Raw genomic sequence first — 1,005,663 nt, 5'->3', positions numbered from 1 at the left:
CTCCTCTCCTTTCCAGAAGTATGGGAGTAGGGAAAACCTTTCATATGGGAAATGCTGACTGCCCTAAGGGAGAAGCTGCTCCTGCTCTAGTTAACTCACAATTTTTGTATCTTCTCCCTTGGCCTATGACTTCTTCTGGAAACTGATGCACTAGCTCCTCCTGGTATATGAAACCTGATGAGATTTACCAGGATAACTGCTTTACCAGGTTTTGTGTGTGTGTGTGTGCTTTGTCACACAGCTTTCAATTTTTCTCAGTTGTGTATATTCATTTCAAATAAGGAGGCTTAATTTGTAAATTGTTAATTAACCAAGATAAGAAAAGAATAATTAATTCTACAAAGCCTAAAGGCTTGAATCTAAGGTATTCTTAAGAACTGTATCATATGTTTCTCCAAAGCACTTATCATCTAAGCTTATTACTTCACAAAGATCTTTTAAGCTTTGCAAATATCATTCACAAACTGAAAGATTAGATTCAGGGAAGTAGAGAATAGCCAAAGTCCAAGAAAATATCCTTGATCTGGATAACTCTACAATGTTTTGGAAGCAGTACAAAGAAAAATGCATAATACTAGTGTTGGCCTACAATGCCCAGATTATGAGTCTGATTACTGCCTTAATCACCTCACTTTCTATTCATACTATTAGGGGATATTTGACAAAAATGAATTTGAATTAATACAAGGTGTAACAAATTCAAAAGAGGCAAACTTCTCTTTAACTTAACAGGTATTTAGCATCTAATATACACCAAGTAGTGCAGGAGAAATAAAATTAATATAAAAGAGTAAAGCTTTAAGGAGTTCAAAATGTTTTCTGGGAAGTGGAAATTCCAATTTTGGTAGCATCCGTATGAAGTCTTGGTTCAAAAAGTTCCACCAAAGCCAGACATTCCAACATACTTAACTCATGGCTTTTGAGACCGCTTTAAAAACACCTATGCCAGGAACATGAACACACCTACGAAAGAAACAAGGGAAGTAACCATCAAAGAAACCTTGTGGACCCCTGCTTGGGTTCTGCAAATATTGAAAAAACAACCACCTTGAGTTCAAGGAGGACAGAAATGAGTACTCTCTGAACCAGTCTGTCTCAACACGTAGGCGTTCCAACCCCAACCTGCTCTTGCAGCTCTCCTTCCTTCCATCATGATCCTGGATCCTAGATTACTCAGCCAACACTGCTTCCCTGGAAATCAGTCCTCTTTGGCATAATAGGCTGACAGGACTTGATTTTACTATTACAGGTTTCCTTTCCCTTTTGATTCCACAGATTCCCATCACAGCATCTGATTCTACTTGAATGGGCATGCATTGTTGGAAATTTGACACTGGAGGCAAATAAATAGAGATGGCCTGGTGCCTGGTCAACAAAACTACACTGTTGTCCCTGAATAGATAGAACAAGAGAAACTAAAGATTTGGCTTTTATCCTTGAGGAGCCTACATATAGAGGAGAAAAAAATATGTGTACATGTATTATTTTACATTATATATAAATATGAAAGAACTCAAGTATAATTAGAGGAACAAGAAATAACACTGTCAAATAAAAATTGCCATGGAAAAGGGGGTAAAAGAATGACCAAAATGATGTGAAATAAACATGAGGAGGCTTCCTGAACGAAGAGAAGTACATTCAAGATACAGAAAATGGGTTAGGCAAAAAGGCATGAAAACATAGTTCATTAAGTTTTAGGCAATCATAATTTTTATATTCTTAAAAAGCATATAGGGCTTCCCTGGTGGCGCAAGTGGTTGAGAGTCCGCCTGCCGATGCAGGGGACACGGGTTCGTGCCCCGGTCCGGGAAGATCCCACATGCTGCGGAGCGGCTGGGCCCGTGAGCCACGGCCGCTGAGCCTGCGCGTCCGGAGCCTGTGCTCTGCAAAGGGAGAGGCCACAACAGTGAGACGCCCGCGTACCGCAAAAAAAAGAAAAAAAAAAAAAAAAAAAAGCATATAGCAGTTCTAGAATAAAACAAATTCTGGAGAAGGATGTTTATTTATTTATTTATTTATATTTCTCTTTGATTTGATGGAGAAGGAAAACAGGAATAATACAGATATAGAAGAGAATTTTAATTCTGAGTAGTAGTTTTGATTATGAATCCTAGATTTTAAATGAAATCAATATTGGCATTATCTAAGTCTAAACTCACGAATGTCACTAAACCTGTAGCACTGACACAACCTTATTTGGGAAGAATGCTTAGAGTATTTTACTCCTCTCCCTTCTTTTTAAATAGTATCTTAAAAATCTAATAAATATTTATGTTGTACATTTTATAAAAATAGATGGTTATGTGAAGAGCATAAATTTCATCTCATTACATGGACGAACACTGTAAGGCTTAGAACAGTCCAAAGTGAGGACTGCCACAGGATTGAATAAATTTCACAGCCACAGGATTGAATAATTTCAATCTACAGGATTGAATACACTTCCATTAGTGGAAATGTTCAAAAATGACTATTAAAGTCCTTATTGAGTCTGTTACAATATTGCTTCTTTTTTTTTTTTTTTTATGTTTTGGTGTTTTGGCTGCAAGGCATGTGGTATCTTAACTCCCCGAACAGGGATCAAATCCGCACCCCCTGCACTGGAAGGCAAAGTCTTAACCACTGGACCGCCAGGGAAGTCCCATTAAGGGCACTTCTAACTTTGATCCTGTGATTTCATGGCTCTAGCTGAGAGATTTCCATATGAGCAATCATCTTTATTCATGCAGAGTCTTCAACAGAGGTAAATATTCCACTTTATTCTAGCAATGAGCTACATAACCGTCTATGTCCTTCCCAAGAACACCACCAGGGATTCTCGGCATTGCCTAGCATTTCACAAAGTTTGGCTCTGGAAGCATCTGTGTCACAGTTGCGGGAATGATTACTAAACTTTTAGATTCCTAGGCCCCACCTCAGACCTACAAAAGAAGAATCTTTATGGGTGAATCCCAGACACCTACATGTTTAACAAGCTTTCCAAGTGACTGATGTAACACTGTAATTTGCGAACCATTGCTCTAATCTTTGACATTCCTGCTGTAAAGGGAGACCAGTGAGGACTATTTGCAGTTATGATGGCAGTTGTAGAGTCATCCGTTCCTTAAGGAGTGAGTTAAGCTTGAAAATATCTCAAACATCATTTAAGCATTCAACCACCTTTGGAGAGTAAACTTACAGCATATAAAATGTTCCGTGGTCTTTTCCTTACAAAAGACAATTTTCTACTTTCATGGACATTACAATTACTAACAGTAATCTTTCTTATAATTCTTTTTCTCACCAAAGAGTGAGAAAGGTGAATAAGGCCTCAGTTATCAGCAGTGTCTGGTCAAGATTTGAATCTATAAATATTTTAGCCTTTTCATTTCTATTTGATATCAGAAAAGAACACAGTATTCAGATCATATTTGCAACCTAAACCACAGAACATGAGTTAAGAAATCCAAGGAAATCACCTCACTTATCTCCATTTTACTGTAAAAATAATTAGCTATTTGGTTGTATTACCAAACCATAACTGCTTTATCATCTGTCCTATAGTTTATAATGGCATTAACAAAATTGAAGATCCTAGACTCTCACCTACTATTTTTTCCATTACAGTTTTTTTAACTATATGGCAAAGATTTAGCTATTAGTAGTAAAAATATGGCTAAACTGGGCTAATTGAGAGAAAGCTAGTCCAAATTAATTTAAAAATTGATCATTAAGGCTTTTATAAAATATTATTTTCAATAATATATAAGATATCAAATTTAAAATATGAAATGCTAATAGTGAGCATAAATAATCTTTTTAGGCACATGAAAGTAAAGAAAAATAATTAATATTACTTAAGTTTTTGCAGATTTATTCTATAAATAGACCAGGTCCAAATCCTGTCTAAATTCTCACAAATTCCAAATAAAAAGTTTTGAATTTGCACTATGTATCTGCCTTTTGGATATTAATCATCAAATTATTGTGTAGATTAGATACCTTTCATGCCTACCTCAACTTATCATCTAAGGATATTTTTTATTAGACTAAGAGTTAAAAAATACTCTTTAGACAGAAAATGTATTTTTATTCTTTAAGTAATTACTATAATACCCCTTAGGTACAAATTAAACATAAAGAAAATGTTAACATTTAAAGGTTACAAAATTTTCCCACAGGAAATATTTGAAAAGATCACTTCAATTTATAAGAATACATTTTGCCAAAGTTAGAAACATAATTTACAAATTCTAAATTTTAATTGGCTGCTGAAACCTAAGTTTCACTTATTCTAGAAAAGGAGTAGTTTTGGTTTGGGAGGCTAAACAAGATCATAAAAGAAAATAATTATTCATAGGAAATACTCTATTAGAACCCCATTTTAGGGGACCAGCAAAGTAAAATATTCTGAAAAGAATATATGTTTTGTTAGAAGTGTGTTAAAATATGTCCTAAATAAATAAGTAGTGTTTCTTTGGTTATATAACTTGATTTAACCACTCAGATAATGACAGAACTAAAATGGGGCAGAGAGTAAGGTAGTGTAGTATGATATTGGTAGACAAAATCATACAAATCTTGGAGGCAGAAAGCCCTTGTTTGGGCATGGACATATATACACTACCAAATGTAAAATAGATAGCTAGTGGGAAGCAGCCGCATAGAACAGGGAGATCAGCTGGGTGCTTTGTGACCACCTAGAGGGGTGGGATAGGGAGGGTGGGAGGGAGACACAAGAGGGAGGAGATATGGGGACATATGTATATGTATAACTGATTCACTTTGTTATAAAGCTGAAACTAACACACCACTGTATAGCAATTATACTCCAATAAAGATGTTAAAAAAAAAAAAAGAAAGCCCTTGTTTGTAATCCTACTCTGTCACATGACAGCTGTATCACTTTGGACAATTTACATCATCTCTCTAAGCCTAGGTTTCCCCCTTTGTAAATAGGGATAAACAGTATCTACTTTCTAGAGTTTTTATGGAGACTAAATGAAATAACAACCTCAATGCACTTAGGACCAGAATTACTGTATATGAAGCCTTCAATATATATTAACCATTATACACACACACACACACACACACACACACACACACACACACACACAAATATATATGCCTGTGCATGAAAACTCCAGAAAAAAATATAAAGGTATACACAATAAATTGTTACTAAGTTCTGAGAAATAAAAAATGGATTCTAAATAAATCCATGTAATAGAATATTATAGACATTACATGGTCATTAAAAATCATATTTTTAAAAAATAATAAGTAACATAGGGAAATGGTAATGTTATAATGTTAAGTTAAAAAGCAATACATAAAGCCATAGATTCTGTGAAAAAAATGTATGCATAAGAAAAAATATTGGAAGGAAATGCCTCAAAATGTCCAGTGGTACTCTCTGTTTGGGGCATTACAGACAGTATTACACATGGTTGGATTTCCATCATCGTGGTCACTGTCCTTCTGACATACTCCTGTTCATTCAAGTCCTTTACAAAGTATTGATTTTTGATGCCCCTAATTGACCATAATATTCCACATGTGTTTTAATACAGTAGCCACCAACACATAGATTGAAGCCATGAGAATGCATGACGTTGGTAAAAGTGAGTATGAATAAAGAAGAAAGACTATGATCCACAAACAGAAAAAAGGACAAGAACCTCAAAAATATGCATTAGGGATGTAAAAAGCAAGAGGCGCACACAAATAAAAGCTGAAAAGAAATGATTAAAAATGTAAAATAAAAACCAAACTAGAGCTGATGAAGAAGCCGTGTATGGAGTTTTTAAAGAAGGAAGGGGGTTGACGGTGCTAGATGTCTAGTAAGGTAAGACATGAAACGAATTCAAGGCAAGGATACAAGGACACAGCACACACTGCTGATAGGAATCTGATATAATTCTCCATTTTTTCCTATCAACCTGGAATAACTGATCTCCCCTTTCTTTACGGCCCCATTTTATAAAACCTATAACATTTAATTGCATTTTGTACTCTTCATGTATAACTCTCCGTTTGGTGTACAAGGTTTCTGAGGATAGGGACCCAGTCTGACTAATCTCTATTCTCATTAGTCTCTAGCTTCCATCACAGGACCTGACTCATGGTAGGTAGTTAAGAGATGTTTGTTAAATGAATGCATAAGGACCAGACTTCCTGTTCCAATACATGTTATTCTAGGTAAAATTGACAAAATTCACCCCAAATTTGAATGTCATAATGCAAAGAAATTAAGCCAGAAGAAATTATTTCCTTTATGAAATTCTGATAATGTCTGTGTAATCAGATATAAAAGTGGGTACATATGCTATGCATATCCACAAATATTTATGCTGTCCAGACGTTCCTTCTATTTTGTTATTTTAATTCTCTCAGGGTATTTTCCTTTTTTCAAGTCTCTATTTATCACTTCATCATTCTTTGAATATAAATTTTAAAAAGCTATCCAAAGCTGCCTAGTCAGTTTAAGACAGTCACACCCTCAGCAGTTCAGCTGGACATATGACTAAAACCATGTCTAACAAGTTGATTGAAATTGATGAAAGTGGAAAAGTATAAATTCAGTTGGTATTTGAAGAAGTGGGAAAGTAAAACATGAGTAGGCTTTAAAGTATATTTTTAATGTCTTCATATTTCCTAAACTGTAATTTTAATGAATCATCAGAAATTATTGTGTCTGTATGTACTATTCAGGGAATCTCAGGAAAAGTACAGTCATCACTGGGCGGTCGGGAAAACAGGTATAAGATTTTATGATACCTTTTCCGTGAGAGCCAACGTACCCCCAGTGTCAGCATTATGTGGTGTGATTCTTCCGGGACTGAACACCACCTGAAGAGTGAACCAAGCCAGCTCCTTCAAAAAACTTGACAAGTTTCTTCAAATATGCCAAAATTGCACCATTATTCCTTTGTTTGCTCCTGAAAATACTGAAATGAAGACAATTTCTCTTATTATGCATTACTACCCTTTATGTGCTATATCAGTGGTACTCAACCAGGGCAATTTTGCCCCCCAGAGGACATTGGCAATATCTGGCGACATTTTTGATTATCACAACTCAGGGTGGTGAGGAGGGCTGCCACAAGCATCTAGATGATAAGGGCCAGGGATGTTGCTAAACATCCTGTAACGCACAGGATGCCCCCACCCCAACAAAGAATTATCCAGCCCCAAATGTCAATAGTGCTAAGGTTAAAACACCCTGTGCTAAAAGATAGAATGTGTACAACATTCTGAGAACCCTATCCATCTTTTGAGGCTCAACTAAGCTACCAGCCCTGTCATGAGGCTTTCTCAGATCAATTCACAATGACACCTTCACAGCTTAGACTTTCCATAGTTTAGGTTTCATTTGATGATGACCCATCTCAAAGAGTTTTCTGAGGAATCAAATGTTCAGTATTCACCGCTGTTACATCTTACTTGCCTTTTCGTAATTTGCCTGTGTTCTATGACAATAGTACTAGATAGTTTTATAAATCAAGAGACTCACTATTATGTTACTTTCTCTTTCCAAATTGTCTGTTTTGTTTGCTTGTTTTACTTTTCCAGGATCTTTACAGTAATACTGGTTTCAGAAATAATAAGTTTTGAAGTGGGAAAGAGTAACTAATTATCCCATTGTTTTTCCAGCTAAAATGTTTGGGTGATATTTCTAGTAACCCATATTGTTAATGTCTATTGTTTGGTGATTCAAATAAGAATAAAAACAAACAAAAAGGCTATGCTTTTTGGCCTCTGATCAATCATGTAATTCTCCTCCAATTTAAAGTTTGAAGATTTGGTTTGTTATTTCAAATACCAGGAATTCACACCCCCATGGGCCAGTAGTGGAAGGAATGGGAGACATGAAAAAAAAAGTTCTGAATTAAAGTCAACAGTTAAATAGAATTCATTAGCACTACTCTTATGAAACATGTGATTTCCTTGAAAAAGAAAGGTATTTTAATAAGTCACTGCCATCTTTTTTTCCCCATGATTCTTGAAAGTCCTTTAATGTGTTGGTCATGTACAACCATAGAACCTCTATGTGCACATGGAAGTTTGTCAAGGATATAAATCGTTATGCAAGGTGATAGTAAGACTTACAATAATTATTCTCAATTGACTTACCCTTTTTTTTTTTTAAGCTAGCTAGATAGCCAGGTTACTTGGTTGTACATTTCTAAGAAAGGAAAGGCCAGGATGAAAAGATCTCAATTTTGCCTAAGACTGAAGGGGATGGTGGTAGAGTCACTAGCAGAGGCCAGCTAGAAGATTTCAGTTTTCATACTGAACTGAAACCTGCTTTCCTGTTACTGCCGTGCTGCTCTCCTTCTGAAGCAACCCAAACCAAGTCCAATCAGTCTTCCACAGAAAATTCCTTCAGATACTTAAAGACAGCTGCCCTATTCTTCCCTTCTTCTCTTCGAACTCATTTTGATACATGAAATGTCTATTCTAACAAAAGACAGAACAAATTCAGAGAGCCAGTGCTCTGTGGTGCTGACACCTGAGTGTTATCCAAGAGTGAGCAGTCTGTCTTTCAAGATTTAAGTGCAATTTGACTTGAACTACAATCCCCATATGTTGGAGGGTGCCATCTACAGCTGTCCTCGGGGATTCTTAGATGGGGAGGGGAATTGAAGATTCACTTTTCTCCTGGTTACCCCTGGCTCTGAGCTTATGTTTTCAGTGAGTATTCAGTCTTACTTGATTATCACCTTCTGTGAATGTTCTCTTTCCCTTCTGTCTTTAGCACTAATTCTAAAATTAAATAGTAGACATCCTTGTTCTTAAAAGTCCTTTCACCCTCCTGTTTAATCCTCTGCCCTTTTAAATGCTCTCCCATAGATTTCACCCATTCTTTTAGCTCCAGCATCAACACATGACATTCGTAGCCTTGAACTCCAGCCTGTCTCATTACCTCCTACGAGACAGGGTCCGGTTTCAGCACATTTGCATTATCAACGGTACCACTACCACATTCGTCAACTTGGCTCAAAACCACTTTAGTGCATTCAGGTGTTCCTTTCTTTGCCATCAAGTACTGCCCATTCTTACTTTAAATTATAACTTACATATAACCCGACTCCTTCATTTGCAAATGCTGGTTGTCTTTCACCACATATGTGGCTTCTGCTTTCAGTCTCTGTCTGATGGAAGCCCTCACACCACTGCCGGATTCAGCTTTCAAAGACAGGGCATCCATAGTCCACCTCTGTTTCAAACCTCTGACCAGATCCTGCTGGTTTAAGTCCCACCTCTTTCAGGACAGTATCATATCAGCTTGCTTCTCCAACAAGCCAACTCAACATTTCCCAATACCAAACCACTATTTTCTTATTAGTCCTCCTCCAAGGAAACACATATTTCTGCTTCCACACTTGGTTCATAATTTCCCCCAGTGTTAGCTTGCTAGCACTACCACAACAAAGGACCACGAAATGGGTGAGTTAAACAACAGAAATGTATTTTCTGGAGGCTAGAATTTCCTCTTCTTATAAGGATAGCAGTCATATTGAAGTAGGCCCCACCCTAATGACCTCATTTTAACATTATCTCATTAAAATCCCTATCTCCAAATGTAGTCACATTCTGAGGTTTTGGGGGTTAGGAGTTTAACATATGAATTTGAGGGGGATACAATTCAGTCCATAACACCCACCTAAGTTTTCTTCTTCCTCCTTCTCCTTTCCAAATCCCAAACAATATTTAAGGCCACATTAAAATCCCACTTCCAGTTCTTTACCACTTAATCATTCTAGCTCAACTTTCTTTTTCCTCTAAGTTCCAACCTCATTCACTCTGGTACTTGTATAGCTTCACCTTCATGGGTGCAGGTCTTCTATCTCCAGAAAGTTTAAGCTCGTTTAAGTTCTCTTAAGTTCTTGGTAAGTGCTGACTGAATTTGGATTCGGAACTCAAAAAGACTGTTTCCTCAATTTGAATTGTCTTTTTGTTAAGGTTTTTTCAGGTCTTATTTACTGCAATATTGCTTTCATTAGTAACAGGTGAGTTCCTAAGTAGGAAGGAGCCACTACTCTGTTACTGACTAAAAGGTACTGGTTCAAGACTTTGTGAAGAAGGGAAATTTCTCTTCCACATAAGCACACGTGAGACCTCTCCCCTAATTTACACTTAAACTTAAACTTCTTTTCGTTAATATTTTTGCTCTCCTCTTAAATAGCTTCTTCAAACGTATTTTTTCCAGGATCATTATGACCAACGACCATAAAATACAGTGTAAGCATCTCACTCAAATGCTTTCTTGTGTGCTGATACTCAGTTGAGGTCTTTTAACTTGAAAAGGTCAGCATTTACCTCATGAATATAATCCAAATTAACATTTACAGTGCACTTATATGTACTGTATATGTGTACTAAAATTGGTCATTTCATCCTTAACAAACCTATGAATGCATACTATAATTCCCCCTATGTTGTATTTGAGGAAATTAAGGCATAAACATGTTAAATAACTTGCCCAAAATATCATGGTAGATTAAGACAAAGAAGTCTGACATTAGTGCCAAATGGCTTAACTACTGTGTATGGTTCCATGCACAGATAGGAAAGACATCATTCACTCTTCCACCCTGCCCCCCACCCCTTAAACCCTAATTTAAAATTCATAATTACAAATAATTTTCTAATGCAAATCACATATTCTTTGGATAAGGATTTTCAATTATAGAAAAATAACTGTTCTTTCCAATACGCTCACCTTGTGTTTCAATCAGTTGAGCAGTGTGTATGAAAAAAAACTTGACCTGATTTTCATGTTCGTGGGCTCTGTGGTTTGCTCTGCAATCTGTTCTTCCTTGTTAAACCAGACATCAGGCCTGTACGTGTGTGATTATGCTGCCCCCAAGTGACAGATATTGTGAACTGCAAGTAGGGTGGACTGCTAGCTGAGACTATGAAGCTCAACGCAGAGGAGCTGAGAGTAGCTACCCCACAACTGTTCACTGACCACTTTCAAACCCACTTTTACCTGTGACCTCAAAAAGCCAATGCAGTTTTCACATGTAGTTAACTTGTTTCACAGGAGAAACAAAGTGGGAGACTATTCAATCAGTGCAGGTATTTACAGTACTGTGCATTTACAGGTTTCATACGCATTTTCAATTCAGTAGTAGGAAACATCAGAAATGCTCTCTCACGATCCTGCAGCCTGTGGAACAAAAACCACATTCACAGAAAGATAGACAAGATGAAAAGGCAGAGGGCTATGTACCAGATGAAGAAACAAGATAAAACCCCAGAAAAACAACTAAATGAAGTGGAGGTAGGCAACCTTCCAGAAAAAAGAATTCAGAATAATGATAGTGAAGATGATCCAGGACCTCGGAAAAAGAATGGAGGCAAAGATCGAGAAGATGCAAGAAATGTTTAACAAAGACCAGAAGAATTAAAGAACAAACAGAGATGAACAATACAATAACTGGAATGAAAACTACACTAGAAGGAATCAACAGCAGAAAAACTGAGGCAGAAGAATGGATAAGTGACCTGCAAGACAGAATGGTAGAATGCACTGCTGAGGAACAGAATTTTAAAAAAAGAACGAGGGTCTCTGTACGCCGTGCGCTGGCAAGACGGCACCTTCTTCTGGTGCTCGGCGTGAGCTATGGCTGAGGCGATGGATTTGGGCAAAGACCCCAATGGGTCAACCCATTCCTCGACTCTGCTCGTGAGGGAGGATGGCAGCTCCATGTCCTTCTACGTGCGTCCCAGCCCGGCGAAGCGCCGGCTCTCGACGCTCATCCTGCACGGCGGCAGCACCTTGTGTCGCATGCAGGAGCCCGGGGCCGTGCTGCTGGCTCAGCCCGGGGAGGCGGCGGCCAAGGCCTCGGGTGACTTCATTTCCACGCAGTACATCCTGGACTGCATGGAGCGCAACGAGAGGCTCGCACTGGAGGCCTACCAGTTGGGCCGACCAGGCCCCAGAGACGAAGCCCGGGGCTCAGGCTGGGGGCGCCGCCGCCACAGAGCCCGAGCTGCAGCCGCACGCAGGAACGTGGCCATCTTGACCTATGTGAAGGAACATGCCTGCTCGCCCAGCTCCGTCACCGGCAACGCCTTGTGGAAAGCGATGGAGAAGAGCTCGCTCACCCAGCACTCGTGGCAGTCCATGAAGGACCGCTATCTCAAGCGCCTGCGGGTCCTGGAGCATAAGTACCTGTTGGGGGAGGCCCCAGTGAGCCCCTCCTCCCAGAAACTTAAGCGGAAAACTGAGCAAGACGCCGAGGATGCTGATAGCGGGGAACCACAGAATAAGAGAACTCCAGACTTGCCTGAAGAAGAATTTGAAAAGGAAGAGATCAAGGAGAATGAAGAAGCAGTCAAAAAGATGCTTGTAGAAGCCACCCGGGAGTTTGAGGAGATTGTGGTAGATGAGAGCCCTGATTTTGAAATACATATAACAATGTGTTATGATGATCCACCCACACCTGAGGAAGACTCAGAAACACAGCCTGATGAGGAAGAAGAAGAAAAAGTTTCCGCACCAGAGGTGGGAGCTGCCATTAAGATCATCCGGCAGTTAATGGAAAAGTTTAACTTGGATCTGTCGACAGTTACACAGGCCTTCCTAAAAAATAGTGGTGAGCTGGAGGCTACTTCCTCCTTTTTAGAGTCCGGTCAGAGGGCTGATGGGTATCCCATTTGGTCCCAACAGGATGACTTAGATTTGCAAAAAGATGATGAGGGTACCCGAGATGCACTGGTCAAAAAATTTGGTGCTCAGAATGCAGCTCGGAGGATTGAATTCCGAAAGAAATAATTGGCAAGATAATGGGAAAAAAAGCTTTGGCAGATAAGGCATTAAAAAAATTTTTGTGACTATTGAACTTCAGAGATTTTTACATTGGAACTGACACTCATCTTTTGACCAAATGCTATTGTTGCTCTGTGAGTCCTAGATTTTGTAGCCAAGCAAAGTTGGAGGATGAAAATAAAAGAAATTGGATATATTTAGAGCTGTTCCTGGCAATATCAATGTGTTTGTAAAAGGAAAATCAAAAACAGAGAGGTTGGTTTATATAGTACTAACCGCTTTCTGGAATGGAATCCCTGCTGTATTGGTAAGAGGAGCTAGTGACAAAGTCAAAGGCGGAAAATTAGATGGGTCTTTTCAGAAAGCATAAATAAAGAGCCTCCTATCCTTTGGCAGAAGCTTCTCTAGATTATGATAGATTCCAAATCAAGAATCTAGGAATGTGGAAAGATTTAATTACAAGGCCTTTGAACATGGACTGTCCCAAACCCTTGCATACCCCAGTGAACTCTGATTTCTGGGCTGCTTTGAAAACCCCATATTTCTTTTGCCAACTTATATTTGGGGAGCCTGTTTGTTGGCTGTTCTTTTCTTCAAATCTGTGTCAGTTAAGTCTCTAGCATGTATTTCTTTATCTACCATCCAGTTTTGTTTAAAACACAAAAATTTAGAGAGTCATGGGAAAAGTCTCACTCAGTTACTAGTAATGTGTTTTTATTTATTGAGGATAGTTTTGTGCTAAGAATAGTGTTAGATTTAAAAATTAGAGGATTAATTCCTCTTTGTTGTGTTGATTTCATTATTGAAAATAAATAGAACTTTGTAAAAAAAATAAAAAAAGAATGAAAAGAAATTAAGACGACTTAAGGGACCTCTGGGACAAAATTAAACACAACAACATTTGCATTATAGGGGTACCAGAAGGAGAAGAGAGAGAGAAAGGACCAGAGAAAATATTTGAAGAGATTATAGTTGAAAACTTCCCTAACATGGGAAAAGAAATAGCCACCCAAGTCCAGAAAGCAGAGAGAGTCCCATACAGGATAAACCCAAGGAGATACATGATGAGACACAGAGTAATCAAATTGGCAAAAATTAAAGAAAAGTTATTGAAAGCAGCAAAGGAAAAATGACAAATAACATAGAAGGGAACTCCCATAAGGTTAACAGCAGATTTCTCAGAAGAAATTCTACAAACCAGAAGGGAGTGGCATGATATACTTAAAGTGATGAAAGGGAAGAAACTACAACTAAGATTACTCTACCCAGCAAGGATCTCATTCAGATTCGATGGGGAAATCAAACACTTTACAGACAAACAAAAGCTAAGACAATTCAGGACCACCAAACCAGCTCTACAGCAAATGCTAAAGGAATTTCTCAAAGTGGGAAACACAAGAGAAGAAGAGGACCTACAAAAACAAACCCAAAACAATTAAGAAAATGGTCATAGGAACATACATATCGATAATTACCTTAAACGTGAATGGATTAAATGCTTCAACCACAAGACACAGGCTTGCTGAATGGATACAAAAACAAGACCCATATATATGCTGTCTACAAGAGGCCCACTTCAGACCTAGGGAAACATACAGACTGAAAGTGAGGGGATGGAAAAAGATATTCTATGTAAATGGAAATCAGAAGAAAGCAGGAGTAGCAATACTCATATCAGATAAAACAGACTTTAAAATAAAGAATGTTACAAGAGACAAGGAAAGACATTACATAATGGTCAAGTGATCAATCCAAGAAGAAGGTATGACAATTACAAATATATATGCACCCAACATAGGAGCACCTCAATACATAAGGCAACTGCTAACAGCTATAAAATAGGAAATCGACAGAAACAGAATAATAGTGGGGGAATTTAACACCTCACTTACCCAATGGACAGATCATCCAAAATGAAAATAAATAAAGAAACAGAAGCTTTAAATGACACAATAGACCAGATAGATTTAATTGATATTTATAGGACATTCCATCCAAAAACAGCAGATTACACTTTCTTCTCAAGTGTGCACGGATCATTCTCCAGGATAGATCACATCTTGGGTCACAAAACAAGCCTCAGTAAATTTAAGAAAACTGAAATCATACCCAGCATCTTTTCTGACCACAACACCATGAGACTAGAAATCAATTACAGGGGAAAAAATGTAAAAAACACAAACACATGGAGGTTAAAAAATACGTTACTAAATAACCAAGAGATCACTGAAGAAATCAAAGAGGAAATCAAAAAATACCTACAGACAAATGACAATGAAAACACGACGATCCAAAACCTATGGGATGCAGCAAAAGCAGTTCTAAGAGGGAAGTTTATAGCTATAGAAGCCTACCTCAAGAAACAAGAAACATCTCAAATAAATAATCTAACCTTACACCTAAAGGAACTAGAGAAAGAAGAACAAACAAAACCCAAAGTTAGCAGAAGGAAAGAAATCATAAAGATCAGAACAGAAATAAAGGAAATAGAAACAAAAAAACAATAGTAAAGATTAATAAAACTAAAAGCTGGTTCTTTGAGAAGATAAACAAAATTGAAAAACCATTAGCCAGACTCATCAAGTAAAAGAGGGAGAGGACTCAAATCAATAAAATTAGAAATGAAAAAGGAGAAGTTACAACAGATACCGCAGAAATACAAAGCATCCTAAGAGACTACTACAAGCAACACTATGCCAATAAAAGGGACAACCTGGAAGAAAAGGACAACTTCTTAGAAAAGTATAACCTTCCAAGACTGAACCAGTAACAAATAGAAAATATGAACAGACCAATCATAAGTAATGAAATTGAAACTGTGATTAAAAATCTTCCAAGAAACAGAAGTCCAGGACCAGATGGCTTCACAGGTGAATTCTATCAAACATTTAGAGAAGAGCTAACACCCATCCTTCTCAAACTCTTCCAAAAAATTGCAGAGGAAGGAACACTCCCAAACTCATTCTATGAGACCACCATCACCCTGATACCAAAACCAGACAAAGCTACTACAAAAAAAGAAAATTACAAACAAATATCACTGATGAATATAGATGCAAAAATCCTCAACAAAATACTAGCAAACAGAATCCAACAACATATTAAAAGGTTCATACACCATGATCAAGTGGGACTTATCCTAGGGATGCAAGGATTCTTCAATATATGCAAATCAATCAATGTGATACACCATATTAACAAAATGAAGAAGAAAAACCATATGATCATCTCAATAGATGCAGAAAAAAGTTTTGATAAAATTCAACACCAATTTATGATAAAAACTCTCCAGAAAGTGGGCATAGAGGGAACCTACTTCAACATAATAAAGGCCATATATGACAAACCCACAGCAAAAATCATTCTCAATGGTGAAAAACTGAACGCATTGCATCTAAGATCAGGAACTAGACAAGGATATCCACTCTTACCACTATTATTCAACATAGTTTTGGAAGTCCTAGCCATGGCAATCAGAGAAGAAAAAGAAATAAAAGGAATACAAATTGGAAAAGAAGAGGTAAAATTGTCACTGTTTGCAGATGACATGATACTATACATAGAGAATCCTAAAGATGCCACCAGGAAACTACTAGAGCTAATCAATGAATTTGGTAAAGTTGCAGGATACAAAATTAATGCACAGAAATCTCTGGCATTCCTATACATTAATGATGAAAAATCTGAAAGAGAAATTAAGGAAACACTCCCATTTACCATTGCAACAAAAAGAATAAAATACCTAGGAATAAACCTACCTAGAGAGAGAAAAACCTGTATGCAGAAAACTATAAGACACTGATGAAAGAAATTAAAGATGATACCAACAGATGGAGAGATATACCATGTTCTTGGATTGGAAGAATCAATATTGTGAAAATGTCTATACTACCCAAAGCAATCTACAGATTCAATGCAGTCCCTCTCAAATTACCAATGGCATTTTTTACGGACCTAGAACAAAAAATCTTAAAATTTGTGTGGAGACACAGAAGACCCCGAATAGCCAAAGCAGTCTTGGGGGGAAAAAACGGAGCTGGAGGAATCAGACTCCCTGATTTCAGACATACTACAAAGTTACAGTAATCAAGACAATATGGTACTGGCACAAAAACAGAAACATAGATCAATGGAACAAGATAGAAAGCCCAGAGATAAACCCACGCATCTATGGTCAACTAATCTATGACAAAGGAGGCAAGGATATACAATGGAGAAAAGACAGTCTCTTCAATAAGTGGTGCTGGGAAAACTGGACAGCTACATGTAAAAGAATGAAATTAGAACACTCCCAACACCATACACAAAAATAAACTCAAAATGGATTAGAGGCCTCAATGTAAGACTGGACACTATAAAACTCTTAGAGGAAAATATAGGAAGAACACTCTTTGACATAAATCACAGCAAGATCTTTTGTGATCCACCTCCTAGAGTAATGGAAATAAAAACAAAAATAAACAAATGGGACCTAATGAAACTTCAAAGCTTTTGCACAGCAAAGGAATCCATACAGAAGACAAAAAGACAACCCTCAGAATGGGAGAAAATATTTGCAAATGAATCAACAGACAAAGGATTAATCTCCAAAATATATAAACAGCTCATGCAGCTCAATATTAAAAAAAAAACAACCCAATCCAAAAGTGGGCAGAAGACCTATATAGACACTTCTGCAAAGAAGACACACAGATGGCCAAGAAGCACATGAAAAGCTGCTCAACATCACTAATTATTAGAGAAATGCAAATCAAAACTACAATGAGGTATCACCTCACACCAGTTAGAATGGGCATCATCAGAAAATCTACAAACAACAAATGCTGGAGACGGTGTGGAGAAAAGGGTACCCTCCTGCACTGTTGGTGTTAATGTAAATTGATACAGCCACTATGGAGAACAGTATGGAGGTTCCTTAAAAATCTAAAAATAGAATTACCATATGATCCAGCAATCCCACTACTGGGCGTATACCCAGAGAAAACCATAATTCAAAAAGACACATGCACCCCAATGTTCATTGCAGCACTATTTACAATAGCCAGGTCATGGAAGCAACATAAATGCCTATCGACAGACGAATGGATAAAGAAGATGTGGTACATATATACAATGGAGTATTACTCAGTCATAAAAAGGAACGAAATTGGGTCATTAGTTGAGACGTGGATGGGTCTAGAGTCTGTCATACAGAGTGAAGTAAGCCAGAAAGAGAAAAACAAATATCGTATATTAACGCATATATGTGGAACCTAGAAAAATGGTACAGATGAATCGGTTTGCAGGTCAGAAATTGAGACACAGATGTAGAGAACAAGCGTCTGGACACCAAGGGGGGAAAGCCACAGCCGGGTTGGAGTGGTGGTGTGATGAATTGGGCGATTGGGATTGACACGTACACACTAATGTGCATAAAATTGATGACTAATAAGAACCTGCTGTATAAAAAAATTAATTAAATTAAATTTAAAAATTAAAAAAAAAGCTCTCCCTGTGAATGCAATATGTTAATAGAGAAGTGGGTATATGAAATTGAAAATTATATTTTAAAAAACTGGTTAATTTTTGAAATTTCTCCAGGGGTGTATATAATTTACCTATTTGATTATACATCCTGAAAAGGCTTGCCATTTTTCAATCTTTTTAATATTAATCTTAGAAACATGGAATTTAAAACATTAAACTTAAATCCTCTATTCATAATTATGAGTATGGAAACAGCCTATGTTGATTAAATAAAACAGCAGAAAAAAAGAAAATAAAACAGCAGAGACTCTGCCCTACAAAAAAAACCCAAGACAGATCTGAAATAATGTCCTCTTTACCCTTTGATAAACTGTCTATTGGCTTGCAAAGGCAGTGGCTAAATTCCCCCTTGGTAATAATTTCACATGATAGTCTCACTGAGTGTGGCGTTAAAAACCAGAAACAGAGCATCAAAATTCCACCTCAGATGATGTAGGGAGCCGCCTAGAAAATGTGAATCTGAGGCTAGCAAAAGGCCTCCAAATTGCCTCTCAAACTGGCCTGCACCCAAGCCTAGGATTCCTGCCACTAATACATTTTTTCCTACTTACATGATGTTTCTTGGAGTTTCTCTGGCAGTTGCATTTTGAAATATCACAACACAACATTATCTGGAGAAATAAGACACTATAAATCACAAATTCTTTAGAATAGATTAATCTATCAGAATACTTATTGTCAAAAGGGAAGCAGTAAATAATGAGGGAAGAGGTGAAGCTACAGGGAGTGTTGAATGGCCAGGAGGCTGGAGGAATGGTCCATACAGCATACAGCACTGCTAGAATAACAGCCAGTGTGTGCTGTAGGAGTGGGAACAAGGCAAGATCAGCTAAGCAAATAAGCCAAACATCAAAAGGGAAAGGGAGCAGAGGCTAAACACAAAACTCGTACAACTTGCTAATTCTCTGTGGGACTGGCCTTGTTGACCAAAACTAAAATATGGAAATTATGCAATAAGGAGGGAAATTTCATCAGTTTACAAATTAAATTAAGCAAAAAGGGTAGAATGACCGAATTTGTTTTAAAGAATTTTAAAATTGACCACTTTACTACAAATAAATTCTCACAGAGATACTGAAATGCACACAGAGATACTGAAATGCTAACTCCTCTGCTCAGTATTGAACAGGTTGTTCCACCTCTTCTCAGCCAGGATTAGGAAAGGCCTTTATTGTGTTGCTAAAGATTCTATTCACTTTATATCTTGAAATGTTTCAAAAAAACTAAATAAATGTAAGAAAAAGGGGGTGGGGGAGGAAACATAACTAAAATAACGTACTGCCAAATAAGGAAAAGAGGTTGCTGACTCTTTTAAAATCTAAATAGAATCCTCCCAAACTGTAAAAAATGAGCACTAGAAAGTTAGCCACGTTAAGTGATAATGTAATTAAGTTTATTTTGTTTTGTTTCTATACATCTGACAAAGCAATCGTTAGTTGGTCCTTTTCTGGTGATGTCCTCTTCCAGGTTACACACTGATTTGCCTCATAATAGTTCTTTCCAAGGAAATACTGATACAGTGATACTCATCACCCAGTGAAACTTATGTTTCTCTTAGTGATTATGATAGCTCTTTAACATACAAAGACAATATTCTGAGATCCCTTCTGCCTAACTCCTTCTCTTCCATGACTCGGAAAGACCTCAAGAAACAGTAGGAATACAAACTTAAACAAGGGGAAAATAGCATCAGATTCCTTGAATGACTCTAGCATCTGAACCAGAGCAAAGACAGCTGGCAGCACTGCTCCTTCCAATAAAGGGCAGTGCAGTGTCCTAAGCTGGGTGCTATTTTATCTCTGCCCTTTTCCCCAGTTAAAAGACAATACACTTTAGTTAAAGGATCAATTTTTTATTTAAAGTCCCTAAAGATGATATTCAAAATATTTTCTTTAAAAAAGGAAAGGCAGAACAGATTCTGGATACAAACAGGTATTTGGCTATCTTATTGTTTCCTATACATTTTGCTCAACCTCATTTCCATATTTCATTCTTGTTTTCAATTTTTATAAAACATAAATACCATGATTTAAATGACACCTAATTTGAAAATAAAGCCAAAATATGTGTTGCTGAATATTACAGCCAAAATCTACTAATAACTTAGTTAAGCTTAACATAGTCATGCAGCTACAGAAAGAAAGAAAGAAAGAAAGAAAGCAAGAAAGAAAGAAAGAAAGAAAGAAAGAAAGAAAGAAAGAAAGAAAGAAAGAAAGAAAGAAAGAGAAAGAAAGAAGGAAGGAAGGAAGAGAAAGAAGGAAAGAGAAAGAAAAAGAAAGAGAAAAGGAAAGAGAAAATCAAACAAGAATCAACAACCTTGACACTATCAATGTGATGAGTTAACACACAGACTTTTTCCTAAGGTGTTGATCATATTTTAATAGCACATTTACCATATCAAAAGATATGTCAAGAATTTTGAAGGTGGAAAACAAGAATATATATAGTCTATTCATTTGAGATCATACAAGGAAGAATATTAAATATCAGATGTAGAAATATTACTAGAAAAAGTAGAGACATGTAATAGGAATAAAAAAGCCCATCTGGAGCCAAGTTAATGTCAAAGCCCTGGTTCCAACTCTTATTGGCTCTGGGATCTTGAGCAAATTACTCAACCTCTCTCAGTCTGTTTCTTCACCTATTAAATGTAACAACTCTGCCTCCACTTGAGTTATTGTGAAGATCAAGGTGAAACCATGTCAGTGAAAGTGTTTTGTAAATTATTAAAATTTATTCAATGTAATAATAAGGTAATATCTTTGTATGGTGACACATGGTAACTACACTTATCACGGTGATCATTTTGAAATGTATAGAAATATCAACTCTGTTGGTAACAGGAACCAACTAGTGTCATAGGTTAATTATACTTCAAAAACAAGTAAACAAACTCATAAAAAAAAGAGATCAGATTTGTGGTTACAGGGGGGGTGTGTGAGGTAGATTGGATGAAGGTGATCAAAAGATATAGACTTCCAGTTATAAGATAAGTACTAGGAATGTAATGTGCAACATGATTAATATAACTAACATTACTGAATGTTCTATATGAAAGTTGTTAAAAGAGTAAATCCTAAGTGTTCTCATCACAAGGAAAAAATTTTTCCTTCTTTTTCCTTCATTTTTATTTATCTGAGATGATGGATGTTCACCAAACTTACTGTGATGATCACTTCATGATATATGTAGGTCAAATCATTATGCTGCACACCTTAAACTTATACAGTGCTGTCATGTCAACGATATCTCAAAACTGGAAGAACAAAAGTGATTCAATGTTACCCAATTAAGCATTAGAATAATAACAATACTAATAATAAGCTAAATCCTAAAACAGGTTCATATTTCCTCCAAGAAAAGTTGTTTTCTTCACAAACTATGCCCTAAGATATTAGAAATGTGACAAGAATGTAAAAGCTTGACAAATACGTTAGGAACTGACTCTGAATTTAAAAAGGTGGTAGGCTAGACAATCTCTCATTGCCATAACTACACCTTTGTATCTCACACTTGAAAATGAATGTTATTTATAGATAAAGCCGTTCAGTTAATTCTCACAAGAGGATTACCAGATTGCCAATCAAGCAAAGGCCCCAGGAGGTGGGGTTTATGTGAGCTAATAAAACAGGTTCTGTCAAAGCACTTGTGGAGTGTATTCCAGAATCATTGATCCTCCCACACCCTATTCTTAATCCAAAAAAATTATATCTTCTGGCCAAGAACAAAAATTAAGGGCCGGGTATTAAATAGATGTATTCCACCTAAAATACACTGTAGGTTATACGAGATTATGTGTGTTCCATACACCTAGATTTTAGAAACTGTACTAAGAATTCAAAAGGCCACCTGGTGTTTTCAAGGGTATCAAAAAATAAATTATATTTCTGTCAACTATAGGAATCATATTCTACATCCAAACTTAGACTCTTTACTTAAGCTCCAGGCTCAAATTTCCATGTGTATTTAGGACAAATCTACTTGGACTACCAAATAGTCTATACTCACACTAGACTGGACTATTTCATACTCATTATGTCCAGAAATATATGTACCCAAACCTCCTTCATGAGGGTTTCGTCTCAGTGAATAGTATCACTATTGTTTTGCCACCTGGTGAAAACGTTACATCATATTTGACCCCTTCCTCAGCCCTACTCCCACCACAGCCATTCGTAAATGAATGTCTCTGGCTGATATCTCCAAAATGTCTTTTGTATTTATCCAGCCCTATGTTCTATTCCTATTGTCATTACCCTTGTCTAAGTATTCATCGATTTCCACTAAATCATCTGGACAATGTCTTAACTGTTCTCACTGACTGCCTCACCTTTCCAAATATATTTTCCATATTCCTAATGGAGGAGTCTTCTAAACAGTAAGATTAAAAGTTCTTAGCGAGGCGTTTAACAATCTAGGCTATATCTGTCTTTCAGACTTATTTCTAAATTGAAGTCTCCACAAACTCCATTCTCCAATCATACCACACACCATAATAGTTACTATTCCATGGGTACTGTACTCTATAGTTCAGGGCAGTTACTCATGCTATTACCTGCATCAAGAAAGCTCTTTTCTCCCTTCTCCAAAAAATAACATATTATTTATATTTCCAAACCCAGTTCAGGTACTATTTTCTCCACCTCCTCTCACTTGAGCTATACCCCAACACTCAGAATATATCTCTATCTCCTACAACCTTATAAAGCCCTGTTTGTATTTCTTAAAAAGTATTTCTTTCATACATGCATGTTCCTTTCTCATTAAATTATAAATCCAACTACTGTAAGCATATTATTATTTTTTTTTAGTTTGTCTAGGCTTTTTTTTTTTTTTACATCTTTATTGGAGTATAATTCCTTTACAATGGTGTGTTAGTTTCTGCTTTATAACACAGTGAATCAGTTATACATATACATATGTTCCCATATCTTTTCCCTATTGCGTCTTCCTCCCTCCCACCCTTCCTATCCCACCGCTCTAGGCGGTCACAAAGCACCGAGCTGATCTCCCTGTGCTATGCGGCTGCTTCCCACTAGCTATCTACCTGACGTTTGGTAGTGTATATACGTCCATGCCTCTCTCTCGCTTTGTCACAGCTTACCCGTCCCCCTCCCCATATCCTCAAGTCCGTTCTCTTGTAGGTCTGTGTCTTTATTCCTGTCTTACCCCTAGGTTCTTCATGACATTTTTTTTTTAATTCCATATATATGTGTTGGCATACGGTATTTGTCTTTCTCTTTCAGACTTACTTCACTCTGTATGACAGACTCTAGGTCCATCCACCTCATTAAAAATAGCTCAATTTCGTTTCTTTTTATGGCGGGGTAATATTCCATTGTATATATGTGACACATATTCTTAATCCATTCATCCGATGATGGACACTGAGGTTGCTTCCATCTCCGGGCTATTGTAAATAGAGCTGCAACGAACATTTTGGTACATGACTCTTTTTGAATTATGGTTTTCTCAGGGTATATGCCCAGTAGTGGGATTGCTGGGTCATATGGTAGTTCTATTTGTAGTTTTTTAAGGAACCTCCATACTGTTCTCCATAGTGGCTGTACCAATTCACATTCCCACCAGCAGTGCAAAAGTGTTCCCTTTTCTCCACACCCTCTCCAGCATTTATTGTTTCTAGATTTTTTGATCATGGCCATTCTGACTGGTGTGAGATGATAACTCATTGTAGTTTTGATTTGCATTTCTCTAATGATTAATGAAGTTGAGCATTGTTTCATGTGTTTGATGGCAGTCTGTATATCTTCTTTGGAGAAATGTTTATTTAGGTCTTCGGACCATTTTTGGATTGGGTTCTTTGGTTTTTTGTTATTGAGCTGCATGAGCTGCTTATAAATTTTGGAGATTAATCCTTTGTCAGTTGCTTCATTTGCAAATATTTTCTCCCATTCTGAGGGTTGTCTTTTGATCTTTTTTTTTTTTTTTTTTTTTTTTTTAATTAACATCTTTATTGGGGTATAATTACTTTACAATGGTGTGTTAGTTTCTGCTTTATAACAAAGTGAATCAGTTATACATATACATATGTTCCCATATCTCTTCTCTCTTGCGTCTCCCTCCCTCCCACCCTCCCTATCCCACCCCTCCAGGCTGTCACAGAGCACCGAGCCAATATCCCCGTGCCATGCGGCTGCTTCCCTCCAGCTATCTACCTTACTATGTTTGTTAGTGTGTATATGTCCATGACTCTCTCTCGCCCCGTCACAGCTCACCCTTCCCCCTCCCCATAACCTCAAGTCCGTTCTCTAGGAGGTCTGCGTCTTTATTCCTGCCTTACCCCTAGGTTCTTCATGACATTTTTTTTTTTTCTTAAATTCCATATATATGTGTTAGCATACTGTATTTGTCTTTTTCGTTCTGACTTACTTCACTGTGTATGACAGACTCTAGGTCTATCCACCTCATTACAAATAGCTCAATTTCGTTTCTTTTTATGGCTGAGTAATATTCCATTGTATATATGTGCCACATCTTCTTTATCCATTCATCCGATGATGGGCACTTAGGTTGTTTCCATCTCCGGGCTATTGTAAATAGAGCTGCGATGAACATTTTGGTACATGACTCTTTTTGAATTTCGGTTTTCTCAGGGTATATGCCCAGTAGTGGGATTGCTGGGTCATATGGTAGTTCTATTTGTAGTTTTTTAAGGAACCTCCATACTGTTCTCCATAGTGGCTGAACCAATTCACATTCCCACCAGCAGTGCAAGAGGGTTCCCTTTTCTCCACACCCTCTCCAGCATTTATTGTTTCTAGATTTATTGATGATGGCCATTCTGACTGGTGTGAGATGATATCTCATTGTAGTTTTGATTTGCATTTCTCTAATGATTAATGATGTTGAGCATTCTTTCATGTGTTTGATGGCAGTCTGTATATCTTCTTTGGAGAAATGTTTATTTAGGTCTTCGGACCATTTTTGGATTGGTTTCTTTGGTTTTTTGTTATTGAGCTGCATGAGCTGCTTATAAATTTTGGAGATTAATCCTTTGTCAGTTGCTTCATTTGCAAATATTTTCTCCCATTCTGAGGGTTGTCTTTTGATCTTGTTTATGGTTTCCTTTGCTGTGCAAAAGCTTTGACGTTTCATTAGGTCCCATTTTTTTATTTTAGTTTTTATTTCCATTTCTCTAGGAGGTGGGTCAAAAAGGATCTTGCTGTGATTTATGTCATAGAATGTTCTGCCTATGTTTTCCTCGAAGAGTTTTATAGTTTCTGGCCATACATTTAGGTCTTTAATCCGTTTTGAGCTTATTTTTGTGTATGGTGTCAGGGAGTGATCTAATCTCATACTTTTACATGTACCTGTCCAGTTTCCCCAGCACCAGTTATTGAAGAGGCTGTCCTTTCTCAACTGTACATTCCTGCCTCCTTTATCAAAGATAAGGTGACCATATGTGTGTGGGTTTATCTCTGGGCTTTCTATCTTGTTCCATTGATCTATATTTCTGTTTTTGTGCCGTACCATACTGTCTTGATTACTGTAGCTTTGTAGTAGAGTCTGAAGTCAGGAAACCCGATTCCTCCAGCTCTGTTTTTCGGTCTCAAGATTGCTTTGGTTATTAGTGGTCTTTTGTGTTTCCAAACAAATTCTGAAATGTTTTATTCTAGTTCTGTGAAAAATGCCAGTGGTAGTTTGATAGGGATTGCATTGAATCTGTAGATTGCTTTGGGTAGTACAGTCATTTTCACAATGTTGATTTTTCCAATCCAAGAACATGGTATATCTCTCCATCTATTTGTATCATCTTTAATTTCTTTCATCAGTGTCTTATAATTTTCTGCATACAGGTCTTTTCTCTCCTTACGTAGGTTTATTCCTAGAAATTTTATTCTTTTTGTTGCAATGGTAAATGGGAGTGTTTTCTTGATTTTACTTTCAGATTTTTCATCATTAGTGTATAGGAATGCCAGACATTTCTGTGCATTAATTTTGTATCCTGCTACTTTACCAAATTCATTGATTAGCTCTAGTAGTTTTCTGGTAGCATGTTTAGGATTCTCTATGTATAGTATCACGTTGTCTGCAAACAGTGACAGCTTTACTTCTTCTTTTCCAATTTGGATTCCTTTTATTTCCTTTTCTTCTCTGATTGCTGTGACTAAAACTTCCAAAACTATGTTGAATAAGAGTGGTGAGAGTGGGCAACCTTGTCTTGTTCGTGATCTTAGTGGAAATGGTTTCAGTTTTTCACCATTGAGGACAATGTTGGCTGTGGGTTTGTCATATATGGCCTTTATTATGATGAGGAAATTTCCCTCTATGCCTATTTTCTGCAGGGTTTTTATCATAAATGGCTGTTGAATTTTGTCAAAAGCTTTCTCTGCATCTATTGAGATGATCATATGGTTTTTCTCCTTCAATTTGTTAATATGGTGTATCAGGTTGATTGATTTGTGTATATTGAAGAATCCTTGCATTCCTGGAATAAACCCCACTTGATCATGGTGCATGATCTGTTTAATGTGCTGTTGGATTCTGTTTGCTAGTATTTTGTTGAGGATTTTTTGCATCTATGTTCATCAGTGATATTGGCCTGTATTTTTCTTTCTTTGTGACATCCTTGTCTGGTTTTGGTATTAGGGTGATGGTGGCCTCGTAGAATGAGTTTGGGAGTGATCCTCCCTCTGCTCTATTTTGGAAGAGTTTGAGAAGGATAGGTGTTAGCTCTTCTCTAAAAGTTTGATAGAATTCGCCTGTGAAGCCATCTGGTCCTGGGCTTTTGTTTGTTAGAAGATTTTTAATCACAGTTTCAATTTCAGTGCTTGTGATTGGTCTGTTCATATTTTCTATTTCTTCCTGATTCAGTCTTGGCAGGTTGTGCATTTCTAAGAATTTGTCCATTTCTTCCAGGTTGTCCATTTTATTGGCATAGAGTTGCTTGTAGTAATCTCTCATGATCTTTTGTATTTCTGCAGTGTCAGTTGTTACTTCTCCTTTTTCATTTCTAATCCTATTGATTTGAGTCTTCTCCCTTTTTTTCTTGATGAGTCTGGCTAATGGTTTATCAATTTTGTTTATCTTCTCAAAGAACCAGCTTTTAGTTTTATTGATCTTTGCTATCATTTCCTTCATTTCTTTTTCATTTATTTCTGATCTGATTTTTATGATTTCTTTCCTGCTCCTAACTTTGGGGCTTTTTTGTTCTTCTTTCTCTAATTGCTTTAGGTGCAAGGTTAGGCTGTTTATTCGAGATGTTTCCTGTTTCTTAAGGTGGGATTGTATTGCTATAAACTTCTCTCTTAGAATTGCTTTTGCTGCATCCCATAGATTTTGGGTCGTCATGTCTCCATTGTCATTTATTTCTAGGTATTTTTTTATTTCCTCTATGATTTCTTCAGTGATCACTTCGTTATTAAGTAGTGTATTGTTTAGCCTCCATGTGTTTGTATTTTTTACAGATCTTTTCCTGGAATTGATATCTAGTCTCATAACGTTGTGGTCGCAAAAGATACTTGATACAATATCAATTTTCTTAAATTTACCAAGGCTTGATTTGTGACCCAAGATATGATCTATCCTGGAGAATGTTCCATGAGCACTTGAGAAAAATGTGTATTCTGTTGTTTTTGGATGGAATGTCCTATAAATATCAATTAAGTCCATCTTGTTTAATGTATCATATAAAGCTTGTGTTTCCTTATTTATTTTCATTTTGGATGATCTGTGCATTGGTGAAAGTGGGGTGTTAAAGTCCCCTACTATGAATGTGTTACTGTCGATTTGCCCTTTTATGGCTGTTAGCATTTGCCTTATGTATTGAGGTGCTCCTATGTTGGGTGCATAATTACAATTGTTATATCTTCTTCTTGGATCGATCCCTTGATCATTATGTAGTGTCCTTGTTTGTCTCTTCTAATAGTCTTTATTTTAAAGTCTATTTTCTCTGATATGAGAATTGCTACTCCAGCTTTCTTTTAATTTCCATTTGCATGAAATATCTTTTTCCATCCCCTTACTTTCAGTCTGTATGTGTCTCTAGGTCTGAAGTGGGTCTCTTGTAGACAGCAAATATATGGGTCTTGTTTTTGTACCCATTCAGCCAATCTGTGTCTTTTGGTGCGAGCATTTAGTCCATTTACATTTAAGGTAATTATCGATATGTATGTTCCTATTCCCATTTTCTTAACTGTTTTGGGTTCGTTATTGTAGGTCTTTTCCTTCTCTTGTGTCTCTTGCCTAGAGAAGTTCCTTTAGCAGTTGTTGTAAAGCTGGTTTGGTGGTGCTGAACTCTCTCAGCTTTTGCTTGTCTGTAAAGGTTTTAATTTCTCCATCAAATCTGAATGAGATCCTTGCTGGGTAGAGTAATCTTGGTTGAAGGTTTTTCTCCTTCAACACTTTCAATATGTCCTGCCACTCCCTTCTGGCTTGCAGTGTTTCTGCTGAAAGTTCAGCTGTTAACCTTATGGGGATTCCCTTGTGTGTTATTTGTTGTTTTTCCCTTGCTGCTTTCAATATGTTTTCTTTGTATTTAATTTTTGACAGTTTGATTAATATGTGTCTTGGCATATTTCTCCTTGGATTTATCCTGTATGGGACTCTCTGTGCTTCCTGGACTTGATTAACTATTTCCTTTCCCATATTAGGGAAGTTTTCAACTATAATCTCTTCAAGTATTTTCTGAGTCCCTTTCTTTTTCTCTTCTTCTTCTGGAACCCCTATAATTCGAATGTTGGTGCATTTAATGTTGTTCCAGAGGTCTCTGAGACTGTCCTCAGTTCCTTTCAATCTTTTTTCTTTATTCTGCTCTGCAGTACTTATTTCCACTATTTTATCTTCCAGGTCACTTATCCATTCTTCTGCCTCAGTTATTCTACTATTGATCCCATCTAGAGTATTTTTAATTTCATTTATTGTGTTGTTCATCGTTGTTTGTTTCATCTTTAGTTCTTCTAGGTCCTTGTTAAATGTTTCTTGCATTTTGTCTATTCTATTTCCAAGATTTTGGACCATCTTTACTATCATTATTCTGAATTCTTTTTCAGGTAGACTGCCTATTTCCTCTTCATTTGTTAGGTCTGGTGGGTTTTTATCTTGCTCCTTCATCTGCTGTGTGTTTTTCTGTCTTCTCATTTTGCTTATCTCACTGTGTTTGGGGTCTCCTTTTTGCAGGCTGCAGGTTCGTAGTTCCTGTTGTTTTTGGTGTCTGTCCCTAGTGGCTAAGGTTGGTTCAGTGGGTTGTGTAGGCTTCCTGGTGGAGGTGACTAGTGCCTGTGTTCTGGTGGATGAGGCTGGATCTTGTCTTTCTGGTGGGCAGGTCCACGTCTGGTGGTGTGTTTTGGGGTATCTGTGGCCTTACTATAATTTTAGGCAGCCTCTCTGCTAATGGGTGGGGTTGTGTTCCTGTCTTGCTAGTTGTTTTGCATAGGATGTCCAGCACTATAACTTGCTGGTCGTTGAGTGAAGCTGGGTGCTGGTGTTGAGATGGAGACCTCTGAGAGATTTTCGCCGTTTGATATTATGTGGAGCTGGGAGGTCCCTTGTGGACCAGTGTCCTGAAGTTGGCTCTCCCACCTCAGAGGCATAGCACTGACTCCTGGCTGCAGCACCAAGAGCCTTTCATCCATACGGCTCAGAATAAAGGGAAGAAAAAGTAGAAAGAAAGAATTAATAGAAGTAGAAACAAACAAAGAAGGGAGGGAGGGAGGAAGGAAGGAAGGAGGGAAGAAAGGAAAAGAAGAAAGAAGATAAAGTAAGATAAAATGTAATAAAGTTATTAAAATAAAAAAATAACAATTAAGAGAAGAAAAAAATTTAAAAAACAGAAAAATGAAAAAACAACAACAACAAAAAAATGGAAGGATAGAATCCTAGGACAAATGGTGGAAGCAAAGCTATACAGACAAAATCTCACACAGAAGCATACACACTCACTAAAAGAGGAAAAGGGGAAAAAAATTATAAATCTTGCTCTCAAAGTCCACCTCCTCAATTTGGGATGATTCGTTGTCTAGTCATGTATTCCACAGATGCAGGGTACATCAAGTTGATTGTGGAGCTTTAATCCGCTGCTTCTGAGGTTGCTGGGAGAGATTTCCCTTTCTCTTCTTTGTTCTCATAGCTCCCAGGGGCTCAGCTTTGGGTTTGGCCCCGCCTCTGCGTGTAGGTCGCCGGAGGGCGTCTGTTTTTCGCTCAGACAGGACAGGGTTAAAGGAGCCGCTGATTCGGGGACTCTGGCTCACTCAGGCCGGGGGGGAGGGAGCCGCTCGGAGTGAGGGGCGGGCCTGTGGCGGCAGAGGCCGGCGTGCATTCTCCCTGGGAAGTTGTCCCTGGATCCCGGGACCCTGGCAGTGGCGGGCTGCACAGTCTCCCCAGAAGGGGGGTGTGGATAGTGACCTGTGCTCGCACACAGGCTTCTTAGTGGCGGTAGCAGCAGCCTTAGCATCTCATGCCCGTCTCTGGGGTCCGCGCTTTTAGCCGCAGCTTGCGCCCGTCTCTGGAGCTCCTTTAAGCAGCACTCTTAATCCCCTCTCCTCACGCACCAGGAAACAAAGAGGGAAGAAAAAGTCTCTTGCCTCTTCGGCAGGTCCAGACTTTTCCCCGGACTCCCTCCCGGCTAGCCGTGGCGCACTAACACCCTGCAGGCTGTGTTCACGCCGCCAACCCCAGTCCTCTCCCGGCACTCTGACCGAAGCCCAAGCCTCAACTCCAGGCCCTGCCCGACCCGGCGGGTGAGCAGACAAGCCTCTTGAGCTGGTGAGTGCCGGTCGGCCCTGATCCTCTGTGCGGGAATCTCTCTGCTTTGTCCGCCGCACCCCTGTTGCTGTGCTCTCCTCCGCGGCTCCGAAGCTTTCCCCCTCCACCACCCGCCGTCTCCGCCCACGAAAGGGTTACCTAGTGTGTGGAAACCTTTCCTCCTTCACAGCTCCCTCCCACTGGTGCAGGTCCCGTCCCTATTCTTTTGTCTCTGTTTATTCTTTTTTCTTTTGCTCTACTCAGTTACGTGGGGGGCTTCTTGCCTTTTGGGAGGTCTGAGGTCTTCTGCCAGCATTCAGTACGTGTTCTGTAGGAGTTGTTCCACGTGTAGATGTATTTCTGGTGTATCTGTGGGGAGGAAGGTGATTGCCGCGTCTTACTCTTCCGCCATCTTCCCAGAAGCCTCAGCATATTATTTTTCGCTTAGCATTTCCTATGGTCTCTAGCTGTGTGAGTGTGTGTGTGTGTGTGTGTGTGTGTGTTTTATCCATCAGTAACTCATTGCATGTTGATCAAAAATAATGACCACCATTAAATGAGTGCTTATTATGTGCCAGACTCTATCATTTTACACTATATTAATTGAGTCACTTAATCCTTAAAATAAATCTATGAAGTAGTTAACATTAGCCCCATTCAATATGTAAAGTAATAACTGCCCCCAAAAGTTAAGCAGTTTACCCAAGGTCAACACTAGAGTCAGAATTGGAACCAAGATCTTTCATAATTCACAGCTTGTGCCCTCAACCAATTCACTACACAGCCTTCAATGTATAGCTCTGAACACTTAACCATGAAAAAACTATAGTAGATAAAAAGGCTACTATATGAATACTGACTAAAAACATTGAGAACATTGGTGCCTAAAAGGTAATATGATTAGAATCCATAAATTTAAACTCTCTCTTTAAAGAATAATATTTCCTACCTCATAAGACTATTTTGAAGATTAAATAAAATGAAGTATGTAACATGCTTAAAACAGTACTTGGAACACAGTAAGAGTTCAAACAAGGTTGTATTTTTTTTCAGTTGTGAATAGTATGGAAACTACACTCAAACTTATTTCCTAAATCATAAAATCCTAGGGCAAGGAGACATGCTTTAAATTCATAGTGGCCTGAATGTCAGATAAAAGGGAATGTTTTAAATTTAAACCTAAATTAATAAAACATTTCCCAGTATATCTGCTATATATAGAAAATATAAATATATTAACAATTGTTTGGAAAAAGTTATGAAAGATGTTCTCACAGATGAGATCACAAAGAGATTTACTAAACTTTCAAGGCTCACGGCATCTTCCACATTTCTACATTCCTCTCCTCCTTTGCTGGGAATAGGGCACTGGAGTCTGTGAAATTTGGACCATGAAGTTCACCCAGCAACAATAATCATACCAATGACTATTTATTGAGCAATTATGCAGTTCATATGTATCGACACTTTTACTTTTTGCAAAACACCGATGAAGCTGGTGCTGCTATTATTATTGCTGTTGTCGCTAGTATTATTATTATTATTCAAATGAGGAAACCAGGGTTTGAAGAATCTAGGTAATTTGCCCAAAATTACACTACTGTAAGTGACATAGCCAGAATTTAAGTATGTGTCTGTCTGACTCTGAAGCCCAACCTCTTAATCACTCTATTTTCACTCAATCTCAAATCTACAATTGCTTTGGATTTTTTCTTTTATAAAGAGAAGTTTTTAGTGTGATTCATGACATTATAAATACTAGCTTTTTTAAAAAAAAAAAACTCATTCAAGCAAAACACTCAGTGTCTAGGCAATCCAACTTCTTTTAGTTTAACACAAAGAGTAGGCATAAACAAATTATAATCTATGTAGTCTGAATTCCAATACCATAAAACCAGAAGGCATGATGTACACTTATCTGTCCACAGAGTCTTTTCCTAGAATGGTCTGAAACCAGCAATGACATCACTAGGGGGCAGACTTACTTCATTACCATATGACTGTATGGTGATGCGTTCTGAGTATGTTTTTATCTTGCTTTTTTAAAATATCATATGGGTAATATATCAAATAAGGTATTTTTAAAACTTCAGCTTTTCCCAGCTGTTGTCCAGTCTTTATATCTATATATTTGCATTGCCATTTTCATGGTGATTCTCTTTTTCTAATTTGATACCTACCACTGCTTTCTTTATGGTCTGGGCCCTCACTTTAAAAAATGCCCCTGTATATAATGGTTCACTTGAAAATTCCATCCCCTATATGAGAATTTAAGTTTTGAATATTTATATTGGACCTGCTCACTAAAATAAAAAAGGGAAGCACTCAGACTTTACCATAACTATTCCTGAACTCTCCTTTCTCCACCACATAAAGAAGCAGAAAGATAAACACAGAATTCAGAGGATTTAATTTAACATGATGTTGGTTGGGGGACCCAGCATCTGATGACAGTAATTATAGACTTCTCTTGCGAAATTCAGTATTTTGAAGTTGAGACAAGTTTTCATTTAAACCTAACTTTCAACTATTCAAAAAGTTTAAGTTATTTTCATTGTTTTGTCAGACATCTCAAATGCTGTTTCTCAGTGATTATCCTGAAGCTCCACAGATACCCACTAAAAGGTTCTTTTTTCCTTAAATAATTTGAAGTGTTATGCTTTTGTGCCACTACCCTTTCATCATTTCCAGCTTCGTGATTCTGATTCTTTGATCAGACCTACAGTCATTAAGATCTAAAGCTATTCCAGAGGGAGTTAAGATTCTGGGAAAATTACATTGCATGCTCTTTTCATGCATTCTGTCCTAAAATACTTTATTTGGATGAAATATTTAAACTAAAGTTTAAATTGGAAAATTGCGAAATGGCAAGACAGTCCAGAAGGGCATACATGGAAGGGAAGAGAGGCAATACTCTTGCTGAAAATAGGACATGTGGAAAGAAAATACTGCCTGCCATATCAGTAAAGGATGTTGCAGCCATCAGCGATTATAGCCAACCCCCATGGTGAGCCTTGAGAGAACTGAGGATGGAAGCAAGGAATGCCTGCCATCTAGCAGTCATCAGACTGCACTCACCCCTGATGGTGCAGTCTGAGGAAACTCAGGATGAGGAAACACAGGATAACTGGTCCCAGACAGCTAAGGTGAATATCCAAGGAATGATTTCAGCGAGCCCAGAATCTTGCATCTTCCCAAACATAGAAGAGCACTAAATTCCTTAATTTGAGATATGTAGTTTTCTTTTGTTAACAGTAATCTTTTGTTTCAGCTACCTGGTGCTGTTGCAAAAACTCCTATATATTCTGGTTTCCCCCTCCTCCTCTTTGGAACAGTTTTCTCAGCGTTATCTGAGAGGCTGTCTCCTGGGCTTGAAGTCCTAAGAATGTCCGCCAAATAAAACATAACTCTCAAATCTTAGGTTGTGCATTTTACCACAGGACTTAAAGTTCTTTGGTTTTCTTCCATTTATTTTTTTGTTTTTGCTTTACTGTTAGTAAATAGGCTTTGTTAATTCTCTTACCTCAATCCTATTACTTGCTCAGAGCTATTTCTGTAAAGGTCATCAATATCCAGGGATCTTAAATCTGAGCTTAAACCTGTTCCACTTCGAGAGTTCAGCAGACAGTAAATCTTATCCACTGAACACAATCGAGGACACCAGGCACTAAACTGTGAGTCTACAGGTAGTCTTCTTGATAATATAATTTTTAAAATTTTACCTTAGGGGAAAAATAATGATTTCACTGTTGATATATTATTGTGTGTTCTTTTAAAATATTGCAAAGTAACATTAAATAATATTTATCTACTATGAAGATAACTAAATACTGTGTATCTTTCCGTTTTAAAGTTAATTTGCACCAGTCACCTTCACTAATGTAAGTTCAGAGTAAACACACAATTTTGAGTCTGATACTCTAGAAAGTTAAAACCATGAATAGAGTATTAATTTTGAAATTTATAATTCTTCAGTCCTTCCTTTAAGTGAAGGGAGAACTGAAAGAAAGAAGTGATGATTCCTTGAACTTTATATTTGAAGAGTTGACTCCCGAGCTGGGAGAGGGAGCATTAACGTTCAGCACTAAAGCACTCTCAGACCTCTGAACCAAATACTTAACAAGTTGTGTGTTCTTGGGCTTTCTTCTTGATATTATATTTTTTGTTTTGTGTTTTGTTTTTTAATCTTTAAAGTGGGAAAATGTTGTCTGTTTCAAGAAGTTTACTTCAAAAATTTAATGAGACAGAAATGATGTTTTTAAAAGAAAACACATGGAGTTTGTTGATATTTGTTAAATTAGGTAAAATTTTTCTTTCAGTTTTTTTTTTTTTGGCATTTTGCTCCTGTGGAGGTGATTATTATTACTAATAAACCTTACAGTTTGCATCATGAAAATGAATGAAGTTAGGTTTTCCCATTCTTTTGCCATGGAATATTTTTATTAACTGCAAAAATAGCTCTTAATTATAGCATCCATTTTAAATATATATATATATATATATATTTTTGACGATTATGCATGCTACTTAGAATTACCTAATGTTAAAGCTAGAAAAAATTTTAGAGATCACTTAATTCTCCACAGCAGCTTTTTGCCTAAATATTATGTTTATAAACTGGATTTAATGTTACATAAGTTATTGTCAAATATATATATATATATATATATATATATATATATATATATATATATATATATATATATAAACCATCTGTGATGTCTATAATGGAATTCAAATAGTATGTCCTGGTATAGTGTTTTTACAAGATACAGAGATTATTCAAAACAAGATATATATGCTCTGAATTTCCCACCAGGTTCTGACATTTCTATTTTCTTCAGAACAAGTAAAATAATACCTGTATGTAGTAAGAGCAAACCTGGATAAGTTAATGTCTTCTTCATTTGTTAGGAGCAATAATTCAGTTATAATTTGAAAGCTCCTATTTTCCCAGAATATTTTTTACTGATGATACTGGTTGACAAATATGATTGTTATTTGTTATACATTCCTGACATACAAATTGTTCAAAAGCCTCCCTACATCTCTCACTTGCCTGTCTCATTTGTTGAAAAATCAAAACTATCTGAGAAAGGTAGAAGCTAAGAAAACATTCTATCTGCTCTGCAGTGTCTTACATTAAAGTTTCTATCACAGTTCTTCTGTCAACGTTATTATAAACTTTAGACACTAGGGAGGAAAAAAGTAAAAAATAAAGTAAGGGATGTTTTCAATAGCATCAATATGTGAGTTTTATATGTAAGGAAAAGAAAAGGAACATTTGCTTAGAGCCAACCATTTGCTCAGCATTATTTGTTACAGCCATTTTGAGGATGGTGTGTCCTATGCTCCATTCATGCTTCTGGGGATTTATTTCTAAAGAAAACTCTCCTTATGATATAAAAATGTAAAAGTTGACCTATCCCCAAATTAACAACTAGAGTGACTAAAGGTGGCAGCAGAAATCCTGAGTGTTGTTACTGTCTCTTTAAAGTCCTACTCTACTAGACAACTGAAATTCAGAAAATATATATGAATCACTATGACATAAATGCTGAAAGGAAATTCAAACAGAAAATCACTTATAAGCTGAAAAATCAGAGTTAGAGAGGTAATTCATTGGAAAACAAGTATGTCACATTCGAATAAATACTCATCTCCCATTTTCCACATATGTACACATTTACAGAAAACCTTTCTACTATTGTTTTCAAAGCAATTTCATGTACATTTTATTAGCCTGTATTTCATGACTTCAAATTAATCTCCTTTTCAGGTTTCACATTCTTAAATGCCTTGTGGCAAACAGACCTAACTAGAAGTAAATCAAAGTATGATGGTAAAGGACCTTAGTCAGTAATGTGATAGGAGAATGTAAAACAGCTTTGAGATAAATGTACAACATGAATGTGGATATCTACATACACACACACAACACACACACATACACACATATATTTGAGTGAGGGAGATAATTAGACATAAGCAGTGCGTATACATATTGATTCCAAAATGAAATTTATATTAGTTTGACAATGTCTGTTATTAATTTTAAATATTTGGTTCTAGTATCTAAAATTTTAAATTACTTATTAATTATCATTCTACTCAATACCTATTAAGTTCCTACTATTAAATACTACATATTTTACATAATACATTTTATATCATTTAATCCTTACACAGTCATTTGAGGTAGACACTGTTATCACCCCAATTTTACAGATAAGAAAACTAAAGCACAGAGAATTTTAGTGATTTGCTCAAGGTCACACAGCCAATAACTGGCAGAGCTATATTTGAACCCAAGTGTTTATGTGTTGTTAATCATTATGCTATACTGTCACTTGGAAGCATTGCAATGCATGGTTCCTGCCCACAAGAAGCTAATTCCTCACTGGGTAGAAGACATATATAAATAAACCAATTAGAGAGTAATTCAAGAAATTAACTGATATATTATGAGGCATAAAATCCCCTCTATATTAATATTAAACCTAAGACCACATCACTCTTACTAAAAATCTCTAGTTCTCAAAGTCAGTAAATAAAATAGTGGGGTGGGGTAGAGAAAGAGGAAATTATGGCTTGGGTGAAATCATCAGTTAATTTTGTGATTTGAGAGATAATGCAGTTTTCACAAGCCCAGTAATAGCTCCCATGATCTGAGGTGGTGCTGTCAGACCTATCTGAAGTGAAATTCCCACCACTGATGATTTTTTTTTAATAAGAAAGAAAAAGCAGAACTGTTTTCTACAGGAGCCCAATATGACATTGGGGAAGACAGTCGTAGCAGGGCTTAAAGCATCTGACGTTAATATATTAGCATTGGTGAGAACATTAACCTGGCTTAGTTGATCAGATTAGCTCACAGTCACCTTGGAAAACAAAGGAAGGCACAGATCTATGAAGATTTATGGTTAGAGGTGGAAAAGGGTAGAACATGAAGCCCTGCAAGGGTGAGCAGCACAGTGTATTACCCTTATGGAGCATAGACCAAGACACAGAATCTAGGTTTCTATCAAAATTGAAGGTGAAGCAGAATTTCTATAGATTTTTCTCACCTAGCAGTTTTGCTTGGTTTCAGCCACCTAATAACACAGTATGTTCCAAGTATGCCTTAAAGATAGATAATTTGCTACATTCCACTTCAGTTAAGTTAAAGAATTATTTTAATCCAGCATTTCAGTACTTTACTCCCAGTTGGTTATTTATATTCCATGACTAATCATGTTCAGACAAAATAATGTCATTTTTAGTATAGCACCTTCTCTAAAACAGCTTCTTATTCCATGTTTCCAGAAGGGAACATATGCATTCATGTATAAGAGAGAGGGAAGGTTATTTGTTTTAAATTGCACAACAACAAAAAAATATTTTGAAATTTTCACATTAAAGATACTTTAATGTTCTTTTTTACATTTTTTATGTCCATGGAAAGATGTCATGTATGTCATGGGAAGTTCATTTTAATCTTTGGTTAACCTCTTTACTTTGTACTTAAGGAAACCAGTATCAGAATACAGAATCTAAAACCTTAAACTACAATTAAAATAAGAAAAAGAATGAAAACACATTTACCTGAACCTCAGCCCTACTAAATAAAATGGAATACTTCTATTGGGCCTTTTCTTTCCCCTGGCATTTATAGCTTTTATTTCTCAACAGAAAATAATAGTTATTGTAATGCCTAAAACAGCTTTTTTCCTTCTGTATGGAAAATACTGATACACAGTGTATTCTTAGATCTACAACTAGTTATTTGATCTGACCTAGATCAAGGTGAACCCATACATTCTAACCAAAGTCTATGTATCACTCTTCTGATTTACCTTTACACAACACTCTAGATTGTATTGCAATTAGTATAGAATGCCAATGTTTTCCTAAGGACATCAGAACAACCCAGAGACTGGCCAAGAAAATAACTGGCATTTGTATTATTTGATATGTAGGGGTTTCCTGGCCTATATTTTTATAGAACCTTCTGTGGCAACCCAGGAATGCAGGTCCAGAAGCAAGGAAAGAACTAATAAACAATCCAAAAATTGGACAACATAATCCTAGGTATGCCTCATTTCCCTACCTGCAATTCTTAAAGGATAGATGGGGAACCCTGAAACATAGAGGCCCCAAAGCTTTAGAAATTAGGGAAAAGATGGGCTATTCAGGCCCAAAGCACAGAAATAGTGGCCATCATCTATTACATAATTTAGATAATTCTTTACAAAAGTAAGAGCCAGGTGCTATGAACTGAACTGTGTTCCCCCAAATTCATATGTTGATGACCTAACCCCAGATGTGATGGTATCTTGAGATAGTAATTAATATGGAAATAATGAGGTTAATGGTTAAATGAGGTTATGAGGGTAAGACCCTGATCCATAGGATTAGTGTCCTAACAAGAAGGGATACCAGAGCTCCCCCTCTCTCTGTCATATAAGACACAAGAAGGTGGCTGTCTGTAAGACAGGAAGAGAGGCTTCACGAGAACCCAACCCTGCCAGACCTTGATCTGAGACTTCTAGCCTACAGAACTGTAAGAAAATTAATTTCTGTTGTTTAAGCCTCAAAGTCTGTAATATTTTGTTATAGCAGCCCAAGAAGACTCAGTTACCAGGAAACTATGTTTACATGTGATTTTTGACAAATAGAAAAGTGGCATAAAGTTTGAAAGATTAAGTGTTAGTTTCCAAAGATATGCCACACATTGAGAAGATTTTTATATAAAAGTTGAGCTACATAAAAACAGGACTAAGAAACAGGCTTAATTTTAGAAATTGATCTTAAAGATTGCTGAAGCCATAGAATTGTTACTTCAATTACATTTAAAAATTCAAATGTTGTTCTTTGGAGTACAGAATTAATTCTTTCAAAAAGGTTGAGATGAGTCCTTGAGTGAAGTATCTCACTTAGTTGCACAAATCTCCACACAAAGCTCAGTGTAACAGTTCCTTAATTTTGCTACACAAGCAAGGGTAGTTCTATAAAGAGCGTTTTGTAGTTTTATTTTGATACATAATTGATGTATATTGCCTATTACACTTGCTTTTATGAGTGATCCAGAGACATACGATTGATGATAAATTCTCAATCAGTATGTATGATGGTCAAGACCCAACAGCAAGCAAAGCCATTTTGTCTTTTGTATTAACTTTACAGTCATTATCAGTCATTTAGAATTAACTCAGATAACTTGGAATAAATAGACTCTTCTATTACATTTAGTATAAATGAATGAGGTTTAATCCAAACAGAGACATATATAATTCATATAAGTACTATCTCAAGAAAAATATAATTTAAATAAATACTATCTCAAGAAATATATCATTAGAATAAACGCTATCTCAAAGAACAAGGACATGGTGACTTATTGATCTGTTATTTTTCATATTCTTATCTTGGTTTTAATGCTTATGCAAAAATTAGGTTGATTTGTTTCATTCATTCATTCATTAAGCATGCTATTGAATAGGTGATGGCAAAGTGGAAAAAAAGTATTTTAGAGATTTGAAAGTCAGAGAAACCTGGATTTGAAATTTAGCTCTATCTACTCCATACTACCTCTGTGAGTGTTGGCAAGTCACTGAAACTCCCAGAGCCTGAGAATTCACATCTGAAAAATGAGGAAAATTGTTCTGTGAAAATTTAAAACAGTGTGTATAAAGTACCAGCACTTATATTCTTTCAAAATTGCTGCTGTCATTTATGGATTTTTTATAACATGTGAAACAGTTATAAGAAGTAAGGCAGGCTTCCCTGGTGGCGCAGTGGTTGAGGGTCCGCCTGCTGATGCAGGGGGCACGGGTTCATGCCCCAGTCCGGGAGGATCCCACGTGCCATGGAGCGGCTGGGCCCGTGAGCCGTGGCCGCTGGGCCTGCGCGTCCGGAGTGGGAGAGGCCGCAGCGGTGAGAGGCCCACGTACCGCAAAAAAAAAAAAAAGAAGTAAGGCAATGACAAGTGAAGACTAATCTCTGTCCTGGAAGAACTTACAGTAGTGAAGCATGTAAAAATAAGTTCTACAAATTGCTGTGGATGCTAGGAGAAAAATCAGTTTAAGGTATGAGATGAGCCCATACCTTAAACAGTGATGAGATGAGCCCACTATTTGAAAACCTACCAGTAAATTACAACAGTTAGTATTGAAAGCAAAGCTCTTCTGGAACACTGAGAATCTACAGTAAATTCTAAACTAGATGTTCTGATTAGATTAGATCAACATATATGAAATGATAAACAAATGTCATCATCACAGTGTCATGTGAACAAGAATAATGATGATAATGAAATATTTTAGGGGTGGATTTGGGGATTTTAGAGAGTTTTTTAAAACAAATACTTAAGAATTTTACTTCCTTTATATTCTAGATTATCACTATTATGTGCAAAACAGGAACTAAAAGAAAAATTGTTTTAAATTGTGTCATTTTATTTCTTAATAATTACTAAACCATGGATGGGAGGTGTTAGAGTTTTGAGGACAAAGTTCGAAAACTCTTATCCCACATAAGCTATTATTTTAAACTACTATTAAAATCCTAAACTAAGAGGAAAATAAACACTAACTTGGTAAATTATACTTTTAAACTATATTTCTCACCAATATTTACTTTTACTTTTAAAGAGTTTGGTATGTAAAATTTATGGCTAGTGGGAAGCTGCTGCATAGCACAGGGAGATCAGCTCAATGTTTTGTGATGACCTAGAGGGGTGGGATAGGGAGGGTGGGAGGGAGATGCAAGAGGGAGGGGTATGGGGATATATGTATACATATAGCTGATTCACTTTGTTGTACAGAAGAAACTAATACAACATTGTAAAGCAATTATATATACTGCAATAAAGATATATATAAAAAAAAAGGGCTTCCCTGGTGGCGCAGTGGTTGGGAGTCTGCCTGTCGATGCAGGGGACGCGGGTTCGTGCCCCGGTCTGGGAAGATCCCACATGCTGCGGAGCGGCTGGGCCCGTGAGCCATGGGCGCTGATCCTGCGCGTCCGGAGCCTGTGCTCCGCAATGGGAGAGGCCACAACAGTGAGAGGCCCGCGTACCGCAAAAAAAAAAAAAAAAAAAAAAGAGATTCAAAAAAAAAAAGAGTTTGGTAGTACCCATTTGAGTGAGTGACATTCTGTCAAAGTTCATGCAAACACAATTTTTACTTAACACAGATTTTATTAATTGAAACAGTATTATAACTGTCTAAAATCAAAAAGGAACAACATCACAGATTTTTATAATATATCATATGGAAAATACAGTAACTCTTGAACCACAGTAAATCTTGGGGAAGGTGGCAGATTTTTTTGTCTTCTTGCCCTACTTTATCACTAATTTCCAATCACACAGCATGTGTTTACAATAACCCAAAGTCTTGTAATAATCCTATTGTTACTTTAAATCCTTTAACCTAAAGCAGACATGGAATTTATTAGCCACTAATAATACCAAATATTGATCATATTTTTAAAATGACTGTTACATTATATATAGAAACATAAAAGATAGAAATGTAAAAGATATATTTTATTTTATAGACTTATATACACTTACTATGTGTAAGCATCTGAGCACCTTCCAAATACTAACTGGATTAATTTTAGGATATTAAAGCAAATTTTGAAGAAGATAAATTATTTGAGATAATCAGAAAGCCTCATAGTAAGTTAATGACGGGGGATATTAACAGGTGGGCAGGTCAAATATATCAATAGCTAATTACACTAGACTTGTGTCTTCCTCTACAGTGTCTTCAAGCAGTGAAAGCAAATATGCCTCATATTTCAATATTTTTCTTCAAATTTCTGTCTCCGTTGACTGGTTCCCTTAGTAGTAAATTTCACCAATCTTTGTACTCTAACTCAAATGGAGGCATTAGGTAAGGAACAGACTCTGTCTTTTACTACATAGGTAACCCAGCTGACTTCAGTCTTAGTATTTGTGAATGCCATACTAGAAGAGTTTTGTTCTTCATGTAAGTCAGAGCCCAGGGGAATGCCTGGCCCATAGTCTATTCCTAACATATGCTAATCCAATCAATGAAACAGGTTTTCCCCCATGTAACTGGATTATCTCTTCAGTAAAGGAATTCCTTGAAATTGGTGAAAGTCTTTTTGAAAAGTGAAATTTCTTTTTTTCTCCACTAGATTGCCAACTAGGTTGGCAAGAAACAGGTCAAGAAATAATCTATGCTTCTGTCTCTTCACGATTTGAAATAAAATTATTTTTAGGATTTCTTAAACTTATATATATTTATTGTGAATAGTAGCTACCCCAAATTATCAATCTACTTTTGCAAAATAAAAGAGACTGTCTTGAGTCTCTACTTTTCCGGGGACTAAATAGCTATTGAAGTTATGAAATAGTTTCCATTACTTTGTTCTGCAGTGGTCTTTTTTTTTTTTTTTTTTTTTTTTTGCGGTACGCGGGCCTCTCACCGTTGTGGCCCCTCCCGTTGCGGAGCACAGGCTCCGTACGCGCAGGCTCAGCGGCTATGGCTCACGGGTCCAGCCGCTCCGCGGCATGTGGGATCCTCCCGGACCGGGGCACGGACCCGTGTCCCCTGCATCGGCAGGCGGACTCTCAATCACTGCGCCACCAGGGAAGCCCTGCAGTGGTCTTTTGAAGCAAACTTATAATACTCATTTTTCTTAGATGCAAAAATTATTTTTAAATAATTGCATTAAGTAATTAAGTAGCCTCTTTTGTCCAACAACATTTATTTATTTCCATTTTCTCTTATTTTCATTATCTTTTATTCTTTTTCACTACTAAATCCATTCAGACTTAAAATTCTCTATTACATTTATAGCTACATAAATACTGTGGAACGGACTGGCATTCCCTTGACAGCCTTCTCTTAAAGGTCTTTTCTTGTTCAAATTGGCAAATCAAATTGGCAAAGACCTTTGACCTCCTCTGATTCTGGGTAGGAACTGTAATGAGGGAAACAATAAAATTAAGATACCAGTCCAAATGTTGGGCAGAAGTCCGAGCCAAAAAGGAATCAAGACAAAGAGTTCTGTTTTACCATTCTGTGCCTCGGGAAATCACTAAACAGACCAAGCTCAGTGTTTATCAACAAAAAACTAAGATGGGATCAAAGCATAAGCTGGGTGATATCATTGCTTAAAACTGACTTTGAGGACTTCCCTGGTGGTGCAGTGGTTAAGAATCTACCTGCCAGTGCAGGGGACAGGGGTTCGAGCCCTGGTCCAGGAAGATCCCACATGCCATGGAGCAACTAAGCCTGTGTGACACAACTACTGAGCCTGTGTGCCACAACTACTGACACCTGCGCACCTAGAGCCCATGCTCCGCAACAAGAGAAGCCACTGCAATGAGAAGCCCGAGCAACGCAGCGAAGAGTAGCCCCCACTTGCCAGAACTAGGGAGAGCCCATGAGCAGCAATGAAGACCCAATGCAGCCAAAAATAAATAAATTAATTAATTAATCTAAAAATAACTGACTTTGAAAGAAAGAGGCAAAGGGGAAAGGGTAGAAGAAGGAGAAAGAGTAAAAAGATAGCATATCCCCTGTCAGTATACCCTCCTTGACTTGAAAATTTCAAGAAAGTCACAACTATATGGACCTTCTTGGGGAATGTGTCAGTATGTATAATAGAGTTTTCCAGATAATGGAAAAATAAATAGGCAAATAAGTTGGATTTGAATGTGAACTAGGAATAAATAGGTTCTACATGAAGGCATCACGGAGTTTCCTAAGAATAAAACTCCATGTGCTTTTGGTAGATTTTGTGACAAATTTTAGCTTCTCAAAATTCTATAGGCATAGTTACTGGCTGTTTTCATTTGCTTGGTGGGTAACGTCACCAAAACGTGCTTTATGGTATGGAGAGAAGTTACAGTGTTAGGCTTCGAATCACACTATTCCTTAGATCATAGTTCTTTAATGCCAGTTCAGAAGCTGGATTTGTCAAATCACACTGAGAAAAAATGACACAGTATTTTAACTTCCATTAATAGTGTAATGCTTTAAGACAGCTCTAAAATCAAATGTAGATTCAAATCCTTGCTCCACCACTTACTATGTGATCTTAGGCAAGTAGAACTTAAACTCCCTGTCCTTCAGCTTCCTCACTTGTAAAATGGCATTAACAATTGTCCCTGCTATATATGGTTGTGTGAGAATTAAGTGACTTTTGATACAATAAAATGATTGGTACAATGCCTGGCACATACAAGTGTTCATAGTAAGTATATAATTATTATTAATTAAAATATTATTATTATATAAAATGATTAGAATATAATTTTATGAAATTTGGTAACAGTAATAAAAAAGAAAATCAGTAATAAGTAATGTTTACTAAGTACATGGACCCAAGCTGAAGGCTTTTTAAGTAAAAAAAGACAAACTATAAATTATGTAAAATTCTTAGGTCCAAATATCTTTAAGGACACAAATATTAAATTAATGTGCTTTTACAAGGTAGATAGAAAACTAAACACTTCATCACTTAGTGATAACCCTTAACTTACATGGAACCTGGCAGCAGAATATATACATATATTTCTCCTAGAATTCATCTGCCATCATTATTTCTTTGTTTATCCTATAGATTATATCAAATCTGAATCTCTAAAATGGAAGGAGCCAAAAGGCAAAGTTTGGAGGAAGACTCTGAAGGACAGGCCACACACACAGGTAAGCAAAGTTAAAAGGAAAAAATAATTATAAAATTAAAATTAGATCTGGAGATCTCTAATGTTCTTATTGCCAATATTCAGTGTGAAATTTAAGTAATACCTTTGAATGGGTTGTGGAATCATCTAAAAAATATTTGACTGGATAAATTAATGTGAAATCAAATACTTTTAGAACAGTTTTAATTAGATGTCAATTTGAGTTTGAATGAATTCATATGAGTACTAAACAAAAATGCATGGAAACTAATTTCATAGTGGCAGTATTTAGAATACCTTCTAAGTATGACACAAAACCAAGAAACCATAAAGGAAGATTGATAAATTCAGCTATAGAAATGAGGAAAGGAAGGAAGGAAGGAAGGAAGGAAAGAAGGGAGGGAGGGAGGGAGGGAGAGAGGGAGGGAGGGAGGGAGGGAGGAAGGAAAGGGGGGAAGCAAATGTCTGCTGTCTGGTAAAAGTCATCAGGAGCAAAATCCAAAAAAAATTTAACAAATTGAGGAAAAACATTTGCAACTAACTGACAAAGGGTGAATTTCCTAATATATACTAAAATTTCTACAAATCAGTAAGAATAAAACCAACAACCAAATGGAGAAATGGGCAAAATATAGAATAGACTATTTAGAAAAAAAAATTTATAGGCACTTACAAAGTTAGAACTATATAGTGAAATATGTTTTTTTCACATGGTTTGTAAAAGTAAAAAAGTTTAATATCATACTTTGGAAAGAGGCATACTCATACATTACTGGTAGCAGTGTAAATTGGTACAACCTCTTTAAAGGTAGTTTAGCAATATTAAAATTAGAAATATATATGCTTTTTGACCAAGCAATTTTACTACCATTACCTATATGTGGACCTGAACAGAGAGGAAAAAAAATGTATGTGTAGGGTTCTTCACTCAGAATAATATGTCAGAGAAAAAATGTGGAGCAACCATTTACATCAATAAGAAACTAAGTAAATTAATATCTACATAGTAGAATACCATGCCTCCATTTTTAAAAAAGGATGTTTATGTATATATGTGAAAAAAACTCTAAGATATATTATGAAGTAAAAAAAGAAAAGTGAACAGAAGTGTGCATAATATACTACCATTTGTAAAAAAAGAGGAAAAAAAGGGATTCTCTTTTCTTCACACATAAACGCATGCTATACACATGCATATTTTGTATATGCAGAAGACACATCTGGAAAATGAAGACTATGCAAGTAAGTAAAAAAAATCGATTGTCTGAACATAATATAAATAAATTTATATTAAAATTGTATATTATTATTATATAAATAAAAATTATTAGGAAATATGTGGGAGAGAGAATACATCTACATACGTAATACAATATTAAAGTATGGATATGGTTAAGTTTTAGTGAAGGATATTTAAAACTCCATATTTTCAAGAATTTAGACCTTCTTCCAAACACTGTTATTATTTATCAGGGCAACTGAACATCAGAACTTCAGTTAGATCATCCTTGATTTAATTAATATTCTTAAATCTGCAAATTCCATCTTTTCTATATTTGTAAAAAGATTCTTAGGATCTTAGAAAGAATTGAATGGTTATATAATAAGTTTCTTAAAGCCATTTTAGTTTTAATTGAAGTCAGGCCTCCCTCTTACTGGTTGTCGTTTAAGTGCTATTGTCATTATTGTTCTCTGGATCTTGATAACATTTCAATCTGTTTCCCCCCAAATCCTAGTTTCCTTTGTTAATAGTGTGCTTCCAGGTCTTCCCTGGTGGCGCAGTGGTTGAGAGTCCGCCTGCCGATGCAGGGGACGCGGGTTTGTGCCCCGGTCCAGGAAGATCCCACATGCCACGGAGCGGCTAGGCCCGTGAGCCATGGCCGCTGAGCCTGTGTGTCCGGAGCCTGTGCTCCGCAACGGGAGAGGCCACAACAGTGAGAGGCCCGTGTACCGAAAATAAAAAAAAATAGTGTGCTTCCAATTTTAGTTTATTGCTGAAGTTTCTTTCTTATTTAATTACAGTACTATTTTTCTAAAATTCTAGTTTCCTCTCTATACTCTAATTTTTAAATATCTTTACCCACAATTTTTTCCAATAGCTCAAAGTGCATAATTTGTATTTTCATTAACACAGATGTTATAGAAAGATTCGTAGTCAAAACCCACTTAACAAGATTAATGTGGGAGAACATTTCTATGAGCAAGGCAGTCAGAAATTTCTAGCCCAAATAAGATAATTTTTCTGATACAGAAGATAGCAAGTCTATTCCCATGGCAATATCAATTGTGTAAATAGTCCTTGGAAAGTAAAAAGGAAAACAATTTGTTTTAAATTTTATTCCAGGACCCAAAGGAGTAATAAATGATTGGAGAAAGTTTAAATTGGAGAGTGAAGATAATAATTCATTCCCACCTAGTAAGAAGGAGATTCTCAGACAAATGTCTTCTCCTCAGAGTGGAGATGACAAAGACTCAAAAGAAAGATTCAGCAGAAAGGTAAGATAAGAAGAAATCAAAAATAAATAATCTACAGGGTGTTTTTATTATAGTATTGTTTGTATTAGCAAAAAAAAAAAAGGAAATGCAGTAAACGCCTATGCCTATAAAGTCATCCCATACTAAGAAATACATGGCAACTGTTAAAAGAATGAGTTACAAATACATGAGTTGACTTAGAGGTAGTTCCACAACATGAGAAAGTAAGATACAGAGAATTTTAAGTTATGTGATCCCATTCTCTAGAGCAATGGAAAACAAACACTGTATATTGTGTTTATGCTTATGATTATGTTTATGATTATATGAGCATGTATGTAGAAAAGTATGGAAAGACACTCACCAAATTGACAATATTGGTTAATTGGAAGGGTGGGATTGGTTGACAGTTCTCAACCTCCTTTCCAAGGAGGAGGAAGAAGGTAAGCAGAATAAGCCACACTATGAAAAAAATATATCCATAATTTTTTTAAGAGCAGCATTTTTTAAAATTCTCACTTATTTCTTATTATATAATGTGTATGTCATACATACATAAAAAAGTGAAATATGAAAAGATGATCTATAAAATCTTGATGGAGATTATCTTAGAGTATCAGAGTGGTAAAATTTCAGTATTTATTACCTCCTTCCTTTAGCTTTTAGTTCAGTTTTGAATCTTTATAATTAGCACATATTATTTATATAAAAACGACAGCAATACTAAAGAAATACTAAAAGAAACCATAAGGTGATTTTCATTGTGGGGAAAAATCAGTTTAGTGGTTTATTTATCTCCAAACCAGTATATATGAGTTGTATATTGATTGTTGTATATTGATTCTCAACAGACAGTCTCTGCATCAGAAGTATTCTTGGTTCTAGGCTTCTGGCCCTTGTAAAAAATCTTCAAATCTAAGATCTCATTTTCAGGGACTTCCCTAGTGGTCCAGTGGGTAAGACTGTGCTCCCAATGCAGGGGGCCTGGGTTCAGGGTACTAGATCCCGCATGCATGCTGCAACTAAGAAGTCCTCATGCTGCAACTAAAACCTGGCGCAGCCAAAAAAAAAAATTAATGCAATATAATGTTTGTGAGGGAAGTGGAAAAAAAAAAAAAGATCTCGTTTTCAGATTTTGGTTCCTTCACTGAGTCACTATGTGATGTGGATGAGACAATTAAATTTTCCTATCTGAGGAACTATAACAATACCTCCTTCACTTGTTTTAAAGAGAAAATAAATGAGAACGTATTTTGAAACATGTAAAATGCTATACAAATGTGAGACATTATAATGATTAAAAATATTGTATTAAGGTTAAGCTTTAGAAATGTATCTGAATGCCTAAATATCTATTTGCCTGAAGATGTGAATGGAACAAGTTCTCATAAGAATGCTCAAATGCATATGTAAATCAGTATTTTGTGGTTCAGCCTGTTAAATTAGCAGAACTATGGTAGCAACTTAAAAATTATATAAAACATTTAACAATGTTTAGGATTAAAACAAATTAAGTTGGAACGATAATTTTAAAGCAGAAAACAATAATAAGAATGAAGACATTAGAAAAACAAATATAGGAGGAAGAAACAAGAAAAGGAAATAATGAAAGCACCAAATACTTCTACTTAATCTCAGTATCTTCTGTAAAAAAAACTACCTGATATGTTTATTGTGAAGATTAAGAAAAATAATCTATTTAATTGTCTAAGACATAGTAGATTTTCCATAAATTTGGGAGTCGTCCAACTTCCCTGGTTCTGGGGCTGCTCCACATCTCTTAGTCACACTATGTCCCATCATCACTCCTTTATATCTTGTGTGTGTGTGTGTGTGTATGTGAAGGGAAAGGGTGTTTAACATTCTATTGACTAAGTTAATAATGACATAGCTATTAAGAAAGGCTCTGCAGGTAATTTTATATTCCAGCTTCAGTGAAAAGTAGCTGTCTTGGAAGATAGAAGTTAGGTCTTTTCTCATTTTAGCCTAAACCAGTGCATATGAATCACCTAGAGGGCTTGTTTAAACATGTCTCACTCAGGCTCACACAGAGTCTGATTCAGTAGATCTGGGGTGGCATCCCCAAATTTGCATTTCCCAGGACTTCTCAGGTAATGGTGATGCTGCTGGTCTTTTGGCTAATCTGGTGAACTCCAAATAGTAGTAAAAGCTGTCTTTCTTAAATTCCATCCTACATATTCCAAAAAAATTAGTAAGTGATAAGAAAAAATCTTTTTCACAACTTTTGTGGAGGAGACAATAATGTCCAAAGGCATTTGTTGGAAACACATTTAAGTGCGTGTACAGGCACTTGTGCATGTATGAGCATGTGTATACACTTTTATGAAAGTCACTCTAGAGTAGACCTTGCTGGATTTTTTTCACCCAAAGTGGCACATTTCATGACCATCTCATAGCTCAACTATATTTAGCAAAACTTATGCATGTATTTAGTCATGAAATAATTACTGAACCCCTATTATGTGCCAGACACTAAATTCTGCCCCCATACAGCATAAAAGTTAGAAAAACTAATATTAAACAATGAAACATATACTATAATATCAAGTAATGTTTATTGCTACGAAGAAAAATAAACCAGCATAAAGAACATGGGGCAGGGACACTTTTAGGTAGAATAATCAAAGAAGGTGATATTTGAACAAATGAGGTGAAGGAGAAGGCCATCTCAGGAGGTAGGGGGGACAGCCAATGCAAACTCTTTAAGTTGAGAATGGGTTCGGTATTATAAGGAATATAAATTTCTGACTGAATGATCTCTATCATTTCTTTCATCTATTTCCAGATGAGCGTTCAAGAATATGAGCTAATCCACAGAGAAAAAGAAGATGAAAATTGCCTTCGTAAATACCGTAGGCAGTGTATGCAGGATATGCACCAGAAGCTGAGTTTCGGGCCTAGATATGGGTTTGTCTATGAGCTGGAATCTGGGGAGCAATTCCTGGAAACCATTGAAAAGGAGCAGAAAACAATCACAATCATTGTTCACATTTATGAAGATGGTATTAAGGGCTGTGATGCTCTAAACAGTAGCTTAATATGCCTTGCAGCCGAATACCCTACGGTCAAGTTTTGTAAAATAAAAGCTTCTAATACAGGTGCTGGGGACCGCTTTTCCTCAGATGTACTCCCCACACTGCTCGTCTACAAAGGTGGGGAACTCATAAGCAATTTCATTAGTGTTGCTGAACAGTTTGCCGAAGAATTTTTTACTGGGGATGTGGAATCTTTCCTGAATGAATATGGGTTATTACCTGAAACAGAAATGCATGTCCTAGACCAGAGCAACATGGAAGAAGATATGGAATAAAGATTCACTATGTCAGTGTCTCATATTTCTCCTTTAAGCATTGAACATTGATTTTGGTAGCATTTATATTCCTTTAGAGAACACCAAGTGTAGTAATGGCTGTTCTAATTTGGGAAAAAAAAAACCCAGACTGACACTAAAATTATATGATTAGCATTTCTTAGTATTAGTTACTCAAATTTATATAATGCTTTAACTTCAATACATTGTAGTCTTCAGTAATATTTTGGTAGATAAAGAGGATATGGATAATATTGTGACAGTTTTCAAAAATCCCTTTCAAGTTATATGTTGGCTTTTTTACTCCACGTTTTATCCTCATTGTTACTACTGTGTTTTTCAAATTATATTTTTAATATAATTTTTTTCTTGTGTAATAAGAATAAAGTCTCATAAGAAAATACATTTCCTATTTAAAGTCTATTCTTTCCCAAATATTACATTATCAAGGCCTTAAAACATTATATAACTCAAAATACAAAAATTTATCATTCAGTAAGATATCTTATATTCCAACCAAACTAATACATAAGAAACTTAGAAACACTGTGGCACATTAAAATTGTTTAAAAAGTATTTGTTTAAAAATACAGTTTCAGAATTTCAGAAGCTAACTTTATCTAGGAAAAAAAGCAGGGTAGAAGCAAGGTCTTTTTATTCTTTAGACAAAATAATATTTAGTGGTAATAATAATTACAACTATTATTTATTGATTGTCTTTTATGGGCCAATATTTTATACATATCATTTCTAATAGTTAACTACAATTCTGCAAGTAGATATTACTCCCATTTCATAAATGATGAAACAAATTCAGAGAAGTAGAAGTTCTACTTCCATATCCCTTGAAAACATTTGGAAAACTCTCCTCTTACACAAAACACATAGAAATGCAAAATAAAATATAATTTGAAAAAATGTTTTTAAACGCATGAATGAGCTGAAAAGCAAGACAGAAGAAAATTCTAGGTGTCTGAATCAGAGTGGAAAATGACAGTGAGTGAGAGCCAAAGTGATATAGCCTATCTTTGAAGACATGGTGCTTGATAAGTAACCAAGTGTGGGCTCTCAGAGACAAGTGTGCTTAAAACAGGTTTGCACATTTTCCTCTGGTGAACCAATGTTGAAACCAGATATATGTCGCAAATTCTAGTCTCCACTCTCCTAAACGACTATTTTATGGCTTCTCTTTTTTCCTTAAAACATTTTGACCCCATGCCAAACACTTCACCTTGCCCATATTTCATTGAGAAAACAGAAATTATCAGATGAGCCCTACCTCACCTTTCCATTACCAATCTAAAATATGCACCTTCATGTAAACACTGTTTCCATTGATGTTAAAATGGAAGAAGCTCACGCAGCTCAGCCCGACTGATCAAACTGTGCTATGGATCCTATGCTCACCCACACAGTAATTTTATTCCTGAAATTATTTCCCCTCTACCCGCATCATCTATTTCTCACTTTCTCTATGCTGTATTATTCATACTGGCTTATAAATGAGTTTTTAAATTGTCCACTATTTAAAATATGCCCCTTATAATTTAAAATTTCCAGCTATTCTTCACCTCTCTGCTTCCCTTTAAAATCACATCTCTTGGGGGATCTCCTGGTGGTCCAGTGGTAAAGAATCCGCCTTCCAATGCAGGGGACGAGGGTTCGATCCCTGGTTGGGGAACTAAGATCCCACATGCCACGGGGCAACTAAGCCCACGTGCCACAACTACTGAGCTCTACCGCCTCAACGAGAGAGCCCACGTGCCGCAAACTACAGAGCCCATGCACTCTAGAGCCCGCGCCACAAGAGAAGGGAAAACCCGCATGCCACAACTAGACAGAAGCCTGCGCACCAGAACGAAGAGCCCATGTGCTGCGTGAAGATCCTGTGTGTCACGACTAAGACCCAACAGAGCCAAAAATAATAAATAAGTAAATAAAATAAATACTAAAAATTTTTTTTTAAATAAAATCACATCTCTTGAAAGAAGTGTCCAAAGTCATTATCTTTATTCCTCATTTCTAATTTTTTTCATCCCACTCCCATCAGGCCTTTGTCCCAAGCACTCTAATTACAGTTGTAATCACCTTGTCAAACTTAAGTTTATTCCTTATAAGTCTTATTGTAACAGGGAAAGACAAATCTGACTCCATATTGGATCTATTTCTTTTACTTTAACCTTTGTATTATACTGTTTTTGTTGCAAGTTAATCACTAAAATAATGTTGCTTATAGCCTGAAATACACAGGATAGCCCATTCTCAAGGTGTTGACCTTTAAAGGTATAACACTTTTCCATTCATCTAGAGATATAAAGTTGCAGAATTGAGTATAACATTTGTCTTGTTGGAGGTTTATAGGAACACTGTGACGGGACTTACATGGACAGATGCAAGAGCAAAGGATTCTGGCACCAAGAAGTTTGCAACAATCTACCACACCCCCTTCCCTTTTAGTATAAAACAAACCTGAATTCTAACTCAGGTGAGATGGTTCTTTGGGACATTAGTCCACCATCTTGGTCTGCTGGCTTTCTGAATAAAGTTGCTATTCCTTGCCCCAACAACTCATCTCTCGATTTATTGACCTGTTGTACAGTGAACAGTATGAGTTTAGACTCAGCATTATTCCTTATTTTATTCTATCTCCTATAAGCATGTGTCAGAGCTGACCACCTCCCCTATTTTTAAGTCACTTCCTTTGGCTTCTTTGAACACATCCTGTTTCTATCCTACTGACTATTCCTCTAAGTCTCCTTCTCTAACTTCTCTAAACATTCACCCTAGGTAACTCCCTCCTGTCTATAGTCTTAAATACCATTTATATTCAGACTGCTTTCAAACTCACATTTCCAGCTCTACCTCTCTCCTAGACCCCAAAATCCTATGTCTCAACTGGAGGAAGGGAAGAAAAAGGGAAAAGAAGAATGGGAAAGAAAAAGAAGGTCTGCAGTTATACTAGATATTGGTGATTCAAATATGGGTGAGATAGAATTCCTAACTGTGACCAGCTTACATTGACCAGTCCTTAACATGTAGTTACTGCAATAGGTAGTTTCTGCTTATGAATCCAAAATTCCATCTTCTATTCCTCTTTACCAATTGGGAAAGGCATCTTAAATACCCTATGGCCTATTTCTAAATTGATGAATGCTAGGAGGGAGACTGAAGGGTAATTATATATAAAATGAGGAGCTTTTTAAAAAGAGTTCCACATGTTTTCTCCTACTGAGTAACTGCTAATGAATTTATTAATCCATTACAGAGTTCTCTGTTAGGGAATTACTGGACTTAAAAACCATAGCAAAAAACAGGATCCTTATATGTGATATTTATCATTTAAAAACTCCTTAGTGGAACAGGTCTTTTAGGGTGATATTAATTCGATGGACTGGAAGTAAATACTTAAAAAGATGATCACAAGGCAGTGGGGAAGGATAGTCAAACATGTATCTCAAAAGAGAACAATATTTTAAGATTAAGGTATAAGTTCTTTTCAATCACCAGTCATTATTAACTGCAGTGTAGTGTAGCTTTGTAGGGCAGAGGGAGAAAAGCATCACTTAATGGTGAAAGAAGACTCTCAGCTATGGAAAAGAATAAAAATGAGTGCTTTGAAAGATTCCTGTTTAATGAAAGCTTTACTCTTGTAAGAAATGACCCACTGTGCATTAATTTAAAATAGAGAGCTAGCAAGCTTAAGCAGGACTAACCCCTGGAATGTATTTAACCCATAATTGCCAAAACAAAAGTAACTAGGTGGCACCTGTAAAGGGAGTAGTGATGATAGCAACCATTCTCAAAATAAGCACTCAGTGACTAATAGATGCCAGAGTGAAACTTTGACGATAACACTCATCAGGAAGAGTCAGAAAAAAGGCAGGATTTGACTGGAATATTTGAAGCCCGCTGCTGCAGAAATCCTGGACTACAAACTCCCCTCATGTAAACACTTAATCTGCTGTGATATTTGGCAGGAGGAGAGGAAGAGATAATTTTTGTCTCAGCAAAAGAATGAAGTTTTAGATGTAGAGATTTAAAATGTCATAATATGTCTCATAACAAACCACCCAAATAATAACTGGAATAGACTTGAAAAGAAAAGCCAAGAGTGTTAGTTGAAAAGTATTATAAATATAATAGAAAAATCTGTAGGAAACAACAAAATTATCTTGGAAAGTGAGAAGATTTTTCATTAGTTTACAATATTTATTGATAAGCTGCAATGTGCCATGCAATGTCCTTGACCTTAGGGAGCTCAAGGTAAAGAAAACAGACATTTAAGCAAGCAGATGATAAATGCATCTACATTTGTATCTAAATCTATGTCTATATTAGTAGTGGTAGTTAATATCCTGAGCACCGGTGCCAGACTTCCTAGGTTTGAATCTATTCACTAATTTTGTGATCTTAGGCAAGTTAGTTAACCTCTCTATACTTGTTTCTTCATCTGTAAAATAAGAATAATAATAGCACATTTTGGAAAATATGAGTAAATCATCTAAACTACTTAGAACAGCACCTGTCACATAATAAACAATACCCAATGTTATTATTATTGTTATAATTACTAACAGTTATATATGAAGTAAAATGGTAACATAGTACATAAATATAAGATCTTAAAGATATGCTTACATAAATAGAAGCTCATTTATGAAGAAGTTTGAATGCGATTATCTATCCCAAACACACCACTCACATTCCTCTATATAAGGAACTTATTTTAAAAATCTATATATTTGAATTGAAAGAGAAAGAGCCTAAAAACAACCTGCCATATCAAATTGACTGTAGATACCACAATAAATATAAATTAAATTAGTTCTGAAAACAGAAGTGCCAAACAAACATTAACATCAAATAAGAAAGAAATTTACAGAATTTTGAGGAGTTTTATACTGAATTTATTGCAGAATATAATTACAATCATATACCTAGCTGCTCAAATATATCTAGTAAGCTATTATCTTATAATGAAAATTTGATGTGTTTTTCTTTGTTCTTTTTTTCAAATACTCTACAAATATTTGAGTATCTAATACATGCATGGAATTATGTTAGATAATAGAGGGTGGTAATTAAAATGGGTAAGATATAGTCATTTCAGGACTTGCAATTAGGAGCACACATTTCTGAAATTTAAAAAGATGGGGATTTATTTTTATTTTGTTTATTACTGTCTAAGGTCTTATATTCTGGAACCCAGCTGATATAGAATTTCAGTGAAGAAATTGTCATCCACTCATGCCTCTCTGATTAGCTAACACACTGTCATATCTATTCAGTTCCTCCTTTACTTTCACTACTCTGAAAAATCTTCAATTTCATTATACCATTCTCTGATGATAGGCATCTACCCCTCAAGCTCTCTCAGTCCTTTACTCCCAACGTACATTCTTTAAGACTTCCAATTTCTCAATCTTGTCTTTTTAACACTATCTCCATTTTCATGATTTCTGTCCTTCCCATGTAGCTTAGACACTTGGAAGATGACGTCAACCACCTTCCTGTTAGCACACTCCATATTTCATCCTGTTATTCTTCCAAAGCACTTCTCTTTTAAATCCCCAAATTTCTGGACATTTCAACTAGAGTACATAGCTTATCCAGCAAATAATTCCCTCTTCCATTTCCCACAGTCATCATTTCATCCTTTATCATTCCCTGTCAGTCTTCCTCTCACAAATCCTTCCCCCTCTGAAAAAATGACATTGCCTTCAACATCACAGAAGAAATCGAGCCTCCTCAGCAAGAACTTCCCTAATGATTTACCCCACATATATTAATCCTCTATTCACCATTTCATTGTTCTCAAAGATGTCTCTCTGTACAAGGCTAATCCTGCCATCTGTGATTTTAATCAGATTATATCACATTCAAATTTCACAACTTTTTTGCTTATATTATACCATTTTTCTTCTCCTTCTATATTAACTTCTTATTCACAACCTAAAATTAAGTCTACATCTCTCATTAAATTTATTTTTTCTAGTTCTTCAGAATTTTCACTAGCTATGATGCTCTCTAGCATTCTCCTTCCCTTCACTGCCACACTCTTGAAAAAAGAATCCATGTCCTTAACCTTTTTCTTTCTTTCTTTCCATTTACTTCTCCACCTCTCTTCCTCAACCACTCCACTAAAAGTGATTCTAACAAAGATCAACAATGACCTCTGTGTCAGGCAGGTTTCTGGCAAGAAACAGCACAAACAGAAAAGGTATGATTGAAAGGAGTATAAGGAAGAGACTGTGTGTATACAAGAATGTAGGCAGGAAACTAACAGGGGATGGTAAAGCACCACAGGGCTAGCAACAGGTGTAAGTGACTACTACCCCCAGGCCTTGAGGAAACCAGAGAGACATAGTTATAGGAAAGTGCTGTCCAACAGGAGCTTTAGTTGTTGGGAGAGAACACTGCCCCTGCCAATCTGTGACCTAGGAGGGAGAGAGATATCAAAATAAATAACAGGAGTTACCTCTCTTTCTGTTCTCTTATCTCTCCTCAGTGCCTCCCATTGTCCAAACACAACCAGAAGCCAGAGGGAAAAAGAACATTGTTGATGTGTGTTAGGTCAACTTTCCCTGGGCACAAAGCAGGTTGGAGAAGGATAGAAAGTCATTCTTAAGGGGTAAATGTGGGATATAAAACACAGCCACCTAACACCAAACACACTAGACTCTATAATCCTCATCTTGGCTTTTGGCTTCATTGAATGCTGGTGACCACTCTCAAATTCAAATCCTTTACTCCCAGGTTAACACGCCTCTTACAACAATGGACGAATCATCCAGCCAGAAAGTCAATCAGAGAACACTGGCCTAAAATGACACATTAGACTAATGGACTTAATAGATATATATAGAATATGCCATTCAAAGCAGCAGAATACACATTCTCTTCAAGTACACATCGGATATTCTCCAGGATATATCACATGCTAGGCCACAAACCAAGCCTTGGTAAATTTAAGAAAAGTGAAATCATATCAAGTATCTTTTCTGACCATATAGCTATGAGACTAGAAATCAACTACAAGAAAAAAACTTCAAAAACCACAAACACATGGGGGCTAAATAATATGCTACTAAACAATCAATGGATTGTTGAAGAAATCAAAGAAGAATTTAAAAAATACCTGGAGACAAATGAAAACATAAATACAACAATCAAAAATCTATGGGACAAAGCAAAAGCAGTTCTAAGAGGGAAGTTTATGGTGACACATGCTTACCTCAGGAAACAAGAAAAATCTCAAATAAACAACCTAACCTTACATCTAAAGGAACTAGCAAAAGAAAAACAAACAAAATCCAAAGTTGGTAGAAGGCAAGAAATAATAAAGAATCAGAGCAGGAATAAATAAAATAGAGACTGAAAAAACAATAGAAAAGATGAATGACACTAAGAGCTGGCTCTTATAATAAACAAAATTGATAAACCCCTAGCCAGACTCATCAAGAAAAAAACAGAAAGGACCAAAATCAGTAAAATCAGAAATGAAAAAGAAGTTAGAACAGAAACCACAGAAATACAAAGGATCATAGGAGACTACTATGAGCAACTATATGCCAATAAAATGGACACCCTAGAAGAAATGGACAAATTCCTAGAAATGTACAATCTCCCAAGACTGAACCAGGAAGAAATAGAAGATATGAACAGAACAATTACCAGTAATGAAATTGAATCAGTAATTTAAAAACTCCCAACAAATGAAAGTCTAGGACCATATGGCTTCACAGATGAATTCTACCAAACTGTTCCAAAAAATTGCAGGGGAAGGAACACTTCTGAACTCAGCCTATGAAGCTATCACCCTAATACCAAAACCAGACAAAGATATCACAAAGAAAATTACAGGCCAGTATCACTGATGAACATAGATGCAAAAATCCTCAACAAAATATTAGCAAACTGAATCCAATAAGACATTAAAAGGATCATAAAACTTGACCAAGTGGCATTTACTCCAATGATGAAAGGATGCTTCGGGGCTTCCCTGGTGCCACAGTGGCTAAGAATCTGCCTGCCAATGCAAGGTGCACGGGTTCAAGCCCTGGTCTGGGAAGATCCCACATGCCATGGAGCAACTAAGCCCATGTGCCACAACTACTGAGCCTGCACTCTAGAGCCTGTGAGCCACAACTACTGAGCCCGTGTGCCACAACTACTGAAGTCTGTGCACCTAGAGCCCATGCTCTGCAACAAGAGAAGCTACTGCAATGAAAAGTCTGCGCACCTCAATGAAGAGTAGCCCCCACTCGTCAAAACTAGAGAAAGCCTGCACGCAGCAATGAAGATCCAACACAGCCAAAAATAAATAAATTAAATTAATTAAAAAAAATTTTTTTCAAAAGAAAGGATGCTTCAATATCCACAATTAATCAATGTGATATACCACAATAACAAATTGAAGAATAAAAACCACATAATCATTTGAATAAATGCAGAAAAAGCTTTTGGTAAAATTCAAGATCCATTTCCAGAAAGTGGGCATAGAGGGGACATACCTCAACATAATAAAAGCCATATATGATAAACTCACAACTAACCTCATACTTAATGGTGAAAAGCTGACAGCATTTCCTCTAAGATCAGGAACAAGACAAGTGTGCCCATTCTGGTCAATTTTATTCAACATAGTATTGGAAGACCTAGCCACAACAATCAGACCAGAAAAAGAAATAAAATGAATCCAAATTGGAAAGGAAGAATTAAAACTGTCACTGTTTGCAGATGACATGATACTGTACTTAGGAAATCCTAAAGACACCACCAAAAAACTACTAAAGCTCATCAATCGGTAAAGTTGCAGGACACAAAATTAATATACAGAAATCTGTTGCATTTCTATACACTAACAATAAACTGTCAAAAAGAGAAATTAAGGAAACAATCCCATTTGCAATCACATCAAAAAGAACAAAATACCTAGGAATAAACCTACCTAAGGATGTAAAAGACCAATACTAAAAAATTAAGATACTGATGAAAGAGATTGAAGATGACACAAACAGATGGAAAGATACACTATGTTCATGGATTTGAGGAATTAATATTGTTATAATGACCATACTACTAAAGGCCATCTACAGATTCAATGCAATCCCTATCAAAAACCAATGGCATTCTTCATTATTTTAAAATTTGTACTGAAACACAAAAGACTTTGAATAGTAAAACAATCTTGAGAAAGAACAACAGAGCTGGAGGTATCATGCATTTTGACTACAGACTATTACAAAACTACAGTAATCAAAACAGTGTGGCACAGGCACAAAAACAAATGTAGATCAATGGAACAGGATAGAAAGCCCAGAGATAAACCCATGCACATATGGTCACTTTATCTTTGATAAAGGAGGCAAGAATATACAGTGGAGAAGAGACAATAAGTGGTGCTGGGAAAACTGGACAGCTACATGTAAACAGAGATACAGAGAACAAGTTAGTGGTTACCAGTGGGGAAAGGGAAGAGGGGAGGAGCAAGATAGGGATATGGGATTAAGAGATATAAACCATTATGTAAAAACAGATAAGGAACAAGAATATATTGTACAGCACTGGGAATTTTAGCCATTATTTTCTAATAACTTTTAATGGAGTATATTCTATAAAAAGCGTGAAACACTATGTTGTATACCTGAAACTAATGTAATATTGTAAATCAACTATACCTCAATTAAAATTTTTTTTAATTAAAAAAATACTTAACAGCAATGATTTAGTCAACTTTCAAGAGTTTGATCCCTAACTGAATGTTGGAATCCTAAAAAGATTATAAAGACTACTATGGTATTGACACAAATTTAGATAAAGACCTGCAGGTTTTATGACAAAAGTTATTATTTTTACAGCAATTAGACTTGAAAAAAATTTGGTATATATATGCTATTTCAATAACCCTTGTGCCTTTAGCAAGAAAATTTTAGAAGTTATTTAAGAACAACTACATTTGTCATGGGCAGCTGTTTGTATATCCTGTTATGAAAGTAAAGCACCTCACAAACAAATTAAATATTAAATTACTGAAACAAATATAAAGGCAAAAACACCATGTAAGTTGTGATTACTAAAGAATTCATGTGAAGGCAATACTATCCATACTATGCAGTAGTAGCTTTGGAGATTCCAAATAACATAGCTAACCTTTTTATAATGTGTTATAAGATCTATAAGAATTTCACATACATTACCTCATTTGATTCTCACAATTCCTCTATGAGATAGGCAGAGCAATATTTTTAATACATCCTGCTCAAGGACAGAGACAATTTTTTTCAGCTTATTTGGGGTATAATTGACAAAATTGTAAGACATCTAAAGTATACAACATGATGGTTTGATATACATATACACTGTGAGAGGATCTCCCCAACCACCAATCAAGTTAACTAACACAGAGGATGGAGGAATTGAAGTGTTTGTGGTTAGTTCACTTGTCCAGGTTTATGCAGCTACTAAGATGTAGAGTTTGAATTTAATGCCTAGTGCCTACACTATTCACATTACATCACACTCCTCACAAAGCAGTCACCAGTATAAAGAATACAGGAACAACCAAATTTGGGATTCTGTAAGATTAGAAAATATGTTTTAATATATTCAAGTCCATATGGCAATTCTACAGAAAACAAAACAAAACAAAATTTACCTGGAATCCAGACAAAGCTTCAGTAAGTCTCACAACTCCAACAACTAATGCAGTGGCCATGGCCCTGGGCAGAGAAAACAAGGTTAAGTATACACTAATCTCAGTTTTCAATTGTAGGTTTTCCTTATTTGGGCAATAGCATTTAGAGAAAACATTGTATCTTATCTTTACTTGAGGTTCTCAGCTATAATGAGTGTCAAAGTCCTTGTATCTTTCAGGGCTCTTTTATTTTGCCACAGTATGTAAGACAATGCTTCAAAAATTAGTTTTCACAAAACCAGGTGTTTCACCCTAGGCTATTTTATTTCTCAGAGTGTCCATCCCCACTCCCAATCCCTGAACACATACTAGTTTGATTTAATCATGGTATCTCAAAAATAATAATTCATTTTTAAACGTTGACATTTGTTCATTGCTGACAACATATAATTAACTCCCCTACACTGTTCCTGTTCCAACAAATTAATGCACTTTCAACAGGCAATGATAATCACACATGAAATTCAACTGGCTACGCAACTTAAATTACAGAGGCTTACATAATAAGCTACATAAGTCCCAAGAAGTTCAGAAGAATAAGACCATGGCTTTACACTATATTTAACTTTTATTAAAAATACAGATGCCATTTTTGCCCATCATGTTCCTACTTTGAGTGTTTAAGGAGAACAGGGATTTATAAATAATTTTGTTGTAGCTTTTGTTTTGGTGGAGGAATGGAAAGGAATTTTAAACCTGATTTGACTTTTCCTGAGGTGAATAGCAGTGAATTGCTATCCATTTGAAATGAGCATTATCTTCTAAGTGGCAAAGTGAAAATTTAAAGTAGAAACAGTTCCGAACATAACAATAGTAACAAAAACATAAATGATTTAAACTCACTAGTTAAAAGGCACATATTCTCAAATTAGACTTTAAAAATCAAGGTACTTGATATTCAAAAGAAATACATTTAAAACATAATGACACAGAAGCAAGAAGAACTACAATCCTGCAGCCTGTGGAAAGAAAACCACATTCACAAAAAGATAGACACAATAAAAAGCAGAGGACTCTCTACCAGGTGAAGGAACAAGATAAAACACTAGAAAAACATTAAATGAAGTGGAGATAGGCAACCTTCCAGAAAAAGAATTCAGAATAATTATGGTGAAGATGACCCAGGACCTCAGAAAAAGAATGGAGGCAAAGATAGAGAAGAGGCAAGAAATGTTTAACAAAGACCTAGAAGAATTGAAGAACAAACACCTAGAAGAATTAAAGAACAAACAAACAGAGATGAACAATACAACAACTGAAATGAAAAATACACTAGAGGAATCAATAACAGAATAACTGAGGCAGAAGAATGGATAAGCAACCTGGAAGACAGAATGGTGGGATTCACTGCTGTGGAACAGAATTAAGAAAAAAGAATGAAAAGAAATGAAGACAGCCTAAGAGACCTCTGGGACAACATTAAATGCAACAACATTCACATTATAGGGGTCCCAGAAGGAGAAGAGAGAGAGAAAGGACCTGAGAAAATATTTGAAAGATTATAGTCAAAAACTTTTCTAACAAGGGAAAGGAATAGGCACCCAAGTCCAGGAAGCACAGAGAGTCACAGGCAGGATAAAACCAAGGAGAAACAGGCAGAGACACATAGTAATCAAATTGGCAAAAATTAAAGACAAAGAAAAATTATTAAAGTCAACAAGGGGAAAACAACAAATAACATAGAAGAGAACTCCCATAAGGTTAACAGCTGATGTCTCAGCAGAAACTCTGCAAGCCAGAAGGGAGTGACATGATATATTTAATCTTGCTGGGAAAGATTACTCTACCCAGCAAGGATCTCACTCAGATTCGATGGAGAAATCAAAAGCGTTAGAGACAAGCAAAAGTGAAGAGAATTCAGCACCACCAAACAAGCTCTACAACAAATGCTGAAGGAATTTCTCAAAGTGGGAAACACAAGAGAAGAAAAGGACCTACAAAAACAAACCCAAAACAATTAAATAAATGGTGATAGGAACATACATATTGATAATCACCATAAATGTGAATGGATTAAATGCTCCAACCAAAAGACACAGGCTCGCTGAATGGATACAAAAGTGAGACCTATATTTATGCTGTCTATAAAAAAGTAAGGGGATGGAAAAAGATATTCCATGCAAATGGAAATCTAAAGAAAGCTGGAGTAGCAATACTCATATCAGATAAAATAGACATTAAAATAAAGAATGTTACAAGAGACAAGGAAGGACACTACATAGTGATAAGGGATCAATCCAAGAAGAACATATAAAAATTATAAATATATATGCACCCAACATAGGAGCACCTCAATACATAAGGCAACTGCTAACAGCTATAAGAAAGGAAATCAACAGTAATACAATAATAGTGGGGGACATTAGCACCTCACTTACACCAATGGACAAATCATCCAAAATGAAAATAAATAAGGAAACAGAAGCTTTAAATGACACAATAGACCAGATAGATTTAATTGATATTTATAGGACATTCCATCCAAAAACAGCAGATTACGCTTTCTTCTCAAGTGTGCACAGAACATTCTGTAGGATAGATCACATCTTGGGTCACAAATCAAGCCACAGTAAATTTAAGAAAATTGAAATCATATCAAGCACCTTTTCTGACCACAGCTCTATGAGATTAGAAATCAATTACAGGGGAAAAAACGTAAAAAACACAAACACATGGAGGTTAAAAAATACGTTACTAAATTACCAAGAGATCACTGAGGAAATCAAAGAGGAAATCAAAAACTACCTAGAGACAAATGAAAATGAAAACACGACGATCCAAAACCTATGGGATGCAGCAAAAGCAGTTCTAAGAGGGAAGTTTATAGCTATACAAGCCTACATCAAGAAACAAGAAACATCTTAAATAAGCAATCTAACCTTACACCTAACGGAACTAGAGAAAGAAGAACAAACAAAACCCAAAGTTAGCAGAAGGAAAGAAATCATAAAGATCAGAGCAGAAATAAATGAAATAGAAACAAAGAAAACAATAGCAAAGATCAATAAAACTAAAAGCTGCTTCTTTGAAAAGATAAACAAAATTGATAAACCTTTAGCCAGACTCATCAAGAAAAAGAGGGAGAGAACTCAAATCAATAAAATTAGAAATGAAAAAGGAGAAGTTCCAATGGACACCACAGAAATACAAAGCATCCTAAGAGACTACTACAAGCAACTCTATGCCAATAAAATGGACAACCTGGAAGAAATGGACAAATTCTTTGAAAGGTATAACCTTCCAAGACTGAACCAGGAAGAAACAGAAAATATGAACAGACCAAACATAAGTAATGAAATTGAAACTGTGATTAAAAATCTTCTAACAAACAAAAGCCCAGGACCAGATGGCTTCACAGGTGAATTCTATCAAACATTTAGAGAAGAGCTAACACCCATCCTTCTCAAACTCTTCCAAAAAACTGCAGAGGAAGAAACACTCCCAAACTCATTCTACAAGACCACCATCTACAAGACCACCCCGATACCAAAACGAGACAAAGATATTACAAAACAAGAAAATTACAGACCAATATCATTGATGAATACAGATGCAAAAATCCTCAACAAAATACTACCAAACAGATTCAAACAACACATTAAAAGGATCATACACCATGATCAAGTGTGATTTATCCCAGGGATGCAAGGATTCTTCAATATACACAAATCAATTAATGTGATACACCATATTAAAACACTGAAGAATAAAAACCATAAGATCGTCTCAATAGATGCAGAAAAAGCTTTTCACAAAATTCAACACTGATTTATGATAAAATCTCTCCATAAAGTGGGCATAGGGGGAACTTACCTCAACATAATAAAGGCCATATTTGACAAAACCCACAGCAAACATCACTCTCAATAGTGAAAAACTGAAAGCATTTCCTCTAAGATCAGGAACAAAAGAAGGATGTTCACTCCCACCACTCTTATTTCAACATAGTTTTGGAAGTCCCAGCCACGGCAGTCAGAGAAGCAAAATAAATAAAAGAAATACAAATTGGAAAAGAAGAAGTGAAAGTGTCACTGTTTACAGATGACACAGTACTATACATAGAGAATCCTAAAGATGCCACCGGAAAACTACTAGAGCAAATGAATGAATTTGGTAAAGTGGCACAATACAAAATTAATGAACAGAAATCTCTTGCATTCCTATACATTAACAACTAAAGACAGAAAGAGAAATTAAGGAAACAATGCCATTCACCACTGCCACAAAAAGAATAAAGTACCTGGGAAAAACCTACCGAAGGAGACAAAAGATCTGTACTCAGAAAACTATACGACACTGATGAAAGAAATCAAAGATGACACAAACAGATGGAGAGATGTACCATGTTCTTGGATTGGAAGAATCAATATTGTGAAAATGACTATACTACCCAAAGCAATCTACAGATTCAATGCAATCTTTATCAAATTAGCAATGGCATTTTTTACAGAACTAAAACAAAAAATCTTTAAATTTGTATGGAAACACAAAAGGTCCCGAATAGCCAAAGCAATCTCTGGGGAAAAAATGGAGCTGAAGGAATCAGACTCCCTGATTTCAGACTTACTACAAATCTAGAGTAATCAAGACAGTATGGTACTGGCATAAAAATAGAAATATAGATCAATGGAAATCCCATTGCATTAGGATAGAAATCCTAGAGATAAACCCACGCACCTATGGTCAACTATTCTATGACAAAGGAGGCAAGGATATACAATGGAGAAAAGACAACCTCTTCAGTAAGTGGTGCTGGGAAAACTAGACAGCTACATGTAAAAGAATGAAATTAGAACACTCCCTAATACCATACACAAAAATAAACTCAAAATGGATTAGAGACCTAAATGTAAGACCGGACACTATAAAACTCTTAGAGGAAAATATAGGAAGAACACTCTTTGACATAAATCACAGCAAGATCCTTTTTGACCGACCTCCTAGAGAAATGGAAGTAAAAACAAAATTAAACAAATGGGACCTAATGAGACTTAAAAGCTTTTGCACAGCAAAGGAAACTATAAGCAAGAGGAAAAGACCACCCTCAGAATGGGAGAAAATATTTGCAAATGAATCAACAAAGGATTAATCTCCAAAATATATAAACAGCTCATGCAGCTCAACATTAAAAAAACAAACAACCCAATCAAAAAATGGGCAGAAGACCTAAACAGACATTTCTCCAAAGAAGACATACAGATGGCCAAGAGGCACATGAAAAGCTGCTCAACATCACTAATTATTAGAGAAATGCAAATCAAAAGTACTATGAGGGATCACCTCACACCAGTTAGAATGGGCATCATCAGAAAATTTACAAACAACAAATGCTGGAGACAGTGTGGAGAAAAGGGAACCCTCTTGCACTATTGGTGGGAATGTAAATTGATACAGCCACTATGGAGAACAGTATGGAGGTTCCTTAAAAAACTAAAAATGGAATTACCATATGACCCAGCAACCCCACTACTGGGCATATACCCAGAGAAAACCAAAATTTAATAAAACCCATGCACCCAATGTTCATTGCAGCGCTATTTACAATAGCCACGTCATGGTAGCAACCTAAATGCCCATCAACAGAAGAATGGATAAAGAAGATGTGGTACATATATACAATGGAATATTACTCAGCCATAAAAAGGAACAAAACTGGGTCTTTTGTAGAGACGTGGATGGACCTAGAGACTGTCATACAGAATGAAGTAAGTCAGAAAGAGGAAAAGAAATATCAAATATTAACGCATATATGTGGAATCTAGAAAAATGGTACCGATGAACCAGTTTGCAAGGCAGAAATTGAGACACAGATGTAGAGAACAAACGTATGGACACCAAGGGGGAAAGTGGGGCAGGGTGGGGTGGTGGTGTGATGAACTGGGAGATTAGGATTGATATATATACACTAATATGTATAAAATGGATAACTAGTAAGAACCTGCTGTATAAAAAAAAATATTCAAAAAAAGGAAAAAAATATTAGGACACAAAAGTTGGAAGTAAAATAATGGAAAAGTTATAACAAGAAAATAATTTTTTATTTATTTATTTTATTTATTTATTTATTTTATTTTTTTTTGCGGTACGCGGGCCTCTCACTGTTGTGGCCTCTCCCGTTGCGGAGCACAGGCTCCAGACGCGCAGGCTCAGCGGCCATGGCTCACGGGCCCAGCCGCTCCGCGGCATGTGGGATCTTCCCAGACCGGGGCACGAACCCGCGTCCCCTGCATCGGCAGGCGGACTCTCAACCACTGCGCCACCAGAGAAGCCCAAAAATAATTTTTTAAAGCACAAATCACTAAATTAATATCAAACAAAATAAGCTTAAAGAGAAAAAGCATTATTATAGAAATGGTCATCACATAATGATAATATGGTACATTTCACCAGGAAAATCTATCAATTTTAAACTTACACGTACCTAATAAAGTGTCATAAAATATACACAGTACAAATTAATAAAATACAGGGAGAGGAACTTCCTGATGGTCCAGTGGCTAAGACTCCATGCTTCCAGTGCAGCAGGTGTGGGTTCAATCCCTGGCTGGGGAACTAAGATCCCATATGGTTCAGCCAAAAAAAATTTTTTTAATTAAAATTTTTTAATAAAATAAAATGCAGGGATAAAGTGACTAATCCACCATCAGAGATTTCAGTTCAGTTCTTTCAATCTTTAATAGATCAAATAACAAAAAATTATTATCTATGTAGATATTTACCACATAAACATAGATATTTACCACATAAACAAGGGACATATAAAACAGTGCAACCAAGAATTAGTGAATTAACCATTTTTTCCCGGCTAGCACATAAAGATTTTCAAAAGTTGATAAATTATGTCACTATTAGACAGATTACATTTTAGTACACTGAGATTAAATCTGCCATGATTCTCAAGCTTGCATTCAACACAGTCAACAACCAAAGTGAAAGCTCCCCAACCTCTTCCCATTCATTACTGCTTGCCCACTCCCAACTTGCTGTTTGCCATAATACTCTACTGTACCATTATCCCCATTCACTTACATTTCCCCTCTAAAAGCAGCACACTTCCCTTTATTTTCAACCTTTTCTCTAAGCATTCCTTCTACATCTTTGCCATAAGTAAAACCTAGTTCTTCAAAGAAGGTACCCTTTCCCTTTATTGCTTTCAAGTGGTGATTGTTTATTCTTTCAAAATCCAAACAGCATTTACACTGTAGATCATTGTTCCCACTTGCTTCTGTAAAAAACCTTATGTCCTTTTTAAAAGGGTCATGGTGTTTGTCTGTATCATTTTTTTCTCCATCCTTGGAACTGTCAAGTAATGATATTCTAATCACTCTCCCTCATTTATCAAAATTTTGATACTCAATTCACACAGCCTTCTCTTATGTTTCAAGTTCTATTATCATGTTGGGTATTATCATTATTCTAGCAGACCACCCTTCCATAATATGGACTCTGCTCCTTGACCTCCTCATCTCTTGACCTCCAATAACCTACTTTACATCAGCCATTCACTTCGTTTGCTATCATCTATGTGTTTCTTCCCAAATTACTATTCCAAGCATTCTTGCTTATGATCACAATCATGTCTCCATATTTACCTGTCAACTACATGCGGGATCTTAGTTCCCCAACCAGGGATTGAACCAGTCTGTGCCCCTTGCAGTGGAAGTGTGGAGTCTTAACCACTGGACTGCCAGGGGTGTCCCTCGACTATCAAAATTTTAAGTCTTTTATTTTTTCTCGATCTCCATGGCATTGATGCACTTACAATTCACCACAATATTCTCTTTCTTTCTCTCTCACGGTGTTCTCTCCCATTTCTCTCTCTTCAATTTTTTATTCAGTTTAGATTTCATAGTTCATCCTTTAAATAATATCCTTTAAATAACAGTATTGACAATATCTTACATTTCTTAGCCTTTCTTTGCTTTCAGCTTATCTGTTGGACGAGACCCTCAAATGCTGATATTTACTTTTTCTATTCTTAAAACTGAGAAGTCAAAGACTACTGGGGGAAAAATAATATAAGTTCATTCATTTATTATTACTAACCTCAAATGGGGCTTTACCACTGTCTGGTAATCCTGCTATGTTTGTTTGTTCGGATTGACCTCCCATTATTTGCAATAAGTCTTTGAAATCTTCTCTATGCTCTTCTTTCTTCACTCACAGCAGATGACCTTGCCAACTTCACAGAGATCTGAAGCCATCAGATAAAATTATCTTTAACTTTCCACTACTGAACCTATAAGTCTATATACACATGCACTAATTTTCTTCTCTCTCTGAGCTATTACATTAGAATAGATGTTCCTTCTCTCAAGGCCAATGCTTTAGAGACTATCCCCTTCCACCTTTTCAGGAATCTTACTTTCATGTTTTCTTCTGTATGGTCATCCCTCTTGCTTCTGCATATTCAATCCCTCCCTTTCATCAGTATCTTTCCCCTGAAAATGTATATGCCCCACTACTATGTTTAGCAAATTACTTTCCTGAACCTCAATTTCTGAATTGTTAAAGTATGATAAAAATGAAAATACTTTGTAAACTGTAAAGCACTACATAATAAGAGTTAGTTTAATGTTAGAATTTGTTTCAACCTAAAGATCAAAGCAATTAAGTGATTTCCCAAGGTTTTGTTTCCTAATTGAAAGACCTAGGGATACAACTCAACTCTCCATTATCAACAGCTATTATTTCATTTATAATTAAAATCTAGAAAATTATTTTTAGTAATAGTAACTTGAAAGCACAGAAATATTTTTTAAATGACATAATTTTTGTTTAGATATAGATATTGCAGTCAGCATCTTAGTTTATTGACATTCAGAATTTTTTTTTTTTTTTTTTGCGGTACGCAGGCCTCTCACTGTTGTGGCCTCTCCCGTTGCGGAGCCGCTCTGCGGCATGTGGGATCTTCCCAGACCGGGGCACGAACCTGTGTCCCCTGCATCGGCAGGCGGACTCTCAACCACTGCGCCACCAGGGAAGCCTAACCTTCAGAATTTTAATCATGGTGACAGGTATCAGGCGTATCTACAACTAAATTGGATTTGACTAAAATAGAATCTGAGCTGATTAAAGTACCTTCATCTGTATCATCAAGTTTCCCTTCACAATTCTGTAAACATAAGATCTCCTTAACAAACTGAACAAATGGATTGAAAAATCTTTTCCTAAAAAGAATATATATATATACGGGTAGGAATAAGTTAGGAGTATGGGATTTACAGATATGCACCACTATATATGAAATAGATAAACAAAAAGGATTTACTGTATATAGCACAGGAAACTATATTCAATATCTTGTAATAACCTGGAAAATCTTCTGAAAAAAAACTATATATGTGTGTGTGTGTGTGTGTGCATGCACGTATAACTGAATCACTTTGCTGTATAGCTGAAACTAAAACACTGTAAATCAACTATATTTCAATAAGAATTTTTAAAAAACACAAATTCACATACACACACATATGCACACACAAAAGAAAAATATTTTCCTAAAAGGTAAGCCTTTCTAATTAAGAATTTTTGTACGGGGCTATTTTGGGATCAGAATTTAAGTAGTTCCACAGTACAGTATAAACTCTACCTTTATTTGATGGGGCTAATTACGTAAAATATTTACAAAATATTTTTACAAAGATGAAAAAATAAGGAATAATCTGATTATTGAGATAGGTAATACTTACCCAAATGTCTACTCTTCCTAACTATATGTCCTTGGATACAACATATAATAATCAATGTGTGGCGACCTTCAAGATGGCGGAGGAGTAAGACATGGAGATCACCTTCCTCCCCACAAATACATCAAACATACATCTACATGTGGAACAACTCCTATAGAACACCTACTGAATGCTGGCAGAAGACCTCAGACTTCTCAAAAGGCAAGAAAATCCCCACGTACCTGGGTAGGGCAAAAAAAAAAAAAAGAAAAAACAGACAAAAGAATAGGGATGGGACCTGCACCTCTGGGAGGGAGCTGTGAAGGAGGAAAAGTTTCCACACACTAGGAAGCCCCTTCACTGGCGGAGATGGTGTGTGGGCGGGGGTGATGCTTCAGAGCCACGGAGGAGAGCGCAGCAACAGGGCTGCAGAGGGCAAAGCAGAGAGATTCCTGCACAGAGAATCAGTGCTGATCCTCTGCTGATCAGTGCTGATCCAGCTGATCAGTGCTGATCCAGCACTCACTGGCCTGAGAGGCTTGTCTGCTCACCCTCCGGGGCGGGTGGGGGCTGGGAGCTGAGGCTCAGGCTTCAGAGGTCGGATCCCAGGGAGAGGACTGGGGTTGGCTGTGTGAACACAGCCTGAAGGGGGCTAGTGCGCCACAGCTAGCCGAGGGGGAGTACGGGAAAAAGTTTGGACCTGCCTCAGAGGCAAGAGACCATTGTTTCAGGGTGTGCGAGGAGAGGGGATTACTTTCCCGTCTGACCACAGAAGGCACAGCACCACCTAAATGAGCTCCAGAGACACGGCTTTCAGCTCGGACACCAGAGACGGGAATGAAACGCTAACGCTGCTGCCGCAGCCACCAAGAAGCCTCTGTGCAAGCACAGGTCGCTATCCACATGCCCCACCCCTCCCCCCACCACGGGAGCCTGTGCAGCCCACCACTGCCAGGGTCCCGTGGTCCAGGGACAACTTCCCCAGGAGAACACACAGCATGACTCAGGTTGTTGTAACGTCATGCTGGTCTCTGCTGCTGCAGGCTCGCCGTGCATTCCAGTTATAACTACCATACCCCTCCCCCCCCTTGGCATGAGTGAGCCAGAGCCCCCTAATCAGCTGCTGCTTTACCCCATCCTGTCTGGGCAGGAACAGAAGCCTTAGGACAACCTACATGAGGAGGTGGGGCCAAAACCAAAGCTGAACGCCAGGAGCTGTGAGAACAAAGAAGAAAAAGGGAAATTTCTCCATGCAGCCTCAGGATCAGCAGATTAAATTGCCACAATCAACCTGAGGTACCCTGCATCTGTGGAATACCTGAATAGACAACAAATCATCACAAAATTGAGGCGGTAGACTTTGGGAGCAACTGTAGACTTGGGATTTGCTGTCTGTGACTGACTTGTTTCTGATTTTTATGTTTATCTTAGTATAGTTTTGTTTTGTTTTTGTTTTTTGGTACACGGGCCTCTCACTGTTGTGGCCTCTCCCGTTGCGGAGCACAGGCTCCGGACGCGCAGGCTCAGTGGCCATGGCTCATGGGCCTAGCCGCTCTGCAGCATGTGGGATCCTCCCGGACCGGGGCATGAACCCGCGTACCCTGCATTATCAGGCGGACTCTCAACCACTGCGCCACCAGGGAAGCCCTATCTTAGTATAGTTTTTAGCACTTGTTATTATAGGTGGATTTGTTTATTGGTTTGGTTGCTCTCTATTTTTAAATTACTTTTTTATTTTAATAAATTTTTTATTTTATTTTATTCAAAAAATTTTTTTCCTTTCTTTTTTTCTCACTTTTCTTCTGAGCCAGGTGGTTGACAGGGTCTTGGTGCTCCAGCCTGATGTCAGGCCTGAGCCTCTGAGGTGGGAGAGCTGAGTTCAGGACATTGGACCACCAAACACCCTCTAGCCCCACGTAATATCAATCAGTGAGAGCTCTCCCAGAGATCTCTGTCTCAATGCTAAGACCCAGCTCCTCTCAACAACCAGCAAGCTCCAGGGCTGGATGCCCCATGCCAAACAACTAGCAGGACAGGAACACAAACCCATCCATTAGCAGAGAGGCTGCCTAAAATAATACTAAGCTCACAGACACTCCAAAACACACCACCAGACACAGCCCTACCCACCAGGAAGACAAGATCCAGCCCCATCCACCAGAACACAGGCACAAGTCCCCTACACCAGGAAGCATGCACAACCCAATGACCTAACCTTACCCACTGGGGGAAGACACCAAAAACAATGAAAACTACGAACTTTCAGCCTGTAAAAGGAGATCCAAAACAAAGTAAGTTAAGCAAAGTGAGAAGACAGAGAAATATGCAGTAGATGAAGGAGCAGGTAAAAACCCACGAAACCAAACAATTGAAGAGGAAATAAGCAGTCTACCTGAAAAATAATTCAGAGTAATGAGAGTAAAGATGATCCAAAATCTTGGAAATAGAATGGAGAAAACACAAGAAAGGTTTAACAAGGACCTAGAAGAACTAGAGAGCAAATGAACAATGATGAACAACACAGTAAATGAAATTTAAAATTCTCTAGAAGGAATCAATAGTAGAATAACTGAGGCAGAAGAACGGATAAAGTGACCTGGAAGATAAAATAGTGGAAATAACTACAACATAGCAGAATAAAGAAAAAAGAATGAAAAGAATTGAGGACAGTCTCAGAGACACTGGGGACAAGATTAAACACACCAGTATTCAAATTTTAAGGGTCCCAGAAGAAGAAGAGAAAAAAAAAGGGTCTGAGAAAATATTTGAAGGGATTATAGTTGAAAACTGCCCTATTATGAGAAAGGAAATATTCAATCAAGTACAGGAAGTGCAGAGTCCCATACAGGATCAATCCAAGGAGAAACATGTCAACACATATTAATCAAACTATCAAAAATTAAATACAAAGAAAAAATATTGAAAGCAGCAAGGGAAAAGCAACAAATAACATACAAGGGAATCCCCATAAGGTTAACAGCTGAGCATTCAGAAGAAATTCTGCAAGCCAGAAGGGAGTGGCAGGACATATTCAGAGTGATGAAAGGGAAAAACCTTCAACCAAGATTACTCTACCCAGCAAGGATCTCATTCAGTTTCGATGGAGAAATTAAAACCGTTACAGAGAAGCAAAATTTAAGAGAATTTAGCACCACCAAACCAGCTTTACAACAAATGCTAAACGAACTTCTCTAGGCAGGAAACAAGAGAAGGAAAAGACCTACAAAAATAAACTCAAAACAATTAAGAAAATGGTAATAGGACATATCAGTAATTACCTTAAATGTAAATGGATTAAATGCTCCAACCAAAAGACATAGACTGGCTGAATGGATTTTAAAAAAAAAGACCCATACATATGCTGTCTAGAAGATACCCACTGCAGACCTAGAGACACATAAAGACTGAAAGTGAGGGGATGGAAAAAAATATTCTATGCAAATGGAAATCAAAAGAAAGCTGGAGTAGCAATTCTCATATCAGACAAAATAGACTTTAAAATAAAGACTATTACAAGAGACAAAGAGGGACACTACATAATGATCAAGGATCAAACCAAGAAGAAGATATAACAATTGTAAATATTTATGCACCCAACATAGGAGCACCTCCATACATAAGGCAAATGCTAACAGCCATAAAAGGGGAAATTGACAGTAAGACACTCATAGTAGGGGATTTAACACCCCACTTTCACCAATGGACAGATCATCCAAAATGAAAATAAATAAGGAAACACAAGCTTTAAATGACACATTAAACAAGATGGACTTAATTGATATTTATAGGACATTCCATCCAAAAACAACAGAATACACTTTCTTCACAAATGCTCATGGAATATTCTCCAGGAAAGATCATATCTTGGGTCACAAAATCAAGCCTTGGTAAATTTAAGAAAACTGAAATCATATCAAGTATCTTTTTTGACCACAATGCTATGAGACTAGATACCAATTACAGGAAAAAAAACTGTAAAAAATACAGACACATGGAGGCTAAACAATAAACTACTAAATAACCAAGAGATCACTGAAGAAATCAAATAGGAAATCAAAATATACCTAGAAACAAATGACAATGAAAACACGACGACCCAAAACCTATGGGATGCAGCAAAAGAAGTTCTAAGAGGGAAGTTTATAGCAATACAATCCTACCCCAAGAAACAGGAAAAAACTCAAATAAACAACCTAATCTTACACCTAAAGCAATAAGAGAAAGGAGAACAAAAACACCCTAAAGTTAGCAGAAGGAAAGAAATCATAAAGATCAGATCAGAAATAAATGAAAAAGAAATGAAGGAAAAAATAGCAAAGATCAATAAAACTATATGTTGGTTCTTTGAGAAAATAAACAAAATTGATAAACCACTAGCCAGACTCAACAAGAAAAAAAGGGAGACTCATATCAACATAATTAGAAATTAAAAAGAAGTAAAAACTGACCCTGCAGAAATACAAAGAATCATGAGAGATTACTACAAGCAACTATGTCAATTAAATGGACAACCTAGAAGAAATGGACAAATTCTTAGAAAAGCACAACCTTCCGAAGCTGAACCAGGAAGAAATAGAAAATATGAACAGACTAATCACAAGCACTGAAATTGAGACTGTGATTAAAAATCTTCCAACAAACAAAAGCTCAGGACCAGATGGCTTCACAGGCAAATTCTATCAAACATTTAGAGACGAGCTAACATCTATCCTTCTCAAACTCTTCCAAAATATAGCAGAGGGAGGAACACTCCCAAACTTATTCTACAAGGCCACCATCACCCTGATACCAAAATCAAAGATGTCACAAAAAAAGAAAACTACAAACCAAAAACCATATCATAATCTCAATAGACGCAGGAAAACATTTCGACAAAATTCAACACCCATCTATGATAAAAACTCTCCAGAAAGTAGGCATAGTGGGAACTTACCTCAACATAATAAAGGCCATACATGACAAACTCACAGCCAAAATTGTTCTCAATGGTGAAAAACTGAAACCATTTCCTCTAAAATCAGCAACAAGACAAGGATGCCCACTCTCACCACTATTATTCAACATAGTTTTGAAACTTTTAGCCACAGCAATCAGAGAAGAAAAAGAAGTCAAAGGAATCCAAAATGGAAGAGAAGAAGTAAAGCTGTCACTCTTTTCAGATTACATGATACTATACATAGAGAATCCTAAAGATGCCACCAGAAAACTACTAGAGCTAGTCAATGAATTTGGTAAAGTAGCAGGATACAAAATTAATGCACAGAAATCTCTTGCATTCCTATAAACTAATGATGAAAAATCTGAAAGAGAAATCAAGGAAACACTCCTATTTACCACTGCAACAAAAAGAATAAAATACCTAGGGATAAACCTACCTAAAGAGACAAAAGACCTGTATGCAGAAAACTATAAGACACTGATGAAAGTAATTAAAGATGATACAAACAGATGGAGAGATATACCATGTTCTTCGATTGGAAGAATCAATATAGTGAAAATGACTATACTACCCAAAGCAATCTACCGATTCAATGCAATCCCTATCAAATTACCACTGGCATTTTTCACAGAAGTAGAACAAAAAATTTCACGATTTGTACAAAACATAAGACCCCAAATTGCTTTGCTTTCTCAAAGCAATCTTGAGAAAGAAAAACAGAGTTGGAAGAAACAGTCTCTGTGACTTCAGACCATACTACAAAGCTACAGTAATTAAGAGAGTATGGTACTGGCACAAAAACAGAAATATAGATCAATGGAATAGGATAGAAAGCCCAGCGCTAAACCCACGCACGTATGGTCATCTTATCTTTGATAATGGATGCAAGAATATACAATGGAGAAAAGACAGCCTCTTCAGTAAGTGGTGCTGGGAAAACTAGACAGCTACATGTAAAAGAATGAAATTAGAACACTCTCTAACACCATACACAAAAATAAACTCAAAATGGACTAAAGACCTAAATGTAAGGCCAGACACTATAAAACTCTTGGAGGAAAACATAGGAAGAACACTCTTTGACATAAATCATGGCAAGATACTTTTTGACCCACCTCCTAGAGAAATGGAAATAAAAACAAAAATAAACAAATGGGACCTAAAGAACCTTAAAAGCTTTTGCACAGCAAAGGAAACCATAAACAAGACGAAAAGACAACTCTCAGAATGGGAGAAAATATTTGCAAATGAAGAAATGAACAAAGGATTAATCTCCAAAATATACAAGCAGCTCATGCAGCTGAATAATAAAAAAAGAAACAACTCAATCCAAAAATGGGCAGAAGATCTAAATAGATCTTTCTCCAAAGAAGATATACAGATTGCCAACAGACACATGAAAGGATGTTCAACATCACTAATCATTAGAGAGATGCAAATCAAAAGTACAATGAGGTATCACCTCACACCAGTCAGAATGGCGATCATCAAAAAAATCTACAAACAATAAAAGCTGGAGAGGGTTTGGAGAAAAAGGAACCCTCTTGCACTGCTGGTGGGATGTAAATTGATACAGCCACTATAGAAAACAGTATGGAAGTTCCTTAAAAAACTAAAAATAGAACTACCATATGACCCAGCAACCCCACTACTGGGCATATACGCTGAGAAAACCATAATTCAAAAATAGTCATGTACCACAATGTTCATTTCAGCACTATTTACAATAGCCAGGACATGGAAGCAATCTAGGTGTCCATCAACAAATGAATGGATAAAGAAGATGTGGCACATATATACAATGGAATATTACTCAGCCATAAACAGAAACGAAATTGAGTTATTTGTAGTGAGGTGGATGGACCTAGAGTCTGTCATACAGAGTGAAGTAAGTCAAAGACAAAAACAAATACAGTATGCTAACACATATGTATGGAATCTGAAAAAAAAAAAAAGGTTCTGATGAACCTAGGGTCAGGACAGGAATAAAAATGCAGACATAGAGAATGGACTTGAGGACACGGGGAGGCTGTAAGGGTAAGCTGGGACTAAGTGAGCGAGTGGCATGGACATATATACAGTATCAAATGTAAAAGAGATAGCTAGTGGGAAGCAGCCGCATAGCACAGGGAAATCAGCTCGGTGCTTTGTGACCACCTAGAGGGGAATAGGGAGGGTGCGAGAGAGATGAAAGAGGGAGGGGATATGGGGATATACGTACACATATAGCTTATTTACTTTGTTATACAGCAGCAACTAACACAACATTGTAAAGCAATTATACTCCAATAAAGGTGTTTTAAAAAAAAATCAATGTGTACTTCAATTGTATCCATCAAATTTGGATCCATTCAACAAATTCTTGCTCTGCTTACAACAGAAGAGTGTTGTAAAAATCCAAGGAGATAATGTATGTGAAAACACTTTAGAAGTGGCAAAAGCCAAGAAAAATAACTGTCATTTCTAACTCCACTTTTTTCTCCTGTCTTTAATCAATTAATCAAAACCCATTAAAATATTAATTTCCTTTTAAGAGGTTATGAATTATATGAGAACTCATTGACTACCTTTAGTTAATATTTAATACCATATTTGATATTCCCAATATAATCACTTATTAGGTTAATATTAGAAATCAAGAAAAATTTACTATTTTGGCTAATTTATATTTAGAAAAATCCTTTAAATAATAGTCAACAAACATAACAAGCATTTTAATAGAACTTGATGATCCCCAACAATTATGGTAATATGGTTTTGAACCAGTTGGCATTTGAGCATTATAGGGATAAGTAAAAGGGGAAGATATTTTATATTTTCACAGAAATGTCACAACAGAAAGAAGACAGACAGACGCATTTTAAAAAGGCAGACTATGGTAAATATAATATTTGGATTATGCTTTTAGGTAATAGTAATTATTTCTCTGGGAACTTCTTTAATAGTCTCCCGTTTCTCCTGCATTTTTGATCATTTTTATTATTTTACTTATTATTTCTTTTTACATATTTAGTTTTGGCTGAGTTGGGTCTTCGTTGCTGCGCGTGGGCTTTCTCTAGTTGCGGTGAGCGGGGGCTACTCTTTGTTGCGGTGCACGGGCTTCTCATTGAGGTGGCTTCTCTTGTTGTGGAGCATGGGCTCTAGGCACGCGGGCTTCAGTAGTTGCGGCACGCAGGCTCTGTAGTTGTGGTGCATGGGTTTAGCTGCTCCACGGCATGTGGGATATTCCCAGATTAGGGATCAAACCTGTGTCCCCTGCATTGGCAGGCGGATTCTCAACCACTGCACCACCAGCAAAGCCCCTTGACCATTTTTAAAGTTTGACATATACTGAAGTATATATATATGTGTAGTTAGTCTTTAGTGATGAATGCCATCAACTCTTTCCCTCTCTGTATGCATGTGCTCCTCCCCTGAGAAATGTGCTTTTTCCCCTCCCATGGAAACTAGGCTGGTCCTGTTTGCTCTGACCAATAGAATATGGAGGAATGACATTCCAGGACTTTTGAACACTGACCTTAAGAAGTTAACAATTTCTACCTACTTCCTCTTTGAACATTGATTTTTGGGGCTCTTTTTTTTTGGAATTCAACCACCATGCTCTGAGAAGCCTAAGACCTATGCAGAGGTCATGTGGAGGAGAAACAGATAAACTGCCAACCATGTGGATCAGGTATTTTGGATGTCACAGTTCTTAGGTAATTGAAGCCCTGGCCAACATCATGGGGAGAAGAAGAACCTTTCAGCTTAGCCAGTCTACTCACAAAAACATGGTAGTTTAATGCCAACAAGTTTTGAGGTTGTTATGAAGCCAGAGATAACCAATAGATGTTGATTCGTACCTAGAAATAGGATTCTGTTGGGCCAAACCCAAAACACGTAGCTTTAACTTTGGAACTGAGAAGGAGATGGCTGTACAACCTTCAGCAAACAGTGGTGGTAGAATAACAATGAGGAAATTGTCATTAAAAGGCAACTGTTGTTGTGAAAGGCAACAGTTTCACCTACAGTAATGCGAAAGGTAGAATAAACTTGTGGAAATTGCTAAGGGGAAGAAGTAACCTAATAAACTTGTGGATCTGGTTGAGGAGATTTCCAGGCAGAATATTGAAAATGCCAACTGACTTCTTCTAGCTGGCTAAGATCAAATATGAGAAGAGAGAGATGAACGAAATCAGAAACAGTTGGGTTTTGGAGAAAAATTTATAAAAAATTTTATAAAGGAGCCAGAAATACCTTTTCCAGACAGCAAAAGGTTCTCAAGAAGGAAATGCCTTATGGGCAAAGATCAAATCTAGGGAATTGCTAGTGAAACAGAGCATCAGGGTAAGTTAGGATCAAGGGTGCAGCTGTAATAATCTTTAAGACTTCAGAAATATTTAAGCCAGTGCCTCATAGATCTCTTAGCTATACAAAAAGACTTACAAGAATCTTAGGAGCAAAGACTGTACTCCTCTTAGCTAGACAATGGGTATCTAAGATTTTTAAGGGTATCGTCCTTCAGCACCTTGACTCTCTGCTCAAAGTAGAAAGAGAGGTCCGTCTTGAACATTTGTCGGCGTGCCTTTTGTCTAATGGAATGGATAATTTGATTCATAGTAAATACATGATTTTAAAAGGAATTACATCAGTTTAGTCTAAAAGGGAGAGACAGCTCAAAATAAAAAGATGCTTCTGGGCCTTGAACCTTTCTCAACCTGCTTCAATAGGAGGCAGGTTGAGAAAGCTACTCAGCTTCAAATATAAGCCATTTCTCATGGAAAATGACTCAGAGTAGAGCCAAAATCTTGTATGGAAGAGCCAAGAGATGAGGACCACTCTCAAGAAGAATTAGGTTCTAACTGACATACATTCTCTGCTCGTAGAATCATGACGAATTAGACATGTGTCCCACTGGAGTTCAGAATTGTTATGGAGCATTCACTGCATTGTACCTCCAATTTTCCCTCTTTTTGAACAACAGTGGCTCTTACCTGTCTTGCCATTGTATGCTGGATGAGTATGGAGGAGAAAACTTGGTTCTTTAGTTCATGCATCTTTAGATTGAGAGCAACTGCAGTAAAGGTTGCCCATGTGTACCTGAAACCAATTTAGATGACAAAATTATGAGCCTTGAGCCTGAATCTGATGACACAAGATGAGACTTTCAGGTGTCTGGGGAGGTGGTGAATGCATTTTCCACATGTCAGGAACATAAACTGCTATAACCCGGGGTATATTATGGTAACTAATTTCCAAAGATGGCTTCCATCAAGCCCTTTTCTTCTTGCATATACATAACCATTGAGAGGTAAAGGTTCTTCTTCCCTGTCCCCTTTGATCTAGGCTGGTCCTGTAGATTAGTTTGACCAATAAAATATAGTGAAAATGATGTTCTGAGACTTCCAAGCCAGGGCTTCAAGAGAACCCACAGCCTCTACTTTTCTCTTCTTGGAACTCTCACACTTGGGATGCTACTTCTTGGCTCCCAGCCATCATGACAGGAAGAAGTCCAGCCACCATGATAGAAGAACCACAAGACACATGGAGAGAACTGAGGTGTGATAGCTGAGTTTCCAGCAAACAGCCAGCATCAACTGCCAACCATGTGAAAGAGTTGTCTTGGATGTTTCAAGCCCAATCAGGTTCCTAGAAAATTGCAGCTCTAGACAACACCATGTAGAGCAGAATCAGCCAACTGATTCCTGTCAACTCAGAATTATTAGAAAAATGAAATGGTTGTTGTTTCAATTAAGTTTGGGGGTATTTTTTTAGTAACAGACAACCAAACTAACACATACATAAATGTCATGAAGTAAATAAAATGATCAAGAAACTCATTTCAAAAAAGAAACAAATGGAACCTAATCAAACTTACAAGCTTTTGCACAGCAAAGGAAACCATTAAAAAAATGAAAAGACAACCTACAGAATGGGAGAAAATATTTGCAAATGATGCAACCGACAAGGGCTTAATCTCCAAAATATATAAACAGCTCATACAACTCAACAAAAAAACAAAAACCCAATCAAAAAATGGGCAGACCTTAATAGTCATTTCTCCGAAGAAGACATACAGATGGCCAGTAGGCACATGAAAAGATGCTCAATATCCCTAACTATTAGAGAAATGCACATCAAAACTACAATGAGGTACTACCTCACACTGACTAGAATGGCCATCATTAAAAATTCTACAAATGACAAATGCTGGAGAGACTGTGGGGAAAAGGGAACCCTCCTACAACGTTGGTGGGAATGTAAGTTGGTGCAGCCACTATGGAAAACAGTACGAAGTTCCTCAGAAAGCTAAAAATAGAGTTACCATATGATCCAGCAATCCCACTCCTGGGCATATACCTAGACAAAACAATAATTCAAAAAGACAGATGCACCCCTATGTTCAAAGCAGCACTAGTCACAATAGCTAAGACATGGAAGCAACCTAAATGTCCATCGACAGATGAATGGATGAAGAAGATGTGGTACATATATACAAAGGAATAATACTCAGCCATAAAAAGGAATGAAATAATATCACTTGCAGCAACATGCATGCAACTAGAGATTATCATACTAAGTGAAGTCAGTCAGAAAGAGAAAGACAAATACCACATGATATCACTTATATATGGAGTCTAAAATATGGCACAAATGAACCTATCTACAAAACAGAAGCAGACTCACAGATATAGAGAACAGATGTGGTTGCCAAGGGGCGGGGGAGAGAGAGGGATGGACTGGGAGTTTGGGGTTAGCAGATGCAAACTATTATATTTAGAATGGATAAACAAGGTTCTACTGTATAGCACAGGGAACTATATCCAATCTCCTGGGATAAACCATAATGGAAAAGAATATAAAAAAAAGAATGTATATATGTGTATAACTGAGTCACTCTGCTTTACAGCAGAAATTAGCACAGCACTGCAAATCAACTATACATTAAAAAAAAAAAAACTCATTTCAACTCAAGAACTAAAACATCACCGATACTATTTCATTTGTTCATTTGTTCCTTCTTGCCTTCCTATCCTGCCATCACTCTCACTCTGAAATCGTAAACATGAATTTTTACATGATCCTTTACTTAAAAAACAACAGAAGAGTTTACACAAATATATGTATTCCAACATAATATAGTTTAGATTTGCTTGTTTTTAATCTTTATAAAACTGCATGTAGGCTTCTAAGACTTGCTTTATTTAATCATCACTTTATTCTCAGGTCATTCTCACTGCCAAATAAAATTACAAAACCCACAATTTATTTTTTATATTCTCTTGTCAGCGAACATTTGGGTGGTTTCAAACAGGGCTGCCTTGAACATTCCCACACACGTACTCTTGTGCACAAATGCAAGAATTTCTCTAAGGTATGTATGTAGAAGTAGAATGGTTAGGTTTTAGAGTACACAGATGCTTAACCTTACAAGATAATGCCAAACAACCCCACCTTTAGATATCTTCTTGATGTACATCTTCTTCATTGGTATTGCATATTTCTTAATTTTTCAATCTGTCAGAAGAAATATTATTCATTGTGGTCTTAATTAGTTGATCACTTGAAATTAAACATCTTTTCATGTGTTTCATGTGTTTAAGGGTACCTGGTTTCTGTCTTTTGCTCATTTTTTTACAGGACATTGATGAATAGAAGTAGTGATAATAGGTATCCTTGTCATGTTCCTGATTTTTAATGTATGCAACTCACCATGATGCATTATCCTTTTTTACATAATGTTGAATTCAGTTCATCAATACTGGTTTTGACTTTCAGATCTGCCTTAATAAGTGCTATTAGTCTGTAATTTTCTTTTCTCCTACCAAATGTGTCTGGTTCTAGTATCAATAAAAGTTATATAGGCCTCACAAAATGAGCTGAAGAGTATTCCCTCATTATATATTCTTTGGAAGAGTTTGTATAATATGTTGAAATAGTATGGTCGTTGAAAGAGTAAAACATCTGTAAACATGAGCTAGATGTTCTTTATCAAAAATTTTAAAAGTATTTTCTATTCAATACTATTAAGTCCATGTAGCTTGTGTATTTCTTCTTCAGCCAATTTAAGGAAATGGCACTTTTCTAGACCTTGGTCTATTTTGTCTGTTTTCATACATTAAGATGCTCCTGGTAGTCTCTTATCATTTTCATCTCTGCTGTGGGTTAGGACCCATTTTTCAATCTTTATATTGTTTACTTTAGCCCTGTTTTCTTCTTGTTCAAACATGCCAATTTGTTTTGTCATGAAAACAACTTTGACATTGTGATTCTATGTTTTCTAATTCATTGATTTCTTTCCTTTCCTCTGACTCCTTGCTTCTATACTGTGTTTATTCTGTTGTCCTTTTCCTAAGTTATACACTTAGCCTTTAATTTAAGCATTTAAAACCATTCCCCTCTAAGCGCTCTTTCTGCTGCATCACCCAATTTTTCCAAATGTAGTATTTATAATTAGGTACTAATTATGTTTTTTTTTTCATCTATGAAGTTTTTTTAAACTTGTAAAACCATGATTAAAAAAAATTAACCTAAGTTATTTCTTATTATTTAATACTAATTTTTTGAAATTTATTGTAACTTACTTCATGCCTAATACATGGTCAATTTTTGCTAATACACAATGCTTAAGAATATTCTGTTGATTATTCTAAATATGTTCATCGAATCAGCATTGTTAATTGCATTATTCAAAACTGTGTTTTCATTCATTTTTTGTCTAGTTGATTTATTAGTAATTGAGAGCTGTTAAAATCACCCACTGCTTTCAATTTGTTGGTTCAGCCCTAGAGTTTATACATTTTGAGGCCATTTTATAAAGCATATACAAATCTAAAATTGTATATATTCCTAATAAACTGATCCTTTTACCATTATTTAGTGGTCTTCACCATCTTTTATAATACTATAATAAAGTCTAATTTTGAGTTGATAGCACCAAAGCTACATAAGTTTTCTTTTGCTATTTGCCTAGTGCATTTTTTTATCCTTTAAAAAATCCCATGTCAGCCTATAGCTGATTTTTAAAAAAACTGAATCAATGTTTTTAACTGGGTTTAGCCTATTCATAGTTATTTTAATTATTTGACTTGTTACTATTTATCTTACTAATTTTGTACTTCCCCCACCCCTAATTTCTTTCCCTTTTTTTTGTATTGAGGTATTGTCTTCTTATTCCATATTTTTAACTTTTTTCTTTGGAATGATTCATCCCATATCTATTATTTAGCAGTTACACTTGAAATTTTACTACACATATTTAACATAATTTCAAAGTTAAACAGTACCTTAACCCATTTTCTGAATAATAAAACACTTCAGAACACTTTAATTCTAATCACCCCCCCATCTTATAAGCTACTGTCCAGTTTTTCAATTATATCCTATTTTAAAAGTCCACATTAATGTTGCATAAAATGTTTATTTAGTTTTATTTAGTTACAATCTTGCTTCTTATAAACACTTCTTTCATTACGATTGTTTTATACAAACAACACTTTTGATTTACATGTTTTTCATTTATTTGCTTACTAGTTCTTCAATTTCAGATCATCCTTTTGGAATTATTTTCCTTCTTGAAGATAATCCTTTTGCAATTTCTTTAAAGAAGTTCCACTGACGGTAAGATCTGTTTTTCACTTGAATATGTATTTATTTCAGTTTTGCTTCATACAGATTCCAAGTTGACAATTGTTTTTCTCAGAATTTTGAAGGCACTATTCTACCACCTTTGGAGTACATTGTTGCTGTTGAGAAGCTTTCTGAAGTATGTCTTGCCTTCACTGATAATCTTTTTCCCCCTTTGATTGCTTTAAGAATCCTCTGTTTGGTATCTCACAGTTATACTACACTGGGTTTAGGCTTGGATTTTATCTATATATGCTTGGGATACACTGTGCTTCCTGAACTTATGAATTCGTGTTTTTCCAACAAATGTGGAAAATTCTGTTATCTCTTCAAATATTGCCACTCCTCCATCCTCTCTATTCTCTTCTGCTGGTACTTCTAGTATTCATAATTCTTCCTTCTATATCTCTTATCTTTTCCTTAATATTTATATTTTCTAACACCTTGTTTCTCCTGGCTGCACATTGGATAATTTCCTTATATCTAGCTTCCAGTTTATGTATTGTCTCTTCAGCTGAGTCTAATATGATATTCAACATGTCTAAGGGTTTTTCTTTTTTTAAATTGCAAGTAACATTTCTCATCAAGCAGTTCCACTTGTTTCTTTTTCAGATCAGTCTGTGGTTCCATCCTTCATGTATGTTGATGATAAGACCTTGGAAAATTGAGTCCAAAGTTTATATCTACAGGTTCTTTCTCAAGCTAGCTAGTTTCAACTTGCACCTGGTGATCTCCAGCCATGAATAATACTGCTTATCTTAATCTACAGGAACCTGGGGCCTATATCTTGTTTCTGCCAGAAACTATAGGGTATTACAAACTGAGGCCCACTTCAACTGTCCTGGATGGGACATCTCAGATTCAGATTTATCTCCTTGTTTCTGGTCTAAGGAAAACTGCATATGGCAGTGCTGCAATTGGTATTTGTCACCCAGGCAACCACTGTCAACCTTATGCTTAATATAGTTTTCACAATTTCCATATCAAAATGTGTTCCATTGTCAGGGAGAAAAAATAGAGGTGTAGTTCTTGGAGATTTCCCCTACTTTCTTTGAGCCTATTAATGTATTCAAAAGGAGATTGTATTCAGGATCTAGCTGTTTTGCAGTACCTAATATATTACCGGAAGCAAAAGTCTTATTTAATATATTAGGTTATGATATACTAACCAGAGAAAGCTCATGATTTATGACAATCCTTGCTGATTCAAGAGGTCTGGAGAGGTTTCCTACCCCTCAAACAGAACTCAATCAGTATTTTGGAATCAGTATAGAAAGGTCCTAAACTATGAACTTATCCAATAAGTTTTTGCCCCACTTTGCAGAAATTTCTATTGTTCTATTACTAATATATTCAGTCAACCCTGACTATTCAAATTTCCAATGTCCTGACCTGTGGTTCAGGTCAACAGGACTAAAATCTATGAAAATAAACCATGATTTTGAACATTTTAAAAAACAGATAATAACGATTTGTTACATGCAACTTCCATCTAGATTCATAACTTTATTCTTGGAAGCCTGAGCCACCTATAATATAAGCAGGGCTAAACAAGGCAGCTGGTGATTTCATTTTAGTCAGAAACACACCTAATAGGCATTATGGCAGCAGATCTGACTGCTGTTGTCTTAGACGCAGATGGATTGTTTGCATCATTATTATTCATAATTGTTGGTCAGTGTTCTCTGGATGATCAGGAAGCTCTTTGTGCCTCACCCTAATCACTGAAGTAATGAAAGGAGATACCCGCAGCAAGGGCTGCAACTGCAAATGCTGCAATCACACCTAAAAGTAAAACAAACAAAAAACAAATGGAAATGGAATGAGCAAAAGAAAGGCTTAAGTGATCCTAGGCTTTGAAATGTCGGTAACTGATGGGCCTAAACAACAAGAACAACATACACACACAAATACATATACTTAAACACACACATATACAGGCATGAAAAGCCAGCAAAGTCTTAGAGGAAAATATAGCAATACGTTGAAAATTATATTTTACAAAGTTGGACTGGTAATCATATACTTCACCACCTTCGTTAACACCTTAAAATAAAAAATTATCTTTCTTATACATGAGTGCACTCACACACATCTAAGAGACAAACTAATACATACTTAAAAAGGCTTCTATAAATATTTATATTGACATTTTAGCTGTCTCATGCTACTTAGCTTAAACCAAAAAGACATCTCCAATGGGGAGGAGTCCTCAGTAATTACCATGCGAAGTCATTTATATAGCTATTGAAAACTACAGAAACTAAAATCTAAGAATTATTAAGCTTGGGTTGGTAACTTTTAATTTTTTTTCCTATTTTAAGTTAAAAAACAACAACAAAAAGAAAACTGACCAGAGTAGTCCAGACACACACACACACACACACACACACACACTTAGGTACAAAGAATTTAGGTAATTAACTTAACTTATGAGTAACTGACATGAAAAATAACCAAAGTTTCTGGCTTCTCTCAGTCAGTCAAAAATCTTAATGCTTATAAAGCATTTCTCAAATTGGCATTCAACTAAACAACAGTCTACATGTTCTTTGATCAATAAGTCTGAAAAATGTTAAAGTAACTGCCACACTTCTTGGAGCCTTTAAAATACTAAAATACATCAGAATTTCCAGACTTGAATTTGACTTTTTTCATAGAGCACCTATCAAAATCTTCCACAATAGCAATCCTGGAACACCAGCTTGGAAAACACTGGCCCTACTATACTAATTGATTCCCAAAACTCAACATGTGTTTCTTCTAAAAACACCAAAACATTTAATAGGAAGTGTCATCTTTTAGGGCACTTGAGACAATGCTTTACTTAAAAATCTTTCTATCTCTCAGGGCATACCACTTTCTATAATATTCAATAAATACTAGCTTAATCTAGCTCTTTTAAGAAATGAAATGAAAATAATTTTAAAGTAACAAGAAAACTCAAATCCAAAATACCATCTTTTCAATGTTATAGAAGAAATATAATACCTATGTTTTGCTGAATTTTCAACACTATTGTAGTTTTAATTGGCTGTTTTGGTGGTTCATCATCTGTGTTGTCCAATGAAGCTTCAGTATTCATAGAGGAACTTACACAGGCTGCAAGAGGATAATAAAAATAAATCCTAAATAAAATAAGAATAATTACTGCTTAAAAATGAGTTTTAAAGAACATTATAAAAAACATACAGTGAACTCCATTTTCCTTCAACTTGACTTTTTTTTTTTTTTCAACTTGACTTTTTAAACTTGCTCTTTATCAAATGCAGGCGAATTAAATTTCATGGACTATATATCAAACTGATGTACTTTAAAAAATTCTTTATGGGGACTTCCCTGGTAGCGCAGTGGTTAAGAATCCACCTGACAATGCAGAGGACATGGGTTCGAGCCCCGGGCCAGGAAGATCCCACATGCCGCACAGCAACTAGCCCTGTGTGCCACAACTACTGAGCCTGCACTCTAGAGCCCGCGAGCCACAACTACTGAGCCCACGTGCCACAACTACTGAGGCACGCGCAGCTAGAGCCTGTGCTCTGCAACAAGAGAAGCCACCGTAATGAGAAGCCTGCGCACCACAACGAAGAATAGCCCCCACTCTCCACAACTAGAGAAAGCCTGAGCCCAGCAACGAAGACCAAATGTAGCCAAAAATAAATAAAATTTTAAAAAAAGAAAAGAGCGATTCAATTCAATGACCTCAGCTTCTATCTTAAAAAAAAATACTTTATGTACTTTTATGACTGATCAAAACCAAGGAGCCACAGAGCCAGTTCTGAATGACTCCCACAAATTATAATCTGATTACTATATGGTAGTGGAGATAAATGATACCAAAAATCAAACTAGATAGGAAAGGGTAAATTTTGCTCTTAATTGGGATTAATTTATAATATTCTTATTGATGGTTTTGGCAATTAATAATTTTAAGTAATCAGTAATAATAAAAGTAGGGATCAGCAAACTGTAGCCATGGGCCAAAGTGCAGCCCATGGGCCAGACCTTACATGCTCTGCAAAGCCTAAAATATTTACTATTTAGCCCTATACAGAAAAAGTTTGCTGACTCTTGATCTAACCTGAATTACATAAGCAAATTGGGACCATAAGTTTGACCTTAAAACAATTCAATGTTAAGCAAAGTAAGTACATAATCTCATTTATAGTTGGAAAATAAAACCTGGGACATTAAGTGCGTATTTGAGGGTCATAGGCAACAGAATGAGGATTCAAATACAAGTTCTCTTTCTACTTCATTATGGTAACAATAATTTGCTTAGGTTAGCCAAGCTGAATTTATTTAACACTGACTAAAAGTGTCTAAACTGAAAACATCCTTAGGGATCACACAGACCAATGGTTTTCTTTTTTTAAACTAGTGCTAGAAAATCTGACAGAAAATCCCAGTATGTAAAGCAGAATTACTCTGGTTGAAGCAGGGATGAAGGACTCCTGGAGTCATACTCCCTCCTTCCCTAAGAGGTGACAGCAGAGTGCTGTTCTATAGAACTCAAGGGAACTATGTTTGAAAACAACTGCAGTTGATACTTAAACAACATGGGTTTGAACTGCATGGATCCACTTACTCATACGCAAATTTTTTTCCACTAAATACATACTATATGATCCATGGTTGGTTGAATCCATGGATGGGGAACTGCCCATACGGACAGCCAACTGAAGCTGTATGTGGATTTTCAACTGCGTGAGGGTCAGTGCCCCTAACCCCCATGTTGTTCAAGGGTTAACTGAACTTCATGTTGATCCTTTTATTTACAAAGAAGAGAAGAGAACCCCAGAGTGACACAGTAACTACTACTGTTTAAATTCAAAGTAAAATAGCTTATTGCTTGGATTTAAAATATCTTTTATAGACATCTTTGTATACCAACATACTGGCACATGCAGATGTGTTCACAAGGATGACACATAACTTACTGAAATAATTAACTGTGGTACCGAAATGCATGAAAAAAAATTTGCCTGCTTCTCATCAATTTCCCATGAAGTTTGCCATTTTGAGAAATAATCCTTAGTAGTCACCTCATTAGAATCAAGGCAAAACTGTTCTTTTTTTCCCTCTTTGAGCATATGACTAAAGTACTTTAAAAACAAACACAAAACGTTCTTCTCTTTTGTTCTACTCCCATATCAAACTAGTCACAAAGGCCAACAAATTCTCATGAACTGTCTCCAGAATTATTCAGTCTTCCATATTTCTACAGCATCCAGTTTTCTCGGGGGCTGTAACACTTTACTTCTAGAATACATTAGCCCACCAGCTTAAAATTTCCCCTAACTTCATCCATATGTCTAAAAGTTGAATGGAGAGTACAATTTTATTCATTTTAAAAACATACACTCACACACACACAGAACTTCGGCTTTTTCTTTTAGCAAATATCACTGCTAAAAAGCTTTTTCTTTGGGCCACTAAAATCCTTATCTCAGATAAAAACAAAAATAATGGATGAAGCATGAATTATACCTATTTGCTACAGGAAATTTTTTACTTTTTTACTTGAGTACCTATAGATAAAGAGCACAAAAATGGTTTTATTTGTCATGTCATATTACTCACACATTTAATACTAATTTGTTATTTGTGAAGAACTGCATGCTCTAAGAGGTCAAGTCCTCTGTATAAACAATTTACTTCTATTAAAAAAAGACATTCCATTGCTCTGCTATTTCCATTTTAAAATCTGTCATTCAGGGGGCTTCCCTGGTGGCGCAGTGGTTGAGAGTCTGCCTGCCAATGCAGGGGACACGGGTTCGAGCCCTAGTCTGGGAGGATCCCACATGCCGCGGAGCAACTGGGCCCGTGAGCCACAACTGCTGAGCCTGCGCGTCTGGAGCCTGTGCTCCGCAACGAGAGAGGCCGCGACAGTGAGAGGTCTGCACATTGCGATGAAGAGAGGCCCCTGCTCGCCGCAACTAGAGAAAGCCCTCGCACAGAAACGAAGACCCAACACAGCCAAAAATAAATAAATAAATAAATATATAAAATCTGTCATTCAAAATCATATTGATTTGATACAAAGCTGAGACAATTTTACTGAAGCAGAGCATTTTTCAAGGATGAATAAATCCTTACCATAACAATTTGTTTGTCTGTTTTTGGTGGGGCCATGAAGAACTTAATTCAAACCTCAGATACTGTCATTTTTACCAATACCTTAACGTCATCTGAACTTTAAATGCAAAGGACATGTGATTCAATAGGAAATTAGATCTTAACCATTCCTTAAAACCAGGTAATTTTAACTGCAGACAAATCTCAAATTATTCATGTAAGAAAGCAACCTTTCTTAAACAACTGTCAACAAAGGAGAAGACAAGGGCCAAGATGAATGCATGTTAAATTGTATATATATTCAATTTCATTCCAAGCTGCTGATAGGTAGGACTATTTAGAAGCTTAAAATGAAATGCTAGCACTTGAACTCCTTAGTTAGGTGTCATCTTCCAGATCCCTAAATCCTAAGTTAACGAGGTTTCACTAGTCAGTGATTCAGCCATTAAAACACATTTTCAGCATTACTTTTTTTCCTTTATAATTAAATTATCAATGTTTAACCAAGCAATGAAAATTAAGTTCACCTCTGATATCAAGACAGAATTGGCAAAGATGGGTTTCACCAGATTTTAAATGGGTGTCTCCAAATTTGCTGAAACTGTACATAAAGTACATCTGAATTATTAAGTTAATATCTACCAGGAGATGACTAATACATTTAAGAAATTTTAAAGCCACAGTTATCCCTCACCTTAAGTGAGTCATTTTGACAAACAAATTGTTCTTCATTCCTTAAATCATTTTAAAGTATGTTATTTTAAAATACTTACTTGGCAAAACACGTATTTTAAACATAGCAACTACATTACAGAACAGAAATAATTAAATAATCAAGCAAATAGTAACATCAAATACTTGGAAAATAAAGCTTGATACTTATAACAAGTTTAACAATCCTAAATGTACAGTAATTGATTTCAAGTTTGAATTTGAACATTTGAACTCCACTTTTCATTGTTTATTTTACCTGGAAACCCTAATTTCAAATAATTAGGAAAATCTATACACACTATATAGCATTATTCTTATACGTTAATGTTTTTCATTATAATTCAGAAGGTCCATTATTTAAAAGTTTTATAATAATTCTAGTAAATATCACCTTACATTTATGTATCTCTTTCTGTTTAGAAAGTTATTTTCTCTAACATTTTTACTAAATTCTAGTACCAACACCAAAAGAATTTGGGGTTCAGAAAGGACTTGTTCAAGGTTACACAGCTGTAAGTGGAAGACCTGGACTCAGCTAAAACATCTTGGTAAAATTATGCATCTAATGTTTTTGAATAAATTAATAAATGAAAGAATAAATGAAAAGGTGAACATAATTCTAAACCAACTGAATGTATATGTAAAAGCACTTAATTTTTCTATTAAAATGTTTATGCTTTTACCCTATCCCATAATTTGGAATGTGTTATTTTGCTACTAAATAACTATATCATTCCTTCTAATTCAATAAATACTTGATGAAGCAAAAATAATATAATTCTAGACAAGTCCTATTCTTGGCCACAATAAATCTGATGCCAATGTTCAATTCCTAAACAGCTTAGGGTTACTTTTACTGTATTCATCCTTGAAAATGAACTCAAATGTTACCTGGGGCTTCCCTGGTGGCGCAGTGGTTGGGAGTCCGCCTGTCAATGCAGGGGACACGGGTTCGAGCCCTGGTGTGGGAGGATCCCACATGCCGCGGAGCAACTAAGCCCGTGTGCCACGGCTACTGAGCCTGCGCTCTGGAGCCTGCGTGCCACAACTACTGAAGCCTGTGCGCCTAGAGCCCGTGCTCCGCAACAAGAGAAGCCACCGCCATGAGAAGCCTGCGCACCACGACGAAGAGTAGCCCCACTCGCTGCAACCAGAGAAAGCCAGTGCGCAGCAACGAAGACCCAATGCAGCCAAAAATAAATAAATAAATTTATAAAAAAAAAAAAATGTTACCTGCTCTGAATCACTTACAGGGATAATGCCTGTGCTAAATATTCTGATAATTCTCTGTTCATTCCTGTATTATTGAACTAACCTCTAGTTAAAGTGAAATGTAACAGTAATAATAAAGAAAGAAAAAATGGAAAGAATTTACTAAAATTTGAAAATACTAATGTCAAACCTTTCTTACTATAGATTACAGGTTATTGCTAACCTACCATCAAAATATTTTTTCTGAATGAATTATTAGCCAAATCACTAGAGACCCTAAAATTATGATCATTAATCTTGATGTTCTTGAGTTCTTAGTTACTCTTTGGACCTTACTACATGCCCTGCAATAATTAATAATGCATACAATTCTATCTTCCAAGTCAGATTATAGGCTTCTTGAGGAAAGGAATCTGGCCATTGATTTGTCATCTAAAACCCTACCTTGAACAGAGCAAATGCTTAATAAACATCTAACAAATAGACATACTAAATGCTGTAAACTAGAATTAATATTTACGGGGCAACAATTAGTGTTACATGTTGTCATATATTTTTAATGTTCTATATCCCTTAAAACGTTCTGAACTATTGAGCCATAGAGCTATGACCATTATATCCTTTCAAAATCTTCATCATGTTCAGTGTAGTGCACTACACAAACCTTAAAAACCTTATATCTTGCTTGGCATAAGCTTACAATTTTCCAAGCATAAAATAAGTATTAAAAAAAGCTGTGCTATAGTTTCCTAAAAATGACCAATTCAGTATATGTCAGTCAGTTAGGAACAAATATTTATGAATACCTATCATGTTTTAGGCATGGAACTCAGATAGAGAAATAAATACTCTTGAGAAATTTGCAGTCTAATATGAAAAATTAATATTAAACATGCAACTGATGAGTTCAATAATTACAAGAATGGAAACTAATGCAAAAAAGCAGCAAAAAACTATGATTAAGTATAATGGAGGCACCCACCTAGTCTGAGCACATAAAATTATCTACCCAGGTTAAAAAAAAATTCCATTTAGCTCCTTGAAGACAGAATCAGTATCTTATTGAATTTTGGTTCCCAAACCCTAGGACTGACAAAATCAATAATTTGTTCAGTCAACAGATATTTACTGAGTACCTACAATGTGTTAAGGCTAGGTTCTTAGGAAAGTGCTAGAAATGACAGCAGTGAGCAAGAAAGGAAAAGTTCCTTTCCTTGTGAACCTTATGGAAAAATCAATAAATGTTTGCTGAAATGCAATATAAAATTGTTTCATATGGGTTTTAATTTATTAGGTTTTAGTTTTATTTGTGGGAGGTTGTCAAGCAAGGCTGCCATAGTTGCCTCCTTAAGAATGTATTACAGTGGTGAAAGCTACTTGGATTTTTATTTTAATCTGTTTTAGCAATTTAAACAATGGATATTAATCTGTTATTGAGATTAATAACTGTAACTATTTTTAAAGTATTACTTATAAAGTATTGAATAAAATACAAACTAGTCTATAAATGCTTATGTTTAAAATATGACACAAAATTAAACAAGATAAAAATATTTCAGACAGATGGTAGTCTTAAAAAAATCTAAATGAAATCTCTCTCTTCCTATTCTTTTATATCTGATTTTTAAAGTAAGTTGTGAATGGGGCAAGTTTTGCATACAGTGCTTCCCTTAGTCATACTTAATTCAGCAATGTAATATGCACTAAAAGTGTGACAAATAATTCAAAAGAATATGAAAACTACATACGATAACAGATCCAAGCTTCTAGCCAACAAGTGAGAAATTACACTGACATAAGATGAAATTAAATGAGGATGATGTAACATCATTTATTTAAGTTAAAAAAATTGTTTTAAATGATGGAATTAAGAGGGCTAGACTAAAATAAGTACCTAGATCATGGAAAGTAATAACCCTATAGTCTGTCCTGGTTAAGTGTCACAGAAAGGCAGTAAAACAAAACTGTCGGAAAAAAAGCAGACTCTAAAACCAAACTGCCTATGTTTAAATTCCAGCTCCACCATTTATTAGCTATGTAACCCTGAAAAAATTACTTGACCTTTCTGAGCCTCAATTCTCTTATTGGGAAAACTGAGCTAACAATAGTATAATAATCATTATAGGGTTCTTATAAGGACTAAATGATTTAGCAACTGTAAGGCTCTTAAAACGGTGCCTGGCACATAGCAGGTTCTATAAAAACAATAGCTAATATTATTGGAGTATTAGGTTCAATTCAGGGTAACATATCTCAAGAAAGGCAAGCCAGACTATACTGATATTTTAAAAAGCAGTTTTTAATCCTTCTTAGGTCACCAACCCTTTGAAAGCTATAGATCTTTCCCCCAGGAAAACATTATACAATTATGTTCAAGCGGTTTAGGGATCTCCTGATAGCCAACTATGACCCCAAAATTTTGGACACCACAGGTTAAAAATGTCTAATCTAAAGAAAGGTAAATAAGGTGGTAAGGAAAAATGAGGTCTAGAAACTGTAATAATGAGAACAGTTAAAGGTATATGGGAGTATTTGGCTTTGAAATATTTAGAACATGACAACTGCCCTCAATTTAAACTTAAAGCAAGGCCTCAATAAAGAAGCAGTACAGTCGACACTTGAACAACATGGGTTTGAAATGCACAGGTCTACTTATACTTGGATTTTTTTCAATAAATACATACTACAGTACTACACAATCCACAGTTGGCTGAATCTGTGGATGCAGAACTGCAGATATGGAGGGCCAACTGCAAAATCATACATGAATTTTCGACCACATGGAAGTCAGTACCCCTAGCTCCTGTACTGTTCAAGTGTCAACCGTACTCATGTTTAATTGCTACAGATTACTGAAAAAGTAGAGGTTTCAGGAAGGCAGACTGGAATTCAGAATAAGGAAGAAAAAAGTCTAAATACCCATAGATTTCAGTATTATATGAAAGAGGATGAACCAGGTCAACTCTAATGATCCCATGTAAAACTAATTCAAGTTATCAACAATAGAGTTGGTCAAGAACTACTGTTAGGCACTAGTGACAGAAGTAAGCAAAAGCAAACAAAAATCTCTGCCCTCATGACTCTAAGATTAGTTGGAAGAAACAGCGTAGTCGCTAATCTGGAAAAACATATTTCACAAAGTAGCAAACATTTCTACCAGTCTACTCCAAAATCTATCCCTTAGAGAATATTCTATAGCTATACTTTTAAAAATATTAGTTTTCAGAGGACTGAAACATAGCTGCAGCTTTAACATCTTTTACTGAGCAATTTAGAGGGTTTTTTTTTTTCCCCTTTAAAACAAACTTACTATTCCACATGATTGATATGAACTTGGAGTTGTTGAAAAAACAAGCCTGGTGATCTCCAACTAACCTGAGGCTTTACTGATAGATTTGAATTCACCAACCAAATACTTACTTGATTCACCATAGAAACAACAGGACTCAATCACTCTACTCTTGTGGGGAATGGGAATTAGTTAAGCAATAGAAGAATAACTAAGAAATCAGAATTAGAAAAAGCACTTAAAAATCGTTATATTCAAATTTCATAAACATTTATATTCAGAAGTAACCTAAAGACTTTCTACTATGATATCAGAAATTTCAAGACTGATAAATGTCTAGATACTCAAGTATTTATGGATACTTGCAAATAACTACTTTTACCACATATTTTTAAAATGTTTCAGGAAGACTGTCAAACACATTTATTTATAGACACGTTTTCATATCCTACTCTCACTAGAAACAAAAACAAAGCAAAGCAAAGCAAAACAAAAAAAACCTTTTAAAATGTAAGATGAAATATGAAAGTAATGGTTAGGGGAAGAATATGTGTACTCAATTACATAGTATGGCAAATCTATGCTCTGTAAAAATAATCTTGATCTAATTTTTGGAACTGCCCATTTTAGCTTAGTATCCCAATTATATGAAGGGGACAGGAAAATAACAGCAAATCATATGGAGATGTTTAATAAAGTGTTTAAAAAAACTTCTGTAACCTGATGCTTAACCAAATAATTAAAATAACAGATTTTGAGAAAACTTCTCTTATAATAAAAGAAATCCCTTAAAGCTATATATTTCTACCTGTTTAAGACTGAACTTGTTTTATGAAGATCTACTTGCTAGACTTGGAAAAATCTAAAGTATCTTAAATTTTGGTACAATTTTCCAGGAAAACACTGCATGTTTATATACTGTGTAGAAAAACAGACACATTTTTAAATGTCTCAAAAGTATCAAAGAGAACTAGCTTTAAGGAAATCTAAAGACATGATACTTAAACTAGATGTCCCATAGGTAACCTCAGCTATAGTCTACTCTGGTTCTTAAATAACCTCATATAATTACCTGTGTTTATTTCCTCTGCAATTTCCAAATCTTCTATTTGAATCATATGATCTAACATCTCTATAAAATGGTCTCTAATTTCTTCAGCTGACTCATCACCAAATTTATAATCACATAACATTACAGTGGATCCCGGAATGGGGACAAAAACTCGGTGAGGGAGGATGTGGAACTCTTTTTCAGAATCTAAAAGGAGAAGAAACAATATCAGTATTTAGACAGGTCTGTCACTGGTATCAGTGATAAATATTGTGTAAGTACATGAAAGCATATGCCAAAAGAAATAAAACCTTAAAAGGTCTTTTCATTTTCTAATTGATCTCGCACAAAATTGCTTACTGAATTCTTTAACTCAATACCTAAGGCCTCTGCAAGGGACATAAATGATACTCCCATGAAATATAAACTCACCACTGCCTTCAATGTGAAGACATTGTTGATAATACATTCTTATATTATCCACTGTCCTATGAAGGAATACCTAGGAGATAATTTTGTCTCAGAAGTTGTTTTTCTTTGTTTTAATCTTACAAGTACTGAATTTTCTAAACAATTTTTCCCTTTTTCATGCAAGCTTATAGAGCCAAATTAGCGGCCCACCTACATCAAGTGTATAGGTTGTGATAGCATTCATTTCTGTACTAATCTCACCACTGACTTCATCTTACATGATGTAGCCCCCTAATCAAGCATGTGTAGGACATTAAGATACACATTTTCTGTACTAATCTCACCATCAACTCCATCTTGCTTTCTTTTTCATTTTCCCTTTGCCTCGTTCTCATTATTAATACCTACTTTACCTTCTTCACTTGTAATGCCTTTTTGTAAATAGCCTTAAATCATTTTTAGAAAAAATAATCTGGACCTAAGTAAACAATGAATATTTCATTCTTCTTTCAACACACACATTTCGCTCAATTTCTAACATAAACACATAATTATTGTTTGGCTCAAAACCATAACTCTGATGAAGTATCAACAAAGATAGAGATTTTGTGTAAAGAATGACTTTTTTCAGCAATGGATATGATTTAAAAAGCTGCCAATGTACAGACCAAGTAGAAAACCAGGGCTCACTTTAACAGTAACCTACCTTTCCTCATCAAGAAGCAAGTGGTAGCTTTATATAACTGCAAACACATGACAATGAAGAATGCCTTAAGTGTCATAGGAAATGCCATGACTTAAATATGTGTTCCTGCCAGATTCTGCTTAATATATTGTTTTCAAATGAGAACTGGGAGAATTTTACTCTTTGACCAGACTGCCTCCTAGCTGTAAAATTATATTACTGCAATTTGTCTTATAGCATGTAAACTGTCCACACATTGATATTAGGAATATAGTATTTTATTTTGGGCCATAGTTTCTTAAAACAGGTTAAGTTCAAAACTTTCAAAGGTGGCCTAAGTGTAATTGGCATGCAAAATTTTAAAACAATTTCAAACTGCATTAATTCTAGGTTTGCCTGAAAAAGAGACAAATATGCTTGCTTATAAAATCAAATGTTAAAGAATTGGTTGCAATGAACTTGTACTACTCATTAAAAAAAAGCGCTTACAATTTTCAAGTTAAAGTTAAATTAAACATTTATTATCTAAATAAGACCAAGTTTTCTAGCTGGTCTGAGGTTTAAAATGGGAGAGGAAAGCTTTAAAAAAAAACATACATCTTAAAAAGTACTCAAAAAAAGAATCCTTTAGGCGAATTCCCATAGCAGAGTATTTTGTTCAAAATTATTTAAATAAGTTCAAAACAGAGAAAAAAATTTAAAGTTAAGCCAATATGATAAGAATTGAGATTTTGCTGGTTAAGTATAGAATCCTAACTCATACTGGAATATTACAGAAAATTTTGTAGAATAGGCAATATCTGAGCTGACTCTTAAAAGATAAACAGACATTTGCATGAAGGGATGAGAAGCGCGATCCAGAGAGTGGAACCATGACTACAGGCAAAGAGGAATATAAATGTTCTGAGAGGATAGGCAGTATGGATGGATGTGGATGTAGGGATGGAAGAAGGTAAGAGATTTCATAATTGATGACCTCAGTTTTCACAATGAGTATGTGATCTACTGAGAGTAAGTTGGGCAGGACTGAATGCAGGCTGATAGAGAATAATGAAGAAAGTCTGGAATACTTCTTAAGGGAAAGAAAAGGGGAAGACCAGAATAAGTAAAAGGACTGACTGGAGTTCATATTTTATTTATTATTATTATTTTTTTACTGTCACCTGAAGTATTAAGTTCTTTCATCTGGATAGCCAGAATTTAAAAACTATGTTTACTTTAAAGATTAAGAATGTAATGTTAGTATGCCCTTTGCAGACTTCCTTATGCATGCAAAAAATATTCTAGTTCAGGTTAATTTCATGGCATGCATTCTAGATTTTACCATATTACAAACCTACAAGATTTTACCAGTATATAAGAAGCATAAGCAAAACAAATATCGTATGTTAACACATACATGTGGAACCTAGAAAAATGGTACAGATGAACCAGTTTGCAGGGCAGAAATTGAGACACAGATGTAGAGAACGAACGTATGGACACCAAGGGGGGAAAATGGTGGGGGAGGGGTGGTGGTGGTGGCATGAATTGGGAGATTGGGATTGACATATACACATTAATATGTACAAAATCGATAACTAATAAGGACCTGTTGTATAAAAAAAAAATAAATAAAATTCAAAAAAAATAATATTGTGCTAGCTATTCTAGGTCTTGTGCCCGTTCATACAAACTTTAGAATCAGTTAGTTGATATCCATAAAATAACTTGCTGAGATTTCAATAGGAATTTCATTGAATCTATAGATCAAGTAGGAAAGAACTGACATCTTAACTATATTGGGTCTTTCAATCCATGAACAAGAAATATCTATCCATTCATTTAGATCTTTGATTTCTTACATCAGAGTTTTATAGTTTTCCATACACAGTTTCCATGTATATTTATTATATTTATACATAAGTTTCATTTTCGGGGTCCTATTGTATTGTATATGTTATTTTTTCATTGCAAATTCCAATTGTTCATTTACATATATAGGAAAACACTGACCTTTGTATATTACCTTGTACGCTGTGATCTTGCTAGGTCACTTATTAAAGAGTTTTTTGTATATTTCTTGTGACTTTTCTAGATAGACAATCACGTTATCTGAAAAGTTTTATTTTTTCCTTCCCTATCTGTATATATTTTGTTTCCTTATTGCACTACCCAGGACTTCCAATAAAATGATGAACAGGGAATTAAAAAAAAAATGTCCTGCTGGGATTTTGATCTGCATTATGTTGAATCTATAGATCAATTTGGAAAAAGTTGACATCTTAATAACATTGAGTCTTCCAATCCATGAGCATGGCATCTTTCTCTAATTATTAGGTCTTTTCTAATTTGTCTTGACAGTGTTTTATAGTTTTCAGTACATAGATCTTATATATATTTTGTTAGCTTTATCTCTAAGTATTTTATGGTTATTTGAATGCTATTATAAATGGTATTTAATTTTTAAAAATTTTCCAGTTTTTTCTTACTATAGAGAAATATAATTGAGTTATGTATATTGACCTTGTATTCTGGGACCTTGGTAAATTCACTTATTAGTTCTAGTAGTTTTATTTTTAAAGATTCTTTTGGATTTTGTGTGTACACAATCATGTCACCTGAGAATAAAGACAGTCATTTCTTCCTTTAAAAAAAAAAAAAGAAAAGAAAAAAGAAAGATAAGCTAAGTAAAATGAGGACTAAATTTAAGATCTAACAATTGGGTGTATATATACTCAACTTCAAAATTTACATGTTCATATTATTATACTTGCAATATATTTTTTAATCTTGCTATCTTAAGATCTACTAACATGTTGCTGGAATAATTATCCTCTTACTACAGTTCAAAAAATGTATACTTACACTTGGTTCATTTTTGAAATATAAGGCTACATTCCACAAAACCTGAAGTTAAGAAAGTTTAAATACAACCATTGTTAAGTAATTCTCTTCCTTCAGTACCTCCAACTTAATAGTAACTACTACTTGAGGAGGGCTTGGCCTACCAACCTGTATTAGGGACTTTAAAAACATCATCTTCTTTCATCTCACAGGCTCGAAAAATAGCTACTATAATCCCTGTTTTTCACATAAGACAGTGGATGCTTAGACAGGCTAAATTATTCACCTGAAGTCACTCCAGTAGTGTTAGAGTAGACACAGAACCCAAGAACTTCAGTCTTTGCTCTTTCCACCAAAGTACACTGCCTATTCTCTCTTCCCACAAGCTCAAAGGCCACTCAATTATCAGTGAAAATATTTTTTCATTTTGTAAAAATGTAACATTAGATGATAACATTAACTTCTAATATATCAAATTTAACATATAAACAACTGTTATTAGAAGTAATTAATTTTACTGATTGGACGTCAGTAAAAATTTCAAAATACTAATTCACTAAATAGAATACTAGAGCAGTCATTTGATACCCTTTTTATGAAGCATTTGTAATGAAAAGGAATATTTAACTAATGTGTGTGATAAGGTAGATCTTTGGCATTATTGGTGGATATATCCCCATGTCCCAGAAAATCCTAAAATTCACAGTTCAGTTGTAACACATACTGTTACTCAGAAAGTGAAGTAGTGTTTAATACCATGAGAGTTATCACACACAAAGTCAAGCAGCAAAAACAAAGCCACAGAGATGACACTGCTAGACTAACTGGGTGGCTAAGTGACCAGGTTTTACATACTTCACAAAACAAAACTCTCAATCCAATTGCTACAATTTGATTGCAATCTGAATCAAATTCATGTCTCAGCAAAACTATACATTATTAGTGGATGGGTTATTCCACTAATAATAACTTCAGGGTTATTTGTGAAGTACATGAAGGACAGATGTTAAACCTGGAAATTCCAGGTATCTATCATACTAGGAATAGACAAAAGATTATAATCAGTCCACCAAACCTGATATATGGGCTATTATAACTAAAAGAAGTTAGTTAGCACAGGAGCTATGCTTTTCTCCTATAAAAATAAACATATTCCCTTAACAAGCTAATAACGTATGTTTCAATTATGTACATACTCAACTGTGAATTGCAAATCCACCTGAATAGTAGAAAGGCAGATAAATGTGTAGCTTCAAAAAGCATACTCAATATTATATTTTCTTTTTGAGTAAAACTAAATTTTTCTAATACAAATTACTGAAAAGGTATAAACTGTTCATGTTTCTCAAAAGATGGAATAGTTATAAAAGGTTAAGACACCATGACCCAGCCTTTTTAAAATCTAGTAAAGTCTGTTAGAGAATAGATGAGAAGTATATAAACTAGTACACACACAAAAAAAATAAATTGGAAAGAAAAAGAAAGATCAATTGCATATACACCTATTAAAGACTCTATTATACATAATGGTCAACACTAATAAATTAATGGCTTTAAAATGGTAACACACACAGTCTCTTCCATAAGTGGTGGTGGGAAAACTGGACAGCTACATGTAAAAGAATGAAATTAGAACACTCCCTAACACCATACACAAAAATAAACTCAAAATGGATTCAAGACCTAAATGTAAGACTGGACACTATAAAACTCTTAGAGGAAAACATAGGAAGAACACTCTTTGACATAAACCACAGCAAGATCTTTTTTGATCCACCTCCTAGAGTAATGGAAATAAAAACAAAAATAAACAAATGAGACCTAATGAACCTTAAAAGCTTTTGCACAGCAAAGGAAACCAATAAACAAGATGAAAAGACAACCCTCAGAATGGGATAAAATATTCACAAATGAATCAACGGACAAAGGATTAATCTCCAAAATATATAAACAGTTCATGCAGCTCAATATTAAAGAAACAAACAACCCAATCCAAAAATGGGCAGAAGACCTAAATAGACATTTCTCCAAAGAAGACACACAGATGGCCAAGAAGCACATGAAAAGCTGCTCAACATCACTAATTATTAGAGAAATGCAAATCAAAACTACAATGAGGTATCACCTCACACTGCTCAGAATGGGCTTCATCAGAAAATCTACAAACAACAAATGCTGGAGAGGGTGTGGAGAAAAGGGAACCCTCTTGCACTGCTGGTGGGAATGTAAATTGATACAGCCACTATGGAGAACAGTATGGAGGTTCCTTAAAAAACTAAAAATAGAATTACCATATGATCCAGCAATCCCACTACTGGGCATATACCCAGAGAAAACCATAATTCAAAAAGACACATGCACCCCAATATTCACTGCAGCACTATTTACAATAGCCAGGTCACGGAAGCAACCTAAATGCCCATCGACAGACGAATGGATAAAGAAGTTGTGGTACATATATACAATGGAATATTACGCAGCCATAAAAAGGAACGAAATTGAGTCATTTGTTGAGATGTGGATGGATCTAGTGTCTGTCATACAGAGTGAAGTAAGTAAGAAAGAGAAAAACAAATATCGTATATTAACGCATGTATGTGGAACCTAGAAAAATGGTAGAGATGAACCGGTTTGCAGGGCAGAAGTTGAGACACAGACATAGAGAACAAACGTATGGACACCAAGGGGGGAAAACCGCGGTGGGGGTGGGGATGGTGGTGTGCTGAATTGGGTGATTGGGATTGACATGTATACACTGATGTGTATAAAATTGATGACTAATAAGAACCTGTAGTATAAAAAAACAAACAAACAAACAAAAAAACAACTACTACTAAACTTTCTTTGGGTTATTTGTATGGAAATATGTTAATATAAATGTTTCAGACATTACATGCAATTTCTAAAAATCCTATATGTTCTGGTATAATGTTATAAGTCATAATTCTAGTTATTTCTTTAAAATGTATATCTCAGAAATAACTAAAAAAAAAATGGTAACACAGCTTATCTATTCTGGCAAAAATTCACACAGAATTTTTCTTTTTAAATCTTCCCTGAAATTATTAAATGTTGACAGATTTACTATTACAAGGTGTTCAACAACTTTTTTTTAGGTGGCAACTGAAAATTTTCATTCAATAAGAAAAGTAAATGATTACATATTGTTTTAAAAAAGATATATGCAGTTAAAAAGATAATATTATCTATTATATCTTAACATCTTAATATATCAATTGAACACATGCAAAAAAAGTACTTAATATTATACTCATAACTTTTTTTTCTGGAATTTCATTCAAAAGCAGATCCTCAAATAGTATTTCACAACGATCAGCAACTGTATTCAATATATCTCTTTTCATGGCCTATGGAAAACCAAAACAAACCACAATAAGAAATAAAATCCATTTCTTTAAATCTGCATTATTTTATTACCAAAACCTGCCACATAAATGACTTCCCTGTATAATCATGTCCACTAAAATAACTAGTACGTCATTCCATTTGTCCATTTATGTAACAGGCTTATCTATACATTAATAGTTTAACAGCAAATTTACCCAGACTTCATCTAAACAGTAAATTTAAACCAAATAAATGAACAAACTTTTGCATCTGAACAAATAATGCTAGTGGTCCAAATTAGAAAATGCATAACTATGACAAAAGTGCCAGTCATCATTTTTTAAATTTCTAAATTATATTGATTACAGAACAATACCTAATAATTCTTTGTAGGTGTACTTTTCCTGTTATTTAAAAAGTTCAATTTCCCTCAGAAGAAATGATTTCAAATATACTAATATGTTACAACTGTGGAACACTTAATACACTTGTATAATCATCACTTCAAAAAGGTATAAAAATAGACATTCTACATATGAAAATCTTGGGACCAATTACCTGGTACATTTGGACTGCCCAACAGACTGGACTTTTATCAGTTAAAATCAAATGAATAATTATGAAATCAGTTAAAATCAAATGAATAATTTGAGATTGAAAAAAGGTAAAATTTTAAGATTTTTGAATAATTATGTTAACATGCTTCTGTTTTTCATATACCAGTTATTCCTTTTTTTTTTTTTTTTTTACCTGTACAGCATCTTTAACCTTGGGTTTATTGCTATGAATATAAGCTCTGCATTTCACAGCACCCTTAAGGTTTACAGAGCCACTGCAGATCTGGACTGTGGCTGTGGATCTGTGGTCTGAATTCAGAAGCTGAAAGACAAAATCTGTTTAGATTCTAATAGCCAATGACTATTAATTATGTGAAACATTTAAACATTATATATGTGAGTCATTTCATGAAGCAAGAAGGAATTTTTAACTGAACCACGTGTCTGAAAATATTCCCCATAAATTTTTAAAAGGCCTTCATATTTCTCCTTATAAGTTACATGTTATTTTCTGAGTATTTTGAACATACTCTGAAATTAAATACACTACATCTAATTTTTTTCTTACTAATATAACCATCTAAAGTACCAATATTCATTAAACACACATTATTTGCAGATTACTCAGATAAGTACTATTAAGATGAAAAGATGTAAAAAGAAGATATGATCTAGTAAGAACTATTAAGATGAAAAGATGTAAAAAGAAGATATGATCTAGTAAGAGAAGGTACACTATGCAAGACTTGCACAAAAATAACTGGAATACAAAGCAGGATGTGATAAATATGATAAAATTACAAGCAACATATAGACACTCATTTATTTATACATTTTTAACTCATAACTTTTATAGACTGAAAGTAATGCTATAGGCTTCACAGCAAAAAAAAAAGCAAGTCAACTATGCCCGTCACCAGAAAATGATACCAGTGACTGTCATTTTCACCTCACAGACCCATTCTTATTTAATCTAAGTAGGGTTAGTTTATGCTTGGTTTTGAGCTTTTGCACAGACATTTTTAACCTTATCATTTCAATAACTGCCAAAACAAGGAGAGGATCGAAACTTTGAAAGTACTACTAGAGGCCCATAAAATCACACTGGTACCGAAAATTATGATTAAAAAAAAAAATGGACATGGTAAAAATATATGTTCTAAGTGTACCTGAAATAAATATCAACAATAGGGTCAATTCTGAAGAACAGAAACAAATCATACAACTTGTGACCAGTGCTAACTAACCATGTGCCTAGGCACTAAGAAACAGTCAGGAAGTGATGAGGACAAATGGTGAATCAAAAGACTTGAATATGCAGCCACTGAAAGAGCATGAATAGTCAACGTCTAATGTAATTCAGGCAAAGGCTAAATTTTTTTTAAGAATTTAAACTTAAACACAGTCAAGGTCTTGGTAAAAAATTTGTCACAGACCAAATAAATAGTCCAGAAGATTCCAGGTCCATGCAAAAATGTCAATCATCAAACCAAGCAAAAGGGTGATGATGCTGATACTCTATTTGGAATAAGCCTCTTATGATACTTGTAGAGATCACTGATATATCAATAAGTGGAGTGGAGGAGGAGTAATGGGCTTCCCTCATCCACTAAACAGAACTTTACTATAGAAAAATAATGCTCTTTTTTACATACTTAATATCTAACTTACAATACATATTATATAACACATTTATAGCATATATATTATATATGCATAAATTAGAACATTATTTTCCAAATGGACTAGACTATATATATAAAAGACTACACACACACACACACACACACACACACACATACACACACACACACCAAGGAGAAGACTTTTTAAAGAATAAAAGGACTGCTTCACTCCTTTTCGGTGGAAATGTATCTGGGCTCTATACAGGTCAACTCGCCTTGGTTTCTTTGGACTTAGGAACAAACTAGCTACTTTGGGAATCTAACCTATTCATAAGTGGAGGAACTTCTGTGATGCTGACATGATATTCTGGAAAAGGAAAGATCCCTCTGGTTATGGAGACCAAATGAAACCTTACCAAAATGGTAACATTTGGGCTAGATCTTCATGTACAGAATAGGAGTTTGACAGTCTGGATGAGAAGGGAAAAAAATGGCACTGGTAAGACAGACAGCTTGGGAAACACACAGAACTTTGAAGGCATAGAAAGCATACCTCTAGAACAGTAAGTTAGAAAATAACAAAAAGGCATGTTGAGGCCCTGAAAAGCCTTAAATTAGACTTTTCTAACTAGTCAATATAGAGCAATTAAGGAATTTTAATCAAGCAAAGTAACACAATCGGTGTCTAACCCTTACACACAATAAATACTAACTGAAAAAAAAAACTAATAAGTAAATGAACAGTGAATGAATGCAAACTGTGATTCAGAAAGGATAATCTGAGGTAATATGCAGGATAGATCAGAAATACGGAAAATATTCCAAGAGATATACAAACAAAGGTATCAAGATTTCGGAGAATGAATCACTTTGGATAAGAATGAATAGATGGAGAGAGACTAGTTAAGAGTTACTTGTGATAAAGTAGGTAAAATAATTATGTTGTAAGGCTAATGGCACTGGGACTACAAGGAAAATAAAAGAGGTGCTATGCTGCAAAGAAAAAATCAACAAGACTTGATGAAGGGTGACTGGGAGGAAAGTGGTATCAAATACTTATTGACTACTTATTATATATTGGTCATTTTAAAGTTTCCAGCTGGCTGACCAGTGGAATTATTGACAAAAATATATGATACCATATACTATTAATTATAATAAATTATCTCATGATATTATCTTCTACTCTTCTCTCTATATTCCCATCCTCTACACATCTTCTAACTGCAATTTTATAACTAAAATAATTTTAACTGAATTGTTTAATAAACTGAGAGGTCACATAAGCATAACTAGTAAAAAGCATATAGGTAGAGGAATAGCCTTAAAATAAAGAACACTTCTAAAATCAAAAAGGAGGAGGAAAACTGAAGACTAAAAGTACTTTTAAGATACTGAGAAGAGAAATTGAGAAATGTTTAGTGGCATAAGTCCAACAACAATTTAGTAATGTTGTATTGCTGAACACAGAAAAGGAAAAGAAGAAATTAAAACATCCTCATATGACAAATTGCTTTTGAGTCTATTTTATTCAGTTAAAAATATATATAAGTCCTGGTAGTATTTCCCTGTTTCAACATTTTCAGTGTAATTTTTTTTTTTTTTTTTTTTGCAGTACGCGGGCCTCTCACTGTTGTGGCCTCTCCCTTTGCGGAGCACAGGCTCCGGACGTGCAGGCTCAGCGGCCATGGCTCACGGGCCCAGCTGCTCTGCGGCATGTGGGACCTTCCCGGACTGGGGCACAAACCCGTGTCCCCTGCATCGGCAGGCGGACTCTCAACCACTGCGCCACCAGGGAAGCCCCTTCAGTATAATATTGAAATGAAAAGTTTTCTAAAAACATGGATGTACTTTATACCCTATCTGGCCTCTAGGATAATGTCCAGCAAGATTAAAATCAAAAGTATGCATACTTTTAGGAATAATTATGTAACTTTAAATTCCAGAAAAGAGATGTGTAATTTAAAACAACCATATAAAAACATAAACCTTGCCAATACTGTGTGGCTTCTGTCAAATCAGAGGTATAAATCTGCTTCAAATTAGGTATATAACAACTCTTGGCACATCTGTGCACACGTTTTATTTTTAAGTTAAGAACTGCAACTTTGCTCATAAAACTTACAACACCAAATATCATACACATGTATATATGTATATGTGTGTACATATATATGGGTATGTATACATATATACATTTTTTCCTAATTGCTATCTACTTGATGTTAAAATTTTAATAGGATTGAGGCAATAGACCCAAATAGGTTTTATTAAAATGTTTCTTGGGAATAACTTTCTTAGAACTGAACATTCTTTATCGTCCTTTACGTCTCTAAAATTCTTTGACTCTCTAACAATCACCATAAAAACAGAAACAATTTCATTAAGCTTATTCTAAGAAATACTGTATTTTAATTTTAGATAAGGAGTATGTTAAAATATTTACCAACTGTGTTAGCACTCTGACATCAAAAGAATGATTAATTGCTTGAGTATTTCCTCTAGAAGATTTTTTCTGAAATAACACAAAAATTTAAAAAATTAGATTGTTGAGGTTGGAGTGGAACATAAAAGACAATTTAGGGACTATCCAACATACACTAAGTAACTCAGAGGGAAAAAAGGTCTTATTATTTGTTTTATTTTAGCTTTTTCTATAGATGTGTAACTTTGTGTCGTCTACATCAATCAACGTGCACTCTTAAAAACCATTAATCTCCTACTTTTATTCCTCTAAAGCAAGGATTGGCAAACTATGGCCTATGGGTCAAATCCAGACTGCCACCAGTCTTCGTAAATAAGGTTTTACTGGAACACAACCAGGATCAGTCATTTACATATTGTCTATGGCTGCTTTCATGCTACAACAGCAGAGCTGAACAGTTGTAAGAGAGAACACATGGCCTGCAAAGCCTATATTTACTATTTGGTTTTTTACATTAAGTTCACTGATCCCTGCTCTAAAGGGAGAGATCACCAAAGTTCCTCTTCAAATCAAAGATATTTTAGAAGCCCATACAGACCCCTCCTATAAAATGGTCAAACTTAGTTTTTAAACTGTTATCAGGGCAGAACATGACTTTAGTTTTAAGCAAGCAGTTTACATTGTAGAAATTAGATGTTATTTAGATGACACTCTCTCCTTTAGGTTTCAAAATTCCTATGATTTCAGAAATAATCTCCTATCATTTTCTGAGAAAAACATTTGCACTTTAGTTTAAAAGACCTTAGAAATAAAAAGCAGATGAATTGTTTTCATGAAGGCAAGGCCTAAAGAACTAAAGATAAGTCATCTTTTATTTTTCCTTAAGCACAAATAATTTCATAAGTAAGATGATTTTCTCTTAACTCACCTGTCCTTCTAATAGGTCACAATCTTCATCTTTAACTTGTCCATTAATCAAATAAATACTATTTTCTATTTGCTTGGCCCAGTGTATAAGTCCATTCTTAAAAGAAACACAACATGGATATCATTCAAATATAATGCCGTCTCAATTAAACTCCCTCGAGTGGACTTTTTTCTACCTAGTATACTGAAATATTAAAAATCCCTAAGTATCAGCAATATGGCATTTAAATTCAATATCATAAACAACAAAAAAGTATATCCCCAATTTTTGGCACTTCACCCATATTTAATAATAGTTTTTCTAATCTTTTTCCCAAACTAACATTTATGTCACAGACCTAGGAGACTTAATAACCACAGTCAAATAAAATTCAATAATTCCTGTTATCTTAAAAAAAGTGAGAAAAGAGAAAGAGCCTCAAACAAATATATAAAGCAGTATTAGAGAGGAAAAAATAAGCAAGTTCCATTTACCTCTTTCAATAGGAAAAAATAAGAGAAATAAGTTATGAACAAAAGAATGGTACAGAAATACAAAAAAGAACTGGAAGATGGAAAACAAAACTAAAGATGAAGATAGTTCCCTGTGCTATACAGTAGGACCTTGTTGTTTATCCATTCTATATATAACAGTATGCATCTGCTAATCCCAAACTGTCAATCTATATTCAATAACTTGTGATAACCCATAATCAAAAAGAATATGAAAAAGAATATATGAATCACTTTGCTGTACAGGAGAAATTAACACAACATTGTAAATCAACTATATTTCAATGAAATAAATTTTTAAAAAAACTAAAGATGAAGAGAAAGCAAAAAGACCAAACAGTACATCTTCCTACATAATTATATTTTACAATGTACATAATTACATGTTAATTAACAAGTATTTATGGAGCACTTATTATGCTAAATACATTAGTATGATAACAATGTCCCACCTCTAATTTTTTAATCTGGGTAGAGTAACAAATTAGTTACCTATAACAATATTATTATAATTAGAATGCAGTTTTTGAGGATTATAAAATGAATGGCATAGACAACCAGAATAAAGGCAGATCATCTATTCAGCAATCACTAAAGAAAATTCATTTTACCCTGATACCTTTGTATTTTTCTCCAGAGTATAGCTGACAGAAGTAGTAGACAGTGGGACATGAATATTAATATATACTGTACACTCTAAAGAAAGCCATGAAGCTGATAGTCCATTTTGATACTTCCAATCTGCTGGTTTTGCAGAACTCTTTAGCAAAGGGGGAAAAACATAAAATATGTGATTTACGTAAAACACACGGAGCAATAAAACATCATAAAATGTACAACCCAGTAACTTATACAAGCTGTTATCTAATATATTTGGCCAAATTCCTTCATCAAAGGGTAATAGGTTAGAACTAAATAAAAATAAAGCATGCATTAAAAGTTCAGTATTCTTCAGCACATCCCAGGCAATCTTGGCAACTCCCTCGCCCAGTGAAAGGCTTGCTTAAAATCCTGACAAGTCCTCTGGTCCTGTAGGTCCCATATGTAGCTTCAACAGTGTCAATTCTGAAGCTTCTGATGGAGAGTAAATAATCACTGAGCAAATACTAGGTGCCAGACATTTTCCTTTCTGTTCTATCCTTGCTAACAGAATACTGCATTACTTTTTCACACTGCTTCTTTTTTTTTTTTTTGGCCACACTGCATGGCCTGTGGGATCTTAGTTCCCTGACCAGGGATCAAACCCGTGCCCCCCTGCAGTAGAAGCATAGAGTCTTAACCACTGGACCACCAGGGAAGTCCCTCACATTGCTTTTTAGACACCTTGGCAAAATGTTAGTCTGGATCCTGCTGAGTACAGACAGCCTGTTTACTGGGCACTGTGGCTCCCACAAGCCTAGACACTTTTACTGCTAGCCTCTCAAATATAATACCAGACACATAAACAAGGTAGGGAGAGCTTAACAAAAATATTTTAACAATAAAAAAAAACACAAATTGTCCTTGTCTGTAGTGAAATTAATAATATTTCAAAAAAAAAACTACAGGTGGTTGTGGACATTAATAGGAAGAGATAGCACTGAAAATTATTAAAACTAAAAATTGAATTTTATTTAAAAATAGTTTGCAACACAGAAAAATCTTTAAAGAGCAGTTTTTCTTACCTTTGGATTATGGATATCATAAGTTCGACAAAATGTTCTTTATTAATTAAGGATAGAAATAACCAAAAAAATAAGAAAGCAATTCTTGATGATCAAAAGAAAATAAACCATCAAAAAATAAAAATAAAGTATATGCATCCAAGAGTTTTTACAAAATCATACCACTTCATGGCATGACACTTAAAGATATGTATACACATATATATGTACGTATATGTTTGTGTAAATACATATACGTACATATATACAAATTCCTCTGACTATAATACTTGTGGTACTTTAAACTATTTCCTACTGCTTATAAATCCTGCTAATCACAATGAATAGAATGATAGCTCTTACAAAACTGTCCTCAAATACAGACCCTTTTTAACAAATAGGAGTGCTGTTCTGAATGAAGTCAAGCCTGGGAATGTTTATTGGGTCAAAGGGTCTGTACATGAAACTTTCTAGTTAAATACCAAAGGAGTTAACAGCCCGCCTTCTACAGGGATGATCACTTTTTGAATTTTGTCTTTTTGCAGGTCCTAATTTATTGGGCCCTTGCATTGCTTCACTCCCTTGGTGAGGCTGCCTCATGCTTGGGAGGTACTTGCCCTGGTAATATGTAGAGGAAAGAAGCTAAGAAGGCCCTATAATTGGCTTTTAGTGTCACTTGATCTTGGCCAAAGATATAAAAATTGCCAGCTCAGTGCACCTGTGCTTTGCATTGAACATTTTATCTATAGGAACTGGAGGTAAACAAAATAAAAGCATTACTTTGCCTAAGCTGTACCTTTCTGTAGGGGCCCTAGTGTATTTTAATGTACAGGGGTGGAGAGCTGGTAAAGAGTTCAGAATACCCAGTCCTTGCCACCTCTCTCAAACTCTTTACAACCCTGATACATGATTAACAACCATTATTACCATTATTATTGGCAGTCCGAATTATGTGTTATTTACAGAAAAACGTACAAACTAAGCCTATTTTTTAAATGATGACTTAAATAAGTGTTTGGGGAAAAAACCTGCAGGAACATTATTTTGGTATCATATACTTTAGAACATAAACACCTAAATAAAAGATACTTTTTTGTAGAAGAGCAAAAGTGAAGTGTCACTCGTTCTGAGACTTCCTCGTCTGTGAAATTCCACAGTCTCTTTTTATTCATAGATTTTTCCACAGCAAATACTAGCTGAAAGAGAGGAAAACACATCAACTGAACGCAAAATAAAATAAGAAAGAGAGTGCAGAAAAAGACAATTATAATATCCTTAAGCACTCATCTAGCTTTAAAATTCCATGATGCTATCATTAAATTTCCTTTTTCTCAAAAGAAAGAGTGAAACTGATTATTAACCATTTAGATTCCATTTTTAGGGATATATAAAAATTAGGTGTTAAATAAAAAAATATAATTCACTGTCATTAATGATCAACTGAACATGATTTTGGGCAACTAACATTTAAGTGAAGTACAGAATAAAGACTTTAATTAGAATGAGAAGTGACAAGTGATTTTTAACCTATAAAAATGGAGCGTGTCACCCATTTGGCATTTCTTATTTAAATGTCACAAAAGATGTAAGGTAATAATACATAAGGGCACATAAAATATAGTAATAACATAAATTCTAAGTGAAAAAAATCAGAAATAGTGACAAAAATCTATGCCACATGTAAGAATTATAAAAATGCATACTTGATATGGGGAGAGGGTTCATAAATTTGGCTCTAAGCTTTCTAAAAATAATGTGCACAGAGAAACCCAATCAGTTCCCTAATTCGCACAGTCCATAAGCTAAACAATTGATCAGAAGAGGCATAACTTTCTTTTTTTTTTTTTACATCTTTATTGGAGTATAATTGCTTTACAATGGTGTGTTAGTTTCTGCTTTATAACAAAGTGAATCAGTTATACATACACATATGTCCCCATATCTCTTCCCTCTTGCATCTCCCTCCCTCCCACCCTCCCTATCCCACCCCTCTAGGTGGTCACAAAGCACCGAGCTGATCTCCCTGTGCTATGCAGCTGCTTCCCACTAGCTATCGGTTTTACGTTTGGTAGTGTATATATGTCCATGCCACTCTCTCGCTTTGTCCCAGCTTACCCTTCCCCCTCCTCATATCCTCAAGTCCATTCTCTAGTAGGTCTGTGTCTTTATTCCTGTCTTACCCATAGGTTCTTCATGACAGCTTTTTTTCTTAAATTCCAATATATATGTGTTAGCATATGGTATTTGTCTTTCTCTTTCTGACTAACTTCACTCTGTATGACAGACTCTAGGTCCATCCACCTCATTACAAATAGCTCAATTTGGTTTCTTTCTATGGCTGAGTAATATTCCATTGTATATATGTGCCACATCTTCTTTATCCATTCATCCTATGATGGACACTTAGACCCAGCAATCCCACTACTGGGCATATACCCTGAGAAAACCATAATTCAAAAAGAGTCATGTACCAAAATGTTCATTGCAGCTCTATTTACAATAGCCCGGAGATGGAGGTGTAACTTTCTTAATAATGATATCAAAAGAAATTTCTTCAAAGACAATATTATGTAATATAACAAAGTTCTTAGCAATGACCTTATGGGAGACAGTGACGAGTTTTATAAGGTTACTTCATATATTGTCCCTCAATGCAGGTCCATGGAAACAAAGTTAGATAATTAAAATGCTACAATTTCTGAAATAGGGCATTTCTAAAATCTTACATGCTTCTTAGAAACAAAAGAGATACAAAAAGCAAGAGGAAGGAGGATCTACTGTATCTCTCTAGCACTGAGCCCACATTCAACCCAACCACAAGAGGATGTACAGCCAATGCTATTAAATACACATGGATATAGATTACATTTCAAAATGCCAAATAGGATGAATGATTGTAAAAGAGGTACATTTATTTAAAACGGTAAAAATGGCAGAAGGTTGAATAACTTGCCAGGGGAGGGATTATCACCATTTTCTTCCTTTACCCCCATAAGTACAAATATCAAAGGTTTGAAGGTGGGATATTTGATGGGAGAGAATGTTACAAAACTGGAAGAATCTGTAGCACCTGGATTCTTAGCTGTACACTTTTTACTAGAAAAAGGTTTGGAAGGATTCTGTGGGGTTTTGCACTTCTCAAGATAATGAGGTCTCCTTCTCTCTTGGGGTGGAAAATAACTTTTGAAGGCTTATTTGGATCTTGAGTACTAAAAGAGATGAAAACTGGCTGCACAGAGTTTGCTTTAGGTCTGGGCTTAAGGGGAAACAGCTTGTGGACCCTCACATTTACTTGTAAACCATGTTACCCAAATGATTGACACAGGAATTAAACAAAAAGCAGGGGATTCATAATAGATACTCGGTCCAGAAATAAAGAATAAGTATCTGACTGTTGTTACTTTATGTCTTACTTTCAGGATCCTGAGAGAATTGAAGAGATGAAGAATTGCAAAACCTATTAATTTCACATTACAGAAATCACCTGGAACTAAATGGAAGGTCTAGCAGAATACTGCTACGGCACAAGAAAAATTGTTAAACCATTATAACTTGTTTCACAATAGTAAAAAGTTATCTTTAAAATAACGACTATTTTAAAAATATGTAGCATTTGTTGAAAATATAAATACTGACATGTATTACACTCAAGATACCAAGCAATTGGGTGGAAAAAGCTGTTTCAACATAATCCCAGCATAGAGAATTAATCTAAATATGACTAGGATCACTGTATACAAGTATAATCAATTAAGATATAACTTTAAGAATTTTTGATATTTCAGACTTACTCTATGTAGGGTATTTTGAAATTCATTTCCCATTTCTAAAGTTGTAATAATAAATACTCCAAGGACTAAAAGTCCCCCTGGTAGCATTCTGGATACCTGTAAACAGAAATATAGTATTAGCTAACAAAAGCATTTGACATTATATGCAATCTTTTGTGTTTGAGAAGTTAAATATTAAATCATTAAATGCCTACCTAGTACCAACTATATGCAAAGCACTGAGGTAGGGGCTTTGAAAAAAATAGTTAAAATATTGAGAAATGGGGACTTCCCCGGTGGCACAGTGGTTAAGAATCTGCCTGCCAATTCAGGGGACATGGGTTCGAGCCCTGGTCTGGGAAGATCCCACATGCCATGGGGCTACTAAGCCTGTGCACCACTACTACTGAGCCTGCGCTCTAGAGCCTACAAGCCACAACTACTGAGCCCACGTGCCACAACTACTGAAGCCCACGCGCCTAGAGCCTGTGCTCCACAACAAGAGAAGCCACCGCAATGAGAAGCCTGCGCACCACAACGAAGTGTAGCCCCCGCTCACCGCAACTAGAGAAAGCCCGCACGCAGCAACAAAGACCCAACGCAGCCAAAATGGATGAAAACCAAGATGAATGGGGTGTTATTATGCACACAATCTTCCTAGAGTGTCCTTAACTTTTTACCTTAAAACTACTTTATAAATAAAACCATTTAATAATGACACTCTTTAGTTACATCAATAAATAAACTCCTTTCTCCTAAGATTGAAAACTAAAATATCTCCTAAATTTTTCAAGGGCTTCCACTATCAGCTAAATAAAATACAAATTTTTATCTTAGACTGGTATTGCAGACTCTCTAAAATCTGGCTGATCTGATATTCAGAGCCTCATTTGATACTACTTCCCATGAAATATTCAAGCATCAATCACAAACTTCTCACTGTTCTCCACATATATAGTTACGCTTTCTAACTCTATACTTTTACTCAGGCTGCTCACTCAGCCTGAAAAGACTTTCTCTTACACGTCTACATGTCTGAACTCTACTGAATACCTCGAAGTCAGCTTGAGGAAGCTGCCTTCCCTGATCCTTTGATCTCCAAATTCCTGCAGGACCTCAGTGTAGTTTTCCCATGGAGCTTATCACATGAACCTGTACTATGGTTATGTCTGAACCTTACTAGTTGATCTGGGAGCTCCTTAATGGAAGAAGTTAATTCTCAACTACCTTTGTATCCCTATAATATTCAGCAGAGTCTGTGATTTGAGCAGAGGGGGTCCAACTTGAAACTCCATTGTTTCCTGTTGTTTAGCTTTACCTCAATTTTTAAAACCTTCTTATTGATATTGGGCATTTATATTATTTCCAATTTTTCTGTACCTTAAAATAATATTGGTTAAAAATCCTAGCAAGTTTCTGTGTTCACAGGATTATTTGCTTATAATAAATCTCCTGAGGTGGATAACTAGGTTAAAGGGTCATACATATGTTTAAGGATTTTGACACATCCTACCAGTTTGTCCTGCATAATATCTGTGATTTTCCTTCCACATCATTGTGGCTAGTTCTTAGTGCCACATGTATTCCTTTCTACCATCTATACTCTTAGTGCTCTGGTTACCTTTTATGTATTTAATGTATGAGCAAACTGATCACAAAGTTAAGTCTTCAGAAAATTAGATACCATAGTCTAACCCCTAATATATTTGCATTATGTCTGCTGGTGGTTCCCTCTGATTTCATAAATTCTGTTTACTACAGTGACACAAGCTTGACATACATAAATAAGGAATAAAGTTTTCATACTTAGCATGGGGAACTTGCACATCTTTTGAAAATCATCAACAAATAAAATTAACCATTTCTTGCTAGAGGTAAAAAGTTTATTTGTTTTACTACATAAATTTTATGTTTGTGTGTATAGATGTATATAGACTAGACATAGATATAGATACAGGTATGTAATTTTACAGAAGGCCAAAAGCAAAATTAGAGTAGAAAGTTATTTACAAACCATTGGAAATATAAGTTTAAAATATTTAATATTTCATTAGAAGATGGTATTAAATATTTATTGCATTTTTCAAAAATATAACTACATACTACCCCCCCATCACAAATGCAGATAAACATGTGTGTGTGTTTGAAGATTTAAAGATAATTGGAGAAGGAAATAATTTTATTTTTACCTTACTTTAACATACTTTATTGGATGATATAATCCATTCAATAACTACTTTTAAGTGAATTTACTCATCATTCTCTCTGACTCACCCCAAATCTGTTTCCTCTTCATGTAATGGCAACGCCATCTTCCTAGACCCAGGCTAAAAAAAAATCTCAATAATCTTTAGCAACTCTCTCACAATCTCTTTTTACTGCCAATCTACTTGGTCACTGAATCATCTTAATACTAGCTCTTTCTCTGAAATGTTTTGGCAATGAAGTTTTAGCCCACTGCTTTAGTTTGCTTATTTATCCATTCACTTATCCAACATTTTGGAGTTCTCACATAAACCATGGGAACACTATGCCTGGCACTAAGGATACGGCCATGAACAAAAAAGACGTGACCCCATCCTCAGGAAGCTTGCAGTCTAGTCACTAGCTCATGTCACCTTTTTTTGAACTATTACTGTAACTATATTTTCTGCTCTCTCTCTCTCCAATCCCTCTACTCTCCATTTACACTGTACCAGGGCACTGCAATTACTTTCTCAATTATTGGCAGGATTATTTCTCAATCCTTCTCAATATAGGGAGCTCTGAAAGTCTACCATAGAGCTACTGGCTCCAAAAGAACTCCTTCCTTCCTAGAATGACACTTCAAAACCATCCATAAACTGGCCCCATACAGCCTTATGTCTAAAAGCATTCTTTTATATACACCATGCTTCAATTACACCCAATTTCGTGCTATTCTAACATACCTTTAAATTTCATGCCGTTGGGTCATTTATCCACTGTCCTTTTTGCATTCAATGTGCTCCCTGACTTCTACTAGCAAAGTCCTATTCATCTTTCAAGTTCAGAGCCTTCTGTGAAGCTGTTTGAATCCAACCTTTGACAGATATTTAATCATTCCCCACTCTATATTCCTATAGTACTGTCCTATTTTTATTCACTTCTCTTACAATTTGTTTTGGTAATAATGTCTTTCACTTTGCTTAAAATATAAATTCTAAGGACATTAAAGAAAAATTTAACCATCATTTTATTTCCTCAGTACCTGGTTTAAGTCTTTAAAATAATTCTGACCAGCAACAATGTTACCAATAACTAGTATCATTTTAAAATAAGGAAAAACTGGAAATAAGGTAAATGACCAATAACAGGATATAGGTTAAAAAACACAACAGATAAAAGTTAATAATAGAAAAGCATAGTGTACAAGATCAAAGGCTTTCAAGTCACACCACCTGGGTTCAAATCCCAGTTTCACTACCTATTACACTAATCTTGGGTGGATTACTTAACTTCAAGTAAGAAAATACTTTTTTAAAAACTAGATGCAAGTAATCAATAAATAAAAAATATAATCATGGAGGAAACAGAGCAGAAAATACTTCTATTTTTGACATACTACCCAAGTTTTGAAAACTTAAGAATGAGTACTCTGAAATCCTAGTCTAGTAACCTGAGGATAAGGTACTTTTATTTTGTTAGTCAATAAACACAAACTTAACTATATAAAGAAACAAACGTGATGACCTGGTTGGCATGTTCTGTGGCCCATTCTTCATCCAAGTTATCCAACTTAGCTTTGGAATGTTTGGAGCTCTCATCTTGTTCCTCTTTGGGTGGCGTTCTAGTGGCAAGAATCACGTAATCCTTTTGTGAAGAACACTTAAAAACAAATTAGAAAAGCTTATTAGGGTGATAACTGACTGAGGAATCCAAAGCCCTTATGACGTGCAAAAACTGAGCAATATTTATAGCAGCTTAAATTGTTAACACCTGTATTATACCAGAATCTACAGAGAAAACGATTTTCATGGATAGCTTTACAACATTTTCCTCACATGTTATTTATCTTTTAATATATTTAATACCAGCTCCTTATTTGTTTGGGCAACCTGAATGTGAATCATGCAGTGGTCCTTAAAAATGGCTTACTGGAACAGATTAGACAGTTCAACAAATATAAAAACCCAATAAAATAAAGCAACAAATGACCTTGTGCATCTTACTTTCATAAAAACAATGATAGTGGGGAACTTGTTCATGTGTGTCCACAGAAAAACAAAGGTGAAGTGATATTAGATTTATGTTCCTCAGTTTTAATAACAATTAAATGCTAACCAGAAGTGGGAAACCTAAGGATAATTTAGGGAAAATTTAATAGCTCAGTCTCATTACAGTGAAAATTTCCTATAAAGAAAGAGTAAAAATACAAGTTAGCATGATGTTATCCTCACACATGACCTGAAATTCTAATCACTAGTGTCATCCTGGAACGGAAAATAAAGGAAGAGAAATTATTTCAATAAAAGTTATTTCCAGAAAGTTACATTGAAGTGCACAAAAGGAAAAGGTAGGTGCTGATTAAGAAAGCTCTTTCTTTTCATAAAATCTATGATTTTGAAAAGAAAAAGAAACTGACCCTAGGAGTAGGAGAGAGGCAAGCCTGAAAGCTTGAGGGGAAGGCAAGAAAAGTGATGAATCCTGGAATAAAGAGAAAGAAGAAGCATGTAGAATACTGAAAGGAATGAAAAGGCAGCATGAAGAGAGATTGGAATTCTCCCTAAATTGTGGGAGACTTATACGTAAGATGGTAGTTTTGCTGAGCTCTAGAAACAGCCTATGTGCTGTAAGGCAAGTTTGGAAGAGGGTATTTCTCCCTGACCTTTCACCTTTACTGATCACTTCTGTTCCTAGCAAAAAGAACCCCATACTAGATGTTAAGTAACCTGAATCTAAAAGAAGTTCAGATCGTTGCCAGGAGAGGTCGTCTGGCTGTCTAATGAGAAGCCTCAGAGGGTGGTATTACCTGGGTGAACAGTGCAGGGTCTGCCCTCTGTCTTACAAGTTAAGAAATCGGATTTGTGAAAACTCTGAGAATGTACCTGTCTCTTAGGGCTACACTAACATTACCTAAGATCATTCAGAATGATGCTAAAACTAGAATACCATGAAGGGATGTGAACATGTAAGTCCTCTGCATGGTGCATTCTTTATAAGTAGGCAACACAGGGCATCAAATTATAAGAGAAAGTAGCTTGGGAATGTGGATAGAATCAGAACAAGTTAATTATCCAATTTGAAGGTTCTAAGGCATCATGTTAAAATATCCAGAAAGAAATCTGCCTCCAATAGGGTTTTATTTGCTATTAGGCCTCAAAATTAATCTTTGGACCAGAGTACACTCTCCCCTAGTGTTTAGATGTATGTAGCCAGTTTGTTTGTGTGACTCTCCTTTTTTCATTTCTGTGTACTGCTGACAAGTCCTCCCTGCTGATTAACACATTCTTCCTTCAATTATAATAAATCAGTGGGTGCTTATGCTTTTTAAAGTAACTGTCCAAATATCTGTTCCATTTAGTTTGATTTTTGAGCCTTAACTCTAAGAGGGAAATAAAATTTGTGTAATGTCCAAATTTCTCTCAGTCCCTTTCCCTCAATCTCCACTGAATCAATATTAAAAAAAAATTCAATAAATGGGTATGGTAATATACAATAAAATATACGACCTATATTTGCTACAAGTCTGAAATAAGACAAACTAGAAATAAAATTGTAAAAAGCTACCTTTGTAAAGAATGGGACAACCTGGAATTAAAGGGGTGCAAAAATCACTTTGGAAAGACAATAAAACGTGAATAATCTGGTCAGTAAAATTCTAATTTTGCAGTGTCTACCTTATAAGTTACTTTTACATTGTCAAAAGGGAATGTGTGCTGACTTGGGCAAACCTGGGCTACATTATTCTTCTTCATTCCATCCCTCCATCCCCTAACTTGAATTTATTGTTAAATAGCATATTTTAACTTTAAATAAACAAATTTGCTTTATCAGTAAATACATAGGAAAAGATACATACCTGTCCTATTAAAAGACCAGAGACAAAAGCTTTTCCTTGGAGACTGACGTTTGAAAGATACTGGCCGACAGTCTCTTCTACAATGTAGGTTCTTCCCATTATTAAGAACTAATTCAACCTCCTAAATTACAAGAAAAAATATAGAGCATTTTTAGGCAAAAAATATAATTTGCAATGTTTTCCTCATGGGGGTAGTATAAAGAGAGAAGTTGTACTACCCTGATACTACTCCATACCTTACAGTGATTGCTTATTCAATAGGATATTCTTTCTTGCAAAGTTTGAATGTAGCTTCAGAATTCTCAACAGAGTGTTGCAGGAAATGACTACCAATCAACCAGAGTTGACATGAGCGATAAAACCTACTCCCATACCTCAGATAATGAAGAGAACACTAAACTACTAGTAGCCAACACACCTGATTTCTTATTTAGATCTATTACTCCTTAGTTGTATCATCTTTGGTAATTTACTGCTGAGCCTCACTGTGTTCATTTCTAAAACAGAAAAGATGATAATTTCTGAGTTGCTCAATGGGAGGTAAACGGAATCAAATTCATGTATTCAGTAAGCACACTATAAAGAACTACTATGTGCAAGAAATTGTGCCAAGTGGGATGGCACGAAGATGAATAATACTTGGCCTCTGCCCTTGAGTAACTCAGAGTACAACTGGAATGATGGAAGTAGACAAACAGCAATACAATAATAACAAACATTTGTAGAGCTTCCATTTTGTGTAAGGCATTGTTCTAAGTACTTAACATATGGTAACATTTAATATTCAGAAAAACCCCCATGAGGTAGGGGACATATATACATGCTTGTTTTATAGATTTAGAAACTGAAACGAAAAAAGGTAACATAACTTGCCCAAGCGATAAAGCTGGTAAGTGGCAAAGGTAGGATTTCACTTCAGGCAGTCTGGCTCTAAAACCCATTTCTTAAATAGTATTCTTAAATACTGTGCTCATACTTAGGAGTCATACCCAGTCTCTCAATTAAACTTTCACTAAGGGGGACTCCTGTTCTACCCTCTCGCGAGTTTGGGGATGAAAATCAGCATATTCCTCTGACTGGCTCATACTCCTTTGATTTGAGTTTCTGTAGCTTAAAATCAAAGATGCTGAATAAAAGAGGTAGGAAATAATAAATGATGATCTCAAGGAGTTCACATTCAGTGTGGGAGAAACAAATGTAAAGACATGATTCCAAAAAGCTATAAAATAGCCACAGAGAGACTGAAGAAACACAGTTGCAGCATTCTGAATAGCGGTAATAGTCACTTAGGTCCTGCAAAAAACCCCAATCTTATTCAGGACAACAAAATCCAGGCAACTATAGATGTGCTGGGGTGGCTTATCTGACATCAGTAAAATAAACTGCCAGTCACAATGACTTGCATTACTCTAAAACTAAAGCCCAGAGAATCGCTTCCAGTTTGAAATGGCCTATTAGATGGTCTTTTTTCAAAATTCCTGTTCGGTTTTGTCTCAAAATGCATTAAATGTCTTCTTAGCTCTCAGGTTTGCCCTTTTTTTTTTTTGGCGAAGTCTAGGACTGCCTGTCTAAATCATTAATGCCTCTATAAAGTTAAGGGCTTTCCACTTTTACCACCTTAAGGTATGCATTTCTGTGTATTAAACTTTCTTCTACTTCATCATGCTATTCTACTCTTTTTCCTTCTGCCCTAAAAAATTCTTAATTCTTACAAGAAATAGCAGTTAACAGTGACTCCAAGGTTATGATATGTAACTTTCTAATCTTACTTTTTCCAAGGTGTCATCTACTAGTCACGTTAACGTGTAAGAAACTGAATGCAACAGAAAGATGAAAATCTTTGGGTTATGAAATCTGGTTGACTGTCGGATATTTTTTTTCTTTAGTGCTCCTTCAAAACTTTGAAATGTAGCTAACCATACTTTATAAAGGACGCTAATAAAAACGTAGATCTTCTCTTATACAGTTCAATTTTTCCTGAAATGCTGTGTATCAGCAGAAGCTTTGCAAGTTGTCCAAACGCTGACTTGAGACCACTCAACTTCCCTGGACTCTATTTTCCTAGTCTACAAAATAAAGAATTTGGATCATAGCAGGTCGGAAAATCTAATTTTAGGATTCTCTAAGTCCAAGTACAGAACATCTGCATTTTCCAAATGGTAGATCAATAATGATAATATTGTGGGCCTAGGACATAATACAGTACTGCACATACCAGCAACCTTAATTAAAGTGCTTATATAAAATATTTTGGGGGAAAGAAACAACCTTAAGCTCCTTACTGCTATTCTCAAAGGTTTGCTACTGTGGGAACTGTAGGGAGGATGACATTAGTAATGCTTTATTTTCAATAAAGAATTTAACAAATTCTTTTAGAAGAGTAATCAAACATGAAATAATCTACGGATTCTGCTTAGAAGTCACAGAACTACAATTTGGAAACAAGTAGTTCTGTTACGGTGGCAGGGTAAGAAGTGGTTTTTAAGAACGAACGTGTTCAACAACTTCTGTTCCAAAAGTTTTTCAATTTTAACAATATAAACACAAGGCAACATTTTCTGTAACGTTACCTTAAAACATACAAATAAAAGCTACACTCAAACTCCTCTTGGCTTTTTAAAATCCTCTTCCTGGAAAATAAACCGAGCTCTTTAAATTCCTATTAAATCACTGTTACCAACTCTGCCACCAAAAAACCGAAAAATCTAAGTAAGATAAGTCTCATAACTGGACTTGAGTGTGTCGCACAGGAGTGACCGTCCATATAGTTCCTATACTCTACCCCTTTCTGTCCTCCTTGAAAAGGCAGTTCTCTGTGCCCGAGTGCACACACATCTCACACACACACACACACACGGATTCCACCCTCAGGCTGACTCACCTGTACTCAGACTGTGCACGCGTGGCAGACAAATCTGTCGAACTGTCAGACCACCTGAGAAAGGTGTTTAGAGTGCAAGTACCAGCCTCCAGGGACCAGATTCCACACCGGTCCCAATTCCACAGTCAATGAATTCATCAGAAAGCGACGAACTTCCCGCACCTCACTTCCTACTCCACACCCGGGGTCTCTGGAGTCAGGTGGCTCAGATTGATGACGCACGCTGGCCCCCTCCTTTCACAGCAGCGCCTCAGCCAAACCGACTGCGGTCGCCACCCCGCCCCCTTCCGGGCGCCATTAAGAGCGTGGCGGTAGCCCGGCGTCTGCCGTCCGGCCTTGCCGGGACCGATGCCCTCTAGCGGCCCAGTGTCTAAAAGCCGCCAAAGAGGACGACCCATGGCATCCCGGAGCTGTGACAGTAAGGTCGCCCTCCTCTTCAGGGAGGAACGTAGGTTAACGGGTACTGTGTGGCGCCACCTCGCGGATAAGTGGTCGCGCGGCAGGCAAGGAGAGCCGGGGGGCGGGGAGAAAGGAGGAAGCGGACTTGGTGGTGCGGAATTGGGCTCACGGAAGGGATTGGGGAAAACTACGTTTCCCTGAAGCCTACGCGGCTAGAAGCGGGTTGAAAAGGGGGCCGGAAAGCGGAGTGCACGACAGGGGTCAGAGACTGCCTCTGAGCTCGGATTCCCAGGGTGCACAGCTTCCGGTGATTGCGCGCGCACTGCGGACGCGGGCGCTGCGGCGCGTCTGGTGCGGTAGTTAACGCGGGACTCGATTTCCCAGGGTCCCGCCGCTTGAGTCTCCGTCGGGCGGGCGCGCGCGAGACACCGAGCGAGGTGGCGGAGGCGGCAGCCCAGGCTTCTGGGTCCTCTTCGTCTTCGTCTTTCTTCTCCGTTTCTGCTCCGTCGGCCGCTGCCGCCACGGTCCCCGGCCCGATCGACATGGCGGCGGTGTTGCAGCAAGTCCTGGAGCGCACGGAACTGAACAAGCTGCCCAAGTCGGTCCAGAACAAACTTGAGAAGTTCCTTGCTGACCAGCAGTCCGAGATCGATGGTCTCAAGGGGCGGCACGAGAAATTTAAGGTGGAGAGCGGTAAGTGCGACGCTCTTCGCGCCCTTGTTTCTGGGCGCGACCCCAGCGATGGCTGGTCTCCTCCCCTTGCAAGCTCGCACCATCCACGGCTTCACTGCTAGCTAGCATCGCTTCTCTGGCTCCGTGGGCACCATAGGCCTTCTCGTAACTGCTTCCCTCACAGTTTGATACGAAGGAGCCTGTTTGTTTGTTTTTAAAATGTGAATCCACATTGAGTTCCTGTTTTCTTTGTAATTAGGGTGGTCTCATTTAGGGACGCCTAACGTCTGACAAACAGAAATTGTGAAGATTTGGGTCTGTTTACACCGGACTAGGGGTCTGCGACTCCTAATTCTTCTAAGCCTAGAGTACCCTGTCTGTATGTTGCACGTTAAATGATAGTAATTTCTGTTCTGTTTTCTAGTCATCTGCCTTCAAAGGCCTATGTCTTTAATGATAACTTCCTGCACTTGTTCTGAGTCTGTCTCGCTCTGGTCCGTTTTGTGTTCACAAGAACGAGTGGATGCATAAGGCAGCGCTGGAAACACAGTGCACGTGCAGTAAATGTTTAATATATACGACTTCTTTCTAAAAGTTGGACTTTGATAGAAAATCTATTAAGACCTTATAAATACCTGTAGTAGACTCTCAAATAAGAAAGTTCCTCACAATGGTGACTTGAATATCATTGAAGAAATATTAAGAGCATAGTAATTACCATTAGTAAAATACAAACCATCTGTTGTGTGTCCTGGTTTACCAGGTTGTGTGTCTTGGTTTTTTTTGGGGGGGTGGGCGGGCGGTGCGGGATTGGTAACTGGTTTTTGCTAAGTGGATTGAAAGTTCTGAAGAAGTTTTCATTTTAAAAAAATAAATAAAATTACCAAGGAGAATTGATGTTGAAAATTAATTCTCTGAATCCCAACACTGAATATAGTGCACTGCATTCTATGTGTTAATTTACAGAATAAATATTGAGCGTATTCTATGTGCTTCTAATGTGTTGAACAGTACACTATCAGTCGCTTCCCTTGGAAAGTTAACATGTTTATTTTTACATAAATTTAGTAATTTTATATGTTCAGGCATTATTTTGGCTATTTTAAGACAAACCTTTTTAAAGCAAAGCAGTTTTTAACCTAAATAATTTTTTCTCCATTTAATAAATATATTTTTTTGGTCTGCTTTATGCCAAGAAGTCTACTGATGTGTGGGGAAAATACTATGATAAGTGAGACATGTTGCCTGCCTTGAAGAATTTCATAATCTTGTGGAATAGGCAGAAAAATAATTTGTTAAGACCCTCTCAGGCCTTATTTTCTTTTGTCATTTTACATATGTCAGTTGGAAATGTTGGATTAAAGTCCTTTTCTGTACTCGATCTATTTATCTTTACTCAAATTCTCTCTTATTTGGAGTGTGGGTCCCAATACTATGTCTTAAATTTTAAAATCAAGGTTATCAAAAATAAGTAGCAGTGTCGACAGTGTGTACATGTATGTTTGATTTTTTTTTTTTTTTTTTCCTCTGATCATCTGTAGAACAACAGTACTTTGAGATAGAGAAGAGGCTGTCCCACAGTCAGGAGAGACTTGTGAATGAAACCCGAGAGTGCCAAAGCTTGCGGCTTGAGCTGGAGAAGCTCAGTAAGTATTTAATTATATCTTTCTAATATTAGAGTATTGAGGTCTTCAGATCCTCCTTTGTATGCTTTGGAAACATTTATTTACTGTATATGAAAATACTGATTGTCCTTGTTTTCATTTCTGGTAATATCATGTTTTTTTCTTTCAGTGTGATTTTTTTTCATTCAGTGGTAAAGACTTTGAAAGAGTCCAGGGCTTAATGGTCAGGAGGCATGGGTTCTAATTCTGACTGCTATTAAAAACTCTTATGTCATATGTAAATCATAACAGTGTTTGATTATTGTTTATAAAATGGCTAGAGCCACTTGTCTATCTACTTAAACAGCTGTACAGGTCAAATGAGGTATATATGAAAGCATTTTGAAAAGGCTGAAGCATTATCCAACTGAAAAAGTAAAGAGAGTGACTTAATTATTTTTATGTTGTTGAAAAATTAAAGCCTATTAGTTCCATTATTATATTCATGTTTTAACTCTTGTTATGATATTTATAACTACTTATGAACCTCAGGATGTAATTTCCTCTTTAAGGCCTAATTCCATTGAAAGATGAACAGCTGTTTTTCTTCTTAATTAATTTTCTTACATCATTAAGTCCTAGAAAGTACACAAGATCTTAAAGGTCCTGACATTTCTTGGGAGGATGATGTGTTTTTTGTGCCTTGTTTACAGAGAAAAAAGCGAATGTCAGGAAGATCTTTATAGAGTAGGGGCATAATATTTGTTATTAGGTATAGCTGGATTTTAATTTCATTGGGAATGCAAGAAGCTAATAATTAAGAGAATGGCTGAAACATTAGTCTTCTTTCTTAACCAAGTCCATGCCCATCAGCTGTATGTTTGAGTCAAAACCCTTTTCAACTAATTCTGGCACATCTCATTTTTAAAACATGTGATGTATACATATGATGGTATGTATATATGTGTAATGAGGGTATGAATACTTGAGTAGCTACATCTGATTTATCACCTGTACACAGTTTTGTCTTGGCATAAAAAAAAAGGTTTGTAGAGCAAAAGTGCTAAAAAATTTCAAGAAAATGACTGTGATCCCAGCTTCTTTTATGAGATCCGGAAAAGGGAGAGGGAGGAGAAGATGGGGATAAACCTAGATAGACATGCCTTCCTGGGGTGTACAGTTTATATTTTTATATTTTTTTAGTTTGGAAGCAGTAAATAACATTAAAATGACAGAAAATGTGGACAAATTTAGCAGGTTTTTTGTTTTTCTTTTAATAAACGAATTGTTTAACTTGGAAGTAATAATAATGTATTTGTTCATTAAATTACCAGCACATAACATAGACGTGTTTCAGTGGAAGAAAGTTTCAGAAAGTATACTCTTCCTAATTATTGGAATATGTTTAGAAGAGAAACTTTAGGGGAGATAGCTCATTATGAGTAGAGATTGTGGGACTGAAAATTCAGTATCAAGCATAGCTCTTTTTAGCGTGGTAAACCAGCTGAATTAGTTATCCATTATTGTGATTTACTCTGTATACATTTCATGTAGTTTAAATGTTATTTATTCTCTTGATTTTGCCTTTTTTCACTTAGTTGTTGAATTTGCAAATACAATTAATTCACTTTTTATGATTGATTTAGAAGATGTCATTGAAAAATAAGGAAATTGGTAATTGCAAATACTTTTTCCTAAAAATGTTGGCTAAAATGATCACAAATATGATTTTGAAGACAGGATAGCATATTTAAAACTTTGTACTAGAAATACAGTAAATTTGGGTTGTACTTACGAATTTGGAATGCAGTGTTGTGCAGCTCTACCTTTCTGAAACTTAGTTTCTTAATTTCAAAACGTGTATGGGTGGCCATTGAATACAAACTGTCATCGCAAATTTTAAGCTTATGTACGTGTGTTCATAAAATTCCTTTTATCCAGACAGTCAACTGAAGGTGCTAACTGAGAAAAACAAAGAACTTGAAGTGGCTCAGGATCGCAGTATTGCCATTCAGGTAAAAGTTATTCCTGTGAATAAAGCTAATTGTAAACCTGATACTTGAGGAAGTTTTCTATTCTGATTGTGCTTATTGGTTATTTAGTCAGTGGGAAGATGAAATATGTTCAGTTAGGAGAAGCTACTAACAAAAATGTATATACATAAATTCCTTAATAGGATTTTATGTTTTAATGATTGATTGTATATTCCTTTTACTTGTTAGAGTATGTAAGTTCTTGATATAAAAAAACACTTGCTTTTAGCTGTGTAGCTCTTAAGTCATGATTTAAAAAAAATTTTTTTGCATTATAAGTGCCATAAATCTGTAAGTAGGGTAGATATTCATAGATCCATCTGGCTGTCTATCCACCCACTTACCTACCTATCTTCCTTCCATTCTTTTAGAAATTATGTATTTAATGCTTACTATTGCCTAGGCATTATTTCAAGTATTGTGATACAGTTGGGGATATGTGTGAATCCACATTGGTAATCATTTCCTTAGAGTAGTGATTAAGAATAACAGATTGAATATGATTACAAGGATTGTGGGCCAGTTTGTTTAATAAAGTGGTCATACCCAATGATTCTTTGATCAGATAGACCTTTAGACTCTTGCCATTGCTTTTTAAAAATTTGCGTTTGATTTGAGGTTAAAAGATATTTGATATATGGAAGACACTTATAGTGGGAAAGAGTGATAGACTTGATCCAATAGAAATTTTAAATTTTCTACATAAAAAGAATCAAATAAAGACGCAGACCTCCTAGAGAACGGACTTGAGGTTATGGGGAGGGGGAAGGGTGAGCTGTGACAGGGCGAGAGAGAGTCATGGACATATACACACTAACAAACGTAGTAAGGTAGATAGCTAGTGGGAAGCAGCCGCATGGCACAGGGATATTGGCTCGGTGCTTTGTGACAGCCTGGAGGGGTGGGATAGGGAGGGTGGGAGGGAGGGAGACGCGGGAGGGAAAAGATATGGGAACATATGTATATGTATAACTGATTCACTTTGTTGTAGAGCAGAAACTAACACACCATTGTAAAGCAATTATACCCCAATAAAGATGTTAAAAAAAAAAAAGAATTAAAAAGCAAATAAATCATAGAAAGTATTTTCTCAATAAAAATATGACTATATATATCCTTAATACATGACCACTTTCAAATTATAAGAAAAATTATTCAAAGGGGGAAATGGGCAAAGGTTTTTAAAACCAGACAGGAAGCTGTACAAATAGCCAATAGCAATATGAAATATTATTCTACTTCACTTGTAATCAGAAAAATGCAGATAATGCAACAATGTAATTATTTTTCACCTCCCCATGTTAACACTGATTTTTTTGTTTCTCCTTTTTTTTTTTTTTTTAAAAGCATAATCTTCACTTCTGGCATAAGTGGCTTCAGATTGGCAATTATGACTTCAAGAAAAGCCTATAAATTGCCGTTGTCTTGCTGCAAAGCAATTTGACAAAATATATTAAAAGAGTTTTAAATAATTCTGTTTCTGGGGATCTTTCTTGAGAAATAATTTGAGCCAAGGTGCAGTGATATTCATTAAAGTTTTATTTTATAACAGCAAAAATTAGAAGTAAATTAAGTTTCTTATAAAGGCTTGTTGAAGTAATTATATAATTATATGACACTTTCAAGTGATTAAAAAGTGACATGGGAAATTTTTTTGTGAGTCTAGGAAGAATAATTTTTAAAAACCCAAAATATAAACAGAAGTGTTGAGATTATGGGTAGTTTTTAAACATTTTTATGTATAAGCCATAAGTAAGAAAACCAACCATTTTTAAACCACTGCTAATGTTAACTAAGGTGCCAATTCCATGTTCATTTCTATATATCTGATCAACTTGATTTTCTTATTTAAATGTTTTATGCTAACTCCTTTATATGACAGAGCCAGTTTACAAGGACAAAGGAAGAATTAGAAGCTGAGAAAAGAGACTTAATTAGAACCAATGAGAGACTATCTCAAGAACTTGAATATTTAACAGGTATGAAAAAGGACCTTAGTCTCTAACTTCACTCTTTTCTTTCTCTTCTAACAGTGCTAAGATTTAATCCCCAGTCCATTTCTATTAGCTGGTGTTTGTCATAGCTCAGAATAGAGTTCAGAGTAATATCCTGTTGTTTCTCCTACTCATTTATCTCTAGATCATTCTGAGCCCTTAAAGAGGTGTCTATAGACAAGTACACAAATGAAAAACATCTGAAGGAATTTGGACCAAGGTTTATGAACTACAGTATTATTTATAGTATCAAATTGGAAACTGTTCAGATGTTCAGTTGTAGAGGCTGAACTTGATACAGACGCACTTGCTGGTATAAGCTGTCCACAAGCATTCAATATAAGAACCTAAAAGGAGAGCCCGTATTTAAAAGCACAGGCTGAAAGAATTAGGAAGCAAGAATATAAGATATTTAGATATAGAATATAATATGTAATACAGTTGATGTATTCAAGTGAATGTGACTCTTAAGCAGTTTAGTGGTATCCAGTTCCCTTTGGTTCCTTTTTATAAGATTTTTCAGAATTTTTATTTCTACTGAAGGAAGAATTTTCAAATACTTATGTTACTGTACAATAATAGTCAATTAGTAACTATTCTCAGAAAAATTAATTCAAAGTATTTGTTGATGATTTTGATCAGCTAGTGGGTAAGTAAAATTAAATTTTTTCATAAAAACCTTCATGTAAGGAATACAAAAATAATTAAGTATGTATATTCCTGCTGTTTTGAATGTAAGGTTTTAATATGTATCATTGCTTTTTAACTTAAGAAATGGCTAATTTGTGAAATTTTAATAGACTTTTGGTTAATATGAGGGAATTAATGTTAATATTGTATATTTAGCTTTAGATACTGCATTTAAAATAAGATAACCAGTATAATTTACATGCTTGGTTGGATGCATGAATTTGACTTCATCATCTATTTGTTAAAATTAAATTTGTGATTAAGTATGGCAGAAACAAGTTAAAATAGAAGAGTTGAGAACTACTTATATAAATGTTTGTATTCCTAGAGATGCATTTTTGATGTTTGGTTCCTCTGACCATTCATTAGTCATTTTCACATTCTCTTCTGACCTTTCTAGAGGATGTTAAACGTCTAAGTGAAAAACTTAAAGAAAGCAATGCAACAAAGGGTGAGCTTCAGTTAAAATTCGATGAACTGCAAGCTTCTGATGTTTCTGTTAAGGTGAGAAACAAACAATTTCTAATGCATAGAATACAACTTTTGATTAAAACTCACCTAAATTAAATTTTAAATATAAGCAAGTTATCTATAAATGAATTAAAAGCTTTTTTTTTTTAATATCAAGGAATTAAGTTTTAAGACAATTTTAATTGAACTGTTTTGCTTATATGATGTTTGTTTCATATTGTTCTTACCTGATTCTCTTTTCTGTTAAGAGTCCATGCAAATACTTATTTCTGTTGTAAAAGTTCTGCTTGTGTACCTTAGCTATACACAAAATCTTTTGAATAACCATATACTATATTTAACTGTAAACCTTTTTTTCTTGGATTTCCTTAGTATCGAGAAAAACGCTTGGAGCAAGAAAAGGAGTTGTTACATAATCAGAATACTTGGCTGAATACAGAGTTGAAGACCAAAACTGATGAACTTCTGGCTCTCGGAAGAGATAAAGGAAATGAAATTCTTGAGCTTAAATGTAATCTTGAAAACAAAAAAGAGGAGGTAATTTAGTAAAATTGTATCTTTATGTTAGTTACAGTTTACATTTGTGTGCCAGCTTATACAAATTTATTCAGTGGAGTACCAAATTAAATATATTGTAAGATTAGGGGTCAATGTGAAGGACATAACTCATAAACATTTGGCCTAGGAAATTAACCAGTTACATTTTTTTTTATCAGATTATAATTGATTTACAATGCTGTGTTAGTTTCTACTGTACGATGAAGTGAATCAGCTATATGTATACATATTTCCTCTTGGACCTCCCTCCCATCCCCCATCCCACCCATCTAGATTATCACAGAGCACTGAGCTGAGTTCCCTGAGCTATACAGCAGGTTGCCACTAGCTCTCTTTTTTACACATGGTAGTGTATTTATGTCAAACCTAATCTCCCAGTTCATCCACCCTCCGCTTCCCCCACTGTGTCCACATATCCATTCTCTACATTCCTGCCCTGGATATAGGTTCATCGGTACTATTTTTCTAGATTCTACATGTATGCGTTAATATACAATATTTGTTTTCTCTTTCTGACTTGCATTTAAATAAAGAACTTACATATCCTTGGATGAATTTTCATACTATCTACTGTCTTATGGTGTGTCCTTCCTAAGACACATGTTTAAGAAGTGGTGGTGAGTTTCTCTGAGCTAAAACTAAACATGTTGTTCTGTGAGCTATTTTTCATTTTCTTAAACATTCATATTTTATGTAAAATGCTTTTTTGGGTGTGGGGGATTATTTTGCTTTTACTTGGCAGCTAAACTTTATTTATTTATTTTTAACATCTTTATTGGAGTATAATTGCTTTATAATTGTGTGTTAGTTTCTGCTGTATAACAGAGTGTATCAGCTATACGTATACACATATCCCCATATCTCCTCCCTCTTGCGTCTCCCTCCCACCCTCCCTATCCCACCCGTCTAGGTGGTCACAAAACACCAAGCTGATCTCCCTGTGTTACGCGCCTGCTTCCCACTAGCTATCTATTTTACATTTGGTAGTGTATATATATCCATGCCACTCTCTCACTTTCTCCCAGCTTACCCTCCCCCTCCCCGTGTCCTCAAGTCCATTTTCTACATCTGCGTCTTTATTCCTGTCCTGCGCTTAGGTTCTTCAGAACCATATTTTCTTTTTTTTTTTTTAGATTCCATATATATGTTTTAGCATACGGTATTTGTTTTTTTCTTTCTCACTTGCTTCACTCTGTATGACTGACTCTAGGTCCATCCACCTTACTAGAAATAACTCAGTTTCATTTCTTTATATGGCTGAGTAATATTCCATTGTATATATGTGCCACATCTTCTTTATCCATTCATCTGTCGATGGACACTTAGGTTGCTTCCATGTCCTGGCTACTGTAAATAGAGCTGCAATGAACATTGTAGTACATGATTCTTTTTGAATTACGGTTTTCTCAGGGTATATGCCCAGTAGTGGGATTTCAGGGTCATATGTTAGTTCTATTTTTAGTTTTTTCAGAAACCTCCATACTGTTCTCCATAGTGGCTGTATCAGTTTACATTCCCACCAACAGTGCAACAGGATTCCCTTTTCTCCACACCCTCTCCAGCATTTATTGTTTGTAGATTTTTTGATGGTGGCCATTCTGACTGGTGTGAGATGATATCTCATTGTAGTTTTGATATGCATTTCTCTAACGATTAGTGATGTTGAGCATCCTTTCATGTGTGTGTTGGCAATCTGTATATCTTCTTTGGAGAAATGTCTATTTAGGTCTTCTGCCCATTTTTGGATTGGGTTGTTTGTTTTATTAATATTGAGCTGCATGAGCTGCTTGTGTATTTTGGAGATTAATCATTTGTCCATTTCTTCGTTTGCAGATATTTTCTCCCATTTTGAGGGTTATCTTTTCATATTTTTTATGGTTTCCTTTGCTGTGCAAAAGCTTTGAAGTTTCATTAGGTCCCATTTGTTTATTTTTGTTTTTATTTCCATTTCTCTAAGAGGTGGGTCAAAAGGGATCTTACTGTGATTTATGTCATAGAGCGTTCTGCCTATGGTTTCCTCTAAGAGTTTGATAGTGTCTGGCCTTACATTTAGGTCTCCAATCCATTTTGAGTTTATTTTTGTGTATGGTGTTAGGGAGTGTTCTAATTTCATTCCTTTACATGTAGCTGTCTAGTTTTCCCAGCACCACTTATTGAAGGGGCTGTCTTTTCTCCATTATATTCTTGCCTCCTTTATCAAAGATAAGGTGACCATAACGTGCGTGGGTTTATCTCTGGGCTTTCTATCCTGTTCCATTGATCTGTATTTCTCTTTTTGTGCCACTACCATACTGTCTTGATTACTGTAGCTTTGTATTATAGTCTGAAGTCACAGAGCCTGATTCCTCTAGCTCCGTTGTTCTTTCACACGATTGCTTTGGCTATCAGGGTCTTTTGTGTTTCCATACAAATTGTGAATTTTTTTGTTCTAGTTCTGTGAAAAATGCCACTGGTAGTTTGATAGGGATTGCATTGAATCTGTAGATAGCTTTGGGTGGTATTGTTATTTTCACAGTGTTGATTCTTCCAGTCCAAGAACATGATATATCTCTCCATCTGTTTGTATCATCTTTAATTTCTTTCTTCGGTGTCTTATAGTTTGCTGCATACAGGTCTTTTGTCTCCTTAGGTATGTTTATTCCTAGGTATTTTATTGTTTTTGTCGCAATGGTAAATGGGAATGTTTCCTTAATTTCTCTTGCAGAGTTTTCATCATTAGCATAGGAATGCAAGAGATTTCTTTGCATTAATTTTGTATTCTGCTAATTTACCAAATTCATTGGTTAACTCTAGTAGTTTTCTGCTAGCACCTTTAGGATTCTCTATGTATAGTATCATGTCATCTGCAAACAGTGACACCTTTACTTCTTCTCTTCCGATTTGGATTCCTTTTATTTCTTTTTCTTCTGATTGCTGTGGCTAAAACTTCCAAAACTATGTTGAATAATAGTGGTGAGAGTGGGCAACCTTGCTTGTTCCTGATCTTAGTGGAAATGGTTTCAGTTTTTCACCATTGAGGATGATGTTGGCTGTGGGTTTCTCATATATGGCCTTTGTTTTATTGAGGTAAGTTCCCTCTCTGCCTGCTTTTTGGAGGTTTTTTTAATCATAAATGGGTGTTAATTTTGTTTTTGTTTTTGTTTTTGTTTTTGTAATTTTGTTAATTTTGTTTGTTTTCTGCATCTAGTTAGATGATCATATGGCTTTTCTCCTTCAGTTTGTTAATGTGGTGTATCATATTGATTGATTTACGTATATTGAAGAATCCTTGCATTCCTGCAATAAACCGAGCTTGATCACGGTGTATGATCCTTTTAATGTGCTGTTGCATTCTGTTTGCTAGTGTTTTGTTGAGGATTTTTACGTCTGTGTTCATCAGTGATGTTGGCCTGTAGTTTTCTCTTTTTGTGACATCTTTGTCTGGTTTTGACATCAGGGTGATGATGGCCTCATAGAATAAGTTTGGTAGTGTTCCTCCCACTGCTGTATTTTGGAAGAGTTTGAGAAGGATAGGTGTTAGCTCTTCTCTAAATGTTTGATAGAATTCACCTGTGAAGTTATCTGGTTTTTTGTTTTTTGTTTTTTTTGTTTTTGTTTGCTTTTGTTTGCTGGAAGATTTTTAATCACAGTTTCAATTTCAGTGCTTGTGATTGGTCCGTTCATATTTTCTGTTTCTTCCTAGTTCAGGCTTTTGTTTGCTGGAAGATTTTTAATCACAGTTTCAATTTCAGTGCTTGTGATTGGTCCGTTCATATTTTCTGTTTCTTCCTAGTTCAGGCTCAGAAGGTTATGCTTTTCTGAGAATTTTTCCATTTCTTCCAGATTGTGCATTTTATTGGCATATAGTTGCTTATAATAATCTCTCATGATCCATTGTATTTCTGCAGTTTCAGTTGTTACTTCTCCTTTTTCATTTCTGATTCTATTGATTTGAGTTTTCTCCCTTTTCATCTTGATGAGTCTGGCTAATGGTTATCAATTTTTTTTATCTTCTCAAAGAACCAGAGTTTAGTTTTATTGATCTTTGCTATCATTTCCTTCATTTATTTCTGATCTGATCTTTATGATTTCTTTCCTTCTGCTCACTTTGGCATTGTTTTGTTCTTCTTTCTCTAATTGCTTTTGGTGCAAGGTTAGGTTGTTTATTTGAGATGTTTCTTGTTTCTTGAGGGAGGATTGTATTGCTATAAACTTCCCTCTAACAACTGCTTTTGCTGCATGCCATAGGTTTTGGGTCGTCATGTTTTCATTGTCATTTGTTTCTAGGTATTTTTTGATTTCCTCAGTGATATCTTAGTTATTTAGCAGTGTATTGTTTAGCCTCCATGTGTTTGTATTTTTAACAGATTTTTTTTCTATAATTGATACGTAGTCTCATAGCATGTGGTCGGAAACGATACTTGATATGATTTCAGTTTTCTTAAATTTACCAAGGCTTGCTTTGTGACCGAATATATGATCTATCCTGGAGAATGTTCCATGAGCACTTGAGAAGAAAGTGTATTCTGTTGTTTTTGGATGGAATGTCCTATAAATATCAATTAAGTCCATCTTATTTAATGTATCATTTAAAGCTTGTGTTTCCTTATTTATTTTCATCTTAGATGATCTGTCCGTTGGTGAAAGTGGGGTGTTAATGTCCCCTACCATGATTCTGTTACTGTCAATTTCCCCTTCTATGGCTGTTAGCATTTGCCTTATGTATGTACGTGTTCCTATGTTGGGTGCATAAATATTTACAATTGTTATATCTTCTTCTTGGGTTGATCCCTTCATCATTATGTAGTGCCCTTCTATGTCTCCTATAATAGGCTTTATTTTAAAGTCTATTTTGTGTGATATTGGAATTGCTACTCCCGCTTTCTTTTGATTTCCATTTGCATGGAATATCTTTTTCCATCCCCTCACTTTCAGTCTGTATGTGTCCCTAGGTCTGAAGTGGGTCTCTTGTAGACAGCATATATACTGGTTTTGTTTCTGTATCCATTCAGCCAGTCTGTGTCTTATGGTTGGAGCATTTAATCCATTTACATTTAAGGTAATTATCGATATGTATGTTTCTGTTACCATTTTCTTAATTGTTTTGGGTTTGTTTTGTAGGTCTTTTCCTTTTTTTGTGTTTCCTGCCTATAGAAGTTCCTTTAGCATTTGTTTTAAAGCTGGTTTGGTGGTGCTGAATTCGCTTAGCTTTTGCTTGTCTGTAAAGGTTTTAATTTCTCTGTTGAATCTGAATGAGATCCTTGCTGGGTAGGGTAATCTTGATTGTAGTTTTTTCCGATTTGTCACTTTAAATAGATTCTGCCACACCTTTTGGTTTGCAGAGTTTCTGCTGAGAAATCAGCTGTTAACCTTATGGAGATTCCCTTGTATGTTATTTGTTGCTTTTCCCTTGCTGCTTTTAATATTTTTTCTTTGTATTTAGTTTTTGATAGTTTGATTAGTATGTGTCTTGGCGTGATTCTCTTTGGATTTATCCTTTATGGAACTCTCTGGCTTCCTGGAGTTTATTCAGTATTTCCTTTCCCATGTTAGGGCAGTTTTCAACTATCATCTCTTTAAATATTTTCTCAGTCCCTTTCTTTATCTCTTCTTCTTCTGGGACTCCTATAATTTGAATGTTGATGAATTTCATGTTGTCCCATAGGTCTCTGAGACTGTCCTCAATTCTTTTCATTGTTTTCTTTATTCTGCTCTGCAGTAGTTATTTCCTCTATTTTATCTTCCAGGTCACTTATCTGTTCTTCTGCCGCAGTTATTCTGCTATTGATTCCTTATAGAGAATTTTAAATTTCATTTATTGTGTTGTTCATCATTGTTTGCTCTTTAGTTCTTCTTGGTCCTTGTGAAACGTTTCTTGTATTTTCTTCATTCTATTTCCAAGATTTTGGATCATCTTTACTAACATTACTGTGAATTCTTTTTCAGGTAGACTGCCTATTTCCTCTTCATTTGTTTGGTCTGGTGGGTTTTGCTTGCTCCGTCATCTACCCTGTGTTTCTCTGTCTTCTCATTTTGCTTAACTTACTGTGTTTGTGGTGTCCTTTTCGCAAGCTGCAGGTTTGTAATTCCTGTTGTTTTTCGTGTCTGCCCCTAGTGTGTAACGTTGGTTCTTTAGGTTGTGTGGGCTTCCTGGTGGAGTGGACTGGTGTCTGTGTTCTGGTGGATGAGGCTGGATCTTGTCTTTCTGGTGGGCAGGACTGCATCTGGTGGTATGTTTTGGGGTGTCTGTGAGCTTATTATGATTTTAGTCAGCCTCTCTGCTAATGGGTGGCGTTGTGTTCCTTTCTTACTAGTTGTTTGGCATGGGGTGTCCAGCACTGGAGCTTGCTATTTGTTGAGTGGAGCTGGGTCTTAGCACTGAGATGGAGATCTCTGGGAGAGCTTTCACCATTTGATATTACGTGGGGCCGAGAGGTCTCTGGTGGACCAATGTTCTGAACTCGGTTCTCCCACCTCAGAGGCTCACGCTTGACACCGGCCGGAGCACCAAGACCCTGTCATCCACACAGCTCAGAAGAAAAGGGAGGAAAAAAAAAAGAAAGGAAGAAAGAAAGAAAAATAAATTAATTAAATTAAATTAAGTTATTAAGATAAATAACAAAAAAAAATACTGAAAGTAAAAAATAAAAAAGGAAAGAAAGAAGAGAGCAATGAAACCAATAAACAAATCCACCAATGATAACAAGTGCTAAAAACTATACCAAAAAAAAAAAAGAAAGAAAATAGACAGAACCCTAGGATAAATGGCAAAAGCAAAGCTATACAGACAAAATCACAAAAGAAGCATACACACACACTCACAAGAAGAGAAAAAGGAAAAATATATATATACAAAAAAAAAAGGGAGAGGGCAACCAAATCAGTAAACAAATCTACCAATGATAATAAGTTCTAAATATTAAACTAAGATAAACATAAAACCAGAAACAAATTAGATGCAGAAAGCAAACCCCAAGTCTACAATTACTCTCAATGTCCACTGCCTCAATTTTGGGATGATTCGTTGTCCATTCAGGTATTCCACAGATGCAGGGTACATCAAGTTGATTGTGGAGCTTTAATCCGCTGCTCCTGAGGCTGCTGGGAGAAATTTCCCTTTCTCTTCTTTGTTCGTACAGCTCCTGGGGTTCAGCTTTGGATTTGGACCCACCTCTGCGTGTAGGTAGCCTGCGGGCGTCTGTTCCCCACCCAGACGGGACAGGGTTAAAGTAGCAGCTGATTAGGGGGCTCTGGCTCACTCAGTCCTGGTACTTGGCAGCTTTATACCAAATTAATTTCAGTTAATACAACATCCTTCCCCGCAACCAACTCTACTTCTTTGTTTCTAGGTTTCTAGAATGGAAGAACAGATGAATGGCTTGAAAACATCAAATGAGAATCTTCAAAAGCATGTAGAGGATCTGTTGACCAAACTGAAAGAGGTGTAGTTGACCAGTTTAAAATGTCTCTTTTACAAAAATATTGTAACACTTAGGAAGCTATTAATTTATAAAATGATTTCATATTTTGAACCATTCCTGGCACCACAAAATGGCCAGGGCACTTTCATAGGATGTAACTAGGCTAAAATTGCTAGAATCAGTTACATACTGTATCCAAAGTACTGTCTAAAAACGAGTATGGTTAATTTTAATGACATTTAAATATCCTACTTTAAGATAAAAATATCATTAACATGTTATCCTTAAGATAATTTATCTCTATAATGACAACTGATTTTAATTTTAGTGTTTTAGTCTTCATCTCTTTACTTTCAAAACTGAATTTTTTATCTTGGCATTTGATAAGCATTCTAAATTCAGTTCAAATCAGACTGTTCTAATTTGGTTTTTGGTGTTGGCTTTTTTTTTCCCCCTCAGGCCAAGGAACAGCAGGCCAGTATGGAAGAGAAATTCCACAATGAATTAAATGCTCACATAAAACTCTCTAATCTTTACAAGGTAGGTACCGTACCATATGCTTTAGTGTCCTAATGTTGCATTATTGGATGTTGGGTAACTTTTTTAAGATTAAATTTTAGAGTGCTGCTGATGATTCAGAGGCAAAGAGCAATGAACTGACCCGAGCAGTGGATGAATTACACAAACTTTTGAAGGAAGCTGGAGAAGGTAAGACTTTCCAATTATGGGAAGATTATTTTGTTTTTAGATAGAAGGTACTGTTTTCTTTACCCTTCTGTAGATTTTTGGATTTGGAGGTCAGATACCTTATTAGGGACAAAATTTGATATAGAAGAAAGATCCTTAGTTCAAGAAATTTTAAATTCTATTTTCAGCAAATATTTGAAAATATAAGTAGCTAACATTTTTCTGTTTCTTTCATTTGATAACCTTATATATATATTCTGATTGTAATAGGAAATTTTTCTTCCATTTTTGAAACGTTTCCTTTGATAAATACATATAGGTTTATAGTTTGGGTACTCTCTTAATCCATAAATAAGCCTTACTTTTTAAGTTATAATGTATTTTAAAGTCTTTGATTTCATATATTCCTGCTTTTTTTTAATGTAAGTTATTTATGTATGATCTTTTCCAGGCATTTCCTATGTTCTAGACATCTAAGATCAGATTAAAACCAAAGAGACACTTAGAGCCACTTTTTTTATAATTTGAGTTCCCCTATTTTCCCCTCTTATAAAAGGGACATCAAAAGGAGAAATAGATTGACTAGGCCAGGACACCTCAGGAATTATAAGTACATCAAGAGCTTCCAGTGGGTAATAACTGTCAACCACAGCCTCTGTAGAATTTAATATTGTGTGCTGACTATTCTGTTACATTCTGTAACTTAAAGATTTTAATTATGTGCTTGATTATTCTGTCTCTAAAAATGTTTTTAGCCAATAAAGCAATACAAGATCATCTTCTAGAAGTAGAGGAATCTAAAGATCAAATGGAAAAAGAAATGCTTGAGAAAATAAGGAAATTAGAGAAGGAATTAGAGAATGCAAATGACCTGCTTTCTGCCACAAAACGTAAAGGTATGGATTAATAGATGCTTATTAAAGGTTTGAAATACTAGAACTTCCCTACATAGTCCTCACTTAACTTCACTAATAGTGTTTGTCATGTTGTGATGTAGGAAACTCATTAAGTTATAGCATTACAATTTATTTATTTTTAGTTCCGCATTACTTTATCTGTATCTTTATTGTATTGTTAGGTATAAGTACCATTTGATCACACATAATTGTGTGTCAATTTCCAGAATAGTTTTAACTATAATTACTGCATGGTTTTTAGAATTGTGTTACTTGTCATATTTTATATAGTCTTCATAGGAATTTATATGTAATGTACAGTAGGTATCACTTTTACTTGTAAGAAATATTAGTGGCTTTACTTTGAAATTTTACAAAAATATACTCGATTTCTGTGTGTTGGCTCAGGGGCCATCTTGTCTGAAGAAGAGCTTGCAGCCATGTCTCCTACTGCAGCAGCCGTAGCTAAGATAGTGAAACCTGGCATGAAGCTAACTGAGGTAAAAATGGTATTAAATCTGTTATTTTCCTTCAGCAAAAGTGTTCACATCTCTCTGACACTTATGCCCCAGAAAAATTATTCTTAAAATTGCCTAGTGATTAACGGATCGTTTTAGGGAAAGCTTTCTTACTTTTTTTGTTTGTTTGTTTTTAGTTGTGCCTCATGGGCTCCTTAGTTGTGGCATGCAAACTCTTGGTCCCCGGACCTGGGATCGAATCTGCGCCCCCTGTTTTGGGAGCGTGGAGTCTTAACCACTGTGCCACCAGGGAAGTCCCCAGGAAAGGCTTTCTTGGTTCCTGGTTCTGTGTAACATACAGTAAACATTTCCATCTTGTGTAATTGCTAATGAATGTTTATGAAGAAGCTAGACAAACTGTGTATATCTGTTATGCTTAGGTTTGAAATGACCCCTCTTCTTCTTTCAGCTGTATAATGCTTATGTGGAAACTCAGGATCAGCTGCTTTTGGAGAAACTAGAGAACAAAAGAATTAATAAGTATCTAGATGAAATAGTGAAAGAAGTTGAAGCCAAAGCACCAATTTTGAAACGCCAACGTGAGGAGTATGAACGTGCCCAGAAAGCTGTGGCAAGTTTATCTGTTAAGCTTGAACAAGCTATGAAGGTTGGTTCCATTCCTAAATTTTAACTGTAGAAAAAATACATATGAGAAACCATTTACTAGATAGGGTAGTTCTTTCTTAGAATTAAAGAATTTAAGTTAAAAGGCTAACCACTTTTTCAGTGATAGGGTAATTATATATTTTAGAACTTGTCATTACATTATTAAACATCTGTAATTGCAAAATGTTTTATCTTTATTCAGCTAACATTGAAAACCTTTAGCATTTTTTAAGACATTTGGGATGATTTCTGTAGGGTTCTCTAGTGGATGATAAATAGCCAAATCTCCCTGGGCTACTCTTCAGATTAAAATAACAATCTCTGTTAATAGAACCTTTCTAAATTTAGCAATAGTCATTTTTTGTCAGGCAATTCTGATATTCTGTCTAGAAATGATAATATTGTTTGACTTACCATTGAAAAGAATTCCTTTTTTTAAATATCGTTTCACAATTTGGCAAATCTTTATATACATTATTTTGTTACTGTTCCTTTGCATATTAGAAGTACTAAAGAAGTTTGTAAATATTCTTTACCTCTTAAGATTCCTTTTTAATAGGTAATGGTTTAAAAAGTATTTATATGCTGATAATGTTGTTTTTAGGCTACAACTGTTATTACTGAGAAATCTTCAAGATTTATTAAGCAAGTTTTATTGGGGAAAATCAGTTAAATCAACTTGTATCTAAACTGATAATTTTTTTTTGAGAGTATAAATATATTGTATAAATAAATTGTATCCTTAATTCACCTTAAATTTTGTTGCTGTTGTTATTACAATTTAGATGTCAGTTTAAATCAGGGTGTATTGTGTCTAATGTTCTCTTTCTCCTAAATCAAATGATGTCTAGCAGTCTTGCCTTGACAGAATATTAGGTTTTAGACACACCTCTGCCCCTTTGATGTGGTTTAAAAAGAGGTCCTTTGGATCTACTTGACTTTCTCACTGTTGAGAGTGAGCATTTTGCTTGGAGCTTATTGTCTGAAGGAGGTAGTAAAGTAGAGGGGCTTAAAAATTAGATAATAGCAGCTGTTCATTGTGGGGGAAACCTATTTGTTAATTCATCACTAACATACAGGCACAGTAATAAACACAGACATTTTTCATAACTGCCGAAGACTTTAAAGATAATTTCTGTATGTTTTTCATAGCTGAGTCTTCTGTCCATAACATACATCATGTCCAGTCTAGATTCTGTGGTGCTTATTTGTTAGATTCTTAGAGTTTTATAACCAAATTACTTCCTTCCTTGGCATCTTAATTTATCCCAGTTTGAACTCAGTAGATTTGTGTCGTTACCATCTTTCATGAATATTTGCCTGCTTCATTTTGTCAACTGAAATTGGTTTATCCATGTTCCCTGAGGGCACTGTGCTCAGAGGTACTTTAAACACCAGGAAAAATATGAGCCATCTTTCACTCGAATAGTGTGTAAAACATTATTATGTGAAAACAGTACATTAAGAAGCAAATTTTGTATAAATTTGAGATAAAACATAAGATTTCAAAGATATTTTTTGCTTACATCAAGCTCCTTAAAACTGTGCCCCTAAATCCCTAATGATATTGTGATGCTAAACTTTACAGAGCACTGCAATATGCTGTAATTTCTTTCCTTTTTTTAACAGCCTTGTTACATTGGCTGCTGCTTCTTTAGAATTAATTCCTGATGCATTTTTAATAAAATCAAGTCTTTTATGCATCTTACCCAACATTTTTTACTTTTAACATTTATTACCAGATAGTATAATAATGATCATCATTGTAATGCAGTCCTTTGTTTTTGTCTTAGTAACGAAGCTTTTGAGAGTATTTCTCTGATTTCATTTGATAATACACTATGAATTTGGTGTGGCTGTAACATTGTAGTTCACAGTTAACTTAGGGGGAATTCCTCATCATTATCGTACAGTGATGAACATTATAATGAGCAATATTTGAGATATTAAGAAATACATGTATTCCTATTTTTAAGAAATTTCTCTTTAGAGGCTAGTATATTATATAGAATTTTTTTATTTATAAGTTGATTACTGTGGTATTTGAGCACTGAATATTTTTGTTGTTTGTGTAACTGCTATTTATATAGATCTTAGAAGGAAAAACAATTTTCATTTGACTTTTCATTTTAAAGGAGATTCAGCGATTGCAGGAGGACACAGATAAAGCCAATAAACATTCATCTGTGCTTGAAAGAGACAATCAAAGAATGGAAGTACAAATAAAAGATCTTTCACAACAGGTTAGAATTTTTTGTTTCTTTTCCTGTATTTTTTCCCTGAACTGACTGCCTAGTAGTGTTTGAATCTGTTTGCAGGTATGTAAGGTAGAACTAGCACATACGAAATTCTCATCAACTAAGAAAACCACTCTAGCAGAATTGCAGCCTAGTCATTGTTTTCCCGTAGCTGCTCCCCCTTCTCTTTTCCTTATGTGTTTGATAAATTTTCAAATTGAAGGTACTGGTTGTAATAAATGAAGTAATTCAAAGGTAAATAAAAGTTTTCTTCCCCTGCCCAAGTCCCAGAGTTAACAGAATGGTGTTATTCTTTCACCAATGGTGTATTCTTTCACGTCTTCTTATATGTACAGATACACAAGAGCATATGTAAACATATGTAAACATTCTTTGTTTTTACTAAAATAAAATCATGCATTTTGTATATGCATCTATAAATGCATTACCCTACCACTTTTTTATTTAACTGAACAGGTTTGGAAATGTAGGTCTGTTTTGTTCATATATTTTACCCTAATTTTTGTGTGTGGGTATACACACGTACACACAAACATAGATAAAAATTTCACATGAATGAAATTAACATCTATTTTCCATGCTCCCCTTCTGCCCCACCACATAATACATATATAAGCATGCGAGTGCAAGCATACACGCACACACACACACAAAATGGGTATATATTTCTGTGTGTTTTATTTGGTCTTTGTTTTAGAAAAATGGAACCATGCTTCTGGAATCTGTTTTTTAAAAAAATAGTAGTTTTCATTACGTACGTCCATAGAAATGAAAAATAAATTTTTCCATTAAGGTTTTCTTTATTTAGGCCTTAATATCTAAAATGATAAGCTTGATGTTTTGTTTTTCAAGATAATTTAATACTAAGTTGACAGTGTTCATAAAGTAACATTGTCATTTGAAAATTTTTACTTTTCTTCTAAACATTTCCAGAATCAAAGCCAATACTATTTGATAACGTATTAAAACCCTTTTTTAGATTAGAGTGCTTCTAATGGAACTTGAAGAAGCGAGGGGTAACCATGTAATCCGTGATGAGGAAGTAAGCTCTGCTGATATAAGTAGTTCATCTGAAGTAATATCACAGCACCTAGTATCTTACAGAAACATTGAAGAGCTTCAACAGCAAAATCAACGTCTCTTAGTGGCCCTTCGGGAACTTGGGGAAACCAGAGAAAGAGAAGAACAAGAAACAACTTCATCCAAGTAAGCAATAGACTACTTTGGTTTATTCAGCAAACATTTATTGAAACCTTTTGTGTGCCCCTAACAGTGCTGGATATTGGGAATATAGTGATTTAGGAGAAAAAAAACAGCTGAGCAACAATACCCAAAAAAACAAAAATTCTACTCTCAGGGACCTCAGTTTGTGGATGAGACTGATAATAGATAAAATAGATAATAAGATCAATAAATAGATAATTTTAGTTCAGTGTGATTAGTGCTGTAATAGATGAGCCTATCCATGGGAGCGTAGGGTATGAGACCCAGCCTAGATTTTAGGGAACAGGCCAGGCTTCATGGAGAAGATATTTAAGGAATTACAGTAAAGAATTTTTTGGGAAAAAATGGTTTTGGTACTAGAGGAGGAAGAATGGCTATGAAAGTAAGAAGACTGGAGTTTGGACTCAGTGGAATTGGTTTAATTTTTGCAAACAAATTTTTCAGATGACGTTGGTGAGTGTCTGTGTCCTATATGGTGGGGGTTTTAAAAGTGATTCTTAAAATAGCAGCAGAAGAAGGAAAGGATAAGAGAGATGAAAATACTGTGCTTAATGATAGGCGATAAAATGCTTAGTCAATTTGCAATAGAAATTATGACTGCCTCTCAATCTCAGTCCTGTGAAATAGACTGATTTCTTTTCCTGCAGAATAACTGAGCTTCAGCTCAAACTTGAGAGCGCCCTCGCTGAACTGGAACAACTCCGTGAATCACGACGACATCAAATGCAGCTTGTTGATTCCATAGTTCGTCAGCGTGATATGTACCGTATTTTGTTGTCACAGACGACAGGAGTTACCATTCCTTTACAAGGTACGTTTTTATACGTATCTTAAAAGTTTCCAAGTATTTTGGGGAAATATTTCTGAAATGTATATTAGGGAATGGATTTTGCAATATAACTAGTATCTACTTTAACAGTGCTAACTTCAAATTTGACTACCATATATGAGTGATCATAGCACGTCATCAATTCTAAAATATATTAGGTAAGAAAAATGCTGATCATTGTTGAAAAATATGCATCTGAGAGGCAATGAATTACAGTGTTTATTCTGGTTATGTTTTGACATTTAATCTGCAAAAATTACCTTTATTTAACTAGAAGTCATAAATAACTTTAATAAATTGTTTAGTAGGTTCTTTGTCTCATAATTTCTATAATCTTATGATTTCATTTAAATGAGTCAGCTTGTTTTTTGGTAATGACGTATTTTGTGAAGAAATGTTACATCATTCTTTTTACGTTTCTGAAGCTTCAAGCTTAGATGATAGTTCTCTTGTGTCAACTCAAAAACGTTCAAGTACATCACAGACTGTTTCCACTCCTACTCCAGTACCTGTAATTGAGTCAGCAGAGGCTATAGAAGCCAAGGCTGCCCTTAAACAGGTAAAGACCCCACCTTTACAGCTTTATCTTGGGTCAGGTTTTTTGAGAACATGGACTATCATCTTCTAATAATTTCTCCAATATTTAGTTGCAGGAAATTTTTGAGAACTACAAAAAAGAAAAGGCAGATAATGAAAAAATGCAGAATGAGCAGCTTGAGAAACTTCAGGAGCAAGTCACAGATTTGCGATCACAAAATACCAAAATTTCTACCCAGCTAGATTTTGCTTCTAAACGGTAAATTTTCTTTTCAAAAATTAAGTCTAAACGGTATACTTAGTTTTCAGTTGAATCAAATTCAAGTGTTAATTTGCAATAGTGTTACTTTTTTTGGTGGATTCTGATCCAGGATGAGATGTACAGGGGTTCATTTTTTACTTTTGGTTAATGATTTTCCTGGATATTGCTAAGGAGTCCAGGTAGTTATTTAGTTAAGTTGAAGTTCATGTAAGGAATGTTGCTATTTTTCCTTCCTGAGATTAAAGAAGATACTGTTTCCATAGGAGTTAATTATTTTAAGTAAGGAAGATAAGAGAACTGTGAGCAAATTCAGCCTTTTCTAGTCTAGGTAGAAGAGAAGCAGGCTCTAGCGAGTTAATTTTGGGAAAATTCACTTTCTTGGTTACTTAACAAAGGAATAATGGTAAATTTCATTCCATAGTTATTACCAGAGCCATTGAATACTTGTTAGTTTATCAAGTTAGGAGAAAACTTATTTCTTTGTATACTACATGGTCAAACTGTTTTTGTAAGTATATGACAAGAAGTTGTCTCTGTACATTCCAACAGTTTGATATCCCAATGAAAGCACCTTTTTTTCTCCTATGTTGATAGCTCTAGCCAGCCATTTTCTAAGCTTTCAAGCACATAAGAAAATAACATGAAGAATTTTAGAGAGAAAAAAAGGACTGGCAAAAATCCATCACTAACCATGAGTGAATATCTTAAATTGCATACTGTATAGTGATGGGTGTCTCGTGTATCAACATTATATGGCATTATTTTGAATATGATTAGAATACTTGTAAATGAGTAAGATTAAAAAGTTAATTCAGCATGAAATACTGTGTTTAATTAGAATTTGAATTTGACTGCTAAATGTGGAATTTAGAAAAAAGAATGGAGATTTTTACATTATTACACAAGCCACTGTTTTCATATTATTAATCATGTAAAATTAAGTTCTTGTGAAAATCAAGGAACTAAGCTAGGATATAGTACTTCAGTTGCTTATGGAATTTTTTTTTTTCATATAAGTTATGAAATGCTACAAGATAATGTTGAAGGATATCGTCGAGAAATAACATCCCTACACGAGAGAAATCAGAAACTCACTGCAGCAACTCAAAAGCAGGAACAGATCATCAACACAATGACACAAGATTTGAGAGGAGCTAATGAAAAGCTAGCTGTTGCAGAAGTGAGACCAATTTCCAGCATCTCACTTGCGTTATAAGTTGCATTTGACACTTGTTTTTTAATTATTACTTTGCTTTTACTGGTTGGTGTAATGTAGATATTTGAGGTTTGTGAATTACATGTCCTTATCAAATAGTTTCCAGGCATCCACTTGTCCATCAGATCAGTTGGGTGATTGTTTCTAATAAAACTGGAGAGGGAAAGAAGTTTGTTTGTCTAGACTAAGATTGTCTTACAGATTTTCCATTTCAAAATAAATTTGTAAGTCACTGTTGCTCTAGTTACAACAAAGGCAGTGGGTGAATATTTTATCCATTCTTATTTCTAATAAAGGACAGTATAAAAATTTCATTAGCATTGAATTATATTTCTGAATTTCAATGAATAAAATATAATTGATGAAATGAATGATGAATATAAATGTCAATCAGAAATTGACAGTACTTTCAACTAAATTCTAAATTCTTTGAAGATAAATTTTCATACAATGCTTTACTTTTTATAAAATTGTCTCTTACAACTTTTTAATCATTACTTATGAACTAGGTACAGTTGTCCCCCATTTGGCCTATCGAGAAACAGACGCAGAAGCTAAGTAATTTGCCTGTTTTGGGGCCATGATGAGAGATGGGTTGGTTGGGACTTAAAACCTAGCTTTTCTAATTCTGTTGGCTATATTCTTTCATTTTTGTCTTGTACCCACTCCTTTGTGGAGACTAGACAGCAGCACTTTTTCAAACTGGTGGAGTAAGTTTTATGATTGATAGTTTTTGACTCATCCTGAAAATATGAATATTTGAGGATATTGATTTTCAGCGAACCCTCCTATATCCCATGAAACTCAGAGTCTTTATGGGGGAAAAAAGTTTAAATAGATCAGTCAGCACTTTCAAACAGATCCTTAGAAGCCAAGCTTAGATTCTAAACTTGCATAATTTAATAGTATGCAGGTATGACTATAGCACAATTTTTCAGTTTTGCCTCTTACACTCTGGCATTTTAGATTTTTTTATTGTTTGTTTTAAAGTCTGATTTGTTAGAGCAAAGATAGTGTAAGTATTTGTGGTAATTGCAAGATTTTTTCCTTTGATCTATTAGTATTTCCAATATTTGCTTCATATTTCAATACATGAAACTAAGAGTTGTATTTCCTTATATAGTGAAGAGATGTAGTCTCTACTGTTAGTTTCTAACATTAAGAAATATGTAGTAATGAAGAATCATTTTAATTTTATAACTGTGTTATTACATTTGACACATTGCTTTTCAATATTTTTTCTTTAACTTGTATTTGCCTCAAGATAAGAGCAGAAAATTTGAAAAAGGAAAAGGAAATGCTTAAATTGTCAGAAGTTCGTCTTTCTCAGCAAAGAGAATCTTTGTTGGCTGAACAAAGAGGGCAAAACTTGCTGCTAACTAATCTGCAAACAATTCAGGTAACCAAATAAAAAAGGACATGTAGAAAAATTAAGTTATATTTGAACAATTTTGACATTGTATTTTCTCAGGTTTCTTAATGAGAAAATTCATGTCATTTTTGTCATGCATTATGATCATTGAATTTGAAGTTTATTAAGACGTCAATATTCTAAATAAAACATTTAAAGAAAACTGACTGAAGCTATGCAATTGGCAGTTTTAATCCTCAGGTCTATATTTAGAGTCCTGTACAGTTTAATTGCGTACAAGATTTAATCTTTGGTTTATAGTCTTTAAAACTTCAAGAAATCTGAATGGCCGTTGGTAATATGGTTTTTATTTTCCCTATTAAATAGATGTTTTAGTATGGATAATGTCAAATACCTTCTTGGTAAAATTTTAGATATTAACCTCTTCATGTAGAAATGAGTTGTATTCCCATAATTTTCTATTGCCTTTGGGTTTTCTTTTTGGTGGGGGGGGGGGGTTTACTTTTTTCTTAAGTATAACAAAAAATCTTTTTTTACCTTAGGGAATATTGGAACGATCTGAAACAGAAACCAAACAAAGGCTTAGTAGCCAGATAGAAAAACTGGAACATGAGATATCCCATCTAAAGAAGAAGTTGGAAAATGAGGTGGAACAAAGGCATACACTTACTAGAAATCTAGATGTGAGTCTGTGTTCTGAATTTCTGTAGAATGTTTATGTTTAAAAATTAAGCTGGTGTGTAGATAAACTGTCATCTCATGTTGAAGCATAGTTTTGAAGAGATCTCTTACAGACTCGTAAGTTTGTCTTGCCTTTTTGTATGCTTAGTAATTTTTGATTGGGTTTTATCCTATTGGGTGCTGGATATTTCTGTATTTCTATAAATCTTGAACTTTGTTCTGGAATGCAGTAAAGTTCATTGAAAATAGTTTGATTCTATTGAATATATTTTTTACGATTTATTAGGCAGGCCCAAAGCAGTGCTCAGTTTAGAACTAATTATTCACTGCTACCAAGCCAGTATCTTCCTGACTACTAGTCCCAGTGCCCAGTGAATTAAGAGCTTTTGTAGTCAGGCTGCTGGAAACAGGCATTATTTATTCCTAATAACTCTCTCTGAGCACCAGAGAGTCTTCATTCAGTCTCTTTGGGTGATTCTTTACCCTGTCTAGGGTAATTTCATAGGCATGCACTGATCACAATTTTGCTGAATATTCAAGAGGGATCCTGTGCAAATCACAGTACTCAGTGCAGCTCTCTTCTCTCTGATTGTCTTATGAATTCAAACTAGCCTTCTTCTACTCTCAGTTCTATGTTCTCAATTCAGGAATCCTGTGGGCCTCATTTCCCTTTCCCTTTGCCTTAGCCTGCACACTCTTAAATCAATAAGTTGGGAAATTGTAGGGTTCACCTCTTTTGTTTCCTAACTCAGGTATCACAGTTGTTCTAATGTGTTTTGTCTGGGGTTTTTTGGTTGGTGTTTGTTTTTTTGATTTTGGTTGTTTCAGATGGGGAGGTAAATCTCATCTCTGTTACCCTGTTTTAGCCAGAGTGTTAAAGTTCTGTAAAAAGATAACTTGAACCTCTAGTTACTTAAGAACTTAAAGGTAAATGTTTGTAGGGTTAATGTATTTTTTCTTATAGGTTCAACTTTTAGATACAAAGAGACAGCTGGATACTGAGACTAATCTTCATCTTAACACAAAAGAACTGTTAAAAAATGCTCAAAAGGAAATTGCTACATTGAAACAGCACCTTAGTAATGTGGAAGTCCAGCTTGCTTCTCAGTCCTCACAGAGAACTGGTAAAGGTAAATAATTAAGTAGGCTGATAAAAAGTACCTCTTTAGGTTTATAACATATCCTGTAGATAAATAGCCTATTCTTTGTGGATACTAGCAAAAGATTTAAAAAACAAAAAACCTTTATTGTTCCTATAGTAAAGCTCAGTTTTCCACTTAAATTAATAAATTTGCAGACTTGGAAGATTCGGAATAGTTGTACATATGGCAGCTGACCAAGATATGCTCTTAGTTTTCCAATTATTGAAACCATTTTACTGATACTTTAAGAATGTTTCTCTTGTGGAGGGTTAATATTTGAATTTTTAACTCTCCCTTTCGAGATGAGGTTACTTGTTGAATTTGTAATGATATGGCTCACTTACAGAAATAATTGATTGGCTTGGTCTCTTTTAGAGCAACATTTCTAATTTTTGCTCATTGATAGCCACAGGTAAAAGATTTGTCTCATTAGGTTTTGCTTCTCTTTGTCAATACATTATTTCAAATGCAAAGCCATTGTGTCCAGATTTTCTACATGGTTTTATTTCTTAATAGAAGAGAAATTTAAAACATAAGTATATATGTGTATATGTGATATATATAGTATATATATATAATTATCCAATACTTCTTTCTTGTTATCATATGGTATGAAAACATTCTTTCTAATCTGCAATTTCTTCCTTTTCCATGAATTTTAGAATGAAAATTGCACTAAATGATTAAGGTGTAGTGTTTTGGAATAAACAACGTTTAAATAAATTAAGAATGGTAATTTCTTCAAGTAACTGTCTCAGTTTAGTGGAAATATTTTGTATTCTCTTTTTAAGTATCTTTTTTTAAAAAAAATATTTGTAACAGCAAAGTTCTTTTGAAGAAATAACATACTAACAGTAACCTGGTTTTATTTTGGTATTCAGTATGGGTTGAAATATACTTTTTAGGTAGTTAACTACTTATTTCAGCCTTAATCCTAACTTCACAGTCAGGATTGATAACAGTCATCTCTAATATCTTTTAACGTGTTCATTTTAAGAAAGCTGTTAAATCTTTTAGGTCAGCCTAGCAACAAAGAAGATGTGGATGACCTTCTGAGTCAGCTAAGGCAGGCAGAAGAGCAGGTGAATGACTTGAAGGAAAGACTCAAAACAAGCACTAGTAATGTGGAACAGTATCGTGCAATGGTTATTAGTTTGGAAGAGTCCCTCAACAAGGAAAAACAGGTATATACAATTTTGAAATCGGTTTGCGTGAACTTACTAACTTTTTTTTTTTAAGTTAGGTTGTTGCTATGTGTAAGACACTGTGTAAAAGTATGGATTTGACTGACATTGCACTTACCTCTTAAGAGTGCTTGAGTCTAATAAGCCAAATAAAACAAACAAAAAGATCACACAAAATTTGTGCAACATGGAAAGTGTATTGCTGTAGAAAAGGTATAGATGAAATGTTGATGTGAGTGGGAGGTAGGTGAGATTATTTGTCTTTTGAGTATGCATAACTCCACAGGAGAGAAGGCATTTGTGTCCAGCCTTGAAAGAAAGCATCATTTGGATAGTTAAAGGTAGGAAGTTATTCCACGTAGAAGGCACCATCAGCCAAGATAAAAAGGCTAGTTAGTGTGTTGCATTTATGAAGTGAAATAGTGAGGAATATAATTATAAACGTAGTCAGGAGCCAAATGTGAAAGGTTTTCAAGTCATACTAAATTATACGTTGTAAGATTATTGAGGCATTGATTTTTTTCCAACATGTCATAACCAGAATTTGCTTTAACTAGAAAGATTAATGTAATAGATTGGAGGGTACAAAGTTTGTTTTGGAGGCTATAGCAATAGACTAGGGCCACAGTTTTAAAAGATCCTTTCGTGGCTGGCATCATGAAAATCAAAATATGTGGGGAGAAAAACCCCTTTCAGTGGTAGAATGGACAGATTTGGCAAGTGGATATGAAGAATGAGGGGAAAATGAAAATTGGAAATTTCACTTCAAAAAAGAAAAATGACCAGTAAACAGGTAGAGAGGTAAATTATGCATAGTTTTAAGTGATGTTTTTGAACTCTTGAATCAGCATTTGATGGATTTTTTTTAAAAAAATACGAGGCAAACATTAATTTTAGTATTTTTTAAATTTAGTTTAGATTTGGGGAAAGTAACTGTATAATTTTAAATATGTATATTCTTTGTATCTTATTGTTTGGTTGATGGCAAAGGTGACAGAAGAAGTACATAAGAATATTGAAGTTCGCTTAAAAGAGTCAGCTGAGTTTCAGACACAGCTGGAAAAGAAGTTAATGGAAGTAGAGAAGGAAAAACAGGAACTTCAGGATGACAAGAGAAGAGCCATAGAGAGCATGGAACAACAGGTAAATTAAGTTTTTACCATATCAATCACTTTTTCTATGGTAAGAATTTAAATTCTTTTAATTAGCTCATCAGCTACTATTCAGTTCATCTCAACAGATATTGAATGAACACATACCCAACAATTTTAGTTTTATGTTTTACTCTGTACATCTGCACATGTTTCCTTTTGGATATTTAAGACTACTTTATGGTACTAGGTATCAGTGCTGCTTTTTAGAAGCCTCTGCCTAAAAATTGACTTTTGCAGATAGTAATATGGGGTCAACATAGACCTGCAAAATTTGTCCAGTAGATTATATCAGGTTATGACTATTTTAAATTTAATAAGAAGTCTTTGGGCTACTTGTATTTTGAAAAATCTATCTTCAGTATTTTTAAAGTAAGTTTGCAATTAACTCTGGTTTTAATCTTGTTCTTCTGATTTAGTTATCTGAGTTAAAGAAAACACTCAATAGTGTTCAGAATGAAGTACAAGAAGCTCTTCAGAGAGCAGGCACAGCTTTGAGTAATGAGCAGCAAGCCAGACGGGACTGTCAGGAACAAGTAAGTGTCACTCTTAGAGCCAGTTATCGAGAAGTGAGCTTTGATCTTAGGGAACAGTTCTTGGAGTATATTAATGCATTTTGGGGATTGGTGAATCTTACAAAAATGCAGGTTTATTTCCACTCTTGTGGAACTTGGAATAACATCAGTTGAAAAGTATATATGAAGGCTAAAAGTAAACACAGGTTTCCCCTGCTGTCCAAAAGTAGAAAGTTCCTATGAAGCCGTGTGTAAACTGCAATGTCATGAAATGAAGAAACAATTAGCTTAGGACACATCTTGCTAATGGAAGCACAAAATAAATTGAGATAAAGCATAGATGCTCACAGACACAATTCAAAGCCCTGACAGCTTGATATTGAGATTCTGAGTGTAGTTCTCAGGGAGGGAGCTTGGCGGTGCCTCTCTTGCTACTTGGGGTGCGCACAGCCTCTATAATGGCTCCTGCAAAACAAACGCTGAACACTTTTCACTTTTCTCCTTTTTTTGTAAAAGCAAAAATGCTCTTTGGATTTCTTTTGGTTAGCAAAAACAGACGCTAATGTAGGTTTTTCATAAAAGCAAAGTGGCATAAAGCAAACTTTCAAAAAGTAGGAGATACCTGTAGAGCAATATCCATTAACAAAACAAAGTTGATAAATGGGAAAAATATAGAAAAATAGGAGTAGGAGATTACATGTGTACTTGCTTTCACTTGCAAACATTCTTTTTTTTTTTTTTTTTTTTTTTTTTTTTTTGCGGTACGTGGGCCTCTCACTGTTGTGGCCTCTCCCGTTACGGAGCACAGGCTCCAGACACGCAGGCTCAGCGGCCATGGCTCACGGGCCCAGCCACTCCGCGTCACGTGGGATCTTCCCAGACCGGGGCACGAACCCGTGTCCCCTGCATCGGCAGGCGGACTCTCAACCACTGCGCCACCAGGGAAGGCCTGCAAACATTCTTTCATTATTGTAGTTCTTCAGTAATTCTGGTTGTAAAGCTGTACTACAGACACGATAGAGATACTTTTCTCAACAAAATAATTTTAATACCTTTTTAATGTATTACTGAGCTTACACAGATTTCTGTACACCACTGTTTATAAGCTTTAAAAGTACAAAACCACATTATTTAAGTATACATACAGCATGCACACACACATATATGTGATACTGCTTTTTATGAACAAGAAATGGTAAAACAATTCAGGAAAATGGGAATTATTGAAATGGTAGAATGGGAAGGAAAGACATGTAAGGATATTGGAAACATTCTCATTTTTATGTTTGGTGGTATATTAATAGCCATTTGTTGGGTTACTATTCTTTATTGCTTACATATTGCTTATATACATAACATGTATATGTATCAGGATTACTTTAAAAATGGAATACAGGGGAAAGTGCTTCAAATTGAAGGTAAATTAGACAAAAATGAATTGTCTTTGGCTTATTGCCAAACAGCATAATATTGGAAATTAGAATCAAATAATGTATCCATTTTTCAGTACTCAAATAGATTATTTTCATTTACCTTCATTCACTTTGTGTATATATATGTATTTTATGTAACTCAGTTATATTTAGTCTTTTTTTCATAAAGGCTGTTCCGAGTTACTATATCATCTTCTTAAGTTTCATTTTGAATAGATGTTTAATATTTCATTAAATAGTGTGATTTTTTTTTAATTTTTTAACATCTTTATTGGAATATAATTGCTTTACAATGGTGTGTTAGTTTCTGCTTTATAACAAAGTGAATCAGTTATACATATACATATGTCCCCATATCTCTTCCCTCTTGCGTCTCCCTCCCTCCCACCCTCCCTATCCCACCCCTCTAGGTGGTCACAAAGCACCGAGCTTATCTCCCTGTGCTGTGTGGCTGCTTCCCACTACAGTGTGATTTTTAATCATTCTCCTATTTTGGTACATTTAGAGATTGTCTTCACTTTTATTACTTTAAATAATACAATGTGCATCTTTTCAAAGATTAGCTTTATGGGTTTTTAATCATCTATGTCGATGGGGAAATAATTCCTTTCAGGCTAAAATAGCTGTGGAAGCTCAGAATAAGTATGAGAGAGAATTGATGCTACACGCTGCTGATGTTGAAGCTCTACAAGCTGCCAAAGAACAGGTTTCCAAAATGGTGTCAGTGCGTCAGCACTTGGAAGAAACAACCCAGAAAGCAGAATCACAGTTGTTGGAATGTAAAGCATCTTGGGAGGAAAGAGAGAGAATGTTGAAGGTATTATTGTACATCATAATCATATTGTACATCAGAATGTTTAGAGAATTGAAAGTTTTTTTTTAATGTACATTGGAAAATCTGGTATTATGATAGACTCTTGGATTATAGGATGAAGTTTCCAAGAGTGTGTCTCGCTGTGAAGATCTAGAAAAACAAAACAGATTACTTCATGATCAGATTGAAAAATTAAGTGACAAAATCGTCGCCTCTATGAAGGAAGGTGTACAAGGTCCATTGAATGTATCTCTCAGTGAAGAAGGAAAATCTCAAGAACAAATTTTGGAAATTCTCAGGTAAATCCAATATATTCTTAATGCTTTTTACTTCTGTGGTTAACAACAATTATGAAGTTTACACTATAAATGTATAAATCAGACAAGTGGGAGTTACAGGATATTTAGGCATAAAGCTCATTTTGTCTCTTATTAGTCAACAAAGCCACTATCACCCAATTAGTGATCACTTTTGACATTTAGACATATGCCAATTTAAATAAATTAGTTCAAGTTGAATCTAATAGTAAGAACTTGAGTGGGTTCTTTAGAAAATTAATTGCCTTTCAGATTATTTTAAAGATAGAAGCCACTGTCTGTAATAAAATATATCCCCCATTATTTTTTAATGAAAGCATTTTGTAAAAATAGTTTTTAAAGTGAATGATTTTTGTCATCTTAAAAATTATCCAAGTTTTGAAATGTTATGTTGTTGGCATTTTTCTATTCAAATAAAATACATATTCTTGTAGATTTATACGACGAGAAAAAGAAATTGCTGAAACTAGGTTTGAAGTGGCTCAGGTTGAGAGCCTGCGCTATCGACAAAGGGTTGAACTTTTAGAAAGAGAGCTGCAGGAACTGCAGGATAGTCTAAATGCTGAAAGGGAGAAAGTTCAGGTACGTATCCTAAGCTTTAAGAAAGCACTTGTTAAATCAAGAGATGAGCTCATTTCAGTTTCTAATAACATAAAATTTAGTTTGAAATAAGCATTCTTTTTAAACGTGTAAATTCATTAAACATTAGTAAACACTGGCACAATACAGTGGTGAGAGACTAATGGTAACCAGACTGACTGGTTTCAAATTCTAGCTTCACACCGTGAGATGTGTGCCTTGGATATATTGTTTAACTTCCTTGCTCTTAAACTTCCTTGTCTGTAATGTTGGGGTGATAATAATAGTGAGGATTGAGTTAGTGCACATGAAGCGTTTAGAATCATGTCTGGTACACAGTGAGTGCTTAATAAATTTCAGTTATCTTAATTTATTACTGTAGTTTTCATTATAGATTGATAGTCATTTTAGAAAAAAAGGTAGGTTGAAACTGCTACAGAATATTCCTTTCTTATCAGAGGTGCAAAATGTAGTCAAAACAATTGACCAAAGGAGAATAAAAGATGCTTAGTGAATATGTGATCACAACATAAGCTTATTAACTCCTAGTCCACACTACCACCCAAAAGGCTTACTATTGCATAACAGCTCTACATCTGGAAGGAAGGAAATTAAGACCTTGAATCATTTATCTTCTTTTAACTGATAGTTGGAATGCCTGCTAGAGATAAACCATTGAAACAGGGGAAAGTGAATAATTGAACAATTAGATTTATTGGATTTACATTTTCAGAGAGAAATTTAAAATTCCAGAGTTATATCCTATTGAGAAAACAACCCAAATTCAAACATTTCTCATTACGGAAATAATAAACAGACCCTGTAATTCAATGGAGTTAACACTTGGAGGAAAAGAGCAGAATTGGGGTTTCTAACAAAGATTGTATATTCTCTCAGTCTCTTCTGCTTTCTTTGCTGTTCCTTTGGGCTGCAGAAAGGCAAATAATACTAGTAGAAAATGCCCAGCTCAACAAACTCTTACATATAGTCAGAGGAGAGTCAAGAAGTAACATACATTATATCAAAACTAATAGAATGTCTACCAAAGATGAACAGTGTAGCACGGCAGTCATGAACCATAGATTTTAAAATGGTGAAGGAATAAAGTAACATGTGCAAAAGATGGATAATTATACTCAATGAGAACAGAAGAAAAGGTCTTCACAAATTAACAAATATTCAGTAAAATTTCTCAGAACCAAAGTGATGAAACAACTGAGTGAAATATAAAAGAGTTTCTGAAAAAGGGGGAAAAAACTGAGGATCAAAATAACATTGTTTTATAACTATTTTAATTCAGTGTAGCAAGAAAAAGAATAGATACAGAAAGATCTGGATTGATGTTCTTACCTAATGTAAAAACTATTTGTCAGCAGGATTTGTAGTATCTTTTTACTTTCATCTTTTAATTTCTAGTATTTGTTTAAACTCTGTAATTAGCATAATTACAGAAAAACATGTAAGACTTCTAAGAATTTGTTTAAAAGTTGACATTTAAATCCTTTTTACTTTTGTAGGAAAGACTAGAACTGGTAGGAAAAGGTAGGTCTTAATCTATTGTTATATGTTGCTGTATACATGTTTGAAATCTTTAGGTAACTGCAAAAACAATGGCCCAGCATGAGGAACTGATGAAGAAAACCGAAACAATGAATGTAGTTATGGAGACCAATAAGATGCTGAGGGAAGAAAAGGAAAGGCTAGAACAGGATCTACAACAGATGCAAGCCAAGGTTTGTAACTTACTAATGAAGAGAAGAGGCACATTATTTTTAATAGTATTTTAAATAAACTCTCACATCAGGTATTAAAAAAAATACTGGAACTATTTTCAGGTGAGGAAACTGGAGTTAGATATTTTACCCTTACAAGAAGCAAATGCTGAGCTGAGTGAGAAAAGCGGTATGTTGCAAGCAGAGAAGAAGTTATTAGAAGAAGATGTCAAACGTTGGAAAGCACGTAACCAGGTAAGTGCAGTTAAACCCATTCCAAAATATGGAAACATGTTGATTTAAAATAATAGGGTAAAATTTAAGGGGATAAAAATGTTTGATGAGCTAGTGGAAAGTATTATGCGTTGATCAGTAAAAGTCTAACATGTAACCTCTACATATGTGATAGGCATTAAACTTATAACTCAGTTTTTAAAGTTTTGGTTACGTTTTGTATATTTTTAAAAACAGCTAATTTATTTACTTGTATTCCAAATTTAGGCTTTTGCTTTATCTCTAAAATGCTTTGGTATGTGATAAATGGATTTATGTAGCTTACTGAATCACTTTAAGAAGACTTGTTCACTGACTGGTACCTTTTTAGGAGGGACAAAACCATATAGCATAGTATGGTTAGAAACGCCAGCTCTAATAAATGAATTTAGTAAAGTAGCAGGATACAAAATTAATGCACAGAAATATCTTGCATTCCTATACCCTAATGATGAAAACTCTGAAACAGAAATTAAGGAAACACTCCCATATAACACTGCAACAAAAAGACTAAAATACCTAGGAATAAACCTACCTAAGGAGACAAAAGATCTGTATGCAGAAAACTATAAGACACCGATGAAAGAAATTAAAAATGATACAGATGGAGAGATATATCATGTTCTTGGACTGGAAGAATCAACACTGTGAAAATAACAATACCACCCAAAGCTATCTACAGATTCAATGCAATCCCTATCAAACTACCAATGGCATTTTTCACAGAACTAGAACAAAAAATTTCACAATTTGTTTGGAAACACAAAAGACCCCGAATAGCCAAAGAAATCTTGAGAAAGAAAAACGGAGCTGGAGCAATCAGGCTCTGTGACTTCAGACTATACTACAAAGCTACAGTAATCAAGACAGTGTAGTACTGGCACAAAAACAGAAGTATAGATCAATGGAACAGGATAGAAATCCCAGAGATAAACCCATGCACATATGGTCACCTTATTTTTGATAAAGGAGGCAAGAATATACAATGGAGTAAAGACAGTCTCTTCAATAAGTAGTGCTGGGAAAACTGGACAGCTACATGTAAAAGAATGAAATTAGAACACTCCCTAACACCATACACAAAAATAAACTCAAAATGGATTAAAGACCTAAATATAAGGCCAGACACTATGAAACTCTTAGAGAAAAATATAGGAAGAACACTCTATGACATAAATCACAGCAAGATCCTTTTTGACCCACCTCCTAGAGAAATGGAAATAAAAACAAAAATAAACAAATGGGACCTAATGAAACTTCAAAGCTTTTGCACAGCAAAGGAAACCATAAACAAGACAAAAAGACAACCCTCAGAATGGAAGAAAATATTTGCAAACGAAGCAACTGACAAACGATTAATCTCCAAAATATACAAGCAGCTCATGCAGCTCAATTATCAAAAAATAACAACCTAATCCAAAACTGGGCAGAATACCTAAATAGACATTTCTCCAAAGAAGATATACTGATTGCCAACCAACACATGAAAGGATGCTCAACATCTCTAATCATTAGAGAAATGCAAATCAAAACTACAATGAGGTATCACCTCACACCAGTCAGAATGGCCATCATCAAAAAACCTACAAACAATAAGTGCTGGAGAGGGTGTGGAGAAAAGGGAACCCTCTTGCACTGTTGGTGGGAATGTATATTGATACAGCCACTATGGAAAACAGCATGGAGATTCCTTAAAAAACTAAAAATAGAACTACCATACGACCCAGCAATCCCACTACTGGGCATATACCCTGAGAAAACCATAATTCAAAAAGAGTCATGTACCACAATGTTCATTGCAGCTCTGTTTACAATAGCCAGGACATGGAAGAAACCTAAGTGTCCATCGACAGATGAATAGATAAAGATGTGGCACATGTATACAATGGAATATTACTCAGCCATATAAAGAAACGAAATTGAGTTATTTGTAGTGAGGCAGATGGACCTAGAGTCTGTCACACAGAGTGAAGTAAGTCAGAAAGAGAAAAACAAATGCCGTATGCTAGCTAACACATATAAATGGTTCTGAAGAACCTAAGGGCAGGACAGAAATAAAGACGCAGACATAGAGAATGGACTTGAGGAAACAAGAAGGGGGAAGGGTAAGCTGGGACGAAGTGAGAGAGTGGCTTTGACATATATACACTACTAAATGCAAAATCAGTAGCTAGTGGGAAGCAGCTGCATAGCACAGGGAGATCAGCTTGGTGCTTTGTGATCACGTAGAGGGGTGGGATAGGGAGGGTGGGAGGGAGATGCAAGAGGGAGGAGATATGGGGATGTATGTGTATGTATAGCTGATTCACTTTGTTTTAAAGCAGAAACTAACACACCATTGTAAAGCAATTATACTTCAATAAAGATGTTAAAAAAAAAAGAAATGCTAGCTCTATATTCAAACAAAAGATTGGGAATTGGCCTTACCACATACTAGTTACGTGATTTGTGAAAATGAGGACATTAATCTTTCTGAGCCAATTTTCCTTATTTGTGAAAATGAGGACATTATACCCCTCTTCATGTTACAAAAATTAAACAATAAATGAAGCAGTTCACACAGCACCTAGCACCTGGAAAATGCTCTAGGGAACCACTCATATCTGAAGAGGACTATAGAATATTAGAGCGCATTTATTCTTTTTTTTAAATCAAACAAGCAGTCTGAAAAATCAAGAAAGGAGGATAATCTGCCCAAATCTAGATACATTCCTGTTAAATTATGATGCCTTCTTTCCTAGTTAATGGAATCAATTATTTACGATTATTTTCATATTTTTGTTTAGATTGTAATACATTATGATATTTTTTCCCTTGTATGTGTCACTTTAATGAAATTAGGTATTTAATATTAAAAGCTTGTAGATTCTTTGGATCCCTTTTTTGGCTCCATTGTAACGATTCTGAAATGTTCCTTTGCAGCTATGAAAAATAATAGTGAATGACATTTATTTTATTTTCCCCTTCCATTTTGGCTAAACATCTTAGCTAAACAAAGGAACTAAAGCTTTGATCTTATTTTCTTGTAGTTTGGTGCTTGATCACTATATATGCAAGTAGCAAATGTAAACACAAATACTCTGATACTTTGTTATAGCACATTAGTTTCATAAAACCTATAAAACCATATTATGCATTTTTGCTGTTGTAGCATCTAGTGAGTCAACAGAAAGATCCAGATACAGAAGAGTATCGGAAGCTCCTTTCTGAAAAGGAAGTTCATGCTAAGCGTATTCAACAATTGACTGAAGAAACTGGAAGACTTAAAGCTGAAATTGCAAGGTATATGGAAGAAACCTTAAGTTGTATACAATTCTTGAAATCTTAAAGAAGTTTGTTTCTATTCTTTATGTGACCCCCTAAGTGCTTCCTGATTTTTTAAAGAATGGAAAGTGCTGGAGCCCTTACATGTGGCTTTCCTTTTATTACTTTATAGAGCAAAGCAAGCAGTAATTTAGTTTTATGCCTTCATATATGCATTATTTCTCAATATTTTGTTACTTTTTAAAAAACTACATAGTTGGTATGAATCTAAAGCAAACTTTTTAAAATAGTCAATGATTTTTGCAAGTAGATTTATCTTTTATTTTTTTGGGTTAACATATATTCATGAATCTATTTTGAAAGTTTTTAATAAAGAAAGTTTTTAAATGAACTTATAGTGAAATATTGGCTTTTAAAGATAAATGTAATATTAAAATTAATGTTTCTGGTTTACCTCTTTTAAGCTTCAATGTCCTTTGTCCCTGTCATAGCCCCTATTTATGTGATACTTGATAAGCTTACAAATTTTTGTCATATTTATTCTCTTATTTTTTTCATAACAGTAGTCTGGCATTTTAAATAGAGATATTACTTAATTTTAAAGATGAGGAAGCTAAGATTCAGAAAGGTACCCAAGCTTATAAGGTTAGTAGCGGTTAAACCCATGTTCTTAATTCAGGTCATCTGATTTCAAGTTCTGTTCATGATAACAGTACAGGGGTTGGCAGACTATAATCCACAGGTCTTTTTTTGTACAGCTGGAAGCTAAGAATGATTTTTACATTTTTTAAGTGTTGTAAAAAAGGAGGAAGAGGAACATGTAACAAACATTGTATGTGGCCTATAAAGCCTAATATACTTACTCAGCACACAGTAGAGTGGAAAGAGTATAGATTTTGCTATCAGACAGATGTGGATTAAACTCTGTATACCAACGCAGAGTAAAAGTGTGCATGTTACTTGACCATTTGTAGCTCAGTTTTTCTCATCTCTAAAATGGGCATGTATGACATATAATAAGTAAATCAGATCTTTCTAAAGGACCACAGGTTCATAAGTTAAGAAATTATCTTTTGAAGTGTGTATGGTTTTCTTAGAATTTTCTAAATAAAAAACAGACTAAAGCAACACAATAAAAATATAACTTAAAGGATTTTAAAATTTGGAAAGTTCCAAATATTTAGTGTTTACCCCATTTTTTTTGCTTAGATCAAATGCATCTTTGACTAACAACCAGAACTTAATCCAGAGTCTAAAGGAAGATTTAAATAAAGTAAGAACTGAAAAGGAAAGCATCCAGAAGGACTTAGATGCCAAAATAATTGATATTCAAGAAAAAGTTAAAACTATTACTCAAGTCAAGAAAATTGGGCGTAGGTACAAGACTCAATATGAAGAACTTAAAGCACAACAAGATAAGGTATTTTGAACTGTTTTTTTTTAATATATTCTTCATATATATATTATCATTTTTTGATAACACAGTTTTGATATACACAGTTTACACAGTTTTATGTATATATTTGGATATATGGGTGGATATATATTTGGATACATATATAAATATTTGGATAACTTACAAAAACCTTATTCATAATTTTTAATTATTGGTTTTTAGATTCTAAGCAAGGGTAAGCTTATATGTGATATCTTTATTTGGTTTAAGATTTGCTCTTGGGGCTTCCCTGGTGGCATAGTGGTTGGGAGTCCGCCTGCCAATGCAGGGGACACGGGTTCGAGCCCTGGTCTGGGAAGATCCCACATGCTGCAGAGCAGCTGGGCCCGTGCGCCACAACTACTGAGCCTGTGCTCAAGGACCCGTGCTCTGCAACAAGAGAGGCCACCGCGATGAGAGGCCCGCGCACCGCAACAAAGAGTAGCCCCCGCTCACTGCAAGGAAGCCTGTGCACAGCAACGAAGAACCAACACAGCCAAAAATAAATTAATTAATTAATTAAATTTAAAAAAAAAAAAGATTTGCTCTTTAGTATGTCCCAAAATGAACTATAAATTCATATAGAGATAGTAGTAAATGCTAGATATTTTAATTCAGTTTCCCAATTTCAAATATTGCTCCTTTTCAAAACTATGTTCTTATAACTCATTGCTGACTGAAATTGTGTATATCAAAAAATACTTGTTCTTGGGCTTCCCTGGTGGTGCAGTGGTTGAGAGTCCACCTGCCAACGCAGGGGACTCGGGTTCGTGCCCCAGTCCGGGAGGATGCCGCGGAGCGGCTGGGCCCGTGAGCCGTGGCTGCTGAGCCTGTGCATCCGGAGCCTGTGCTCCACAATGGGAGAGGCCACAACAGTGAGAGGCCCGAGTATCGCAAAACAAACAAAAAAAAATACTAGTTCTTTTTAATTGATCAGGTTGTGTTACAGTTTTAAATAAGTAGTCTGTGTTAACCACCTACCAAAAAGAATTTTTAAATCCTTGTTTTACTTTGGATCTGAATTTTGTTTTTAATTCCCAGTGGTAAAGAACTTGTATATTGACTTTATTGTGTATTTAGCACGTTAGACGAAAAAACATATAAAGAAAAAATTTCAAAATTCTTACCTCTCAGTTAACCATTGTTAGCACTTTAGTATGCTTTCATTTACATATGAGTGATTTGTTTTTCCAAATAATTCTGTGTTAAATAATGCATCAGCATTTTGATTAGCTGGTTAATACCTAGTTGTATGGAAAGCCCTAACCTGTTTAATAGCTTACTTTTGGACATTAAAGTTGTTCCATAGAAGATTTATCTATGAATACCCTTAAAAATAAATTTCTTTACATACTTATGATTATTTTCTTAGATGAATTTGCAGAATTGTTGACTAATGTGCAAGTATATACTCTTTGTCATCTTAGGTCATGGAGACCTCAGCTCAGTCTTCTGGAGAACATCAGGAACAGCATGTCTCAGTCCAGGAAATGCAGGAGCTCAAAGAAACCCTTAACCAAGCTGAAACAAAGTCAAAATCACTCGAGAGTCAGGTGGAGAATCTGCAGAAGGTATGAGCAGAAGAATAGTGGAAGGTGTTGAAGGAATTGTTTTCTTGTTGAAAAGCTAAAGAAATACAATTGAATGTTACTCAGTCATAAAAAGGAATTTTGGGGAAAAAAATGTGTTAAACACTGATACTTTCTCTTATATGGAAAGGTATATATTTTATCCGTTTACTTTGAATGACTTATGTATGTAAATAATACCTAATCATCTTTAAGTGTTCACTTACTTGGTTTGACCACCATTTTATATTTATACTTCCATTTAATCTAAATAAGCAAATTAATAAGTTTTACATTTGAAGTCTGTAGGGCATACAGTTATATAGATTTCGTTGAATTACATGGTGCATACTTCATCTTCCTTTAAAAGACATTATCTGAAAAAGAGATGGAAGCAAGAAGTCTCCAGGAACAGACTGTGCAGCTTCAATCTGAACTTTCACGACTTCGTCAGGACCTTCAAGATAGAACCACACAGGAGGAACAGCTCCGACAGCAGATAACTGAAAAGGAAGAAAAAACAAGAAAGGCTATTGTAGCAGCAAAATCAAAAATTGCACATTTAGCTGGTAAGTTTCTGTATACTTTAAGATTTGAACTTGATAGTGAAAGTTGGTTACTTGATTCAGGCTAAAAATTAAGTAGAAAAAAAAAGTAAATACTATAAAGTGACTTCTGTGTATGTGCATGTGTGCTTCAGATATTTAGGTTTATTTAATTAGACACAAATTACAGCAATTTTAATTTTCAAGTGATGAGGATGTCAGTAATTTTTTTATGAAATCTTTCTTAATTGTTAACTGGTAGTAGATAGTAGATAGAGAGTACAGCCATCCTTCTGCTTTACTGTGTAACTATTACTACCTTTTAATGGTGATCCTTTGGGTCCACAGTATACTGTCCAGAAGCCTTCTGTAAATTCTTAGACAGCATCAGATCTTACCAGCCAAATAAGTTTTCTGTGCCTCACTTCACTGAGGGCCCCTTTAGCCCTTCAGGGAGAATATCATGTCAAATTTATGAGGAGCCCAGTGCTACAATGCTCAGGGCCTTACTGCACCTTGCTTACCAGTCTGCTAGTAGGTAAATAAGATGCCAAATCAGTTGAGTTTTATTATATGCAGCTTTTTAAATGATCTCTATAGTGCCCCTGGCAACTTATTTCATAAAAGAAGTTTCTTAATTATTCTTGAGTATATGCTGTAGGTTATATGAAATGAAAATTTTATAATTCCTAATATATTAAAATATTAAAGATCATATGAAAGGGCTCCTGCTGACTAGTTTATGGTAGATCCTTTGTCTTTTTGAGATCTTAGGAAAAGTAAAATGTTTTATTTTGGAATATATTTTATATTGGAGTAATAAAGCAAATACAGATAGGTTTAGAACTTTACTTACTGAGATGTGTATCAGAATTATTGTGGATGTTAAAGTTCAGGAATAGAATCTGATACAACTTTTGAGTACTCATTACGCACATAAATGCATTTTATTTCCAGTGTTTGATTTTGATATTAATAGAATCATGTGGTTACTTCTTTAGGTGTAAAAGATCAGCTAACTAAAGAAAATGAGGAGCTTAAACAAAGGAATGGAGCCTTAGATCAGCAGAAAGATGAACTGGATGTTCGTATGACTGCTCTTAAGTCCCAGTATGAAGGTCGAATTAGTCGCTTGGAAAGAGAACTCAGGGAGCATCAAGAGAGACACCTTGAGCAGAGAGATGAGCCTCAAGAACCTACTAATAAGGTAATTAGCTAATTTGGTTTAAGTGACAAATCATCTTTGCCCTGTGCATTTTACATGAAGATGTCTGGTGATTTAGGAGCCTTTGTCAGACTGAATTTTGACTAAACCAGGTATATAGAAAGAATTAACAAGTAAAATAATTTGATGGCACCGTTTAGTGGACTCTTGTGGGATAGGCACAGTAATCCATAGTTTTCTTTTTATAGGTCCCAGAACAGCAGAGACAGATCACGTTGAAAACAGCTCCAACTTCTGGTGAAAGAGGAATGTGAGTTTTGTTCTTTGACAGTCTGTTTGCAGTCTGTTCCCTGTTTTTCTTTTAAAATACGGGAAGGATCTAGTGATCTTTGGGGAGAAAAAATAAAAATATGTAACTAAAGAGCCATTTATCCTGTGCAAAACTGCATCACATAGTTGTTGAGATTTTTTTTTCCAGAAGTCTTGTTTTCAGTATACTTTCAGTCCTATCAGATAGGTAGAGCTTTGTGACAGAGAAAGTGTCTTTCATCTTTTAGTTTGTGATTGACTTCTAAGATAGGCTACTAATGTTCCCTGTGATGTTATATGATACAAGGATAAAAGACTGAGCACAGTTGAATACTTTTTACATTGTCAGGATGCACCACTGCAGAACATTTCCTGCACAGTTTTTAATGCTTAAGTTCAAAACCTCTTCAATAAGAGTTTTGTAATATTTAGTGAACAAAAAATGTAGAACTATACTGAACTGTCTCTTTAATTTTTTTTCTAATCTGCCAAAGGTCTACCCAAAGCAGTGTTAGGAAAACAGAGTTAATAAGGTCTGAATGCATATTAAGGTCATAATTATTAGACACTCACTTCAAGAAGCATATGTGCTTTGCTTTTGATAGAGTATATGTATTTTATAAGGAATATTTTTAGTAATTTTTTATGATTTATTATTCTTGCATTTTCCCCTCTGTAAGTGCCAGCACATCAGACCCTCCAACAGCCAATATCAAGCCAACTCCTGTTGTGTCTACTCCAAGTAAAGTGACAGCTGCAGCTATGGCTGGGAATAAGTCAACACCTAGGGCTAGTATCCGCCCAATGGTTACACCTGCAACTGTTACAAATCCTACTACTACCCCAACAGCTACAGTGATGCCCACTACACAAGTGGAATCACAAGAAGGTAAGTAAAATAATAACAGGTCTGATTGAACTGTTTACTTAGATTTATTACAAGAAGATGACAGTAACTTCAAGGATAAATGAGGCTTCCACTAAAGCTAAAGTCAGACCTCATGTAAAAGTGGGCATTTAATATTTTCAGGTGTATGCCTCCTGGGATACTTGTTAATGTAGCATATTTCCTCCCTCCGTTCCTTTTTGCTTTTTGTGTTTTGAAGCTAAAGAAGGAGAGAAATACACCCCTATAAGTATATGGCATGCTTTTCCAGGACCAAATTTTTTACCTCTATTAGCTAAGAAGGATGATATGAAATCCACTTCAGAAAACCATATTAAATCACTGGTTCAACCCAAACATCAACTTCTTCCCTGATAAACTGTCTGACCTTGTAATTGCTTTCTGCACTTTCTTCCCATGTCACTTTCTTACTCATTACAACAATTACAGCCACATTTTATTCAGTTGAATACATGTTTTTTTATTCCGCTAGATTGAGCTCCTCAAGGGTAGGAATTTGTTTCTCTCATTGTTTAATCCCTTTACCCAACCCCAAGATAGGTGTCAGTAAAAGTTACTAAATACAATTTTCTTAGATCCTTGTCTTAACAAATGTTAGAATTCAGTAAACTAAGTGTTTAGAAATATATAACATGTATATATGCTGTGAAAGGACAGAATATTTTATTTGAACTACATTCAGTAAAATAATTATGAGATATATTACCAGTTAAACTTAACAGTCATTTTATATTAGTTGAAAACAAAATGATACTTAATAAAAACTTATAATTTGACTTTGAGTTTCTTAATGTCATTTTATTTGGTCATTTACATAGAATAATAGATGCAAAAACAGTTTATTTATTTAATTCAGCCAACAGTTTACTGCACACTCTATGTCTGTCACATAGGCAATACAAAAATGCATAATACATTACTTTTACCCTCAGTGTTTTTTGTCTAGTGAGTGGAAGAGGTATGTACATAAATAACTATGCAAAATGTCACCTATAAGAGAATAGGGAAGGACAATTCCAGCTTTGGTAAAAGTAGAAAACTTAATATATTAAATGTTTTAATTATTTTTCAGCCATGCAATCAGAAGGGCCTGTGGAACATGTTCCAGTTTTCGGAAGCACAAGTGGATCTGTTCGTTCTACTAGTCCTAACGTCCAGCCTTCTATCCCTCAACCCATTTTAACTGTTCAGCAACAAACACAGGCTACGGCTTTTGTGCAGCCCACTCAACAGAGTCATCCTCAGATCGAGCCTACAAATCAAGAGCTATCCCCAAACATAGTGGAGGTGGTTCAGAGTTCACCAGTTGAGCGTCCTTCTACTTCCACAGCAGTGTTTGGCACTGGTAAGACTAATTTTAAAATGAGGTTAGAGTAGACCTGTGCATTTATAGTTTCTTGAGTATAATACATAGTTTGAATGTTCTTTGTACCTACTTGTTTTCTACCAGGTATTAAAATGGATGACGATATTCCTAACATCTTATTTTATGTTTACTGCTGACTTCTATTTTAGGTCACTTGTTTTTGTCATTAAGATCTTTCTTCCTTTCCAGTTATTTTTTGACTAATTTTAAAGGTGATACAACCTGAAACTTATTTTATATACAGTTGACCCTTGAACAACACAGGTTTGAACTTTGTGGTCCACTTAAATGTGGATTTTTTTCAATAGTAAACACTACAGTACTATACATCCTCAGTTGGTTGAATCTGCAGACACGAAGGAATGGCTGATATGGAGGGCCAGCACCCCTAACCCCTGAGTTGTTCAAGGGTCAGCTATAACTTAATACAAGTCCTGAGAACTAAAAGATATCTAGAAGAAGATTAAGTAAGAATTTTCAAGTCTAAACGTACAAGGAAAATTTTTTTATCCAAGGAGTCCTGGGTTTTATAAATTATAAGATGGCCCTATATAAGCTTTGTGAGTAGCAATTCTGTATCAGTACAGTCACAGTGAGTCAGATGTATTGTTGTAGAAGTTGATTGGCTTTATTAACCAAAGGTTAAGACCATTGATTCAGAGCGTAAATTGCTCTTTGTTTACACATAGATTAGCAGGAACAAATTATGTTGTTCTGTCCAAATTTTTACCATGTTTTTTTTTTAGTTAAATGACCAAGATATTTTTTAAATTAACTTTGTCTAAATTGAGTGATTATCACGCTCTAATTCAAGGTTTAAATTATGTAATTTCAAAGTGTCGGCTACCCCAAGTTCTTCTTTGCCGAAGCGCACACGTGAAGAGGAAGAAGATAGCACCATAGAAGCATCAGACCAGATCTCTGACGATACAGTGGAAATGCCTCTTCCAAAGAAGTTGAAAAGTGTTACGCCTGTAGGAACTGAGGTGTGTAAAGATCTTTCTGTTTACTTTTACTTCTACTGATAGACCCAAGGTATTCTTTCAGTTACAACATTATTAAGAGAATGGACCTTTTGGGATCAAAATCCAGAAAACTCTCTTGTTGAACTTACTGTAAAATTTCCACTGAAAACCCAGGTATTGTTGCTGTTGCCAACACTGTTTTATATTCTTTGAGTATGTTTAATTGAATTAGTTCCCATTTCAATTTTTAAAACACAGTTACAAAAACGTAGGATGAATTCCATTTCAATTTTTTTTTTAATTTAAAGAATAAGGAAGTTATAGTCTCATGGGAATTTTAAACTGGTACCTGCCATCTTTTTCTCTGATTGACCAAAATGATATTCCTTTATTTTCTTTTGTTGAAGATAAGTTGTAATGAATTGTTTTATTATCAAGCATTGAGACTACTAAATTAATTTCACTTGCATATATTTAATTAATGTTCATAAACCTTATTTTGTATATACCAAAGAGGAATGTGATTGTTTATATTTTATAAGTAAATATAAGTGAACATTTCTGATGTACAGCTTCATAAAATTACAGATTTGAGTTTTGTTTTATTGGGAGAACTCACTGACCAGGTGATGCTTCATCTAGTGAACTGATATGGTTACCACACTTGTATGTCATGATTCAGGAAGAAGTTATGGCAGAAGAAAGTACTGATGGAGAGGTAGAGACTCAAGTATACAACCAAGATTCTCAAGATTCCATTGGAGAAGTAAGTAAAACATACTTAAAGTAAACAAATTATTGCTTTTAGTGAATGAAATGAGCTTTGACAAATTGAAATATTATTTGGACTTCTGTTTTCAATTTGCTGCTTTTATGTTTAATGAAATATTGTTAGAATTACCAATGCTGTTTCTGCTTTACTTCTAATTAGTATCCTGCCTTCTAAACTTTATTAAAGCAATGTTTTTGTTTATAGTTAGCATAGATTTTCCAAGCTAAGGTTGTCATGAGTAAAGATTACCCACTCTGTTTTATTTGGAAGGATGAGCTGGTTGAGTCTTGAGTTAATCAATAAGTGCCCCATTTGGTATCCTTTGTTGCTCCCCTCTATTGCTTCCCTTACTGAATTAAAATAATCTGTGAAAGGAAACGCATTTGTGTACCTCTTCATCTTTTGAACTCACATTGAGGCTTCTCCAGAGGCAGCCTAACTAATGGGAATGCATAGACTCTGAAATTACAAAGCTCTGGCTTCTGTTCCTAACTCTACCACTTAGAAGCTGTGTGACTGTAAGCAAGACATTAATTCTCCTAAGCCTCAATTTTGTCATAAGATAACATAATTTTTAGTTTTGTAGAGTACCTAAAATAGTACCTGCCACATATTAGGCACTCAAATTATTGCTTTTCTTCCATTCCTCCGCCCTACAAATTGAGAGTTCATAATTTATAGTAATTCATATTTATAGTAATATTATAATATTAGTTAACACAACTCATTATTATATGCCAAGTGTGGTTCTGAAATATTTGCATTTATTAACTGATTTAATCCTCATAAGAAATCTTGCAACAGGGTTCCCTGTTTTACAGGTGAAGAAACCAATGCCCAGCTAAGTCATGCACCCAGGTTTTCATAGCATTGGAGCTAGGATTTGAACTCAGGCTGTCTGGTTTCCATTTGTCTTGTTAAGCTTGAAACAGTACTTTCTGTCTGGATAAATTTTTAGGATCATTTTATTCTAAAATTATTTTATCTGTATAAAATGAATTGTTTCAGGCTAATCATAAGTAACCATAGATTGCAAGTAAATGTTAGTTTCTTAGATGCATTAATTTTGTAAGTTAATTTTTTCCGTTTTCCTTGGTTAAGAACAGAAAACTAAACCTCCAAGATGAATATGTAATACTCTAAATGACATCGATTTTGTGTATATTTCAGAGCGGGTCATACCTGAAGAGCATAATAACAATTTTGAAATAAGATGTGAATTTCTATGTTATTGCCAGGCTTGGTTAAATTATACTGAAATCTTTTGTGCAAAGCTTTTTCTTGAGATTGGCAAAATTGTCTGTGACTCAAAAGTGCCTTTGGGCTTTCCATTTTGTCTTCTTGCACTGTCTACTTAGTGTGTGAAAGTGTAGCAGTTCATTTTTCTAATTTTCTGACAATGAAGCAGATGTTCTAAGTGTTGCTTTTCTTGAAATAAGCATGTTAGTTTGTTACGTTTTTAGTTATACCATGACTTACTCATATTTTCCATTACAGTAAACATCTTTATGAATGATTTAGTTCATAAGACATTGTTTCTGGCTTGTATAAAAGAGATTTTGGAATTCCCTGGCAGTCCAGTGGCTAGGGCTCCTCGCTCCCGCTGCAGGGGCATAGATTTGATCCCTGATCACGGAACTAAGATCCCACATGCCGTGTGGCATGGCCAAAAAAAAACAGATTTTGCTGAGTGCTGAACTAAAATAAAAAGTAAACGTTTAAATTTTTATAGTAAATACCAAAAAATAAAGTTAAATTGCAGTTTATTTCAGTAGCTAAAAAATGGAATTGTGAGGAAATAGATTAAGGGAAGAATTATTTTTACGTCTGGTATATCTTTAATGCAGTTTAAAGGCTTAAGATAGAGTTTTGAGAGGGGGAGAAGTATTTTTGTAAAAAGACAATTATAATAGTTTGTTTTATTTAGTGTGTTTTACAGAGTATTTCTGATTTGGGGAAAATTTTTTGTCTTTTTTAAAATTATATGTTGCAGTTCCATGGATAGTCTTTTTTCTGCCTTTGGTCCGCACTATTAACTAACCATGTTGGGTGTTGAGCGCTTGAAATATGGCTAGTCCAAACTGGCATGTTCTTAAGTGTGAAATATACATTGGATTTTGAAGACTTATTACAAATTTTAAAATGTAGGATTAATAATTTTTATATAGGTTACATGTTGAAATTTTGGGCTATATTAAATTATTGTTAAAATTGATCTCACCTGCTTTTTTTTTTTATGTGACTGCTAAAAAATTTTAAATTCCATATGGGAAATGTATTGTGGCTCACATTATACTTCTGATGGACAACACTCATCTACAGTACCACACTGGTAGATTTGACACATATATACATGTGTGTCTACATAAAGTGTTTTCTCTCTTTTTTATTGGAGTATTACCCAGTGGGATTTATTATAATTCTTCTATAGGAAGACTGTAAAGAAACTCAAAGCATTTATTTTAAATTAATTCTGCTTTCAAAACTGTATTTTTAAAAATAAAATTCTGGTAGTCCATAAGTATTCTTTAGCCTTTACTTATATCTACAGTATGTCACTGATAGTTTTAAGTATACTTGACTTTATTTATTTGTTTGTTTATTCATTTATCTTTTGCTTTTAAAGGGAGTCACCCAGGGAGATTATACACCAATGGAAGACAGTGAAGAAACCTCTCAGTCTCTACAAATAGACCTTGGACCTCTTCAATCAGATCAGCAAACAACATCATCACAAGATGGTCAAGGCAAAGGAGATGATGTCATTGTAATTGACAGTGATGATGAAGAGGAGGATGATGATGAAAATGATGGGGAACATGAGGTAAATTTGGATTTGAAATCTTGTATTGTTTTAAACTGCTGGATGAAATGCTGAAATCCTTGGGAATACTAATGCATCAACCAGTAAATTCTGATTCCCCATCACTTTAAATAGATTATTATGCTTTTCTTTTATCCTGATTAGTTATGCACTTAACATTTTGAATAGAACAAGTGATGGAAAATCTCATTTTTTTTAAATGATTACTGAGTCCTTTAGAATTTGTTAGATTAATTAAACTTAATCTTAAATCTCACTAATAAGTGACTATAGACTTAATTGTAAGCACTGTGGTTTCTGGAAATAAAAAGGGTTTTTTTTTCTTGTGGAGCCCTTATAGTTCTTTTCAAAAGAATGTCATGATAATTAAAACATATTCTAAGTGAAACTTGGCATTTTATTTTGGGAGTTAATCCTATATTGACAGCTTCTCGTTTTTAGATTCCTTTATTAATCAATGTTTTTTAAAAGCTTATAGCATAGTATAATTTCACCATTTTCTTATTCAATGCCACATTTTAAATTTAGAATTAAAGTGGACCACTTGACATTCTGTGGACATCTGGGAGCTTTAATCTTTGAATTGATCTCATATGAATAGTTAGAATTCAGAGTTGATTATTACTGTACTAATTCCAGTAAGCTTCACAGTTTTGATACTTGCTGCCACTGAAGTAATCCCATATAACTTTCAGGACAACTCCTGTATCCTGGTCAATAATGAGTCACTTAAATTTCTAACCATGGTATCAAGATATGCAGAACACGTGTACCATGTCCTAGATTTATTTATACTTGGGGATTTTTTACTAGGATTATGAAGAAGATGAAGAAGAAGACGATGATGATGAAGATGACACAGGGATGGGAGACGAGGGTGAAGATAGTAATGAAGGCACTGGTAGTGCAGATGGCAACGATGGGTATGAAGCTGATGATGCTGAGGTAACTGGCTAGAATTTTGACAATCAGTTTTCTTTAAGAACTTGCTTAGTATTGTTTTTCAAGAATATAAAAAGGCTTGTATTCTCAGAACACTACAGCTTTTCTTATCTTTGGGTTTTTGTTTGTTTCTACTGTGGTTTGGTTTGGTTAATTATTTTTTAAGGTAACTACTTGATTTATTTGCATTTAGCATTCATATTTTGTTTTTAGGGTGGTGATGGGACTGATCCAGGTACAGAAACAGAAGAAAGTATGGGTGGAGGTGAAAGTAATCAGAGAGCAGCTGATTCTCAAAACAGTGGTGAGATTTGGTTTTGTTTTTCTTTCTTTATGTTTTGTTTTGTTTTTTTAGTCTCTTTTTAATTGAACACTTTTAATATTTTAACCTGACGTTTTCTAAACTAGGACTGCACTTAATTATCACATAGGTAATAAAACTTGGTTAATAAACTGGCAAGCAAAAGACTGGCTCTTGTTCTTGCTTTGTCATTACCATTCTCATAAAGTCTACTATGTTTATATCTAAAATGTAGTCATTATACTATTTTTTCTACCTCATTGGTCTGCTGTAAGATTCAAAAATTTTAAATCTACAAAGCATTATAAATGCCATGTGTTGCTGCTGCTCTTAAGTAGAAATTTAAGTCAGGGACTTCTAATAGTAATGGCAGTTCACAACCAGAAGAGGTCAGTCTAATCAGGCTACATGTTTCAAGATTTGTGGGTGTAGGAGTTTTGCAGTGTTGTCCAGTTTTCCAATGAATAAAAGATTTTTTCATCAATATAGCACACCTTTTGTTAATTCTTGAAAGGATGAGTCCTGGAGGTCAGCTGGACTGTTATAGGCAGTAAAGAATTATGGAATTCATAGATAATAATTTTATTTTAGAATGGTTTTAAAATGTTTTTTTAAAGAATTGGTGATCGTCTAGTATGCCATTCTGGTTTTAACAAATACTGAGCCAGAATCATTAATAGTAATATAATAAAAACTTTATATATGTAGACTAGTGGGAAAACAGTATATCTGAGTTTCTGTGTAGGCCTGTATATTTAAAAGTGCAAATTGTATGCTCATTTGAATTAAAGAAAGCAAAGGCAGGCAATCTTTTCAACTTTTAATTGTTTAAGAGAAAAATAAACTAATGAAGACTGAACCATATAATGAAAATAGTGTTGCTTTTTAAGGGAGATGAGCTAAGGAGAGAGATTAATTATAATAATTTACGTTTTCTAAAACATTTTATGGATTTAAGAAACACCTTTTTTGTGTCACATAATTGCGTTATAAAGGGAAATTTTTTTGCCTCTTTAGGTAATATCACTAGAAGCTAAGTCTTGTGAGGGTGGGTGTTCATAGCCATTTTTCCTAGATACAAAACATATAACAGATGCTCATTGAGTACTTGTTGGAGACTTCCTTTTATTTTTTACAATCAAGCAAAAATATGCCTAGTAGTCTAGATAATTTTAAGTTAGTGGATGGATTTGGTACATTGCTAGTAATTACAAAATAAGTGCTTTTTCTGAGCAACTATACTTGTACTGAACTATTTAATTCTTACAGTAAGCCTATCAGATTCAGGTACCAGTGAAGAATCTGAGAAGCAGAAGCAAAGTGATATAACCAAGATCACATAGCTATTAAGTGTTAAAGCTGGCTATTTACAATAGCCAGGACATGGACGCAACCTAAGTGTCCATCGACAGATGAATGGATAAAGAAGATGTGGCACGTATATGCAATGGAACATTACTCAGCCATAAAAAGAAACGAAATTGAGTTATTTGTAGTGAGGTGGATGGACCTAGAGTCTGTCATACAGAGTGAAGTAAGTCAGAAAGAGAAAAACAAATACCGTATGCTAACACATATATATGGAATTTTTTAAAAAAGGTCATGAAGAACCTAGGGGCAAGATGGGAATAAAGACTGAGACCTACTAGGGAATGGACTTGAGGATACAGGGAGGGGGAAGGGTAAGCTGGGACAAAGTGAGAGAGTGGCATGGAGTTATATATACTACCAAATGTAAAATAGATAGCTAGTGGGAAGCAGTCGCATAGCACAAGGAAATCAGCTCGGTGCTTTGTGACCACCTAGAGGGGTGGGATAGGGAGGGTGGGAGGGAGGGAGATGCAAGAGGGAAGAGATGTGGGGATATATGTATATGTATAACTGATGCACTTTGTGATAAAGCAGAAACTAACACACGATTGTAAAGCAATTATACTCCAATAAAAACGTTTAAAAAACAAAAAGTGTTAGGGCTGGAATCTGATTCTAGACCTCAGACTTTTAAACTACAAAATTGATATCGTATTCAACTTTTCACTTCTGTTGTTTTACTTTGTATGTAGAAGACCTAGACATCTGAAGGGCCGTTGAAATTCAAAATTTAGGAAAACGAGAATATGAAAGTTATTGTAAGGCTTTTTACCAATCTCCTTCACCCTGTTTGAGTGTAATACTAATAACTGTAGTGGTCTGATCTTTAGGTAATTTGCCTATTTTAATAATATGAGCCAAAATTTATTAAATGTTTATTTTATCATGTGTTAAGCTAGGTGCTTTATGTCCATTATTTGATATCTTCAGAAAAATGTTTCTTGTACATTACATTTTTGTTCCATTAACCAACCAAATAAATAGAAGGGAGTTGCTAAGGCCATACCACTGTTAACTGCACACCCAGTATCTCTGGGTCTACCACACCTCACTACTTTTTTTCTGAAAATATTAGGTGAACATTCCGAGTGGTAAGATTTATACTTCTAGGGATTGTCCAAGTTACTTTGTGGTAAACATAATTGTTCAAAGTAAGCTTCTCTCTTCCTATAGGTGAAGGAAATACCGGTACTGCAGAGTCCTCTTTTTCCCAGGAGATTTCTAGAGAACAACAGCCATCATCAGCATCTGAAAGACAGACCCCTCGAGCACCTCAGTCACCAAGACGCCCACCACACCCACTTCCCCCAAGACTGACCATTCATGCTCCACCTCAAGAGTTAGGACCACCAGTTCAGGTACTAAAAATACTAGTCATTCTGAAAATTTTACTTGAAAACATGTTGGGTTTTTTCTCCCTTTCTTTCCATTAGTAATTACTTTGTTTTTCCCCAGAAATTAAGTGAACGTTCTAATGTTTGGTGTATTTTTGTAAAATTTTTGAGCTGAAACTAATCTCTGAATTATTTTCCCTGAAATATGGCAGTAATTTACTTCATAGAGGAAGTGAACTTTGGAAAGGCAAGGCTTATTAAAGTTGTATATAAAGTGAGATGATTATATTCATAGAAAATAAAAGTCTCCTCGCTGTTTTTACAGGTTAAAGAAAATTTTCTTGGATTTTAATTAAAATAAAATGTATTTCAGCATCTGTCCACCATTTGTTTTGAAGGTTTCTTTCTCTAAGGTGCACTTTTTTTTAAAAAAAAAAAAAAAAAGGAAATTTCTGTTCTGCTTAACAGAACTTCTTTTCCTCTTATTTTTTTGCAATCACATATATTAATATCCACTATTAAAGTTCATGAAAGTGTGCATAACCCTTTCCATTTAACACTCTTTGTAGTAGGATTGGACATCTCTTATCAGAAGCTCTTGAAGAAATAGCAGGAAAAGTACAAAGGCTCTATTAATCATGTAGCTTGAGTCTTACTCTGTAGTGTACTAAACACTGTCAAGTGTAGATTCTACTAAAATACCACTGATGAAGATAACCTCATCTTCTGAAAATATAAAGCCTTACAGGATTGTTTATGGATCCTGCAAAATATGCCAATTCTATCAATTTAGAATTGTCTAAATTGGGAAACAGTTTACAAGTAGTCAATACGGCTGTTTGAACTCCAAAGGATAATGAAACTTTAAGATCAAAGGATACTTACTAACACTTAAATTAAGGAGATAGGAACTAAGTTAGATCGGAACCTACAAATAGGATCAGAGTTTGGTTTTACATATTGGTTAATATTATCTACTGGCTAATAAAATATTTGTCTCTTGGTTAATATTATAGTCTATAATTAAAAACATGTCGTTGTTTACAAAATGGATTTCTTTAGTACTGGTACAAGATTAGTAGCAGTTTTTCCTAAGAAAAATCCCAGTGATTACATTATCTGCTAACATTTCAGTTATTTTATTACCAGCATATAATAAGCCATATCTGTTAATATTTGGTGTTTCTTTCATTGCCTAATTCCTTAAAACAAATGAAATTCCTTTCTTGACATAGAGAATCCAGATGACCCGGAGGCAGTCTGTAGGACGTGGGCTTCAGTTGACTCCAGGAATAGGTGGCATGGTAAGTACCTACCTGTCGTGTAAAAGTGATTCATTTGTTCAGCAGTTATTTGTGTAGTCCATACGTATGCTCCTGTCATGCCTGTTTAGTACTTGTTTTCTGTCTTTTTAGCAGCAGCATTTTTTTGATGATGAAGATAGAACAGTTCCAAGTACCCCAACTCTTGTTGTGCCACATCGTACTGATGGATTTGCTGAAGCAATTCAGTAAGTCAGTGAGAGGGAAACATACTTTGTGACTAATCAAATTCTTCCTGTTTCCCTGTTAACTTGATTACATTTGATTGATTCATTATTTGTTAAGTCCTATGCTATGTACTAAGCAGTTGAGGGTAGGAGGGTTGAGGGTGTAGTGTTGGGGAAAATCACATAGAGGTGAATGAAGTACAGTTGCTTCCATCAGGAATTTGAAATTTAAAGGCAGTATAACAATGGTTAAGAGCATGGACTTTAGAGTTAGAATGCCTGGGTTGGAACCTAGCTGTACTGCTTACTAGCTATGTCAAGTTGCTGGGTTCTCTGTTCCTGAGTATCTTCATTTTATTAATAAGAATAATAATACAATAGTTCTTACCTCATAAGTTGTGAGAATTAAATGAATTTATGTTAACATGTTTATAATATCACCAGGCACATAATAAATGCTTTATAGATGTTGGTGAAGGTATTAGTAATTACAGTGATCATGATGGAAAATATTGTTGTGAAAGCTAAGCATATGCACAACTAATAATAACCTAAACAATCTAGGAGAATAGAGGCATAAGCAATAGGCTTTGTTTATATAAACGAGGGAGTGATTTATTCTAACACTTAGGGGAAGAGAATCTGAGAGGACTTAATGGGGACAACATTAAATTGAGTCTTGGAAAAAAACACCTAAAACTTACTGAGTATTCCCTTGAATCAGTTTATTTAATCTTCATAACTATGAAGATAGATACTATTATTTCATTTACAGATAAGGAAGCACAGAGATGCTAACAAATTTTCCAGAGGTCAGACAGCTAGGAAGTGACTGTTTGTTTATTTCAGACCAGTCTGGCTCTAGAACCTATTTTAACGCTTGTGCTATACCACTCCTTTTAAAGAATAAAAAGACTTTCCACGTGGAAATGCACATGTTTAATTGTGGCTGAAGTATCAGTTGCATGACAGGATGTACCTGAAGAATAGAATAAAAATGTTTCTACAAACTTGGGGAATGATTGATTTTTCTGTAGTATGTGGCAACATATGGCCATCAAAACCAGTTTTAAATTTGCTCAGTTAACCACAACTCACCTCAGCTAACACAATTTTACAAGCCAACTGATCATTGTCAGCCCCATCCTTCCAAAAGTCAGCCAGTCAGAAACAGACTCACTCCTAAAGAACTGCTGAGTGCCAGCCAATCAACAACATTCTCACATAGCTCAGAAGAATTTAATGTCCTTCTAGTAGAAGAATAACTTATGGAGACAGGTTTAAAAATTCACCTGAGACTGTCCTTAACTAAAGCAATAGTGTGAAACAGAAAAGAAAATAGATTCAAGAGTTACTACTGAGGTAGAATCCATAAACATCAGTAGCTGACTAGCCAAGAAAGGTTAGGGTAAGGAGTGGGCAAAGAGTGAGATAATGCTATTTTATATCCTGGATTATGGGCAGAAAGATGGATGGTAGTGTTATTAGGTCAGCGAGAAAACAAATTTCTAGCCATCTAATATTAAAGTTTTTTTCTAGACCTTGGGAGCCACCTAGTGAATTCTTTCAGATAAGAAATGGGCTCGAGAGGTGACCTGATTTATCTATGACTAAACGTTGAAAACTGAGACAAAACTTTTTTCATGACTTTATTCTTTTTTTGTTACATTTCGTGTTCAGTTTATGTTGCTTTCAATATATCTACGTAGGGATTTCTAGCAGATTCAAGAAATGTGAGGTGTAGTTCAGGACAGCTGAAAGCTATTTATGTATAAATCATGTATATATAGATCACATAATATGAATCACACGATTTATATTGTTGCTAAATTCTTGACAACTGATATTTTGAAAATATTTTCATAAATGAGAATTCCTTTATCAACTTTATTTTCAAACTGTTTTCTTCCTACTTTGTTTATGCTTATTCTTCCTTCTTCCTATAGTCTTTCCATCATTGCAGTTTAAACAAGGTAACTTTAAGTGTCATCTTAAATTAATTTTTGTCTGTTTAGTTCCCCACAGGTTGCTGGTGTTCCTAGATTCCGTTTTGGGCCACCTGAAGATATGCCACAAACGAGTTCTAGTCACTCTGATCTTGGCCAACTTGCTTCTCAAGGAGGTAAATCGCTAAATAAAAGCTTAGCTCTCCTGGATTTGCATGTATTTTGATAATAAGCTGTTCTGACATGATTTTTTTTTTAAGTGAGCAAATATTAATGTAAAAAAGTCTATATCTAAATAAACCTTATCCTAATTTATGGAAGAAGCTATAATATATTTACTGCTTATTAAGCACTGCCTTACATATTAGTCTTTCCAACAAAATTTTCAGTTCTTTGGGCATAATGACTAGCTTTTACATTTGTATCTCTTTTGGCTTTTAATATAGTATCAGGAGTATCTGTTGTGCTAATAAATATACCTAGGTACTAACCAGCCATTTGAAAGTTGTTGGAAGGAATACAGCATATTTTTTGTTTAGTTTGACATTTGACATTCCTAGTTAAGTGTATAAAACTAGTTAGATATTTTCCATTAACATTAAAAATAAGAAAAATAAAATGTTAAAAAAACGTGGAATAAAATGACCCCTAACATAACCAATAGCAGTTGGTTATTTGGACATGAATTGTGCTATTTCTGGAATTAATTACCTTTTAATCATTGGTTGGCATTCATAGAACCCGCTATATTTCTGGGAAGCAATTATGGCATTTTGTAAGTGAATAGGGAATGCATACTGTTTTAATAACAAGCCCAAAACAAAGATTAATCTGCAGCCCTCGTGTAAGTCATGCAATACATCTTAGTCCCTGGTGGTTTAGGATGTGAGGTCTAACACTGCTTCCCTCTACCAATATGAAATTGTGAGTTGACTTCAGAGGAATTCACAATTTTATGTGGCTTTATTATAGGACACTTCCAAGACTTGGAAGTCAGATCTAGGCTTAAATTGGAATGCTACCAGTTTACTAGTAACTTTGGGAAAGTTAATTAATCTCCTTGAAATTCAGTTTCTTTAGCGAAAAGGAGACTAATAATACCTTGCTGTTTTGGTGTAGAGTAGATTCAAACACAGTACCTAGTTCATAGTTGGGCACTCAGTAAAGTTAGCTTGTACAAAACTTATAAGAGCATTTTAGCTGTTTTTTATTTAGGGTTACTTAAATTAGTGTTAGGGAGCTTAAAGGAAACATTTAAATTGTATTTACATTTTTGAGGGGTTGATTTTTGCTTGATGGGCTAATTGTGGGCTCCAACAAATTTGTGTGTCTCCACTGATTAGTTTTTTTCTTTTAGATGTCTGGGATATTGACAATATTTTGTTCTTTCAATCATTAATATTCAGAATTGTCTTTAGGTTTGGGAATGTATGAAACACCCCTCTTCCTAGCTCACGAAGAGGAGTCAGGTGGCCGAAGTGTTCCCACTACTCCTCTGCAAGTAGCAGCCCCGGGTAGGTATCAAAGGCAGATCAATAGATTATGTGTTATAATGGTAAAATGGAAACCTGTGATATATCTTCTAGCTAAAAATTAGAGAAACCACAAAGTTGTTAAAGTTTTCATTGCTTTTCTGGTCTTTCATTTTTTCAAGTGACTGTATTTACTGAGAGTACCACCTCTGATGCTTCAGAGCATGCTTCTCAGTCTGTTCCAATGGTGACAACATCCACTGGCACTTTATCCACAACAAATGAAACAGCAACAGGTGATGATGGAGATGAAGTATTTGTGGAGGCAGAATCTGAAGGGTAAATGTTTACCGTGTAATTTTTGCTTGCTTAAACTTGTCAGACTTTTACATTTTTTTTTTTAAGCCAGGAAGCAACAGTCTCTTGAGCTGTGTTTTCAATAGCATCCTGTTACTAAGGTAAACCAAGCCATATATTTTGGAAAACTAATATTTGCACAAAATATCATATTTTAAGACTTAAGACATTGTTATTACAGAAGACAAATAATTTTTTAAAAGGTTCTCTCCTTGAAAATTGCATGATGCATTCTAGAACAAAGTATTCTTTAGAATCACCCTTCCATTAATATCGCTGCTTGAACTTTTCCCCAAGAAAGAAGGCTTTCTGTGAAAATTAGGAAATATTAGGAAATGACTCAATTTTCCATTTAGTAGTGGGCTCTCAAGCAAACCTCACCTATTTTTTATTTACGTGCATTTAGAACTTGGTCTGAAACACTAACTTGTTAAAAATCAGAAATCTTCAAGACCTGACTGTTTTTAGCACATCAGTTATAAACAAAGTTTAACAAAAGAAGTATTTCATAACAAATCATCTGGGCTTTTTTAAACCAAAGGAGGTGGAGTAATTTAATGGAAAGAACCATTGGACAGTGGTTTTGGAGAAGTTTAACTTTCAAGGTGGAACCTGATTCTTCATAAAATAAAAAAAGTTGGACTGCTTCATAGTCAGAAGCATAGCTATAAGTAGAACCCAGATTTCCTAGGTAGAGCTCAGAGGTTTTGTTTTATTTAGCAACATTTTCTTAGTGTAATTACAGGCCAACTCTAGTATATAAGAAAAAAGGCAGGTCTATTATTATGCCTCTAACACAGTGCTGCTTAATTTGGGGAAAGTTACAGATCCTGCTGAAAATACTAGCTGCCTTTAATTCCATACCATGTATGCAGGTCCCTTTATATATGTCATTTCTAAACCACACAGTGTCTCTGCAAAGTATTATCTCCGTTTTACAAATGAGAAAGCTCAGACTCTGAACATTAAAATAACTTGCGTAGGCTGCACTTCACCAGTTCTTCTCAACTTTAGCAGAGTCATGAGAGTTATCTTTCAGGTACATTGTTATTAATAAGTGTACTAAAGTTTGCAGACGATAAAAACTGGAACAGATTCAAGTTATTCTTGTACTCTTATCTCCCTCACTTGCTTTTTGATGTACTTTCTTGAATGGGAGAGAGAGAGAGAAAAATGGAGTTATAGCTTTGAGCCAGGAATTCACCTACCCTAGCCTGTCTCATCTAGGCTAGAGCCCATGGTGAAATAGTGGTATATTACTAATAGTTGTAACCGTTGTGAATTATTTTAGTACTCTGCTTTCCTAGAAAGTTGTTTTGTGATGTATCAAAATCTGGATAATATATCTGTTGTGAATATCAAGAATGTGAACATCTTTTGTCAAAAAGAAAAAACAACAACAGCAAAAGAGAGGAAAAAGCAAAAATTAAAATTGAAACATGTCCTAGTGAGAAAAGGAGTGAGGAAAACGGAGCTTGAGCTCTCTTTTCCCCTGCCTTTTAAAAAAAATGTATGGTTACCAATATCAGAGACTGCAGTTTTGAGTTGGAGGGGAGCTCTGGGTTATTTAAATGGTAGACTATCGAAAAATAAAGTTTGGGAAAAATTTAGGATACATTCTAGGATCAGTTTTGTATTTTCTAATCAATTTTTGTTTTCCTTTCTTAGTATTAGTTCAGAAGCAGGCCTCGAAATTGATAGCCAGCAGGAGGAAGAGCCTGTTCAGGCATCTGATGAGTCAGATCTTCCTTCCACCAGCCAGGACCCTCCTTCCAGTTCTTCTGTAGGTAAGTTCCTGCTCTTGACTACAGTACAGCTTTTATACATCAAACTTGTTTGCAAAAGATCCTGCTCTGTTAGTTACAATTGATAATTCTTTTTTCCTTGACTTTTAAAATGCTTCATTTAAAAGAGAAATTTTATTTTATTAAAAGGAACTTGGCTTATATTAATGGGAATTGGTTACATTAGAGGTGCTATTGGGGTTGTGAGGGGTGGGTTATTAGGAGAGAAGCTAAGGAGTAGTACTCCAGGCCTCCTGCCTGTGTTTAAACCAGAGCAGCTCCTTTTTTATTTCTTCTGCATATTAGGTTCTACATGAGATTTGGTATGGAGGGTTGAGGGTTGGGAGGCCTGTTGCTTCAAAAAAAAAAAAAATTGAAATTTACTGATATAAATAGTTTTAAAGTTTGGTTTTTCATGTTTTTGAAGTTAACTTTGAAAAGGGCTATTTTATGTATCTTTCTTGCAATAAAAATTAATTCTGCAGGACCTTTTAAAAATTAATTAACATTCATTGAGCACTTACTGTATGTCAGACAGTATTCTAAGCCCTTTACCTATATTTACTCGCTTAATTCTCACACCAACCCAACATGGTAAGCACGCATACCCATTTCATAGTAATGGAAACTGAGTCACAAAAGGTTGAAAAATTCCTTCCAAGTCACATAGTGAGTAAATAATGGGCAAGCCAGGATGCAAACTCAAGAAGTTCGACTCCAGAGACTCCACTCTTAAACAGTATACTACACTAGCTTATCTATCTCAAAGTTTTTAGGTAGGGAATTACTTTTATTATTGAAGAAATACATACTCAGTCATCCTCTCTGATTGTTTTCATTTTAAATGGTTTATAGCAGTAATCCTCAAACTCTGTCGTAGAACCTTCAGGTTTTATGGAAGACCTGCTCAGTTACTACTTTTTTCAATCATGGAACTTTCCTATCTCAAGATATATTCTCCCTTTTAGACGCTTTTCTGTGACACATCAACCTATAGCCAACATCCCCAGATGTTCAGATCCTGTATCTGCCTTTTAACAGCTAGTAACTTTAAATCTCTGCTCATTTCATTGTGAAATATGGGCATTCATAGCTCATCTTGCAGTCAAGATTTAAAATAATGTATGTAAATTATATCTCAATGCTTTACACACAGTAAGAAAGCCCCAAAAAATTGTAGCTGTCATAGTTACTAGTAAAACAGTAATATTATTAATAATACAATACAATAACTGAAGTTCTGTGCCTCCAGTTATATCCTGATGTCCCATGAGAATTGTCTTTCCTCAGCAGGAGAATTGGTACTAGCTATATCTTATCAGAGCTTGCATAAGAAAATATGGTTCTTGTTCCCTTTTACAGTATAATATGAAATTAGGGTGTTCTTAAATTTATTTGACAACATAAAATACTAAACCTCCCCATCTAAGCAATTATCCATTTGGTCCCCAAATACTTAAGTGCCCACCGAGTGCCAGGCAATTTCACAAAAACATTACTAAGAAAATGGTATTTAAGGAAAGACCTGAAAGAGGTAAGGGAGCAAAGCTGTGCAGCTATTCAGGGGAAGGTGTTCCAGGATGAGAGAAATAGTAGATGCAAAGTCCATAAGGCAGCGGTGTGATGTGTTCAGGGTCAGCAAGGAGGCCTTTGTGGCTGGAGCACAGTAAGGACAGAGAGAGACTAGCAGGAGGTAACAGGGTGGGGGAGGAAAGATCTAGGAGACCATTGGAATTTCTTTGGCTTTCATGGATGTAGCAGGTTTTTGGAGGGCTTCAAACAGAGTGGTAACATGATCTGCTTTAAAGACTTAACAGTATCAGTTTTGCTGCTGTGTAGAGAAGAGACTGAAAGTGAGTAATGGACAAACAAAGAGAAAGTTTGGAGGATATTGCAATAATTCAAGGTAAAAATGATGTTTTAGACAGGATGGTAGAGTCAAGGTCGTGAGAAGTAGTCAGATTTGGGATATATATTTAAATTAGAGCTTGCGGGCTTCCCTGGTGGCGCAGTGGTTGAGAATCTGCTTGCCGATGCAGGGGACATGGGTTCGTGCCCTGGTCCAGGAAGATCCCATATGCCGCGGAGTGGCTAGGCCCGTGAGCCATGGCCGCTGAGCCTGCGCATCCGGAGCCTGTGCTGCGCAACGGGAGAGGCCACAACAGTGAGAGGCCCGCGTACCGCAAAATAAATAAATAAATAAATAAAAATAAATTAGAGCTTGCAAGATTTTCTAATGATTGGATTGGGGACATCTGGAAAAGAGAAGAGTCAGATATGACTCATGTTATATTGTAATGGACTGTTGTTTCCTGAGGGATGTGGTATTTTGTTTCCCATTGTATTCCCCAACCCCTAGCACAGTGTCTGATAAATGGATAGGCACCAAGTACATATTTATTATTAAATTAGTAGAGTGAATGAATGAAAAAAGTCAAAAAGAACTTTTTTCTTAACTTTTTACCTTTTCTGTTTGTTAAATGTCCCTTGTTAAAAAAACAACATTTAAATATTGAAAGCAATGGGCACCTCTGCATTTTATCCATGCATTCATTTAGTAATTAGTTTTTGTCACTATAACTGCTTTCTTGTTTATTAACTTGCTTTCTTGTATATTAATGCTTTTCTTAGATACCAGCAGTAGTCAGCCAAAGCCTTTCAGACGAGTAAGACTTCAGACAACATTGAGACAAGGTGTCCGTGGTCGTCAGTTTAACAGACAGAGAGGTAAATTTCTAACATATTGATCACGTGATAGGATGTAGGATAGTAATAAATGGAATGAGTTTTCTAATCCTTAAGCCTCCCATGTGTATCTAGTTTTTTTAAAACGTTCCAAGGGTTGATTAAATAAGTATACATTGAGCATATGATGTTTACTAATCTGTAAACATCTTGCAGACAAGTTTGTATACCATAGGTATATCATGAATATGTGCTTACATTTTATTTTTATTCATTTCTTCCTTAAATTCATGGTATAATCTGGAAAAGCTAAACTGTTATAGTGCTATGTAGATGTAACTACTTGTTACATCTCTGCCTATTGTTGTTATACTTTTTATACAGCAGAATAAAGCTTTGTGACTTGTTTAGCTAGTAAAAGAAATGTAAAATTTCAATATCTCTGTTTTCCAATGTAACTGTTAGAGATTGCATTCATGTAATAAAACATTAATCTGATTGTTGTAAGTTCCATTGAAGATGTGACATATCTAACAGCTTTTTGTCTACATGCCTGCACACTTGATCTTGAAAATTTTTATAATGAACTAGGGTAAGTGAATACTCTAGTTTTGAGCTAACTTTTTAAAAGATGCATTCAGTTTAATTCTTTTTCTCTCTTATAGGTATGAGCCATGCAATGGGAGGGAGAGGAGGAATAAATAGAGGAAATATTAATTAAGTGTTCTATAAACTATAATAACTGTGAATAAGCTAGTCAAATCTGTTTTAGTGTAATGATTGTCGAGTTGAAAAACATTTTTGTATTTAAATTGGTATGCTTATATCAACATTCTTTATTAATAAAATGTGTTTCAGTGTCAAAATTTATCATTCTTTTCTTCATTTTAGTTAGTCGATTCTTCCTTTGCCCATCAGTCTAAGGACAGTTGTACCAGACATTAGATAAGGTCTGTCCAGAACGAGTAGTAATGCCTCTTGCTGTTCTAGTTGGCACATCGATGTTATAGTATTGATCTAAACAGAAGAGAAGTCACTTTTTCAATTAAAAAGAAACAAAACACTTGAACTTAAAAATAGTTTATATTTATTATTATACTCAAAGACAGTATTTATCATTTTAATATCAGAAATGTATTAATTAATTTGAACTTTCTGACAAAGAGAAAAACAATTGCCTTGACTGACCTTTCACCATCTTTCAATAAAATTAGGTTTAACTCTGCTTTTTCAAAGTAAGAATTTGAGAAAACCGAGTTAGTTTAAAAAATAATTCATTTGGGTTTTATTCTTTTTTGGGGGGGTTTATTCTTTAAAAAAATACATTCTGATGACATTTATATAGGCAGAAGAACTTATATTTTTATGGATTTTTCAAGGAAAAATATCCCAGGTAATATAATTTTGTTAATAAAATTAGTTTCTCAGCAACTTCTTTCTGATCTTACAGACTGTGTAATGATGTAAATCAGTACAGCTTCGTGGCAAACAAGACCTCTGTTAAATGCCACAGATAATAGAAGTAAAATATTGTTTTCAGTAGCGGTTTTACTCAATTAATTGGATGTTTCTTCGTAATAGGCTTTAATCTCATGAATGATAGGGCAGAAATGAATTGCAATCCATTCAATTTAATTGAAAGTAAAGCAAAAATCTGAACTTTCTCTTCAGAATAATTAGAATAAGTGATGTAATTTAATTTCTCACCTTCAGTCACCATTGAACACTTGTTTTTGCTTTGAATTTATTCATGTTTCAGAGATTAGAGACCATCTTCAGAAAGCTATTAAGATTTTACTTAATAACTTACCTTCAGAAAAGGCATAGTAATCGTAGCCATCAGGTTTTCTGATGTTGGGCAGTGATATAGCTGAAGTAACCACATTTGGAAGTCCTCTCCACAGTGTACTCACTTTAACTTCATTATGGAGCAAACCTGCAGATGACACTTTAAAGGTATCAGATTGAAAGGCAATGTACTGTATTGGAAAAAGCAGCTGTTCGAGTCAAACAGACCTGGGTTTTAATCCCAGTTTGGTCACTCAGTAGCTCTGTTACCTTGGGTGAGTTAACTTCAATGCCTCAGCTTTTGCTATCTCTGATATGGTACAAATATCTACCTTTTAGGACTGTTTTAAGGATTACAGATTTGGATTTAATGTTCTTGGTTAATGGTATTATAATTAACAAGCCTGAATAAATTGCCTTTCTTAGCCACAAAGAAAAAAGTATTGATCTTTGGTCATTCATTGAAGCAAATTGATGTTTTGCATCAATTTATTATTATTAGAATAATACTAAGTATTAGGGTTATATGGTCAGTATTTATATTTAATAAGCCATACTCTGTAAGAAACTATTACATCTACTTCATGTGTAAGAATTTTTAACACAGTAAAAAATATTACCTTTGTCTTGATAAGTGACTCTGATAGGTGAATAGTGAATTCTGATGGTGTGTGTTTGAGAAGGCTCTATAGCACGTTCAAATCGACGTGTCCTGATCTGTGTCGTTTCTCCATACACTGGATAACTTATAGCAGGCTTTCTTCTAGTACACGTTTGGGTGGGTTCCTGTTTATAAGTATACTGCTGAATTCTGCCACCTATGATGAATTAGAAAATCACGTACAATATGAAAATTAATTTTAATTCCCCAAAGAGATGGAAAAGAGCTTTTACAAGGTAGAGGAAACAATGTTTTTCATAAAGTATGTCCAGACATTAATAATGGTTATTAGTCAAGGTATTATAAAAATAACTAAATCTCGAAGTACTTGTGAATAAAGCCAACAAATTGCATAGTTATATATTTAACTTTGAAAATAAATGACATTCTTTATATCAATGTCCTGAAAACTCATGAAGTTGTGATTTGCATGTTGAGAGAGCTAAATACTTCTTACTGCCCTTTTTATTTTTTATTGAAAATACTTGATTCTAGCCATTAAAGATATCTTTTGACAGTAAACCCTATAATAAATGGAAATATTGAATAAAATTTTCCTGGCAGATCACTCCTTAAAAGTTTTTTTAATTTTGTCAATTATGTAACACATACCTCTCTTGAAAAAATACACAGATTCAGGTCTGTTCTTGTATTTAGCTATTGTGAGAGCTGCCACTATTTTTCCATTTAGTCCTCCAAATCCTTTGGAAATTAGTTTGGGATACCCTGCATCTTTTATATCATTGGTGAAACGCCAGTACTGAGAATCCTGGTAATTAAAAAGAGGAAATGATGTGAACAGCTTTTTTAAAAGGTTAAAAAGGAAAAAAAAGGTTAGGAACTCATTCTTAGATTTAAGTATAGGGAGAAAGTTTTAACTTAGTTAAGTATTTGAATAAGTTGACAATGTTACCAAATTGTTAACTATTTATTAAATTTTAATGATAGTTTATTAAAATATGGAGACCCTTCTGAAGTGGAGGTTAAATTGTCATAATAAAGAATAACTATTTGCTGATTTCTCTCACAAAGATATTTTTCTTACCTTAAAGAAGAAAGTTTTTCCTTCACAGTTGCATCTAGTAAAAACAGTATCAATGGGGGAGGGAATGCCCCAAACTTCAGTAATTTTACGAGGTGGAGATGGTGGACTGAATGCATTTAGCATCCAGAAATAATGACCTAAAATTGAAAGTGATGATCAGCCTACAAACTGAATCCCAGAAGAAATCAAAATGAAATCTTTTAAAAACAGTTTATCATAAAGAAGCAGATTGAATGTGTTAACAAGCATTCTATGATGTTTAGTCAGAATTTTTAGTACTAATACAGAAGGTAGTATTTGAACATTTCTGAGAGTAGATATTTCTCAAGTCTGAAATTTAGCATAACTTAAAATATTTTAGTTTCCCAGCTTCTCTAGGAAGAGCCTTCTGGCTTTGTGATTTACAGAAAATGACTTATCTCTCATTTTCTTTACCTGTTAGCATTAAGGAGTTATAATTAAATAACTTTATTTTGTTTGTTACTTTACTATGTCCAGTTTTGTTAATCCAATATTTTGGTATTTACCCTCAGGTCCTTATAATACTGTGTGAGGTAAGTTCATCAATCAGGTTTCCCTCCAGGAAGCTCAGCCCAAACTTGTACTCTCCCATGACTCTTGCTCTCATAAGCACCAAGAAAAAAACAAGGGGCAGAAAAAGAAATGTGTGCAAAACTCACCTCGAAATGCAACTAATGTCCCATTGCGCAAAGTAGTCAGTCCATCTACCGGCTTACCGTTGCATAAATTAGTCTCATCTAAAACAAATTAACACAAATTAAGCCAATATAAAAATGAGAAAAGTGTTCCGTTCTTTTCAAAATAGAACCCACTGGGTTCTATTTCCTCTGTTCACCCTTTCCTAAGCTCTTGAAGAGTATAATTTGAGGTACATGTATTTCAGAGGTGAAAAAGTGATATATTTCATAGTTGTTTTACTTAAAGGTGATATTATTCAAAAGTGTTATATAAAAATAAATTATGAACTGGAATGGGTAAGGGTACCTGATCTTCTAAATTAGACAAGTATTGGATATTCGATCTCAACGTGAAATTCTGTTTCTCAATTCTGATTGCCCTGTGGAATTGGTTTGGAAAACAATATTGCAGATTTTTGCAATCCTAGGTTATTACTTGATTTTCCAAATAACAAAATAAACTTACTGTGATTACCCCTCTGCTTACCTGTAGAGAAGATGTAAAACTTCACAAGTTCAGGGTTCTAAATAATATATATCAATAGAATAATACTAAATCAGGGCATCCTGGTTCAGAAAGATTTAAGTTAACATTGTCAATTTTAAACATGAAAGTAACTGATTCATATTACCTGAAAACACGGGGTTGATGCCAATGCCTTGACTGGGTCCTCTCCCTATGAAATCAGTGCCTGGAATAACTATAGGAGTTAACACAGGGGGCCTAGGAATCATCATCTGAGGTTTTTCTCCTTCAGTAGCATCTGCATCTTCATTCTTTGGATTTACTTCGATTATTTCTGAGTTGGGAGTTTGGTTAGGGCTGGTGGTGGTTTGGAGCGTGGCTTCTGCTAAAGAGGTAGGGTTTGATTTAGGCATTGCTGATGTCATCTTTGGGGGAGTTGGTGTAGTCTTCGGTTTTCTCACTTTAGGTGTTTTTGTCTTTTTGGTACAAGTGAGCTTTTTGGGTGCTTTGGTTGGTTTTTGGGGTTTAGGAGTTGTCACTTGAGCGTTAGTAGCTGTACCTTTTGGTATAGCTGTTGTTGGTTCAGGTTTGCTTGTAGTCTCTTCAGTTGTCTTTTTTGTTGCTGTCATTACTTTGGGTGCAAGAGTTGTTGCTTTAAGAGTAATTTTGGATGATGCCATGGTATCAGTTGTGTCTTGTTCTGTGGCCTTGTCTTTAGCTGTTGTAGTCATTTCAGGTTTGGTCACTTTAGGAGCCTTGGTTGTAGGTACAGCAGGCTCCTTGGGACTGTTTTCAAGAGTCTTTGGTGTGGGTTCTACAGGAAACTCAGGAGTTGATTCAACAGGGCCCTTAGGAGTAGTGGGAGGCTCCATGGTGATAGTTGAAGGAGAGGCCTCTGAGGTGGTTGGAGCAGGTGTATTAGGAGAACTTGGAGTAGATTCCTTGGGGGTGGCAGAAGCTGGCTCCTTGGGGGTGGTGGGAGCAGGCACCTTGGTGGTGGTGGGAGCTGGCTCTTTGGTGGTGATGGGTGTAGGTTCCTTGGTGGTGGGGGCTAGCTCTTTGGGGGTGGTGGGAGCTTGCTCCTTGGTGGTGGTGGGAGCTGGCTCTTTCGTGGTGATGGGTGTAGATTCCTTGGTGGTGGGAGCTGGCTCCCTGGGGGTGGTGGGAGCTGGCTCTTTGGTGGTGGTGGGTGTAGATTCCTTGGTGGTGGGAGCTGGTTCCTTGGTGGTGGTGGGTGTAGATGCCTTGGTGGTGGGAGCGGGCTTCTTGGTGGTGGTGGGTGTAGATGCCTTGGTGGTGGGAGCTGGCTCCTTGGTGGTGGTGGGTGTAGATTCCTTGGTGGTGGGAGCTGGCTCCTTGGTGGTGGTAGGTGTAGATTCCTTGGTGGTGGGATCTGGCTCTTTGGGAGAGGTGAGAGCAGGGGATTTGCTTATAGTTTCAGCTTTGAGTGTAGATGTAGCAGGAACTTCAGATGTGGGTGCAAAGTCTTTAGTAGATGTTTTCTCTGCATTTTGTGTCTCTTTAGCTGAAGTAGTCTTCTCTTTTGCAGTAGTTGAAGTCTGTTTATTTGTTGTAGAAGTCTCTTTAGTTTCATCTGTTGTCTCCTTATTGGCTGTCAAAGGCGTCTCTTTAGTTGTGTCAGAATTAGGTGGAATACTGGGTTTAGAAAGTATTGGTTTTACTATTGTAATCTTGGGAGTTGTGGTAAATTTATTACGTTGAGTGGTGGGAATGTTAGGAGTTGGGGTGAGCTTGAAATCACCATTGTCCGGTCCACTTCCAGCTTCATCTATTACTGGTGGTTCTGGGGTAGGTTTCGTTTTAGGGGTTCTTTTCTTCTTGTTTTCTTTTGCTAGTGAAAAAAATATACGTCTTTTATTTTTGTATAGTTTTTTTTCTTTAATACTGACATAAAGATGCCATCCTTATCACTGACTAGCTGTGTTGTCTCTAGGCAAATTGCTAATTTCTAACATGTCTGTTAATTTACTGTAAAATGATAAATGCTCAACCTATCTTATTGGGCTATTTTAGGGAATGAATGGGATAAGGGGTGAAAAACACAAGTAAAACTCAATAGAATATATGGAAGCAAGTGGCAACTTTGAAATGATCAATATGATCAATAACACTAATTCTACTCTTTATGTCAGTGTTCTTTGCCTGTCACTTTCTCAACTCTTCTTATTCCTTATTGCTTGTTGCCACTTCCTTCCTACTGGAAACCTAGTTCCAACATCTTTTAGACTCACTGCACCAATTCCCTCAGAGGCCTCTATAACTACATCCAAGGAATCTGTTCCAGTCACCCCCATGGTTCCTGCTTAGGCCTGTTTCTGTGCACATGGCTTTTAACTGCTTTCTTTCCTCTACCTGGATAAACTCAGCAGTCTCGGGATACAGAGAGGAGATTAGGATGCCATGGCAGCAAAAGGACCCTGTTTAACAGGATTTCCCCTAGCAGCTACCCCATAGGTGACATACAGAGCCCAAGAGGCACATCACTGAGATGAGCTCCGTTTAGCAAACACTTCTATTGTGTGCAAGACTCTCTGGATAACTCAAAGATTAAATATCTGGCTATTCAGCTGGAAAGAAGGCTTCAGGGAAATAACCACCCAGGAAATGAGTTCTTCAAAACTCCAGTATCCAAAATCCAGTATTTCCTGGAGAAGGAGAATGTACTTTAGAAATCCAGGAAATAATAAAAAAGCAGAACAAAGGGAATCTCTTTTTAGGAGGTAATAGCAAATTCTGTAGTTTCTCTACTACAGAAAAATTAGCCAGATATGACAGATAATTTATTAGGAAAATAATAAAGAGGATCTGTAAAATGTGGATAATAATATTGCCTTTCTCAGAAAGGTATGAGAATTTAATGGATTAGCATTTTAAAACACTTAAGGAAGTATATAAAAGTTAAATAAAATAAATCTGGGGAAGGAGAAATGAAAAGACAAGATAGAGGAAAGAGAAGAAAGCGATGATATCAGGTAGACAGGACTTGAAATAGAAAACTTAATAGTCATCTCTGGTGCCATCCTGTGGTTCTACAGTTGCTTCTATAGTATCTTCTTCCTTTGCTTTATAGAGTGGTTTCCTAGCTGCTTGGCACTAATTTCCTATAGGAAATTTTCACTGGTATCTTCTAAAGTAATTTTTATGAAGTTACATACCCCCCCAAATATTGAAATGTCCTCAAATCATTCTACCCACACGCCTTACTTTTAGGTCATTATTGTTAACATGGCATTGATATAGTCACTGATCTTTATCAATGCTCAAACCTTTGGGTTTCTTCTTTAACTCTTAGCAGCTGAATTTTTGGAAAACTTGATTTTCCGAAAAGTTGAGGAAGAGGAGGAGGAAGACTTGATTTTCAGAAACAGAATGTTCTATAAATAAAAAGTTGATCACACCAACTGTGATTTAAAGCAAAAAAGAACTGCCAGTTCAAATACAACAAAAAATGCTATTTATTGATCTACAAATGTCTGGGTTCTGCTTTTGTTTTATCAGTACTATGAGCAACAGCTCTTGTAAATGTCAGTTAAAAGCAAGGCACCTGAGCTTGTCACAGATAACTAGCGGTATAACTATATAACTTTCTCTCAACTTCCCCATATCTTACAGAATCAAATTGTTCTGCAAACAAAATCATGGCTTTTTTTTTGTTTCTTTTTAAACAGTAAGACTTGTTTCTTCTGATTATTTTAACCTAGTCCCATACTGAGTTTGGTAAATAAGGAAAATAAATAACTGAGCATTTATACTTTGGCTTAAACTCTGCCCTAAAACAGGCAGTGTGATGAGCCTTTAATGACTCAGAAGATCACCCTGTACTATGAGGAGTCTTATAAAAGTCCACCTACAGGTTATTTCATCTCAGAAACCTCCTTTTTTTACATCTGTCATCTTCCTACCTTCTATTATTTCCTCTGATTCTATAACTTTCTTAGTCTTCTTGCTTGATGATTTGGGTGAACGTTTGGTTGTTGATTTGATGGTCTGAGTTGTTCCTGGAGGTGGAGGTGCAGACTTTGAAGGTGGTGGTGATGCAGGACTGTGCACTGAGACCAAGCAAGATGGGTCAGTTAACTTCTTGTTCATATTCATCAGCAACTCTAACTGAAAGGCACTGATGCATCTGGCTTCAAGAGTAAATGCTGGTGAAAACCTGTATAGGCAGGCTCTTGGCCCAACACCAACTACTCCAAGCTATCTGAAGATGCATTGCTACAAAAAAAAATTGGTTCTCAAATTGTAAATTATGATGGGGAGCAAAGGCTCAGGAGTCAGAAGACTTCTAGTTCTAGACCTACAAGGGTCTATCGTGACCTTGGGCAAATGGGCAAACCCTCCTGAACCCCTCTTGCCTGCAAACAGAGGTGTTTCTTCTAGATGATTTCTGAAGGTATTTGCCTGCCTAAAAAATATGAGCTCTATACTTTGTGCCAGCCTCCTGTGATATCAAAATAATCACTGCATGTGGTTGACAGATGTTTGTGTTCTCGAGAAGATAAATATAAAAATTACATTTTCCTGTTTTCATATTCATTTAAATCAAATGATACCAATTTACGTTTCTTTTTTTCTTTTTGTTAATTACAAAAGTTCTACATAAATATTAACTCATGGAAGAATTTCACACATTCACATTATGCTTTCCTCAAAATGTATTGCCCTTCTCCAAGATAAACAGCTTAGTGGTTTGATGTGTATCTTTTTAACCTACATGGAACATGTTTTGACCATTAGGAACCAGAAGAAAAGAAGGACTTCTGAAAGATAAGAAAGCAGAGAACGGGGTAGGGGGAAGCACTCTGGGTAGAGGACAGTGGTGATAAATCCTCCCGCTCTTACCAAATTTCTCCTCAGAACTCTGTTTTTGCAATCTGCATGAACTGACCACCATACCTTTCCCTCTTTCTCCTCCCACCCCACAAAAACACCAGGTACCTCAACTCAAGAAACAGTTTTATCACATTCTAACTAGTGATCTTGAGCAAACTATTTAACTTCTTGGATTGTTTTCTCACCCATATTCAGAGGCACTTGACTGCTTCAATTCTTGAAGTGTTATGACTTTGAGATATATAGATGCCTACAACTGGTATCTATAGCAATCTTAAGTACGTGTTCCCTTGTGGCACAGTAGTAAAGAATCCGCCTGCCAATGCAGGGGACATGGGATGGAGCCCTGGTCCGGGAAGAACCCACATGCTGTGGAGCAACTAAGCCCATGCGACACGACTACTGAGCCCACGTTCCACAACTGCTGAAGCCCACACACCTAGAGCCTGTGCTCTGCAACAAGAGAAGCCACTGCAATGAGAAGCCCACTCACTGACACAAAGAGCAGCCCCTGCTCACCACAACTGGAGAAAGCCCGCATGCAGCAAAGAACACCCAACACAGCCAAAAATAAATTAATTAATTTAAAAAAAAAAAAAAGACGGGTGAGATGCAAGATAGTTTGATTGCTACTTTTTTTTAATGAAATACCAAGAAGAACTACAATCCTGCAGCCTGTGGAACAAAAACCACATTCACAGAAAGACAGACAAGATGAAAAGTCAGAGGGCTATGTACCAGATGAAGGAAAAAGATAAAACCCCAGAAAAACTAAAGGAAGTGGACATAGGCAAACTTCCAGAAAAAGAATTCAGAATAATGATAGTGAAGATGATCCAGGACCTCGGGAAAAGAATGGAGGCAAAGATCGAGAAGATGCAAGAAATGTTGAACAAAGACCTAGAAGAATTAAAGAGCAAACAAACAGAGATAAACAATACAATAACTGAAATGAAAACTACACCAGAAGAAATCAATAGCAGAATAACTGACGCAGAAGAATGGAAAAGTGACCTGGAAGCCAGAATGGTGGAATTCACTGCTGCGGAACAGAATAAAGAAAAAAGAATGAAAAGAAATGAAGACAGCCTAAGAGACCTCTGGGACAACATTAAATGCAACAGCATTCGCATTATAGGGGTCCCAGAAGGAGAAGAGAGAGAGAAAGGACTGGAGAAAATATGTGAAGAGATTATAGTCAAAAACTTCCCTAACATGGGAAAGGAAATAGCCACCCAAGTCCAGGAAGCACAGAGTCCCATAGAGGAGAAACACATAATAATCAAACTGGCAAAAATTAAAGACAAAGAAAAAGTATTGAAAGCAGCGAGGGAAAAACAACAAATAACATACAAGGGAACTCCCATAAGGTTAACAGCTGATTTCTCAGCAGAAACTGTACAAGCCAGAAGGGAGTGGCATGATATACTTCAAGTGATGAAAGGGAAAAACCTACAAGCAAGATTACTCTAGCCGGCAAGGATCACATTCAGATTTGATGGAGAAATCAAAAGCTTTACAGACACACAAAAGCTAAGAGAATTCACCGCCACCAAACCAGCTCTACAACAAATGCTAAAGGAACTTTTCTAAGTGGGAAACACAACAGAAGAAGGGACCTACAAAAACAAACCCAAAACAATTAAGAAAACGGTCATAAGAGCACACACATCGATAATTACCGTAAACGTGAATGGATTAAATGCTCCAACCAAAAGACACAGGCTTGCTGAATGGATACAAAAACAAGACCCGTATATATGCTGTCTACAAGAGACCCATTTCAGACCTAGGGACACATACAGACTGAGTGTGAGGGGATAGAAAAAGATATTCCATGCAAATGGAAATCAAAAGAAAGCTGGAGTAGCTATACTCATATCAGATAAAATAGACTTTAAAATAAAAAAATGCTACAAGAGACAAGGAAGGACACTACATAATGATCAAGGGATCAATCCAAGAAGAAGATAAAACAATTATAAATATATATGCACCCAATATAAGAGCACCTCAATACATAAGGCAACTGCTAACAGCTATGAAAGAGGAAATCAACAGTAACACAATAACAGTGGGGGATGTTAACACCTCACTTACACCAATGGACAGATCATCCAAAATGAAAATGAATAAGGAAAGAGATGCTTTAAATGACACAATAGACCAGATAGATATAATTGATGTTTATAGGACATTCCATCCAAAAACAGCAGATTACACGTTCTTCTCAAGTGTGCATGGAACATTCTCCAGGATAGATCACATCTTGGGTCACAAATCAAGCCTCAGTAAATTTAAGAAAATTGACATCATATCAAGCATCTTTTCTGACCACAACGCTGAGATTAGAAATCAATTACAGGGGAAAAAACGTAAAAAACACGAACACATGGAGGCTACACAATGTGTTACTAAACAACCAAGAGATCACTGAAGAAATCAAAAAGGATATCAAAAAATACCTAGAGACAAATGACAATGAAAACACGATGATCCAAAACCTATGGGATGCAGCAAAAGCAGTTCTAAGAGGGAAGTTTATAGCTATACAAGCCTACCTTGAGAAACAAGAAAAATCGCAAATAAACAATCTAACCTTACACCTAAAGGAACTAGAGAAAGAAGAACAAACAAAAGCCAAAGTTAATAGAAGGAAAGAAATCATAAAGATCAGAGCAGAAATAAATGAAATAGAAACAAAGAAAAAAATAACAAAGATAAAAAAACTAAAAGCTGGTTCTTTGAAAAGATAAACAAAATTGATCAACCATTAACCAGACTCATCAAGAAAAAGAGGGAGAGGACCCAAATCAATAAAATAAGCAAGGAAAAAGGAGAAGTTACAACAGACACCGCAGAAATACAAAGCATCCTAAGAGACTACTACAAGCAACTCTATGCCAATAAAATGGACAACCTGGAAGAAATGGACAAATTCTTAGAAAGCCATAAACTTCCAAGACTGAACCAGGAAGAAATAGAAAATATGAACAGCCCAATCACAAACAGTGATTAAAATTCTTGAAACAGTGATTAAAATTCTTCCAACAAACAAAAGTCCAGGACCAGATGGCTTCACAGGGGAATTCTATCAAACATTTAGAGAAGAGCTAACACCCAACCTTCTCAAACTCTTCCAAAAAATTGCAGAGGAAGGAACACTCCCAAACTCATTCTATGAGGCCACCATCACCCTGATTCCAAAACCAGAAAAAGATACTACAAAAGAAGAAAATTACAGATCAATATCACTCATGAATATAGATGCAAAAATCCTCAACAAAATTCTAGCAAAGAGAATCCAGCAACACATTAAAAGGATCATACACCATGATCAAGTGGGATTTATCCCAGGGATGCAAGGATTCCTCAATATACGCAAATCAATCAATGCGATACACCATATTAACAAATTGAAGAATAAAAACCATATGATTATCTCAATAGATGCAGAAAAAGCTTTTGACAAAATTCAACACCGATTTATGATAAAAACTCTCCAGAAAGTGGGCATAGAGCGAACCTACCTCAACATAATAAAGGCCATGTATGACAAACCTACAGCAAACATCATTCTCAATGGTGATAAACTAAAAGAATTTCCTCTGAGATCAGGAACGTGACAAGGATATCCACTCTCACCACTATTATTCAACATAGGTTTGGAAGTCCTAGCCACGTCAATCAGAGAAGAAAAAGAAATAAAAGGAATACAAATTGGAAAAGAAGAAGTAAAACTGTCACTTTTTGCAGATGACATGATACTATACATAGAGAACTCTAAAAATGCCACCAGAAAACTACTACTAGAGCTAATCAATGAATTTGGTAAAGTTGCAGGATACAAAATTAATGCACAGAAATCTCTTGCTTTCCTATACATTAACAATGAAAAATGTGAAAGAGAAATTAAGGAAACACTCCCATTTACCACTGCAACAAAAAGAATAAAATACCTAGGAATAAACCTACCTAGGGAGACAAAAGTCCTGTATGCAGAAAACTATAAGACACATGTAAGAAATTAAAGATGATACCAGCAGATGGAGAGGTATACCATATTCTTGGATTGGAAGAATCAATATTGTGAAAATGTCTATACTACCCAAAGCAATCTACTGATTCAATGCAAACCCTATCAAATTACCAATGGCATTTTTTACGGAACTAGAACAAAAAATCTTAAAATTTGTATGGAGACACAAAAGTCCCCGAATAGCCAAAGCAGTCTTGAGGGAAAAAAATGGAGCTGGAGGAATCAGACTCCCTGACTTCAGACTATACTACAGAGCTACAGTAATCAAGACAGTATGGTACTGGCACAAAAACAGAAACATAGATCAATGGAACAAGATAGAAAGCCCAGAGGTAAACCCATGCACCTATGGTCAACTAATCTATGACAAAGCAGGCAAGGATATACAATGGAAAAAAGACAGTCTCTTCAATATGTGGTGCTGGGAAAACTGGACAGCTACATGTAAAGGAATGAAATTAGAACACTCCCTAACACCATACACAAAAATAAACTCAGAATGGATTCGAGACCTAAATGTAAGACCGGACGGTATAAAACTCTTACAGGAAAACATAGGAAGGGCACTCTTTGACATGAATCACAGCAAGATCTTTTTTGATCCACCTCCTAGAGTAATGGAAATAAAAACAAAAATAAACACATGGGACCTAATGAAACTTCAAAGCTTTTGCACAGCAAAGGAAACCATAAACAAGACAAAAAGACAACCCTCAGAATGGGAGAAAATATTTGCAAACGAATCAATGGACAAAGGATTAATCTCCAAAATATATAAACAGCTCCTGCAGCTCAATATTAAAAAAACAAACAACCCAATCCAAAAATGGGCCAAAGACCTAAATAGATATTTCTCCAAAGAAGACATACAGATGGCCAAGAAGCACATGAAAAGCTGCTCAACATCATTAATTATTAGAGAAATGCACATCAAAACTACATTGAGGTATCACCTCACACCAGTTAGAATGGGCATCATCAGAAAATCTACAAACAACAAATGCTGGAGAGGGTGTGGAGAAAACGGAACCCTCTTGCACTGTTGGTGGGAATGTAATTTGATACAGCCACTATGAAGAACAGTATGGAGGTTCCATAAAAAACTAAAAATAGAATTACCATATGATCCAGCAATCCCACTACTGGGCATACACCCAGAGAAAACCATAATTCAAAAAGACACATGCACCCCAATGTTCTTTGCAGCACCTTTTACAATAGCCAGGTCATGAAAGCAACCTAAATGCCCATTGACAGACGAATGGATAAAGAATTTGTGATACATATATACAATGGAATATTTCTCAGCCATAAAAAGGATCAAAATTGGGTCATTTGTAGAGACGTGGATGGATCTAGCGACTGTCATACAGAGTGAAGTAAGTCAGAAAGAGAAAAACAAATATCGTATATTAACACATATGTGGAATCTAGAAAAATGGGACAAATAAACTGGTTTTCAGGGCAGAAATTGAGACACAGATGTAGAGAACAAACGTATGGACACGAAGGGGGAAAGCTGCGGGGGGGGGGGGTGGTGGTGTGATGAATTGAGAGTTTGGGATTGACATATATACACTAATATGTATAAAATTGATGACTAATAAGAACCTGCTGTATAAAAAAATATGTAAAATAAAATTTAAAAGAAAATAAATAAAAATGAAGTACTGAAGATCTAGTTGATGCCTTCATTTTCAGTTGGACCCTGACTATCTCTGTGAATTCTGTAAATGATGCACTACCTTCATCAATTTTTTATCCTTGAGTTTTACAAAAACCTCAAGTAATCTGACCCACCACTTGGTAGCATAAACTATTGTCTTTATTAACATGTTCTCTCAATGCTTTGTCATTCTCTAACCATCTTCCCTCCCTATCCATTCTCTGCCCAAAATAAATTCTTAGTTTTTTTGTCTCACAGCCAAAACAACTATCAGAGTGATGAGTAAATATGGAACACTCATCTCATGTGTCCTTCTGAAAGCTGTAGGAACTCTGAACTCTGCGATTTTGATTACAGGGGGTTGTCTCCATTATTTTTGGAATGCTCTCCAATGAAAACATTGAAGAGTTAAGAAATATTCCTTAACTATGCTGATTAATAGTTTTCCACCCTATTTCTCCACTGTTTGAAAGAAGCAGAAGGTGCAGCCTTGTTTAAATAAAATAAGATTATGCAAGCAATGCTTATTTTCACTTTTACCCCCATAAATATTCTTGTTTTAACAGAGTAGGATTTAAGAACAAACATTTGGTAAAAGAAAGGAATTCATTATTTAAGTACATTGTTTAAAGTCCTTTTTTTTTTTGGTAAATCTGGAGGGTTTTATTATGGCCTCAAGAGTACTCCTTCAGGACCAAAACCAGAGAAGAGGATTTTAAAATGGAACTACCTATTTTTATTGACTCCTTCACACACAGGCATTTAGATAGAGACTACTGAGAGGACTGTAGAGATCAGAAGGGGAATACAATGGACAGTTAGCTTCTTGGTTTGCCTATCAACTTAGTGCTTTAAACTGACTCAAATTTACTAGTTCAAAGAAGCTGGACGTGTTGATTCTGTCCCCAAATATACACTCAAAAACATTGAGAGCAAAAGCACAGATAGCTCAAAGGACAGTTGACTTTGTGGGGTCATCACCATAGGATTAGACAAGAAATCATCAAATGAGCTGCTTACTGTTGATTTAACCTGAAATTGAACCACACCTGGAGGAGAAAATCATGTATACCCAGCCCCTATCCTCTCCATTACTCAACCTGCAATCACTTGCACTCCTGGAGCCTGGCTGAGCCAGGGAGTGCTTTAGAAGAAGCATTCCTTCTTTAATTCATCTTGGTGAAACAAAATTAATATGAAATAGCGTATATGTTAGTAAAATCACGACCTGAGTTGTACCGCATGTTAAGACATTATCAGTGAAGCTAAGACAGGTGCACAGATCTGGCTGTACTGAGAGGCAATGATTGGTACTGAGATGCTTACCTTTTTCACAAAAACTGTCATAATCGGAACAACACTTGCCGTACTTCTTACATTCTGAGTCACAGTCACACGCCCTCCCTCTTGAAAAGGACTCGAAGCAGCGGCCTTTACAGGAAAACTCTACCCAGAGCAAAACAAAACATTATGGATTATTGGTTACACAATCAGTCATGCCCATGTACTGATAGCCATTTCCCACCCTATAGCTGACTAGAGTTCCAAAAGTGCATAGCTAAGTCTTTTATTTGGAATTTGGAAGATAGGTGGTTTCCCAAGTGGAGACAGCCCTGGTCAAGAAAGAAATATGGTGACTAAGGAAAATTTTCTTGCCCTTCAAGGCTCCAAGAGACAGCCCAATGCTGTCTGAGTCATTTCATGTATGGACAGTGGAAAATTGGGAAATGCCTAAAGAGGTAAGTACACTTCATATGAATTCCCACCATTCTCTCCTTTTGATACTGCTACTTTTTAAGTAGATTTTTGTCAATTGAGCATGCATATTCTACAACAATATATTCTAAAGAGCTGGCTTAATATAAATAGTCACTCTTTAGGCTCAAAAATCATTTATAATACAGAAATCTTTGTGATGACAAACTGGGTATGGTGTAGAGTTGAAAGATTTCAGCCTAATCCCATGATATGGACTATATAAGAAGCCTGCTCACTTCCAAAAAAGCCTTGGTTAAAGCCATGATGATTTACCCAGGCCTATTTGAAATAATTTCCTTACTCAACAAACAAATTGTACAACAATATATTTATCAACTTCACATGCAAATTCTGAAGCAAATATAACTTTGAGCCACTTTTAATTATAACTTTCATAAATTAAATATGAAATATTTGCACATTAACAAGAAAGTGGTTCAAAGTATGTTTAAATGAAGTATCATAATTTAAAATTCATACCCTTTGGGATGTAACTGAAATTCATCATTATACACTCATTATTAAAAACTTTTAAAGTGTCTTTTTCAGGTAATTTAGAAACATATTAATAACAAAAAGTTAAACAGCAAGATTATTTTATGTCCATGAATTTTTTGATGAAGCTATTCAAGGGCTCCATCCCTAAGCAATTACCTCTCTGGTTAATAGCAAAGAATTACTCATTACTATTTACTTAATGATTCTTGAGTGATAGTATTGTCTCTATTTAAAACAAGACATGATACTTGGCACTAGTCAGTAACCTTGTGCAAGTGACAGACTTCCAGGCTCCCCTTAACCTCCCCCAGTGATCACAAGCTTTGACACCACCCTCAGGCACAGCACACTGCAGCATTTACACAAGGGAAGGGAAAGGCACTTCAGCACAGAGACGTGAAATAGTGTGACAACAGCATTGCAGGGGGTGCAAGGAGACTCTCACAGGACATGTGCTTGACAGACGAGACACCAGCTCTCAGGACTTACCTACAGCGCAGACTTTCTTGAAGTCAGGGCAGCACTCCATGTAGTGTTGACAGTTATAATCACAGTTGCAGATGGCATCTCTAGAATACCCTTCCCCACATCTCCCTGCACAACTTGATAAATCTAAAATTATACAATACTAGTGTAAACAGGGCCAAGCCACTTTGTAAAAAGGAAGAAATCTAGGGAGGAGGACAAAGCTGCTTGATGAGGCAGAATTTTATCAATTGGAAAGGTTGGGAATGATGGTTAGCAATGGGTCCAGGTGACTTTTGCCTGGTCTCCTAGGTGACCTTGATCATGCCATTTTATTCATTACTAGACTGAGAAGATAAATGCACTTTTGAAAATCAGGCTGAATAATGGCTTTGCACAAAAGAGGATGGTATTCCTGGAGGAGGGCTGGCAGCTACAGCTCTACTGATACTGCTACTAGGATGATGACTAGTTGCCATTTACTGAGCATCTCTGTGCTGGGCACTGAGTCATACATTATCTCTAATGCTTATGAAACGTTGCCAGGAGAGTATTAGTAGTCTCTTCTTTAGAGGTAAGAAAGCTGAAACACGGAAATTTTAATAACTTGCTCAAGGGCACCCAGCTACTTAATAACTCCAGTATATATGTATTACAGGTCAATTAACACCTATTAATCATTCATAGTGGACTTCCCTGGTGGCGCAGTGGTTAAGAATCCTCCTGCCAATGCAGGGGACATGGGTTTGAGCCCTGGTCTGGGAAGATCCCACATGCCTCGGAGCAACTAAGCCCGTGCGCCACAACTACTGAGCCTGCGCTCTATAGCCTGCGAGCCACAACTACTGAAGCCTGCGCACCTAGAGCCCGTGCTCTGCAACAAGAGAAGCCACCGCAATGAGAAGCCCGCGCACCGCAACCAAGAGTAGCCCCCACTCGACACAACTAGAGAAAGCCTGGGCACAGCAACAAAGACCCAACGCAGCCAAAAATAAAATAAATAAATCTTAAAAAATCATTCATAGTGACCTCTTTCACTCTTAGAAGTGTCTTAATTTGCATAGTAAATTACATCGTCATCCTATGTAAACAGCCCACCTAGAATTTGAACTCTGATATATCTGATTCTGATACCCAAACTTGTCCTGATCACATTGCCTCTCATTTCTGATCATACGTTTACAGCAAGCTAGTCATGCCAGCACAAACTTTCCTAGGCCCCTGCTCCTCTCATGGGTGGGGATAACTGGGTGCTATAAGTGTTGGGGAAGTCAGATGCTTACGACCACCACTAAACAGAGTACCAAATAGGTGACTCTTGAAAAGCATCTGGACTTGAATAAAGGTCATGAACAGAGTTATTTTGGGTAAAACAAAACAAAAACAAAATTTTTTAAGTCATTTAGAAAACACCTTGAAAACCTCCCTGAAAGATAACCTCAGAAATGTAACAACTGAATCCATCTCTGGAATAGAAACTGGCAGGTGCAATGTCCTAAATCCATAGAGGGACGCAGAAGCACACTGAGAAATTACTCAAAATAATGAGTCCAGGAAAGTTAAAGTCTTAATATGCAAATAAAACAGTAAACATTAGGACAATTTTCAGAACTTTTTACATACACATGTGCACAATACATACAAAAATGCATATCATATATAGTATATGTATATAAATACATATATATAAAGAAAAAAGAATGGGAAGAGGCTGAGAACGCAAGAAAAGCAGACAAGACAACATCAAAAGGTTATTCTTTTATAACTAGCAGATTTCTGAAATAGGAAGTCAATCATCTTTACAGGAAAATTTATTTCCATAGATTTAATGGCTGTCCTACTTTTATTGATGTTGATTTTAACAACTAATTTTAATTTCATTTATTTAAAGGAGAGTAAAACTGTTCTAGTGAACAGCCAATTGTATCACAGAGGAGAGGTAGCTTAGGAAATGCACCCAGTGTTATGAACCTTGTAATATTATTCTGAGAGAGCAGAGGGTTTGGATACACCCTGGTATTCGTCATTCCTGATTAAATATTTATGTTTTCTTTCATGCGTTTTTCCACCTTATCTAAGTGATTCTGAAACTATGTCCATGGCAGGCAGCTATCTCACATGCTCAGGCTTATTTAATTATTTTACTGGAAATGTAAACAATGCCATAACAGTCATGCACCTTGATTTTTCTTCTCTCAGATTTTGCTTATCAGAGAAAAAGAAAAAAAGAAAAGGACATTGTAAAGCAACCATACTCCAATAAAAATTAATTTAAAAAAAAAACAATAACTTGAACCAAAAAAAAAATGAAAAGGAAACAAAAATCCAAAGCTTGGTGTTATTGTTAAGTAATTTATCTTGTGATGCTAGAGACTTCTGTTAAGGTGATTACACTGAATGTACCTTAAAATTCTCTAAAAATGAATAACAAGAACTGTTCATCCAGGACTAACTCTGTTTTGGGATGGCTGTGAATGGTTCAATATTATAATATAAAATGACATTCATACCTGTGTAAATTTATATCTGGATGAACAGTCCTTATAAGAAAGAAGGCGCATTTTCAAGATTAATAAAATGTCATTTGAAACATTGTAAATGTTCATTGTAATATATCGACATGATGCCATAATTTATTTGATGTAAAAGATTAAATTTCTTTGTAAACATGTAGGAAAAAATTATATGCTATATACATATTGTTCATTTCAGTTAATCTGATGATATTTTATCATTTCAGCATAGTTTTATTGTGTAAGTGTCTATATTTTTTTAAACCTTTGGGAGAACTATAGGAATAATTAGTACAAAAATTATTCCATTGAAAAGCTCAAAACTTCTTGAAAAACTTCATAATACAAAATGCTTATAAATATGCTATATATTCTATACATAATTTTAAGGTTTTATTATGTATTAAACTCAAACAAATATACGTTTTTAGAAATCTATTTCTTTTGTTGTCATAAAAGTCAGAACTGAATGATTAGCAATAGTTGTTAAATGAAAGTATTTTTGATGGTTAAGTTACCTTGAGAAGAAACTTGCTGAATCAAGAAAACAGAAAGCAGCAACAAAAAGTAAATGGGAAGTATTTTCCTCTCCATAGTTGTTTTCGGGTACTGAACCCTTGCTGAAAAGAAAAAAGTATCAGAAAACTGCTCTTGAATCTCACCACTAATTTATGCCTGTGTTACATACAGTGTTTCAGTAATTTTTAAAATGCAATTTAATGATAAAAACCATCTGATTCTTGAAACAAGACTTTTAAAGTAACCAGCCTTAATTCGTTGTAAATATTTGACCATTAGATTTAATCTTATGCAGAAAAAAAAAAATCAGATCACCATCACAGTCATGTTACTGACGATTTTAATACTTTAGAATCTCCCCAAATAGAAAACAGACTTATCTTCAAACTCTATTCAAATTACAGCATGTACTTACAGTGCAGGGTTTAAATCCTATCTTGGGGAAAAAAAAATAATAATAACCAGCTTCAGTAAAATTTAATTTAACAAACAAGAGTTATTGTTCCAACTTTCCCTTAACTCTCAAAATAAATTTATCAGCTTCCAGCAGGTGTATTGCATAAATGTGATCCTTTTCAAAACTTTCCAACCACTATCCTTATAAATCTTTTCAAACACCTTTAATAAGGTATATCCCTATTGAACTGAAAATACATTTAATTCCATGAAGCAAGTTAACTTTGACACTTACCCGTAAAAGGAGAGATGAATTTCTCCAATGTCCTGGAAGTCTTATATATCAGGGCAAATACATTGGGATGAACCAATTAGTCCAAAGGTTAGACAAAATCAACAGTGACAACCTATGAAATCAAACTTTCCTCATTTATTGGAAGAGGTCCCAGACGACTAGACTTAGGCAACATCTGAAAAACACTTCCATTAAGAAAAATGACTACTACAAATAAATTTAGATTTATTGGCCCAAACACACTTCTAATTTCTAAGTGAAGTGAACAAATTGTTCTTGAGATGGTAAATTGCTCTGGCAGGCTTTGACTAGTGCAGCAACTTTAAAATAGTCAAATGCTGGTGTCATTTCTTTCTTTCTTTTTTTTTTCCCCCAGTGAATCCAGCAAAGAGTGATTTTGAAATTTACCTAGTGTCAGTTTGTGGCATAAATTTTCTGAACTTATACTATTAATTCTAATGTACGTTTCTTGAGTATTTTCATTTTCACTGAGCGCAAAAAATATGCTTTCGATTCTACCTATTGGTAGATGATGTACACTGTGGATTTTATAACCTCCTTTACTATGTAAAAACCTGCTTAAAAATCGCATTGATATCTCCCTTAGCCCCTTTATTTAAGCCCAGCATTGTTTGGAAAAGGTCTTTTTACTTACTAATTAACTTCCTTGCCACAGAGAAAATGTGAACCGTCAACCTTGCCGGGCTGGGTCAACTAGCTCAAAGTTTTACCCAGTTTGATATGCAGCGTTCCTGTTCAAGTCCTATCTACCTCCATAAGACCCAGTTTATGTCCTAGCACCCCCAAAAAACTTGTCAGATCAATCCAAAGCACATCCAGAATCATTGAATTAACTGTTCATCTGTTTCCTCTCCACCCACCCCCCCCCATCCCTCCTCCAACAGTCTGTGAATTTCCCAAGGACAACAAACACCTATGTTTAATTCTTTTGCCAGGATCTAGTCCAGTGCCTCACCAAGGATGTGTTTAATACAAGCGTGTTGAACCAAACTGGTTTAACCTGGATTCTGCTGTTTACTATGTGTTTGGTAGGTGCTGCACTTAATTATCACCAAAAAAATGCCTTTGAGTTAAATGTAATCATCCATATTTTACAGATAAGATGAAGAGCCACAAATCAAGAATCTGTGACCCATCTAAGGATACATAAAGGAGGTTTCATCACGTTTCCACTATATTCAGCTCCCTTTCGATCAAAGCCATCACTTCAGCACTTAAACACGGTACTAAATTTTACTCCTTCATGATTACATGTGGGTTTATGAGATTGTAACCTTTGTAAAGACAGGGATTATAATATAAACATCTCTCTTTTCCCAAAATTCTTATTCCAGGCTAAGTATATAATGTATAAGGACAATTTAGAGACTATCTGATCACCTCTAAATAATCTCCTTTCTCTGGGAACTACGTCCCTAACTTTAGGGTTATTTCCCTTTTAGCTGCTTTCGTATATGTGATCTTGCCACATCAGCCTCAGCTGGCAGGGTTGGCAGTAGAAACCTGAAATAAACTAGGCTAATATGTTTCCCTGTCCTGGAAATTTGAAATTGCAATCCAGAGATTACCAGTTTGTCTATGGTCGAAAGAAGTAGAGAAAATCCTTCAGAATAAAGACATGCAAATAAACGAAGCAGTCACGCAGAGAGAGGCAGGGTGTTCTGAGAGCTTTCTAGGTCTTGGTTACTCCTTGTTCCTGAGACCCAGATGACTTCTTGCTCTGTATCTTTATGGCAGACTCTCCGTTTGGGGGTGAAGCCGGCTAAAGAGTATGAGTTATCTTACTTAAAATCACTAATCAATACTTAGTAGATGTACAGAAGATCCTGTAGGATGGAACTGAATTCTCTTAATTCTTAGCTTTCCTGAGGTCCAGAAGGGGACGCTAGAAGCTTAGTAATTTGTTCAAGTCAGACAGTGTTTTCTTATGATTTGTTTGAAATGCTGGGAATACCAAGAATATCAGATACAGATATACACACAGACACATATTCTTAAAACATAAATTGATTTCTGATTATTATTTTTAGAGCTATCTGTAATATCATTTTCCTTCTCTGGACAAATTCATTAGAATGACGGCAAGTGACATTTTTAAAGTGATGGAAAAATCTGCTCTAGTAACTCTTGTTAAGTTCACCTTCTAGGCTTGGAAAACTGACAAGTAAAACAATACCCACACACACAATTATGACCAATAATAATTTTAAACATATCCATTGAGACATTCTCATTGTCATCAAATGTGTTTTCTCTGCATACTAAAGTATGAAAAAAATGAGAAACTTTATTAAATATCAAGTTCATGAGGTTTAACCTGATTTGCATAATTCTATTGGGTAATGAGGCTATCTGGGTGAGTGAAGTTTGCCTTTAAAGCATGGCAGCATTTAAATTTTATCTACTAAATATATCTTTATGAATTGTACTAAATGCTTGATTCTGTGAATATTGGGCCATTTAACCTTCCTTGTTGGCCACACAGAAATTGTTCCATTAGATTACAGGTTCCACCTTTGAGATTTCTTTTCTCATTAAATGTATTTTCTTAATGTTCGCTTAAATCTCATTTAATTGGGATAAAAATTATCTCAGGATTGGTTTTTGGTGCAGGAGAGATAGGGAGGAGGATAAAGAGAGGTGGAGAAAATGTAAATAATATTGGATCCTATACCCATCTTCTAGGGATGTTCTTCACCCAGCTCACCCTCATGAACATCAGTTTCTGTGCTTGGCAGCAACACAGCGATGCTTTCAGAGAACATTCAAGTGTGTTTAGGGATACTTTCACTGTATTAAATTATCCCAGACCCACGTACCCTTCTGCTTGGCGTGCCCTGTCTCCATCCCTGCTGTTAGCTGTCACTCTGCCCTGTAGCCAGCGTGTCTGTACCAATTGGCTTCTCTCGGCCTTTCCACACTTTTGATATGTTTCATTTTCTTCCAACAGCAGCCTAGGAAAAACTGAAGGCTACCAGGGGAAAACCACAGATGCAAACTTCCTCTCTATTGCCCTAATTTCGCTCACAATGTCAAATTAGCGTACTCTAGAAGTGCAACATCTCTCCTCTCCTATGGAATAGAGATGAGGATTTGGTTCTCGTCTGCTCTGTCTGCTCTGTTCATGGCATTTTCACAGAGCTGCGGCTTTTTTTCTGGATGTGGATCAAAAGTCTGACCATTAGATAAGAATTATTGCATTTGTTTTTGGAGATCGTGGCCATCTGATAATTGCTCCGGATCTTTTCTATCTTTTTCTAGCTGTCCAACTAGAGATTCCATTGCCCAGCTCCCCCTTCAGTTGTGTGTGACCAGGTGACTACATTTTCTCCAGTGAAATGTCAGTAGATGGATATGTACAACTTCCACTCTGCTTTCCTAACAGGAAATTGCTTGACCTAAAAGTCCTCTTTTCCCCCTTCTCACAGGAGGCTACGGGGCACATATGCATGGCTTAATTGAGCTTCCCAGTGATCTGATGAGATAATTATTATAATTAAACCCATTTTATCTTTGAGATAGTTGAGACACAGAAGATTAAGTAATTTGCTTAAGATGGAAAAACTAGAAAGCCAGTAAATGGTAAAGTTAATATTTTAACCCAGGCCTGTCTGGCTACAAAGACCAAGATGTTAACGAGTTCCATGGCCCATATGCTGTCATATCCAGGGTTAATAACTGCTTATTTTGCACTCCTATATAGCTTTATTTGTAACCTATAAGGCATTTCATACTTGTCAATATCCATTTTCCCACTAAGTCAGAAGCTTCTGAAGGTTCCAGAGTGATTACATCTTGCTCATTTTGTAGCCTTTTCCACAGCTAGTGTAGATTCTTTTTGTACCTGATTGATACTCTATATCTGCTTGTTAAATTTAACTCAAGTTTATTGTTTTTCTTCTAATGGCTCCTTTGCCATCATATCTCTGTTTTCTAACTGTTACCACTATAGCATTGTTATCACTCCACTCCACCACACTTGGATTCCAGATGTCAAGGAAGCATATTATATGACAGCTCAGAAAAAATCATTACAAATTTATTTTCCAGGAGCCAACGACATGAGTAATTTCCACATAACTATTTAAGTGAGTGAAAGTGAATCAGGGTGCTTTAATAACTCAGTGTGACAAATACTTGAGACTGGGAAATTCAGAGAGTGGGAGCAAAGTTTGGGTGTGGATGAAGGACCACAAATACGTGGGACAGGAGGTAAGTCTCCCAAGAGACACCGTGGAGGACATTACACTGAGTCATTCCAAAGGAGGAACGCCAGGCTCTTCAAAGATACTGAGCATAATGCAGTTTTGGCTGTTTGTACAACATTGCATAATAATCCTTGTAAAATCCCTTTGTCTGCCATGGTAGCTAGTTTCTGTCAAAAGAATTAAGAAGCAGGACATTTGCGATGAATTGCCCCCAATTAAGCTTTTATTAAGCTTGATATGGAAAACACAAACAGAAGCTTAAAATAAAGCTCAACATTTTTTCTCTCTTGACCCTTTTTGCTGATCCCTTATGAAACCCAGCACCAGAGGATCTTTACGTCTCTGGTGGCTCCATAGATGGTTGAATGAATTTATGAATAAATGTTACAACTAATAGTAGCACCTGTCCTACCTCTCCCTTGGACTGGGAAGGAGAGTCTTGGCTTCTTTGTATGTGTCAACTAGTCTGCAAGAATGAAGGGATGGAGAGGGAGAGGAGAAGAATGGTTATTTATTTATCCTTCTATTTGTACTCTGCTCTTTCCGCAAAGGAAACATTTATGGCAGGGGTGTTGGTGAAGGCCAGATCTTTTTGTTCCCTCAAGCCCTCCCTGAAGTAGTATCATGAGGAGCTGTGCCCTTTATGGAGGTGAACTCGAGGTCAATGTCCTCCAGAGTGCGGTCAGGCTTTGGCCAACACTCCCACCAACTCCCATCCACGTTTACTGAGTACCAAATAGATACCAGGCACTTATTCTTCTTAAAGCAAAACAAACATAAACAAAAACAAAACAAGACAAATAAAAAAGTAGGTTTTATTATTCTCTTTACAAGTAAGGAAATCAAGTACTAGCATTTCAGTAGCTTTTCCTGTGATTGGAAGGATCAGGATTCCAGTCTACATTTGTCTAAAAATTATAGAAGTAGACTTCTTTTCATACTACATTCCAAATTCTAACACTGAACCACTGTAAGGACCCAAAGAAGCTTTGGGTCTTTAAAAAATTATTCCAGTTTAAAAGATAGATGTGGGGGCTTCCCGGGGGCTTCCCTGGTGGCGCAGTGGTTGAGAGTCTGCGGGCCGTTGCAGGGGAAACGGGTTCATGCCCCGGTCCGGGAATATCCCACATGCCGCGGAGCGGCTGGGCCCCTGAACCATGGCCGCTGAGCCTGCGCGTCCGGAGCCTGTGCTCCGCAACGGGAGAGGCCACAACAGTGAGAGGCCCGCGTACCGCAAAAAAAAAAAAACAAAAAAAAAACAAAGATAGATGTGGCTTCCTCCTTCATAGATGGGCTGCCATCATAGATGACATCATAGGTGATGAATTCAGTAGAAAATGACAACTAAGTCTCAGCTTTTGATTTACTGTTTTATTTAATTATAAAAATATTTTAATTAATAAAAGAAAAAACATTCATGTACAATTTTACCACCCATAATACGACTATTTACATGCTTACATATGCTCTTCAAGAATTTGTCCCTTTGCAATTAAAATTTTTTAAATGTATTCAAAATCAATAATAATTTTGTTGTTGTTGTTGTTTTTGCGGTACGCGGGCCTCTCACTGTTGTGGCCTCTCTCGTTGCGGAGCACAGGTTCCGGACCCGCAGGCTCAGCGGCCATGGCTCACGAGCCCAGCCGCTCCGCGGCATGTGGGATCTTCCCAGACCAGGGCACGAACCCGTGTACCCTGCATCGGCAGGCGGACTCTCAACCACTGAGCCACCAGGGAAGCCCAAAATCAAAAATAATTTTTATTCTTATGTTTTAACTTATTGAATTAGCAAACACATTTATATTTTCTTCGTAATTGTCATGTTAATTCTTCTATAATACTCCAGGTACTTTTTTAGGCTATTTTGTAATAAAAATGTATATTTAGCTTTTTTTCTTCTATTAAAGACAACTTGGGGGCTCTATATAGAAAATATAGATAACTTGAGTGTTTTTGTATTTTTGGAGGTTTGAAGCAGTCATAGAAACAACCTAAGCTTCAGCTGCGTAAACTTAAACTTTGGATCCCAAAGAAAAATTTTATATCATGCAGCCTATAGTTAACTGTTCCCCCAAAACTTTTTTGTAATATATTATGGAGTCTCCCCTCTCAGTGGCCAGTGTACAATTCTAGTCTGTTTAAAAGAGATAGCCTCTCCTTGTCCTAATTTCTATAAACTCCCTGACCCTATATAATGATACCATACTTCTTAGGGTGTATTTATGCTTAAATCTGTCTGATTAACTATAAAAATGAAATTGAGCATGCCTCCATAATGAAATTGAACTTAGTTAATATCAGTGGTATATCCTTATGGTTAATCTTCCTATTTTGTCTTCACAATTATTATTTTAAATGACAATATTTTATTTTAATCTTTACTTAACTATACTTTGTTACTGACCTCTATACACGTTGTTTCCAGTTCCTTTGGTTATGATTCATGCAGCAATAAACTCCTTTTTTCATGTAGTTTATATTGAATCTTACCTTTAAAATAAATTGTTGGGAGTAGTAACATCTTTATGACTCTTGATAACTATTGTCAAATTATCTTGCCATCTATTGTAAATTCATCAAAGAAAGGAAATTGTCTCATACACATTTGTATCCCCAGCACCAGCAAAGGAGTTGCACATAAGATGTGTTTCATGAAATATCAAGTTGAGTTTCGTGAAACTGTAGAAGTATCATCAGTATAACAGGCATTTTAAAAATTCTTTTTTCCCATCCCAACAAGGCAAATGAGTTGGTACTTACATACACTCCTGTTTATTCTTCCGTATGACAGCACGTGTTTGAAGAAATGAGACAAATGATGGATGTGACCCAGTAAGGTAAGGAACAGTGCTGGGAAGCAAGTGACTTCTGAAGGAAACTTCCATTGAATGCCCCCAGAACTCAGAAAACTTAACAATCAGCCCTCCACAGCATTGAAAACAGAAACTGCTCTCTCCTTTGGTTCTGTTCCTTTCTTTCCTTTTTTTTTTTCTCATCTTAAAGTATATGGCTAGACATGAAAGTTAGCTGATGAATGCTGAAGGTCAAAGTTGAGGCGAGCAGCCAAAAACTACTATCTTTCCCGTCACCTTTTATCTCTTCCATGCTTCCTGTAGAAAAGGAATGTGGGAGACTTAAGGAGAAAAGAAGTAAAAAGCCAAAAAAGATAAACTTAGACGTAAATGGTTGACACAGTCTTGCACAGAACCATCTATCCTGATATAGTAGAAGGCAGGTAGGAATACCAGCGGGGGGAAAAGCAGAGCAATTTATCTGAATGCCAGTAAAACTAAAATTGGGATTGTTTAAAACTTTTGAGAAACCAATTGAACTATTTTGTGGCTCTGTTTTTGGATCTAAAAAATTAGTTTGACACGGGAAAGTCAAGAAACTACAGATTGTGTAATGCAATGATCTGGAAAATTACATTTTAAAACAACAACTTAAATTGCACTCCGACGTTGCTTTCCTGAGAGAGACTGTTTGGTTGAAATAAGAAAATATTTATTTATTTAGGCTGCGCCAGGTCTTAGTTGCGGCACATGGGATCTTCATTGCGGCATGCAAGGTCTTTAGTTGTGGCATGTGGGATCTAGTTCCCTGACCAGGGATTGAACCCAGGCCCCCTGCATTGGGAGAACATAGTCTTAGCCACTAGAGTACGAAGGAAGTCCTGAAATAAGATTTTAATAAACCTTTAGCAAAGTAAAAGCTGGCCAGCACCCAGGCACTCTGCATAGTAAAGAAAGGTAGAAGGAAGCAGAGGGAGTGAGTGCTGGGTTGGAGGGAAAAGGGAGAGAGAGGAAAGTATCTCCAATGGGAAATTTAAAAAAACAGCAACCGACTAATGAAGATTTATTGTCATGTGCTGTGTGGTGTGCGATGTCACTCCTCCTTTCCCTGTTCCTTACACAATCTTTAACAAATCCCACAATGTTCACAGAAACTTTTGATATCAGTGGATTTGTTGACCATAGTCATGGTTGGCACTGGGTAAAACCAGAAGCTACATGTGGACTACTCTCATACTTGACCTCTAAAAAAACTGAAAACTGAGATGATGTCTAATACGTAAAATATTAAGAAAAGGCACCTCCTCATCAGAGCTGCTTTCAGAGGCTGAGAGTCATGAGGAGGAATATGGGTTGACAGCATGAATAGCTCCAATGAATTAAGGAATAGTTAGAGCTAATCAAAGTGTATGGGAGAACATATCTGACCTGAAGACAGATATGGAGCACAGTGGGGCAGATCCCTGCCATCTTCCCTGGGGCCTCTGTCAGACACAGAGTCCTGGTGGGGCTAATTCTTGGTCTGTTTCATGTGGCAATTCCAGAGTCCTGGGCTGAGGTGTCTAGGACAGGAAAGATAACAGTGTGGTTTTTTGTTTATATTTTATCATTGAACAATAGTGCATCATGATATAAAGAAAACATTTCAAAAACAAGTGAAAGTTTTCAAATATAGAACGGAAAAGGTAAGAGTAGCTCTTTGCTCTTTGCTCATAGATTATGGCCAGTTCCTTCTTCTTTGATGGTAATTCTTATAAGTGATGCACTGTTATAAACCGGAATGAAGTCTGACAGCCAGAGTGACTCACTGACAGGATAATGGGAAATTAGTTAACAAACTACGGCAACTTTTGGGTAATGGGTCACATTATATCTTCTGGTTTGAGCAGCTATTTCTCTCCCTTTGCTCTTGGAATTTCACCTGATCATCCTTTTCTCTTTCATTGCATCAAGGAAACTTGGGTTCAACAGTAATTACAGGAAGCAAACCTATGAATCAAAGACTCAATGGGAGTGACCTAATCGCTAGTCTAAGCTTCCTGCCACTGGCAAGGCTCCCAACCATTCACTCCTTCAGAAGATTTCTCTTTGGAAGCTGCTAGTGCTAATTATTTTCAACTGTTGCTGAATGACAACCAATGTGTTCACCCTAGGAGTCAGACAGACTGACCGGCATATGTGGGGTTATTGACTGAATCTCATGAAAACTAAAGGAAGGGGGAGTATAAAAGTTATATAGGAAAAAATCTTTAGAAAAATCTCAGTAGAAAAGTATATTTTCCCTAAAAGCAGTCAATTTCAGAGCTGCTGGTGTTAGTGAAGAAGTATCAGCAGAGAATTGCAGAACATAATAAAAAGGAATGATCAGTGAGGGGGGTTAAAGAAGGAAAGAACGAGTCATTACTTGAGACTTGGATCTGGGAAGACAATTGCTCTCCAGGGTGCAGGTTGGAGGTGAGTTGACAACCCAGCCCCTCTGAACATCCAGGAACAACAGCAGTCAGGGGATATTTTAGATGTGGTAGCGGATAAGCATGGGACAGCTGACCAAGGAAAGGAGGTGAGGACACACTGAGGCCTGATGAGGTGGAGTGCCGTCGGGTGGACACCCGACCAGACGCCCAGGAATACTTATCACTTACAGCCTTCCTCAACAGACAAAAGTGCTGTGTTTGGAGAACTGGGAAGTCAGGAGTGGTACCTTTTTTGTCTCCTTGATACTTTGTGAGGCTGGTGCCTCAAAATATGATGTTTTAATTAATAAATTTTCCATTATTCATAATGGCAACGGCAATAGCGACAGAATTATTGCAGGTGCGGTGAATGTGCAGCACCAGAAAAATCCAGATGTGCTGGAGTTGAGTGTTTGAACAAAGGCACTTTGGTTTAACATTCAGGCAGAGGGGCAGGGTTCCTGAGGCAGTACAAGAGGTGTGGTACCACTAAAAGTCCTCTAATGAAAAATATATAAAGAAAGAAATTTTTATAACATTGATGAGTTATATTTTTTAAAATCTATGTATTTTCAAAAATGTAAATTTTATAGTTCACATCAAGATAGCTGAGGCAAGTCTATTCCATTTAGAGAGCAGATGTTAGAGTTAAATCATTCTTCCTAGGCAGTCCTTGTACGGTCCATAGGGAATTAGCAAATATCCTGAAATAACTGATGCACAGAGGAATTTACATTTTTTTTTCCCCAAAAGTTAAGTTGCATTAAGTAAGTAGCCTTCAGGATTCCCTAGTGGCGCAGTGGTTGAGACTCCGCCTGCCGATGCAGGGGACACGGGTTCGTGCCCCGGTCCGGGAAGATCCCACATGCCGCTGGGTGGCTGGGCCCGTGAGCCATGGCCGCTGAGCCTGTGCATCCGGAACCTGTGCTCCGCAATGGGAGAGGCCACAACAGTGAGAGGCCTGCGTACTGCAAAAATAAATAAATAAATAAGTAGCCTTCTATAAAATGCAGAGACAATATACTATCTCATCCTTGGCTTTTAGAGGTTAGAGTCAGAGAGCTGGAGGGCAACTGTTTTATCCCACACATCAGTTTGCGTCCTGGGTCTCTCTTGGCTTTCTAATTATGTTACTGAGTGCAACCTCACTCTGCTCACCCCAGGACAGGCCAATGAATCGGAGACGAGGTGCTGAGGCAAGGAATATGACTTTATTGGGAAAGCCAGCAGACTGAGAAGATGGCAGACTAGTGTCTCCGAAAAACCATCTTATCGGGGTTTGGATGCCAGTTTCTTTTATAACACAGAGATGGGGAGGAGGTGAGGAAGTAAAGTAAAAAGCCCATAAATTTTGCAAATATCCCCTGGAATAACCAGCCTCGGGGAGGGGATGTGTAAATTTCTTCTTTCTTGCAGCCGTCCACAGATGGACAGGGTCCGGATGTTTCCCTGAACAAAGGCACTTTGTTTTAACATTCAGGCAGAGGGGCAGGGTTCCCCGATGCAGGCCATTACGTATAGACAGTATCCTTTTAGTGAACAAAAGCAACGGGAAGCAAAAGTTAAAGAAACAGATGCAACATGGAGTCAGATTTGGCTGTTCCCTGTTATAATTATGCTAACTTTTGAATCTAATATCTTCTCCCATTAAGAGTTGCTCCCCCCTCCTCCCCTCAGGCATCAATGTCCTGAGGCTATGGCTTCCTATCAAAGCCATCCTATCAAAAGCAAGCCTTTGGAAAGGAAATGAATAAATTCAACAATGAAGCTGATGAAGGTTTAAGTGTTACCTCTCTCAGTTGAATTTGAATTTTTTAAAAAATCACAAAATCCCTTGAAAAATATCTGTAAAGAAATTTCTCTAATGAAATCGTTATAAGGAGTCACAATTTTATTGCAAGCCTGCTACAAGGGAAAAGTTCTCTGAGAAAACCAAGTGAATGATTTGTCGCCTGGTAGAGACATTTAATAGTAAAGTAGAGAGTTTAAACTCTATACTTAGATAAGAAAATGAAGGACTATAGTCTAAGATCATTTGACTCTTTGAGAGTTTCTCCCAGGGCTGAGAGACAAAGGGTGGGGTTCACAGAAGTGGCTTTTAAACTCATTAAAATCTACCAAGTAGAATTCTAATTTCTTCTCAGAAGGAGCAGCTAATTACATCAGATATATCTGAATCTCATCTAGACTCTCCCTATTCTTGAACCCCATCCAAACCCCCAACCCCCATCAACTGCCTGGGTCAAATATGAAGCTCTACTCCTTCAGTGTTTTATTCACAAAAAATACAATCTATGTGTAGAGCATTTTTATAAATTTGTGAACTTCCATGACAAATTCACAGGAAGTCAAAAAGGGATTTGTGTTCAGTATCTCCTACCAACTCACTGGTTCTCTTCTCCATTCTGCCTACGTTCCAAAATATTTTATGAAATGATTATGATGATAAATTATTAGGATCCATGTAAGATCAAATAACCCTTTACTATTCATACTGATAACTAGAAAGTTTAAGGCTAAATTTATGGCTTATTATAATAAGAGTCTCTTGAGTCACATAATTGTTTCTGTAAAGTAGCATATAATTCCACTGCTTCCGTGAATTCTCTGCTACAAAATTTTTTAAAAGACATAGGAGATACGTTAAAATAGGTTTTGTAAATACCACTCATTTTCTTGTCTCCATATTAAATTAATATGAACAATAAACAATTTATGAGAAAGCAAATATATTCAGTTGTTTATGATATGTATCTAAAAGTCATGACGATATCCAGTTAATGTCCAAAGGACCGCCTACAACCAGAGCTGGGAAGGGAAAACTATGGCAACGACTGTCACAAAAAACATACTGGAAAAAATCAGAAATATAGAGCCAGTTAATTTTAGTCTTCACATGGAAATTAAGGAAGAGAACCTGGGCACAGAGCTGGATTGCGTTTATCTGCATCATTTACAGTTAGGTGGAGCCATGTGGCTGTAATGGATCATGGGCAGAAGTGAAATATATCTTTCACTTGGCCCAACGCTGAAGACTCCAAGGCTCTCGATGATGGCAAGCTACCATGTGGAAGAAGCCTGGATCCTTGAATGACGACTATGGATTGGAGGTCCCCCTCTCCTATTCCCTACATTAGATTGTGCCATGAAGAAGAAATAAACTTAATTGTGTTACAGAGACTTGGGAGGTTGGGTTTTGGTTTTGTTTGCTGTATAGCACTTAGCATAGACTGACTAATACAGAAATCTTAAAAAACTAGTAAAACGTAAACTGATTTTTCTTCCAGTGAAGTAGAACACACCCGTCAGATGAAACTGAAAGACCTTCCCATATCTGGTGAGTAATTTTATGAAGTGCCCCTGGCAACTGATAAAAAGAGACCGGATGGAAAATCCCTTGTATCAAATTGTGAGGCATGTCAGGCCTTTCCAGCTTGGCCCCTCACATCAATCTTCAACTTCTCCAGTTTGGAAACCTCAAAATATTGTGGTGAGCCATTTAAATTACACCATTCCTTTTTTTTTTTTTTTTTAGATTCCATATATATGTGTTAGCATATGGTATTTGTTTTTCTCTTTCTGACTTACCTCACTCTGTATGACAGACTCTAGGTCCATCCACCTCATTACAAATAACTCAATTTCGTTTCCTTTTATGGCTAGGTAATATTCCATTGTATATATGTGCCACATCTTCTTTATCCATTCCTCTGTTGATAGACACTTAGGCTGATTCACTTTGTTATAAAGCAGAAACTAACACACCATTGTAAAGCAATTATACTCCAATAAAGATGTTGGAAAAAAATAAAATAAAAAATAAATTCCCCAGTGCATTATGTTTTTTTCCTCTTGACACTTTAAAACACTCTGCTATGTTGTTTGGATGGTTTCTGAGGAGGAGTCAGCTATAATTCTTATCTTTTTTCATCTATAGTAAGGTTTTCCCACCTGCCCTGCTTCTTTCAGGATTAAAAAAAAAACCACAATATGCCTAGGAGTAGTTAGCGGGGGTACTTATCCTGCTTGGCATTCTATGAGCTTTCTGAATCTTCAGTTTGGTGTCTGAAATTAAGTTGGGAAAATTCTTGAAACTGAGCAGAACCCTGTGGGGTCCTTCTAGACACAAAAGCCTTTCCGCATACCCTGCTGTTTGTAGGAAAACAGCTTCATCCTCCTAGACCTTTTCTGGGTTTCAAAGAGCAGATTCAAACAAGTACTAATTAGGGAAGTGACAGGATATAGAAACAAAGGGAAGGTAGGCAAGAAACAGCAGGGCAGAGATGGGGCAGCACCCCGATTCCTCCTCAGGGGTGTGCATAGTCATCTGATATATATCTCAGAGTTCTTCTACAGGTGCTGGGGCCCCCACCCACGTGGAGGATGGTAACTTCAGGCTGAGCATAAGCACATGGACTCCAGACTGGTTGGAACCAAAAGGCTGCTGATTGAGATTCCTGGGACACCACCCTTTTACCTCACCACCAATCAATCAGAAGAAAGTCACACACCTGCAGCCCAACCCCAAATTTGCCTTTAAAAATTCTTCCCTCAAACCCATCAGAGAGTTTGGGCTTTTTTTGAGCATGAGCTGCTTGTGCTTCTTGCTTGGCCCTCGTGATAAACCTTTTTCTGCTCCAAACTCTGACATTTCGGTTTGTTTGGCCTCACTGTGCATCGGGCACACAAAGTTGGGTTCAACAACATTCTCAGTCACTATTGTTTCAAATTTTTCTTCTGTTCCTTTCTCTCTTTCTTCTCCTCCTGGTATTCCCACTATATATATGTTACATCTTTTGTAGTTATTTTATAGTCCTATTCTGTTTTTCTCAGTCTTTATTCTTTTTCCTTTTCGGTTTTTGAGGATTCCATTGATACATCCTTGAGCTCAGAGATTCTTTCTTTAGCCATATCCAGGCTACTAATAAGCCCATCAAAGGCATTCTTCATGTTTGTTACAGTATTTTTAAATCTCTAACCCTTCTTTTTAGTTCTTTCTTAGGATTTCCTTTTCTCTGCTTAGATTGCACATCTATTTTTCCCTGCTGCCTGCTTTATGAACTTAGTATATTAATCATAGCTGTCTTAAATCCCTGGTCTGATATTCCAACCATACCTGGTCCTGCTTGCTCTGTATCTTCAAACTGTGTTTTCTGCTTTTTTACTATATCTTGCAATTTTTGCTTATACCCAGACATGATGTACTTGGTAAAAGAAACTGCTGTAAATAAGCCTTTACTAATGTGATGGTGACGTATGGGGGCAGGGGAAGCATTCTGTAGTCCTATGATTAGGTCTCAGTGTTTCAGTGAGCCTACACCTCTTGACTGTGAACTTCACAAGTGTTACTCTGATTCATCTCCTCTCCTACACCCTCCATCACCTCCCCTCCCCTACATTTATGTGAAACCGGAAGGCTAGAGTGGGCTGGAGTTGGGTATTTCCCTTCCCCTGGCTCAATTAGCCTCTGATAAAACCCCAGCAGGTTAAATGTGGTTAATTAGTTTCTCCTAAGGGTAGACCTTGTTAAGAAGAACTAGAGTGCTCTAGTGTTTTTCAAAATGGTTCCTTTTCCTTTCCCACTGCTGGAAGCAAGAGGATATTTTTCTCCAGTACTCACTGTGAGGACCTGGTCAAGCTCCTGGAGGTGAGAGTCCCCAGAATGTGGTGGTGGCCCCCTATAATTGGATCCCCCTGGAGTTTTTCACTCTCAGGCTTGTCAAATCTGACAAATTGCCTCCAGCAATTTATCAATTACTGCTCTGGTTTTCCTAGCAGGGTATTTCTTCCCACGGAGGTTTCAGTTTGCAGCTTTCTGCTCTGGTAAATTGTGATTCTCTGTGTTCCCCAAATTTAGGGGTAGCCTTTGCCCTGTGGCCTGACTTCCCTTATGGATCTAAGAAGAGTTGTTGATTTTTCAGTCTCTTTAGCTTTTTACTTGTTAGGGTGACTCCAAGCTCCTTACACACAGACCTCGAAACCAGAAGTCCCATTACATTTTTTTAAAAAGTATTAATCACCATTATTTTCGTGAGGATATGGAGGATATTTACTTGCCATAAATCCCTGGATTCAGAGGCAAAGCCAGTTTCTAACAGGAAGGGAAAGAAGCCTGGGGACAGAGTTGGATACTAGTGTTCTAAGCAGGAAAAATCTTCCCAAAGACAATCTCCTTTGGTCTCCATCTTTGAATATATCATGTAATCAACAGAGCTTTCCATAGGACCCAGCAAGTTGGGATGATCTCTGTTCTCTTTGGGACAGTATAGTCAGAAGGACCCTCTGACAGAGGTTCCAAAAACAGAACCATGCCTCTTTGTCCTCAGGATAATGTACAAAAGCTCAGTATAGAATATGAGTCCTTCACGTGCTGGCTTTTGTTTACCTTCCAGCCTGACCTCTGTCCACTCCCCGCATCATTCTACATGGACCACACTGAACATTTTATGGTTTCTTCATTTACCCGTGTTCTTTCTCAATTCCATTTTTCTTTGTACATGTTGTTTTCCTTCTCAGAGCTGGTGAAAAAAAAGATCTTTCTAACTTTCCCCATGACTTCTGAGTTGGACAGAGATTCAAGGAGGCAACTGGTTGTAATGAAAGAAATGACAATCTGAGGGGATTCAAAGAAATATGGTTAGAAATTCTAACCTTTTTAGTCTCCACTTAGATGTTCTTTCTACGTGGAAGATGTTAGGGAGGAAGAACTTCTAGGTTTCTCTGACTGGTCTAAGAATTAAATTGACATGAGATAAATTAACAGGAGAAAGTAAAACAAAAGTTTAATAACATGTGTACATGTGAGGGACCCAGGAGAACTGAGTAACTCGTCAAAAAATACCATCCCCAGCTAAAGATAAAACAGGATGTTGGCATCTTTTTAAATTCCATATATATGCATTAGCATATATTTGTTTTTCTCTTTCTGACTTACTTCACTCTGTATGACAGATTCTAGGTCCATCCACCTCACTACAAATAACTCAATTTAGTTTCTTTTTATGGCTGAGTAATATTCCATTGTGTATATGTGCCACATCTTCTTTATCCATTCATCTGTTGATGGACACTTAGGTTGCTTCCATGTCCTGTATATTATAAATAGTGCTGCAACGAATATTGTGGTACATGACTCTGTTTGAATTATGTTTTTTTTTCTGGGTATATGCCCAGTAGTGTTGTTGCTGGGTTGTATGGTAGTTCTATTTTTAGTTTCTTAAGGAACCTTCATACTGTTCTCCATAGTGGCTGTATCAATTTACATTCCCACCAACAGTGCAAGAGGGTTCCCTTTTCTCCACACCCTCTCCAGCACTTATTGTTTGTAGGTTTTTTGATGATGGCCATTATGACTGGTGTGAGGTGATACCTCATTGTAGCTTTGATTTGCATTTCTCTAATAATTAGTGATGTTGAGCATCTTTTCATGTGCCTCTTGGCCATCTGTGTGCCTTCTTTGATGAAATGTCTATTTAGGTCTTCCGCCCATTTTCTAAGATGCAGACATAGAGAATGGACTTGAGGACACAGGGAGGGGGAAGGGTAAGCTGGGGCAAAGTGAGAGAGTGGCATGGACATATATACGCTACCAAATGTCAAATAGCTAGCTAGTGGGAAGCAGCCGCAGAGCACAGGGAGATCAGCTGGCTGTTTTGCAATGGCCTAGAGGGGTGGAATAGGGAGGGTGGGAGGGAGGTTCAAGAGGGAGGGGATATGGGGTTATATGTATGCATATGGCTGATTCACTTTGTTGTACAACAGAAACTAACATAGCATTGTGAAGCAATTATACTCCAATAAAGATGTATAAAAAAACAAGAAGTAGAGATTTAGGTATCCTGAAGGGTTCATCATATTCCATCAATTGCCTTTTGAAAACTTCAACCCGAATAAAGTTGCAAATTCTTGCCCTGATTTTGAAGGTCTTCTAATTTCTGACCACAAAGTAGTATCTAGAAGTTACCATATCAAAACAGAGCCCACACTCAAAATAAAATAAAATAAAATAAAATAAAAATAAGGATGTTGGAGTTAGTGGTTTAGGACTTTAAAGCAGAGGAAAGCAATTCACATAGAGATGGAAAAGGAAGTGTTTGGTAAGCAAATGTTTGCTGGGCAAGGCAGAGACATAGCACAGGGAGATCAGCTAGGTTCTTTGTGACCAACTAGAGGGGTGGGATAAGGAGAATGGGAGGGAGGCGATATGGGGATATATGTATACATATAGCTGATTCACTTTGTTATACAGCAGGAACTAACACAACATTGTAAAGCAATTATACTCCAATAAAGATGTTTAAAAAAAATAAAAGCAAGTAAAATAAAATGATTGTTAATAGGAAAAAAACCAAAGTATTTCTCAATCTTTCATCTTATTTCCAATTTATATCATAAGTAGAGAAGAAAAAAATGTAGACAGCTTTCTAAATTTGTCTATGCAATCTGGTTGCAAGTCATTTTGATAATGTTGTTCATGACATTCCTTTCTTCACTTCACCACTGTCTGGGACTGTTATTTAAATTGTTACACAATTGCATGGTGTTTCTGCCTAATTGTTTTACTAGTACTTTGGGGATAAAAGGGATATAATTTTATATACCTATGGTTCCTGCCACAGGGCAGACACAGTGAATGCTCAAAAAATATTTGCTAAGGTGTAAAGAATGCTAAAGGAAAAAACAGAACTTGGTTATTCTTTACACATAAGAATGAAAGAGAGAATACAAATTCACCTTTATTTATAGATTACTTCTAGAAAATGTAAAGCAGCTTGGTAAAAACACATGATAAAAAATATAATGTAAAGTAGAAGTAAGAGAGAAGGTTGATGCAAAGAAAAAACTAAGGTAGAGAAGAATAAGGTTAATGCACAAAATATATATCTTGGTGATCTATACTTTTGCCGAGAACAGAAAGTAGAATTTTTTGTTTAATAGAGCACAATTGTAATGCCAATAATGAAAGCAGAATTGCTTATTTCTTCCAGATCATTTTGAGACTGAGGTTTCAAGCCTAGAGGTGAAAGAGTATGTGTTTTTTTAAAAAGGCAGTATGGCTATCATATTCTTCAATAATAAATTGCTTTCTTAATTTTAAACGGATGTTTAAAGGGCAAAGGGTGAATTTGACGTACAAAAATAAATAAATAAAAGAATTTCATACAAAGAATGAGAGAGAATGTTCCACTCTTGACTTCCTTTGACCTTTTTAGAGTATTGCTAAGAAACCCCATCTGTGCCAGCTTCTGAGTCTTTGCAACTTGACTCGCATCCCTGCTTTTCTTTTATGGAAAAAAACAGTCTAAAACCAAACCCTCCTACAGGGGGAGGTTGACAAGCCATGTGGGGTCCCTCTGGGAACCAGAGCAATTTACCATAGCCCATTACAGACAGGCAGATGTGCTTACATAAAGACCAATAGCAGCCGAGCAAGGCAAAAAAAAAATAGTGCAAATAAAAATAAAAATAATTAAAAATAGTTTTTATGGCAGTGCTTAAAGGAAAAACATATTTGGTCTCTGCACACTGAAGTTATACCTCCAGGAAAGCAACAAACTGCCCCCAAAGGCACTGTAATGCCCTGCATTAGTCCCCTGGGTTCCTGTGCTTTCATGTTTCCCTTACTATAGGCTACTCCAAGCCTTTAATATGCAGTTAATGTGCAGCATGACTTTCTAAAAGGGGAATGTTATATAAAGCACTTTCCAAAATATCTTGGAATATGTGGGGATGTTCCATATTCCACATGGACATTTTGTAGTTCTAAAATTTCAGCATGTATCAGAATCACCTGGAAGGCTTGTGAATCCAGAATACTGCCCACCCTGACTGGAGTTCCTGATTCAGTCAGTCTGTGGTGGGGCCCAAGAATCTGTATATCTAACAAGTGTGCAGGTGATACTGATGCTGCAGTGCTCGTCCAGGGACCACTTCGGGGACCACTGGCCTAGGTATATGGTACTCGAGCCACTCTGGTTTAAATATATTTTCAGGGGTCCTTTGTATCTTTCAACTCCCAGCAAGAGGCAAACTAAAAATTAGCTCTTACTTTGTTGGAATTTCTGTTGTTGTCATTAAACACAGTCAAGTATGTTCAAAAGTGTAGACCGAGAACTACTAATAATCCACCGAGGTTCTCCAGGGACACACAGGTTGTTTAATTACAGCATTGACGTGTATAGTACTCACTGTCTGCGCTTCTAACAGGAAAGAAACATTGACTTATGGTATTCCATTGATTCATGTTTCATCCCACGGGTGATTCACTAAGAGAAACCTTAGTCTTCTTACAGACGATGGTGGAGATCTTTGTATCAGAAAGTGTACATTGTACAGGCATGTGTTTATTTGGCTTTGTTGTTTATTTATGTTTTTCTTTTAAGCTTTTGGTCCCATTAAAAAAGTGTTTAGGAAAAAAAAAACATTTCTAAGCACTTCCTGGAGGTGCTAAAGTTTCTTTGTGGCTGTGATAGAAAATGGGAGATGGTAGATATATCAACAAAAACCTCTGAGAGCTGTGAATTCTGTGAATTAAGAACCAAACATAGTTTACAAACCAACTTTAGGTCAGAGGTATCTGCATAGATCATAGATAGTCCCTTTTTGTTCTAAGTGTCTAGGAATGCTTTCAGGCCAAGTAACCCCATAGTAGCCTTTTAATTAAACATGTATCTGTTCACTCTAGTCTTGGGCTACAAGAGGGAAACCAAAATTGAAGTTCAGTATTTGTCATTATACAAGTGGTAATGAATAATAATCTAGGTTCATGGCTGTTATTCGAAAATCCCTGGAACCTGTCCTTAAGTATTCAGAATTGCTATCACTTTAGAAAGGTAAAGAGCAAACACATTTCCTAATATGTAACACCTGTAGTAGGGCCCAGGACAGCAGTTGATAAAGAAATGCAGTCATATTTCTGCAGGCAAATGTATGAATAGTTACACTAAGTGGCATAAAGAAAGACAATGAACAATTTTATAGTAGTTAGATTTTGCTATCAGATGAGTTTGTCATATTTTTACTTTTAAAAACGACTTTACTGAGATATAATTCACATACCATAAATTCCATCATTTTAAAGTGTACAGTTAAGAGGTTTCTAATATATTCATAGAGCTGTGCAACCATCACCACTCTCTAATTTTAGAATATATACATCACTTCCCATTTCTCCCTTGCCTTTCCCCTGGCAACCACTAACCTACATTCAGTCCCTATGGATTTGCCTATTCTGGACACTTCAAATAATCAGAATTACACAATATGTGGCCTTTTGTGTCTGCCTTCATTAACTTAGCATAATGTTTTTGTTTGTTTGTTTTAACATATTTATTGGAGTATAATTGCTTTACAATGGTGTGTTAGTTTCTGCTTTATAACAAAGTGAATCAGTTATACATATACATATGTTCTCATATCTCTTCCCTCTTGCATCTCCCTCCCTCCCACCCACCCTATCCCACATCTCTAGGTGGTCACAAAGCACCGAGCTGATCTCCCTGTGCTATGCGGCTGCTTCCCACTAGCTATCTACCTTACGTTTGGTAGTGTATATATGTCCTGCCACTCTCTCACTTTGTCACAGCTTACCCTACCCCCTCCCCATATCCTCAAGTCCATTCTCTAGTAATGTCTTTATTCCCATCTTACCCCTAGGTTCTTCATGACCTTTATTTTTTTCTTAAATTCCATATATATGTGTTAGCATATGGTATTTGTTTTTCTCTTTCTGACTTACTTCACTCTGTATGACAGACTCTAGGTCCATCCACCTCATTACAAATAACTCAATTTCATTTCTTTTTATGGCTGAGTAATATTCCATTGTATATATGTGCCAAATCTTCTTTATCCATTCATCCGATGATGGACACTTAGGTTGTTTCCATCTCTGGGCTATTGTAAATAGAGCTGCAATGAACATTTTGGTACATGACTCTTTTTGAATTATGGTTTTCTCAGGGTATATCTCCAGTAGTGTGATTGCTGGGTCATGTGGTAGTTCTATTTTTAGTTTTTTAAGGAACCTCCATACTGTTCTCCATAGTGGCTGTATCAATTTATATTCCCACCAACAGTGCAAGAGGGTTCCCTTTTCTCCACACCCTTTCCAGCATTTATTGTTTCTAGATATTTTGATGATGGCTATTCTGACCGGTATGAGATGATATCTCATTGTAGTTTTGATTTGCATTTCTCTAATGATTAATGATGTTGAGCATTCTTTCATGTGTTTGTTGGCAGCCTGTATATCTTCTTTGGAGAAATGTCTATTTAGGTCTTCTGCCCATTTTCGGACTCGGTTGTTTGTATTTTTGTTATTGAGCTGCATGAGCTGCTTGTAAATTTTGGAGATGAATCCTTTGTCAGTTGCTTCATTTGCAAATATTTTATCCCATTCTGAGGGTTGTCTTTTGGTCTTGTTTATGGTTTCCTTTGCTGTGCAAAAGCTTTGAAGTTTCATTAGGTCCCATTTGTTTATTTTTGTTTTTATTTCCATTTCTCTAGGAGGTGGGTCAGAAAGGATCTTGCTGTGATTTATGTCATAGAGTGTTCTGCCTAGGTTTCTCTCTAAGAGTTTGATAGTTTCTGGCTTTACATTTAGGTCTTTAATCCATTTTGAGCTTATTTTTGTGTATGGTGTTAGGGAGTGTTCTAATCTCATACTTTTACATGTAGCTGTCCAGTTTTCCCAGCACCACTTATTGAAGAGGCTGTCTTTACTCCACTGTACATTCCTGCCTCCTTTATCAAAGATAAGGTGACCATATGTGTGTGGGTTTATCTCTGGGCTTTCTATCCTGTTCCATTGATCTATATGTCTGTTTTTGTGCCAGTACCATACTGTCTTGATTACTGTAGCTTTGTAGTATAGCCTGAAGTCAGGGAGCCTGATTCCTCCAGCTCCATTTTTCGTTCTCAAGATTGCCTTGGCTATTCGGGGTCTTTTGTGTTTCCATACAAATTGTGAAATGTTTTGTTCTAGTTCTGAGAAAAATGCCAGTGGTAGTTTGATAGGGATTGCATTGAATGTGTAGATTGCTTTGGGTAGTAGAGTCATTTTCACAATGTTGATTCTTCCAATTGAAGAACATGGTATATCTCTCCATCTATTTGTATCATCTTTAATTTCTTTCATCAGTGTCTTATAGTTTTCTGCATACAGGTCTTTTGTCTCCTTAGGTAAGTTTGTTCCTAGATATTTTATTCTTTTTTTTGCAATGGTAAATGTGAGTGTTTTCTTAATTTCATTTTCAGATTTTTCATTATTCATGTATAGGAATGCCAGAGATTTCTGTGTATTAATTTTGTATCCTGCAACTTTACCAAATTCATTGATTAGCTCTAGTAGTTTTCTGGTAGCATCTTTGGGATTCTCTATGTATAGTATCATGTCATCTGCAAACAGTGACAGCTTTACTTCTTCTTTTCTGATTTGGATTCCTTTTATTTCTTTTTCTTCTCTGATGGCTGTGGCAAAAACTTCCAAAACTATGTTGAATAAGAGTGGTGAGAGTGGGCAACTTTGTCTTGTTCCTGATCTTAGTGGAAATGGTTTCAGTTTTTCACCACTGAGGACGATGTTTGCTGTGGGTTTGTCGTATATGGCCCTTATTACGTTGAGGAAAGTTCCCTCTATGCCTACTTTCTGCAGGGTTTTTATCGTAAATCGGTGTTGAATATTGTCGAAAGATTTCTCTGCATCGATTGAGATGATCATATGGTTTTTCTCCTTCAATTTCTTAATATGGTGTATCACATTGACTGATTTGCGTATATTGAAGAATCCTTGCATTCCTGGAATAAACTCCACTTGATCATGGTGTATGATCCTTTTAATGTGCTGTTGGATTCTGTTTGCTAGTGTTTTGTTGAGGATTTTTGCATCTATGTTCATCAGTGATATTGGCCTGTACTTTTCTTTCTTTGTGACATCCTTGTCTGGTTTTGGTATCAGGGTGATGGTGGCCTCATAGGATGAGTTTGGGAGTGTTCCTCCCTCTGCTATATTTTGGAAGAGTTTCAGAAGGATAGGTGTTAGCTCTTCTCTAAATGTTCGATAGAATTCGCCTGTGAAGCCATCTGGTCCTGGGCTTTTGTTTGTTAGAAGATTTTTAATCACTGTTTCAATTTCAGTGCTTGTGATTGGTCTGTTCATATTTTCTATTTCTTCCTGATTCAGTCTTGGCAGGTTGTGCATTTCTAAGAATTTGTCCATTTTTTCCAGGTTGTCCATTTTATTGGCATAGAGTTGCTTGTAGTAATCGCTCATGATCTTTTGTATTTCTGCAGTGTCAGTTGTTACTTCTCCTTTTTCATTTCTAGTTCTATTGATTTGAGTCTTCTTCCTTTTTTTCTTGATGAGTCTGGCTAATGGTTTATCAATTTTGTTTATCTGCTCAATGAAGCAGCTTTTAGTTTTATTGATCTTTGCTAGTGTTTCCTTCATTTCTTTTTCATTTATTTCTTTTCTGATCTTTATGATTTGTTTCCTTCTGCTAACTTTGGGGTTTTTTTGTTCTTCTTTCTCTAATTGCTTTAGGTACAAGGTTAGGTTGTTTATTTCAGATGTTTCCTTTTTTTAAGGTAGGATTGTACTGCTATAAACTTCCCTCTTAGAACTGCTTTTGCTGCATCCTATAGGTTTTGGGTCATCGTGTCTCCATTGTCATTGGTTTCTAGGTATTTTTTTATTTCCTCTTTGATTTCTTCAGTGATCACTTTGTTATTATTGTATTGTTTAGCCTCCATGTGTTTGTATTTTTTACAGATCTTTTCCTATAATTGATATCTAGTCTCATAACATTGTGGTTGGAAAAGATACTTCATATAATTTCAATTTTCTTAAATTTACCAAGGCTTGATTTGTGACCCAAGATATTATCTATCCTGGAGACTGTTCCATGAGCACTTGAGAAAAATGTATATTCTGTTGTTTTTGGATGGAATGTCCTATAAATGTCAATTAAATCTATTTTGTTTAATGTATCACTTAAAGCTTGTATTTCCTTATTTATTTTCATTTTGGATGATCTGTCTATTGGTGAAAGTGGGGTGATAAAGTCCCCTACTATGAATGTGTTACTGTCAATTTCCCCTTTTATGGCTGTGAGTATTTGCCTTATGTATTGAGGTGCTCCTATGTTGGGTGCATAAATATTTACAATTTTTATATCTTCTTCTTGGATTGATCCCTTGATCATTATGTAGTGTCCTTCTTTGTCTCTTGTAACAGTCTTTACTTTAAAGTCTATTTTGTCTGATATTAGAATTGCTACTCCAGCTTTCTTTTGATTGCCATTTGCATGGAATATTTTTTTCCATCCCCTCACGTTCAGTTTGTATGTGTCTCTAGGTATGAAGTGGGTCTCTTGTAGACAGCACATATATGGGTCTTGTTTTTGTATCCATTCAGCCAGTCTGTGTCTTTTGGTGGGAGCATTTAATCTATTTACATTTAAGGTAATTATCAATATGTATGTTCCTATTCCCATTTTCTTAATTGTTTTTGGTTTGTTATTGTAGGTCTTTTCCTTCTCTTGTGTTTCTTGCCTAGCGAAGCTCCTTTAGCATTTGTTGTAAAGCTGGTTTCATGGTGCTGAACTCTCTCAGCTTTTGCTTGTCTGTAAAGGTTTTAATTTCTCCATCAAATCTGAATGAGATCCTTGCTGGGTAGAGTAATCTTGGTTGTAGGTTTTTCTCCTTCATCACTTTAAATATGTCCTGCCACACCCTTTTGGTTTGCAGAGTTTCTGCTGAAAGATCAGCGGTTAACCTTATGGGGATTCCCTTATGTGTTATTTGTTGTTTTTCCCTTACTGCTTTTAATATGTTTTCTTTGTATTTAATTTTTGACAGTTTGATTAATATGTGTCTTGGCGTGTTTCTGCTTCGATTTATCCTGTATGGGACTCACTGTGCTCCCTGGACTTGATTAACTATTTCCTTTCTCATGTTAGGGAAGTTTTCAACTATAATCTCTTCAAATATTTTCTCAGTCACTTTCTTTTTCTCTTATTCTTCTGGGACCCCTATAATTCGAATGTTGGTGCATTTAACGTTGTCCCAGAGGTCTCTGAGACTGTCCTCAGTTCTTTTCTTTCTTTTTTCTTTATTCTGCTTTGCAGTAGTTATTTCCACTATTTTATCTTCCAGATCACTTATCCGTTCTTCTGCCTCAGTTATTCTACTATTGATCCCTTCTAAAGTATTTTTAATTTCATTTATTGTGTTGTTTCATCTTTAGTTCTTCTAGGTCCTTGTTAAATGTTTCTTGCAGTTTCTCTATTCTATTTCCAAGATTTTGGATCATGTTTACTATCATTATTCTGAATTCTTTTTCAGGTACACTGCCTATTTCCTCTTCATTTGTTAGGTCTGGTGGGTTTTTATCTTGCTCCTTTATCTGCTGTGTGTTTTTCTGTCTTCTCATTTTGCTTATGTTACTGTGTTTGGGGTCTCCTTTTTGCAGGCTGCAGGTTTGTAGTTTCTGTTGTTTTTGGTGTCTGTCCCCAGTGGCTAAGGTTGGTTCAGTGGGTTGTGTAGGCTTCCTGGTGGAGGGGACGAGTGCCTGTGTTTTGGTGGATGAGGCTGGATCTTGTCTTTCTGGTGGGCAGGTCCACGTCTGGTGGTGTGTTTTGGGGTGTCTGTGGCCTTATTATGATTTTATGCAGCCTCTCTGCTAATGGGTGGGGTTGTGTTCCTGTCTTGCTAGTTGTTTGGCATAGGGTATCCAGCACTGTAGCTTGCTGGTCGTTGAGTGAAGCTGGGTGCTGATGTAGAGATTGAGATCTCTTGGAGATTTTCACCGTTTGATATTACGTGGAGCTGGGAGGTCTCTTGTGGACCAGTGTCCTGAAGTTGGCTCTTCCACCTCAGAGGCACAGCACTGACTCCTGGCTGCAGCACCAAGAGCTTTTCATCCACACAGCTAAGAATAAAAGGGAGAAAAAGTAGAAAGAAAGAAAGAAAGAAAGAAAGAAAGAAAGAAAGAAAGAAAGAAAGAAAGAAAGGTAAGATAAAATAAACTTATTAAAATAAAAATTAATTATTAAGAAAAAAATTTTTAAAGTAAAAAAAACAAAAACCCAACAAACAAAAAAAAACAGACGGACAGAACTCTAGGACAAATGGTGAAAGCAAAGCTATACAGACAAAATCTCACACAGAAGCATACACATACATACACACAAAAAGAGGAAAAGGGGAAAAAATCATAACTCTTGCTCTCAAAGTCCACCTCTTCAATTTGGGATGATTCATTGTCTATTCATGTATTCCACAGATGCAGGGTACATCAAGTTGATTGTGGAGCTTTAATCCGCTGCTCCTGAGGCTGCTGGGAGAGATTTCCCTTTCTCTTCTTTGTTCGCACAGCTGCCGGGGATTCAGCTTTGAATTGGGCCCCGCCTCTGCGTGTAGGTTGCCTGAGGGCGTTTGTTCTTCGCTCAGACAGGACAGGGTTACAGGAGCAGCTGATTCGGAGGCTCTGGCTCACTCAGGCCAAGGGGAGGGAGGGGCACGATGAGGGGTGAGCCTGCAGCGGTAGAGGCAGGCGTGACGTTGCAGCAGCGTGAGGCGCGCCGTGCGTTCTCCCGGGGAAGTTGTCCCTGGATCACAGGACCCTGGCAGTGGCGGGCTGCACGGGCTCCCGCGAGGGGAGGTGGGGATAGTGACCTGTGCTCGCACACAGGCTTCTTGGTGGCGGCAGCAGCGGCCTTAGTGTTTCATGCCTGTCTCTGGAGTCCGCGCTGACAGCCGCGGCTCGCGCCTGTCTCTGGAGCTCCTTTAATCCTTTAATAAAAAGAGCTCCTTTAATGGAGCGCTCTTAATCCCCTCTCCTCACACACTGGGAAACAAAGAGGGGAGAAAAAGTCTCTTGCCTCTTCGGCAGCTCCAGACTTTTTCCCGGACTCCCTCCCGGCTAGCCGTGGTGCACTAACCCCTTCAGGCTGTGTTCACGCTGCCAACTCCAGTCCTCTCCCTGCCTCCGGCCAAAGCCCGAACCTCAACTCCAGGCCCCGCCCGCCCTGGTGAGTGAGCAGACAAGCCTCTCGAGCTGGTGAGTGCCGCTCGGCCCTGATCCTCTGTGCGGGAATCTCTCCGCTTTGCTCTCCGCACCCCTGTTGCTGCGCTCTCTTCCGCGGCTCCGAAGCTTTCCCCCTCTGCCACCCGCAGTCTCCGCCCACGAAGGGGCTTCCTAGTGTGTGGAACCTTTCCTCCTTCACAGCTGCCTCCCACTGGTGCAGGTCCCGTCCCTATCCTTTTGTCCCTGTTTATTCTTTTTTCTTTTGCCCTATCCAGGTACGTGGGGAATTTCTTGCCTTTTGGGAGATCTGAGGTCTTCTGCCAGCGTTCAGTTGGTGTTCTGTAGGAGTTGTTCCACGTGTAGATGTATTTCTGATGTATCTGTGGGGAAGAAGGTGCTCTCCGCATCTTACTCTTCCGCCATCTTCCCCCTCTCCTAGCATAATGTTTTTAAGGTTTATCCATGTTATAGCAGATATCAGTACTTCACTCCTTTTCATTGCTGCATAGTATTCCATTGTATGGATATATCACATTTTGTTTATCCATCAGTTGCTGGATATTTGGCTTTTTGGTTATAATGAATAATACTCTTATGAACAATCAGGCACAAGCTTTTTTGTGTGAAAATATGGTATATACCTATGAGTGGAACTGCTGGGTCATATGATAACTCTGTTTAAATTTTTGAGGAACTGAATTACTTTTTTCCAAAATGGCTGCACCATTTTACATTCTCATCAGCAATGTATAATGATTCCAATTTCTCCTCAACCTTGCCTTGTCCGTGTTTTTGATTGCTATCCCAGTGACTGTGAAGTGGTTTTCATTGCAGTATTGATTTTTATTTCCCTGATGGCTAATGACGTCAAACACTTTTTCATGTACTTATTGGTAATTTATACAGTGTTCTTTGGAGAGATATTTATTCAAATCTTTTGCCCATTTAAAATTGGGTTATTTGTCTTTTAAATATTGAGTTGTAACAGTTCTTCATAAATGCTCCTTGTATTATTGTGAGTTTTGGCTATTCCTCAGAATTCTGAAAAAGTTGATTTGACACTTTTTGCCAATATTCTCATTGCCTTTATGGAGGAGCTGATTTTCAGAATTTCTTATTCTGCTATACCAAATATGCTGCTCAGGTCATATTTTACAGACTATATAAAACTTTAAATTTTTCAGAACATTTTTGAATTGTAGAATTGTGAACAGGTTTTGTTTGAATATGAATCATGTTCTCTTTTTTTTTAGCTAGTTCACCTTTTCAGTGAACATATGACCTGAATAAAGGACATAAAAAAGTCATATGATTGAAATTACGACTTTCTCAACATACAGTAAAAAACTACTGATGAGGAGGTAGTAGTTAAGCATGAGTACTAATTTTTTTTTTTTTTTTCTTTCTTTCTTAGCGGTACGCGAGCCTCTCACTGCTGTGGCCCCTCCCGCTGCGGAGCACAGGCTCCGGACGCGCAGGCCCAGCGGCCATGGCCCACAGGCCCAGCCGCTCCGCGGCACATGGGATCCTCCCGGACCGGGGCACGAACCCGCGTCCCCTGCATCGGCAGGCGGACCCTCAACCACTGCGCCACCAGGGAAGCCCGAGTACTAATTTTTTATGTTGGTATTATGGAGTATCATTTTATGCTACCTCTGTGAGAAGAAAAAATAATATTACTGCTGATTTATACTTATTTTATGTTAAGAAACACTTGTTAGTTTTTCATAAGAACAAGCCAAAGCCACATGTTTTAATTTTTACTGGCAGAAAGTAAAACCAATATAAAATTTAATTAAAGTTGTAATTTTTAATAAATTTACATGTATTGGCTGACAACTAATTACTCTGTTTTATGATATTTTCTGCCCTTTAAAAAATATGGTTTTTAGAAAATATGGCTTTATTTAAAAAAATTCATTGGAAAGCCATCAGATTTTAAATACTGAACTGTTAAGAGCTTCAAACAGCCATGTTTTGCTTGTAGATTTTTAGATGTCAGAAGAGGATACCAGGAACAGGCTAGCAAAGTAGAAGACTCAGGAGCCCTAGAAACCAGTATTTATTGTGTGTGCTCTATAAGCCCGGCTATATATCTCTCTTAATTTTTCATTTATCTCACAAACATGTGTTTGAACTGATCTAGGTAGACAGGAGTATTGAATAAAATGGACTTAAGTTCCTACCTTGGGAAAAAATATGCCACAATGGCAGATAGGTACTAGGAAGAATAAAAGAAATCAGATGGCATGGCTAAAGAAATACGATGTAGGGGGCAGGGGGCAGTTTGCTAAATATGGTAGGGTGGCTCAGGGAAGACATCTCTGAGTAAGTGACATTTTAGAGACTTGTGTAAAGGGAGGGAGTGGGCCTCCCTTTCAGACATCTGAAAAAGGATTATTCCAGGAAAAGGTAACAACAAGAACAAAGGTTCTGAGGTTGAAATGTATTTGTCACCTCACATGACCCCTCTTGCACTCCAAGACCAGGCAAAACAGGTTCACCTTCAAGAAAAATATGGGTGTGGGTTTGCTTGGCCTGAAAGCCCTCCTAGACGCTTAGAGAACTGGGGAGACCCATGCAGATACCTTTTGATCAGCAGTTGGTTTGTAGCTTAGCTCACAGATTTGGTACCTAACTCACAGGATTTACATATCTCAGGGTTCTTTAGTGATATTTCCACCATCTCTGCTCTTCAATCATGGCCACAAAATAACTTTAGTGCTTCCAAGGAAGTACCTAGAAGTTTGTTTGTTTTTAATAAAAGCTTTTTTTAGTTGAACCAAAACTTTAAAAACAAAAACCATCTCTAAGGTTTAAGACATAAAGAGAGATGTAAGATCAACAGAAAGTAATGTTTTGTCTGATTGTAAATTCCATCTTTTATATGCTTACAAGTCCATGTTTTTAAAAACAATAGAAGCTTAAATAAATTTCAAACCCTTAGGGAATATTCTGATGGTTTGGTTGTGCAATCTATGGTGTCATCTAGTGGTAATTCCTTTAAATTTCAACCAAATGTCCCAGAGCGTCATGCTAAATCATTAGAAAATACGACTAAAGCAAAGTTCCTCTAAATTAAATGGCTGTCTAATTATAGTCACCAGTTTTTAAAAATAATTATAGATCAGAGGAAGTTATAAAGACTATACAGGGAAGACCGTGTACCCTATATCCAGTTTCCCCTATGGGTTATAATTTATGTAATTATAGTACAATAGTACTATTATAATAGTATTATATTATAAATACAACAATACCCAAGCCAGGAAATTGATATTGGTACAATGAACATTCATGTCATTTTATCACATGTGTAGATTTGTGTAACCACCAACACGATCAAGATACAGAATAATTCTGTCACCCCAAATGTCTCTTTTGTGCTTCCCTTTCATTGTCACGTCCCTCATTCCCCACCATCTCTAACCTCTGACAAATACTAATCTGTTTTCCATCTCTATAATTTTATATAATACATATAATATTTCAAGAATATTATATAAATGAAGTCATGTGGCATATGACTCTTTAAGATTGACTTATTTTTCCCACTCAGCATAATTCCCTGGAGATTCATAGAAGTTGTGTATATCAATAGTCATTTCTTTTTCTTGCTGAAAAAAGGAATATGGAATATTCCATGGTATGATGTACTGTAGTTTGATTATCCACCTTTTGCAGTACATCTGGGTTGTTTCAGTTTGGGGCTATTACAAATAAAGATGCAATGAACAATAGTGTGAAAGATTTTTGTGATCATTTTTCCATTTTTTTAGAGCAAATGTCCAGAAACATGATTGATGGGTCATATGGTGGGTGTATGTTTCGTTGTTTTTTTAAAAAATTTTATTTATTTATTTATTTATGGCTGTGTTGGCTCTTCGTTTCTGTGCCAGGGCTTTCTCTTGTTGCGGGGCCACTCCTCATTGCGGTGCGCGCGCCTCTCACTATCGCGGCCTCTCTTGTTGCGGAGCACAGGCTCCAGATGCGCAGGCTCAGTAATTGTGGCTCATGGGGCTAGTTGCTCCATGGCATGTGGGATCTTCCCAGACCAAGTCTCGAACCTGTGTCCCCCGCATTGGCAGGCAGATTCTCAACCACTGCGCCACCAGGGAAGCCCTATGTTTAGTTTTTTTAAGAAACCGCCAAACTATTTTCCAAAGTAGTTGTACCATTTAAATTCCCACCGGCAACGTATGAGTGATCCAGTTTTTCTTCATTTTCATCAGCATTTGGTATTGTCACTATTTAAAATCTTTTGCTATTATAATAAAATTATGTGTATATAATAATATCTCTCTGTGGTTATAATTTGTATTTCTCTAATATCTAATGATTTTGAGCATCTTTTCATGTGCTTACTTGTCATATGTATATCCTCTTCAATGAAATATCTGCTCATGTCTTTGGCCCATTTTCTAATGGATTGTTTATTTTTTGCTGTTGGATTGTAAGAGTTCTTTATATATTCTAAATATGTCATTTGTAGTATAAATGGTTTGCAAATATTTTCTCCCAGTCTTTAGCTTGTCTTTTTTTTTTTTTTTTTTTTTTTTTGTGGTATATGGGCCTCTCACCGCTGTGGCCTCTCCCATTGCGGAGCACAGGCTCCCGATGCACAGGCTCAGCGGCCATGGCTCACGGGCCCAGCCGCTCCGCAGCATTTGGGATCCTCCCGGACCGGGGCACAAACCCGTGTCCCCTGCATCGGCAGGCGTCGGACTCTCAACCACTGTGCCACCAGGGAAGCCCTAGCTTGTCTTTTTATCCCCTTAACAGAAGTTTTTCACAGAGCAAATATTTAAAATTTTGGTAAAATCCAATTTGTCAATAATGTCTTTTATGGATCATGTTTTCGGTGTCATGTCTAATAACTCTTTACCAAGCCCTATGTCCTGAAGATATTATACTATGTTGGTTTTTTGGGGGCTGGGGATTTATCTTGTTTGAGGTTCATTTAGTTTCTTGAAGCTGTATGTTTACGCCTTTTGTGGAACTTAAGAAATTTTCAGTTATTATTTTTTCAAATATCTTTTCAATCCTTTTCTTTCTCCTCTCCTTCTGGACTCTTATTACACAAATGTTAGATCTTTTGTTATAGTTTATTGTCCCACAGGTCCCTAAGGCTGTGTTCACTTTTTGTCAGTCTGTTTACTCTGTTGGGTAATTTCTATTGTTCTATCTTCAGGTTTTCTGATTCTTTCCTCTACCCCCTCCATTCTGTTGTTGAGCTCATTCATTTGGTTTTTTATTAAGGTTATTATATTTTTCAGTTCTAAAGTTTCCATTTGGTTCTTCATTTGACTGTTAAAATCTTTGTCAGCTGATCCTAGCATCTATCTACATCATCTTGGTTTTGGTGTCTGTTGATTCAAGTTGAGATTTTCCTAGTTCTTAGTATGACGAGGGATTTTTGTTTGAACCTGGAATTTTTATATTCTGTCATGAGACTCTGAATCATACTTAAATGTTTTGCTTTAGTAGGATTCTTTTTTTTTTTTTTTTTTTTTTTGCGGTACACGGGCCTCTCGCTGCTGTGGCCTCTCCCGTTGCAGAGCACAGGCTCCGGACGCGCAGGCTCAGCGGCCATGGCTCACGGCCATGGCTCACGGGCGCAGCTGCTCCGCGGCATGTGAGATCTTCCCACACCGGGGCACGAACCTGTGTCCCCTGCATTGGCAGGCGGACTCTCAACCACTGTGCCACCAGGGGAGCCCAGTAGACTTCTTTTTATTGAGTTCTACTTGATGTATGATATTATATAAGTTGCAAGTGTACAATATAGTGATTCACAATCTTTAAAGATCATACTCCATTTATAGTTATTATAAAGTATTGGCTATATTTCCTGTGTTGTACAATATATTCTTGTAGCTTATTTTATACATAATAGTTTGTACCTCTTAATCCCCTCTCTCCACTGGTAACCATTAGTTTGTTTAGCAGGTTTCTTTGACATCATTCTGGTGGGGGAAGAGGGATGCTGCTTTATTAGTACTAAATGGAGGTGGAAGTCCACTTTCCATTGACATGCAGGGTGGGGGAAGTGCTCCTCTTTACAGCTGGGTGAGAATGAGCATTCCTGTCACACTAAGCTTCCATTGATATCACCTTGGCTGCGAAGGGCAGGGGTGTCTCATTCCTGTTTCCCACATGGCCTCCATTGTCACTGCTTGGGGTGGCCTTGTTACTACCACATAGTAGTGAAAGCCCTGACTCTCCATTAGACCTTCTCTGACACCACTTCAACAGGGAGGGGAGGGACCTCTCTCTACCTCTGGTTGGGTGGGAGTCTAGGCTCCCCACTCAGCCTTTGTTGATGGGGGTCAGTGTGGAAGCTGCATGTTTTTCTGTGCTGTATCACTAGTTTAGGGCAATTGTTGAAAAGCTTTTGTCTTGCCAGACTGTTTCTTTCTTGGTCCTTTGGATGGAGAGAGAAGTCTTTTCTTTGGGTTTTTTCTTTTTTTTTTCTCTTGGTCTGTACTACTGGGGTTTCCAAATTTCTGGCTTCTCCATTACCCAGTTTAAGATATATCAAGCAAAACGAAAACCCAAGGAATATATCACCATGTTGCTTCTCAGATCCCAAGGTCCCTAGACAGTCTGATTTTTTCTCTCTACCTTTCAGTCTCATCATGTTTTTTTTTTTATTGGAGTATAATTGCTTTACAATGTCGTGTTAGTTTCTGCTGTACAATAAAGTGAGTCAGCTATATGTATACATATATCCCCTCCCTCTTGGACCTCCCTCCCAACCCCCACCCATCCCACCCATCTAGGTCATCACAGAGCACGGAGCTGAGCTTCCTGTGTTTTATAGCATGTTCCCATTAGCTATCTGTTTTATGCATGGTAGTGTATGTATGTCATTCCTAATTTGTTTTATATATAACATCCAGGGGAGGAATTTAGTTAGTAGGAGGAATGGGGAAAGTGTGTCTACTCCATCTAGTCCGGAAATGGAAGTGGAAGTCCGTCACCACGTAAAAAAATTATTTATTGAGGTGAAGTTAACATAACATACAATTAACCATTTCAAAGTGAACAATTCAGCAACAATTCACTTCATTCAAAATGTACAACCATCACTTCTATCTGGTTCCAAAGAATCTCCATTAGTCTAAAGTAAAACCCTTTACCTACTAAGCAGTTCCTCCTTTCTCCACACTGTCCCCAGCCCCTGGCAACTACCAATCTTCATTCTGTCTCTACGGATTTATCTGTTCTGTGTATCTCATATAAATGAAATCACACAATATGTGATCTTTTACACAATATGTGTACCTGGCTTCTTTCACATAGCATAATGTTTTTGAAGTTCATCCATGTTGTAGCATGTATCAGTACTTCATTCCTGAATAATATTCCATTGTATGTGTATATCTCAACTTGTTTTTCTGTTGATGGACCTTTGGGTTGTTTCTACTTTTTGGCTATTGCACATAGTGCTGCTATGAACATGTGTGTGCATGTACTTTTTTGAGTACCTGTTTTGAATGCTTTTAGATATACAGCTAGGAATAGATTTTCGGGGTCAGGTAGAAATTATATGTTTAATTTTTTGAAGAATCAACTGTTTTCCAGAGGCTCCACAATTTTACATTCCTGGCAGCAATGTATGAGGGTTCCAATCTCTCCATATTCTTACCAACCAATCTAGCTTCTGGTGTTTGCTGGCAATCCTTGGTGCCCCTTGGTTTGTAGATACATCACTCCAATCTCTGTCTCTGTCTTCACACACCATCTTCCCTGTGTATCTGTGTCCAAATTTCCGTCTTATATGGACACTCTAATCCAGTATGAACACATCTTAAATTGATTACATTTACAAAGACTCTACAAATTAGATCACATTTACAGGTACTAAGGATTAAGGCTTCAACATATCTTTTTGAGGGACACAATTCACACCGTAACAGTCCATTCCAGTTTCAAAGCACTCTAACTGTTAAAAATTTCTTACTTACGGACACTAGGTCAGCCTTCCTATAGCTATAAATAACATGACTAGCTTAAATCAGAAGCTCAGCATTGTATCTTCAACTCAGCAACTAACTGCCCTGTGACTTTAAGTCAGGGTTTTCATCTCCCTGAGCTAACTTTTCTGGTCTGCAGAATGAAGAACTTGGACAAGGAGAATAACTCTTCTAGTTCTCAAATTCCAGGTTCCAATAACATATTCACAGGACCTTGTGATATGTCAAGGCAACTATTATCTTCCCTGTAGGTTTTCTTTTTGTGCACTACAGTTATAAGCTTATTCATGCACTGTGGTTTCCAGATCCTTCACAATCCTTATTGTCCTTCACTAGATATTCCTCAACTTATCCATGTGCTAAGATGTGGTAATCAGAAATGAACAAATAAATGTTCCAAGTGTAGCCTGGCTCCTTAAGAAAAATAACCTTAAAAGGTTGAAAAAAGAGAGAGAGAGAGAGAGAGAGTAATGAGGGAGTGAGAATACCAGGCAAATAACAGTCACAAGATGACAGGTTAAGGATTATAAACAAAACATTATTTAATGCAAAAAAAAAAAGGAACAAGGAGAGAGAATCTTAATGGGAAATAGAATAATCTACCAAGAAGGCCATGAATTGTTATATAGCAATATCAAAATATCACCTCAAAATATGTTAAGTAGTAACTAATAGAAATATAACAATGCATCATCAAGTCACAGAGGGAGCATTCATACACTTTTCACAGGAATCTACAAATCAGGTAGACAAAGCATATGAAACATACTGTGATAGAAAATAGAAGCTATTTGCTAAATGGCTTTAAAGTTGAAAAAAATCCAAAGTGTAAATTAAAAACACCTCAGGACTGAAAAACTCTTGTTCACTATAATCCATTATCCATACTTTATTTATTATGATGTATGTAGGTATGTATTTATTTATTTTGCTCTTTTAAAAAATTTTATTTTTAATTAATATATTTTATTGAAGTATAGTTGATTTATAATGTATTAATTTCAGGTGTACAGCAAAATGATTCAGTTTATATATATATATATTCTTTTTCAGAATATTTTCCCTTGTAGGTTATTACAAAATATTGAGTATAGTTCCCTGTACTATAAGTAGGTTCTTGTTACCTATTTTACATACAGTAGTGTGTATATGTTAATCCCAAACTCCTAATTTATCCCTCCTCCTCACATTTCCCCTTTGGTAACCATATGTTTTTCTTTGTCTGTGAGTATGTTTCTGTTTTGTAAACAAGTTCATTTGTGTTATTTTTTAGATTCCACATATAAGTGATATCATATGATACTTGTCTTTTGCTGTCTGACTTACTTCACTTAATATGATAATTTCTAGGTCCACCCATGTTGCTGCAAATGGCATTATTTCATTCTTTTTTATGGCTGAATAGTATTCCATTATCTATATATACCACATCTTCTTTATCCATTTATCTGTCAATCGACATTTAGGTTGCTTCACGTCTTGGCTATTGTAAATAGTGCTGCAATGAACAATGGGGTGCATGTATTTTTTCGAATTATGGTTTTCTCTGGATATATGCCCAGGAGTGGGATTGCAGGATCATATGGTAGCTCTATTTTTAGTGGGTTTTTTTTTCAGTTTTAATATATTTTTAATTGAAGTGTAGTTGATTTACAATGCTGTGTTAATTTCTGCTGTAAAGCAAAGCAATTCAGTTATACATATACATACATTCTTTTTTTTAATATTCTTTCCATTATGGTTTATCGTAGGATACTGAGTATAGTTCTCTGTTCTATACAGTAGGACCTTGTTGTCTATCTATTCTGTGTATAAAAGCTTACATCTGCTAACACCAACCTTCCACTTAATCCCTCCCCCAACCCCCTCCCCCTTGGCAACCACCAGTCTGTATTCTATGTCTATGATTTTGTTTCTGTTTCATAGGTAAGTTCATTTGTGTCATAGTTTAGATTCCACATATAAGTGATATCATATGGTATTTATCTTTCTCTTTCTGACTTATTTCACTTAGTATGGTAATCTCTAGTTGTATCCATATTGCTGCAAATGGCATTATTTCATTCTTTTTTATGACTGAGTAGTATTCCATTGTATATATGTACCACATCTTCTTTATCTGTTCATCTGTTGATGGACATTTAGGCTGTTTCCATGTCTTGGCTATTGTAAATAGTGCTGCTATGAACATAGGGATGCATGTATGTTTTTGATTTATAGTTTTGTCCAGATATATGCCCTGGAGTGGGATTGCTGAATCATATGGCAACTCTATTTTTCATTTTCTGAGGAACCTCCATACTGTTTTCCATAGTGGCTGCACCAATTTACATTTCCAGCAACAGTGTAGGAGGGTTCCCTTTTCTCCACACCCTCTCCAGCATTTGTTGTTTATAGATTTTCAGATGATGTCTATTCTAACAGGTGTGAGGTGATACTCATTGTAGTTTTGATTTGCATTTCTCAAATAATTAGTGATATGGAGCATCTTTTCATGTGCATTTTGCCCATCTGTATGTCTTCTTTGGAGAAATGTCTATTTAGATCTTCTGCCCAGTTTTTGATTGGGTTGTTTGTTCAGTGTTGAGCTGTATGAGATATTTGTATATTTTGGAGATTAATCCCTTGTCAGTCATATTATTTGGAAATATTTTCTCCCTTTCTGTGGGTTGTCTTTTCATTTTGTTTATGGTTTCCTTCGATGTGCAAAAGCTTTTAAATTTAATTATGTCCCATTTGTTTATTTTTGCTTTTATTTCCTTTACTTTAGGAGATGGATCCAAATAGATACTGCTGCAGTTTATGTCAAAGAGTGTCCTGCCTGTGTTTTCCTCTAGGAGTTTTATAGTATCCAGTCTTACATTTAGGTCTTTAATCCATTTTGAGTTTATTTTTGTGTATGGTGTTAGAGATTGTTCTAATTTCACGCTTTTACATGTAGCTGTTCAGTTTTCCCAGTACCACTTACTGAAGAGACTGTCTTTTCTACCAGGAAGATACTTTTAAAACTTGAGCCAGATCATGTCACTTCCTTGCTCAAAACTTTCCATTGGTTTCATATCACAATTATAATAAAACCTAGAAATATTAACCATGGCCTTGCAGGTCCCATCTGGTTTCCTGTCCTACAACTTTCCTCTTTACTCTCTGTGCTGTTTCCACACCCACTTCCTTCCTCTGCAGCAAGTTACTTGCTGTTGTGCTTACTGTTTTTACTTACTGTTTATGCCTATTCTGATTTCCTTTTGGATACTTGTTTGGATTTTTTCTCATTCTTGTTCAACTTTACCTGTGAGAGGGGCATTTTCTGTTCAGTCCATCTAAAATAAGAGTTGAATGTAAGTTTCATGAGGGGAAGAACTATCTATTTCATTCACTGTTGTATTTTTAGCAATTAGAACAGTTTTTGGAACTCTGTAAGTGCTCAGTAAGTATTCACTAAGTCAATAAGTGAAAGAATGCACTATATAATAAGACCTGTAGAATGTGGCTAAAGTAGTATTTATAGGAGATATTTAGTGTAATGGAACCAAACTAACTGTTATTTGACAGCAGTGAAGCTCAAAATTAAATTAAGTAATCCTTCAATTCAAGAAACCAGATAAAGTAAAACAAAATAATCCAAAGAGAGAATAAACAAAGAAATGAAAAAGAAGAAACTGATGAAATAGGAAACAGACTAAAGAAATAAGAAACGTTCTTCCATAAAACCAAGCCTAATATTAAGACTAAAAAGGTAGAAAAGAGTGTCAAAATAACCAAGTAAGAAGGAGAATCCACAAATAAGCAACATCAAGGAAGACAAATGAGATACTGAAGAGATGCTTTAAAATTATGAGAATACTACCTACAACATTATGCCAACAGTTTATAAAATATAATTTAATTTATATTTTATTTAATGTTTAATTCCTAACATCAACTCATCAAATAGTAAAAAAGGAAAAAAACCTGAATAGACCAAGATTCATATAAGAAACTTATATAGTAGTAAGATATATCTCTAAAAGGCCCTAGATTCCTACAGAATTTGGGCAAACTTTGCTTATCTTCAAGAAACAATTTTCATTTATACAAATGTCCCAGAATCTTGGTAAAGATAGGAAGCTATTCAGTTCATTTTATGAAGCTAGGAGAAACACTGTACCAAAATTGGACAGAAACTGCAAAAGAAAACTTGAAGCCAATTTTATTTATGAATACAAACGTAAGTGAAACATTAATAAATTGAATACTGCAATGAGTTAAAAGGAAAATACTTTATGGCTCAGATTTTTATGTTATATTTTTCTTAGAAATGTAAGGATGGTTCTACATTAGAAAATTATTATTATAATTTACTAAGTTAGATTAAATGGGGAAGACCATTTGATACCTTAATAGATGTTGAAAGTGGTTTGATAAAATCCAACGCCTATTCACAAGTAAAGATACATACTCACACTTAACAGACAAGGAATAAAGGAAATTTTCCTTGGCTGGGAAAAGCATATGCAAGAAAGACTAAAACAAATATATGTATTGGTGAAACTTTAGAAGCATCCCCATTAAAGTCAGGGAGAAGAAAAATGGCACTCTCTTCTCGACTATTCAACATTGTATTGGAAGTTGTAAGAAATTCAATGAGTTATACAGATTGGAAAAAAAGGAAAATAAACTGTTAATTTTAGATGATAATGCTCATCAATCCAGCTCATCAATCCAGCAAAACAAAATCGAGTGGCAGACTGTTAGCACTCAATGACATTTTTGACCCTACAGTGTAATGTGGCTCCTGCCTCATTTTTCCCTGACTCTCTGTGGTCCAAACACACTAAAAGTCATTCAGTTTCTTGAATGTTCTTCTCTTGATACTCAAATTGTGATCTGAGGACCAAAAGTGTCCCCTGGGAACTTGTTAGCAATGAAAATGCCAGGTTCAACTTTGGATCTATTGCTTTTTAATAAGACTCCCCCCAAAAATTCTTTTTCAATTCAACTTTGAGAAGCATTGCCCTACATCACTTCTCTTCTTAGGGACATTGCACATGCTTTTTCTTTTTTTCTGGGATATACTTGCTCTTCTTTTTAATTTCCCAACTCAAACATTTCAACTCAAACTCAAACTTCCCTAATATTTCGGACTGAGATGGGAGCCTCCCATGTGTTCTCTCAGAGCACTCTGTACTGTTTCTTCATAGCATAGCATTTGTCACAGATCATTCTTAAATACTTATTTATATGACTGTTTAGTTAATGTCTGGCTCTTTCTCTAGACCATAGGTCCTTGAGGGACCATTTCTCTTTGGTTCACTCTTGCTTCCAGTGCCCAAGGCTTGGATTATAGTAGTCATTCAATAAACCTTTGTAGAATGAAAAAATATAGTGGAAAGTCTGATCTACATGGCACCTTCCTCTTGGTTATGAAAAGAACTTTTTATTATCATTGCAACTTAAACCTTGCAATTAATAATTAACTAATTATTTAGTTAATTTACACAACAGGATAATTTAACCTGAAAAAATGTCATTCATTATCCTAAACAAGGCATTCTTTTTGTATTTGTTTTAAGATATAGAGGTGTAAACTTGTGATTCTCAATCCTGGATGAACTTCAGATCACCTGGAGGTTAAAAATGTTCCAATACCTGGGTTCCATCCCAGAGACTTTGATTTCATTTGCCCAGACACTGATGAAAATGTTGTCTCTGATACTCAAGTAGATAAGCGTTCAAAAGTAAAGTCAAAGAAAATCAAATAATATTACCTTTCAGTATTCATATAAGTATATTATGAACTGGTTACCAAGGCAAAGCTTATTGTAAACAAAAGTTGCTGAATTACAACTTTTAAAAAGTGAAGTAGAAAAAATTATATAAAACTTGAAGGATTATATCATCTGGTGTTAGGTGCTCTAAACCATGATGTCTATGTCATTTTTTTTGGTTCCTTCTAGGAACTGATTGGTATTACAGCTTTAACAATCTTTGAATTATATTGTTATTAACTTCTTCAGATATGTGATTAGTAGGCAGTAAATGTCTAAGGCTTTTCTCCATCATTTATTTATTTTTTTATTTTTTATTAATTTGTATTGGAGTATAGTTGCTTTACAATGTTGTGTTAGTTTCTGCTGTACAGCAAATGGAATCAGCTACACATATACATATATCCCCTAGTTTTTGGATTTTCTTCCCATTTAGGTCACCACAGAGCATTGAGTAGAGTTCCCTGTGCTATACAGTATGTTCTCTTTAGTTATCTATTTTATACATAGTATCAATAGTGTATATATGTCAATCCCAATCTCCCAATTCATCCCACCACCTCCCTTCCCGCTTGGTATCCATACATTTGTTCTGTTTGTTCTCTATGTCTGGGTCTCTATTTCTGCTTTGCAAATAAAATCATCTATACCATTTTTCTAGATTCTACATATATGCGTTAATATACGGTATTTGTTTTTCCCTTTCTGACTTACTTCACTCTATATGACAGTCCCTCGGTCCATCCACATTTCTGTAAATGACCCAATTTCGTTCTTTTTTATGGCTGAGTAATATTGCATTATATATATGTACCACATCTTCTTTATCCATCCCTCTGTTGATGGACATTCAGGTTGCTTCCATGTCCTGGCTATTGTAAATGGTGCTGCAACGAACATTGAGGTGCATGTGTCTTTTTGAATCATGGTTTTCTCTGGGTTCCTCCATCATTTAGATGGCTCACACTACTCAAGACATTCATATTTCACACTCTTACTCTTAGGTTATTATGTCTGCAATTGCTAGAAAGTCATATCAGAGCTTTCCTATCCCTCATGGAGGGAAATGGTACTAAATCTTTGGCTGAATTGTGTCAAAGCCACCAGGCAAAGACTACAGGAAATATACTTGTAGTTAAAATTAGGGTTTTTATTCCTTTGGCTACAGCAAAGAGAATGCACTTGGAAGGAACCATGGGGTGTGTCAGAAAGGGGGAGTGGGGAAGAGCTTCCCATAAGGTTTGGGCTTGTGTTGAGTGGTTCTAAGGAGAGATTAGGGTAGAGGGAACACAGTCTGGATTGGCTAGTCTGGAAACAGAAATGCTTCAGCAACTTGATATTTCAGAATCCTTTCCCTTTCTCACCTGAATAAGCCAACGAGCAAACTCTTTTTCTTTTTCAACAATTAGGAGTCCATGTCTGTTAACTTCACTCTCTGAAGCTTCCGCAGGTCTGGTTTTTCTTCTTCCAGTTTTTGTTCATGTTATGTGTTTCCTTTATGTGCCTGGTTATTTTTGATTATGCCAGATTGAAACTGGAATCCTAGGAAGATGTAAACTTCCTCCAGGGTGGATTTAAATGTGCTTCTATTCGGGTCCTTCATATTATTCCAACTCTGGGCATTGAGATAATCGAAGCTGAGACACATTTTCTTCATTTTCTGGGTCGTCAACTTCTAGTTCACCCCTGCTCCTAGAGTGCAATTCTCTTTTCTTGAAATTAAAGAAAGAAGGCTCATCAGACACACTTTTGGTAGGTTCCGGACCTCATTCTCTGTTTCCTTGTGAGGTTGTTAAAGCACCATTCAACCTCAGCCTCTGCCTCTGGGGTTGGTAAAGGAGTCCTCCAGGATTGGCAAACATCCCCAGGGGAAAAGTGACCCCAAACTCCAGACTTCCTTCCCAGGCCTATGTCCTCCACTGGCTTCTGGCTCAGTAATCCTTCCCCATTTTATTAGCTGTAACATTCCATCAAGTCATTAAAAAAGCTTTTTTTGCCTAGATTTTCTAGCTGTCTTCAGTGGAAGCCTTGGTCTGCCATTCCCAGAAGAACAAATCCATACCATATAATTTTTGAAAATTAATTATATTTTATTATACTTAAAGTCCTTGCATAAAATTGTCAAGCTAGGTATGGCATAGTTATAATTCTTTCTTAGTAATAATAAGTTGTTATCCAGTGCCTCACTCTCCCAAACCATGATAGATAACCAAATTAATTTGACTCTCTAGAAGATCAGTTTGCATTTCTTCAAAGGAAGAGTCGTATGAAATTTAATTTCTAGAGACTTGTTGTTACCCAAGGCTCCACGATTAAGTCAGCTAACTCTGCATTTCTCCTACTGGGTCCTCTTTAATTAATTTAGAATGCAACTCTCAATTTATGAAACATTAAGGCCCTCATGAGTAGAAATACCTGTTATAATCCTCCACAAATTGAAGTAACAAATTCATTTAGCTGTTGCTTTTGCAAGACTTGCCACCGAAGAAGGTAGAATGTCAATGGTAATTTTAGAGACATTACTTCATTATAAATGGATCTCAGGCAATAATCGGTTTCTTTTTCCTAAACCATGTGTATCATGCACATGTGTTAAAAGAAGGGTTGTTTGCATCAATGCAGTTTTGCCATTACAAAGGGACACAGCAACAGAGTCCCTTCCAAACTTACAGTTGAAACATAATATTTTTCTTTACCTACTTTCCTGATGAAGTTAATTTAAACTTAAACTAAGCTGAAGGAAGTTTATGGTTTGAAGGAAAATGCCCAGTTGGAGCAACAGGGTTGATGGAGCAGAGATGGAACCTTTCCAAACTGAAACTGTTTCATAGTATGATTTAATGGTGACAAAACAGGAGTTCCCAGAAAAATATACTTTCCATTTCCCTTGCTGCAAGTGTTCATCCAGTTTGAATTGTTAATATCCCTGAACCTAGATGAACATCAGAAAGAGTCCTAAAAATAAGTCACTTTCCAGTTATTTTCCCCAGATATGGTAGGCAAAAATGCAGCAGAATAGAAATGGGCACAATTATTTGTATTATATGTATCTTGAAGAAATTGATTGAGGCCAGAAGTATTGAAAGATTATAAAGTATACATTTAAGAGTATTAGAGATATGTGAGATAAATGGGAATATTAACGGCCATCTTCACAACTGGGCAAACTTGGACTAGATGCTTATTCTGAATAATATTAACTAAGAAAGACATTAACAATGGAAACTTAACAAATCACTAAGTTAGAAAACATGAAAGGATCTGATGGTGGCATTGGTTATGTTTTTACCTCTCAGGATTGCAAACAAATGAACAACAACAAAAACACCTTGAAATACAAATATCTTTAATCATTCTAAACTCAAGAGAGGGAAAATAAATGACCAAATAAAAATCACATCTGACCTCCAGCATAGAAACTACATGTAGTTGCTGATCGTTGCCTGCCTGGTCTTTCTGTGTGGTTTCTGGAAAAATAGTCCCTCATTCTTTCCCTCCTGTAAGGAAGCTTACCAAGAAAACAGAAGCAACCTTTTAAACGTTTTGTAAGAAGCTGGTATTGGGTCTAGAGTATATCATTTTATTATATTTCCCCTATGAGCAGAGCTAATTAAGAGTGCATTATCATATAAGTCAGAAAGTTCCCTTAGAAATTGTGAAATAAATCAGTTTCAGTAAAGATGAATCAGCCTTGTTAGAAGTGTTGAGGAAATGGTCATGCTTTAACCCTTAAATATTTGGCAAGAAGTTCTACTCAGTCTTTTGTAAAGGCTCTGGTATTCAGCATTTATTGCACCTTCCCAAAGAAAGATACTTGATTTTTTTTTTTTGGCCACACAGTGCAGCTTTTGGGATCTTAGTTCCCTGACCAAGGACTGAACCCGTGTCCTTGGCAGTGAAAGCACTGAGTCTTAACCACTGGACCGCCAGGGAATTCCCAAAGATATTTGATTTTGAATCATGGACCTATTTGACGATATATTCCTTAAAACTGTGTTGATTGTCAGGTTTCTATAAGTTCTTGATCTTCCATGGTCAACAAAGTCCATACAGATGATTGATTTAATACTATCTCATGTGGTCAGATGATATTAACACACTTTTGTTGGGCTGATCATGTAACATGGATGGTATATGAGTTTCCTATTGCTGTTTTAACAAATTACCACAAACTTAGTGGATTAAAATAACACAAATTTATTATCTTACAGTTTTGAAGGTTAGAGGTTTTATAGTTTCAAAGGGGGCTAAAATCAAGGTGTCAGCAGGATTGCATTCCTTCTGAAGGAAGAATCCTTTCCTTGCCTTTTCCAGTTTTTAGAGGCTGCCCACATTCCTTGACTCTTGGCCTCATCAGTACCCCTGCTTCTGTTGTCACATCTCCTTCTCTCTGTCTGACGGTCCGGCCTCCTTCTTATAAGGACCCTTGTGATTTTATATTGGTTCACTCTCAAAGATAAATGCAGTCAGGCATCAGTTAAAGTGATAAAAACAGACTTTATTCAGTGACTACTGAGAATAGGGGAAAACGCTGAGCTCAATTCTAATTTGTGCAGAGGTGATTGGGTATTTTAAAGGGAGAATGAGGGAGTAGGGAGTGGCAATGGCTTGAGCAGAGTCAGAAAAATGAAAAACTATAAAGAGCAGGAAGTGAGGATTGGTTCATGTAAAACCCACCTGGGTGTGCTAACTGGTGTTCATCATAGTTAGGCTCCTACTTTCCCACAGAGATTGGGAGACAGGGGCCCTACCTTCAGAGGTCGGCTGGAACAAACAGTAAATTCTTTTGGCAGCCTTGAGTTTTCTCTGGCAGGAACTTTAAGGAGGGGCTAGTATCTTCCCTAGATGCACACTTGAGCTGTTAGAAACTATGTTAATGTTTGTTCAAGTCTTCACAGGCCATGGTTGAGGCCTAGTCGAGAAGAGGGCTTAGAGGAGCCTGACCAGAGTTTGATCAAGGAGAGTCTTTTTCACCACCTGGATCATTTCTCCATCTCAAGATTCTTAACCCAATCACATCTGCAAAGTTCCTTTTGCCATATAAGGTAACATAGTCACAGGTTCTGAGGATTAGGACTTCTACATCTTTTGCAGGGCACATTAGTCTGCCTACCGTAGATAGCAATGACAGAACTCCACCCCCCAAAAAGTATATTTTTCTTATCATTTTTAAGTTTTGATAAATTTCCAATCTATGATCACTCAACTGAACCTCATAACAGTCTTTTGAGACAAAAGGACAAATATCTTTGACCCATTTGCAAATGTGGGAGCTTAAACTAAGAGATACTAAGAACTTCCCCCAAAGGTGTGATGATGATGATTGCATTAAAACCTAAGTTTCTGATTTCTTAATTACAAGGTTTTTACACAATATGTCACGGAGTTTTTTTTTTTAATTTAATTTTATTTAATTTTGGTTGCATTGGGTCTTCATTGCTGCGCACGGACTTTCTCTGGTTGTGTCGTGCAGGGGCTACTTTTTCGTTTTGGTATGCGGGCTTCTCATTGCAGTGGCTTCTCTTGTTGTGGAGCATGAGCTCTAGGCATGTGGGCTTCAGTATTTGTGGCACACGGGCTCTGTAGTTGTGGCTTTCAGACTCAGAGCGCAGGCTCAGTAGCTGTGGCACACGGGCTTAGTTGCTCCATGTGGGAGCATGTGGGATCTTCCTGGACTAAGGCTCGAACCCATGTCCCCTGCATTGGCAGGCTGATTCTTAACCACTGTGCCACCAGGGAAGTCCCAATATGTCACTGATTTTAAAAGCATTGCACACATACAAAAATGTGAAAACAAAACAAAACAAAACAAATTTATGGCCTGAAAAAAAGGACCGTTTCAGTGCTTTAAAAGCATTTGCAACTTTTATCAAAAGCTCATATCTTTATATTCTGACTGCTTTTCATTTCTCTTAATTAAAAGTGCTGTTTTGGGCTTCCCTGGTGGCGCAGTGGTTGAGAGTCCTCCTGCCGGTGCAGGGGGCGCGGGTTCGTGCCCCGGTCCGGTAAGATCCCGCGTGCCGCGGGGCGGCTGGGCCCGTGGGCTGTGGCCGCTGAGCCTGCGCGTCCGGAGCCTGTGCTCCACGACGGGAGAGGCTGCAGCGGTGGGAGGCCCACGTACCACAAAAAAAAAAGTGCTGTTTTAATTCCTTCAAGATTTTAGGTCAACAGACCCAAGGAAATGTTCTCAACTTTTGAAATCTACTTTATGCTCTGTTGACCTAATCACAGAGGATATTATAACCACCAAAGTTTTTTTTTTATGGCCAACTCTGATAATACTGAGTCTGTCTAGCTTCCAAATTAATTTATTTATTCGTATGATTAAAAAATAGTGAGCATGAACTATAAAATTTCTGTTTCTTCAAGGGGTTTTCAGATAGGTTTTATTTTCTTTACCTCCGTATCCCTAGTCCTTAGCACAGTGTCTTGGACTTTGATAATCAATAATTGATGAAAATAACAAATTCCATGCAGCTATGAGAGAGGTGAGCACAAGGAGATCTCCTATGGATAGGGCAGCACTTAACACAGTCGAGGGGGGAACAGGGGGTCAGTTAGGCCCATTAGATAAAGGGATCTCCTAAAGTGTACTGTGAAAGGGGAGTAACAATAGAAAGAATAATAACAATAGTTCAGATGGGGATGGGGCAGGGCATTCTAGGAAAAGAAGGGAGAAGATTGTAGGGATGAAATTGTAGAGACCCTCCTATGACTTTGGTTGTCATATAATATGGTATTGAAATTTTTCTCTATTTTAATTTAAGAAGTGCAGGTTATTTTCTCAGGTGTGTGAGTGTGTAAAATAATTCGACTATTTGATGCTTGATAAGCCACAATTACCTAAGTTGCCATATAATAATATCATATGAATCTACTTGTAACTGTTAAAGTATGAGGTGTGTGTGACATTAAGACATTTGGAGATGACATCATCGTTCTTAAACTTTTTTTTATAAATTTATTTGTTTTATTATTTTATTTTATTTTTTTGGCTGCGTTGGGTCTTCATTGCTGCATACGGGCTTTTCTCTGGTTGCGTCAAGCGAAGGCTACTCTTTGTTGCAGTGCTCGGGCTTCTCATTGCAGTGGCTTCTCTTGTTGCAGAGCATGGGTTCTAGGCACCGGGCTTCAGTAGTTGTGGCACGTGGGCTTAGTAGTTGTGGCTCGCAGACTCTAGAGTGCAGGCTCAGTAGTTGTGGCACACGGGCTTAGTTGCTCCGCGGCATGTGGGATCTTCCTGGACCAGGGCTCGAATCCGTGTCCCCTGCCTTGGCAGGCAGATTCTTAACCACTGTGCCGCCAGGGAAGCCCCCATAGTTCTTAAATTGAAGTGATCTTGTGAAAATCACTAGAAGTGAAAATCATAGAAGCAAAAAAGAGATTCATTAGTCTTCACCATTGAAGTACAGATAATGGTTATAATTAGAGAATGCTTGGACCCTCGTAAAACTTTAGGCAAATAGTGAAAAAATGAATCTGGTGAAGGGATCTTATAAAATGCCTCTCAAAAGCTTCCACACCGAATTCTCTTAGCATCTCAGGCAAATTAAGAAATTCAAACCTGAAGCTGCAAAGAGCTATAGAATCTGGAAATCCTTTAATTTTCTATTTTTTTCCCTCTGATAAAAAGTGCTTAACTCATTACACTGAAATTTTCATAATAAAAACGAAGTTTTATTTTTTTTATGACTTGGAGAGAAATGGGGAGTTAGCTTTCCAGTGTATTCAACCAAGTGTCCATCCCGCTGACACTTGTCCTTTACATGTGTATTTCACATGTATTTCTTGATCAGTAACCTCTCAATGCACTTGACAAACTTGGAACACTTTCTCCCTCTCTCAGTAAATGACACCATATTCTCAGCTGCTCAGACCATCTTGAGTCCGCTCTTCCTGTCTCACCCCACATCCAAACAAGCAGGGCTTTTTTTTTCCTGTTTATTTTCTGTCTCCTCTCCTTGAATGTAAGGTCTGAGGGAGAAGGGATGGTGTCAGTCCTGTTCACAAACAAATCCTCACTGTCTAGACGAGCAGATATTAAATGCATATTTATTGAATGAATTAATAAGAAACATTAATGACGTCTTTTTGTATAAAATTTGCATTCTCGTGAGATTTTTGAAAGGCACAGAAAAGTGTAGAGCATAAAAAAATGTGTAAGAAAACTCCCAGGAGCCCCTATAATTTTTGTTTCCAGAGATAATCACTATTAATATTCTAAAATATTCCCTCCAAAGATCTAAGTTAATATTTTCAGACACTTTGTAATAGATGCCTAAAAGATGAATTAAAGCATCAAAGAAAATTAACTTTAGGCTTTTAAGACATACCTGGATATTGTATAAGCTGTTCAGAATCTTGATTTTTCCTCTCATAACTTCATATAAGCATTTTCTCACATTATTATAATTCGAAGATATATTTTTAATGTTTGCATATTTCACTTCATGAGTATACTATAATTTATTTGTTTATATTTAATTAAGACATTAAGTTGTTTACATGTTTTGAATTTATGAGAGACATCATGATGAACATCAATACATAGTCTTTATGTGTATTTCTTTGAAAAGTAGAAGATGAATTACACCAAATGATAAAAACATTTTTAAGGCTCTTGATGTATGCTGCCAAATTATTTCCTAGAAATATAATGGTTAGTACCTAATAAACTGAACATGGGTACCTGATTTATTATCCCTTTGTTTTGTATGTAAAAATATGTATATTTAATTTTTTATTTGTGAATTCAGTAGACAAACTTTTTTTCATTGCTTTAATTTTCAGTGATTTGATCACTAGTGTAGCTGAATATTCGTTCAAAGGTTTTTCTTTATTGATTTACATGTGCATCTAACTAAAATATTATTAAACATATTGCACCCAAAAATATATATGTAATTTAAATGTGCACTCTTAAGAAAATCATAAATAGTAATAATAAACTAGACCCCTGTGTAGCCATAATTCAGTTTATGGAATAGAGCTCCTAAGATTTTTAAGATTCCTGTATATCCCACCCCAACCTATCTACTTTCCTCCCTACAGAGATAACCACTATCTCGAACTTCTTTATTTTCTTTGTAGTGTTACCAAAATAAATTTTTCCCTAAAAATATTTTGCTTAATTTATCTTTTTAAGACTATTTAATAAAATTATGTTTTATGTATGCTCCTGTCACTTATTTTCATAATTTAACAATCTCTTTGGAGAGTCATCTGTGTTGCTATATGTAGCTACTATTTACTTATTTTTTTCAATTCTACATAACATTCCATCATAGCAATATCTCACAATTAATTTATTCATCATAATTTAGATGGAAAATTGAATTATTTCCATTATTTAGTTATTTTAATTGATGAAGTTTTATTTGTATTCTTATAATTATAATGTGTATATGTATTCTTTTATAGGAGCGAGAGTGAGTACGTGTTTAGGATGAAAGAGCTGGATGTAGGATTTATGCGTCTTTAGCTTTATAGAGGAATCCCCAATTGTTTTCCAAAGTGACTGTACAATGTACATGTGGACCAGCATGAAAATTCTCATTGCTTCCCAACTTTGCCAGTACTTGGCATTGTCAAACTTTTTATTTTTTGTCAATCTGGTGGGTAGGAAATGACAAATTATGGTAATTTTACTTTTCATTTCCCTGAGTACAAATGAAGTTGATTATCTTTTCATACTTTTCCTCTACTGCAAACATTTTTTTGTCCATTTGGCTATTGGTCTGTTTCTATTTTTCTTGTTGATATAAATGTATTCTGAATACTAATCCTATGTTTGTTCTGTCCACTGTGTATATCTTTTCTCTGTTTATGGATTAACTTTTCAGTCTATTTATGGTATCTCTGAATGAATAGAAGTTTCTAACTTTAGTGAATTAGAATATATAAATGTTTTCTTATTTTGGGTTGTGCTTTTGTGTGCATTTTAGAAATCCTTCTCTTTCTTAAGGTCTTAAAGGTATTAAATTTTCTTCCAAATAAGTTTAAGTTTTGACTTTTCACATTGAAATCCTTAACGCATTTGGCATGTATTTTTGTGTGTGGTGTGAAGCATGGATTGAACTTTATTTTTTCCTGTATGAATAACAAATTATCTCAGCACCAGTTATTGATCAATCTGTCTTTTTCTGTCTGACCTATAGAGCTAACTCTATCATACCTCGTTTCCATAATTTATGACTCTTTCCTATCTCTGTGGTAACACCATACCATCTTAATTACTATGAAGCTTTAACATAAAGTTTTGCTGTTTGTCCTACCGCCTTCTTTTTCTTCATAAGTGTTTTGAACATTATTCATAAATACTTTGTTCTTTTACTTACATTTTGATATCAGCTTGAAGAGTTTCATGAAAAACTACATTAATAACATATTTTAAAGTTTTACTTTAATAATATTCTAACTAGACTTTTAAATTTAGAATAATTTTAGGCTTATAGAAAAGTTCATATAAAAGGGAGTATGGAAAAGTTCCCACATATCCTACACCTAGTTTCCTTTATTATTAACATTTTGAATTACTACATCATACCTAATGAATCAATATTGATACATTGTTATTATTATTAAGTAAACTTCATATTTTATTCATATTTTATTAGTTTTTTTTTCTAATGTCCTTTTTTTGGTCTAGAATTCCTTCTAGGATACCACATTACATTTAGTAATCATGTCTTACCTAATCTCCTCTGTGAGTTTAAATGTGACAGTTTCTCAGATCTTACTTGTTTTAATGACCTTGATAGTTTTGGAGAGCACTATTCAGGTATTTTTGTAGAATGTCCTCAAATTAGTTTGGTTTGATGTTTTTCTCATGATTTAACTGAGAGGTTATTAGTTTTGAGAGGAAGATCATAGAGGTGAAGTACCATTTTTCACACATCATATCAAGAGTATGTGGTATCAACATGACATGTCCTTAGAGTTAACCTTGACCACCTGGCTAAGGTAGTGTTGCCAGGTTTCTCCACTGTAAAGTTACTTTCCCCCCATTTTTCACACTCTTTGGAAATAAGTCCCTAAGTAGAACCTGCCCTAAGGGAGTGAGAAGTTATACTCCACTTTCTTGAGGAGGGAGTATCTACATAAGTTATTTTGAAATATTCTGCATGGAAAATTTGTCTCTGTTCCCCCATTTATCTACAGTTGGCCTTTGAACATCACAGGGCTTAGAAGCACCAAACCCCACACAGTCAAAAATCAATGAATAACTTTTGACTCCCCCCAAACTTAACTACTAATAGCCTACTGTTGACTAGAAGTCTTACCAATACCATAAACAGTCAATTAACACGTATTTTGTATGCTATATGTATTATATACTGTTTTCTTACAATAAAGCAAGCTAGAGAAAAGAAAATCATAAAGAAAATATATTTATAGCACTGTATTGTTTTTATCGATACCGTAAGTTTCCATGATCTATTTACAAGATGAATTATCTGTCCCTCAGTACCTACATCAATATTGTCTTATGTGATACAAATACTATAGACGTTTTATGTGTTACTAATACTAGATATCAGAATTGAAAAGATAGTGTGAAAAAGAAATTCATGTTTATTTACAGGTATAACCAATATATGCATTGATAACAAAGAAGCAGCAATACAATTGCTTTATTGTAGCCTAGTATAATTAATATGATTGCTTCCTGGTAGCCTAGCCTATATACTAGTGAAACAATCATTGTAAAATTTTTATAAAACTGTAAAAAACTGTCCCTTACTGACAAGGTACCTCCTGCCTTCAAGTACAAAGCATCAATGCAACCAATCCAGAAAAAGCGTTCTCATTGTCCAAATCTTCTTGTACAATCAAAAGACTGGCAGCTGGTGTTTATCTTTTCCCTTCAAGCCTCAGGATTAACAGCTTTATAGATAAGGGAAGTCCTAATCATAAACCTTGACTGCATTTGCACAATACAGTAGACTTAGCCTATCCCTTCCTGCCTTTAAATCCTGATGCTTGCTTCTCTTCTTTAGTGATAAAATATCCTCTGTGGCTTCCCCCCACCTCCCCAGAATAGGGCAATTTCCTCTGATTAAAAACCTGTTCAGGCAGATAATCTTTCTCCTCCATGATTTTTTTAGTGACATCTGGGAACTGGTCTGCTGTCTCTTGGTTGGCAGAATCTGCTTCTCCTGATATCATGACATTTTAAAGCCAAATCTCTCTCTAAAATTATCAAACCTTCCTTTGCTGGCATTAAATTCTCCAGCTTTAGACCTTTCACTTTCCTTTTGCTGTAAGTTATCATATAATGACTTCGCTTTTTCTGAAATCACAGTAGAGTCTATAGGTACGTCTTTCTTATAGCAATCCTGCACCTATATAAAAGCTGCATTTTCTTTGATGATCTGATAAAGAAATGCAAAGTGCTCTCAGATGAGCTGAAAACATTCCCAGGAAGGTAAGCGTGGCTAGCACTTTCCCAATATGATTGGCAGACTAGAAAAAAAGTCCCTTTCCTTGGAGACTGATGTCCTGTGTGCAATAGAGAAGGGATGGGGAGAGTGGGGAGAGAGGAATGAGGCCATGCACTCAGCTGGCAATAATCACAGGAAAGTCGTGGCAGGAAGAAGAGCCAGCGCTGAAAAGCCTGTCCCCTATGGTTTCTACGGCCTTCTGATTGTACTATGCTAGGTACAGGTAACCGCTGTTCACTTTTCTTCTTCCTGCAGGAAGATTTGGCTATTCCTTGCAATATATTAGAAAAATACTCTTTTCCTGCTAATTAGAAGCCTCCTACATGGAAAGGCGACAGGTGGACCCAGCCTGCTGACCTAACCATCCGTGCACCCAAAGTAGCAAGTATGGGTTTGGAGTTGCAGGAGAAAGACACTTAGGCATCAGAAGCATTCTATCTATTTATTTATGGCTGCATGGGCCTTAGTTGCGGCGCTCAGGATCTTTCATTGTGGCGCGTGAGCTTCTTTCTAGTTGTGGTGTGCAGGCTCGGTAGTTGTGGCTCACGGGCTTAGTTGCTCTGCGGCATGTGGGGTCTTTGTTCCCTGACCGGGTATTGAACCCGCGTCCCCTGCATTGTAAGGTGGATTCTTAACCACTGGACCACTAGGGAAGTCCCTGTATCTTGTTTAAGCTACTTCTCCTTGTGCTCATATTTGATCCATTTATTTAAGAAAGAGAAGAAATATGATTATATGTAAATATAGGTGCTAACATTAAGTATATGATAGGGTAAACCATTAAATTTTAAAAATATATTTACCAATAGGGAGTTTGAGTGAATAGGGTAGATGGAACAGGAATACAATCTAGACTTATGTGACTATAAGGGTAGATTTTACCTTGGATCATGTAAATATATCACATACTTATAAGCATAAATTAAAATATCAATCACTTAATATAAAAAATAAGTGAAAACAATTGAGTGTCGTGTATTGAGTTAGTGACATAACCAAACAGGGAAAGTCTATTTCAAATGACTTTGTAACACAGTAATTTGTCCATGGATCCCTAGTATGATATACTTTAAGAACAAAAAAATTGCAGAAATATCTTAAAACAATAATCATACTATTGTTGGTAGTGTTGATATTGCTATACATACAGTTGTGAGATAAATTTAATGGGCTATTTATGTTGGTGTTGTTTAGAATAAGGATACTTTTATGGGAGAAAGAAGATATAAATTAAGATTAACGATGTTAAATAAATATCCCATAGTCTAATTTCAACTGGAATTGAAAGTATGTATTCATGACGAATTTCATCTTAAAAATATGTGTTATCTAGTTCTGTTCACTGAAAAGTCCTGAAACAAAGGCCAACCCAGTAATACTGAACACTGTTAGTGCTAAAAGGCTTCTAAATACCCCTTCCCTTTAAAAGTTACCAGGACTTCTTGAAAAAAAAATGGCCGATTCTAGCTCTGGGGCAAAAAATGTACAAAATGAGACTGGAACCTTTTTTTTTTTTTTAACAAGTGTTTTTTACTATTGTTTTTGATAAACACTCTTAATTAAGGCCTAAGATTTAAGTATATTTTCAGTCTTCTAATTTAATTTTTTTATTTTTATTTTTTATTGGAATATAGTTGACTTACAATGTTGTGTTAATTTCTGCTGGACAGCAAAGTGATTAATATATATTATGTTACATATACATTATATATATATATATATATATATATATATATATATATATATATATATATATACACACACATTCTTTTTATATTCTTTTCCATTATGGTTTATCACAGGATATTGAATATAGTTCTCTGTGCTATATGGTAGGACCTTGTTATTTATCTATTCTATATACAATAGTTTGCATCTGCTAACCCCAAATTCCCAATCCACCCCTCCACTCCTCCCAGCATTGGCAACCACAGATCTGTTCTCTATGTCTGTGGATCTGTTTCTGTTTCATAGATAAGTTCATTTGTGTCATATTTTAGATTCCACATATAAGTGATATCGTACGGTATTTGTCTTTCTCTTTCTGACTTACTTCAGTTAGTATGATAAACTCTAGGTTCATTCATGTTGCTGCAGGTAGCATTATTTCATTCTTTTTTTTTGCGGTACGCGGGCCTCTCACTGTTGTGGCCTCTCCCGTTGTGGAGCACAGGCTCTGGACGCACAGGCTCAGCGGCCATGGCTCATGGGCCCAGCCACTCCGCGGCATGTGGGATCTTCCCAGACGAGGGCATGAACCCGTGTCCCCTGCATCGGCAGGCGGACTCTCAACCACTGCACCGCCAGGGAAGCCCTATTTCATTCTTTTTTAATGGCTGAGTAGTATTGCATTGTATATATATACCACATCTTCTTTATCCATTCATCTGTTGATGGACATGTAGGTTGATTCCATGTCTTGGCTATAGTGCTGCTATGAACATTGGGGTGCATGTATCTGTTTGAATTATAGTTTTGTCTGGATATATGCCCAGGAGTGGAATTGCTGGATCATATGGCAACTCTATTTTTTGTTTTCTGAAGAACCTCCATACAGTTTTCCATAGTGGCTGCACCAATTTACATTACCACCAACAGTGTAAGAGAGTTCCCTTTTCTGCACACCCTCTCCAGCATTTATTATTTGTAGACTTTTTAATGATGGCTATTCTGACCGGTGTGAAGTGGTACCTCATTGTAGTTTTGATTTGCATTTCTCTAATAATTAGTGATGTGGAGCAACTTTTCATGTGCCTTTGGCCATCTGTATGTATTCTTTGGAGAAATGTCTGTTTATGTCTTCTGCCCACTTTTCAGTTGGATTTTGATGTTGTTGAGCTGTGTGAACTGTTTGTATATTTTGGAAATTAAGCCCTTGTCAGTCATATTGTTTGCAAATATTTTCTCCCAGTCTGTAGGTTGTCTTTTCATTTTGTTTATGGTTTCCTTTGCACAAAAACTTATAAGTTTGATTAGGTTCCATTTGTTTCTTTTTGCTTTTATTTCTATTGCCTGGGGAGACTGACCTAAGAAAACGTTGGTACAATTTATGTTAGAGAATGTTTTGCCTACATTCTCTTCTAGGATTTTTATGGTGTCGTGTCTTATATTTAAGTCGTTAATCCATTTTGAATTTATTTTTGTGTGTGGTGTGAGGGTGTGTTCTAACTTCATTGATTTACATGTGGCTGTTAGACTGGAACATCTTATCGTTCTGGAAAGCAAGATAGTACTACTATCAAATACCACTATGTTCATATCAAAAAGAAGCATGAACTAACCTAAAGATGGTATAATAAGGATATTAGTTGCAATTAATGCACATCAAATATGTTTACATCACAAGTTAATAATGATGCCAAAAGATGAAATAAAACAAAAACTCGTAATTGTCACCTTGAAGTTGTTAGTAAAACAACTCTTTATTTTGAAAGAAGTAAATAAAGGGAAAGAAGCACTTTCTTGCTTCTCCTATATGAAATATTCCTCAACATAACTACACAGTTGATAAGAAAAAAAATCTCTTTATAAGAGTATTCCAGCTAATGATCATGGAAGGAATGGTAAAATTAGCATTTTCCATTTCATAACCTGAGTGAATTAGTGGATCTAGGCAATGATTGTTAGTAGCCAGCATCACAAAAAGAGACATCCGAACACTATATATGCACCACTACTTATGAAGTATTCTTGCAAAGAATTGAAGCAGAAGCCAAATAAATTTATCTAATTTCTGATAAATTAGAAACACAGGGGGCAGAGAAACACAGTAAAGAACATTACAGGGATATAATCAGCAAAATACAGACTATGGGAAACTTTACAGAAAACAAACTTTTTTCTTCAAAGAAAGATTTAAAAGAAAAGGACAGAGGATGATGGAGGGAGCACCCGTAAATTAGGAGTGACTAAGAAACTATATCCTCTGAATGCAAGGTATATAGATCTTTGGATTCTGTTTAAAACATTAGTGAAGTAATAATCATTAGATAACACTGTCTGGATATCTGTCAATATGAAGGGATTAGGATTAATATTTTAAGGTGCAATAATGATATTGTGGTTTAGTTTTTAAAGAGTCCTTACTTTTTAGAGATACATATCAAAATATTTATAGATAAAGTAACATGCTGTATGGAATTTTCTTTACAGTCACCTGGAGGTGGGGGAAAAAGCCATGATGAAGCAATATTGATAATTGATGAGTTGATAGTTGATGAAACAGAGTGATTCTTGGCTATTAAACTATATTTGTAGATGCTTGAAAATTTTTTTAATGTAAAAAAATATATTGATGCCTTGATTCTGCCCCAGATTCCAATTTAAATAGATGATCGGGGTGGCAGTAAGTCCTTGAGACAATGAATTCTTATTTAGTCTGAGTTAAACAAGAAACCAGGAGCTGAAACTGCAGTTTCAGAGCAGATTGAAGAGTAGCTGTGTGATATAATAGAAAGAGCACTGGAGGGAGGTCGGGGGAATTTGATTGACTTGGTTTTACCAAGTCAAGTGGAACTAGACAAGTCAGTTTACCTCTTTGGGCCTAAGTTTCTTCACCTGTAAAAGGCAAGTTTAGGTTATTTAATTTCTAACTTTCTTTCCAGCTTTTGCTGTGCATGAGAGGAGTGAATGATCTTGAGTGTATTGAGGTGCCCAGTCTTACACCATTATTTTCTTAACTATTTTTTTTTTCCAACCAAATGATCCCTTTGGTCTTTGGGATAAATGTGTTTGCTTCTCCTTGGAACCTAACTGCACTCTCTTATACTCTTAGGACTGTTCACGTTTAGCTGCTCACCTCACTGTGGGGCTCAGCTAGCAGCAGCTGCCTGGTCCCCACGTGCAGTCCTTTTCTTTCACTGTACATACATTTAACGAGTCCTATAGAGTTAAGGAAGGGTGTTAGAGACTGAGGCAAAAAAAAATTTTAAACCAAACAGACAATAATAAACCAGCATTTTTGTCCTTGTAGAATTTATGATTCTTGTGTGGAGAGTTATATAAACGTTAACACACAATGAGTTGAATGTGTAAAAAGTATAATACATGGACAGCTGGATCAGTGGGGAAGTATCAGAAGTTTGTCAACAGGGGAATGACAAGTGCATTTTTGTATATTTGATATATCTTTGTGGCAATGGCGTAAAGTGATCTCCGTTCAGCAAGGCAGCTCAGCTTGGTAGTTAAGAAAATGGATCTCTCAATGCGAGACTTTGTGCTTGAAAACCGGATCTGCTGCTTATTAGCTGGTGACGGGGACAGGTTATTAACTTCTCTTTGCTTCAAATCCCTCATCTGTACAGTGGAGATCATTATCCGTATGGTTTCCACTAAATGCATATCACTTTCATACTATCATAAAGTTGAAAAATTGTAAGTCAAACCATCATAAGTCAGAGACCACTGTAGTACCATTTTTCACGGGGCTGTTTTAAGTATTAAATGAGTTAATAAATGTTAAGCACTTAGAATAATACCTATCTCAGAGTAAATACTATATAACAATGTGCAATATGAATAAACATTATATTTTATATAATATAAAATAATACTTTGCTATTATTATTCATTTACTTTATGGCATAAAAAATACTTCTACTAGTACCAATTCTGAAGAGAGTCGTCCCTGGAGAAGATATTTGGTTGTCATAATTCTGCTACATATAACACAAAAGGGGGCATAAAATATACCTCCATCACTTATGAAGAAGTATAAAGTAAAATAGTATCAAATAGAATGTGCAAAGCAAAGAAAATAATTCTGAGAAGAAATGAAACAAATGTAGACAATTATAAAAATGTGTCTGGAGGGAATTCTCATTAGGTTGAAAATTATGGTGAGCAATTTATTTGACATATTTTAATCAAATGTCCTGAATTAGGAGTCACAGCTAAATATACCCATGATGAAATCTTGTCAGCTGGAAACACACAGACATACAATAAACACACATTTTTCTTTATTTTCAGAAACAGATGTTCTGAGGTTTTGAAATGTGTATTTGTGCCCACATATCACTAGGGAATATTAAAATTACTCCCTCCTTACAAGACTGGAAGTCTGTTTCACTAAAAGAATCATGGCTTCGTTGGCTTATGTTTGGGAGGGCATTCTCAAGTTGGTCAGTTCTTGAAAACATGAGCCACATCTTCTTTTAGGAGGTTAAATCTTACCCTAATTAAATAGTAGTCACCACATACTTAGCCAATCATAACAAAAACATGTGGTGAAATATTTGAGCTGGAGAGAAAATGTATTCCTTGGGGGCCCAGTGGATCTCTTGAGGTGACAGAAGAGGCCATGTAGAGGAAAGCAAATATTCTTTGGCTTTTATGGGATAATTGAAGCCTTAACTGTATTAGATAAATCAGTGGCTGGGTTGGTGATAGTGGTAAAAACTGTTAGTGTCTTTGGCTTTACACTTAGAGGATGCTTTTCAGGGCAACATCTCAGAGACATATACAAGTAACTTCTTAAAGGATGATGATAAAACATGTAGCCACCTATTCATGGAGACGAAGTGAATGTAAAGGAAAGGCCATTCCCTGGGTCCATATAAAGCCAAGATTGGAAAAAGGATTTCGATCAAGAAGGCTTCCTTTATTCATATACGGCTTCTTCGTTTAAAGACTTGAATTTCAGAGGCTCATTTTGTGAAAATTCAAGCTCCTTCCCTCCCTTCCCTCCCTAATCTCTACAATCATCTAGCAGATTTCAGCACACTGAGGAACATTTTTTACTTTATAACGGATGAGGAAGATGATTTTAAAATTACAATGAGCTTGTACCCTGTGATGATTTTTGCCAAACAGCAAGACTTCTACAGGAGCCCACAGAATGTGGTGTGACTGAGGGGTCCTGGGGAAAGCACCCGGGTCATGAAGGAGGTTTATTCCTTTAACTATTTAAATACATACATTGCACAAGGAATGGTTAGAGTTATTGACTAGCCCTGTATTTGGGATCAGTGTACAACAAAGTAGTTCTTGTGAAAATAGGACCCTGGGAAGGGCTCTGGAGAGGACAGGTATTAGAAATCAAGGTATGAGGGCTTCAAAAATATAAGTGGAATGTCACAATGTAATCAAGAGCCTGACTGATTTTCTACGTGTATTTTTTCTACTTCTTGCCTGCCTCCTTTTCATCCTCTCCATGTGCACGGCAACTCACTCATTTTGTTCAGATCTGTTACACACATTTACTCACCCTTGCCTTTCAATGGGAATGAGTATTGTGCTGTAGCTGCTAACTAAGTGTCCACATCTTCATTAGGCTGTGATTGTACCGTCCCATGCTAAGGATGCCTGAGTATATGAGCTACCTTCCAGGTATTAATTTGTTCGTATTGTTTCCTCTTAAGCCATGTGGACTCCCTGACCTAGAAACCTGGGAAATAGATATCATTGCACATAGATGTCTAATCATGATGATGGTGATAATGATAGCTGATTAGAAACTATTATTATTCCCTTTTTACAGATGAGGGAATTGAGACCCTTGGAGCTCAAGCATCCTATCCAGCTCCACACCAGAGGTAACCCAGGCTGTGTGTTTCTGGAGCTCATGCTTTTAATTCATTACCTGTACTCGACTTTTACTTACAGATACTCAGCTCAAATAACTAAAGAATATTTATATCAAAATTTACAGATTGTTTTGTGCAACTTAGTTGAAAATAGCCTGTTTCCGCCTTTTCTTCTGTCTGTCGTTGGGGAAACCTCAAGATCACTTGCAGGTCACCAGGGCCCATTGCTTTCTGTTGGCAACAGCCACTCATATGTTCTGCTGCTCCTGCGTGTACCTGTGACCTGAGGGGTCATTTCACTGAGGCTCTCCTGGGAGTTGCTTGCATATCTCCTCATTGGGAATGGCCCCGTCAACCCTAGGGTGAGAAGATGTCAGGGATCAGACGTGTGATGCCTCTCCAGCGAGTCACACACCCCTCTCCTCCTGAGATCCTCTTGTCCTGCTTCTGCCTGGATATCACCAGCTCTGCTTCTCCACTTGAAGTTGCTCATCCCGGCTGTTCTTCCAGTTCTGCTCAAAAGTGGGTGGCTGTCTGACCCAATGGAACAGTTTAACTGTCTTGAATTTTCTTTTCTTTAAAATGCTGAGGTACTTCAGGCAAACCAGGTACCTATGTAAACAACAAACAGTGCCCTTCCATAATCGCCATGGATAATCCATATACTTACCATACACTTTCAGCCCATACAGATCTGTGTACATGCTTTTATTTCTCCAAGTGTAGTGGCAGGTGGTAGGCACCAGAGAGGTCTTCACCACTAAACTAAGGCAAGCCAGAAGTCACCTTGGAACAGCTAAGGATAGCCCTCTTAGTTCTAGGAAGAGAGTGAAATTAAATCTATTGTATTTTGAGAGTTTTTAAAAATTGGGATTCAACTCTGAGAGGTAGAAACATTAGATCTAAGGCTGACTAATTCTCTTGGGATGACTTGTTCAGGTTCAGGGAAGTGTCTGTGTAGGTGAACTAAGTGAACTTATTGATAGAGGATACATCAAGTGTTACCATTCAAATGCAGTATGGACAGAGGGTCCATGGTGCTAGAGATTTTCTTTCCCCAAGGCATTGTTGGGAAAGAGCCCTATCCTGGCACCCATAGGAGCAGCTCTAGCAGAGGATTCTATATTTACCCCTGGCTTTAGATCCAACATGTGTGAAAGGCCTTGTTGGTACAAAGAATGTTTTTCTTCCCAGCATCTTCCATCCTAAGACTCATTCTGGATTGCCTTGTGTCTTCTGCCAAAGTGACTCCACTATTGTTATGTAGCTTGGTTCTATCACAGGCCAAATTTCTACAACTTCACACCTGCAGGAAAACTGGAAACTAAAAGAACTTCCATCAGTAGGACCCTGGGCATCTTGTCTGGGAGCTTTTCACTGAGCATAACACTGAGGTATGAATAGACTGCCATAAAGCAATTGGCTTCTGTGAGGAACTATGCTGCCCCACTGGCTGTGGCTTTTATTTAAGATTGGGGCTTTGCATTACTTTATGAACTTCAAGGCATGATTCACCAAGGCCAATTTCTCATCAGAATCAGTGACTGTCTACCATAATTGCATACATCAAGAGAGGTCTGAGATGGATTGGTCTCTCTCTCCAGACTCTTAAACATGAGGGTAGAGGTAGGAATCTGGAGGATGATAGTTTTGATTTCTAGATAATCTGCTATTGCCACAAGTGTAGGCTCAAGCATTTGCATTTTGGAAATAGGGAGAAGCCAGTATGAACAGATACCCCAGATATCATATGTTTACAGCCGTATGTATGTATGCGGCTGTATATATATTTATGCATGTGAGGGGTAATGGGAAGGAAAAGTTTACTTTGAATAGTAACATATCATCACTGGGAAAACAGAGTAGATACCAGACTGAGGTTCAAAAGTATGGAGTCGATTCATTTTCTATAAATATAGAATGTCTATTCGTTCTTCCAGTAAATTCAAACTTCTAGTTACACCTATAAATCATGACTCACCCAGTATAGATACAACATCAGAACCACGATTTAATAAAAATCAAGTTAAAAAGTTGAGCAAAATTTCAGACATGCTAAGCAGTTATAAGGATTTTACATGTCTCTGTCCTTACTTTCTTCCAAATTACTAAATATGAAACACCACCATGCATGTTGACATGTTGGTCTCAGTAACACTAGCTGCTGTAACAAATAAATCCCCACATTTCAGTGGCTTATCACAATAAAACCTTGTCTCTAGCTTAGGTAACCTGCCAGTGAAGAGGCTCCTGGTTGGTAAAGTGACCAACTGTCCTGGTTTACCTATGATGGAGGGGGATCCAGAGATGAGAGATTGTCAGTGTTAAAACTGGGTATGTTCTGGGCAAACTAGAACAAGTTGGTTACCCTACTGATCAAACAACTCTTCTCACAGGGGTGATCAGGGTACACGGGTTTCCTCCACTTTATGGATTCAACATCTTTACCATTTTACCTCCAAGGCTGTCCTGAGGGCTATATTCATTCCCATCCAGCCATAAAAGGAGAAGAATATGGAAGCTCTCATGGGAGTTACACGTAAAAAATGCAACATCTGTGAGGTGCAATAAAGCAAAGTGCAATAAAATGAGGTCAGCCCATATATCACTTCCACTTGGCTGGAATTTGGTTACATGGCTACATGTAATTTTAACAGAGTCTGGAGGAAAATAACCTATTTGTGCTCCCAGGAGGGAAAGGAGAATATCGTCAATCTCTACCATACCTAAGGAGGTTGGACCCCAGGAGTCAGGGTTTCAACCTTGATAAAGATCCTAGCCCATAAATAAGGTATTGGACCAGTGAAGTCACCCACATTTGAGGGACCATGCTTTCATAGACAGTTGTTTACCAGCAGTGACTTATGTGGACTAATAATCAGAGTCTCCAATGCTCTGTACCTTATGTAAGACCCCTGAGATCTTTGTGAAGGTGACATCAGTAATGACTCAGTTTGACATTTTCTCCATTCAGGGAAAAGGAAGACGTTAAGCTGATTCAGAGGATGTTTTAGCTATAGCTTCACAACAAACCACCACAAAATGTCAGTGGCTTAACACACGAGCTTTTCTCTATTATGTGTTGGCGGATGGGTTGACTTTATCTGACCTAGGCTAGGCTTGGCTCTATTCTGTGGGTTGGATACCGGTCTGTTGCATGTGTCCCTCATCCTTCTTTGGGCCAGCAACATGTTCTCCTCATGGAGAAAGGCAGAAATGCAAAAGGAGTGAACAGAAACATATGATTTTTCTTAAGGCCTAGATTCAAACCTGGTCCAGTTTCACTTCCCTCATATTTCATTGGTCAAAGCAAGTCATATGACCAATCCCAACATCTATGGAGTAAGGAAATGTACTCCTCTCATGGAGATGGGGAGAAGAGAGAGCGAACATATGCTTGTTAATAATTTAATGTACAACAGAAAAATGAAGTAAAGATTATATATTACCTGAAGTTAGAATTATGTTTACTTCTTAAAGATAGAAGACCAAATAAGGAAGACTGGAAACTATCTCAGAAACAGCACAAACTTTTGGTGTCTCTCTCTGTGACAGGATGGAATATACAGCAGGACTCCTAAAGAACTGGAATGATGGTCCATCACCATTGAAGATAAAATGGCATGTCTACTGATCCAGCCATCTTCTGTTCCCCTGATGAGTGGAAGTCTATCATTCCCACTGCTTTTTCTGAATGCACTGAAGAAAGGGTCTTATTGAGTCATCAATACTTGTTCCCACCCAGTATTGGGCTATGTTTCCTTCTCTGTTACCTCATGGCTTATTGAACTTCCTTGGGTGTTAGCACCAATCATTAACCCTACCAGTTAGCAGGGGACAAGACCATCTGTATAAAAAATTGCCTCTCAATGATTTCCTCAAAGGGAAGTACTGGGTATAGCAGAGATTGAAATGTTATAGATTTCCTGAACATTGTCATTCATTCATTCATTTTTTCATTTTCAATATTCATCAAAAACCTGAGGATATGAGGATAAAGACACAAAACATGTAAATAGGAAAACATAGTTTAATGGGAAAGAAAGAAATACAAATAAAACGGTGTTCCTTGAGTCTATAACATGTATCTCTTTTTACATTTTAATGTTTCTAAAATATAAAAGTATCTTATAATTGATATCAGTGAAACTTTCTAGGCATTAGGCAGTGAATAAGGTGTGATATAGTTCTGAGTGTACAAACAGCTTCTTATCAAATCTATCAGTTTACTGCATTGTAATCTTGCATAAATTGTTTATACTGGTAGCACAATCTCTGGTTTGAATTTCAATTTAAATCCTGATTTTAACTTGAACTTAAAACAAAAACTAACTTATGATGCAATATTAAAATGAGAAAGTATTGTATATCCAGAAGGTTGCCCACTGAAGCCAAAATATTTAATTACTGAAAGTGTGAACTGCTAAATATCCTAGAATAGATTATAGATTATGCAAAATTGGGAAGATTTGGTGTGATCGATTAATGTATAGTGAAGAAGTATTACTCAGGTAATAATCATATTTGTCAAAACCTTCTGACTTTCAATAGGAGCTTTTAAATTCCATGATATTTAATTCATTAAAGAAGAGAAAATTATGAATTTAGTCCATAGGAAATGCAGAAGAAATTATGTTCTTTGATAAACCTCAAATTTATAATGTGATCCCTAAATACACTGTTGAAGTAGAGGTCATGAACACAAACTCTGGAAGCAGTGTTGCTGTGATGAGATGACTGACTACCGATTACCAAAGTTGATTTAAAAGATCTTAGATTTTTTTTTGAATTTATTTGATCCTTTATTTTATTTCATATGGAAAAGCTAATTTCTTCTTAAATTTATATTGCTTATGTTCTCACTAGCTACGTTCTACAATCAAAATGCTGCCTTTTAGTGTAATATCATCTAAACAAATGCAGACAAATGGAACGTTCTCTATCAAATTACAATTACACCTTGAAATATAAAAGAGCCTGATAAAGTTTTCTATTCAAAATGTGTTTCTTTCAACATTGTTTTGCTCAAAAAACATAAGTGAAGTTCCAATCAACCACTTTTTTCCCCTTGAACTTCAAGATAATTCTGTGTTAACTTTTCTAGATGTAGCTCCAGTTTATAATTCACTGTTATAAAATCAATTATTTCAATTTTCTGAGAAAATAGTCCTTTCATTAACAACAACAACAAAACTATTCAAGTTTACAATAAGCTAAATTCAATCCATAAATTCTTTTTTAGAACTAAAGTTTAATATATCTTCATATAAAACTAATTATTCTCAAAAAACTTCCATTAAATATTATATATCACTTTGACCAATTATCTATTCCCAAGTCTTATTTATTTATTTATTTCCCCCAATAGTGTTTATTTATTTACTTATTTTTAACATCTTTATTGGAGTATAATTGCTTTACAATGGTGTATTAGTTTCTGCTGTATCACAAAGTGAATCAGCTCTATGTATCCATACATCCCCATATACCCTCCCTCTTGCATCTCCCTCCCACCCTCCCTATCCCACCCCTCTAGGTGGGCACAAAGCACCAAACTGATCTCCCTGTGCTATGCGGCTGCTTCCCACTAGCTATCTACTTTACATTTGGTAGTGTATATATGTGTATATATGTCCATGCCACTCTCTTACTTCATCCAGCTTACGCTTCCCCCTCCCTGTGTCCTCAAGTCCATTCTCTACGTCTGCGTCTTTATTCCTGTCCTGCCCCTAGGTTCTTCAGAACCATTTTTTTCTTTTCCCTTTCTTTAGATTCCACATATATATGTGTTAGCATAAAGTATTTGTTTTTCTCTTTCTGACTTGCTTCACTCTGTATGACTGACTCTAAGTCCATCCACCTCAATACAAATAACTCAATTTTGTTTTTTTGTTTCTTTTTATGGCTGAGTAATATTCCATTGTATATATGTATATATATGTATATATACATATACATATATATGTATATATTCCATCTTTATCCATTTATCTGTAGATGGACACTTAGGTTGCTTCCATGTCCTAGCTATTGTAAATAGTGCTTCAATGAACATTCTGGTACATGACTCTTTATGAATTATGGTATTCTCAGGGCATATGCCCACTAGTGGGATTGCTTGGTCATATGGTAGCTCTAGTTTTAGCTTTTAGGGAACCTCCATACTGTTCTCCATAGTGGCTGTATCAATTTACATTCCCACCAACAGTGCAAGAGGGTTCCCTTTTCTCCACACCCTCTCCAGCATTTACTGTTTGTAGAGTTTTTGATGATGGCCATTTTGACTGGTGTGAGGTGATACCTCACTGTAGTTTTGATTTGCATTTCTCTAATGATTAGTGATGTTGACCATCCTTTCATGTGTTTGTTGACAATCTGTATATCTTCTTTGGAGAAATGTCTATTTAGATCTTCTGCCCAGTTTTGGATTGAGTTGTTTGTTTTTTTGATATTGAGCTGCATGAGCTGCTTGTATATTTTGGAAATTAATCCTTTGTCAGTTTCTTCATTTGCAAATATTTTCTCCCATTCTGAGGGTTGTCTTTTCATCTTGTTTATGGTTTCCTTTGCTGTGCAAAAGCTTTTAAGTTTCATTAAGACCCATGTGTTTATTTTTATTTCCATTACTCTAGGAGGTGTGTCATAAAGGATCTTCCTGGGTTTCCCTGGTGGTGCAGTGGTTGAGAGTCTGCCTGCCAACACAGGGGACATGGGTTTATGCCCTGGTCCGGGAAGATCCCACATGCTGCGGAGTGGCTGGGCCCGTGAGCCATGGCTGCTGAGCCTGCACGTCTGGAGCCTATTCTCCACAGCAGGAGAGGCCACAACAGTGAGAGGCCCATGTACAGCCAAAAAAAAAAAAAAAAGGATCTTGTCGTGATTTATGTCATAGAGTGTTCTGCCTTTGTTTTCCTCTAAAAGTTTTATAGTGTCTGGCTTTACATTTAGGTCTTTAATCTGTTTTGAGTTTATTTTTGTGTATGGTGTTAGGAAGTGTTCTAATTTCATTCTTTCACATGTAGCTGTCTGATTTTCCCAGCACCACTTATTGAAGAGGCTATCTTTACTACATTGTATATTCTTGCCTCCTTTATGAAAGACAAGATTACCATATGTGCGTGGGTTTATCTCTGGGCTTTCTATCTATATTTGATAGAAATATTTTCTATTTAATATTTCTATCTATATATTGATCTATATTTCTGTTTTTGTGCCAGTACCATACTGTCTTGATTACTGTAGCTTTGTAGTGTAGTCTGAAGTCACGGAGCCTGATTCCTCCAGCTCCATTTTCTTTCTCAAGATTGCTTTGGCTATTCGGGGTCTTTTATGTTTCTATACAAATTGTGAAATTTTTTGGTTCTAGTTCTGTGAAAAATGCCAATGGTAGTTTGATAGGGATTGCATTAAATCTGTAGATTGCTTTGGATAGCATAGTAATTTTCACAATGTTGATTCTTCCAATCCAAGAACATGGTATATCTCTCCATCTGTTGGTATCATCTTTAATTTCTTTCATCAGTGTCTCATAGTTTTCTGCATATGGATCTTTTGTTTCCTTAAGTACGTTTATTCCTAGGTATTTTATTCTTTTTGTTGCAGTGGTAAATGGGAGTGTTTCCTTAATATCTTTTTCAGATTTTTCATCATTAGTGTATAGGAGTTTAAGAGATTTCTGTGCATTAATTTTGTATCCTGCTACTTTACCAAATTCATTGATTAGCTGTAGTAGTTTTCTGGCAGTGTCTCTAGGATTCTTTATGTATAGTGTCATGTCATCTGCAAACAGTGACAATTTTACTTCTTCTTTTCCTATTTGGATTCCTTTTATTTATTTTTCTTCTCTGATTCCTGTGGCTAAAACTTCCAAAACTATGTTGAATAATAGTGGTGAGAGTGGGCAACCTTGTCTTGTTCCTGATCTTGGTGGAAATGGTTTCAATTTTTCACCATTGAGAACGATGTTGGCTGTGGGTTTGTCATATATGGCCTTTCTTATGTTGAGGTAAGTTCCCTCTTTGCCTACTTTCTGGAGGGTTTTTATAATAAATGGGTGTTCAATTTTGTTGAAAGCTTTCTCTGCATCTATTGAGATGATCATATGGTTTTTCTCCTTCAATTTGTTAATATGGTGTATCACGTTGATTGATTTGCGTATATTGAAGAATGTTGCATTCCTGGGATAAACCCCACTTGATCATAGTGTATGATCCTTTTAATGTGCTGTTGGATTCTGTTTGCTAGTATTTTGTTGAGGATTTTTGCATCTATGTTCATCAGTGATATTGGTCTGTAGTTTTCTTTGTGACGTCTTTGTCTGGTTTTGGTATCAGGGTGATGGTGACCTCATAGAATGATTTTGGGAGTGTTCCTCCCTCTGTTATATTTTGGAAGAGTTTGAGAAGGATAGGTGTTAGCTCTTCTCTAAATGTTTGGTAGAATTCACCTGTGAAGCCATCTGGTCCTGGGCTTTTGTTTGTTAGAAGATTTTTAACCGCAGTTTCAATTTCAGTTCTTGTTATTGGTTTGTTTATATTTTCTATTTCTTCCTGGTTCAGTCTCAAAAGGTTGTGCTTTTCTAAGAATTTGTTCATTTCTTCCAGGTTGTCCATTTCATTGGCATAGAGTTGCTTGTAGTAATCTCTCATGTTCCTTTGTATTTCTGCAGTGTCAGTTGTTACTTCCCCTTTTTCATTTCTAATTCTGTTGATTTGAGTGTTTCCCTTTTTTTCTTGATGAGTCTCGCTAATGATTTATCGATTTTGTTTACCTTCTCAAAGAACCAGCTTTTAGTCTTATTGATCTTTGCTATTGTTTCCTTCATTTCTTTTTCATTTATTTCTGATATGATTTTTATGATTTCTTTCCTTCTGCTAACTTTGAGTTTTTTGTTCTTCTTTCTCTAATTGCTTTAGGTGTAAGGTTAGGTTGTTTATTTGAGATTTTTCTTGTTTCTTGAGGTAGGATTGTATTGCTATAAACTTCCCTCTTAAAACTGCTTTTGCTGAAACCTGTAAGTTTTGGGTCATCGTGTTTTTGTTGTCCTTTGTTTCTACATATTTTTTTATTTCCTCTGATTTCTTCAGTGATATCTTGGTTATTTAGCAGTGTATTGTTTAGCCTCCATGTATTTGTTATTTTTTACAGTTCTTTTTTCCTGTAATTGATATCTAGTCTTATAGCATTATGGTCAGAAAAGATACTTTATATGATTTCAATTTTCTTAAATTTACCAAGGCTTGATTTGTGACCCAAGATATGATCCACCCTGGAGAATCTTTCATGAGCACTTGAGAAGAAAGTGTATTCTGTTGTTTTTGGATGGAATGTCCTATAAATATCAATTAAGTCAATCTTGTTTAATGTGTCATTTAAAACTTGTGTTTCCTTATTTATTTTCATTTTTGATGATCTATCCATTGGAGAAAGTGGGATGAAAAGCGCAGTATTATGATTGTGTTACTGTGGATTTCCCCTTTTATGGCTATTAGCATTTGCCTTATATATTGAGGTGCTCCTATATTGGGTACATAAATATTTACAATTGTTATATCTTCTTCTTGGATTGATCCCTTGACCATTATGTAGTGTCATTCTTTGTCTCTTGTAATAGTCTTTATTTTAAAATCTATTTTCTGGTATGAGAATTGCTACTCCAGCTTTCTTTTGATTTCCATTTGCATAGAATAGCTTTTTCCATCCCCTCACTTTCAGTCTGTATGTGTCCCTTGGTCTGACATGGGTCTCTTGTAGGCAGCATATATATGGGTCTTGTTTTTGTATCCATTCTGCCAGTCTATGTCTTTTGGTTGGAGCAGTTAATCCATTTACATTTAAGGTAGTTATCAATATGTATGTTTCTATGACCATTTTCTTAACTGTTTTGGGTTTGTTATTGTAGGCCTTTTCCTTCTCTTGTGTTTCCTGCCTAGAGAAGTTCCTTTAGCATTTGTTGTAAAGCTGGTTTGGTGGTGCTGAATTCTCTTAGCTTTTGCTTGTCTGTAAAGCTTTTAATTTCTCTGTCAAATCTGAATGAGATCCTTGCTGGGTAGAGTAATCTTGGTTGTAGGTTTTCCCCTTTCATCACTTTACATATGTCCTGCCACACCCTTTTGGCTTGCAGAGTTTCTGCTGAAAGATCAGCTGTAAACCATATGGGGATTCCCTTGTATGTGATTTCTTGCTTTTCCCTTGCTGCTTTTAATATTTTTTCTTTGCATTTAATTTTTGATAGTTTGATTAATATGTGTCTTGGTGTGTTTCTCCTTGGATTTATCCTGTATGGGACTTTCTGCACTTCCTAGACTTGATTGACTATTTCCTTTCCCACACTAGGGAAGTTTTCAACTATCATCTCTTCAAATATTTTCTCAGTCCCTTTCTTTTTCTCTTCTTCTTCTGGGACCACTATAATTCTAATGTTGTTGTGTTTAATGTTGTCGCAGATGTCTCTGAGACTGTCCTCAATTCTTTTCATTCTTTTTTCTTTATTCTGCTCTGTGGTAGTTATTTCCACTATTTTATCTTCCAGGTCACTTATCCGTTCTTCTGCCTCAGTTATTCTGCTATTGATTCCTTCTAGAGAATTTTTAATTTCATTTATTATGTTGTTCATCATTGTTTGTTTGCTCTTTAGTTATTCTAGCTCCTTTTAAAACATTTCTTGTATTTTTTCCATTCTATTTCCAAGATTTTGGATCATCTTTACTATCATTACTCTGAATTCTTTTTCAGGTAGACTGCCTATTTCCTCTTCATTTGTTTGGTCTGGTGGGTTTTTACCTTTCTTCTTCATCTGCTGTGTATTCCTCTGTCTTCTCATTTTGCTTAATTTACTGTGTTTGGGGTCTCCTTTTCTCAGGCTGCAAGTTCGTAGTCCCCATTTATTATGTTGTCTGCCCCCAGTGGGTAAGTTTGGTTCAGTGGGTTGTGTAGGCTTCCTCTTGGAGGGGACTGATGCCTGTCTTTTGATGGGTGAGGCTGGATCTTGTCTTTCTGGTGGGCAGCACCACGTCCTGTGGTGTGTTTTGGGGTGTCTGTGAACTTATTATGATTTTAGTCAGCCTCTCTGCTAATGGGTGGGGTTGTACTCCTGCCTTGCTAGTTGTTTGGCATAGGGTGTCACACTGGAGCTTGCTGGTTGTTGAGTGGAGCTGGGTCTTAGTGTTAAGATGGAGATATCTGGGAGAGCTCTCGCTGATTGATAATATGAGGGGCAAGGAGGTCTCTGGTGGACCAATGTTCTGAAATCGGCTCTCCCACCTCAGAGGCTCAGGCCTGACACCTGGCCGGATCATGAAGACCCTGTCAGCCACACAGCTTAGAAGAAAAGGGAGAAAAGAAAAAAAAACAAAGAAAGAAAAAAATAAAATAATTAAAATTAAAAATTAAAAAATTATTAAAATAAAATATTGAAAAGTAATTAAAGAAAATAAAGAAGGGAGCAACCAAACCAATAAACAAATCCACCAATGATAACAAGTGCTCAAAAGTATACTAAAAAAAAAACAGACAGATGGCACCCTAGGACAAATGGTAAAAGCAAACCTATACAGACAAAATCACACAAAGACACAGACACATACACACTGCAAAAAAGAGAGAAGGAAAAAAAAGTGTATATATATATATATATATATATATATATATATATATATATACACACATATAGAAAGGAAGAGAGCAACCAATTCAATAAACAAATCTACCAATGATAATAAACTCTAAATACTAAACTAAGATAAAGATATAAATCAGAAACTAGTCAGTCGTATACAACAAACCCCAAGTCTACAGTTGCTCCCAACGTCCACCTCCTTAATTTGGGGTGATTCATTGTCTATTCATGTATTCCACAGATGCAGGGTACATCAAGTCGATTGTGGAGCTTTAATCCGTGGCTCCTGAGGCTACTGGGAGAAATTTCCCTTTCTCTTCTTTGTTCGCACAGCTCCGGGGGTTCATCTTTGGATTTGGCCCTGCCTCTGCGTGTAGGTCGCCTGATGGCGTCTGTTCTTCACTCAGACGGGACGGGGTTACAGGAGCAGCTGCTTCGGGGACTCTGGCTCACTCAGGCCAGGGGCGGGAGGGGTACGGAGTGCAGGGCGAGCCTTCGGTGGCAGAGGTCGGCGTGACGTTGCAGCAGCCTGAGGCGCACTGTGCGATCTCCCGGGGAAGTTGTCCCTGGATCACGGGACCCTGGCAATGGCGGGCTGCACAGGCTCCCGGGAGGGGAGGTGGGGATAGTGACCTGTGCTTGCACACACGCTTCTTGGTGGCAGCAGCAGCAGCCTTAGCGTCTCATGCCCGTGTCTGGGGTCTGCACTTATAGCCTTGGCTCGCGCCTGTCTCTGGAGCTCGTTTAGGCAGTGCTCTGAATCCCCTCTCCTTGCGCACCAGGAAACAAGGAGGAAAGAAAAAGTATCTTGCCTCTTCGGCAGCTCCAGACTTTTTCCCGGACTCCCTCCTGGCTAGCCGTGGTGCACTAGTTCCCTTCAGGCTGTGTTCACGCCGCCAACCCCAGTGCTCTCCCTGCAATCCAACCGAAGCCCAAGCCTCAGCTCCCAGCCCCGCCCGCCCCGGCGGGTGAGCAGACAAGCCTCTTGGGCTGGTGAGTGCAGGTCGGCACCGATCCTCTCGGTGCGGGAATCCCTCCGCTTTGCCCTCCGCACCCCTGTTGCTGCGTTCTCCTCCGTAGCTCTGAAGCTTCCCCATCCACCACCCGCAGTCTCCGCCCACGAAGGGGCTTCCTAGTGTGTGGAAACCTTTCCTCCTTCACAGCTGACTCCCACTGGTGCAGGTCCCGTCCCTATCTTTTTGTCTCTGTTTATTCTTTTTTCTTTTGCCCTACCCAGGTACATGGGGAGTTTCTTGCCTTTTGGGAGGTCTGAGGTCTTCTGCCAGCGTTCAGTGGGTGTTCTGTAGGAGTTGTTCCACGTGTAGATGTATTTCTGATGTATTTGTAGGGAGGAAGATGATATTCACGTCTTACTCCTCCACCATGTTGAAGGTCCTCTTGATCTTAGATATTTGAGTGAAGATTTAAACTCAAATTTCAGAGGGGAATCAGGGAAGGCTACCGGGAAAGAGAAAAAAACCTGAATTAAATTTTGAGTATGAATGGCAGTTAGCTAAATAAATAAGTGAAGCAAGGACATTCTCTGCAGTGGTAATAGAATATGCAAAGGAATGGAGATGTGATGAAGGCAGCGGGTTCAGTGAAGTACTTCTACCTAATCAAAACCTGTGATACAAATGCAATGGTGGAGAGAGATAAACAGGGAGAAACAGGACAAGAGTCGGGACAAGAAACATCTTTTGTCCCATAGTTAGGGTTTGGAATGTATAATGAAGGCACTGGGGAGGCACTTCGCATCAGGCAAGTGAAATGATCAGATCTGTTTCAGAAAGATCACTCAGGAAAGAGTATGGATGTGGATAATGGGCCAGCCTAGATGTCTCACCCCAGAGGAGGACTAGAGGCAAAAAGCCCAGGTAGGAAATGATAAACACAAGCCTAACCCAGGGCAATGGTGGTGGGTATGGAATGGAAGGTATGTATTTGAGAAATATTAAGAATACAGTGTTACAAAATGTGCTGGTGAGATAGTAAGACAGGTAAGGCTCCAGAATAACTTGGGTGAATGGGTGGATGGTGATGCCATTCCCTCAAAATAGGGAAAAAAGGAGGTAGATCTGGGAGAGGTGGGAAGCAGAGACAGTAAGCTTAATTGTGGACTTGTTTGAGGTGTCTATGAGACATCTAAGGAGAGACATCGCATGTACTAAAAACATAAGAGTGCATTATTCTTGTCTGTCATGAAACCACAGTTCACACTTAGCATATTTCAATCCTAGTTACCCTCTTCCATAGGCACCTCACACTAAAATAAAACAATGTGTGTTTCTGATGAGGTCTAGATTCCAGGTGTTAGGCACCAAGCATTTTCCATGTGAATATAATTGGAATTTCTTTATAAAAATACGGAAAAAACATAGAGCCCTAACCTGTAATATTTTAATGAAACTAGATGAGGTAAATTTTAACTTAATCAAATCTAGGTGAACTGAGACCTCAAAACATGGAAGTAGGCTAAGATGAAAACAGTAAAGTATTCTTACCCTAGAGGATAGTTAACTTATAGACCTAGGGTTACAAAGGTAAAATACAGGATGCTCAACTAAACAAATTTCAGATAAAAAAAAAAAGAATGTTTGTAGTATGTCCCAAATATTGAATGGGACATATTTGTACTAAAGTATTACATGTTGTTTATCTGAAATTTAAATTTTACAGTGTAGGGGCTTCCCCAGTGCCACAGTGGTTAAGAATCTGCCTGCCAATGCAGGGGACACGGGTTCGAGCCCTGGTCTGGGAAGATCCCACATGCCATGGAGCAACTAAGCCTGTGTGCCACAACTACTGAGCCTGCGCTCTAGAACCTGTGAGCCACACCTACTGAAGCTCACGCACCTAGAGCCCATGATCTGCAACAAGAGAAGCCACCGCAATGAGAGGCCTGCGCACTGCAACAAAGAGTAGCCCCCTCTCGCTGCAACTAAAAAGAAAGCCCATGCGCAGCAACGAAGACCAAACGCAGCCATAAATAAATAAATACATTAATTAATTAAAAAAAAATTTAACGGTGTACTCTGTATTTTTATGTGGTAAATTTGACACCCCTAAGAGGAGGCATTCATTTTATGCTGAAAATATGAAATCTAGTAGCTGTATTAGTTTCCTATTGGTTCTATAACAAATTATTGTAAATTGAGTGGCTTAAAATAACACAAATTTATTACCTGACAGTTTTGGAGGTCAGAAATCTGAAATGGGTTTCACTGGGCTAAAATTCAGGCATTTTCAGGCCTGCATTCATTCTGGAGGCTCTAGGGGAAAAATCGTTCCCTTGCCATTTCCAGCTTCTAGAAGCTTCCTACTTTCCTTGGCTCTTGGCCTCTTCTTCCATCTTCAAAATCATCAGCATTGTATGTTTCAATCTCCAACTGTTTCTGCCTCCCTCTTTTAAAGATTCTGTGTTTACAGTGAGCCGACCTGGATAATCCAGGATAATCTCCCTATCTCATGATTCTTAATCACATCTGTAAAGTTTCTTACATAAGGTATATTCACAGGTAAGGATAAATATTCACAAATTCCAGGGGATTAGGACATGGGCATTTTGGGGGTCATCTTTCCACCTCCCACAGCAGCTTTTCAAAAACATTAGACTCATGGATGTCAAGTCTATAATGGACTAACTTTTTTATCCTGTGTGATATGTCACCTCCAGTTTTCTGCGATTTTTCATCACTTTTGTCTGCTAGTCTTAGGACCGAATCCTGTAAAGTTGCTGGTTTACTAGCATGGCAGTAACATCTTTCAAATCCTCCTGAGCTGAGTGTGAGGAAATCCAACTATACTAGGGTACAAGACTATCCTGAGTTATAACAGGGCAATGGAGGGGGTGGGCTGGGGGATGAGGCTGAGGGAGAGTACATTATTTTAAAGATGCCCTGAAGCTCCTCCTGGATGCTGCCAAAGCTGTGGATATTAGAAGGCAGAGGGATGTGACTGGAAGGAATTCTAAAGCGTATTTCTCTTATTTTTACCTAAACTTTTTTTAAACTAAAAAAGAAAAAAGCATCAAGGAAGATGCAGACAAAGTAACAGGCCGGTGTCTTATTCCATTTGGGCTGCTATAACAAAATGCCACAGACTAGATAGTTGATAGACAACAGAAATTGATTTCTCACAGTTCTGGAGTCTGGAAGTCTGAGATCAGGGTACCAGCAAGATTGGATGTGGATCGTCTGTCCAGTCTCAGACTTCTCGTTGTATCCTCACATTTTTAATTGTTCTTTGTTCCTCCCGAGGAGAAAGCCCTGTTGGTCACGTATAAATATCCTTCAGCTGCATGAGAACAGCCATGTAGCATTTACTTCACAAGGATAACCATGTCCCTTTATAGAAGAGTACAGAACCTTGCTTTCCATTCTCTTTGTAGCCCATCCCTTCCTTCCCCCACGTAGCTCAATATTTGCTTCATGAGATGATTAGACTGAGGTAATACATTCTGAATGTTGAGGCATATTTTGGTCTTCTCTGGACGAGACATGGATTTCTGGCTCTCCTTCATGTTCCTGTTTTGTTCTTTGTACAGTGAAGCTCCAGGGAGCTTTCTCTTTTTTTCCACCAGGATTTCACTGTCCTGAGACATTCAGGGATTGGAAACCCAACACACTAGTGAGCCAGCGAAAGGCGTTGGCCCACAGTCAGACCCAACCCAATGACATAAACTGAGACAATCTCAGTCTGCTGCAAATGTGTTTTTCTGAACACACCCAAATCCCAAAGATTTTCATCTTCTCTTGGCTCTCCAACATCTGCTTTGTCAAATTACAGGCTATTAGCGAGAAGCAAAACCAGTCTAGATTCCCAGAGTCAATGGGTTTCAGAATTGTCTTTGAACATTTTATTGGTCGAAGATTTTCAAAATCATTTGTTTTGATTGAAGAATCCAGAGAAAGGGAACCAGGTACAATGCTGTCTGAGTTTGGCAAATGCGAGGATCCTTTAGCAGCAAATGACTTAACAGAAATACATGGAATGTTTTGAAATGAACTTGGTGATTTCTTTTCCATTCTTGGCTTTCAGTTTTCTTTTATAAGTAGCTGCATAATTAGCTGGCAGGGAGGAGCAAGGTGGTACTTAAGCATCTATCAACATGGAAAGCAGCACAGCATGGGCAAGTGAGGCAAACCTGGGCTTCAGTCCCAGCTCTGTCACTTACTGACAATATCACCCTAGATAAATGTTTGAACTTTTCACATCTTTAGCTTTCTCAGTTGTGACTTAATAATGCTCTTCTTGGGATGCTAACGTGAGGATCTATGTAAGTTGCTTGGTATACAAGATGTAACTCAATAAGCAGTAGCTAATATTCTTCCTTTTTTAAAAATAAATTTATTTATTTTTGGCTGAGTTGGGTCTTCACTGCTGCGCACGGGCTTTATCTAGTTGCAGCAAGTGGGGCTACTCTTCGCTGAGGTGTGTGGGCTTCTCATTGCGGTGGCTCCTCTTGTTGCGGAGTATGGGCTCTAGGCGCACGGGCTTCAGTAGTTGTGGCACATAGGCTCAGTAGTTGTGGCTCACGGGCTTAGTTGCTCTGCGGCATGTGGGATCTTCCCGGACCAGGGCTCAAACCCATGTCCCCTTCATTGGCAGGCAAATTCTTAACCATTGAGCCACCAGGGAAGCCCTATTCTTCCTTTTTTTGTCCTCAGCACCTGGAACATAGTTGGACTTTAATCAGTTTTGGAGGAAAGGAAGGAAAGAGGACGATGCCTAAAGTCACAAAAGCTTCCCTTCTTCCAAATGCCATTTCCCTTTCCCAAGCAATCATTGAGCTTCTCCCTTGTTCCTCCTTGCTTTGCTCATGCTGATCCTGTTTGCTATTGCCCTCCAGCAACACTTCTTTACCTCTTGATTATAATGAATCAACATTCCTTGAACTTCTATGAAATAATTACTCCGGCATCGCTGAGAAAATAATAATAAATAAGACAAAAATCCTTCCTTCAAAGCACTTACTGGTTACTGTTCAACAAAAGGTATAAGACATAAAACTGTAATATGAAGGAGGGGAAAAGCATGTAATATAAGTCTACTAACGTGCTTTGGGATAAAGACGGGGAAGGGCTTCCTATAGGCAGCAGCATTTGTGCTGGACTTAAGCAGGATTTGGACTTGCAGAAAAGGAGCCAAATGACATCCCAGAAAGGAACCATCAAAAGCCAATGGAAAAAAAAAAAAAAAAAAAAAAGCCAATGGATGCTGCATAAAAGGTAACACAACTCATCATAATAACTACAAGGAACCAAGTACCTACCATGCATCAGGTGCTATTCTAAATGCTTTACATGTATGATTTTGTTTAACTATGAAAACAAACTATGAGGATAAATTATGATAGGCCCAAGATATCTGTTTCTGTCTTGATTAAAATTAACATGTACCCAGAGGGCACAGGCTCCAACAGAAGGAACTTAAAGGGAGTTAGAACAGTTGAGCTATTAACACAGTGCTTTCAGAATATAGAGCACTAAGTAACCTTAACTTCCTTTTTATACTAAATATAAGAAAGAAGATGAGACTATTCACCATTCTGGTAGTTTGAATATAGAAACACAGGGCCTGAAGGGGTGAAGAAACTTTCTTATCCTATCTATACTTATCCCGTACCTTGTCATTATAAAATCGTGTGGTTTGTTTATAAGAAGATCCCTGTGGGAATCATCTACTCTAACTACAATAATCCTTAACTTCGAGTCTATGATACTTTTTTTAATTAAGAAATTATATTCATTGTTTGAGAAGATTGCATTTACTTATGAATCCTATCATAATAATTGATTTTCTTATACTTAACCTTATAAAAGGCCATCATATTCTCTTGGAGTTAGAAAAAGTTTGTTTCTTTCCTTGCAAAATTATGTAAGGAAAAATTAAATAGTGATGTTAAAAATTAAATTAAAAATTAAATAGTAGAGTTATCTTTAACAGACAATGCAGATACCTCGGCATTTCACTGCCATGTGATTTTGCTACTACCCCATTTGAAAGACAAGGAAGCTGATTCAGAGAAGTTCAGTGTAGAAGCCATAAGAATGCGCCTTGTAGAACTCCAACTAACTCCAGCTTTGTTGTAAAAAAACTGCTTTTGCATTTGCTTCCACCAGAGCCCTGCTTCTCAGTGGCCAGTGGCCAGTTCATCAGGGATACTGGCAGATCCATTCCTGAGAGACACAGGACTCCTCTGACAGCTGACTTTGACTTGAGGATGTCTGATGGCCTTGCTGAGCTCTCCTTGGACTGCCAGTCACTTCCTTCCCTCCTTCTGTCACTAAGGGTCAGGTTTGCACCATGGTCTGACAACTCTTCCAGCCTTCCCCATTCCCCCTGTTTTCTCTCACAGATGTTTCCCTGACACAATCCTTGCTCATTTAATCCTGTGTGGACATCTGTTTCTGGGGATCCTGGACTAACATAACCAGTGACTGACCCAAGGTCACATGGTGATAAAGTGTCAAAGCTAGGTCTTATGCCCAGCTTTTGCACCAGAACAGGGGGCTGAGTGGTAGGAAATATGGCTGGAAGAGTGGTTGCTAAAAATAATAATAAAATTCTGTCTAAATCTCCTTGGTGAAGAGGTTGGTCAAATTACAGTCAATAATTCCCCAAGACCTTATTTTAGAGATAAGGTAGTCAAACACAATTTGGGTTTCTGTCTCAGTGAGTTCCCTTTTAGAAGGTAAATGCCTGCTAGGTTGGTATTTCTTAAGTCTTCTTATACAATTTAGCTAACACTTTAGTTGACACATAGGTGTGGGTAAACCTCTACTATAATTGACAAGAAGACTGACATGCTGGGTTTGGAAGTTGAGTACCCAGAGGGAAAGGATGAGGCTTGCTAGAGGTGGGAAGAACTTCTCAACAAAAGGGGAGATATTCTTTATTTTACAACTGTGCCTCAAGCCAACCTGAGGAGCCTTTGTAATAGCCAAAGCGAATCTTGCAGAAGCCCTAAAGGATTATGAGTGAGAAGTTCTACTATAAACTATTAAGCCCTACTCCTGAAAATTGGCCTAGAGTCTAAAAAATGAGTTCAAGAGCCCAAGTTATAGTTAAATCACAATGCATGTTGATGACCCTGAGACTGACAGGACAGGGACCTTTAGGCAAGCTGTAGGCAGGAATGTGAAGTTTGCCAAGTGGACTCTACTTGCCTTTTTGTGTTCCTTCTAATTGGCAATGATAGACTGACCAATCAGATTGCAGTTCTGCCCTTATTTGCTGTATGACCCTAGGAAATACACTAAACCTTTCAGAATCTCAGATTTTTCCACTACCTGTAGAGTGAGTAATTGTGAGGATTAGAAGAAAAAAGAAAGGCTCTTGATCTACTTCCACCTACCACTCTTTCCCCATTTCCCTATCTTGCTCTGCTCCCCACACTTGTGTTCCTGCTGTTCATCAAATTGCTCAGCCCCTTGGTGTCTCAAGGCCCTTACACATGTCTATGACTTTTAATAGGGAAGACTCTTTGTACTCTATTACAAGTTAATCACTAAGGGGGTGTTGCCTAGGAGCCTAAATTATACATAATGGCCCATCTCTGGGAACCCTGCCACCCAGGTAATGAGCATTAAGTTAAAATACCTTTGTTTAGCTCACAGGGAACATCCTGACCAGATCCACCTGTGCATGACTGCAGGCAGACTGAAATTAACACATCCCCTCCGGAGGCTGACGGGAACCAGGAAATGTTTGGCTTTACTCCCTCCCCTTTTAGTATAAAAGAAGCCTGAACTCTAACTCAGGCAAGATGGTTCTTTCGGACGCTAGTCTACCGTCTTCTTGGTCTGCTGGCTTTCTGAAAAAGCCAATATTCTTTGCCCCAATAACTCTTCTCTTGATTTATTGGCCTGTATGGCAGCGAGCAGTACAAGCTTGGACTTGGTAACAAATATTTTTGTTTGTTTGTGGTACGCGGGCCTCTCACTGTTGTGGCCCCTCCCGTTGCGGAGCACAGGCTCCAGATGCGCAGGCTCAGCGGCCATGGCTCACGGGCCCAGCCGCTCCGCGGCATGTTGGATCTTACCGGACCGGGGCACGAACCTGTGTCCCCTGCATCGGCAGGCTGACTCTCAACCACTGCGCCAGCAGGGAAGCCCTGGTAACAAATTTTGAGGAGCCATCCAGGAGTCTTACTGCTCATGGCCAGCCAGCTCCACTTGGGAATTTTTGGGCTAGGCCCTAGCAGCTGCTGGGACCACTTATTCTGAGGACCTGCCCTTCAAAATACCCTGAAGCAACACCTGCTGCTCCGGTGCTTGGCAGTTGGATCAAGGAATCGACATTTGGGAGACAATGGGCTCCATATGGTAGGGTAAGTCACTCTGGTGTGTACAGCCAGAACTTTATTTCCTCTCCATTTGGGGCTTTATCTGTGGAATAAGTCAGTTTGTTTTGTATTTGAGTGGGTTACCCTGTAGGAGAGAGGAAAGAGTTGTTAGACTTTAGCCGATTTGTGAACTGGTTAGTTTGTTTCTTTGGGTGCTAGCATTTGTGTGTTCCATTTGTGGTTTGTCTTGCATTTGTCTTTAAAAATGGGGAATATTTCAACTATCCCTAAAGAAAGTCCTCTGAGTTGCATTTTGGGTAAGTGATCTGATTAAAGCCGTGAACGCATGAGTGAGAAGATGCTATTTTATTGTAAAAATGTGTGGTCCAGTACCTATCAGGATCTCCACAAGGGGTTTATGCAGGGTTATTCTGGGACCCTGTGCACCAGGTACTGCTGCCCTTGCTGTGTTAATTACGTTGTTTGCGGTCTCCTGTGTTGTTGGCATATGTAAAACCCTGAGACCAAACTTGGGGGTTTATTTAGGATTTCGGTTGTCCCTTGGGTTTTTTGTTTCATTTTGTTGGGTACTGTTTCTCCATTTACAGCCAAATAAATTTTGTGATCTTTGAAACTTTTACTGATGTCAAATGAAGGAAAGGAATAGAGGAAAAAAAAAAAAAAAAAAGACCTGTCTGTGGGATATTTACAGGGAGAAGAGAAAGGTTCCACTCGATTCCTAAAATCACCAAAAACCTCAGCCCATAATTCAGCCCAGCTGGTAGATGTTAAGGCAGAAAGGCATCCTTTTAATGGTTGGACGTGATCATTTGCTATCTATGGTTTTATGGTGGCTAGTCTGTGAAGAAGAGGGGAAGAATGATGGAATTCTTTATGTATAAGTATTTGTGCTGTTACATCAGGGAAAATAAGAAAAGGGGACGAGAGTGAGGATATGTTGCTTCAAACTTTAACTCCTCCACCTGAACTAGCTGTTCCAGTCACTCCGATAAATCCACCCCTTCCTCCACCTTTCATTCTTACCCGTCCCCAGTCCCGACACTGAGGCTCAGGACTGCCCTTCCTTATAGGGACCACTTAGAAAACCTGTGTTAGTTCCTTGGGCACAGGGTCTTGGTCTGATATCACCGTCTAAGACCTGACAGGCACTCAGTTTGGGCCAGGAGTCGCTCCCAGGGCAGGGAAATTTCCCTTATGCCCTTATCTCATAGGGGGCTTAAATGCAAGTGACCAGCCAGCTGGGTTTCTCAGACTTGTTTAATTGGAAAGATTGCAACCCTCCTTTACAGGGAGGATCCTCTACACTTGAAGCCTACTTAGCAGAACCCACAGCTGAACCCAATTGGGACCCCAGTGAGGGAGGAACACCCTTATTAGGGCACTGGTTTTTGGTGCATCTTGGCAGGGCTTTGAAAGGAGAACCAAAGCAATAGAGTTTGAACAAAATTCAAGAAGTTCAGCAAAAAAAGCAAATGAAGACACCTCCAAAGTTTTGGAAGAGATTTATCAGGCCTACGGACATTATACTAATGCAGATTCCAGGGCCCCTGAAAACATTAGAATGGTAAATTTGATCTTTTTTGAGCAAAGTGCCTCAGGTATCAGGAGAAGGTTGCAATGATTAGATGATGCACTTGGAATGAACCCTCTCAACGGGCAGATTTGGTTTTAAAGCGTTGAGCAGGGAGCAATAACAGAAGAAGGAAGATGCAAAATGAAATGAAATGCCACTTTTTTGGCAGTGACATTGGATTCCCAGTGACCTGAAGAGAGGGAAGCCACCATTGAAGAAGAGCAATGCACTTACTGTAAGGAAGAACATTGGAAAACAGATTGCTCTAGTCTAAAACATAAGAAGAAAAACAGTAAAAGATGAGAGCCTCTCATATGGTAGATGGATAGAAACACTCTGAATGAAGAGGCCCAGGGGCTCCCTTGGACTTGAGGTGCCTATTCCCTACAGGAGCCCTCGGTGAAACTAAGTGAGGAATGAGCTGATGAACCATCTGATAGACCTCACCCTGAAGTTTTTCACTAGAACAGCTTGACATCAGAGTCTCACCAGAACACACTTGAAGCCTACAGGTGATGCTCATGAAAACCCCAGGAAAAGAGACAGAGCTCTTTCCCCCAGAGGTCTAGGAAAGGTAAGACCAGAGTATGTGCTAACTGCACCCCAGGGAAGGCCAAAAACACACGGCCAATAGGAATCCCATTAAAAAAGAATGCTGGGGCACCTAATCTAAAACCATATGCTCTGAGGCAAGAGGATCACTTCTCCCACAGATTGATTTGTCTAAATACCAGCCAGTGTATTCAGAAAGGACAGAGAAGGCCAAGAGCTGATTTCACTTAGATCACACCTTGCCAGGCTGGGAATGTAGTGCACAGTTGGTTTGATCCCTGAGGTGATCTGGGACACTGTGCTGCAGCACATTCGTAATAGTACCCACTATGGGAGAGATGCCACCTTACAAGGGACTCAAACATATCATGGGGCCTAACCTACAAAAGACTCTCCAGTGAGTCACTCAGAATTGCATGATTTGTGCTAAAAATAACGCAAAGGCTGCTGTTGAACCTCCCCAGATGGGGATCCAATACAGAGAAACTTGCACCACTGAGGATTGGATGCAAATGTCTTGAGCTGTAGGAAATTTCAGATACCTGTTAATGATTGTGGACGCTTTTTTCAGGATGTGTGGAAGCATATCCACCTGGGCAGAAAGTCTCTGAATAGTATGCCTGGGTCTCGGACAAACTGAAAGCTGAACATGAGTATGGTTCTACCATTGACATCTCCCTGTGGAAATTGGAGACCAGCAAGTCCTATGTGACCATCATCGATAACCCAGGACACAGAGACTTGATCAAAAACATGATTATAGGCACATCTCAGGCTGACTGTGCTGTCCTGATTGTTGCTACTGGTGTTGATGAGTTTGAAGTAGGTATCTCCAAGAATGGGCAAATCCATGAGCGTGCCCTTCTGGCTAACACTCTGGGTGTGAAACAACTAATTGATGAGGTTAACAACAAAATGGGTTCCACTGAGCCACTCTGCAGCCAGAAGAGATATCAGGGAATTGTTAAGGAAGTCAGCACCTACATTAAGAAAATTGGTTACACCCCTGACACAGCATTTGTGCCAATTTCTGGCTGGAATGGTGACGACATGCTGGAGCCAAGTGCTAACATGCCATGGTTCAAGGGATGGAAAGCCTTCCATAAAGATGACAATGCCCGTGGAATTATGCTGCTCGAAGTTCTGGATTGCATCTTGCCACCAACTCGTCCAACTGACCAGCCCTTGCATCTGCCCCTCCAGGGTGTCTACATAATTGGTGGTATTGGTACTATCCCTGTGGGTCTAGTGGAGTCTGGTGTTCTCAAAACCTTGCATGATGGTAACCTTTGTACCAGTCAACTTTATAACTGAAGTAAAGTCTGTTGAAATGCACCATGAAGCTTTGAGTAAAGCCCTTCCTGGGGACAATGTGGGCTTCAGTGTCAAGAAGGTGCCTGTCAAAGATGTTCATCACAGCAACATGGCTGGTGACAGCAAAAATGACCCATTATTGGAAGCAGCTGGCTTCACAGCTCAGGTGACTATCTTGAACCATCCAGGTCACGTCGGTGCTGGATATGTCCCTGTGCTGGATTGTCACACAACTCACATTGCTTGCAGGTTTGCTGAGCTGAAGGAGAAGATTGATCGTCATCTTGGGATAAAGCTGAAAGATGACCCCAAATTCTAGAAATCTGGTGATGCTGCCATCGTTAATATGGTTCCTGGCAAACCCACGTGTGTTGAGAGCTTCTCAGACTGTCCTCCTCTGGGCCGCTTTGCTGTTCATGACATGAGACAGACGGTTGCTGTGGGTGTCTTCAAAGCAGTGGACAAGAAGGCAGCTGGAGCTGGCAGGGTCACCAAGTCTGCCCAGAAAGCTCAGAAGGCTAAATGAATATTATCCCCAATACCTGCCACTCCAGTCTTAATCAGTTGTGGAGTAACGGTCTCAGAACTGTTTGTCTCAATTGGTCATTTAAGTTTAATAGTAAGACTGGTTAATGATAACAATGCATCGTAAAGCCTTCAGAAGGAAAGGAGAATGTTTTGTGGACCCTTTGTGTTGTGTGTGCCAGTTTTAAGTTTTTAACACCAGTACCTTTTAATTGGTTAAAGCCCGTCTTAAGGAAATTATCCCCTGATTTGGATTAAGGCATTGGAATTACATTCATCCTGGAGACCACAATCAACAGAAAAACTGAGAAAATGAATACCAATTTAACTTGGGATAAGGCCTTGTCAGTTGTCCTGTTACAGATCCATGGCTCCCAGAGCAGGCTTAAATTAAGCCTGAGCCCCTTTGAAATATTGTATGATAGGCCACTCCAGGTGTCTGCCCAGGCAAGAGAATCTATAAATTCTCTAAAATACCTAGCAGTTGACAATTATGTTAAAACTTTGGGCACTATACTAACATATATACATACATATATATATTATAACATATATAACATATATATACATGAGTTTGCCTCCAACAGGTCTGCCTATCCAACTGAAGTACATGGTGACTTCATTATAGCTGGAGAAGGGTGAGATCAACCTATTTGCTTAATTTTGTCCAAATACTAAATTCCTGTGCCACTTACATGTATTGGGAACTGGAACTAAAACTCCAAGTTCAGTTACAAATTAGACAACAAAGTGCTAAGGGTTTTTATCAGGTTCATATAGCTGTAGATAGAAAAGGAAAGAGATTTTACTACTGACTAAAGTCTCTAAGGCAGCGGTCCCCAACCTTTTCGGCACCAGGGACTGGTTTCGTGGAAGACAATTTTTCCACGGACTGAGGAGGAGGATGGCTTCGGAATGATTCTAACGCATTACATTTCTTGTGCATTTTATTTCTATTATGATTACATTGTAATATATAATGAAGTAATTATACAACTCACCATAATGCAGAATCAGTGGGAGCCCCGAGCTTGTTTTCCTGCAACTAGATGTTCCCATCTGGGAGTGATGGGAGACTGACACCTGAAGTGTGTTGTTTGTCTAGCCTACTCCATAATCTACTTTTGGTTGCTGTCACTGCAGAAAACGCTGCTTCACAAAGGTAGGATGTTGGAAATGGAAGCAGGCTTTTCAGGGCTTTTGCGGCAATCTCGGGATATCCTGCCTTGACGTTAATCCAGAATGTATGGAGATTTGAAGTTGTCTCAAATATACTTTTAAGGCCACCGTCATTTGCGATCTCAAGCAGTTGATCCTTTTCTAGCACAGACAAAGTCGATTCACCTGGCTTATTCGCAAATGGGTCGTGGATCCATTCCTTCCCAGTTTGGGGGTCTTACTTCTTGGGAAGTAACGCTCAAACTCTTTTGAAAGCTGAAATAGGTGATCATGCATCAGCTGGGAGAAAGAAGGCCCTGGCTTAGTCTCTTTCAAAATCTCTGCTAATGTTTGAAACATGTCAAAAATCCCAATGTTCACCTGTCGTCCCCATAATTCTAGTTAGGCTTTGAATGTAGCCACTTGATCTGCCGACTTGAACACAGTTGTCGTTCTCCCCTGAAGTGACAGATTGAGTTCATTGAGCAGGTTGAATATGTCACACAAGTAAGCAAGTTTTGCGACCCATTCTGTGTCACTGAAATGTGCTGCCAGTGGTGACTCTTTCTAAAAGAAATCTCTAGAGCAGCTCTCATAACTCAGAAACTCTGGCCAGTGATCTACGTTTAGAAAGCCATCTCACTTCTGTGTGTAAGAGAAGACGTGTGTGCTCTGCGTCCGTCTCCTCACAGAGCTGCGCAAACAGACGTGCGCTAAGGGCATGTATTTTAGTACATGATAATATTAATTGATAATAATATTGATAATTGTTCATTATCAACTTAATCACATCCTGCAAAACGCTGTTAAGTTCAGTTGACTTTTTCGGCTAGCCAGCATTTCTCTGTGGATGACACAGTCTGTAGACTCACATTCAGAGGCGACCTCTTTGACCCGAGTAGTGAAACCAGAAAGCCGTCCGGTCATGGCAGCTGCTCCGTCCATGCATATACTGACACAAAATGACCAATTCAGTGTTCCTGATATGTAATCATTCAAGGACTTGAATATTTCTACAGCTGTGGTGTTGGTTGGCAACAAAAGTGCGCATAACATATCCTCATGCATGTGGTCCTGAAAAATAAATTGCACAAAAACAAGCATTGTTGCCTTGTCGTCAACATCGGTAGACTTGTCAACCTGGATTGTGTACCACAGTGACTCACTAATCCTCTTTAACAGTTGTGCCTCAGTATCCTCTGCTATTTCATCAGTTCCTCTAGTTATGGTGCTAGCTGAAGGAGGAACGCGTACCACCTTTTGAACTGCAGCCTCTCCTAAAAGTTCACGACTAATGTTTTAGCAGCAGGCAGGATCAACTCTTCACCAATAGCAAAGGGCTTCTTAGCTTTAGCAATGCAGTCAGCCACTAAGAATCATGCTTTCAGTGCAGTCACATTTGATGAAGTGGTAGCCTTTAACAATTGCTTCTGTTCTTCGTGTTAACATTTTTTTCTTTTGAAAAATTCCAGAGGCTTGTCTTTTAATGCAGGGTACTTGGTCTCCATGTGGCGAAGCACTTTTGAAGGTTTCATGGCTTCGTTGGATAGCTGGTCGCCACATATTATTCAAAGCAGGCTTGGAGAATGTGAATCACCTGTTGCAATGAACCCGTAATTGAGATAGGACACTTGGTATTTTCTTTTCTTTTCTTTTTTAAAAAATATTATTTTCCTTATTTTTTCTGGCTGTGTCAGGTCTTAGTTGCGGCACACAGGATCTTTGTTGAGGCATGTGGGACCTCTTTTATTCATCACAGCGTGCAGTCTGCTTGGTTTTCTCTCTAGTTGCGGTGCTTGGGCTTGTCTCTAGTTGCGGCACGCAGACTTCTCCCTAGTTGTGGCGTGCAGGTTTTCTCTCTCTAGTTGTGTCGCGCAGGCTCCAGAGCACGTGGGCTCTGTAGTTTGTGGCACACAGGCTCTCTAGTTGGTGTGTGTGAGCTCAGTAATTGTGGTGCGTGGAGTTTGTTGTCCCATAGCATGTGGGATCTTAGTTCCCCAACCAGGATTGAACCCACATCCCTTGCATTGGAAGGTAGATTCTTTATCACTGGACCAACAGGGAAGTCCCTTGGTATTTTCTTTCTTTTTGGGGGGGAGGGGGTGGGTTTAAACTTTTTAAAAAAATTTTTTATTTTTTTGGTATTTTCTTTTAAATGTAGCTTTCTTTCTGTTGTCAGTCTTAGAGTCTTCTGCTGTCTCATCATTGGGTCTTTCCCCATTTTCAAAGAAGCTCTCCAGCGCCTTTTGTTTTTTACTCATTTTGGCTAGGATTAGCTTGTGGGCTTACCAAAACTGAAACTGAGACAGTACACAGTGCAGGAAAGAGGCGCAGACAGAAATGGTAAATAAAATAATGGGTAGGCCATGTGTGGACTAAAATAAGTGTCAGATTCTGACTTAAAGCCTGCCACCAGATGCAGCTGTACAGTTGAAGTACATCAACTCACTTGCCACTATAAAGCCTGCCACCAGATGCAGCTTAATTGTCACTTGCCACCCATTGATAGGGCTTTGATATGAGCCTGCAAGCAGTTGATTTATTATGGTCTCTGTGCAGTCAAACCTCTCTGCTGATGATAATCTGTATTTGCAGCCACTGCCCAGCGCTAGCATCACTGCCTCAGCTCCACCTCAGATCATCAGGCATTACATTCTCATAAGGAGGACGCAACCTAGATCCCTTGCATGTGCAGTTCACAGTAGGGTTCACACTCCTATGAGAATCTAATGCCGCCGCTGATCTGACAGGAGGCGGAACTCAGGCAGTGATGTGAGTGATAGGGAGCGGCTGTAAATACAGATGAAGCTTTGCTCTCTTGCCTGCCACTCACCTCCTGCTGTGCGGCCCGGTTCCTAACAGGCCACGGACTGGTACTGGTCTGTGACCCAGGGGTTGGGGACCCCTGCTCTAAGGAATATTCATCACCCCTGTTCAGTAGGAAGTAGCTAGAGCAGTCTTCATCCCTTTCCCCACAAGATTATGGAATGGACATTGACCGTGGGGATTTGTAATAGGGAAGAATCTTTGTACTCTATGACAAGTTAATCACTAAAGGGATGTTGCCTATAAGCTTAAACTATACACAATGGCCCATCTCTGGGAACCCTGCCTCCCAGGTAATGAGCATTAAGCTAAAATACCACTTTTAGCACACAGGAAACATCCTGACTAGGCCCACATGTGAATGACTGCAGGAAGCATGAAATTAAGACATCCCCCTGGAGGGTGACCGGAACCAGGAAATGTTTGGCTTTACTCCCTCCCCTTTTAGTATAAAAGAAGCTTGAATTCTAACTGAGGCAAGATGGTTCTTTGAGACGTGAGTCTACCATCTTCTTGGTCTGTTGGCTTTCTGAATAAAGTCGCTATTCCTTGCCCCAACAGCTTGTTTCTCAATTTATTGCCCTCTCGTGTGGCAAGCAGTATGAGCTTGGTCTTGGCAACACTGTACTTGGATATTCTTCTGCATATCTTTGCATGACTTCCTCTTCCCTACCGTTTAGATCTGTTTAAAATTTCTCTTCTGAGTGGCCTCCTTAGACTTTTTAAAAAATTAATTTATTTTATTTTATTTATTTTTGGCTGCATTGGGTCTCTGTTGCTGCACATGGGCTTTATCTAGTTGCAGCGAGTGAGGGCTATTCTTCGCTGTGGTGTGCGGGCTTCTCCTGTTGTAGAGCACAGGCTCTAGGCTTGTGGCCTTCAGTGGTTGTGGCTTATGGGCTCTAGAGTGCAGGCTCAGTAGTTGTGGCGCACGGGCTTAGTTGCTCCGTGGCATGTGGGATCTTCCTGGACTAGGGCTCGAACCCATGTCCCCTGCATTGGCAGGCAGATTCTTAACCACTGTGCCACCAGGGAAGCCCCTTCTTGGACTTTTCTATACAAAATAGGAATCATTCACCCATCATTGTCTATTTCTTTAGCGTTATTTTATTGTCTTCATAACACTCATCGTGAAAAGAGATTATATAATTTATGTATTCATACTTACTTGACTACCTCTCCCACTAGCTGAAGGCAGGGTGAAGGGGGCAGGGTGTTTTTTTCATTGTTGCATTGTTTTTCATGGCTGAATCCCTGCGGTGTAGGAAAGCACCTGGTATGTGGTAGAGGGTCATTAAATATTGTTGCATGAATGAACAAATAAATGAATAAAATGAATGTGCTCAGCTCCAAGTAGATCTTGTGAAAATCTTTGCTTCTTTCCCTTCTGGCATCCCATTAAAGAGTTTTAAGTTCAATAGTTTTCCAAGAATATGTGCATTTAAAAGGGAGTGTCTAAGAGGCAATGTCAAACCATAACCTAGTCGAATGACTGTCTAATACGAGCATTCAGAGCCTGTGCCTAATTGATATTTTTTTAATATAAAAGAATTTATTTAATGTGGATCAAATTTGTCTATCTACTTCTATTTTTATGGTTTTCATATATACAGACAGCAACTAGATAGAAACTATTTTAAAACATTAAAGTTTCTTTAATAATAGCAAAAGACATAAAATATATACAGAAAACTTAACTAGCAATGTAGACAAACTATACCAAGAGAACTCTAAAACTCACTTGATAAACACACAATGTAAACTTTTCTAATTGATATTTTTGAGCAGAGGTATTAACCCTTGTCTTCACACACCAGCTAACTGCTAAGCTATGTCAACACTAAAAGTCATAAAAGATGACAATGTTAAATTTTAACTGATCCTGGAAAACGGTGAAGGTTAAGAAATCCCCTCTACCTTTGTGTTCTGGAAAATGGCTTACTGCAAAATATCACCTTTCTTCTTATGACTTACATAAGACTCATGGATTCCCCGTTTGTTTACCTATGACAAGGCCAGACACAGTCCCTTCAAATTCCCATTCTTTGTCTCATAACTATTTAGCTGAACTGCTTGTCCCTATTGATCAATGAGAACAAAATACTTGTTAGCAAGTGATTTTGCACTTCTCTCCTTCCCCTAAGTGCCTGAACCTTACTTGCCCCTCACTCAAGTCAGCACACAGCCTCTTCTGAGAATGCACCAGGCTGAGGGTGAAACATTCTCTAATCTCCTATCTGATCATGCCACCCTTTCATCCTGCCTCCCCACACTTGGTTCTTCCCAACCCTGTTTATGACTATCACTTTGCCTAACTCTTGAGACTTTTGCAGATCTCAGGGTCACAGTGCTCTTACTGCAACAGTCCCTCCCCCTCCCACCTTGCAATAATCTCTTTCATAATAAAGTCTTTCCTTAACAGGTCTGAATTTGTTGTTATCTAACAAAGACTAAGAATATTGCTTTTTGATGATGGGTCATGGAGGGAAGTACTTTGGTCAAACACTCATAGCTGAGACAATATAGTGCTTTATTACAGCACCACTCTTACACATTCTCTAGATTCTTTAGTTACTTTAATAGTGTCTCTATATCAGGGTTGCTGTGAGGACTAAAGATCTAAACACACATACATAGAAAGAGTGTTGTTGTTGACACCTTCCTTCTCTGACGCCCACCAGTCCATAATGATGTCTTTGGGTTTTACCTTTCAAATATATTTGCTATTTCTCCATCTCCACTGCCATTGCTCCTTGTAACCGCTTGCCATCTATCTACTCTTGTCAAGATTACTGCAGTGATCTGCTCACCGATCTCTTCATATTCCTTTTTATCCCACCCTAGCCTCTGCACCACAGCTAAAGCAATGGTACCAAAAAGCAAATCTGAGCAGGTCATTGCACTGTGTTCAGCACTTTTGTAGGCGGCAGTATAAATTTTTGGAAGTATAATTTAGATTTATTTTTCCTCTTAGTTTTCTCCCTTTCCTTTTTTTTTTTCCCCCATTTGAAAAGGGAGCTGATTCTGGGCTTTTTTCTTCAGAGGAGGTTTGTGGCATGGCTCCCTGTATTTTTGGTTTTGTTTCCCCCAAAATCCCATCGAAGAGACTCTGAGAGGAATTCTGGCAGCTTTGAGAATAGAGGGAGTGTCTATGAGAGAAACTTGGTGAAGAATTCCTACTCCCCCCACACTCGCCCTCCTGCCCTGGACAAAATAAAATACAATAAAAGACCTGGGGAGGGGAGAGTTAGAGATCTAGGGATTCCAGAATCTCTAGGGCAGTTGAGCTGGGCTCTGTAGCAGAGAGCTGGTATCAAAGGGCTGAGGCCAAGGAAGTACCTGGGCAAAGCCAGTGCTGGTGGGCACCATGCAGCTGCTGTCAGAAGCAAAATGGTGTCCTACATGTGGACCTGGAGTCGGAACAACTTGGATTCCCATCCAGCTCTTGCACTAACCAACTCTAAAACAGTTATTTCACCTCTTTTGTTTTATAACCTTGAATTAATTTAATTTTTTTATTTTAAAATTATTTTAATGTTTAAATTTTTATATGATTTTTAAAGGTTACTTTCCATTCACAGTTATTACAGAATATTGGCTTTATTCTCCATGGTTTTTTGGTTTTTTAAAAATAAATTTATTTATTTATTTATTTTTGGCTGCATTGGATCTCTGTTGCTGTGCACGGGCTTTCTCTAGTTGTGGCAAGCAGGGGCTACTGTTTCGTTGCAGTGCACAGGCTTCTCATTGCGGTGGCTTCTCTTGCTGTGGAACATGGGCTCTAGGCGCACGGACTTCAGTAGCTGTGGCATGTGGGCTCAGTAGTTGTGGCTCATGGACTCTAGACCGCAGGCTCAGTAGTTGTGGTGCATGGGCTTAGTTGCTCTGCGGCATGTGGAATCTTCTCAGACCAGGGCTCGAACCCACGTCCCCTGCAATGGCAGGTGGCTTCTTAACCACTGTGCCACCAGGGAAGACCTCCATGGTTTTTTAATTTAATTTTTATTTTATATTGGAATACAGTTGAGTTACAGTATTGTATTAGTTTCAGGTGTACAGCAAAGTGATTCAGTTACACATATACATATATCTATTTTTTTCAGGTTCTTTTCCCATATAGGTTATTACAGAATATTGAGTAGAGTTCCTTGTGCTATACAGTAGGTCCTTGTTGATTATCTGTTTTATATATAGTAGGGTATATATCTTAATCCCAAACTCCTAATTTATCCCTCCTCCTCCAACCTTTCTTCTTTGGTAACCATAAATTTGTTTTCGAACTCTTTGAGTCTGTTTCTGTTTTGTAAATAAGTTCATTTGTATCATTTTTTTAGATGCCACAGATAAGTGATATCATACAATATTTGCCTTTCTCTTTCTTCATTTAGTATGATAATCTCTAGATCCATCCATGTTGCTGCAAATGGTATTATTTCATTCTTTTTTATGGCTGAGTAATATTTAATTGTATATATGTACCACATCTTCTTTATCCATTCCTCTGTCAATAGACATTTAGGTTGTTTCCATGGCTTGGCTATTGTGAATAGGGCTGCAATGAACATTGGGGTGCATGTTCATTTCTTGAAAGAAATCTTTTTGAATTATGGTTTTCTCCGGATATATGCCCAGGAACGGGATTGCTGGATCATATGATAGCTCTATTTTTAGTTTTTTAAGGAACCTCCATACTCTTCTGCATAGTGGCTGTACCAATTTACATTCCCACCAACAGTGTAGGAGGGTTCCCTTTTCTCCACACCCTGTCCAGCATTTATTGCTTGTAGATTTTTGATGATGGCCATTCTGACTGGTGTGGAGTCATACCTCATTGTAGTTTTGATTTGCATTTCTCTAGTAATTAGTGATGTTGAGCAGCTTTTCATGTGCTTTTTGGCCACCTGCATGTCTTCTTTGGAGAAATGTCTATTTAGATCTTCTGCACATTTTTTGATTGGGTTGTTTTTGTGATAATGAGCTGCATGAGCTCTTTGCAAATTTTGGAGATTAATCCCTTGTCAGTCGCATGGTTTGCAAATATTTTCTCCCATTCTGTGGGTTGTCTTTTTGTTTATGGTTTCCTTTCCTTTGCAAAAGCTTTTAAGTTTAATTAGGTCCCATTTGTTTCTTTATGGTTTTATTTCCACTACTCCAGGAGGTGGATACAAAAAGATATTGCTGTGATTTATGTCAAAGTGTGTTCTGCCTATGTTTTCCTCTAAGAGTTTTATGGTATCTGGTCTTACATTAAGGTCTTTAATTCATTTTGAGTTTTTGTATAAGGTGTTCTAATTTCATTTTTTAATGTGGTTTTCCAGTTTCCCCAGCACCACTTATTGAAGACTGCCTTTTCTCTCTTATATATTCTCGCTTCCTTTGTTGTAGATTAATTGACCATAGGTGCATGGGTTTATTTCTGGGCTTTCTATCCTATTCCATTAATCTATATTTCTGTTTTTGTGCTAGTACCATACTGTCTTGATTATTGTAGCTTTGTAGTATAGTCTGAAGTCAGGGAGCCTGATTCCTCTGGCTCCATTTTTCTTTCTCAGGATTGTTTTGGCTATTTGGATCTTTTGTGCTTCTATACAAATTTAAAGATTTCTTTGTTCTATTTCTGTGAAAAGTGCCATTGGTAGTTTCATAGGGATTGCATTGAATCTGTAGATTGTCTTAGGTAGTATGGTCATTTTGACAATATTGATTCTTCCAATCCAAGAACATGGTATATCTTTCTGTTTGCGTCTTCAGTTTCTTTCATCAGCATCTTATACTTTTCAGAGTGCAGGTCTTTTGCCTCCTTAGGTAGGATTATTCCTAGGTATTTTCCTCTTTTTGATGTGATGGTACATGGGCTTGTTTCCTTAATTTCTCTTTCTGATCTTTCACTGCTAGTGCATAGGCATGCAAGAGATTTCTTTGTATTAATTTTGTGTCCTTCAACTTTACCGAATTCATTGATGAGCTCTAGTAGTTTTCTGGTAGCATCTTTACTTTCCATTTACAGTTATTACAAAATATTGACTACATTCCACACGTTATACAATACATCCTTGAGCTTATCTTACACCCAATAGATTGCACCTGTCACTCTCACCCTTCTATTCCCCACTTCCACTCCCCACTTGTAACCATGTGTTTGTTCTTTATGTCTATGAATCTGCTTCTTTTTTGTTTTATTCACTAGTCTGTTGTATTTTTTAGATTCCATATATAAGTGATATCATACAATATTTGTCTTTCTGACTAATTTCACTTAGCATAATGCCTTCCAAGTCCATCCATGTTGTTGCAAATGGCAAAATTTAGTTCCTTTTTATGGTTGAGTAGTATTCCATTGTGTGTGTGTGTGTGTGTGTATGTGTGTGTATGTGTTTGTGTGTGTGTGTATATATATACATATATCACAATTTCTTTACCCATTCATCTGTTTTTTTTTTTCTGGAGTAATTTAAAGTTTTTATTTTCACAATCCACAAGTGCCATTTAGAAGTTACATGAGTATCTTGAATACACATCACACAATTAATATTTTAAGAAAGATCATTAATTTTTTTCCAGTAGCATTATTTAATCAAAATAGTAAAATAAATATACAATCAAATCTACATGAGTAATTAGGCAAATATCACCCCACCTACACCAGTGAATTCTTTTTTTCTCCACAACTCACACACATACACTGTATTTTATTTTTACAAGAGATAAATAAACTGACTCCAAGAATTGTAAATGGATGACCACAACAAAGGCAACAACGATTGCAATTACCAAACATGAAACACACTCATACCCTGTCATAATATTGACATTCAGTCCAGTAATCCTCCACTGTAACAGCTCCTTTACTTTACAGTGAAAATTGATTTGTATATTTTTTGCCACTGAGTCCTTGTGGGATTTTTTTTTTTTATTCAAACAGAAAGTCACAAAAATTATAATCATCCTCATCAGTTCACTCAGTCCCATGTAATTAATTTTTTTTCATCTTGATCTTTTGTTAGTACTTTTATGAATTCATCAGTTTTCCATTAGAGTTCTGAAAATGCTTATTCATTCAGTTCAGCACTATAGTCCGTTACCAGAAACCTGTACTTGTCAGAGTCTTTTCCATGAATTCCTTGAAGATGAAACATTTTTATAGGAAAATTTTTGCAAAAGCATCAGAGTACACCCAGAATTGTCTGTAAATGACAAAAGACTTAAGAATGACCATGGTTAAAGATTTGATGAAAGTTCATAATAATGCAATTGACAAGGAAATTTAGTTATTTCTGAGATATACATTTTAAAGTAATAACTAGAATTATGACTTATAACATTATACCAGAACATATAATATCTTTAGAAATTACATGTAATGTCTGAAACACTTATATTAACATATTTCTATACAAATAACCCAAAGAAAGTTTAGTATTAGTTGTTTTTTGTTTGTTTGTTTTTTTATATTGCAGGTTCTTATTAGTCATCAGTTCTATACACATCAGTGTATACATGTCAATCCCAGTCATCCAATTCAGCATACAACTATCCCCACCCCACCACAGTATTCCCCCCTTGGTATCCATACATTTGTTCTCTACATCTGTGTCTCAACTTCTGCCCTGGAAACCAGTTCATCTGTACTATTTTTCTAGGTTCCACATACATGCATTAATATAAAATATTTGTTTTTCTTTTTCTGACTTACTTCACTCTGTATGACGGTCTCTAGATCCATCCATGTCTCAACAAATGACTCAGTTTCATTCCTTTTTATTGCTGAGTAATATTCCATTGTATATATATACCACAGCTTCTTAATCCACTCGTCTGTCGATGGGCATTTAGGTTGTTTCCATGAACTGGCTATTGTAAATAGTGCTGCGGTGAACATTGGGGTGCATGTGTATTTTTCTTTTCCTGCAGTATGCGGACCTCTCACTGCTGTGGCCTCTCCTGCTGCGGAGCACAGGCTCCAGACACGCAGGCCCCGCGGCCATGGCTCACGGGCCCAGCAGCTCCGCGACATGTGGGATCCTCCTGGACTGGGGCACAAACCCGTGTCCCCTGCATCGGCAGGCAGACTCCCAACCACTGCGCCACCAGGGAAGCCCACATGTGTATTTTTGAATTATGGTTTTCTCTGGGTATATGCCCGGTAGTGGGATTGCTGGATCATATGGTAATTCTATTTTTACTTTCTTAAGGAACCTCCATACTGTTCTCCATAGTGGCTGTATCAATTTACATTCCCGCCAACAGTGCAAGAGGGTTCCCTTTTCTCCACACCCTCTCCATCATTTGTTCTTTGTAGATTTTCTGATGTTTCCTATTCTGATTGGTGTGAGGTGATACCTCATTGTGGTTTTGATTCGCATTTCTCTAATAATTAGTGATGTTGAGCAGCTTTTCATGTGCTTCTTGGCCATCTGTATGTCTTCTTTGGAGAAATGTCTATTTAGGGCTTCTGCCCATTTTTGGATTGGGTTGCTTGTTTTTTTAATATGGAGCTGCATGAGCTGTTTATATATTTTGGAAATTAATCCTTTGTCCATTGATTCATTTGCAAATATTTTCTCCCATTCTGAGGGTTGTCTTTTTGTCTTGTTTATGGTTTCCTTTGCTGTGCAAAAGCTTTGAAGTTTCATTAGGTCCCATTTGTTTATTTTTGTTTTTATTTCCATTACTCTAGGAGGTGGATCAAAAAAGATCTTGCTGTGATTTATGTCAAAGAGTGCTCTTCCTATGTTTTCCTCAAAGAGTTTTATAGTGTCCAGTGTTACATTTAGGTCTCGAATCCATTTTGAGTTTATTTTTGTGTATGGTGTTAGGGAGTGTTCTAATTTCATTCTTTTACATGTAGCTGTCCAGTTTTCCCAGCACCACTTATTGAAGAGACTATCTTTTCTCCATTGGATATCCTTGCCTCCTTTGTCATAGATTAGTTGACCATAGGTGCGTGGGTTTATCACTGGGCTGTCTATCTTGTTCCATTGATCTATGTTTCTGGTTTTGTGCCAGTACCATATTGTCTTGATTACTGTAGCTTTGTAGTATAGTCTGAAGTCAGGTAGTCTGATTCCTCCACCTCCATTTTTTTTCCCTCAAGACAGCTTTGGCTATTCAGGGTCTTTTGTGTCTCCATACAAATTTTAAGATGATTTGTTCTAGTTCCGTAAAAAATGCCATTGGTAATTCGATAGGGATTGCATTGAATCTGTAGATTGCTTTGGGTAGTATAGTCATTTTCACAATACTGATTCTTCCAATCCAAGAACGTGGGATATCACTCCACCTGTTGGTATCATCTTTAATTTCTTTCATCAATGTCTTATAGATTGCTGCATACAGGTCTTTTATTTCCCTAGGTAGGTTTATTCCTAGGTATTTTATTCTTTTGGTTGCAATAGTAAATGGGAGTGTTTCCATGATTTCTCTTTCAGATTTTTCATCATTAGTGTATAGGAATACAAGAGATTTCTGAGCATTAATTTTGTACCTGCAACTTTACCAAATTCATTGATTAGCTCTAGTAGTTTTCTGGTGGCATTTTTAGGATTCTCTATGTATAGTATTATGTCATCGGCTGACTGTGACAGTTTTACTTCTTCTTTCCAATTTGTATTCCTTTTATTTCTTTTGCTTCTCTGATTGCCATGGCTTGGACTTCTAAAGCTATGTTGAATAATAGTGGTGAGAGTGGACATCCTTGTATTGTTCCTGATCTTAGAGGAAATGCTTTCAGTTTTTCACCATTGAGAATGATGTTTGCTGTGGGTTTGTCATATATGGCCTTTATTTTGTTGCGGTAGCTTCCCTCTGTGCCCACTTTCTGGAGAGGTTTTATGATAAATGGATGTTGAATTTTGTCAAAAGCTTTTTCTGCATCGATTGAGATGATTACATGGTTTTTATTCTTCAGTTTGTTAATATGGTGTATCACATTGATTGATTTTCATATATTGAAGAATCCTTGCATCCCTGAGATTAATCCCACTTGATCATGTTGTACGATCCTTTTAATGTGTTGTTGGATTCTGTTTGCTAGTATTTTGTTGAGGATTTTTGCATCTATATTCATCAGTGATATTGGTCTGTAATTTTCTTTTTTTGTAGTATCTTTGTCTGGTTTTGGTATCGGGGTGATGGTGGTCTCATAGAATGAGTTTGGGAGTGTTCCTTCCTCCGCAGTTTTTGGAAGAGTTTGAGAAGGATGGGTGTTAGCTCTTCTCTAAATGTTTGGTAGAATTCACCTGTGAAGCCATCTGGTCCTGGACTTTTGTTTGTTGGAACATTTTTAATCACAGTTTCAAATTCATTACTTGTGGTTGGGCTGTCATATTTTCTGTTTCTTCCTGGTTCAGTCTTGGAAGGTTATACCTTTCTACGAATTTGTCCATTTCTTCCAGGTTGTACATTTTATTGGCATAGAGTCGCTTGTAGTAGTCTCTTAAGATGCTTTATATATCTGTGCTGTCTGTTGTAACTTGTCCTTTTTCATTTCTAATTTTACTGATTTGGGTCCTCTCCCTCTTTTTCTTGATGAGTCTGGCTAATGATTTATCAATTTTCTTTATCTTCTCAAAGAACCAGCTTTTAGTTTTATTGATCTTTGCTATTGTTTTCTTTGTTTCTATTTCATTTATTTCTGCTCTGATCTTTATGATTTCTTTCCTTCTTCTAACTTTAGGTTTTGTTTGTTCTTCTTTCTCTAGTTCCTTTAGGTGTAAGGTTAGATTGTTTACTTGAGATTTTTCCTGTTTCTTGAGGTAGGATTGTATAGCTATAAACTTCCCTCTTATAACTGCTTTTGCTGCATCTCATAGGTTTTGGATCATTGTTGTTTTCATTGTCATTTGTCTCTAGGTATTTTTTGATTTCTTCAGTGATCTCTTGGTTATTTAGCAGTGTATTGTTTAGCCTCCATGTGTTTGTGTTTTTTACCTTTTTTTCCCCTGTAATTGATTTCTAATCTCATAGCATTGTGGTCAAGAAAGATGCTTGATATGATTTCAATATTCTTAAATTTACTGAGGCTTGATTTGTAACCCAAGATGTCATCTATCCTGGAGAATGTTCTGTGCACACTTGAGCAGAAATTGTAATCTGCTGTTTTGGATGGAATGTCCTATAAATATCAATTAAATCTATCTGGTCTATTGTGTCATTTAAAGCTTCTGTTTCCTTATTTATTTTCATTTTGTATGATCTGTCCTTTGGTGTAACTGAGGTGTTAAAGTCCCCCACTATTGCTGTGTTACTGTCGATTTCCTCTTTTATAGCTGTTAGTAGTTGCCTTATGTATTGAGGTGCTCCTATGTTGGGTGCGTATATATTTATAATTGTTATATCTTCTTCTTGGATTGATCTTTGATCATTACAGTGTCCTTCCTTGTCTCTTAACATCCTTTATTTTAAAGTCTGTTTTATCTGTGATGAGTATAGCTATTCCAGCTTTCCCTTGAATCCCTTTGCATGGAATATCTTTTTCCATCCCTACTCTTTCAGTCTGTATGTGTCCCTAGGTCTGAAGTGGGTCTCTTGTAGACAGCATATATATGGATCTTGTTTTTGTATCCATTCAGCTAGCCTGTGTCTTTTGGTTGGAACATTTAATCCATTCAGGTTTAAGGTAATTATCAATATGTATGTTCCTATGACCATTTTCTTAATTGTTTTGGGTTTGTTTTTGTAGATCCTTTTCCTTTCTTGTGTTTCCCACTTAGGGAAGTTCCCTTAACATTTGTTCTAGAGCTTGTTTGGTGGTGCTGAATTCTCTTAGCTTTTGCTTTTCTGTAAACCTTTGGATTTCTCCATCGAATCTGGATGAGATCCTTGCTGGGTACAGTAATCTTGGTTGTAGATTCTTCCCTTTCATCACTTTAAGTATATCATGCCACTGCCCTCTGGCTTGTAGAGTTTCTGCTGATAAATCAGCTGTTAACCTTATGGGAGTTCCCTTGTATGTTATTTGTCATTTTTCCCTTGCTGCTTTCTATAATTTTTCTTTGTCTTTAATTTTTGCCAATTTGATTACTATGTCTCTCAGCATGTTTCTCCTTGGGTTTATCCTGTATGGGACTTGCTGCACTTCCTGGACTTGGGTGGCTATTTCCTTTCCCATGTTAGAGAAGTTTTCGACTATAATCTCTTCAAATATTTTCTCTGGTCCTCTCTCTCTCTCTTTTCCTTCTGGGACCCCTATAATGCGAGTGTTGTTGCATTTAATGTTGCCCCAGAGGTCTCTTAGGCTGTCTTCAATTCTTTTCCTTCTTTCTTCTTTGTTCTGTTCTGCAGCAGTGAATTCCACCATTCTGTCTTCCAGATCACTTATCCGTTCTTCTGCCTCAGTTATTCTGCTATTGATTCCTTCTAGTGTAGTTTTCATTCCAGTTATTGTGTTGTTCATCTCTGTTTGTTTGTTATTTAATTCTTCTAGGTCTTTGTTCAACATTTCTTGCATCTTCTCGATCTTTGCCTCCATTCTTTTTCCGAGGTCCTGGATCATCTGCACTATCATTATTCTGAATTCTTTTTCTGGAAGGTTGCCTATCTCCACTTCATTAAGTTGTTTTTGTGGTGTTTTATCTTGTTCCTTCATCTGGTACATAACCCTCTGCTTTTCATCTTGTCTATCTTTCTGTGAATGTGGTTTTTGTTCCACAGGCATCAGGATTGTAGTTCTTCTTGCTTCTGCTCTCTGCCCTCTCCATTCATCTGTTGATGGACGCTTAGGTTGCTGTTATTCCCCCTCTTTGAGCTTCAACTTCCTCACAAGTAAATAGAGATAATGATTTAAAAATATATAACTTTCTTATAAGAAAGCTGTGAGACAAATACATAACTTGGTGCTGACATAGACTAAGCACTAGTAAATATGAGTTCCATTTCCTGTATCCAAACCACAAAGTGTGGTTTAAATAAACATGAACACAGGGGCTTCCTTGGTGGTGCAGTGGTTAAGAATCTGCCTGCCAGTGCAGGGAACACGGGTTCAAGCCCTGGTCCGGGATGATCCCACATGCCGCGGAGCAACTAAGCCCGTGTGCCACAACTACTGAGCCTGAGATCTAGAGCCCACGAGCCACAAGTACTGAAGCCTGCGCGCCTAGGTCCTGTGCCCCACAACAAGAGAAGCCACCGCAATGAGAATCCTGCACACCACAATGAAGAGTAGCCCCTGCTTGCTGCAACTAGAGAAAGCCTGCTCGCAGCAGCAAAGACCCAACTCAGCCAAAAATAAATAAATAAATAAATTTATAAAATAACAAACATGAACACGGCTATGTCCCATTGAGCCGGTCAGAGGAAAGTCTTGTTCATATAGATCTTTCTCAGCAGAGATAAGCAGCAAGGCTCTACTTAGATCTGTGCTATTTGTGAACAACTTTGTATTCACCTCCGAAGGGGAGTCTAAGCCACCCACCATTAAATGAATCTGCAAGGACACCTACAGCATACATGCATTGACTCTTCTTGATTTGGAATCTCCCATAATATCATTTTTCTGGGCTCCTCTCTTGGATTCTCCAATGTTTTTGATTGGGTGCTCATTTATTTTAGGGCTTTCTTATTCTGAGTCCCCACATTTTTAATGCCTTTTAGGCATGAAGACATGAGTTTTGATCAATTCTGTAGCATTATTCATGCAATATGCGTTCTTTTTACTATAATTTCACTGGAAGACTGCTCTTTTTGTTTGTCCCACAAGCACAGACTTGCTGCGAAGAAATTTCTGTTGACCAAATACAGCAATACCTTGTATTTTCATGTTCAGCATTCTGGTATTTAATAATCCCTTCATACCAAACTGCTTATGCTAAATAATTGTTTTATTTTTAAGAATATTTTCCCTGGTATTAGTTTTCAATATGGAATGCAAAATACTGATTTATTTAGTCTCATATATTGTGCATATACTCTATATTTGAATTCTAAAAATAACTCAATACTCTGATCAGATTCCAAAGCAATTATAATTAGCTCATAAAGGTCAGATATCCAGAGTGTCTCAACTTGGAGTATTCAAAAGGCAATTATTGCCAGCAGCCTAATTAAGTCATGATAATTCACAACCTATGGCAGCTTTCAATGTATCTTAATTAGATTTAACAGAGTTTTTCCTTTGGTACTTTTAGGTCTCCTACTCACTTAAGCATAGAGTACTTAAAAGTATGATATCTGGGGACTTCCCTGGTGGCCCAGGGGTTAAGAATCCGCCTGCCAGTGCAGGGGACATGGGTTTGAGCCCTAGTCTGGGAAGATCCCACATGCCACGCAGCAACTAAGCCCGTGTGCCACAACTACTGAGCCTATGGTCTAGAGCCTGCAAGCCACAACTACTGAGCCTGCGTGCCACAACTACTGAAGCCCACGTGCTTAGAGCCCGCTCACCACAACAAGAGAAGCCACTGCAGTGAGAAGCCCGTGCACCACAATGAAGACCCAACACAGCCAAAAAAAAAAAAAAAAAAAAAAGAAAGTGTGATATCTGGATCACTTATATGTGGAATCTAAAATATGACACAAATGAACCTATCTACAAAACAGAAACGTACTCATAGGCATAGAGAACAGACTTGTGGTTACCAAGGGGCAGTGGGGGAGGGAAGGATTGGGAGTTTGGGGTTGGTAGATGCAAACTATTACAGTTAGAACGGATAAACAACAAGGTCCTAATGTATAGCACAGGGAACTATATTCAATATCCTGTGATAAGCCATAATGGAAAAGTATACAAAAAAAGAACATATGTATGTGTATAACTCAGTCACTTTGCTGTACAGCAGAGATTGGCACAGCATTGAAAATCAGCTATACATCAATAAAAAAATATATCTGGTTACCTTAGTCACCTATTTGCAAGCGGAGACTATTTTTTGATCTGTCATGTGCTTTATTCTGAAAGCTGACATTATAAATCAAATATAATAAGAATTCAGTAAACTCACAATTTTAATTGTCTATTAGTAGAGAAGACTGTAGCTATCATTTAATTCCATGCTCAACTGCATTAATCCATTTTGCGTGGATTAATGTTATCTTTATCAAAATTAAGCTGCTTTTGGATAATCAATGAAGCATTGCTGTTCAGTCCATCAAGTCTGGAGAGATTTTTGGAAATGGTTGAATGTGAGACTGCATTGTAAGGACCGGAGACACATTCCACTGCTGTTAGAGCCTGTCCTAAATGCAACCCTGTTGAGCAGCAACCCCTTGAAGAACTTCTGAAGCCTCCAGGATCATAAGCTTTGGTTGTTATTTCAGTAATGCCAAAGTGGGGCGGGTGGGAAGCTCTGTGGGCAGCCGCCGTGTATACAGAATCACACTATGTGTAATTGGAGGGTGTAGTCTCAGATTCCAGCTGCATAAAGTCATGAGCAGACTGAATCTCATGTTGTCAATGGTTGTATTAAAAAGCCTAGGTCTCTGACATGGGACTCCTGCCGCTTTCACCAAAGTGATACTTGCTTCCTGGGGATGATGACATAGAAGGAATTCAAGTGGATATTGAGATTGTTTAAGAATGTTGGTTTTTCTCAGAATGCATATGGCTTTTTAAAATTTTATTGACGTATACCTGATTTTCAATGTTGTGTTAATTTCTGCTATATAGCAAAGTGATTCAGTTATACATACATATACATTATTTTTCATATTCTTTTCCATTATGGTTTATCACAGGATAACTGTGCTATACAGTAGGACCTTGTTGTTTATAGCTTTTATGTCCATTTTCTTGATTCCTACAAGCTACTTTCATTAGGTCAAACACAGTATTTATGCTGTTACTCCTCATGACTGGGAGCCTATTTTCTTAGTTATTATCTGGCCCTCAGATTGGAATTGACATATAATTTAGTTAAGTAAGCCAAAGAGCAGCTTTAGTAATGCTTTAGAGACAGAAATAACTCATATTTACATAAGACATTGTACAAAATAATTGTGTATTGTGCTTTGCATTGTCTTGTGTCAACTTAACCTAAGTTGGAACTAGGTTTCCCAGTATTTTCCATAGTTTTAGGCTAGCGTGGGTCATAAGAAACACCTTGCATGGGATTTGGAAGGTGTAAATAAGCAGCAGCCATATTATTTTTACACTCAGACAGTTGGTGCACCTTGCACACACAGTTCTGGATCTGTTGGCTCGTCTTGTCGACATGGGACAACAGCTGAACACCTCCAGCTCCCACCACTTGTGCTTCCGCTCCTACTCCTGGGAAAATGCATGTCTAGCTCCATTATGAAGAGTGCCAGCTCCTCCTGTAGGTTACTCGCATCATTGAAGTTGGAGACTTGGAGCCTGTAAGAGACCAACATGGTTTCCAGCTTGTCCTATGGGTTCCAATTTGTCATTGCTCTCCATCATTTCACAACCACCTTTCTTCCTTCCTGATTTCTTGCCCTGCTGCCCTCAGGCCCAGCAAGAGATATAGAAACAACAGCAGAAAGTAAACTATTTAACCAGCTCCCATAATTTTGTGAGATCAAATCTCTACAATATAATCTCCTATTACATGCATAACTTTCTAGTGATTTTGCTTCTCTGATCAAACCATGACTGATACAACTGGGATTTGTTTTGGTGCCCAAGAGCATATAAGCCAGAATTTCTTTCCCTAGAAAAATGTGGCTCACAAGGAGTTACAAACTAAGGACCCATATTGATGCAACTAGACTGCTAATAGGTGAGCTGGAAGGAAATTGAACAAGAATCTGAACATAAAGAAGAAAATGGCTTACCAATTTTGATGACTTTCAAGATTTCTTTTCCTATATATTTATAATCTTACTATGTCTGATAATAGTTTTATGGAGGGATAATTTTATAGGAATAGAAATTCTCTACTGAATCTATGATAGATACATCCTTTTATAACATAAAATAAGATACAGGCTAGAAAGCCTGGAATAAACAGTATGCTTTGTCTTTGATTTATGAGCTAAGCTGATGGATTGCATTGGGTGGTAGTCAAAGCTTGGGTTTTGGAATCAAGCCAAACTGGATTCAGACTTTTATTGTTGTGTAACTGTGGGCAGGTCACTTAACCTCTCTGAGCCTTGGGTTTCCCGTACATAAAATTCTGCTTATTCTAGAATTGTTGTGAGGGCTAAATTAAAATAATATATTAAGACAGAACAAGGTCACAGATGAATGCATGACTTGCCATGTATTTCCATGTCCAGTGCATCTTTTTTTTTTCCCCAACTGGAAGATGCCCTTGAGGATATGGCTGTGTCTTTTTCATCATTGTTCCTAGCACTGTGTGACATTCAGTTACAGGCATGTAGTTCATGCTCAGTATTATATGTGAGACGAATGAATGTCCAGAAGTACATCTTTATTGTTGATGCAGCACATCTAGACCTGGTGGTTATTCTGTCTTCTCTTCTGAAATTCAAAGTCAGTAAAACTGGTTGCTATGTTTGGAAACTTAGGAGAATTCCATGGATGGATGTCTGAGAAGCACCATGCCTGATACAATGTTTAAGTTAAGGATTTCCTGTTTGCAGATCTTCGAAGCCCTGGCATATGCAGTTATGATTACACACCAGTGGATGTCACTCTCAGAACACACATATGTGCTCAGACCCTCTTTGGGAAGACAAGGCAGACAGTCCACAGATGTTTGCTTCTTTTCCCAGGGTCATGTGAGAAGTAATGTTGGTCTCCAGATGTCACTCATCATAACAGAGCTCTCCACACTGTGTCTTCATCCAAGGGTAAAAACAAAAATTGTGGAATGCCTTGCAAAGCATGCTTTTATCTATAGGAATGGTGTCCATTGATGGATGGAATTTGGGGAATGCCTCTTAGTTAATTAATAGCACTTAAAAATGTTGTTTGGCTGTAATCATAGTTGCCTCTGGGAAAGGAAGTAGGAGATTCAGGCATAGACATGGGAAGAAAACTTACTTTTCACTGTATCTGTTGTTTGTGGTTTTGTTTGTACTTTGTTGATAATGCGAACAAATCACTCATTCAAAAGTAAAGATTAAAGAAGAATAATATTTGGCAAAATTTTCATAGTGTACTCTTTCTTCTTTTGAATTGTTTGTCCTGTTACTTACTAAGGACATTTCTGTTGTGAAAAAAAAACACTGATAATGTTCTCTGCAGTGTTTCTTATTTCTTTTCCTCAAACTGGTCTCTCATTTATTTAAATTCATTTATTCATTTATTTAAATTTATTCATTTATTTAAATTCATTTAGTTAAATTTTTATTATGCACGTAACTATGTGTTACCCGTTAGACAGATGCTGAGGTACACTGGCAAATAGAAAAAACCACAAGATCTTAAAAGAGAACTCTAATAAGAATTAGAGTTGAAGAAACACATCGGCTGTAAAATTATCCTTGTCTGGTTTATAGTTTATAGGTAGATTTACAAATAGGTAAGTTTACCATAAAATGTACAGCTTATAATTTTATAAGAGTAAAAATGTATTTCAAAGTTGACAAAATCAAATGTTTTCCACCTGGGAGTGTAAATTGGTATACTTTGTTCTCAGAACAATTTGGAGATTTTCTCTGAAACCTCAGGCATTATCATGATTTTTGACACAGCAATTCCACTTATAGAAATCATTCTTAGGTGACAGAGATATACTTTAAAAGTATGTAAAAGAAACAACTATTTATGATGAAGAAAAATCAGAAGGAAGGTATAGTAATCACACCTTAGCAGAAAAAAGCAGCAGGATGTAGTGGTTGACAAAGCATAAATGCAAAGTTGCCTCAAAAAATCCAACCATCCCTTCCCCACCGGGTTGCTTTGTGTCGCTTGTGCCTTATGTAAAGTCCCAGATAGGAGAATGGCAAGAGGTGAGTCCTTTTTACTTTGTCTTTTGGGGCAAGGACTGAATAAGGTACTGTGTGTACCAGCAGTACTACACACAATGCAAGATACCCCACCAGATAGGCAGAGGTGTATTTTCGGCAAAAAACAGACACAAGTCCACTTGGTTAGCTTGGGGAAATGGAACTTCTCCAGATCTAATTGGTTTTGGCTCTGTCTATTGATAAGATTAAACTTCAGGTTGAAGAAGATAGAACATTGTCAGGATGACACTACAGTGTGAGCATGGGTTGAGATTCACCTGGCTGCCTTCAATGAGTTCCAGTCTCTGGAACTGGAAGATTAAATCCTAGGCTCCTGACACAACTGACAAATGAAATCATCAAGTTGGCTTCACAGATCTCTGTCCCACTGTGAAGAAGTAGAGAGATGCTGAAAAGCTGAACATAAGCAAAGATTGTTTTGATTTTCCAAAGGGTAAAGATACTGACCATGTTAGGCCTTTGAGCTGAGGGGTGAAACTCCTTAATTCTACTTCACATCAGGGTACAGTTGGATGACGTCAGGTGCAGGCTTCTCCTCGTGTGCCCCGTATTAGTCTCCCAGGGCTGCTAAAAGAAAGGACCACAAACTGGGTGACAAAACAACAGGAGTTCATTCTTTCACAGTTCTGGAGGCTTGCAGTCCCAAATCCAGGTGTCGAAAGGGCTCTAAAACCTGTAGGGGAGGACATTTCCTTGCCTCTTCCTGGCTGCTGTTGGTGGCTGCCAGTCCTTTTTGTTCATTGACTTGCAGCTGTATCACTCCAATCCCTGCCTCTGTCATCCTTTGACCTTCTCCCTGTGTGTCTGTCTCTTCACATGGCGCTTTCCTCTTCTTATAAAAACACCAGTCGCCAGATTAGAGCCCACCCTAATGACCTCATTTTAACTTGATTGCATCTGCAAAACCCCTACTTTCAAATAAGGTCACTTTCACAGGTACAAAGAGTTAGGACTTCAACATTATATTTTTTGAGGGACAAAATTCAGTCTGCAACAAGCACCCTATTTCTTCTTTTTCTTTATCTCTTTCTTACTTTATTCTCCATATTTTATAGTCTATTTCTTATTCTATATTATATGTCCACACCCACAACTCCTACTACCTCCAAACTCTTTCCCGTATTTATTTTTATTAGGATTATCTCCATTTTTCCATACTCAGGTGACTAAGGCAAATTTTGATTTATAAGTGTAACCAAAAATGAAAAGATTGGGAAATGCCCTATTGAGTGGCATCCAGCTTAAGGTAGGACCTAAACAACTTGACCTTACCCATAGCAGTCATCCCTTCTGCCCTCAGCTTTCTCACGTTGTAAAATGACCTCTAAACTTGCCAGCTTGAAAAGTAATAGTATGTGTGAACAAACTGTGGTAGCCAACATTTCTGAAACAGAGGTCTTTGATTAGGGACAGAGATTAGGACAGCCTGAAACAAGCCCTACTCTTTGGCATACTGGGATCTGCAGATAAACTGCCTCCTTATTTGGTACATCCTCATTTCTCTATTGGAGCAGACGTATCAACAATCGTTCTCTTATTGTTTTTGGCTCACACCTCGAGGTTTCCTCAAAACCAACATCTGAAGCAACCTGCAACAGAATGGAGGAACTGCAGAAGCAGCAGTTTGAAAGAACCTACCAGGCAAACAGTCAAGTTCAGTCTGTAGGTCTGGTCATTGTTTCTGTTGCATATCAAAGATGCCTATTTTTCTTCTCCATGCCATGTTGCCAAAGAGGTAATAATAACGAAGTGTGATGCTGTGAAGCAACAGCCCTTATATCAAACGCATGTCGTTCTTTGATCGAACAGAGCCAGATGATAGTGATTTTGCTGTCAAGAGAACAATGACAAAAGGCCAGCCAGTGCTGCAACATTTTAGCTGAGTGTGTGTCAATTGAGGACAGATGCGTGTGCCTGTTCTAACTGGAGGCTAAGGAAGCTCAGCTTCATTTGCTCAGAAACCAGATGTAGCCATTGGTACTCAAAAGTCAGTGTATAGAAACGAAGCTCCTGAGGTGTGAGAAAGATTAAAGTGTCTCCAGTTTTTTACCTTTTGTCTGTGCAATAATACCCTGAAGGCAGGAAGCTGAGTGGATCGATAGAAGCATTACTTCTTGTTCATTCTCATCTGTTTTGAATGAAAGATAGTTTTTGTGCTACGAGGCAATAAAGCATTCTCTCTGTCTCTCAATATATTCTCTCCCTCCCTCCCTCCCTCCCTCCCTCTGTCTCTCTCTCTCTCTCTCTCTCCTTCCCACCGCTCCATGTATACTTCTACTTTTTTGGAGAACCATTTTCCTGGAGTGCAATCAGATATTTTGAGTTGTGGTTTACTTCACAGTTAAAAACTGCAAACAGGATGGAACACTACTTAGCTTGATAATGTCAATTTAATAAATTTTATCCTTGCTTTTAATCTTACTTGATAACAAGTACTTAGGAATTTTGCCTGCCTATTGTAATGGCTTTCCAAATGCTGCCGAAGTGCTCTATTTCCTTCTATAATTTTCCACAATTGTTGGTACCTTTGACCTCATACCAGGGATAAGAATTATCATGAAGACAAACACCCCATGTATCAGCTGCAGCAAGGACACTGTTTACCTTTTAATGACCAGATTCAGGCTTTTCCAGGGAAGCAGTGGTTGGGCAACCTCAAAATTTTGAGGGAACCCCATTTCTTTTTTTTTTTTTTTCCAGTACGTGGGCCTCTCACTGTTGCGGCCTCTCCCGTTGCGGAGCACAGGCTCCGGACGCGCAGGCCCAGTGGCCATGGCCCACGGGCCCAGCCGCTCCGCGGCATGCGGGATCCTCCTGGACCGGGGCACGAACCCGTGTCCCCTGCATCGGCAGGTGGACTCCCAACCACTGTGCCACCAGGGAAGCCCGAGGGAACCCCATTTCTAAGACAGAGAGTACTGGTCTTCTGGTGCCAGTAATTCCACCTTTGGCTTCTCGGCCCCCTTGCTAAGTTTCTGGTACATCTCATTTAAGAAAGATGAGACTAAAACTCATTCGACTTCACCACCTAAAATAAGGGCATTCACTCTTGCTTTATGGAAAATAAATGAACTTTAGCAAAGGATGAAACAATCCATTCCTAAATTTCCTCTTGTTAACATGCCTCAGTTTGGGACAAGGACCAACTTCCCAGGGTGGGTCTCATTGAGTCTAGCCTTTCTGGGTCTCTCAAAACATTCTCTTTAACATTACTCTGGAAATAAAGTCAAAAATCCTTAAAAGGCTTTATGGGACCAATATTTTAGCATCTGCTTAATTCTCCAGCCTTTTAGCCACACTGAACTACTCACTCACCTCTGAGCCTCTACAAAACCGATGATCTCTTTAGAAAATGGCCTTTATCCACTGACTCACTATAATCTAGGAATAAATTACAGTCCCTACCTCAAGGGATTATTAAAGTATTCATTAACCAATTTAGGTAATATATGTAACTCATGTAGAATTGTGTCTGGCTTAATAAGGGTTAGCTAATGCTACTGTGATTCAGATTTTCGCCTAGCTGTTACAGTCTTCGGGGACCACTTTGTCCTGGTTTAGTGACCCTGCATGCGCCCTAATTGTTTTCTGTGATTATCGCTTTCATATCACTTATCATGCAGTATTTTAATGCGGGAAAGACGTCTATGCTGAGATGAGGTAGCACAGTCCTATGTGTGGTATTTAATACTGTCACCACAGAGTAATTATACGTCATCTCTTTTTGCTCTCTCCTGTATTCAATAGTCAAGTCACTTAAAGGAATGCTCCTTAAATTCCCAAACCACTAACCTTCAAAGATACCACATAAAAAGTTTTGCTTTCAAAGGAGGGCAAGATGAAAGGCATATCTGTGAAACATCCTGTTCCTTTCCTACTGGGTCCTCAGAACTTCTTTCACATGCTCATTCTCAACAGTGAGTCCAGGAAGCTGTTTTATTTCCTTGGAACGTGACATACTCTTTTTTACCAAGTTTCTCTATCCCAAAAGGATAGGCTGCTTTGCGGAGTTCAACCTCTGTCGTGGATCTATTTCCAGTCCTACATCACACTTGATGATACATATTCAGGTGTATGTAGTACACAGGCAGGCACATATGTCTCATCACACATCTTTTACTACTGCTTCTAAGGCTATCGTTCATATCCTGGAAATGCCATAGGATATACACAAAACCTTGCCCTGTTGGCAGCTGTGATCATTTGGCATTGGGAAATCACTGTTTTTCCAGCCCTGTGCTTACTGGGGGTCTGAGGCTTGACTGCCTCATCCCACAAGAGAAACCCAGGAGAACGATGAAGCATTCATCCACCCTTCTGAATGCTTTCGGATATTGGGGAGTGAGGTTTTGTGTAGACCAAACATCTGGGAAAATGACTGATTTTTCATTTGCCATCCAGATGGTTCTATGTTCTGGCCAATTTCTTTCATCTCATTTGGTCTCCTTGACATCAAGACAGCTGATCCATTTAGTAACCACTCTTCTCCAACCTCTCACTAAATACTTCATTTGGTCTTACTCTGGACTCCCCAGCTCCTGCCTGTTGCACTTAATTGTTAACTCTTTAAACAGTTCTGATACTGTAATTTACATGGAAGTGAGTGTGAAGCATGAAGTGAATATAATATGACATGGCAGAAAATAGGCAGCTTTCATCCCATTAGCCATAACTTCAGGGATCTTTGATTTTGGAGACAAAGATGCCATCCTAAAGAGTTTCTGAACAACTTTCAAGGCTCTTTAAGTTAATGCTTAATACAGGTTTTTTCCTTCCACCTAAAACCAGGCAAATCAATAAACTTTCCTTACTGGGCTTCCCTGGTGGCACAGTGGTTAAGAATCTGCCTGCCAATGCAGGGGACACGGGTTTGAGCCCTGGTCCAGGAAGATCCAACATGCCACAGAGCAACGAAGCACATGTGCCACAACTACTGAGCCCACATGCCACAACTACTGAAGCCCGTGAACCTAGAGCCCGTGCTCCACAACAAGAGAAGCCACCACAGTGAGAAGCCCGTGCACTGCAACAAAGAGTAGCCCCTGCTCGCTGCATCTAGAGAAAACCTGTACACCGCAACAAAGACCCAACACAGCCAAAAATAAATAAATAAAAATTAAAAAAACAAAACAAAACAAAAACTTTCCTTACTGACCACAATGGGGTTAGGCATATGTACATTCACCCATACATTTATCAAAAGTTCATCAATCCTACTATATGCTGTGCTGAGTGCAGGAGATATATTTATTAAAAAAGGCATTAGTATGCACTTACAAGAGTTGTGTAAACAGATAATTACCATATAGTATCATTAGGGACTGAATTATGTTCCCTCATATTCATTTATCAAAGTTCTAACCCCCAATACCTCAGAGTGTGACTGTACTTGGAGAGAGGGCCTTTATTTTTTTATTTGATGTTTTAAATAAATTAATTTATTTATTTTTGGCTGCGTTGGATGTTCACTGCTGCATGCTGGCTTTCTTAGTTGTGGTGAGCGGGGGCTACTCTTTGTTGTGTTGTACAGGCTTCTAACAACGGTGGCTTCTCTTGTTGTGAAGCACTGGCTCAAGGCACATGGGCTTCAGTAGTTGTGGCACGTGGGCTCAGTAATTGTGGCTTTCAGGCTCTAGAGTGCAGGCTCAGTAGTTGTGGCTCATGGGCTTAGTTGCTCCGCAGCATGTGGGATCTTCCCAGACCAGGGCTCGAACCCGTGTCCCCTGCATTGTCAGGCAGATTCTTAACCACTGTGCCACCAGGGAAGGCCTGAGAGGGCCTTTAAAAAGGTGATTGAGTTAAAATGAGGCCAATAGAGCAGACCTTAATCCAGTCTGACTGGTGTCCTTATAAGACGCATTTTGAACACACAGAAACACCAGGGCATGTGTGCACAGAACAATAACCATGTGAAGAAGCCAGGATGTCAATGACTTTTTTCACATTTATAAATGTATACTATAAGAAATATAAAGTATATAAACAATTAGGTAAACTCGTGGAGAAGCTGACCAAGATACATGAATTAAGAGATACAAGTGGCCATCCAAATTTTCTGTATTTCTTTTTTTTTCTTTTACAGAATATTTGTTAAACTTGCTTCATGTACAATTTCTCATTTATCACTTTGGAAGTACTTTATTGTAAAGACAATTCTTTTGTCTGATGACAAAAAACAGCCACCTTGTCAGTGATTATGCTGGACCTCCATGGTGGAGTTAAGGAGTGACACATTTAATGAAAGGAGCAGAAGGGTTAAAAGCTTGGGCTTCTATTTGGTGTGTTCTCTTTCTTTCTTTCAACTTTCTCCCTTGGGATTCACAATCTCTCTTGAATTCTATAGTCTATCTCCCATGCATCTATGGGAGCTGCCCCTTTCCTAGAAATGCCCAGGAAAAAGAAGCCCAAAATATCCCTCAGTCTGATTTTGGTGAGGTCCTTGGACCTACTCATAGTGTAAACAAGTGTTCCAGTGCAAGAAGGGCCTATAGTGTGATCTTAACTTTGTATATCTCTCCATGTAAACTGACTGTAATTGGGTGGCAAATGGTTGAGAATCCTGCTTGTTGGCTTAATACCAACTCTACATCACGAGCAAGTATTACTGCAGGTTCCAAGGTGGGAGACAAATCCTAGTAGAGGTGATTCTGCTACCGAGTGCAGACTGATGTGAAAGGAGGGAGAACCTACAAAGATGGAAGTAAGCTGATGCAACTAAGAGGTCTCATGGCCAGCATGAGGCTTGAGGTGGTAGAAATGAGGAGGGAGGAGCTCGTCCAGAAACTTCTGTGAAGAACTTCCAAATTCCCAGGCTGTTCCTCTGAGAATAGAGAATTTGAAACAGAATCTTGGCAGAAGACTGTGATTGGGAAACTGCATTTGTTCTGACCAGTTACATGTTCTACTGCTGCTCCAGCTTGGCAGTGAGCTTTCTGACTCAGTGGAGAGGTGAATACACACTGAAAACTTGGCTTCAGCTTCTCCCCTCCAAGGACCCCTGGGACGCTGCGGTTAATCAGCAGACTGGTCATCAAGGGTCACTTGACATTTTGCAAATGTGTTTTAGATACCTGGGCAAGCCTGTTGATACATTCTTTCAGTGTCCCTACAGAGTTGGAACAACCTGCAGCCAACGGGGCATGTCAGGCATTGTCTCCACACATGGAACCGCTTTACTGGGTAGCCTGGGCCAGAGCACAATGAGCTCCATCCTGCTGTCTGTCTCGGAGGTGGAGGAAACTGGGAACATCAGCACAGTGTGGATTACAAGCTTGAAATCAGGCCGTCTGGGAGCTGAAAATGAATAGGATAGGACAAAGTGGCTCAGGGTGCAAGGGTAGCCTCCTAGCGCCAGAAAATCATGTAGACTTGGTCCCATTGGATCAAAGTCCATTATTATCATTGGGAACATTCTTAGAGTGGCAAAAACACAGGGCTTCTCCTTGGGCTTGAGCCAAATAACACCCCTCCTCTAACACAGACACATCCACCTATTGGCACATTATTACTCTATGAAATCGAGTAAGAATGGTCATTAGTCTTGATAAGAAAAACAAGTCTCAACAGGAGAGGGAGATAAAACAAAATGCCTTCTTGGCCATTTTTCCCATGAGAATAGTGAGTAGGTAGTTTGGGTGTTGGTTGAATGAATGTAAAATCATGGGAAGTCTTACGTTTTAAAGGCAGCTGGTGGAGTCAATACTTCTTCCTTTTCACAGTCTTCCTACTAGGCTTCATCCTCCCTGTTCCCCATCAACACCCATGCTACCTTATTATCTACCCACTCAAAGCAACAAAAGCAGAGGATCCCAGGCAATCTCATTCTCTTGCAGAAAGACGTCTTCAACCTGGAACTCTTTTTATCTTTAGTTGCCTACATAGTTCCGGGCATAGAATAATAAGTGCCAATATGACAATCATAGCTAAAAAGAAACACTGTGCTATGGGCTTAATAGGAAATGTATCTTTGGATCCGAAAAAGTAGAAGCAGGTATTATTATTATTAGTTTAATTTTTGAATTTTATTTTTTATACAGCAGGTTCTTATTAGTCATCAGTTTTATACACATCAGTGTATATATGTGAATCCCAATCGTCCAATTAAGCACACCACCATCTCCACACCCCCGTGATTTTCCCCCCTTGGTGTCCATACTTTTGTTATCTATATCTGTGTCTCAACTTCTGCCCTGGAAACCAGTTCATCTGTACCATTTTTCTAGGTTCCACATACATGCGTTAATATATGATATTTGTTTTTCTCTTTCTGACTTATTTCACTCTGTATGACAGTCTCTAGATCCATCCACATCTCAACAAATGACTCAGTTTCGTTCCTTTTCATGGCTGAGTAATATTCCATTGTATATATGTACCACTTCTTTATCCATTCATCTGTCAATGGGCATTTAAGTTGCTTCCATGACTGGCTATTGTAAACACTGCTGCAGGAATATTGGGGTGCATGTGTATTTTTGAATTATGGTTTTCTCTGGGTATATGCCCAGTAGTGGGATTGCTGGATCATATGGTAATTCTATTTTCAGTTTTTTAAGGAACCTTCATACTGTTCTCCATAGTGGCTGTATCAATTTACATTCCCACCAACAGTGCAAGAGGGTTCCCTTTTCTCCACACCCTCTCCAACATTTGTTGTTTGTAGATTTTCTGATGATGCCCATTCTAACTGGTGTGAGGTGATCCCTCATTGTAGTTTTGATTTGCATTTCTCTAATAACTAGTGATGTTGAGCAGCTTTTCATCTGCTTCTAGGCCATCTGTATGTCTTCTTTGGAGAAATGTCTGTTTAGATTTTCTGCCCATTTTTGGATTGGGTTGTTTGTTTCTTTAATATTGAGCTGCATGAGAAGTTTATATATTTTGGAGATTAATCCTTTGTCCATTGATTCATTTGCAAATATTTTCTCCCATTCTGAGGGTTGTCTTTTCATCTTGTTTATGGTTTCCTTTGCTGTGCAAAAGCTTTGAAGTTTCATTAGGTCCCATTTGTTTATTTTTATTTCCATTACTCTAGGAGGTGGATCAAAAAAGATCTTGCTGTGATTTATGTCAAAGAGTGCTCTTCCTATGTTTTCCTCTAAGAGTTTTATAGTGTCCAGTCTTACATTTAGATTTCGAATCCATTTTGAGTTTATTTTTGTGTATGGTGTTAGGGAGTGTTCTAATTTCATTCTTCTACATGTAGCTGTCCAGTTTTCCCAGCACCACTTATTGAAGACACTGTCTTTTCTCCATTGTATATCCTTGCCTCCTTTGTCATAGATTAGTTGACCATAGGTGCGTGGGTTTATCTCTGGGCTTTCTGTCTTGTTCCATTGACCTATGTTTCTGTTTTTGTGCCAGTACCATATTGTCTTGATTACTGTAGCTTTGTAGTATAGTCTGAAGTCAGGTAGTCTGATTCCTCCACCTCCATTTTTTTCCCTCAAGACTGCTTTGGCTATTTGGAGTCTTTTGTGTCTCCATACAAATTTTAAGATTTTTTTGTTCTAGTTCCTTAAAAAATGCCATTGGAAATTTGATAGGGATTTCATTGAATCTGTAGATTGCTTTGGGAAGTATAACCATTTTCAAAAAGTTGATTCTTCCAATCCAAGAATATGGTATATCTCTCCATCTGTTGGTATCATCTTTAATTTCTTACATCAGTCTCTTATAGTTTTCTGCATACAGGTCTTTTGTCTCCCTAGGTAGGTTTATTCCTAGGTATTTTATTCTTTTTGTTGCAATGGTAAATGGGAGTGTTTCCTTAATTTCTCTTTCAGATTTTTCATCGTTAGTGTATAGGAGTGCAAGAGATTTCTGTGCATTAATTTTGTATCCTGCAACTTGACCAAATTCATTAATTAGCTCTAGTAGTTTTCCGGTGACATTTTTAGGATTCACTCTATATAGTATCATGTCATCTGCAAATGGTGACAGTTTTACATCTTCTTTTCCATTTTGTATTCCTTTTATTTCTTTTTCTTCTCTGATTGAGTGGCTAGGACTTCCAAAACTATGTTGAATAATAGTGATGAGAGTGGACATCGTTGTTTTGTTCCTGATCTTCGAGGAAATGCTTTCAGTTTTTCACCATTGAGGACGATGTTGGCTGTGGGTTTGTCATATATGGCCTTTATTATGTTGAGGAAAGTTCCCTCCATGTCTACTTTCTGCAGGGTTTTTATCATAAATGGGTGTTAAATTTTGTCAAAAGCTTTTTCTGCATCTATTGGGATGATCATATGGTTTTTATTCTTCAATTTGTTAATACGGTGTATCACATTGATTGATTTGCATATATTGAAAAATCCTTGCATCACTGTGCTAAATCCCACTTGATCAGGGTTATGATCCTTTTAATGTGTTATTGGATTCTGGTTGCTAGTATTTTATTGAGGATTTTTGCATTTATATTCATGAGTGATATCAGTCTGTAGTTTTCTTTTTTTGTAGTATCTTTGTCTGGTTTTGGTATCAGGGTGATGTGGCCTCATAGAATAAGTTTGGGAGTGTTCCTTCCTCTGCATTTTTTTGGAAGAGTTTGAGAAGGATGGGTGTTAGCTCTTCTCTAAGTGTTTGATAGAAATCACCTGTGAAGCTATCTGGTCCTGAACATTTGTTTGTTGGAACAATTTTAATCACAGTTTCAATTTCATTACTTGTGATTGGACTGTTCGTATTTTCTGTTTCTTCCTGGTGCAGTCTTGGAAGGTTATATCTATCTAAGAATTTGTCCATTTCTTCCAGGCTGTCCATTTTATTGGCATAGTGTTGCTTGTAGTAGTCTCTTAGGATGCTTTGTGTTTCTACGGTGTCTGTTGTAACTTCTCCTTTTTCCTTTCTAATTTTATTGATTTGAGTCCTCTTTTTCTTGATGAGTCTGGCTAATGGTTTATCAATTTTGTTTATCTTTTCAAAGAACCAGTTTTTAGTTTTATTGATCTCTGCTATTGTTTTTTTTTGTTTCTATTTCATTTATTTCTGCTCTGATCCTTATGATTTCTTTCCTTCTGCTAACTTTGTGTTTTCTTCGTTCCTTTTCTCTAGTTCCTTTAGGTGTAAGGTTAGATTGTTTACCTGAGATTTTTCTTGTTTCTTGAGGTAGGCTTGTATAGCTGTAAACTGCCCTCTTAGAACTGTTGCTTTTTCTGCATCCCATATGTTTTGGATCATCGTGTTTTCATTGTCATTTGTCTGTAGGTATTTTTTGATTTCCTCTTTGATTTCTTCAGTGATCTCTTGGTTATTTAGTGATGTATTGTTTAGCCTCCATGTGTTTGTGTTTTTTACGTTTTTTTCCCTGTAATTCATTTCTAATCTCATAGAGTTGTTGTCAGAAAAGATGCTTGATACGATTTCAATATTCTTAAATTTACTGAGGCTTGATTTGTGACCCAAGATGTGATCTATCCTGGAGAATGTTCCGTGCACACTTGAGAAGAAAGTGTAATCTGCTGTTTTTGGATGGAATGTCTTATAAATGTGAATTAAATCTATGTGGTCTGTTGTGTCATTTAAAGCTTCTGTTTCCTTATTTATTTTCATTTTGGATGATGTGTCCATTGGTGTAAGTGAGGTGTTAAAATCCCCGACTATTACTGTGTTACTGTCAATTTCCTCTTTTATAGCTGTTAGCAGTTGCCTTATGTACTGAGGTGCTCCTATGTTGGGTGCATATATATTTATAACTCTTATATCTTCCTCTTGGATTGATCCCTTGATCATTATGTAGTGTCCTTCCTTGTTTCTTGTAACATTGTTTATTTTAAAGTCTATTTTATCTGATATGAGTATAGCTACTCCAGCTTTCTTTTGATTTGCATTTGCATGGAATATCTTTTTCCATCCCCTCACTTTCATTCTGTATGTGTCCCTAGGTCTGAAGTGGGTCTCTTGTAGACAGCATATATATGGGTCTTGTTTTTGTATCCATTCAGCAAGCCTGTGTCTTTTGGTTGGAGTATTTAATCCATTCACATTTAAGGTAATTATCGATATGTATGTTCCTATTACCATTTTCTTAATGTTTTGGGTTTGTTTTTGTAGGTCCTTTTCTTCTCTTGTGTTTCCCACTTAGAGAAGTTCCTTTTGCATTTGTTCTAGAGCTGGTTTGGTGGTGCTGAATTCTCTTAGCTTTTGCTTGTCTGTAAATCTTTGGATTTCTCCTTTGAATCTGAATGAAATCCTTGCCGGGTAGAGTAATCTTGTTGTAGGTTCTTCCCTTTTATCACTTTAAGTATATCATGCCAGTCCCTTCTGGCTTGTAGAGTTTCTGCTGAGAAATCAGCTGTTAACCTTATGAGAGTTCCCTTTTATATTATTTGTCATTTTTCCCTTGCTGCTTTCAATCATTTTTCTTTGTCTTTAATTTTTGCCAATTTGATTACTATGTGTCTTAGCATGTTTCTCCTTGGGTTTATCCTGTATGGGACTTGCTGCACTTCCTGGACTTGGGTGGCTATTTCCTTTCCCATATTAGGGAAGTTTTCAACTATAATCTCTTCAAATATTTTCTCTGGTCCTTTCTCTCTTTTCCTTCTGGGACCCCCGTAATGCGAATGTTGTTGCATTTAATGTTGTCCCAGAGGTCTCTTAGGCTGTCTTCATTTCTTTTCATTCTTTTTTCTTTATTCTGTTTAGTGGCAGTGAATTCCACCATCCTGTCTTACAGGTCATTTATCCGTTTTTCTGCCTCAGTTATTCTGCTATTGATTCCTTCTAGTATAGTTTTCATTTCAGTTGTTGTGTTGTTCTTCTCTGTTTGTTTGTTCTTTAATTCTTCTAGGTCTTTGTTAAACATTTCTTGCATCTTCTCAATCTTTGCCTTCATTGTTTTTCCGAGGTCCTGGATCATCTTCACTATCAGTATTCTAAATTCTTTTTCTGGAAGATTGCCTATCTCCACTTCATTTAGTTGTTTTTCTGGGGTTTTATCTTGTTCCTTCATCTGGTACATAGCCCTCTGCATTTTCATCTTGTGTATCTTTCTGTGAATGTGGTTTTTGTTCCACAGGTTGCAGGATTGTAGTTCTTCTTGCTTCTGATCTCTGCCCTCTGGTGTATGAGGCTATTTTGAAGCAGGTATTATTAATACCCCCATTTTAAAGATGAGGAAATTGAAGTTTAGAGACATAAACTTGTCCAAGATTATACTGTGGGAAATAGAACTAGAGGTGAATTCAGGTCATCTGACTCCAGTATCTATTTGCAACCATTTTTCTATGATTCAGGAATAGTTTTAATCTCCCAAATTTATCTATAGCTTTAATATAATCTACCAAAATCTCACAGGTTCTTTTGCAGAAATTGACAAGCTAATCCTAAAATTTATGTGCAAATGCAAGGGACCCAATATAGCTAAAATATTCTTGAAAAGGAACAAAATATTAGAGGACTTGCACTTCATGTTTACAAAACTTACTATAAAGTGACAGTAATCAATTTTTGGTCAATTGATTTTTGACAATAATACCAGGGCAATTCAATGGGAAAGAGTAGCTTATTAGAAAATGGTGCTGGGACAACTGGATATCCTTAGACAACAAGATGAATTTAGATCTTTACCTCATAGCATACACAAAATTAAATCACTGTATCCTAAACATACATGTAAAATCTAAAAATCTGAAGTTTCAGAAGAAAACATAGGAGAAAATTTTTGAGACCTTAGTTTAGAAAAAGATTTCTCAGCTACAGCAGTAAATTCATGATCCATTATGAAAACAATTAATAATATGGACTTCACAAAAAATAACATTTTTGAACTTCAAAAGACACTATTTAAAAAATGAAAAGGTAAGCGACAGACTGGGAAAAATATTTCCAAATCAGATATCTAACATATATAAAGAACTCCTACAATACAGTAATTAGACAACCCAATTTAAAATGGGCAAAATATTTGAATAGATATCTTGCCAAAGAAGATATCCAAGTAACCAATAAGCACATGACAAAAAATGCTCGTAATTCGTAGGGAAAGGCAAATTAAAATGAGATACTACAAAAGGATTTCTGGACCCATTTCCAAGATATGTTCATGGAGGCATCCCTACACCAGCAAGCAATACTTGGACTCCAGCAGGGTGTCTGAGAATTCAATTCTATATACCTGGGGTATTGGTTCAAGATGGTGGAGTAGAAGGACCTGTGCTCACTCCCTCTTGTGACAGCAACAGAATCACAACTAACTGCTGAACAATTATTGACAGGAAGACACTGGAACTCACCAAAAAAGAAATCCAACATCCAAAGACAAAGGAGAAGCCACACTGAAACAGTAGGAGGGGTGCAATCACAATAAAATCAAATCCCATAACTGCTGAGTGGGTGACTAACAAATTGGAGAACAGTTATACCACAGAATTCCACCCACTGGAGTGAAGGTTCTGAGCCCCAAATCAGGCTTCCCAACCTGGGGGTCTGGCAACGGGAGGAAGAATTCCCAGAGAATCAGACTTTGAAGGCTAGGAGGATTTGATTTCAGGACTTCAACAGGACTGGGGGAAACAGAGACTCCGCTCCTGGAGGGCACTCACAAATTACTGTGTGCACCAGGACCCAGGGGAAGGATCAGTGACCCCAGGGGAGACTGAAGCAGACCTACGTGCTAGTGCTGGAAGGTCTCCTGCAGAGGCGGGGGGTGGCTGTGGCTCACCATGGGGACAAGGACACTGGCAGCAGAAGTTCTGGGAAGTACTCCTTGGCGTGAGCGCTCCTGGAGTCCACCATTAGCCCCACCAAAGAGTCTCTAGGCTCCAGTGCTGAGTCGCCTCAGACCAAACAACCAACAGGGTGGGAACTCAGTCCCACCCATCAGCAGACAAGCTATTAAAGTTTTACTGGGGTCTTCCCACCAGAGCAACACCCAGCTCTAGCCACCACCAGTCCCTCCCATCAGGAAGCTTGCACACGCCTCTTAGATAACCTCATCCACCAGAGGACAGACAGCAGAAGCAAAAAGAACTACAATCCTGCAGCCTGTGGAATGAAAATCACATTTACAGAAAGATAGACAAAATGAAAAGGCACAGGACTATGTACCATGAAGGAACAAGATAAAACCCGAGAAAAACAACTAAATGAAGTGGAGATAGGCAACCTTCCAGAAAAAGAATTCAGAATAATGATAGTGAAGATGATCCAGGACTCAGAAAAAGAATGGGGACAAAACTGAGAAGATGCAAGAAACGTTTATAAAAGACCCAGAAGAATTAAAGAACAAACACCTAGAAGAATTAAAGAACAAACAAACAAATATGAACAATACAATAACTGAAATTAAAAATACACTAGAAGAAATCAATAGCAGGATAACTGAGGCAGAAGAACGGTAAGTGACCTGGACGACAGAATGGTGGAAATCACTGGCATGGAACAGAATAAAGAAAAAAGAATGAAAAGAAGTGAAAACAGCCTAAGAGACCTCTGGAACAATATTAAATGCACCAACATTCGCATTATAGTGGTCCCAGAAGGAGTATAGAGAGAGAAATTACCCAAGAAAATATTTGAAGAGATTTTAGTCAAAAACTTCCCTAACATGGGAAAGGAAATAGTCACCCAAGTTCAGGAAGTGTAGAGACCCATACAGGATAAACCCAAGGAGAAACACTCTGAGACACGTAGTAATCAAATTGACAAGAATTAAAGACAGAAAAATTACTAAAAGCAACAAGGGAAAAAGCAACAAACAACATACAAGGGAACTCCCATAAGGTTAACAGCTTATTTCTCAGCAGAACTCTACAAGCCAGAAGCAAGTTGCACATTATATTTAAAGTGATGAAAGGGAAGAAACTACAGCCAAGATTGCTCTACCCAGCAATGATATTCACATTCGACGGAGAAATCAAAAACTTTACAGAAAAGAGGAAACTAAGAGAATACAGCACCACCTAACCAGCTCTAGAACAAATGCTGAAGGAACTTCTCTAAGTGGGAAACACAAGAGAAGAAAAGGACCTAAAAAACAAGCCTAAAACAATTAAGAAAAAGGTCATAGGAACATAAATATCAATAATCGCCTTAAATGTGAATGGATTAAATGCTCCAGCCAAAAGACACAGGCTTGCTGAATGGATGCAAAAACAAGACCCATATATATGCTGTCTACAAGAAACCCACTTCAGATCTAGGGACACATACAGACGGAAAGCGAGGGGATGGAAAAAGATATTCCATGCAAATGCAAATCAAAAGAAAGCTGGGGTAACAATACTCATATCAGATAAAATAGATTTTAAAATAAAGAATGTTACAAGAGACAAGGAAGGACACTACGTAATGATCAAGGGATCAATCCAAGAAGAAGATATAACAATTATAAATATATATGCACCCAACATAGGAGCACCTCAATACATGAGGCAAATGCAAACAGCTCTAAAAAAGAATATCAACAGTAACACAATAACAGTGGGGGACTTTAACACCTCATTTACACCAATGGATAGATTATCTGAACAGATAATTAATAAGGAAACAGAAGCTTTAAATGGCACAATAGACCAGATAGATTTAATTGATATTTATAGGACATTCCATCTGAAAACAGCAGATTACACTTCCTTCTCACGTGCACATGGAGCATTCTCCAGGATAGATCACATCTTGGGTCAGAAATAAAGCCTCAGTAAATTTAAGAAAATTGAAATCATATCAAGCATCTTTTCTGACCACAGCGCTATGAGATTAGAAATGAATTACAGGGAAAAAAACATAAAAAACACAAACACGTGGAGGCTAAACAATACGTTACTAAATAACCAAGAGGTCACTGAAGAAATCAAAGAGGAAATCAAAAATTACCTAGAGACAAATGACAATGAAAACACGATGATCCAAAACCTATGGGATGCAGAAAAAGCAGTTCTAAGAGGGAAGTTTATAGCAATACAATCTTACCTCAAGAAACAAGAAAAATCTCAAGTAAACAATCTAACCTTACACCTGAAGGAACTAGAGAAAGAAGAACAAAGAAAACACAAAGTTAGCAGAAGGAAAGAAATCATAAAGATCAGAGCGTAAATGAAAGACATAGAAACAAAGAGAACAATAGCAAAGGTCAGTAAAACTAAAAGCTGGTTCTTTGAGAAGATAAACAAAATTGATAAACCTTTAGCCAGACTCATCAAGAAAGAGAGTGAGAGGACTCAAATAAATAAAACCCTGGTGGCACAGTGGTTAAGAGTTTGCCTGCCAATGCTGGGGACACAGGTTCAATCCCTGGTCCGGGAAGATCCCACATGCCACAGAGCAACTAAGCCCTTGCGCCATAACTAATGAGCCTGTGCTCTGTAGCCTGTGAGCCACAACCATTAAGCCTGTGTGCCACAACTACCGAAGCCCACAGGCCTAGAGCCTGTGCTCTGAAACAAGAGAAGCCACCTCAATGAGTAGCCCACGCACCACAACAAAGATTAGCCCCCACGTGCTGCAACTAGAGAAAGCCCTCACACAGCAATGAAGACCACTGCAGCCAAAAAAAAATTTTTTAATTAAAAAAAAAGAAATATAAAGGAGAAGTTAAAACGGACACCAAAAAAATACAAAGCATCATAAGAGACTACTACAAGCAACTCTTTGCCAATAAAATGGACAACCTGGAAGAAATGGACAAATTCTTAGATAGGTATAACCTTCCAAGGCTGAACCAGGAAGAAATAGAAAATATGAACAGACCAATCACAAGTAATGAAATTGAAACTGTGATTAAAAATGTTCTAACAAATAGAAGTCCAGGACCAGATGGCTTCACAGGTGAATTCTATCAAACATTTAGAGAAGAGCTAACACCCATCCTTCTCAAACTCTTCCAAAAAATTGCAGAGGAAGGAACACTCCCAAACTCATGCTACAAGGCCGCCATCACCGTGATACCAAAACCAGACAAAGGTACTACAAAAAAAGAAAATTATAGACCAATATCTCTGATGACGATAGATGCAAAAATCCTCAACAAAATACTAGCAAACAGAATCCAGCAGCACATTAAAAGGATCATACACCCTGATCAAGTGGGATTTATCCCAGGAATACAAGGATTCTTCAGTATATGCAGATCAATCAATGTGATACACCGTATTAACAAATTGAAGAATAAAAACCATATGATCATCTCAATAGATGCAGAAAAAGCTTTTGACAAAATTCAACACCATTTATGATAAAAACTCTCCAGAAAGTGGGCATAGAGGGAACCTACCTCAACCTAATAAAGGCCATATATGACAAACCCACAGCAAACATCATTCTCAATGGTGAAAAACTGAAAGCATTTCTTCTGAGATCAGGAACAAGGCAAGGATGTCCACTCTCACCACTATTATTCAGCATAGTTTTGGAAGTCCTAGCCACGGCAATCAGAGAAGAAAAAGAAATAAAAGGAATACAAATTGGAAAAGAAGTAAAACTGTCACTGTCTGCAGATGACATGATACTTTACACAAATAATCCTAAAGATGCCACCAGAAAACTACTAGAGCTAATCAATGAATTTGGTAAAGTTGCAGGATACAAAATTAATACTCAGAAATCTCTTGCATTCCTATGCACTAATAATGAAAGATCAGAAAGAGAAATTAAGGAAACAATCCCATTCACGATTGCAACAAAAAGAATAAAATACCTAGGAATAAGCCTACCTAAGGAGGTAAAAGTCCTATACTCAGAAAACTATAAGACACTGATGAAAGAAATCAAAGATGACACAAACAGATGGAGAGATACACCATGCTCTTGGATTGGAAGAATCAATATTGTGAAAATGACTCTACTACCCAAAGCAATCTACAGATTCAATGCAATCCCTATCAAATAACCAATGACATTTTTTTACAGAACTGGAACAAAAAAATCTTAAAATTTGTATGGAGACATAAAAGACCCCAAATAGCCAAAGCAATCTTGAGGGGAAAAAAACGGAGCTGGAGGAATCAGACTCCGTGACTTCAGACTATACTACAAAGCTACAGTAATCAAGACAATATGGTACTGGCACAAAAACAGAAATATAGGTCAGTGGAACAGGGTAGAAAGCCCAGAGATAAACCCATGCACCTGTGGTTAACTAATCTATGACAAAGGAGGCAAGGATATACAATGGAGAAAAGACCGTCTCTTTAATAAATGGTGCTGGGAAAACTGGACAGCTATTTGTAAAAGAATGAACTTAGAACACTCCCAGGCATCATACACAAAAATAAACTCAAAATGGATTAGAGACCTAAATGTAAGACCGAGCACTACAAAACTCTTAGAGGAAAACATAGGAAGAACACCCTTTGACATAAATCACTCTTTGACATAAATGACATAAAGATCTTTTTCGACCCACTTCCTAGTGTAATGGAAATAAAAACAAGAATAAGCAAATGGGACCTAATGAAACTTAGAAGCTTTTGCACAGCAAAGGAAACTATAAACAAGATGTAAAGACAACCCTCAGAATGGGAGGAAATATTTGCCAACAAATCAACAAAGGATTAATCTCCAAAATATATAAACAGCTCATGCAGCTCCATATTAAAAAAACAAACAACCCAATCCAAAAATGGCCAGAAGATCTAAACAGACATTTCTCCAAAGAAGACATACAGATGGCCTAGAAGCAGATGAAAAGCTGCTCAACATCACTAAAATGCAAATGAAAACTACAAAGAGGTATCACCTCACACCAGTTAGAATGGGAATCATCAGAAAATCTACAAACCACAAATGGTGGAGAGGGTGTGGAGAAAAGGGAACCCTCTTGCCCTGTTTGGTGGGAATGTAAATTGATACAGCCACTATGGAGAACAGTATGGATGGTCCTTAAAAATCTAAAAGTAGAATTACCATATGATCCAGCAATCCCACTACTGGGCACATACCCAGAGAAAACCATAATTCAAAAAGACACACGTACCCCAGTGTTCATTGCAGCACTATTTACAATAGCCAGGTCATGGAAGCAAGTTCAGTGCTCATTGGCAGATGAATGGATAAAGAAGTTGTGGTACATATACACAATGGAATATTACTCAGCCATAAAAATTAATGAAATTGTATCATTTGTAGAGACTTGGATGGATCTAGAGACTGTCATACATAGTGAAGTAAGTCAGAAAGAGAAAAACAAATATTGTGTATTAATGCATATATGTGGAATCTAGAAAAATTTTACAGATGAACCGGCGTGCAAGGCAGAAATAGAGACACAGATGTAGAGAACAAACATATGGACACCAAGTGGAGAAAGTGGGGGTGTGTGGTGGTGGGATGAATTGGGAGATTGGGATTGACATATATACACTAATATGTATAAAATAGACAACTAAAAAAAAAGTTCTATATACCTGCAGATAGAATCAGATTCCACAGTTAAAGGGCTCAGTCCCACAAGACCACTCTCCACTTTAGATGCCAGTTGCAAGCCCAGGTTGTTACCCGTGCTTCTGACAATTTGGATATCAGACGTTCCCACAACCCCATCCTTGGGTTCGATTAATTTGTTATCGTGGCTCACAGAACTCAGAAAAACTCATTTACTCACTAGATTATCAATTTATTATAAAAGAATAATAAAGAATGCAAAACAACAGTCAGATGAAGAGATACACAGAGCAAGGTTCTGAACAAAGGAGCTCTGTTCCTCATAGAATGCGGTGGCATGCGGAGGCTTTCTGGTTCCCCAACGTGAAAACTCTCTAAAAGAGGCCAAGAAGCTGTCTTTTGGGGGTTTTTATGGAGGCCTCATTTAGTCTTAGTTGAGCAAATCATTGACCAATGGTGATTAATTCAACCTCAAGCTTCTCTCCCCTCCCTGGAAATGAGGGAGTGGGACTGAAAGTTCCAACCTTCTAATCACAAGGTTAATGCTTCTGGCAAACAGCCTCCATCCTTAGGTGCTTCCAAAAGTCACCTCATTCACATAACAAAAGACACTTTTATGACTCTCAGCACTTAGGAAATTCCAAGGGTGTGGGAAGCTTTGAGCCAGGAACTGTGGACAAAGACCAAATATATATGAGAATGACCGGAATGATCAAATATATATTTCTTATAAATCACACTATTGGAGATACCACTCCATACCCACTAGAATAGATAATAACTAGTGTTGATGTGGATGTGGCGAAACTAGAATCTTCATATATTACTGATCAGAATATAAGTGTTGCAACCACTTTGAAAAACAGGTTGACAATTTCTTAGAAACGTAAACATAAATTTACGTGTTAAGTCTTTGTGTAGACATCTCTTGCATAGATACCCAGGAGTAAAATTGTTAGGTTCTTGGGTATCCAAGGTATCTATGCAAGAGAAATGAAAATATATGTCTGCACAAAGACTTACGTGTGAATTTTCATGGCAGTGTTATTCATAATAGCCAACATCAGGAAACTGAGTCACAGATAAATAAAAGTGGCATATTCACGCAATGGAACACTATTCAACAATAAAAAGGAATGAGATACTGACAGTGTGGGACTCGAGGGACATTGTTCCAGCTAATGATTAAGAACTCTCCAGACAATAGGGGCTTCTTAGACAATGGGTGAATTTCCAGGATGTCCGGCCCCCTTCCGAGAAGGAGGGAGATAAACAAAATGTAAAAAAAGGTATCTGTCAAAGAACCAATCAGGAAGCCTGGGACAGGTTCCCTCTCTGGTCCGAACAGAGGCTAAGAACCTATCATTAAAAATCACAATTGAATCCACACTTTGCATAACAGGAAATTGAGACCTATAAAAATACATGTTCACGCCCTGGGGGGGTTCCTTCTCCGGCCTCCTGCGTGAGGACCAAGGAGCCCCGGTGCACCGGCCTTCAATAAACCTCTTGCGTTTTGCATCGGCTTCCGACTCTTGTTGTTTCCTGGGCGAGTCGAAACTCCTAGGAGACCGCGAAGGTCTAACATTTGGGGGCTCGTCCGGGATTCCACTCGCCCCGGACCACGAGAACATCGGGAGTTGGAGGTACCAGGTAAGGTCGAGCTTGATTGTCTGTTTGTCCCTTGTTCTTTGTGGGCCATTATCGGAGGAAGGCCGTAAGAATCGGCTTATTGTGGAATCTGTATGGACCTCTGGCTAGGCAGACGTGCTAATAGCCGGCGTCCATGAGCCCTAGGGGACGCCCTGGTGGCTCATCTGGAAGGAGAGGCAAACTCTGTCTCCCCTTCACTCGGTTTCGGCAGTTCCCTTTGTGACAACTGCCATCTGAAGAGGTTTCGGTTTTGAAGCGAGCTCGCGGTGGCCCATACGTATATGTGTTTCGTGGAGTTTTAACTGTTTCTGTATTGTGGTCTATTCTTCTTCTCTGACGGACGACAATGGGACAAACTATGACGACTCCTCTTTCCCTTACCCTAAGCCATTGGACCGAAGTTCGGGCCAGAGCCCATAATTTTTCAGTAGAGGTGAAGAAAGGAAAGTGGCAGACTTTGTGTGCCTCTGAATGGCCAACATTTCAGATAGGATGGCCCCCTGAAGGATCCTTTTTATTAGACAAGATTAGGTTGCTGAAGTCTAAGATATTTAATATAAGACCCCACGGACATCCAGACCAAGTACCATATGTCTTGGTCTGGGAAGATTTAATTCTCTCCCCACCTCCGTGGGTCCGACCCTTTGTTTCCTCAACAGGTACGTCCGCGCACACATCAGCAGCGTCGGAGATATTAGCCCTAAAGAAAAACCCCAATACGGAAAAGCTACCCGGCGCCCCAGATCCACCGAAAGCAATTTATCCTGACCCGCAGTCCGATTTGCTTCTTTTGGATTCCCCACCCCCTTATCCTCCGGCCCCAAATCCCCTACCACCTAGAGGACCCCCAGCTCCACTGCCCTCGGCACCAAGGGGACCATCCATGATGGAAGAAGAAAGGGTCCCTCAGCGGGCACTAGGAGCCAGAGGGCTATCTCCCCGGACTCCACTGCCCTACCTCTTAGAGAATATGGCCCCCCCGATGGCCAAGGGAATAGACCTCTCCAATATTGGCCCTTTTCCTCTGCAGATCTTTATAATTGGAAAATGCATAACCCAACTTTTTCCGAAAATCCACAGGCCCTTACCGCTTTAATAGAATCTCTTGTTTTCTCCCACCAGCCCACATGGGATGATTGTCAGCAGCTGCTTCAGACTCTCCTAACGACTGAGGAGAGGCAACGGGTTCTTTTAGAAGCCAAAAAAAATGTATTAGGCGCCAATGGGCAACCTACCCAGCTGCCTAACGAGATTGATGCTGGTTTCCCACTCGTCAGGCCAAACTGGGATTTCAATGCCCCGGAAGGTAGGGAGCGCCTGAAAATGTATCGCCAGGCTCTGGTGGCGGGTCTCCATGGAGCAGCCAGACGGCCCACTAATTTGGCTAAGGTAAGGGAAGTCACTCAGGGGCCCCAGGAATCTCCAACTGTGTTCCTGGAACGTTTAATGGAAGCCTTCAGACGCTTTACCCCTTATGATCCAACTTCGGAGGAACATAGGGCTACTATAGCAATGGCTTTCATAGATCAAGCGGCCCCTGATATTAAGAAGAAATTACAGAGGCTAGATGGCTTGCAGGGATTTTCGCTTCAGGAGTTAGTAAAAGAGGCAGATAAAGTATATAACAAAAGAGAAACAGAGGAAGAGAAGGAAGAAAGAAAGCAGAAAGAGCAGGAAGCCCGTGAAATAAGATGGGATAAGAGACAGGAGAGGAATTTAAGTAAGATACTGGCCACTGTGGTTGGAGGAAGAAATATAGGGGATAGAAATAGGCAGGACAGAAGGCGGCCATTAGACAAGGACCAATGTGCCTACTGTAAAGAAAAAGGACATTGGGCGAGAGAATGCCCTAAGAAAAAGAATGGAGGAAGGCCAACCAGAAACAAAATCTTAACATTGGAAGAAGAAGACTAGGAAAGTCAGGGCTCGAACCCTCTCCCTGAGCCCCGGGTAACTCTTAAAGTGGAGGGGGAACCTGTTCAATTTTTGGTAGATACCGGAGCCCAGCACTCCGTCCTTCTCCACTCAAAAGGTCCTATCTTAGCTAAAAGGTCATGGGTACAAGGAGCCACTGGGAATAAACAATATTCATGGACCACACGAAGGACAGTAGATCTTGGGATTGGACGAGTAACCCATTCATTTTTGATTATTCCGGAATGCCCCTATCCTTTGCTGGGAAGAGACTTGCTCTCCAAAGTGGGGGCTCAAATTCACTTCCAACCGGAAGGTCCCACCATAACTGACAGTAAGGGAAGATTACTCCAAATATTGACTATGAGATTGGAAGATGAATATAAATTATATGAAAAACCTTCATCTCCACGAGTTAATGTCACAGACTGGGTAACTCGGTTCCCGCAAGCCTGGACAGAAACCGCCGGTATGGGGATGGCTAAAAATCGGCCCCCAGTACTAGTGGAACTCAAGGCAACTGCCACCCCAATAACAGTTCGTCAATACCCCATGAGTAAGGAAGCCAAAGACGGCATCCGTCCTCACATACAGAGGTTGCTGGAATTGGGTATTCTGGTAAGATGTCAATCCGCGTGGAATACCCCTCTCCTGCCAGTTAAGAAACCGGGAACTAATGATTATCGACCAGTACAAGACCTGCGTGAGGTAAATAAACGAGTGGCGGACCTCCACCCCACAGTACCAAATCCTTATAATCTCTTAAGCACTCTTCCGCCCCAACATACATGGTATACTGTTTTGGACCTTAAGGATGCTTTTTTCTGCCTAAGACTTTCTCCCCTCAGCCAGCCCTACTTTGCCTTCGAATGGAAGGACCCAGCATCAGGGATATCTGGCCAACTGACATGGACTCGTTTACCTCAGGGATTTAAGAACTCCCCTACCATCTTCGATGAAGCTTTTCATCAGGATTTAGCATCATATAGAGAATCAAATCCACAGGTAACGCTACTTCAATATGTTGATGACATCTTATTAGCTGCTGAAACCCAGGAAGATTGTATCAAGGGAACTGAAAAACTGTTAACAGAGCTCGGAACCCTGGGATATAGAGCCTCAGCCAAGAAAGCACAAATATGCCAACAACAGGTCAGTTACCTGGGGTACCTGTTAAAAGGGGGACAAAGATGGCTCGCGGAGAGCAGAAAGGATACGGTGGCCCAAATTCCGGCTCCCAAAAACGCCAGGCAGGTTAGAGAATTTTTGGGGACGGCCGGATTCTGTAGACTATGGATTCCAGGGTTTGCTGAGCTGGCGGCCCCATTGTACCCCCTAACCAAAAATAGCACTCCTTTCGTTTGGGGCGAAAAGGAACAACGGGCTTTTGACCAAATCAAACGAGCTTTACTTTCAGCTCCAGCCCTAGGACTGCCAGATGTAACCAAACCTTTTCATTTATATGTGGCCGAAAATAAGGGCATTGCAAAAGGAGTATTGACTCAGAAATTGGGTCCCTGGAATCGCCCAGTTGCTTATTTGTCAAAAAAATTGGACCCGTGGCATCAGGATGGCCCACCTGTTTAAAGATAATCGCTGCAGTAGCCGCCCTGGTCAAAGATGCTGACAAACTAACTTGAGGACAAAATCTAACGATAACAGCTCCTCATGCCCTAGAGAATGTAATCCGTCAACCACTGGGTAGGTGGCTAACTAATACCAGGATGACCCATTACCAAACCCTGTTGCTAAACTCAGATCGCATCAAGTTTGCTCCAGCCACAGGACTCAATCCAGCTACCTTGCTACCTGATCCCGATTTAGAAGGCTCCACCATCATCCATGATTGTCAGGAAGTGTTGGCTGCAGCACACGGTAGTAGACCTGATCTGACGGACCTACCCCTTCCTGATGCTGATTTTACTTGGTTTACTGATGGGAGCAGTTTCCTGGAAGGAGGTAAGCGTCGAGCTGGAGCAGCCGTGGTAGACGGAAAACAAGTCATCTGGGCAGCTGCGCTACCACAAGGGACCTCAGCCCAACGAGCTGAATTAATTGCCATGACAAGGGCATTGGAGATGGCAGAGAATAAAAAGGTAAACATCTACACGGACAGTAGATATGCATTTGCTACCACTCATATCCACGGTGCCATCTACCAACAGAGAGGGTTGCTAACCTCAAGTGGCAGAGAAATTAAAAACAAAGACGAAATTGTGGCTCTATTGGCTGCACTCATGCTTCCCACTAAAGTTAGCATCATTCACTGCCCTGGACACCAGAAAGACAATACCCCAATAACTAGGGGTAATAATATGGCTGACCAAGTGGCCCGAGAAATAGCATCGGGAGAAGTCATTTTAGGACTGTCAGATAAAGTTCCTGAAAAACCAGGCCGCGACGAGGAAATCATCCCGGCCACAACAAAAGGAACTTTGTCCCCTCAGCAAGCAGAATCCATGTTACAACAGATTCATAGATGGACACATCTGGGGACTAAAAAAATGATATCCCTGTTACATAAAACCGGGTACGGAACCCCTGGATTGACGAAATTAGCTGAACAAATTGTACAGGAATGTGTTCCATGTCAAGAGGTAAATGCTCACAAGGGAAAACTTGAAATTAGAAAAAGGCTCAGGGGAGACCGCCCAGGAACTTACTGGGAGGTGGACTTTACCGAAGTACGTCCTGGAAGGTACGGTAATAAATACCTCCTGGTTTTTATAGATACTTTTTCAGGATGGATAGAAGCCTTCCCAACGAAGAAAGAAACAGCTGCTGTGGTAGCCAAAAAGATCCTAGAAGAAATTTTTCCTCGATTTGGGGCGCCAAAGGTAATAGGGTCCGACAATGGTCCGGCCTTCGTCGCCCAGGTAAGTCAGGATGTGGCCAGATATTTGGGGACTGATTGGAAATTACATTGTGCATATAGACCCCAGAGTTCAGGTCAGGTAGAAAGAATGAATAGAACTCTAAAAGAGACCCTAACTAAATTGTCCTTGGAGACTGGCGGTACAGATTGGACGGTGCTCCTTCCTTTAGCCCTGTTTTGGGTTAGGAATACACCTTCCCGATACCATCTTACTCCTTTTGAGGTACTATACGGGGCCCCACCTCCTCTTCTCACCTTAGGAGAAGAAATAAAACCAGACTGTCAAAATAACACTGACTTGTATGCTAGGCTATTGGGACTCCAACTGGTCCAAAAGGAGATATGGTCCCAACTCGCCGAGGCCTACCAACCGGGAACACCGGGAGAAACTCATCTTTTCCAAGTCGGAGACTCCGTATACGTCCATCGGCATCGAACCCAGACGTTGGAACCTCGATGGAAAGGACCATACACCGTCCTCCTAACCACCCCAACGGCCATAAAAGTGGACGGCATCGCTGCCTGGATCCATGCTTCACATGTGAAGGCTGCACCAGCGACGGCATCATCAGGATGGCGGGCCCAAAGAACCGACAACCCGCTCAAACTCAAGCTTCTACGAACCTAAGACTTATAATTTTGATTTTACTGCCTTTACTGACTGTAAGTGATTTTAGCCCTCACCTGCCCCAACGTCTAACTTGGCAGGTAATTTCTAAAACTGGAGATGTAACCTGGTCCATTAGCCATACTGCACCTCCCTGGACCTGGTGGCCAGACCTTTTTCCTGATGTCTGTAAACTGGCCATAGGAGCTCCCTATTGGGATCTAGAGGGTTATTATGATCAGCATAATGCTCCGTCCGAACTTCTAACTAGAGCTGATTACTCTGGAGAGGGTTGTAAAAATCAGGTCCGAAGAAGTTGGCTCAGAACCCTCTCCTTCTATGTATGCCCCGGGTTCCATCGCCCCCGATCCCTGAATTATAAATGTGGGGGAACCGAAAATTTTTATTGCCAAAACTGGGGATGTGAAACCACAGGAGATACTTATTGGAGACCCACCTCAACTTGGGATTTTATTACAGTAACAGCCAACTATACTCATACTTCTTATAGGGGTCCCCAATCTGTCGCCCCCGAATGTTCAGGATGGTGCCACCCCCTCAAAATTTCCTTTAGTAATCCTGGAAAAAGAGATAAAGAATGGATAAATGGCCATTCATGGGGCATTAGATTTTACAAGAATGGATATGATTTGGGAATATTGATGACCCTTAAGCTAAAAATTGAGACTCCCGCTCCTGTGTCGATAGGCCCAAACCCTGTACTTGGCCCCGCCCTGTTACCCCCAAACCCTGTACTTGGCCCCCCCACTGTTACCCCCAGCCCCTAAAAATAACGGGACCTCTGGGCTGAAAGGGACAACGATTAAGCGCGGAACCCCCCAGGATAGAATGCTTTCTTTGGTGCAGGCAGCTTTTACGGTCCTTAATGCTACAAACCCGGAGGCTACAAAATCATGTTGGCTTTGTTATGCTGCCCCTCCCCCTTACTATGATGCTATAGGATATAGTTCTAATTATACTAATGTCAGCTCCCCGGACCATTGTCGATGGAAACAGGAAGGGAACAGTAAATTAACTCTGTCTTCGGTTTTTGGAAATGGTACTTGTGTAGGAGCACCTCCCCAGTCCCATCGACACCTTTGTCATGATTTTAGCCTCCCTTCAGGCTCGGGATATCTTGTACCTCCCCAAGATGGATGGTGGGCATGTAACACAGGGCTAACCCCTTGTGTTTCTCTGGAAGTTCTCAACACTTCAGCTGATTTTTGTGTACTAGTGCAATTAGTTCCTAGACTTATCTATCATTCGGATTCATCCTTTCTAGATGAATACGAGGGAAGAAAAAGATGGAAAAGAGAACCTATAACCCTCACGTTGGCCATGCTCCTAGGACTAGGAATAACTGCTGGGATAGGAACAGGAACCACAGCCCTCATACAACAACCCCAGTATTATGCAAGTTTAAGACAGGCTGTAGACATCGACCTTCGAGCATTAGAAAGTTCCATAACTCAACTAAAGGAATCACTCACCTCACTTTCAGAAGTGGTGTTGCAGAATAGAAGAGGCCTAGATTTGCTGTTTCTTAAGGAAGGGGGATTATGCGCCGCTCTAAAAGAAGAATGTTGCTTTTATATTGATCATTCAGGAACCATTACCAAAACCATGGATAAACTAAGGGAACGCTTAGATAAAAGGCAAAGGGAGAGAGAAAACGAAAAAGGATGGTTTCAATCATGGTTTGATAAATCCCCCTGGTTTACCACCTTAATCTCTACTCTGTTGGGACCTCTTATTGTTTTATTGTTGATTTTAACTTTTGGACCATGTATTCTAAATCGCTTGATAACATTTATTAGAGAACGTATCAGTACTGTACAAGTTCTAATGCTAAGACAACAGTACCAAAGTTTACGAACAGAAGATTGAGATTCCATGATTGGAATCAATAGTCACAAGAAAAAGGGGGAAATGTGGGACTCGAGGGACATTGTTCCAGCTAATGATTAAGAACTCTCCAGACAATAGGGGCTTCTTAGACAATGGGTGAATTTCCAGGATGTCCGGCCCCCTTCCGAGAAGGAGGGAGATAAACAAAATGTAAAAAAAGGTATCTGTCAAAGAACCAATCAGGAAGCCTGGGACAGGTTCCCTCTCTGGTCCGAACAGAGGCTAAGAACCTATCATTAAAAATCACAATTGAATCCACACTTTGCATAACAGGAAATTGAGACCTATAAAAATACATGTTCACGCCCTGGGGGGGGTTCCTTCTCCGGCCTCCTGCGTGAGGACCAAGGAGCCCCGGTGCACCGGCCTTCAATAAACCTCTTGCGTTTTGCATCGGCTTCCGACTCTTGTTGTTTCCTGGGCGAGTCGAAACTCCTAGGAGACCGCGAAGGTCTAACAACAGTATGGATGAACTCAGTAATGTTGTGCAAAGTAGAATGAGCCAGATGCAAAAGAAAACATACTGTATAATTCCATTCATATGAAATGTCTAGAAAAGGCAAATTTATAGAGACAGAAAATGAATTACTGGGTTGTATAGTGTTAGAGGTAAAATTAGGGAATATCTGCAAATGGATATGAGGGATCTTTTTGGAGTGATGGAAACATTCTAAAATTAGATTGTCATGATAGTTGCACAACTGTAAATTTATTAAACATGATTAACTTTTACACTTACAGTGGGTAAAATTTATGGTTTATAAATTATACTTCCAATAAAGCTGTTGAAAAGAGAAATAGTTTTCAAATGAGCAAATTAATAAATCTTCATGCCTTTAACTTTTCCTTGCTCTTTTGATCTATTATTTATTTCTTGGTTCCACATTTTTTTTCTCTCTGGCCTGCAATCCATCATCCGTTTCTTTAGACATCGCTCTCAGTAGCACCATCAACTCCATTGCCCCAACTTTCCTGCACTTTACCTGGTCAGAAAAGCTCAGATTGTGGACAAGTTGAATCATCTACATTCTTCCCTCCATTTCAGCTGCTGACACAGCATTATCTGTACTGTTGTCCATAAATATTCAAGTTTTCTGATGATCTCTGTTATGCTCTTAACAACATTTGCCAGTTTTAGTGCAGGCCCCTGTGATTCTGATTCTTCTTGGCTGCTATTCCACAACTTGACTCTTCTTCTCAAACCCCCAGTTCCTCTATTTTAACATCTATTTCCCAGAAAAAGCAGAGGCTGTCTAGTATGAACTCTTAACTTCTTGTCTTCATAATGACAATGATGTATCCATTTGTAATGCCAATTATCACTCCACACATCAAACATTTGTTGAGTCTGACAATGTTTCTCCTCTCTTCAAAGCCTGTAAACCCTTAACTCTGCATCAAAATATCTGAGGAGGCTCAGAGTCTCTTGAAAGGGCTTTAGGAGAGGCCATTACGGGCTATTTAGACAAAGAAGAGTAATTTCCTCAGAGGAAGCACTGTCTCTATTGGTGGAAAAGACACATCAGATTTGGGGTTCGAGTTTTCTAGCTTCATCAAAATCTGCTCGTACGCTTCTATCCCAAGTTTTAGGATCACACTTCTTTTTCAATCAGCTCTCTAACTTTAACATAAGAGATTGGGAGTTAAGTTTGTACTGTAATCTAAGCCCTCTCAGAGCTAGACCTTTGTTTTGGTTTTTGGAGAAATTGGCTCTGCAGTTACAGGACATTAAGGTTTCTTTTTGGTCATCATTCAATTTTTTTTTTTAATAAAGTTTTTTTAAAATTTTTATTTTATTTTTGGCTGTGTTGGGTCTTTGTTGCTGCGCGCGGGCTTTCTCTAGTTGCGGCGAGTGAGAGCTACTCTTCGTTGTGGTGCGTGGGCTTCTCATTGTGGTGGCTATTCTTGTTGTGGAGCACAGGCTCTAGGCACGTGGGTTTCAGTAGTTGTGGCACACGGGCTCAGTAGTTGTGGCTCATGGGCTTAGAGCGCAGGCTCAGTAATTGTGGTGCACAGGCTTAGTTGCTCCGTGGCATGTGGGATCTTCCCGGACCAGGGCTCGAAACTGTGTCCCCTGCATTGGCAGGCAGATTCTTAACCACTGCACCAGCAGGGAAGCCCTCATCATTCAATTTTATATCATTTTGCAGAACTTTAGGTGGGTATTTAAAGCCCTGAACTCACTATTTTCTTTCTCCTCATTCTCCAGTGCACTAAGAAGCAAGCAAGCAGCATACTTTCCATTTTCACCAAAATGATCCGTGGGAGTAAATACTTGACTGTTCAAAGCCTTGCCTTCCATAAACACTTGATAGAAATGTCTATTGGAGACAATTTGAGCACCATTTTGGCACTGCCTCCCATGAACTATCAGTGTCTTCTGTACCACTTGAGGCAGCTTATTAATGCTATTAAATCTGACTACATCACACAACCAATTCAAGTTAACTCAGAACCAATTCAGAGAATCCATTTAAAGTCTGTATCATCTTTATCCATTCATCTGTCCGTGGACACTTAGGTTGCTTCCATGTCCTGGCTATTATAAATAGTGCTGCAATGAATATTGTGGTACATGTCTGTTTTTGAATTATGGTTTTCTCAAGGTATATGCCCAGTAGTGGGATTGCTGGGTCATATGGTAGTTCTATTTTTCATTTTTAAAGGAAACTCCATACTGTTCTCCACCGTGGCTTTATCAATTTACATTCCCACCAACAGGGCAGGAAGTTTCGACAGATGAGTGGATAAAGAAGATGTGGCACATATATACAATGGAATATTACTCAGCCATAAAAAGGAATGAAATCAAGTTATTTATGAGGTGGCTGGACCTCAAGTCTGTCATACAGAGTTAAGTAAGTCAGAAAGAGAAAAACAAATTCTGTATGCTAATGCATACATATGGAATCTAAAAAAACAGTACTGATGAACCTAGTGGCGGGGCAGGAATAAAGATACAGATGTAGAGAACAGACTTGAGGACATGGGGTGGGGAAGGGGAAGCTGGGACAAAGTGAGAATAGCACTGACATATGTACACTACCAAATGTAAAATGGATGGCTAGTGGGAAGCAGCTGCATAGCACAGGAAGATCAGCTCCATGCTTTGTGATGACCTAGAGGTGTGGGATATGGAGGGTGGGAGGGAGGCTCAAGAGGGAGGGGATATGGGGATATATGTATACATATAGCTGATTCACCCTGTTCTACAGCAGAAACTAACACAGCATTGTAAAGTAATTATACTCCAATAAAGATATTAAGAAAAAAGTTTGTATCAGGTTCTGTCACAGAGACTTAATCACTAGGAGATTGTGTGTGTGTGTGTGTGTGTGTGTGTGTGTGTGTGTTTGAGCTTTTGCAATTGGAGTATGAATTAATGTCACTATAGAGGCCCTATAAAACATTGCCTCTGGGGTGGGAGTTTGATATCAGTCAGCAGAGCAGGGACTTGGGAAGATGGATGTGCAAGGGAGAGCAAGGCAAAACTGAAATCCACGAATATGAGTTGGAACCCATGAGGACAGACTGGAAACGGTGTTAGTCTCTCATTTCCAATCTTCTGGCTTTGATGGTGTGGGTCTCTTGCAGGAAGAGATGGGGCTCTTTGACACAGAGATAAATACTTATGTGACCCAGAGGTTTTAGAAGGAGATCCATTGAGAGGTAGAATAGCTGACCTGCACCAATGACTGTCTCACACCAGCAAGGGGAGCCAGACTATAGTGACAATGTACATGAGTTGCCACAGTACCTGGGACCCCTGCACTGACTGTATCTTCACTTCTGCCTCCCAAGTCTTGTGAGAAATGTCTCTTGTGGACACACTCTGAACTGTGCAGAGAAAGGATATGTTGTTCCAGCTTATCTAAGCTGACACATTAGGGAGGAACCAGATCATATATGAGTTTTAGCCATGAAAGAAAAGAATGGAAAGTCATTGATGGAATGACATGGTCTGATGTTTTTAAAAGATCAGTCTGGTAGAAAATGGAATATAGCAGAGAAGTGGAGAATGAACCGGTAAGGAGTGTATTGTGTGAGATGATGGTGGTCTTGCTTAGTGTCTTAGTCAGTTCTGGCTGCTTTAACAGAATATCATAGCCTGGGTGGCTTATAAACAGAACTTTATTTCTCACAGTTCTAGAGTCTGGGAAGTCCGAGGTCAAGGCATTGGCAGATTAGGTGTCTGCTGAGGGCCTGCTTTCTGGTTTAGAGATGGCTGTGATTTTGCTGTGTCCTCACATGGTAGAAGGGGCTAGGGATCTCCCTGGGGTCTCTTTTATAAGGGCACAAATTCTATTCATGAGGTGGAGTCCTCAGAACGTAATCATCTCCCAAAGTCCCCTCCTGCAAATACCATCACATTGGGGTTAGGTTTCAACATATGAATTTGGGGGAGATACAAACATTCAGTCTGTAGCACCTAGGGTAATAGTAGTAGAGGTGGAGAGGTATCATTTCATGAATTGAATTTGGGGAGTTTGGGTGAGTGAGACATTATGAGTGAATCCCAGGGTTTCAGCTGGAGTAACTGGTTGAATTGTAGTACCATTAACTTAGTTGGGAAAGACTAGGGAAGGATAAGATTTGGAGGGTCATGCCGTAGGCATGAATTTGTAGACAATGCAACCAACAAGGGATTGAATAAGCAAGGGGTTTATCGCCCTCATATAACCAGAAGTTATTCCAGTGCTTATAGGGTGGTTCAACAGTGTCACAATGTCTCAGCTCTTTCCTTCTTTCTCCACCCTTAGTGTGTAGATCTTCATCCTCAGAGTTGTTGCCTCATTGTTGCAAACTGGCTGCTACATTTCTCTCCACGTTCTGAGCATGGAAAGATGGAAAATGGCAAAGCCAAACTAGCATGCCACCAAAACTTTCCTTTTATTTGTTTTGTTTTGGAGGGGTAGAGGTGTCTTTTTTTAGGTGTGCCTGGCTTCTTTTGCTTCTTTTTTTCTTTTTAATTAATTATTTAAATGGAAGTATGATTGATTTACAATGTTGTGTTAGTTTCAGGTACAGCAAAGTGATTCAGTTATATATATTTTTTCAGATTCTTTTCCCTTATAGATTATTACAAAATATTGAGTATAGTTCCCTGTGCTATACAGTAGGTCCTTGTTGGTTATCAATTTTATATATAGTAGTGTGTTTAACTCCTAATTTATCCTAAATTAGGAGTTTGTTATTAACAAGACCCTCCCTTTTAAAGCAATTTCCCCAAAATCCCACCAAGTGACTTCTGCTTACATTTTATTGGACAGAATGGAGTCACATGACCACTGTCGTAACTCGAATGTTGCTAGGGAACAGGGAATATGTGGACAGGGTTTGGGTTAACCATATGTTGGATTATAAATTTGAGTTGATCAGGAGACAATAGCAAGTAGTCAGTTTGACAAAGGGTCTTGGAAGGGAGTGTCGTATCTCCTCCCTACCTTGTTCACCCAGACGGACTGAAATGTAAAATAAGTTCTGGCGAGTGTGCTGTTATCTAGCCCTGCAAAGCATGTTCCTCTGGGCATGGCTGTGTTTATGAAGGGAGGGTGAGGCTTGAACGTGATTGCTAACTTAACAACTAAGTCTATGGACTGGGATAATGTAAAGATTCAGAATGGGTTAGAGAGATGCGGTAGGATTGCACATGCAGACTCCTGTTACAAAACTTGATCAGAGCCATTGCCTATACTTTGAGCTTGGATTAGGCTGAATGATAAAAAGAATTATACTCATTGTGTAGAGAATAGGTTCAACTATGTCCCACAGACCAAACCCAGCCTGATATTGTAAATAAAGTGATAGTGGAACACGTGTATACATGCTATCTGTGGCTGCTTTTGTGACAAAACAGGAGAGTTGACTAGTAGCAAGAGAAACCATATGGCCAATAGAGCCTAAAATATTAACTATCATTCCCTTTACAGAAGAAGTTTGCTGACCACTGGTGTAGATCATACTTCTTTGTATGTTAACATCAGATTACTTAATTATATCGTAGGTAGACTTCCTAGGACATATAAGGAATTGTAAATATGTGAGTCTACTGTTACCTATTAGATTTCTCACTTGTCCCTGGGTTTCCTGCCCTTGGAGACCTTCCCTTTTATGCTATTATGACTGTAACAGCAACATACAAGATGTGGACTTGCTGTTTACATCTTTGCTAGATGCCAATGGAGGGCTTCAACACCCTGTCCTGTCATCCTAAGGAAATATTCAAGCTTGATAATTGATAATCACTGTCAAACTCTGCTCAACCACTAAGGTTGTAATAGGGAAGACACTTTGTACTCTATCGCAAGTTAATCACTAAGGGGATGTTGCCTATAAGCTTAAATTATACATAATGGCCTATGTCTGAGAACCCTGCCTCCCAGGTAATGAGCATTAAGCGAAAATGCCTTTGTTTAGCTCACAGGACCAGGCCCACCTGTGCATGACTGCAGGAAGGCTGAAATTAACACATCCCCTCCGGAGGCTGATGGGAACCAGGAAATGTTTGGCTTTACTCCCTCCCCTTTTAGTATAAAAGAAGCCTGAATTCTAACTCAGGCAAGATGGTTCTATGGGACACTAGTCTACCACCTTCTTGGTCTGCTGGCTTTCTGAATAAAGTCGCTATTCCTTGCCCCAGAAACTCACTTTTCAACTTTTTGGCCTGTTGTGCGTCAAGCAGTATGAGCTTGGACTCGGTAACAAATTGTGTGGAGCCAGCCAGGAACCGTGCTGCTCGTGGCCAGCCAGCCTGTTGGGGAATTCTCAGGTCAGGCCCCAGCAGCTGCCAGGACCACTTGTCCTGAGGACCTGCCCTTCAAAATTCCCCGAAGGAGCACCCGCTGCCCCAGTGCTTGGAAGTTGGATCAAGGAATCAATATTTGGGACCCAACGGCCTCCATACGTTAGGGTAAGTTGCTCTGGTGTGTACAGCCAGAAACTTTATTTCTTCTCTGTCTGGGGCTTTTTTCCCCCTGGAATAAGCCAATTTGTTTTGTATTTGAGTGGGGCACCCCGCTGGAGAGAGAAAAGAGTTGTTGGACTTTTACCTGATTTGTGACCTGGGTCATGTTTTTGTGGATGCTACATTTGTGTGTGCCATTTGTGTTTTGTTTGTCTTGAATTTCTGTCTATAAAAATGGGGAATGTCTCAACTATTGCTAAAGAAAGTTCTCTGAGGTGACTTTTGGATAAGTGATTTGATTCCAGCCATGAAGTCATGAGTGAGAAGATGCTCTTTTATTGTAACAACGTGTGGTCACAGTACCTGTTAGGATCTCCACAAGGGGTTTAGGCAGGGTTATCTTGGGACCCTGTGCACCATGTACTGCTGCCCTTGCTGTGTTAATTATGTCCTTTGTGGTCTCCTGTGTCATTGGTATATGTAAAACCCAAGACCAAACTTGAGGGTTTATTTAGGATTTTCTGTTTGACCTTTGGGTTGTTCATTTCATCTTGTTGGGTACTCTTTCTCCATTTACAGCCAAATCAGTTTTCTGATGTTTAAAACTTTTACAGGTGTCAGATAGAGGAAAAGAATTTTAAAAAAGACCTGTCTGTGGGATATTTACAGGGAGAAGAGAAAGGTTTCACTTGGTTCCTAAAATCACCAAAAGCCCCAGCCCAGAATTCAGCTCAGTTGGTTGATGTCAAGGCAAAGAGGCATCCTTCGAATGGCTGGACGTGATCAATTGCTATCTATGGTTTTATGGTGGTCCTTCTTGAAGAAGCGGAGAAGGATGATGGAATTCGCTAATATGCAAGCATTTGTGCTATTACATCAGGGAAAATAAGGAAGAGAGTGAGAATAGATTGCGTCAAACCTTAACTCCTCCACCTGGGCTAGCTGTCTCAGCCGCTCCAATATATCCACCCCTCCCCCACCATCTGCTTCTATTCAACCCCAGTTCCCGACAGTGGGGCTCAGGACTGCCCCTCCTTTTAGGGACCACTTAGAAATCCTGTGTTAGTTTCTGGGGCACAGAGACTTGGTCTGGTATCGCCATTCTAAGACCTGACAGGGCACCCATTTTGGGCCAGGAGTCACTCCCAGGGCAGGGAAATTTCCCTTATGCCCTTATCTCATAGGGGGGCTAAATGCAAATGACCAACCAGCTGGGTTTCTCAGACTTGTTTAACTGGAAAGATTGCAACCCTCCTTTATAAGGAGGATCCTCTACACATGAAGCCCACTAGGCAGTACCCACAGCTGAACCAAATTGGGACCCCAATGAGGGAGGAACACCCTTATTAGGGCGCTGCTTATTGGTGTATCTTGGCAGGGCTTTCCCTGAAAAAGTTCCCCTGAAAAGGGGAGCTAAAGCAAAGAGTTTTCAAGGAAATCAGCACAAAACCCAATGAAGACCCTTGCAAAAATTCGGAGAAAATTTTTGGAAAAGATTTATCAGGCCTACAGACATTATACTAACGCAGATCCCGAGGCCCCTGAAAATATTAGAATGGTAAGCTTGAACTTTTTGGGGGCAAAGTGCCTCAGATATCAGGAGAAAGTTGCAAAGAGTAGATGATGCATTTGGAATGAACCCTTCTCAGTGGGTAGTTGTTGCTTTTAAAGTGTTGAACAGGGAACAGCAACAGAAGAAGGAAGATGCAAAACGAAATGAAATGCCACTTTTTTGGCCTTGGCATTGTCCCAAGAGAGGAAAGCCACTACTGGGGAAGGTACAATGTGCTACCATAGGAGGAAGAACTTTGGAAAACATTGCCCTACAGTAAAACATGAGGGAAAAAAACGAGATGAGAGCCTCTCATATGGTAGAAAGAGAGGGTCACTCTGATGAATGAAGTGGCCCAGGGGCTCCCTTTAACTTGAGGCACCTAATGCCCCACAGGAGCCCCAGGTGAAACTAACAGTGAGGAATGAGCTGATGAACAGTCTGATAGAGCTCACCCTTGTAAGGAACGGCACCAAAGACGGAGGAGAGCTTAAACAAGCTTTATTTGGGAACGCTCCCGGGCGAGGTTCACTGGTCCGAGAGAAAGGGGCCAGAGGAGTCGCGCCCGGGCGAGGGTTTGGGCAGAATTTATAGGGGAAGAAGGGAAAGGGGTGTGGTGAATCCGGGAGGGTGCAGGGTATTCCTTATTTGGTGGTCTTTTCGGGTATCGTGAGGGACCGTTAGTCCCGCCCCTCAAAAGGCGGAAAGGCTGGGCAGGGTGCAAAATCCCCAGGTCAGTTCCTGGAACTGGGTGGTCCGGAAAGTGTCCAGGTCAGTTCCTGGAACTGGGTGGTCCGGAAAGTTTCTGTCTGCTGCAACCTGTGAGTCTGATTGCGTTCCCCTGCCTCGGGCCAGTTGGCCTTACACCACGACATCTTTGGTGTAATGGGGCGGCGTTCTGATCTCTGGCTACTTCTTGCTGGATGGGGGCGTCGAAAGGGGAGTCGGGCGACCAGAGGTCCGAGGCTTAAGGGAGACCAGTGGGGGGTCCTGTAGGAAGCAAAGTGTAAGGGCCGAGGAGCATTTGGTTTGTGGCCACCCGAGAGACTTCCTCCATGCGCCTGCAAAGGAACCTAAGAAAACAGGGAGCAAGCATGCTACGAAGAGGGTGCGGTCCGGGTTTGAAAGAGGGGTGTCAAAGAGTCCTTCTCTCGGCGGGCTGAGGGCCTCTACGACTTGGGGGCAGGAGTGGGAAGGGGAGGTCCCGGTATCGGAGATAGGCAACAGGGAGGCCGGGTTTAGGTGGGGGGGGGGGGGTAGGTCGAGGGAGATAGCAGGGATTTCAATGAACAGTAGGTGGAACTCCTGGATGCGGGAGGGGCCCAGGAGGGAGAGAGACTTGTGGCCTACGAGGTCGACCAGCTGGTGGGAGGAAAACACGGTTAGTGGGTGGGCCAGAGTCAGTTTGAGTGTTTGGTCATTTTGGCTGCCCTAGCGCTGCTAGGGCCCAAAGGCATGGTTGCCATCCCCGAATGGTTGGGTCTAGCTGTTTGGAGAGGTAAGCCACGGGGCGGTAGGAGGGCCCTACAGGCTGGGCAAGGAGTCCAGTGGCTATTCCGGCCCGTTCATGCTCAAAAAGGTGAAAAGGTCGGTTTGGGTTGGGCGGAGAAAGGGGAGGAGAAGATATCAGAGCGTTACGGAGGGTGAGAAAGGCCTGTCGAACGGCGGAAGGAGAGGTGAGGGGTCTTTGAGGGGTTTCTTTAGCGGCTAGATATAAGGGTTTAGCGAGGAGAGCAAAGTTAGGGATCCAGTGTCGGAAAAATCCTGTAAGGCCCAAAAAGGAGAGAATTTGTTCCACTGTTTCCGGAGGCTGGAGTTCACAGATAATCCGGGTGCGGTCGGCTGTTAGACCTTTTGTGGTAGGGGTAAAGTGGAGCCCCAGGTAGGTTACAGAAGATACAGATAACTGAGCCTTGGCTGGGGAGACCCGATAACCGCGAGAGCCAAGGTAATTGAGGAGATCTGCAGTGTGTTGTCTTGAGAGGCTGAGAGACGGGCTACAAAGGAGGAGGTCATCTGCATATTGAAGGAGTGTGCTGGGGGTAAGGGAGCAGGAAGTGAGGTCCCGTGCCAGCGCCTGACCGAAGAGGTGAGGACTGTCGCGGAAGCCCTGGGGAAGAACTGTCCAGGTGAGCTGACTGGAAGTATGAGTATCCGGCTCCGTCCAGGTAAAGGCGAAGAGGAGATAGGAGTCGGGATGTAGGGGGATAGTGAAAAAGGCATCTTTGAGATCCAGAACCGTAAAGTGGGTTGTGGATGGGGGGATATGGGAGAGCAAGGTGTATGGGTTTGGTACTGCTGGGTGGAGAGAAATTATGGCCTCATTGATTAGTCGGAGGTCCTGGACCAGGAGGTAATCCCCAGAGGCCTTGTGGACAGGCAGGATGGGCGTGTTGCAGGGAGAGTCAGTGGGGATAAGGAGTCTATTACGGGCTTAGAAGTATCCCAAACTTGGGGATTGATTGGGTTCGGTGTGATTGGAAGAGGGGAATAGGAGGGGGAGGGTTCTAGAGACAGGCCGAGAAGAGGAAGCAGGAGTTGGGAGGAGGGGACCTTAGGGTCACGTCTAACCAGTTGGAGGGAGGTCCCTAAGTGGAAAAGGACATCTCGGCCTAGCAAGGGAACTGGGCAGGATGGTATGACTAAGAAAGAATGAGTAAAAGGGAGTCCTTCGGTAAGACATGGGAGTGGACCGGTCTGGAGTGGGAAGGATGGTTTGCCATCAATACCCATGACCGAGATCTGGGAAGGAGAAACTGGCCCGGAATAGGTAGGCAGGACCGAATAGGTAGCCCCCGTGTCTACCAGAAATGAGATGGACTTACCCGCTACCTGTAGCGTTACCCTGGGCTCGGCGAGGGTGATGGGGGCCTTCGAGTCCGGGCGCCGTCAGTCGTCAGCCAATCCCAGCAGTTCGAGTGGTAATGCCGTTGGGTCGGCTTGCCCCCCGCATGGAGACGCTGAGGGAGGGCCAGTCGTAGGGCAGTCACTCTTCCAGTGGCCCGTTAGCCCGCAGCTGGGACAGGGCTTAGAAGGAGGTCGGGGATTGGGACATTGGCGAGCCCAGTGGCCGCCTTTTCCGCATTTGAAGCAGGCCCCCGGCGGGGTTGCCTCTTGCGGACCCCGTGGATGCTGTGATCCATGGGAGATGGCCGGCCTTAGGGCGGCTACAAGAGCCTGGGTTTGGAGGGCCACCTTCTGGTGCCTCCGAGCCTGTCGGCTGGATTCTGCCAAATCCTCACGGCCATTATAGACTTTAAAGGCCATCTTTACCTTTACCTTTACTTTATCTTTAGATGCCATGGAGGGCTTCAACACCCTGTCCTGTCATCCTAAGGAAATATTCAAGCTTGATAATTGATATCACTGTCAAACTCTGCTCAACCACTAAGGTTGTAATAGGGAAGACACTTTGTACTCTATTACAAGTTAATCACTAAGGGGATGTTGCCTATAAGCTTAAATTATACATAATGGCCTATGTCTGAGAACCCTGCCTCCCAGGTAATGAGCATTAAGCGAAAATGCCTTTGTTTAGCTCACAGGACCAGGCCCACCTGTGCATGACTGCAGGAAGGCTGAAATTAACACATCCCCTCCGGAGGCTGACGGGAACCAGGAAATGTTTGGCTTTACTCCCTCCCCTTTTAGTATAAAAGAAGCCTGTATTCTAACGCAGGCAAGATGGTTCTATGGGACACTAGTCTACCACCTTCTTGGTCTGCTGGCTTTCTGAATAAAGTCGCTATTCCTTGCCCCAGAAACTCATCTTTCAACTTTTTGGCCTGTTGTGCGTCAAGCAGTATGAGCTTGGACTCGGTAACAAATTGTGTGGAGCCAGCCAGGAACCGTGCTGCTCGTGGCCAGCCAGCCTGTTGGGGAATTCTCAGGTCAGGCCCCAGCAGCTGCCAGGACCACTTGTCCTGAGGACCTGCCCTTCGAAATTCCCCAAAGGAGCACCCGCTGCCCCAGTGCTTGGAAGTTGGATCAAGGAATCAATATTTGGGACCCAACGGCCTCCATACGTTAGGGTAAGTTGCTCTGGTGTGTACAGCCAGAAACTTTATTTCTTCTCTGTCTGGGGCTTTTTTCCCCCTGGAATAAGCCAATTTGTTTTGTATTTGAGTGGGGCACCCCGCTGGAGAGAGAAAAGAGTTGTTGGACTTTTACCTGATTTGTGACCTGGGTCATGTTTTTGTGGATGCTACATTTGTGTGTGCCATTTGTGTTTTGTTTGTCTTGAATTTCTGTCTATAAAAATGGGGAATGTCTCAACTATTGCTAAAGAAAGTTCTCTGAGGTGACTTTTGGATAAGTGATTTGATTCCAGCCATGAAGTCATGAGTGAGAAGATGCTCTTTTATTGTAACAACGTGTGGTCACAGTACCTGTTAGGATCTCCACAAGGGGTTTAGGCAGGGTTATCTTGGGACCCTGTGCACCATGTACTGCTGCCCTTGCTGTGTTAATTATGTCCTTTGTGGTCTCCTGTGTCATTGGTATATGTAAAACCCAAGACCAAACTTGAGGGTTTATTTAGGATTTTCTGTTTGACCTTTGGGTTGTTCATTTCATCTTGTTGGGTACTCTTTCTCCATTTACAGCCAAATCAGTTTTCTGATGTTTAAAACTTTTACAGGTGTCAGATAGAGGAAAAGAATTTTAAAAAAGACCTGTCTGTGGGATATTTACAGGGAGAAGAGAAAGGTTTCACTTGGTTCCTAAAATCACCAAAAGCCCCAGCCCAGAATTCAGCTCAGTTGGTTGATGTCAAGGCAAAGAGGCATCCTTCGAATGGCTGGACGTGATCAATTGCTATCTATGGTTTTATGGTGGTCCTTCTTGAAGAAGCGGAGAAGGATGATGGAATTCTCTAATATGCAAGCATTTGTGCTATTACATCAGGGAAAATAAGGAAGAGAGTGAGAATAGATTGCGTCAAACCTTAACTCCTCCACCTGGGCTAGCTGTCTCAGCCGCTCCAATATATCCACCCCTCCCCCACCATCTGCTTCTATTCAACCCCAGTTCCCGACAGTGGGGCTCAGGACTGCCCCTCCTTTTAGGGACCACTTAGAAATCCTGTGTTAGTTTCTGGGGCACAGAGACTTGGTCTGGTATCGCCATTCTAAGACCTGACAGGGCACCCATTTTGGGCCAGGAGTCACTCCCAGGGCAGGGAAATTTCCCTTATGCCCTTATCTCATAGGGGGGCTAAATGCAAATGACCAACCAGCTGGGTTTCTCAGACTTGTTTAACTGGAAAGATTGCAACCCTCCTTTATAAGGAGGATCCTCTACACATGAAGCCCACTAGGCAGTACCCACAGCTGAACCAAATTGGGACCCCAATGAGGGAGGAACACCCTTATTAGGGCGCTGCTTATTGGTGTATCTTGGCAGGGCTTTCCCTGAAAAAGTTCCCCTGAAAAGGGGAGCTAAAGCAAAGAGTTTTCAAGGAAATCAGCACAAAACCCAATGAAGACCCTTGCAAAAATTCGGAGAAAATTTTTGGAAAAGATTTATCAGGCCTACAGACATTATACTAACGCAGATCCCGAGGCCCCTGAAAATATTAGAATGGTAAGCTTGAACTTTTTGGGGGCAAAGTGCCTCAGATATCAGGAGAAAGTTGCAAAGAGTAGATGATGCATTTGGAATGAACCCTTCTCAGTGGGTAGTTGTTGCTTTTAAAGTGTTGAACAGGGAACAGCAACAGAAGAAGGAAGATGCAAAACGAAATGAAATGCCACTTTTTTGGCCTTGGCATTGTCCCAAGAGAGGAAAGCCACTACTGGGGAAGGTACAATGTGCTACCATAGGAGGAAGAACTTTGGAAAACATTGCCCTACAGTAAAACATGAGGGAAAAAAACGAGATGAGAGCCTCTCATATGGTAGAAAGAGAGGGTCACTCTGATGAATGAAGTGGCCCAGGGGCTCCCTTTAACTTGAGGCACCTAATGCCCCACAGGAGCCCCAGGTGAAACTAACAGTGAGGAATGAGCTGATGAACAGTCTGATAGAGCTCACCCTTGTAAGGAACGGCACCAAAGACGGAGGAGAGCTTAAACAAGCTTTATTTGGGAACGCTCCCGGGCGAGGTTCACTGGTCCGAGAGAAAGGGGCCAGAGGAGTCGCGCCCGGGCGAGGGTTTGGGCAGAATTTATAGGGGAAGAAGGGAAAGGGGTGTGGTGAATCCGGGAGGGTGCAGGGTATTCCTTATTTGGTGGTCTTTTCGGGTATCGTGAGGGACCGTTAGTCCCGCCCCTCAAAAGGCGGAAAGGCTGGGCAGGGTGCAAAATCCCCAGGTCAGTTCCTGGAACTGGGTGGTCCGGAAAGTCTCCAGGTCAGTTCCTGGAACTGGGTGGTCCGGAAAGTTTCTGTCTGCTGCAACCTGTGAGTCTGATTGCGTTCCCCTGCCTCGGGCCAGTTGGCCTTACACCACGACATCTTTGGTGTAATGGGGCGGCGTTCTGATCTCTGGCTACTTCTTGCTGGATGGGGGCGTCGAAAGGGGAGTCGGGCGACCAGAGGTCCGAGGCTTAAGGGAGACCAGTGGGGGGTCCTGTAGGAAGCAAAGTGTAAGGGCCGAGGAGCATTTGGTTTGTGGCCACCCGAGAGACTTCCTCCATGCGCCTGCAAAGGAACCTAAGAAAACAGGGAGCAAGCATGCTACGAAGAGGGTGCGGTCCGGGTTTGAAAGAGGGGTGTCAAAGAGTCCTTCTCTCGGCGGGCTGAGGGCCTCTACGACTTGGGGGCAGGAGTGGGAAGGGGAGGTCCCGGTATCGGAGATAGGCAACAGGGAGGCCGGGTTTAGGTGGGGGGGGGGGGGTAGGTCGAGGGAGATAGCAGGGATTTCAATGAACAGTAGGTGGAACTCCTGGATGCGGGAGGGGCCCAGGAGGGAGAGAGACTTGTGGCCTACGAGGTCGACCAGCTGGTGGGAGGAAAACACGGTTAGTGGGTGGGCCAGAGTCAGTTTGAGTGTTTGGTCATTTTGGCTGCCCTAGCGCTGCTAGGGCCCAAAGGCATGGTTGCCATCCCCGAATGGTTGGGTCTAGCTGTTTGGAGAGGTAAGCCACGGGGCGGTAGGAGGGCCCTACAGGCTGGGCAAGGAGTCCAGTGGCTATTCCGGCCCGTTCATGCTCAAAAAGGTGAAAAGGTCGGTTTGGGTTGGGCGGAGAAAGGGGAGGAGAAGATATCAGAGCGTTACGGAGGGTGAGAAAGGCCTGTCGAACGGCGGAAGGAGAGGTGAGGGGTCTTTGAGGGGTTTCTTTAGCGGCTAGAAATAAGGGTTTAGCGAGGAGAGCAAAGTTAGGGATCCAGTGTCGGAAAAATCCTGTAAGGCCCAAAAAGGAGAGAATTTGTTCCGCTGTTTCCGGAGGCTGGAGTTCACAGATAATCCGGGTGCGGTCGGCTGTTAGACCTTTTGTGGTAGGGGTAAAGTGGAGCCCCAGGTAGGTTACAGAAGATACAGATAACTGAGCCTTGGCTGGGGAGACCCGATAACCGCGAGAGCCAAGGTAATTGAGGAGATCTGCAGTGTGTTGTCTTGAGAGGCTGAGAGACGGGCTACAAAGGAGGAGGTCATCTGCATATTGAAGGAGTGTGCTGGGGGTAAGGGAGCAGGAAGTGAGGTCCCGTGCCAGCGCCTGACCGAAGAGGTGAGGACTGTCGCGGAAGCCCTGGGGAAGAACTGTCCAGGTGAGCTGACTGGAAGTATGAGTATCCGGCTCCGTCCAGGTAAAGGCGAAGAGGAGATAGGAGTCGGGATGTAGGGGGATAGTGAAAAAGGCATCTTTGAGATCCAGAACCGTAAAGTGGGTTGTGGATGGGGGGATATGGGAGAGCAAGGTGTATGGGTTTGGTACTACTGGGTGGAGAGAAATTATGGCCTCATTGATTAGTCGGAGGTCCTGGACCAGGAGGTAATCCCCAGAGGCCTTGTGGACAGGCAGGATGGGCGTGTTGCAGGGAGAGTCAGTGGGGATAAGGAGTCTATTACGGGCTTAGAAGTATCCCAAACTTGGGGATTGATTGGGTTCGGTGTGATTGGAAGAGGGGAATAGGAGGGGGAGGGTTCTAGAGACAGGCCGAGAAGAGGAAGCAGGAGTTGGGAGGAGGGGACCTTAGGGTCACGTCTAACCAGCTGGAGGGAGGTCCCTAAGTGGAAAAGGACATCTCGGCCTAGCAAGGGAACTGGGCAGGATGGTATGACTAAGAAAGAATGAGTAAAAGGGAGTCCTTCGGTAAGACATGGGAGTGGACCGGTCTGGAGTGGGAAGGATGGTTTGCCATCAATACCCATGACCGAGATCTGGGAAGGAGAAACTGGCCCGGAATAGGTAGGCAGGACCGAATAGGTAGCCCCCGTGTCTACCAGAAATGAGATGGACTTACCCGCTACCTGTAGCGTTACCCTGGGCTCGGCGAGGGTGATGGGGGCCTTCGAGTCCGGGCGCCGTCAGTCGTCAGCCAATCCCAGCAGTTCGAGTGGTAATGCCGTTGGGTCGGCTTGCCCCCCGCATGGAGACGCTGAGGGAGGGCCAGTCGTAGGGCAGTCACTCTTCCAGTGGCCCGTTAGCCCGCAGCTGGGACAGGGCTTAGAAGGAGGTCGGGGATTGGGACATTGGCGAGCCCAGTGGCCGCCTTTTCCGCATTTGAAGCAGGCCCCCGGCGGGGTTGCCTCTTGCGGACCCCGTGGATGCTGTGATCCATGGGAGATGGCCGGCCTTAGGGCGGCTACAAGAGCCTGGGTTTGGAGGGCCACCTTCTGGTGCCTCCGAGCCTGTCGGCTGGATTCTGCCAAATCCTCACGGCCATTATAGACTTTAAAGGCCATCTTTACCTTTACCTTTACTTTATCTTTAGATGCCATGGAGGGCTTCAACACCCTGTCCTGTCATCCTAAGGAAATATTCAAGCTTGATAATTGATATCACTGTCAAACTCTGCTCAACCACTAAGGTTGTAATAGGGAAGACACTTTGTACTCTATTACAAGTTAATCACTAAGGGGATGTTGCCTATAAGCTTAAATTATACATAATGGCCTATGTCTGAGAACCCTGCCTCCCAGGTAATGAGCATTAAGCGAAAATGCCTTTGTTTAGCTCACAGGACCAGGCCCACCTGTGCATGACTGCAGGAAGGCTGAAATTAACACATCCCCTCCGGAGGCTGACGGGAACCAGGAAATGTTTGGCTTTACTCCCTCCCCTTTTAGTATAAAAGAAGCCTGTATTCTAACGCAGGCAAGATGGTTCTATGGGACACTAGTCTACCACCTTCTTGGTCTGCTGGCTTTCTGAATAAAGTCGCTATTCCTTGCCCCAGAAACTCATCTTTCAACTTTTTGGCCTGTTGTGTGTCAAGCAGTATGAGCTTGGACTCGGTAACAAATTGTGTGGAGCCAGCCAGGAACCGTGCTGCTCGTGGCCAGCCAGCCTGTTGGGGAATTCTCAGGTCAGGCCCCAGCAGCTGCCAGGACCACTTGTCCTGAGGACCTGCCCTTCGAAATTCCCCAAAGGAGCACCCGCTGCCCCAGTGCTTGGAAGTTGGATCAAGGAATCAATATTTGGGACCCAACGGCCTCCATACGTTAGGGTAAGTTGCTCTGGTGTGTACAGCCAGAAACTTTATTTCTTCTCTGTCTGGGGCTTTTTTCCCCCTGGAATAAGCCAATTTGTTTTGTATTTGAGTGGGGCACCCCGCTGGAGAGAGAAAAGAGTTGTTGGACTTTTACCTGATTTGTGACCTGGGTCATGTTTTTGTGGATGCTACATTTGTGTGTGCCATTTGTGTTTTGTTTGTCTTGAATTTCTGTCTATAAAAATGGGGAATGTCTCAACTATTGCTAAAGAAAGTTCTCTGAGGTGACTTTTGGATAAGTGATTTGATTCCAGCCATGAAGTCATGAGTGAGAAGATGCTCTTTTATTGTAACAACGTGTGGTCACAGTACCTGTTAGGATCTCCACAAGGGGTTTAGGCAGGGTTATCTTGGGACCCTGTGCACCATGTACTGCTGCCCTTGCTGTGTTAATTATGTCCTTTGTGGTCTCCTGTGTCATTGGTATATGTAAAACCCAAGACCAAACTTGAGGGTTTATTTAGGATTTTCTGTTTGACCTTTGGGTTGTTCATTTCATCTTGTTGGGTACTCTTTCTCCATTTACAGCCAAATCAGTTTTCTGATGTTTAAAACTTTTACAGGTGTCAGATAGAGGAAAAGAATTTTAAAAAAGACCTGTCTGTGGGATATTTACAGGGAGAAGAGAAAGGTTTCACTTGGTTCCTAAAATCACCAAAAGCCCCAGCCCAGAATTCAGCTCAGTTGGTTGATGTCAAGGCAAAGAGGCATCCTTCGAATGGCTGGACGTGATCAATTGCTATCTATGGTTTTATGGTGGTCCTTCTTGAAGAAGCGGAGAAGGATGATGGAATTCGCTAATATGCAAGCATTTGTGCTATTACATCAGGGAAAATAAGGAAGAGAGTGAGAATAGATTGCGTCAAACCTTAACTCCTCCACCTGGGCTAGCTGTCTCAGCCGCTCCAATATATCCACCCCTCCCCCACCATCTGCTTCTATTCAACCCCAGTTCCCGACAGTGGGGCTCAGGACTGCCCCTCCTTTTAGGGACCACTTAGAAATCCTGTGTTAGTTTCTGGGGCACAGAGACTTGGTCTGGTATCGCCATTCTAAGACCTGACAGGGCACCCATTTTGGGCCAGGAGTCACTCCCAGGGCAGGGAAATTTCCCTTATGCCCTTATCTCATAGGGGGGCTAAATGCAAATGACCAACCAGCTGGGTTTCTCAGACTTGTTTAACTGGAAAGATTGCAACCCTCCTTTATAAGGAGGATCCTCTACACATGAAGCCCACTAGGCAGTACCCACAGCTGAACCAAATTGGGACCCCAATGAGGGAGGAACACCCTTATTAGGGCGCTGCTTATTGGTGTATCTTGGCAGGGCTTTCCCTGAAAAAGTTCCCCTGAAAAGGGGAGCTAAAGCAAAGAGTTTTCAAGGAAATCAGCACAAAACCCAATGAAGACCCTTGCAAAAATTCGGAGAAAATTTTTGGAAAAGATTTATCAGGCCTACAGACATTATACTAACGCAGATCCCGAGGCCCCTGAAAATATTAGAATGGTAAGCTTGAACTTTTTGGGGGCAAAGTGCCTCAGATATCAGGAGAAAGTTGCAAAGAGTAGATGATGCATTTGGAATGAACCCTTCTCAGTGGGTAGTTGTTGCTTTTAAAGTGTTGAACAGGGAACAGCAACAGAAGAAGGAAGATGCAAAACGAAATGAAATGCCACTTTTTTGGCCTTGGCATTGTCCCAAGAGAGGAAAGCCACTACTGGGGAAGGTACAATGTGCTACCATAGGAGGAAGAACTTTGGAAAACATTGCCCTACAGTAAAACATGAGGGAAAAAAACGAGATGAGAGCCTCTCATATGGTAGAAAGAGAGGGTCACTCTGATGAATGAAGTGGCCCAGGGGCTCCCTTTAACTTGAGGCACCTAATGCCCCACAGGAGCCCCAGGTGAAACTAACAGTGAGGAATGAGCTGATGAACAGTCTGATAGAGCTCACCCTTGTAAGGAACGGCACCAAAGACGGAGGAGAGCTTAAACAAGCTTTATTTGGGAACGCTCCCGGGCGAGGTTCACTGGTCCGAGAGAAAGGGGCCAGAGGAGTCGCGCCCGGGCGAGGGTTTGGGCAGAATTTATAGGGGAAGAAGGGAAAGGGGTGTGGTGAATCCGGGAGGGTGCAGGGTATTCCTTATTTGGTGGTCTTTTCGGGTATCGTGAGGGACCGTTAGTCCCGCCCCTCAAAAGGCGGAAAGGCTGGGCAGGGTGCAAAATCCCCAGGTCAGTTCCTGGAACTGGGTGGTCCGGAAAGTGTCCAGGTCAGTTCCTGGAACTGGGTGGTCCGGAAAGTTTCTGTCTGCTGCAACCTGTGAGTCTGATTGCGTTCCCCTGCCTCGGGCCAGTTGGCCTTACACCACGACATCTTTGGTGTAATGGGGCGGCGTTCTGATCTCTGGCTACTTCTTGCTGGATGGGGGCGTCGAAAGGGGAGTCGGGCGACCAGAGGTCCGAGGCTTAAGGGAGACCAGTGGGGGGTCCTGTAGGAAGCAAAGTGTAAGGGCCGAGGAGCATTTGGTTTGTGGCCACCCGAGAGACTTCCTCCATGCGCCTGCAAAGGAACCTAAGAAAACAGGGAGCAAGCATGCTACGAAGAGGGTGCGGTCCGGGTTTGAAAGAGGGGTGTCAAAGAGTCCTTCTCTCGGCGGGCTGAGGGCCTCTACGACTTGGGGGCAGGAGTGGGAAGGGGAGGTCCCGGTATCGGAGATAGGCAACAGGGAGGCCGGGTTTAGGTGGGGGGGGGGGGGTAGGTCGAGGGAGATAGCAGGGATTTCAATGAACAGTAGGTGGAACTCCTGGATGCGGGAGGGGCCCAGGAGGGAGAGAGACTTGTGGCCTACGAGGTCGACCAGCTGGTGGGAGGAAAACACGGTTAGTGGGTGGGCCAGAGTCAGTTTGAGTGTTTGGTCATTTTGGCTGCCCTAGCGCTGCTAGGGCCCAAAGGCATGGTTGCCATCCCCGAATGGTTGGGTCTAGCTGTTTGGAGAGGTAAGCCACGGGGCGGTAGGAGGGCCCTACAGGCTGGGCAAGGAGTCCAGTGGCTATTCCGGCCCGTTCATGCTCAAAAAGGTGAAAAGGTCGGTTTGGGTTGGGCGGAGAAAGGGGAGGAGAAGATATCAGAGCGTTACGGAGGGTGAGAAAGGCCTGTCGAACGGCGGAAGGAGAGGTGAGGGGTCTTTGAGGGGTTTCTTTAGCGGCTAGATATAAGGGTTTAGCGAGGAGAGCAAAGTTAGGGATCCAGTGTCGGAAAAATCCTGTAAGGCCCAAAAAGGAGAGAATTTGTTCCGCTGTTTCCGGAGGCTGGAGTTCACAGATAATCCGGGTGCGGTCGGCTGTTAGACCTTTTGTGGTAGGGGTAAAGTGGAGCCCCAGGTAGGTTACAGAAGATACAGATAACTGAGCCTTGGCTGGGGAGACCCGATAACCGCGAGAGCCAAGGTAATTGAGGAGATCTGCAGTGTGTTGTCTTGAGAGGCTGAGAGACGGGCTACAAAGGAGGAGGTCATCTGCATATTGAAGGAGTGTGCTGGGGGTAAGGGAGCAGGAAGTGAGGTCCCGTGCCAGCGCCTGACCGAAGAGGTGAGGACTGTCGCGGAAGCCCTGGGGAAGAACTGTCCAGGTGAGCTGACTGGAAGTATGAGTATCCGGCTCCGTCCAGGTAAAGGCGAAGAGGAGATAGGAGTCGGGATGTAGGGGGATAGTGAAAAAGGCATCTTTGAGATCCAGAACCGTAAAGTGGGTTGTGGATGGGGGGATATGGGAGAGCAAGGTGTATGGGTTTGGTACTGCTGGGTGGAGAGAAATTATGGCCTCATTGATTAGTCGGAGGTCCTGGACCAGGAGGTAATCCCCAGAGGCCTTGTGGACAGGCAGGATGGGGGTGTTGCAGGGAGAGTCAGTGGGGATAAGGAGTCTATTACGGGCTTAGAAGTATCCCAAACTTGGGGATTGATTGGGTTCGGTGTGATTGGAAGAGGGGAATAGGAGGGGGAGGGTTCTAGAGACAGGCCGAGAAGAGGAAGCAGGAGTTGGGAGGAGGGGACCTTAGGGTCACGTCTAACCAGCTGGAGGGAGGTCCCTAAGTGGAAAAGGACATCTCGGCCTAGCAAGGGAACTGGGCAGGATGGTATGACTAAGAAAGAATGAGTAAAAGGGAGTCCTTCGGTAAGACATGGGAGTGGACCGGTCTGGAGTGGGAAGGATGGTTTGCCATCAATACCCATGACCGAGATCTGGGAAGGAGAAACTGGCCCGGAATAGGTAGGCAGGACCGAATAGGTAGCCCCCGTGTCTACCAGAAATGAGATGGACTTACCCGCTACCTGTAGCGTTACCCTGGGCTCGGCGAGGGTGATGGGGGCCTTCGAGTCCGGGCGCCGTCAGTCGTCAGCCAATCCCAGCAGTTCGAGTGGTAATGCCGTTGGGTCGGCTTGCCCCCCGCATGGAGACGCTGAGGGAGGGCCAGTCGTAGGGCAGTCACTCTTCCAGTGGCCCGTTAGCCCGCAGCTGGGACAGGGCTTAGAAGGAGGTCGGGGATTGGGACATTGGCGAGCCCAGTGGCCGCCTTTTCCGCATTTGAAGCAGGCCCCCGGCGGGGTTGCCTCTTGCGGACCCCGTGGATGCTGTGATCCATGGGAGATGGCCGGCCTTAGGGCGGCTACAAGAGCCTGGGTTTGGAGGGCCACCTTCTGGTGCCTCCGAGCCTGTCGGCTGGATTCTGCCAAATCCTCACGGCCATTATAGACTTTAAAGGCCATCTTTACCTTTACCTTTACTTTATCTTTAGATGCCATGGAGGGCTTCAACACCCTGTCCTGTCATCCTAAGGAAATATTCAAGCTTGATAATTGATATCACTGTCAAACTCTGCTCAACCACTAAGGTTGTAATAGGGAAGACACTTTGTACTCTATTACAAGTTAATCACTAAGGGGATGTTGCCTATAAGCTTAAATTATACATAATGGCCTATGTCTGAGAACCCTGCCTCCCAGGTAATGAGCATTAAGCGAAAATGCCTTTGTTTAGCTCACAGGACCAGGCCCACCTGTGCATGACTGCAGGAAGGCTGAAATTAACACATCCCCTCCGGAGGGTGACGGGAACCAGGAAATGTTTGGCTTTACTCCCTCCCCTTTTAGTATAAAAGAAGCCTGTATTCTAACGCAGGCAAGATGGTTCTATGGGACACTAGTCTACCACCTTCTTGGTCTGCTGGCTTTCTGAATAAAGTCGCTATTCCTTGCCCCAGAAACTCATCTTTCAACTTTTTGGCCTGTTGTGCGTCAAGCAGTATGAGCTTGGACTCGGTAACAAATTGTGTGGAGCCAGCCAGGAACCGTGCTGCTCGTGGCCAGCCAGCCTGTTGGGGAATTCTCAGGTCAGGCCCCAGCAGCTGCCAGGACCACTTGTCCTGAGGACCTGCCCTTCGAAATTCCCCAAAGGAGCACCCGCTGCCCCAGTGCTTGGAAGTTGGATCAAGGAATCAATATTTGGGACCCAACGGCCTCCATACGTTAGGGTAAGTTGCTCTGGTGTGTACAGCCAGAAACTTTATTTCTTCTCTGTCTGGGGCTTTTTCCCCCTGGAATAAGCCAATTTGTTTTGTATTTGAGTGGGGTACCCCGCTGGAGAGAGAAAAGAGTTGTTGGACTTTTACCTGATTTGTGACCTGGGTCATGTTTCTATGGATGCTACATTTGTGTGTGCCATTTGTGTTTTGTTTGTCTTGAATTTCTGTCTGTAAAAATGGGGAATGTCTCAACTATTGCTAAAGAAAGTTCTCTGAGGTGAATTTCGGGTAAGTGATTTGATTCCAGCCATGAACTCATGAGTGAGAAGATGCTCTTCTATTGTAACAACGTGTGGTCACAGTACCTGTTAGGATCTCCACAAGGGGTTTAGGCAGGGTTATCTTGGGACCCTGTGCACCATGTACTGCTGCCCTTGCTGTGTTAATTATGTCCTTTGTGGTCTCCTGTGTCATTGGTATATGTAAAACCCAAGACCAAACTTGAGGGTTTATTTAGGATTTTCTGTTTGACCTTTGGGTTGTTCATTTCATCTTGTTGGGTACTCTTTCTCCATTTACAGCCAAATCAGTTTTCTGATGTTTAAAACTTTTACAGGTGTCAGATAGAGGAAAAGAATTTTAAAAAAGACCTGTCTGTGGGATATTTACAGGGAGAAGAGAAGGGTTTCACTCGGTTCCTAAAATCACCAAAAGCCCCAGCCCAGAATTCAGCTCAGTTGGTCGATGTCAAGGCAAACAGGCATCCTTCGAATGGCTGGACGTGATCAATTGCTATCTATGGTTTTATGGTGGCCCTTCTTGAAGAAGCGGAGGAGAATGATGGAATTCTCTAATATGCAAGCATTTGTGCTATTACATCAGGGAAAATAAGGAAGAGAATGAGAGTGAGAATAGATTGCGTCAAACCTTAACTCCTCCACCTGGCTAGCTGTCTCAGCCGCTCCAATATATCCACCCCTCCCCCACCATCTGCTTCTATTCAACCCCAGTTCCCGACAGTGGGGCTCAGGACTGCCCCTCCTTTTAGGGACCACTTAGAAATCCTGTGTTAGTTTCTGGGGCACAGAGACTTGGTCTGGTATCGCCATTCTAAGACCTGACAGGGCACCCATTTTGGGCCAGGAGTCACTCCCAGGGCAGGGAAATTTCCCTTATGCCCTTATCTCATAGGGGGGCTAAATGCAAATGACCAACCAGCTGGGTTTCTCAGACTTGTTTAACTGGAAAGATTGCAACCCTCCTTTATAGGGAGGATCCTCTACACATGAAGCCCACTAGGCAGTACCCACAGCTGAACCAAATTGGGACCCCAATGAGGGAGGAACACCCTTATTAGGGCGCTGCTTATTGGTGTATCTTGGCAGGGCTTTCCCTGAAAAAGTTCCCCTGAAAAGGGGAGCTAAAGCAAAGAGTTTTCAAGGAAATCAGCACAAAACCCAATGAAGACCCTTGCAAAAATTCGGAGAAAATTTTTGGAAAAGATTTATCAGGCCTACAGACATTATACTAACGCAGATCCCGAGGCCCCTGAAAATATTAGAATGGTAAGCTTGAACTTTTTGGGGGCAAAGTGCCTCAGATATCAGGAGAAAGTTGCAAAGAGTAGATGATGCATTTGGAATGAACCCTTCTCAGTGGGTAGTTGTTGCTTTTAAAGTGTTGAACAGGGAACAACAACAGAAGAAGGAAGATGCAAAACGAAATGAAATGCCACTTTTTTGGCCTTGGCATTGTCCCAAGAGAGGAAAGCCACTACTGGGGAAGGTACAATGTGCTACCATAGGAGGAAGAACTTTGGAAAACATTGCCCTACAGTAAAACATGAGGGAAAAAAACGAGATGAGAGCCTCTCATATGGTAGAAAGAGAGGGTCACTGTGATGAATGAAGTGGCCCAGGGGCTCCCTTTAACTTGAGGCACCTAATGCCCCACAGGAGCCCCAGGTGAAACTAACAGTGAGGAATGAGCTGATGAACAGTCTGATAGAGCTCACCCTTGTAAGGAACGGCACCAAAGACGGAGGAGAGCTTAAACAAGCTTTATTTGGGAACGCTCCCGGGCGAGGTTCACTGGTCCGAGAGAAAGGGGCCAGAGGAGTCGCGCCCGGGCGAGGGTTTGGGCAGAATTTATAGGGGAAGAAGGGAAAGGGGTGTGGTGAATCCGGGAGGGTGCAGGGTATTCCTTATTTGGTGGTCTTTTCGGGTATCGTGAGGGACCGTTAGTCCCGCCCCTCAAAAGGCGGAAAGGCTGGGCAGGGTGCAAAATCCCCAGGTCAGTTCCTGGAACTGGGTGGTCCGGAAAGTCTCCAGGTCAGTTCCTGGAACTGGGTGGTCCGGAAAGTTTCTGTCTGCTGCAACCTGTGAGTCTGATTGCGTTCCCCTGCCTCGGGCCAGTTGGCCTTACACCACGACATCTTTGGTGTAATGGGGCGGCGTTCTGATCTCTGGCTACTTCTTGCTGGATGGGGGCGTCGAAAGGGGAGTCGGGCGACCAGAGGTCCGAGGCTTAAGGGAGACCAGTGGGGGGTCCTGTAGGAAGCAAAGTGTAAGGGCCGAGGAGCATTTGGTTTGTGGCCACCCGAGAGACTTCCTCCATGCGCCTGCAAAGGAACCTAAGAAAACAGGGAGCAAGCATGCTACGAAGAGGGTGCGGTCCGGGTTTGAAAGAGGGGTGTCAAAGAGTCCTTCTCTCGGCGGGCTGAGGGCCTCTACGACTTGGGGGCAGGAGTGGGAAGGGGAGGTCCCGGTATCGGAGATAGGCAACAGGGAGGCCGGGTTTAGGTGGGGGGGGGGGGGGTAGGTCGAGGGAGATAGCAGGGATTTCAATGAACAGTAGGTGGAACTCCTGGATGCGGGAGGGGCCCAGGAGGGAGAGAGACTTGTGGCCTACGAGGTCGACCAGCTGGTGGGAGGAAAACACGGTTAGTGGGTGGGCCAGAGTCAGTTTGAGTGTTTGGTCATTTTGGCTGCCCTAGCGCTGCTAGGGCCCAAAGGCATGGTTGCCATCCCCGAATGGTTGGGTCTAGCTGTTTGGAGAGGTAAGCCACGGGGCGGTAGGAGGGCCCTACAGGCTGGGCAAGGAGTCCAGTGGCTATTCCGGCCCGTTCATGCTCAAAAAGGTGAAAAGGTCGGTTTGGGTTGGGCGGAGAAAGGGGAGGAGAAGATATCAGAGCGTTACGGAGGGTGAGAAAGGCCTGTCGAACGGCGGAAGGAGAGGTGAGGGGTCTTTGAGGGGTTTCTTTAGCGGCTAGATATAAGGGTTTAGCGAGGAGAGCAAAGTTAGGGATCCAGTGTCGGAAAAATCCTGTAAGGCCCAAAAAGGAGAGAATTTGTTCCGCTGTTTCCGGAGGCTGGAGTTCACAGATAATCCGGGTGCGGTCGGCTGTTAGACCTTTTGTGGTAGGGGTAAAGTGGAGCCCCAGGTAGGTTACAGAAGATACAGATAACTGAGCCTTGGCTGGGGAGACCCGATAACCGCGAGAGCCAAGGTAATTGAGGAGATCTGCAGTGTGTTGTCTTGAGAGGCTGAGAGACGGGCTACAAAGGAGGAGGTCATCTGCATATTGAAGGAGTGTGCTGGGGGTAAGGGAGCAGGAAGTGAGGTCCCGTGCCAGCGCCTGACCGAAGAGGTGAGGACTGTCGCGGAAGCCCTGGGGAAGAACTGTCCAGGTGAGCTGACTGGAAGTATGAGTATCCGGCTCCGTCCAGGTAAAGGCGAAGAGGAGATAGGAGTCGGGATGTAGGGGGATAGTGAAAAAGGCATCTTTGAGATCCAGAACCGTAAAGTGGGTTGTGGATGGGGGGATATGGGAGAGCAAGGTGTATGGGTTTGGTACTGCTGGGTGGAGAGAAATTATGGCCTCATTGATTAGTCGGAGGTCCTGGACCAGGAGGTAATCCCCAGAGGCCTTGTGGACAGGCAGGATGGGGGTGTTGCAGGGAGAGTCAGTGGGGATAAGGAGTCTATTACGGGCTTAGAAGTATCCCAAACTTGGGGATTGATTGGGTTCGGTGTGATTGGAAGAGGGGAATAGGAGGGGGAGGGTTCTAGAGACAGGCCGAGAAGAGGAAGCAGGAGTTGGGAGGAGGGGACCTTAGGGTCACGTCTAACCAGCTGGAGGGAGGTCCCTAAGTGGAAAAGGACATCTCGGCCTAGCAAGGGAACTGGGCAGGATGGTATGACTAAGAAAGAATGAGTTAAAGGGAGTCCTTCGGTAAGACATGGGAGTGGACCGGTCTGGAGTGGGAAGGATGGTTTGCCATCAATACCCATGACCGAGATCTGGGAAGGAGAAACTGGCCCGGAATAGGTAGGCAGGACCGAATAGGTAGCCCCCGTGTCTACCAGAAATGAGATGGACTTACCCGCTACCTGTAGCGTTACCCTGGGCTCGGCGAGGGTGATGGGGGTCTTCGAGTCCGGGCGCCGTCAGTCGTCAGCCAATCCCAGCAGTTCGAGTGGTAATGCCGTTGGGTCGGCCTGCCCCCCGCATGGAGACTCTGAGGGAGGGCCAGTCGTAGGGCAGTCACTCTTCCAGTGGCCCGTTAGCCCGCAGCTGGGACAGGGCTTAGGAGGTCGGGGATTGGGACATTGGCGAGCACAGTGGCCGCCTTTTCCGCATTTGAAGCAGGCCCCCGGCGGGGTTGCCTTTTGCGGACCCCGTGGATGCTGTGATCCATGGGAGATGGCCGGCCTTAGGGCGGCTACAAGAGCTTGGGTTTGGAGGGCCACCTTTTGGTGCATCCGAGCCTGTCGGCTGGATTCTGCCAAATCCTCACGGCCATTATAGACTTTAAAGGCCATCTTTACCAGATCTCGAATAGGGGTCTGAGGGCTGTCTTCTGCCCGTTTTAATTTCTTTCAGATGTCCAGGCCTGATTGGGTAATAAAATGGGTGGCTAGTATCGTTGCCCCTGCCGGGGTGTCGGGATCCAGCTGGGTGTAGAGAGTTAAGTCCTCTGTAAGGCGAGTGAGAAAGATAGCTGGATTTTTGTTAGGTTCTTGGGTTATCTCTTTTAGTTTTTTCAAAATTGACTACCTTATGAGCGGCAGCCTGCGTGCCAGCCAGGAGGCATTGGATCATGAGGTCGCGTTTACGATGGCCATCTTGGTCATCCTGATAAGTCCAGCCTGGATCGGTGCCAGGTACGGCAGTCGCTCCGACAGGCATGGAGTTGTCAGTAAGCTGAACCTGATCTGCATGGTTTCGGGCAGCAGTTTGAATTCTTTCCCTCTCGTCAGGGGTCAGAGTAGAAGATAGGATCACAAAGATATCGTGCCAGGTTAGATTATAAGCTTGAGAGAGGTAGTGAAATTCTTTGATGTAGCGGGAAGAGTCGGCAGAAAAGGAGAGATCTTGGAGGGAAAAGGGAACATGAACTCTAATCCTTCCGCTCCTGCTACCTCCCTCGGAGGGCAGTGGAGATTTGGATCTTGGGAGTCCTGAGAGCGTGTACGTGCACTAATTGGCGAAGCAAGGGGCGTGGGAGGAGAAACCGTTGAGGGAGGCGGGGGAGCGGGTTCGGGAGGAGGAGGGACCGCTTCAGGGTAGGGTGGAGGTTGGAGAGGAGCTCTGGAGGGAGGAGAGGCGAGAGATTCGGGTGGGTCGGCTAGTGGAGAGGGGTCATCGTCAAAGGAAGTTAGGGGCTTGCATGTAGATGTGGCAAGAAGGATCTGGGAAGTGGAACAATCACGCAGAGGGAGGGGCGGGAGCGTAAACACCAGAAGGCCTGGACGTAGGGGACCTCGGACCATTTGCTGGTCCTGCGGCAGTAATTATCTAGATCACGGAGGACGTTAAAATCGAAAGTCCCTTCAGGAGGCCATTTGGATTTATTGTCTAGAGGATATTGTGGCCAGGCCACAGTGGAATAGAAAATGAGCCGTCGGCGACGGAGATCTTGAGAGAAACCGAGGGCTGTAAAATTGGCTAGGACGCCCCAGGGGCGTCTTAGGATCTGGTTTCGATTGTGAGGTTCCCATGACCCCCGGTCTGTCCCTGCGTGAATGGAGAGGGAGAGAGGCGTCCCTGGGTCTCAGTCTCCAATTCACGGCAGGTCGGAGGGCGGTCAGGCGATTGGGACGTCTCCACAATCACCTGAGGCCTGGGGGGTCGGAGAGCAGTCAGGCAATTGGGACGTCTCCACAGTTGCCCGAGGCCCGGAGAGAGGACGGAGGAGTCCCTGACGCGCCGCGGGGACAGGGAGTCCGGTGGGTAGGGACTCTGGGGGTCGGAGGGAACAAGGGAGGGGGACTTACCCCGTTTTCTGCCGGATCGGGTGGATGAGTAGAAGTTCCCTGGTTGTTTCCTGGGGGAGGGGAGGAGCGGCCCGCGCGGTAACCCGCGGGGCTTGGTACCCCTCCCGGGTTTCGGCACCAAATGTAAGGTCGGATCTTAACAAACGGCACCGCGAAACAGAGGAAAGCTTCAAGTGAGCTTTATTAGGGAGCGCTCCCGGGAGAGGTTCACTGGTCCGAGAGAAAGGGGCCAGAGAAGTTGCCCCGGGCGAGGGTTTGGGCAGAATTTATAGGGGAAGAAGGGAAAGAGGTGTGGTGAATCCGGGAGGGCGCAGGGTATTCCTTATTTGGTGGTCTTTTCGGGTATCGTGAGGGACCGTTAGTCCCGCCCCTTGAAAGGCGGGAAGGCTGGGCCGGGTGGAAAGTCCCCAGGTCAGTTCCTGGAACTGGGTGGTCCGGAAAGTTTCGGTCTGCTGCAACCTGTGAGTCTGATTGCGTTCCCCTGCCTCGGGCCAGTTGGCCTTACAACCCTGAAGTTTTTCACCAGAACAGCTTGATATGAGAGTCCCACCAGAACACACTTTAAGCCTACAGATGGCGATAGTGAAAACCCCAGGAAAGGAGACACAGCTCTTTCCCCCAAAGGACTAGGAAAAGGTAAGACCAGAGTGTGTGCTAACTGCACCCCAGGGAAGGCCAGAAACACATGGCCAATAGGAATCCCATTAAAAAGGAATGCTGGGGCACCTAATCTAAAACTGTATCCTCTGAGTCAAGACGAACACTTCTCCGACAGATTGACTTGTCAGAATACCAGCCAGTGTATTCAGCAAAGGCCAGAGAGAGGGCCAGAGTGGGGTCTGACTTGGATCACACCTCGCTGGCCTGGAAATATAGTGCACTATTGTTTTGATTCCTAAGGCGTTCTCAGACACCATGCTGCAGCACATTCATAGTAGTCCCCATTACGGGAGAGATGCTGTTGCAGGAGAGGGAAATGTCACATCCTGGGACCTGCAGGAGTCCTTAGGACGGACCACCAAGTGAGGGTTCTTGGATCTGAGCAGGAAGGAATTCAAGAGCAAGCAAGAGTAAAGGGAAAGCAAGTTTATTTAGAGAGATACACATTCCATAGGCAGAATGCAGGCCGTCCCAAAGTGAAAGCAGCCCCAGGGTATGGGGTCATAGGTTTTTATGGGCTAAGTAATTTCATAGTGGGAGGAATATTCTTGCTATTTTGGGGAAGGGTGGGTATTTCCCAGGAATTGGGCCACTGCCCACTTTTTGGCCTTTTTTGGTCTTCCCCAGAGCTGTCATTGTGTAAGGGGTAGTGATTTTTAGTATTACAATGAAGGTTTATAATGAGCTAAATGTCAATGCCTGGACTATTCTCTGCTAGCGTTCAGTGGGTGTTATATAGGAGCAGTTCCACGTGTAGATGTATTTGTGATGTATCTGTGGGATGGAAGGTGATCTCCGCGTCTTACCCTTCCACCATCTTCCTCAACTCCTCTCCCTGCCTGGACTATTCTCAAAGCCCCCTTGGTTTCAGCTGGTTCCAGCCAGGCTTTACTGCTTCCTAATGGCTGCACCCCTTCTTCAATATCTGGTGTTTGTGTCCTGCCCCTTTCCCTCCTGACGCATTCCTCCCTTGAAGATTTTACTCCTATTCTTATGGGAAGCAGAGAGGCAGTGGTGCATCTTCAGTAGTTGCTTCAGGGCTGGGCAGTGGTGTTGACCCTGCCTGTCAGGGAGTGAAAATCTCTGGATGCCTGGTCTGGGATCCCAGGGGCAGGACAGTTTCTTGTTTTAAGTCAGGGTTTTAGGGGTTGGAATCCTCACATCGTTTTGATGTGGAACTGTTGTAAACTGGAAGACATGAACTTAACCAAGAGGTTAAAGATGAAGGGTCCAAAGGGGAGGAGGAAGAGTATGACCCTTATTGGGTCCAGGAGGGGCAGGAACCAAGTAAGCCTAGGGAGGGTGCTCTTAATCATGGACCACATGGCGTTAGGGCCTGACCCCTGGTTGTAGTGGTGTAACCATGATGCTTGTTCATAAATCTTTTCGATGTCATCTCAATCTGGACCAAATTATTAACATGGGTACAGCAGGTTTTGTTGATGACCGCACAAACACCACCCTGCTCAGTCAGCAAGTAATCCAAGGCCAATCTATTCTCCTAACTACATTGGCCAGTGAGCTTAAAGAAGCTGAGTCTATTTAGGGCATTTTCAGTGGTCAGGGCTAGGCTCTCCCAAGTGTTGGTTAGATTTTCTAGGGTTACCTCATGGTAGGCAAAGCCTCCCTGTGGAGCTGCCAGTTCCCCTGCCAGTCCTATTCCTGCCGATATTAATCTGATGGCCCCCCTAGGATGGTGTTGACTATTACGTATTGTGACTGTGAATGGGACCAAATGTCCTAATGTACAAGCTTCCTTGTGCCACACATTATTGATATAAGGATAAGCAGTTACATAGGGGCCAAATATTCACTGGCGTGCCCTTGTCTTTGGGCCCTCATTCTAGGGAGTGCTACATAACCAGATATATCCTGAAGGTTCAGTAAGAGATAAGGGAATAGAAGAATTTAACAAGGAAGCAGCCATCCGGATCCATGGAAGGGACAAGTTATGAACACAATGTGGAGACGAGGGCCCATTAGTATATTAAAAATCATGAAGTCTGGGTGTACTCCATGCCCTCGGCTTAGATGAGATGGTGAAGCAAGAGGATTTCACCCATTGTTGCCATGGAACCTGACAATTTCTAGCCCAACTCTTAGTCCATTCCATCCCTATCCGGTAGGCACCTTGGTTCTGGTCTTCATTATAAGCACACAGAGTAGAGGTATTTGTGGGAATGCAGTTTTGGTCTCGGTTCCAAAACACTGGTGATATTAGCATCTGGTGGCCAGGGGTTGTTCCAGAGAGGCTCACCATACCCAAGAGAACCATTAGAGGTGTAGTGGCATTGGAAGCATGACTGGTTTTCTGAATAACAAAAGTAGCCATGATTAATGCAAAAGGTATGAAACCCTTTTAAAAGGAGTCAAACATAGGCAAGGTATTGGGCCTGACGGGGGTATTGCCCACTGTGCTCGAATTGGTGGAGAGGGGGATTTTCCCTGTGTTTGAATTGATAAAACTCGTTGTATGAACATATTTGTACCTGTAAAGATTGTTGTAAGCCGGGATTTTTATGGCAGACCTGACAATTAACTAGTTTTTCTCCCTGGGGCACTATTTTAGGTGTTTACTGAAGCATGATTTTCCATTCTCTCTGAACTGCGACCATCATCAGAAGTCCTACTAGGAGTATCATGGCTTTTGACATCATATTATGTATTTTTTTCCAGACCCAGCAGGGGCAAATGTTTATCAGGGGGAAGGGGTTCTGAAAAGCAACAGAATAAGTGCATGATAGTGAGGAACACAAGGAATACTAGGCCTGCCCACCACCACGCCACATGGAGTCACTTAACTGTTTTGTTTTTTGGGGCCCTCTGCACTATTCATTTGTTAATTGAAGTATAGTTGATTTACAATGCGTTAGTTTCAGGTGTATGACAAAGTGGTTCAGTTGCACATATACCTATATCCATTCTTTTTCAGATTCTTTTCCCCTATAGGTTATTACAGAGTATTGAGTAGAGTCCCCTGTGCTCTACAGTAGGTCCTTGTCAATTATGTATTTTATATATAGAGGTGTGTATATGTTAACCCCAACCTCCTAATTTATTCCTCCTCCCTTTCCCCTTTGGAAGCCATAAGCTTTTCTATGTCTGTGGGTCTATTTGTATATAAGTTCATTTGTATCATTTTTTTAGATGTCACATCTCATATGATATTTGTTTTTCTCTCTCTGGCTTACTTTGTATGATAATCTCTAGGTTCATTCATGTTGCTGCAAATGGCATTATTTTATTCTTTTTCAAGACTGATTAATATTCCATATATATATATATATATATACACACACACACACACACACACACACATATATGTACACACACACACCCCCCACATCCTTTTTATCCATTCATCTGTCGATGGACCTTTAGGTTGCTTCCATTTCTTGACTATTGGAAACAGTGCTGCAATGAACATTGGGGTGCATGAGTCTTTTAGAATTATGGTTTTCTCTGGATATATGTCCAGGAGTGGGATTGGTGAATCATATGGTAGCTCTATTTTTAGTTTTTTAAGGAACCTCCACACTGTTTTCCATAGTGGCTGCACCAATTTACATTCCCACCAACAGTGTAGGAGGGTTCCTTTTTCTCCACACCCTCTCCAGCTTCTATTACTTGTAGATTTGTTGAAGATGGCCATTGGGACTGGTGTGAGGTGATACGTCATTGGAGTTTTGGTTTGCGTTACTCTAATAATTAGTGATATTTAGCATCTTTTCATGTGCTTTTTGGCCATCTGTATGTCTTCTTTAGAGAAATGTATATTTAGATCTTCTGCCCATTTTTTGATTGGGTTGTTCCCATACTGAGCTGTACAAGCTGTCTGTATATTTTGGAGACTAATCCCTTGTTGGTCGCAGCATTTGCAAATATTTTCTCCCATTCTGTAAGTTGTCTTTTCATTTTGTTTGCTTTCTTTGCTGTGGAATAGCTTTCAAGTTTAGCTGGTCCCATTTGTTTACTTTTGTTTTTATTTCCATTACTCTAGGAGATGGATCCAAAAAGATATTGCTGCGATTTATATCAAAGTGTGTTCTGCCTATGTTTTCCTCTAGGAGTTTTATATTATCCAGTTTCACATTTAGGTCTTTATTCCATTTTGAGTTTATTTTTGAGTATGTGTTGGAGAATATTCTAATTTTATTTTACATGTGGCTGTCCCGTATTCCCAGCACCAATTATTGAAGAGACTGTCTTTTCTCCACTGAATATTCTTTCTTGCCTCCTTTGTCATAGATTAACTATAGGTGCATGGGTTTATTTCTGGGCTTTCCATCCTGTTCCATTAATTTATATTTCTGTTTTTGTGCCAGTACCATACTGTTTGATGACTGTAGCTTTGTAGTATAGTCTAAAGTAAGGGAACTTGATTCCTCCAGCTGTTTTTCTGTCTCAAGATTGTTTTGGCTATTTGGGGCCTTTTGTGTTTCCATACAAATTTTATAAATTTGTTCTAGTTCTGTGATAAATGCCATTGGTAATTTGATAGGGATTGCATTGAATCTGTAGATTATTTTGGGTAGTATAGTCATCTTGACAGTAATGATCCAATCTGAGAACACAGTATATCTTTTGATTTGTTTGTATCATCTTTGATTTCTTTCATCAGCATCTTATAGTTTTTGGAGTATAGGTTTTTTTGCCTCCTTAGGTAAGTTTATTCCTAGGTATTTTATTCTTTTTGATGTGATGGTAAATGGGACTGTTTCCTTAATTTCTCTTTCTGATCTTTCATTGTTAGTGTATAGAAATGCAACAGATTTCTGTGTATTAATTTTGTCTCCTGAAACTTTACCAAATTCATTGAAGAGCTCTAGCAGTTTTTTGGTAGTATCTTTGGAATTTTCTATGTATAGTATCATGTCATCTGCAAACAATGGCAGTTTTACTTCTTCTTTTCCAATTTGTAGTCCTTTTATTTCTTTTTCTTCTCTGATTGCTGTGGCTAGGATTTCCAAAACTATGTTGAATAAAAGTGGTGAGAGTGGACATCCTTGTCTTGTTCCTGACCTTAGAGGAAACGTTTTCAGCTTTTCAACATTGCATACGATGTTAGCTGTGGGTTTGTCATATATGGTCTCTATGTTGAGGTATGTTTCCTCTATGCTCACTTTCTGGAGGTTTTTTTTTTTTTATCATAAGTGGATGCTGAATTTTATCAAAAGCTTTTTCTGCATCATATGGCTTTTATTCTTCAATTTATTATTGCGGTATATCACACTGATTTGCAGATATTAAAAAATCCTTGCATCCCTGGGATAAATCCCACTTGATCATGGTGTATGATTCTTTTAATGTATTGTTGGATTTGGTTTGCTAGTATCATGTTGAGGATTTTTGCATCTGTGTTCATCAGTTTTGTTGGCCTGTAATTTTCTTTTTTGTGGTATCTTTTTCTGGTTATCAGGGTGATGATGGCCTCATAGAATGAATTTGGAGATGTTCTTTCCTCTGCAATTTTTTGTAATAGTTTGAGAAGGTTGGGTGTCAACTCTCACCTAATTGTTGACAGAATTCACTTGTGAAGCCGTCTGGTCCTGGACTTTTGTTTGTTGGAAGTTTTTATTTTATTTTTAAAAATTATTTTTGTTTATTTATTTGGCTGCATTGGGTCTTTGTTGCTGTGCACGGGCTTTCTCTAGTTGTGGCGAGTGGGGGCTACTCTTCCTTGTGGTGTGCGGGCTTCTCATTGTGGTGGCTTCTCTTGTTGAGGAGCATGGGCTCTAGGTGCGCAGGCTCAATAGTTGTGGTGCATGGGCTTAGTTGCTCCGCGGCATGTGGGATCTTCCTGGACCAGGGCTTGAACCCATGTCTCCTTCATTGGTAGGCAGATTCTTAGGTAGGTACGCTTCCACTAAGGAAGCCCCAGTTGTTGGAAGTTTTTAAATCACAGTTTCAACTTCAGTACTTGTGATTGGTCTGTTCATATTTCCTATTTTTTCCTAATTCAGTCTTGGAGATTGTACCTTCCTAAGAATTTGTGCATTTCTTCTAGCTTGTCCATTTTATTGGCATCTAGTTGCTTGTAGTAGTCTCTTATGGTCCTTTGTATTTCTGTGGTGTTGGTTCTAACTTCTCCTTTTTCAATTCTGATTTTACTGATTTAGGCCATCTCCTTTTTTCTTGATGAGTCTGGCTAAAGTTTTATCAATTTTATTTATCTTTACAAAGAACCAGCTTTTAGTTTCATTGCTCTTTTCTATTGTTTTTTAGTCTCTCTTTCACTTATTTCTGCTCTGATCTTTATGATTTCTTTCCTTCTACTAACTTTGGGTTTAGTTTGTTCTTCTTTCTCTAGTTGATTTAGGTGTAAGGTCAGGTTGTTTGAGATTTTTCTTGTTTCCTGGAGTAAGCTTGTATCACTATAAACCTCCCTCTTAGAACCACTTTTGCTGTGTCCCACAGGATTTTGGATCATTGTCTTTTCATTTTCATTTGTCTCTAGGTATTTTTTCACTTCTTATTGATTTATTCAGTGATCAATTGGTTGTTCAGTAGCACATTGTTTAGCCTCCATGTGTGTGTGTTTTTTGCAATTTTTTCTCTTGTACAGTAAGTCCCCTATATATGAACCTTCAAGTTGTGAACTTTCTTTTTTTTTTTACATCTTTATTGGAGTATAATTGCTTTACAATGGTGTTACTTTCTGCTTTATAACAAAGTGAATCAGTTATACATAGATTCCCATATCTCTTCCCTCTTGCATCTCCCTCCCTCCCACCCTCCCTATCCCACCCCTCCAGGTGGTCACAAAGCACCGAGCTGATATCCCTGTGCTATGCGGCTGCTCCCCACTAGCTATCTACCTTACGTTTGGTAGTGTATATATGTCCATGCCTCTCTCTTGCTTTGTCACAGCTTACCCTTCCCGCTCCCCATATCCTCAAGTCCATTCTCTAGTAGCTCTGTGTCTTTATTCCTGTCTTACCCCTATGTTCTTCATGACATTTTTTCCCCTTAAATTCCATATATAAATGTTAGCATACGGTATTTGTCTTTCTCTTTCTGACATACTTCACTCTGTATGACAGACTCTAGGTCTATCCACCTTATTACAAATAGCTCAATTTCATTTCTTTTTATGGCTGAGTAATATTCCATTGTATATATGTGCCAAATCTTCTTTATCCATTCATCCGATGATGGGCACTTAGGTTGTTTCCATCTCCGGGCTATTTTAAATAGAGCTGCAATGAACATTTTGGTACATGACTCTTTTTGAATTCTGATTTTCTCAGGGTATATGCCCAGTAGTGGGATTGCTGGATCATATGGTAGTTCTATTTTTAGTTTTTTAAGGAAACTCCATAGTATTCTCCATAGTGGCTGTACCAATTCACATTCCCACCAGCAGTGCAAGAGTGTTCCCTTTTCTTCACACCCTCTCCAGCATTTATTGTTTCTAGATTTTTTGATGATGGCCATTCTGACTGGTGTCAGATGATATCTCATTGTAGTTTTGATTTGCATTTCTCTAATGATTAATGATGTTGAGCATTATTTCATGTGTTTGTTGGCAGTCTGTATATCTTCTTTGGAGAAATGTCTATTTAGGTCTTCTGCCCATTTTTGGATTGGGTTGTTTTTTTGTTATTGAGCTGCATGAGCTGCTTGTAAATTTTGCAAATTAATCCTTTGTCAGTTGTATCATTTGCAAATATTTTCTCCCATTCTGAGGGTTGTCTTTTGGTCTTGTTTATGGTTTCCTTTGCTGTGCAAAAGCTTTGAAGTTTCATTAGGTCCCATTTGTTTATTTTTGTTTTTATTTCCATTTCTCTAGGAGGTGGGTCAGAAAGGATCTTACTGTGATTTATGTCACAGAGTGTTCTGCCTATGTTTTCCTCTAAGAGTTTGATAGTTTCTGGCCTTACATTTAGGTCTTTCATCCATTTTGAGCTTATTTTTGTGTATGGTGTTAGGGAGTGATCTAATCTCATACTTTTACATGTATCTGTCCAGTTTTCCCAGCACCACTTATTGAAGAGGCTGTCCTTTCTCCACTGTACAGTCCTGCCTCCTTTATCAAAGAAGAGGTGACCATATGTGTGTGGGTTTATCTCTGGGCTTTCTATCCTGTTCCATTGATCTGTATTTCTGTTTTTGTGCCAGTACCATACTGTCTTGATTACTGTAGCTTTGTAGTATAGTCTGAAGTCAGGGAGCCTGATTCCTCCAGCTCCATTTTTCGTTCTCAAGATTGCTTTGGCTATTCAGGGTCTTTTGTGTTTCCATACAAATAGCGAAATTTTTTGTTCTAGTTCTGTGAAAAATGCCAGTGGTAGTTTGATAGGGATTGCATTGAATCTATAGATTGCTTTGGGTAGTAGAGTCATTTTCACAATGTTGATTCTTCCAATTGAGGAACATGGTATATCTCTCCATCTATTTGTATCATCTTTAATTTCTTTCATCAGTGTCTTATAATTTTCTGCATACAGGTCTTTTGTCTCCTTAGGTAGGTTTATTCCTAGATATTTTATTCTTTTTGTTGCAGTGGTAAGTGGGAGTGTTTTCTTGATTTCACTTTCAGATTTTTCATCATTAGTGTATAGGAATGCCAGAGATTTCTGTGCATTAATTTTGTATCCTGCTACTTTACCAAATTCATTGATTAGCTCTAGTAGTTTTCTGGTAGCATGTTTAGGATTCTCTATGTAGAGTATCATGTCATCTGCAAACAGTGACAGCTTTACTTCCTCTTTTCCAATTTGGATTCCTTTTATTTCCTTTTCTTCTCTGCTTGCTGTGGCTAAAACTTCCAAAACTATGTTGAATAAGAGTGGTGAGAGTGAGCAACCTTGTCTATTCCTGATCTTAGTGGAAATGCTTTCAGTTTTTCACCATTGAGGACAATGTTGGCTGTGGGTTTGTCATATATGGCCTTTATTATGTTGAGGAAAGTTCCCTCTATGCCTACTTTCTGCAGGGTTTTTATCATAAATGGCTGTTGAATTTTGTCAAAAGCTTTCTCTGCATCTATTGAGATATTCATATGGTTTTTCTCCTTCAATTTGTTAATATGGTGTATCACATTGATTGATTTGTGTATATTGAAGAATCCTTGCATTCCTGGAATAAACCCCACTTGATCATGGTGTATGATCTGTTTAATGTGCTGTTGGATTCTGTTTGCTAGTATTTTGTTGAGGATTTTTGCATCTAGGTTCATCAGTGATATTGGCCTGTAGTTTTCTTTCTTTGTGACATCATTGTCTGGTTTTGGTATCAAGGTGATAGTGGCTTCGTAGAATGAGTTTGGGTGTGTTCCTCCCTCTGCTATATTTTGGAAGAGTTTGAGAAGGATAGGTGTTAGCTCTTCCCTAAATGTTTGTTAGAATTCACCTGTGAAGCCATCTGGTCCTGGGCTTTTGTTTGTTGGAAGATTTTAAATCACAGTTTCAGTTTCAGTGCTTGTGATTGGTCTGTTCATATTTTCTGTTTCTTCCTGTTTCAGTCTTGGCAGGTTGTGCATTTCTAAGAACTTGTCCATTTTTTCCAGGTTGTCCATTTTATTGGCATAGAGTTGCTTGTAGTAATCCCTCATGATCTTTTGTATTTCTGCAGTGTCGGTTGTTACTTCTCCTTTTTCATTTCTAATTATTTTGATTTGAGTCTTCTTCCTTTTTTTCTTGATGAGTCTGGCTAATGGTTTATCAATTTTGTTTATCTTCTCAAAGAACCAGCTTTAGTTGTATTGATCTTTGCTATTGTTTCCTTCATTTCTTTTTCATTTATTTCTGATCTGATTTTTATGATTTCTTTCCTTCTGCTAACTTTGGGGATTTTTTGTTCTTATTTCTCTAATTGCTTTAGGTGCAAGGTTAGGTTGTTTATTCGAGATGTTTCCTGTTTCTTAAGGTAGGATTATATTGCTATAAAGTTCCCTCTTAGAACTGCTTTTGCTGCATCCCATAGATTTTGGGTTGTCGTGTCTCCATTGTCATTTGTTTCTAGGTATTTTTTAATTTCCTCTTTGATTTCTTCAGTGATCACTTCGTTATTAAGTAGTACATTGTTTAGCTCCATGTGTTTGTATTTTTTACAGATCTTTTCCTGTAATTGATATCTAGTCTCATAGCATTGTGGTTGGAAAAGATACTTGATACAATTTCAATTTTCTTAAATTTACCAAGGCTTGATTTGTGACCCAAGATATGCTGTATCCTGGAGACTGTTCCATGAGCACTTGAGAAAAATGTGTATTCTGTTGTTTTTGCATGGAATGTCCTATAAATATCAATTAAGTCCATCTTCTTTAATGTATCATTTAAAGCTTTTGTTTCCTTATTTATTTTCATTTTGGATGATCTGTGCATTGGTGAAAGTGGGGTGTTAAAGTCCCCTACTCTGAATGTGTTACTGTCAATTTCCCCTCTTATGGATGTTAGTATTTGCCTTATGTATTGAGGTGCTCCTATGTTGGGTGCATAAATATTTACAATTGTTATATGTTCTTCTTGAATCGATCCCTTGATCATTATATAGTGTCCTTCTTTGTCTGTTCTAATAGTCTTTATTTTAAAGTCTATTTTGTCTGCTATGAGAATTACTACTCCAGCTTTGTTTTGGTTTCCATTTGCATGAAATATCTTTTTCTATCCCCTTACTTTCAGTCTGTATGTGTCTCTAGGTCTGAGGTGGGTCTCTTGTAGACAGTGTATATATGGGTCTCATTTTTGTATCCATTCAGCCAATCTGTGTCTTTTGGTGGGAGCATTTACATTTAAGGTAATTATCAATATGTATGTTCCTATTCCCATTTTCTTAATTGTTTTGGGTTCATTATTGTAGGTCTTTTCCTTCTCTTGTGTTTCTTGCCTAGAGAAGTTCCTTTAGCATTTGTTGTAAAGCTGGTTTGGTGGTGCTGAACTCTCTCAGCTTTTGCTTGTCTGTAAAGGTTTTAATTTCTCCATCAAATCTGAATGAGATCCTTGCTGGGTAGAGTAATCTTGGTTGCAGGTTTTTCTCCTTCATCACTTTAAATATGTTCTTCCAGTCCCTTCTGGCTTGCAGAGTTTCTGCTTAAAGATCAGTGGTTAACCTTATGGAGATTCCCTTGTGTGTTATTTGTTGTATTTCCCTTGCTGCTTTTAATATGTTTTCTTTGTATTTAATTTTTGACAGTTTGATTAATATGTGTCTTGGTGTATTTCTCCTTGGATTTATCCTGTATGGGACTCTCTGTGCTTCCTGGACTTGATTAGCTCTTTCCTTTCCCATATTAGGGAAGTTTTCAACTATCATCTCTTCAAATAGTTTCTCAGTCCCTTTCTTTTTCTCTTCTTCTTCTGGAACCCCTATAATTCGAATGTTGGTGCATTTAATGTTGTCTCAGAGGTTCTGAGACTATCCTCAGTTCTTTTCATTCTTTTTTCTTTATTCTGCTCTGCAGTAGTTATTTCCACTATTTTATCTTCCAGGTCACTTATCCGTTCTTCTGCCTCAATTATTCTGCTATTGATCCCATCTAGAGTATTTTTAATTTCATTTATTGTGTTGTTCATCGTTGCTTGTTTCATCTTTAGTTCTTCTAGGTCCTTGTTAAATGTTTCTTGCATTTTGTCTATTCTATTTCCAAGATTTTGGATCACCTTTACTATCATTATTCTGAATTCTTTTTCAGGTAGACTGCCTATTTCCTCTTCATTTGTTAGATCTGGTGGGTTTTTATCTTTCTCCTCAACTGCTGTGTGTTTTTCTGTCTTCTCGCTTTGCTTATCTTACTGTTTGGTGTCTCCTTTTTGCAGGCTATAGGTTCTCAGTTCCCGTTGTTTTTGGTATCTGTCCCCAGTGGCTAAGGTTGGTTCAGTGGGTTGTGTAGGCTTCCTGGTGGAGGGGACTAGTGCCTGCGTTCTGGTGGATGAGGCTGTATCTTGTCTTTCTGGTGGGCAAGTCCACGTCTGGTGGTGTGTTTTGGGGTTTCTGTGGAGTTATTATGATTTTATGCAGCCTCTCTGCTAATGAGTGGGGTTGTGTTCCTGTGTTGCTAGTTGTTTGGCATAGGGTGTCCAGCACTGCAGCTTGCTGGTCGTTGAGTGAAGCTGGCTGCTAGTGTTGAGATGGAGATCTCTGGGAGATTTTCGCTGTTTGATATTATGTGGAGCTGGGAGGTCTCTTGTGGACCAGTGTCCTGAAGTTGTCTCCTCCTTCTCGGAGGCACAGCACTGACTCCTGGCTGCAGCACCAAGAGCTTTTCATCCACACGGCTCAGAATAAAAGGGAGAAAAATTAGAAAGAAAGAATTAGTAGAAGTAGAAAGAAAGAAAAGAAAAAGAAAGGAGGGAGGAAGGAAGGAAGGAGGGAAGGAAGGAGGGAAAGAAGGAAATAAGAAAGATAAAGTAAAATAAAATAAAGTATGGTAAAATAAAATAAAGTTATTAAAATAAAAAATAATTATTAAGAAAGAAAAATTAAAAAAAAAGAAACGGATGGAGAGAACCCTAGCACAAATGGTGGAAGCAAAGCTATACAGAGAAAATTTCACACAGACGCATACACATACACACAAAAAGAGGAAAAGGGGAAAAAATAATAAATATTGCTGTCAAAGTCCACCTCCTCAGTTTCGATGATTTGTTGTCTATTCATGTATTCCATAGATGCAGGTACATCAAGTTGATTGTGAAGCTTTAATCTGCTCCTTCTGAGGCTGCTGGGAGAGATTTCCTTTTCTCTTTCTTCTCACAGCTCCCAGGGGCTTAGCTTTGGATTTGGCCCCGCCTCTGCATGTGTGTTGCCGGAGGGCGTCTGTTCTTTGCTCAGACAGGATGGGGTTAAAGGAGCAGGTGCTTCGGGGACTCTGGCTCACTCAGGCCGCAGGGAGGGAGGGGTACGGAGTTCGGGACGAGCCTACAGCGGCAGAGACTGGCAGGACGTTGCACCAGCCTGAGGCGTGCCATGCATTCTTCTGGGGAAGTTGTCCCTGGATCCCAGGACTCTGGCAGTGACGGGCTTCACAGGCTCCCCGGAAGGGAGGTGTGGATAGTGACCTGTGCTCGCACACAGGCTTCTTGGTGGCGGCAGCAGCAGCCTTAGCGTCTCATGCCTGTCTCTGGGGTCCGCGCTTTTAGCCGCAGCTCGCGCCCATCTCTGGAGCTCCTTCAAGCAGCGTTCTTAATCCCCTTTCCTCGCGCACCAGGAAACAAAGAGGGAAGAAAAAGTCTTTTGCCTCTTCGGCAGGTCCAGACTTTTCCCCGGACTCCCTCCCGATTAGCTGTGGTGCACTAGCTCCCTCCAGGCTGTGTTCACCCCGCCAACCCCAGTCCTCTCCCTGCTCTCCGACCGAAGCCCCAGCCTCAGCTCCCAGCCCCGCCCGCCCCGGCGGGTGAGCAGATAAGCCTCTCGGACTGGCGAGTGCCAGTTGGCCCTGATCTTGTGTGCGGGAATCTCTCTGCTTTGCCCTCCGCACCCCTGTTGCTTGCTGTCCTCCGCAGCTCCGAAGCTTTCCCCCTCTGCCACCCGCAGTCTCTGCCTGGGAAGTGGCTTCCTAGTGTGTGGAAACCTTTCCTCCTTCACAGCTCCCTCCCACTGGTGCAGGTCCCGTCCCTGTCCTTTTGTCTCTGTTTATTCTTTTTTCTTTTGCCCTACCCATGTACGTGGGGAGTTTCTTACGTTTTGGGAGGTCTGAGTTCTTCTGCCAGCGTTCAGTAGGTGTTCTGTAGGAGTTGTTCCACGTGTACATGTATTTCTGGTGTATCTGTGGGGAGGAAGGTGATCTCTGCGTCTTACTCTTCTGCCATCTTCCGGAAGCCTAAGTTGTGAACTTTCAAAGATGTGAACGTGCATTTGTATGTCCAGTCATGTAAGTTAGTTCACATGTCTGGTGTACATTGTCACGTGCATGGTTCCTCTACAAGCGGTTGTGTTTTTGTGTACTTTACTGTACAGTGCTGTATAGAGTACAGTAGCACAGTATCTTTATTTCAAGCCTGGGATGTCCAGAAGCAAGCGTAAAAGCAGTGGTGATGTAGCTGGTCCTGCTAAGAAGTGCCAGGAATTGGAAGCCCAGAGAAAGGATGAAGAGAGACAAGAGAAAGAAGTAACTGAAGAGATTCACGACGCAGAAAATGGCAAGGGAATTTTCTTTATTTGTGGAGGCACTGTTAGTTTTTGAGGCACAGGACCCGGATGTAGAACAATACATGAAGGTTGCAGCAGCCATCCAGAATGCAAACCAGGGCTACCATGTCATCTGTGATGAGAAAAAAAGAGCTACTACCCAGACATCACTGGATGGTTTTTTTCAAGAGGGTAAATTGAATCCAGCAAGGAACCAAAACATGTACCATCGATGTCAGGCTTGAGTGAAATTGCAGCTTGCCCTTGCTCTCCATCTATTGCTGATGATCCTTCAGCTCTACCGTTTCCCACCTCCTGTCCTGCCTCCAGTCAGTAACTCTTCTTGCCTGTTCACTCGATGCTGGCCCCTGTATGCCATCTGTTGTATTACTGTAGTTTTAAAGGTACTGTAAGATTAAAAGTGTTCTGTTTTTTGTGTTTTTTTATGTATTATTTGTAAGAAAAGTATTATAAACCTGTTACAGTACATTACTATATAGCTGATTGTGTTAGTTGGGTACCTAGGCTATCTTTGTTGGACTTATGAACAAATTGGACTTGTGGACACGCTTTTGGAACGGAACTCATTTGCATGTAGGGGACTTACTGTAGTTGATGTCTAATAGCGTTGTGGTCGGAAAAGATGCTTGATATCAATTTTCTTAACTTTACGGAGGTTTGCTTTCTGGCCTAGCATGTGATCTATCCTGGGGAATGTTCCATGTGCACTTGAAAAAAATGCGTATTCTGCTTTTCCATGGAATGCTCTATAAATATCAAGTCCATCTGGTCTAATGTATCATTTAAGGCCTGTGTTTCCTTATTTTCTGTTTGGATGATCTCTCCATTGATGTAAGTGGGGTGTTAAAGTCAGTGTGGTTCAATTAAGAAGAAGCTCAATGGTCAAAGTCATGTGCTGGAATTGTTTACCAAAATAGGCTGTAAAGTATCCTTTCTAGGGACTAAGGAGTTGAGCAGATATCTTGATTATATTAAACCAACATTCTCCAAATGTTCAGTGATATATTAAAATATACTGGGGACAAATGTTTGTGATTAAATATTTTGGTAATTGTGGACGTGAACAATTTAAATTTGTTTACTACTGAATTTCTAAGATTATTTAAGTATCAGTACTCACAGTAAATATTTAATAGGAGGACATGATATATAGTGTTTCACAAACTTCTTGATATTGGAACTCAGTTGACTCAAAGTACCTTACCTGGGCTATTGTTCTGTAGAATATTCTTTGGCAAACATTGATTTAGATAATCACCCTCCTGACTGCCTGGCTGTGGACTAGATGACTTTTCCAGGTTTCTTTGAATAATGTGAGCTAGGTAAACATTCTTCAATCATAGGCCATGATCAGACCTTTGCTAGCTTATTACCTATCACAGGTAGATGAAGTCACATCGTGTGATACAAAACTGTTACCTAGGTGAGAAAACTGTCATGAAGTGGAGATACTCTTTAACGTGGAGTCATGGGAGGTAGAAGGTATGACATTTTTGTGACTAATTAGGTGTGTTGTCTTAAGGAAGTTACATAAGTTATCTGAATCCTAGGATCCTGACATATAAAATGTGAATAATACTATCTCAAGAGCTGTGATGATTAAATTATGATATGTATGACATACACATATATGTATGTGCGTCTATAAACTTTAATACTTTAGCTATAAGGAAACAAATTTTAGGTTTTCAAAAACGTTAAGAAAAAGGATGTGAAAATTTTATTTAGGCAGGTTTTACTGTAACAATGTTATTTTTTTATAAAATAACTTTATAAAAGAGTCCATCAAGATATTATATAGAAAATACACACGAAGGAAATATATGTACACTTCATAAAAATAGAATACATCCTGGCAATTGCTTCCAGAGTCTGTTACCACCATTTACAGTGTATTGACGTTTAACGTTTATGCTAATTTGAACATACAAGATTTTCAAGAAAAACAAAACTGTCCCACCTGTATTTAAAAAAAATTGTTTCCAATTCACAGGAAAATTTAAAAAGTCTAGAACATAAAAGTTATGGAGATGGGACTTCCCTGGCAGTCCAGTGGTTAGGACTTTGCCTTCCAATGCAGGGGGTGTGGGTTCAATCCCTGGTTGGGGAGCTAAGATCTCACATGTCTCATGGCCAAAAACCAAGACATAAAACAGAAGCAGTATTGTAACAAATTCAATAAAGACTTAAAAAAAAAAAAAAAGTTATGGCACTAACTGAATGGAAGTCCATGTCAAAAATGTTAGAGCAAAGATCCATGCCATAAATAATCACTGAGGACAAAAATATTTTTTTCCTATTATCCTAACTGGTTCAGCTGGTTCCACAAAGTCACTGAAAATAATCTTATTTTGGATGTTCAGTCAAGGTGAGCATCATTTGGTATCAAAACTTTCTAGAAGCTGTACTATATTTCTACAATGAGTGGTATTTCTTTCTTTCCTAAGTGAACATAAGTATGTAAGTCGTATTATAAAGTATTAATACATAAAAAAAGCATCTTCATAAGTTACTCGGTAAGCTTTGATCAAAACACATAGCAACCAGTTTTATTATTCTAAAAATGGTTAAATGCTCAAATCCACTTGGCTTTTTTTTTTTTTTCTTTTTTTACAGGAAATTATCTTAGCTACTATGTTACTATAACACATCACTGATGGGTCCTGTTAGATGTTCAGGATAACCTTTGCGAAGTAACTGCTCCAGTGTAATAAATAAAGAAAATACTAAGGGACTTTCTAGACCTTACCAAAAGATATGACCGTGGTGGGATCATGAAAATACCTCAGCAGTACCAAGGAAGGCACACAAAAAAGCATAGCACCATTTTCAAGTTGCCAAGATTGCAACTGCTCAGGAGACAGTAATCTGGAAGAGAACTTGATTCCCATGATATATGCAGTTTAATTATGTGGATTAGGCTTTGGAGAGCTGCTTAGTATGGATAGGCAGACACAGCTATATAAACTATGAATGTGGTCTGATAGTCAATGGTCCCGTTGGCACTGTAGGATAAGGCTTGAACCCTCATGCGGTAGGTCTCTGGTTCTCGTAGAGGTCGTGTTGTGTACACCACTCCTTTAAGGTTTTCATCCCTTAAGGCAAAAGGAACAGTCTGTTCCTCATCTATCATGAGGAAAGTTGTCCTGGGATGCATCACTCCATCCTGTGTGTATGCAACTAGCCGGATCAAATCCTGATTGGCGTCTATTCCAAATGGGAGGGAGACAAGTTTGTATTCCAAGGCATACGGGCTCAAGGCACATTCCAAATCATTGGGTGGACAGTTCTTGAGGCAGAACCTAAGGACAACAAACACATGAAATGTATACAGTTATCTTGGCTTGGAAGTAGGAGAAAGCATGATGCAGGTGATCGTGATCCATGACAACTTTCGGGCATTAAAGGCAGGAGACAGTCTGGCTGCAAAGCACTAAGGCTCACCCCACGTTTTGTGTCATTAACGGAAACCAGATGCCAGATGGTGATGAGAGTGTGCTGGTCTAGAGTCATATATCTCTCTCTCAGCTCTATTAAAATCAGAAGCTTTTGAACCATTGAAAAAAGTATGAGTACCACAAGATTGCCTTTAAAATGAAAAGTCAGTTTTGGAAAGAGAGGCATCTGCACATATACTGGAAACAAGGACTTCTTAAAGAGAGGAATGTAAATGATTTAAAAATTTTAACATCTACCCTAAGACTATTTGAAAGCAGAAATAGAATATATTGATATTTGGTTTACTTTTCTAAAAATAATGAAAGGTCAATTAGGACTCCTGAAAAAAAACTTCCTTCTGTATTTGCCTTCCACATGATTTTAGATTAAACATACTATATTTTCTTTTTCCAGGGCCCACAGTGGTTGTTTTTGAGTCATCATGACTTTTAAATTGTCTGCCAGAAATCACTGGTAATAAAGAGTAAAACTAAAAAAAAAAAAGTACAAAGGACCATGTTCTGAAGATAGGGATTCTTCAGTCATAGTATTTTTAAAAGTATCCTAAGTCTGCACTTTTAATTTTTTCCCTTTCCTTCCTATTACCCTCAGACAGATTACAAATAGGTTTTTGATGGATCCTGGCTAGTCCACACTTGACCATGTTACAGTAACATGGTAGTCACCGCTGAGAGGAAAACAAAGTGTGAGATCCAACCAGCATTTGGTTTCAGAACCACCTTATTAGTGGGTCCTATTCATTATGGCTATTATCTCATTTTCCAAGCACCCCACTAACTTGGTACCTAAACAGAATACATTTCTGTAAGGGGAGGGAGAAAATAGAAGAGTGGTTTATTCAGAACCCAGAAAAGACAGCGTTTCAGACAGCAGGATACGTAAGCAAGATGAGATGTGAATGGACAGACCACTGACTCATCTTTGCTCTCCTCCACGCTCTCATGGAGTCATGTTGACTCATCACCATAACAGCCATGATACTTCTTGGAGCGCTCTAATGGCTGAGCGCCCTGAAAACCCTGAGGCAACACCAACGGAAATGAGACAATTTCAAAGAAAAGCAGGCTCTATCACCCTATAAAATGCTTCCTGCTGAGACAGAATTCTAGATGTTGTCTGGTGGATTACATGCTGGGGAGACTTGCTCCAAGAAACCCTGCAGCTCAAAGTGATGGTTTCAGCTGCAGTGGCTGCTGCAGGATGAGCTCATTTTTTGCCAGTTCACTGAAGAAGGAACACATCCTAACTCTCTATCCCTGGGGGGCTATTGACTTCCTGTGAGTGAAACATGACTGCAGACAGGGGTTGTTGGTCAAGGAGAGAGAGGAAGAAGGATTTTCAAAAGCATGTCTGGGAAGAGAAGGCAAGACATACCCTGACACAGGATCCCGTTGGTAGTCGGGTGGACAGGGCGTCTGGATGCACTGGTAACTTCCTCTCATATTGAAGCACATGCGATTCGGCCCACAGTGCACATTCTGCTCCAGACACTCATCAACATCTACAATAGCACAAGGAACATGCACCATCAGCAACTCGGGTCAGAACACACCATCAGGGCAGGCATTGTGGATACTGGACTGGAAGGTTGAGTGCTAGCTTTCTCCTCGCCATGAATGAACTTGGTAGCTGCACTTAAGCTTCTTCACCCACCAAGTGGGGATCCTGATTCCTGGTGTGCTATTTCCCAGACTCCTCTTAGTTTTTTGTTTTCTTTTAACATCTTTATTGGAGTATAATTGCTTTACAATGGTGTGTTAGTTTCTGCTTTAAGACAAAATGAATCAGTTATATATATATATATGTTCTCATATCTCTTCCCTCTTGCGTCTCCCTCCCTCCGACCCTCCCTAACCCACCCCTCCAGGCGGTCACAAAGAACCGAGCTGATCTCCCTGTGCTATGCGGCTGCTTCTCACTAGCTATCTACCTCACGTTTGGTAGTGTATATATGTCCATGCCTCTCTCTTGCTTTGTCACAGCTTACCCTTCCCACTCCCCATATCCTCAAGTCCATTCTCTAGTAGGTCTGTGTCTTTATTCCTGTCTTACCCCTAGGTTCTTCATGACATTTTTTTCTTAAATTCCATATATATGTGTTAGCATATGGTATTTGTCTCTCTCTTTCTGACTTACTTCACTCTGTATGACAGACTCTAGGTCTATCCACCTCATTACAAATAGCTCAATTTCATTTCTTTTTATGGCTGAGTAATATTCCATTGTATATATGTGCCACCTCTTCTTTATCCATTCATCCGATGATGGACACTTAGGTTGTTTCCATCTCCGGGCTATTGTAAATAGAGCTGCAATGAATATTTTGTTACATGACTCTTTGAATTATGGTTTTCTCAGGGTATATGCCCAGTAGTGGGATTGCTGGGTCATATGGTAGTTCTATTTGTAGTTTTTTAAGGAACCTCCATAGTGTTCTCCACAGTGGCTGTATCAATTTACATTCCCACCAGCAGTGCAAGAGGGCTCCCTTTTCTCTACACCCTCTCCAGCATTTATTGTTTCTAGATTTTTTGATGATGACCATTCTGACTGGTGTGAGATGATATCTCATTGTAGTTTTGATTTGCATTTCTCTAATGATTAACGATGTTGAGCATTATTTCATGTGTTTGTTGACAGTCTGTATATCTTCTTTGGAGAAATGTCTATTTAGGTCTTCTGCCCATTTTTGGATTGGGTTGTTTGTTTTTTTGTTAATTGAGCTGCATGAGCTGCTTGTAAATTTTGCAAATTAATCCTTTGTCAGTTGCTTCATTTGCAAATATTTTCTCCCATTCTGAGGGTTGTCTTTTGGTCTTGTTTATGGTTTCCTTTACTGTGCAAAAGCTTTGAAGTTTCATTAGGTCCCATTTGTTTATTTTTGTTTTTATTTCCATTTCTCTAGGAGGTGGGTCAAAAAGGATCTTGCTGTGATTTATGTCATAGAGTGTTCTGCCTATGTTTTCCTTTAAGAGTTTGATAGTTTCTGGCCTTACATTTAGGTCTTTCATCCATTTTGAGCTTCTTTTTGTGTATGGTGTTAGGGAGTGATCTAATCTCATACTTTTACATGTACTGTCCAGTTTGCCCAGCACCACTTATTGAAGAGGCTCTCCTTTCTCCACTGTACATTCCTGCCTCCTTTATCAAAGATAAGGTAGCCATATGTGTGTGGATTTATTTCTGGGCTTTCTATCCTGTTCCATTGATCTGTATTTCTGTTTTTGTGCCAGTACCATACTGCCTTGATTACTGTAGCTTTGTACTATAGCCTGAAGTCAGGGAGCCTGATTCCTCCAGCTCCGTTTTTCATTCTCAAGATTGCTTTAGCTATTCGGGGTCTTTTGTGTTTCCATACAAATTGTGAAATTTTTTGTTCTAGTTCTGTGAAAAATGCCAGTGGTAGTTTGATAGGGATTGCACTGAATCTGTAGATTGCTTTGGGTGGTACAGTCATTTTCACAGTGTTGATTCTTCCAATCCAAGAACATGGAACATCCATCTATTTGTATCAGCTTTAATTTCTTTCATCAGTGTCTTATAATTTTCTGCATACAGGTCTTTTGTCTCCTTAGGTAGGTTTATTCCTAGATATTTTATTCTTTTTGTTGCAATGGTAAATGGGAGTGTTTTGATTTCACTTTCAGATTTTTCATCATTAGTGTATAGGAATGCCAGAGATTTCTGTGCATTAATTTTGTATCCTGCTACTTTACCAAATTCATTGATTAGCTCTAGTAGTTTTCTGGTAGCATCTTTAGAATTCTCTATGTAGAGTATCATGTCACCTGCAAACAGTGACAGCTTTACTTCTTCTTTTCCAATTTGGATTCCTTTTATTTCCTTTTCTTCTCTGATTGCTGTGGCTAAAACTTCCAAAACTATGTTGAATAAGAGTGGTGAGAGTGGGCAACCTTGTCTTGTTCCTGATCTTAGTGGAAATGGTTTCAGTTTTCACCATTGAGGATGATGTTGGCTGTGGGATTGTCATATATGGCCTTTATTATGTTGAGGAAAGTTCCCTCTATGCCTACTTTCTGCAGGGTTTTTATCATAAATGGTGTTGAATTTTGTCAGAAGATTTTTCTGCATCTATTGAGATGATCATATGGTTTTTCTTCTTCAGTTTAATATGGTGTATCACTTTGTTTGATTTGCGTATATTGAAGAATGCTTGCATTCCTGGAATAAACCCCACTTGATCATGGTGTATGATCTGTTTAATGTGCTGTTGGATTCTGTTTGCTAGTATTTTGTTGAGGATTTTTGCATCTATGTTCATCAGTGATATTGGCCTGTAGTTTTCTTTCTTTGTGACATCATTGTCTGGTTTTGGTATCAGGATGATGGTGGCCTTGTAGACTGAGTTTGGGAGTGTTCCTTCCTCTGCTATATTTTGGAAGAGTTTCAGAAGGATAGGTGTTAGCTCTTCCCTAAATGTTTGATAGAATTCGCCTGTGAAGCCATCTGGTCCTGGGCTTTTGTTTGTTGGAAGATTTTTAATCACTGTTTCAATTTCAGTGCTTGTGATTGGTCGTTCATATTTTCTATTTCTACCTGGTTCACTGTTGGCAGGTTGTGCCTGTCTAAGAATTTGTCCATTTCTTCCAGGTTGTCCATTTTATTGGCATAGAGTTGCTTGTAGTAATCCCTCATGATCTTTTGTATTTCAGCAGTGTCAGTTGTTACTTCTCCTTTTTCATTTCTAATTCTATTGATTTGAGTCTTCTCCTTTTTTTTCTTGATGAGTCTGGATAATGGTTTATCAATTTTGTTTATCTTCTCAAAGAACCAGCTTTTAGTTTTATTGATCTTTGCTATTGTTTCTTTTATTTCTTTTTCATTTATTTCTGATCGGATTTTTATGATTTCTTTCCTTTTGCTAAGGTTGGGGTTTTTTTGTTCTTCTTTCTCTAATTGCTTTAGGTGCAAGGTTAGGTTGTTTATTCGAGATGTTTCCTGTTTCTTATGGTAGGATTGTATTGCTATAAAGTTCCCTCTTAGAACTGCTTTTGCTGCATCCCATAGATTTTGGGTCGTCGTGTCTCCACTGTCATTTGTTTCTAGGTATTTTTTAATTTCCTCTTTGATTTCTTCAGTGATCACTTCGTTATTAAGTAGTGTATTGTTTAGCCTCCATTTGTTTGTATTTTTTTACAGATCTTTTCCTGTAATTGATATCTAGTCTCATAGTGTTGTGGTCGGAAAAGATACTTGATACAATTTCAATTTTCTTAAATTTACCAAGGCTTGATTTGTGACCCAAGATATGCTGTATCCTGGAGACTGTTCCATGAGCACTTGAGAAAAATGTGTATTCTGTTGTTTTTGCATGGAATGTCCTATAAATGTCAATTAAGTCCATCTTGTTTAATGTATCATTTAAAGCTTTTGTTTCCTTATTTATTTTCATTTTGGATGATCTGTCCATTGGTGAAAGTGGAGTGTTAAAGTCCCCTACTCTGAATGTGTTACTGTCAATTTCCCCTTTTATGGCTGTGAGTATTTGCCTTATGTATTGAGGTGCTCCTATGTTGGGTGCATAAATATTTACAATTGTTATATGTTCTTCTTGAATCGATCCCTTGATCATTATGTAGTGTCCTTCTTTGTCTCCTCTAATAGTCTTTATTTTAAAGTCTATTCTGTCTGCTATGAGAATTGCTACTCCAGCTTTCTTTTGGTTTCCATTTTCATGAAATATCTTTTTCCATCCCCTTACTTTTAGTCTGTATGTGTCTCTAGGTCTGAAGTGGGTCTCTTGTAGACAGAAAAATATGGAACGCTTCACGAATTTGTGTATCATCTTTGCGCAGTGGCCATGCTAATCTTCTCTGTATTGTTCCACTTTTAGTATATGTGCTGCCGAAGTGAGTACTCTATTTATTTTTAAACATATGTGAAAAGACATTGAAAAATAAGAGCTATAAAAGTAGAAGGGAAGCTACTAAGAAACCTGTTCTTTATATTTAGAAACAGAATGCATTTGAGTTTTGTAAAGCTAATAATACTTTAAGTTCACTAAAAGCAAGCTAAAAATTTAAAGGGCACTTGTGAATCTTTCTGTAAAGTGAAGAATTTCTTTAAAACATGAGTGATCGGGCTTCCCTGGTGGTGCAGTGGTTGAGAGTCCACCTGCCGATGCAGGGGACACGGGTTCGTGCCCCGGTCCGGGAGGATCCGACATGCAGTGGAGTGGCTGGGCCCGTGAGCCATGGCCGCTGGGCCTGCATGTCCGGAGCCTGTGCTCCGCAATGGGAGAGGCCACAACAGTGAGAGGCTCGCGTACCGCAACAAAACAAAACAAAACATGAGTGATCCTTGATCCTTCCCTAGTACTTTCTTTTGTAAGTTCAAATTGTTGAGTGGGAAGCAGTGTAGTGGAAATTAAAGAAGTTATAAATTTAGGGGAGACTGTACAGTTCATTCAGATCTTGTGGAGAGAAATGAATAAAGAAAAAAAAAAACAGGATCAAGAACCATAATCAAGTTTGATCAAATCTGAACTGTGTAGGAGCCAGCCTCAGTTGTTTCAGGTGGGATGCTCTCCCTAAAGTATCTCTCCTAGGATATTGGGGGGACATGCAAATGAAATGCTCTTTATTTTGTTTTCTATACAAAGTTGCTAAATAAAAACACTCTTAAATCACCAAAATTCAGCAGCATCAAGATGAAGCTAAAAGAAGCTTATTTTTGAGCTTTCTGAAAATGAGTGTTTTTAAGCCATGATTCTTAACTTGAGGTCCATACTTGAGCATCAGGAGATCTGTGAATGAAAACGTTTCTGTGCGCGAGTGTGTAGGTACACATGCATGAGTAAGCCAGAGAGATAAAGCAAGGCTAAGATTGGACCCTCCTTCCAGAAAATTTATCAGTCATAGAGTTCAACACAATTTAAAGGATTAAGACCCCAAACTTAAGAATCGTATTTTAGAGCAATAGTTTCAAACTGTGCTATCTGTATTCCCCTGGTAGTGCATGAAAATTCCCAGCAGTATGAGAACAGGCAAATATTTTGGGAATCAATTTCCATTCAGATTTAAAAAAAAATTTTTAGTAAAGTACAATTGATTTACAATGTTGTGTTAGTTTCAGATATGCAGCAAAGTGATTCAGTTATACATACATATATATGTATGTATATTCTTTTTCAGATTCTTCTCCCTTATAGGTTATTACAAAATACTGAGTATAATTCCCTGTGCTATACAGTAGTTCCTTGTTGGTTATCTATTTTATATATAGTAGTGTGTATATGTTAATCCCAAACTCCTAATTTAGCCCTCCCCCCTTTTCCCCTTTGGTAACCATAAGTTTTTTTTCTGTGTCTATTAGTCTATTTCTGTTTTGTATACTTCAATTTTTTTTTAAGATTCCACATGTAAATGATATCATATGATATTTGTCATTCTCTGACTTCATTTAGTATGAAAATCTCTAGGTCCATCTATGTTGCTGCAAATGACATCAGTTCATTCTTTTTATGGCTAACATTCCATTGTATATATATACCACATTGTCCTTATCCATTCCTCTGTCGATGGACATTTAGATTGCTTCCACGTCTTGGCTATTGTAAATAGTGCTGCAGTGAACATTGGGGTGCATGTATATTTTCGAATTATGGTTTCCTCTGGATATATGCCCAGGAGTAAAGTAGCAGGATCATATGGTAGCTCTACTTTTAGCTTCTTAAGTTACCTCTGTGCTGTTCTCCATAGTGGCTGTATCAATTTACATTCCAACCAACAGTGTAGAAGGGTTCTGTTTTATCCATACCCTCTCCAGCATTTATTATTGAGACTTTTTGATGAGGTCCATTCTGATCAGTGTGAGATGATACCTCATTGTAGTTTTGATTTGCATTTCTCTAACCATTAGGCATGAGCATCTTTTCATGTACCTTTTGGCCATCTGTATGTCTTCTTTGGAAAAGTGTCTATTTAGAGCTTCTGCCCATTTATTGATTGGGTTGTTTTCTTTTGGTCATGAGCTATTGTAAATAGCTATTGTATGTTATTGTATGTATGTTATTGTATGTATGTTATTGTATGTATGTTATTGTAAATAGCTATTGTATGTTTTGGAGATTAATCCCTGTCAGTAGCAGCATTCACAAATATTTTCTCCCATTTTGTAGGTTGTCTTTTCATTTTGTTTATGGTTTCCTTTGCTCTGCAAAAGCTTTTAAGTTTCATGAGGTCCCATTTGTTCCTATTTTATTTTTATTTCCATTACTCAGGAGACAGATTCAAAAAGATATTGCTATGATGTATGTCAAAGAGTATCCTGCCTATGTTTTCCTTTAGGAGTTTTATAGTATCTGGCTTTACATTTAGGTCTTTAACCCATTCTGAGTTTATTTTTGTACATGGTGTTAGAGAATGTTCTAATTTCATTCTCTTACACGTAGCTGTCCTTTCCCAGCATTACTTATTGAACAGGCTGTCTTTTCTCTATTGTATAGTCTTGCCTCCTTTGTTGTAGATTACTTTACCATAGGTGTGTGGGTTTATTTCCTGGCTTTCTATCCTGTTCCATTGATCTATGTTTGTTTTTGTGCCAGTACCATACTGTTTTGATTACTGTAGCTTCATAGTATAGTCTGAAGTAGGGGAGGCTGATTCCTCTAGCTGTTTTTCTGTCTCAAGATTGCTTTGGCTATTTGGGGTCTTTTGTGTTTCCATACAAATTTTAGAATTATTTGTTCTGGTTCTGTGAAAAATGCCATTGGTAATTTGATAGGGACTGCATTAAATCTGCAGTTTGCCTCGGGTAGTATAGTCATGTTGACAGTATTGATTGTTCCAATCCAAGAACATGGTATATCTTTCCATCTGTTTGTTATCTTTGATTTCTTTCACCAGCATCTTATAATTTTCAGAGTATAGGTCTTTTTTCTCCTTAGGTAAGTTTCGTTTTTTTTTTTTTCCTTAGGTAGGTTTATTCCTAGGTATTTTATTCTTTTTGATGCAATGGTAAATGGGATTGTTTCCTTAATTTCTCTTTCTGATCTTTCACTGTTAGTGTATAGAAATGCAAAAGATTTCAGTGTATTTTGTATCCAGCAACTTTACTGAATTTATTAAGGTCTAGTAGTTTTTCATTGCATCTTTAGGATTTTCTATGTATAGTATCATGTCATCTGCAAATAGTGACAGTTTTACTTCTTCTTTGCCAATCTGGCTTCCTTTTATTTCTTTTTCTTCTCTGAATGCCATGGCTAGGACTTCCAAAATAATGTTGAATAAAAGTGGAGTGTGGATATCCTTGTCTTGTTCCTGATCTTAGAGGAAATGCTTTCAGCTTTTCGCCATTGAGTATAATTTTAGCTGTGGGTTTGTTATATATGGCCTTTATGATGTTGAGGCAGGTTCCCTCTATGCCCACTGTCTGGAGAGGTTTTTTTTTTTTTTTATCATAAATGGATGTTGAATTTTATCAAGCTTTTTCTGCATCTATTGAGATGATCATATGGTTTTTATTCTTCAATTTGTTACTGTGGTATATCACACTGATTGATTTGTGGATATTGAAAAATCCTGCATCCCTGGGGTAAATCCCACTTGATCATGGTGTATGATACTTTTAATGTATTGTTGGATTTAGTTTGCTAGTATTTTGAGGAGTTTTGCACCTATGTTCATCAGTGATATTGGCCTGTCTTTTTTCTTTTTTTGTGGTATCTTTGCCTGGCTTTGGTATCAGAGTGATGGTGGCCTCATTGAATGAGTTTGGAAGTGTTCCTTCCTCTGCAAGTTTTTGGAACAGCTTCAGAAGGATAGGTGTTAACTCTTTTCTAAATGTTTGATAGAACTTGCCTGTGAAGCCATCTGGTCCTGGGCTTTTGTTTGTTTGAAATATTTTAATCAGTTTCACTTTCAGTACTTACGATTATTCTGTTCATATTTCCTATTTCTTCCTGATTCAGTCTTGGGAGATTGTACCTTCCTAGGAATTTGTCCATTTTTTTCTAGGCTGTCCATGTTATTGGCATATAGTTGCTTTTAGTATGGTCCTTTGTATTTCTGTAGTTTCAGTTGTAACACCTCCTTGTTCGTTTCTCATTTTATTGATTTGGGCCCTCTCACTTTTTTTCTTGATGAGTCTGAAGGTTTATCAATTTTGTTTATCTTTTCAAAGAACTGGCTTTTATTTTCACTTTAATACTTTGACTTATTTTTATTTTATTTAAAAAAATTTTATTGGAGTATAATTGATTTACAATGTTATGTTAGTTTCAGGTGTATAGCACAGTAATTCAGTTTATATATATACATAGGTTCATTCTTTTTTAAAGAACCAGATTTTAGTTTTACTGATATTTTCTACTGTTTTCTCTTCATCTCTATTTCATTTATTTCTACTCTGATCTTTATGATTTCTTTACTTCTACTAACTTTGGGTTTTGTTTATTCTTCTTTCTGTAATTGCTTTAGGTGTAAGGTTAGGTTGTTTGAGACTTTTCTTATTTCCTGAGGTAAGCTTGTACAGCTATAAACTTCTCTGTTAGAACTGCTTTTTCTGTGTCCCATAGGTTTTGGATCGTCGTGTTTTTGTTTTCATTTGTCTCTAGGTATTTTTTGATTTCCTCTGCTTTCTTCAGTGATCTGTTTGTTTAGCAGCATACTGTTTAGCCTCCATGTGTTTGTGTTTTTTGCAGTTTTTTTCTTGTAGTTGATTCCTAATCTCATAGCATTGTGGTCAGAAAAGATGCTTGATTATGATTTCAATTTTCTTAAATTTACTGAAGCTTGCTTTGTGGCCCAGAATGTGATCAGTCCTGGAGTATGTTCCATTTGAACTTGAATGTGTATTCTGCTGTTTTTGGATGGAATGCTCTATAAACATCAATTAAGTCCATCTGGTCTAATGTGTCACTTAAGTGCTGTGTTTCCTTACTGATTTTCTGTCTGGATGATCTGTCCATTGATATAAATGGGGTGTTAAAGTCCCCCGCTATTACTATGCTACTGTCAATTTCTCCTTTTATGTCTGCTAATAATTGCCTCACATATTATGGTGCTCCTATGTTGGGTGCATATATTGGGTTGGCCAATAAGTTCGTTTGGGTTTTTCTGTAACATCTTAAGGAAAAACCTGAAAGAACTTTTGGCCAACCCAGTATAGTTACAATTGTTATCTCATCTTTTTAGATTGATTCCTTGATCATTATGTGGTGTTCTTCTTTGTCTCTTTTAGCAGTCTTTATTTTAAAGTCTATTTTGTCTGATATGAGTATTGCTACTGCAGCTTTCTTTTGATTTCCATTTGCATGGAATACCTTTTTCCATTCCCTCACTTTCAGTCTGTATGTGTCCCTATATCTGAAGTGGTCTCTTGTAGACTATATATATACCAGTCTTGTTTTTCTATCAATTTATCCATTTGTAAACCTGTCTTTCGGTTAGAGCATTTAATCCATTTACATTTAAGGTAATTATTTATATGTATGTTCTTACTGCCATTTTGTTAATCCTTTTGGATTTGTTTTTGTAGGTGTTTTTTCTTCCCTTCCTCTTTTGTTCTCTTCTCTTATGATTTGATGACTATCTTTAGAATTGTGTTTGGATTCCATTTGTGTCTGTGTGTGTATATATCTATTATAGATTTTTGGTTTGCATTTGTCATTAGGTTTTCATATAGCTGTCTATATATATACATGATTGTTTTAAGTTGCTGATCTCTTAATTTCAAGTGCACTTCAAGTATCCTGCATTTTTACTGTCTTCTCACGATTACTGGGTTAGATATCATATTTGAATATGGATGATTTCCTACCTTTACTGTAGGTTTGCCTTTACCAGTGAGCTTTCCCATTTTGTAATCTTCTTGTTTCTAGTTGTGGCCTTTTCTTTATCACCTAGAGACATTCCCTAAGCATTTGTTGTAAAGCTGGTTTGGTGGTACTGAATTCTTTTGGCTTTTGCTTGTCTGTAAAGCTTTTGATTTCTCCATCAAAATCTGAATGAGAGCCTTGCTGGGTAGAGAATCCTAGGTTGTGGGGTTTTCCCTTTCATCACCTTATTTATATTGTACCACTCTCTTCTGGCCAGATTTTCTGCTGAAAAATCAGCTGATAACATACAAGGGAAGCCCCATGAGGTTATTTGTTGCTTTTCCCTTGTTGCTTTTAATATTTTCTCTTTGTCAGTTTGATTACTATGTGCCTTGGCATGTTCCTCCTTTGGTTGATCCTATATGGTACTCTCTCCACTTCCTGGACATGGGTTACTGCTTCCTTTTCCATGTTAGGGAATTTTTGGTTATTACCTCTTTATATCTCCTCAGGCCCTTTCCCCCTCTCTCCTCCTTCTGGGACCTCTATTATGTGAATGTTGGTACGTTTGATGTTGTCCCAGAGGTCTCTTAAACTATCCTCATTTCTTTTCATTTTCTTCTTTATTCTGTTATGTGGCAGTGATTTCCACCACTCTGTCTTCCAGCTCACTTATCCATTCTCTGCCTCACTTACTCTGCTACTGATTCCTTCTAGTGTGTTTTGCACTTCAGTTATTGTATTCAACTGTTTGGTTGTTCTTTATATTTTCTACCTCTTAGTTAAAAACTTCTTGTAACTTCTTGCTCTGTGCATCCATTGTTTTCCTGAGTTCTTAGATCATCTTTATGATCATTACTCTGAACTCTTTCTCAGGTACATTGTCTCTCTCCATGTCACTTAGTTGTTCTTCTGGGGTTTTATCTTGTTCCTTGGTCTGGAACATACTCCCCTCTCCCTCATTTTGTCTAGATTTCTATTTGTATTTTTATGTATGTGGAAGGTTAGTTATGTTTCTTGACCTTGGAGAAGTGGCTCCCTGTAGGGGATGTCCTATGTGTCCCAGAAGTACACTCCCTTCTTGTCACCAAGGACCAGGGACCAGCTAATCCTGGGGTAGGTTCTTATTTGTGTCTGTGGACTCAGTTCTGCAGGCTGCCAGACTGTAGTTTTCTTGCTTCTGGTGGGTGAAGCTGGGTCTTGACCCTCTGGTGGGTAGGGCCATGTCAAAGGGCATGTCTAGAGGTGGCTGTGGGCTCAGGAAGTCCTTATGCATCCTGTCTGCTGATGTGTGGGGCTGTGTTCCTGCCCTGTTGCTTGTTTGGCCTGAGGTGTCCAGCATTGGGGCCTACAGGCTGTTGGGTGGGGCCAGATCATGGTACCAAGATGGCAGCCTCTAGGGGAGCTCATGCTAATAAATAATCCCCCGTACCTCTGTCAGTGCTGTCCTTGTCCCCACAGTGAGCCACAGCTGCCCCCCACCTCCTCAGGAAATCCTCCAGGACCAGCAGGTAGGCCTGGCCCAGGCTCCTAATGAAGTCCCTGCTTTTGCCCTGGGTCATGGTGTACACAAGACCTTCTATGCACCCTCCAAGAGTGGGTCTCTGTTTCCCCTACTCCTGTGGAGCTCCTGGACTCAAGGCCTGCTGGCCTTCAACATCAAGTGCTCTGGGGGCTCCTTCTCCCAATGCCAGAACCCCAGGCTGGGAGCCTGACATGGGGTTCAGAACTCACTCCTGTGGGAGAACTTCTGTGATATAACTGTTCTCCAGTTTGTGGGTTGCCCACCTGGGGGTCATAGGGTTTGATTATATTGCGAGTGAGCCCCTTGCACCATCTCATTGGGTTTCTTCTTCTATTTTTTTTTTTAACATCTTTATTGGAGGATAATTGCTTTACAATGGTGTGTTAGTTTCTGCCTTATAACAAAGTGAATCAGTTATACATATACACATGTTCCCATTTCTCTTCCCTCCTGCATCTCCCTCCCTCCCACCCTCCCTATCCCACCCCTCTAGGCAGTCACAAACCACCTAACTGATCTCCCTGTGCTACGCAGCTGCTTCCTACTAGCTATCCACTTTATGCTTGGTAGTGTATATTTGTCCATGCCTCTCTCTCACCTCATCACAACCTACTCATCTCCCTCCCCATATCCTCAAGTCCGTGCTCTGGTAGGTCTGTGTCTTTATTCCCGTCTTACCCCTAGGTTCTTCATGACCTTTTTTTTTTTCTTAGATTCCATATATATGTGTTAGTATATGGTATTTGTTTTTCTCTTTCTGACTTACTTCACTCTGTATGACAGACTCTAGGTCCATCCACCTCACCAGAAATAACTCAATTTTGTTTCTTTTAATGGCTGAGTAATATTCCATCGTATGTATGTGCCACATCTTCTTTATCCATTCATCTGTTGATGGACACTTAGGTTGCTTCCATGTCCTGGCTATTGTAAATAGAGTTGCAATGAACATTTTGGTACATGACTCTTTTTGAATTATGGTTTTCTCAGGGTATATGCCCAGTAGTGGGATTGCTGGGTCGTATGGTAGTTCTATTTGTAATGTCTTTGGATGCAGACTATCTTTTTTGGTAGGTTCCAGTCTTTTTTTAAATCAGTGGTTGTTGAGCAGTTAGTTGTGATTTTGTTGTGCTTTTGAGAGGATGTGAGCTCAAGATCCAGCTACTCCACCATCTTGTCCTGCTCTCCATTCAGATTTTGATTTTCCCTCCTAAGTTCTCCTTCCTAAAATCACTCTGCTTGAGAATTTCCTATGGCCTGGAGTTCTCCTTTCCCAAACTCTTCCCTCTTACATCCTTCTTCTGCTTTACAAAAAAATGTTTCCACTAATTGCAAATTTCTTTATGATACAGGGTATAAAATGCTTCCAGGCACATAGGAAGGGTAAGAAAATTGGTGGCATATATTGATAGTGGCAGGCCTTATTTCATCGTGGCTACAAACCAATGGTCTTAGTTCTCCATTTTAAATTAGATTTCAGAAGTGAGCTAGCTGTCATAGGAACACCTACTAACACTTTTACTTGAACAGAAAAATGACTTTAGACATTTTTCTGACAGTCTGGTTGGTTTTACAATGAGTACACACTTTTAAATTATATGGTGGTCATCCTCCAGTAACTGAGTTAAGTGTGCAGTTCCAAAGTTTTGATGAAAATACATTGAAAGCATGTAAACACCAAACAACAATGCCAGAACTCACATTCTCTGTAACTATTTAACCATGGTAAGAAACTTTGGAGGTTGATTTTTAGAAGTATGAGTGAAGGTTTTCAAATTTCTTTTTGGAGTAGGTAAACAAAAAATATGAAGACTAATTTTAGAGAAAGTTTAAGTCAATGGGCTGCACAGAGCCACTTGTAACATTTTCTTCTTTAGTATTTGAATAAACATAGATTCTGATGTATAATTGGACCCAAATCAGTTTTTTGGAGAGGTAGGTTCTAAAGGTCAAACGTACTTCAGTCATGGAATTGGTGCCACAACCAATGGGTATGTGTAACTATTATGTCATTTCATAGTAGTGACTTGGTATCTGCATGATGGTATTTATATTGATCTTGGGTTAAATTTGTGAAGTTTTTCGTGAACTCGTAAATAACTTGGAATATTACTATAAAAAAGCGAGAAGATATTCCAAGAGACAGTATATAAATCGTGAAGAATAAATGTTGTGCTTTTGAGAGGATGTGAGCTCAAGATCCATCTACTCCACCATCTTGTCCAGAAATGCCATTTGCATTTCTGTGTCAAAAATGATCATTTTTAGATTTGGTTCCAAATATATTCCATTTCTTAAGGAAATGACATACAATGTAATTTTCTTTAAATTTAACAGTAGTCTGTACAAAGTCAAAAGATATTAAGCTAGAATTATATGGAGTAAATCACTTACTTGACTTTTTAGTTACTTAGATGCACTGATAATGACATAATGTGCTTTCTATTACTCGTTTTATATTAGGACTAGTTTTCCTCCAGGACTGGAACAGAGTGAAACATGTTTTATTTCAGTTAAATCTTTGCCTTTTGTCTCTGTAAACCAATTTCTAATTATGATTTTATCTGCCAGCAGTGCTCCATCTCCTTGACAAAATGAGATTGTCTCAGAAAGAAGTGAAAAGCCCTTTAGGAAAATGTGAAAGAAATTCAATTAATCTTATCTTCTTTTCTCTCCATAAAAAAATTTCCCTGCCCATCCATACTACAAATTTCATTTTAGCTTTAATTTTTAGAGTGAACTCATGCAGAAACATGGAGGCCAGTGGACTGCTAGGGTCCATGAAAATGGTGATTGGAGGCCAGAATCTGGACACACGTCCAGGCATAATAAGAACAGCTACCTTATCACAGATTTTCATTGGCTGCAAATAAATCTATCAGAGATATGAGAATCTAATATACACAGTGTTTGTCTCTAGCTCCATAATAATGTACACTTCCTATAGAAGAGCTTTCATAAAGTATTTGAGCTTTGGGGAAGGTAGCCCTCCTTTGTCTTCTGTCTCCTGCTATTTCCTCAGAAGTAAGTATCCTGTAGGCATTCACTCTAGTCACTCTGTTCATTCACTTTACTCATCGGTCTTAAAAAAAGAAGCTAGAAAAGATGGAGAAATCAGACTGTCTTCTGTCAACTGACAGTGTGGTGATGTCTGGTTTTTATAAAATATTATTAGAAAATTATTATGGTAAAAATTAAAGTATAGGGATTTCATAACATAAATATTATTGCTACAAGAAAAGAATACCAAGATGAGCTGAAAAACTTTCACAATAATAGCTTTAGAACATATGAATGCATTTAACCAAGTGCTCTGGATACATTAAAAAAGTAGTTTAGGATAAGCATACTTGAGACATTTGTCTTATAGAGGGTGTAGAGTAATTCAGATTCTTGACAAACATTATGAATTGCTTCTTAAAACTTGGATAGATTAGAACACTCATTTCGAATGCAATGCCAACATGTAGTGTTCTTACAGTTTTAGAATTAGATTAATGGTGCTTAAAATTAGCATACGGATTTTTTAGTTTCTCCTCTCTGCTTCTGGGGCAAATTATAATTGGTCATGTTTTTGTTTTTCATTTTTTAGTCTGGTGACTTCCACTTTAGACTAGTCTTTGTCCTCATTCAGTGTCAAATTCACTTTAATATCCCTTTTATTACTGATGTTTCTATCACTAATGTATAAAGATTCAAAAATTTATCTGTGAATGAAAAGTAGCATTTTGTTCCTCATAAATGCCTCAAACACTTTCTAAAGCTATAAAGACTCCAAGTTATTCTTTAGAGTAAAGACTTCTTTAAAGGTCATAATTGTTGTCTCTCATGTCTTTTCTTAGACAACTTTTAAAATAATTAATTAATTAATTAATTAATTATTGGCTGCATTGGGTCTTCGTTGCTGCGCACGGCTTTCTCTAGTTGTGGCGAGTGGGGGCTACTCTTCATTGTGGTGCACGGGCTTCTCGTTGCAGTGGCTTCTCTTGTCACAGAGCACGGGCTCTAGGTGCGCGGGCTTCAGTAGGTGTGGCACGTGGCCTCAGCAGCTGTGGCTCTCGGGCTGTAGAGCGCAGGCTCAGTAGTTGTGGCACACGGGCTTAGTTGCTCCACAGCATGTGGGATCCTCCTGGACCAGGGATTGAACCCATATCCCCTGCATTGGCAGGTGGATTCTTAACCACTGTGCCACCAGGGAAGTCCCTCATGTCTTTTTTTAAAACCACAAAAATATATAACTCATTTAAATTGCAAACATTTTAAATGACACCTGTTTCTGATTTGTGCACATTATTTTCCACTCTCTGGAGTACAAGTGAAAGCTGAAAAATGTTTTGAACTGAAGGAGTGACAAGGGCAACTAAAAAAAACAAACTGGAATAATTTACAGAAGAAAAAAATCCTCTAATGAGAATACGACATAATATAACCCTTAAAAATCTGGCTAAAGGGGCTTCCCTGGTGGCGCAGTGGTTAGGAATCCACCTGCCAATGCAGGGGACATGGGTTCGAGCCCCAGTCCGGGAAGATCCCACATGCCGCGGAGCAAATAAGCCTGTGTGCCACAACTACTGAGCCCGTGTGCCACAACTACTGAAGCCCACATGCCAAGAGCCCGTGCTCCGTAAGAAGAGAAGCTACTGTAATGAGAAGCCCATACACCACAATGAAGAGTAGCCCCCACTTGCTGCAACTAGAGAAAGCCGGCGCACGGCAACGAAGACCCAGTGCAGCCAAAAATAAATAAAATAAATAAATTTATATGTATATATATATAAATCTGGCTAAGGAGTTTTCAGTCTGGCTGGTTATTCCAAATGCTTAGTATCTACCCCCTTCCTTCCTTGGTGCCTGGTGTACCTGTTGGGAGTGTAATGTTAGTGTTGTGCACTGCCACCTTTTCAGAAGGATTCTTGGGTTGAAGAGCTGGAGAAGTTATAAAATATGGACAACGTAAGTGCTCTAACCTCTGTCTGCTCCCACAATACAATGACCCTGGTGTTCACAGCATCACAGGAGAGATAAAGGACCATTCCTGACAGTGTGAGATCTGTGATCAAGTCCTACCCTTGCTCTCGATGGTTCTAGGACATTGAGACTCACATAACCACTCTGAGAATTAGTTTTATCATCTGTAGAATGGGTACAAATTATTGTTCTTGACAAAACTATACTGCTGATTAAAATGAGATAACAGTTGTTTTGGAAAAACATAAAACTATAATGTATGTATGTTCTTCCAGTATTTCAAAACTTAGTAAGATGTTCCTCACAGGGTAAGTTCTTCATAAATGTTTGAGTGATGGCTGGGAGTAAAGGTTATTATTGAGTTCATTTTCCTCCTCCAGCCCACAGGATTAGTGGGGGCTCTCAGGGAGTGTGATGGGTGAATGGGATGAGTAAGCGTGTGGAAGCTCATGGTAACTTGGGTGAAGCCATTGTGCATCCTGGTCTTGGCTTCTGGAACACATTTCCATGAGCTGCATCCTAGCAAGTCTTTTGTGAAGGGAAGTCTTTTATACATGACAGAAACTAATAAAATTCAGAGGCTTATTAAGACCTATATAATATTTTTAGATTTTGTCCATGGAATTGAGGTGTTTTCTTAGAAGATTTTAACGATTTATACAAGTTCATATTCTTTTGATCAAGGACATATTACAACATACTGAACCTCATCAGTATACAATGCTCCTTTCACATTTTTGTTTAACAATTTTGCTATTGAGATTGATTTTCTTTCTACCATCACTACACATTATCTAAAAGTTATAACACCTACAACCTTGTATGTTGATTATGCACTTATTTGCATGTCTGTCTCCACTAGACTCTAAGATCATAAAGGGAAGAGAGTGTACATTATTCATCTGTTTTAACCTCCTGCATCCTGCAACACTGTCGCATGATTGTTACTCATCATTTGACTCAAAGAATGAGTGGATTAATCAGTTACCCACTGATCACTAAGACAAAGTATAAAATAATGCCTAATACTGAGGTACATTTACTGAGCACTCTTCTCCTTTCTTCTTAGCTGAACTGTGAAAACATGTTTGAAGAGGTCTATTTCCATTTAGTTTTAAACATATATATATATATATATATATATATATATATATATATATATGATATGAAGTGGCTTAGGCATTCTTGCTCCTTCTAGTAAGACCATACCAAAAGTGTTTCTCAACTCTTCCTTTGCTTAATTGCTTTCTCCTGCTTGCAAAAGCAAGGATTATAGATAAGTCTGACCCATGGGAATGTGAGAGGAGAGGAAGCAACTAGAAGAAAAATTATTCAAAAAAAAGACATTTCTCACACTATATTCATTTTACGTTAAGTTGTAGCAATAAATGTCCCAACGTTTTCTCACCTTGACATGTTTTTCCATTGAGCATGAGTTGATAGCCAGGCGGGCAGATACACTGATAGCTCCCAAAGGTATTTTTACACTCATGCTGGCAGGTGTCTCTATTTTCACATTCATCAATATCTGTGCAGAAAAAAAGCAGTGTGTATAACCATGCGAAACAAAGGCAGAAACTGTGGCAGAATCAACTATAAAAAAGTTGTTGACATACGACAGAAAACTTGATTTTATACTTGTGCTTAAAAACGTTCAGTGCTGTTTCATATCAGTATATTTTTAATGGAGTACAATATAAACTGTCCTGTATTATAAAATATGAACATCTCTTCTGTGTATAAGCACATATGAGATGAAGCCCCAAACTGGCCAATTGCAATATTAGTTAAGTAATTAATATTGGAATGACAGATGAAACAGACCTGTACAGGATCCTAAACCACCAAGGTACTAAACTCTTGACAGAACACAGTAGAATTTACCTAAAAGATAAAGTTTCTATTGAGATTAATTGGGAAAATACTCGTTTCTATTTTGTTTAAAGTTTAGCAGCCTCTCTCTCTCCAACAGCCATGTCTGTAGCTTTCCCATATGCAGATATCATTAAGTGGAGGCGGTTTTATCTTTGTGATAGGAATATTCATCCAACTTCATGCAACTGTAAAGTACTAATGGCCACTAGATATACATATAGTTGCTATGTTACTTTGGGCCAGCCACTTAACTTCTCAGGATCTCAGTTGATTCTTCTGCCAACAGGAGTCACTGATACAATCTCCCTACTTCACAGGCTTGTTGGAAGGTTCAAACATGTAATATATGAAAAACATTTTATAAATTATAAAGAGCTAAGCTACCTGCTATTACTAAACAAAGTCAAGAAAGCAGCAATAAAAAGAGTGGGAATAGATAGTAAAAAAATTAATTGATATTTGCTTTTAGAATCAGGGATGGGATTTGAGAGGCCTCAGATTTCTTGTCTCAGTTGTGTTTTGCCTAATATTAAAATGTGCCAACCAGTGTTAGAAGGAAGAGAATGTGGTATGAAATGGAAGCAGGAGTGCTGAGGGCTGGAAGTAAAGGGAAGACAAAGTGAAACCCTGGAGATGGCTCAGCAAAAGGACCTGTTCATTGTGCATATGCTCAGATGATAATTGCAATGACTCAAAATCTGTTAATGACAAACGCTCATCGAATATTTGTCATTGTTTTTGCCCCAGTTTGGTTAACCAAAGCACTCACTGCAGAATTTCTGATATATTTTTACTTTTTCCCTTTATAATCGGCTTTAACCTAAGATAACAACAGAAATGTAAATGACATTGAACTCCAAGTAGTAGACATCACACTTTCCAGAGTATGAATTTTAAAGTGGCCCCAAGTGTGATTTTGGTGTTCAGAAGCAATGCAACGTTTGTTTTCCCTATTAAGCTTTGGAATCAGTTCCCTAAAAAGCTAAATCTTAGCCCAAGTCTAACAAAATTCCATGGTGTTAATCTGAATCCTTTGTAAACTGTCTATCCTAGATGGTTAATTAAAGGCATTTGGTGTTTACTGCAGGTTGCTTGTTACATAATTCCAAAGCTGTCTGCAATCTTAGTGTAAATTTCTTTATTAGTACCAACGCCAGAAAATACTCACCATATTTTAAGAAATATTTCTAAATGTCTTAGTCTATTTATTGCCCCCAAATAAAATTTAAATATCCAGCCATAGACTAGTTATAGAAATTTACTTTAGAGTCTCCAAGATTGGTCCTCACTCTGAAATAGTAGGTGCCTCACATAGTAGATGGTTTTGGGAAGGTAATTCATATAAACATATTAGTGTAATATAAACACAAAGGCACATAAAACATTCATAACACTCTACTGCGATGAAACTACAGGGCACAGATTGTGATAAAGAAATGGAGAACTGGTTATTAATCAGGGACTCTTTCTTCAAATGGCTTGGACCTTCAGATGATCTAGAAGTCAACTAGATGGCATATGGTGTGGGAAATACCGTTTCATTCATTTATCAGAACATAAACAAGGATTTTTGGAGCAGGAGAGTAAAGGTAGAAGAGAAGAGTTGTCTAAGACAAAGGCAGAGAATGGAATGTTAATAGGATATGAAAACCCTTCAGTGGGAATGATTATTTAGAAGAAACATTGAAAGACAAAATGTCAGATGTTAATTCTGTCAATAAAATAGTGAAAAGTTTCACTAACAGAGGTAAAAATTGGCATGAAAAATTACCAAAATTACCAATGGAAAAAAACCAGTAAGAATGGTTTGGAGCAGGCTGAGAGCAATGTTTGACATACTCCCAAGGACAGTGGAGTCCACAGGTTTAGTAATTAAGTAGTGTTTGACCATATGGGGCAAAATGTTGAGAGTTGTTAATGAACCCATGAATGTTTCAAGTTCAAGGAGTAAAAGAAACTAGCACTGTCCACAGTTCTAGAAAGCTGATCACAGGGAGGAGATTCCATGTGCATCATATTACGCTTTAGGTACTTCAAGACAGCCAGACAGAAAAGTTCTGGGAACATCTGGGCCTAGAGACTAAAGGTTAAAGAGTAAGGATCCAGAGGGTTTGAAGGTCCAGCTGAGTGGAGATAATGTGAGAAGCTGAGTCTGCTAAAGAGTGACTAAGGAATCATGTCTAAGAAGATAACGATGCAGGAACAGGGCTTGGAGAAGGGTAGAAAAAGATATGACAAAAACTGAAGTCAGAAGGTATTTCTTTTAAATATCTAAAAAATGTTTAACAGAGAGCATATCTGGGAGAGAATAAGCAACGTGTGGAATGCTTAAGAAAAATTCAAGAACGTGAGGTTAGCATAGGTCTTCAAATTTAAACGGAATTTCCTTCTTCCCTCCCCTCTTGCCTCCCTCCTCCCTTTCTTTGCTTTCTCATTTCTTCTAACAAACTGTGGGGCTAATTTGTGTTTGCTAATTCCCCTTGGTGCATAGCTCAGTGACATGCAAACTGTGGCTACTCACAGAAAATTGAATTAAATGAATGACAGATGGAATTGTTTGCAACTTAACTGAAGACAAGGTCTCAATTCTTGAGTCGGAAATTACACTTCACTTTTGCAAACGAATTAAATTACAGACTTGAGTTTAGGTAAAGATACTGAAAGCACATATGTTAGAACAATGGAAACAAGTTAGTTTTGTCCTGGCTTACACTGTCTTTTCAGTGACTTACATATATACAAAATAATTGAACTGAGAGGTTCCATGGGGAGTGTGTAACAACAGTCAGGGCAGTGCTGGTTGCAGACAGAACAAGCAGTCGACACAGTAGCTGAGAGTTTCACTTTTAACCCACTGCTTTGGCATCCATCAGATAAAGCCATAATCTGATAGTATTATATTATGGTGGCAATATGCATATTCTTTTTTTAAGAACCATATTCTGGATGCCACTGAATTTTATTTCTATATAGCATTAAATTTAGTAACACTTTCAGGGGTGATCAAAAAAGAGAAACTGCCAACAAAACAATAAATTATCAGAATGTACACATGTAAATACATCATTTGATAAAACTGGTAATAGTTTTAGGTGCCAGAGTAAATGTCTTGAAACTTGGGTCATCCCAGATTTGAGATCAGATGTAGTTCACTACACCCAAACTCTCACAGGTGCTGTATATATGCTTAGACTCTGGTCCGTTAAGTGAGCCCACAGAAAGGAAATGGAATATGGCTGACATTTACCTATACATGTGTCATGGCTCGCCTCAGAGCCTTCAGGGCAAGTTTTTCTAATAGTCCTTCTAGTCCTGGAGAGAGACGTTCTGCTGTTCCTATACTCTGAGTAGGAGCTGTAGAGATGTGAGTACTGTCTGTAATGCTGTTGAGGTTGATAGTTGTTTCTCACGGGGGAGAACCGTGCAAGGTTATAGCTATTGTACTGAGTGCCATAATTTGGCAGCCTCTCCAATCCAGCGCAAGATTTCCCGTCCCCTAATAAATGTTGTCCTGGTGGACAGATACACTTGAAGCTGCCGGGGGTGTTGGAGCACTGATATGCACAAGGCTTAGGCACTTGTTCACATTCATTAATGTCTGCTCGTGTGCCATGATACATAAAAAAGAGAAAAAAAAAACATACACACATATACACACAGAAAACACAGGAATAAAGAATCAGTCTGTGAAACAAACTGAAGACATCATGTTACCCTCCAAAGCAGGGAATACAGTAATTTCTCAGCTGTTGTGAACTTTTGAAAAAGCTTTCATCATTCAGCTATGAATATACAGAAAGATTCTATGACTGTCCCTGAAGATTGTTTTACATGGACAGTAGAATCATATAGGGTCATAATGGAAAATGTGGTCTTGAATCCAGAAAAACTAGAGTTCAAAGCTAACATACAGATCTTAATTTTGTTGGTGGAGTGAAGAATGCAGTCAGATCTCTAGTTCGCATTTAATTACAATATTGATCACTAGTGCTTCTAATCTTTCATATAATTACAAGTTTCAGATGCAAGAATGTACAATGTACACCTACAGTTTTATTTTCCTTTGTTTCTTTTGCATCAATAATTATTAATGAATAATCATATCAAGCACATTTTCTTAAAAAAATTAAAAAGAAGGAAATGAAGATACAGAATCATTCTTCCTAAGATAAACTCAAAGTTCAAAAATTAAAGTTATTTTTCTTTCTATTCCTAGGTCAACACAGAGTATGTATTCCTAACTCTTCTTGTAAATTGAAAAAGTGAATAAAGACCAGAGATCAAAACCAAATTCCTTAATTCATTACCACAGTGGCATGAAAGAAAACAATATGAATAAGTAGAATAAAAGTAGTAAATTGTGCTTTAAAAATTATTTTAGTAGGCAAAAGTTAAAATTAACATTTTAAATCTCTTTAAGGCAATGGCCCTACCTTCTTCACTGATTTATCCCCCAGCCCAATTTCTGACATTCAGCTTCAAGTCAAACTAGTGAACAAATAAACACATTTCATTCTGCTAGGTCACTGTAATGACTGATCAAAATGTTAAATTATATACAAATTACAATATCTAAATAGAAGACTAGCATGATATATATTCCTGCTATTAAAAAGTACTTATTTTAAAACCATTCATAATAATGATACTACATTAAACATTTTCTATGTGCAAAGTACTATGCTAGGGACTACATAAAGACAGAACTAAGTCTTTATGGAAGAATTTGCTATAAAGAATTAAATAGACAACCAAGGCATCCAATTTTAAAAATACTGATATAATAGCATGCAAACCAAAAGCTAGTATTTAAAAGCTCACACAAGTTTTTTTCTGCATATAAATGTAAATATTCTGAGGTGAAATATAATTTTAGAGGTCAGTTTCTTGATTGTAAATGTATTAAAAAAAAGCATATGGTTACCTTCTTATAGACATCTTCTACTATCGTTACCTGCCTTACTTTACATTCAACTATAACTAAGATGGAAACAAATAGGTAATTGGGAGAATTAAATGAGATTCTTAGCACAGGGAATGGCATATAGTATGCACTAAACATGGTAGATAAAGTAATAATTATCAATTCACTTAAAATGTGTGTTCACATTTTAATCCTTCATAACTAAACCTTCGTAGTACATACAGATACACTTCATATTCAAATAAAATGTATCTATGCAAACATTTACATCACATGCATAGAGAGATAATCAATGAGCTAATCTTCATAATTAAGTTGTCGTGGTAATTATACCACAGCCTCACTTTGATATGTATAGTGCATAGTAAGCACTCCGTAAGTAGTTATTATTATCACTTGAAAGTCAGTGTAAATTGAGCTCAATAGGAAGTCTCTAAGAAGTAATTCAACTTATGTAATGGACTACTTAAACCAACTTGCAAATCTAATTGTAGCAAGAAAGTATTTGAGGATAGAGTGGTTCTAACCAAGCTGGTAAAATAGTTACCCAGCCTTTATTACTCAATAAGAGTTCCTGTTAACTTACCCATACAGGGTCTTCCAATTCCTTGAGACCGGTAACCTCTTGGACATACACAACGATAGCTGCCTCTCGTATTCTCACATATCTGGTTATATCTGCACTGATGGGTCCCATCTCTACACTCATCAATATCTAGAGACATGGAGGGCAATAAAAAGCAATAACATTTCCTATTTCAAAACCTAAAGTCATTATATTTATTTATTTATTAACATCTTTATTGGAGTATAATTGCTTTACAATGTTGTGTTAGTTTCTGCTGTATAACAAAGTGAATCAGCTATATGTATAGATATATCCCCCATTCCCTCCCTCTTGCATCTCCCTCCCAACCCTCCCTCTCCCACCCCTCCAAGTGGTCACAAAGCACTGAGCTGATCTCCTTGTGCTATGCGGCAAGTCATTATATTTAAAATGAACATTTTAATTGCTTAGAACGTTGCATTTGTCACCACGTGGTTGAGACCTGGAGTCAGAAAACCTGGGTTCAAGTCCCAGCTCTGCCACTTGTTAACGGGCCCCTTTTCCTCTTCTTGCGCCCTACTACGGGAAGAGTTTTCTTCTCAGCTTTCCCCCCTTCGCTATATCCCTCCTTTTTTGGCCATCCTATTTATACTAGTGACTCTAGTGAGCTTGCTGATGTGGACTTACAGCAACATTTCCACATTGCTACTTATCCACAGTCCCATATTTCTAGCTGCTGGCTGCTCATCTCCATCGCCATGTTTTACTAGTACTTCAAACTCAGCATGTCTCTAGTATCTTATCACTACTCCCTTATTTATAATAACAGTATTCTTTTATCCCCAGTCAACCTGGCTGCGAACCTCAGAGTTATCTTTAAACCTATTCTCTGTTTCCAAGATTGGGTAATTCTACTTTCTTCAAACAAACCCATATATCCCCACTTTCCATTTCCTCATTTAGCTATATTTTTGCTGTAGCTTCTTAAACATCTTCTGATATTTCAGCTTCTCTCATTTCTAATTAATCTTATACATAATTACAGAATCAATATTCTTAAAAATACTTAGTTACACATAACTGCATATGATGCTTTGAGTTGGCTACTATTCTTAGAAATTAAGAAAAATATTTACCTATATCCATATTGCTGAGGAGTCTTTGAAATCTGATAGTCCACACCCCCCCCATGTTTTTTTTAAGTATACTAAACTTCCATTTACCTCAACTAGTATCAACAAGTGGTCAATACTCCCTCATTTATATCTACACCCTCCCCCACTCTTACATTATTTTGAAACAAATCCAAGACAGATTTTAACTTCATTAATAAATACTTCAGTATGAAATTCTTAAAATGTCCCATTTTTTTAAAATGAGAAACTTACACTCAAATTTCTGTGTCATCTTAAGACTTGTTCAAGGTCAGATAGCTGTCAAGAAGGGAGGAAGAATTTTAACATGTTTTCTCTAAGTCCAGCTCTTTCCCCTTCATACAGGGCTATTTTTCTTTCCTTTTTCTACCACCTCCATCTATTAACATTCCATTCAAGACTATATTTAAATGTGATCACTTCTATGGCACTGCTGATAGTCACTCCTATTAGATATGATCATTCTTTTGAGTACTCTGGTACAATTTTATTTGTACCTCTTTTATATTTCATCCCAACTTGCATAATAGTTTTTTTTTTTTTTGGTGAGGCGAGTGGAGTTGCCCGATCTATCCCAGTTGATTGTTTAAGTACATGAGAGCAGGAATGCTATCAGTTTCAGTTTTGTATATTGTGCAGCTCATAGTTCTGCTAACTATGGCTGACTGGTACAGAATAGGCACACAAAGAACAAACTTAGGGAGAAATATAATTTACTTTATTGCCTGGTTATTGATTTGACATTTAAAAAATATTTGGTTTTAAAATAATTATATTTTGAACTTTTTTTTTTAACATCTTTATTGGGGTATAATTGCTCTACAATGGTGTGTTAGTTTCTCCTTTATAACACAGTGAATCAGTTATACATATACATATGTTCCCATATCTCTACCCTCTTGCGTCTCCCTCCCTCCCACCCTCCCTATCCCACCCCTCCAGGCTGTCACAAAGCACCGAGCTGACCTCCCTGTGCTATGCGGCTGCTTCCCACTAGCTATCTACCATACGCTTGGTAGTGTATATATGTCCATGCCTCTCTCTCGCTTTGTCACAGATCACCCTTCCTCCTCCCCATATCCTCAAGTCCGTTCTCCAGTAGGTCTGTGTCTTTATTCCTGTCTTACCCCTAGGTTCATCATGACATTTTTTTTCTTAAATTCCATATATATGTGTTAGCATACGGTATTGGTCTTTCGCTTTCTGACTTACTTCACTCTGTATGACAGACTCTAGGTCTATCCACCTCATTACAAATAGCTCAATTTTGTTTCTTTTTATGGTTGAGTAATATTCCATTGTATATATGTGCCACCTCTTCTTTATCCATTCATCCGATGATGGGCACTTAGGTTGTTTCCATCTCCGGGCTATTTTAAATAGAGCTGCAATGAACATTTTGGTACATGACTCTTTTTGAATTATGGTTTTCTCAGGGTATATGCCCAGTAGAGGGATTGCTGGGTCATATGGTAGTTCTATTTGTAGTTTTTTAAGGAAACTCCATATTGTTCTCCATAGTGGCTGTACCAATTCACATTCCCACCAGCAGTGCAGGAGTGTTCCCTTTTCTCCACACCCTCTCCAGCATTTATTGTTTCTAGATTTTTTGATGATGGCCATTCTGACTGGTGTGAGATGATATCTCATTGTAGTTTTGATTTGCATTTCTCTAATGATTAACGATGTTGAGCATTCTTTCATGTGTTTGTTGGCAGTCTGTATATCTTCTTTGGAGAAATGTCTATTTAGGTCTTCTGCCCATTTTTGGATTGGGTTGTTTGTTTTTTTGTTATTGAGCTGCATGAGCTGCTTGTAAATTTTGCAAATTAATCCTTTGTCAGTTGCTTCATTTGCAAATATTTTCTCCCATTCTGAGGGTTGTCTTTTGGTCTTGTTTATGGTTTCCTTTGCTGTGCAAAAGCTTTGAAGTTTCATTAGGTTCCATTTGTTTATTTTTGTTTTTATTTCCATTTCTCTAGGAGGTAGGTCAAAAAGGATCTTGCTGTGATTTATGTCATAGAGTGTTCTGCCTATGTTTACCTCTAAGAGTTTGATAGTTTCTGGCCTTACATTTAGGTCTTTAATCCATTTTTAGCTTATTTTTGTGTATGGTGTTAGGGAGTGATCTAATCTCATACTTTTATATGTACCTGTCCAGTTTTCCCAGCACCACTTATTGAAGAGGCTCTCCTTTCTCCACTGTACATTCCTGCCTCCTTTATCAAAGAAGAGGTGACCATATGTGCGTGGGTTTATCTCTGGGCTTTCTATCCTGTTCCATTGATCTATCTTTCTGTTTTTGTGCCAGTACCATACTGCCTTGATTACTGTAGCTTTGTAGTATAGTCTGAAGTTAGGGAGCCTGATTCCTCCAGCTCCGTTTTTCATTCTCAAGATTGCTTTAGCTATTCGGGATCTTTTGTGTTTTCATACAAATTGTGAAATTTTTTGTTCTAGTTCTGTGAAAAATGCCAGTGGTAGTTTGATAGGGATTGCATTGAATGTGTAGATTGCTTTGGGTAGTATAGTCATTTTCACAATGTTGATTCTTCCAATCCAAGAACATGGTATATCTCTCCATCTATTTGTATCATCTTTAATTTCTTTCATCAGTGTCTTATAATTTTCTGCATACAGGTCTTTTGTCTCCTTAGGTAGGTTTATTCCTAGATATTTTATTCTTTTTGTTGCAGTGGTAAGTGGGAGTGTTTTCTTGATTTCACTTTCAGATTTTTCATCATTAGTGTATAGGAATGCAAGAGATTTCTGTGCATTAATTTTGTATCTGCAACTTTACCAAATTCATTGATTAGCTCTAGTAGTTTTCTGGTAGCATCTTTGGGATTCTCTATGTAAAGTAGCATGTCATCTGCAAACAGTGACAGCTTTACTACTTCTTTTCCGATTTGGATTCCTTTTATTTCCTTTTCTTCTCTGATTGCTGTGGCTAAAACTTCCAAAACTATGTTGAATAAGAGTGGTGACTGTGGGCAGCCTTGCCTTGTTCCTGATCTTGATGGAAATGCTTTCAGTTTTTCACCATTGAGGATGCTGTTGGCTGTGGGTTTGTCATATATGGCCTTTATTATGTTGAGGAAAGTTCCCTCTTTGCCTACTTTCTGCAGGGTATTATCAAAAATGGGTGTTGAATTATGTTGAAAGCTTTTTCTGCATCTATTGAGATGATCATATGGTTTTTCTCCTTCTATTTGTTAATATGGTTTATCACGTTGATTGTTTTGCATATATTGAAGAATCCTTGCATTCCTGGGATAAACCCCACTTGATCATGGTGTATGATCCTTTTAATGTGCTGTTGGATTCTCTTTGCTAGTATTTTGTTGAGGATGTTTGCATCTATGTTCATCAGTGATATTGGCCTGTAGTTTTCTTTCTTTGTGACATCCTCGTCTGGTTTTGGTATCAAGGTGATGGTGGCCTTGTAGAATGAATTTGGGAGTGTTCCTCCCTCTGCTATATTTTGGAAGAGTTTGAGAAGGATAGGTGTTAGCTCTTCTCTAAATGTTTGATAGAATTCGTCTGTGAAGCCATCTGGTCCTGGGCTTTTGTTTGTTGGAAGATTTTTAATCACAGTTTCAATTTCACTGCTTGTGATTGGTCTGTTCATATTTTCTATTATGTCTGTTATGAGAATTGCTACTCCAGCTTTCTTTTGGTTTCCATTTGAATGGAATATGTTTTTCCATCCCCTTACTTTCAGTCTATATGTGTCTCTAGGTCTGAGGTGGGTCTCTTGTAGACAGCATATATATGGGTCTTGTTTTTGTATCCATTCAGCCCATCTGGGTCTTTTGGTGGGAGCATTTAGTCCATTTACATTTAAGGTAATTATCGATATGTATGTTCCTATTCCCATTTTCTAAATTGTTTTGGGTTCGTTATTGTAGGTCTTTTCCTTCTCTTGTGTTTATTGTCTAGAGAAGTTCCTTTAGCATTTGTTGTAAAGCTGGTTTGGTGGTGCTGAACTCTCTCAGCTTTTGCTTGTCTGTAAAGGTTTTTATCTCTCCATCAAATCTGAATGAGATCCTTGCTGGGTAGAGTAATCTTGGTTGCTGGTGTTTCTCCTTCATCACTTTAAATATGTCCTGCCAGTCCCTTCTGGCTTGCAGAGTTTCTGCTGAAAGATCAGCTGTTAACCTTATGGGAATTCCCTTGTGTGTTATTTGTTGTTTTTCCCTTGCTGCTTTTAATATGCTTTCTTTGTATTTAATTTTTGACAGTTTGATTAATATGGGTCCTGGTGTATTTCTCTTTGGATTTATCCTGTATGGGACTCTCTGTGCTTCCTGGACTTGATTAACTATTTCCTTTCTCATATTAGTGAAGTTTTCAACTATAATCTCTTCAAATATTTTCTCAGTCCCTTTCTTTTTCTCTTCTTCTTCTGGAACCCCTATAATTCAAATGTTGCTGCATTTAATGTTGTGCCAGAGGTCTCTGAGATTGTCCTCAGTTCTTTTCATTCTTTTCTCTTTATTCTGCTCTGCAGTAGTTATTTCCACTATTTTGTCTTCCAGGTCACTTATGTGTTCTTCTGCCTCAGTTATTCTGCTATTGATCCCTTCTAGAGTATTTTTCGTTTCATTTATTGTGTTGTTCGTCATTGTTTATTTCATCTTTAGTTCTTCTAGGTCCTTGTTAAATGTTTCTTGCATTTTGTTTATTCTATTTCTAAGATTTTGGATCATCTTTACTATCATTATTCTGAATTCTTTTTCAGGTAGACTGCCTATTTCCTCTTCATTTGTTAGGTCTGGTGGGTTTTTATCTTGCTCCTTCATCTGCGGTGTGTTTTTCTGTCTTCTCATTTTGCTTATCTTACTGTGTTTGGGGTCTCCTTTTTGCAGGCTGCAGGTTCGTAGTTCCCATTGTTTTTGGTGTCTGTCCCCAGTGGCTAAGGTTGGTTCAGTGGGTTGTGTAGGCTTCCTGGTGGAGGGGACTAGTGCCTGTGTTCTGGTGGATGAGGTTGGATCTTGTCTTTCTGGTGGGCAGGTCCACGTCTGGTGGTGTGTTTTGTGGTGTCTGTGGACTTATTATTGTTTTAGGCAGCCTCTCTGCTAATGGGTGGGGTTGTGTTCCTGTTTTGCTAGTTGTTTGGCATAGGGTTTCCAGCACTGTAGCTTGCTGGTCATTGAGTGAAGCTGGGTGCTGGTGTTGAGATGGAGATCTCTGGGTGAGTTTTGCCGTTTGATATTATGTGGAGCTGGGAGGTCTCTTGTGGACCAGTGTCCTGAAGTTGGCTCTCCCACCTCAGAGGCACAGCACTGACTCCTGGCTGCAGCACCAAGAGCCTTTAATCCACACGGCTCAGACTGGTATATAGTTCATTGAAGTTACAGCAACGCTGTGAGATGTTGGACCAGAAAGTCTCTGAGTGATTCACTGAAGGTTTCCAGTGCTTTCAGACACAGATGTCCCTGACCCGGGCTGTCTTCAAAGAACTTATTGTTCTGGCTTTTGGAGGAGGTCATGAGGAGAATGTGATCGCTGTTTTTTCTATTTTGAACACTTAATAAATCTCTACAAACAATTTTTTTCTTAACCCTTCCAACAAAATTCTTAATATATATGCTAAATTTAGTATTAGAAATTATATGACATAATATTAATGTATGTGGATATGAAACTATATAAACCAATTGTGTAACTGATGGGAGTTCAAAATGGGCTAAATCTCCCTGGTGAGCTTTCATTTCCTGGTAGGGCCATGACCCTGGGACCCCAGAGCTCAACAATACTAGAAGTTGGGAGTAAAAAACCTATAGAAAAAGATATTTCCTTTTTAGATTATATTTATTCTAATCATTTAGTTTAAGAATGAATGCCTTATGTGGCTTGTTGATGGTAAATGAATCACAGTAGCTGAGACAGCCAGACACTCACCAATGCAGGTTCCGTTTTCTGCCTTGGTCATTCCGTTTGGGCAAAGATCAATGCATTTATAGCCACCGCGGGTGTTCTTGCAGTGCTGATCTGGTCTGCATACATTCTGTCTACACTCATTTACATCTTGATGAAAGAACATAGGTAATGCAGATTGAGAAAGTGATTTCTTCCGCCTTTGCATAAAAATTATACCTTCAGATTTTAAGGATATCATAAACTAATACAGATGATTATATAATCATGATGTAAGGTTAAAGTGTTTAAATCAAGTTATGTAACACACTTTATTTTAAAACGTTATGATAAAAAAATAAAATATTACTAAACATAGCTGGTAGCCATACCAACCACTTCCTCCTCCTAGAAAAAGAAAAATTATATATTTATACATTATATATAAATATATACATATAAATTATGATTTTGTGAAAATAATTGGTAACAAAATACAGGAAATGTTAAAAAAAATGGTTATGTAATTAGAAGATGAAATCTGTAGAGCAGAGCATTTGCTTTGTTTTTGCATGGATCACATACATGATGCATGGTATTACAATCCAGCCCAGGACATGGCACATGGATTAGATAAGGCACCATTAAGAAGTTACAAAGGGAGAGTGGAACCAAGATGGCGGAGTAGAAGGACGTGCTCTCACTGCCTCTTGTGAGAACACCAGATTCACAACTTGCTGCTGGATAATCATCGACAGGAAGACACTGGAACTCACCAAAAAAGATACCCCACATCCAAAGACAAAGGAGAAGCCACAGTGAGACATGAAATGGTAGGAGGGGCACAATCACAGTAAAACCAAATCCCATAACTGCGGGGTGGGTAAGTCACACACTGGAGAACACTTATACCACAGAAGTCCACCCACTGGAGTGAAGGTTCTGAGCCCCACGTCAGGCTTCCCAACCTGGGGGTCTGGCAAGGGGAGGAGGAATTCCTAGAAAATCAGACTTTGATGGCTACTGGGATTTGATTGCAGGACTTCGACAGAACTGGGGGAAACAGAGACTGCACTCTTGGAGGGCACACACAGAGTAGTGTGCACATCGGGACCCAGGGGAAGGAGCAGTGACCCCAGGGGAGAATGAATCAGACCTACCTGCTAGTTTTGGGAGGTATCCTGCAAAGGCGGGGGGTGGCTGTGGCTCACCGTTGGGACAAGGACCCTGGCAGCAGAAGTTCTGGGAAGTATTCCTTGGCGTGAGCCCTCCCAGAGGCTGCCATTAGCCCCACCAAAGAGCCCAGGTAGGCTCCAGTGTTGGGTTGCCTCAGGCCAAACAACCAACAGGGAGGGAACTCAGCCCCACCCATCAGCAGTCAAGTGGATTAAACTTTCACTGAGCTCTGCCCACCAGAGCAACAGCCAGCTCTACCCACCACCAGTCCCTCCCATCAGGAAACTTGCAAAAGCCTCTTAGTAGCCTCATCCACCAGAGGACAGACAGCAGAAGCAGGAAGAACTACAATCCTGCACCCTGTGGAACAAAAACCACATTCACAGAAAGACAGACAAGATGAAAAGGCAGAGGGTTATGTACCAGATGAAGGAACAAGATAAAACCCAGAAAAACAACTAAATGAAGTGGAGATAGGCAACCTTCCAGAAAAAGAATTCAGAATAATGATAGTGAAGATGATCCAGGACCTGGAAAAAGAATGGAGGCAAAGATTGAGAAGATGCAAGAAATGTTTAACAAAGATCTAGAAGAATTAAAGAACAAACAAACACAGATGAACAATACAATAACTGAAATGAAAGCTATACTAGAAGGAATCAATAGCAGAATAACTGAGGCAGAAGAACGGATAAGTGACCTGGAAGACAGAATGGTGGAATTCACTGCTGTGGAACACAATAAAGAAAAAAGAATGAAAAGAAATCAAGACAGCCTAAGAGACCTCTGGAACAACATTAAACGCAACAACATTAGCATTATAGGGGTACCAGAAGGAGAAGAGAGAGAGAAAGGACCCGAGAAAATATTTGAAGAGATTATAGTCGAAAACTTCCCTAACAGGGGAAAGGAAATAGCCACCCAAGTCCAGGAAGCACAGAGAGTCCCATACAGGATAAATGCAAGGAGAAACACTCCGAGACATATAATAATCAAATTGGCAAAAGTTAAAGACAAAGAAAAATTATTGAAAGCAGCAAGGGAAAAATGACAAATAACATACAAGGGAACTCCCATAAGGTTAACAGCTGATTTCTCAGCAGAAATTCTACAGGCCAGAAGGGAGTGGCATGATATACTTAAAGTGATGAAAGGGAAGAACCTACAACCAAGATAACTCTACCAGGCAAGCATCTCATTCAGATTCGATGGTGAAATCAAAAGCTTTACAGACAAACAAAAGCTGAATTATTCAGCACCACCAAACCAGCTCTACAACAAATGCTAAAGGAACTTCTCTCAGTGGGAAACACAAGAGAAGAAAAGGGCCTACAAAAACAAACCCAAAACAATTCAGAAAAGGGTCATAGGAACATACATATTGATAATTAAGTTCAACATGAATGGATTAAATGCTCCAACCAAAAGACACAGGCTTGCTGAATGGATACAAAAACAAGATGCTTATATATGCTGTCTACAAAAGACCCACTTCAGACCTAGGGACACATTCAGACTGAAAGTGAGGGGATGGAAAAAGATACTCCATGCAAATGGAAATCAAAAGATGCTGGAATAGCAATACTCATATCAGATAAAATAGACTTCAAAATAAAGAATGTTACAAGAGACAAGGAAGGACACTACATAATGATCAAGGGATGAATCCAAGAAGAAGATATAACAATTATATATGCACCCAATATAGGAGCACTTCAATACATAACGCAACTGCTATCAGCTATAAAAGAGGAAATTGACAGTAACAAAGTAATAGTGGGGGAGTTTAACACCTCACTTACACCAATGGACAGATCATTAAAATGAAAATAAATAAGGAAACAGAAGCTTTAAATGACACAATAGACCAGATAGATTTAATTGATATTTATAGGACATTCCATCCAAAACAGCAGATTACACTTTCTTCTAAAGTGCACATGGAACATTCTCCAGGATAGATCACATCTTGGTTGACAAATCAAGCTTCAGTAAACTTAAGAAAATTGAAATCATATCAAACATCTTTTCTGACCACAATGCCATGAGATTAGAAATCAATTACAGGCAAAAAAATGTAGAAAACACAAACAAATGGACGCTAAACAATATGTTACTAAATAACCAAGAGATAACTGAAGAAATCAAAGAGGAAATGAAAAAATACCTAGAGACAAATGACAATGAAAACACGATAATCCAAAACCAATGGGATACAGCAAAAGCAGTTCTAAGAGGGAAGTTTATAGCTATACAATCCTACTTCAAGAAACAAGAAAAATCTCAAATAAACAATCTAAACTTACACCTAAAGGAACTAGAGAAAGAAGAACAAACAAAACCTAAAGTTAGAAGAAGGGAAGAAATCAATAAATGAAATAGAAACAAAGAAAACAATAGCAAAGATCAATAAAACTAAAAGCTGGTTCTTTGAGAAGATAAAGAAAATTGATAAACCATTAGCCAGACTCATCAAGAAAAAGAGGGAGAGGACAGATCAATAAAATTAGAAATGAAAAAGAAGTTAGAACAGACACTGTAGAAATACAAAGCATCCTAAGGGACTACTATAAGCAACTCTATGCCAATAAAATGGACAATCTGGAAGAAATGGACAAATTCTTAGAAAGGTATAACCTTCCAAGACTGAACCAGGAAGAAACAGAAAATATGAACAGACCAATCACAAGTAATGAAATTCAAACTGTGATTAAAAATCTTCCAACAAACAAAAGTCCAGGATCAGATGGCGTCACAGGTCAATCCTATGAAACATTTAGAGAACAGCTAACACCCATCCTTCTCAAACTCTTCCAAAAATTGTGGAGGAAGGAAGACTCCCAAACTCATTCTATGAGGCCACCATCACCTTGATACCAAAACCAGACAAAGATACTCCAAAAAAAAAAAAAGTTACAGACCAATATCACTGATGAATATAGATGCAAAAATCCTCAGCAAAATACTAGCAAACAGAATGCAACAACACATTAAAAGGATCATACACCATGATCAAGAGGGATTTATCCCAGGGATGCTAGGATTCTTCAATATACGCAAATCAATCAATGTGATACACCATATTAACAAACTGAAGAATAAAAACCATATGATCATCTCAATAGATGCAGAAGAAGCTTTTGACAAAATTCAACACCCATTTATGATAAAAACTCTCCAGAGAGTGGGCATAGAGGGAACCTACCTCAACATAATAAAGGTCATATACGACAAACCCACAGCAAACATCATTCTCAATGGTGAAAAAGTGAAAGCATTTCCTCTGAGATCAGGAACAAGGCAAGGATGTCCACTCTCACCACTATTATTCAGCATAGTTTTGGAAGTCCTAGCCATGGCAGAGAAGAAAAAGAAATAAAAGGAATATAAATTGGAAAAGAAGAAGTAAAACTGTCACAGTCTGCAGATGACATGATACTATACATAGAGAATCCTAAAGATGCCACCAGAAAACTACTAGAGCTAATCAATGAATTTGGTGAAGTTGCAGGATACAAAATTAATACACAGAACATCTCTTGCATTCCTATATACTAATGATGAAAAATCTGAAAGAGAAATTAAGGAAACACTCCCATTTACCACTGCAACAGAAAGAATAAAATACCTAGGAATAAACCTACCTAGGGAGACAAAAGACCTGTATGCAGAAAAGTATAAGACACTCATGAAAGAAATTAAAGACGATACCAACAGATGGAGAGATATACTATGTTCTTGGATTGGAAGAATCAATATTGTGAAAATGACTGTACTACCCCCAATAATCTAGAGATTCAGTGCAATCCTTATCAAATTACCAATTGCATTTTTTCCAAAACTAGAACAAAAACTCTTAAAATTTGTATGGAGACACAAAGGACTCTGAATAGCCAAAGCAGTCTTGAGGGAAAAAAACAGAGCTTGAGGAATCAGACTCCATGACTTCAGACTGTAGTATAAAGCTACAGTAATGAAGACAATATGATACTGGCACAAAACCAGAAACATAGATCAATGACACAAGATAGAAAGCCCAGAGATAAATCCACACACCTATGGTCAACTAATCTATGATAAAGGATGCAAGGATATACAATGGAGAAAAGACAGTGTCTTCAATAAGTGGTGCTGGGATAACTGGACAGCTACATGTAAAAGAATGAAATTAGAACACTCCCTAACACCATACACAAAAATAAACTCAAAATGGATTAGAGACCTAAATGTAAGACTGGACACTATCAAAGTCTTAGAGGAAAACATAGGAAGAACACTCTTTGACATAAATCACAGCAAGATCTTTTTTGATCCACCTCTTAGAGTAATGGAAATAAAAACAAAAATAAACAAATGGGACCTAATGAAACTTAAAAGCTTTTGCACAGCAAAGGAAACCATAAATAAGATGAAAAGAGAACCTTCAGAATGGGAGAAAATATTTGCAAACGAATCAACCGACAAAGGATTAATCTCCAAAATACATAAAGAGCTCATGCAGCTCAATATTGAAAAAAGAAACAACCCAATCCAAAAATGGGCACAAGACCTATATAGACATTTCTTCAAAGAAGACATACAGATGGCCAAGAAGCACATGAAAAGTTGCTGAACATCACTAATTATTAAAGAAATGCAAATCAAAACTACAATGAGGGATCACCTCCCACCTGTTAGAATAGACATCATCTGAATATCTACAAACAAATACTGGAGAGGGTGTGGAGAAAAGGGAACCATTTTGCACTGTTGGTGGGAATGTAAATTGATATAGCCACTATGGAGGACAGTATGGAGGTTCCTTAAAAAAGTAAAAATAGAATTACCATATGATCCAACAATCCCACTACTGGGCATATACCCAGAGAAAACCATAATTCAAAAAGACACATGCAGCCCAATGTTCACTGCAGCACTATTTACAATAGCCAGTTCATGGAAGCAACCTAAATGCCCATCGACAGTTGCATGGATAAAGAAGATGTGGTACATATATACAGTGGAATATTAGTCAGCCATAAAAAGGAACGAAACTGAGTCATTTGTTGAGACGTGGATGGATCTAGAGACTATCATACAGAGTGAAGTAAGTCAGAAAGAGAAAAACAAATATCGTATATTAATGCATGTATGTGGAACCTAGAAAAATGGTACAGATGAACTGGTTTCCAGGGCAGAAGTTGAGACACAGATGTAGAGAACAAACGTATGGACACCAAGGGGGGAAAGCGGTGGGGGGGTGGGGATGGTGGTTTGCTGAATTGGGTGATTGGGATTGACACGTATACACTGATGTGTATAAAACTGATGATTAATGAGAACCTGCTGTATAAAAAAATAAATAAAATTAAAAAAAAAAAGAAGTTACAAAGATGTTACTGCTTTGAATTCATAGCCCTCTTCTTACCCACACATTTTCTGCCTTTGAGTTGATACCCAGGTTCACATCCACAGTGAAAACTTCCTATGGCATTGAAACAGTGGTGGTGACAGGGGCTGGATTCTTGACATTCATTAATATCTGTTAAAGAAAACAAAACTTGCTTCACATGCTGTTAGAAAACTTGGCTTAATTTATCCCAAATGTTAAATATTTTAGTGATCATGATGTTTAAGATCTTCCCTAAAAAGAATCCAATTGAAGTGCTCTCAAGGATCTGCTGGATAATTGATAGAATTAACTGCTGGAGAAGGTTATTCTCTTCAACACTACTCCAAGGTAGAAGGTTGCTAGTGATTCAGAACTATGTTGATGCAAAACTTCTCTATTTTAACTATTTTATTTACCATATGGCTCCCATTCCAGTTTCTAGGAACTTTTAGCCCTGGAATGTTGCGGACAGACTGGAGTACTGAAGGTAGAAAAAAATAATAATAATAAAGTTAAGTCTTCTGCAACAACTTTTGCAATTTGACCCTTCTTCCCAATTTTTGCTGCTGTTAGTCTGCTGCAGGTGTTTATCACCTTGCACTCAAATGACTGCAGCAACTTTAGCTTTTCTCCTCATTTGTAGTCACTGCCAAATTAATCTTCCTGAACACCATCTAGGTCATAGTGCAATGGAAAAAAAACCCTGCAGGCATGAATTCCCCTGCAGGCATGAATTCCCCAAACTTGTGTGCACCTGCCTGTATTTTGTAACTTTTCCCCTTTCCTTCCTTTCATTCCAGAAAAAGGGAGACCACTCCTTCCATTTAAGAAGAGTTCCTCTATTTGAGTTTTTGATCTCTGCAGCCCATCTCCTCCTTCCTCATCACGATGACTGTGGTCCACTGATCATGCCCTCCTCTTCTGTATTTTTAATGCCCTTCTCCTTACTGTCATCTTTCCCACAACCCTGCAGACATAATCAACTCTTTCCTATCCCAACAAAATTCCTCTCTCAGGTCTCTACTCACCTCAAGCTCCTGCCACTTTATTGTTCTATTACAAATCCTCAAAAGAACAATCTCACCATATTTTAGGCTCTTCATGTTCTAATCTTACATTCCCAAGTTCGAGATTTCCAATGTCTTATTTTGTTCTTGTTTTCTATTTCAGATTTTCTAATTTAATCTTTCAAAATCTGTACATGTCACATAAATGCACAAATATGATAACATGTTTTTTAAGTTTAATTTTTATTTTATATTGGGCTACAGTTGATTTACAATGTTGTGTTAGTTTCAGTTGTACAGCCAAGTGGTTCAGTTGCACATATACATATATCCATTCTTTTTCAGATTCTTTTCCCATATAGGTTATTACAGATTATTGAGTAGAGTTCCATGTGCTTTACAGTAGGTCTTTTTCAATTACCTATTTTATATATATTAGTGTATATATGTTAATCCCAAACTCCTAATATATCCCTCCCCTGACCACCTCTCCCCTTTGGTAACCATAAGTTTGTTTGCGAAGTCTGTGAGTCTGTTTGTTCTGCAAATAAGTTCATTTGTATCATCTTTTTAGATTCCACGTATAAATGATACCATATACTATTTATCTTTCTCTTTCTGACTTACTTCACTTAGTATGATAATCTCTAGGTCCATCCATGTTGCTGCAAATGGCATTATTGCATTCTTTTTTATGGCTGAGTAATATTCCATTGTATATACGTGCCACATCTTCTTTACCCATTCCTCTGTCAATGGACATTTAGCCATTCCATATCTTGGCTATTGTAAATAGTGCTGCAATGAACATTGGGGTGCATGCATCTTTTCGAAGTATGGTTTTCTCTGGATATATGTATGGTTTCTCCATACAGTTTTCCATAGTGGTTGTACCAGTTTACATTCCTACCAACAGTATAGGAGGGTTCCCTTTTCTTCACATCCTCTCTAGCATTTATTTGTAGACTTTTTAATGATGGCCATTCTGACTGGTGTGAGGTGATACCTCATTGGAGTTTTGGTTTGCATTACTCTAATAATTAGTGATATATAGCATCTTTTCATGTGCTTTTTGGCCATCTTTATGTCTTCATTAGAGAAATGTATATGTAGATCTTCTGCCCATTTTTTGATTAGGTTGTTAGTTTTTTCATATTGAGCTGCATGAGCTGTTTGTATATTTTGAGGTTTATCCCTTGTTGGTTACTTTGTTTGTAAATATTTTCTCCCATTCTGTGGGTTGTGTTTTCATTTTGTTTATGATTTCCTTTGCTGTGCAAAACTTTTAAGTTTAATTAGGTCCTATTTGTTTATTTTTGCTTTTATTTTCATTACTCTAGGAGGTGGATCCAAAAAGATGTTGCTGTGATTTATGTCAAAGAGTGTTCTTCCTATGTTTTCCTCTTAAAAGTTTTATAGTATCTGGTCCTACGTTTAGGTCTTGAATTCATTTTGAGTTCATTTTTGTGTATGGTGTTAGAGAATGTTTTAATTTCACTCTTTTACATGTAGCTGTCCAGTTTTCCCAGCTCCACTTATTGAAGAGACTGTCTTTTTTCCATTGCATAGTCTTGCCTCCTTTGTCATAGATTAATTGACCATAGGTTGTGTAGGTTTATTTCTGGGCTTTCTATCCTGTTCCATTGACCCATATTTCTGTTTTTGTGCCAGTACTATACTGTTTTGATTACAGTAGCTTTGTAATATAGTTTGAAGTTAGGGAGCCTGATTCCTCCAGCTCTGTTTTTCTTTCTCAGGATTGCTTTGGCTATTCAGGGACTTTTGTGCTTCCATACAAATTAAAAAATTTTTTTGCTCTACTTCTGGGAAAAATGCCAGTGGTAGTTTGATAGGGATTGCACTGAGTCTGTAGATAGTTCTGAGTAATATAGTCATTTTGACAGTATTGATTCTTCCAATCCAAGACCACAGTATATCTTTCCATCTGTTTGTGCCATCTTCAATTTCTTTTATCAGCATTTTAGTTTTCAGAGTACAGGTCTTTTGTCTCCTTAGGTATGCTTATTCATAGGTATTTAATTCTTTTTGATGCGATGGTAAATGAGACTGTTTCCTCTTTCTGATCTTTCATTGTTAGTGTATAGAAATGCAACAGACTTCTGTGTATTAATTTTGTATCCTGCAACTTTACCAAATTCATTGAGCTCTAGTAGTTTTCTGGTAGCAAAATCTTTAGGATTTTCTATGTATAGTATCACTTTAACTGCAAACAGTAACAGTTTTACTTTTTGGAATTTTTTACTCTTTGGATTTCCAATTTGGATTCCTTTTACTTCTTTTTATTCTCTGATTGCCATGGCTAGGACTTCTAAAAGTATATTGGATAAAAGTGGTGAGAGTGGATGGACATCCTTGTCTTGTTCCTGACCTTAGAGGAATGCTTTCAGTTTCACCACTGAGTACAATGTTAGCTGTGGGTTTGTCATATATGGCCTTTCTATGTTGAGGTAGGTTCTCTCTATGCCCCCTTTCTGGATGGAGCATTTTTATCATAAAGGGGTGTTGAATTTTGTCAAAAGTTTTTCTGCATCTATGGAGATAATCATATGGCTTTTATTCTTCAATTCGTTACTGTGGTGTATCATACTGATTGATTTGTGCATACTGAAAAATCCTTGTATCCCTAGGATAAATCCCAATTGATCATGGTGTATGATCCTTTTAATGTATTGTTGAATTCAGTCTGCTAGTGTTTTATTGAGGATTTTTGCGTCTATGTACATCAGTGATATTGGCCTGTAATTTTCTTTTTTTGTAGTATCTTTATCTGGTTTTCGTATCAGGGTGATGCTGGACTTGTAGAATGAGTTTGGGAGTGTTCCTTCTTCTACAATTTTTTGAAACAGTTTCCAAAGGATATGTGTTAACTCTTCTCTAAATGTTTGATAGAATTTGCTTCTGAAGCCATCTGGTTCTGGACTTCTGTTTGTTGGAAGTTTTTAAATCACAGTTTCAACTTCAGTACTTGTGATTGGTCTGTTCATATTTCCTATTTCTTCCTGATTCAGTCTTGGGAGATGGTACCTTCCTACGAATTCATCTGTTTCTTTTAGGTTGTCCATTTTATTGGCATCTAGTTGCTTGTAGTAGTCTCAGGATCCTTTGTATTTCTGTGGTGCCCATTGTAACTTCTTCTTTTTCATTTCTAATTTTATTGATTTGGGCCCTTTCCCTTTTTTTTCTTGATGAGTCTGTCTAAAGTTTTATCAATTTTGTTCATCTTTTCAAAGAACCAGCTTTTAGTTTCTTTGATCTTTTCTGTTGTTTTCTTCATCTCTATTTCATGTATTTCTGCTCTGATCTTTATGATTTCTTTTCTTTTACTAACTTTTGCTTTTGTTTGTTCTTCTTTTTCTAGGTGCTTTAGGTGTAAAGTTACATTGTTTTTTTGAGATTTTTGTCTCTTGAGGTAACATTGTATTGCTATAAACTTCCCTCGTAAACTGCTTTTGCTGCATCCCAAAGTTGCTGGATTGTTGTGTTTCTGTTTTCATTTGTCTCTAGGTATTTTTTGATTTCCTCTTTGATTTCTTCAGTGATCCATTGGTTGTTTAGTAACATATTATCTAGCCTCCAGGTGTTTCTGTTTTTTGCAGTTTTTTTTCTTGTAGTTGATGTCTAATCTCATAGCATTGTGGTTGTTAAAGATGCTTAATTTCAGTTTTCTTAAATTTACTGAGGTTTGGTTTCTGGCACAGCATGTGATCTATTGTGGAGTATGTTCCATGTGAACTTGAAAAGAATGTGTATTCTGCTGCTTTTGGATGGAGTGCTTAAATATTAAGTCCATCTTGTCTAATGTGTCATTTAAGGGCTGTGTTTCCTTATTGATTTTCTATCTGAGTGATCTGTCCGTTGAGGTAAGGGGGGTGTTAGAGTCCCCCACTACTATTGCGCTACTGTCGATTTCTCCTTTTATAGCTGTTAGCATCTGTCTTACATATCAAGGTGCTCCTATGTTGGGTGCATATATATTTACAATTGTTATATCTTCTTCTTGTATTGATCCCTTCATCATTATGTAGTGTCCTTCTTTGTCTCTTATAACAGTCTTTATTTTATTTTTTTTTCCTGCTGTACGCAGGGCCTCTCACCGCTGTGGCCCCTCCCATCGCGGAGCACAGGCTCTGGACGTGCAGGCTCACTGGCCCAGCCGCTCCACGGCATGTGGGATCCTCCCGGACCGGGGCACGAACCCGCGTCCCCTGCATCGGCAGGCGGACTCCCAACTACTGCGCCACCAGGGAAGCCCAACAGCCTTTATTTTAAAGTCTATTTTGTCTGATATGAGTTTTGCTGCTCTAGTTTTCTTTTGATTTCTGTTTGCCTGGAATACCTTTTCCCAACGTCTCACTTTCAGTCTGTACATGTCCCTTAGTCTGAAGTGGGTTTCTTGTAGACAGCATATGTATGGGTCTTGCTTTTGTATCCATTAAGCCAATCTATGTGTTTTGGTTGGAGCATTTAATACATTTACATTTAAGGTAATTATCGATATTAATGTTCTTATTGCCATTTTGTTAATTGTCTTGGATTTGTTTTTGTACGTCATTTCCCTTCATTTCTCTTTTGTTCTTTTCTGTTGTGATTTGATGACTATCTTAGAGTTGTGTTTGGATTGCTTTTTCTTTTTTGTATGTGTATCTATTGTAGATTTTTGGTTTGTGGTTACCATGATGTTTTGATATAGCAATCTATCTATCTATCTATCTATCTAAGATTATTTTAAGTTGCTGGTCTCTGAATTTCAAATGCATTTCTAATGTACTGCATTTGTACTCTCCTCACGATTGCTGGTTTTGATGTCATATTTGTGTGTAGATGATTTGCTACCTTTACAGAATGTTTGCCTTTACTGGTGAGCTTTCCCATTCATAATTCTTTTGTTTCTAGTTGTGGCCTTTTCTTTTCTGCCTAAAGAAGTTCCTTTAGCATTTGTTGTAAAGCTGGTTTGGTGGTGCTAAATTCTCTTAACTTTTGCTTGTCTGTAAAGCTTCTGATTTCTCTATTGAATCTGAACAAGAGCCTTGCTGGGTAGAGTATTCTTGGCTGTAGGTTTTTCCCTTTCATCACTTTAAATATATTGTGCCACTCCCTTCTGGCTTGCAGAGTTTCTGCTAAAACATCAGCTGATAACTGTATGGGGATTCCCTTGTATGTTATTTGTTGCTTTTAATATTTTCTCTTTGTGTTTAATTTTTGTCAAGTTGATTAATATGTGTCTTGGTGTGTTCCTCCTTGGGTTTATCTTGTATGGGACTCTGTGCTTCCTGGACTTGAGTGAGTGTTTCCTTTCCCCTGTTAGTGAAGTTTTTGGCTATTATTTCTTCAAATATTTTCCCAGGCCCTTTCTCTCTCTTCTCCTTCTGGGACCCCCTTTAATGCGAATGTTGGTGTGTTTAGTGTTGTCCCAGAGGTCTCTTAAACTGTCCTCATTTCTTTTCATTCTTTTTTCTTTATTATGTTCTGCAGCAGTGATTTCCACTCATCTCTCTTCCAGCTCACTTATTCGTTCTTCTGCCTCATTTATTCTGCTATTGATTCCTTCCAGTGTATTTTTCATTTCAGTTATTGTATTGTTCAACTCTGTTTGACTTTAAATCTTCTAGCTCTTTGCTAAACATTTCTTGTATCTCAGTCTGTGCCTCCATCGTTTTTCTGAGATCTTGGATAATCTTTACTCTCATTACTCTGAAGTCTTTTCAGGCAGATTGCCTATCTCCACTTCACTTAGTTGTTCTTCTGGGGTTTTATCTTGCTCCTGTGTCTGGAATATATTTCTGTTCCACCTCATTTTGTCTAACTTTCTGAGTTTGTGGTCTCCTTTTCTCAGGCTTCAGTACTGTAGTTCTTCTTGCTTCTGGTGTCTGCTCCTTGGTGGGTTAGGTTGGTCCAGAGGCTTGTGCAGGCTTCCTAATGGGAGGAACTGGTGCCTGCCCACTGCTGGTGGAGCTGGGTCTTGTCCCTCTGGGCAGGGCCATGTCAAGGGGTGTGTTTAAAGGTGGCTGTGGATTCAGGATGACTTTAGGCAGCCTGTCTGTCTGCTGATGGGTAGGGCTGTGTTCCTGTCTTGCTGGTTGTTTGGCCTGAGGTGTCCCAGCACTGGAGCCTACAGGCTGTTAGGTGGGGCCAGTTCTTGCTGCCAAGTCCTCTGGGAGAACTCACATTGATGAATATTCCCTGGGGTCTTTGCCTCCAGTGTCCTTGCCCCCACAGTGAGCCACAGCTGACCCCCACCTCCCTGGGAGATCCTCCAAGACCTGCAGGTAGGTCTGGCTCAGGGTCCTATGTAGTCACTGCTTTGCCCTGGGTCCCAGTGCATGTGAAACCTTATGTGCACCCTTCAAGAGTGGAATCTCTGTTTCCCTCAGTCCTGTGGAGCTCCTGCACTCAAGCCCCAAAGGTGTTCAAAGCCAAATGTTCTGGGGGCTACTCCTCCCAATGCCAGACCCCCAGGCTGGGGAGCCTGATGGGGAGCTCAGAACTATCACTCCTGTGGGAGAACCTCTGTGATATAATTATTTTCCAGTTTGTGAGTCACCCACTCAGTGGGTATGGGGTTTGATTATATCATGGAAGCACCCCTTCTATCATCCAGTTGTGGCTTCTTCTTTGTCTTTGGATGTAGAATATCTTTTTTGGTAGGTTCTTTTGGTAGGTCATTTTTGTCGATGTTTCTTCAGCAGGTAGTCATGATTTTGGTGTTCTCATGAGAGGAGGTGAGCTCAAGTCCTTCCACTCTGCCATCTTGTCTCCTCCCTGATCTGTGATCATATACTTTTAAAAGATTTTCTTAGTGCCGTTTTTTCTTCTTCTTTCACTTGGCTTCCCTTGTCCTCCCCTTGTCCACCAAAGCCAACTTACATTAACAATCTAATATAAATAATAACATATCTCTTTTATGTAAACCTATATCTCTTCCTAAATATATAAATCCATTTCCTTTTTCTTTGGTTATTGTTTGTTTTCCAGTCACATAATCTTTTCTACACAAGTTGCATACACGCTTTCATATCTTTGTGTTCTCACTCAACAACGCCTCATGGAAATTCTAAGCCAAACAGTTGAGCTTCATTCCATTCTTTTTAATGGCAGCATAGTGGTTCATGGTATAGATGTACCATAATTCATTCATTCTTTCTACTATTAAGAATTTCATTTTGCATCCAGTGTTTCTTCCTCTGGAAAATCCTGATAGCAGCTTTATTCATAATTGCTAAAATTTGTAAGTGCCAAGATGTCCTTCAGTAGAATGGATATATAAACCGTGGTACATTCATACAATGGATTATTTTTCAGCACTAAAAAGAAATAAGCTATCAAGCCATGAAAAGACATAGAAGAATCTTAAATGTATATTACTAAGTGAAAGACGCCAATCTGAAAAGGCTACATACTGCATCATTCCAACTACATGACATTCTAGAAAAGGTAAAGCTAGAGAGACAATAAAAAGATGACGGGCTTCCCTCGTGGTGCAGTTGTTAAGAATCCACCTGCCAGTGCAGGGGACATGGGTGTGAGCCCTGGTCCGGGAAGATCCCACATGCTGTGAAGCAACTAAGCCTGTGTGCCACAACTACTGAGCCTGCACGCTACAACTACTGAAGCCTGCGTGCCTGGAGCCCAAGCTCTGAAACAAACAGAAGCCACTGCACTTTATACATATATATAAAGATGAGTGGTTTCTGGAGGTTGGGGGAGGAAAGGATGACTGACTAGGTGGAACACAGAAGATTTTTAGGGCAAGGAAACTATTGTGTATGATACTATAATGGAGGATATATGACATTATTCATTTGTCTAAACCCACAGAATATACAACACCAGGAGTGAATCCTAATGTAAACAATGGACTTTGGGTGGTAATTATGTGTTAATGTAGGTTTATCCTTGGTTAAAAAAAAAAAAAAAAAAAAAGTACCAGTCTGGTGCAGGATGTTGGTAGCAGGGGAGGCTGTGCATGAGTTGGGGCAGGGAGAATATGGAAAATCTCTTTACATTCTACTCAAATTTGCTGTGAATCTAAAACTGCTCTAAAATAATAAGTTCTATTAAAGAAGTCCTGCAGTAAATAGTCTTATGAAATGAGTTTTATTAAATAGATTCTATTAAGATCATGCTGTATGATCTCTTCTCTCAAATATTACAGGCAAGTTTTATTCAAAACCACTTTGTTACAAATACTTAAAATAGCCATGGCATATTACATTTAAACATTTTACTAAGAAGCTCAATCCATTAAAGAGAGTTTACTCTAAGTGATTCAACAGGCAGGGGTTTTAATCTGTGATACAGTGAAGATAAAGCAAGGGACTCCATTTGTATACCTTGACAACTCAGCCCATCACTGGTTCTTCGAAAGCCAATTCCACAGCGGACCACACAGTGATAGGATCCAATGGTATTGTCACAATCCTGACCGGCATGGCAAGTGTGTCCACTCAAAGCGCACTCATCAATATCTGCAACAAAGTGAGTCATTCAACTAGGGGGAACTGAAGAAAACCAACCAAAGAACCTGTTGTGAAACAGGGATAAGAAAAGCAATGAATGACACTTGAAATATACAAGAGCAAAAATGGCGAATTTTGGGGGTGTGTCATTTCAGGTGGGTTGAGTAGCTGACAAGCTCATAGCAGGACAGTGTGATGTCTTCACAGACCAAGCCATCCAACAGACCACTTATAAATTAGGTGGCTGAAAAAAGGTACTTCTCCTTTCTGACATCTCAGTTTTTTCATCTGTAAAATGAGGATAATAATATCCACCTCTCAGCATTGCTTTGAAAATTAAATAATGTTTATGGTGCCCAGTCCATACTGGACATTCCATAAAAGTTACTCCTATGCCCCTGCTCTCTCTCTCTTTAGCATTTAGAAGGGGGTCTCCTTGGGCATAGAGGGAGAAATCCTTTCTTCTTTTCATCATTTTTAGTTTATTATACAACTAGGCTCTTATACAAGTTCTAACTTTGAAGCATACCTGGAATCTGATAGAAAAGTGTGTTCTTCTTTAACATACCATGATTGTGCAATTTACTAAATTTCTTTATAACCTCTTCCTTCCTACTTTTATCCCTGTAAAAGAAGTATGGTAATAGTCCTGCCTGCCTCTTCTCATTGTGTTGTGGGGATTGAGTGAGTCACTACAGGCATTCCTGCCCACAGAGCACCCCATATGAAGGCAGTGTGTGAGCAGTATTCCCTCTTCCTTACTTTTTCAACTTAATGAAGGTGGGGGCAGAAAGAGTAGGAAAGAAGAGCACTGGTCTACCACGCTTTTCCTAGGTCAGAGACTGCCATGTCCACTGCTTAAATGTGTTGATTAGACTTAGCTTTGTGACTACCTTGACAAGTTCTTCCATCCACAGCTATAGTGAGGCCTTTTGGGCAGGAGCAATAATAAGTTCCCATGGCATTGTGACAGATATGGGAGCAGGGATTCCCTGCTGCACATTCATCTTCATCTGAAAGAAGAAACAAAAAGACCCAATCAGTATGAAGAAGCCCTACTTTCAAGGAGTTATTAAAGTTGGTGAAAAGAGTTGCTTATAGAGGCCAATGAATGAATCAAATGTAACAGGAAATGCTCTAAGTGCCACAGGATGGAAACACAAAATAAAAATTAATTTGGGGTCCTCAAATTATCTGAGAGTGAATAAATGGTTAGATTAATTCTAAAACAACAATGATGACAGCTAAGATATAATAACAATTTATTGTGATCTAAATGCTTTTTACCTACATTAACTCATTCCTCAACATTCCTAGGAGCTAAGTATTTTTATTCCTATCTTCATTTGCATGATAAAACTGAGGAACAAAGAGGTTAAGTAAATTGCTCAAGGTCACATAGGTTATTATTCGAAGAGCTGGGATTTGAACCTGGTCAGAAGAGGTTAAGTAAATTGCTCAAGGTCACATAGGTCATTATTTGCAGAGCTGGGATCTGAACCTGGGCAGTGTAGTTTCTAAAGACCACCTTTTTACCACTATACTACATTACATTGCCTACCAGCAAAAAGAAAGGCACTGTGGGGCTTCCCTGGTGGCTCAGTGGTTAAGAATCTGCCTGCCAGTGCAGGGGACAGGGGTTTGAGCCCTGATCCAGAAAGATCCCACATGCTGCAGAGCAACTAAGCCCGTGTGCCACAACTACTGAAGCCCACATGCCTAGAGCCCGTGCTCCACAAGAGAAGCCACCACAATGAGAAGCCCACGCACCGCAACGAAGAGTAGCCTCCACTTGCTGCAACTAGTGAAAGCCCATGTGCGGCAACAAAGACCCAACGCAGCCAAAAATAAAAAAAATAAATACATAAATTTATTAAAAAAAAAAAAGCAAGGCACTACGTATGCTAACTTGAGCTCCTCAAGTCATTTACTTAGCTATTTACTTATCCGTGACCCTCTTGCACAGGTACTTGGATGGCACAAGGCTGCTTTAGTCATTAGTCCTCCACCCACAATCCAGCCCTATCCTACGATTAAGCAATTCTCAGGTTAGGTGACTTAGAGATGAATTACTGCTGTTCCACATTCATGGCAATCAGGTGGCCAGACGAAGTCCAGTGTTTTGTCCCTGTGTTCCCTCTACCCCTTTACTTGACCAAGATCCTTGACACACTTGATTGTGGACTAATCGGAAGAGCAAGGGCTTTGTATCTATCTTAAATTCAAATCTAGCTCTGCCACTAGATAGCTGAGTGATCTTAGGCAGTTAACTTCTTCACATCTCAATTTCTTCACCTGTAAAATGGGACATTTATAGGACTGTTGTGATTCTTAAATATCTAGCAAAATGACAGTAAATGTCTATTAAATGGTAGCATTAACAGCTTAATAAAAAATAAAAATGAATAATTTATTTCCATACTTACCAGCACAAAAGGGTCCAACTGAATCTAAGGCAAACCCAGAGGGGCACTGATTACTGCGATCTCCTACCATAGAGAGAAAAGCAAAATTAACTGGCTTGTTAGAACATTAGCATCTTGTTTCTCCCCAGGACCATCTTCTCTGGGAACATATGCCAAGGATGGAACACATGACATAGCAAATGCAATAGGTGAAAACAAGCAGAATGGAAAAGTTTTACTGTTTCTCAACCAAGAACTAAATGAATCATAATACAGAGATTGTTGGCAAGCAGCCAGCCACTGGAAGCAGATTTTCTGTTTAAGTTGTTTACATTAATCAAAAGAAAATTAATTACTCTTTGATAATGAAAAAGGATCCAAATCAATATGAATGCCAGGCATAACCACAGGCAAAGTCCTATTCTTCCAGCCATTTACTTATTCTGTTTGTTCTAGAAGTAGGATTGCTATTTTGAAGCCACTTAAAATAACTTATGCCAGTGAAAAACAAACTCTAGTGAAGAAACCCTCTCCTTTTGTAGATCTCCTCCATTTGTACTGTGAAGAATCTGGGTCTAAGTCCTCCTAGGTATAACCAAGTGTTTTCCTTCCTGGTAGTCAAAGCAAGAAGAAACAGGCATATCATTATAGCAATAGAATAGATTTAAGTTAGATGTCAGAAAAAAAACTATTAACAAGAATAAATAGGTTAGGGAATCTCCTTGGAAAGTAACTCTGTTTTGACCGGTGTTAAGCCGTTTAGCAAATATTTTTCAAATGTTATTGAGATGCAAAAACTTAAATGAAACATTTTTCAAGTTAACAAAGTAATCTCACACACACACACATACACATACCTTAAAAGACAATCATTGATATAACAGGTATAGCAGATTTCTCTCAAGGGAAATTTTATGTTCAGTTCATATTCAATCTCTTAGAAATTATCTTAGATTTTCCTTCAATTCTAAATGCATGAAACTGTTTATTTTTACTATTGTTTTAGGTGCTCTTCATAGAGGGAGTCTGGGCATTCATTAATTTTTCAGATTCATTCTACTTTGGAGAGTCTCAATTACAATATTATTTAAGCCCTGCTGAGAACATGAAACTGTTCAAAACTCTTCTGTACATTCATATATTTGGAGGGTGGAAGAAACATGCTCCAATGAAAATATTTCCTTGACTAGAAAGCTAGAGCCCTACTTGCTATTTCTAGGCAATCAAATTGCTATAAACCATGAAGCGAAAGCAGAGAGGTTCATGATCCATTTCCACCCTGAGTGTAAACATGACCCTGAGAGCATCCAAGCCTTCCTGCACCTTCAAGGGAATGGGGACAGGATGGATGGGATAGAAACGTCCGGAGCGTGTTGCTAAATGATTGTTGAGTGTTATACAGTACTGTGAGCTTCATGTGCTGTATTTCGAATGAAACCTCAGAACTGCCCTACTCCCATCATAACCAATTTTCAGATGAAGAATCTGAGACTGAGGACATGTAAACTGCTTAAAGTCAAAGTGCTAATATAATCTGGAGCAAGGATTTAGATGCAAGTCTGTGGGACTTTCAACCACTGAACTCAAGAATACAATTCAGGTGGTGATTATAATTCATGCTTCATTTTTATTTACTATTCAAACATTTCTTAATGCAGCCAGTATGTTGTGTACAGCACTGTGTTGGGGACGTAGTTGTGGAAAAATGTGTAACGTAAACATAAATTATTATCTGATAGAAGCTTTAGATTTCTGGTTCTAAATGGGGAGATATCTTCCATGGAGTGGCATCTGGGAAGGTTTTTGGGAGAGACTTTGGTTGTCATTATAATGACATGATTTAATAGGGAAGCCTATTTAAATTTAGGGAGTGGAGAAGACCCTGGGGAAGGTTTTAAGTATTGCAATGTGTGGGATAACGATGCAAGATGAAGATGTGTCCCTTGCCCTGAAAAATTGTCGTGGAAGCGAGAAAGCTGTTTGTAATTATCTAAGGCTAGAACCATCTTCCATATATTAAACGGTTTCTTTGTGTGATTAAAATATACAATGAACTTTCCAGAAATGCAGCTGTCATATAAATGGGTGGTTGATTGTACATTGTTTTATTCAGAACATTACCAAGAATTACTCAATGTTTTTTAAAAAAAAAAATCACACTGGGCCTCTAAATATTGGTTCAGCCATGTAAATACTTCTCTCTTAACTTCCAGTGTAGTAATGTCTAAAGATTTTCATATTGAAATAATATTTTGTTATCAACTATTTTCCTTTTATTTATTCTTTCTGTTGTAATTAAATCATGTTATTTTGAATTATATTATGATTTACTTTTTGACATAGTAGGGAGACAATACAAAATATTTGTTTGTGTTACAGTAATGTATAATTGTAGAGACTTTAAAAAGTATAAAATTCCCTGTAACCTTGTCACTTGGAACAAACTACTGCCAAGATTTTGGTGCTTTTCCCTGCAGTCACTTCCATCAGTATATACTTCAAAAAATTAAGTTAGGATCCTTTACAGACTAACAGTTGCCAAACTTTACTGATCGTAAAATCTCTTGGAGAGCTTATTAAAAATATAGATCCCTCTGGTCCTACCGCAGTCAGAATTGCCAAGGAAGAAGCCTGGGAATCTGTGTTTTTAACCAGTATAAAGGTTTCCTTACAATCACTGTGATGTGGGCAACCCAGGTTTGGATCATATTGTGTACTATTTTTCAATGATTGTTATGTCATGTACATTCTCCTTTGTCACTTGTTTATAGCTATATTTTCAATACCTAGAGCAGTATCTGGTATACAGTAGGTACTCAATTATTTTTAAATGAATAAATAAGCAATCATTAGAATACTTTTGAAGGAATATTTAGTTTAAGAGTTTATCATACATCTGTGCCATCATTTACATATTTACCTCTTTCAGGACATTTATTCTTGGCCATTTCTGTGATTTTCTTAGGGCAGACTCCTAGAATGAGATAACTAAAAAGATGTGAACATTTGAGAGGCTACTGATACATACTGTTTTCCAGAAATGTCAAATCTACAATCTCTGCTGGCAGTGTAGGAGGGTATTTGTTTCCTATACCTCTCCACTACTGAGTGGTCATCCTATATTTTAATCTCTGACAATGACAACTGGAAAACGGAACCTCATTGTTTTAATTTATATTTCTTTGCTTATTAATGAGGTACAGTTTTTCACATTTATTTTGTCATTATTATTTCTTCCTTTGTGAATTTCCTGTTCACAGATTATGTATTTTTCTATTGGGGTATTTGCCTTTTTCTTATTGATTTTTAAGGTTCTTATATATATTAAGGGTAATCATAGTTGTCCATAATATGTAATGCAAGTAAGTTTAAATATACGCAAAGAAAAACTATATATTTTGTTTTTCTCCCATGAGGAAGCTTTAAAAATTTTATTTGTAGTTAAATTTCTTTTATCTCCTTCTGATTAATTTGTAAAACTATAAATATTTTTTATAACTATATTTTGAAAATAATTTAATTTTAAAGATATGAATTCATATAATTTTAAAAAATTTCTATATTTGTGAATTGTCTTGACTAGTAGTTTCCAAATGCCAGAGTAAAGACCGCTTACAATAGAATCATTTAATTTTAAAGATATAATTTTTAAAAATTTCTATATTTGTGAATTGTCTTGACTAGTAGTTTCCAATGCCAGAGTAAAGACCGCTTACAATAGAATCATTTAGGGGCTGTGTTAAAAATACAGACTCCAAGGCCCTACCTTAGACTAGCTAAACTAAAATCTTTGTACCTAGAAATCTGAACTTTCTTCAAGCTCTCTGCAATTCCAATTGCATTGTAACCATAGGTTTAGTCTAGACCCAACAAAGAGAAAGAATGTGCTGGTCAAGCAACTAAGAATGCAAGCTTGCTCCCTGGTGGTCAAAGAAATTGCAGGTACACAATTCTTGCAACTCACAGGAACAATATCAACAACAAATGGGCACCTACATCAGATGTAATTCATAGAATTATAGCATCCAAGGATAGTAAGGGGTTTTAAATGTCCTGTAATGTTTCCTTCTATTGTGGGACCCAAGTCCCAAGGAAGGTCTTAAACCATAAAGACTTTCAAGCACGACTGGGTAGAAAGTATACATGACTTTTCAAAAATCACTTTAATGTCTCTGGTCCCAGATGATACAAATTCATTTTTAACTAAAGTCTTGTGCTAAGTTATCTTTTAAAAAATTATATGGAGTACTGGAAAAAGTAGAAACAGAGGTTAACTTTGAAAAGTAAGTATTACTGGGGAAAAGAAAACAAAATTCTTCATTCCAGTGGCTCTTTTCTTTAGTCCAAGTTACCTTAACATGCATGACAATAGTAAAATGAGGTGGTGGTGACATGTGGTTGGAGTAGGTGTAGGGCTACGGGTTCTACTGGCTATGAGGCTTTGTGAATCTGTGATTAGCTCAAAAAAAATGTGAATATACTCCTACATTACTATGACCTTAAATTTGATGAAGCAGTTCAGATAGATGCTGAAGAAGAAAACAGGCACATGCACAACTGATGAAAGCAAGAGTAAACAGTGAAAATGAATTTTAAGTGTATGTGCTGAGCATGATAAGCAAAATGACGGTTAAAATCTACTTGCATCTATTTTAGGAAAGCCAGCACAAAGCGAAACACATACATTCACCAGGCCACTCTGAATCATTTGAAGTGTCTCATGGGAGCCTAAAGTTCAAAGCTAAAGTCATTCAAACAGTTAGTGCCTATACCATAACCACATGCAAGTATCTCCTAGCATCAAAACCCCGCAGGATATGGAATGCTAATTGTCGTGTTGCCTCTTACAACTGAAAAGGAAATCTCAGAGTATAGACACATCAAAAAATCTCAGAGTATAGACACATCAAAGCACCACACAGCATAGGGAGACTGCTGAGATCAAGGGAAAGCAGTTCAAAAGTTATAATTTCCAAGAACAATAAATGACAGCTGAAATGATTGCCTCCCGGGTTTTAAAAGCTGCTTTTAAAATATGGAAACTTTTTTTGGCTAGTTTAGGTTAAGATACACCTTTACATCATGCTTCAGGAATTAAAAAAATTCTGTCAAATATAAGATTCAGAACAAGAACAAATGGACTTTATTGCCCAAAGAAAAATCGTTGACAGAGGATATATTTTTAAACCTCTCTGTGTATATAGGCTAGAACAGTAACAACTCCACTATGCCATCTGAAGATGCCTATTAGTAAATTAAATGTACTAGAATGCCAATGGGATTGGCCTTACCACAGGACTTCACCTACGAAACATGGGCAACACACATGAAAAACATGTTATCGTGTTCAGTCTATACCTTAATATCCTTATTTTGAATGGCATCAATGCGATTCTTTTACCCATTTAGAAAGGACTGCATAGCTTAAAGAGCTGTACTTTCCTTTAACCAAATTACCTTTGGAAATTGAAGCATGGATTTTAAAACCCAATGTCTCTTCTAACTGGTTGTAGTCAGATTCCACAGAGGATGCATGAAGTGTTTCTACCAAGAAAGGCATTCTTCCCTGTGCCTCATCATAGAAAACAGTGTGGTTCCATGTGTATGGGACGCTGATGCCATCAACGGTGAACAGCCGGGTTGAGTAGGCATACAGCTGCCCAGGACCTGTTTGAATGTAGTCCTCTGTGTAATCCTAAGAAAGACAGTACAGATTTGAGGATTAGCATGGCTCATCCTATTTTTTTTTCTTGAGGGTACTATGAGATGTAGAATGAGATTAAAAAAAAAAAAGGCTTAGGGGATAAAAATATATAATTCTAAATAAAACTGTAATTGTACAGTAGTGTTCAGGAACTAAAATTTGAACCTTTTAATTGTAAATACCTTAGTTTCATAATTTTAGTGTCATAAGTTATACTTTAATAAGGGATTCAGTTGTAGGTCAAAAAAAAATGTGAAAGGATGATTGTTACCATTCTTTAATTTCTGGAATACTTCTAAGGATGGTCTACAAAAACTTTAATGCAAGAATTAGTATTCTCTTTGTCTACAGAAAGTTAAACAAATGGCTTAAATCAACAAAGCTGTGATCTTGGTCCTGATAAGCAAGGTAATAAAACTACTAAGAGCTTATAAAGACTTGTCCGTAAAGATTTTTAAACAAAGACCAGATAGCCATTCCTAACTTCAGTGGTTTAGACATTTACTCCCCAAAATGAACAAGGGGAACTACACAAGTTTTCTGCACTCTTTTACTCCTACTCTTATTGTTACTCCAATAAACAGCGAAGGCAAGTTATCCTAGCATTTTACCTTCACAGTGACTTCAGCAGGTGACTGCAGCTGCAGGACATAGCCACTCACAACGATATCTACCAGCAGAGCTCCATCGGAATCCAAGCCCCGCGCAATGTGAGTCATCCGCAAGATTTCTCCTAGGAATTAGAATTTGTTCATTTCAATAGTAATATATATATATATGGTTTGTGTAAGCACAGAGCGGATTTACTTTATATACCAGTTCAGCTTTGTTATTGTACTTCAAACTTGATTAAACACAGATCATAAGAGAATTAAATTAGCACTTCGTCCCTAAATTAAAGACTTAGGTTGATTGAATTAAGTTGATTCTAAAATCTCTTTTTTTGTGGCAAAAATGTAGCCTATGATTAGGTGAAGGATTCCACACTTTTAACTCACAAGCAAGAGAAAGGCAGTTCTACAAAAATGGATCGCTTGTCTGTGAGAAGGGATAGAAAGCTTGACCAGGCAGACTGGCAATAGCCACAAGTCTGGCCCCAGGGCTTTGTTCTTTCGGATGCTTTAAGAAGTTGCAAAGGGGATCTTCATTGCCGCGTGCGGGATGTCCCATGTGCCACAACTAAGACCTGGCACAGCCAAATAAATAAATATTTTAAAAATACTTAAAGAAAAATAAGAAGTAGCAAAGGGGCATCTGAAAAATAAGAAGTAGCAAAGGGGCATCTTTGTAAGTGGATTGCCATACAGAGACCCACATGTCTTCTGGGCTTATTAAAGCTATGCCCTCCCTCAGCCCTTCTTTCTCAAAGATCACTGCTGCTGAGCTGACCACCTTCAAAGATGTTAGAAATGGAGGTCTATAAAAAGCTGTAGACCCTTGGAAAGGGCCATGAATTGCTAATAAGTATTAAGACTAAGGATAAAGTGAAAAGTGTTTAGATTTGCTTGTTTTCATTTCCATTTTTTTGATTAAAGAATCTCTATAAGATATCCTAATTGACTCTCAGTTTCATAGACAAAAGGCTTTAATTAATATTAGCAATGGCTCATCTTCCTGCTGTTTGGCCTTCAAAACCCTCTCTAAGGATTTAAAGAGAACAGATACAGGAAAGATGATGAAAAAAAAGCTTTCAGACTATAAAAATCACTATACTATTTGAAAACACATGGCCTCTTATAGACCCACGTCAGTAAAAGTTTATAGGAAAATATAAACTTGCTTTTATATCATTTATGCTAAGATGGCAACAAAACTTTGAAATTATTCTCTGTGGGAACATATAATGTATTTTTCTTAACCATCAACATTTAAAGCAATCATATTTTTAAATAGTAATAGAATAATAAGTTCAGCTGGTACTAACCAGTTGCAAATTCCACTTGGGTTTCTCTCTTGAAGACCGCATTGGTGAGGGTAAAGCCATTGACTGCTTCTCCTATTTCCTTTGCCGTTGTCCAATAAATGGGATTTAGAATGGAAATTATCTTTCTCATTGCTGGACCTAGAGAAAAAGGGATAAATAAGATATCAGAGCAAAATATTTACAGTCCATTATTATTATTCATAGCATGTTATTCAAAAGGATGAATCCTAAATAAACTTGAATAACAACAAAATAAATATCAGTATCTCATGTGTCTTTAAGTGTTTACCACTGGGATAAAACTAAGGACTATTATACTGATCATGTAGTAGTAGCATCCTCTAGAAATTTTAATAATAGGTGAAAAAGAAAAATATATGTTTTTAAAAAGAGGCTTATTAACAACTTCTGTAAGCAAAGAGACTTACCAAGACTGCGAGGTACATTGGTAATTCTGGCATGTATTATTTTGGTATCAGAGTTTGGGCTATCTGTTACTGTGGCGTTAAGGAAAGCAATTCCAAATTCGACATCATTAATACTTCCAATAACACTTCCTCTGGCTCGCTGGGGCCCACCTATTGCGGGAAGAAAAAACATTCTTGGATAAGGGAACAATTTCATCAACATTACATGGGAGAAAAGAAAGCCAGTATTCAAAGATGCTCCAAGTCTTCTCTCAAACATTTAAAAGATCATATGACATCTGAATTTAAGAGTGAAATACATAAGATTTCAAAACATTCTACTCTCATGTAACACTCATCAACCCATATAAATCTAGGATCCTTCCAATCTACGTACATCATAGTATTAATTCACAGTCCAAAGAATTCAATCGGCACCCAGTCCCAAAGCCTAAATAAAGTATGTATTTGGTGATGGTGATGAAATAATGATAATAACGAGAGTTTATTGAGCATGTCATGCGTGCTACAGTAAGCACTTAATATGCATTAACTCTTTAAATTCTAGCAAACATCCTATAAGGTAGTTTTAAACAGCCACAGTTTGCAGACTAGGAAAATAAAGTTCAGAGAAATCAAGTGACTTTTCCCATGATTACCCAGCTAAGAGGCAGTAGAGTGAGGATATAAACACAGATCTGCTTGTCATCAAAACACATATTCTTTCATCTATTGCCTCCTTCAAGAGAACATGGAGGGGAAAGGAGGGATCGCCAACAAAACAGCTCCAAAGTCTTGTGACAGGTCACTGTCAACATAAATGTGAAGTATCTAAGGGTTATTGTTTGTCTTGAGTTTCAGATCAAGGGCTTACCAAGCTCTTCATATTACAAATATATTGGAAAATGTTTAACTTGAGAAAAATTTGAGAAGAATATTGTACTTTTAACATTGTTGCAAAATTCATACCAAGACAATTATGTTGAAAAACAATCATACAATCTTTTAAAAGTAACTCTACAGTAATTTTATGCCTTCTTTCCATTGTTCAACAAAATTATTGGTTACTAACACAGAACTGGTGGTTAAGGAGTACATGCTTTGACAAGAGAGGGAAACGTACTGGGAAGAGGCTAACAGTTAAATTTTAAAATATTCATTATTTAATGCCTTTTAATTGAATATATTTTAAAACAATCGCTAGGTGGTTCAGATATTGTTATCATGTATTATATACTGGGGAGAAATACAATTGTATTCAGTCTGAGAAAAGTCAATAAGTAAAGTGTTTCACCATTTTAATTTGCATTATTTTACTAGTGAGAGAAAACATTTTTTTCACATTGATTCACCCTTCATGTTCTGGATTATATTCATTTGTTCATCAAGTACTGAGGATAGAATGGTAAGAAAGAAAATAAAAAAGACATGAAGCCTGCCTTCATAGCACTTATGTCTGAATAGGGGAGATAAACATTAATTAGAATTCCACAAATAAATGTAAAAATGAAATGTATATCTTAATGAATAGGATATCTACTACTCAGGGAAGTCTGAGAAGGGGGTAAAAATAGTTCGAAGATCTGAAGAAAGTTAAGGTCTTAGCAAAGTCAAGGAAGGCAGGAAAAGGGCTTTCCTTGTAGAGGAAACAGCATGTGTCACCCTTTTGGGAGGTGGTGGCTTGTCACATCTGAGAAGCCAAGAGTAGCGAGCTTAGTGGGTGATGGGAAACATGCAGCAAGATGATGCAGGAAAGTACACAGGAGGGCCAGTCAGGACCTGGTCGGCTCCATTTGTTCTTATCCTTAGTCCTAAGCAGGGTGAGAGAAGGGTAGAAGGATTACTAATTTACTTAGTTCTCTGGATCATTACTAAGGAGCATGGCCTCTCTAGTCTCACAGAGGAACCTCCATTAGCAGAGAGGCTTCCTAAAATCATAATAAGGCCACAGACACCCCAAAACACACCACCAGACGTGGACCTGCCCACCAGAAAGACAAGATCCAGCCTCATCCACCAGAACACAGGCACTAGTCCCCTCCACCAGGAAGCCTACACAACCCACTGAACCAACCTTAGCCACTGGCGACAGACACCAAAATCAACAGGAACTACGAACCTGCAGCCTGCAAAAAGGAGACCCCAAACACAGTAAGATAAGCAAAATGAGAAGACAGAAAAACACACCGCAGATGAAGGAGCAAGATAAAAACCCACCAGACCTAACAAATGAAGAGGAAATAGGCAGTCTACCTGAAAAAGAATTCAGAATAATGATAGTAAAGATGATCCAAAATCTTAGAAATAGAATAGACAAAATGCAAGAAACATTTAACAAGGACCTAGAAGAACTAAAGATGAAACAAACAATGATGAACAACACAATAAATGAAATGAAAAATACTCTAGAAGGGATCAATAGCAGAATAACTGAGGCAGAAGAACGGATAAGTGACCTGGAAGATAAAATAGTGGAAATAACTACTGCAGAGCAGAATAAAGAAAAAAGAATGAAAAGAACTGAGGACAGTCTCAGAGACCTCTGGGACAACATTAAACGCACCAATATTCGAATTATAGGGGTCCCTGAAGAAGAAGAGAAAAAGAAAGGGACCGAGAAAATAATTGAAGAGATTACAGTTGAAAACTTCCCTAATATGGGAAAGGAAATAGTTAATCAAGTCCAGGAAGCACAGAGAGTCCCATACAGGATAAATCCAAGGAGAAATACACCAAGACACATATTAATCAAACTGTCAAAAATTAAATAAAAAGAAAACATATTAAAATCAGCAAGGGAAAAACAACAAATAACACACAAGGGAATCCCCATAAGGTTAACCGCTGATCTTTCAGCAGAAACTCTGCAAGCCAGAAGGGACTGGCAGGACATATTTAAAGTGATGAAGGAGGAAAAACCTACAACTAAGATTACTGTACCCAGCAAGGACCTCATTCAGACTTGATGGAGAAATTAAAACCTTTACAGACAAGCAAAAGCTGAGAGAGTTCAGCACCACCAAAGTAGATTTACAACAAATGATAAAGGAACTTCTCTAGGCAAGAAACACAAGAGAAGGAAAAGACCTACAATAACAAACCCAAAACAATTTAGAAAATGGGAATAGGAACATACATATCGATAATTACCTTCAATGTAAATGGATTAAATGCTCCCACCAAAAGACACAGACTGGCTGAATGGATACAAAAACAAGACCCGTATATATGCTGTCTACAAGAGACCCACTTCAGACCTAGGGACACATACAGACTGAAAGTGAGGGAATGGAAAAAGACATTCCATTCAAATGGAAATCAAAAGAAAGCTGGAGTAGCAATTCTCATATCAGACAAAATAGACTTTACAATAAAGACTGTTACAAGAGACAAGGACACTACATAATGATCAAGGGATGGAACCAAGAAGACATAACAATTGTAAATATTTATGCACCCAACATAGGAGCACCTCAATACATAAGACAAATACTAACAGCCATAAAAGGGGAGATCGACAGTAACACATTCATAGTACGGGACATTAACACCCCACTTTCACCAATGGACAGATTATCCAAAATGAAAATAAATAAGGAAACACAAGCTTTAAGTGATTCATTAAACAAGATGGACTTAATTGATATTTATAGGACATTCCATCCAAAACAACAGAATACACATTTTTTTCAAGTGCTCATGGAACTATCTCCAGGACAGATCATATCTTGGGTCACAAATCAAGCCTTGGTAAATTTAAGAAAATTGAAATTGTATCAACTATCTTTTCTGACCACAACACTATAAGATTAGATATCAATTACAGGAAAAGATCTGTAAAAAATACAAACACATGGAGGCTGAACAATACACTACTTAATAACGAAGTGATCACTGAAGAAATCATAGAGGAAATAAAAAATACCTAGAAACAAATGACAATGGAGACATGATGACCCAAAACCTATGGGATGCAGCAAAAGCAGTTCTAAGAGGGAAATTTATAGCAATACAATCCTACCATAAGAAACAGGAAACATCTCAAATAAACAACCTAACCTTGCAGCTAAACCAATTAGAGAAAGAAAAGAAAAACCCCAAAGTTAGCAGAAGGAAAGAAATCATAAAAATCAGATCAGAAATAAATGAAAAAGAAATGAAAACAACGATAGCAAAGATCAATAAAACTAAAAGCTGGTTTTTTGAGAAGCTAAACAAAATTGATAAACCATTAACCAGACTCGTCAAGAAAAAAAGGGAGAAGACTCAGATCAATAGAATTAAAAATGAAAAAGAAGTAACAACTGACACTGCAGAAATACAAAGGATCATGAGAGATTACTACAAGCAACTCTATGCCAATAAAATGGACAACCTGGAAGAAATGGACAAATTCTTAGAAATGTACAATCTACCAAGAGTGAACCAGGAAGAAACAGAAAATATGAACAGACCAATCACAAGCACTGAAACTGAAACTGTGATTAAAAATCTTCCAACAAACAAAAGCCCAGGACAGATGGCTTCACAGGTGAATTCTATCAAACATTTAGAGAAGAGCTAACACCTATCCTTCTCAAACTCTTCCAAAATATAGCAGAGGGAGGAACACTCCCAAATTCATTCTACGAAGCCACCATCACCCTGATACCAAAACCAGACAAAGATATCACAAGGAAAGAAAACTACAGGCCAATATCACTGATGAACATAGATGCAAAAATCCTCAACAAAATACTAGCAAACATAATCCAACAGCACATTAAAAGGATCATACACCATGATCAAGTAGGGTTTATTCCAGGAATGCAAGCATTCTTCAATATACACTAATCAACGTGATACACCATATTAACAAATTGAAGGAGAAAAACCATATGATCATCTCAATAGATGCAGAGAAAGCTTTCGACAAAATTCAACACCCACTTATGATAAAAACACTGCAGAAAGTAGGCATAGGGGAAACTTTCCTCAACATAATAAAGGCCATATATGACAAACCCACAGACAACATCGTCCTCAATGGTGAAAAACTGAAAGCATTTCCATTAAGATCAGGAACAAGGCAAGGTTGCCCACTCTCACCACTCTTATTCAACATAGTTTTGGAACTTTTAGCCACAGCAAGCAGAGAAGAAAAAGAAATAAAAGGAATCCAACTCGGAAAAGAAGAAATAAAGCTGTCACTGTTTGCAGATGACATGATACTCTCCATACAAAATCCTAAAGATGCTACCAGAAAACTACTAGAGCTAATCAATGAATTTGGTAAAGTTGCGGGACACAAAATTAATGCACAGAAATCTCTTGCATTCCTATACACTAATGATGAAAAATCTGAAAGTGAAATCAAGAAAACACTCCCATTTACCACTGCAACATAAAAATAAAATATCTAGGAATAAACCTACCGAAGGAGACAAAAGACCTGTATGCAGAAAATTATAAGACACTGATGAAAGAAATTAAAGATGATACAAATAGATGGAGAGATATACCATGTTCTTGGATTGGAAGAATCAACATTGTGAAAATGACTCTACTACCCAAAAGAATCTACAGATTCAATGCAATCCCTATCAAACTACCAGTGGCATTTTTCACAGAGCTAGAACACAAAATTTCACAATTTGTATGGAAACAAAAAAGACCCCAAAAAGCCAAAGCAATCTTGAGAATGAAAAACGGAGCTGGAGGAATCAGGCTCCCAGACTTCAAACTATACTACAAAGCTACAGTAATCAAGACAGTATGGTACTGGCACAAAAACAGAACTATAGATCAATGGAACAGGATAGAAATCCCAGAGATAAACCCACGCACATATGGTCACCTTATCTTTGATAAAGGAGGCAAGAATATATAGTGCAGACAAGACAGCCTCTTCAATAAGTGGTGCTGGGAAAAATGTACAGGTACATGTAAAAGTATGAAATTAGAACACTCCCTAACACCATACACAAAAATAAACTGAAAATGGATTAAAGACCTACATGTAAGGCCAGAAACTTTCAAACTCTTAGAGGAAAACATAGGCAGAACGCTCTATGACATAAATCACAGCAAGATCCTTTTTGACCCACCTCCTAGAGAAATGGAAATAAAGACAAAAACAAATGGGACCTAATGAAACTTCAAAGATAAGGCTCAGCAAAGGAAACCATAAAGAAGACCAAAAGATAACCCTCAGAATGGGAGAAAATATTTGCAAATGAAGCAACTGACAAAGGATTATTCTCCAAAGTTTACAAGCAGCTCATACAGCTCAATAACAAAAAAACAAACAACCCAATCCAAAAATGGGCAGAAGACCTAAATAGACATTTCTCCAAAGAAGATATACAGACTGCCAAAAAACACATGAAAGAATGCTCAACATCATTAATCATTAGAGAAATGGAAATCAAAACTACAATGAGATATCATCTCACACCAGTCAGAGTGGCCATCATCAAAAAATCTACAAACAATAAATGCTGGAGATGGTGTGGAGAAAAGGGAACACTCTTGCACTGTTGGTGGGAATGTAAATTGATAGAGCTACTGTGGAGAACAGTATGGAGGTTCCTTAAAAAAGTAAAAGTAGAACTACCATATGACTCAGCAATCCCACTACTGGGCATATACCCTGAGAAAACCATAATTCAAAAAGTCATGTACGAAAATGTTCATTGCAGGTCTATTTACAATAACCAGGACATGGAAGCAACCTAAGTGTCCATCAACAGATGAATGGATAAAGAAGATGTGGCGTATATATACAATGGAATATTACTCAGCCATAAAATGAAACGAAATTGAGTTATTTGTAGTGCGGTAGCTGGACCTAGAGTCTGTCATACGGAGTGAAGTCAGAAAGAGAAAAACAAATACCGTATGCACACATATATGTATGGAATCTTAAAAAAAAAAAAAGGTCATGAAGTACCTAGGGTTTAGATGGGAGTAAAGACACAGACCTACTAGAGCATGGACTTGAGGATATGGGGAGGGGGAAGGGTAAGCTGTGACAAAGTGAGAGAGTGGCATGGACATATATAGACTACCAAACGTAAAATAGATAGCTAGTGGGAAGCAGCCACAGAGCACAGGGAGATCAGCTTGGTGCTTTGTGACCACCTACAGGGGTGGGATAGGGAGGGTGGGAGGGAGGGAGACGCAAGAGGGACGAGATATGGGAACATATGTATATGTATAACTGATTCACTTTGTTATAAAGCAGAAAGTAACACACCATTGTAAAGCAGTTGTACTCCAATAAAGATGTTAAAAAAAAAAAAAAGACACTTCCCAACTCCTTTTATAAAGCCAGCATTACTCTGATACTAAAACCAAGAAAATCACAAGATAACAACAGACCAATATCTCGTACAAATATTGGTGTAAAAACCCTCAATAAAATTGTAGCAACTGCTATCCATCAACATATAAAAAAAAATATCACCATGACTAAGTGGGATTTATTCCATGAATGCAAGGTTGGTTCAACATCCAAAAATTAATTAATGGAATACATCATATCAGAATTTAATAAGTGAAAAGCATATGCTCACCTCATGAGACACAGAAAAAGCATTTGGCAAGATCAACACTTTTCATCATAAAATCATTCATCAAACTATGAATTGAAAGGAACTTCCTCCATATGTGAAAGAACATCTATGAAAAAACCCACATCTAACATCATACTTAATGGTAAAAGAAAGGATGCTGTCTTCCTTAATCAGGAAAAAATAAGGATATTTGTTCTCATTACCTCTATTCATCATTATAAGAGACCTTCCAGCCAGGGCAATTAGGCAAGAAAAACAAATAAAAGGCATATCCATTGCGAAGAAAAAGAAGTAAAATTATCTCTATTTGAAGATGACATGATCTTATATATATAAACAATTCCATGGAATCCACTAAAAAGTAAACTGACAAATGCAGCAAGATTTCAGGATACAATATCAGTTAAAAACTTCACTGTATTTTTATACAAAAAAAAAAAAGATACGGTTACATCTGACTGATAGATATTTGCCCTTTCAGCATGCCTACATCCTATAAACCTTTTCATGTAATTCCTTTCTCTCACTCTGCCAAATGGGCCTTCTTGATTTTCAGGGATATTTTATTTCTAAGGCAACCTTAAACCTTTGGAAAGTCCAATGGTATCTCAGTATTTCAACAATGCGAGAATATTCGTTTTGGTCTTCTTATAGCACTTAGGAAGCCTATCCTTTGAGATAAGTACCCTTAGTATTATCCACCATTTCTTGGGACTCCAATAAACTCTTTTATTTTTGCAGTACGCGGGCCTCTCAGTGTTGTGACCTCTCCCGTTGAGGAGCACAGGCTCCGGATGCGCAGGCCCAGCGGCCATGGCTCACGGGCCCAGCTGCTCTGCAGCATGTGGGTCTTCCCGGACCGGGACACGAAGCCGTGTCCCCTACATCGGCAGGCGGACTCTCAACCACTGCGCCACCAGGGAAGCCCTCCAAGAAACTCTTTTTAAGGTCCATGAGTTCTAGAATTCTGACTTTGTTCCTTCTGAATTTTTGCATCACTTACAATATCTAGCCATATTTCACGACTGACTTGAATTATGGTAGTTGAACTTCCCCTAATCTTTTTTCTTGAGCTGAATTTGCCCTATTTTACTGTCTACACTCATGTTCTCCATATTTCCATCTGTGAAAGAACAGCCTCCAATTGTGTATTTCTATTAGATATTCAGTTTCTACCCCACCGTCATTTTTCCGCTTGGAATCTCAGCCTGGCTTTCCCACTCTTCCATGCCCCTTTACCCCTCAAGCCCAGGACTACTATACGGCTGTGCAGACTATTTCCTTTTACAAGGGAGCCTGGAAGATGGCAATCAGAGACTAAAATCCAGCATGAACTTTGGTGTAGAGCTGCACCAACGAGGGGGAAAAAAGCGCACTTTTCCCATTAATTCCTCTCAGAGTTGGTGCTATTTTGTAATTTGAGGGCTCAGAGTGACACCTTTCTTCAATTTGTGGAAAGTCTCTAAATGTGGTCCTGCCAAAGTCTAACTTAGTTGCTTACCTGGGCATGCTTGTATATTGCATCTGGATACCTGAGTAGCATCTCCTAGGCAGGGGCGACCACTTTTGGATGGTACTGGATTGTTACACTGTCGTTTTCGAGTCTTTTCACCTCCTCCACAAGAGGTAGAACACCAGCTCCAACTATGCCAGTTTCCCCAACTTCCATCCACTATGAACAAGAATAGAATGGTCGATATTAACAAATAGGTTTTAAAACCTACACCTAGGGTAACTCTGCCTATACAACTTCCATTTTAAGATCTGAAATGATGGGCTACTACAATGAGCACTAAAGAAATGCTTTACTTGTTCTACTGCCAGGAGTCGGGAAGCTCACCAGGACATATGTCAGTGTTGCATCTCTGGATCTGGGAGTCTGGGCCCCCACAAGCTCTTCCTCCATTGGAGGGACGAGGGTTATCACATGTGCGGTATCGCCGCATCTGCCCCCCATTACACGTCCGGCTGCACATTCCCCAGCCACTCCAAGGACTCCAGTTACCATGAGCTACAACACAGAACCATTGGAGAAGTGCTAAAGAATGACATTCATCCAAAAAATATGGAAAGACTCTCTCCAGGAACTGAAAAGAAACACACAAATCTATAAATAAGCAAATTCCAAAGGCAGGGGGTTTGGTTGTTGGTTTGAGTAGAAACAGAATACATTCCAGTGACTGTGCAATTCCATTTAACCTACATTTACTGAGCGTTAGACTTTTCTAGGAGCTGGAGGATAGGAATGAGAAAAGATCTCTGAGGAGTCCAGCTATAACATTCAGGATACAGTGAGTTCAAATACTGCTATGGTCTAAAATTCTAGCTTGGTGACTAAATTAAGGCAGAGAGCCACCTGTCTGCCTCCATAAAAGAATCAACATCATTACCAGTTAGCGTGGAAGGGTGCCCTAGTCCCTGCCCTCTGCAGCTGGTCCTGTAGAGCACGTGAAACAGGACATAGCCCCTGCCCATATAAATCAGTGGCATCTATGGTATTAGACAAAACAGCAACCATGCAACATTTTGATATCCTAAACCAGAGGAAGACAAATCAAGTAACAGACTATATTATAACTTTACGGACTTGAGTCCATAATGAAACTTAAGAAAGTATAATGCTGACTCACTATTTCCAACACTCACTTGGACAAGAGTCACTATTGCAAAAATCACTCTGCACATCACTCCCTTCACACTTGTTGCCTCCATACTGGGGAACAGGATCAGAGCAGTCCCTTGTTCGTTGTCTGGCACCTCCTCCACAGGACACAGTGCAGGTACTCCAACTGGTCCAAGTGGCCCACTTGCCATCAACTGGGTTAAAGAAAAACGTATGTGCTCTGTTAGTACTTAAAAATGACCAAGTTAAACTCTGGGCATTGATAGGTTGAGTGATATTCTTATTGACAATGATTCTTATTGAAATATTCCCTAGATCAGAGATAGATGTTATTTTATTAAGGGTACAAACATTGTATTTATCTTACCTGGACAGTGTCTTTCATGGCAAACTTGCATCTGTGTTTCTGCTCCATTACAGTAGGATCCATCAAACGATGGTGGTGGGTTATTGCACAGTCTTGTTCTTGTTTGGGTACCCTTCCCACAACTTATGCTGCATGTTCCCCAAGTCTGCCAAGTACTCCATGCTCCATGAACTGCAAACATCCCAAGAGACAGAGTTTCAAGTCACAGAACCATGTTTGTTAAAAAAAACAAAATTATACAAATAAATAACACAGTAATGAGTTAAATTAGCCCAGAATCTAAAATAATTGAAATTGAACCAAAGGAAAAGTAACAAATGATGTTCTTCCTTTCCCATCTGGTTAGATTTTCATAAGAATTTGTGTCTATCAGGAAATTCAGAAGGATACCTAGAGCCAAAATAAATGCTTTAAATTATTCAAAGGGGCTATTTTATTTTTTTATTTTTATTTTTTTTTGCGGTACGTGGGCCTCTCACTGTTGTGGCCTCTCCCGTTGCGGAGCACAGGCTCCGGACGCTCAGGCTCAGTGGCCATGGCTCACGGGCCCAGCCGCTCCGCGGCATGTGGGATCTTCCCGCACTGGGGCACGAACCCGTGTCCCCTGCATTGGCAGGCGGACTCTCAAAACACTGCACCACCAGGGAAGCCCAAAGGGGCTATTTTATTAAAATTAAGGCGAGACAAGGGGAAGATGGTGGAAGAGTAAGACGCAGAGATTACCTTCCTCCCCACAGATACACCAGAAATACATCTACACGTGGAACAACTCCTACAGACACCAACTGAATGCTGGCAGAAGACCTCAGACCTCCCAAAAGGCAAGAAACTCCCCACGTACCTGGGTAGGGCAAAAGAAAAAACAGAGACAAAAGGATAGGAACGGGATCTGCACCAGTGGGAGGGAGCCGTGAAGGAGGAAAGGTTTACACACACGAGGAGCCCCTTCGTGGGCAGAGACTACGGGTGGCGGAGGGGGAAGCTTCGGAGCCGCGGAGGTGAACACAGCAACAGGGGTGCGGAGGGCAAAGCAGAGAGAGTCCCACACAGAGGATAGGTGCCGACCGGCACTCACCAGCCCGAGAGGCTTGTCTGCTCACCCGCCGGGGTGGGCGGGGCTGGGAGTTGAAGCTCGGGCTTCGGTTGGAGCGCCGGGAGAGGACTGGAGTTGGCGGCGTGAGCACAGCCTGAAGGGGTTAGTGCACAACAGCTAGCCGGGAGAGAGTCCAGGGAAAAGTCTGGACCTGCTGAAGAGGCAAGAGACTTTTTCTTCCCTCTTGGTTTCCTGGTGCGCGAGGAGAGGGGATTAAGAGCGCTGCTTAAAGGAGCTCCAGAGACGGGCGCGAGGCGCGGCTAAAAGCGCAGACCCCAGAGACAGGCATGAAACACTAAGGCTGCTGCTGCCGCCACCAAGAAGCCTGTGTGCGAGCACAGGTCACTATCCACACCCCCTTCCGGGGAGCCTGTGCAGCTGCCACTGCCAGAGTCCTGGGATCCAGGGACAACTTCCCCGGGAGAACGCACGGCGCGCCTCAGGCTGGTGCAACGTCATGGTGGCCTCTGCCGCCGTAGGCCCGGCCCGCACTGCGTGCCCCTCCCTCCCCGCCGGCCTGAGTGAACCAGAGCCCCCAATCAGCTGCTGCTTTAACCCCGTCCTATCTGAGCGAAGAACAAACGCCCTCCAGAGACCTACACGCAGAGGCGGGGCCAAAACAAAGCTGAACCCCAGGAGTTGTGCGAACAAAGAAGAGAAAGGGAAATCTCTCCCAGCAGCCTCAGAAGGAGCAGATTAAATCTCCACAGTCAACCTGATGTACCTGCACCTGTGGAATACATGAATAGACACGAATCATCCCAAATTGAGGAGGTGGACTTTGAGAGCAACATTTATGATTTTTTCCCCCTTTTCCTCTTTTTGTGAGTGTGTATGTGTATGCTTCTGTGTGAGATTTTGTCTGTATAGCTTTGCTTCCACCATTTGTCCTAGGGTTCTATCCGTCCATTTTTTTAAATTTGTTTTCTTAATAATTATTTTTTATTTTAATAACATTTTATCTTACTTTATCTTCTTTCTTTCTTTCTTTTTACCTTCCTTCCCTCCTTCCTGCTTCCTTCCTTCCCTCCTTCCTTCCTTCCTTTCTTCTAGTAATTCTTTCTTTCTTTTTCTCCCTTTTATTCTGAGCCATGTGGATGAAAGGCTCTTGGTGCTGCAGCCAGGAGTCAGTGTTGTGCCTCTGAGCTGGGAGAGCCAACTTCAGGACACTGGTCCACAAGAGACCTCCCAGCTCCACATAAGATCAAACGGCAAAAATCTCCCAGAGATCTCCATCTCAACACCACCACCCAGCTCCACTCAACGACCAGCAAGCTACAGTGCTGGACACCCTATGCCAAACAACTAGCAAGACAGGAACACAACCCCACCCATTAGCAGAGAGCCTGCCTAAAATCATAATAAGTCCACAGACACCCCAAAACACACCACCAGACGTGGACCTGCCCACCAGAAAGACAAGATCCAGCCTCATCCACCAGAACACAGGCACTAGTCCCCTCCACCAGGAAGCCTACACAACCCACTGAACCAACCTTAGCCACTGGGGACAGACACCAAAATCAACGGGAACTATGAACCTGCAGCCTGCAAAACGGAGACCCCAAACACAGTAAGATAAGCAAAATGAGAAGACAGAAAAACACACAGCAGATGAAGGAGCAAGATAAAAACCCACCAGACCTAACAAATTAAGAGGAAATAGGCAGTCTACCTGAAAAAGAATTCAGAATAATGATAGTAAAGATGATCCAAAATCTTGCCAATAAAATAGACAAAATGCAAGAAACATTTAACAGGGACCTAGAGGAACTAAAGATGACACAAGCAACGATGAACAACACAGTAAATGAAATTAAAAATACTCTAGAAGGGATCAATAGCAGAATAACTGAGGTAGAAAAATGGATAAGTGACCTGGAGGATAAAATAGTGGAAATAACTACTGCAGAGCAGAATAAAGAAAAAAGAATGAAAAGAACTGAGGACAGTCTCAGGGACCTCTGGGACAACATTAAACGCACCAACATTCGAATTATAGGGGTCCCTGAAGAAGAAGAGAAAAAGAAAGGGACTGAGAAAATATTTGAAGAGATTATAGTTGAAAACTTCCCTAATATGGGAAAGGAAATAGTTAATCAAGTCCAGGAAGCACATAGAGTCCCATACAGGATAAATCCAAAGAGAAATACACCAAGACACATATTAATCAAACTGTCAAAAATTAAATACAAAGAAAGCATATTAAAATCAGCAAGGGAAAAACAACAAATAACACACAAGGGAATCCCCATAAGGTTAACCGCTGATCTTTCAGCAGAAACTCTGCAAGCCAGAAGGGAGTGGCAGGACATATTTAAAGTGATGAAGGAGAAACACCAGCAACCAAGATTACTGTACCCAGCAAGGATCTCATTCAGATTTAATGGAGAAATTAAAACCTTTACAGACAAGCAAAAGCTGAGAGAGTTCAGCACCACCAAACCAGCTTTACAACAAAGGCTAAAGGAACTTCTCTAGGCAAGAAACACAAGAGAAGGAAAAGACCTACAATAACAAACCCAAAACCATTAAGAAAATGGGAATAGGAACATACATATCGATAATAACCTTAAATGTAAAATGACTAAATACTCCCACCAAAAGACACAGATTGGCTGAATGGATACAAAACAAGACCCATATATTTGCTGTCTACAAGAGACCTACTTCAGACCTAGAGACACATAGAGACTGAAAGTAAGGGGATGGAAAAAGATATTTCATGCAAATGGAAACCAAAAGAAAGATGGAGTAGCAATTCTCATATCAGACAAAATAGACTTTACAATAAAGACTGTTAGAAGAGACAAAGAAGGACACTACATAATGATCAAGGGATCGATCCAAGAAGAAGATATAACAATTGTAAATATTTATGCACCCAGCATAGGAGTACCTCAATACATAAGGCAAATACTAAAGCCATAAAAGATGAAATCGACAGTAACACATTCATAGTAGGGGACTTTAACACCCCACTTTCACCAATGGACAGATCATCCAAAATGAAAATAAATAAGGAAACACAAGCTTTAAATGATACATTAAACGAGATGGACTTAATTGATATTTATAGGACATTTCATCCAAAAACAACAGAATACACATTTTTCTCAAGTGCTCATGGAACATTCTCCAGGACAGATCATATCTTGGGTCATAAATCAAGCCTTGGTAAATTTAAGAAAATTGAAATTGTATCAACTATCTTTTCCAACCACAACGCTATGAGACTATATATCAATTACAGGAAAAGATCTGTAAAAAATACAAACACATGGAGGCTAAACAATACACTACTTAATAATGAAGTGATCACTGAAGAAATCAAAGAGGAAATTAAAAAATACCTAGAAACAAATGACAATGGAGACATGACGACCCAAAACCTATGGGATGCAGCAAAAGCAGTTCTAAGAGGGAACTTTATAGCAATACAATCCTACCTTAAGAAACAGGAAACATCTTGAATAAACAACATAACCTTGCACCTAAAGCAATTAGAGAAAGAAAAACAAAAAAAACCCAAAGCTAGCAGAAGGAAAGAACTCATAAAAATCAGATCAGAAATAAATGAAAAAGAAATGAAGGAAACGATAGCAAGGATCAATAAAAGTAAAAGCTGGTTCTTTGACAAGATAAACAAAATTGATAAACCATTAGCCAGACTCATCAAGAAAAAGAGGGAGAAGACTCAAATCAATAGAATTAGAAATGAAAAAGGAGAAGTAACAACTGACACTGTAGAAATACAAAAGATCATGAGAGATTACTACAAGCAACTGTATGCCAATAAAATGGACAACCTGGAAGAAATGGACAAATTCTTAGAAATGCACAACCTGCCAAGACTGAATCAGGAAGAAATAGAAAATAAGAAGAGACCAATCACAAGCAGTGAAATTGAAACGGTGATTAAAAATCTTCCAACAAACAAAGGCCCAGGACCAGATGGCTTCACAGGGAAAGTCTATCCAACATTTAGAGAAGAGCTAACACCTATCCTTCTGAAACTCTTCCAAAATATAGCAGAGGGAGGAACACTCCCAAACTCAGTCTACGAGGCAACCATCACCTTGATACCAAAACCAGACAAGGATGTCACAATGAAAGAAAACTACAGGCCAATATCACTGATGAACATAGATGCAAAAATCCTCAACAAAATACTAGCAAACAGAATCCAACAGAACATTAAAAGGATCATACACCATGATCAGTGGGGTTTATTCCAGGAATGCAAGCATTCTTCAATATATGCAAATCAATCAACATGATACACCATATTAACAAATTGAAGGAGAAAAACCATATGATCATCTCAATAGATGCAGAGAAAGCTTTCGACAAAATTCAACACCCATTTATGATAGAAACCCTCCAGTAGCCGTAAAGGGAACTTTCCTCAACATAATAAAGTCCATATATGACAAACCCACAGCCAACATCGTCCTCAATGGTGAAAAACTGAAAGCATTTCCACTAAGATCAGGAACAAGACAAGGTTGCCCACTCTCACCACTCTTATTCAACATAGTTTTGGAAGTTTTAGCCACATCAATCAGAGAAGAAAAGGAAATAAAAGGAATCCAACTCGGAAAAGAAGAAATAAAGCTGTCACTGTTTGCAGATGACATGATACTCTACATAGAGAATCCTAAAGATGCTACCGGAAAACTACTAGAGCTAATCAATGAATTTGGTAAAATAGCAGGATACAAAATTAATGCACAGAAAGCTCTTGCATTCCTATACACTAATGATGAGAAACCTGAAAGTAAAATCAAGAAAACACTCCCATTTACTATTGCAACAAAAAGAATAAAATATCTAGGAATAAACCTACCTAAGGAGACAAAAGACCTGTATGCAGAAAATTATAAGACACTGAAGAAAGAAATTAAAGATGATACAAATAGATGGAGAGATATACCATGTTCTTGGATTGGAAGAATCAACATTGTGTAAATGACTCTACTACCCAAAACAAGCTACAGATTCAATGCAATCCCTATCAAACTACCAGTGGCATTTTTCAAAGAGCTAGAACAAAAAATTTCACAATTTGTATGGAAACAAAAAAGACCCCAAAAAGCCAAAGCAATATTGAGAACGAAAAATGGAGCTGGAGGAATCAGGCTCCCTGACTGCAGACTATATTACAAAGCTACAGTAATCAAGACAGTATGGTACTGGCACAAAAACAGAAAGATAGATCAATGGAACAGGATAGAAATCCCAGAGATAAACCCACGCACATATGGTTACCTTATTTTTGATAAAGGAGGCAGGAATGTACAGTGAAGAAAGGACAGCCTCTTCAATAAGTCTTACTGGGAAAACTGGACAGGTACATGTAAAAGTATGAGATTAGATCACTTCCTAACATCATACACAAAAATAAGCTCAAAATGGATTAAAGACCTAAATGTAAGGCCAGAAACTATCAAACTCTTAGAGGAAAACATAGGCAGGACACTCTATGACATAAATCAGAGCAAGATCCTTTTTGACCCACCTCCCAGAGAAATGGAAATAAAAACAAAAATAAACAAATGGGACCCTATGAAACTTCAAATCTTTTGCACAGGAAAGGAATCCATAAACAAGACCAAAAGACAACCCTCAGAATGGGAGAAAATATTTGCAAATGAAGCAACTGACAAAGGATTAATCTCCAAAATTTATAAGCAGTTCATGCAGCTCAATAACAAAAAAACAAACAACCCAATCCAAAAATGGGCAGAAGACCTAAATAGACATTTCTTCAAAGAAGATATACAGACTGCCAACAAACACATGAAAGATTGCTTAACATCATTAATCATTAGAGAAATGCAAATCAGAACTACAGTGAGGTATCTCCTCACACTGGTCAGAATGGCCATCATCCAAAAATCTATAAACAATAAATGCTGGAGAGGGTGTGGAGAAAAGGGGACCCTCTTGAACTGTTGGTGGGAATGTAAATTGATACAGCCACTATGGAAAACAGTATGGAAGTTCCTTAAAACACTAAAGGTAGAACTACCATATGACCCAGCAATCCCACGACTGGGCATATACCCTGAGAAAACCATAATTCAAAAAGAGTCATGTACCAAAATGTTCATTGCAGCTCTATTTACAATAGCCCGGAGATGGAAACAACCTAAGTGTCCACCATCGGATGAATGGATAAAGAAGATGTGGCACATATATACAATGGAATATTACTCAGCCATAAAAAGAAATGAAATTGAGCTATTTGTAATGAGGTGGATAGACCTAGAGTCTGTCATACAGAGTGCAGTAAGTCAGAAAGAGAAAGACAAATACCGTATACTAACACATATATATGGAATTTAAGAAAAAAAGTGTCATGAAGAACCTAGGGGTAAGACAGGAATAAAGACACAGACCTACTCGAGAATGGACTTGAGGATATGAGGAGGGGGAAGTGTAAGCTGTGACAAAGCGAGAGACAGGCATGGACATATATACACTACCAAACGTAAGGTAGATAACTAGTGGGAAGCAACTGCATAGCACAGGGAGATCAGCTCGGTTCTTTGTGACCGCCTGGAGGGGTGGGATAGGGAGGGTGGGAGGGAGGGAGACGCACGAGGGAAGAGATATGGGAACATACGTATATGTATAACTGATTCACTTTGTTATAAAGCAGAAACTAACACACCATTTTAAAGCAATTATACTCCAATAAAGATGTAAAAAAAAGAGCACCCCCCAAAAAAAATTTAATTTAATTTAATTTAATCAAACTACTATATGTAAATAAAATCTGAGCTTTTACCCCTAGCTAAGTATTTGTACTCTAAGCTCTGGAGAAAGTGGAAGGGACCAGAAGCTAAGAAGCAAAGCTGTATAACAAATCTAGATACGGTTATGGACAATACAAATGTCTCCATAATGATAAGCTGGACACCAGACTGCAAGGCCACATCTTTAAGCCTGATTCACCTTCACATTTAAAATGTACTTGGACTTTTCAACAACATGATGATTTGCACAGTTGTAACTCTTTGAAAAATTTTCCCCATTACATAATATTCATGAATTAAGAGTTCTAAATAACACACTCACCTGCTTCCTAAACAACAGTAAAAATTGACCGGGAGTTTCCAAGGAATGATATTAAGGCCTTCCTTGTGGTAACTAACATATTACACCATCTGACCACAAGACTGAAACAACATTATGTTTCCTACCAGGTGCAGGGGCTGAGAATCAACATTACGGTTTCTCTTATGTATAAGTCAGTATCAGGTCATAGTTTTGTTGAGGGGTATTTTCTAGATGTAGGGCTCAAAAAGTTTGTTGTTGTGGTCACCCAGTTTAACCAAGATATGAACCATAGGGCTGTAAGGTCTTGTCTAAATATTCTCTTAACCCAGTCTACAAGAATAAGTTGAAAAACAAGGAATGGAGTTATCATTTGTTTGCTTTGTTTAGAAAATATTTTAAAACACATCTTGAATTTTCTTTTAATTAACTGTTTTCTAGTTGAATTGACTACATATTCGTATACTTTTTAGACAGAGTCACACAAATTTATTTCACCTGACAAGAATCTGCACTAAAAGTTATTTGACTAAACATAAAAGGAAAGAAGAAGGCCTTTAATTAAATGGCAAATATTACTCAAGACTACTTCTTTATTAATTCAGATTACTGATGCTCATGGTTCTTATATATGGACTATGGGATTTCAAAATTCTGCCATTCCAATCATTTTAATATGTTCTATTTCCAAGGCTGTTGGTTAACAAAAGTCTTTATCTCTTACAATATAAAGACTTATGATACATGCATTTTTTGGAGGACCACAATTAGGTGACATTTGTTCATTTATTATCTGTGTAGTTTCTATTATATATGAATAGAGGTTTCCAGCTTAAGATCCTTTAAATTTTTAAAATCAATACAGAAAACCCTAACCAAAATTAAATTTCATGGCATAAAATGCGGTAGGGTTGAAATGTTTCTTTGATGTGAGTGGAACGATAGCAAGAAAAAAGAGGAAAGACAATATAAACCAGAGAAGGCATAAAACATCATGGTATCTAAATAATATAATACAAAAGAAAACAGCTATGGAGGAATTAGTACATTGAAAAAAAAAGTAAAATATAATAGATGAGTTGGTTGTTATACTATGTTGCAGTTGTGATTCTGGAAAGGTAGGAGAGCATGGTGCTTATAAGCAGGGATTCTGGAGCAGATGCCCTGGGCCTGAATAACCACTCTGCCCTTACTAGCTGTACGATCCTTGACAAGTTACTTGGCTTCTGTGCGCCTAGTTTCACCATCTGCCATATATGGATAAGCAAAGAACCTACCTTATTAGGATGGGCATGAGGAATAATGAGTTGATAGATGAAAAGTCCTTGAGCAGTGTAAGACACACAGTATTACATGAGTGTGAGCTCTGAGCTAGTACTGCTATTCTTCACTCAAAGTTCTCAACGATTTTCAGAATAACACTTAAAAAAAGCTCATTCTTTATCTGTAACAATATATTTTTTATGATTGTCTCAAATGGCAGCAGGATGGCCTACCCCAGAAGATACCCATCTTTTTTAGAGGGAGGATTGTCAGTTTAGAAATATCTTCTAACTGGGGGAGGACAAGATAGGCCTAAAATATCAATTCGTACCAGAAAGTCGAAGCGTTCATGAAATGATGGGGACATATCAAGAGGACACTGAAGCTAGGATCCCTCAAGGGATCTCCACTAACCAAATCTAGGACAATTTGTGCATCACAATAAATGAAGACAGTAGTGCATTATAAACCACTGAATGAAATGATATTTGAGTTCTTACTGATATAAGTGAAAAAAAAGGAGAAAGAGAAAGAAAATTCTTTCTTACAATAGAAAGCCAGTAGGGGACTTCCCTGGCGTTCGAGTAGTTAAGATTCTGTGCTTCCAATGCAGAGGGTGTGGGTTCAATCCCTGACTGGGAACTATGATCCCACATGGTGCACGGCATGGCCAAAGAGCAAAAAAAAAACAAAGAAAAAATGCAATTAAAAAAAAAAAGAAAGCCAATAATAGATGTAGAAGATATGATGGAGTTATAAATGTTTTGTAAGATCATAGCAATAGCTGATTTAAAACAAAAATAAATCATAAGTAGATGCTAAAACTAGTGGATAAAAGATTGATAAGAAACAAGATGTTTATGAAGTCTTTAAGTTTCCCTACAAAATACTTATTAGTTACAAAGGTAAAAATAGTAACGACACAGTGGAAGACACCACTTTAAACAAGTGAACAAAGTTAACATCACCAGCTTGGGACAAATTCTGACATCATACACTATCTCATATGATGCACTGAGAAGGACACAAAACCATTTCTGTGATGTTTCTGCCAAAATGCAAAACCTGAATCTAATCATGAAGAAATATCAGACACATCTAAATGGAAACTCTTTTACAAAATGATTAGCCTGTATACTTAAAAAACAGCAAGGCCATAAAAGGTAAAAAGTGACTAAGGAATTGTTCCAGTTGAAAGGGACTAAAGAGACTTGACACATAAACACAAGTGTGATCCTGGACTAGATCTTGCAGTGGGAAAAAGAGTTATGAAGCATATATGACTGGGACAACTAATAAAATTTTAATGTGAACTGTGGATTAGGTAATAAGACTTAATTAGTATTGTATGAATGTTAAATTTCTTGATTTTGATAACTGTTTATAAAAGAGAATGTTCTTGTTTTAGGAAATATACAGAATAGGTGAATCTGGGTAGGGGTATACAGAAGTTCCTTGTACAATTCTTGCAACTTTTCTGTAAGTTTGATTAAGCACAAGTTTTTACTAAAAGAAAATCTCATTAAACCATGTGAGGCAAAAACTAACAGAACTGCAAAGAGAAATGGATGAATCCACCATAATAGACAGAGACTCCAATACTCCTCTATCAGAAATGGACAGATCCAGCAGGCAGAAAATCAGTAAGGAAAGGATTGAACTCAAGAACAACATCAATCAACTGGATGTAGTTGACATCTATATACTATTTCATCCAACAACAGCAGAATAAACATTCTTCTCAGGCTCACATGGAACATTCACCAAGGTAGAACACATTCTGAGCCATAAAATACACTTTAACAAATTTAAAAGAATAGAAATCATATAATGTCTGCTCTCAGATCACAATGGAATCAAGCTAGAAATCAATAACAGAAAGATAGCTGCAAAATCCCCAAATATGTGGAGACTAAACAACACACTACTAAATAATACCTAGGTCAAAGAAGAAATCTAAAGAGATATTAAAAATATTTTGAATTAAATGAAAACATAAGTTATCAAAATTTGTGGGATGCAGCAAAAGTAATGCTTAGAGGGAAGTTCATAGCATTGAATGCATGTATTAGAAAAGATCAAAATAAATTATCTACATTTCTACGTTAGGAAACTAAAACAGAAGAGCAAATTAAATCCAAAGTAAGATGAAAAGAAATAGTAACAATTAGAGCAGAAATCAGTGAAAATGAAAGTAGGAAATCAATAGATAAAAATCAATGAAACCCAAAGCTGGTTCTTTGAAAAGATCATAAAATCAATAAGCCTCTAGCCAGGCTAGCCAAGAAAAAAAGAGAGAGAGAGAATACAAATTATTAATATCAGAAATAAAAGAGGGGGGGTCTATTAAAGAAATTGAACCAATAATTAATAACCTTCCAAAACAGAAAACACCAGTACCAGATGGGTTCCCTGCTGAATTTTACCAAATGTTTGTGGAAAAAATTATACCAATTCTCTCTTTCTTTCAGAGGACAGAAGCAGAGAGACTACTTCCTAACTATGGTCTCATTCTATGAGACCAGCGTTACCCTAATACCAAAACCAGACAAAGACATTATAAGAAAACGAAACTACAGGCCAATATCTCTCATGAACGTAGATGTAAAAATTCTCAACAAAATATTAGCAAGTTGAATCCAACCATGTATAAAAAGAAAATCTCTTCAGTCCCTAAGGTGCTGACATACCCCCTGGATGAAAAAGACTATCTTTGGCTATTTGCCCATTTTGCAGTGGTATACTGATAAATGTTTAACAACCAGCTCTCTGGGAGTAGGGAGGGAAACTCTGAGTTATAGCATCTGCAATTTTTGTGGTGCCAAACACTTCCACTGTGGTCAATATCTACCTACTAATATGATGTCACTAAACTCTCAGTGGGAAGAGATACATGCTCTCAGTGGCAAGATCCAGAACACCACTGACAATATGCCAAAATAACAGCTAAATTTAATCAATATAGAGGCTGGGAGATAACCAAAGAAAGACAGAAGAACAGTAAACCAACAGAAAAGTGAGCAAAACAGCAGTAAGCCAATAGTTACTCAACATGAAGAGAAAAAAAATCCTGACTTTTGTTTTATGACATTTACTAATATCATTTAGCTTTTCATTATATAGACATTAGATATCATAGCTGACAAACTGTACAAAGGTTGCTCTAATCCAGTATTTCTGGTTCTTTTTACTTTGATATATTATTCTATTATAATTAGATTTCTCATTTTTCAAGATTAAAAAAACTTGGCTTTTGGTTTATTTTAAGATTTCATAACAGTTAATTAATTTTTGTAACGTAATAGAAGTTCTGAACTGCAAATCAAGATACCCAGGATCTAAGCAAATTGGCTTGGGAATCAGACAGACCTGGGTTCAAATCCTTAATTCACTTTTAGTAGGTGTGTAACCTCAATGAATTAATTATCATATATTTTCTGAATCTTAGTTTCCTTTTCTGTACAATAGAATGCAATATCCAATGCAGAGGTAACTACGACTCATTTTTGTTTGTCAATATCCCTTTTTTAGACCATCTCAGCTAAGGTGGCTCTCCCAGTTATGCTCTATCACTTCAACTCTTTGAGTTTGTCCTGTATGCTTATCAATATCTGAATGATATTCTAATTACAGCAGTTAGAATGGTGCTCAATAAGTATCTGTTGGATGAATGAATGATTAAAAGAATGAATTAACAGCCACTCTTCTATTCCATATGATTTCTTTCAGGCTGTCAAACAAGAAACCTTGCCCCTCTTGATACAAGGTGGGCAACTAGCCCAAGCTGGCTCTCAGAGCAGTATCCTTCTCCTGGACTACCTGAGTTCAGAGGTGAGCCTGGGACCCAAACAAAATCAAAGAGCGTTCTTTCGCAGAGGCTGATACCAATTATGAGAGAGAGAGAGGAACTTTTTTCCTCTGAGGCCTTTGATTATAAGGCCTCTGTGAGCCAGCTGCCGGAAGTCATATTTCCCACCACATGGAAAGAGTTTAATGGAGAAATAAAGGCAGAGAAAGGAAAGCAGAGATGAGAGATGGAAAACATGCTAGTGAAAACATGCTAGTAAAAACATTAGCCAAATCCTTGGATTCAATCATACCTGAAAGTAGAATTTTCTATGTAAGCTACGTATTTAAGTTTGATTTCTGTCACTTTAACCTGAAAGAGCCCTAATATACCACACCCAGTAATATTCACTGTAAGAATATTTGCCCCAAACAGTTTTGCCACCAACTAATTGGCTGTAAGGTAATTTTGCTGTGAAAGATAAAACAATGATCAACAGGTTCGACAGTTTGGTTTCAACTAGTTGACAGTGGTTTCATTTCTCCATTGACTCAGTGCTCCCATTTTTATGTTATACACATCTTAGGCCTCATAATGGTCACTACAGTGACGAGCAGATGTGAGGGTCTTAAAATAGTGGATGCTAACAACTATGTATAATGACTTGATAGAAAATACGGTGATAAGAAAACTTACAGGAAATGTGAAATGAGAGCGTGTAAAGCCAGATCGCATACTATACTAAAATGATAATATATCAGTTTGCAAATCCTTTGGTGAGCACAGTCATCCCTCTCACCTGTCAAAAGCAAAAGTTTACCAAGCTATGGCAAATATAAAAGGGGCAGCTAGTAATTCATAATGGTCTTCAAGAGCATTAATTATCGATTCTTTAGCTAATTCAGATACTACAGATTGCTCTCCAAGCTGTCTTTATAAAATCTATCACACAATATTAGAAGTTGGAGGCAAAAGAATCAAGCTCCTCTTATCGCAGCAAAAGGAAACGGTTACATGCTTCCCGGTAAGTTTCTTGAAAATGGTGAAATTTTTTGCTATTTGATAGTGGAGAACACTATGTAGCCAGAATTTTGGTATTTGGGACAGAATCTGGCTTAGATGATTTGGTGAAATATAAGGACTGAAATTGTGATGGAACATTTAAATGTAGTCCAGATATGTAGGACCAGTTATGTATGTTACATATATTGATAAGAAATAGCATCCCTCGTCTGTTCATTTTACATTCAGGGATATCTGAAAAGACTTACAGCAGATTTTTTGTATATCAAAAAGAATTTATGTCCAACAAAAGATCCTGAATCCTTAATGATCAACTCTGAGAAAGGAAGTATCATCGTTTTCTAAGACATACCCCAATACAACTATAACATGAATTTACACACATTTTAAATGTATTCAAATATTTTCTGTATTTTCATTTTTCATGACAAAATGTTTTAAAAATTTTGTTTTTAATTTTTCATCTTAATTATATCCTTTTAAATGTTCCTCTTTTATTTTATCTTTATTATTTTATCTTCTACAACAAAATTGTCTTACGGTCTGTTTAGTTGTGCAGCAAAACTGCCTGCAGCAAAGGTTCTTACAGTGAAGATACCTAGAACCCTAAAATACCTATGTTGTAGTGTTGTTTCACAAAGTCAAAAACAACATGTAGATAAAGTACTGATGAGCATGGTTCCTAGCACATGACACATATTTAGTGAATGGTAGCTAATATTATTTTACTCCTCACCAGCTGTGTGTTTCTGGGCAGGTCTTTAACCTCTCTAGGCTTCATTTATTTCATGTGAAAACGAATGACTGGATTAGCTGTTATCTAAGGTCCTCATTATCTCTAAAATTCCATTAATTTGATTAAATCTACATGATTAAAAATACACCACAGTTTAGAGCCTTTTATCATGTTCAGTTATATCAGGTATTTGATGTAACACTGATTAATGTCATACCTTCACAAGTTCATCCATGAGACAGGACTAAGAACACAGAAAATGAATATGTTCAAGGGTTGAGGCCATAACATCTCTTCACAATAAAGAAGAAAAGGTAATTATAACTCCTTTGTAGGAGTTAGAAAGATGCAAGTTTTGCTTATTGGTGGATTCTCACCTGGGCAAGGTCTAATGTTGCACATGATTATTTCCACAGCATTCCCTTCACATGGCTGCCCACCATGCTGAGCTGATGGATTATTGCAAGTTCTGGTCCTGGTTCGGTTGCCATGTCCGCAGCTCCTTGTGCATTCTTCCCAAGGGCTCCACTCTGACCAGTTACCATCCACTATCCAAAGGTGACACATTACACCATTAGATATATTTCAGTTGAAAGAACTAATAGTGAGACAAGCCATAGTTAGGGAACAGAAATGAGTATCTACTGAATACGTGCCTGTCCGGTGAATAAAGAGGTTTACCTGGACACAGCTTATGTTGACAGTTCCGCATTTCTGAATCCGATCCCTGGCAAGGCTTCCCACCATTGGCTGGAGAGGGGTTGTTGCACACACGACTCCTCTTTTGGATGCCTTTCCCACAGGTGACACTGCAGGATCTCCAGGTTGACCACTGGGAAAAGCCACCATGAACTGCAAGTAAAACATTGTACTTGGTCTCTGTTTTTGTAAGTAAAAAAATTGTTAAGTCAGATTTCATTTAAGATATGCACTGGGTCTAGCGCTGAATCTATGAAGGCTGAGAGATTGCTTATGGAAGCTCTTCTTTACTGTAAAATTAAAACCTAAGCAAGATATGTATAACTGATTCACTTTGTTATAAAGCAGAAACTAACACACCATTGTAAAGCAATTATACCCCAATAAAGATGTTAAAAAAAAAAAAAAAAAACCTAAGCAAGAGAGAAGAACTTCAAACTGCTAACTAGGGTTTCTTCCCAGCTCCAGTCCTGACTCATCTGGACATGGCTGTTGAAAGAGTCAGTGACCAAGAAATTTATATGCTATTTACTGTTTGGAAATAAGTCATTCTTTAAAGCAAAAATATGCATTGATTTTTGAGAATAAATTTAACCTAGTTTTGAATACAAAATTCAGTTCGGGATTTTGAATTATTAACGTGGTATTCTGCAGCTCTCATTGGTATTGTTTCAGTCCTTTCAGTTTGTGATGTGATTTTTGTCCTAGCCCTATAATCTAGAAGTATCTTAAAGGTAGAGGAGACTTGGACTAAGATGCTTAACGATTTTTATGATTTCGATCACTCCAGCTGCTGTTTAACATGAATATCCCAGGGTGAACGAATCACACTCACCCTGCACTATTACTGGCACTCTGACAAGGACAGAACCCATCAAGTTTCGAGCAACACATTCATATTCGGATGTATCTTCTTTCTGAGCGGCGGTGATATATAATGAGTTGTTGGACAACACATTAATTCGCTCATCCCAGGGGATAGAGTGCCCCTGACGGGACCATGTAATGGTTGGATGAGGCTCTCCAGTTGCCTGACAATTCAAGATGACTTTGCCACCAGCATTAATAATAGTTTCTATTGGCTCAAGAGTGATAACAGGAGGACCTATGGAAAAAAGCACATAGTATTTCTTAGTTTTTGTGGAATCATATTAACATTTTAAGCCATATTATATAGTAACATTATTTTGAAAAAAGTTAGGCTGATTTTTTAATACACTGTAGCTTCTCAACTATTAAGGTTGTAATGGCTATTGATAGAATGTTTTATTTAGTAAATGGCAAAAATTTAAAATCCCCAAGCAGTCTAGCCTAGAGCATGGGCTCTGCAGTCATGCTTTTCTGGATTCAAATTTTGTCTCTGCTCTTTACTACCTTTTTGAATCATTGTGTCCTTAAAAATGGTCCCTAGTTCACAGGATCTTGTTTGACTCGACTAAGATGATGTAAGCACAGCTCTTCAACAAGGTAAGCACACAATATTATTAGGACTATTGTTATTGTTAACAAGGTAAGCACACAATATTATTAGTACTGTTGCTGTTACTATCATTGCTTTTGTCTGTGTTTTACATGGTGAACATTCAGTTCTTTCCCTTACATTATTTTTGAGGTAGGGATTCATTATCAACTTATTCTTTCACCAGTGGTCATCATTCTTTAATAAACATATATGAAGAACCTACTTTTTGCCAGGCATTGTGCTAGATGCTGGGGGCACAGATATAATTTCTAGCCTCAAGGAGCTAACAGTCCACTTATAAGACAGACAAATAACTCATTATTGAGCTGTGCTATAATTTACCTGTAGAATTTGGTAATAGAATAAGTAGAATAGAGTTTAGTATACAATAGGTAAAATTGTGGTAATCTGGGAGCATAAACAATAGTGACTCAACAGATCATACAGAAGCATGTCACTGGAAATGAAGAGGAAAAGGAAAATATTCAAGAATTGTTAAGAAGGTGGGAGTGATAGAACTTAGCCATTGAATGGTATGGAATAAAGGGAGGAATTGATGACTACAGGGTTTTGATTTGGGCAATATAGTATATCTTTGGGCAATCCAGCAGAACATAGGAGATAGAACAGATTTGTTGGGAGGGAGAATGGAATGATAATTTGCATCCATTTAGAACTGCTGAGCTTGAGATATCTGTAGGACATTCGAATGGAGATGTCTACACCACAGTTGGATATTCATATCCAGAGCTCAGAATAGAGATATGGGCTAGAAATATAGATTTGTGAGTCTTTCGTGAGTGGATAAGATTGCTTCAGAAGTGAGTCTAAAATCAGAGGAAGAGATCCAAAGACATAAACTATTACAACGTCATTATTTAAGAAATGGACAGAAAATGAGCCTGTAATTGAGTTTCTTCCTTGAAGAAACTCAGGAGAAAAGGGTATCCTGGCAACCAAAGGGAGTTTCAAGAAGGAGGAAGAGGTTAACAGTATCTATACTGGATGATAGCTATTCAAATAAAGTTGTTGGAAAGAATGTAAAAGGAATTGCAAAAAACTGCTGACAGAATGTTTGTCTTTATACTGGTCTACAGTGTCAGGATAGAATATGAAAGACTTCATGGAGAAGAAGCTTGGACTGGATTTTTAAAAATGAGTAAGATTACATATAGCAGAAAGGAGGCTCCCTGGAGAGAAGGAAATAGCATAGAGATGGGTTTAGTTTTGAAAGGATGATTCATCCAGGAGAGCAGTAGCATGCAGGTTTTAAACATTTGGTTAAAATCTTATAAGAAAATCAGAAGGGTTTATGTTTGAATAGGTAAGCAAAGGGGATTGTGCTTATTCTTGATAGAGTATGTCGGGATGACAGTGGTGTTTTAGTGAGACTGAACTGAATGGTGGAATGATTTGCTCAGTGAGAGTTAATGCAATCATATAATTCAAGGCAGTGGCTGCACATTATAGACCAGGAAATGTATCTGGAATGATGGAACATAAAACAAAAATAGAAGTAAAATGTGTTTTATTGTGACATTACTATGCTAGTATTTTATGTAAAGGTACCACTGACATGTCTTTTACAAAAGTAATTATTTCATATGAGGTTTGAATCCCTCAGTGAGTGTTATTAGTGTATTATTCATATATATGCCCACATCATCCTATACAATTGCCTTCTTACTTGATGTTTACATTAACATCACTCTAGGAACTTTCAGGGCTGGTCCTTTTCCTTCTCTCCCAGTGATGAGATTACATAATGTATTCAATAAACTGTTGCTGAATAAAGTAAATGCCTCAGACTAATCACGTAACGCTAAATAACAACAAAATGAATAGATGAGCTTGTCTGTTCATATTATTATGGCCAAAGAAAGTGTTAAATAAAACTTAGAATCTTAATTTAGATTGCACATTTGAACATTTCCAACTGCACATAAGGCTATAAATTAATTCAACAATAAAATTCCATATGTACATCTTTCAAAGTTGAATTAATTCTATCAGTCACATAATGATCAGTTAAATACGAGCATTTTATCTAAATGAAGACATTCCTTCTGGTGCTTTAATCTTAATTTTAAACAAATTATATTTTTGGCTTTTTTATATCCCTCATTTATTACAATGAATTTATTGTCAGTATGTAGATGAGCTAATCTAATCTAATGCAGCTTTTCTTAAACTGTCAGTGGAACACTCTTCCAGGAGAGATTAATCATGAGATGACCTACCTACACTCACCCAACAAAGGGGTGAGGAAGGTTTCACGGAAATAACATTTTTTGGGGGAAATGTAGAATATTATATTTTCCTCTTGTTGAGTTATAACTAACTCACATCTGCATATTAACATTTCTGGAAATATCTGCAGTAAAGAAATTGGTGCACCTAAGCAGGGCTTGGCATATACTAGGTGCTCTTTATATATTTAATAAATGAATAAACCTTGTTTAATCTATTTTTTTCTCAGACTTATTCAATCATGGCACTCTTTTTTCCTAATGACACCCCACAAAGTTATCATTTGGTAGATATGTATTTTAATAAAACATTGTCTTAGCAAGACATACAAACAACCTGAGTGTGTCTTTCAATGGATGAATGGATAAAGAAAATATGGTATGTACATAGTAGTCTGGCAAACAGCTGTTAGTTTGGCAAACAGCTGTTAGTAAATGCTAGTCTACAGCATCTCTCAATAGTGAATAAAGAAAATGTAAATAAATTCACCCTGTTAATTACTGAGCCTAGTCTCAAAATAAGCTGATTTCCTTAAATTGTCAACCGAATAACATTGTTCTCGGGTCAGCCCCTGAAGTGGTTCTGGGGACTGTCCAGGGAGCCATTGGAGTCTTTCATGTTTTTCTAATTATGAAAACCTGTCTTCCAATGGTTTATACTGAGGGCCTTCATCATGAACATCATAATCCTGCTCGGAGCACATAGTTATTTCACGGCAGATTGACAGCAATCGAACTGGAGCACTCTTTTTTTTTGCGGTACGTGGGCCTCTCACTGTTGTGGCCTCTCCCGTTGCGGAGCACAGGCTCCGGACGTGCAGGCTCAGCGGCCATGGCTCACGGGCCCAGCCGCTCCGCAGCATGTGGGATCTTCCCAGACCAGGGCACGAACCCGTGTCCCCTGCATCGGCAGGTGGACTCCCAACCACTGCGCCACCAGGGAAGCCCCAAGCTGGAGCACTCTTGAGTTCACTTACATTAGTCTTTATTTTCAACACTTATTTTTCAAGTGCCAGAAAATGATATTTTTGTAAGTTCATTACAACAACCGTGAGGAGCTATACGAAGGGTACTCGATTGAATATATTGCAAACAACACAAAAAAGCTCTGCTACCAAGCAATTGCAAGTGTGAGCTGCATGTGTTAGATAAAATATATTGCAAAATTATATCAGTCTTATGCTTGGTAACAGCTGCTCCATCAGCAGCAGAAAAGTAAATTAGACAGACTCTGAAAGCTACCATTAATGTACCTGCTAGAAAGTTAAATGAACAATTAAATGGACATTTCTTAAAACAAGTGTTTAATTAGAGTTTGATTAAGCAGCTTACTCTGCAGAGTCAGGCTCATGCTGCGCTCCACCACCCCAGCTTCATTGGTAGCTACACATGTATAGTCACCGGCATCTTCATTCTACGGAAATAAGCAGTGTTTTATAAAAATATGTGCCTATAGAACAGCGCAAATCACTTTTTATTACCCTGATGCTTGTTTCTATGCAATTTTGTTTTTGAGACGGTATTTCAATGGAAATAGAAAAACTTACATATATTTAACCACATAAATAGATTTCTTTTTAAAGAAAAGAAGAGAAAGAAATTCCTAGCTTAATTTTTTTCTGAACAACCTATCATTGCTCTCAGGGGACACTAACTGGCAGGAAACCTAAGCAGAAAATCACATTTTTTACAATCATTTATCCAAAATTATCCTATTAAAGAAAAATGCCAACACTATTCTTATAGATAGCTTAAAAAGCATTAAATAATCAGAACAAATCAACGAATATCTAGTTCTTTCTCATGGGGGTTGTTAAAAAAAAACATTAAGCTTAGCCTCCATTTAGAAAGCTTGAAATGTAGGAAAGAAAGTGAGGAACTAATTATTAATGATGACAAATCACAGAATGTAGTCACAAATTTATACAAATATATTATAGAAAATAAGGACCACATGAGTTTAGATTTGATGACTAGAGACACAGATTTTGCTAAGGTCTTGTGAACAGAAGAATTCTGGTCTTGTTAATAGAAAGAGTAAGTCAGTTAAGAGGAACTGAATTGAAGGAAGTGGAGGAGGGTGGGAGGAGAGAGACAGATGATTTAGGTGTTTAATCAGGGTATCAATGCATTATCCAAATAGAGATTTCTAGTAGGAAACTGTGAATGGAACCTGAAAGAGTTTCAGGGTTGAAGGTACAGGGTTAGGAATCTGAAATTGTATGGTGGAAAAAAATTAGTATTAGTATTAATATTGATATTAGAAGAAGTACCAAGGACTTCAGAAGTAGTAATGTTTGTGTAGAGGAAAAGGGGGGTAAAGCAGTAATGAAGAAGCCTGAGACTCATTCGTGTAGCTAGAGGTAGAAATCATCTCAAAATTGAAGGGACGATCAATAACATCTAAGGTTGAAATAAAGCCAAGGAGAAGAAAAGACTGAGAGTGGCCCATTGGAGCAGGTGATTAGATAGTATATACTAATTAACTAATTCAACAGTAGGTTAACAAATTACCCTCATTTAGTCTAGTTAAGAATTTTTCAGATAAAATATCTCATTCACTTGACCCCCAAATTAGAATAACTGAAAGTACTAATCACTGTCTGAATTACTGAAACTTCTGGACAGCCTCATATAGTTATTGACTTGGTGATGAAATCTAACATTTATTTGTAATTTACAATGTTGTAATTCTTCAATTTCCGCATTCTAAAACAGATTTGAGGAAGTTATCTACTGATGTTGAACAATAGGTCAATGATGGAGAACAAAGCAGCAAAATTATTTTGTTGCTTGTACTTCTTTGAAGGGCTAAAAATCATCAATTTGAACCATTGTTTCAGTTTTTTAAAAGAACCCATTGACTCAGATTTTATGATTAAAATAGGAATGCATGAGAAACTTTTCCCATCCATGGCACCTATAGAGAGGCATTGATTGTGACAGCTAAAGTGCATACTGACAATTCCAGTGTGACTTACTATAGTGCCATAAATGGCCAGGGAGCCGTTTCCAAGTTGCCGAATTCTGTGGCTAATTTCAATATCCATCCCCCTTCTGTTCCACTGGATAGTTGGAGCGGGATCACCTTTCACCTCACAATTCAGGATTGCATTACCACCAAGTGGTTCAATCCAGTTAGAAGGGTAATCACCTTTGAAGACTGGAGGTTCTGGGGAAATAACAAAAGATGAGTATAAGAAAAAGGAAGCTCCAGTAATTTCTTTGTGATTCTGATCTATTTAAAAGATAATTTAGTGAAGAGGGGAAAAGCCACTTTTGAGCCCCATGGATCTTCCAGAATTAATTGCTCATGCTAATCAATGAGATAATTTTGTCCATTTCAATAACCTAAGTGGATGATACCATTTTGTGCCAAATGATCTCTTTACATACTGCTTACCTACTTTTGAGTTGAATGTTCATAATTTTTTTTATGTCATGAATTTGCATATCTGTGAAATAAGACTAAATGGATTAATAAATTGAAGTTATATTGTATTACTATACAATAAGGAGGCAAAACACAAACCATTCATCATAAATAAATTTAAAATAGAAGACTTTTTATCTACCTTTCACATAAACAAATCCAATTGCCTTCACAAAACCAACGCTATTCTCTGCAGTGCACACATAAGTACCCGAATCTTCTTTTGACATCCTTTCAATAACAAGTTCACTGTGTCCATTTACACTGTCAAAGTGGGCTGAAGGAAACAAGGTAGAAAGCAACATAAATGCCTCTCAGTAACCTAGGAAAATAATCAGTACAGCTCAATATTTTGCAGGTTAGATTTATGAATTGGTTAGCAACTGAACCAAAGAGATCTCATTATGACACTGGAGGAGAGAGCCTTTTCCAGGGATTTCTTCCTGAGCTATTTGCTGTGTCTCTAGACACTTGTTTGAAGAATGAAAAAAAAAGAAGGAACAGGAGAAGAGAATGAAAACAAACATCTTTCAAAATTAATTTTCGATTTGAAGTACACCTTTCATCTCAAAAGGGTTGCCTAAAGCTGGCTCACAGTCTCTCTGGGTTTCAAAAAATCTTTCATTCAGAAATATGACACTTTCCATTTCATTTCTCACACCACTTTTCCTCCCAAACAATTTACATCAAAATATAATTCAACTGACCTGGCAGCTCAGAGGGGAAATCATGAAAATGTATGCTAGTTAGGTAATAAATAATAACAACAAGATTAATTTTGTAATAATTTGAACTTCTCCATAGGTGATGATGATATAAATATTTAAAAAGGTATTTACAATACTTGGAATAGAGTATAAGATAAACATGCTAATCCTAAAATAATCAATACTAAATAAGATTTTGATTAGACCAGCCAATATCTGATTATGTTAAGTATGTTTACCTTGCATGTTCTCTCCCATTCAAATTATATTTTAAAGTTTCATACTGCTGAATATTATGTGGAAAATTAAGCTTTAAAAATTGAAATAGCTAAGTTAGTACTACACCTTCAGAAAAGAGTACTGATTAAGTTTTTTAGAGTTTATTTTTCTTTAGTAAGATATACTATTATTGTTAAGGTGATACAGTTGGTGAATTCTAGTGATTAACATAAATCTTTATAGCAGAGAAAACTCAAGCTTATTACTAATTTTCCAGCAAGGCATTTGTAAATGCAGTACTTCAGAACTCAATTTTGGGATGCAACAATTTCTCTTTACAGACAATATCTTTATGCTGGTCATAAAGTCTAACAAATAGAGACACTTGTCCTCCCAGGGATGAGGGCTCCTGGGCTTTAAAAAAAAATGGAGATTGGTTTTGAGTTCTCTATGGGTGTACTATTCACTTCTTAAGAATTAAATTACCAACCTGGGATAATATTGTTATTGAAGGTCCATGTTAACTTGGGCAATGGAATACCAGTTGCTTTACAGTTTAATCGTAGCTGTTCTCCTTTATTTAATGACACATCTCCAGGAAGTTCAGTAAAAGTGGGGAGAACATGCACAGTCAGGCTGACGGTGTGTGTGTCTTCACCTGCAGCATTGTTAGCAACGCAGGTATAGGTGCCAGAATCCTCTGGCTTAAAGAAAGAAAAATCATACGGCTTAAAATTACATAATCTTCCATTATACTACATATAATACATAAAGTTACATAGCTTGGTCCCCAAAGGAGCACTCTTCTTTAAAGACAGTTTAAATTTCCATCTTGTAGTCTGAACCATCTGGCTAGCTTTTAAATGACATAATTTAAAATGTATAAGAATTTAAACAAAAGTCCATACCTTATAGAACTATAGAATTTATAATAATAAGATCTCAGAAAACTTTAAAGTTTATTAAACATCAACTGCTGTACTGCAATGTACAAATAAAGAGCAAATAGTCCCAAAGGCTGTTAGAATCTTGACAGCATAGTTGGCTCTCTGGGTAATGTGGCACCACAGTCCACCAAAATTATCAAAGGAAATGGCAAGAGTAAGGGCAATAACACCTGCAATTCCAAAACTTCACCTGCTAAATCCAGCTCTTGGCCCTCACTTTATTAGATGTATTGGCAGCATTTGACACAATTCTGGCTTCCTTCTTTTTAAAACCATGTCTTCACTTGGCTTCCAGGATACCCCATTCCCCTAGTTTCCTTCCTACTTCACTGGTTGCTCCTTTTCCATCTCCTTTTGCTGGCTTCCCCTCCACATTAATGTCTTTATGTTGGTACGTGAGAGGGCTCAGACTTAGTTCTCTTTTCTTCTGTATCTGCACTCACCTCTTTGGTGATCTCATCCAGTCTTATGGCTTTAAATATCATCTATCTACTGATGAGTAACACGATGTCCAGCCCAGATCTTTCTTCCAAATTCCAACTACATTGAACTTTTCATTCCAACTCTCTGCTTAGATGTCTAAAAGACATCTCAAACTCATGTCCAAAACTGAACTCCCCATTTCCCCTTCCTGTTCTATCTGCAGCCTTCACACCATCTCAGCTGATGGCTACTTTGTTCTTCCAGTTGTTCATGCCTTTGTTCTTAGACATTTGAGTTATCCTTTATTCTTTTCTTTTTCAGACTCTACTTGCAATCTAGCTAGGAAATCCTAGCTTCAAAGTATGTGCAAAATCCAATCACCTCTCACCCCTTCTCTGCTAATGTTCAGCTTTTTTTTTTAAATTAATTTTTATTGGAGTACGGTTGCTTTACAATTCTGTGTTAGCCTCAACTGCACAACAAAATGAATCAGCCATATGCATACAGATATCCCCTCCCTTTTGGACCTCCCTCCCATTTAGGTTACCACAGTGCACTAGGTGTGTTCCCTGTGCTGTACAGCATGTTCCCATCAGTTGTCCATTTTACACACAGTATCTGGATAAAGAAGATGTGGTACATATATACAATGGAATATTACTCAGCCATAAAAAGGAATGAAATTGGGTCAGAGACGTGGATTGACCTAATGTTCAGCTTTGAGTCCTATAATCTCTCCTCTGCCTCCAGACCATCTTCCCAACTGGTCTCTTCTGTTTCTATCCTTGCCTTCCTACCATATATTCTCATGGAATAGGAGGAGGAGGAAGAGGGGTGGGGGGAGGGAAGGGGGAGGAGGAGCCAATGCAATGTTGCAAAAACATAAGGCAGACCACATTGTTCCCCTGCTCAAAACCTGTAATGGATTCTGATTTTACTCAGAGTAAAATGCAAAATTGTTATGACCTGCAAGACACTACCTGTATCTGGCTTTCATTTTTCTCTGACTTCTTTCTCTCTCTTTTCATTCTTTTTCTTCTTTGCTTTCACTGGCCTTCTGTTTCTCAAATACATCAGACATGTTCCTACCTTACATTCTCACGTTCTTTGCACCCACCTTAATTTCTTTGCCGCTAAAATGTGGGGGAAGAGCATCCCAGTTTTCTCTGCCTGGGATGCTCCTCTTCCAGATATTTGCTTAGCTAACTCACTTCCTTCAAATTTTGCTCAAAATGTCTCCTTCCCAAAGGACATTTACTCTGACTATGCTATTTAAAAATGTAACCTGGGGCTTCCCTGGCGGCGCAGTGGTTGAGAGTCTGCCTGCCGATGCAGGGGACACGGGTTCGTGCCCGGGTCAGGGCAGATCCCACATGCCGCGGAGCGGCTCAGCCCGTGAGCCATGGCCGCTGAGCCTGCGCGGCTCCGCAACGGGAGAGGCCACAACAGTGAGAGGCCCGCGTACCGCAAAAAAAAAAAAAAAAAAATGCAACCTGTACTCCTCCAACTTCTGATCCCCTTTACCCTGCTCTTCTTTTATTTTTCATACCAGTTGTTTTCTTTTGGCAACTGGTATGAAACAATACATTGTTTATTTTTATTTGTTATTGTCTATCTCCCTCCTCTAGAAATAAACTCCACGAGGGCAAGGATCTTTGATTCTTTTGTTCCCTGATGTATTTATTCCCAGTGCCTAAATCAGTGTTGATCACACTGATAAATAAATATTTGTTGAATTAATGACTGAATGCTTCTGACTGCGTTAAGGTCCATATTACAGACTTTTTCTTCTTTTCAAAAAGTTTAAGAATATATATTTTTGCACTGAAGCATCAAAAAACTGATTGGAAATGCAGCATAAAAACTGTAATTACTCATTATAGATATAATCTAAATTTGGTTGGTTGTATACTCATTTTTTTAAAGGCAAACAGGAATAAATCATATTCCACGTAAAGGTCTCCCTACTCTGACACCACTTAGCTATTCTTAAAATTCCCAGGTTATAACAACTTAAGTTGAAAATCAAGGATTTTATGGAAGTAAAGCTTTTGAAAATCTGGTTTGCACATATTATTCACAAATAGACTTCTTATCATTTGTGTCCTTCATCCAGTTTTTATAAGCTACCTTATTGTTGACATATTTCTTAATGTATCTGAGTCACTGTCTCACTAAAAGTCTAAACTTTTCTTACTTAATTTCTTCAGGTCTAAGAGTGATTAAGGGGCCTAATTCAACATTCTTGAACCTGGGAGTAATCCCTACTGGAGATATTTACCAGCTTAAGCAAACAAACAAGTACACAAATTTATCTTTATTTTATCAATTCTAAAATTCATACTTTTAACTTTTAATATCTCTGAATTTGGGATACAACTTAAAAATTGATGATCTTCTCTAGTTTACTTGACTATATATTTTTGTCTTAGTGGCACATAAAATATTGGTGCATCTTAGAATTGATGGAAACTTAGATTTGAAAAAATACACTTTCTACTAGCACATGAGACAGAGCTAACCTATCACTAGAGCTATTTATCTGGTAATTCCAGGAGTCTGGCTAAAGGCTGAAATTATACTGTGAAGTGAATGTGATCAATTTATCATTTTAATTTGTTCAAATTTAATTCTATGAAGACTTTGTAATGAAATTTAGGCACTTTGAAGGGTAATGAAAAGGAATAAGATAGGAATAAAGCTCTGAAAGTGATTCACATTTTAATCATGTTTAATATTTAGTACCAAGTGTTGATACTCTCAAACCACATGATAATTTTTTAAAAAGTCATGTGGTATGCATAGATACAGATTCCTCTTCAAGTGGGCTCACACTGAAAAACTGAGATGCTTCCCATAGCTACAATTTTGCAGACTGGCGACGTACCACCTAAGAATATTCAAAAACCCCAGCTTGCACTGATCCCTAAGACTAAGAGTTATTTAAAAACCTGAAAAGAGCAAAAAGCCTCCTTTTTGTATTTGCTTAATAATACATCAGACATTCTTACATCTCTACTCTTCTAACCATCCTCATGCATCGTTACAAACATGGAATATAACAGAGGCTTAGAATTTTTCCTGATAAACACAGATTTCCACAAAAATAAAATAATTTTAGAAGGAGGCCACTTATGAGTTCTCACGAGCTGCTAAATACTATTCTCGGGGACATAAAATGAAATATGTGTAAAATTAATTCTTTGACCTGAACTTATAAGAGTACTTTCTTTCCTTCCATTATTAAAAAATACATTTCCGAGCTGAGTCACTAAATGTAAAAAGGTGAATTAATAATCTGGCTTAATGTATCTATTCGTGTCTATTAAACTTACCACAACATTTTCCAGAATGAGCTCCCCATAGGGTTCGACAGTGTGTTTTCCTAACAAGTTAGCCAAAAGAACATTGTCTTTTTTCCAGTTAATCGCTGGTGTGGGGATTCCATCAGCCACGCATGGAAGAACGGCTTGTGAATTCTCATTGACGGTGTAATGTACTTCTGTACTTTGAATTCTAGGTGGTACTATGAAGAGTTTAAAAATGATAGGTATTCAGGATGTTGAATTCAATAATATCTTTATTCACACTGAAAATTAACACACAATAGACTTTCTTGAGGGTAACTTGCTAGAAATACTAACAAAATTTATCAAGCCGTTTACTTGTTTCTTACTATGAAAGCAATCCATATTTTTGATGCTAGCAAGAATTCTAATGCATCTGTACTTGTTGAATATCAATTTCTGAAAAAATGACAGAACTGGTGAGAAATATTTAGATTTTATTTGACTTCCTGACTTTTCCTTACTTGAGTTTCTTTTGCTTATTGCAGTGAGGTAAAATAAACAAGAGCAACTAAAACCAAAAATGCTTCTATAGTTGTATAATTGCTAGATTTGTATCACAGAGATATTGTGAGGATAGACTAATAAAAGTCCCTAGTTAAAAACACTGCAAAATACTCACCCCATATTAAATATCACATAGTGCTAAAGAAAAAACTACTTATTGCAATATTTCACATGTGTTACAACAAATGCAAGTAAAACCAGAAAAGACATTTAATTCAGTTTTTATACTGTCACAGAAATTTTTACAGTGATTTCGTAATTCTGTGCAAATACTGCCTTTGCCTCAAATTTTTTTGAAATAGAATTTAGGCAATATAGAAAGGACAATTGACTATTTCAGGGTACTAACAAATACTTTAGTGAACTTGGAACGAAGATATTCACTTCTAAAAGAAAGGCATAAAAAATATTAAGAATACTTGGCTCAAAAAGTAAAAATAGAGATTGGTTCAAGACGGCAAAGTAGAAGGCCGTGTGCTCACTCCCTCTTGCAAGAGCACTGGAATCACAACTAATTGCTGAACAATCACTGACAGGAAGACATGGGAACTCACCAAAAAAGATACCCCACATGCAAAGACAAAGGAGAAGCTGAAATGAGGCGGCAGGCAGGGCGCTATCACAATAAAATCAAATTCCATAACCGCTGGGTGGGTGACTCACAAACTGGAGAACAACTATACCACAGAAGTCCACCTACTGGAGTGAAGGTTCTGAGTCCCATGTCAGGCTTACCAACCTGGGGGTCCGGGAACGGGAGGAGGAATTCCTAGAGAATCAGACTGTGAAGGCTAGTGAGATTTGATTGCAGGACTTTGACAGGACTGGGGGAAACAGAGACTCCACTCTTGGAGGGCACACACAAAGTAGTGTGCGCACCGGGACCCAGGGGAAGGAGCAGTGGCCCCATAGGAGACTGAACCAGACCTACCTGCTAGTGGTGGAGGGTCTCCTGTAGAGGTGGGGGGCAGCTGTGGCTCACCAAGGGACAAGGACACTGGCAGCAGAAGTTGTGGGAAGTATTCCTTGGCGTGAGCCCTCCCAGAGTCTGCCATAATCCCCACCGAAGAGCCCGGATAGGCTCCAGTGTTGGGTCGTCTCAGGCCAAACAACCAACAGGGAGGGAACCCAGCCCCACCCATCAGCAGACAAGCAGATTAAAGATTTATTGAGCTCTATCAACCACCAGTCCCTCCCATCAGGAAACTTCCACAAGCCTCTTAGATAGCCTCATCCACAAGAGGGCAGACAGCAGAAGCAAGAAGAATTACAATCCTGCAGCCTGTGGATCAAAAACCACATTCACAGAAAGACAGATGAAAAGGCAGAGGGCTATGTACCAGATGAAGGAACAAGATAAAACCGCAGAAAAACAACTAACTGAAATGGAGACAGGCAATCTTCCAGAAAAAGAATTCAGAATAATGATAGTGAAGATGATCCAGGACCTTGGAAAAAGAATGGAGGCAAAGATCAAGAAGATGAAAGAAATGTTTAACAAAGACCTAGAAGAATTAAAGAACAAACAAACACAGATGAACAATACAATAACTGAAATGAAAACTATACTAGAAGGAATCAATAGCAGAATAACTGAGGCAGAAGAACGGATAAGTGACCTGGAAGACAGAATGGTGGAATTCACTGCTGCTGAACACAGTAAAGAAAAAAGAATGAAAACAACTGAAGACAGCCTAAGAGACCTCTGGGATAACATTAAATGCAACAACATTCGCATTATAGGGGTCCCAAAAGGAGAAGAGAAAGAGAAAGGACCCGAGAAAATATTTCAAGAGATTATAGTTGAAAATTTCCCCAACATGGGAAAGGAAATAGCCACCCAAGTCCAGGAAGCGCAGAGAGTGCCACACAGGATAAACCCAAGGAGAAATACGCTGAGACACATAGTAATCAAATTGGCAAAAATTAAAGACAAAGAAAAATTATTGAAAGCAGCAAGGGAAAAATGACAAATAACATACAAGGGAACTCCCATAAAGTTAACAGCTGATTTCTCAGCAGAAACTCTACAAGCCAGAAGGGGCTGGCATGATATACTTAAAGTGATGAAAGGGAAGAACCAAAACCAAGATTACTCCACCCGGCAAGGATCTCATTTAGATTCGATGGAGAAATCAAAAGCTTTACAGACAAGCAAGAACTAAGAGAATTCAGCACCACCAAACCAGCTCTACAACAAATGCTAAAGGAACCTCTCTAAGTGGGAAACACAAGAGAAGAAAAGGATCTACAAACACAAACCCAAAACAATTAAAAAAATGGCAATAGGAACATACATATCAATAATTTCCTTAAAAGTGAATGGATTAAGTGCTCCAACCAAAAGACACAGGCTTGCTGAATGGATACAAAAACAAGACCCATATATATGCTGTCTACAAGAGACGCACTTCAGACCTAGGGACACATACAGACTGAAAGTGAGGGGAAGGGAAAACGTATTCCATGCAAATGGAAATCAAAAGAAAGCTGGAGTAGCAATTCTCGTATCAGATAAAACAGACTTTAAAATAAAGAATGTTACAAGAGACAAGGAAGGACACTACGTAATGATCAAGGGATCAATCCAAGAAGAAGATATAACAATTATAAATATATATGCACCCAACATAGGAGCACCTCAATACATAAGGCAAATGCAAACAGCTCTAAAAAAAGGATATCAACAGTAACACAATAACAGTGGGGGACTTTTTACATTTTTTACACTTTTTTACACTTTTTACATTTACACCAATGGACAGATCATCTGAACAGATAATTAATAAGGAAACAGAAGCTTTAAATGACACAATAGACCAGATAGATTTAACTGATATTCATAGGACTTTCCATCCAAAAACAGTAGACTACACTTTCTTCTCAAGTGCACATAGAATATTCTCCAGGATAGATCACATCTTGGGTCACAAATAAAGCCTCAGTAAATTTAAGTAAATTGAAATCATATCAAGCATCTCTTCTGACCACAACACTATGAGATTTGAAATCAGTTACAGGGAAAAAAAATGTAAAAAACAGAAACACATGGAGGCTAAACAATACATTACTAAATAACCAAGAGATCACTGAAGAAATCAAAGAGGAAATCAAAAAATGCCTACAGACAAATGACAGTGAAAACATGACGATCCAAAACCTATGAGATGCGGCAAAAGCAGTTCTAAGAGGGAAGTTTATAGCTATACAAGCCTACCTCAAGAAACAAGAAACATCTCAAATAAACAATGTAACGTTACACCTAAAGGACCTAGAGAAAGAAGAACAAACAAAACCCAAAGTTAGCAGAAGGAAAGAAATCATAAAGATCAGATCAGAAATAAATGAAATAGAAGCAAAGAAAACAATAGCAAAGATCAATAAAACTAAAAGCTGGTTCTTCGAGAAGATAAACAAAATTGATAAACCATTACCCAGACTCATCAAGAAAAAGAGGGAGAGGACTCAAATCAATAAAATTAGAAATGAAAAAGGAGAAGTTACAACAGACACCACAGAAATACAAAGCATACTAAGAGACTACTACAAGCAACTCTATGCCAATAAAATGGACAACCTGGAAGAAATGGACTAAATCTTAGAAAGGTATAACGTCCAAGACTGAATCAGGAAGAAATAGAAAATATGAACAGACCAACCCAAGTAATGAAATTGAAACTGTGATTAAAATTCTTCCAAGAAACAAAAGTCCAGGATCAGATGGCTTCACAGGTGAATTCTAGAAGAATTTAGAGAAGAGCTAACACCCATCCTTTTAGAGAAGAGCTAACACCCATCCTTCTCAAACTCTTCCAAAAAATTGCAGAGGAAGGAACACTCCCAAACTCATTCTGTGAGGCCACCATCACCCTGATACCAAAACCAAACAAAGACACTACAAAATAGAAAATTACAGACCAATATCACTGATGAATATAAATGCAAAAATCCTCAACAAAATACTAGCAAACAGAATCCAACAACACATTAAAAGGATCATACACCATGATTAAGTGAGATTATCCGAGAGATGCAGTGATTCTTCAATATATGCAAATCAATGTGATACACCACATTAACAAATTGAAGAATAAAAACCATATGATCATCTCAATAGATGCAGAAAAAGCTTTTGACAAAATTCAACAGCGATTTATGATAAAAACTCTCCAGAAAGTGGGCATAGAGGGAACCTACTTCAACATAATAAAGGCCATATACAACAAACCCAGAGCAAACATCATTCTCAATGGTGAAAAACTGAAAGCATAGCATCTAAGATCAGGAATAAGACAAGGATGTCCAGTCCCACCACTATTATTCAATATAGTTTTGGATAGCTATGGCAATCAGAGAAGAAAAAGAAATAAAAGGAATACAAGCTGTAAAAGAAGAAGCAAAATTGTCACTGTTTGCAGATGACATGATACTATACATAGAGAATCCTAAAGATGCCACCAGAAAACTACTAGAGCTAATCAATGAATTTGGTAAAGTTGCACGATACAAAATTAATGCACAGAAATCTCTTGCATTCTTATACACTAATGATGAAAAATCTGAAAGAGATATTAAGGTAACACTCCTATTTACCATTGGAACCAAAAGAATAAAATACCTAGGAAGAAACCTACCTAGGCAGACAAAAGACCTGTTTGCAGAAAACTATAAGACACTGATGAAAGAAATTAAAGATGATACCAACAGATGGAGAGATATACCATGTTCTTGGATTGGAAGAATCAATATTGTGAAAATGAATGTATTACCAAAAGCAAACTACAGAATCAATGCAATCCCTATCAAATTACCAATGGCATTTTTTACAGAAGTAGAACAAAAAAATCTTTAAATTTGTATGGAGACACAAAAGACTGCAAATAGCCAAAGCAGATTTGAGGGAAAAAAACGGAGCTGGAGGAATCAGGCTCCCTGACTTCAGACTATAGTACAAAGCTACAGTAATCAAGGCAGTATGGTACTGGCACAAAAACAGAAATATAGATCAATGGAACAGGATAGAAAGCCCAGAAATAAACCCACGCACCTATGGTCAACTAACCTATCACAAAAGAGGCAAGGATACACAATGGAGAAGAGACGGTCCCTTCAATAAGTGGTGCTGGGAAAACTGGACAGCTAATATAAAAGAATGAAATTAGAACACTCCCTAACACCATACACAAAAATAAACTCAAAATGGATTAGAGACCTAAATGTAACACCGGACACTATAAAACTCTTTGAGGAAAACATAGGAAGAACACTCTGACATAAATCACAGCAAGATATTTTTTGATCCAACTCCTAGAGTAATGGAAATAAAAACAAAAATAAACAAATGGGACCCAATGAAACTTCAAAGCTTTTGCATTGCAAAGGAAACCATAAACAAGATGAAACGACAACCCTCAGTAGGGGACAAAAATATTTGTAAATGAATCATCGGACAAAGGATTAATCTCCAAAATATATAAATAGCTCATGCAGCTCAATATTAAAAATACAAACAACCCAAAACAAAAATGGGCAGAAGACCTAAATAGACATTTCTCCAAAGAAGACATACAGATGGTCAAGAAGCACATGAAAAGCTGCTCAACATCACTAATTATTAGAGAAATGCAAATCAAAACTACAGTGAGGCACCCCCTCGCACAAGTTAGAATGGGCATCATCAAAAATCTACAAACAACGAATGTTGGAGAGGGTGTGGAGAAAAGGGAACCCTCTGGCACTGTTGGTGGGAATGTAAATTGGTACAGCCACTATGGAGAACAGTATGGAGGTTCCTTAAAGAACTAAAAGTAGAATTACCGCATGACCCAGCAATCCCACTACTGGGCATATACCCAGAGAAAACCATAATTCAGAAAGACACATGCACCGCAATGTTCACTGCAGCACTATTTAAAATAGCCAGGTCATAGAAGCAACCTAAATGCCCATCGACAGACGAATGGATAAACAAGATGTGGTATATATATACAATGGGATATTACTCAGCCATAAAAAGGAACAAAATTGGGTCATTTGTAGAGACGTGGATGCATCTAGAGACTGTCATACAGAGTGAAGTAAGTCAGAAAGAGAAAAACAAATATCGTATATTAACACATATATGTGGAACCTAGAAAATGGAACAGATGAACCAGTTTGCAGAGCAGAAATTGAGACACAGAAGTAGAGAAAAAAATCGTATGGACATCAAGGGAGGAAACCTGCGGGGTGGTGGTGGTGGTGGTGTGATGAATTGGGCGATTGGGATTGACATGTATACACTGATGTGTATGAAATGGATGACTAATAAGAAAAAAACAAAAAAGTAAAAATACACTTCCCACAAAACAATAAATTTTGGAATTATTCAAATACATTGCTGAGAAATGGATCAATCTTAATGACATTTTTTAGAACAATTGGTTTCAGCAAAAATTATTTTTTTATCATGAGTAAATATACAAAGATTATGTGAATGATTATATGCATAAACAATAGATAATACGGAAAATCAAAAATCTATTTTGCTGAATGGTATGTCACAAATATTCATTTTTCATTAATGTATGCTATATTTTTATTATCTCCTTTATCCTGGTTTCCTTGGAGTTTATACTTCAACTCTTCTAATGGTTACACAGTTGCGGCATTAGTACATTTACTTAAATTCATTCTTTTTCAAAATGAAAATTTTAAGGCTGTGACTTTATATTTGATTATAGTTTGGCCACACACCATACATTTTGATATGTGGTGTCCTTATTTTTATTATTTCCTAAATAATCTGAAAACCATATTCTTTGACCTACTTGTTGACTAGAATGGTATTTTTTAATGTGGCTGGGGTTGGGGTTTTGGCATTAAAAGTTCATTACTAGCTTTATTGCATTGTGGGCAGGAATTGTGGCCTATACTTTTAAATTATTATTAACAATTTCTTTGTTGTTTAGTATATGGTCAATTTTGGTAAATTTTCTATGAACACTTGAAAGAAGGAATATTATTTACTTGAAACTAAAGGACTAATGTGTATTAATTAGTTCAATTATATTAACTGAGAGCAGGTATAAAACTGTAGAAAATTCAAATACACCTGAAAGATAAAAAACAGCTTTCACACATTTTTTAAAAAGGGAAAAAGTAGAAACTCATCATTAAACAAGAGTTACCTCTGAAAATAGTAGTTGGAAATAGTTTAATTTACTTATTGTTTCTTACCACTGATACTAATAGGTATTCTACCTTTAGTCTTAAAAGTATACAATTAAAAAAATAACAAAATAACAACTAAAATATTTCAATGCTGATCTTTAGGTATTTTGTTAGTTGTCTGAATGCAAAGGAAAAAATGGTATTTTTTCTATTATTCAAATATACCTGTAAATATTTTGCTACATACTTTAAAATAATGAATCAAATAGATCTCCAATTCTCATTAGACTCACATTACATTTATAATGTAGGTCACATGGTGATTAGTTTTGAGCCAAGATGACTTGCAACTTGAAAAGTAAAGCATAAGAATAACAAAACAAACGGACTCCTCATAAGCGAAATTAAAGATCCCAATAATCACATTATGAGGGGACTGGCAACACATTAATTATCCTGGCTTTATTAATAAAATCTCTCTTTGTCACACACATATGTGCACACACGAATAAACATAGCCTACCAAAAACATATTTGAAGGGCAAGTGTACCTACATACCACATGAACACACACACTCCGCTCTTCATTACTGTTTTACATTGTTTTGATTTTCATCGTATTTTTTTTTCTGGTGTTTTTTTTCTTTGCCATGGTCATGTAGCACACTAAAAATGATTTATGCTAAACAACCTACCATGGACAGTGAGCTTGGTGCTCGTGCTGCTTGATCCTGCCACATTAGCTGCTGTGCACGTGTACTGGCCAGCATCACCAGGCTGAGCAAATGCTATTTGCAGAGCTCCAGAGCTGAGGATGTGCTGGCGGATTGATTCCATAATTACATGCCCATCTTTATGCCACGTAATGTCAGGTGGTGGGAGGCCATCTGCCTCACAGGGTAGCATGATGGGCTTATCCACAGCAATGATATATTCCTTAGGATGGGGGCTAATGACTGGAGGAACTAAAAGATACAAGGTTTGAATGTTACCTTAAAAGCAGGAATGTACCATTTACACACTACAGTATTACTCTAGCAAAGTGAAGTCACATTGACAAGAAACAAAGCCCTGACTTTACCACATCATCACCAAAGGATGGCTATAGCTTGTTTGCGTTGGAAAAGAAAATTCATTGACCCCATTGTAGAAAATTATTCTCTATCTAGTTAACAAATATAAATGATAATCAATTTTAAATAAGGATATAAACATGTACTCATGAGGGATTTCATGTCCAGAAAACTTAGACTGTGTTGACAGAGGTATTTTCTTTAACATACATGTATTGTGATTCATCAGCTACTTAAAACTTTCAAAATAGACGCCTTCAAGGTTTGGAAATTGTTCACCTGCTCAAAGATCCTTTTATTCATGCGTTTCCTGCAGTGCTTATGATCTCATATACAGTGGCCATATTTAACAAGGTATTTTGTTAATGAATAAAGGAATAAAGAAGTAGAATATGGAAAAGAATTACAATTAACCCTTGAACAACGCAGGGGTTAGGGATGACGACCCTGTGTGCTACCGAAAATCTGAATATAACTTATAGTTGGCCCTCTGTATCCTTGTCTCCTCTGTATCTGTGGTTTTTGCATCTGCAGATTCAACCAACCTTGGATGGTACAGTAATGTAGTATTTACTACTGAAAAAAAATCCATGTATAAGTGGACCTGCACGGTTCAAACTGTGTTGGTCAAGGGTTGATGGTATAGAGATAGAACTCTTCGCACTTCTTCAGAAAATGGTGGAAGGGCTTATGATTAGAATTTCTCTTCCTAGTGTCTACAACAGATTCCTAGTGTTTACAATAGATTACACTAAGGATATTCTACTGAGCTTTTCTAACCCTTTCCTGCCTTGGGGCTATTGCACATGCTGCCCTCTCTTCCTTGGACACTCTGCTACTTTTACATGGCTCATCCTAGCTCATCATTCAGGTCTCAGCTCCAGTGGTACCCACCTCAGCTCCAATAGTATCCCCCCCCACACCAAGCAGTTAAAGCTTACTTTAACCACTAGTGTAAAGTGGTCCCCACATTTTCCCATTTTGGAATATTGAAATGCTGTTAATTGTTCAAAGTGTTTCTTTTTCTTTTTTGAAAAAAAGTGCTTCTTTTTTTCATATCAATAGTTTTAATCAATTAGTGAAGGGAAAAACCCTCACTAATTCTTTTTTATGACCCTCAGTGTTGCCAAAACCAATGAATATTTCTTGGTCATCATCCTAACTGACCTTTTGCTTGCATTAAAAAAGCTGTCTACTCCCTTCTTGAAACACTGTCCTCTCCTAGCCTCCATCTAGTTTTCCTCTGTCATCTCTTCCCTCTCCTTTGTATTCTTTTCCAGTGTTCTCTCTTTTCTCAGACCTCTTAACAATGCAGAGTCCTGGGGCTTTGTCCTTAAGATATTTTTGGTCCAAATTCTCATCCAGTCTTATAGACTGAAATACCCTGATTACTTCCAAATTTATATCTTAGACTATACTTCTCCCTTGAGTTCTGAATTCATAAATATTCAACACTTTTTGACATCTCTGCTAGGATTTCTAATAATTTCCCACATCTAACATGATTAAACAGAAGTCACGCTTTCCCTCCTCCCAAACCAGTTCCTCCCCTTGCATCCCTCACAGCTCTATCTCCCATCTCTAGCTCAGGCCCAAAGCCCAGGAAACATCGTTAACTCTTCTCTTTTCCTAACCTCCCAATCTGATTAATCAGCAATCCTGGCAATTACATCTCCAAAGAGTTCTTGAATCCACCACTTCTTGTTCATTTTACCCTGCAACTCACACACCCACTCGCACTCCCAGCCAGACCGTATCACATGATGCCTAGAGCACTTTACTAGCTCTTCCAGCTCTAGTCTTGTGCTTTCTCGAAATCATTATCTATATACCAGCAAAAGAGGTCTTCCTAAAACCAAACAAGAGTCTTGGTTAAATCATTAAAAGGCTTCAACATTGCACACAGAAGGAAATCTTACCCCTCCTCTGGTCCTTTGGGCACTCTGTGCACTGGTCCCACTTTCTCTTCTGACCTCCTTCACATTTTGCCAGCCTTCCCAGGTTCATTACTGTCAGCCACACTGGCACGCTCCTTTTCTTACCCTTTCCTGCCTTGGGGCCATTGCACGTGCTGCCCGCTCTTCCTTGGACACTCTGCTACCTTTACATGGCTCATCCTAGCTCATCATTCAGGTCTCAGCTCCAATGGTAACCCCCCTCAGCTCCAATGGTACCCCCATCAGTAGGTTAAAGCCTACTTTAACCACTAGTGTAAAGTGGTCCCCACATTTTCCCACTAGTCTCCATCTCAGCCTTTTGTTTTCCCTCTGCATAGCATATGTCAGAATTTATCATAATTTCATTTATTTGGTAGTTTCATTTTTTTCCTTCTCCACACTATAAGGAAAGGATCATATCTATAATGGTCAATGTATTTCTACTTATTATCCCAATAAACACTTGTTAAAGAAGTGTTGAAAAATACAAATAAATTAGATTTACAATCTGCAGGTAAGTGAGCTTTACTACAGTTATTAATTCACCACAAGAAAATCACACTACAAGGAAATTCAAATCAGCCATGCAAACTGAGCAGCTCGGAACCCATCTCTAGGTCACGTCTTGATCCACAAAAACAATGCATGTAAGATATGAATATTACATCAAGAAAATATAAGTTAAATGTGAAAAAAACCCCACTGTCTTCAGAATATTTTTTTCCATCAAGCTGGTTTAATTGCAATTATGATTTATTTTTTTGTTTCATGACTCTTATTGGTGATTCTTTAAAATTTTAAAAATTTATGATGTTTTTTAAGTGGATATTACAATCCAGTATTTTGTAATGTATACAAAGTAGTATTATAGAGAGAATAGTTTTAAAAATCACCTTAAATATGTGCTACAATGAAAGTACCAAATAGAGGTTCACAGAAATTCAAAATATCATGAGATGCCTCAGTTTTCTTATACAAATAATGCCCCAAAACACCCAAGCACTAAATTTTTTCCTTCATGAGGTTAATAGAAAAACATATAGGATAATATAAACTAAGAATGTTAATTAAGAACTATGGTGGCATCATTACTTTAGATATATGAATTCTGATATACACTATTATAAGCATCTTTGCAATGAAGACATAGAGATTTATTATTTAGGTACCTTGGACATTTAACTTGATTTTGCCCAAGGCTGTACCAGCTGGATTCTGAGCCACACACATGTAAGTACCAGCATCCTCTCTGACAGCTCTGGAGATCTGCAAGCCACCACGAGGAAGAACTGCATGGCTTCTACCTACATCATAGTTACAAAAGCAGAGTGAGAAGAATTTTTATTTTCATTAAAAAATCATACCCACTTCTGAATTATAAAACTGAATTGCCATTATTTTCTTGATTGAAACGGTACCTGAAGTGATGACATTGATACCTTCCTTTTGCCAAGTGATGAAAGGACTGGGAGTCCCTGTTGCTTCACATGGTAATAAAATGGGATTGTTTAGAATGACGGCTAGTTCACTTGGCTGAGGCCGAATGACTGGAGGCTCTGTAAGAACCAATCAGCAGAAATAAGCAAAGGCTCTAGTTAGTAGCATAAATGTCTATAGTAGCCATGAGGTTACACATGACTGAATTCAAAATTCCCAAATATTAGTGATTTCATTGTCCCAGGGAAAAGCAAATAGAGGTCATATCACATTTTTTGAGTCTTGTTACTATAGCCAGTTTCCATTAGAAGAACTCCATAGAAAAGACTAAAATCAGAAACAGATCATAAAAATTCAAGAAGACAAATAATTTAGGGGTTGTTTTGTGTGGTTTGTCATCTGTATGTTTTCTTTAGTCTATTGAAGAACATCTATCAGGCTTCATATTCCCCAAATATTACTGTGGTTTATGACTCTAGATGGTACCACCTGTCAAGAATAAACATGACTTAGAAAAGTACAACAGCAAAATTTTAATGCATAAATAACCTTTCATACCTTGGACATAAAGGCTCACATGTCGATGTGCAGAGCCAGCTGCATTCCTGGCAACACAAGTATATCTTCCAGCATGGCTTAATTGAGTGGCAAATATTTCAATTGCTCCTAAAAAGGAAAAATTTTTCAAGCACAGTGCATCCCTGTTTTTCTGGTTTGATAAACCATGTCTCTTTGATTTTGTGTGAGTCTGCCCCCTAGCATAGTGCATGGCTTGTACTCATACTTGTACCCCCTGTGCTTACCTACAACAGTATTTTTTAAAAAATCACTATTAACAGCTTTATTTAGGCAAAACTTACAGACCATAAAATTCACTGACTTAAATGTACAATACAATGATTTTTAGTATATTTACAGAGTTGTGCAATTATAATTTAATTTTAGAAAATTTCCATTATGCCCAAAGAAATCTCACTCCACTTATAGTCCTGCCTCACTCTCAACCCCAAGTGTAAGCAATCAGTAATCTAATTTCTATATATATTGGCCTTTTCTGGAAATTTCATATAGATGGGATCATACAGAAGGCTTTTGTGTCTGACTTCTACTGTGAGCACAGTTTTTGAGTTTCATCTGCTGCAGCAGGTGTCAATATTTTTGTTCCATTTTATTGCTAAATAGAATTCCATCCTGTGAATTATCCACATTTTGTTTATCCATTCACCAGTTGATGGACATTTACATTGTTTCTATGTTTTTGGCTATTGTGAATGATGCTGTATGAACATTTGCATATAAGTCTTTGGGTGGACGTATGCTTTCATTTCTCTAGGTAGGGACCTATGAATGGAGTTGCTGGGTCATATGGTAACTGTTTAACATTTTGAGAAAAGTTCTAAACTGTTTTCTTAGCACAGTACTTTGTGCTGAAGAGTAGTTAATTTTTTTTTTTTTTTGCGGTACGCGGGCCTCTTACTGTTGTGGCCTCTCCCGTTGCGGATCACAGGCTCCGGACGCGCAGGCTCAGCGGCCATGGCTCACGGGCCCAGCCGCTCCATGGCATGTGGGACCTTCCCGGACCGGGGCATGAACCCGTGTCCCCTGCATCGGCAGGCGGACTCTCAACCACTGCGCCACCAGGGAAGCCCAAGAGTAGTTAATTTATATTTTTTTTTTTTTTTTTTTTTTACAACCCAATTTTTTTTTTTTAACATCTTTATTGGGGTATAATTGCTTTACAATGGTGTGTTAGTTTCTGCTTTATAACAAAGTGAATCAGTCATACATAAACATATGTTCCCATATGTCTTCCCTGTTGCGTCTCCCTCCCTCCCACCCTCCCCATCCCACCCCTCCAGGCTGTCACAAAGCACCGAGCCAATATCCCTGTGCCATGCGGCTGCTTCCCACTAGCTATCTACCTTACTGCATTTGTTACTATGTATATGCCCATGACTCTCTCTCGCCCTGTCACAGCTCACCCTTCCCCCTCCCCATAACCTCAAGTCCGTTCTCTAAGAGGTCTGCGTCTTTATTCCTGCTTTACCCCTAGGTTCTTCATGACATTTTTTTCTTAAATTCCATATATATGTGTTAGCATACGGTATTTGTCTTTTTCTTTCTGACTTACTTCACTCTGTATGACAGACTCTAGGTCTATCCACCTCATTACAAATAGCTCAATTTCATTTCTTTTTATGGCTGAGTAATATTCCATTGTATATATGTGCCACATCTTCTTTATCCATTCATCCGATGACGGGCACTTAGGTTGTTTCCATCTCCGGGCTATTGTAAATAGAGCTGCAATGAACATTTTGGTACATGACTCTTTTTGAATTTTGGTTTTCTCAGGGTATATGCCCAGTAGAAGGATTGCTGGGTCATATGGTAGTTCTATTTGTAGTTTTTTAAGGAACCTCCATACTGTTCTCCATAGTGGCTGAACCAATTCACATTCCCACCAGCAGTGCAAGAGTGTTCCCTTTTCTCCACACCCTCTCCAGCATTTATTGTTTCTAGATTTTTTGATGATGGCCATTCTGACTGGTGTGAGATGATATCTCATTGTAGTTTTGATTTGCATTTCTCTAATGATTAATGATGTTGAGCATTCTTTCATGTGTTTGTTGGCAGTCTGTATATCTTCTTTGGAGAAATGTCTATTTAGGTCTTCTGCCCATTTTTGGATTGGGTTGTTTGTTTTCTTGTTATTGAGCTGCATGAGCTGCTTGTAAATTTTGGAGATTAATCCTTTGTCGGTTGCTTCATTTGCAAATATTTTCTCCCATTCTGAGGGTTGTCTTTTGGTCTTGTTTATGGTTTCCTTTGCTGTGCAAAAGCTTTGAAGTTTCATTAGGTCCCATTTGTTTATTTTTGTTTTTATTTCCATTACTCTAGGAGGTGGGTCAGAAAGGATCTTGCTTTGATTTATGTCATAGAGTGTTCTGCCTATGTTTTCCTCTAAGAGTTTGATAGTTTCTGGCCTTACATTTAGGTCTTTAATCCATTTTGAGCTTATTTTTGTGTATGGTGTTAGGGAGTGATCTAATCTCATACTTTTACATGTACCTGTCCAGTTATATTTTATGATTTTACTTGCTACCCGTTTATGCAGATTTCTGAGATAGCCAAAATACTATGCTTTGAAAGCCAAGTTCTATCCTGAGAACAAATCTTTCATTATTTCCCTTCTACTGAAGAAATAAACAAATTCTCTTTGAATAATATGCCCATACTCATAAGCCCTCAGGATGTTAGTTGCTACTTTAACCTCCAGTGTACCTCCCCAATGCAGGATGAATTTCCAGAAACACAAATGTGAATCACTTATACTTCCATTTAGGTGAATTTTTTTCTCTTTAATATTATAAAATTTTCAAAACTTAAATTCTATAAATGATGGTTACTACCACCCTCAAAAATTATCCATATCATAGCACTTAACACCCAGCCCTACTTGCTAAATTATTGAAACCTTAAAAGCAAGAACCTTGTCTTAGTTTTATATCCTCAGAAACTCAGTGGAGTATTTAGCCTATTTTAGGTACTAAATGTTTGTTGAATGAATGGACATTCTATTTGGCCAATAAAAGACGTGTGGTTCACTCAAAGGCAACCAGTAAATTTGTTAAGCCTTAGGTTTAGTAAATATGCACATAAAATCCCAGTGGTCATGCTCAATATATTCATATCAGTCCTAGATATTATTTGTTATTTTGTTTTTAGACTTTTTTCCTATCCCTTTCCCAAGTTCCCCCTCCCCACTCTTAAGTGCATTTTTTCCCAGATGCCTAAGCCCAGGAATGCAGATGTACTTTATTCTTTTATTTTGGTGCAACAGAAGTCCAAGTAAGGCCATCCAGTAAAAACGAATCCAATCAATAGCTGTGTAATCACTGAGCTGGGTCTTACCTGAGGACAGAATTCTATAGCCCTCTCCTCTGGGAAGCAGTCTTATACCATTTTTCGCCCAGTGAATTGAGGGAAATGGAACTCCTGAAGCTGTGCAGGTGATCACGGTGGGGGCGTGTGTGGTTACTAGGAAGTCAGTAGGCTCATCAGCTATGGAAGGTGGAACTAAAAGAAAAACAACAAAAAGAAAGAAAACTACATGTTCCCAACCCTTACAGATTTCCAAAGCCTTCTCATATATCCTTCTCTTTCTACACTGAAAGTGAATGCTTGGTCAGTGGAAAAGGAAGCTCTCTTGTGAAGTAGAGGAATGATGGAATGATATCATTATAATAACTTTCAGTCCACATACTAAGCCAGTTCTACCTTGGACAGTGAGATCCACAGTTCTCTTATCCTCTCCAGCATCACTTGTCACAGTGCACTCATAGGTTGCAGTGTCATCCACAGAAGGGGAAATAATTACTAGTGAACCTGAAGAAAGGAGCCTAGAAGAGAGATTTCAAAGTAATGAGGTGCTATATATCAATTTTCATAAATGTTTCTAGTTGTTTCAACGTGGTACTATCTTGTGAATTGAGGGAAATGGAACTCTTTCCTCATGTTAAAATGAGCATCATTTTATGCATCAGACTTTAAGTTTATATGGCAGTGGGTTAAGAGGACCTCAACCTTGACATCTGCAGGAAGCAGTGGTGTGGAATGATTGTGTTAAGAGGGAATCTTGAATTTTCTGAATGCTTATGGCATAATCCACCATGTTCTCCCAGGTGAAATACAGTGAAATGAGCACACTGATGATAGCCATTGTTTATTGGCCATTGAACACATTCCCGGCACCATCTCAAATGCTTCACATTAATCATCTCTAAATTTCACAGTAACTTTGCAGATTGGTATTTGATTATTTCTACTGACAGATGGGTAACTACAAGTCTGTCTGTCTTGCACCTTTCCCTACTTCACACGTCTCCTTACATGTGGTGGATACTTTGGAGATGCATAGTACATAAATCAAAGAGTCTTTTCCTTAACTTTGAATCAACTCAAAACTAAAGTGATCTGAATCACTTCAAATGTTCAGAAGGTTGAGTAAATACACATACATTATTTAAAGTAACCTAATGAATCACTTTGCTGTAGAGCTGAAACTAACATAACATTGTTAATCAACTATGCTCCAATATAAAATAAAAATCAAAGAAAATATGTATCAAAATGAAACATCAATAAATCTTTAAAATTTCTAGTGGTTGAACACACTAAAAACATTAAAATAATCTAAATAAGAATATCTGTATTCTTACTTCAAACTGTGCAATGATGAATGGAAATGACTTGATTCAATGGAAACATACTTGACCTGCTTTTTTATTCAAGGGCATTGTACATTTTCCCCATAGTATATGCTTTCAAGTCACTAATGCCAAAAGATTAAGAGGGTGAGAAAGAGGGAGAAGCAACAGAGTTTCAAGTGAAACACTCCTAGTTTCATATTTCCTGATATATCAGAACTGATTTTTGTTAAGGTAGGTCTATGAGAACATTTGCTTTCAGTACTATGGCAAACCTTCTGCAAGATATCTATTAACTTGAGATACAAGAAATGATGCTTATCTAAAGTATCAGAAATTCCTAGTTACTTTTTTAAAGGTTAGTCTTTAAAAAGTATGATATCATATTAAGAGCAATGGTAGTCAAGCTGGAAGAATACAAAAAACTGGGAGAAAATGCTGTTCTTCCTCCCTCCACATGCTGCCAAATACCTATGCTGTATTTCAAGGTATAAAATTTGATTTTTATTCTGCAACTAAAACTTGTATTATTTCTACAGAATAGTTTTTCTTTTATACCAAATGATCTTTTTATCTTTTGTCTTTATAAAATTCCAAAAGATACTAAAAAAAAAAAAGCAGAATGGAAATCTAATTTTTTAGAGCTCAGACAGTTATCTACAGGACTTATGAATATAGAAGTTGCACCTATAATTCAGAAATAAGATTTTAGGTTGAAAAACTAATTCTACATTAAGGAAAAATAATACGCTCTCTACATACTAGCTAATTCTTCATACTTTATATATTTGCTGTCCCCATTGATAGAGTTTAAATGTTAATTCTTTTAAAAATTATGTTTCTAAATAATAGGTGGGATTTTCCAGTTAAATTATTCCTTACCGGTATGAATTCTGATTTTGATCCACATTAAGAAGATGCCCATTTTTTCTCCAGTTGATTGATGGTTTTGGTATCCCAGTAGCCTCACAAGCCAGAGTGGTTTGAACATTTACTGTTACAGTTATGTTGGTAGGACCCAGAGCAATAGATGGAGGAACTAAAACGAAGTCACCAAGTAAGAAACAGGTTCAGTAAATAGTATGCCATTCGAAGTATCTCTGCCAAACTGAAATTAATCATTGCTAACTTGCTTTATAGTTATGAATACAATAAGGTTCTGTGAATTTACACAGTGTTGTGATGACGCTCTTTATAATGGGTCTTCACTGCTTATAATATAGTGTAATACATTTAAATAGCACTAGATATGAAGGTCTTTATGTTATGACCCCACTGGTTTAGGCTACCAAAGAATATCTGACCCAAAGATTGGATGTTGTTCATAAAAGCACATTTACCATGGACTTGTAAATCTATTCGCCTGCGATCTGTTCCAGCAGCATTGGTAGCCATACACAAATATCTCCCACTATCAGTAACATGTGCTGACTGGATGTGAAGGAATCCATTTTCCAAGACGGAGTATCTATAAGAAAGATCACAAGTGAGTTCCTCCAGATCAGCCTTTCTGATTATGCACATTTTAACTGAGAACATTATAAAATACCCAGTTAAATCCATTTTTAGTCCTTTTCCTACTTCAGAAATTTATAATACCCTTGGTGGAAAAAAAAGGATATTCTGCAAAGGTGCATAGCAGATGGGCTTGTGATCTTGGATAGATTATAATCATTACCTTTTGAACATAAGCTTTAAGAATTATGCTTTTAAAATACTATATTCTGATCCTGATTTAAGATGAAGAGACTCACTTTAGAATGAAAAGACCCAAATAATGCATTGGATCAAAGATTTTACAACTTATATTTCAGTTCTTACAGTATTTTTTATCCTTTTCCAGAATTGTTACCTTGCATGATTCTCAGATAGAACAGCTCCATCCTTTCTCCATGTTATCCTTGGGGTTGGCACACCTTCCGCAAAGCATTCCAATACAGTTGACTTATTTAAGTGAATGACAAGACTCTGGGGGCCACTCTTTATGCTTGGAGGAACTGCACAAGAGATGCATGTGGAAAACTTCCTTTATATCAATAACATAGCCTGAACTAAGACTCTTAAGAGGTAATACAAAGTGAGATTTGAGTTAAAAGTATGGCTTTGCCTACAGCTAATTCAGGTTAGTATAAATAGAATTGGGGTTTAATTCCTAAAGTCTTATTCAAGGTAAGATTTTATTTAAAAATTTACTTAAAAATGAAGAGTAAATGGGTGGGGAAGCTTTAAATCCCTGATATGGTGTATGAAATCTGGCTTTCTAATGAAAGAGGCTTGAATAGAATAAAAGTCATCTCTGGTATGATACAAATTAAAGATGATATTTCTTATTTCTCTTTGGCCAAATAATGGTCAGAGAATGTTAATACTGGAACAACTTCACTTTAAATAAAGGATAGAAAGTGGGGTGTTATAACAAAGCACATCTGTGATTAATTATGCAAGTCTCAGAGTGTGTATTTTATTAATCATTGAGTTCATATGGGAATAGAAAACTTGAATTTTAATTTTAGTGTTAGAGATATTAGCTGCCTGGGTCACTCAACTTGTAAAGTTTCGTATATTAAAAATCCAAAGGGACGCTTTTGAAAAAGTCTGTATCATATTCTTGAAATTTGGCAGATTTTAGTGTTTAGATTTTTTATTTGAGAAAATTACAGTCCCGTGGCAGTCCCTGTCTAGCACATATATAATCAAACACCAACATCAACAAAGGTGACTAAATAATTGGCTAGTTGTCATCCAGAGATTTAGTGTATTAACTTCTCCAATGGCTCTGATCTGAATGACGCAAAACATCAGGATATGCTGATAACAATTGGACATATATTGTCCTCTAAGAGAAATGTATCTTTTTCTTTTGAAATTGAGTTAGTTTGAATATAGTGATAGTACAAATATCATGTGTTCTCTTTATGAAAAGAAATAAGATAAGCACAAGAATTTGTTTAGTATGCTCATAAAAAATAAAAATGTTATCATCTCTTTAAATGCCCTTATCTAAATTTTTAAATTGTGAAACAGTGATTAATTTTTCTTACCATTTACAGTGAGAATAAATTCTCTTGTAGTCTTTCCTGCAATGTTGCTGGCAACACAGGTATAATTGGCTGTATCACCTAGATCTGCATTATTAATTTGCAAGTATCTCCCTCCAGATAGGATTCTTACTCGAGGTGTTGCCTGGATTCAGTAAGTAAAATTTACCATTAAAATGTTGGACAAATAAAATAAAATAAAATATTAATCATCAAAAGTAACTATAGTGAACTGTAGTGCACCTGTCTCCCAGTATCTTTGTCTGCTCCCCCCACCGCTATCCTGGTATCAAAAACTCTTGGGAAATATTTCTATGAGTGTAGTTAAAGCAAGAGCACAATCAGTGTCTCCAGTTCTTCACAGTGACGGCCACAATGAACATCTCAAGGATGAAAAGGTGTCTCAAGTTGGGCCCATTCGAGCTCCCCAGAAAGACACTGCTGGAAGTGTTGGAATAAGGCATATTTTTACTGGAATCACTGGTAGTGAGGATGACATAGCTTGGTGGCAGTCTTACCACCATGTGGGGACAGCTTGCTCTGAATCTAAGACATAAGCAGAGGTGGGATTCAGAGAAAGGACAGAGATGCTTGACTACATGGTTAGAGCCTCTGGATCCAGTAATGCCTAAAGCTTAAGTTCACCAATTACTATAGCTAATAAATATCTTTTTTTCCCATTTAAATTATTTTGAGTTTGAATTGTCACTTAAAGCTGAAAGTTTCCTGACTAATAAATTAACTTTGGTTAACTTATAGGAAATAATTATCCTTCAACATATTTAACATAAGTAAATAAATGATTTTAGTCTACAAATATTTATTAAGCACTTATTTTGCATCCAGGCATGGGACCAAGAATTATGAAAATGCAGAGACCTATTTTGAAATGAAATACTGAAATATAATGAAATCTAATCTCTGCTATAATGTCCAATTGGGGATTGTTCATAGACTTTAAAAAATGCCAGGTAACATCAAAGACTGGTATTTTCTGATTGTGCCTAAGTGGAACTACTTCAGGAAGAGCCCAAATAAGATTTTTCTACCATATGGGTTCTGTCCCAGATAAACATATATTTCTAATGAAAAAAGTTGTTCACACTAACATAGACAGTTCAGGTTAATTTATCTTGAAAGTCCACACATTTTCTCTAGGCCTTTCCTTGCTACAGGGGCTATTAATGGTAAACTTTTATTACTTCTGATGAGAATAAGTGATTTCTTAAACATACATGGTAAGTTCTACGCAACATTTTAATTTTGATATGGGTATAGCAGGATTTGAGGCTAATAAAAAAATTCTGAGTTGATTCTCATGTCTTTCTTCCATGAACATCAGTAAGTTCTGCCAACTTATTCAGTCTCACTACAATTTTCTCTGGTTCTCTTCTCATTTACTGCCAGTGATTCTTCCAAATTTGATTTCTGTCCTCAGATAGAACATCATTCTCAGCTGATGACCTTAATGCCTATTTCATTGAGAAAATCAAAGCCAGGTGCCTGCAATTTCTCCCTCTCATCTCTTGCATATGAATGCAACCTTCCTTCCTATTTTTCCATCTCTGTGGAAAAAGGTCAACGCTTCTGTCCAAGGCTAATGTCTTCACCTGTCACCAGTGTCCCAACCCTTCCCCACTCAACACACTTAGTCCTGTATCTTCCATCTCTTTCAGTAAATAAGCATATACAAGTCTCTTTTGTATTTAAGTAACAGTCCACAATCATTTCCACTTCCTCTTCTTTAACTCCCCCAGACAGCTGTAACCTGTCTTCTACTTTGATCACTGTATTGAAGAACCGTTGTTCAGATCTTTAATCAAGTCTATGTATTGCCAAAGCCAGTGAATACAACTTAATTTGTATCTTAACATGGACTCTGTTAACCACTCCCACTCTCTTCCTTGGCTTTCAGTACACCAATGTCTCCTATATTTAATCTTATTTCTCTGAGTCCTCATTCTCAGTCCCATTCTTCTCTTCTTCCTTTGCTCACCTTTTAATTGTCAATGTTGCCTTAGGCTTTATTCTCATTTACAGGTCTTCTCACACTGTGTGCTTTCTGGCTGACCTCATACAAACTGATGGCTTCAGCAACAGGTTACACCATTGAGGACCACCAAATCAAAGATGTTTTTGATGAAATATGGACCCATATGTCTTAGTGCTTCTTAGAAGCTCCACTTAGATAATATATAGGTAATTCAAACTCAAAATATCTAAAACTGGACTCATTTTTTCCCCCATAATTGTTGAAATCAGTCTGTCCCAGTACTGACATCACTCGGTCATATATGAGATTAGCCTGAATTTCTGTATCATCAACATTCACTCAGTCCCTGTCTGAACACCTAATGGTCTAGAGTGAAATGCACACATGGGAGATAAGACTATGGAGGAAAAGTCAGAGCATGAAGGGCTTTGTGAGCTAAGCTGGGCAGTTTAACCCGAATCCTAAAATCTATGGAGAATCATCAAAGGATTTTAATCAAGGTCTACTTCAACCATACCAAGCTACCTGCAGTTCCTGGGACAGCAGCATTCCTTCTCCTGTAATGTCTTTGTACATGCTATCACTTATGTTTGGAATCCCCTTCTTCTTTCTCACCCAACATCTACCCAACATTTAAACTGAACTCACCCTTCCCAAGAGGCTCCCCTGGGCTATTCCTTACCCTTCAGTCTGGATTACTTGCTTCTCCCCTGTGTTTCCATAAAATGCTGTATATCCCTCTAAGATATTGTTTATTGAATATCAGCAGTATCAATTTTCTACAATCTTTGATATACTTCTGTATATTTTCAGATAGTCTGTGAGCTCCTTGAGGATCAAGATTATTCTCAGGGGCAATCATAGTGCCTAGCATTATAATAGGCACACAATAAATAGAGAAACTGAGGCACAGGACTGTTAAGTGATATGCATGATGATTTAACAAGGAAGCAACTCTCAGCACCCAGTCTCTCTGTGTTTGGCATTTGTGTGATTTGATGATGGTGAAAGTCTTTCTGCCTTATGTATTAGGGACACAATTTCCTTTTATTTAGGCACAGTGTACCACAATAGGTTATACTAACAGGATGAGGAAGAACAAAGGAGAAACAAAAGGATAAGTGAGTACTAGGATAAGGACAATCAGAGCATTCAAAGTCACGGCTTTGAGCCAACCCTAAAAGCCTACTTAGGATCCTGGGCTGTGACACTATAGGGCAGCAGACAGATATCACCTGAGCATTGGAACCTTTAAAGAGCCAATAACTGTGTTTTCAAAGATTCCAGTCCATATTTCTGGTGTTGCACAGATCCCTGGGGTCACTCCTGAGGACCAAGTTTAGACTAGGGAAATTCAGTAATAGGTTTGCCCTAGGGAGTTGGCAGGACAGGTCAGGTCTTTTGAGACTCTGATGGTTTCTTCCCTCTCAAGTAAAGACAAATGGTACAGATGAACCTATTTGCAGAGCAGGAATAGAAAGGCAGATGTAGAGAACGGACATGTGGACACAGTGGGGGAAGGGGAGGGTGGGATAAATTGGGAGATTAGGTTTGACATAAATACACTACCATGTGTAAAACAGATAGCTAGTGGGAACCTGCTGTACAGCACAGGGAGCTCAGCTCAGTGCTCTGTGATGACCTAGATGGGTGGGATGTTGGGGGGAGGGAGGTCCAAGAAGGAGGGGATATATGTATATATATGGCTGATTCACTTCACTGTACAGCAGAAACTAACACAACATTGTAAAGCAACTATACTCCAATTAAAAAAAAAGACATAGCTGAGTGTTTTAATTCAACTTTAATCCACGGGCTCCAGGAGATATATACTTGGGACAATTTACAGAGTATATGAATCAAAATACCTGTCTTTTGCCTCATAACTAGCTACTAACTACTCCAAGAAGGCTGAGAAAAAGGCTGATTAAAGGACCCTGTGCCCACCCCTGTAATGCTGAATAACTAGTAGTCTGACACTGTTTGGTTTTATCTCCCTAGCAAGGACTCTATTGCTGATTTTTTTGTCTCACAACGAATCTGTGGAATTTAGCAAGATTTACCTGTAACCGTTCTCCATTTTTAAGCCAGGTGATTACAGGTGGGGGTACTGCATCCGATTTGCATTCCAATGTCACTTGTCTGTTCCGTAACACAGTGAAATCCTGGGGCTCATCAGTTCCAGCAATGTTAGGGGGGACTGGGCATGAGAACAAATACACCAAAGGCTTTTAATAAACAGGATATAAAATGATCTGGATTATCTGAGGTGTTCAACGAATGTTGCTTCTGCTGTATGAAATAAAAAGCATAAACTTAAAACATTACTCGTTCAATTTATAGTACAATGATTACAAATAGTGAAAAATTTTTTACCTTTCTCAGTACTTTCACATACATCAAGTAATGGAATTCTTCCAATGGCCACGTAAATGACAGGATAAGTAATATAATCACAGTCTAAGTACAAAGAAGGGATTCCTTGTCTAGCTCTACACTTGGTAATAATTTTCTCTGAACATCACATTTTAAAACTTCTAAATTAGGGTCTGCCCATTATAATATACAGAAATATGTACATTTTTCTTAATATGCAGAAAGGGGGAGGGGCAAAATAGGGTTAAGGAATTAAGAGGTACAAACTACTATGTATAAAATAAATAAGCTACAAGGATATATTGTAAAGGGAATACAGTCAATATTTTATAATAACTTTAAATGGAGTATAATTTATACAAATTTTCAACCACCTCTCCATGAAGAGTAATTCCCATTTCTATGTCAAAATAGTATCGGCCACAGTCTAATTTGTCCAACTTTTCTGGAAGGTAATTTGGCCTTAAATGGTGTGTGTGTGTGTGTGTGTGTGTGTGTGTGTGTGTACATGCATGTGTGTGTGCTTGCATATAATCAAGTAAATATACCTACAGAGATTTATCAAAACAAAATAATTAAAGGAAGAGGCCAACACACATGTACAAAGATGTCTATAATAGTGTGGCTTATATTGGTAAAAATACAAAACAGCTTAAATATCCAAAAATAAGGAATGTATTAAATAAATAATGGCATATTCATAAAATGGGACATCATGGAATCACTAGAAAGTAATGTTATAAAAATACATTTTTTGACATGAAAACATGTTCACCATACCACTAAATAAGATAAAAAAGTTAAATACTATATGCTGTATGATCACATTTCTGTGACAATATTTATATGTAAAAAGGTCTTATCTTTGTGTGATGAGATTATGATTGATTTATATAATTTATACTCTATGATTTAAAACCAATGAATATGAATTATTTGTGCAGGAACAAAACAAATAACTCAAAAAATCCATTAAACTATTCCCAACAATAGTTTAATGGACTACTGTGATCAAATATAAAAATCAGATTTGCAAAATACATTTTTCCTAATATATAAACATAGTTTTATGATATGTTAGACAGTTGCTCTATGTTCCATAAATTATGCCTTTTAATTAGGTATTAATGTATGATGGACTGCAGGACATTTTGCCAACTTTACCATGCACTCTCACTAAATATTCTTTATCATCATCTCCTGCAGGACTGGATGCCAGACACGTATATCTTCCTGTATCTTCCACCTATAAAATTCGAATAAGTGAATGACACAATGTTAACATGCTGGTTTTGGTGATGAGAATAAATATCTATTAGGATGAATATAGAAGTCTCACACAAAGCAAGATATCATTAAGAGTACAGTAATAAAATTTAATAAATGGTTTTAACATTTGTGATTAAATGTAACTTATACATTTAATCAGTTAAGTGTATCAGTTACATTTGATACTGAGCATGGCTTGACATCTGTTACATGTAAATCTATGTATTTGACATAGATTTAACAGGGTTTTGGTATTTGATCTCAGAATGTTTGCATATTAGGTATATTTAATGATCTCAGAAAGGGCAGATACATATAAGGTCTACCACCATACATGACAGACTAGATACTACAGTATTTATTGAAGAAATAAGTATTTATAAATTTAAATTGCAGACTGAAAATTCTACTGGAGTCTTCCTGAAGAAAATAAAATACATTAACCAACCAAAAAAGTAAATAAAATATCAGGTTATTTTAATAAAGCACATTAATACCACATTTTTAGTCTACCTTTGATATACATGGTGAAACAAAATAGCTATATTATGTAATTTGGCTGTAAATAGGTCAGGCTGACAGCAAAATCTACTATTTTCTGACAAAAACCAGAAACATTTCTTTAAAAATCTCCATACATAGTTTCCACTGGAAGTGTTAGTCTTCATTCATATTTGACATTGTGTAGAGGATGTCTTATGTATGTGTAAGGGATACACTGAAAAACAGATGATCTTACTACTGTGAAAAATATATTTTTGAAAAGTAGAAAATCCTGTTTTCATTTATTTTATTACTTGAATACTCCTAGAACACTGGGAATTTTAAACTTCTTACATTCAAAACTGACTTTATAGTTTATGGAAAAACGTTTTGGTAGGCTGCAAAAGGTCCACTGAAAAAATTTAAGGCTAGTATGTTTGGAAAATTAAATATGACTTTAGAAGAATGACTGTCTCATCGTCCTTCAATTAAGAATTGGAAGTGATGCACTACTGTCTAGAGAATAATTTCTAAATTTCTCATCATATCTTTCTAACCTCTAAAAGTCAACTCTTACTCCACCAATTCAGTTTATTCCCAAATCATATTGCCCTCTCCACTTGTCGTGACTTAGCCAAACTTGCACTATCATTCATGACTGTTTTGAGATCTTGCCTTCTCCAAGAAACATTTCCTGACAACTTATACCCTTCTGAATCTTGACAGTTACTATTAGTAGCTACATTTCCTAAAGAGTGTTCTGTTAATAGGGTGTTTAAAAAATTATAGTTAGGTTTCTTTGGAGTAAGAGTTTGCAGAGTTGTTGACATGCATTATGGCTCACAAAGGAGAGGAAGGTACAGTATATAGAGTTTTTCAGATCTACTTAATCACAGAATTTTTCTCCCTTTGGAATAAATTACAGAATGAGGGTTTGATGGAAAATGTGTTAGCAAACTCTTGTCTTTACCACATAGTTTGGAATTTGCAAAGCATCCTTTAGGTAGTAGGCATAACTACATGCTATAGATACATACACAAAAAGACATAGGTAACTAAGATATAATTTAGTAATAACTGCTTTAACAGAGAGATGTACCAAATGTGAAAACACAGAGGACCAGAGGAACCAAGAGCAGTCTTGAGACTTGATAATATTTAATTTTTCAATTCTATAATGTTTTTCTTATTGTTTTCCTAATTTGGTCCTATGTAGTTTTATTTTTCTTAGAAAATTGGAAATTCCTTGAAGGCTGAGAAACGTCTTATGTATTAGATTTGTATTCTCCACAAAAGCTAGAATGTGTGGGTCACCATTTAACACTCTATGGAACCTTTGTCTTGTTTTGTTATAACATAACTTTTCATTCTTACATTTAAGACCTAGTGTAATGTGGCCTTAATTTCCCTCTAAAGCTTTATTTACCATGATTCCTTTATACTTATGGTTCTAGTGCACACACTTCCCTGTCTCCATGCTATTCCCTATGTTACAAAATTCTTTTGCTTCCTTTTTGGTCTGTTGAAATTATAACATTCAAGGGTTTTGATTCAGTATGTGGTTTGACAGTTGGACCTCAGTTTTCTCTGGGTTATTGAAGTGCTTGACAGAGGGAAGAGGGGAATGGAAGGTGTGTTCTCCTTGATGTTAGAAACAAGAACTGGGCTGAGTTCCACTGGCTATGCTTTTTTTTTTTTTTCATTCTCCAAATATTTATTGAGCACCTAATATAAACCAGACAAGGTGCTTGAAATATACTGTTAACAAGATGAAGAAGCTCCTTAACCCAAGGAACTCAGTCTAGCCTAAAGGCAAATATTTCAAAAAATCCCACAAATAAATCATCATAGATCATGACAAATGCTGTTTATTGTAAAAAGTCATGACAAGTTGTGACAGGATATCACCCGAGGGCTTGATGTTCTCAGACAGTAGTAGGTGAGGTTTCTCCATGGAAGAGACATTTACGTTCTGAAGCATGAACAGGAGTTGCCTAGGACAGGGGTAGGGGTAGGGGTAGGGGAAGGACGGCGTGGAACCCTTCCAAGCAGAGGAACAGCGTGTGCGAAGACCCCAGGGCGGGAGAGGGCACAGAGCACCTGAGGGCCTGAACTAGACCAGAGTGGCTGACAGCAGAGAGCAAACAGGAGAGTGGCCCGAGGTGAGGAGGGAGCAGGGTAAGGACCTTGGCCTTTATCCCAAGAGAAAGGGGGGCTATTGAGGTTTTTAAGCAGGGAACTGACATGATAAGATGTGTACTTCATGATCACTCAGCCACTCTGTGGAGAATGAACTGGAGAGGGCCAGAGGGGAAGTGCAGAGGCCAACATGGGAGATAAATAGAAGGAAAAGAGAAAATGAGAGGGTGTGAGCAACCCCATGTCAGTCGGGAGGCAAACCGGTAGAGATTAAGAACATGGGCTCGGAATCAAGCTGCCCAGTTTGTGTCCTGACTTTGTTACTTACTCTACGATCTGGAGCAAATTACCTAAGCTCATCTCTAAAACAGGGATAGTATCTGCCTATGTCCTAGATGGTGTGAGGATTAAATGACAAATACACCTCAAGAACTCAGAACGGTATCGGGCACACAGGAACGTGCTGTGGCCCAAGGCCACACAGCTACTACTAGAAACAGAGAAATACTGGACTGCTCTGATTAAAGCTGGGGGTGGGTGGGCCGGGCCCCGAGCCTCGTCCACTTGTCCACCCCTAACCACCACCTTGTCCTAGTCCCACCCACGCAGCCCTAAATGCCTGGGACTTCACAGACTCCCTCTCTGCCAAAGAAGGTTGGCCTCAGAGTGGCCTGTTGGGAGCCTGTCTCCTGGGCACTGTGTGAAAAAATGGGGTGACAGCAGCTGACCCGTTTAAGAGTTCTGGCACGCAGGGCCACGCTCAACTTTATAATATAACTAGACTAGAACCTCAGAAGGCTTTTGCTTCCCTTACTTCATCTACCAAAAGGAAAAAAGAGTCTAAACACTCTTCTGCTTGCTGATGTATCTATAAACTGTTTTATTTTTTAAATAACGATGAAGGGGAAAAAGGCCACAAAACAGAGAAAAATAGCCTTGAAGGAACTCGAAGGAAATGTAGATCTCAGAAGGGTACGGTTGACAGAAATGCCTTTGAAGGAACTCCTGAGAAGTTTATGGTGGCCCTCACTACCTGCCTGCTTTATTCATTCTGTCTCCCCTCTCTGCCCCTCCTAAGCCATGGTTCTGATTCGGTTTCGAGCAGAGACTTAGTCAACTCTGGGTTCTAACCTCCTAGAGATTTGCTTGGGGACAAGGAAGTCCATGTATCAAACATAGGTCCCACTGCAGGAATGGCCCCCTGAGACCTCACGGCCTGTGGCTGGTCAGGGTCACTGGGGGGTGAAGTCAGGGCCTGTGAACCCACAACCCAGCCAGCTGTTCCAGAATTAGGTCACAATGAGAGATACTTGGAGTCCCTGTGTGCCAAACACCTGTCCTGAGCCATTCCCAACATTCCTGACCAGACGCAGCCTCCTGATGATTCTGGTTTACACAGATGGGACTATGGGATCATAACGGCAAAACGGCCTCACGTATCTGAAGACCAGGATAGCTGATAAAGCCGGAACTACCCCAGGACAAATGAGAGCTCTCACCAGCCCAAAGGTCAAAAAAGCTGGGAAGACTTGGGCAGGGGAGGCCCTCTCCAGACAAGGTGGGCTGCTGGACAGCACAGATACACACAGACAAAACGAGAAACTGACAGGAGCGCTAAAGATTGTACAGACAATACTTGTTCATTGGCGGTGTGTGTGGGGGGAATAAGGGGAGGAAAACTGGCAATCGGCCAGTTGTCCCCAGCTGCCCCGGGGAAAGCACGGAAGGAACTTCTGTTCCAGAGAGACCAGAGCTGGTGGAGCTGTTCTTCAGGGCAGCACAGCCTTCTCCGTCTCACCTCAGTCAGCCGGGGCCAAGTCTGTGGCCTGCAGTCGCTCCGTCTCCTGGGACGCTTTGCCCCACTGTGTCACACTCGGCTGGGAACGCCTGAATCCTTTTCACCAAACCCTTCCTTTTCATTCTACTGTCTTTGCAATTTTCTGGCAGCATTAGTGTGTCAATCTCTTCCAAGATCTTCATAAACTGCTCGATTGTGGCTTTTACTCTCCTATCGAGTTTGCAGAGAGCTTCAGCTTGCAAATCCTTGGCTAGAAAACCCTGCTGGATTCCGGAAAGCTCTTTATTCCACTCTTCCAGTTGGTCAGCTATCTTCTCCACAGACTTCTCCAAATCTTTCAACTTCTTTAGTTCAACTTCTTCCTCTGGACTGTTCTTTTCCCCAAGTAACATGACCCGGCAACCATTTCGTATTCCAGGTGCTGACACCGGCGTCTCCATTTCCTTCAGAGATTTTCCCTTAAATATGGGTTTCTGAAAAGGCAGCAGGACCCCTGTGGCCTCTGCAAAAACCTGGGCCAGGTCTTGGACCATTGGTTCACTACCGCCCTCTTGCGGGATAACTTGAAGATCGTGCTTCTCATTAATGCGGGTGAGGGTCCCGCTGGGCTCGGTAGCTGCCATTTCCTCGCTCGGGGCCGAGCGAGGCCATGCTTTCTTCCACACCTGCGGCCTGCGAGCGCAGGCGGCGGCGGCCCTGGTGGATCTGGCATGCCCTCTGGTCGCACTCCGGATGGCTGATCGCTGGGAGGGAGGCAGACCGCCCTCGGCTTGGGGCACCGACTGGGGCGGCTCCCGGCCCTGGCCAAGGGGTGCGCTTCCGGGGGCCCCGCCGCTCCCGGGTGGCGGTGGGGGGCGGGGCGCCTCGCAGTCTCCACGCTCTGCCGCGCTCCGCCGGACCCGTGCTTTGGCTACGCTTTTGAACCACACCCAGGATTGAGACCAGCTCCATCACCGAGCAGTGGTTAAGTATTTGGCAGGTGAATACTTAATCTTTCTGTGTCTGTTTCTGGATTTGTGGAAAGGGGATAAAGACACTGCCTCACAGAGTTGTCATGATGGTCACGGGTGTGATAGCGCCCATAGCTGAACATAAGACTGACACGATTCACAACCCTTAGCTCTCTTTTCCAGCTCCCTTTCTTTTGTTTCCTCAGTGAAAATGTACATGAAATATGATTAAATAATGTATTATTCTACTTTTAAAGAAATGATGATTATAATAACAATAAAATCAGCAACAACAGCAATCATTCTAACTCCGTTTTAGCATCACTTCATGCTCGTGGCACCAGTCTAAGCACATCAAGTTAGACTGTCTCTAAAACCCCAAGTATATATGTTCAGTATTATTACTGTTTTTATCCCCAGTTTACAGATGAGGGCGTTAAGGAACACATGGATATTTGTAATATAAGGTTTGCCTTTGTTTGTAGAACAGTATATTGTTACAGTAAGACATCCCAGACATACTTATCTTTAATATATTTACATTTCAGATTAATTTCCTTAAACACAAACTAAAAGAACAATTTTATTGAATTGATCATTTTTTGAAAAATTGTGTCTCTTCAGATTTTCATGTCTGAGATTTCTTTCTAGAGATCAAAAGTGCTCTCTGAAGCCTCACATATACGTATGTTGGATTGCTTTTTGCCATTTCTGTAAAGGGCTACATGGCACAAATTGAGGGCTTCGGGAAATCTGTTATCACTTATAGAACTGTGAAAACTTGCAAAAATTAATGTGAAGGTAACTTGCTTTCTTCTGTGTTTAATATGATAATTTCACTTCTTCCTTCTAGGCATGTTACTTTGTGTCTACCCAATCATGCATGTCATAGAACCAACCTCCCCTTGCTAACGTCACAGAGATCTGTGATATACTGACTCCAAGACAACTTCTCCAACATTTCTCACAGATTAGCAAGTAAGAAGTTTAACCTGGAAAATAATTGTATGAACTCTGAACTTACCTGAGCATTAGATATTCGAAGAACCTCTCCTCCTCCAAGAGTTTGCATCTGATCCACCTGTGGAAGGGGCCGTCCGTCTTTCATCCAGGTAATTTTAGGAGCTGGGATTCCAGAAGCAATGCAGGTAAGTTCAAGTGGATTATTAACAATTACTGACATCTCTACAGGTTCTTCAGATCCACTGATATGAGGTGGTTCTATTTAAAAGGAATGAAAAACAACAACAAAATAAACTTGCTGTTTGATAAAATACTGCAGATCAGAAAAACTTTAAAATTCAACACAAATATGTTCGTACAATGCAAATTGATTTGAACAAGGATACCAAAATAATTCCTAGATGTTGTTATCATTTGTCACTGGAACTATTTTATTTTTTTGCAATTTATTGAGGGACAATTTATTAAATGCCAGCACTATGTAAGTCTTTGTGCATTATCTTTTCACTGGCACTATTTTTTTTTAATAGATTTATTTACTTATTTATTTTTGGCTGTGTTGGGTCATCGTTGCTGCACGCTGGTTTTCTCTAGTTGTGGTGAGCGGAGGCTACTCTTCGTTGCGGTGCGCGGTCTTATCATTGCAGTGGCTTCTCTTGTTGCGGAGCACGGGCTCTAGGTGCAAGGGCTTCAGTAGTTGTGGCCCGTGGGCTCTGTAGTTGTGGCTTGTGGGCTCAGTAGTTGTGGTACATGGGCTTAGTTGCTCCATGGCATGTGGGATCTTCCCAGACCAGGGCTCGAACCCGGGTTCCCTGCACTGGCAGGCAGATTCTTAACCACTGTGCCACCAGGGAAGTCCCTACTGGCACTATTTTAAAAGAGATGGATCATGCCTGTAATAGATCATGAAGTAAATGGCAAGCTATTTAAGGTAATTATAGCTCAGCAATTGGGATTCAGATAATTAGAGCAGTCTTACTTAACTGTAAAGATTTGAAAACTATAAAAACTAAACTAATCTTGTACTATTTTTAAAAGAGAGTTACTTAAATATAGTAGTGTATTTTTGCACCTTTTAAATATCTATTGGTTCTACAAAAGCAATGGGCAAATGCTATGGAATTTTGCAATCATTTTTTCCGTGCAGAACTTTAAGAGGAAACAATGACTAAGCAGAAGAAAAAAGAGTTACATTTGGAGACCATTTCTGCATAAATCACATTTGTTATGTCTGGGCAGAAATAACTTCCTTTTTTGTTATTTATACTTCTAAATTACCTTTCTCAAGAGGATGTTACGGAATCTAAACACTTGGAGCAAACAGTAAAGTTTCTTAGTCCAACTATTCCTAAGTTTAGGAATCACTTTAAAACAGATTTCCCTTACATAGATCATTCAAATTTTCTGTTAACGTTTCCAGCTTACTATTTCACAAGGCAGCAAAAATACCTGTTGGACAGCTCCAAGGATTAGCTGTGTGTGTGTGTGTGTGTGTGTGTGTTGTGTGTGTGTGTGTGTGTGTGTGTGTGTGCGCGCGCGCGCGCATGTGTGTGTTTAAAAGTCAGGCACATAGTTTAGGGCAGAGGTTCACAGCAGAGGATCTGGAATCAAATAGCCTGAATTTGGATCTTAGCTCCAACAATTATTAGGTTAGTGGATTTGGGCAAATCCCTAAAATAAGTATAGTACTATTATTTAACTAGTAGAATTGTGAGGATTCAATGAAATAATCTATAAACTACATTTCTTTTGTGTTTCTGAATCTGTTTTATTTTATAATTAAAGGTTTTAAGAAAGTTATAACTACTACTAAGTCTACTACATCTGTTGGTGTTATTATTAAAAACTGCCTCCTAAAAATTTGTATCTTTGGTCCTCGTTTTCCTTACTGGAAAAAGATAATATATTTAATACATTATAATTAAGAAGTCAGAGTTTCTTAACTATGGTCCCACATGACTACTCTTTTTCACTTTCATGCATCTTATTACGTTTTGCTGTCAAAATACATTTTCTTAAGTGCATTTTAGATCAATCCAAGATTTCTTGGTTAAAAGATGTCAGTGTCTCCATGTTGCTCATTGAATTAAATACAAACTCCTCATCATGGCTTCCAAGCCTTCCACAACATAGCCTCAATCTCTCTTTATAACACTATTTACTTTTAAAACACTTTATGTAACCTAGACTTCAAACTAGACTACTTTTCTCCCTCAACAAGTTCAGTCCCTTCTTGCTCTGTGACTTTACTAATGCTATTCCTTCTACTGGAATATCTCCAATAGTCCCACCATCCCCTAACTGAGCATGTTCAAGTACTCTCAAGGTCACTTTAGTATCATTATGTTCATTTGTAAAAACCATAAGTCCTTTCTTGATTCTCTCAACAAACTATAAAATTTCTATCCCTTTTAATTTCCATAGCACACTGGATGGAAAAGCACTTATCTGATTCTCCATTTGACTACAGTCAATTCTTTATTCCTCTCGCTTATTGGTTATTTACTATGTGTCTGTCACTGTGGATACAAAGATTATTTAAGCACGCCCTTAATCTCAAAAGCTTATAGTACTAGATTTAAAGTAACAACATGTACCCAACTGGTTCAAATACCAGTCATCAGATCTTACATGTGTTAAGTGATTGTGAACCATTTTACTCTGTATCTTGTCCATATGTCTTGTACTTTGAGCAGAATAGGAGTTGTCCATACTTTGATGACTCCAAAACTTATATTTCTAGCCTAGATATCTCTCCTGGGCTCTAGATCCATATATATAATTATCACATAAGCATCTTCAGTGGGTTGTTTGAAAACAACTTCAAACTCATCATGTATTCAGACTGAACCTGTTACCTTTTCCCTCAAAACCTGGTCTTTTTCCAGCATTCCCTGCATTTACGTGATGAAACCCACCAACTGTTCAGTCACATAACCCAGAAGCTGGGAGTCATCTTCGATATCTTCTTCCTTGTCATCACTCTCATATGGCCAAATCCACCATCAAGTCTTAATACTTCTACCTGCAACTAGTTCTAGAATACATCTTTTCCTCTCACTTGCATCACTAATCTGAGCTATAATACCGTTTACTTGGACTAATATCTCCTCCTTCCTGGCTGTAGCTGCCTACCCAATATCATTTACTTGTTTCTTTCTTATTAACAGACCTCAATTTTGTTAGGGCTGTCAATGTGCTAAAAACTACATTTCCTAGCCTCTTTAGTAGATGGTAGATGGAGTGGCACGTGAAGATTCTGACCAATGAGATATAAGTAGAGGTAGTTTTGTGGAGATTCTAAGAAAATACTGAAAGGGGCAGTTCTTTGCCTTTCCCATTTTTTCTGCTCTATTGTTGCCTATAGTGATGCTGGGGGTGAGCAGCCAGTGCATGATCACGGTCTGACTATGATATAAAGGCCAAAGGCCAGGAGAACTGTTAAGATCTGAACTGCAGAACCAATGCAACTACTGCCCACCTCCAGACACCTCATTCAGTGAGAAAAACAAAAGTTCTTTAAGTCACCATGTTTAGACTCTCTGTTAATCACAGCCAGACACAATTCCTAATAACACACTGTCTCTCAGAACCCACTCCAAGCTGCTCTCCACTTTGCAATCACAGAGTGGTCATTCCAAACTGCAACTCTACTCATGGCATTCCACTTGTTAGAACTTTTAATGGTTTCCCATTGTTCTAGGACAAAACACAAAATCCTTAATGTGGTCAACAGTCCCTTCATAGCCTGAACCCTGTCAACTCCCGTACCCACTAGCTTTGTTTTGCATGATCTTCTCCCTGGTTTTTAGTATTTTACCCATAGTGGACTTTCAGAACCACTAATACACCATGACACCTCCCAGCAGGTGGATAGAATTAAGTTGAGATTAGTGCTTCACCAAATTAGGACACTTAAATTCACATTTCTATTGTAATATAGATCAGAGTGAAGTTTTTCAGGTTTTAATGGAATTAGGTTTCAACAGATGCTGAAATGCTAAAACTGCTCATCCTTCTGTTAAACCAGTTTTCAAATCTGTTTTAAGAGAATATCCTTGTAAACCCTGCAGGTGGGAAGGTTGTTCTTTGTATATGACTCTAACAACATTGGTGTTATTTTTCTCTTTTTGTGTTCTACATCCAGAAATGTACTGGGCCGTGATTCTGCTCCTGGGTTCTAGAATTCCTGCAGAAGTCTTCCTTCTTTTTTTCTCCACTGCCACATGCTACACCAGGCCCCTGTATTTTTAGGCCTGTGTGAGTATAACAGACTCTTCGATTCATTCTTCACTCTGTCATTAGAGGGAATTTTTTGGAAGTGAAATCTGACTGTAACATATTCCTGCTTAAGCTTCTTCTACTGCCTTCGTGATGAGGCCCAAATTCTCTAACTGAGGCTCTTCACAGTATGGCTTCTGTCCAGTTATATTTCCAGTCTTGTCTTCTACTCTTGCTGTTACACTCAGCTTCAGTAAGCACAGATAGACAACTCAAGGTTTATCATTTCTAGGTAAAAGATGTAGGCATCTCCTCCCTCATCTCTATAGTCTTACTTTTTAAGGCTTAGATGTATCCTTGAAGAGACCTTCTTTGAACCTTCCCACAGAATTTAATTTTCGCCATATCATCCTTATCACACTCATAAGTAATTACTTTTTCAATATCTATGTTCCCCGCCAATGCAGGAACTTGAGGGCTGAGGCCACATCCTTCCTATTCAGTGATGCAGTCAAGTACTTGTCATACCATATGTCACATAGTAGGTGTCCAGTAATTATTTGTTACATGTTGACTAGAAACATGCCTGGCACATAATGTATAGTCAATAATTAACAATAGGTGAATAATTAATGTACAAGATGTCATCTCTTGATATTCCTCATATTCTGTGAATTGGTATATGGGAATTTGTTATTCCATCCTTCCTTACAAACACATGCTTTCTCCTGCCTTTTGTCTCTAAATATTCTGGTGTACTGCCTTCACTACTACCTTTCATTCTATGGAATACTCATCTACACCACAGTATTTCTGTTTGTTTATTTAGATATTGTTCTGTCTCCTGCTACAGTTAAAACTCACTTCAATCCACCTGATAAGTACCTAGTTCCATTCAGTTCAAGCCAACAGATAAATATTATGTGTCAAAGGCCATGCTAAGCCCTGGGAATACAGCAATAAGTAAAAAGGGTACTGATCATCACAGAGTTTAACTAAGGATGAAACAGACTTTTAAGGTTACACAAATAATTAAAATTGTAATAGGTGCTACAGGAAAGATTATAGGATGTCCTGAAAACACTTGGCTAGACTCTTGCCAAAATTCTTATTTTTCCTTGTGGGGTGCATTTTGTTAGAAAAAAATGTAAAGAGCCTGAGGTTTTACCTCAATCATCGTGGAAAAAAAAACTCCAAAAAATTATTGATTATTGAAATAATTCATTTCATTCATTTTCATTTCTCTTCCGAAGTCAAACTGTTTTACTTCAAGGAAAAGATATGTTTTCCCTTTATACTATTTATTTGCCTGTAGAACACTGGAATACCTATTTAAAATACTTATTTTAATGCACAGAAGAGTAAATAGAACTAGACTATTTGAAATGACCATTACAACTATAATCTACAGACTGGATCGTTTAAAGATTGTTTGGAATAACATAATAGTATAAATATCATGCTTTTCCATTAAATTACTAGCATCAGAAGTGATTTCAGTTCTTCGAAAAAGTTAAAAAGCTACTTATCAATTGGTTGTATGGCATTGTCAATGAATAATGTTTTACAAGTGGGAGTGTTCATCCTTTTACACAGATAAGAAACACAATAACTTAACATGCTTCAGATACTAAAAGTAAACCTAGGTGAATTACAGAACAGAAATATGAAGCATAATGAAGTTTTTACAAATTTTGTCCTATAGCCAATGATTCTAAGAATTATACTTACTTATTGTCTTTATTATCACTTATTTCCCAATTATTTTACTTACCTAGGACCTTCAGGATAAAGTGTTTACTGATTTCTCCTGCTTCATTTGAGGCAATGCAGGTGTACCTTCCTGAATCTTCAGTTTCTGCTTTGATGAGCTGAAGGACCATTTCTTGAGAGGTTGTTGACAGATGGGCATCAAGCCCCAGAGGCTGGCCATCTCTAAGCCAGGACATCCTGGGAGTTGGGGTTCCATCGGTGAAACATGGCATGGAGGTGGAACTACCCTTGACAATTGTGATTTCCTCTGTTCCCATCCCATTGTCCAGTTTTGGTGGTACTGTATAGAAAACAAAACAAAATTATGTATCTATTATAATTTGAGAGCAATTTAGATTAAAAAATTTTAATGGTTCAATTAGTTCTATAGTGTTTCTATGATCTGTAAAAATATAGAATTTAAAATACCATCTAATTAGTCTATGACTTTACTATAAAAGCATGTGTTATGTAGGCTAGTTTTTAACCTTCCAAAATATTAGCAGTAAGACCTCAATACTGTTTCCTTGTAGAACATACAAACTAAATGTGTTTTAAAATTTGGCCATTTTTCAACATCTTAGGTTTTTCATTTTAAATTGTTATAATTTATATTATTACAGAAGTATACTTCCAGCTACTTTATGTGGAATAAATAAAATAAGTTCCAGAGTAAATTGTATATAATCCAACATAAATCATTCGTAGGCTATAGTAAATAGTTACTCAACTGTTCTGAGAAATTCTTGGGGATCGTGAACTCTGGTCTAGCAAATCTTAACAATTCAGAAATTGAATGTTTTGAGTTCTGTCTCTACCTAACATGCACACAGAGATATTTAGTATATATGCACACATCCATTCATACTTTAAATACTCTCAGTGAGACACTAACATTATTAGAAAACAGTCTTAACTTTCTCTTTGTATGAAAAGACTGGTCTTGTGTCTGGATTGAAATACTATTTTAAAAAATTTAGATTTCACTGAATGTAAAATTCCAGGTTAGAAAAGTATTTTGACAGACAGTATGCTCCAATATATATGGACCCCTGGGGAGAGCAGGCATTCTAGAAGCCCTAGTTAAGATCCTCTTTTACCACTCCTTCCTGATACGTCAATAGTTAAATTAAGGCTGTTGTTTAACATTGGACACATAGTATAGTACTAGGATTGTTTCTGGTGACATACCAAAGACTTGAAGACTGTAATGTTTATTATCCACCCCAGCTCTGTTGGAGGCCACACAAGTATACACAGCATCATCAGACACCTGAGCTCTCACAATCCTGAAAAACAGTTTGACCCAACGCTTCGTAATTTGATCCCATTCAACATATACAAATAAAACATTTGTGATAATACAAAGATTAAGGAAGGGAATTTATTTTGGGAAATTTTAGTTATAAAGCTTATAACCATCCATCACAAAATATAGATGCCTCCAATGCCATTTATTCGACAGAGCCACTGAAAATATAACACAATATGAGAGGTGAATAGTTTTCAAATACATATTAATAGAGCATGATGAAAATCATGAAAATCACGATTGTAGTAAGCATCTTCCTACCATTTTGCCATATAGTTTTAGCTATAATAGTTCTTCAAAAAATATATGATACATGTATGTCTATGAAAGACCTATTTTATACAAACTTACTAAAACATGAGCATTTAAATAAGAATAATAAACCATGCCAAACATATTTGCTATCCCCCCTCTTCTAAAAAATTACTGAAAGGGAAACAAAAGTAAAAGCTTAGGGAAAGACATTTTAAAAACATTATTTAGATGAAGTTAAAGTTACAATCACAGTAACTTTGTCTAGCAAATCATGCACAATAAAAGCTGACCTGACAACTTGTCCTCCAGACAGCAACCGGACATGGGAGGAGAGAGGTAGAGGAAGTCCATTCTTTAGCCAGTTTATCTGTGGTGGAGGCATCCCTGTGGCTCTGCATTCAATATTTATTGAAGTATCCACCAAAGCCATTAGTTTCTCTGCTGCTTCTTTATTACCCCTAATTGCAGGTGGAACTACATCATATAGAAAATGAGAGAGAAGGGGGTGGGGTGGAATGGGGTGTGTATTACCAGTTCCAATCATTTCAACTACATTTACCTATATTTCTGCCTTGTATCCCAAAAGGAAACAACAAGGACATCACATTTTAGAAATAAATGCTTCAGACACCTACTGCTGGACCTTCATTTCTTCTGATCGATTCCTAAGGCAGCATAGTCAAAAGAGGGTGAAATTTCGTATTTACCATAGACGTTCAAGTTAAAAATTCGGTCTTCTTCTCCAGCAGGATTAGTAGCAACACACGTGTATTTTCCCATGTCAGATGGGAGGGCTTCGTAAATGTTTAATGTGCTGCCATCTGCAGTCACCCTATAGAAAAGATTATATCAGAGGCACTGAGATGATATATATGGAGCTATTCTGGAAAACTCATTCCAGATTATTATATTCTTTAAAAAAAATCACCCTAAAATGCATCTTCATCTTGGATATAATGGTTTAAATCTTTTCCACTAAGTACATGGAAGCCTGTTAAAGTCAGAGCTAGTGAAACTGGTAGAGATTTCAAGCAACCAGCTAAACTGCTACAGTAATGGATCTCATATATCCACTGCCTCCTTATGAGAAAAAAGGAAGTGAACAAAATCAGGTTAGGAACTTTTCTATCCGAATCATGGGCAAAGACATGTTTTTCTCAGAGAGAGAATGTTTTGTCCTTAGTTATCAATATAAGGCTGGAATTAAATGAAAATTATAAAAACTGTGGTATAAAAATTGAAGAATGTTACAGTGATAAATTAAAGTGAAAAATCTGGCTATAAACAACTTACTAATACTCTTAATGAGAAGGAGCAGGATAGAATAATTTATTTAAACACTGACAACAACTTAGTATTTATGTATGGGTATAGTTTGCAAAAATTTTTCTAATTGCTAAAGCTTTTCCTTTTATTTACATAATACTGTATACTAACTATACAACTAGGTTATCAATGATATCTAAATTAAGATTATTGCATTATTGATTCTCTTCACACACCATTAATTATCAAATAAAACTTCCTGTGTTTTACAAAGAGATTAAATTGCTATCTACAGTCATTCTTACAATAGTGATTTTATTAGAGTCTCCCAGTGTCCAAAGTAAATACTCCATTTCTACTATATCATGTTATTAAATATAATTATTGAGAATTACAATCTTATTATCTGGGTCTATTTTATTTTTTCTTTTTCAAGCTATGAATTTTAAAATTCCATGAGTTTAACCATATGAATAAACAAAAAGCAAGTTGCCATGACCAAAGGAAAGTAGTAAGCTGACTTTGGAAAAATACTGTATTTGACTGACAAATTGGCCCATTTACAAACCTACACATATTGTGTAGCTGGGAACAAATAATAAAGTGGATATAAGAATAAGTATATGTGGGATCTTAATGTGAGAGGAGAAGTAATAGATCCCAAATTCCTCGGTACAAATATTATCTTATAGATCTTGAGGTCCCACCAACTATCTAGTACTTGGTTTAGAATAGGGTTGATATCAGCTGATTTAATAAATAACTAAATATTTAACTATTCAGAAATGTCCACACCAGAGAATTGAAACTCAAAATGTACCTCTAAGCTAAAACATTGTTTGGCAATTTACCTAATCTTGTAGAGGGGACAAATGTCTAAGTTTTAACATAAAACGATTTCAAAGAAAATAACATTTATTTTTCTTTAAATTATGTATATTCAATTCATTGATTAGAAAATATACTGCAAACCCTTAAATTTAAAATACTGGTTCAAAATGATAAAGTTTGCAATACATTTAATTAATGCCTTCTGAGGTATATATAATTCTTTGAGTAATTATAATTATTCTGGTATGTGTATATTATAGGGCTTTGTGATGAAATAATATAGTAGAGTGTAGAATTCTGCAGTGTCCTTCAAAAGGCATTTGTTGTTGAAAGTAGCAGGAATGCCTTACCACATTATCATTCCATCTCTATGTGGTTTGTGGCGTGAAGTGTCAGCTGAAAACGGGATTTGCACAAATCACTATAGGAGATGAACCAGGTTATGATGATAGTATCTTTTCTCAAAATGAGCCAAGCACTATGGCATGTCTGGTGGTTTGGTGATTTCAGGACACAAAATTATATCTAAGAGATGACTGATGAATCTTTTGTAGGATGAAATTGGTTTGATGTTAGCAAGAAAGAATTATTTTATGATGTGGACTTTGGTATAAGTGTTCTGAAATTAGAGGAATAAAATCTACAACAGTTAACTAACACTTGCAGGAATGAACATGTGAGGAGATTTTATAACACAGAGTTGATAAATAAGGAACACATACACACACAGACAAATACTTTTGAGTGATTCTCCAAGGAGAATATCTGTGTCCAGCCCTCTAAAACTGTAGAACACATTACAATTAATGATGCAGAAATTCTTTTCACACATACCGAATTCTTTCTGTTTCACTGTTAGTTATGGGCTTTCCATCTCTAAGCCACTGAATAAGAGGGGTAGGAATGCCATTTGCATTGCAGACCAGCTCAACATTTTCCCCAAGAAGGACACTGACTTCACTTGGAATCTCAGCACCAGCAACATTTGGAGGAACTTTGGAGAAAAAATTGACTTTCATTAACAAGGCACAAGAATATAAATTCTAATGAATGCAACAGAATCATAGAACAATATGCCATTTTTATTTCACATTCTTTCTAGACTGTGGTTCAAGATCAAACTCTTGTTATTGCCATAAATTATTTTTAAATGAGGAATAGGTAGAGGAATCACTTCAATATTCCTGTTATATTGTAAGTTGGTATAATTATTTGCTCATGGTGGTTGGTGACATATCTACCTCATGGGCACCCCTCCTGGCCAAACAGAATCGCTCTTAGATTAAATCCTCAATAGATAGCTCAGAATTAATACAGTTCAGGGGAATCTGTTTTATAAAATTTTGGCATAAACATCTGAGAAAAGTATCTAAGTTGGTTAATTCTTTCTCTATTTAAATATTATTTATTCTGAACGATAGGTTTATTATTGGTTTCAAGATTTAATCATTTCTATTCCCTTTTTCTAGCCATCTTTGTTTTTCACCTTAATGATTCATTTAAGAAATAGTGTGTACTTAAAAGCTTTTGACAGAAAAGGAAACCATAAACAAGATGAAAAGACAACCCTCAGAAGAAGTGAAAATATTTGCGAACAAAGCAACTGACAAAGGATTAATCTCCAAAATACACAAACAGCTCAGGGAGCTCAGTATCAAAAAAAAAAAAAAATCCAATCAAATAATGGGCGGAAGACCTAAATAGACATCTCTCCAAAGAAGACTTACAGATGGCTAACAAACACATGAAAAGATGCTCAACATCACTAATTATTAGAGAAATGCAAATCAAAACTACAGTGACATATCACCTCACACCAGTCAGAATGGCCATCATTAAAAAATCTACAACTTTGTTATACAGCAGAAAGTAGCACACCATTGTTAAGCAATTATACTCCAATAAAGTTTTTTTTTAAAAATCTACAAACAACAAATGCTGAAAAGGGCATGGAGAAAAGGGAACCCTCTTGCACTGTTGGTGGAAATGTAAATTGGTGCAGCCACTATGGAGAACAGTATGGAGGTTCCTTAAAAAACTAAAAATAGAACTACCATATGACCCAGCAATCCCACTACTGGGCATATACCCAGAGAAAACCATAATTCAAAAAGACACATGCACCCCAATGTTCATTGCAGCACTATTTACAATAGCCAGGTCATGGAAGCAACTAAATGTCCATCAACAGAGGAATGGATAAAGAAGATGTGGCACATATATACAATGGAATATTACTCAGCCATGAAAAGGAATGAAATTGGGTCATTTATAGAGATGTGGATGGACCTAGAGACTATTATACAGAGTGAAGTAAGTCAGAAAGAGAAAAACAAATATTGTATATAACGCATATATGTGGAATCCAGAAAAATGGTATAGATTATCTTACTTGCAAAGCAGAAATAGAGACACAGACATAGAGAATGTATGGACACCAAGGGGGGCAAGAGGGGGCTGGGATGAATTGGGAGATTGGGATTGACATATGTACGCTACTGATACTATGTATAAAATAGATAACTAATGAGAACCTACTGTATAGCTCAGGGAACTCTACTCAGTGCTCTGTGGTGACCTAAATGGGAAGGAAATCCAAAAAAGAGGGGATATATGTATACATATAGCTGATTTACTTTGCCGTACAGTAAAAAAATAACAACAGTATTGTAAAGCAACTATACTCCAATAAAAAATTAATTAAAAAAAAAGAAATAACGTGTACATACAACTCAACAACAAAAAAACAAACAACCCAATTGAAAAATGGGCAGAAGACCTAAACAGACATTTCTCCAAAGAAGACATACAGATGGCCAACAGGCATATGAACAGATATTCAACATCACTAATTATTAGAGAAATGCAAATCAAAACTACGATGAGGTATCACCTCACACCAGTCAGAATGGCCATCATCAAAAAGTCTACAAATAACAAATGCTAGAGAGGGTGTGTAGAAAAGAGAACCCTCCTACACTGTTGATGGAAATGTAAATTGGTGAAGCCACTATGGAGAACAGTAAGGAGGTTCCTCAGAAAACTAAAAATACAATTACCATATGATCCAGAAATCCCACTACTGGTCATATACCTAGACAAAGCTATAATTCAGAAAAGTACATGCAGGACTTCCCTGGTGGCGCAGTGGTTAAGAATCTGCCTGCCAATGCAGGGGACATGGGTTCGATTCCTGGTCCGGGAAGATCCCACATGCCACAGAGCAACTAAGCCCATGTACCACAACTACTGAGCCTGCGCTCTGGAGCCCGCAAGCCATGACTGTTGAGCCTGTGTGCCACAACGACTGAGCCTGCGTGCTACAACTACTGAAGCCCATGTGCCTAGAGCCCATGCTCTGCAACAAGAGAAGCCACTGCAATGAGAAGCCTGAGCACCACAACGAAGAGTAGCCCATGCTCGTCACAAGTTGAGAAAGCCCGCGTGCAGCCACGAAGACCAAATGCAACCAAAAATTAAAAAAATATATATATATATTAAAAAAAAAAGATACATGCACCCCTATGTTCACAGCAGCACAATTCACAATAGCCAAGACATGGAAACAACCTAAAGAAGATGTGGTACATATATACAATGGAATACTACTCAGCCATAAAAAAGAATGAAATATGCCATTTGCAGCAACATGGATGCAACCAGAGATTATCACACTAAGTGAAGTAAGTCAGAAAGACAAATACCATATGATATCACTTATATGTGGAAGCTAAAATATGACACAAATGAACCTATCTATGAAACAGAATCACAGACACAGAGAACAGACTGGTGGTCGCCAAGGAGGAGGGAGGGTTGGGGGAGGGATGGAGTGGCATGCTGGGGTTAGCAGATGTAAGCTTTTATATATATTATAGAATGGATAAACAATAAGGTCCTACTGTATAGCACAGAGAACTATATTCAATATCCTATGATAAAGCATAATGGAAAAGAATATTAAAAAAAAATGAATGTATATAGATGTATACCTGAATCACTTTGCTGTAGAGCAGAAATTAACACAACATTGTAAATCAACTATACTTCACAAAAAGAAATATTGATTAAAAAAAAGAAATAATGTGTAATAAAAATATTGACAGTAGTATAAGACAGAAATACATTTTAATTCTTTCTAAATAATTATAGTGGTGTGCTGGAGGCAGCTCATACCAGCTTGCAAGAGCCAGGTTTGCACATCTTTCCTGCTCCATGTTTGGTGCCATCATATCCGTACCTTGAAATGGGCCACTGTGGGAATACTTACACCACAGAAACCGACAAACAATTGGTTACAAATCAAGACCTTTTTGTCTGCAGAGTCAACTGTTAAACGTTTACCAACACATTGCTATATAATATCTCCAAATCTCATTTTAGTCGTCCAGAAGATGATAATATATCAAATTTGTACAATTTAGAAGTTGAATCAATAAGAATGTAAATGAGACATCCTATAACAAGTATATAATATAGAAAAAGTGCAGACTAGGCCCTATGTCTATATACAATTTCTAGTCCTAAGACATATATAAAAAGTCTGGCAAAATGTTTGGTCATACCACATACCCCATGATTGGCATCTATTATTATTAGGGCATTAAACATAATTAAACATGCAATTTCTGACACTGAATCTCTGAATAGCAGTTTTTCCCTTTTTACTTCTGAAATCTTAAAGCATCACTAATAGGAGAAACGACTATTACTCATAAACATCTTAATTTTTCTTTAATTTCAGTTTTTAGGTGATGGGTTTTCACTAATCTTATTGTGATCACTTTGCAATATATACATATATCAAATCATTATGTTGCACACCTTAAACTTATACAGTGTTATATGTCAATTATATCTCAATAAAACTGGAAAAAAATTTCAATTTTCTGGAGTTAGCTTTAACAGAGCATGCAACAGGTAGATAATACATATTCACAACTGCGTTTATAACTTATGAGAAATTCTTTTCAGTAACTATAATAAAATTGGAAAAAGCAAGCATTTCAACTTAGTTTCAAGTTAGAGTTCCATTTCAATTTAAACATTAGACCAAAAGTAATACCCCAAAGGTTTGCTGAAAATCAAAAGGATGCAAGTTCTCCCTGCAGTGCTCAATTCTATGCTGGAACATAGTAAGTGTTAATTAAATATTTCTTGGATGAATCAATGCTCCTTATTCTCAAACCAAAATAGTATAAGATTCATGATTATTTAAGCTCACCTAATCCTTGGCCAGTAATTAGAACATATTTAATATCTTCATGAGATAAAACTTATCTATATCAATAGGAAGAGACCTATAGGCTTAGCATCAAAATAAGTTATTCCAGTTTTAAATAAACAAGTAATTCAATAGAATATATACTATAGGAAGGTAAACATTTCAGGAAACATGAAAAAAAAGAGATTTTGAAATTTCTATTCTTTTCTCCACATTTGTGTCCATTTTCATGAAAATACTATCTACTGGCAAATGTAGGACAGAAAATTGACAGTATTTTTTGTTTATCTAATGATATTTTGTAAGTCAAATCATTATGCTGTGCACCCTAAAATTATACAGTTCTTTATATCACTTATATCTCAATAAATTGGAAAAGAAATAAAATATCCAAAACATGCAAAAAAGAGATATTTTGAATCAATTATAAATGATCTATTTAGATGTACACTTATTTTGTACTACAGAGAGAATGTAATAAAGAAACTGAAGACAGATCAGAGTGTACCACACATACCTTGAATTGAAAGAATGTAATTTTTCTGTGCTTTGCCCTCCATATTTGATGCAATGCATGTATAGTTTCCACTGTCTGAATGCTGAGACCGGGCAATTTGGAGTTTGCTACCTCCCGACAAAATATGAACTTCAAGTGAGTCAGAATTTTCTAGAGGTAGAAACAAAGCCAAACAAAACATAAAAAAGCTTTTATTTTAACATCTCTACAAGCCACTGTAAAAATGTCTTTATGTGACAAATGTATTTTTTTAAGTTTTCCCCTTGTCCTTTGATCCTTTCATTACTATTTATTCTACTTCCTTATAAAAGAAGAAATTAATAAAATTTTCTCTCCAGTAAAATGGAAAGGAGAAAAATCTCCGTAAGGTGAAGAATCCTTTGTAGGGCTTCCCTGGTGGCGCAGTGGTTAAGAATCCGCCTGCCAATGCAGGGGACACGGGTTTAAGCCCTGGTCCGGGAAGATCCCACAGGCCGCGGAGCAACTAAACCCGTGAGCCACAACTACTGAGCCTGCTCTCTAGAGCCCGTGAGCTACACCTACTGAAGCCCACGCACCTAGAGCCTGTGCTCCGCAACAAGAGAATCCAGCACACTGAGAAACCCGCACACCGCAAGAAAGAGTAGCCCCTGCTAGCCGCAACTAGAGAAAGCCCGCACGCAGCAACAAAGACCCAACGCAGCCAAAAATAAAAATAAATTAAAAAAAAAAAGAATCCTTTCGTAAGTTTATATTACAGTACATTAGGCTTTATGAACTAAACACAGCTATGTGCGTAATACTGAAAATGTGCTAGTTTATTAACCTAGTGAATCAAGAGCAAAAGAAAACAATCATAAAAAACTGCACAGCTACATTACCTATGGGTTTGTGGTTCTTTAACCATGCTATCATGGGAGGTGGGATTCCAGTGGCATCACATGTTAAAGTCACAGGATTGCTGATTGTCTCCACAATGACTTCTTTTTCAGGCCCTTCAATACTGGGTGGCACTGTAAAAAGACAGAAGAAAATCATGTGTCCTCATTAAGTTAATTCAGGATACTTTCTGGCATTTGCATATCTGGGGGAAAAAGACTTATATTAGAGGCAGATGCTCACCATATACATTGAGGTGGAAATTTTTATCATCCCGTCCTGCTACATTTATAGCTCTACATACATACTGGCCTGTGTCAGATACCTAAAAGAAAAAGATACTATTGTATGTGCTCCATTAAGTTATAGATGACCAATCACACCGTTCGAGTGTAGATTAAATCATCAGTCATCTTTATGCTTAAATGCCCCAGTCCTAATTGCCTTCTACAATCCTGCTTTTTTTTTAAATGAAAAATGAGGATAATGGCATTGATGATGTTATTTTTTACATGAAAATAATTTTTCACTGTAGTAAGGGGAATATGCAACTTCCAATTCTCCCTTCCATAATCCCGCCAAGGAGTCATGACACACAAACAAGAATAAAAGATGCACCTCAGCTTTCGTGATGTGCAGCATTTGTCCATCGGCCAAAATCTCCCGCTGAGTAGACTCTGTTAGCATCCGCCCATTCTTATACCAGGTGATGACTGGAGGTGGGACAGCATTCGATTCACACTCCAATGACACTGAGGTGCCCTCTCTTACATTAACTACAGAAAGAGATTCGCTGCCATGATCTTTAATGCTTGGGGGCACTGAAGGAAGAAAATAAGAACAGAGGATTTTTTTTTTCATAGAATGCTCAGATAGAAAATATCTAATACCAGTTTAAAAATGAAAAAATCTTATGAAAAAAGTAGAAGCAAACCGTAAACAGTCAGGGCAACTTTTTTCTTGCTTTCACCAGCTTGATTGATGGCTATACAAGTGTATTCACCACCATCAGATACCTTGGCCCGGATAATTTGTAAAGTTCGACCACCTGTGGGCAAATAGTTTGGTACAGAGGTTGTTGTAATAACAACCTTATCAATAAGATAAATAGCAAAATATATTCTTTCCCTTAGAGGAAAATCTAAGCATAGATAGAAGCATATAGAAGCATTTCATATATAAAATGAAAGAATTTAATCAGTTTCCTTTGATCCTTTCAGTACTATTTATTCTACTTCCTTATAAAAGAAGAAATTAATAAAATTTTCTCTCCAGTAACCAAACATGGATAATAGAACTGTTTCCTATAGATTCTAGTGAGCAAACCATAATTGTACTAGAGTCAGTATATGTCAACAAGTATTTCTGGGTTTAAATCTCCCACAGTGCAGAAGTGGCTGTCCGTCTGTTAGTCTATCTACTGATATTAATCTATCTTCAAGGAGCTTTAGGATCGACTGAAAACAACCAGTGATTTTATCCAATGAAAGCACTATTTGCTAGTCTATCACCCCCAAGTAGTTGCTAAGCAGTTCTGTTCCTAAATTTCGTAATTTCTTGAAGTAGACCTTGTTACTGTACATTCCCACTGAAATCATAAAGTCTTTACAGTCTTATCCTAATGGCCCCAAGTGGCTGAAGAGAGGCATTTAATGTGAACAAATAAATGCAGCAAGACAAAAGTTTGGAAAGAGACTAAGTTGAAATGCCATTTGTATTAAATAAAGAAAAATGAGAAAGTGTTGCCCACTTCATAAAGAGTTCTAAGTTCCTTACCGGGCACAATGAGAGCATTTGTGTTTAGCTTGATAGGCTGTTCATTCTTGAGCCAGCTGAGATCAGGAGGTGGAAAACCGGAGACCTCACAGGTCAAAGAGATGAAATTGTTCACCACAACAGTGAGATTTTCAGGGTTAGGACCAATGACACTTGGAGGAACTATAATAGTAAATATATTAAAAGTGAAATATATTGGTATTAATAGTAAACATATTAAATGTGAAAAGTGATATTATCAGTAATACATATTCCAATTTATTAATATAATCCCAACTACTGTACTCTGCTAAAGCACTGAGTTAATGATACTGTTAATTATTTACCTTTCTTCTTAGAATTCCCTAATGCCTTCATCAAACTCATGTCCATCAGTTTTGTTTTTCCCAATTGAAACAGAATACTAGAATTTTCAGACAGAATTATTCTGCATTTTATTTGTAAAATGTAGTTGCCAGTTCCTGAGATGGTTTTGTCAATGTACACAGACCTAATACTGCTTTTTATTAAATACATGTGAATATTCTTGTTTTTAATATTATATCCTTAAAGTTTTTATTTCCTTGCTTATAGAAATAATAGACTAGACCTGTTATTTTAGGGTATCTATCAATAAATTATACAGGTTATTTCAACAATGTAAATCACTGACTTTCAAGATAAACAGAAGATTTAAGAAATAAGCAATACAATGGCTTATTGTTCAAAACCAAAAAAGAATTCCAAAAGCAGAAGCAGTACAGAGAAAAAGTAGAGTAAAAAAGCATAAGATTAATAATGCAATGCCAATTATGCATGTTAAAACACACGCAGATGGAATAATAGATTTTTTACAAGAACACATGCACGTGGAAGGAATAACATCATACATATTTGAATGGTTTCTATGTGGGGGGTGGGAATAGGAGCGAGAAATGAGCATAAAAATGAGTGAATACATTAATGAATGAACACATTAATAAATAAAGGCAGAGGTGGGTTTTGCTCAGGCCAATGAAGATAGTAAGACATGAAATAAAGAACACAACTAACGTAACACTCTATTATTATATTATACTCTCTCTATATTATACTCTGTATGTTATATTATACTCTTTTATATTAAGACTGAGGTCTTAAAATAGCATCAAAAACAAAAGCAAAAGATCAAAAGGCAAAATTGCTTTTTAAATTTTACTATACATGTTTTTTTATCCACCAATTTTCATATTCATTCATCTACTCATTTATCAAATATTTATTAAATACCTACTGTATTTCAGATGTGCTAAGTGCTGATACAGTATGAAAAATATAATAGATAATATCTATAAAGAATTAATAATTTGGTGATAGTGACAGACATTGAACAAAAAGTAACAGCTAACATTTTTTTGAGTGGTTATGCTGTGCCAGGCACTGAACTAAACACTTCATGTATACCATTGGAGGCTCAGAAACCTTATGCGTTAGATACAGTTCTTATCCTCTTATTTATTATAGATGAGCAAGCTGAGACAGAGAGAGGTTAGCATCTTGCCTAAGGTTTCACAGTTAGATACTGGAAGAAACTGGAAGACTGCTGTCTGGCCCTAGAGCCCTGTTCTTAGCCGCTGTCCGATACTGCCTAATAATTACAAGTGTGATGAGTGTGAGTGTCAATCAGAAGAGTAGGGTGACAACAGGGAAATAACCTAGTTTGGGGATCAGGAGGAAGAAGTGACATTTAAAAAGATGCTGAAGTATGACCAGGAATAAGCTAGCGGAAGACAGATAATGGACGGGTCTTTCAGAAAGAAGGCATGGCACATACAAAGGCACAAATGGGGAAAAGAACATGGCACCAGAAGGCTGACATGACCAGAGTCTGAAGAGCAAGGCTGCTGGGGAGTAAGGTGGAGAAGGCAAAGATTAAACGACTAAATAGTATAAAATTCTAGAGGGTCTTCTGGGCATCATTAGAATGCTGAAATAACGGCCTAAGGTGAGGAAAGCAGAGGAGTGGTCTACTCAAAAATTAGCTTAAAAGTTATCAATCTGGCCACAGTGGAGGGAACTGGTGAGAAGGCTAGAAGGGACTCAGAAAGACCAGTTAGGAGACTATTGCTGTAATGAGTGCAGAAGATGATAGTGCTATGCCTAGGATGGTGTCAGAAAGGATAGAAAAGTGAGTGGATCCAGAATATTATGTAGGTAGAATATTTAGGATTCAATGCTTTGGGGGTGAGGTTTAAGGAGGAGGAGGAATCCAGGATGACATTCATTTAACTGGCTCAAACAATGCGAAGATGGTGATTCCGTTTACTGAGACAGAGATCCCTGGAGGAGGAACACATTTCTGGGAAAAGGTAATGAGATCAGTTATATACACATGGTCTTAGAGTGACTATTAGGCATTTGTGTCAATAAGAAGTACATATTTGAACAGAAGCGTCTAGAGTTCCTGAGGCAGCCCTGACTGAAAATAAAAATTTGCAAACTATTCTGCACATAGATGGTATCTGAAATTTGGGAATTCATGAGATCACGTAAGAAAAGAGTGGGAAGAATAAAGTCTAGCGCTTGGAAAACGAAAGTGTAATAGTCAAGTAGAGAAGGAGGAACTAGCAAAGACGACTGGGAATGCGAGACTGGGAAGGCAAGATTATCAATAAGGGGTGTGGGCATCACAAAAGCCAAAGGAAGAGAATTGTTGAAAAAGATAGTCAAATGTTCAAGGATGTTGAATGCTCAGAAGTAAGAAAGATAAAGCCTGAAAATGCCTGTTGGACTTCTGATGTCATTTCATGAATTCAGTGAGCAGTTTCATTGGAGTTGGGGTGAAATCCGATGAGCAATGGTGGGAGGAGTGAGGAAAAGGAGACAGTAAATATATACAGCTATTAGAGAAGGTTGCCTTGAAATGGGGAAAAAGAGAAGGACGCCTCTGAAGAGAAATACTAGGTCTAAGGGAGAGTTGTTTTGGGTTTTTTTTGTTTGTGTTTTTGGTTTTTGGTTTTTTTTTTAAGAGGCAAGAGATGAGTAAATTTAAATGCTCTTGGGAAGGAGCCAGTGAAAGTGTGAATTTCAATACTGGAGAGGAAGAGAGGAGATTGTGAGATTTTTGACCAGGCGGTCACCAGGGATATAGAGTCAAGTCAGTCTTTAGAAGGTAGAGGAATGCTCCCATCTTGCGTTGTAACAGAAGGAAGAAATGGCAGCATCACATGCAGCTAATATTCTCATTTTGATGGTAGGAATTTGAAGTGGTTTCAGCCATATGCCTTCTCTTTTCCCTGTAAAACAGGAGGTAAGGGCACTGACTGAGTGAAGGTGAGAGGCGACTGTGATTGAATGTTTGTGTCCCCCCAAAATTCATACACTAAAGCCCTCTCAGTGTGGTTGTATTTGAAGATGGGGCCTTTAAGGAAGGAACGAAAGATAAATGTGGTCATAAAGATGGGGCACTCATCCTATAGGATTATTGTCTTTATAAAAAGAGACACCTGAGAGCTTCCTTGCTTTCTCTGTCCATGCGTGCTCAGTGGAGAGGCCTTGTGAGGACAAAGTGGCCATCTGCAAGGGAGAAAGAGCCTTCACCAGAAATTGAACCCTGCTGGAACCTTATCTTGGACTTTCCAGCCTCCAGAATGGTGAGAAAATAAACTCCTGTTGTTTAAGCCATGCAGTCTCTGGTATTTTGTTAATGGCTGCCTGAGCTAAGACAGGGGCCATCTGACATTCAAGAAGGTATGAGTCACTGTGGAGTAGAGCCATGAAGAGGCAGTATAAAGGGCTCATTTCAAGCAGTATCTATGAATTTATAATACCACCAATAGTCCTGACACCAAGAGTTTCTCTAGCCATAGTTAGCTACCTAGGTGCAGGTATGGAATTCAGTGAGAGGTAATACAGAAAAGCAGGTGAGTTTAAAGCCTCTGGAATCAGACTACCTAAGCTAAAATCCTATTTGCCAGGTGTGTAACTTTGGGCGTGTTACTTAGTCTCACTGAGCCTCAGCTTTTTAATCTGTAAAAGAGGTATAAAATAGTACCAACCACCTGGGGTTATTGAGATAATTAAGTAAAATAACATATACAAAACACCTGGCACAGCACCTGGTAGGTATCAAGCAGTCAGTGTGTTGTGTTGTTACATGCAGAGTTGAGCCTTTATTGAGCAGGAGTGCTGAGAAGGCCTGGGCTAAGAGAAGTGATTGATATGCTGGTCCATGAAAGTTAGACTGGATGTGAAGAAGGTAAAGACACAGAGGGTTGAAAAATAACTGAGAGGTCAACAGACTGAAGGTTAGAGTCCAAAAGAAGCAAGCGATATTGTACAGGGAGATAACAAATGGTATGGTTTTAAGTGAAAACAATTTAAACTGTTTCTCTCCTACATGAATTTTCCAATATTTAAGTATGGGTTCCTGACTGCAGGCAGGAGCTCAAGACACTGTTAACCAGTAAAAGAGGAAACCCCCCCTCCTGAACTCCAATTCTCAATAGTAAACACAAGTGGCTTCTGCCTCTCAAGTCAGGCAAGTCTCCTACTTCAGGTGTTTTTCCTATGCATTACAAAGAGGAAATGGATATGAAGGAAATATAATAAAGGAACAACAAATATTTATTTAGCAACTACCATGACTTTAGACAAGGTTTAGGAAGACCAAGGTCCGTAAGAGATGACCATTTGCCTACAGCATTTATAATAAAGTTATGGGATAGACGTGAAGATACAGATGTATAAAGATAAAAAGGTAGAATATGTAACTGCTAAAACTGGGGTATTTACAAGACGCTTTTGACCACATAAAGGAGGAAAAATTAATTCTGCCTTGGGGAATCAGGAAAAATGATCAACATTTTTATTTTTCAACATTTATCCTACTGTACTTTACAGATTAGAATACAAATTAGATTACAGATTACTTTAGATTACTTAGATTAGTACAGTATACTTTCACAATGATTATATTTGCTTAATTTATTCTTCCGGGGAATTTATAACACATTTCTTCTATTTTGGTCAGATTTACTCAAAAAAAACTTGCTAAGCACTGGGAATAAAAAAAGGTAAGAGTGCTTCAAATATCTGTTACAGAAACACCAAACATTGCTAGACATCAATACTCCCTATATATCGCACCAAAAAAAGAATATCCATTATGCTAAATAAAAGTCGTTTGAAGGAAGAAATTTTTCAGTAATGTCAAATTTCAGCTATTTCCAAAATGAGCTAGAACTTTGCATATGAATCACATGTTTAAAGAAAATCTTTTATAATAATTGTTCAGCATTTCCAATTTAATATTCTGGAAGCAGCTGTGCATGATGAAAATAAAACTAATTATTTATGGCTGACACCTAACTGCTTTTTTAGCAAAAAGTTAGTATTTATGGAGTGTCTAGCATTTATTGAGAACTTAGAATCTAATAAATAAATTAGGTGTACTGATGGTTTTCAGGAATTATTTAACTTTATAAAGTTACTTTTTCTTCTTCAGGAAGTATATTACATACTGGAGGGTGTAACTCAACATGAATTCTACAACTGAGGACAGAAACTGGTTCCAACAAGGCCCAGTGGGTACATTTTTATGGGTAGAAGAGCTATATTTGGTTCTAACTTCATATAAACTTGTAATCTTTGGGATTTCAAATTGTGATTTTTTTTCTTTTTTTACTTTCAAATATGTAGGAGTAACTATTTTTTCTTAAGGGACTGAAATAATATAAAAACAGACTCCCTAAAAGATTTGTACTTTATAAATCGCACAAGCTGTGGTAGAAAGAAAGAAGGGGAAAGGTTGAATGAATGCAGGCTCCACACACTGTTCAAGTTAAAAAATGCAAAATAAGCGTACATGATCTAAAGTACAGTTTTCCTGCTTTTTCAAGCGTACTCTAACAGATGTTTTTGGAACTGAGCTCTTACCATGAACATTGAGGTTAAAATATTTTTTGGCACTTCCAGCTGTGTTCTCAGCAATACACACATACCTGCCGATATCTGTTATTTGAGTGTTTAGAATCTAAGGAAAAAAATGAAGAAATTCCAACTGAAACTTTTTTATAAAGCAACTTGTCAATTTTTGAGAATAAACAATACATACTCTTTCTAGCTAATACCAGATAAGCATAGGAAAAAAATTTTGTACATAATAGTGCTGACACTGGTTTTTATTAGTCAGGTCTATCAAATAAATATTTATAAAGATTCCTAATCAGAAAAGGCAAATTTATACATACTTGTATATTGGCTATGAAAAGTCCCAAATCATTCTCCCACTTTCCTATCTACATCCCTGGTGGTGTGACTGTGAAGCTTCTCCCATCAGGGAGTGGAGTAAAGATGGAGAATTTGTGTTGGCCTTGTGACCGGCTTTGATCAATAAAGCGTGATGGATGTGACAGTCTTCCATTTCAAACCTAGACCATGTGCACCCTGCCACCACTATGTGAGGAAACCAGGACTAACCTGCTGGAGGGCGAGAGATCATGTGGGAAGAGTCAGCCTCGTTATTGCAGCTGAGGTCCCAGGTATGTACAAGAGCCCAGCCAAGATCAGCAGAGCCACGGATTCAATCCACAGCATGCAGACACTCGAGTTAGCCTTGCCAAGACCAGAAGAATCACCCAGCCAACCAGAAAGCTTGTGAGCTAAATAAATGCTTATTGTTTTAAGTTGTTTGGAGTGGTTTGTTTTATGTAGCAAGAGTTAGTTAATATAGCAGTTATATTTTCTTTTTTTTATTATACAGAAATTTCTGTCCATCTATATATCTTTTGGCTCTAGCCAACAGAAATATTTAAGTATTTAGCTAGAGGTTGTATGAGCATCAAAAAGAAATAGTCATGGTGTTCAGAAGATACTTTGAGAATTAAAGGTTATTTACAAGCAGTGAAACTCATACTTTTTTTTTTTTTAATAAAGAACTCCATGGGATAGGTCCTGTGTTGGATACACTGATGCTTAGATTCTTGGGCCTATACAACATCATTAATATGTTTGGGAAATAATTTCTTAAGTTGCATCCTAACAAAAGAGTTGGTGTTATTTTTACAAGTTCCTATCTTCCTTTTAAGACCCTTGAAAAGAAAAATATAGACATGCCCATTAGTGAACAACAACTCAGGATATTTATGTGGTTTCCATTATTCTTTATCATCAATTCTTTGCCAATAGAGGACAAATTTTAATCTATAGGGAATCTTAAACCACCTAGAATTTAATCATCAGAAATCTGCAATGGAAAGAATTATAATAATTTGGTTTTTATCACAGAGGCCATATTGTAGTAAATTTAGGGGTGTGTGTGTGTGTTTGTGTGTGTGTGTGTGTGTGTGTGTGTGTGTGTGTGTGGTGTGCTGAATGTACAGATAACCTCTGGAAGAATTCACACAAAACCGTTAATGGTGGTTACCTCTGATAGTGAGAAAAGAATGAGTAAGAAGAATTTTATTTTATATATCCTTTTTATGATTAGTTATTTTTGCCAATATTTATAAACCAAGACAAATTATTTTTAAAAGCAAAAAGACAATTATTATAAAATACAAAGTCAAATAGCTATTTTTAATTAGATTTTTTACTTTTACCTGCAGAATTCTTCCATTAGATAGAAATTTATGATGCTCATCTTCTAGCAAGAACTGCCCATCTTTTTGCCAGGAATTTCTTGGGGTGGGGCTGCCACTGGATAAACACTCCACCAGCATGCTCTTGTTCACCAGCACGGTGACTTCTTCAGGCAGATCACTGTCTGCTCCCTGGATAACTGGCGGCACTAATAAGTGATTGCAACAGAGAGATAATGACAGGAAACAAGGTCTTTTCTAAATTATTCTAGTTTTCTGACAATTTTAAAAAGTTTGGGATAATAGAGGGACAAAAGTTGAAGAGGAATCCATGATTCTGAAGTAACACTTTACACTAATAAATTCGGGGGGGTGATAAATCTGCGTGAATTTGGGTTTATTCTCTTCCCTTTCTTTACCTATCCTGGGCTAACCCCTCCCATAGTTTCCTTTGCATTTAGGTTAATCCCAATTCTTCCCCAATACATCTTGTCTAGTTTCTCTCTCAGCCCCTTCCACGGGCCCTCTGGGTTTGCAAGCACACATGCAAGTGGCATCTGCACAAATTAACAGTTAGGTCTACTTGGTCATCTAGACAAGCCAGGTAAATCTTTAAAGTGTATTTGAAATGTACAGGTTTGGTCTCATTTGCAAGGGAATTGTCTGGGCTACTCAAACTGTGTTTCCCCAGCCTCGGCATCAGTGGTATCACGATAAGCATCACCTGGGAGCTTGGCTAGAAATGCGGATTTGGGGGTCTGACTGAGCCTTCTTTAGTTGGCATCCCTAGGAGAGCCAAAGAAGTTTGTGTTTTAACAAGGTCTCCACGTGATCCTTATGCATGCTAGAGTTTGGGAAGCCATGCTCTAGATCTTTCTACATATATTCATTCTCATTTAAAACAATAATATAGAATCAATCCAGGTTCATGCCCACCTGATGTTAGACTAGTCAGTTATGAAAAAGCACATACTATCTGTAGAATTTTTTAAAAAATGGAAATGTTAAACCAGGAATGCATGTGTTGGCTGCTTTTGTAAATGTAGAAATTCATTTTCAAAACGAATAATCACTTTGTTTTGTTTTGAAAGCTTAGGTATTTTGTTTTACTCTCTTAAAATGTGCCATATCTTTATCAATCAGTAAAGAATATATGTTTAATGCAGATGCCTTCTTGTAGTATTTGGGTCTCTCCAAAACTAAATTGAAAGTCTATAAGGCAAATAATCAAGGTTACAAGGCCCCATAATAAAATTTCAGTGTTATTTTGAATGCAAACTTTCACAGTCAAAATTATATGATTTTTTGCTGTACTTTAGATAACACAGAATATATAGGTTGAACTGCAGATTAGTAAATAATAAACTTGAATTTCAGATTAAATGAGGCTATCAGTACCTCCACACCATGAAAACTGATCAAATGAAATGTTGGTACATAAAGATTCAATGTTTTCTTGAAAGATTTCAATGTTTCTGGAGCTGAATCATTAGGAGCTACCAGGAGACACACTACAGGCCCAAGGTCTGACCTGTAGAGGCCTCCACCGAAGCTCTTTGCTCTGACCTGCCCTCCAGCTGGATTACACCTCTCAGAATTGTTCTTAGTGGCACTTAGGAGGTAAGCATCAAACACTGTGAAGTATTCCTAATTTAGACAGACTTTGTGGGCTCTTTTTTTTTGCTTTGTTCATACTTCTCTAAACTCATCTCCAACATGCTTTCCAACTTCCTCCTAATTAAAAATAACAGACTGAAGACATGAACATCTCCCTTTGACAATCAATCCCTAAATTCCATTTCAATTTAACCAAATTCCAGTTCTTCCCAACCTATAATATCTTGCTACTTTATCAGATCCTTCCACTCAGTCCCAAACTAAATTCCTTCCAAACTTAGGTCAAATTAAGCCAGGTGGTCTAAGATATTCCTTCACTGCTCTTGATGATGTTAGCACTGATTTTAATTGTCTTCGTATCACTACCTTGTAGACTTTAAAATCTATGTTGATGACCCATCCCACCCTAGTTTCACCTCTACCCCACTTCAGCCAGCCACAGACTGTCATACCTTGGACCATTCAACATAAACACTTCTGCCCTTTGCAAGTTCATAAGCTCCTTGAAGAAGGTCTGATGTCTACGGTATTCACTGCTGTATCCTCAGTGCCTAGCATAGTACCTGGCACACAGTAAGCGATCAATAGATATTTGTCAAATAAATGAATTTTGAGTTCGTGGGTTTTCTCTATTTCACGTCTTTTCAGGCTTCCTTCATAAGCTGGCTTTTTGTTTGCGCTGAAAACTCTAGCCCTTCCACTCCTCCCCCTTACAATCAATCTATCAGCCTTCCTGCAAGCTCATTTTTCCTCTTCTTCTGCCTAGGTCTCAGAGTGGGTCATTTCAGCGATGCTCTGTCTCACTGCACATGCTATGTCCCTTACCCTCCAGTGCTTCCACAAAGTGTACCTTTGTTACCTTGTGGCACTGCCTCCATGGCTCCCCTCTCCCCACCCTTAGGTCATATCATCTGTTTTTTCTACCTCTGATCCCGGGGTTAATGAGGGTGGGTGCAGAAAGCCATGACTAAGCCAAATAGCTCCAACTTCAGTGTTTGACGATCACACCCCCCATAGTGGCAATCTCTAAGGTTCTCTGTTTTCCACAGGCCCGAATACCAGCCCTGCCACTGTCTTTCTTGTTCTCATACTTAAGGAAAGGACTAAATACATTTGATATACATTCCCACATATCCCTTCTTACCATTCCAAGGTATGGCAATTCACTACCATGAAAGGCTAGTTGACCCCTCTCGGTTTCTTGATTGCATTTTTCTCCTGTTCTAGAACTTGCTCCATCAATCCTTGCCCCCTCCTCCCATCAACACACATACTTGAAACTTTAACTTGTCTCTTTCTGTTGGATCATTTTCCTTGGTCTATAAGCAAATTCAAATCTCTCTTAAATATGTTTTTTCAAAGAAGCTCTCTTCCTAAAACTCTATTTCACCTCTTCCTGCCTCTTCAAAATGTCTTAAGAGTACTCTATATTTGTTTCCTTTTCTTTCTGATTATTTCCTCGATATTTATCCTTTTGTTCTGTGGCTTTGTATCGCACCATACTATACATAAATTGATCTTCGGAATTTCACTAATGATTTCTTAGTTTAAAATGGCCTTTCCCCCCAGTTTTTATTCTCTTAAACTTACTTTAGCATTCCATACTAAACCCACTTCTTGATAACCTTTTCTATGCCTTGAATAGGTGATATGGTAGTTTACTACTTTTCATTAACTCCCCAGATTGTTTCTCCTCTATTTTCTTTTTCCTGTCTCCTACTTGTAAATGATCCCACAATGATCTTTTATTTTTTTTATCTTCTCCTAAGCTATCTACAACCCTTTCTGTTGGAAATCTCATGCCTTTGAATATCACCTGTTTGTGGATAACTCTCAACTCTTTATTCTTAGTTCAATTCTCTCTCCTGTGTTGTAGTTCCTTATTTTCAATGTCTCATTCAACATTTTCCTAAGTATCTTGGTATCATGCCAAATTCAATACGTCCAAAACAAAATTGACTTCCTTCTTCCCAAGTTATGTTGTTTTCCCAAATCTTCTATTTTTATTGCCCTTGCTATAATTTTCTTAATCACCCAGGATAAAAATCTCAGTGTCATTTGATACTCTCAGATAAGTGCCTAATGCTTCATATTACTTAATCACTTCCTCTGTAAAACCTTTCATACCGACTGCTTCCTATACATTCCTACTGCTACTTCTCTAGCTCAACTCCTTCTCATGGAAGCATCTATTTGTTCCTGCTTCTAGTAGCATCACCTTTCTTTGCCCTTAAAGGTGCAACACTTCTTCTACTCTCAGTCCCTGCATTCATAATATGACTGTGATCCAAGGGTGGACATAGTTATTACGCCTTATCAATTAGGCCTCTTGGCCTCTGTAATTGGTTCAGAAATGGATATGTGAGTCATGCTTGGCCAGTTAAAGCCATGGAAATCCAATTCTGGGACTTCAGTTGTAAATACTGGATAAGAAGAGCTTTCACTTTGGATGTGAAACTAAGAAGATGTAAGATTATAGAGTTTCCGGGGGCCCACTTGCTATCCAAAGGGATTCCCCACCTGAGAGTGATGCTAACAGAGAAAAAAAAAAGCCAAGAGAAAGAGAAAGGTAAAGTTTGGTGGACCTCTTTTGAGCCATAGAAGTCAGATATGACTATAGCCAGCTGTACTCTGGGACTCTTCAGTTTCATGAATCAGTGATTCTCTCTCTTTTTTTTTTTTTTTAAGCTAGTTTGTTATTTGATACTTCAGGAGTCCTAACTAATGTGCTTTCAATTTGTATAAGACAGCTCCCTGGGAAAGCTATCAGTTTCTGATTATCTTTATGTCTCTAAAATGCTAGTGCAACATCATGCAAACATTAGTTCCTCAAAAAACTTTTGCGCGAAAGAATGCATAATAAACAAAAAAACGAACGAAAAACTCACAGAGTACACGGACATCATACTGAAGGGAATCTTCTCCAGCCTCATTCACAGCCACACACATATATCTCCCAGCATCTTCCACTTTAGCCCGGGGAATCTGTAACACTCGCCCTCCTGAAAATATATCCCAATACATATTTTTACTTCTCTAAATCTTAGAGTGAAAGTGATCATAAACAGAGATATAATTTTTCAGGTCTAATGACTTCTTTACATTTCCTTTTAAGGCTCTTACTTCATCCAGTGTTTCAGTGTTAATCCCACATACCACATTTAGGACAAACACTGCATTATTGAAAAGTGACCCAGCATATGAATGAGACCTCCTGAGAACTAAATAGCTTGTATAGAGCAAGGGAGGAATGTTGCTCCATGTCCCTCTCACATTCCATGTGGAATGTTGTTATGTGGTGACTTCTTGCTTTTACAGTTTTGAACACATGTAAAAGAAGTTTACACTGTTGGAGGCAAGTACTGATTTGAGAAAATAATAGCCAAGGATATAAAAGGTATAAAGTATACCTTTATACATATGATCTTGAAAGAATAACTGTATTTTTTAACTTTTCATGTTGATGTAATATCAAACTTAGAGAAAAGTCTCAATAATTATATTAAAAATTTTACCTGTGTTTATCAATAATTTGTATTTCAATCCAATTGTTTGATCTCTGTCATAAAAATGTACATATTAACTTTATTTATATATATAAATGAGTAATACTCTCAAATGATTCAGAAAAAGATTGAGAGTATATGGGAGACATGATGTCCCTTCACCCCTAAATATTCATAAATATGTATTTCATTAAAAGAAGGTATAATGATCAAAATCAGAAAATGTAAAATCTGTGAAAAAAGTACGACTGAACCATAGTCCATATTCAAATTTCACTATTATTACAATATTGTCTTTAATAGCTATTTTTCCTTAAGCCCAGATCCAATTTAGGATCACATGTAGTTGTCATTTCTATCTAGTCTCTTTTCTTTTTTTGCCAAGATATTTTTTTTATTTAATTGAGATGAAATTTACATACATTGGAAGGCACTGGGCTTTAAGTGTACAATCTGATAAATTCTGACAAGCCTATTTGAATGTTTGCTAAAAGTAAATAGAAGCCTTGAAAATATTATTTTTCCACAATTTAAAGATCTCCTTTTCCATCGATAAACATGTAATAACTAAAATATTTGAAACTAAAATCTTTACTATTGATTTATGAGAAATGCATTTAATAAACTGAGTAATAACTATTTGCAAATATATTCTAGAATTTATCATTAATAATGTACAGAAACAAAACTGATTATTTCCTCACACTATTTAGAAAAATGGAGGCACAAGGGAGCCAAAGGACTTTCTTAAGTTGATAGAATGATCCCATAGTAGATATGAAAATTAACTAGGTATTCTAGCCTATGTCAAATTCTCAGCCTAGACTCTCCTAGCTTGAAGCTACATAGATACCAGTGGCATTCAGTATCCTGTGTCAGTTAAATCACAAGGCCAAAAAGTCAATCAATTTGACTGGTCTAATAAATGAGAAGAAACACATCTGACAGAGATTCAGATTTTCACCCTGTTCCTAGCAATCTTTACCTGGTAAAATCAATACTCTATCACTTGAGGTCAGAGGGTGACCATCTTTATACCATGTCAGTGTAGGAGGAGGAGCAGCGTTTGTCTCACAGTAAAGAGAGATGGGATTGTTGATGATCACATCCTTGGCTTCACCACTCCTGCCAGTATCCAGCATGTTTCCTATTTCCCAGAGCTTGTGAAAACTTGGAGGAACTATGGAGAAAAGACATGAAATTTTGGACTCATGTAAATGACAGTGTCAATCCGTTAAAGAAAGATCTTGGCTGTATTTTCACAAGAGTGATTTGTACATGTAATAAATTAGACAATGTGAAAATATTGTCAAGTACTTACACACCTACCAACTTAGCCCTTAGCTAAAAAAAGTAATAGACAGAAGTCAGAGTTGGTTCTCCAGTGGAAAAGCAAGAAGTATGGAGCTCAGAATGTTGTGCTCATGCTTTGCTCTCCATTTCTGTTCAAAGGCTCTAGCATTTAGAAGATAAAATGTCCTGCTCTCAGGAAGGACCTACTATGATAAACATGGCTAAAGAATATGATCATAGCAGGGAAAACTAATTTTGAGAAATCATTAAAAAATACTGGCTCAATAGAGCATTTCTCAATGATTTGTCTTATTCAGAAAACTAAAGAAGTTATGCAGCCAAGATTAATAAGTCTATTAAAAAATATAATGGGACATACTCAAAGTTTTCTGGGTGACAAGTATGAACTTTCTAGAAGGCAATTTGCCTGTACATCAAAAGCACTGCAAAAGTGTATAACATTTGACCTAAAATTTCCATCATTAACAACTTATGAAAAATAAAAACTGTGTAAGAGTTTTAGGTATAAAGATGTTCAATGAAGCATTATATATGAGTAGTAAAAGCTTGGACACACCCACACATTCAACAATAGGAGTCTGGTTAAATAAAGACTTGGATACTCAACTGATAAAACAGGTATCGTTATTAAAAATCATGTTGACAGTAGTAATATCAACAATAATAGCAAATATCATTCCTTAAGCATTTTGCTAAGAGTTTTATATACTTTATCTAATTTAGTACTCACCACAATTCTACAAGGCATTAATTCTAAAAGTGAGAAAATGGGTTTTAAAATATTTAGGTAACTTGCCCAAGTCAGAAAGCTTGAAGGAGCCTAAATCATCATTCAGTTCCAAGTGTGACTACTTTAAATTCTGATATAATGTTACATTAGCTTTCTGATAAACTTCATGGTATAATGTTAGGGGAAAGCTAACGTAACAGAGAAGTACATATTGTGTGGTCCCAATTTATAAATGAAGTATACATTTACAAAAATATATCAGAAGGAAACACATAAAAATAACTGAGGTAATCCTGAATGATGGGATTATTTTCTTCTTTGTTAATTTCTTGAGACCAAGTTTTCAATAATGAATTTATATTATTGTCAACAGAAAAAAAACATTAAAATAAACCAAGTCAAATCTCTTTTTCATTGCTTTGCCGGATCATATAAATTAAATTACATACAATAAACATATTAGTATTACCTTGTATATTCACATCAAAATCCAGCTCATCTTCACCTGCGATATTAGACGCTATACACGTGTATCGTCCAGTGTCTGATATTTGAGCCTCCCTGATTTGAAGTGTGTGTCCACTGGCAGCAATAGTAACATGATCATCTGCTTTAAGGGGCTGTGATTCAATTATAATAATGTTATCATTAAGTACTCCAGTAATAAGCCTCTAAAGAGAGTGAGAAAAGAACTACATATGTATATAAGAAAAAAAAAACCAACAGCTTATGGTGTGGATTTTTAAATTTTAAAATTTTCAGTCTGATAGGAGATACAATGTTCATTCTGGAATACTCATTATTTTAAAAACTGGAACCAAAAGGGAAAGAGGAGGGAAGGATAAATTAGAAGGTTGGGATTAACATATACACACTACTATATAAAACAGATAACCAACAAGGACCTACTATATAGCACAGGGACCTATACTCAATATTTTGTAACAACCTATAAGGGAAAAGAATCTGAAAAAATTAGATATAGATAGATAGATAGATAGATGATAGATAGATAGATGATAGATAAACTGAATCACTGTGCTGTACACCTGAAATTAACATGATATTGTAAATCAACTATACTTCAATTTAAAAAAAAATCTGGATTCAAAGCTCATTTTGCAGCAGAATGAAGTATCTAAATCAATTAGCTGCTATCTTTGCTTTCAATGGTAACAGATATTTGCCACATATATCATGTGGAGTATAATACCAAATAGGACCCCAATATTAGGAAGAATAAGCAGGTTGGGGGTCCTCTATATTATTTATACTTGATCTCCTGAGATTAAACCAGCTTTAAAAAAAAAAGTATAATCCTCTAGGAGTTAAATGTATAACTGAGTCCTATAAACTTACCCTATTTCTGTAGTTTGTGATAAAGTGAAATTGAGCCAGAGAACAGTTTTATGTAAGGAAATAAATAATAATGTGCAAAAAAAAAAAAAAAAAAGTACTCCAGTAAATCCTCTAGGGCACCATGCAGTTGAGAGTTTTTATGATTCTTTAATAAGTAAAAATAAAAATTTAAGTGAAATACTCAAGACAATAACAATTTACTTTGAATAAGCTGTTTTTGAGTAATCATGTCTTTATTTATTGACAATTGTAATTCCTATAGTTTACATCTATGCCCGGTGCTTCTGAGTGGTGCATTTATAAATTATTTATGATGAAAAATGTTCTTAGGTGCCATATCCATTTATCCATGTTGGAGAAAAATAACTTCGGCTGATCCCACATTGTAGTAAAAAAGTGTATCTTTTCTTACTATTTTGTAGCAAATGCTAGAGTTTTATAATGAAAGATTGAAGGCATTAGCATAGCCTGATTTAAAAATCACCACTGCTCATTCAGAAACATCATTACTTCATAAATGAGAAAATTTAACCTAGATATATTTATATTATGATGTTTTACTGAAAACATTACCAACATTTAATAGGACGTTTCTCATCTTCTAAACATTTCCGAATATACTAAATTCCCTCTTATTCCTTGAAAATTTTAGTTCCTGGCTCACTGTTACTCCTTCCAATGACACTCTTCTCATAATTCTTGGTGATTTCAACACCCACACAGACAGTCACCAATGCTTTGTGCTCTCAGCTCCTTGACCTCCTTTTTATTTTTTTTTGCCCCAACACTCTCTCAGCCACTCAATAGGAAGAGTCATACCTAGAACTTATAATTACCAATAATCACATCTCTTCAGAATCTCAGTTTCAAGTTCTCACCTTCTGACCATCACCTCTTAACTTACTCTTTTCCTCTAGAATCCCAACTCCCATTATTTTTTGATCCCATGGGAGGACCCAAAATTCACTGAACTTGCAATCTTTTCCCTATCACTCACTCTCCTCCTGACCCAGAGAAGGTCTATTATGGCAATCACTCCTTGTACAAACTTCTATTAAAAAAATCAACTCTTTTGCCCCCTCTCCCTTTATTTTATTCCCCTGGAAAAACTGGTTAATACCAGTTTCTGTCCATTCTGAACATCCCCTGATCTACTCAAGAACATTCCTCCAGCAACTGTGTCCTCTCTCATGTGAGTCATCACCAATCGCTTTGTTTCCACTGGATGATTTCAGTGTGTATACAACAGTATAATTTCCGCATTAAAAAAAAAATCTCATTACACTGCAGCCTAACTCCACATTCTTCTATTCTGCTTTATAGGCAGTGACTTTAAAAAGTTTTCTACCTTTGCTGTCTCCATTTCCTTCCATCTTTTCTTGAATCCTCCAATAAGGCTTTCACCATCTCTACTTGACCAAAATGATGTTGTCAAGGTCACGTGACAAGTGACATCCATGTTGCTAAATTTGCTGATCAATTCTCAGTCTTTATTTTACCTGATCAGTGGGATTTAACACGGTTTAACTGGTCTTTATTTTGAAAACTTATCTTTCCTTCTTTTAGGACACATCACTCTCTGCCCCACAACCTCTAAATGTAGGAGTACCCCAGGGCTTGATCCTTGGACCTCTTCTCTTTCTACCTAAACTCACTCTTCTAGTGATCTCATGCAAAACCTTGGACTCATCTTTGACTCATCTCTTTCCCTCACATCCTGCTACCACCTTCATCCAAGCAATCACCATCTATCTCCTGGACCATGGCAATAAATTCATTTCTTCTGCAACTAGTAAAGAAGCCAATATAATCTTTTTAAAGCCTTAAGTCAGATCACATCACTCCTGTGTTCAAAATTTTCCAGAAGCTTTCCATCAGAATAAGGCCAACTGATCTACAAGCAGTATGATTTAACCCTAGCTCTCACCTTTCTCTGTGTTCCCACTGATCACTGCACTCCAGCCAAATGCCTCAGGGCCTTTGCCCCTTGCTAGTCTCTCTAGAATATTTTCCTCTCAGATATCTTATGTCTGCTTCCTTCAGTTTCTGTGAGTTTCTGCTCAACTATCACCTTATCAGTGAGGCATTCCCTATTGTAAGAGATCACACCCTTCACACTCTCTATTCTTCCTGACTGAATTTTCTTCATAACATTTACCTTATCTGGCATACTGTATGCTTTACTTGTTTGTTTAGTTTTCCCCTCCCCCCAAAACTCCATATGAGCAGAGATTTTTGTCTGTTTCCTTCATAGCTGTATCACCTGCACCTAAAATACTATGTGCTCAATAAATAATGAGCAAATACTATGTGCTCAATAAATAATTTGGGACGCAATGTATCATTATTAACGTTATATCACATATAAAGATAGTATAATTTAAACTTTCCATGTCAAAGAAAAACTTCAGAGCATGAATAAGCAAAACACATAGATTCTATCAAAACTTATTGTGGTTAATGCTGCCAATATTTTTGGTGGCTTCTCTCAAAAACACTGTTTCACTCAAGTAGTGTTGCTTATCTGAGAAATGAGCTAGCAGAAGAAAGGATATGGAAAATAAACAAAACCCAGTATTTTTTGTACACATTTTAGGGGACCAATCCCAAATCTTGAAAAATTCAGCAATTTAACTAAAGCATCATAATTGGATCAATTTCAGTCTGGATGTGAAACTAATTTAACTACTCATTATGAAATTTTAAAAAAACAGCCCTAATTCCTAGTACAAATCTAGACTTTACCCAACTTTTATGTGTGTATGTGCTTGTGTATATGTGTGCATGGGTATAAAATGCAAGGAATGAAAAGGTTTTAGGTAAAATTAAAAATAAAATGTTAAAATTTGAAAGGTGAAAGGAATTGTTTCCATGCAAACTCATATAGAGTTGATATTGTACCATGAAGTATGCTTGTAGTCAGAAAAGAAACTGTAAACAGAACATGGTGGGAGTTCCATATTTTTCCTTTTGCAATGGTTTCCAGATGAAATTTGCTTATTTTATGAGATATTTTTTTTTCCTGGCTGCCAGGATTGCAAAATCCATCTGTGATCTGAAATAATAAAGTTATATCTTTCTGCATCTTAAATCATGACTCTGACCTGAACGTCTACAACTGGAATTTGACTGACCATTTGGTTGATTATGTGTAAAACAGGATAAACATCAGCTTAGCTATGTGACATCTGTATTAAGCAGAGTGTTAACAGCAGCTAAAAAAAATCTATTTTGGTCCTAAAACACCAGCACATATGTTTTTAAAACATGCATGTTAGAAAATAAGTTGAATGAGAAATAAGGGCGTGTGGTCTGAAAGCCAGATTCTGTAACTGAAGGATGTGTCTTTTATTGAAAGTTCTTCATTGCCCCCAATTAATTGTATTGAGCACTTAATCATCACATTGAGCTTATTTTTTCCATCTTGGAACATTAAAAATGTTACCCTTTGTAAAAGAGTTAAAGGTGTTTAGAGAAAGTTCTGAATAAACTGAGCACCTGTGTTATACCTATCATTCTAATCTGGCTACTGTCTTTGTGTTTCTTCTCCACAAAGTTTACTTACTCTGAAAAACCACAGAGCACAAAAACCATTCCCCAGTGGGAAGGTGGCTGGATTTTCCAAGACAATTGCTAACGTGTATTAAAACAGTCCTTCAAACTTTAGAGTGATGAAATAATACTAAAATTGTTGAACACGGTTCAATTTTTTTGCAGTTTTATACTCTAGGAGCATGGGATTGTGCTAATTTTAAGGTCACATTGATTCTCTGAGTTATCTGTGTCTGGGTGTTTTGTTTTTTAATTTAACTGGCCATTTTAGTCTATAAAAAAACATCAGCAAATGAAAAAACTTGACTGGCCTGTCCATCCTTGTACCAGCTGAGAGAGGCAGAAGGAATTGCATAGGCTTCACATTCCAAGGTCAGGGTGTTGTTTACTTTGATCTTCACTTCTTTGGGGGAAACACCTGGCCCCAGGAGGTCTCTTTTACTGATTATGGGTGGAACTGCATAAACACGAATATTAAAGCATTAAACATTAGTTCTTTTAAATGGAATGACATGGAACACAGTGAGGATCACTTAATAAGAAAACAAGGAAATAACTTAGGCATCTTCTATGCTCTCCTTTCATCAAGGACCCAAGTTAGCATCTTATGAAATGGCAGTGTTCATATACAGAATGTGAAGAAAACTACCTTTCTCTCCTCATCATTGTAATGCTGCCATTTGTAATACTGCCAATGTCCTTCACAGAACAGTTAGTTTAGGTTGTTCCGGGTCCCCAGACACAGTCTGAGTATGACCCATAGAATGCATTTTATTAGTCACTAAGGGGAATGATTCAAAGAACAAAAGATAATAAAAAAGATGCTCTTCCTTTTTAAAAATAAAATTCTGAAAATTTACTGCCTATCAGTGGTAGCATAATTTTTTTTTAATAGGTCAATGTACAGTGGATTAGCCCAAAGTCAATGACAAACTCATCGTAGGCTGTTGAATACAGCATATATATTTAAGGAAGAGTTTTGTGCATGCAGGTACTTATATGCAGCAGAATTCAGAAGAGGGTAATTCATGAGAAGAAAATAGAGAAACTTAAGGAAATGCCACTGACAAGTTCTCCAAAAAGCTGAAGAGAGCAGTTTCAGTGGGCTTTCACATCTGTAAGCAACTGAAGTCATGGGCACATTGCTTAATTCAATTTCCATCTTAATGAAGCAACAATAAACGGATAAACGATAAACTTTAATGATGAATATAAATAATTATGAACCCATAATGAAAAATAGAATTAAAAAAGTTAGAAAACCTGGAGAAAACTAGGAACATAGTGTTCTTTCGGGACTTACTGTAGACCTTCACTTCATAGTACTTTATCATCTCTCCGGCCTCATTAGTGGCTACACAAGAGTATCTCCCAGCACTGTCCTCCTGTGCATTTAGGATCTGCAGAGTCCTACCTCCTGAAAAGCAGTGGAACACCAAAGAATCTCTGAAGTCACAGTGGCAGCAGGGTTTGCACAAACCACCAGGTTTTAGTTCTTACTATTAACACATTTCTTCTTCTCTATGACAATTCTGTAAGAGACATTTGACACAGGCAAACTACAATACAGATGGGCACTACTTGCTGGATGGAGACATTCACTAAGTCCACGATGGTCCTCCGTGGTAATGACTCTCGTGCTCACTCTGACCCTCCCCTACCTCTCTGCACATACTGTAATTAAGGTTCTTATTTTACTCTCTTCACAAATAGGTCTTCTGCCTTTGTCATCTTCTTCCTCTCATCTACCTGGCGTATCAGTAGAGATTGATCTTGCTAAAACACCATTTTTATTATGGTATCTTTCTTCCTAAAAATCTTCAGTGGTTCTCAACTGACTAAAGTATAAAGTCAAAACTCTCAAATCCAGGTATTTAAAACATGACTCCAATATTCCTTCCTGATCTTATCTCCTACCTGCCCCCTTCCCTGCCATACCCACATGTATACACAATGTGTCCACTCAAGAAGGAGGTGAGGAGTCTGTTTATTATTACTTGCACATAGATATGCCATTCTCCTTCGTACTTTCCCACACTAGGCATCCTGAAGGATCTGAGATCTCTCCTAACTTATTTCCAACTAACAAAATTCTATAACTTTCTTTAAGGTTTGGTTCAAGTTCTGTCTATGACAAAGCATTTCCTGACTGCTTCAGCCCACGGTGGCCATTCCTTCTTTTGAATTCTTATAAAACTTGTCACTATCCCATTTATCATAACCTATGACTATTCAGAACCCATGATTATTCATGGATTCCTGTTGTTAATTAACTTTCACATGTATTATCTCTATACATTTCTTACAGCCAGTGATCATACTTTTAAATTCTTTCTGTTTTCATACATATTGTCAGGTATTAAAGAGGAATAAATAAACTCTGTCAATCTAAATACTAACCTTCAAGGGTCAATTCAACAAAAAGTGAATTTCTACTCTTTTTGGCATTCTACATTATATTTGAGCAATTAATTACACTGTAGTATTTATTTACTTGCCTTTTATTTACTTTACTGGTCTTTCAAAAAGTAATTTTAGATAACTTAGATTACAACATACATACAAAATACTAAAAAATAAGATAGCAATAGTACAATACCAGCAACAACATTAAGTATTTTTATAAAAATAGTCAATGATTCTGTTCTTCTGTAAAAGTAAATGGCACAAATGCAACTTGGGCATCTGAAGTGAGCTAATTACCTGGAAGAATACGGATATTTCGGTTGGATTCTAAAGGAGTTCCATTCTTAAACCAGGTGATGGTGGCTGGGGGATATGAATAAGCTTCACAGACCAAAGATGTGGGGCTGTTAAGGATAACAGTGACATCTTCAGGGATGCCATCGCTATCAACACCAGCAATTGTAGGAGATACTGAAAAAGATTTAAAACTTGATCAAAGAAATATATTCAGAAATTTCTTTATTTGTACATTTCTAAGTTTCCATAGTACTTATTTGTGTAATTCCATTCCCTAACAATTACAGAAACAATTGATTAGTGTCCTCATTCTACACAAAAGCAGTGAGAACCTCAAAAAGCTCACAGAGTAATGGAGGAGATGACACATAAAAAGGAATCATAACACAATGTAGTATGGGCAATACTGGGAATTTTGGTGCAGGATATATGGGGGCATGGCATCCAATCCAATCTGAGGTGTGGGGTGGTGTGTGGACTCTCATCAGGGAAGATCTCCTAATGGAGCAGATTTCAAACTGAGCCTCAAAGGACTGGTGGTGGTCAGAAGGTGAAAGAAGGGAGACTACTAGGAGGAGGGAGCATATTGGGAGCAGAGTAGTGTAAACAATGAGGGGCAAGCAGGAAATATATAGAGGATGGATTCAAGGGGGTCAATGCTGGAAGCAGGGGAAAGACAGACAAGTACATCTGTTCCATAAAAGATAGGGCCTGAACTAGAGCAGTGAAGAAAGGATTTGATGATAGAATTTAAGGGGTAAAGAAACCAACGTCAAATATAACTTCCAATTTTATTGCTTGGGAACGAACCTAGGTAAACTTCAACGAAGCAAAATAATTAGAAAATATGGAAAGATTTGCTCACTTAGGAGGGGAAGATGATTTGTTCAGTCTGAATATCTTGAATTTTAAGTGCCTGTGAGAATTCCAGGTAGAAATGTCCAACAAGCAACTGTATATAGAAATCTGAACCTTGGGAGAAGGAACAGGGTTGCAGGTATGGATTTTAAAAAGTCTCCAGTTGCTAAGAGATGATCATTAAACCTCTGGGAATTAAGTTTTTGTTACTTGATGAGAATATCTAGAGTAAAATGAACACTGAAGTAAGGACAAAACATGAGGGGACCTAATGTTTAAGAGACAGATTAAGTATGAGTCCATAAAGGAGGGAGAAAGGGAGCAACCAAAGGGGTGCAAGGATAACTGGGGAAGAGCAGTGTCCAGGAGAAAGTGATACATAATATCCAAACGTTAAGATAAGGACTGAACAATGTTCGTTGCATCTAACAACAGGGTAGTCTTCACCACAGCAGTGTCAAGAATGGTGTGGGCAGAAGCCCATATGTAGTGGGACAAGAAGTATACACAGGGAGTAGTAACTATATGAAGTGATGGAGACAGCAGAAGGTAAAGCTGAAGGTAAGGCAGATGGTGGGCATGACTGGCAGACCAAAGAAGGGGGGAAGATATAGGATCAAGGGCATAAGCAGAAGCAGTAACTGTGAACAAAAAGGATAACACCCTCTGGGAAAAGAAAGGGTAAAGACACTGAATTATGGCTGGTAGACTGGAAATTGCCAGTGCACACACCTGAACAGCCTCAACTTTATATGAAGTTGGTGAAAAGAAGACTTGAATTCAGATCCCTCATCTTCAATGAATGAGGGAAAATGATAAGAAATAAGTAACTAGGAAGCGGGTAGGAGGCAGAGGAAGGAATATAGTCAGAGAGCATGACTTGAGATGCCTGGGGTAAAGAATAAGTGATCTCCACTGGAGAGAGTCCCCAGGGAGCTAATGTCTCTTGGGAAGTCAGATTTCAGTTACTGAAAGGAGCCAGAAAGAGTTTTAAATCAGGTTTCCAGAGGACAGGGATAGGATGTGGACATGAGCCAGTACTGGGAGGTGAGTCAGTGGTAGGAGGAAGGAGGCATGAGGAACATAGAGCTCTAAGAGAAGCAATGGGCTACAGGAGAGGAGAAGAAATCCAGGGCAGGGCATTTGCCTTTCATTCGCTGATGGGCATGCAGGGAAGACGGGTGTGTTAGGAGACAACTGGCTCATGAACTCTCATTCTTACTTATCCACGCATCTGTTATTCACTGCTATGTTAGGTGCTGGGGCTATATCCTTTTCAAGATAAAAAGGGTTCTGTCCTAGGGAGTTTATAGTTTTATGTAATTATTACTTATATATATGATTTATTTGACACCTATTAATACATTATCCAGTATTCTGACTTAACATTTCTGGCCTATATATCTCTTCTACTCAATTAGACTGTAAGCTGCCTGAGGACTGTGTCCTCTATGGGAGTTTCTACGTATGGGACTACATATTCCCCCAGTCTAGCCAATAACTATCAAAACATACAAACAAATAAAAAATTGCAAAAATTTGCATCGCATTATAGGTCAGTTTATTTAAGTAGAATGAAATGTGTTTTGATATTAGTAATCAAATACAATACATTTAGGTGGTGCATTTTAAATTTCTAACGTGAGCAGAAATTAGGAATCTATTTTAATATCATTTCCAAGACATAAGTATAACTTTAATGCTGCAGAAACTGAATGTGTAGTTATTTCATCATTCCTACTCCATATTTTTTCATGGTGTAGTTTTTATTGCTCTCAAAGGGCTTGATATTCAAATGTACAAGCTAATCTGTATTAAATCAGAAGGAAACCACGTGAGATTTAAAACCTACACTTGTAGTTGCAGTCTACATTTTAATCTAGGAATCTTCACAGCTTATCACTGACAATATAGAATTTACACATTATATATTAATTTCAAGGGGAGGGGATTTATCTGGGAAAAATAACTATTAATTAAATGGCAAAATACCTAAATTTGCAACGTCCAGGTAATTTACTGCACAGCAATACCTGTCAACTTTCTTCCTTTAAGATTTTTTAGGGATCAGTGAGTTAGCAAATGACACAGATAAACACACATAAAGACAGATGAGCAGCATATTATGTTAAGAAAAAGAAAATCTACGGTAGTTGCTCACCCCAGCAGGAGCAGATGTTCTGCTCACAATACTGCTACATAAGTTGGCAACGGGAAGGAGGGGAAATGTGTTTTAAGACAGAGGAAAGCACACTTCTAAAATAAAATCATTTTAATGATGTTTTGTTTTGTTTGAACCCTTCAACCTCCCAAGGGACTGTGTTAATTCACTATCGCTCATGAGCAAGCATACAGTTTTGGTGTGCTTGTCTGCATCTCCTCTCCTTCATCATAGTTACCAACAGAGATTTCAGTATGGGCAATTACCAATAATGGCAGAGTCCCACAAAGAAATGATAAAACATCTCACGGTGATCCTCTTTCACTGTTGACCTGCTTCTTTTTGACCAGTATTTATTTTTCCTTTACTACTGCTTATTTAATATCTATCTTGTTCATAGTTGTACTTCACACAAAACACGGTACCTGGAATATAGTAGGTATGCCAAATGCAACGAACGAATGAATGTACGAATTAATAAAAGAAAACCAGCAAATGTACACAAGCACTGGTCCTTCTGAAATAATGAAATTCTACGGTAGAAATATTAAGTAAACAGAAAAAGAAGAGAATTTGGCCTATTGCCATGGCTGATTCTTCAAGATTTGCAGCAATGCTTATACCTACCCAACACATTAAGACTAAAACTTCTGCTCTTGTCACCAGCTGTATTAGAAGCCAAACATGTATATCTTCCAGTGTGTGACACTTGGGCATTGGTAATCTGAAGAAAACGGCCACCAGACATAAGATGATGGGTGTCATCTTCTTTCAGGAACTGCCCATCTTTCTGCCATGTAATTTCTGGCACTGGATTCCCTATAACAAAAAGTCATTTCTGAGAGTTGGCTAATAATCACATGTCTACAGTTGGTAACTAAAAGGATGCATTTTTATTCATTTCCCTTTTAAAATATTCCACTTCTGAAACAATGCAGTAGCCATGCATTTTAAAATAAATTTGCAAACATAACTGAATTTATAATAATAATCATGCTATGATTTTAAAAATCTATAAGTGAAAGAGTTATGTTAGTCTCTGTGTTTAAATTTATAGCATACCTTAGGCTATTACAATTAAATATTTTCATAGTAAAATACACTTAAAAAATAATGGAGTATACATGTTTACTAAAATTATTACTCATGAATACCTTTGCATTCATATTAAATTTTTAAAGAAGATTTTTATTTTTGAGGGAAAGCTGTATAAAAAGGAAAAAAAAACTTTAATTAAACAATTCAACAAGCAGATATGTATGCCAGGATTCTAGCATAGATATATAGATAGGTAGAAAGATAGAAATATCTATTAATTATTCCTTTAATATTTATAGCCTAGAGAAAAAAGATCTTTCATATTTTTCATGGGACTTTTGTTAAATATTAAGTTTTAAATTGCTCAAACATTTTGTTTTTGAAAATTTAAAACTATAAAAACACGTTCTGTTAGGAAAGAAGATTAGGATGATATCATATTAAGGCACAACTGTATTGGCCATGGAGCTTGTTCTATGGCCCTGCCTGGGCAGGAAAGCAAATTCACAGGCCTACCCAACTGCTGAGTATAGCACACAGTCCTATCCAACTAGGAAGTATGACCAGAGAATCCAGGTAACTCAGGCCTATTCTACAGTTGCACTTGGGCAGGAAACCAAATCATTAGTCCTAACCAACTGTTCCCAGCCAATGGCACCCCCCGTCCCGACCTCACATCTAAGGCAGAGGCAGTGGCCTCACCCAAATAGAGACCCTGAGAGAAAACCCCACCTGCCCAAGGATGCTACCAGCTGACCCATCCAGAATCCCAAGTTGAGTTGAACGGTGAAGGACAATCTCTGCTGAAGCAAACCTGTAAAGTCTGGAATCAGAGACCCTTTACTCAAGTGTGCAGATACCAATACAAGGAATCAGGTAAACATGACACCTCACAGGAAACTAATAAAGCTCCAGTAACTCAATAACTGACCCTAAAAAATGGAGATCTATGAACTGTGAAATCAGAATAATACTCTTAATCAAGTTTAGTAAACAAAATGAAGAAAACAATGCATGAACAAAATGAGAAGTTCAACAAAGAAATAGAAATCATAAAAAAACCACAATCAAACAAGTGAATGCTAGAGCTAAAGAATAGAATGACTGAACTAAAGAATTCAAAAGAGAGCTTCAACTTCAGAGCAAAAGAAAGAATCAGTAAACTAGAATATAGTTCATTTGAAATTATCCAGTCAGAGGATCAAAATGAAAAAAGAATGAAAAGTGAAGAAAGCCTACAGCAGTTATGAGATACCATTACAAAAACAATATACACATTATGGAAATCCCAGGAGAGGAGAATGAGAAAGGAACAGAAAGTATATTTAAAGTGATAATGTCTGAAAACTCCCCAAACGGACATCCAGACTCATGAGGCACAAAAGATCTCAAATAGATTGAACTAAAAAAGGGCTACACTGAAACACATTATAACTAAATTTTGAATGTAGTAAGAAGAAAGCAACACATCACATACAAGGGAACCCCCCATAAAAGTATAGGCAGATTTCTCATAAGAAACTTAGAAGGCTAGGAGAGAATGGCATAAAACGTTCTAAATATTGAAAAAAAGCCTGTCCACCAAGAATACTATAGCTGCCAAAATATGAAATGACAGATAAAGATTTTCCCAGACAAGTAATAGCTGAGGGGAACAAACAAAAACGAAAAAACACACCAGACCTGTCTTACAAGAAATTCAAAATGGCATTCTCAAGTAGAAATAAAAGGATGCTAATTATCATCGTAAAACCACATAAACGTATGTGCAAAACTCACTGGTAATGGTAAATATGTAGTCAAAGTCATATTCTCTAATACTGTAATGGTGATACGTAACTCACTTTTAAAATTTAAAAATCAAACATTTAAAAAATAGCTGTATCTATAATTTGTTATGAGATACACAAAATAAAAAACATGTAAATTGTAACATTAATAACCTAAGATGTGAGAGGAAGAGAAGTAAAAGTAAAATTTATGTATGCTATCAAAGTTAAGTTATTATTAGTTTAAAATAGGATGTTCTACATATATCTTATGTAAGCCTCCGTTAACCACAAAGGAAAAGAATCTTTAATAGCTACACAAAAAGTTATGATAAAGCACTCAAAGCGTATTGCTAAGAAAGTCATCAAATGACAAAAGAGAAGGATAAGAAGCAAGGATCTACAAAACAATTAAAAAACCCCAATAAAATGGAGATAGTAAGTCCTTACCTATCAATAATTACTGTAGATGTAATGGATTAAATTCTCCAATCAAAAGACATAGAATAGCTAAATGAAGAAAAAAAAATCAAGATCCAACAGTATGTTGCCTACAAGAGACTCACTTTAGCTTTAGAGGTACATGTGAACTGAGAGTAGAAGGATATAAAAAGATATGTCAAGAACATGGTAACCAAAAGAAAGCTGGGGCAGCTATACTTATATCAGCCTAGACTTTAAGCTAAAATTGGTCAAAAGAGGCAAGAGACAATGAAAAAGGGGTCAATCCATCAGAAAGACATAATAACTGTAAATATTTATGCACCCAATATTGGAGCACCTAAATATATAAAGCAAATACTAACAGAGATAAAAGGAGAAATAAGCAGCAATAAAATAATAGTTGCGGGGGGGGGGGGGGCTTCCCTAATGGCGCAGTGGTTGAGAGTCCACCTGCCGATGCAGGGAACACGGGTTCGTGCCCTGGCCCAGGAAGATCCCACATGCCATGGAGCGGCTGGGCCCATGAGCCATGGCCGCTAAGCCTGCGTGTCCGGAGCCTGTGCTCCGCAACGGGAGAGGCCACAACAGTGAGAGGCCCGCGTACCAAAAAAAAAAAAAAAAAAAAAAAAAATAGTTGGGGACTTTAATACCCCACTCTCAACAATGGATAGATCATCCAGTCAGAGAATCAATAACAAATCAGAGATTTGAAAATTACCATAGACCCAATATACCTAACAGACACATACAGAGCATTCTGTACAACAAAAGTAGAATACACATTCTTTTCAAGCACACATAGAACATTTTCTAGCATAGCTCACATGTTAGACCACAAAACAAATCTCAGTAAATCTAAAGTGATTGAAATCATACCAAATGTCTTTTATGACCACAATGATATGAAATGAGAAATCAATAACAGGAAGAAAGCTGGAAAATACACAAATGAATGGAAATTAAACAACATACTGTTGAACAACCAATGTATCAAAGAAGATATCAAAAGGGAAAAAAAAATTTCTTGAGACAAATGAAAATGGAAACACAACACACCAAAACTTCAGGGATAGAGCATAGGCAGTTTTAAGAGGAACATTTATACTGATAAATGCATACATCACAGAAGAAATAAGATCTCTAAAAAAAAATCTAAGAGTACACCTCAAGGAACTAGGAAAAAAACAGACTAAGTCCAAAATTAGCAGAAGGAAGAGAATAATAAAAATTAGAGCAGAAATAAATGAAATAGAGTACAAGGAAACAATAGAAAAGATTAATAAAACTAAGAATTGGTTCTTTGAAAAGATAAAATTGACAAAACATTAGACTAAGGGAAAAAAAAAGAGAGGACCCAAATAAATAAGATTATAAATGAAAGAGGAGACATTACAATTGATACCACAGAAATACAAAGAATCATAAGAGACTACGCTCAACAACTACAGCCTAGGAGAAATGGGTAAATTCCTAGAAATATACAACCTGTCAAGACTACATCATGAAGAAAAAGAATATCTGAACAGACCAATTACTAGTAAGTAGATTAAACCAGAAGTCAAAACCTCCCAACAAGGAAAATCTAGGACCAGATGGTTTCAGTGATAAATTTTACCAAATGTTTAAAAAAGAATTAATATCAAGTCTTCTCAAACTCTTTCAAAAAACTGATGAGGGAACATTCCCAAACTCATTTTACAAGGCCAGCATTACCCTGACACCCAAGTTAGGTAAGGACACCACAAGAAAAGAAAACTACAGGCCAACATCCCTGATGAATATAAATATAAAATTCTCAGAAAATACTAGAAAACTGAATTCAGCATCAAATTAAAAGGATCATACACCATGATCAAGTGGGATTTATCTCTGGGATGCAAGGATGGATCAAGATACACAAATCAATATAATACATTATATCAATAGAATGAAAGATAAAAATCATATGCTCATCTCAATAGATGCAGAGAAGCACCTGACCAAATTCAACATCTATTTATGATAAAAAATCTTAACAAATTGTATATAGAAGGAACATTCCTCAACATAATAAAGGCCATATGACAAATCTGCAGCTAACATCATACTGAGTACTGAAAGACTGAAAGTTTTTTAAGATCAAGAACAAGATGAGGGTGCCCACTCTCATCATTCCTATTCAACACTTTATTGGAAGTCCTAGCCAATCAGGCAAGAAAAAGAAATAAAAGGCATCAGAATTGGAAAGAAAGAAGTAAAGTTCTATTTGTAGATGACATGATTATTTATATAAAGTCCTAAAGACTCCACCCAAAAACTGTTTGCTTTAATCAACAAATTCAATAAAGTTTCAGATACAAAATCAACATTAAAAAAATCACTACATTTTTATACACTAACAACAAATGATCTGAAAAAGAAATTAAAGAAACATCTCGTTTACGATAACATCAAAAACAAAAACAAAAACTTAGGAATAAATCTAACCAAGGAGGTGAAAGATCTCTACATTGAAAACTATAAAACATTGATGAAATAAATAAAAGAAGACACAAATAAACAGAAAGACATCTTGTGTTCATGGATTGAAAGAATTAATATTGTTAAAATGTCCATATTACCCAAAGCTATTTATAGGTTCAGTGCAATCTCTATGAAGATTCCAATGGCATTTTTTACAGAAATGGAAAAAAAAAATCTTAAAATTTGTGTGGAAGCACAAAAGACACTGAATAGCCAAGGCAATCCTGAGAAAGAAGAGCTGGGGGCATCATACGTCCTGACTTCAAACTACATTACAAAGCTACAGTAATCAAAACAGTAAGGTACTGCCATAAAATAGACACATATACCAATGGAACAGAATCATAAGTACAGAAATAAAGCCATGCATATACGATCAACTAATATTAGTAAAGAGGGTCAAGAATACTCATTGGAAAAAGAGTCTCTTCAGTAAATGGCAGTGGGAAAACTGGATATTCACATGCAAAAGAAGGAAACTAGACCCGCGTCTTACACCACTCATAAAAATTAACTTGAAATGTATCAAAGGCTTAAATGTAAGACCTGAAACCATAAAACTACTGAAAGAAAACAGAGGGACAGGGACTTCCCTGGTGATGCAGTGGTTAAGAATCTGCCTGCCAATGCAGGGGACATGGGTTTGATCCCTGGTCCGGGAAGATCCTACATGCTGCAGAGCTGCTAAGCTCGTGAGCCACAACTACTGAGCCAGCGTTCTAGAGCCCATGAGCCACAACTACTGAGCCTGCATGCCACAACTACTGAAGCCTGAGCACCTAGAGCCTGTGCTCTGCAACAAGAGAAGCTCCCACTCGACACAACTAGAGAAAGCCTGCACACAGAAATGAAGACCCAATGCAACCAAAAATAAAATTAAAAAATAAAAACAAATTAAAAATAAATAAACATTAAAAAATAAATAAAATAATAAAAATTTTTTTAAAAGCAGCTGAAATTAAAAAAGAAAACATAGGTACACAGCTTCTTGACATTGGTCTTGGCAATGATTTCTGTGATATGATACCAAAAGCATATGCAACAAAAGCAAAAACAAATGGGCCTACATCAACTAAAAAGCTCTATACAGCAAAAGAAGACATCAACAAAATTAAATGGCAACCTACAAAGTGGGAAAAAATATTTTCAAAGCACTATCTGATAAGGGGGTTAATATCCAAAATATGTAAGGAATGCATATAACTCAATAGCGCACACACACACACACACACACACAAACACACAGGATTCAATTAAAAAAATGGCAAAGGACCTGAATAGACATTTTTCCAAAGAAGATATTCAAATGGCTGACAGGTACAAGACAAGCTGTTCAGCACCACTAATCATCCAGGAAATGCAAATCAAAACCACAATGAGATATCACCTTACACCTGTTAGAACAGCTATTATCAAAAATACAGGAAATGACAAGTGTTGATGAGGATGTGGAAAAAAGGGAACCCTTGTGCACCTTTGGAGGGAATGTAAATTGGTATAGCCCCTATGGAAAACAGTATCAAGGTTGCTCAAAAAACTAAAAATAGAACTATCATATGTGTAGCAATTCTACTTCTAGGCATATATCCGAAGAAAACGAAATCACTATCTCAAAGAGACATCTGCACTCCCACGTTCATTGCAGCATTATTCACAATAGCCAAGACATGGAAACAGCCTATGTGTCCATAGATAGATAACTGGATAAAGAAAATGTGACATATATAAAATTATACATATAATTTAATATTATTGTTAAATACTAAATATTACTATACAATATATAATACTAATATTATTTACTATATATATATATATAATTTAATATTATCCAGCCATGAAAAAAGAAGGAAATCCTATCATTTTTGACAACACAGATAAACCTCGAGGACATTATACTAAGGGAAATAAGTCAGACAGAGAAAAACATACGTATGTTCTCACTTATATGGGAAATCTAATAAACCCAAACTCATAGAAACTGAGAACCCATTAGTGGTTATAGAGGTAGGAGGTTAGAGGTGGGGCAATGAGTGACGGTGGTCGGAAGGCACAAAGTTCTAGTTATAAGATGATAATTGTGATTACAGTTAACAATACCATATTGTATAACTGAAAGCTGCTAAGAGAGTAGATCTTAAAAGTTCTAATTACAAGAAAAAAAGTTGTGTAGCTATGTGCAGTGATGGATGTTAGCTAAACATTGTGGTAATCATTTTGTGTGTGAGTGTGTGTGTATGTGTGTGTGTGTATAATCACCTTAAACTTATGCAATATTATATGTCAATTATATCTCAATGAAACTGAAAGAAAGAATAAAACAGAAATATCTTAAAAAACCAAATGTCAACGTTAAAAAAAACAAACTGGAAGGCTCACGATGGGACACTACAAAATTTAGGCAGCTGTTCTCTATGCAATAGTTGTTACCACATCATTGCAAGAAAAAAAGAAAACAGGTTAAGTAATAGTATATGTGACACTTTTTATATCTGTCTTTCTTAAGATGAAAATATTTCCTTGCTTACTTAAATGTATTGCTCATGCAAGGCATGTAAACAACGAAATAAGAAATTAATTGAATCTTCCTTAAAACACTTGCTTTCTATAAAAAGTATGGGCTGCTCTAGTCGTTCCATTAAAACTGCAAGGCTGTGCCTTTACTAAAAAGAGTCTTGAACACATTCTCTTACAGATCTGTTTATTTTTATTACATGCAACACAATGATTCACTGGTAAAGCCGGTGAAATTGGGTTTAGAATTTTCATTTTTATTTTTACTCTTCTCCATTTCCTTGGTAATATGCAAACATGCTTACAAAAGGTGACAGTGTTGATCTTGGGTAATTCCCACTATCAGTGATGCTATACTTTCACCAAAATTCCTATTTCTTTGAAATAAAATTTAATAAAACAATAAAAAGGAAAGGAAGGTACAAACATAGGGAAGGAAAGAAAAAATAAGAGGAGGTGGGACAGGAAATCTTACCCACAAGTAGGAACAGGATTAAAAAAAAGAAAGAATCATTTATTGAGTTGAAAGAAAAGACTAATGTGTCTTTTTCTGTCTCTCTCTCTTCCTTGCTTTCCTTCCTCCCCTACTCCCTCTCTCCTTCCTTCCTTCCTTTTTTCAGTGTAGGAATTTCCTTTTTATCTCCACAGAATCTGAAAGGTTTCCTCCTATACTTCTACCATCTATATTGGGCTAGAATTCAAGGTCAAATGCTTGATTTTTCTCAACTAAGAGTTAAGTGGAGGCAATGAATAACCAGTGAGTTGAGCACAAATGCAAGAGCTGAGCCCCTTACCTGTCACTTCACAAGTCAATGCAACACTCTGTTTCTCTTTTACCTTCACATCTTCAAATGTATTTTCACCCACAATGCGAGGTGGTACTAAAAAACAAAAGACAGAAAAAGTAACAGTTCTAACAGCAGAATGGTTATTTATAGGCATCTATTTTCATATTTTTTATTAGGCTGTACCCTTTAAAACAATCCCTCGAATTTCTCATTATTATTTGTTTACTACAATGTTATATTGTCTGATCAATTCTAAGATATACTATAAAGTTATATGTCATAAATTCAATTATAATGAATTTTATTGTATGTAAATCATAAATATGTCAACAAGTCAAAGAGTAACAAAATCTATTAGACACATTTCTCCCTCTATAACTCTGATAAGCACTCACATTAAACAAGTTATCAGAGTCTTAGAACATTGTTGAACAATGGTGAACTGATAAGACATGGCATTTCAGCCATTTTAATCCAACTGATTACGTACAAACCATTCTAACATTGAATTCTTGCCAAGAGTGACAGTCCAGGGGCCAAAGAATACACGAATGTAAGTTCAAGCTGCAGATAAATGTTAACTCTGCTTCCAGAATGTATTTCAGACCATTTTATTTTGTCTAGATATTATAAGTTATATAAATACCTAATACTGAAAGCCCAAAGGTTTTTCTTTCTTCACCAGCTGCATTCCTTACAACACAAGTATACTGGCCAGCATCTTCCAGTCTGGTCTGCATCAACCGCAGAGTCCTTCCTCCTGGAGAAGCAAACCACCAGATGACGCAAAAAGAAATCTGTAACTTTACAAGTTAGCCGTGTAGTGCTGAATTTTGGGAAAATGTCATCAATTCACTTCAAAGGCCTTTAAAATGCATTTATGTCAAGCTTTTAAAAAATATCACATGTTTTAAGGCTATATGAAGCAGAATAGATAATTCAGAAGAAATTTCTGATTTAATGGATAAAAAAAGTTAATACAAACCTAGGTGACAGCAAGTAAGAAATGGAGTTTCACAGAGGTACTGTTTGAACATAATCTTGAAAGGTAAGTATTCTTTAACACAGAGAGGAGTTAAGAGACACCGCTGTAGGCAGAGTATGAATGAGGATCTAGAGGTAGAAAGTAGATGAGAGGTGTGGCACCTAAAACAGAACAGGCGGAGAAAACAGTGAGAGATGAGACTAGTTGGAGTATGACCAGATTCTGTGGGCCTTCGAATGCTATGCTAAGGAATTTAGACTTTATTGTGTTCACTACAGGCTATGGAAGTACATAAACAGAAAAGTCATGCTCTGATTCGTGCTTTAGAAAAACAACCGTGACAGGATGTTTACGAAAAGATTCCCAGTTTGCGGTGGAACACATGAAATGGGAACGTTAGAAAGAGGACCACACCAACTACCCAGACTGGGATGACATCAATATACAAGGGATGAATGAAACCATGAAGACTGACTACCAGTTTTCAATTGAGTTTCACAGAATTCTAGAACTATTTATATCAAAGTTTATGAGGGTCACTTTGTTCATTAGCACGACTCTGATTTTGTTCCTCTTTATATTTTGAACTTCTATGTAATGAAGAAAGATTCTGGTAGACTGGGAATGAAACTGATATGCTGAAGGGTGTAATTTGGAGGAAAACTCCTATTAAGGACCAAGGAAGAGGAGCCAGCAGATGAGACTGAAACAAAGCTGGCAGAGAGCAAAGAGACACACTGAGAGAGTAGAGTCCTTGAGGACACGGGGAGGGGGAAGGGTAAGGTGGGACGAAGTGAGAGAGTGGCATGGACATATATACACTTTGTGTGCTTTGTGTCCACCTAGAGGGTGGGAAAGGGAGGGTGGGAGACACAAGAGGGAGGGGATATGGGGAGATATATATATATATATATATATATATATATATATATATATATAGCTGATTCACTTTGTTATACAGCAGAAACTAACACACCATTGTAAAGCAATTATACTCAAAGATGTTTAAAAAAAAGTGTAAATCATTTCTTAGGTTTTGTAATAATTTTCCACTTGGTGTATTTTTGCTTAGTACCTTGAATTTGAACTAAAAACATTGAAATGGTTAAACATAAAATTTTCATGTAAATATTCACCTGGATCTGAATTTATCAGGAGTTTCCATCTGCTTTATGTTTTTATAAACACAAGCCCTCATTGAGCTTTTCCTATAAGCAACCTACTCATCCTCAAACCAATGAAAGGTGAACTTAGTAATATCTTATTTAGACAGACAAAACTGATTATCTAAACTCAGTCTTTTTCCCCAGTTGAATTTAAGTAAGCAAAGTTGAATACAAAAATTCCCTAAACATGTCAAAAAACTTATGTTAATTAGGAAAGGATTCAAAAGCACTCACTGCTACTTCAGATTAGTGAGACCATAATATGATTCCAGTTGAGAGATATTAAAAAAATACAACGTTTATGAGTCATTGCTGGCTCTGCAAACCTCACCCTCATAAATCTCATGATCTTTCCTTTCTCTTTGTTTCCTGGTCCTCTCCCTTATTGCAGTGAAAGACAAAAAAGGGTTGGACAGTAAATTATACTTAGATGGAGACATTTCTCGTACCCATTAAATTTTTATAGCAGCTATCTGTTCTTGGCAGATAACTTCATAACAATGATAGGACCTGCAACAAAGTAGTTCTTTCAGAAAAGCCTGACTTAATGTCTCAGGAGGACTAATCTTAATGAAACAGAAATGTGCAGCCGATCAAGGAACAAGCGAGTCATACGCCATTCATCTGATTCTCAGTCATCGATTGCACAACACACATGTTCAGACTGTAAAACTGAATGACTCTTCTGGCAGCGCCACAAGGTGAAGTACGTTTAATGTGTTTGCTCAGGGATCTCCAGCTGCTAGTCAAACAAAACAAAGCTATACAATAAAACCAAAACACTACCCCTGTGGATCTATAATAAGCCAGAGTACCTAATTTTATCTTGCCTTTTTCATTTCCAGGAACGCTGATGTAGTTATTATATTTAAAAAGAGTTCCTACTTTTTCAGCAATTGAGAATTAAAAAAAAACCAATAATATAAGGATGACTATAAGAGAAGAAGATAATGTGTTCAGGTTTTTGGTAACCAAACTGCAATGAAATCTTTGCCATCAGTATGCATTCCTTAAGATCAACAGAGGCAGGCAGTCCTTCAAAAATGACAGCATTATAGGACATAGGAAAGTCTCCTAGGATAGGGAAACCCAAATCTTTTACCAGGTTGTCTATGGCAAATAATAACAAACATGTATTGGATGCTTAGGATATAAGCAGGCACTGTGTTAGCTGCTTTACACATATTAACTCATCTTTACAAAACCCCCTAAGAGGCAAATGCCACTAGTATCCTCACTTTACAAGTGAAGAACTGAAGTTAGCAAAGTTAAGAAACTTGCCTGAGGTTATAAATCTAGTATTATAGGCAATAGATATAATAATTATAGCAATGTATATTCCTCATTAAGCCCCTATCATTTATAGACCAAGATCTTGAAGAAACAGAAGGACCTTAGGTTATTTAGACCTAATTCAAATACTAGGAAAGTATCTTTTCTGAAAAAGCCTTCAAAAGTGAGAATTTAAACGTTGAACAAATTTAGGGGCAAGGAGCTTGTTACCTCCTAAAATAGCTCATCTTGACTTTCAACAATACAAATATTTTTTAAAGTTGTTTGTATTCAGACTGCAATCTGTCCCTAGAATTTTCCATACACTGGTATTACTTGGCACTAGACGGAACCAACATCATCTTTTCTAAGCCATGGCTCTTCAAGTATTTAAATGTAATTTTCACTACGTTGTCATGAGTTACACAAGGTTTATTTTTTCAGGTTAAATAGAATTGGACGTACAGTTTACTTTGCAATCATTTGCCATCATGGTTATCCTCCTTCGAAAATACTGTCAATAAATCCTTCTTCTAGTCTTCCTAATGAGTAAGTTAAATCCACAATACAACTGGTGTTTTACTTGTTTTATTGGTGAAAATCTATTTTATTCATGTGGCAAAACATTGCATCTGTTTTCATGATAAACACATTATATTGTTAATGCATACTCAATACCCAAAGCAATTCAGAGATCTTTTCATATGAAGAATTCTGAAGCTATATCTCACCCTAATTTTCACCATTGGTTTCTGAATGTGAGTGCAGGAGTTTACTTAACTTTCATTTTGTTAGGTTTAATTCAAAAGTTCCAGAGTGAGGTGTGTTTGAATTCGGATGCCTTCATTCAACACAGTAGGTATTCTTCTAAATATCCAAGCTTTTTATTACCCATAAACTTGGCAAGATTATTTTCTTAGTCTGTACCCAAATTATTACTGAAAGGGGCCAAGTGCAGATTCCTGTGGCATGCCCCAAGACACCTCTCTCGACACTTACACTGATCCATAAAGAATAAGCTAATAGATTTTCCTACATAATTAGATAAGGAATAAGAGGAATATCTTTTTTACAATAATGATAAAATCTTAGCTCACTTAAAACTATTCCATATTGGAAATATAAATCTCACTCAGATTAGAGTTGTGAAAAAATTTAAACTCGTGGTTATAGAAATTGTTATATAACATTATTCAGTCTAGGCTCTGGCTTCAAGTATTTCTTTTCATTTTTCACTTTTCAGATTGGCTGGTACTCATTCCAGCATGAATGCTCTGACATCCCCATGATTTAAGTAATAAGCGAGTGCAAAGATTTCTTTGTCAGAAGGATATAGAGATATTTAGAGATTTTCCCCATATAGCTTCTGATGTCCTAAAATTTTTTCTTAATATGATCAGTGGGGATTATAGTAAGCAGCTAGATCATAAAGAAAAAAAGAAGACATGGAGTTATGAGAAATTAAGGAGAAACTGTGGCCACAGGAAGCGAATCAGGTTACCAGGCTACAAGAATTTCTAATACCTGAGAGAATTCTCAGAGAACTGCTAAAGTTGACAGGACACCCATCTTTAAGCCAGGTAATTGAAGGCAGGGGAATTCCCGAAGCTTCACAAGTTAGGGACACTGAGTTTTTTTCCACCACACTGATATTTTCAGGTGTCCTGTGGTTTCCTATGATGCTTGGAGGGGCTGTAAGACAAAACAAAACAAACAAGAAATGGAAAGGAGGGTGGTTAGTATGTAACAAACACCAAATTCTAAACAGCTTATTCTTAAAAATAAGGCTTCCATTTGCTAGTCAACAGTAAGCAAAATAAGCAATCACAAGATGATGATGACGATGACGACGACGAGGACAACACTCCTGGAAGTAAAAATGTCACTTCTTCCTCACTAATAGCAACATATGACTTAAAAAAAAAAATTTTTGTTTATTTTATTTATTTATTCTTGGCTGCGTTGGGTCTTAGTTGCAGCACTCGGGCTCTTCGTTGCAGCATGCGAGCTTCTCTCGAGTTGTGGCGTGTGCGATTTCTCTCTCTAGTTGTGCTGCAAGGGCTCCAGGTTATGTGGGCTCTGTAGTTGTGGTGCGCAGTTTCCAGAGCGCATGGGCTCTGTAGTTTGCGGCATGTGGGCTTCCCTAATTGAGGTGCCCGGGCTCAGTAGTTGTGGTGCGTGGGCTTAGTTGCCCCATGGCATGTGGGATCTTAGTTCCCTGACCAGGGATCAAACCTGCATCTGCTGCATTGGAAGGTGGATTCTTTACCACTGAACCACCAGGGAAGTCCCCAAATGACTTTCATATTGTTATTCTGATAGTGGTGAATGATTTTCTGTGAGTCACTCATCTTTTCTGGTAATATGGATTCATGACTTTCTTATAGGCAGAATTTTCTAACAAATAATTCTAGTATTAAAAATTAAAAACAGGGCTTCCCTGGTGGCACAGTGGTTGAGAGGTCCGCCTGCCGATGCAGGGGACACAGGTTCGTGCCCTGGTCTGGGAGGATCCCGCATGCCGCAGCACGGCTGGGCCCGTGAGCCATGGCCGCTGGGCCTGCGCATCCGGAGCCTGTGCTCCGCAACGGGAGAGGGCACAGCGGTGAGAGGCCCGCGTACCGCAAAAATAAATAAATAAAAAATAAAAACAATCGAACAAATTAGAAGCTCGAAACCTCGTGAAACACACCAGCTTTCATGTTATCTATACTAACCACATTTTTGTTCCTTGGGCTAGTTGTTTCCTTGCTGGTTTTTTCCTTATTTTCATCCCAATCCAGCTCATGGAGACAAATGTGGTTTCAACTAGAATAGGAGCAGTAGAGTTGATGGGACTTAGTGACACCAGATATGAGAAAAAGAGGAGTCAAGGATGATTCCTAGGTGTTTCTCTTGCTCAATCACATTAGGGGGTGGGATTGGCACAATCACCCATGAGAGAGTGTGGATAGAGAAGCAGGTATTGCCCATTTCAGAGCCTTGGGGCATTCTAACACTACAGTCTGGAAGAGTAGGGGGAAACAATAAGAGAGGTTGAGAGGAAGGAGTTGCCTGAGAGTTAGAGACCAACCAAGAGGGGCAGGGGTGGGGCAGTTCCAGAAGCCTAGAAAAGACATGAGTGACCAGCTCCTCGAGGTCAAATATGCCTTGTGAATGCAAAAATGTGAGACACACAAAGTGGGTTGAGAAGACGGGTTTGTGCAATGAGCAGAGTAGAATCAGGATAGTCTGAGGATAGAGTGACAAGTCACATTGACCCAACAGGCCTGGACAAGTGCAAGGGCTGGGTCAGAGGAGAACCAGTGTTAAAACCCAATTAAGCCAGCACTGGAACATAGATAAAACAAGGCTACACAGAGGCCTTGAGTTCCTCTATGTCCCTCATTAGCCCCATGGAAAGTTACCCCTCCATCATGTTTTCCTTCTGCACAGAGAAGGGCCAATGACACCCTCCACTTTCAATGGTCTTGCAGAATTGAAGTACATGGAAGATTGAGCCAACTGGAATTTAGCATAATCTGAGACCTTGATTTCTCAACATCAGTCTTGCCTAGGAAATTTTATGACAGAAATTCTTGTTAATACAACTGACCTAAATGTCCCTCCCTAGAGAACTGATCAAATAAAGTATGAAACATTCAAATAATGAAATAGTAAGCACCTGTTAAAAAGAATGAAAAAACCACAATCTAACAAAACAATACATAGGACTGATTCCTTTTCAGTCTCTAGCTTTGGTTTACCCATTGGCTGCAAACTACGAGATATTAATACTGGACTTTGTGCATGTTCTAACTGGATTTAAGTTACAAGACCATGTCTATTAGATTTACCATTTCTATAGATTTTAAAAATGCAATTCAAATTGTATGCATACAAATAGGTGTCCCTGAGTACATGTATGTTTGGTCCATTCCTATGGACATTTACTGCTCATTACTTAGAATTTTAAAGCTGACTTCAGTACAACTTATGCCCATCTGATGCTCAGTCAGTAAGCTCTAAGGAACCTAGACTTACACTAGCCAAGTTAGCTAATGTGGAAAACAGAACTATGGAATGTTACTTGGGATAGCACTGGATCAAAAGTACTTGAAGAAGATAATTATCTACTTTACTATGTGCTTTCCTAAAAGAATATCCAATATATGCTTATTTCAGCAAGGTAAGATATGGAAGGTCAGGCATAGTAGGAGGAGTGATGAGACTGATCTAAAGAAGTGGTGCAAATGTAGAAAATAATCGACTATAAATAAAAGACTCAACACTTGAGGTCTATATCTCCCATCCAGGAGGCTATAGATTATATCAGCCAGTGAATGGACCTATTGAGCCTGTTTATACTTACTGTGTACACTTAAGTCATATTTTCTGTCAGTCATTCCTGCTATATTCACAGCAACACACACATAACGGCCTGTGTCAGACACATGGACATTCTTCAGTTGAAGGATATGACCTTCATCCGTTACTTCCATTCCCCTTCCCTTAGTCAAAGGGCGGCCATCTTTCATCCAGGTCACTGTCGGTTGAGGAATACCCTCCACCTCACACTCTAAGGAAATGCTCTTCCCTCGAGTTACGATGATTTCAGTAGGGTGGCTGCCACTGTTGGCTATAGTTGGTCGAACTGGGGAAAAAAAAAGAAAAGAATAGGAAATGCTTGCCTTAAGTCTTATATAAGAATTTTCATCACGCAAAGTTAAATTCTTTTTTTTTTTTGAAAGAAAATGCTTTATTGTTTCTTGTGGTCATACAAGCAGTACAAATTTACAGCAAAACAAAAATCACAAAATTCAGAAAAGTATAAAGCTCACTCACCATGCTATAATCGAATATACCCACTGAAAACATTTAGGTCTTCATGAAACCAACCATTACAAAATGAAATTTAAGAAAACCTACTAAGCACAATAACATAAAAACAAATATCTAGGAATAATATGACAAAACATACTAAATTCATTTTTGATGTCAAAAAATTAGCTACTAAAGAAAAGACCCAGGACTAATAGACATGGCATTGCTGTACTGAGAGGTAGAATTCTCCAATGTACCTAAATGGGTTCATAACTAAAATAAAGCTATCAATATAGTAAGGAAAGAATACTGCATTAGCTACTTTCCCTGCTTTTGAGAAGTTATACAACTATTTGAATTATCATTTGTAGCTCTAACCCAGGGAAGTCTTCTAGTACTAATTTTAAAGTAGATATGATAGCCTAGCTCACGACCTAATGTCTGTTACCAATTCCTTTCTTCCCTTCACTAGAGGAGTTGGAAAAGCTGAGACTTTCTCAGCCTTCTTTGGAAATTGAGGTGACCCCAGGAATCACTGTAGACCTAAAAAGTCTAAATGGAAGTCTGCTGGCAGGGGTGAGGTGAGGGGGTGGGTTTGGGAAATTTTTTGCTCTCCTGCCAAAAGAGAAAGATACCATTCCTTTCCCTTCCCACACTGCCTTCAATGTGGACTTGATACTACCAATGCAGCAACCATCTTCAGATAACAAAGGAAGGACCAGGAGGATCCTAGATCTCCTGTTCTGGTAAGAGTAAGGTGCTGACCAACTCCAGTGACTGCCAGCCTCAGGCTTCTCATTATGTGAGAAAATAAACCTCTATTTGTTTAAGCCACTGATGGCCAGTGATTCTGTAACTTTATAGCTAAATTCACCTAGTGGATACTGATTCCAAGAAAGAAGATTAAACCAACTCAAATACACATGTGTGTGGGAAAGAAAATGGACCAGTGTTAATAATCCTGTGTTCCAGGGCCAATCCTGTCACATACAAGCCATGTGACCTCAGTTGGTCACAGAAACTTCTCTGGGCTTAAGTTTCCACATACTTTTTTTTTTTTTTTGCGGTACACGGGCCTCTCACTGTTGTGGCCTCTCCCGTTGTGGAGCACAGGCTCCGGACGCGCAGGCTCAGCGGCCATGGCTCATGGGCCCAGCCGCTCCGCGGCATGTGGGATCCTCCCGGACCGGGACATGAACCCGTGTCCCCTGCATCGGCAGGCGGACTCTCAACCACTGCACCACCAGGGAAGCCCTCCACATACATTTTGGAGGCAATATTTTTGTCTCATACCACAGCTATGCAAAGATTAAATGAGGTAATGTAAATATTTCAAATACTTTAAAATCTTATATAAATTAAATACTCTTTACAATGAGATATTTTTACATACTGTAAATGTACCCTATGGTACAATGCCATCTTCTCCATTCTGCACATACACTATCCTGCCCCCCAAAAGTTACAGCCACGTTGATACACCTGCCAGCAGCAAGCTGATGCAGATATTCAGCTGTACTGCTGAATAAATAACAGCTAGAAAGAAGTCATTACTCTTTATTATGTCAGCACAATTAAAATTTGTGGGTCTTATGAAAGGTATAGTTGTCCCTGGGTATCCATAGGGGACTGGTTCCAGGACACCCTAAAATACCCAAATGCTCAAGTCCATTCTATATAAAATGGCATAGTATTTGCATATAAGCTATGTACATCCTCCCTTATACTTTAAATCATCACTAGATTAGTTATAATACTTAATACAATGTAAATACTGTGTAAACAGTTGTAAATACAATGTAAATGCTATGTAAACAGTTGCCTGGTGCGTGGAAATTCAATTTTTGCTTTTTGTAACTTTTTGGATTTTTTAAAAATATTTTTCAATCTGCAGTTGGTTGAATCCATGGATGCAGAATCCGTGGATATGTACGGCCAATTCCATACTATAACCATACTACTTTGAATGACTCTCAAAGATATGAAGAAAAAGTAAAAGGGAAGGATGGAGAGGTTTTTAAAAAAAAATTGTGCCAAAGCCTGGCTAACTAATAACTTACTGTAAACTTGCAGATTGTAGTCTTTCTTTGCTGCTCCAGCAACATTTGATGCCACACATGTATAGAGCCCTGCATCAGATTCTTCTGCAACTGAAATCTGCAACTGCCTGCCTCCAGATAAAGTTCTGACCCGCCCTGCAGAATCAGCCAGCACTGGGGAACCTGCAAAGAAAACCAAGTGGCAGAATGTGAAGCATAAATGTAAGGTGTTTTGTGTATATACTCTAATGAGTATATATACGTATATATTTACTTCCTAGTTCACATACTTAAAAGGCAGAGGACACTGTATAATAATCTAGGCAAAAAGGAGGAGGAGGAAGATGAAGAGAAGACTATCTTCTGCAAATTTTTCTTTCAATCAATATTGCATTTAAAAGAAAACATACTTAGTAAAACAAACAAAATAAAATCTTTAAGTAAAACAAGAATTATTTTTTAGATCAGCTAAAAATTTAGATGATCTGATACTTAATGGAAACAGATATTTGTTGATGAATAACTAAAAATCGGTTCAACTGCAGAATTCAATCTTAACGTACATTACAAAACTGTCACAAATACAGCAAAAATGTTTGCTTTAAAAAACAAGAAAAATTTTAAACCTATTTTAAAGAAGAAAGAAATAGTTCGTTGAATGGTGGATTCTTGATCATTATAGCTGCCCTACCATGCATTTGATTAAAAAAGAATTAATGGAGAAAATTGATTTCTTCTTGGGAGCAGTGAGTCTCAAAACCGACAATTTTCAGGTTGATATTGTAGAAATACTGCATATGGCGCATTTAACACAAAGCAATTCTGCTGTCTGGTATTTTTGCGTGCAAACCTTAAGAAAGTTTGTTGGCATGTTTCTCAAACAAAATATAAATTGACTTAATATTTATATTTAATTTTATAAATGTCAAAGGATGAAAACTGACCTTTCTTCTTCCAAATGAGATTTGGGGGTGGAATACCACTTGATTCACACAATAGACTAATAAGATGCCCTTCAATGACTGTAAGTTGAGCAAGTTCATCAGAACCATAAATATTCGGTGGTACTGAAAGATTAAAAAAAGGAAAAATACTATTTTACACTCAAAACTAAAATTTCCCTAACACTTTGCATGTAAAAATAAAAAAGGTTCCCACTCCAATGGTACATGTAAATAATTTAGCACTTGAGGTTGACCTATCAACACCACATTAAAAGTCAACTGTAAGACCTAGAATAAATACCTAATAGCAGACTTCCCATTTTCACAGATAGAAACTTAATTATCAAAATACTCAGAGTGATATAAAAAGGAGATACAGTCTAGATATTTAGACATCTTGCACCAAAAGAAATGAAGACACTTAGCAAATTTAAATTTAACCCAGCCATTGTGCCTCTCCAGCTTTGATATCTCAGATGTTGAACAGAATAGAAAGACATCAGGCATATAACATATAGTAAAGAACAGAGGTAAGGAATTTGATCTGAGGAACAGACATGCTACCTATCCTAGATTGCACACTCTGCATCCCCCCACTGATCTCCAGCTTCTGCTTGGAACTCTCAAAGTGAATTCTGACTACCCACACTTTACTCAAAGAGGCTGAGTCTGCATTTGCTGGTTGAACTCTCCCTTGGGACACTTTTCTGGCTGCAGTATTATCACGTGATAGATGCTTATCCTCCCAAGCTCCTGGGAGGTGAGGAGTGGGAGAATCCTCCTCACCGCCAATGCTGCTTCCAGCCATTGTTCAAGCACCCCCATGAAAGTCACTATTCTTTTGAGGCTCATGTCACCCATTTACTTCTTTTTTTCTTATCACCATCTGTGAACCCGTCATTCTCTTTCCATTCACTGAACAATTTGGTACTTGTTTTTATCCTTTCTCTTTATATGAAGACCTGCCACATTCTGTATGAACTCAATATCCACACGTCTAAACACCTGGCTACTCAGTTCCTTGATCTGCTCATCCTGTTCTCCAACAGAGGCCATACTCTTTTCACCATCTAGAACACTTCTCCTATTAATTTATAAATTTAGGCCATTTTCTGACAACTGCTCTATCCTTATAGCTCTTTCACTCAACTATTCCCAATTCTCAGTTCAATGACCTAATTGAATCTCAAGTCCTTAAACCTCTCAGAAGCCTCCCAACCTAGCTGCTTACTCTTTTATTTACCAACTTCACTATCCAACTTAGATTTCATGATCAGTAATTTCAGCTAGTCCTCTGCCAATATTTTCAACTGCCCGGCACCATTGCTCTTCCTATTTGGCAATACCCTTAACTTGGGATGAATCCTATGGTTCACTCTGTCATCACCTATCCCACAGATGAAAATTCTACAGAAGAAAATGACAACTACACAAATTGCCACCACTATAAATTCATGATCTCCAGCCCAAACTCCACCTCCTCTACTCCAATGGCTTCCATTAATACAAATACTTGCAAATCTGTACCTGTAATGCAGATACTCTCTGAGATCTGGACTTTTATATCTGACTACTTAACATCTCATCTTGGATGCCTTTGAGGCACTGTCAAACTCAACTTGCCCCAAACTGAACTCAGTAACCAGTGTCATTGTCTTTCTTCTTAAGCTCTCTATGCCTACATGTGGCATAGTACCTAGAACACAGAGTCACTCTATAAATGATTTTTGAGGTCTCGACTTTCACTCCCCTATCATTCATTCTCACATTGACTGCGACCTGCTTTCCTCTTTAAGAGGCATTGGTCTACTCACAGTTGTAAAGTACACTTTGTATTTTATGTCTCATTTGGCTTCTCTGCAATGTGCCATTATTCATTCGTTCATTCACTCATCTATCTAACCACGTCCAACTTATTTGTTGTCCGTGTTCTTCTTCTGGGAACACCATTGTCCCTTAGTTTCCATGACACAAGCTTTACCCAGTTTTCCTCCTCCCTCTTTGACTGCTCCTTCTCAGTTTCCCATTTGGGGGTCTCTTTTTCTGTCTCCCTTCTTATGTGATAGGTGAGGGTCATTCTATACAGTACTCTTTTGTACACATTCTTCTTATTCTCGCTAAGGGATCTCAACTACTACGTATACACTCATGTCCCTAACCTCACATTTTTAGCTGTTATCTCTTTCTCCTGAGCTATAGGCTCATAATTCTGATGGCATAGAGGACAGCTTCACATGAATAGTCTTCAGGTATCTCTAATACAGCATTTTAAAAATGAATTCTTCATCTCACTTTCTAATTGATCACTCCAAATTTTTCTTTCTCTTTTCTTTTTTTTTTCCAACCTTTACTTGATAAGACTTAGCTCACTGTTGTCCATATTGGGAGTTATACCAATATTTTCCCCATTTGAAAGAAATGAGAAGAGAAAGGAAAGAAAGGAAATATGAAGGGAGAAAAAGGATAGAAGGAGGTAGGAACAGAAGTGAATGATACATAACAAATATATAGTGAATATAAAGGTACTGCATAGTAAACTCTGTCATTTAAAAGTAAATCCTTTTACAGGTGAATGATAATACTTCTTACAATTTTCCTCAAGATTTTTAAAAATGATAATAATGATTTATAATCAACAAGTCATTTTATACATAAAATATTTATTCTCTATTGGAATTAGATTACTTCCTCTACCTATTTTTATTTTAAAATGTGTTTTTGAATTAACTTTTATAATCAAAGGTAAATTTCAGGTTATTATCTCAAAAATTAAAAAGTTTAAACAAATACAATCAAAATTAAGAGAGCTTAATACGTTATAAATGAATTTAAAGAAGTACTTAAAATAAAGGTGAATATGTAGGAAATGGGAACACTTTTGAACATAGTGTAACAACTACAGTGATATAAAAGTTGTGACTATTCCTAAGAATTATCTTGATTAGTAAGAGTAAAACTTCAAACAAGAATAGCTTTGCACATTCGTCAGCGGAGTAATCCCATCTCCCACCCACAAGTGCATGTGTCCTCTTTCTCTCACACAAATATAATTCACATACACAATTTAGCCTTTTGACTTATTTTCAATTGACCAACACACTCTCTGTTCATGGAGAACACTCAATCATTAGAGGATCTCAGTTGTAGAAGCTAAAAGGCATATTAATCAGGCAGGAGAGCAGAACTGTTCTACATCAAAGTTACAGTGACCAACATGTTTAGGTTCAAGAAATCTGTCTAGTTGCTCTTGAATTAATTATATAAGCTGATATTCAGGACAGTTTAGCATCATTTAAACATATTAATTAGTGTCCATGTCTGTATTATGATCAATTTTAGTTACGTGGTTGTTTATTTTAAGAACTGACACAAAGAATCAAAGATCAAACCACAAGCTGTATCATTTGCTTTACAATCAGGGGCTGATCCCACTTACCCCAAATGTTGACATTATAGTTTTTCTCAGTTTTTCCAGCAACATTTGTTGCCTCACAAGTGTAACGACCACTATCTTGAACCTGAGCATCTTCAATCTGAAAACAAAATCATGCTTTGAAACCACAGTTTCTATTTTGTAAGTAATTGGGGCTTTTCTATTAATGTTATTTGTGATCTCTGATTTTTCATTTGTGTTCTGAAGGTTTTCAAACATATAAAAAATAGAGGGAACAGTAAAATGGATGGCTATATGCCCATCACCCATATTCAACACTTATCAAGATTCAGCAATTCTTTTATGTCATACCTTATTTGAATCTCATTAATTCTACTGGTTGAAGGTCTAGAAAGGCCTTTTAAATATGATTCAGATAAAATAACAAAAAAGTCACAATTAATTTCTGAATATGTTATTCAGGGCTTTAAATATACAATCTTTGCATGCCCAGGTCCTTGTTCAGTAAAATAATACCCATACTATTAATTTATTATGTCTTCTCCTATATTGGGTTTGTAAGCTTCTTCAAGCCACGTATTATACTCAATTAGTCTCAATCTCCTAATACCCAGTTTGGTGCTTGGTAGATAACTGAATACCAGTAAATACTTTCCATATATTTATCTGCAACATACATTAATACTCATTTATCATTTATTCATAGACCTTTCAGCAGTTATTGAGAATCCTGTACCAGGTACTATAGGTAAAAGATACAAAGAAGTATGGTGTGATATATGATTTCTGACTTGAGTTTTCAATCCAGTTGAGAATATAATGTATGTGAACATAAAAAAAGAGTTTAATAATAAACAAGGTATAAATAAGAATATAAGATAATCTAAGAGGTACAACAAACAGTATATAATTGCTGAAAGCTTTGAAATCAATTGCTAAAACATTCAAAAGAGAATCATTAGAGTTGGAGTTATCATTAAAAGTATTTAGTACAGCAGGGGTACACTAGAAGTTTTCATTTCCATGAGGTCTTCGCCCTATGTTCCTTCCTATGGACCCACACATTCCAGGGTGCCTGGCTAGCCTCAGTGGTGGAGACTCAGTGGATCCTAGGATTTCTTCACCATCACCTCTCTCCTGGCTTCCCAACTCTATTGGGATCCGTGCTCTGAAGAAATGAACTTCTCTACTCACTAAAATTTGCTAGGAGAGTTCTAATCACGTATAGCTCTCCCCTAGCAGTGCTGGGACCTGTGGTTTGTACAATCGTCTCCCTCTATCATTCAGTCAGAGCTGAGGTTTGACAATTCTACCAGCTGCCTTCTTGAACTCTGGGGTCTGCCTCTGAGAAGGGGCAGTGCTTTTTGCTTTTTTTTTTTGCTTTTTTTCCCCCTATATAGCTCAATTGACTTATCCTACTTTCCTCCATCAGTGACTCCGGCCTTTCCTTCCTCACCGGCTCCATCGTTACAGGATCATAATTACGAACGACTCCATCCTCTTGCCTCCAATATACACTTTCACCTCCCTCTCACTCTCTCCTATACTTCTATCCTCCTTGTGTAAGCGTCTTAGTTTCCTTTGTGTTGAAAATCATTATCCATTTCCCAAGACTCTCCTTGTTTGACAGTAATAATAGTCCTTTAACTAGAAACTATGTGGTTAGCAGCATGGATTCTGAAGCTATACTCCTGTATTCAAATCCCATTTCTGCCTCTTAGTAACCGTAGGCAGATTACTTAGCCATTCTTTCAATTCTAAATACGGTTATTGAGGATTTTATAAATACTCCAATGGCCTGTTGGCTTCCTGAGTCCTAATTCCTTAAGTTGGCTTTCAATGTTAGCTCTTATTTCGCTTAAATCAACGTAGTCCACCTTATTTCCAAAATTCATTTTGTTAAATTGTTTCAGTCACACTAGCTTACTTGCTTCCCGTAATCAGGCCTTTTGTTCTATCTACCCATAAAAAGCCAAGTAGCTTTCCAAGACTTTTCTGGACAACCACAGCCTCACGTTTTGCTATCTTTCCCAAATGTACTGTCTATATCATCCACTTGGTAATTAACTTAGAGACTTGGAGCACTCACTGCATTTTTCATGAGCTGTTAAATTTTCATATACTTATGCAAAATTGGAAGACATTTTGCATAAATGTGTCATACTTTTTTGCATCCCTATGCAGAGCACCTAGAATGGGTATTCGCTGATTGGCTGAACGACTGAAGATGATGCACTCCTTAGAATATTTCTATAATATTTTCCTAGAAGTATTTTTGAATGGCTTCTGGCTACAAACATGAATTGACAGTTAAGTATAATATTTAAACCTTACTAAGCATAAAACTGAAAAATATTACAAACCTCATTAATAAAAGGGTTCCTAGAATTTTATAAGATGAAATTAGTAGAATACTTGTAAAGTTTAATAGCGGTACTATTTTAATGGTGATACCAAAGCCATGAGCTTAGGAATAATATAAGAAGCAATAAATGAATCTATAGGCTTACCTTTAACACACTTCCATTTTCAGTGACACTGAGGCCTGGTTTCTTCAGCAAGGGGTGGCCGTCTTTTAACCAGGTCAGAGTCGGTGGGGGAATTGCATCACTTTGACATAGTAACTCCACAGCTTGGCTAATGAGGATAGAGACGTTCTGTTCTTCTCCCATAATATTTGGTGCAACTAAGTGAAAGATGGGTTTTCCCTCAGGATAAAAGAGGCCAGCATACTGCTTATCTTTACTAATCATCAGGACATATACTGAATCATTTTATTAGTTCTTTTTAGATGTAGGAGCACAGTAATTCTAACATACCCTCTGCACATCATTTCGTTCAGAATCAAGTGTTCATAAATCACTGATTAACGTGTTCCTGTTGAACAGAAATAGTTTTTTCACTAACTTTTCATGTAAAAAAGTTTTAGAACTGGAAGTTCTCACCAAGTGCCCACTTAAGAAACTTCTTGAACTAGATGTCACCACTTAAGATTTTCAAAGCATTAAACCACTCATGAAATATTTTGGAAATAACAATGAATTAAAGGCAAACACATTTTTGATGTTTATTTTTGCAAAAGAAAATAAATTTCATAAATACAGAGGCAAAATAAAAAAATAGAGTTGAAAGAGATCATCCTGTCCCACCTCAGAGTTTGCAAAACATAAGATGGTTGACAGATAAGAGCTTATTTGAAATAATATGACTAATTGGTGGCAAAACTAGGAGTCTTCTGACTTGCAGTTTAGAGCTCATTTTGGTTTTTCACGGTGCCTTGTCAGTTTTCTATGGAATAAAGACCATGTGGGATAAATGATACATTAAAGACCAAACTAAAACAGTGACCAGCTGTACAGCATACAACTACATAAAAAGAAGAAATGAGTTGAAATTTTGATGAGATTAAAATTAGAATTCCCTGGCTATAAGGCTTGTCAGATCGTGAAATATGTTCTTGGAGAAGTTTAAGGAACCGCATTCCCTTGGGTGTATTAAAAAATAGAGTAAACAATCATTTGTCTCAGATGGTCGAGGTACAGCCCTGCCAAGAATTAGACGGTGGGCTCCATAAGCTCTCAAGGACTCTTTCAGGCTTATATTTATAATAATTCAAAATCATGAACTAATGATAAAATCAGGCCTGTTATAAAAGGGCCACTCCAAAAAAGCACAGAGGGGAATTTCCTCAGCCATTTCTCGCTAAATCCCATAACTATTTAGGATTGTAGGAAACATACCATATTTGTAGTTTTTTTGGTTTTGTTTTTTTTTTTTACAAGAAAGGTTAAGTTTCATTGAAATGAATCCTAAAGGATTTTCCAAATGCTTTGGTAGAAATAAGATTTTTGTGGTAAGGAACATTATGATAGTCCATTGGCCATTGTTTCCAGCCTGGTACTGTTGCATGTGGCAAAATGACAATGAACGCAGGGTACTCAAGCTAGTCCCTATAGCTTAAGGGGCTATAACCAGGAGGTTATATAATCGTGTTCTATAACCAGGAGGTTTCTCTGCTACCATGTCTTTTACACAGGGAAAGGCATTTGAACTAGAGGGTATTTCTTATGCTGTTTCTGGATGCAGGACTTGTGTTAAACCCAAAGGAAATGAGGCTAACAAAAGAAACTCCATGCACAATGGTTGGAACAGATCAGTGGAACTTTTGGGCAGAGATCTGTGATGCCCGTCCTGCTAAATTTAACAGCACACAGACATGTGGCTTTCCAAAAGCCTAAAGTAATCTACGGGTGACAGAAAAGAGTGGGATTGTTTTTAACATGTGAGACAACAGATAAAAGATATACAACTAGTCTGTTTGAGATGAAAACTTCTATTATCTCAGCAAAATCAGCACAATGAGTGCCATCTTCTAAGATATTATGAAGAAAAGATATATTCACCAGTCTTAGCATAGAGAGTCCTAAATACAACTTCACAGTTGGAAATAATTTCAGGTTAAGTCTGTCCTCTGTGGATAAAAATGTACCACAACTATATAAAATATGTTTATCTCAGATTATTTGTAGAATTTACAAAAGAGCATGGATTCTTTATGACTGCTTGTAGACGTAAAAGTCAGAAACAATTCAAGAAAGCAGAATGCTAATTTATTTCCAAATATTTTTCCTTCAATTACTTTTCTTTAAGCTAAATGAGTTGAATCAAGCTCAATTTTTTTCAATTGAGAGGAAAAATACAAAAACAGTAGAGTAGGGCTTCCCTGGTGGCACAGTGGTTGAGAGTCCGCCTGCCGATGCAGGGGACGCGGGTTCGTGCCCCGGTCCGGGAAGATCCCATATGCCGCGGAGCGGCTGGGCCCGTGAGCCATGGCCGCTGAGCCTGCGCGTCCGGAGCCTGTGCTCCGCAACGGGAGAGGCCACAGCAGTGAGAGGCCCGCGTACGGCAAAAAAAAAAAGAAAGAAAAAAAAAAAGAGTATTTGTTTCTTAAAGAACATAAATTAAAGCAAATCTAATTACAGTCAAGGATATATATTACCTCAGCACAACTATTTTTTTCTGCCCTGTCTTTCATTTCCAACTTTTTGTTTAGTCTGAGAAGAGAACAAGCTTCTGCCGTTTAGATCCTCAGCTTCCTTAGATGTCATCCCTATTCTGCTTTGCAGTCATGTTGCTTAGGAAGGGGTGTGTTGTGTCTGTTTCTCATCCTACGTATTATACTTGTGAAATGTAATTACACAAGTCAGAATTGCCACAGGGTTATGCCTGTTAAAACACTGGGCAGTGTGTGATCTCTAAGAAAGTTCTCAGGGCTTCAGTTTAAAGATAAGGTACTACAGGAATCCAAAGCATTTAAAAACTCTATCCTCATGTTTCAGCACCTAAGAGTATGGTGATGCATACTCCAAATTGATACCAGGGAGAAACAGTTTTAATGAACTACTCTTGTAATTGTAGGGAGAGCTATGTTACACAGTGTCTGCTCCTCCTACACCACCACACTCTACCATGTAAATCTGACGGGGACTTACCTCTGAGGCTGCAGAATCATCATGCACCAAATAGATCCAAGATTGCCAAGGTTACTATCACAAATTTAGGAATATAATATAGGGACATAATACGAATAGTAGAGCATAGACCGGAAGCTAATTTCACATTAAAAACCTGTTTTAATCCGGCACTTCTTTGACATTCAAAATATATACACACAGCAAGTTACTAAACACATACGCACATTCTAAAACATACGCATGGGCTGGCTACTAAACACATACGCACCTTCTAAAACATACGCATGGGCTGGCTAGCCACTTGACTTTTATAACAGAGGGAAGATTCTGGTTTTCAGACTAAAAAGGTAGTATGGGGGTACTTAATAAATGATAAAAAGTAGTGACGCACATCTTCATAACTCCTGAAAAATATCAACTCTCTATCACCTCCCAGGTCCACTTTTGACACTAACCAGTGCAGAAATGGAAGCAGCCAATCCCAGATTTTCAGGGCTGACTAAAACCCAGTGAATACCGATGTTTGCTTGCTCATCTGCTTGCTTGTTCATGATTGAAGGAGCTGTTGTGTCACATACTTAGATTGATGCATCATTCTCTAAGGATAGTTTAGATTGGAAACATTCCAGTTCTTCATAAAGCATAAAAGTGACCCATTAAGGGAAGGAGTTAGATTCCTTGCAGTTAGGTACTTTAGACCCTCTGTTATCTCAGACACAGAGCACCAGCTGAAGGCTAGATACAGACCCATGCCAACTGCAGAAGCAACAAAAAAGAGGGATGCATAACGAGCCTTGGGTAATTTACTGATGCCAACTGGGATTTTTTAGCTTAATTAGAGATGCATGGCATCCATGTTGAAACAAGGGGCCTTTTTATTAAAAAATTTGGACTTATCATGTAAGTTATTTGTGATGATTACATTTGTTTTGGCAAACTCAAAAAGGGAAGTCAATCCACATGGCCTGGAGGTAAAAAAAAAAAAAAAAAAAAAAAGTAATATATTTTGAACAGGAGTAAATTATTTGGAAGTGAGGTAGGACTTAGAAGAGAAGGCTTGCATTAAACAGGTACTCTTTGAGGACTACAGAACACATCCATTATTCCAGGAACCAAGAATATAATGCAAGTAAAACCCTGAAAAAGTTCTAAATGCAAAGGTATACTAAAATGTGGAATGACAAGTGTAATCTATGAATGGAGGCCATTGAGGCCCCAACTTTGTTCCAGGGGCCTCTTGGTGTGATGGAATCAGACCTTTCCTTTTGTACCTTACAGCTGCATCATAGGTAGGAAGAAAAAATACTTGAATTTTGCTTAAGTTTATGTTTAGTTTAACTTTTGCTTCTCAAATATCCTTTAATTCATAGACATAGTACTGACTATAAAATATGCTGATTATACATATAATTGAAAAGTAAGAAAATCCAGGCTTCGAGTAGAACAGATCAAGAGAGCTACTTGAACAGAGCCTTGCTTTAGGGAGAAGAATGTCTTCCAAACTGCGAAGATCTCTCCATAGTCATGTTCTTCAGAGTGCTCCATAAAAACAACACCCTACATGCTGGATGTATGCATCTTTATTTCTCAGAACTTCAATAAAGGAAAATCAAAGTCAAATATGAGGCAGAAAGGGTGACTCTGATTTAATTAACCTTGTAATATTTTGATAATTTCTATTGTTCACAGCTCTTTATTGTCAAAAACTTTCTTAACTTCCTCAATGACATTAGGACTTAAACACAGCTATATCAGAGCAGAAGTAATTATTAAAATGTCTCACCATATACTCTGAGGTCAATGTCCCTTTGTTTCTCCCCAGCAGCATTTACTGCCACACAGGTGTATCTCCCCGTATCACTGATTTGCGCGCTGGTCAAGGCTAGGATGCGGCCCCCAGACAGAACCTGTTGATGAATAGAAAGCTAAATAACCAACATATCTCCTGAGAATTGTAGGTGTAAACATACTTTTTCAATTATTTTCTGAGATTGATCAACTGAACATTTGCCTCTAGAAGGATTTCTACTTGGATGTTTTAAAGAGGGCAAGCATCATTTAATCCCCTTCTCATCTTATCTGTGGAGGACGACAGAGGCTAGAACCAAACTTGGTAATAACCACTGAACACAACTCTCTACATACAGGATCAAGTGAAGATCCAACTTTATCAATACTTACTACAGAAAGAGAAAAAGCCACCAGGGGAGAAAGACAAGAAGAAGTGGGAGTAAGAGGAGCTAATCCTCCTCTTAATTTTTCTTTGAGAGAAAAAGTAAGAAGGTAAAATTAACAGCATGGTAGCAGTCAAATAAATTAATTAGTCACATTCATTGTCCTTTTATCCCACTGATGTAGTTGTACCTTTAATATTGACATGGACTCTGGATAGTCTATGATCCCAAATTCTGCAAGCAATGGATTTTCAAGAAAAGCTCAAGAAGTAGAATGGTGGAGTAACTATGCTCTCTGCTAAGCAAAGCAAAATTGAAGTACACTTTCAATGAGATATATGTGTTCCCGTATTTTAAATTTTGAGTCAGTGCAATGTACTTAAATTTTTTTGTCAGACTCAAATTTCACTTCTCATAACGTTGCCTTTATAATTTTTCTTTATATGATGTTTTAGTAGAAGTAAATACACTCTGTGTAAATATTTACTCTGAAGTAAATATTCTGATTATTTCCAGACATTTAAATATAACGTCTACCAAAAAATTCCTGTTTTTATTGTTGATGAACATTTTTTTGCATAGGGTATCTTTTATGGTGGTTGCAGAGAGTTGGGGGGGAAGTAGGAAGTATATAAAACAATGGTCAAAATATAGCACTACATATGAGATAAGGGAACTCTTAGATATACTGAGCTTTTAATGAATTGTTTAGAAATCACAACTGTGTGCCCATGGTATTTATGGATGTATATGTGTACAAGTTTGGATAACATTTGTGAATCCTTGCTCTCCAAATCCCTTTAATAGTTTTACTTGTTTATACTTCCTGTATTGAATAATTAGATGGTAGATTTCACTTAAGGAATGACAGAGAGTACCTGTATCCCATTAGTGAAACTAGCGACAGGGCTCCCATCTTTCAACCAGGTCAGACTTGGGGCAGGGATACCTCTGGCTTCACATTCTAACCTCACCAGGTTATTAACTACCACTGCCACCATGTTATTGCTGCCAGAAATTGATGGGGGCACTGAAAAGGAATAAAAAAATAAATAAAATTAAGATATGTTAACATCATGGAATATTACATCTCAAAATAATAAAACTGTATGTTGTGTCCACAGTAATGTTTTACATTTTTATTTCTTGATTTCCAGGCTTTGTGTGTATCTGTGTGTGTTTCCTTACACTGTATCTACTCTAGTATGTTAACTATGAACTCCTCTTAAAAGCATTATTAGAGAAAATAACTTGGAAACATTTCTTGAACTAAAACCTATGATTCTGACAGACAATATTTACAAACAGGGCCAACGTCATTAGCTGATAAGACTGTTGATGACTATTTGCAGCAATTCATCTAAAGAAAACTTAAGTTCAATAGCATGTGAAAATAGAGCATTTAATGGGAATCAGAAAATATAAACGCTTATCAGTTTTAGAATACTGCATTCTTAAGTAAAGATGACAATAACACATTCTGTTAAATATTTACACTAGAATTTTATAGATGCACTTAATCATTTTGAATGCTTCTTCACTCCAGGATGAATCTAGGAGAAGTAGCACTAACCATGGACCTGTAGACTATAAAATAACTCTGTAGCTCCAGCTGAGTTGATGGCCACACATTTATATATGCCAGCATCTGTGATCTGGGCGCTTTCGATATTGATGATCTGTCCTCTGTTCAAGAAAGTCATGCTACTGGAACCTAACAGTGGACGATTATCTTTGTACCATGTAATAGCTGCAAGGGGAAGAGGACAGAAACCCATCTTTTTAAAACTTTTCATTTAAAAGCTCAATACACACACTAAATCGAAGCTTAACTACAACAGTAACAATTGCTTTATTCTTATGCTTATCATCTTAGTTTAATCTGTTTAATTATCTCTCTAGGGTTGATTTTTAGGAGGAGGTAAACTTTAGAAAAACATGAATAGCCAAGCCAATATAAGAGTCCTGAAGTGAACTTATAAAAATAATATTCTTTACATTATCTCTAATGTATTAGGTTGGCCAAAAAGTTCATTTGGGTTTTTCCATACAATCTTACAGAAAAACCTGAACGAATTTTTTGGCCAATCCAATATCAGTATTTGTTTGATAGCAAACTTTTAACCGATTCTATTTCTTTTGGTGTAGTATATATTCCTCTCATCTATAAAATTTTGTTTATGCATCTAATCAAAACCAAACACTATATATACTATTAGCCTCAAAATTTTTATATTATTATTGATTAGTATGAATAACTTACTGGTGATGAAAATCAACAAAATAATAGTCTCATCAAATGAATGATTTATAAAGATAATCAACTGAGACTAGATAAAAATATATTTTTCAACAAAAATTTATATACAATACCATTGTGGGTTCTGTGGTCATAGTAAGGACAGTAAGATAATTATTCACATATTTCTACATTGTTTAAATGAGTAAATTATTTCATGTAGTTAAAAGCAATGAAAATTCAAAAATATCATCCACCTAATGATATCCTTAACAATATTTTACCCTTGAAATATATTCTATAATATTTCCCTTATTAGTAATTACTATATTATGCTTATAAACAGATTTAGCAATTCGCAGAAATCTTAAAATGTTAATAAGCTACAGAGTCCACAAACACACCTACCAGGTGAGGGATTTCCAGTTGCCTTACACTCCAGCTGTATGGGGTTGTTCACTACCACGGTCTCATTCAGCATCTTCCCTGCATCCTCCAGACTGGGTGGTTCTGTAAGAAGCCCAAACAGATAATTAGCAAACACAAATAGAATATTTAAACTGAAATTGTTTGCTCACTGGGAATTGTCATTTCTTTCCTTCTTTCTTTCACTTATATACAATGATATATTTGGAATAAAACTAAAGTAGACTATTAAGTAGTACTGAAGAACAGGATGGAAAAAGATGTTAATAGGTTTTCTGGATCATCCATTTCTCTATGCCTAGACAGGAAAAGCCTTAGAACTGTAGATTAGTAGAGAAGTAAAAGAAAGCTAAAGGAGTATTTTTTTTAATTCCAATAAATCTGACTGGTCTGATGATGAATTGCCTTTACCAAGAAGTAATCTAACACATTTGAACTCTTTCAGGGAAGGACATGGGTATTCCTCAAAATATCTGACTTTACCTTAGTACAGTACTATCGTAAACCATTTCAGAGGGATTAAAATCATTTTTTGTTTGTTTATTAGAGTTTTTTCTTTTGATATGAAAGTTACAATTAAATTGTTAGTAAAATAAAACAGAAAACTACATTTTCAACTTTAAATAATCACAGATAATGCTGCTCTATTTTTAATGTATTTATAAAGTAGGAATTCAGAAAGTCTAAGAGGCATAGTGTAAAAGTAATGACAACTTGGAACAGCAATGCTCTACATCTTCTGTCTCAAGGAGTGTAGGAGGGATGCCAGGAGAAAAACAAAATTACAAGTAAACTAGAGATCTTACCTTACTTGGAAAAGATGCTACAGATATGTTAGCTTTAAGGTTTATATAAAAATACATTTTAAAGATTTGCTAAATTTAACTTATCCAATGCATGAGAGCCCCTGACCTCTGCCTCATATACAATTAAACAATTGACCCATTAATCTAGCAAAAACAGAGAAAGGGGAAAGGAGAAAAGGGAACAAGAAAAATTACAAGAACTAAACAAGATGGCAGAAATAAAATCAAATATATAAATCAAGAGCATAAATGTGAATTAGTTCATTTTCTTGGTCAATAGAGAAATATTTAACACTATTTGAGGGTTAACAGTATTTTTTAAAATTAAAAAGCACAAGTAAAACAATTGCAAAAATACTGACAATAAAGAGCTGGACAAAGGTATACCAGAACAACAAGTGTGATATCAATTTCTGACATACTGTTATACAAGACAAAAATAATGCTTTCTATTGACTGAACTGTTACAATTCAGAAAGAATCCACTATAATGATAATGCTTTATGCACTGAATAAAAAAGCAAAAATCGTGAAATAGCAGAGAAAATTTGAAAAACTGAAAAGTACTATATTTTAGTACACCTTTCTTAGAAATTGACTATGCAGTGAAACAAAACATAAAGTTACAAATAATTTGAGAACTAAAATTACCCATCCATACTGTATGTGTGTATATATAATACATATAATATACACATACACATATGTATTTGTGTATTTACGGTTAACAAAGAATACATATTATTTTCAAATGCCAACAGAATATTTTCAAAACAGACTATATATTAGGCCATAAAAAAGTCAATAAAGCATTTATAACCATAATTTAATAAAACCATAATAAAAAAAACAGAACTCAGTAATAAAATATAAAGTTCTCTACATGGAGAAAAAATTTATTAAAAAGGAAATCAAGACAGAAGTATAGAAGTAGAAAAAATAAATTAGAATGAGATTGATTAAAAACTAAAACCTATGGAATGTCACTAAACAGTAAGTACTCAAAAAAAATCTTAAAGCCCTAATTAATATATTAAAAACTAAGAAATAATGAAAATAAATGTTCCAATCATTCAACTCAGATTCCAGAAAAAGACCAATAAAATAAGGCAAAGAAGTCAGGAATAAAGAAATAATAAAAATAAAAGCAGAAGACTACACCAAAGAAAACAAACAAGCAAAAGAAATAACAAAAGAAGACAATAAAACTCAAAGCTGCTTTCTGACAAGTTTAAAATAAAGTCTGTCCTCAAAAGTAGATGTTCTTGTGAGTCATATTTATTTTCTTGGAAGTTGTTCCTAAAGACAAAGCCTAGACTCCACTCCTCCTTCATACCTGTAGTTCCTTTGTATCCATCTAATGCAATGTATTAACCCCTCCTGCTTGAAATGCCTAGAATGTTTCTGTTTTCTGCACTAAATTCTGATTTATGATACGGTATTTAAGGACAAAAGACCTTTAAATATGGCTATCTGACTTTTCCAACTGGAAAGGAAAAATAATTAGTCCATGGCGCCTTCTTTCAAAACAGTTATTTAAATACTAACTTGAAGCCTTCTGGACGAAAGTGATCACTGAAGGCTTTGACAGACTATGTAGCAGCTGCAATAAAACAACATGGTAAGAATAAGAAATAAAAGAGCTGTGGAGTGGGCTGGCTATTTTTCATTCCACTAAAGGACTGAAAGAAAAAAAGATTAGATGTCAGCAAGAATGGCAGAGTAAAGACTGAAAATACATGCCTCCATTAAAAAACAAAAAAGAACACTGGAAAAATTATCAAAACCAACTTTTTCACAACTCTGGAAATTAAACAAAGGCTTGCAATAATTAAAAAAGTGATTATTCAAGAAAAACAGCAAAATCTAATTAAGAACAGCGAGGTTTATGACATTTTACCTCACTCTATTCCCATCACTCTCTCCCTACCTCAGCAGTAAGGCTGAAAGCAAAGAGCTCTGCAACCACAGTGAAAAAAGCAGCCAAGTAGAAAGTGGATAGTAGAATGCGTTTGGGTTCCTGGAAGGAGCTTCAAGAGGGCCGAGGAGTAGGACGTGGAGATCAACTTCCTCCCCACAAATACATCAAAAATACACCTACATGTGGACTAACTCCTACAGAACACTTCCTGAACGCTAGCAGAAGCCCTCAGACTTCCCAAAAGGCAAGAAACTCACCACGTACATGGCTGTGTGGCTGACAGTCTTGGTGCTCCAGCTGGGTGTCAGGCCTGAGCCTCTAAGGTGGGAGAGCTGAGTTCAGGACATTGGACCACCAGAGACCTCCCAGCCCCACATAATATCAATCAGTGAGAGGTCTTCCAGAGATCTCCATCTCAATGCTAAGACCCAGCACCACTCAATGACCAGCAAGCTCCAGTGCTGGACACCCTATGCCAAACAACTAGCAAGACAGGAACACAACCCCAGCCATTAGCAGACAGGCTGCCTAAAATCGTAATAAGCACACAGACACCCCAAAACACACCACTGGATGTGGTCCTACTCACGAGACAGATAAGATCCAGCCTCATCCAACAGAACACAAGAACCAATCCCCTCCACCAAGGAAGCCTACAAAACGTGCCAAACCAACGATATCCACGGGGGACAGACACCAAAAACAAAGGGGAACTAGGACCCTGCAGCCTGTGAAAAGGAGACCACAAACACAGTAAGTTAAGCAAAATGAGAAGACAGAGAAATAAGCAGCAGATAAAGGAACAAGGTAAAAACCCACTAGTCCAAACAAACGAAGAGGAAATAGGCAGTCTACCTGAAAAAGAATTCAGAGTAATGATAGTAAAGATGATCCAAAATCTTGGAAATAGAATGGAGATAACACAAGAAACGTTTAACAAGGACCTAGAAGAATAAAGAGCAAACAAACAATGATGAACAACACAATAAATGAAATTTAAAATTCTCTAGAAGGAATCAATAGCAGAACAAATGAGGCAGAAGAACAGACAAGTAACCTGGAAGATAAAATAGAGCAAATACCTACTGCAGGGCAGAATAAAGAAAAAACAATGAAAAGAACTGAGGACAGGCTCAGAGACCTCTGGGACAACATTAAACACACCAATGTTCGAATTATAGGGGTCTGAGAAGAAGAAGAGAAAAAGAAAAGGACTGAGAAAATAGTTGAAGAGATTATAGTTGAAAAATTCCCTAACATGGGAAAGGAAATAGTTAATCAAGTCCAGGAAGCACAGAGAGTCCCATACAGGATAAATCTAAGGAGAAACACGCCAAGACACATATTAATCAAACTAATAAAAATTAAATACAAAGAAAAAATATTAAAAGCAGCAAGGGAAAAGCAACAAATAATATACAAGGGAATCCCCATAAGGTTAACAGCTGATCTTTCAGCAGAAACACTGAAAGCCAGAAGGGAGTGGCAGGACATATTTAAAGTGATGAAGGAGGAAAAACCTACAACCAAGATTACTCTACCCAGCAAGGATCTCATTCAGATTTGATGGAGAACTTAAAACCTCTACAGACAAGCAAAAGCTAAGAGAATTCAGCACCACCAAACCAGCTATACAACACATGCTAAATGAACTTCTCTAGGCAGGAAACATAAGAGAAGGAAAAGACCTATAAAAACAAACCCAAAACAATTAAGAAAATGGTAATAGGAACATACATATCAATAATTACCATAAATGTAAATGGATTAAATGCTCCAACCAAAAGACAAAGACTGGCTGAATGGATACAAAAACAAAACATGTATATATGTTGTCTACAAGAGACCCACTTCAGACCTAGGGACACATACAGACTGAAAGGGAGGGGATGGAAAAAGATATTCCATGCAAAAGGAAATCAAAAGAAAGCTGGAGTAGCAATTCTCATACCAGACAATACACTTTAAAAATAAAGACTATTACAAGAGACAAAGAAGGACACTACATAATGATCAAGGGATCATTCCAAGAAGAAGATATAACAATTGTAAATATTTATGCACCTGACATAGGAGCACCTCAGTACATAAGGCAAATGCTAACAGCCATAAAAGGGGAAATCGACAGTAGGGGACTTTAACACCACACTTTCACCAATGGACAGATCATCCAAAATGAAAATAAATAAGGAAATACAAGCTTTAAATGACACATTAAACAAGATGGACTTAATTGATATTTATAGGACATTCCATCCAAAAACAACTGAATACACTTTCTTCTCAAGTGCTCATGGAACATTTTCCAGGATAGATCATATCTTGGGTCACAAATCAAGCCTTGGTAAATTTAAGAAAATTGAAATCATATTAATTATCTTTACTGACCAAAATGCTATGAGAGTAAATACCAATTACAGGAAAAAACTGTATAAAATACAAACATAAGGAGGCTAAAGAATGTGCTCCTAAATAACAAAGAGATCACTGAAGAAATCAAAGAAGAAATAAAAAAATACATAGAAACAAATGACATGAAAACACGATGACCCAAAACCTATGGGATGCAGCAAAAGAAGTTCTAAGAGGGAACTTTATAGCAATACAATCCTACCACAAGAAACAAGAAAAATCTCAAATAAACAACCTAACTTTACACCTAAAGCAATTAAAGAAAGAAGAACAGAAAAACCCCAAAGTTAGCAGAAGGAAAGAAATCATAAAGATCAGATCAGAAATAAATGAAAAAGAAAAGGAAATGATAGCAAAGATCAATAAAACTAAAAGCTGGTTCTTTGAGAAGATAAACAAAACTGAAAAACCATTAGCTAGACTCACCAAAAGGAAAAGGGAGAAAACTCAAATCAACAGAATTAGAAATGAAAAAGAAGTAACAACTGACACTGCAGAAACACAAAGGATCATGAGAGGTTTCTACAGCAACTATATGCCGATAAAATGGACAACCTGGAAGAAAGGGACACATTCTTAGAAAAGCGCAACCTTCCAAGATTGAACTAGGAAGAAATAGAAAATATAAACAGACCAATCACAGCACAGAAATTGAGAGTGTGATTAACAATCTTCCAACAAACAGAAGTCCAGAACCAGATGGCTTCACAGGCAAATTCTATCAAACATTTAGAGAAGAGCTAACACCCATCCTTCTCAAACTCTTCCAAAATATAGCAGAGGGAGGAACACTCCCAACCTCATTCTACAAGGCCACCATCACCCTGATACCAAAACTAAAGATGTCACAAAAAAAGAAAACTACAGGCCAATATCACTGATGAAGATAGATGAAAAAATCCTCAACAAAATACTAGCAAACAGAATCCAACAGCATATTAAAAGGATCATACACCATGATCAAGTGGGGTTTATTCCAGGAATGCAAGGATTCTTCAATATACGCACATCAATGTGATACACCATATTAACAAACTGAAGGAAAAAAACCATATGATCATCTCAATAGGTGCAGAAAAAGCTTTTGACAAAATTCAACACCCATTTATGATAAAAACCCTGCAAAAAGTAGGCATAGAGGGAACTTTCCTCAACATAATAAAGGCCATGTATGACAAACCCACAGCCAACATCGTCCTCAGTGGTGAAAAACTGAAACCATTTCCTCTTAAATCAGGAGCAAGACAATAATGCCCACTCTCACCACTATTATTCAACATAGTTTTGGAAGTTTTAGCCACCGCAATCAGAGTAGAAAAAGAAATAAATGAATCCAAATCAGAAAAGAAGAAGTAAAGCTGTCACTGTTTGCAGATGACATGATATTCTCCATACAAAATCCTAAAGATGCTACCAGAAAACTACAGAAAAACACACTTTGACATCAACCACAGCAAGATCTTTTTTGACCCACCTCCTAGAGTAACTGGAATAAAAGCAAAAATAAACAAATGGGACCTAATGAAAGTTAAAAGCTTTTGCACAGCAAAGGAAACTAGAAACAAGATGAAAAGACAACCCTCAGAATGGGAGAAAATATTTGCAAATGAGTCAACAGACAAAGGATTAATCTCCAAAATATATAAACAGCTCATGGAGCTCAATATTAAAAAAACAAATAACCCAATCCAAAAATGGGCAGAAGACCTAAATAGACATTTCTCCAAAGGAAACATACAGACGGCCAAGAGGCACATGAAAAGCTGCTCAACATCACTAATTATTAGAGAAATGCAAATCAAAAGTACAGTGAGGGATCACCTCACACTGGTTAGAATGGGCATCATCAGAAAATCTACAAACAAAAAATGCTGGACAGGTTGTGGAGAAAAGGAAACCCTCTTACACTGTTAGAGGGAATGTAAATTGATACAGCTACTATGGAGAAGAGTATGGACTTTCCTTAAAAAACTAAAAATGGAATTACCATGTGACCCAGCAATCCCACTACTGGGCATATACCCAAAGAAAGCTATAATTCAAAAAGACACATGCACCCCAATGTTCATTGCAGCACTATTTACAATAGCCAGATCATGGCAGCAACCTAAATGCCCATCGACAGACAAATGGATAAAGAAGATGTGGTACATATATACAATGGGATATTACTCAGCCATAAAGAGGAACGAAATTGGGTCATTTGTAGAGATGTGGATGGACCCAGAGAGTGTCATACAGAGTGAAGTAAGTCAGATAAAGAAAAACAAATATCATATATTAATGCATATACATGGAATCTAAAAAGAAGTTACAGATGAACCAGATTATAAAGCAGAAATAGAGACACAGATGTAGGGAACAAACTTATGGACACCAAGGAGTGAAAGCAGGGATGGGTGGTGGGATAAGTTGGGCAATTGCATTTGACATATATACACTAATATGTATAAAATAGATAACTAATAAGAACCTGCCATATAAAAAATAAAGAAATAAAATAAAACTCAAAAAAAAAAAAAGAGCATGGATAGGGACTTCCCTGGTAGCATAGTGGTTAAGAATCCGCCTGTCAATTCAGGGGACACAGGTTTGAGCCCTGGTCCAGGAAGATCCCGCATGCCGCAGAGCAACTAAGCCTGTGAGCCACAACTACTAAGCCTGCACTCTGGAACCCACGAGCCACAACTACTGAGCCTGAGTGCCACAACTACTGAAGCCTGTGCACCTATAACCCGTGCTCTGCAACAACAGAAGCCACTGCAACGAGAAGCCCATGCACCGCAATGAAGAGTAGCCCCCGTTCATCACACCTAGATAAAGCTCGCACGCAGCGACTAAGACCCAACACAGCCAAAATAAATAAATAAATTAATTAATTAATTACTTTAAAAAAAGAGCACTGGTAGAGGTAACTAATACTAAAGACAGTAAAACTATATATTTTGCATATAACATTTTTTTCTCCCCTCTGAATTGAAATACAATAGCATAAAGCAATTATAAATATGTATTGATAGGCACATGATGAGTAAAGGTGTAACTTTTAAAGGAGGGGAAAGGGAAGGGACCTATATAGTAGCAAAGTTTTTTATGCTATTGAAATTAAATTAGTATTAATCCAAATTATAACATTATTAATTAAGACGCTAATTGTAATACTCAGGGCAACCACTAAAAATGAACTCAAAAATTACGTTAAATGTAAATGTAAATGAGCTATTAAGCAAATCACAGAAATGATATAGAAACCTTTTTTTAAGTGGGTGTTAGCAGATGTTAGCCAAGCAAATACTTTAAAATAATAAAATTAAATTAAGGGTGCTCTACTAATGTTTTAACCAGACAGCTAATACAGACTCAAGATGGTTCCTGGCCAACAGTAAAGACAGCAGGACTTTAGACATATTTGTTAAGATGTTGGTACAGTGAGAAGTGCCAGAAGCCAAATATGTGTTTGGCTGAAACAGTCATTAAGCTACTACTTACAGATGATGACTAGAAACCAGACACCAGGCTAAATTTTTCATGTCTAGTCTTGCATGTAGTCCTCAGAACAACTTCCCTGATTATGGTATTATCTTCATCCTTCCCATTTTACAGATGAGAAAATGGGGCTTTTAAAAAGTTAACATCTAAGCCCACTGTCCTCCAGATATTACTTCAGGGTATAGGAGCCTAAATCCAGACCTTTTAACCACAACATTCTACTTCTGGGCACTTCACTTGGTTGCTTTTAGCTAGGAAATAATTAAGTGCAGATGAAATGAATGCTTGAGCCATTAGACCCCAAATAATCATTTGTTTGTGGAAACATCTGTCTCACTTGGCAAATATCTGAGGTTTAAATATAATTTCATAGTTTGGTCTAGAGAATTAGAACTTCCAGAATTATGAAACTTTGATCATCAAAAGGACCACCTACTGAGAGCCTCAGCCTTTTATAATTGACAGAACTCCGCCTGGAAGACACAGGGGATCATGAGACTATTCCCCTTCTCATGATCATGACTTCATCTTCTAGTCCAGGAGACCATGCACCCTTACTCCACCTTCTGGAAACACTTTTTTCCATGTTTGAGAAGAATGGAAGCCTCTACAATCTTTTTTATAGGAAAGCAAAATACTAAACAATCTGAAAGCTGAGTTTCTTTGATTAAATAAATTGATAAATGAACTAAATTAAATAAGAGTTGCTTCCCTAGATTTTTCAATGTCCCTCAATATATAGCACCAGAATTAGATACAACACTTTGGAAGCATTCAGAGAGCAAGAATATAAGAGGGCTACTGTAAGCTTCTATTACTGACTTCTAAGGTTGATTAGCTTTATTATGAAATTGAATGATCAAAGCTACAGTAATTGGAGAGAGCCATTAATACCTCAAGTATTTCAATGTGTGGTATCTTTAAGCCATTCTATCTCTATTCTTATGCAATTTTTCAAGTCAGGTTAACTTGTCATTTTAACCTCTGAGGTCTTTTTGAAATCTATCAACCCTTAGAAATTCCTACACCTTGTTTAACAACTCCAGTTCTCACCGAAATTATTAATACAAGTATTGAAGAGGACAGAATCAAGTTTGGAGCCATTTTCATCCAACGTGACACTGCCATCATGAGTGCCAAGATGATACACCAACTTTCTGTTCAGATTCCTATCACATGCTCTTAGCCAACTACTTCCTCCAAGTTGACCATTATCTGTATTAGATTAGGAATTCACTTCATCATTTATTCTCCCTTCAGGTTGATGAAATGGTATCCAGACAAGTCAAGATTGTATTAGATGAAACATTTTCAGCTACTAATATGTCTTTCCTCTATCCTATTGGTGATTTGTATGAAGAAGATTGTTTTATATTCTCCATCTAATTTGGTAGTTTTTTGCGGGGGTGGCATAGTTGCTTTACAATGTTGTGTTAGTTTCTGCTGTACAGCAAAGCAAGTCAGTTATATGCATACACATATCCCCTCTTTTTTGGACCCATAAACAAGGTGAAAAGACAACCCTCAGAATGGGAGAAAATATTTGCAAATGAAGCAACTGACAAGGGATTAATCTCCAAAATGTACAAACAGCTCATGCAACTCAATATCCAAAAAACAAACAACCCAATCAAAAAATGGGTGGAAGACCTAAATAGACATTTCTCCAAGGAAGACATACAGATGGCCAACAGGCACACGAAAAGATGCTCAACATCACTAATTATCAAAACTACATCACTAAAATCAAAACTACTATTAGTTTGATTAAAACACAATAATCAAAACACTATTATCAAAACAACATCACTAAAATCAAAACTACAATGAGGTATCACCTCACACCGGTCAGAATGGCCATCATCAAAAAATCTACAAACAGTAAATGCTGGAGAGGGTGTGGAGAAAAGGGAACCTTCCTACACTGTTGGTGGGAATGTAAATTGATACAGCCACTATGGAGAACAGTATGGAGGTTCCTTAAAATACTAAAAGTAGAACTACCATATGACCCAGCAATCCCACTGCTGGGCATATACCCTGAGAAAACCATAATTTGGTAGTTTTTAATAAATCCTTACAATGACTAACCTATTTCTCTTTCTTTTCACATCAACTCAGACATCTTCTAGCCTGCATCCCCTGTCTCTGATGATTTTCCATGTCAGTAGGTACACTAATTGCATCTCCTGCTAACATACATTGTGTTACCATATTCAGACAGCATATTTATAGACTTGTGTTTTCTTAGGTAGTGAATCTGTTTATTCTTTTCTGTTGTTGCTAGGTAGGTGATGGGATACTTGATTTCTTTTATGGATTCTAGTTTTCAGTCATTCTTGACTACACTGGCAAGTCTCTAGGCCAGTCTTTATAGTCTGAGCCAACGTACCTCCACGTAATGGCACAGACTACTTGCATCAGAGATGCTGTTTCAGGAGATGTGGGAATGGGCCCAGGAAGCTGTACTTTTAACAAGCAATACCTATGATTTTTATGAACACAAGTTGGAGAGCCTCAAACACTGAAGTTTGGTTCTTCCCAGTTCTGGAGACATATATTCTGTTCTTCATTACAGAGTCTTCATTTAAGTAATTTAAACCAGTCTAGAGAACAAAACCAAATCTTTCTTTTTGATAACTCCTGAAAGAGTAAAAGTGGGAAATATTTTACGTCTAATACCTCTAGACCTCAAAAGCACTCTGCAAGTCAGATACTCAGAGAGGTTAAATCGTTCGCTCAAGTTACGCAGATCATGTTTAGCAGAGAATTTAAACTAAAGTCGGCATGACTCCAGTGCCTGAGACGACTACAACACATCATGCTATCCCACTCAACTATTTCCTTTAGCCAACAATGGAGATCAGATAAGGATTGAAACTGTTGGAAGGGAGGGAACAAATAGCCTGTATAAGGAGGAGAGAAGGAGACTCAGAGCAGAAAAATGGGGAAGGAGAACAAGCCCACCCCCAGCACACTCTTAGATGGAAGTGGAGGTCTGAGTATATGCTGGAGACAGCTGCCAAAGAACACTAGAAAGATATACAAGGCCCTATGAGGAACAAGGTAAATTCAAGGCAACTTACGGGAGAGCAGGGTCAGCCTGTCCCCCAACCCTCAATTATAGTGAGACCGTTCCAAGATGGTTACACTCAGATATTGGTCTTTAGGTTAATTATTCAATGAAAAAATAAAGGTCCTCTTAAGGAACACGGTTTGTGTGTATGACATCCATAAGTTAGGTGTTCATACTGGAAGAACCGGGGAAAGAATAAGCTGGTTTATTGGAAACGTTTAGAGAACTGATGATATAAATCTTTTAACTGGGTGATTTAAATAAAAGAAAATATGTAAAGAAACAGATTAGAATTCCACGTTCAAACTAAATTTTTTCATTCACTTACTATTTACTGTTTCATTTGTGAAATATTTATTGACTGCCTGCTATATACCTGGAATTAAACTAAGTGCTGGAGTGTTCTTCTAGGTTAAGATTGCTCAGAAAATGTAGAGTAAATATATGAATGAATGGATGGACAGAATGAATGAATGAATAAAAGTTTAACAAGCAATCACGTGAATTAGAGAAAATGAACAACACGTACAATGAGAGCTTGGCTAGCTCTCTGCAAATATCCTTGGCTGAGTTAGGAAAGCTCAAGCCTACAATTCTTGGCCCTTTCTGATGAGCCTCTAGAGATGTGAAGTCTTACACTCAAGGTCAGGTAATCTTTCAAGTTTACCTGTGAAGCTACAGTATTCATGAAGTGTTCCACAGCCAACCCGACTTTTTATTAAAGCACATGAGAGAAGATCCTGAGTCAAGAATAGCTTCTACTCACAAAATCCATCTTATAGGCAAGCAGGATAATCACAGACAACGCTAAGGAAAAACCCTGCAACTTCTGGGTTTTTTTTTCAACAGACGTTATCTGTACAAAGTTATCAGTTGACAGAATTCAAATAATTAAAACACAGGGTAGTGCATTTATTTACTTATGAGCTCCAGCACTTCCTGTTTGACAACCTGAAAACTGAAGATCTTAATATGAGCAATTATAATGAAAATAATGTAAAAAAAACTATATACTTTTTTTATACAGATTAAAATAAACACTTGCTTCTTTTATACTACAATTCAGTAAAAATGGGCCCACTATGTTTTAAAAAAGCCACAGAAACACTCTTGTTAAGACGTGAAGATGCCATTACCATGCACATGCAGTTGAATGTGCTGTTGTGTTTCTCCAGCTGCATTGGTAGCCACACATGTGTATCTGCCAGCATCTTCCATGAGGGCTTTGGCCATTTGTAGAACTCGACCAGAAGACTGTATCTAATTGGGATCAGAAAGTATGGCAGCATTTTGTACTTTACACTTGGACTTGAAAACATCTGCTGAATAGACAAACTCATTTAAATTTATAATATCTAGTTGTATTTTTATGCCAGTATCTTAATTATCTTTTGATAGATTAGAGCCAGATCACTTCATCATGCACAAGAAAATAGACTATTTTGATTGAAAAGCTTTTCTTAGTCATTGGAAAACACAAAACAGTGTTACCTAAGGCAAGCCTGCTGGTACAGTCATAAAACTCCACTGAATAAAAGACTTTAGCGCTGCAACTATGAGGTATGTGATGAAAATTTAAGCTATTTGAAAAAAACATGGTTACATTTATGTAACACTTCATAAATAGTTTTAAAACAATCTTTTTTGATTAAATGGTCATGGGGGCCAGAAAAACAATAAAAATTATAAAATATGAGTAATGGAAATGCAGATAAATTTCCTTGACTGTTTTTCCTTATTTCCCTCCTAAACGCATTACAGCTAGCCTCTACCATTTTGGAACTGGTGATTCAGTGGTTATTTTTTGAAAATGATTATTCAGAGGTTACCAGTTAACTTCTAATCACAGCATGCAGCGGCCTAGGCAGTGAGCTCATACTCTCCTTCACCATCTACAGCATTTGGCGTTGTTGACTTCCTGCTCCTTCAGTCACTCTGCCCTCTGGGAGCTGAAGGTACAGCATTCCCTCAGTTCTCATTCGCTGACTTTCTTAGTAGATTACTTTATGGAATCTGCTTCCTCTCCCTGTTCCATAAACAGGAAACTTAGCTTTCTGATAGTTTTCATCCAAACCCATGGCTGTGATGAAGAATCCCATGCAGACTCCTAAATTTACAGCATTGGCCTCAACTTTTCTCCTGAGCTTCCAGCTATCTGCTGGACAGGTTAGCACATGAAATTGAACAATCCAAAATAAAGCTGTTTTCCTGTATTTCTAAACCAAATTCTCATTGCGTGTTTCCAATCTTGTTTAATGACACCAGTCATCTGGGTTTCAGAGCCCACTTTGACTCTCTTAGTAATTATACCACTCTGTGTTTCTCAGACCCCCTGTCTCCATTCTCACAGCCACTGTGGGATTATAATGGCTCCTTAATTTATATTCCAGTGTCTCCAACCTCCCTAACTGTTAATCTGCCTTGCATACTGTTGCCAGAATAATTTATCTAAAATGCAAATTTGATCCTTTTACCAGTCCCCCTTCAAAGCTCATTCATGGCTCCCCACTTCGCCCAGAATGAAATCCGAACTCAGCAAAGCCTTCCAGGCTTACCGCATTCTGACCCCATAAGATCTTCTCTCCATACACTCCCACATAAACTCCCACGTAACTTATTCTTCATCCATACTGTACTAAACACGTTAAGCAGCACATTCATATACTTATATTCACTTCTAGACTTTTGCATACGGCCTTTAAGTGCAGTAATTTCTTAAGATTCTGAACTAGATCATTTTTTTTTTATTTCTTCTTACTCTTTATTCTGCCCTCGGATTAACTCATCTACGTCCATGCGTTTCAAATATGATCTGTGTGCCAATATCCCCAGCCAGAACTATCTTTTGAGCTCCAAGACCATATATTCAATGGTCTACCTGGCAACTCCACTAGTTTATTTCAAGGTCAACTCAACACCCAGAAGTCTAAAACTCAAATCACAGTTATTCCCCCTCAAACTTATCTTCCTCCAAAGTCTCCTTTCTCACTGGATGGCATCACTATTTATGTACTTGTGTAGATTAGCTTCCTACTAATTTTTCTTGATATTCTCCACTCCCTTACCTTTCATCAACAATCTATAATCAAGCCCTAATGATTTAACCAATAAATAACTCTCAAATATATCCATGTATCCTCATCTCTATGGCCAGCATGTGAGTCCAAATTTCTATCTTTTCTCTCTTAGACAAATGCAAATAAGTAACTGATTTCCACATATCTACTCTTGACTCCTACAATTCATTCTCCAAACGGGCCTAGGTAACTATTGAAAATATAAGCCTGATCATGTCACTCTTCTCTTAAAACTGTTCAAAAATTTCACACTGTGAAATTCGCAAAGTGAAAATAAAATCATTAACATTACTTAAATGCCTCCTACCTGTCCTCTGGTCTCCTCTAATACCATTTCTCCCTTGCTCTTGGTTCCCTAATCCAATGGCTTGCTTTCACGTTCTCAAGAGGCATCATGCTCCCCTTTACTTTAGGTTGTTTGCCCATGCACATCTCCTCTGAAAGATTCTACTCACCTCTCTTCTATTAATTTGCCCACTTAACTCCATATGTTCTTCAGATCTCTGCTTAAAAACTTTTTCCATAAATTACCCTCCCTCACCCTGTTGGAGGAGGTCACTGAGAGGATGTGACCGCAGGGATGACCCGTGAGCTGGACTCAGGCATTTGGAGGCTCCTCATCCTCTCCCCACTTTTGGAATGTGCATTCCATCTTCTTTCCCAGTGCTAGAAACTGCCCAAGGACGCAGCCTTGAGATAGTAGTGTGATGTTGAGACCATCTGGACAGGATATATGACTGAACCCAGTTAAGACCTCTATATAAACTTTTAAGATTTGGTGGGCACGTGAGGAGATCTACTCATCTTGCAGTCATCCAAGACAAGCCTGGTAAGTAAGTTCCCTTGCTTATTAAACCTGCCCCCTACCAATCTGGAGTGCTGTGCCTCTTTCTTAGATCTCTCTCTGCTCTCTCTGAATAGGGGGCCGATTTCAGATGACACCCGGGAAGCTCCAGGGGTTGCAAACCAACACACGCTCAAAGGCTTTCCTCATTATCTGTTCTTATACCTCTCTATACTGTCTCCTAAAATTACTCATCACAGTTTGCAATTATACTTTTGTACGATTGTATGATAAATATTTGTCTCCCAGGTAAACAGTTGTTTACCTGCTCTGTGTTAGAAGGCTACATATTAAATCTTTTGTTGGCGCAAATATGTGAGATTAGTTCCATTCAATTTGCAATAGGAATGATAAATGAACAGATATCCATCACTTCTGCCGGGAGAAGAACTTGGCACATCCCTTGTTACTGAAACCTACCTCAAGCAAAGCTCAAACCCACATTAGTCAATTAACTTGATCTTAGTAGCAAAATCTATTAATTATTTTAATTGTATCATGTAGATTACTCAGGTTTGCAATCTACCTATCTATTAATTCAACAAATATGTACTGAGATACAGTTATATGCCCGGGACTATACTCAATATGAAAGATACACAAGTGAACTTATTCATAGAGACTGAGTCTCTGCCATCATGATGTTTATAAACTAAACTATGTTTTTCAAGAAACCATTTCACTTAGGTTTATGTATCAATAGATATAATTCTACCTTAATCCTGGTCAATGGTGAATATACTGAGGATACTCTGACTTACTTAGTACTGATGAACTATTCCTCCATAAGATACTAGTTTTTAAATAATTAAAACAGGCATAAATTGAAATAATAAAAATACCAACCACTAGGTTAAAGTTAACATCATTGTTATTAGTCTTTAATTAATTCCATTTTTCAAATCAAAATATTAAGTTAAATTCTGAAAAATCCTAAGGAAAACACATATTGTTTTAGTACATTTCCTGCAAAATCTATCCAACAGGAAAATCTATAATTAAGAAAGGAGAATATGATAGCTCCATATATAGCTTTCTCATCTTGGACAAAATAATATTCATACTTACTTTGAGGTTTCCTTGGGCAGTGTTGACAGGTTGGCCATCTTTTAACCATGTAATGGATGGCTTTGGAATGCCATTGGCTATGCACTGCAAGGTGATGGGCTTATACCTTACTACAGCTCTCTCAGAAAGCCCTGAGGATTTGATTGTTGGAGGAACTAGATTTAACAAAAAGAGAGGAGAAGAAAGGAAAGAAGGAAGAAAAAAGGAAGTGAGGGAGGGAGCGAAAACTATAATCAGTGGGATCAAACACTTAAATGTCTGTATCCAAGAACCTGAAACTTCAAAATTTAGAAAAGGGCAGAGGCCTATTTTAACAAACAGAATAATTTCACTCCATGCATTTCACTTCTAACTTTTAGCAATTTTAGAGATTACTTATTTCTTAACTATGGGTCTCTAATTCTCCAGAGAATAAGTGAAGTGTATTTACAGCCAACTGCAATCCACATGTATGTTTGGTTTACAACCTCTTGGTGTGTTTTCCCAATCTACTATGACCTGCCCTTTCTCTAGAACTGCCTCATTAAATTGGGGTGGGTTTCCAGTACCCATATTTATACCACATGACTCTGTCCCCAGTAAGGCTGATTAAATCCAGGATAGTAACTTGATTTAAGCTGGGCCTGCCAGATTCCCTCCCTCAAGAATTGGAATTGAGACTGAGAAACAGCATTAGCTGTATTCCATCAAAATGCAGGAAAAAAACCAGTCCGCCTGGGAATAATGAAGTTGATGTTCATAGAAACCTCTACTTGTGGCTTCCAAACACTCTCCAGTTTCTCATTCCAGTCCCTCCCTTCCCGAGGTCTGCTGGCAAGTGAGATACCTAATACCCTGGCAGAGGGTTGCTTCTGTCATTAGACTAATGGTTCTAACCCTATTGTGCCAGTTCCTTGAGTGCACTTATGTGCCCTGGATCCTGCACAACACCCTCAGCCTCCATTTCTGGAAATGACTTTATTCACACTCCCTCCTGTTTTGGCTGAATCTTTGAACACTCGTATCCCCCCTTTATTTGAAATTTGCTGCCTGCCTCTTCTATCTTCTTTGATCTCATTCCTCAGACCCTCACATTCTATGCAGAATATACCTCTTACCATTTAAATTCGGTCTCAGTTCATTGACATGATACCTCTTGGTTAAATCTTCTGTGTTAGCAAAGTGCCTTAAAATTTTCCAATATCTAATTCAAATTTGATCCAAATTCTCACTCAAATTAGCACTACTTTCCACAACTCAAGATTTATCCAGATTACTGAGCTAAGTTCTGAATTAGATACTGAAACAATGCACAAATGAATTTTCGGTGAAATGCTCCTTCTTCAGCATACCATGAACAGTCACTTCAAATTCCTTCTTGTGGTCCCCAGCAGTGTTTGTTGCTACACACCGATAAAGGCCTGTGTCTGACACTTGAGCCTGGGCAATAACCAGTTTGTGTCCATTTAGTAAGATCTTGAATCCATCCCTTTCATCAATTAGCTGGCCATCCTTCAGCCACCTACAGAAATAAGGCAAAAAGAAGTCTGGAGACATATTTTCAATAACTATGTTCCTAACTATATCTTAAATAACTATGTTTCTAAAGCAATCTATCTATCTCGGAGGAACTACATTTATTCATATATTCGACTTATATACTTATATATATGTATGTATATGTGTATATGTGTATATATATATATATGATACATTTATATATATGTATTCTCAATTATGTACTTGCCTGATTTCCCATCTGCTCACTCTAATAGAATAAACTGTAAATAGGGAAAAGAAAAAGGAAACCTAGTTTAACAAAGAAGCTGGCATATTATTGGAACCCAAGAACTATGTGTACAGTTCTTCATTCTTCTATTAATGCTGGGCTACAGAAAGAGGCAAATGTCCCTACATATCACTCACTTCAAATGCTTAAATAATATTAACCAACAAAACACACATAATCTTAAAACATCTGTAAAATAAAATCCTAAAATCATATAGCATTATAATTTTTAATTTATTATGAATTATCACTTTCCATTTAGTTGTATAATCATGGGTGAACATACTTTAGCCCAAAAGTTAGCTGAGTATCTGTTCCTTTGCATATCCCATAGCACTTTGGAAATGAAAGGTAAGTATTGAAGAAATACTTCGTGAATGAAGGAATGAGAAAAAAGTATTGGTAATCATATATTCATGTTAACTTCCACTATTCCTTAATATGTCTGGCATACTGTTTTAAATTCCGTTGTTCATTTAACATTTCAGTGCTTCAGGAAGATCTGACAGATACTGCTTAATAGTCTGTCTCTATGAACTGAAAATGTAATTTTTAAGAGCATATAACGAAGTCTTCTAATTGAGATTTATGGGCCCTGTGAGTATCGGATAAAAGTTGCCTTGAATATAGAGTACGTCTTTTAAAAGAGGGATATAATTAGTATAATTTTATAAATCACTTTTGAATGACACAGAACCTCTTTCAAGATAGCTCTAAAACACTCAAATAAAGAAGTGGGAGATATTTAGAAGACATACCAAAACCCTTACATGATAGTTGGTGGAGGAGAGCCTGTCACTTGACAATCTAGCTCCAGTAAGTTATTAACCATCACAATGAAGTAAGACATTTCGTCTCCTCCTTCTATAGCTGGTGGCACTAGAAAACAGCAAGGATGTAACATACAAAGAAATGTTTACAAGAAAAAATATAGCATCACTTTAAGCAATACTAAGTTGCACTTAGAAGGCTGATAAGTATCATAGTCATTTGGTACATGAAGGAGACTTCAGAAATGTATTGTAAAATACCTTTTACAATACACATTTGCCACGATCAATAAATATACTTTCGACACACTGTGAATTTTTCTCAGTTAATCTAGCACTATGGGGCTGATGATGCCATCAAAACATAAAGTTGATTCATATTTTATGTTGCTTATTTTCATAAGAATAAGATAAGGGAACCTCAAAAATTGGGCCTGCATTGAAAGCCTTCAATTTATAAAGAAATAGAGATGTAAGGTTACAAGATGACTTTCCAAGTGCCACAGACTAAGTTTCCTATTGTTTAACACAGTGCTCATGACAAGAGACCATGCTGTCACTCACTACAATCAAATATTGTCACAAATGTAAAAAGGCATCTACCTACTTACAAAGTGTACCTATCAGGGCAAGTGGAAGATTTATGTGGGTTTTTAGATCTTGGGACTCTGGTGATCAATTCACCACTCAGTAATGTGTAGTCCAGAGTTGAACAGATCACTAAACCTTCTCTAAGATTGTTTTATTATTCCATGAACACAAAAGCATTTAATAAACTAGTCAGGTTTTGCTATGAATATGAGAAGACAGGTGGCAGCATCCTCATTTACCTAGGACGTCAACTTCGTATTTGATTTCCTTTTCTCCTGCCACACTGGTAGCCACACATATATACTGTCCCCTATCGACTTCTAGGGCACCCATGATTTCTAGTTTCTTCCCACCAGCTTCTATGCGGATGTTGTTACTCGCTTTCACAGGTACACCGTCTTTCAACCAGGTGAGAACTGGAGGAGGGTTGCCAGCAGCTTTACATTCCAGTGTCAACGAATGAGCAATAACCACTTGCTTATTGAGAGGCACAGCCAAGTCACCTTCAATCATTGGAGGAACTACGTAGGAAAGAGTAATATTTCAGGCATTTCTTTAAAATCCTCATGAAATAAAGGGGATTCTTTTCATTTTTAACTCACGTAGTTTGACTACAGAAACTACCTATATGTCCATCTCCCCCTAAGCTACTGAGGAAAGAATTTCTTGGTTCAGCTTATCTGCAATTAGTCTAAATACTGTCGGATACGCTATACTGTGTCTGGCTTAAAAAGGACAAATTGGAGAGAATGAGCTTAGTGCTAAGAACTACTTTACCTTCTCCGTAAAAATCAAATGGTCTAGATTCCCTAGTGCCATAGGCAGATGGTTGACTGAATGAATGGGCCACTTCTTGCTAACCTTAGCTTTTTAAAATATTTTTCCAAATCATGAGACAAATTCTTCTAATTCCAATGTATGCATATCGAAGACAACCCAACCCAACAGGGATTTATTAGTGAACAAATTGCATGTTGCCATATTAGAAAGCATAGGCAGAAAAGTACATAATTAAAACATATATTTTTTTCCTTACCATAGACATCCACATGGAAAGATTTTTCAGCAGTCCCAGCAACATTGGTTACTTGACACTTATATGTTGCTGAATCAGAGACCTGTGCTCGAGGGATATGAAGAAATTGTCCTTTATCAATATAAAGTGCTTGTGAGCTGGATATGATTGGTTGGCCGTCTTTATACCAAGTAATAGCAGGCATTGGAAGTCCCCGTGTTTCACATTCCAGTTTAATTATGCTGTTGATCAGTGCTGATATTTCTGTGGTGACATTCCCTCCTTTAATACTAGGTGGAACTACAAAGGATTTCAGAACAGAAACAAGTCTTCTAAGTTTTAGCATCTGCATCAAAGTCTCAAACGCTATAGATATTTAAATAATGCATTAAAGTAAATATGAATTAAAGACAATTAGGAAGTCTGTGATTTACCTATTGATAATTAGTTGCCTGTTTTGTCAAAACAATCTTCATCACTGTCCTTTTGGGTTTCAGATTTCAGTAAAAGCAGAAAGTCAGTTTTCATTTCAGGGGTTCATTTAAGCCCAATAGATCATATTACAGTAACTAAGAAAGTCGTGTTTAACAAACAAAGCAAAACAAAATAAATCCCACTTAAAGTAAATACAATAAGTTTGAAATGAGGCCAAGGGAGCAAAAATGTCAGATGAGGTACAACTGCATGCCCTTTCCCCAGGAAATACAAAAGGCCTAAGTGCTTTCAGATCCAGCTACTGGTAATAGCTGTGGAGTCTTTAACTTTTGCTTCTTCTTACTTTTTTTTTTTTTTTTTTGGAACCGCCACAGAGAGTTCATTCACTCAATTATACTCATCTAATTGGCTACATGTGTATCTTTCATAATTCAGTAACCACATGTCTGGCCTCTCACACCACATGAGGACTCTGCTGCTGGAAAAACAACACCACTGACTCAAGCTCTGCTACATACTCTGAACACGATCATTCCAGGATTGTGCTGTCACTGCAATAACTTAAAATAAATTAAATGGCATGTGCCTGAATTTGAGTGCTTTAATTTTTTAAAATAAACTTTTATTTTAGAAGAGAATGTTTTTCTGATGTTTGGACTAGGGTTATGGGTTTTGGAAGCACGATCACGGAGTACCATTCTCATCAGTCATATCAAGGGTACACACTATCAACACAGCTTATCACTGATGATGTTGACCTTGACCACCTGGTTGAGGTAGATTTTGCTAGGTTCCTCCACTGTAAAGTTACTCTCTTTTGCCCTTTTGAAAAGAATCACTCTTCCCAGCCCATATATATGAGGGGGAGAGCTATTCTACTTCCTTGAGAGGGGAATACCTACATAATTTATCATCTGGAATTCTTCTGTATGAGAGATTAGTCTCTCTTCCCCAATTTATTTCTTTATATCAATATGCACTCATGGAGATTCATTTTATACTTTGGGTATAATCCAATACTACATTATTTATTTTATTGTTCAAATTGTTCCAGTTATGGCCTTTGGGAGCTATTCCAACCGGCCCTATGTCCCTTTGACATACTCACATCATATTATTTTAGTATTTTCTTATTTTCTGGCCCTACTACATGCTCCAGGCTCATCTTTATACTCTCTGCCCCAGCCTTAGAATTAACTATTTCTCCTAGAAGCTCTGGTTCTTTTTAGTGGAAAAGAATATTAGAAAACAGTATCTAGATCTGAGTGGAATTCCTTAATGTTTTCTGATAATTGTTCTTAGAATTAGTTCACAGTGACAAACATTGATATACATATTTTTTTTCCTCACACATAAATGAAGGCAAGATCTACTATACAGGCATACTTCCTTTTACTGTGCTTTGCCGACACTGTATTTTTCACAAACTGAAGGTCTGTGGCAGGTCTGCACTGAGCAAGTCTATTGGCACTATTTTCCAACAGCATTGGCTCACCTCCTGTCTTTGTCACATTTTGGTATTTCTATCAATATTTCAAACTTTTTCATTATTATTATATTTGTTGTGGAGATCTATGATCAGAGATTTTATTTTATTTTTTTTAGTGATCATGATGGATTCTTTAATAAAAATATATCTTTTTTTAACATCTTTATTGGAGTATAATTGCTGTACAATAGTGTGTTAGTTTCTGCTTTATAATAAAGGAAACCAGCTATACATATACATATATCCCCATATCTCTTCCCTCTTATGTCTCCTTCCCTCCCACCCTCCCTATCCCACCCCTCTAGGTGGTCACAAAGCACCGAGCTGATCTCGCTGTGCTATGCAGCTGCTTCCCACTAGCTATCTATTTTACATTTGATAGTGTATATATGTCCATGCCACTCTCTCACTTTGTCTCAGCTTACCCTTTCCCCTGCCCGTGTCCTCAAGTCCATTCTCTGGGAGGTTTGTGTCTTTATTCTCATCTTGCCCCTAGGTTCTTCATCACCTTTTTTTTTTTTCCAGATTCCATATATATGTGTTAGCATACAGTATTTGTTTTTCTCTTTCTGACTTACTTCACTCTGTATGACAGACTCTAGGTCCATCCACCTCACTGCAAATAACTCAATTTTGTTTCTTTTTATGGCTGAGTAATATTCCATTGTATATATGTGCCACATCCTATGTATCCATTCATCTGTTGATGGGCACTTAGGTTGCTTCCATGTCCTGGCTATTGTAAATAGAGCTGCAATGAACATTGTGGTACATGACTCTTTTTGAATTATGGTTTTCTCAGGGTATATGCCCAGTAGTGAGATTGCTGGGTCGTATGGTAGTTCTATTTTTAGTATTTTAAGGAACCTCCATACTGTTCCCCATAGTGGCTGTATCAATTTACATTCCCACCAACAGTGCAAGAGGGTTCTCTTTTCTCCACACCCTCTCCAGCATTTACTGTTTGTAGATTTTTTTGATGATGGCCATTCTGACTGGTGTGAGATGATATCTCATTGTAGTTTTGATCTGCATTTCTCTAATGATTAATGATGTTGAGCATTCTTTCATGTGTTTGTTGGCAATCTGTATATCTGATCAGAGATTTTAATGTTACTACTATGACTTGCTAAAGGCTCAGATGATGGTTAGTATCTTTTAGCGATAAAGTATTTTTAAATTAAGGTGTGTACTTTTTTTAGACATAATGCTTTTGTACATTTAATAGACTATAGTATAGTGTAAACATAACTTTTATTTGCACTGGGAAACCAAAAAAAATTTGTGTGACTCGCTTTATTGCAATATTTGCTTTATTGTGGTGGTCTGGAACAGAACCTGCAATATCTCAGAGGTATGCCTGTGTTGTGAGGTAAATTTGATGGTGGAATAATTTTTCTATAAGGTGGTTTACTATATAAATCAGGGCAGCCAATTATGGCCCACAGGCCAGGCATCAAGATGCTGAACTAAGCACAGTTTTTGCATTTTTAAATGACTGGAAAAAATCAAAATAATGATAATATTTTGTGACATGTAAAAATTATATGAAATTCAAACTTCAGCACCTATTAAGTTTTATTGGAATATGGTCATCCTCATTTGTTTATGTACTGTCTATGGCTACTTTCACTTCTACAATGGCAGAGTTAAATTGTTGCAATAAATACCAAATGTGGTGTTCTCATTGCTTCTCACTGTTGCTCAGCCCACCATAAATTTCAGTGACACAATTATAAGCCAACAGCATTTCAAGTGCCATAAATATCACCATATCGTGATATTTTACTTTACTTTTATTACCAGTGCACACTCCCCATGTCAAAACACACAAAAGAAAGAAAAGTAAGCTTTAAAACGTGCCATTTTTAAAGCACAGAACAGTGCGGATTATTTTGTTATTAGGTTCAATGGCAAAGCACTGAGTTTATTTTTTAATAACACTATAGCTGTTTTGAAAAAATACAGTGTACACTAACTATTAGCCTAAGCACTCATCCCAATATATCCCATTCAAAGAAAAACAACCGATAAATTAATATAAAATGGAATGTCTCATTAGGCAGAATTTCTTCACAAAAAGTCAAAATGAGGCTACCATCTAAGTTTCTGAGTGGCTCATTTGTTAGCCAAGGAAGGAGAGCCATTTACCAACAGTGATTTAATTAAATCAAGAATGATTGCATTAGCAAACAATTATGCCTAAACTAATCAATTTGTTTAAGATGATCAGCCTTTCCATAAGAAAAACTGCTTGAAGAGTTGAGAAAACTGACAATATCAATAGTCTTTTTTTTTTTTTAAAGGCAACTTTTCTGAACAGTATTCTTGGCTCTTGACAAATTGACATGTTACTGATACTGCTTAGCTGTCTTTTATTTGAGGAGTCAATGCCACGGTGAAGAAACTGAAGAATTAGTCTCTAAGAATAGTCTGCATGGAACAACTACAGACAAAAATATTTTCAAAGAAGTTGAAAAAGCACTAATTTATTACAACCTGAAGTGGAATCTGCTAAGATGTGCTACAGCTGATGGTGATAAAAATACGTGTGGGGCAGAAAAAGGTTTAGAGAAATTTACAAATTTTACATTTTAAATTTATTAAAATGTAAAATTCTAAAAGTCTATCGTTATTCCTTGTACTATTCATCAGCACTTGTGTAAAATATTCATGTGGTATTGAAAGAGAACTGTCCATGGGGTATTTTACTTGCTCTTATGGACTTAAATATCATCAGTTCCATGAATTTTTGTCAGAAGTAGAAGGTGAATATAATGACTTGTTCTACCTTATAGCAGCTTAATGTCTTAATGGTGGTAAAGTTACATTTTAATTTTTGGAGCTTAGGACTGAGACTGAATTTTTTCTGAATGAGAATTGTCCTCAAACACTATTATTGAGTACTGAATGATTTTGGAATTTAGTTTTGCCATAAACTTGACAATGTTTCTTAATAAGTTCGACCTAAACTTACCAGATAAAACCAGCACTTGAATGCAAAATCTATACTGTTAGTACTCATTCTGTTGTTTGAATCACAAGTAATGTCAAGCTCCTCTACACATTTTCCATGCTGTCAAACAAAACTCAGATCTCGATTCCCCTACAAATTTGCAGTGAATATATTTTGAGCTCAACTTTCAGTTTCAACAATGTTTGTCAAACTTTGATGCAAATGCAAATGAAATTTCCACATTTTAAGTTCTTTTACCTCTGAAAACGAGGGCCTTCCAACTAACCTTCAATTGGAATTGATTAATTGGGAGTAGAATGGCAGGCCAAAAGTCAAATATCAAGAGAATATAACAGAATTCTGCAAATGCCTTTCAAGTAATGAATATGATCAATTAAAATCTTATGTTTGTGAAATGATATTAGTATTTGACAGTATCTACAGTATCTGAATGAAAAGACATTTTCAAAAATGAAATACATAAAATCTCATTACATACCAGTATTAACAGATGAACATCTGCATTTAATTTTGGTGACAGGAATCATTAACTTTGAACTCTAATTAAGTAAAATGTTATCACTCCAAAAGAAATCCATTCTCATTAGTAGACTTGTATTACAACAAATTTTACAATTTTTAAAATTACCAGAAAAATAGAATATCATGAATAAACAATTGATAGACATTTCTTTCTATTTTGTTATGTAAGTACCTACATAATGTCCTTGATTTTGCCTCATAGTCTGCAAAGTCTAAAATATTTACCAACTTGCCCTTTATAAAAAAGGTTTGTCAAGTCCTGCTATAGATAATTAATTAATTTCAATTCAAGCCACCATTTTGAAATCTTAAGAAAGAACATTTTACTCAGACTTTAATTTTTTTTTTTTTTTTTTTTTGCAGTACGTGGGCCTCTCACTGTTGTGGCCTCTCCCGTTGCAGAGCACAGGCTCCAGATGTGCAGGCTCAGCGGCCATAGCTCACGGGCCTAGCTGCTCTGCGGCATGTGGGATCTTCCCGGACCAGGGCATGAACCCGTGTCCCCTGCATCGGCAGGCGGACTCTCAACCACTGCGCCACCAGGGAAGCCCTCAGACTTTAAATTTTAATTTTGATTTGAGCCTACTGATGGAATCTGGAAACATACATCAAATTTTGAGCTGAAATTGTCTAAATAAACTGGCTAGCCTAATTAGTTGGATGATACATTAATGAAGTCAAAAACAGATGGGAACTCTACTTAATGCACTGTGGTAACCTAAATGGGAGGCAAGTCCAGAAGAGAGGGGATATCTGTATATGTATGGCTGATTCATTTTGTTGTGCAGTGGAGGCTAACACAACATTGTAAAGCAACCATACTACAATAAAAACTAATAAAAATAAACAAATTAAATTAAATTAAATAAATGAAGTCAAGAACATAGGTTCAAACAACCCCTTACCCTCCATGAATGCTTTACAAAGGAATATCACTTGTATTGAAAAGAGTTCATTTTAAAAGTTTGTATTTATGAAATTGAGGAAAAAATTACTCAAAGAACATTTCCAGCTGAAAGCAGAACAATAAACCATCTACTGTTTAAATCTTCCAGATAAATATTTCTTCCTGTTTCAATTTAATTCACGTATACTTTTATGAGACCTGTACTTCTGTTTGAGGAAGGGTGTTACAGGTAAATGTTATGAACCCACTGCACATTAAAATGTACCATGTACATACACTCAAAGACTTTTACACCATTTGGGGAAACTCTCAGACCTCTGAAACTTATGCACGGACTGCAGGTTAAAAATCTTTGCTTCAGAACTACTGGCTATGAATCTGCAGTCTCCCCATAGGTTATTAAAAGCTCTTTATTTCCTTTTTTTTCCACATTCATTCCCCACCCCCCAATTCCCCTCCATCTCTTTTATTTTTCATCATATTTTGTCTCCATTTCTTCCCTAATTCAGGCACAATGTGCATTTCTGCCTTTCAGATGCATCGGACCCACCTGCTTTTTCCTCATGTTAGTATGTAAATAAAGAAAATGAATGAATAAACTGCATTATGAACCACATTCTCAACCTGAAATCTATATAAATATTTCTCACAGTTAGCCCAAGTATGGCAGCTGTTTCATTTATTCTTAGGAATAAAAGCATTTTCACAAGCGAAACAAAATAAGCTTAAGATTACCCACTCAGAGGTGCAGACAAGCTTGCTAGAGAGGAAGTGGCATTATTTCCTGAATTACTGAATACTTAAAACTTCACAGTGTTACAGTGCCTTTCATCTCAGACAATCTAAGAAGGTTTAGTCATTACAAAGCCCTCTCTTCTCAGTGCCTTAGGGCATCATACCAAATGAACAAGAAAATCTGAAATGAAAGAACTCAACTCCTATGGAAATAGGAGTCTTATTGAATCACCAAAACGTATTCATCACATTCTTTGGCAACAATACAACAATGTAGAGAAAACTATTCAACAGCTTAGGGGAAATATTGCACCTATTGTTCAAAAGGTTGGTTCTGGTAGGAGGCCAATGGTAGCAATACCACTTTTGTTTAACTTGGATGCCTGTACAGCTAATCTTTCAGTAACATTACTGTTTTTTGGAATACATGTCTGTTCACGACTGATTTCTTCCACAGGCTTCTATTTGTAGAAAGAAATGATTTAAAAGCCTGCATTAAATAAAATTTCTTTGATTCAAGAAAGCTATTTGAACTTTATATAAAGACAACTAACATTAAAAAAGGGAAATTTGCAATTCAGTGAAGTTATATAGAAATCAAGCCAGATTCCACATATATTTCAAGTTGCAAGACAATACAATCACTAAGTAGATAATAATAAATGAATAATATTCATTGAACTTTTACTGTAAGCTGGGAAATATAAAGTATCTAGCAATTGATCCTCACAATAATATTATTAAGTAGGTACTATTATTATCCCCATTTTATAGATGAGACCGAAGCTCAGAGGGGTCAGGCAATTTGTCCAAAGTTGCAAAGTTAGTAAGTGGCAGAAGCTGGGTCTGAACCCAAGTCCACTTACCTCAGAAGCCCAAGTTCCTTTTGTTTTTTTAAATTTTTTTTGGGGTATAGTTGATTTACAATGTTGTGTTAGTTTCAGGTGTACAGCAAAGTGAATCTGTTATACATATACATATATCCACTCTTTCTGTTTTTTTTTTTTTAGATTCTTTTCCCATATAGGCCATTACAGAGTGCTGAGTAGAGTTCCCTGTGCTATACAGCGGGGTCTCATTAGTTATCTATTTTATACATAGTAGCGTGTATGTGTCAGTCCCGGTCTCCCAATTTATCCTCCCCACCTAACCTCTGGTAACCATAAGTTTGTTTTCTACATCCATGACTCAAACCATCACCGTCCAACAGAATTATAATTAAGGCCACATATATAATTTAAAATTTTCTAGTAGCCACATTAAAAAGTAGGAAAATAATACATTTTACTTAGTCCAATATATCTAAAATATCCTCATTTCAGATGTAATCAATGTAAAATTATTACTTAGGTATCTTACATTATATTTCCATATTAAGTCTTTGATATCTGGTGTGTATTTTATACTTACAGCTTGTCTCAATTTGGACTAGCCACATTTCCAGTGCTCAACAGTCATGTGTGGCTGGTGCCTACCATACTGAACAGTGTATCACTAGACAATTCATTCACTGAGCAAGTATTTCTTGAGAGCTACTGTGTATCAGACATTAAAGTGGAGAACATGCAAAACAAGGCCCTGCTTTTATGAAGTTTAGCTTCCTTTGAGAGAAATAGCAGATAAGTAAATAAACCCATCAGTAAGCAACTGAACTATCAGACAGTGATCCGTGCTATAAAGAAAACTAGGACAACGTAATAGAGAGTGATGACGTGATTGGTTTGGTTTGGGAAGATCCTACAAGGAAGTGACATTCCTGAGGTATCTAAACTTTCCTTGACTGTCAAACGCTACACAAAGCAGAAGATAGTGCAGGAAGTAGAGCCACAATAAGCATGACTGGCCTAATGAGTCCTATTCCTTTCTATCATGCAATTCTTTGTGCCTGCAACATAATGTTCAAGTGCCTTCCTACGGCTCCTGGCATAAAAAATAAATGACTTTGGCAGTCACCTTCCTCAGGGGATATTGAGAATTTTAGTGAAATGAGGGCTACATACCTCTGATGGGGACTTAACCGAGAGAAAATAGCAGCACAGCCTAAAACATTTAAAATATTACCATGTGGTCTGAATAAAGGCCAAGATGCAATGAAAATAGAATAATTGAGTTGTTCTCATACCATCATCTTCATTCTATTTCATGCATCTCTACTCTTTTTAGAGCTTTTTAAAAACCCCTTTAGGGATACAGACATTTGATTTATCTTATACTAACAAATCAGGGCATACTTGACCTCTTAAGTGAGGTCATATGAAAATCACTAGACCCCTTGAAGAAATCCATACTTAATGATAAAATACATTAAAATTGGATGCAATGTTCTAGCCTAAAACACAAGAAAATGGGCTTTTTCTTTTAAAGTAAGTAGCATTCCAAATTACTTGTATTGAATCAAAGAGCAGTTAACAGTAGAGCGAACCCTGATTTTCATGTATAATGAGAACTGGTAATAACAGTAAAAAGCATAAGAACGTCACACTTACTATAGATAGTCAGTTTTATATCCTTGGCTTGTTTGCCAGCTGCATTAGACACAGTACACTGGTAGCGTCCCTTGTCACTTCTTCGTGCATTCTTTAAATGTAAAATTTGTCCTTTGTCTAGAATTTCAATATTAGAGTCTCCCAAAAATAAAGGCCTAGAAAAAGTAAAATTTTATTCCATGAACCCATTTTTGTTATCCTAAATGTTTTCTATTTTATTAATCACAACAACAATCATTCAATCATATGAATTTAAAAATATGAATCAAAGTTGAGTTTTTTAGTATGAATCTAAAAAAAATACAATGATATGATTAAGTACTTCTGTTCAGAAGAACAGAATTATTAAACCACTTTACTAATGAAAGTAGTAATTATCACTCTGAGACAAAACTTCACTTAAACTTAAATTAACTGAATAATATTAAATTATTAAATTGAACTTCATTTCAAACTTAAATTGTTGAATAATATGAATACAAAACTTAATAATTATCACTCTGAGACAAAACTTCACTTAAACTTAAATTAACTGAATAATATTAAATTATTAAATTGAACTTCATTTCAAACTTAAATTGTTGAATAATATTAATACAAAACTTAATTTCTTTCATTCATCCCCCCACTTTTTTTTTTTGGTTTACAAAGCCGAAATTTCTACCATCATTCAGAAAAGAAAAACTAAGTGTACAGGAGCTTCAAGCTAAGCAATATTATTTGTAAACTAATAACACCTGGAAAAATATTTACAATAGAATGAATGGTTATTACTTACTAAAGACAATGATCATGCCAATTTTCCTAAAAAGTAGATATTGTAATAAATATAAATGCTTTTATAATCATAAATACTGAAAGATATTTACCCCAAAGGCAGCTCATATATATATATTTGTCAAGGAAGACTTCTTCTACTATACGGAGTCATTTACTAACTACTATAAAATGCTTACTTTATGTTTGGCAGCAGCTTTATTTAATACTTAAAACATCATGGTAATTAAAGTCTATGATATCCTAAGAGTCATGCCTTTAAAATCCATTGATCTTCTTTCAGGAAGACCCATAGCCAGCTTTTAAAAAGCTGCAGTGAACTAGCCCCATGATAAATAGATGCACTGCTATATTAATAAGCCACCAATCAGACTACAAGGTTAAATGGAAACACATTTAATTTTCTGTGGTAGCATCCCATACTATTCCTTGGTATGACTTTTAAGTTCTCTAAAGCTAAGAGAATAAAGTACCTTATTTTAATGCATTTTAACTGTTTAAAGAAGTGGAATACTTGATAATGCTACTCAAATTTAAGTAACTTTAAAACTTTCACTGATTGTTAATTATGCAAGTAACACAAAAAATTGAAACAAACAAAAAACCATTATAATAAGAAAAGGTCTCCTTGTATTACCCCAATGTGAATCTTTTCTCTAGACTTCTTAACGATTGTCAGTTTAGTTTGTGTTCTTCCACATATTTTTCTAAACATTTTTCACCCATAAATGTATTGCTAGAGGAATCTAAAGTTGTTATACATAAATGGTATTGTATTATTGTTCTACTTTTCACTTGACAATAGCTATGGAGATAGTTTTGGTACATATAGCCTGATCTTACTCTTTTGAATTGCTGTCCAGTGTTTCATAATAAGACAATGCCATACGTCATCTATCCTCTCTCCCAATGTCAAGCTTTAAGCAGTTTTCACTTTTCTGCTTTCACAGTGTTTCAGGGAGTATTCAGGGAGTCAAGCCTTCCTGCAGAACAGATGACCGGCTTCCCTGTCCTAGACACCAGAAGTGTCATTGCTATATTATAGCATATGAGCATTTAAATTTTAACAGATATCAACAAATTGCCCTTCAGAGTACTAATTTACATTGTCCCATCAGAGTCCTATATCCTGATTTCCCATACTCTAAGCCAACACTTGATATTTTTCGAACCTCTACTTTTTCTTGCCAAACTAACCTATGAAAAACAAAATCATATTATTTTGCTTACCTTCTCCAAATTATTGAAGATAAGCATCTTTTTGTGTGTGTGTGTGTGTGTGTGTGTGTGGTACGCGGGCCTCTCACTGTTGTGGCCTCTCCCGTTGCGGAGCACAGGCTCCAGATGCGCAGGCTCAGCGGCCATGGCTCACGGGCCCAGCCGCTCTGCGGCATGTGGGATCTTCCCGGACCGGGGCACGAACCCACGTCCCCTGCATCGGCAGGCGGACTCTCAACCGCTGCACCACCAGGGAAGCCCGAAGGTAAGCATCTTTTAATATATTTATTGATTAACTATATAACTTCTTAATTGGCTGTTTATACCCTCCACACATTTTTCTATGTTGTTTGTCTTTCTTATTGACATATAAAAAGTTTTTACACAATCCTTTATTTTATACACTGAAAACCTTTACTCTTTGCTATTTAGGTCTTAGACAGCTGCTTTCAGAAATTATAATAATACACAAGGGCCAAGAGAAACATCTAATTGCTCTTTTGTGGTTGTTCCTTTTTGACCATATATTAAACTAGCTTAAGCATGCATCTTGCTGTCATAAGCAAGTTTTCCTTTTTAATAATTCAAACAATTCCATGTAAAGACAAGATTATCTCTGTACTTGGATCTTGCATTTTTCATTCTTAGCCCTTAGTGTATATTTAGTGTATAATAAATGTGAGTTCCTCTGTGTCTCTAAAATAAATTCCCAGCATTTATGAAGTCCTACAATTCATAAATTCATAAATTTGAGGCCATTTTTGAACAATATTGTTTTTCCTTCATGTTCATTTAATAATATTCTATGTGGTAAGATAATTAAGAGGGGGAAAATCCACATCTATTTCCAAACAATTAGATCCTTGTAACAAATACAGAAGAGGTACTCACTTGCCATCTTTGAACCAGTGAATAATGGGAAAGGGAGTGCCTTTGACTTGGCATTCAAGGGTGGTATCCTGGTTGAGGACAACTGAGACTTCACTTGGGGAGCTGGTGCCTATTATGGTGGGTGGGACTTGAACAAAGACATTTTATCATGAAAATCTATGACTTAGCAAAAAGAGTGGGGAGTGAGAGAAGATAATGATTTCTATAATATTTCAACAAGATCTTAATGTTAAAAGTAAAATAGCATAAAATAATCCCTTTCATATCACATCTGCAGACCCAAATGTCAAATTTAAACATAGGAACACGTTCATGAAAGATTTGATAGCAAGACAATTACTTGGAAGAATTATAGTAGTAAAGAACTCATTTTGAGGAGTATTAAATCAATGTACAAAAGGAGTTTAGAATATAAATGAGCAGTCAAGCTCATATAATGAAATTTACTACTGCTATACGTTTTAGATAATGAATGACATAGTCAATGACAAACTTATAATGTTTAAATTCTATCATAGTGCTGTTGGACATATATTACCCTTGTCTCTTTTAAAGGGCTCCTATGCTAAAATTGTAAATGAGATATAATGTGAAAAGATTGTACTAGTTTTTATTCTCAGAATTATAAAGCATATTAAAGAGCTCCCATAAACTTCCCTGGTCTTTGACTCCTCCCCCTTTATATCACACTACCATGCTTGATCTTAATCTTCAGAGCAATGATCAGCCATTAAAGGGTTTCAATAAGGGAGGGCTGTGATCAAATTTGTTTTAAGACCACACGGGCTTCTGAATGAAGATCAGATTCCAGTGGCAAATACTGGATGAAGGGGAGTAGTTAGGAGGCTATTACATTAATTCAGCTTATAAATTATAATTAACATGGAATTAAGAAGCAGATTTAACAGGATGTAGACAGATTTACAGAGTCAGGGAGAGGGAGGTAGGAAGAATGAGCACCAGGTTGTGTCAGAAGCAAGTGGATGGATGGAGGTGCTGGTCACTATGATGGGGGTCAGTTTTCTATGCCACTGAGATATTCAAGCCAAGATATTGTAGAGGAGAGCAGATATATCACCTGAGAGCTCAGGGAAGAAGTCTGAGTTGGAGATAAAAATGTGGGAGTCATCAGTGCACAGACAGCAGTGCACAGACAGCAGTCAAAGTCATGAGAGTAAATGAGTGCCGAGAGAAATAATGCCGATGAGACTAATGATAGAAAAGATCACTTTGTTTTTATAACCTATACTTAAATACAATAATGGTAATTTTAGCAGAGGAAATTCAAAGTACTTCAGGCTTTGAGAAGACTTATGAGAGAGAGAACTTTTATGTTTTAGCAGTTTACGAACGGTAATTCTAATGCAGCATCATTCCCAGACCTCACTTCCACTCCAGACTTACAAATCATATGCCCTTTCGAGGAGCAAAACATTGAAAAGGAAGGAAGTCATTTTATCACAAAGTAAATTTTAATAAGCAAATATAATCTCACAAACTAAACTTATAGAAATTTTATGATTAAAACATTTTAAATGTTTTAAATCCCAATTTATTACAGCTGCTACCCATTCTCAGCATTCTCCCCACTTAATTAGAATCAGGGCTGAGATTGTTTAGTTATAGGAATTAATTAGAATGCAGGGGAGGGCGAATTTACTACCTTCCTCAGTTCAAGTACAACCTAGCAGCTTTAGGAGATGTTGGCAACATGAATGAATTTTACTGTGCATCATCCTGTATAGTTACTTCCCAACGAATTTCCTGACCACATCATTAGAGAAACTAACAAGAGCAGTAATTTAGTATTTTCTGTACAAGACAGTACCAAGTACCCATAGACATCGCTATATGATAATAACAAATACCTATACACTTTCTATATCACATGGTTCTGATTAACCAATATTAAAGACAAAAATAATAATAGAATAAAATGAATGATATTTCTCCTATCAATTTATTTTTCATCTCTTTACTCTTTAATACAGTTAATGCTGTCCTATATAAGAAATGCATCTGAACTGCAGTTTTTTAAAAGAATGTTTTCCTTACCTAGCACATCGATGTTAAAATACTTTTGAGAAGTGCCTGCAGTATTAATTGCTTTGCAGGAATATCTTCCTGCATCCTCTGGAGTGGCTTTGAAGAGCTTTAATATCTTCCCATTGCTCACAATCTGAATAGTGCTGCTTTCAGTCACCTTTTAAGGCCAAAAGGGTCAGTGTTATTTCCAATCCTAATAAAAATGCATAATTAAAATTTGAAGTAAAATTTTTATACTATTATTAATAAGAAAGTCACATTTGAATGATTTACTTCAGAGGGAGAGGCAAGGACCTATGCATATTTGGATGTCTCCATTTACCTGGACATCATCTTTATACCACATAATGATGGGAGATGGAGTACCTTCAACTTCACAAATGAGACTGGTCAGCTGGTTGACCAACACGGACACATTTGTTACTTGTTCTTTATCTTTAATTACTGGAGGAACTGCAAAAAGTGAGAAGTTGTAGTCAGCTAGTTTTAAATAAATATTATATACAAAGTTTCTTTCCAAAGGACTTTAGAAAGCAAATTCTGAGATACTTGATAGCTAGGAAGGCTGGTCATACTTAAGACAGCTTTTATTATGAAATGAAGAGTCTTGACCACTATATTTATAAGTAATTCATTGAATTTTTACTTTAATTATTATTTTAGAGTTTTGAATTAAGGATAAATTTAAGGGAGATCCTATTTATTTCACATACCACTCAGAATGCAAACTGCTAGAGTCTCAAGTTATGTGAGACTACTTTGCTGATGAGAATGAATATTGCCCAGTGTTTCTGGAAGCCAATATCCATCAAATTTCAAAATGCACTATCCTTTGACGTGCAAAGTGCCGTATATACATGATTTCATTGAAGCATTACTTAGAATAGTAAACAAATGGTACCAAACCAAATGCTCATCATTACTAGAAGAAAGTTAAGTAAATCTTGGTATGGTGGGATGCTAGGTAGGCATAAATAAGAGTTAGGAATATTGAATAATCCCCAGGATAGAGTGTTTAATGAAATAGGCAAGGTGTGGAGTAATGTATATAATGGTCTACTATAAATGCTTTTTGTATGTAAAAAAAAGAGGATGAAATATATATTCATATTTCTTCATTTTTGCATAAAAATATCTCTGGGAAGATACATCCACACACATATATACCTAACAACTTTCCCTGCCCATAGGGAGGATAAGCAGATGGCTTAGCTCAGGTCCAGGGGACTTTTGACTTTGTATCTTTTTCTACCATTTGAACGTTCAGTGATAAAAAATAAATCAATAAAGGCAGTTAGACCACTACTTTTCTGGTCGATAACACGTCTATTCACATAAATATTAAATAACACTAGACTGAAAGAATAACATATATAAAAGAATCTGAAAATGTCACATTTTCAGTTACACGATTTTAGCATTTCTATCTGTATTTACCATGGACTTTGAGGTTATATTTTCTTTCTGTGGTTCCCGCTTCATTGACTGCCACACAAATGTACTCCCCATTGTCATATGGCGTAACAGAAGCAATAACCAACAATGTACCATCTTCTAATATAGAAATACCAGGATCTCTGGCTGTCAGCTCTCTACCATTCCACAACCATTTGATGGTTGGTTTGGGGGTACCTAAATAAGAAATTAAAGCTTTGTGATATTTTACAACAAAATTAGAAGTCACTATTAAATAGCAAATATCCTGAGGAGAAATAAAATTTGTTATGATTATAACATGTACCCTTAGGTACTATGCTTCTTTGAAGATACTGCTCCTGGCATGGGATTTTGACGAGATTATGGTATTTAATGACTCTAATTCCTGATCAGTGTTAAAAGATGTATGGTTTGTAGTGTAGCATTTGATTAAAGTTGTTTTTATCAAGACATTCAGATGACAGTAAGCAAAGCAAAACATTTTCTGGAGTGAGTTTATGCTGCTAGTGGGGGAAAAAAGCTATATTAATTAAATGGACTAGAAATGGGGAGAGTTTTTGGATGAAAATAAAGGAAGAGCAAAAACAAGATGCTATCAGAGGAATATACATGAAGATTGCTCAGAGTACATAAATGATGTACAGAAATGATGCTTCATAAGTCACATTTTAAACAGGCCTGATAGAGCAGAGATGAGGAACGTCTACTATCCACACATCTTCTGGGGATCCCATTCTGTTAAACAGAGGGCAATAGATTATTTCTTGACTTTTTATACTGAAAAGAAAGCTGAGAAAGCAGTGAGCAGAACTGCTTTCCTCAATTTATTTATGACCAAGAGAGTGAATGGAAGTTACATAACTCATGAATGAAAGTGATAAAAACCATCTTAAAATGCATAATGGAGCCAAAAGGACGTACCTGAAATAGACAAACAGTAAACTCTATAATAAGAATGTATTTATTTAGTAAACAATGTGCCAGGTACTATTCTAAGTACTTTCACATTTTACTTAATCTCTATAAAAATCAAAAAAGCACATTCAATAAAATTAATATAATTGTATAAGAAATGGCTAATAATCTTATATTAAAGCATAATAAAAATATTAAAGAATGGTCATATATCTAAGTACAAGAGAATGGCAGGAATACATAGAATGTGTCATTTAGGTTAAACTCAAATTGAGTTAAGGAATTATAAAAATGACTGTGATTGACTATGAACTAATAAAATGACTATACTTATGGGAAAAAACAAAACAAAAATATTCGCCTATTTCATCATCCTCATAGTAAGATGCTGACTGATGAGGAAGAGAAGAGAAAACTGATGGACTGCAGTTGTTCATGTTGTCAAGGAAAAAAGGGGGTTATAATCATTTCCTTACATCTTACTCATTCTTTTATGTGGTTCTCAAACGTCTCAATTAATATTTGTTAAGTTAATAAATGAAAAAGTAAATGAACAAGCAAAAGAAAGAAACTGTGTTCTATTTTATTTCTAAATGGTAGAACAACCATGGTCAAGATGAAATTCATGGCAAATAAAATGAAAAGGCATCTAGCTATTTTAAATGAACTCAAGAATTCTATCCCCGGTGAGAATAGAGTACTAGGAAGAGGTGGTATTTCAAAATGGAAAAGGGAAGTCCAAGCCAGCTTGGGAGTCAGGGATTCAGCGGAGAGTACTGAGCAATAGTGCCACTGGCAGGGCTCCATCAGTAGTAAGCACCCACAGAACTCAGCTGAACGTAAACCTTTCTCAAGGATCCTTCTCCAGGCCTTGCCTCCCTCCCCACTGGCTCCAGGAATAGTTACTGACAATTCTTTAGATATCTGAAAATCTTGTTAAAGTTATCTTTCTTTTAATGCTGTTAAGAGAGGCAAAATCTTGCTACAGTAACAGAGACAGCCTTAAGGACCTTCAACTGCCACTGTCTCCAGGGACAGGAGAGTTAAGAGTTACATGTGGGAGCACTAATGCTACCAGTGGCATGGAGCCCTCCAGGAGGTCACAAAAAGAATACTGCTTGGTCTTTGCCAGAACTGCTACAGACTCATTTGAGTCATTGCAGATGAACGCATATGCGAAAGAAAGGATGTTCTTAACCATCTATTGGGCATCCAGAGTAAGGTGATAGTGACAGTGCCTTTTTCACATCCTCTAGAGGAGAGAGAATAACAATCTCCTGCCAGGAAACATGGTGGGATAGAAAACCCAGAAATTCAGGGAGAGAAGGAGTCTGGACAAGCATCAGAGAGCCAAGTTACAACCCGGCTCCAGAATTACCAGTAGAGGATAAATCTAGAAAGAGGTTTTTAGAAAAGAAGTATCTAGAACAAACAAGGGGATTGCCCTAATTTATACCCCTGACTGAGATAAATATGCAAAGTTTGAATAGCCCTATCTGTCACATTTTAAAGAGAATTCTTGTCAAAAATACAATGAACTACAAGAAGTAACAGGAAAAGCATGAACGACCTGGAAAACATGCTAGATAAGGCAAGTTTGAAAAAACAGAAGGTATTTCCAGTGAAGGAAATAAAACACCTGGGAGGGAAAAATACCTATTCAACCTAGTTGTTATTTGAAAGAGGGATTAGTTTCCATTATGCCCAAATGTTATAACGAGGACTGACAAGTAGAATTTTATGATGTTTGGGGTTCAATATGGAATTCTGGAAGAATACAACATTATGCCAATGCCCATGTGTCCGAGTATTCCACACCTTTTGCAGGACATGGAAATGCAATGCGTTGACTGGCCACTCTTTCTTGGAATGGAGTGTTATACGGAGGCTCTAGATCTTCCAGCGTAGGTGGTTCTGTTAGAAAAAGAAATGCATTATCACAGGCTTTCCTTGGGCAATATCGAACTCTTCTGAGGCTAAGTATGACACCTGCTTCTCTATTCCTACCTTGGCAATGGTATCCTCTCTGAGAGGAGTGCTTTTCCTCCTGATTGGACATGGCTGGTTCCCGCCAGTCAACAAGATTTCACTATAAACATTATCTCCTCAGAGAAGTCCTACACGACAATTCAATCTGAAGTAGCCAACTGCTGGGAGCATCACCCTATTTTAATTTTCTACACAGCACGTCTCACGATCTGTACTTGCTTGCTTTCTGCCTACTTACAGAACCGCTCACGAGAGCAGGTGTTTTACCTTTGTCACTATTTCCTCCTCACTGCCCAGATCATGACAGACGCCTGTCAGGAACTTGATAAACACCTGTTGCTTGAAGGAGTAAAGATTCATCTTTTTTTTTTTTTTTCTGGCCGTGACACGTGGCCTGTAGGTTCTTAGTTCCTTGACCAGAGATCGAACCCATGCCCCCTTGCAGTGGAAGCTTGGAGCCCTAACCACTGGACCGCCAGGGAAGTCCCCAAGGATTAATATTTAAACCCTCAAAATAAGGCCTACATCATTACAGGGAACAGTGGACCTCGATTTCTAGGGATTAATATGGAGTGCAAATTACCACTGTGAGGTAAATCCTACTCCAACCCACTCTGCCCACAATTTCTTCCAAACCAAAAATAGCGGGTGGGGCACTTATCTAGGATTATTTCCACTGTCTACATCATCCAGGGCAACTCCATTTTCAAAGGTAAACAGTTTTGTAATGTATAGTTTCGTTTCTTTCTGGAATCATTCTCCTTTCAAAGTTAACTAGAGAGTCATAAAAGTTATATAGAAATCTTCTGAAAGTGATCCAAGACCATCCAAGACTATATATTCTGTATAGACTCCAGGGTTTTTCGCTCACTGTACAAATATTTTCCTAGGCCAAAAATCACCTTGGACATGTAGCGTTATCTCCGTCTCATCACTGCCTGCTATGTTAGTAGCGACACATGTATATATGCCAGCATCGGAGAGCACAGCTTGGTCGATGCTGAATGTTCCATCTGGATGACTAATATGCTGCAGTCCATCAACCAAAATGGCGCTTCCACCTGTAAACCAGGTGATTACAGGAAGAGGTGTCCCTTGAGCACTGCATGGAATGTCCACTCTTTGACCAACTTGGACCTTCATAACTGTAGGGCCACGCTGTATCTTTGGAGGCACTGGAAACAGCAACTGAGTATTAATAATCCAAGTTTTAAAAAATTCCTCCTTTTCTCACTTTAAATGAGAGCTCCTTACCAAGAGGCAGCATAAGAAAGTGGAATAATCTCAGCATTTGGATCCAGGCTCAGGCCACTTAACTAGCTGTGTGATCTAGGGCAATTCAGTGAATTTCCTGAGGCCTGTTTCCTTGATAATCTAGGCAAAATAACCTCTTCAATACCAATACACTGCAAGGGTTATGGGAAATAATGAATATAAAACTCCTCATTCCAAACTCGAGGAAAAGTAAGCATTTAATGATGTCAGATTTCTTATAATATGTAAATAACTTAAGGTTTAAAGCCCTCTTAAATGGCAATCCAGTTAATTTCTAGCATCTAAGTGAGCAAAACAAAAAGCATTTCTCTCCATGTATTCTTAGTTTTTGTTCTCTTTGTGGAAGGTTTAGCCAGACAGTATGAAATATTTCTAATAAAAGCTTTTGTTAATTTCAGAGAAGAAAATCAAGATAAAGCCTCTATTATTTCCCTTTATCTACATTCCTTCAGAAATTTAAATGAGATAATTTATCAAAACACTGGTAAGTAGTACTGCGTTCCACATACAAGCATTATGAACTATAGAATCAAGTTGACTCATAAGAATATGATTAGAATTTATGTACTTTACTTCCCTAACAAACCCCATTCCTCTGTCCTTTTGTTAAAACTTAATGTTTAACCAGTATATTCTAAAGGTTTTCCCTTACAACAAACTTTTAAGTTTGATAGTACAGGCATACTTTATTTTATTTTATTGTGCTTTGGTTCATTGCATTTCACAGATATTGCAATTTTTACAAATTGAAGTTTTACGGCAACCCTGCATTGTCAAATGACGGTTAGCATTTTTTAGCTATAAAGTATTTTTAAATTAAGGTATGTACATTATTTTAAAAGACAGAATGCTATTGCACACTTAATGGACTACAGTACAGTGTAAGCATAACTTTTATAGGCACTGGGAAACCAAAAAATTTGTGTGACTGACTTTATTGCCATATTTGCCTTCCTGAGATGGTCTGGAACTAAAACAGTAATATCTCCAAGATATGCCTGTATTATTATCATCATTTTATGAAAGAGAAAATTAAATATAGAAGAGGGAAGGTAATATGCCTAATGCTAGTAAATGACAGAACTCTCATTGGATTTCATATCCCACAGTCAAGAGGACGCTACTGCAGTGACTGATCTGAGAGTGAAATCAGGTCAAAACTATTTGAGAAAATTTCTTCTGACATTTGAATGTGTGGCTTACAGTACGCGCTCACTAAGCATGTGTTGAATGAATGAGTAATTATCAATAGATAGACTACGGCAAATTGAGAGAAGAAAGCAGACTACCTAGAGAGTTTTAAAGTAGTTAAAGAATCCCAGGAGCAGAATGTTTTCAGTGGCTGAGCTCTATAAACATTGAAAATGACCATTTATATGCTATTAAGTTCTTCCTTGGGCATTCACATTCACTTCAACAAAAAGCCACCGGTCTAAACACATTTTCTCTTTTTATGGTGTATCAACAATAGTCATAAGTGACTGTAGACATCTAGTAAAACAGATATCCAAAATTTTAATACTGTGCATCTGAGGAAAAAGGGGAGAGTTGTTTACAGAGGGAAGATAAAGATTTCAGAGTAATTGAAAGAAAATCACAAGTCTCAGATTTTAGAAAATTTTTCTATAATTACTCTCTATACAATTTGAGGTTAATTATCAAAGAAACTGGGACAATAGGTCTCCCTGTGGCCAGTATATGCCATAGCATATGCCTTCATTTCAAAACTCACCATGGACATTTAATTTAACAGACTGAGTCACGTTCCCAGCAATATTTGTGGCAACGCAAAGATACATCCCACTATCTGAAACGCGGGTCTCAGTGATCTTCATTGAACCAGAAGGAAGGAACGTGTGTCTAAAAGAAAGAAACCAGAGAGTAGACCATAAAGTATGAGGATTTAAATATCCCCTATGCAGCTACAATTCAATGTGAAATTACTACTCTGCAAGCTCTTTTTCAAACCATTCTCCCATCTATAATGTCATTTCTATACACCTTAAAAGTCAGGAATTTTCATAATTATCAAAATTGTCTTGTGTATTCTGTATGATGTTCTTACAAATACCAAATCAGTTTTCTTTTACATTTAAATCTAATGTAAGGGCCTGACATCGTCAAATAATTGTACATCTCTCTGCTTTGCTAAGTTGCAACTTTACAAAGCAAATGTATCGTTTAATAAACTTTAAATATACTCTGAACACATTATTGCTTTTTTCTACAATGCTTCATTTAAAAGTTTAGTATCCTAAAATAAAGGCAAAAAAAGGTATATATGCCATTCTCAGATATATACTGAATATATTCCTCTTATATAGTTAGGTAAACCAGATCTACATATAAAAATGTTATTATGTTAATTGTACTAAAATAGCTTTAACAGGGAGGAGGTCAAATAGACCTACTTACTATCAAGATTTCTCGTAAGCTAAGACAAATAAAGTGTGCTATGGGCCCAGAGACAGACAAATAGATAAACAGTTAAAGATGGAACCCCCCCCTTCAAAAAAAAGACTTAAGCATGTGTGAGAACTCAACATGCAATATCAGAGATGGTGTTACAAAAAGTCAGGAAAGGATTGACTATTCCAAAATGGTGCTGGGCAAGTGGCTCTCCACATGGGAAAAATAAACAAATAAAATTAGAGCACTACCTAATACCACACACAAAATAAAAATTCAGATGTATTAAAATCCAAAATGTGAAAACAAACTTAAAAATTGCAATAAAACATTGGAGTTCTGTTTATGATCTTCCTAAAGCAGAAATCTAAAAAAATAATAGATTAACACCTTGAGCTACATAGAAATTTTTAAATTCTGTACAACCAGACACCATACATAAACCTGAAAGGCTAGGAGTAGACTGAGAGAAGATATTTTCAACACGTACAACAAACAAAGGATTGTTATTGAGAACAAAAAACAAATTTCTACATTCAATAAGAAAAAGAGAAACAAGTCACCAGTACATTGCAGCAGGTTTAAAGAGGCAATTCACAGATAACACAAATGGCCAACAAACAAGGAAAACATTCCAGGCTCACTAGAGTTCAGTCACGTGAAAAGTAAGACAGTTGCAAGACACCATTTCACATCCAGACGAATGGCAAAAAATTTTAAGTCAGTCAACACCATGCAGTGATTATAATGTGGCAAAAGGTACACTTATATTCTGTTGATGGAAGGTAAATCAGGATTGCCCCTTCAGAAGGCAGTTAAGCACAGTCTATAAAGGTGAAAATAGTAATTCATTCTAACTAGAAATTGGGGTTCTAGGTACAAGTCGCAAAGAAACATGCATATGCATACAAAGAGAGATAAAAAGATATTCCCTGATGGGTTTCCCTGGTGGCACAGTGGTTGAGAGTCCGCCTGCCGATGCAGGAGACACGGGTTCGTGCCCTGGTCCGGGAGGATCCCACATGCCGCTGAGCGGCTGGGCCTGTGAGCCATGGCCGCTGAGCCTGCGCGTCCGGAGCCTGTGCTCCGCAACGGGAGAGGCCACAGCGGGGAGGGGCCCGCGTACCGCAAAAAAAAAAAAAAGATATTCTCTGAAAAGCCATTTCTAAAACCAAGAAAAAGAAAAGAAGAAAATGTAGAAAGACAAAACAAACAAGAACATGAATGTCCATACACAGGGAAATGTATAAATAAAATGTAGAATATGTATATGGTAGTTAAAATGAATAAACTGAATATATGTATAAAATGGCTAAATGTTGACTCAATAAAGCAAGCAGTAGAATAATAATATAGAACATGTTACAATGGTAAATTGAAAACAAGTACACAAAACAAAATTAAAAACAGAGAAAACAATATTCTATACTATTTAAGGATGTATGCATAGGATATACACCAAGTCTGTGTCAGTGTTTGTGCCCCTGGGAAGGGAGAAAAGAGATTATGACTGAGGAGGGGAACAATGAAACTTCAACTTTATCTGAAATGTGGTATTTCTTCTATTCAAAACTATTCGAGGCAAATATTTTTTCAAACAAATAGTAAAGTAGTTCTTAATTGTTTACTTTTTTTCTCACCAGTGGTAGGGAAACTACTGTGGCATGAATTTATAGCTTCATAACCATACATCAACAAGTCTAACAGACAATAGCTAGAGACTGTAATTCTTATTCCGCCAGTAACTTCTGGCATGATGTTGAGTTAAAACAGTAACTGCTACCATTCTTTGAGAACCAGAGACGGGATATGGAATGTACATTATCTTATATCATCCTTTCAGGTATTATACCCATTTTATAAACAAGAAATCTGAGGTTCAAAGAGGTCCACTGAAAAAAACTGCCTAAGTTTCAGGTAAGCTTTAAGTGGTGGAGGTAAATTAAAACTCACATCAGCATGGCAACAAAGGTTGCGCTCTTAAGGGCTCTGGCATTCTGCTTTCCATGTCACTTAGCCTATCAAATATATTGTTTCAGTGGGCCTTTATTTGTATAAGGGTTTAAGTTCAATCAAGAAGATTTTTACACAGTCATCTAATGAAAGTCAAATCCTAGATACTAGAGAATGTATTGTGTTTTATTGCTCATCTGGGATTACTGGAATTTTATACTATGCCCTTTGTGCTAACCAGGATCTACATACAAATCCACTCCATTTTCATAACTACCTTGTAGAATGCACCAGTGGGAAATTATGTCAAAGCTGGGTGTTAGCATTTCTGCTATTAAAGAATGACTTAGAAGGTATATATATTTTCTGTAGGCTCGAATGTACGTGTAAATTATCTCAAATTTAAAAGTTTTTTTTTTTTTTGAGACATTTGAAAACCTGAACAAGTACAGTCACCTGTCCCAAGAGATTATGTTTCACATGTTTCGATTCATCCCAGGTCCCCTACCTTGGAGAGAATGGCGAGATGAGCTGGGTTTCTTTGGCCCAGGTAATTATGGGTGGGGGTAAGCTCTTCACTTCACATGGAAGTGTCACCTCTACCCCTGCAAGGACTGAGATCTCAACAGGCTTATCCTGGGACAGTCCTCGTTGATCTCCGAACACTCTGGGCCTTACTAAAATAAACACAAGTTTTGAAAGGGAAACAGTACATTGAAAACAAAGCACACTTTAATTCACACTAAAATGGGGACTACTAATATTCTTCAGTAATTTGCAAAAAGATGCTGTTTGTTCCAAAGTCTCAGGACATGTCTAAAGCTTTCCATTAACACACATCGTGAGAGCTTAAAGGAAAAGGACTAGAAAGTTTTCCTTTTTAGCTCCTTCTTTCAGAACACAATGCAGAGGTCGGCTGAAATGCCCTTCTGGAATCTAGCATCTGTAAAAGCAACCCCTCAAGGCAGAGCACTAACCAAGATATAGCTGAGGTTTGGCTTTGTTTTAACTAAGTTTTAACTAAGTGGTGTTTCTAAAGAGGGTTGGGTGACATAAGCGTACTCCTTGGGAAAACACCATAAAATTTTTCCGAAAGGCTATACAATTCCTCTCCCTTTAAATCAGAATCTAAGTAGAGGAGATGTTGGTTGGCAGGAAAAATGCATTTTTTGTACAAAACTATAAACTTGGAAAAGCAGTTCACTTTAGGGGTACAGCCCTCTAGTAACATTATTTGGGAGAGAAATGTGAGTTTTGGCAGACAGACAGCGTCAAAGAAAAACATTCCTCCCCGAGGGCTCTCACCATAGACAGTCAGCTGCACTTTCCTTTTGGCGTATCCGGCTGCATTGGTGGCGGTGCAGACGTACTCCCCGCTCTCCTCACCTCCAGGGGACACCACATATAGACTTCCGTCAGCCCCTGCGGAAAACTTAGCACTGCTGGTGGAAATCCGCTCGCCCTTCTGCAAAACAACACAGAGCAAAAAGTGTTTTTTAAGATAATAAAGGAGTGACTTAATGTCTGGAAGAAAAGAGAGGAAGAAAAAAATCTCTAAAGGGGAAAATACTAGATTGAAAGAATGCTAATTTGAAGAAAGCTCTTTGTAAGAAAAATTAAACAAACAATGCAAAGGTGACATTTCTTCATACCAAACTAGATCCCCTTCATTCCAAAGCTACTTAAAAGTGGAGGGGATGGGGTTTCTCTGGTGGCGCAGTGGTTGAGAGTCCGCCTGCCGATGCAGGGGACACGGGTTCGTGCCCCGCTCCGGGAAGATGCCACATGCCGCGGAGCGGCTGGGCCCGTGAGCCATGGCCGCTGAGCCTGCGCGTCCGGAGCCTGTGCTCCGCAACGGGAGAGGCCACAACAGTGAGAGGCCCGTGTACCGCCATAAAAAAAAAAAAAAAAAAAAAAAGTGGAGAGCATGAGGTAGCAGCAGATGGGATGAGTGTTTATGCTAAGCCAGGTACCGTTTTGAGCACTTCACATGAATTAATTATGTTAATGCTCACAACAATCTTATGAGTAGGAACTACTACAACCCCTGTTTTACAGATGACAGCATTAAATCTGGGGGCTTGGCAGAGTAACTTGCCCAGGGCCAAACAGTCAGTCAGTGGTAGAACTGGAACTCGAACCCAGGCAGGCAGGCTTGGGGGCCTAAACTCTTAACTTCTGTGCATGATCCCAGCTCAAAGGCCATCCTGTAAAGAAGATTTCATTTTTACATTTCCCTAAAACGCATTAAGCTTCTACTCAGTACCAGAGACTGTGCAGTTTGGGGGATCAGCTTCACCACCATATTTTTGTGCCCAGGATGCAGAAATCTTAATCTTTCAATTTAATTTACGGATGTCAAAACCAACTTCTCTATATTTCAGAGATTTTTAGAAGTATAAAATTAGATGTTATGACAAAATACTTTGGTTGTGACCCTAAATATACAAACGCCATATTTCATTATTATGCCACCATTTTATATTACTTTCTCTCTACCAGATTTAATCTACAGAAAATATGCCACCTTCATGGCTGTTGAAAGATGGAAAGGACTTCCTCAGGAAATGGAAGAAGGAAGTCCTTCTTTCCTCACTGCAAGAACATGAGGAAAAGCCAGAGAACTTCACGACAGGGATATTGAGGGGGATAAATGAGTTCATCTATGTGTCTTATTTTGGCTTCCAGAAGAGCAGAGTCCAAGATAAAGATTTGGAGTCAGGAAGTTTACTTGGAAAGTGATTCCCAGGGGCTTGAAGAGGACAGTTGGAAAGTGAGGCAAGAAGGAAGGAAAGCTAATAAAGGGTTTCACTGCCCTGGTTTCCTCCGTGGCTGGGCTTATAAGCTCAGTGTGCTCGGGGCCCTCTGAGAAACTATGTAGATGCACCCCAGAAGGATTTTTCTGATAGATGAGAAGGGGGACATTTATATGGGACACCTCCCTCTCCCAGGATTTAATGTTCTTGTACTCCCTGACCACTCAGCAGGCTAAGTGGCATTGTGGGGTTTTGGAGAAAGCCCTGAGTCCCCACACTAGAGAGGTACATGCATGAAGAGTGACCCTGGCAGAGAGCATGGAGCAGTCCACCAGAGCTGAGCTTAAGTCAAAAGCGTTTAGGGGATGTGGCAAGGAGTAAAAAAGGATCTGCTACAACATGTGAAGTGCTTAGAAAAGTCCCCGGCGCAAAGAATGTGCTGCATTAGTGTTCACTGTGGTGTTAATACTATTTAAGCATCAAGTAGTTGAATGAACTAAGGACATTTTAAGGTCCCTTCTAAGACGTATGACTATGGGTTTTCCTTTCTGTAAGGTTCTATGGTACAGTGACAAGTTCCATGTATGAAAATATTCAAATACTGTTGTAGCAACACATATTAACAAACATCACTAGATACGTCATTTACCTTGGACCAGATGATAGATGGTTTGGGAATTCCACTTGCCTTGCATGGTAAAGTTACTGGAATGCCTTCAATGGTACTGAGTACCTGCTGTCCATGCTGAATGGTTGGCAGAACTGGAAAAGGAAGCAATATGCAGAATCTGAGCACCCGTCCTTCCATTTAGCCTCACGAGTCTAAAGTTGAACATTTTCAGGATATACGAATATTTCTAAAAACTAGCAAAGACAACCTTTTCTGTTAGAAACGTATGGCAATTTGTAAGGGAGTGTGATAAAGTAAATAAAATAGTTGCAATCTGAAGAATTTAATAAACACTTAAAATCAAGTAGTAAATTAAGTTGATTTTCCTAACAAAAATAAGAGAGAACTGAAGGAAATCGTATTTTCAGGAAATTCAAGCTAGAACTACAGAGTTACACACTTAACATATCTTACACCATTCTCCATTACCCCATTAAGCTGCAGTGAGCTGACTTAACCTCACCTCCAGAGAAATGGACTGTTTAACCACTACAGATTAAATACCTGTCTATACACAAGAATCACTTAGCAAGCTACTAAATTTAACCTCGAAAATAGAATCTATTTTCGTAAAAGGAATTCAAAAGTAAAGCTTGAAAGGCCTCAGGAGTTTACATTTAAAAGTCTAAAATACAAGATTTTAAGTCTATATATATATATATATATATATATATATATATATATATATATATTTTGCGGTACGTGGGCCTCTCACTGTTGTGGCCTCTCCCGTTGCGGAACACAGGCTTCAGACGCGCAGGCTCAGCGGCCGTGGCTCACGGGCCCAGCCGCTCTGCGGCATGTGGGATCTTCCCGGACCGGGGCACGAACACGCGTCCCCTGAATCGGCAGGCGGACTCTCAACCACTGTGCCACCAAGGAAGCCCAGTCAATATTTTTCACTAAGAATGCATATCTTTTGACTTTAGAAAGCAACTAAAGAATTGACATTATATGATTGGAAGCAAAAGGAAAGGGAAGACTTCATCATTCTATTCTGTATATATCTGTTCATCATAACCAACGTGCATACAAAAAATTATCAATACTCAATGTTCTCAAAATAAAGAATTCGATTAAAGAAGCTCCCAGGGACTTCCCTGGTGGTCCAATGTTAAAGAATCTGCCTTCCAATGCAGGGGACACGGGTTCCATCCCTGATCAGGGAACTAAGATCCCACATGCCACAGGGCAACTAAGCCCACGTGCCACAACTACTGAGCCCGGGTGCCTCAACTAGAGAGAAGCCTGTGTGCCACGAACTACAGAGCCCATGCATTCTGGAACCCACGCACCACAACTAGAGAAGAGAAAACCTGCACATCACAGCTGGAGAGAAGCCCGCGCTACACAACGAAGAGCCTGTGCGCTGCAACAAAAGATCCCGCATGCCTCAACGAGGATCCCGCATGCCGCAACTAAGACCCGACGCAGCCAAAAAAAATAAATTAAATAAATAAATAAATAAATAATAAATCTTTTTAAAAAAAAAAGCTCCCATACGTGAAAGTACCTAACATAGCGCAAGGAACGTAATGAAAGCCCAATATATACCAGGAATTTCCTTTCCTTCCCCCAGAAAGATGAGACTGGAGCTGTTCCCTAGAGCTCAAGCACTCACTGTGGCTCTTGTTTTTAAGTCAAATTTCTCTAGAATTATCCCAGCTACCCCGGAGTAGAAGTTTGCCAGAACAAGAGAAACCAGAGACCTCAGTGCAAAAGCTTCCTTTTGAAAGGCTTAGATGAGCTTTGCTACATCCTTGTATTTTCCTAAGGCTGGGATTATTCTTTAGATCATATCTTCTTAAAGAATTGGCAGTAAATTCCCAGCCATAGACAAGAATGTCAGGCTACTCTCTAAAGTGAGAAATTTAATTTCCAGAATCATCATGGAATAGTCAACTTTCAACTTTGCTGTCATTTTATGGCAACATGGAATAAGCCATTTTCTTAAATACATATTCAGTTCGACAGCTATAAAGGCAAGTGGCAAATTTAGGCAACGGTTTTCAAATCTGATGACATTTGAGTATGGAAGAGTTTTTCTTTCCAGATTGTCAATCTATGTAAATCAACATGACAATTAAATAGTTTGTCATTTTAATTTGCACATATTTATATGGGCATTCGTTAATTCAATTCTTCTAAGAATTCTTTGAGAGCCTTTGATTTACAATGTGGTGTTAATTTCTACTGTACAGCAAAGTGACTCAGTTATACATATACATATATATATATATATATATACATTCTTTTTTAAATATTCTTTTCCATTATGGTTTATCTCAGGATATAATAAATACTCTTAAAAGTGGAGAGGCAGAGTGATGAAATTAACATAAATACAGAGGTATACAGAATTTGTGATACTGGATCACATCCAACTCAAAGGCAAATCTGTCCTCTAAATAGCTGTTTGGTTTAGTTCATGTCAAATGCTGGGTTAATTTTTCTTAATCTTATTAACTAAATCAGTTACTCATTTTGGCCTAAGATGGATGAAACGATGTTGTGAAATGACCTTTTAAACTTTTAACTGGTAAAATTTTTTGCATCTTGATAAACCACATCATTGGTTCGTCTGCCTTCTCCATACTCCTTGGATCTGGCAGACATCACAACTAATCATGTCACTCTTTCACCCAAGTGAAAATTGATATCAGAATTCTTCTCAACACAATATTCTAGGCAGTTGCTAGATGCCAAAGGGAGATGACATGAATGCATTTCTACCGTAGACTCTCAAACTGGTCCATAAGCACCCTCCGCAAAATGTATGGACTGATCTTCTTTAAAAAATGGTTAAACACAGCTATACCCAATTTGACATTATGTATTTACTCAACTCATTTAATGTTACTTTGGTATTTCTTCAAGAACATCTCACATAATGTTGGTGGAGATTGGTACAAGATTGGTATAGGACTGAAAGAGGTAGAAGACGCTATTTACAATGAGAAGCACACATTAAAAAGATGTCCTGTATCCACTGAAAATTTCAACAGAACAAGCAAAACTTGGAAATTACTGGATTCTCCAATCCAGGCCCTAAAAAAGACTGAATCAACTACTAAAAATAAATGTTCTATTCTACTTTTATCCCTGTACACAGAGCTAGTTTTTAATACGACACTTTAAAAAGCAAAGTCTTTAAAGGAGATACACAAAAGAAGTTACGACAATTTCTTAAGCTATGAAGCTGTTATTTATTGAGATGTAAAAAGTTGGTAACGGTTACTCACGAATGGAAAAAAGATGGTTTCTGGATTTTTTTATTTGTGACCTTTAAGTTATTTAACACGCAAAAAGATTGTTTGGAGCACATGAAGTGGCCTTTAGAAAAGTTTAGGTCATTTCTAGCAAACACACAAAGGGGTCATTAGTAAGAAAATGCTTGTGGCACAATCCGAGAAGAAGAGGCAATTTGGATGGCACAGTAAGTTCAGCTTTCCTGAAATTAAAATGTACTTTTAAACATAACTCTTTGAGAGCTGAGTTCACTTTTATCAATTAAGAAACCACTTACAAAAGCCCCTGGAGAGACTCAGCAAGTGACTCCCAATAATGTCCTTTTGTATATACAGAAAAGGGAAATCTGGAAACAGGCTTAACAATGTAAATATTGTTCAAGAAATAAGGCTTTTTGTTAAGAATAACAATTAGGAAAGATATCTGCTTCTTAAAACTAGAAGAACAGAGTTATTTGATTTAAAGATATGAACCCAGCTTTGAACATGGTTTGGAAAGAATTATGATGGGTGCGCCTCTTACCATGCACGTCCACAGTGGTAGTTTTGCTAATGGTTCCAGCAACATTACTGGCCACACAAGTATACTCGCCCCCGTCCTGCAGCCGAGCTCTTTCAACATGGAGACTCCCGTCACTGCGTACAGTGATGTAAGGATTTTGGACCAACTTGAAGGAAAAAAAAAAAGTCATTTTTAATTAAACAGGCAATATTGTGTAAGCCCAAACCAGATCTGCTTTCTTCTCCAACTGGGTTATTAAATGTGTTATAAAATAACAAAATATTTTAACACCCTTAAGTGAAAAATGATGAGAATAAAATGTTACCAAGAGTAGCATCAATTGTATGTCACTGTGATATACCACCAAAAATCCTACCCACTAACATCTGTCAGAATTATGCACATATTGGAAAGGGAAAGAAATAGAAACAACACTAATTCCCTGTTTCTGTAATTTTTGTTATCACGAAGGACCCAAATTTCACTTTTACTTTTGGCTTAATTTGTTCTTTTTCAAGAAGGCTTTACTACCACTTCCAAGCCATCTGACATTTTCATTCTGGCAAACAGGCATCATTCAAGCTGAGAGAATGTGACTTAATCTCAACATGCACCCTTTTCAGTGACAGATACAAATAATATTAGAGGGCAATGTATGATATAGGAACTGCATGAGAGAAGGCTGACAACGGTTTCCGTTAAGAATCATCACCTCTAACTCTGGAACATTTATGCATTTTGTTCAATCATAGGGTACTTTAGTGCTGAAACAGTATCATCCTATGTTATAAGGGCATTTATTATTGAGTGAGGTGCACTCATTTTTCTCAGGTTTTTATGCAAATACAAACAATTTTACATCTTATCCTATGGAATCAATTCACTTTATTTGGTACTTCAATAAGGGAGTAAGTCTAAATACTCTGGAAAATGGAAGGAAAAATGCTCTGGACGAGGTGAAAATTTATTGCTATAGATAGCATGTTTACAGAATAATTCCTTACAACTGTGAAAATTTTTCGCATTCCTTCATAATCAAAAGTTATGCATTGAAAAACGACACAAAGTAGATCCACATTTTAAAATAGTTCACAATAAAAGAATGTTTGACGATAACAATAAAGATTAATATATAAAATGAAAGAATGTTATGAGAATATTAACATTTTATTATGTCCTGCAAAGAAGGATATAAAATATTTAAATCCTATGGAAAAAAACTTCATACTTGCTTCAGTTATTACATATTCTGAAGAGAGTTTACTAGTTACAAAATTATAAAAATTACACCATTGACTATTTCTCCATCATATTAATTTCAAAATAATATGAACTGCATAAACATGTTAATACTGAAGAAAAGTTTTGGTACACTTAAAAAATATATGTTTGTATATTTATTACATTAAAATTTCAATGTTTGGAATACATTGCCTCTTACACAAGAGGCAATATATGAATATGAATTCATATTACGCAAGAGGAATATGACTGCATGGATTTAAAATGTTCTTACCATGGCTGAGTTCTTAATCCACCGACGTTCTGGAATGGGATTTCCAGCCAATAGAACACAAGGCAAAGTCAGCTGCTGTCCTTCAATTACACTGGTCACTGAAGGGCTGATTCCGATGAGTGGAGCAACTAAATCAGAGAGAGAACACAGGCACTGTCAATGTTATTTCATCCAAAGGAAGGCAAGCTCTTTTATAGGCAAAGATGACTACTAATTATGCTATTAGAAATGGAGTTTTCAAGAATAAGATTTTTAAATGTACACGGGTATGAATTGGAAGATAGAGATAAAGGACCCTTCTAAGCAGAGGGAATGGCAAGAGGACAGGTAATAGCAAAGAAGTAGAGAAAGTAAAAAAGAGTAAGTCTATGGCATGAAAGGGCAGAAAAGTCAAGCCAAGAAATTTGCAATGTATTCAAATGGAGAGTGACTGAAAGCATGGATAAATAGAAGAGTGGAATCATCAGAACCATTTTCAGGAAATATCAATCTGAGAACTTACCGGACAAGGGAAAAGTCGAAGGGATAAGATTAGTGAGGAGGCTGTCATAACAGCTCAGGCAAATAAAATGAGGTGGACTCTTAGATGGAAATCAGGGAAGTAATTCTACATAAATCAAAGCAAAATCTCTAAGAGAGTCTTCTTGGGAAATTTAAATATACGTAGATGAATTAAGGGAGATACATAAAGAAAATTTTATAGAAGTGTATTAATGAGATTTAAAAATCACAATAAATGGTGTAATAATTTAAACAATGTAGGACTAGTGCATAAATAGAATTCCAAGGAATAGACATAAGATTATAAATTTAGCACGTGACCAAATGGGTATTTTACTCAGTGGGAAGAGAACATGCAATAAAAATATTAAAACAAGTGTCTTACTACTTGGAAATAACGGATATTATATTCTTAACTTCATATCATACACAGAAATAATTCCATGTGGACTAAAATAATAAGTGTAAAGAAAAGAACTAGAAAAGCACACCACCACAACATGTGTGTGTGTTGTGTGTGTGTGTGTGTACTCATACTTAAGACTTAAATGAATTTATTCAATTGACCTTCATTTCTTCAAATGAAAGATAAGGAGCTTGAAGAGGATGATCTCTATTTCCAGTTCTAACATCATGAAATATGAAATAGGGTGGGGAGAAGGAAGGCTAATGTAGTAATCAGATGTTTACCTGGGTTTTTTTTGGTTTGTTTTTAATGGTACAGGCAAGAGATGACGTACTAAGAGGAGTCTGATGTTTTCAAAAAGTGTGGTGTCTAAGTACTTAATTGATCTTACCAAGTCCTGTCACTGTTACTGTTGCCTGGGACTGGATCTTTCCAAATTGGTTTTCAGCTTCACAAATATATGTTCCTTTATCACTTGCCCATAAGTCTAAAAAGAAGAGATTATTTACTCATTCAACATCATCTGTGGAGCATTAACTATGTGCCAGGCACCGTGCTTGTGATCTGGTAGTTCCCATTCTAGGGGAGGAGACATACCTTGAAAGCAACAATCGTACCACAGTGTGATGACTGCTCTAATTTGAGCTTCAGACAAGGAGCTATGGGGGCACAGAGACAGAAGTGACTGATGGCACAAGGAGGAGTTCGGGAAGGATTCACATAGGAGGTAATACCTAAGCTGTACCTGAAACAGTAGGTAGAACAGAGGAAGGGCAGTCCAAACCTAATGGGCTGCAAAGGCAAGAGCATGACTTGAAAAATCGTGGTCTGTTCAGAGAATGGAAAGCTGCAGTACCACCCTGGGGGCGTTTGGAGGTTTGCAGGGGAGACTGCTTTCATTGGTCCAATGATCAGGGGAGTCTACTGGCAAAAACTAGGGAGACAATGCATGGGGGGGATTCACGAAAGGAACAATATCCCAGGTTCACCAAGACTTTTGAAGGCCCCACTGGAAATTCATGGATGTGATGACTTTGTTTATAATTATTTGAACCTACAACCTAATTCTGTATAAGTGGAAGAAAGAAAGAACTCTTGCAAGAATTGCCCGCCATTTCAGAAAATCACTTCACCAGCCTGGAGTTTTTGAGTCATCAATCCCATATTTCTGTATCAGTCTACATTGTAGCTCTCAAATTCATGGTGATATACATAACATGTATACATATTGTATGAGCATTGCCAGAGTATTATCTATTTAAATACATATTATTTTAATAAAAATTACTTTCCTTTGTTTTCCTTTGTACTATATTTTGCATGTTAAAATAATTTTTATTATGTACGTTGATCAAATACATAGAATTTTCAGAATAATAAAAAGGATATTTATAAAATATTTAAAATTAAAGAGTGTGTTAGGGGACTAGGATGAGGATCGCTGGGTTACAGGCCGTGTGGGCACAGTCAGGAGCCTGAAGATGAAGAGGTAGTCTGGTGCCTTATAAAACAGCAAAGTTTTACCTTATGAGCAACTGGGGAGTCAAGAGAAGATTTTTAAATAGGGGATTGATCGTCACCTTTGCAACTATCTTAACTAAAATAGGCACAGTTTAATCTATTGATAAGACATTGGCAGAGAAAAACACAGCTTTCCATTATGAACAGTTCCATACTATCCCAAATAAAGAGCAGTGACCAAGTTTCTACTCTGTTAACCACATGCATATAACTGCAGAACTGCATCTGGTAAGCACAGTGTTCACTCTCAAAATTAGCAAACATGCATTTGCCAAGGAAAGCTCAGCAAATCACCTAGTTAATAAGTTATACATTGTTTCTAACCAAGATAGTCTCCATATTATCAACTCGGGCTAATTTCTGTAGAAATACAAAATACCAGTGAGAGCTAAGTTTCTCATCACTAGTTTCCTTTTAGATGATTTAGTTTGAACAACTGGGCAACCATCGGTGAATACACTGCCCTCCTTTATTCTTACTTTTCTTTCATTTCTGCTAACTGATTTGTTTTCAGGTCTCATTTGTTTCCCTCTGGGTTGTTTCTCATCACCACCATCACCCTACCTACATGATCCTCCCCATTCTTCCCTCCCGCTCCTGTCTCCTCATATCCTGCAGGGGAGCTGTTCTGAAACAGTACTTTCACATGCCTTTTCGTGCCTATGAAGCTTGGGGGTCTATTTTCTACCTCACCAACTACATTTCTTCACCTGCACATTTCAGTTCCTGCACAATCTGACCCAATCTAATGAGTAATTCTGGTAGGTACTTTTGTGACCATCCACTCAGACAGTAGATTGTAAAATGCCTGAGTGAGGAACCCCATATTTGACTTCTGTCTTCACCTAGCACAGAGCTGTAAGCACTTGTAATTAGACAGTTTAATTTGTACTGAAAGTTTAAGTGGCTAATGCACATTTAATATTGTTAATAAACATGAAAATCACTTATTGGGGGCTTTCTACAAAATACCCTAAAAATGCAATTTTATTAAAAAAAAATCAATTAATCATCTAAATGTTTTTACTCCTCTGGTGCCAGTATCCAACTATTCTTAACAATATTTGAAAAAGTACTAAGGGTTTACAAATATCTGAATGCTTAATAGCTTACAGGTAAAAGTTTGGGATGTGGCATATTTGACTTTTTAAAAAATGTTTTGCTCCAGATAGATATAGCTTTTAATCAAAAATTTTTGATAGTGTATAGTGTCCCTATGTGGTTATGTATTCTTGGCCCAAAATTAACATTAACTAACTACTAGTAATATTTTACCTTTCTATACAACAGGTGGTACAAGAGTCAATAAAATGTGATTACTTATCCACCTACAGGCCCAGGAGACTCTATTTGCAGTAAGAAACAATGAGATATGAAGAAAGTCATATTGCTTCATAAATCTATATGATATAGTAATGACATAAAATTGAATAAATGTTATTCATTTATGACAATTCCTAGATATGAGTTCAGTATTATTTTAAAATGAAATGCAACAAACAAAATATGTTGGCACGATTAATTCACTATTTTAAACATAGCAACACCTATGTATAAAAATGTATAATTTATATGTATATATTTGTATAAAATATATTTCCTTTAACCTACTTGAAATAAAGAGAGCTCCTGTTCTTAGTTGGCTGATGGAACTCACTGAAAAAGGTCTTGAGTAGATGGGCATGTTGTCTAATCTTCGCCATTTAATCTTTGGTTCTGGATAACCCTGGACATAGCAAGGTAATGTCACATTTGAGCCAATTTCCATAGACACATCAGCAGGTTCTTGTATAAAAACTGGAGGTGCTAGAAGATATTTAAAATGAAAAAGAGTGGTCATTGGTATAGTATACATGTGCCTTAAATATAAATTATTAAACTATCAACAGATTGAATTCAAATCAAATCATGGTTCATATAATATTATAAATATATGCTTTAAGTATTCCTGTCTGCTACTGAAATAGATTTTTTAAATAAATGAATAGAGCAACAAAGAAGTTCAACTATTTCCTTAAAGTGATAAGATGGAAAGGGTGGGAATTTAAATCAAGATTTCCTTAACTAAAGGGAATCTTTCATTTTTGGAATTTGTTTTCAATTTTAGTTTATGCCATACTCCTCAAAACTTAAAATTTTCTTACAAATAAGTCTGCCTTGCAATGAAATATTTTTGACACTTTCCAAAACTTACTTCTTTAGGCTGAATTTTTAAATAAACTAATTATATCAGAGTTCATTCTTCAATAGATCACCATATAACAAGGTAACAGTATTTAATCTTAAATTATATTCTTGGTGTATATCCCATTCTTGCTTCTCAATATCTTTCACTTTTTTTTTTTTGCATTTTTGAGTTAAAGAAATTGAAGCTTGAGAATCAATAATTCAAATTAAAGTAACAGAATAGCATTTGATAAATGGAGAATACGGAGTGCTTAATGTTAGAGCTAAGAAATGATTCAGAAATTATAAAATTATAAGTAAGACGTCTACACTTATCTACATAATTTAGGTAACCACAGAAGTCAGGGGGAAAAAATCAGAGGTAACAGGCATACCCTGGAAAACAGAGGAATGCAATATAGGGAGGATGCTGTCAGAAGGCCCAAATAGATGAGGCTCTCAGTATGTCCCACGGAACTTATGAGTAATAATGTTTGAGGTATCAGGCAAGGAGAAATACATAAGCTACTATTAGAGGTAATAGATGAAACCTGCTCTTGTAGGACTCTAAGAGGAAGTACCCTAGGGATGTCTCCTTGATAATGTCAAGATTAAACAATGGTTAGGAACTACAACAACTATCACTTATAGAGCCAGAGACTCTGTGAAGTCCTCTTCCTTAATTACCTCATTTGATCTTCAAAATATCCCTATGAGGTAGGTACTGTTATTACCCCAATTTTATAAAACTGAGACAGAGATAGTTTATTTGCTAAGTGTCACATGGAGTTGAACAGTGGAACTAGGATTGAAAACCAGGTTGATCCGACTCCAAAGTCACAATTCTTTATCATTTTATCAGCCTCCCCTTTTCCATGGGTTCTTATAACTGCCCATACTCAAGCTGGTTTTCAGGCTAGTAAGAATGGGTGTAGAGATCACTTCTCTCCTTCTCAACAGGAATTCTGGGACTTGGATGTACAGCTGTCTCCCAAGTAGCATTAGTGCTTTATTAGCCTGGGCCAAACGACCTCCTTTAACTTTACAGCCACATTTTCGATTATTTCTCCATACAAATCTTATTCTCTGGACAATCAGAACGTACTCGTCTCCAGTCAAGGATGGACCTTTCCGAAATCAGCAACTGTGTTACCACCACCCCTTTCAAATGGGATGTCTGCTGTTGATCTCTGGCTACTGAGATACTGACAATTCTTGAAGGCAGTTCAAAAGGCCCTTCCTCAATGCCATCTCTTACCATCCTAAATGGATATGATTTCTTCCCTCTCTGAGCTTTCACAGAACTCACTCTACACCACTCTCACGGCAATGGCTAGATTCAGCCTCTTACTAGACTATATGTTTGACTTCCCCCAGAGAATTTATATTTGTAACCACATTTTTACCTTTTACAGCAACTAACATGGTACTTTGTGTATTATACATGGCTGCTAGATATTTGTGAATGATTGAATCAATATTAAAACACTTCAACAATAACCTTGCGCGTGTGTGTGTGCATTAAGTGTATATGATGATAACATTGATCCAGTACATTTGAACTTGCAGTTTTGAAGAAACATGGCAATTTCAGAAGTGTAATTGTTTGTTTTTTGAAACTACATAAAATTAAGTTAAATACTACAGTTGAGCAATATGTTTTTAAAAAGAAGTTATGTACCTGTGTTTAGATTTCTCTTACATATATATGGGAATTTGACTAATAAAAATAATAGGTAAAATAAACATATTTAAAAAATAGTTTAGAAAGCAGCTGACTCTGTGCTTATCTTACGTGTGTAAGGCCTAGTTACTTTTCTCTGGAGTGATACTAGTCATTTATTCCAGAGCCAGCTGCTTGTCTGAAACAGAGAGGTATAAAAATCCCAGGATATGTTAGGCTCAGAGTGTGAACAGCTGAATATGGAGATTAGACAGAAAATAAATTCCAGAAGAGCAAAAAGATATGCAGAAGTCTGGGATTGTTCAAGTATTGGGGAGGAAACCAAGCTTACTGACATAAAGAACGTGGCCATCAGTGAAAATGGAGACAAAATGAGAATGTTCAGATGTAAGAAAGCCAAGAACAACTAGATTTAAAAAGGATAGGGGGCAGAGTCAAGATGGTGTGTGGAAAGACATCGAGTTAGCATCTCCCCACAACTAGGGTGCCTGCCGGTGGCTGGTGAAGGACCCTGACACCTAAGGAGATGGGAGGAACCCCCAAGTGAACCAATAGGACGTGGGGGGACTGAGGGGGGAGAAGAAGTAGAGGCCAGACAGGATTGGCACCCCTGAGGCTGGGGAGATCAGGAGAGGCAGGTGGGAGGGGCCCTCCGGGAGGAGCAGAAGAGAGGAGGGCATTTGCCCTTCCCACTTGAGTCCAGGAAGCCTGCTGGGCTCCCAGGTGAGGTTCCCCACCCTCTGAGACCAGGGATGGGGGGCAGGCCTGGGCCACTTCTGTTCCTTGAGCCTAAGCCCCAGCCCCCGACAGCCCCCAGGGCCTATTCCAGCCCTGTGGGTCCTAAGCATAGGCGCTGCCCACTGCCCAAACCTCACCCTTGCTTAGGTCCCGCCCTCCACAGCCAAGGCCTTTACCCCCCTTTTTTTTTCTTTCTTTTTTTTTTTTCCCTTTCCCTCCTCTTTTTCACTATTGTGGTACTGATGTACCTTCCACTTGTTGATTCATCTAGATTTTTATATTCTTTCTAACATATCTGTTATTTCCTAGCCTAATTTTATTTTTCACTTTGTTATTGTTCTCTCTTTTTTTATTTCTTTCTTTCTTTCTTTTTTTTTTTTTGCCACCCCATGCAGCTTGTGAGATGTTGGTTCACGAGCCAGGGGTTGGGCTGAAGCTCCTGCAGTGTCAACTCCGAGTCTGAACCACTAGACTAACAGAGAATAGGGGTATTCCCTCAGACTCTAGGGAATATTCATTGGAGTGAGGTCTCACAGAGGTTCTCATCTCAGCACCAAGAACCAGCTCTACCCAACAGCCTACAAACTCCAGTGCTGGAAGCCTCAGGACAAACAACCAGTAAGACAGTAACACAATCCCACCCATTTAAAAAAAAAAACAAAAAAACATGAGATGGCAAAAAATATGTCACAGCTGAAGGAGCAAGGTAAAAACCTACAAGACCAAATAAATGAAGAGGAAATAGGCAATCTAACTGAAAAAGAATTCAGAGTAATGATAGTAAAGATGTACCAGAATCTCAGAAATAGAATGAAGGCACAGACTGAGAAAATACAAGAAATGTTTAACAAAGATCTAGAAGAACTAATGAACAAACAAACAGAGATGAACAACACAATAACTGAAATGAAAAAAACACTGGAAGGAATCGATAACAGAATAACTGAGGCAGAAGAACGAATAAGTGAGCTGAAGACAAGATGGCTGAAATAACTGCCAAGGAGTAGAATAAAGAAAAAAGAATGAAAAGAACTGAAGACAACCTTGGAGACCTCTGGGACGACACTAAATGCGCCAACATTCGAATTATAGGGGTCCCAGAAGAAGAAGAGAAAAAGAAAGGGTGTGAGAAAATATTTGAAGAGATTACAGTTGAAAACTTCCCTAACACGGGAAAGGAAATAGTCACCCCAGTCCAGGAAGCACAGAGAGTCCCATACAAGATAAACCCTAGGAAAAACACACCAAGACACATATTAATCAAACTAATAAAAATTAAATCAAAGAAAAAATATTAAAAACAGCAAGGGAAAAAACAAAAAATAACATACAAAGGAATCCCCATAAGGTTATCAGCTGATTTTTCAGCAGAAACTCTGCAGAAGGCAGTGGAAGGATATACGTAAAGTGATGAAAGAGAAAAACCTACAACCAAGATTACTCTCCCCAGCAAGGATCTCATTCCGATTCAATGGAGAAATCAAAAGCTTTTCAGACAAGCAAAAGCTAAGAGAATTCAGCACCACCAAACCAGGTTTACGACAAATGCTAAAGAAACTTCTCTAGGCGGGAAACACAAGAGAAGAAAAAGACCCACAAAAACAAACCCCAAACAATTAAGAAAATGGTAATAGGAATATACATATTGATAATAACCTTGAATGTAAATGGATTAAATGTCCCAACCAAAAGACACACACTGGCAGAATGCATACAAAAAAAGACCCATATATATGCTGTCTGCTAGAGACCCACTTCAGACCTAGGGACACATACAGACTGAAAGTGAGGGGATGGAAAAAGATATTCCATGCAAATGGAAATCAAAAGAAAGCTGGAGTAGTAATACTCATATCAGATAAAATAGACTTTAAAATAAAGACTGTTTTAAGAGATAAGGAGGGACACTACATAATGATCAAGAATCAATCCAAGAAGATATAACAACTATAAATGTTTATGCACCCAACATAGGAGCACCTCAATACATAAGGCAAATGCTAATAACCATGAAAGGAGAAATCGACAGTAACACAATAATAGTATGGGACTTTAATACCCCACTTACACCAATGGACAGATCATCCAAACAGAAAATAAATAAGGAAACACAAGCTTTAATTGACACAATAGACCAGACAGGTTTAATTGATATTTATAGAATGTTCCACGCAAAAGTGGCAGAATACACTTTCTTCTCAAGTGCAGCCAGAACACATCTTCTCCAGGATCACATCTTGGGTCAAAAATCAAGCATTGGTAAATTTAAGAAAATTGAAATCATATCAAGCATCTTTTCTGACCACAATGCTATGAGATGGAAACCAATTACAGGAAAAAAACTGTAAAAACCATAAATACATGGAGGCTAAACAGTACATTACTAAATAACCAAGAGATCACTGAAGAAATCAAAGAAGACATTAAAAAAATACATAGAAACAAATGACAATAAAAATATGATGACCCAAAAACTACGGGACACAGCAAAAGCAGTTCTAAGAGAGAAGCTGATAGCAATTCAGTCTCACCTCAAGAAACAAGAAAAACCTCAAATAAACAATATAACACTATACTTGAAACTACAGAAAGAAGAACAAAGAAAACCCAAAGTCAGTAGAAGGAAAGAACTCATAAAAATCAGGCAGAAATAAATGAAATAGAAACTAAGAAAACAATAGCAAAGATCAATAAAACTAAAAGGGGTCTGATTGAGAAGATAAACAAAATTGGTAAACTCTTAACCAGACTCATCAAGAAAAAAACAGAGGATGCAAATCAATAAAATTAGAAATGAAAAATGAGAAATCACAACTCACACCACAGAAATACAAAAGATTATAAGAGACTACTACGAACAACTATATGCCAATAAAATGGACAACCACGAAGAAATGGACAAATTCTTGGAAAGGTACAATTTTTCCAAGACTGAACCATGAAGAATTAGAAAATATAAACATACCTGTCACAACTAATGAAATTGAAACCATAATTAAAAATCTTCCAACAAACAAGGGTCCAGGACCAGATGGCTTCACAGGTGAATTGTATCAAGCACTCAGAGAAGAGCTAACACTGATCCTTCTCAAACTCTTCCAAAAAATTGCAGAGGGAGAAACACTCCCAAATTCATTCTGCGAAGCCACCATCACCCTGGTAGCAAAACCAAAAAAAGATATCACAAAAAAAGAAAATTGTCGACCAATATCACTGATGAAAATGGATACAAAAATCCTGAACAAAATACTACCAAACAGAATCCAACAACACATTAAAAGGATCACACACCATGATCAAGTGGGATTTATCCCAGGGATGCAAGGATTCTTCAATATATACAAATCAATCAATGTGATATACCACATTAACAAATTAAGGAATAAAAACCATATGATCATCTCAATAGATGCAGAAAAAGCTTTTGACAAAATTCAGCACTCATTTATGATAAAAACTCTCCAGAAAATGGGCATACAGGGAACCCACTGCAACATAATAAAGGCCATATATGACAAACCCACAGTAAGCATCATACTCAATGGTGAAAAACTGAAAGCATTTCCACTAAGATCAGGAACAAGACATGGATGTCCACTCTTGCCACTTTTATTCAACATAGTTGTGGAAGCCACAGCCACAGCAATCAGAGAAGAAAAAGAAATTAAAGGAATACAAATTGGAAAAGAAGAAGTAAAACTGTCACTGTTTGCAGATGAGATGCTACTCTACATAGAGAATCCTAAAGATGCCACCAGAAAACTGCTAGAGCTAATCAATGAATTTGGTAAAGTTGCAGGATACAAAATTAATGCACAGAAATCTCTTGCATTACTGTACATTAATGATGAAAAATCTGAAAGAGAAATTAAGGAAACACTCCCAGTTACCACTGCAACAAAAGAAAAAAATACCTAGGAATAAACCTACCTAAGGAGACAAAAGACCTATATGCAGAAAACTATAAGACACTGATGAAAGAAATTAAAGATGATACCAACAGATGGAGAGATATACCACGTTCTTGGATTGGAAGAATCAATATTGTAAAAATGACTATACTACCCAAAGCAATCTACAGATTCCGTGCAATCCCTATCAAACTACCAATGGCATTCTTCACAGAATTAGAACAAAAATTTTTACAATTCGTATGGAAACACAAAAGACCCCAAATAGCCACAGCAATCTTGACAAAGAAAAATGGAGTTGGAGGAATCAGGCTTCCTGACTTCAAACTATACCACAAAGCTACAGTAATCAAGACAGTATGGTACTGGCACAAAAACAGAACTATAGATCAATATCTTGCACCTGATAGATCTATCAGGTACAAGATAGAATGCCCAGAGATAAACCCACACACATATGGGCACTTAATTTACAACAAAGGAGACAAAAACATACAACGGAGAAAAGACAGCCTCTTCAGTGAGGGGTGCTGGGAAAGCTGGACAGCTACATGTAAAAGAATGAAATTAGAACACTTCTTAACACCATACGCAAAAATAAACTCCAAATGGATCAGAGTTAAATGTAAGACCAGACACTATAAAACTCTTAGAGGAAAACAGAGGAAAAATACTCTTTGACATAAACCACAGTAAGATCTTTTTTGACCCACCTCCTAGAGTAACGGAAATAAAAACAAAAATAAACAAGTGGGATTTAATTAAACTTAAAAGCTTTTGCACCGCAGAGGAAACCGTAAACAAGACAAAAAGACGACCCTTAGAATGGGAAAAAATATTTACAAATGCAACAACAGACAAATGATTAATCTCCAAAATTTACAAACAGCTCATGGAGCTCAATATCAAAAAAACAAACCATCCAGTTAAAAAATGGGCGGAAGACCTAAGTAGACATTTCAAGGAAATGTCAAGGAAGACATACAGATGGCCAAGAGGCACATGAAAAGATGCTCCACATCACTAATTACTAGAGAAACGCAAATGAAAACTACAATGAGGTATCACCTCATGCTGGTCACCTCAGAATGGCCATTATGAAAACATTGAGAAACAATAAATGCTGGAAAGGGTGTGGTGAAAAGGGAACCCTCCTGCGCTGTTGGTGGGAATGTAAATTGATACAACCACTATGGAAAACAGTATGGAAGTTCCTTAAAAAACTAAAAATAGGATTACCATATGACCCAGCAATACCACTATTGGGCATATACCCTGAGAAAACCATAATTCAAAAAGAGACATGTACCACAATGTTCATTGCAGCTCTATTTACAATAGCCAGGACATGGAACCAACCTAAATGTCCATCAACAGATAAATGGATAAAGAAGATGTGGCACATATATACAACAGAATAGTACTCAGCCATAAAAAGAAACAAAATTGAGTTATTTGTAGTGAGGTTGTTAGACCTAGAGTCTGTCATACAGAGTGAAGTCAGAAAGAGAAATACAAATACCGTATGCTAATATATAGATATATATATGGAATCTTTAAAAAAAAACTGGTACTGATCAATCTAGTTGCAGGGCAGGAATAAAGATGCAGACATAGAGAATGGACTTGTGGACATGGGGTGGGAGGGGGAAGCTGGGGCAAAGTGAGAGTAGCATCGAGATATATACACTACCGAATGTAAAATAGTTAGCTAGTGGGAAGCAGCAGCATAGCACAGGGAGGGCGATCAGCTGGGTGCTTTGCAATGACCTAGAGGGGTGGGATAGGGAGGATGGGAGGGAGGCTAAAGAGGGAGGGAAAACGGGGACATATGTATGCATATGGCTGATTCACTTTGTTGTACAACAGAAACTAACACAGTATTGTGAAGCAATTATACTCCAGTAAAGATCTATTTAAAAAATAAAAAGGTTAGGGCTTCCCTGGTGGTGCAGTGGTTGACAGTCCGCCCGCTGATGCGGGGCACACGGGTTCGTGTCCCGGTCTGGGAAGATCCCATATGCCGCGGAGCGGCTGGGCCCGTGAGCCATGGCCGCTGAGCCTGCGCGTCTGGAGCCTGTGCTCCGCAACGGGAGAGGCCACAACAGTGAGAGGCCCGCGTACCGCAAAAAAAAAAAAAGGGTAAGTGAAGCTCAAGTTGTGCCCATAAAACTCACTTAAGATGAGAGAAGTCACCAGTGGTGAAGAAGCTTTGGGAAGAGTATCAGGCACGAGACAAGCACAAGGTCAGGGAATAAATGTACTGGTACCAGAAAACAAGGCAAATGAGAGTACCAGGCACTAGGTAAGCAGCCAGGACAGCATCAATGACAAGCAAACATGAAAATGAAGCAGCTCCTCTTCAAGCCAAGAAGCCTTTGAAGTACTTCCGACTCCTGAGTGTGGCCAATTCAGACTCCAAGTGAATTAACATTGGGTGGATGGTAAACAGATAAACAAAACCAGTGGGAAAGGAAGCAGAAGTGATTATAGTACAAAATATGGAAGTTGTACAGAGGAGCTGCTTAGAGAAGTACAGCCCACCAGGTGGTTTCAAATTGCAGCTCCACTATTTCTTAGTCTATAACCTTGGAAAATTATTTTACCTACCCCAGTTTAAATTTCCCCATGAACAGAAGGGCGATAACATATCCTATCTCACGCTGTTAAAAGAGAGAATCATTATTAATCATTTAACGTGTAGTAATCACCCAACTATAAACTATCAATGATCATAAATATTGTATAGTTAATTTATTAAATCATAGTTCTGGAGTTTAATGTATCTAACGTTAGTTTCAATTTTGGCTTCTGCATACAGTCTGTTGGATTTATTATGCTGGATCTTCTGTGATCCCCTAAATATTTGTGTGCAAGCACTTTGAGGACTGCACAGGGTTAAAGCACGGTACAGCTCTGTTGTCACTTACAGGTGGATATGGCTGTGTGCACACATTATTTTGAAAATATAAAAGTTACAAACAGATTGACCATCTTGCTCTGACACCTATTCTATAAAATTATTCTAGTTCCTTTAGTGATAATTAAATCTATCCCCACCATGGCGACTCTTGCATTAGATTAGTCAAACTGAGACTTTCTTTCCTAAAATGGCTGAACATACTGTTTTGGTTCTACCAAACCACAAAACATGAAACCACAGTCTAAGTCTAAAACATCACCCTCTGTGGTGTGGAATGCTGCAAATAAAGTCACTGCCAGGCCAACTTTTTGTTTGATGTAGCCAATCTTCTTCTCTTCCAGTTGACACCCTTTTAAAAAAGGATGAAAAGCATTGGTAACACTCCCTGAACATTGACCTGAAATGTCCATAATGGAGACTCACTACAAGAAGCCAGAACTCATGAATAACATCAAATGATCTTTTTATGATTATTTTTTGATCTAGTATTGTTTATGTGAAATAATAGGCCCACAAAAACAAACTGAAAGTCTAACTATTTACATGATATGGATAAAAGCAAGTTTTTCTTCTTAAGTCATAATCTACTGAAATTTATGCCCAGTAGTTTTGGAACTCAAATGAATAATTTGATGCACCACTAACAGTAGGACTTAAATTGTCTCAAGCCCTTTTTTAAAAAAAAAATCAAGTTGAAACAGTGACTATCGTATTAAAAGCACAATGCTTAATCTTAAACGCTATACCATTATTATATATGCATTTCTATATTATTTTTCAAGACTCAAAGAATCAAAGTGACCATTCAGTTTGTAAAGTTACTATTCACCTATTTGATACACGGCCATGAAGCAGCTTTGGAGGAAAAGCAGTAACCGCTGACATGCTGAATGCACATAGACGATAATACCTCGTTTCATCTTTACAACCGACCTATCAGGTAGGTACTGTTAAAAGTCAGGTAGAAAACCCAGTCCCTTTCTAGAGCTCATTCTCTTAAACACTATATAAATTCTAGGGAAAACTTGTTCTTTTGTTTGTTTGCTTTTAAACCTGATAGCAATAATCACAACTATCACTGTGACTGTGATTTGCACGGTGCTTGGCAGTGACATCCTCTATCTGCTAGGATATGTAACAATAGTTTTATGTGGACAGAAAAGGTCTAGTCAAACTTTGTAAGCTACAATGATCAGAATTCTAATGGTGAATAAGGAAATAGTTAAGGCACAGCAGAAACATGAATGGTACTGACGTTAATATCAAGTTATTTGGCAACTTTTAACAATGATCAAGGTTACAGTAAGCAAACAATAGAGTTTATGTTAGTAGTTCCATCAGGACAATTACTGGAATAAAAGTTAAGGAAGCCATTGTTTTAGAAAGGGTTGTTGAGAGTGAAGATCCTGAATATGAGTGGAGATAAAACAAAATTCAGTTCAAGGAATAAGGGATAAATATAAAACTTTTGTTAGGATGTGTCCTATCTACTCCAAGTCACTCCAGCACAGACAGACCTAACCCTTATATGGTTTGTCACTAATCCGAAGAGAGAACCTGGAAAGTTCAGAAGCTAAAAAGATTTTCAAGAAGACAGTAAGTAAGCAAAGAAACATGTAAGATGTTTAGATTTTCTACAATCTTGGAGGGGTTGAGGGTGTCATTCCCTTTTTGCTGGCTATTTCACTCTTCCTTCTAGAGCTAGACAACGCTACAAGAACACTGGGTGAACAGAAAATATCTGTGCCGGAAAGAGAGAGAAGCAAAACTAGAAAATGTTGAGAAGTGAAACTTTGTATATTTCTTGAAAACAAGAATTCGGTATCTAATCACCCTCTTCATTTGGGCCTTATATTTCTAAAAGCATTTCTTGTATTTCATACTCCGCTGGTAAACTCAGAGACCCTCCACCCATAGATTCCAATCTTAATTCCAAGGCACTTCTCTTAATAACCACAGAGTTTAGTCATGGTTCAAACACATCTTGCTGTGCCCTAGACAGATTCTACAGTGGTCTTTGTGGCCATTTTCAGCTTTGCTGATTCTACCCCAAGGGCATAATCACCAAGAATGCAGAGTGTTCACCAGACAGCCTAAGGGCATGGGGATCATAAAAGATCCCAGCTGGAAAAAAATTTTCGTTTATATGAAATAAAATACGGAGCTTAGAGGGTCATGATTTTCATTTAAAGAGCAAAGATAGTAGAACTAAAATGTTTTGTGTTAACTTTATTCTAAATAAAAAATGCATTTTCTTTATAGTTCTTAACTTTTGTTTAAAAAAACCAGCTTTGGCATGAAAATCATCATGCATAAATGAAAATACAATTTAATGAAATGTCATATTTTATAAATTTAAGTGATGCAAACATTTGACTTATCTGTTAAAATTAAGCTGCCAGGTTCTTTTCCACATGAAACAAGCTCTGTTTTATTTCATGTGTTACCAAACTGTGTAATTTTATTTTTCAAGAAACATGAGATGGAGAGATGAAGGAGGGAGGGCCAAACTTCTTGAGTAATCCGACTAAAGTTGTCATGCACATGCTGTATCATTCACATTGTGATTGACATTTATTTGTAGTTTGTATTTTGTTTTATACATAGAGGAGTCATTGCTAGTGAATTTTTTTAAAAAAGTAAGATAACAATCTGCTACCTTGCTGTCATCAACATCTCCAAATTATGGCCTAGGGCCAAAGTCTAAGTTTTGGCCTCCAGATGTTAATACTTAGGAATTTGGTGTCCAAATGGATGACTCCTGATAGGAAAATGTTTGGCAACAGATGATAGACCAGTGAAGCCTACAGTTTCTGAAATCAAACAACCTAGATTCAAATATCTAGGCTCTGTCCCTCCATAGCTCTTGACCCTGGTCAAGTAGCTTAGCCTTTTTAAGCTTCCGTTTCCTTACCTATATAACAGAGAAAATTATAGTATCTTCCTCTTAAGGTTGTTATGAGGGTTTAATGATATAATGCATATACAAGTTCTTAGCACAGTGCATGGTAAATAGAAAAAAACTTGGTACATGCTAACTACCATTATTATATTAATAATCTGAAATGCTAACTCTAATTTTGCCATTCTAACAAATATTTCCACCAACTGCTTCAAAGTTATTAGTGTCAAAAAATACCAGGTCAATTTCAATACAAACTTCTCTATCAGAGACGGGATGCTTACAGCCAACATCCAGAGTTATCTTGCCAGTTGCTCTTCCGGCATCATTGACAGCAACACACGTATAATCACCAGCATCCAGATCTTGAGTTTCTTGAATCTTCAAAAGTCCCAAGAGAGGGTCAATGATGAGAAATGGTGAGGGCCTCAACTCAAGATCCCCTAAGTCAAAACAAAGCGGAGAATGTTAAACAGTTAGATGTTTACATAGTTTGCTATTGGTTTGATTGCACAACTTCTGAAGAAAACGACTGTAAAGTTTTTAAATACAAGTGTCTTGCACAGTGCAGACACTTAAACAATGTTTATGCAATGAAAGAATGAACTGTTTCTTGGTAATGAGCCGACTTATTAGTCTGTATAATTCCACAGGCTAATCTAGAGTCAAAAATCAGGTCCTAAATGAATTATGTACAAATATTTCCTACCATATATGTACCTAAATGAGAACAAACTCTTTGAAGCTATGTTGGGGGACTGGGAAAGAGTGGCAGCTGTCACTGTGGCTGTGTTAGGTAAGAAGGGAATGGGAAGATGAAGGTTGAAATGAGGTTTCTACCATCTTTGTGGCAGGATGAATTTCAATTACCCAGGAAATGCTCCGGAGACTATGGGTGTTCTTAGTTTGGCTAATGACCAGGTTTCTGGTTTGCTGAATGTTCTCAGTCAGATTTTGTCTTGTGAAAGGTATGAGCTGCCTGAGAGGATTCTAAGAATGGCTCGGGAAGTAGGAACCACAGCTGGCTAGAGAGGGTAGGGAAGAGCTTGCTGAGAGAAGAGAAAGAATGGATGAGGAACTCTTGACAATGGCCAGAGAGGAGTACTGTTATATAAATCTCCCAGGATACCTCTACTAAACCTGTATTAGGCATCAAAGTTCTTTAAGTTGGAGTTAGAGGTTTTTTTGGAAGAAGCAGGCAGGGGATAAATGAGTGGAGGATGGAACCTGATATCGAATTTGACCTCGGTATGAGGGTAGAATGACCCAAGAAAGATGAGTTATTTCTGGGTTACCTGTCCCTGCAGTGCCTCAGATCTCCTGAGAACCATTTCTATTTGAAGGCAGGCAATGCCTCAACAAATCTCTAAGTTGGGTTAGCCTTTCCTTAGGCTTCCCTTCCTCCAAGGTTTCCCCTCATGGAAGAATGAATTTCACCAGGATGACAAATATCATAAAAAATTACCTAGTACTGATGTTTAAGTGGCAGCTTAGTGTCCATATCTTTTTTGTTTGTTTTTGTAAAGGGTGATGTCAAACTCTTGGTGGGGATCCTAAAAAATTCCAGGAGGTTTAAGGGCCATTGCCTTCGGGTCTCAGAGCACGCCCAGATGTCAAGTCTGAAGAGGTACTCTCCAAAATGCCATATACTAGCTTAGCCATGTGCCCTGGGACTAAGGACTGTGGAAGTAACTTCCTTAGCTTTTAACAGGCTAAAACGCCAGAGCTAGTAATTCTCTAGGACACTACATAAAGCAACAGACTCAGAGCAACAAACAATTCTCCTTTTGTTTTTATAATTTGGGGAGGAGAAGAGGTCAAAGGAGCCATAAATTTAAAAACAAAAAAATTACATTAGCAACTGTCAGTGCCAAAAATAAAGTATTTTTCAGCATTCCAACATTTAAAACCCCAATCATCCTTTTAAGCTTGCTACTGGATACCACGCGAGAATGAGAGAAGCAACTAAAGGCTTGTCTATGTGCCTCTGGGAAACTTTCATAACTAAAAGCAGATGATGTTGACATAAACTTTCCTCCCTCTAGGGGAGGATGCAATGTGACCAAGCTGTTCATCAAGCATTAAAATGTTTGGACTAAAATGCATTTAGATTTTTGGATTTTACTTCTCCTTTACTTCTTCTGTATATGTCAGAGCACATACAGGATGAAATAAAGACTAAAAAGCTACTTTTTGCTAGTAGCTTTTTTTTTTTTAAATAAAAGTGTTTAAGGAATAGCAGTAATGAAACAAAATATAAATTGGAAAACACTGGCTAGATCAAGTTTGCATTTTGATCACATTTTGGTCATCTCTCTTGATTTCTACTGAACAATTAGTAATCAAATTATTGAGAAGCCATAGAGAAATACAGAACTTTGAGATGAAAATGACTGAGGAAGTATATACTTTTAATAGTAGATAAGATTAGAAGAATGTTTACACACATAGTAAAATATATGAACTTTGCTGACAATCTATTCTAGGATTGAACAATCATTACCATTAAGGAGGATTCTTTCTGCTTTAGTTTAAATTCAATTCTGGCCTCTGTGGATGCAAAGGCTAACGGAGAGATCATTATCCCTGACATAAGACCCTTTAAATTGTTGAAGGTTCTTTAGTGGTTCTCAAAAATGTTTGTCTCAAGACCTTTTTATACTCTTAAAAATTACTGGGGACTTTAAGAAATTTTTATGTGGATTATATTTATTTGTACTTCGCATTTTAGAAAGGAAACGGAAAAATTTTAAAACGTAAGTATTTATTTTCTAATAACTCATGACATTTTAACATGAATGTATTTTATATAAAAAAAATTTCCCTGAACAAGAGAAACTTAGTGAGAAAAGTGGGACTGTTGCACATTTTTGCAGATCTCTAGAATGTCTAGCTTAATAGAAGAGAGCTGAGTGTTCATTTTTGCTTCTGTTTCACTTTTTTGGATATCACATATCATGCAGCTGAGATGAGTGTGAAAAAGCCAAATAACATCTTAGTATCATCAGGAAAATAATTTTGATCTCATGGATTCCCTGAAAAGAATTGTGGGGAACCTCCAGGGATTCCCAACTACACTTTAGCAACAACAGATCTAAAGAAACAAATTCAATTTACTATTTGACCAGAAATATTCTTTATACGACATTTTAATAGTGTCCCTGATTCTTCTCTGAACCCACTTTATGTTGCTCCTTTCTAAAATCTAAAATTTGGGGGGGCATTTGTATGTACGAAATTCCTTTTCTCAAATGGTCTGAATGAAATACAATTTATTAATGAATGATGGTTGCTAAAGGCTGCAGGACAGGGGAAATGGGGAGCTGCTGTTCAACAGGCATAAAGTTTCAATCATACAAGATGAGTAAGTTCTAGAGATTTGCTGTACAACAGTACCTAGAGGTAACAATAGTGTACTGTATGCTTAAAAATTTGTTAAGAGGATAGAGCTCATGTGTTCTTACCATAAATAAAAAATAAACAAATGACCACATACTTTATTCAATAAGAACTGCCTGAAAAAAAAGCTATGAACAAAAAGCTATTCTTATGGTTAGGGAAAGAACTATTCTTTCCCCCTGTGGTTTCCATAAGGTAGGATCTTCCCAACCTTGCTGCTGTCTCATCCCCAGCAGAGGTGGCAAAGAAAGGTCCAGCTGCCTCCTCGTCCCTTTCTTTTTGGAGCCAGTTTGCAGGTAGAAGAGTTTGTCCCCTGGCTTTTCTCTTTATGATCCAGATTCTGCTTATGGAATAAATTGCCTGCCTGGGACTGGGAGAAGAAGTGATACTGGGGTTCAGGGCAGCTCTGCATATTGGAGATGAACATCAATTGAAGCAGGTCCTCCAACATGATCTGTCAGTGCTTAATGCCCACATGCTAGCTCTGTTGGTGCATAACTCGAACAGAGAAATGGGATATGATTTACTAGGCGCACTGAACTCAAATGTCTCTGGTTGAGAAAAGAAACTACTAGGCAGTCAATTCTAGAATCTTCCACGTGGTGGCTGCAGAGCTCCCTAACTCCTCATTCACCTCCCAAAAGCCATTTGTGGGACCAAAGCTGACATACAGACTACTCAGGAGAGTAGCACCTACTTGGGAGAATAAAAGACTTTCTCTCTGTGACTCAGCTATTTACAGGCAGAGAAATCAGCAGGTTCCATTACTTTAAAGATTTTTTTTATTATTAACATAAACTACTGATTGATATTTTTCTGGATTTATTTAATTAAGATGTAAGTTTGAAACTTTTATCTACTTCATTTGTAAGTTAAAGATTTAAGTTTTTCAAATAAGGAAAATTAGTTGTTGTTGACTGAAACCTAATTAAGAAGCAAATCGAGAAATGTCTTCTTTTCAGAGAAAACATGAAGACTAAATCATTTAACATGGAAAACTATGAAAATGATGTTATCTCCTAGTTTCCCTCCCTTTTTTTGATTTGTATTATTGAAAAGTATTTGTTTTCTACATAAAGCCTTTCCTTTTCACCTCGTGTTCCCTAAGAGTTTGAACCCGAGGTGAATTCACAATTTTGTAATTATGACATCAACCTGTTGCTATGGGAATGTCTGTGATTTAACAAACAGAATCATAACAATAGTGCTTTGTACTATTTAGCATTTTTCATCTGAAGATTAAAGAGTATTTTGCAAACAGCATCTCAATAATCCTAGCAACCTCCCTCTTAGGCTGTTTGTGGGGATTTTTATTTCTCATAGATTGGAAAAACGAAGAGAAAAACAGAAGCAGGACATTTTAGACAGATATCTACTGTCAGCATTTGAGCGGAGACCAGGACCCAAGGGCATTCTCACCAAGGACAAGCAGCACATTACTCTTATTTTATTACAGAATCACAGAGGTAGAAGCTTTATATCACAAATAGAGGCAGATAATTTCTATACTTGATATAAACAGCTACCATGCATGATGAAGCTGACCATAAAATACGTTTGTCTTTCAGTCAAATGTCATCCAGCTGTAATTTTCGAGGTATGTCTTTATTTGAGCTCTTTATAGAAAGCGTCCTGGAGAATCTAGAAAACTTCCTAATTGTGAGAGCCTAAGCAAAGTGAACTGAAATAAGTGAAGCTATTTTAAACATTAACTGAGTATTCTTGGACAATTTTCTACAGGAAACAATCCTAAACTAATAAAGAGAACGTTCAGCTGGATTAGCACAGGCGAAGTTTTCCTGCTTTGATTTTCACAGTCCTATAATCCACACCAGATGTCAAATGCTGAAATGCAGAGTGCAGAATTTTGAACTATCGTGTCTAGTGAGACCATAAGCACATTTTATGGAGCTGCTAAGTCACACACCAAAACAAATTTTTAACAAATTATCTTTATCTAAAAGAGAAAACAATACTAAATGAACCAGACATGAACATACTTAAGAAATGTACCTTTGAACCATTTAACCTGAGGTGGAGGAACACCAGACGTTTTACATTCCATAACTGTTGTATCCCCAAGGGCAACCAAGAGCTCACTCTGAATTACCATCAACTTCGGGGCTTCTGAAAACAATAAACATGCAAATAATCAACGTCTTGCACACTGCCACTTACATCTTGTTTCTGCTTACTAAATGAACCAATAATAAAAAAAAAACTATTATTATTTACGTGCTTGTGGCTATCTCAGTTTTTACAAACAGAAATAAACTCTTATGATGTATATGCACACAGATGTGTGTGATGAAAAGATCATCTCTAAGGCCAAAAGAATATTAGGAAAAAATAATTCTGATGAAACAGTGTCCAAAAATTTAGGAAATTAATTGATGCACATTTTCTAGGTGATGCACATTTCAATTAATCGATGCACATTTTCTACGTGACTTTAAGGATATTCATGTCTATCTACAGAGAGACAATTGTAGTCTAAGGCTAAAATTTGCATCTATAAAAAGTAGAGTCTCCCACTTTTAACTCTATTTTTCCCTTTGATGTTAAATACAGACATTCTCTAAGTTTCTTTCCTTAGCTCTGATCCACGCCTTTGCCTAATGCTTTAGTTCATGCACATATTTTTCTCTTAACTGAACATTTTAGGACTTCCTAACTTCAACTGAGGTAGTTTTAAACAAAGCCAAGAGTTAATTTCTCAAAGATCATGTTACTCCTTGGCTAGAAAACTTTGGTGATTGCATTTCATAATTCCCTAGTTCGGCTTTCAAAAATCATAAACTGGTGCATGGCTTTCTTTTGAAGGTCACGCTCCATTACACCTCCTTACTTATCACAAGGTACGGAGCTACACTGGTAGTCCAAAACATGCCCTATTCCCTCCCATCTTCCTGCTTTTGCTAAAGTTTTTTCCTCTGCCTGAAATGCCCTTTGCCACAACTTTTCAAATCCCACTCATTCTTCCAGGCTGAGCTTAAATCCTATCTCCTTTAAGAAGTGTTTGCAAATTCCCCAGTCAGAATCAATCTTCCCCTCCACCAACCTTCTACTTTTGCACTTATGTGTCTGCCTTATATTTATTTACATATATCCACTCCCATTATTCACACTCTTGAAAAGTAAGGACCTCATGACATACATTTTTCATTCTACATTCCACAGTCTCTAGCACAGCATTTTACATAATTTGGGTGATTACTAAGTTAAATAAATGGGTGGAATATTTTGGTTTCTTTGTGAATGAACCCAAATTCATTTCTGCAATGGAGAATCTGTTTCAATCCCCATTCCCAACTGTTGTTCCCTCTCAACATGGCTGTTCTATGAACGTTTTTAATTGTCATCTCTAAATCTGAGCCCATCTTCCCTTCTAAACTTATTCACCACGTGCCTTCCTCATTTCTATAAATGAGACTTCTTCCCAGGCTTTTAGGTCCAGTATTTGTGACATTTTTCTTACCTCCTTCATCTATACACACCATCTACAATTCTCAATCTTTTTTTTAACATCTTTATTGGAGTATAATTGCTTTACAATGGTGTGTTAGTTTCTGCTTTATAACAAAGTGAATCAGTTATACATATACATATGTTCCCTTATCTCTTCCCTCTTGCATCAATTCTCAATCTTTATTGTGGCTCTTCTACACTCCTTCCTCGCCACTGCCAATTTTACTACCTTACTATGAATGATGAAGAAAAATGAGAGAAAGGGTGGATTGCTAGTCATTAATTATTCACAGTTTACAAAATGACACTGAGCATATAACCCTTGTCCTTTATTTGTCTAAGAAAGACCAAAGTAAAAGAAATACTGGGGCTTCCCTGGTGGCGCAGTGGTTGGGAGTCCGCCTGCAGATGCAGGGGACACGGATTCGTGCCCCGGTCCGGGAAGATCCCACAGGCCACGGAGCGGCTGGGCCCGTGAGCCATGGCCGCTGAGCCTGCGTGTCCGGAGCCTGTGCTCCGCAACGGAGAGGCCACAACAGTGAGAGGCCCGCAAACGAGAAAAAAAAAGAAGGAAATATTGTATTCTATATTACATATTATTAGAATATATGATTATGTATTATAATAGATTTGATTATACTATATATATGTTAGGATGTATTGTATTCTATATTATGGAATATTATAGTATACAATAAGTTGTCATAAAGTATATCTTCAATAAATGCTTCAGTTTGGAGGGGAAAAACTGAAGATGAAAAGCAAAACGTAATACCTAGATAAGTGACAGAAATGTAAATATTTAATTATAACAGAAATATTATAACGTTTCATATGAATAAATATATTTATACATATTATATATAAATTCATATATATATATGAACATAAGTGGAAAATGTAAAATGAAAGTTGAGGTGAAGTGGAGAGGAGGAAGATGGCGGAAGAGTAAGACGCGCAGATCACCCTCCTCCCCACCGACACATCAGAAATACATCTACATGTGGAACTGCTCCTATAGAACACCTACTGAACGCTGGCACAAGACATCAGACCTCCCAAAAGGCAAGAAACTCCCCACGTACCTGAGGAGGGCAAAAGAAAAAAGGAAAAACAGAGACAAAAGAATAGGGATGGGACCTGCACCAGTGGGAGGGAGCTGTGAAGGAGGAAAGGTTTCCACACACTAGGAAGCCTCTTCGCGGGTGCAGACTGCGGGTGGCGGAGGGGGTAAGCTTCGGAGCCGCGGAGGAGAGCACAGCAACAGGGGTGCGGAGGGCAAAGCGGAGAGAGTGCCGCACAGAGGATCGGTGCCGACCGGCACTCACCAGCCCAAGAGTCTTGTCTGCTCACCCACCGGGGCGGGCGGGGCTGGGAGCTGAGGCTCGGGCTTCGGTCGGATCGTAGGGAGAGGACTGGGGTTGGCGGCGTGAACACAGCCTGAAGGGGTTCGTGCACCACAGCTAGCCGGGAGGGAGTCCGGGGAAAAGTCTCCAGCTGCTGAAGAGGCAAAAGACTTTTTCTTCCCTCTTTGTTTCCTGGTGCTCGAGGAGAGAGGATTAAGAGCGCCGCTTAAAGGAGCTCCAGAGACGAGCGCAAGCCATGGCTAACAGTGCGGACCCCAGAGACCGGCATGAGACGCTAAGGCCACTGGTGCTGCCACCAAGAAGCCTGTGTGTGAGCACAGGTCACTATCCCCACCTCCGCTCCCGGGATCCTGTGCAGCCCGCCACTGCCAGGGTCCCGTGATCCAGTGACAACTTCCCTGGGAGAACGCACGGCGCACCTCAGGCTGGTGCAAACGTCACGCTGGCCTCTGCCGCCGCAGGCCCACCCCGCACTCCGTGCCCCTCCCTCCCACCCGGCCTGAGTGAGTCAGAGGCCCCGAATCAGTGGCTCCTTTAACCCCCTCCTGTCTGAGAAAAGAACAGACGCCCTCCGGCGACCTACACGTAGACGCGGGGCCAAATCCAAAGCTGAAGCCCGGGAGCTGTAAGAACAAAGAAGAGAAAGGGAAATCTCTCCCAGCAGCCTCAGGAGCAGCATATTAAATCTCCACAATCAACGTGATGTACCCTGCATCTGTGGAATACATGAATAGACAACGAATCATCCCAAATTGAGGAGGTGGACTCTGAGAACAAGATATATTATTTTTTCCCCTTTTCCTCTTTTTGTTAGTGTGTATGTGTATGCTTCTGTGTGAGATTTTGTCTGCAGAGCTTTGCTTTCACCATTTGTCCTGGGGTTCTGTCCATCCGATTTTTGGTGTTTTTTTTTTACTTTAAAAGAAATTTTTTTTCTTAATAATTATTTTTTATTTTAATAAGTTTATTTTTTTATCTTACTTTATTTTATTTTATCCTCTTTCTTTCGTTCTTTCTTTCTACTTTTTCTCCCTTTTATTCTGAGCCGTGTGGATGAAACGCTCTTGGTGCTCCAGCAAGGAGTCAGTGCTGTGCCTCTGAGGTGAGAGAGCCAACTTCAGGACACTGGTCCACAAGTGAACTCCCAGCTCCACGTAATATCCAATAGCAAAACTCTCCCAGAGATCTCCATCTCAATGGCAAGGCCCAGCTTCACTCAACGACCAGCAAGCTACAGTGCTGGACACCCTATGCCAAACAACTGGTAAGACAGGAACACAGCCCCACCCATTAGCACAGAGGCTGCCTAAAATCATAGTAAGGCCACAGACACCCCAAAACACACCACCAGACGTGGACCTGCCCATCAGAAAAAAAAACATCCAGCCTCATCCACCAGAACACAGGCACTAGTCCCCTCCACCAGGAAGCCTACACAACCCACTGAACCAACCTTAGCCACTGGGGACAGATACCAAAAACGGGAACTACGAACCTGCAGCCTGCAAAAAAGGAGACCCCAAACACAGTAAGATAAGCAAAATGAGAAGACAGAAAAACACACAGCAGATGAAGGAGCAAGGTAAAAACCCACCAGACCAAAAAATAAAGAGGAAATAGGCAGTCTACCTGAAAAAGAATTCAGAATAATGATACTAAAGGTGATCCAAAATCTTGGAAATAGAATAGAGATTATGCAAGAAACATTTAACAAGGACCTAGAAGAACTAAGGAGAAAGCAAGCAATGATGAACAGCACAACAAATGAAATTAAAAATACTCTAGAAGGGATCACCAGAAGACTGAGGCAGAAGAACAGATAAGTGACCTGGAAGATAAAATAGTGGAAATAACTGCTGCAGAGCAGAATAAAGAAAAAAGAATGAAAAGAACTGAGGACAGTCTCAGAGATCTCTGGAACAACATTAAACGCACCAACATTTGAATTATAGGGGGTCCCAGAAGAAGAAGAGAAAAAGAAAGGGACTGAGAAAATATTTGAAGAGATTATAGTTGAAAACTTCCCTAATATGGGAAAGGAACTAGTTAATCAAGTCCAGGAAGCACAGAGAGTCCCATACAGGATAAATCCAAGGAGAAATACGCCAATACACATATTAATCAAACTGTCAAAAATTAAATACGAAAAAAGCATATTAAAAGCAGGAAGGGAAAAACAACAAAAAACACACAAGGGAATCCCCATAAGGTTAACAGCTGATCTTTCAGCAGAAACTCTGCAAGTGAGAAGGAAGTGGCATGACATATTTAAAGTGATGAAGATGAAAAACCTGCAACCAAGATTACTCTACCTAGCAAGGATCTCATTCAGATTTGATGGAGAAATTAAAACCTTTACAGACAAGCAAAAGCTGAGAGAGTTCAGCACCACCAAACCAGCTTTACAACAAATGCTAAAGGAATTTCTCTAGGCAGGAAACACAAGAGAAGGAAAAGACCCACAATAACGAACCCAAAACAATTAAGAAAATGGGAATAGGAACATACATATCGATAATTACCTTAAATGTAAATGGATTAAATGCTCCCACCATAAGACACAGACTGGCTGAATGGATACAGAAACAAGACCCATATATATGCTGTCTAGAAGAGACCCACTTGAGACCTAGGGACACATATAGACTGAAAGTGAGGGGATGTAAAAAAATATTCCGTGCAAATGGAAATCAAAAGAAAGCTGGAGTAGCAATTCTAATATCAGACAAAATAGACTTTAAAATAAGGACTATTACAAGAGACAAAGAAGGACACTACATAATGATCCAGGGATCGATCCAAGAAGAAGATATAACAATTGTAAATATTTATGCACCCAACACAGGAGCACCTCAATACATAAGGGAAATACTAACAGCCATAAAAGGGGATATCGACAGTAACACATTCATAGTAGGGGACTTTAACACCCCATTTTCACCAATGGACAGATTATCCAAAATGAAAATAAATAAGGAAACACAAGCTTTAAATGATACATTAAACAAGATGGACTAAATTGATATTTATAGGACATTCCAACCAAAAACAACAGAATACACATTTTTCTCAAGTTCTCATGGAACATTCTCCAGGATAGATCATATCTTGGGTCACAAATCAAGCCATGGTAAATTTAAGAAAATTGAAATTCTATCAAGTATCTTTTCCGACCACAATGTTATGAGACTAGATATCAATTACAGGAAAAGATCTGTAAAAAATATAAACACATGGAGGCTAAACAATACACTACTTAAAAACGAAGTGAGCACTGAAGAAATCAAAGAGGAAATCAAAAAATACATAGAAACAAATGACAATGGAGACACGATGACCCAAAACCTATGGGATGCAGCATAAGCACTTCTAAGAGGGAAGTATATAGCAATACAATCCTACCTTAAGAAACAGGAAACATCTCGAATAAACAACATAACTTGCACCTAAAGCAATTAGATAAAGAAGAACAAAGAAACCCGAAATTTAGCAGAAGGAAAGAAATCATAAAAGTCAGATCAGAAATAAATGAAAAAGAAATGAAGGAAACGATAGCAAAGATCAATAAAACTAAAAGCTGGTTCTTTAAGAAGATAAACAAAATTGATAAACCATTAGCCAGACTCATCAAGAAAAAAGGGAGAAGACTCAAATCAACAGAATTAGAAATGAAAAAGGAGAAGTAACAACTGACACTGCAGCAATACAAATGATCATGAGAGATTACTACAAGCAACTCTATGCCAACAAAATGGACAACCTGGAAGAAATGGACACATTCTTAGAAATGCACAACCTACCAAGACTGGATCAGGAAGAAATAGAAAATATGAACAGACCAATCACAAGCAGTGAACTTGAAACTGTGATTAAAAATCTTCCAACAAGGGCTTCCCTGGTGGCGCAGTGGTTGAGAGTTCGTCTGCCGAGGCAGGGGACACGGGTTCGTGCCCCGATCCAGGAAGATCCCACATGCCAAGGACTGGCTGGGCCCGTGAGCCATGGCCACTGAGTCTGCGCGTCCGGAGCCTGTGCTCCGCAACGGGAGAAGCCACAACATTGAGAGGCCCGCGTACCACAAAAAAAAAAAAAAAAATCTTCCAACAAACAAAAGCCCAGGACCAGATGACTTCACAGGCGAATTCTATCAAACATTTAGAGAAGAGCTAACACCTGTCCTTCTCAAACTCTTCCAAAATATAGCAGAGGGAGGAACACTCCCAAACTTATTCTACTAGGCCACCATCACCTTGATACCAAAACCAGACAAAGATGTCACAAAGAAAGAAAACTACAGGCCAGTATCGTTGATGAACATAGATGCAAAAACTCTCAACAAAATACTAGCAAACAGAATCCAACAGCACATTAAAAGGATCAAACAACATGATCAAGTGGGGTTTATTCCAGGAATGCAAGGATTCTTCAATATACGCAAGTAAATCAATGTGATACATCATATTAACAATTGAAGGAGAAAAATCATATGATCATCTCAATAGATGCAGAGAAAGCTTTTGACAAAATTCAACACCTATTTATGATAAAAACCCTGCAGAAAGCAGGCATAGAGGGAACTTTCCTCAACATAATAAAGGCCATATATGACAAACCCATATCCAACATCATCTTCAATGGTGAAAAACTGAAACCATTTCCACTAAGATCAGGAACAAGACAAGGTTGCCCACTCTCACCACTATTATTCAACAGAGTTTTGGAAGTTTTAGCCACAGCAATCAGAGAAGAAAAGGAAATAAAAGGAATCCAAATCGGAAAAGAAGAAGTAAAGCTGTCACTGTGTGCAGATGACAGGATACTTTACATAGAGAGTCCTAAAGATGCTACCAGAAAACTACTAGAGCTAATCAATGAATTTGGTAAAGTAGCAGGATACAAAATTAATGCACAGAAATCTCTGGCATTCCTATACATTAATGATGAAAAATCTGAAAGAGAAATGAAGAAAACACTCCCATTTACCACTGCAACAAAAAGAATATAATATCTAGGAATAAATCTACCTAAGGAGACAAAAGACCTGCATGCAGAAAATTATAAGACACTGATGAAAGAAATTAAACGTGATACAAATAGATGGACAGATATACCATGTTCTTGGATTGGAAGCATCAACATTGTGAAAATGACTCTACTACCCAAAGCAATCTACAGATTCAATGCAATCCCTATCAAACTACCACTGGCATTTTTCACAGAACTAGAACAAAACATTTCACAATTTGTATGGAAACACAAAAGACCGCGAATAGCCAAAGCAATCTTGAGAACGAAAAACGAAGCTGGAGGAATCAGGCTCCCTGACTTCAGACTATACTACAAAGCTACAGTAATCAAGACAGTATGGTACTGGCACAAAAACAGAAATATAGACCAATGGAACAGGATAGAAAGCCCAGAGATAAACCCACAGACATATGGTCACCTTATCTTTGATAAAGCAGGAAAGAATACACAGTGGCGAAAAGACAGCCTCTTCAATAAGTGGTGCTGGGAGAACTGGACAGGTACATGTAAAAGTATGAGATTAGATCACTCCCTAACACCATACACAAAAATAAGCTCAAAATGGATTAAAGACCTAAAGGTAAGGCCAGAAACTATCAAACTCTTAGAGGAAAACATAGGCAGAACACTCTATGACATAAATCACAGCAAGATCCTTTTTGACCCACCTCCTAGAGAAATGGAAATAAAAACAAAAATAAACAAATGGGACCTAATGAAACTTAAAAGCTTTTGCACAGCAAAGGAAACCATAAACAAGATCAAAAGACAACCCTCAGAATGGGAGAAAATATTTGCAAATGAAGCAACCGACAAAGGATTAATCTCGAAAATTTACAAGCAGCTCATGCAGCTCAATAACAAAAAAACAAACAACCCAATCCAAAAATGGGCAGAAGACCTAAATAGATATTTCTCCAAAGAAGATATACAGATTTCCAACAAACACATGAAAGAATGCTCAACATCATTAATCATTAAAGAAATGCAGATCAAAACTACAATGAGATATCATCTCACACCTGTCAGAATGGCCATCATCAAAAAATCTAGAAACAATAAATGCTGGAGAGTGTGTGGAGAAAAGAGAACCCTCTTGCACTGTTGGTGGGAATGTAAATTGATACAGCCACTATGGAGAACAGTATGGAGGTTCCTTAAAATACTAAAAATAGAGCTACCATATGACCCAGCAATCCCAATACTGGCATATAGCTTGAGAAAACTATAATTCAAAAAGTGTCACGTACCAAAATGTTCATTGCAGCTCTATTTACAAGAGCCAGGAGATGGAACCAACCTAAGTGTCCATCATTGGATGAATGGATAAAGAAGATGTGGCACATATATACAATGAATATTACTCAGTCATAAAAAGAAACGAAATTGAGATATTTGTAGTGAGGTGGATGGACCTAGAGTCTGTCATACAGAGTGAAGTAAGTCAGAAAGAGAAAGATAAATACTGTATGCTAACACATATATATGGAATCTAAGAATAAAAAAATGTCATGAAGAACCTAGGGGAAGACGGGAATAAATACACAGACCTACTAGAGAATGGACTTGAGGATATGGGGAGGGGGAAGGGTAAGCTGGGACAAAGTGAGAGAGTGGCATGGACATATATACACTACCAAACGTAAAACACATAGCTAGTGGGAAGCAGCCGCATGGCACAGGGAGATCAGCTCGGTGGTTTGTGACCACCTAGAGGGGTGGGATAGGGAGGGTGGAAGGGAGGGAGACACAAGAGGGAAGAGATATGGGAACATATGTATATGTATAACTGATTCACTTTGTTATAAAGCAGAAACTAACACATCATTTTAAAGCAATTATACTCCAGTAAAGATGTTAAAAAAAAAAAAGAAAGTTGAGGTAAACTCGGAAGGATACAGAAGTTATTAGTTTGTAAGTAAAATATTGCAAAGAACAGATGAATCATGGAAGGATAGAACTCTGTGGACATTCTGGAACTCTTCCATAATCTGGAAGCTTCCTTGATTTCTGTTGGTTACTGAAGCTATTCACTCCCTGAACTTTTAACTTAAATTAGTTACACTATTTGCTTTAATCAATGTGTGAAACGAACAATAAATTATACAACTGGGTATAACTCATTCCTAATATTAATTTTCAAAAAAGTACTTTTACATTGTTTGATATGATATTCATACTATTTGTACTTCCTTTTAAACTGATTATACTTGCCAGTGTATCTGAGGGTAGAAGTCTGTTTATCCATCCCAGCTGAATTACTTGCCAGGCAACCATAGATCCCTGCATCTTTGGGAACTGCATTTTTAATAAATAAGATACCTTCTGAGGTCATCCTATACCTACAGACAAAAAGAAAATAAAATTGAAAATACTCTAATAATAGTATCAAGGAACTATAGCACCTTCCTTTCAAATATTTTAGAGTTATGTTTGTGGTGCTGATTGCAGAAATGATTAACATCATCATTTTATAAGCAGAAATGTTATAATGATAATAACAATAGGTCCCACATATCTAGTACTTGCCATGTATCAGGGCTGCTCTAGTACCTTTACATTTATCAATGTTTTAAATCTTCCTAACAACCCAATGAGTTAGATACTATTATCTCTGTTATACAGATGAGCAAAGAGGTTATACACCTTGCCCAGAGTCAGGGTTAGTAAAGGGAAGAAGTGGAATTTGCACCCAGGCAATCTTGCTCTGTGTGAACTTCTAAGCCCAACAGTTCCTCAAAATGAAAACCTGAGAGATGCAATGCCTCACATCTCAAGTGAGTCTGTGAAGAGACCAGGAATAGAATTTGGCTCATAGCTAAGCCCTTCTCCCCCTGCCAAACCCAGAGTAATGGAAGCCCGATGGCTGGAAACTTCATTGCTTATGCCCCTCGTGTTCAGTACTCTCTTTGAGCATAAGAGGATTCATTTTCTTTTAAAAGCATCCAGCAGAATAAAATATCTCTCAGTGTACGATAGTATGGCAGCAGCAAGCAGGAGTTACGAAGAATGTCTGCATACACTTTAATTAGAGCTACTGTTCTGTCCTTTGTCTCTCCCTCTCTCTTCTGTTAAATCTCAGGACCAAATCTCTAGTAGATGGGTTAAAACTACACATTACTTTACCCACAGAAAGTTTATTATCCCCATTTCAATTATTCAAGGTAAACCAACTGTTACAGTGTTATGTTTGCAAAGCAAAGTATTAGGAAGCACTTAGTCCCAGCTATTGAATTCAAGACTTAAGAACCTCAGACTCTATACATTCATCATTTATTATTTTACTGACATTTCCTGGCCTATTGAGAAAATCTAAAGCTGCGGATTTGGGTCAAATCTCCCTTAATCTTAGGGATTTGGTCAGATTAATACTGTCCAGAACTTTCACTAACTTCTCTCACTCAGTAAAAACAAAGAACATGATACAAACCCAGTACCTGTGTGAACCCACAATAAACATATCATTCATAGTCCAGGTGATCTTTGGTTTGGGATAACCTGTTGCAGAACACATGATGGAGACCTCAGATCCACCTGTAAACGACTGATTCTTGGGCATAACAGTGACTTTGGGCGGTTCTGCAAAGGAAACACACAGAGTGAAATGTCAATGATGTTAGCAGATTTGCAGGCTTCTCACTGCCACATCATTACTTTTAAAAAATTATTTGTTTATTTATTTTGCACTTTCAAGACTGTACAAAACTGGGGTCTGCTCCTTCCAGCCCCCCAGAACTCCTCCACTCCCTGAAAGACCGATGCAGACTGTGGCTGGGCCCCCAAAGCGTGACTCTGCACCCCACAGGCCCAGGCAGGACCACAGAGGGTCTCATCTCTGGCCATTCAACCCAAGGCCTTGCAGCCCAGCCCAGCCCTGTCAGCCCATCTGGAGCCCCAGGCCTGCTCCTACTCTTGGATCTTGGAGGCATGACACTGGGCAAGGCTTTGCCTTCAGAGCTTGGTGAGGGTCTGGCACACTCTCCTTTGAGGGGACATCAGGGGCCTGGGTCTGAGGCCAATGACAGAAAGAGGCTTCCACTTTCTGGGGCCTGAATGCAAGGTGGAGAGAAGCAGGACTATGAGACAGTATTATTCGGCAGCCAGGGCTGGGGTCTCTCTGTCCATTCTCTAGCCAGGTCCTTCCCTCAGCTCCTGACCCACCCATGGCCTTAGCTACTGGGCTGGCTGGGCACCAGGACCTGCAGTGGCCCCATTTTTCTGGGGTATCTTGGACATGCGGGAGAAGGTGGTCCTTGGGACTTGGATGTTCCCAAGCTCATGGCAGCTGGTGTCCATGAGCTTGGGAACATCCAGCCACAGGGTGGCTGCTGGTGGGGATGGCATCCAGCACCTTCATCTTGACCATTCCTGAGGTGAAGAGCTTCCTCTTGGGGTTGTAGAAGGAGAAGGTAGAGTATAACACAGAGGTGAGGGGCAACCAGACTCAGATCACCAGGTAGAAGGCTCCTCTCTTGAAAAGCAGCAGGTCCTGTTGTCGTTCCACATGCCCTCAGGGTAGAGTCACACTTCAAGGTTCTCTCTGACCATGCCCAAGCCCACGTGTGCCATCATGGTCCTGGTACTTTGTTAGTTGATGACAGAAGAAATTTCCACAAATTAAAGTATGAGGAATTCATCCTAGTTTATACATGATTTGGCTTGAACTTTATGCTAGTTAGAACAGCCTGTCTATGTACTGTCAAGCATGCATTGTACATGGGCTTTAACCATTAAAGAATGTATTTAAAAAATAAAAATGGAGTAACTCTGGTTCAAACACTCAAAATGGAGCCAGGTGGCCATTGTGGGTGTGGTTTCAGACACGCTCCTGCATCACTGAGAACTTGAATTTTCTGAACGGTATCAAACTCAAGGACACCACCAACTATTCTCAAAACAACATCTGCTAGCAGTTGCCTGCTGCAACCTTATGGTCTCAAGGTCTCCCCTTGTAACTATGCAACCATTCAGTCCCCAAACAATCCTTGCTTAACAAGCACCCTTTCTTCTTGCTGGTTCTAATCCTAATTCTTGACAAACAACTTACGCAACTTTGTGGGTTTTGCCTATATAAGCCTCCCTCATTTTGTGGTCAGGCAGAACACAATTCAAGTGCTTCTTGAATCTGTGTCTCCAGGGCTACAGTCCTCAGTTTGGCTTAAATAAAACTCTTTTCTATTCCTATTATAGACTGTTTACTGATTATTTACATTGGCAATGAAGATGCCCCAAGGTACACAAGATCAGGCCCATGCATCCCATGAAGAACGGCTCCTGCTTGGCAATCTGCATTCAGGAAGGGCCTCCATGAGACCACTATGCCCAGGATGCTCTGGTGGTTAGAGATGATGACACAGGGGTGGTCCACCTCCAGCTTCTGGCGGCCCTTAATCTCAAAGTCAATGCAGTATATGCACTTGAAGGACTGGATGCGCCAACTGATGATGCTCACATTCTCCACTATCTGGCCACGGTGACACAGCAGGCAGGTGACCACGGCCACGGTGACGACGATAAAGCAGTGCATGCAGTACAGGGTGATCTTGGCTTAGAACTTGGCCGTGCAGCTCAGCTGCACAAGCAGCAACAGGAGCAGCAGCTGCAGCAGTGTGCAGTCAGCCACGGCCAGAGTTCCATGGCCAAGGCCGTGCTGGGATCGTGCATGTATGGTGGCCCCCTTGGAGCCTCGATGGCACTGGTCTCAAGCTCCCTCCTTGGGCTCTGGCTGGAGAGGAGGAGCTCTTTGGATAACCCATATCAGAGATCTGGTCCAATCAGTGCAAGAGAGAAACCAAAAGTAATGAAAGCACGGGAGGTAAATCGCTTTTGAGAGTAAAATGAATCTGATCCCAGTGCTGTGTTTCTGCATCTCCACTGGTTACTATGGGGCCCCTTGCTACTTTGCTCCCACTAGCTGACTACTGGTTTCCGTCTGCTCATCTGGAACTTCAATATAAACCTGTTTTCAGGTAAAGTCTCTATACTGGGCCTTTTGCTACTTTCTATCTAGTGAACATAGGTTTGGAGCCAATCTTGTCCTGACTGCTGCCTGTTTTGAGTTGCTCTTTCCCTTTTTATTTGTTTGATTGTAAGTTTGCTGAGGTCGAGACCATGTCTTTCTTATTATTCCATTTCCAATATATTCCACAGTACATAACATCTCTTTCATGTTATGCAGTGACTTGTAAATGAAAGACACTTAAAGCCATTGATGGAATACAGGTCATTCCTAAAATGTAACTTGGCTCTGAGAATTTTTATGCCTGCCGGCCTCTGGAGATCCTGCTATACTGATCATTTGCCTCATGCCCATGGATTCATAAGACCTCAACTTAGAAAATATCAAAGTGCCTATTGCATTCCACTTCTATGGCAGAAAAAAGACTTTTGAAAATGATATATTAAATCAGAAATTCATTGTCAAAAAGAATACAAGAATTCTCTGGGGTAGCTGGGATGCTGATATATCTGGTCTAATCAATTATATGTTTTACATCTATACTACTACAGAGTAAGAATTAATCATCAAAGAAGGTACCATCAAAGAAATATTTAATCATTTTCTTTCTCTTTAAAGCCTGTTTATTTTTTTATTTTATTGAAGTATAATTTACTCATAATATTATAATAACTTCAGGTGTATAACATAGTGATTAGTTATTTATATAGATTAGGCACCATACAAAATTGTTATAATATTGACTATATTCCCTGTGCTGTACATTATATACCTGTGACTTATTTATTTTATAACTGGTAGTTTAAATAATTTACTTAGTGTAAATATCCCCCACTCAATCAGCTAGAAATAAATTCATTTCCACAATTTTTGAAACGATGTCATGAGTATTAACAAAAATAAATTAATTCAATAATGTGCTTTTTGCACAATTATTATGTTCCAGGCTCTGTGCTAACTTACAGGGATACACTGATGAGCCAAACAGACATGGTGTCAGCTTTCCATTCAATTGGGTTTTTACTATAAAGGAAATTGAGAATTCAGTTAGTCAGTTAGATCTGGATATATTTATGATGTACCTTTATTATAAGTCAGTCTGCAAACTGTGGTTTGGTTTCACTAAGAGGAATCCCCAAACATTTGAAAGAGATACAAATGATGCTGCTGAACTGGGCAGCTAAAGAATGGAACAAACCAAATTAGTGCCTAATTGCTAGCAGCTTATAATCGCCCTTCTTTTTTCTCCTGTTTACACTGTGTTTTTCAAATAATGTTTGCCTTTGAAGTTAATGTTTAAAGGATTTTTCCAGCCAGTGGACTTGGTTGACAGACTCATTATTCCATGGTTTCTTCTTGGTGAACATAGGGCTAAAGAAACATGTGAGGCCAAGGGCAGACTGGCCATGGCCAGTAAGTTCAAATTGTGATTTCATCTGGAGTCCATCAATTCTGAAATGCTGGAGTACTACACATGTGGGGATGCTGCAGACAATCTTTAGGGGAAGAGGTGGAAAAAAATGAACAGTTGTTTTTCTTTGGAATTTTTTGAATACCCACATTTATTCCCACCTTCCTAAAATAAAAGGTTTTTCATGTCTACCTCATTTTGACATAGGATTGCTGCAAAGACTCGGCAGCTCTTGGGAATTCTGTCTAAACATGATGCCTTCCAATGCCGTCTGCCAGAATTGGTTTGGCATATCTCCCAGCGAGAATCCCACTGGTAGGCTCTGTAGTTCACATATTAAAGTGAAAATAAATGTCAGTTACCCAAGCCAGGATGTAGAGAGCTAAGAGGTCATTTCTCAAATAATGCCTGGGTATAGGGTGCTGCTCAGGGTCATGAAATAAGTCTGTGTGCAACATACAGATGGGATGACATCATCCCACAGAAGGTGAGAAATTTACCACTGCTCTGGAAAGAATATTTCTCCTGATAATAAAATTAGAAAGGACATGAACAAACACAGGGAAGCATAATGGGATTTCAACCAAATAACAGTTGAATAAAGATGATCAGAATGATTCAGGCTTTACCTGATTACGTTAAAGAAGGATATAACAGACCTCACTTATTTCAATTGTTAGATTTCTTTTAATCCCTAGAAAAAAGCTCAACTTGTTTTTAAAAAGTAGTTGTAATGGAGCAAGGACAAGGTATTGAAGAACCATAGTTCAACTCCATCAAAGTCCAGAGTCCAATTTTAGGCTTTAAGGAGAAGTAATCCATTCTCAGTTGGTTTTCAGTCTCATTTCAGCATCACAATCATCACCATTATCATCACCAACACTAACCATCTGCACCACCATCATAAATAACAACTTGCTGTTCATTAGCCAAAGCAATGGGAACATGGCACTCTATTAGGTATTAAGGCATTAATTGATTCTTTATATTTGAACCATAACGAAAGAAAAATATGTGAGTTTTTATAATTCATCACCAATGATTTTAAAATGTTAAACATAAATTAGGATACTAAGAATAAAAAATACTACTTTAAGACTTAGGTGTCTTTACATAGCATTAATGCTCAGGTTGCAAAATGCATTATAAGAGAGCATGAAAACAGCCATTGCTCTGACTACAAAGACCAAGGAAGATAAAAGAGAAATGCAAATCAAAACTACAATGAGATATCATCTCACACCTGTCAGAATGGCCATCATCAAAAAATTTAGAAACAATAAATGCTGGAGAGGGTGTGGAGAAAAGGGAACACTCTTGCACTGTTGGTGGGAATGTAAATTGATACAGCCACTATGGAGAACAGTATGGAGGTTCTTTAAAAAACTACAAATAGAACTACCATGCGACCCAGCAATCCCACTACTGGGCATATACCCTGAGAAAACCAGAATTCAAAAAGAGTCATGTACCAATATGTTCACTGCAGCTCTATTTACAATAGCCAGGAGATGGAAGCAACCTAAGTGTCCATCAACAGATGAATGGATAAAGAAGATGTGGCGCATATATACAATGGAATATTACTCAGCCATAAAAAGAAATGAAATTGAGTTATTTGTCGTGAGGTGGATGGACCTAGAGTCTGTCATACAGAGTGAAGTAAGTCAGAAACAGAAAAATAAATACCATATGCTAACACATATATATGGAATCTAAGAGAAAAAAAAAAAGGTCATGAAGAACCTAGGGGTAAGACAGGAATAAAGACACAGACCTACTAGAGAATGGACTTGAGGATACGGGGAGGGGGAAGGGTAAGCTGTGACAAAGTGAGAGAGTGGCATGGACATATATACAGTAACAAATGTAAAATAGATAGCTAGTGGGAAGCAGCCGCATAGCACAAGGAGATCAGCTTGGTGGTTTGTGACCACCTAGAGGGGTGGGATAGGGAGGGTGGGAGGGAGGGAGACGCAAGAGGGAAGAGATATGGGAACATATATATATGTATAACTGATTCACTTTGTTATAAAGCAGAAACTAACACACCATTGTAAAGCAATTATACTCCAATAAAGATGTTAAAAAAAAAAAAAAAAATCTCACCTAACTTGAAAATCTCCAACATCACCTTCATACGCAAGACGCATATTTCCTGTTAGTCAGGTCAATTGGGTCTGATTTGTTGCTGCTATGCCTCTGGTAGGAAACTCTCAAAGACAAGACCTAAGGCCTTTTTCTTCAAGGTGATTTAATTCCCATCAACAAATTAATCAGACAATGGTAATGATTTGAATTACTTAAGCAATAATTTAAAATATTTTTCAACACTGGTATATTTACAATACTTGGGCAAACTTCTTTGGGCTTTCGTTCTTTCACAAAACAAACATTCATTGAGTACCTACTGTATTTCTGACACTTTATGACCTCAAAGATCTCACAGAATATTGTATACAAAGACATATTATGTACAATTAGGAACTAAATCTCTTTCTAGTAGTCAGTTCATTGAAATAGAAAGGTGGGCAGAAGTTAATGAGTATCTATGTGCCAAGAATCTAACTCTAGACCCATCACTTATTTTTCTCAATAACCCTATGAAATATTACTGCCATTTTACAGATAAAAAAACTAAGGCTCAAAATGGTTAAATAATCCATGGTATCTGGTTTATACTTCAATGGAGATAATAATGGTATCTATACACTAATATGTATAAAATAGATAACTATTAAGAACCTGCTGTATAAAATAAAATAAAATAAAATTCAAAAAAATCAAGATGAGTGTTTTTACCTTTGTGTAAAAAAATAATAATAATGGTATCTAACTCATAGGGTCATTGTGGATTAGCTAAACTAATACATAGAACACTTAAAAAATTCCTGACACATAGTAGGCACTATGTAATTTTTGCTATTATATTCCATTATATGGTAAAGTATGACAAAGAATGATAAAGTAAGTATACAGTATTTACAATATATGTGCACAAATGTATTATCTAGACATTTACACATGAAACTTGATCACAATTCTCACACTTGAGTACAGTATTTAGGTTACACATCCTAGTAATAAATAATACTTATTATATATTTTTCTATTCTTCTGAAATTTGAGATGTTTCTAGACACTCAAAATGTATTAGAAATTTCAATAAAAATAGATAAATTTAGTTTTACTGATGGAAAAAAAAACTCACCAATACCTATGTCACCTGGCACATGTTAAAAAAGAGTTATGATGATGTAATGAACATATGGTTATGATAATATCAATTTCATTCTTAGTGAAGTAATTCTGGTCATTAGGGACTTACTTCATCAATCAGTTTGAAAACTATTTCCTTTTTTGTTGCTAAATTCTCTCTAGTGACCTAGACTAATTAGTGACAGACATCTACCCTTTCCTGACACCACAGAAGACAAATTAATACTTCTCATGTTCATACAGACATAGAAGGAGGAAAGGAGGCTTTGTCTGGCCCTTTGCGTTCCATGTGGCAGCATGTGATTATGGAAGAAATGTCAGCTCTACACTGAATACACTCAAATTTAACCAGGACACCTGTGCTCATCTTCAGCTTCAAAAATCATCCTCATAAAGGAGCAGTCAATGGAATCAACAGAAGATAGTCTGTTTTAAACAAAAGTTTAAGGTCACGTCATATACATAAATACCACTACACTTATTCTGATTTTTATTCCTAAGCCTGACCAATACAAGCATTTGGAAATTTAGCGGCCACTGTGCCACCTTAAAAGTGATAAACTGTTCTGGCCGATTTCACAAAGTTTTGCAAAAGTCACCTGACAGAATTCTTAAATTAGGGTGAACTAGTTTAAACACTACTTCAAAAATAATATCTGTATAAATATTTTCACCAGGTAATTATCAGATTTTGTTGTAAAATATGGTTATAAATGTAAGCAGTCATATGCTGTCCTGTGCTATAACAGGAAAATAAAGTACTTACATAATGAAATCTAAAATTGTTGATGTGATTCAAATAAGCCACTGAAGTTAACATGGAAACATGAAAGATAAGGTCCGTGACCCCAGTTTTCCTTATAGTCTGCTATTGTTACTTTGAGGTCCATTCAGCAATTAAGGAGCACACATCCATTGGGTACAATTGTGTTTTTCTCTCTGTGCAAGGCATTATGATTTTTTTTTAAAAAAAGGGCAATAAGTATCACACAGTGCGTGTAATATGATTGGGGAAAAACAACTAGACATATGAAATTGATCATGACTAAGTGCAGACTTGTGTGGTAAAAAATTAAATAAAAGTTCTACAGGATACCAGAAAAAAGCAGCCAACAATTTTCAGAAAGGAGGTGTTTTATGAGAGGGGCTTAGCATTATAAGGAGGATATAGGTAGGGGACATTAAAGTCAAACAACTCTATGAGCTAAGTCACAGAACTAGAATGAGAATGAAGTAGTTTGGAGGCAGTCAGAACGCCCCTGTGACTCAAGTATGAGAAGTGGAGTTGGGGTAAATTATGGAGGGATGGAAAATAACAGGGCAGGGGCTAGAGTTGAAGCACTAGGAAACAGAAATTCACTGAAGGTACAATGAACATATGGAGCTTGACAGAAAACATTCAGTGGCCATCAAAAACTCAATTCTGGAGACAGAAGACAGGATAAGTGTAGTACCTATCCATCTTTTTGAGAAATTTAATACAAAGAAAATTCAAACCTCATATATGACACCAAAAATTATTTACCTGATACTACTCTGACATATAAAATGGAGCATCAGTAATATTTTATGGACAAAAGAATTATCTACCAGTTTCTCTACTTTTAATCAATAATTAGAAGTGAAGCCTTAACAGCAAGTTCAAGTATTCAGTTATCCATATTAAGGAAACATGAATGATGGATAAATATATGAATATCTAATTATTTTAAGGTAAACAGTTTTCATGTATTGAAAGGAAACATTTTTATTCCTTTTTGCTTGTCCATACATGGTTTTATGTGGATAAAGGGTGAAGATCAAATGTTGAAAGTATTATGAAAGGGTCAGCTTGTGGAGGACTGAGGGGTGTAAATTTTATTCTGGGGTAATTAGGAAACCACAAAAAGGGTTTGACTAGACGGATACAAAGCGATATTTAGGGAAATTTCACCTGATGGTACTACGGAGTAGAGTGGGGCAACAAAATCAGAAGAAAGGAAGCCCCTAAAAAGAGGATTTTTATGGATTTAGTTTAGGCATGTGAATCAGGAGGGGGAGGAGGGTGGTGCCAATGGAGATAACAAGAAAGGGAGTGAGGTGAGAGGCAGTGAAGAAGTGAACTAACCCATGCATAGGGAAAGTGAGAGGCGCCTCAGCCGAAAATATCATTACAACTGGGATAATTCCATCTGAACTCTAAATTTCCCATTAGATCATTCACTCTGATCCCTATTAGCATAGCCAATCATCCGCTGATTCCAGCATCAGTGTCACATAGAAAATGTGTCCCATATAGGTGTCCATAAATAAAAAGGATGTGGGAAATTCGATTTTAAAAACTGATGCACTGTGTTTGTGTGGCCTGGGGTAAAGAACAGAGAGACAGAGAGAGACAGAGAGAAAGAGAGAGAGAGAAATAAGGCATGATTCCTGAAAATAGATCTCAAGTACCCTACTTCCTGGTCTAGAGCTTTTGTTACCCCAAAAAGCAAATTAGATTAACAGAATCAACCATGAAAGGATTTTTATCTCAAAACCTTTTTGTGTTCAAAAGAAATAGGGTTACAAAGTTTTAGAACCTTTTATTTCCCAACTCCAAAAGGATTTGAGCCCAAAAGGAACCTAGTGGAACAACTGATTGTCAATTGCTGTTGTTTAAATAGGCATTAAATTACATTCTGGACAAAAAGTATTTCAAGGCTATCAATAGATCTCTGTGATATAAGATTCCCAGGCTTCTAAATGTTCCTAATGATAAACTTTATGTCATGAGGAATTAAGACTCTGATGAGAAGAAAGATACTCCATTAACTAGTTTTTAGTATTAAGTTTCTTTTCTTACTTGAGTTCTCTCCATAAAAGCTAAGTAAAGATCCTCATTTTGGAGACTTGAAACCTACTTTCAGCCCAACCACCTAATTGACTTATATTTCTGAAAACATATTAGAACTGTTTTACAACTGTTCCCCAAAATATTTTTCATTGCGGATAATATATTCCCTTAAAATGTTGCATGGTCTAACATCAAGCCATGCTACATGAGAAATTGGAAAGTAATTAGTATTTAATTACTGAACCTAGGTTCCATTGAATCCTACAGCCTGAAAATGTATTTTACAGAATCTCTGACCCTTCTAAATATCTGTATTTACTATAGAAAAAGCTAACTTCAAAAGGTTACATAATGACTATTACTGAGCCTGCTGAGAATTGTAATTAGTAGTTGCTGTGTCCTGTTTTAACAGATGTGTACCTACTGATTTACCTCAATAAGCTTATTTAAAACATATTGGCATTGTTCTAAAATGCATTACTTCAGTTTCTGATTAGGAAGGTAACTCTAGCTAGTTCTGATGGTAACTAACTTTTAAGTGTGAAGCTTGCATAATGAGAGTAACAAAATTTCACTAAGAATGATTTACAATGGATAGATGTGCTTGCTCAATTAATTTTTCCTGAATCTTCCATCAGTAGAAATGCCAACAAACACATGAAAGAATGCTCAACATCACTAATCATTAGAGAAATGCAAATCAAAACTACAATGAGATATCATCTCACACCAGTCAGAATGGCCATCATCAAAAAATCTACAAACAATAAATGCTGGAGAGGGCATGGAGAAAAGGGAACCCTCCTGCACTGTTGGTGGGAATGTAAATTGATACAGCCACTATGGAGAACAGTATGGAGGTTCCTTAAAAAACTAAAAATAGAATTACCATATGACCCAGCAATTCCACTACTGGGCATATACCCTGAGAAAACCAGAATTCAAAAAGAGTCATGTACCAATATGTTCACTGCAGCTCTATTTACAATAGCCCGGAGATGGAAACAACCTAAGTGTCCGTCATCGGATGAATGGATAAAGAAGATGTGGCACATATATACAATGGAATATTACTCAGCCATAAAACGAAATGAAACTGACCTATTTGTAATGAGGTGGATAGACCTAGAGTCTGTCATACAGAGTGAAGTAAGTCAGAAAGAGAAAGACAAATACCGTATGCTAACACATATATATGGAATTTAAGAAAAAAAAAAACTGTCATGAAGAACCTAGGGGTAAGACAGGAATAAAGACTGTGTCCTACTAGACCTACTAGAGAATGGACTTGAGGATATGGGGAGGGAGAAGAGTAAGGTGTGACAAAGCGAGAGAGAGGCATGGACATATATACACTACCAAATGTAAAACCGATAGCTAGTGGGAAGCAGCCACATAGCACATGGAGATCAGCTCGGTGCTTTGTGACCGCCTGGAGGGGTGGGATAGGGAGGGTGGGAGGGAGGGAGACACAAGAGGGAAGAGATATGGGAACATATGTATATGTATAACTGATTCACTTTGTTATAAAGCAGAAACTAACACACCATTTTAAAGCAATTATACTGTAATAAAGATGTTAAAAAAAAAAAGAAATGGCAATGGAATATATTTTAATATTTTTAAGTTTTTCCAGGACTACTAGACAGTTTGCATAAGTGGCCAGGGAGTCTTTCCAAACAGCAAAGGAGGAAAACTTAAAACTAACCAATCAGCCAAATGATCAAAACCAATGAAAACAGGTATCAATGGCCTGGGAAAGAGGCAAGAGCCACTGAAATTCCAAAGACATGGAATCAAATGCAACATTTCCAAATGAAATCTCATCAATGAAAATATGAGGACCTGGCTACAACTTTCCCCAAACGGTAGAATTATTCCTGAATGGCAATAATTCAAATGAATTACGATAATGGTTAGTCTACAGGGCAGTAGAAATAAGTTTCCTAAGACTTCGGTTCTTGCTTTTTCTGCCTTTCTTTTTCTCCAGAAAAACTGGAGCTGTCTCCACTAGCTACGTGCCTATTTAAATTCAAATTTAAAATTTCCAAAAATAAGTCAAATTTCAAAACAAGCTCCTTAGGTGCATTAGCCATATTTCAGGTGCTAAGTTGACACACACAGCTAGTAGCTGTTATGTGGGACAGCACAGATACACAACATTTCCATCATTATATAAAGTTTTACTGGACTGTGCTGGACTAGAGAGCAAGAGAGAAGGTCGCTAATTCTTTGACTTACCAGTAAGTGGGTACAGTGGCAATAGAACACACAGGCAAAGACTAAATATTGACAGTTACATGCTCGATTTGCAAAAAATTCCACACCCGAATTCCAGTGCGGTTATGAAATTCAGTTAATAAGAGAAAGGCAATAATTTCAGAGACAAACAACGATAAATTTAGGCTACATTCTATTTTAATGACAAAATCTTAATGGCAAATATGCATCAAGATTTCTTTTCTTCAAAATTTACTTTTATTTTTCCAATAGAAGATATAAGAATATGTAAATGTATCAAATGTTTGCTGCCTTTATGCCCATTTTAAGTAATTCCTAATGTAAAATTATTTATACATTAACCTTTTTTCTATTTAACGCTATATGCTTTCTTTCCTTAACAACAAGAAGTCATGAATTCAGGAGCTTCTTTGGATGATTAGCTAAAACAGATTAAGACAATAAATATGGTTGATCAGAGGAAAGAATTTTTAAAGTTTAGTTTTTTCTTACTTAGAAAATCTTGTAAATCAAGTAACTCCAATAAAAGTTTTTTAAAAAGAAAATCTTCAGGTAAATGATGACTAACATTGCCTATTACACTGCCTTTTTTTAGTGGGTCCTCTTTATAACAATTTTCCAAAATCAGAGAATTTCCAAACTAAAGAGGAAGGCCAAAGCTTAGACTTAACATTCTCATTTGACTTGGAGAAAAGTCTCAAATTACCATTATTACTTCTTGGCATATTAGCAGGATACTATTAAAGCTTTACATATATCTACTTGCATCTCCTGATTCAGAATCAATTATAGCAAGAATATCTTTTGACTATAAAAAGCTGATTATGTTCATTCAGACAACAGAATATTATTCAGTGCTAAAAAGAAATGAGCTATCAAGCCATGAAAAGACATGGAGGAATTTTAGTGAAAGGAGCCAATCTGAAATGGCTAGTTATTGAATGATTCCAAGGATATGACATTTTGGGAAAGGCAAAACTATGGAGATAGTAATAAGATAAGAGGGTTCCAGCGGTTGGGAAGGTGGGAAAAACAGATGAACAGGCAGAGAAGAGAGGATTTTTAAGGCAGTGAAAATACTCTGTATGGTTACTATGATACATGTTATTATACATTTGTCCAAACCCATAGACTGTACAACACCAAAAATGAATTCTAATGTAAACTATGGACTTTGGGTGATTATGATGTGTCAATGCAGGTTCATCACTTGTAACAAATGTACCACTCTGAGTGAACGAATAAATGTATAAACAAATGGACAAACATTTGGACAAACAAATGGACAAACTCTGACCTTTTGTAAAAATGTGTTTTAAGTCAAGGCACTTCATACATTTCAGGATTGGTTTCATTATTATGGAAAAAATATATACCTGACATAGTATGATTTAGATAGTGCTGCGGGAAATAGCATCAATGAAGATCTCATCAACATAACAGCTATCTATCAGCTTTGCAGTCTCAATAATCAAATGTTCCTCACATATCCTACCCTTCTGCAGATGCAGCCATAAGTACTCCTATTTTGGGTATTAGCTCTAATTCAATTTTTATTCATAATAGTCAAATATCAAAGCTCCTTCCTCATGTATAAAAATAGTAAGCCATTACGTTTTTCCCGTATTACAAATATCTAATCTTCAGAAACAGAATTTGCTTTTTAGCTGCGTCATTAATTTATAAAACAGTAACTCAAAGAAACATTAATTAACATTTCAAGGGAATCTGAATCAAGTCAATTTTTACTACATGTTCTGACATAGGACTTTTCAGACTTGGCAATAGTTCCTTTGCCTAGCTAAGCACTCTGCTTTTCATTCAGTCTTCCCACAGACATTCATGCACACAAAACTAAGTGCCAGATATTATGTCAGGCACTAAAGACCCCAAACTGAAGAAAACTGGGTCCTGCCCTAATGTAGCTTAGTCTAGTCATCTTACATGGTCTCTCTGTGCATAGTCCCAGTTCTCTCTTTCCTTTAGGCTGTTCCTTACCAGCTGCTCTATCAGAACTTAGGTCAAAGGATTCACCAAACTTTTTATTTATTTATTTAGATTTAGATTTCCAGCTATTCTTTACCCATGTGCCAGGAACTTGCAGACACTTTGTATCTTTTCTATTTAAAAAAAAATTTATTTCAGTACTCTCACTTTCCTATTCATACTCAAGGACCCTTTTTTTTTTTTAATCTATTTATTTTATTTGCGGTACGCGGGCCTCTCACTGTTGTGGCCTCTCCCGTTGCGGAGCACAGGCTCCGGACGCGCAGGCTCAGCAGCCATGGCTCACGGGCCCAGCCGCTCCGCGGCATGTGGGATCCTCCCGGACCGGGGCACGAACCCGTGTCCCCTGCATCGGCAGGCGGACTCTCAACCACTGCGCCACCAGGGAAGCCCAAGGACCCTTTATTTATTTTCTCTTTTTATACTTTCTTCTACCCACCTGTACCTTAGACCTGTTCATAGCATGTGTAGGCATTTCTGTACACTATTTAGAATGATGGAAAGACCTAGTCCAGATCTGGGCTTTGCCACTTGCTGGCTTTGTAACCTAGGGCAAGCCACTAACCCCGCAGATACAAATACACACAATTTGTGAGGGTTAGACGGCATAATGTATGTCACGAATTCTCAAAAGTTTTTAAATGGATAACAGTGGATTGAAGTGCTTCATTTGGATTTGGATAACTTAGTGGATTGAAGTGCTTCATCTGGATAACTCAGTGGATTGAAGTGCTTGCTGATTCCTCGTCTGTTCTATCTCTTCCCAGCAGTCCCTGAACTGTGAAAGTTATCACAGTCCATCATTTAACCTCTCCAACATCTGGACATCTTTCTAGCTCACTTAAATCCAGCAGGCTTGGCTTAATACACATTTTTCTAATGGTCCATTTTTGCTGGAAATTAAAATGTCCTTGCTGGAAAGCTTCTTTATAACAATTTCTCATATACTTGAAGTATTTATTAGGCCATCTCATCCCTTTTTTCTTTTTACAATGTAAATAACTCTAATTCTTTACCCTTCCTTATAACTTCTATTTAAAGACATTTTAATAATGTTTCTGTCTTCCAAGCTTTAGAGAAATATGATTCTTTCTATCTACAAATAAAGTGGTCTAAGATCTATATACCACATAGATGCCTTGCATGAAAGACAAAAGAATGAAATGCATAATATTTATTTATACATTTTACTGCATGGAATTGAATCATATTATAACAGAAGCTTGCCCCTAACCATGGAGTCAGCAGAGTAGGTTCGTCAGATAAAGTAAGTGAATATTAAACTTTTCTCTTCATAAAGCTTACAGTCAGCCTGGAAAGAAGTAGGAAAGCAAACATTTCTGTAGGAAAACTACACATTTCGTGGATATCACTGCAGGATATACTTGATGTAAAATTTCACTAGAATATTTTCCTTCAAAGCTAAAAGCCTCCAACTCACTCCTTATTAGATCCCTAGGATTCCATAGACAACAAAACCCAGTATTTTAACAGAGCATCTTATTCATTTGTGCTGATTCACACTGAGACAGCAAAGAACCAAAGCAGTGAATAAAATTAACTTTTGACAACAAGTAACAATTTAGGAGTTTTAAGTATATGATTTCATCTCATCTAAATGAAATCCACAAAGATGGCACTAGTATCTGAAACAGACATATACATGTCTCAGGTCGACCTCCAAAAATAAAAAGCTTAACTACCAAGACTTCAATGTATTAAAATGTCTAGGAAAATAGATGAGCTAATTAAATTCAATTTTTATTATTCAAACATAGATACAGACTTCTATAAGTCAAAATTTATTCCTGTGAAAATCTTGCAAAGGGGAAAGTTAAGGGGATTTTCATGATTCTCTTACTGGACTATTAGTTATAAGAAAATCTAATGTAATTATCAATTAATACTCTGCATTTCTCCTTTTTCTCTTACCTTACTTGGGCTCAGAAATGATTTAAAACAGATTACTCTGTGATATAATCCTATAAAATTCCAGACCTTTAAGCTTTCAAATATGATTTTTTGTAGCGTCAAAATTTCTCACTTGACACTTTTTGAGAGGCATTATTTCCGAATTTTTCTTAATTATTCCTTATTTTTTAATTATCTCCTATTTACTTTAATTATATCTTAATTATTTTAAATATAAAAGCGATAAAGCAAATTTATAGAATATTTAGCAAAGAAAGAAAACATATACCCACACATAATTTGATCTCCCCAATAAAATTAATGTCAGCATTTTCAAAACTTTTAAAGTCCTATTTACACAAAAGTTTAAGATAATTCATTTCTATTGAATACTTTTTTCAAGTACAGAAAAGCATAAGTAAAAATTCACTTATAGGTCCATTGCCACCAACAATCACATTTTTGTATATACCAATCTAGTTTTTTTTTCCTCCTAGCAGAACTGTGTGTGGTTTTTATTTGATTGTTATTTTGTTTGCATAGCTGTACTTCTGAGTCTTGTGGTAAACCCTGCTTGAGGTAAGCAGAGTTTTCTGAAAAGTTTCCTGTGTCTAGTTATACCTTGATCTCCACAATAAGGAATTCTCATAATGAAATAAGCGTATCAACCCATTCACATTCTCCCATGCTCATTAGTGAGACTGACTGAACAGCCACAGTTTCTGCGATCAGCATTTCTTTTCAAGGCTCTTCTGATAAATTGATAATGAGCCTATTAGTCACTGAGGGAAATTAGAGTGATGGAAAAAGGCCACTGGGACGTTTGCTTCTGCTGCTGCTGGACTCAAAATTCCATGATGTTGCCAAAATTGAAGTCTTTTAAATGTCCATGGACTTAGTAAGAACTAAAATCCCACAGGAACATCTGAGTGGCTGACTCTAGGTAATGTAACCTGCAAGAGTTTAGGGAAAGGTAATTATCTGATCTCGTATGCTTTCCACCTTCTTTTTTTTTTTTATTGAAGTATAGTTGATTTACAATGTTGTGTTACTTTCTGCTGTACAGCAAAGTGAATCAGTTACACAGATACATATAGCCACTCTTTTTTAGATTCTTTTCCCATATAGGTCATTACAGAGTATTGAGTAGAGTTCCCTGTGCTGTACAGTAGGTCTTTATTAGTTATCTATTTTATATTTAGTAGTGTGTATATGTCAAACCCAATCTCCCAATTTATCGCCCCCCCTTCCCGCCGGTAACCGTAAGTTTGTTTTCCAAGATAGTAAATAATTCCTCTTCAAATTACAGAACATGTTCAGACCCTAAGAGCCAAAATATGACAGATATCCACTTTAATTACTTTCCAGGCTTGAGCATATCTGAGAAGTTTGACACCAGTCTGATTTTATCACTCTGTTTACAATGTACTGGTTTAGTCTGTATACTGTGGAGTTTTGCCCCTCATAATAGTAATTTGAAATTTCAGCCAGGATGTGTCTAGATCAAGTTCTCCCTTCACTGACCTTGCTTGATTTGCTCACTCAGGACAATTTTTTTTTCCTCCCTAGTGCACTTTTCTTCAATTATATCTTTGACTATTTCTTTAGTTTCAGTTGTCTTTGCTGTGTACCTATATATGTTATATACCTATAAACCTTACAGTTCCATTCTTTGTTTTTATTTCCACTTAAAAAATCATATTATTCGAGTCTTAGTCCTTTGCCTCAATATTCTGAAAGAACTTCTCAAGTTTATGCAGCACATCCCTATTTTATTATATGTAGTACAAATTCTGTTCTTCAGTATTTCTGATTCAGACTGAATTATAATATTGCATTTTTAACATCAAATCCCTTTTTATTTCTTCCATCGCACTTGCTATTGTCCTTTCATCTTAGCCAGTTCTTCCTTTATAAATATATACTCCCACTTAAAGGAGGATAGGTCTTTCTGAAAGACTGGTGACACTAAACATTTTTTTTTTCCAGTCTTTAGAATAAACTACTACTTTCAAAGCATCAATTTCTTCTAAGTCTTTCCCCGCCTTGTTTTATTCCCCAGTATTTTTTTCTTAGGTCTTATGCTTTATTTTTTCCTGTTCTGCAGCATCTGTTTTGACAGTCTTCTGTTTATTAATCCTCAAATGATGTGGCATCTCCCCAGACTCAGTGTCAGTCAACAAAGTGTTTGAATGGACCTAACTTCATTCTCCATCTACTTTTGTTCTAGTTGAGCCCTCTTTGCAGCTCTGTGGCTAAGAATCTGATGTGCATAGCTCCTTACCTGATTCTCACCCATGATGCCCTTCTGGCTGAGATGGGATGCTCCCCTCTGCTACCATTTGTCTCTAAAATCCCTTCTGACATACCCATCAATGTTTCTCTTGCTTCCAAATATTTTCACTTGGTGAGAAACATATCTCAGGTTCCAATTTTTTACATGGTGCCAGGTTGCCTGTCCACTTCTTGTCCTACTGTTTTCCTAACTAGATGGTTATAGCTATTGATAGGTTTAAGGAGATAGCATGCTGGCTCCCTAAAGAGTAACATTTTCTTTCTGAAGCAAACTATGAAATGAAGGAACAGAGATACATCCTCCCTGCTTTCATGTGAACATAAGAAAAGATGGACCACTGATTGAAATTTTCATTCCATTGAACTTAAAATATAAGTGAAAATTATATACTTATTTATACAAATAAGAATCTTTATATATAACCTATAAAATTCCTCCCCAAATTTTTGCCACTGTATATTGCAACTGGTTTTTAGTATTGTTCAGTTTTGTCTTTTTGAGATCTTTACAGATATTCTACTGTTATTGAGAAGAGGTTGCAGTAGCTAGACATACTATTTTTAACCAGAAAATCCTTGCTAACTACTACCAAAATTTGTAAAATCTGGATGCTTAATTTTTAAAAGTATTCCAGGACTTCCCTGGTGGCACAGTGGTTAAGAATCTGCCTGCCAATGCAGGGGACACGGGTTCGAGCCCTGGTCCAGGAAGATCCCACATGCCCTGGAACAACTAAGCCCATGTGCCAGGACTACTGAGCCTCCGCTCTAGAGCCTGTGAGCCACAACTACTGAGCCTGTGTGCCACAGCTACTGAAGCCCTCACGCCTAGAGCCCATGCTCCACAACAAGAGAAGCCACCGCAGGGAGAAGCCCATGTACTGCAACAACAAGTAGCCCCCGCTCGCCGCAACTAGAGAAAGCCCGCGTACAGCAACGAAGCCTCAGTGCAGCCAAAAATAAATAAATAATTTTTTTTAGAGAAGTATTCCAGATAGAAACAGTTTCCAAACAGATCTGTGGAGGCAGAATAACATAAATGAGGTTATAAATTAAGCTACTGATTCCCCTGTAAGCAAGAAAAATATTCTTAAAGTGCATATTCAATCCAAGTAACTATTGTCTCTTTTAAGCTTTCTTGAACTATTTTTTATTTTTTAAAACATTTAACTGCATAAAAATGAAATTCATATACAATTTATGATTCAATGTCAATAGTTAGCAAACATATTCGCAGGAATTATAATCCTAGGTACAGCAGTTTATTTCATCAAATACCCACTGCTTTTCAATAATGTATATCCATAAGATAATCAGATGGCTACAGTTAACTAGAATCTCTTATTTTTTATTAAACAGTGCCATCAATTCTAGAACATATTTTTGTTAGATTTTTAAAACAAATTTTTCATCAAAATTGTTCCCTCAAACTCAAGACCAACTAGACAGGCCATAAAACAATGCCTCTAAACAGATTTACACCACTAGAGATTATACAGGCTAGCCAGTAATCATGTAATGACATGTGTTTTTTGTATTTGCATTTTGTACATTATGTAACATCTTACCTCAGAACTTAAATCATTAGATAATAATGAGTCTATTTTACCAGAAAGAAGAGGGTTTCCTTTAAAAGTATGCATTTCTACATCATAGGATTCATATTTTGGAATAGATTCAAATGCTGTTTTGGAAAATGTTGTCCCTGAAACCACCTGAGAGGTCTGTTATAAATGCAGATCCCCAGGCCCTATACCAGGCCTGTGAAATCAGAATCTCTGGGTGTGGGGTTAGAATTTCTGCTTTTTCAAAAGTTCCTTGGATAATTCTTTATTCATGAAAGTCTGAGAATCACTACTCAAATTGACTAAACAATACTAAAGGATTAAAAGTTAATCTGGGGAAACAAGGAAGGCTCTGATTTTATTTTACAATCCCATTCTAAGGGACTCCAGGGAAAGAACCAAGGTCACATTTCAGAAATCCATGAGCATTTATCCTATCTGAAACAATCAGTTTGGTAAAAATACTTCCAAAACTCTAGTAACTCAAGTTACTACTTGTATTGACTCAAATGATCTAGGTAGTTTACCACGTAGAAATGCAGTGAATCATTTACAAAAGTAATGTTCCCCCAGAGGTTTCAGCAGATCAGCTAACAAAAGACACACAGCCATACAGTCGGATTGCGGAATATATCTCCACTACCAGCGAGAAAACCAGAATCAGATGTCAACCATTTTATTAAGTCTCATGGCAGTTTCACTTTTTTGCCATTAATAACATTCCAAGAGCTAGCCTCCAAAACTCAGTGGTCACTCTCTTAGATCACCATGTTAAAAAACCATCTGACAGTGTTACTTGAGGCATGTTATAAAGTTGTTGCGAGTAGCACAACCAAGGAGCCAGACCCGATTCCAAAGCAATCAGTTTCCCACATCAAGGATTTGAAATGAAATATTCTGCTAAGGCAGCAACCGAATCTTTCAGCTAAACTGTGTAGAACTGCCAAGAGTAAGTTGCTCATTACATTAAGACTCTAGAGACATTCAGAAGCCAATTATGATTCCGCTGAAAGAGATACTTAGGAATAGTTTCTGATCTTCATTTGATGGTAGCGAGTAGACCACATTGTTAATGCACTTGTTTTCAGCTATCTGAAACTATCATTTAGTCTATATAGACAATTCAAGTTTGGCTTACCATTAGCTTACCTTCAGTAAGTACCGTGTGTGTGTGTGTGTGTGTGTCTGTGTGTGTGTGTGTGTGTCTGTGTGTGTGTGTGTGTGTCTAACATAAATAAGGTAAAAACAGCTCTGCTTGTTTCCATAAAATTTCACCTAGATGAGAAACATCTTAAAACTGAATTAAACCATAAAAGTAAATTAAATATGCAAATAATGCACTCACATTGGGAAAAAAAGTTTTTTATCAATTATTAACAATTAGGTTTTTTTTAAAGTTCACAGGATAAATGAGAGAATTTAAAACCATTAAATCATCCAGAGACAATTTCTATTTCTATTTGCTTAAAATAAAGGTCTTCAACTACTAGGATTAGCTGTGTTTGTTTTAAAGTCACCTATTTGTTAGTGATGTTTTAGTTTCCAGTTTAGTCAGCTTCAGACCCTCAAGGTCCACAAGCATTCTATCTTTCAAAACTGTAACTGTTTGCGTAGATACCCTCAGACAGACAACTTAAGGGAATAGAGATCAAAGAAGGAAGACAGAAAGACGCCACAATTCAGAAGTTACCATAAGCACACAGTACCTTGCACTGTGAGGAAAACCGATGCAGCCGATAATCCTCCTTCACTGGAAACCACACAGTGATATTCTCCGGCATCGCTGAATTTCACACTCCTCAGCTCCAGGGAAAGGTTGGCCAAGATCCTCATTCCTGCTGGATCTGCCAGCCTGACATCTCTGTCATTCCTCCACCAGGTTAGATTGTAATCCACTGCACTGATGACAAGACAGGTCAAAAGTGTTCTTTCTCCAGGAGCGACTGTAACATTATTAGGCACTTGGATGACTGGCGGGGGCTCTGTGTGAAATGAAAAGATTCAAATTGAAAGACCCAGAAGTCATTTTGCTCACTCATAGAGATGGTTTAAAAATTTAATGAGCATGTGTTGAATATCTAGTAGGAAAGATGCAGTACAGCGGAACGTATTCATTAATACGTATGTCTGTCACCCCAAGAAAATTATCATCTAGTTGAAAAATGCTTTCAGTAGGAGTGCATGTTTACATACCAAAGTACACTCAAGTCCAAATCTGTAAATTATAGATACGAGGATCAAAGAGGCATGGCAAAATATGACTAGACTGATTCAGGACTGCAGAATGAGTCAAATTTTGATTTGAATTTTGAAGAAAGTAGCATTTATGGATTTTTAAAATTTAAAACCATTTACTTCGTGTTTTAAAGAAAACAGCGCATGAAGTATGGTAGATATGGAAAAGATACAATGGTATCAGCTTTAAGGGGATTATAAACTCATTAAGACACAGTACATTAGAGTAAGATGAATTTCTCCCAGTGAAGATGAGGAATGTTGGATTTAAGAAAGGCAAGTTAACAGTAAGGCATAGACTTTTAAAAAAATTATACACATAGGACCATGTACACAAAAGGCATTGAGTAATGCACGCGCATTTCAGATGTGGTCAAAAGGCACTTACTAATTAAATATTTAACTACATTTCTAGAGAAAATCACATATTGCTCTAGTTAGGTTTGAGAATACTGTAAATCCAAATGCCCCTGTAAAGCTCACTCTGCCCAAATGCTTTAAAATAACCTGCCACAGCACGCCGTTATTGAGCAATAATATAGCAATAAGAACTAGCTGGAAACCCATGTGTCTGTTTCAGTTTAAATGTGAAAGAGTATCAGATAGTCAAGATCCAACTGTATACTTCTTTATTCAAAACTATATATATGTGCAGATGAATAACATAAGCCTATAATAAAACCTAGAAGTAATACGCCAAAACCACAGTGGTCATCGCTGAGAGAGAGAAGTGTGTATATGTTTCATATTTTCCTTTATATTTATCTTTGTTTTCCAAACATTTTTAGAGGAGTATATGTTATTCTAAATCATTTTAAAAATCCTTAATTTTTACAATTCTGCTATGTTTTTAAAATCTCTTATGAAAAGAGCTAATGAATCGATTGGAAAGAGTACAGGAGAAAGTTAGGAAGGTCTGACGGAAGTCTGGTTAGGCTTGACAGATAAAATACGGGATGGTTTGCTAAATCTGAATTTTAGATAAATATCAAATAACATTTTAGTATAAGTATGACTCATGAAATATTAGAGACACATTTAACTGGGCATCTTATGTTTTTATTTGCTGAGTCTGGCAAACATAGGCTGCCTAGCTTTATCCCTAACTAGCTGTATGACCTTAGATAAGCCAATTTATTCACAATGTTTGTTTCCCTATTTGAAAAATGAGATGATTAAATTAGGTAATCTGAAAGACCCCTCCTAGCACTAAGGCTCTGTGATGCTAACGTACAAGATGGTATGGACCATCAAAGACCCGGAGGCGAGTATTTGTGAATACGTGTTGACACTGTATCAAAATCTTTTTGAAGACCACAAAACATTTTGTGTGGGTTTCTTTTTTTGTTCTTTTTAAACAAACTTCTTCAACTAGACTAGGGAATTTTAGAAAATGTAAAATCCCATATTATGGGCATACAGGGGAGGCTGGATCCTTCTCAAGGACCTAGGCACTCATTTCCCTAGCTGCTCTGCTTTTTGGCTACTGAGCTCATGGCCAAGGGAGCTAACATGCTTGGGTTAGACCCCCTTTCCAGTGCAGCCGACTTCCAGGGACCACTTAATGAAGGAAAAAGATGCAGCTCTCTTGCCTCAATTCAGGGTCACCCCAGCTCCAGAACTCCCTGTAGGATCAGCTGAGGCCCCTGTTGTGATTATATCATGGATTAACTTCTTCCACTCCCTTACAGGTGTTCTTTCCTAGGAAACTCGGCAATAACCCTCTTGCGTGCAAAATCTGCCTCAGAGTCTATTTCCTCTTCAAATATAAATTCAAATACGTAAAATGCCAACTTTCTGCTAACATCCAGGAGGAGAGGAGATTTTAAATATGACATACAATACCATCACTGCATAAATATCTACAGATAATAGTATATGCACTGAAATATTTATGCATACATCAATAAATCTGGTGGTGATGGAGGAGACGATGGAGAATTACAGCAGTTTGCAAAAGAGGCCAAGATAACAAATTACCGGAAACAGCCTGGTCCCGGGAGGATGAGGGGCAGTCATTCTTAAGTGAAAGAATGGCTGAGGCTAGGATTAGGGGACCAGAGATGAAACCTCAAAACTGAGAAAGAATGATAAGCATAGGCCTTGCGACATTAGGTAACGATCACTGGACTGAGAGTCAGGAAGCTAAGAATCTACTTCTCACTACCTATCCATCTGATCAGAAATGGGGCACCTGCCTGCTCTGGGCTTCAGTTTCTTTAGCTATAAAATGATGAGGTGGTATAATATTATTTCCAAGTCTTACCCTGTTCTAAAAGAATATCCTGAAATTAAAATTTAAGATTGCCTGTCACTGACATGCCCTTGACAAGTTTTCTCTTTTCAATTTTACTTAAAGCCAAAATGTTGGTATTGTATGTATGTGTGCGTTGCAGGTGGGGGACATTATGCTAAAAAAATAAATTCAGTAGAGAAAATTAATATAAACTAAAGTACAAACTATCATTTGTAAAGAATTTTTTCCTGCTTCTGCAGTTCTGTTCATTGTTTTCTATATGTTTATATGCAATAAAAGAGGTATAATTCTTTTTACACCCATTTTGCATTTAAAACCAATATATCAATAACCAATATCTCCAATGAACCAAAAATCCTTAAAAATGTTGTCTAGAAGGAAATGCTGGAAAAAAAAAATGAAGTAACATATTGCTAGAACTTTAACTTTTCTTGAAACAGTTCTTGGGTGCTATTTGACTTTATAAATGTTCATCCACAGTGATACAAAAACATCACCATTCCATCATGCCGTGCTTTCCCAACACTCCTGTCCAAAGTATGAGATCTAATTATCCTGTGAATTCAAATCTGATTCTGGTGTGCTGGTTAGTAGTGACAGTAGGGTGGCTGAGCCAGGACCTGGGTGGAGGTTTGAGGCTGGAAGATTAAACAAAAGTTAGCCCAGAAGGAAATGTCCACGCTTTCAAGTCCAAAGGGGCACTTGCTTGCTACTTCTGCTGTTACAGTCATTGCCATGCAATCCACGCTTCTGCCCTTCTTTCATAATTAACCAGTGGGACACAATTCCTGAAAAGTGGCTTTGGTACAGTAAAACTTCCTAGCAATACCATGGCTCGGCTGGCACAGATTAATACTAGAAGGGCACGTGTAGAGTGTATATTTGGAAGCTACTGACACCACAGGGCCAAATTCTTAGCAGTCAGTTCAGGAGTTCTTTCTGGTACTTTCCAGTTATTTATGCAAGATGAATCAACTCACTCAAACCTCCTTCCCTATTGTCCTTCCCTTAATTAATACTGCTGGGAAAAAAACCCTCAAGTGCTCAAGTGTTTGTTTCCTCAGAAGCTGAGGAATGTTGACAACGATTCCAATGCTTTTCATAATTACTGGAGATGAAAAAAATGAATAGTTTATGATGCATGTCAACTTGCTAAATTGTTTCAGAAGACGAACTTTATTTTTCTAAGAATAAGAGAAAATGAATAATCTACTGCAAGAAGAACAGGCTTGCACGCCTCTGTTTTAAAGTTCAGCTTGGACTTAATGATAACAAACATAAATCCTAGGCTTCTAAACAGCCCTACAGTTATAAGGCTACTTTTGTCTTAAATTTTCCAAAGAAAATGCACATCAATACTAAATTGACAATTCAGACATTGTTATAAACTCAACAGGCACATTTAAGTCAGAACAGGCTTACTATTAAACACACAGCAACCCTAGGCTAGGAGGCAGGTAGAAAATAACTGAGTCAAAACAAAGTTTCCAATAAATTCTAGATATATGCTGAGTAAGTGGCTTAAGTCCTGATCAGTGATAATATATGGTAGTCTGTTTGGTTTCTAATTGATAATGGTAGTCTTTTGGGTTTCTAATCTGGGAGATTAGAGGAAAAAATGAATTTTTTTCACTAAAATATATTCTACATTGTAAAGTAATCTGAGCCTTGCCCATTTATTCATAGGAAACACACTATTTAAGTGTAACTTAATTAGCATGACTTTTGCCCTTCTTAGTACCAATATTGTAGCCACTGAGGTCCTATGTTTTTTGAATGTGATACTTTCCTTATTGTCTTCAACTTAGATGTCAGAATCCATTCACAACAGCACTCTGCTCATTATAAATATGGGAGAGGGAAAGGGAAAGTTGAACGTTGCTATAATCAGAATGGATCTCTCCCTTTTCTGGTATTTTATTTTTTCAATGGAAAATACTATATGGAGATCAAAAAATATTTATTGAGCCCCCATAATAATAATAATGATAATAACAACAACAATAATAAAAACAGCTAATGTCTATTAGGTGTTTCTATGTGCCAGACTCTCTTCTAAGTGCCTGACATACACTGTCTCATTTAATCCTCAGTTTCTCCATGAGATAGAGACTGTTACTCTTATTGTCATCATTTTATAGTTAGGGGATCCAAGGCACTGAGTTCTTAAGTAATTGGCCCAAGGCAGGTCACACAGTTAATATGCAGTGAAGCCTGGATTAACAAACATCTCATTTCCATAGCTACATTAATACTTAGGCAATTGCAAAGCAATTAGGGATAATTACCTGACACGTCAAAGAACGTCTCTGCCCGTCCAGTCCCTGCACTGCTGACGGCAATGCACTCATAGGAGCCTTCATCAGACAAAGTGACCTGTTCAATATCCCAGGTCACGCTGGCCGATTCTCTGGGGTAAGAAAATAGAAGCATGTTTAGTTACTACAAAAACAAGACCAAATTGAAAACAGTGATTCCACTATTTGTTTTATGCATTCAAAAGAACAGCTTAGGGCTTCCCTGGTGGCGCAGTGGTTGGGAGTCCGCCTGCCGATGCAGGGGACGTGGGTTTGTGCCCCGGTCCGGGAAGATCCCACATGCCGTGGAGCGGCTGGGCCCGTGAGCCACTGGCCGCTGGGCCTGCGCGTCCGGAGCCTGTGCTCCACAGCGGGAGAGGCCACAGCGGGGAGAGGCCTGCGTACCACAAAAACAAAACAAAACAAAAAAACAGCTTAAAAAAAGTTATTTTAGGGCTTCCCTGGTGGCGCAGTGGTTGAGAGTCCGCCTGCCGATGCAGGGGACACGGGTTCATGCCCCGGTCTGGGAAGATCCCACATGCCGCAGAGCAGCTGGGCCCGTGAGCCATGGCCGCTGGGCCTGCACGTCCGGAGCCTGTGCTCCGCAACGGGAGAGGTCACAACAGTGAGAGGCCCACGTACCGCAAAAAAAAAAAAAAAAAAAAAAAAAAAGTTATTTTAGCTTAAAATCATAGAGTTCTTTTATTATCATAATTATCATAATTTTATTGATAAAATTATGCAGAGTTCTTCACAGCTTAAAATTATACACCTTTTGTATTTTAATTAGAAAGTTAAGCTTTGTACTCTGAGCAAAAAACATAAAGACAGTAAGTTTTGTTTTGTTTTCTATTGATCTTCATAGGTTCTAACAAAAGAATTGACTTCCAAATGTGAGAAAAACTTTAAAGAGGCAGAGGATAGAAGAGTGGGACTTTTTTACTGAGAAAATATCAGGGAGACATCTTTAATCTTCCCTCAAAACTCATTTAATTCAAACTAATGATCATTTTACCACTTTTTTTCTCCCACATTTTCACATTCATATGTCTTTCTTTTTTGAACAGGCCTGTAACTTTGCTGTTGAGAACTATATATAGCCTGTGCCTGTGTCCAGTTAGGGTCACTGGAAATTTCTTTAGGAGACCTTCTCTGGCTACGTCAAAACATAAGATACAAAGTTGGCACAGAAACACTCTTTAAATCCTCTCTCCTTCCCCTCTCATTTCCAGGTTTTGGTCATGTTCAGTGAGGTTCTAGCCAAAGCAACTCAACTAGTAATTTACAAGTGTGAAGGCAGAAAACAAACGTTTTGGTTCCCAAAAGATAAATCCTCTTTAGCTTTCTTATATATAAGCTCTACATAAGGCTATATACCATAACTGGTTCAATCTATGTATATAATGAGTAAAGAAAAAGATCATCAGTTTTACAGTCCAAGTTGTCATTTAGGTAAAATAAATCCCTTTGCTATATTACATATTTATTCATTTAATAAATATCTATACTTTGTCCTCTAACACTCTTCAAATTGTTTCTCATTTTTTGGAAATGTCTTAATCCTTATTTAAGGATATTTAATAGCTATTTAATCCTTATTTAAAATAGCTATTTAATCCTTATTTAAAACATTAATCTATAAAACAAGCACTATATTGTTTTAAAATATGATTGCAATGTCATAAATATTTTCATAATTTTTTCTTATAATCAACCATAGCTATTTATAAACTTTTTAAACATTCAAGATACAGATGAGATGAAAAGCCCACTGCAGTCAAGACACCTTCCACTGAAGCTCAAAGTGGTACAAGATGTGATACCTCACAGTAATAACTCCAGATCTCTCCCCATCCGAATGAACCACACCCATCACCAAACCACTATGAAGAATTCACTGAACTCTTAATGTACATTTACCACTAACCTAGAGTTTGTAAGAGAAAGTCAAGACACAGGTTCCTGTCATTAGGAAAGCGAGAAAATAAGCAAGGTGATCCTTCCATATATTTTAGTAACTGAGAATATTCACTTAATACTGTTTCCTTTCACTTGCATCTGCATTAGGTGTCAGTGGTCCTTACTGTCACGTTCAGAAGAAAACGGAGTATGCTTATTCTATGCTGCATTGATCACCTAAGATGTATCATGAATGCTTAAGAGCAGTAGGCTAAGCCCAAATTTACAAATGCCATTGTCTAGGAGGTACTGGTTAAGTTCCAGGAAGGTAGGAGTCTGAAATACACACGTCTTTCATGTCTTCTGCAGTGCCTACTTCAGAGCCAAGCATATTTTAGGATTCATCAAAAACTGAGACATGCAGAAATTTTAGAACAGAAAATGACAATTCTTCTAGTCTTAAGGCCCTTTATTTAAAAACTAGAAAGTTGAGGAAGAAGGACAAGTAATTTATTCAAAGGCACAAAACTACTATATGGAGTGCTTACAGAATATTCTTTACAGTTATACTTGTTCCTCTCTTATTTATGAAATATTACATGAAAACAATTCTCTTTTTCATGTACCCTTATCAGTTAGCATTAAGATTATATGGCCACGATAAAAAGTTTTGAAGGGATGACTCTTGGAACAGGGGAAGGAACATGTCAGATAGAAATGTGTTTTGTTACTGATGGAAACTAATTCTCTCCTACATCCCCTAGAGACCATAGTGACTCACATAACAAAGATCCAGTCATGCAGCTGGAGTTATTAGGAAATCTAGGGCAGAGATGTGCAAGTGAATTGGGATTAGAGAATCAATCCATCATCACCCATGCCCAATTATGTCTTTAGCCTCTTACATCCAAAGAACTTAACAAATGTCAGCAAGGCATGTCACATCTCTGGGCCACAGGGCTGGAAAAATGAAAGAAAGAATCCTTGTGGTTTACCTCAGAGGAATTGTGTGGAATTAATAAATTAATGCTTATAAAGAATCTCAAGTGTCTTTGAAAATTGTTACTATTTAAACACGAAGCAGAATTGTTTGATTTCATCATTCAGTTTTGTAACTTCATCATTTGATATCTTGGTCAGTTATGTTGCTGGTTATTAAATATGCAGCTAAGGAAATCATCAAGATGTATGTTAAGCAAATAGCAGGAAATAATAGAGTCCAATGTTTAAACAATGGAAAATTTTCTCAAGTTATAATGAACATTCTTGCCATAGTTTCTGCTTAAAATGACCCCATAAGGAGATTGTATAAGCTAAGACTGTCAAATATTTAACACGTTACACAAATTATTTACGTGAATATTGAATTACCAGTGTAAAAGCTTTGTAAAATGATTCTTAGAGTCTTTCCCCCAAATGTAGTTTCATAGTAAGTTTAAAAAAAAAGTTTGCCAGAAATCATCCTCTAGTTTTCAAGGCCTACTTAATTTTTATCATTAGATTCCTTAAACTTGTCTAGAAAATTCACCCATCTTCACAACGGAAGTTGGTGCCCTCTAGCCCACTTCCCTTCACTGTTGGCTGCGGTAGTGACCACACACGCTTCTGCTCCATCTGGCCCACACCCCCAGCACACACCTCATTTCTACTCTTCTCCTCCTGGCTCCCTGGGCTACAGCTACACTGGCTTCCTTCCCGTCTTTCTTTCCCACGTGCCTGGTGGACTCTGGCCTTAGTGCATTTGCATTGCCTGTTCCTGGTGTGTGAATGCTCTTCCCTGGATATCTGTGTGACCTGGATATCTCACCATGTTCAAGTCCTTGCTCAAATGCCCCTACTCTGAATTTTAAAATTGCAACTTGGCCAAAACCACATGTACTCCACCAACCAGTAGTACTTGCCGCAATTAACCTGCTCTACTTTTTGCCATAACACTTTAAATCAGATTCAGAGACATGTTTATACTCAAGCCACTAAAGCTTAAGTTTCATTTGCAAGGACTCTTGCAAAATTCAGGACCTAACTTTGTATTCATAATTTTGTATTCTTTGTCTTATCCAGGGACCCTTAAACTGTGTAAAATTCAGATTCTATAAAACCTGAATCAACTCTTAAATGTATTCTAGCATTTATTATATTATCATATTATATTTATCATCTGTTTGTCTTCCTCCTTTACAATATAAGCTCCACAAAGGTTCAGAATTGTGTCTGTTTTGCTCACTGCTACATTCCAAGACTATGAAGCAAATAAATAAGAATGTCTAATGAAAAAAGTATATTAAAATAAGTATCTATTTGTATTTAGATATTTAGTGCTATAAATTATTACTAATGGAAACATTTACACACTTTAAGTACTGGTCTACTCCAAGTGTAACTCCATTTCTGGCAAAGCTCAAGGTAAAGGGCAAAAGACTCTCAACAGAGCAGTGAATTTGGCCCGGCTGCAGGTAGTATCCCGGGGTTTTCTCAGGCATTGTAACTTTGGGAGCATCTGGGAAAAAAAGAACATGGGCAAGAAGGTCACAATAATATTTGGTACTTCCTGTTAATCCATTCAAAAGCTTCATGCTTAAATTATTCCAGTAAATTCTCTGCATTCCAGTTCATCTAAATCATGAAAAATCACTTTATCTTTCTTTGTTCAAAGGTTATTAATTTCTGGATTATCTCCATGGACCCTTTACTAAGGTACTCATTGAATCTAAGACTCCACTGACCTTAAGACATAACACTTTTTGTACCACCAAGATAGAAAACAAAGCTACCAGATAAGTTACAATACATCATCAATTGTAGAACATAGTTCAATTTCAAAAACGTAAAATTATGAAAACAACACACATATCCTAGAATTGAATTCATAGGGTAACTGCTTCCAAAAAGGAACGAAAAAATTGATTTTTAAGACTCCAATAGCTTTTTTAAGCATTCAATTCAGGGGCTAACACAACTAACTTTGAATACTGCATGTGAGGAAATACTGAGGTTGGTTCTATTATTTCCTTTCTACAGCTATTAACCAATAGCTACAGAGTGGTTCCTGAATTTCCCAAATCATAACCTTATGTATAAACGATAAATTGTTATCCCTCCACCCAAAAGTACAATATTAGAAACAATCCTTCTGTATCCTTGTCAGTCCATGGTTCAAGTTACATACAGCTCTAAAGTTTTGGTCAGAATCCAGTCATCAGCCTTGAGAAATAATAGCAAATATATAAGTAACTAGCTTACTTATTAACTAACTAACCAAAAAAGGCAAAATCATCACCAGTTATTTGCAGGGAACTACTGTTCAAAGTAGAAAGGTTTCTGACAATTGTATATAAACATTTAGCCAAATCAGATAGCTAATCAAATATTAAACACATATGCCGGGGGAGTAAGAGCACGAGAACTTCCCAGTTCAAATTCTCACACTGATTGAAGTAATCAAAATTCTCAGATCTACAATCAGTGAGACTTAACATGAAACTCTGAATGTGCTATTTTATGGTTAGGAAAACTTGTGTTACTAAGTGTAAATGCTCTTCTACATGGTGACCCAGTAATAATGTGAGGATATTATTTTTGACTTTAGAGTCCATTCTTCTTATTTTTCTTTTTTTTGGCCACACTGCGCAGCTTGAGGGATCTTAGTTCCTTGACCAGGGATCGAACCAGGGGCCCCTGGCAGTGAAAGCGCAGAATCCTAACCACTGGACTGCCAGGGAATTCTCTAGAGTCCATTCTTTACTCATAGGACCATATCAGCCCCTTAAACTATCAATACTCCAGTGTTGAATAAAGTGATACCTTACCTGGGACAATACTAGAGAAGGAAACACTTGATACTCTCTGGAAGAGATAATCATCCTTATCATAACCTGTTACTTTGAGAAAGAAAGCTTCATTTGGTGGTGTAAAGTCAGAAATATTCCATATGCCGTAAGGTTTTCTATCTGGATAATATTTAATAGGAATTGTCTTAAGAGAGCTGCCTGAGATACTCAGAAGTTCAAGACGATCTACTCTAGCTGGGATGGAAATTCCAGAAGTATTCAGCAGCACATAGGTAGGTATTCCTACAAGAGAAAGGAACTGTCATCATTTGCAAGTAACATGCACCTGAGGTTATCTAGCAAATAAGTTTTGTATTTATAATAACAGGTAATAAGGACATACATATGAGTACTACAGACTGTGCCATAAATTGTGGCCCAGTTGTAGAATCTTCTCTACATAAAAGACAGTTTATTCATGACCAGAGAAACTTAGGAAACCCTAAGTAATTATTTTCATGGTATTTAATCATGTTTATATGTAGAAAGAATAGAATTATGAATATTGTGTTATATGATATTTGTTATATGAATACTTTTAAAGATTCACTATTCTGTATCCTTCCAGTAACTGCAGCAATAAAAATAAAAGAACTATCAGAAAAAAGAAATTTAAAGTCACAGTAGAATTGAGCCTTCTTTTTAACTATAAATCTTGTTGCATGAATAAAACAAGAGGAAGAAGCACCTTTCAAATCAACAATAATTTCACCTTGGAACATAAGCACCTTTCAAATCAACAATAATTTCACCTTGGAACATATAATGCTATATGGTATCTTTAATGTTTTAACTATACACACACACACACACACACACACACTCATACACACACACGCAGCATTTTCACCTTGACAACAGGCAAGTAAGATGCTAGTAAGGAAAAAGTCTCAAGATCTAGGTCATCAGTTTTCAAAGTTTGGTAAGTGTAGGAATCAATGAGGTGCTTGTTAAAGTGCATATTCCTGGGCCCTACCTTCTGTGATTCTCATTCAGGAGATCTGGGGTGGGCCCCAGGAATCTTAATTTTTGATAAGCTCCCTGAGTGATTTCAATATCACTGGCCTCGGGACCACACTTTGAGAAACAGTTACTAGGTCAAGAGTGCAATCATATTTAAAATAAAGATGCTATGTTTCCCAATTTTATTGAATACCACAAAATTATAAAATCACCAACAGTCTGAGAACTCTTTTGCACTTCAATATCTACTATGCCAACTGAAGTAATGAGAACATACAAACCTTGCACCGGTCTGCTGACTGTGTTTTTGAAGTCCAGGGTGGGCTTTCGGGAAAAACCAGCTCGAAAATCAATAGTACTGAGGCCGGTGATGCGAACAGAGTGCCTTCCACTGCTAGACGTCTGAAAAATGTTTAATGACAAACTCTATCAGCAGTTGATCCAGGATGCAGGTCACACTAGACACTAACCAGTATGGGAAGCTGCAGAGTGTTTAACTAGGATTGATGTCCGATCACTGAGGTTTTTGATCTGGGTGTTTTGAACTAAACTGTGATTCTGTAACTTCAATGCAAGTTTTGTAATACATATCCCAGGGGACTAAAGTACAGCTGAGTTTTATATTGCATGACCAGTGGTAAAAGATAGAGGGGTGTAGTCATAGTGAATGGACTTGGTTCACATGGTGAATGTTCAGGAAATATTTGTGAAATGAACGAATGACTAAATCTTCTCCCCTAAACACCATCCAGGTTCTATTATGAAAATATTTCCCTTCTCTTTGCCTCTGGGAAGAGACAGCCAGGGCAAGCACAAGAGCCGACCATTCTCCAACTTTTAGCCAAACAGCATCCTCAGCTCAGCAGTGTCCAGCCAAGGCACTCAGTGCTCAAGATACAAATATGAGTGAAAAGAAGGTCCTGACCCTGTAAGGGTCTATGGCCAGTGAGACAGTCAGATGGAGAAAGCGAAATCTTCAAGAGGATGCAGTAAATGCAGTGACAGAATTACAGAAAAGGCACATATATAAAAGCACAGACTAGCCTGTAGTTCAGTTAACACCTCCTAAGGGAGATGAACAAGATATTGAATAGCTAAGCACTGACGTTACCCATATGTGCATAAATAATAAATATTGATAATTTGGATTAGGGTCACAGGATAAAACACTAACATTTATTGGGCACTTCCTCTGTGCCCAGACTCTTTGAATACGTTGGCTTATTTAATCCTTATTACAACCCTATAAGGTAGGTATCGTCATTATCCCCACTGCACAGATAAGGAGGTTGAGGCACCAAAGCTATTCAACAGCTTGTCCAAGTTCACAAGGTTTCCTAACTTGCAGAGGTGGGGTTTTAATCCAAAAGTCAGGCTCTGGGCTCTTCCCCGCCATGCTGCATTGTCTCCCAAGGGCAAGGTAAGTCAGAGTTAGCCTCCACATCAATATCTCTCTAAATATGATTTAAGGACCACCTATATCTACACCTACACAAAATCACTTTGGTTGTTTGTAAAAATATGGACTCTGAGCTCCAGCCAAGATTTACTGAATCAGAATCTCTAGTCAGTGGAGTTTAGGAACATGTATTTCCAAAACCATCTAAAGGCTTATGAACAAGAGTTCACCATTATTTTATGACATTGATCACTGAGATTCTGTCTCAAAATAAAATGATTATATGATAGCAGCATTTAGGTAGAAGCAGAATATAGGAGTAAGAGAAAGCATTCACATGATAACACCAGCATGCCAACATGGCTCTCCATCTCAACACTGAGAAACACATATTTAGTTATCACAGCATGACAGAAGGTGCTAAAAAGATAGAGATATATATATGATTTTAATATAGTGAACAGCTAGATTAAGCCACAGCATTGTTAAAGATAAGCCAGCTCCAAGGCTCAGCAAACCACACAGTTTTCCCTACATCACTGTGACTCATTATTTGGCAACGAGGACAGAAAGGGTGAGGAGATATGTCCCTGTTGCTACCAATCATGTTCCTCATTGAGCAGAACTTGCAGGAACTCAGAGGAAAGGAAAATGAAGGTGAGGAAAAAGAAAAAAAACACATCTTCATGAAAACATTGTTGTATTCTTAGTATAAACGATGCTGCTTATTACTATCGCTCATTTTCATAGGGGTAACAAAGGATTCTAAGTGTAAGTGTAGGAGTCTCAGTACCACCACTTATTGCATTATTTCTAAAGGAAAATGTGTTCTGAATTTCACATAACAGACAAGAAAAAAAAAAACGACAATCATAAACCAATTTTAAGTCGAGGATTTCCTACAAGGCTATACAAAACCTTGCTAAGTCTACTTTCAACTGCTTTAGATAATGTAGAGCTATAGTGAAGACACCATTGTCTACCGGTTTCTTGTAAAAGAGAAATGAAATGGTCAATATTATGAGTTGATTTAGATTTTTTCACTGACATCATCTATTGCTGTTAGTTGTCTTGTTGCTCAGAAAGTCCCTTATGATAAAACAGCTCTTGAGGCTACCAAGGGTAAATATAACACGCAATCCGCCTAATGACTGTTGTTAAGTGCTAATCATCTACCAAGTGTCTGTGCACAAATCAACTGATAACAAGTCCATTTAAAAAATGTTGCTTAGGGGCCTCCCTGGTGGTGCAGTGGTTGGGAGTCCGCCTGCCGACGCAGAGGGCACGGGTTCGTGCCCCGGTCCGGGAAGATCCCGCATGCCGTGGAGCGGCTGGGCCCGTGAGCCATGGCCGCTGAGCCTGCGCGTCCGGAGCCTGTGCTCCACAACGGGAGAGGCCACAACAGTGAGAGGCCCGCGTACCGCAAAAAAAAAAAAAAAAAAATGTTGCTTAATAGCTAAGTGAGAAACTTAAAAATTACCTAAGTGTTGGAAAATATGCTATCCTGTTGCTAAATAATACATTAAAAATAAAGCTGAGTTGATGAAGAGGGAGTCCTTTACAATCTCTATAAAATTATTGGAAAATAAATTAATTTTGATCCAAATAGCATAGCAAAAAAGTAGGTGGAGATAAGGACATAGTTTTACTATTCTCTGAGAAATGCTAAGAATAGGAAGCGTAATTAGTTAAGAAAATCTTAATTTATTTATATATTATACTGTAAACGGTAGGAATGTCTGCATAGAATTTAAAAGGGTTTGTAAGTAAAAGATATTTCCAAGTGAATCAGTTTTTATGCACAATGACATCCAACTCTGGGTTAATCAGAGTAATGGAAGCAAGGGACATCACAAATAAACCAAAATTATAGTTTAAAAATAAAATGCAAAGAAAAATTTTAAGCTAACTTATTTTAAAATTACCTCTAATACTCATGCCTGCATTTATCATTCTCGAATCATTCTCTTAAAAGAATTACAACAATACTTGGACATTATTTTAGGAACACAATATATCACGAGAAAGTGCCAATAATTTATTATTTTAATCTGTTTTCTTAAAGTAAGCTATTATTTTAGTCTGTTTCTTAGCTGAGTTCCCTTTTTTCAAGTATTATTGTCATAGGAACAAAAAGATTTTATGTATAATGACGGTTAAACAAACAAGTAAATGGATGAAGGAGAAAAGTACCAACATATACAAAATGCATTCTGTACAGCAGGCAAATCTTTTATGTAAATTATCACGTTTAATCCTCACAAAAGTCTCTGTGAGATGATACTATAATTATCTTCATTTCACAGATCAGAAGGGTAAAGTGACTTGCTCAAAGTCACAGATAAACAGTGGGTAGAAGACCTGGGATGTAAACTCAGTGAGGCTCCAGAAACTGACCTCTACTGCTACCCCATGCATTTCTCATGATCATCTCAGTGAAGTGGATTATGCTGGTTTCAAGCTAAAAGCTGAAATATACCCAACTGCTCTACATAATAGAAGAGTAATATGGAATTTCTGAGTCTATCCACAGGAGAGAAGCAGAAACAAAATGGGGAGAAAGAAGGATGGGGGGCAAGGAGAGAGCAAAAGGACACAACTCACTTTAAGATATGTCCCCAAATCTATAGGCAAATCTACTAAACTCACAAAAGATTCTTGTTAGTGGATTTCCTATGAAATTTTTGAAGGGCTGAGCTTTACCCTCCATCGAAGTACAAAAGATTAGAATCAACACACAAATAATCAGGAGGCAAGGAGACCAAAAGAAAGTAAGTCTTCAGGAAACTCCAGAAGCATTAGAAGGCTTTGGATTCTCACATGTTATGGACAGAGTGGTGTTGGAGGAGAAATAAATGATAAGAAGGTCTTGGAGGGGTGAAGAAAATTCAGCTAATTCCGTAACGAAGTTAAACAGAGGGGAAGTCCAGCTGTGTATTTCTTATTCCTCTCTTCCCTGCTGAATTATTTAGCCATCTTAGCACCATTTTCTATATATATAATTAAATTAGTAAGACAAAAATTACTGATTTAATGTTTTTCTATTTGCTCTTTATATCATGCAGATTTAAACTGTGGGTTATAATAAAATTAGAATTTGGCTCCAAAAAGCATCTCTCCACCACAGAATATCTAGAAGCATCACTCTGGCACAGAGCCATCCTCACCTCATGCTTTCCATAGTTAAGAAGAGGGAAATCTTATGCTTGGAACATAATGGTTCCAAACATAACAGGAAATTTCCTAGGCACTAGACACTGAACTGGGTTTGTATTGGCTTGAAATTCTGAGAGTTGTATTTTAAAGAGTATATTTATTCATACAATTTATAAAGGTTCATAATGAGTTACACTACTATCCTGAGTTAGAATGTCATGTTGATCAAGTTGCAGAAGAATCTGAATCAGGAATACAGAGGCTGCTGTAGTATGAGCAGACCTGAGGCAAAGATGAGGTTAGACTAGATACCCACTGGCATTCTATAATTGTAAATAGGTAGCCATGATCCACAAAGCAGTAAGAGGAAAGAAGGAGCAGAGTGGACCAGAGTGTAGGCTTCTGAATTGCAGTGAGTCTATGAGGAATGAAAAAGCAGGACAGGCTGAAGTACCATGAAGCAAGGACCATGGAGAGCTCCAGGGAAAATCAGTTGCTCCTCTGATAGCTTCCTGGTCAGTTCTATTGCAGATGGATCTACTTTTAGTTTAAGGATAAAGGCTTATCAAATATTGAAAGCCCTCTCTACATTGAAAGCCCCTGAAGTCAATAATTATGTCATATATATCACCTATAAAATCTTACTCAATAGGCACTTAATATATGTAGGTTTAATAAATGATACTACGTCATCCAAATGCTTAATGTTGGCACTTTTCCTTAGATTCCCCTAGGACCAACTAATGCCAGAGTCATCAAGAATTCATTGAATTTTTCTAGACACATTATGCTAAGTGTGCTCACACATTATCTCACAAAATCCTGTTACATCCAAAAATGATTTTATAGCACCATAAAGAAACTGGGGCTCAAAGAAATGATTACTTGCTTAGGTTTAGACAGGAAGTTAAATGGCAATTACTCCAAGCTCAATACTCTTTCTAGGTCTATGCACAGCATTTTAGGATAACATAATCTCTGAGTTGATTTGGACGCTATGGCATAGAAAACAATAATACCCCGCAACTATTCATTTGCCATTCTAAATTTCTAAATACACTCTCATTTAGGAGGGGTCAGGTTAGTGGAGTGTTGGTAAAATTCTCTCTGAAAAGAGAAAGCCCTAATTTGGGGTATTTGCCAATTTCTGTGATGTAAATACTACCACAGTGGCTGACTTCAAGCTCTCAACAGGATGTCACTGAACACAGAGCTGGGAAGAGAAAGTGCATAACCGACTCTACACGAGCCATTTGTGAGCCAGCTCCAGCAGACCATTAGGCCATGACAATAGTTCTGGCCAATGGGTTATAAAGGAAGTAAAGCGTGTCTGTCACTCAGAAAAAATTCTCATCAGAGAAGTGACACAATCCCTTCCTTTTTTCTATTCAATGCACATGGTCTAGTCTTTTCCCCACTAAGAGAAGCCACGTGTTCAAAATATGATGGTACCTCCATCAGCTTGGGTTCCTGAGGGACCATGTGAAGTAGAACACCTGTCAGCCCTCACAGGACATGTGACATCAGTGAGGAATGAACTTTCCTGTATTAAGCCGGGAGAATTCCTCCTGGTACTAAATGTGAGTCGTGCCCCGTTATAAACTGAATTAAAGTGTGACTGATAGAGTTGGCTTTAACTTCTCTCTCCTAAGGAGTTTCAATGTTTTATAAAATAATAAATAAACCAAGTAAAAAATAAAACCTTTATGTGTATCTGAATTGATAGAAAATATAGGTACAATTTATACACATTCAGGAGAATAACAGATTTAACTAATTTTACCATTCATGTGTCAGAAACCATTTAAACATTTTACCAACATCTAAATTAATCATGACAATATTAAGTAGGTATTATTTTCCCCCATTTTTCTCAGACTCGGAGAGGTTTAGGTAATTTCTTCAAGGTCAAAAAGATACTAAGTAGTGTATCTTGAATTAAAATAGACATCCATCTCTTTTTAAAGTTTTTACTCTTATATGACATACTGTTCTTTACAAATTAAAGAATATTATGGTTTTAATCAAATATTTATTGAGAATCTACTGTGGGCTAGGCATTGTGCCAGCCATAAAGATATAATAAAGCCAGCTAGATTTAAATACTATTTTATTAGGTATTATATGTTTAAAGAAATGTGATACAAGGAGAGAAATGTACCCAAAACAAAGAGTAAATTCTGTATATGTTCACACACACACACCCCTCTACACATTTATACAAAAACACAAGAGTACAGGTATGTTTTTAAAGGAAACATTCCATTTGGTTGACAATCTGCTATTGGCAGACCAAAATAACTGGGAAATGTTCCAGGAAAAAATCTACTATACAGCATTCCTAAACATTGAATTAATGCCATATCTAATCCATTTAAATAACCCACCTGGTGTAGTCTGAAGGCTTATTCAAAAGAGGCACCAGGTGAGAATAATTGGAGGCCAGCATAATATTCTACTTGTGCAGTCCTTTGTAGACTTGAGGCTTATTTAATTATGATTCCTTAGCAAGTTTGTGTCACTTGAGTATGATTTCTAAAACATCCTTATCCTATAGAAAATGCATTAGTAGGCTCTGGCAACCAAAATAACTATCTACAAACAGAATATTTCTACTAGTCTCAGAATCTCAATATAATCATGTGGTTGGGTACATTCCCTTCTCTCCTTAGGAGATTATATAAGGACAGTTTAGCCAAATTTACTTAATGGAAACACCCCAGGGCATGTGCTAAATTACATGATCACATTGATAATCCTAGACTAATAGAAAGTCTGTACCACCTAAACCTAATGGGTGCTGACAGTTATTTAATGTCTTTGCAGGAAGTTTCCCTTAAAGAGCAGAGCACACAGTCTGGCCTCAGAGTTTCCGTGGTTATGTTCAAATACTCTATATACAGATACAGCTGCCCGAATGGAAAATTTATATTTTTTCTCAGAAATTAGATTCAGGATTTGTAACTTCCCTACAAATGAAAATTTAGGGGCATAAAACAACCTTCTCTTTGTTTTTAATAACACTTGCAGTTCATTTCAGTGACTTCTTTTTGGCATGTTTTCCCCTGCATCACAGGCAACCTAAAACATCCAAGTCATTTATATGAACTGTACTGATGAGTTGACTCATTGTTTATGTTTAGTAAAAATGTCTTACTAAATCACAGAAAAGAAATTACCAGGGTTTCAGAGGAGAATCACAAAAGAAAAGAAATCGCCACTCTCATAGCATTTCAAATCATGGACATAATAAAGTGTTCTGTGTCAGTATATCAACTGTGGGTGAACTAAACCAATGCTTCTGCCTGCTTCCCTGGGTATCATCAGAATAAGTGTATTAATTTTTATTCATGAATATTTATACAGTTCTTTCCCAGGCACTATGGCGTATATTGGTGACACAGTCTGGTCTATAGCAAAATTGGAGGACAAAATCTGTACAGAAATAAATATGACATAAAGGGGAAAAATAATGCAAAAGGGAGGTGCAGAAAAATTGCAATAGAAAGCCAGAGGGAAAAGAGAATGTTCTGGATGAAAAAAGTCAGAAAAATCTTGATGAAAGTGTTGCCATTTGAGCTGAGCATTAGTGGGTAGTTATCAATCAGATATAAAGTAAGAAGAGCATTCTAGAAAGAAGCAACAGCTTGAGACAGAGCATGGACCATGAGAATGTGGTAAGAGAGAGGGTGAGAGACACTGCAAAAGCATATTAGAGTGGAAAGGCACGTGATAGAAGATAACCAGAAAGACTGGTTGAGGCTCAATTAGGTGGTCCTTGAATACCAGGCTAAGGTCAATTAAGGGATAGCCTGTGCTCCATACTTGAGATTAAAACTGTTATGTGAAACATTCAAAAAGCCATTATTAATTCCATTGATAGAGCAGACACTTGCCAGATAGCAGAGTGCACAGGAGACGGCACCAGGGATGTGCTATCTTATCTCAGACATTTCTCCGCTTGAGAAAGCACACGTGTAAAACGTTATCATTCATTAGCATTCAAAAGGGAGATCCAAAGTCAACAGCCATATTTATGTCAGTAGATTCAGCTCAAATTCCTTTGCACCAACCCAATACATTATTTTGGCATTTCGTTTAGGAGCAAAATAAGTTTATTATCTTTACTTGCATTGTAATGCTTATCCTTTGTTTAGTTACCACGAATTGTACTCTAGAAATTGTGTAACATCAGGACCAGAAGCTTTTTGGTGATGACTAGATATAAATTTAAGGTAATATGATAATAGGTACTGTGTCTTTTTATTGTTTTCTTAATTACAGGAGACCGAGCTTAGAAACTTGTCTACAGTGTTCCCACCATCTTATCCTCTCTCTCCTCACTCACAGACTAATCCTCAGTGCTTCTCTGTTCTAATTATCAATTAAGATGTACTCAGTGCCCATTAAGTATCACGGAACATGGCCAAAAGCAGATGCTCAGTAAATGTTTACTGAATGGAGACTGAATGAATAGGTGTGTTAGGCACAAAGAAAAACATCAGACATATAAAATATCCCTCTTCTAGGCAAGAGTTTTACTAGAGGAAATACCACTGCTAGCAATCCAAATCACCTGCAAAATGGATTCAAATACTTTACAATAAGTTGCTAATAATACGGAAGAGTGTCATCACTTGTACATATTTCAAAATCAATGATAAACAACTTAATGTCACTATTCAGAGAGCAAGAATGAATTACCTTAGTGAACTTGCTATCTCAGGACACTGCTGGCTTAGGTCATGCTTAAATTAAAGTGTTTGACGGATAAAGAAACTCAGAACTTCTTATACTCCTTCTTACTGTGGTCACAGAAAGTCAGACTCAATCTAGTCATATTTTGGGCAAGTTGGTCAAAATAACTATAACATCAAATTTGGCCACATTTATTTAAAATATAACAGCAAAACACTTCATTGTTGACAATCTAATGCACTCAATAAATATCGAGCAACTACTATGTGCAAGGAGCTGGGTGAATAAAACAGGCAGGTGGGACCATTTCTGATCTATTCAATAAAAAATTACTAATTTTATCTCACATTGCCTTTTTACTTACACCCTTATCCCATATTATCCATGTTTAAAAATCCATATTACACTTTCTATTTTCCTTATAAGGCTGAGAGTTCTGAGAATAAAAAATTGATATTCTAGGATTTAAATGGAGTTACAATAAAAACTTTCATTCTTTAAATTGGTAAAGTTAACATAAGTATTCCTTAAAAAAAACTGGCATGCAAAAATAGCACCTCGAATCTCTACAGTGTAACACCTCCGCATACTTTCACAGAAGCTAAATAATTTGAACTATGAGCCCATTGATCCCATTTTTTTATGGAGGGAAGCTGAGACAATGAAAGAGTAAATGATGTAAGGGGCATCTTCATTTGAATTGTCCCGGAAGGATTCTAGAGTAAGTTGTTCATTTGGGAGGTATGACGGATGCTAATAAGCAAAGAGCAGGTAACACAGGAAAAAGAATGCAGCCCATAAAGGGTGTGCTTTTAAGCCTGCTCTCACTGGAGCTTATTCCTTGCAGGGGCTGAAAGCTGCTTTTGAGGGGCTTCATCCTCCGGAAGAACAGCCTTCTCCTGTTCAGGTTTAACAAAAAAAAAAGCCTCTCAGACACAGAAACACGGGTACCTGAGATGGAAATAGGCCAGAGCACACTGAAAATTTTGAGAAATATGGGCAAGCCACTCAGACCACGTACTAGAGCGGGTCCCACATATAATGTGCAACAGAACTAGATCTCAGATTTATGGCATCCTGAATTTTGAGGGTATGTTCTTTCCTCCACACTGCCAAAATACAGTGCTTTCTTAGAGTGAATATATACGACTCAATTTAATTCTAGGATACAAATACCATTCTGTGTTAAAGTACACAATGAATGTGCATCCACCAAATACCAATAACCAGCAGTGCTTGAGAGCTTATTTTGTAGCAGGAACTACGCGAAGTACTTCATTTGTACCATCTTAATTTAATTCTCAGCACAATTCTATGAAGGAAAGGACTATTATTGCCATCCTACACTACAGAGGTGGAAAGCAAGGCACAGAGAAGTTATAGTTCTGACGTAATGCAGCTTTTAAGTGGCGGTGTTGAGATTCAAACCCAGGGCAGTTCCATACTGGGGCCTATACCCCAACCATCATTCTCTACTGGCTCCATCTCTGATTGTTTTGGAAGCAGACAGTGGCTAACACGATCAATCTGCAGATTTGATGACAGGAAAACTATCCAAGAATTTTAAGTCTATTTATAGTGGTATTGATGCCTTTAGTGGTCATCAAAACTTAACACTATCCATTCATGTGATCAAGACACCTCCTACAAACACACCATGTATATTGCTTTTTAGTAAAAGCGTTCTCTATGATTGCTAGAGAAGATATAAATATTGTATACACTCTATAAAACATGCCAACACCAAAATAAAATAACAAATAGACTATAAAATACCTTCACTGTCCATATTCCAGCCTCTGGCTCTTTAACATTCACCACCTTGGCAGAGTTATGAATATTTAATAGTTCATTCAGGCCAAATCCCTTTTTTATCAGCTTCCCTGCAAGATAGACATAATGGTAACAAGCATAATCTTTCTTTCAGCTATGTATATTAGCTGTATACATTTCCAGTACAAATTACCTGATGGACATTTGTGCCTCTAGCTCAAAACATTATTTATATCTAAAATATACTCAACTTTAGCATTTCTGGACATTGGAATTGAAGTAACATTCCTATTTGCTATGCTGATTTGATCTTATAAAGAGAGTAACAAATGACAGGCTGTAATCATATTTCCAAAGCCAGCCTAGGTAACTATTATGGCTACCAAGCAGTTATGTGGAGTCCCCAGAGACATTTACACTTGATAGATGGCAAAAACAGTAAAACAGAATAAATGTCTTTTGGAAGATCACTCAGGGTATTACTAACATAAGAGCCCTGGGCATATCTTTGCATAAAGTGTACAACTTCAGTTTTCCACGAAGCACAGCTTGAAGGCTTTTACTTGTCATAGGAATAGTTAAAGGAGGCAGTGTAATGAAGTAGCATGATAGGTGGAACTTAGGAAGAAAAGCCAATTTGGAATTAAGCCATAGTTTACTTATTCACTTCACTCTTGGCTCTCCTATGGACTACTTCTGCAGTTATATAAACAAATTAATTATAAGAATTCTATGTTTGCATCAAAAGCTTTACAATCACTGTAAATGACTTTTAAAATATCAATATCAATGACTTTTTAAAGTAGCAGAAGCTTAAGGCAATGGTTACAGGTACTTTTAAGTATCCAGATAATGAAAAACACAAATCTTTCCTGGATAGGTAGCATGGATGGTATTAGAAGAATGCTACCTAAAAGACAAATCCGTTTCTAAAGACAAATCCATTTTTAAGACCAAAACCTGTAGAAGTCTTGAAAAACAGATTTTGCTTGCTTGTAAATTTCAATTTGATTGTTAGTGTGGATGAAGCCTTTGAGGACAATTTCATACGCTATTTTCTTTAAGGTATTAGTTATTTTCTAAGACTCAAATAAGTAAGAAAGATAGTTACTCCCTCCCCATTTATAAATATTCACAAATAGGTAAAAAAAATGTAGCACATACTAAAGCTACAATGGGAATAAAAATATTTTGCAAACATCAATAGGTTTAAAAAATTTTTCTAAATGCAACTATTAAGAAAAATGAGGTTTCTGTTTTTATTAGATTACTATTCAACATTAAGTCTTATTGTAATATTCAACTGGCAATGGAATCAGGCCAAAACTTAGGGTTATACTATACAATTACTGAGGAAGCAAAGTAAATTAAAACATCATTCTAATGAGAACATGAATTTGTTTTTTAATGACTGTCTCCTATAAAATTAAAATTTATCAAGAAAATGATACAGTAAAAAAATTAATCAGTGGTTTTAAGAGGAGTTTTTTCATGTGATTCACTTAAAAATAACATAAAATACTGAATTTTACAGAATAAGTTATTGTGAAGTATTTCCCCACATAAAGATGAGGAAAATATGATTTCAGGTTCAATTAAAATATTTTTTATTTTGGATACTTTACCTACAATTAAGTTAGTACATGTGATCTGTTTAAATTATTAGGAGTTTTAGCTTTTTGAATCTCATGTTAAGTCAATAATACTTATCACTAAAAACATTCAGTTTTAATTTTTAAACATCTTCCCTAGTCACTTTTGGATTTATTGAATTTATTCATAAAGTTAGCATTAATTTGAACAAGTAAGTGTACAAAAAAATCTTTTACCTTTCATGGTTTTTCTATTTTATTATATGAATGTCCCATATATCTCACCTAAAGGATTGCGAATTTCAATCATTGGAGAAGGGCCACTCAGAGACACAGTAACCTCTTTTAGACTGGGATCAAAAGGAATTTTCCAAGTGTTTACAGCCTGTTCCAAATGATCTGTTGACAAGAGGTGAACTTTCGAAGCCTGAACCGCTTCCTCTACCCATTTTAACACCTATAAGAGAAAAAAAGAAGCATGAGTAATATCAAAACATTTACAACTTTATACTACCTCGAATTCCTGGTGCAGTAGTTGACTGTGCTTAATTACACGACTCCGTCACTTTCTGTACTGGTGTGAGGTTTATTTCCATCACAGTTAAGACAAACTTTCCCAACCCTCAGAATGGGAGGAAATATTCGCAGACGATAAGACCAACAAGGGTTTATTCTCCAAAATTTACAAACAGTTCATGTAGCTCAATATCAAAAAAACAAACAACCCAATGGAAAAATGGGCAGAAGATCTAAATAGACATTTCTCCAAAGAAGACATACAGATGGCCAAGAGGCACATGAAAACATGCTCAACTTTGCTAATTATTAAAGAAATGCAAATCAAAACTACAATAAGATATCACCTCACACGAGCCAGAATGGCCATCATCAAAAAATCTACAATTAATGCTACAGAGGGTGTGGAGCAAGGGAACCCTCCTACACTGTTGGTGGGAATGTAAATTGGTAGAGCCACTATGGAGAACTGTAAGGAGATATATATACAATGGAATACTACTCAGATGTGGTATATACACAATGGAATACTACTCGGCCATAAAAAAGAATGAAATAATGCCATTTGCAGCAACATGGATGGACATAGAGATTATCATACTAAGTGAAGGAAGTCAGAGAAAGACAAATATCATATGATATCGCTTATATGTGGAATCTAAAAAATGATACAGGCAGATTATCAACTTTGAAGAAATAAATTTTAAGGAGGTATGGGAGGAAGGAATACATTTTATAAAATGTTACAAGGAAGCTCATGAATGACCTTTGAATAGTAGGAGTTTTAAGTATGCTGTTAAAAATCTGTAAGGGACAGTTAAGAAAATTATCAGACTGTAAGAGAAATGTGTGAGCTTGCCAAAAAAGGATTTCAGTGTAGATTTTGTCTTTATCAAATGAAGTTAAAGGAACAAGTTATAAAGTTTGAATGGAAGAGCCTGCCATTGTTGCTCCATAACTGGTTGTTGCTGTGTGCATTCCTTTATTGAGCCTACATCTTCATAATCTTTTTGGCAGGTATATGTTGAACACTTGTTTCATGTTCAAGACAGGATCAGAGAGCATGGATACTGACAACTGATTTGTCTGTTTTCTTCTTTTTCCATGACTGTATCTACTGCCTCATCTTGATCTACAAGCAAAACCTAGAAAACCTACAAAAATAAGTGTTTTGTGGTTTATCTAGGAATAATACAGAAGATATTGCTGTTATTTTTGGTGAAGAAAATCAATTTTGTAGAGTTTATTTCAACCTAAATAAAATGTGAATTTTGTTTAAAATTTTTTTTAAAAAATGATACAAATTAACTTATTTACAAAACAGAAACAGACTCACAGACTTAGAGAATGAACTTGTGGTTACCGGGGGGAAGGGAGTGAGGGAGGGATAGATTGGGAGTTTGGGACTGACATGTACACACTGCTGTATAAAAAAAAGAAAAAAAAGACAAACTTTCCCTACATCCACTTATTATAGTAGGTTCAGAATAAAATGCTAGTTTAACTCATGCACAAATTTCAATTTTTATATCTTGGAATAATATATTCAAAATGAGATTACAGTGTCCAAAAACCAGTTGTGCAGAGATATTACTTGCAGAGGTATTACAGACAGTTCTATTTCTCAAGAGAAATGAAAAGAACCTATAAAAAACATGGTAATGGCGATACTGAGATTCTTTTTCCCTCCATTCTTTCTTTCTGGATTTCTTTCAAGGTCCAATTTATAAAAGATAATTCGCAAATTATCAAATCCAATTTCAATATATTGGGTATTGAATTATTGTAATAGAGTATACTATAATTATATATTGTATATTATAATATATATTGTAGTATATTAATTATTGAAAAATAATTGCCATGCCAGCAAAATATTCATTTTTATGATAAAATAAATAAGTAGAAAATAATGGGAAAAGTAACCACTGTATTTTTTTAAAATGGAAAAATATTTCACCACCAATTTAAGTGGTGTGTCCTTGAAAACTAGGCTTTGGGAAAATATTAAGAAACTGGGTTATAATAGGGTATTAATAACTCACTGTGAACAAGGAAACCTTCCAGTCCACAGAAATGTTCTGCAACAGCAAACACAATTCCTCATTAAACAAAGAGGTCATGACTGGACAGGTACTGCTTAGTTAAACTTACCCAATTACTTCTAAATCATACTAAGCTTTAATCCATCTCAGATCTTTCTCTGGCTCATATATCCTTTAAGACTATATCCCTTGTAATTATGCATAAAACACTGAACAGTGCTGGATATTAAGCTACAGCCAAGCTACTCAAAATAAACAAAAACATATTTGAAATTTCAATAGTAGTAGCCACAAATCAATGAATCAAACAAGTATTGTGCAATAACTTAATTCTCTGTAAAAAGGATCCTCCCATTTTTTTTTTTTTTTTGTCCTCAGGGATGAGGAAAGTGGCTAAGACATATTATCATAAAATTAACAGTGTGAGGCAATTATGTTCATTCATTAAATAAAGGTTTATCATTCAAAGTACTCTTCCAGGTACTGAGTGTTGATGAACATATTTTTAGTCAATATTTAGTAATCACACTTCTTCTCTGAACTAGTATCTTTTTGCATTATTTTGTAGTCTGCATTATTCGTTTTTAATAAATCTTCTTACCTTTCCTCCAAGGTCAAGAACCCCAGTTCCTTTATCATTGTATACCCTGAACCAAGCGACCTGCTCTACACATAATAAAGGTGGGATATGTACTAATGTCCATGAAGTTGGTCATAATGATGATAATAACGATGTCTTCTTAAATAAAAGACTGTTATGGGAATTCATGAAACAGGGAGCCCTTGTTGAAATAATGTATGTAAGGTGCCCATCACAGTACTTGCCCCATAGTGGATATTCAGATGTTTTCCTCCATCTCCGACTAAATTCCCTTCTCTTCCCCTAATTGAATATTTCAATAATGACTTCATGGGCAAAGTGAAAACACTTATCCACGAAAGTCAGATAAGATTTCTGTAAATGAAAAAGAGACACAAAGTCATTCCAGGTAGAAGAGAAGTTCTGAAGAAACACAGAGAGACAGAAGTACTCATATATGTTAGGAACATGAGTGGATCCAACTGCCTACAGTTAAGTGCTCAGAAAAGGGAGAAGCGGAAGATGAGGTTGGAAGCTCGTGTCAGGGGCAGACTATGTATGGTCACAAAGTAAAGCTATGACAATGGGATTTTATCCTAAAGACCCAAATGAAAAATTCCTGAAGGACTTTATGCAGAGGAGTAATACATTGAATGTGGTATTTTACAAAGAAACACCTGTAGTGGTATCATCAACTAACTGAGCACAAAAAACAAATCTATTACAGTTAACTACTCCAATAATCAAATGATATATTTCCTCAAAGTTTAACCTTATAAAGCACCAGGAATTTTATGTATGAAATAAAGCATGTATCAAGATAATTGTCTAAAGAAGCAGATGCCATATTTTGAAAAATGGGTTCTGAGTGACCTATCATGCTTGAACAGAAAGGTATGAATCATTCTGCTCATCAAATCTATCCATACGGCTGCAGAAACCAGACTGGTTATCACTAATATTGATCTTAAATAGAACACATGTTTTAATAATCAGAGTGTTGACATTCTTATGTCTTAAACATAGAATATGACTGCGTAACTCAAGGAAATGCAAAGAACTGACTATATTGTCTGAGAAAGCACTTGATAAATTTGACTGGGGATAAATAACTTTGAGGATCATGTCTGATTTAGAGACTAAAGAAGGCAAAGGACAAGAGAAATCAGATAAATAGAACATTTGTTTTAAGGACAAGACACAAAATGTGGCCATAAATAATTCTCAATGTAAGGGAAGAAAAGAATTAGAAAACAAGGATAGTATAGAATCTCAAGTTCAACAATGAAATGCAGTAGCGTTAAGTAGAAAAAAAAGTGAAATCAATTTTTTATACACCTTTACTTAAATGTATAGTGTATTCTGGGTGACTCCTCAAACATACCTCTCCTTCAAACCCAATGTAGAAAGGTTATGATATATCACTGGAAATCTATCCTGTTGTCTGTTAGTTATGGATGGAAAGCATTAAATTCTAGGCATTCTTATGAAAATGGAAAACCATTTAGTTGCATTTTCATAAGACAATTGTGTTTAGCAGGCTTTTGGTTTATTCTTAATACTGTTTCCAATTCATCAACATTTATGAGGATTTCACAAAGGGATTACCATGTATCATGATACTACCTGTTGGGAAAGATACTCATGATACTTTTTTTATCCACTTACAGAAAAAAATCAAATTGAAAACAGATGCAACTCACTTTGTTAGGAAATACAGATATTACCTACATGTGAGTAAAAGTAGATCCCTGCAAGCCACAGATCACCATAAGTGAGGTTTCCGGCCTCTCATGTTGCCACATACAAGAAAAAAAAAAACAACAACTCTGTCTGACCATGAGAAATGTTCTCATGAGATTGGAAATGATCTTACACTGATATTATAATGACAAAAAGAAGTGAACTAGAATAATGTGAGATCCTTTGAATCAGTACCTTTTCACTAACATAAAAACTGTTTCAACTCACTAGGGAACCATTAATTGTACATTAAGTTTTAATGTAAAAATAGTCTCTCATGATTTGTAGCAGCTTAAACCTCAAAGGGCCTTTGAGAACATCTAACCCAGCTCTTTTATTTTATAAATGAGGGAAACTGATATTTGAAAGAGTTCTTGTACTTTTTAAACACCTAACCAGACTGATTCTGGCTCAGTAGTTATTTTTTACATAAGCCCCTTTGTTCCTGAATACACTCTCTTAGTTTAAATATTTTGCATCCTATGTAATAATCAATATTTAAAAATAAGTTCATATTTCTATTCAACTCAGGAAGGAAATGCAAATATTACTGCAAAACACAAAACTAGCCTACATTATTATGTATTATGAAATACAATGCACAGTATTAAGTAGAAATGGAAGTGAAATAAATTTTGCATACATCTTCAAGAATAGAATTTGAAGAAAAGTTTGTTTGGAAGGATTTTTTTCTTTTTTTAATCAATATATGGTTGATATGTAACATTACATTCATTTCAGGTATACAATATAATGATTCGGTATCTGTACATATTGCAAAATGATCACCACGATAAATCTAAATAACACCCATCACCACACAGTTACAATTTTCTTTCTCTTGTGATGAGAACTTTTAAGATTTACTAAGCATCCTTCAAATATACAACACAATATGATTAACTATAGCTACCAGGCTGTACATTACATCCCCAAGACTTACTTATTTAATAACTATACGTCTGTACCTTTTGATCCCTTTACCCATTTCGCCTATCCCACCAAACCCCCGCTTCTGGCAACCACCAATCTGTTCTCTGTATCTTATGAGTTCAGTTTTGTTTTTGTTTTAGATTCCACATATAAGTGAAATCATGTTATTTGTCTTCTTTAGTCTGACATTTCACTTAGCATAATGCCCTCAAGGTCCATCCCTGCTGTCAAAAATGACAAGACTTCCTTCTTTTTATGGCTGAATAATATCCCAGTATGTGTATGTATATATGCCACATTTTCTTCATCCATTCATCTGTAGGTGGGCACTTAGGTTGCATCTATGTCTTGGCTACTGTAAACAGTGCTGCAATGAACACAGAATGAATATATTTTTGAGTTAATGTTTTCATTTTATTCAGATAAATACCAGAAGTGGAATTTCTTGATTATAAGATCATTTTTAATTTGGGGGATAACCTCCATACTGTTTTTCATAGTGGCTGTACCAATTTACATTCCCACCAACAGTACACAAGGGTTCCCTTTGCTCCACATCCTTACCAACACTTGTCATTTCTTGTCTTTTTGGTAATAGCCATTCTAACCAGTGTGAGGTGATATTTCATCATGGTTTTGATTTGCAATTCCCTGATGATTAGTGATGTTGAACACCTTTTCATGTACTTGTTGGCCATTTGTATGTTTTCTTTTTTTTTTTTTTTTTTTTTTTTTGCGGTACGCGGGCCTCTCACTGTTGTGGCCTCTCCTGTTGCGGAGCACAGGCTCCGGACGCGCAGGCTCAGCGGCCATGGCTCACAGGCCCAGCCGCTCCGTGGCATATGGGATCCTCCCGGACCCGGGCACGAACCCGCGTCCCCTGCGTCGGCAGGCGGACTCTCAACCACTGCGCCACCAGGGAAGCCCTGTATGTCTTCTTTGGAAAAATGTTTTTTCAGATCTTTTGCCCACTTTTTAATTGATTGTTTGGGTTTTTTTGCTATTGAGTTGTATGAGTTCTTTATGTTTTCAATATTAACCCCTTATCAAATATACGATTTGAAACTACTTTCTGCCATTCAATAGGCTGCCTTTTCATTTTGTTGATGGTTCCCTTTACCATGCAGAAGCCTTTTAGTTTGTTGTAGTCCCACTTATTTTCGCTTTTGTTGCCTTTGCTTTTAGTGTCAAATCCAAAAAATCATCACCAAGACCTATGTCAAGAAGTTTATCACTCACGTTTTCTTCTAGGAGTTTTATAGTTTCAGATCTCACACTCTAGTTCTTAATCCATTTTGAGTTAGTTTTTCTGAATGGCATAATATAGTGGTCCAGTTTCACTGTTTTGCATGAAGCTCTCCAGTTCTCTCAACAGTATTTATTGAATAGACTTCCCTTTCCCCATTGTATATTCTTGGCTCCTTTGTCATAAATTAACTGACCATATATGTGTGGGTTTATTTCTGGGCTCCATTTTGTTCCATTGATCTATGTGTCTATTTTCACAGCCATACCATAACTGTTTTGATTGCTATAGCTTTGTAATATAGTTTTAAATCAGGCAGCATGATGCCTCCAGCTTTGTTCTTTCTCAAGACTGCTTTGGCTATTTGACGTCTTTTGTGGTTCCATACAGACTTTATGATTGTTTGTTCTAGTTCTGTGGAAAATGCCATTGGAATTTTGACAGGGATTGTATTGAATCTATGGATTGCTTTGGGTAGTATGGACATTTTAACAATATTAATTCTTCCAATCCATGAGTAAGGAATATCTTTCCATTTATTTGTAATTTATTTCATCAATGTCTTATAGTCTTTAGTATACAGCTTTAACCTCCTTGGTTAAATATTTTTCTGAAGTATTTTAGGTATTAAGTATTTTATTTGTTTTGATACCATGTGGAAGGATGTTTTTAATGTAAAAAATTATATCCAAATGAATTTCTCCAGAACATCTTTTGTCCTTTTGGTGGGAAAACGGAAATATGGTAAAGTGTTAAATACAACTTGTAATTATGCATATATCTGTATCTTTGTTGTTGCTGTTTATCATCTGTCATCTCTACTAAACTGTCCCATGAGACAGAACAGAAGCTATGGATGACATGTTCACTACTATATCCCCTCAACCTAACACAATGCATGAGATACAGATATAGTAAATTCCTAATAAATATATATGAGGAGGGAAAAGAGGAAAGAGGGAGGAAAGAGAGAGAAATTGTATATCAGATCTTTACCCTCAGAGTTAAGAGTATGTGAAAAGGTAACATTTCGGCCCTGTGTTCATTTGTGACAAGCCCTCTCTCAGCACTAAATTTTCAACACAGCTGAATAGGGCACAAACTTGCAGGTGTGGTCTTAAATGTGAGCATCAGGCTCTAATTAGTTTTGATTTATTTGGTTAGCTAACTCGGGATTTAAAAATGCAGTGGAGATATCTCTAGAATTAAGTCCATTTTAAAAAAAAAGCCAGTGTATGCTTTTCAGTAGCACTGGATGAAGATTTTTCAATCTCAGTAGTGGTAGAAAGTTGTTCAGTAAATGAATGCAACAAAGCAAAAGTAGTTTAAAAGGCTGGGTTAGGCATAAGTGCACCCACCTAATAATCAGAGCCGACCCAGAAAACCATCCATGTAATATTACTATTAATAATAGAAAGCACTTTTATAGTGTTTATTACATGCCAGATACTTTTAAGAGCTTTACAGTGAACTTCACAATAGCTCTTCGACACAGGAATGGTTATCTCCATCTTACATACAGAAAACCTAAGGCACATTCTCAAAGTTCATAAGTCACACAACTAGTAAGAAGGTAGGGCTGGCTTTTGATTTCAATAATCTTGTCTATTTTCTAAATTTATCATAAGGAAAAATCACAGTTTTCAAGAGTGAATCAGAAATAATAGCTAGTGAAAAAAAATCAATGCAGGTGTTTTAAATGAGAAGTGGCTTGCAAAACAGTGATTTGATTATCTGTATATTATTATCACTACTTGAACAGTAAATTGTCTAGAATTAACTTACATAAAAATATTAAAGCCTTTAAATCTATATTGAATTTGATGTCAGAATGACTTACTACATTTCCAAGACAACCATTCTGTGATAAACCCTACATGATAGCAGAGGCAGGCTTCACTCCACTCTGATCTGGCTAAGAGAGAGAGACACTCCTCTGGGTAACCAGGAGAGCCTTTCCCCCTAGGTTCAAGTTCATTTTTACCCTGCAGTATAGCATAGAACCCATAATTCAGAATCTGCATAGAAGTCACTAAGCATTTATTGAGCATCTATTGAATATAAAGGATAGTACATGATATTATAGAGAATACCAAAGAAATAGAAACACACTCCCTGCCTTATAAGACATGACAATCTAGTTGGAGAAATGAGACAAAGACAATGAAAACAAATTAACTAGCTCTTACCTTCCAGTAATAAATTAAAAAGATCAGATTTATAGTCTCAATTTTATATTATAAATGATCAATTTATAGTCCTAAACTGTGATGCACTTTTCTACTCAAAAATTTTAATGATTTCCTGTTACATTCAGAATGAAGCCCAAGCCAGGAGTATACTGAGGGCTGGCAGTGGGAGTAGTCTACCCTGGATGCAGATAATAAAGGGGTGCACTGTCTGTGGAAAACTTAAAAACGATTAAAAAAAAACGGACTAAAAGTTGCTCTACTTTCTAATATCATGTCCTAGTAATCCTAACCAATTCCCCCTTAAAAAAAATTGTTTGTCTAAAGTCTAAGCAACTGCTGTTATTACCGCTGAGTTTTAATAATACATGTAAGCTTCAAATTAGCACATTTTTATTACTTTCCCTTTAAGAAACATCATATTCTGCATAGACATTAATTCAGAGAACTCCCAGTTATATATCACATACATGGTCATGCTAACTCTGTTACTCACTTTCATTTCAAGAGTATATGTAGTACTGTGATCCTACATTTTCCTGTATTTAGACAGTAGATCCAAGCTATACCTTCATAGGTCAGGAGTTACATGATATGACATGTGTTAAAAGGATCACTCTAGGCTCTGTGTTGAAATTAGACTGTAGGGGATGAAAGGTCAGAAGCAAGGAGATCAGATATAAAGCCACTGCATTAATCCAGGTGGAAGATGATAGTGACCCAGACCAGGGTTGTAATAGTGGGGCAGAAAGAAGTGGCCAGTTTGGGATGTTTACTGAAGCCAGAGTTGGCAGGGTTTACTGAAGACCAGAAGTGGAAGCTGAGGATGATACCTCAGTTGCCATTAACTGAGACAGTGAAGACCACAGGAAGTTGATTTAAAGGGGTGATGGACTGAGGAGAAGAATGTAGGCTCTCAGCTTGGGCATGCCAAATTGAGACGTCTATTAGACACCAGGTGGAAGAAAGAACAGGCAGTCAGATATACGGATTAGAAGTTCAGTTAGGAGGTCCAGATTGGAGATATAATGGAATTTAAAATCATGAAGCTCTCCTCGCAGCCCCTCCCCACCAACAACTTACACAAAGGGGGGAGTACACCATCCTGTGAAAATAAACTTAGACGTTAATACACAATGGCCCAGAAGAAAGCCTTGGAACAAGTCTCCCCTTGTTCTGACTCCAGGCAACCTTCAGATGACAAGGTACCCCCCACATTGTATATGAGTCTGTAGGGAGTGAATGCACTAGTCATGCCAATACAAGTGTTGTAGACTTATGGCAATGAGATTTCTCATCATAGATTAATGAGTAGCATTCTAATCTTATACAACACTGTTGTGAGTTTGTCTAATGAGTGTCTATTCCTGAGGAGGATGGGTCCACTTTTGGAGTGCTGACAAACCCAGTTCCATTAGTTTGCAAATCTTAGCAAATCCACCACAGAAATGCCACATTTTGAGGTCTCTTAAGAAGGTCTTTTGGGCTTCCCTGGTGACGCAGTGGGTGAGGGTCCGCCTGCAGATGCAGGGGAGGTGGGTTCGTACCCCGGTCTGCGAAGATCCCACATGCCACGGAGCGGCTGGGCCGTGAGCCATGGCTGCTGAGCCTGCGTGTCTGGAGCCTGTGCTCCGCAACGGAAGAAGCCACAACAGTGAGAGGCCCACGTACCGAAAAGAAAAAAAAAGAAGGTCTTTTGCTGATAATATCCATTTTTATTACCCTCTGTGTACCTTATACCTATTTAATTTGGAAAATTCCAGAGTGAGCTTTTCCAGCAGTAAGTGCCCCAAAACAAGTGAGGTTGGTAATTCATGGAACAGACCATAAATGCTCATGCTTGAAGGTAGGCAAAATAAGAAATAATTTATGTGTTATAAGGTTTTTGTCAAGAAAAGGCTTTTGGGTGGAACAAAATTTTACTGAGTTCAATATAGAGAATACGGGTTGGGGGAGGGCTTAGAAATTGGAAGAGCATTAGAAAATTTGGGTTCAACAGGGACACTACAGAGGATTGATGACAAAAATGACAATCAACTTCAACTCTATGAACACCTAAAACTTGTGTAAAACTAGTTTCAACATGATGAAAGTTCTCTAATGCAAAGCAGCTGAAAAAATAAAAGCACACTTCAGACATTTCTGAACGGTGAAATCATTCCTGCTGTTATAAAGTGTCGAAGTTTATTTCACTAATTTATCTTCATAAGATTCTTACGTGTCAAAGCTCAATGCGCTACAAAGGACTGAGGAAATTTATCTTGCCAGATTATTTAAAATAATAAAAATATAAAGGATTGACTTTTATACATTAGATCCTCAGACCTTATTCATCATATAGCTAAAAGCTGGTATCCTTTTACCTATCTGTCCCTGTTTTCCTAACCACCCAGCCCCACTGGTGAAAGTGGGGTGTTAAAGTCCCGTACTATGATTGTGTTACTGTTGATTTCCCCTTTTATGGCTGTTAGTATTTGTCTTATGTATTGAGGTGCTCCTGTGTTGGGTGCATAAATATTTACAATTGTTTTGTCTTCTTTTTGGATCGATCCCTTGATCATTGTGTAGTGTCCTTGCCTCTTGTAACAGTCTTTATTTTAAAGTCTATTTTGTCTGATATGAGAATTGCTATTCCAGCTTTCCTGTGATCTCCATTTGCATGGAATGTCTTTTTCCATCCCCTCACTTTCAGTCTGTATGTGTCCCTAGGTCTGAAATGGGTCTCTTGTAGACAGCATATTATATGGGTCCTGTTTTTATATCCATTCAGCCAGTCTATGTCTTTTGGTTGGAGCATTTAATCTTTTTACATTTAATGTTATTATCGATATGTATGTTCCTATTACCATTTTCTTAATTGTTTTGGGTTTGTTATTGTAGGTCTTTTCCTTCTCTTGTGTTTCCTGCCTAGAGAAGTTCGTTTAGCATTTGTTGTAGAGCTGGTTTGGTGGTGCTGAATTCTCTTAGCTTTTGCTTCTCTGTAAAGGTTTTAACTTCTCCATCAAATCTGAATGAGATCCTTGCTGGGTAGAGTAATCTTGGTTGTAGGTATTTCCCCTTCATCACTTTAAATATGTCCTGCCACTCCCTTCTGGCTTGCAGGGTTTCTGCTGAAGGATCAGCTGTTAACCTTATGGGGATTCCCTTGTGTGTTTTTTATTGTTTTTTCCTTGCTGCTTTTAATTTTTTTTCTTTGTATTTAGTTTTTGATAGTTTGATTAATATGTGTCTTGGTGTGTTTCTCCTTGGATTTTTCCTGTATGGGACTCTCTGTGCTTCTTGGACTTGATGAACTGTTTCTTTTCACATATTAGGGAAGTTTTCAACTATAATCTCTTCAAATATTTTCTCAGTTCCTTTCTTTTTCTCTTCTTCTTCTGGGACCCATATAATTCGAATGTTGGTGCATTTAATGTTGTCCCAGAGGTCTCTGAGACTGTCCTCAATTCCTTTCATTCTTTTTTCTTTATTCTGCTCTGCAGTGGTTATTTCCACTATTTTATCTTCCAGGTCACTTATCCGTTCTTCTGCCTCAGTTATTCTGCTATTGATCCCTTCCAAAGAATCTTTAATTTCATTTATTGTGTTGTTCATCACTGTTTGTTTGCTCTTTAGTTCTTCTAGGTCCTTGTTAAACGTTTCTTGTATTTTCTCTATTCTATTTCCAAGATTTTGGATCATCTTTACTATCATTATTCTGAATTCTTTTTCAGGTACACTACCTATTTCCTCTTCATTTGTTAGGTCTGATGGGTTTTTGCTTTGCTTCTTCATCTGCTGTGTGTTCTTCTGTTTCTCATTTTGCTTATCTTACTGTGTTTGGGGTCCCCCTTTTGCAGGCTGCAGGTTCGTATTTCCTGTTGTTTTTGTTGTCTGTCCCCAGTGGCTAAAGTTGGTTTAGTGGGTTGTGTAGGCTTCCTGGTGGAGGGGACTAGTGCCTGTGTTCTGGTGGATGAGGCTGGATGTTTTCTTTTCGGTGGGCAGGTCCACGTCTGGTGGTGTGCTTTGGGGTGTCTGTGGCCTTATTATGATTTTACGTAGCCTCTCTGCTAATGGATGGCGTTGTGTCCCTGTCTTGCTAGTTGTTTGGCACAGGGTGTCCAGCACTGTAGCTTGCTGGTTGTTTAATGAAGCTGGGTCTTGGCATTGAGATGGAGATCTCTGGGAGATTTTCGCCATTTGATATTACGTGGAGCTGGGAGGTCTCTTGTGGACCAGTGTCCTGAACTTGTCTCTCCCACCTCAGAGGCATCTCCCTGACACCTGGCTAGAGCACCAAGAGCCTTTCATCCACACGGCTCAGAATAAAAGGGAGAAAAAACAAGAAAGGAAGAAAGAAAGGAAGGAAGGAAGGAAGGGAGGGAGGGAGGGGGAGAGAGGGAGAGAGAGAGAGAGAGAGATAAGAAAGAAAGAGAGAGAAAGAAATAAGATAAAATAAAATAAAGTAGAATAAAATAAAGTTATTAAAATAAAAAATAATTATTAAGAAAAAATTTTTTTCAAGTAATAGAAAAAAAAAACAGACTGACAGAACCCTAGGACAAATGGTAAAAGTAAAGCTATAAAGACAAAATCACACACAGAAGCATACACATACGCACTCACAAAAAGAGAAAAAGGGGAAAAAATATATATATATATATATCTTTGCTCCCAAAGTCCACCTCCTCAAATTGGTATGATTCGTTGTCTATTCAGGTATTCCACAGATGCAGGGTACATCAAGTTGACTGTGGAGATTTAATCCTCTGCTCCTGAGGCTGCTGGGAGAGATTTCCCTTTCTCTTCTTTGGTCACGGGTCAGCTTGGGATCTGGACCCGCCTCTGCCTGTAGGTCGCCTGAGGGCGTCTGTTCTTCTCTCAGACAGGATAGGGTTAAGGGAGCAGCTGATTCGGGAGCTCTGGCTCACTCAGGCCATGGGGAGGGAGGGGTACAGATGCAGGGTGAGCCTGCGGCGCAAACTATTGACTTTTTCATTCATATCTCCCATTGACTCCTTTACTGTTTGCTTAGGTTTTTTCGTTTGTTTTTTTTTTTTCATTTTTTTCCCCTCTACTAACTACCTTTCTATTTTAGAATAGAAAAATCTCAGTGAATTCAATTGTTCCATTAAAATTCTTCCTAGTTATGAAAGGAAAAGAAATTATAAAAACACCTGAGTATATAAATACATACATTCATATACCTACATACATATACACATACATGCAAACATACGTAGACTCATTCAGGTCTTACTCCTGGCTACAGTAAAAGCAGGTAAAAGTCCAAAATTTACTCAGGCTCTTTCTGAATAACAAAATAACCCATAGTTAAGAAGTTACTTGAGTACTCTTAAAATAAGCTTTCTTAGCAAAATTTATTTCCAAAATTATATAATTATGTGGGCATAGTACATGGGAGGCAGATTCATAGTTGGCCAGATTCTCAAAAGTACATAGGAGGGGGGTTTTGAAAAACAACTTTGCAGAGGTACCATCTCTTCTTTAGAACAATCATTTATATTACTAAACGTTTCTTTTAAAGTATCTGAACATCTCACTTAAAACAGATAAATTAGAGCATGAAATAATTCATACTGTGAAGGAATTCCTCACTTCATAACTGAACTACAGGCTCTTTTCAAGTGTTTATATATAGTCTTTAAATAATTAAAAGAAGTATCTATGAGCTAAAGTATTCCAGAGTATGAAAACAAATTTTAATTTACAGTGACTAAAAAAAGTAGGTATTTATGTGTCCTGATCTGCCCTCCACCCCTTTTCTACCAGAACAAAGCTAAAATACAAGATTGTCTGGTTTATACTTGACATGTAAAAATCCTATCAGTCCCTTACAGCATACATGCAATGAAAATTAGCAAGATCTTTCCCCAGAAACCTCAAAACAGACTTTGTTCCCAAGAAGAATTTACTAAGGGGCAAGATCTGGCTCTTAAATATAGAATAATTTGAGGTGGAGAATTTATTCCTCTGGGGCAGACACATATACACTGAATCTCCAGAATTGATAATGTCAAGTCATACATTTACAAGGAGGAGGAATCAGAACAATTATGGCCACAAGACTGCTCCACTGGCTTCAAGATGCAGACTGACTTATTCCGGATTCCAAATCATAACTGAATGGTTATTTTGATGGCTGCCATGTAAATAGCACTTACATGCTAAGCCCCATGCTAAGAACTTTACAAATTTTACCTCATTTAATTTTTCCTATATCCTGAAAGTATTTAAATTTTATAGTAACACACTGCTAGTAAGTATAAGATATAAGATTCCAAAAAAAGCATAGGACTCCAAATCACATGCTCTCAACCACTGTAATGTAATATAGGATAAAGTTGTTTGGGTGCCCATTGCCCCACATTCCTACCTTTGAAAGAAATCTCAGATTCCAACTGGACCAGGACAAAAAAAAAAAAGAGAAATAGAGAGGGGGCTGAGGAGAAGGGAGAGAAAAAGGGAAGGAAGGGGAGGGGGAGAGAGTGGGGGGGAGAAAGAGAGAAAAGGGAGGAAGGGAGGGAAGGAGGGATAGGAGGAAGGTAAAGAAATAAATTAGATTTTGAGCTTCTCAGCCTAAGTCCTAGGAATTTAAAAGTGATTCAAAAGATTTCAGGGGCCTTCCCTGGTGGCGCAGTGGTTGAGAGTCTGCCTGCCGATGCAGGGGACACGGGTTCGCGCCCCGGTCCGGGAAGATCCCACATGCCACGAAGCGGCTGGGCCCGTGAGCCATGGCCGCTGAGCCTGTGCGTCCGGAGCCTGTGCTCCGCAACGGGAGAGGCCACAGCTGTGGAAGGCCCGCGTAGCGAAAAAAAAAAAAAGAAAAAAGAAAAAAAAGATTTCAGGCATAATTTTGATTATATGCAAAGTTCAAATTATGTCCTGGTCTAAGATGCACCCCTACACACACTTAATATGTAAATCTACTGTACTGTCATGTGCTTGTTGAGTTTGGGAATAAGACAGAGGAAGTGATTCAGATGCATTAAACACCAATAGCATTTGGTTGATTAAGTTAATCTCACAATAGGTCTGCTCTTATCAGTGAGATGGGAAAATCTCACAGTCCATAGACTACAACTCTTTCATCACTAATCGGAACCATATAAGACCAAACAGACCCTAAATCAGCTGATGGAGGCTCCCTCACTTTTAGACAGAATGTGGATGGGCACTGCAAACATTTATCTTAATGACTTAGCGTGTTCATCTGTACCCATTCTGACACATTATTTAGATATTTTAACACATTCAGTCAAGTTACAAGCACGTTTCACTGACCCCCAGACCGTTCAGTCACTAAAAGGAGTCTTTTATATATCTCTGCTCTGATTACGTGTTGGTTTTAAAGTGAAGTTCTCAAGATCTCACCATACTTTCCATATTTCCAAATAGCCTCCTAAGAACTAATAATGTACTCAAAAACAAGAAGCTTTAGGAAGTATATATTCAAATGTCATACAATATAGCTTTAAGTGCATTTAGTGGGGAGATAAATTGGAAGATTTAAAGATCCAGTTATTTCAGAGGTTCCACAAGGTACAAATGCTAGTAACAATGTGTGCCTAAGACAGTCAAGAAGAAGAGCCATTGGTGTGGACTAAAATTATTGGGAAATGCTTTACAGGAGTGGTAAAACTTCAATATTATACAGTTTTTTAAAATCTGGCACCATGCACAAAAATCTCAGTAACACTAACTCTTTCCAGATTCCCTGTAATCTTTAGTAAGGACCCTTAAATTTATATAACAGCCTGGGTTTTACTGGTAACACTTGAAATAATATAGGTGAATATTCAGTACTTGCCAAGCACCTTCAGTCTCCCTTTGAAATTACAGTGAAACTTTATTAGCCCCACAACTAAATCATCACTCCAGAGACGGTAGCTGGAAACAACTGTACAAATCTTAGCAGCTCCCAAGGGGGAAAGAGAAAAAGTAAAGCAAGAGTCTAAATTTGGGAAGTAAATGAAAGTGATGGATTAAGAAAGAGAAATCAGCATACCAAAAGGTAATCTAGATGTCTGAAAAAGAAGAGATTGGAAAGTAAAGGTGATACAGAGGCAGGAAGACATTTTCAACACTGGGTGGGGTAGTGAAGGAGGAAGTAAAAAAGAAAAAGCATCCAATGAATAATCTATTAAGGTCTTTAGAGTACATACTATTTATATAATATTTATTTTAAATCAAATTATCACAGTTTATTAACAACCAAAGAAAAAATGACAGTGATTAATGGCCTGAAAATAGATTTTATAGTAAGTTGATAAACATTTAAGTACAGTCATTTTATCAAATACTAGATGCTGCACTAAATCCATAAGGGAAAAGGTATGTTCCCTGCCTATAATAGTTTACAAAGCCAGATGTGAATAACTAAAGTACAGGCATTTGGCATTTGCTATTATAAACTAGGATAACATATCCTCTCTGTTTCACCCCTAGTAAATTCATGCTTTTTGAGCAGGGGGACAGTTCTGGGTCTCTGACTAAGAGCAGTGAGAGATGCCTCAGCAAAAGATAATACATCATAAATGTTTTCCCAAATACCTTCTATTGAGGGACAGACACAGGTTCTGTGGGCCTGAAGCTGATACAATTTGAGGGCCCTCTTTAAGAGAAATACAAATTCACAGCTATTAAAGTAGGTACAAAAACAGTCACCTGTAATAAGAAAATAGTTCAAATGCATTTCAAATTATTAAAAGCTGACAAATACTGTAAATCCCACAAAATCTAGAAATAATTAAAAGAAAGTTGCTATTGTTAACTGACAAGAGGCTATTATATTTTTCCCCTTGCATATTTGACTTCATACTCTTTGAATGTCTGCTCCCATGACAAAAAAAACCGTAATATTTTGTGTAGAGAAAATATTTAATATAATTTAATAAAAAAAATTTTATTATCTGGGATGCTTTAAGAATTTTGACTTCATACATGATGTATTTGGTGTCTGAAGTATTGCTAGAGCTATGTATCCCAAAAAAACAGCCAAAATTACCCCAGTGTCACTGGACACAAGGGCACATGTGTCAGAGGGGAAGCTGAAGTTGAAGGAGACAGTGGTCTTAATCAATCATGGTTTAAAAATATCTTACCTTTGCAAACATTCCCCCTCAATTTTTAACTCTCTGAACATGTTTCAGTTCATTTCCCAGAGCCCTGGAAGGGATTCAAATAAAGAAAGTGCCTGAATTTAAATTTTGTTACTGTCAATGTAATCCTGCCTCCACTCCCATTTTTGGAGGATTCATTAATTGCAACTTCCTTGCCCATTTACTTCACCACTCAAATGGCAACCATCAATGTCAAATTTTTATTTATTTATTTTAGCTGCCTGAAGACCAGTCAAGAGTGAGTTTCACTATTTCCTTGCTTGGTAAATATTGCTATACATTGCAAATATATCACATTCTTGGACTGATTATTGACTAAATGATCAGGGACCATTTTAAGTAATTGCCATTAGGTTCTACGAAATTTCTAAGATGCACTAAGCTAGACATGCAGCATTCTCCTGAGAGATCAGCAATGTGGCAGTTAAAATAAACCAGGCTAACAATAATGAAGCACCAATGATACTGGGAAGGAAGAAGAAACAGAAGTCAAAGATATCTTAGATTCAATATAACCTCAGTGGTAATTTAATGTGGACATGAAAAAGAAGGAAAGTCTGGAATGACTCATGATACTATACATAGAGAATCCTAAAGATGCCACCAGAAAACTACTAGAGCTAATCAATGAATTTTGGTAGAGTTGCAGGATACAAAATTAATGCACAGAAATCTCTAGCATTCCTATACACTAATGATGAAAAATCTGAAAGAGAAATTAAGGAAACACTCCCATTTACCACTGCAACAAAAAGAATAAAATACCTAGGAATAAACCTACCAAGGGACACAGAAGACCTGTATGCAGAAAAGTATAAGACACTGATGAAAGAAATTAAAGATGATACAAACAGATGGAGAGATATACCATGTTCTTGGATTGGAAGAATCAATATTGTGAAAATGACTATACTACCCAAAGCAATCTACAGATTCAATGCAATCCCTATCAAATTACCAATGGCATTTTTTACAGAACTAGAACAAAAAAAATCTTAAAGTTTGTATGGAGACACAAAAGACCCCTAATAGCCAAAGCAGTCTTGAGGGAAAAAACACAGCTGGAGGAATCAGACTCCCTGCCCGACTTCAGACTATACTACAAAGCTACAGTAATCAAGACAATATGGTACTGGCACAAAAACAGAAATATAGATCAATGGGACAGGACAGAAAGCCCAGAGATAAACCCACGCACCTATGGTCAGCTAATCTATGACAAAGGAGGCAAGGATGTACAATGGAGAAAAGACAGTGTCTTCAATAAGTGGTGCTGGGAAAACTGGACAGCTACATGTAAAAGAATGAAATTAGAACCCTCCCTAACACCATACACGAAAATAAATTCAAAATGGATTAGAGACCTAAATGTAAGACTGGACACTATAAAACTCTTAGAGGAAAACATAGGAAGAACACTCTCTGACATAAATCACAGCAATATCTTTTGTGACCCACATCCTAGAGTAATGGAAATAAAAACAAAAATAAACAAATGGGACCTAATGAAACTTAAAAGAAAGGAAATTACAAACAAGACAAAAAGACAACCCTCAGAATGGGAGAAAATATTTGCAAACGAGTCAACAAAGGATTAATCTCCAAAATATATGAACAGCTCATGCAGCTCAATATTAAGAAAACAAACAACCCAATCCAAAAATGGGCAGAAGACCTAAATAGACATTTCTCCAAAAAAGACATACAGATGGGCAAGCGGTACATGAAAAGCTGCTCAACATCACTAATTATTAGAGAAATGCAAATCAAAACTACAGTGAGGTATCCTCTCGCACCAGTTAGAATGGGCATCATCAGAAAATATACAAACAACAAATGCTGGAGAGGGTGTGGAGAAAAGGGAACCCTCTTGCACTCTTGGTGGGAATGTAAATTGATACAGCCACTATGGAGAACAGTATGGAGGTTCCTTAAAAAACTAAAAATAGAATTACCATATGATCCAGCAATCCCACTACTGGGTATATACCCAGAGAAAACCATAATTCAAAAAGACACATGCACCCCAATGTTCACTGCAGCACTATTTACAATAGCCAGGTCATGGAAGCAACCTAAATGCCCATCGACAGATGATGGATAAAGAAGATGTGGTACATATATACAATGGAATATTACTCAGCCATATAAAGGAATGAAATTGGTTCATTTGTAGAGATGTGGATGGATCTAGAGACTGTCATACAGAGTGAAGTAAGCCAGAAAGTGAAAAACAAATACCGTATATTAATGCATATATGTGGAACCTAGAAAAATGGTACAGATGAACTGGTTTGCAGAGCAGAAATAGAGACACAGATGTAGAGAACAAATGTATGGACACCAAGGGGGGAAGTGGTGGGGGGTGGGCGTGGGGGTTGGATGAATTAGGAGATCAGGATTGACATGTATACACTAATGTGTGTAAAATGGATAACTAATAAGAACCTGCTGTATAAAAAATAAATAAAATTCTAAAAATAAAAAAAGGAACATTTATGTTCATGAATTTTAAGAATTAATATTGTAAAACATCCATATTATTCAAAGTAGTATACAGATTCAATGTAATCCCTATCAATAATATTCACTATGGTACTACCTGTAAATAGTCACTGTTCAATATTTTGATATTTTCTTCTGTATTTGTGCATTTGTGTGTGTGCTTATACACAGACTTATTTACATAATTAGGATTATTACACATTTAGTTTTTTTTTATTTTGAATTTTATTTATTTTTTTATACAGCAGGTTCTTATTAGTTATCTATTTTATACACATCAGTGTATATGTGTCAATTCCAATCTCCCAATTCATACCACCACCACCACCACTTTCCCCCCCTGGTGTCCATACATTTGTTCTCTACATCACACATTTAGTTTTCTTATTTCAATACATATTTATAAACACTTACTCTGTACTCGCCCATCAGGTAAACATTTGGGAATACAAAAGAAATTAGAGTTCATGGCCGGAAGCAGATTTTTAAGGTATTAAATTAGATTGTAATAAGAAACTTAAGGTTGGAGTCAGGAGACAAACTAAAGGCAGTAATTTGCAGGAGATGAATTAATCAGTGTCCAGCCTCCCAGTGAAAAAGGCAATCCTAAAACTAGATATTCTTCACCCAATGACAATGTAAGAAAGATCTTACATACGCTCATTCAGTAAGAGGCTCTTAACATGCAATCCATTACAGACTGGTTGAACTTAGCACTCTGAATTTCTAGACCACTAAAGAAATAGTTGCAAATTAACCATGGTTTCATAAAACTACTGCACTGATCTTTGGTTATTTTTTAAAGCCTTGTTTTGTAAATAGGACAGTGTGATAGAGTGAGTACACCTTTCTCATTTCTGAGACATAATTAATTTTTACAGTAATTAGTCACACAATCTGTACAAACCTCTGGGGTGAAATATACTGAAGTCAGCATCTTTGATTTCAAAACAATTAAAAAATATAGCTTTATGATTCAGTAAGAAACAAGATGTCTTAGCTGGAAAATGAACAGGAAAGAATATTGACAAGAAAAATGACCACAGTGTTTCTCTCAGCAATCACAGGGTAAAGAAATGGAATTACAGGCTAATTACCTAGTACTTCAAGCACGTAAAATATTTTGGAGCACATGAAAAATCAATGAGAAATATCAGTTCATTAGAGATTTAATGCACAGATTTGAAACTACTGCTTTCACTTGCAACATACAATCACAGTAGATAATAGTTATAGTATCAATGGGGCTCAACATTTTATTACTAACTTTACCTACCCAGTAAACAATGCTGGTATTAATTAGAGATATTTATAAACAAAAGAAAATAACAAATGATATTAATCTAAAGAGGTAATCAACAAAATGTTAATTAAGTTGTCCCCAGCTCCTAGGAATTAGCATAACTAATTCTAAACTCAAGAGTTAGGAGAGCCAAATAGATAACTCTAGAGATAGATGAAATGCTCAGTAAATTTTCACAAAGACAAAAATGATTACAGTTAAATGTCACCAGAAAGACATCACTAGAAACAGCTCCCAATACAGTGTTTACAAGTGACACAGGCATTGCACCATAGCCAAGCAAATATCCAAAGTGAGTAATGGTAACAGCTTTAGTAATTATTTTCATGTGAATCCCTAAACTCAACCCAAAGTGATTATATTCAATAACTGTCACATTTCTGAAGGAAAATCCAAAAATTCTGCTGTAAGCATTTTCTTATCTGTACAAAAAAAAAATGATGATGATGATACCATACACATCCATCATAATGGCTCAACTGAAAAAGACAAACACCAAGTGTTGGTGAAAATGTGGAACAGTCAGGATTCTTACATACTACTGATGAGAATATAAGTTGAACCAACTTTCAAAACAGGTGGCATCTACTGAAGGTGAATTTATACTCTGTGACAGAACATTCTTTCTCCTAGATATTTAACCAAGAGAAATTAATGCATATGTACAACAAATGAACATCCTAGAATGTTCAGAGCAGTACTATTTGTATTAGATCAAAACTGGAAATTACCCAAATATATATCAATAAGGGAATGGATAGACTGTGATATATTCATAAAACTGAACTCAACACATGAATGAGGATGAATGATTTACAACTATGGGTAACAATGTGGCTGCGTCTCACAAATAACAATGCTGAACAAAAGAATCCAGACGTTAAAGTGTGCAGGGTGTGACTGCATTTATGTAAAGGACAGAAATGTGCCAAACTAATCTATGTTTTTCGAGGCCAGGATATAAGGGTACCCCTTGTAACTGGAAGGTGGCCTGAAGAGGGTTTCTGGGGTCCTGGCAATGTATTGCCTCTCAATCTGGGTGTTGGTTACCTAGGATGTGTTGAGGTTGTGAAAATGTATTAAGCTGCAGGTTTATGTGTACTTTTCTGCATGTATGTAATACTTCAGTGAAGTTTATAATAAAAGAAAAATTAATAATGATTCACAAAAGCCCTTTTCTAACCAAGCACATGCTTTTATTTATTAAGTTTAATTTAACTGAAATAAAGTTTCACTAATTAATTTCAAGAAATTCAACTATACACATAAAACTAAAGGGTATTCACGAGACGACAAAAATTTACAATAATACTGGATAACACATCAGATACATGGGAAAACAATAAATAAAATATACACTGATTTTTCAACTCTTAAAATACCATAAATTATAAGATGCACCGCTATGTTATGTGCCAATTAGAAAGGTAAAACACTTGTAATCGATCTGTGACATGCCACTGATTATAAAATAAATTCCATTAAAAACATTAAGTTTTTTTAAGTGTCTCTTATAATGGATAAGAAGTGTACCATAAACAAATAGTAATAACTGTGGGTACTCAGACTAGGAAAGGCTCCACACGGCAGGTATCCTCTGGGAAGGGGTTATCTATTAATTGGGACAAAAAAAAAATGGTCTTTGAAGGGTAGAAAGGAAAGAAGTTAAGAGCTGGAAGGTGAGGTTATTCCAGGTTAAGGAAGCTTTAGAAGAAGAAGTGCAGAGGCAGCAAAGTACCCAACTTTGTGTGGAGTTAGAGAAGAGATAGCCTAATTAGAGTAGGGAATGGAGTATTAGGAAATATCTGTAGATATATGTGGATGGCAAGGTGAGGCCAGATTATAGTAGGTTGGAATTCCAACAAAAACTGTTTGGATACCATTCAACTGGCAGTAACTGTCGGTTTTTACAGCAATGACCAGATGTGATTAAAGTGATATCTGAGGAAGCTTATCTTACTGGATTGGGTGGGGGAAACTAGAAGTAGAGAAAGAAGAAATTATTGCAGTAATACAGGTGTGAAGTGATGAACACTTGGACTAGAGTGCTGACATTAGAAAATGCATTAAACAAAAATTTCCACAGTGTAACTTTATGATGCATTCCATATGTAAAACTAAGTTTGATGTTGTAGTAAGTACAACTTCCTAAAAGTAAACTACATGCTTTTCTTTTTTATAAGACATTTGACTTATGTTTAGAAATTTGAACATGAGTTTTATATTTTGTTCAAGTAAAAGAGATGAATGAAAGAGTTAAAATGAGAAATATATATTCCCAACCTTCTCAAAGGAGATTCATTCAAGCTTCATCTTTTTAAGACCTGAAATTTCTAAACACCTAACTAAACAAACTATTGGGTATTTACCTACTTAACTACATATGGTGGATGCTTACTGCATTTAGATCATGAATGACTATTAGCTATTTAATAACTGCATAACTGGATTTCTCTTTCTCGCTCGCTCTCTCTATCTTGATCCCTTTTTCTCCTCTAGCTACTTTTCTTCCAACAGAACCTGCACAGCACAGGCTCTCAAGTGTTTATAATCCTTATACTAATAGTAAGACTTAGAATGTTTAGTAAAGTTCTTTGCTCAATGAAACAGGGAAAAATCTGTGTGGTCTTCTTCACTGAGTTATGCAAATAATGATTATCTGTCTTTAGACAGGATCTTAGGTACACAATAAGCATTTGGGCACTTTTTTAACTTAAAAAGGTAGATTTCCAATTGGTGAATCATTATAGAATAATTACAAAACTGTCAAGAGACTATTTTTAGATTAAATTTGGTGTAATCATTCACTTCACCCATAATGCTATGAAAAGCACAGTATTACCAACACAGCAAGAGAGACAAGTGGAATCAATTTTTCTCTTACAAGTTTTATGGATTGCAGGGTAGAAGATTGGCTGCTACCCCTCCTTTACTCAGAGTAGATTTAATTAAAGGGGATAGTGTGTCTGGAATTGGGAAGTAGAATTTCATATCTACTCATTCAAAATCTTCTGATTCATTTAGTTATAGGCATGTATTTGTGTTTATAAATCTTAATAAAAGAGCAATAGGAGCAAAGCCTATACCTTAAGAGACCTAATTGAAAGGACAGAATATAGGAACACAGTCTTTTACTGTAGTGACATGTAGTATAATCATGCTGGCAATTTAGAAAAAAATAAATACTTTGGTCACAACTTCAAAGTAAAAAGGTAGTTTTTAACATAGCTAATGATAAAAGACTTACTGTTTACCTATGGAACATCATAATTTCAGAAAAGGATGGAATCAGATTATCTAGTTGTCTGCTTCAATTACGTCTCAAACTATCAAGAGAGATGGTGGTAAATGTTGCTTAATGATTTTTAAAAACTGTATAATTGTGGTCTTTATGTCTGCATGCATTTTTGAAAGTAAACTATGGTTATTCTCATTCTTCCCTGTATGAATTTGTTGAGATATTATCTACCCTTTTCTCTATATTCTCTATATATTTATGAAGTCACTTAGTAATGTAACTACATTCTTAAGCATAATGAATATTTTCTAATATACTGAATTTATAATTCCTTCAGTAACTTTTGCTTCTCTGGAATTCCTCAAGTTTTTCACAGTTCTTCTGATGAACAAGGATTACTATCACACAAAATAGAAAATATAGGCTTATTCAAGGATGGCATTTTTCCATAGTTTATTATAAACCATTCCTTAAGATTTACTAGTGTATATTACTTAACCATTAATGCTGAACTTTACAACATTTTAAAATTTTAGGTTTTCTGTCATTTATAAATCGCCTATTTTACCACTAATATGTAGTAGTTTGCATCTGCCTCAGCAAAATCACTATTGTTGAATCTTTTAAAACAACAAATGCCATTTTTTGCAAAATGACCATTATACAACATGATGAAGTAAAACAGCTTTATCTGATTCTGAGGTATCATGCCCTTTGCAGTTTCCTCCATTTGGTCTCCATGAGCCTTCTATAAAAAATTCCCTGCAAAGTAGTACGTGCTTTCCAAAGCCGATACAATGTTTTATTGATTCGCTTAGTAACCTGTTTCAGACACTTTCAAATCAATTTTGTTTCATCAGGGAGTACCAAGCTAGAGATTACCCTCTCCAAAACAACTAAGACTACTAGACAATAGAGAGAATAACTTTTTAGAAAACATAATCCAACAATAGCAAAGGATTGTGATTCTTAAAAGATGACAAATGAGAGAAGCCTAGGATTACTAGCTGGAGGCAATTTCTGCCCTGAAAATGAAATTGAATTGAGGACACAGAGATCTGAGTTTGGAGAGGCTGAAACAACTAGAATTTTAAGAAAAGAATTCTAGACAAGAGAGAGTTTTGAAAACAAAAAGATCCAGATATTTGCATAGGAGGCCTCTTGAGTCTTGTCTGAGTAACAATCTGTGCATGCATGGGTAAACCACATGAGGACAAGACAGAACCACTTTTCACAAAAGAAAATCTTCTTGGGATAAGTAAGATAAAAATTCCTAGAGATCACACAGGACCGGTAATTATATGAGTTCTTTTTTGCCAGAGCAGAGAGACCTTGTTGAATTCATGGTGAAATCAGTACAGACAATAGAAGGGCCATCCCTTATACGTAGGACTAAATTACCCCTAGAATAATGGCATTTTTCACTCACTCTATTAGAGCTTAAATACAAGCCTCAAGGATCAACCTAATCCATAAGCAGCTCAACTCCCGTCATATAAAGTCCAATAATTCTTAAATGAAAACAACAATATCCAACACTTAATGATATAAAATTAACAATGTCTAGCCTATAGTCCAAAATCACTAAACATACAAAGAAGCAGGAAAACAAAAATCATAACTGGTCAACTGAAACAGACCCAGAAATGACAGAAATCATAAAACTAGCACACAATGATGTTAAAACAGAAGCTACAAATATACTCCATATGCTGAAGGATACAAAGGAAAACATGAACATAATGAGAAGAGAAATGAAAAATATAAACAAGAACTAAATGCAACTTCTAAAAAATGAAAAATACAATATCTGAAATGAAAAATACACTATATGCAATTAACAAAGGATTAGACACTGTAGAAGTAAAGAGAACCTAAAGAAATAGCAGTAGAATCTATTCAAAATGAAACACAGAGAGAAAAACTATTAAATAATACAAACAAAACTTCAGTATTCTGTGGGTTAATATCAAATGGTCTAAAATATATGTAATTGAAGTCCCAAAAGGAGAACAAGAACAGAAAAGTATATCCAAAAGGTTCAACAAAACACAAGCAAGATAAACACCAAAAGAACTACATAAATAAACTGATGAAAACAGGTGATAAAGAGAAAATATTAGCAACCAGAGAAAGGGGAACATTACCTACAGAGAAAGAAACCTAAGCATGAGTGCAGACTTCTCAGCAAAAACTAAGCAAGTCAGTGTTAGATGGAAAAAAGCAGTCAACTTAGAATTCCATATACAGTAAAAATAGGAAAGGCAAAAATAACACTTCTCTGTAGAAAGAAAGAGGAAGGAAGGAAGGAAGGAAGGAAAGGAGGGAGGGAGGGAGGGAGGGAGAGAGGGAGGGAGGGAGAGAGGGAGGGAGGGAGGAAGGAAGGAAGGAAGGAAGGAAGGAAGGAAGGAAGGAAGGAAGGGAGGGAGGGAGGGAGGAAGGGAAGGAGAGAGGAAGGGAGGGAGGGAGGAAGGGAGGGAGGGAGGAAGGGAGGAAGGGAGGAAGGGAGGAAGGAAGGGAGGAAGGAAGGAAGGAAGGAAGGAAGAAAAGCTGAGATACTTTGTCACCAGCAAACCTGCAGCACAAGAAATATTAAGGGAAGTACTTTGGGCACTAGGAAAAAAAATACCTGGTTGAAACGTGGACCTACTCAAAGAAATAAAGAGAGCCAAAGATGACATATCTAAAGGTAATTATAAAACACTATTTTTAAAACTTATTTAAAAGATAATTAGCAATTTAAAACATTGTACGTTAGTAGCAATATATTATGGGTTTCATTAAATATGCAAAAAAAATTAATGACAAAAATAGCTCAATAGATGAAAGGAGAGAAATGAAAATATACTATTGTAAACATTATTTTATAATATGTGAAGTAATATTACTGAAGGTATATTATGATAAGTTAAAGTTGATATTAAACATTAAATCAACCACTAAAAATATAAAACATTGAGCTGTAGTTAATAAGCCAACAGTGGAAGTTAAAGGAGCAATAAAAATATGTTCAATTAATGCAAAGGAAAACAGAAAAAAAGGTTTTAATGTAGCAAAGAACACATGGAACAAAAACAAAAACAGATAATGAGCTGATATATATAAGCCCATGCATATTGATAATTATATTAAACATGTATGGTCCAAACACTCCAGTTTTTAAAAAGGGAGTATTACTCATGATACAAGAAGGAAGATGCAATCATTTGCTGTCTACAAGAAACACACTTTAAATATGAAGACACTGGTGGATGAAGTGCAAAAGAATGACAATAAAGATTTATCGTATAAACATTAAACATAAGAAACCTGAAATCATTTTATTAAAATAAGAAAAACTAGAGTTCAGAATAAAAAACATTTCCAGAAATAAAAGAGAGTGTTCAACATGATACAGGGTCAACTCATCAAGAACACATAACAATTCTATATAAATATGCACCCAATAACAGAGCCTCAAAATACATGAAGCAAGACCTAACATAACTTAGAAGACAAATATACTATTAGATTTTAGCATTTCTCTTTTGATAACTGATAGAACAAGTGGACACAAAATCAGTAAGTATATAAATTTGAAAGACACTACCAAACAATTAAACATAATTGACATTTATAGAACACTCAACCTACAAACAGAAAAATACACAATCTCAAGTGCAAAGATCCAAGTACGGATATTTGAAAATTAAACAAGATACTACCCAGGAAATCATGGATCAAAGAAGAAGGCACAAAAGAAATTAGAAAATGTTTTAAACAGTACAAATGAAAACACAATAGATTCTAATTCCTGGGGAGTCACTAAAACAGTGCTTTCAGAAACCTTATAGCATTAAATGCTTACCTTAAAAAAATGTCAAAAAGGTCTCAAAGTAAAATAATGATCTAGGTTCCCAGACTGATCAGACAAAAGGTGCTTTAACCAAAATAAACAATGGAAGCACCCAACAGTCTGACAACAGAGAAATGGATAAATTGTGGTCTATTCATGAAATAGAATGCACTAAATAAAAAAGAATGAACTAATGTTACACACAAAAGCATAGATGAATCTAAAAAACATTAAATTAAGTGAAAAAGCTAGACACAAAAGTTTCCATCTACATGAAATATTAGAGAAGACTAAGCCAATCAGGTGACAGAAAGTGAATCAGTGGTTGACAGGCTGAAAGGCAAAGAACAAAATTGACTGGGATGGGGCATAAGGGAAGTTTTAAGGGTGATGGAAATGTTCTATAACATGATTGTGGTGGTGGTTACACAAGTGTATAAATTTGCCAAAATTCAACAAAAGGTACCCTAAATATGGTTGCACTTTAGTTTATGCAAACTCTACCTCAGTAATATTGGCTAAAACATATTATGTGAATATACAGCATGTATAGAAATACGGTTAGTGTCATAAGAATGCAAAGATATATATATGTTATAAGCATGCTTTGTGTTCATATGGGGTAAAGTAGTAAATATATATGCATATATATGTATATAACTGTATGTGGGTATACTGTGATTCATTCTGTAATTCATTGTTCAGAAAGCATGTGATTGAAGTTCACAGTAGGATAAGATGCTCAAAGTGTTTAAGACAAAACCCCTGCCCTCAGGGGCTCACCATCTGGCACCATAATAGAGATGAGAGAAACAGGAGAGTATGAGGAATGGGAAGATTAATTCAAGTGGGCCCAAGGATTCAAAAGGCAGCTACGGAGAAAGAGAACTCAACTTTTTATAAATGGTCTCCCTCATCAACTATAAAACATAGAGTTTTTTAGCCCTTGATTTTGCCAAATATGAGCACAAATTTTCTTTTGATAACCACTGAAGAGTGGACATTATAAATAACTATTTCTTGTAGTTGAAGACTCAAGCTGATGCTAGCATTGACATAGACATCAGAGAAAAAAACATTCATAAAATCAACATCATTTGATATTTCAATCTCCAAAGCTAAATGTTATTTTTACCATTCTTTATATTCTAATTTCTGAAGTGGGAAGAAGTGGCTCCCAGACTAGTGGTTTTCCATGAATGAATCCCAAATAATTTCAGTTTTAGTGGCAACTGACAACCGTATCAATGCTCCTCAATTTTTTTTTTTTTAAACAGCCTTATTTGTCAAATCAAGCCTTATGCAGAAAAAACACAGAAAACAGGTAAAGGCACAACTGTTCCAGTAGAAACTAGAGTGCAGTCCACTGCAGAGCCCCCAAGATCTACCCCAAACAAGCTCCAAGAAGCACAGTTTATGAGAAAAGAATCTAAAAAACAGTGGATATATGTATATGTATAACTGATTCACTTTGCTGTACAGCAGAAAGTAACACAACACTGTAAATCAACTATACTCCAATAAAAATTTTAAAAAATAAAATATAATAAAAGATTTTAAAATATGATACAAGATTTAATTTTTTTCACAGATGGCCTTTATCAATTGTGAAAGTTTCTTCTATTTCTAATTTGCTGAGTTATCATGAATATATGTTAAATCTTATCAAATGCTTTTTTAAAATGTATTGAGATGAGCGTATGTTTTCTACTTTTTATTCTGTTAATATGTTGAGCTACACTGATTTTTTTTTAATGTTAAGTCAATCTGGCATTTCTGGGATAAATCACACGTAATCATAATGTAGTACCGTCTCGTATATTGCTGGATTCATTTTGCTACAATTTGTTAAGATATTTTTGTCTATGTCATAGAAAATGTTTCTTTGTAATTTTCCTTTCTCGTAATGTTTTTGCCTTGTTTTGATATCACAGTAATTCTGATTTTATTAAATGAATTGGGATATCTCCCTTTTCTACTATTTTCTGCAAAGAAAAAAAAAGAAGCACAGTTTAAAACTTCTTTGCTGCATAATCATAGAATAAAATTATAACGAAAAAACAACTCATTCATTTATTTGATACAGGCACAAAAACATTAATTTGCTTATTATTCTTCCAGGTAGGGAATAATAAGCTGTGGATGCCCCATTAGAGTTTATTCAATGAAGGGAGGCTTCAAATATTTGAAGGCTTCAAACCTTCAAATATGTAGTGAGCGGTTTTCCATTAGGGTCCTAGTCTTTTCTACATCTGTTTAGGCTAGAAATTTCTAAAAGAACAGTTCTTTTGTGAAATTCTGAACTTCAACTTCCAGGCCCCAGCTAAAAGAGGAAGTATAAGGAATGAGTGAAATGAACAAATACTATAAAACTTATGCAAATATTTTCGAAGCTGCAAAAGTATTCAGGGTAAGTTTGGAAAAATTACAAACTGGTTTTTATTTCATAAAAACTGACTGTTTCTATTGTGTTTACTTTGGAAACCTCTTCTGTAAATGAGCTTTTTTGTTTGAGATTGCACCCTGAATTCATAAATGACATTTGTCTAAATCCACATACTGAGTATTGTTTTATAACACATTTCTAATAAAAAGTGAAGAACATTGCAAAAAAAAAGCAAAAACAAAACCCAAAAAATCCAGGAAGCCAGGATCAGAATACCTATTCTTGTGATAATTCTTCTACTACAAAATAATGGAAATTCAGAACAAGTTATTTATTTCCTAAAGAAGATACGAAAGTGAATTAAATTGACTAACAATCGAATTGGTCTTTTTGTCTGATATTTCCCTATCTGTAATTTTCTTAAATATATTGTGTAAGACAGTATTATGTCATTAAAAACAGTAAAGTGTTAGGTATTACCGATGACTTTCTCCACCACAACAGACTATGCTAATGTAGATATTGCTACGAAAAGTTCATCTTTGTCATATATCAATTACCTCATATAAAGTACATCCATGTAACAAATTCTAACAGCACTATGGATATCTCTGCATATTTACTTTTTTAACGCTATACTCTTTAGCGTTGGTTATCCTATCAGGAAAAGAGAAGCCCAAAGCAGAGGCAAAAGTATATTCACTGGCAAGAACAATCTGAACAACTGAATCTGTGATGTACAAAGAAAACAACATCAACTGATGGACAGGTTGATTCAGAAGAATTAAGGAAGGGTTCAGAAGGGCTTCTGAAGGGTGGCAGAATATGGTACCTCCACATATGCTTCTTTGGCACAGGATTATTTTGAGCTGATTATTTTGAGAAACAGCAGCCACAGAAGAGGCTCTGAAAACAGAGTAGAGGCTACCCTTTTATAAGGGAAATTTACATTTATAAAGGAAATCTCCATTTGTAAGGGTGTCTCCCTCTCCATATCAGGAAGACAAAGATGACTCTAAGTCACAAGAAATTCCTCTGACTTAAATCTGCATAACAAACCTTACCTTTGTTAACCTTGCTTTTCCTGGTCACCTGCCCAAAACTGCCTCCCCAGCTTTTCCTTCTTTTGACTTATCCTGAAAATAGTATTTAGGCCTGAGTTCTAAGCCATCTTGGAGAGCAACTAATTTTTCCCCTGGGTATCTCCCATGTGTACATAAGGTATACATGTTAATAAACTTCGATTTGTTTTTCTCTTGTTAAATTGTCTTTTGTTACAAGGTTCAGCTGAGGCATAGAAGGGTAGAGGAAAATTTATGTTTCCCTCTCCTCACCTCCAAGATCCCACTGAAGTAAGTTCCAGGTTTTTGGCAGAAAGGAATAATAGAGAGAGCCCTGGACACTAAGTCAGAGTACCTGGGTTCGACATCATCCTCTGACTTAGAATCAGCATCCCTGCTTACATGAGATGTGACTAAATTTAGATACAGGTTCTCCCTGTGTGCAGTGAAACTATTAGCCAAACAATTCCTTTCTTCTTCAATTTTCTGTAGCATAGAGTAGAAGACCTGAGATTTTATGTAAATGTGGAAATCACTGGGGATTTCTTCTAGTCCAAATCTCAATGTAATTCCACCATTTTAATTCTTCATTCATTCAGTCAACAGGTATTTTAATATCTGCTGATATTAAGTTTCTGCTAGTTTACTATATGCTTGGCACTCTGGCAGGCAGCAGAAATATAAAAACAAAAGCAGTTCTTGCTCATGTGAAGCTTATAGCCTATTACAGTAGATACACTGTTATAATAATACAACATGATGATACAGTAAGAGAGGGACAAAGGACAGGCACCTAGCCCAAATTTGGGGATTCAGGGAGGTCCACTGAGGGAAATCACTTCTAACACGAGATTGAAGGATGAATGGGAATTAGCCAGGTTAAGGGAGGATGAGGGATTGATGGCTATGGGTACAGAGTCTGGAAAGTTTTCTGGGAGGAAAGAACAGCCCGTCCAAAGTCTCAGATGACAAAACAAAATGCATCAGAGAAACTAAAACAAGCATATTCTCTAATCAAAACAGTATGGTACTGGCACAGAAACAGACACATAGATCAATGGAAAAGAATAGAGAGCCCAGAAATAAACCCACACACTTATGGGAAATTAATTTCAACGAAGGAGGCAAGAATATAAAATGGATAAAAGACAGTCTCTTCAATAAGTGGTGCTGGGAAAACTGGATAGCTACATGTAAAAGAATCAAATTAGAATATTCTCTAACACCATATACAAAAATAAACTCAAAATGGATTAAAGACCTAAATGTAAGACCAGAAACAATAAAACTCCTAGAGGAAAACATATGCAGAACAATCTTTGACAAAAATCGTAGCAATATTTTTTTGGATCTGTCTCCTAAAGAAAAGGAAATAAAAGCAAAAATAAACAAATGGGACCTAATTAAACTTAAAAGCTTTTGCACTGCAAAGGAAACCATCAACAAAACAAAAAGACAACCTACTGAATAGAAAATATTGCAAATGATATGACCGAAAAGGAATTAGTATCCAACATATATAAACAGCTCACACAACTCAACATCAGAAAACCCCAATTAAAAGATGGCCAGAAGATCTGAATAGACATTTTTCCAAAGAGGAAATGTAGATGGCCAACAGGCATGTGAAAAGATGCTCAATGACGCTAATCATCAGAGAAATGCAAATCAAAACCACAGTGAGATATCACCTCACACCTGTCAGAATGGCTATCATCAAAAAGAACACAAACAACAAATGTCGGCAAGGATGTGGAGAAAAAGGAACCCTCGTACACTGTTGGTGGGAATGTAAATTGGTGCAGCCACTGTGGAAATGAGATGGAGGCTTTTCAAAAAACTAAAAATAAAACTACCATATGACCCAGCAATTCCACTCCTGGGTATATATCTGAAAAAAGCAAAAACACTAATTCAAAAAGATACATACACCCCAATGTTCATAGCAGCATTATTTACAATTGCCAAGATATGGAAGCAACCTAAGTGTCCAACAATAGATGAATGGATAAAGAAGATGTGGTGTGTATACACACACACACACACACACACACACACACACACACACACACACACACAATGGAATACTACTGAGCCATAAAAAAGAATGAAATCTTGCCATTTGCAGCAACATGTATGGACTTGGAGGATATTACGCTAAGTGACATAAGTCAGACAGAGAAAGACAAATATTGTATGATATCACTTCTATATGGAATCTTAAAAAACAATAAACTAGTGAATATAACAAAAAAGAAGCAGAATCACAGATGTAGAGAACAAACAGAGTGGCTACGAGTAGGGAGAGGGCACAGGGGAGGGGCAAGATAGGAGGAGAGGATTAAGGGGTACAAACTATTATGTATAAAATGAGCTACAAGAATACATTGTACAACATGGGGAATACAGCTGATGTTTTATAATAACTGTCAATGCAGTGTAACCTTTAAAAATGGTGAATCACTACACTGTACACCCGTACAATGCTGTACATCAACAATACTTCAATTAAAAATAGGAAGAAGTACATTGTAACTGAACCCACATGGCTCACTCTACATTAAACCTAGTCATCCTCTAGGACTGAAGTCCCCTCAATTATCAGTCTCTTTTTGTTCTGTTACCCTCATTCTGTTCTATGCTTTCTTCCCATTAACTTTTCACTCATCTTTCTAGCCCAAAGCTTCCACTCTGATTTCTAAAAACTCCATTTCACTTATGGACTCCCTTACTTCCAGTCTTCACCAAAAATTCAAGGTACTTCCTAACCTCAAAGGAAATATGTCACTTAGGCTAGTTTCTTCTCCAATAACTTTCTTTAATGAAGGCTGTTCATTCTCCTGTACCCCATACATTTTAGAGACCTGAGGCAGCTTTCTCTTTCCTCACTACTGATTTCCCCACCCTGAATAAAGCCCTGCTCCTTTGAAACCTACATCAATCCATCTTTATTGCTCTGTTGCTGCTGGTCCTCATTTATTGAAGACTTTGGCACCTGGCCTGCTGTCTTTCTCTCTATCCCAAGCCTTGTCACCACAGTGATTTCCACATTCACACAGATGACTTGTCCCCTGCTGACTCCTGGTCTCCTATAACCACATCACCACTTCATTTCAGCCACAAACCCCCAGAGCCACATCTTGGGACTGGCTATCAACTAGGGCAGCTCCAGACATCTTACTTCCTCACCACAGGCTCCAAATCCTTCAGTCTCTATACTTAGTTGCTCTCTCTAAAACCATTTTGCACCATGAGAATGTGTACTACATCTATTTTCGCTTAAAATTGAATCCTTAAAGCCTAACATATAGTAGGTAGGCCTCAACACTGTTTGTTGAATGAATAAATGAGTGAAGTGAATAAAGCAAAGAATGAAGATATAAATAAATAAGAGAATGACAGAGAGACGAGTAAAAATGACCCATGGCCACAGACTAAATGAGCCATGAGGTGAGGAAAGCATGCACTGACTGGGAAGGCTAGTATGAAAATAGAATTGAAACATTTTAATAACTGACTGAATGTGAACAGCAAAGGAAGGGAAAGTGTCAAGGATGACTCAGGCCACCTGGGCTGGGATGACTGCAAGAAGTGTGGTAGGGCTTCCCTGGTGGCGCAGTGGTTGAGAGTTCCCCTTCCGAAGCAGGGGACATGGGTTCGTGCCCCGGTCCGGGAAGATCCCACATGCCGCAGAGCGGCTGGGCCCGTGAACCATGGCCGCTGAGCCTGCGTGGCCGGAGCCTGTGCCCCGCAATGGGAGAGGCCACAACAGTGAGAGGCCCACGTACCGCAAAAAAAAAAAAAAAAAAAGAAGTGTGGTAATATCAAGAGCAAAGGGGAGCTCTAAAAATGAGCATGCCTAATGGTGAGATTCTAACTTAGAGCTGTGGGCAGCAGAGTCAGGTTAAGATGACCAAAGGGCAGTTGGAATACAGGACGAGAGCTGGGGAAGCAGTCAGGGCTGAACATGTGGACTTAGCATCTGCACAGAGTAAAAGAAAAATCAGTGAGATTTGTTCATTCAAAGCATTCATTTAATAACTATGAATTGAGCACACACTATGAGTCAAAACTATTTTAGGCATAAACACTGGGTATGTAATATAATTCTAGCAGAGAGAAATGCTATAAGAAATGAAGTAGAATAATGGGAACTAGAACAGAAAATGGAGTGTTATTTTAAGTAATACTTTCAGGAGAAAGATACACTTAAGTAGAGATCTACATGAACTAAGGAAAAGTGTGATTCAGAAAAGGAAAGAAAAGACTGAATTAAAATATCAAGAGAGGGCTTCCCTAGTGGCGCAGTGGTTGAGAGTCCGCCTGCCGATGCAGGGGACACGGGTTCGTGCCCCGGTCCGGGAAGATCCCACATGCCACAGAGTGGCTGGACCCGTGAGCCATGGCCGCTGAGCCTGTGTGTCCGGAGCCTGTGCTCCGCAATGGGCGAGGCCACACAGTGAGTGTGAGGCCCGCGTACCACAAAAAAAATAAAAAATAAAAAACCCAAGAGAAAGAGTATGTTCAGAGGCTAGGCAAGGTTGGAACACAGACACTTAGAATAATAGGAGGAAGAAGTACCAGTAAAGGAGACAGAGAAGGAACAGAGATCCACTGGGAAAGAACATCAATCATATCATGGATGCTCAGGGCAAGAGGGTTGCAAAAAAGCAAAAACGATCAGCAGTGTCACCTTTTACAAAGAAGGATGAGGACAGAGGCTACAGTCTTGGATTACATGAAAAGAACAGTTCTAACTGGGTACAGAGAGTGAAAATTAGATGCCAGAATAAATAGGTAGGAGGGGACAAAAGAAGTAATTATCTCTCAAGAAGTTTGGTGAAGAACGAAGAAGCAAAATTTAGAAGGTGAAGTTTGGGTCTTGATTTTGCTTTTGGATAAGCAAGACTTGATCTCTCTCCTCTTAGATTCCAGAATCTGACATCTTTAGACACTAGATCTATGTGTGATTCATCCTTGCATCCCCATAGCTCACAGCATAGAGCCTTGTCTATAAACCTGGTCTGTAAGTATATTGAGTGCATTTGAAATTTTCTTTTTTGAGTGAAAATGCCTTCACGGCTTTTATTTTTAAAATAATACATACTCATTATTTTAAAAATCAAGAAAGCACATAAAGCAAAAAAATATTAAAATTACCTGTCCCATAATTGCCATCAACATATTTGGGTATGACCTTTCCAATTTTTCTAGAAATATGCATATATATGTAAATGATTAATGCATTTTTAAAACTGTAATCTAACATATAAAATTTTAATGATCATTTGAAGTAACCATAATTTAAATTACTTGTTTTTATTACTTTATTAAATTTTAAAATTCATTATCAAATTATTGAGTTAATATATTAATTTAATAAATATTATTTGAACAATGGGCAAAGGTTCACAAATGGGTTCACTAATGCCAAGGACTTCCTATTCCCAGAAGAAATTTTCAAATTTTAAATGGTTTAACCAGACTATGTGTTTTTTCCTAAGTTCATAATTGTTAAAGGTGATAAAATATCCCAACAATGATATTTTAAAAGTAAATTAATTATCTGTACCTATTTAAAATTATAATCAAGGATTTTGAAAATTTTTTTCCTTCACACCACAGCTGTTTAAATTGTATGGTAAATGACCTTAAAATACAGTTTTCTTCTGGGGCCTTTAGCAAGAAAGAGAAAAGCTATTTGTAATTTTTGCCACAAAGCCAAATCACGTCCAAGATGTAACAAGGGAGCTCTCAAAAGTAGCTCATACCATCTCTCAAAGATTTTGCTTTTATAACCCTATTACAGTTGGCTCATTCCAGGGATGCATAAGGAAACCTGGAAAATATATGAAGCATGGACTCTGTTTCCATTTATCTACCCTAGATCATAAGGAAATTTCTTATATAAAACTTCCTCTGCTTTGACTCTTAACTCTTTCATCTCCTCTTTGCTACGGCAGAAGAGAAGCAAAAATTAGATTGCCCCTGACGAATGTTTCTAATTTATGCTGAAACAAGTGCAAATAAGGATAAATCATGATATATATTTGGCATTTACAGAGCATTTGCAACCTAATATCTTCATGGAACTTCTTACCACTTCACTAAATAAGCCTACTGATTTCAAAGTTGTCTGTTGGTTTATTATTAAATAGAAATATTAGAAGTAAAATCATGGGTTTTCTTCATTCTTTGTACATGAAATCCTTTAAACTGCCTTTCAAAGAAGCAAATTCATATGTTTTCTCCAGAGGTATTAAGCTACTTTTAATTGATACAATTATTTCTGCCAAAGGTACTAACCAAGTCTTTTCTTGCAACTGTAAAATAATATTTATCTAATGTGTTTAGTCCACAAGTTACGACTTTTTTCTTTCAGATCAATAGTAATTATATAACAGGACTTCTGGATAGGTAATTAAAAAAAGAAAATTAGAAGATTATATAAACTCTTCTATGTCTAGAGATTAGCAACAGTCAATTACCTTGGGCCAAATTATTTAATTATCATTATTAAAGGAAAATACTAGCAGTAGGTACCTCTTGACCTGGACAATATATGTAGTACCCAGACCTTTTTATTTCCCCCCTTCTATGATAAACTAAAGACTGACTTTTGGTATCCTGGTCACACAGATTTCTTGCTCAGATGGAGCACTTGGCCTACACATTCAGAAGCCTTCTGGGAAATAAAGGACTAAGATTCCAAAATTCTTCTTCCCAAGATTCAAGATTAGGTCCTTTTCAAAATAATCTGGGCACATGATTTCACTCAATTTCCACCAAAAAAAAAAACACAAAAAACTTGCTGCCTTTAATAATTCCTAGATTGGATGATTAAATGATAATTGCTTTCTTTTTTTCCATTAATTTTTTAAATTGAACTATGGTTGATTCATAATGTGTTATTTCAGGTATACAACATAGTGATGCAGTTATATATATAAACATATATATAAATATAAATATATATATATTCTTTTTCAGATTCTTTTCCATTATAGGTTATTACAAGATATTGAATATAGTTCCCTGTGCTATTATACAGTAAATCCTTCTTGTTCTGTAATTGCTTTCTTCACAACGATATAAAAACTTTACAATACATAAATACAATATTTTTGGAAACAACAGGTATATAAACTCTTAAATGTGTTAAATCTCTTGTTCTTTCTGAATTAATATAAGATCAGATATACTCTGGTGTGTGTTTGTAAAGAGAGAAATCATGCCTACTATTTTACCACAGACATATACCTTCTCTGAACAAAAAACTTTAAAAGGAAACTTTAAAATTTAAATAGATAAAATATGAAAGGAAACATCCAAGTTGTTGAGGCTCTCTGAAAATGCCTCAATAGAATTTTATTTGCTTCAACACTGCAGATTTTCTTCATGTTTTCTTGTGTTCCTTTGTGGTTCCCAGCAGGAACTCGTCAAGAGATCATCATGGTCGATGACTTTAAAGGCTAATTAGTGATTTCACTTTTAAATGTCAAGCACTTGGGACATTTTTTTTCTCAACTCAAACCTTTAGTTTCCATCACAACTCCAATAAAAATAAAGACCAAGCCTTCTAAATGGAGATAAAAGATCATTTCTTTCAAGTCAGTGCAGACCTGAATAAATTTTTCAAAGACTTTGAGTCTGACACTATAACTTTTTGATAGTTAAGACTCTTGCAAATCCAGAGTTAGCTATACAAGTAATTGATTGATTAGTTAAAACTGACATCTCATAGTCAAAATTAATATTTTATTTCAGCTTCTAATCAAAATAGAGTCAGCTAAGTAAACAGTTTCATTTCTTTTTCTATTTATTTTGGTCCTGTTGAATGCACGTAACCTATTGGCTAACATTTGCTCTTAAATAACATTTTTTTTTCTTTAAGAAATATTTTTTTCAGGGCTTCCCTGAGGGCGCAGTGGTTAAGAATCTGCCTGCCAATTCAAGGGACACGGGTTCGAGCCCTGGCCTGGGAATATCCCACATGCCACGGAGCAACTAAGCCCATGAACCACAATGACTGAGCCTGAGCTCTAGAGCCATCAAGCCACAACTACTGAGCCCACGTGCCACATCTACTGAAGCCTGCACACCTAGAGCCCGTGCTCCGCAACAAGAGAAGCCACTGCATCGAAAAGCCCGCGCACCACAACGAAGAGTAGACCCCGCTCACCGCAACTAGAGAAAGCTCGTGCACAGCAATGAAGACCCACATAGCCATAAATAAATAAATAAATTTACAAAAAAAAAGAGAGAGAGAGAAATATTTTTTCAGGCATTCTTCTTTCTCTTTGCTTTTTTGGTATTTTAGAAAGACGCTTTAGTGAGTCGTATCCATTCTGTTCTGAGTTTTGTAGACAAGTAATACCAGGGGTCAAATATCATGACTGTCTTTGGAACACTTTCATATTGAAACTCACATTTCATAGGCAGTGAGTTTTGTTTTGTGGATATGACTCCCACGGCCCTTATGGAATGTACTGCCACAGTCTGTAACTAGTACTTCAAATAGTTCCCAGAGCCACTATATACATGAAACCATGAAGTGAAAGATGGAATTCCCATTTTTTTTACAGAGTGTATCCTTTTAAACACTCACTATTCCCCACTATTTCACATTGCAGAAGGGCTCCATTTGACTCGGTATATTTTGCCTAAATAAGATTCTATTGAGAACAGTCTTTTTTTTTTTCCACTTGCAAGGAATATTATGTATTATGTATACTTTAAATGTCATTTTGAAAAACTGTTCACTTTCTCAGAGGTCTATGAGCAATAAACAGTTTTTTAAACCGTAAATTATGTTTTGGGTTTTTCTAAACAAATGGAACCATACAGTACACATGGCTTCATTTAAACATATTGGCGACCTATAAAGCACTCCCAGGTGCCCTGGAGTGATAACTACAGGAGCATTAGTTCCCAGAACACACTCATGACATGTCAATCTTAGCATAGTGATAGAGGAAGAAATCATTCCACTGGAACTAAGGTACGTATTCCTTTTTTGGTATTTTTGTGGATGTAGAGACATCTGTATTATTTTAAAGTACGAGGTCTGAGCTCTCCACTTCATTTGCAACATTTAATTAGGTGAATTCAAAGAAGGGATAAGTGGAAACACTTATGCCTTGTTTTCATACATTTCCTGAAGCTTTCTAGATGTTATAATTGTCTCTGATACATTTTCACATTTCAGAGGAAACACCCATTTCTACTTATTTTCAAGGTCAGCAATAAGGTGATGTTTTTGAAATAATGTCTGGAGTGAAACTTGAAATAGAGGAAAACAAAATGGCAGATGCCTCACTTCAGAGCACTAACTGTTCAAAACCCTGAGTTTCAGAGTCTCATCATTAAGCCCATACACAGAAAACTCTTGGTCTGAATTCTAGTCACAAGTAGGCTTTAGCCAAAATTGCAGGAAGCGGCTGTGCTGAATTCATACTCCAGCAAAGCTTACAGTTTTTCTTTTTCTTTCTTTTTTTTTGGGCAGGGGGAGATGCACTGCATTTAATTTCCATGAAGATGTGGGAATGGACAGTGTCACAGCTGCTTTTAAATTTGTACATGCTACTCTATTCTCACTGGTTTTAAGGTAATTAGTACTTGAGTTTTAGGAATCGATCAATACAATTCTACAGATTTTATTTTTTACTGATATTGCTACACTGACAATCAAAACCAACTTAGGCTTGCTTTTATTTCACAAAGTTGCCTACAAATGAATGGGGCGTGTATGCAGTGTTAACATCAGCCTCCATACAGTTTTTCTAATATCAATACTGACCCCTATGAAAAGGAGCATGAAACTAGCAAGAGAAACACATCCAGTAATTTCTAATCAATGAGGATTTTTGTTGCCAGGTTGTTGGTATTTTGCACCAATCAGTTACAAGATTGTCATTTCATTTTCCTCCGCTTTAGTTACTTCCTCTGAAATATCTAGTGAGTTCAACGCTTCACTTCCCATTGGAAATTCCTTAGTGGAAAAAAATAAAGATGTTTTCTTTATCTTAGAGTCTCAATTCATGTTACAGACAGAAAGATGATCATCTGCTCTGTCTTCCTCTAGAAGAACTCCATGGACCTATTTCTCAGCTCCAGGATACTACTCCCAGCCAATCACCCCTCATCTTACCATGCAGGACACTGCAACTACACATGCTGACTCCAGGAAGACTCCCAGGGGAGTGGGATTTATTCTGCTTGGGGCTTCTTGTAGAGTGCTTATCATGTTATTATTATTACTAGTGTTTTATAGGTCACTGATATGGGTAAATGAAGCCATGTGTACTTTGTTTCCATTTGTTTAGGGAAAAAACCACATAATTTATTGTTCAAAACATTATCTATTGTCCATATGTCTGTGATGATTAAAGGAATGCACTCAGCATAGTGCCTGCAATAAAATAAGCACTCTGTAAGGCTGACCTATATTATTATGACTATAATCAATGTTATTATTATTCCCAAAATAAGGAGTTAAACCCTTTACCTTTAAATGGCTTTACTGCAACGTGAAAATAAGGAAACATGACAAATACAGGGAAATGTAAATGTTTGAGCATCTTACAGTCTTTAGTAGTTCTGAGTCCATTCTCCCTTAGGTATTTATTTGTAAATGTGGGGCTCACTGAGCCCTCCGCAGAGTAAGGTCATCCAGGACCTACAATCAAAGCAAAACCATAGGTCCTCTCTGGCATCAGAGGACCTCCAGGCTCGCTGATTTCCATTTTCCTGAGACTCTATTCAGCTTATTATACGTATTCCTTATTTTATTTAAGCTTCAGAACAATCCTGTGAGTTAATTAGTATGCCATTTTTTACATGAAGAAACAGTCTCAGAGACGTTATATAAAGTTACATAAAGTTGTCCAACTATTTAAAGACAGAGAAGTCATTCTAACCCCGATCGCCCCGATTCTAAAGCCCCATCACAGCGTGCTGCCTTTGGCCATCTCAACACAGATGGACAGGAAATATATATTTCTTTGTTTTAGGAAAAATTATACAAATGTTGGTGGAATGTTTTGACTAACATGTACCACTAAATAAAAACATTTAATATTTATTGGTATGTTCTAAATACAATAACCTTATGAGGTAGGTACCATCATTCTCCCCATTTTCAGATGAGGAAACTGAGACAGAAAAACTACGTAACTTATCTAATGTCACATGGCTGGGATATGAGCCACAGTCCCAGAGCCTGGAGTCTTTACTGCACAATACTGCTTGTGCTGGATACTTTCATTTTGCCCCTCCAGATCCATTCTCTGCCTTTCTCCATTAGGCTCTGTGTCCAGGGATACTGATCGTTATGGACCGCCTCACTAGGGGCTCCTTGGTCTTGAGGCAGGAGATAGATGGGCCCCAGGCTTAGCAGCTTGTTCCCTGTGGACAGATACTCCAAGATGAAGAGGGGGAGGAGCTAAGCCCTGCCCATAGAGACCACATGTTTCTCATTCTCGAGGTCAAGGAAACCTTCCCGACTATACATGAGCAGAGACTCTCCTTGGAGGTCAGAAAGGGAGTGATGTCAACCTACTCATAGGCCTCTTCGCTAGAATCCATCTTGGCTAAGAGATGCGCACGCACACATGGGAGGACCCAGAGATTAACCAAATACAGACTCGGAACCAGACAAAGCAAGATGATTGGCCAAAGGAAACCTGGAAGAAAGGTCCCAAAGGAGTGATTCAAACTACCAAGAGGGCGCGACTCTTTCTCTGAGTCCGCCTGTGTGTCTATCCACAGGTATTCTTTTTCCTTCTTATAAACACTTGACTTGTTTCACTACTTTCCGTTTCTTTGCGGAAATTCATTTTCTGCAAAGCTGTACAGGCCAGGGCCTTGTCACTGGTCTAGTGGCTAGGATTCAGCTCTCTCACTGCCACGGCCTGACTTCAATCTCCAGTCGGGAACCGAAATCCTGCTTCAAATCGCTTCAGGCTGAGGGTACCCAAGATCAGTGGCCCAGCTTCCAATTAGATTGGGTGAAATGAAAGGGATAAAGAGGAGTTGGGTATTTATTCCCCTGGTTCCATCCTCCAGGGCTGCAGTTTGCCTATCAGAGGTCCTTAGCCTTGATCTCCCTGAGTACTGGTCCAAGCTCTCTCTCCTCTATTGTTGCTGGACTCTTAGTGCTTCACCATTCCCTGTTGGCTGCCCTTAGGCCTACCCACACCTCGGTAATCTGCTATTCAGTAAACTCTCTTTTGCCCCTGTTGAGCGAGCCATCTGTTTTCTGCCCAGGTGATTACTGATATCCTGCTTCTTTAATCATTCTTAGAGAAAAATTCTGGGATGACCTCTCCTCTCTCCTTGCTGTTGTAAGAAAATTGATGGTAAACTCCCAGAGCATGTTGACTTTAGCAGCAGTTGGTCTTGCCTAGGAGGGCGGAGAACTTAGAATGGAGATTCCTAATGTCCTGGACTTTTACTACCCTGCCACATATTCAGAGAAAAGCAGACAGCCTTTCAGTGCCTTTCCAGCCACTTATAAGGTAGAGGGTAGTAAATTTAGATCAGATGCCCAAGTCTATTCTTAAGAGATAGAAAGGACGGGGGGAATGGGGTCTGCAGTTTTGCTACTTGAAAACAAACATTAAAAAATAAACATAAAATGTTTTCAAAGGCTTATTATTTGCTGGGTACTACTGAAATTTCCCTATTTGCTTAATCTTATGTGGTTGGTATTATATGTATCCTATCTATCAATGAAGAAATTGAAGCACAGAGTAGGTAGATAACTAAGGGTCATGAATCTAGTAAGTGGTGGAGCTAAGATTCAAATCCAGAGAATCTGGCATTAGATGCCCCCTCTTCACTCCATTGGCCAATGCAGCAGTTAGGACCCTGAGGAACAGAGTGTGTGCCCTGGTCTTCAATGAGACCCACGGTCCTTCTAGAGTGAAGTCTCTGGCTGGTTGAGGAGTTGGGATGGTATCCATCAGCTATTATCACCCTGTAGTGTAATTACATCCCCTTTCCTCCTCTAGGCTCCTTGAAAATCAGGACAGCATCTGTTAGTCTTTGCTTTCCCATGGTGTTTAGTGTGGTGACTAGCATCAAGTAGACCAAACATCTGCTTAACAAATGAATGGGGATGGAATCTCTGATGTGTCACTGTATTGTTAAAACTGCATCCTCTGATGAAAACAAAAGACAAAATCAGAGGCAGGACTCACAGTGGTTGAGGGTGCAGTCTCGGGAGAAAGAATGCATACGCCCCCTATGTTCAGACACTTAGCAGCTAGCAGCAGTTTAACCCTGAGCAAGATGCTTTGCCTCCCTATGCTTCATTTCCCTCATCTGTGAAAAGAGGGTGGTGTCTTCCTTATAGTCTGTGGTAAGGATTAAGTGAAATGAAATGAAATGAAATGAAATGAAGTGAAATAAAATTCAACTCTTGTTGAACGGCGATAACAAGCACACAATCATTCTGATCTGGTATTACTTTCTTAATCACAGGGCAATCACCAAAGAAAGGAAAGAGTCGTGGGAGTCTTTCACGTCTAACAGAGAGTGACAGTCGAGAGGAGTATGCCCGTGCCAAACAGAGTAGCACAGGGAACCACTCCAGAAGAAAGCACTAGGTGTTAAAAAGGAACGCTGGAACTAAAACATCCTACACCAAAGACCTGCAAGTTATATGATAGGATAGTCATTAAGATACATTCTCATGGGACTTCTAAATATCATCATTGATCTCCTTCAAAAACTATAAATTTCTTGACAATTATTTCTCTATTTGATAAAATTTCCTTCTGATATAACATAGCCAGCTAGCCAGCATTACTTAGAAGTGGGAAATAAAACCAATCCACAAGTCTGGGACGTGCAGGGAGAGGTTTTTTGGGGGGTGGGGGGATTGGAAGGGGAGATGTTTGAAGACACGAGTTGGGAGAGGTGGACAGAAAGGATGGGGAAACTCAGAACAAGTGAATTATCCATTTGATAGTGGATTTTTCTGTGTTAGGTTCTTGGACACAAGAGTATAACATCTGTGGGTAACTCTGAGATTTCAAACTTGGACTTTGCTTAAACCTAGGAGGCATTAATTAGATCATTGACAATCACCCAGTTTACAAAGAAATGAAAGAGTTAGACTGTTTAGTTCCTTTCCATCTTCAAAGGTGAACGGTTTAAGTACATCCTTTAGATGTGTCTTAACTTGTATTTCCAAACTGTAACACCATACAATGATTTACGTGCCTCTGATGTTCAGCCAAATAATTTCTTTACTTTGGTTTCTCTTTTATGTTAAAAAAAAAAGATGAAAGATACCTAGACCTTCTTTAAAAAAAGAACAGGAAGAAAGAAAACAACTACAAGTTATCTCAAGAGAGAGTTGATACAAAATATATCCCACTAGGTTAGGAAATCGGTGAACAAGGTTAAGAGAGTAAAAGCATAATACTCTACAGATTCCTTTAGAAACAGTAGATGAAAAATCGCTCTAATAAAATGAAAGGACTCAGTACGGGCATGGCTTCACTGCAGTTCTTAAATCTATTAAATGTGCAGTTATCATTAAAACATCTATATTCTCTAGAGTTTAAAATATTTATATAATAGGAGAATCTGGAACAATGAGAAAAGAAAAATGGCTAAATTATCTGCTAAAAATTTTGCAAATCCAATTTTAACACTGTCACTCTGCTTTTTGTTAACAAAAGCTTTTACTTTGGTGGCTTTAAAGCACATATTGGCTCATACAATTCCAGTAACCCCTCACAGTATCTTTTTTCACACACATCAAAAAAGAACCATCTCTCCAGCCTTTTCCTAGACTCTCCCACTCAAATTTACTTCCCAGCAACCGACAACTAGCCACCTGGTTTCTAACAAACACAGTGGCACAATTTCCCCACTTCGAAAGCAAAATAACAACATTATGAGGATTGTAACAATACCAGTTAACATTTATGGGGCACTTACCCTGTATCAGACCTGTGTAGAACATTTTACATGCATTATCTCATTTAACCTTATAACAACTTCCTGAAGTGTATAATTCTATTATCCTCATTTTACAAACAAGGAAACTGGGACTTACAGAGACCATGTCACAAAGAAATATAGAATTTTTATCAGTTAGAATACATTTATCTTTAGGTAACTTAATACTCAACTCTAACTGGCTTAAACAAAAAGATCACTTCCCTGATTCAGAGGCTTAGAGGTAGGATGGTCTGAGTGTTGACTTAAGCCAAAGGCTCTGGATTTTCTTAGCTCTTTCCTCCGCCTTGTATTTGTTTCATCCTCAGACTTGTATGAAGATGCCTGTACCAGATCTGGAATTCACATTCATGCAGGACAATATCTAGAAAACAACTTTTCCAAGATACCCTTAGCTAAATTTCCCCGCATCTCAGTGGCACAAAGTATACGAGATGACCTTTCCTGAACAACCTGGAAGGCGGATTGGAAATGCTACGGTTGACATATGAATTAAAGCCCGTCCCTGTTGGCATCAAACTCCAGCTTATAAAAACGGACGATTTTAGCAATGCTTTTTGCTAGCCCTTTTCTGCCTAGCTAAAGTTAAAGATCAAAATATCAGTTGAAGATCTGGGAGAAAAACACTATTAAGATTGCAGTGGGTTAAATTTATGTTATATACATATATCTATAAAATTTTCTGTAATTCACACCAAATTTTTTTAATTGTTCCTATAAATTACTTGGTAATTGTCAGAATTATTAGGACTATAAAAAATATGCATTACCCCATTTCTTAATAAGTAAGCCTGTACCTCTGTAGGGCTCATATTCTCCATTTAAGACAACAGTATTTTCTTTTCTTTTTTTTTAAAGATTTTTTTTTTGATGTGGACCATTTTCCTTTTCAAGTCTTTATTGAATTTGTTACAATACTGCTTCTGTTTGTTTTTTTAATTAATTTATTTTTATTATTTATTTTTTTATTTTTGGCTGCATTGAGTCTTTGTTACTGTGCGCGGGCTTTCTCTAGTTGCGGCGAGCAGGGGCTACTCTTCGTTGCAGTGCACAAGCTTCTCGTTGTGGTGGCTTCTCTTGTTGCAAAGCATGGGCTCTAGGTGTGCAGGCTTCAGTAGGTGTGGCGCATGGGTTTAATTGCTCCGCAGCATGTGGGATCTTCCCAAACCAGGGCTCGAACCCGTGTACCTTGCATTGGCAGGCAGATTCTTAACCACTGGACCACCAGGGAAGTTCCAACAACAGTATTTTCAATTTTGCATAAATCAATTGTCTCTGAGTATATGAATATAGAGTTACATTTATGGGACAGACGAGGTTATATTCTAGCTCTATGGCCCAACTCCTAAAAAAGTCCTATGGTTCCCCCTAAAAGTTTACCCAGTTTGTTCTGAGAACTTCCAAGTTATGCCTGACTGCTCACGGCAGGTTCAAGCAACTGTTCTTTCAAATGCTCTAGGTGCTGACCACGGCCATGTCTCTTCTCACCTCTTCTCTAATACCTTCTGCTGAGAACCACCCTGTCTACTGGGTATCCTCTGCTGGCAGCAATGCCCCATCTGTCTACACTGAACACCACTGCCACTTCTCCCAAAAGCCTCACAACCCCCTAAGCAAATGGTATCCCCATTGATGCAAGAGAGAATGTTGCTTTTCCTCACTTATGCCCTACTTTGTGCTGATGATACTGACTGTACCCCAGAGTCTTACATAGGTTAAAAAGCAGGTTAAAAAGCAACTCCAAATAGTGGCCTTTCTTTTTTTTTTAATTGGAGTAAAATTGCTTTACAATTTGTCTTAGTTTCTGCTGTACAGTGAAGTGAATCGGCTATATGTATACCTATATCGCCTTCCTCTTGGACCTCCCTCCCCTCCATCCCACCAATCTAGGCCATCACAGAGCACTGAGCCGAGCCCCCTGTGCCATACAGCAGGTTCTCACTAGCTATCTATTTTACACATGGTAGTGTATTTATGTCAAACCTAATCTTCCAATTCGTCCCATCATCCCCTTCCCCACCGCGTCCACATGTCCATTCTCTACATCTACGTCTTGATTCCTGCCCTACAAGTAGGTTCATCTGTACTATTTTTCTAGATTCCAATATTTGTGTTAATGTATGATATTTGCTTTTCTCTTTCTGACTTACTTCACTCTGTATGACACTCTCTAGGTCCATCCACATCACTACAAATGACCCAATTTTGTTCCTTTTTATGGCTGAGTAATATTCCATTGTATATATGTACCACATCTTCTTTATCCATTTATCTATTGTTGGACATTTAAGTTATTTCCATGTCCTGGCTATTGTAAATAGTGCTGCAATAAACATTGTGGTACATGTGTCTTTTTTGAATTACAGTTTTCTCAGGGTATATGCCCAATAGGGGGATTGCTGGGTCATATGCAGTTCTATTTTTAGTTTTTTAAGGAACCTCCATACTGTTCTCCATAGTGGCTGTACCAATTTACATTCCCACCAACAGTGCCAGAGGGTTCCCTTTTCTCCACACCCTCTCCAGCATTTGTTGTTTGTAGATTTTTTGACGATGTCCATTCTGGCCAGTGTGAGGTCATTAGGGTCAAGCACAGTGTATGGGATGGGACAAGAAACCCAGTTCCTGAGACGGTCCTGCACTCTTCTCCAACTCTTCTCTTCCCAGGCTCCCAAATTCTCATGCAGATGTTTACTCAAATAACTGCTAAGGGCTCAGTAGTTGAGTAGTTGTCAGACCTGCCCAGGCATTTCTGGATCACTACAGTGGACACAATATGGACTCAAGCCACGTATCACTCTAAGGCTGTTTCTTGCAAGAAGAGAAAACATTTGGACTAAAGTAACCTCCCAGGTTTGTATATCACATATTAATAAAAAATATTTTTGCTAAAATGTTTATTCTAGAAATACGCAATGTCCTATTAGTTCCACCATGATGTAATAGGAACTCTTTAGTTATAAGAGGACTACTGAACCACTTCTTTCAAGACAAGGAAGTTTGTCATGAAATTCATAGAACCTGTATATTGACTATATTCCCTGTGCTGTCCATTATATCCTTAAAACTTATTTTTTTATACTTAGTAGTTTGTACCTTTTAAACCCCTTCATCTATTTTGCCCCCTCCCCCACCCATTCCCCTCTGGTAACCAATAATTTGTTCTCTGTGTCTGTGAGTCTATTTCTGTTTTGTTACATCTGTTTGTTTTATTTTTTTTAGATTCCACATATAAGTGAAAATACACAGTATTTGTTTTTCTCTGTCTTATTTTACTAAGCATAACACTCTCCAGGTTTTATATATATGTATACATATATTTATACATATATATATAAAATCCTGTCCTACAAAGAGAAACCCATATTTTTAGCTCACATCAGAGACTTAAATATTTACCACATATTAGATCACAAAAAAAGAGGAAAAAAAGGGCTTCCCTGGTGGCGCAGTGGTTGAGAGTCCGCCTACCAATGCAGGGGACACGGGTTCGTGCCCCGGTCTGGGAAGATCCCACATGCCACGGAGCGGCTGGGCCTGTGAGCCATGGCCGCTGAGCCTGCGTGTCCGGAGCCTGTGCTCCGTAACGGGAGAGGCCACGGCAGTGACAGCCCCGTGTACCGCCAAGAAAAAAAAAAAAGAAAGAGGAAAAAAGAAAATATACACACACAAACATATATCTACATATATGTGCCTATATATATATATGTGTGTGTGTTAAGTATCTGTGAATATATATATATATATATACAGTCAATCATGCTTGTTATCTTTCAACCAATAGTTGAAAAATTGTTCGTTAAGAAAAATTTTAAATAATACTAATTGCAGTAATGACAAACAAAAAACTATAGAATTTTTTCGATACACTGACCACATCAAATCAAATGTGAATTATACCCACGTAAAATTTTATCTTTGTTCTGGCATGTTCCTAGAAACTTAAGTGGGAGCCAAATAAATAAGTAAACAATATTTTATCATCACAAGTAAGGTCAAGGAAAGGTAACAAAAAGAAAGAAATAATCATGACAGTTAAGTATATCTCAAACACTTCTTTAGAAGTACCAAGATTTTCTTAGCATATAAGTTATAGATTTTATTATCATAAAAATTTTTAGATAAGTATATAGTTACTGAGTTATAGTTTTTTACTTTTAATCTTAGAGATCAAACTTCATTAGAATTTGGCTTAATAACTCACTTTTTTATATTCTACTTCAGTAAACGAATGTAAAATGAGTCAAGTAAAAGTCAAATCAAGCCTCATTTTAGCAGCTATCCAAAAGCTGTACATCAGAAATACAAACTGACCTTACTAAACAACAACAACTACAAAAGTTTTCAAGTTCCACTAAATGAATTTTAAATAAATGTATGCTTAAATCTAAATAATTTATCAGTATAGCATAATACAGTCTAGAAATTAATACCAGATAAATCTATGTTTCTCCACATTGTTTTAATGACTTTATTGATCTGTGGGGAATGGGGGAAAATGCTTTTTTGTTTGAATTGTTTTTGAAATCAAAACTGACACAATTAGCTTTGCCTAACTGATGTTGGTAAGGTAGCTGGTAATAAAGTAGACCCACTTTATTAAACTGACCTCATTAACTTGTTTTTTGTCCAGATGGAACACTTGACCAGAACTTGTAGAGGCAATTTCTTCATAGACTCTATATCCAATATGGCCCCTGTCATCACAATCTCCAGTGAGCACAAATACCACCTATGATTTTTGAAAAAAGAAGATAGTTTAAAGGGTTCTCAGAAACCAATATATACTTATTGAGCACTTACTATGTATTTACATACTACCAAGCAAGTGGAAGATATATAGATATAGATATGCATTCTACTGGTTCTAAGCCTGAACTCAAGAGGCCTTGGGTATTTCCACTTGCTCTCTAGTGTTTCTGCATTGGTCATGAGAAGAACATGCCTAAACTAGCTTCCTGGTCTCAGAAAGTGGCTGAGAAACCTGAAAGGCAGAGCCAAGTCATCCCAAGATCACCTAGATAAGCCAAACCCAAACTATGCCCAGATACACAAGTGAGCAAGCATAGTCTAGCAAAACTGAAACCTGCAAACATGTGAGAAATAAATGATTATTGTTTTAAGTCATTGAGAGAACAGCTTGTTATGCAGCAATAGCTAACTGATACAATGAGTAACTGACTCAGACAAGATTCCACACAGGAGGCGATATTTGAAATACAGGCCTTTTCTGTCAGGGCTATGTTTTTGTCAGTTATAAGGATAAGATGGTAACAAGCATCTTAATTAAACTCTAATCATTTCTTCTCCATATTATGAAACAAGGCATTCATATGCTATATACAAATATCACATATCCATTTAACATGTTTAGATTAAATGACACATACATATTGGAGTCCATATATATGGATCAATAGTTGTAATTATTGACATCTGTCACACATAGTATAGTCAGGGAGGGGAGGCAATCTCTTGTATTTCTTACAGCTGTGTTCAGATGGAAAATTCAGTGGTGGGGAGTTGATTCCTACTCACTTGTGACTGTTTCTGTTGGATAAGCTGCAGCACCTCATGAGTGAGCCGATAATCCTTGGACCGTGCATCAGTGAAAACATAGATGAAAGAACCAGGAAGAGAAATCTCCAAGGCAATTTTTATAGCTCCAATACTCATTTCTGGACAATCGCCACCACCCTGTTGAGGAGCAGTGAGAAAAAAGTCAATTATTTCATTAGCAGAAAAGAGATACCTTAGTTATTACAAGTTGCTGTAGGAGCTCTAGAACTGAGCGGTTGTCTTCACTTTTATTTTCTGTCAGTTTGCCACTGGATTAACCACTTTGGTTACAAGGAGATGGAAAAGATATAAAGTGATGCAGTGTTAGAAAAACCTGTACTTATGCATAAATTAAAAATTCACCCATATGATCCTACAATCCCACTCCTAGGCACATATCCGAAGAAAACCATAATTCAAAATGATACATGCACCCCGATGTTCACTGCACCACTATTTACAATAGCCAAGACATGGAAGCAACCTAAATGTCCATCGACAGATGAATGGATAAAGAAGACGTGGTGTGTATGTATATACAATGGAATATTAACCGTAAAAAAGAATGAAATAATGCCATTTGCAGCGACATGGATCGAACTCGAGATTATCTAAGTGAAGATTACCTAACTCGAGATTATCTAAGTACACTTTGCTGTACACCTGAAACTAACATGACATTGTAAATCAACTGTATTTCAATAAAAATAAGTAAATAAACTAAACTTAAAAGAGTCAGGAAAAGAAAAAAAATAATAAAAATTCACCAAAAATACAGAAAATAGAAATTGTTATATGCTTTTTAACTTGATTGACTCCCACTCTCATACATGACTATTTTATACATCCCCTCTTTTCTTATCCCTTCTCACTCTTATTTGATGACTTTTCTTCTATTGTACTGAGAAGATAGAAGCAATCAGAAGAGAACTTTCGTAAACTCCCGCACCGATACCTATTAACGTCCAGCAACAGCAGGCACATGCCCCGCCTTCATGGTGAAGGAATCATTTACACCCACAGCTTAGGCTAACTTCTCACCTGGGCCTAGTCAAGGACATGGCTCCTATGGCTGTCCCTTCTCCCCACTCCATTGTCAAACATTCTGTCTTCACTGGATCATTCCCACCAGCAAACAAACACACTGGTTCATCTCCCATACCCAAGTTTCTGCCCAAATGTGACTTATCAGAGAAGCCTTCCGTGACCACTTTATATAAAATACACTCCCTCTGTCACTCTTTTCACTCTGCTTCATTATTACTATTAACACATGATCTCTGTGTTTTATTTTCTACTCAATTAGGCCCAATATACCTTCCTAAACAAAAATAGCCCTCACCGTAAGAGGAATTCTTGTCACACTTATTTCCTTCCAACACATGGGAACTGATAGATAAAACTGTAAGCATGCTGTAATTACCATTTTATACATTATATTTTAAATTTAGAGCTATATCCTGCTTATGTTATCATGTCATCAATGTTCTTCAAAATCACAGGTTTTAGTGATTGTATAATATTCTGTCTATATCCCATAATTTAGTCAGGCATTTCTCTATTGTTAAATATTAATTCTCTTTCAAATTTTCCTGTTATAAATAAATACAAATCTATTATAAATATGCTTATATTTATAATATATATAATATAGTATTTTTTTTCTCATTAGCAGATGTCAATAACTACAGGGTCAAGGAAATGGACTTTCAACCAATATGTTTTGAGCAATGAATAACTGCTAAACACCCTGCAAGGATTTAGGTACGCAAAGATGAATAAGCCAAAGTATATTGTCCTTAAGGAACTCATGCCTAGAAAAGACAATCAAATAAAAAAGCAGGGCAGCTTGGGATCCTGGGGGGCCTCGTGGTTCCACAGTCCACTAGAACCCAGTGAGTAAGAGCTCTTTCTCAAAAAGAAAATAATTACTTGATGAAAGGGATACGGTTTTACCTTTAAACTCTGAAGATTCTACTTGATTATCCTATTGGGGCTTTCCCTAGGCTCCAAACAATCTCTGATTCTGATACAGATACCCTGAGCACCACAGGATCTAATCAGGGTCATGAGAACCAAGCACTAGAATTGTTTACACTTTAGCCTGGACCACCTGAAGAATCTTTTCTTGCACTGGATGCCACTCAGTACTTACAGCCTTTAAACATCATTTATTCAATGAGTTGGAACTGAGCACCAACTGTTACAAATTACTTCTAAAACTGAGACACCCATTAAATATTATGCCACTTTCTTAATAGTAGAGGGCTGGACACTGCAGTAACTTTCGAGAAGATAACAGTTATCGACTCCCAGAAATTTTACTGAGTTAGCAGTTCCTTCTATTTTTTCAGTAAATATCTCCTATCCTCTTTTACTTATGTGCATTTTCACAGGATCTAGCTTAACAGATAACACTGTTCTCAAAAACTTGTATACTTGTATCCTCAGACTGTACTTATCTCCCAAATTCCAATTTTCTATTTACAAGTGCTTGTTAGACACCTACTCCTAGACGTCTTACAGGTGTCTACAATTCAGTGCATGTACTATGGAACTCACTGTATTTTCCCCAACCATATCTTCCCTATTTTTGTTAATGGTACCATCTGCCTAGATGTTCAGTTCAAAACCTGAGGCATTTTTGACTCCTCCCTCTTTCTTCACCTAATCAGTGGTCAAACCATTTTCCTTCTACATCCATCATGAATCTGTTCCCTCCCTTCCTCTTTACTTCCTACAATTCACTCTTCTTATCATTAATTTTATTATAAGTATAGCCTCCTATCTAATCTGCTCTTCCTACCACCAAACTTTATATTTCCTGAAGTAAAGAGCTGTCTATATCACGTTCCTAGTTAAAATCTTTCACTAACCACTGTGTTGGATCAAATTATCTTTCTGGCTTTCTATCTCCTGATGCTCCCTCTTCAAAAATTGCTTCCTTGGTAATTAGACTTACCTTGGTGATCATTGTGAAATGTACAGAAATGTTGAATTAATATGTTGTGTAACAGGAACTGTGTTGTAGGTCAATAATACTTCGAAAACAAACTCACAGAAAAAGAAATCAGATTTTGGTTACCAGAGGCAAGGGGAGGGGGAATTAGCTGAAGGCAGTCAAAAGGTACAAACTTGCAGTTAAAAGTAAGAGAAGTACTAGGGATGCAATGTACTACATGATAAATATAATGAACACTGCTGTGTGTTATATATGAAGGTGGTTAAGAGAGTAAACTTTAAGAGTTCTCATCACAGGGGAAAATTTTTATTCTATTTCTTTGGTTTTATATCTATATCGGATGATGACTGCTTACTAAACTTATTGCAATAATCATTTCATGATGTATGTAAGTCAAATCATCATGCTGTACACCTTAAACTTAATACAGTGATGTATGTCAATTATATCTCAATAAAACTCGAAGAAAAAAATTGCTTCCTTTAATCTGAGGCTATTTCCTGTTCTTTAACTATGCCCCTTGCTCCACATCTTAATTCCTTTAGTACTTTCATTCAAGTAATCTTTCTACTGCTGCATCTCCACCATCAAACATTCCTTACCGATGTATGCATGTCTAAAATCTCCCATTTTCTATAAGCTATTTGATGGCAGGAACTGTGTGCTAAGTCCTTGAGAACTCAGTTCATAGCATTTGCTGACATACAGTAATTATTGAGTAAATATTTGTCAAATTGAATTATTTTCCTTCCAAGGTTGAGACAATATGCCTTCCCCTCTTTAAAACGTTCTCTTTTCTCCCATTCAGATATACTTCCTCACTCTTCAGATGTACTCTAATTTGCTTTATTCTTTAATAATGAAACATATTTTCCTTGGCATAACAGTTATTTGGAGGGATTACCGTGTGCAGCAAATGCCCCTGAGTGAGCATTTGTGGGCTAGGAAAGTGGGAAATAGCTACTGGGCACATTGGTAACTTTAGTATGTTGGATAGGAATAATTGTTACTTGTAGCCAACTCTGCATATCTGTAATGAATACTCTGGACTGCTCAAAAATGTATTAGATTCCTACTGTATTTTCAGAAGCTTAAGCAAAAAAACAATTTCTCACCTGCACTTGACATTGTGCACCTGAGTGGAATCACAATATAAGTTATCCATTCCACAGCATTTGTTAAATGGCCAAGTACACAATAATCCTCTGTGGTAAATAACTCTCTGGAGAGATGAATTGCTTTTTGCTCATTGTCACCTAGTAGCAAGGGGCTAGGAGAAGTCATCTGTCTGTGGGCCAAAAATCAGAACAGCTAAGTCATCTTCAGAGATACTTGTTAGGAATGGCAAGAATGATAAATCTTGTCCAGTTACTGAGTGGAGAACAATCTTTGAGCCACTTGACTCGCATTCAAATTTACTCTAAGAGAACCTCGGGATGCTCATCCCTCCACATCATCCAGGAGTAGATTCTAAAGACCACTAGAATCCTTGGAAGTTTGCCTATCTCATTGTACATGTAGGTTCTTGAAAAGGAAAATAAGTTTCTTTTTTCCAAAAGAAGTTAACATATAATGTTGTAGCCTTATAAAGGTCCCTCTCTGATACTTGAGTTTAATTTTCTAATCATTTTAAATCATAAATAACCATTAAAATGATCTATAAAGGGAAGACTTCAGATATGTGCTATCTACAATAGTAGCCACTAACTAGCCCTATGTGGCTACAGAACACTTGAAACTGAGGAACTGAATGTTTTACTTTATTTTAAAATTTAAATTTGAAAACTGAAGTACTGACTTTTATCCTGATGACATGTTAAATTGATAATATTTTAGATATAATGGGTTAGATTATTTAAATTAATTTCAACTGTTTTTTAAGATTACATATGTGGCTCACATTCTACTTTTATTGGACAGCACTGCTTTAGAATGATATGTTTGGTTTAGTTATGTAGGCTTCATTCTAGACTATTATTATTTTTTTTTTTTTTTTTTTTTTTTTTTTAGACTATTATTTGTAAAGCTGTTGATTTGATCTAAAAGTCTTCCGTGAACTTTGCTTCCTGGAAGAAGTTATTAGAAACAAAATTTCAAGTTGTTTTCATTTACTAAGGTTTAGGAATCAAGCTAAAATCTACTCCAAAAATCTATAAATCACTTACTTTGTTTAAACATACACACACACACAAAGTTTATAAATAAAGTTTTTATATATTTACATAAACATATAAAATATCTTAGAAACTTAACTCACAGGTTGGCTAACAGTGTTTCCCAAATCATTAACTGATCTTCTGATCATTAAATTTAGCTAAAAGGTAAATTTGTCAGAACAGGACTGAGAACCATTGTCAAAACGTCCATGCTTATAAATAAGACTAACAAAGTCGGATACTTTAGGTTAATTTGGGTCAAACTCATGTACAGATTATAAAATTAGTGCAATGGGATTGTGACTGAAATTATAAAAACAAACTGTTTTAAGTTTTTAGTTCCAAACTTAAAAAAAAAAAAAGTAGTCCGTTAAAAGTCTTAACATTTTCTGTTTTGACCTGAATACCAAATGGAAAAGTAAAATAATATTCTATAAAACACCTACGATGAAGAAATTTAGAATAAATGAACGTGAATCTATGAAAAGTCTCATTTATTTAACTGATACTTTGTTGGTGATGACACTCTACTTGTATTAACTCAATGGATATCAATTGTGCACCAAGCACTGAGACGGTATTGTCACACATGCTCCGCTATTTACACTTTACATCGATTGATGGGGGAGGTATCATTTTTAGCATATTTTATTGACAGAGCACTAAATCTTGAAAACCCCTTTCCCAGGATCACACAACCAGTATGTGAAAGAGCAGGGATTAGGAACTCAATTCTGCCTGGCGTCACGCAAACAGCAGTGTGGCATTTTATTCCCTCATCTACTTCTGTGGCTGCGAGCAGCTTGTCAGGGACACTGTAAAAGCAGCAGAAGAAAGATTCTCCTTCTTCTGGATGCCCACGGAATATTGTTCATTCTATTATAGCATTCGCTGACTTGTACGTATAACTTATCTGCTTCCTCCCACTAGATCATTGTTCCTTGGGGAACTTAGTAAGTATTCCATTGTTGTTTGATGAATGAATGGGTAAATGAATGAATAGTGGGTAAATGGGTAAATGAGACTGTGCAAAGCAATCCTGACACAATCTAGACACACTTGCTGTATTAAGTCTTAGCTTTGCTCAAGCCTGGACCATCTCATTTCAAGTAGTAAAATTCCAGAGCTAAGTCTCCTGAAAATACAAGTGCCAAAAGTTGTTCTTTAAGTAAGCAATACATATATGAATATGTGTGTGTGTGTGTGTGTGTGTGTGTGCGCGCGCGCGCGCATGTGAGTGTATATATATAAAACTAACTCCCCCCATGTCTCCCCTCTCCCCCTCCTCCCTCTTCTTCCCTCTTATCTCTCTCTCTCTTTCTCCCTCCCCACCTCCCTCCCCCCACCCCGCATCATGAGGTCAATTTTTATATTTAACAGAAAACAAACACAGCAATGTATATGCATCCCCCGAAACCACATCAACCTGCACAGATACATGAAAATGAAAGCTGTGAGGGAGATAAAGTTGCATAATGCATTGAATTGCATAATTCCCTAAAGGTATATAAGAAGGGCCTGACTTTGTTAACTTAGAGTTTTTATTTGAATTCTGAAATATAACTAATTTGTATCAGTAGTTTCATTCATCATTTTGTCTTTATAATTCTACTGATTGTGACAACTTACCAAGTTGCCAAAGACACTTCAGATAGAAAAAAATGTTTACGAAAAAACAGATGTGCCCTTTCACAGGAAACACTGCTCTTGAAATTAAAGGGAAAAAAATGGTAACCTCAGAATTACAGTGATAATTATGTTCAGAAAATAAATTCCTGTCAACAAGATTAAATAAGAATGAATAGAAATGCTATCAGTCAAGGGAGTAATAAAACAGATTACCATGCTGTCTTTTCTAAATACAAGACAGTGTGGGAGCGGTACTGGAAGAAACTGAACCTTTAAACCCTGAGAGGAGCTGGAGAAAAATGAGGTCTCTGTCCAAAACCTGATGGGAAAACACTCATCAAACAAGAGATCAGAGAAGGAAGAAGGCTAATCTCAAGGCAGGCCCTTGCCATGCCTTATTCTTTCTTCCAACCCATTTCAATTCTTCTATTCTCATCAGCCATTTTCAATGAATTAGTGTTTATACCAGTTGTTTTCCAGTTACGCCTAACTCTAAGCCATCAAAAAATGAAACACTGTTGGTAGGCTCATGCCTGAGTCCAAAAGAACGTCTATTGGCGTTACAATATTTACCCTTATTCTAACATGACTACAACCTACTAAGCCTAGTTTCAGAGTCAAACTGTATTTTCCTTTCACATGGAACACCCATTGTTTCGGATGTCTTATTTGCATCATTTTCCCTTTACATATAAAATTTAGAAGTGAAACTCAGTTGCAAGCTGAACAAAAGTTTACAACCCTCAGTTCTCTTTCTAAAAATACAGCTGTGCGATTCTATAACCCAGAAAACAGAATGTACATGTGGAAACCATTAAATTACATTGAATTTAATTAAAAGTTGCTCCCAATCAAGTATAAAGTAAATCAAAATGACTGTAGAATCCTAATGCATCAGTGACATTTGGTATTCATCACTTGTAGAAAATACAGCAGGGATGTACTGAGGGACAGAATATTTCAGAGTCCAAACTTCAAATCTCCATAATCAAAAAAAGAAAAGGATGCATCCCAGGCAGTCCACCATGCTGCCCTTTACTAGTCTGAAGAAGGTGGAATACAAATCAAGGCATCAAAGAACTGCTGATCTCGATCCCAGGAACATTAAAGGTTAACAATGACAACCCTTTCCAGGCTTTCAGGTTATCACCTGTCAGTAGCAGGAGTCTAACGCTTCAGAAATTGATCTTTCCAGTTACTGGAACTTATTTTATGTTGAGCCTTACGAGGATATTCAGTTCACTTCCATTTAAATAATCATAAAGAAGAGACTATGTACCAGACGCTCAATATCTTGATTCATAAATCAGAAAATAATGTGCCTTTATACCTTAAAATATTTCAAAAGCTTCATAATTTACATGAATTATAATAGACCATGGTCCTTTCAAGAGGGAAACAGCGTGGAAGCAACCAAGCAGTAACAAAAACACCACCGCATACCTTCTCGTGATCAGGAGACATATAGAAGTGCGCAGGGTTAACTCTAGGCAAAAATGGGAAACTGCAAAATGATATCTTGGAATTCTCAGTATCCACTTCAGTAATTCTCCTCTTCTCTGCTACTTAGAGAATTCTCTCCTCCTTCAAGGATTCTGTACCTTTTTATTGGGACCTTTTCTTTTCCCATCAAATTAAGACACTGCCTTGGTCTCTGGTTGGAAAGGACTCCTGGTCTCCAAATGTCTCTTTGAGAGAGATTCAAATGTCTCTCTTGTTTGCTCAGTGAGAAGGAGCCAGAAGAGGGCAGGGGCATGGTCTAAGGAGGCCCTTGTAGCCAATCATCATTTGCTTATTCAAGGACTAGGCATTCACCCTGCTTGCACTTCCTCTGGGAAGGCTTTCTTTCTCCCTGTCTTCTCTCTGCTATGACCCTTCTCTACCTTTCCTCTGTTACTACCTCAGACTCTACCTGCCCACTTTCTCTTCCTTTCTGTTCCAACATTCACGTATGGAATTTACATGCTTTCCAGCACATTTGGCATAATCTTTGTTACTAATTGAAGAAGCTGTAATGTTGTGATTCTTTTTATTTAAAGTGATAAAAATATATTTATATTATGTAGGTTATAATAGGTCTTGATGAAAAAAATTAACAATGTATTTTTACTAATAAAATCATTATAATTTGTGAATGTTACATTTATATAGAAGTTGGAGATAGATAAGTTTTTTTTTTTGTTTTTTTTTTTAGAACAAGTAAGTAGTCATTAAACAAAATTGGTGAACTAAGATCTAGGTCATCTCAAAGGAGGAGACTAATATATAGAGAGAGTAGATAAATGAGGAGTTTTTAAAATCAACATGAATATAGAAGAATGGAGACCCGGTTTAAAGTTTGCATAAGGAAACCTGAGGGACTTAGCTGGTGACTGGACCAGTATTCAATAATGGGATATTCCTGCCCAAGAAAGCCTGTATCAGCCTTGAACATCAACAGAGGCTCCCAGATATTGCTCCACAGGAGCCCCAGGTATCATCTGCTGAGGAAGGCCAGTGCTATCAAATCTCTAACTGATGCCAGTTCATGCCTGGGGTACTGATAAGTTTCTGGAAGGGATCCGAACATCTGAAGGGATAACTGAACAAATACTACTCAAAGTCAATACCAAAACCAAGACTCTACTAGTCTTCTTGAGACTTTTTCAAGGCCTAAGAAGAAAAAAAGATGGCTTCTTGAGAACTGCTTCAGATCAATTTGGATTGAGAAGAAACTCTTTAATTTCCCTTAAAGAAACTCTTTAATTTTCCATTTTGTTGAAAGTGAGGTTTATAGGTTTTTTCTAGGAGTCATGGCTTTAGATCAAGAAATATTCTCCCAAGAAAAACATTTTGACCTCCATCCTCACCATCACCTAAAACCTGACAAAATCAGGTATAGTACTTATTGCGGGGAACAGAGCAATCCCTTGATTGACTTAATACCATGAATGGAATAAATCCAGGCATCATAGGTCAAAGGAGTCCTCTTCCTAAATGTTATTCTGTCACATATATTTGCAATATTTACTCCACAATGACTTATGTACGTACCCTTAAGAACATCCCCACACATCCACACTTTGAAAAGAAAATCAAGAAATGTCCCATCATAATCCACACCCACCCCATTCTAAATGCCTATGTATTCTGCTTTGAAAAAGCAATGCAACGGTCAGAATACCCTTCTATACTCTTTGTCCTTCGAAGTGCACACAAAAGGTCATTAAGAAATCAGCCAACTATTTGCTTCTGGATAGGGATACCAGGATGGATAGCTAGAAAGGAGCCAATCATTCCCAGTGCCCTCCAGTTACTTATCTTAGTCCCCATCCCTCACTTCCTGGGGATATAGGATTGTTTGTCCCTCTAGTAGAAAACTCCAGCAGCAAACTAAAGTTTGAATAGATGCTTCATTCAGGCACCAAGAAATTTCAACAATAAAAATAATCGAAACTGCCTACAAATACAACTGCAGTATAAACACTACCTTTCAATCTCTTAAAATACATCTTGTTCTCGTGTCTCTCCATGGTGACTGTGAGGTTACACTTAAATAAGCTTAGCGCGCTAAGTAGCAAGAACACATGCTGAGCAAAGGGAGTCATTTTCAATGTACAGTTATCATTCTCATTAGCCGCTCAGTAACTTTAGGTGAGCCGATAACCCAAAGCGACTGGAGGTAGAAGAGGAAGTCGAAATCTTTAAGAAATAAATTTGTTTCGTGGAGGATGAGACCAGCCCTAGACCTACATCTGTCTTTAATTCTCTACTTTCCTACTTTGAAGTAAAATACAAAGAGAAATTATATAAATAAACGTTAATTTGATTAGCTTAATAAGGTTACTTAAACCACTCTTTAGAAGAAAAGTAGCCAAGTGAAAAAGGACACTGGCTTTGACATCAAATACCTCCACTTTTGAGACTAGCCTTGCTCCTTGCCAGTTTGGTGGCCTGAGGAAGATGTTACCTAAGATCTCAAAGCTTGAGTCTCCTCATTTGCAAAAAGGAAGATTAATATTTGTGTAGGTTTGAAATGAGAGGATGACTTTAAAATACATGCAAAATCTTTCACAAGGCACAAGTTCCATAGTTGTTCATTTATGGTATAATTATTTGGTGATTATTTCTGCTAAAAGAACCTCGGAGTCCTAGAGATAGTAGTAGTAATAGCAGTAACAATAGCTAACATCTATCAAGTCCTTATTTTGGGTCAGATGCTGGTTCTACTATTCTTGTAGCTTTCACACGTATTATGAGTTGTATGTATTGGACTCTATCTCACTTTCTTCCCTAAATTAAATACATGCCATTCCTCCTGTAAAAGTGTGTATATGTATATGCTGATATATATGCATTTGTAAGTCAAATGCATATTAAGAAAACTTAAATGGAAATGAAAACTGCTTTCTTCAGTTGAATCATGTCCAATACCAAACATGAAAATCACATCTCTTATAGCTCTACATTATATTTATCCTAACATATAATCCTTTCCCTTTTCTTGTCCTAGTCAATTTTACTTTCTTAATTTTTTTGGTTATATCTCAGTTTTGTTTTTTAAATTCATATAGAAGACTTCTATAAATATAGAAATAAAAAGGACACTTTTGCACAGTAGCATGATTTAGAATACTTGAAATTAAATAAAATGTATACTGAACTGATATCATAAATCAACATTATCCTCTGTTTTAACAGTCTTTGCCTATCTGGCCACAGTTTTTCATATTCTCTGTTGGCAGTTAATTCTAACATCAACTGTTCTTATACTACAGCAGAACATTTTTTCCCCTTAACATCAGTTTGCCTATTTATTCTCCTGTTTCAGTTAAAGAATGACAATAATTGGACCTTACCCTAATCTTCATAACTCTATCTTGTTGCTATGTCATGATGCTGTTCTACATATTTTTACTCTTATTCTTGCTTTCATTAAGGTCAATTTTATCAAAACACTTCTCAAAGAAAAACTAAATTATGTGTGAAATTTTTCAGGTCTGGGGATCAACCATCTATATGAAAAAATTGTAATTCCATTACTGTAGAAATATCTTCCTTCTCTACACTTCAAATGTTTGACTAATATGCTTTTTGTTCTTTAAAATGTTTGGATAAAAGGCTTGAAAGCATATCATTGCCAATACCATTTTCTAAAAATCAACAAGCTTTATAGTTTCTTATAAAGACTGTGACCTGAGGCAGGACTTCGCACTGCACATTCACAAGGATATTAATTCCCAAAGCTCTGTGTGATTTGAATACCATTGCTGTCATTTGTCTTCCCTTCTTTTCCCCAGAGAGAAAGCTCAGATACTTTTCAAGTTACTTCTCTGCATTCCAGATGAAAGAAGAGGAAGGAAAATGAAATTAATGTTATAAATTTAATGATTTAAGTTTAGCGATTTTTGTTACGTTTTTCTTGGAAATTTTTAAATTGCTTTTCCCCAAGTTAATTCCATATCTCTACAGGAAAAATAGCTGAACCTAGTAAAAAGTTAATGGGCAATTATTTAATTTACTTACAACTGAATTTACTTTTCTTGTTTTCAAAACGATTAAAGTATGAAAGGAATATTTTTAAAGTTTTCTTTTTTAGGAAATCCAAGTTAATTTTAATAAGATAGCAATCCTTGTTGCTCTTTATATCAGTGATTTGGGAGGAGTTACTAAAAATGGTAGAAGGGCAACTGAAGAATTTAGTATTATTCTAAAATTTTATGAAATTTGTAAATTTTAGTTTCACAGAGTGATTTATGAAATAAATTTATTTATTTATGAAATAAAATATTCTCTACGAAACACTGAAAACAAAATATATTCTTTAGGTTAGATGTTAAGCGATAATGTAGCCTAGTGTCTTGTCATATTTGACCCTTACTTGGTGACATTTTTTGCCATTGATTAAAAAAGGAATAATTCACTAGAAACTTTGAAAGTAAAAACACTTCCTTGGTATTCCCAATGCCTATAACAATGCCCGATTTTGAATGAAGAGAAAAAGTAAATATTTGATTTCTTCCCTGGCTGGTTGTTCTAATTAAGCATCCCCTTGGATCCCAAGACAATTCAAAAATGAATTCCATAAGATGCAGCCAGTACAGAGGAAATCTCCAGAGAAATGGACACGAGCTTTCATTCCAGGGGAGAAAGAAAGATTATTTTCTTGAACAGAGATGTCATATGACCCTATAGAGTGTCTGTATCAAGTTCAATTCCAGATATTGGCTGGGGAGAGAATCAATGGAGTATGATTAAGAATCACAAGCCTTCACCCTGGAGACAAATGGAGCAAGGAGGATAAGGGTACTCCCTGAAGATCCGTCAGAACAAAAGAAGGGGAGAGGCAGGAAATCAGGAAATGCCAGCGCCAGGTCTCATTGAGAATGTAGGCATTTTCATTCTGGCCAGATTTCCAAGAATATATCCCAGCTGAATTCTTTTTTGAAGAGAAAAAAAATGAATACAGTAAATCTCTTCCTAACATTCTATCAGCTAGAAATCTCCATTACTTGGCCCTTCTGAATCTTTATATAATGAAAACTGATGATTAGGTTTTTAAGTATCTTTTGTACCATCAAAGTAAAGTTTGTATTATACCTGATATAGTTTAACTGTTAAATATACATTTTTAAAAGAAGCCACCCATGTATGACATTCATTTATAGCTATTTAAGTCCACTCTACTGAAGACACTTGTTCATCCCACAGTGGACCAGAGGCTCAATGAGAGCTACGAGGCTCTTGCCCTCAGGAGCTCATGATAAAATAGCAGAACATAAAAAGTTTAAACAATCAGGGCAGTACAATTTCTAGTTCCTATGATCCATGTACAGGATAGAAATTTTTCTGTAAAATTTTTTTTCAAAGAATGTGGACATCCAAAGCGGCAAAGAAGTTGCTATATCAAGGGATAGAAAAGTAAATTGTCAGTAAGTATCAAGATAATGACTGAAAAAGAATGACATGGTATAAGAGAAAGGAAATGGAGGATTAATAAAAAAGATTATCAGAAGAAATTGAATAAAAGAGAAAAACAGTCAAGGGATAACTATATATACCTATTTAGATATTTATGAAACATAATTCAATTTAGTATGCAATTTAAAAATAAAGACAGTCACAATAAAAGAATCACGATGGAATACATATTTGGAATGCCAAACTTTTGAGTTTTTTCATCCTATGCCCCAATTATGCTCATACCGTATATAGTTCCAAATCAAGTCATGCACCCTACAGCGAACCAATAAAGTATTAAACTTCAAACTCTAATTTGGACTCCGTTAATTTGTACATAATGGTTCGTTTGTTCGTTTGTTCATTCATTCTTGCATTCATCAAAAATTCAGCACATTCTATATGCCAGGCATTTTACTAAGGGATTCACTGATGAGCTAAATCAGACATAGTTCTTTACTGTGAAACGCCAACTAGTTTGTGACGGAGAGAGGCAGTGAGATATGACCGAGCCTGGAGGATAGGGCGGGATTTTCTGAGGAACTGGTATTCCAGATGAGATTTTGAATATAGGATTTTAAACTAGGTTAAAGGAGCATGGACGTGAGGGCAGGATGAAGAACAAGAACTTCCTATGCAAGGAGAACAGCATGTGCAAAGGTCCTGTGGGGAGACAGGTGGGGATACAGACAGGAGGAGGCTCTATGCAAGGCCCCTGTGGCAGAGCTCAGGGTCCAAGGGAGAGAGCGGCTCTAGGAAGGGCTCTAGGTTGACAGGCCTCAGGTCACTCATGAACTTGGGAAGACTTTGATGAGATGGGGGTAGGAGGTGAGTGGACTGGGTATTAGGGAGAAATGTTCAGAGATGTATTTTGAAATTATTTTGTCTGCCTGTCAGAGTAGAGAAAGGCCTGGAAAAATAAAAAGAAGAGTAAATGCAGGAAAATCACTTAGAAGCTTTTTTGCATTAATTTAGCCTAAAGATACAGTAACTGGGACTAGGACAGTGCCAATAGAAAAGGAGAAAAGTCAATTGATATCAAAATTATTTAGAAACTTAAAAACCAAGACTTGATTTATAGTTTGTATATTGGGGTGGGGAGGGGGGAGAGAGGCAGGGAATGGATATAGTAAGGATAACTCAGATCTTTGGTAGTATAACCAGAATATTGTAGGCATCATTCACAAAGATAACAAATACAGAACAAAGAGCAAGGATTTAGGACCAGATTTGGGGCAGTGGAAAGAGAACATTTGTGAGTTTCACTTTGGAGGGCCACTGAGACATCCAAGAGCCTGACATAAGGGTCTATTTCTCAGAGGAGAGGCCTAGGCTAGAAACATATTTATGTGGGTATGGACGATTTCCCCTAAAGAGAAGAAATAAAAATGAGAGAAAATATAGGGCCACTTTCAAAACCTCCTAGGATCCTAAACATTTAATGGTCAATCGGACAGAAATGAGCTGCCTAGGAAGCTGAGGAAAAGTGGGAAACAAAATGAGAGCACACGTAATGTAAGAGAATGTCTCAAGAAGAAGGGAGGGGCCAGTATTGCCGAGAATTACACAGATGTTAATCTAATATGTTGATAAGTGAAATGCTACCGCTGCATTTAGCAAAATACAAATCATATATCACCAACTAGAGCTACTTTGACAGAGCAGGGGTGTGGCAACTAGATCGAAACAGACTGAGGAGTAGATGGGGAAGGGATGTGAAGAAAAGATGGCGGTCAATACAGACAATATTCTTGACACTGAAGGAACTGAGAGAGATAAGTTATTTGTAAGAGGATGTGAGAAAAACAGAGATTTGTTGTTTATTTTGTTTTGCTTATAATGGTTTGATTTGTTGGGATCCGTTTGTTTTGGGGGGAGACTGAAACATATTTAAAAGTAAATGGGAACCCTTAAGCAGTTGAAAAAAAAAGAAAAATACAGTTTGATAGGTTAAGATCCTGAGAAAGCCAAGGAGTTGTGATTAAGTATGAGGGGATGAGGATGGGATGGATACCAGATGTAGGTGGATTACATGCTAGGTATGAGGAAGCAGAGGGCTTCCATTTATATATGCCTGTGTGTGAAACAGTAAGTGAGACAGCTTGCTCAGACTAGATCATTAGCTGAAATAGCCAGTAGTAAAAGGGTAATGGGATAGAGGTTCAAGAAGAATAGATAAGATTTGCAACTGTCATTGAGAGGGATGGGAGATATAATTGACCAAAGAAACATAGTAAGATCATGGAAGTACTAAGAGTCCAGTGAAAATAGGTGGTTATGTATTTACAGTGGAAGCAATCTGCCATGTTGTGAGGTTTCAACAGCACTTGGCCATCGGTGGACATAACTGCAGTCATTCAGGGATGAGGTTTTGCCTTTTGAACAGAAAAGCAATGGACAAGAAAGAAAAAGGAGTGTTTTTGAAATGACAGAGCTCTGAGCTAGATGGGAAGAAAGTGAAAAAGGAGAGATCTGATGGCCTTGGAGACAGGATAGGGGTCAATGGACTAGAGTGCTTGATGAGGGTGAAGGAGTAGTTGTAGTGTAAATAGCTGCAAAAACAAGCTTGTGGACCTGCTTGAATTAGTGATCTGAGAGACGGAACAGATTGGGGTGATCATAAGATCCAGAGGGTGTGTGTGAGAATAGAAGACTGAGATGGAGTACTGAAAAGGTCATTGAAGACAAATAGCACGTCAAAGAACTGAGAGGAGAAGGTTCTGACAGGTCATCCCCATCAATGCTGAAGTGCACCGGAATGACGGCAGCCCGAAAGGGGAAAGGCAGCCAATGATTCAGGTATCAATAGCTTAAATGAATGATGAGGATTGGCCAAAAGATCTGTAGGTGATTGCAGCAGAGACCATCCATGGAGGATAGGACAGTAAAACAGCCTCAAAGAAGCAATTCTTTTTTGACTAATGGATTTGGGAATAATGACCTCAAAGCAGCAATGAGGAGATGGTGCATATCAACCCTATCTCCAAGTCCTGTTTTCAGAATAACAATTAAACCAATTATTCATCTTCTCTACTAACAAAATTATACTTACAGTCAAAAATTTTGTAAAGATGACTTATAGCAAAGAATATCAAAATTACCATAATTATACCACTACTATTACAGGGAAAGAATTAACTGCTCCTTATGATTCTCAGGGAAAGGAGTCATCTGGAACAAGAGTCAGTACTTTTTCTCTAAAGCATCATACAGTAAACACTTCAGGCTTGTGGGCCAGTCTGTCACAACTATGGAATTCTGCCACTGTTGCATGGAAGCGGCCATAGACAATGCATAAATGAAGGTGATATTTTGAACCCAATCTATCCCACTACCATATCTGTCATTCAAATTAAGTCAGAAAAAGTGGTATTAGAATTTAAAAACCAATAACCGCTGCTTTCAGACTTAAAACTAAAGAAAATCAGCCAGAAGTTCATTATTTTCCTTTCCCTTAAAAGAAATAAAATTGAATGCAAGAACTCACCTGAACATAGAGTTCTCTGAGTTCATACTGAAATTTCTTGGGATCTGTGGTAACTGTTACTGGGCCAATTTCTGTGGAGATAAAAATGACATAGGTCAAAAATAGTGATCAATAGCGTTAAAGACTTTAATGTACTATGTCTGCAAATGTCTTTTCACTATGCACTACATGGTTATTTAACAATTAGAAATAGTCAGCAAAACAACAAAGACCACTTCTCAATTTATAGCAACCAAAGAATACCTTAAAATTTGCTGTAAATTATGCATACCTTAAAAAGTGGATTTTTAGCCTCAGAAAATGCAGAGATAGTAAAAAGGTCACAGGACAAAGAGTCTGGAGACCCCAGTTTCAGTCTCTTTTTACTCTCACCAGTGAGTGATATTAATTGGGCACCTACTTTGTTGTTGAAGTCTAAATGAATCACTTATCCATCTTTTAATTCTTCTTTCTCAACTATAAATTGTAAATTTGTCTGCAAATAAAAAATTTAATACTAAACAAAAACCAAATGACCCTTCCCTGTCTATCCCACAGGGTTTTTAAGAACTTGTAGAAGCAAAGATATGAGGATATTAAAAGTTCAGAAAACAGTCCCTATTGCTTCCTTCACCATGGCTGGTGTTGCTGCCCATCACTATCACCATTCTCCTAAGCTGGCTTTGACCACCATAATTATCTTTGGGGTCACTGACACCCTCATAACTGCCTTAATGTGCTGCACAAACCATTGTTTCAAGTGGAAACAGGTGAGGGGACCACTGCATTCCTTGGAACACCAAGATCTAAGTCAGGTGAAGAGAAAGAGCCCAGATACCAGTGTGGGTTAAATTGATTGATTGATTGATAGAACAATAGTGAGAAAGATATACATATACATAGATATATACAGCAGGTTTATAATAAACATTTTAATGTGCCAAGACCATTTTCTAAAAACAGAAAATCAACCTTTAAAATAGAAAAGCAGAAACTGGCCTTTACAGGTATCAATTACTTCCCCCAGGAAACATTCATATATTTAAGTAATAGTATTAAAATTCATCCAAGTATCATGTGTACAGACATATCACCTTAAGTTCCCAGGGTGGATGAAAATTTTTCTATTTTATCTAATGAAGATAACAGTACAAAATTATAAAAGTACTTAACATTTAGTTTTTATAAGACATTATCTAGCTTCAAATGCATACTGCTAGAAAAGGACTTTACAACTTCAAAGGCTAATAATTAATTAGCCAGGCCTTCTATAATGTGCTAAATGTGATATAAAAACAGACTTTTAGAATTTTAGAAATAAATGAGGTAAATTGGAAAGGAAGCACGATATGCCTGTCATAAGGCATGTAATTTTTCTTAGAAATTACATGAAAAAAATGTCACCATCCTTCACCAGATTAGACACCTTGCAGTATGCAAAAGGAATGGAGAGGCGATTGAAGAAACTGTGTGAAAATGCAAACATCTGCATTCTATACAGAGCAGAACAGTCACTGGCTGTGTAAAAGTCATGTCCTGAGTATATGGAAAATCGGAGAAGCCCACTCCCTCAAGATTAAACAAAGGCATACTTTGCAAAGGAATGCAAAACAGCAAAGAATATGCTAGACAGTTACACCCTGACATATAAATTGTCAGCAGCACTGTCAAGCCAAGCTTCTATGTTCCTCCATGGTATAATACTGAAGTAATTCTAGAATTCAAAACTCAAGAAGTAGAAAGAAATACAAAGAACACTAGAAAAAAAATTAATTATATGAAAATAAAAAGTACAGACATGCCAGAACATTCCCTATAATAATAATTTTTAAAATAACCCTGATATATGTCTGTTCTTCAATAGTGGAGATTAAGGGATGCTATTAAAATAGGAGGACTGATTCGCCTTCATTTAGTTATTGAGAGATTCAAATATCCACCTGTTTTCAACAAAGATAGGAAATATCTCCTGAAGCTCATTAATGTACATTTTTGCAAATCACACTGGACAGCTGAGGTAAAACTTCTATCAGTTATGAGCAATACTCAGGAGAGGTAAAGGCCCACTGAGCTGCCACATCCCTCCAGGTGTAAGCATCTTTTCAAACTCTTTTGAACTGAATGATATAACCATTTGGCAAAATCAGCCCTCCTCCCTCTCAGGACTTGTGTCCATTCCAGTCTTTCTCTTCATTTAACAGAGCCTTATGCCAGCTGTGTCATGAGCAATTTCCTCTTCTCTTCCTTTTTTCTCACGTTGGTTTCATCCCCTGTCAAGCCTTTGATGACATTCAACAGGTACAACTTTGTCTTCTCTTCCTTCCTGAACATGGTCCTCTATTGCTTATAAAATTAAATGGGAACCCTCCAAGGCATTTCAGGCCCTCTCTTCTATTTATCTAATCTTCCAACTTCGTCACACCCCTTAGCATGAAGCTACTGCTCTTCCTCATCCATGGCCATCACCATGTCCATGGCCATCTGCCCATACACCTCTTATTCTTTAAAGCCTGATTCAAGTCCTATCTTCTTGAATGTTTTGCCTTTTCTTCAATATGCTTTAATGTTGTTTGATGTCTGTATAATAAAGACATGGAAAGAATGAAGGTGAATAACATTTAGCAGAATGCAGGGACAATATCCTATTTTATTCAACCATCAATCTCCAAACAGAATCCTCAAGTTAGATGGGGCATTAAAGATCATTCTCTTATCTACAGACAAGAAAACTTGAGGTTCAGAGAAGATGACCCTGAAAGATTTTGGTAGTGAAGAGGTTAAGATATCTAGAAATATTTTCTACACTGAGCAACCTCCACACCTCACTAACATTTCCTCTTTTCCAAGATCTCCATTCTGTCAATGATTACATCACTATTAACTTTCTTCTTTCCTCTGGACCATAGGCAAGACAGACCATGTTAGGAGTGCCTAATTCGATGCACACAATATCTAGAATTCTTTATTGTCACATGCCTGGATATTATCTTTAATAGAACAAAGAAAATTATCTCTCTTGCCTAGTAGATATTATAATTAAAAACACAAAGAAACCTCACTAGAAAATTCCTTCTCTAATCTATTTAACAAACACACATTGATCATGGACTATATATGGCTGCCACCAGTAGCATAAGGACGACCAAACATGAACCCTGCCTTCAAAGTCCTGATGGATCTAGTGGAGAAAATAAAACTAATATGTAATTACAGTACAATACAATAAATGCATAAAGAGAAGTATGGAAAAGGTAGTGTGGGAGTACTAATTAACATAGAAAAAAATTTTTTTCAGAATGAACCATGGGGATTTCAAAAAGGAAATGAAAATTTAGGATTCCATATTAGAGAAAACAAAAACGTTCTTTATTAAAACTAATTTCTTTTTAAATTCTATATATCAAGTTTTCACGACAGCCCTGTATTTTATCAAATTACTATTACCTATAACTATCGATATTTGCAAGTACAATTCACAATACTTTGTAACATATAGTGGCTTCCTTTGAGCTTCACGACAACCTCATGAAGAAGTTAAAATACATACAATTATACAAAAAAACTGAAGGTTGGATGATAAGCCAAAGCCAACCAGTCCCTTTGAAGGCTACCACAATACTGTGTGCCTGCGACATGATGGCATCTACCAGATAATACTATGGCTGCCATTGCTTTTTTGTCTCCCTCACTTGACTGTCAGCCCAAGGAGATGAATTGTCTCAGTGTACCTATAATAGAGTCTCAGTAAATGTCTGAAGACGGGAAGAAGGGAGAGAAGGGAAAAAAAAGAATAAATGTTAAGCCCAGGCCTTCAGACCCTTTATTTTGTGCTCTTTTCATTTTACCATGGAGCCTCCACGCTATAGGTAAGACCACGCTGCATGATCAGCATGATGACAATGACTACTCAACTGAGAAAGTCTTCAGTTTACTCTTTTAACCAAATGTTTTGCTCTTTAATCAAGTTCTTGATGCAGATAATCAATAGATACAATTTTCCACATATAGCTTATCTTAAAAAGCAAAAGAACATTAAGCTAACATGTTATTAAAAATATAAGGAGTATGTCACGCTTCAGAATACTACTTTTGATTTAAAAAAATAACTGTCTGAGACTCTTAAAAAAGCCTTTCCTCTTCTCATTAATTGTGTTATTTCCTGTTTCCTAGGGATTTATCAGATGGGTTGGATTTATTTCCAACATCTCAGCCATTGTTCTCTTAACCCGAGTTGCTGGATTGAATTTGAGAAAATAGTGGAAAGAAGTTCACAGTGTAATATTTTCTTTCACTGCTTCACTTGGCAAGATCGATATCCAGTTCCTCACTTCCTTTTTCCTTTCTACTAACAGATTTCTGATCCTTATAGTTTTTCTTTACTCAAAGTGGCTCCTTGATAATAAGAGGAGTATTTACTGCTGCTTGCTGGGGTCTCAATACTATCTGTGAATGATTTGATAACAATGTTCACAATTTCCTTGCTTTTTTGAAAAAAATTATGTAGTTCTTGGCTTTATATTTATAGTTATACATAAATATGTGAAAAGTTAAAATGAAAACCCTTAAGCTGCATTATAAATTAATATTTGCAAAGCACTGTAAAAGAACAAAAGAAATATATAAATCACAGGGCTTGCCATAATGGAAATTTAAATATAGTTGAAAACTTAAAAAAACAGCAAGGTATGAAAAATTAAACAGTTTAATCTAGCATCAGAGAAGCGCAAGTGATATAGATACAGAGGGACAGCAAATTTCTTCAGTGTCCAGAGAAAGACCCCCGAGCTCTAGGGAAATATACAGTGAAGGTATCAGGGAGAAGATGTGGTACGGCACTTGAAGAGAACACTGGACACAGAGGGTGACGTCAGAGCAAAGAAATTCCAGGCACTGTGATATGGCCTATTCAAAATGCCTTCCATGAGCTGGATCTCAACACATTCCACTTTGTAAAAATTCCACTCTTAGTCAATAATTTTACACAAATCAATGATGTCTTCTATGTGCAAAGTTCCTAATATAAATATATACATATTCAAAATATTAATATTGTTTACATGAAAATTAATAAATTATGTTTCTTGCCTTGGGATGGTACAGAAAATCAGATTAATAACTATATTTACTTTCACTGTTTTCAGTTGAATCTACGATACACTCTTTCCAGATTTCTCTCTCCTCACTTAATTATAATGTTGCTGTCCAGCACCATTTTTAAATGATTTGCATCTAAACCACAAAAACAAAACTGTTTCCTGACTTTGAGCTGAGCCAATGCCAAGTATATTTCAGGCCTCATTTAATTGAGCACATGCCTACTCACATTAGAAGAGGTAATTTTCAAGACCACTTAAAGGCCCTTAATGATTATTTTGACACGAAGTGATGTACTTGGTGTGTTTTATAAAATCTGAGTCAAAGATGAATTCATGTACAGCATGTTATCTAATACTGATTACATAGCATTCTGATTTAATTTCCAAAAAGATTATTCATTTAACAGTGAGTTGTATAACCTTAAACGTATGCACTTAGCAACACTGCAGATAATATATGTATAATGAAAGGCTCATTTCACTTGGACTGAACAGGATATAGAAAAAGTCATGAACATGAATTCCGTAATGTTTCACAGCTGTTTAGAGGAGGAAGCAAAGAAGAATGCCTTAATAATTGACAGTCCTCACAGGACTGTGAGGTATACTGAGTAGGATGTTATTGCTTAGACTGGACTTTGGCCAGGGCTCCAGCAAGCATTCTTACAACAACAGCCGTGGGATTTTTAATGGCCAACAAAATTCAGACGCTCAGTTTCACCTGTAATACTAAAAATGGCATTTTTTGTTTTTTGAGCAAAGATGTTGCTGATTATACGGATCTGAAAATGAAAACTCCAAGATAACAAATTCTTTTTTAAATACATCTTTATTGGAGTACAACTGCTTCACCATACTGTGTTAGTTTCTGTTACAAAACAAAGCAAATCAGCCATATGCATACACATGTCCCCATATCCCCTCCCTCTTGAGCCTCCCCCTCCCATCCTCCCTATCCCACCCCTCTAGGTCATCGCGAAGCACCGAGCCCATCTCCCTGTGCTCTGCTGCTGCTTCCCACCAGCCAACTATTTTACATTCGGTAGTGTATATATGTCGATGCTACTCTCACTTCGCCCCAGCTTCGCCCTCCCACCCCATGTCAAGAATTCCATTCTCTATGTCTACCTCTTTATTCCTGCCCTGCAACTAGGTTCATCAGTACCATTCGTTTTTTTTAGATTCCATATATATGTATTAGCATACGGTATTTGTTTTTCTCTTTCTGACTTACGTCACTCTGTGTGACAGTCTCTAGGTCCATCCACCTCACTACAAATAACTCAATTTCGTTTCTTTTTATGACTAATATTCCATTGTATATATGTGCCACATCTTCTTTATCCATTCGTCTGTCGATGGACATTCAGGTTGGTTCCATATCCTCGCTATTGTAAACAGTGCTGCCGTGAACATTGTGGTGCATGTCTATTTTTGAATTAAGGTTTTCTCAGGGTATATGCCCAGTAGTGGGATTGCTGGGTCATATGGTATTTCTATTTTTAGTTTTTTAAGGAACCTCCATACTGTTTTCCATAGTGGTTATATCAATTTACATTCCCACCAACACTGCAAGAGGGTTCCCTTTTCACCACACCCTTTCCAGCATTTATTGTTTCTAGCGTTTTTGATAATGGCCATTCTGACTGGCATGAGGTAATAACGTCATTGTAGTTTTGATTTGCATTTCTCTAATATTTAGTGATGTTGAGCAGCTTTTCATGTGTTTCTTGGCCATCTGTATGTCTTCTTTGGAGAAATGTCTATATAGGTCTTCCGCCCATTTTTTAACTGGATTGTTTGTTTTTTTGATATTGAGCTCCATGAGCTGTTTGTATATTTTGGAGATTAATCCTTTGTCTGTTGTTTCATTTGCAAATATTTTCTCCCATTCTGAGGGTTGTCTTTTTGTCTTTTTTATGGTTTCCTCTGCTGGGCAAAAGCTTTTAAGTTTAATTAAGTCCCATTTGTTTATTTTTGTTCTTATTTCTGTTACTCTAGGAGATGGGTCAAAAATGATCTTGCTGTGGTTTATGTCAAAGAGTGTTTTTCCTATGTTTTCCTCTAACAGTTTTATAGTGTCTGGTCTTACATTTAAGTCTTTAATCCATTTGGAGTTTAAGATAAACTCCAGAAAAAGATATCACAAAAAAAGAAAATTATAGACCAGTATCACTGATGAACATAGATGCAAAAATCCTGAGCAAAACACTAGCAAACAGAATCCAACAGCACATTAAAAGGATCATACACCATGATCAAGTGGGGTTTATCCCAGGGATGCAAGAATTCTTCAGTATAAGCAAATCAATCAATGTGATACACCATATTAACAAATTGAAGAATAAAAACCATATGATCATCTCAATAGATGCAGAAAAAGCTTTCGACAAAATTCAACACCATTTATGATAAAAACTCTCCAGAAAATGGGCATAAAGGGAACCTACCTCAACATAATAAAGGCCATAAATGACAAACCCACAGCAAGCATCATATTCAATAGTGAAAAACTGAAAGCACTTCCACTAGGATCAGGAACAAGACAGGATGTCCGCTCTCGCCACTCTTATTCAACATAGTTTTGGAAGTCCTAGCCATGACAATCAGAGAAGAAATAAACGGAATACAATTTGGAAAAGAAGTAAAACTGTCACCGTTTGCAGGTGACATGATACTATACATAGAAAATCCTGAAGATGCCACCAAAAAACTAATAGAACTAATCAATGAATCTGGTAAGGTTGCAGCATACAAAATTAATGTACAGAAATCTCTGACATTCCTATACACCAACAACGAAAAATCAGAAAGAAAAATTAAGGAAACACTCCCATTCACCACTGCAACAAAAAGAATAAAATACCTAGGAATAAACCTGCCTAAGGAGGTGAAAGACTTGTACTCAGAAAACTATAAAACACTGATGAAAGAAATCAAAGATGACATAAACAGATGGAGAAATATACCATGTTCTTCGACTGGAAGAATCAATATTGTGAAAATGACTATACTGCCCAAAGCAATCTACAGATTCAATGCAATCCCTATCAAACCATCAATGGCATTCTTCACAGAATTAGAACAAAAAATCTTACAATTCATATGGAAACACAAAAGACCCCAAATAGCCACAGCAATCTTGAGAAAGAAAAACGGAGCTGGAGGAATCAGACTCCCAGACTTCAAACTTTACCACAAAGCTACAGTAATCAAGACAGCATGGTACTGGCACAAAAACAGAAATACAAATCAGTGGTACAGCATACACTGCCCAGAGATAAACCCCTGCACATATGGGCACCTAATTTATGACAAAGGAGGCAAGAACATACAATGGACAAAAGACAGCCTCTTCAATAAGTGGTGCTGGGAAAACTGGACAGCTACATGTAGAAGAATGAAATTAGAACACTACCTAACACCAAACACTAAAATGGCATTTTAACATCAAAATATATCCAAGTATTGACAAGGTATACTCAGATAATAAAACATATAATATTTTAAGTCATGCTATTTAATCAAATTTAACTAACAAGCTTTCCAATGTGATCAAGATACTCTGAAAGCAAACAAGAAGAAAATTAATACTATTTTCCAGAACATTTTTAAATTTAGATATGATATTCTTATAGGAGACTGTGTTTAAAACTTTAAAATGAAAAATATTAGAATTCATTTCAAAGTTTTAATTGTTCTCTTAGACAATTCTTTAGCATTAATAGTCTTCCAAATAAAAGTAAACATTGGGGGGGATAAAGAAAAGAAAAACTATAAAAGGAGCAGTAAAATGTTTTTGAAAAAGAAAATAATATGCTTGAAAATCCTTAGAAAAGAATCATTAATATTGCTGAAATTTCCACATGTTAGGAAAACACACTTAACTTCAGCCCTGATTGTTCCCACAACTAAACAAATACATGCAGTCCTTTGATCACGTTTTCAGGGAAAATACAATTCAGTGGTCCAAAACCATATTTACGAAGTAAACACTTTATTTGCAAACAATGAGAATCAGAGGCATGGCAAAATATAGATGATTTTCATGTGTCTGTATATATGTTATAATATGTGTATGCTTTTCCCTAAATACTTGCATTCATTCATTCATTCAACAAACAGGCACTCTATCCTTAAGCTTGGTTCAAATAGGCAGGAGAAAGCAAATACATTTAAAGAGTGGGGTCTTGAGTATAAGAGAGTCAGAAGTATCTGGGTGTACCTTATAAACAAAGAGGTGGCTGAATGGACTTGTGACCGGTACAGTTGTACCAGGCCCTACTCTCAAAAGAACCCCTGCTTTGGGGTTTAATGCTTTGCAGTCACTGTCTTGAAATAATTTTATGTCTGAATTTATGTTTCGTAAAGCAAACTTCAATGGGAAGATGTTAACATGTACTCCAAGTTTTTAGCCTCATCTCATACATGGTCCTGCCCCTATCACCTTCTGGGGACAGGTTCTCAGCCACCTGTTCACCCACCCTCATATGCCCCCAGCCATACCCAGCACCCCAGTCCCTGCTTCTGCCATCTGCCCCAGTGAGGACCTGGATGTGAGGATTGGGAGGGTTAGGATGAGGGCACTCAAGTGCTGGCCAAGGTTAGAGGCCAAGTCTTAGCCTCTCAGCTGGGACAAGCCTTTTAATGAACTCCCAATTCATATGCCAGGCACTTCCCAGCACCAAGGTTTAAAGATCTCTGGGGGTCATCTGTCTGCCAAGAGTTGAGGCAATGGGGCCAGAGACGGAGGAGATATCTGGCTCAACTTCACCAGACCCTGCTTCCAGCTTGAGCACAGTGCTTGGGTCCCAATGGCAGGAGGGGGAATCTGACAGCCTTCATTCCTAGGTGGGACCCCAGGGACCAGAGGGGCCAGTGTGGGTCTGCACTTGAACCACAGGTATCCTGCTACCCAGGGGCGCTCCCTTCGCAGGAGCCATGCCAGGAGGATCTTCTCTTCCTCCTTGCAACCCTTTGTAGCCTAGCTTAAACGACTAAGCGAATTTTACCATCCATCTTTATTTTGTGCAATGTCACTATTAGATGCAAATATCAGAGCATTTGACTATTAGGTAGATTTACCCAAATTATACAATTTGTATTTCACGGCTGATACCAGATGGTGCCTCCAGCTTTCCAGAAGAGACACACAAGTCAGATTTGGGAAGGTTGAAGGAGGAACCATTCATTTATAATCCCAGCAACAGGATGAATGTTCCAGGTTTATCATGACATTGAATTAAATAGTACTCCTTATTGAAAAACATAAAGGATTTTTTAAATGAAAAAAGACCACGGTTACATAAAAGAAAGCTAAATATTAAAATGTTATTCTGCCAAGTTAATTTATGGATTTAATACATTAAAAATCTCAAAAACAATATTTTTTGGCTTATGTTTTAGAATACTTAGCAACAATATTCCTAAGTTTATTCTGAACAGCACATGGGCAATCATATCAATGAAAACTGGCCAAAAAAACTATAAACAGGACATCTTAAGCATGAATAACTAAGAGGATAGAAGTGTTGACATACAAATAAATATGTAATAAGTAGAAAAGAATTAATAATTATATACAAACTAGCATCTGAAGACAAGATGCATAAAGTAAGATTATTTATTTTAAAAATATTTATCTCTAATTCATATTTTACAGTATCTAGTAAAAATAAGCTCCAAAGGGTTAAATGGTTCAATATAACCATTGTAATTATTTCAACTGAATATAAATTAGAATATATATCAGATATATATAGAAAAATAACATTCTCCTTTTCAAAGTAATAGAAGAAATCACAAGGGGAAATACTGACAGATATGAATATATAAAAATTAAGTAAAAATTAAAATCTAAAAAAGATATAAAGCCAGATTTGCCAACATTTATGTCATCAATTAAAATAAATTAAAATCTATACTATCTGAAGAGATCAAATTTTTACAAAAAAAATAATAAAGTACCAATCACTAAATGAAAGGAAAATTCATTAAAAGAAGGATAACAACAAAAAAAAAAGACCAGAAACAAACGATCATATTTAGTTATAGCAAAAGAGAGTGAACTGCAGCAAATCTGAAGTATCTTGTAAGAAAGAAAATGATTTTAATATTTTCACTCAAACCAGTATCATAGTAAACCTGCAATACTGGTACGGTTGTTAAGATTATAAGTGGCTGTAACTTTTGTGAAATTCACTGTAGTTATGTGTATGACACGATTATAGGTATGATAAGTCTTAAAAGTATCTTGTGATAAAGTCATTTCCCGCTTTGTTATAATCCGCTGAAAATAGATACTGATATTATTAGGATATCAATAATGTCAAAATAGAGAAATGATTATAAACATGATTCTCTAAATAATATTACGCAGCAATTAAACTACTGTTCCATGTAGAAACACAAGTGAATGTTCATCTTACAACATTAAAAAGCAAAACATAGAATTATAGGTACCTTGATTGCAACCATCTTGATTGCAACAAAGACACAGACGCATAAAAACAAATTCTGAAAGGTCACACCACAGTAAAAATTGATTCTTGGAATAAGTGGAGTGATGATTGCTTTTTTCTTTCTTCAAATTTTTCAAATTATATGTACTTGTAATTTAAGGAGAAAGAGAAGAATTTCACTTGATCACAGACAAGTATGAGGTTTTGTTCATAAATTCTGGCTGACTGTGGTTCTTAATTGGTTTAAATTGGTCACTGGAGAAAAGAGGCAAAAATATTTTTCAGCATCGGGCAACATATCCAGAAAAGCATTGATTTGAGACATTATCTGTTAATGTTGTGAGGCAAAATATTTTAACTATTTAGAATCTAACCAGAACAGTCATTGTCTGGATATGGTATTCTTTTCTAATCTTCTCACTTCCAGCTTCCAGCTTTCTTTCAAACGCCCAACTCTTGACAATGTCATCTTCCTACTGTTAGTTAGTCTTTATTGAATATACAAAGAATTCCTTTTGATTGGATGAAATAAAACACTTGTAACACGGAAGCTCAATCACAGTCACATTTTGTTTCTCTTCTGCTTATTACTGACTTTTTTCTCTACACACTCTTGCAATGACGTGTGTTCATATACACATGTGTGTCTTCTGTTTTGCTTTTTTTCTCTTCATAGAAAAAATATGGGAAATAGGAAATACCCAGTATAATTGTAAATACTGAACATGAAACCAAATCATCACTGTGAATATGCATTTTAAATTTAAATACCTCTCCTACTGGGAAGAAGTTCACAGTATTCATCTTTTTTTTTTTTTTTCTTTTTGCGGTACACGAGCCTCTCACTGTTGTGGCCTCTCCCGCTGCGGAGCACAGGTTCCGGACGCGCAGGCCCAGCGGCCATGGCTCACGGGCCCAGCCACTCCGCGGCATGTGGGATCTTCCCGGACCGGGTCACGAGCCCGTATCCCCTGCATCGGCAGGCGGACTCTCAACCACTGCGCCACCAGGGAAGCCCCCAGAGTATTCATCTTAGTTGGTAACTAAAAGCATCCCAGATTTGGAAGTTACTATAGTCTAAAGGAATGAAGTTAATTTACTATGTGCCATTGTGAATAGACTCCAAAGGCATTTTCAACTCAAGACAAACCCGTGCATCGTGCCCGTACCTGGTAAGAGGAAAGCATCCACATAGGAGCCACCTCACTTTTCCTCCCACATCACCAGCGCACTACTGCATTAGCAAGGAGAGGGATGTCCCCATAGATACCAAGAGGCTGTGGCACATATCCACATCAAGGACAAGAGACACTCTGTGGCATTTCTCTTGTATCACAGTGATCAGTCCTTTCTTACCATTCAGGGTTTCAATACCTCTGCTCCAAGCTCCCATGCTTCCCTATTTTACTCTGAAGGACATTCCTATTAACCAATTATATCAAGCCTTCTCTTTAAAACTTGAACTGCAAAAGGCAGGAGTTGTTTCCTTTTCGTACTACATTCCTCAAACCAAAATAATTAATATGTTTTACAGACATCCATTAATAAAAATTAGCAGAGACACTGAGAGGGAGATTTGGCCAAGTGAAATTCCCAACCAAACTGATTAATAATAGTGCTTAGATGCGTGCTGATCCAGACACCACCAGAAAATCTACATAGTCTAGATGAAAAGTGACATTGGATTTGGGAAACTGTCCGCTCGCATGGCCCTCATTTACTAAATGTTTGACCTAAGAGTCAGTCGGTTGTCTTTCTTAAGAGCTCAGGCACTGGAATCAAAACTACCTGGGTTAGAAGCAAGGCTCTGCCACATAACAGTTTTTTGGTTTTGTTTTTAATTTTTATCCAGTTCCTAAATCTCAATGGCTTTCAGTTTCCCCATCTATAAAGTGGGGAAAATAATCATAGCTACACCACTGTGTTGTCGTGAGAGTTTAATCAGGATAGCATGCATGATGCAATGCTTGGAATGGATTAAACACGCTAACTCTGCTATTGCTACTGCTGCTACCGCCAGTAATTTTCATGACAATGTAAAATACATTATGTTATGTACTATGATTGGTTATATAAAAATCTACTATAATATAAGGAACAAATTCAGTCTTGGAGTTTAGAAAAACATAATACTTTTCTTGTGCTTATCACTGCTTAAGATGATTTAATGAATTTGAATTTCCAACTCAAATCGCATTAGTTAAGTAAGGTGTGTTGTTTTTTTTTTAAGGTACATTCTTATCAAGCCATGCCTCCTAAAAAAACTTCTTATTTTTACCTTGCATCAGATGAAAAATGTCAAACTTTTAGACAAATAAAACTCTTGCTGGCCTTTGGAGATAACAAAACAACATATCTCATACCTGTCATTAAATCAGATCTCAGAATCTGAAGTTACATGATCAAGCATTTCAAAAATATGTTTGATCTTTAATTTCCACTTCTCTGATACTTAAAAATATTAATCCCCAAACAGGATTGAGATAAGAACAGCATTTATCAAAGAGAAAACAGGTATCTGATTTAGGGTTGCTAATGAATATAAGAAAATACTACTGTCAAGTTCTATTTTCTATTCACTCTTCCCAAAGTAATGTAGAAAAATGTCCCCCTCTACACCTTTGTTTATATTTTTTCTATATAGGAGACTGTTCTCTCCCTTATCAAACTTTTCTTTAAGATTTAATTCAGGTCCCAACTTGTTTGGAACAAATTCCTGAGTGTTTCAATCCTTAGAGGTCACTCCTCTGAATTCTTTTAATGACATATCTCAACTGTTAAGTATTTACCCAATGTGGTAAATGTCCTCTAAAACGGCCTCCAATGACCCCCACTACCTGATACTCACACCCTTGTGTAATCGCCTCTCCTTAAGAATGGGTTGAACCTAATAACTTGCTTCTAATGAAGAGAACAGGGCAAAAGTGATGGGATGTCACCCACCACTGGGATTAGGTTGCAAAGAGACTATGGCTTCTGTCTTGCATGTACTCTCTTGCTCTCTGATGGAAATTACCCATATAAGCTTCCCTATTATCCTATGGAGAGGTTCACGTGGCAAGGACAGAGGGCATCCCCTGGCCAACAGCCAGCAAGTAACTCAATCCTGACAACAGCCATGTGAGTAACAAAGTGGACCTTCTCCAGTCAAGCCATGCAATGACCACAGACTCAGTTAGTGCCTTAATTGTAGACTTGTGGGAGACCCTGAATCAGGGGACCCAGCTACATTTTACTGGGATTCCTGACTCCCAAAAAGTATGATTTAATAACTGTTTGTTATGTTACAACACTAAGGTTTGGAATAATTTTCCATGCAGCAATAGATTCATTTAACTCCATATTCAGTCTCCATAGCTAGATTATAACTTCTCTGATGACAGCAACTGTGATATTTTGAATCTCCATCATTTGGACAGTGACCTTCACTGTGTGATGATGGTAAAGTTACAGAAATACTTAGACAACAATTTTGAACAATATATACAAGTATTACTTTAAAAGTCACTATAAATTGCAGTATCTTCAGAAATCTGTAATTTAATTTGCAAAACAGAGAAAATATAAACATATGTATGTATATATGCATGTGTTTATAATAAGTAAATGCCCACAACAGAAACAGATCATAAATGACCAAATTTAGAAGAGGCAAAGAAGTAATAATTAAGGAAATGAAAAGTGTGATATCTGGAAAATCAGAAAACAGTATGGCTATCTGAAAAATATTTAAGAAAAAAATACTAAGCATTACAAAATCTCTTAAAACTACGGCATTTAATCCTAAAAATTAAAGAAACAGTGAACATTAATAGAAACGATGTCATTCATACATTATCTCTAATGGTGCCTATGAATTTCATCATGATCATTAAAGCAATAAAGTTAGGTGGATGAATTAAGCAAAGAAAATTCAAAGAAACTGAAATTGAATTCAAGACTCTAAAGAAGTTATTAATAAAGCATTCACTCTGACAAGAATAAATGGACAAAAATTTAAGCTCTCTTCTGGCAAACACTCTTCTTCCAACACTTTTTAATTCAATAAATCATCTTTCAGTCCCTACTAGGTAATCATACCCCATGCCTGAAGCTGACCACCGGAAGCCTGGTAAAACAGTTCATATTGCAGCCCAATTGCTTTGTGAATTTGTGATGTTTTAATTCTGTAAATCTCAACTCACCTATCAAGTTTACTGTAAAAAAGCTGAATATGTTTGGCACAGGTCATAAGGAAGAAAGTTTAGAAGGCATATTTCGGAGATGGAATACAACAGACTAGCATAGAACAGAATTGTGAAGTGCACTGTTCTTAGTGCAAGGGAACCAACTGTGGAGGACACAGAAGTGATCTCCTTCCCCGTGGATTTCACAGTATGAGAGAGAAAATGGACACTAAAACAAGTAAACAAGCAAAGAGGAAAAAAAATAGCAACAGGTTGGAATAAGTGTTGTGATGGAAATAAGCAGGCTATGGGACAAATAATGGGCAGAGGGGCTGCTTAATAGTACAGCATCAAGGAAGACCTCTTTCATTTCCTTTGTGCAAAACGAATGTCCATAATCTTTGTCCATTTTTATACTGGGCTGTTGCTCTTTTTGTGTCAATCTGTGAACGGTGTTTATATTAAGTAAATTAGGTTTTGTCTGTGACATCAGTTGTGAAGTTTTTTCTACCTCGATGTCTCTTGTGGCAATTTTGGTCATGTAGAAATAGTTTTCTTTTATGTAGTGATAAAATTTATTACTCTTTTCCCTATGGTTCTTGGTTTTTATCATAGTTGGGAAAACTTTCTTCATGCTGAAGTTATATAGAGTTCTCCTATGATGTCTTCTAGTCCTTTTAAGGTTTATGTTTTAGATTTACATCTATGGTCCATTTGAAGTTTCTGCGGGTGTAAGCTATGAAGTATGGATCCACTTCTCTTCCAGATGGCTACCCTGTTGGCTCATCATTATTTATTGAAAAATCAATTTTTCCCTACTGATATTATATGCCACTACAATTCATGTATGTATTCTACATTTTTTTCCATTGATCTTTTGCTTCATGCCCAGAACCAAATTGTCTTAAAAACTGAGGCATGTTTTAATCTCAGGTGGGGCTAATTTCCACATCATCACTCTCCTTTTGCTGAATTTTCCTAGCTATTGGTGCTTATGTATTTTCTATAACAAGATCAGCCTATCTTGGTCCAAAAACATCCTGTAGGTATTTTTGTGTATGTCACATAAATTTATAGAATGAATTAGGAGAAACTGACAAGATGCTGAGATTTTCCATGGTGTATTATTCCAATTATTAAAGTATTCTTTCGGGAATATTAGAAGCTTTTTATAGGGTTTTTTCCATACAGAAGTTTGCATATTTCTTAAGTTTATTGCTATTTCATGTATACTCTTTGATGTCGAAAATCAGGGGTCTTCCTTCCATTACCTCTTCTAAATGTAACTTTGCATATCGAAAAGCTACTAATTTTGTATATTAATTTATTTTTTACCACTGTTTAGATCTTTTTTTACTCTTTGTAAGAATTTTCAGCTGATTCTTTTGGTTTTCCAGGTATACAATCATATAAGCTGCAAATGATTTTCTATTTTTATATCTCTAATTTCTTCCTCTGTCTAATTGAATTGGTTAGTACTCCAGAACAATGTTAAATAACAGTTGTGATAATGAACATCATTGTCCGGTTCTAAAATTAGCAAGAGGGCTTCCCTGGTGGTGCAGTGGTTGGGAGTCCGCCTGCCGATGCAGGGGGCGCGGGTTTGTGCCCCAGTCTGGGAGGATCCGGCGTGCCGCGGAGCGGCTGGGCCCGCGAGCCGTGGCCACTGGGCCTGCGTGTCCGGAGCCTGTGCTCCGCGGCGGGGGAGGCCACAGCAGTGAGGGGCCCGCGTACCGCAAAAAAAAAAAAAAAAAAAAATTTAAAATTAGCAAGAATATTTCTAGTCTTTCCACATTATGTATGATACTGGATTTGGGATTAAAATATACATATGTTATCATATTAAGAAAATATTATCTAGTCACAATTACATTAGAGATTTTTCTTTTTGGCGTTAATTATAAACATTACATTTTGTTGCTTTTTCATGTGTATGAATATAATCATGTGCTTTTCTCCTTAAATGTAATGTTAATAGATTTCCTTTTATTGAACCATTATTATATCCCTGAAATAAACCCCCTTAACCAGGATGTTTTATTCTTTTAATGTGTGCTAGATTCTGTTAACATTTTATTTAGGATTTTTGTGTAGTTATTTGCATGAATACCAATGATGTAAAGTTTTCTTTTAATTGTAACCTTTATTAAATTTTAATGTGAATATCATGCTCATATTATTTTAAAAATTGATAAATTTTTCCTGTTCCCTGAAATAGTTTAAATATCACTGACATTAGGTTTTAAAGGGTTTGGTAGAATTCCCTTGTGAAATCATCAGGATCTAGTGCTTTTATTGATGCGGGTACTATATATTTCTCCATCCTCCTCACCCCCCCAACTTAATATGTCTGTCTTTATTTTCTACATATTTTGGAGTCTTTTAGTAAATTATCTATCTTGAGATAATTTAACCACTTTAACCACTTTATGCAGTTTTTCAAATTACTCATCTAGAGTTTAGAAAACAAAATCTCTTAAGGCTTAAATTTGCTGCATTTTGAGGTATTTTCCCTATTATCCTTTCTTACATTATGTATTTTTGCCCTCTACATTTTTTGTAATTTCATTAGCTAATATTTTAGTTTTCCCAAAGAAAATCTACTTCTATTCATCTCTTATCTAATTCATTTATTTCTGCTTTTATGTTTTTTAATTGTATCCTCTTACTTTGCATAGATTGATTTTGTTGTTTTCTTCCAGCTTCCTAACCTACTACTCAAAGTAGCAAATGTATACTTTTTCTTCTGGGAGTTATTTATCTACATATCATAGATACTGATAGGGTGTATTTTTATTATACTTATTTTCTATATTTTAACAATTTTAGTTTGGATTTCCTTTTTTTTTGGTGGTACGCGGGCCTCTCACTGTTGTGGCCTCTCCCGTTGTGGAGCACAGGCTCAGGACACGCAGGCTCAGCGGCCATGGCTCACAGGCCCAGCCATTCCGCGGCATGTGGGATCTTCCCGGACCGGGGCACGAACCTGCATCCCCTGCATCGGCAGGCGGACTCTCAACCACTGCGCCACCAGGGAAGCCCTGGATTTCCTTTTTGACATGACTTTGAGACAAAGATTTTCTAATTTGATGAATTCTTTTAAATTTTATTCTCTTATTAATTTCTAGTTTTATTGTATTATTATTAGTGCAATTTTCCTTGTAGTACTGTAAATGTTTCGTTTTTGTTAACATTCCATGCTCACTTGGGAAGAAGACATATTCTCTGTTTTAAGAAAACATAGTTTTTATACATCAATTAGATCCATCTTATTAATTATATTAACTAGGTCTTATAGATTTACATAGTTTGGGCCACTTGGTCTGTCATGAACTATGGAAGAAAATCAAGGCTCCTCATTCTAAACTGCTTATATTTCTTCCCTTAACATTACTTTGTTTTATGAATGGTACATAGATATATTTCACTGTTATATCTTCACTATGAATGCTTCAACCCTTTATAAAGTATTATTTTATCTTGTTTAACATTATAGAGTGTTCTTTTTATTTCATTTTAGGTTAATTTGACTTAAAGTAAAACTTTCCTTATATCGTCCAGATCATAACCCTAGCTAGCTTTTAATTTGCATTTGAAATAAATGTACTTATTTTACCTGCCATTCTCTTTCCCTCTACTGTCCCACTTTTGTAAGGTTTATTATTTCTACTGTCAGCACAACTAACATTATAGTCTATTTTGTTGCTCTAATCCCCATATTTGCTCTACTGTTAAAGAGTTATGTGGATCTAGTGCTCCTGGCTAGTACTTTTGCTGTAGTTTTTTCAGACATCTTAAAAATTCCTGAAGACATTTCATGGGAACAATATTCCCTGAGTTGCGCATGTTCAAAATTGTTTACTATGCTTTTGTACTTTAACAACAATTTGGCTGGCTATAAAATTCTTGAGTCACACTCTTTATCTGAAGATTCTGTAGATGTTGCTCCACTCTCTAGCACTGAACATGTTATAGAACAGCTTAAGGTCACATTAATCCTTTCCTTCTACAAGTGACTTTTTTCTTGGCCACCCAAAGGATTCTTTCACTATGTTCAATGTTAAGCAATTTAATGTGGATGTTTTTACATGGATGGCTGTGGGGCAACTTCCATTGGGCTTGATATGTTTTTTAACATGTAAATGCAAGTCTTTTTTAATTTATGGAAGTTCATTTAATTTATATCTTTCATTTTGTCACATAATTTGTTTTATTTATTAGCAACTCCAGTAATATGCATGATTGACTTCCTTTGCCTGTATTCTATAGCTATCATTTTATCTCTAATCTTTTTGAACTCTTTTTATATTTGCTTCCTCTTGCTCACTTTTCTCACATCCATCCTCTAGATTTTTGCTATGTTTCAGCAGTGTTATTTCTTATTTTCCTGCCAACTTTACCTTTATTTCTGTGATGGTTTTATTTCACTCTTCTATTTCTTTCTTGAGCCTCCTCACTATTCACCTACCATCTCTTTTCTGAGTTCTTGTATTTTTCAGTAGCAGTAACCCTACAGAGAGACATTTATTTCCTTAAGGTTTTGTTTTGCTTTATTTTTAAATTTATGGCACAATGTTCAAGAACAATTTTTGTCTCTTTCATGGCTACATTGTTTTCTTTGGTTTTGTTTTCTCATGATCTTTCCTTACCTAGCTTTTGGTTTTCCTCTTCACTTCCTCATATCTTCCTTGTGATTTTCTTTAAAAAAAATCTTGGGCTGGTTCTTTTTTGTATCATAGTAGTAACACTGGTACTTTTTTTCTGTACCAGCTGTTTGCTGGAGATTCATGTGGGGAAGGAACCAGGGACATGTTCCAGGATAATAGCACTTTCTCTCCTGATAAAGGATTTTGTTTGTATATTTATTTGCTCTTTACATTTCCTCAGCCAATGGACATGGCAGCTGTGGCAGTTTTCTTAACTCAGCATTCTTTTCTCCACTGCAACAGAAACTGCCTGTTTGCTGAACTATTCCCTGTATTTTCTTATGATTAACCCATCTTCACTGCTGAGAACCAAACCAAACCAAAGGGTCTGAGAAAGCCCTTGCTATCTGCTGGTTCACCCCATGTGCGCTGTTATAAAAACAGAGGTCAAGCGTTGCACCTCAGTATGTGTCCCCCTTCTTCAAAAATGGTCCTCTTCCAGAGCATCGGCTGCATTCTGTCTCCATTCTGTTCCATTTCCACATCCTACTGTACAGTGTCCATAGCTTTGGGTAGAAATTCATTTTGGGGGGTATCTGGGGTTTTAGTAGTCTCCTAGTTTCACCAAAAATGGTTCTTTACATTTTTGTTTCTCTTTCACCTTCTGGTTTTGGATAATTTCTGGGAAGAGGATGGAATAATGTGATTGTAAACTACCACATTCAAATCAGAGGTCCAATCCTAAATTCTTTAATTTTTAGTCTTAACAATTGAACATTCTCGGACTTCCCTGGTGGCACAGTGGTTAAGAATCCGCCTGCCAATGCAGGGGACACGGGTTCGAGCCTTAGTCCAGGAAGATCCCACGGGCTGCGGAGCAACTAAGCCCCTGCGCCACAACTACTGAGCCTGTGCTCTAGAGCCCGAGAGTCACAACTACTGAGCCCATGTGACACAACTACTGAAGCCTGTGCACCTAGCGCCTGTGTTCTGCAACAAGAGAAGCCACCGCAATGAGAAGCCCGTGCACTGCAACGAAGAGTAGCCCCCACTCGCCACAACTAGAGAAAGCCCACATGCAGCAACAAAGACCCAATGCAGCCAAAAATAAATATATAAATAAATAAAAATTAAAAAAAAAAATTGAACATTCTCAAAATCCACCCATTTTATATGGTTAGGAATTGAGTTGGAAGTACTAAGAAATAATAATAGCCATCTGCTTTGTATCTGGCACTGGGCATACACATACATTTATTTTATTCTGTAGTCCTTAAAACAGCCCTGCAAATGAGGTATTATTATCTTCATCTCACAAATGAATAGCGGAGCCCAGATTTCAACCTGGATCTATCTGACTCTAAAGCCCACATTCTTTACTCCAAACCACACACAAATAAATTCTTTTTCTCTAAAGATAATTTTTACATGTTTAATTGTTGTGGAAACAAAGGAGTTCAGATTGATTAGATTATGGCATTATTTCCTTGTTCTGGAAATTAAATTTCTTTAGCCTCCTCCAAATACTTTTTTAAACCACTGGTTACATATAGAAGGAAAAATTTTAGAACGTAAATGGTTGCATGCTATCGAACAAGGACTGGACTTCCTAAACTGTAAAACCACAAAGCCCAACATAACACAACCAATATGCTGTTTGGTTTTGTCCCCTAAGCAACTGACCAAACACTACTATAAACGTGCCTGCCAATGGATTTGACAAAGATTAAGAATGTTGATATACCCCTACCTAAAAAGTAAACTTTGAATAAACATAAATAATAAACAGGCGAGCATTCAGGTGACAATTTGAGAGTAAATTACAAATGCTTCATTTTGGACATAATTGATAAAATTACTTCATGAACGTTTTAAACTTGCTACACGTATGAAAACTACAGACACATTCACTATTTCAAACAGTTACAGACAGAAATTAGCAATTGCTACCATACTTTTCTTGCCATTCAAAACAAAGAAAGTACTGCACAAATCTTCCCTTCTTTCAAAATAATGTTTTATTTAAAATTTTTCATTGATGTCCTCTAAATATAGCACTGAAGAAGACACAATAGAAGAGCACTGTGTTTCAAATTAAGACTTGAGTTTTTGGGGCTTCCCTGGTGGCACAGTGGCTGAGAGTCCACCTGCTGATGCAGGGGACATGGGTTCGTGCCCCGGTCCAGGAAGATCCCACATGCCACGGAATGACTAGGCCCGTGAGCCATGGCCACTGAGCCTGCGCGTCCGGAGCTTGTGCTCCACAACGGGAGAGACCCCAACGGTGAGAGGCCCGCTTACCGCAAAAAGAAAAAAAAAAAAAGACTTGAGTTTTTATACCAGTTCTACACTATTAATGGTGTGAATCTGGGCAAGTTACTTAACCTCTAAACTTCAGTGCCTGTGTGTATAAAATAGACTTGGAAATACCTCTCCTCGGTGTTCCTGTGTGGCTAATACCTGTGTAAACTGGCTAGCATAGTTTCTAACACATAGTAGACTGTCAATAAGTATTTACTGAATCTGAATAACATTATGAACAAGTTCTTGTTTCTCCATTCTGCTGCACTGATCTAATATAATAATAATTATATATCATAATATTATGATATTACAATGAATGATAACAAACTTAAGTTGCTATCAACTTAAAATAGACTGTTACAGTGACAAAACGAGAGAGAGGCATGGACATATATACACTACCAAACGTAAGGTAGATAGCTAGTGGGAAGCAGCCGCATAGCACAGGGAGATCAGCTCGGTGCTTTGTGACTGCCTGGAGGGGTGGGATAGGGAGGGTGGGAGGGAGGGAGACGCAAGAGGGAAGAGATATGGGAACATATGTATATATATAACTGATTCACTTTGTTGTGAAGCTGAAACTAACATACCATTGTAAAGCAATTATACTCCAATAAAGATGTTAAAATGAAAAAAAAAAATGAAACTGTAAAAAAAAAAAAAAAAATAGACTGTTACAGACCCAAGTTGACTCATCCATATGCTGCCTACAAGAGACACACTTTAGCTGTAAGGACCTACACAGGTAAAAAGTGAAGGGATAAAAAAGATATTCCATGCAAATGGACATCAAGAGAAAGCTGGAATATCTATACTTTTATCAGACAAAATAAACCTTAAAACAAAGACTGTAATAAGAGACAAAAAAAGGTGTTACATAATGATAAAGGAGCCAATCCAAGAAAAAGCTGTAACATTTGTAAATACAATAACTGTAGAGAACTTTAATAGCCTGCTTACATCAATGGGTAGATTTTTGAGACAAAAATCAATAAAGAAACATCAGCCTTAAATGACATGTTAGACCAGATGAAATTAACAGATATCTACAAAACATACCATCCGAACGCAACAGAATCCACTTCCTTCTCAAGTGCACATAGAACATTTTCCGAAACAGATCACATGCTAGGTCACAAAACAAGTCTTAAGATTCTTAAGAGGATTGAAATCATATCAATGGTATGAAACTAGCAATTAATTACTTGAGGAAAACTGGAAAATTCACAAATATGTGGAGATAAAACAACATGCTAATAAACAACCAATGGGTCAAAGAAGAAATCAAAAACGAAATCAAAAAATGCCTTAAAAAGAATGAAAATGGAAATGTAACATACCAAAATTTACGGGTTACAGCAAAAGCAGCTCTAAGAGGGAAGTTCATGGCAATAAATGTCACCTCAAGAAACAAGAAAAATTTCAAATAAACAACCTAACTTTACAACTCAAGGCACTACAAAAACAACAAAGCCCAAAGTTAGTAGAAGGAAGGAAATAACAAAGATTAGAGCAGAAATAAAAGAAATAAAGACTTAAAAGAACATAGAAAAGATCAATTAAACTAAGAGTTGGTTCTTTGAAACAACAAAAAAACCAAAATTGATAAGTGTTTATTTAGGTAGACTAAGAAAAAAGTGTGAGGACTCAAATAAATAAAATCAGAAATGAAAGAGGAGATATTACAACTGGTATCATGCAACTACAAAGGATCATAAAAGATAATTACAAACAATTATATGCTAATGCACTGGGCAACCTAGAAGAAATGGATAAATTCCTGGAAACATACAACCTATCAAGACTGAATCATGATGAAATAGAAAATCTTAACAGACTGATTACCAGCAAAGAGATTGAATCAGTAATCAAAAACCTCCCAACAAACAAAAGTCCAGGACCAAACAGCTTCACTGGTGACTTCTACCAAACATTCAAGGAAAAATAAATACCAATCCTTCTCAAATTCTTCCAAAAAACAGAAGAGGAGGAAAGTCTTCCAAACACATTTTACAAGGCCAGCATTACCCTAATTCCCTAGCCAGACAAGAATGACACAAAAAAGAAAATTACAGGCCAGTATCTCTGTTGAACACAGATGCAAAAATCTCAACAAAATGTTAGCAAAACAAATTAAACAATACATTAAAAGGATTATACACCATGATCAAGTGGTATTTATTTTAGAGATGCAAGGATGATTCAACACCTGCAAATCAGTCAGTATGATATACCACATTAACAAAATGAAGGATAATAATCACATAGTCACGTAATCACCACAATAGATACAGAAAAAGCATTTGACAAAATTCAACAGCTATTTATAACTAAAAGCTCTCAACAAAGCGGGTATAGAGGAACGTACCTCAACATAATAAAGGCCATTTATGACGAGTCCACAACTAACATCATACTCAATGGTGAGAAGCTCAAAGCTTTTCCTCTAAAATCAGGAACAAGACAAGGATGCCCACTCCCACCACTTTTATTCAACATAGTAATGAAAGTTCCAGGCAGAGTAATTAGGCAAGAAAAGGAAATAAAAGGTATCCAAAATGGAAAGGAAGAAGTAAAGCTTTCATTATTTGCAGATGACATTATATTATATACAGAAAACCCTAAAGACTCCATCAAAAACCTGCTGGAACTCATAAACAAATCAGTGAAGTTGCAGGATACAAAATCAACTTGCAAAAAATCTGTTGTGTTTCTTATTTACACTAATAACAAATTATCAGAAGAGAAATTGTTTTTAAATCTCATTTACAATTGCATCAAAGAGATAAAATACTTAGGAATAAATTTAACCAAGGAGACAAAAGACTTGTAGATTGAAAACTACCAGATAGTAATGAAAGAAATTGGAGATGACAAAAATAAACAGAAAGGTATTTTGTGCTCATGGATCAGAAATACTGATACTGTTAGAATGTCCATACTGCCCAAAGTAATATACAGATTCAATGCAAATCCCTAATAAAATTCCAGTGTCATTCACTGAAATAGAACAAACAATCCTATAATTTGTATGGATACACACAAAAAACATAAACAGCCAAAGCAATCCTGAAGAAGAAGAAGAAGAAAGCTGGAGACATCACACTCCTTGACTTCAAGTCATATTACAAAGCTATAGTAATTAAAACAGTACAGTGGGACTTCCCTGGCAGTCCAGTGATTAAAACTTTGCCTTCCAATGCAGGAGGTGCAGGTTTGATCCCTGGTCAGGGAGCTAAGATCCCACATGCCTTGCGGCCAAAAAACCAAAACATAAAACAGAAGCAATATTGTAAAAAGTTCAATGAAGATTTTAAAAGAATGGTCCATGTCAAAAAAAATCTTTAAAAAAAAAGATCTGCTTTAAAAAAAATTTTTAAAGAAATAAATAAAACAGTATGATACTGGCATAAAAACAGACATATAGATCAATGGAACAGAGAGCCCAGAAATAAACCTATGCTTATATGGTCAAGTAATTTACAACAAAGGAGCCAAGAATATACAATGGAAAGGGGAGAGTCTCTTCAATAAATGACATTGAGAAAACTGGACAACCACATACAAATAAAATGAAACTGGACCACTATCTTACACTGTATACAAAAACTAATTTAAAATAAAGACTTGAACATAAGACCTGAAACCACAATTCCTAGAAGAAAGCAAAGATGATAAGCTCCTTGACATAATTCTTGGCAATGATTTTTTGGATCTGATACCAAAAGCAAAAATAAATATCTGATACAGAGCTAATATTCAAAATATAGAAAGAACTCATACAACTCAATAGCAAAAAAAAAAAAAATCAATTATTAAAAACTGGGAAGAATATCTGAATAGACACTTTCTGAAGAAGACATACAGATGGCCAACAGACACATGAAAAGACGCTCAACATCACTAATCATCAGGGAAATGCAAATCAAAACACAATGAGATATCACCTCACACCTATTAGCATGGCTTATTAAAAAGCCATTCTATTGGAAGGCACTGTATACCCTGCAGAGAGGGTAAATTTTATTGGGTTATACAATTTGAGTATTCTCAGTTTTTTCAACCCCTGATCCTGAAAAGTCTACAATTTAGTAGGAAGAAAAAAATGAACCAAGTAAGTGCAAATAAGGCTGTGTAAGATAAGTTTAGTGCAAACAAAGCCACAGGAGTCTAGAGAGTATCTCTTTCACCTGGGTCAATAAGCCTAGCAGTTACACACGTGGAGTTTGAAGGAGAGACAGCCTGTGCTCTAATCCTGCTCAACCACTTACTAGCTGCATGACCTTGAGCAATTTACTTAAACTCCTTTAGCCTCAGATTCCTCATCTTTAGAATTGGGGTTGTTGAGAGGATAAAACACACTAAAGCATAAGGCCCAGCACTCAGGACCCATGAGTTAATGATAATATCACTGTCATCATCTAAGTCACACAGCTGAGGACAGAAAAGTTTTACATCTACTTCCATTTCTATCAAAGATATGCTGTCAGTTCCCCCATAGAATGTTGTTTATGGTGATTTAAATAAACAAACAAAAACCTACTTGCTGTTAGTTCTAGCTCACATATGTTTGTAATAAAAAAAATAGACGAAGTAAGATATTATAAAGCAATAAAAATACAATAACATACTTGACTGCACTATCAACGAGGTAATTTAATTACTTGTTTCTAGGAGTCTAGATTGCTTTAATTCTAAATTGAAAATGCTGCTTCTTGTTTAAATTTCAATTCTTAATTTAGAAATAAAAAGACTTAAGGAAACACACACAGGTCCTTTAGGTAGTTTATTTTTCTAGAATGGGATATTTTACTTTGATTCTAATCTTCTGGCATTCAGTCCTGTGAACTGCTAGACAGACCTGAGTTGGATTTTGCCAAAACCACAAAGCCAAGAGATGGCACCTGGGAAGTTCATGACTAACTTTAACCTAAAAAATAAGCACCTTTGCCAGAAATCTGTAGTAAAATGAGGCAACATCAAAGTTGTAGTCAACTGAAGCAACAACAACAACAAAAATACCTATCAATACTTAGAGCTATGAAATTAGCATTAAACATCATTTACACTTTAAATTTCTAAGAGCATTTTTTTGTTGCCCACTCTTTCATACTATCCATGTTTGCCTTAGATATGACAGGAAGCTTGTGAAAATGTCAATATAAAGATTTTTAATTTTGATATTGACTATGGAATAAAAGAAAATGAACTACCTTTTCCCATAAAATGTCTCAACACAAGAACAGATTGTTTCCAAAAAATTTTTCTAATCACTCTTTTTTTAAGGAGAAAAAATATTTTAATGTCCAACAGAAGATAATGAAATAAGTGATGATCCATATGTAATATTTTAAATAATGTTTTAGAGTAATGTTAATTCCTTCTGGAAATACTCATCGTGTATGTGTTGCGGAGGGGAAAGTACAATACAAAATAAATATCCCATATACTCTCCAACTGAAACAAAAAGGAAAGAGAACAGTGAAGGGAGGGGAGAGAAAGACAGGAGACAAATGAAATATGCCAAATTTTAACAGTGAGATTGTTAGAATTTTGCTGATTTTGTTGTTCTCTATACTTTTATAGTCTCCAACTTTTCTATAAGGAACATATTTAGTTTCATAAGCAAACAAATGAAAAATCTTCAATCTGAAGTATTACCTGCTAAATGGGATAATTCCTGCCCACTACACGGACATTTTCCATCAAGAAAAACACTACCAATTCTTAAAATTATGAAATCATAAATGAGGAAGCCCATATCTTCAGTTAAAATGTTATTTATTTTAGATGTATTAACTCTTGCCGGGCAACCAATATACCATTGAATCTTTGCCACTGGAACAGATTCGCCAACAGGCTAATTTCTAACGTTAACCTAAGATAGATTTTTTTTTTTGAACCTAACCCTTTAGTTTAAAACACTTATTGGCTGCAGGAAAGCACTCCTAGATATTCTAATGGACTTAATCAAGTACGTTAGTGCAGTTGTGTAAGGAAGGGTTTGATTTAATTTACACTGAACACTATCAAGTCCTTCAGGTTAATAAGAAAATGCTGACCAAGCAAGCAGAAGCTAGAATACTAGTTTTGGTATGTTTGAAGCTCTACTTTCCTGGCACATGGAGAAAAAAACATAAAGCTTAATATACAGCAAAGCAATCAGCAGGTAATAATTTCATATCCCAAGCCAGGACATACTATCCCTCATCCCCACAGAATCATCTCTGCCTGCTCAACTACTCCCCAGTTGCCTAGCCTCCTCCTTGGCTTTCCTGAGCCCTCCCCAATTTGGCCAAGCAGAAGGGGACCATGGGCAGGCCCTGCTAAGCATCTTCCTAGGCTCAGAAAATAAGATACAATCAGACTGGCCTCACAGCTCTCAGAAAAGCTGAAAATGCTGAGCCACACCAGGGCTGAAACTTACTTGTCAGGCGTGCGCGCACACACACACACACACACACACACACACACACACACAGAATATGATTGTCACCAGACTCTTACAAAACTGATAAATGAATTACATTCTAAAAAGTTGGTTTGGTTGCAAGAATTACATATATCGACTCTGGGGAGACAAATTGCCCACCGCTGTCTGCAACTCAGTAGGGATTACAGTATGCTACCCTTAAGCTTGTTTATTACAACTATTCGTTTTTTACTAATACATGACAGAATATGAGTTTCCTACACCTTTCTGGCCATAAGAAAATTCATTTCTCTTAGATCAAACATATGTCAAATACCTAATGACATACAGTTACTATAAATTTAAAAGAGAGAAAACGAAACTTGAAGCTAACCTCAGAATGCCTCTCAATGTACTTATCTTCAGTTAAATTATGCCAGAGAATGCAATCCTTTACACTGGTGGTCTCTACAGTGAGGTACACATATCCCAAAGGGTGCATAAGAATATCTGTATGCAAGAAATCTCTGCTTATGTTTAATTATCTCAAACATTTATATTTTCTGGAGTGTTTTTCAGTTAACATAATTTATAAGAACAATAGTACATGCATGTGGTTTATAAATTAATATGTATATTATTACAGTTATATACTCAACATTTTTATCAGTAAGGATGCTTGTTTTTAAAAGTTTGAAAGCTGATGATCAGAACTAGAAAAGGAAAATGTCTATATAAAAAAATCTATATATAAAAATCAGTGTGTTAATCTCTACCTGAGCAAGAATCTTTACCCAGCTCAAGGCAATAGACAATCCATTTCACCTACAGTTTATCACAAGCACTTCACAACCAGAAAATATTGCTATAAAGCACTGAAGTATTATATATTCTATCAATACTTCCCACAAAGTACCTCTGATGACTCAAATACATTTGGCTAATGGGCTGCAGCTTGTACCCTTTCATCACACTTCATTGTGCATTTTTCCTTTCTGCTACTTCCTTTACCTACTTCCTGCTCCTTCTCTGAGTTTTTATTTTCTTGTCCTGTGCTTTACTACATGTTTAACAGGCTATATGGCATGATACATTGTTAGTAAAAGGAAAATAAAACTACATTTCAGAATCTCGGTTGGGGTTCATAATATTGACTTGTTTTATTGAGTATGTCCATTGAGAAAACATCAGTGGTTCAATATACTTCCTTGATCTATTCTGGATTTCTCTTGTTTTTAAATATTTGGGGCAATTTCTTATAAGATTGCTTCTTTCTCCAAGTCTTTCCAAACAACAAAAGAATATTTTTTTAAATAAAATATTTAAGAAGAATGATTATATGGAGGTATTTTTGTAAAGCCATTGTAATCAGAGAAGTACATATGAAATCACTGAAAAGACAGAAAGAGAATAATCAATCAATTTAAATAAGATATTTTTCTCCAATTTCTGACTAAACTACATTTTAGTTTCTTAAAGACCATACACAAGGGTGCAGATTGATGTAATAACTCAGAATTCATGGACATAAGAAAATGTAACAGAAAATGACAAATAGGAAAAATTGTTTTTTCAGAAGAATGACAAATACTGAGAAGCATATATGGACTGGTAAATTTAATTTTAAATTCAAGAAAATGTCTAAAATGGCCATGAGTACTTAGAAAAAGATGTAGCTGCATGTGAATAAAAACCAAAATATATCAAACTAGCAGCAGTTCCTTTTTAAAACATGGTTTCCGTAGTGATAGATCAAGGAACTGCATAACACAGCTTGATTTCAGAAAAAAAAAAAAAAAAAAAACTGGTAAAATTTCTTAAATTATTCATGTTCAATGGGATGGCAATTTTAGTCCAAGTGAAAGGTTTTGCTTTGGGTTTTTATTTTTTAAATTGAGATGTAATTGACATAAAACATCGTATTAGTTTCAGGTGTATGGAAGGTTTTTAAAGATGGGATTTAGTTAGGATGAGTTTTACATTCTATCAATACATGTGTTTTCAAAAGTACAGAATGGTGTTAGCTGGTGCCATTCATTTACTCATCCAAAACCACAGTTATTGGGCACATACCATTTCAATTGTTATGAAAAATATATTTAGACTTTAGCCAGTTGCAAGCTTTGTATCATTCAAGAATGTGGAATCACTAACAAAAAAGCTAAAAATCTTAGGGTTAATAAAGGTGTTGTATAATATCAAGGAAGGTAAGAATTCACTGCACTCAGTTCTACCCAATTCACCTTTGGAGAACTGTATGCCACTCCATATTTTAAGACAGGAAAGTGACCAATTAAAGTATATCCAGAGAAGGGCTATAAGGTTACAAGACGTCTTAATCTGGAAACCATTTCATATGAATATTTAGTAACAGGAAAATCATCTTCAAACTCTTATAGCCATGTCATTTAGAATGAAAAGAATTTAAATCAACAGTAATAGAAACAGATAAACAGCGCAATATAATGAGGAATTTTCTAGTATGTGCATACCTCGGTTTATTGCACTTCACAGATACTGTGTTTTTTACAAATTGAAGGTCTGTGGCAACCTGCATCCAGCAAGTCTATTGATGCCATTTACCCAACAGCACTTGCTCACTTTGTGTCTCTGTGTCACATTTTGGTAATTCTCACAATATTTCAAACTTTTTCATTATTATTATATTTGTCATGGTGATCTGTGATCAGTGATCTTTGATGTTACTATTGTAATTGCTTTGGGGGTGCCACAAACCAGGCTCAGTGATGTTGTGTGTTCTGACTGCTCCACTGACCGGCCGTTACCCTGTCTCTCTCCCTCTCCTCAGGCCTCCCTATTCCCTGAGACACAATATTTAAATTAGGTCAATTAATAACCTTACAAGGGCCTCTAAGAGTTCAAGTGAAAGGAAGAGTCAATTGATGCAGCAAACTTTATTGTTGTCTTATTTTTAAAAATTGCCACAGCTACCCTCAACGTTCAGCATCCACCATCCTAATCAACACTGAGGCAAGACCCTCCACCAGCAAAAAGACTGACTCACTGAAGGCTCAAATCACGGTTAGCGTTTTTTAGCAATGACGTATTTTTTGATTAAGGTATGTACATTTTTAGTCATAATGCTACTGCACACTTAATAGACTACAGTACAGTGTAAACATAACTTTTATATGCACTGGGAAACCAAAAAATTCACATCACTTGTTTTATTGCGGTGGTCTGGAACTGAACCCACAATATCACCAAGGTATGCCTGTAACTAAAACTGGTATAAGATGATATTTCAATCAGTCATTCGAAATATTTAAGGGCAATTTAGATAATCAACCTCAAGGATCAAATCAACTTCAAGGATCAACTTCAAAGCTTGGAATGAGAGAATGATTAACTGATCCATTCTTGAAATCAAAGATGATTACTGTGCAGTGAAAGAAATATGAGGAGAGGATACATTCAGGTGCAGACGTGGGTCCATTTGCCTCATAGATGTGGGTAAGCTGAAGGAAGGTTTCGGGAGAAGCAAAGAAGAAATAACAAATGATCCGAGTTCTGATGAAAGGGTTGGGTTTAGCCACATGCAGGAGACGGCCTGGTGGTGGCAAGAGGACCAAAGAAAACAACACAGGTAACCACTAATATTAGAGAAAAAATAGTAGCTGCAAGGGACTAAAAGTATTTGAGCTTGGTTCCATTGTCTTCTAACTCCTGAGCTTTTATGAGCCAAAAGAGCTTTTTGTGCTCCACACAGAGCGATGATTTTCAGGCTTTTCTCGATCTTCCTTCCCTATGTTTCAAATCTGGATGTAGACTTACTTCTTGGGCCACTTTACAATGATTATATTAGATATAATGCATAGGCGTTAGTGAATTTAAATCTGAAACAATCTAAACAATTTTCTGAAACTGTGTAATATGCCAAGAGGTATAAACTGTGGCTAATGACCTTCAGGATTTGAGAACTGACCCTTACCCTTACATTCTCTAATTCTAAGTAAAATCTTCACTGCCTAAAGTGTGAACTTCTTTATCATAGCTTTGCCAGCCCTCCATCGTCTGGCCCCGGCCTTCCCCTTCAGCGTTCTCTCCTACCTTGTCCTCTTACTTGTCCTACCCTGGGTCCAACCTCTCTGCTTCTTGCTCTGCAATCATGCTCTGATGCTTCCACCCGTCTTTGCTCCAACTGTGCCATCAGCCTGGGTGCACCCTTTCCACTGCTGCCTCTTGCTGCCAACCTATCTCTGAGGACCAAGCAGAATGTCTCTTACTCCCGGGGAGCCCTGCAGTTCTACTCCTGAAGTTCCAGAGACTTCACTCACCACTGTGGACCCTCAGGGATATTCTGTGTTGTCTTATATGCACATGTCTTCCCTGCTAGGCTCTGGGCTGGCTGAGAAAGGCAGAGTTTTTCATTCATCTTTATTTCTCCTGTCACACCTACGAAATCACTTTGCACAGAGTCGTCTCTTGGCAAACTCTCTTATTCGATATTTTCACAAATATTTACTGAGCTCCTACTATGTACCAGGCTCTGTTCTAGACACTGAAGATACACAGGTGGGAGGGGAAAAATAAACAATCTGCAACCCCTGCCCTCATGGAGCTTCCATTGGCGGATAGAGGGAGGTCTAAGCAGTAGACTAGAAAGAGGTCCAGGCCACAGCATCAAGAACATCCTGCAATAAAGATATATTTTAAAAAAAAGGACATCCTGCAGTCAGCCATCAAGCCATATGAGAGTCAAAGATGAGGCCCTTGCCACCTTCTACTTCTCTCTGTCTCCTGGCTTCCCCTCAGCTAGACCCATGGATGTATCCGATTCCAGGCACTAACCCTAGCAACATCTGACATTCCTAAAATCTTAAGACAAGACGTACTTAAATGCCTCATCCCCAACACTGGGGCATTGGTACTGAGTCACTCTCGCTGCTAGAATGTTACCCAATACTGACCACGGGGTTTTCCATGTTATGTTCCAATGTGCCTTTATTGCTAATCAGATACAGCTGACATTATCATACAAACATCATCCATTGTTATCTAAAACTTCCTCTGCTATGGGCATAGTAGAGATAAATTGTTTCGATCCCTTTTCCTACAACCAATAAATTGAATGTATATTGGGAAGTCACAGTGGGATGAGCACTGTTTAAGAGATTTAAAAGCTGCGATCAAGCTATGGTTCTAAGATTCTGGGAAACTCCTATCCATTAAACATACTACAAGCATCCGTCAACATACAAGACTGCTTTTCAAACATTAAAGTGGTAGAAGGAGATATTACTGACCACTTTACAAAGTCAGCTTAGCACATGGATTGATGAATCTGAGTTAGTAACTGCCTATAATTTATTATTTCTGGGTCCCTTAACCTTCCAGTCTGACTAGATAGTGACACCATCCCATGACCATGCTAGATGGCCTTCCTTAAAAGGGAAACAAAATGGAATTTTTTTGGTTAAGGCAAAAGACTTTCCACTCTACCGGTCCCAATTTTTCCACATGTCAAACTTAGTCCATGAATTCTTGCCTGGATTCTGACCCCTGAGTACATTCATTACATAGTCTCATGGGTAAAATATTCCTAAAAAAATAGCATTATCACCAAGAAATGGAGAATACAGCAGCATCTGAAATTATAATAAACAAACCAAAATGGTGTTCAGCAATATAAAACAGTAAATCTTTTAGCAAGGAATTCCAACCATCTGCAAGTCTTAGGTGGCCAAATGTGAGAAGTGACAATCTGTGAAAACAGCAGTAGTCTCAAAACTGAAGGGTTGTTTTCATAGACAACCAGGTTGACGAAGCCTAATGGCATTACTATCAGTTATATTTACTTTCATGGATTAGTGTACATGCATTTTCAAAGTCAGAGGAAACAAATATTTGCATAACATTGTTACTAACTTGCTACCGAGCACACTAAACTGCTTGATTTGATGCTTTTAACACTATAGCAAAATTACCTCCACACCAGATAATCTAAATAATGAAAGTAAAGATTTGCAAATTCCTATTTAGAATAAACACATTCTTTCATTCACTTATCTTCCTGGAGTACCTTCAATGTGTAAGCACAGCTCTCGGAAGTATGGAGGATAAAACATGGTACCCATTTATAAGAAAACTAGTTGACTATAGGCACTTAAGAATAACTTATTCAGTTTGGAAACAACTGACACATCCACTTTTTACTTAGAAAATCTCAAACTCAGGACTTGACAAATTTGTCATCCTACTTAATTTCCTTACGGTCCATGTTGAACAATGTTTCAAAAGTTAATTAGATCATTCTTAGGATACTGTGCTTCAAATTACCTAGTTAGTATTTCTGAGTAATCCAACTATCATTATAAATGTAAAATTACTCAGATATAAAGCTTCTGCATTTGCCATCGGTTTTAAGCATGTTTTTCTTGACAAACTAATGACATTGTTCATTTTTCTCTTTTTTACCAAGATCTTTTTCAAAAGATTCTGATTTTTTTACCCTCCACAACCCCTAAATTATGCTAATTATACAATAATATTCAAAAAATACTAAGTATAACAATATAGTTAAAAGATAACCTCCTGAGAAACAATGAGTAGGAAAGATAAAATAGATGCCTTCGCTGCTAAGTGAGTCCCCAGGAGCTAACTGATTAAATATCGTCAAGCACCAAATTTGCCTTCTATTGAATAGATTGTTTAAATAAAAAAAGAAGCATAAAAACAGATGTTCATCTTCAACTATACCCGGGTAGGACTGGGAGTAATTTCTCAGAAACCAACTTTAACTGTCTATTAAAATTCACTGTATTGTGAAAACCAGTACACATTGGGAAATATTCCCTCATCCTTGTTTATAGCACTAATTTTCAATTTTATAGTATATAGGTGTTCCAGAAAAACATCATGTATTTAAGGCAGAAGAATAAACGTTTAAGTCAGAGACTTATCAACAACTGCTTCAAAAAGACAGCTTATACAATTACTGGTTTAAGGGAAGAAAAGAAGACTCAAATTTGAAGGAAGGCCTTTTCCCTTTTCAAGTTGTCAGGTTCTATTTCTCTCCCAGTTAGAGGTTAAACTTGACTGTTCTGTTTTACTTTTTAGAATTCCAGTTTGTCATTCAGAAAAAAAAACATGCAGTGCCTTAAGCAGTGAATAACAAGATGCCATAAATGTGGAAGTGATGTAAGCCAAACATGCTTACATGAACTAACATCTAAAACTCCACTATAGCTTCTCTATCACTCATCTTTCTTCATGATGAGTCTATACTTGGCTTTGCAGTTACTTCTGGTATGTGTATTTTGTTAGTATACATTGAAGATAGATCAAATGTAATATAGCAAAATTATGACTGCTTTCATGATAGCAAACTCATGGTTCAAATCCAACAATGAAAAGGAGTAAAAAAATTTTTCTATTAAACTCCAAATTATCTTATATATATATATAGATAGATAGAATTTAAGATGTGCACATCAAACCATGATATACATAATCCCTTATAAAATTACTGACCAGGATTTTGGTCCTACCACATGAGTCTAGAAGGGTCTGTTTGTTATTCAGCACTGGAATATAGAGCCACCTACAGGTACTTTTAGATCCAAGTTAAAAAACTATTGTAGACTAATCTACCTAAATTTACGTTTATTCAAAACTGGCCTAAACCCTCCTACGGTAGTATATCTTACAAGAATAATTAGGATTTGATTTGCTTAAAATGTGTCCAAAAGTAAAATTACATAGAAATTACTCTGCTCCTGTACTAAGTTTCTGTTCTGGCTTATATTTTCACATTTTAACTAGGTGGTCAAATAAAATCTCAGTAATTAAACTTTTACCCTGTTTCCATGTACCCAAGTTTCAATTTTAATAAATGAACAAAAGTTACATAATTAAGTATCCATTGATTCATTCACTCACAAATATTAATTGAGCATCTACATATAAAGAGCCAAGCTCCACATTAGACTCTGGGAAGCAGGAAGAAACAAGGCAGACCTGGACTTTATGGTGTAGTTCAGGTTGTCGCTATCACTTCAATCAGATGCAGTGAGGAAATCATCACAAAATGCTCTCATGAGGAAAGCATGTCAAAAGTGTACCCATGCACACTGTGTAGAGAAAACTCATAATTGTTATCTCTGTGAAAGTACAGTACTGAAAATTTGGAAATCTTATAATTTTGTGCTATATATTTCCTCTTAGATTAAAAAAAACTTAGGACTCAGTCCCATCTCATTTAGCATGATGCACAATGAAGGCATGTGTGTGTATGTACATGAAAGTCTTCATATTGGGATAATTAAGAGCTAGGAAGCAATTTCGCGAATAACAAAATTGCCAAAAAACATTTTCAATACTTTCCCTCAATTATTCTTACTTTATGCACAAATATAAAAACTATTTCAAAAGCCTAATGTCTGCACTAAATATTTACCTTTAAAAATTCACAAAGTGGGCTCTGTGATGGGAAGCAGATCATAAGTATAATTTTCATTTCTTAGATTTCAATATTATATGTTGTTAACACCCATAGATAAGCAGAGAATGTGAAAAAGCTAAAAGGCATTTCAAATAAGAAATCACTTTAATTTTTCTGGGAGCTGAATATGGCAACGCAGTTTTTTTTTTTTTTTTTTTTGTCAAAATTAGATTCATTTGTCCAGGTCAGCTAGCTCTTATGATGATCCAATTTCTTCTATAAGTGTTTTCCATTGGTTTGAGCGTGTGAGTGTATGTTTTTCAGTCAAATATAATACTAAAATCAATATTTTAGTGGAAAGATACTGAGAAAAAATCAGCCGAATAATTTGAGAGGACACAGCTGCAATCAGCCGACCCACCAACTACTCCTTGATATCATCGCTTCTATCTTGCCCTAAAAATACCAACATACTATTAAGCAGATATAAATTTTTTAAAGTTGACTATCTGAAACAACTGTATACTACCTAGAGATTAGCTGATGGGTTACCAAAAGCTGAGTATTCTAGAGCTCTGACAGGAGCTACCTTAAATTGAAAATAAATGACCTTTGTAAACGTTATTAAATGTGTCTCTAGTTTTCTCTAACATCACAATTCTTAAGGAAATGCCCTAGAAACTACTTCATCTCATTAACTGAGGCAATCTTAAAATATCGAGCAAGTATTTAAAAGAAAAGTATGGAAAAATAATGTCAAGAAGGAAGTTCTAATAGGTTAGTTTAGTATGTTCAGTATTTTCTTTCCATCTTTTAGTTAAAACAATTCAATGAAGGCATCTGCATACGTGTTCATAGATACATTTATTTTTTTCAGAGTGAGTGAGATCACATTGCCTTTCTTTCTTTTTAGTCTCCTAGCTTAAAAATCAGATCCATGAGAAAAGTAAGTTATATCAACAGACACTCACACGTTTCTATCAAAATCCTATTTCCCTGTTTTAAGCAGACTGATATGTGGAGAATGGCATATTCATGGCCCTCCGTAAATGTGTGGAATTCAGTTGATGAAGCACCTTGGAGGGGGACATACATAGTTCTTTGTGGAACCCATATAAGAGAATCTACCCAGTCCCTCAGACCTAGACCCCAAATGATTACTTTCTTTAAGCATTTTTTTCAAAATTCTATTGTAAGTCCTAAATGTAAGAATACATGGAAATGAAATAAACAAAAACTCAAATGAAATAAGCAAATAAACTAAAACTCACAGATGCACAAAAAATGTGAGACTGACTTTCATGACATTTAAAAACATTTCGTGACAAACTTAACTTGTTTGAGAGATTGGGGGTGTGGGGTGTTTTTAAATAAGCAAATGCAGATGTTGAGGGAAAAACGTTTAGATTTTTGACACTGTTCTTTGCTAACAGAATTGCAAATGTTTTCCATAAGCAATCAATGTTGAAATGTCTGAATATTTTTTTCTTAAACCACCACCCAGCTAAACTTTGAAAAACGGAATTTATCAATTTGCCATTACTGAGATTATACATTTGGTATTTTCTGATCAATATTTCTTTGTTCAACTTTAACTTATTCTCCATGCACTTTATAAATTTTAATCAATTATGAGAAGAATTCATGGTCTTCCCATGTTGTACGCACACACATACAGATACACACACACACAAACACACTAAGTATTTATTCAAGTGTCACTCTCTACGAACATATTGAAAGTTGTTCATAAATAGATTGTGGGATGAAATATTTCATTTTACTACACACAGCAGTTTGGGTTCACATTTATATAACATGCAAAACTACCTGTATTTAAGTACTCACTGTCAAATCAGAAAAAAATACTCAACAAGTAAAACACTGATGCAGGTTTTCTTACACTCGAGTTTTACTTTCAGTCATTACTGTGATGCCCCTGAATCTTTTTATCAGGTCAAATATTTGTTTTTTCCTTTTAGACTTAAAATAGTCACTGATTATATTGAATAAGTTTCACTTGTCTATCTCTTCCCAAACTCTGTGTGCAAAATTGCCCCAATTATTAAGGAAAACTTTCTAAATTCAGTTATAATGCAGTTCCCCTACTGAGATCCTAAGAGCTTATTAATCAATGGAAAAAATGACAGATTAAAGTGAACTAAGTTGAATAATTTAACTGCAAAATATGTCTTCCCCTTCATTCCACTTAAGAGTGTGATGAAAACTCGAAGGAGTCTGACTCTCCTGTGCTTTGCAATGCTACAACCCAAGTGTCAAAAGATTACTTTGCAATTACCAATAATCCCTAAAAAAGAGCTTCCGTGATGAGCTTGCCTTGCCTCTTCAAGAATTTATTTCCTCACCTCCAATCTCCTCACTAGATAAGACTTACGAATACTAGGGCCAAAGGAATTCCAGAATACAAAATAAAAATTTATACCAAGGAGGAAAATAATACTATAAAGACAGGCTACATTCTGCAACAAACATTTTGAAGTTTCTAGTGGGTAGTGGTACGAGTTTGAATTGCTTTGGAAAGTATCTTAAGCCTTTCAAAGTGGTGATTAATGACTGAAAGTAGTTTACTAAATCTGATAAGTATAGACAAGATCTAAATGCTTTTGGAGTACTTCATACCTGGCTGATCCCAACATCCATATATCAGGAAGTGTGTCAAGATCCTACTTAATATTATTTCCAGAAATGTTAACTCTACCAGGGCAAGGATCACCTTTTCATCAACATTATCTTCCTATGTTCATCAACCAAGTACAAGATGCATAGTAGGCATTTCAGGAATACCTGACACTGTGTGTGTGTGTGTGTGTGTGTGTGTGTGTGTGTGTGTGTGTGTGTGTGTGTGTGTGTGTGTGTGTGTGTGTGTGTGTGTGTGTGTGTGTACGTACACACTAGGAATTTCTAGTGATATATATATAATCACATGTGCAAATATGTGCATACATATGATTGTGTGTGTGTGTATATATACAATTGTTAATGGAGTAAGAACATATTTTATTAATCATGAGTATCTCAAATATTCTTATTAATAAAGCTTATTAAAAGAAAGTATTTCAAAATTAAAATTCTTAGAGAAAACTGCCAAAGTCTATGTTCCAGAAAATGGCCTTATGGTCCAGCCCTGTCTGTAAAATGGGGTTTTTACTACTGTGAAGGAATAAACTTGGCATCTATCTTATTTTTAGACATATGTTAGGAATGAAGGAGATGTTAATACAGTGCTTATATGGCCTTTGGGAGAAAAATTCTATACCAAGGGCTATCATAAGGTAAGTCAAAATGTAATTTGACAAAAAGGTAATTACCATTTGAAACCTTTGGCTCTGGATCAGAAAATAGGAGGGTGGGTAAAGTAACCTTGAACAAGTGGTCTGGAATAAATTAATAGCTTTCCATTCCAAAGAGCTAATCTATTACGTACTGCCTGTTGCTATTTCCCTTCTGAATACTCTTGACTCTTGTAAGAGTTGCCCAAAGATCCATGTTGGATGCCATCACATCATTAACAGTCAAAGACAGAAATACTGATCTGCCAAGAAAAATGGAACAGTTAACCTCTTATGTCATTCAGATGCCTGAGAAGTAGAGAAAGTAGAAGGTACTTTGAAGGATTCCATTATTTCACACAGTTGATCAAGTTGCAAAGATTGAAATATGAAATGCAGCTGTAGGCTTATTCCCACAAAATCTTGTAGGAAGCATCATAACCCATTCAAAAATTTAATAAGTAGTCCATACCACATGCAATAACAAAGGCAAATTAGAGATAATTTGATGGGTTTTAAGTAATTATTCAATTATTTGGAAATTTCAATATAAACCAGAACTGTCTCTCTACACCCAAAAATTAGATCAGAAAAGTCCATGTCTTAAATATTTCTAAAGGAGAAATTTTCTGTCACTTGTTTCTGAACATAATAACGTTTCAAGATGTTTACTCTTTAGAAAACTGGAAGAGTTGTACAATCTAATTTGTTATCTCTTATCTTTCAACTACAAGAGAAAAAAAGAAGACTTCTTGTCATAAAAGAATCTTTGCAGAAAGAATCCAATGTAAAGAAATATAAAATTCATAAATATGAAGGAAGTGATACTAAAGACAGGAATGCAAGGCTCATTCTCACAAATTATAAATAATGTTGGAAAGCTTATTTTAAGGGAGTTTTTGAATCCTTATACCAAAACACAGTCATCCAAGAACAGCCCTTTGGCCACTACTAGTCTTACTTTCAAATATGTGTGTATATGAGCATGAGTACATATGTGTGTATGTGAGTATCTATGTGCACATGTGTATATTTGTGAGTGTATATATGAGCATGCACAGGCATATGTGTGTATGCACATGTATGCGTGTATTTGTATATTAGTGTACATATGTATTTGAGTGTGCATGAGCATGTGTTTGAATCTGTGTGTGAGTGTGTATGTGAGTGTACATAAGCATGTGTGCATATGCATGAACATGTTTGTGCATGTTTGCATGCAAGTGCATGCTAATTTGCTGCTCTCAACCATATTTATTCTTCATGTTTTAAGAAGCAATCTATTTTCTTGTTCGTGAACTATGCAGAATGTGTACAAGCCATAATATTGCATGCAACTACTGGGTAGAGGATTGGGAAGGTGGAAAAAAGTCTGAACATTGATTCTTCAGTACCAAAATGCCACTGTTTATTTTGCAAGGACTGTATAATCTTCCACAGGAAACAATCACACTAAAGTATTAAAATTTTTCATATCATCCAAGGTTTTTGAATGTTCCCAGGTAGTCGGGACAAGGACTTTAACAGAAAACCTGTTTCATTTATTTTACAATCTTCAACATATAAGTAGCTCAAACAGACATCCATCCTCTTACTAACTGCTGTTATAATCATAAATTCTAGTGAAATTAAAGTTATTTCAAAGTCAAATGCATAATTTTAAGTATTTTCATTCAGTGAGGAAAAACCCCAACTGTTTCATCAATGAAATGTTACGGGAAAAATTTACAAGACAGGAAATAAGAAAGGAAGGCCTCTCATAACAAGACTAATTAATTCAACCTTCTCAACAGATTGCCTGCATTAAGCCATGTCAAATAGCATAAACACAACCAAAACACAGTGATCATGAATACAAATCTTCGTAGTGGATTATACTTAATTTTCAAACTCTGAAACTTTAAAACGCTCTAAGAAGCAAGACAGTTTGTATAAGTAAATGAAGCAAGAAGCAATGCCAATGGACATAAGAGATGCTTGGTAACTACTGACGAACGAAACTTCTGTTAGGCCTCAGAAACACAGTATGTAAATCTGAGAAAAGCACTCTCAAGTTATCAGAGGTGGTAAAGCCAAATGTTTAAGAATGTGGACTCTACAGTTAGACAGTGTTCAAAACTCATTTCTGTCTCTTCTTAGCTTACCAAGCATTTAACCTCTTAGTGCCAGTTTCCTTACCTGCCAAATAATAAAACTACTCTGTAGAATCACTGCACATTTAAATGAGTTAATAAATGAAAGCATTTAGAAGAGTGATCATTAGTATGTGCCAAGCTCACACAAAATTTACCTATTATTATCATTATGTTAAGTTTGTTTATGCTTAGATTCACTCTACAGTCAGCTCTTCATTTTTTCAGCAATAAATTCTTTTCATGGAAAATGAGCCATGACACAATCATGAATGTGGCACCAACTCGTAATTCGTAAAGCATATATTTGCCTGCACCAAGATCAACTAAAGAGCTGGCTGTACAAACACTGTAGCATTTCGGGAAGAAGGCAGAGCCGACAAAAATCTTCAGAAGAAATTTTGTACTCCATGGATGAGAGTTAGCCGTATGTGCTAAAGAGACAGAGACAGAGATTGAAACAAAGAAAGGGAGAGAAAGAAAGAAATACCACATGTGCCACAGCAAAATCCTGCTTTCCCAGAATAATTTCACCAAAAGATCAAAAGGTTTAAATATTTTTTTTACAAAAATAAGTTTCACTAAAGATAAAATACTCATGTTCCTTTTTTGATCTTTATTAATAATGCCGTGTGACAAAAACTCAACAATAACTCTCACTAAAGTTAGGAAGAGTCAATCAAATTTGATATTTACTTTCATTTCACACACAAAAAAACTAACATTTTTAACTAGGTGTTATTAGCTATCCATGAAATTTTTACTGTTCCAGAAGTAAACAATTTAACATTAGCCTCTCCACTTGATCACTGTGGAATGGGGGAGTACAAAACTCTTAGTTCTCCACTTTATAGGCATATGTGAGGGGTTGGATTACGAATTTTAAAAATACTGGAGATTGGTTCAAGATGGCGGAGTAGAAGGACGTGCTCTCACTCCCTCTTGCAAGAACACCAGAATCGCAACTAACTGCTGAACAATCATCGACAGGAAGACACTGGAACTCACCAAAAAAGATACCCCACATCCAAAGACAAAACAGAAGCCACAATGAGATGGTAGGAGGGGCGCAATCACAATAAAATCAAATGCCATACTGCTGGGTGGGTGACTTACAAACTGGAGAACAATTATACCACAGAAGTCCACCCACTGGAGTGAGGGTTCTGAGCCCCAAGTCAGGCTTCCCAATCTGGGGGTCCGGCAACGGGAGGAGGAATTCCCAGAGAATCAGACTTGGAGCGCTGGTAGGACTGGATTGCAGGACTTCGATAGGACTGGGGGAAACAGAGACTCCAGTCTTGGAGGGCACACACAAAGCAGTGTCTGCATCAGGACCCAAGGGAAACAGCAGTGACCCCATAGGAGACTGAATAGACCTACCTGCTGGTGTTGGAGGGTCTCCTGCAGAGGTGGGGGGTGGCTGTGGCTCACCCTGGGGACAACGACACTGGCAGCAGAAGTACTGGGAAGTACTCCTTGGTGTGAGCCCTCCCAGAGACTGCCATTAACCCCAACAAAGAGCCCAGGTACACTCCAGTGTTGGGTCGCCTCAGGCCAAACAACCAACAGGGAGGGAACCCAGCCCCACCCATCAGCAGTCAAGTGGATTAAAGCTTTACTGAGCTCTGCCCACCAGAGCAAGAGTCAGCTCTACCCACCACCAGTCCCTCCCATCAGGAAACTTGCACAAGCCTCTTACATAGCCTCATCCACCAGAGGACAGAGGGAGAAGCAAGAAGAACTACAATCCTGCAGCCTGTGGAACAAAAACCATATTCACGAAAAGATAGACAAGATGAAAAGGCAAAGGGCTATGTACCAGATGAAGAAACAAGAAAAAAGCCCAGAAAAACAACTAAATGAAGGGGAGGCAGGCAACGTTCCAGAAAAAGAATTCAGAATAATGATAGTGAAGATGATCCAGGACCTCGGAAAAAGAATGGAGGCAAAGATCAAGAAGATGCAAGAAACGTTTAACAAAGACCTAGAACAATTAACAAACAAACAGAGATAAACAACACAATCACTGAAATGAAAAATACACTAGAAGGAATCAATAGCAGAATAACTGAGGCAGAAGAATGGATAAGTGACCTGGAAGACAGAATGATGGAATTCACTGCTGTGGAACAGAATAAAGAAAAAAGAATGAAAAGAAATGAAGACCACCTAAAAGAACTCTGGGACAACATTAAAAGCAACAACATTCGCATTATAGAGGTCCCAGAAGGTAAAGAGAGAGAGAAAGGACCCGAGAAAATATTTGAAGAGATTATAGTCAACAACTTCCCTAACATGGGAAAGGAAACAGCCACCAAAGTCCAGGAGTGCGGACAGTCCCATACAGGATAAACCTAAGGAGAAACATGCCAAGACACACAGTAATGATATTGGCAAAAATTAAAGACAAAGAAAAATTACTGAAAGCAGCAAGGGAAAAATGACAAATAACATACAAGGGAACTCCCATAAGGTTAACAGCTGATTTCTCAGCAGAAAATCTACAAGCCAGAAGGGAGTGGCATGATATACTTACAGTGATGAGAGGGAAGAACCAGAACCAAGATTACTCTACCTGGCAAGGATCTCATTCAGATTCGATGGAGAAATCAAAAGCTTTACAGACAAGCAAAAGCTAAGAGAATTCAGCACCACCAAACCAGCTCCACAACAAATGCTAAAGGAACTTCTCTAACTGGGAAACACAAGAGAAGAAAAGGACCTACAAAACCAAACCCAAAACAATTAAGAAAATGGTCATAGGAACATACATATCGATAATTACCTTAAACGTGAATGGATTAAATGCTCCAACAAAAGACACAGGCTCGCTGAATGGATACAAAAACAAGACCCATATACATGGTGTCTACAAGAGACCCACTTCAGACTTAGGGACACATACAGACTGAAAGTGGGGGGATGGAAATAGATATTCCATGCAAATGGAAATCAAAAGAAAGCTGGAGTAGCTATAGTCACATCAGATAAAATAGACTTTAAAATAAAGAATGTTACAAGAAACAAGGAAGGACACTACATAATAATCAAGGGATCAATCCAAGAAGGAGATATAACAATTATAAATATACATGCACCCAACATAGGAGCACCTCAATACATAAGGCAACTGCTAACAGCTCTAAAAGAGGAAATCAACAGTAACACAATAATAGTGGGGGACTTTAACACCTCAGTTACGCCAATGGACAGATCATCCAAAATGAAAATAAATAAGGAAACAGAAGTGTTAAATCACACAATAGACCAGATAGATTTAATTGATATTTATATGACATAACATCCAAAAACAGCAGATTACACTTTCTTCTCAAGTGTGCATGGAACATGCTCCAGGATAGATCACATCTTGGGTCACAAATCAACCCTCAGCAAATTTAAGAAAACTGAAATCATATCAAGCATCTTTTCTGACCACAACACTATGAGATTAGAAATGAATTACAGGGAAAAAAATGTAAAAAACACAAACACATGGAGGCTAAACAATAAGTTACTAAATAACCAAGAGATCACTGAAGAAATCAAAGAGGAAATCAAAAAATACCCAGAGACAAATGACAATGAAAACACAATGATCCAAAACCTATAGAATGCAGCAAAAGCGGTTCTAAGAGGGAAATTTATAGCTATACAATCCTACCTCAAGAAACAAGAAAAATCTCAAATAAACAATCTAACCTTACACCTGAAGGAACTAGAGAAAGAAGAACAAACAAAACCCAAAGTTAGCAGAAGGAAAGAAATCAAAAAGATCAGAGCAGAAATAAATGAAATAGAAACAGAGAAAACAATAGCAAAGATCAATAAAACTAAAAGCTGGTTCTTTGAGAAGATAAACAAAATTGATAAACCTTTAGCCAGACTCATCAAGAAAAAGAGGGAGAGGACTCAAATCAATAAAATTAGAAACGAAAAAGGAGAAGTGAGAACAGACACTAACATACTAAGCGACTACTACAAGCAACTCTATGCCAATAAAATGGACAACCTGGAGAAATGGACAAATTCTTAGAAAGGTATCACAATCCAAGACTGAACCAGGAAGAAACAGAAAATATGAACAGACAAATCACAAGTAAGGACGTTGAAACTGTGATTAAAAATCTTCCAACAAACAAATGTCCAGGACCAGATGGCTTCACAGGTGAATTCTATCAAACATTTAGAGAAGAGCTAACACCCATCCTTCTCAAACTCTTCCAAAAAACTGCAGAGGAAGGAACATTCCTAAACTTATTCTATGAGGGCACCATCACTCTGATACCAAAACCATACAAAGATACTACAAAAAAAGAAAATTACAGACCAATATCACTGATGAACATAGATGCAACAATCCTCAACAAAATACTAGCAAACAGAATCCAACAACACATTAAAAGGACCATACACCCTGATCAAGTGGGATTTATCCCAGGGATGCAAGGATTCTTCAATATATGCAAATCAATCAATGTGATACACCATATTAACAAATTGAAGAATAAAAACCATATGATCATCTCAATAAATGCAGAAAAAGCTTCTGACAAAATTCAACACCCATCTATGATAAAAACTCTCCAGAAAGTGGGCACAGAGGGAACCTACCTCAACATAGTAAGGGTCATATACGACAAACCCATAGCAAACATCATTCCCAATGGTGAAAAACTGAAAGCATTTCCTCTAACATCAGGAAAAAGACAAGGATGTCCACTCTCACCACTATTATTCAACATAGTTTTGGAAGTCCTAGCCACGGCAATCAGAGAAGAAAAAGAAATAAAAGGAATACAAATTGGAAATGAAGAAGTAAAACTGTCACTGTTTGCAGATGACATGATACTATACATAGAGAATCCTAAAGATGCCACCAGAAAACTACTAGAGCTAATCAATGAATTTGGTAAAGTTGCAGGATACAAAATTAATGCACAGAAATCTCTTGCATTCCTATACACTAATGATGAAAAATCTGAAAGAGAAATTAAGGAAACACTCCCAGTTACCACTGCAACAAAAGAATAAAATACCTAGGAATAAACCTACCAAGGGAGACAAAAGACCTGTATGCAGAAAACTATAAGACACTGTTGAAAGAACTTAAAGATGATACCAATATATGGAGAGATATACCATGTTCTTGGATTGGAAGCATCAATATTGTGAAAATGACTATACTACCCAAAGCAATCTACATATTCAATGTAATTCCTATCAAATTACCAATGTCATTTTTTACAGAACTAGAACAAAAACTCTTAAAATTTGTATGGAGATGCAAAAGACGCCAAATAGCCAAAGCAGTCTTGAGGGAAAAAACAGAGCTGGAGGAATCAGACTTCCTGACTTCTGACTATACTACAAAGCTATAGTAATCAAGACAATATGGTACTGGCACAAAAACAGAAATACAGATCAATGGAAAAGGATAGAAAGCCCAGAGATAAACCCACGCACCTATGGTCAACTAATCTATGACAAAGGAGGCAAGGATATACAATGGAGAAAAGGCAGTCTGTTCAGTAAGTGGTGCTGGGAAAACTGGACAGCTACATGTAAAAGAATGAAATTAGAACATTCCCTAACACCATACACAAAAATATACTCAAAATGGATTCGAGACCTAAATGTAAGACACTATAAAACCCTTAGAGGAAAACATAGGAAGAACACTCTTTGACAAAAATCACAGCACGATCTTTTATGATCCACCTCCTAGAGTAATGGAAATAAAAACAAAAATAAACAAATGGGACTTAATGAAACTTAAAAGCTTTTGCAAAGCAAAGGATACTACAAACAAGACGAAAAGACAACCCTAAGAATGGGAAAAAATATTTGCAAACAAATCAATGGACAAAGGATTAATCTCCAAAATATATAAACAGCTCATGCAGCTCACTATTAAAAAAACAAACAACCCAATCCAAAAATGGGTGGGAGACCTAAATAGACATTTCTCCAAAGAGGACATACAGATGGCCAAGAAGCACATGAAAAGCTGCTCAACATCACTAATTATTAGAGAAATGCAAATCAAAACTACATGAGGTATCACCTCACACCAGTTAGAATGGGCATCATCAGAAAATCTACAAGCAACAAATGCTGGAGATGGTGTGGAGAAAAGGGAACCCTCTTGCACTGTTGGTGGGAATGTAAATTGATACAGCCACTATGGAGAACAGTATGGAGGTTCCTTAAAAAACTAAAATAGAATTACCAAACGACCCAGCAATCCCACTACTGGGCATATACCCAGAGAAAACCATAATTGAAAAAGACACATGCAGCCCAATGTTCATTGCAGCACTATTTACAATAGCCAGGTCATGGAAGCAACCTAAATGCCCAGCGACAGATGAATGGATAAAGAAGATGTGGTACATATATGCAATGGAATATTACTCAGCCATAAAAAGGAACGAAACTGGGTCATCTGTAGAGACATGGATGGATCTACAGACTGTCATACAGAGTGTAGTAAGTCAGAAAGAGCAAAACAAATATTGCATATTAACACATATATGTGGAACCTAGAAAAATGGTACAGATGAACCAGTTTGCAGGGCCGAAATTGAGACACAGATGTAGAGCACAAACGTATGGACACCAAGGGGGGAAAGTGGCAGGGGAGGGGTGGGAATGGTGGTGTGATGAAATGGGAGGTTGGGATTGACATGTATACACTGACGTGTATAAAATGAATGACTAATAAGAACCTGCTGTATAAGAAAATAAATAAAATTCAAAAATAAATAAAAATACTTTGGATATATAGGAGAAAATACTATAAATTCTACTATTGTTATAACTTTTGTGTCTATATATTTAATGTGTTTGGAATGGAAGAAATGTGAATTGTTTTTCTCATACTTTTCCATCCTCCCAGTCTAAGGCTAGGTAAGTAAACTTTGAATAAAAGCCTACCACAAATTTAAGGAAAAATCTACCATCATAATCATTTTTCTCCACTAAAAATCTAATTGAAATGATTCAGGATATAGTTTCCAATAGAATGTGTCAGATATGCTCTTCCTTCCAAATGCCAGTCTCATCCATTTTCTAAGCAAATAATCAAAGCAGGTCAATAGGGAAATAGTATTAAAAAAATTTTTTTAAATCATTAGGTCAACAGACATTATTTCAATAAAATGCACATTTTTTCCAAAAGCAGGAATCTTTAGTCTTGTCATAACATTCTAAGACCCCTCTGAAGTTTAGAGAGCAAGGATTTAGGAAGAGGAACTGCTACAGTCAGGACAGGAAACAATTAAGACATAAATAAGAATTTCCGCAGAATCAGGTCAAAGTGAGGACACATTTGACATGTCCCAGAGGTGAGAATAACAAATAATGAGGTAATGCGTAGAAGTGGGGATAGTAGATCTGTTTGGTGGTAAAAGAACCCATCTTCAAGTACATGAAAGCTTTGAGTTGAAAGTCATAAAAGTTTTTTTTTTTTTTTTAATGCACAAGTACAACAAAATTTCATAAGGACTTTGGGTTGTGGGGTTCCATGGCCAATCCTGAGATTTTGCAAGAGGTGAAGTTATACTATAAGTTTGAGGTAAACTGGACTTTCTTTTTCTTTAATTACTCAGTGAAGCACTCTCGAGATATTGTATTTAGAAGAAAGAGGTCTAGTCATTTGCATTTAGGTAATATGCATTCCAGAAGACTGTCAAGCAAACAGACAACCACTCAATAGACACCAAAACCATGAAGACTGCAGTTAAAATGTGCAAAGTAGTCAATATTTCAGTAAGCAGATGTTATACCAAAAAGGGGTTTGTTAGTGCTATTTTTGTGATGCTCTATGTATAATTATTGTTACTCCCTTTTAAAATGATCACAATCATTCTTTGATTACCAAAAATTTATCTTGAAAGCATGGAGTATACGTTGTGCACTCTTTAGCCATTTCTCTCAATTTTCAAATGAACATAAAAAACACACTGACTTGTAAACACTCTGTAAACCAGCTGATATAGGAAGTGTGGTGAGCGATGGATAAAAATGCCCTCCGTTTTCTGTGCCAATTTACACATCTGGAGCTTTAAGAGGGCTATTTCAGAAATAAAGAATTTATTTTTGTTGACAGATAACTAAAGGATCCGAGAAGACTTATTCTGAGGAAAACAAGTGACAGCCAAAAAGCAGTGACTAAAGTTTACTGAATCCTGGAATCCTGGATCAGGAAGGAAACTTGGATGTCTTCTCTTCCAATCCTTTTGTTTTAGAGATGACAAAATTAAAGGGACTTACCTAAGTTTACACAACTAGTTAAAGGGCACTATAGGAGAAGATAAGAAGGTTTTAACATAATTTTTTTTTTAATTTGGCATGAAAAGCAATGTCTGAAATATAAGGAAATTTTAAAACAACTAGAATTATACTTAACTCCACTTCCTTCTTTCTAAGCAGGTACCAACTATCAAAAGTAACTTTTTCACCTCATTTTTTTTTGTCTTATTCTTTAAATGTTGGGAGAACATGTGCTGTTAGAGATTTGTTTTTCATCTCCTTCTGGAAGGTAAAACTGACTGGAAAAAAATGGCTATTGAAAAAAAAAAAGGATCTTTCAGCTTAAATGACCAGATATTGCCTGAATTCCACAGATAAACATTTATCGACTTAAGTTACTATGGTGAGTGTTTATAATAAAACTAATTTATAATTATAAAAAAGTTAAAGTAGACATATTTAAAGGTTTTTATGAAGGTTAAAGTAAGTTTAGAGGAATTTATCTTTCCTTTTCTTTCTTATCTCACCATTTTTACTCCTCAAAGGCATTTCCTCCTTGTTTTCTTGGTTCTGCTAATTTTAGTGGAGGTATTTAACAAAAAGGACAGCTTTTCTGGTGCAAATAAGCAATCAGATTCTGATTAATAAGGGAAAAAACTAATTCTAAATATGCAGTAGGAGTCTTATTTTTTGGATTGTTCGATTTTCTGCTGTATATATCTAAGCCATCCCTCTTTCCCATTAGCTTTTGAACTTTCAGATTCTCCAATTTAAACCAAAAAAGCACTTCCTGTTCCCCTCATTCTCCTCCACTGCCACCCTATATTCCTCTTCCCTTCTGTAGGCAAATTTATCAAAGTATTTGTCTACGCTCACCATTTCTTCACCTCCCTCTGAAGCCTCAACTTTAGCCAAATTCAGCTTCTTCCTCCAGCACGTCACCAAAACAGCTCTGGGTGAAGTTACCAGTGGCTCTCCTCACAACCAAATAAGCACTTCTCAGTCCATATCTTGCAAGATCTCTCAACGGCATTTGGCAATGCTTGAAATACTCTCTATCCTTGGTGACCCTGACATCACATTGTCCTGATTTTCTCCCTCCTCTTTTATCATTGATTCTGGGTCTCTCAGCTGCACGTTCATTCTTCCTCACCTGGCCAATAACGATTTTGCAGTTCCTAAAGTCTCGTTCATAAGCCATCTCATCGATACTTTTCCCTAGCCGATCTCATCCGTGCCAGTGACTCCAGTTAAAACCTAGGCCAAAAAAAAAAAAAAAAAAAAAAAAACCTATGCCAACAGTGACTCACAAATGTACATTTAACTAAAATGTCTTTAAGTTACATATAGTTCAATATATAAAAGAAAAACTTACCATTTTATCTCTACCCTCCCATCTGGTCCTCTTCCAGAAAAGTACCTACGTTCATCCAGTTGCACAATAAAACCTTCGGATTTATCATTACTCATCCCCCCAGCCTCACTCCTCCATTACCTAAACCATCACCAAACCCTGACCATTTTACCTACTAAATACCTCTTGAATCTTTCGACTTTTCCAAATCTCCTCAACCACAACCTTAGTCCTAGCTCTACCATCTTTTATCTCTTAGAGGACCTAGACTACAGAAAGAGCCCTGAACGGTTCTTTCGTAATTCGCTATGAACTTCTCTCTCATCCGTTCCACATAGGGAGCCATAGTGATTTTTCTGAGACATAAATCTAATTATATCATCTACCAATTAAACCTTTCCAATGACCTCCTACGGCTCATAGGATAAAGTTGCAATCCCTAAACGTGGACTTTGTTGTCCCGGCATGGACTGGCTTCCACCTATTCCTCCAACAATCCCTAATCCTCTCCACACTTTTTATTTTCTTACTCACCTGCTCACTCTTATTCCATAGGACCTTCCCTCTGTGTCCCTACCCTAGAGCGTTCTTCCCTCTACCCTTTTCTCTGGTTAACTCCTATTCCTCCTTGGCATTTATTTCTGTCTTCCTTACCTCGGGGAAGCCTTGCCTGAATCCCCCAACTACATCATACTCTCCAAGTTGCATTTTCAGCTGCTTAATTTGACTATTTAATCAATTTCTATCATTCCACAAGACTGTTAGCCAAAGGAGGAAAGGGCTGCATCTGGTTTTTTGTTTCTCAACCATCCCAGTGCCAAGTGAGTGCCTAAGACATTGTGGAAAGAATATTTGTTGAATAAAAGAATACGTGACCAAACTAGAACCTCAGAGCACTGAACCATCAGAACAACCTGCAGTTGTTGGAGATCAGCAAGAAATGGAAGACAAATGTATCCAGTCATTTTGGCTGTTACTTTTCCAGAACATTTCTTTTTCTTAGCACACAAGTGATTATATCTTAGCCAATTGACTTTTTTCTGTTTCAGCACTCATCACTAACATGAATCATTCTGAATTACTGACCAAACTCTAACCAGGCAGGATTTTCATAATTGCAGTATATGATTTTTGTTCAGGAAGGAATTGTTGTTCTACTCAATTCAACTGAAAACAATAAGTGTTTCCTGTGTAACTGGTATTACACCATGTGCTATGCTACTGTGCTTGTTTGTTTTCATGTAGTTGTTGTTCTGTTTTATTTTTAAATGTGCTGAAACCAGCTCATCTTTTGCTTTGTGTAATGTAGTTTACTTCCTTAGCTGCCATATAAATCTTTTTTTTTGTTTTTAATTTTTGGCTGTGTTGGGTCTTCATTGCTGCATGTGGGCTTTCTCTAGTTGTGGTGAGCGGGGGCTACTCTTTGCTGTGGTACCCGGGCTTCTCATTGCGGTGGCTTCTCTTGTTGCGGAGCACGGACTCTAGGTGCACAAGTTCAGTACTTGTGGCTCACGGGCTCTAGAGCGCAGGCTCAGTAGTTGTGGCGCACGGGCTAGTTGCTCCACGGCATGTGGGAGCTTCCCAGACCAGGGCTCAAACCCGTGTCCCCTGCATTGGCAGGCAGATTCTTAACCACCAGGGAAGTCCTGCCATATCAATCTATATATTTTTTAAATGCTTTATTTTTCACAAAAATAGAAGAGATATTATCAGATACGTCTCATACGTGGCCTAACATATTTTCAATAGTAGGCATTTATTTTCTCTTTAACATAAACAATTCATAAGCAGTATAACAATTCATAAATTAGATATGGTTAATTCAATTATTTTGAGGCATGGAAATTTTTACTGAAGATCTAATTCATCTGCAACACAATATAATCATGAAACAAAGTTGCACTTATTCCATTTATAATTATTTATAATAATATTTCCTACCATTTAATAAGTATCTACTATGTATTAGGTGCTTATCACTAATCTTCAAAACAACCTGTAAAATTAATATAATATAACATAACATAATGTCATACTTAACAGAGAAGGAGCTTGAAAATGTTAAAGACCAAACAGATGATTGGATGATTTCTAACATGTAGTTAAAAATAAGCTGACATAACTATGGAAACACCACTAACATTATTCTCTTAGTCAATCAGCAGATATCTAGCGAGTGCTTATTGGGTGCAAGACCTCGGGATACCACAAGAAACAAGACACAGTCCTTCACCCTCACCGGAGCTAATAACTGTATCTTTTAAAATCAGAAGAAAAAGAAATCAGTGTTGCAATTTAAAAGGGAGACTCCAAGACCTTGGTTTTTTAAGGAGCTGTTTTCTAGGATTAAAGAGGTGAGAAAATTCTTATTTTTCATATGCTGGACATGCTCCTCTTCATGACCTTATCAATGTAAACAGAGATCTCATCTTTTTCTGAGAACTTTAAGCAACGAGGCAAGATCCTCACACTCAATAAATTCCTGCGAAGAACCGTAAAGTAGAATTTGTCACCCAAATGCTTGTCACGGCTTTCACGAGCTGAGTCTTTGGCATGAGGGCACCAAATTTAGTACTACAAGGTTATTTTACTTTTACTTTACCTTATTTACTTTTACTTTACCTTATGTTACTACAAGGTTATTTCAACAGTCAGAAATTGATTATTTGTAATACAACCAACTCAACATGCAGCTCCTCAGGGGATAAGAGGGTTTCTCTTGGGAAAATATTTTGAAACGATTCTGTAACTTATTATTTTAGAATTCAGTGATTATATGAAGTAACAAGATAAAAATGTACATTTCTTGGACAGTTAAGAGACTGAAATATTTGGGTTGGTAACCAAATGTTCTAAGTAAGTCAAAGGCCCTATAGCTTCTGTCAGCTTGTGGCCAATAACTGTGGGAAAGAAATTTCACAAGTTCAACTATGACCCCTCCTACCTTTAAAACCCTACTATTTGACACTCAGCTGTGTGACTTTTTTGTAAAGTCCAGTGTGTCATATACTGTTAAGGTATACTCACTTCTTTCTAATGCAACACACACATACATTGTTCCTTCAATAGTAAGCAAAGATTTCTAGCTGCTTCCAGAAATAGACAGTGAATCTCAATGGAGAATGGAAACAATTTCCAAACTGATTAATACTCCAAAAGCCAAGGCTCTAATCTAACAATTCCTACTCTAAATATAGTGACATGACTTCCATTTTACTTACAAAAGTCATTATCTTGGCATTGTTATTACAACACTTTTTAAAAATTAATGCCCCCATACATTCCGTTAAGACATAGCTAAATACGTAATTTGGGCCTGAGACTGTGGCTGCATTTCAGACTTGTTAGAATACCCCTACTATTTTCAACAAGATTTTTTAAAGTTTTCTCCTTTTAGAAAGAGAAACCAAAAATGGCAGGAGGATCTATCAAACAAAGACTAAACCCTGGAATAATTAAGGCAATCATAACATTCCCCGGGGCTGTCTACTTATTAAGAAGTTTTACAGAAATCAAATAACAACATTGGCGGTGGTAAATTAACACCATTAAAGTCAGAAATTATTAGCATTTGGAATACATGGATATTACTTACCTAAATACAGTTAATGGCTCAATCTTCTGATAGTTCCTAAAAATTGAATTAACTGGTTCTGAACCATTTTTGAGGTCAGTATACGGTTCATCTGCACAAGACACTCCAATTAGTAGTATCTCTCATTACACGTAGTGATTCTTAACGGAGGGGAGGGTAAGGGAATGCAACCCTTAACCTCCATGTGGAGTACATAAGAATCTTCTTAGAGGCACATATTATTTGAAAAATGCCCCCTCTAAAACCGAAATGATTCTTAAAATGCTTCACCATTCCCTGTTTTGAAAATTTCCAGTTTCAATATTTGATATCAATCATCTTCTGATATTACTCAGCATTTTAAATGTTAGTTAAAATAATTCTTAATGATTTAGACACTTTTATTTTAAGGCATCTGTGATAGAATAACGGTCCCCTAAAGATGTCCATATCCTAATCCTCAGAACCTGAAAATATGTTACCTTGCATGGCAAAAGGGACTTTGCAGACATGATTAAGGATCTAGAGATAGGGAGATTATCCTAGATTTTTCAGGTAGGCCCTATGTATTCCCCAGAGCTCTTACAAGAGGGAGGCAAGGAGGTCAGAGTCAAAGGAGGAGATATGACTATGGAAGGAAAGTTGGAGTGATGCAAGGGGCAAGTGGCCTCTAAAAGCTGGAAAAGACGAGGAAATGGATTCTCCCATAGAACCTCCAGAATAAACACAGCCCTGCTGTTACCTTGATATTTGGATTTCTGTCCTCCAGAACTGTAACATAATAAGTATTGTTTTAAGCCACTAAGTTTGTGGTAATCTGTTACAGCAACAATAGGAAACTCATACAGTACCGCTATGTCAAGAATTGTAGAATCTATCAGAGCCATGCTAGAACTGACATAAATTGCTAACTTGTGACAACCTGAACTTATCTAGACAAAACCATTAAAAATGGTGTTGAAGGGGCTTCCCTGGTGGCGCAGTGGTTGAGAGTCCGCCTGCCGATGCAGGGGACACGGTACATTAAAGAGGTACAGCTCATTGCTTTTTTTTAACTTACTCTTGTTATGAGGGACCCTAACTCTTCTTCCTTTCCCAACTCTGATCTTTTGAAATCTTTCTGAATAATCACAATCCTTCATGTTTCTGATTTCAGCTTTATAGTTTTTTCAGTCTTGCACTGGGGTTTTTGAAAATGACTTGAATAAAAATAAGTTTACCATAAAGACATTCTTTCTAAGCTCAGATGGGAGCAGATGCTACTTCAAAGTCTGTTTATTCTTTGTTAACTCACTCTCATTGTCACGATAAGAGCATTAAAATTTCCCTCCACATTCCAAGTTTTAACATAGCCCATCTCACTCTACAATGTTAATAACCAGTTAATATAAGCTCTTTCCACCTAAAAATTTTTCTGAATCTCATTATACTTTTCTTTTTGTTTTATTCACATAACAGTAAATATTTACTGGGGGTCTACAATATGCCAGAGAGTATACTAGGCATGAACAAGATAAAGTCTCTGTCCTTGAGTGTATTGAGAGAGATGGACGTGAAAACAGGCTGTGGATTTCAGTAGGACAAATGCTCTGCAGGTGGTAAAGGGCGCTCACAGGAGGCAGCTCCTATATCTACAGGTCAAGGAGGTTAGGTCTTGGTATGAGTAGCATGATTCCAAAGTATGAGTAGGAGCTTCTCAAGCACAACAATTTCACATTAATTAAGATAAAGGCTTGGGGCTTCCCTGGTGGTGCAGCGGTTGAGAGTCCGCCTGCCGATGCAGGGGACACGGGTTCGTGCCCCAGTCCGGGAAGATCCCACATGCCGCAGAGCGGCTGGGCCCGTGAGCCATGGCCGCTGAGCCTGCGCGTCCGGACCCCCGCAACGGGAGAGGCCACATCAGTGAGAGGCCCGCGTACCGCAAAAAAAAAAAAAAAAAAAAAAAAGATAGAGGCTTGGAAGTGAAGAAAAAAATAAGTTTGGAAAAGTATGAATAGGATAATAGGTGCACATTTTGTGACAGAGGTAATAGAAATAAATGACGCTGGACCTTACATACCACGCTAGTCTCTCAAAAGAAATAAGTGAGTAAGGGCTCGTGTGCGATGTGAAGGACTCTCTGAGGAAAAAGCTAACCATAACCTCCCATTTCCCCTCAACCCAGGGCAGTATCACCTCTGCAGAAGACATTTGGAAAAGTGTGGGGCATTTTTGGGTTAGCACAATGGGGATCACACCGAGTCTGAGGTTTCCACCAAGTCTACCCGATCACAAAGCCCTGCTCCTTCCACGAGTCAGAATAAAGCAGTGGTTTGAAAGCCAAGCACAAAAGGCAGTGTGTTAGAAAGGACTGACCGTCAGTAGCATCACAGTCTACAAAAAAGGCAAGGAGAACGAGACTGACCAAATCACTGTTTGCTTTGGCAGCAAGCATGTTGTTGGCGACCGCTGGAGAATAGTAGCTTTTTTTTACAAGGAATACAGGAAGGGGTGATTAGGAAGTGGAAGTTTCAAGTAGATTTAAAATGTGCTTTCAATAAATGTGACAATGAAGGAATGCATGATATTAAAGTAGCAGTTTGAGAGAGCTGTTGCATTGTAGCTGGAAATTTTTGTTCTTATTGTTGTTTTGATCAGGAGACTAGGATATGGTGTGTGTGTGTGTGTGTTTCACAAATGATAGGAGAAACTGTTTGCAAGAGCCCATCAAAACTGACTGAAGAACAGTGTCTCAGGGGAATGGAACTAGAACAGATATTTTTCTAGGAAATATAGATCTGACAAATATTCAAGTATTGAAGATCTCTCAAACAGAAAGACTCAGGCAGATTCTATAGTTCTTAGCATGTAGAGCCTAGAGATGGGACCAAAAAAAAAAAAAGAAAAAACATAGCATTAAAGACTATACCAGCAAGCTGTAAACTCAGAGATTATCTCTGACCCTGGGACAGAGACTCTTCCTGAGCCCACAGGAGCTAAGAGATAGCAAATAAAATTGCCTCCACCAAAAGCCAGGACAAAGTCGTAGAAAATATTAAAAGAACATCACGACGTACATCGAGTATAATCACAAGGCCACAATCACAGAAATGGTCTCCACTCAGAAACATGGTAGAGAAAACAGCCAGGTCATATGCCATTCTTTAGATTGCCACCACAATTGGTGGCATAATCGAGTTAAAATTTACAATATTTCTGTGGTGTGTAACATTTACAGTATTTCTGTTGCACAAAGTAATCAGCGTATATGACATGCTTCCTAATTAATGTAATCAGGCATGCTTTATCATGTCATAGTGAGAGTACGGTGATTTCAAAACGCAACCTGACCTATGCTGAGGTCTGGATGCCATGTCCTGTTAACCCTCCCTGTAGCTATTGCCAGTGTCTCTGTGATTACTAGAGAGGGCACCACAAACCACCTCAAACTTAAGACCCAAAGAGCTAACTCTTTTCTCACACACCCTTGTTCATTCTGTTAACTAACAGAAAACCCATCCACCCAGCTGCTGAAGCTAAGAACATAAAATAAATGCCTTCCAAGTCACATTAATATCCAGTAAGGTACCAGTGTTCCTGATGGCTTTTTATTGCTTTATTCATATCAAATACTATACGTGAATTTTAATTTTATAAAAGTAACTTACAAGTCTTTGGAAATTTCTAATAAAAACAAGTGTAGTTAAAGGGTTTTATTTCTCTATCTCAAAATGCCTATAAAGCTTTATTTCATAATATTTCAGAAAACCTTAGGTTAAGCAAATACTTTGAATTTGTTGCTTTATGATATAGGTATAAAAAGGCAAATAATAAATAATCAAATCCCCATGATTTCTTCAAACTAAGTATGGAACATTTTTACTGACTACATTACTTGAACTATTTTTTTTCTGAATATATTTTTTAATATCCATTAAAAGAACTGCATCTGGGGGCAACATTTTTTCACAAAACGAAACAAAAGCTCTGTTCTTCTGAGAGGAGACTTGGGCATACCAATGCACAATTCAAGAGAGCTCAGGAAATGTTTTACTGATATTCCATTATCCCTTGAGACACTTAACTTCAGCTCATGAAAATACCAGTGTCTAAAGGGATGAAAATTACAATGGCTTCCTGCAAAAGCCCCCTCTAGGCTATGGGACTAATTTAAACAATATGCATAACTCCAACCAAACCACTAGCATAAGCTAAAACATCTATTATTTAAAAAGCTGATCTGTGCATTTATCTGTCAATACTAAATCTTTTCTTTTAGGTTTCCCATGTTTTACATATTCCACAAAAATAAAAAGAAACTATCATGTATTCTAATGTAATATTAATTTACATTTACACTGTCTCTCTCTTTTTTTCTTTTTCCTTTTCTTTTTTGGAGAAGGAGAAAGGGGAGGGGAAGGCTGGGCACAGTGCCTTACATATGTATGTACAGATGTGTTGAAATGGGTATTTTATCATGGCATTTGAGTAAATGCATAGATGAAGCTATGTCCTCTTTCTGTCTGTCGGCATTAGAGAAATGCCAAAACTTTGCAATAGTCCATAAAGTCTATCAAGAACAAAAAAATCAAAATAAAAGGCAATATCATACATTTCAAACTTACCAAACCGTCAGCCTAAACTTAATTTAATGTAATTCACTGGGTTATGGCCTTTAGGAGAGAGCAAGCTAAGCTGATGTTTAATATGGACAGACTTGCTACTTTGGATATCAGTACTTGGGGGTGAGCAAGGGGGAGAAAGGTTTAGTATATATTAGTCCAAACATACACTCTGAATCCAAATACTTGGGCCTGAATTCTAGCTACCATTTACCTACTATTTGGCCTTCAATAAGTCACCTGGCTTCTCAGAGCTTTGCCTTATTACCTGTAATTTGGTATAAAGAAACAAACAATCTCATAGAATTAAAAGAGAAAAGGCACGTTAGCCCAATGGATGTTAGTTTCCTTCCTTATCTCTTCTCCAGCATTTGTTCCTTCTGCCCTGAGATATGCAGATAAAATATATTCTACCATTTTGCTGAGGATTTCAGTCACAGAGAGAAAAGGACTTGCCAAGGAGAGCTGAAAAATGGCAATGGAAGTGTTCGGGATTTCTGAGGCTTTACATGGCAGCTGATCTCACAATATTAGCATACCATGTGCTTTGGTCAAGCGGTGTCCCTGGGCCCTGGGTGTGCTTCCGCCAGTCTCTCCAGACTCTATTTCGGTGTGGCACGCACATGCCTGCTGATTCCCACCCTTCCAGCCCAGAGTAAGAAACCAAGCCAAGGTGAAGTTTACAGCAGCTTCTGAAAAGGGCATTCTCTTGCTACCTTCAAGCCTACTCTTAACCTAATTCCTCTCATATCTGATAGAGGGGGTACCTCAGAAAGTATATCTTTTCTATCTGCCTCCTAGGCAAATCTGTTATCAAGAAAACTTACATATAACACCCAACCACACACACATGCACACATTCACCGCATAGGTTCAACTTTAAAGAAGTGTATTTTAACTTGCGAAATTACATTAAAAAGAGGAAGAGAAAGAGAAAACACTGAAAAGCAAAGTCATCTCATATTGCCAGAGGCAAGTCAAAAAAGCATGTCCCTTCATTCCATGTTTAACTTACAACAAGCCAAGCCTGGAGGGAAAAGGGCTCCCTATGCACGTTGGCCAGATGCAGCATTGGGGTGACACATAGTATAGGATACACTGATGCTAACCACAAATGGGAAATTAGGCCATCACAATGACCCAAACTTAGAGACTGGGAAAAATTCAATAGTTTTAATTTGGTTCTGCCATATTTGATTTATATGAAAGCTTCATGTTGGCTTGGTATCTGGAAATGTGTCCTTCTTCAAATAGTTTTAGCATTAATAATTTGCAGATCAAAATCTGTGGTTGAATACATCTCTAAGAGGGTATTTACAGCTAGCAAAGATTTGCACAACGCTACATCACAACTGCTGGAATCAGACTGAGTGGTAGAACAGATTTCCAAGGAAGTCAAAGAAAGCCAAGATGCAAGAGAATCCCAGATGAGGCAAAGGGAGCCAAGACACCACTTTTAATACAAAGCCCAGCCTCCCTTTGCCTATGTGCATTTTCATCTTAAAACAAAATTAGAATTACTTCTTATTGGCCAAACAGTGAGTGCCCTACAAAGAAATAAATGACAGGAAAAAAAAAGGATAATCAATGTTAATAGGGAAAAAATCAGGCTAAATACAAAGTAACAGGCATGCAGAGAGAACATGGAAGAATACGTATCACATAAATTCAAGTTCCAAATACGGTTTTCTGCATTTCCATGGAAAACCTCATGTTAGGGAAAATGATTTCTGGGCCTTCAATTTGAAAACCAGAAGAGGCCTCCTCGGAGCCAGATAAATAACAACATTGTCACAAAGGCATTTTTCTTCGAAAATATCTCAAAATGTCTTACAGACATCTCTGTGTTTATTGGCATGGGACTCCCTGAGATACACACATAGCATTTTACTGATGGAGGATTTCAATCACAGAAAAAACTCTCACTTGCCAACAACAGCTGATAAGTGGAGACAGGACTAGGCACAAGGTCATCCAGTGTATAGAACAGTCATCTATCCAAGAGGCAATGCTATTTCAAAGGCAAGTACATTCACAATAGAATGACTTAAAATCCTGCAAGTGAAGAGAATTACCCATGTGTTTTAAAACATCCCACTGAAGAAGATGAATCTTTCTCAGAAATGTCCTCGGATTTGTTCATGTTAACAAAGTGTTTGATTTTTAAGGACAGAAAGTCTCCTATCAGCCACAAACTGAATCCCATTACATTTGTTGTTGCTGAAAAACTATTTTCCCTATTTGGCCATCAAAATGGATTTACTGGACTTCTGAGGGGAGATGGCAGAATAAAGTCAAATTCACTTTTAAAATATATATATCTGCTTTGAGAAATATATATAATGCATGGAAAGGAGAACTCTGAATTAGTTGAGCAATTTTCAATATTTTGTCTGCTATACATTGGACTTCTAAGGAAAACTAGCAGTTTGAAGCCAGATCACAGAATCATCCTTCCCACAAGCCTAATAAATGAAAGAAAAAAATAGGCTAAAACTAACCAAGAAATTTATCACAGCAATCAAATAAAGTAGGAGGTACAACCTTAATGCCACTTTCTTTTTAAGAAGCATGTCCAGCCAATGTTTTCTTAGGTCAGTCTCCCAAGGCAATAGAAATAAAAGCAAAAATAAACAAATGGGACCTAATGAAAATTAAAAGCTTTTGCACACCAAAAGAAACCATAAACAAAAGGAAAAGACAACCTATGGACTGAGAGGAAATATTTGCAAATGATGCAGACGACAAGGGCTTAATTTCCAAAGTATAAAAACAGCTCACAGGGCTTCCCTGGTGGCGCAGTGGTTGGGAGTCCGCCTGCCGATGCAGGGGACGTGGGTTCGTGCCCCAGTCCGGGAGGATCCCACATGCCGTGGAGCTGCTGGGCCCGTGAGCCAAGGCTGCTGGGCCTGCGCGTCCGGAGCCTGTGCTCTGCAACGGGAGAGGCCGCAGCCTGCGTACCGCAAAAAAAAAAGGGCAGAAGACCTAAACAGACATTGCTCCAAAGAAGACATACAGATGGCCAATAGGCACATGAAAAGATATTCATCATCGCTAATTATTAGAGAAATGCAAATCAAAACCACAGTGAGATATCACCTCACACCTGTCAGAATGGCTATCATCAAAAAGAACACAAACAACAAATGTTGGCAAGGATGTGGAGAAAAAGGAACCCTCGTACACTGTTGATGGGAATGTAAATTGGTGCAGCCACTATGGCAAATAGTATGGAGGTTCCTCAAAAAACTAAAAATAGAGTTGCTGTATGATCCAGCAATCCCACTTCTGGGCATATATCCAGACAAAACTAAAATTCTACATTCATAGCAGCACTATTTACAATAGCCAAGACATGGAAACAACCTAAATGTCCATCAACAGATGAATGGATAAAGAAAATGTGGTACATATATACAATGGAATAGTAGTCAGTCATAAAAAAAGAATGAAATAATGCCATTTGCAGCTACATGGATGGACCTAGAGATTATCATACTAAGTGAACTAAGTCAGAAAGAGAAAGACAAACATCATATGAAATCACTTGTATGTGGAATCTAAAATACAACACAAATGAACATATCTATGAAACAGAAACAGACTCACAGATATGGAGAACAGACTTGTGGTTGCCAAGGGGGAGGAGGGTGGGGAAGGGAAGGATTGGGAGTTTGGGATTAGCAGATGCAAACTATTATATATAGGATGGATAAACAACAAGGTCTTACTGTATAGCACAGGGAGCTATATTCAATATCCTGTGATAAACCATAATGAAAAAGAATATGAAAAAGAATATATATATGTATAACTGAATCACTTTGCTGTACAGAAGAAACTAACACATTGTAATTCAACTGTACTTCAATTTAAAAAAAAATTTTAAAAAGGAAACATTGCCAGAGGAGAGAAAAAGTAAAGATTCTAGAAAGTAGCTTAGTCATCCTAAACCACATTCTACATACACCAGAGCAGTAAGTAGTGACAAATTCCCAAGTTTTCCACTAATATCTCCAATTATTTTTTTTAAAGAAGCAGCTTAAGCAATCCTAGACCAAACAATGCATTTCCAGATACTTATTCAAGAGAAATGAAAACATATGTCCACAAAAGGACTTATACAAAAATATTCATAACACTCAAAAACTAGAAGCAACCCAAATGTCCATCAACATAAGAATGAATAAATAAATTGTGGTATAATCATATAACTGAATATTACTTAGTCATGAAAAAGGAATTCATACATGCAAAAAGAAACTGAATCATGAAAAACACTAAATTGAGTGCAAGAAGTCAGTCACAAATAAATACATATTCTTTTGACTTCACTTATATGCAAAACTAATCCATGATGACAGTTATGAGAAAAATGGTAGGATGACTGGCAGAGGAGCATAAGGGAACATTCTGGGGAAATGGAAAAGTTCACTACCTTGATTGCCCTAAAGGTTACATGGTGTAAACATCTGTCAAACTCATCAAACCATAATCTTAAGATGTGTACATTTTACTGTATGTAAATTATACTATAATTGTTTTTTTAATCCAAAATAAATGAATAAAAGCAGCTGCTGAGGGGATAGGTAGACAGCCCAGGAAAAAGATATAGAAAACCCCTCACATGAACAAAGCCTCCCTACCACCACAGGGTCTCACAGGTTCAGAAATTTCCACTGAGTTGTCCAATGAGGACTATCAAAACCAACCCACTAAATTTCCATCAGTAAACAGGGATTGGCAGAGGAAAAATAAAAGGGAAAATAAGATGATTTTCTGAGGGGACGGGAGATGCTTCAGAGAGAAACACACAGAGGTCCCTATAGAAGTCCTGACACCTCTCTGAATTAACAGGCTATGGCCAAAACCCAGAGTTGTCGCTTCACAAACTGGAGAAAGGTCTGAAACCCCCCAAAATAAAAAAGTTCTCCCAAATAGGTGGAGGAAACTCTAGCCCATGTATTTTCATTGGCCTTTAGGCAAACAGAGATTGGTCCACCAATCACCATAGCCAGCCAGTCCCTTGCAAGTTCTACTATCCTCCATCCTCACGCTGTTAAAGAAAAGCATATTGAAGACTCAATGTATCCAGTCCCAGAAGAGTAGTAAAGGGCATGACAAACAGGCCTCAAATAGGGTGAAGACAAGAGAATTGAACAAGGCCATATCACAATCAATTAGAGGCTGATGGAGTTGCCTGCATCTAACATGAATAAGTTGTAAATGGCATATTACACCAGAATTGTGTATACTGGAATCCCACTTTAACACTGTGTCAAACATCTGAATTTGAATAAGCTTTTATAATATAACTATAAGATTATAGAATAAGTTATGGAACACAACCAATAGTCTCCTGCCTACTTTGAGATATCAGAAGATGAATTGCTCTGAGTTGATGTCGTAGAACAGAGGCAGGAGAGGAGACAGCAAGAAACCAACCTGTATACTCTTCTCTTCATCCCCACCTCTCTACGTCCTTATCTATCCAACGGGAAAAAGCAGAAATGAGGGATGGGAAAAGGCACTGGAACTTAAAGCAATTCCTGAGTACTGAAAATTATGCAAAATAAGGCTATAATAATATTTTCCTGTATTGACCTACTGATTTCATATTTACACTTGAATGGTAAGTCAAAAGAGTAAACAAGCAGTATGACTGCATTCTCTCTTGTACTTATTTTTTAACTGGCTATGCACAAACCATACTTTCAAAGGCAGTGCAGACCCTATTTTTGACAATAAACAATAATACAACAAAGTGGGGTTCACCAAATGAAAACAGAAATTACTGAAATAAAATCTGTAAAGTCTTACAAAAAGTGAGTATTCCACCAGGAACAAGATAAAAGAAAAGCAAGCATTCTAAATAGGCAACCAGAAGACGTGCCATTCATATTAAGCATTTTGATGTAATCATACTGTCATCCTAGAATAAGTGAAGTATTTGTGGATGCTAAAAGCTTATGTATTTTTCCCACTCTCAAAATAATCTTATTTATTTTACCAAGCTTTCAAAACTATTTACCCCCGGCAGAGACCTAATGAAATGAGCTTCATCCTTAGTGAGACTTTTTTAATCAGAGAAAAAGAAAGCTATGAGAATGTAATTGTTTAAAAAGAGATTTGTATTTACTTGTATTTACTCCACATTATAGTATGGCTATGTTCACTGAGTGAGGAAGGAAGGAAGAAAGGAAGGAGTTGAGGCAAGGAGGGAAAAAGGGGGGGGGGGAGAGAGAGAGAGAGAGGGAGGGAGGGAGGGAGAGAGGGAGGGAGAAACGGAGAGAAAAACATACAATTATTACTGATACTGAAAGTTAATCACCTCCTCAAGGGCATGTTCCTCACTTGGGAAAATTCAATGACAACAACAGACATTCCACTGAAATAGTGAAGAAAGCATATGGCCCCTAAAAACAAACTATCTAATTAAAATGCAGAAAGACAGCTCAGCTCTCCAATTATTAAATACACAAAAGAGACCATTTTAAGGTTCATAAACAACTCTAAAAAGAAAATTAGAGTTTACAAAGAATTTAAATATGAAAATAAACTAGACCTAATAATAAATATAAACAGGAAATACCAATGGCTGATCACTTAGTAAACCATATGCTCTGAGCCGTGATTTGGGTCACTTTAAAAAACAAACCCCAACTTTACAGTATTGCATTTCAACATATAGAGCAGTCAATAAAACCTGCAGGGAAAAACACACCTCTCTCCATCCTGTTCCTACAAGCTTGTCAATTACTGTAGGGTACAGCAGAGGTTGAGGAACACAGCTGATCTCTTTCAACAATGTTAAGGCTTTCACCAGCCCAGCCTAATAAACACATGTTCCCAATAACTTCTCCAATGAATAAACCCCTTTCAAAAGAGAAACAGGACTCACATGAACACTAACCTCTTGATTAGAAAGCACATACTTAGCCAGTGGACTGTGAAGGTCTCCCCCAATTCACATGCTTCAGGCTACATTCCTAATCAATTAGTTACATCAAATCCCCTTTTGTTTCCCTCCAGTGACTTTTTGCCACCCTGTTACTTGACTCCTAAGCAAATGCCTCACCTGGCTTTCATCCAGATTCCCTGCAAAGCTTGCCCTTCCCAGACCATGGAAGCCAGCCTCTAGAGATGTGACTAGCCTTCTAGAACTTCTACAGTATGGTAGAGAAATGTTTTCAAAACAATTCTGCAGAGCAACTGAGGCATTTGGAATATTTGTTCAACTGAAGAATCTGAAAGATACTGAAGAAAAGTATCTTTCTTTTATCTACTCCAGAACTGCTCCCGGAAGAGCATATTCAGCTGAAAACAAAGATATCCAGGTTATAATCTGTTTAGTCATTAAAAGCTACCTGACCTTGGGCATCTGCCCTTGGCATCTCTGAAGCTCACATTCTTTATCTACAAAGTGGGTGAATTTTGGTAAATCCATTTCTATTTTAAAACGTTATTAATTTGTGAAACAGGACATCCAAGACATGATCTGTTGCCTTCAATTACACTTTATCCTGTTGTCATTTTAAATAAATGTTCAAGCCCTACAACCACCCCCCAAACCTCATCCCTGAGAGATCACTTGATGCCTAATGATGCATTCTACCCATTCATAATTCCCACTGTGTCCTTTAATACCCTAAGAATCAGAATTTATCTGAATGTGTTTCTACTGACAATGTGATTGATGCTCAATAATACCAGCAACTTTCCTACCAGCATTTACAATTATTACTTTGCCATTTTACCTTCTATTCTACCCCTCCTTCCAATCTCCAAGTTTGGATTAATACAACTGTTTCCTTTCAAGCGTCACTGAGCATTGCCAAGGGGAATCACATAAATATGCTAATTGGATCCATCACAAATTTATTAGATTCAACTTCAGCTGCTCAACAATCCATTAATTTATTTCTCCTCTGCTCCGTTTTCTGCTGCCTACAAGTAGCTATTCCAAATCTTTATCACTCACTTCAAGCACTAGACTCCCTGCTTCTGCCCTCCTCATTCCCAGTGGACAACTGTCAGAAAAAAAAAAAAAAAAAAATCTATGACTTTAGCCAAGAACCCCCTCAACTGCCCTCCCTTTGATTTACACTATCCTTTCTTCCCACCTTCCCTCCTGCAGTAGACCAACTACTGTTAGTGATGCTTCTTTTCCAAAGGTATACACTCCTTCAAGTGAACTCACATGCAACTTTTCACATCTCTTCCAAAGCTATCAATCACATCTTCCATTTCTTTTATCAGTGTTTCGCTTCCACTCCATAGCCTTTTTTCTCACCTGCCTGGGATATGCACTCAAAACTCCCTCGAACTGTGAATAACAAATTCTCTCCCATTAGACTTTCTTGAGGTTAGAGGGGTCTGGGAAATGTAGTTTCTGGCTGAGCACCTGCAGCCCAGTAATTCTTCCACAGTATGGAACAAAAAGCACAACTTTTCAGAAAACGTCAAGTGGTCTCTATAACACTGTATCTCTCATTAGGTTTGGCACTTAGCTTTCCTGACTCCTTTCAGCAACTCTTTTACTAAATCTTCCTCTTCTCAGACTCACAATTTAAGATTCTACCCTTATTGGCTTTCCTTCTTGCTCTCCAAGCCCTGCTTGGATTCGAGTATCAGCTCCATGACTGTGCCTATCACCCTTATGTGAAATCTTTCACAGCTCTAACTCCAGGCTTAACCTTTTCCCCAACTCTAATATCACATTTTAACACTACCATTCTGAATCATCCACAAGCAACCCAACATGGCAGTATCATCAGGATGCTTTAGCTTACAAGTAGTAGGAAACTTCTACTCATTCTATCTTAGACCATAAGCAAATTTACAGCCCCATGAGGTAGAGCAGGCTACAGGTACTGCTGAGATATACATCAAGGCTCTGAATCCTTTTCTCTGCCCTTTTTTTTTTTTGGCCCTGCCCTCCTCTGCATTGGCTTTATCCTCAAGCTGATGGCAAGATGAATGCAACAATTCTAGGTGTAATATTCAAACATAACGTCATCCACAAATGAAGCGTTTCATTTCCCTAAGAGAAAAACATTACAAAAGTCCCACTGAAAGAGATCCACGTTTATTTCTAAACCAATCACTGGCAAATGGAATGAGAGTACCATACTTAGTTTAGACCAGGGTTTCTCAACCTTGGAACTATTGACATTTAGGGCCAGATAATTCTTTCCTGTAGGGGGCTATTCTATGCATTGTAGAATGTTTAGCAGCATCCGTGGCCTCTACCCACTACATGACAATAGAATTTGCCACTCTTTTTTTTTTTTTTTTTTTTTTTTTTTTGTGGTACGCAGGCCTCTCACTGCTGTGGCCTCTCCCGTTGCGGAGCACAGGCTCCGGACGCGCAGGCTCAGCGGCCATGGCTCACGGGCCCAGCTGCTCCGCGGCATGTGGGATCTTCCCGGACCGGGGCACGAACCTGCGTCCCCTGCATCGGCAAGCGGACTCTCAACCACTGCGCCACCAGGGAAGCCCGAATTTGCCACTCTTGACAACCAAAAATGTCTTCAGACATTGCCAAATATCCCCTGGGAGGCAAAATAACCACTGTCTGAGAACTCCTGGCTTAGACTAACCATGATATATCCTTAGAACACAAGTACTGGAAGGGTCATCTCTAAAGAAAGGAGATAGGAAATTAAAGTTGACTAGGCAACCAATAGTGGCCACTGCAATGTCCAAAAACAAACTTGTGTTCTACTTCTCATGTCCAAAATATATTTCTCCTCCTGAATTTCTGATATTGATTAACATACCACTATCTAGATACTCAATGGCCCAAAATGAGAACAAAGGCCCAAACTAAGAACTCTAGCATCATCTTTATACCTTCCTTATTTCCCATATCCAGTGGTTAACAGTTCTTATCAATACTGATGATGAAGCTTCTTGTGGATCTGTTCTCATTTCTCCATGTCACCTAAATATCTCAGTGGTCACCTCCTTACTAGGTTTCCTGCCTCCTAGGCTTTCCTACAGCTTTGATAGTTATCTTCTAAAGGATAAATCTGGTCAAATCAACCTTCAACTTAAAACCATTTGATGACTCTTCCTCATTACCCACAAAACCAAATTGAAAGTCTTTAGTCTATTATACAAGGCCCGCAATGATTTATCCATTGCCCAGTGCTGCAGCCTCAACTCCAGCACCTCCACTTACCTTATTCTGTACCACTCCAGATTATGTATTGTTCCTCAAACCAGACGTTTGATATATCAGTGATTTGTTTGTGTCAGTCCTTCTGTCTGGAATGACCTCTCCACTCTCACTTCCTAATCTGTCTTCAAGTCCTTCACACTTCTCATGCATTATTTCTTTTTTGGTAACTTCTACTCTCCCCATGAGAAAATTAATTACTCTCACAGCTGTATCCCCATAGTACTTATTAAAAATATAATTCTGATTGAGCACTTAACACATCATATTATAGCTTTATTCATCTGCCCAGCTAGATCAGGGCTACTAAAGGTGAGGTATTATCTCTATTTATAACAACAATTTCTGGCACAGTGCCTAGAACGCAACGAAACAGCTCTAAATGCAGAGATTTTGAAATGAAGGAACTCAAATGAACTGACTTCAATGTATTTGCCCAAAGATATTATAAGTCTCAGGGACTACGTCTAACCAGTCAATTAAAATACTTTTTCTCTAATAGCAAGCCAAATAATCTGAAAAACATATATACCATATAAAATGCTAATAAATACCTGTTTAATAATTAAATAACAAGTCAAAAAGTGAAAATCAGTGTGACAAATAAAAATACGGCAAAATCACCTATAAAATCATTGAAGTGTTAAGAGGGATGATAATTTCCAAGTCTTTGCATGATTCAGAGAGTCTTCTACACATGTGCATTCCCACAGACTACCCAAATCCCTTCTCATACTTCACCCTCAATGATGAACAGGGTCTGAGTGGGGTCTCTGAGAACAGGGGCTCGAATACGAGTGTCCTTGGGCCCCAAGAGATGCTGAACTAAAGAAATTAAGCAAAAGCCACATTTCCAAAAGATAAGGAAGTTTTTTTTGAGTTTTGTTATTGTTGCTGTTGGTGTTTTTAATCCAAACCAAAGTAGAAACTGAGTACAAAGCAAAGGAGTCAGGGTAAACAGAGACTATCTGGGGAGAGTCACTAACAGAGGCATCACTGCTTTTGGTCTGTTGTTATGTTTCTTAGTACACAAGATGCCTGAGTAGAAGATAAAATAACAAGAACAGAATTTATAAAGGCCTATAGACGGGAAAAGCAATGGGGCAATATGTGTCGAGTCATAAAGATGTGACTTCTCTTTGTCACAGAGGTTCTGCTTTGGGAATCTTTGCCAGGCAAATAATAAAAAACCCAGAAGGAAGTCTGTAAGCACCTTTGTTTATAAAAAAGAAAAAACAGAAGTGACCTACACATCCCCCGTAAAAGACTGATTACATCTTTTTACATTCTTTCAATTAAATTAGCTCTGAAGACTATGTAGCATCTACGTGAAAACATGAGGAAGTGCTTAAGACACACCTGATACTTATGTCCCAGTCACAATTATATTGATAAAAAAATCATGTGTGTAAAGGCTCTACCTAAATATATCAGAAAAGACAATGGCTATACCAGAATGTAGCAATTTCTAAACTTTATATTTTCATTATCTTCTAAACTTTCTATACTGTGGTTATGTTACTTTTCAAAAGTTTAACTTCAAGTCGGCAAGAGAACCAGAGAGGCTGTGTCACAAATAAATTTCATCCATTTACACACACCTTCAAGCACAAGCAGCACAGAACACCCATGTTCAGAAAGGCCAATGCAATTTGGGTGGAATGCCACTGAGAAAGATCTACATAGCCTGTTGGAGGCCCTGGCCAGTTTGATCTCACTTCTTGGAAAGTCCCAAGAGCTTGGAATTCAACTCAGAACTGCAGTCATAAGCTTCATCAGCAGTGTCGCAAAGAATATGAATTAGCGGACAGAAGTTTATGAGGTTTCACAAAAAAAATCTAAAATTAGCCGCTCTGGCACCCTGATGGAAGCCCCAGCCTGGACACCTACCCTGCCTGGTCAGGGTGAAGAAGCACCTGTGATTATCTGCCAAATCTTACTGACTGCTTCTCTTCTCTGCAGAGAACCTTAACTGTGTTAGCCTGTGGACCATGGTGCCCAGGAGTCAGAATTCTCAAATACGGCAGTTCATCTTACATCCAAAGTGAGATTTGTATAATAATGCTATAATGTGGCCCTGTTCTCTCTGTCCCTTAAATTTCTATTTAACCCTGTTTGTCAGGAATAGCCCAGGATCCAGCTCTTGTCCCTAATAATATAAAACTGCCACAGGCACCAAGACAGAGGCAAGAGCTAATAAGATGGCCTGCGCTGGGCTGGGTGTGGCGTGATCCTATTGTCTTTAACTAACAGTCTGGTGACCATAAACACTGCCTTAATAAGGTCCCTGCCCTTAAATGTCCCTTGTATTTTTGTTTCCTGCTTAATCATCTAGAATAGAGTGAGAGTTACTGCTAAATGACTGCTCCATGGTGGAAGCAACTGCATATTAGTGATGGGCACATAGAGAGTATAAATTCTGAAAAAGCGTGTTCCCCCACTGCCAGAACTAGAGGCAGTTTGTAGGGCTGAAGAGACACCACTTCTCCGCACTCCACCCTCACTCATCCTGTTTACAAGGGTAAAAAGATCAGATTTCTCAGAAATTCCTGTTTGCATCTGGGTATCCTAAAATGGAACTTATTGCCTTATAAAACAAAAGTACCACATTTCTACAGGAAAAAAAATCATAGATAGCTGTATGTCATTTTTATATTTTTGGATAGGATCTGGATTTTTTTTTCTGTGTTCCCTTTCTCTTCTTTTTTAACTCTGATACACTCCACCTGACTTTCTCTATAGTGCAATTACCCAACCACTGACTTCAACATTTTATCTAACTTAAAGTTTAACACGAATAATTTCTTTTCTCTCTGAAGTGAATTTCTTTTATCTATAGAACACCTTAAACATATATTCTCTCTGAAAAAATTTAAATCCCCATTTGCACCTCTCTTCAGTATCCTTCCCAGAGTTCCCATCAAGTTCTGCATCACCCTTCTAGGCCTTTCTAACCACCACTGTTGGGAAAATTGTTGGGTTTCATGAAATCAGTCTCTTATAGGTCCTCCTCAAGATCTTTTGTTCTCATCATAAAATCTACTGGAACTCACTTCCCTGCTGTAGCAGTTTGCAAAACTGGCCACAACTATCTACATGCATGCTCTCTGCAATGTGACTGTACCTCCCACCAGAAGGCAGTGTCTATTTCCCCCACCCCTAATCTAGACTGGCTTTGTTATTTGCTTTGGGCCAATAGAATATGGTAGAAGTAATGGTGTGCCAGTTCAAACAGTAGACTTTGCACACTTCCCCTCAGTCTCCTGGAACCCCTCATTCCCTTGGATGAACCCTAAGCTAGCATCCTGGATGATGGAAGACCCCAAGGAGCAGAGCAAACCATCCCAGCTGAAATCATCCTAGAACCTGGAAATCATCCAGGCCCTAGCGGACTAAGCAGCTTATCAAAAATACATCAATGAAGCCAGCCAAGAACAGAAGAACTACCCAGCTGAGTTCAGCCAAAACTGTTGGCCCACAGAACTGTGAACTTTAGTAAATGATTATTGTTTAAAAATCATTTAAGTTTGGGATAATTTGTCACACAGCAAAAGCTAACTAATACAGCTGCTCGTACATTCCTTAACAACCAAGCCTCCTCTTCTTTACCTTGCTACTTTTCTATTTAGAGGATAGGGTAAAGGTTTCTCTTCAGTTCTCTTCAATTATGATATCCTTTTATCTAGCACATATTATAAATTCCTATAGTTCAATGCAAAAATTCTCCTCATTCCCAAAGTATTTGGACAGGGTATTCTTAGCCACAATGATATCATAGGAAGTATTATGTAAAAATTTCCCTCAAGAATCAAATATGTAAGATTATCCTACTCTGTAACAACCTAAATGAGAAAGAATCAAAAAAGAATAGATACTTGGATCTGCAAAAAAAAAAAAAATTATCCTAGTTCATACAAATGTCATATAATATAGAAACAAATCCTTTTCTAATTCTTTTAGGATTATAACCTGCTATGTGCCAGATATTTTACAAATTATATCTCCTTTCATCTTTTCTATGAGAAAACTGGTTAATTCATGTCTTCATGTCCTTCTGATTCCAGAGCCTATGCTTTTTTCATTAAACCATACTGGCTATTTTCACCTTGAGAGTATATGATTAATGTCCTAATTTCTTAAAAGACTTAGATATACTAAATTTTGTGTCAATTTATAGAACTAAAACCCAAATCCTTTACTTTGTTTGTTTACTCATTCATTCAAACGGCAGATGCAGCCTAAGAATGGTGCACTCTTGATCCCACCATTCTCAGCATTGACCTACCTACTTTCCTGCTTTTTCTCTTCTCAGGGGTCGTGACAGTGGACTAAGCCACTTTCATCTACTCATTTCTACATGTGCTTTCCTGTAAAAAAAAAAATCAGCCATCTCCTCTGAAAGGTCTTACTTTTTCCAGCCTCTCTTCTAATCTGTGACTGAGGTAGACAGAGGAGGAGAAAGATGGAATACAAATCCAAACATTCATTAAATGTAAGATGCCAACTTACTCTCACCTATGAGATTCATCCCTGGCTCTGGGTTATACATATTGTAAGCTTTCTGGACAAAGTCTACTTCTTCCTTTATATCTTGACATGACGGGTGTTCAGTAAATGAAAGTTGAGGAATAATAATACCAAAGTGGAAACTATGGCCCCCCTCCCCACTGGCTTCATGTTGCATTCAAAAGAATTATCTTTTATGGCATTTAACTTGAACTTTATGTTTTTTCCTTGCTAAGAGCTATTAACATTACTATTGCACCACAGAGGGGATTTTTGTTTTTCTTCTGATAGCCATCTTTCAACAAGTCTGGCTGCAAGTAAATGAGATCAGGATTTTAAGAGCCAATTATTGTGTGGCTTATTGTTTGTACTTGCTAAACTTTATTTTCCCCATAGTTTGCCTCAGTTTCTATCACTGACTCTATCTTGCAATGAAAATTAATGCTCTGATTTAAATGAGTGATATGAAACATGATCTATTACGCCTGCTGGCACACAGTATGTTTCACCTCATTACCACATTATTAAAGAATAATTAGCATCTCTAGGGATGAATTGGATATTACACATCCAACATTTGTAGATACATTTACTCACAGTTAGAAAATGGTGGTTCTATCCTTTCCATACACTAAGCCTCAATTATAAGTTTTACCAGTCCTGAAAATTGAAATTATTCTCTGGGGAACACAGATTGTGTTAACTGCTGAATCACTTGCATGCTAGTGGAACCCAGAAACTTTCCACTTGCATGCTTATATACTGACCCTATAGTCATATCTGCCTTTCTTCCAAAGTTATTTATACTCAAGTTGTTAAATAAAATGGAGACTGACACCATTTAACTTAAATATTTGGTCTCAGAATCCACAAGTGTTCATGATATATTCAGATAATTAAGACCAATTTAGGCCATTGTTTAATGTATTGAAGAGGTCACTTATACATCTATATCATTATCTATACTTCAGTTGAATGTAGAAACTGAAATACAGATTTAATGTAAGTTTAATGCACTTTGAATTATCTTTATGTATTGATGAGTTAGAATTTAAACATTAAAAATGTCATTTATTCATTAATTTCAAATAAATTTAAATCAAAAGTTAACCACATAAAATATAAGATCTCACAAAATCTACTCTTATCAAAAATATAGAAGGTTATTCAGAGTATAAAATAGTGTAGTTTAATCCTGTTATCAGTCCCTTGGTTTAATTTTCTTTTTACCATTCTTTCCTTTTCTCTAAATTCTATTTTTTCCCCTCAAATCTGCTAGGCTTGCAGTTTCCTATTTCCTTAAAATATTTTCAAGTTCATCTTACTGCTTTAAAGATAGGACTGTGTCTTATACTCTGACAATTCAAAAACCTCACATTCTTGTGTGTCTGTTTTGGCAGCTGGTTGTTCCTGCTTGTTCTTATCCTTGATGCCTGGCTTCCATGAGTGCTTGATTAAATTTTACTGTGATTTTCCCATTTCACTCATGGAACTATTGGGTTGGCCAAAAGTTCATTCGGGTTTTCCACAACATCTTACAGAAAAACCCAAACGAACTTTTTGGCCGACCCAATATGTCTGGGAATTCCTGGGAGCCTAGGAGCTTCATTTGCTTCTACTAGGTACACACAGGGCACAACCAGTTCAGGACCACCTTAAACCAAATCCACACCTAGCATTCTTGAAAATTCCTAGGTGAGGTGTATTTAAGCAGCACATCCTTGAGAACATAAGGGTTTGGCTGTAACTTCTCAATGATTTATTTCATTTTGGTTTGATTTTTGTGCCATCTTCTACTCAGCACTAAAGGTCGGGGGGCAGGGAGTCTTGACCTCTGGCTCACCCTTATCCTGAGGGGATAGCCTTGGGATCTCAGCTTTATGCAGAGAGGTTTCCCCTTTGACTCCCTATCACAGGTGGGCGCTGGGCTCAAAGCGACCAGGTTTCGCAACCTAGAATAATCCCTGCCCATGTCCTCAAGCAGAAGTGGCTTCAGTGTTCCACTTACCTTTCTGGGTTGTCATTTTCCTCTAAGATTTTAGCCAGGTAATTCCTTACTATTTTTTAGCTTTCTGATGCTTTTAAAAACCACTGCACCACCAGGGAAGTCCCAACACTCACCTATTTTAATTACATCATATTTCAGTATTTATTCTCTTTTTTACCTATGTCCAATCTCATTTTCTTTTGTGAAGTTGCTCTTGCTCCCGACTCCCTCCCTGCTGCATGTCTTTAAAAATATTCTAGCATATGGGCTTCCCTGGTGGCACAGTGGTTGAGAGTCTGCCTGCCGATGCAGGGGACATAGGTTCGTGCCCCGGTCCGGGAAGATCCCACATGCCGCGGAGCGGCTGGGCCCGCGAGCCATGGCCACTGAGCCTGCGCATCCAGAGCCTGTGCTCCGCAACGGGAGAGGCCACAACAGTGAGAGGCCCGCGTACCAAAAAAAAAAAAAAAAAAAAAAATATTCTAGCATAGTTTCCTTGCAACTTTAGTTTACATGACACTCACAGACTAGTAGTCACTATCCCCCTTCATGACTGTCTACTTTATGACTTCTCTATTGCCAATCTTTTGAGTTTATTAATGACTACTGTATACTTAGCTCTTAATTATACTTCTTAATTACATACTTAATTCTGTCCATTTTTCCCAGTTTAAATTCCCAAGAGAGAATCTGACTAGTCAAATTATCATTTGCCGCCATGCCACATCACAATCCATGAACTTGCTGTCGTTGGACCAGGTCACCCTCCCTGGTCCCATCAGCTGTGGTGCAGCAAAATGAGAGGGTGGGTGGAATAAAATGAGGCTGCAGAGGGCTATCTCCAAAGCAGTGACTATGAATGGGGACGATGCACTAAGAAAGGCCTGGAAATGAAGCACACACCATGATTGACAAGTCTAAATACCACTGTAAGCTTAAAAACATTTGATGTTTTTGCTCAATTTGTTCTCATTAAAATTAAGTACTGTGATTAAATTCCATTATATCCAATAATTTCTCTTTTTATACAGACCCTATTCAGATATATCTGAGCTCTCATGTCATGTGCTTCACACATGTTAAGAACACTGGAGGCCGTCAGCAATAAGTATAGCAGGACCTTCATGAATGGGAATAGGAAAAAACTGATCCCATGACAGGGGTGAAGTTCTACTAAGTGTATATTTACACTATCTGCTTTGATATTACTATTAGATCCATCAGTCAGGAAATATGATAAAAGGGATAATTTTTGAAGACTGCCTGAGAGAGTGATATTCAAAAGAAAATCCGTAAGACAAACATGAAGAGCACAGCAAACATTAATAAGGATGAAAACAACATTGCAACTCTTTCTAGAAATGGCATCAGATAATAATTCTATACAAACTGTGGGAGTTCCTTTAAAAACACCATCTTGAAATATTAACCATAACAGCCCTAACTTCTTACAGAAATACTGGTTGTGGATCCGTCATCTATGAGTTTATTATGAAAATCTTCACTGAACCTATTTGTAATGTTGAAACGTTACATGTACACTTTTATTTTCCCTCATTCTCCACTTCACCATGCAAAGCAGAAAATGTAGGTTTCTCACCTCAAGACGTCCACTAACACATTATATGTACATATATATGGTATATATGTTCGTATATACTTATCTTTCTTGAATTCATTTTATGGGATTCCACCAGCTGTTTCAAGAAGTTAAGAGTTGTGAGCCATTCTTAATGATATACATTTGTTTTCCATTTAGGAAACTGACTGGACCTTTTCTCATGGACCACATCACAGGGTTAGCATCCAGCTCCTGGGTCCTAGAATATATTTTCTCTTCCTGACCTGAATAAACGACTTGCATAAACAGTTTTGTTCAGGTATTCCTCAATTGTGTGAGACTGTCATATCATTTGAACTCTAAATTATAAAATAAAAAATGTTACAAACATTACAGCACATAAAACTTAGAGCATGACTAACTGTCCAACAGAGAGAACAGGTGACCAGGTGAATTAAGTAATCTCTCATAGCTTTACCCTTCTCATCTGTAAAATATGTATACAAAGAACGTACATCAAGCCGAAATTGTGAGAGTTCAATGAGACAATGCATGTGAGCACTTGGCAGAGTATTTATTTTTATGAAATGTAAGTTCCTTTCCTTTTCTTCTACAGTATATAATAGAAGACAGAGCCTGCATTAAAATGTGATGCTGCTCTTTATTTTTATTGAGCATTTAGGAAGAGATACTATAAAGTTCCTTGAAGAGCAGCCACTAGCTTGTTCCAAAAGTTAATTAACATAAAGAGCCAGATTTCAGCCAGGGGAGGAGAGAGCAACAGTAAAGGGTATCATTTTATACAAAATCTTTTTTGTGTCTCTACGTTCAGCTAGATTGTTCTGATCCTCCCTCAAATGGATCCTTTCAGCAGCTAAATCCTCATTTTGGGAATGTGCCTTTGTGTCTCTGTAATTCCAGCCAACTCTTGACTCCACACTTCACCCTTGGAATTTTCCCTCAGGCCTAAGTTCATCTCTGTGGTTGTCGGCCTGTTTCTAGCTGTCCCAGTACTAGTTCTCAGGTTTCTGATACCATGTCTGGTATCAGCTCTCCCTCACATTTTGTTGCAGAACATGGAATCGCTCCAGGCATGATCAATTTACCAGTGTCCCTGGGTTTGGGGGGCCCAGGTACTTCCAGTCTCAATGCTACCCTTTTCTAGATAACCTCCCCAGAGGACAGATCTCCTGTTCTTCTCATGCCCCTAGCCCTGTTCCTTAACCTTTGGGCTATAACAGCTTTAAGCATAAATAAAGGGATAAAAATAAGTTAGCCAAAGAAGAAACTTCCATCATTTGAGGAAGACAAGAAGGAGGTGGACAATAACAGGTAGAAAAACAAAAACCACTGTAAAAGTCTTTAAAAGTTTTGCATAAACATCCCCAGTATTCAAACAACTGGGATCTAGTGGTCTTAACCAACATCAAATCTCTTCTACACTAAAAGCTTTCAATTCAGGTTCTTGGGGTATTTTTCCTTTAAGTTATTATTGACACTTTTATTATCAGAACTAGTGTCAAAATGAATTCATTTCATTACCTATCTTATGCTATGGTCAATTCTGCTGAAATCCATCTGTCCTGTCCTGTTAGTCTCTCTGCCTGATTTCATCACTAGGAGGGATAAAATATACTTCTCCTCTGATGAGTGAATGACAGACTGATACAACTTCTAGCTTCCCCAGTCTTCTTATTTGCTAGGAACCATGACTATGGGAACTAAAGTTTCAGGATTAACCTAAAAAAAAACAAGGAAAAACTTCATTCACTTTGCTTTAATAACCACAGTGTCCAAGCTAAATATGAGCACCTTAACACAAGTTACAAGTACCCAGAAGATGTGCGCTCAGAAACGCCATGTGTGCTCAGCCGTCTGTAAATAAAGTCCTACATAACATCTGCAAATCTCTCCTGGTGAAACTGGAACTTCATTATAAAAAAAAAAACCCAATAATTTGTTTTAAAGTGCAGAGACATATAAAACTGCTCACGGAAACCCCCTTCGAAAAAATAATTATGTCAGTTATTCCTTTCCAAACAGAATTGCAATGCAGGGTAGAATGTTAAGTCTTCCCCTCTAGAAAAAGGAAATCGTTGTTCTAAAATACTCTTCCCCTCTTTTTTTTCCTAGAGTACAAATCGCACAGAGTATTCTACATGAAGTTCTTCTGGTCCCCTAAAACTGGTAAAACAAACACCTATTATGAGCCTGTTTAAATAGGGTACCAGGCCAGGAAATTATCCTTTGTACACAGTCAATTGTAAAGGTGGATATTGTTTTAAGACATGCCTTCATATTTATCACTATTTTTTCTCTCATGCTAACACTTAAATTTAGCATTTTTAAGATTAATTATGTAAGACTTATGATCTTATTAATAGTCAAGTATCTCTCTCCTAAGACTTCACTTGACCATCTTACTCTCCTGGTCATGTTCTTCCTTAGTTTTTATGTGTCTACAGTCAAAAGTCTCTCCCCATGAACCTACTAACTTCATGTTGAAGCTCACAAGAATCAGCCAACAAGAACAGCTCTACCACTCACCTTGACTGACTGACTACTCTCCAATTTCACCATCTCCTTTTCGCCTCTGAGTCTTGAACATGCTTCCCCTCTGCCCTGTGCCATCAGCCTTTCTCCCCAGCTATACCTCCATCCCTTCAGCCAAGTCTAACTGCAATGTCCCAGATTGGGGGAACGTCTCCTAGTTCCTTGTCCCAGTCCCACCACCTTCCACTGAAGACTGGAAAAATGAATAGGCCATGGGGTGGGGTAGGAGAGTATATGTACTAGGAGCTTGGATCCTGGAGATGAATCGTGGATTTCAAATCTCAGATCTACCATTTACTAGTTATGAGGCCCAGGGCAGGAAAACATCACTTCTCTGGGCCTCTGTTTCCTCATACATGAAATATAAACAATATCGTTATTTTGTGAGGATTAAATCTGTCAACGCATGTAAAGCACTAAGAACAGTACCTGATGCACAGTAACTATTCAGTAAGCATTAGCCATGAGTATTACTGCCACAAAATCTGGATTTCCCACATCCTATTATATGATGTTATAATGTAATTATATTATAATAAAATAATATAATTACAATATATTATTATATTGTAATTGTATATTATATAATATATTGTGATATAATTACAATATATTATTATAATTATAATATAATGTTATTATATTATATGTAATTATATTATTATAATTCTTATTCTTACAGCATGATCTTCCAAACATTATAAGCTCTGTAAGAGAAAGGATCTTGTCTGACTCATTTATTGCATTCTAAGCACTAACTATTGTATACGGCATAGAATAGGCACTCAAAAACATTTAATGATTCAACGAATAAGTGAATTATTGTCAGACAGTGACTCTATCTCCAAGTCATGAGTCCAATCTTCCATTTAGGGAACTGTGACTGTATCCCTACAAGCCCATGTCCCCCACTAACAAACTAGAGGGGTTCAACTGCTCTAGAATGACTTCTCAACTTCTCTCACACCAAGTTCCACTGTGCATTACCTTTGAGGCTTTTGGACTTGAGTCAGCCATTGGACTGACCGTTGGAATACTCTAACTTGATGTTTTGGAATCTGGACTACACTAGTTGATCCTTAGAGTTGCTGAGTGTTTGCACTTGGTTTGTTTCCAGGACTATTTACAGGACTTGGTATCCTAGCTGTGCATAAGAAATACCCTGCTCTGGGTCACCACCTGAAGGAGCATTTCCTCACATTTAGTCTATATCCTATCCCCACCAGGAACTGAGAAAATTGACAATATAACACCCCCATAACACCCTGTAACTTTGTTCACTAACTAGGTGGCTTTAAAGAAAAGAAAAATTATCTGTTCTGAATATCAGTTGGAATTCTATTATTTGTTACTTTCTCTATTGTCATTGCATACAATGACAATAGGTGTTAATAATGACTTGACCCAATATATTCAGTATCAGTTTACTCTTCTGTGTTTTATTAGTTGTAATGTTTATGATCTTCCAAATTCATAACATCATCCTATTGTCCATGACATGTAACAGAAAATGTTTCATGCTAACAAAATCATGGGACAATACTACAAGGTTATATACAAGTCCATATCAAGGGCACTAAAACAATGGTATTTCATCTGTTCATTCAAAACATGTATTGAATTCCTACTATACTGTTGTGTATTAAAATAAAGGATAGAGATGTAAAGATGGATAAATCATATTGTATGCCTTTAAAAGTTCATAAATTAGTCGATTTAAATTTAGGTTAAAACAATACTGAAGCATTTGAAATTAAAGCAGTTTCCAGTTTTGCTCTTCACCAACAAAAACGGTACCATCATGATCCTGAAGGACAGCTGCTAAAATCACCTCTTTTGAAGTGTATTATTTCTATTAAATCTTTCTAAATATATGTAGAACAGATCTAAAAGGACTGTCTCTCCTTATGACCCTTCATTTTTCGGTCAGTATAGAGTCTAATAGAATAACAAATGCATTATAACGCTCTGGTCTTAATATTCAAGGAACATCCCAGGAAAGGCAGAGAGGGAATCAAAGTTCGACAGCCATAGACCTGCTCCCTCCACAATTCTCGTCTGTACAGCACACTCACATTTCTGCTACGTTAAAACAGTAAAAATGTGTTCATACAGCAAGAAGGAAATAAGGGGAAAGGACAACACTCTCAAATGTTTATAATCATAGACAGTACAAAAAGCAGGCTCTGGTCAAGCTCTGTTTAAATGTATGCATTTTTCTTCCAATAGAGCTGTAGCCTGTCAGGAATAGATGTAATTTGCGCTCTTAAACCTCCAACCATGGCCCTCACTAATGTTTCCGTTCTGTTTTGCCTATTAATACACTGCCAAGGAACACTTTTGGGTTAGTCTACAGTCCTGACTTTGGAAGTAGAAATACCTGGATTTGAATCCCTCCCCCACTACTTGAGGACATCTTGATCAAGCTCTTTAACCTCTCTGATCTTCACTTACACAATGACAGAAATAACAGCTACTTCATAAATAACATATGAAGATGCCTAACAAATGTTGGTTCTCTAACTGTTGAGTCAAAAATTAATTTTTAAAAAAGGAGAAGGAGTAAGACAATGAAGCCAGGAGGGAAAAAAAAAAAAAAAGAATAAGTCAGGGGGAAGTAACAGGAAGAGGAGGAGAAAAAGAAAAAGGAGAAGGAGGAGGAAGACAATGGAAAAGTTTTTTAAATCATGTCGTCAAGTATGGAAACCATAACCCACTGGCTTCAAAAGCAGAACAGCTATAAAATTAAAAGAAAAACAGGAAATAAAGCCATAAACTGGTGGTTTGCTTGAAATGCTGTGTATCAGTGAATAAAGAATGAATGAATTGTACCAACCTAATAGGGCTGAGAAAAGGCAGAGGCATGTGTAGAGCATTCCTAGACAATGTATACAGTTGACCCTTGAACAATGCTGGTTTGAACTGTGCAAGTCCACTTATCCGCTGATATTTTTCAATAGTAAATACTACAGTACTACACTGCCCATGGTTGGCTGAATCCGGGGATGAAGAGGAACTGCAGATAATGAAGGCCAGGGCTAACCGTAAATTATAAGTGGATTAACCCCCGCAGTTATTCAAGGGTGAACTATATATCTTCCAACAAGCCTAGTTACAGTCCAAATGCCACAGTTGTCAAAGAATATTGAGAAGTAGTAGTGAGACAGGCTATAGCCATTTTCAGGACTGCCTCTTCTATCAGTATTTTAAATAAGGATGATTTGTTTGTAATTGATTCATCAATTCAACCAATATTTATTGAATGCTTTCCCTCCAGTTCTGCCCTCCAGCACTCTATGGTCTAGTAGAGGATAACATCCACAAATAACCAAAATACAGAATTTGTGATAAATATAGTGAGAAATGCAAATGAAATATAATAAAGACTCAAACGAAGAAAGAATTACCTTTGGTGGGAGTAGTCTGAAAAGGCTTCATGAAGGAAATGATATTAATTCATTCATTATGCATTAAGCAAATACATTGTGGCATTTTCCCATATACCTGATACTATTTTAAGGAGTCAAGAAACACATCCGTCATCAAGACAGATGAAACAAACTTTCAAAGAAGAAAATAATAAACATGCATACAGATTTATACATATATAAATAAGTTTAGACAATGACAATTGTTTTTGAATATTGAAATAGGGTAGTCTGATGGAAAGCAATTTCAGGCAATAGGAGGCAACTTCGGGTAATGTAGTCAATAAAAATTTCTCTGAATTTTTAGCATTTGAGCTGAGAATTAAAAATATTCTTGGCAGGGACTTCCCTGGTGGCGCAGTGGTTAAGAATCCGCCTGCCAATTCAGGGGACACAGGTTCAAGCCCTGGTCCGGGAAGATCCCACATGCCGTGGAGCAACTAAGCCCGTGTCCACAACTACTGAGGCTGCACTCTAGAGCCCGCGAGTCACAACCACTGAAGCCCGCATGCCTCGAGCTGGTGCTCTGCAACAAGAGAGGCCACTGCAAATGAAAAGCACGCACACTGCAACAAAGAGTAGCCCCCGCTCGCCACAGCCAGAGAAAGCCCGCATGCAGCAACAAAGACCCAACGCAGCCAAAAATAAATAAATACATTTATTAAAAAAAAAGAAAAGAAAAGAAAATATTCTTGGCAGAAAGAATAGGAAGTGTAAAGGCCTTGAAATGAGAATGGGCTGAGCATGACAGAGCATTCGTAAGAAAGAAATTGAAAAAGAGTGCAGAGAGGTACTCAGGTGGCAGATCACATAGGGCTTCCTAGGTGAAGGAATTTACCAGAAGGAATTTACATTTTACTTAAAATCTGTAGGAAGCTGTTGAAATGTGATTTATTTCCATTGTTAAAAAGACTACCATGGCTTTTGTGTGGATGGAGGCAAGACTGACAGCACAGAGACCAGGTGGAAAGCTATTACAAAGTTAAGAGAGATGCTGGTAACAGTTGACAGTAGTGGCGACTGAGAGAAATGGACAGGTCCAGGCTGTATTTTGAAGTTAGAGCAAAACATGTTGAATAAGTGTGTGTGTGTGTGTGTGTGTGTGTGTGTGTGTGTGTGTGTGTGTGTGTGGTGTGGTGTGTAAAATTGACTGACTTGACCATTTAGAATGCTGGTAGAGAAAAAGGTAGAGAAAGAAAAGTGGAAAGGAATTCATGTTTATTGGTCATCTGCTATGTCTAGGCACTTTATATCAATTACTTCATTTAATGCTCACAACAATTGCAGAGGTAGATATTATAACCCCTCCCTTTTTTTTTCTGAGATAAAATTAAGGGAGAAATATGTTAGGTAAATTGTCCAAGGCCCCATGACTAGCAGAGAACAGTTTCAAATCCAGGTCCATCTGACTCAAAACCTGTGTCCTTTTGACCTAGTATCTCTCTGGGGCTGTGAAAAGGCATCAGTAAAGACACAAGGTAAGTAAAGGTATGCACAGGAAACATCAGTGTTTCTCAGTGTGACTGGAGAATGTTCACAGGGGAATAGTAAGAAACTGAACTGGTTACAGCCTTTAACAACTCTCTCTTCTCCCAGAATTTCACCATGATGTCCTGTAAAACTCTCGGCTTAAAGCATCTCTCCAGCTCCACCTCCCCAGCCATCCACACTTACTGACTTCCACTGCCAAAACTCCATTTGTGAGCATTTTCTGTCCATCCTATGGATGTGATTTTCTAGAAGAGCCCAGGTTTTCTGAGTGCTGCACAGGAGACAAGAAATTTGGTTCTCCTCTGCTCCACTCATGGGGAGCCCCTTTGCTCCTATTCCCATCTCTCTGGAACCTCACCAGCCCCAGAGAGAATAATGGGGTTCCCAGTCTCCTGTGATTCTCATCAGGTATGGCTGCCCCGGCCTGCCAGTCCTCAGCCCGTTCCTGAACCCCAGACATGGTTTACAGAGCAGCTGTGATCTCCTCAGCCAGCTGATAAGGTGACACTTGAGACTTTTCACTCTAGGTTTCCCAGCCTCATACAGGAATGTCCAAGCAGCACATGATGGTCTCACAGTGGCCAAGGGTAAGTTCTAGAGCCTTCCCCTAGCACTGCACCCTGAGGCTTAGCAGCAGCCTCCACTGGAAAACCAGTGAAAGATAGCCTTCCAGGTTTTGGCCAATCCTGACGCTGTTTGGCCTACACATCTCCAAACCACCCTGGACAACCTGCTGAGTTAGCCTTCGGCCAAGCTACCTGACCCACAGGATGTGGCTTTTTCTAATCTCCACAGAGGGAACTACATCTGGTAGAGGTCCTGGATTAAGAAGGATACTACTATGTAATAACAAAATGGATAAATCCACCAGGTAAATAATTTTATATGCACACAACATTATAACGTTACAACAAAGAGAGTAAAGACTGGCCAAAGTACAAGAAGAAAAAAACAGATGATAGTGTGTGATTTCCATATATCGCTATCACAAATGTATAGGGCAAGCACATAAAAATAATTAGAAGTACAGATGTGAACAACAGGATCTTAGACGTATTCTATAGCACTTAATATGTGCCAGGCACTATTATAAACACTTCACATATTAATTAATTTAACCCTGAAAATAATTCTATGAAAGGGTACTATTATTATGCATATTTTACAGATGAAGAAACTGAACATAGAGAGGTTATGCCCAAGTTCACAGAGCTAATAAGTAGCAGAGCCAGGCTTGAAACCCAGGCAGTCTACCCCAGAACCTATGTTCTTAACCACTATGTTATACTGCCTCTCTAAATAATACAATTAACAAACTTATCTAAATTATATAAAGAATCACATATCCAATAAGCAGAGAATACTGTTTTTCAAACACATTCAAAATATTTAGAAAATAATAATTGACCAAACTGGCTCATTCACAAAAGCAGTCTTTACAATTTTTTAAATAGAAAAAAAGTATGAATTAAAGTTAAAAGCCTTAAATGTCTGTATTATGAATAAGATAGGTAAAAATAAGCATATAAATTTCAAAGTTAAAAAGAAACAACAGAACAAAACTAAGGAAAGTGGAAGCTAAGAAACAATAAAAACAGGGCCACAAATTAATATAGTAGAAAACAAAAAAATAGAGATGATCAAAAAACCAGAGGCCATTTTCTTGAAACAGACAAACTGATCATGAAGAGAGGGCACAAAGAAATAACACTGGAAATAAAAACTGAGTCATTGGTATGGATACACTAGAGTTAAACTTCCTTTACTGCCATCTTTATCTTGGTTGCAATTTCAATGGGAAAAATTTTAGTTTAATCATCAAACATGATGATAACTTTAGTGTATTCTGAAGAGGTTTTCTTTTAGATTAAAGGAGTTATTGTATATTCCTAGGTTTCTAAGAGTTGTTTGTTTCCTTATTTGATAATGAATAGATATATAATTATATTGAATGCATCTACTGAGATGATATTATTTTTCTCCTTTTACTAATATGATAAATTACTATTTATTTTCTAGTGTTCAACTAATCTTCTTAGCCTTGGGATTAAAACAACCTGGTCATTACATATGTCCCTCTTTATATATTGCTGGATGGATTTGTTAATATTAATTTTTGCATCTAGATTTATGAGGGAAGTTGACCTATAATTTTTTTTTTTTTTTTTTTTTTGCGGTATGCAGGCCTCTCACTGTTGTGGCCTCTCCCATTGCCGAGCACAGGCTCCGGACACGCAGGCTCAGCGGCCATGGCTCACGGGCCCAGCTGCTCCGCGGCATGTGGGATCTTCCCGTCCCGGGGCACGAACCCACGTCCCCTGCATCGGCAGGCGGACTCTCAACCACTGCGCCACCAGGGAAGCCCTGACCTATAATTTTTCTTTCTTGTATTAGCCTTATCAGATATTGGTACCAGGGTTATGCCAGCCTCAAGGAAAGTGTTCCCTTTTTTTTTTTTTATGAAGTGGTTTCGTAGAATTGTGATTATTTTTCCTTGAATACCTGATAAAGCTCTCTGAGCAATCACCTGGGCCTAGAGTTTTCCTTGTAGGCAGATATTTTACTATAAATAAAACTTTTTTAATGGGAGAAAATTGGATACAGGAAAAGAATACAGAAGGAAAAGTATGAAGATACGAGAAGTGACCTTTCAGCAACATGGCAGACTGAGTTGACAAGGAAGACACTCACCCTACAAAACAGAAATGCTGGATAAAACATTAAATTTCCTTTGTAATAAAAAGCCAAGCTCAAATAATAAAAATAAAGGGAAATCTCCCAAGTACCTAAAATAAAAAAGGAACTCAAACCAGAAGTAAGCTTCAGTTGTCACCATGACAGCAAAAGAGGGTGTCAGATCCTGATACAGGGCTTGGCTGCTAAGATTTTAATGCCCACTGAGTACAGTTTTCAGAGTACCCTATTTAAAGCCAAGTCCTATCAGTGAAACAGTGATCAGGAAAAATTCCTCACACTAACCTAGAAAATTGGCAAGAAAGTTTACTATCTATTCAGGTATATAATTGGAGAATAAATCTCCTGAGGCTAAATTGAAACCCTAAGCAAGAAACATATAAGGGTTTAGTAGGAATTGTACTAACTGCATAGTGCAGGGACCCAAAGCCAAAGAAAATCTGCCCACAAGCTAATTTTAGGACCTCAACAAAATCAAATGCAAAACCACTCTGTAGAAACACTAGTAAGTACACAATCCAGGGTACGCTAGACTCCCTGCTAAGGATGCACTCACAGTCAACAATCAGCAACCACACAAGGAAACAAACCACAATGAGGGAGAGTCAGCAGACCAAACAGTTGGAAGAATCTGCACCACTCTAAGAGGTAGAAATAATACAACAATATTAAAGAGACTGTAATATTGAAGAGCATACAACACAAAATAGGCAGATTTGAAAAAGAACCAAATGAAACTTCTGGAAAAAAAAAAAAACTATGGTTATTGAAGTTGAAAACTCAATGCATGACTTAAAGAGTAGATTAGGAGCTTCCCTGGTGGCGCAGTGGTTGAGAGTCCGCCTGCCGATGCAGGGGACACGGGAAGATCCCACATGCCGCGGAGCAGCTGGGCCCATGAGCCATGGCTGCTGAGCCTGTGCGTCCGGAGCCTGTGCTCCACAACAGGAGAGGCCACAACAGTGAGAGGCCCGCGTACGCAAAAAAAAAAAAGAGTAGATTAGAAAGAGTTGAAGAGAACTTACGAAAGATTTGAGAAAATCATACAGAATGTAGCAACGAGAGAAAAAAAAAGGAAACTATGAAAGAAAGAAAGATAAAGAGGCTTGGAGAATCAAATGAGAAGATCCAAAATGTACTTAATAAGATTTTTTTGAAGGGGATATTACAGAATAAAGAGAGAAATATTTGAAAGATAAGAACTGTCCAGAAATGAATACAAACTAAAGTCCTCAGGTTGGGGTGGCAAACCAGGTTCCAAGCAGGAAAAATAACAGCAAATGCAAGCTTAGACTATAATAAAGAACTGCAGAAACAGAAAGGCAAAAGAGATCAATCTTAAAATAACCAGAAAGAAAAGACAGCTTACCTAAAAAGGAATGACAAACCGAGAGAAGACTTCTCATCAACAAGTCAGAAAACAATAAAATATCTTCAATGGGCTAAGTTAGGTACAGAATTCTACCTACCTACTCATCAAAAATTAAGTTGCTATAGACCCTCAAAAAAAATAAAAAAGACCAAAAGGATTTCCTATTATTGGAGGAGGTCACTGAGAGGACGAGACCTTGAGCTGGAGACTCCTCACCCCTTCTCTCCTTAGAATGTCTGTTTGTTCAGACCACTGTTACCACATTAGGAGCTACTTCAGGGGCAAAGCCTTGAGAGACTAATGTGTTTTTGAGATCATTCTGTACTGTATACATGACTGAACCCCGTTAAGGCCTCCACATAAACTCCAGTTGGTGGATGTAGAAATCAACTCATCTTGTAGCTACCCAAGACAAGTCTCGTATGTAAGTTCCTTTTCTTATTAAAACTGCCACTTATGAATCTAGAGTGGTCTTCCTCTTTCTTTGGTCTCTCCTTGCCCTCTGTATATACCGGGGGGTTCAAATTTCTCCTGGGAACTCCTGAGGTTGTGAACCAACACCTACTTATATACAATTCCTGAAGAAAACTACTAAAGAGTGTAAATAATTTAAGAAAGAATGGAAAAAAATACCTTGATATCTGTTGTAAGGTAGAAGGGGGAAAAAAACAAGTGAAGTTATCAAAGGAACAAATTAAGTCCATATAAGGTACAGTTGATAGGTTGCATATTGAATGACACTTTTCCAATACTCCAGAAAAATTCCTTGGAAGAGGTGAAATTTTGAAAGTATCTTTTAATTACAGAAGAGAAAATGTCTGGCACACAGAGAGACACTCCAACATAGGGTGTGGCTTAGGAGAAAACTTCAAGGCACAAGCGGGATCACCTGACCCAAGGGCTAGTGAACAAGTTCACCTAAGAAAAGCACGGAAGACCCTCTAGGGAATATGAAACAATAGAAATGAGGTTTTCTGTGTGCTCCAGCAAAGGACTCTGAAGTGGAAATAATGAACTAAACAAAAAGCAAAACAGGTTTCACTTTGAATCTAAAAAATTAATATTCCAAGTAGTACAGTATCTTTTTAGAATTTTGTTCTCTACTGCTTAATGAAATTATGTATTTTCTGGACCTTCTACTTGGTAAAAAAGAAAAAGAAAGAAAAGAAAGAGAAATATTAAATATTCATCTCATGTATTTATCTCTTCCCCATGAACCATCAGTCTCATTTAACCAGCCTCTCCCAGTCTGATCTAGGCCAGAACAGCTACTGAGTTGCCCTGAAGCATTTTCGATGACAAACAGAGTGACTTCCAGCCTGGGAACTTCCAGGAATTCCTCCCACCTAAGAATAAAACAATGCTTAAAGGGAACCTCTCAGAGATTTAGTGCTAATGGAAAAATTGCTCCAATTTGTGTGTTTGAAGTTTCCTAGAAAAGAAATCCATGGGTATACAAACCCAAAATATTTTGGAACACACACACATAATTCCCAGAATTCCTAGCTTCTGTATAATTTCCCCCAATTCAAAATAAATGTCTCAACATCTTCAAAAGAAAAAAAATCAAATAAAGCTTTATTAAATGTTTTAAGAGCAAAAAAAAAAGTTTTAAGAGTAAATGCTCTAAAATATTAAGTGATTTAAGAGTAAAATTCACCATTTTTTTAAGTCAAATTATTTCAAGGGCTTAAATAGCATCCTAAACATATTAATACCTCTCTCTGTAACTCCCACTGGGAACCCTGTTCCTATCCAAAGAGAGCTCAGAGCTTAGAGCCCATGATACTCCCTGATGCAAACATTTTTATTAGAAACTTACAGAATGAACTGAGTCTATAGCAGAAGAGTTAAAAGAGTTTTGTTTTATTCGGTGTTAATCACTGGATGGTCTTAATATGGGTTGAACTGTGTCCTCCCTAAAATTCATACATTAAAGTCCTATCTCCCAGCACCCTGGAATGTGACCTTTTTTTTTTTTAGAAATTAGGATGTTTCAGATATAGTTAGTTAAGATGAGGTTAAGATACTGGAGTTGGGTGAGCTAATAATTCAATATGACTGGTGTCCTTATCAAAAAGGGAAAACTGACACAGCACACAGGGAGACCACCCTGTGAACATGAAGACAGAGATCTGCGCATCTACAAGCCAAGGAACACCAATGATTGTGAGCAAAGCACCAGAAGCTAGGAGAGAGGCATGAAACAGATTCTCCCCTACAGCCCTCAGAAGGAAACAGCCCTGCCAACTTCTTGATTTCAGCTTTCTAGCCTCCAGAACTGTGAGACAATAAATTTCTGTTGTTTAAGCTACCCAGTGTGTGGGACTTTGTTATGGCAGCCCTCACAAACTAACACGGTGTTCCCTTTGCCATGCCTTCCTGGGCACATCTTCTCAATTTCACACATTTCTCAAAACAGAAGAAGGTGGCAAAAAATAACCTGTAGAAAGCTATTCTTTTTCAGGAAATTTTGTACATAATGTGAGAGTTCATATAAGTCTCAGTTGCCTCCTACATAAAATAAATTTAACATCGACCAGTTAGGTTTTTTGTGAGCCACGCAATGTATCTAGTTCCGTGTCGGTCCATAGTAATGACTCAAAAAAATAAAATGGTAGCTGTTATTATTAGAAATAAAAATGATGCTACTAAGCCTGTGTCACTAAGATGTGTGAGCTGAAGTGTTCCCTCAGGAGTCCCTTCCAGCCATGCTGTCTGCAACAGATGACTTCATCAGGCTCCAACTCTCCCAGGGCCTGAACTGGTATCTTAAATTTATAGCCAAGTCTCAGACTTTGCAAACAGCACATCCTGCCCCGCTTTACATCACCATCATCTGCGATCACTGCCGCAAATGCAAATCATTCCTCTTCCCTTTTCCTCTCATCCTGTTTCCTCTCTCCTGACCCATTCATTCACATCCTATCTCCTCACAAATCCTGTGGCCTTCCAAACTACCTTCTCACAGGAACTCCGCATCTAATCCCCACTTTAGCTGAAACAAGGTTCTCCATAGATGGTGCCACCTCCCCTACAGCCCTCCCCAGTGGAGTCTGCTCATTCTTCAACATGCCATTCTGAGGTGTGTGCCACCTGACACCCTCTAACCTTCTTCATCATTGTCATCTCCCATCTGAAGACATCTCAATGAATCCTTATTAAATAAAAATTTGATGCCTGACTCACTGGCTTCCTCAGCATTTTAAGCTCTGTTACTATGCAGGTTACTTTAACACACATGTTCAACGCTGCAGACTCAAGTTCCTTGATTTCAATCCCACAATCTTCATTTCTACTCAAGCTGAATTCTATGATCAATCACTCTGGCCATTCTTACCAATGAATCCCAAATTCTTTGTTATATTGTCCTTCACATGCAAAATCTCAACTCTTGTCAGTCCAGCACATCCAGGTTTGACTCTATGATCTGTCACTTCAGTCTCTCTCTTATCAATATTCTTCTCAACCATATCTTAGTTCTTTAGCCACAACTGCTCAACGAAATCCCAGTCCTAGGTCAAACAAGTGATTAAACTCAGCAATTATACTCAGGCTGCCGAGAGCTACTGGAGAAAATCACAAAGGTAGGCAGTATTCAAGCATCACAAGTTCATCTTCTGAACCACAACTCATCCTGGAAAACTGTCTCTGTGTCCACAGGTAACTCCTACCTCCAAAACTCCACCATTTTTCTACAATCCCTTACTTACCGTTCTGCCACTTCCCTCCTCTCAACAAATGACCCTCCTTTCTGTTTGAGAAAAAAAAGAGTCCATCAGACAGGAAGTCACCCAACATCCTGTATCCTCACCTACCACCTTGTCCATGACTATACCTATCAATGGTCTGCTTCTCTCCTATTACACTCAACCAAAGGTCTTCTCGTGCCAACAGCCAATCCTTCTACTTTGCATTCTATCTCCTCTTACTTCCTCAAAGTCCTGGTTTTATAAAGTATCTGTTCTCCCTTTGGCATATTTTATCTCTTCTATTCTACTGACTTTTCTAGCAGTATTTAAATATTTATCCTCTCTCCCACCTTAAAAAATGTCCTTTCTCAACTCTAAATCCCAATTACTAATGATTATTGAGAATTTACTGTGTGAAAGGGATTGTGCTAAGTTTTGGACATCTAGTATTTCACTCCTCACATCAACCTTATAGAGTAGTAATACTATCCCCAATTACTGAAAGTGAAGCACAAAGAAGTTACAATCACACAACAAGTAATTGGTGGAGCCAGTCTTCCAACCCAGGCATCAGACTCCAGAGCCTATGCTTTAAACCACAATGTTATGTTTCATGACAGAACCACACTGCATTCATTAGCTCCATTTTCTTACCTGTCATTTCAGCCTCCTGACTCCACAACTCCAATGAAACTGTCTATTTTATTTTAATCTTTTGGTTAAAAGCCTTTATTTTCAGTAACTTTTTAAATGGATAGAGTTGACAACTTCTCCTGCTTTAAACTAACAACATTTTAGATTTCCAAACCCTGCTCCTTCCTGTTTCTCTTCCTATTTACCTGGACTCTCCTTTGCAGAATCTTTTATGAATGTCCCTTCTTTTAAATGCTTGTGTTCACCATAGTTCTTGCCTGTCTTCCTTCTTTTCTCAGTCTACATACTCTCTTTAGATGATCTCGTTCATTCCGATGGCTTCAGCTATCACCTATATAAGTTTCAAAGTGGAGAGGACAGTTACCTGGCACTATTCACACTAACAGTGACAGCTGGAAATGCTGAGGGGTGGAACCTGGAGACTGACAGGCCAGCCAAACAGATTCACACAGGGAGACATTTACTTTCATAAATTTACCATCAACCAAGATCTGGCTCTCAGACTTGCAAACTCAGAAACTTTAACTTGACACTGTCAGAATACTTTAAACAATAGAGGCAGATGTATAAAACTGGTATGCCAAAATGTGAGTTACCAACGAGGAATATAACTGTCTGTGAATCTGAGGTATATGCCAGTCTGACCAGAGCATTCTCTCACCATAAGTAAAGTTCATGAGGTTAAATTATTTGGAGGCTGTTTGGTGAGCACGGAACCAAAACAAGGAGAGTTAATAGTATGATCCAAATATGTAATGACATCATTACATATTTATAAAGATAAACAGTCTATCACCACAGTTGGAACATTGCTCATGATGGACTAGTTATTTAAGTGTAGAATGAACTAACACTCCAAACCGCAGATAGAACTTGGCAAAAATATATATATCTGATTTAAAAATGGGCAGAGGATCTGAAGAGACATCTTTTCAAAGACATGCAGATGGTCAACAGGTAAATGAAAAGTACTCAACATCACTAATCACCAGGGAAATGCAAATCAAACCCACAATGAGATATCACTTCACACCTGTCAGAATGTCTACTATCAAAAAGGCAAGAAATAAGAAGCGTTGGTGAGGATGTGGAGAAAGGGAACCTTTGTGCGCTGTTGGTGGGAATATAAATGGGTGCAGTCACTATGGAGAACAGTATGGAGGTTCCTCAAAAAATTAAAACTAAAGCTACCATATACATGATCCAGCAATCCCACTTCTGGGTATTTAACAAAAGAAAACAAAAACACCAACACAGAAAGATATATGAACCCCCATGTTCACTGCAGCATTATTTACAATAGCCAAGATATGGAAGCAACCTAAGTGTCTGTTAATGGATGAATGGAAAAAGAAAATGTGGCATGCATACACATACACACACACACACACACACACACACACACACACAGAGGAATATTATTCAGTCATAAAAAATTGGAAATCTTGCCATTTGCTACAACATGGATGGACCTTGAGGGTTTTATGCTAAGTGAAATAAATCAGATAGAGAAAGACAAATACAGTATGTTCTCACTTATACGTGGAGTCTAAAAAAATTTTTTTAAAAACTAATGGATACAGGGCTTCCCTGGTGGCACAGTGGTTAAGAATCTGTCTGCCAATGCAGGCGACATGGCTTTGAGCCCTGGTCCAGGAAGATCCCACATGCCGCAGAGCAACTAAGGCCATGTGCCACAACTACTGAGCCTGCTCTCTAGAGCCCGCAAGCCACAACTACTGAGCCCACGTGCCACAACTACTGAGCCCATGCTATTGAGCCCGCATGTCACAGCTACTGAGCCCGCCTGCCTACAGCATGGGCTCCGCAACAAGAGAAGCCACTGCAGTGAGAAGCCCACACACAGCAACGAAGAGCAGCCCTCGCACACCGCAACTAGAGAAAGCCCACGGGCAGCAATGAAGCCCCAACACAGCCAAAAATAAATAAAATAAATTAAAACAAACAAGCAAAAAAAACTAATAGATACAGAGAAAAGACTGATGGTTGTCAGGGCAAAGGGTGGGGCGGGCAAAATGAGAGAAGAGGGTCAAAAGGTACAAACTTCCAATTATAAAATAAGTAAGTCATGGGATTGTAATGTAGAGCATAGTGACTACAGTCAATACTGTATTGTATATTTGAACGAGGCTGAGAGATTAAATCTTAAAAGTTCTCATCACAGAAAAAAACAGTTTCTAACATGTGTGATCACAGATCTTGACTTATCGTGGTGACCATATCACAACACAGACAAATATCAAATCGTTATGTTGTACACCTGAAACTAATATTAATGTCAATTATGCCACAATTTTTTTTAAAAGGAACTTGGTTGTACAATGTCTAAGTCTGTTTCTGTGACTCTTTTTTCATTGCTGACCTCTCATACTTTTGGTTGAGACTTTATTTTGGACAAGTTAATGTATAAGGAACTTATAACAAAGACTACCACCCTGAGAGTAACAGTACATCTTAAAGCTAACTTTACATATCTTTTCTCTTTCATTGTATGCCAATTTCGTATTTTAATCTACAGAAGGCAATCATATTTCCCTTTTTTCCATGTTCTAAGGGCCAAGTCCAGTCTTTTGGACTTTATTAATAGCTCAGAAATCCATACCCTTCTTCCTATGCCCAAGTCCCCCCAATTTTCCTCCCTGAATTGCTATGATGGCCTCAGATTTCAGCTCTCAGCTCTCAGGACTGCCTTACTCCAATCCATCCAAGACATAAAGATCTAAAATGAAAACCCAATCATGTCACTTTTCACTTACAATCCTTTCAGCCTCCCAAAAGCTTTCAGGATGAAATCCAAACTCCTTAATATTTTTGACTAAACTGCTTTTACTCATGCACTTTCTCCAGGTAACACTTCTTCCAGAAAACCTTTGCTGACCATCACCCTCCTGAATTCGGGATCAGGGACATGCTCTCAGCTCACACAATTCCCCATGCTGTTTTCCCCACTATAAAATGTTTCACAGCATATAATACTGTTATTTCTCTTGCCTTTCTCCCCAAAGACTGTTAACTTCTTGTAAGCTATACCTCATTATCTTTGAATCAAAAGCACCTAGCACAGTCCTTGACAAACAGGGAGTTTATTACCTATAAATAGAGATAAGCAGTCATAAACATCCTTGAGAATGGTTATTATTTGCCTGATAAGAGACAAGCTATAAGCAAAACCAAATTCTGATTTACTATCCATCAATTAAAAGGCTGTCCTCAACCTAATAAGGGAAAAAAAAAAAACCTTCATCCTGTGGGAGTCATAGACAATTTTTCAAAATAGAAGCATCCCCAACAAACTTAACATATTTGATATATCAAAATTCGATTCCAAATGCTGGTAGCTGGCGTGATGGCTTCAAGTTTACTCCGCAGAGCTGAAGCGCTGGCCATGCAGGCCCTGACGGCCCGCGGTCCCAACGGAGTCTCCATGGTGCACTCTATGGCATCTGGAGGTGGTGTTCCTACTGATGATGAGCAGGCATCTGGGCTGGAGAGGGAGGTCATGCCGGCTTCACACAAGGGACTGGACCCGTACAATATGCTCGCCCCAAAGGCAGCCTCAGGTACCAAGGAAGACCCCAATTGAGTCCCCTCCATCACCAATAAGCAGATAGTGGGCTGCATCCGTGAAGAAGACAACAGTGCTGTCATCTGGTTCTGGCTGCACAAAGGCGAGGCCCAGCGGAACCCATTACAAGCTGGTGCCCCACCAGCTGGCCCACTGAGCCCCTGTACTAACTCACTCAAAATGTGATGTAAAGTTTCTTCTTTCCCATAAAAACTAGCCATTACATTGGCTCCTCCTCCCATTAAAAAAAAAAAATTTGATTCCTACACTTTGAAGTTTTCATTGTGCAGAGCAAAACGTCTCCATATCCTCAGAAAACAACCAGTGACATGGGATCTACACTCTCAGGTTAAAATAGTCTATCATCCTAGGAAACAAAGTTATCATTATCATTGTCTAACCAAAATCTCTCACTCTTAAACGTTAGTTCATTTCTTTTAGTTAGATTTCTCTTTGACTTAAAAGACCAGTCCATTTCCTCATGAAAACCCTTTTCCTGTAGGATGTGCCAGAGGCAAAGGGAGACTAATAGCTTCTTGGCTCCCTTTTCTATATATAGTGAAACTGAAAACATTCAACTTGAAGTTTAGTTCATATAAATTGGTATAGGTTTTCAAGGTCTGAATGTGCAATACTTTCCTAGTAAAAATCTTTCTATTCTATTGCTCAGAAAAATATTCTAAGAGAATCTTTTCATAAAAGAAGTCCTAGAGTTTTTTTTAACACTTTGTAGGTCCTGGAGAAACATACAAAGTCACTGAGGGCTCAGAAGTTTTATTACAATGAAACTTTTAAGCGCAGAGACATGTAATGCTGCTATTGCTCCCAGTGAATCAAGTCCTTGTCACTTTGAGTCTCTTTGCAGTCCCTTATCTTTCACTATATTATGATCATTAAAACCATGGACTTCGGTAATAATCTACCAATGCACTGATTTTATAGATAAAGAAACAAGTCTGGCAAGGTTAAACGATTTGCTTAAATGACAAGAATAAGGAAGAGAACACAAATTTGTTCCAAATTGGACATTCTTTCTACTACATCGCATGGGCATTTTGTAAAATACTGGTTGAATCATTTATGAAAACTAGTTTCTATTTTGTTCTATTTTATATTTGTTCTATTAGCTTCATGAACAAAACAACCTTTCCAGTAGCTGGAAACAGCAATATAATTCCAAAGATTTCCAATTCCTCTACTCCCATTCTATTTTAAATTCTCTCCAAACAGGCTTTCACTCCCATCGTTTCTTGTTGAGACATCAATGATTTCCACGTTGCTAAATAGATTAGCCAATTCTCGGTCCTCTTCTTAACTAACCAATTAGTGCTTCTTCCTTGGAAAGCTTTCCTCTCTTGATTTCTAGTTACACTCTTCAATCTTCAGTTTCTCAGGCTACTTTGTTCTTTTATCATCATCTCTGACTGCTAAACATTGGAGTATTCCAAGGCTGAGTCCTTAGACCTTTATTAATTCTTCATTCAATCGGTCCTTTAGTGGTCCTACCTAGCCTCAGAGCCCTGATTACCATCCTATATGTGCCTCTGGATCCCAAATTTATGTATCTGACCCAGACCTGTCCCCTTGAATTCTAATCTTATATATCTAACTGCCTTTGTAATATCTCTACTTGGGTAACAAAGGCATCTCAAACTTAAACATACCCCAAAATAATAGCCTCAGTCTCCCACTCTTTCTCAAACCTACTTCATGCTTGTTCTCCATCTCAGTAAATCGCTATGCTATGCTTCTACTCACTCAAGACAAATCCTCAGAATCTCTCTTATCTTCTGTTATTTTTCTCTCACGTCTAGTTCATCATTAAATCCTTTTGGTTGAATCTCCAAAATATACATAGAATCCAATTATTTCTCAAAACTTCCAACTACCAACTTTACCCAAGATATACCATCCTCTTCTGCACCTGGCTCTGATGACCAGGGAGACTGTGCCACTGCGTCCCACAAGACACCTTCTATATAAGGCCACTCTTTCAAGACCAGGAGACACAGCTGAGATACTTCATATACAGAAACAAACACAAAGAGTTAGGCAAAAGGAGAAGACAAAGGGATACCTTCCAAATAAAAGAATGAGATAAAAATCTCAGAAAAGAACTAAACAAAACAGAGAGAGCAACTTACCAGATAAATAGTTTAAAGTAAGTAATAGTCATCAATAAGCTTAACGAACTTGGAAGAAGAATGGATGAACTCAGTGAGCTTCAACAAAGCTTCAACAAAGGTTGAAGGTTAAAGAGAGAATCTTAAGGTTAAAGGTTAAAGGTTAGAGAGAGAATCAAAGGTTAAAGAGAGAATCTTAAAAGCAGCAAGAGAAAAACACTTAGTTACATACAAGGGAACCCCCATAAGACCATCAGCTAATTTTCAGCAGAAACTGTATAGGCCAGAAGAAACTGGCACAATATATTAAAAGTGCTGAAAGAAAAAGCTTACAACCAAGAATACTCTACCTGGTAAGGTTATCACTCATAATTGAAGGAGATATAAAGAGTTTCCCATAAAAGAAAAAGCTAAAGGAGTTCATCACCACTAAACTGGCCTTACAAAAAAAAAGTATTAAAGGGACCTCTTTAAATGGAAAAGAAAAGCCCATAACCAAACCAAACCAAACCAAACAAATTATGAAACAGAAAATCTCACTGGTAAAGGCAAACATACCAAAGGTAGTGGTTCAACCACCTATAAAACTAGCATGAAGGTTAAGACAAAAATAGTAAAATCATTGATATCTAAAATAATCAGTTAAGCAATACACAAAATAAAAAGATGTAAATATGACATCAAAAGCATAAAACATTGAGGGTGGGAAGTAAAAATGTAGTGCTTTTAGAATGTACTTGAACTTAAATGACCATCAACTTAAAATAGCCTCCTATATACGTAGGTTGTTATATATGAACCTCATGGTAACGACAAACACAAAACCTATACCAAATACACAAAAAATAAAGAGAAAGAAATACAAACACAGCACTAAAAACAAGTCATCAAATCACAAGGGAAGAGAACAAAAGAAAGGAACAGAGGACAACTACAAAAACAACCAGAAAACAATTAACAAAACTGCAATAATAATTATTATTCTATGAATTATAATTATTCCTATGAATAATTATTCTAAATGTAAATGGACTAAATGCTCCAATCAAAAGACATAGGGCAGCTGAATGGATTTTAATAAAAAAAGACCTATATATACACTGCCTGCAAGAGACTCACTCACTTCAGGTCTAAAACACACATACTAAAAGTAAAGGAATGAAAAAAGACATTCCATGCAAAAAGAAACAAAAAGAATTGTTGGAGTAGCAATATGCATATCAGACAAAATAGGCTTTAAAACAAAGACTAACAGGAAACAAAGAAGAGTATTACATAATGACAAAGGGATCAATCCAATAAGAGGATTATAATACTTGTAGTATGCACCCAACACAGGCATACCTAAATACATAAATATTAACAGATATAAAGGGACAAATTGACAGTAATACAATAATATTAGGGGACTGAAACATACCACTTGCGTCAATAAATAGATCATCCAGACAGAAAATCAATAAGAAAAAGTTGGCCTTAAATGACACATTAGACCAGATGGATATAATAGACTATTATAGAACATTCTATCCCAAAACAGCAAAATACACATTCTTTTTAAGTACACACAGAACATTCTCCAGAGGTTAGGGGTGGGACTGAAAGTTCCAATGCTCTAATCACAGGGATGAGTCTCCTGGCAATGAGCCCCCTTTCTTCAGTGGGGTTCAAAAGTTAATTCATTAACATAACAGAAGATACCTTTATGGTTCTCATCACTTAGGAAATTTCAAGGGTTTTAAGAGCTCCTTGCCAGAAAAGGTGACAAAGCCCACATATTTATTTCATATTACAAATCACAATATCACATATGTTCACACAGAAAAATGCACACAAATGTTTATATTAATAGAAGCATTATTCATACTAGCCAGAAAGTGGAAACAACCCAAATATACATCATAGATTAAAAGATAAACAAAATGTGGTATATCTATAAAATGGAATATTATTTGGCCATAAAAATTAATAAAGTACTGATTTATGCTACAACATGGATGAATCTTAAAAACATTATGCTAAAGTTAAAGAAGCCAGTCAAAAAAGACCACATATTATACGATTCATATGATTCCATTCATATGAAAGTCCAGAAGAGGAAAATCCACAGAGACAAGAAGTAAATTAGTAGTTGCTTAAGGCTGGAAGGAGGATGACACGTGGCGGCGGAGGGGAGGGGTAGAGGACTGATAACTAAAAGGCACAGGGCTTCTCTGTGCAGTGAGGAAAATGTTCCAAACTTGACTGAGGTGATGGTTGCATGTATATATCTCTGAATATACTATAAACCACAGAATTGTACATTTTAAATGAATGATTGTATGGTAAGGGAATTATATCTCAATAAAGCTGTTAAAAATTAATGCATTAAATGTGATTCTAGAAGTGAAAAACCCATCTTAAGCAGAGGCAGCATCAAAAAGTTGACTTGGCTTGCCATGACCCTGGTCCTCTCTGGTACTTCCTCCTACCATGGATTATGTTGCTGCCCCTCTAACAATAGCTTCCTACATACACATTTTCTGAATGATTTTATCACCTCCTTGTCAACTTGTTAGACTTATTGCTCTTGTATGTCTGTATTTTCCATGTATTTTCATTTTTACCCCCACCTGAAAACACACACCTTGCTCCAAACCATAACGCAGAGGTCCAAACAATCATCTGTAAAGGCTTGAAGGTCTTTGTCAAATGCCTGAGACTACAGCCCAGATCTTACCCATTATTTCATCTAGCTAAATGCAAAAGCAGATGTCAAAGGATTTTGAAAAGCTGTAAGTAGTCAAGGTGATTCATATAATTACATTAAATTACACACATCTTTTCTTTGCCTGTCAGTTGTGTCAGGGACTGTGAAAAACCACCACACGTAAAACAGTCGTAAAACGTTACAGTTGGACATGACCTTAGCGATGTTCAGATGCAATTCTGCCATTTTATAGTTGAGATAACAGATACAAAAAGGTAGATAGACTTCTCTAATGTCACTCAGTAAGCCAGCAAAACTCCATTCAAGGCCCTTTCTGTCCACTGGTGAGCACAAGCTGATAACCAACCAGAAGTACAAGGGAATCAGAAACTCTTGATGACTGTACACACACACAAATAGAAAATGACACACAAAGATAATATTACAATCCACTACAGTGAGTGAGTAAACTTAATTAAAGGTTATTAGTATGTTTTATTTCCCTCTTTATCTTCAAAAACACTTTGGTCTTAGCCTCTCTACTCTGAATCACAATGGAACTAGAATTAACCATTTTTGCTGAATTATACATACAATTAATTTTATGGAACCAATTTAAGTTAATCATTTTCTCATATTATTTAACTCAAAATAGCTATAATTTCTTAGCCATTTGTTATTAGCATACCACCTTTCCCTACTTTGAATCATGATTGCCAAAGTATAGGAAAGTCAACTACAACAAACTTCCCCATTTGGTAACAACTGGAAGGCGGCACACTACAATACAATTTATTACAATAATTTTTCATATCGTATCAAAATATGATGGTGATCTAGTTTCCATTTATGACTAGAGGCAATTTTTGTGTTCTGCTTACAGCAACATCATTTCATAACAGTTTTTTGGAGGAAAGCAAATTGTGGTGTTAGAGAAAAGATTTTTTACTTTTTTTTAGCCTATTTCAGATTCATCCCTATAGAAGAAACATATTTAGCCTATTCCAAAATAGCAAAAGTCTTGGACCACATCACAATTGGCATCTTGACATTTAATAAATTAAAACATTATAACACATGAGGTATCTCACGGAGGCAGCTAACACAGTAAATGATTGTTCAATTCTTCATTCAAATATAAAGAACATATCACGTTTGATCAACGTAGAAATTACTAAGATATATGTATATCCCGGAAGAGTAGGATAGGTTATGTTTTTCATCACTTAAAGAACAACAACAAACAAAAATCCCAGAGTTCTATTTCCCTCTAAATTCCTCCCCCTGCCAATTTTTTTAATAGCTGAAACCTGCCACATTTAATACCCAGCAATGATTTGAACTCATATATGCTTGTCAAATGCACAAGGAAAGAATCTGAGATTCTCAGTATCAAACTCTCATTGTGAAGAGGTTGTGTCAAGGTCTTCCAGTGAAGAGACAGATTTCAATAGAAATGTGGGAGAACAGTGGGGGAGAACTTTTAAGAAACCACTGCTTTATTTCTTCAACTGGGCAGCCACTTCTGCTAATGAACCTCAGGTGAATGTTATAGACAGCCAACCCCAGGGCTCCCCCGGCAGTGCTACCCTCCGCAATAACAATGAAGGCTCCTATGAGCCTCATAGAAAGGTGCCACTTTAAAGAGAAACAAAAAAGTAAAGAGGATCAAATTCCAGTGGAGCAGCTGAAACCCATGGCTTTAGGGCAAAAAATAAAGTGATTGTGCTTCAACTACCTTTAAAGAGCACCGCCATACCAAATTTCAAGCATTTCTACTGGATGAGACATGGACATAACATTTATTACCATCTGTGAACCTAACTAAGGATGATCTGGTGCAAAGAATTTGAATAGATTCAATTAAGAAATGAATGGCTTCTTCTTATTTTCATCTCTTCAGTTCATTAGTAATCATTGCTTAACAAGCTTCCTGGTGTCTCACACTACAGGTTTTTCTCCCCCCACTTGAGAGTTATCTTGAGTACGCTCTCAAGCTGGATGTTAGCTCTTAAAGTATTGCTGCTGAATACCCATGTCCCAATCTGCCTTAACCACTTTAGTTCCAAAATTTTTAAGTTAATTTTTAAGTTAATTAACTGTTTTTGATGTCGTTGCTCTGGTTCTGATTTTCATAATTCCACATTTCCAGGTTTGGGTACCACCGTACAATCACCCTAAACAAGCCACCTCCCTGGCTGAGACTTTAGGTATCAGAAAGCAAACCCAGATACAGGCGAGCAATTCTTTGTTACAACTGTATTCAGCTACACATTCTTTAAAAATTGTTCTGAAACTCACACAGAATTTCACAGCATAAGAAACAATGTAATCATAAGGAATAACAAAGAATAAATATTTCCCTTACCTGGATCATGGAAAGGCACCAAAGCAAAGTTGAAAAGAGGTCTCTTAGGTCTTTTCAAAGACGTCTCCAAAATTTTGGAAGCCCCCTCGATAACCTGAACTAAATCATCATACATGGAACCCGTCACATCAAACACAAAAGCCAACGTGGAGGCCCCCTCGGGAATTTCCTCAGCTCTGATCTCTGACTGGGGTCTTGCTTCCTGAGCCTGGGAAGTATAAAGAAGAGTGAACAGGAATACTGTGCGGACAATGTCCCAGGAAATCATTTTGTCTTTCTTTCCTTTTTTTTTTTTTTTCCTGAGCGCCTAAGCACTGTGCTGAGTCCTCCTCAACAACAGGCAGCGGGTTTCTTCTCGGGGCAATTCATTCGACTCCCGAAACCTCTTTGAACTCGCAAAAAACCGGGCGCTGAGAATCAGATGGGGACAAGCACCAAACCCGAAACCCTGCAGGGGCCGGGCGGGCAGAGATGCGGCAGCTTTTGTCCAGACGCAGCCTCCTCCGGGACAGCCGAGTGCCCGCGGCCCGGGCGGCGTGTGGCTGAGTGCGGGCGGCGCGCCCGGCCCATGCCCCGGGGGCCGTTCCGAGCCAGCGGCGCCGCACAGAGTCCGCTGCCCTTGCTGCCGCCGCCACCGCCGTCGCCGCCGCCGCCGCGCCGCTCTCCGCCGGGCCAGCCGTCGCGGCTCCCAACTTTCCACTGCGCGCCTCCAGCCCGGGAGCTGGGAGGGGAAGGGAAGCCGGGCTCGGCCTCGCCTCCTGATTGGCCGGTGGACGCCCCCCCCTCCTTTGCTCTTGGGCGCCCCCACCTCCTGGAGGACGACTTCTCTCCACTGATTCTCGGGTCAATTCAGTACCTGGGAAGCGCTCCCAGTATCCCCTCCGCACCCGCCCTCGTTGTTTCTCACTTCCCAAACCCCAAGGTAAACAATGGCTTTCAAGAATGTGTGGCAAGAACCCGAACCGAGGGACACCACGCTAACCAGCACTAAGGGAATTGTATTTTTCTACGATGCACAACGCTGCTTCAGACACCTCTATCATAATTCCCCTCCCCCACCAAGAAGCCAAGACCTCCCCCCCTCCCCAGCCCAGCCTCCCGCTCTCAGCCCGCAACTCAGCCCAGCCGGGAGGGGGAGCTGGAAAGTTCTCCCGGCTGGGCTGAAGCCACGTTCTCACTCTTTGATCTCCTCAGGGACTGTAGAGCTTTGGGGAAGGGAGGGAGGACAGAGCTGGATGGGCCAGAAACGGGAGGAAGGGGAAAAGGGCTGTTGAGGGAAATGAGAGAAAGACAGCTGGAACTGGGTAGTCACTGATTGTAGTTAGGAAAGATGGTAGAAGGGAAAGCAGCTGGATGTGGAATACAGGGTGGCAGCTCAGTGCAAAGGATGAAGAGGGAGAGAGGGAAAGGAAGGGGGTGCTGGGGGAGGGGGAGAGAGATCATACTGAAGAGAAAAGTTAATTTTTTAAAATTTCACTATCAAGATTCATGTTTGCTGAGCAATATGAACCCTCCCTTCAGCATAATGAGGCAGAATAATATCCTCATTTCACACTTCCTTCCATAGAACACCCATGTGCCAAGTCTCAGCCAAAGATCCATTGAAAAGGTGTTCCCTTCTATGGCGTTTTCTTGCTGATAAGTAAGGAAACCTCGCCCTGTAAAACATTACAAAGTTTTTCCGTGTTGTAATTATTATACACATTTTGGTACTAATAACAGAGATAAGAAGGGGGACAAAGAAAGTCAACCATAAGCTAAGGATTCCTTGCCTCTTTTTAATAAAAACATATTCACATCCTGCAAAAGGAGCTGTGGTCTGGATCCTGGCATTTAAAGAGGGGCCAGCAGGCATCTTGATCTGAGTTGGAATGTGTGTTAGACCACCCATCCAACACGGAGGTCGCCTGAGGAAGAGCCAGCTCCCCTGAGCCTTTTATAGTCTGCAACTGTCTTCTCTTTCAGACCCAGGGACTCTGGACCCTGAGTTTATGATACCTATAAGTCACGTCATTTAAAGGAAGCAGCCTGGCCATTTGGAATGAGTGGGAATATGAGAGGAAAGGGGGAACGTTCTTCCTTTCTAAATAGTATTTAGAAAATGCTATTTGAGTAACCTACTCCTTTGTTTATCTAAGAGGGATTGCATTCTAAATCCTGGAGATTTCACTGAGACCTGAGCTGTTCCAGGTGTTCAAGGGAGGTGGTAGAGCCTGGTGATTAAGGCTTCTGGGTCAGATAATCTGCATTCAACACCCAGCTGTGACACTTAATAACTGTGTATCTTCAGCAAGTTACCTATTTCTTTATGCCTTCGTTGATTCAGCTGTAAATGGAAATAATGACAGTACCTACCTAATAAGGATTCAATGATCTATCTTGGTAATTGTTCCGTGCATACTTGAAAAGAATGTTATTTGGTGGAATGCTCCATAAATGTCAATGAGGTCAAGTTTCATAGTGTTGCTAGAACATTCTGTATCCTTACTGATTTCTGCCTTCTTGTTCTATCAGTTACTGTGAGTGGAATTGAAATCTATGACTATAATTGTGTATTTGTCTATTTCTTCTTGTAGTTCTATGAGGTTTTGCTTCTTGCATTTTGAAGCCTGTAATTAGAGGCATAAACACTTAGGATTATTATGTCCTCTTGACTGACATTTTTATCATTATGAAGTTACATTCATTATCCCTGGTAATATTATTTGCTGTGGAATATGCTTTGTCTGATATTAATATAGCACTCCAGCTTTCTTTTGATTAGCGTTAGCATGATATATCATTTTCCATCCCGTCACTTTTAAACTATTTGTGTGTTTATATTAAAGTGTGCTTCTTGTAGTCACCTTACAATTAGGTCTTGCTTTTTTCATGCAAACAATCTCAGCCTTTTATTGGGCTATTAGACTATTTACATTCAATGTGATTATGGATATGGTTGGGTTGAAATGTACCATCTAGCTATTTGTTTTCTTTATGTCCCATCTCTTCTTTGTTTCTTTTTTCCTGTTTTTCTGACTTCTTTTAGGTGTACTGAATATTTTTTATGATTCCGTTTTATATTTATTGCTAGCTTATTAGCTATAACTCTTATTTTATTTTAGTGGTTGCTATAGTGTTTATAGTATATATTTTTATCACAGTCTTCCTTCAAGTAATATTATACCACTTAACCTCAGAATAATATACTTCCATTACTTTCCTCCCAACCTTTTTGGTTAGTCATCCATTTTATTTTACATTACTGTATTTTAAACCCCACACTATATTAATGTAATTTTTAAAGTAGTCAATTATCTTTTTAAAAGATTTAATTAATTCTAAAATTAATATATTTACCCAGGTAGTTACCATTTCTGATGCTGTTCATCTCTTTGTGTAAACCCAGGTTTTCATCTGATGTCATTTTCCTTCTCTCTGAAGGATTTGCTTTAATACTTCCTGTAGTGCAGTTCTGCTGGTGATGAGTTCTTTCACTTTTGTGTGTTCAAAAAATTCTTTATTTCACCTTTGTTTCTGAAAGTTTTTGGGTTTTGTTTTGTTTGGGCTTTGGGGTTGTTTGTCTGTTTGTTTGTTTTGTTGGATAGAGGATTCTAGGTTGGCAGGTTTTCATTTTCCTTTCAGTATCTTAAAGATGTCACTCCACTGTCTTCTTGCTTGCATTGCTTCCAGTTGAGAAATGTCTCTCATATTTATTTTTGTCCTTTTATATGAACCACATCTTTTTGTCTCTTGATGCTTTTAATAGTTTTCTCATTATCACTGATTTTGAACCATTTGATTATGGTGTGCCTTGATGTGGTTCCCCTCATATTTCTTGTGCTTGCAGATTGTCAAGATTCTTGCATCTGTAAGTGTATCGTTTTCATCAAATTTGTACATTTTTGGCCATTATTTCTTCAAATATATTTACCTCCTTTCCTTTGCAGACCCCAATTCACACATATGAGGCCACTTCAAATTGTTGCACAGTAAACTGATGCTCTGCTCAGTTTTTTAAATTAGTATTTTCTCATTGTGTTTCATTTTTTGATAGTTTTCATAGTTATTTCTTCAAGTTCACTAATCTTTTCTTCTCCACTGTTTATTCTGCCAATTGTCCCATCCAGTGTACTTTACATCTCAGACATTGCAGTTTTTATCTCTAGAATTTCTATTTGGATCTGTTTTTTTTTTTAATATCTCCCATGTCTCATTTTAAGTGCATGAATATCTAGAAGACAGTTATAATAACTTTTTATGTCCTTGACTGGTAATTCTGACATCTGTACCAGTTCTATTACAGCTTCAATTAATCAGTGTTTCTCCTTATTATAGGTTATATTTTCTTGCTTCCTTTCAGGCTTCATATTCTTTGATTGGATGTCAGACATTATGAATTTTGCCTTTACATTATGAATTTATAATAGATATTTTTGTATTTTTATAAATATTCTTGAGCTCTGTTCTGGGACAGAGTAAAGTTATTTGGAAAGAGTTTGATCCTTTTGAGACTCACTTTTAAAATTTATTAGGTCAGACCAAAACAGTATTCAGTCTAGAACGAATTCCCCATTGCTGGGAAAAAAACTCTTCTGAGTACTCTACCCAATGCTCTTTGAATCATGAGGTTTTCCAATCCGGCAGGTGGGGACAGACCTATCCCCATCCCTGTGTGAGTGTGGGCACTGTCACCTTTATTCCTTCAAGTGGCTCTTTCCTCACAAGCACATGCTGGTCAGTACTCAGCTGAATATACAAGGGGGACCCCCTCCACCTTGGTTCCACCTCCGCACACCATGGCCTGCAAAATCTCTCTGAAGATGGTAAACTGGGACAGTTATAGGACTTGCTTCATTTGTTTCCCATCTCTGTGGAATCATTGTCCTTTTTTGCCTGAGAGTAAAATGAAAAACATGCTTACAATGCACTTGGCACAATAAATACTCAGTAAAGTTTGGTATTATTATTACCATCATATTTATTTGAAGTTACAGCATTGAAAGTTTGAAGCTATGTGTATATGCATTGAGGACACAATGCTTTGGAAGGGACAGATAACTAGGGAGGCTTTTTGTTTATTTATAGAAGATCTTTTGTAGCTTCACTAACATCCTGATATCTAAGTGGGTGGTAACACTTAAGAACTTAATGTTTAAGGTCCGGAAGGTACCATGACAGGGAAAGACGGGTGACAAAGAAAAGGAATATTTAATGTCTCAAAAGGCGTTTCTACTTACATATGTATATATGTAGAAATACACATTAACTTCCGTAATCCCAGTGCATCTCTCCACTTCAGTCTCATATAATTGATAACTGTATGATTTGGAACACGTGAGAGACATACATGGGCTCTCCCACTCCTTTTCAATAAAATTTGATCTTTGTTGAAATGCAGATCTCTGGGGACAGAGTAGCCCTGTGGACAGAAATCTTATTTACACTTTAAAATAAATGAGTCCCTGAAAGTAGATTTTGGCAGGCAGTCAGCTGAGAACACCAAGAATATAAAATGGGAGAAAGTAATTGGGTTAGGAAGAGGGCATGGCCCAGGACAGGGGTAGAAAGGGTTGGGCAAAGGGACGGTGACGCTTAAGTCAAAGTACTGCCCAGAAATAACAATATATCCCAGCCTTTTTCCTGCTTGTGTTATTAAAAACAGTCTCTATGATGTTGGAAGGAAGACTAGTTTATGAATCTAGTCTCTTCAGCCACTAATTGTTTCAGTTCTGTCACTCACAGCAGGTCATACTAAACAATTTCTAAAATTTGTTCCAGCTGTAACATTCTCTGATGGTCTTAGCTGAAGTTCCCCAGAAAGCAGAGCCAGAAATGAAGGGCTGGGGTGTGATTCCAGGGTGCAGGCATGACGGATAAAGGGAATGAAGCAGCAGAGAAGGGGGAGGCAGTATAAAAGTGCATTATCAAGTTGGCCTCTGCTGTGAGCTACTAGTTACTGGGTCCTGTGGAACTGACTGAAAACCCTTATGTTAGGTGCCTCAAGACTGTGAAGGCGAAAGAGCAGTGAATGAGGTAAAAGGGCAAAGTACCTACTATCGGCAAGCATCCTCATTGGTCAAAGGCTTACCCCATCAGGCTAAAAACACCCCAAACTTTTGGGTCCCATTTATATGGGCGCTGATCTGGTTTCCTTGGCATCCTGCCCCAAGGCGTCAATAGAAAAGCCCAGGACAGAGACAAGAGAGGCACACGAGACACCTGAGACAAGATGCTCAAGAGGTTGTCGGGTTGCACCTGCGTGAAGTTGGTTGGAGCTTGATTATATCCTGAAGACAAGAAAAGACACCGAAGGAATGTAAGCTGAAGGGCAAGAAGATGAATACTTCAGCAAAATCAGACAATGAGTGGAATAAGGGAAGTAAGTTGGGGAAAAAGACAAAAATAGGAGTAGGCTGCAGTCATAATATTAACAACATCCTTCATCTAGCAAAACTGAGACTTGGCAAGTTTATGCAGTTTGCCTAAGGTCATTACTAGTGAGCAGCAGGATCAGGATTTGGACCCAGGCAAGCTGATTCCCAAGTCCATGCTCTTCACTGCTTTGCACTGCTGCCCCCAGGCTCCAAGTTACAAACTAAAATAATAGCAATGGATAAGACAAGGAGAAACTGTTAATACATTAGGAGTCTGGGATTAACATATACGCACTACTATATATAAAATAGATAATCAACAAGGACCTACTGTATAGCGCAGGGAGCTCTACTCAATATTCTATAATAACTAAATGGGAAAAGAATCTGAAAAAGAATAGATATATGCATATGTATAACTGAACCACTTTGCTGTATACCTGAAACTAACACAACATTGTAAATCAACTATACTCCAATATAAAATAAACTTTTTTAAATGTCATTGCTTTTTAATATATTGACTTTGTATACTACAATCTTGTTGAATTTGTTATTAGTTTAATAAGATGTGGTTTTTCAGGCAGATTCTTAGGACTTCCTATATATATGATTATGTTGTTTGCAAATAAAGACAGTTTTACTTTTCAAAAAAAATTATCAAAAGTATGTGGTAGGGACTTCCCTGGTGGCACAGTGGTTAATAATCCGCCTGCCAATGCAAGGGACAAGGGTTCGAGCCCTGGTCCGGGAAGATCCCACAGTCCGCGGAGCAATGAAGCCCGTGCACCACAACTACTGAGCCTGTGCGCTAGAGGCTGCGAGCCACAACTACTGAGCCTGCAAGCCACAACTACTGAGCCCGCGTGCCTAGAGCCCGTGCTCCTCAACAAGAGAAGCCACCACAATGAGAAGCCCGTGCATGCAAATGAAGAGTAGCCCCCGCTCGCCGCAACTAGAGAAAGTCTGCGTGCAGCAACGAAGACCCAACGTAGCCAAAAATAAATTAATTAATTAAAAAAAAAAAAGCATGTGGTAATTTTCTATTGCTTTTTATAAAAGATCTGCATAGGTAATTCCAAACAAGCACAAGTCAGAAACACCCTTTAAATTCTCTATGGACAGAGACAAGGATGAGAGGAAACAGTAAGTTTAATGGTAGCGGATATCTATCCTTCCTTGGTCTACCCTAGACACTATCCTAGGTAACCTCCAGGATGTCCTAGAAGATCCTAGGAGGTAGGGAATAGGAGTAGAGAAGGGAGTAGCTCCTCTTGGAAATTAATACACAATGCAGGCTTTGCAGTGACATGTAGTAGTTTACAGAACATCTCCAGTTTCATGCTAACAATCACCAAATTAGCTCTCAAAAGTCTCGTTACATAGATTCTCATCTTTGTTATATTTTAGGGGGAGAATATGAAAAGGTGATGTGTTTTAAAAAGTAGTCTAGCACATTTACAGCAACGTCAACACTAAAATCTTCTCTTCAATTCAGTTTTCTTCCTTGAAATTCTTTGACCTGCCCTCCAGAAGATCAGACACTTCTCACTGGTTAAGTATTTCAAGAAATCACCTAATTGGAAGCATTTATCACACTAGGCCTGATAAAGCCTAGCTCAGAAAAACATTGCCTTAAAAGAGTGAGTTCTCAAGACGATTGCTGTAAAGTGGTGTGTCCATACACTGCTTTATTGTAAAATGCCTCCTGCAAATCACTAGATGGTTTGACATTATCCTCAATGATCTTTCCTAAAATGTCTAGTTCTCTATGTAATGAGGCCCAGGATTATTTTATGTTTACTTAGCACATTTCTACAGGGTAAGTAACGTGCTATTACAACTAAATTAAAAGTAGAGTACTTCTACACCGACCATAATGGTTGTACTTGGCACCGCTATGAAACTTAAAAAAAAATAAAAGTTTGATTATTTTTTCTTGTCTCTCTTAAAAGGCAATAAAAGGACAGAAAGCCATCATGCTGTAACTGGAAAATTAATCACATCAAATATTCTCTTATACTAATCAAGTTATAAGTCAGGAATTGGCTTATATAAAACAGATGTTTACATTCTTATTCTCCTTTGGTACGAACGTCGAGAGAAGAAAGAACAGAATAACTCTGTCATGGTGTGCTTTGGAGAATGGAACACTCTAACTTTTTTAATGGAGCCACAAAGCCTGTGGTCAGCCAAGGAGACAGCCAGAAGAGGGAAAAGCACGGGGGCCAAGCCTTCTATTCCTTATATAGGCAAAACTCCTGTTGTCTGTAATGGAATGGGAAGTACGCTGCCTGAGGAAGAAAGAACACGTGTCATCCAAAGGGAGCCCCACTTTTGGCTCAGCCGCTGCCCTAGCTCTCTAGGACTCATGATTCTGGTTTGCATTTCAATTGTGAGCTCTTCATAAGGACCACAGCTACCCACCCCCTCCTAAAATAAAGACCAAGAGACCTACAAGCTATCCTCAGACTACTTGGGGGGGAAGTTTTGAAAGCTTAAGTGAATGCTTAATGGAGAAGAGAGGCTTGAACAAAGAATGCCTCAGCTTCCCTTTCTGAAAAGAATGGAAGAAATTAACATTTAGCCTCAATGACCTCTCTCCAGATGTCTTCTCAAACCTCCATCCTCTTTCACAGGTGGATGCTGTCCCCGTAAAGTCAGGGCAATATTCACACACCCAGTCTTTTCCACTCCTTTATCCCAATTCAAATGCTGGAAAAGATTTTAGAGATCATTTTTCTACTCCAGGGCCTTCAGTTTACAGAGAGAAAACTGAGTCCCAGACAGTGACTTGTCCAAGGTCTTACAAAATTTTGAAGTAAGGTTGGAAGTATATTTTGGACCTGTAATTATCACTTTTTTCTATCTCACCAAATGTACTAGCTAATATTTATTGAGGACTTACCAGGCACTATTTTAACTATTTTTTATGTATGAACACAGTTAATCATCTTCAATTCTCATTCCAAAACTGTGAGGCAGCTAACATAATGATCCCCATTTCACAGAAGAGGAAATTGAAGATGAAATTCACACAAAGAGGTTAGGTCATCTGACCTGGTTCTCACAGCTCATCCTTCTCTTCACTTTTATTCTCTTCCTTTTGCCTTCAGTCCACATTTTCCCTATTATTTTACAGTAAAATTGAAAATTTTAATAACCGAACTTTGAAGTATATAATTACTTTATAGTATATTTCAAAGTTTTATTAATAATATAATAAACATACTATATTGGCCTTTTCAGAGAAAAAAAAAGATACTACAGTCTTGATTTCTTTTGCTTTGTCTACTATCCACGAAGCAGTCTGTCTTTGAAGGAGCTTTTCCTACCCCTAAGCCTACTTTTGAGCTTTCTCTCTCATGATTTATCAATTCAAACTAATTTTATATTTTTCCCATGATGCCATGAATTCCTTGAGAATAAGGGCTGTATTTGAGTCAATTTTATAAACACATGGTGCCCAACATGCAGTAGAAATTCAATAATGTTTCTTTAATGAATTGCTAAATTCATAATGATTAATAATAATGACAGCAGTAATAATAACCACTGCCATTTAAGGGGTAATTTAACCATGTTCCTGGCACATAGGTAAAATGAATACATTCAATATTCACAATAATCTTGTAAGATAAATATTTCTTTTTTTTGTTTTTTAACATCTCTATTGGAGTATAATTGCTTTACAATGGTGTGTTAGTTTCTGCTTTAAAACAAAGTGAATCAGTTATGCATATACATATGTCCCCATATCTCTTCCCTCTTGCGTCTCCCTCCCTCCCACCCTCCCTATCCCACCCCTCTAGGCGGTCACAAAGCACCAAGCTGATCTCCCTGTGCTATGCGGCTGCTTCCCACTAGCCATCTATTTTACGTTTGGTAGTGTATATATGTCCATGCCACTCTCTCGCTTTGTCACAGCTTACCCTTCCCCCTCCCCATATCCTCAAGTCCATTCTCTAGTAGGTCTGTGTCTTCATTCCCATCTCACCCCTAGGTTCTTCATGACCTTTTTTTCCCCCTTAGATTCCATATATATGTGTTAGCATACGGTATTTGTTTTTCTCTTTCTGACTTACTTCACTCTGTATGACAGACTCTAGGTCCATCCACCTCACTACAAATATCTCAATTTCATTTCTTTTTATGGCTGAGTAATATTCCATTGTATATATGTGCCACATCTTCTTTATCCATTCATCCGATGATGGACACTTAGGTTGCTTCCATGTCCTGGCTATTGCAAATAGAGCTGCTATGAACATTTTGGTACATGACTCTTTTTGAATTATGGTTTTCTAAGGGTATATGCCCAGTAGTGAGATTGCTGGGTCGTATGGTAATTCTATTTTTAGTTTTTTAAGGAACCTCCATACTGTTCTCCATAGTGGCTGTATCAATTTACATTCCCACCAACAGTGCAAGAGGGTTCCCTTTTCTCCACACCCCCTTCAGCATTAAGATAAATATTTCTATAACCATTTCAGAGATGATCAAACTAAACTAAGAATGGCACGCAATTTGCCCAAGATCACATTGGTTGTACATGGTACAGATAGGAGTTAAACCCTGATCTTTTAGGACTCTTTCCAATACACTCCATTACCACCATGCAAAATAATTTCATTATTAGCCTGAACCTGACATTTCTAGGAAAAATAAGTGTTCTGCAGAGAAAGTTATTCATTTTAAGGCCAAAATATTTATTTAATTCATCTTGCTTACGTGAATCTATCTTTACTTAACTCTAGATACCTAATCAAAGAGTTGCAGAAGTGAGGACAATTTTGCAGGATGTAGCTTTGGAGGAAAAAAAAGGAATAGTATGAAGCTGTGAATATTTTATTTAGCTACTCATCTGTTTATTAGAAACATCCATAAAACATCTATTTTTATGGAAAGGGAAAGATCAATGTCCTAACATGGATTTACCTGATACTGAAAGAATATGAAAAGGTATTAGAATACAGTTCAGATGGTAGATATAACCCATTTTCTGTTTTCACTTTTATTCTAACTATGATATATTTTTAGGGATGAAACATCCTTTCTTCTCTTCTTGCAGACCTCCCTTCCATGTCTCCAAAATAGGGATTTTCCTAGGCTAAGGCTTTGATTATGGATGTAAAGAGTCCTAGAATTCAGGGAGGAAAAGAGCTATGAAAATCAGAAAACACCTACTATTTTAGACAGCTGGGAATCTGTCCTAATTTCAAACAGAGGAAGAAATTCTAACTTCTTATCTTACATTCCAACATTCAGTAACTCTCTTTATCAGAATATTTCTCCTTACATTTCTTCTAATGTAAGTTAAGCCTCTTTCTTCTTGTTCTGTTTTCAGAAGTACTACAGCTGGTCACAGCCTTCCAAATATTTTTTTCTCTCTGTAAAGTCATGAAAGCGTAAAGGTGTTGGCTTCAATAATAATTACCCAGATCCAGGTTTTCTGCCTTTACTTTTTTTTAAATACCTTAATCCTATTCAAATCATATTAATCAAAATATGATAAATAATTCCAGGTTCCTCTGAAGAAATAAGGAAATATATCATAAGAATTAATCTTCTCTCTTTCCTTTTTATTTCCAGCCTACACTTAGTTTAAAATCAATATTTTTTTGGAAAAGTTTTAATTAAAAACAAGGCTAAAGTGATACTGTGGTGACAGATTAGAGTTGGAGACATCAAAATGAATCAAAGTTTGACTTCATACAGATGCAGATAGATACACATAAAAATATTTATAGAGATGTGTATATACACACATGTATCTCACACAGGTGTTAATATACACACATGCATTTCCTTGCTCTGTCAGCTGAGAAGACCTAAAAGCAATGATATACCAATAGCAATGAACACACTTAGTGCCTAAATCTTGGTTTCTAGTGGCAATTTCCAGTAAAAGGAACCAGAGCTCCTTGGAGAAATGGCTGATTCTAAGGCTGGAACAGGAAATATATAAGATGAGCTTAGAGCATCTTATTGGGCCATAAATGAAGGCAATGCAAGACAAAACAAAAAAGGTACACACACACACACACACACACACACACACACACACACACACACGCAAACAGGATATGTCAGAGGGACACAGAAGCCAACTGAAAAAACTCCCAGTGTCTAAGCTGGAACAATTTGAACAACAAAACATAATATTAAATTATAACCCAAAGTATAAAATAAATATCCTTCAGTCTAGGAGGATACAAATGATTGGATAAATAAATAAATAAGGGATTCTTCTCCCATGCAGAAGAATTCCAAATAATATATGTAGAAACGCCAGCCTCAAGGAGATGGAAGATAAATACCCACCCCTTAAATGTGGTAACTTGCTCCTCAAAAATAAAGTAAAGAAAGGGGGAAAATAATTTTACAGAGGAGAAATCTAGCCAACATTAACTCCACCAGGTGATCAAGGTTAATTAACATCAACAATGATAAATCGTGTTGACAGCATGTATTCTTGATATGATGTGATGAGAATAGCATCTGTCATTTTCCTTCCAAGAATCCCCCCAAGACTTCTTGTTATAGACTAGAGAAGTCTAATGTGCAATTTGGTATCCTGGATGGGATCCTGGAACAAACAAGGAGCATTAGGTTAAAAAACCTAGCAAATATGAATACAGTATGGTGGAGTTTAATTAATATTTAGTTAATATTGATTCACTGGTTGCAACAAATGTACCATACCCATGAAAGATATTAACAATAGGGGAAACTGGATATGGGGTTTATGGAAACTTTCTGTTCTACCTTCACAACTTTTCTATAAATCTAAAACTGTTGTAAAATAAAAGGTTATTTATAAAATAAAATAAATAAATAAATAGCAAAAGTAGCCCCAAAACCATTTTTAATGAGGCATGAATATGATAGCATCAAAAAATACAAGTAATTTTTATTAGTCGTTTGTCGTCCATACAATGAAGTGAATTAAATAACTCATGGTAATTCATGAGTGTATTTTATCAAGCAGAATACTGCCTTGCACTTAAAAGACAGAACATCTGAAAGAAATTCTACTGGGCCTATTGGAAATCAGACTAAAGGCATTATATAGCATAAATAAGCATTGAAAAATGTACCCTAAAGCAAAAACACTTCCGTTGCTCATTGCCATATGGCAAATCACTGCCACTTAAGCAAGGCTATAGTGTTAGTTACTGAAACATTAAGGGTGGAAGACATTCATGATTATCTTTTCTTCAGAAAAAAAAAATCCTATCTATAAGAAATTGCAACTGCTATTTCAATCAGAACAGCTTGCTAATGAATCCAAAGTCATTAGCATGTGTATCATTTAGTTTGACGATATTTGGTGACAAGCTCTAGCCCCATACAAGCTTGTTGCCTTACAGTCATTAGTCAATGTGAGACAAGAGTGCGCCTAGATCAGCATAAACCTAAACCCTTCCCTGGAAAAACTGCTTAAACGAATGCCTTATTAATGATAGATCAGGTATGTTACTATCTATGGAACCTGACCTGCGTTAACCTGGGAAAGAACCTGTGCAAAGGCAAAGCAAGTTCTACCATAAATGACTCTAGTGGGAGAACTCTGCTGAGATTTGATGGACAAATTTCAGCAAAATCCTTCCACTCACACTGCAGCTAATCCCAGATATCTTGATAGAGGATTTTCTGTACTACATTTAAAACATTTTCTTTTGCTGTGACTTACAGGCTGGCCAAGGAACTGAACATTAAGATTGTACAGACAAGGGTTTCTTCCCACTGGGCTTGTAGTTTACGGCTTAGGGTTGATTTTCTAAACACAAATGTACAATGAGTTATTAGAAGCATGAAAACTCATTCAGTCATCCCCAAAGAGCATTCTTTAATGCTAAATATTTAGCTATATGCCGAAACTGAGTATAAAATTAGAACCATATTTAAGAGATGTTGAAAAAAGAATGGTGTTACTCCAACTAATTCAAACTACCAACATTGCTGCTATCAACTTATATAAAGAACAAAATAATAATAATAAAATAACTGCACACCAAAATTGACAAAATAAGATACAAACATATCCAGCAAACATATGACTTACAATTTGTATCTCTCAACTAAATTCATCCTAAAAAAAGTCACAGTTTCACTCTTTCTGACTTTAGTTCTTATGAAGCTGCTCATTTAGTTCAACCAGAAATTGATCAACAATAGTTTAATTTCCAAAGCTTGCTCTTCACAAATCCAATCTAGCCAAATATCTTTACCAATAAAGTAAAACTCAGAACGCTTCCATGGAAAATTCAGCAACTGTGTTTGTCTTCTACTAACGCAGAGCTAGTTGATTTAAGGTTACCCTAAAATTTTCAAAATGGCCAGAAACTACTTTCCAAGGTGCTACCAGAAACATTTAGAGAAACCATGCACAAAAATGATTACATTCTCAAAAAAAAAAAAAAAAAAGATTACATTCTCAATGAGAAGGCAGTGTGGGAAGTTTTCACCCTACCCTCAGTCTCTACCCTAACCCACACATGGATATATTTGGTCAGCATTATCTATTCATAAGTCATTCAATGTATAGTCATTGAGAAACTTCTATATGCTAGACACTAGAGAAATACCATGAAGAGATGGCAACCCTCCAGCCACATTATAATCAGCCAATATCTAGAGTTTTCACGGCAAGATAAATAAACTTAACTCTTATCAGAGATGTTAAGATTTTGATAATTAACAGTTGCCTGATCTTTGCTACTAGTACGTTACTAGCCTTATTTGCCTAAGATTTCTACTAAATAGCTATTTTATACTTAATGGTTTAGGATCAGTAGAGGCATTAGGAAGGTGTGAAAACTAATATTGCCCTCTGCTGGCAGATTCCTCAAGTAAAAAGAATTGTGTTTGTTTTGCCATTTTACCTTATTCCTCACTCTTTGGGGATACATTTTGACATTAAAAGATTAGAGTTTGCTTCTTACAAGTAATGCTTGGAATTCCTTCTGAAACAAAGTCCAAAATGTCTAGGCAATGATGATAAGCATAGTCAGCACCAACCAAAATAAATACTTTAAAAAATATAGTGCTATCCACATCATGTGAAGACATTATCTCACAGCATAGCGGTTCAGGGATATCTTCATCTCATCTTATTGAACCTGAACCTAATAAGCAAAGACTCTCCAGTTTCCTGAGAACTTAGGTAGCTCTGACATTTGAGAAGGCTTTGTCAGTCCACGTGACAGACAATTATGCCTCTCTTTTCACCATCGAGGTGTATGAATTCGCTCCTTCAGATGCAGCATGAGATCTGGGGACGTAACTATCTCAAGATATTTGTATCAACTCTCAGTTTTAGATGATCCTATGTTAATAAGTTGAGAGGCATTATGACATAGAAGCTCCTTGTTAGTGAAAAAGATTTGAATCATACTTGGAAGTTGATTCCAACGTTTTCAATGAATTTCTCTTTTTTAGCGAGTATAGTTGGATACAAGAAGCTTTGCTTGTGAGCAAGCACTCAATTTCATCTCTGTATTTCTAGTACTTATCACAGTGTCCTATAGTTAATACGTATTTAAGGCAGGCTTGTTGAATAGATAAGTGAATTGGTCAATTACATTTATTACGTTTAATCAAATTAAGCCTTGTTTCTCAACAATATGCTTCGGGTAGAATCCGGTATGGTGTGTAGGAAGAACACATGCTTTGGAGTTGAACACGCTTGGATTTAAATCCTAGCTTTGATACTCAGCTGTGTGGTAGGAAATTCACCTAACTTCTCTGTGCTGCAGCTTTCTCATCTGAAAATAAGAAACATATTTCTTCTTGCGCTGCTTTAGAGATTAGATGAGATAAAGTACGTAAAGTATCTGGCACATAATGAGCATTCAAAAACGTAGCTCTCTTCCTTTTCCTTTTAGATAAATTGTCATTTTTTTTCTTTTTAATCAGTATCACAGAACATTTAGCTCAGATACATCTTGAGAAGAGAAGAAAGAAAATGTGCTATAGTTACACTATTTAATTTGCAAACCTTTCTTTTCCCCACCAGCAATAAGATGTATACATAATCTCCCATGTTTTGCCTGCTTTAGGGCTTCTACCAACATCAAAAGAGGCTACCTACATTGGAAAAGGCACTAAGGAAATTTATTTTACTTACCGTCATTTTCCAATTAAGTAAAAGTAGAGAAAATTACAGATTCCAAAACACTTTAATCTATACTCTCGCACTTCAGTTTCACATTAGTCTCCGTTTTAAAGCTAAGGAAACTGGGAGGAGAAAAAAGGGGGCTGCCAAATATGGGGAATAAAACCAGAAACCATGTGTTCTGACTTGTTCAGGGATCATTCCTGACCCACCTGGGATGCACTGCTTCATGTTCTGACTCGACTGCAACTCCCGAGCAGTTGCCATTACATGCTCGCCAGCGCTCCCTGCCCTCCACTTTGGGCATTGCATCCTGGAACCCAGCCTTTTCCAGCTGCCAGTGGGATTGTGATCTCCTAGTTAAGGGAGACACCCGAATCATGAGTCCTGGAGCTCATTTTTTTGTTTGTTTGTTTGTTTTTGTTTTCTTGGTAACTCACAACAAGATATGTGGTGAGTTGTTTGGAATTAACTACTTTTCCAGCGTTCTACAAAGGCTAAATGCCGTTGGTGGTATTTTTTAAAAATTCTGGGGAAGTTCTCAGCTTATTTTCAACATTAAAGATGCTACAGCAAGTGTGAGCAGAATGGAAAAGTTGAAGCTCTTGTCTGTAGGGCTACAGACTCAGAGTCTCCATTTGAAACAGCTGTGCCTTCAGTTTTCTTCTATGATGGATTTATTGACATTCTTGTGTTGCCAGTGCTAGCTGGTGGCCAGCTGTTCTCATAGTATTTTAATTAAAGACGGTCCCACACCATCAAGAAATATTCTGTGTAAAGATGTGTAACACCTTCCTGCCACTTTTCCTGTATCAAACCTATCTCCATGCCTAGACCTCAACAGTATAATTCATTCTTACCCTTGCTGTCCTACATCCCAAACAAAGTATATTCAACTGGGATACCTGTACCTTTAAGGGAATTGGATCCCCCTAAAACTGTATACAAATTTGGATTTGCATATTTTGATGAAGAGAAAGCTCATACTTTCAACAGATTTTCAGATGGATCTGTTATTCAGTAAAGGAATAAAGAAGATTGACTGTAGAGAGGTACCCCTTTATATTAATTTTCAGTGGAAATAAAATAATACTTCTTTCTCATCTTAAAACTTCAATCAGCAATGGGAGACTTCTGGGGGTAAGCTAAAGACTAAATAAAGTAGGGACAAACATAGGAAAGGAAATTTAAGTACAAATAGTTATTTCTTAATAGGCAAAAGATGATGAATTACTTGTAGAGAGTAGGTTATAAAATAGAAACTTTTCTACCATAATTTTACCTTAGTCAACATATTAACAAGAAGTGTATGTAAAAACTTCTGGAAGAGGATTTCTGGAAGGCAAAGGTCATCTTTCAGGTTTACAAGCTCATGCTACATCCGGAAAGAAAGTACATAACCAATTTTAATAAATAATCATTTATAAATCAACAGATTATAATTTTCCAATATTCATCATTTTCCTCTGCTTACTTTCCCATTTGTCAACTGAAGCAGCCAGTCCAAAGTCATCGTCCATCTTGCTTCTCTATCATAGAATAGAAAAGATCACAGAAGTTCTGAATTTGCCTAAGTATGCCCAACACCAAAACATGATACGGTATTGGCCAAACATGTATTCCCCCAGTTGCCTTCAAACTCGGAATCCAATAAGAAATCTCATTTAAGTTCCTACTGATATACGAGGCATCCCACCCACACCGCTATTCTTTCCCCATCTTTCTTCAACATTCCTCCCTGGCCCTGCTTCTGCTGCTCACTTCCCCTCACCCTCTTTCCCCCCCAAAACAGGGAAAAAATGACATTAAGAGTAGACTTTCTCTGGGGGCAGAGGAGTCAGCCCAGGACTGACTGACATAATAATTGAACAAATATCCTTGAATATGTGACAACAATTTCTACCGCCTTGCCATTTCCACCTTCTTTAAGTTACTCCTGTTGCCTTTCTCTCAATATTGATTGCTTTTAAGAAGCCCTAAAAAAAAACACTCTGTCACTAAAGCCATCTCAAATCCAATGTTTCTCACCACCTTCAATTTGGCCAAAATTTGAGTCTTTGAGAAGAGAAAGAATAGCACTAAAAAAAGGGAACTGAGAAAATCTTTATTGTTTTTCCCCTCTTCCTCTCTGAAAAAAGAAACTGTTCGGTACAGGAAAAGGAATGGACAAGTAAGGAAACAGCAGCAAAATGCACACACATAAACACAGCATAATGGTCAAACGTTTCGTTGCAAAGAATAACTGAATGGTAAGATGAAGTCCGTGTTAGTAATGAAGTGACAATTCTAGCACATAGTTTTGGGGGAAAGTTATACTTGGCTCACTTCTAGTAAAATCTCAATTTCTTAACTCTATAGATTAGCACAATAATGGAGTACAACCAGGCAGTAAAAAGTTACGACTTTGAAGAGAAAAAGCTGATTCTACATTAAATCGTAAACTTTGTTTCTTCGGTGCCCGGGGTACTGTTTCCAGAAGATTTTTAGCCTAGCCCGCATATGCACATACAGAATACCAAAATAAAACTTTAAGTGGGAAACTTAATAATGTAATTTTTTTAAAAAGAAAACTAGTTTTAGTGTGAGATGCATGCTAGTCCTCACACTCTAAGATTTATTCCAACAGTAGTAAAAAATGTTCATATTTACAATCTGGTTCAGGACAAGTTAATAATTCGTCCTGAGTTCGACTATATTTCTATATTATGTCACTCTAACAAAATTAAGTCAATATGCAAACAAAATTCATCAACTGTTTTAAGACTTCCTGAAATTCTACCTCCTCCACAAAGACTTGCCTGAGTAAGGTAGCAATTTCCTGCCCTCTTATCCTATCCTTGTTTTAATATAACGTTCATAAATCTGATCCCACGGTCAGCACTTTTAAAGAAATGATGGAGCTGTGCCAGAGGACCAAAGATAGGCAAATCCCTGATTTTCAAAGGAATGGGGAACAGGAGAAACAAACGTATAAGGTCTTTGAAGTGAAAGGCTACATCTTATTTACTTTTTTATTGTCAGCACCTAGTACAGCATCTGTAACATGAAAGAATACATGAATGAATGAACGAATGAATGAATGAATGAATGACAAACTCAAATAGATTCTGAAAACCACAGGCTGGCAAATATAACATCTACCTCCTCTTGAAGTGAGAAATATGTAGATGAATTGTGACCCCTTAGAAAGAGAGCCTGGATTCACTCAAAACAAATCATGCCAGGCTAAATCCACCAGGATCTTATTCTTTGCCATGTCCTGATCAACTTGGATCAAAACATAATCAGCATACTAATCAAATTTGTGAACATTACAAAATTAATGAGGAAAGTTAATATACTAGATAACAGAATGGAGATTCCACTTTATCTCAAAGATCTGAAAAATGGACTGAAATCCATCTGTTTGAAATTTTAACAAAGAGAAATGTAAATGACTTTTTAGATTCATGAAAACAATTTTAACATGTAAGAGGAGGGAATCTGGACTCAACGGTAAGAAAAATATGGTATGGTAGTTATGGTATGAAAACATAATAACAAAGGTTTCAAATGACCACGGATCAGTATGAGCCAATGATGTGAGATGGCTACTAAAAAGTTAATGTAAAATTTAGTAATAATAGAAGTCTTCTACACAGAACATAAGAGCAAATAGTCCACTGTATCCTGCATTAGACAGAAGCCATGTTTGCCCTCTGGTGTGACACTTTAAGAGAAATGCTGACTAACTGGAGAGCATTGAGAAGAGAATGACCAAGATGGTGAGAAGCTCTAAAGACACATCAGATGGGAAAAATCTAAGAAAATTGGGGCATCCAAATGAGGTAGATAAATAGTAGCCTTCAGGTTTGTTTGTATCTGTTTTACTGGACTGCAGTGCACCAAAGTATGGTAACCATAATACTTTAAGACACATTCTCATCACCAGTCCATGAAGGTTCTTAATGATTTATTTTTATGTTTCATTGTTTCCTTGCCTATTTTTAATAATGTAGCACGATCCCATGAATCACTGCCCCAAAAGAAAATAAGAACCTTAGCAATAAGTTACTTCCACATCTGACAGAGGCCACAAGGATATATCTCTGGCAGATGGCCACATAGATAGCCCCCATACCTTCCTCTTGAACCTGGTAGGACCACTGTAATGACCTTGACCAGTAAAGTCTGGCAAATGTGACACTATGCAACTAGCATAAATCATAAAACTATCACGCACTTCTGTTTTCTCCCTTAGGATGCTTGCTCTGGGGATCCAGTCAACATGCTGTGAAGAAGCTCAATTAGTCCACACTGAGAATCCATGTGGAGTGACCACATATATGTGGTCCAGCCATTAGCCAGCATCAACAGCTAGACATCACCAGATAATTCCAGCTCCCAACTGCCAAGAAAGTCAGTCCCATCCTTCAATCTTCTCAGTTGAGGCTCAGACATCATGGAGCAAACACAAGATATCCCCATTGTTTCTTATTCAAGTTGCTGATCTATAGAATCTGTGAACATTATTAAATGGTAGTTTTGTGACACTAACTTTTGCGTTGTTTGTTACTCAGCAACAGTAACTGGATACCAGAATGTGGTCACCATCACTGCATTTCCCTGTCACACTCAAAGTAACCACCATCTGTACCCTGTGTTTATGCATCCCTTCTTTTCATTTTATATTAATTAGATCTCATCTGCAAGTAAGCTTAAAATATATTTTTAATTTTAATTGATTTTTACTTTATAAAAAAGATATCATATTTAATATATTCTTTTAGAACTTTTTCACTTAATATTACATTTGTAATATCCATCCTTATTGTTCCTGTTCAATAATTTCTACTGCTAAATAATATTCCATTGAATGAATATACAAAGTTGATCATCCACTTTCCCGTCAGTGGGGCTGTTAGGCTGTCCCAGGTTTTTGCTATTGTGAATAGTGCTGCCAAGAACATTCTCATATGTCTCCTGGAGAATTTTTACAAAGGTTGGTCTGGGGAATATAAGTGAGAATGGGATTACCTGAAAGTAGAAGATGTAAATTTTTGGTCAAATATTTAAAAGAGCATCGTAAGGAAGAGGACTACAATAATTAAGGCACAATATAACGAACTAGCCCTGGAGTCAGATGACTTTCAGGGGAGTCCAAGTTTTGCAGCTCAAAGGTTGTGTGACCATGGACAACTCATTTTGTTAATCTCTAAGAAATTCTTCTTGAGGTTTAATGTGATAACATAAAATCTCTTTGTAAATTACAGTGATATAAAATTATGACTTTTTAAAATAGACAACAGAAATTTACGGTTCACAGTTCTGGAGGCTGGACGTCTGAGATCAGGGTGCCAGCACCGTCAGGTGACGGCCCTCTTCCAGGTTGCAGACTTCTCATTGTAAAACATGGCATTATTTTTTCAAATAGATATATTGTTTTGTGTGTTACTACAGAAAAAAGAAAAGAATTAGGACCAAATATAAAAAAGAACTCTTAACAATTTAACCTATACAAAAATAGAACAAGCTTCCTGGAATGGCTGAGTTAAGACTGGTTCAGGGGTGAGTCTGATCCGTGACGGTCTGGAATCTTTCTGAAGAGCCAGGTCAGGCAGGTAGGTGGTCACAAGGAAAGAATGATGGGCTAGGCTTCAGGACTGAATAGATGTGGAAGATTCTTAGCCAAGAAGCCAAGAACAGAAGCACAAGTAATGGGACCTACCCAGGGTACTCATTTAGCTCTTTCAGATACACTATGGATTATGGATTGAAATATAACACCCTCCCCCCAACCCTCCCCCCACCCCTGCCAAAAATACATTGAAGTCCTAAACCTATTTGGAAATAGGGTCTTTGCACATGTAACAAAATTAAGTTGAGGTCATGAGGGTGGGCCCTTGATCCGATATGACTGGTGTCCTTATAAGAGGGGAAGACAGCCATGTGAAGAGACTGATAGAGACAGGCAGAGACTGGAGTTATGCTGCCTCAATAAGAAACATCTGGAGCTACTAGAAGTGGGAAGAAACAAGGAAGGATCCTCCCCTAAAGGTTTTGGAGGGAACATGGCTTTGCCGATACCTTGATTTCAGACTTGTAACCTCCAGAACTGTGAGAGAATAAATTTCTATTGTTTTAAGCCACCTAGTTTGTGGTAATTTGTTATGGCAGCCCTAGAAATCTAATACACGATGAATCACTGAGAGCCCAAGGAGGTATAGACAATTCCCTATTATTAGACAATTATACAGCAAGGATGTTGTGAAACAGATATCTTCATTGAAAGAGAATTTGGACGTGATGATCTTGAAAGATCTCTCCTGATTTTGAGATTCTCAATGTATCCATCCAGCAAAATTTTCATGCCCATAAATATGTAAATTGCAGTTAAGGGGTTAGAAAGGTCAAACTATTTAACACGTGAATTCGTTTAAAACCCATAGATTTAAAATCAGATGTGCTCAGCTTCCCAAAATACCATAGGTGTCCACATATCTCTACCCATCAGTTCCAACATTCTCTTCTGACGAGGGATAAGAAGGGAATCGTAATAAGTTAACCCCATGAAAGCCATTTGGGATTATTAGCTACAATAAAAGTAAAAAATAAAATATGGATATGACAAATTTGTGCTTCTCAAGCCTTGTGTCCTGCCAAGAAATCTCCTGCCTTGAGATTTTTTTGAAATAAAGAAATATAAAGAAAGAATGTCAGGGTATATAACTCTACTTTCTGAATTGAGGACCAGGAGTAAGAAAGTCCAAATTATTGAACTAGTCTCTGTACCACCATAATAGAGCAAGCTCATAATTTTCCAAAAGGTAGAAGGTACCACTGACATATTTTTCTCTATGAAATGTTCACAGAGCTTTAGGGAAGCTACTAACGGCACATGATTTATATCTCTGTTTAATCTATGTTTCTGTTCAGTATTTGCAGTTTTATAAACGTCAGTACTTTGTTTTTGTTTTTGCGGTACGCGGGCCTCTCACTGTTGTGGCCTCTCCCATTGCGGAGCGCAGGCCCCGGACGCGCAGGCTCAGTGGCCATGGCTCACGGGCCCAGCCGCTCCGCGGCATGTGGGATCCTCCCAGACCGGGGCACGAACCTGTGTCCCCTGCATCGGCAGGCGGACCTCTCAACCACTGTGCCACCAGGGAAGCCGAATATTTTCTTACATTTACACAGTATCTCCTGGATTACACACTCTGAGAGGGAAAGAGGCTCTATTTTACAGCTACATTATGCCATAAGACAACTGGAGATTTTAAAACTAGAGCAAATGGTGAGTTAATTAAATATCATTGTGTTTTGCCTTGAGCTGTAAAGTAAGGGTACTTTTTAATTACCCTCATGGAGCTGTTGGGATAATTAGACAACCAGGGCAAAGCACTTGCACCCTGGCTAGCAATCAATAAATCTCCATTAAATATCAGTTCTAGGTTTCATACTGAGGAAAGGATTGAGAGTCCATATTTGTGCTTAAAATTAAATGTGTAAAATTTCAAGATCCTTACACCCATAATGATACGGTGAGAAGTGGCAGAGTATAGAGTAACCTCCCTAAAGCACAAGCTTTATTGGAGCCCAATAACTGAGGGTTTAGACTATGAGTCGTATTCACTAACTGTGTAACCTCAAGTAAGTTATTTAATATTATAAAAGAGTTATTTTTTAGGGTCATTATCTGAGAATTAGACATGGTTCTAATAAAACACCTAATGTGATACCTGGTACACAGTAAGGATTTGATAGTTAGTAGTAGTAAATCCAAGGGGGCCTACAGTCTATGCTGCCCCATCTCAAGGCTTCCTCAAAGTACTTTCCCACATAGTTATACACATATTTATATAATGTCTATATTACTAAAAATATACAATTGATTGTTTAAAATTAAACGCCTTGTTAAGGAAAAGTATCCAACACTGGAAAAAGGGAAAAAAAGTAGATGGTAAGTCTTGTCAGGATCATTTTTGTTGAAGACCCACCCAGCGATATCTAGGGGATGTCATTGTTTAATTTACTATTTACTGATTAAAGGTCCTAGACTTAGTGATGTTACTATGAAACTTACAGATTTTTGTCCGGTAAAGATGCAAATAATGTCTGTTATGTGGAACAAATAATCCCAAAGGTCATGGTTATTGCCCAGTAGGATATTAACCAGTTTTTTGGGTATCCAGCAATCATATCCTAACATTCTTTTATTAAATTGCCTGTAAGAATCTAAGTCCTCAACTGCTCTTTGAACGAGTCTTAACATCTTCCCAATTCCCTCATTAATAAATGAGTAAATTAAATCTTTGACATGCATTCATTTTATATTTGCATGTGAGTCATGGCTTTAATTTTCTAAAAATTATGTTAGCAGCCTCAAGAAAGCTTATTAGGAAAGTAATTACCATCAACTTTTACATAATGAGAGATTATTTGGCAACGTGAATTATCATTTTCTAGTTCATCTGTTAAATCAATTCAGAGTTTTTCTGCATATTTTCCTATAGCTGGGCATTCCTGTGTTCAGGCCATTGGCATGATCAAGCAGGGCAGCCACTCGCCACAGCAAGATAAGCTGGCAGAGGTTCTAAGGTCTCATACAACTGTATTTGCAATGAATTCAAGATCACTGTAGCAATTGCGATTGGCTTCCCTTTCTTGCTTATTCCAATCTTTAGTAATGGTCTGAAAGATAAGGCTCATGTTACCACATACTCACAATGTCTGGCCAGCTTCGCACATACAAAATACAGTTTCATTCCAGTTTTCTTGCCAAAGGAAGAGAACGAACCACGCCAGACTGTGAAGGAGTGGGCTTGTTGGTTTAAGCTGTTTTGCACCTTGTTAATATGTAACGCTCATCAACACAGAAACCATTTGGCAAAACTTGGAGCCAACTTTCTCCTCAGTTTATGACTACTTTAAGCCATGTAAATTATCATAGGTTCACATACCCAAGGTTTAGAAGAAAGAAAGATGTGGACGATCCAGACTTGAATTTAAATTTGTATGAATAATTGAGTCTAATGATCCATGGTTCCATGGACAAAAGTTGAGGTATACAATGAATTCAATAAACTTAAAATAAGAAAAACAGAAAAGATACAAATGGGGAGAATTATTCTCTTCACAGAAGGGTTCTCCACTGTACAAAACAATTCATAATAAGACCTTTTAGGAGCAAAACTCCCCAGGACTCTAAACTTTTCTTTTTCTTCCTTCCTTTATTTTTTCTCTCTTTCTCAATACAAATGCTTAAAGCAGTGCTGTAGAATGAGCAACGCCTTGGTACTACTGGCGGTGTGTGACCTTAGAGGAACCTATTCATCTCACTTGGATAGGATTTCCTTATCCAAGGATGAATGAGTGGGCCTAATGGAATTTTAAGACTCCATCCAAATTCATTTCGTGACTTACAGACAACTTTCAAGAGGACACATTACATAAGACATTCCTAAAGTAATTTGAGGAAAGTAATCGCCAGAAAACTTGCATAGCCTCAGCTCACTTAAGGAGAAAAGGACAGTGTCCTCTAATGGATCTACTCACGCTGCTATCTTGTTTTGTCTAAGGAAACGGAGTGGAAAAGAACACCAAAAGAAGCAAGTTTTAAGGGTTCCAATCAGAGCTTTGCCAAGAACTAGTTGTCTGGCCTTGGGCATGTCACTTTGCCTCTGTAAAATGAGGACGCAGACCAGATCTTTTCTTCCAGCACTACTTTTCATTATCTACCCAATTTACAGATATCTAGCTAGTTGCAAGGGTAGCTAGATCAAACCTACATTTTTCATTTATTGGCACTACAAAGAGGCTTTAGGGGCATGAATCCTAGCTTTGATGCTCACAAGTTGTGTAACTTTGGGCGAATCACTTAAACTCGCAAAGCCTCAGTTTCCTTATCTGTAAAATTGGGACACAGATACTACTTAGAGTATATATTTTGAAGCTAAGTGGCTAAGTATATTTAAAATGCCTGATATAGTAACTACTATGCAGTTTTACTCAATGAGTAGCATTTATTTTTACTGTTGCAGCCATGATTTGGTAAGCCTTCATAGCTGAAGGAAAAATTTTGCATAATTATTTTTAAAAATTTATCTTCAAAGCTGTGTATGCCCTTTTTGATTCAGAGTAACTCACTTGTAACATCAAGATATCCTGTCTATAACTGAAATTAAATTTTGGATTTCACAATAATTCTCTCATGAGTGTGTAAAGATTAGTAATAATTGTAATATTTTATTACCCTCCAAATGGAAAATACTACGTCTCTGTCCAAGGCTTTTTATTGTATTAAAAGTAGTAAAAATATTTTCATCAACAATAAGACAGAATGGCAATTACAGAGGATTACGATTAAACTACAGTTGTTGAAGGAAGTTTCCTTAGCAAACTGTAAAGTCTCTTCATCTGAAATAGCCTCTAAAATGTCTCTACAATGTCAGTATGAATATTAATTCAAATGGTATGTTACTGTTCATAAGCCCTGAAAAATATGAATATGGACTTTTAGAAGTCAATTTGAGCTTCAACTTTTAAATTTTAAGCATCATGCCTAACATTTCAAAAAACATGAAATTCACTTTAACTGCCAAATTTTACAGATTCATTTATAAAAGTTTGTTGTGACCATCATCTAAAGTAGTAAATTATTCTACGGTTAACACTGGTAACATTTCAGCTTTAGTTACTGTACACTAATTTCTATGTAATAACATACCTCCCTCCAATTTACCACTCTCCAACTAGTATAGAGCTTATTACTGTTTGGAAGGGGAAAAACATCTCTCTTCAATGCATTGTGTCCAAAGGACACTTAGATTTTGAGGATAAAATAAGCCTTCAAAGTCATAAAAACAGGGTGAAAACAGCAGTATTACAGTCCATGGAATATCTACCTCTTATTGAGTCTTCACTATGGGTCTGAGATTATTGAGTACATGAGCATTGAATTTAATATTTATATATATAATTTAACAACCACAAAAGTAAACATTATTTCCCTAATTTATCAGACAAGGAAACAAGGTCAAGGAAGTTCAGTGACTTGCCCACAGTTGCAGAGCCCTCAAATGACAGGTCTGCAAGTATTGTTGACCTCAAGTTTGTGCTTTCTCCACCATCACATTCCTCGTTAACAGATTACCATAAAGCTCTGGAGCCTCTCATCTTCATTTCTATCCTAGCTTCCTACCTATACAAGCTGTATCTACTGGCTCACCCCTGGGAGAGGAGGGGAAATGGAAGGAGAGAGACTTGGGTTGTTTCAATTCATTCATTCAACTGTACTAGGATATGTTGTTTTTCCCATCATCCCACAACAGAATTTAAGGCTCAAGTCCAGAGCTGAGGGTAAAAGGCACTTTACACTTCCACATTTCAAGTTCCTAGAACTGCCAGCATTTAGGGTCAGCCCTACCACTATCAAACTCCATCATAATTTTTAAAATTCATCTATATATTCAGTTTTCTCTTGTGCAGAGCCTTCTGTTGATAGAGTGTCGTGGAGGCCCCAAAGGGAGAGAGGGTAGACTAGGACATGCACAGCCCTACAAGCAGGTTTGAAGTCTAGGCTTGATTTTAAATTTGGGTAAGGGGAAGGTTTAAGAATAGAACATAACTGGCCTTGACCTGTGCAAAATCTTGGGGGTGAGACTGCAGATGGGGAGACTGGCCGGAGAGATGCAGAAATGATGAATATGGGATGATGGTGGTGGTCAAGATTTGAATTTGAGCCAGGGCAGGGGGTGGTCTTTGTCAGGTGAGACCGAGTTGGAGATAGAAGGGCAGAACTCACATCTCTGGTGTGGAGAAAGAAGAGGAAAAGCCCACTTTGTGAGAGGTGGGGGCGGGGGGAGTGTTGCTTCATCCCTGGAGCAAGGACCAAGGAGGATGGACCATCACTCCTACCCATCCCTGGCTCCTTGCTTGGGAAGGGCCCTTTATCATCTTCCCAAGTTTAACATTTTGAGCCCAGGCTGAAGCCAGAGAGAAATAAGGAGAAAAGGAAGGGCCCCAAATGGAGGCAAAGTCCATAAGATGGGGCCTTGCCAGGTCCTATAAGAAGACTGAGAGAAGAGGCCATTGCCCATGGTTCTGAGGGTCAAGCGTCTGGGGGAAGGGGACTATTCCCCCACTTTCTAGTGGGGAGGTAGAGGGAGGTTTTTCTTCCAGAAGGCAAATGAGGAAAGCACTGAGGAAATCCTTGAAGGACAGCAGGTGCCTGCAGAAAGGGGCATCATTTCCTGGCTGGATCCACACTGCGCTGCAGAGCCCACGGGCCCACATGCATCTCAGCACAGGAGCCAAGCTTGGTGAGACTATCCTCAGGATGGAGGCAACGCATTCTCAGAGAAGTGGCCCCTGTACCATGTTTGCCTTTACAGTCTCCTCAAACTGGGCATGAAGGAAGGGTCGCTTAACATCTGTTCCCATGTTAGGAGATCCCAGAAGGAGGCTACATCTGCAAGGTTTGATGGGACTCTTCTGTGACATGTCTAGGAGGAAGATGGGGTGACCCCTACCCAATCCCAGTTCCCCAGGGCCCTTAGAGGATACGTACTATCACCCCTCTCATTCCTTGGTTCCGTAAGAAGGTACCCAGAGATTAGCAAAGGGGTAGAAACCCTGGGACCTGCCTAGGCAGCCCAATGTAGAAAAGAGTTTAGCACTTTTCCTCCTGGCAGCAATGAAGGGGCCCAAAAGAAGCTAAACTGTGACCCCTAAAAGCCACCAATAGTCCCTATGCAGAGACCACCATATCAACAGAGGCTTCCAGCATTAGGCAGAAACAAGGTAAAGTGGAATGAGCAGAGGACTCCTCTATGCCTTGCTACTTACATGTGACTTCTGATAGACAGTCTGAGTATCACCTGGGAGTTATTAGCAATGCAGAGTCTCAGGCCCCACGCTCAACTTTCTGAATCAGGATCTGCTTTTTATCAAGACCAGTAGGAGTTAAATCTACACATGAAAGTCTGAGTAACAGTGCTGTAAACCATGAATCTGTCACCAATCAGGGCAGCAAAGCTTCCGCTCCCTTCCTCCTAAGTTTCTGCAGTGGGCACCTGTGGGAGTCCAGGGTCTGATGAGAAGCGAGAAGGAAGTTCCAAAGGGAAGAGAAAGAAGTAAGTATGTAAGACAGTCCACACAGCTTGGTTTTCAGCAGGTAAACAGTGTCAGGGAAAGGGGAGGAGAAAAACTTTAAAGTTTTAAAAATGAAGTTTTCAAAAGAACAGTTGTAGTTACTCAAAGACTGACCCAATAATTAGATCGACAAGAATAATAGGAAATTGGCCAAGATGTTTTTAAGGGGCAGTGCAACAGAGATCATTTGGAATCAGTAATAAGAAAAAATACAATCATTCCATGTTTATATGTTCAATAAGTTGAGAGCTCTCAGGAAGTTACCTCAACAGTCATTCATTTATCCACCAAACAGGCATTAAAAATCGAAGTGCTGGGCACTGTGCTGGGTGCCAGGATGCAAACAAACAAGATGCGGACCCAAGGAGCTAAAGACCAATGGGTGAGACAGCCATTCATTCGGGAAATACCTACTGTTACCCCCCTGGATCCAGTAACTGTCGTGAGCACCGGGAATACAAAAGCTGACAAAATAGTCAGAATCTCTACTCATGGTGCTTACATTCTAGTGGAGGAGATGGATAATACATGAGATAAATAAGTACAATACATAATAAGACTAAGAAAGTAAAATAAAGCAGTGAAGTGGGATTGGAGATGCATGGGGAGTGTTGCAATTTTAAATAGGGTAGCCAGGAAAGAAACATGAATTTTAAGTAATGCTGAAGAGGGAGGGAGCACACCTCGTGGGTGTCTGGAGGGAGAGCACTCCAGGCAGACACGGCAGTAATGCAAAGCCTTTTCTGTGCCCAGACCGCTGAGGAGGCCACTGTGTAGCTGCAGCAGAAGGATGGCAGGTGACAGTCAGAGGACGTGAGGTTGGAGAGGTAACACCAGCCAGGTAGTGTGAGTCCTGAAGGCCACTGTGAGGACTGGGGCTTTTCCTCTGAGTGAAAGGGAGTCATGGAAGGATTCTAAGCAGAGGCGTGATGGGAATTTGACTTATGTTCTAATAGGATGTCTGGTTGCAATGAACAATGGAAGTAATGAAAGGTTATTAGATTCTGGATATGATTTTCAGGTAGAGTCACCATTTGCTATTAGATTCTGACAAAAAGATAGGAGTCAAGGATGATATATAAACAAATAAGTATCGTAAAATATTGTATCTTGTTAATCACATTCTGTAAGTCAAATCTCATGGAAATCCAAAGAGCTCTAATCTTGATCCCAGCACATCAGGTCTACCCTTAGCAGGACTTCATGCTGGAACTCCCTGGTCTGTAAGCTGCACAGAGCCATGCTGTACAGCAGGTGAAAGCCATACAGCTTTTCTGTAATGGTAACGAAGAAACCTAGAAAATGATATCACAGTATTCCTAGTTGTCACTTGTCTGCTTTCTCGGACCACGTTAAACCACGTTTGAGTATTTTGTACATTTTCCCCCAGAATTCGGAGGTTGTAAACTCTGGAACTGTTATAATCTACCCATTGGAGTTTATTGAAGGCAAAGGAAGATACTAATAATGAGGTGTCTCTTATGGGTTCCTTCTCTACCAGCCCTAACACAAAAACTGATCTCTGAATGTCTCTTCAACTTAAAATTAATTTCTCAAGGTAGTTGAACCGAAAGAGACAAATATGTCCTTCAGAGGAAAAACTCATGCTGGAGTAAACTAAATCTGAATTATAAATTTCTAAATACCCAATCATAAGTCTCAGTTATTTTCAGACAATGTCATCTCATTTAGCTTATCTTCAGACAACGTCCTTTCTGACTTCCTTTTAAAAAGAATCTGTAAACCAGGATCATAAAATCCAAAGGGATTTACATTTTAAACATCTAACCACAAGGTGGAGATCTAAAGCAAAGATTAGTGTTCACAGCAGGGTTCAGCTTAGAATCCAGAATTTCTCACCTAAGATCAGAGTGGTGCGTGTTCTCAGATTCTGTCAGAAATTGACTTAAAATATTTTAAGCTAAAGGAAAACATTGCTTATGTTTCACTGTTGTTTTGTATAGATTGGAAATATACATGGCATGCAAGTATTTCAGGAAGCTCTAAGCAACACAATTTCAGGTGGCAAAGTGGAGATATTGTTTAGAAATGTCAAGTTTAGGTCTAAAGTAGGGAGAACACCATTGTTTTATCACTTGATCATGAGCACATAAAACAAGGGGCTAATGTGATTATTTTAGTCCAGATATTTTATGGCTGGTATTGAATCATGAAATCCCTTTACCTTGACAGATAGCAGTGCTAGACGAATGATTCTGAAGATTCTAAACCAAGAGTATGACTCAAAGATCCCTCTAGTTTTATTTCATTTTCATATGGTAGTGGGACCGACTTACCAAGTGAAGCCCTGGTGACAGCAGAAACCCTCAGCTTCTTTTTATTTTTTAAATAAATTTATTTATTTTTGGCTGCGTTGGGTCTTTGTTGCTGTGCACGGGCTTCCTCTAGTTGCGGTGAGCGGGGGCTACCCTTCGTTGAGGTGCATAGGCTTCTCATTGCACTGGCTTCTTTTTGTGGCAGAGCACATGCTCTAGGGGCACGGGCTTCAGTAGTTGTGGCTCATGGGCTCAGTAGTTGTGGCTCATGGGCTCTGTAGCACAGGCTCAGTAGCTGTGGTGCCTGGGCTTAGTTGCTCCATGGCATGTGGGATCTTCCCAGACTGGGGCTCAAACCCGTGTCCTCTGCATTGGCAGGCAGATTCTTAACCACTGCGCCACCAGGGAAGCCCCTCACCTTCTTTTTAGATGAGTGGGTTTTATCAGTTTCCAAAATTACACACCAAATGCACTTGTTTGATTCACAGATTATCTTCCAAGTTTACTCATCTAGAAGTCTCATTATTTTAAAAATAATCTAAATTTCCTTTGGTTTCTTGCAGTATGAACAATTATTCTTCCCTATAAAAACAAACAAACAAAAGACTAAAAGCAAAAATCTAAGCTAAATAATAAATAGAAAACATGGTATGATCTTTTTTACTCTGTTCCTTCTACTTCCATATGCCTTACCTTATGTTAGAGATTATATAACAGAAGTAAATTAACCAGTCTCAACAGCAGCTAAAATTCTTGGCAGGGTAGCTCCTTAAAGATCTTCTGCCACTTTTTATCATAATGAAAGAACCAATTTGTGGAAATTGTTTTTCCTCCCAGTTCACTCAGGTTCTAAGACTTTTACTCTTCAATTTATTATAGGTTTTGATCACCTACACTTAAAAAATTAATAAGGAAGGCAACCACAAGCTCGAGGAATTTCCCCCTCATTCCTTAGGGCTGATTTATCTCTTTATCTCAGTCACCTATGTTACAACTAGTAGCACAGAGTCCCAAGCTGTTTATTTAGATAAGCATCAAAGTTTGGAATGCTGATCTGTACTTAAAAGGCCTTTGATCCTGTGCACCTTGATTTGGAAATCAAATTGGAACTCTAACAAGAAAGGTTTGTCTCTTCCGCTACTTTCTGGTCTCAGCCAGTCCGGAAATACCAAGAGCAGGTTTCATGGTAGTATTTAGAACTTCCGCTTCCTGTTCTGAAGGAATGCAGAAATGCAGAAACATGAACATGTTAACCGAAAAGAACAATGACCTTTTGCAATCCACCACAACATCCAAGTAAAATTTTGTTCAAATGTTGCCTGTTTACTTAACCAAGTGTAAGTTTATGTGCCACCATTTCAAACCCAAACAAAATCTGTAGGTTTTCAGCTTTGGCTGCTTCCCTGGGCAACCTGAAAGAGTGAGAAACATTCTCCAGGAGTGGTGTCTGCGAAGGGAGTGTGATGTGTGGGCTATAATGTTTATGATCAGTTATAACCTTAGCGAGCTCAAAGGGCTGCTCAGTTCTTAATTCCTCCAGGCACTGGTTCTCAACCATCGCGTGCAACAGAGTCGCATGAAGGGCTGGTTAACATGCAAATCACTAGGTTCATCCCATCCCCATCCCAGTCACTGATTCAGTAGGCCTGGGATGGGGTCAGAGAATTTGCACTTCTAACCAGGTGACTCTGATTCTTCTGATCTGAGGATCCCGCTTGGAAAACCACTGCTCTGAGTGATTTTACCTGTGACAAACGGGGAAAACTTAAACCTTAGCAAATGTTGAGATCTCATTTTGAAGAGGAAGTGAGACAAAACAGGAGCACAGAGTTTAGAACCAGTCACACTTGGGATTTGAATCTGGAATCTGTCCAAAACTGTGAGTGCAGGCAAATTGCTTAACCTCCCTGACCCATACGTTCCTTATCTGTAAAATGAGGTTTAATAATCATATCTGCCTCTGAGAACCAAATGAGATACTGTATGTAAGGTGTCTGGCACATAGTACTCTATAAACGGTTATTTTTATTTTAAAAGTTAGACACAATTAGTAAAAACAAACAAAAAAACAGTTCACTTGTAGGCAATAATCTCTGAGATCTAATACAGGGGAAACTTTGGTCAGGATACAATATGTGTTTGTTTTGGATTCAGATTAAATAAAAAGAGATTGATATAATCTGAAGAAAAACATTTCTCCTTTCAAATAAAATCTCTCATAAGATCCCTGGTTCGTTCTGGAAACCTATTTTTAATTCTCATTTCTTATTGCCATCTTAAAACTCATTCTGCCATTTACTTTTTTATTCTGTCTCTTGCTGCTGTATTTCTCTACCCTGCTGTTTACACCTCCCCCGCCCAAAAAGAATTTTTTTTCTAATATGGAAAATGTCTGGGAGCCCTAAACTCTTAAGTAGTGGAGTTAACCCTCTCCAGTTACCAAATTAGAGTTTGAACACAAGGGGATAATTAACAAATTGAAGAAAATGAAGGAAATTAACAACATATGTTAATAAACCACTCTAGTGACATTAGAATTAATTTGTACTGCCTAGTCTCCATCTTAATGAGGCATCTGTGCATTTCCACCAGAGTAATAGTCTATTACATCCCAAAACAAAGGGAGAACTAGAGGAAAATGATCAGCAGTTCTCCATCTCTTCCAATGATTAAAAATGGGTTCAATCCAAAGCATGAGCTGGTTGGTAGACAAAAGAAATAGTTCATTCATCTATTAGGCATACATTCATTGTGAACTAACTATGGTCTCTCTCTGTGGGAATATCTGGGAATGTACTTATGAGTAAAAGAGACCCAAGTCCTCGTCCCATGGAGCTTATAGTCTAGTTGGGAAAACGGACAACAATCAAATAAGCACACAATATATTAATAAAGAGAAACAGTGATAGCTGCAATGGACCATAAATATGGGTTAAAATAACACAGTGACATTGGGGCTGGGGAAGCACAGATGAAAGCCTACAGGAGCTATTACAGCCTGTGCAAGGAGATACGAAAGGAGACTAGAGAGGCTGGAGGTGAGAGTTAGGACGAGAGACAGGCTAAGTCACGATTATGAAGGGCCTTGTAGGCCATGCAGGTCTTCATTCTAGCAACAGCGGGAAGCCACAAAACGGTTTTAAGCAGGGAATTGGCATGATCTAATTAGCATTTTTAAAAGGTCACTTGGGCTTCCGTGTACCAAACAGATTACCAGTATGTGGGGATAGGATGAGGAGGAGGGAACAGATGGCAAAGGGGTAGCTGGGGCAGGAGTCAGTGATGTTTAGGGCAGTTACAGTCCAGTGAGAGAAGTGATGGTAGATTGGACTTCGTGGTGAGAAAGTATTCACTATAACCTTCTTTAGTGGAAATTTGCGCAAAGAAGAAAAAAATGTCCTTTCTCCTGGGGGTCAAAGTATAGATGTGCCTAAAAGCTTATGGAGGGACCTCATGATCGTTCAAAATCCCTTCTAATACTCTGACATGATATAGTGAAGTTCTAATTCACACTGTCACATAACCAGCCTTATGAGTGATATTGCATTGTATTTCAGGGCTATTCAATAGATTGCCCAAAAGGCCCATCACCTTGGTGCCTGACCTCACCATTTGCATTTCATCTTTCGTGTGGTAAAGGCTTATCATTTTTCAGGAACTACTTGAATGCACAATTTTAATTTGTTTTCTGGTTAAGCGACCAGTGAGGATTAGATAGCAACTAGCTGAGGGTGAAAAATAGGACCAAGGGTCTGCTTTAGTAGACCTGAGATGGCGAAAGAGGAAGGGGTGCTGAAGTAGGTTGGGAAAGAGGGGATGGGACACTAGGGACAAACTTTACCTCCTTCCTCAAGTTTGCCTGGGGCCAGCCTTGTAAATGAGAAGCTACGGGAGGTTGCCACAGGTAGTAGGCTGCCATTTTAAACTGGTTTTACACAATATCTTCCCCCTATAGAATAACAGTCAAGAGTGAAGATAAATCCCAGTAACACATTTTCTAATCAGACCCTTTATTATTGGAAATGATCCCAGTAAAGGCAGAGGGATATGTCCATGAACATAGCCTTCCTGTCCACCACAGCTCAGGAGGTCACTACTTCTCCATTTCCATCCATTTGGTGTGCTGAAGGCAACCCCATAAATTTCTACATGGTTCCTCTCTGGTGAGGGTGACAGAGGGCTCATAAAGTGGCCACTCCCATGGGACCAGGCTGTTTATTTCTTCTCCCTTCAGATAAGTCTGCGCCCTGACCCACTTGACTTACATGTGAAAGTCAAGACTACTGCTTTCTCTTCCTCTAATATAGCCCTCAACCTCTACTAAGAACCTTTCCCATCCCCTACATGCTGTTATTATAGGGAGTTTTATTGCCAGTTGGTCTGTAAGATTCTTCCTGGAGTTGAAATCTTCTAAGGAAGTATATATAAAAAGCATAGAGAGAATGGATAAAGAAGATGTGGAATATATATATGTATATGATGGAATACTACTCAGCCATAAAAAGGAATGAAATAATGCCATATGCAGCAACATGGGTGAACCTAGAGATGATCATATTAAGTGAAGTAAGCCAGAAAGACAAATACCATATGATATCACTTATATGTGAAGTCTAAAATATGATATAAATGAACTTATTTACAAAACAAACAGACTCGCAGACATAGAAAACAAATTTATGATTAACAAAGGGGAAAGGGGGTGGGGGAGGGATAAATTAGGAGTTTGGGATTAACAGATACAAACTACTATATATAAAATAGATAAACAGCAAGGTCCTACTATATATTTATATATATATATATATATATATGAATTACTTTGCTATACACCAGAAACTAACACATCATGGACTGTAAATCAACTATACTTCAATAAAAACTTAAAAATAGATAAAGAAAGAAAAGAAAAGAAAGGGTAGCAACTTGAATCACATTTATATGCAGTGGTTCTGTAAAATTCAGGTCCTGAACCCTGGCTCCAATGTACTAGATCAAAACCTACACTGTAATAAACACTCCAGGTGATTCCTAGCATGCTACGGTTTAGGAACCACTGCTCTACGGCAGCTATGTTACCACCCTATATGGATGTACCACTGAGTCTCCAGCTAACAGGAGGGAAAGGAGTAGATTGCACATAACCCTCAGCCTTCCTCACCCGTTCAGTGGCCTGAAGAGCTCCATTCATGAGGTCAGTCAAGTAGGTTGATCAGGAATTTCGCCTCTGACAAAAAGGTTGTGATCTTTCCTCTGGAATTCTTTTTACAGTTAGGTTTGAGTACAGGGAGGATGGTTATCATCTTGTCTCCACATGGGATGGTTCCACCCCTCTACCGGGCATTTGGGAATGTAGGTGGGAAGGTCACATTGTTGACCCATGGGTGTTATGGACATTTTGTGGTCTGGGGCCAGAGATGCTAAATCTCTTGCCTTTGGGGGGCCTCCCACACAACAAAGAATTGGGCTGCCCAAATGCCAGTAATATCCCAGGTGAAGAATCCTTCAGTTTTGATGCCCGTATAATGAACATGGATCCAATGTTTAATATTTGCTATAGAATCTTCTCTTTGTCCCATGCATTGAATACAATATATGTGTTTCTATGTCACTGAAGAGCGTGTACATAAAGTCCTCAGCACATTGCTGGTTTTATTCTAGGTAGCTCTAGGAGTTTCAGATTTACATTGATTTGATCAGATCAAACAAGTGATTAAGGATTAATTAATAAGATCATCTTTCCCTAGGGCTTGCCAATTTGAACACAATCCAAAGTGGAAAAGATGGAAGAAGGTTGATATGACCTATTGTTAACTTATAAGGTCCATGTGAAACCTCTTAATTACTCAGGAAAGTCCAGTATCTGACCACGATTCTCCATCATCTTCCCATCATCTTCAGTAACAACATTATTCAACAGATTATGTAGAATTTTACTGAAAGCTGGGAAGATAGAGTGCTTGCCATTGAAATACTGTGCATCAGTATTTGGCCTTAGCTTTTATTGCTGTTAATGGTAGTTTCCAAGACAAGTTGAGCTTTCTATAAAAATAAATCCCATTGTAAGGAATCATAATTTATACCAGATTCAGGAAAAAAGATTCTTGTATACACACACACAAAAGAGTGCAGTTGAAATGGTATTCTTGCCAGAAGCTATATACCATTCTGCGATTTATTTCCTTCTCGGTGGAAGAAAGAACTTCAAAGACATAAGTATACACATATGCTACAAGTATGTCTAAAATCTAAGTGTAGGAACCTCTGAACCAATTTCCACATGATATAATTAACAAGCCTATCACTTATATTACTAGATAATAGAAAAATATATTTACTACATAATATACAAGTAAGGAGATATAGTTATTGAGAGATGGCATAAATTATGCAAGTGAAGAATAATTAGGTTTGGAAGATAAAACTTTCTAAAATTCAAATGTGATCAGTAATTCCCCAACACCTTTAAGATACAACGTCCTTTAACATGTCCTACAAGTCCCTTCATTATCTGACCCTTTCAAAACTAAAAAATCCATATATATTTTAAGTACTCGTTTCAAAAACAAGGAAGAGCATGTGGAAACATAATATAAAAAAGAAAGAGAAAGCACTGCTCTGAGAGATGGAGGGCGTGATGTTCTGGCATCCATTTTGCCACTAACTTCATACAGGGTACTTTTCATCCTCTGTGAAACTGTGAGAGAAACTACACAATAGCTGAAATCAATAGTGAGGCTAACAATTTATTAACGCACTTGAATTTCTACTTCGTTGTCAGAATTGCTAAACATGTCAACAGGGCTTATGATTGGTCTGTTTCACCTCTTATTCTTTCCTTATGAATTGTGTCATGGATTAACATAAATTTAAGAAGCAATCGCTATGAATAGTTTGAGCACTGATATCTTTTTAAAGAGGAAAAAGGACTTTTTTCGTAGTGGAAAGCAAGCAGTAAAACTCATGATCTCTTTTATTTTATTGGAATGTAACCGTGTTTAAAACTCTAAGTTTGGTACTTTACCCATCTGTTTCTTTGAATATTTGTTTGAGAAAAATCCATTAAATTTCAGTAAGTTTGCAAATAGTTGTTTTGATAATATATCCTATTGAAGCGATTCAAGTTCGTGCTGATTCAAAATGTAAGGAAACCTTCCTTGTAGCAGTTCATCAGAGGATATTTTTGGTGTCTTTCACAGTGATATTAAGAATTTTTAAATACGTGAGTTCTCCCAAAGGTTTTCAAAATAAGCATGTTTCAAAATAGGCTTTTAAAAGAAATCCAATAAAAGCAAAGGTGGCAGTAGCTGCATAGAAAAGAAAAAAAAACACCTCATAATTGATCTATAAAAATTTCTTCTAAGAAGCCCATGTTGCTTAAATAAAACTCTAAAATAAGTATCAAGGTTTCATTCCTACTACACAAATTAGTAGACTATAAAATACTTACACAAATATAAAGTAACTGGCCCAGAATAGATAATCGCTATTTTGCCGCTAACAACTCTAAATTTTATCCAAAACAATCCAGTCCCCAGAAACAAGTTTGATACTAGGAGGATGCACTTTTACGCATTTCTAAAATCTGAATCCTCCCAGAAAACAGCTTCTTGGGCGTCTGCTCATAGCTTCCTGCCTGACTCCTCCCCAGCCTGCCACCCCTCCTGCTGAGCAGCTTCCTTCAAGAAAGAGCCCCAGGGTGCCTCTCACCACATGGGGGGCATCCAGGCAAAATTCTGAGACTTGAACAGCAACATTCCAAGTAACTGTACACACTTGAAGGCACTGATGTTGGAATATTCTATTATGTGGCAGAGCTGTGTTCTGGTGAAACAGGAGAGAACAATTTTAAATATAATAATTAGGATTTTCAGTCTTTTGGGAAATAAGCATTAGTCAGAGTCTCATCGTCACCCAAATAGGTGTCGAAGAACCTAGAAAAGTTTGTGTCATGTAAGAGAAAAGACATTACTGTATAACCATCTCTCTGCTCCCATCCGGCTGAGGATATGTCCATCTGGCCTGCTGGGCTCGGGGGGAACAGGAGAGGCCTGGCGTCCACCTGGATTTATATTAGAGGACAGGAAAGCAAAATAGATGAGAAAAGGCTAAGACATGAAAGATCGAAGACAGCCTGTGTGAACGCAGGGCATGAGAGAAATTTTAGCAGGAGAGAGACTTAGGAGAGAACATTTGAAGAGATTCCCTGTGATGAATCTCCCCAGGAAATTTTCTTGGGACATTGCAATAAATACTAGGTTCCCTTTAAATAATTTTCATTGCTAGATTGGTGTGGTCTTGAATGTGACACCATCTGCAAGGATCTACTGATCCCTCAGGCAGAGCTGGAAATCACAACCTTTCCAAAATGCAAATCTGATCATGCCCCTCCCCTCCTGAAAGTCCTCCAAAAGTTTCTAACTACTCTGCTTAGCACTGCATGATCTGGCCCCTACTTTGGTTCAGCCACATTTCCTATCGTTACCCCAATTCTAAGCTCCAGCCATACATAAAATGGATAGCTCCCCACACGCACTGTGATCTCACAGGGCTTCAGACCTTCACACTCGTTGCTGCTCCCTCAGCTTGAAATGCTTCCCTACCCATTCTTTCATTCGTCCACTTATACAATAAATATTTGTTGAGAACCTATTATGGGTAAGCACTGTTCTAGGCACAGAGTGACCAAAACGGTGAACAACTACAAGAACGATTACAAAACAGTGAACAAAACACACAGAAAAGTCCTGCATAAATCACATATTATCTTGGCTACTTCTTTATGCCATTCAAACACACTCCGAACTCAACACAACACAGTGTGTGGATCCCATTTGAATCTTGTTTCAAGCATGCCATCTTTGTTCTGTTTTGTTTTTTATATAATGTATTTAAACTAAAAATAATAGTTCATCCATTTCTCCCACCCCTCACTCCCCGCCTCTGGCAACTACCAACCTGTTCTCTTTGTCTATGAGCTTGGTTTTTGTTTATTCATTTGTTGCTGCTGTTGTTGTTGTCATTGTTGTTTTCAGATGCCACATGCAAGAGAGATCCAATGGTATTTGTTTTTCTCTGACTTATTTCACTTACAATAGTGTCCTCAATGTCCATTCAGGTTGTTGGAAATGTCAAGATTTCATTTTTTTAATGGCTGAATAATATTTCATTGTGTATATATATACCACATTTTCTTTATTTATTCATCCATTGATGGACATTTAGGTTGATTCCATATTTTGGCTATTGTAAACAATGCTGTAGTGAACATGGGCACATATATCTTTTCAAGTTATTGTTTTTGTTTTCTTCAGATACATATAGAGGAGTGGAATTGCTGGATCATATGGTAATTCTATTTTTAACTTTTTGAGGAACCTCTGTTTTCCATAGTAGCTGCTCCAATTTACATTCCCACCAAGAGCGCACAAGGGTTCCCTTTTCTCCAGCAACACTTGTTATTGCTTGTCTTTTTGATAACAGCCATTCTGACAGGTGTGCAGTGATATCTCACTGTGGTTTTGATTTGCATTTCCCTGATGATTAATGAAGTCGAGCATGTTTTATATATCTGTGGCTATCTATATCTCTTCTTTGGAAAAATGTCTATTCAGATCATTTTAAATCAGATTGTTTGTTTTTCAGCTATTGAGTTATATGAGTTCTTTCTGTATTTTGAATATTAGCCCCTTATCAGTGCTATAGTCCCACTTGTTTAATTTTGCTTTTGTTGCCTATGCTTTTGATGTCAGATCCATCATTGAGCATAATGTTAGCTGTGGGCTTGTCATCTACGTCCTTTCTTATGTTGCAGTACATTACCTCTATACCTGTTTTGTTTGGAGTTTTTACCATAAGTGGATGTTGAATTTTGTCAAAAGGTTTTTCTGCATCTATTGAGATGGTTATATGATTTTTATTCTTCATTTTGTTATTGTGGTATATCACATAGACTGATTTGTGGATATTGAACTATCCTTGTATCCCTGGAATAAATCCCACTTGATCACAATGTATGATCCTTTTAATGTGTTGTTGAATACAGTTTGTTAATATTTTCCTGAGGATTTTTGCATCTATGTTCATCAGTGATCTTGACCTATAATTTTTTTTCTTGCAGTGTCCTTCTCTGGATTTGCTGGCCTCCTATAATGTGTTTGGAAGAGTCCCTCCCCCCATCTATTTTTTGAAAGAATTTGAAAAGGATTGGTATTAATTCTTATTTAAATGTTTGGTATAATTGACCATTGAAGCCACCTGGTCCTGGACTTGTATTTGTTGGAAGTTTTTTGATTACTGATTCAATTTCCTTGCTAGTAATCAGTCTCTTAAGACTTTCTATTTCATTATGATTCAGTCTTGGTAAGTTGTATGCTTCTAGGAATTTATCAATTTCTTATAGGCTTTCCAATTTGTTGGCATATAATTGTCCACTGTAGTCTCTTATGATCCTTTGTATTTCTGTGGTATTGTTGTAACATCTCCTTTTTCCTTTCTGATTTTATTTGAGACCTTTCTCTTTTTCTTTTTCTTTTTTTTTGGTGACTCTAGCTAAAGGTTTATCAATTTTGTTTATCTTTTAAAGAACCAGCTCTTAGTTTCATCAAGCATGCCATCTTAAAAAATCATGAGACAATAGAGGAAATTTGTAACTGACTGGACATTTGAAAATATAATTATTATTAATTTTTAGGTGAGATAATAGCATTGTCATTTTGTTTTTTTAATAAAATAAGAATCCTTATCTTTTTTGTTTTGTTTTTCATTTATCATTTAATAGTATTTTCCTGCATAATAAAGCAAATTAAATGTACACACTTATTTTTTGGCAATAGATACACATATATCTTAAACTGTTTAAAAACTTAGAAATATTAAATATCATTACAGAAAAATTTGAAATTATGACAAGATATATAGCAAAACCCACTTATTGAAAAGAGCATACATGTGGTAGTTAGTTGGTAAATGCTGCCTCTGTATCAGTATACACACTTTGAATATCATCCTTCTGTGCTATTGATGTGTTTAATTTTTTTCTTATATCTGCAAATATAAATTTCACTAATATTTTCCCCTTGAAATAGAGAAAAATTCTGCACTGTTCCAGGGATCCCATATAGAGAAATGCTCTTTTGTATATACCATCTCAAGTCCTTACAAGCTCTTTATGCTCTTATAGAAATCATATATACTGTTTCCAAGGTACACTATAAATTTTTAAAAATTTTTGTTTTATATTGGAGTATAGTTGATTAACGTTGTGTTACTTTCAGGTGTACAGCAAAGCGATTCAGTTATATATGTATCTATTCTTTTTCAAATTCTTTTCCCATTTAGGTTATTATAGAATATTGAGCAGAGTTCCCTGTGCTATACAGTAGGTCCTTCTTGGTTATCTGTTTTAAATATAGCAGTGTGTACATGTTAATCCCAAACTCCCAATCCATCCCCACCCCACCTGTAACCATAAGTTTGTTCTCTAAGACTGTGAGTCTGTTTATGTTTTGTGAATAAGTTCATTTGTATCATTTTTTTAGATTCCGCATATAAGCAAAATCATGTGATATCTGTCTTTCTTTGTGTGACTTACTTCACTTAGTATGGATCCCCAGGTCCAACCATGTTGCTGCAAATGGCATAATTTCATTCTTTTTTAAAAAATATATTAATTAATTTGGTTGCACCGTGTCTTAGTTGCAGCAGGTGGGCTCCTTAGTTGCTGCAAGTAGGCTCCTTAGTTGCTGCAGGCGGGCTCCTTAGTTGCGGCAGGTGGGCTCCTTAGTTGTGGCAGGCAGGCTTCTTAGTTGCAGCTTGCCGGCTTCTTAGTTGTGGCTCTTGGGCTCCTTGGTTAGCAGGCGTGCTCCTTAGTTGTGGATTGCCAGCTTCTTAGTTATGGCTTGCCAGCTTCTTAGTTGCGGCACTTGGGCTCCTTGGTTGCGGCATGAGGGGCTTCTTAGTTGTGGCATGTGAACTCTTAGTTGCCGCATGCATGTGGGATCTAGTTCCCTGACCAGGGATTGAACCCCGGCCCCTTGCATTGGGAGCACAGAGTTTTAACCACTGTGCCACCAGGGAAGTCTCTATTTCATTCTTTTTAATGACTGAGTAATATTCCATTGTATATATGGACCACATCTTCTTTATTCATTCATCTATCAATGGACATTTAGGTTGCTTCCATGTTTTGGCTATTGTAAACAGTGCTGCAGTGAACACTGAGTTGCATGTATCCTTTCGAACCATGTTTTTCTCCAGATATATGCCCAGGAGTGGGATTGCTGGATCATATGGTAGTTCTATTTTTAGTTTCTTAAGGAATCTCCATAATGTTCTTCATAGTGGCTGCACCAATTTACATTCCTACCAAGAGTGTAGGAGGGTACACTTTTCTCCACACCCTCTCCAGCATTTATTGTTTATACATTTTTGTTTGATTATGGCCATTCTGACTCGTGTGCGGCAATACCTCATTGTAGTTTTGATTTGCATTTCTCTAATATTTAGTGATGTTTAGCATCTTTTATGTGCTTTTTGGCCCTCTGTGTGTCTTCTTTGGAGAAATGTCTATTTAGATCTTCCGCCCATTTTTTGATTGGATTTTTTTTTTTATATCGAGCTGCACGAGCTGTTAGTAAATTTCGGAGATTAATCCCTGTTTGTTGCATTGTTTGCAAATATTTTCTCCCATTCTGTGGATTGTCTTTTTGTTTTGTTTATGGTTTCCTTTGCTGTGCAAAAGCTTTTCAGTCCCATTTGTTTATTTTTGTTTTTATTTCCATTACTCTAGGAGATGGATTGAAAAGATATTGTTGCGATTTATGACAAAGAGTGTTCTGCCTATGTTTTCCTCTAAGAGTTTTATAGTATCCAGTCTTACATTTAGGTCTTTAATCCATTCTGAGTTTATTTTTGTGTATGGTGTTAAAGAATGCTCTAATTTCATTTTTTTACAGGTAGCTGTCCAGTTTTCCCAGCACCATTTATTGAAGAAATTGTCTTTTCTCCATTGTATAGTCTTGCCTGCTTTGTCTTAGATTAATTGACCATAGATGTGTGGGTTTATTTCTGGGCTTTCTATCCTGTTCCATTGATCTATATTTCTATTTTTGTGCCAGTACCATACTATTTTGATGACTGTAGCTTTGTAGTATAGTCTGAAGTCAGGGAAACTGATTCCTTCAGTTCCGTTTTTCCTTCTCAAGATTGTTTTGGCTATTCAGGGTCTTTTGTGTCTCCATACAAATTTTAAGATTTTTTTTGTGTGTGTGTTCTCGTTCTGTGAAAAATGCCATTGGTAATTTGATAGGGATCGCATTGAATCTGTATACTGCTTTAGGTAGTATAGTCATTTTCACTATATTGAAGAATCCTTATCTTTTAAAAATACATGCTAAAATACTTACAAATAAAGCAATATGAGGTCTGAAACTGGATTCAAAGTGGTCCAGTGAGGGATTAGAAGGAGTGAAGAGAGTATGAATATTAAAAAAACTGGCCATTTGTAGATAACTGTTAAATTATCTCCCTACATTTGTATAGGTTTGAAAATTTACATTATACAAAGATTCTTTAAAAGGAAGAAAAAAAAGTAAGGGTATATTGGACTTCCTGTCCTCCAACAAGCCTTCCCTGGAGTCCCAATCCCAGCTCCACTCCTGAAACCCAAGGACCCCTTTTGCTCTCCTAGCCCCTTAGCTCACCTCATCATTACACCATTTTATGACTATCTGCATCCCCCTCCCCAAGACAGTCAGCTGCTTGAGGGCAAGGATTGTCTGTGTCTGTCTAGTCATTCTTTCATCAGCTTCAATTACAGGCCTGGCAGAAAAAATAGACACTAGACATCATCTCTGCAAGTGAAAAACCAAAGAATAAAAATCAGATTTCAATGCAGGTGACACTGGTTTTAAGGAACCAAAACTTGGTAGCTGTCTTCTGTCCTAAGTAAAATTATCTGGCATATGTGATTCCATTGACTCAACACACATTTATTGAGTCCCCCATTGTGTGAGAGACATGGTGCTGGGGACCATATACTCCCTATTATTGATTGTTTTCCTTTGGGGTCTCCATGAAAGACTGGGGGAAGATGCAGGGGTGTCTGTGCATATGTGTGCATGCATGCGCACATAATTATTTTCTCATTGTTGGTCCTTTCGCCGGGGTCTAGTTGAAACAAAAAAAACCTTAGTATCCCTATAGCAATAATTAGCATTTCTGTTTGCTCATTTTATGTACCATATTGATAAACAATATAAGATGCTTTGTTATTTAAAATAGTTTCTAGTCCTCTTTAATAAAGATAAGTTAGCTAAGGATAAAAACAACTTTGGTCTTTCCCCCAGGGTTTATTTCCTTCCTAAAATAATTAAAAGACAAAATATATATGTATGTTATTTATTCTACTAATAATATGAAACTTGCTAAGCCCCGACAGATTTCAGTAAGGGGTAGGTGATATGAGTCTCTACTCAATCTCTCCCAATCCCAAATTAAATATAAATAATAAAATCCACTTTATGATAAGGTAAGATGGATAAATCACTCTAGTTTTGAGATCGTCCTCTCTCCTTGGGAGGTTACTTACCCTTCTTTGAGTAAAACCAAATCATCTGTCAAGAAAAATTCACATCACATAAAGCGTAATTCTCAAGGAATATATACTTAACTCACTTTATTCTTTTACCTTAACTTTGTTAAGTGCTTGAAGTGTGTCAATATTTCAGAACCTGTGAAAATCTTGCTCAGTGGTGGCTCAGTCTGACAGCTAGAAATAGTCTTCCACACATTTAATTCCATCAATTTAAGATAAAATATATTTTGCAAGAGCTATTAATGAGCCATGGGGTATAACAAAACATAAGCCAGGACTGCTGTTGCAAAATTTCCAGTACACCTGTAGCCAATGTATTGCGATCTTCACTATCATAGGATCACACAGGGCATGCACCCCAAGGAAGCTGAATGCATTCTTATTGAATGAGTAGGTGAATGAATCTCATCAGTTTGGAGTAATGAAGCAGAGTCGAATAGTAAAAGCCTATGTTATAGAAGAATATACATACATATGGTTATTAGTCTAAGAACGTACCAAAGTTGTATCCAGATAAAAGACTTTAGAGAAACTCCTTTAATAATGATAGCCAAAAATATGTTTTGACTAATTATCCAAATATAAATACCTTTATATATTCTAGTATGTGTTTAAAATATTTCAGCATAGTAATTATAACATCAATTTCCATTATCTATGAAGAAATATTTTATTAAACCAAGAGAAATGCCCACCAATTAATTCTCCAATATGGAGGATGGCACGCAGGTGCTGATGCCAGAAACCTGGCTTGAACTCTCTCTTGGACTCTCCCTTTTTCCTAGTCCCGTCTGCCTGATTACCAAAGTGTATTGTGCCTATGATCTAACCATCATTTCCTCTTGTCTGCTTGGAAAAGTCCTACTTTTCCTTCACAATTCATAATTCTGTGTAGCCTAAACTGACTCTCCCAGACAGACTTAGGCCTTCCTAATGTCTAATGTACCTTAGTCATATTTCTATTACAGCATATTCATATGTTATAATATTGTCGTTATTTGAACTCCTCCTCTCAGGAATGGGGTGGATAAGAGCCAGTTCTGGCTAGATAAAACTGATGGGGCAAACCCAAGCCAACATCCACAAGAGGGAGCCATAAATCAGGAATCAGAGATCAGAAATGCCCTAGAATCAAGGGATCAGATTAAAATGGTACCTGGAGATGGAACTGCTATGTGGAAAATGGAGGAAAGACAGAAATGAGTGTAGGTTAGAAAGTGGAAGAGGGTCCAGAATGATTGCCACAAATATTGGTGGTCAGAGGCTAACATTTACCTGATTCTGATACATGGGGAATATTAAGCTATTTAACAGAGCCAAGTGATGGCAATCAGTCAGGAATGTTCTGTTTATGCTATTGGGAGAGCAGAGGTCTCACCTCCTCTCTTAAGTAAGAGGAGACAGGGCCTTGGTTCAGCTAGAATTCCACAGTTAGGAGGGTGTGGCAAATAAGTCTGGGAGTGAGCCGGTTGCTGCAGGGTGAAAGCAGAGGGTAACTGAATCTATGGCTCAGGACCCAGGAATAGTACTCATTAATTTATTCAACAAATATACATTAAGTGTCTAATGTGTGACAAGCACTGTGCCAGTGTCTTATTCAGCTTGGGCTGCCAAAACAAAATACCACAGATTGGGTGGCTTAAACAACAGGAATTTATTTCTCACAGATCTGGAGATGGAATTCTAAGATCAATGTTCCAGCAGGGTTGGTGTCTGGTGAGATCTCTCTCCTTGGGTTGTAGATGGCTACCCTCTTGCTGTGCCTTCACATGGTCTTTCCTCAGTGTATGCTGGTCAGGGTGGGGGGAGAAAAAGCTCTCTTGTCTCTTTTTATAAAGGTACTAATTCCATAATGAGGGCCCCACCCCCATGACCTCATCTAAACCTATTTACCCAAAGGTCCCCTCTTCAAATACTATCACACTGAGGGATTAGAGCTTCAACAGATGAATTTTGGGACACAGAATTCAGTCCATAGCAGCCAGGGTGCTATTACATTCGTGGTAGAGAAGATCCTTCATGAGTACAAGTGAGAGAATGTTACAGAAAGGAAAAACAGGGTTTTAAGAAGAATGTATTTCAGGGTTGTTAATCTAGTCATCAAGTTTAAGGAAATTATGGAAGACAAGAATGGGACCCAAAACCAGAGTCAGGAGCAAAGGGTCAGTGAACTGAAAAGAAGAGCCAGTGGAGTTTAGGACACCAGCCTGGGAAGATGTACAGAGGCAGCAGGACATGGGGAGAGTGTGTGGCAGGGACAGGGAGTCTTTCTGGTGGCTGAGCCCATGGGGAGGCCAAGTGAGGTGTTGGACCTGTTCAGAAAAGAGGGAAAGAGTCTTGGACACAATTTCCCCTCCAGGTTGTAGCAAACAAACAGCATTCAATAAACATTTGCTGAGTAACGTAATAAGTATGACTGTCTTGCTTTTAACACTGACTTAATTGGTCTGATCCATGAGGAGTACTTTTTTAAACCAGTAATTCTTATCAACTTCTGTCCTGGTTGGCCAGTTTATAGATAATCTAACTCCTTTTCTTCTTTCTATTACCTTATTTCCCCTCCTGTTCCTCCTGACTCTCTCCAAACATAAAAATCGTTTTGAATGTTATAAACCAAAAAAGAAAGGGAATGAAGCTGAGCAATCAAGTTGGATACTTTCAGGGAAGTCATAGCAAAAGACCTGATTCAGAAACAATCAACTGCGATTTTCATCTGGCTGTGTAATAATTCTCTCTGTACCACAGGCCGAGTAAAAATTGACTAACCATCATTTGCTTTTGCCAGTGGAGAAATTGCTGCAGTGGTTTTACAGTTCACAGCTAAATAAATGCTGTTTGGTTCTTGTTGAAGCCTTGTTAGGATGTTATGCAATAGAGGAGGAAGCCTAGAGGGACGGCAAGGTCACTTGATGCTCGGCAGCACGTATGATCTTCCCACTCGTCGCCTTGCCAACTTGGGTGTGTGCACGTGGTCCTTCCCGGAGCTGTTCCACTGGGCTCGTGGAGCTGCCGCTTCCGTCCCTGGCTGTGTTGCTGGGAATCTGTCGGCTAGATGCCCCTCACCCCTAAAGGGGAGACGTCTGAGGAAGTTCAATCAGGGTCAAGGAGGCTTGTTTTCTCTTCCCCGTCAATGGATTGACTCTATAAACTGATTTGTCCTGCTGAATAGAAGGAAATCCTCATTGTCTTTTCACACTTGGGCTTCCCTAACGCAAGCACCAACTCAGGAGTCATGATTAAGTCGCAAAGCTATTTCACGTACATTTTGTTTTTTCCTGGAATGATGATGAGATCAAGGCCTGTATCTATGAAACAGTTTGTGAGAACCTCTGGAAATATAAGATGTTTATTGGGATGGATGGTGGGGATTTGAAGTTACTTTATTCCTTTTCACTTCTGTTATTCTCTAAGGATTTTAGGCATGTTGCCTGAAATGTCATCACACAAATGCTTTAGTGATACAACTTTCCAAAGAGCAAAATGTTGGAAAGCTCCAGTTCATGATGTAGCCTGATATTCAATTCCTCAAATTTTCAGCATTATTAAAAATGAGGCTTCCTAAAGTTGCAATAAACCTTTATGTTTCTTCAGACAATTGAAAGGATACCATATATTATTATTATTTTATTTTATTTTATTTTTTTTTGCGGTATGCAGGCCTCTCACTGCTGTGGCCTCTCCCGTTGCGGAGCACAGGCTCCGGACGCACAGGCTCAGCGGCCATGGCTCACGGGCCTAGCCGCTCTGCGGCATGTGGGATCTTCCCAGACCGGGGCATGAATCTGTGTCTCCTGCATCGGCAGGCGGACTCTCAACCACTGCGCCACCAGGGAAGCCCCCATATATTATTTTTAAGTGCAAAAATGTTAGATCTCCAAGGAGCTATGATCAGAAAAATAGCATCTAGAGAAAAATAGTATCTAGAGAAAAACTAGCCAAAAGAAAAATTCCCATAGAATTTTTAAATAATAGAGTGAAAATGGTCTTAAAGATGAATGAAATAGTCAATACCATCCTGTCACTTTACAAGTGAAGAAGCCAAGGCCACACAGTTGACATGATGTGTACATAGTGACAAAATTCATGGAGGGAAAACCAGGACAAGAATACAGGCCTTCCATTCCTCAAAGTCCAAGTCTGTGCTCTAGAAAATTCTAGTCCACTGCACGTCCTCCCTTCCAAAACTGCATATTTAGAAATACATGTTTCACATTAAAATTCCAAACCAGTATGCAGATTGAAAGATATTTTTCCACATATTTTCTTAAACATTTCAAAACAGGCTTTTTGTTTTCAGTTTTGCATTTGGCCTTTATTCTTAACTTAAAAGCTTAGCTTAAAAGCAAGTCTTTGGAATTTTTTAAAAGATGGAGATTTCCTTTGCTTCCGAGACCTTAGAGCTTCCTCAGACCTTATTTTGTCTTAGGTAGTTGGATTTTCCATTTTTAAACATCTTTGTTTTCATTTAACTAAGTAAGTGTGTTCATCACTTACCTCTTTGCCACTTGAAATCATTGTCTTGTTCAGCCATAAAAGTCTAAATACAGTTTAACACCTAACAATAAAAGAATTATAATTGGAAAGCTGTGACAATTTTGCTAAATTGAGCAGTACTTCTTAGAAAATCATAGGGAATCTGAATTCTCTGATTGTGAACTATACACCTTTTAGCACTGAATAATAGCTACCACCTTCTTTAAACTCTACCATTAAGGTATCTAGTCCCTATGACATTTTACCAAGGAAAGGTATGGTCATTCTCTTGGAGATCTGAAGATAACAAATATGTATTAAATTAGAAAGATGAAATTATTAGAGTGAAGATTTTATTTCTCCAGGCTGACTGCAGTTCCAAATAATAAATATTAAATGAAAATTATTAAAGAATTTTAATTCAAATCTATTTAAAATTCTTGAGAAGTTCATAAAAAATAACTGCTGACATGTCATCATCCAACAAGCTTAAAGCACTTCCTACTTGGTATAAAAGAGACCTCATGTTCTGTATAATCATGCTGTCTGCAGAAGAAAAAAGACTTTAATTTTATAGAAAGTGTTTTTCATCCCCAGGAATTAAAAGGAGGGATAAAACCCAAGTTGTTAAGTGGAAATACAATTGCTATAGTACCAGTATTAAATTTGCCTACAAACAATATCGATATAATTTATATCCAAAGCAGTATCATCGGAATTGCTATAATGGATGAAGAGCTATTTTTCAATATAACATGTACTTTACCAAAACATCTCCCTTATGTAACAGAAAAGTGGGCAAGTTTAAACACAGTGACTCATGACCACCTGCTACTTCTAAAAGTCCAGTGATACGCATACCTATTATTCAGAGGTTAGTAATGCCCTCTAGAGCTCTCTTTTTCTTCTCCACCTTTGTCAGCCAACTCACTTTATGACTATTAAGTCCATAAAGCTTCTGAATCCTCTACAGCTCATCTCGTAACAAAAGTTGACCACCTGACATCCAGGCCTAGTTTTGTGAAAATACGTTAATCCCTCCCTAAGACCATGATAACCTGAGTCAACAGTGAGCACATTAGTGAAATACAATTGTTGGTTTATGGAGTAATTCCAGTTAGCCACTGAGCATAAGGCATCCTCTAGTTCTTCCATTGTTTAGAGAGTCATTCAGTTTGAATGAGTGGGCATAAGAGAGGAGGCAATGAAATCATGAGTTGATCTGTCCATCTAAAATAACCCCCATTATTTAAAAAAAAATTTAACATTAATTCAGAGACTAGACAGAGACTTTGAACTATAAGTAACAATCTTCGAACTATAGAAAAATTACTAAAGTGCTTTTTATCAAATATTTTTATTGACCTTTGGGATAGTCTAGAGTTCCTGAAAGAAAATTAAACACCAGATAAGTTAACCGACTTAGAGGTAATAAGCATGGGTCAGTGGCTAATATGTGAATAAACTAGAGATAGACAAAAATCACATGAATCTCTCTTCTCTGCTCTTTGCCTGTAGGACAGAGGTCACTGTCATCCTCCCACCTCCCCTTTTAGGACCCCCGCTCATGTCCCCTTGTTCCAAGTGCCTAGGCTATGTCCTGTTCCTAAAAAGTCTGGATTTCCCAGTTAACTATTGTTTGGAAAGAAAATCTCTTAAGCCACTATGTGGTCTTAAACCAAAATGTGTTCCATGGCATAGGAATAGATGTTGCCTTACCAAAGTGGTCTCTGATCAAATTAGGTTTGGAAGTTCTAGGTTAAATAAATTTTTCCCAGCCTTTATTATCTCCAGATATTCATATCCCAACTTTAATACATCATTTTTGTTGTTTTCTAAAACAAAGTATATGTCACAGACACTATAATAAAATAAAACACAATTTGGGGGACTTCCCTGCTGGTACAGTGGTTAAGAATCCACCTGCCAATTCAGGGGACATGGGTTTGATCCCTGGTCTGGGAGAATCCCACATGCCTCGGAGCAACTAAGCCCATGAGTCACAACTACTGAGCCTGCACTCTAGAGCCTGTGAGCCACAGTTACTGAGCCCACGAGCCACAACTACTGAAGCCCGTGAGCTTAGAGCCTGTGCTCCACAACAAGAGAAGCCACCACAGTGAGAAGCCTGCGTACCGCAACGAAGGGTAGCTCCCACTTGCCACAACTAGAGAAAAGCCCGTGTGCAGCAACGAAGGCACAACACAGCCAAAAATAAATAAATAAATTTATATTTTTTTAAAAAACACAATTTGGGAAACAGTGTGACAGAAGCTAATTCCTAAGAGTTTACCTAAGATGTGTCCTTTCCAGAAAGATATTATGAATGTCATTTTGAATATTTGCCAAATACATAGTAGAAAATTAAACTGACCTCTATTCATACTAGCCAAAGATAATAAGATGTCTAGAATATTTGCATTTTAAATTTGCTTTTGGAAGATTAAAAGGCTTTAAGATGTGAAGAAATTACAATTTAAGATGGCATTTCATGTACTGTGAATAAGATGCTCAAATTACTTCACTTACGAATCTTCCTTGGAAAGCTGACCCTAATAATAGAGGTGCCATTTATTGAGCACTGCATGCCAGGCTGTGGTAAGCATTCTTCATTATTCACAGCAGCCCTTTAAAGTAGACCCTTTTAAAATTCAAACCAAATTTGTCTAGTTTCTAGGCCTATGCTATTAACCTCACTATGACACACCTTCCCCAGTCCATCCAATTGCCAAAGTTCCAGTAATTCAAACATGAACTCTGCTTTTTCCTTCAGACCACAGCTCCAGAAAGTGCCAGGGTTTAAGCCAGGATTCTGTCTATATGTCAGAACCATTTCCCTCTCCTTGCATAGGAAATGTTGAACTTCTTTAGCGTATGTACTTTGATTTCTGCTATGGATAACAATGTAATAAACTAGGTAGGTGCAAGTCATGCAACCGAATTGATTCCACCCTCAAAGGGGCTCAGTGGTGACCCTGGTTAGTTCACTGCAGTCACGGTTTCTTCTTTGAGATGTGTTACTCAAAGTGTAGTCCTGCCGCTCCCAAACTATGTGTTATGGGTCTGTGATAAGGGGCTTGTTCCAGAAAACAAATCAACTACCTCATTAAGCACATTATTTAGTTCAGCTGACATTTGCTGTCAAGGCAAGAGTTTCTTGACGAAGGAAGCAGTGTGTAGATTTACATTCTGGTGCAAACTCCTTACCTCACTGCAGATGGGTACAAACAGTTCACAGACAGGCTATGAGCAACACTGCTCTAACTGACTTGGTTTGGCATTATTTTGTTTTGACCCCAAGGTCTAGGTGGTAGAATAAAAAGAGCATGGACTTTGGAATCATGCAATTTGGGCTCCCAGTGACAATTCTGTTGCTTACTTGCAATGTAATGTTGGGAAATTTATGTAAAGTCTTTGAGTCTCAGTTTTCTCATCTATGAAATGGAGAAATTCACTCTTTCCTCATAGGTCGGTTGCAAAGATTAAATCAGACAATGTTTTTAAAGTTACTAACCATATGTGGATAATATATTTGTTAATATGTTAATAAACCTCACTCTCTTTCTGCTTCTGCCACATGGCTTCCAATACCATGTATTGGAATTGTGGTATTTTTGGAATTGGTGTTTTTCATTGAGACAGGTTTTTCATTGCAATTTTGGACTATAGTAAAGCAGAAGGAAAAGGTAAGAAAGTATGGTGATGGTAGGAAAAAATAGAGCCTTAAAAATGCACAATTATTAAAATTTATACAGAATAAAAAATCATTCATTTTATTTGTTTTTACAGATCTTCTAGGGAAAGAAGTTAAGGAGTAGAAAGAAATGTTAGCCTGTCTTTGATGATTTCTGAAATCCAGGGAATACATATATGCTGGTCTCTATTATCCCAAAGAACTATTATTCCTTATCTTTTTGCTTCAAGTTTATTGCTCAAGAGTATTGTATTAAATCTATTTAGAAAGATATGGGGACTATGACTTGTCAAAGTTAATCAGAATTCATAATACTTAAAAAATTTTTAAATAGGCTCTAAAAAAATAAAAATATGTTCAAGTACACTTGCATAGCAGAGTTCTTGCTGAATTCTACTGGTGGGCTCTTTCTGTAATTGGCTTATTATTGGTCCAGGCTTAATTCATATAACTGTTATTGTTAATAAACATGAGGAGAATCTTTGGAAGAGCATAGTAATCTTTCACATTTGAATAGCTATGGTAGGATGTTGCTAAATAAATCTACCTGAAGAAGTTTTCTGATGACCTAGAGTACAACTTTGTGACATGGGCAATTAATATTTTGCTTTACTACAGCAATTGCTTGCGAGAAATTTTGCTTAAGTTTCAGGATTTATATTAGGACAGCATTTCCAATATATTCTCAAAATTTATTACTCAATATATTTATTATAGAATATATTTTCTTACCACTGTAAACTTTGATAGAAGTATTAACACTACCACCAATACATAGTTCATTTTTAGGTACATAGTTTTAAATGAAAAGTGCAGTCTAAATAAAGAATAAAAATAGAAGGTCAAATAGAGAATAAGAATTTTTATTTCACTCAATAAATGCCTATAATTTTAATTTTTTGAAAAAAATCAATCTAATTCTAAATGCATCTATTCAGCACAGTAAGGATAGACAAATACAATAAGAATAGACCTTTCTCAACATACTTATACCAATTCCACCTGTCTCTAGAAATGTTTTCTCAATCAGTAGAGATGGGATATAATGAATTAATTTACTTTACATGGAAAAATCTTTTGCTTAACACTCCATATAGCCTGAGTGAGTTAATTGTTGTAGCACATTTTTCTCATTCATTAAAAGAGAGACAAAAGAAACTTCTTTTGTATGCTCTCCATTCCTTTGTTTTGAGATTTCTCTGCAGGGGATTTAAATTCTCCAGGTGCCTGCATTACACATAAAGGCACAGTGGAGAACTAAGCCATCATCCAACTATGTCAGATTTTGCTGAATTTGCCTCAATAATCTGAAATTTCAGAAAAACAATATCTGTTCAGAATCACCTAAGTGGTTGCCTCAGTTTCTTCCACTAACTTTGTAGTACTCTGTACATAGTTCCATAACCTTTAAAATGGGATACCTTGAACCCCGTTACACTGTTGGTGGGAATGTAAATTGGTGCAGCCACTGTGGAAAACTGTATAGAGTTTCCTTAAAAAAATAAAAATAGAATTACCATATGACCCAGTAATCCCACTCCTGGCCATATACCCAGACAAAACTATAATTCGAAAAGATACATGCACCCCTATTTTCACAGAAGCACTATTTACAATAGCCAAGACATGGAAACAACCAAAATGTCCATCAACAGATGAATGGATACAGAAGGTTTGGTACCTATACACAGTGGAATATTACTCAGCCATAAAAAAGAATGAAATAATGCCATTTGCAGCAACATGGTTGTAACTAGAGATTATCATACTAAGTGAAGTAAGTCAGAAAGAGAAAGACAAATACCATATCATATCATTTATATGTGGAATCTAAAATACAACACGAATGAACATATCTACAAAATAAAAACAGACTCACAAATATAGAGAACAGACTTGTGGTTGCCAAGGGGGAGAGGGGTGGGGAGGGAAGGATTGGGAGTTTGGGATGAACTGTATTCAATATCCTGTGATAAACCATAATGGAAAAGAATATGAAAAAGTATATATATATAACTGAATCACTTTGCTGTACACCAGAAATTAAACACAACATTGTAAATCAACTATACTTCAATAAAAGTTTTTTACAAAGTAGATGAGATTTAAAAAAATATGAGATCCCTTGAAATTGCATTTTAAAAATAATCTTAAAAAAGACTCTACTGCTGAATACTTCTCTCCGGTCTCTGATGAAGGAAAGCAGTAACCTTCATCCCTGAAGAGTTGTGACAATGTAAACATAAAGTATTTACCTAGCATTTGGTCAGACAGACAAGCACAAATAAGTCATTAGAATGTGCTACATCACAACCATGACTTAGAAATAATATAATTAGTATATTAGTATATAAATAACTATATTGTTATAAATGATAACAATAGAAACGTAAGGAAAAAACTTGTCATAAGCTTATGGCCATGTTTTCACAGGGGTGGAGGAGCACAGAGAGGATGTATTTCTCTTCATTTATCTTGAGCAAATGTTTGCTTTGGTCTATTTTTGCTTCCCCTCCCACTTCCTACTAAACAAGTCACACCAGAATCAATCATGTCAATATTTAAGGGACTCATTTAGCAGCTGCATTGTTTCCACTTCCTGTAATCACCGAACACTAATGTGTAGCTATTTTCTACTTTCAAAATAAGTTTTAATCATAGTTATCCCCATCCTTATGGCATCTTCCCACAATCAGCCTCCACATTTTCAAATTAAACAACTGCTAATAATTCATCAGTTCTAGAATTCTGCTTTGTCTGTGGTTCATACCTAGTGCTTCAAAGGAGCTGGAAGAAAGGTACAAAATTAATTCATTAATCCAACCTACTGACCTTCTGAATCAAAGCTTTCCAGCGATAAACCCTGGGCATCTGCATTTTCTCATACTTTTGATAATGTCCTTCTCTTATTTGGATCCCTTGTTAATCAGATATTGAATATTCTAGATTGACTCTGATCTTCTTATAATTCTTTTCCTATTGTCTCTTTTTATTTTTCTCTCTTTATTCTCCATTCCAGGATATGCCTCAATTTTATCTTCCAACTTTTCCACTGATTTCTTTATTTTGACATCCTTTTTAAAATTTTATGTTCTTTTAATTTTTCTTTTTTTCACTGTGCTCTGTTTTTTTTTTTTTTAATATATGCAGGAGCTAAACAAAACAGAAGTGCAAAGAGCTGGACATATTTAGGAGACTGTCATCCATTCTCTACAGCACAGCCAGAGTAGAGGTATAGACTAGTGAAGATAAAGATGGAGAATACAATGAAAGCTCCGATTCTCCCCTCTTCACCTCCCCCCACCCTGTATTCAAGCCTGTTACCAAATGACTTTGTAATTCCTCTCATTAAACAGATGGAATCTGTTTCCCGAACCCTGATCTGGGCCAGTCTTATGACCTCCGTTTGTCAATAAAATTTAGCAGATATGAGAGCATACCGATTCTGAGCCTAGACCTCAAAAAACCTTGTTTGTTTCTGATTACGCTTTCTTTTGCACCTCTGTGGTCCCCATAAACCATGCCCAGGCTAGCCTGCCGGAGGATGAGGGACACAGTCCCAGCCAAGCTGTCCCAGTTTCTCCAGCTAAGTCTGTCCTAGACCAGCCAAGGCCAGCCAACCCCCAGACACAAGAGCAATTCCAGCCCAAATCAAGAGAGCTACCCAGCATACCAGCCCTGACAAGAGAGCAATAAAAGTTTCCTAAGTATGTTTCTGAGATTTTGCGGTTGTTTGTTACATAGCGTTGTTGTGGCAATAGACAACAGATACAGAAAGGTAGTCCTTAGCCAGATGTGGAGGATCATGTATGTTACTCTGAGGAATTTACGTTTATGCTTATGAAATGGAAATCCCTGAAGGGTGTTCAAAGGAGAGAAACATGACTTAGTTTGCATTTTGGAAAAGTAACTCTAGCTACAATGCATAGGTTGAGTTGAAAGTGGAATCTCTTGCAATAGTTCAGGTAAGAGATGGCAAGTGCCTAAATGAGCAACATCAGTGGGAGTAGTTAGGAGAAGACAAATACCAGAGACATCAAAGAAGCAGATAATCCAGCATAAGGTAAATGATTGGTTGAGGAAAGAGAGGGACAGAAGAGATTCTGGCATGTTTCCCAGGTTTTGGTGCCATGAAATGAACTCAAACTAGGTTCTGGGAGGAACTAGATTAAGTTCAGTTTTACTATATTAAATTACTATATATATTAAATTTGAGTCCCTATGGGACATTCAGGTAGATGTTTGGCAGTCCGTATTATGCATAAGTCCGGAGGTCAGGGCTGAGTTCTGGAGTTTTGATAGCAATACTAATTTAGGAAACCGTAATGTGTGGGTAGTTAAGTAGAGCCATGAGGTTGGATGAAATTGTCCAGGGAGAAAGTGAATATATTAAGAAGAGAATCAAGGACAGGCAGGGCACTAAGGTGAACAATGTTTAAGGCACTTGCTAAAGATGAAGAGGCAGCAGAAAGAGAGGGGACAGAAATACAAGGGGAATCAGGAACATTTCAAAAAGAGGAATCATCATTACCTATTTGGTGTGAGTGGTCTCTCTCCCATTAACAATGCATGTTTATCAAAATTTTAGAACCAGAAAGGGATTTAAAGATCAAGACTTCAACATTGCAGTGACATCTATAAAGTTATTTTTCAAACTAAATAAGTAATTTTATAGGAGTTGGGCCTACCAATCCAACAGCAAAATGAAAAGTTAAAATATTTCTGAAAATATTTAAAAGGTTCATTTTAATAACTGTAGAATCACTTTAAGTCCCATGAAATTTAAGAAAGAAAAGAAGCAGAATTATTCTTAATATCATAATAAGCTCTATTCTTTCTAATTTCAGGTGGCATTCCCTAGAGAACACTAGAACAGATGTTCAGGGAACACAAAGGTCATCTCTCTCTAGTGCAGGGCACTCTGTTTCTCTGATTATTTATAACCTGTCATTCATATCAGCTGATTTAAAAACAAGCCAGGAAGTATTTAGACCAAATGTTCAAGGACTACAAGAAGCCTGCATTTTTTTGGATCTTCTAATATAGTACCTCCATTTTAATCTTATCCTTCTAAAGGACAGAGACTAAACATAGATAAATTAATCTACCATGTTAGGGTTTTTTTTTTAAATTTAATATATACTCCTGAAAAAACTTATTTCATGAGCCTCCCCTTGCAAAGGAGTGTGAAATTAACCCTTCCAGAATATAAGAAGCTCCATCCTAGTATTTAGAAGTCATTCAAACTGTGATTTCTTAAACGATGCCCTCTAAGTTGTACTGTTATCACTGCAGGCTAGTTTGTACAGTTTTTACCAACACAGTAAATATGAGGGGACAGTGGACTCTACAATAAGTCCTCTAAGGTTCATTTTATGTCTCCTACCTGAAGGCAGCTTCTTGAAGAAGGAGCATACAGCAGCTTCTCTAACCACCGGAGGGGGCCGTTTTATCAAGTTCAAGCCTGACTATAATTAAGCAAAACTCTTTTTTGTACCAGAAGGCTTCCCACCTGGTGGTGAAAAGAACTTGCTTACCAGCTGCAAATGAGAAGGGCCAGGATGCTTTGTTGGTTGCAGTTTGGGTTGGGAGAGTGCCTAAAGCCTGTGATCCCCCCTGTGAAGACTGGGAGAATTCTGGCAGCCAGGCAGGGCACCCCCAAACAGCTCTCCAACCCCCCACAGCTGTTCTTGTCCTATTACAGGCCTTATTCAAAACAAAGTAAGCACTCTCATGGACTTGCTTTCCCGTGGACAATCTAACACTTTGCTAAGTTGCCATACTAAATATATTTTTCTTTAAAGGGAAGCTCCCAAAATATGGGGGCAGGTAGAGAGCGATTCTATTTTTTTTTTTTTTTCTTTTGCGATATGTGGGCTTTTCACTGCTGTGGCCTCTCCCGTTGCGGAGCACAGGCTCCGGATGCACAGCCCCAGCGGCCATGGCTCACAGGCCCAGCCGCTCCGCGGCATGTGGGATCCTCCCGGACCGGGGCACGAACCCGTGTCCCCTGCATCGGCAGGCGGACTCTCAACCACCGCACCACCAGGGAAGCCCAAGCGATTCTATTTTAAATTTACTCACGTTATTTCACCAGCACGCATCCTTGGAGATATTGGTGTTTAAGAACAGGAGATTTTTAATAAAAAAGAAAAAAGATTGTAAGGTCTGTGCCTTTACCGGTGGCCAAGAACAAAAGCCCAACTCAAACTAGCTTAATAAGGACAAATAGGAATTTCTTGGGCCACGGAATAGAGAGGCCCAACAGAATATTCCCTTTAGGAATGGCAGGCTTCAGAATTTCATGTCTTGAGGATGCTGTTGCTCCCTCTTCACCTCTTGGGTCTGCTTTCATGTGTGCTGACCTCACTGTCATGTCAGGTAGGGGCTCTTCTCATTGTAGCAGGTGCTCCTGGTCAGTTCCAGGTTAAATGGCGCTTACACCTAATGACCCCACCAGAAGGAGAGCAGCTCTTCTCTAAAAACTCCAGCAAAAGCCTAGGTCCTGGCATGGCTCAGTCCACCTTGGGATACATGCCCACTTGTTACCAGTCACCGTGGGCTCAGCCAGGCCATGACCACTACCACCACAAAGCCTACGGGCAGTGGTGTGGATGCAAGGAGTTAGAACGAGGAAAGGTTGGTTTCCAAACAGAAAAAAATAATTATTTTTGGAAGAAGACGGAAGGGATGCTAGACATTAAGAAATCCATTTTATCTTACAATCTGTAAATCACCACGGTGCTTGAAACATAAAAAGAACTTAAATAGTAGATAAAAGAAAGAATAAGAGTAATAAAATGTTCATGATTTATAACATTTCTGAGACCCAAATAGATGATGAGGTAGATAAAGATAAGATCACTGTTATTTCAGTATATCACTTCATTGTTCTCTGTACAACTTACTTGGTCTATTAAGCTGCAAATCTGAATATAAATGATGTCAGTGCTGTGTGATTATTAATAAGAAATAATGAAAAGGTGAAGAAAGCATTTTCAGTGATGCAAGAAAATGGATATTTGGGCGTAATAACTAATATTGTGTTCTAGGAAATGGATAGTTGGTTTGTGGTCCTGTTTCAGCCATCCCAATGTTATCATTGGGCAAATTTGCCTCTCCTTTACCTTTGAGAAGAAATCCCTATTCTCATCAGGCCCATAGAGCACGACTACCAACCACTGGGCCTTTGTTCAGGCTGCATTCCCAGCCTGAAGGGCTACTACCCTCCTCTCTGGCTCTCTAAGTCAGCCCACAATTTAAGGCCATCTCTGCCATAGATACCGCTCCAACTCTCACCCATCTCTCATCTATCTCGTAGCACTTTGTTAGCCTGTAAAGTCTTTGGGAAGACCAGCCAACTCTTACTTTATAGAATTTTGTGACTATAGCACAATTTAACAGGTAATGAGGCTATTTTGTATTAGCCCCTGCATGTGAGAGACATAGGCTGAGCTACCTCTCATCCTACTCAGCTTTAAATGTTGTCTCCTCCAATAAGCCTTCCATGACCCTAAAAGTTAGGACGGGTATCCCCTATCATTTTCCAGAGCCTCTTCAGCCGTCCAGGTATGCATTTTCTTTGTGAATATTAACAATGCAAAATCTTCAACAAGCCTTTGATCTACTTAGCAATTCAAAAATAACTCACAGGAAAAAAAATTACAGAACAATTTAATCCAAAATGACATTGTACTTAAAGTACATGAGGAATTCAGCAAAAGGAAAAAATCAGAAAGGTTTCAGGGAATGGTGTGATTTATTCATCACAGTATACTTAGCCCTATGCTCAGCACCTAGAACAGATAGAACGTCAGTACCTAGACAAACAGAATAATTTGGAGGAATGCCTGTGGGATGAAGGGGGCATAGATGGAGGGGGGAGAGGGAGGAAGCACTGAACCAAGTGCTAAGCAGGAAGTGAATTTGAGCACACGGGGCTGTGTAGATTATTACTGTGTGTAGTTTGAATCTCCTGTGAAACTATATGAATCACACCACCCTTGATTTAAGGTAGAGGTAAAGAAGCACCTTTAAAAAGAGGATAGAAAAAAAGACAAGAAGAAGAAGAGACTAGAGGTTTGAAGCAGTGAGAAGGAGGGAAGCAAGAATGAATCATATCTACAGAGCTTTATAGTTTTATACTCATTTTTAGAATATCTAAAAACAAATTTATCACACCAAAGTCTGAGATTATCGTGCAATGGATTCTGTTTTAGAGAAGTATTGTTTTTAATTGAGTCAAATGCTTTAAACTTTGATCAGGAACTGAGAAATCATACAGCTTTTAACCCCAAAAATGTCTCTCTGACAAATCTGGGATGTATTTCCTATGCAACAGAAAAAAATCCGTTAGTGGCATGAACCTCAATAAAGAGTTTTGGGTGATCTATTATTTATCAAACCACTGGTCTGTGTACATGGGTCAAAATGAAATAATCACTCCACAGGAACTTAATACACTCTGGGAAAGATCTCTGAGTGTTGTACCCAGGGAACCTAATAATGAAACTTGAAGCAACTGTGTAAGAGGAACAGGAAAACAACCCAAGCTGTTATCTCTTACTGAGACTATTTTCTCGTAGAGAATCCTGAGAAAACAAAAGACATCTTGTTTGAAGTGTTTTTGCCTTCTTCAAGTTTGAGGGGAAAAAAAAAATCCCTTTGAAGTACTTACAAATTAAACATTGCTGAAGACTCTTTCTTCCTTCATATCTGAAATATTTACTAATTCTATATTTGGACAATTTTGCCTTTCAAAGAATTTATTTGTTTAATTAGCATCTACTTGTGCCTGGAGCTAAACATTGCAGAAGATACAAGAGATATAAAATTACATCAACATCACCTGGGAACTGACTGGAAATGCAGATTCTCAGGCTCCACCTCAGCCCTAATGAATCAGAATCTGCATTTTAGCCAGAGCCCCAGGTGCTTTGTATGTGCTTGAGAGTTTGAGAAGCAACATTATGGCTGTACACTGGAATCACATGGACTTGTTTTTGTTTTTACTGCTGTCACGTAGATCTCAGTCCCAGAAATCTCTATTCAATTTGTATGGGGTGCATCCTGGGCATAGGGATTTTTCTGAAGATTCCCAGATGATTCTACTGTGCAACCAAGTTTAAGAATCATTGCTCTGGAGTCAACGCTCTGGTGGTTTTGATCTTTGTTGCAGCCTGGGACACTTGCTAAAATGCAGATTCTGATTCTTTAGGTCCGGGGTGGACCCTGAGAATCTGCATCTCTAACCAGTTGTTATGTGATATTGAAACAATTTTTTTCTCTTGTATCTTCCTCCACAATACCTAGCTCCAGGCACAAGTAGATGCTAATGAAATATTTTTTCAAGTGTTTGCTTATTTCTTCCAATATAAAGATAATTATATTTTATGGCTTATATATAAAGATAATTAATATAAAGATAATATAAAGATTATATAAAGATAATTATATTTTATGGCTTAATTATATTTTATTTATGGCTTTTTTTTTAAGTAATGGCAGCACAAACTCAAACCCCTAAGAAATAATGAGAAGGAAAATTAATGTTAGCTTAAATGTTACAGCCTGGTACGGGCTGACTTGTGTCCCCCGCAAAAGACAGTGAAATTGTTACCTCCAGAACCTCAGAACTTATTTGAAAACATATGTCATTGCAGATGTAATTAGTTAAGTTAAAATGAGGTCCTAGGGACGTCCCTGGTGGCGCAGTGGTTAAGAATCCGCCTGCCAATGCAGGGGACACAGGTTTGATCCCTGGCCTGGGAAGATCCCACATGCCACGGAGCAACTAAGCCCGTGTGCCACAACTACTGAGCCTGCGCTCTAGAGTCCACGAGCCACAACTACTGAAGCCCACACACCTAGAGCCCGTGCTCCGCAACAAGAGAAGCCACAGCAATGAGAAGCCTGCGCACCACAATGAAGAGTAGCCCCCGCTCGCCGCAACTAGAGAAAGCCCGTGCACAGTAGCAAAGACCCAACGCAGCCAAAAATAAATAAATAAATAAATTTATTTAAAAAAATAAAAGAGGTCTTACTAGAGTAGGGTGGGCCCTTAATCCAATGTGACTCATGTCCTTATAAGGAGAAGAGACACAATGACAGACCCACACAGGGCTACGCGACAATGGAGGCAGAGATTGCAGTGATGTACCTGCAAGCCAAGGAAGACCAAGGATTGCCTGCACCCCCCAGAAGCTAGGAAGAAGCAAGGAAGGATTCTCCCCTAGGGCCCTCAGAGGGAGCACGGCCCTGGTGACATCTCGATTTCAAACCTCTAGCCTCCAGAATTCTGAGAGAATTAATATCTGTTGTTCTAAGCCACCCAGTTTGTAGTAATTTGTTATGGCAGCCCTGGGAAACTGATACACAGCCTACCTTCTTAGGACTTATTGCAAAGGCCAGGATTCTTTTGCTGTTTGGGGGATTTTTTTGGCATCCCAGACACGTGGGCCCCTGTATATTTACAAAAACTAGATTGATCTGCCAATGGCTACTTCAAATTTGGCTCATCATTTACTATTACATATAACTAGGGAAGGAATTACAGACAAGAAGCGACTGAATAGAAAGAGTTCTACTGAAAAAAAATGAAACGGGATACTTAAAACTCAAGGAAAGAAAAAAGAATATACAGACACTTGTAAAGTTTATTATAAATAACCTTGAATTTGAGGAAAAGCAAAACAGTTCTCAGAATATTACCCTTTAAAAGGAAATATATTGCTTTGATTTCATACTGATCTAGATTGAAAACCCAGCAACAACAGTGTGATTTTAAAGGAGTCATGTAACATTCATGATTCTGTACAATGGCAACACCAATGATACTATTTTTCCATAGAGGTTGGTGTAAGAATTTTTAAAGGTTCTGGAAGTGTGTCAAAAACATTCAGTAAGCGGTAACTGTTATTATCAGAAGGCAGAAGAAAGAATATTGAGTGTAATTACTTTAAGAAGTGCCCCTCTACCACGTTTTCCATTCATTACAAAATTAGTATGTTTAATCAGCTCAGCAAAATACCACCTTAAGCCCAATTCAGAACAGAAAATATGGAATTTGTTAAGTAAAAACAATGGTAGTGGCTTACCCTTCCCCCTCCCCATGTTCTCAAGCCCATTCTCTGTCTGCGTCTTTATTCTGGTCCTGCAACTAGGTTCATCAGAACCATTTTTTTTTTTTAGATTCCATATATATGTGTTAGCATACGGTATTTGTTTTTCTCTTTCTGACTTACTTCACTCTGTATGACAGACTCTAGGTCCATCCACCTCACTACAAATAGTAGCACGGACATATATACACTACCAAATGTAAAATAGCTAGTTAGTGGGAAGCAGCCACATAGCACAGGGAGATCAGCTCGGTGCTTTGTGACCACCTAGAGGGGTGGGAGGGAGATGCAAGTGGGAGGAGATATGGGGATATATGTATACATATAGCTGATTCACTTTGTTATAAAGCAGAAACTGACACACCATTGTAAAGCAGTTATACTCCAATAAAGATGTTAAAAAAAAAAAAAGGTAGCAACAGCAGCGACCTCTGTGTAGGAGAGAAACCCCTGGAACCGTGGTCAAGTTCAGGACACAGGGCACTGGGGAGAAGTACTGGTGGGAGAAAAAACCTTTTCAAGGGCATGGGGATGGCGGGGACAGGAGCAGTGACCCTGAAAACAAACTTCCCTTCACAATTTTCTCATGTGTCAGTCTTGAGTAAATAAAATGGTTTTCCTTTCTGTGTATTAAAAACACATCTGATCTTATTTCTAAACTGTTTCGAATAAGAATGTCTGAGCAAAGACCACAACTGATGAAAACTTTATTATGTATACCTTTTTGCATAGAAAAACAAAGAAATAAAATTTGCTTTTGAGCTTTATTATTGAATTTCAAAATGAAAATAAAGTGAAATTTATAATATTTTGAAACCAATTAAAATTCAGTACAAGCCAGTATTTTGATTTTTTAAATGTTCATTGGACAAGAAGAGGAAAAAAAAGTAGTGAAGTTTGTTCTGTGTAGAGAAAAAATAAGAAATTTATTTCCAATAAGGATACAACATAATCTGTCTCTCTGAGTGCTTTTAGTTAGAAGAACTTCTAAACTACCACCAAGCAGACAAATATAATTATAGCAGATATATATAATTTATTTTAACCTGCAAAATTATTTAGAATTACTTAATTTCTTGGATAAAAGGAAGAATATTGTCTATTTACTAGATTAGGGAGAAGTTCTTTTCTTGAGACATTTTGCTCATACCTGTATGCTATAGACTGAATGTGTGTGTCCCCTGCCAAATTCATCTGTTAAATTCTAACCCCCAATATGATGATTTTAGGAGGTAGAGCCTTTGGGAGATATTGAGTGGAGCCTTCATGAATGGGATTATTGCCCTTACAAAAGAGACTCCAGAGTTCCTAGTCCCCTCCTGCCTTGTGAGGACACAGTGAGAAGATGCTGTCTATGAACATGGAAGCAGACTCTGCATCTTGATCTTGGATTTCCCAGCCTTAAGAACTGTGAAGGGGCTTCCCTGGTGGCGCAGTGGTTGAGAGTCCGCCTGCCGATGCAGGACACATGGGTTCGTGCCCCGATCCGGGAAGATCCCACATGCCGTGGAGCGGCTGAGCCCGTGAGCCATGGCCGCTGAACCTGCGCGTCTGGAGCCTGTGCTCCGCAACGGGAGAGGCCACAACACTAAGAGGACCGCGTACCGCAAAAAAAAAAAAAAAAAGAACTGTGAAGAATAAATGTTTGTTGTACAAGGCACCCAGTTTAGGGTATTCTGTTATAGCAACTGGAACAGACTAAGACACTGCATTAATACATTCTTCCTACTACACTGTAATTTATGACTGTATAGGTCTGACTACCTGTGAAACCCTGAAAGACAGAAATTGCCTAATTCATGGTTATAGGCTCAGGACACTCTAACTGTTCCATAAATTGTACTGAATTAACTATTATAAGACTATGGAGTGGACCTTAATATGCTCTGGTGAACTGTAACACAAGACATCTGATAGAGTGGACATTGTCAGTTTTTTGGTCTCCAATCTTCTAAACCTCCCTCATATATTTAAAGCTTTATACGAGTCCCTTTGTATAAAGCTAGATACTCACTTCCCCAAGCCCCTGGTAAACACAATCCCCCAATCACATTTCAAACTGGGACATCATGACCCTGACAAGCTGCGACCCTGGAGGTTCTACCATGTTGGTGGCAGATGAACCCCAACTGAAATCCAGTTTCCAAGGGAGGCAGTGCCACCAGCATGATATACCACGCAGGGTCTGGAGGTCAGCCACAGCTGCGGCACAACCTTGCAGGGCTGCTTGGGAAATGTGGTACTGTCCACTGCCCAGCATCCCCTCCTCCCAACCTCTTCTGATTCTGGTTCTCCAGCCTTCCTGGGGATGTTGTGAACCACTCAATATCTTCTAGATAAATTTCTTTTCTGCCTAAATCATTCAAAGTTTGCTTCAGTACCAGTAACTAAGAATCCTACTGAGTCCAACTGGGCTCTACCATTAATCAGCAGACTGACAGGCTCACCTAAACACTCTGGGATTAATTAGATGATCTATTTATGAACATGACCATTTTTGACTATATGTCTAAACTCCCTTCCGGTTCTAAAATTCTTTGATGCCATTAGGGCAGTTTCAGTGAGGGATGTAAACATAATACTAACACAATACCTGTGCTTCTCATTCACTCATCAACATGTATGTGTGCCTTCTAGATGGATAGACCAGACACCAGTTCTTCCAGAATTGCTTGGGTCTTTTAAGAACTCTAGTCAGTAGGGGAGTTCTGTACTTTTGGTGATTAAATTATATTAGGGCCAATACTGAGAATTCTACAAGCTCCACTGCCCATAATACTTCTAGATGGATAGACCAGACACCAGTTCTTCCAGAATTGCTTGGGTCTTTTAAGAACTCTAGTCAGTAGGGGAGTTCTGTACTTTTGGTGATTAAATTATATTAGGGCCAATACTGAGAATTCTACAAGCTCCACTGCCCATAATACAACCGTACCTCATATACCACTGAATGTATCACTGAGCAGAGAAAGAAAAGATGTTCTCCGGCCCCAACTTAATCATGACCTGTAGAGCTATTTGGTAAAGTGCTCTCATGGGAGTTAAGTATGCTTAGCGTGTTCCTTCATTATTCCTGACTGTCACGTGAATCAGATGAAGTCATTCTCGTCCAAGATAAAAAGGCACTGGCAATTCAGTTGCACAGTTGCCGGAGTGCTTTTTAAAGCGGTTATGTAAAAAGAAAATTCAAAGAAAGCCAAATTACACAGGGCTGTTACCTGCCATCAAGCTGGTGATGGTTATCTTGTTTTCCTGGTCTTTATTGCTAACAAAGAGTTCATGTACTTTGACACTTATCAGAAAAAAAGGCACTAATTTTCTTTTCACTTACACTTAAGCTATCTCTTCCAGATGAGATCTGAATAGGAGATTAGCATGGAATCCTTGCCCTTTCTTCTCTTTCTATAATCTAGAGACCATTCAGTGGATCTGATAAGAGCTAGTTCTTTGCAGTTTGACACTGAGAGGAGAATTTTGAAGGGTTATTATGAGGACCAAGCTGCATTTTTATTCTAAAAGAGTTAGGAAAAAGTATACATACAAAATGTCAATTTACTAAGATTCTTATCCCTAGATCCTAAAAAATTAAAAAATGCTTAACTTTACAAGACAATTAGAGACCATGTAGTTGACATTAAACATTATCATGTCCATTTTGTTTCAGCAAGTCCTTCTTATAGCCAGGCATAAATCTACAGCTATGGACTAGCTTTATGATATGAAGAATAACCTTTACAGTAAGGATTTAAAGTCTTTTTTTTAATTTTTGGCCATGCAGCTTGCAGTATCTTAGTTCCCTGACTGACTAGGGATTTAACCTGGGCCACGCAGTGAAAGCACCATGTCCTAACCACTGGACCACCAGGAAACTCCCAAGATTTAAAGTCTATTAATGTCTGGAGTTCAAGCCATAAATACTTCTGGGAAGAAGAGCCTGGCAACTCCTGCATCTCAGCCCCTCCAGAGCCTCTGGGAGTGTAGAGGCAGAGTGTTAGAGAAACAAAAGTTCGGGACAGAGGAGGGGTGGTGATAAGGTTGCCTGTCATTCCCTGTTCCCTCTGGTGGTCAGCACCCAAAAGCTTTTATTGATTCATGTATTTTTAGATAGTCACCCTTACTACTTTATTCTTTCTGACCTTTGTCTAATATTTATGTATATATGTGTAAGGTACACATGCACATAGTTTTATTTTTTTATAAATGTATTTACTTTTTTATTTTGGCTGCACTGGTTCTTCATTGTGGCACGAGGGCTTCTCTAGTTGCGGTGGGCTCTAGGACACATGAGCTCAGTAGTTGCGGCACATGGGTTTAGTTGCAGGACATGGGATCTTAGTTCCCCGACCAGGGATTGAACCCAGACCGCCTGCATTGGGAGCACGGAGTCTTAACCACTGCACCACCAGGGAAGTCCCCCAAAATTGACCTTTTGTCTACCTGAGTGAATCTAATAAAGATTTTTTTTTAAAGTAAGAAGGAATTATGCAAGAGTGAGTTTTCTTTATTAGTTATCTCCAAACTTGGGTACAGAAAATGCACAATGAATAGTACTCAAAAATTGAACAGAGAAAATGGAAATAAAAGAAATAATCTTCTAGGAGACATTCTCTAGTAGATTTATCTCCCACCAAGCAGGAACTTGTGGAATCATTAGCTACTTGAATACCTGGGTCAATAACTCTTTCACTAAATTACCATTTATCTAGATAGAAGCCGTACCAACATTCCTATGATTCTACAGTAGTAATTAGATATGTCTTTCAGGCATGTCACAGCCCAGTGCTTTTAGGTTGCACTCTCTGCATTGCTGCACATGATTTTCTACTATACTGATGATCTAATCAGACATTTTTCAGAACAATTGTAGGCTATTGTTAAATGAATGGCCAAGATTAGTAGTTTAGTCTATGGGTGTGGAAAATACCTCGTTATTTTAGGGCACCGGTTTGTGATGTTAGAATCATTTCAGCAACGATCATTTGTTGAACATCATAAAACTACAAAATGTGGTGGAAAGAATGTGGATTCAGAATCAGACAGACTTGGGCGTGAATCCCAGTCGCATCATTAATTAATTTATCTGTGTCTCTTTTCTTTCTTTCTGTACAATGGTACGGTAGGCAGGCTCTAAGATAGCTCCCAGTGATGGCCGCCTGGTATTCACACCCTTGTGTAGTCCCCTCCCTTTATGGGTTGGTTGAACCTAGTGTATTGCATCTAATGACTAGAATATAGCATATAGCAAAAGCGATCAGATATCAGTTGCAAGGTTAGGCGCTCCCGTATTCATATTCCGTCTTCCTCTCTCCTTTCTCCCTCTGTTAGGATCAATAGCCAGTGAAGATCTGAGGCCTGTCAACAGCCATGTGAGGTAGAAACACGATCTCCTGGAAGTGTGGGAGTACACCCTCCCCTGGCTGATCCTTGGATGGCTACAACGTCAGCCAACTCCTTGAGCACAGCTTTGTGAGGGACCCTGAAGCAGAGGGCCGAGCTAAGCCTGCATCTCTGACCCACAGAAACTATGGATTAAATAAACATGTGTTGTTTCAAGCTTCTATGGGTTTTTTTTTTGGGGGGGGGGTGTTACACAGCAATAGATAACTAACACAAATGGAAATAATAGTACCTCCACTCCAAGGCTATTGTGAGGGTTAGAAATGGCGTGTGCCTCATGTGCTCCACAGCCTCTCTTCAGTAAGTGTAGCTCTGACTACTACCGAGTGGCTTCTCCACATGGTGAGCTACTCTCTGCATCACTTATGTTTCTAAATTACGTAATGCAACATGGGTTAGAGGAAAAAAATAGTTCCCTTCAACCTCAAAAGTAATTTGAAAAGAAGAAAGTTGAGTGGTGTGGATCCTGGTGGAAAGGCCAACTGGCAGGTCTTTGAAAAGTATAGACTTGATTGAGGCAATAAAAGAAGCAAACAGAATGAGCTAAGGAGCTGATATGGAGAATAGAAATGTCCAATATGGAGTAGGATTTAATGCCTTAAGAATAAGAGCCTCAGATTCCTTTCATTGACTTAACCACCCCTCAGGGCACAGTCATTTTCAAACCTTTAATGCAACATTTGAAAAAAATTAATGATATACAGACATAGAGAACAAATGTATGGATACCAAGGGGGAAGGGGGGGGTGGGTGGGAGGAAGTGGGAGATTGGGATTGACACATATACACTATTGATACTCTGTATAAAATAGACAACTAATGAGAACATGCTGTATAGCACAGTGAACTCATGCACTGTGATAACCTAAAAGGGAAGGAAATCCAAAAAGAGGGGATAAATGTATAAGTATAGCTGATTGATTTTGCTGTACAGTAGAAACTAACACAACATTGTAAAGCAACTATACTCCAATAAAAATTAATTTAAAAAATTAATAATAAAAGAATTAATCATGTTTTACTTGGGTAACGAAAAAATAAATTTGTAGGCGTGAAACTGAAAAGGATATTGTAAAAATGTGAAGAGGGCTCCCTACAGAGGCAATGTAGCATCAGGGAAAAGTCCCTGATTCAGAATTAGAAGCTTTCGTTCTGGGATTTGCTTTGCTTTCGTTCTGTCACAAAACATGTATTAAGTGCCTACTGTATGCCAAACCCTTTTCTGACTCTATAGTTGCTGGGGTATAGTGAAACAGACATAATCATTGCCTTTGTGAGCTAGCAGGACATGAAAAACCATATTTATTACAATTATGATAAGTACCAGAAGGAAAAGAACAGGGTATAATTAGAAAATGCAGGAGGACTTACATACACTGAATTGGAGGGTTTAGGGAAAGCTTCTCTGGAGCAAGTGACATTTAAACTAAAGGATGTGCGTGAGTTAGCCGGGCAACTGAGTAATAAAGAGCTGGGGGAAGGGTATCAGAGAAAACAACATAGTGAACACTCTAAAGCAGAACAAGTTTGGCATGTCTGAGCCACAGAGAGGTTCATGGGGCTAGAATGTGGTTGGCAAGAAGCAGCATGGAGGCTGGAGAAGCAAACAGGTCCAGATCATACAGAGACTTGCGGACATGTTAGAAAGTAAGTTATTGTGGCATTGAACGATTTTAAGTACAATAATGAAAGTTTTTTTTTTTTTTTTTTTTCCTGGTATGCAGGCCTCTCATTGTTGTGGCCTCTCCCGTTGCGGAGCACAGGCTCCGGACGCGGAGGCTCAGCGGCCCTGGCTCATGGGCCCAGCCGCTCCGGGGCATGTGGGATCTTCCCGGACCGGGGCACGAACCCGTGTCCCCCGCATCGGCAGGCGGACTCTCAACCAGGGAAGCCCATGAAAGTTATTTTTAATGAATGATCACTCTGGATGGCATGTGGAAATAGGATTAAAGGCAAGAGGACCTGGTGTCAAACTAGAGTGGACACAGCAGAGATGGAAAGAAAAGGATAGATTGGAGATATGTTTTAAAGTTATAATCCAGAGGATTTGGTGATAAGTTGGATATGAGACACGAGAAAAAAGGAAGGGGGAGTCAGGAATGCTACCAGGCTTGGATTTACTGAATGATTAAAAACTGGAGCAGGAAGAAATTGAGGAAGGGAACAGAGTAAGATGAAAGTTTCAGTTCTGCACATTAAGTCTGTGTTGCCTGCAACACATTCAAGTAGAAACCAGTGGGCTGTTATGTACGTGATTCTAGATCTGTAAGCAAAAGTCAAGCCATTTATCAGTAATGAAACTTCGCACAAGTCACCTTGTAACTCTGAGCTCAGTCTCGTTTTCTGAAAAATGAGACCTAATACCCACCTGTCGCAATAGGATGGAGGGAAAGACAGATGAGGCAGCGTCTATGAAGGTCCTCTCTAAACTATAATTCAGTATAGATGTGCAGAGTGATTGATTGGTGACAGGTAACTTCTCACCTTGGTCAGGAAAATGTGAAATAGGGCTTATACTAAGTTTCAGTGTTTCCATATGTTCCTACTGGCATATATACGTACATTTATGGAGAAAGAGGAAGAGGGGAAAAGAAAGGAAGAGGAAGGAAGGAGGATGGAAGGATGAATGGAAGGAAAGAAGGAGGGAAGAAAGGAAGGAAGGGAGGGAGGGAGGGAGGAAGACAAAACATGCAAGCAAAAACAAAAACATTAGTGATTTTTATGCTCACGTATTTGTTAAAGGATTAATTTTAAAGGGTAAAATTATGACAATTAACGTAAACATAAATGCATCACAGACTTTATTTAGCCCACTAATGAGGGAACTAGTAAGGTGAAGTCAACAAGAACAGCCAGTTCAATGGGGAATCTAAAGAACACACACACACACAACACACACACACACGTTTCTTTAGTATATATGTGTGGTATGACCAGGAAAGGATTGACTCAGCAGGTTTGGTTACTTAACCCTGCACATTCCAAAGAAAGGACTGGTTTTCTGCTGACACCTGGGAGATGACCTCTGAGTCCTTGGAATATCCTGCCTGCTAAGAATGGTTTTTCCCATCTGAGGCTTTGGACCGCACTGCATTAGTCTGAACTCTGGGGCATGGAGATGGTGTAGCTAATATCAGTCACTTGCATACTACATGCCTACGTAACTGATCCTCAGTAAAAATCCTGGACTCTAAGGCTTAGCTGAGCTTCCCAGGCTGAAAGCCCTAGAAGCTTGTGCCTAGTTTGTCCTGGACTCTGCCCTATCCACTCTTTCCTTTTGCTGATTCTAATCTGTAGTCATTCACTATAACAAACCATAACCATGAATATAAGGGTTTTTTTCTGGGTCCTGTAAGTCCTTCTAGTGAATCACCAAGCCTGAGAGTGGTTTTGGGGATGTCTGACACAATAGGTGATTAGGACTGCTGAAATACATTATAGATTTCAAACATGACTCTTTTACAGGGCAGATGGAAATTATTCATATTGCTATCAGCTTTCTTCCAATTACAGAGTTGTAAAAAAGTCAAAGACAATGAAAGACACAGACCCTTAAAGAATCAGATAACTCTGGAGCATACACTAGACAAAGCACAGCATTCTATTGAAAAAAATACCTAGTAATATTTTTGCCCACTTCAAAGGCTTTTATAATTTTTTTTGGCATATGCATTAAACCACTACTAAATCAGTACTCCTTAAGGAAGTCCCTGGTCCAGACAATGAAGAGTCTCTTGAGGCTTAAATTAAGAAAATGGAAAATAATAATTTTTTTAAAGGTGATTCTCATTTCAACTTGTGTTTGTTCAAATCAATGCTGTTTGATTCTCCAATTTATGAGCCATAAATTTCCTAATAGTAAAATGAAAATTATGTCTTTTTTTCTCAAGAGGAATCCACAATTCCAGGCTGTTTGAAAGAGAAACATGTTTCCAAAGGAGTAACCTAAGTCTATACATTCAAAACTAAAAACGCTTAGAGACTTAAACCTTTAAGTTTATTATCTAACAATTGTTGATTTTTAGGGAACAACTTTAAAAGCATAATCTGGAGAAAGTCTTGACTAGAACAAAAGCATCATCAAAGGAGCTACCACATGAGGGCATGTTAACAAGACTGACTGAATTTGAAAAAGAAAGAAAACAGAATCAAAAATTTAAAAACATGTGGTGTATATATATATATACATATACAGTGGAATATTACTCAGCCATAAAAAGAACAAAATAGGGCTTCCCTGGTGGCGTAGTGGTTGAGAGTCCGCCTGCCGATGCAGGGGACACGGGTTCGTGCCCCGGTCCAGGAGGATCCCACGTGCCGCAGAGCGGCTAGGCCCGTGAGCCATGGCTGCTGAGCCTGCGCGTCCGGAGCCTGTGCTCCGCAACGGGAGAGGCCACAACAGTGAGAGGCCCGCGTACCGCAAAAAAAAAAAAAAAAAAAAAAAGAACAAAATAATGCCATTTGCAGCAACATGGATTGACCTAGAGATTGTCATACTGAGTGAAATAAGTCAGACAGGGTATAGACGAATATCATATGATATCATTTATATGTGGATTCTAAAAAATAGTATAAATGAATTTATTTACAAAACAGAAATAGAGTCACAGATATAGAAAACAAACATGGTTACCAGGGGAAAGTAGGGGGAGGGGGAATAATTGGGAGATTGGGATTGACAAATACATACTAATATATATAAAATAGGTAACTAATAATGACCTACTGTACAGCACAGGGACCTCTACTCAATACTCTGTAATGACCTACATGGGAAAAGAATCTAAAAAAGAGTGGATATAGGTATGTGTATAACTGATAACAGTTTGCTGTACACCTGAAACTAACACAACATTGTAAATCAACTGTACGCTAATAAAAATTTTTTAAAAATTAAATTAAATTTAAAAAATTTGCTGGAATGAGGGCAAACATGCAAATCCCAAGATCATAGAATATGAGGGCAACCCTTGAAGCCTGCTCCCCAGTACTCCCAATGCCAATCCATTCATTATCCACACCACGATCTTCAGAAACTCACAAAACTATGGCTATTCTCTGCCTATAGTACCCTCAATCACTGCCCATTATCTGTAGGATAAATACAGATTTCCTAACCTGATGCACAAGTTTCTCTCCAATCTCATCTTGTGCCATTCTTTAACAAGTATCCTTCGCTCCAGCCACAAATGACTCCCAACTCGGAATCACTTTCGGAGCTCAGAAAAATGTACTGCCTAGGCCTTCCCCTGGATGGATTAAATCTGCCCATGCATCAATATCTTTTAAAAACTTTCCAGGTAACTCTAATGGGCAGCAAAGATTGAGAACCCTGAACTAATTTTTCAGGGCTCCAAGAAACCATATCTGTACTGATTTTTCTCTCTCTAAAAGAAATAGTGGGGTACCCCTTAACTTAGATCAATGTTTTCCTTTTCTAACATTTATTATTTCCAAATTATTTTATAGGCTTTATTCAGAGGATTAAAAATCACAGATCACGGATTAACCTCTCATTGAGGAACAAATTCTTCTCCAATCACATCACATTCTTCCTCCATATCCGAATGAATTCAGTAGGGTAGAAATAGCAACAGAGCTATGGGCATCTCTTGTTTACTTTGGTTCCTGTCAGCAAGTACAGAGTTATCAGGTATTGTTAAATTTAGGTTTAGGAAAATGACTATTATTCCCTTGCCAATGACAGGCTAGTCAATTAACATGGGAAACTGATACTAAGAAATGGCATTTAAAATAGTGTTCATAGACCCAACATTCTCTTTGTCACAGCCTTTATTCTCTTTTTTCCTTTCTTTTTTTTTTTTTTTTTTTTTTTGTTAGAGAAAGAAAGAGAGAGAGGAAGGAAGAAAGGAAGAGAAAGAAGGCAATGGAATAATCCAAGTGATAATCTTGGATTTTGTCATATTAAGTTTTGTGAAGAAATAGGCCTTGCACAGTCTTATAACAAAAGTTTTCTAGTTCTTTGACTATCCCCACCTTGATACCTGGGCCTTACACCTATTTGCTTCCCCAAGTACCCTTCCCACATGGGGTTTTCCATATGTTTCATCAGACAGATAAATGGCAAAGCTCATATTTTCTACTGGCATGAAGAAATATAGGGTGTATATTAACTATATAGGTATAACTAAACCAATTGACTGTTTATTTTAGTTTGATTCAAGATAGGTCTTTTGCAGTTTATTTCTACCCATTGTTTTACCCCTACACCAATTTAAGAGCCTTCTGTTAATTCTACTAATTGCTAAAGTAAATAGTAAGTATCCACTTACACAGTCTCTCTAGAATTTACATTGATTATTAAGCCCAGCAAAACCCCTTGTGGTCTCAAGAAGTTCTCATGGAGGTATTCTTTCAGCTGGTTTTTGCTCTTGCAGGACACACAGTTTTTGGTCACTTCCCTCTACTACCCCAAAGGAAGATTTTCTAAAATATCTATTTTCTGCATTCCAGCCTTTCCTAACAAAATTGAGTCAAATGACTTCTGGCTTTTTCCGTGGCACTCTCACCCTTGACCATAATGTCCTGCTTTCAGATTCCTGTTTTCACAAAGTTCCATTTATTCTTCCTCACTCAACTGCTATAGTTTGTCCTCAGGGTCTCTCCTTGGCTTCAAGTCATCAGTTCTTTGCAACACTAGCTTTCTCAAAACCCACACTTACATCCAAAGAGGATTCTGCTTCCTTTGATAGAGTATGCTTTAGTTCTCACATGCTATGGAGGCAGAAGTTCTTAGAGTCTTAAGACTGGTCGAGTTGTTTGAGTGACTTGAAGGACATGAAGAAAATAATCTAATGTTGATTTTAAGATTTACTAAAAGAATGGGAAGTAAATAGAAAATTTTGATTAAATTAGATAGAAGAAAAAGGACAGCAATGAAGGTGGTATCCCTTTTAGAGTAGATAAACTCTCAATGAGGTAGAGATGCCCCAGAGTTACTATAAGCTTTTTTTTAAAGGCATTATACAGTATGCGATATATGAGATTCCAGTAGAATAAAAGAGACAAATTGAATTTCTTTTGATTAAAAAATAAAGCTATTTTAGGGAGTAGCTTGAGACAACTTCAACTTCACCAATGAGGACATGTAAGAAAGCATCACAAAAGCCAAGCTCAATTCTGCCATCTACTGCCAGGAGCAGAGACCATGGATGGTTGAGACCTGAGTCTGTTCCAGTCCCCAGGGTCATTGCTAGAGTACCAACACCCATTTAGAGAAAGATGAGTTAGAAGCCACTGAGATAATGTCCAGGAGATGCAACAAGCCTTGCATCAACAAATAACAGATACTGGATTTCACTGAACCCTGCTAATAAACCAAGCCAGGGTTTCTAATGTATCTATATCAAATATATAACATTATATTCCAGCCCTTTTTAAAGCTTCACCACTCTTGGAGCAAAAACTCAATCTATATAACATCTTTGAATGCTCAGCAACATTGTGGAATGATAGCTGTACCTTTTTTAGTTTCCTCATGGATCTGAAAGTGACAAACTTTTTACTCACTCTTTAAGGGAAGATGGATCTTCAGATTTTGCTATAGGGGATTGGAAAGAGCATCCCAGGTTCTCTGTGTGCTCCACTATTCTTGAGCAACGTTGCCTTTAAAGGACCAAAAAAAAAAAAAAATGGAGAACATAACTTTAAAACTTGTATGTTTTTGCCTCCCTGAAAACTTGACTCCCATGTTATATTCTTCCTTGAGTTGTATTTTGGCAACAAAACCTCATAGCATATTATGTTTGTAGTCAACAATAAGAGCTCGTGTTCTTATCTGGAATAAAGGGCAAGGGATCACATTTTTTATTTCCATCTCTAGATTTCTAATTCAGATAGTAAGAAGAAACACTGATAAACTTTAGCCTAGTAACTCTGAAATTATCATTTGTTGCTGATCTCTTGTCAGTTGCCTAGACTTTAAAGGAAGAAGCAAAAATTTTTCAAAGACTGACGGAGGAGTCTAGGCTTGGGCTTCCCTGGTGGCACGGTGTTTGGGAGTCCGCCTGCCGATGCAGGGGACACGGGTTCGTGCCCCGGTCCGGGAAGATCCCACATGCCGTGGAGCGGCTGGGCCCGTGAGCCATGGCCGCTGAGCCTCCGCGTCCGGAGCCTGTGCTCCGCAATGGGAGAGGCCACAACAGTGAGAGACCCGCGTACCGCAAAAAACAAAACAAAACAAAACAGAGTCTAGGCTTGTAGTCAGGAAGGCACGGGTCTGGCTTCTGGCTCTATTGCTCACCAATTCTTAACCTCGCCAAAACCAGTTTCCTTCTCTCTGAAAACCTCCCTTATAGGACGGCTATAAGGATTAAATGAGATCACACAGGTAAAGAAACTAGAACAATACTGGCACAAAACAAATCCTTACTAAATAATTGTCATTACTGGTACGATTATAATCAGTAGGACTTCTGCTTTTGATAGTATAACTATAACCCCATATCTTTTGTGATACTTCATGGTTTCAAAAAAATTTGCTTCTATTAGATCATTTCATTTCATTTAATTTCACAAGGCTCTGGGAAAAGTAGGTATAATCATCTCCCTCCCCCCCGCCCACGCTGCCATTTTATAGGTAAAGCAATTGAGACTTAAAGAAGTCAAGTCGTTTGCCAAAGAGAGCATAGCTGGCTTGGCAGCTGCAATAAGACCCTGGAACTCACATCTGGGTCTTCTGATGCCCCTGCAGCTGCTCTGAAGAGAGAAGGTGAATCTTACTCAAGCTGGTAGTAGTGAAATACATTGTAAGCCTGGTTAGCTTTTTCCTGCTCTCCATATATCCCAAGGCAGAGTGTTTTAGTTACAAAGAATTTTCTCAATCTTTAAGGAATAAGATTGGTAACACTGTGGCAATAGTCCACATCCAAATATACAAATCAGATGGGTATATGCTTTATAAGCATTTAACAAATGCTTAGATTCTTCACATGTAAAACCCCAGATGGCATCTGGACCTGATTATTGCTACTTACTTCGAAGATTCCTGCCTACAGAAGGACGTTGAAACTATATCATGTGTACACAGACACCCTTCACACAGGAGACCTCTTGCCTCAGCCACTCTCCTCTCACCGTTACCCGGAAGTTCACACTGCACACCTCTGTCCATGCTGCACCCCTTCCTGAAGCACCCTCCCCAGTCTCTCCCTCCACCTTCTCCAATACACGCTTCAAGGCCAAGCTCAGATATCACTGTCTCTGCAAGACTCGCCTTCACCAATCTCCCTTTCAGGATGAACTGCTTTTTCATCAGTATTTCCATGGCAGTTGATCACATTCCTCTTTATTACACTTATATTTTATCATTAATGCTTGTGTTTTGAGATTCTCCGCTGGACTGAAGACTCCTTAAGGGCAAAAATCATACGTCATTCAACTTTACAGCTCCAGTGCCTGGAATGCAAGTGTTTGATCTTTGGAATATACTGGGTTTAAAAGCTACAGGTGGCATGCTGAAGTTAACTAATATTATATCTCACACATCTAATAAAAATAGATCTTTGCAAATCTACATGTGTCTGTTTCAGAAGTTTCTGCACGATTTGCAAGTGCTCATCAAAAGGCAGACTCATCACCAAGAAAGACAGAAATGGTACCACACAGTGATAGGGAACTGAAATATGAAGGAATTGATACTCTTATAAATTACATTCCAAAACCACAAAATCTTTCCATTCAAGTTTTCAGCAAATAATAATGAATATTTAAATAAATCAGGGTGCATAATATATTTAATATTCTGTTTTTTGTACATTCATTGCATGACTCTGAGTAAACTGAAGGAATTAAAAATTTTCTTTTTCCTCAAACAATTGTTAGTGTCTCTGCTAAGCAGACTTTAGGGCTATAATATCAAATACTAGAGTCTTGTTTGTAGTGTCATTCATGGCGGAATTTAGAAAGCATGGTATCCAGTGTTAAAGTATGCACCTTTCAGATAAGATAATAAAGCTTTTTAAGGGCCTTATCTTAGAGGAGTCTAGAACTCTTACCTTCTTCCAACTGTGATAAATGAGTAACTCTTTTTGTCTTTTTAAATTTTGTTTAAATCTCTTAATTTTGGGTAGACTTTAAGTCTAGTATTCACCAACTCAAATTTCAAAGGATATATACGCCTATCCTTGAAACCGTAAGTTTTTTCTACATTGCTTTCTTAGTTTTTTTGAATTATCATTAATCTAGGTGCTCACAAATTCAGGTGGCATTCACCCCAATGTTCTCATGAAGATTTAATTTTAAAAGTTGTGTAAACAAATTGTTTCTCCAAAATAACAACACACCCAGATGTGGTTATTGCGTCAGTTACATTTCTGAAAGAAATATGTCATTTCATGGCCTTTTCCTTGGTAAATTTCTGGTAATCGCCATGAGATGAAAGATGGTAGAAGAGGTGGGGGAAGCTTAGCAAATGTTGGGGAAAATAAACACAGGTTATCACACGTTTGCAAAGAATAATCCTCAAGATTCAGAACCTTCACAGCTCTTTTTGTCCTTGTGCTCCCTCGTGAAAACAGTCTAGGTGAAGCAGAAGCAAGCCCACTGTGCTCATGAATAACTCACATTCTTAAGCTGAGAGCAGCTGATTACCCTGGGACCAAATTCCTGTTTACTTTGTAGTGAATGTGGGAGACAAGCTGCCTGCCAGTGGCTGTTGAGGCAGTAAAAACACAGCCAGAGGCTGTCACAGGGAGGAATTCACAGAGCAAGTTAATTTGTGAACTTCAAGGACAGAGATTAAACACTGTGCAATGAAGCCCAAATGGTGGCCTTGTCTGAAAGGAGACGAATCTGGGCTGAGAAGGCCCCTTAAGAGTTTGGTAAAATATTTGCGTAATGAGTGGTACATCATTGTTCCCCTACTGGCTCTTTAATCAATAGCCTTCAAAGGTTTCTTTCCAAACAATTATTGATTCACTACTTGGCAGAAATGCAAGTTTGTTTCATTCTGATTCTCCTGTTCACCCTGACATTTATCTGGTCCAGAAAGAATTAAAGCCAAAAGGACAGTATTTTGGACAGTATTTTGTTATCTGAGCATCCCACATAACATTTGGAAACCAGGATAGCTCATTATGCTACTATGCGATGCATATGATATTATGCTGGTTATGAAGCTGCCATGTGCAGTGTTTCAGGGACTCGAGACAGCTGACGCCTCTTATTTCCACTCAGAACTTGAGTAATTTTTGACCAAGGGAAAAAAGGCAAACTGCTAAATCCATTAGTTTGCCCATATCCACAAATTGTGTACTCTTACACTCCACAGAGGAAAAAGTTCACTTTTAAATCTTAGGAATTACACAGTGACTCTTAATTCACTGGGACCTCACTATCATATCCATAGGTCTCATGTCATGAGTTTTATAATTGTTTGGACATAAAGTTTATTTTTTAAAAATATCATTGGCTAGAGGATGGGATGGTATTAAACCAATCTCCAGTGCCATGGCTACTCATATTATATTGTGGTTGCAATGTAGTGGAAAATTGAATGCATCTACCACATGTCCTATTTTGGAAGACTTTGGAGGTGTTTTTCAATGTTTTATCAGGAAACGTGAAAAATAGCCTGCCAGGTCCAAAATCCAGAAGCTTTATCCATTAGCACTTTATTTATTTAATTTAATTTTTTGCGTGTGTGTGTGGTACGCGGGCCTCTCACTGTTGTGGCCTCTCCCGTTGCGGAGCACAGGCTCCGGACGCGCAGGCTCAGCAGCCATGGCTCACGGGCCCAGCTGCTCCGTGGCATGTGGGATCTTCCCGGACCGGGGCACGAACCCGTGTCCCCTGCATCAGCAGGCGGACTCTCAACCACTGCGCCACCAGGGAAGCCCTCCATTAGCACTTTAAATCTAGTCAGATGGAATGTACACACTGGTGCTGGGAGGTCTATGTGTCTGGGAAAGATGGCATAGCTGTACACCAACAGAGGACACGTATTCAACCAACTATGAAGCTTACTGCCTTAAAAGGAAGCAATCTTTTAAAGGTTATGTTGTTGTTATCATTTTGCATTTAGATTTATCAGTTAAAATACATGCCTTTGTTCATCCTTTAGTTCAGATTTTGTTTCCCTTCCTTGAGGCAATGAAGACTCTAATTAAGAGATTACTCAAGTCTATGTATCATTCAGACAATAGTTAGGCCATCTTCCAATTTTTCTCAAAATTGTTATTTTCTTTTTTGTATAATTTTCTCTCCAGAAAAAAGGACATGGTAATTTCAAAGTGCCCCCAGATCGCAACTGGAAAAAAAAGTCAATTAAGTTTCCCAGTATGGAAGCCCAGCATGTTGAACTATATTTGAAACTCTTCATTTCTTTCTTTCTCTCATCCCTTTCCATACTACCCCATATTTTCTTGGTGACAGTGGTTCCAAAGGAACATGGAAGAACATGGTTGTTCTTGTCATCACTTTCAGAAGTCAGAGGTATCCTAGTTTCCATTTGGAGTCAATTGTAGCTATCAGCCAAGAATTTATTTTAATCTTTTTGTTTTAGGTAGTTTGTTTATATTTTTAGCTTGTGACACCTCTTGAGATAATGAGTTTTATGTTCCGTATGAGAGAAAAATCATTTATCTTTTATAAATAGCGTTAATAGGAACAAAAAGGAAAGATCCAGGTCCTGGTTTACTATCCTGGGGAGTCAGACCTGGATCTGACCTTGAAACAAGGGACTCTGGGCAGCTAAAGAATACTGTTCTGTAATTTTTGGTTCAGTTGCCTTCCCCCTGCAGGGAAGAATCTGTGTCTTTGCATTCTCAGCACTCAAACAGTACCTGAAATACACTAGGCCCACAATAACTGTGTTTTGGAAAATAATGGATGGATGGATGGATGGATGGATGGATGGATGGATGGATGGATGGATACCTGTCTTGAGGAACTACAGGGAATGCAAGTGAGACAATATCACTACTTCATAATTTTGGCAAGAATACAGTACATTTCTCTACTAAATTCCCAACTCTTGAATTTCCCACATAGCTCTTAATTGATAAATACCGATTCCACTTCAGAAGTCACCTCTTCCTATTCCACTTTAAAATATGCTTTTTTATTTTGTATGTATTCTTTTGTTTTAATTAAAAACTGAAGTAGAAATATTAAACATGATGTCAAAAAAAGCATAAAGCTGCAGAACCGTGAATCCATTAGAAACTACTAAACTGGAGTTTTTCAGCTACATAGGCCAGGGGCTTTTGTGCCTTTTGATTTCTGTTATTATCTTTTTTTTTTTTTTTTTTTTTTGTGGTACGCGGGCCTCTCACTGTTGTGGCCTCTCCTGTTGCGGAGCACAGGCTCCGGAAGCGCAGGCTCAGCGGCCATGGCTCACGGGCCCAGCCGCTCCGCGGCATGTGGGATCTTCCCGGACCAGGGCACGAACCCGTGTCCCCTGCATCGGCAGGCGGACTCTCAACCACTGCACCACCAGGGAAGTCCTCTGTTATTATCTTGATAGTTTTAGTTTCTATTACTGTACGTGTCAGTGATTTAAATTGGGCTTTTACTTATGTATCATTTCATTAAGAAATATTATTAAGAAGACCTATTCATTCTCAAATCCCTGGCAGAAACGATTAAGATGTCTGTAAGCAAAAAGTAATAATTACCAGCAATAGAAACATAAAGAACCATTGAAAGCAATTGGTAACAATTCCTCCTAAAACTGGAACAGATATAGTATCTAAATAGATCTTTTGTTTATTTAGCTTGGCACTGAAATGCTCAGTATTGCCCAGGCTGCTGCCTAGGATTCAGATGGTGAGAGGTCTCTATCTCATCTGAAAACAAGCAAAATGGAGAATACTAAACTTCAGTGCTCTTGAAAATCTATTGGCTCAAATATAGGTCCTCATCAAGTTCTCACTGACACTGTACAGCCAGTTCTCATAAAATGCATTGGCATGGGTGCCAAGGAATGGGAAACTAAAATAACAACACCGAAAGTCTGAGGAGCAGAGGTTTGTTTCCTGTCCCTAGTGTGGGCAGAAGGAGGTCTGCAAGATATAGAGGTAGAAGTGAGATATCAGACTCCAAGGTATTTAAAATATTTCTACTAAAATCTGGCAATGGGAAAAGTGACATTTGTTGACCTGTCACAGAAGGATCCATTTGTCCAAGGTATTTAAAGGGCTGGTGTGGCCCCAAAACTGATTCACCTAAATCCAGAAATTTGATGAACCCGTGAGATTGTTGAAGGTGCATTTCTCACAAATGTTATCAACAGCATGGAGAAAGCATTATTGTTCATGTTGCAGAATTACCTTCATCATCCCAGCAATCTGATTTAGGAAATTTCTCCAATAATGCATTTCAAGATTACCCACTGCATGGAATTCATATTGGAGCCCTTATACTTCTTAACTAGTCAGATTTGTTCTTCTAGTAGCTCAATAAAATACCTCTTCAACTGAAACCGTGTCATACCATGGCTCCAAACTTATTAACTGCTTCCACACCCATAGAAAGTATAGGTTGGTAGACTCTAAAAAACATTCAGTCCTTTCTATATGTTCCGTCCCTGTAGGATTTCTTTTGTTCCAACAAGGTCATTGATAACCATACAACATCTCAATAACTGTTTGGGTTTGAATCCCAGCTTGCCTTTTACTTAGCTCTGGAACCTCAGTTTATTCAACCTTTCTGACGTTGGTTTCCTCACCTGTAAAATGAATGAATAAATGTGCAGTACTCTTTGACATATAATAATAGCTCAATATCAATGACTCCCCAAATAGAAATTCTATCCGACATTTCTATCCTGTTCAGCCAGTTGCTCTGGCTCAGTTACAATGACACCTAAAGATTCTACAGGCATCTTAAGCTACATGTGCCCCAAATCAAACATATCATATTCTTTCTGAAACCAGTTCTATTGTCTCCATTTGATTTTCTGAATTTGCTGTAATTCTCAAATCCAAGCAAAAATTGGAAGCTCAAGTTGCATCCAAACCCTTGGTTCGGTTACCACACAGTTTTCTAACTCCTTTTCAGGAGCAAGGAGATTAAAGAGTTAGATCACAAATCTAAAAGGCTAGCACATGATTCTCAGTCTGCGAAGAAAACTGCATGGAAAATTTATAATTTGATTTTTTGGGAAAAAGTGCCTTGTCCTGAACCTGCTCCAGGAACTTCATTATTTTTTCTGTATCATTGTTTATTTCTTAGCAAATAATATTTACATTCATTTATATGCCCCCAAACACAAATAAGTATGGCTGCTAAGTAATATCATGCTATTAAACTTCTTGTTTAATGCTTCTTCATTATGGTTCTTGTTAGAAGTTAACGAACAGTTTATGCTTAGTCTCTTACTGGCAATTAAAAAAAGAAATAAACACTAAATCCCCTGTGAGCCACAGAAATAAATCAGTATGTCCTAATCTCAGAATGAGAAACAAAGATACAACTTATTCCTCAGACCCAACAAAGAAGAGATTTTCACATTGTAGGAGAGCCATTGAAAAGACTGAATCCCCAAATATGGTGAGCTTAGTCTAGAATGCTAAAATTAGAAGTCCAAGCATTAATAAAAGATTAGAACCTTACATCTGAAAAAAAAAAAGTATGAAAAGTTTTTATTATTGTGCTGAGAACTTTTCACACATAATTCCATCCAGCCAACAGAAGCACAGATATTTTTCGTTGTTTTTAGAAGAATTTATACACTCTAGATGCCAGCCTAGAATTCAACAGAGATGGCCATTTATTTTGAAACTAGAGTATTCAAACTTGTCTTCTGGCATCCTAGAGGCCACCCACACTGGCTCAGATGCTGCAGCTGTAGTATTTTCTGGCAGGGCTAAGGCTTCTTGGAAAATTGCTCTGGTCAGTTGTCGCCTGAGCGCTTAATGTGGTACTGATACATTCCAAGGCTCAGGACTGTAAGGCAGGATAAGACACCCCTGGCCGGCAATGAGACTAGAACCTAAATATGCCTCTGACAGACTTAATGCAGAGCAAGAAGAACCCTAAGGAACCAGTCAACAGATGGAAACCCTACTCTCCCTTCCCCACTGCTTTTACCACTTCCTGCCAAATAACCAAATGAGTTGTTGACAGAATCTCCCCTTTGCCTCTTTTTCCTTTTGGAATAATCAACATTTTGATGTTCTTTCTTACCATAAATAAATTTACTTGTTTCTGAGGTTCATCTGGAAAAGTCAAAATCCAGCCAAGTCATCAACATTTCATAGGAGTTGTTTTCTCAGTTTCCATGGCAGAAGGTCAAACAAGGAGAATTCTTATGAGCTGTAACTACTTATTCAGGTACAAGGTGAAAAAGAGGGAAGCTAGATTCATTTTTTCCTCTTTGTCTCTCAAGTGCACAAAGATGGAGTAATCCTATTTCTCTGTTCATTGCATGCTACTACCACAACTTCATGAAAGGTCTCATCCTTGTTTAACATTTGTTTCTCTTCATCCCCTATTCACATCCTCATTTTCCTGCCTGTTACACAGACACCCACTCTACTTTGTTTAATATGTGTCAGTTATGTATGTATCTCTAAAACATCATTGCTGTGTACCAAATTGTGTCACTGTCACTCCTACCACAGGTTCAGGGGCAAGACTGTTTCCTCCATTTCAAAGAGTAGGACCATCTTTCCAGTTTCAGGGGGTCAACATGACCCCATTTATGCCTCAGAGGTGGGGGCCTTGCAAAGTATTGAATGAAAGAGGATTATTTTTGAGAATTAAGATCAAAGAGTATTTGCCTTGCTAGGTTTTGGACTTGCTTGAGATCTCTCATCCCTTCCTTCCTTCTGATGTCTTCCTTTTGGAACAGGAATATCCATCCTATACCTGCCTACCATTGTATTTTGGAAGCACATAACATGTCTGGTTTTACAGTTCACAGCTGGAGGGAATTTTGTCTCAGGATTAATCATACTTCAAATCTCAAACATACCTGACTTCAATGACATTTAGATAAAACTTTGGAGTTTAGAGTCGATGCTTGAATGAGTTAAGACTTTGGGGGCTATTAGGGTGGAATAACTGTGTTTTGCATGGATAAGGACATGAATTTAGGGGGGGCTTATGGTGGAATGCTGTGGAATGAATTATGTCCCTCCCCAAATTCATATGTTGAATGCCTAATTCCGAATGTGACTGTATCTGGAGATAGTGTCTTTAGAAAGTAAATAAGGATGAATGAAGTTATTAGTGTGGAGCCCTGATCCAATAGGACTGTAGCCTTATAAGAGGAAGATATCCTCTCTCTCTGTCCCTCTCTGTCTCTGTCTCTCTCTCTCCCCCTCCCTCTCCCCCTTCCTCACTCCCTCCCATGTGAGACAGCAGCCATCTGCAAGCCAGCAAGAGAGCTCTCACTAGAACCCAACCATGCTGGCACCCTGATCGTAGACTTGCAGCCTCTAAAACTCTGAGAAAATGTATTTCTATTATTTAAGCCACGCATTCTGTGGTATTTTGTTATGACAATCAGAGTTGGCTTATATAATCATAATATAATTTTGTGTCTCTATGTATTTTAATTTATATAAATGGTAATATGCCATAGCTTAAATTCTGTTTCTTCCTTTTTTTCACTTCACGTTGAGCTTCTAGATGTATCCATGTGGCTGTATGTATATCTAAGTCATTAATTCTGACTGCAGTGCAGTGGAGTGCTCTAGTGTATGCTTCCAATGGATCCTTTATCTATGTTCTAGTAACAGACTATTGGCAGCCTGCTACCACAATCAAGGATGAGGTGAATATTCTAATATATAACCCTTAATAGGTTTCTATGGAGTAAATACATAGAAGTATAAATTTTGGCTCAAATAATATATATGAATCAAATCTCCCTCCATGCTGCCAGATTGCTTTTCCAATGGCCATGTCAGTCTATACTTCCTTGGGGAGTTTTAAGAGTTTCTATTCTCACCAACATTTGGCATCGTCTAACCTTCTACTTTTTGCCAATTTGATGTATATAAATTAGGAATTTTTATTTGTAATTCTCATTTATCTAATTACTACTGGCACTGACTTGTTAACCACTGGCGTTTCCTCTTCTGAGACTTGCTAATTCATATTCTGGCGTTTCCTCTTCTGAGACTTGCTAATTCATATTCTTTTCCCTCTTTTC

The 1,005,663-nt window shown here is 37.5% G+C and overlaps 6 protein-coding genes, 1 non-coding gene and 5 pseudogenes across 14 annotated transcripts; 6 read left to right on the top strand and 6 right to left on the bottom strand.

The window, feature by feature from the left end:
* The first annotated feature begins 11,620 nt into the window (after positions 1-11,620).
* LOC132424073 (telomeric repeat-binding factor 2-interacting protein 1 pseudogene) lies at positions 11,621-12,775 on the top strand (annotated as a pseudogene).
* Positions 12,776-45,608: 32,833 nt separating this feature from the next.
* Positions 45,609-51,453, top strand: PDC (phosducin). Its single transcript, XM_060009877.1, has 3 exons — positions 45,609-45,669; positions 47,992-48,143; positions 50,929-51,453. Exons 1-3 carry the CDS (start codon positions 45,609-45,611, stop codon positions 51,451-51,453), a joined length of 738 nt encoding a protein of 245 aa, XP_059865860.1.
* A 32,740-nt stretch (positions 51,454-84,193) lies between these two features.
* ODR4 (odr-4 GPCR localization factor homolog) lies at positions 84,194-126,501 on the bottom strand. 4 transcript variants are annotated; one of them, XR_009516590.1, is made up of 15 exons: positions 126,340-126,501; positions 123,459-123,579; positions 121,130-121,264; positions 117,440-117,535; positions 114,738-114,844; positions 113,670-113,706; positions 112,625-112,765; positions 111,515-111,610; positions 110,608-110,676; positions 106,730-106,858; positions 105,911-105,999; positions 98,731-98,918; positions 89,357-89,467; positions 87,955-88,150; positions 84,194-84,256 (listed from the first exon to the last, which is right to left on the bottom strand). XR_009516590.1 is itself a non-coding variant. In XM_059994775.1 (14 exons), the coding sequence occupies exons 2-14, from the start codon at positions 123,555-123,557 to the stop codon at positions 88,083-88,085; spliced, it is 1,365 nt and encodes a 454-aa protein (XP_059850758.1). In that variant the 5' UTR covers positions 123,558-123,579; positions 126,340-126,501; the 3' UTR covers positions 86,081-88,082. The 4 variants fall into 4 exon arrangements, 2 of the variants coding, with proteins under 2 accessions (XP_059850758.1, XP_059850771.1); XM_059994775.1 differs by lacking the exon at positions 84,194-84,256 and having other exon boundaries at positions 86,081-88,150; XM_059994788.1 differs by lacking the exons at positions 84,194-84,256; positions 123,459-123,579 and having other exon boundaries at positions 86,081-88,150.
* A 555-nt stretch (positions 126,502-127,056) lies between these two features.
* On the top strand, positions 127,057-191,969 carry TPR (translocated promoter region, nuclear basket protein). Of its 3 annotated transcripts, none has more exons than XM_059994698.2 (51): positions 127,057-127,431; positions 128,952-129,056; positions 130,956-131,029; positions 132,930-133,026; positions 134,132-134,235; positions 134,575-134,739; positions 142,089-142,181; positions 142,620-142,700; positions 142,781-142,868; positions 143,603-143,743; positions 144,152-144,243; positions 144,671-144,868; positions 147,003-147,110; positions 148,105-148,331; positions 148,997-149,160; positions 149,604-149,737; positions 149,826-149,974; positions 150,995-151,157; positions 152,458-152,592; positions 153,108-153,248; positions 154,211-154,376; positions 155,406-155,572; positions 156,563-156,715; positions 157,143-157,259; positions 159,285-159,488; positions 159,600-159,784; positions 160,237-160,384; positions 161,977-162,114; positions 162,217-162,348; positions 165,518-165,648; positions 166,840-167,050; positions 168,493-168,636; positions 169,004-169,202; positions 170,180-170,385; positions 170,592-170,653; positions 171,333-171,541; positions 172,632-172,904; positions 173,763-173,911; positions 174,573-174,656; positions 177,289-177,486; positions 178,300-178,431; positions 178,642-178,732; positions 181,274-181,458; positions 182,670-182,738; positions 182,850-182,944; positions 184,939-185,045; positions 186,276-186,383; positions 186,524-186,680; positions 188,367-188,485; positions 191,114-191,209; positions 191,833-191,969. In XM_059994698.2, exons 1-51 carry the CDS (start codon positions 127,281-127,283, stop codon positions 191,886-191,888), a joined length of 7,101 nt encoding a protein of 2,366 aa, XP_059850681.1. In that variant the 5' UTR covers positions 127,057-127,280; the 3' UTR covers positions 191,889-191,969. The 3 variants fall into 3 exon arrangements, with proteins under 3 accessions (XP_059850681.1, XP_059850668.1, XP_059850674.1); XM_059994685.1 differs by having other exon boundaries at positions 127,123-127,431; positions 182,853-182,944; XM_059994691.2 differs by having other exon boundaries at positions 127,123-127,431; positions 186,288-186,383.
* Positions 191,970-192,055: 86 nt separating this feature from the next.
* PRG4 (proteoglycan 4) lies at positions 192,056-212,898 on the bottom strand. Of its 3 annotated transcripts, none has more exons than XM_059994709.2 (12): positions 212,829-212,898; positions 212,137-212,238; positions 209,130-209,252; positions 207,711-207,830; positions 199,749-199,895; positions 195,992-197,677; positions 195,342-195,419; positions 194,662-194,798; positions 194,229-194,385; positions 193,576-193,773; positions 192,978-193,115; positions 192,056-192,184 (listed from the first exon to the last, which is right to left on the bottom strand). In XM_059994709.2, the coding sequence occupies exons 2-12, from the start codon at positions 212,210-212,212 to the stop codon at positions 192,087-192,089; spliced, it is 2,958 nt and encodes a 985-aa protein (XP_059850692.1). In that variant the 5' UTR covers positions 212,213-212,238; positions 212,829-212,898; the 3' UTR covers positions 192,056-192,086. The 3 variants fall into 3 exon arrangements, with proteins under 3 accessions (XP_059850692.1, XP_059850700.1, XP_059850707.1); XM_059994717.2 differs by having other exon boundaries at positions 192,978-193,103; XM_059994724.2 differs by lacking the exon at positions 209,130-209,252.
* Positions 212,899-297,815: 84,917 nt separating this feature from the next.
* On the top strand, positions 297,816-298,917 carry LOC132424051 (elongation factor 1-alpha 1 pseudogene; annotated as a pseudogene).
* A 48,386-nt stretch (positions 298,918-347,303) lies between these two features.
* Positions 347,304-348,828, top strand: LOC138414316 (uncharacterized). Its single transcript, XM_069541552.1, has 2 exons — positions 347,304-348,214; positions 348,348-348,828. The coding sequence occupies exons 1-2, from the start codon at positions 347,342-347,344 to the stop codon at positions 348,366-348,368; spliced, it is 894 nt and encodes a 297-aa protein (XP_069397653.1). The 5' UTR covers positions 347,304-347,341; the 3' UTR covers positions 348,369-348,828.
* Positions 348,829-397,406: 48,578 nt separating this feature from the next.
* HMCN1 (hemicentin 1) lies at positions 397,407-916,844 on the bottom strand. Its single transcript, XM_060035358.1, has 107 exons — positions 916,380-916,844; positions 810,815-810,885; positions 793,621-793,779; positions 792,692-792,814; positions 740,690-740,861; positions 738,816-738,922; positions 728,068-728,188; positions 726,803-727,066; positions 725,349-725,493; positions 721,089-721,210; positions 716,015-716,290; positions 694,323-694,464; positions 693,100-693,227; positions 683,036-683,149; positions 677,908-678,066; positions 664,911-665,105; positions 662,170-662,265; positions 660,872-660,999; positions 659,377-659,521; positions 655,585-655,697; positions 653,485-653,644; positions 652,688-652,856; positions 649,550-649,677; positions 647,445-647,717; positions 646,372-646,467; positions 643,639-643,833; positions 642,524-642,654; positions 642,211-642,358; positions 640,156-640,282; positions 637,270-637,424; positions 627,740-628,018; positions 626,943-627,224; positions 626,113-626,221; positions 624,906-625,075; positions 623,575-623,729; positions 619,722-619,845; positions 606,864-606,965; positions 605,790-605,966; positions 605,095-605,246; positions 603,826-603,949; positions 599,079-599,254; positions 596,611-596,707; positions 593,175-593,297; positions 592,252-592,413; positions 589,740-590,021; positions 586,913-587,080; positions 582,612-582,725; positions 581,972-582,058; positions 573,538-573,729; positions 569,892-570,065; positions 568,492-568,605; positions 567,500-567,645; positions 562,747-562,897; positions 561,219-561,413; positions 559,616-559,729; positions 555,132-555,319; positions 553,468-553,564; positions 547,573-547,734; positions 546,731-546,844; positions 546,415-546,617; positions 546,040-546,121; positions 545,799-545,930; positions 544,939-545,088; positions 540,032-540,191; positions 537,808-537,932; positions 537,391-537,574; positions 536,725-536,822; positions 535,556-535,834; positions 529,622-529,818; positions 523,123-523,204; positions 521,646-521,782; positions 517,593-517,734; positions 516,404-516,548; positions 515,892-516,019; positions 515,434-515,590; positions 513,623-513,744; positions 513,257-513,421; positions 509,900-510,007; positions 509,323-509,460; positions 509,074-509,208; positions 505,590-505,859; positions 497,224-497,414; positions 493,009-493,222; positions 491,735-491,869; positions 491,141-491,331; positions 489,492-489,573; positions 485,284-485,553; positions 484,431-484,601; positions 484,127-484,297; positions 468,783-468,953; positions 468,439-468,609; positions 467,633-467,803; positions 467,294-467,464; positions 458,258-458,407; positions 457,830-457,967; positions 456,517-456,638; positions 455,659-455,896; positions 450,223-450,285; positions 448,690-448,809; positions 447,671-447,805; positions 438,349-438,462; positions 431,811-431,936; positions 424,789-424,917; positions 422,526-422,876; positions 418,812-418,931; positions 400,506-400,632; positions 397,407-398,974 (listed from the first exon to the last, which is right to left on the bottom strand). The coding sequence occupies exons 1-107, from the start codon at positions 916,645-916,647 to the stop codon at positions 398,608-398,610; spliced, it is 16,908 nt and encodes a 5,635-aa protein (XP_059891341.1). The 5' UTR covers positions 916,648-916,844; the 3' UTR covers positions 397,407-398,607.
* On the bottom strand, positions 404,903-405,009 carry LOC132416028 (U6 spliceosomal RNA). The gene has a single exon (XR_009517449.1). It is a non-coding gene; the product is annotated as a U6 spliceosomal RNA (small nuclear RNA).
* On the bottom strand, positions 527,653-528,270 carry LOC132424041 (BAG family molecular chaperone regulator 1 pseudogene; annotated as a pseudogene).
* On the bottom strand, positions 695,059-696,522 carry LOC132425654 (1-acyl-sn-glycerol-3-phosphate acyltransferase beta-like; annotated as a pseudogene).
* LOC132424030 (cytochrome c oxidase subunit 5B, mitochondrial pseudogene) lies at positions 908,981-909,408 on the top strand (annotated as a pseudogene).
* Positions 916,845-1,005,663: the final 88,819 nt, after the last annotated feature.

Source organism: Delphinus delphis, chromosome 1, assembly GCF_949987515.2.
Source record: "Delphinus delphis chromosome 1, mDelDel1.2, whole genome shotgun sequence".
Lineage (NCBI taxonomy): Eukaryota > Metazoa > Chordata > Mammalia > Artiodactyla > Delphinidae > Delphinus > Delphinus delphis.
This window is presented reverse-complemented; position numbering and strand designations above follow the sequence as displayed.

What these genes read in the sequence shown, in the direction of transcription:
- PDC (XM_060009877.1), top strand. Translation starts at nt 45,609, where the DNA reads ATGGAAGGAGCCAAAAGGCAAAGTTTGGAGGAAGACTCTGAAGGACAG. An exon ending in AGGACAGGCCACACACACAG is followed by an intron (nt 45,670 to 47,991) that starts GTAAGCAAAGTT and finishes ATTTTATTCCAG; the next exon opens with GACCCAAAGGAGTAATAAAT. An exon ending in AAGAAAGATTCAGCAGAAAG is followed by an intron (nt 48,144 to 50,928) that starts GTAAGATAAGAA and finishes ATCTATTTCCAG; the next exon opens with ATGAGCGTTCAAGAATATGA.
- ODR4 (XM_059994775.1), bottom strand. Translation starts at nt 123,557, where the DNA reads ATGGGAAGAACCTACATTGTAGAAGAGACTGTCGGCCAGTATCTTTCA. An exon ending in GTGACCTATTAGAAGGACAG is followed by an intron (nt 110,677 to 111,514) that starts GTGAGTTAAGAG and finishes GTGTTATTTCAG; the next exon opens with AAAAAATCTTCTAGAGGAAA. An exon ending in GAAAATTCAGCAAAACATAG is followed by an intron (nt 88,151 to 89,356) that starts GTATTATATTTC and finishes TTTTACTTTTAG; the next exon opens with GTGTGATTGCAGCATTTGCA.
- TPR (XM_059994698.2), top strand. Translation starts at nt 127,281, where the DNA reads ATGGCGGCGGTGTTGCAGCAAGTCCTGGAGCGCACGGAACTGAACAAG. An exon ending in CAAGAAACAACTTCATCCAA is followed by an intron (nt 148,332 to 148,996) that starts GTAAGCAATAGA and finishes CTTTTCCTGCAG; the next exon opens with AATAACTGAGCTTCAGCTCA. An exon ending in GTTGGAAAGCACGTAACCAG is followed by an intron (nt 162,349 to 165,517) that starts GTAAGTGCAGTT and finishes TTGCTGTTGTAG; the next exon opens with CATCTAGTGAGTCAACAGAA.
- PRG4 (XM_059994709.2), bottom strand. Translation starts at nt 212,212, where the DNA reads ATGGAGAGGAAAATACTTCCCATTTACTTTTTGTTGCTGCTTTCTGTT. An exon ending in TCAGCAAGTTTCTTCTCAAG is followed by an intron (nt 209,253 to 212,136) that starts GTAACTTAACCA and finishes GTATAATTTTAG; the next exon opens with ATTTATCAAGTTGTGCAGGG. An exon ending in ATCAGAGGAAATAATAGAAG is followed by an intron (nt 197,678 to 199,748) that starts GTAGGAAGATGA and finishes TTTTTTCACTAG; the next exon opens with CAAAAGAAAACAAGAAGAAA.
- LOC138414316 (XM_069541552.1), top strand. Translation starts at nt 347,342, where the DNA reads ATGACCCATTACCAAACCCTGTTGCTAAACTCAGATCGCATCAAGTTT. An exon ending in AATGTGTTCCATGTCAAGAG is followed by an intron (nt 348,215 to 348,347) that starts GTAAATGCTCAC and finishes TGGTTTTTATAG; the next exon opens with ATACTTTTTCAGGATGGATA.
- HMCN1 (XM_060035358.1), bottom strand. Translation starts at nt 916,647, where the DNA reads ATGATTTCCTGGGACATTGTCCGCACAGTATTCCTGTTCACTCTTCTT. An exon ending in AAAGAACCACAAACCCATAG is followed by an intron (nt 545,089 to 545,798) that starts GTAATGTAGCTG and finishes TTCTACCTCTAG; the next exon opens with AAAATTCTGACTCACTTGAA. An exon ending in GAGCCATGACACATGTATAG is followed by an intron (nt 418,932 to 422,525) that starts GTAAATGTCAGC and finishes TTTTCTGCACAG; the next exon opens with ATATTGATGAATGTGAAAAT.